General features: G+C 47.4%; 4 protein-coding genes across 9 annotated transcripts; 2 read left to right on the forward strand and 2 right to left on the reverse strand.

Annotated features, from left to right (window-relative positions):
- Positions 1-15,602: 15,602 nt before the first annotated feature.
- Positions 15,603-50,976, forward strand: LOC119966471 (patched domain-containing protein 3-like). Its single transcript, XM_038798202.1, has 4 exons — positions 15,603-16,379; positions 46,981-47,102; positions 47,204-47,349; positions 48,524-50,976. Exons 1-4 carry the CDS (start codon positions 15,663-15,665, stop codon positions 50,173-50,175), a joined length of 2,637 nt encoding a protein of 878 aa, XP_038654130.1. The 5' UTR covers positions 15,603-15,662; the 3' UTR covers positions 50,176-50,976.
- A 225,822-nt stretch (positions 50,977-276,798) lies between these two features.
- On the forward strand, positions 276,799-339,373 carry rab18a (RAB18A, member RAS oncogene family). Its single transcript, XM_038798203.1, has 8 exons — positions 276,799-276,985; positions 286,675-286,730; positions 297,604-297,665; positions 328,151-328,223; positions 328,433-328,551; positions 334,904-334,970; positions 336,248-336,426; positions 337,101-339,373. Exons 1-7 carry the CDS (start codon positions 276,918-276,920, stop codon positions 336,421-336,423), a joined length of 621 nt encoding a protein of 206 aa, XP_038654131.1. The 5' UTR covers positions 276,799-276,917; the 3' UTR covers positions 336,424-336,426; positions 337,101-339,373.
- Positions 339,374-411,374: 72,001 nt separating this feature from the next.
- Positions 411,375-505,356, reverse strand: mkxa (mohawk homeobox a). Of its 3 annotated transcripts, XR_005460775.1 has the most exons (8): positions 505,238-505,356; positions 503,399-503,641; positions 500,532-500,691; positions 485,276-485,429; positions 453,037-453,366; positions 426,811-426,924; positions 413,511-413,544; positions 413,321-413,415 (listed from the first exon to the last, which is right to left on the reverse strand). XR_005460775.1 is itself a non-coding variant. In XM_038798204.1 (7 exons), exons 2-7 carry the CDS (start codon positions 503,572-503,574, stop codon positions 413,229-413,231), a joined length of 1,041 nt encoding a protein of 346 aa, XP_038654132.1. In that variant the 5' UTR covers positions 503,575-503,641; positions 505,238-505,356; the 3' UTR covers positions 411,375-413,228. The 3 variants fall into 3 exon arrangements, 2 of the variants coding, with proteins under 2 accessions (XP_038654132.1, XP_038654133.1); XM_038798204.1 differs by lacking the exon at positions 426,811-426,924 and having other exon boundaries at positions 411,375-413,415; XM_038798205.1 differs by lacking the exons at positions 426,811-426,924; positions 505,238-505,356 and adding an exon at positions 504,366-504,403 and having other exon boundaries at positions 411,375-413,415.
- Positions 505,357-515,937: 10,581 nt separating this feature from the next.
- odad2 (outer dynein arm docking complex subunit 2) lies at positions 515,938-950,119 on the reverse strand. 4 transcript variants are annotated; one of them, XM_038798210.1, is made up of 20 exons: positions 950,008-950,119; positions 949,159-949,394; positions 946,573-946,733; positions 875,656-875,854; positions 857,323-857,429; positions 857,065-857,201; positions 856,755-856,877; positions 811,341-811,561; positions 801,053-801,190; positions 781,833-781,974; positions 708,685-708,831; positions 700,472-700,681; positions 688,496-688,732; positions 676,512-676,622; positions 673,555-673,709; positions 635,822-636,064; positions 612,780-612,894; positions 587,202-587,390; positions 575,201-575,422; positions 515,938-516,743 (listed from the first exon to the last, which is right to left on the reverse strand). In XM_038798210.1, exons 2-20 carry the CDS (start codon positions 949,380-949,382, stop codon positions 516,630-516,632), a joined length of 3,195 nt encoding a protein of 1,064 aa, XP_038654138.1. In that variant the 5' UTR covers positions 949,383-949,394; positions 950,008-950,119; the 3' UTR covers positions 515,938-516,629. The 4 variants fall into 4 exon arrangements, with proteins under 4 accessions (XP_038654138.1, XP_038654134.1, XP_038654136.1 ...); XM_038798206.1 differs by lacking the exon at positions 515,938-516,743 and adding an exon at positions 568,376-568,845; XM_038798208.1 differs by lacking the exon at positions 515,938-516,743 and adding an exon at positions 568,376-568,845 and having other exon boundaries at positions 950,053-950,087.
- Positions 950,120-1,153,433: the final 203,314 nt, after the last annotated feature.

Here is a 1,153,433-nt window from a genome sequence, read left to right on the forward strand (position 1 = left end):
ATCAATTTGGTGGATTCTCCTGATGCCCCCATTTTCTTCGCTAACTGTTTTAACCTCTGTGAATACTCAATTCTACTCTCCCCATGTTTCTTTGGGCCTGCTGTCTTCATTACTGCTGCTACTATTTTATACGGTACCATACCTCCCTGTCCTTCCTCTGGACCTGGTGTAAATGCCTGAACTACTTTCTCACTTCTGGGGCACGGTGTTCTTAAAGGGGCACTTTTATCTGGTTTCCTATATTCTGAGAAATGTATTTGTCGTTGTACCGGTTCTTCCTCAAAATAGGGGGTACCATGTTGTACAAAATCTTCCACCGGTTCTATATATTCATCAAACATTGCAATTGGTACGTGGCTATCCCGTGGAGCATAACTTGCCTTACCCATAGGAGTAGGAGCAGTTATTCGGGGTCTTGGAAGATTCTGAATCCTTTCTTGTGGTCTTAATGCTGCTATTATTTGGCCTTGTGTTTCTGTGCGGTTCCTTACTCTACTCATGGCTCTTCCGAAACTATCATACCCTTTGCTCATTTGCCAAATTTTAGCTTTGGGGGTAACGTTTGGTAATCCCAGTAATTTTGTAGAATCTATTTGTTGGCTTCCTCCTAATATTTCTCCTATTTTAAGTCCCCTAGATATAACCTCTCTTTCCCATCCTTCCTGATCTCTATGGTGTACCATTTTTGCCTCTGGATTATACATATAATACGGTAAATCCTTATTTATTGGTCGATAAGTGGAAGGTTGCTGTTGTTTCCAGTAATCACTATAATCCCCTATTTCTAATGGTTTAGAATTTTTTCTATTCCCTATTCTTCTCCTTGGTTTTAATATTTCCTCATTCTCTGATGAGGATGATAATTCTTCCTGTCCCAGCGCAGGAGGCGCAATAATCCCAACTAGGCTTTGTTCCTCTTCACTTTCTTGTGTTTCAAAAAAATAATCGATAAAAGCTCCTTTTTTATGTGTGGAATATTGCCGAGGCCAATTTTCTTCCTGAAACGGACTTGGGTCTGGGTATTGAAAATTGTATCCCTTTGGGAAATTTTCAAAGGGGTCCGAATTCTCTTAGCTATCTGAAGCACTGGGACATGTTTTTTCTATCTCTAACAGGGGTGCTGGCATTTGGTTAAATTGAAATTCAGATTGCTGTCTTGTTCCTGCTGTGTCTAAAAGGAATTGTGGCCATTGCTCTCGCCAAATCCTAATTATCTGACCTGCCCTAGCTGGAGGGGTTAATGTATGTCTTTATTATTGCTCTCAGAGATTCCCTTGAGTTATTTTTGTATATTCCGTCTCCTAATAATGTCATATCAATATCTCTCCCTACACTATGTCTCAGGATTCCTTCCATGTTCGCTTGATTTACTTCTGTCTCCTCCATGATACCATACTGCTGTCCGGAATTGTTTAGTGATACCACATGTATAATCATTGTCCCATGGCTCAGAGTTGTGGCTCTAACTATCCCTTCTTTAAATTCTCCTCTTAGAACTACCTCCTCATCCATTTTTAGCTGTAACTCCGGATTGTATCTATGAGCCAATACCCCTGAAATTCCTGCCCCTAATTTCCCTTTTCTATTGGAAGGATTAACTTGTACGTCCTTTTGGGCATTTGCAAAGTCTCCTTCCACTAAGTGGATCTGCTTTCCTCCTACGTATAATTTTTTTAAGAGTCTCGTCTGTTCCCATTCATCTGCACTTTTACTTGGCACATTTGTTTGAAACCCTACTGTTTTTACTGTGCTATCTGATTCTAGGACTGATTCCTCGTCATTTTCCATTTCTAATGTTTCATTTTTCTGCAGTTGTTTTATATATTTGTTTGCCACTTCAGAGTTACTTTTGTGTTCACTAGGGATCTGTATTATTTCTTTCATGTTTTCTTCGTCAATGATTTTAATCAGTTTGGAGCACACTTTGCCCAATTGAGCAGCTGCATGCTTCTGTCTGTGTCCGAACAAGATTAGTGATTCAGCTTGCTTTTCAAATGCAAACTTACAAAGTGCTTTAAGGATCCCTACTGGGTCTGTACATTGCAGGGTTTTGGGCACTCTTACAAAGAAGGAGATATCTCCGTCTGGATTCATCTCTCTTTTCCAGGATTTCTTTTGCTCTTTTAATTTCTTCCATTCCTATTTCATTGCTACATCTCTCTTGACTGTATTCCAGGGCAAGAGAATTACCCTAATTGCCATTTTTTGGATTTTTTTTCTGTTCCTGGTTGTCCCTTTCAGGTGCACTCTGAAATTAAGGATAAGTACCCTTTCTGGGTCCTATCTTCCTGTTTTAGTTAAGGGTCGATTGGTTATTGGTTTCTGAAGATTCTAAGCGTCCCTATTTTCCAGAAAATGTCCGCACAATCTGCCTTACTCTGAGGATGATTTATTCTTTGGCCTCTTTTACCAGTAACGGATGCAAGATTTTAGTGCTATCACCAAAATGTCTTGCAGACTTTTTCTCAGGGTCAGTATCTTCTAGTCTACTGATTTTCACACCCAACCTGAGCTTCAGTCCCCTCGATCCACAGAATATCCTTACAAAAGCCAATCACACATGACTTTCCAGACTAAACTCGGCAGGTAAAGTCTGACTCACACATAGACTAGAAACTTCTAATATTCTAGCCTTTGTGCCGGTTAGAAACTTCTAATATTCCAACCGTTTCTTGGGAACTAGAAACTTCTAATATTCTAGCCCCTACTCTGCTTAACTAGAAACTTCTAATATTCTAGCCTCGCTTTACCTAGAAACTTCTAATATTCTAGGCTCACTTTACCTAGAAACTTCTAATATTCTAGGCCTCCACGCTGGGCACAATGAAGTTAAAACTGCCGGTACGCGGTTTACATCAAAGATACTTTTAAACTATCAAAGTGAAACAAGCACATTTACAATAAGGTCGTAAAAACTTAATAACTCTCAGAAAGAGAATATAAACCCAGGGAGCAGAAGCAGAAGAGCAACAGCAACAGCAACAGGAGAGAAGGGGAGGAGAACTCAGAGAGAGAGAGAGAGAGAGAGAGAGCTCGGTCATGGGAAAGACAAGGCAAGCAGCCGAGTTTAAACAGTTATACATCTAAGGAAGACTAGAATTTAAACAGAGCCAGAGCCAGCTCTCACAGCTCGGTGCATGGGAAGAACAGGACACAGCAACCGAGTTCACCAGCGAATACAACTCAAGAAGATCAGATTTTAAGAAGATCGATTGCCAAGGTGGGCCTGAAGCATCCAGCAGCAGCATCCAGAAGCAAGATCTTTTTTCCTTTCTGTAAAGAAAGTGTTTGCAGCTTTTAAAAGAAAAAATTATAATAATAAAATAACTTAAATTAACCTGAAAAAGTGGTTATTAGCTTACTTCACTTCCTTAATAACGCAGGACCCAGGACATTGATGCTATTAAGGGGTAAGTAGGTAAAATTCTTCGGTGAAGGTATGGGTTATACCGGGGGATAACTTGAAAAGATAGTTTGACCTGAATAGCACCCACAGAAGCCTGCATTGGAGTCAGGGAGTGAGAATCCCTGTTCACCATTTAGAATATCGACCTTTTTTTTGGTATAGGGGGAATTCTAAGAATAGTGGTGAGTTTTAACTTCACTATGCCAGCAATGCACTCCCCTCCCTCCCCCCCCCCCCACTCCCAAACAAAGAATCAACACATTTCCTCCCCTCCCCCATACCTTCCTCCTGGCAACCCCCCACCACTCCCGCTAACTAGCACACATAGATAGCATGGTGGCCCTCATCCAAGGCCTCTGACTACCCCTCAACCTCTCAGTCCACCCCTCCCCCCAACCCTCCCAATAACCAGCAAACAAAGAAAAACAGAAGTTACACTCACCATCGTCGTTATATTATTGCAAATATAATGGATATATAATAAAATATATATATATAAAAAAAACAAGGAGATAAGTGTACACATCATATATTTGGAAGTCTTGTTGAAGCACGTCCCAGACGGCAGACTGACCTGCTGTCTAACTTCTCACCCAATTAGAAACTTTTGATTCAGAGACAAAAGGAATAACAACTGAGGCAACAGGCATTTCAGTGTTAATGTGCGAAGAATGTTGAATGTGTGATATTTCTACATACACTTTCATTTTATTGGAAGCTTTTGAAATGAGCCCAATACTTCTTTCCTTTCTGTAAAGAAAACTCTGTTTGCTAATGATTGTTTAAACTCAGATCTATTTTGCTTTTATTGAGCCATAGAAGAACATGAAATATTTGAAATGTGGTCAAACTGTGCAAGGTACCTTTGTGTTTAATCCAGAATTTGAAGGTGATTGATTCACCAACAAGCACAAGACCTGTTCACTTGAATTATTGTAGAGGTAATTAGCAACCTAACATTACGGGTTTCAGTGGAATGGCATGGACATTTTCCCTTTTTTCTGACCTATTATTTCTGTAGTGAGAGATCACACTATAGGAATGGACCACTGTTTGTCTATCCAAGATTCACAAAACGCACGACCTAAGGCAGTAAATTGGGACTCACTTAACACAGGGTGGAGAAGTGGCTGGGGGGGTGGGGGGGGGGGGGTGGGGAGTGCAAGAGAGAGAGAGAGAGAGGAGGGCACAGAGAGAGAAAGCCTGGAACCCCCCCCAAGCTCAGCATGGCCCGAGGACGGAGCCTGGAACCCCCCCCCCCCCCCCGCCCCAGCTCAGCACGGCCCGAGGACGGAGCCTGGAACCACCCCCCCCCCCCGCCCCAGCTCAGCACGGCCCGAGGACGGAGCCTGGAACCACCCCCCCGCGTACCGGCAGACGACGGCTCGCGTACCGGCACCGGTACGCGTACCACACTTTGAGAAGCACTGCATCAAATTTGTGATGCAAGACCTTCTTTTAACAAATCCACACTGATTATCCCTGACAAGTCCATGCCTTCCTATGTGACAATTAATCCTATCTCTTAGGATTGATTCTACTAATTCACCCACCACTGACTTAAGACAAACTGGCCTATAATTGTTTGGCATTTCCTTTGACCCTTTTTTAAACGATGGTTCCATGTTTGCATTTCTCCAGTCCTCTGGTACCTTCCCTGTATTTAGTAACCAAACAATCCATCTGCCCCTGGCGACCTATCAACTTACAAGGATTTCAATCCTTCGAGTACTTCCTCTCGCTTTATGATTTTCCCATCCAGTATCTCATAGTATTCCTCCTGAACTACTATGTCTGCATCACCCATTTCTTTTGTAAACATGGAGACAAAAATATTTATTTAAAACCCTTCCCACAACCTCTGCATGTACATACAAGTTCCCCTCTTCATCTCTGATAAATCCAACTTTTTCCTTTATTAACCTCTTATCGTTAATATATTGGTAAAACATATTTGGCTTTTCTTTAACTTTACTTGCTAATCTTTTTTCAGGCCCTCTCTTTGATTTCCTTATTTCCTTTTTGACTTCATCCCTGCACTTTCTCTAGTCATGAGGCTATCTGCAGAGCATTGTTCTTTGTGCCTATCTTCCCCTGAATTCCACTAGACAACCAGGTGGATCTAGATTTGCAGTAACACTTATTTTTGGAGGGGACATTAGTCTCTCTCCTTTTCATGCTTCCCACTGGTTTTCCACAGATTTATAGTCCAGCAGTGCTAGCCAGTCCACCTCAGCTAAGTCCCCTTCTCATTTCTCAAAACTTGCCTTCCCCCCCAGGTCAAGACTTTTACTCTCGCTTTATCTCTGTCTTTTCCATGTCCTCACACTCCTCCAGTCCATGGTCTCTCATAAAGTCCATTGCCTCCTCCAGCGAATCAAAATAAATGTATTGCTTTTGGTGCACCACCCGCAAGCAGGAGGTGTACAAAACCTTGAAGTTCAACCCCTTCTTGTAGAGGGCAGCTTTTATTCGATTATATCTGGCCCTCCACTTGGCCAGCTCTATACCCAGGTCCTGGTAAATCCTCAGCTCACCCCTTTCCCAGGTACACTTCTTGATATGCCTCACCCCTCAGGCTCTTCTTATCCAGAACTGATTCAGCCTCATCACCAGTGTCCTTGGTGGCTCCCCAACCTGCAGACTCATCCTCAGCACCCTGTGCACTCGATCCACCTCGAGGGCCCAGTCAAAGGCCCTCTCCCCTATAATCTTCTCCAACATGCTTGCCACATACTTGGCGGCCTCCGCACCATCTATCTATTTGGGCATCTCCACAATCCACAGATTCTGCCTCCTGGAGCTGTTCTCAAGGTCCTCCAGCTTTTCCCTCAGTCTTTTCTGGCTGCTCAACACCATCCCACCTCCGCCACCAGTGAGGTCAACTGACCCTCATGCTCTGCCACCGACCCCACCACCTTTTGGATTGGCAGGTCCTGAGCCTCCTACCTCTGCTCCATCCACTCAATCGCTGCCCTAAACGGCTCCACCAACTTAGCCAAATCCTCTGAGACCTCCTTCCTCTTCTGCTCAAATTTGCCATTGAGGAATTCCAGCAGCTGCTCCATTGACCACAGGGAGGCCAACGCTGTCCCCTTGCTTTCCGCCATAGAATAGAATCCCTACAGTGCACAAGGAGGCCATTTTTTCCAGGGAGTCTACACCAACCCTCTGAACGAGCACCCCACCAAGGCCCTACCCCACGACCCCCATCCCTGTAACCCCATAACGCCGCCTAACCTTTTGGACACTACAGGCAATTTAGCATGACCAATCCAACTATCCTGCACATCTTCTCCCGTGTAACACCACAAAAGCTTTCTTGATCCAACTGCTCTCTCTTCCTCGTGGCATTCCTCATCTGATGAGTCATACACCAGCCCCACCAGACCTGTATTACATGCCCTGGGCACTGATGCACCTTTTGCCTTCAAACACCACACAATTTGGGTGGGGAAGGTCCGAAGAAATCTACCTCAAGCGGGAGCCATGAAATGTGCGACCGCTCACTCCATTGCCGCCACCGGCTTTAATCTTTTGTTTAACCATACAATTCCAAATTGTCTTTTCAGCAATAAAAGTTGCCAGAGTACAAAGTGACCGAGTTAAATTCTCCCAGAATCCTCTACTGCCGCATCTGACGAATGATGATCTTTCTCCTGTTTGTCACCGGAGGGGTTCTTCGGCTATCCCCACAGTACCAGACCAGGGGCTGGTTTAGCTCACTGAGCTAAATCGCTGGCTTTTAAAGCAGACCAAGCAGGCCAGCAGCACGGTTCGATTCCCGTACCAGCCTCCCCGGACAGGCGCCGGAATGTGGCGACTAGGGGCTTTTCACAGTAACTTCATTGAAGCCTACTCGTGACAATAAGCGATTTTCATTTTCAAATGTGAGCAGCACATTCAATCACTATGTTTTTCAATCTTATTTTCAGTTTCAACTAAAGTTTACTACACTTTTAAGGTGAGGAATAATTTATCACCCCTTTTATTTAAAAACAGTTTAGAAAAGTTAGATTTAATGATGAATCCAAGTCAACTTGAGAACCCTGGACTAATTTCTCTCTTAAAGCTTCACATAATTATTATCAGAAGAGGGAGTAAACTATTTTAGATTATTGTCAATTGGAGAAATCCTAAGCATTCAGATTGTTAACTTGTTCAGTTTCGTAATTATGGTATAAATTCCTTTCAGTTAAAATGTTTTATGATATCATCCAGCAGAGGCGGCAGAAGAGGGTTCTGGGAGATGTGAACTCAGTCACCTTGACTGTACTGTGGGGATAGCCGAAGAACCCCTCCGGTGACAAACAGGAGAAAGATCATCATTCGTCAGATGCGGCAGTAGAGGATTCTGGGAGAATTTAACTCTGTCACTTTGTACTCTGGCAACTTTTATTGCTGAAAAGACAGATATGTTGCTGAAGCACTCATCAGGACAAATGTAGGTGTGGAGGTCTCAGTGCAGTTGTCATGGGTGACTTTAACTCTCCAAATATTGATTGGAACCTCTATAGGTCTAACAGTTTGGATGGGGCAGTTTTGGTACAGTGTGTGCAGGAGGGTTTCCTGACACAATATGTGGATAGGCCGACAAGAAGGGGGGCCACATTGGATTTGGTACTGGGTAATGAACCGGGCCAAGTGTTAGATTTGTTTGTGGGAGAGCACTTTGGAGATAGTGACCACAATTTGGTGTCTTTCACTATTGCAATGGAGAGGGATAGGGCCATACGGCAGTGCAAGGTTTATAATTATGGGAGGGGTAATTATGATGTGATTAGGCAAGAATTAGGGAGCATAAGATGGGAACAGAAACTGTCAGGGAAAGGCACAAATGAAAAGTGGAGCTTGGTCAAGGAACAAATACTGCGTGTCCTTGATAGGTATGTCCCTGTCAGGCAGGGAGGAAATGACCATGTGAGGGAACCATGGTTCACAAAAGAGGTTGAATGTCTTGTCAAGAGGAAAAAGGAAGAGTATGTAAGGATGAGAAAACAAGGTTCAGTTGGGTTGCTTGACGGTTACAAGGTAGCAAGGAATGAGCTAAAAACAAAAGGCCTTAGGAGAGCTAGGAGGGGGCATGAGAAGTCCTTGGCGGGTCGGATCAAGGAAAACTCCAAGGCTTTTTACTCTTATGTGAGAAATAAAAGAATGACCAGGGTGAGGTTAGGGCCGATCAGGAACAGTAGTGGGAACTTGTGCATGGAGTCAGAAGAAATTGGAGAGGCGTTGAATTAATATTTTTCTTCAGTGTTCACCAAGGTGAGGGGTCATGTTTTTGAGGATGAGAGTGTGATACAGGCAGGTAGGCTGTAGGAGGTAGATGTTCTGAGGAAGGATGTATTGGCAATTATGAAAAATCCTAGGGTCAACAAGTCCGCTGGACCAGATGGGATATATCCAAGGATTCTTTGGGAGGCAAGGGATGAGATTGCAGAGCCTTTGGCTTTGATCTTTGGGACCTCACTGTCCACAGGGATAGTGCCAGAGGCCTGGAGAGTGGCAAATGTTGTTCCTCTGTTCAAGAAAGGGAATAGGAATGACCCTGATAATTGTAGGCTGGTTAGTCATACTTCAGTGGTCGGTAAGTTAATGGAAAAGGTCTTGAAGGATAGGATTTATGACCATTTGGAAAGATGCAGCTTAATCTGGGATAGACAACACAGATTCATGAAGGGTAAGTCTTGCCTCACAAATTTGATTGAATTCTTTGAGGAGGTAACTAAGTGTGTAGGTGAAGGTAGAACAGTTGATGTCGTATACATGGATTTTAGTAAGGCTCAAGAAGAAAGTAAGGAGGTGTGCGATAGAGGGAAATTTGACCAATTGGATAAGTAACTGGCTATCACATAGAAGACAGAGGATGGTGATGGATGGAAAATTTTCAGACTGAAGACCAGTTACCAGCAGTGTATCACAGGGATCAGTGCTGGGTCCTCTGCTATTTGTGATTTTTATCACAGACTTGGAGGAGGGGGCTGAAGGGTGGGTCAGTAAATTTGCTGATGACACCAAGATCGGTGGAGTAGTGGATGAGGTGCAGGGCTGTTGTAGGCTGCAAAGAGACATTGATAGGATGCAGAGCTGGGCCGAAAAATGGCAGATGGAGTTTAAACCTGATAAGTGCGAGGTGATTCATTTTGGTTGAAAAAATTTGAATGCGGATTACAGGGTCAACGGCAGGGTTTTGAGGAATGTGGAGGAACAGAGAGATCTTGGGGTTCATGTCCATAGATCTCTGAAGGTTGCCACTCAAGTGGATAGAGCCGTGAAGAAGGCCTATAGTGTTTGCGTTTAATAACAGGGGGCTTGAGTTTAAGAGCCGCGGGGTTATGCTGCAACTGTACATGACCCTGGTGAGACCACATTTGGAGTATTGTGTGCAGTTCTGGTCACCTCACAATAGGAAGGATGTGGAAGTATTGGAAAGGGTGCAAAAGAGATTTACCAGGATACTGCCTGGTTTGCAGGATACGTCTAAAGAGGAAAGGTTGAGGGAGCTAGGGCTTTTCTCTTTGGAGCGGAGGAGGATGAGAGGTGACTTAATAGAGGTTTATAAGATGATGAGGGGGATAGATAGAGTGGACGTTCAGAGACTATTTCCTCGGGTGGATGTAGCTGTTACAAGGGGGCATAACTATAATGTTCAGGGTGGGAGCTATAGGAGGGATGTCCGAGGAAGGTTCTTTACTCAGAGAGTGGTTAGGGTGTGAAATGGGCTGCCTGCTGTGATAGTGGAGTCGGACACTTTATAAACTTTTAAGCGGTTATTGGATAGGCACATGGAGCACACCAGAATGAAAGGGAGTGGGAGAGCTTGATCTTGGTTTCGGACAATGATTGGCACAACATCGAGGGCCGAAGGGCCTGTTCTGTGCTGCACTGTTCTATGTTCAGCAGGGGCATGGGAACCTGGATTGTAGTTTTGGGGTACGGGAGATTGAGAGTATAGAGGTCAGGAGCACAGATTTGACTTCGCAGGAGGGTGCCAGTGTTCAGGTAGGTGGTTTGAAGTGTGTCTACTTCAATGCCAGGAGTATACGAAATAAGGTAGGGGAACTGGCAGCATGGGTTGGTACCTGGGACTTCGATGTTGTGGCCATTTCAGAGACATGGATAGAGCAGGGACAGGAATGGTTGTTGCAGGTTCCGGGGTTTAGGTGTTTTAGTAAGCTCAGAGAAGGGGGCAAAAGAGGGGGAGGTGTGGCGCTGCTAGTCAAGGACAGTATTACGGTGGTGGAAAGGATGCTAGATGGGGACTCTTCTTCTGAGGTAGTATGGGCTGAGGTTAGAAACAGGAAAGGAGAGGTCACCCTGTTGGGAGTTTTCTATAGGCCACCTAATAGTTCTAGGGATGTAGAGGAAAGGATGGCGAAGATGATTCTGGAAAAGAGCAAAAGTAACAGGGTAGTTGTTATGGGAGACTTTAACTTTCCAAATATTGACTGGAAAAGATATAGTTCGAGTACATTAGATGGGTCATTCTTTGTACAATGTGTGCAGGAGGGTTTCCTGACACAATATGTTGACAGGCCAACAAGAGGCGAGGCCACATTGGATTTGGTTTTGGGTAATGAACCAGGCCAGGTGTTAGATCTGGAGGTAGGTGAGCACTTTGGAAACAGTGACCACAATTCGGTGACCTTTACATTAGTGATGGAAAGGGATAAGTATACCCCACAGGGCAAGAGTTATAGCTGGGGGAAGGGCAATTATGATGCCATTAGACATGACTTAGGATGTGTTGGTTGGAGAAGTAGGCTGCAAGGGTTGGGCACACTGGATATGTGGAGCTTGTTCAAGGAACAGCTATTGCATGTTCTTGATAAGTACGTACCAGTCAGGCAGGGAGGAAGGGGTCGAGCGAGGGAACCGTGGTTTACCAAAGAAGTGGAATCTCTTGTTAAGAGGAAGAAGGAGGCCTATGTGAAGATGAGGCGTGAAGTTTCAGTTGGGGCGCTTGATAGTTACAAGGAAGCGAGGAAGGATCTAAAGAGAGAGCTGAGACGAGCAAGGAGGGGACGTGAGAAGTCTTTGGCAGGTAGGATCAAGGAAAACCCAAAAGCTTTCTATAGGTATGTCAGGAATAAAAGAATGACTAGGGTAAGAGTAGGGCCAGTCAAGGACAGTGGTGGGAAGTTGTGTGTGGAGGCTGAGGAGATAAGCGAGATACTAAATGAATACTTTTCGTCAGTATTCACTCAAGAAAAAGATAATATTGTGGAGGAGAATGCTGAGACCCAGGCTATTAGAATAGATGGCATTGAGGTGCGTAGGGAAGAAGTGTTGGCAATTCTGGACAAGGTGAAAATAGATAAGTCCCCGGGGCCAGATGGGATTTATCCTAGGATTCTCTGGGAAGCCAGGGAAGAGATTGCTGAGCCTTTGGCTTTGATTTTTAGGTCATCATTGGCTACAGGAATAGTGTCAGAGGACTGGAGGATAGCAAATGTGGTCCCTTTGTTCAAGAAGGGGAGTAGAGATAACCCCGGTAACTATAGGCCGGTGAGCCTAACGTCTGTGGTGGGTAAAGACTTGGAGAGGATTATAAAAGATACAATTTATAATCATCTAGATAGGAATAATATGATTAGGGACAGTCAGCATGGTTTTGTGAAGGGTAGGTCATGCCTCACAAACCTTATCGAGTTCTTTGAGAAGGTGACTGAACAGGTAGACGAGGGTAGAGCAGTTGATGTGGTGTATATGGATTTCAGTAAAGCGTTTGATAAGGTTCCCCACGGTCGTCTATTGCAGAAAATACGGAGGCTGGGGATTGAGGGTGATTTAGAGATGTGGATCAGAAATTGGCTGGTTGAAAGAAGACAGAGAGTGGTAGTTGATGGGAAATGTTCAGAATGGAGTTCAGTTACGAGTGGCGTACCACAAGGATCTGTTCTGGGGCCGTTGCTGTTTGTCATTTTTATAAATGACCTAGAGGAGGGCGCAGAAGGATGGGTGAGTAAATTTGCAGACGACACTAAAGTCGGTGGAGTTGTAGACAGTGCGGAAGGATGTTGCAGGTTACAGAGGGACATAGATAAGCTGCAGAGCTGGGCTGAGAGGTGGCAAATGGAGTTTAATGTGGAGAAGTGTGAGGTGATTCACTTTGGAAAGAATAACAGAAATGCGGAATATTTGGCTAATGGTAAAATTCTTGGTAGTGTGGATGAGCAGAGGGATCTCGGTGTCCATGTACATAGATCCCTGAAAGTTGCCACCCAGGTTGATAGGGTTGTGAAGAAGGCCTATGGTGTGTTGGCCTTTATTGGTAGAGGGATTGAGTTCCGGAGCCATGAGGTCATGTTGCAGTTGTACAAAACTCTAGTACGGCCGCATTTGGAGGATTGCGTACAGTTCTGGTCGCCTCATTATAGGAAGGACGTGGAAGCTTTGGAACGGGTGCAGAGGAGATTTACCAGGATGTTGCCTGGTATGGAGGGAAAATCTTATGAGGAAAGGCTGATGGACTTGAGGTTGTTTTTGTTAGAGAGAAGAAGGTTAAGAGGTGACTTAATAGAGGCATACAAAATGATCAGAGGGTTAGATAGGGTGGACAGCGAGAGCCTTCTCCCGCGGATGGAGGTGGCTAGCACGAGGGGACATAGCCTTACATTGAGGGGTAATAGATATAGGACAGAGGTCAGAGGTAGGTTTTTTACGCAAAGAGTGGTGAGGCCGTGGAATGCCCTACCTGCAACAGTAGTGAACTCGCCAACATTGAGGGCATTTAAAAATTTATTGGATAAGCATATGGATGATAAGGGCATAGTGCAGGTTAGATGGCCTTTAGATTTTTTTCCATGTCGGTGCAACATCGAGGGCCGAAGGGCCTGTACTGCGCTGTATCGTTCTATGTTCTATGTTCTATGTTCTATGTTCTATATACATCACATCGAAACAAATGGACTTAGATTTAGGTTCATCTGCCTCTCTCACAAAGATAAGGATAAAAGGTGAAGTAAAAATAGAAAAATAGGTAAAATGATAGCCAGTCATGACATGCACGGCCTGCTGGATGTCAAATAAAATAACGGAGAGAGTAAGGATAAAGCATATACACAAATATTCCAAAGTAATTTCAGCAGCCATTTACATAAAAACATAATTCGAAAATAGAAGCTGGAATAGGCCATTCGGCCCTTCAAGCTGGCTCTGCCATTCATTGTGATCATCAAATTCAATACCCTGATCTTGCATTCCCTCCCATATCCATTGATCCCTTGAGCCCCAAGTGCTATGTATAATTCCTCCTTGAAATCATACAACGATTTGGCCACAATTACTTTCTGTGGTGGTGAATTCCACAGATTTATCACTCTCTGGGTGAAGACATTTCTCCTCATCTCATCCCTTATCCTCAAACTACGACCTCCTAGTTCTGGACTCCCCACCATCAGGAACAATATTTCTGAATCTACCCTGTCTAATCCTGTTAGAATTTTACAAGTTTCTATTAGTTCCCCACTCAACCTTCTCAGTGCCAATGAATGGAGAATATATGGTTCTACAACCACCTTCCGTTTAATTTTTAAAAGGAATTGATTATTGACTTTTTTGTCTCCTTTGCAATTTGTGTCTTTACATTAATGACACCCTGTGGACCTTCACAAGGATGTGGGTTAATCAACCGTTCGCTTGGTGTCACTTCACAGTCCTTGCTGTCCTTGTCCTGAATAATTGATGCCCTGCTATTATGTATATTGTCCTTCAAAATAGACATGCTCTGGGAAATATATGCACCTGAAGTGAATGGCATCGGGTTTACTGCAAGAGGCTGCAAAAAATTACTTTTAAGGAAGTCCAAATCACTTTCTTCCTGTGATTTGCTGTCTTTTTTCCTAGCTTTGGAAGAATTAATTGCCATGTTCAAGATCAGTTAGTGACAGGTCTATTCAGGAGCAGTTGTTTATCATTACTTCAAATTCAGACCAAATTTGTATTCAGAATCATTGTCAGTTGGTATATCATGTGCAACCTGCAGTAATTCCTTCAGACTCTCTGTAATCATGGGTGAGACTTCAATCTTCACTCCTGCCAAATCATTCCCCAAAAGTAAGTCCACTCCGTCCACTGGGAATTTCTTCACCTCTCTGACAACTACTAGACGTGACACTAAATCAGACTTCAATTGTACTTTGTACAATGGAATTGGGATAGAATCTCCATCTATCCCATTCGCTAATACCTTGGGCAGGAAAGGATGTCCCGAAGCGTGGTACATTGGCGAGACCATGCAGACACTGCGACAACGAATAAACGGGCATCGTGCGACTATCAACAGGCAGGACTGTTCCCTTCCAGTTGGGGAACACTTCAGCAGTCAAGGACATTCAGCCTCTGATCTCCGGGTCAGCATTCTACAAGGAGGCCTTCAGGAGACGCGACAACGCAAAATTGCTGAGCAAAAACTTATAGCTAAGTTCCGCACGCATGAATGCGGACTCAACCGGGATCTGGGATTCATGTCGCATTACATTCGGCCCCCACCAACAAGCCTGGACTTGCAGAGGCCTACCGACTGAACTGGCTTGGGACAATTCACACCTCTTTAACCTGGAGTTACCTCTCTCTCTGCATCTTTGATGATTTGATTGCCTGCAGGTGCTCGCATTCCGGGGCATCTCTGACTGTGTCTATATAAACATTTCTGGAACAAGCCTTTCCATTCACCTGAAGAAGGAGCCGTGCTCCGAAAGCTCGTGTTTGAAACAAACCTGTTGGACTTTAACCTGGTGTTGTAAGACTTCTTACTAGGCAGGAGTCAGGCATAGGACTAGAGCATCTCTCTGTCCTCAATGCAAATCATCACCACAGCTGAAAATTGAGCCTAGTTTCACAAACCCTGCTGCTTTTGCAGAGCACAGTGTATTTCCTGAATCATTTACTCTGATGCCGGGATTTCCAAACTCGCCCCCTGATGTTTCCTACTAATACTCATAGCATAACTGAACAGAACGGTTTAATTATTAAGCTACGTTAATGGATGTTGGCTGAATGGAAAGACTGATCTGCAACTTTAACAGGATAGCAACAGTCTCCACAACAACAGGTAGATGGCAGACTGGGTTAGGTTGCTCCCCCAGTGATGTACACTGGCAGTTATCATTGGATGGTTTCATATCAGCCGCTCAAATAACCAGCAAACATTCACATTGACCTTTAGAATGCTCCTTCTTCCTGCTCTTAAACGCTTAACTTCGCCGAGGTTGGCTTTGGAATCGAGCTTTCTTTTGCCAGTCTGTCTCTCATCATGGCTCAGTGTCAGACAAATTGCATCGAGAAACATCTCCGCAGTGCTTTTTATAAACTTGGACATTCCGTGAGTAAATACGTCTGGTGTTTCTTCACAATCCCGCTGATACTTTCTGCAGCTCTGGGTTCAGGTTTTTATTTTTTATCGATAAACGAAGCCAATGACATAGAAGAGCAATTTACACCCATTAACGGACCAGCAAAATCTGAGAGAGCGTTTATTGAAAAACACTTTCCAACCACTGGGTCTGAATTCTCTGGACAGAGGCTTTCCACAGAGGGGTCATTTGCTTCTCTGATTGCTGTATCGAAAGATGACAACATCCTTACGAAGATTGCATTTCAAGAGATTTTATCACTAGATGAAATCGTGAAGCAGCTTAACATTACTTATCCCCAGGATGTCACGGTCAGGTATGATTCGCTTTGTGTACGGGAAGCAGACTCTTGCTTTCCAAATAAAATTTTAGATTTTATAAACCACAGTTTGGCCACCAGAACTGAGATTTCATATCCGATGATGAATGGAACTTTTATTGGTTTAGTTGTTGGAGGCGTAAAGCTAAATCAAAACTACATCACGAAAGCAAAGGCGATTAAACTTGATTATTATTTACAAGAAGATAACGATGAAATGAAACAGCGCAATTTGCTGTGGTTGAAGACATTTCTTCAAGTTTTTCCAAATGAATTGCAGAATCAGAAGAATATCAGGGTGAGTTTTTAATCTGTGCCTGCATTAAATCTATTCCTTGAATTGAGATTAGCCAGTAATATTAGTTTGCGGAATATTTTTTGCCATCACTCCTGGCCTGTGGCAATGAGCGAGGAGTCTTTTTACCAGTTTTGATTTGTACCAATTCTATGTTAAATACAACAAAGTCAAATTGTATTCATTGAGCCTTTAATATAATTATTTGTCCCAGGGGGCTTCAGAGGGATATTATTAAACAAAACATGAGGAGAAATTAGAACAGGTGGCAAGAAACTCAGTCCAAGAATAGATTTTGAGAAGCGTGTTGAAGAGTCGTGGGTCAGTGAGGTTTAGGGAGGGAAATCCAGAGATTGAAGACAGATTCAACAGTGGCTGAGCGAATAAGACATAGAAGCATAATTAGGCCACTCAGACCATTGAGTCTGCTCCACCATTCAATTATGGCTAATATTTTTCTCATCCCCATTCTCCTGCCTTCTCCCCATAACCCCTGATCCCCTTATTAATCAAGAATCTATCTATCACTGTCTTAAAAATACTCAGTGATTTGGCCTCCACAGACTTCTGCGGCAAAGAGCTCCACAGATTCACCACACTCTGGCTGAAGAAATTCCTCCTCATCTCTTTTTTAAAGGATTGTCCCTTTATTCTGAGATTATGTCCTCTGCTTCTAGTTTTTCCTACAAGTGGAAACATCCTCTCCACATCCACTCTATCCAGGCCTCAGTATCTTGTAAGTTTCCGTAAGATCCCCCCTCATCCTTCTAACGTTCAATGAGTACAGACCAGAGTCCTCAACCATTCCTCAGACAACAAACTCTTGCTTCCAGGGATCATTCTTGTGAACTTCCTCTGGACCCTTTCCAAGGCCATCCTTCCGTACATACAGGGCCCAAAGCTGCTCGCAATACTTCAAATGGGCTCTGACCAGAACCGTACACAGCCTCAGAAGTACATCCCTGGTCTTGTAATCTGGCCCTCTCGACATGAATGCATTTGCCTTCCTAACACCAACTGAACCTGCACGTTAACCTTAATTGTGAACAAGTACTCCCAAGTCCCTTTGTGCTTCTGATTTCCTCAGCCCCTTCCCATTTAGAAAATAGTCTATGCCTCCATTTCTCCTTCCAAACTGCATAACCTGACACTTTTCCACATTGTATTCCATCTGCCACTTCTTTGCCCACTCTCCTAGCCTGTCTAAATCCTTCTGCAGCCCCCCTACTTCCTCAATACTACCTGTCCCTCTACAGATCTTTGTATCATCTGCAAACTTAGCAATAGTGCCTTCAGTTCCTTCTTCCAAATCATTAATATATATTGTGAAAAGTTGTGGTCCCAGCACAGACGCCTGAGGCACACCATTAGTCACCGACTGCCATCCTGAAGAAGACCCCTTTATCCCCACTCTCTGCCTTCTGCCAGTCAGCCAATCCTCTATCCATGCCAGGATCTTACCCTTAACACCATGGGCTCTTAACCTATTTAATAGTCTCCTATGTGGCACCTTGTCAAAGGCCTTCTGGAAATCTAAATAAATCATATTTCATATAGGGCTTGTCGGAATAGAGTTAAGAGAGAAATCAGGAGGGCAAAAAGGACACATGAGATTGTCTTGGCAGATGAGGCAAAGGAAAATCCAAAGAGCTTTTACAGATACATAAAGGGTAAAAGGGTGATGAGGGAGAGGGTAGCCTCTTAAGGATAAACAAGGTCATCTATGTGTAGATCCACAAGGGATGGGAGAGGTCCTAAATAACTATTTCTCGTCATTATCTATAGTTGAGGGCACAGATATTTCAGAAATTGGGGAAATAAAAAGTGATGTCTTGAGGAACGTACATATTACAGAGAAGGAGGTGCTGGAGGTTTAAAGTGCATCAAGATAGATAAATCCCCGGGACCTGATGGAATGTATCCCAGGACGTGTGGGAGGCTAGGGAGGAAATTGCCGGCCCCCTAGCTGAGATATTTAAACCATCGACAACCACAGGGGAGGTGCCTGAAGATTGGAGGGTAGCAAATGTTGTGCCCTTGTTTAAGAAGTGCTGCAAGGATAAGTCTGTGAACTAAAGATCGGTTAGCCTTACTTCTGTAGTGGTTAAATTGTAAGAAGGTATTCTGAGGGACAGGATCTAAAGCATTTAGACAGGCAAGGGCTAATTAGGGAAATGGCTTTGTAAGGGAAAAGTCATGTCGCACGAATTTGATTCAGTTTTTTGAAGGGGTAACCAAGAGGGTAGATGAGGACAGTGCAGTCGACATCGGCTTTAGCAAGGCCTTTGACAAAGTACAGCATGGTAGGTTGTTGCAAAAGGTTAAATCTCACAGAATGCAGGGTGAGGTAGCTAATTGGATACAAAATTGACTTGACAACCAAAGCCAAAAGGTGGTTGTGGAGGGTTGTTTTGCAATCTGGAGCCTGTGACCAGCAGTGTGCTTCAGGGATCTGTGCTGGGTCCACTGTTATTTGTCATATATATTAATGATTTGGATGAGAATTTAGGAGGCATGGTTAGTAAGTTTGCAGATGGCACCAAGATTGGTAGCATAGTAAGTAGATAGTGAAGAAGGTTATATGAGATTGCAACAGGATCAATTGGGCTAGTGGGTCGATGAATGGCAGATGGAGTTTAATTTGGATAAATGTGAGCTGATACATTTTGGTAGATCAAATAAGGGCAGGGCCTACTCAGTTAATGGTAAGGAGTTGGGAAGAGTTACAGAACAAAGTGATCTAGGGGTACAGGTTCATAGCTCCTGGTAGGTGGAGTCGCAGGTGAACAGGGTGGTGAAGAAGGCATTCAGCATGCCAGGTTTTATTAGTCAGAATATTGAATACAGGAGTTGGGACGTCTTGCTGAAGTTGTCCAAGACATTGGTAAGACCACACATGGAATACTGTGTTCTGTTCTGGTCACCCTCTTAACAAAAGGATATTGTTAAACTAGAAAGTTCAGAAGAGATTTAAGAGGATGCTACCCAGACTTGATGGTCTAAGTTATAAGGAGAGGCTGGATAGGCTGGGCCTTTTTTCCCTAGAGCATAGGAGGCTTAGGGGTGATCTTTTAGAGGTCTATAAAATAATGACGAGCTTAGATAAGGTAGATGTCAACATCTTTTCCCAAAGGTAGAGGAGTCCAGAACTAGAGGGCATATGTCTAAGGTGAGATGGAAGAGATACAAAAGAGACCAGAGGGGAAATGTTTTCATACAGAGGGTGATGAGCATCTGCAACGAGCTGCCAGAGGCAGTGGTGGAGGTGGGTACAATGTTTTCCTTTAAAAATCAGGTTGACAGTTACATGGGCAGGGTGGGTATAGAGGGATATGAGCCAAATGCGGACAAGTGGGACTAGCTTAATGATAGAAACTGGGTGCCATGGACTAGCTGGGCCGAAAGGCCTATTTCCATACTGTAATCATCTATAACTCTATCTATGACTCTATGACCACTGGTTCTCCTTTGTCCAACTTCCTTGTTACCTCCTCAAAGAAATTGAATAGATTTTTCAGACATGACCTCCCCTTGATGAAGCCGTGCTGACTCAGTTGTTATGGGCCAGGGTTTAGAGAATCCTAAAGTGTATCATGGAGTTCACCTGACCCACAACTTTTAATAGATTATGGTATGGGGAGCACACAGCCCACTCCAGAGGTGTGGTACAGCAGAAATGGAAAAGTGTTTTTTAAACCAAAACAATGTTTATTCTATGAACTCAAGTTAACCTTTTTTAAAACAAACAGTGAATATCTTAGCAACCATTAATTCAAAGATAACCCCCAAAGAATACAACACTAAGTAATCCTTTAAGCTGCCCTTTTAACATCCAAAAGACTTAACAACCTTTAACCAGAAGCACATCAGGGTTTACATTCAATACTGAAAACATTTAAATTTCTGAATTCACCAAATGATCAAGAGATAGTCCTTCATGGCAGAGAGATCAACAGTACAGCTGCTTTGACTGACTTCAGCTGCAACACACTGAAAAACGAAACCAAAAAGACAGACACACCCAAGCTTTTCTCAAAGTGAAACTAAAAAGCAGAACCAGAGCTCAGTCCCACCCACACTCTGACATCACTGCAGTAACATGAGCAGCCAAACATTTCTTAAAGCGACATTCTCATGACACAGTCCTATTTTATCATGCACATTCAAGTATTCTGTGATCTCATCTTTAAAAATGTACTCGAAAATCTTACCAATGACTGAAGTCACGCTAATCGGCCTATAAATTCACATCTTCTTCCTCCCTCCCTTCTTAAACAGGGTGTTAAATTAGCCATTTTGTCAGTCCTCTGGGCCCCTTCCTGCGTCCAGTAATTCCTGGAAGATCATCACCAATGACGCCACAATCTCCTCAGCTATCTCATTTAGAACTCTGGGGTGTAGTCCAACCGGTCCAGGTCAATAAAATCAGGAAGCTCAAGAAACCAGAATTAGAGGAGCACAGATATTTAAGGGGGTTGCAGGGATGAAGGAGATCACAAAAGAAGACACCATGGTGGGGTTTGAGAACAATGGTGAGAATTTAAAAATGGAGTCTATTTTCAGAAACAAATTCCATCGATTGATAGGAGGCCTTGGATGGCCTAGTCAGCTGTCTTCTAAAAGATCACTGAAGACGTCTCTATAAATGACCCAGGTAAATTTTTTGAATGATTGTTATAAGACCATAAGACATAGGAGAAGAATTAGGCTCTCGGACCATCGAGTCTATTCCGCCATTCAATCATGGCTGATATTTTCTTATCCCCATTCTCCTGCCTTCTCCTCAAAACCCCTGATCCCCTTATTAATCAAGAATATATCTATCTCTATCTTAAAAATACTCAGTGATTTGGCCTCCACAGACTTTTGCGGCAAAGAGCTCCACAGATTCACCACGCTCTGGCTGAAGAAATTCCTCCTCATCTCTGTTTTAAAGGATTGTCCCTTTATTCTGAGATTATGTCCTCTGCTTCTAGTAAGATTCAATATAATCCCGCCTCATCCTTGGGTCTGTACTCCAACGAGTACAGACCCAGATTCCTCAACATTCCTCATACGACAAGCTCTTCATTCCAGGGATCATTCTTGTGAACCTCCGCTGGATCCTTTCCAAGGCCAGCACATCCTTCTTTGGATATGGGGCCCAAAACTGCTCACAATACTCCAAATGAGGTCTGACCAGAGCCTTATACAGCCTCAGAAGTACATCCCTAGTCTTGTATTCTCGCCCTCTTGACAGGAATGCTAACATTGCATTTGCCTTCTTAACTTCGACTGAACCTACACGTTAACCCGAAGAGAATCATGAACAAGGACTCCCAAGTCCCTTTGTGCTTCTGATTACCTAAGCTTCTTCCTATTTAGAAAATAGACTATGCATCCATTTCTCCTTCCAAAGTGCATAGCCTCACACTTTTCCACATTGTATTCCATCTGCCAATTCATTGCCCACTCTCCAAGCCTGTCCAAATCCTTCTGAAGCCCACCTGCTTCCTCAATACTACCTGCTGCTCTACAGATCTTTGTATCATCTGCAAGCTTAGCAACAGTGCCTTCAGTTTCATCTTCCAGATCATTAATGTATACTGTAAAAGGTTGTGGTCCCAGCACCGACCCCTGAGACACACCACTAGTCACAGGCTGTCATCCTGAAAAAGACCCTTTATCCCAACTCTCTGCCTTCCGCCAGTCAGCCAATCTCTCCATGCCAGGATCTTACCCTTAACACCCTGGGCTCTTAACCTATTTAACAGTCTCCTATGTAACACCTTGTCAAAGGCCTTCTGGAAATCTAAATAAATTGCGTCCACTGGTTCTCCTTTGTCTAACTTCCATGTTACTTCCTCAAAGAACTCCAACAGATTTGTCAGACATGACCTCCCCACGACGATGCCGTGCTGACACAGTCCTATTTATGATGGACTTCCAAGTACTCTGCGATCTAATCTTTAATAATGGACTCGAGGGGCAGCACGGTGGCTCAGTGATTAGCACTGCTCAGTGATTAGTCCCACGGCGCCGAGGTCCCAGGTTCGATCCAGGCTATGGGTTACTGTACTGGAGTTTGCACATTCTCCCCGTGTGTGTGCAGTGTCATGTGAGAGTACCTTTAAGAATAGGGTGTTTCACGTTGGCCTAGTGGTTAGCACAACCGCCTCACGGCGCTGAGGTCCCAGGTTCGATCCCGGCTCTGGGTCACTGTCCGTGTGGAGTTTGCACATTCTCCCCGTGTCTGCGTGGGTTTTGCCCCCACAACCCAAAAATTTGCAGAGTAGGTGGATTGGCCACGCTAAATTGCCCCTTAATTGGAAAAAATAATTGGGCAATCTAAATTGATAAAAAGAAAAAGAATAGGGTGTTTAAGTAAGGTACCTTTAAGAAATGGGTGTTTGTCAGTGATGTCAGAGTGTGGGTGCAGCTGGGGTGTCTGTGAGCATTTTACTTTCGTTTTAGGCTGTTTGCTGCAGGGTGTGTTTGTTTCATTTTCAGTGTTGGAGCTGAAGCCAGACCAAACAGGTGTACTGCTGTTCTCTCTGCCATCAAAAAACTATCTCTTGATCATTTGGTGAATTCAGAATTATAAATGATTTCAGTAGTGACTTTAACCTGATGTGCTTCTGTTAAAGGGTTTGTTTTTAATTCATATGGATGTTAAAAGGAAAGCTTAAAGGATTACTTAGTATTGTAGTCTTTGGTGGTTGTATTTGAATTAATGGTTGCTAAGATGTTCACTGTATGTTTTAAAAAGGTTAACTTGAGTTCATAGAATAAACATTATTTTGCTTTAAAAAATGCTTTCCAATTTCTGCTGTACCACACCTGTAGAGTGGGCCATGTGCTCCCCATACCACAAACTATTAAAAGTTGTGGGTCAGGTGAATTCCATGATACACTTTGGGGTTCTCTAAACCCTGGCCCATAACAAATTGGGGGCACGAAGGGGATAAAAGTCTATCTATTAGATTGGCTTAGTGAACTTAAAGACAATGAGTGGTGAGCATATTGTGGTTGCTTTGTAGATGTGGTATTCTAGTTTAAGTAAGGAATGTGTTGTGGACAATGGCTCTTTCAGAGGCTCAGAAGTTTTTGGGGATGGAGGCGGTCACACGCAATACCTTACGGACAGAGACTAAAAGCAGACTGTTAGATTTGGCAAAAACATTGCAGTTAACATTACCTGACAAAATGCGAAAAGATGAGGTAATTATAGCGGTGGCTAAGCATTTAAAGTTGCCTGAGATAGAGTCTGACTCATCAGAAATGGCAAAGATCCAGTTGCAGATGAAGCAACTTGAACATCAAAAAGAATTAAAGCAGCTTGAATATGCAATTAGAGAAAAAGAAAGAGAAAGAGAGATACAGATCGGGGAAAAAGAAAAGGACAGAGAAGAAAGAAACAAAGAAAGAATAGCCCTAGCTGAACAAAAATAAAGAGATAGCGAGGAAAGGAAAAAAGAGAGAAAGTTTGAACTTCAGAAAATGGCCATGAAACATGACAGTCAGTTAAAATTGGCAGACGTAAAGGGAAACATACAGTTGAATGATACTGATGAGGATAGTGAGAAAGAGCGTCAAAGTCGAAGGCTTGGTGGGGATCTATTTAAATATGTCCAAGCATTGCCAAGGTTTGACGAGAAGGAGGTGGAAGCCTTTTTCATTTCATTTGAGAATTTTAACATAGATAAGCTGCAGAGCTGGGCTGAGAGGTGGCAAATGGAGTTTAATGTGGAGAAGTGTGAGGTGATTCACTTTGGAAAGAATAACAGAAATGCGGAATATTTGGCTAATGGTAAAATTCTTGGTAGTGTGGATGAGCAGAGGGATCTCGGTGTCCATGTACATAGATCCCTGAAAGTTGCCACCCAGGTTGATAGGGTTGTGAAGAAGGCCTATGGTGTGTTGGCCTTTATAGGTAGAGGGATTGAGTTCCGGAGCCATGAGGTCATGTTGCAGTTGTACAAAACTCTAGTACGGCCGCATTTGGAGTATTGCGTACAGTTCTGGTCGCCTCATGAAAGGAAGGACGTGGAAGCTTTGGAACGGGTGCAGAGGAGATTTACCAGGATGTTGCCTGGTATGGAGGGAAAATCTTATGAGGAAAGGCTGATGGACTTGAGGTTGTTTTCGTTAGAGAGAAGAAGGTTAAGAGGTGACTTAATAGAGGCATACAAAATGATCAGAGGGTTAGATAGGGTGGACAGCGAGAGCCTTCTCCCGCGGATGGAGGTGGCTAGCACGAGGGGACATAGCCTTAAATTGAGGGGTAATAGATATAGGACAGAGGTCAGAGGTGGGTTTTTTACGCAAAGAGTGGTGAGGCCGTGGAATGCCCTACCTGCAACAGTAGTGAACACGCCAACATTGAGGGCATTTAAAAATTTATTGGATAAGCATATGGATGATAAGGGCATAGTGTAGGTTAGATGGCCTTTAGATTTTTTCCATGTCGGTGCAACATCGAGGGCCAAAGGGCCTGTACTGCGCTGTATCGTTCTATGTTCTAAGGTAGCTAAACAAATGAAATGGCCACAGGACATGTGGGTATTACTGATTCAAACAAATCTTGTAGGTAGGGCGAGTGAAGTGTTTGCATCACTACCGGAGGAGGTATCTGAGTCATATGACGAGGTGAAAAAATCCATCTTAGGTGCATATGAACAAGTGCATGAAGTCTGCAGACAAAGGTTTAGAAATTTAAGGAAAGAATTTGGTCAAACATACATGGAGTTTGAAGGCTCAAACAGAGTAATTGTGATAGGTGGATAAGGGCTTTGAAAATAGACCAAATGTATGAAGTTCTCAGAGAAATTATACTTTTGGAGGAGTTTAAAAATTCAATTCCTGATGTAATGAGAACTCATGTGGAAGAGCAGAGGGTTAAACTGCGAGATTAGCAGCAGAAATGGCTGATGATTATGATTATAAATAAGTTCATAAATCAAAGCTTAGGGCGCGATTCTTCGCTCCCACACCGGGTGGGAGAATCGCGGGAGGGCCGCTCTGGCACCCGCCGCAATTCTCCCCCCCCCAAAATGGCGTATCGCGTTTTGCAACACGCAGCTCAGAGAATCGCGGGTTGCCGTGAAAAACGGCGACCTGCAATTCTCCGGCCCGGATGGGCCGAGCGGCCTGCCGTTCTCGACCTGTTCACACCAGCAACAACCACACCTGGCCGCTGCCGGCGTGAACAGCGTGCCAAAGGTGAGTATGGGGCCTGTGGGGGGCGGAGAGGGGAGTGAGCACCACGGCCGTGCTCGGGAGGGGACTGGCCCGCGATCGGTGCCCACCGATCGTCAGGCCGGTGTCTCCAAGAGACACACTCTTTCCCCTCCACCGCCTCGCAAGATCAAGCCGCCACATCTTGCGGGGCAGTGGAGGGGAAGACGGCAACCGCGCATGCGTGGGTTGGAGCCAGCCAACCTGTGCACGTGCGGCTGACATCATTAGGCACCGCCGGCCGCCTCATTCTCGGCGCGCCGCCTTGACGCCAGCTTCAAGGCCCGGCGGCTGAGATTTACGGAACGCCGCTCCTAGCCCCCCGGCGGGGGAGAATAGGGGGCGAGGAGCGGCCTCCGATGCCATCGTGAAACACTCCGGGTTTCACGACGGCGTAGGGCGTTGCGGAGAATTCCGCCCTTGGTTTCAGGCATCAGTTTCAGCCTGTGAGGGATAGAAACTGGGGACATGAGAAATACTCAAGTGGGAAAGGTAAAGGTGATCTGATGGGAGATAATAAGGAGAGTGTACCTCAGATTAAAAAATAAATCCAGGAAGGTGGAAATTAAATGAAAAATTTCAAATGTTTTCACTGTAATAAACTAGACCATGTAATGTCACAGTGTCGGTGGTTGAATAAAAGCACTGGGAAGGCTGATATGATAAAACAGGATAAGTCAGTGGGGTTTGTTAAAGTGGTAAAGGAAAGCCCAAGTGAAGTGAAGGAGGTGCAAAAGTTTGTACAGCCTAATCAAGAGGTGATTGATAAGAAGGTGCAAGATCTCTTTCAAGAATTTACTTGTGTGGGTAAAGTTTGCTCATGTGTATCCGGAGGAGTAGGTATCCGGAGCAGCTGAGTCCTCACGCAGCCAACGCCACGTCTACCTTCGACCACTGGCTAGCCTGTTTTGAAGGCTACCTCAGAGCAGCCACTGAAGAACCCTCGGGCCCACAGAAGCTTCAAGTCCTCTACTTGTGGGTGAGGCCTGAAATTTTCCCCCTCATCCGAGATGCGCCCACCTACTCAGAAGCGATGACGCTCCTAAAGGGACATTACGTTCAACCGGTGAATCAAGTGTACGCCAGGCACCTCCTGGCCACGAGACGGCAACTCCCCAGGGAGATTCTGGATGATTTCTTGTGGGCCCGACAGATCCTCGGGAGGAACTGTGACTGCCAGGCAGTTTCGACAGTCCAACAGATCGAACTATTAATTAGAGACGCTTATGTCACGGGCATGAAGTCTATGTACGTCCGTCAGCGGCTATTGGAAGGGGGTATGCTTGATCTTGTGGAGACTAGGCAGCTTCCTAATTCACTAGAAGTGACCTCCCGTAACCTGGAGTCCTACACACTAGACCGAGCGGCACCCTCTTGGGCATCGTGGGCCCCACCAGCTGCCAACTCCAGCTCACCGCAAGCATGCGCCGCGTGGCAGCCAAGCAACTCTGGGGGCCCAAGTGCTATTTTTGTGGACAAAGCAAGCACGCAGGGCAGCCATGCCCGGCGCGTAGCATGACCTGCAACGGGTGTAGAAAGAAAGGACACTTTGTTTCTGTTTGCCAGGCCCGGTCGGTCACCACTCTTTCCAGGCCCGGCGTTTCTACACCTCCCACGTGCGACTCAGGGGCGCCGCCATCTTCTCCTCCGCAGGCCACGTGCGGCCCGTGGGCGCCACCATCTTCCCTTCCGCAAACCACGTGCGGCCCATGGGCGCCGCCATCTTTGATGCCGCCCGCCTTGTGCGCCCCGTGGTAAAGCGCTGCTCCCTCCCGGTAAGGCGCTGCCCCACCACGGTAAGGCGCTGCTCCCTCCCGGTACACCCCGTCACCCAGAAAATCTTCCTGGCCTCCGGATCCCATTCCGTTGAAATCTGGGGGTACTGTATCGCGACCTTCACCGTCCAGGGCGTAGAGTTCAGCAACTTCAGGTCCTCCCCCATCTCTGCACTGCCCTGTTGCTTGGCCTAGATTTTCAATGCCATCTCCAAAGCCTTACATTGAAATTCGGCGGACCCTGCCCCCCCCACCGTCTGCGGCCTCACGACCCTTAAGGTTGATCCACCTTCACTGTTTACGAACCTCACCCCAGACTGCAAACCCGTCGCCACTAGGAGACGACGGTACAGTGCCCAGGACAGGACCTTCATCGGGTCGGAGGTCCAACGGCTTCTGCGTGAGGGGATCATTGAGGCCAGCAACAGCCCCTGGAGAGCTCAAGTAGCGGTGGTGAAGACTGGAGAGAAGCACAGGATGGTCATTGACTACAGTCAGACCATCAACCGGTACATGCGGCTCGACGCGTACCCCCTCCCACGCATATCTGACATGGTCAATCAGTTTGCGCAGTATCGAATCTTCTCCACAGTTGACTTGAAGTCCGCATACCACCAGCTCTCCATCCGCCCGGAGGACCGCCAATACAATGCGTTCGAAGCAGATGGCCGCCTCTATCACTTCCTCAGAGTTCCCTTCTGCGTCACCAATGGGGTCTCGGTCTTCCAGCGAGAGATGGACCGAATGGTTGACCAGTACAGGCTGCAGGCCACCTCCCGTACCTAGATAATGTCACCATCTGTGGTCACGATCAGCAGGACCACGATACAAACTTCTAAAAATTCCTCCATACCACCAAACTCCTTAACCTCACATACAATAAGGAGAAATACGTGTTCCGCACCAACCGCTTAGCCATCCTCGGCTACGTGGTGGAAAATGGAGTCCTAGGGCCTGACGCTGACCACATGCGCCCCCTCCTGGAACTCCCTCTCCCCACTTCCCCAAGGCCCTGAAACAATACCTGGGGTGTTTCTCGTATTACGCTCAGTGGGTCCCTAATTATGCGGACAAGGCCCGCCCACTCATCAAGTTCACAGTTTTTCCCCGGACGGCTGAGGCCTGCTAGGCCTTCAACCACATCAAGGCGGACATTGCCAAGGCCACGATGCACGCGGTCGATGAGTCCCCCCCCTTTCAAGTGGAGAGCGACGCATCAGACGTGGCTCTGGCCGCCACCCTCAACCAAGCGGGCAGACCCGTGGCTTTCGTTTCCCGCACCCTCCATGCCTTCGAAATTCGGCATTCCTCTGTTGAAAAGGAGGCCCAAGCCATTGTGGAAGCTGTGCGACATTGGAGGCATTATCTGGCCAGCAGGAGATTCGCTCTCCTCACTGACCAACGGTCGATTGCCTTCATGATTAATAATACACAGCGGGGCAAGATCAAAAATGACAAGATCTTGAGGTGGAGGATCGAGCTCTCCACCTATAATTATGAGATCTTGTATTGCCTGGGGAAGCTCAACGAGCCCCCTGATGCCCTATCCCACGGTACATGTGCCAGCGCACAAGTGGACCGACTCCGGGCCACTATGACCTTTGCCACCCGGGGGTCACCCGGTTCTTCCATTTTGTCAAGGCCCGCAACCTGCCCTACTCCATTGAGGAGGTCAGGACCGTCACCAGAGACTGCCAAGTCTGCGCAGAGTGCAAGCCGCACTTCTACCGACCAGATAGAGCGAGCTCTCCCGCCCCTTTGAGCGCCTCAACGTGGACTTCAAAAGGCCCCTCCCCTCCACTGACCACAACGTGTACTTCCTCAACATAATTGACGAGTACTCCCGGTTCCCTTTCGCTATCCCATGCCCCGACATGACTTCTGCCACGGTAATTAAAGCCCTGCACAGCATCTTCACTCTGTTCGGTTTCCCCACCTCCATCCACAGTGATCGGGGATCCTCCTTCATGAGCGATGAGCTGCGTCAGCTCCTGCTCAGCAAGGGCATCACCTCGAGCAGGACGACCAACTACAACCCGCAGGGAAACGGGCAGGTGGAGAGGGAGAACGGGACGGTCTGGAAGGCCGTCCTGCTGGCCCCGCGGTTTAAAAATCTCCCGGTCTCCCGCTGGCAGGAGGTCCACCCCGACGCGCTCTACTTCATCCGGTCGCTCCTGTGCACCGTGACTAATGAGACCCCTCACAAACATGTGTTTTCATTCCCCAGGAAGTCCACCTCCGGGATCTCACGCCCAACATGGCTGACAGTTCCTGGTCCTGTGCTCCTCCGGAAGCATGTGCGGAGCCATAAATCGGACCCCTTGGTCGAGAAAGTCCACTTCCTCCATGCAAACCCACAGTACGCCTACGTGGCACACCCTGACGGGCGCCAAGACACAGTCTCTCTCCGGGACCTGGCACCCGCTGGGACCCCGCTCACGACCCCTGACTTGACACCGCTTCCCCCCCCCCCCCCCCTCCCCGGGTTGCCTCAATCATTCCTGCACCACTCACCCTCCCTCCAGCGAACCTCACCGCAGCCCCCACCCCAGCGGGATCTGTCCTCCCACTGGATCCACTCAGGGGTGATGAAGATGAGGACAACACCCTCCCAGAGTCACAGGTGACCACGTCGGCGCCCACATCACCATGCAGGACTGAGGCGATCGCGGCGGAGGGTCAAAGCCCCCAACAGACTTAATTTGTAATGTTTTTGTCACCCCGCCAGACTTTTTTTTAACAGGGGGTGAATGTGGTAAACACCACTAGTATGCATTACGGCACTGCCCGTATATTACAGGCATGATGGTAAATCCCTGGCGTATAAAAGTATATGCTCTCCTGCGCTGCTCCCATTCTGGTTCCAGCTGCAGGAGGCACAGCATCTTGTGCAATAAAGCCTCAATTGTTTCACCATTCTCGTCTCTGATGGAACCATCAATTCACTAGACACGTGCTTTAAGATATGAACAGTGGTTTTAATCTACTTACAACAGAGCCAGCCTGTTCCGCGTTGAACTCTCGATGAACTGAACGACTGGCTCTCAGCATTGATATTTATACAGCACTCCAGGGGAGGAGTCGTGGGCGGAGCCACGGGTGGAGCCCTGTACAAACTCCTAAGCATTCCCAGCGCTACTCCCCTTAGTGGTCGGGCAACGCAACTGCGCTTACAAATGCATGGTCTCATGTATATACAGTAGTGTGAATTACGGAGTTACATTCACCACAGTCTCGAGGTAATTGACGGTACATCAGGGTCACGACCCGCAGGTGGATTGCAGGTGGCTGTTGGGAGGGTCGTGGAGCGATCGGTCGTGGCATTCGCAATTGTGGGAAGAAGTTCCCAACTGCCGTGACCAGCTTTTAAGAATGCCGACCACGGGCAGTCCCCAATTAGTTGCGGTGTTTGAGGGGGAGGGCAGCGCGAGGCTGGGCTGTGTGCTAGTTGCCGCGCGCAGAGCGGTTGGGGGTGGGAGCAACTAGGGCTGACGGGCGCCCACGTGGATGCGATGCTAACAGTGGTGGCCCTAGCTTGGAGCTCCGCTCTATTGATCGTCCTTTGCGCGCTGCTCGGCTCGTCCCCGTCACCGATCGGCAGTATGCAACCTACGACTCCTTAGTCAATCCGTTCAACTGCCAGCACAAAGTCCATTTGCACTCCCACGAATATAAGTTGTGGTCTGGAAGTGGCCTGTGACTGGAGTGGATACAGTGGGGTGGATACAGTGAGAGGAAGCCAGGCCAGGTTTCTCAGAATACTGTTTAACCGAGGCCAGTCAATATGTGAACACTGGAAGAAACCTACAGACATCACCTTGTGTCGACATCTCTGGAAACCAGGAAGTAATTGCTTTTGGTTATAATGATGTGGAGATGCTGGCGTTGGACTGGGGTGAGCACAGTAAGAAGTCTTACTACACCAGGTTAAAGTCCAACAGGTTTGTTTCAAACACAAACTTTCGGAGCACTGCTCCTTCCTCAGGTGAATGAGGAAGGAGGAAGGAGCAGTCCTCCGAAAGCTCGTGTTTGAAACAAACCTGTTGGACTTTAACCTGGTGTTGTAAGACTTCTTACTTTGATTATAATGGAGCAGGAGGTGACTTGGATGCTTGGATAATGCAATGCAGTGGAAGCAGTAAGAGATAGTGTGATATTGTGCGTGTTTGACAAGTTACTTCATCTCCGCTAAAGTCATAGTTTGTAAAGTCAATACAAGATTGTACTTTGTTCTATAATTGGTTATATTTCTAAAGTAATGGGAATATATTTAAAACAAAGTTTGAGTGTAAATGTAAGGATGAACATGTTCAACTGAAGTTATTTTAAATTTTAGCAGTAAAAAGTCATAAATTTGGAAAAATTAGGTATTAGAAATAAAGTTTCAAAGTAAAAAAAAGAATGCCAGCCGTGACCAGCCTTTAAATATGAACGATGAGTCTTTCCACCAGAGGCAGCAGTAGAGAACAGGTTATTCACCCGGCACATCAATGCTTAGGCTGCAAAACCATAGAGGTGGATTCCTCCATTTTGTAGTTGCCAGCAACATGTTGGACTGTGTGAAGAACTGAAGATGGGTCATTTTGTAATAAGGTAGAGAGGGCCAGAGCTGCAAACAGAACAGGATCTCACAACTAAATCTGCTGGCGAGAGATTCACAGGAGAGTCCAAGGTAGGGCAAGGCAGTGCTGATGTGAGCTGTCCCCCGAGCTCCAGGGCCTCTGGTGAACAAACAATTAATTAGAAACTGAAATCAGGAACAAAACAGTATAAAGATAATTTCTTGAGGTATGGTATTTATTGTCCCAGTGCAAATCAGGATGCAAAGCCCATGGGCGAGATTCTCCGCAAATGCGGAGAATCGTAAGGCTGCCATGGGACAGGCCGTGACCCACGGCAGCCTTCACGCCCACTTCCGGGGCTGATTCTCCCCCCCGGGCGGGGCTAGGAGCGCTGCCCTGTGCGTCACGGCGGCGCGGCCTTGGCGGCGGTTGTCAAGGCTGCACGTCAAGCGTCACGCTGGCTGACGCGACCGATGACGTTAGCCGCGCATGCGCAGGTTGGACAACGCCAACCCGCACATGCGCAGTTGCCGTCTTTTCCCTCAGCCGCCCCGCAAGACGTGGCGGCTTGATCTTGCGGGGCGGTGGAGGGAAAAGAGTGGGTCCGTTACGGACGCACGGCCCACGATCAGTGGGCACCGATCGCGGGCCTATGCCCCCCTTGGCACGGCCGTGGTACTGCCATGCCAATCGGGCCCCCAGATGCCCCAAACGGGCATCTGCCGCCCGTTTCACGACGGCAGTGAGCAGGTGTGTTTGCTGCCGTGTTGAAATGGGCGTGAAGGCCCGGCCGCTCGGCCCATCGGCCTCGGAGATTCGTCGCTCGCCGTTAAAAAACGGCGAGCGGCGATTCGTGGCGTCGGTCGGGCGGGGGGGGGGGGGAGAGAATAGCGGAGGGCGTGAAAAATGTCGGGAGGCCCTCCCGCTATTCTCCCACCCGGCGTGGGGGGCGGAGAATCACGCCCCTTGTGTCTTTTATACAGGTAAGTACTGACAAATTAAGTTTAAAACCCTCAAATCTTCAAAGGCATTTGAAAAGTAAACATGGCGAGTATGAGGGCAAACCTCTTGACTTTTTTCAAAGCACTAAGCAAGAACTTAAATCGTCAGCTGAAGTCCTTAGCAGAAATATAACATTGAATGTCAAAGCAAGATAGTCATGAGGACCAAGCAGGCCCACCTGCCGCAATAAAAGTAAGCATTAATGGTGTCTCACGAAGGTCGGCTGGCATGGGACCCGAAGGTCCGCCAGTTTCTAAAAGTGGGTCCCAGGAAAATAAAAGTTTGAAAAACACTGCTCTAAGCAGTGGAGTTTAAATCTTGTTGTGCACACAGACTCAGAATAATGACACCAGTTTTGTCTGTCTTGTCACTTAGTCTGAGCTTCTCTCCACTTCTTACTGCACATCAGTTCAGAGTCTGTTTGTCATCATAGCAGCAAGTATGACAGCTGCAATTGGTTTAAACTGCCCAATTCACCAAGCCTTCTGCTCGATCTCAGGTGCTTCTGAATCAAATCTTCTCTCAACCATCTTTTTGAACAACTTCTTAGCTCAATAACAATGGTTTGCATCATACTGCCATCGAGTCTCCACTGAGGGTTTCCTGTTTTGACCTCCATCAAATCATCGCAAAGTCCTAACCTTTCCAGTCTTTTTAATGTGCGGTTGTTTATCCTACACTGCTCATCAGCGTGGTGCAAAAGTCCGTCTTTGCCCACCCAACATAGCTCGTTCTCAGTGTTGCATGTGTCTGCCGCTACCTACTCTGCAGCTTTTACCCCTTGTTCGGGTCGTACAACTTATGGATCCGGCCATCTGATACGCACCTCCTCTATCCACTCGGTGGTAAATTTAAAATTACTCGCCCGCTTTGGAGATGCATGATTCTGCCGGAGTCCTGTGGGCAACCTTGCCGCAGTGCTAAAGCTTGTAGGAGTGTTTCCAAAGACTGAGTATTGAGCTAGCTTTTACGTGGGGTTCCTTCCTCTTAGTTACAGCTCAGCTGAACAGACAGATCTGCAGACACATCAACTCCGGTTAAGACGGCTTTATTTTTCTGAGCTTGGTCCATGCACGTGGGACAGTGATCTGGATGAATGTCAAAATCACTGTGCTGACACATGTACAAACAGGCCAATTATAGTTTTCCAAAAAGTAATAGCACAACCCAGTTGGACTTGATCCAATCCTTGGAATTTTATATTGACCAGTGAAGTTTACTTTAAGCAACATGATGACTTGTGATTGGCTCATTATTTAACCCCATCCTGCCACCTATTGTTTACTAGGATACTGCGCCAATTATGAAGTATTTTTTGTCCATTCCCAAACTACTTATTGCAGCCAGTCCCTGTCCACCTCATTGTTCATTTAGGGGCAGGATGCCAAAGTTGGTTTCTCTTTATATGGATTGTCTAAAACAGGATTTTGGGGGCACTGATAAGAACTGTTTATTGAGCTGACCATGTTATTGCTGACCACACTATTTCTGTATATCCCTGTTTGTCTGAAAAACATAGGCACGTTAGCTAGCTTAAATCCCATCATGCATTGTGGCCACTGCTTGTAGCAAGAGTTTGAATGCTTATTGCTGCTGTGTCCTAATAATACTTGCTAAATGGTTAATAATGCTTCCTGGCTATACTATCTATGATTAATCACAATCCTTAATAAACTAACTTGCGTAGAACTATTTTAGTGCAATCCTAACTGTTCAGTTTTAAGGGATCTCATCTCAGGACAGCCCACTTCAACACGGACAACATCAAAGAGATGTAAGTGCATTCCCCGCATGCAAGCACATGATTGCACTGCACTTAACTTTCTTTCAACTGGTCAATGTTTACAAATATTGGGGTTTCACCACTTGGAGTCACTGATCCATGAAGGGAGATAAATGAATCAAAGCTGCAGATGGTTTGTAGAAGATGTCAATCACAGACCACGTCTAGAAAGCTACGAATGACTTGTAGCTAATGTATCTCTGGGAAGCAGAAGTAAATCACAGCTGCTCTCCTGGAAGATTGAGCACGAGAGCTTCACAGTTAGTGTTGAAGTGGAAATTATTCTCACTGCTTTATCTGGACTGCTCTCTTGCTTCCATAAGACCAGAAAACATAGTAGTAGATTAGGCCATTCGGCCTATCAGGCCCGCTCCATCATTCGATCATGGCTGATGTACAGTTTCTTCCCAATCTTCTGCCTTCTCCCCATAAACATTGATTCCCCTATCAATTAAGAAAACCAGATTTGTGCTTGAGGTGCTGTTACTACAGGGCTACAGGCTAAGAGTTGGAAGGTGTAATTAGACAGGGGGTCAAGGGGCAGGTGTCTTGTAGAGGGTGGGTTGGCAGGCAGCGCATTGTGGGGGGAGGGGGTGGAGTGGTCCTCAGTTAGGCTTGGATGGTCTCTGGCATGTGTCCCTGGCGTGGTGGACCTCGCACTCGTCCAAGATAGTAAACCCACCACGCCAGAGCCACGCTGGTAGAGACCACAGGTGACCTGCGTACACGTGATTCTCGGTCCCGAAGACCAAAGAATAGTGGAGGGCCGGATCAGAGGGTGCCAGGCCCGCCAAATTAATGCAAGTGGGTCATTGTGACCCATTTGCATTAATTTAAATCCTTTGCCAGGCACAGGCATGGATCTTGTTCCCGCACCAGCAGGGGGGGGGGGGGGTCGGAGCATCGCAATCGGGTTGGCGGCCGTTAGTCGATCCCAAATTTTCCCTGACGCCCGATTCTCCATCCTGTCGGGGAACGTGATCCGGGTGTCCCAGGACCGAGAATCCCACCCAATATCTTTCCTGACATAAGGGGCCCAAAACTACTCACTGTATTCCAGATATGGCCTCATTAACACCTTGCACAGTTGCAGCAAGACTTCCCTATTCTTATACTCCAACCCCCAGGAGATTCTTGACATTACTGCCTCCTTCACCATCTGATTCGCCAGACTTGCGCCTCAGCAACTTGTCACTATCAAGGGAGAGCTGTTTTTAACGGCCCCTTTACCACTCACTCAGTCACCATGCAAGCATGGCAGTGCGCAGACCTGCTCCTCGCTTTGGTGATGCCGACCAGGCCAAGCTGTGGATGAGATACGGACCACAATTTTCCCCCGAGGGGTCGGGGGACCAGCAGCAGGGTCAGCAATGCCACCTGGGAGGGAGTAGCCTCCGATGAGCTGCAAGGGTAAGTCACCTCTCCCCTCAATTCACTGGCTGACACATGGCAGCCTCCCCACATCCGATCTCCATGCTTGTTCCTCAGAACCCCCTGGAAACCACCAGCACAACCCCTTCTTGTCCAGGTGCAGTGTCCACAGATGCCCCCTGCTTTAGACCCCCCGACCCATCAAGCGTGTGGCTCAAATGCTCTCTCTTTGTCCCCATGGGAGAAGATAGCCCATAATAAATGGTAAAGGGCCAAGGCGGAGGCAGAGTCCCAGAGATTCGAGTCCTCACCCCGTCTTGATGAGGAACGGACCCTGGAAATTGCGGGGTTGCCCAAGGAGAGAGAGCAGTCACTGACAGCGAGGTTGGCCTGCACCAGTGAGGTGAGGATCTATTGCCTCTTCATCCAGATGACCTGTCTCAAAGGAATAGTTCATCTCAGACAAAATGATCCACTCACTGACCACATGTCCATTGTTTTGTAGGATCTCGATCTTATGAGGCTGAGCCATCCGGAGTCGTCCCCGCCGCCCCCCGGCCGCCACCCAAGAGAACACCTCAGAGGCGAGCTCTGTGGAGACTACCATTAATGCATTATACATAACTATCAGCTGCACCTCCCACCAACGCAGAGGCACACACCTTGTGGGTGACATTAGTGGACAAGCTTCTGGGGCACAATCTGGTGAGCACCACACAGTTGCTGATGCACATTGAGGTGGAGGTAGAAACATCCAAGTGAGACAGGAGTCGGAGGTCTGCCGGATACCAGGACGCAGCTGGGTCCGAGCCAGGTGCCAAGACCCTGGACAAGGTTGTCCCAGAGCTGATGCAGATGATAGGACACAACCGTGGCATTCAGGAGGGGGTGTCAGCGACATTCCTGTGACTGTAAAGCCAATTGGAGGAGTCCCAAAGGCTGCAAGTGCAGGAGTTGGTGCCAACAGTGCATGGCACCGAGACCAACGCTGCTAGGGTGGCGACTGCAGTGGAAAGCCTGAAGCACAACATGCACGTCTTGTGTGGTGGTGGCCAAGGCATGGCTCAGTCTGTGACAACCATGGCTGAGGGCCTCAACATCATGTCCCAGTCACTGAGAGAGTGTCCAGTTGCAGGTGGACATTGCTAAGGCACTCCAGCGCGTAGCCCAGTCACTGAGGACCATCGCTGAGGGCGGCAACACCATGATCCAGACGATGGAAAGCCTCCAGTACTGGCAGCGCCAGATAACTCAGAGGACTCTGGGGCTCACTCCAACTGTTCCCCCATCCCATGGAGTCCTCCGGGGCCCCAAGGGCTTTGTCTAGAAGGAGGAAGCACTGGAGGCCAACCCAGACCTGTCACCAAGAAATTGACGGCAGTCTCCAGTTCTTCCGAATCCCCCCATCTTGACACCACCACATCTCAAAGGCAGCGGCAGAACAGGATGGCATGGCCTCGCTACTGATACCGGTAAGTCATAGGGTGCCCCCAGGCTCCAGGTCCTCCAAGGGCATCAAAGAGCATGGGGTGCGGAAAGCAGTAGGCTGCCTTTACCTCTGATGGGGACACACCTAGACGTAGCACCAGACTACAAAAGATCAAGAAGAGGGAGGAGCACTGAGTGGGCAGTGGGGAGGTGGTGTGGGGGGAGGGGGGGGACTCTATCAGTAACTAGGGGGAATGGAAATCTGTCCAGTAAAATGTTCACTATTAAAACATGTAACACCTGATATAATGTCAAGCCTCTGTCACATTAATCTTCACAGTGGGCCAGCCTGCACCCCCACTGCCTATCCACCTTTCCCCCAGCGCAGTGGTCCAGGATCAATGCCCTGATACAGATCCCATTCAAAGGATGGGTGTGAGCGTACTGTTAACAGAAGGACAGGAGTCAGACATTTACAGAAACTGGGGAGTGCCAGAGCTTTCCTCACAGAGGGTTATCAGCGCTCTCCTACCTTCTATGTGACGTGCTGACAATTCCAACATAGGCCTTTCCTTGCAAATATACTACCTCCAACACCATGGGCTTATCTTATTGTCGAATGCCTTCTGGAAGTCTAAATACAACATAATAATAATAATCTTTATCCGTGTCACAAGTAGGTTTACATTAATATTGCAATAACGTTACTGTGAAAAGCCCCTCGTCGCCACACTCCGGCGCCTGTTCGGGTACACAGAGGGAGAATTCAGAATGTTCAAATGACCTAACAGCACTTCTTTCGGGACTTGTGGGAGGAAACCAGAGCACCAGAGGAAATCCACGCACAGTGTGGTAAACCACTGTAGTGTATAATATGTGTATTGTGGTGAACGGCTACTGTATTATATGTAATGTGGTAAACCACTGCCCAATGGCTCCGCCTCCCCCCGGGCCCGGTATAAAGGTGGCTGGTCTCCGCCTCTGACCCAGTTCAGGATCAGAGGCCAGGAGGCTTTCTGTTTAGTTTATTGAAGACTCAGTCACGTTCACTACTCGTTTTGTGTTCATTGATGGCACATCAATTTAATAAACTACACTTCTAAGATGAATTAATCGCTCAAGCCTGATCACCTGGAGTTGGACCCACAGGCAGCCGATGCCACTGCATCATTTGAGCACTGGCTAAGCTGCTTTGAAGCGTACCTCGGATCCTCTGCCGAAGACTTTACCGACCTCCAAAAGAAGCAGATCCTCAATGCATGGGTGAGCCCGCACGTTTTCCTTCTCATCAGTGATGCCCCCTCGTATACGGAGGCGATAATGCTGCTGAAGGGACAATATGTGAAGTCTGTATTTGAGGCGTATGCTAGGCAACTTCTTGCCATGAGACGACAATGCCCTAGGAATCACTAGCAAAATTCTTGCGTGCCTTGCGGGTACTCGGCCGGAACTGTGATTGCCAGGTGGAATGGGCTACCCAACACGCGGAGCTGTTGATCAGGGCCTATGTCGCAGCGATTGCTAGCAGAGGGTACACTCGGCCTCCCAGAGACAGTGCAGCTCTCAAACTCACTGGAGGTGGCCTTCCAGAACATGGAGGCCTATTCCTCCGACCACGCGGCACCCTCGTGGACCTCGTGGGTGCCGCCACCATCCGACCCGAGTGCGGCACAAGCCTGTGCCGCGCAGCAGCCCACCAATGCCAGAAGCCCAAAGTGCTACTTTGGCGGCCAGGGTAAGCTTCCCTGACAATGCTGCCCTGCACGGAATGCGACTTGCAATGGGTGTGGGAGGAAGGGCCACTTTGCGAAAGCCTGCCAGGCCCGATCTCCCCCTAAAACTCCTAGGCCCAGCAGCGCTGTCTCCTGACTGTCGGGGCCGCCCCCAGCTGCCGCGCCACCCGCCATGTGTGACCCGTGGGCGCCGCCATCTTCGCCGCCATCTTCGATTTTGCCCACCACGTGTGACCCATGGGGGCCGCCATCTTTGACGCCATTTTGTACTCCACCCACCATGCGCGGCCCATGGGGGCTGCCATCTTTGACGCCATCTCCGATGCCACCCGCTATGCGTGACCCATGGGGGCCGCCATCTTGGGACCATTCCGCAGCCTCCCAGGAGCCCTGCTCACCCAGTCGTATGCTGGCCGCCGCTACCTCCGACTGACCTACCCATCACCTTCCGAAGCTCGCCTCTATCACGCTCGACCAGTCCCGGCCTCATCACCTCACAAAATCTACGATGACAGTCCGGATCAACGGGCACGAGACGGCCTGCCTTTTCGACTCCGGGAGCACAAACAGCTTCATACACCCAGATACGGTAAGACGCTGCTCCCTCCCAATTTTACCCATGACCCAGAAATCTCCCTGGCTTCCGGATCACATTCAGTAGAAATCCGGGGTACTGTGTCATGACCCTTACTGTACAAGGCGTAGAGTACACTAATTTTAAACTCTACGTCCTTTCCCAACTCTGCACTGTTCTATTACTGGGGTTCGACTTCCAGTGCCACCTCCAAAGCCTTACTTTAAAGTTCGGTGGACCCCTGCCCCCCTAACCGTCTGTAGCCTCGCGACACTTTAGGTCGCCCCACCCTCGCTCTTCGCTAAACTCACCCCGGACAGTAAGCCCGTCGCTACTAGGAGCAGACGATACAGTGCCCGGGACAGGGCCTTTATCATGTCGGAGGTCCAGTGACTCCTACGAGAGGGGATCATTGAGGCTAGTACCTGCTCCTGGAGAGCCCAAGCGGCGGTCGTCAAGACTGGGGAGAAGCACTGGATGGTTATCAACGACAGACCATCAACCGGTAAATGCAGCTCAATGCGTACCCCTTCCCCCTCATATATGACATGTTCAACCAGATTGTGCAGTATCGAGTCTTCTCCACAGTTGACCTGAGTCCGCGTACCACCAGCTCCCTATCCGCCCGGAGGACCGCCAATAAACTGCCTTCGAGGCAGATGTCTGCCTCTACCACTTCCTCAGGGTTCCCTTCGGCATCACCAATGGGGTCTCCGTCTTCCAATGAGAAATGGACCGAATGGTTGACCATTACAGACTGCAGGCCACGTTCCCGTACTTAGATAATGTCACCATCTGCGGCCATGACCAGCAGGACCATGACGAAAACCTTCGGCACTTCCTCCATATCGCTAAACTCCTGAACCTCACCTACAATAAGGAAAAATGCGTTTTCCGCACACCCGCCGAGCCATTCTTGGTTATGTTGTGGAAAACGGAGTCCTAGGGCCCGACCCAGACCGCATGAGCCCCCTCCTGGAACTCCCCCTCCCCCACTGCCCCAAGGCCCTGAAGAGATGCCTGGGGTTCTTCTCTTACTATGCCCAGTGGGTCCCCAATTATGCGGACAAGGCCCGTCCACTTATTAAATCCACCATTTTTCCCCTGACGGCTGAGGCCTGCCTGGCTTTCAGCCACATCAAGGCAGATATTGCCAAAGCCGCAATGCACATTGTGGATGAGTCCATTCCATTCCAGGTGGAGAGCGATGCGTCGGACGTTGCTCTGGCCGCCACCCTCAACCAGGCGGGCAGGCCCGTGGCTTTCTTCTCCCGTACCATCCATACCTCTGAAATTCAACACTGCTCCGTCGAAAAGGAAGCCCAAGCCATTGTAGAATCTGTGCGACATTGGAGGCATTACCTGGCCGGCAGGCGATTCACTCTCCTCACTGACCAACGGTTGGTTGCCTTCATGTTTAACAATACACAGAGGGGCAAGATCAAAAACGACACTTCTATTGGGGGCAGCAGGGTAGCATGGTGGTTAGCATAAATGCTTCACAGCTCCAGGGTCCCAGGTTCGATTCCCGGCTGGGTCACTGACTGTGTGGCGTCTGCACGTCCTCCCCGTGTGTGCGTGGGTTTCCTCCGGGTGCTCCGGTTTCCTCCCACAGTCCAAAGATGTGCGGGTTAGGTGGATTGGCTATGCTAAATTGCCCTTAGTGTCCTAAAAAAATAAGGTTAATGGGGGGGGGGGTTGTTGGGTTACTGGTACAGGGTGGATACGTTGACTTGAGTAGGGTGATCATTTTGCTCGGCACAACATCGAGGGCCGAAGGGCCTGTTCTATGCTGTACTGTTCTATGTTCTATGTTCTAACGACAAGATTCTGAGGTGGAGGATTGAGCTCTCCACCTACTACTACGATATCTTGTGTCGACCTGGGAAGGTCAATGAGCCCCCAGATGTCCTATCCTGTGGTACTTGTGCCAGCGCACAAGTAGGCCGACTTCGGGCCCTCCACGATGACCTCTGTCACCCGGGAGTCACCCGTTTTCTTCACTTTATCAAGGCTCGCAACCTGCCTCACTCCATCGAGCAGGTCAGGACGGTGACCAGGGACTGCCAGGTCTGCGTGGAGTGCAAACCGCACTTCTATCGGCCAGACAGGGGGCACCTGGTAAAGGCCCCTCGTCCCTTTGAGCGCCTCAGCATCGACTTCAAACGGCCCCTCCCCTCCACTGACCATAACGTGTACTTCCTCAACATTGTTGACGAATACTCAAGATTCCCCTTTGCCATCCCATGCCCTGACATGACCTCTGCCACCGTCATCAAGGCCCTGCACTGTCTTTTCACCTTGTTCGGGTTCCCCGCCTACATCCATAGCAATCAGGGTTCCTCCTTCATGAACGACAAGTTGCATCAGTTCCTGCTCAGCAAGGGCATCGCCTCCAGCAGGACGACCAGCTACAACCCCCGGAGCAACGGACAGGTGGAGAGGGAGACAGCGACGGTCTGGAAGGCCGTCCTCCTGGCCCTACGGTCTAGACGTCTCCCAGTCTCCTGCTGGCAGGAGGTCCTCTCCGATGCGCTCCACTCCATCCGGTCGCCCCTGTGCACTGCCACCAATGAACGCACCCCTCATGAACGCACGTTTGCCTTCCCCAGGAAGCCCACATCCGGGGTATTTCTGTTTAGTTTATTAAAGCCACAGTTACGTTCACTACTCGTTTTGTGTTCATTGATGGCACATCGCACAGGGAGAACGTGCAGACTCCAGACGGACAGTGACCCAAGCCGAGAATCGAACATGGGACCCTGGAGCTGTGAAACAACAGTGCCAGTGCTACTACACTTCTACCGATTACCCTTTATCCACTCAGGTTGCAATTTCCTCAAAAAACTCTAATAAATTAATCGGACACTATTTCCCATTCATGAAGCCATGCTGACTCCTTGTCAACATCCCATGAATGAATAGAAATAAAATGTGAATGTCCTTCCACTGTACCTCCAAACCATCTCTACTTTAAAGGCAGCCTATTGTTCTGTTACAGTTTGTCTGTAATTTTTGATTCCAAATTACCTGGGCCAAATTTTCTTCTCATCCCACTAAAATTGGCCCACTTTCAACTTTATATTTTTATGATGTGGAGATGCCGGCATTGGACTTGGGTGGGCACAGTAAGACGTCTTTCAACACCAGGTTAAAGTCCAACAGGTTTGTTTGGAATCACTAGCTTTCAGAGCACAGCTCCTTCCTCGGGTAATAATTTTACTCTAGATTGCCACTTCTCCATTTCCACAGCTAACCAAAACCTTATGATGCCAAGATCACTGTGGTAGTCTGGCCCCTTTAAATGGTGATACATCGTGCAACCCATTACGGGCCTAGAGCATACAGAGGCACAGCACGTGATCAGGAGTTTCAGTGTGATCCTGGTCGTTAGGGTTTGGCCAGATTTAGCCCGGGAGTTGTGGGAACAAGACCTGTGTATTAGTTGTGCTGTCCAGTGTATACAGTTTGCCTTAGTTAAATAAACCTCTTTTGTGTTTCAATGTTGCCTCGTCAATCGCCTTGCAATATAACAGTCACAGTTCCCTAAATGCTCCTGGATGCCATACGTAACAAAATAGGGCCTTGATGCCAAGGGCAGTTATTATCTCCTCACCCCTTGAGGTTAGTTCTTTGTCCATGTTTGAACCAAGCCTGTCCACCATCCATAAGATTCCAGCCTGGACTGTGATGGAATAGTCTTTACTTGCCTGGCCGAGTGCAGTTCCAACAATACTCAAGAAGCTTGACGCCATCCAGGAAAGGCAACCCATTTGATCAGAGCCCCATCCACCAATCTGAACATCATTCTTTCCATCACTGATGTACCATCTGTGGATTGTACCAACTCGGCAAAGCTCATTCACCAGCATCTTGCACACCCACGATCTCAACCACCTGACAGCAGATGCATGGGACAACCTCCAAGCCACCTACCATTCTGATTCACAACTGTATTCGGGGCAGCACGGTAGCATGGTGGTTAGCATAAATGCTTCACAGCTCCAGGGTCCCAGGTTCGATTCCGGCTTGGGTCACTGTCTGTGCGGAGTCTGCACGTCCTCCCCATGTGTGCGTGGGTTTCCTCCGGGTGCTCCGGTTTCCTCCCACAGTCCAAAGATGTGCAGGTTAGGTGGATTGGCCATGCTAAATTGCCCGTAGTGTCCTAAAAAAGTAAGGTTAAGGGGGGGTTGTTGGGTTAAGGGTATAGGGTGGATACGTGGGTTTGAGTAGGGTGATCATTGCTCGGCACAACATCGAGGGCCGAAGGGCCAGTTCTGTGCTGTACTGTTCTATGGCTATGGTCTATGTATCGCCGTTCCTTCACTGTCACTGTGTCAAAGTCCTGAAGCTCCCTTCCTACCAGCAGTGTGGATGTACCTACATAACATAGACTGCAGCGGTTCAGGAAGACAGCTCACTAACACCTTCTCAAGGGCAATTATTGATGGGCAACAAATGTTGGCCTCGCCAGTGACACCCACATCTCATGAATCCAAAAAAAAAACTTGATCATCTCTTTTGGATTCTGAGGAAGTGCAAAATGCTCTCAATTTGGGTGGTGTGATGTCAAATTCTCTTCAGTTGTTGTTGAATTATGACTTATATAATTTGGCTATGCAGCTTAATTGTGTGACTGGTTGAACAGTTTGAAAGGTCAGTGCTATGTTCTACCTTTCATTATAAGAAAAGAAGACTTAACTTAAGAATGTGAGAGTCACACGTTTTAAGTGTTGTGTACTACAGTGTTTTTCAAACTTTTTCTCATGGGTTTGGAACCGGCCAACCTTCGCAACACATGCAAACCGACCTTTGTGACACACGCCGATCGACCTTCATGACAAACACCATGTTCTCTTACCTTTTAATGCAAAGGGGGATTCAATCTGTTTAGCACAGGGGCTGTTTAGCATACTGGGCTAAATCGCTGACTTTGAAAGCAGACCAAGGCAGGCCAGCAGCACGGTTCGATTCCCGTAACAGCCTCCCCGAACAGGCGCCGGAAGGTGGTGACTAGGGGCTTTTTACAGTAACTTAATTTAAGCCTAATCGTGACAATAAACAATTTTCATTTTCATTTCATCTCACTTGAATCTGGTTCAAAGGAGCAGAGGGCAATGCGCATATCAGGTGCTGAGTTCAGCCAGTTTCTTTGTGCCGTCTTCACCTTCATGAAAACGAAAAATCCAACCTTGTTGTCGTGAAGGGCAATCGCAACAAATTGCTTGTTTTACACAGCACTGGAGACTCCTGGGAGATACTACTCCAGAACGCTGACAGCTGCATGGGCTTTTGGTGTATTTTTAATGTGGTATCACAGGCAAGCCACAGCAGCATAGTCTTTTAATCTGGAGTCAGCTCTAAGTTAATAACTGACTCTGGGGAATCAACCTGAAAAGGAATTTTTCACACACCACTTCCATTTCAAATTCTGAAACTTCTCCACTCATTTGCCAGTTCTTCCTTGAATATAACACACATGGGCTTTGTCTCCTTAATTGTATTGTCACAATTGACAAAACCATACCTCAAGAAATCATGGGCGGAATTCTCCGCTCCCCACGTGGTCTGGGAGAATCGCTGGAGGGCCTCCTGACATTTTTTCCGCCCCCACTGGCGCCCCCACAATTCCCCCCCCCCTCGGAAAAATTGCTGCTCACCATTTTCCACAGTGAACGGCGATTCTCCGAGACCGATGGGCCGAGCGGCCGGCCCTTCACGCCCATTTCACCACGGCAGCAACCACACCTGGTCACTGCATTCGTGAAACGAGCACCAGATGCCCGTTTGGGGGCATCTAGAGGCCCGTTTTGGACAGGAGCACCGCGAGTGTGCTCTGGAGGGGACAGGACCGCGATCAGTGCCCACCGATCATCGGGACAATGTCCAAAACGGACACACTCTTTCCCCTCCGCCGCCCGGCAAGATCACGTCTTGCCGGGCGGCGGTGGAGAAAGATGGCACCGCGCATGCGCAGGTTCGTGCCGTCTGCACGGTGATGGCAACCGCGCATGCGCGGGTTGGAACCGGCAACCCGCGCATGCGTGGATGACATCATGAAAAGAGCCGTTCGCGCGTCATTTCTGGCGGCCGAGGTCGTAGCCGGGAACGACGGGGGCCCGCTCCTAGCCCCCCCCGGTAGGGGTGAATTAGGTGCGGGGAGCGGGCCCCGAGGCCGTCGTGAACCACGGCCGTGTTCACGACGGCCTATGCGATTTTTGGCCTTAGCGGAGAATACCGCCCCACATTTATACTTCTTTGAGGTAAGTTTATTTTTTCATGGCCATTAACCAGAGACCCTGGAGCTCGTAACACTGCCACTGCTCTGTCCTGCCCTGGACTCTCCTGGCAGCTCTCACAGCAGATTCTGTTGTGAGATTCTCTCCAACAGGTAAACTGCATATTTGAGTTTCTGGCTGTCTCTTACTTTTAAAAAACAAACATTGATCTTCACAGTTCACTTGCCTTGCTTGCCAGCAGCTGCAAAATTGAAGCAACTCAGCTCCCTGCTTTGACGCCAAATCTCTGGACAGCATTTAACATCAATTCTATGTGCAGTGCACGTGACCTACTCTCTGCTGCCATCTCTGGCCAGAAGACTCCACGCAGTCTAATCTGTATCTCCACTTAAAAGGTTCAGCGGCCGCAATTCTCCATGTAAAAGTCAGTGGAGGCTGTTCGCCGCTTCTCCCACAATCAGGACCACCGCGGGAACAGCGGTACCGATCGCTCCATGACTCTCCTGACACCTGCACGCTATCCACCCGCTCGCTGGTCACAGCTCTGACTTTGAAAAACTATTATATACGACATTGATCATATTCCTATTTGTAATTGTAAATTAAGGATGACAGCATTGTTCTGAAATAAAGGGCACCAAGTCTGGACAATAATTCTGCAACATGCAGGAATGTGCACCTTATATTTATTACAAATTAATTAATTGTTTTCAAGAAAGTAAAAGCGAGCAACATTTTACAATCTATCGATCAGTTATTGTGCTCAAAAACATTGTTTGAAAATAAGAATTAAACATTGTTTTTGTTGCTGATCATGTCAAATAAATAATTGAATTTTTAAGAGGTATGAATGAACAACAGGATGCAATTGTCTAAAAATAATTTAACAATGCATTTATAACCTTTGATCCTGAATTTCAGGTCTCTTATTTCACGTCACTGTCAAGACAAGAAGAATTTGAAGGAAATTCAAAAAAGATTATTCCTTTGTTCTCTATCACATATTTTCTTTCAATATTCTTTTCCATCACATCTTGTATGAGGTAGGAACTATATTTTCACATTTATTTGTAACGCACTTACATTGAAAACTTCATACAAGAAGGTCTGTTGTGTTATAGAATATGATCCAATTTAATTTCAGGTTTGACTGTGTGAGAAATAAGCTTTGGGTCGCTACTCTGGGAGTTGTATCAGCTGGATTAGCCGTACTGTCGGGATTTGGACTACTTTTGTTCTGTGGGATGAAGTTTGCCATCAATACAGCAAATGCACCTTTTCTGATTCTAGGTCAGTAATATTATTTTCCCAATTAAAGTATGATCAAACTTCAGATGATTGGCCTCTCAAATTTGTCTGCTTAAATTACAGATTATTCTGACCCCTACCATGATTCAGAAATCCAGTACAGACATGACGGGCCAAATGGCCTCCCTCCGCACTGTAACAATTCTGAGATTCTGATTCTCTCTGGCATGTTCTCCTTTGTACACTTGACCTCATTCCATCTCTCTAACCTCTCTTTTAAAATATCTTTCTCTACTACCCAATCCCAAATTTCACACTGAAATACTTTCACTCCTTTCCTCCCTGCACTGAACAACTCCTCATTCTTGGTGATTTTCACCACCATCCTCAATCACCTCGCCGGCCTGTCCTCCCAAAACCTTTCCCTCCACAAAGACTGCTTCTCATGATCATGACCAGCTTTGCCACCTCACATGACCTCTCTAACCCCATCATCTCAGTCATAAATAAAACCATCTCTGATCACTTCTTTGTATCATGCACCTTCATTCCCACTTACTTACGCGCCTGTACCTTAAAAATCTCTCCTCTGAGTCACATGTCCTGACTTACGCTGTGTCCTGGATTTCCAATACACTGATTTTAACATTTTCATCTTAGTGTTTACATAGCTCCATGGCTTTGCACCTCCCTATTTCTTCAAGTTTCTCCAGACTCACAACTCTCCAAAAACTCCATGTTGTTTTTGAAGCTCAAATTTGGACTGGAGTAGAGAAAACCTGTGTTTTCTCCATATTCACTTGTTGTTATCAGGCAGGTTTGCAGACAGCCATCAAAGTGGAACAATTTTGTCTATGTGGCTGTAACTTTCATAATTCCTATATTGTGCAGCCTATAATTTGAATGCAGAATTATGTCTCCATATCAGTTGTAATGTTGCAGAATACTCCTGTTAACAGGTAAAAAATAGAAAAACAGTGCAGATATGGCATAGTGTTTGCATTTAGTTGCAGCATTCTGGCTTCGACTTCCTTCTACATCTATGAAATAATTACTACCCATTGAAAGCTAATATTTTGCAGCAAGTATTGATTCCAAAAGATACATCATTCAGACAAGAATGTTAACTGTATTCACCACCATTTGTGATCATTAATTAATAATAACTTTTCATTTCATAACTGGTGTATTAATTCACTATATCTCACATTTCTAGGTATTGGTGTAGATGATATGTTCATTATGCTCGCCAGCTGGCAAAAGACAAAGGTTAAAGATAAAGTTGGGGATCGCCTGGCAGAGACGTACGCTGAAGCAGCTGTTTCCATTACAATCACCACTCTGACTGATGTTTTAGCTTTTTATATTGGCATTCTGACACCTTTTCGATCTGTACAGTCATTTTGTGTTTACACAGGTACAACTGTTCTGTTCTGCTTCCTTTACAATATTACGTTTTTTGGAGCTGTTCTCGCACTGAATGGGAGACGAGAAGCCAGTAACAGACACTGGCTGACATTCAGAAAGGTTGAACATGATCCTAAACCAGACGAATCTAAATGCTATGCAATGTGTTGTGTAGGTGGGGCTTCTGATCAGGAATCAGGTGCAGAATCAGAGCATCCAGTTTATTTCTTCTTTAAGAAATATTATGGTCCAATCCTTACAATCAGATGGACCAAGGCATTTGTGGTGCTCCTGTATGCTGGATATTTGGCTGGCAGTATTTATGGCTGTTTAAACATCAAAGAAGGTATCGATCTTCGAAATCTGGCCTCTGATGATTCATATGTGGTTCAATTCTATGACGACCAAAGTGATTTTTTCTCGAAATATGGACCACGAGTCATGGTTTCTGTCACTGAACCTGTGGAATATTGGAATTCCACCATTCAGAATGAAATTGAAATTTGTATGGACAGATTGGAAAATAATTCATATGTAGATCGTACCCTGTCAGAGTCCTGGCTTCGAACGTACATTAGTATTTCCAAACAGATGCAGATAGATATAACGAAGAAAAATACATTCTTAGACAATTTAGCTTTACTCTTTCAAATTGTTCCTTTATTTAAACAAGATGTTGAATTTTCAAAAAATAACCAAAGCATTATTGCTTCACGATTTTTTATTCAGACCATTTATGTCGATAATTCAATTGCAGAGAAACAGATGCTGATTGAATTAAGAAAGCTGGCACAAGAATGTAAAATCCCTTTGCTAGTTTATCATCCTGCGTTCATCTATTATGATCAATATCTTGTTATCGTAACCAACACAATACAGAATGTAGCCGTGGCTGCTGCAGCAATGCTGGTTATTGCCTTATTGTTCATACCTAATCCAATCTGCTCTCTGTGGGTAACATTTGCGACTGCGTCATGTTTAGTGGGTGTGGCTGGTTTCATGACTTTCTGGGATGTCAATTTAGATTCTATATCTATGATTAATCTGGTCATTTGTATTGGATTTTCTGTGGACTTCTCAGCTCATATTTCATACGCATTTGTATCAAGTGAGAAAGAAAGTGCCAATGAGCGAAGTATTGATGCATTGTACACTCTCGGTTATCCTATTATCCAGGGAGCTCTTTCAACGATACTGGGTGTGGTTGTGTTGGCCGCTGCAGAAAGTTACATATTCAGGACATTTTTCAAAATCATGTTCCTCGTCATAACTTTTGGGGCAATTCATGGTCTCATATTTCTGCCTGTGTTTCTGACATTCTTTGCAACCCGCAGAAAGTTGAATAGTGTAAAATCAGACACGGCAGCAAAATTCACAAAACAGCAAATCTATGTGAATGAAGCATTCAGTGGAAAGGTGATAAGCAACCCATATGGAAATGGTAGAATTTCAGATGAGTAAAACCCAGATTGTACCAGTTTCTTTTCTTCACCTTCTCGGAATTTGGAAGGCTAAGGGGTGATCTGATCGAAGTATTTAAGATATTAACAGGGAAAGATAGGGTGGATAAAGATCAACCATTTCCACTAGTTGGAGATTCTAAAATTAGGCGGCATAATCTAAAAATTAGGGCAAGACCAGTCAGGAGAGATGTTAGGAAGAACTTCTTCAATCAAAGGGTGGTGGAAGTTTGGAACTCTCTTCTACAAATAGCAGTTATAGCTCAGACAGTTGTTAATTTAAAATCTGAGATTGATAATTTTTTGTTCAACATAACATTAAGGGATATGGGCCTGAGGCAGGTATGTGGAAGTAAGCCACAGATCACACATCATCTCATAAAATGGCGGGACAGGCTTGAAAGGCTGAATGGCCCACTCCTGTTCCTATGTTCCTATTTTTAATACACCTGTCACCTTCCCATTGATTCTAAGAATTAACACCTGGGGAGGATTCTTGGGGCACTAGTCAGTGGCAGGAATCGCGATGGCCGGTGAATCAGGTATCTGGCCAAAAATGAGACAGGCGTCAACCCAATTGAGAATCTCCCAGCCTATCCCACCAGCCCAGGCAAGGGTGCCAGCCTCGATGAGGTTCCTATCTAGACCCAGCAGGAACATGCAGACACTCAGTAAAGCTAATTTACAGAACATTATTGGGCAGGAAACCTAATTCACCTGCCCCTGGGATGTTCCAGGAGCCCCAGCCAGGAGTCCTGCTGGCATGAATTTGTGAAGTTCCTGACAACTGTGTTAATGGGGACATGGGGGTCTGAAGTGGGGGACTGTGGGGAGGGCTGCGGGCGGGACTGAGGGGAGAGCTGAATGGAGACTGTGGGAGGTTAAAGGGGGGTGACTCAGGGAGGGCTCAAGCAGGGATTGAAGAGGGTGGACTGAGGCGGGGCTGTCAGCGATCGTGGTGGGAAGCCCTTGCCAGCAATTGGGAGGGGTGGGGGGGGGGGGGGGGGAGTCCTTGCCAGTGATTCGATGGACCTGTAACTTTAAAAAGGGTGCCCTGATTTCAGAGACCCATCAGTGGATTTAGGACCCACCTCTCTCAGATCCAACTTAGAACCGGATCCATGGTTTAAAAAAAAGTGCCATTGAATGGCACGTCAGCTTTGCTCTCAGTGATAACAGGGACCACTCTTGATTCCCTACTGACAGGAGAATTTAACCTGAAAATGGAAGAAACGCACCCCTGTCCTCCTCACTGTCCAAGGCCCCAAACAATCCTTCAGGTGAAACAGCGCTTTACTTGTACCTCCATATATTTAGTGTATTGCATTCGCTGTTCACAAGGCACTTTCTGTTATGTTGGGGGCACCAAACACAGGCTGGGTAACTGCTTTGTGGAACATCTTCACTCAGTCCTCAAACACATCTCCAACATTCCAGTCACTGGCCACTTTACTTCACCACCTTGCTGTCACATTTCTCTACTTTCCTTGCTGTAGTGGCCAAGTGAAAACCAACACTGTTTGACCAAAAGTGCCACAACTCCAGAATAAGCATTCTAGACTCAACATTGAGTAAATCAACTTTAGACAATGAACTCTACTCTCCATATTGTTTTTTTCTTTTGTCAAGTACCAGTCTGTATCTTGGTTTCAGTTTTTTTGCTTTCAAACAAAGTTGTCCATTACTCTCAGTAACACTCACTCTGGGCCAATGTTTTGTTTCTTTCATGGAATCATTATCATTCCTTTTGTCTTTTGTTCCATAACATTTTTGTTACTTAATTTCGCTGCCCTGACTTTCCTTTTTTTTACCTGTCCCATTATTCTACTTGACCTTTCCCATTATCGCAACAGCACAAAACCCCATCACATTTCTACCTGTTCAGTTCCAAAGAAGAATCATGTTGAACTCAAAATGGGTTAACTCTGTTTCTCAATCTGCAGATGCTGTCAGAGCTGCTGAGAGTTTCCAGCATTTTGTTTCTATTCTAGATTGTTCCAGATTGTCCATAGCTGTCTACGCACAAAAACATCCATTGTTTTTACTTTCCCCACTAAATGAAGTAAAATAGATTGGAGTGCTATCAGTTAATTATCCTCACTGTGGTACATCTGAGATTTTAAATTACCTATTAATTGAAAAAGCTTGTCACTATAAATAAACAAAATATAAATCTTGGCCTCTGAAGTAGAGTCATACAGACTTGAAACATTAACTCTGTTTCTCTCTCCACAGATGCTGGCTGATCTGTTGAGTCTTGCCAGCATTTTCTGTTCTTATTTCAGTTTTCCAGCATCCGCAGTATTTCGCTTTTAAAATATAAATGCGAATGGTAAAACAATTAACATCCATACTATTTTGATGATGTTTGAAAGGGAAATTCCACGCAATGGATTATTTTAAAATTCAATGGAAATCACAATTTTTGTGGCATTCAGTGGTCTAGCGGGGTCCATGTTGCAATTGAGAAGAGTGGGATCTTATCTCCCAGACAGATCCAGCACCTCTGAGATCACAGCGCCCTTTATAAAGGACGGTCCAATCTCCATTAGCTGCTTCATCCCCACCTTTGGATCACAGATAGGACATCCCCCACCCTATTTGCTTGCATAACCCTCCCTTCAGAAACCCCTTCAGCCCCCATTCAGCCCCCCTCACAACCCTGGACCCTCTTCAGCCACCCTATTACCCCACCTCACTCCCCAAGACTCCTGTTTCAGCACCCCATTCCCCCACCTCACTCACCCCCCCAGACACCTCCTTCACAGCCCCGTTATTCCCCCCACCTCACTCCCTCCAGGCCCTACATCTACCCCCCCCCCCCCCCCATCCACCTTTCATGCCCCATCCCTTGGCAGTGCCAACCTGGCATCTGCAGTACATGGAATGGTATGAAGTAAGTACCCTCCCAATAATCGCTGGCGGGGTGCTAAAGGGGGTCTTTCCTCTCAGGTGGGTGGTCAGGGGAGGTTGTGCTGGGCTGGGTGGGCTCAGATCGGGGTCTTCCCTGGGATGGGGGTTCCTTTGTCTGCTCTCCCCATCTGCAGACTTTAAACCCATTGAACAATGGAAATTTTCCCAAAATAAAATGCAAATGTGCTCCTCTGTACCTCAAAACTATTTAGAGAATCACTCATTATCTCATAAACACGCATGCCTAATAATAACGTAAAAATGTTCTTATCTGCCCTCCTAAACCTTTTAAAAAGTCTGTCAGTATGCCAAGTTTAAAGATTTATGAGATGAAGGTGAAAGTTATGCCTTTAAAGGAGGAGAAACCTTTGAAGTGGTTTTGACAGTCACAGGGTTGAAAGTGGAAAATTGCTCCTTTCTCTACACAACTCTTAATCTTGTGCCAAAATGAAGCAGTTTCAGAAAAACAATGTTGCTCATTTGAACATGTTACTTCTTCAGAATCGTCACAAGTTAATTTGTTCATTCTAATCGGTTAATAATTATAGTACTTTAAAATCCATTCTGAATAATGTTGATTTGAGGTTTTTATTATCATGAATGTGGGAAAATAGTATTTTATTAGTGACAAGTGTACAGATTAGAGAACAGTTTTCTGGAAATGATTGAAATGCTTGTTCAATTCAATGAATATTTACTTATGTGTATTATATTTTTATGATGTTACAGCTTTTTAAAATTGATACATTGTTACCAAAATTAAAATGCACTATCCTCAATGATGCTGTACAACACATATATATGTTATCTGAATATAATTCAAAGATTTTCAAAGTACAATTTACAATAATGTCACCTGATAATATGATTCTAATTCAGCAGTGATCCATGGAGCGTGCTTAGAAATGTACACGGCACTCCCTCCAACACCAGTATATTCTTCCTAAGGTGTTGTACTCAGAAGAATTCTCAGAGCTCCAGGCTTTGTAGAGTTGCAGCATGACTTCTAAATCTTTGCCTCTTAGTCCATTAGGTGCAAAGGTCAGCCTTTCATTTGCCTTTTTGATTGTTGTTGTACCTGTCCATGACATTTTATTTACAAAACGCCATAATTGTCTTTGGACTGCCTCTACTTCTAGCCTTTCATCATTTAGAAAGTATTCTGATGTTTGCTTTGGTCCAGAGTGGATGATCTCACACTGGCCTACATTGAAATCCATTTCAAAGAATCATAGAATCATAGAATTTACAGTGCAGAAGGAGGCCATTCGGCCCATCGAGTCTGCACCAGCCCTTACAAAGAGCACCCTACTGAAGCCCACATATCTACCCTGTCCCCGTAACCCCCACTTAACATTTTTTTGGACACTAAGGGCAATTAGCATGGCCAATCCACCTAACTCGCACATCTTTGGACTGTGGGAGGAAACCGGAGTACCCGGAGGAAACCCACACAGACAAGGGGAGGACGTGCAGACTCCACACAGACAGCGATCCAGCCGGGAATCGAACCTGGGACCCTGGAGCTGCGAAGCAACTGTGCTAACCACTATGCTACCGTCCTGCCCACTTTTCCCAATCTTGTCCATTCATTATATCTGTAAATATATCTTTGTAAGTTTATGCTTCCATGAAATTGCTTTCAACGTTATTTATCTTTGTATCATTGATTACCAGGATAAGTGGTTCTCTATCCCATCAGCAAAATCATTGACATGTACAATGAAAATGTAGGGCTCCAGCCAATATGTGTGGAACACCAGTGGTATATTCTACCAATTTGTGTTCCTACTTTTTACCTCTACTCCCTGACTCTTGCGACTCAATAAATTGCCATCAATATATGGCATTCAAATTTAGCTAACAGTCTCTTATAAGAACATAAGAACATAAGAACAAGGAGCAGGAGTAGGCCATCTGGCCCCTCGAACCTACTCCACCATTCAATGAGATCATGGCTGATCTTTTGTGGACTCAACTCCACTTTCCAGCCCAAACACCATAACCCTTAATCCCTTTATTCTTCAAAACACTATCTATCTTTACCTTAAAAACATTTAATGAAGGAGCCTCAACTCAAGGAATTCCATAGATTCACAACCCTTTGGGTGAAGAAGTTCCTCTTTTTTTAAAATCATTTTTATTGAGATTTTCAAAAAGATATCACGGACAGAAAATAACAACAAGAAAACAGTATTAACACAAAAAGAAAAACCCACTAACCCCAAAACCAACCCCCCCCCCTCCTCCCCCCCCAGTAACTACAAAAAGAAGAAATAGATAAACACCCGGCATATTCAATAAACACATATACACATTTCTCCCTTCCCCAGAAACAAACCCCCCCCCCCCCACCCTCTCCCCTCCTCTCCCCCCCCCCCCCCCACCCCCCCCCCCCCGGGTTGCTGCTGCTGCCGGCCTATTTTCCTACCGTTCTGCCAGGAAGTCCAGGAAAGGCTGCCCACGCCTAAAGAACCCCTGTACTGATCCCCTCAGGGCAAATTTCACCTTCTCCAATTTGATGAACCCCGCCATATCATTGATCCAGGCCTCCACGCTTGGAGGCCTCGCATCCTTCCATTGAAGCAAGATCCTCTGCCAGGCTACTAGGGACGCAAAGGCCAGAACACCGGCCTCTTTCGCCTCCTGCACTCCTGGCTCCACTGCAACCCTAAAAATTGCGAGTCCCCAGCCTGGCTTGACCCTGGATCCTACCACCCTTGACACCGTCCTTGCTACCGCCTTCCAAAACTCCCACAACGCTGGGCATGCCCAGAACATATGGGCGTGGTTCGCTGGGCTCCCCAAGCACCTAGCACACCAGTCTTCGCCCCCGAAAAACCTACTCATCCTCATCCCAGTTATGTGGGCCCTGTGCAGCACCTTGAACTGTATGAGGGTAAGCCTCGCACAGGAAGAGGAGGAATTCACTCTTTCCAGGGCATCCGCCCACGTCCCCTCCTCAATCTCCTCTCCCGGCTCCTCCTCCCATTTACCCTCCAGCTCCTCCACCGAGGCCTCATCCACCTCCTGCATGACGTGGTACATGTCCGAAATCTTCCCCCCTCCAACCCACACCCCCGAGAGCACCCTGTCCCGTACCCCACGTGGTGGCAGCAGAGGGAACCCCTCCACCTGCCGCCTGGCAAATGCCCTAACCTGCATGTACCTAAACATGTTCCCCGGGGGGAGCCCAAACTTCCCCTCTAACTCACCCAGGCTCGCAAACCTCCCATCCACAAACAGGTCCCTCAACCTCCTAATACCTACCCTCTGCCAGCCCAGAAATCCGCCATCGATGCTCCCTGGAACAAACCAGTGGTCCCCCCGTATCGGGGACTCCACCTCCCCCCCGTGCCGTCTCCATTGCCCCCAAAATTTGAGGGTAGCCGCCACCACCGGGCTCGTGGTATACCTTGTTGGAGGGAGCGGCAATGGCGCCATTACCAGCGCCTCCAGGCTCGTGTCCACGCAGGACGCCATCTCCATCCTCTTCCATGCTGCCCCTGCCGCGTCCATTACCCACTTACGCACCATCGCTGCGTTGGCAGCCCAATAGTACCCACAGAGGTTGGGCAACGCCAGCCCCCCCTATCCCTGCCCCTGCTCCAAAAACACCCTTCTCGCCCTCGGAGTCCCATGCGCCCATACAAATCCCGTAATACTCCTGTTGACCCTCCTAAAAAAGGCCTTCGGGATAAGGATGGGGAGGCACTGGAACAGGAACAAAAACCTTGGGAGCACCGTCATCTTGACGGACTGCACCCTGCTCGCCAGCGACAGCGGCAACATGTCCCATCTTTTGAACTACTCCTCCATTTGCTCCACCAGCCTAGTGAGGTTAAGCTTGTGAAGGGCCTGGACTCCCATGTACCGAATGCTCCTCCCCGCCCTTTTCAGCAGGAGCCTACCAATCCCCTCCTCTTGATCCCCCGGGTGCACGACGAACAGCTCACTCTTACCCAGACGAGTATGAGTGAGCTGTTCGTCGTGCACCCGGGGGATCAAGAGGAGGGGATTGGTAGGCTCCTGCTGAAAAGGGCGGGGAGGAGCTTTCGGTACATGGGAGTCCAGGTGGCTAGGAGCTGGGGGGCCCTTCACAAGCTTAACCTCACTAGGCTGGTGGAGCATCCTACTCGCCTTCTCCCCATCTTCGTACACCGCTCCCTGTGCCTTCCTCCACTGAGCTTCCGCCTTTCCGGTGGTCAGCAAGTCGAACTTGGCCTGAAGGTTGCGTCGCTCCCCCAACAGCCCCTCCTCAGGAGTCTCCGCGTACCTCCTGTTCACCCTCACCATCTCCCCCACCAACCTCTCCCTCTCTCTTTGCTCTCTCCTCTCCCTATGGGCTCAGATGGAAATCAACTCCCCTCTAATCACCGCCTTCAATGCCTCCCAAACCGTCCCCACCGTCCCCATTATCATTGGCCTCTAAGTACCTCTTGATACACCCCCGAACCCGCCCGCCCACCTTCTCATCCGCCAGCAGTCCCACCTCCAGGCGCCAGAGCGGGCGCTGGTCCCTCTCCTCCCCCAGCTCAAGGTCTACCCAGTGTGGGGCATGGTCCGAAATGACTATGGCCGAATACTCGGCATCCTTCACCGTCAAAATCAGGCCCCTGCTCAGGACAAAAAAATCGATACGGGAATAGGCTTTATGCACGTGGGAAAAAAATTAATACTCCCTGGCCCTCGGCCTCGCAAACCTCCAAGGATCCACCCCCCCCCCCCCCCCCCCCCCAAATCTGGTCCATAAACCCCCTCAACACCTTAGCCGCCGCGGGCCTCCTGCCCGTCCTGGACATGGATCGATCCAATGGGGGATCCAGCACTGTGTCAAAGTCCCCCCCCCCGTCTCTAGATCCGGAATGCGGCCCAGCACGCGCCGCATAAAACCCACATCATCCCAATTTAGGGCATAGACATTCACCAGCACCAACCGCTCCCCCTGCAGCTTGCCGCTCACCATCACATACCTCCCTCCACTGTCAGCCACCACCTTTGACGCCTCAAACGACACCCTTTTTCCCACCAGAATTGCCACCCCCCCCCGATTTTTTGCATCCAGCCCCGAATGAAACACCTGGCCTACCCAGCCCTTCCTCAGTCTAACCTGGTCCGCCACCATCAGGTGCGTCTCCTGGAGCATAGCCACATCTGCCTTCAGCCCCTTCAGGTGCGTAAACACCTGGGCCCATTTGACCGGCCCATTCAGCCCCCACACATTCCAAGTTATCAGCCGGATCAGAGTGCTCCCCGCCCCCCTCCCCTGCCGACTAGCCATAACCCATCCCCTGCCCGCTCCAGGCCAGCACCCCCCGCTCGGTCCGTTCCCCACGGCGGCAAACCCCCACCCCAGCCCCCCCTGCATACTCCAGCTCCTTCCTGGCCATTTCAGCAGCAACACGGTACCCCCCCCCCTCTCCCCCCAGGCTAGGACCCCTCCCAGCCACGTTACTTCCTCCGTAGCACTCCCGTGAGCCAGCTAACTTCTGATGACCCCGGCGACTCCCACCACACCTCTGACCTCCCCCCCCCCCAATGTGGGGCTACTCCTCCTCCCCCAGACCCATCAGCAGACCCTTCTCCTCCCCCTCCCGCTCTCGCGCAGGAAAAAAGCCCGTGCTTCTCAGCTCTGACCCCACCCCCATCCACCCTCAGCGCGGGAAACAGAAGAAAAGCCCGCGCTTTCCCTCTGCCCAACCCCGCCCACACAAAAAAGACAGCACCCCACCCGCCCAAGAACCAACACATAACCAGCTTAAAACAGCATAAAACAACATAAAACAGAGACCCTTCCCACCAAAAGCTAACACAGTTATTTACAAACCCCCGACCCTCAGTCAGAGTCCAAATTCTCGGCCTGCACAAAGGCCCACGCCTCCTTCGGGGACTCAAAATAAAAGTGCCGGTACTTGAAAGTGACCCACAGACGCACCGGCTGTAACATGCCAATCTTCACACTCATTCTGTGGAGCACTGCCTTCGTCCGGTTGTACCCGGACCTCCGCTTAGCCACCTCCGTACTCCAGTCCTAGTAGATCCGCACTACCGTGTTCTCTAACTTTCTACTCCGCTCCTTCTTGGCCCACCTAAGCACACACTCTCGGTCAGCGAACCGGTGGAACCGCACCAGCACCACCCGTGGCAGCTCATTCGGCTTGGGCATCATAGAACATAGAACAGTACAGCACAGAACAGGCCCTTCGGCCCTCGATGTTGTGCCGAGCAATGATCACCCTACTCAAACCCACGTATCCACCCTATAACCGTAACCCAACAACCCCCCCCCCCCCCCCCCTTAACCTTACGTATTTTTTAGGACACTACGGGCAATTTAGCATGGCCAATCCACCTAACCCGCACATCTTTGGACTGTGGGAGGAAACCGGAGCACCCGAAGGAAACCCACGCACACACGGGGAGGACGTGCAGACTCCGCACAGACAGTGACCCAGCCAGGAATCGAACCTGGGACCCTGGAGCTGTGAAGCATTTATGCTAACCACCATGCTACCCGTGCTGCCCCTTTATGCTGTTTTAAGCTGGTTATGTGTTGGATACTGGCATCCTGGCCAGTATTCTGTGGTCCCCCTTCAGCTCCAGGGGCCCCTGGAAGGACCCAGCTCCCATCAGCGAGTTCAACAAAACAACCACATAGGCCCCCAGGTCTGACCCCTCCAGCCCCTCCGTGAGGCCCAGGATCCGCAAATTGTTCCGCCTCGACCGGTTCTCCATCTCCTCAAACAGCTCCTGCCACTTCTTATGGAGCACCTCATGTATCTCCACCTTTACCGCGAGGGCCACGGCCTCATCCTCTCTTTCAGAGGCTTGTTGTCGGAGCTCCCGGATCTCCACCCCCTGGGCTGCCTGCGTCGCCAGCAGCTTGTCCGCATTCGCCTTCAGCGAGTCTAGCAGCTCCACTTTTAGATCCTGAAAACATCGCTGGAGAGTCTCCTGCTGCACCTGCGCCCACTGCCTCCATTCCTCGAGGCCTCCGCCGGCCGCCATCTTGATTCTCTTCCCCCGCTTTTTCTTAGGCGCTGCCACCGCTATTTTGCCTGGCCCCACTCCTGGTCAAGACCATAGACCACTGGGGATCCGCTGCAGACACCTTCCACCGTCGAGTAAGTACCGCTGGGGGCCCTTAAAAGAGCCCAAAAGTCCGTTCCTGGCAGGAGCTGCCGAACGTGCGGCTTAGCTCCGCATAGCCGCAACCGGAAGTCCCGAAGACGTTCCTCCTAAACTCAGTCCTAAATCTACTTCCCCTTATTTTGAGGCTATGTCCCCTAGTTCTGCTTTCACCCACCAGTGGAAACAACCTGCCCGCATCTATCCTATCTATTCCCGTCATAATTTTAAATGTTTTTATAAGATCCCCCCTCATCCTTCTAAGTTCCAACGAGTACAGTCCCAGTCTACTCAACCTCTCCTCATAATCCAACCCCTTCAGCTCTGGGATTAACCTAGTGAATCTCCTCTGCACACCCTCCAGTGCCAGTATGTCCTTTCTCAAGTAAGGAGACCAAAACTGAACACAATATTCCAGGTGTGGCCTCACTAACACCTTATACAATTGCAACATAACCTCCCTAGTCTTAAACTCCATCCCTCTAGCAATGAAGGACAAAATTCCATTTGCCTTCTTAATCACCTGTTGCACCTGTAAACCAACTTTCTGTGACTCATGCACGAGCACAAGAACAGGCCCTTCGGCCCTCAATGTTGTGCCGAGCAATGATCACCCTACTCAAACCCACGTATCCACCCTATACCCGTAACCCAACAACCCCCCCTTAACCTTACTTTTAAGGACACTACGGGCAATTTAGCATGGCCAATCCACCTAACCCACACATCTTTGGACTGTGGGAGGAAACCGGAGCACCCGGAGGAAACCCACGCACACACGGGGAGGACGTGCAGACTCCGCACAGACAGTGACCCAGCCGGGAATCGAACCTGGGACCCTGGAGCTGTGAAGCATTTATGCTAACCACCATGCTACCGTGCTGCCCCAAAATTTAGATTACCCAATTCATTTTTTCCAATTAAGGGGCAATTTAGCGTTACCAATCCACCTTCCCTGCACATCTTTGGACTATGGGGGCGAAACCCACGCAGACACGGGGAGAATGTTCAAACTCCACACGGACAGTTACCCAGAGCTGGGATTGAACCTGGGACCTCAGTGCCATGAGGCTGCAGGGCTAACCCACTGCGCCACCGTGCTGCCCAAATTGCTTTAATATTTTATCATTTAAATAATAATCCCGTTTGCTGTTATTACTACCAAAATGGATAACCTCACATTTGTCAACATTGTATTCCATCTGCCAGACCCTAACCCATTCACTTAACCTATCCAAATCCCTCTGCAGACTTCCAGTATCCTCTGCACTTTTCGCTTTACCACTCATCTTAGTGTCATCTGCAAACTTGGACACATTGCCCTTGGTCCCCAACTCCAAATCATCTATGTAAATTTTGAACAATTGTGGGCCCAACACGGATCTCTGAGGGACACCACTAGCTACTGATTGCCAACCAGAGAAACACCCATTAATCCCCACTCTTTGCTTTCTATTAATTAACCAATCCTCTATCCATGCTACCACTTTACCCTTAATGCAATGCATCTTTATCTTATGCAGCAACCTTTTGTGTGGCACCTTGTCAAAGGCTTTCTGGAAATCCAGATATACCACATCCATTGGCTCCCCGTTATCTACTGCACTAGTAATGTCCTCAAAAAATTCCACTAAATTAGTTAGGCACGACCTGCCCTTTATGAACCCATGCTGCGTCTGCCCAATGGGACAATTTCTATCCAGATGCCTCGCTATTTTTTCCTTGATGATAGATTCCAGCATCTTCCCTACTACCGAAGTTAAGCTCACTGGCCTTTAATTTCCTCTTCTCTGCCTACCTCCTTTTTTAAACAGTGGTGTCACGTTTGCCAATTTGCAATCCACCGGGGCCACCCCAGAGTCTAGTGAATTTTGGTAAATCATCATTAGTGCATCTGCAATTTCCCTAGCCATCTCTTTTAGCACTCTGGGATGCATTCCATCAGGGCCAGGAGACTTGTCTACCTTTAGCCCCATTAGCTTGCCCATCACTACCTCCTTAGTGATAACAATCCTCTTAAGGTCCTCACCTGTCATAGCCTAATTTCTATCAGTCGCTGGCATGTTATTTGTGTCTTCCACTGTGAAGACCGACCCAAAAAACCTGTTCAGTTCCTCAGCCATTTCCTCATCTCCCATTATTAAAACTCCCTTCTCATCCTCTAAAGGACCAATATTTACCTCAGCCACTCTTTTTTGTTTTATATATTTGTAAAAACTTCTACTGTCTGTTTTTATATTCTGAGCAAGTTTACTCTCATACTCTATCTTACTCATCTTTATAGCTTTTTTAGTAGCTTTCTGTTGCCCCCTAAAGATTTCCCAGTCCTCTAGTCTCCCACCAATCTTTGCCACTTTATATGCTTTTTTCTTCAATTTGATACTCTCCCTTATTTCCTTAGATATCCACGGTCGATTTTCCCTCTTTCTACCGTCCTTCCTTTTTGTTGGTATAAACCTTTGCTGAGCACTATGAAAAGTCGCTTGGAAGGTTCTCTACTGTTCCTCAACTGTTCCACCATAAAGTCTTTGCTCCCAGTCTACCTTAGCTAGTTCTTCTCTCATCCCATTGTAATCTCCTTTGTTTAAACACAAAACATTAGTATTTGATTTTACTTTCTCACCCTCCATCTGTGTTTTAAATTCCACCATATTGTGATCGCTCCTTCTGAGAGGATCCCTAACTATGAGATCATGAATCAATCCTGCCTCATTACACAGGTCAAGATCTAGGACCACCTGTTCCCTCGTAGGTTCCATTACATACTGTTCTAGGAAACTATCGCAGATACATTCTATAAACTCCTCCTCAAGGTTGCCTTGACCGACCTGGTTAAACCAATCGACATGTAGATTAAAACCCCCATGATAACTGCTGTACCATTTCTACATGTATCAGTTATTTCTTTGTTTATTGCCTGCCCCACCATAACGTTACTATTTGGTGGCCGATAGACTACTCCTATCAGTGACTTTTTCGCCTTACTATTCCTGATTTCCACCCAAATGGATTCAACCTTATCCTCCATAGCACCAATGTCATCCCTTACTATTGCCCGGATGTCATCCTTAAATAACAGAGCAACACCACCTCCCTTACCATCCACTCTGTCCTTCCGAATAGTTTGATACCCTCCGATATTTAACTCCCAGTCGTGACCATCCTTTAACCATGTTTCAGTAATGGCCACTAAATCATAATCATTCACGATGATTTGTGCCATCAACTCATTTACTTTATTCCGAATACTACGAGCATTCAGGTAAAGTACACTTATGTTGGTTTTTTCTTTACCTCTGTTTTGAATCTTAACATCTCCAGTTTTATTCCTTTTAGTATTACTGGGCCTATTCACTGAGCTCCCCTCAGTCACTGTACCTTGTACTGTCGCCCTTTTTGATTTTTGACTATGTCTTCTCTGCCTTGCACTTTTCCCCTTACTTCCTTTTGCTTCTGTCCCTGTTTTACTACCTTCCAACTTCCTGCATCGGTTCCCATTCCCCTGCCACATTAGTTTAAACCCTCCCCAACAGCTCTAGCAAACACCCCCCCTAGGACATCGGTTCCAGTCCTGCCCAAGTGCAGACCGTCCGGTTTGTACTGGTCCCACCTCCCCCAGAACAGGTCCCAATGCCCCAGGAATTTGAATCCCTACCTCTTGCACCATCTCTCGAGCCACGCATTCATCCTATCTATCCTGACATTCCTACTCTGACTAGCTCGTGGCAATGGTAGCAATCCTGAGATTACTACCTTTGAGGTGCTACTTTTTAGTTTAACTCCTAACTCCCTGAATTCCGCTTGTAGGACCTCATCCCATTTTTTACCTATATCGTTGGTGTCTATGTGCACCACGACAGCTGGCTGTTCACCCCCCCCCCTCCCCCAGAATGTCCTGCAGCCGCTCCGAGACATCCTTGACCCTTGCACCAGGGAGCAACATCCCATCCTGGAGTCTCGATTGCGTCCACAGAACCGCCAGTCTATTCCACTTCTGATAGAGTCCCCTATCACTATAGGCCTGCCATTTTTCTTGCTGCCCTGCTGTGCAGCAGAGCCAGCCACGCTGCCATGAACCTGGCTGCTGCTGCCTTCCCCTGGTGAGCCATCTCCCCAAAAAGTATCCAAAGCGGTATATCTGTTTTGCAGGGAGATGACCGCAGGGCACACCTGCACTGCCTTCCTACTCTTGCTCTGTCTTTTGGTCACCCATTTGCTATCGCCCTCAGTAACTTTCACCTGCGGTGTGACCAACTCGCTAAACGTACTATCCACGACCTCCTCAGCGTCGCGGCTGCTCCAAAGTGAGTCCATCCGCAGCTCCAGAGCCGTCAAGCGGTCTAACAGGAGCTGCAACTGAACACACTTCTTGCATGTGAAAGAGCCAGGGACAGTGGACGTGTCCCTGAGCTCCCACATCACACACGAGGAGCATAACACGGGTCTGGGATCTCCTGCCATGTCTTAAACCTTAGGTAAACTTATACAACTACAATTTCAAAATAAAAATAAATAAATTAGACAATGAAAAGAAAACCTACTTACCAGTCACTTACCAGGGTTAAAAAGCACCTACGAAAAAGCACCTTCTCTCACTCTGCACCGAATTACCTCACTGCACCAAATTACCAAGTTGCAATTCCCACTCTGGATGTGCCTCACTCCGGCTGTGTCTCCTTGTGTGGTACTGGAAACAGGCTGACAAGACACATAAACTGCCACATGAGGCCCTAGCAGAATTGATACTGGCCGTCTGCAAGAGAATTCAAGTCAACACAAAAACACATTATTGTTATATGGATTTTGTGATTACCCACTCACTTTTAAACAAAAGAACAAGACCATGCTATGTATATGTAATGAACCTCCAGACACAGGTGATCAACTTTGTAGCAGGACAAACAAAAGATGCCATCAGACTCCACAATGGTTTAATAGCTGGTCAGACAAATGTTTCAGAGGATAATAGATTTTGATTGAATCACCCTGGATGTGCAGGACTATCCTGTTTATTCCCATCAACCAGTTTAAGTCTGGATGGGAAAATAGAACTCAGTGCTAGCAGACCAGTATAAAAAAGGAACATCAGAAAAGAGCTTCAGGGATAATCTGGGAGACCCCAGGCACAACATCGCAAGAAGAAGAGACTCTGGGTTTCGAAGCCCAGATTAGATATCCACATCGAGTGTTCGTAGCCTTGCTAGCCTCCTTCACTAAGTGTGGGTAATACCTTGAGCTCACCTGTGAGTTTGAGCCATATTTTGCGTGAGTGAGAGAATTGTGAATAAAATTGCATTAAACTGTGAGCCTCTTTTGTTCTTTATTAATCTCGCAAATAAGGGTACCTGGATAAAACATTTGACTAATAAACTGGTCAAAGTGTCTGAGATTTTACAGACACAACAAGGAACTTTATCAGGTAGCTTCTGGAAATCCATAAAAATAACATCCATAGACATCCCCCTATCCACTACTTTATTCACAAAAATAGAAGGAAGTGGACACTTACTGACCATTACTCAGAGAAAATTAATCTAATTTGAGATTATACTTCACCTGCATTCCACCCAGTTTCTGGGTGATCTTTAACCCTACTTCAGCTCAAGCAAGAAGCTCCCTGAACTACCATGATTCATTTGCTGTAAGGTCAGACCAGGGAACGTCTGCTAATGTGTAGCACAGTGATTATCACTGCTGCTTCACAGAACCAGGGACCCGGGTTTGATTTCCGGTTTGGGTACTGTCTGTGCAGAGCCTGCACGTTCTCCCTGTGTCTCCGTGGATTTCCTCCGGGTGCTCCGGTTTCCTCCCACAAGTCCCGAAAGATGGGTTTGTTAGGTGAATTTGACATTCTGAATTATACCCCAGTGTACCTGAACAAGCGCCGGAGTGTGGCGACTAGGAGATTTTCACAGTAACTTCATTGCCGTTTTAATGTACCTGTGACACTAATAAAGATTATTATTATTATTATTAATGGGCTGGTTTAGCTAGGGGCTGGTTTAGCTCACTGGGCTAAATCGCTGGCTTTTAAAGCAGACCAAGCAGGCCAGCAGCAAGGTTCGATTCCCGTACCAGTCCTCCCCGGAAAGGCGCCAGAATGTGGCGACTAGGGGCTTTTCACAGTAACTTCATTGAAGCCTACTCGTGAAAATAAGCGATTTTCATTTCATAATGTTGAACAGCATCAGTCAGTTTCCAAGAGAATCACTCAAAATGGATACTTTTAGCGAGAATCCCACCCATCATTATAAAAGTCAGCTGGGAACATACCTCCATTCCTGACAGTTGTCCTTACAGCCATTGAACATTTGTATGCATGAATCATAAAAAAAAGACACAGGTACAGCAAGTAATTAGGTAAGCAAATGGAATGTTGGCATCTATTGAAAGGTGGATGCAGTATAAAATAGGGAACTCTTGCTATGAAATACTGTGCGATGGTGAGACCAGACCTAAAGTACTGTGCACAGATTTGGTCTCATTATTTAAGGAAGGATATACTTGCTTCGGAAGCAGATTAGAGAAGAGTCAGGTTGATTCCTGGGATGAAATGGTTGGGTGGGATTTTTCGGTCGTGCTTTATGTTGATAGTCCAACCAGGAAGGGGATCTTACTGGGCCTGCTATTGAGGAATGAACCCAGCCAGGTAACCAAAGTTTCAGTCGGGGAACATTTTCGGAATAGTGATCATAATTCCCTAAGTTTTTGAATATTCATGGATAAGGACAAGAGTGGTTCTCGAGTGAGTGTGCTAAATTGGGAGAAAGCCAACTACAACAGAATTCAGCAAGACCTGGAGAATGTGGACTGGGAGTGGATCTTTGAGAGGAAATCCACATTTGATATGGAAGTGTATAAGATTTTAGTTTCGACGGACAGCATGGTCGGCGCAGGCTTGGAGGGCCGAAGGGCCTGTACCTGTGCTGTACTTTTCTTTGTTCTTTGTTCTTTGATATGTGGGAGTCTTTTAAAGACCAGTTGATTAGAGTGCAGGACAGGCTTGTCCCTGCAAAAATTAAAGACAGAAATAGCAGGATAGGGGAACCATAGATGACAGGGGAAATGGTGAGACTAGTCAAAAAGAGAAAGGAAGCATACATAAGGTCTAGGCAACTTAAAACAGACAAAGCTTTTGAGGAATATAGGGAAAGTAGGAACAAACTCAAATGGGGAGTTCGGAAGGCCAAAAGGGGCCATGAAATGTCATTGGCAAGCAGGTTCAAGGAAAATCCAAAGGCCTTTTACACATATACATAAGGAGCAAGAGGGTCCTTTCAAGAAAAAAGAGTAGGCCCACTCAAGGGATTCTCTGTTACACTGGCCAGTCAATGGGGTTTCCCATTGTGAGGCAGCCCCACACCATAGGGAAACTCCTGGGCGCCGAAAAACGGAGAATCCCGCTGGCGGAGAATCCCGCTCCATGTCTTACCAACTTGATAAGAGTTTTTTGAGGAGGTGACACAATTAATTGATGAGGAAAAAGCCATGGATATCGTCTACATGGACTTTAGTAAAGCATTTGACAAGGTCCCTCATAGCAGACTGGTACAAAAGGTAAAGTCGCATGGGATTCGAGGTGCGCTAGCTAGATGAGTAAAGAACTGGCTTGGCAACAGGAGACAGAAAGTAGCAGTGGAAGGGTGTCTTTCAGAATGGAGATCTGTAACTTGTGGTGTTCCACAGGGATCAGTGATCGGACAACTGTTGTTTGTAATATGTTAAAATGATCTGGGGAAAATGTAGATGGTTCGATTAGCAAGTTTTCTGATGACACTAAGATAGTTGGAGTTGGAGATACTAAAGGGACTGTCAGAAAATACAGCAGAATATGGATAGATTGAAGAGTTGGGCAGAGAAATGGCAGATGGAGTTCAATCCGGACAAATGCGAGATGCATTGTGGAAGATCAAATTCAGGTGTGAATTATACAGTAAATGGCAGAACCCTTAGGAGCATTGACATACAGAGGGATCTGGGCATTCAGGTCTATAGTTCCATAAAAGTGGTAATGCAGGTGGATATGGTGGTCAAGAGGCATACGGCATGCTTGCCTTCACCGGCTGGAGAATTGAGTGTAAATGTTGGCAGGTCATTTTAAAGTCGTATAAAACTATAGTTTGGCCAGATTTGGAATATTTTATTCAGTCTGGTTGTCACACTACCAGAAGGACACGGATGCTTTTGAGAGAGTGCAAAGAAGGTTACCAGGATGTTGGGTGGTCTGGAGTGTGTTAGCTATGAAGAGAGGTTGAATAAACTCGGATTGTTTTCATTGGAAAGATGAAGGCTGAGGGGAGACCTGATTGAGGTCTACAGAATAATGAAAGGTATAGACAGGGTGACATCTTTTGAGATGACATCTCCCAAAAATTTTAGTTTTTGAATGCCAAATAGGCATTTTTCTTTGTTTAGTTTAAGTCCATAGGAGTCAATTCTGGTGAGAACTTTTAGTAGTCTCTCACAGTGTTCTTCTTGTGTATTGGATCATATGATGACATCGTCCACATACACACATACACCTGGAATGCCTTCAATGATTGACACCATGGCACAATTAAATATTTCCGAAGCCGAAATGATGCTGAAGGGCAGTCTATTAAAACAATATCGACCATAAGGAGTGTTGAAAGTGCAGAGCCGTTTACTCTTTTCATTCAAACATAGTTGTCAAAATCCCTGAGATGCATCAAGTTTAGTGAAGAATTTAGCGTGTGTCATTTCTGCTGTAATTTCTTCACGTTTTGGAATCTGATAATGTTCCCTTTTTATATTCTCATTCTAATCCTTGGGGTCTATACAGATTCTGAGGTCGCCATTTGGTTTCTTAACACAGACCATTGAGCTTAACACAGACCATTGAGCTTAACACAGACCATTGAGCTTAACACAGACCATTGTCTGTTGGATCAGTAACTTTTGATATGATGCCATTCTGCTGCATCCTATCTAGTTCTTCCATTAATCGTTCTCTAAGAGGGGCTTGTCTGGGAGCATGAATGACAGGTTTGGCACTATCTTTGAGTTTGATGTTGTAGATAAATGGTAATATCCCCATTCCATTAAACACATGCTTGAACTGGGGCGGCACGGTGGCACAGTGGTTAGCATTGCTGCCTACGGCCCTGCGGACCCGGGTTCGAATCCCGGCCCTGGATCACTGTCCGTGAGGAGTTTGCACCTTCTCCCTGTGTCTGCATGGGTTTCACCCCCACAACCCAAAGATGTGCAGGATAGGTGGATTGGCTATGCTAAATTGCCCCTTAATTGGAAAAAATTATTGGGTACTCTAAATTTAAAAAAAACACATGCTTGAATTTTCTCACAATATTGTTGCTAAGTGAACCAGTGAAAAATATGCCCGCGTGAATTCTTTAAATCAAATTTAGCTGGATATATGCATCTACTCCAAGAAGTGAGGATTTTGTGTCATCCACAATTTCAAAATCAAGTGGAATTTTGATAGCACCACTCTGAACTATGAGGTAGCACAAACCTTCTGTTGCTATTAAATTTCCATTGTCGTCTGTTAATCTACAATATGTCTTTTTATATTTTGGACAGTTTTCTACTTTACCCAAATCCGATTCTGTGATCAGATTGGCGTGTGCATCAGTGACCAAGTTAAATTGTACCTCTGATCCATTTATGATCAATGTTTCTGTCCAATCTCTAGTTCTATCAGATAGCTGCCTGGTAGGTTTATCAGCAGTACCTTTTCCATTTGTTTTAGTGATGACTTCTATTATGAAGTTGTCTAATGAAGTAGGCATAGTTAAATCAATCTTTTTAACTATGGAGGCCATGTCTGAATGATTTGTCTGAATTTTGTCTTCTTCTTCTTTGCTTTGTATGGTGTTCACTTTTTATACTGTTGAAATGCCTTTTTAAATTGATTCTATTGTGTTGTGTTAAATCTGCATTGTGTGGCAAAATGATTGAATTTATTACATGCTGTACACCTTTTTCCAAATGCAGGACAGTGTTGCTTTAAATGGGTGTGTCCACAGCGTGTACATGTCATCATGTTGGTGACGTCACGTGTAAACCTCTCGTGCGCAAGCGCAAATTGGTCAATTTCCGGTTTGTGTCCTTTTTCAAAGTGCGCATGTGCGAACTGATCTTGCACGTGCGCAGAACGTCGAAAGTCCCTTTCACGGTTCTTTTTCACCCGCGCCTGTGCAGAACGGCCATCTGCTGCAGCACGATTTGTTTTAAACTGTGCCCCAAAGGTAATGGTGCCAACCACGTTGCCGAGACAGAAAGGGAGGTTGGCGCTCCCAAAGCTGTTATACTATTATTGGGCGGCAAATGTGGAGAAGGTGAAGCGATGGTGGGGCTGGGGGGGGTGGATTGGGTCAAGGTGGAGGAGGAGTCCTGCAGGGGATCCAGTCTGAGGGACATGGTGGTGGTTCTCCTGCAGTTAGCTCCGGGGAAGTTAGAGAGAGCCCAATGGTGCAGTCGCTGGTCAGGGTGTCAACCAGCTGAGGAGACATTTTAAGTTGCGGGGGAACCTCAAGTTTAAGCCAGGGGAGATGGATGGGATGGTTGGGAAATGAGAGAGGCGGGGCTGGAGAGGGTGAGGAACTTGTACTCAGATGGGTAGTTTGCGGGTCTGGATGGGTTGCGGGAAAGGAGTGAATTTAGATATTTGCACGGACCGAGTGCAGGGCATTTCCCAGGTTGCCAAAGTACACTTTATTGGATTTGGATTTGGATTTTGTTTATTGTCACGTGTACTGAGATACAGTGAAAGGTATTTTTCTGCGAGCAGCTCAACAGATCATTAAGTACATGAAAAGAAAAGAAAATGCATAATAGGGAACACAAGGTACACAATGTAACTACATAAACACTAGCATCAGTTGAAGCATACAGGAGTGCAGTGTTAATCAGGTCAGTCCATAAGAGGGTCGTTTAGGAGTCTGATAACAGCAAGGAAGAAGCTGTTTTTGAGTCTGTTCGTGAGTGTTCTCAGACTTTGGTATCTCCTGCCCGATGGAAGAAGTTGGAAGAGTGAGTAAGCCGGGTGGGAGAGGTCTTTGATTATGCTGCCCGCTTTCCCTAGGCAACAGGAGGTGTAGATGGAGTCAATGGATGGGAGGCAGGTTCGTGTGATGGACTGGGATGTGTTCACGACTCTCTGAAGTTTCTTGTGGTCTTGGGCTGAGTAGGCTGTGATGCAGCCAGATAGGATGCTTTCTACAGTACATCTGTAAAAGCTGGTAAGAATTAATGTGGACATGCCGAATTTCCTTAGTTTCCTGAGGAAGTATAGTCGCTGTTGTGCTTTCTTTGTGGTAGCGTCGACGTGGTTGGACCAGGATAGATTTTTAGAGATGTGTACCCCTAGGAATTTGAAACTGCTAAGCATCTCCACCTCGGCCCCGTTGATGCTGACAGAGGTGCGTACAGTACTTTGCTTCCTGAAGTCAATGGCCAGCTCTTTAGTTTTGCTGGCATTGAGGGATAGATTGTTGTCGCTGCACCACTCCACTAGGTTCTCTATCACCCTCCTGTATTCTGGCTGCGGGACTTATATGACTTTCTCCGGTGGGAGAAGATTGAGTTTGAGTTTGAGTTGAGGGGGTCAGCAGAGGCCTTCGAGATTTAGTGGAGTTGTTCATTTTTATTTTAATAAATTTAGAGTACCCAATTATTTTTTCCAATTAAGGGGCAATTTAACGTGGCCAATCCACCTAACCTGCACATCTTTGGGTTGTGGGGGCGAAACCCATGCAGACACGGGGAGAATGTGCAAACTCTGCACAGACAGTGACCCAGGGCCGGGATTCGAACCCAGGTCCTCAGCGCCGTAGGCAGCAATGCTAACCACTGTGCCACCGTGCTGCCCATGTGGAGTTGTTCATGATGATGTTTGAGGAATTGTTCATCGCTGTGTGGAAGGGAAGGGATAAAAGAGGGAAAATTGTGAGCTATGATTTTGTGGAGTGTGTATTTTTAAATTGTTGCTGTTTTACACATGTTTGGAATAAAGTACATTTTTTAAAAAGAAGGTAAATAGTCTGTTGGCCCTTAAGTCAAGATGTTCTGAGTATAGGAGTAAAGATGTCTTACTGCAATTATATGAAGCTTGGTGAGACCTCACCTGGAGTATTGTGTATAGTTTTGGTCTCTTTTCCTAAGGATAGATATAGTGGCCATAGAGATTCACCAAACTAATTCCTGGGATGGAGGTGTTATCCTATGAGGAAAGATTAAATAGACTGGGAATTGATCTCATTCCTCAAAAGGTTAGATGTAGGAAGGAATTTCCCTCCGGCTGGGGGGGGCGGGGATCTAGAGTCATGGGGCAAGTTCTCAGAATAAGGGGCAGGACATTTAGGGCTGAGATGAGGAGGAATTTCTTCACTCAGAGGATGGTGAATATTTGAAATTCTCAGCCCTAGAAGGATGTACTGGCTCAATCCTCGAGTAGGTTCAAGACATAGATTTGGACAGCACGGTAGCACTGTGGCTCCACAGCGCCAGAGTCCCGGGTTCGATTCCCCGCTGTGTCACTGTCTGTGTGGACTATGCACGTTCTCCCTGTGTTGCGTGGGTTTCCTCCGGGTGCTCCGGTTTCCTCCCACAGTCCAAAGATGTGCAGCTTAGGTGGATTGGCCATGATAAATTGCCCTTCGTGACCAAAAAAGGTGAGGAGGGATTATTGGGTTACGGGCATAGGGTGGAAGTGAGGGCTGAAGCGGTGCAGACTCGATGGGCCGAATGGCCTCCTTCTGCACTGTATGTTCTATGATCGATAGATTTCTATTTTTTTAAACATTGAGGGATTCAGGAATGGCGCAGGAAAGTAGTGTTGAAGTAAAAGATGAACCATGATCTAATTTTAATGATGGAGCAGCCTCAAAGAGCTGAATGGCCTACTGCTGCGCCTATTTCTTATTTTTTTCCGCAGCTACCAATCTGAGAAACCATCTCCTCACCTTCACCTTTTATACCCCAGACCCATTGAAACATACATTCTTCTCAGCCTATCCTGTTCCCTGGTATACCTCTGTTCTGTTAAGTGCAAAGGATGTAGATTTGAATGGAGTCAGTGGGTAATTGGTTTGGTCATTCAGTATCGGATCTGGCTGGATCATATGTAACATAATGAGGTCCTGCTTTCATCCACCCAAAGTGCTCAGTATCCCTGAATCCTTCTGGAAATCAAAGGTAACACAAGCTTCTTTTTTCCAGTACAAATTGTCTTCTAAAACTCTTCTCCCCTGAGATATAGGCCCAGCTTGTCCAACCATTCCTCGTAAAATAAGAAGGTTCCATTTTTCCTGCTTATCTTGTGCTTGGTTCCATTAGGAGCACTCAGTTCCAGACTTCATTGCAACCTTGTTCCAAACAGGGACAAAAATCTGAAATGCAGAGGAGAGGTGAGAGTGACTGCCTTTGACATCAAGGCACTATTTGCTTGACTGTTGTATCAAGGACTCACAGTACAATTGAAGCCAATGGGATTTAATGGTTGGCCAGGCCATGTGAAGTGTCTTGAAGTTCCCACATGGAACAGGATTTCCACTCCATAGGCCCACCCTGTCTGTATTTATAAAGTTTCTCAGAAAGCTATAGACAAACATGTACCTTTAGCATGGTCAAAGCACCTGTGCAACACAATTTGGGCATCACGGTAGCACAGTGGTTAGCACAGATGCTTCACTGTCGCAGGGTTCAATTCCCTGCTCGGTAACTGTGCGGAGTCTGCACGTTCTCCCCGTGTATGCGTGGGTTTCCTCCGAGTGCACCGGTTTCCTCCCACAGTCCAAAGATGTGCAGATTAGGTGGGTTGGCCATGATAAATTGTCCTTAGTATCCAAAAAGATTAGGTGGGGTTACTGGGTTACGGGGATGGGTGGAGGTGTGGGCTTGGGTAGGGTGCTCTTTCCAAGAGCCGGTGCAGACTCAATGGGCCAAATGGCCTCCTTCTGCACTGTTAATTCTGTGATTCAAATTGTTATGTGCCACAAATTTTAATGTTCTATACGTGTAATTGCATTGCCATGTGCCAGGATTATTTGTTACTAACTGCAGATTTATAAATTCATTCTTGGGGTGTTTGCACTTCCTCCCCGTCTGTGCGTGCACAGTCCAAAGATGTGAGTTTAGATGGATTGGCCATGATAAATTGCATAATAAATTTCTTTAAATGTTTTATCTTGACTCTTATTAATTAAAATTCAACAACATTCCTTCAACAGCATCTACCAAACCCGTGAACTCTACCACCCAGAAAAACAAGAGTATCAAACGCAATTGGGAAAGGGTAATAAATTCTGGCCTGGCTAATGATGCCCACACCCCATGATGAATCATATAACCTTAGATTTAAATTTAGTGAAAAATTCTTGCATCTTCAGTGTCACTATCTCTGATTATTTAATTTTAGTTTGATCCCGAAGATCCAATTGGTTAATTGACTGCTGATTCTAAATACATGATAAATTCTCAAATTTGCTTCAGCTTTAGCTTTTGCACTAATTAATTGATCAAATCTTATTTTAGGGTTGATTATTACCCAAAAAAGTCTCCTTGTCCTATGATACCAACCCCACCGCCTACTCCCTCCCCACGCCCCCCCCCCCCCCCCCCCCCACCCCCACCCCCGCTCCGCCGCCCGCTCTCACCTCCCACCACAATTTGGTTCAGTCTCACAGCCGGGGAAACAGTCTGCTCAGATACTGATCAATTTGATGTTTGCATGTGTCCACTTGCACTATTAGCTGGACTGTGGGTTAGCCCTATTATTTTAAATTATCCTTAAATGTCTATTACAGATGGCTACGCCATTTTTCCTAGTGCCATTGGAGATGATTAATTTCGCCCAAGTAATAGGTGGTGATAAAGACGACGAAGTAATGGAAATTTTTAAAATTCAATGTAAGTTGTAATTTTGCTGCCAAGCCCTGAATCTATTGCCCATCAATAATTGTCCTTGAGAAAATCGTGGTGAGAGAGCTTTTTGAACTGCTGTAATCCATGTGGTATAGGTACACCCATTGTGCTTTTAGAAGTTAATTCCATAAATGATAACAAACTTCTGTATTCTAAATTCCAAAGTGCTTTATGATACCTGTACTAAAACTAAACATTGGAGATAGGATCCTCCTTGGCCCTGAAGCTGTAAATGAATAAACAAAGCAAGCCATTTATCAACACTTAACGCTGTTACTTATTTGCACTTTTATAATATGTCAACTGTTCCATCAGTTATAAGATGAGGCAAATCATTTGACCATAAGGAAATGAATAAGAATCCCTGGAAATTTGTCATCCATTAGAAGCAAGGAAGTGGGTCTGGTGGCCTGAAGTGGATATGTTTTAATGCAAGAAGTATTATGGGTAAGGCAGGTGAGCTTAGAGCTTGGATTAGCACTTGGAACTATGATGTCGTTGCCATTACAGAGACCTGGTTGAGGGAAGGACAGGATTGGCAGCTAAACATTCCAGGAATTAGAAGTTTCAGGTGGGATAGAGGGGGATGTAAAAGGGGTGGCGGAGTTGCGCTACTGGTTAGGGAGAATATCACAGCTGTACTACAGGAGGACACCTCAGAGGGCAGCGAGCCTATATGGGTAGAGATCAGGAATAAGAAGGGTGCAGTCACAATGTTGGGGGTTTACTACAGGCCTCCCAGCAGCCAGCGGGAGATAGAGGAGCAGATAGGTAGACAGATTTTGGAAACGAGTAAAAACAACAGGGTTGTTGTAATGGGAGACTTCAACTTCCCCAATGTTGACTGGGACTCACTTAATGCAAGGGACCTGGACGGGTCAGAGTTTGTAAGGAGCATCCAGGAGGGCTTCTTAAAACAATATGTAGACAGTCCAACGAGGGAAGGGGCTGTACTGGACCTGGTATTGGGGAATGAGCCTGGCCAGGTGGTAGAATTCTCAGTAGAGGAGCATTTCGGGAACAGTGACCACAATTCAGTAAGTTTTAAAGTGCTGGTGGACAAGGATAAGAGTGGTCCTAGGGTGAATGTGCTAAATTGGGGGAAGGCTAATTATAAACATATTAGGGGGAACTGAAGAACCTAGATTGGGGCGGATGTTTGAGGGTAAATCAACATCTGACATGTGGGAGACTTTCAAATGTCAGTTGAAAGGAATTCACGACTGGCATGTTCCTGTGCGGATGAAGGATAGATATGACAAATTTCAGGAACCTTGGATAACGAGAGATATTGTAGGCCTCGTCAAAAAGAAAAAGGAGACATTTGTCAGGGCTAGAAGGCTGGGAACAGACGAAGCATGTGTGGAATATTAGGAAAGCAGGAAGGAACTTAAGCAAGGAGTCAGGAGGGCTGGAATAGGTAACGAAAAGTCAGTGGTAAATAGGGTTAAGGAAAATCCGAAGGCTTTTTACACATACATAAAAAGCAAGAGAGTAGCCAGGGAAAGGGTTGGCCCACTGAAGGATAGGCAAGGGAATCTATGTGTGGAGCCAGAGGAATTGGGCGCAGTACTAAATGAATACTTTGCATCAGTATTCACCAAAGAGAAGGAATTGGTGGGTGTTGAGTCTGGAGGGACGTCCGGTTGCGGCTATGCCTAGGTAGGTTGCACTGTCGGCAGCTCCGCCGATAACGGACTTTTGGGCCCTTTTAAGGAGCTCCAGCGGCACATTGATGATGATTCCCGGTGTGGGAAGGAAATAGTGAGGGTCTCCCAGCGCTGTATGGAGTGGACCAGGAGTGGGGCAGTTAAAAAAGTGACTTTGGAGAAGGGAGGAGAGCGGGCGCAAAAAAACAAGATGGCGGCTGGCGGGGATAAGGTAGCGTGGGCCCAGTGGTCACACGAGCAGCAGGCATGTGGTGAATCACAATCCTAGTAATTCACACTGTGTTATATTGTATGTGTTGTGTTTTTGTAAGCTCGGCATACGAGCAGTTGCACGGCTCTGCCCATAGGGGGAGATGAGGAGTTTGTACTGGGCTCCACCCTTCGCTCCGAACATTGTTCCTCCCATGGCTCCTCCAACTAACTGGAAGTATAACGACCTGGAGTTGTGAGCCTGCTGCCAGTTCATCTCATTGCAGGCAGGCTCAGTTGTAAGACTATTAAAACCACTGTTCACTTCCAACCACGTGTCTTGTGAATTGGTGGTCACATCAATTTAATAGTCGTAGGAAACTTGAAGAAAACGACTATGGAATCAGCCCTCAAACGTGATCGACTAGAACTCGACCCGGAGGCTGCAAAGGTGAAAGAAATCTTTCTACACTGGCTCAGATGTTTCAGAGGAGCAGAAACTCAGCCTACTGCACGCAAGGGTGAGCCACCGTATCTCTACTCAACTTAACAGCATTACCTCGTATACGGCGGCCCTAGCCATGCTAGATCGAATGTACATGAGGCCCATCAACGAGGTCTACGCGCACCACATTTTTACGACGTGCCGCCAGCGCCCCGCGGAGTGGTTGGATGAATTCCTGCGTGATTTAAAAACTTTAGCTCGGGACTGTAATTATCAAGCTGTATGCGCCAAACAGCATATGGAGCTCGCTGTCCGAGATGTGTACGTGGCAGGGCTCAGGTCGAACTATGTGAACATAGAACATAGAACATTACAGCGCAGTACAGGCCCTTCAGCCCACGATGTTGTGCCGTCCTGTGAAACCCCTCTAAAGTCCCTCTACACTATTCCCTTATCGTCCATATGCCTATCCAATGACCATTTGAATGCGTTTAGTGTTGGCGAGTCCACTACTGTTGCAGGCAGGGCATTCCACGCCCTTTTTACTCTCTGAGTAAAGAACCTACCTCTGACTTCTGTCCTATATTTATCTCCCCTCAATTTAAAGCTATGTCCCCTCGTGCTGGACATCACCATCCGAGGAAAAAGGCTCTCACTGTCCACCCTATCTAATCCTCTGATCATCTTGTATGCCTCAATTAAGTCACCTCTTAACCTTCTTCTCTCTAACGAAAACAGCCTCATGTCCTTCAGCCTTTCCTCATATGATCTTCCCTCCATACCAGGCAACATTTTTGTAAATCTCCTCTGTACCCTTCCACATCCTTCCTATAATGTTCAGGGATCTATGGACATGGACACCGAGATCTCTCTGCTCGTCCACACTACCAAGAATCTTACCATTAGCCCAGTACTCTGCCTTTCTGTTATTCCTTCCAAAATGAATCACCTCACACTTTTCTGCATTAAACTCCATTTGCCACCTGTCAGCCCAGCTCTGAAGCTTATCTATGTCCCTCTGTAACTTGTTACATCCTTCTGCTCTGTCCACAACTCCACCGACTTTAGTGTCATCTGCAAATTTACTCACCCATCCTTCTACGCCCTCCTCCAGGTCATTTATAAAAATGACAAACAGCAACGGCCCCAAAACAGACCCTTGTGACACACCACTAGTAACTGGACACCAGTCAGAGCATTTCCCATCAACCACCACTCTTTGTCTTCTATCAGCTAGCCAATTTCTGATCCAAACTGCTAAATCACCCTGAATCCCATGCCTCTGTATTTTCTGCAACAGCCTACCATGGGGAACCTTATCAAACGCTTTACTGAAATCCATACACACCACATCAACTGCTTTACCCTCATCCACCTGTTTGGTCACCTTCTCGAAGAACTCAATGAGATTTGTGAGGTACGACCTACCCTTCACAAAACCATGTTGACTATCTCTAATCAAATTATTCCTTTCCAGATGATTATACATCCTATCTCTTATAAACCTTTCCAAGACTTTTCCCACAACAGAAGTAAGGCTCACTGACCTATAGTTACCGGGGTTATCTCTACTCCCCTTCTTGTACAAGGGGACAATATTTGCTATTCTCCAGTCCTCTGGCACTATTCCTGTAGACAAAGATAACTTAAAGATTAAAGCCAAAGGCTCAGCAATCTCCTCCCTAGCTTCCCAGAGAATCCTAGGATAAATCCCATCCGGCCCAGGGGACTTTTCTATTTTTACACTTTCCAGATTCGCTAATACCTCCTCCTTATGAACCTCAAGCCCTTCTAGTCTAGTAGCCTGTATCTCAGTATTCTCCTCGACAACTTTGTCTTTTTCCTGTGTGAATACTGACGAAAAATACCCATTTAGCACCTCTCCTATCTCCTCGGACTCTACGCACAACTTCCCACTGCTGTCCTTGACTGGCCCTACTCTTAACCTCGATGTGGAGATGCCGGCGTTGGACTGGGGTGAGCACAGTAAGAAGTCTTACAACACCAGGTTAAAGTCCAACAGGTTTGTTTCAAACACGAGCTTTCGGAGCACGGATTCACCTGAAGAAGGAGCCGTGCTCCGAAAGCTCGTGTTTGAAACAAACCTGTTGGACTTTAACCTGGTGTTGTAAGACTTCTTACTGTACTCTTAACCTCGTCATTCTTTTATTCCTGACATATCTATAGAAAGCTTTAGGGTTATCCTTGATCCTACCTGCCAAATACTTCTCATGTCCTCACTTGGCTCTTCTTAGCTCTCTCTTTAGAGCCTTCCTAGCTAACTTGTAACTCTCAAGCGACCCAACTGAACCATCACGTCTCATCTTCACATAAGCCTCCTTCTTCCTCTTGACAAGTGATTCAACTGCTTTAGTAACCCATGGTTCCCTCACTCGACCACTTCCTCCCTGCCTAACAGGTACATACTTATCAAGGACATGCAGTAGCTGTTCCTTGAACATGCTCCACATTTCCATTGTGTCCATCCCCTGCAGTTTTCCTCCCCAGGCGATGCATCCTCAGTCTTGCCTCATCGCATCATAATTGCCTTTCGCCCAGCAATAACTCTTTCCCTGCGGTTTATACCTATCCCTTTCCATCGCTAAAGTAAACGTAATCGAATTGTGGTCACTATCACCAAAATGCTCACCTACCTCCATATCTAACACCTGTCCTGGTTCATTACCAAGTACCAAATCCAATATGGCCTCGCCTCTTGTTGGCCTATCTACATACTGCATCAAGAAACCCTCCTGCACACATTGGACAATAACGGATCCATCTAAAGTACTCGAACTATAGTGTTTCCAGTCAATATTTGGAAAGTTAAAGTCCCCCATAACAACTACCCTGTTATTTTCGCTCCTATCCAGAATCATCTTTGCAATCCTTTCCTCTACATCTCTGGAACTTTTCGGAGGCCAATAGAAAAGCCCTAACAGAGTGACCTCTCCTTTCCTGTTTCTTCACTCAGCCCATATTACCTCAGTAGTCGAGTCCTCATCAAATGTCCTCTCAGCCACCGTAATACTGTCCTTGACTAACAATGCCACCCCTCCCCCTCTCTTACCACCTTCCCATCATTGCGGACAAGTCTCCATGAATTTTCCCTGTGCCAAAATGTGGTGTCCAAGTTTGAAGGGGTGTAGTCGGTGTCGTCAGGGTCGGGTGGTGGGTCTGGGTGTGGGTCTGGATATTTAATGTAGGTGACCTCCATGGGGTCACTGGAGTAGGGGTCGTAGTCGCTACAGTGGGGGCTATAGGGTTGAGTGCTGAGGCTGTCCTCAGTGTCAGAGTCAGTGTCGCTGTCTCTGCTGCGGCAGCTTGTAGGTGTTTCGGGGCGCGGTCTGGAGTCAGTGGGCGGAGTCGTGGGCGAGTCCTGTGAGGAACGGGTCTGTGAGGGGTAGGGTTGAAATGTGTCTCTTGCGGGCAGAGCGAGATGTTTTGCTTCGTCCAGTAGGACATGGTGTGTGTGGTTAGACTGTGTTCCATATGCCTTCAGTTGGTTAATATGAAACCACGCAGTCTTACCATTGGGGTATTTCATTTGGTAAACGGAGGGGCTACTTTTGTCCGAAATTGAATATGGGCCGGAGAATTTAGGGGCCAAAAAGCTGCTGGGGTTATAAACAGATAACATAACCTGTTGCCCAACCTGAAATTCCGTGGGGTGTACATTCTTATTAAAACAAGCTGTGCTCTGTTTTCGTCTTTTTCACAATTTTACTGCGGCTGCTAACTGTGCAGACCTCACAGTCTCAATTAAATCTTTGACTGCCTTCTCATGTGTGAGGGCCGTCACTTCGGGGCTAGTCATGTCCAGTCCTAAAAGGAATTCTGTACCTTTCATAGGGCGTCCGGTCATGAGTGTGTGTGGGGTGAAACCTATGGATGATGAAACCGTGTTGCGGTTGAACATGAGTGCGAATGGGAGTACTGAATCCCATGTTGAATTGTTCTCTTGAACCATTTTCCTAAGGGTCGATTTTAGGGTCCGATTCATGCGTTCGACTATCCCACTTGACTGGGGGTGATACGCAATGTGGAAATTTTGTTTAATGCCAAATATTGTCAGAACGTTCTTCATGACCCGTCCTGTAAAGTGAGATCCCTGATCTGACTCTATACTTCTGGGGAGACCCCCATCTCGTGAAGATGTGGTGGGTCAGGATCTTTGCAGCTGTCTTAGCTGTATTGGTTCGTGAGGGGAATGCCTCTACCCATTTGGTAAAGGTGTCTATAACGACCAGAACATATTTATAGCCATTCCTACAAGGGGGCACTGGTCCTATAAAATCGATCTGGAGGTTTGTCCAGGGGCCATTAACTGGTCGAGTATGTCTAAGTTGTGCCTTTTTCGAGTACCTCTCCGGGTTATTTTGTGCACAAATTAGGCAATTCTCGATGTAGTGGGTTACATCGTTCCGTAAATTTGGCCACCAACAGAGTTGTCTGAGGTGTCTTGTGGTCGGGTCGATCCCTTGGTGTCCATGGCTGTCATGGAATAAGGCAATCATCTGATTCCTATCCTGTTCCGGAACCACATAAAGTTTATCCTTAATGATCACACCTTCATGTGTGGTCAAAGCGTGTCTGAACTTATCGTATTGGTGCACAAAATTTCCTTTAAAAATCTCCCTGAGATCTCTATCCTGTTTCTGTGCCTCAACTAAATCTTTAATATCCGTCTGTGAGACCTGAACTGCACTCACAGGGGCGCTGGCTGGTGCGGTAGCTGGGGGTATCCCAAAGTGTCCTCGCCTGGAACCTGCTTTTGCCAGTGCGTCGGCTTTTACATTTCCAGGGAGGGATGATCTATGGTGACTCCTAACTTTAATTATGCCGAAGGTCCTATCTTTTGCTTTGTCTAGGATGTGGCGGAGTAAAGGGGCTGATGGAAGAGGCTTACCGTCTGCGGAGACAAAACCTCGTGTCCTCCACAGGGGTAGAAAATCTGTTAAACTGTTACAGACATACAAACTGTCCGAATATATGTCTGCCGGGCTGGGAAACGAATCTGGGTGGTCCACTATGTATGCGATGGCTGCGAGCTCTGCTGCCTGCGCGCCTAAGTGTCCTGGTAATTTTAAAGCAATCTCCTCTAAAGCGCGACCCTGCGCGTCCTCAACATAGATCCCGCATCCAGTATTGCATTCTCCATCTAAAACTGTGGATGAACCGTCCACATATATTTTCAGTGGGGAACACGTGTCTGTGTGCTGGGGGCTCTGGCTTGAATTTCCTATCTTCCTGGGGGACGTCTTTGCTATGAAGGGTCCTGTGTTGTGTAGGGGTGCTACAATTTCGCATTCATGGGGTTGTCCTGGATACTGTAGGTTGTCCGCTAAAAATGTGTGTGTCCTGGTCCGTTTAACTGTTATGTCCCATTCTTTTAACAGTAACGTCCATCTAGCTGCTCTAATCTGGTTCACTGAACCGTCCTTCAGTCGACCGTCTAAAAGTAACTGTGTGGGGGTGTGCTCGGTCAAAATGGTGATGGGATTGAGTCCGGTAATGTACGAGAAGTACTGAACTGCCCAAAAAACTGCTAGGAGGTGCCTCTCGCAGGCTGAAAATCCTTGCTCTACGGGGTCTATAAGTCTGGAGGCATAAGCCACGGGTCGTAGCTGCTCGTGCCGTTCCTGGAGTAGTACAGCCGAGAGGGTCAGATCTGTGCTCGCTACCTCTATTCCATAGGGGGAGAGTTGGTCTGGGACTTGTAGCGCGGGTGCTGCGCTAAGGGCTTTCTTTAACTCTTCCACAGCCTCTGTATGCTGCGGAAGCCATTCCCATGGGGCTCCTTTCTTAAGGAGGTCTGAGAGTGGGGCTGCCTTTGTCGCGAAGCCATCGATATGGTTCCGACAGTAACTAACCAGTCCTAAAAACGACCGGAGGGCTGAAACATTCTGGGGAAGGGGCAATTTGACAATCGAATCAATCCTTTTGAATTCGATCTCGCGTTTGCCGTGCGTGATGACTGTACCCAAATACATCACTTTGTTCTCTAATATTTGGGCCTTTCTGGGGTTAACTTTACATCCGATCGAGGTTAAAAGTTCCAGGAGCTCGGCCAGAAGCGTAATGTGCTCTGCCTTGGTGTCTGTCTGCAGTAGTAGGTCGTCCACATACTGTACCAGACATTCGGGGCGGGAAAATGTTACTAAACCATTTGCTAGCTGTCGGTGGAAAATGGAGGGGGAATTGTGGAATCCTTGTGGGAGGCATGTCCACGTATACTGCTGTCCTTTGAATGTGAAGGCAAATTTGTACTGGCACGCCTTTGCCAATGGGATTGACCAGAAGCCATTGCTAATGTCCAAAACCGTGAAGAATTTTGAGTGGAGTCCCTGTTTGAGCATGGTCTCGGGACTTGTTGCTACCATGGGGGCTACTGCTGGGGTTACTTTGTTGAGCTCCCGATAATCGATGGTCAGATGCCATGATCCGTCAGGCTTTCTCACTGGCCAAATAGGTGCATTATTGGTCGAGGCTACTGTCCTAAGTACTCCTTGCTCCAATAAGCTGTCTATTACTTTTCCAATCTCTCCCTCTGCCTCTAGGGGAAATTGGTACTGTTTCTGTGGTCTGGGGTCAGGTCCGGTAACTTGAACTTGTCCAGTCATTCTGCCGCAGTCATGCCGGTGACTGGTAAATGCTGTCCTGTGTTTATTCAAAACTGTCCTAAACTGTTTGTCCGTGCTGAGCGTAGTCAGGTCGAAACAATAGTCGCCTACTGCACTAATCCGGTTAGCATACTCTCCAACTGTGAGAGTAGCGGGTGCTCTGTCTGATTTTGCCATTCACCAGACACACTGGTTTACTGGATCGAACGACAGGCTATGGGCGTTCATGAAGTCAATACCCAGTATGTGTTCTGCTGTACGGGGTAGATTAACTAATACAACGGGGTGTCTGGTGGAAATGTTCCCTAGCTGAATTGCTACGGGTGCTGTAATGTGTCCCTGCTGCGAGTGTCCTGTGAAACCGCTAAGTGTGATGGTGGAGGTGGTCGGCCACATGTCTGCCTTTGCCGTGGTGGTGGAATTAATTGTGGTGCGGGACCCTCCTGTGTCCCAAAGTAACTCTATGGGCTTCCCTCTAACCTTCGCTGTGACTACTTCCGGATTGGTCCCAAAGGGTGTCACAGACCCAAGTGGGGGAGCCCGAAAACCGTCAGTCCGTTCCGTCCACATGGGTCTGTCCTGACTGTATCCCTATACTATGGATAGGCTTCGCTCTATTTCTGTTCAGAGTGCCTGTCTGCTGGCCTCTCTGTGATCTCTGCGGTGCATTGCATTCTTTCGCAAAATGGCCTAATTGACCACAGTTGTAGCATTCCTGCGACTTCTGTGGAGGGCTGTTCTTCCCTTCGTTTACCCATGCGGGGTTTTGGTGCGCTCTCACTGCCTGAATATCCGCTGCAGCCTGAGCTTCACCTGGGGTCTTTATTTTAATTTTGCCCTGAACCGATTGTTCACAAGCGCGGGACAATCTTTTCAGAACCCATTTCTCGTTATGGGCCTCCTCTGAGGGGTCGTAACTATTGCAAGCACTCTGTCCTGCATCTGTGGCATGGGAGATTATGGTGCGCGTCCATTTAACCATGTTGTCTCGGTTTAAATGCGCTCGGTCTAATTCGCCAAAAACAGCCGTGAAATGGATCCACAGCCTTCCTGCAAATGCTGTGGGATGCTCTGTTCTCTTTTGCCTACATTTATTTAGGCCTTCAACTGGGTCTCCTCGGTTGTACCCTATCGCATCTAAAATGGAGGTGTGCATTTCGTCTAGTGTGCCTCCTCCAACGTTCTGTGGGTCAGGGAGGGCTGCTACTACGGATGGGTCTAAGCTCAGAACCGTGAGCTTAACCTGCTCTCTTTCGTCCAGGCCGTACATGGACGCCTGCTGTTTAACCTTTGCGAAAAATTGGTGGGGGTCTGCGGTGGGGAGAAACGGAGTGATTTTCTCACACGCGTCCCTGAGTTGAGTACAGTTAAGGGGGTGGTGTAGGTGATATCGGGTGCGCCGTCTGTGGTTGCCTTTCTTTGGGTGGTGACTGGGTTCATAGGTGCGGATGCTATCTGCTCTGTGGGGGGTTGGGGTGCTTTCCTCTTTTGTTGCGCTGCTGGCGCACATGTTCCCTGAACATAGCGCTGCGCTGTCTTGCTCAGTTCCTGCCAGTCTGGGGCATTCTCCTCATCTAACTGCGTTCCAAAGGTGCTTTGGAACCCATTCTGCACTGAAAGTAACGATTGCAGCTGCGCAATCTGTTTCCTGCATTTTGCATGGTCTACTGTGCTCTGTCTTTGCTCAGTAGTGGCAGCATGGAGTGCTCTTAAAGCTGCTTTTAGGTCCAAGCATTGCCTCCGCAATGCCTCTACCTGTTTTTCTGATTCCTCACGTATCAGGACTGCACGTTGCACATCCTGATAGGCTTTCTCATATTGGGTCTGGGAACTGCTCAGATGGGCTAGACACAACTGATGTGCCCTCTTGGCATCATCCACCTCTCTACCCTTCTCTGCCAGCTTCCCTCTCAGTTCTAAGTTTTCCTTCTCGATGTCCCTGACATCCACTTTACTCATTCTATTACGTTCTTCTAATTCTGCTCGGAGCGTCCGAACGACCTCCTCAGTGCCTCGCAATTGTACCAAACAGGACACGATTGCCATCGGCTTGCGTGCTTTACTAGGGTTTTTCTTATGAATTTGAGAGAGGTTCTCCCACCAAGTATGTCCTATACTCCCGGGACCTGTCTCCTCATTCATACAGAACTCATTCCAAAGAGGCCATCCCTTCCCTTTTAGATACTTGCGGAGTTCCAGCTCCCACACGGGACACTGGCCTACTCGGCTACTGCTGGTCGCTGCGACCAAGAACTGCTCTGGGTTCATGAGGCGTTCCATTGCCTGCATGGCCATTTTCTCTTTCTGACTTAAATTTGGAACAGGGGATGTACAGGTAATGTTTTAAAAGACGGGTAAGGCTTTCGCTATGTTCCGCTTAAAAACTCCCGACAGTTCGTCGCAACAAAAAGCTCTCAGGTTAACCTTACAACCCTGTTAGTACGCATGCACAAAACACACTTCCGCATTATCGTTATTGGTTTTAACACCTTGACCACTTGTGATATTTCCCTTTTTCCAATCAGATTTCTAATTCAAATTTCTGGGTTCTGGACGGAGTAGGGGTGCCACTTCTAATCGCGTCCCGGCGGAGTCGCCACTAAATGTTGCTTGTTTTACTGTTAGTGTGATTAACACGCCTCCAATAAAGGACGTGTGCTTAACACTGGCTTGGCTCTGTATCTGTATCTATGCTCTGGAGTCGCCAGGTGCCATAAGAGACACCGTCACAAGTTATCACGGTCAAGTTCAAAGCAATAAATCTATACACCGATTAGTAAGTCCAAACAATTAGTGTTTATTATAACAAATATAATAAATACTCATGCACATGCTAAAAGGCTAACTTACTTCTACTATTAAAACGACGAAATACTTATCTAGAAAGGAACAGGCAAGGTCAGGGAACAAGGCCTTCATCCCGTTCTTGGTCTGCAACTTCTGGTTATTAAAGTCGGCAAGAGTATAAGCAATGACTGGGTCACGTAGCGATCGTTGTTTGGCACTTACTAGGCGGTGGCTGATGCTCGACGGCCGGTGTAAAGACAGGAGTCTGGATGCTGGATCTGTAGGCTGGAGTCAGGATGCAACAGACCTAGGCCGGAGTCAGGATGCAACAGACCTAATCATGTGCGGGACCTTCTTTTATAGGTCCCAGGAGGTCCGTGCCCCTTGTGGAGGGCTTCCTCACCTGCTGGGGATCGATTGGTCTTTCCCAATCGATACGTTTTGAACTCCCCTATCCTGGGGTTGTTTCTCAATGGCTGGGGCGATTCCTAGGGCTCATTGTTCTGGTTTCTCTGGCGCCATCCTGGCTGGGTAGCTATAGAAAAGTATCGATTGATACTTAAAATGTTTCTATTGTATCTGGGACTGGGCCGGTACCACCTCATTGGTATGGAGATCGCTTTCCTATTTGCACCTTTGGCTGAGTTTCTGCAACTGCCTTGAAACCGGTTTTTGTACGTGCTAAATGCTAAATGCTTCTGCAAGCTGTGTGTCCTTACTATGGCTGTTTTTCCCTGTATGCTTTGCGGTTCTCCATTTTGTATACTGGTGTCCATCTTAGATGGCTACAATGCGCGTTAGTTTTCTATGACTCATGCATGCGGACACCCAGATCCCTCTGCATCGCAGCACCCCGAAGTCTCTCCCCCATTTAGATAAAAAGTTGCCTTTCAATTTATTCGACCAAAATGGATAACCTCACACTTATCCATGTTAAACTCCATCTGCCCACTTTTTGGCCCACTTTCCTATCTATTTTAGTGTCATCTGCAAATTTGGCTATAGAACCTTCTATCGCCGTATCTGAGTCATTCATTTGTAAATAGTTGAGTCCCAAGGACCGAACGGTGTATAACCACTAGTCACATCCTGCCATCCAGATAAAGACCCATTTATCCTGACTCTCTGTCTTCTGTCCGTCAGCTAGTCTTCTATCGAAGGTAGTAAATTACCCCTAACCCCATGTGATCTAACCTTGTGTACCTTCTATGTGGCACCTTATTAAACATCTTCCAGAAGTCCAAATAAACTATAACTCCAGGGTCCCCATTATCCACTTGGCCTATTAGATCTTTGAAGAATCTAGCAAATTAGTCAAACATGATTTACCCTTCATAAAACCATGCTGACTTTCCAAATGTCAAAGAACAAAGAAAGTACAGCACAGTTCATGTTCTTTGAATTGTTTGGTACAATTGACAATATAGCTTTTGGGGCATTTGTAAGAAATATGAGTTTTTGACTTGTGGTAGCTGGTTCTGTGAATGTAATAAGTTGTTTAAGTTTCAGGAGATCTCTTCTGTTTCTTCTTAAAGCCTTTCCAGATTGTGTTCTGATGACGTATGATCTTGGTGTGAGCTCATTGAATATTTTTGCAATGTCCATCCATCCACCTTCAGGATTGCATGCGTACCATTTCACCTTCTTTGAATGTTAACAGTGGTTTGGGGTTTTTATCATAGCTTTTCTTTTGTTTGTTCTTCAGTTGCTGCATTTTTTGATGCACGACTTGTTGATCTTTGTTTGGAATAATGAGAGTTGGTAACGTAGTACGTATTTTTCGTCCCATCAATAGTTGTGTTGGAGAAAGCCCTGATGACAATGATGTAGCCCTGTATGCTAACAGTGCTAAGTCAAAGTCCATTTTGTCCTCCACAGCTTTTTTGAGGAGCTGCTTCACAATTCCTACCCCTTTCTCAGCTTTCCTGTTCGCCTGTGGGTATAGCGGGCTAGAAGTTACATGTGTGAAGTTATATTGATTAGTGACTTGTAACCACTCTCGGCTGCTAAAACATGGTCCATTGTCTGTGAAAACAGTCATTGATATGCCATGTCTGGCAAATACATCCTTTGTTGCCTCGACAACTGAATGTGTTGTTGAGTCAGATAACTTTATAACTTCCGGAAAATTTGAGTAATAGTCAATGATTATCAAATAATCACAGCATTAAAAGTAAAATATGTCCTTTGCAACTTTAGTCCATGGTTGAGTAACTAGTTTGCTTTCCACTAAGGTCTGCTTACATTGTGCCGGTTGGTGTGTTTGACATATCCGACATTGTTGAATGTAGTTGTCTAGATCCTTGTTGATGCCAGGCCAATACACCGATTGCTGTGCACGTTTTCTACATTTCTCAATGCCTTGATGTCCTTCATGGATTTGTGCGAGAATGTCTTGTCTAAGACATGATGGAATTACTACACAATCGCTTTTCAGTAGAAAGTCATCTTTGATTGTCAAGTCCTCTCTGATGTTGTGAAAGTTTGTACATTTTCCTTTAGGCCAGTCAGTACGTAGATATTGTATCATTTGCTGAAGTGTCGTGTCTCGTGGAGTTTCTGCCTTGATTATTTGTCGTTTAGCATCTGTGACAGGTAGCATTGCTGTGATAAAATTGGCTTATGAGTTAATTACTGAGTACAACGTCAACAACTTTGTCATCATTGTGGATCTGGGAAACTTATCTGCAAGTACTACATTTGTTCTTGGTGTGTATATTAATTCAAAGTCATATCGATGTAGCTTCAGCATCATGCATTGAAGTCTCAGCGACATGTCATTTGGATCTTTTTTATTATATTGACCAGCGGACGGTGATCTGTCTCAATGAAGAAGTGTGGCAGTCCATAGACATAGTTGTGAAATTTACTGATGCATCTCGCACCATGGAGCGAGATGCATACGCAACAGGCTTCCACGAATCATCATCTGCTTTTTGTAGTAAAACTGCACCAATACCATTTTGACTTGCATATGTTGATATTTTGGTGTTGAGTTGTAGAATGCTAAAACTGGTGCAGTGATTAAAGATGACTTGAGATCTTACCACACCGCTTCATGTTGTGGAGACCAGATGAATGCAACTTTTTTCTTTATCAGGTTTCTTAGTTCATAATAATAATAATCTTTATTGTCACAAGTAGGCTTATATCAACAGTGCAATGAAGTTACTGTGAAAACCCCGTAGTCACCACATGCCGGCGCCTGTTCGAGTACACAGAGGGAGAATTCAGAATGTCCAATTCGCCTAACAGTTCTGTTGCCCTACTTGAAAGGTTCGGAATGAATTTCCCCACAAAGTTGACAACCCTGAACATTCTCAATTCGGCATTCTTGTCTTTTGGCATTGTCATTTGACCAACAGCTTCAGCTTCTGATTGGTCAGGTTGCATTCCATCTTTTGAGATGACATCTCCAAAAAATTTAGTTTTTGAATGCCAAATAGGCATTTTTCTTTGTTTAGTTTAAGTCCATAGGAGTCAATTCTGGTGAGAACTTTTAGTAGTCTCTCACAGTGCTCTTCTTGTGTATTGGGTCATATGATGACATCATCCACATACACACATACATCTGGAATGCCTTCAATGATTGACTCCAAGGCACGATGAAATATTTCCGAAGCCGAAATGATGCCGAAGGGCAGTCTATTAAAACAATATCGACCATAAGGAGTGTTGAAAGTGCAGAGTCGTTTACTCTTTTCATTCAAACATAGTTGTCAAAATCCCTGAGATGCATCAAGTTTAGTGAAGAATTTAGCATGTGTCATTTCTGCTCTAATTTCTTCACGTTTTGGAATCTGATAATATAGAACATAGAACAGTACAGCACAGAACAGGCCCTTCGGCCCTCAATGTTGTGCCGAGCCATGATCACCCTACTCAAACCCACATATCCACCCTATACCCGTAACCCAACAACCCCCCCCCCCCCCTTAACCTTACTTTTATTAGGACACTACAGGCAATTTAGCATGGCCAATCCACCTAACCCGCACATCTTTGGACTGTGGGAGGAAACCGGAGCACCCGGAGGAAACCCACGCGCACAGGGGAGGACGTGCTGACTCCACACAGACAGTGACCCAGCCGGGAATCGAACCTGGGACCCTGGAGCTGTGAAGCATTTATGCTAACCACTATGCTACCCTGCTGCCCATTTCCCTTTTTATGTTCCCTTTTTATATTCTCATTCAAATCCTTGGGGTCTATACAGATTCTGAGGTCGCCATTTGGTTTCTTAACACAGACCATTGAGCTTAACACAGACCATTGAGCTTAACACAGACCATTGAGCTTAACACAGACCATTGTCTGTTGGATCAGTAACTTTTGATATGATGCCATTCTACTGCATCCTATCTAGTTCCTCCTTTAATCGTTCTCTAAGAGGGGCTTGTCTGGGAGCATGAATGACAGGTTTGGCACTATCTTTGAGTTTGATGTTGTAGATAAATGGTAATGTCCCCATTCCATTAAACACATGCTTGAATTTTCTCACAATATTGTTGCTAAGTGAACCAGTGAAAAATTTGCCTGCGTGAATTCTTTAAATCAAATTTAGCTGGATATATGCATCTACTCCAAGAGTGAGGATTTTGTGTCATCCACAATTTCAAAATCAAGTGGAATTTTGATAGCACCACTCTGAACTATGAGGTAGCACAAACCTTCTGTTGCTATTTAATTTCCATTGTTGTCTGTTAATCTACAATATGTCTTTTTATATTTTGGACAGTTTTCTACTTTACCCAAATCCGATTCTGTGATCAGATTGGCGTGTGCACCAGTGACCAAGTTAAATTGTACCTCTGATCCATTTATGATCAATGTTTCTGTACCGGTCAGGTGTTAGATTTAGATGTAGGTGAGCACTTTGGTGATAGTGATCACAACTCGGTTATGTTACTTTAGCAATGGGCAGGGATAGGTATATACTGCAAGGCAAGAATTATAGCTGGGGGAAAGGCAATTATGATGCTATTCGGCAAGATTTAGGATGTATAGGATGGGGAAGGAAACTGCAGGGGATGGTACAATCGAAATGTGGAGCTTTTTCAAGGAACAGCTACCGCGTGTCCTTGATAAGTATGTACCTGTCAGGCAGGGAGGAAGTTGTCGAGCAAGGGAGTTGAAGCACTTGTCAAGAGGAAGAAGAAGGCTTATGTTAGGATGAGACATGAGGCTCAGTTAGGGCACTTGAGAGTACAAGTTAGCCAGGAAGGACCTAAGGGAGAGTTAAGAAGAGCGAGGAGAGGACACGAAAAGTCGTTGGCGATAGGATCAAGGAAAACCCTAAGGCTTTCTATAGGTATATCAGGAACAAAAAGAATGACTAGAGTAAGATTAGGGCCAATCAAGGATAGTAGTGGAAAGTTGTGTGTGGAATCAGAGAGATAGGGGAGCGTTAAATGGATATTTTTCGTCAGTGTTTACACTGGAGAAAGACAATGTTGTCGAGGAGAACACTCAGGTTTCAGCGACCAGGCTAGATGGAATTGAGGTTCAAAAGGAGGAGGTGTTAGCAATTTTGGAAATGTCAAAATAGATAAGTCCCCTGGGCCAGATGGGATTATCCTAGGATTCTCTGGGAAGCCAGGGAGGAGATTGCAGAGCCTTTGTCCTTGATCTTTATGTCGTCTTTGTCGACAGGAATAGTGCCGGAAGACTGGAGGATGCAAATGTTGTCCCCTTGTTCAAGAAGGGGAGTAGAGACAACCCTGTAATTATAGACCTGTGAGCCTTACTTCGGTTGTGGGTAAAATCTTGGAAAAGGTTATAAGAGATAGGGTTTATAATCATCTTGAAAAGAACAAGTTGATTAGCGATAGTCAACGCGGTTTTGTGAAGGTAGGTCATGCCTCCAAACCTTATTGAGTTTTTTGAGAAGTGACCAAACGGTGGTATCGGGTAAAGCTGTTGATGTGGTGTATATGGATTTCAGTAACGGCGTTTGATAAGGTTCCCCACGGTAGGCTATTGCAGAAAATAAGGAAGTATGGAATTGAAGGTGATTTAGCGGTTTGGCTAGCTGAAAGAAGACAGAGGTGGTGGTTGATGGCAATGTTCATCCTGGAGTTCAGTTACAAGTGGTGTACCGCAAGGATCTGTTTTGGGGCCACTGCTGTTTGTCATTTTTAATAAATGACCTGGAAGAGGGTGTAGAAGGATGGGTTAGTAAATTTGCAGATGACACGAAGGTCGGTGGAGTTGTGGATAGTGCTGAAGGATGTTATAGGATACAGAGGGACATAGATAAGCCTGCAGAGCTGGGCTGAGAGGTGCAGATGGGGTTAAATGTGGAAAAGTGTGAGTGGTTCACTTGTGGAAGGAGTAACAGGAATGCGAGTACTGGGCTAATGGCAAGATTCTGGTAGTGTAGATTGAACAGAGAGAGAGATCTCGGCATCCAGGTCACATAAATCCTGAAAGTTGCCCACCCAGGTTAATAGGGCTGTTAAGAAGGCATATGGTGTGCTAGCCTTATCAGTAGTGGGATTGAGTTTCGGAGCCACAAGTCATGCTGCAGCTGTACATAACTCTGGTTGCGGCCGCACCTGGAGTACTGCGTGCAGTTCTGGTCACCACATTATAGGAAGGATGTGGAAGATTTGGAAAGGGTTCAGAGGAGATTTACTAGGATGTTGCCTGGTATGGAGGGAAGGTCGACGAGGAAAGGCTCAGGAATTGAGGTTGTTTTCGTTAGAGAGGAGACGACTGAGAGGTGACTTAATAGAGACATATAAGAATAGTCAGAGGGTTAGATAGGATGGACAGTGAGAGTCTTTTTCCTCGATGGTGATGACCAACATGAGGGACATAGCTTTAAATTGAGAAGGGCCCGTACTGCGCTGTAATGTTCTATGTTCTAATCCTAGTTCTATCAGATAGCTGCCTGGTAGGTTTCAGCAGTACCTTTCCATTTGTTTTAGTGATGACTTCTATTATGAAGTTGTCCAATGAAGTAGGCATAGTTAAATCAATCTTTTTAAACCTATGGAGGCCATGTCTGAATGATTTGTCTGACTTTTGTACTTCTTCTTCTTTGCTTTGTATGGTGTTCACTTTTATACTGTTGAAATGCCTTTTTAAATTGATTCTATTGAGTTGTGTTAAATCTGCATTGTGTGCAAAATGATTGAATTTATGTACAGTGCTGTACACCTTTTTCCAAATGCAGGACAGTGTGCTTTAAATGGGAGTGTCCACAGCGTGTACATGTCATCATGTTGGTGACGTCACGTGTAAACCTCTCTGTGCGCAAGCGCAAATTGGTCAATTTCTCGGTTTGTGTCCTTTTTCAAAGTGCGCATGTGCGAACTGATCTTGCACGTGCGCAGAACGTCGAAAGTCCCTTTCACGGGTTCTGTTTCACCCCGCGCCTGTGCAGAACGGCCACCTGCTGCAGCACGATTGTTTTAAAACTGTGCCCCAAAGGTAATGGTGCCGACCACGTTGCCGAGACAGAAAGGGAGGTTGGGCGCTCCCAAAGCTGTTATACTATTATTGGGCGGCAATGTGGAGAAGGTGAAGCAATGGGGGGGCTGGAGGGGCGGATTGGGTCAAGATGGAGGAGGAGTCCTGCAGGGGATCCAGTCTGAGGGACATGGTGGTGGTTCTCCTGCCGTTAGCTCCGGGGAAGTTAGAGAGAGCCCAATGGTGCAGTCGCTGGTCAGGGTGTGAACCAGCTGAGGAGACATTTTAAGTTGCGGGGGAACCTCAAGTTTAAGCCAGGGGAGATGGATGGGATGGTTGGGAAATGGAGGGAGGCGGGGCTGGAGAGGGTGACGAACTTGTACTCAGATGGGTAGTTGCGGGTCTGGATGGGTTGCGGGAAAGGAGTGAATTTAGATATTTGCACGGACCGAGTGCAGGGCATTTCCCAGGTTGCCAAAGTACACTTATATTGGATTGGATTTTGTTTATTGTTACGCTGCTACTGAGATACAGTGAAAGGTATTTTTCTGCAAGAAGCTCAACAGATCATTAATTACAAAAGAAAAGAAAATGCATAATAGGGAACACAAGGTACACATGTAACTGCATAAACACTACATCATTGAAGCATACAGGAGTGTAGTGTTAATCAGGTCAGCCATAAGAGGGCCGTTTTAGGAGTCTGATAACAGCAGGAAGAAGCTGTTTTGAGTCTGTTCGTGAGTGTTCTCAGACTTTGGTATCTCCTGCCCGATGGAAGAAGTTGGAAGATGAGTAAGCCGGGTGGGAGAGGTCTTTGCTTATGCTGCCCGCTTGCCCTAGGCACAGGAGGTGTAGATGGATCAATGGATGGGAGGCAGGTTCGTGTGATGGACTGGGATGTGTTCACGACTCTCTGAAGTTTCTTGTGGTCTTGGCTGAGCAGGCTGCGAAACCCATGCAGACACGGGGAGAAGTGCAAACTCCACACAGACAGTGACCCAGGGCCGGGATTCGAACTCAGGTCCTCAGCGCCGTAGGCAGCAATGCTACAACCACTGTGCCACCGTGCTGCCCATGTGGAGTTGTTCATGATGATGTTTGAGGAATTGTTCATCGCTGGTGGAGGGAAGGGATTAAAGAGGGAAATTGTGAGCTATGATTTTGTGGAGTGTGTATTTTTAAATTGTTGCTGTTTTACACATGTTGGAATAAAGTACATTTTTAAAAGAGGCAAATAGTCTGTTGGCCCTTAATTCAAGAGTTCTGAGTATCAGGAGTAAAGATGTCTTACTGCAATTATATGAAGCTTGGTGAGACCTCACCTGGAGTATTGTGTAGAGTTTTGGTCTCTTTTCCTAAGGATAGATCTAGTGGCCATAGAGATTCACCAAACTAATTCCGGGATGGAGGTGTTATCCTATGAGGAAAGATTTAAATAGACTGGGAGTTGATCTCATTCCTCAAAGGTAGATTGTAGGAAGGAATTTCCCTCCGGCTGGGGGGGGCGGGGATCTAGAGTCATGGGGCAAGTTCTCAGAATAAGGGGCAGGACATTTAGGGCTGAGATGAGGAGGAATTTCTTCACTCAGAGGATGGTGAATATTTGAAATTCTCAGCCCTAGAAGGATGTACTGACCAATCCTCGAGTATGTTCAAGACATAGATTTGGACAGCACGGTAGCACTGTGGCTCCACAGCGCCCAGAGGTCCCGGGTTCGATTCCCGCTCGTGTCACTGTCTGTGTGGACTATGCACGTTTCTCCCTGTGTTGAGTGGGTTTCCTCCGGGTGACTCCGGTTTCCTCCCATAGTCCAAAGAAGTGCAGCTTAGTGGGATTGGCCATGATAAATTGCCCTTCGTGACCAAAAAAGGTGAGGAGGGATTATTGGGTTACGGGCATAGGGTGGAAGTGAGGGCTGAAGCGGTGCAGACTCGATGGGCCGAATGGCCTCCTTCTGCACTGTATGTTCTATGATCGATAGATTTCTATTTTTTAAAACATTGAGGGATTCAGGAATGGCGCAGGAAAGTAGTGTTGAAGTAAAAGATGAACCATGATCTAATTTTAATGATGGAGCAGCCTCTACGGGCTGAATGGCCTACTCCTGCGCCTATTTCTTATTTTTTCCGCAGCTACCAATCTGAGAAACCGTCTCCTCACCTTCACCTTTTATACCCCAGACCCATTGAAACATACATTCTTCTCAGCCTATCCTGTTCCCTGGTATACCTCTGTTCTGTTAAGTGCAAAGGATGTAGATTTGAATGGAGTCAGTGGGTAATTGGTTTGGTCATTCAGTATCGGATCTGGCTGGATCATATGTAACATAATGAGGTCCTGCTTTCATCCACCCAAAGTGCTCAGTATCCTGAATCCTTCTGGAAATCAAAGGTAACACAAGCTTCTTTTTTCAAGTACAAATTGTCTTCTAAAACCCTTCTCCCCTGAGATAGGCCCAGCTTGTCCAACCATTCCTCGTAAAATAAGAAGGTTCCATTTTTCCTGCTTATCTTGTGCTTGGTTCCATTAGGAGCACTCAGTTCCAGACTTCATTGCAACCTTGTTCCAAACAGGGACAAAAATCTGAAATGCAGAGGAGAGGTGAGAGTGACTGCCTTTGACATCAAGGCACTATTTGCTTGACTGTTGTATCAAGGACTCACAGTACAATTGAAGCCAATGGGATTTAATGGTTGGCCAGGCCATGTGAAGTGTCTTGAAGTTCCCACATAGACAGGATTTCCACTCCATAGGCCCACCCTGTCTGTATTTATAAAGTTTCTCAGAAAGCTATAGACAAACATGTACCTTTAGCATGGTCAAAGCACTTGTGCAACACAATTTGGGCATCACGGTAGCACAGTGGTTAGCACAGTTGCTTCACTGTCACAGGGTTCAATTCCCTGCTCGGTAACTGTGCAGTGTCTGCACGTTCTCCCCGTGTATGCGTGGGTTTCCTCCGAGTGCACGGGTTTCCTCCCACAGTCCAAAGGTGTGCAGATTAGGTGGGTTGGCCATGATAAATTGTCCTTAGTATCCAAAAAGATTAGGTGGGGTTACTGGGTTATGGGGAGGTGGAGGTGTGGGCTTGGGTAGGGTGCTCTTTCCAAGAGCCGGTGCAGACTCGATGGGCCAAATGGCCTCCTTCTGCACTGTTAATTCTATGATTCAAATTGTTATGCCACAAATTTTAATGTTCTATACGCGTAATTGCATTGCCACGTGCCAGGATTATTTTTACTAACTGCAGATTTATAAATTCATTCTTGGGGTGTTTGCACTTCCTCCCCGTCTGTGCGTGCACAGTCCAAAGATGTGCAGTTTAGATGGATTGGCCATGATAAATTGCATAATAAATTTCTTTAAATGTTTTAACTTAACTCTTATTAATTAAAATTCAACAACATTCCTTCAACAGCATCTACCAAACCAGTGAACTCTACCATCCAGAAAAACAAGAGTATCAAACGCATGAGAACACTGCCAACTGCAAATTCCCTCCACACCATACTGACATGGAACTATATCATCATTTCTTCTTCGCTGCTGCTGGCTCAAAATCCTGGTACATCCTTCCTAACAGCACTGTGGATACTTACACCACATGGACTGCAGCTCACCACCACCATTTTTCCTAGTGCCATTGGAGATGATTAATTTCGCCCAGTAATAGGTGGTGATAAAGACGACGAAGTAATGGAAATTTTTAAAATTCAATGTAAGTTGTAATTTTGCTGCCAAGCCCTGAATCTATTGCCCATCAATAATTGTCCTTGAGAAAATCGTGGTGAAGAGCTTTTTGAACTGCTGTAATCCATGTGGTATAGGTACACCCATTGTGCTTTCAGAAGTAATTCCATAATGATAACAAACTTCTGTATTCTAAATTCCAAAATGCTTTATGATACCTGTACTAAAACTAAACATTGGAGATAGGATCCTCCTTGGCCCTGAAGCTGTAAATGAATAAACAAAGCAAGCCATTTATCAACACTTAACGCTGTTACTTATTTGCACTTTTATAATATGTCACTGTTCCATCAGTTATAATGAGGCAAATCATTTGACCATAAGGAAATTAATAGAATCCCTGGAATGTATCATCCATGATAAGCAGGAAGTTAGAAGCCGGGAAACTAGTATGGCAGTGGGGTGGGTACCGGAGCAATAGGTCAGATGGTGAAAGCATTGAGGGAGAACTAGGGAATAGGGTCAGTATGGCTCTGAGGAAGAGCAGACAGGGAGATGTTGCTGAAAACAGTGGGTCTGGTGGCCTGAAGTGGATATGTTTTAATGCAAGAAGTATTATGGGTAAGGCAGATGAGCTTAGAGCTTGGATTAGCACTTGGAACTATGATGCGTTGCCATTACAGAGACCTGGTTGAGGGAAGGACAGGATTGGCAGCTAAACATTCCAGGAATTAGAAGTTTCAGGTGGGATAGAGGGGGATGTAAAAGGGGTGGCGTAGTTGCGCTACTGGTTAGGGAGAATATCACAGCTGTACTACAGGAGTACCCTCCGAGGGCAGCGAGCCTATATGGGTAGAGATCAGGAATAAGAAGGGTGCAGTCACAATGTTGGGGGTTTACTACAGGCCTCCCAGCAGCCAGCGGGAGATAGAGGAGCAGATAGGTAGACAGATTTTGGAAACGAGTAAAAGCAACAGGGTTGTTGTAATGGGAGACTTCAACTTCCCCAATGTTGACTGGGACTCACTTAATGCAAGGGACCTGGACGGGTCAGAGTTTGTAAGGAGAATCCAGGAGGGCTTCTTAAAACAATATGTAGATAGTCCAACTAGGGAAGGGGCTGTACTGGACCTGGTATTGGGGAATGAGCCCGGCAGGTGGTAGAATTTTCAGTCGAGGAGCATTTCGGGAACAGTGACCACAATTCAGCAAGTTTTAAAGTGCTGGTGGACAAGGATAAGAGTGGTCCTAGGGTGAATGTGCTAAATTGGGGGAAGGCTAATTATAAACATATTAGGGGGAACTGAAGAACCTAGATTGGGGGGATGTTTGAGGGTAAATCAACATCTGACCTGTGGTGGGCTTTCAAATGTCAGTTGAAAGGAATTCACGACTGGCATGTTCCTGTGCGGATGAAGGATAGATATGGCAAATTTCAGGAGCCTTGGATAACGAGAGATATTGTAGGCCTCGTCAAAAGAAAAAGGAGACATTTGTCAGGGCTAGAAGGCTGGGAACGTCGAAGCCTGTGTGGAATATAAGGAAAGCAGGAAGGAACTTAAGCAAGGAGTCAGGAGGGCTGGAAGAGGTAACGAAAAGTCATTGGTAAATAGGGTTAAGGAAAATCCGAAGGCTTTTTACACATACATAAAAGCAAGAGAGTAGCCAGGGAAAGGGTTGGCCCACTGAAGGATAGGCAAGGGAATCTATGTGTGGAGCCAGAGGAATTGGGCGCAGTACTAAATGAATACTTTGCATCAGTATTCACCAAAGAGAAGGAATTGGTGAGTGTTGAGTCAGCGTGGGCCCAGTGGTCACACGAGCAGCAGGCATGTGGTGAATCACAATCCTAGTAATTCACACTGTGTTATATTGTATGTGTTGTGTTTTGTAAGCTCGGCATACGAGCAGTTGCACGGCTCTGCCCATAGGGGGAGATGAGGAGTTTGTACTGGGCTCCACCCTTCGCTCCGCCCATTGTTCCGCCCATGGCTCCTCCAACTAACTGGAAGTATAACGACCTGGAGTTGTGAGCCTGCTGCCAGTTCATCTCATTGCAGGCAGGCTCAGTTGTAAGACTATTAAAACCACTGTTCACTTCCAACCACGTGTCTTGTGAATTGGTGGTCACATCAATTTAATAGTCTTAGGAAACTTGAAGAAAACGACTATGGAATCAGCCCTCAAACGTGATCGACTAGAACTCGACCCGGAGGCTGCAAAGTGAAAGAAATCTTTCTACACTGGCTCAGATGTTTCAGAGGCAGAAACTCAGCCTACTACGCAAGGGTGAGCCACCGTATCTCTACTCAACTTAACAGCATTACCTCGTATACGGCGGCCCTAGCCATGCTAGATCGAATGTACATGAGGCCCATCAACGAGGTCTACGCGCACCACATTTTTACGACGTGCCGCCAGCGCCCCGCGGAGTGGTTGGATGAATTCCTGCGTGATTTAAAAACTTTAGCTCGGGACTGTAATTATCAAGCTGTATGCGCCAAACAGCATATGGAGCTCGCTGTCCGAGATGTGTACGTGGCAGGGCTCAGGTCGAACTATGTGAACATAGAACATAGAACATTACAGCGCAGTACAGGCCCTTCAGCCCACGATGTTGTGCCATCCTGTGAAACCCCTCTAAAGTCCCTCTACACTATTCCCTTATCGTCCATATGCCTATCCAATGACCATTTGAATGCGTTTAGTTTGGCGAGTCCACTACTGTTGCAGGCAGGGCATTCCACGCCCTTTTTACTCTCTGAGAAAGAACCTACCTCTGACTTCTGTCCTATATTTATCTCCCCTAAATTTAAAGCTATGTCCCCTCGTGCTAGACATCACCATCCAAGGAAAAGGCTCTCACTGTCCACCCTATCTAATCCTCTGATCATCTTGTATGCCTCAATTAAGTCACCTCTTAACTTTCTTCTCTCTAACGAAAACAGCCTCATGTCCTTCAGCCTTTCCTCGTATGATCTTCCCTCCATACCAGGCAACATTCTTGTAAATCTCCTCTGTACCCTTTCCAATGCTTCCACATCCTTCCTATAATGTGGCGACCAGAACTGCACACAATACTCCAAATGCGGCCGCACCAGAGTTTTGTACAACTGCAACATGACCTCATGGCTCCAAACTCAATTCCTCTACCAATAAAAGCTAACACACAGTACGCCTTCTTAACAACCCTCTCAACCTGGGTGGCAACTTTCAGGGATCTATGGACATGGACACCGAGATCTCTCTGCTCGTCCACACCAAAATCTTAACATTAGCCCAGTACTCTGCCTTTCTGTTATTCCTTCCAAAATGAATCACCTCACACTTTTCTGCATTAAACTCCATTTGCCACCTGTCAGCCCAGCACTGAAGCTTATCTATGTCCCTATGTAACTTGTAACATCCTTCTGCTCTGTCCACAACTCCACCGACTTTAGTGTCATCTGCAAATTTACTCACCCATCCTTCTACGCCCTCCTCAGGTCATTATAAAAATGACAAACAGCAACGGCCCCAAAACAGATCCTTGTGGCACACCTAGTAACTGGACACCAATCAGAGCATTTCCCATCAACCACCACTCTTTGTCTGCTATCACTAGCCAATTTCTGATCCAAACTGCTAAATCACCCTGAATCCCGTGCCTCTGTATTTGCTATTCTCCAGTCCTCTGGCACTATTCCTGTAGACAAAGATGACTTAAAGATCAAAGCCAAAGGCTCAGCAATCTCCTCCCTAGCTTCCCAGAGAATCCTAGGATAAATCCCATCCGGCCCAGGGGACTTCTATTTTTACACTTTCCAGAATCTCTTATACCTCCTCCTTATGAACCGCAAGCCCTTCTAGTCTAGTAGCCTGTATCTCAGTATTCTCCTCGACAACTTTGTCTTTTTCCTGTGTGAATACTGACGAAAAATACCCATTTAGCACCTCTCCTATCTCCTCGGACTCTACGCACAACTTCCCACTACTGTCCTTGACTGGCCCTACTCTTACCTTCGTCATTCTTTATTCCTGACATACCTATAGAAAGCTTTAGGGTTATCCTTGATCCTACCTGCCAAATACTTCTCATGTCCTCGCTTGGCTCTTCTTAGCTCTCTCTTTAGAGCCTTCCTAGCTAACTTGTAACTCTCAAGCGACCCAACTGAACCATCAGTCTCATCTTCACATAAGCCTCCTTCTTTCTCTTGACAAGTGATTCAACTGCTTTAGTACCCCATGGTTCCCTCACTCGACCACTTCCTCCCTGCCTAACAGGTACATACTTATCAAGGACACGCAGTAGCTGTTCCTTGAACATGCTCCACATTTCCATTGTGTCCATCCCCTGCAGTTTTCCTCCCCAGGCGATGCATCCTAAGTCTTGCCTCATCGCATCATAATTGCCTTTCGCCCAGCAATAACTCTTGCCCTGCGGTTTATACCTATCCCTTTCCATCGCTAAAGTAAACGTAATCGAATTTTGGTCACTATCACCAAAATGCTCACCTACCTCCAAATCTAACACCTGTCCTGGTTCATTACCCAGTACCAATTCCAATATGGCCTCGCCTCTTGTTGGCCTATCTACATACTGCATCAGGAAACCCCCCTGCACACATTGGACAAAAATGGCTCCATCTAATGTACTCGAACTATAGTGTTTCCAGTCAATATTTGGAAAGTTAAAGTCCCCCATAACAACTACCCTGTTATTTTCGTTCCTATCCGAATCATCTTTGCAATCCTTTCCTCTACATCTCTGGAACTTTTCGGAGGCCTATAGAAAAGCCCTAACAGAGTGACCTCTCCTTTCCTGTTTCTTCACTCAGCCCATATTACCTCAGTATCGAGTCCTCGCCCTCCCCCTCCCCCTCTCTTACCACCTTCCCATCATTGCGGACAAGTCTCCATGAATTTTCCCTGTGCCAAAATGTGGTGTCCAAGTTTGAAGGGGTGTAGTCGGTGTCGTCAGGTAGGGTGGTGGGTCTGGGTGGGTCTGGATATTTAATGTAGGTTACCTGCATGGGGTCACTGGAGTAGGGGTCGTAGTCGCTACAGTGGGGGCTATAGGGTTGAGTGCTGAGGCTGTCCTCAGAGTCAGTGTCGCTGTCTCTGCTGCGGCACCTTGTGGGCGTTTCGTGCGCGTTCTGGAGTCAGTGGGCGGAGTCGTGGGCGAGTCCGATGAGGAACTGGTCTGTGAGGGGGAGGGTGGAAATGTGTCTCTTGTGGGCAGAGCGAGATGTTCTGCTTCGTCCAATAGGACATGGTGTGTGTGGTTAGACTGTGTTCCATATGCCTTCAGTTGGTTAATGTGAAACCACGCAGTCTTACCATTGGGGTATTTTATTGGTAAACGGAGGGGCTAATTTTGTCTGAAATTGAATATGGGCCGGAGAATTTAGGGGCCAAAAGCTGCTGGGGTTATAAACAGATGACATTATCTGTTGTCCAACCTGAAATTCTGTGGGGTGTACATTCTTATAAAAACAAGCTGTGCTCTGTTTTCGTCTTTTTCCCAATTTTACTGCGGCTGCTAACTGTGCAGACCTCACAGTCTCAACTAAATCTTTGACTGCCTTCTCATGTGTGAGGGCCGTCACTTCTGGGCTAGTCATGTCCAGTCCTAAAAGGAATTCTGTACCTTTCATAGGGCGTCCGGTCATGAGTGCCTGTGGGGTGAAACCTGCGGATGATGAAACCGTGTTGCGGATGAACATAAGTGTGAATGGGAGCACTGAATCCTATGTTGAATTGTTTTCCTGAACCATTTTTCTAAGGGTCGAATTTAGGGTCCGATTCATGCGTTCGACTATCCCACTTGACTGGGGATACGCAATGTGGAAATTTTGCTTAATGCCAAATATTGTCAGAACGTTCTTCATGACCCGTCCTGTAAAGTGAGATCCCTGATCTGACTCTATACTTCTGGGGAGACCCCCATCTCGTGAAGATGTGGTGGGTCAGGATCTTGCAGCTGTCTTAGCTGTATTGGTTCGTGAGGGGAATGCCTCTACCCATTTGGTAAAGGTGTCTATAACGACCAGAACATATTTATAGCCATTCCTACAAGGGGGCACTGGTCCTATAAAATCGATCTGGAGGTTTGTCCAGGGGCCATTAACTGGTCGAGTATGTCTAAGTTGTGCCTTTTTCGAGTACCTCTCCGGGTTATTTTGTGCACAAATTAGGCAATTCTCGATGTAGTGGGTTACATCGTTCCGTAAATTTGGCCACCAACAGAGTTGTCTGAGGTGTCTTGTGGTCGGGTCGATCCCTTGGTGTCCATGGCTGTCATGGAATAAGGCAATCATCTGATTCCTATCCTGTTCCGGGACCACATAAAGTTTATCCTTAATGATCACACCTTCATGTGTGGTCAAAGCGTGTCTGAACTTATCGTATTGGTGCACAAAATTTCCTTTAAAAATCTCCCTGAGATCTCTATCCTGTTTCTGTGCCTCAACTAAATCTTTAATATCCGTCTGTGAGACCTGAACTGCACTCACAGGGGCGCTGGCTGGTGCGGTAGCTGGGGGTATCCAAAAGTGTCCTCGCCTGGAACCTGCTTTTGCCAGTGCGTCGGCTTTTACATTTCCAGGGAGGGATGACCTATGGTGACTCCTAACTTTAATTATGCCGAAGGTCCTATCTTTTGCTTTGTCTAGGATGTGGCGGAGTAAAGGGGCTGATGGAAGAGGCTTACCGTCTGCGGAGACAAAACCTCGTGTCCTCCACAGGGGTAGAAAATCTGTTAAACTGTTACAGACATACAAACTGTCCGAATATATGTCTGCCGGGCTGGGAAACGAATCTGGGTGTCCACTATGTATGCGATGGCTGCGAGCTCTGCTGCCTGCGCGCCTAAGTGTCCTGGTAATTTTAAAGCAATCTCCTCTAAAGCGCGACCCTGCGCGTCCTCAACATAGATCCCGCATCCATATTGCATTCTCCATCTAAAACTGTGGATGAACCGTCCACATATATTTCAGTGGGGAACACGTGTCTGTGTGCTGGGGGCTCTGGCTTGAATTTCCTATCTTCCTGGGGACGTCTTTGCTATGAAGGGTCCTGTGTTGTGTAGGGGTGCTACAATTTCGCATTCATGGGGTTGTCCTGGATACTGTAGGTTGTCCGCTAAAAATGTGTGTGTCCTGGTCCTTTTAACCTGTTATGTCCCATCCTTGTAACAGTAACGTCCATCTAGCTGCTCTAATCTGGTTTCACTGAACCGTCCTTCAGTCGACCGTCTAAAAGTAACTGTGTGGGGGTGTGCTCGGTCAAATGGTGATGGGATTGAGTCCGGTAAAAGTACGAGAAGTACTGAACTGCCCAAAAAACTGCTAGGAGGTGCCTCTCGCAGGCTGAAAATCCTTGCTCTACGGGGTCTAAAAGTCTGGAGGCATAAGCCACGGGTCCGTAGCTGCTCGTGCCGTTCCTGGAGTAGTACGGCCGAGGACGGTCAGATCTGTGCAAGCTACCTCTATTCCAAAGGGGGAGAGTTGGTCTGGGACTTGTAGCAGCGGGGTGCTGCGCTAAGGGCTTTCTTTAACCCTTCCACAGCCTCTGTATGCTGCGGAAGCCATTCCCATGGGGCTCCTTTCTTAAGGAGGTCTGAGAGTGGGGCTGCCTTTGTCGCGAAGCCATCGATATGATTCGACAGTAACTAACCAGTCCTAAAAACGACCGGAGGGCTGAACATTGTGGGGAAGGGGCCAATTTGACAATCGAATCAATCCTTTTGAATTCGATCTCGCGTTGCCGTGCGTGATGACTGTACCCAAATACATCACTTTGGTTCTCTAATATTTGGGCCTTTCTGGGGTTAACTTTACATCACGATCGAGGTTAAAAGTTCCAGGAGCTCGGCCAGAAGCGTAATGTGCTCTGCCTTGGTGTCTGTCTGCAGTAATAGGTCGTCCACATACTGGACCAGACATTCGGGTCGGGAAAATTTTGCTAATCCATTTGCCAGCTGTCGGTGGAAAATGGAGGGGGAATTGTGGAATCCTTGTGGGAGGCATGTCCACGTATACTGCTGTCCTTTGAATGTGAAGGCAAATTTGTACTGGCACGCCTTTGCCAATGGGATTGACCAGAAGCCACTGCTAATGTCCAAAACCGTGAAGATTTTGAGTGGAGTCCCTGTTTGAGCATGTCTCGGGACTTGTTGCTACCGTGGGGGCTACTGCTGGGGTTACTTTGTTGAGATCCCGATAATCGATGGTTCAGATGCCATGATCCGTCGGGCTTTCTCACTGGCCAAATAGGTGCATTTTTGGTCGAGGCTACTGTCCTAAGTACTTCCTTGCTCCAATAAGCTGTCTATTACTTTTCCAATCTCTCCCTCTGCTTCTAGGGGAAATTGGTACTGTTTCTGTGGTCTGGGGTCAGGTCCGGTAACTTGAACTTGTCCAGTCATTCTGCCACAGTCATGCCGGTGACTGGCAAATGCTGTCCTGTGTTTATTCAAAACTGTCCTAAACTGTTTGTCCGTGCTGAGCGTAGTCAGGTCGAAACAATAGTCGCCTACTGCACTAATCCGGTTAGCATACTCTCCAACTGTGAGAGTAGCGGGTGCTCTGTCTGATTTTGCCATTCGCCAGACACACTGTTTACTGGATCGAACGACAGGCTATGGGCGTCATGAAGTCAATACCCAGTATGTGTTCTGCTGTACGGGTAGATTAACTAATACAACGGGGGTGTCTGGTGGAAATGTTCCCTAGCTGAATTGCTACGGGGGCTGTAATATGTCCCTGCTGCGAGTGTCCTGTGAAGCCGCTAAGTGTGATGGTGGAGGTGGTCGGCCACGTGTCTGCCTTTGCCGTGGTGGTGGAATTAATTGTGGTGCGGGACCCTCCTGTGTCCCAAAGTAACTCTATGGGCTTCCCTCTAACCTTCGCTGTGACTACTTCCGGATTGGTCCCAAAGGGTGTCACAGACCCAAGTGGGGGAGCCCGAACACCGTCAGTCCGTTCCGTCCACATGGGTCTGTCCTGACTGTATCCCTATACTATGGATAGGCTTCGCTCTGTTTCTGTTCAGAGTGCCTGTCTGCTGGCCTCTCTGTGATCTCTGTGGTGCATTGCATTCTTTCGCAAAATGGCCTAATTGACCACAGTTGTAGCATTCCTGCGACTTCTGTGGAGGGCTGTTCTTCCCTTCGTTTACCCATGCGGGGTTTTGGTGCGCTCTCACTGCCTGAATATCCGCTGCAGCCTGAGCTTCATCTGGGGTCTTTATTTTAATTTTGCCCTGAACCGATTGTTCACAAGCGCGGGACAATCTTTTCAGAACCCATTTCTCGTTATGGGCCTCCTCTGAGGGGTCGTAACTATTGCAAGCACTCTGTCCTGCATCTGTGGCATGGGAGATTATGGTGCGCGTCCATTTAACCATGTTGTCTCGGTTTAAATGCGCTCGGTCTAATTCGCCAAAAACAGCCGTGAAATGGATCCACAGCCTTCCTGCAAATGCTGTGGGATGCTCTGTTCTCTTTTGCCTACATTTATTTAGGCCTTCAACTGGGTCTCCTCGGTTGTACCCTATCGCATCTAAAATGGAGGTGTGCATTTCGTCTAGTGTGCCTCCTCCAACGTTCTGTGGGTCAGGGAGGGCTGCTACTACGGATGGGTCTAAGCTCAGAACCGTGAGCTTAACCTGCTCTCTTTTGTCCAGGCCGTACATGGACGCCTGCTGTTTAACCTTTGCGAAAAATTGGTGGGGGTCTGCGGTGGGGAGAAACGGAGTGATTTTCTCACACGCGTCCCTGAGTTGCGTTACAGTTAAGGGGGTGGTGTAGGTGATATCGGGTGCGCCGTCTGTGGTTGCCTTTCTTTGGGTGGTGACTGGGTTCATAGGTGCGGATGCTATCTGCTCTGTGGGGGGTTGGGGTGCTTTCCTCTTTTGTTGCGCTGCTGGCGCACATGTTCCCTGAACATAGCGCTGCGCTGTCTTGCTCAGTTCCTGCCAGTCTGGGCATTCTCCTCATCTAACTGCGTTCCAAAGGTGCTTTGGAACCCATTCTGCACTGAAAGTAACGATTGCAGCTGCGCAATCTGTTTCCTGCATTTTGCATGGTCTACTGTGCTCTGTCTTTGCTCAGTCGTGGCAGCGTGGAGTGCTCTTAAAGCTGCTTTTAGGTCAGAGCATTGCCTCTGCAATGCCTCTACCTGCTTTTCTGATTCCTCACGTATCAGGAATGCATGTTGCACATCCTGATAGGCTTTTTCATATTGGGTCTGGGAACTGCTCAGATGGGCTAGACACGACTGATGTGCCCTCTTGGCATCATCCACCTCTCTACCCTTCTCTGCCAGCTTCCTTCTTAGTTCTAAGTTTTCCTTCTCGATGTCCCTGACATCCACTTTACTCATTCTATTACGTTCTTCTAATTCTGCTCGGAGCGTCCGAACGACCTCCTCAGTGCCTCGCAATTGTACCAAACAGGACACGATTGCCATCGGCTTGCGTGCTTACTAGGGTTTTTCTTATGAATTTGAGAGAGGTTCTCCCACCAAGTATGTCCTATACTCCCGGGACCTGTCTCCTCATTCATACAGAACTCATTCCAAAGGGGCCATCCCTTCCCTTTTAGATACTTGCGGAGTTCCAGCTCCCACAAGGGACACTGGCCTACTCGGCTACTGCTGGTCGCTGCGACCAAGAACTGCTCTGGGTTCATGAGGCGTTCCATTGCCTGCATGGCCATTTTCTCTTTCTGACTTAAATTTGGAACAGGGGATGTACAGGTAATGTTTTAAAAGATGGGTAAGGCTTTCGCTATGTTCCGCTTAAAAACTCCCGACAGTTCGTCGCAACAAAAAGCTCTCAGGTTAACCTTACAACCCTGTTAGTACGTATGCACAAAACACACTTCCGAATTATCGTTATTGGTTTTAACACCTTGACCACTTGTGATATTTCCCTTTTTCCAATCAGATTTCTAATTCAAATTTCTGGGTTCTGGACGGACTGGGGTGCCACTTCTAATCGCGTCCCGGCGGAGTCGCCACTAAATGTTGCTCGTTTTACTGTTAGTGTGATTAACACGCCGCCAATAAAGGACGTGTGCTTAACACTGGCTTGGCTCTGTATCTGTATCTATGCTCTGGAGTCGCCAGGTGCCATAAGAGACACCGTCACAAGTTATCACGGTCAAGTTCAAAGCAATAAATCTATACACCGATTAGTAAGTCCAAACAATTAGTGTTTATTACAACAAATATAATAAATACTCATGCACATGCTAAAAGGCTAACTTACTTCTACTATTAAAACGACGAAATACTTATCTAGAAAGGAACAGGCAAGGTCAGGGAACAAGGCCTTCGTCCCGTTCTTGGTCTGCAACTTCTGGCTATAAAAGTCGGCAAGAGTATAAGCAATGCCTGGGTCACGTAGCGATCATTGTTTGGCACTTACTAGGCAGTGGCTGATGCTCGGCGGCCGGGGAAAAGACAGGAGTCTGGATGCTGGATTCAGGATGCAACAAACCTAGGCCGGTCAGGATGCAACAGGCCGAACCATGTGCGGGACCTTCTTTTATAGGTCCCAGGAGGTCCGTGCCCCTTGTGGAGGGCTTCCTCACCTGCTGGGGATCGATTGGGTCTTTCCCAATCGATACGTTTTGAACTCCCCTATCCTGGGGTCGTTTCTTGATGGCTGGGGCGGTTCCTAGGGCTCATTGTTCTGGTTTCTCTGGCGCCATCCTGGCTGGGTAGCTATAGAAAAGTATCGATTGATACTTAAAATGTTTCTATTGTATCTGGGACTGGGCCGGTACCACCTCATTGGAATGCAGATCGCTTTCCTATTTGCACCTTTGGCTGAGTTTCTGCAACTGCCTTGAAACCGGTTTTTGTACGTGCTAAATGCTAAATGCTTCTGCAAGCTGTGTGACCTTACAATGACTGTTTTTCCCTGTATGCTTTGCGGTTCTCCATTTTGTATACTGGTGTCCATCTTAGATGGCTACAATGCGCGTTAGTTTTCTATGACTCATGCAAGCGGACACCCAGATCCCTCTGCATCGCAGCACCCCGAAGTCTCTCCCCCATTTAGATAAAAAGTTGCCTTTCAATTTATTCGACCAAAATGGATAAACTCACACTTATCCATGTTAAACTCCATCTGCCCACTTTTTGGCCCACTTTCCTACCTATTTTAGTGTCATCTGCAAATTTGGCTATAGAACCTTCTATCGCCGTATCTGAGTCATTCATTTGTAAATAGTTGAGTCCCAAGGACCGAACGGTGTATAACCCCACTAGTCACATCCTGCCATCCAGATAAAGACCCATTTATCCTGACTCTCTGTCTTCTATCCGTCAGCTAGTCTTCTATCGAAGGTAGTAAATTACCCCTAACCCCATGTGATCTAACCTTGTGTACCTTCTATGTGGCACCTTATTAAACATCTTCCAGAAGTCCAAATAAACTATAACTCCAGGGTCCCCATTATCCACTTGGCCTATTAGATCTTTGAAGAATCTAGCAAATTAGTCAAACATGATTTACCCTTCATAAAACCATGCTGACTTTCTAAATGTCAAAGAACAAAGAAAGTACAGCACAGTTCATGTTCTTTGAATTGTTTGGTACAATTGACAATATAGCTTTTGGGGCATTTGTAAGAAATATGAGTTTTTGACTTGTGGTAGCTGGTTCTGTGAATGTAATAAGTTGTTTAAGTTTCAGGAGATCTCTTCTGTTTCTTCTTAAAGCCTTTCCAGATTGTGTTCTGATGACGTATGATCTTGGTGTGAGCTCATTGAATATTTTTGCAATGTCCATCCATCTACCTTCAGGATTACAAATGCGTACGATATCACCTTCTTTGAATGTTAACAGTGGTTTGGGGTTTTTATCATAGCTTTTCTTTTGTTTGTTCTTCAGTTGCTGCATTTTTGATGCACGACTTGTTGATCTTTGTTTGGAATAATGAGAGTTGGTAACGTAGTTCGTATTTTTCGTCCCATCAATAGTTGTGTTGGAGAAAGCCCTGATGACAATGATGTAGCCCTGTATGCTAACAGTGCTAAGTCAAAGTCCATTTTGTCCTCCACAGCTTTTTTGAGGAGCTGCTTCACAATTCCTACCCCTTTCTCAGCTTTCCTGTTCGCCTGTGGGTATAGCGGGCTAGAAGTTACATGTGTGAAGTTATATTGATTAGTGACTTGTAACCACTCTCGGCTGCTAAAACATGGTCCATTGTCTGTGACAACAGTAATTGATATGCCATGTCTGGCAAATACATCCTTTGTTGCCTTGACGACAGAATGTGTTGTTGAGTCGGATAACTTTATAACTTCCGGAAAATTTGAGTAATAGTCAATGATTATCAAATAATCACATCGTTGAAAGTAAAATATGTCCTTTGCAACTTTAGTCCATGGTTGAGTAACTAGTTTGCTTTCCACTAAGGTCTGCTTACATTGTGCCGGTTGGTGTGTTTGACCTATCCGACATTGTTGAATGTAGTTGTCTAGATCCTTGTTGATGCCAGGCCAATACACCGATTGCTGAGCACGTCTTCTACATTTCTCAATGCCTTGATGTCCTTCATGGATTTGTGCAAGAATGTCTTGTCTAAGACATGATGGAATTACTACACAATCGCTTTTCAGTAGAAAGTCATCTTTGATTGTCAAGTCCTCTCTGATGTTGTGAAAATTTGTACATTTTCCTTTAAGCCAGTCAGTACGTAGATATTGTATCACTTGCTGAAGTGTCGTGTCTCGTAGAGCTTCTGCCTTGATTATTTGTAGTTTAGCATCTGTGACAGGTAGCATTGCTGTGATAAAATTGGCTTATGCTTCATTACTGAGTACAACGTCAACAACTTTGTCATCCTCTGCATTGTGGATCTGGGAAACTTATCTGCAAGTACTACATTTGTTCTTGGTGTGTATATTAATTCAAAGTCATATCGATGTATCTTCAGCATCGTGCATTGAAGTCTCAGCGACATGCCATTTGGACCTTTTTTATTATATTGACCAGCGGACGGTGATCTGTCTCAATGAAGAAGTGTGGCAGTCCATAGACATAGTTGTGAAATTTACTGATGCCTGTCCAAAGACCTAGGCACTCTTTTTCAATCTGAGAATACCTTTGCTCAGTTTGCACCATGGAGGGAGATGCATACGCAACAGGCTTCCACGTATCATCATCTGCTTTTTGTAGTAAAACTACGCCAATACCATTTTGACTTGCATATGTTGATATTTTGTTGTTGAGTTGTAGAATGCTAAAACTGGTGCAGTGATTAAAGATGACTTGAGATCTTACCACACCACTTCATGTTGTGGAGACCAGATGAATGCAACGTTTTTCTTTATCAGGTTTCTTAGTTCATAATAATAATAATCTTTATTGTCACAGTTCTGTTGCCCTACTTGAAAGGTTCGGAATGAATTTCCCCATAAAGTTGACAACCCTGAACATTCTAAATTCGGCATTCTTGTCTTTTGGCATTGTCATTTGACCAACAGCTTCAGCTTTTGATTGGTCAGGTTGCATTCCATTCCATTGGGAGATGACATCTCTCAAAAATTTTAGTTTTTGACTGCCAAATAGGCATTTTTCTTTGTTTAGTTTAAGTCCATAGGAGTCAATTCTGGTGAGAACTTTTAGTAGTCTCTCACAGTGCTCTTCTTGTGTATTGGATCATATGATGATATCGTCCACATACACACATACATCTGGAATGCCTTCAATGATTGACTCCATGGCACGATTAAATATTTCCGAAGCCGAAATGATGCCGAAGGGCAGTCTATTAAAACAATATCGACCATAAGGAGTGTTGAAAGTGCAGAGTCGTTTACTCTTTTCATTCAAACATAGTTGTCAAAATCCCTGAGATGCATCAAGTTTAGTGAAGAATTTAGCGTGTGTCATTTCTGCTGTAATTTCTTCACGTTTTGGAATCTGATAATGTTCCCTTTTTATATTCTCATTCTAATCCTTGGGGTCTATACAGATTCTGAGGTCGCCATTTGGTTTCTTAACACAGACCAGTGAGCTTAACACAGACCATTGAGCTTAACACAGACCATTGAGCTTAACACAGACCATTGAGCTTAACACAGACCATTGAGCTTAACACAGACCATTGTCTGTTGGATCGGTAACTTTTGATATGATGCCATTCTGCTGCATCCTATCTAGTTCCTCCTTTAATCGTTCTCTAAGAGGGGCTTGTCTGGGAGCATGAATGACAGGTTTGGCACTATCTTTGAGTTTGATGTTGTAGATAAATGGTAATGTCCCCATTCCATTAAACACATGCTTGAATTTTCTCACAATATTGTTGCTAAGTGAACCAGTGAAAAATTTGCCTGCGTGAATTCTTTAAATCAAATTTAGCTGGATATATGCATCTACTCCAAGAAGTGAGGATTTTGTGTCATCCACAATTTCAAAATCAAGTGGAATTTTGATAGCACCACTCTGAACTATGAGGTAGCACAAACCTTCTGTTGCTATTAAATTTCCATTGTCGTCTGTTAATCTACAATATGTCTTTTTATATTTTGGACAGTTTTCTACTTTACCCAAATCCGATTCTGTGATCAGATTGGCGTGTGCACCAGTGACCAAGTTAAATTGTACCTCTGATCCATTTATGATCAATGTTTCTGTACCGGTCAGGTGTTAGATTTTGATGTAGGTGAGCACTTTGGTGATAGTGATCACAACTCGGTTATGTTTACTTTAGCAATGGGCAGGGATAGGTATATACTGCAAGGCAAGAATTATAGCTGGGGGAAAGGCAATTATGATGCTATTTGGCAAGATTTAGGATGTATAGGATGGGGAAGGAAACTGCAGGGGATGGGTACAATCGAAATGTGGAGCTTTTTCAAGGAACAGCTACTGCGTGTCCTTGATAAGTATGTACCTGTCAGGCAGGGAGGAAGTTGTCGAGCAAGGGAGTTGAAGCACTTGTCAAGAGGAAGAAGAAGGCTTATGTTAGGATGAGACATGAAGGCTCAGTTAGGGCACTTGAGAGTTACAAGTTAGCCAGGAGGGACCTAAAGGGAGAGTTAAGAAGAGCGAGGAGAGGACACGAAAAGTCGTTGGCGGATAGGATCAAGGAAAACCCTAAGGCTTTCTATAGGTATATCAGGAACAAAAGAATGACTAGAGTAAGATTAGGGCCAATCAAGGATAGTAGTGGAAAGTTGTGTGTGGAATCAGAGGAGATAGGGGAAGCGTTAAATGGATATTTTTCGTCAGTGTTTACACTGGAGAAAGACAATGTTGTCGAGGAGAACACTCAGGTTCAGTCGACCAGGCTAGATGGAATTGAGGTTCAAAAGGAGGAGGTGTTAGCAATTTTGGAAAATGTCAAAATAGATAAGTCCCCTGGGCCAGATGGGATTTATCCTAGGATTCTCTGGGAAGCCAGGGAGGAGATTGCAGAGCCATTGTCCTTGATCTTTATGTCGTCTTTGTCGACAGGAATAGTGCCGGAAGACTGGAGGATAGCAAATGTTGTCCCCTTGTTCAAGAAGGGGAGTAGCGACAACCCTGGTAATTATAGACCTGTGAGCCTTACTTCGGTTGTGGGTAAAATGTTGGAAAAGGTTATAAGAGATAGGGTTTATAATCATCTTGAAAAGAACAAGTTGATTAGCGATAGTCAACACGGTTTTGTGAAGGGTAGGTCATGCCTCACAAACCTTATTGAGTTTTTTGAGAAGGTGACCAAACAGGTGGATCAGGGTAAAGCTGTTGATGTGGTGTATATGGATTTCAGTAAGGCGTTTGATAAGGTTCCCCACGGTAGGCTATTGCAGAAAATAAGGAAGTATGGAATTGAAGGTGATTTAGCGGTTTGGATCAGTAATTGGCTAGCTGAAAGAAGACAGAGGGTGGTGGTTGATGGCAAATGTTCATCCTGGAGTTCAGTTACAAGTGGTGTACCGCAAGGATCTGTTTTGGGGCCACTGCTGTTTGTCATTTTTATAAATGACCTGGAAGAGGGTGTAGAAGGATGGGTTAGTAAATTTGCAGATGACACGAAGGTCGGTGGAGTTGTGGATAGTGCTGAAGGATGTTATAGGATACAGAGGGACATAGATAAGCTGCAGAGCTGGGCTGAGAGGTGGCAGATGGAGTTTAATGTGGAAAAGTGTGAGGTGGTTCACTTTGGAAGGAGTAACAGGAATGCAGAGTACTGGGCTAATGGCAAGATTCTTGGTAGTGTAGATGAACAGAGAGATCTCGGCATCCAGGTACATAAATCCCTGAAAGTTGCCACCCAGGTTAATAGGGCTGTTAAGAAGGCATATGGTGTGCTAGCCTTTATCAGTAGTGGGATTGAGTTTCGGAGCCACAAGGTCATGCTGCAGCTGTACATAACTCTGGTGCGGCCGCACCTGGAGTACTGCGTGCAGTTCTGGTCACCACATTATAGGAAGGATGTGGAAGATTTGGAAAGGGTTCAGAGGAGATTTACTCGGATGTTGCCTGGTATGGAGGGAAGGTCTTACGAGGAAAGGCTCAGGGAATTGAGGTTGTTTTCGTTAGAGAGGAGAAGACTGAGAGGTGACTTAATAGAGACATATAAGATAGTCAGAGGGTTAGATAGGATGGACAGTGAGAGTCTTTTTCCTCGGATGGTGATGACCAACATGAGGGGACATAGCTTTAAATTGAGGAGAGATAGATATAGGACAGATGTCAGAGGCAGTTTCTTTACTCAGAGAGTAGTAGGGGTGTGGAATGCCCTGCCTGCAACAGTAGTAGACTCGCCAACTTTAAGGGCATTTAAGTGGTCACTGGATAGACATATGGATGAAAATGGAATAGTGTAGGTCAGATAGGCTTCAGATGGTTTCACAGGTCGGCGCAACATCGAGGGCCGAAGGGCCCGTACTGCGCTGTAATGTTCTATGTTCTAATCTCTAGTTCTATCAGATAGCTGCCTGGTAGGTTTATCAGCAGTACCTTTTCCATTTGTTTTAGTGATGACTTCTATTATGAAGTTGTCCAATGAAGTAGGCATAGTTAAATCAATCTTTTTAACTATGGAGGCCATATCTGAATGATTTGTCTGAATTTTTTCTTCTTCTTCTTTGCTTTGTATGGTGTTCACTTTTTATACTGTTGAAATGCCTTTTTAAATTGATTCTATTGTGTTGTGTTAAATCTGCATTGTGTGGCAAAATGATTGAATTTATTACATGCTGTACACCTTTTTCCAAATGCAGGACAGTGTTGCTTTAAATGGGAGTGTCCACAGCGTGTACATGTCATCATGTTGGTGACGTCACGTGTAAACTGGTCAATTTGCGGTTTGTGTCCTTTTTCAAAGTGCGCATGTGCGAACCGATCTTGCACTTGCGCAGAACGTCGAAAGTCCCTTTCACGGTTCTTTTTCACCCGCGCCTGTGCAGAACGGCCACCTGCTGCAGCACGATTTGTTTTAAACTGTGCCCCAAAGGTAATGGTGCCGACCACGTTGCCGAGACAGAAAGGGAGGTTGGCGCTCCCAAAGCTGCTGTACTATTATTGGGCGGCAAATGTGGAGAAGGTGAAGCGATGGTGGGGCTGGAGGGGGCGGATTGGGTCAAGATGGAGGAGGAGTCCTGCAGGGGATCCAGTCTGAGGGACATGGTGGTGGTTCTCCTGCCGTTAGCTCCGGGGAAGTTAGAGAGAGCCCAATGGTGCAGTCGCTGGTCAGGGTGTCAACCAGCTGAGGAGACATTTTAAGTTGCGGGGGAACCTCAAGTTTAAGCCAGGGGAGATGGATGGGATGTTTGGGAAATGAGGGAGGCGGGGCTGGAGAGGGTGACGAACTTGTACTCAGATGGGTAGTTTGCGGGTCTGGATGGGTTGCGGGAAAGGAGTGAATTTAGATATTTGCACGGACCGAGTGCAGGGCATTTCCCAGGTTGCCAAAGTACACTTTATTGGATTTGGATTTGGATTTTGTTTATTGTTATGCGTACTGAGATACAGTGAAAGGTATTTTTCTGCAAGAAGCTCAACAGATCATTAAGTACATGAAAAGAAAAGAAAATGCATAATAGGGAACACAAGGTACACAATGTAACTACATAAACACTAACATCAGTTGAAGCATACAGGATTGTAGTGTTAATCAGGTCAGTCCATAAGAGGGTCGTTTAGGAGTCTGATAACAGCAAGGAAGAAGCTGTTTTTGAGTCTGTTCGTGAGTGTTCTCAGACTTTGGTATCTCCTGCCCGATGGAAGAAGTTGGAAGAGTGAGTAAGCCGGGTGGGAGAGGTCTTTGATTATGCTGCCCGCTTTCCCTAGGCAACAGGAGGTGTAGATGGAGTCAATGGATGGGAGGCAGGTTCGTGTGATGGACTGGGATGTGTTCACGACTCTCTGAAGTTTCTTGTGGTCTTGGGCTGAGCAGGCTGCGAAACCCATGCAGACACGGGGAGAATGTGCAAACTCCACACAGACAGTGACCCAGGGCCGGGATTCGAACCCAGGTCCTCAGCGCCGTAGGCAGCAATGCTAACCACTGGGCCACCGTGCTGCCCATGTGGAGTTGTTCATGATGATGTTTGAGGAATTGTTCATCGCCGGGTGGAGGGGAAGGGATAAAAGAGGGAAAATTGTGAGCTATGATTTTGTGGAGTGTGTATTTTTAAATTGTTGCTGTTTTACACATGTTTGGAATAAAGTACATTTTTTAAAAAGAAGGCAAATAGTCTGTTGGCCCTTAATTCAAGATGTTCTGAGTATAGGAGTAAAGATGTCTTACTGCAATTATATGAAGCTTGGTGAGACCTCACCTGGAGTATTGTGTATAGTTTTGGTCTCTTTTCCTAAGGATAGATATAGTGGCCATAGAGATTCACCAAACTAATTCCTGGGATGGAGGTGTTATCCTATGAGGAAAGATTAAATAGACTGGGAGTTGATCTCATTCCTCAAAAGGTTAGATGTAGGAAGGAATTTCCCTCCGGCTGGGGGGGGGCGGGGATCTAGAGTCATGGGGCAAGTTCTCAGAATAAGGGGCAGGACATTTAGGGCTGAGATGAGGAGGAATTTCTTCACTCAGAGGATGGTGAATATTTGAAATTCAGCGTCAGAGTCCCGGGTTCGATTCTCCGCTGTGTCACTGTCTGTGTGGACTATGCACGTTCTCCCTGTGTTGCGTGGGTTTCCTCCGTGTGCTCCGGTTTCCTCCCACAGTCCAAAGATGTGCAGCTTAGGTGGATTGGCCATGATAAATTGCCCTTCGTGACCAAAAAAGGTGAGGAGGGATTATTGGGTTACGGGCATAGGGTGGAAGTGAGGGCTGAAGCGGTGCAGACTCGATGGGCCGAATGGCCTCCTTCTGCACTGTATGTTCTATGATCGATAGATTTCTATTTTTTAAAACATTGAGGGATTCAGGAATGGGGCAGGAAAGTAGTGTTGAAGTAAAAGATGAACCATGATCTAATTTTAATGATGGAGCAGCCTCTACGGGCTGAATGGCCTACTCCTGCGCCTATTTCTTATTTTTTCCGCAGCTACCAATCTGAGAAACCATCTCCTCACCTTCACCTTTTATAACCCAGACCCATTGAAACATACATTCTTCTCAGCCTATCCTGTTCCCTGGTATACCTCTGTTCTGTTAAGTGCAAAGGATGTAGATTTGAATGGAGTCAGTGGGTAATTGGTTTGGTCATTCAGTATCGGATCTGGCTGGATCATATGTAACATAATGAGGTCCTGCTTTCATCCACCCAAAGTGCTCAGTATCCCTGAATCCTTCTGGAAATCAAAGGTAACACAAGCTTCTTTTTTCAAGTACAAATTGTCTTCTAAAACCCTTCTCCCCTGAGATATAGGCCCAGCTTGTCCAACCATTCCTCGTAAAATAAGAAGGTTCCATTTTTCCTGCTTATCTTGTGCTTGGTTCCATTAGGTGCACTCAGTTCCAGATTTCATTGCAACCTTGTTCCAAACAGGGACAAAAATCTGAAATGCAGAGGAGAGGTGAGAGTGACTGCCTTTGACATCAAGGCACTATTTGCTTGACTGTTGTATCAAGGACTCACAGTACAATTGAAGCCAATGGGATTTAATGGTTGGCCAGGCCATGTGAAGTGTCTTGAAGTTCCCACATGGAACAGGATTTCCACTCCATAGGCCCACCCTGTCTGTATTTATAAAGTTTCTCAGAAAGCTATAGACAAACATGTACCTTTAGCATGGTCAAAACACTTGTGCAACACAATTTGGGCATCACGGTAGCACAGTGGTTAGCACAGTTGCTTCACTGTCGCAGGGTTCAATTCCCTGCTCGGTAACTGTGCAGTGTCTGCACGTTCTCCCCGTGTATGCGTGGGTTTCCTCCGAGTGCACCGGTTTCCTCCCACAGTCCAAAGATGTGCAGATTAGGTGGGTTGGCCATGATAAATTGTCCTTAGTATCCAAAAAGATTAGGTGGGGTTACTGGGTTACGGGGATGGGTGGAGGTGTGGGCTTGGGTAGGGTGCTCTTTCCAAGAGCCGGTGCAGACTCGATGGGCCAAATGGCATCCTTCTGCACTGTTAATTCTATGATTCAAATTGTTATGTGCCACAAATTCTAATGTTATATACGCGTAATTGCATTGCCACGTGCCAGGATTATTTGTTACTAACTGCAGATTTATAAATTCATTCTTGGGGTGTTTGCACTTTCAGTATCACTATCTCTGATTATTTAATTTTAATTTGATCCCGAAGATCCAATTGGTTAATTGACTGCTGATTCTAATGACATGAAAAATTCTCAAATTTGCTTCAGCTTTAGCTTTTGCACTAATTAATTGATCAAATCTTATTTTAGGGTTGATTATTTACCCAAAAAAGTCTCCTTGTCCTATGATACCAACCCCACCGCCTACTCCCTCCCACGCTCCCCCCCCCCCCCCCCCCCCCCCCCCCGTTCCGCCGCCCACTCTCACCTCCCACCACAATTTGGTTCAGTCTCACAGCCTGGGAAACAGTCTGCTCAGATACTGATCAATTTGATGTTTGCATGTGTCCACTTGCACTATTAGCTGGACTGTGGGTTAGCCCTATTATTTTAAATTATCCTTAAATGTCTATTACAGATGGCTACGCCATTTTTCCTAGTGCCATTGGAGATGATTAATTTCGCCCAAGTAATAGGTGGTGATAAAGACGACAAAGTAATGGAAATTTTTAAAATTCAATGTAAGTTGTAATTTTGCTGCCAAGCCCTGAATCTATTGCCCATCAATAATTGTCCTTGAGAAAATCGTGGTGAGAGAGCTTTTTGAACTGCTGTAATCCATGTGGTATAGGTACACCCATTGTGCTTTTAGAAGATAATTCCATAAATGATAACAAACTTCTGTATTCTAAATTCCAAAGTGCTTTATGATACCTGTACTAAAACTAAACATTGGAGATAGGATCAAACAATGATACAGTAGAATAATGCAGCAAAGTGGTTGGTTATTCAGCTCATCTTGCCTCTGCTAGTTGTTAAAGAATTACCAATTATTCCCACTCCCTGGCCTTGAAGTATATATTTAATTCTCTCTTGAAAATTTCTATTAAATCTGCTTTCAGATAATAACAACTCGCTCAGAGAAAAAAATCATCTCATTTCCTCCTTGGCCCTGAAGCTGTAAATGAATAAACAAAGCAAGCCATTTATCAACACTTAACGCTGTTAATTATTTGCACTTTTATAATATGTCAACTGTTCCATCAGTTATAAGATTAGGCAAATAATTTGACCATAAGGAAATGAATAAGAATCCCTGGAAATTTGTCATCCATTAGAAGCAAGGAAGTTAGAAAGTCGGGCAACTAGTATGGCAGTGGGGTGGGTACCGGAGCAATAGGTCAGATGGTGAAAGCATTGAGGGAGAACTAGGGAATAGGGTCAGTATGGCTCTGAGGAAGAGCAGACAGGGAGATGTTGCTGAAAACAGTGGGTCTGGTGGCCTGAAGTGGATATGTTTTAATGCAAGAAGTATTATGGGTTAGGCAGATGAGCTTAGAGCTTGGATTAGCACTTGGAACTATGATGTCGTTGCCATTACAGAGACCTGGTTGAGGGAAGGACAGGATTGGCAGCTAAACATTCCAGGAATTAGAAGTTTCAGGTGGGATAGAGGGGGATGTAAAAGGGGTGGCGGAGTTGCGCTACTGGTTAGGGAGAATATCACAGCTGTACTACAGGAGGACACCTCAGAGGGCAGCGAGCCTATATGGGTAGAGATCAGGAATAAGAAGGGTGCAGTCACAATGTTGGGGGTTTACTACAGGCCTCCCAGCAGCCAGCGGGAGATAGAGGAGCAGATAGGTAGACAGATTTTGGAAACGAGTAAAAGCAACAGGGTTGTTGTAATGGGAGACTTCAACTTCCCCAATGTTGACTGGGACTCACTTAATGCAAGGGGCCTGGACGGGTCAGAGTTTGTAAGGAGAATCCAGGAGGGCTTCTTAAAACAATATGTAGATAGTCCAACGAGGGAAGGGGCTGTACTGGACCTGGTATTGGGGAATGAGCCCGGCCAGGTGGTAGAATTTTCAGTCGAGGAGCATTTCGGGAACAGTGACCACAATTCAGCAAGTTTTAAAGTGCTGGTGGACAAGGATAAGAGTGGTCCTAGGGTGAATGTGCTAAATTGGGGGAAGGCTAATTATAAACATATTAGGGGGGAACTGAACAACCTAGATTGGGAGAGGATGTTTGAGGGTAAATCAACATCTGACATGTGGTGGGCTTTCAAATGTCAGTTGAAAGGAATTCACGACTGGCATGTTCCTGTGCGGATGAAGGATAGATATGGCAAATTTCAGGAGCCTTGGATAACGAGAGATATTGTAGGCCTCGTCAAAAAGAAAAAGGAGACATTTGTCAGGGCTAGAAGGCTGGGAACCGTCGAAGCCTGTGTGGAATATAAGGAAAGCAGGAAGGAACTTAAGCAAGGAGTCAGGAGGGCTGGAAGAGGTAACGAAAAGTCATTGGTAAATAGGGTTAAGGAAAATCCCAAGGCTTTTTACACATACATAAAAAGCAAGAGAGTAGCCAGGGAAAGGGTTGGCCCACTGAAGGATAGGCAAGGGAATCTATGTGTGGAGCCAGAGGAATTGGGCGCAGTACTAAATGAATACTTTGCATCAGTATTCACCAAAGAGAAGGAATTGGTGAGTGTTGAGTCAGCGTGGGCCCAGTGGTCACACGAGCAGCAGGCATGTGGTGAATCACAATCCTAGTAATTCACACTGTGTTATATTGTATGTGTTGTGTTTTTGTAAGCTCGGCATACGAGCAGTTGCACGGCTCTGCCCATAGGGGGAGATGAGGAGTTTGTACTGGACTCCACCCTTCGCTCCGCCCATTGTTCCGCCCATGGCTCCTCCAACTAACTGGAAGTATAACGACCTGGAGTTGTGAGCCTGCTGCCAGTTCATCTCATCGCAGGCAGGCTCAGTTGTAAGACTATTAAAACCACTGTTCACTTCCAACCACGTGTCTTGTGAATTGGTGGTCACATCAATTTAATAGTCTTAGGAAACTTGAAGAAAACGACTATGGAATCAGCCCTCAAACGTGATCGACTAGAACTCGACCCGGAGGCTGAAAAGGTGAAAGAAATCTTTCTACACTGGCTCAGATGTTTCAGAGGAGCAGAAACTCAGCCTATTGCACGCAAGGGTGAGCCACCGTATCTCTACTCAACTTAACAGCATTACCTCGTATACGGCAGCCCTAGCCATGCTAGATCGAATGTACATGAGGCCCATCAACGAGGTCTACGCGCACCACATTTTTACGACGTGCCGCCAGCGCCCCGCGGAGTGGTTGGATGAATTCCTGCGTGATTTAAAAACTTTAGCTCGGGACTGTAATTATCAAGCTGTATCTGCCAAACAGCATATGGAGCTCGCTGTCCGAGATGTGTACGTGGCAGGGCTCAGGTCGAACTATGTGAACATAGAACATAGAACATTACAGCGCAGTATAGGCCCTTCAGCCCACGATGTTGTGCCGTCCTGTGAAACCCCTCTAAAGTCCCTCTACACTATTCCCTTATCGTCCATATGCCTATCCGATGACCATTTGAATGCGTTTAGTGTTGGCGAGTCCACTACTGTTGCAGGCAGGGCATTCCACGCCCTTTTTACTCTCTGAGTAAAGAACCTACCTCTGACTTCTGTCCTATATTTATCTCCCCTAAATTTAAAGCTATGTCCCCTCATGCTGGACATCACCATCCGAGGAAAAAGGATCTCACTGTCCACCCTATCTAATCCTCTGATCATCTTGTATGCCTCAATTAAGTCACCTCTTAACTTTCTTCAATCTAACGAAAACAGCCTCATGTCCTTCAGCCTTTCCTCATATGATCTTCCCTCCATACCAGGCAACATTCTTGTAAATCTCCTCTGTACCCTTTCCAATGCTTCCACATCCTTCCTATAATGTGGCGACCTGAACTGCACACAATACTCCAAATGCGGCCGCACCAGAGTTTTCTACAACTGCAACATGACCTCATGGCTCCAAAACTCAATTCCTCTACCAATAAAAGCTAACACACAGTACGCCTTCTTAACAACCCTCTCAACCTGGGTGGCAACTTTCAGGGATCTATGGACATGGACACCGAGATCTCTCTGCTCGTCCACACTACCAAGAATCTTAACAATAGCCCAGTACTCTGCCTTTCTGTTATTCCTTCCAAAATGAATCACCTCACACTTTTCTGCATTAAACTCCATTTGCCACCTGTCAGCCCAGCTCTGAAGCTTATCTATGTCCCTATGTAACTTGTAACATCCTTCTGCTCTGTCCACAACTCCACCGACTTTAGTGTCATCTGCAAATTTACTCATCCATCCTTCTACGCCCTCCTCCAGGTCATTTATAAAAATGGCAAACAGCAACGGCCCCAAAACAGATCCTTGTGGCACACCACTAGTAACTGGACACCAATCAGAGCATTTCCCATCAACCACCACTCTTTGTCTTCTATCAGCTTGCCAATTTCTGACCCAAACTGCTAAATCGCCCTGAATCCCATGCCTCTGTATTTTCTGCAATAGCCTAGCATGGGGAACCTTATCAAACGCTTTACTGAAATCCATACACACCACATCAACTGCTTTACCCTCATCCACCTGTTTGGTCACCTTCTCGAAGAACTCAATGAGGTTTGTGAGGCACGACCTACCCTTCACAAAACCATGTTGACTATCTCTAATCAAATTATTCCTTTCCAGATGATTATACATCCTATCTCTTATAAACCTTTCCAAGACTTTTCCCACAACAGAAGTAAGGCTCACTGACCTATAGTTACCGGGGTTATCTCTACTCCCCTTCTTGTACAAGGGGACAACATTTGCTATTCTCCAGTCCTCTGGCACTATTCCTGTAGACAAAGATGACTTAAAGATCAAAGCCAAAGGCTCAGCAATCTCCTCCCTAGCTTCCCAGAGAATCCTAGGATAAATCCCATCCGGCCCAGGGGACTTTTCTATTTTTACACTTTCCAGAATCGCTTATACCTCCTCCTTATGAATCTCAAGCCCTTCTAGTCTAGTAGCCTGTATCTCAGTATTCTCCTCGACAACTTTGTCTTTTTCCTGTGTGAATACTGACGAAAAATACCCATTTAGCATCTCTCCTATCTCCTCGGACTCTACGCACAACTTCCCACTACTGTCCTTGACTGGCCCTACTCTTACCTTAGTCATTCTTTTATTCCTGACATACCTATAGAAAGCTTTAGGGTTATCCTTGATCCTACCTGCCAAATACTTCTCATGTCCTCGCTTGGCTCTTCTTAGCTCTCTCTTTAGAGCCTTCCTAGCTAACTTGTAACTCTCAAGCGACCCAACTGAACCATCACGTCTCATCTTCACATAAGCCTCCTTCTTTCTCTTGACAAGTGATTCAACTGCTTTAGTACCCCATGGTTCCCTCACTCGACCACTTCCTCCCTGCCTAACAGGTACATACTTATCAAGGACACGCAGTAGCTGTTCCTTGAACATGCTCCACATTTCCATTGTGTCCATCCCCTGCAGTTTTCCTCCCCAGGCGATGCATCCTAAGTCTTGCCTCATCGCATCATAATTGCCTTTCGCCCAGCAATAACTCTTTCCCTGCGGTTTATACCTATCCCTTTCCATCGCTAAAGTAAACGTAATCGAATTTTGGTCACTATCACCAAAATTCTCACCTACCTCCAAATCTAACACCTGTCCTGGTTCATTACCCAGTACCAATTCCAATATGGCCTCGCCTCTTGTTGGCCTATCTACATACTGCATCAGGAAACCCCCCTGCACACATTGGACAAAAATGGATCCATCTAATGTACTCGAACTATAGTGTTTCCAGTCAATATTTGGAAAGTTAAAGTCCCCCATAACAACTACCCTGTTATTTTCGTTCCTATCCAGAATCATCTTTGCAATCCTTTCCTCTACATCTCTGGAACTTTTCGGAGGCCTATAGAAAAGCCCTAACAGAGTGACCTCTCCTTTCCTGTTTCTTCACTCAGCCCATATTACCTCAGTATTCGAGTCCTCGCCCTCCCCCTCCCCCTCTCTTACCACCTTCCCATCATTGCGGACAAGTCTCCATGAATTTTCCCTGTGCCAAAATGTGGTGTCCAAGTTTGAAGGGGTGTAGTCGGTGTCGTCAGGGTCGGGTGGTGGGTCTGGGTGTGGGTCTGGATATTTAATGTAGGTTACCTGCATGGGGTCACTGGAGTAGGGGTCGTAGTCGCTACAGTGGGGGCTATAGGGTTGAGTGCTGAGGCTGTCCTCAGAGTCAGTGTCGCTGTCTCTGCTGCGGCACCTTGTGGGCGTTTCGGTGCGCGTTCTGGAGTCAGTGGGCGGAGTCGTGGGCGAGTCCGATGAGGAACTGGTCTGTGAGGGGGAGGGTGGAAATGTGTCTCTTGTGGGCAGAGCGAGATGTTCTGCTTCGTCCAATAGGACATGGTGTGTGTGGTTAGACTGTTTTCCATATGCCTTCAGTTGGTTAATGTGAAACCACGCAGTCTTACCATTGGGATATTTTATTTGGTAAACGGAGGGGCTAATTTTGTCTGAAATTGAATATGGGCCGGAGAATTTAGGGGCCAAAAAGCTGCTGGGGTTATAAACAGATAACATAACCTGTTGCCCAACCTGAAATTCCGTGGGGTGTACATTCTTATTAAAACAAGCTGTGCTCTGTTTTCGTCTTTTTCACAATTTTACTGCGGCTGCTAACTGTGCAGACCTCACAGTCTCAACTAAATCTTTGACTGCCTTCTCATGTGTGAGGGCCGTCACTTCTGGGCTAGTCATGTCCAGTCCTAAAAGGAATTCTGTACCTTTCATAGGGCGTCCGGTCATGAGTGTGTGTGGGGTGAAACCTGTGGATGATGAAACCGTGTTGCGGTTGAACATGAGTGCGAATGGGAGTACCGAATCCCATGTTGAATTGTTCTCTTGAACCATTTTCCTAAGGGTCGATTTTAGGGTCCGATTCATGCGTTCGACTATCCCACTTGACTGGGGGTGATACGCAATGTGGAAATTTTGCTTAATGCCAAATATTGTCAGAACGTTCTTCATGACCCGTCCTGTAAAGTGAGATCCCTGATCTGACTCTATACTTCTGGGGAGACCCCCATCTCGTGAAGATGTGGTGGGTCAGGATCTTTGCAGCTGTCTTAGCTGTATTGGTTCGTGAGGGGAATGCCTCTACCCATTTGGTAAAGGTGTCTATAACGACCAGAACATATTTATAGCCATTCCTACAAGGGGGCACTGGTCCTATAAAATCGATCTGGAGGTTTGTCCAGGGGCCATTAACTGGTCGAGTATGTCTAAGTTGTGCCTTTTTCGAGTACCTCTCCGGGTTATTTTGTGCACAAATTAGGCAATTCTCGATGTAGTGGGTTACATCGTTCCGTAAATTTGGCCACCAACAGAGTTGTCTGAGGTGTCTTGTGGTCGGGTCGATCCCTTGGTGTCCATGGCTGTCATGGAATAAGGCAATCATCTGATTCCTATCCTGTTCCGGGACCACATAAAGTTTATCCTTAATGATCACACCTTCATGTGTGGTCAAAGCGTGTCTGAACTTATCGTATTGGTGCACAAAATTTCCTTTAAAAATCTCCCTGAGATCTCTATCCTGTTTCTGTGCCTCAACTAAATCTTTAATATCCGTCTGTGAGACCTGAACTGCACTCACAGGGGCGCTGGCTGGTGCGGTAGCTGGGGGTATCCAAAAGTGTCCTCGCCTGGAACCTGCTTTTGCCAGTGCGTCGGCTTTTACATTTCCAGGGAGGGATGACCTATGGTGACTCCTAACTTTAATTATGCCGAAGGTCCTATCTTTTGCTTTGTCTAGGATGTGGCGGAGTAAAGGGGCTGATGGAAGAGGCTTACCGTCTGCGGAGACAAAACCTCGTGTCCTCCACAGGGGTAGAAAATCTGTTAAACTGTTACAGACATACAAACTGTCCGAATATATGTCTGCCGGGCTGGGAAACGAATCTGGGTGGTCCACTATGTATGCGATGGCTGCGAGCTCTGCTGCCTGCGCGCCTAAGTGTCCTGGTAATTTTAAAGCAATCTCCTCTAAAGCGCGACCCTGCGCGTCCTCAACATAGATCCCGCATCCAGTATTGCATTCTCCATCTAAAACTGTGGATGAACCGTCCACATATATTTTCAGTGGGGAACACGTGTCTGTGTGCTGGGGGCTCTGGCTTGAATTTCCTATCTTCCTGGGGGACGTCTTTGCTATGAAGGGTCCTGTGTTGTGTAGGGGTGCTACAATTTCGCATTCATGGGGTTGTCCTGGATACTGTAGGTTGTCCGCTAAAAATGTGTGTGTCCTGGTCCGTTTAACTGTTATGTCCCATCCTTGTAACAGTAACGTCCATCTAGCTGCTCTAATCTGGTTCACTGAACCGTCCTTCAGTCGACCGTCTAAAAGTAACTGTGTGGGGGTGTGCTCGGTCAAAATGGTGATGGGATTGAGTCCGGTAATGTACGAGAAGTACTGAACTGCCCAAAAAACTGCTAGGAGGTGCCTCTCGCAGGCTGAAAATCCTTGCTCTACGGGGTCTAAAAGTCTGGAGGCATAAGCCACGGGTCGTAGCTGCTCGTGCCGTTCCTGGAGTAGTACAGCCGAGAGGGTCAGATCTGTGCTCGCTACCTCTATTCCATAGGGGGAGAGTTGGTCTGGGACTTGTAGCGCGGGTGCTGCGCTAAGGGCTTTCTTTAACTCTTCCACAGCCTCTGTATGCTGCGGAAGCCATTCCCATGGGGCTCCTTTCTTAAGGAGGTCTGAGAGTGGGGCTGCCTTTGTCGCGAAGCCATCGATATGATTCCGACAGTAACTAACCAGTCCTAAAAACGACCGGAGGGCTGAAACATTCTGGGGAAGGGGCAATTTGACAATCGAATCAATCCTTTTGAATTCGATCTCGCGTTTGCCGTGCGTGATGACTGTACCCAAATACATCACTTTGTTCTCTAATATTTGGGCCTTTCTGGGGTTAACTTTACATCCGATCGAGGTTAAAAGTTCCAGGAGCTCGGCCAGAAGCGTAATGTGCTCTGCCTTGGTGTCTGTCTGCAGTAGTAGGTCGTCCACATACTGTACCAGACATTCGGGTCGGGAAAATGTTACTAAACCATTTGCCAGCTGTCGGTGGAAAATGGAGGGGGAATTGTGGAATCCTTGTGGGAGGCATGTCCACGTATACTGCTGTCCTTTGAATGTGAAGGCAAATTTGTACTGGCACGCCTTTGCCAATGGGATTGACCAGAAGCCATTGCTAATGTCCAAAACCGTGAAGATTTTGAGTGGAGTCCCTGTTTGAGCATGGTCTCGGGACTTGTTGCTACCGTGGGGGCTACTGCTGGGGTTACTTTGTTGAGATCCCGATAATCGATGGTCAGATGCCATGATCCGTCGGGCTTTCTCACTGGCCAAATAGGTGCATTTTTGGTCGAGGCTACTGTCCTAAGTACTCCTTGCTCCAATAAGCTGTCTATTACTTTTCCAATCTCTCCCTCTGCTTCTAGGGGAAATTGGTACTGTTTCTGTGGTCTGGGGTCAGGTCCGGTAACTTGAACTTGTCCAGTCATTCTGCCACAGTCATGCCGGTGACTGGCAAATGCTGTCCTGTGTTTATTCAAAACTGTCCTAAACTGTTTGTCCGTGCTGAGCGTAGTCAGGTCGAAACAATAGTCGCCTACTGCACTAATCTGGTTAGCATACTCTCCAACTGTGAGAGTAGCGGGTGCTCTGTCTGATTTTGCCATTCGCCAGACACACTGGTTTACTGGATCGAACGACAGGCTATGGGCGTTCATGAAGTCAATACCCAGTATGTGTTCTGCTGTACGGGGTAGATTAACTAATACAACGGGGTGTCTGGTGGAAATGTTCCCTAGCTGAATTGCTACGGGGGCTGTAATATGTCCCTGCTGCGAGTGTCCTGTGAAACCGCTAAGTGTGATGGTGGAGGTGGTCGGCCACGTGTCTGCCTTTGCCGTGGTGGTGGAATTAATTGTGGTGCGGGACCCTCCTGTGTCCCAAAGTAACTCTATGGGCTTCCCTCTAACCTTCGCTGTGACTACTTCCGGATTGGTCCCAAAGGGTGTCACAGACCCAAGTGGGGGAGCCCGAACACCGTCAGTCCGTTCCGTCCACATGGGTCTGTCCTGACTGTATCCCTATACTATGGATAGGCTTCGCTCTGTTTCTGTTCAGAGTGCCTGTCTGCTGGCCTCTCTGTGATCTCTGCGGTGCATTGCATTCTTTCGCAAAATGGCCTAATTGACCACAGTTGTAGCATTCCTGCGACTTCTGTGGAGGGCTGTTCTTCCCTTCGTTTACCCATGCGGGGTTTTGGTGCGCTCTCACTGCCTGAATATCCGCTGCAGCCTGAGCTTCATCTGGGGTCTTTATTTTAATTTTGCCCTGAACCGATTGTTCACAAGCGCGGGACAATCTTTTCAGAACCCATTTCTCGTTATGGGCCTCCTCTGAGGGGTCGTAACTATTGCAAGCACTCTGTCCTGCATCTGTGGCATGGGAGATTATGGTGCGCGTCCATTTAACCATGTTGTCTCGGTTTAAATGCGCTCGGTCTAATTCGCCAAAAACAGCCGTGAAATGGATCCACAGCCTTCCTGCAAATGCTGTGGGATGCTCTGTTCTCTTTTGCCTACATTTATTTAGGCCTTCAACTGGGTCTCCTCGGTTGTACCCTATCGCATCTAAAATGGAGGTGTGCATTTCGTCTAGTGTGCCTCCTCCAACGTTCTGTGGGTCAGGGAGGGCTGCTACTACGGATGGGTCTAAGCTCAGAACCGTGAGCTTAACCTGCTCTCTTTCGTCCAGGCCGTACATGGACGCCTGCTGTTTAACCTTTGCGAAAAATTGGTGGGGGTCTGCGGTGGGGAGAAACGGAGTGATTTTCTCACACGCGTCCCTGAGTTGCGTTACAGTTAAGGGGGTGGTGTAGGTGATATCGGGTGCGCCGTCTGTGGTTGCCTTTCTTTGGGTGGTGACTGGGTTCATAGGTGCGGATGCTATCTGCTCTGTGGGGGGTTGGGGTGCTTTCCTCTTTTGTTGCGCTGCTGGCGCACATGTTCCCTGAACATAGCGCTGCGCTGTCTTGCTCAGTTCCTGCCAGTCTGGGGCATTCTCCTCATCTAACTGCGTTCCAAAGGTGCTTTGGAACTCATTCTGCACTGAAAGTAACGATTGCAGCTGCACAATCTGTTTCCTGCATTTTGCATGGTCTACTGTGCTCTGTCTTTGCTCAGTAGTGGCAGCATGGAGTGCTCTTAAAGCTGCTTTTAGGTCCAAGCATTGCCTCCGCAATGCCTCTACCTGTTTTTCTGATTCCTCACGTATCAGGACTGCACGTTGCACATCCTGATAGGCTTTCTCATATTGGGTCTGGGAACTGCTCAGATGGGCTAGACACGACTGATGTGCCCTCTTGGCATCATCCACCTCTCTACCCTTCTCTGCCAGCTTCCCTCTCAGTTCTAAGTTTTCCTTCTCGATGTCCCTGACATCCACTTTACTCATTCTATTACGTTCTTCTAATTCTGCTCGGAGCGTCCGAACGACCTCCTCAGTGCCTCACAATTGTACCAAACAGGACACGATTGCCATCGGCTTGCGTGCTTTACTAGGGTTTTTCTTATGAATTTGAGAGAGGTTCTCCCACCAAGTATGTCCTATACTCCCGGGACCTGTCTCCTCATTCATACAGAACTCATTCCAAAGGGGCCATCCCTTCCCTTTTAGATACTTGCGGAGTTCCAGCTCCCACACGGGACACTGGCCTACTCGGCTACTGCTGGTCGCTGCGACCAAGAACTGCTCTGGGTTCATGAGGCGTTCCATTGCCTGCATGGCCATTTTCTCTTTCTGACTTAAATTTGGAACAGGGGATGTACAGGTAATGTTTTAAAAGACGGGTAAGGCTTTCGCTATGTTCCGCTTAAAAACTCCCGACAGTTCGTCGCAACAAAAAGCTCTCAGGTTAACCTTACAACCCTGTTAGTACGTATGCACAAAACACACTTCCGAATTATCGTTATTGGTTTTAACACCTTGACCACTTGTGATATTTCCCTTTTTCCAATCAGATTTCTAATTCAAATTTCTGGGTTCTGGACGGACTGGGGGTGCCACTTCTAATCGCGTCCCGGCGGAGTCGCCACTAAATGTTGCTCGTTTTACTGTTAGTGTGATTAACACGCCTCCAATAAAGGACGTGTGCTTAACACTGGCTTGGCTCTGTATCTGTATCTATGCTCTGGAGTCGCCAAGGTGCCGTAAGAGACACTGTCACAAGTTATCAAGGTCAAGTTCAAAGCAATTAATCTATACACCGATTAGTAAATCGAAACAATTAGTGTTTATTATAACAAATATAATAAATACTCATGCCCACGCTAAAAGACTAACTTACTTCTACTATTAAAACGACGAAATACTAATCTAGAAAGGAACAGGCAAGGTCAGGGGGGCAAGGCCTTCGTCCCGTTCTTGGTCTGCAACTTCTGGCTATAAAAGTCGGCAAGAGTATAAGCAATGCCTGGGTCACGTAGCGATCATTGTTTGGCACTTACTAGGCGGTGGCTGATGCTCGGCGGCCCAGGTAAAGACAGGAGTCTGGATGCTAGATTCAGGATGCAACAAACCTAGGCCGGAGTCAGGATGCAACAGACCGAATCATGTGCGGGACCTTCTTTTATAGGCCCCAGGAGGTCCGTGCCCCTTGTGGCGGGTTCCCTCACCTGCTGGGGATCGATTGGGTCTTTCCCAATCGATACGTTTGAACTCCCCTATCCTGGGGTCGTTTCTCAATGGCTGGGGCGGTTCCAAGGGCTCATTGTTCTGGTTTCTCTGGCGCCATCCTGGCTGGGTAGCTATAGAAAAGTATCGATTGATACTTAAAATGTTTCTATTGTATCTGGGACTGGGCCGGTACCACCTCATTGGTATGCAGATCGCTTTCCTATTTGCACCTTTGGCTGAGTTTCTGCAACTGCCTTGAAACCGGTTTTTGTACGTGCTAAATGCTAAATGCTTCTGCAAGCTGTGTGTCCTTACTATGGCTGTTTTTCCCTGTATGCTTTGCGGTTCTCCATTTTGTATACTGGTGTCCATCTTAGATGGCTACAATGCGCGTTAGTTTTCTATGACTCATGCATGCGGACACCCAGATCCCTCTGCATCGCAGCACCCCGAAGTCTCTCCCCCATTTAGATAAAAGTTGCCTTTCAATTTATTCGACCAAAATGGATAAACTCACACTTATCCATGTTAAACTCCATCTGCCCACTTTTTGGCCCACTTTCCTACCTATTTTAGTGTCATCTGCAAATTTGGCTATAGAACCTTCTATCGCCGTATCTGAGTCATTCATTTGTAAATAGTTGAGTCCCAAGGACCGAACGGTGTATAACCCCACTAGTCACATCCTGTCATCCAGATAAAGACCCATTATCCTGACTCTCTGTCTTCTATCCGTCAGCTAGTCTTCTATCGAAGGTAGTAAATTACCCCTAACCCCATGTGATCTAACCTTGTGTACCTTCTATGTGGCACCTTATTAAACATCTTCCAGAAGTCCAAATAAACTATAACTCCAGGGTCCCCATTATCCACTTGGCCTATTAGATCTTTGAAGAATCTAGCAAATTAGTCAAACATGATTTACCCTTCATAAACCATGCTGACTTTCTAAATGTCAAAGAACAAAGAAAGTACAGCACAGTTCATGTTCTTTGAATTGTTTGGTACAATTGACAATATAGCTTTTGGGGCATTTGTAAGAAATATGAGTTTTTGACTTGTGGTAGCTGGTTCTGTGAATGTAATAAGTTGTTTAAGTTTCAGGAGATCTCTTCTGTTTCTTCTTAAAGCCTTTCCAGATTGTGTTCTGATGACGTATGATCTTGGTGTGAGCTCATTGAATATTTTTGCAATGTCCATCCATCTACCTTCAGGATTACAAATGCGTACGATATCACCTTCTTTGAATGTTAACAGTGGTTTGGGGTTTTTATCATAGCTTTTCTTTTGTTTGTTCTTCAGTTGCTGCATTTTTTGATGCACGACTTGTTGATCTTTGTTTGGAATAATGAGAGTTGGTAACGTAGTACGTATTTTCGTCCCATCAATAGTTGTGTTGGAGAAAGCCCTGATGACAATGATGTAGCCCTGTATGCTAACAGTGCTAAGTCAAAGTCCATTTTGTCCTCCACAGCTTTTTGAGGAGCTGCTTCACAATTCCTACCCCTTTCTCAGCTTTCCTGTTCGCCTGTGGGTATAGCGGGCTAGAAGTTACATGTGTGAAGTTATATTGATTAGTGACTTGTAACCACTCTTGGCTGCTAAAACATGGTCCATTGTCTGTGACAACAGTAATTGATATGCCATGTCTGGCAAATACATCCTTTGTTGCCCTGACGACTGAATGTGTTGTTGAGTCGGATAACTTTATAACTTCCGGAAAATTTGAGTATAGTCAATGATTATCAAATAATCACATCGTTGAAAGTAAAATATGTCCTTTGCAACTTTAGTCCATGGTTGAGTAACTAGTTTGCTTTCCACTAAGATCTGCTTACATTGTGCCGGTTGGTGTGTTTGACCTATCCGACATTGTTGAATGTAGTTGTCTAGATCCTTGTTGATGCCAGGCCAATACCCCGATTGCTGAGCACGTCTTCTACATTTCTCAATGCCTTGATGTCCTTCATGGATTTGTGCGAGAATGTCTTGTCTAAGACATGATGGAATTACTACACAATCGCTTTTCAGTAGAAAGTCATCTTGATTGTCAAGTCCTCTCTGATGTTGTGAAAATTTGTACATTTTCCTTTAAGCCAGTCAGTACGTAGATATTGTATCACTTGCTGAAGTGTCGTGTCTCGTAGAGCTTCTGCCTTGATTATTTGTAGTTTAGCATCTGTGACAGGTAGCATTGCTGTGATAAAATTGGCTTATGCTTCATTACTGAGTACAACGTCAACAACTTGTCATCCTCTGCATTGTGGATCTGGGAAACTTATCTGCAAGTACTACATTTGTTCTTGGTGTGTATATTAATTCAAAGTCATATCGATGTATCTTCAGCATCGTGCATTGAAGTCTCAGCGACATGCCATTTGGACCTTTTTTATTATATTGACCAGCGGACGGTGATCTGTCTCAATGAAGAAGTGTGGCAGTCCATAGACATAGTTTGTGAAATTTACTGATGCCTGTCCAAAGACCTAGGCACTCTTTTTCAATCTGAGAATACCTTTGCTCAGTTTGCACCATGGAGGGAGATGCATACGCAACAGGCTTCCACGTATCATCATCTGCTTTTTGTAGTAAAACTACGCCAATACCATTTTGACTTGCATATGTTGATATTTGTTGTTGAGTTGTAGAATGCTAAAACTGGTGCAGTGATTAAAGATGACTTGAGATCTTACCACACCACTTCATGTTGTGGAGACCAGATGAATGCAACGTTTTTCTTTATCAGGTTTCTTAGTTCATAATAATAATAATCTTTATTGTCACAGGTCTGTTGCCCTACTTGAAAGTTCGGAATGAATTTCCCCATAAAGTTGACAACCCTGAACATTCTAAATTCGGCATTCTTGTCTTTTGGCATTGTCATTTGACCAACAGCTTCAGCTTTTGATTGGTCAGGTTGCATTCCATTCCATTGGGAGATGACATCTCTCAAAAATTTTAGTTTTTGACTGCCAAATAGGCATTTTTCTTTGTTTAGTTTAAGGTCATAGGAGTCAATTCTGGTGAGAACTTTTAGTAGTCTCTCACAGTGCTCTTCTTGTGTATTGATCATAGGATGATATCGGTCCACATACACACATACATCTGGAATGCCTTCAATGATTGACTCCATGGCACGATTAAATATTTCCGAAGCCGAAATGATGCCGAAGGGCAGTCTATTAAAACAATATCGACCATAAGGAGTGTTGAAAGTGCAGAGTCGTTTACTCTTTTCATTCAAACATAGTTGTCAAAATCCTGAGATGCATCAAGTTTAGTGAAGAATTTAGCGTGTGTCATTTCTGCTGTAATTTCTTCACGTTTTGGAACCTGATAATGTTCCCTTTTTTATATTCTCATTCTAATCCTTGGGGTCTATACAGATTCTGAGGTCGCCATTTGGTTTCTTAACACAGACCATTGAGCTTAACACAGACCATTGAGCTTAACACAGACCATTGAGCTTAACACAGACCATTGAGCTTAACACAGAACCATTGAGCTTAACACAGACCATTGTCTGTTGGATCGGTAACTTTTGATATGATGCCATTCTGCTGCATCCTATCTAGTTCCTCCTTTAATCGTTCTCTAAGAGGGGCTTGTCTGGGAGCATGAATGACAGGTTTGGGCACTATCTTTGAGTTTGATGTTGTAGATAAATGGTAATGGTCCCCATTCCATTAAACACATGCTTGAATTTTCTCACAATATTGTTGCTAAGTGAACCAGTGAAAAATTTGCCTGCGTGAATTCTTTAAATCAAATTTAGCTGGATATATGCATCTACTCCAAGAAGTGAGGATTTTGTGTCATCCACAATTTCAAAATCAAGTGGAATTTTGATAGCACCACTCTGAACTATGAGGTAGCACAAACCTTCTGTTGCTATTAAATTTCCATTGTCGTCTGTTAATCTACAATATGTCTTTTTATATTTTGGACCAGTTTCTACTTTACCCAAATCCGATTCTGTGATCAGATTGGCGTGTGCACCAGTGACCAAGTTAAATTGTACCTCTGATCCATTTATGATCAATGTTTCTGTACCGGTCAGGTGTTAGATTTAGATGTAGGTGAGCACTTTGTTTACTATGTTTACTTTAGCAATGGGCAGGGATAGGTATATACTGCAAGGCAAGAATTATAGCTGGGGGAAAGGCAATTATGATGCTATTTGGCAAGATTTAGGATGTATAGGATGGGGAAGGAAACTGCAGGGGATGGGTACAATCGAAATGTGGAGCTTTTTCAAGGACAGCTACTGCGTGTCCTTGATAAGTATGTACCTGTCAGGCAGGGAGGAAGTTGTCGAGCAAGGGAGTTGAAGCACTTGTCAAGAGAAGAAGAAGGCTTATGTTAGGATGAGACTGAAGGCTCAGTTAGGGCACTTGAGAGTTACAGTTAGCCAGGAAGGACCTAAAGGGAGAGTTAAGAAGAGCGAGGAGAGGACACGAAAAGTCGTTGGCGGATAGGATCAAGGAAAACCCTAAGGCTTTCTATAGGTATATCAGGAACAAAAGAATGACTAGAGTAAGATTAGGGCCAATCAAGGGATAGTAGTGGAAAGTTGTGTGTGGAATCAGAGGAGATAGGGGAAGAAGCGTTAAATGGATATTTTTCGTCAGTGTTTACAACTGGAGGAAAGACAATGTTGTCGAGGAGAACACTCAGGTTCAGTCGGACCAAGGCTAGATGGAATTGAGGTTCAAAAGGAGGAGGTGTTAGCAATTTTGGAAAAATGTCAAAATAGATAAGTCCCCTGGGCCAGATGGGATTTATCCTAGGATTCTCTGGGAAGCCAGGGAGGAGATTGCAGAGCCTTTGTCCTTGATCTTTATGTCGTCTTTGTCGACAGGAATAGTGCCGGAAGACTGGAGGATAGCAAAATGTTGTCCCCTTGTTCAAGAAGGGGAGTAGCGACAACCCTGGTAATTATAGACCTGTGAGCCTACTTCGGTTGTGGTAAAATGTTGGAAAAGGTTATAAGAGATAGGGTTTATAATCATCTTGAAAAGAACAAGTTGATTTAGCGATAGTCAACACGGTTTTGTGAAGGGTAGGTCATGCCTCACAAAACCTTATTGAGTTTTTTGAGAAGGTGACCAAACAGGTGGATCAGGGTAAAGCTGTTGATGTGGTGTATATGGGATTTCAGTAAGGCGTTTGATAAGGTTCCCCACGGTAGGCTATTGCAGAAATAAGGAAGTATGGAATTGAAGGTGATTTAGCGGTTTGGATCAGTAATTGGCTAGCTGAAAGAAGACAGAGGGTGGTGGTTGATGGCAAATGTTCATCCTGGAGTTCAGTTACAAGTGGTGTACCGCAAGGACTCTGTTTTGGGGGCCACTGCTGTTTGTCATTTTTATAAATGACCTGGAAGAGGGTGGTAGAAGGTGTGTTAGTAAATTTGCAGATGACACGAAGGTCGTGGAGTTGTGGATAGTGCTTGAAGGATTGTTATAGATACAGAGGGACATAGATAAGCTGCAGAGCTGGGCTGAGAGGTGGCAGAATGGAGTTTAATGTGAAAAGTGTGAGGTGGTTTCACTTTGGAAGGAGTAACAGGAATGCAGAGTACTGGGCTAATGGCAAGATTCTTGGTAGTGTAGATGAACAGAGAGATCTCGGCATCCAGGTACATAAATCCCTGAAAGTTGCCGACCCAGGTTATAGGGCTGTTAAGAAGCATATGGTGTGCTAGCCTTTATCAGTAGTGGGATTGAGTTTCGGACCACAAGGTCATGCTGCAGCTGTACATAACTCTGGTGCGGCCGCACCTGGAGTACTGCGTGCAGTTCTGGTCACCACATTATATGAAGAATGTGGAAGCTTTGTAAAGGGTTCAGAGGAGATTTACAAGGATGTTGCCTGGTATGGAGGGAAGGTCTTACGAGGAAAGGCTCAGGATATTGAGGTTGTTTTCGTTAGAAAGGAGAAGACTGAGAGGTGACTTAATCGAGACATATAAGAAAGTCAGAGGGTTAGATAGGGTGGACAGTGAGAGTCTTTTCCTCGGATGGTGATGACCAACACGAGGGGACATAGCTTTAAATTGAGGGGTGATAGATATAGGACAGATGTCAGAGGAAGTTTCTTTACTCAGAGAGTAGTAGGGGTGTGGAATGCCCTGCCTGCAACAGTAGTAGACTCGCCAACTTTAAGGGCATTTAAGTGGTCACTGGATAGACATATGGATGAAAATGGATAGTGTAGGTCAGATAGGCTTCAGATGGTTTCACAGGTCGGCGCAACATCGAGGGCCGAAGGGCCCGTACTGCGCTGTAATGTTCTATGTTCTAATCTCTAGTTCTATCAGATAGCTGCCTGGTAGGTTTATCAGCAGTACCTTTTCCATTTGTTTTAGTGATGACTTCTATTATGAAGTTGTCCAATGAAGTAGGCATAGTTAAATCAATCTTTTTAACTATGGAGGCCATGTCTGAATGATTTGTCTGAATTTTGTCTTCTTCTTCTTTGCTTTGTATGGTGTTCACTTTTTATACTGTTGAAATGCCTTTTTAAATTGATTCTATTGAGTTGTGTTAAATCTGCATTGTGTGGCAAAATGATTGAATTTATTACATGCTGTACACCTTTTTCCAAATGCAGGACAGTGTTGCTTTAAATGGGTGTGTCCACCGCGTGTACATGTCATCATGTTGGTGACGTCATGCGTAAACCTCTCGTGCGCAAGCGCAAATTGGTCAATTTCCGGTTTGTGTCCTTTTTCAAAGTGCGCATGTGCGAACTGATCTTGCACGTGCGCAGAACGTCGAAAGTCCCTTTCACGGTTCTGTTTCACCCGCGCCTGTGCAGAACGGCCACCTGCTGCAGCACGATTTGTTTTAAACTGTGCCCCAAAGGTAATGGTGCCGACCACGTTGCCGAGACAGAAAGGGAGGTTGGCGCTCCCAAAGCTGCTGTACTATTATTGGGCGGCAAATGTGGAGAAGGTGAAGCGATGGTGGGGCTGGAGGGGGCGGATTGGGTCAAGATGGAGGAGGAGTCCTGCAGGGATCCAGTCTGAGGGACATGGTGGTGGTTCTCCTGCCGTTAGCTCCGGGAAGTTAGAGAGAGCCCAATGGTGCAGGTCGCTGGTCAGGGTGTCAACCAGCTGAGGAGACATTTTAAGTTGCGGGGGAACCTCAAGTTTAAGCCAGGGGAGATGGATGGGATGTTTGGGAAATGAGGGAGGCGGGGCTGGAGAGGGTGACGAACTTGTACTCAGATGGGTAGTTTGCGGGTCTGGATGGGTTGCGGGAAAGGAGTGAATTTAGATATTTGCACGGACCGAGTGCAGGGCATTTCCCAGGTTGCCAAAGTACACTTTATTGGATTTGGATTTTGTTTATTGTTACGTGTACTGAGATACAGTGAAAGGTATTTTTCTGCGAGCAGCTCAACAGATCATTAAGTACATGAAAAGAAAAGAAAATGCATAATAGGGAACACAAGGTACACAATGTAACTACATAAACACTAGCATCAGTTGAAGCATACAGGAGTGCAGTGTTAATCAGGTCAGTCCATAAGAGGGTCGTTTAGGAGTCTGATAACAGCAAGGAAGAAGCTGTTTTTGAGTCTGTTCGTGAGTGTTCTCAGACTTTGGTATCTCCTGCCCGATGGAAGAAGTTGGAAGAGTGAGTAAGCCGGGTGGGAGAGGTCTTTGATTATGCTGCCCGCTTTCCCTAGGCAACAGGAGGTGTAGATGGAGTCAATGGATGGGAGGCAGGTTCGTGTGATGGACTGGGATGTGTTCACGACTCTCTGAAGTTTCTTGTGGTCTTGGGCTGAGTAGGCTGTAATGCAGCCAGATAGGATGCTTTCTACAGTACATCTGTAAAAGCTGGTAAGAATTAATGTGGACATGCCGAATTTCCTTAGTTTCCTGAGGAAGTATAGTCGCTGTTGTGCTTTCTTTGTGGTAGCGTCGACGTGGTTGGACCAGGATAGATTTTTAGAGATGTGTACCCCTAGGAATTTGAAAACTGCTAAGCATCTCCACCTCGGCCCCGTTGATGCTGACAGAGGTGCGTACAGTACTTTGCTTCCTGAAGTCAATGGCCAGCTCTTTAGTTTTGCTGGCATTGAGGGATAGATTGTTGTCGCTGCACCACTCCACTAGGTTCTCTATCACCCTCCTGTATTCTGGCTGCGGGACTTATATGACTTTCTCCGGTGGGAGAAGATTGAGTTTGAGTTTGAGTTGAGGGGGTCAGCAGAGGCCTTCGAGATTTAGTGGAGTTGTTCATTTTATTTTAATAAATTTAGAGTACCCAATTATTTTTTCCAATTAAGGGGCAATTTAACGTGGCCAATCCACCTAACCTGCACATCTTTGGGTTGTGGGGGCGAAACCCAGGCAGACACGGGGAGAATGTGCAAACTCTGCACAGACAGTGACCCAGGGCCGGGATTCGAACCCAGGTCCTCAGCGCCGTAGGCAGCAATGCTAACCACTGTGCCACCGTGCTGCCCATGTGGAGTTGTTCATGATGATGTTTGAGGAATTGTTCATCGCTGTGTGGAAGGGAAGGGATAAAAGAGGGAAAATTGTGAGCTATGATTTTGTGGAGTGTGTATTTTTAAATTGTTGCTGTTTTACACATGTTTGGAATAAAGTACATTTTTTAAAAAGAAGGCAAATAGTCTGTTGGCCCTTAATTCAAGATGTTCTGAGTATAGGAGTAAAGATGTCTTACTGCAATTATATGAAGCTTGGTGAGACCTCACCTGGAGTATTGTGTAGAGTTTTGGTCTCTTTTCCTAAGGATAGATATAGTGGCCATAGAGATTCACCAAACTAATTCCTGGGATGGAGGTGTTATCCTATGAGGAAAGATTAAATAGACTGGGAGTTGATCTCATTCCTCAAAAGGTTAGATGTAGGAAGGAATTTCCCTCCGGCTGGGGGGGGCGGGGATCTAGAGTCATGGGGCAAGTTCTCAGAATAAGGGGCAGGACATTTAGGGCTGAGATGAGGAGGAATTTCTTCACTCAGAGGATGGTGAATATTTGAAATTCTCAGCCCTAGAAGGATGTACTGACTCAATCCTCGAGTATGTTCAAGACATAGATTTGGACAGCACGGTAGCACTGTGGCTCCACAGCGCCAGAGTCCCGGGTTCGATTCCCCGCTGTGTCACTGTCTGTGTGGACTATGCACGTTCTCCCTGTGTTGCGTGGGTTTCCTCCGGGTGCTCCGGTTTCCTCCCATAGTCCAAAGAAGTGCAGCTTAGGTGGATTGGCCATGATAAATTGCCCTTCGTGACCAAAAAAGGTGAGGAGGGATTATTGGGTTACGGGCATAGGGTGGAAGTGAGGGCTGAAGCGGTGCAGACTCGATGGGCCGAATGGCCTCCTTCTGCACTGTATGTTCTATGATCGATAGATTTCTATTTTTTAAAACATTGAGGGATTCAGGAATGGGACAGGAAAGTAGTGTTGAAGTAAAAGATGAACCATGATCTAATTTTAATGATGGAGCAGCCTCAAAGAGCTGAATGGCCTACTCCTGCACCTATTTCTTATTTTTTCCGCAGCTACCAATCTGAGAAACCATCTCCTCACCTTCACCTTTTATAACCCAGACCCATTGAAACATACATTCTTCTCAGTCTATCCTGTTCCCTGGTATACCTCTGTTCTGTTAAGTGCAAAGGATGTAGATTTGAATGGAGTCAGTGGGTAATTGGTTTGGTCATTCAGTATCGGATCTGGCTGGATCATATGTAACATAATGAGGTCCTGCTTTCATCCACCCAAAGTGCTCAGTATCCCTGAATCCTTCTGGAAATCAAAGGTAACACAAGCTTCTTTTTTCAAGTACAAATTGTCTTCTAAAACCCTTCTCTCCTGAGATATAGGCCCAGCTTGTCCAACCATTCCTCGTAAAATAAGAAGGTTCCATTTTTCCTGCTTATCTTGTGCTTGGTTCCATTAGGTGCACTCAGTTCCAGACTTCATTGCAACCTTGTTCCAAACAGGGACAAAAATCTGAAATGCAGAGGAGAGGTGAGAGTGACTGCCTTTGACATCAAGGCACTATTTGCTTGACTGTTGTATCAAGGACTCACAGTACAATTGAAGCCAATGGGATTTAATGGTTGGCCAGGCCATGTGAAGTGTCTTGAAGTTCCCACATGGAACAGGATTTCCACTCCATAGGCCCACCCTGTCTGTATTTATAAAGTTTCTCAGAAAGCTATAGACAAACATGTACCTTTAGCATGGTCAAAGCACTTGTGCAACACAATTTGGGCAACACGGTAGCACAGTGGTTAGCACAGTTGCTTCACTGTCGCAGGGTTCAATTCCCTGCTCGGTAACTGTGCAGTGTCTGCACGTTCTCCCCGTGTATGCGTGGGTTTCCTCCGAGTGCACCGGTTTCTCACACAGTCCAAAGATGTGCAGATTAGGTGGGTTGGCCATGATAAATTGTCCTTAGTATCCAAAAAGATTAGGTGGGGTTACTGGGTTACGGGGATCGGTGGAGGTGTGGGCTTGGGTAGGGTGCTCTTTCCAAGAGCCGGTGCAGACTCGATGGGCCAAATGGCATCCTTCTGCACTGTTAATTCTATGATTCAAATTGTTATGTGCCACAAATTTTAATGTTATATACGCGTAATTGCATTGCCACGTGCCAGGATTATTTGTTACTAACTGCAGATTTATAAATTCATTCTTGGGGTGTTTGCACTTTCAGTATCACTATCTCTGATTATTTAATTTTGGTTGGTTTAAATTGGTTAATTGACTGCTGATTCTAATGACATGATAAATTCTCAAATTTGCTTCAGCTTTAGCTTTTGCACTAATTAATTGATCAAATCTTATTTTAGGATTGATTATTTACCCAAAAAAGTCTCCTTGTCCTATGATACCAACCCCACCGCCTACTCCCTCCCACGCTCCCCCCCCCCGTTCCGCCGCCCACTCTCACCTCCCACCACAATTTGGTTCAGTCTCACAGCCTGGGAAACAGTCTGCTCAGATACTGATCAATTTGATGTTTGCATGTGTCCACTTGCACTATTAGCTGGACTGTGGGTTAGCCCTATTATTTTAAATTATCCTTAAATGTCTATTACAGATGGCTACGCCATTTTTCCTAGTGCCATTGGAGATGATTAATTTCGCCCAAGTAATAGGTGGTGATAAAGACGACAAAGTAATGGAAATTTTTAAAATTCAATGTAAGTTGTAATTTTGCTGCCAAGCCCTGAATCTATTGCCCATCAATAATTGTCCTTGAGAAAATCGTGGTGAGAGAGCTTTTTGAACTGCTGTAATCCATGTGGTATAGGTACACCCATTGTGCTTTTAGAAGATAATTCCATAAATGATAACAAACTTCTGTATTCTAAATTCCAAAGTGCTTTATGATACCTGTACTAAAACTAAACATTGGAGATAGGATCAAACAATGATACAGTAGAATAATGCAGCAAAGTGGTTGGTTATTCAGCTCATCTTGCCTCTGCTAGTTGTTAAAGAATTACCAATTATTCCCACTCCCTGGCCTTGAAGTATATATTTAATTCTCTCTTGAAAATTTCTATTAAATCTGCTTTCAGATAATAACAACTCGCTCAGAGAAAAAAATCATCTCATTTCCTCCTTGGCCCTGAAGCTGTAAATGAATAAACAAAGCAAGCCATTTATCAACACTTACGCTGTTACTTATTTGCACTTTTATAATATGTCAACTGTTCCATCAGTTATAAGATTAGGCAAATAATTTGACCAAAAGGAAATGAATAAGAATCCCTGGAAATTTGTCATCCATTAGAAGCAAGGAAGTTAGAAAGTCGGGCAACTAGTATGGCAGTGGGGTGGGTACCGGAGCAATAGGTCAGATGGTGAAAGCATTGAGGGAGAACTAGGGAATAGGGTCAGTATGGCTCTGAGGAAGAGCAGACAGGGAGATGTTGCTGAAAACAGTGGGTCTGGTGGCCTGAAGTGGATATGTTTTAATGCAAGAAGTATTATGGGTAAGGCAGATGAGCTTAGAGCTTGGATTAGCACTTGGAACTATGATGCGTTGCCATTACAGAGACCTGGTTGAGGGAAGGACAGGATTGGCAGCTAAACATTCCAGGAATTAGAAGTTTCAGGTGGGATAGAGGGGGATGTAAAAGGGGTGGCGTAGTTGCGCTACTGGTTAGGGAGAATATCACAGCTGTACTACAGGAGTACACCTCCGAGGGCAGCGAGCCTATATGGGTAGAGATCAGGAATAAGAAGGGTGCAGTCACAATGTTGGGGGTTTACTACAGGCCTCCCAGCAGCCAGCGGGAGATAGAGGAGCAGATAGGTAGACAGATTTTGGAAACGAGTAAAAGCAACAGGGTTGTTGTAATGGGAGACTTCAACTTCCCCAATGTTGACTGGGACTCACTTAATGCAAGGGACCTGGACGGGTCAGAGTTTGTAAGGAGAATCCAGGAGGGCTTCTTAAAACAATATGTAGATAGTCCAACTAGGGAAGGGGCTGTACTGGACCTGGTATTGGGGAATGAGCCCGGCCAGGTGGTAGAATTTTCAGTCGAGGAGCATTTCGGGAACAGTGACCACAATTCAGCAAGTTTTAAAGTGCTGGTGGACAAGGATAAGAGTGGTCCTAGGGTGAATGTGCTAAATTGGGGGAAGGCTAATTATAAACATATTAGGGGGGAACTGAAGAACCTAGATTGGGGGAGGATGTTTGAGGGTAAATCAACATCTGACCTGTGGTGGGCTTTCAAATGTCAGTTGAAAGGAATTCACGACTGGCATGTTCCTGTGCGGATGAAGGATAGATATGGCAAATTTCAGGAGCCTTGGATAACGAGAGATATTGTAGGCCTCGTCAAAAGGAAAAAGGAGACATTTGTCAGGGCTAGAAGGCTGGGAACGGTCGAAGCCTGTGTGGAATATAAGGAAAGCAGGAAGGAACTTAAGCAAGGAGTCAGGAGGGCTGGAAGAGGTAACGAAAAGTCATTGGTAAATAGGGTTAAGGAAAATCCGAAGGCTTTTTACACATACATAAAAAGCAAGAGAGTAGCCAGGGAAAGGGTTGGCCCACTGAAGGATAGGCAAGGGAATCTATGTGTGGAGCCAGAGGAATTGGGCGCAGTACTAAATGAATACTTTGCATCAGTATTCACCAAAGAGAAGGAATTGGTGAGTGTTGAGTCAGCGTGGGCCCAGTGGTCACACGAGCAGCAGGCATGTGGTGAATCACAATCCTAGTAATTCACACTGTGTTATATTGTATGTGTTGTGTTTTTGTAAGCTCGGCATACGAGCAGTTGCACGGCTCTGCCCATAGGGGGAGATGAGGAGTTTGTACTGGGCTCCACCCTTCGCTCCGCCCATTGTTCCGCCCATGGCTCCTCCAACTAACTGGAAGTATAACGACCTGGAGTTGTGAGCCTGCTGCCAGTTCATCTCATTGCAGGCAGGCTCAGTTGTAAGACTATTAAAACCACTGTTCACTTCCAACCACGTGTCTTGTGAATTGGTGGTCACATCAATTTAATAGTCTTAGGAAACTTGAAGAAAACGACTATGGAATCAGCCCTCAAACGTGATCGACTAGAACTCGACCCGGAGGCTGCAAAGTTGAAAGAAATCTTTCTACACTGGCTCAGATGTTTCAGAGGAGCAGAAACTCAGCCTACTGCACGCAAGGGTGAGCCACCGTATCTCTACTCAACTTAACAGCATTACCTCGTATACGGCGGCCCTAGCCATGCTAGATCGAATGTACATGAGGCCCATCAACGAGGTCTACGCGCACCACATTTTTACGACGTGCCGCCAGCGCCCCGCGGAGTGGTTGGATGAATTCCTGCGTGATTTAAAAACTTTAGCTCGGGACTGTAATTATCAAGCTGTATGCGCCAAACAGCATATGGAGCTCGCTGTCCGAGATGTGTACGTGGCAGGGCTCAGGTCGAACTATGTGAACATAGAACATAGAACATTACAGCGCAGTACAGGCCCTTCAGCCCACGATGTTGTGCCATCCTGTGAAACCCCTCTAAAGTCCCTCTACACTATTCCCTTATCGTCCATATGCCTATCCAATGACCATTTGAATGCGTTTAGTTTTGGCGAGTCCACTACTGTTGCAGGCAGGGCATTCCACGCCCTTTTTACTCTCTGAGAAAAGAACCTACCTCTGACTTCTGTCCTATATTTATCTCCCCTAAATTTAAAGCTATGTCCCCTCGTGCTAGACATCACCATCCAAGGAAAAAGGCTCTCACTGTCCACCCTATCTAATCCTCTGATCATCTTGTATGCCTCAATTAAGTCACCTCTTAACTTTCTTCTCTCTAACGAAAACAGCCTCATGTCCTTCAGCCTTTCCTCGTATGATCTTCCCTCCATACCAGGCAACATTCTTGTAAATCTCCTCTGTACCCTTTCCAATGCTTCCACATCCTTCCTATAATGTGGCGACCAGAACTGCACACAATACTCCAAATGCGGCCGCACCAGAGTTTTGTACAACTGCAACATGACCTCATGGCTCCAAAACTCAATTCCTCTACCAATAAAAGCTAACACACAGTACGCCTTCTTAACAACCCTCTCAACCTGGGTGGCAACTTTCAGGGATCTATGGACATGGACACCGAGATCTCTCTGCTCGTCCACACTACCAAGAATCTTAACATTAGCCCAGTACTCTGCCTTTCTGTTATTCCTTCCAAAATGAATCACCTCACACTTTTCTGCATTAAACTCCATTTGCCACCTGTCAGCCCAGCACTGAAGCTTATCTATGTCCCTATGTAACTTGTAACATCCTTCTGCTCTGTCCACAACTCCACCGACTTTAGTGTCATCTGCAAATTTACTCACCCATCCTTCTACGCCCTCCTCCAGGTCATTTATAAAAATGACAAACAGCAACGGCCCCAAAACAGATCCTTGTGGCACACCACTAGTAACTGGACACCAATCAGAGCATTTCCCATCAACCACCACTCTTTGTCTGCTATCAACTAGCCAATTTCTGATCCAAACTGCTAAATCACCCTGAATCCCGTGCCTCTGTATTTGCTATTCTCCAGTCCTCTGGCACTATTCCTGTAGACAAAGATGACTTAAAGATCAAAGCCAAAGGCTCAGCAATCTCCTCCCTAGCTTCCCAGAGAATCCTAGGATAAATCCCATCCGGCCCAGGGGACTTCTATTTTTACACTTTCCAGAATCTCTTATACCTCCTCCTTATGAACCGCAAGCCCTTCTAGTCTAGTAGCCTGTATCTCAGTATTCTCCTCGACAACTTTGTCTTTTTCCTGTGTGAATACTGACGAAAAATACCCATTTAGCACCTCTCCTATCTCCTCGGACTCTACGCACAACTTCCCACTACTGTCCTTGACTGGCCCTACTCTTACCTTCGTCATTCTTTTATTCCTGACATACCTATAGAAAGCTTTAGGGTTATCCTTGATCCTACCTGCCAAATACTTCTCATGTCCTCGCTTGGCTCTTCTTAGCTCTCTCTTTAGAGCCTTCCTAGCTAACTTGTAACTCTCAAGCGACCCAACTGAACCATCATGTCTCATCTTCACATAAGCCTCCTTCTTTCTCTTGACAAGTGATTCAACTGCTTTAGTACCCCATGGTTCCCTCACTCGACCACTTCCTCCCTGCCTAACAGGTACATACTTATCAAGGACACGCAGTAGCTGTTCCTTGAACATGCTCCACATTTCCATTGTGTCCATCCCCTGCAGTTTTCCTCCCCAGGCGATGCATCCTAAGTCTTGCCTCATCGCATCATAATTGCCTTTCGCCCAGCAATAACTCTTGCCCTGCGGTTTATACCTATCCCTTTCCATCGCTAAAGTAAACGTAATCGAATTTTGGTCACTATCACCAAAATGCTCACCTACCTCCAAATCTAACACCTGTCCTGGTTCATTACCCAGTACCAATTCCAATATGGCCTCGCCTCTTGTTGGCCTATCTACATACTGCATCAGGAAACCCCCCTGCACACATTGGACAAAAATGGCTCCATCTAATGTACTCGAACTATAGTGTTTCCAGTCAATATTTGGAAAGTTAAAGTCCCCCATAACAACTACCCTGTTATTTTCGTTCCTATCCAGAATCATCTTTGCAATCCTTTCCTCTACATCTCTGGAACTTTTCGGAGGCCTATAGAAAAGCCCTAACAGAGTGACCTCTCCTTTCCTGTTTCTTCACTCAGCCCATATTACCTCAGTATTCGAGTCCTCGCCCTCCCCCTCCCCCTCTCTTACCACCTTCCCATCATTGCGGACAAGTCTCCATGAATTTTCCCTGTGCCAAAATGTGGTGTCCAAGTTTGAAGGGGTGTAGTCGGTGTCGTCAGGGTAGGGTGGTGGGTCTGGGTGTGGGTCTGGATATTTAATGTAGGTTACCTGCATGGGGTCACTGGAGTAGGGGTCGTAGTCGCTACAGTGGGGGCTATAGGGTTGAGTGCTGAGGCTGTCCTCAGAGTCAGTGTCGCTGTCTCTGCTGCGGCACCTTGTGGGCGTTTCGGTGCGCGTTCTGGAGTCAGTGGGCGGAGTCGTGGGCGAGTCCGATGAGGAACTGGTCTGTGAGGGGGAGGGTGGAAATGTGTCTCTTGTGGGCAGAGCGAGATGTTCTGCTTCGTCCAATAGGACATGGTGTGTGTGGTTAGACTGTGTTCCATATGCCTTCAGTTGGTTAATGTGAAACCACGCAGTCTTACCATTGGGGTATTTTATTTGGTAAACGGAGGGGCTAATTTTGTCTGAAATTGAATATGGGCCGGAGAATTTAGGGGCCAAAAAGCTGCTGGGGTTATAAACAGATAACATAACCTGTTGCCCAACCTGAAATTCCGTGGGGTGTACATTCTTATTAAAACAAGCTGTGCTCTGTTTTCGTCTTTTTCACAATTTTACTGCGGCTGCTAACTGTGCAGACCTCACAGTCTCAACTAAATCTTTGACTGCCTTCTCATGTGTGAGGGCCGTCACTTCGGGGCTAGTCATGTCCAGTCCTACAAGGAATTCTGTACCTTTCATAGGGCGTCCGGTCATGAGTGTGTGTGGGGTGAAACCTGTGGATGATGAAACCGTGTTGCGGTTGAACATGAGTGCGAATGGGAGTACTGAATCCCATGTTGAATTGTTCTCTTGAACCATTTTCCTAAGGGTCGATTTTAGGGTCCGATTCATGCGTTCGACTATCCCACTTGACTGGGGGTGATACGCAATGTGGAAATTTTGCTTAATGCCAAATATTGTCAGAACGTTCTTCATGACCCGTCCTGTAAAGTGAGATCCCTGATCTGACTCTATACTTCTGGGGAGACCCCCATCTCGTGAAGATGTGGTGGGTCAGGATCTTTGCAGCTATCTTAGCTGTATTGGTTCGTGAGGGGAATGCCTCTACCCATTTGGTAAAGGTGTCTATAACGACCAGAACATATTTATAGCCATTCCTACAAGGGGGCACTGGTCCTATAAAATCGATCTGGAGGTTTGTCCAGGGGCCATTAACTGGTCGAGTATGTCTAAGTTGTGCCTTTTTCGAGTACCTCTCCGGGTTATTTTGTGCACAAATTAGGCAATTCTCGATGTAGTGGGTTACATCGTTCCGTAAATTTGGCCACCAACAGAGTTGTCTGAGGTGTCTTGTGGTCGGGTCGATCCCTTGGTGTCCATGGCTGTCATGGAATAAGGCAATCATCTGATTCCTATCCTGTTCCGGGACCACATAAAGTTTATCCTTAATGATCACACCTTCATGTGTGGTCAAAGCGTGTCTGAACTTATCGTATTGGTGCACAAAATTTCCTTTAAAAATCTCCCTAAGATCTCTATCCTGTTTCTGTGCCTCAACTAAATCTTTAATATCCGTCTGTGAGACCTGAACTGCACTCACAGGGGCGCTGGCTGGTGCGGTAGCTGGGGGTATCCAAAAGTGTCCTCGCCTGGAACCTGCTTTTGCCAGTGCGTCGGCTTTTACATTTCCAGGGAGGGATGACCTATGGTGACTCCTAACTTTAATTATGCCGAAGGTCCTATCTTTTGCTTTGTCTAGGATGTGGCGGAGTAAAGGGGCTGATGGAAGAGGCTTACCGTCTGCGGAGACAAAACCTCGTGTCCTCCACAGGGGTAGAAAATCTGTTAAACTGCTACAGGCATACAAACTGTCCGAATATATGTCTGCCGGGCTGGGAAACGAATCTGGGTGGTCCACTATGTATGCGATGGCTGCGAGCTCTGCTGCCTGCGCGCCTAAGTGTCCTGGTAATTTTAAAGCAATCTCCTCTAAAGCGCGACCCTGCGCGTCCTCAACATAGATCCCGCATCCAGTATTGCATTCTCCATCTAAAACTGTGGATGAACCGTCCACATATATTTTCAGTGGGGAACACGTGTCTGTGTGCTGGGGGCTCTGGCTTGAATTTCCTATCTTCCTGGGGGACGTCTTTGCTATGAAGGGTCCTGTGTTGTGTAGGGGTGCTACAATTTCGCATTCATGGGGTTGTCCTGGATACTGTAGGTTGTCCGCTAAAAATGTGTGTGTCCTGGTCCTTTTAACTGTTATGTCCCATCCTTGTAACAGTAACGTCCATCTAGCTGCTCTAATCTGGTTCACTGAACCGTCCTTCAGTCGACCGTCTAAAAGTAACTGTGTGGGGGTGTGCTCGGTCAAAATGGTGATGGGATTGAGTCCGGTAAAGTACGAGAAGTACTGAACTGCCCAAAAAACTGCTAGGAGGTGCCTCTCGCAGGCTGAAAATCCTTGCTCTACGGGGTCTAAAAGTCTGGAGGCATAAGCCACGGGTCGTAGCTGCTCGTGCCGTTCCTGGAGTAGTACGGCCGAGACGGTCAGATCTGTGCAAGCTACCTCTATTCCAAAGGGGGAGAGTTGGTCTGGGACTTGTAGCGCGGGTGCTGCGCTAAGGGCTTTCTTTAACCCTTCCACAGCCTCTGTATGCTGCGGAAGCCATTCCCATGGGGCTCCTTTCTTAAGGAGGTCTGAGAGTGGGGCTGCCTTTGTCGCGAAGCCATCGATATGATTCCGACAGTAACTAACCAGTCCTAAAAACGACCGGAGGGCTGAAACATTGTGGGGAAGGGGCAATTTGACAATCGAATCAATCCTTTTGAATTCGATCTCGCGTTTGCCGTGCGTGATGACTGTACCCAAATACATCACTTTGTTCTCTAATATTTGGGCCTTTCTGGGGTTAACTTTACATCCGATCGAGGTTAAAAGTTCCAGGAGCTCGGCCAGAAGCGTAATGTGCTCTGCCTTGGTGTCTGTCTGCAGTAATAGGTCGTCCACATACTGGACCAGACATTCGGGTCGGGAAAATTTTGCTAATCCATTTGCCAGCTGTCGGTGGAAAATGGAGGGGGAATTGTGGAATCCTTGTGGGAGGCATGTCCACGTATACTGCTGTCCTTTGAATGTGAAGGCAAATTTGTACTGGCACGCCTTTGCCAATGGGATTGACCAGAAGCCACTGCTAATGTCCAAAACCGTGAAGATTTTGAGTGGAGTCCCTGTTTGAGCATGGTCTCGGGACTTGTTGCTACCGTGGGGGCTACTGCTGGGGTTACTTTGTTGAGATCCCGATAATCGATGGTCAGATGCCATGATCCGTCGGGCTTTCTCACTGGCCAAATAGGTGCATTTTTGGTCGAGGCTACTGTCCTAAGTACTCCTTGCTCCAATAAGCTGTCTATTACTTTTCCAATCTCTCCCTCTGCTTCTAGGGGAAATTGGTACTGTTTCTGTGGTCTGGGGTCAGGTCCGGTAACTTGAACTTGTCCAGTCATTCTGCCACAGTCATGCCGGTGACTGGCAAATGCTGTCCTGTGTTTATTCAAAACTGTCCTAAACTGTTTGTCCGTGCTGAGCGTAGTCAGGTCGAAACAATAGTCGCCTACTGCACTAATCCGGTTAGCATACTCTCCAACTGTGAGAGTAGCGGGTGCTCTGTCTGATTTTGCCATTCGCCAGACACACTGGTTTACTGGATCGAACGACAGGCTATGGGCGTTCATGAAGTCAATACCCAGTATGTGTTCTGCTGTACGGGGTAGATTAACTAATACAACGGGGTGTCTGGTGGAAATGTTCCCTAGCTGAATTGCTACGGGGGCTGTAATATGTCCCTGCTGCGAGTGTCCTGTGAAGCCGCTAAGTGTGATGGTGGAGGTGGTCGGCCACGTGTCTGCCTTTGCCGTGGTGGTGGAATTAATTGTGGTGCGGGACCCTCCTGTGTCCCAAAGTAACTCTATGGGCTTCCCTCTAACCTTCGCTGTGACTACTTCCGGATTGGTCCCAAAGGGTGTCACAGACCCAAGTGGGGGAGCCCGAACACCGTCAGTCCGTTCCGTCCACATGGGTCTGTCCTGACTGTATCCCTATACTATGGATAGGCTTCGCTCTGTTTCTGTTCAGAGTGCCTGTCTGCTGGCCTCTCTGTGATCTCTGTGGTGCATTGCATTCTTTCGCAAAATGGCCTAATTGACCACAGTTGTAGCATTCCTGCGACTTCTGTGGAGGGCTGTTCTTCCCTTCGTTTACCCATGCGGGGTTTTGGTGCGCTCTCACTGCCTGAATATCCGCTGCAGCCTGAGCTTCATCTGGGGTCTTTATTTTAATTTGCCCTGAACCGATTGTTCACAAGCGCGGGACAATCTTTTCAGAACCCATTTCTCGTTATGGGCCTCCTCTGAGGGGTCGTAACTATTGCAAGCACTCTGTCCTGCATCTGTGGCATGGGAGATTATGGTGCGCGTCCATTTAACCATGTTGTCTCGGTTTAAATGCGCTCGGTCTAATTCGCCAAAAACAGCCGTGAAATGGATCCACAGCCTTCCTGCAAATGCTGTGGGATGCTCTGTTCTCTTTTGTCTACATTTATTTAGGCCTTCAACTGGGTCCCCTCGGTTATACCCTATCGCATCTAAATGGAGGTGTGCATTTCGTCTAGTGTGCCTCCTCCAACGTTCTGTGGGTCAGGGAGGGCTGCTACTACGGATGGGTCTAAGCTCAGAACCGTGAGCTTAACCTGCTCTCTTTTGTCCAGGCCGTACATGGACGCCTGCTGTTTAACCTTTGCGAAAAATTGGTGGGGGTCTGCGGTGGGGAGAAACGGAGTGATTTTCTCACACGCGTCCCTGAGTTGCGTTACAGTTAAGGGGGTGGTGTAGGTGATATCGGGTGCGCCGTCTGTGGTTGCCTTTCTTTGGGTGGTGACTGGGTTCATAGGTGCGGATGCTATCTGCTCTGTGGGGGGTTGGGGTGCTTTCCTCTTTTGTTGCGCTGCTGGCGCACATGTTCCCTGAACATAGCGCTGCGCTGTCTTGCTCAGTTCCTGCCAGTCTGGGGCATTCTCCTCATCTAACTGCGTTCCAAAGGTGCTTTGGAACCCATTCTGCACTGAAAGTAACGATTGCAGCTGCGCAATCTGTTTCCTGCATTTTGCATGGTCTACTGTGCTCTGTCTTTGCTCAGTAGTGGCAGCATGGAGTGCTCTTAAAGCTGCTTTTAGGTCCAAGCATTGCCTCCGCAATGCCTCTACCTGTTTTTCTGATTCCTCACGTATCAGGACTGCACGTTGCACATCCTGATAGGCTTTCTCATATTGGGTCTGGGAACTGCTCAGATGGGCTAGACACGACTGATGTGCCCTCTTGGCATCATCCACCTCTCTACCCTTCTCTGCCAGCTTCCCTCTCAGTTCTAAGTTTTCCTTCTCGATGTCCCTGACATCCACTTTACTCATTCTATTACGTTCTTCTAATTCTGCTCGGAGCGTCCGAACGACCTCCTCAGTGCCTCGCAATTGTACCAAACAGGACACGATTGCCATCGGCTTGCGTGCTTTACTAGGGTTTTTCTTATGAATTTGAGAGAGGTTCTCCCACCAAGTATGTCCTATACTCCCGGGACCTGTCTCCTCATTCATACAGAACTCATTCCAAAGGGGCCATCCCTTCCCTTTTAGATACTTGCGGAGTTCCAGCTCCCACAAGGGACACTGGCCTACTCGGCTACTGCTGGTCGCTGCGACCAAGAACTGCTCTGGGTTCATGAGGCGTTCCATTGCCTGCATGGCCATTTTCTCTTTCTGACTTAAATTTGGAACAGGGGATGTACAGGTAATGTTTTAAAAGATGGGTAAGGCTTTCGCTATGTTCCGCTTAAAAACTCCCGACAGTTCGTCGCAACAAAAAGCTCTCAGGTTAACCTTACAACCCTGTTAGTACGTATGCACAAAACACACTTCCGAATTATCGTTATTGGTTTTAACACCTTGACCACTTGTGATATTTCCCTTTTTCCAATCAGATTTCTAATTCAAATTTCTGGGTTCTGGACGGACTGGGGGTGCCACTTCTAATCGCGTCCCGGCGGAGTCGCCACTAAATGTTGCTCGTTTTACTGTTAGTGTGATTAACACGCCGCCAATAAAGGACGTGTGCTTAACACTGGCTTGGCTCTGTATCTGTATCTATGCTCTGGAGTCGCCAGGTGCCATAAGAGACACCGTCACAAGTTATCACGGTCAAGTTCAAAGCAATAAATCTATACACCGATTAGTAAGTCCAAACAATTAGTGTTTATTACAACAAATATAATAAATACTCATGCACATGCTAAAAGGCTAACTTACTTCTACTATTAAAACGACGAAATACTTATCTAGAAAGGAACAGGCAAGGTCAGGGAACAAGGCCTTCATCCCGTTCTTGGTCTGCAACTTCTGGTTATTAAAGTCGGCAAGAGTATAAGCAATGCCTGGGTCACGTAGCGATCGTTGTTTGGCACTTACTAGGCGGTGGCTGATGCTCGACGGCCGGTGTAAAGACAGGAGTCTGGATGCTGGATCCGTAGGCTGGAGTCAGGATGCAACAGACCTAGGCCGGAGTCAGGATGCAACAGACCTAATCATGTGCGGGACCTTCTTTTATAGGTCCCAGGAGGTCCGTGCCCCTTGTGGAGGGCTTCCTCACCTGCTGGGGATCGATTGGGTCTTTCCCAATCGATACGTTTTGAACTCCCCTATCCTGGGGTCGTTTCTCAATGGCTGGGGCGGTTCCAAGGGCTCATTGTTCTGGTTTCTCTGGCGCCATCCTGGCTGGGTAGCTATAGAAAAGTATCGATTGATACTTAAAATGTTTCTATTGTATCTGGGACTGGGCCGGTACCACCTCATTGGAATGCAGATCGCTTTCCTATTTGCACCTTTGGCTGAGTTTCTGCAACTGCCTTGAAACCGGTTTTTGTACGTGCTAAATGCTAAATGCTTCTGCAAGCTGTGTGACCTTACAATGACTGTTTTTCCCTGTATGCTTTGCGGTTCTCCATTTTGTATACTGGTGTCCATCTTAGATGGCTACAATGCGCGTTAGTTTTCTATGACTCATGCAAGCGGACACCCAGATCCCTCTGCATCGCAGCACCCCGAAGTCTCTCCCCCATTTAGATAAAAAGTTGCCTTTCAATTTATTCGACCAAAATGGATAAACTCACACTTATCCATGTTAAACTCCATCTGCCCACTTTTTGGCCCACTTTCCTACCTATTTTAGTGTCATCTGCAAATTTGGCTATAGAACCTTCTATCGCCGTATCTGAGTCATTCATTTGTAAATAGTTGAGTCCCAAGGACCGAACGGTGTATAACCCCACTAGTCACATCCTGCCATCCAGATAAAGACCCATTTATCCTGACTCTCTGTCTTCTATCCGTCAGCTAGTCTTCTATCGAAGGTAGTAAATTACCCCTAACCCCATGTGATCTAACCTTGTGTACCTTCTATGTGGCACCTTATTAAACATCTTCCAGAAGTCCAAATAAACTATAACTCCAGGGTCCCCATTATCCACTTGGCCTATTAGATCTTTGAAGAATCTAGCAAATTAGTCAAACATGATTTACCCTTCATAAAACCATGCTGACTTTCTAAATGTCAAAGAACAAAGAAAGTACAGCACAGTTCATGTTCTTTGAATTGTTTGGTACAATTGACAATATAGCTTTTGGGGCATTTGTAAGAAATATGAGTTTTTGACTTGTGGTAGCTGGTTCTGTGAATGTAATAAGTTGTTTAAGTTTCAGGAGATCTCTTCTGTTTCTTCTTAAAGCCTTTCCAGATTGTGTTCTGATGACGTATGATCTTGGTGTGAGCTCATTGAATATTTTTGCAATGTCCATCCATCTACCTTCAGGATTACAAATGCGTACGATATCACCTTCTTTGAATGTTAACAGTGGTTTGGGGTTTTTATCATAGCTTTTCTTTTGTTTGTTCTTCAGTTGCTGCATTTTTTGATGCACGACTTGTTGATCTTTGTTTGGAATAATGAGAGTTGGTAACGTAGTTCGTATTTTTCGTCCCATCAATAGTTGTGTTGGAGAAAGCCCTGATGACAATGATGTAGCCCTGTATGCTAACAGTGCTAAGTCAAAGTCCATTTTGTCCTCCACAGCTTTTTTGAGGAGCTGCTTCACAATTCCTACCCCTTTCTCAGCTTTCCTGTTCGCCTGTGGGTATAGCGGGCTAGAAGTTACATGTGTGAAGTTATATTGATTAGTGACTTGTAACCACTCTTGGCTGCTAAAACATGGTCCATTGTCTGTGACAACAGTAATTGATATGCCATGTCTGGCAAATACATCCTTTGTTGCCTTGACGACAGAATGTGTTGTTGAGTCGGATAACTTTATAACTTCCGGAAAATTTGAGTAATAGTCAATGATTATCAAATAATCACATCGTTGAAAGTAAAATATGTCCTTTGCAACTTTAGTCCATGGTTGAGTAACTAGTTTGCTTTCCACTAAGGTCTGCTTACATTGTGCCGGTTGGTGTGTTTGACCTATCCGACATTGTTGAATGTAGTTGTCTAGATCCTTGTTGATGCCAGGCCAATACACCGATTGCTGAGCACGTCTTCTACATTTCTCAATGCCTTGATGTCCTTCATGGATTTGTGCAAGAATGTCTTGTCTAAGACATGATGGAATTACTACACAATCGCTTTTCAGTAGAAAGTCATCTTTGATTGTCAAGTCCTCTCTGATGTTGTGAAAATTTGTACATTTTCCTTTAAGCCAGTCAGTACGTAGATATTGTATCACTTGCTGAAGTGTCGTGTCTCGTAGAGCTTCTGCCTTGATTATTTGTAGTTTAGCATCTGTGACAGGTAGCATTGCTGTGATAAAATTGGCTTATGCTTCATTACTGAGTACAACGTCAACAACTTTGTCATCCTCTGCATTGTGGATCTGGGAAACTTATCTGCAAGTACTACATTTGTTCTTGGTGTGTATATTAATTCAAAGTCATATCGATGTATCTTCAGCATCGTGCATTGAAGTCTCAGCGACATGCCATTTGGACCTTTTTTATTATATTGACCAGCGGACGGTGATCTGTCTCAATGAAGAAGTGTGGCAGTCCATAGACATAGTTGTGAAATTTACTGATGCCTGTCCAAAGACCTAGGCACTCTTTTCAATCTGAGAATACCTTTGCTCAGTTTGCACCATGGAGGGAGATGCATACGCAACAGGCTTCCACGTATCATCATCTGCTTTTTGTAGTAAAACTACGCCAATACCATTTTGACTTGCATATGTTGATATTTTGTTGTTGAGATTGTAGAATGCTAAAACTGGTGCAGTGATTAAAGATGACTTGAGATCTTACCACACCACTTCATGTTGTGGAGACCAGATGAATGCAACGTTTTTCTTTATCAGGTTTCTTAGTTCATAATATAATAATCTTTATTGTCACAGTTCTGTTGCCCTACTTGAAAGGTTCGGAATGATTTCCCCATAAAGTTGACAACCCTGAACATTCTAAATTCGGCATCTTGTCTTTTGGCATTGTCATTTGACCAACAGCTTCAGCTTTTGATTGGTCAGGTTGCATTCCATTCCATTGGGAGATGACATCTCTCAAAATTTTAGTTTTTGACTGCCAAATAGGCATTTTTCTTTGTTTAGTTTAAGTCCATAGGAGTCAATTCTGTGAGAACTTTTAGTAGTCTCTCACAGTGCTCTTCTTGTGTATTGGATCATATGATGATATCGTCCACATACACACATACATCTGGAATGCCTTCAATGATTGACTCCATGGCACGATTAAATATTTCCGAAGCCGAAATGATGCCGAAGGGCAGTCTATTAAAACAATATCGACCATAAGGAGTGTTGAAAGTGCAGAGTCGTTTACTCTTTTCATTCAAACATAGTTGTCAAAATCCCTGAGATGCATCAAGTTTAGTGAAGAATTTAGCGTGTGTCATTTCTGCTGTAATTTCTTCACGGTTTGGAATCTGATAATGTTCCCTTTTTATATTCTCATTCTAATCCTTGGGGTCTATACAGATTCTGAGGTCGCCATTTGGTTCTTAACACAGACCAGTGAGCTAACACAGACCATTGAGCTTAACACAGACCATTGAGCTTAACACAGACCATTGAGCCTTAACACAGACCATTGAGCTTAACACAGACCATTGTCTGTTGGATCGGTACTTTGATATGATGCCATTCTGCTGCATCCTATCTAGTCCTCCTTTAATCGTTCTCTAAGAGGGGCTTGTCTGGGAGCATGAATGACAGGTTTGGCACTATCTTTGAGTTTGATGTTGTAGATAATGGTAATGTCCCCATTCCATTAAACACATGCTTGAATTTTCTCACAATATTGTTGCTAAGTGAACCAGTGAAAAATTTGCCTGCGTGAATTCTTTAAATCAAATTTAGCTGGATATATGCATCTACTCCAAGAAGTGAGGATTTTGTGTCATCCACAATTTCAAAATCAAGTGGAATTTTGATAGCACCACTCTGAACTATGAGGTAGCACAAACCTTCTGTTGCTATTAAATTTCCATTGTCGTCTGTTAATCTACAATATGTCTTTTATATTTTGGACAGTTTTCTACTTTACCCAAATCCGATTCTGTGATCAGATTGGCGTGTGCACCAGTGACCAAGTTAAATTGTACCTCTGATCCATTTATGATCAATGTTTCTGTACCGGTCAGGTGTTAGATTTTGATGTAGGTGAGCACTTTGGTGATAGTGATCACAACTCGGTTTATGTTTACTTTAGCAATGGGCAGGGATAGGTATATACTGCAAGGCAAGAATTATAGCTGGGGGAAAGGCAATTATGATGCTATTTGGCAAGATTTAGGATGTATAGGATGGGGAAGGAAACTGCAGGGGATGGGTACAATCGAAATGTGGAGCTTTTTCAAGGAACAGCTACTGCGTGTCCTTGATAAGTATGTACCTGTCAGGCAGGGAGGAAGTTGTCGAGCAAGGGAGTTGAAGCACTTGTCAAGAGGAAGAAGAAGGCTTATGTTAGGATGAGACATGAAGGGCTCAGTTAGGGCACTTGAGAGTTACAAGTTAGCCAGGAGGGACCTAAAGGGAGAGTTAAGAAGAGCGAGGAGAGGACACGAAAGTCGTTGGCGGATAGGATCAAGGAAAACCCTAAGGCTTTCTATAGGTATATCAGGAACAAAAGAATGACTAGAGTAGATTAGGGCCAATCAAGGATAGTAGTGGAAAGTTGTGTGTGGAATCAGAGGAGATAGGGGAAGCGTTAAATGGATATTTTTCGTCAGTGTTTACACTGGAGAAAGACAATGTTGTCGAGGAGAACACTCAGGTTCAGTCGACCAGGCTAGATGGAATTGAGGTTCAAAAAGGAGGAGGTGTTAGCAATTTTGGAAAATGTCAAAATAGATAAGTCCCCTGGGCCAGATGGGATTTATCCTAGGATTCTCTGGGAAGCCAGGGAGGAGATTGCAGAGCCTTTGTCCTTGATCTTTATGTCGTCTTTGTCGACAGGAATAGTGCCGGAAGACTGGAGGATAGCAAATGTTGTCCCCTTGTTCAAGAAGGGGAGTAGCGACAACCCTGGTAATTATAGACCTGTGAGCCTTACTTCGGTTGTGGGTAAAATGTTGGAAAAGGTTATAAGAGATAGGGTTTATAATCATCTTGAAAAGAACAAGTTGATTAGCGATAGTCAACACGGTTTGTGAAGGGTAGGTCATGCCTCACAAACCTTATTGAGTTTTTGAGAAGGTGACCAAACAGGTGGATCAGGGTAAAGCTGTTGATGTGGTGTATATGGATTTCAGTAAGGCGTTTGATAAGGTTCCCCACGGTAGGCTATTGCAGAAAATAAGGAAGTATGGAATTGAAGGTGATTTAGCGGTTGGATCAGTAATTGGCTAGCTGAAAGAAGACAGAGGGTGGTGGTTTGATGGCAAATGTTCATCCTGGAGTTCAGTTACAGTGGTGTACCGCAAGGATCTGTTTTGGGGCACTGCTGTTTGTCATTTTTATAAATGACCTGGAAGAGGGTGTAGAAAGGATGGGTTAGTAAATTTGCAGATGACACGAAGGTCGGTGGAGTTGTGGATAGTGCTGAAGGATGTTATAGGATACAGAGGGACATAGGATAAGCTGCAGAGCTGGGCTGAGAGGTGGCAGATGGAGTTTAATGTGGAAAAGTGTGAGGTGGTTCACTTTGGAAGGAGTAACAGGAATGCAGAGTACTGGGCTAATGGCAAGATTCTTGGTAGTGTAGATGAACAGAGAGATCTCGGCATCCAGGTACATAAATCCCTGAAAGTTTCCACCCAGGTTAATAGGGCTGTTAAGAAGGCATATGGTGTGCTAGCCTTTATCAGTAGTGGGATTGAGTTTCGGAGCCACAAGGTCATGCTGCAGCTGTACATAACTCTGGTGCGGCCGCACCTGGAGTACTGCGTGCAGTTCTGGTCACCACATTATAGGAAGGATGTGGAAGATTTGGAAAGGGTTCAGAGGAGATTTACTCGGATGTTGCCTGGTATGGAGGGAAGGTCTTACGAGGAAAGGCTCAGGATTGAGGTTGTTTTCGTTAGAGAGGAGAAGACTGAGAGGTGACTTAATAGAGACATATAAGATAGTCAGAGGGTTAGATAGGATGGACAGTGAGAGTCTTTTTCCTCGGATGGTGATGACCAACATGAGGGGACATAGCTTTAAATTGAGGAGAGATAGATATAGGACAGATGTCAGAGGCAGTTCTTTACTCAGAGAGTAGTAGGGGTGTGGAATGCCCTGCCTGCAACAGTAGTAGACTCGCCAACTTTAAGGGCATTTAAGTGGTCACTGGATAGACATATGGATGAAAATGGAATAGTGTAGGTCAGATAGGCTTCAGATGGTTTCACAGGTCGGCGCAACATCGAGGGCCGAAGGGCCCGTACTGCGCTGTAATGTTCTATGTCTAATCTCTAGTTCTATCAGATAGCTGCCTGGTAGGTTTATCAGCAGTACCTTTTCCATTTGTTTTAGTGATGACTTCTATTATGAAGTTGTCCAATGAAGTAGGCATAGTTAAATCAATCTTTTTAACTATGGAGGCCATATCTGAATGATTTGTCTGAATTTTTCTTCTTCTTCTTTGCTTTGTATGGTGTTCACTTTTTATACTGTGAAATGCCTTTTTAAATTGATTCTATTGTGTTGTGTTAAATCTGCATTGTGTGGCAAAATGATTGAATTTATTACATGCTGTACACCTTTTTCCAATGCAGGACAGTGTTGCTTTAAATGGGTAGTGTCCACAGCGTGTACATGTCATCATGTTGGTGACGTCACGTGTAAACTGGTCAATTTGGCGGTTTGTGTCCTTTTTCAAAGTGCGCATGTGCGAACCGATCTTGCACTTGCGCAGAACGTCGAAAGTCCCTTTCACGGTTCTTTTTCACCCGCGCCTGTGCAGAACGGCCACCTGCTGCAGCACGATTTGTTTTAAACTGTGCCCCAAAGTAATGGTGCCGACCACGTTGCCGAGACAGAAAGGGAGGTTGGCGCTCCCAAGCTGCTGTACTATTATTGGGCGGCAAATGTGGAGAAGGTGAAGCGATGGTGGGGCTGGAGGGGGCGGATTGGGTCAAGATGGAGGAGGAGTCCTGCAGGGGATCCAGTCTGATGGACATGGTGGTGGTTCTCCTGCCGTTAGCTCCGGGGAAGTTAGAGAGAGCCCAATGGTGCAGTCGCTGGTCAGGGTGTCAACCAGCTGAGGAGACATTTTAAGTTGCGGGGGAACCTCAAGTTTAAGCCAGGGGAGATGGATGGGATGTTTGGGAAATGAGGGAGGCGGGGGCTGAGAGGGTGACGAACGTGTACTCAGATGGGTAGTTTGCGGGTCTGGATGGGTTGCGGGAAAGGAGTGAATTTAGATATTTGCACGGACCGAGTGCAGGGCATTTCCCAGGTTGCCAAAGTACACTTTATTGGATTTGGATTTGGATTTTGTTTATTGTTATGCGTACTGAGATACAGTGAAAGGTATTTTTCTGCAAGAAGCTCAACAGATCATTAAGTACATGAAAGAAAAGAAAATGCATAATAGGGAACACAAGGTACACAATGTAACTACATAAACACTAACATCAGTTGAAGCATACAGGATTGTAGTGTTAATCAGGTCAGTCCATAAGAGGGTCGTTTAGGAGTCTGATAACAGCAAGGAAGAAGCTGTTTTTGAGTCTGTTCGTGAGTGTTCTCAGACTTTGGTATCTCCTGCCCGATGGAAGAAGTTGGAAGAGTGAGTAAGCCGGGTGGGAGAGGTTCTTTGATTATGCTGCCCGCTTTCCCTAGGCAACAGGAGGTGTAGATGGAGTCAATGGATGGGAGGCAGGTTCGTGTGATGGACTGGGATGTGTTCACGACTCTCTGAAGTTTCTTGTGGTCTTGGGCTGAGCAGGCTGCGAAACCCATGCAGACACGGGGAGAATGTGCAAACTCCACACAGACAGTGACCCAGGGCCGGGATTCGAACCCAGGTCCTCAGCGCCGTAGGCAGCAATGCTAACCACTGGGCCACCGTGCTGCCCATGTGGAGTTGTTCATGATGATGTTTGAGGAATTGTTCATCGCCGGGTGGAGGGGAAGGGATAAAAGAGGGAAAATTGTGAGCTATGATTTTGTGGAGTGTGTATTTTTAAATTGTTGCTGTTTTACACATGTTTGGAATAAAGTACATTTTTAAAAAGAAGGCAAATAGTCTGTTGGCCCTTAATTCAAGATGTTCTGAGTATAGGAGTAAAGATGTCTTACTGCAATTATATGAAGCTTGGTGAGACCTCACCTGGAGTATTGTGTATAGTTTTGGTCTCTTTTCCTAAGGATAGATATAGTGGCCATAGAGATTCACCAAACTAATTCCTGGGATGGAGGTGTTATCCTATGAGGAAAGATTAAATAGACTGGGAGTTGATCTCATTCCTCAAAAGGTTAGATGTAGGAAGGAATTTCCCTCCGGCTGGGGGGGGGCGGGGATCTAGAGTCATGGGGCAAGTTCTCAGAATAAGGGCAGGACATTTAGGGCTGAGATGAGGAGGAATTTCTTCACTCAGAGGATGGTGAATATTTGAAATTCAGCGTCAGAGTCCCGGGTTCGATTCTCCGCTGTGTCACTGTCTGTGTGGACTATGCACGTTCTCCCTGTGTTGCGTGGGTTTCCCTCCGTGTGCTCCGGTTTCCTCCCACAGTCCAAAGATGTGCAGCTTAGGTGGATTGGCCATGATAAATTGCCCTTCGTGACCAAAAAAGGTGAGGAGGGATTATTGGGTTACGGGCATAGGGTGGAAGTGAGGGCTGAAGCGGTGCAGACTCGATGGGCCGAATGGCCTCCTTCTGCACTGTATGTTCTATGATCGATAGATTTCTATTTTTTAAAACATTGAGGGATTCAGGAATGGGCAGGAAAGTAGTGTTGAAGTAAAAGATGAAACCATGATCTAATTTTAATGATGGAGGCAGCCTCTACGGGCTGAATGGCCTACTCCTGCGCCTATTTCTTATTTTTTCCGCAGCTACCAATCTGAGAAACCATCTCCTCACCTTCACCTTTTATAACCCAGACCCATTGAAACATACATTCTTCTCAGCCTATCCTGTTCCCTGGTATACCTCTGTTCTGTTAAGTGCAAAGGATGTAGATTTGAATGGAGTCAGTGGGTAATTGGGTTTGGTCATTCAGTATCGGATCTGGCTGGATCATATGTAACATAATGAGGTCCTGCTTTCATCCACCCAAAGTGCTCAGTATCCCTGAATCCTTCTGGAAATCAAAGGTAACACAAGCTTCTTTTTTCAAGTACAAATTGTCTTCTAAAACCCTTCTCCCCTGAGATATAGGCCCAGCTTGTCCAACCATTCCTCGTAAAATAAGAAGGTTCCATTTTTCCTGCTTATCTTGTGCTTGGTTCCATTAGGTGCACTCAGTTCCAGATTCATTGCAACCTTGTTCCAAACAGGGACAAAAATCTGAAATGCAGAGGAGAGGTGAGAGTGACTGCCTTTGACATCAAGGCACTATTTGCTTGACTGTTGTATCAAGGACTCACAGTACAATTGAAGCCAATGGGATTTAATGGTTGGCCAGGCCATGTGAAGTGTCTTGAAGTTCCCACATGGAACAGGATTTCCACTCCATAGGCCCACCCTGTCTGTATTTATAAAGTTTCTCAGAAAGCTATAGACAAACATGTACCTTTAGCATGGTCAAAACACTTGTGCAACACAATTTGGGCATCACGGTAGCACAGTGGTTAGCACAGTTGCTTCACTGTCGCAGGGTTCAATTCCCTGCTCGGTAACTGTGCAGTGTCTGCACGTTCTCCCCGTGTATGCGTGGGTTTCCTCCGAGTGCACCGGTTTCCTCCCACAGTCCAAAGATGTGCAGATTAGGTGGGTTGGCCATGATAAATTGTCCTTAGTATCCAAAAAGATTAGGTGGGGTTACTGGGTTACGGGGATGGGTGGAGGTGTGGGCTTGGGTAGGGTGCTCTTTCCAAGAGCCGGTGCAGACTCGATGGGCCAAATGGCCTCCTTCTGCACTGTTAATTCTATGATTCAAATTGTTATGTGCCACAAATTTTAATGTTATATACGCGTAATTGCATTGCCACGTGCCAGGATTATTTGTTACTAACTGCAGATTTATAAATTCATTCTTGGGGTGTTTGCACTTTCAGTATCACTATCTCTGATTATTTAATTTTAATTTGATCCCGAAGATCCAATTGGTTAATTGACTGCTGATTCTAATGACATGAAAAATTCTCAAATTTGCTTCAGCTTTAGCTTTTGCACTAATTAATTGATCAAATCTTATTTTAGGGTTGATTATTTACCCAAAAAAGTCTCCTTGTCCTATGATACCAACCCCACCGCCTACTCCCTCCCACGCTCCCCCCCCCCCCCCCCCCCCCCCCCGCTTCCGCTGCCCACTCTACCTCCCACCACAATTTGGTTCAGTCTCACAGCCTGGGAAACAGTCTGCTCAGATACTGATCAATTTGATGTTTGCATGTGTCCACTTGCACTATTAGCTGGACTGTGGGTTAGCCCTATTATTTTAATTATCCTTAAATGTCTATTACAGATGGCTACGCCATTTTTCCTAGTGCCATTGGAGATGATTAATTTCGCCCAAGTAATAGGTGGTGATAAAGACGACGAAGTAATGGAAATTTTTAAAATTCAATGTAAGTGTAATTTTGCTGCCAAGCCCTGAATCTATTGCCCATCAATAATTGTCCTTGAGAAAATCGTGGTGAGAGAGCTTTTTGAACTGCTGTAATCCATGTGGTATAGGTACACCCATTGTGCTTTTAGAAGATAATTCCATAAATGATAACAAACTTCTGTATTCTAAATTCCAAAGTGCTTTATGATACCTGTACTAAAACTAAACATTGGAGATAGGATCAAACAATGATACAGTAGAATAATGCAGCAAAGTGGTTGGTTATTCAGCTCATCTTGCCTCTGCTAGTTGTTAAAGAATTACCAATTATTCCCACTCCCTGGCCTTGAAGTATATATTTAATTCTCTCTTGAAAATTTCTATTAAATCTGCTTTCAGATAATAACAACTCGCTCAGAGAAAAAAATCATCTCATTTCCTCCTTGGCCCTGAAGCTGTAAATGAATAAACAAAGCAAGCCATTTATCAACACTTAACGCTGTTAATTATTTGCACTTTTATAATATGTCAACTGTTCCATCAGTTATAAGATTAGGCAAATAATTTGACCATAAGGAAATGAATAAGAATCCCTGGAAATTTGTCATCCATTAGAAGCAAGGAAGTTAGAAAGTCGGGCAACTAGTATGGCAGTGGGGTGGGTACCGGAGCAATAGGTCAGATGGTGAAAGCATTGAGGGAGAACTAGGGAATAGGGTCAGTATGGCTCTGAGGAAGAGCAGACAGGGAGATGTTGCTGAAACAGTGGGTCTGGTGGCCTGAAGTGGATATGTTTTAATGCAAGAAGTATTATGGGTAAGGCAGATGAGCTTAGAGCTTGGATTAGCACTTGGAACTATGATGTCGTTGCCATTACAGAGACCTGGTTGAGGGAAGGACAGGATTGGCAGCTAAACATTCCAGGAATTAGAAGTTTCAGGTGGGATAGAGGGGGATGTAAAAGGGGTGGCGGAGTTGCGCTACTGGTTAGGGAGAATATCACAGCTGTACTACAGGAGGACACCTCAGAGGGCAGCGAGCCTATATGGGTAGAGATCAGGAATAAGAAGGGTGCAGTCACAATGTTGGGGGTTTACTACAGGCCTCCCAGCAGCCAGCGGGAGATAGAGGAGCAGATAGGTAGACAGATTTTGGAAACGAGTAAAAGCAACAGGGTTGTTGTAATGGGAGACTTCAACTTCCCCAATGTTGACTGGGACTCACTTAATGCAAGGGGCCTGGACGGGTCAGAGTTTGTAAGGAGAATCCAGGAGGGCTTCTTAAAACAATATGTAGATAGTCCAACTAGGGAAGGGGCTGTACTGGACCTGGTATTGGGGAATGAGCCCGGCCAGGTGGTAGAATTTTCAGTAGAGGAGCATTTCGGGAACAGTGACCACAATTCAGCAAGTTTTAAGTGCTGGTGGACAAGGATAAGAGTGGTCCTAGGGTGAATGTGCTAAATTGGGGAAGGCTAATTATAAACATATTAGGGGGGAACTGAACAACCTAGATTGGGAGAGGATGTTGAGGGTAAATCAACATCTGACATGTGGTGGGCTTTCAAATGTCAGTTGAAAGGAATTCACGACTGGCATGTTCCTGTGCGGATGAAGGAATAGATATGGCAAATTTCAGGAGCCTTGGATAACGAGAGATATTGTAGGCCTCGTCAAAAAGAAAAAGGAGACATTTGTCAGGGCTAGAAGGCTGGGGAACCGTCGAAGCCTGTGTGGAATATAAGGAAAGCAGAAGGAACTTAAGCAAGGAGTCAGGAGGGCTGGAAGAGGTAACGAAAAGTCATTGGTAAATAGGGTTAAGGAAAATCCCAAGGCTTTTTACACATACATAAAAGCAAGAGAGTAGCCAGGGAAAGGGTTGGCCCACTGAAGGATAGGCAAGGGAATCTATGTGTGGAGCCAGAGGAATTGGGCGCAGTACTAAATGAATACTTTGCATCAGTATTCACCAAAGAGAAGGAATTGGTGAGTGTTGAGTCAGCGTGGGCCCAGTGGTCACACGAGCAGCAGGCATGTGGTGAATCACAATCCTAGTAATTCACACTGTGTTATATTGTATGTGTTGGTGTTTTTGTAAGCTCGGCATACGAGCAGTTGCACGGCTCTGCCCATAGGGGGAGATGAGGAGTTTGTACTGGACTCCACCCTTCGCTCCGCCCATTGTTCCGCCCATGGCTCCTCCAACTAACTGGAAGTATAACGACCTGGAGTTGTGAGCCTGCTGCCAGTTCATCTCATCGCAGGCAGGCTCAGTTGTAAGACTATTAAAACCACTGTTCACTTCCAACCACGTGTCTTGTGAATTGGTGGTCACATCAATTTAATAGTCTTAGGAAACTTGAAGAAAACGACTATGGAATCAGCCCTCAAACGTGATCGACTAGAACTCGACCCGGAGGCTGAAAAGGTGAAAGAAATCTTTCTACACTGGCTCAGATGTTTCAGAGGAGCAGAAACTCAGCCTACTGCACGCAAGGGTGAGCCACCGTATCTCTACTCAACTTAACAGCATTACCTCGTATACGGCGGCCCTAGCCATGCTAGATCGAATGTACATGAGGCCCATCAACGAGGTCTACGCGCACCACATTTTTACGACGTGCCGCCAGCGCCCCGCGGAGTGGTTGGATGAATTCCTGCGTGATTTAAAAACTTTAGCTCGGGACTGTAATTATCAAGCTGTATCTGCCAAACAGCATATGGAGCTCGCTGTCCGAGATGTGTACGTGGCAGGGCTCAGGTCGAACTATGTGAACATAGAACATAGAACATTACAGCGCAGTATAGGCCCTTCAGCCCACGATGTTGTGCCGTCCTGTGAAACCCCTCTAAAGTCCCTCTACACTATTCCCTTATCGTCCATATGCCTATCCGATGACCATTTGAATGCGTTTAGTGTTGGCGAGTCCACTACTGTTGCAGGCAGGGCATTCCACGCCCTTTTTACTCTCTGAGTAAAGAACCTACCTCTGACTTCTGTCCTATATTTATCTCCCCTAAATTTAAAAGCTATGTCCCCTCATGCTGGACATCACCATCCGAGGAAAAAGGATCTCACTGTCCACCCTATCTAATCCTCTGATCATCTTGTATGCCTCAATTAAGTCACCTCTTACTTTCTTCAATCTAACGAAAACAGCCTCATGTCCTTCAGCCTTTCCTCATATGATCTTCCCTCCATACCAGGCAACATTCTTGTAAATCTCCTCTGTACCCTTTCCAATGCTTCCACATCCTTCCTATAATGTGGCGACCTGAACTGCACACAATACTCCAAATGCGGCCGCACCAGAGTTTTCTACAACTGCAACATGACCTCATGGCTCCAAAACTCAATTCCTCTACCAATAAAAGCTAACACCACAGTACGCCTTCTTAACAACCCTCTCAACCTGGGTGGCAACTTTCAGGGATCTATGGACATGGACACCGAGATCTCTCTGCTCGTCCACACTACCAAGAATCTTAACAATAGCCCAGTACTCTGCCTTTCTGTTATTCCTTCCAAAATGAATCACCTCACACTTTTCTGCATTAACTCCATTTGCCACCTGTCAGCCCAGCTCTGAAGCTTATCTATGTCCCTATGTAACTTGTAACATCCTTCTGCTCTGTCCACAACTCCACCGACTTTAGTGTCATCTGCAAATTTACTCATCCATCCTTCTACGCCCTCCTCCAGGTCATTTATAAAAATGGCAAACAGCAACGGCCCCAAAACAGATCCTTGTGGCACACCACTAGTAACTGGACACCAATCAGAGCATTTCCCATCAACCCCACTCTTTGTCTTCTATCAGCTTGCCAATTTCTGACCCAAACTGCTAAATCGCCCTGAATCCCATGCCTCTGTATTTTCTGCAATAGCCTAGCATGGGGAACCTTATCAAACGCTTTACTGAAATCCATACACACCACATCAACTGCTTTAACCCTCATCCACCTGTTTGGTCACCTTCTCGAAGAACTCAATGAGGTTTGTGAGGCACGACCTACCCTTCACAAAACCATGTTGACTATCTCTAATCAAATTATTCCTTTCCAGATGATTATACATCCTATCTCTTATAAACCTTTCCAAGACTTTTCCCACAACAGAAGTAAGGCTCACTGACCTATAGTTACCGGGGTTATCTCTACTCCCCTTCTTGTACAAGGGGACAACATTTGCTATTCTCCAGTCCTCTGGCACTATTCCTGTAGACAAAGATGACTTAAAGATCAAAGCCAAGGCTCAGCAATCTCCTCCCTAGCTTCCCAGAGAATCCTAGGATAAATCCCATCCGGCCCAGGGGACTTTTCTATTTTACACTTTCCAGAATCGCTTATACCTCCTCCTTATGAATCTCAAGCCCTTCTAGTCTAGTAGCCTGTATCTCAGTATTCTCCTCGACAACTTTGTCTTTTTCCTGTGTGAATACTGACGAAAAATATTCATTTACCACCTCTCCTATCTCCTCGGACTCTACGCACAACTTCCCACTACTGTCCTTGACTGGCCCTACTCTTAACTTAGTCATTCTTTTATTCCTGATATACCTATAGAAAGCTTTAGGGTTATCCTTGATCCTACCTGCCAAATACTTCTCTTGTCCTCGCTTGGCTGTTCTTAGCTCTCTTTAGAGCCTTCCTAGCTAACTTGTAACTCTCAAGCGACCCAACTGAACCATGACGTCTCATCTTCACATAAGCCTCCTTCTTTCTCTTGACAAGTGATTCAACTGCTTTAGTACCCCATGGTTCCCTCACTCGACCACTTCCTCCCTGCCTAACAGGTACATACTTATCAAGGACACGCAGTAGCTGTTCCTTGAACATGCTCCACATTTCCATTGTGTCCATCCCCTGCAGTTTTCCTCCCCAGGCGATGCATCCTAAGTCTTGCCTCATCGCATCATAATTGCCTTTCGCCCAGCAATAACTCTTTCCCTGCGGTTTATACCTATCCCTTTCCATCGCTAAAGTAAACGTAATCGAATTTTGGTCACTATCACCAAAATTCTCACCTACCTCCAAATCTAACACCTGTCCCTGGTTCATTACCCAGTACCAATTCCAATATGGCCTCGCCTCTTGTTGGCCTATCTACATACTGCATCAGGAACCCCCCTGCACACATTGGACAAAAATGGATCCATCTAATGTACTCGAACTATAGTGTTTCCAGTCAATATTTGGAAAGTTAAAGTCCCCCATAACAACTACCCTGTTATTTTCGTTCCTATCCAGAATCATCTTTGCAATCCTTTCCTCTACATCTCTGGAACTTTCGGAGGCCTATAGAAAAGCCCTAACAGAGTGACCTCTCCTTTCCTGTTTCTTCACTCAGCCCATATTACCTCAGTATTCGAGTCCTCGCCCTCCCCCTCCCCCTCTCTTACCACCTTCCCATCATTGCGGACAAGTCTCCATGAATTTTCCCTGTGCCAAAATGTGGTGTCCAAGTTTGAAGGGTGTAGTCGGTGTCGTCAGGGTCGGGTGGTGGGTCTGGGTGTGGGTCTGGATATTTAATGTAGGTTACTGCATGGGGTCACTGGAGTAGGGGTCGTAGTCGCTACAGTGGGGGCTATAGGGTTGAGTGCTGAGGCTGTCCTCAGAGTCAGTGTCGCTGTCTCTGCTGCGGCACCTTGTGGGCGTTTCGGTGCGCGTTCTGGAGTCAGTGGGCGGAGTCGTGGGCGAGTCCGATGAGGAACTGGTCTGTGAGGGGGAGGGTGGAAATGTGTCTCTTGTGGGCAGAGCGAGATGTTCTGCTTCGTCCAATAGGACATGGTGTGTGTGGTTAGACTGTTTTCCATATGCCTTCAGTTGGTTAATGTGAAACCACGCAGTCTTACCATTGGGATATTTTATTGGTAAACGGAGGGGCTAATTTTGTCTGAAATTGAATATGGGCCGGAGAATTTAGGGGCCAAAAAGCTGCTGGGGTTATAAACAGATAACATAACCTGTTGCCCAACCTGAAATTCCGTGGGGTGTACATTCTTATTAAAACAAGCTGTGCTCTGTTTTCGTCTTTTTCACAATTTTACTGCGGCTGCTAACTGTGCAGACCTCACAGTCTCAACTAAATCTTTGACTGCCTTCTCATGTGTGAGGGCCGTCACTTCGGGGCTAGTCATGTCCAGTCCTACAAGGAATTCTGTACCTTTCATAGGGCGTCCGGTCATGAGTGTGTGTGGGGTGAAACCTGTGGATGATGAAACCGTGTTGCGGTTGAACATGAGTGCGAATGGGAGTACCGAATCCCATGTTGAATTGTTCTCTTGAACCATTTTCCTAAGGGTCGATTTTAGGGTCCGATTCATGCGTTCGACTATCCCACTTGACTGGGGGTGATACGCAATGTGGAAATTTTGCTTAATGCCAAATATTGTCAGAACGTTCTTCATGACCCGTCCTGTAAAGTGAGATCCCTGATCTGACTCTATACTTCTGGGGAGACCCCCATCTCGTGAAGATGTGGTGGGTCAGGATCTTTGCAGCTGTCTTAGCTGTATTGGTTCGTGAGGGGAATGCCTCTACCCATTTGGTAAAGGTGTCTATAACGACCAGAACATATTTATAGCCATTCCTACAAGGGGGCACTGGTCCTATAAAATCGATCTGGAGGTTTGTCCAGGGGCCATTAACTGGTCGAGTATGTCTAAGTTGTGCCTTTTTCGAGTACCTCTCCGGGTTATTTTGTGCACAAATTAGGCAATTCTCGATGTAGTGGGTTACATCGTTCCGTAAATTTGGCCACCAACAGAGTTGTCTGAGGTGTCTTGTGGTCGGGTCGATCCCTTGGTGTCCATGGCTGTCATGGAATAAGGCAATCATCTGATTCCTATCCTGTTCCGGGACCACATAAAGTTTATCCTTAATGATCACACCTTCATGTGTGGTCAAAGCGTGTCTGAACTTATCGTATTGGTGCACAAAATTTCCTTTAAAAATCTCCCTGAGATCTCTATCCTGTTTCTGTGCCTCAACTAAATCTTTAATATCCGTCTGTGAGACCTGAACTGCACTCACAGGGGCGCTGGCTGGTGCGGTAGCTGGGGGTATCCAAAAGTGTCCTCGCCTGGAACCTGCTTTTGCCAGTGCGTCGGCTTTTACATTTCCAGGGAGGGATGACCTATGGTGACTCCTAACTTTAATTATGCCGAAGGTCCTATCTTTTGCTTTGTCTAGGATGTGGCGGAGTAAAGGGGCTGATGGAAGAGGCTTACCGTCTGCGGAGACAAAACCTCGTGTCCTCCACAGGGGTAGAAAATCTGTTAAACTGTTACAGACATACAAACTGTCCGAATATATGTCTGCCGGGCTGGGAAACGAATCTGGGTGGTCCACTATGTATGCGATGGCTGCGAGCTCTGCTGCCTGCGCGCCTAAGTGTCCTGGTAATTTTAAAGCAATCTCCTCTAAAGCGCGACCCTGCGCGTCCTCAACATAGATCCCGCATCCAGTATTGCATTCTCCATCTAAAACTGTGGATGAACCGTCCACATATATTTTCAGTGGGGAACACGTGTCTGTGTGCTGGGGGCTCTGGCTTGAATTTCCTATCTTCCTGGGGGACGTCTTTGCTATGAAGGGTCCTGTGTTGTGTAGGGGTGCTACAATTTCGCATTCATGGGGTTGTCCTGGATACTGTAGGTTGTCCGCTAAAAATGTGTGTGTCCTGGTCCGTTTAACTGTTATGTCCCATCCTTGTAACAGTAACGTCCATCTAGCTGCTCTAATCTGGTTCACTGAACCGTCCTTCAGGTCGACCGTCTAAAAGTAACTGTGTGGGGGTGTGCTCGGTCAAAATGGTGATGGGATTGAGTCCGGTAATGTACGAGAAGTACTGAACTGCCCAAAAAACTGCTAGGAGGTGCCTCTCGCAGGCTGAAAATCCTTGCTCTACGGGGTCTAAAAGTCTGGAGGCATAAGCCACGGGTCGTAGCTGCTCGTGCCGTTCCTGGAGTAGTACAGCCGAGAGGGTCAGATCTGTGCTCGCTACCTCTATTCCATAGGGGGAGAGTTGGTCTGGGACTTGTAGCGCGGGTGCTGCGCTAAGGGCTTTCTTTAACTCTTCCACAGCCTCTGTATGCTGCGGAAGCCATTCCCATGGGGCTCCTTTCTTAAGGAGGTCTGAGAGTGGGGCTGCCTTTGTCGCGAAGCCATCGATATGATTCCGACAGTAACTAACCAGTCCTAAAAACGACCGGAGGGCTGAAACATTCTGGGGAAGGGGCAATTTGACAATCGAATCAATCCTTTTGAATTCGATCTCGCGTTTGCCGTGCGTGATGACTGTACCCAAATACATCACTTTGTTCTCTAATATTTGGGCCTTTCTGGGGTTAACTTTACATCCGATCGAGGTTAAAAGTTCCAGGAGCTCGGCCAGAAGCGTAATGTGCTCTGCCTTGGTGTCTGTCTGCAGTAGTAGGTCGTCCACATACTGTACCAGACATTCGGGTCGGGAAAATGTTACTAAACCATTTGCCAGCTGTCGGTGGAAAATGGAGGGGGAATTGTGGAATCCTTGTGGGAGGCATGTCCACGTATACTGCTGTCCTTTGAATGTGAAGGCAAATTTGTACTGGCACGCCTTTGCCAATGGGATTGACCAGAAGCCATTGCTAATGTCCAAAACCGTGAAGATTTTGAGTGGAGTCCCTGTTTGAGCATGGTCTCGGGACTTGTTGCTACCGTGGGGGCTACTGCTGGGGTTACTTTGTTGAGATCCCGATAATCGATGGTCAGATGCCATGATCCGTCGGGCTTTCTCACTGGCCAAATAGGTGCATTTTTGGTCGAGGCTACTGTCCTAAGTACTCCTTGCTCCAATAAGCTGTCTATTACTTTTCCAATCTCTCCCTCTGCTTCTAGGGGAAATTGGTACTGTTTCTGTGGTCTGGGGTCAGGTCCGGTAACTTGAACTTGTCCAGTCATTCTGCCACAGTCATGCCGGTGACTGGCAAATGCTGTCCTGTGTTTATTCAAAACTGTCCTAAACTGTTTGTCCGTGCTGAGCGTAGTCAGGTCGAAACAATAGTCGCCTACTGCACTAATCTGGTTAGCATACTCTCCAACTGTGAGAGTAGCGGGTGCTCTGTCTGATTTTGCCATTCGCCAGACACACTGGTTTACTGGATCGAACGACAGGCTATGGGCGTTCATGAAGTCAATACCCAGTATGTGTTCTGCTGTACGGGGTAGATTAACTAATACAACGGGGTGTCTGGTGGAAATGTTCCCTAGCTGAATTGCTACGGGGGCTGTAATATGTCCCTGCTGCGAGTGTCCTGTGAAACCGCTAAGTGTGATGGTGGAGGTGGTCGGCCACGTGTCTGCCTTTGCCGTGGTGGGTGGAATTAATTGTGGTGCGGGACCCTCCTGTGTCCCAAAGTAACTCTATGGGCTTCCCTCTAACCTTCGCTGTGACTACTTCCGGATTGGTCCCAAAGGGTGTCACAGACCCAAGTGGGGGAGCCCGAACACCGTCAGTCCGTTCCGTCCACATGGGTCTGTCCTGACTGTATCCCTATACTATGGATAGGCTTCGCTCTGTTTCTGTTCAGAGTGCCTGTCTGCTGGCCTCTCTGTGATCTCTGCGGTGCATTGCATTCTTTCGCAAAATGGCCTAATTGACCACAGTTGTAGCATTCCTGCGACTTCTGTGGAGGGCTGTTCTTCCCTTCGTTTACCCATGCGGGGTTTTGGTGCGCTCTCACTGCCTGAATATCCGCTGCAGCCTGAGCTTCATCTGGGGTCTTTATTTTAATTTTGCCCTGAACCGATTGTTCACAAGCGCGGGACAATCTTTTCAGAACCCATTTCTCGTTATGGGCCTCCTCTGAGGGGTCGTAACTATTGCAAGCACTCTGTCCTGCATCTGTGGCATGGGAGATTATGGTGCGCGTCCATTTAACCATGTTGTCTCGGTTTAAATGCGCTCGGTCTAATTCGCCAAAAACAGCCGTGAAATGGATCCACAGCCTTCCTGCAAATGCTGTGGGATGCTCTGTTCTCTTTGCCTACATTTATTTAGGCCTTCAACTGGGTCTCCTCGGTTGTACCCTATCGCATCTAAAATGGAGGTGTGCATTTCGTCTAGTGTGCCTCCTCCAACGTTCTGTGGGTCAGGGAGGGCTGCTACTACGGATGGGTCTAAGCTCAGAACCGTGAGCTTAACCTGCTCTCTTTCGTCCAGGCCGTACATGGACGCCTGCTGTTTAACCTTTGCGAAAAATTGGTGGGGGTCTGCGGTGGGGAGAAACGGAGTGATTTTCTCACACGCGTCCCTGAGTTGCGTTACAGTTAAGGGGGTGGTGTAGGTGATATCGGGTGCGCCGTCTGTGGTTGCCTTTCTTTGGGTGGTGACTGGGTTCATAGGTGCGGATGCTATCTGCTCTGTGGGGGGTTGGGGTGCTTTCCTCTTTTGTTGCGCTGCTGGCGCACATGTTCCCTGAACATAGCGCTGCGCTGTCTTGCTCAGTTCCTGCCAGTCTGGGGCATTCTCCTCATCTAACTGCGTTCCAAAGGTGCTTTGGAACTCATTCTGCACTGAAAGTAACGATTGCAGCTGCACAATCTGTTTCCTGCATTTTGCATGGTCTACTGTGCTCTGTCTTTGCTCAGTAGTGGCAGCATGGAGTGCTCTTAAAGCTGCTTTTAGGTCCAAGCATTGCCTCCGCAATGCCTCTACCTGTTTTTCTGATTCCTCACGTATCAGGACTGCACGTTGCACATCCTGATAGGCTTTCTCATATTGGGTCTGGGAACTGCTCAGATGGGCTAGACACGACTGATGTGCCCTCTTGGCATCATCCACCTCTCTACCCTTCTCTGCCAGCTTCCCTCTCAGTTCTAAGTTTTCCTTCTCGATGTCCCTGACATCCACTTTACTCATTCTATTACGTTCTTCTAATTCTGCTCGGAGCGTCCGAACGACCTCCTCAGTGCCTCACAATTGTACCAAACAGGACACGATTGCCATCGGCTTGCGTGCTTTACTAGGGTTTTTCTTATGAATTTGAGAGAGGTTCTCCCACCAAGTATGTCCTATACTCCCGGGACCTGTCTCCTCATTCATACAGAACTCATTCCAAAGGGGCCATCCCTTCCCTTTTAGATACTTGCGGAGTTCCAGCTCCCACACGGACACTGGCCTACTCGGCTACTGCTGGTCGCTGCGACCAAGAACTGCTCTGGGTTCATGAGGCGTTCCATTGCCTGCATGGCCATTTTCTCTTTCTGACTTAAATTTGGAACAGGGGATGTACAGGTAATGTTTTAATAGACGGGTAAGTCTTTCACTATGTTCCGCTTAAAAAACTCCCGACAGTTTGTCGCAACAAAAAGCTCTCAGGTTAACCTTACAACCCTGTTAGTTACGCATTAAAAACACACTTCCGAATTATCGTTATTGGTTTAAACACCTTGATCACTTGTGATATTTCCTTTTTTTCCAATCAGATTTGTAATTCAAATTTCTGGGTTCTCGACGGAGTGGGGGTGCCACTTCTAATCGCGTCCCGGCGGAGTCTCCACTAAATGTTGCTCGTTTTACTGTTTGTGTGATTAATACGACTCTTATAAAGGACGTGTGCTTAACACTGGCTTGGCTCTGTATCTGTATCTATGCTCTGGAGTCGCCAAGGTGCCGTAAGAGACACTGTCACAAGTTATCAAGGTCAAGTTCAAAGCAATTAATCTATACACCGATTAGTAAATCGAAACAATTAGTGTTTATTATAACAAATATAATAAATACTCATGCCCATGCTAAAAGGCTAACTTACTTCTACTATTAAAACGACGAAATACTTATCTAGAAAGGAACAGGCAAGGTCAGGGAACAAGGCCTTCATCCCGTTCTTGGTCTGCAACTTCTGGTTATTAAAGTCGGCAAGAGTATAAGCAATGCCTGGGTCACGTAGCGATCGTTGTTTGGCACTTACTAGGCGGTGGCTGATGCTCGACGGCCGGTGTAAAGACAGGAGTCTGGATGCTGGATCCGTAGGCTGGAGTCAGGATGCAACAGACCTAGGCCGGAGTCAGGATGCAACAGACCTAATCATGTGCGGGACCTTCTTTTATAGGCCCCAGGAGGTCCGTGCCCCTTGTGGAGGGCTTCCTCACCTGCTGGGGATCGATTGGGTCTTTCCCAATCGATACGTTTGAACTCCCCTATCCTGGGGTCGTTTCTCAATGGCTGGGGCGGTTCCAAGGGCTCATTGTTCTGGTTTCTCTGGCGCCATCCTGGCTGGGTAGCTATAGAAAAGTATCGATTGATACTTAAAATGTTTCTATTGTATCTGGGACTGGGCCGGTACCACCTCATTGGTATGCAGATCGCTTTCCTATTTGCACCTTTGGCTGAGTTTCTGCAACTGCCTTGAAACCGGTTTTTGTACGTGCTAAATGCTAAATGCTTCTGCAAGCTGTGTGTCCTTACTATGGCTGTTTTTCCCTGTATGCTTTGCGGTTCTCCATTTTGTATACTGGTGTCCATCTTAGATGGCTACAATGCGCGTTAGTTTCTATGACTCATGCATGCGGACACCCAGATCCCTCTGCATCGCAGCACCCCGAAGTCTCTCCCCCATTTAGATAAAAAGTTGCCTTTCAATTTATTCGACCAAAATGGATAAACTCACACTTATCCATGTTAAACTCCATCTGCCCACTTTTTGGCCCACTTTCCTACCTATTTTAGTGTCATCTGCAAATTGGCTATAGAACCTTCTATCGCCGTATCTGAGTCATTCATTTGTAAATAGTTGAGTCCCAAGGACCGAACGGTGTATAACCCCACTAGTCACATCCTGTCATCCAGATAAAGACCCATTTATCCTGACTCTCTGTCTTCTATCCGTCAGCTAGTCTTCTATCGAAGGTAGTAAATTACCCCTAACCCCATGTGATCTAACCTTGTGTACCTTCTATGTGGCACCTTATTAAACATCTTCCAGAAGTCCAAATAAACTATAACTCCAGGGTCCCCATTATCCACTTGGCCTATTAGATCTTTGAAGAATCTAGCAAATTAGTCAAACATGATTTACCCTTCATAAAACCATGCTGACTTTCTAAATGTCAAAGAACAAAGAAAGTACAGCACAGTTCATGTTCTTTGAATTGTTTGGTACAATTGACAATATAGCTTTTGGGGCATTTGTAAGAAATATGAGTTTTTGACTTGTGGTAGCTGGTTCTGTGAATGTAATAAGTTGTTTAAGTTTCAGGAGATCTCTTCTGTTTCTTCTTAAAGCCTTTCCAGATTGTGTTCTGATGACGTATGATCTTGGTGTGAGCTCATTGAATATTTTTGCAATGTCCATCCATCTACCTTCAGGATTACAAATGCGTACGATATCACCTTCTTTGAATGTTAACAGTGGTTTGGGGTTTTTATCATAGCTTTTCTTTTGTTTGTTCTTCAGTGCTGCATTTTTTGATGCACGACTTGTTGATCTTTGTTTGGAATAATGAGAGTTGGTAACGTAGTACGTATTTTTCGTCCCATCAATAGTTGTGTTGGAGAAAGCCCTGATGACAATGATGTAGCCCTGTATGCTAACAGTGCTAAGTCAAAGTCCATTTTGTCCTCCACAGCTTTTTTGAGGAGCTGCTTCACAATTCCTACCCCTTTCTCAGCTTTCCTGTTCGCCTGTGGGTATAGCGGGCTAGAAGTTACATGTGTGAAGTTATATTGATTAGTGACTTGTAACCACTCTTGGCTGCTAAAACATGGTCCATTGTCTGTGACAACAGTAATTGATATGCCATGTCTGGCAAATACATCCTTTGTTGCCCTGACGACTGAATGTGTTGTTGAGTCGGATAACTTTATAACTTCCGGAAAATTTGAGTAATAGTCAATGATTATCAAATAATCACATCGTTGAAAGTAAAATATGTCCTTTGCAACTTTAGTCCATGGTTGAGTAACTAGTTTGCTTTCCACTAAGATCTGCTTACATTGTGCCGGTTGGTGTGTTTGACCTATCCGACATTGTTGAATGTAGTTGTCTAGATCCTTGTTGATGCCAGGCCAATACCCCGATTGCTGAGCACGTCTTCTACATTTCTCAATGCCTTGATGTCCTTCATGGATTTGTGCGAGAATGTCTTGTCTAAGACATGATGGAATTACTACACAATCGCTTTTCAGTAGAAAGTCATCTTTGATTGTCAAGTCCTCTCTGATGTTGTGAAAATTTGTACATTTTCCTTTAAGCCAGTCAGTACGTAGATATTGTATCACTTGCTGAAGTGTCGTGTCTCGTAGAGCTTCTGCCTTGATTATTTGTAGTTTAGCATCTGTGACAGGTAGCATTGCTGTGATAAAATTGGCTTATGCTTCATTACTGAGTACAACGTCAACAACTTTGTCATCCTCTGCATTGTGGATCTGGGAAACTTATCTGCAAGTACTACATTTGTTCTTGGTGTGTATATTAATTCAAAGTCATATCGATGTATCTTCAGCATCGTGCATTGAAGTCTCAGCGACATGCCATTTGGACCTTTTTTATTATATTGACCAGCGGACGGTGATCTGTCTCAATGAAGAAGTGTGGCAGTCCATAGACATAGTTGTGAAATTTACTGATGCCTGTCCAAAGACCTAGGCACTCTTTTTCAATCTGAGAATACCTTTGCTCAGTTTGCACCATGGAGGGAGATGCATACGCAACAGGCTTCCACGTATCATCATCTGCTTTTTGTAGTAAAACTACGCCAATACCATTTTGACTTGCATATGTTGATATTTGTTGTTGAGTTGTAGAATGCTAAAACTGGTGCAGTGATTAAAGATGACTTGAGATCTTACCACACCACTTCATGTTGTGGAGACCAGATGAATGCAACGTTTTTCTTTATCAGGTTTCTTAGTTCATAATAATAATAATCTTTATTGTCACAGTTCTGTTGCCCTACTTGAAAGGTTCGGAATGAATTTCCCCATAAAGTTGACAACCCTGAACATTCTAAATTCGGCATTCTTGTCTTTTGGCATTGTCATTTGACCAACAGCTTCAGCTTTTGATTGGTCAGGTTGCATTCCATTCCATTGGGAGATGACATCTCTCAAAAATTTTAGTTTTTGACTGCCAAATAGGCATTTTTCTTTGTTTAGTTTAAGTCCATAGGAGTCAATTCTGGTGAGAACTTTTAGTAGTCTCTCACAGTGCTCTTCTTGTGTATTGGATCATATGATGATATCGTCCACATACACACATACATCTGGAATGCCTTCAATGATTGACTCCATGGCACGATTAAATATTTCCGAAGCCGAAATGATGCCGAAGGGCAGTCTATTAAAACAATATCGACCATAAGGAGTGTTGAAAGTGCAGAGTCGTTTACTCTTTCATTCAAACATAGTTGTCAAAATCCCTGAGATGCATCAAGTTTAGTGAAGAATTTAGCGTGTGTCATTTCTGCTGTAATTTCTTCACGTTTTGGAATCTGATAATGTTCCCTTTTTATATTCTCATTCTAATCCTTGGGGTCTATACAGATTCTGAGGTCGCCATTTGGTTTCTTAACACAGACCATTGAGCTTAACACAGACCATTGAGCTTAACACAGACCATTGAGCTTAACACAGACCATTGAGCTTAACACAGACCATTGAGCTTAACACAGACCATTGTCTGTTGGATCGGTAACTTTTGATATGATGCCATTCTGCTGCATCCTATCTAGTTCCTCCTTTAATCGTTCTCTAAGAGGGGCTTGTCTGGGAGCATGAATGACAGGTTTGGCACTATCTTTGAGTTTGATGTTGTAGATAAATGGTAATGTCCCCATTCCATTAAACACATGCTTGAATTTTCTCACAATATTGTTGCTAAGTGAACCAGTGAAAAATTTGCCTGCGTGAATTCTTTAAATCAAATTTAGCTGGATATATGCATCTACTCCAAGAAGTGAGGATTTTGTGTCATCCACAATTTCAAAATCAAGTGGAATTTTGATAGCACCACTCTGAACTATGAGGTAGCACAAACCTTCTGTTGCTATTAAATTTCCATTGTCGTCTGTTAATCTACAATATGTCTTTTTATATTTTGGACAGTTTTCTACTTTACCCAAATCCGATTCTGTGATCAGATTGGCGTGTGCACCAGTGACCAAGTTAAATTGTACCTCTGATCCATTTATGATCAATGTTTCTGTACCGGTCAGGTGTTAGATTTAGATGTAGGTGAGCACTTTGTTTACTATGTTTACTTTAGCAATGGGCAGGGATAGGTATATACTGCAAGGCAAGAATTATAGCTGGGGGAAAGGCAATTATGATGCTATTTGGCAAGATTTAGGATGTATAGGATGGGGAAGGAAACTGCAGGGGATGGGTACAATCGAAATGTGGAGCTTTTTCAAGGAACAGCTACTGCGTGTCCTTGATAAGTATGTACCTGTCAGGCAGGGAGGAAGTTGTCGAGCAAGGGAGTTGAAGCACTTGTCAAGAGGAAGAAGAAGGCTTATGTTAGGATGAGACATGAAGGCTCAGTTAGGGCACTTGAGAGTTACAAGTTAGCCAGGAAGGACCTAAAGGGAGAGTTAAGAAGAGCGAGGAGAGGACACGAAAAGTCGTTGGCGGATAGGATCAAGGAAAACCCTAAGGCTTTCTATAGGTATATCAGGAACAAAAGAATGACTAGAGTAAGATTAGGGCCAATCAAGGATAGTAGTGGAAAGTTGTGTGTGGAATCAGAGGAGATAGGGGAAGCGTTAAATGGATATTTTTCGTCAGTGTTTACACTGGAGAAAGACAATGTTGTCGAGGAGAACACTCAGGTTCAGTCGACCAGGCTAGATGGAATTGAGGTTCAAAAGGAGGAGGTGTTAGCAATTTTGGAAAATGTCAAAATAGATAAGTCCCCTGGGCCAGATGGGATTTATCCTAGGATTCTCTGGGAAGCCAGGGAGGAGATTGCAGAGCCTTTGTCCTTGATCTTTATGTCGTCTTTGTCGACAGGAATAGTGCCGGAAGACTGGAGGATAGCAAATGTTGTCCCCTTGTTCAAGAAGGGGAGTAGCGACAACCCTGGTAATTATAGACCTGTGAGCCTTACTTCGGTTGTGGGTAAAATGTTGGAAAAGGTTATAAGAGATAGGGTTTATAATCATCTTGAAAAGAACAAGTTGATTAGCGATAGTCAACACGGTTTTGTGAAGGGTAGGTCATGCCTCACAAACCTTATTGAGTTTTTTGAGAAGGTGACCAAACAGGTGGATCAGGGTAAAGCTGTTGATGTGGTGTATATGGATTTCAGTAAGGCGTTTGATAAGGTTCCCCACGGTAGGCTATTGCAGAAAATAAGGAAGTATGGAATTGAAGGTGATTTAGCGGTTTGGATCAGTAATTGGCTAGCTGAAAGAAGACAGAGGGTGGTGGTTGATGGCAAATGTTCATCCTGGAGTTCAGTTACAAGTGGTGTACCGCAAGGATCTGTTTTGGGGCCACTGCTGTTTGTCATTTTTATAAATGACCTGGAAGAGGGTGTAGAAGGATGGGTTAGTAAATTTGCAGATGACACGAAGGTCGGTGGAGTTGTGGATAGTGCTGAAGGATGTTATAGGATACAGAGGGACATAGATAAGCTGCAGAGCTGGGCTGAGAGGTGGCAGATGGAGTTTAATGTGGAAAAGTGTGAGGTGGTTCACTTTGGAAGGAGTAACAGGAATGCAGAGTACTGGGCTAATGGCAAGATTCTTGGTAGTGTAGATGAACAGAGAGATCTCGGCATCCAGGTACATAAATCCCTGAAAGTTGCCACCCAGGTTAATAGGGCTGTTAAGAAGGCATATGGTGTGCTAGCCTTTATCAGTAGTGGGATTGAGTTTCGGAGCCACAAGGTCATGCTGCAGCTGTACATAACTCTGGTGCGGCCGCACCTGGAGTACTGCGTGCAGTTCTGGTCACCACATTATAGGAAGGATGTGGAAGATTTGGAAAGGGTTCAGAGGAGATTTACTAGGATGTTGCCTGGTATGGAGGGAAGGTCTTACGAGGAAAGGCTCAGGGAATTGAGGTTGTTTTCGTTAGAGAGGAGAAGACTGAGAGGTGACTTAATAGAGACATATAAGATAGTCAGAGGGTTAGATAGGATGGACAGTGAGAGTCTTTTTCCTCGGATGGTGATGACCAACATGAGGGGACATAGCTTTAAATTGAGGAGAGATAGATATAGGACAGATGTCAGAGGAAGTTTCTTTACTCAGAGAGTAGTAGGGGTGTGGAATGCCCTGCCTGCAACAGTAGTAGACTCGCCAACTTTAAGGGCATTTAAGTGGTCACTGGATAGACATATGGATGAAAATGGAATAGTGTAGGTCAGATAGGCTTCAGATGGTTTCACAGGTCGGCGCAACATCGAGGGCCGAAGGGCCCGTACTGCGCTGTAATGTTCTATGTTCTAATCTCTAGTTCTATCAGATAGCTGCCTGGTAGGTTTATCAGCAGTACCTTTTCCATTTGTTTTAGTGATGACTTCTATTATGAAGTTGTCCAATGAAGTAGGCATAGTTAAATCAATCTTTTTAACTATGGAGGCCATATCTGACTGATTTGTCTGAATTTTTTCTTCTTCTTCTTTGCTTTGTATGGTGTTCACTTTTTATACTGTTGAAATGCCTTTTTAAATTGATTCTATTGTGTTGTGTTAAATCTGCATTGTGTGGCAAAATGATTGAATTTATTACATGCTGTACACCTTTTTCCAAATGCAGGACAGTGTTGCTTTAAATGGGAGTGTCCACAGCGTGTACATGTCATCATGTTGGTGACGTCACGTGTAAACCTCTCGTGCGCAAGCGCAAATTGGTCAATTTGCGGTTTGTGTCCTTTTTCAAAGTGCGCATGTGCGAACCGATCTTGCACTTGCGCAGAACGTCGAAAGTCCCTTTCACGGTTCTTTTTCACCCGCGCCTGTGCAGAACGGCCACCTGCTGCAGCACGATTTGTTTTAAACTGTGCCCCAAAGGTAATGGTGCCGACCACGTTGCCGAGACAGAAAGGGAGGTTGGCGCTCCCAAAGCTGCTGTACTATTATTGGGCGGCAAATGTGGAGAAGGTGAAGCGATGGTGGGGCTGGAGGGGGCGGATTGGGTCAAGATGGAGGAGGAGTCCTGCAGGGGATCCAGTCTGAGGGACATGGTGGTGGTTCTCCTGCCGTTAGCTCCGGGGAAGTTAGAGAGAGCCCAATGGTGCAGTCGCTGGTCAGGGTGTCAACCAGCTGAGGAGACATTTTAAGTTGCGGGGGAACCTCAAGTTTAAGCCAGGGGAGATGGATGGGATGTTTGGGAAATGAGGGAGGCGGGGCTGGAGAGGGTGACGAACTTGTACTCAGATGGGTAGTTTGCGGGTCTGGATGGGTTGCGGGAAAGGAGTGAATTTAGATATTTGCACGGACCGAGTGCAGGGCATTTCCCAGGTTGCCAAAGTACACTTTATTGGATTTGGATTTGGATTTTGTTTATTGTTACGCGTACTGAGATACAGTGAAAGGTATTTTTCTGCAAGAAGCTCAACAGATCATTAAGTACATGAAAAGAAAAGAAAATGCATAATAGGGAACACAAGGTACACAATGTAACTACATAAACACTAACATCAGTTGAAGCATACAGGATTGTAGTGTTAATCAGGTCAGTCCATAAGAGGGTCGTTTAGGAGTCTGATAACAGCAAGGAAGAAGCTGTTTTTGAGTCTGTTCGTGAGTGTTCTCAGACTTTGGTATCTCCTGCCCGATGGAAGAAGTTGGAAGAGTGAGTAAGCCGGGTGGGAGAGGTCTTTGATTATGCTGCCCGCTTTCCCTAGGCAACAGGAGGTGTAGATGGAGTCAATGGATGGGAGGCAGGTTCGTGTGATGGACTGGGATGTGTTCACGACTCTCTGAAGTTTCTTGTGGTCTTGGGCTGAGCAGGCTGCGAAACCCATGCAGACACGGGGAGAATGTGCAAACTCCACACAGACAGTGACCCAGGGCCGGGATTCGAACCCAGGTCCTCAGCGCCGTAGGCAGCAATGCTAACCACTGGGCCACCGTGCTGCTCCATAGGCCCACCCTGTCTGTATTTATGTGGAGTTGTTCATGATGATGTTTGAGGAATTGTTCATCGCCGGGTGGAGGGGAAGGGATAAAAGAGGGAAAATTGTGAGCTATGATTTTGTGGAGTGTGTATTTTTAAATTGTTGCTGTTTTACACATGTTTGGAATAAAGTACATTTTTTAAAAAGAAGGCAAATAGTCTGTTGGCCCTTAATTCAAGATGTTCTGAGTATAGGAGTAAAGATGTCTTACTGCAATTATATGAAGCTTGGTGAGACCTCACCTGGAGTATTGTGTAGAGTTTTGGTCTCTTTTCCTGAGGATAGATATAGTGGCCATAGAGATTCACCAAACTAATTCCTGGGATGGAAGTGTTATCCTATGAGGAAAGATTAAATAGACTGGGAGTTGATCTCATTCCTCAAAAGGTTAGATGTAGGAAGGAATTTCCCTCCGGCTGGGGGGGCGGGGATCTAGAGTCATGGGGCAAGTTCTCAGAATAAGGGGCAGGACATTTAGGGCTGAGATGAGGAGGAATTTCTTCACTCAGAGGATGGTGAATATTTGAAATTCAGCGTCAGAGTCCCGGGTTCGATTCCCCGCTGTGTCACTGTCTGTGTGGACTATGCACGTTCTCCCTGTGTTGCGTGGGTTTCCTCCGTGTGCTCCGGTTTCCTCCCACAGTCCAAAGATGTGCAGCTTAGGTGGATTGGCCATGATAAATTGCCCTTCGTGACCAAAAAAGGTGAGGAGGGATTATTGGGTTACGGGCATAGGGTGGAAGTGAGGGCTGAAGCGGTGCAGACTCGATGGGCCGAATGGCCTCCTTCTGCACTGTATGTTCTATGATCGATAGATTTCTATTTTTTAAAACATTGAGGGATTCAGGAATGGGGCAGGAAAGTAGTGTTGAAGTAAAAGATGAACCATGATCTAATTTTAATGATGGAGCAGCCTCTACGGGCTGAATGGCCTACTCCTGCGCCTATTTCTTATTTTTTCCGCAGCTACCAATCTGAGAAACCATCTCCTCACCTTCACCTTTTATAACCCAGACCCATTGAAACATACATTCTTCTCAGCCTATCCTGTTCCCTGGTATACCTCTGTTCTGTTAAGTGCAAAGGATGTAGATTTGAATGGAGTCAGTGGGTAATTGGTTTGGTCATTCAGTATCGGATCTGGCTGGATCATATGTAACATAATGAGGTCCTGCTTTCATCCACCCAAAGTGCTCAGTATCCCTGAATCCTTCTGGAAATCAAAGGTAACACAAGCTTCTTTTTTCAAGTACAAATTGTCTTCTAAAACCCTTCTCCCCTGAGATATAGGCCCAGCTTGTCCAACCATTCCTCGTAAAATAAGAAGGTTCCATTTTTCCTGCTTATCTTGTGCTTGGTTCCATTAGGTGCACTCAGTTCCAGATTTCATTGCAACCTTGTTCCAAACAGGGACAAAAATCTGAAATGCAGAGGAGAGGTGAGAGTGACTGCCTTTGACATCAAGGCACTATTTGCTTGACTGTTGTATCAAGGACTCACAGTACAATTGAAGCCAATGGGATTTAATGGTTGGCCAGGCCATGTGAAGTGTCTTGAAGTTCCCACATGGAACAGGATTTCCACTCCATAGGCCCACCCTGTCTGTATTTATAAAGTTTCTCAGAAAGCTATAGACAAACATGTACCTTTAGCATGGTCAAAACACTTGTGCAACACAATTTGGGCATCACGGTAGCACAGTGGTTAGCACAGTTGCTTCACTGTCGCAGGGTTCAATTCCCTGCTCGGTAACTGTGCAGTGTCTGCACGTTCTCCCCGTGTATGCGTGGGTTTCCTCCGAGTGCACCGGTTTCCTCCCACAGTCCAAAGATGTGCAGATTAGGTGGGTTGGCCATGATAAATTGTCCTTAGTATCCAAAAAGATTAGGTGGGGTTACTGGGTTACGGGGATGGGTGGAGGTGTGGGCTTGGGTAGGGTGCTCTTTCCAAGAGCCGGTGCAGACTCGATGGGCCAAATGGCCTCCTTCTGCACTGTTAATTCTATGATTCAAATTGTTATGTGCCACAAATTTTAATGTTATATACGCGTAATTGCATTGCCACGTGCCAGGATTATTTGTTACTAACTGCAGATTTATAAATTCATTCTTGGGGTGTTTGCACTTTCAGTATCACTATCTCTGATTATTTAATTTTAATTTGATCCCGAAGATCCAATTGGTTAATTGACTGCTGATTCTAATGACATGAAAAATTCTCAAATTTGCTTCAGCTTTAGCTTTTGCACTAATTAATTGATCAAATCTTATTTTAGGGTTGATTATTTACCCAAAAAAGTCTCCTTGTCCTATGATACCAACCCCACCGCCTACTCCCTCCCACGCTCCCCCCCCCCCCCCCCCCCCCCGCTCCGCTGCCCACTCTTACCTCCCACCACAATTTGGTTCAGTCTCACAGCCTGGGAAACAGTCTGCTCAGATACTGATCAATTTGATGTTTGCATGTGTCCACTTGCACTATTAGCTGGACTGTGGGTTAGCCCTATTATTTTAAATTATCCTTAAATGTCTATTACAGATGGCTACGCCATTTTTCCTAGTGCCATTGGAGATGATTAATTTCGCCCAAGTAATAGGTGGTGATAAAGACGACGAAGTAATGGAAATTTTTAAAATTCAATGTAAGTTGTAATTTTGCTGCCAAGCCCTGAATCTATTGCCCATCAATAATTGTCCTTGAGAAAATCGTGGTGAGAGAGCTTTTTGAACTGCTGTAATCCATGTGGTATAGGTACACCCATTGTGCTTTTAGAAGATAATTCCATAAATGATAACAAACTTCTGTATTCTAAATTCCAAAGTGCTTTATGATACCTGTACTAAAACTAAACATTGGAGATAGGATCATACAATGATACAGTAGAATAATGCAGCAAAGTGGTTGGTTATTCAGCCCATCTTGCCTCTGCTAGTTATTAAAGAATTACCAATTATTCCCACTCCCTGGTCTTGAAGTATATATTTAATTCTCTCTTGAAAATTTCTATTAAATCTGCTTTCAGATAATAACAACTCGCTCAGAGAAAAAAAATCATCTCATTTCCTCCTTGGCCCTGAAGCTGTAAATGAATAAACAAAGCAAGCCATTTATCAACACTTAACGCTGTTACTTATTTGCACTTTTATAATATGTCAACTGTTCCATCAGTTATAAGATTAGGCAAATAATTTGACCATAAGGAAATGAATAAGAATCCCTGGAAATTTGTCATCCATTAGAAGCAAGGAAGTTAGAAAGTCGGGCAACTAGTATGGCAGTGGGGTGGGTACCGGAGCAATAGGTCAGATGGTGAAAGCATTGAGGGAGAACTAGGGAATAGGGTCAGTATGGCTCTGAGGAAGAGCAGACAGGGAGATGTTGCTGAAAACAGTGGGTCTGGTGGCCTGAAGTGGATATGTTTTAATGCAAGAAGTATTATGGGTAAGGCAGATGAGCTTAGAGCTTGGATTAGCACTTGGAACTATGATGTCGTTGCCATTACAGAGACCTGGTTGAGGGAAGGACAGGATTGGCAGCTAAACATTCCAGGAATTAGAAGTTTCAGGTGGGATAGAGGGGGATGTAAAAGGGGTGGCGGAGTTGCGCTACTGGTTAGGGAGAATATCACAGCTGTACTACAGGAGGACACCTCAGAGGGCAGCGAGCCTATATGGGTAGAGATCAGGAATAAGAAGGGTGCAGTCACAATGTTGGGGGTTTACTACAGGCCTCCCAGCAGCCAGCGGGAGATAGAGGAGCAGATAGGTAGACAGATTTTGGAAACGAGTAAAAGCAACAGGGTTGTTGTAATGGGAGACTTCAACTTCCCCAATGTTGACTGGGACTCACTTAATGCAAGGGGCCTGGACGGGTCAGAGTTTGTAAGGAGAATCCAGGAGGGCTTCTTAAAACAATATGTAGATAGTCCAACTAGGGAAGGGGCTGTACTGGACCTGGTATTGGGGAATGAGCCCGGCCAGGTGGTAGAATTTTCAGTAGAGGAGCATTTCGGGAACAGTGACCACAATTCAGCAAGTTTTAAAGTGCTGGTGGACAAGGATAAGAGTGGTCCTAGGGTGAATGTGCTAAATTGGGGGAAGGCTAATTATAAACATATTAGGGGGGAACTGAACAACCTAGATTGGGAGAGGATGTTTGAGGGTAAATCAACATCTGACATGTGGTGGGCTTTCAAATGTCAGTTGAAAGGAATTCACGACTGGCATGTTCCTGTGCGGATGAAGGATAGATATGGCAAATTTCAGGAGCCTTGGATAACGAGAGATATTGTAGGCCTCGTCAAAAAGAAAAAGGAGACATTTGTCAGGGCTAGAAGGCTGGGAACCGTCGAAGCCTGTGTGGAATATAAGGAAAGCAGGAAGGAACTTAAGCAAGGAGTCAGGAGGGCTGGAAGAGGTAACGAAAAGTCATTGGTAAATAGGGTTAAGGAAAATCCCAAGGCTTTTTACACATACATAAAAAGCAAGAGAGTAGCCAGGGAAAGGGTTGGCCCACTGAAGGATAGGCAAGGGAATCTATGTGTGGAGCCAGAGGAATTGGGCGCAGTACTAAATGAATACTTTGCATCAGTATTCACCAAAGAGAAGGAATTGGTGAGTGTTGAGTCAGCGTGGGCCCAGTGGTCACACGAGCAGCAGGCATGTGGTGAATCACAATCCTAGTAATTTACACTGTGTTATATTGTATGTGTTGTGTTTTTGTAAGCTCGGCATACGAGCAGTTGCACGGCTCTGCCCATAGGGGGAGATGAGGAGTTTGTACTGGGCTCCACCCTTCGCTCCGCCCATTGTTCCGCCCATGGCTCCTCCAACTAACTGGAAGTATAACGACCTGGAGTTGTGAGCCTGCTGCCAGTTCATCTCATCGCAGGCAGGCTCAGTTGTAAGACTATTAAAACCACTGTTCACTTCCAACCACGTGTCTTGTGAATTGGTGGTCACATCAATTTAATAGTCTTAGGAAACTTGAAGAAAACGACTATGGAATCAGCCCTCAAACGTGATCGACTAGAACTCGACCCGGAGGCTGAAAAGGTGAAAGAAATCTTTCTACACTGGCTCAGATGTTTCAGAGGAGCAGAAACTCAGCCTACTGCACGCAAGGGTGAGCCACCGTATCTCTACTCAACTTAACAGCATTACCTCGTATACGGCGGCCCTAGCCATGCTAGATCGAATGTACATGAGGCCCATCAACGAGGTCTACGCGCACCACATTTTTACGACGTGCCGCCAGCGCCCCGCGGAGTGGTTGGATGAATTCCTGCGTGATTTAAAAACTTTAGCTCGGGACTGTAATTATCAAGCTGTATCTGCCAAACAGCATATGGAGCTCGCTGTCCGAGATGTGTACGTGGCAGGGCTCAGGTCGAACTATGTGAACATAGAACATAGAACATTACAGCGCAGTATAGGCCCTTCAGCCCACGATGTTGTGCCGTCCTGTGAAACCCCTCTAAAGTCCCTCTACACTATTCCCTTATCGTCCATATGCCTATCCGATGACCATTTGAATGCGTTTAGTGTTGGCGAGTCCACTACTGTTGCAGGCAGGGCATTCCACGCCCTTTTTACTCTCTGAGTAAAGAACCTACCTCTGACTTCTGTCCTATATTTATCTCCCCTAAATTTAAAGCTATGTCCCCTCATGCTGGACATCACCATCCGAGGAAAAAGGATCTCACTGTCCACCCTATCTAATCCTCTGATCATCTTGTATGCCTCAATTAAGTCACCTCTTAACTTTCTTCAATCTAACGAAAACAGCCTCATGTCCTTCAGCCTTTCCTCATATGATCTTCCCTCCATACCAGGCAACATTCTTGTAAATCTCCTCTGTACCCTTTCCAATGCTTCCACATCCTTCCTATAATGTGGCGACCTGAACTGCACACAATACTCCAAATGCGGCCGCACCAGAGTTTTCTACAACTGCAACATGACCTCATGGCTCCAAAACTCAATTCCTCTACCAATAAAAGCTAACACACAGTACGCCTTCTTAACAACCCTCTCAACCTGGGTGGCAACTTTCAGGGATCTATGGACATGGACACCGAGATCTCTCTGCTCGTCCACACTACCAAGAATCTTAACAATAGCCCAGTACTCTGCCTTTCTGTTATTCCTTCCGAAATGAATCACCTCACACTTTTCTGCATTAAACTCCATTTGCCACCTGTCAGCCCAGCTCTGAAGCTTATCTATGTCCCTATGTAACTTGTAACATCCTTCTGCTCTGTCCACAACTCCACCGACTTTAGTGTCATCTGCAAATTTACTCACCCATCCTTCTACGCCCTCCTCCAGGTCATTTATAAAAATGGCAAACAGCAACGGCCCCAAAACAGATCCTTGTGGCACACCACTAGTAACTGGACACCAATCAGAGCATTTCCCATCAACCACCACTCTTTGTCTTCTATCAGCTTGCCAATTTCTGACCCAAACTGCTAAATCGCCCTGAATCCCATGCCTCTGTATTTTCTGCAATAGCCTAGCATGGGGAACCTTATCAAACGCTTTACTGAAATCCATACACACCACATCAACTGCTTTACCCTCATCCACCTGTTTGGTCACCTTCTCGAAGAACTCAATGAGGTTTGTGAGGCACGACCTACCCTTCACAAAACCATGTTGACTATCTCTAATCAAATTATTCCTTTCCAGATGATTATACATCCTATCTCTTATAAACCTTTCCAAGACTTTTCCCACAATTGAAGTAAGGCTCACTGACCTATAGTTACCGGGGTTATCTCTACTCCCCTTCTTGTACAAGGGGACAACATTTGCTATTCTCCAGTCCTCTGGCACTATTCCTGTAGACAAAGATGACTTAAAGATCAAAGCCAAAGGCTCAGCAATCTCCTCCCTAGCTTCCCAGAGAATCCTAGGATAAATCCCATCCGGCCCAGGGGACTTTTCTATTTTTACACTTTCCAGAATCGCTTATACCTCCTCCTTATGAATCTCAAGCCCTTCTAGTCTAGTAGCCTGTATCTCAGTATTCTCCTCGACAACTTTGTCTTTTTCCTGTGTGAATACTGACGAAAAATACCCATTTAGCATCTCTCCTATCTCCTCGGACTCTACGCACAACTTCCCACTACTGTCCTTGACTGGTCCTACTCTTACCTTAGTCATTCTTTTATTCCTGACATACCTATAGAAAGCTTTAGGGTTATCCTTGATCCTACCTGCCAAATACTTCTCATGTCCTCGCTTGGCTCTTCTTAGCTCTCTCTTTAGAGCCTTCCTAGCTAACTTGTAACTCTCAAGCGACCCAACTGAACCATCACGTCTCATCTTCACATAAGCGTCCTTCTTTCTCTTGACAAGTGATTCAACTGCTTTAGTACCCCATGGTTCCCTCACTCGACCACTTCCTCCCTGCCTAACAGGTACATACTTATCAAGGACACGCAGTAGCTGTTCCTTGAACATGCTCCACATTTCCATTGTGTCCATCCCCTGCAGTTTTCCTCCCCAGGCGATGCATCCTAAGTCTTGCCTCATCGCATCATAATTGCCTTTCGCCCAGCAATAACTCTTTCCCTGCGGTTTATACCTATCCCTTTCCATCGCTAAAGTAAACGTAATCGAATTGTGGTCACTATCACCAAAATGCTCACCTACCTCCAAATCTAACACCTGTCCTGGTTCATTACCCAGTACCAATTCCAATATGGCCTCGCCTCTTGTTGGCCTATCTACATACTGCATCAGGAAACCCCCCTGCACACATTGGACAAAAATGGATCCATCTAAAGTACTCGAACTATAGTGTTTCCAGTCAATATTTGGAAAGTTAAAGTCCCCCATAACAACTACCCTGTTATTTTCGTTCCTATCCAGAATCATCTTTGCAATCCTTTCCTCTACATCTCTGGAACTTTTCGGAGGCCTATAGAAAAGCCCTAACAGAGTGACCTCTCCTTTCCTGTTTCTTCACTCAGCCCATATTACCTCAGTATTCGAGTCCTCGCCCTCCCCCTCCCCCTCTCTTACCACCTTCCCATCATTGCGGACAAGTCTCCATGAATTTTCCCTGTGCCAAAATGTGGTGTCCAAGTTCGAAGGGGTGTAGTCGGTGTCGTCAGGGTAGGGTGGTGGGTCTGGGTGTGGGTCTGGATATTTAATGTAGGTTACCTGCATGGGGTCACTGGAGTAGGGGTCGTAGTCGCTACAGTGGGGGCTATAGGGTTGAGTGCTGAGGCTGTCCTCAGTGTCAGAGTCAGTGTCGCTGTCTCTGCTGCGGCACCTTGTGGGCGTTTCGGTGCGCGTTCTGGAGTCAGTGGGCGGAGTCGTGGGCGAGTCTGATGAGGAACTGGTCTGTGAGGGGGAGGGTGGAAATGTGTCTCTTGTGGGCAGAGCGAGATGTTCTGCTTCGTCCAGTAGGACATGGTGTGTGTGGTTAGACTGTGTTCCATATGCCTTCAGTTGGTTAATGTGAAACCACGCAGTCTTACCATTGGGGTAATTTATTTGGTAAACGGAGGAGCTAATTTTGTCTGAAATTGAATATGGGCCGGAGAATTTAGGGGCCAAAAAGCTGCTGGGGTTATAAACAGATAACATAACCTGTTGCCCAACCTGAAATTCCGTGGGGTGTACATTCTTATTAAAACAAGCTGTGCTCTGTTTTCGTCTTTTTCCACAATTTTACTGCGGCTGCTAACTGTGCAGACCTCACAGTCTCAACTAAATCTTTGACTTCCTTCTCATGTGTGAGGGCCGTCACTTCGGGGCTAGTCATCTCCAGTCCTACAAGGAATTCTGTACCTTTCATAGGGCGTCCGGTCATGAGTGTGTGTGGGGTGAAACCTGTGGATGATGAAACCGTGTTGCGGTTGAACATGAGTGCGAATGGGAGTACCGAATCCCATGTTGAATTGTTCTCTTGAACCATTTTCCTAAGGGTCGATTTTAGGGTCCGATTCATGCGTTCGACTATCCCACTTGACTGGGGGTGATACGCAATGTGGAAATTTTGTTTAATGCCAAATATTGTCAGAACGTTCTTCATGACCCGTCCTGTAAAGTGAGATCCCTGATCTGACTCTATACTTCTGGGGAGACCCCATCTCGTGAAGATGTGGTGGGTCAGGATCTTGGCAGCTGTCTTAGCTGTATTGGTTCGTGAGGGGAATGCCTCTACCCATTTGGTAATGGTGTCTATAACAACCAGAACATATTTATAGCCATTCCTACAAGGGGGCACTGGTCCTATAAAATCGATCTGGAGGTTTGTCCAGGGGCCATTAACTGGTCGAGTATGTCTAAGTTGTGCCTTTTTCGAGTACCTCTCCGGGTTATTTTGTGCACAAATTAGGCAATTCTCGATGTAGTGGGTTACATCGTTCCGTAAATTTGGCCACCAACAGAGTTGTCTGAGGTGTCTTGTGGTCGGGTCGATCCCTTGGTGTCCATGGCTGTCATGGAATAAGGCAATCATCTGATTCCTATCCTGTTCCGGGACCACATAAAGTTTACCCTTAATGATCACACCTTCATGTGTGGTCAAAGCGTGTCTGAACTTATCGTATTGGTGCACAAAATTTCCTTTAAAAATCTCCCTGAGATCTCTATCCTGTTTCTGTGCCTCAACTAAATCTTTAATATCCGTCTGTGAGACCTGAACTGCACTCACAGGGGCGCTGGCTGGTGCGGTAGCTGGGGGTATCCAAAAGTGTCCTCGCCTGGAACCTGCTTTTGCCAGTGCGTCGGCTTTTACATTTCCAGGGAGGGATGACCTATGGTGACTCCTAACTTTAATTATGCCGAAGGTCCTATCTTTTGCTTTGTCTAGGATGTGGCGGAGTAAAGGGGCTGATGGAAGAGGCTTACCGTCTGCGCAGACAAAACCTCGTGTCCTCCACAGGGGTAGAAAATCTGTTAAACTGTTACAGACATACAAACTGTCCGAATATATGTCTGCCGGGCTGGGAAACGAATCTGGGTGGTCCACTATGTATGCGATTGCTGCGAGCTCTGCTGCCTGCGCGCCTAAGTGTCCTGGTAATTTTAAAGCAATCTCCTCTAAAGCGCGACCCTGCGCGTCCTCAACATAGATCCCGCATCCAGTATTGCATTCTCCATCTAAAACTGTGGATGAACCGTCCACATATATTTTCAGTGGGGAACACGTGTCTGTGTGCTGGGGGCTCTGGCTTGAATTTCCTATCTTCCTGGGGGACGTCTTTGCTATGAAGGGTCCTGTGTTGTGTAGGGGTGCTACAATTTCGCATTCATGGGGTTGTCCTGGATACTGTAGGTTGTCCGCTAAAAATGTGTGTGTCCTGGTCCGTTTAACTGTTATGTCCCATCCTTGTAACAGTAACGTCCATCTAGCTGCTCTAATCTGGTTCACTGAACCGTCCTTCAGTCGACCGTCTAAAAGTAACTGTGTGGGGGTGTGCTCGGTCAAAATGGTGATGGGATTGAGTCCGGTAATGTACGAGAAGTACTGAACTGCCCAAAAAACTGCTAGGAGGTGCCTCTCGCAGGCTGAAAATCCTTGTTCTACGGGGTCTAAAAGTCTGGAGGCATAAGCCACGGGTCGTAGCTGCTCGTGCCGTTCCTGGAGTAGTACAGCCGAGAGGGTCAGATCTGTGCTCGCTACCTCTATTCCATAGGGGGAGAGTTGGTCTGGGACTTGTAGCGCGGGTGCTGCGCTAAGGGCTTTCTTTAACTCTTCCACAGCCTCTGTATGCTGCGGAAGCCATTCCCATGGGGCTCCTTTCTTAAGGAGGTCTGAGAGTGGGGCGGCCTTTGTCGCGAAGCCATCGATATGGTTCCGACAGTAACTAACCAGTCCTAAAAACGGCCGGAGGGCTGAAACATTCTGGGGAAGGGGCAATTTGACAATCGAGTCAATCCTTTTGAATTCGATCTCGCGTTTGCCGTGCGTGATGACTGTACCCAAATACATCACTTTGTTCTCTAATATTTGGGCCTTTCTGGGGTTAACTTTACATCCGATCGAGGTTAAAAGTTCCAGGAGCTCGGCCAGAAGCGTAATGTGCTCTGCCTTGGTGTCTGTCTGCAGTAGTAGGTCGTCCACATACTGTACCAGACATTCGGGGCGGGAAAATGTTACTAAAGCATTTGCCAGCTGTCGGTGGAAAATGGAGGGGGAATTGTGGAATCCTTGTGGGAGGCATGTCCACGTATACTGCTGTCCTTTGAATGTGAAGGCAAATTTGTACTGGCACGCCTTTGCCAATGGGATTGACCAGAAGCCATTGCTAATGTCCAAAACCGTGAAGAATTTTGAGTGGAGTCCCTGTTTGAGCATGGTCTCGGGACTTGTTGCTACCGTGGGGACTACTGCTGGGGTTACTTTGTTGAGCTCCCGATAATCGATGGTCAGATGCCATGATCCGTCGGGCTTTCTCACTGGCCAAATAGGTGCATTATTGGTCGAGGCTACTGTCCTAAGTACTCCTTGCTCCAATAAGCTGTCTATTACTTTTCCAATCTCTCCCTCTGCTTCTAGGGGAAATTGGTACTGTTTCTGTGGTCTGGGGTCAGGTCCGGTAACTTGAACTTGTCCAGTCATTCTGCCACAGTCATGCCGGTGACTGGCAAATGCTGTCCTGTGTTTATTCAAAACTGTCCTAAACTGTTTGTCCGTGCTGAGCGTAGTCAGGTCGAAACAATAGTCGCCTACTGCACTAATCCGGTTAGCATACTCTCCAACTGTGAGAGTAGCGGGTGCTCTGTCTGATTTTGCCATTCGCCAGACACACTGGTTTACTAGATCGAACGACAGGCTATGGGCGTTCATGAAGTCAATACCCAGTATGTGTTCTGCTGTACGGGGTAGATTAACTAATACAACGGGGTGTCTGGTGGAAATGTTCCCTAGCTGAATTGCTACGGGTACTGTAATGTGTCCCTGCTGCGAGTGTCCTGTGAAACCGCTAAGTGCGATGGTGGAGGTGGTCGGCCACGTGTCTGCCTTTGCCGTGGTGGTGGAATTAATCGTGGTGCGGGACCCTCCTGTGTCCCAAAGTAACTCTATGGGCTTCCCTCTAACCTTCGCTGTGACTACTTCCGGATTGGTCCCAAAGGGTGTCACAGACCCAAGTGGGGGAGCCCGAACACCGTCAGTCCGTTCCGTCCACATGGGTCTGTCCTGACTGTATCCCTATACTATGGATAGGCTTCGCTCTATTTCTGTTCAGAGTGCCTGTCTGCTGGCCTCTCTGTGATCTCTGCGGTGCATTGCATTCTTTCGCAAAATGGCCTAATTGACCACAGTTGTAGCATTCCTGCGACTTCTGTGGAGGGCTGTTCTTCCCTTCGTTTACCCATGCGGGGTTTTGGTGCGCTCTCACTGCCTAAATATCCGCTGCAGCCTGAGCTTCATCTGGGGTCTTTATTTTAATTTTGCCCTGAACCGATTGTTCACAAGCGCGGGACAATCTTTTCAGAACCCATTTCTCGTTATGGGCCTCCTCTGAGGGGTCGTAACTATTGCAAGCACTCTGTCCTGCATCTGTGGCATGGGAGATTATGGTGCGCGTCCATTTAACCATGTTGTCTCGGTTTAAATGCGCTCGGTCTAATTCGCCAAAAACAGCCGTGAAATGGATCCACAGCCTTCCTGCAAATGCTGTGGGATGCTCTGTTCACTTTTGCCTACATTTATTTAGGCCTTCAACTGGGTCTCCTCGGTTGTACCCTATCGCATCTAAAATGGAGGTGTGCATTTCCTCTAGTGTGCCTCCTCCAACGTTCTGTGGGTCAGGGAGGGCTGCTACTACGGATGGGTCTAAGCTCAGAACCGTGAGCTTAACCTGCTCTCTTTCGTCCAGGCCGTACATGGACGCCTGCTGTTTAACCTTTGCGAAAAATTGGTGGGGGTCTGCGGTGGGGAGAAACGGAGTGATTTTCTCACACGCGTCCCTGAGTTGCGTTACAGTTAAGGGGGTGGTGTAGGTGATATCGGGTGCGCCGTCTGTGGTTGCCTTTCTTTGGGTGGTGACTGGGTTCATAGGTGCGGATGCTATCTGCTCTGTGGGGGGTTGGGGTGCTTTCCTCTTTTGTTGCGCTGCTGGCGCACATGTTCCCTGAACATAGCGCTGCGCTGTCTTGCTCAGTTCCTGCCAGTCTGGGGCATTCTCCTCATCTAACTGCGTTCCAAAGGTGCTTTGGAACCCATTCTGCACTGAAAGTAACGATTGCAGCTGCGCAATCTGTTTCCTGCATTTTGCATGGTCTACTGTGCTCTGTCTTTGCTCAGTAGTGGCAGCATGGAGTGCTCTTAAAGCTGCTTTTAGGTCCAAGCATTGCCTCCGCAATGCCTCTACCTGTTTTTCTGATTCCTCACGTATCAGGACTGCACGTTGCACATCCTGATAGGCTTTCTCATATTGGGTCTGGGAACTGCTCAGATGGGCTAGACACGACTGATGTGCCCTCTTGGCATCATCCACCTCTCTACCCTTCTCTGCCAGCTTCCCTCTCAGTTCTAAGTTTTCCTTCTCGATGTCCCTGACATCCACTTTACTCATTCTATTACGTTCTTCTAATTCTGCTCGGAGCGTCCGAACGACCTCCTCAGTGCCTCGCAATTGCACCAAACAGGACACAATTGCCATCGGCTTGCGTGCTTTACTAGAGTTTTTCTTATGAATTTGAGAGAGGTTCTCCCACCAAGTATGTCTCCCAGGACCTGTCTCCTCATTCATACAGAACTCATTCCAAAGGGGCCATCCCTTCCCTTTTAGATACTTGCGGAGTTCCAGCTCCCACACGGGACACTGGCCTACTCGGCTACTGCTGGTCGCTGCGACCAAGAACTGCTCTGGGTTCATGAGGCGTTCCATTGCCTGCATGGCCATTTTCTCTTTCTGACTTAAATTTGGAACAGGGGATGTACAGGTAATGTTTTAAAAGACGGGTAAGGCTTTCGCTATGTTCCGCTTAAAAACTCCCGACAGTTCGTCGCAACAAAAAGCTCTCAGGTAAACCTTACAACCCTGTTAGTACGTATGCACAAAACACACTTCCGAATTATCGTTATTGGTTTTAACACCTTGACCACTTGTGATATTTCCCTTTTTCCAATCAGATTTCTAATTCAAATTTCTGGGTTCTGGACGGACTGGGGGTGCCACTTCTAATCGCGTCCCGGCGGAGTCGCCACTAAATGTTGCTCGTTTTACTGTTAGTGTGATTAACACGCCTCCAATAAAGGACGTGTGCTTAACACTGGCTTGGCTCTGTATCTGTATCTATGCTCTGGAGTCGCCAGGTGCCATAAGAGACACCGTCACAAGTTATCAAGGTCAAGTTCAAAGCAATAAATCTATACACCGATTAGTAAGTCCAAACAATTAGTGTTTATTATAACAAATATAATAAATACTCATGCACATGCTAAAAGGCTAACTTACTTCTACTATTAAAACGACGAAATACTTATCTAGAAAGGAACAGGCAAGGTCAGGGAACAAGGCCTTCATCCCGTTCTTGGTCTGCAACTTCTGGTTATTAAAGTCGGCAAGAGTATAAGCAATGCCTGGGTCACGTAGCGATCGTTGTTTGGCACTTACTAGGCGGTGGCTGATGCTCGACGGCCGGTGTAAAGACAGGAGTCTGGATGCTGGATCCGTAGGCTGGAGTCAGGATGCAACAGACCTAGGCCGGAGTCAGGATGCAACAGACCTAATCATGTGCGGGACCTTCTTTTATAGGTCCCAGGAGGTCCGTGCCCCTTGTGGAGGGTTTCCTCACCTGCTGGGGATCGATTGGGTCTTTCCCAATCGATACGTTTTGAACTCCCCTATCCTGGGGTCGTTTCTCAATGGCTGGGGCGGTTCCAAGGGCTCATTGTTCTGGTTTCTCTGGCGCCATCCTGGCTGGGTAGCTATAGAAAAGTATCGATTGATACTTAAAATGTTTCTATTGTATCTGGGACTGGGCCGGTACCACCTCATTGGAATGCAGATCGCTTTCCTATTTGCACCTTTGGCTGAGTTTCTGCAACTGCCTTGAAACCGGTTTTTGTACGTGCTAAATGCTAAATGCTTCTGCAAGCTGTGTGACCTTACAATGACTGTTTTTCCCTGTATGCTTTGCGGTTCTCCATTTTGTATACTGGTGTCCATCTTAGATGGCTACAATGCGCGTTAGTTTTCTATGACTCATGCATGCGGACACCCAGATCCCTCTGCATCGCAGCACCCCGAAGTCTCTCCCCCATTTAGATAAAAAGTTGCCTTTCAATTTATTCGACCAAAATGGATAAACTCACACTTATCCATGTTAAACTCCATCTGCCCACTTTTTGGCCCACTTTCCTACCTATTTTAGTGTCATCTGCAAATTTGGCTATAGAACCTTCTATCGCCGTATCTGAGTCATTCATTTGTAAATAGTTGAGTCCCAAGGACCGAACGGTGTATAACCCCACTAGTCACATCCTGCCATCCAGATAAAGACCCATTTATCCTGACTCTCTGTCTTCTATCCGTCAGCTAGTCTTCTATCGAAGGTAGTAAATTACCCCTAACCCCATGTGATCTAACCTTGTGTACCTTCTATGTGGCACCTTATTAAACATCTTCCAGAAGTCCAAATAAACTATAACTCCAGGGTCCCCATTATCCACTTGGCCTATTAGATCTTTGAAGAATCTAGCAAATTAGTCAAACATGATTTACCCTTCATAAAACCATGCTGACTTTCTAAATGTCAAAGAACAAAGAAAGTACAGCACAGTTCATGTTCTTTGAATTGTTTGGTACAATTGACAATATAGCTTTTGGGGCATTTGTAAGAAATATGAGTTTTTGACTTGTGGTAGCTGGTTCTGTGAATGTAATAAGTTGTTTAAGTTTCAGGAGATCTCTTCTGTTTCTTCTTAAAGCCTTTCCAGATTGTGTTCTGATGACGTATGATCTTGGTGTGAGCTCATTGAATATTTTTGCAATGTCCATCCATCTACCTTCAGGATTACAAATGCGTACGATATCACCTTCTTTGAATGTTAACAGTGGTTTGGGGTTTTTATCATAGCTTTTCTTTTGTTTGTTCTTCAGTTGCTGCATTTTTGATGCACGACTTGTTGATCTTTGTTTGGAATAATGAGAGTTGGTAACGTAGTACGTATTTTTCGTCCCATCAATAGTTGTGTTGGAGAAAGCCCTGATGACAATGATGTAGCCCTGTATGCTAACAGTGCTAAGTCAAAGTCCATTTTGTCCTCCACAGCTTTTTTGAGGAGCTGCTTCACAATTCCTACCCCTTTCTCAGCTTTCCTGTTCGCCTGTGGGTATAGCGGGCTAGAAGTTACATGTGTGAAGTTATATTGATTAGTGACTTGTAACCACTCTCGGCTGCTAAAACATGGTCCATTGTCTGTGACAACAGTAATTGATATGCCATGTCTGGCAAATACATCCTTTGTTGCCCTGACAACTGAATGTGTTGTTGAGTCGGATAACTTTATAACTTCCGGAAAATTTGAGTAATAGTCAATGATTAACAAATAATCACATCGTTGAAAGTAAAATATGTCCTTTGCAACTTTAGTCCATGGTTGAGTAACTAGTTTGCTTTCCACTAAGGTCTGCTTACATTGTGCCGGTTGGTGTGTTTGACCTATCCGACATTGTTGAATGTAGTTGTCTAGATCCTTGTTGATGCCAGGCCAATACCCCGATTGCTGAGCACGTCTTCTACATTTCTCAATGCCTTGATGTCCTTCATGGATTTGTGCGAGAATGTCTTGTCTAAGACATGATGGAATTACTACACAATCGCTTTTCAGTAGAAAGTCATCTTTGATTGTCAAGTCCTCTCTGATGTTGTGAAAATTTGTACATTTTCCTTTAAGCCAGTCAGTACATAGATATTGTATCACTTGCTGAAGTGTCGTGTCTCGTAGAGCTTCTGCCTTGATTATTTGTAGTTTAGCATCTGTGACAGGTAGCATTGCTGTGATAAAATTGGCTTATGCTTCATTACTGAGTACAACGTCAACAACTTTGTCATCCTCTGCATTGTGGATCTGGGAAACTTATCTGCAAGTACTACATTTGTTCTTGGTGTGTATATTAATTCAAAGTCATATCGATGTATCTTCAGCATCGTGCATTGAAGTCTCAGCGACATGCCATTTGGACCTTTTTTATTATATTGACCAGCGGACGGTGATCTGTCTCAATGAAGAAGTGTGGCAGTCCATAGACATAGTTGTGAAATTTACTGATGCCTGTCCAAAGACCTAGGCACTCTTTTTCAATCTGAGAATACCTTTGCTCAGTTTGCACCATGGAGGGAGATGCATACGCAACAGGCTTCCACGTATCATCATCTGCTTTTTGTAGTAAAACTACGCCAATACCATTTTGACTTGCATATGTTGATATTTTGTTGTTGAGTTGTAGAATGCTAAAACTGGTGCAGTGATTAAAGATGACTTGAGATCTTACCACACCACTTCATGTTGTGGAGACCAGATGAATGCAACGTTTTTCTTTATCAGGTTTCTTAGTTCATAATAATAATAATCTTTATTGTCACAGTTCTGTTGCCCTACTTGAAAGGTTCGGAATGAATTTCCCCATAAAGTTGACAACCCTGAACATTCTAAATTCGGCATTCTTGTCTTTTGGCATTGTCATTTGACCAACAGCTTCAGCTTTTGATTGGTCAGGTTGCATTCCATTCCATTGGGAGATGACATCTCTCAAAAATTTTAGTTTTTGACTGCCAAATAGGCATTTTTCTTTGTTTAGTTTAAGTCCATAGGAGTCAATTCTGGTGAGAACTTTTAGTAGTCTCTCACAGTGCTCTTCTTGTGTATTGGATCATATGATGATATCGTCCACATACACACATACATCTGGAATGCCTTCAATGATTGACTCCATGGCACGATTAAATATTTCCGAAGCCGAAATGATGCCGAAGGGCAGTCTATTAAAACAATATCGACCATAAGGAGTGTTGAAAGTGCAGAGTCGTTTACTCTTTTCATTCAAACATAGTTGTCAAAATCCCTGAGATGCATCAAGTTTAGTGAAGAATTTAGCGTGTGTCATTTCTGCTGTAATTTCTTCACGTTTTGGAATCTGATAATGTTCCCTTTTTATATTCTCATTCTAATCCTTGGGGTCTATACAGATTCTGAGGTCGCCATTTGGTTTCTTAACACAGACCATTGAGCTTAACACAGACCATTGAGCTTAACACAGACCATTGAGCTTAACACAGACCATTGAGCTTAACACAGACCATTGTCTGTTGGATCGGTAACTTTTGATATGATGCCATTCTGCTGCATCCTATCTAGTTCCTCCTTTAATCGTTCTCTAAGAGGGGCTTGTCTGGGAGCATGAATGACAGGTTTGGCACTATCTTTGAGTTTGATGTTGTAGATAAATGGTAATGTCCCCATTCCATTAAACACATGCTTGAATTTTCTCACAATATTGTTGCTAAGTGAACCAGTGAAAAATTTGCCTGCGTGAATTCTTTAAATCAAATTTAGCTGGATATATGCATCTACTCCAAGAAGTGAGGATTTTGTGTCATCCACAATTTCAAAATCAAGTGGAATTTTGATAGCACCACTCTGAACTATGAGGTAGCACAAACCTTCTGTTGCTATTAAATTTCCATTGTCGTCTGTTAATCTACAATATGTCTTTTTATATTTTGGACAGTTTTCTACTTTACCCAAATCCGATTCTGTGATCAGATTGGCGTGTGCACCAGTGACCAAGTTAAATTGTACCTCTGATCCATTTATGATCAATGTTTCTGTACCGGTCAGGTGTTAGATTTAGATGTAGGTGAGCACTTTGGTGATAGTGATCACAACTCGGTTATGTTTACTTTAGCAATGGGCAGGGATAGGTATATACTGCAAGGCAAGAATTATAGCTGGGGGAAAGGCAATTATGATGCTATTTGGCAAGATTTAGGATGTATAGGATGGGGAAGGAAACTGCAGGGGATGGGTACAATCGAAATGTGGAGCTTTTTCAAGGAACAGCTACTGCGTGTCCTTGATAAGTATGTACCTGTCAGGCAGGGAGGAAGTTGCCGAGCAAGGGAGTTGAAGCACTTGTCAAGAGGAAGAAGAAGGCTTATGTTAGGATGAGACATGAAGGCTCAGTTAGGGCACTTGAGAGTTACAAGTTAGCCAGGAAGGACCTAAAGGGAGAGTTAAGAAGAGCGAGGAGAGGACACGAAAAGTCGTTGGCGGATAGGATCAAGGAAAACCCTAAGGCTTTCTATAGGTATATCAGGAACAAAAGAATGACTAGAGTAAGATTAGGGCCAATCAAGGATAGTAGTGGAAAGTTGTGTGTGGAATCAGAGGAGATAGGGGAAGCGTTAAATGGATATTTTTCGTCAGTGTTTACACTGGAGAAAGACAATGTTGTCGAGGAGAACACTCAGGTTCAGTCGACCAGGCTAGATGGAATTGAGGTTCAAAAGGAGGAGGTGTTAGCAATTTTGGAAAATGTCAAAATAGATAAGTCCCCTGGGCCAGATGGGATTTATCCTAGGATTCTCTGGGAAGCCAGGGAGGAGATTGCAGAGCCTTTGTCCTTGATCTTTATGTCGTCTTTGTCGACAGGAATAGTGCCGGAAGACTGGAGGATAGCAAATGTTGTCCCCTTGTTCAAGAAGGGGAGTAGAGACAACCCTGGTAATTATAGACCTGTGAGCCTTACTTTGGTTGTGGGTAAAATGTTGGAAAAGGTTATAAGAGATAGGGTTTATAATCATCTTGAAAAGAACAAGTTGATTAGCGATAGTCAACACGGTTTTGTGAAGGGTAGGTCATGCCTCACAAACCTTATTGAGTTTTTTGAGAAGGTGACCAAACAGGTGGATCAGGGTAAAGCTGTTGATGTGGTGTATATGGGTTTCAGTAAGGCGTTTGATAAGGTTCCCCACGGTAGGCTATTGCAGAAAATAAGGAAGTATGGAATTGAAGGTGATTTAGCGGTTTGGATCAGTAATTGGCTAGCTGAAAGAAGACAGAGGGTGGTGGTTGATGGCAAATGTTCATCCTGGAGTTCAGTTACAAGTGGTGTACCGCAAGGATCTGTTTTGGGGCCACTGCTGTTTGTCATTTTTATAAATGACCTGGAAGAGGGTGTAGAAGGATGGGTTAGTAAATTTGCAGATGACACGAAGGTCGGTGGAGTTGTGGATAGTGCTGAAGGATGTTATAGGATACAGAGGGACATAGATAAGCTGCAGAGCTGGGCTGAGAGGTGGCAGATGGGGTTTAATGTGGAAAAGTGTGAGGTGGTTCACTTTGGAAGGAGTAACAGGAATGCAGAGTACTGGGCTAATGGCAAGATTCTTGGTAGTGTAGATGAACAGAGAGATCTCGGCATCCAGGTACATAAATCCCTGAAAGTTGCCACCCAGGTTAATAGGGCTGTTAAGAAGGCATATGGTGTGCTATCCTTTATCAGTAGTGGGATTGAGTTTCGGAGCCACAAGGTCATGCTGCAGCTGTACATAACTCTGGTGCGGCCGCACCTGGAGTACTGCGTGCAGTTCTGGTCACCACATTATAGGAAGGATGTGGAAGATTTGGAAAGGGTTCAGAGGAGATTTACTAGGATGTTGCCTGGTATGGAGGGAAGGTCTTACGAGGAAAGGCTCAGGGAATTGAGGTTGTTTTCGTTAGAGAGGAGAAGACTGAGAGGTGACTTAATAGAGACATATAAGATAGTCAGAGGGTTAGATAGGATGGACAGTGAGAGTCTTTTTCCTCGGATGGTGATGACCAACATGAGGGGACATAGTTTTAAATTGAGAAGGGCCCGTACTGCGCTGTAATGTTCTATGTTCTAATCTCTAGTTCTATCAGATAGCTGCCTGGTAGGTTTATCAGCAGTACCTTTTCCATTTGTTTTAGTGATGACTTCTATTATGAAGTTGTCCAATGAAGTAGGCATAGTTAAATCAATCTTTTTAACTTTGGAGGCCATGTCTGAATGATTTGTCTGAATTTTTACTTCTTCTTCTTTGCTTTGTATGGTGTTCACTTTTTATACTGTTGAAATGCCTTTTTAAATTGATTCTATTGTGTTGTGTTAAATCTGCATTGTGTGGCAAAATGATTGAATTTATTACATGCTGTACACCTTTTTCCAAATGCAGGACAGTGTTGCTTTAAATGGGAGTGTCCACAGCGTGTACATGTCATCATGTTGGTGACGTCACGTGTAAACCTCTCGTGCGCAAGCGCAAATTGGTCAATTCCGGTTTGTGTCCTTTTTCAAAGTGCGCATGTGCGAACCGATCTTGCACGTGCGCAGAACGTCGAAAGTCCCTTTCACGGTAATTTTTCACCCGCGCCTGTGCAGAACGGCCACCTGCTGCAGCACGATTTGTTTTAAACTGTGCCCCAAAGGTAATGGTGCCGACCACGTTGCCGAGACAGAAAGGGAGGTTGGCGCTCCTAAAGCTGCTGTACTATTATTGGGCGGCAAATGTGGAGAAGGTGAAGCGATGGTGGGGCTGGAGGGGGCGGATTGGGTCAAGATGGAGGAGGAGTCCTGCAGGGGATCCAGTCTGAGGGACATGGCGGTGGTTCTCCTGCCGTTAGCTCCGGGGAAGTTAGAGAGAGCCCAATGGTGCAGTCGCTGGTCAGGGTGTCAACCAGCTGAGGAGACATTTTAAGTTGCGGGGGAACCTCAAGTTTAAGCCAGGGGAGATGGATGGGATGGTTGGGAAATGAGGGAGGCGGGGCTGGAGAGGGTGACGAACTTGTACTCAGATGGGTAGTTTGCGGGTCTGGATGGGTTGCGGGAAAGAAGTGAATTTAGATATTTGCACGGACCGAGTGCAGGGCATTTCCCAGGTTGCCAAAGTACACTTTATTGGATTTGGATTTGGATTTTGTTTATTGTTACGCGTACTGAGATACAGTGAAAGGTATTTTTCTGCAAGAAGCTCAACAGATCATTAAGTACATGAAAAGAAAAGAAAATGCATAATAGGGAACACAAGGTACACAATGTAACTACATAAACACTAGCATCAGTTGAAGCATACAGGAGTGTAGTGTTAATCAGGTCAGTCCATAAGAGGGTCGTTTAGGAGTCTGATAACAGCAAGGAAGAAGCTGTTTTTGAGTCTGTTCGTGAGTGTTCTCAGACTTTGGTATCTCCTGCCCGATGGAAGAAGTTGGAAGAGTGAGTAAGCCGGGTGGGAGAGGTCTTTGATTATGCTGCCCGCTTTCCCTAGGCAACAGGAGGTGTAGATGGAGTCAATGGATGGGAGGCAGGTTCGTGTGATGGACTGGGATGTGTTCACGACTCACTAAAGTTTCTTGTGGTCTTGGGCTGAGCAGGCTGCGAAATCCATGCAGACATGGGGAGAATGTGCAAACTCCACACAGACAGTGACCCAGGGCCGGGATTCGAACCCAGGTCCTCAGCGCCGTAGGCAGCAATGCTAACCACTGGGCCACCGTGCTGCACATGTGGAGTTGTTCATGATGATGTTTGAGGAATTGTTCATCGCCGGGTGGAGGGGAAGGGATAAAAGAGGGAAAATTGTGAGCTATGATTTTGTGGAGTGTGTATTTTTAAATTGTTGCTGTTTTACACATGTTTGGAATAAAGTACATTTTTTAAAAAGAAGGCAAATAGTCTGTTGGCCCTTAATTCAAGATGTTCTGAGTATAGGAGTAAAGATGTCTTACTGCAATTATATGAAGCTTGGTGAGACCTCACCTGGAGTATTGTGTATAGTTTTGGTCTCTTTTCCTAAGGATAGATATAGTGGCCATAGAGATTCACCAAACTAATTCCTGGGATGGAGGTGTTATCCTATGAGGAAAGATTAAATAGACTGGGAGTTGATCTCATTCCTCAAAAGGTTAGATGTAGGAAGGAATTTCCCTCCGGCTGGGGGAGGCGGGGATCTAGAGTCATGGGGCAAGTTCTCAGAATAAGGGGCAGGACATTTCGGGCTGAGATGAGGAGGAATTTCTTCACTCAGAGGATGGTGAATATTTGAAATTCTCAGCCCTAGAAGGATGTACTGGCTCAATCCTCGAGTATGTTCAAGACATAGATTTGGACAGCACGGTAGCACTGTGGCTTCACAGCGCCAGAGTCCCGGGTTCGATTCCCCGCTGTGTCACTGTCTGTGTGGACTATGCACGTTCTCCCTGTGTTGCGTGGGTTTCCTCCGGGTGCTCCGGTATCCTCCCACAGTCCAAAGATGTGCAGCTTAGGTGGATTGGCCATGATAAATTGCCCTTCGTGACCAAAAAAGGTGAGGAGGGATTATTGGGTTACGGGCATAGGGTGGAAGTGAGGGCTGAAGCGGTGCAGACTTGATGGGCCGAATGGCCTCCTTCTGCACTGTATGTTCTATGATCGATAGATTTCTATTTTTTAAAACATTGAGGGATTCAGGAATGGGGCAGGAAAGTAGTGTTGAAGTAAAAGATGAACCATGATCTAATTTTAATGATGGAGCAGCCTCTACGGGCTGAATGGCCTACTCCTGCGCCTATTTCTTATTTTTTCCGCAGCTACTAATCTAAGAAACCGTCTCCTCACCTTCACCTTTTATACCCCAGACCCATTGAAACATACATTCTTCTCAGCCTATCCTGTTCCCTGGTATACCTCTTTTCTGTTAAGTGCAAAGGATGTAGATTTGAATGGAGTCAGTGGGTAATTGGTTTGGTCATTCAGTATCGGATCTGGCTGGATCATATGTAACATAATGAGGTCCTGCTTTCATCCACCCAAAGTGCTCAGTATCCCTGAATCCTTCTGGAAATCAAAGGTAACACAAGCTTCTTTTTTCAAGTACAAATTGTCTTCTAAAACCCTTCTCCCCTGAGATCTAGGCCCAGCTTGTCCAACCATTCCTCGTAAAATAAGAAGGTTCCATTTTTCCTGCTTATCTTGTGCTTGGTTCCATTAGGAGCACTCAGTTCCAGACTTCATTGCAACCTTGTTCCAAACAGGGATAAAAATCTGAAATGCAGAGGAGAGGTGAGAGTGACTGCCTTTGACATCAAGGCACTATTTGCTTGACTGTTGTATCAAGGACTCACAGTACAATTGAAGCCAATGGGATTTAATGGTTGGCCAGGCCATGTGAAGTGTCTTGAAGTTCCCACATAGAACAGGATTTCCACTCCATAGGCCCACCCTGTCTGTATTTATAAAGTTTCTCAGAAAGCTATAGACAAACATGTACCTTTAGCATGGTCAAAGCACTTGTGCAACACAATTTGGGCATCACGGTAGCACAGTGGTTAGCACAGTTGCTTCACTGTCGCAGGGTTCAATTCCCTGCTCGGTAACTGTGCAGTGTCTGCACGTTCTCCCCGTGTATGCGTGGGTTTCCTCCGAGTGCACGGGTTTCCTCCCACAGTCCAAAGGTGTGCAGATTAGGTGGGTTGGCCATGATAAATTGTCCTTAGTATCCAAAAAGATTAGGTGGGGTTACTGGGTTACGGGGATGGGTGGAGGTGTGGGCTTGGGTAGGGTGCTCTTTCCAAGAGCCGGTGCAGACTCGATGGGCCAAATGGCCTCCTTCTGCACTGTTAATTCTATGATTCAAATTGTTACGTGCCACAAATTTTAATGTTCTATACGTGTAATTGCATTGCCATGTGCCAGGATTATTTGTTACTAACTGCAGATTTATGAATTCATTCTTGGGGTGTTTGCACTTCCTCCCCGTCTGTGCGTGCACAGTCCAAAGATGTGCAGTTTAGATGGATTGGCCATGATAAATTGCATAATAAATTTCTTTAAATGTTTTAACTTAACTCTTATTAATTAAAATTCAACAACATTCCTTCAACAGCATCTACCAAACCAGTGAACTCTACCATCCAGAAAAACAAGAGTATCAAACGCATGAGAACACTGCCAACTGCAAATTCCCCTCCACACCATACTGACATGGAACTATATCATCATTTCTTCGCTGCTGCTGGCTCAAAATCCTGGTACATCCTTCCTAACAGCACTGTGGATGTACTTACACCACATGGACTGCAGCTCACCACCACCTTCTCAAGGGCAATTGGGAAAGGGTAATAAATTCTGGCCTGGCTAATGATGCCCACACCCCATGATGAATCAAATAACCTTAGATTTAAATTTAGTGAAAAATTCATGCATCTTCAGTGTCACTATCTCTGATTATTTAATTTTAATTTGATCCCGAAGATCCAATTGGTTAATTGACTGCTGATTCTAATGACATGATAAATTCTCAAATTTGCTTCAGCTTTAGCTTTTGCACTAATTAATTGATCAAATCTTATTTTAGGATTGATTATTTACCCAAAAAAGTCTCCTTGTCCTATGATACCAACCCCACCGCCTACTCCCTCCCCACGCCCCCCCCCCCCCCCCCCCCCCCCCCGCCCCGCTCCGCCGCCCACTCTCACCTCCCACCACAATTTGGTTCAGTCTCACAGCCTGGGAAACAGTCTGCTCAGATACTGATCAATTTGATGTTTGCATGTGTCCACTTGCACTATTAGCTGGACTGTGGGTTAGCCATATTATTTTAAATTATCCTTAAATGTCTATTACAGATGGCTACGCCATTTTTCCTAGTGCCATTGGAGATGATTAATTTCGCCCAAGTAATAGGTGGTGATAAAGACGACGAAGTAATGGAAATTTTTAAAATTCAATGTAAGTTGTAATTTTGCTGCCAAGCCCTGAATCTATTGCCCATCAATAATTGTCCTTGAGAAAATCGTGGTAAGAGAGCTTTTTGAACTGCTGTAATCCATGTGGTATAGGTACACCCATTGTGCTTTCAGAAGATAATTCCATAAATGATAACAAACTTCTGTATTCTAAATTCCAAAGTGCTTTATGATACCTGTACTAAAACTAAACATTGGAGATAGGATCCTCCTTGGCCCTGAAGCTGTAAATGAATAAACAAAGCAAGCCATTTATCAACACTTAACGCTGTTACTTATTTGCACTTTTATAATATGTCAACTGTTCCATCAGTTATAAGATTAGGCAAATCATTTGACCATAAGGAAATGAATAAGAATCCCTGGAAATGTATCATCCATGATAAGCAAGGAAGTTAGAAAGCCGGGCAACTAGTATGGCAGTGGGGTGGGTACCGGAGCAATAGGTCAGATGGTGAAAGCATTGAGGGAGAACTAGGGAATAGGGTCAGTATGGCTCTGAGGAAGTGCAGACATAAGAACTAGGAGCAGGAGTAGGCCATCTGGCCCCTCGAGCCTGCTCCGCCATTCAATTAGATCATGGCTGATCTTTTGTGGACTCAGCTCCACTTTCCGGCCCGAACACCATAACCCTTAATCCCTTTATTCTTCAAAAAACTATCTATCTTTACCTTAAAAACATTTAATGAAGGAGCCTCAACTGCTTCACTGGGCAAAGAATTCCATAGATTCACAACCCTTTGGGTGAAGATGTTCCTCCTAAACTCAGTCCTAAATCTACTTCCCCTTATTTTGAGGCTATGTCCCCTAGTTCTGCTGTCACCCGCCAGTGGAAACAACCTGCCCGCATCTATCCTATCTATTCCCTTCATAATTTTAAATGTTTCTATAAGATCCCCCCTCATCCTTCTAAATTCCAACGAGTACAGTCCCAGTCTACTCAACCTCTCCTCATAATCCAACCCCTTCAGCTCTGGGATTAACCTAGTGAATCTCCTCTGCACACCCTCCAGCGCCAGTACGTCCTTTCTCAAGTAAGGAGACCAAAACTGAACACAATACTCCAGGTGTGGCCACACTAACACCTTATACAATTGTAACATAACCTCCCTAGTCTTAAACTCCATCCCTCTAGCAATGAAGGACAAAATTCCATTTGCCTTCTTAATCACCTGTTGCACTTGTAAACCAACCTTCTGTGACTCATGCACTAGCACACCCAAGTCTCTCTGAACAGCGGCATGCTTTAATATTTTATCGTTTAAATAATAATCCCGTTTGCTGTTATTCCTACCAAAATGGATAACCTCACATTTGTCTACATTGTATTCCATCTGCCAGACCCTAGCCCATTCACTTAACCTATCCAAATCTCTCTGCAGACTTCCAGTATCCTCTGCACTTTTCGCTTTACCACTCATCTTAGTGTCATCTGCAAACTAGGACACATTGCCCTTGGCCCCCAACTCCAAATCATCTATGTAAATTGTGAACAATTGTGGGCCCAACACGGATCCCTGAGGGACACCACTAGCTACTGATTGCCAACCAGAGAAACACCCATTTATCCCAACTCATTGCTTTCTATTAATTAACCAATCCTCTATCCATGCTACTACTTTACCCTTAATGCCATGCATCTTTATCTTATGCAGCAACCTTTTGTGTGGCACCTTGTCAAAGGCTTTCTGGAAATCCAGATATACCCCATCCATCGGCTCCCCGTTATCTACTGCACTGGTAATGTCCTCAAAACATTCCACTAAATTAGTTAGGCATGACCTGCCCTTTACGAACTCATGCTGCGTCTGCCCAATGGGACAATTTCTATCCAGATGCCTCGCAATTTCTTCCTTGATGATAGATTCCAGCATTTTCCCTACTACCGAAGTTAAGCTCACTGGCCTAGAATTTCCTGCTTTCTGCCTACCTCCTTTTTTAAACAGTGGCGTCACGTTTGCTAATTTCCAATCCACCGGGACCACCCCAGAGTCTAGTGAATTTCGGTAAATTATCACTAGTGCATCTGCAATTTCCCTAGCCATCTCTTTTAGCACTCTGGGATGCATTCCATCAGGGCCAGGAGACTTGTCTACCTTTAGCCCCATTAGCTTGCCCATCACTACCTCCTTAGTGATAACAATCCTCTCAAGGTCCTCACCTGTCATAGCCTAATTTCTATCAGTCGCTGGCATGTTATTTGTGTCTTCCACTGTGAAGACCGACCCAAAAAACCTGTTCAGTTCCTCAGCCATTTCCTCATTTCCCATTATTAAAACTCCCTTCTCATCCTCGAAAGGACCAATATTTACCGTAGCCACTCTTTTTTGTTTTATATATTTGTAAAAGCTTTTACTGTCTGTTTTTATATTCTGAGCAAGTTTACTCTCATACTCTATCTTACTCTTCTTTATAGCTTTTTTAGTAGATTTCCCAGTCCTCTAATCTCCCAGCAATCTTTGCCACTTTATATGCTTTTTCCTTCAATTTGAAACTCTCCCTTATTTCCTTAGATATCCACAGTCGATTTTCCCTCTTTCTTCCGTCCTTCCTTTTTGTTGGTATAAACCTTTGCTGAGCACTGTGAAAAATCGCTTGGAAGGTTCTCCACTGTTCCTCAACTGTTCCACCATAAGGTCTTAGCTCCCAATCTACCTTAGCTAGTTCTTCTCTCATCCCCTTGTAATCTCCTTTGTTTAAACACAAAACACTAGTATTTGATTTTACTTTCTCACCCTCCATCTGTATTTTAAATTCCACCATATTGTGATCGCACCTTCCGAGAGGATCCCTAACTATGAGATCATGAATCAATCCTGTCTCATTACACAGAACAAGATCTAGGACCGCTTGTTCCCTCGTATGTTCCATTACATACTGTTCTAGGAAACTATCGCGGATACATTCTATAAACTCCTCCTCAAGGTTGCCTTGACCGACCTGGTTAAACCAATCGACATGTAGATTAAAATCCCCCATGATAACTGCTGTAACATTTCTACATGCATCAGTTATTTCTTTGTTTATTGCCTGCCCCACCATATCGTTGCTATTTGGTGGCCGATAGACTACTCCTATCAGTGACTTTTTCGCCTTACTATTCCTGATTTCCACCCAAATGGATTCAACCTTATCCTCCATAGCACCGATGTCATCCCCAACTAATGCCCGGATGTCATCCTTAAATAACAGAGCAACACCACCTCCCTTACCATCCACTCTGTCCTTCCGAATAGTTTGATACCCTCGGATATTTAACTCCCAGTCGTGACCATCCTTTAACCATGTTTCAGTAATGGCCACTAAATCATAGTCATTTACGATGATTTGTGCCATCAACTCATTTACTTTATTCCGAATACTACGAGCATTCAGGTAAAGTACACTTATGTTGGTTTTTTTACCTCTGTTTTGAATCTTAACATCTCTAGTTTTATTCCTTTTGTTATTACTGGGCCTATTCACTGAGCTCCCCTCAGTCACTGTACCTTGTACTGTCGCCCTTTTAGATTTTTGACTATGTCTTCTCTGCCTTGCACTTTTCCCCTTACTTCCTTTTGCTTCTGTCCCTGCTTTACTACCTTCCAACTTCCTGCATCGGTTCCCATCCCCCTGCCACATTAGTTTAAACCCTCCCCAACAGCTCTAGAAAACACCCTCCCAGGACATCGGTTCCAGTCCTGCCCAGGTGCAGACCGTCCGGTTTGTACTGGTCCTACCTCCCCCAGAACCGGTCCCAATGTCCCAGGAATTTGAATCCCTCCCTCTTGCACCATCTTTCGAGCCACGCATTCATCCTATCTATCCTGACATTCCTACTCTGACTAGTTCGTGGCACTGGTAACAATCCTGAGATTACTCCCTTTGAGGTCCTACTTTTTAGTTTAACTCCTAACTCCCTGAATTCCGCTTGTAGGACCTCATCCCGTTTTTTACCTATATAGTTGGTGCCTATGTGCACCACGACAGCTGGCTGTTCACCCTCTCCCCCCCCCCCCCCCCCCCCCCCCCAGAATGTCCTGCAGCCGCTCCGAGACATCCTTGACCCTTGCACCACGGAGGCAACATACCATCCTGGAGTCTCGATTGCGCCCACAGAACCGCCTGCCTATTCCCCTTACATAGAATTTACAGTGCAGAAGGAGGCCATTCGGCCCATCGAGTCTGCACCGGCTCTTGGAAAGAACACCCTACCCAAGGTCAAACACCTCCACACTATCCCCATAACCCTACCCAACACCAAGGGCAATTTTGGACACTAAGGGCAATTTATCATGGCCACTCCACCTAACCTGCACATCTTTGGACTGTGGGAGGAAACCGGAGTACCCGGAGGAAACCCACGCACACACGGGGAGGATATGCACACTCCGCACAGACAGTGACCCAAGCCGGAATCGAACCTGGGACCCTGGAGCTGTGAAGCGATTGTGCTATCCACAATGCTACCGTGCTTACGATCGAGTCCCCTATCACTATAGCCCTGCCATTTTTCTTCCTGCCCTGCTGTGCAGCAGAGCCAGCCACGGTGCCATGAACCTTGCTGCTGCTGCCTTCCCCTGGTGAGCCATCTCCCTCAACAGTATCCAAAGCGGTATATCTGTTTTGCAGAGAGATGACCGCAGGGGACACCTGCACTGCCTTCCTACTCTTGCTCTTTCTTTTGGTCACCCATTTTCTATCTCCCTCAGTAACCTTCACCTGCGGTGTGACCAACTCGCTAAACGTGCTATCCACGACCTCCTCAGCATCGCGGATGCTCCAAAGTGAGTCCATCCGCAGCTCCAGAGCCGTCAAGCGGTCTAACAAGAGCTGCAACTGAACACACTTCTTGCACATGAAGGAGCCAGGGACAGTGGACGTGTCCCTGAGCTCCCACATCGCACACGAGGAGCATGACACGGGTCTGGAATCTCCTGCCATGTCTTAAACCCTTGGTAAACTTAAACAACTAGAATTTCAAAATAAAAATAAATAAATTAGACAATGAAAAGAAAAAGAGAGACTACTTACCAGTCAGTTACTAGGGTTAAAAAGAACCTCCTCACACTCTGCACTGAATTACCTCACTGCACCAAATTACCAAGTTTCAATCCCCACTCTGGATGAGTATCACTCCGGATGTGTCTCCTGGAAAAGTGCTAGCTAGAGCTAGTAGAGACAGGGAGATGTTGCTGAAAACAGTGGGTCTGAAGTGGATATGTTTTAATGCAATAAGTATTATGGGTAAGGCAGATGAACTTAGAGCTTGGATTAGTACTTGGAACTATGATGTTGTTACCATTACAGAGACCTGGTTGAGGGAAGGACAGGATTGGCAGCTAAACATTCCAGGAATTAGAAGTTTCAGGTGGGATAGAGGGGGATGTAAAAGGGGTGGCAGAGTTGCGCTACTGGTTAGGGAGAATATCACAGCTGTACTACAGGAGGACACCTCAGAGGGCAGCGAGCCTATATGGGTAGAGATCAGGAATGAGAAGGGTGCAGTCACAATGTTGGGGGTTTACAACAGGCCTCCCAACAGCCAGCGGGAGATAGAGGAGCAGATAGGTAGACAGATTTTGGAAACGAGTAAAAACAACAGGGTTGTTGTAATTGGAGACTTCAACTTCCCCAATATTGACTGGGACTCACTTAATGCAAGGGGCCTGGACGGGTCAGAGTTTGTAAGGAGCATCAAGGAGGGCTTCTTAAAACAATATGTAGACAGTCCAACGAGGGAAGGGGCTGTACTGGACCTGGTGTTGGGGAATGAGCCCGGCCAGGTGGTAGAATTTTCAGTAGGGGAGCATTTCGGGAACAGTGACCACAATTCAGTAAGTTTTAAAGTGCTGGTGGACAAGGATAAGAGTGGTCCTAGGGTGAATGTGCTAAATTGGGGGAAGGCTAATTAAAACATATTAGGGAGGAACTGAAGAACTTAGATTGGGGGAGGATGTTTGAGGGTAAATCAACATCTGACATGTGGGAGGCTTTCAAATGTCAGTTGAAAGGAATTCAGGACCAGCATGTTCCTGTGCGGATGAAGGATAGATATGGCAAATTTCAGGAACCTTGGATAACGAGAGATATTGTAGGCTTCGTCAAAAAGAAAAAGGAGACATTTGTCAGGGCTAGAAGGCTGGGAACAGACGAAGCATGTGTGGAATATAAGGAAAGCAGGAAGGAACTTAAGCAAGGAGTCAGGAGGGCTGGAAGAGGTAACGAAAAGTAATTTGTAAATAGGGTTAAGGAAAATCCGAAGGCTTTTTAAACATACATAAAAAGCAAGAGAGTAGCCAGGGAAAGGGTTGGCCCACTGAAGGATAGGCAAGGGAATCTATGTGTGGAGCCAGAGGAATTGGGCACGGTACTAAATGAATACTTTGCATCAGTATTCACCAAAGAGAAGGAATTGGTGGGTGTTGAGTCTGGAGGGACTTCCGGTTGCTGCTATGCCTAGGTAGGTTGCACTGTCGGCAGCTCCGCCGATATGGACTTTTGGGCCCTTTTAAGGAGCTCCAGCGGCACATTGATGATGATTCCCGGTGTGGGAAGGAAATAGTGAGGGTCCCCCAGCGCTGTATGGAGTGGACCAGGAGTGGAGCAGTTAAAAAAGTGGCTTTGGAGAAGAGAGGAGAGCGGGCGCAAAAAATCAAGATGGCGGCTGGCGGGGATAAGGCAGCGTGGGCCCAGTGGTCACACGAGCAGCAGGCATGTGGTGAATCACAATCTTAGTAATTCACACTGTTATATTGTATGTGTTGTGTCTGTGTAAGCTCGGTATACAAACAGTTGCACGGCTCTGCCCATAGGGGGAGAAGAGGAGTTTGTACTGAGCTCCACCCTTAGCTCCGCCCATTGTTCTGCCCATGGCTCCTCCCACTAAGTGGAAGTATAACGACCTGGAGTTGTGAGCCTGCTGCCAGTTCATCTCATCGCAGGCAGGCTCAGTTGTAAGACTATTAAAACCACTGTCACTTCCAACCACGTGTCTTGTGAATTGATGGTCACATCAATTTAATAGTCTTCGGAAACTTGAAGAAAACGACTATGGAATCAGCCCTCAAACCTGATCGACTAGAACTCGACCCGGAGGCTGCAAAGGCAAAATAAATCTTTCAACACTGGCTCAGATGTTTCAAGGCCTACCTGGCTGAATCAAGCACAGCAGAAACTACAGAGGAGCAGAAACTCAGCCCACTGCAAGCAAGGGTGAGCCACCGTATCTCTACTCAACTTAACAGTACTACCTCGTATACGGCGGCCCTAGCCATGCTAGATCGAATGTACGTGAGGCCCATCAACGAGGTCTACGCGCACCACATTTTTCCGACCCGCAGCCAGCGCCCCGCGGAGTCATTGGATGAATTCCTGCGTGATTTAAAAGCTTTAGCTCGGGACTGTAATTACCAAGCTGTATCAGCTGAACAGCATATGGAGCTCGCTGTCCGAGATGTGTACGTGGCAGGGCTCAGGTCGAACTATGTGCACCAGCGGTTACTCGAAAAAGGGGCCCAGAACTTAGAGGACACGGTGGAATTGGCTACCACCATGGAGGTCTCATTCTGCAGCCTCACCTCATTCCCTGTGGACCAAACGACCCCATCCTGGGCCCCCGACCAGCGACTGCCCCAGACCTGCACCGCGCGGCCACCCACCCACTACGCAGCCCCATGTGCCATTTTTGCGGACAGCCCCAGCACCCACGGCTGCATTGCCCGGCCCGCAACGCGACCTGCAGCAGCTGCGGTCGCAAAGGACACTATGCCCGGGTCTGCCTGGCGAAGAAAGCCCCCTCTCCAAACTCTCCCGCAGCCCAGAGCACTCATTTCCAAAACTCACAGGCCCTCAGGCCCCAAAATGCTGCGGCCTGTACTCCGGCTCCGCCCCCACCCAACACGTGCGACTCATGGGGGCCGCCATCTTGGCAACCCCCCTCCACGCAGCCGATCACGTGCGACTCATGGGGGCCGCCATCTTGGGCGCCATCTTCCTCGCCGCCCACCACATGCGATCCACGGGGGTGGCCATCTTCAGATCCATCCTCTTCAAACTCTGAAACTCACCTCGAAGACTACGACCTCAGCGGACAGTCATCACGGGGCCACTCCAGCACAGCTGATCGAGCCGCCGACTAACCACAACTCAACGCAGTCACGTGCGAAGGTGTTTCGCGTCCGAAACACATCCACAACTCAATGATGACCGTTAAAATCAATGGGTACAATACACCGTGCCTCTTTGACTCCGGGAGCACTGAGAGCTTCGTACACCCAGATCTGGTAAGACGATGTTCACTCCCTATCTTCCCTGCACCGTAAACGATCTCCCTCACTTCGGACTCACACTCTGTTCACCTCCAAGGGCGCACCGTCGCGACCCTAACAATTCAGGGCGCTAGCTACTCGAACTTCCAGCTATATGTACTCGCCGAACACTGCGCCCCACTCTTATTGGGACTTGACTTCCATGGCAACCTCAAAAGCCTCACACTCAGCTTCGGCGGGCTCCTGCCCCCACTCACTATCTGCAGTCTAGCGACGCTAAAAAGGACCCCAGTCCACTCTTTGCCAATCTCACGCCGGACTGCACATCCATAGCCACTCGCAGCAGGCGGTGCAGCCTGCAGGACAGGGTGTTTATCAGAACCGAGGTCCATAGATCGCCCATTGTCGCATTTTCTCCACAGTGGATCTGACGTCTACATACCACCAGCTCCCAATCCGCCCGGAGGACCGCCACTACATGGCGTTCAAGGCCTCTTCCATTTCCTCCGGGTCCCCTTTGGCGTCACGAATGGGGTCTCGGTGTTCCAATGAGCAATGGAGCAAATGGTGGACAGGTACGGGCTGCTGCCACGTTTCCGTACTTGGACAATGTCACCATCTGCGGCCATGATCAGCAGGACCACGACGCTAACCTCCATCGAATTCTCCAGACTGCCCAGAAACTCAACCTCACGTATAACACGGAGAAATGCGTTTTCCGCACGACCAGGCAAGCCAACCTCGGCAATGTCATGGAAAACGGAGTCCTGGGCCCCGGACCTGGGCCGTATGCTCCCTCTCCCTCATTGTCCCAGGGCCCTCAAAAGGTGCCTGGGATTTTTCTCATAATATTCCCAGTGGGTCCCTCAGTATGCGGACAAAGCCCATCCCCTATTTAAGGCCACTCTCTTTCCTCTATCAGATGTGGCTCGCCAGGCCTTCACCTGCATCAAGGTGGGCATCGCCAAAGCAGCCATGCGGGCGGTGGATGAATCCGTCCCTTTTCAGGTAGAGAGCGATGCCTCAGAGGTCACTCTCGCAGCCACACTAAATCAGGCAGGGAGACCAGTCGCCCTTTTCTCCCGAACCCTCTCCGCTTTGGAACTTCGACACTCCTCATCGAAAAGGAAGCACAAGCCATCATGGAAGCTGTACGTCACTGGAGGCACTACCTCGCAGGTAGGAGGTTCACCCTCATCACTGACCAAAGATCGGTTGCCTTTATGTTTGACAACTCACAAAGCGGCAAAATTAAAAACGATAAGATCCTACGGTGGAGGATCGAACTCTCCACCTCCAAGTACGATATCATGTACCGACCGGGAAACTCAACGAGCCTCCAGATGCCCTGTCCCACGGCACGTGCGCCAGCGCGCAAGACGACTGCCTGAAATCTATCCACAATGACCTCTGCCACCCGGGGGTCACCCGGCTCGCCCACTACGTCAAAGCTCGAAATCTGCCTTTCTCCACGGAGGAGGTAAAAGCCATCACCAGGGATTGCCCGATCTGTGCGGAGTGCAAACCGCACTTCTATAGACCAGACAGGGCCCACCTGGTAAAGGCCTCCCGGCCCTTTGAACGCCTGAGCATCGATTTCAAAGGGCAACTACCCTCGACCAATCGGAATTTGTATTTCCTAAACGTCATAGATGAATTCTCCCGCTTCCCCTTTGCTGTCCCGTGCCACGATATGACCTCCCACAAAGTCATTAGGGCCCTGCACAGCATCTTCACCCTGTTTCATTTCCCCAGCTACGTACACAGTGACATGGGTTCGTCCTTTATGAGCGACGAGCTGCGTCAGTACCTGCTCGACAAGGGCATTGCCTCGAGCAGGACAACCAGCTACAACCCCAGGGGGAACGGGCAGGTAGAGAGGGAGAACGCAACGGTCTGGAACACCATCCTACTGACCCTCCGGTCCAGGAAGCTCCCGACCTCCCACTGGCAGGAGGTCCTCCCCGACGCGCTCCACGCTATTAGGTCCCTCCTATGTATAGCCACCAACCAGACCCCTCACGAGTGGGGCACTACCACGGGGGTTTCGCTCCCAGCATGGTTGAAGACACCGGCCCAGTTCTCCTCCGGAAGGCGCACAAAACTGACCCACTCGTTGAGAGAGTGCTCCTACTCCACTCAAACCCCCAATACATGTTCATCGAATACCACTGTTTCCTTCCGGGACATGGCGCCTGCAGGATCCAACTCCAACACTACTATCGCCGAGGTACCCCTCACACTACACCCCACCCAACCCCCCGCGACCGGCGCCCCCACGCCTGCAGGTTCACTGCCCGTGCTCAGCGCCCACGCGCCTATGGGTTTTCTGCACTCCCTGTCACCAGTCGAACCAACCAGGTATGAAGCTCAGACCGAATCACCCCCGGAGTCCGCCATCGTACCCTCGCCGACCGCCACCACCCAGCCATCAGCGCTTCGTCGATCTCAGAGGATGACTCGACCGCCGGACCGACTCAATTTGTAGACCCAGCACCCCCGCCGGACTTGATTTATTTACAGGGGGTGAATGTGGTGAATCACAATCCTAGTAATTCACACTGTGTTATATTTTATGTGTTGTGTCTATGTAAGCTCGGTATACGAGCAGTTGCGCGGCTCTGCCCATAGGGGGAGACGAGGAGTTTGTACTGGGCTCCATCCTTGGCTCCGCCCATGGTTCCGCCCATGGCTCCTCCCACTAACAGGAAGTATAAAGATCTGCAGTTGTGAGCGTGCTGCCAGATCATCTCGTCGCAGGCTGGCTCAGTTGTAAGACTATTAAAACCACTGTTCACTTCCAACCACGTGTCTTGTGAATTGATGGTGACATCAAGGAGTTTTTAAGAAGCTGCTTTGCTGATTTAAAGGCGGAAATGCTGGCCCCTATCAACGCGTCGATTGAAAGGCTGGTGGAGACCCAGATGATGCAGGGGACGGTGATCCAGGAGGTGCAGCAGAAGGCCTCTGATAATGAGGACGTGATTCTGGACCTGGCGGTTAGAGTTGAGGCGCATGAGGCGCTGCATAAAAAAATGGCAAGAGTAGCTGGAGGACCTGGAGAATAGGTCAAGGAGGCAGAACCTGCGGATTCTGGGTCTCTATGAAGGCGTGGAGGTGTCGGATGCTGGGGCGTATGTGACCATGATGCTGGGTGCGCTGATGGGTGTGGGGGCTTTGCCACGGCCCCTGAAGCTGGATGGGGCGCACAGAGCCCTGGCAAGGAGGCCGAGGGTGAACGAGCCGCCAAGAGCTATGGTGGTAAGGTTCCACCGCTTCACCGACAAGGAGTGTGTCCTGCGATGGCCAAAGAATGAGCGGAGCAGCAGGTGGGAAAACACCGAGATCCGGATTTATCAGGACTGGAGTGCAGAGCTGGCCAAGAAGCATGCGGGATTTAACCAGGCCAAGGCGGTCCTCCACGGAAAGGGGGTGAAGTTCGGACTGTTACAACTGGCGAGGCTGTAGGTTACATATCAGGACCGGCATCACTATTTCGACATGCCGGACGAGGCGTGGACTTTCATCAAGAATGAGAAGTTGGACTCGTGTTAATGGACTGCAGTATCTTGTGGGGGTTGTTGGTGGGGGAGGATCACGTGGAATGTGAGTGGCCTGAATGGGCTGGTCAAGAGGGCCCGTGTGTTTTCGCACTTAAAGAGGCTTAAGGCAGACGTAGCCATGCTACCAGAAATGCACCTGAAGGTCGCGGATCAAACCAGGCTGAGGAAGGGATGGGGGGGCTGGTTTTCCACTCTGGGCTTGATGCGAAGAACAGGGGGGGGGTCACAATTTTGCTGAGCAAGCGGGTGGCATTTGAGGTGGCGAGTATTGTGGCGGCTAAAGGGGGTCAATATGTTATGGTGAGTGGCAGGCTGCAGGGGGTCCAGGTGGTGCTAATGAATGTGTATGCTTCGAACTGGGACAATGCAGGGTTCATGAGGCGGATGTTGAGTAGGATTCCGGAGCTGGAGTCATGTAGTTTGGTAATGGGGGGGGACTTTAACACGGTCCTGGACCCGACACTGGATCGATCTAGGTCGAGATCGGGGAAGAGGCCGGCAGCGTCCAAGGTCCTGAGGGGGTTCATGGACCAGATGGGGGGAGTGGATCCGTGGAGATTTGCCAGGCCAAGGGTGAAGGAGGTTTCCTTCTTCTCCCATGTGCACAAGGCATACTCGCGGATTGATTTTTTCGTGCGAAGTAGGGCGCTAATCCCGAGACTGGAGGAGGTGGAGTATTCGGCCATTGCGATCTCGGACCATGCCCCGCACTGGGTGGAGCTGGGGCTGGGGAGGAGATAGGCCAACGCCCTCTGTGGTGAATGGATGTGGGACTACTGGCGGACGAGGAGGTCTGTGGGCGGATTTGGAGGTGTATCCAAAGCTATGTGGAGGCCAATAATAATGGGGAGGTTTTGGTGAGTGTGGTCTGGGAGGCGCTGAAGGCAGTTGCCAGGGGGGAGCTAATTTCAATCAGAGCCCACAGAGAGAAGAGGGATAGGATGGAAAGGGAGAGATTGGTGGGGGAGATATTTAGGGTTGACAGGTGGTATGTGGAATCCCCCGAGGAGGGGTTGTTGAGGGAGTGCCGGAGCCTGCAGGCGGAGTTTGACGTGCTTACCACGGGGAAGCTAGAAGCTCAGTTGAGGAAGGTACAGGGAGCAGTGTATGAGTATGGGGAGAAGGCAAGTAGGATGCTGGCGCATCAGCTGCGGAAGAGAGAGGCGGCTAGGGAGATTGGGGGAATTAGAGACGGGGGGTAACACGGTGCTGATCTCGGCAAAGATTAACCAGGTCTTCAAGGACTTCTATGGTAAATTGTACGAGTCAGATCCCCCTGAAGGGGGGGGGGGGGGGGGGATGAAGCAGTTCCTGGACCAGCTGAGGTTTCCAAAGGTGGAGGAGGGGCAGGTAGAGGGATTGGGGGCCCCGATTGAGATGGAGGAACTGGTTAAGGGGCTAGAGGGCATGCAGGCAGGCAAGGTCCCGGATGGGTATCCCGTAGAGTTTTATAGGAAATTCTTGGAGCTGTTGGGTCCGATGTTGTTGAGAACTTTTAATGAAGCTAAGGAAAAGAGAATCCTTCCCCCGTCGATGTCGCAGGCTCTGATCTCGCCTCTCCTCAAGCGAGATAAGGATCTGTTGCAATGCGGCTCCTAGAGGCTGATTTCACTCCTTAATGTCGATGCCAAGCTGTTGGCCAAGATCTTGGCCACCAGGATTGAGGACTGTGTCCCGGGAGTGATCAATGAGGATCAGACGGGGTTTGTGAAGGGCAGGCAGTTGAATACGAATGTGCGGAGGCTCCTGAATGTGATCATGATGCCCTCGGAAGGGGGGATATGCAGAAGTGGTAGCGGCAATGGACTCGGAGAAAGCCTTTGATTAGGTGGAGGAGTACCTGTGGGAAGTGTTCGGAAGATTTGGGTTTGGAAAGGAATTTATTGGGTGGGTCAAATTGTTGTACCAGGCCCCGTTAGCGAGTGTATCGACGAACCGGCTGCGGTCGGAGTACTTTAGATTACTTCAAGGAACAAGACAGGGATATCCCCTGTCCACCCCTACTATTTGCCCTGGCGATCGAGCCGCTGGCTATGGCGTTGAGGGAGTCCAGAAACTGGAGGGGGCTGGTTCGGGGGCGGGGAGGAGCATCGTATTTCACTGTATGCGGATGACCTGCTCCTGTATATTGTGGATCCGGTGGAGGGGATGGGGGAGGTCATACAGATTCTTCGAGACTTCGGAGACTTTTCGGGGTATAAGCTGAATGTTGGAAAAAGCGAGCTTTTGGTGATACATGCGAAAGGCCAGGAAAAGAGATTGAGAGAGCTACCGCTCAAGATGGTGGAGAGGAGCTTCCGTAACTTGGGCATTTAGGTGGCTAAGAGCTGGGGTGTCCTGCACAAGCTCAATTTAGCGCGGCTGGTGGATCAGATGGAGGAGGACTTTAGTAGGTGGGTCATGGTGCCGCTCTCCCTGGCGGGCAGGGTGCAGTCCGTAAAGATGACGGTCCTCCCCAGGTTCTTGTTCGTCTTCCAGTGCCTTCCCATTCTCATCCCCAAGTCTTTTTTCAAGCGGGTAAATATGAGTATTATGGGATTTGTGTGGACAAACAAGACCCCGCGGATTAGGAGACTGTTGTTGGAGCGCAGTCCGGGGGGGGGGGGGGGGGGGGGGGGGGGGGGGGGGGTAGGGGCCTCAGTCTGGACCCCAATACGGAACAATCATAGGTTCGTTCCAGGTAGAATAGACGGTGGGTTCCTAAGTTGGCACAGAGCAGGGTATCAAAAGGATGGGGGACTTTTTTATCGATGGGACTTTTGCTAGTCTGAGGGCGCTGGAGGAGAAATTTGGGTTGCCCCAGTGAATACTTTTAGGTACATGCAGGTTCGGGCGTTCGTGAAAAAGCAGGTGGGGGAATTTCCATTGCTATATGCCCGGAGGATACAGGACAGGGTGGTCTGAGGCATGTGGGTAGGGGATGGCAAGGTATCAGACATATACCAGGAGCTGCAGGAGACGGAGGAGGCCTCGGTGGAGGAGCTGAAGGGCAAGTGGGAGGAGGAGCTGGTGCTAGATGAGGGCCTGTGGGCTGACGCCCTGGGCAGAGTCAATTCCTCCTCATCTTGCGCCAGGCTCAGCCTGATTCAGTTTAAGGTGGTGCACCGAGCGCATATGACAGTTGGGAGAATGAGTAAGGTCTTTGGGGTGGAGGACAGGTATGTGAGGTGCTCAGGGAGCCCAGCAAACCATGTCCACATGTTCTGTGCATGCCCTGCTACAGGATTCTGGAAAGGCTTCTCGAAGGCTATGTCCAAGGTCTTGGACACTCGAGGAAAGCCGAGTTGAGGCTTAGCTATATTTGGGGTATCGGACGATCCGGGAGTGCAGGAGTCGAAAGAGGCCTTTGCCTCCTTGGTAGCCCGGAGAAGGCTCTTGTTAACGTGGAGGGATGTGAAACCCCCAAGTGTAGAGGCTTGGGTCAGTGACATGGATGGGTTTCTCAGGTTGGAGAGGATAAAGTTTGCCTTGCGAGGGTACTTGCAGGGGTTCTCCAGCCGGTGGCAAACGTTCCTTGATTTTCTCGCGGAACGTTAGGTGGAGGTCAGCAGCAGCAGCAAACCAGAGGGGGAGGTGGGGGGGAGGGGTGTGGTGTGGTGGGCGGTGGATTGATTTCATCTGTAACGGGCAGATACCCCACCTTGTTTTGTTAAATTGTTAATTTGTTAAATGGTTAAGTTTTTTTTTGTCTCGTTGCTTTGTTTTCTTTTCATTGTTTTTCTTTTTGTAGTGGTTTGTAAAAATTTTTGAAAAATTTTCAATAAAAACAAATTTTAAAAAAGTCTGGCGAAGAGTGTGTAAATAGCCTGGGTCACATTGAGATCCAAAAAGACAAGGTGTTGGGCGTCTTAAAAAATATTAAGGCAGATAAGTCCCCAGGGCCGGATGGGATTTATCCCAGAATACTGAAGGAGGCTAGAGAGGAAATTGCTGAGGCCTTGACAGAAATCTTTGGATCATAAGACCATAAGACATAGGAGTGGAAGTAAGGCCATTCGGCCCATCGAGTCCACTCCGCCATTCAATCATGGCTGATGGGCATTTCAACTCCACCTACCAGCATTCTCCCCGTAGCCCTTAATTCCTCGCGACATCAAGAATTTATCTATCTCTGCCTTGAAGCCATTTAGCATCCCGGCCTCCACTGCACTCCGCGGCAATTAATTCCACAGGCCCACCACTCTCTGGCTGAAGAAATGTCTCCGCATTTCTGTTCTGAATTTATCCCCTCTAATTCTAAGGCTGTGCCCACGGGTCCTCGTCTCCTCACCTATCGGAAACAGTTTCTTTGCGTCCACCCTTTCTAAGCCATGTATTATCTTGTAAGTTTCTATTAGATCTCCCCTTAACCTTCTAAACTCCAATGAATACAATCCCAGGATCCTCAGCTGTTCATCATATGTTAGACCCGCCATTCCAGGGATCATCCGTGTGAATCTCCGCTGGACACGCTCCAGTGCCAGTATGTCCTTCCTGAGATGTGGGGCCCAAAACTGGACACAGTACTCCAAATGGGGCCTAACCAGGAGCCTTATAAAGGCTCAGTAGCACATTCGCTGCTTTTATATTCCAACCCTCTTGAGATAAATGACAACATTGCATTCGCTTTCTTAATCACAGATTCAACCTGCATGTTTACCTTTAGGGAATCCTCGACTAGCACTCCCAGATCCCTTTGTACTTTGGCATTATGAATTTTCTCACCGTTTAGAAAGTAGTCTATGCTTGGATTCTTTTTTCCAAAGTGCAAGACCTCACATTTTCTCACGTTGAATTGCATCAGCCATTTCCTGCACCACTCTCCCAAACTGTCTAGATCCTTCTGCAGCCTCCCCACTTCCTCAGCACTACCTGCCTGACCACCTAACTTCGTATCATCGGCAAACTTCGCTAGAATGCCCCCAGTCCCTTCATCCAGATCATTAATATATATGGTGAACAGCTGCAGCCCCCAACACTGAACCCTGTGGGACACCGCTGGTCACCGGCTGCCATTCCGAAAAAGAACCTTTTTATCCCAACTCTCTGCCTTCTGTCAGACAGCCAATCCTCAACCCATGCCAGTAGCTCACCTCGAACACCATGGGCCCTCACCTTACTCAGCAGCCTCCTGTGTGGCACCTTATCAAAGGCCTTTTGGAAATCCAGATAGACCACGTCCACTGGGTTTCCCTGGTCTAACCTACTTGTCACCTCCTCAAAGAATTCTAACAGGTTCGTCAGGCACGACCTCCCCTTACTAAATCCATGTTGACTTGTTCTAATCCGACCCTGTTCTTCCAAGAATTTAGAAATCTCATCCTTAACGATCGATTCTAGAATTTTACCAACAACCGAGGTTAGGCTAATTGGCCTATAATTTTCCATCTTTTGTCTTGATCCTTTCTTGAACAAGGGGGTTACAACAGCGATCTTCCAATCGTCCGGGACTTTCCCTGACTCCAGTGATTTTTGAAAGATCTCAACCAACGCTTCTGCTATTTCTTCAGCCACCTCTCTCAGAACTCTAGGGTGTAGCCCATCGGGGCCAGGAGATTTGTCAATTTAAAGACCTTTTAGCTTTTTTAGCACCATCTCTTTTGTAATGGTAACCATACTCAACTCAGCCCCCTGACCCTCTATAATTTTTGGGAAAAATACTCATGTCTTCCACTGTGAAGACAGACGCAAAGTACTTATTAAGTTCTCCAGACATTTCCTCGTCTCCCACTAGCCTCACTAGCCTTCCGGAATCAGTTTGAATTGGCCCAATGTCTACTTTGGCCTGTTGTTTGTTTCTTATGTATTGAAAGAAACTTTTACTATCATTTCTTATATTACTGGCTAGCCTGCCTTCATATTTGATCCTCTCCTTCCTTATTTGTCTCTTTGTTAACCTCTGTTTGTTTTTGTAGCCTTCCCAATCTTCTGATTTCCCAGTGCTTTTGGCCAATTTATAGGATCTCTCTTTTTCTTTGATACATTTCCTGACCTCCTTTGTCAGCCATGGCTGTCTAATCCCTCCCCGGATAATCTTTCTTTTCTTGGGGATGAACCTCTGTACAGTGTCCTCAATTATGCATACAAATTCCTGCCATTTTTGCTCTGCTGTTTTCCCCACTAGGGTCTGCTTCCAATCGATTTTCGCCAGTTCCTCTCTCATGCCCTCGTAATTACCTTTATTTAACTGTAACACCATTACATCCGATTTTGCCTTCTCTCTTTCAAACTGCAGACTGAACTCAACCATATTATGATCGCTGCTTCCTAAGTGTTCCCTTACTTTAAGATCTTTTATAAAGTCTGGTTCATTACATAGCACTAGGTCCAGAATAGCCTGCTCCCTTGTGGGCTCCATGACAAGCTGTTCCAAAAAGCCATCTTGTAAGCATTCCATGAATTCCTTTTCTTTGGATCCACTGGCTACATTATTTACCCAATCCACCTGCATATTGAAGTCCCCCATGATCACCGTGACCTTGCCTTTCTGACATGCCTTTTCTATTTCCCGGTACATGTTGCGCCCCTGGTCCTGACCACTGTTAGGAGGTCTGTACATAACTCCCATTATAGTTTTTTTGCCTTTGTGGTTCCTCAATTCTACCCACACAGACTCCACATCATCCGACCCTATGTCGTTTAGTGCCATAGATTTAATTTTGTTCTTAACTAACAAGGCAACCCCACCCCCTCGGCCCACCTTCCTGTCTTTTCGATAGGTTGTATATCCTTGGATGTTTAACTGCCAGTCCTGAACCCCCTGCAGCCATGTCTCTGTGATGCCTACCACATCATAATCATTCACGATGATCTGTGCCATTAGTTCGTCTACTTTGTTACAAATGCTACGAGCATTCAGGTAAAGTGCCTTAATGCTAACTTTCTTATCATTACAGATATTGGAAGTCCTAAGATGTCCAAAGTTATCCTTCCTTTTTGTTGAATTCCTAGTCTGCCTCAAGCTTAAATCCACCTGCCTACATGTTATCCTCCTGCGTATCTTGGCATTTAACTCCATGCTCCCTGTCGCTTTCACTTTCCCTTCCCCCCCAACTCAGAAGTTTAAAGTCCTACTGACCACCCTATTTATCCTCTTCGCTAGAACACTGGTTCCAGATCGGTTCAGGTGGAGACCGTCCCAACGGTACAGATCCCCCCGGTTCCAAAACTGATGCCAATGTCCCATGAAGTGGAATCCCTCTTTCCACACCAATCCCTTAGCCACGTGTTTACTTCCCTAATTTTCTTGTCCCTATGCCAATTGGCACGTGGCTCGGGCAGTAATCCGGAGATTATGACCCTTGAGGACCTGTATTTCAATTTTCTTCCTAGTGCTTGATAGTTCCCGAACAGGTCCTCCACCCTAGCTTTGCCTATGTTGTTAGTCCCAACGTGGACCACAACAACTGGATCCTCCCCCTCCCGCTCCAATATCCTTTCAAGCCGGTCAGAGATGTCCCGCACCCTGGCACCGGGCAGGCAACACACCATGCGAGACTCCCGATCCGGCTTGCATAGGATACTATCTGTCCCCCTAATTATAGAATCCCCTATAACAACTTACTTGTCTTTTTACTCCCCCCTCTTGAATGGCCTTCTGCACCATGGTACCGTGGTTCAGCTGGCTCATCCTGTCCAGAGCCCTTTTCCTCATCCATACAGGGAGCAAGAGTCTCATACCTGTTGGACAAGGTCAAGGGCTGAGGCTCCTGCACTCCTGAACTCAGGTTCCCCCTGCCTGCCTCACTAACAGTCACACTCTGAAGTCCCTGATCACTTACTGAATGTGAATTACTTAATCTCCCAGGTGTGACTGCCTCCTGAAACAAAGTGTCCAGGTAACTCTCCCCCTCCCGGATGTGCCGCAGTGTTTGAAGCTCAGATTCCAGATCATCAACTCTGAGCCGGAGTTCTTCCAGCAACCAACACTTGCTGCAGATGTGGTCATTGCCATTCACAAGGGGAACAGCCAGCTCCCACATCATACAGCTACAGCACATCACCTGCCCAGCCATCTCTGATTAGTTAATTAATTTATTACTTTGTATAAATTTCAGTTTAAAAAAAAACTTGGATACCTCTGCTATAGTCTTTTTCAACCTAGTTCTGGTTAACAAATAAGAAAAAGAATAATGTAATAAGGCACTCACCTGCTCACCCCAATGGGTCTTATTATTAGGTTAGAGGAGGAGGGCGGGTGGGAGACACTACACGTGTAGTGTCTCGGGTGCTTGATTTCCGTCGAACTCCTTGGGTCACTGATGCAGGTGCACCTTCAACTTACGCTGACCGCACTGCACGTATGCAAATCTCCCCGGAATCCTCACTGATCCTCACTGTCTTCAGGTGATGTCCCGGAGGACAGAAGAATAGCCAATGTTGTTCCTTTGTTTAAGAAGGGTAGCAAGGAAAATCCAGGGAACTACAGGCTGGTTAGCCTTACGTCAGTGGTAGGGAAATTACTGGAGAGAATTCTTCGAGACAGGACCTACTCCCATTTGGAAGCAAATTAACGTATTAGTGAGAGGCAGCATGGTTTTGTGAAGGGGAGGTCATGTCTCACTAACTTGATAGAGTTTTTCAAATAGATCACAAAGATGATTAATGCATGTAGGGCAGTGGATGTTGTCTATATGGACTTCAGGAAGGCCTTTGACAAGGTAGACTGGTACAAAAGGTGAAGTCACACAGGATCAGGTGGCAAGGTGGAGACAGAACTGGCTAGGTCATAGAAGGCAGAGAGTAGCAATGGAAGGGTGCTTTTCTAATTGGAGGACTGTGACCAGTGGTGTTCCACAGGGATCAGTGCTGGGCCCTTTGCTGTTCGTAGTATATATAAATGATTTGGAGGAAAATGTAACTGGTCTGATTAGTAAGTTTGCAGATGACACAAAGGTTGGTGGAATTGCGGATAGCGATGAGGACTGTTGGAGGATACAGCAGGATTTAGATCGTTTGGAGACTTGGGCAGAGAGATGGCAGATGGAGTTTAATCCGGACAAATGTGAGGTAATGCATTTTGGAAGGTCTAATGTAGGTCGGGAATATACAGTGAATGGTAGAACCCTCAAGAGTATTGAAAGTCAAAGAGATCTAGGTGTACAGGTCCACAGGTCACTGAAAGGGGCAGCACAGGTGGAGAAGGTAGCCAAGAAGGCATACAGCATGCTTGCCTTCATTGGTCGGGGCATTGTGTATAAGAATTGGCAAGTCATGTTGCAGCTGTATAGAACCTTAGTTAGACCATACTTGGAGTATAGTGTTCAATTCTGGTCGCCACGCTACCAAAAGGATGTGGAGGCTTTAGAGAGGGCGCAGAAGAGATTTACCAGTATGTTGCCTTGTATGGAGGGCATTAGCTATGAGGAGCGTTAGGGCAGCACGGTGGCCTAGTGGTTAGCACAACCGCCTCACGGCGCTGAGGTCCCAGGTTCGATCCCGGCTCTGGGTCACTGTCCGTGTGGAGTTTGCACATTCTCCCCGTGTCTGCGTGGGTTTCGCCCCCACAACCCAAAAATGTGCAGAGTAGGTGGATTGGCCACGCTAAATTGCCCCTTAATTGGAAAAAAATAATTGGGTAATCTAAATTTATTTTTAAAAAAGCTATGAGGAGCGGTGGAATAAACTCGGTTTGTTCTCACTGGAACGACGGAGGTTGAGAGGCGACCTGATAGAGGTCTACAAAATTATGAGGGGCATAGACAGAGTGGATAGTCAGAGGCTTTTCCCCAGGGTAGAGGGGTCAATTACTCGGGGGCATAGGTTTAAGGTGTGTGGGGCAAGGTTTAGAGGAGATGTACGAGGTAAGTTTTTTACACAGAGGGTAGTGGGTGCCTGGGACTTGCTGCCGGAGGAGGTGGTGGAAGCAGGGACGATAGTGACATTGACAAATACATGAATAGGATGGGAATAGAGCGATACGGACCCAGGAAGTGTAGAAGATTTTAGTTTAGACGGGCAGTATGGTCGGCACGGGCTTGGAGGGCCGAAGGGCCTGTTCCTGTGCTGTACTTTTCTTTGTTCTTTCTTCTTGAAATCCAATGAACTTTATTATTATTAATAAGGCAAGGTGCCAGATCTGAAATTTCTGGCACAATTCTCAGTCGTTGTCAGAACAAAGCTTGGAGTGGAGGTCACAAGGAGGGAGAAATACTAAATGAATTTAATTTAAAGAACCTAATAGTTCACATAGACAAGGAAATACATAGGAACCAATTGTAACTCAACAGAATTGATGTCAGCAGAATGCTAACAATGTCAAAATAGAGTTGGTTGGCTTACTGTCTTGTCTGTCAAAGCTAATAGTCCAGCAGCAGCCAATTATACTGGGACCTAGAGTTGAACAGCTAAAGAGCCTACCTGTTTTATTATCTAACATTTTCCATATGCACGCTGACAACACCTATTTCCAGATCGCCACCACTGTCTCTTAATTGTCAGACTGCTGATTTAATGTTCACATTGAAATTTTATCCAGCTAAATATTAGGAAGATCAGAGCAAATGTCATTGGTCCCCATCACAAACCCCAACTCCAACCCTCACTCTGGCAGATACCTTATTTGCCCATCACCCCAATGCTCAGTGATCTACATTGGCTCCCAGTTTATCAGAGTCTCATTTTAAAAATTTCACCTCGTTTTCAAATCCCATTATTGACTTTCCCCCCATATCTTACCCTATAATCACCTCCAACCCGACAACCCTCCAAGATATTTGCACTTTCCAATTCTGGCCTTTTGAGCAAACCTGATTTTAATCGCAAAATCATTGGTGGACATGCTTTAACAAGGCCAGCACCGTGGGTTCAATTCCCGTACCGGCCTCCCCAAACAGGCGCCGGAATGTGGCGACTAGGGGCTTCTCACAGTAACTTCATTGAAGCCTACTTGTGACAATAAGCGATTATTATTAATTATTTGCCCTCTGGCCCCTAAACTCTGGAATACCCTCCCTCAACTCTTGTGTCTCCCAGTTCACCTTCTGACAATCAATGGACTCTCAAAATCTGGCTTGGCCTAACATTTGGCAATCTGACTCTCGCTCGAGCAAAACGAGGCCAGTGAATAGTGGGAGAGGACAAAGAAAGAATCATGCCAGGTGCCAATGAGTTTGCCATGCAACCTGCCCGCTCCCATAGGCAAAATCGGGATCTCACCATAGGTGGCGAGAAACCAATTATCACCACTTAAGCCTCATTTCCATATAATTAACGGGAGCCACCCCATATCCAACGTCCAACAGCCTCCTGTCATTCAGCGGCCTCCCCAGAAAGTGGTCACGCTGACGCCGATTAGTACTCCTTCTGAAAAACATAAACCTGGATGAAGGATTCTGCAGGGAGCCGAGGAGGTGAGTAACCATCTTTGTTCATAAGCAAAGAGTCCGGGGGAGCTGCAAATCTCCGCCCGATCACGATTCCGGCATCCCTGGATGGAGAATCCCACCCGCCATCTTTTGGACATTATGTTAACCTATATCCCCTTTAACCCTCTCTCGTGGACATAAAAGATCTCAATGAAGCACTGTTTTGATAAAGAGCCGGGGAGTTTTTCCTGGTATCCTGTTCAAACTTTGCTCATCAAACAACATGACTGATCAAATGATACGGTCAATGTTCCATTGCTGATTTTAGAAGCTTCCTGTATGAAAATTAGGTGCAGTGCTTCCTCCACGATAACATTTACAGCTCTTTAAAAAACACCTCATTCGCTGTTTAGTGCTTTGGACATCGAACTGATATGCAAATCAATCTTTGTTTATTGGAAATTCTGTAACATGATTTTCTTTATAATTCGTATTCCATAATAAAAATGTGATTAGTTAATCATCTTCCAAAATATTAGATAAGACCTCTCAGATGTTCTCCAATGTTGACCCTGCTAAAATATGTGGGGTTGGAGGAGGCCAGCAATTAGCATATGGCCCAGCAGACAGATGTTCCTCAGTGATCACATCGTTGACAACAGGCTGCCATAAGCTGATTGCAAGTTTGGCCTTCACTAATAGGCTTGAGGGGGAGCTGATAGGTCCCCACCCAACAACACTGAAGCTCAGATAGTCTTTTTAGTACAACGGCAAAATTAACACACAGGAAAAATTAACTTTCGATAAATATTTTGGTGACTCCGACTTAGGTTCCAGCTTTTAAAATGTCTGATGGAGCACGTGGTGTAACTGAGTATCTGTTTTCCAGCCTTGATCCCACCATGCTATTAGAGTTGCACTGAGTGTCTATCAGAGCTGTGAACATCAAAAAACAGTTCTTTAATTTTATTTTAATTTAAGTAAAGCAATCTAGAGATGGTGAAACCCATAAACGTTCTGCTCATGAGGTAATTAAATTATTATGCATCATTGTTTATCTTAAATGCATCTTATTTTGAACTCTTTTAATGTTTCTTTCAGTTTTGCAATATTAATGATAAAAATTGACTTTAACTCACTTCATCCGCATTTATTGGAATTTGTTTTGGTCCAATTTTCTCCACTGATCTTTTCCCACATTTTATTGTACTAAAAATGTTTTTTCAAAACATTCTTAATTAAAGATCCTGAAGTAATCTGCTGATGCACTTCTGGCTTCTATAAATATGTTTATTTGAACTTCACTGTGGGAAATAATTCAATGCCGTAGCATTGGAGTGGACATAAATTGTATGCTTGTCAAGTCTCACATGTTAGATGTAAAATGGTTAATAAAAGACGAGATTCTCTGGCCTCCCCACAGCGTGTTTCTCAGCAGAAGGTGGCGGATCGCCATTGGCTGGTGACAGGATCTTTTGGTTCCACTGCTGTCAATGGGATTTCCTATTGAATCCAGCCTGCACGTTGGGAAGCCCGTGGCGGGGGAGCACTGTCATTGGGACCGGAAGATCCTGCCGGCGTGAACAGGCAGAAGATCTTTCCCATACTTTCTGTACATTCTCACAGTTATTTTGCTCAAAGAGGATCCCATGGGGAGTAGCTGCTTTTCCGCAGGCTCTGGCACTACTTGATTATCATCCCTCACTTATCCTGATTGCCCAGACCAAAGCCTCAGTATGTTGACCCAACATTAATGTGTTCATGTGACCAAGTTGCAAAGCACCATTAAGAGGCTTGATGATATGGAGAAAAGAATCCTGCATGTGGAACATGATGCTTCCTCTGCAGAGGCAAGAATTAAATCCTTGTAAAGCCAGTTATGTGGCATGGCAGAGGTCCTGGAGGACTTGGAGAACCAATGTCAGAGAAAGAATACCCCGGTTGTCGGTCTGCAGGAAGATGTGGAGGGTAAGACCCCGTTAAGTTCTTCGAGGACTGGCTACCATGTTTTCTCAAGCTGGATGCGAAGGCTGCACATTTCAAATTAGAAAGGACGCATCATATCCTGGGTGGGACTCTCCGTTAGCCGCGCTGGAATTAGGAAATGCGACGCCAAATTGCAATTCTGCGTCACCTTGACAGTGGTGGCATCCAGCTCGTATTCTCCCACAGTCATGACCCGATGCTCATTGTAGTCCTTGAGAATCATTCCTTTTTTAAAAATTAAAATTTAGAGTAACCAACTGATTTTTTTCCAATTAAGGGGCAATTTAGCGTGTTCAATCCACCTACCTTGTACATCTTTACGTTGTGGGGGAAAAACCCACGTAAGCAGTGGGGAAAATGTGCAAACTCCACACAGGCAGTGACCCAGAGCCAGGATTAAACCTGGGACCTCGGTGCTGCGGGATTGCAGTGCTAACCTCTGCGCCACCATGCTGCCCCTTGAGAATCATTTCTGCCGGAACAATGTGCCTTTAGCCGCTGCACCACCGAAACAGGAATCAGGTTTGCTCTCGTTCCCGTATCAAGCTTGCACTTGACATTCCATTGAGCATTACCGGGTTTGTCCAACTGTCCTCGATGGTCCCCACATTTACCTCACTGTAACTGCAAATTGTAAGCTTCACTTCTTTGTTCGGGCCAGCTGAACTGCTCGACTCATTCTTCATAACCATATCCACAGCGGACCGGTGATTGACCATTTTGTCCTTATCTGGGCTCTTCTTCTCTCCCCAATCAACTGTGCATTGGCGAGCAAAATGACCCTTCCTGCCACACTTGTAACAATTTCTTTTGAAAGTAGGGTATCGCCGTGGCAAGTGTCTGTTGCCAAAACTTGGACACAAAATGGCGGATGGGCTTGTTGCCCAAAGTAGCCACCTCCAATGAGACCACGTTTCTCGTGATGTTCAAAATGACCGTCCCCATCAACACCACGTTTCAGCTAATTTTTCTTATCAGTCTGTTCAAAATTACTGCCCCCATCGCGACCAGGTTTCTTTCTACATTGCGTAGCAGTGGTGCTCAAAATGGCGACCTGCACCGGGACCACGTTTTATGGTAGGCTGCATACCAGTGAGCTGAAAATGGCCGCCTGTTTTGAGACCACGTTTCTTACCGAACTGCGTCTCAGCAATTGTGGTGTCTCAGCTTCCTGGATTGGCACCAACACTTACTGTGCTGAAAGCCCAGATCCGCTGCGCAAAGAGCTCACTTGCCTGGCACATTCTGATAGTGGCATCCAGCGTGATGTTGTCTTTCCTTAACAACCATTCTCGTAGCGCAACATCCAAGATCCCAGAAACAATTTTGTCCCGGATCATTGAGGATTTCAACTGTCCAAAATTGCACAACTGGGCCTTTAATTGCAGATCCATCGCAAAATTGACTAAGGATTTCTTGTCATTCTTGGCGAGGGAATGGAACAGTTTTAGTTTCTTAGGAGAACAGTGGCGATCAAAACGTTAAATCACCTCCTTGTAGCTCCACTATTCATTCTCAAAGCCGAACAAATTGTACAGTTCAAGCACATGGGAACTGTTGTCGTTAACAGCAACACCTTTCATCAGGCAGCACCTGTAGGCCATGGGCAAAAAGAAAGAGTTCTAACCGCTGATTAAAGCCATGCCAGTTTGAGTCCAGAGTCCAGATTGCCCGAGACTTGAAGCCGGTGGGGTACCTTCAAGCCATCCATGTCTCACTTCACCGTCTTGAGTTGCATGTAGTTACAAATACTTAGATCACCAGGTTGATAGAGCAGTTGTTCGTCTAGTTTCTTCTATTCCACCGCGTGGTTTATCTTTTTATGGTTACCTCTAATTCTTCAGCACCCCTAGTACCATGTTGTGTTTGATGACTCTTCTGATTTGTAGTCAGACATAGAACACAAAGATGTGATTATTAGAAGTATTTATTCTTGACACACAGGATGGTAACCATGTAATTCTATGCACAATCAATTCTGCCTAAGTTACTGTGAAGCTAAGGAGAGAGGTGACTGTCCCATTATCCGTCCTACTACCAAGTGCCCCAATCTGGTCCATCTCCCGATATATAGATGTCTGTATGGGTGTCTGGTTCCACCTACTGGCGGGAGGTCATAACTGTCACTACATGTCAGTGGCTATGTCCACTGGTGCTGATACAAATAAATACATTGTTGCAACTATGTACAGTTATACAGAAATATGCCTATGCGCATATCACCACAGGGGGCAGGGGGTTCATACAGGAGCAGAGCCCATAGTGCCAATGGGGATCACTGTGTGGCCTGGTGGACCTAGTTGGGTACGGGGGTATGCACCATGCTAACATGTTTGCCTTTCACCCCCTGCAGACAATGGATATTGGAATTCGACCAGCAATGGTGGCCTTCTTGCTAGTCGCTGCAGCCCTGGGGGATGCCGTGCGGCTGTACGAGCTGGCACTGCTCGAGAAGGAAGAAGCTGCAGCAGTGGATCATGCAGCAGAAGAGCAGAAGGCAGCCGCCCAGGACGGAGAGCCGGCCGCCAACAGGCCAAGGAGGAGGAAGTGCAAAGGAGGCGCCATAGGAGGCCTCGTGTGTACCGGCACTGCCTGTAATTCAAGCACCTGCCGGACCGGGCATGCCATTGAAGACTCCGGCTGAGCAAAGAGACAGTATGACTTATCTGTCAGATCATGGCGCAACTGGTACCGTGGGAGTATAGGGGAGGACACCCGTTCCCGGTGGCCGTCAAAGTGACGGTTGCCCTGAACCTTTACGCCACCCATGCAAAACCACGGTGTGATCGAACGGTGCTTCGGCATCCTGAAGATGCAGTTCAGGTGCCTGGAGCACTCTGGAGGGGCCCTCCAGTATGAGGCTGAGAGGGTTGCCCGCATCGCGGCGGCGTGCTGCATCCTCCACAACATCACGCAGCAGAGGGACGGCGTGCTGGAGGAGGAGGATGAAGGGCAGGACTTCTCTGATGAGGAGGATGTAGGGCAGGGTGAGGATGGGCAGAACATGTGGCCAGGCAGGCACGTGAGGCTGCACAAACAGTTCGCCAGGGCCAACGCACGTGGGACACTGTGATCGCCTCCAGGTTCACCGACTTGGAGGAGGGGACTGGCCAGAGGCACAGACACCGCATCCCACCCCCACACTCACCACACCCTCCCCAAACTGATCCCCTTCCCCCCACCTGCATCCCCCTCTGTGATGCGTATCTGCTGCGCAATGAGATTGGGCCCTGGGTTTTCAGTAACAGCAGGTCTGGTGTCATTTTGGTGACTGCTTTACACTCAATTGGCTCTGTTTTATAACCTTGCTCTAGAGTCGCCAGGTATCTTTAAATGAAATGAAAATCGCTTATTGTCACGAGTAGGCTTCAATGAAGTTACTGTGAAAAGCCCCTAGTCGCCACATTCCGGCGCCTGTCCGGGGAGGCTGGTACGGGAATCGAACCGTGCTGCTGGCCTGCTTGGTCTGCTTTATAAGCCAGCGATTTAGCCTTGTGAGCTAAACCAGCCCCATGATACCACCATGAGGTTCAAGTGCTGATCAATACCTCAATACACCAGTTAGCAAGGTTCAAATCAAAACACATTTATTATATACACAGTCAATCGCTACTCATGCATAAGTACTACAGAACTAGACTACTTCTACTACTAAAGGCCAATACTTAGCTTTTGGAAAAGGAACCCACTGGATCAGGGAACAATGCCCTCTTGTTTAATCCTGAGACGGCAGGCTTCCAGCTGGTACGGACTAAGGGTCAGGAGCGTCTATCTCATAGCGTGCGTTGACTGGACAATTACTTGTTGGTGCAGCTGCAAGGCAGGTCTCTGTCAAGGATTGTTTTGAGCTGCTGGGAGACCCTGCCAAGAAGGACGAGTTGAACTTGGGGACTCAGGGGCCCCAGGGGCTCCGCGCCCTTTTGGGCGGACGCCGTACCTGGCTCCAATTGATTGGATCACGTACCAATCGATCGTTTTGAATTCCCCAATACTGGGGCTGTTTCCTGATCGCTGGGCGGTCCTTCTTTTGTCTTGGACTCCTGCCGAGGAGTCTGGCTTTACCTTGGTCATCCTTAATTGTACCTATTGTGCCCGGGAATTGCTCATTTAATATGTATGGCTGCTGGTTTCAGTGCTGTCTGCTTTCAGACCGAATACACAGAAGAACTCTGCAAACTGCTTGTTTTCTGATATTGTCTGTTTTTCCCTGCGTTCTTTGCGAATCCCCATTTTAACTTGGGAAGTGGCCAACCCAGGTGGCTACACTGGTCCATGGGATGGAGGATGATGACAACCCGCTCTGCGATGAGCTCTGGTGCTCCACATCGCTCGTCAATGTCTGATGCCTGCCCACCGGGGTGATTCCTGCATGCGAGATGGCCATTACATCACACTGTCACATCGGATCCCTGGGCTGGCGCTGGTGGAGACTGTCGGGGGAGTGGCGGCGGGAGCCCAGCACACCCACAACGTCCACTTGTTTCCCCCACCACCACCGTGCCCCCTTTCTGGCCCAGACCAGCCCACCCCTCACACCCATCTGGCAGAGCATTGAGGCAGGTTGTAACAGTGTGAACAGGTGTTTAATGTGCACAAATATATACAGATTTGTGCCCTAGCCCCTATAACTAAACTGTGCCCTGCACCCGTGCCTATTCAACTGGTCTAACTTTCTGGCCTTACGGGCCCTAACGCTATGTCTAGGTGGATCAGGTGGTATATCAGGAGTGGACGCCTGGGTGGCATGCATGATCAGCACTGCTTCCTAATCCTGAACATGGCTGGACTCTTCCAACTGCACCTGCAGATTGTCGGTGTCAGCTGTGACGGAAAGTCAGTGTCATTCCCAGACGCGAGCTCCGGGATGTCTTGGGTCTCGGGTCACGGATTTCCGTCTGTGCTGCTGTCCTCGTCGCTGGACGGCACACAGGGGCTCTCAGAAAAGAACAGGTATAATATTATCTTTATAGATCCTTAATTCGTGTGTTGTGGCACTTCTGCCCTCTGGTGGATTTTATGTGCATGTTTGTCTGGATTTTATTGCAAGGAAAACCGGTACCGGTCTGTCATGGAGTAGATATTATTACAGCAGCTAGGTCTCACACCTTAGAAGTGAAATTTATATAATTGTAGTGGCTGAGCAGACTCTCAAGAAAGACGAGTTGAACTTGGGGCCTCTATTTTATAGGCCCCAAGTCCTTCGCGCCCTTTTGGGCGGACCCCGTACCTGATTCCAATTGATTGGATCACGTACCAATCGATCGGTTTGAATTTCCCAATACTGGGGCTGTTTCCTGATCGCTGGGCGGTCCTTGGCTGCTCGTTAGCTTCTTTTGTCTTGGACTCCTGCTGGCGCCGAGGAGTCTGGCTTTACCTTGGTCATCCTTAATTGTATCTATTGTGCCTGGGAATTGCTCATTTAATACGTATGGCTGCTGGTTTCAGTGCTGTCTGCTTTCTGCAGACCGAATACACAGAAGAACTCTGCAAACTGCTTGTTTTCTGATATTGTCTGTTTTTCCCTGCGTTCTTTGCGAATCCCCATTTTAACTCGGGAAGTGGCCAACCCAGGTGGCTACACTGGTCCATGGGATGGAGGATGATGACAACCCGCTCTGCGATGAGCTCCGGTGCTCCACATCGCTCGTCAATGTCTGATGCCTGCCCACCGGGGTGATTCCTGCAAGCGAGATGGCCATTACATCACACTGTCACATCGGATCCCTGGGCTGACGCTGGTGGAGACTGTCGGGGGAGTGGCGGCGGGAGCCCAGCACACCCACAACGTCCACTTGTTTCCCCCACCACCACCGTGCCCCCTTTCTGGCCCAGACCAGCCCACCCCTCACACCCATCTGGCAGAGCATTGAGGCAGGTTGTAACAGTGTGAACAGGTGTTTAATGTGCACAAATATATACAGATTTGTGCCCTAGCCCCTATAACTAAACTGTGCCCTGCACCCGTGCCTATTCAACTGGTCTAACTTTCTGGCCTTACGGGCCCTAACGCTATGTCTAGGTGGATCAGGTGGTACATCAGGAGTGGACGCCTGGGTGGCATGCATGATCAGCACTGCTTCTTAATCCTGAACATGGCTGGACTCTTCCAACTGCAGCTGCAGGTACTGGTTGCTCGGCGACAACCCCTCATGTAGTCCCTGGCACTGCGACTGCATCTCCACTAAGTAATGATATGCATGAGCAATTCTGTATGTTAATATGTTACACCTCCAACTAGCAGGTGGCAGTAGAACTACACCACCTGACACTGCAACCTCGGAGTGTCTGAGTGAGGAGTCATTGTGGATAGTCCTGTTTTGTATTAGGTCCCTTATTCTAGTTAACGGTTTACAGTTTGTTAGTAGTATTAGTATTGTTCAAACCCATGTTATTGTAATTTAATAAATCTTAACTAGTCACGAACTAGACATTCTTTGTTGCACTGATTCAATCATTGCAAAGCATTAGAACGTAACACAATATAGATGGGACTGTCCATTCCAGAGGCCCAAAACCTGTCTGGATGGCAGCTAGTCCTGGATGTCGGCCAGCCCTCTGACCATCCACCCCTCTGTGTTCCTACCACCACCTGATGTACTGGAGCAGCTGTGTGGTGCACAACAGAGAGTGTCCCACTTCACTAAAGTGCCAAACCGAGGTGAATGTCTCTTGGATTCTGGAGAGTGTCGGTGTCAGCTGTGACGGAAAGTCAGTGTCATTCCCAGACTCGACCTCCGGGATGTCTTGGGTCTCGGGTCTCGGATTTTCGTCTGTGCTGCTGTCCTCGTCGCTGGTCGGCACATAGGGGCTCTCAGGCTGTGGCCCTGGCTGGGGGGCAGGAGACATCAGATGGGACCCACCCCATCACCAGCAGTTCCTGCAAGACACAAGACAAGATGTACGATTGGACCGTGGACCGGGTGGAGAGTGTGGGTGGGGGTGAGGATGGTGTGGAGGTGAGGTTGGTGTGGAGGTGAGGATGGTGTATGGTGTGGGAGGGAGGATGGTGTGGGGGTAGTGTTGTGAGGGGAGGTTGATAGACATGGCATGGGGAACCGCAACTCAGCAGGGTCTCATTTGCTTGTCCGCGTCTGACCTCCACCCAGCAACTTCCCTTTCCTCTGGGCCACCGACCACATCCAGGGCCCTCTGCTCAGCCACCGTGAGGGTACGGTGGGCGCCCTCCAGTTTTCTCCCACTCCCGGTGTTTATGGGTGGCCTTCTCCTGGGGCGTGGGGCTGGGGAACAAAAAAAAACAGTGTGAGGCAGTCTGACACATTCAGCCCAGGGGGTGGGCAGCTGGTGATCTCAGTGGCCTGGGCACCCGGCCATGGCAGCCGGCATATAGTGCAGGGTGGGGGGTTTGGCCGTCCATTTCCACAAAGTTCTTTTTAGTGTTATATACATTATGACCATAACCGTTAAGTTTAATCTTTACCAGTTCCATCCTGATAGGGTCTGGTTTAGCTCACCAGGCTAAATCGCTGGCTTTTAAAGCAGACCAAGCAGGCTAGCAGCACGGTTCGATTCCCGTACCAGCCTCGCTGGGATGTGGCGACTAGGGGCTTTTCACAGTAACTTCATTGAAGCCTACTTGTGACAATAAGCAATTTTCATTTTCATACAGTCCACCTCATCTATCTTACACTACAATAACCCAACCTATATTTCCAAGGAAATCTCTAATTGATGGTGGATACAGTCATAAGGTAGTCATCACCAACATCAATGCCATGATGTTTGCATAATTTGATAGCATAGGAACAGAAAAGTACAGGTATAATATTATCTTTATAGATCCTTAATTCATGTGTTGTGGCACTTCTGCCCTCTGGTGGATTTTATGTGCATGTTTGTCTGGATTTTATTGCAAGGAAAACCCGGTCTGTCATGGAGTAGATATTATTACAGCAGCTAGGTCTCACACCTTAGAAGTGAAATTTATATAATTGTAGTGGCTGAGCAGACTCTCAAGAAAGACGAGTTGAACTTGGGGCCTCTAATTTATAGGGCCCAGGGGCTTCGCGCCCTTTTGGGCGGACCCCGTACCTGATTCCAATTGATTGGATCACGTACCAATTGATCGGTTTGAATTTCCCAATACTGGGGCTGTTTCCTGATCGCTGGGCGGTCCTTGGCTGCTCGTTAGCTTCATTTGTCTTGGACTCCTGCTGGCGCCGAGGAGTCTGGCTTTACCTTGGTCATCCTTAATTGTATCTATTGTGCCTGGGAATTGCTCATTTAATATGTATGGCTGCTGGTTTCAGTGCTGTCTGCTTTCTGCAGACCGAATACACAGAAGAACTCTGCAAACTGCTTGTTTTCTGATACTGTCTGTTTTTCCCTGCGTTCTTTGCGAATCCCCATTTTAACTCGGGAAGTGGCCAACCCAGGTGGCTACACTGGTCCATGGGATGGAGGATGATAACAACCCGCTCTGCAATGAGCTCTGGTGCTCCACATCGCTCGTCAATGTCTGATGCCTGCCCACCTGGGTGATTCCTGCATGCGAGATGGCCATTACATCACACTGTCACATCGGATCCCTGGGCTGACGCTGGTGGAGACAGTCGGGGGAGTGGCGGCGGGAGCCCAGCACACCCACAACGTCCACTTGTTTCCCCCACCACCACCGTGCCCCCTTTCTGGCCCAGACCAGCCCACCCCTCACACCCATCTGGCAGAGCATTTGAGGCAGGTTGTAACAGTGTGAACAGGTGTTTAATGTGCACAAATATATACAGATTTGTGCCCGAGCCCCTATAACTAAACTGTGCCCTGCACCCGTGCCTATTCAACTGGTCTAACTTTCTGGCCTTACGGGCCCTAACGCTATGTCTAGGTGGATCAGGTGGTACATCAGGAGTGGACGCCTGGGTGGCATGCATGATCAGCACTGCTTCCTAATCCTGAACATGGCTGGACTCTTCCAACTGCACCTGCAGATTGTCGGTGTCAGCTGTGATGGAAAGTCAGTGTCATTCCCAGACTCGAGCTCCGGGATGTCTTGGGTCTCGGGTCACGGATTTCCGTCTGTGCTGCTGTCCTCGTCGCTGGACGGCACACAGGGGCTCTCAGAAAAGAACAGGTATAATATTATCTTTATAAATCCTTAATTCGTGTGTTGTGGCACTTCTGCCCTCTGGTGGATTTTATGTGCATGTTTGTCTGGATTTTATTGCAAGGAAAACCGGTACCGGTCTGTCATGGAGTAGATATTATTACAGCAGCTAGGTCTCACACCTTAGAAGTGAAATTTATATAATTGTAGTGGCTGAGCAGACTCTCACATATATTCCTTAGAGACATTTCTAATCTTGATCCAAATTTTATGAGTTTCTCTTACCATTGCAGATATGCAGGGTGTGATTTAATATCCGCATTGCGCTTAAGCGAGAGCACGACGAGATTGCGGGAGAGGTCAAAGACGAGAACTGCGCCAGGCGTCGATCGGTTTGCGATCTAACCGGTCCTCTCCTGTTGGTGAAATCAGGGTACCGCCGTAGCTTGGCGGGAAACCAATAATCACCACTTAAGGCCAATCTCCACACAATTAATGGCAGCAACCCCCTATCTAATGGCCTCTCGTGATCTAACCGCCTCCCCAGCAAGTGGTCACATGGGCACAATTAGTAAACCTTTTCAAAAACATGAAGGTACCGAAATGACGGCTGTGGGGATCTGGGGAGGTGAGTAGCCATCTTCGGTCCTGGGCAATGAGCAAGGGGTGAGGGAACTCCCAGGGAGCTGGTCTTGGTTGGGGTGCCATTGGTAGTAACAGGGGAGGGGAGGGGGGATGTGTGAAGTGCTTGCCCCTGGCCCGGGGGTAGGGAAGTGGGTGTCTCAGTGCCCATGGGTCTGCTATACCACCCTCTGGATTGTGTGTTTCCATTCCGGGGACCCCAGCCCCTGCTTGTCTGCCCCATAACCACCCAAAACTCCCACTGACCACGGCTAAAGGCTATTGTTAATAGGGAATTGGCAATCGGAGTTAAGTAAGCACTTCACACATTCCAAGTGGATTCCAGTGGATAGGCATATGTGCCGTGTGGGAGTTATTGCCTAGCACCCCAATCAGACCATGATACCCGGACACTGTGCCTCAACACTGTGCCTGGAGGCAACACCACAGATACAGCGGCCAACATCCGAGGAGTTGGGCCCCAACACCGGGGACATTTGCAGGACCACAGGATGGGTGTGTGAACTCTGGAGGGGATCAGCGCCCGGTCCAAGTAATGTTACGTGCGGGTGTCTAGGGTACAGCGTGTGGGGTCTGGTGAGCAGGAGCCCCTGCCGCAGCTGGGGGTGCATGGGCAGGGTATGTCGAATGGCAGGCGGTGTGGGGTACGGGGGGGGAGCAATGGGGGACTGGAGGCTCTCGGTGTGGAAGACACCACTGGCTGTCAGTCTCACACTCTCTCCAATTCTGTACAGATATTACACAGAATGGATCCCATGGAAGCTGCCCTCATGGTGCTACTGGCAGGCCAGGTGGCCAGTGTCATAATATACACCAGTATATCATGGTGCAGACACACACTGATAGACATACAGTAGGACCAATCACATGCACCAACACCGCAGCCAATCACCAGTTAGAACATACTCACTATAAAGACAGAGGGCACCACGGTTCCCGCTCATTCTGGATTCAGCCTTTCAGAAGCACAAGAGCTTATAATTTACAGCACAGATCCTCGCCAGGTGCTGAGTGATTTGACTGATTAGGACAGGCACAGGTCTTTAGTTAACCTAACATCGTGTAACCCACAGTAATAGTATGTTCAGCAGTTTATAGTTTAATAAAATAGTGTTGTACTATTTTAAGTGTTGGTGGCCTATATGTGTTTCACGGATCCAGAGCACCCAACACATCAGCCAGACGCCGGAGAAGGCGGCAGCAGCATTGACGACAGAGGTTTAAGCCGGTATCCCATGTGCAGTGCCCCGCCCTATGCCCTGAGGACCTACCGCTGATCAGGCCAGGGAGGAACCCAGAGAGGGTGGCCAGCGACAGCCCAAAGTGTACAGGCACTGCTGGTCTTTGAACAGATAACGGACGGCATGTGCCACAGGAGGCTCCGCCTCAACAAGGCGATGGTGTGGCACCTGGGCCATGTCTTTGCGGACTTGGCACCACATGGAGGAGGAGGCTATCTGCTTCCAGTAGCCGTCAAGGGCACCACAGACCTTGGGCTGGATTCGCCGCTCCCCGAAGCTGAAATCACGTTCGGTGACGGGGTGGAGAATCCATTTTGGTGCCAAAATCGGGAGCTATTGCTAATAGGGAATTGGCAATCGGTTTTTAACTTCTCCACCCCCGAAAATCGGCGTACTCATGGAGTATGTCGTGCCAAGTATCCACCACCTCAGACAATGCTCCATTGCCGACCGGCTGAATTCCCGACACTGTGGCTTATGTGTGTTCACACCGTCCGGGTTTCTCGCGTGGCGGCGACGGACTCAGTCCGGGGCCATCACAGTCGGGAAGAGCCGATCGGTGGGCAGGGGGGATTCATTCGGGGCTGGGAGCAATGTGAATGAGTGCTCTGGGGGGGGGCACGCGAGTGGCCGACACGGGGCACTACTTTGCCGGTCCTGGTCCACGGGCTGAGTCCATCATGGAGCACGGCACGGCCGCTGCATGCCGCCGCCATGCGTATGCGTGGCCTCTGACCCGGAAGTGCTGGGGTCGTATCGGCAGCTACGACGGCTGCCTGCTAACCCCCAGCAAAACGGTGAATCTGTGGCTTTCTGATGCCAGTTTTTCTGGAGTAAAAGACCACAGTTTTCACAACGACATAGGGACATAGTCCCAAAAACAGAGAATCCAGCCCCTGAACGTTTACACCTCAGGATCATTCCAGGGCTCGAGCAGGGATTTGCGTGGCATCTCACAAGCTACAGCCCACAAGTGCATCCCTGAGGTCACGGACGCCCTGTTTGCCCGGGCAGCAAACTACATAAACTTTGACAAGGACCAGGCCCAACAAGATGCCTGGGTAGGAGTTCTACGTCATAACCTGGATGTCCCAGGTTCAGGGGCTAATAGATAGCACGCATGTCACCTTGCACTCACCAGGCTGTTTGGGAGTACTTTACAGCAACAGGAAGGGGTTCCACTCCCTCAACATCCAGTTTGTGTGCGAACACCACATGAAGATCGTGCTCGTTTCCCAGGGAGTTTGTATGACTGCTACGTCCTGGGGTAGTCAGACATCCCCAGCCTCTTCGAGGTACACCCAGGATGATTTGTTGGCTCTTGGGGAAGTAGGAGTACCCGCTGAGGACCTGGCTAATGACGCCGGTACAGAGACCGGTGACTAATGCAGAGACCCAATACAATGCGGCCCATGTAGCCACCTGGTTTGTCATTGAGTGGTTCATCGGACTGCTCAAAATAGGATTCTATTACCTTGATCACTCTGGTGGTGCGCTACAGTACACCCCCTGGAGAATCGCCCACTTTGTGGTGGTCTGCTCTGCCCTCCACAACCTAGCACAGCAGCAGGCTGATATAGGCTAGTGTAGGCTTGAGCGATGAATTGACATTTCCAACACTGATGAAGGTTCAACTCAATTTTATTAACTACTTCTGACTAACTAACACACGATGACTGTGGGTCTAAATAATGCTAACTTAAGGACTAGAGCCTTATCCGAACCAGTTGATTCTCTCAGCACGTGTTGTGAGTTCGTGCTGGGCTGAATGAGTTCCTGTTACACTCAGAGGCAGCACCCAGAATGAACGGGAACCATGGTGCCCTCTGCCTTTATAGTGTGTGTCTTCTAACTGGTGATTGGCTGCGATGTTTGTGGATGTTGATTGTTCCCTGTGTGTGTCCATCAGTGTGTGTCTGCACCATGATATATTGGTGTATATTATGACATGGGCAACGTGCTGGAGGTGAAGGGGAGCAACTTGTGGCCAGAGGAGGAGGAGGAGGACGCACCAGACCAGGAGGGCTGCAGGATGACCTGGGGAGGTCCCATAGGACCAGCTGGAGGGTAGAGGACAGGCGGAAGCCTTCTTGCCCACTTCACATCGGATGTCGCCTCATCCGTCATTCCCCCTTTCCCCCTTCCCCCTCCCTCCTCTTTCCCATTCCCTTCCCCATCCCTCATCCTTTCCCCACGTCCCTTCCCTCCTCTTTCCATTCCCCCTGCCCCCATTCCCCTGCCCCCCTTCCCACCCCCCCCCCCCCCCCCCCCCCCCCCCCGCACCATCCCATAGTCTGTGTCACATCACTCCAGGGTGCTGGGACTGTGTCGGCACTATCACTGGGTCACTGTTGAGGACAGGAGGATGATGATAACCCGCAAAGAGCTGATTGCTGGTGTTCCTCAAACTATGCCAATGTCTGATCTCTGCCTGTCTGTTGACTATTCACTCACACCCATTCTGCCAGCCTGCTGCCTACTGCCTACCATGGCCTTTGCTGCCCCTGGCGGGCGTTCTCTGGGGGCCTGGGGCCGAAGAGCCTCAGCCCACTTCCCACCGGCACATGCCCCATCGTGCCACACTCTTTCGGGTGCTGACTTCGAGACGCGCCATTGTCAGGGGGATGGAACTCGGGGGAGCTAGTGGTCGCCATCGCCTCTCCATAGGATGGCTCCAGGTTGGCATCTAGCGTGCCCTTCTCCCAGTCAGTGCCCAGAAGGCCCTGGGGTTCACCTTGAGATAGAGAGGCAGCTGCATCGAGCCCCGGCTGCAGCCCTGCCAACTTCCCAATATCTTCAGCATGGTGTTAATGCCCTCTGCAATGCTCCTCAGTGACTGGGACCTGCTCTAGAGCATCCCGGCTATGCCCACCTGCGACTGAGACAAGCTCCGCAGCACCTCATCGAGGTCCACCTGGTACTGGATCACAATCCCTAGTGACTGAGGTATGTTGTCAAGGTGCTCAGCATTGGCCATCCCCGACGCCTTGGACACCTCCATTCATGCCTCCATTATCGTGCACCAAGCTCTCCATAGCGAACACCATAGCAGTGTTGGCCTCGGTGCCGCACATTGCTGGCGCCATATCCTGCACCCATAGCCTCAGGGACTCCTCCGGTTGGCTATGAATCTGCTGGGGCCGCTGTCATCCCTCTCTGAATATCACGGCCGCACCCGAGCATCTGCATCAGCTCCGGGTAAACCTGTTCCAGGGGCTCAGCATCTGACTGGTGTTGTGTTATGCGTCATCATGTAGCATAAGCTGCTTCCTTGATGTATGCACTGACAAAGGTGGTTTCAAACTTGGAGATAGGTTTAACACATTTATTGAACAATTAACAATTCTCCTCCTTGAGTTCGACTCTCCTGCTGATCTTACTATTGTAACTGAATCTAACTAACCAGTCTGCTCTAATCCATGCAGTGGGTGTGATGCTTCCTATTCTGCCCCTGTGTCTCTCACTGAGTGTCGCCTGTGGAAAAGAGAAAGAGCATGTTGTGGTGATATGCATCACTGCAAAAACACAAGGGGTTAATGTAAATACACGTAGACTAGCTAAACAGTAGAGGGAGCACCAGAGACCTGACACACAGACATTCATTCAATAGGTCAGTAAGATGGGACACGACCAATGGACACTCATGACACACACAGAGGTGACACTGCCACAGGAGGGCATTACACCAACCCATATAAAAGGACACCACACACATGATCTTCCTCTTTCCAGTGGAGACACTCGGTGTGTACACAGGGTTGATTTGAAACACATCACACCCACCACCTGGATTGTAGCAGACTGGTTCGTCAGTCTGAGTAGCTATAGCAGGATTAACAGGAGAGTCAAATCCAAGTAGGAGAATTGTTAACAGTTTAAATGTGTTAAAGCTATCTCCAAGTCTGAACCTTCCTTTCTCAGATTGCACATCAAGGAAGCAGCTTATGCTACGTCAAGAACATAACAAAACATGGTACGCAGGAGTGACCTGTTTAAATCCATGCAGTTACAACTCAGCAAACAGTGGCAACCAGCAACAGCAGCCAGGCAAGATGATGTTCAAGATTCCGGTTCCACAGCAGCTCAGGTACCAAGGCAATCTCAGTGAAACCTGGCGTTGGTTCAGGCAGAGATTTGAGATCTACCTGGTAGCGTCCGACCTAGATGGCATGGCGGATGCAGAGAAAATAAAGCTTCTACTTACCATCGTGGGTCCAGAAGCAGCTGAAATCTTCCAGACTTTCAAATACTCAAAGGGGCAAAACAAGAGCGACTTCCAGGCAGTCCTGGACAAATTCCAAGAATTCTGTGAGGAACATACAAGAAAAAATGGTAAAAGAGGCGCCAAAAGTCACAACGAAGTACGCTTGCAGCAGAAATCTGCAGTTTTGATTGGCGGCCATCTTGGAAAAGGAGCCACACATGCGCAGTTGAGACAAAGGCCCCAAGTAAAGGAACAGCGATCTGCGCATGCCCAATCGCTTCCTACAACCTACGTCACACGCTTCGTGATGTCAGAGGCCCGGGACCACGTCCACTTAAAGGGGAAATGTCTCAAAACACGAAAAAAAACATTTTAAGCCGTAAAACCCGATTCTTTCACCAGGAATGACAGCACAATGCCTGAAATTTGACCAGTACCTGAAAGTAACCTCCGCAGAACCCTGCAACAAGCAGTTAGCACCACCCAAAGAGATGATACAGTCCTTGAAGACTATGACTCAGACCTTGAATTCTTCTTTGGACATCGCGAGCCCAATGCCAGCTCCGACACAAAACGTGATGATATGGTCTTGGAAGACAATGACTCAGACAAAGATTTCACCTTGGGAGGTGGATACCTCAGTACCAAATCCGAACCGCAACTAGACGTGTTGTACATTGACGACCCTGACGATGAGTTCTTCGGGCTGCGACTGGTACGGCACGGTACAACTCTGTCTGTGAGGGACACTGTTACTGCTCAACCCAGCATATATGACATCCCGACTCGTGAGTGCAGGATTATGCTGCGGCCTGACACCAAGAGACAGAGAGTGGTACAAGCCCACAGAGAGCAGCCTGCTGCTGCACGGAGAGTGGCCCACGCACCGCGAAGAGTCCCTGACTCCACACAGAGAGTGGTCCACGCACCACAAAGGGTCCAAGCCTCCACATAGAAAGCGATGAAAGACTCCACAGCGAGCTCGTGGACAGCCTCCACGATAGACGCAACGCAAGACTCCAAAGCGCAGTCCTTGCATGAACAAGACAATGAGGGTCTAGCAACCTCCTCTGAGCAACCAGCAGCAGACGATGCAAATCTGCCAAGCTCAAGTGAAAGAACAGAAAGACTATGACAGTCTGCCACGCTCAAGTGCACAGCAAGAAGACTATGACAGTCTACCACGCTCCAGTGAACAAGAAGAAGACTCTGACAGTCTACCCAGCTAAAGTGAACGACAAGAACACACTGAGGCTCTACCCACTGTATGTGCGACAAGTGACGACCTCATACAAGATGTGCAACGTGACAGACCTCAGCTAGTGTGTACAGAGGCACTCGACAATCACAGTGAGACAACTGGTGACTCCAGTGACACAACGTTACTTCAAACCTCATTCGCTCAAGCCTCTCCACAAGCAAATGCATTCCTGAATGTTTTGACTCCAGACGGGGAGCATCACGAAACTTCAGAAGATTCAGGTGAACCTGAAATGACTCCAGACGGGAAGCGGCAAGAAGCCAAAACTGAATCAGGTGACACAGACCAGACTCCAGACGGGGAGCATCGACAAACCAAAGCTGATTCAAGTAAGCCGGACATGACTCCAGACGGAGAGCGCCGTGAACTCAGTGACGGCACGCTCAAGGAAACAGCAGATGCCACAAAGCACTCTGACATGAGTAACTGTGTGAAGGACTCGTATTATCCACAGAGTGTGGTCCGTGAGTGCAGCAAACACGACAACAAAACCAATCAACACAACAACAACATCAAAGACAACATCCAGAAGCGTACCAGAGGCAACAACGTCGACAGCAAGCACGGCAAAAACAACAACAATGGAACTGCGACTGGTACGGCATGGTACAACTCTGCCCATGAGGGACACTGTTACTGCTCAGCTCTGTACAATGACATACCATGGCAGGACGACACAGATTGCCTACACCGCTACCACAAGCATTGGAAGAAAAAAAAGACTCCAAATCAGACGACAAAGTGATTTGACCATTTCTTGGTTCCTTATGCACAGGGACACTGATGGCGTTCACAAGGACATGCCACCATCAAAATCACCAACCCAACAAGAAAGACACTCGCCCATTATAATTAATGAATTTTGGACTCATGCATATGATTTGGACTTATTGTTTAATGATCACTGTTATCATGACTTGTACATAGCATCATTTATCTAAATGTTTTTGTTCAATTTTCTTTAACACTGTACAGAAAATATATAACACTATAAAAAGGGGGATGTGGTGATATGCATCACTGTAAATATACAAGGGGTTAATGTAAATACACATAGACTAGCTAGACACTAGAGGGAGTACCAGAGACATGGCACACAGACATTCATCCAATAGGTCAGTCAGATAAGACACGACCAATGGGCAATCAAGACATACCCAGAGGTGGCACTACCACAAGGGGGCTACCCATATAAAAGGACAGGGCACATATGTGTTTTGTTATGCTCTTGCCGTAGCATAAGCTGCTTCCTTGATGTGCACTCTGACAAAGGAAGGTTCAGACTTGTCCATATCTGTATCGGATTCTTCACTGTACAACGCATTGCGTGTCGGATTTGGTACTGGGGTCGCCATCTGCAAAGATGAAATCTTCGTCTGAGTCGTAGTCTTCAAGGACCATATCATCACTTTTATGTCGGAGCTGTCATTGTGCTCACGATGTCCAAAGAAATAATCAACGTCTGAGTCGTAGACTTCAAGGACTAAATCATCTCTTAGGGCGGTGCCGTTGCAGAGTTCTGCGCAGATTACTTTCAGCTACTGGTCGAAGTTCAGGCATTGTGCTGTCGTACCAGAAGAAAGAATTGTGTTTTCTGGCGTTAAATTTTTTTTCCACTATTTTGGGACATTTCCCCTTTAAGTGGGCGTCCGGGGCCTCTGACGTCATGATGCTTGTGACGTAAAGTGTAGGAATAGATTGCACATGCGCAGATCGCTGCTCCTTTACTTTGCGCAGCCGCGACCTCCTTTTCTGTGTGTGGCTCCTCTCCCAAGATGGCTGCCAATCAAAACTGCCGTTTTCTGCATTTTCAGGCCTACCTTCACCTCGTGGTGAGTATTGGCACCTCTTTTACTGTTCACTCTCGTGTTTTCCTTGCAGTATGTCCAGGACTGTCAGGAGGCCTCTCCTATCTTGCCCTTTGGAGTACTTGAAGATCTCAAAGATTTCTGCTGCTCTTGCACCCCAATAGTGAGCAGAAGCTTTCTTTTCTCTGCATCCCGCCATGCCATCTAGGTCGGACGCCATCAGGTAGACCTCGAATCTCTGCCTGAATGCACGTCAGTTTGCACTGACATTGCCGTGGTATCTGAGCTGCTGTGGAACCAGAATCTTGAACATCTTGCCTGGGTGTTGTTGCTGGTAGTCACGGATTTGTTGAATTGAAATCCCGGGATTTAACAGGTCACTAACTGGTACCATTTTATGTTATGCTTCTTCATGTAGCATAAGCTGCTTCCTGACAAAGGAAGGCTCAGACTTGGAGATAGGTTGAACACATTTATTGAACAATTAACAATTCTACTTGAAAATGAAAATCGCTTATTGTCACAAGTAGGCTTCAATGAAGTTACTGTGAAAAGCCCCTAGTCGCCACATTCCGGCGCCTGTCCAGGGAGGCTGGTACGGGAATCAAATCGTGCTGCTGGCCTGCTTGGTCTGCTTTAAAAGCCAGCAATTTAGCCGAGTGAGCTAAACCAGTTCGACTCTCCTGCTAATCTAACTGTAGTAACTCGATCTAGCTAACCAGTCTGCTCTAATCCATGCGGTGGGTGTGATGCTTCCTGATCTGCCCCTGTGTCTCTCACTGAGTGTTACCTGTGGAAAAGAGAAAGAGCATGTGTGCCCTGTCCTTTTATATGGGTAGCCCCCTTGTGGTAGTGTCACCTCTGGGTGTGTCATGACTGAACATTGGTCTTACCTTATTGACCTACTGGTTGAATGTCTGTGTGTCATATGTCTCTGGTGCTCCCTCTAGTGTTTATTTAGTCTTAGTGTATCTGCATTAACCCCTTGTATATTTACAGATATGCATGTCACCACAACTGGGACCCAGCTGGGTCCTGGGATCCAGCAGACTTCCGACAGCTTTCTCACCTGGCCGTTCATGCCTCCACCTAAGGTGCAACTGTGTGGTGCTGCCAGAATGTGGCCCAGAAGCCTGTTGCCAACACTGTCACCCATTGAGGTGTGTGTCTCTGCGCTTGTGGACGGTGGAGTGACAGCTGTGCAGGAATCGCCTCACATCTCATGGGAGGCAGGGGAGGGACCACCCCAGATGGACCAGCACCATTGGATGAGGATCTTGCAGGAGAATGGACAGTTTTTTTTAAATAACTCCAATTGAGGGGCAATTTAGCGTGACCAATGCACCTACCCTACACATCTTTGGGTTGTGGGGGTGAGATCCAAGCATACACAGAGAGAATGCACAAACTCCATATGGACAGTGACCTGGGGTCGGGATAGAACCAGGGTCCTCGATGCCGTGACGCAGCAGTGCTAACCACTGCACTACCATGCCGTCCTGCGAGAGAATGGGCATGTGGTCAGTGGGAGATGGGTCATTCTGTATGGTTCACGTGTGACAGGCCATCTGGGTGTGGCCCGGTGGATCCTCACCTCTGCGCCATAAGCCAACCTCTACGTCAGTGAGAGATCTGTCTTCGGCCGCCCCCGCGACCTCCAGGGTCCATTCCTCGTAGGGGGTGAGGACTCTGATGTCCAGCATCACGCCACCTGTCTGGGCCTCTCCATCTGTTATGGGCCAACTTCTCCTGCGGGGATACAAAGGAGTCATCATGAGCTGCAAGCGTCGTTCATCGCAGGGATGGAGAGGAGGCTTTTGGGTGGGCAAGATAGGGCACATGGGGGAATAGGGAGTATAGGGTGAAGGGGAGTTTGGGGAGGTGAGAATTGGGGGGTGGCGTGGGCGCCACTGCTGCCCATCGATGGGTTTGGGCACTGAATGGTGCTGGGGCGAAGGGAGGGGGATTGGGGGTGGCAGATGGGGCTGATGCCAGGGTGCCAATGCCAACCCACCCATGGCCCGGTGCAGGTCTTTGACCTTCTTACAGAACTGGGTTCCATTCCTCCTGGTGATGTTTCCCTAGCTGACAATCACTGCTACTTCCACCCAGCCAGCACTGGCTGCCATGTGCTGACCCTCTCAGACCCTGGGGGGAACAGGTATCCCATCTGGTTTTGACCATGTCCAACAGTCTGGCCAGGTCAGCATCCCCGAATCATGGGGCTGGTCTCTTCTGTTGCATGGCTGCGAGCTGTGTGGGGTTGGCTGTGCTGGAGTGGTTTAAGTGCTGCTCTCACTTGTTATCAGGGGGCTGGTGAGCGCAATCCCGGCAATTCAGCTGGTGGGACAGTCACTTGCGGCGTGAAGCCCGTGGGGTCTTGTTAAGTGGTCCAATTATCGCTTTATAGTGGTAACGACCTCGTTAGGCCGAGCAGCGGGAAGCTCACGGCAGTCCCCGCTCGCTACCACACTTCAAACCTTTTCCATTAAATCACACCCATAATCTGTACTTTTGTAGTTATACTCTCTCCCTGCCCTGATGATTGTTAGTTCAATTCGCACAGCAGGGACCTGAGCACAAAATTTAGATTGACACTCCATGCAGCAATGTTGGAGGTGCAGCCTTTTTGATGATGGCACCAGAGGATGGTTAGCGCCAGGGACCCAAGTTTAATTCTGAACTTGGGTGACTGTGTGGAGTTTGCACTTTCTCCCCGTGTCTGCGTAAATTTCCTCTGGGTGCTCCGGTTTCTTCCAACTGTCCAAAGATGTTTAGGTTAGGTGGATTAGCCAAAAAAGGTTAGGTGGGGTTACAAGTGTAGGGCAGGGACCTGGGTCTGGGTGGGGTGCTCCTTCGGAGTGTCGGTGCAAATACAATGGGCCGAATGGCCTCTTTCTGCATTGTCGGGATTCTATGAGGTAAACCATGGAACTGTCCTCCTGCAGTATTTTGCAGAGGAGTAGGGGTGTTTTCTAGGCCATTCTGGATATCATGTACTTTGAACCAATATGACTGAAACTGATCATCCAATCAGTATGGCATTTCTGGTTGTGGGACCTGATAGTACACACGTTGGTTGCTGTGTTTCCTGCATGTCATAAATACATGTCATAGAAAAACCCCATCATTAGGTGTAGTGTGCATTGATCATGAAAGGAATAATAATTGCAGAAACACGAATAACTCATTCAGCCCCTTGAGCCTTGTCTGCTATTCAACTAAATCATGACTGATCTGTATCTTAACTCCAATAATCTCTTATTCACGTACATAACAAAGCATTAATTAACTTCAGGTTGAAATTTCAAATTAATTCTTCTTTGAAGCTATTTAGGGTGAGAGCTCAGGATTCCTATTGCCTTTCGAGTCAGCAACTCCACGTGCCCCATCCTCCTATCTCATCCAGTATGCCTGCTGGGGACCAATTGTGCCAATTTCCTCCCAATCTAACTCATCTCTCTCAATGCTGAGCCTGTGTGCTTCACCAGGGGACAACCTATCACCACCCTTCTCTGCATCCATCTCCACAATGTCCATTCGATTGTCAACAAAGCTCTTGCCACCTATCTTGTATTTGAATGCGTTGGCATCACAATCCGGTCGAAACCTTGTTGAGAGTCGATGACACTTTCCCCCAATGAAGCCTCCCTCCCTGCCTATACTTTTCACAAGCTACTTACTCTGCCCAGACCCCGGCAGTGACATTGACATGACACTTAACACCAGTAACACCTTGGTCTGTGTCCTTCCTCCTTTGGCATTTTCTTCTCTTATGAACTTCTCACCTTTTTCACTCACTCTCTTTCTCACTTAAAATCTCTTCTATCCAACAAAGTACCACAAAAATGTTCTCACCGTCATATTTTCACTGCTTTCCTCCCTCAGCTTCTGTCATGACTGGCTTCTCATTAATGTCCATCTCAATTCATTATGCTCTCTCTCCTCTGATTTGACTTCTTTCCTCAACTTAGAATAAAATATAATAATCCATATTGTCACAAGGAAGCTTACATTAACACTGCAATGAAGTTACTGTGAAAAGCCCCAAGTCACCACATTCCAGAGCCTGTTCACGTCCACAGAGGGAGAATTCAGAATGTCCTAATTACCTAATAGTACATCTTTCGGGACTTGTGGGAAGAAACCGGAGTACCCGGAGGAAACCCATGCAGACACGGGGAGAACATGCAGACTCCGCACAGACAGTGACCCAAGCCGTGAATCGAACCTGGTGCTGTGAAGCAACAGTGCTAACCACTGTGCTACCATGCTGCCCAATTTCCTTCATCTCACCCTCCAAATGCACTTCCCAATCAATATTCATGGCCACCCCCATGACCTTTCCATCTCAGATGGTCTCGCTACTCCCCAAACATTAAGTGCCCGTTTAAGGGCCTCAGTTGGTGCAGGTAAGGAACGCCCTCCAGGGGTCTTCCCGCCTAGACTGAATCAGGGTGGAGACAGAAAGGTGGTGGGGTGCTCACCTGTCATCCACCTACCTGATTAAATGTGCCCCCATCGCCAAATCTGGCCCAGGAAAGGGTTCAGGATTCTGCCCAAAGTGCCCAGGTATCTCGCCCCCTCCCTGCTGCCTTGTAATGTCTACAATGCAGACTCCACCTTCAAAACTCTGAACTGAATTTGCTCAGGCTGCAGATACTTCAGATTCCGATGTGATTGTCCAGGATTGCTATGCATTCTGTAGATTCCCACTTGTTGCAGTCACAGTACACCATCATCCCTTCCATGGCTGTCTAATCTTATTTATTTAATTAGTCAATTAATTATTATGATAGTTAGCAGGCAAAAGAAGAACACCCACCTGCAACTGGAATTTGGCAAATGGTATGAAAAGCAGCATCTTTTCTTCCACAGCATCAAATTCCCAAATAGGCGGCAATTCTCCGAGCCCCGCGTGCCACGACGCCAGCGCGTGATTCTCTGAAGTGCGGAGAATCGACGCTATTTGCACTGGCGCATTTGGCCCACCGCCGGCCGGTGGAATCGGCGGGGCTGCCGATTCTCCGGCCTGGATGGGTCGAGCTGCCACTCCGACACGACAGTCACGCTGGCGTCGTTCACCCCGATTGCTGCCGGCGGGAACTCTGTGAGAACGCACGGGGGGGGGGGGGCCTGTTGGGGGGGGGGGGGGTAGGGGGGCTCCCTCACAGGTGGTGTCTGGCCCGCGATTGGGCCCCACCAATCGGCGGGCTGGCCTCTCTGTCGGTGGGCCTCCTTTCCTCCGCCGGCAATGTCACATCCCTGCGCCATTTTAATGCGGGGCAGCCTGGGGGAGGACGGACACTGCGCATGCGCTAGTTGGTGCCTGCCCAACTGTGCATGCGCGGGACCCAAGGCGCCGCATCTTTTATGCGGCGCCAGGTTTCCGATGCCGTGCTGAGGCCCCGCCCCCTCAAATCGCGCCAAGCCCCTGCCAGTCCACAGAAGCCCCAGAATAGGGGTCTGGGAACAGGCGCTGAAGCCTGAGTAAAACACCCCGGTTTTTACTCTGGCGTCGGCACTTAGACTCCCGTTGGTAGAATCCCACCCAGCTCTCAGTTTCTAAGCACTCTGACCTGTGATCATTCTGTGCTGCCTCACTCAGTACAGGGCACATTTTTGAAATTTACAGATTAGATAAAATGTGGAATTAATGTGAACTATAAAGAGGCCAGTGATAATTTTGCAGAGGAAAAGCTGATGAAATCAGCAGACAAGTGGCAGATGAAATCTAGTGCAGAGAAATGTGAAGTGATTCCATTTGGTAGGATGAATGAAGAGAGGCAATATAAAATAAAGGATACAATTTTAAAGTGGGTGCAGAATCACAGGGACCTGGGGATATCTGTGCCAGTGACAGGCAGGCTGAGAAAGAGGTTAATAAAGCATATGGGATATAACACTTCATAAATGGGGGACATAGAGCACAAAAGCAAAGATGTAATGATAAATCTGCATGAAACACTGAATCAACTTCAACTGCAGTATTGTGTCAAACTCTGGGCAACACATTTTAGAAAGCATGTGACAGCACTAAAGATGCTGTGGAAAAGATTCATGAGGATGGTTCCAGGGACAAAGAATTTCAATTGTGTGGACAGAATGGAAAAGCTGGTGTTGTTTTCCTTGGTGAAGAGGAAATGAAGAAGAGATTTGATAGAATTACGAGGGGTCTGGACGGAGTCGATAGTGAGAAATTGTTCCCATTGGTGGAAGCGTCAAGAACAAAGGACGCTGTTTTATGGTAATTGGCAAAAGAAGCAATGACGACATGAGACAAAAACGTTTTCAGGTTGTGAATTGTTAGGATTTGGAATGGACAGCCTGAGAGTTTGGTGGAGGCTGATTCAAAAGAGAATTTTGACAATTATCTGATTAGAAAACAAAATTAGGGTTAAGGGAAAAAGGCATGGGACTGGGTAAGTTGCTCTTGCATAGAGATTGTTACGTTCTTGTGTGTTGCAATGATTGAGTCAGTGCACCAAAGAATGTCTCGCTCGTGACTGGTTAATATTTATTAAATTACAATAACGTGAGTAGAAAACAATACTAATACTACTAACGAACCGTAAACTGTTAACAACTAGAATAGGAGAGTTAATACCAAAGACACCTATACAGGTTGACTCCTCACTCAGACTCGTCGAGGTTGCAGTGTCACGGGGTGTAGTTCTACTGCTACTTGCTGGTTGGAGGTCTAACATATTAATTTACAGAATTGCTTATGCATATCATCACAGAGATGGCAGAGACATAAATAGCCTCCATTGTGCTGTTACAATTCAATGATTCTAGGATTTTGGTACTGAGTCAAAAAAAGAGACAAATAATTTGGTCAGTCACTGAAGACTACCATCAATACTGAACCGACCATTTCTGGATGGCTTGCAGGTATGAAATATTTGTAATTCCATACTTCTGTAGGTTCTATTACTTGACTAACTGTATATTAAATGTGTTGCAAAAAGCGTAATAAATATTTTTAATTGCTGAACTGAAGCTTTAGAGTGTGATCTCTATAAATACTTATGTATTTCCTGGGTCAGAAATTTAAAGACTGTTAGCACTAAGAAAATTCTTATAGCCTACAGGTCCCAAAAAGTGGTGGGGTCAATTTTGTTGCCTCGTGGTGGCCTCCTGATGGCAGACTGTGGGACAAGCACTCTAGGCGGGCTGAGTCGCCACCCCCTAAGACTGCCTGCATTCAGCCGCCACTCGAGGCCACCCTTTGGAGGGCCTCCCTCTTATCGCAGTGCTTTAGCTGGAAAAATGTGGAGAGAGAATGCCTCCATTTTAAGGTGTTGTTTCTCACACTTACCTGCCATGCCATCCTCCTATTGGCCCTTCAGCTTTGAAAGCCTGCCCACCATTCTTACTTCACTGGATGGGGAATCAGTCCTCTGGCCATTAATTTCATCACAACGGAGAGCCTCTTTGTTGTGGTGAAAGTGGCAGAAATGCCCGAAGATCGTAAGCCTCTCCCCCAAACATTGCATTTCCTATTTTCAGTGGACATGCATCATGTACGTATGTGCATTTTATAAAGGCAGCTGGCCATTTAAATCATCAAATGCCTCCACTCAAGCCGATTTTTGTATCTCAGCAGTGCAATACCTGAGGTACTCTCCAAATTATTAGCTTCTAATATGTCTTCTCTGTCACAGGATTTACCTCGAAGCTCAGGTCACCAGGTGCATGTCTTTAAAAAGTAGAATAGAATTCCTACCGTACAGAAAGAGCTGGGCCCATTGAGTCTGCACCGGCCCTTTGAAAAAGCACCTTAACCAGGTTCCCACCCTCTCCCTGCATTCTCTTAACTCCACTTAACCCATATATCCTTAGCGACTAAGGGATAATTTATCATGGCCAGTCCACCTAACCTGCACATTTTTGGACTGTGGGAGGAAACCAGAGCACCCGGAGGAAACCCACACAGACATGGGGAGAATGTGCAAACTCCACACTGACAAGGCCAGAATTGAACCCGGGTCCCTGGGGCTGTGAGGCAGCAGTGCTAACCACTGTGCCACCAAGTAGTGGTAAATGACGGCGTTCTAAAGTCATGCCATCGTGGGATTTATATTGATTTGGGGGTGGGGTGGTGGTTCAAGCGTGTGGCCACAATAATAAGATGCAAATGTACTAAAATGTGGTTGATTCTTAACTGCCCCATAAGAGGCAATTAGGGATGGGCAATAAATGCTGACACAGCCTGCAATGCCTATGTCCCATGAACGAATAATAAAAACTTAAGCTTCTGAAGACGTTCAACTGCAGGAAATGTGTCCTGCCATTGATGGGGGTGGGGATAATTGCTTCCTGGATTCAAGTCGTCGGGAAACGCGTCCAGGCCTTTCTCGTGAGATTTTGCAATCTTGCCACCGAACACACCTGTTCCGATTATACGCAGAAAATCCTGGCCCTCGTTTATGCACCTATGTTGTGGCAGACTGCGAGATGCCACACATGTGACCTGGCATGCCTTGGAAGCCATCACTAGCGTAGAAATTGAGTGTTGCTGTGACTTGAGGGCTGCTGGCTCAGGATTTCCAGCAAATCCATATGTTTGCATGTCTTGCTGAGCAGTCTGACATATCACAGTGACCATTTCCTAGGACATCCTTAGACGTCTCTGACATCACCTCTCTGACATCTGGAGATAGTTTGTTCTTGTCCTCTGGATGTGTGTTGATGCGCCTTTGCCTTTATTTGCCGATGCCTTCCCATGATTTCTGCATCCGGATCAGCCTCCCCCGCTGGTGCTACATGCTGTTGGCCTTGAGACCTCTGTTAGATAGCAAGGGCTCTCTTTGGTATTCTCTCCTCCTGTTCCTGAGATTATAGGAAAATTGGTGAATGAAACACATGATTATGTAGTGATTGCACCCTGTGAAGAGGACAGACATATATGTGAGAACATGCTTTTCCATGATTCTCAACCATTTAGCAAATTATTAGGGGGTCCCTTTAATGGACAATTGAGCACAACAGGAACTCTCCCCACTCAAAGTGAATTCCTCCTCCCACTTCAATTGATCTTACATTCAGAGATGCTGCATTTTATGCAACACGCTAAAATTGTGATGTATGTGACCAATCCTGTAACTTCTACCCCAGGGGTGGGAAAACTACGGCCCACGGGCCGCATGCGGCCCGCCAAAGGTCTTTATGCGGCCCACCAAGTCATTAAAAAAAAAAAAAAATTTTTTTTAAATGTTTTTTTTAAATTTTTAATTATTTTTTTTAAGGTTAATGGGGGGGGGCTGTTGGGTTACTTACTGGTATAGGGTGGATACGTTGACTTGAGTAGGGTGATAATTGCTCGGCACAACATCGAGGGCCGAAGGGCCTGTTCTGTGCTGTACTGTTCTATGTTCTATATGAGGCACCCAGAATCATAACCGGGTGAAGTAATTATTTTACTTAATATACTATGCGGCCCTTTAAAATTGTGAATTTCTGAATGTGGCCCTTGCACGGAAAAGTTTGCCCACCCCTGTTCTACCCTCTTCCTGTCACCCTCAAGCTTGCTCCATTACCCACCCAAAATAATCTTTCCTCTCCTGTCCATTACTTCCTCCCATTACTCTGGACCCTATTTCATATGCAAACCTCCTTGTACCCAAACACCACCATCCTCTGTCCACTCTCCCTTCCCTCCACCACAACTCTCTGTACTCAAAGTGGGTTATGGAATACAAACACATGAATTAGGAGCAGGAGTAGGCCACTCGGCCCCAAGGTGCTCCAACATTAACTAAAGCTATAGTTGATTTGATTGTCCTCCCCGATAACCTTTCAAGCCCTTGGTTACCAAGAATCTATCTACTTTTGCCTTTAAAATATTCAAATACTCTGCTTCCATTGCCTTTTGAGGAAGGGAATTCCGTAGACTTACAATCCTCTGAAAATGGGTTGATTGATTGATTGATTTGATTTATTGTCACATGTACCGGGACAGTGAAAAGTATTTTTCTGCAGCCAAGGAAATGTACGTACATAGTAGACAAAAAAAGAATAATCTACAGAGAACATTGACAAATGGTATATCAACAAACAGTGATTGGTTACAGTGCGGAACAAGGGGCCAAACAAAGCAAATACATGAGCAAGAGCAACATAGCATGTTGTGAATAGTGTTCTTACAGGGAACAGATCAGTCCGAGGGAGAGTCGTTGAGGAGTCTAGTAGCTGTGAGGAAGAAGCTGTTCCTATGTCTGAATTTGCGAGTCTTCAGACTTCTGTATCTTCTGCCTGATGGAAGGGTCTGGAAAAAGGCAAAGTCTAGGTGTGAGGGGTCTCTGACAATGCTGTCTGCCTCCTGAGGCAGCGGGAGGTGTAGACAGAATCAATGTGTGGGTGGCAAGCTTGTGTGATGCGTTGGGCTGAGTTCACCACACTTTGCTCAAATTGGACACCGGTGGGCACCGGATACCGGTGAATTCAAATTGGAAACCAGTCTAATACAAGTCACCGACAATAATCTTTATTATTGTCACAAGTAGGGTTACAGTAATACTGCAATGAGGTTAGTGTGAAAATCTCTTAGTCGCCATACTCCGGCACCTTTCAAGTACACAGAGGGAGAATTCAGAATGTTCAATTCACCTAACAGCACGTCTTTCGGGACCTGTGGAAGGAAACTGGAGAACCCGGAGGAAACCCACGCAGACACAGGGAGAACGTGCAGACTCCGCACAGACAGGGGCCCAAGCCGGGAATCGAACCTGAGACCCTGGCACTGTGAAGCAAAAGTACTGCCGTGCACACATTTGGTGGATGATGACAGTCTTCTTACAGCCCACCCTGTTAAGTTATTTTAGAAGATAGCCAATGTCATCTCAAAAGATACTGAACTTGTTATTAAATCCAGCTCGTGTTGAGAATGGCAAATCAAGCACAACACCTGCTCATTTAAAACAGGCATTAGACTCTTTACGTATGTAAATAAGGAGTGTAATAGATTGTATGAAAAAGAAGTATCCCAACAGAACTTACATTATCACTGTTGAGCAGATTAGATTAAAATAGCGGCTAAATTTCTTTGGAAACAGCAAGGTATTTGTCAAATCTTCAGAGGGTTCATCCAGACAACGCAACCTTCCCCAAATGCATTCCTTGTTGTTACATATATTGTATGCTCTTAAATTATGCAAACTACACTAAATTATGTAAAAATAGGTCACATGGCTCAAATTGTCTATGCTGGTATTGATGTATCACACAAGCCTCTCCCAACCATCTTCATCTTGCCCAATCAGCAGAACCTTCTAGTGGTTAGCACTATGGCTTCACTCCGCCAGGGTCCCAGGTTCGATTCCTGCCTTAGGTCACTGTCTGTGCGGAGTCTGCACGTTCTGCCCGTGTTTGCACGGGTTTCCTTCAGGTGCTCCGGTTTCCTCCCACAACTCCCAAATGACGTGCTTGTTGGGTGAATTGGGCATTCTGAATTCTCCCTCAGTGTCTCCGAAGTGTGGCGACTAGGGGATTTTCACACTAACTTCATTGCAGTGTTAATGTAAGCCTACTTGTGACAATAATAATGATAATATTCCTTTTGCCCCTCATGTGACAGAACGCTGGCTCAGACTTGAGAGAGTGCTAAGTGACTGAGCCAGGACAAACACCATGGATAGGATATACTGATGGGCTGAAACGAGGGTGCCAAGTGGAGCATAATCACCGGCATAGATCAATTGGCTAGAATAATCTCTGAAGTATATTCTGTGGATACGATTCTATCTGTTTACCTAGCTATTTGCCTCACATATAGCTTTTGGTGGAGATTTCCACATTCCAATGACAATATATTGAAAACTCTCCCTGAACTGTTGTGAACTAAAAATATCCAAATGATTGCGAAATGCTGAGGCCATCAAGTGCAAACTTGGATAAATCACCTGGATGGATAAATCTCCTGGACCAGATGGATGATACGCCAGGGTTCTAAAGAAAATAGATGAGGAGATTGTGGAGGTATTGATGATGATCTTTCAGAAATCACTGGAGGCACGGAGGATCTGAGAGGATTGGAAAATGTGTAATGTAACACCCCTATTTAAGAAGGGAGGGCTGCTGAAGACAGGAAATGATAAGCCGGTTAGCCTGACTTCGGTCATTGGTAAGATTTTAGAGTCCATTATTAAAGATGAGATTGCGGAGTAGCTGGAAGAGCATGATAAAAATAGGACTGAGTTAGCATGACTTCGTCAAGGGGAGGTCATGTCTGACAAATCTGTTCAAATTCTTTGAGGATGTAACAAGACAGTTGAACAAAGGAGAATTAGTGGACATGATCTATTTAGATTTCTAGAAGGCCTTTGACAAGGTGCCCTATGTTGAATAAGTTAAAAGCTCATGGTGTTAAAGGTAAGATACTGGCATGGATAGAGGATTGGCTGACTGTCAGAAGGCAGAGAATGGAGATAGAAGGATCTTTTTCAGGATAACCAGCCAGTGACCCGTGGTGTGCCTCAGGGATCGGTGTTGGGACCACAATTTTTCACAATATACATTAGCGATTTGGAAGCAGGAACTGAGGGTACTGTTGCTATGTTTGCAGAGGACACAAAGATATTCAGAGGGACAGGTAGTATTGAGGAAGCAGGGGGCTACAGAAGGACTTGGACAGGCTAGGATAGTGGGCAAAGAAGTGGCAGATGGAATACAATGTGGAAAAGTGTGACGTTATGCATTTTGGTAGGAAGAATAGAGGCATAGGTTATTTTCTAAATGAGAAAAGGTTCAGGAAATCAGAAGCACAAAGGGACGTAGGAGTCCTTGTTCACTATTCTCTTAAGGTTAAAATGCAGGTTCAGTCAGCCGTTAGGAAGATGATGAAGACTGCCCTTGTGTTAACGTATTCTCCAATACAATTAACTAGGCAGAAATTTGCACTAGACTTCTCGGATGCGAAATGAAATTTTTTTGGTATCTATTGATTATAAAGAGAGTAATCTTTTGGTGGTTACAAAATTAAAATGTTCTCAATTCAGACCCCTGCCAGCAGAAGGCTTTACTTGAGATGATTATACTTAGTAATTTACAAACGATTTGGAATTCAAAATGCAGTAATGGTTTCTTTGCTCAAAGCAAACAGCTGCGCAGGTGAGAAGTGGAAATGGAAAATACGAAACAAGGATAGCAGATAGCTCCTCAGGCAAAAAGTATAGGATGATTCTAGAATGGAATAATAGCCTAAAACTATTACCTTTAAGGAATTTGTTATCAGTATAAGTCAATCTATTCCTGCCCCTGTAACATGCTGATTGGTTTGGATGAGTCTTCAATACATTTGATTCGATGATTGGGTTTTCCATCTTCAATATACAACATCAACTTGGAATTATCAGCCATGTTGTATCTTCAAATTCTTTAGTGTGTGTTGGTATGCAAAATTTTATCTTATCATTGCACTGGTATGCGCTTTGTCCTATAATTCCTTCTTTCGGACTATGGAAGGCTCATATGAACTCTAATGTCAACCTGACCTTCAGTAGAAATGTTGCATTTGTTTAGCGCATTTGCAAACTGTTTCAAATGCTGTGTCTTATTTCTGCAAGCTATGTGCTTTGCAAACTGATGTTAAGTTTGTACAGTTTTGCAGTGTCATGATGGAATCCATTTTAAAATGACTTTTGAACTGAGTTTCTTAAATCTATAATCAAAGGATCATTAATTAACCTTTTTACCTATCAGAAATAGTCAGATTCCTTCAGAAGACAAATGTAATGTTACCATTCATGTCAACAGGGCTAGATTACAAGAAAACAGGGATGTACTTGTGACACTGTATAAGGCTCTGGTCAGATCCTATTTGGAGTATTGAGTAGTTCTAGGCACCAAATCTAAGGAAGAATGGTCTAGCCTTTGAAAGGGCCCAGAGGAGATTCACAAGAATGATCCCTGGAATGAAGAGCTTCATAATAATCATAAGAATCATAATAATCTTTATTATTGTCACAAGTAGGCTTATGTTAACACTATAACGAATTTACTGTGACTATCCCCTAGTCTCCACACTCCAACGCCTGTTCAGGTACTGATGTGACTATCAATTCACAAGACACGTGGTTGGAAGTGAACAGTGGTTTTAATAGTCTTACAACAGAGCCTGCCTGCGACGAGATGAACTGGCAGACAGGCTCACGACTGCAAAACTTTATACTTCCGGTTAGTGGGAGGAGCCATGGGCGGAACCCTTGGCGGAGCCAAGGGTGGAGCCCAGTATAAACTCCTCATCTCCCCCTATGGGCAGAGCCACGCAACTGCTCGTATACCGAGCTTACGAAAAACACAACACATACAATATAACACAGTGTGAATTACTAGATTGTGATTCACCACATTCACCCCCTGTAAAAAAACTTAAGTCCGGCGGGGGTGATCGGCCTACAAATTGAGTCGGTCCGGCGGTCGAGTCGTCCTCAGAGATTTGCAAAGCACCGGGGTTGCAGCCTCTTCTGGTGGCTGGGTGGTGGCGGTCAGCGGTGGCGGTCCATGGCGGATTCCGGGGGTGATTCGGTCCGAGCTTCGTACCCGACTGGTTCGACTGGTGACGGGGAGCGCGGGCAAACCATAGGCGCGGGGGAGCGGAGCATGGGCAGTGAACCTGCAGGCGTGGGGGCGCCGGGCACGGGGGGTTGGGTGGGGTGTAGCGTGAGGGGTACCTCGGCGGTAGTAGTGTCGGAGCTGGAACCTGCAGGCGCCAGGTCCCGGAGGGAATCAGTGTCCTGACGGCCGTCAGGATATTTGATGAACGCTTATTGAGGGTTTGAGTGGAGTAGGAGCACTCTCTCTACAAGTGGGTCAGTGTTGTGGGTCCGGACGTGCTTCCGGAGAAGAACCGGGACGGGTGTCTTCAACCATGCCGGGAGCGAAACCCTCGTGGTAATGCCCCTGGAAAAAACAAATAGCCGCTCGTGAGGTGTCTGGTTGGTGGCTGTACATAGGAGGTACCTAATAGCATGGAGCGCGTCGGGGAGGACCTCCTGCCAATGGGAGGTCGGGAGCTTCCTTGACCAGAGTGTCAGTAGGACAGTCTTTCAGACCGTCACATTGTCCCTCTCCACCTGCCCGTTCCCCTGGGGTTATAGCTGGTAGTCTTGCTCGAGGCAATGCCCTTGTCGAGCAGGTACTGACGCAGCTCGTCGCTCATAAAGGACGAACTCCTGTCGCTGTTTACATAGCTGGGGAAACCAAACAGGGTGAAGATGCTGCGCAGGGCCCTAATGACTGTGTGGGAGGTCTTATCGGGGCACGGGATAGCAAAGGGTGAGCGGGAGAACTCATCTATTACGTTTAGAAAGTACACATTCTGATTGGTCGAGGGGAGTGGCCCTTTGAAATCAATGCTCAGGCGTTCAAAGGGCAGGGAGACCTTTACCAGGTGGGGCCTGTCTGGTCTATAAAAGTGCGGTTTGCACTCCACACAGATCGGGCAATCCCTGGTGATGGCCTTTACCTCCTCGGTGGAGAAAGGCAGATTTCGGGCCTAGACGTAGTGGGCGGGCCGGGTGACCCCCGGGTGGCAGAGGTCACTGTGGATAGCTTTCAGGCGGTCGTCTTGCGTGCTGGTGCACGTGCCGCGGGACAGGGCATCTGGGGGCTCGTTGAGCTTCCCCGGTCGGTACATGATATCGTACTTGTAGGTGGAGAGTTCGATCCTCCACCGTAGGATCTTATCGTTTTTAGTTTTGCCCCTTTGTGAGTTGTCAAACATAAAGGCAACCGATCTTTGGTCGGTGATGAGGGTGAACCTCCTACCTGCGAGGTAGTGCCTCCAGTGACGTATAGCTTCTACAATGGCTTGTGCTTCCTTTTCGATGAGGAGTGTCGAAGTTCCAAAGCGGAGAGGGTTCGGGAGAAAAAGGCGACTGGTCTCCCTGCCTGATTTAGTGTGGCTGCGAGAGCGACCTCTGAGGCATCGCTCTCTACCTGAAAAGGGACGGATTCATCCACCGCCCGCATGGCTGCTTTGGCGATGCCCTCCTTGATGCAGGTGAAGGCCTGGCGAGTCTCATCTGATAGAGGAAAGAGTGTGGCCTTCAATAGTGGGCGGGTTTGTCCGCATACTGAGGGACCCACTGGGCATAATATGAGAAAAACACCAGGCACCTTTTGAGGGCCCTGGGACAATGAGGGAGAGGGAGTTACAAGAGGCGCATGCGGTCCGGGTCGGGGCCCTGGACTCCGTTTTCCACGACATAGCCGAGGATGACAAGCCTGGCCATGCGGAAAATGCATTTCTCCGTGTTATACGTGAGGTTCAGTTTCTGGGCAGTCTGCAGAAATTGATGGAGGTTAGCGTCGTGGCCCTGCTGATCATGGCCGCAGATGGTGACGTTATCCAAGTACGGAAACGTGGTCCGCAGCCCGTACTGGTCCACCATTCGGTCCATTAGTTCGTTGGAACACCAAGACCCCATTCGTGACGCCAAAGGAAACCCGGAGGAAGTGGAAGAGGCGGCTGTCCGACCTCGAACGCCGTGTAGTGGCGGTCCTCCGGGCGGATTGGGAGCTGGTGGTATGCAGACTTCAGATCCACCGTGGAGAAGACTTTATAATGGGCGATCTGATTCACCATGTCTGCAATCCTGGGGAGGGGGTACACATCGAGGAGTGTGAACCGATGAATGGTTTGGCTATAGTCCACTACCATTCGGAATTTTTCCCCGGTCTTGACGACCACCACCTGAGTTCTCCAGGGGCTATTACTGGCCTCTATGATCCCCTCACGTAGAAGCCTATGGACCTCGATTCTGATAAACACCCTATCCTGCCGGCTGTATCGCCTGCTGCGAGTGGCTATGGGTTTGCAGTCCGGCGTGAGATTGGCAAAGAGTGGAGGGGGGTCAATTTTTAGCGTAGCGAGGCTGCAGACAGTGAGTGGGGGCCTGCCGAAGCTGAGTGTGGGGCTTTTGAGGTTGCACTGGAAGTTGAGTCCCAGTAAGAGTGGGGCGCAGAGTTCGGGGTGCATGTATAGCTGGAAGTTAGCATAGCTAGTGCCCTGTATCGTTAGGGTCGCGGCGGAGCGCCCTTGGAGGTGAACGGAGTGTGAGCCCGAAGCGAGGGAGATAGTTTGCCGTGCAGGGAAAAAAGGGAGTGAACAGCGTCTTACCAGATCTGGGTGTACGAAGCTCTCGGTGCTCCCGGAGTCAAAGAGGCATGGTGTCCTGTACCCGTTGATTTTAACGGTCATCATTGAGTTGCGGAGGTGCTTTGGACGCGACTGGTCCAACGTGACCACGCTGAGTTGCGGTTAGTCGGCAGCTCGATCAGCTGTGCTGGAGTGGCCCCGTGATGACTTCCCTCTGATTTCGTAGTCGTCGAGGTGAGTTTCAGAGTTTGAAGAGGACGGATCCCAAGATGGCCGCCCCCGTGGTCGCACCTGGCGGGTGGCGAGGAAGATGGCGCCCAAGGTGGCGGCCCCCAAGAGTCACACGTGGCCGGCCGCCTGGAGGGGGGTTGCCAAGATGGCGGCCCCCATGTGTCGCACGTGTCGGGTGGGGGCGGAGTCGGAGTGCAAGCGCAGCATTTCGGGGCCTGCGGGCCTGTGAGTTTTGAAAACGAGTGCTCTGGGCTGCGGGAGTGTTTGGAGAGGGGAATTTCTTCGCCAGACAGACCCGGGCATAGTGTCCCTTGCGACCGCAGCTGCTACAGGTCGCGTTGCGGGCCGGGCAGTACTGCCGTGGGTGCTGCGGCTGTCCGCAAAAATGGCACACTGGGGCTGCATAGTGGGTGGGTGGCCGCGTGGCGCAAGTCTGGGGCAGTCGCTGGTCGTGGGCCCAGGATGAGGTCGCTTGGCCCGCGGGTAACGAGGTGAGGCTGCGGAACGAGACCTCTGTGATGAACGGTATTAATAACTGCCGTAAACGGTACCTGACCTTTAATACCTTGCCCCTTTAAGAGGCTTGGAACCCTGGGGGACTCCGCCTCTGGCTACGCCCCCAGGAAACGGTATATAGGATAAGTCTCCATGTGGTGAGCACACTTCTCTCGGATGCTGTTCAGTTCTCTGTAGATTAAAGCCTTTTGATTACCGACCTCGCTCTCGTGTCATAATTAAGGGTGCCTCAATTTAATCTCCAGACACATCAAGATGGACAGCGCTCTAAAACCGGAGAAACTCAACCTGGACGCCAGGTCGCTGGAAGCCCCGGAAATGTTTAAATATTGGCTCCGGTGTTTCGAGGACTATCTGGACTCCTCAACGACTGATGTCGATAGCACTCGCAAGCTGCGTTGACTACATGGCCGGGTGGGCCACCGACTCTCCGCCGTGATCGAGAACACTACGACCTATGATGTGGCGGTCGAAATACTGAAGAAACGCTTCATAAAACCTACTAACGAGGTACACGCCAGACATTTGCTCTCAACCTGCAGCCAGCGTTCCGGGGAAACGCTGGACGAGTTTGTGGAAAGACTCACTGCGTCGCGAGGAACTGCAACCACAAAGCAGTGACGGCAGAAGACCACAGGAACTTGCATATTCGCGACGCCCTTGTGTCCGGTATCAGGTCCTCGTACATCCGGCAGCGGCTCCTAGAAGACGGGGCAAAGGATCTCCAGGGCACGGTAACGCTCGCCTCTTCTCTCGAAATGGCCTACCGTACCCTCCGTATATACTCTGCGGACCTTGCGAACCCCTCTCGATCCCCTCCAGACTCGGCCACGCTACAGGCCTGTGCCGCGCGGCGATCCGCTCACTGCGGAGGTTCCCCATGCTATTTCTGTGGGCAAGGCCAGCACCCACGTCAGCGTTGCCCGGCCCGCTCCGCGATCTGCAAAGACTGTGGGAAGAAAGGGCACTTCGCTAAAGTCTGCCTGGCTGGGCCCAAAGGCCACAAACGAAACCCTCACCAGTCCCAGAAATCAAGCTCCCGGTCTCACAGGCCCCGCAACACGGCCGCGCTGCAGCCGGGCACGCCCACTTCCGACGCATCATCGACCTCGTGCGAGTCATGGGAGCGGCCATTTTGGCGGCGGCCATCTTCGAAACCTGACACATTCGACCGGCGGCGGCGGCCATCTTGTGACTCCGGGCGGCCATTCTGTGAGTTAGACTCTGACGGCCCGCAACTAAGTGCAATCACACTCGATCAATCGCGGCCAAAGCACCTGCGGAACTCGATGATGCGGGTTCAAGTCAACGGCCATGACACTCCCTGCCTATTCGACTCCGGGAGCACGGAGAGCTTTATCCATCCAGACATGGTAAGGCGCTGCTCCCTGCACACCCACCCCGACTCCCAAACTATCACCCTCGCTTCGGGGTCCCACTTGGTACAAATCACGGGGTATTGTGTCGCTGACCTCGCAATTCAAGGCGGTGAATACACCCAATTTAAACTCTTCATCCTCCCTCGCCTCTGCGCCCCCCTGCTGCTCGGTCTGGGCTTTCAGTGCAGCCACCGGAGCCTGACACTGAAGTTCGGCGGGCCCCTGCCCCCACTCACGGTCTGCAGCCTTGAGACACTCAAAGTTGCGCCACCCTCCCTCTTCGCGAACCTCACTCCCGACTGTAAGCCCGTCGCCACCAGGAGTCGCCGGTACAGTACCCAAGACAAGACCTTCATCAAGTCAGAGGTTCAGCAGATAGAGGCCAGCAACAGCCCTTGGAGGGCTCAAGTATTGGTAGTCCGCTCCGGGGAAAAGCAGTGAATGGTCGTGGATTATAGCCAGACCATAAATTGCTATACGCAACTCGATGCGTATCCACTTCCCCGCATAGCAGAAATGGTGACCCAAATCGCCCAGTATCGGGTATTCTCCACGGTCGACCTTAAATCGGCCAATCATCAACTCCCTATCCGCCCACAGGACCGCATCTGCACGGCTTTCGAAGCAGCGGTCAGCTGTTTCACTTCCTCAGGGTCCCTTTTGGTGTCACAAATGGAGTCTCTGTTTTCCAGAGGGCAATGGATGATATGGTGGACCAGTACGGCTTACGGGCCACCTTCCTGTACTTGGACAACGTCACCATCTGCGGCCATGATCAGCAGGACCACGACGCAAACCTGAGGAAGTTCCTCCAAACTGCCCGGGCCCTCAACCTCACATATAACAAAGAGAAATGCGTGTTCCACACAACCCGGCTAGCCATCCTCGGCTACGTCGTGGACAATGGGGTCCTAGGCCCAGACCCCAACCGCATGCGTCCCCTTAAGGAACTTCCCCTTCCCCGTAGCCTCAAGGCACTCAAACAGTGCTTGGGGCTTTTCTCCTATTACGCCCAGTGGGTCCCCAGATATGCGGACAAAGCCCGACCACTCATTAAGACCACGGTTTTCCCCCTGACGGCTGAGGCCCAGTCGGCTTTCAGCCGTATCAAGGCCGACATCATCAAGGCTGCCATGCACACGGTGGACGAAGCCATCCCCTTCCAAGTAGAAAGCGACGCATCAGACGTCGCCCTGGCTGCTACCCTCAACGAGGCAGGCAGGCCAGTAGCGTTCTTCTCCCGAACCCTCAACGCCTCGGAAATCCGCACTCTGCAGTCGAGAAGGAGGCACAAGCCATAGTGGAGGCCGTGTGACACTGGAGGCACTACCTAGCACAACTGCTCGTATTCCGAGCTTACAAAAACACAACACATACAATATAACACAGTGTGAATTACTAGATTGTGATTCACCACAGGTACACTGAGGGAGAATTCAGAATGTCCAAATTACCTAACAGCTCATAAATGAAATGAAATGAAAATTGCTTATTGTCACAAGTAGGCTTCAAATTAAGTTAGTGAAAAGCCCCTAGTTGCCACATTCCGGCGCCTGTTCGGGGAGGCTGGTACGGGATTTGAACCGTGCTGCTGGCCTGCCTTGAATTGCTTTAAAAGCCAGCTATTTATCCCTGTGCTAAACTAGCCCTCAGTATGAGGTGTGGTTGAGGACTCAGGGTCTGTATTCATTGGAATACAGACTGAAGGGACAATCCTTTAAAACTGAGATGAGAGGGAACATCTTCAGCCAGAGAATGGTGAATGTGTGGAATTCTTTGCCTCAAGAGGCTGTGGAGGCCAAATCACTGAGTGTCTGGTTATGGATTCATAAGGTGATCAGGGTTTATGGGGAGAAGGCAGGAGAATCATATAGAACAGTACAGGCCCTTTGGCCCTCAATGTTGTGCCGAGCCATGATCACCCTACTCAAACCCACGTATCCACCCTATACCCGTAACCCAACAACCTCCCCCTTAACCTTACTTTTATTAGGACACTACAGGCAATTTAGCATGGCCAATCCACCTAACCCGCACATCTTTGGACTGTGGGAGGAAACCGGAGCCCCCGGAGGAAACCCACGCACACAGAGGACGTGCAGACTCCACACAGACAGTGACCCAGCCGGGAATCGAACTTGGGACCCTGGAGCTGTGAAGCATTTATGCTAACCACCATGCTACCCTGCTGCCCTTAATATCAGTGAATGGTGGAGCAGACTTGATAGGCCAAATGGCCTAATTCTGCTATGTCTTATGGTCTGAACGTTAATGGAGGTTTTAAAAGACACAAAAATAATTTTGCAAATGTTTTATGTTATTCAAATGTAGCTATAGAAACAGTTTCCTATCTAAAGTACAAAATATGTTGATCTTGATTTCGGACAATGCTTGGCACAACATCGAGGGCCGAAGGGTCGGTTCTGTGTTGTACTGTTCTATGTCCTTTCTCTTTTCTTAACGAAAAATATCCTGTTGTTGAGCGAGCATTGGAGAATGTAGACTGTTGACTGGAGTATATGGAGATCAGGTTGTAGGTGAGAACCACATGATTGGATTAGACTATGTGTCAATCATTGTTCAGTAACGCCCCGTGACGTCACAAGGGGCGCGGCTTCCGTGGTGGGCGGGTGCCGTAAATTGAGGTTTTGTTTGTCAGTAGGGGGTATCGTAAATTAAGGGGTGGGGGAGGTGATTTTTTTTGGAGGTGGGCTTGGCGACGCGGACAGTGTGAGCGCCATGGAGGAGGACATCCTGACAACCCTGAAGATCTTGATAATCGGCGAGAGCGGCGTCGGCAAGTCCAGGTGAGGCGGCACCGAGTGCCTGCTGGTTCCGAGGAAGGCAGGTCCTGGACTTCGCCTCGTTGAAGGCCCCGACCTTCCTGACGCAGCAAAACAGTGGACTGTGTCTGGCCGTTGCTTCCAACATGCCACCTTTTCGGATAGCTCGCTTTGAACAATAGTAATGACAACGCTACGGTTTCTGCAGTGCACATACCCGCTTATTTCGCTCACAATACAGAGCAATGACAGTATCTCCAAATCTCTCCATTAAACCCAACCCTAACAATCCACCTAATCTTTAGCCTACCCCAGTCTTGAGTCCGAATGACATTACCATGACATATTGACAGCTCATTTATCCTCAAACCTAAGCACTTAATCTCCTAACTCTAGTGATATTAATTTCCACCCCAATTCAAACATAGTACTGGCAATCCCTAAATTTCGATATGCATTTAACCCTAACCTCTAATTTTGGTCACTTAAAATGCAGCACCCAAATCCCGAATGTAATCCTAAACTTATTTTTCCTGCTGCACTGGGTAGGATCATGGTACCTAATGGGTAACACGGTGGGGGATTGATGGGCGGGGAGTTGCTTCTACTAATGACACTGCACTGCAAGGGGTGGGGTTACTCTGAGTAAAGTTTATTATAGTTTTGTTTTGAGCTGTCCAGGTGAGCTATATGGACATTAACAGACCTTTTAATAGGATTGCGTTTGTTTACTGTCACATCTACCGAGGCACATGAAACGTATTGTTCTGCATGCAGCTCATTCTGGACATGAAGAGAAAATACACAATCGGACAAACATAAAATAAAAATAAACAAACAATGTAAACACATAGACACAGGCATTGGGTGAAGCATGCAGAAGTGTAGTACTATTTGGTAGAGAAGATGAGTGAAGAGATCAGATCAGTCCATACAAGTTATTTAGGAGTCTGGTAACAGCGAGAAAGAAGCTGTTTTTGAATCTGTTAGTGCGTGTTATCAGACTTGTATCTCCTGCCCAATGGAAGATGTTGTAAGAGTGGGTAAGCTGGGTGGGAGGGATCTTTGATTATGGGTGTAGATGGAGTCAATGGATGGGAGGTGGATTTGCATGATAGACTGGGCAAGTGTTCCCGGCTCTAGTTTCTTACAGTCTTGGGCTGAGCAGTTATTATACCAGGCTGTATTGCAGCCAGATAGGATGCTTTCTATGGTGCACCTGTAAAAGTTGGTAAGAATCAATGTGGGCATGCCACATTTCCTGAGCCTGTGATAGGAGCACCAGGCTTTGGATGTTTACCGAGATGGAATTAAGAATTTTGATGTGGATTTTATTTGTTTAACCGTTGCCTCACGTTATTGATTTGTAATTTTGTGCAAATATTTGAGCTCTGTTGATATGCAGTCAGAAACCGTTGCACCAATAATGATATGAAATGAAAATCGCTTATTGTCACGAGTAGGCTTCAATTAAGTTATTTTGAAAAGCCACTAGTCGCCACATTCCGGCGCCTGTCCGGGGAGGCTGGTACGGGAATTGAACCGTGCTGCTGGCCTGCTTGGTCTGCTTTAAAAGCCAGCGATTTAGTTGAGTGAGCTAAGCCAGCCAATTAAAGTTCTTATTTTTGGAGTATGAAGGATCTAATTAACTGTACTGAGAACAAATAATAATGGACCTGGTATTTCAAATATGCAGTTGTAGGAATGTTGTACTCTCTTTGTCTGTGAATTAGGATGCTTAAATCCTTGATTGGAATCGAGGCACAAACAACTGCAAATTTTTTTAAAAATTGTTTTTTCAGTTTTTTTTACAAATAACACAAAGGAAGCAATAAACAATGCAAAATAGGTACAGACAAGAATTATTGCAATATAGTAAAAAGCAAAGCTATAGACAATGATTAGATCTTTCAAAAAGGAGATAAACGGTTGCCATCTCGGGTAAAATCTCTCATCCGAACCCCTGATGGTAAATTAAATTTTCTCCCAAGTGCAAGTCCCCAAACCAGCCAAAGGCAATAGGCGGAGCGGGAGACTTCCAACCAAGCAACGGGCAGCACGGTAGCATAGTAGTTAGCGCTGTGGCTTCACAGCACTAGGGTCCCAGGTTCGATTCCTGCCTTGGGTCACTGTCTGTGCGGACGATCTGCACGTTCTCCCTGTGTCTGCGTGGGTTTCCTCCGGGTGCTCCAGTTTCCTCCCACAAATCCCGAAAGACATGCTAACGCGTAATTTGGACATTCTGAATTCTCCCTTGCGATTCCTCTGCGCCACATGCCGCCCTACAAGATATGGTTGAAGGTAAGAAAAGGTGATTGTGAAGACGAAGACAGGAATTCTAAATGTTGTCGGAACGGTTTCCAGATTCTAAGAGAGAAGACCATCACCGGGTTTGAGGAACCTAGCAGGAGAAAAGGGCAATGGTGCAGTAACTATGGCTAAGAGATGGATTTTTAAAAATTCATTCATGAGATGTGGGCATCGCTGGTTGTGCCTATCTCTAATTGCCCTTGAGGGGGCAATTAAGTGTCAACCACATTGCTGTGGGTCTGGAATCACACTCAAGTCAGACCAGGTAAGGATGGCAGATTTCTTTCCCTACAGGACATTAGTGAACCCGATGGGTTTTTACGACAATCGACAAAGTGGCATGGTCATCATCAGACTTTTAATTCCAGATTTTTATTTAATTTAAATTTCACCATCTGCAGGGGCAGGATTCGAACCTGGGTACCCATGGCACAACTCTGAGCGTCTGGTTTACTAGTCCAGTGACAATACCACTACACCACCGCCTCCCCTGTAATAGTACAAGAGCCTCCATTATGCTCCAGATTAAATGGGATCGCTCATCCACTGTAAGATTTGTTTAATTTTTTCTCTGTGGGCGGTAGGAGACGGACGGCGTTATTAGATTGCATCTAACCTGGCCTTGTAATTCGTACAATTGTTATCTTATCCAATGAATTTGGACTGTTTTGGTTAATTCCATAATGAGCAGAAGTCCTAACTGAGCGATTCATAATTGGATATTCTCAACCTGATAGTTGAAAGATGGATGTGGAAAGTTAATAGGAAATATTGAGGTGGAACAGATACTCTAGGTTTGGATGAAGCATACTGTTTTTTAACTTAAATGTGACTTGCCATGCACCTAATTTGAGAGTGTCTAATGGTGACGTTAAATATGGAAAGTAGAACACATGCCATGGTCCCCAGAGTGCTCATTCTTCAATTTGCAGAGGGCACAAAGTTTTAACGAAGAGTTATTTCCTTCATTGGGGCATGAAGTGGACATCCATGAGAATCATATTAAATATGCAGACCACAGACCCTCGGCATTAGTAATTTCCAGTTAGTGTGGGCCAATACTACATGTAGGGGCCAAACTGCATCGTGGAATTTGTAGTTACTATCAATATACCATAACCAAATTTTTAAAAATTTGTTCTTGGGTTGTGGGTGTCGCTGGCTGGGCCAGTATTTGTTGCCATCCCTAATTGCCCTTGAACTGAGTGGCTTGCTGGGCTACTTCAGTGGAGGGGGCAGTTAAGAGTCAACTGCATCGCTGTGTGGGTCTGGAGTCACCTGCAAACCAGACCGGGTAAGGACGACAGATATCCTTCCCTGAAGGACATTAGTGAACCAGATGTGAACGGATGGCACGGTAGCACTGTTGCTTCACAGCTCCAGGGTCCCAGGTTTGATTCCCGGCTTGGGTCACTGTCTGTGTGGAGTCTGCACGTTCTCCTCGTGTTTGCATGGGTTTCCTCCAGGTGCTCGGTTTCCTCCCACTGTCCAAAGATGTGCAGGTTGGGTGCATTGGTGATGCTAAATTGTCCCTAGTGTCCAAAGAGGTTGGGTGGGGTTACAGGGGTATGGTGGAGGTGTGTGGATTAAGTCGGGTGCTCTTTACAAGGGCTGGTGCAGACCTCGATGGGCCGAATGGCCTCCTTCACTGTAAATCTATGGTTAGTAGCTCAAACTGGGTCTTCGACTTGCCTGCAGAGTCCAACAGCCTCTGTTGTTTTAACTTGTTCATCTTTAACACGTGTGCGCTATAAGAAATAATTTCTCCTCTGATTTGGCCCTAAGAGCCTCCCACAGGAGAATGGCACGGTGCTGCAGTGATTAGCACTGCTGCCTCACGGTGCAAGGACCCGGGTTCGATCCCATCCCGGGTCACTGTCCGTGTGGAGTTTGCACATTCTCCCCATGTCAGTGTGGGTCTCACCCCCACAAACCAAAAAGACATGCAGGGTGGGTGGATTGGCCACGTTAAACTGCCCCTTAATTGGGAAAAAAAAACTATTGGGTACTCTAAATTTATTTTTTTCCAGAAGTGCTTCCCACAACGTGGAAGGTCGATGGACTTATTTTGTTTAATGTGGTCATCAAGAGAGGGAGGCAGATGCTGGAATTTTTATCAGCCTTCAAAGTAGTATTCAACCTCCAGGGTGGATGTTGGGTGGGTGGGGCCGGACTCCAGCAACAGATCAATGAAGTGTGGGGAGTGGTCAGATTACAATTGCTGAGTACTCAGCTGTCACTATTCCTGTAAGGAGAGTCCTATCCAGAATGAGAAAATCAGTACGAGAGTATACATAATGGACATGAGACAAAAAGGAGAAAATGCTGTCATTCGGATATAAAAAATGTCTGGGATCTATCACTTCCATCTGAGCCATGAAGGAAGACAATGCCCTGGCCACACCCAATGGGACAGAAGATTTGGGATTTGAGCAAGTTCAATTTTGGGCCCAGAACACAGTTCTGGTCACCTCTTAGGTATGTGTCGAAGTTGGGGAGGGAAGACAACCAAGTGTTGATGAAATTCATATCATCCCAATTAAGGGCATAGACTTTAACCAGGACTACTGGGGTGTTCAATAGGGAGCCGCACAGGATTATATATCGACTGTTTGGGTCAGCCACAATCTGGGATGAGGAGAATTGGACTCTTTTGTTGATTAAAATCGGCATGTCCCTGGCTCTGCTATTAAAACTAGAATGACAAACTTGCCCAACCCATCGTTTGCATAGCCAATCTGATCTTTAACGTGAAACGGTGAGTCTCTTGCAAAAAAAACAATATCAGACTTAAGGCTCTTAAGATGCACGGATACTCTCAATTGTTTCACCAGGCTACTCAAACCCCTAACATTCCAGATAATCAGTCTGATTAGAGGTCCTGCAAACTGGAGCCCGACATTGTCATGGAATTATGTTAAACAAGGGATAAAGAGAAGACCAACCCAAGATGGCTACCGGGCCAAGTCAGATGACTTGACAAAGACATGCAGACATGGTCAGCAAACTACAACTAAACCCCGCCCCAACCCAAATACTCCATCGTGGTTGAGCAAAACCACACCCAAAAGAACAATGGCAAACAACTTAACCTAAATCCTACAACTAACAGAACACAACTCGACTCCAAGCTCATTTTAAAAACTATTGTGAGCTGTAGAAAACCATTTAATATCACTCCGTTAACTAACACATCTTGTTAGCAGGGAGACTCCCAACTAGGGAATAAAAACTTATTTAACTTGGAGCACCATGAGGGCAACTGAAAGTCGCGCACATGGTAACATAAATAATAATCGCTTATTATCACAAGTAGGTTTCAATGAAGTTATTGTGAAAAGCTCCCAGTCGCCACATTCCGACGCCTGTTCGGGGAGGCTGGTACGGGAATTGAACCTATGCTGCTTGCCTTGTTCTGCATTACAAGCCAGATGTTTAGCCCACTGTGCTAAATCAGCCCCTAAGAACAAAGAAAGAACATCGGCTATGGTAAGGAGCAAACTAAAGAAATCTCTCAAATAACTAAGATCATCAAGAATACACCAAAACAACAGACATGAAAAGTGCCCATTCAATGAGTCATTGATCAAATTAAACGTAGCCCATGTTGTGCTTCTGGACAAAGGAGTCTGCCACCGGCGAATCAGAAAAGTCTTTTTCGCAGAATGCGCTACACTAAGGCGGGCTGGATAAGTCGTCCAGAAGTTGACTCCATTCTTGTACAGGGAAGATTTCATTTTGTTCAGGGCAGCTCTTTTCTTCGCTAGGTCTGCACTTATTTCCCGGTATAATCTGATGACTGGCCTTCCCATGTAAAACCTTAGTGATCTCTTGCCCATTGAAGCACCAACTCCTTCTTTGAAACCTTGCGATTGCTGCACAAGGAGGATCTCCAGAGTGAGGCTTGGGTCAAAGATGACCCCGATCTAATTCTGAGGGGAATAGAAGTATGCTGTCCCCAGGTCTGAGAAATACTGAGTAGGGGGTGCGGCCTTCGATCCCCTCTGGTAAACCCACAACACAAACGTTTTGTCTTCTGGATCTGTTCTCCAGGTTATTCAGCTTGGATGTTAATGTCCTGTTATCCTTGATCACAGCGACAAGGTTGTACTCCAAGGAGGTGATCCTATCATTTATGGTCAGCCAATGCATTGATTGTTGCTCCTTGTGCTTTGATGGTCTGGCTGGTGATCATGAGAACTGAATGAATGGGGCCCAAGACCACCTCAATTGATTTTTTAAAGACCTAAGATGAAGTAATATTGAGAATTCTCGAGCTCAGCCACCAAAGTTTTGCTGAGTATTTTGGCTGTTAGTGGAGTGGCTGGATAAGAAGCTGCTACCGTCATCCTACCTCTAGTTGATCCGTGGGAGGCATCAGAGTCTGTTTTTCAATTTTGGGCTGATCCTTGTCCAGCTTTGCTTTTCTCTGGGCAGCACGGTGGCCTAGTGGTTAGCACAACCGCCTCACGGCGCTGAGGTCCCAGGTTCGATCCCGGCTCTGGGTCACTGTCTGTGTGGAGTTTGCACATTCTCCCCGTGTCTGCGTGGGTTTCGCCCCCACAACCCAAAAATGTGCAGAGTAGGTGGATTGGCCACACTAAAATTGCCCCTTAATTGAAAAAAATAATTGGGCACTCTAAATTTAAAAAAAAAAAGCTTTGCTTTTCTTTGGCATAGCAAGTTAAATACCTCTGGTGCCAGGAAAAAGATTAGTATGGTCAGGTTTCCAGCAGGACCCACCTTGTGTGCTTCTTCCCTTCACGTTTTGCCACCAGAAGTCCCAACTGCAAGTTATAATCAACTGAATCTACTCATGAACCTTGCATACTTTGTGTTGCTGTCTGCATTTGCAGTTTGCTCTCATAGATCAATAACTTGGGTCAGGAAATGTCCTTTTATGCAAAAAAAAATGTTCCTATGTGCCAATTCTTTTGCTCTGTTGAGCAAGTCATCTGTTAGATATAATTTTGTACAGTCCTAAGTTTGATCCAGTACTGTTTGCTGCTTACACTGGCTGCCTCAAAGAATTTACCAACCACCATTTTGAATTTCACGTACAATACTGAATAATAGTCACCAATCTATTGCTATATTTAGATTTGCAGTAACTTCAGTGAAATGTCATAATGGAAAAAGAAACTTAAAAATAAATTTGTAAAAGTGCAGTAAGTTTACCCCTTCCAATGTTTAAAAAAAGGAAAAGGGTACCTGAACTGTGTCAAAAGGACAACCTGGAACAGGAAACAGATGGCCCAAGTTTTGGGGGGGGGGGGGGGGGGGGGGGGGGGGGTAGGGTAGGGAATGGTGAGGGGGAAAATGGATTGATGGAAGAAATGAAAATGAATTGACAGCAATAAAAATGGGATGAAGGTGGAGGAGAAAATGAATTGATAGAAACAAAAATGGGGTGAAGGTAGAGGGGGAGTTCACAGTCTGAAGTTGTTGAACTCTATGCTATGTCTAGAAGGCTGTAACATGTCTAATCGGAAGATGAAGTGCTGTTCCTCCAGTTTGCACTGGGCAGCACTGGAACATTGCAGCAGGCCAAGGACAGCATGTGGTCTCTGGGTCAAGTGGGGCTTGAATTGACCACACACTAGCCAAAGGTGTCGTGATAATAGAGAACGGACACGAAACAGAGTTGGCTTAAATTGATTATTTTCAGGTTTGAAAACTGTAACTAATGGACTGCTCCATGGATCAGTGCTGTACCTTCAACTATTTATGATCTATGTTAATGACTTAGCTGAAGGGACAGACTTGAGTTGTAGCCAAATTTAATGATACATAGGTAGGGGAGCAAGTTGTGAGGAGGATACAAATTATCTGTAAAGAGATGTAGGTAGATTAAATGAGGTGGCAGAGATTTAGCCGATGGTAGAAATTTAGCAGATGAAGTGTGATGTGGGTGAAAGTGAAGTTGTCAACTTTGGCAGGAAGAATAAAAAGCCAAATATGGCGATTGCAGCATGCTACAGCATAGAGGGATCTTGGAATCCTTGTACATGAATCAGAAGGTTAGCAGCCTTTCAGCCTTCCCGTATCAGCCTCCCTGACAGGCGCCGGAATGTGGCGACTAGGGGCTTTTCACAACAACTTCATTGAAGCCTACTTGTGACAATAAGCGATTTTCATTTTTTCATTTCATTTTCAGAAGGTTCTCTAATTCTTGGGATGAAGATGTTGTTTTATGAGGAAAGGTTGTGTTGGTTGGGCCTACGCTTAGTTGAGTTTGAAAGAATGAGAGGTGAACCTAGTGAAACATCAGATTCTGAGAAAGTTTAACAGGGTAGATGTTGAGAATATGTTTCTCATGCTGGAATCTAGAATTACTAGTGGGTTCAGTTGAAGACTGACTTCCCTGTAGATAAAAATCTGTCGTACTCAGCCTTGAATATATTCAATGGCCCAGCTTCCACTGTGCACTGGGGAAGAGAATTCCAAAGACAAGCGACGTCTAAGAGAAATCAATTAAATACTCTATTTTAAATGACCCCCAACCCCTCCCCAGTGCCAGTCTCCAATATTTTTACTTTGTGACAGCACAGACCTTATTCTGCTGTTAACACCACTCTAGACCAATCCTTTGTTTCTTTAGCACTATCTTGCCACTCTCTTTTCCTTTGGTTCCACGACATCTATGACATTTAATCACCTGCAGTCTCTAACCGATCCCTGACTCCATTTCTTCCCCCCCCCCCTCTCTTCCAGCGACGTAACACCCAATCACATTCTGCCTCTTCAATTCCAAAGAGTCGTATTGGACTTGGAATGTTAACTCTTGTTTCTGCACAGATGTTGCCAGACCTGCTGAGTTTTTGCAACACTTTGTTTTTATTTCAGATCTCCAGCATCGCTGTATTTTGCTTTTATTAACCTCTGTCTGCCCTATGGAAACATCTTTGAAATAGTGTGTATGTTTTAATGAGATCACCTCTTATTCTTTTAAACTCCAGTGAGTATAGGCCCAATTTACTTAATCTGGCCTCATAGCATAATCCCTCATTTTGGGAGCCAAGTGACCCTTCGCTATTCCACCTCTACTGCAAAAATATCCTTGCTTAAATAGGAAACCAAAACTAGTTCTCCAGGTGTGTTCTCACCAAAGTTGTATACAATTGTAGCAAGACTACATCTTGTACTCCAGTCCCACCATAATGCCAGAAGAGTACTGTGATATTACTGCTTTTATTGAGTTAAGAATAAACCTTCCTATTAAATCATAGCAATTGTATTAATGAGGTTACATATTTTGCTGAACAGTTTCGCGGAAATGTGTTTCTGATAGTTGACCGTAAACAGGTAAAGCGTTAACTTTTGATAGCTATGCTTTTGAATCCTTTGTAAAATCTTTGAGCTTTGTTTGTCCCATGACTTGACTTTTGTTTTAATGTTTTCAGTTTGCTACTACGGTTTACAGATGATACCTTTGACCCCGAGCTTGCTGCAACAATCGGTAAGTTTCTCCTGTAATAGATGAACAGTAATCCACTGTTTTTGTGCAACAGATTATTGAAATCATTGTGCTCACAGAGACAGCTGATGGTGTTTAATGAATTTGCCACATCATAATTAGGATTTTAGCAAAAATTGAATGAAACTCATTAAGGTGACTACAGCTGGGAATGTCGCAATTTTATTGTATAATTATTTCTAATTTCTTAGTGTTATTTGTACTGATCTAGCTGCAGTCAGCATTCAAAGTTGAATATCTCTCCACTTTTAGTACAGTTTAATTTTGTGCATTTCCATTAACTAAACCGGTTGAGTACAAGTAAAGCTCCAACTACTTGTTAACTGCGTGGAATAACACTACTAGCGTGTTTCCCGAATCAGCTATACTTAGAATTCCACTGGCAGCAATGAAAAATGTTATTGAATTTATAGTTATTTGGCCATGTTGACGAATGCCCACTTAAAAACTCTGTTCGGTCATGCAGTGCAGAAGGAGACCATTCAGAACATTGTGTCTTTTCCGGCATGAGCTACCAATTAGTCCTGCTTCGTCCCTCCTTACCCCCATATTCTTGCGAATATCTCCATTTCAAGATTTATCCAATTTCCTTCTGACAGTCACTATTGAATCTGCTTTCACCAACTATTCACACACTGCATTCCAGATCATAAAAATCTGTGTAAAAAGATTTTTCATCTCTCTCTCCTCTTTATTTCTCTCTATTTACCTGTCAAGCTCTCAATATTTTGAACACTTCTTTTTGTTTACCGTTGAACTTCATTCCTCTTTTCAATTTGTCAACATAACTGGAGTTCCTCAACCCTGGTTCCCCTCCAAGCCCCCACTAACTTGACATTAGAACATAGAACAGTACAGCACAGAACAGGCCCTTCGGCCCTCGATGTTGTGCCGAGCAATGATCACCCCACTTAAACCCACGTAACCCGTATCCCAACAATCCCCCCATTAACCTTACACTACGGGCAATTTAGCATGGCCAATCCACCTAACCCGCACATCTTTGGACTGTGGGAGGAAACCGGAGCACCCGGAGGAAACCCACGCACACACGGGGAGGACGTGCAGACTCCACACAGACAGTGACCCAGCCGGGAATCGAACCTGGGACCCTGGAGCTGTGAAGCATTGATGCTAACCACCATGCTACCGTGAGGCCCACATTGTTACAGATAGGAGGGGGGATTAACTTAAACAGCTCTGGTTTCTCCCCTCACCACTTGTCTGTAAACAGAAAGGTATTTTGATTTGATTTCCCACTTTATAATGGTGGTGTACTTTCCCCAGCCCCTCTGGTTAGGTATCATCCAATTTCTATTCAAAGAGATTTCAGATGTCATCTTCATTGACATGAACTCTTTTGGTGACTGAGGAGCAAGAGTGGCATATTAACTTGTTGGATCATTGATTCTCAACTTCCATTGTCCATAGAAATATAAATGGTCTTTGTACACTTCTCTTGGATTTTATCTCTGTAGTCACAGAGGAGTCATTAATTTCTCTTCAGTGGTAGCGAAGTGGCAGTTGTTCTGAATTCCAGGTAGTTCCTTTTGTTTGATTCATAGCTAGCAATGGCTTCACTCATTTTAAAACCTTTCGCCAGTTTACGAAAAATACAAAATTATCCACGATAATTTATATGTAATTTTTATGAGGTCTTCTCTTCGGACAGCATCCTTCCTAAAACGTGCTGCCCAGAATTGGCTGCAACCACTCTCGCTGAACCCTAACCACTAATGTATAATATTTTAGTGTAACTCTCTTAATTTTATATTCCTTGACTTAATGTCCTAGGAGGTGCTTTTGCTAACACTGTTGGGGAGGTTTTAAACTAATGTGGCAGGGGGATGGGAACCAGATTAGGAAGTTAGAGGTCAGTAAAGAGGCAGCAACTAAATGCCAGTAAGGTACTAGATAATAAACTCAATGTGGTTAAGGGGAAGAGTAGACAGGGAAGAGATGATGAATGCAAAGGGACAGGTGGTCTGAGGTGCATTTGTTTTAATGCGAAAAGTGTAGCAGGTAAGGCAGATGAATTTAGGGCTTGGATTAGTACCTGGGAATATGATATTGGTATTACTGAGACTTGGTTGAGGGAAGGGCAGGACTGGCAACTGAATATCCCAGGGTATAGATGCTTCAGGAGGGATAGAGAGGGTGATAGAAAGGGTGGAGGAGTTGCATTACTAGTCAGAGATGATATCACAGCTGTGATTAAGGAGGGCACTATGGAGGATTCGAGCACTGAGGCAATATGGGTAGAGCTGAGAAATAGGAAGGGTGCAGTAACATTGTTGGGACTTTACTACAGGCCTCCCAAAAGCGAGTATGAAGTAGAGGTACAAATATGCAGACAGATTATAGAAAAATGTAGGAGCAATTGGGTGGTCGTGAAGGGAGATTTTAACTTCCCCAACATTGAATGGGACTCATGTAGTGTTGGAGGCGTAGATGGAGAAGAGTTTGTAAGGAGCATCCAGGAGAGTTTTTTTTTAGAGCAGTATGTAAATAGTCCAACTCGGGAAGGGGCCATACTGGACCTGGTATTGGGGAATGATCCCGGTCAGGTGGTTGAAGTTTTAGTCGGTGATTGCTTTGGGAATAGCGATCACAATTCCGTAAGTTTTAGAATACTCATGGACAAAGACAAGAGTGGTCCTAAAGGAAGAGTGCTAAATTGGGGAAAGGCAGAGTATATCAAAATTCGACAGGAGCTAGGGAATGTGGACTGGGAGCAGCTGTTTAAGGGTAAATCCACATTTGAAATGTGGGAGTCTTTTAAGGAAAGGTTGATTAGAGTGCAGGACAGACATGTCCCTGTGAAAATGAGGGATAGAAATGGCAAGATTAGGGAACCATGGACTAGCTAAGATGAAAAAGGAAGCATACATAAGATCGAGGCAACTCAAAACTGATGAAGCTTTGGAGGAATATCGGGAAAGTAGGACGAATCTCAAACGCGCAATAAAGAGGGCTAAAAGGGGTCATGAAATATCTTTGGCTAATGGGGTTAAGGAAAATCCCAAAGGCTTTTATTCGTATATAAGGAGCAAGAGGGTAACTAGAGAAAGGATTGGCCCACTTAAAGACAAAAGAGGGAATTTATGCGTGGAGTCAGAGGAAATGGATGAGATTCTTAATGAGTACTTTGCATTGGTATTCACCAAGGAGAGGGACATGACGGATGTTGAGGCTAGGGATGGATGTTTAAATACTGTAGGTCAAGTCGTCATAAGGAAGGGGGAAGTTTTAGGTATTCTAAAAGACATTAAGGTGGACAAGTCCCCATGACCGGATGGGATCTATCCCAGGTTACTGAGGGAAGCGAGGGTCGAAATAGCTGGGGCCTTAACAGATATCTTTGCAGCATCCTTGAGCACGGGTGAGGTCCCGGAGGACTGGAGAATTGCTAATGTTGTCCCTTTGTTTAAGAAGGGTAGCAGGGATAATCCAGGGAATTATAGACCTGTGAGCTTGACGTCAGTGGTAGGCAAACTGTTGGAGAAGATACTGAGGGATATGATCCATTCACATCTGGAAGAAGATAGACTTATCAGTGATAGGCAGCATGGTTTTGTGCAGGGAAGGTCATGTCTACAAACCTAATAGAATTCTTTGAGGAAGTGACAAAGTTAATTGATGAGGCAAGGGTTGTAGATGTCATATACATAGAACATAGAACAGTACAGCACAGAACAGGCCCTTCGGCCCTCGATGTTGTGCCGAGCAATGATCACCCCACTCAAACCCACGTATCCACCCTATACCCGTAACCTAACAACCCTCCCTTAACCTTACATTTTAGGACACTACGGGCAATTTAGCATGGCCAATACACCTAACCCGCACATCTTTGGACTGTGGGAGGAAACCGGAACACCCGGAGGAAACCCACGCACACACGGGGAGGACGTGCAGACTCCGCACAGACAGTGACCCACCCGGGAACCGAACCTGGGACCCTGGAGCTGTGAAGCATTTATGCTAACCACCATGCTACCGTGCTGCCCTAATGAAAATGAAAATCGCTTATTGTCACGAGTAGGCTTCAATGAAGTTACTGTGAAAAGCCCCTACATGGACTTCAGTAAGGCGTTTGATAAAGTTTCCCATGGCAGGTCGATGGAAAAAGTGAAGTCGTATGGGGTTCAGGGTGTACTAGCTAGATGGATAAAGAACTGGCTAGGCAACAGGAGACAGAGTAGTGGTGGAAGGGAGTGTCTCAAAATGGAGAAGGGTGACTACTGGTGTTCCACTGGGATCCGTGCTCGGACCACTGTTGTTTGTGATATACATAAATGATCTGGAGGAAGTTATAGGTGGTCTGATTAGCAAGTTTGCAGATGATACTAAGATTGGTGGAGTTGCAGATAGCGAGGAGGACTGTCTGAGAATACAGCAAAATATAGATAGATTGGAGAGTTGGGCAGAGAAATGGCAGATGGAGTTCAATCCAAGCAAATGCGAGGTGATGCATTTTGGAAGATTTAATTCAAGAGCGGACTATATGGTCAATGGAAGTGTCCTGGGGAAAATTGATGTCCAGAGAGATCTGGGAGTTCAGGTCCATTGTACCCTGAAGGTGGCAACGCAGGTTGATAGAGTGGTCAAGAAGGCATACGGCATGCTTTCCTTCATCGGAAGGGGTATTGAGTACAAGAGTTGGCAGGTCATGTTACAGTTGTCCAAGATTTTGGTTCGGCCACATTTTGAATACTGTGTACAGTTCTGGTCGCCACATTACCAAAAGGATGTGGATGCTTTGGAGAAGGTGCAGAGGAGGTTCACCAGGATGTTGCCTGGTATGAAGGGCGCTTGCTGTGAAGAAAGGTTGAGTAGATTAGGATTGTTTTCGTTGGAAAGACGGAGGTTGAGGGGTGACTTGATTGAGGTCTACAAAATTATGAGAGGTATGGACAAGGTGGATAGCAACAAGCTTTTTCCAAGAGTGGGGGTGTCAATTACGAGGGGTCACGATTTCAAGGTGAGAGGGGGAAAGTTTAAGGGAGATGTGCGTGGAAAGTTTTTTACGCAGAGGGTGGTGGGTGCCTGGAACGCTTTACCAGCGGAGGTGGTAGAGGCGGGCACGATAGCATCATTTAAGATGCATCTAGACAGATATATGAACGGGCGGGGAACAGAGGGAAGTAGACCTTGGAAAATAGGGGACAGGTTTAGATAAAGGATCTGGATCGGCGCAGGCTGGGAGGGCCGAAGGGCCTGTTCCTGTGCTGTAATTTTCTTTGTTCTTTGTTCGTTCTTTAGAACATCAAACGGGTACCTCCACTCTACCCAGTCGATGCGTTCTCCGCCTCCATGGACACAACCACCTCTGGTTCCCGTTCCCCTGATGGAATTATAATGACATTCAACAACCTCCTAATGTTACTGGAGAGCTGCCTCCCCCTCACAAAACCTGTTTGGTCCTCAGAAACCATTTCCGCACGCACCCCACCAACCTACACGGCAACACCTTTGCCAGGACTTTCACATCTGTGTTTAGTAGCGAAATGGACCTGTAGGACTCCCACTCCAGTGGGTCCTTCCCCTTTTCGGGATCAACAAAATCGACGCCAGTGCTAACTGAGCCAGCAACTCGCACTTTTTCACGGCCTCATTAAACATATCCACCAGGTGGGGGGGGGGGGCAACTCTGTTGCAAACTGCTTATAAAACTCTGCTGGAAAGCCGTCCAGCCCCAGGGCCTTCCTCGGCTGCATCCTACTAATGCACTCCATCATTTTCCTTAACCCCAATGGCTCCTCCAATGCCTGCCTCTTTCTGTCCTCCAATTCTGGAAACTCCAACCCATCCAGAAACCATCTCATGTCCTCCGTCTCCCCCACTGGCTCAGCCCTACACAACCCTCATAGAAAGCCTAAAACACCTCATTTATCCTCTCCAGCTCTGACACCACCGCCCCCCCCTCTCCACCCTCGTCGGCAGAATTTCCCTGAACGCTGCCTGGCCTGCAATTGGTGGATCATTAATTAAGCATACGACTCTCCTTCTCCCCATACTCATAATCCAGCACTCACCTCTGTAGCTGCCCCACTACCGCACCCATTGCCAGCCCCTGCAGCTTCTTCCCTGCTGCCAACAGCTCCTTCATGGGGGCCACCATGCATACCCCGTCCAACAACTGCTGGTGCTCCTCCCTCCTCATCCTATCCCTATGGGCCTTGAACAAAATAATTTCTCCTCGTACCACTGTCTTCCAAGGTCTTCCAAAATGTAACTTCTGATACTTCACCATTCTGGTTAACTCCACATAGTTCTTAATTGCAACTCCCACTCTCACCCTCCCACACAATTCTTCATCAGTCCAGAGTCCAACCTCCACCCCAGCCTCTGCACCTGTCCCGAACAAAGCCTTACATCTAACCAGTGCGACACATGGTCCGAGATCACAATATCTGCCCCTACCATCCCCATCAGCAGCCCCCAGTTCACAAAGAAATAAATCCGAGAATACATCCTATACACATGCGAGAAGAAGGAATATTCCCTTACTCCCAGGTTCCCAAACTTCCACGGATACGCCTACTCCATCCTTTCCATGAACCCTCCCAGCACTTTTGTCATTCTTGACCTTCCCATCGATTTGGGGCTTGACCTCTCTAACCTCGACTCCATTACACAATTAAACCACCCCCGCCCTCCCATGATCAATTGGTGAGAATCCAGATCCAGAATCACTCTCAATAACATCTACAAAATCAACATCATCCAAAATAGACGCGTACATGTTTACCAACAACACCGGCGTCCCTACTAACACCCCACTCACTATCACATATCTCCCCTCCAGTATCCGCACCTACCTAGCCATCGTAAACGCCGTTCTCTTGCTCGGTAAAATGGCCACCCCTTTTGACTTGGAATCAAACACCGAGTGAGAAACACTTGTCCCACCCAGCCCTTCTTCAGCCTTATCTGATCTTTCCCCTGGTGATGCGTCTCCTGCAAGAAGACCACCTCTGCTCTCGGGCTTTCAGGTGTGCGAACACCTGGGACCTCTTGACCAGCGCATTCAGCCGTGGGCATTCCATGTCATCATTCTCACTGGAGGCTTATGCCTCAACCCCTCCAGTTTCCACCATCATCACTCTTGGGCCATTTCCATTCAAAACCGGGCCCATCCAAGATGAACCTCCTCCCTACCCATGACCACAGTCATCCTCCATACCTGCCACGTCGCATGGTGTATATGGATTTCCATAAGGCGTTTGATAAGGTTCCCCACGGTAGGCTATTGCAGAAAATAAGGAAGTATGGGATTGAAGGTGATTTAGCGGTTTGGATCAGTAATTGGCTAGCTGAAAGAAAAGAGGGTGGTGGTTGATGGCAAATGTTCATCCTGGAGTTCAGTTACTAGTGGTGTACCGCAAGGATCTGTTTTGGGGCCACTGCTGTTTGTCATTTTTATAAATGACCTGGAAGAGGGTGTAGAAGGATGGGTTAGTAAATTTGCAGATGACACGAAGGTCGGTGGAGTTGTGGATAGTGCTGAAGGATGTTATAGGATACAGAGGGACATAGATAAGCTGCAGAGCTGGGCTGAGAGGTGGCAGATGGAGTTTAATGCGGAAAAGTGTGAGGTGGTTCACTTTGGAAGGAGTAACAGGAATGCAGAGTACTGGGCTAATGGCAAGATTCTTGGTAGTGTAGATGAACAGAGAGATCTCGGCATCCAGGTACATAAATCCCTGAAAGTTGCCACCCAGGTTAATGGGGCTGTTAAGAAGGCATATGGTGTGCTAGCCTTTATAAGCAGGGGGATTGAGTTTCGGAACCACAAGGTCATGCTGCAGCTGTACATAACTCTGGTGCGGCCGCACCTGGAGTACTGCGTGCAGTTCTGGTCACCACATTATAGGAAGGATGTGGAAGCTTTGGAAAGGGTTCAGAGGAGATTTACTAGGATGTTGCCTGGTATGGAGGGAAGGTCTTACGAGGAAAGGCTCAGGGAATTGAGGTTGTTTTCGTTAGAGAGGAGAAGGCTGAGAGGTGACTTAATAGAGACATATAAGATAGTCAGAGGGTTAGATAGGGTGGACAGTGCGAGTCTTTTTCCTCGGATGGTGATGACCAACACGAGGGGACATAGCTTTAAATTGAGGGGTGGTAGATATAGGACAGATGTCAGCGGCAGTTTCTTTACTCGGAGAGTAGTAGGGGTGTGGAATGCCCTGCCTGCAACAGTAGTAGACTCGCCAACTTTAAGGGCATTTAAGTGGTCACTGGATAGACATCTGGATGAAAATGGAATAGTGTAGGTCAGATAGGCTTCAGATGGTTTCACAGGTCGGCGCAACATCGAGGACCGAAGGGCCCGTACTGCGCTGTAGTGTTCTATGTTCTATCCCCCCCCCAAAACTACAACCCTGACAGGAAAAAACATTTTCAAAAAACTACACAAGACCACCTTGGCTAAGTAGAATGGGGTGGGGGGAGAGCAATCGCCCCTCCCCCCCCTCCCCACTCTTTTTTTTTTTACAAATTCACAACTTCTTGACTCCTCTGTTTCCCGCGCCCCCGAAACCTGTGCATTCTCCCAATTAATGCTCGCATCGGCTCTCCCACTCTCTGCTTCTGCCTCGAGGACCTATGGGCCCGGTCCACCTCTGGGGCCTTGTCCAACACCTTCTCTTCCACCAACGTGGTCAACATCCTCGTGACATAGTTTGTGATGCTTGTTCCCTCCACTCCCTCCAGCAGACCCACAATCTACAGGTTTTGTCACCTGGACCTATTCTCCTAGTCCTCCACCTTCGACTGCAGCGCAGAGATCCCCACGGATCGCCACTTCCGCCTTCAAAGGGTGTTGCCTGGTATGGAGCGCGCTAGCTATGAAGAGAGGTAGAGTAGATTCGGCTCATTTTCATTAGAAAGACAGATGTTGAGGGGGAGACCTCATTGACCTACAAAATCATGAAAGGTATAGACAGGGTGGATAGCAAGAAGCTTTTTCCCCAGAGTGGGGGATTCAATTACTAGGGGTCATGAGTTCAAGGTGAGAGGGGAAATGTCTAAGGAAGATATGCGTGGAAAGTTCTTTACGCAGAGGGTGGTGGGTGCTTGGAATACATTGCAGGCGGAAGTGGTAGAGGTGGGCACGATAGCGTCATTTAAGATGTATCTAGACAGATACATGAATGGGCAGGGAGCAGAGGGATTCAGATCCTTAGAAAATAGGCGACAGTTTAGATAAAGGATCTGGATCGGTGCAGGCTTGGAGGGCCGAAGGGCTGTTTCTGTGCTGTAATTTTTCTTTGTTCTTTGTTATAAAAATCCAAGTATTGAGCACATCAAAGCAGCAGTATGTTTCCAAATAAGCTTCATGTCCAGAGCACTGGTCCAACAGATCATTCTGATCCTGATAATTCTATGGAGTACCTACCTTTAGTATGAGCTAATCTCCCCCTGTCAGAAACTGGTCCAACTCTTGCTTGATGAAATTCAGTGTTGTATTGTACAGCCTGCTCCATAGGTCCGCTATTCTGTGGGGAAAGAAGGACAACTGTGCCAACTATTGCAAAGATTCTGGTAACAATGCATAGAGCTGTCAGATTCAGTCATGTTATCAGCCAGATGTTGTCCGATATGTGGCTGCACTAGCTTTGCAGCTATGCTACAGTGTTTATGGCAATGCTGCTATTGGAAAGGAAAAGGTAACCAGTACCACCGCTACTTTAGCAACTGTCAAACTGGGGCTGCTGTATCATCAGACCTTTGGCTGCACTTCGACTTTCTTCTCTTTTTTATTTTTTCCTGCTACATCTTGGGCTATTCTGCTGTGGCAAAGACCCTAAGGGATGAACTGCATTTTCATTGTTCCAAAGGCTTTTACAATTTGTGTCATCTAATTTGACGTTTTGTTTAATTGTTCCTATCTCTAAACTTGAAGCACAGTTTTTACTTCCACTATCTATTTGGCACTTGTTAAAATTAAATCCCACCATGGCCTTGCCTCTCCCTTTCCTCTAGTCCTATGATATTGTCTTCACTTGTATTGACATCGCGTCTTCAGCTGTTGAGGCTGTAATGTCTGGAATTCACTTCCTAAACCCCTCAGCCTTTCGACCTGCCTTTTCTCCTTTAAAACTCTATAATCTATGGGTCTGTACTCATTGAAGTTTAGAAGGATGAGGAGGATCTTATTGAAACTTACAGGATACTGCGTGGCCTGGATCGAGTGGACGTGGAGAGAATGTTTCCACCTCTAGGAAAAACTAGAAGTAGAGACGCAATCTCAGACTAAAGGGACAATTCTTTAAAACAGGGATGAGGAGGAATTTCTTCAGCCAGAGGGTGGTGAATCTATGGAACTCTTTGCCGCAGAAGGCTGTGGAGGCCAAATCACTGAGTGTCTTTAAAACCGAGGTAGATAGGCTTTTGATCAATAAGGGGCTTACGGGTAATGAGGCGAAGGCAGGAGAATGGGGATGAAAAAAATATCAGTCATGATTGAATGGCGGAGCAGACTCGATGGGCCGAGTGGCCTAATTCTGCTCCTAGGTCTTATGGTCTTCAATACCCTACCTCTGGAAATCTTAACCATGCAGAATATTTAGGGCTCTGGAGAAATAATAGGGGAGTCGGACTAATTGGTAGCTCTTTCATGCTGTTATGATGGTCTGAATGGTCCCCTGATGAGTTGGAAGATGCCAGGATTCTATTCCGTTCAGATTATTCAGTAACTTTAAATGCTATGGCTGGAAAGGTGAGAAAATAATTCGGAAGGAGCTGCGATTGATCATGAATCCAGTCGGACCTCTAAATTGGACAGTTGTTTCAGAATTTCTCAGGAAAGTTTGCAGATCAAGAATTTATACATGTATGTTTTTTGCAGGTGTTGACTTCAAAGTGAAAACAATTGCAGTTGATGGAAATAAAGCAAAGCTTGCAATATGGGTGAGTAAAAAGAATTGAACAATAGATGTCTTTAGATTGCACTACAGTTGAATACAGGTAGACAACTGATGTTCTGAAGAAAGAGAATCTTTGGGCTGGATAAACTGATGCTATAGAATTGTGTGGAAATGTCTATAAAGGCAGTATCATGACTGACTGAATCAATAATGCCTACTGTATTACCCTAAAAATACCATAATTCCTGGTTTCAATCTATTTGTTAACTCGGTAAATGTACTAGGTAACATTTTTCCTCTTCATTTAGGCTGCTTGATCCTTTAACAAGCCTTTGAATCATATAACTCCTGTAATCTCTTTTTAATGGCCCTACTTCATTTTTGTATACTTTGTATGGACAACACTTTACTCTGAGGCTGCATCTGCCATATCGCAGTGATGTAAGAGGTAAAATGGCATGATTTCTAGGTGAGCAGGGAAGTTATTCCTGTTGCCCAGACCAATATGTAACCCTCCATCAAGATCGCAAGAAAAATATTCTGTTTGAAAGCTTGCTGTGCACAAATTGTCTCTCGTTTCCTACATTGCAACAGTGATGAGACAAAGTACTTAATTGGCTGCAAAGCACTTTGGGACTTCGTGATATGGCACCATCATGGCGACTGCTATATAAATACAAGTTTGTCTTTCTTTTTAGTTCTTGTTAACGTCCCATGAGGAAATTGATCTTGGCTCTGTTAGCTCCTGGCTGAACTGTCAGTATAACTGACTCCCATCCTAGGACTGGTCTCAATTCAGTGATAAACTGAATGCTTCCCTCCAATACTATCTCCAGGCACTTTTCATTTGCTTCTCCAATCTAGTTGTTGCGGGGTGTAATTAGCAATCTAGAGATTAAGAATATTGAGATCCTGTTTTATAGTCTATGATCTAACCATGGAATTGCTTTTGCAGGAGCCTGCATTCTGTTCTGCTCTACACTATCAAATTTCACATGACTTTCAGCTAGTTTTCCCCATCTTGTCATGTGCGCCTTCGCTTTAACTGTTACATCTCTTATCTTGGTATCTCTTGAGACAACATACCCTTTTGTATTTATGTTGATAAATTAAAGAAGTACTCCTCTTGCTAGTAAACGTGTCTCTCCCATTATATTCCTCTAATGTCTTTATCGCTGACTAATACCTTTTCTGTGGAGCCATGACTTTGCTTATATCTAAATATGGCAGTTACTTGACATTCTGTAAGCTTATTTGTCGGAAGTTATTGTGTCGTATTTGCAGCACAAATGTTTGTCCCAACAGATCTATGCCAGTGTTTTTGCTCCACCATCTCACTTACTTCATCTAACTTCTATCAATGTTGTTTCAAATCCTTTGTGTTTATCTAGCCTCCCTTAACTATAGCATGAATAAAGCAGAATACTGTAGGTGCTGCAAATCTGAATTAAAAGCAGAAAGTGTTGAAAAAGACAGGATCTGTGGTGAGAAAAACAGATTAATGGTTGGAGTCTAATGTGACTCTTTGGATTTTAACCAGCGCTTAACATTTTAATATCCTTCAAGTACAACTATGGCAAACGTCTCAACTACTCCATGTGACAGAGTTCCACATTCTAACCACTCTGGGTGAAGTTTCTCCTTAATCCTTCTTGGATTTACTGCTGACTGTTTTACCTTAATAATCTCTAATTCTGGTCTCCCGCAAGTATCATCATCTCCACATCTACCCTGTCAAATCCTTTCATAGTTATAAGATCGCCTCCAAAGCACTCGTCAGTATTCTCTTTTCAAATAAAATAATTCCAGCCTGTTGATACTTTCCCAATAGGTCTAATAGTTAAGTATTGTTTTGGTGAATATTATTTACACCTTTAGAAGTATCTTTATATTATTTTTATAATGTGGAAACCAGGACCGTTCACAATATTCCAAATTTGATCGAACCAAGGTTCTTGACAAATTGTATTCCTCTGCAATGAACAACAATCCTTTGCTTCCTTAGATACATAGAAGATAGGAGCAGGAGGAGGCAATTTGGCCCTTCGAGCCTGCACCGCCATTCATCACTATCATGGCTGATCATCCAACTCATAAGCCTAATCCTGCTTTCTCCTCATAGCCTTTGATCCCATTCTCCCCAAGTGCTATATCCAGCCGCCTCTTGAATATATTCAAAGTTTTAGCATCAGCTACTTCCTGTGGCAATGAATTTCACAGGCTCACTACTTTGTGTGCAGAAGTGTCTCCTTCTCTCTGTCCAAAATGGTTTACCCTGAATTCTCAGGCTGTGACCCCTGGTTCTGGACACATCTATCATTGGTAATATCTACCCTGTCTAGTCCTGTTAGAATTTTATAAGCCTCTGAGATCCTCCCTCATTCTTCTGAACTCCAGCGAGAACAATCCCAACCTAGTCAATTTCTTCTCGTATGACAGTGCAGCCATCCCTGGAATCAGTCTGGTAAACCTTCGCTGCACTCCCTCGCAAGCAAGAACATTCTTCCACAGAGAAGGAAACACAATACTCCATGGCCTCACCACGGCACTGTACAATTGCAGCAACACATCCCTGCTTCTATACTATCAACCTCTTGCAATGAAGGCCAACATACCATTAGCCTTCTTTACCGCCTGCTGCACCGGCATGCTTCCCTTCAGCGAATGGTGCACAAGGACACCCAGGTCCCGCTGCACACTCCTCTCCCCAATTCACAACCATTCAGGTAGTAATCTGCCTTCCTGTTTTTGCTTCCAAAATGAATAACCTCACACTTATCCAAATTATACTGCATCTGCCATTGGTTTGCCCTCTCGTCCAACCTGTCCAGATCTTGCTGTAGGATCCCTGCATCCTCATCACAATTCACCCTCCCATCTAATTTGGTATGATCTGCAAACTTTGAGATGTTACATTTTTGTTCCCTCATCCAAATCATTAATATATATATTGTGAATAGCTGGGATCCCAGCACCAATCCCTGTGGTACCCCACTGGTTACTGCCTGCCAATTTGAAAAGGACCCATTAATCCCTAGTCTTTCACAGTAACTTCATTTGAAGCCTTCTCGTGACAATAAGCGATTTTCATTTCATTTCATTTGTTTCCTCTCTGCCAACCGGTTTTCTATCCACCTCAATACATTTCCCTCCCAATCCCATGCGCTTTAATATTGCACAATAATCTCTTATGCGGGACTTTGTCAAACGCCTTCTGAAAGTCCAAATATACCACATCGACTGGTTCCCTCTCGTTGACTGTACTGGTTACCTCATAAATCCATGCTGACTCTGACTGATCCTGCCACTGCTTTCTAAATGTTCCGCTATAAAGTCCTTGATAATGGATTCAAGCATTTTCCCCACTACCGATGTTAGGCTTACTGATCTATAGTTCCCTGCTTTCTCTCTTACCTCACTTTTTGAATATCGGAGTGACGTGAGCCACCCTCCAATCTGCAGGGACAGTTCCAGAGTCTATAGAATCCTGGAAGACGACCACCAATGCATCCACTATTTCCAGAGCCACCTCCTTAAGCACTCTGGGATGCAGATTCTCAGTCCCTGGGGATTTATCCGCCTTCAATCCCATCAGTATTCACAGCACCATTTCTCTACTAATGTTGATCTCCCTCAGTTCTTCCCTTTCACTATTTCTGGGATCTGATTTGTGTCCTCATTTGTGAAGACGGAACCAAAGTATGTATTTAATTGCTCAGCTATTTCTTTGTCCCTTGTATGCATTCACCTGTTTCTGACTGTTGTGGGCCTAAATTTCTCTTTACCAATCTCTTTCTCTTCACATATCTGTAGAAACTCTTAGTGTCAATCTTTATGTTCCCTGCAAGCTTCCTTTCATACTATACTTTCTCCTTCTCAATCAATCCCTTCGTCCTTCTTTGCTGAATTCTAAACTGCTCCCAATCCTCAGACCTATTATTTTTCTTGGCCACTCTGTATGTTTCTTCCTTGTATCAGATACTATTTCTAATTTCCTTTGTAAGCCATGGATTGGCCCTCTTGTCCCCTTTGCTTTTGTGCCAGACAGCCATGAATTGGCCCTCTTACCCCCTTTGCTTTTGTGCCAGACAGGAATGAACAGTTGCTGTAGTTCGTCCATGCGTTCCTTGAATGTTTGCCATTGTCTATCCACTATCATCCCTTTAAGTAACTCTCCCCAATCTATCAAGGCCAACTCATGCCTCATATCCTCATTGTTCCTTTTATTAAGATTCAGCACTCTCGTCTCTGAATCAACTACTTCACTCTCCATCTTGATAAAAAATTCTATCATGTTATGGTCGCTCAGCCCCGAAGGGTCTCGTACAGCCAGATTGGCAATAATTCCCTTCTCATTGCACAGTACCCAGTCTAAGATGGCCTGCTCTCTAGTTGGTTCCTCCACATATTAGTCAAGAAAACCATCCCGTATACACTCCAGGAATTCCTCCTCTCCGGCATTGTGGCTAATTTGATTTGCCCAATCTATGTGAAGATTAAAATGATCACCGATATTCCCTTATTACATGCATCACTAATGCCATTCCCAACCTCACCAGTGCAATTTGGGTGCCTATATATGACACCCACTAATGTTTTTTTCCCTTGGTATTTCTCAACTCTACCCATATAGATTCCATATTGTCAGAGCTAATATCCTTTCTCACTATTGTGTTACTTTCCTCTTTAACCAGCAGTGCCACCCCACCACCTTTTCTTTTATGCCTGTCCTTCCTAAATACTGAGAACCCTGGGACATTCGGTTCCCATCCCAGTTCACCCTGCACCCATGTCTCCGTAATCCCAATTATATCATACCCATTTATATCTATCTACGCAATTAGTTTATCCACTTGATTGCAAATGCTCCGTGCATTAAGGCACAGAGCCTTTAAGTTGGTCTTTTTCACAATGCTTGTCTTGCACCCAATATTTTTCTCTACTGCCCTGTTTGAATTTTACCCTTGGTTTCTCCACCTATCACTTTTCTTATTCACTTTTCTACCTTTTGCTTTTGTCCTTGCTCCCTCTTCTCTGACTCCTTGCGTAAGTTGCCATCCCCCTGGCATTAATGACCTTATTCGCCTCGGTCAATTTTTGGTGATCTCTCCCTCAAATTCCTATGTTCCATAACCCTATTCAGACGTTTTGGGAATTAAGCCATTATGGTATATTGCATTTCTTTACTTCTATTTTTGTGTCTCAATAGATGATATTCTGTTTGTAATCTTTTAAAAAAACCTGTTGGATGACCACCTCTTGATCATGTATTTTTGCAAACTCCACCCCCACCCCCCAACTTAATAATAATCTTTATTATTATCACAAGTAGTCTTTCATTAACACTGCAATTAAGTTACTGTGAAAATCCCCTAGTCGCCACACACCTGCACCTGTTCAGGTACACCGAGGGAGAATCAGAATGTCCAATTCACCTAACAAGTTTGTCTTTCGGGACTTGTGGGAGGAAACCAGAGCACCCGGAGGAAACCCATGCAGGCACTGGGAGAATGTGCAGACTCAGCCCAGACAGTAACCAAAGCCGGGAATCGAACCTGTGACACTGGTGCTGTAAAACAACAGTGCTAACCACTGTGCTACCGTGCCACACGACTATGTGAGACATGGAGCAAATTTCTGCATTAGGAACCAAGTGCTCCCGCGAGCGGGAAAGCTGGGGTGATTCCTGCTTCGCAAGGAGCCCGGCCGAAGTGGGCTTCTCATAGCTTTACTATGCTAAATTATGCGTAGTGACTAGCCACGCCAACCAGCCTGCACTCAACAGTCTCGGGCTGCTGATTTGAATGGGCACCCTGATCTCAGTATCCAGAGACGGGCCCCTCTTCTCCCCCATGATGCAAATATTGTCCCCATGCTGACATGGGAAGCACTCCCAACACCTCTGCAACCTTCCATGCACCCCACATCCACGGAAATAATGGGTTCCCCCCCCCCCCCTGCACACAGGAGGGTGACATGACTGCACCCCCCACACCCTGGTAGTGATACCCTGGTCTGGCACGTTGGGACTTGCGGGGGTTCAAGGAAGCAAGTCTGCAACAGCCAGTCTGCAGAGGCAGGGTCCTGCGAGGATCTTTGGGGTTAGGTGGACTCAGGCTGGAGGTAAGGGGTTGACCGCTGGACTCTACTCCTAGGAAAGAGCCCCACCCTAACCCCATAACTCGGTAACCCCACCGAACCTTTTCGACACTAAGGGGCAATTTAGCATGGTAAATCCACCTAACCTGCACATCTTTGGACTGTAGGAGGAAACTGGAGCACCCAGAGAAAACCCATACAGACAGTCACTCGAGACTAGAATTGAACCTGGGTCTCTGGAGCTGTGAAGCTGCAGTGTTAGCCACCCATCTACTCCCTCAGTCCCATGTTTGTAACACTGCTGCTGTTTGAAGCTTCCATGCCGTCCTAGAAAGCTCACAACAGTTGAAAAACTTTGAAATCCCCACAGGTCCTTTGAAATGGTTTGCTTTCATTCAATTTCACAATGCAGTACCTTTAAGCTCTCAATCAAAGGCTAGTTAATGGTTTAAACACAGAAACACTGTCACTGCCCCAAGATTCAGCCCATGACTTCTAGGAAATAACTTCCAATTAAGAATAGACTATATATTAAAGTTGCTGAACTGCACAACTTGAATGCTACAGTTACCTGAACTTTTTAGTCAACAGGGATGCAAGGGTGTTTGCCTCCGACCTCTTGAAGCTATTTCTGAGGAAGGGAACATTTCCGCCTGCCATAGCAGTTTGAATCTGACACAAAATCAAGGGGATATCTTGGTGTGCAGCAGCAGTGTTGTCTGCAGGTTGACAACCAGTTAAATTTGAAGCATTCACACAAAGCAAACCAGGAAACTAAAACACTTAAAATGCTCCATTTTCAATTTGATTTAAAGATAGAGACCTCAATACCACACCCCATGTAGGAGAGTTGATGATGCCCTCCCAGGACAATTCTTCTTATAAACTTTAAATTGCAACCCTTATATATATTTAAAATTGATAAATAACAACATAGGCATGATTTAAAATAATCCAGCAGTTGCTGTTAGAAAGTGATCTTGACGTTTGAGTAACCACTATGTTGCAAGAACTTGATTTTTTTTTTAAGTCATTCTCTCGTTTTCTGACTTGTCTCTGATCCTTCAGCATTCTTCCAATGCTTATTCTTTAGTGTGCATCTGTCATTGGCTTTTACAACATCCTTCAAATTCTGAACAATATATAATGAGAATTGATCATTAGAAATGTACTTGGGCAACTCAGAAAGGCCAGGGGCGCGGTGTATGAGTATGGGGAGAAAGCCAGCAGAATGCTTGCGCAGCAACTTAGGAAGAGAGAGGCGGCCACGGAGATAGGGACGGTAGTGGACGGGGCAGGGAACCGGGTGGGAGACCCGGCAGGACTGAACAGGGTATTCAGGGACTTTTACAGTAAGCAGTATACCTCGGAACCCCCCACGGGGCCGGAGGGGATGAGGCGCTTCTTAGATGGGCTGACCTTCCCAGAGGTGGGCAGGGGGATGGTAGAGGGGCTGGGGGCCCCGATTGGAGCTGAGGAAGTAATGGGGGGCCTGAAGGCCATGCAGTCGGGTAAAGCCCTGGGGCCGGATGGGTATCCAGTGGAGTTCTACAAAAGGTTTGTGGGTATACTGGGGCCGGTGCTGGTTAGGGTATTTAACGAGGCGAGGGACAATGGGGTGTTACACCGACGATGCCGCAAGCTACCATCTCGCTGATATTAAAACGGGATAAGGATCCGGAGGTCTGTGGGTCCTATAGGCCAATCTCCCTGATTAATGTAGATGCTAAACTGCTGGCCAAGATCCTGGCGTCCAGAATCGAAGACTGCGTACCGGACGTGATTGTGGAGGACCAAACTGGGTTTGTTAAGGGCAGGCAGCTGGTAGCCAATCTAAGAAGGCTACTCAATGTGATTATGATGCCCCCGGAGGGCAGAGAGGTGGAGGTAGTGGTGGCAATGGATGCCGAAAAGGCTTTTGACTGGGTGGAGTGGGACTATTTATGGGAGGTGTTGGGACGGTTTGGGTTTGGAGAGGGCTTTGTGGACTGGGTTAAACTGCTACATCAGGCCCCGGAGGCTAGTGTAAGGACGACATCTGAGTATTTTAGACTACACCGCGGGACAAGAGAGGGATGCCCCCTCTCAGTACAGACAGTGAAGATGACAATCCTCCCGAAATTCCTGTTTATTTTTCAGTGTCTCCCTATTTTCATTCCGCGGTCCTTCTTGAAAAGAATCAATAAAATCACCCTGGGATTTGTTTGGGCGGGGAAGTCCTCGCAGGTAAAGAGGGGGATGCTGGAACGGAACCGTAGCGAGGGGGGACTGGAGTTGCCGAACCTCAGCAACTGCTACTGGGCGGCTAACATAGCCAGGATAAGGAAATGGATGGTGGGTACGGGGTCGGTTTTGGAGCGGGTGGAGGCTGCTTCGTGCAGGGGCACCAGCTTGGCAGTCCTGGTCACGGCTCCCCTGCCGCTCCCGCCGGCCAGGTACTCCACCAGCCCTGTAGTGGTGGCGGATTTGGGGCCAATGGAGGAAGCATGCGGGGGAAGTGGGAGCATCGGTCTGGTCCCCAATATGTGACAACCACCGATTTGTCCCGGGGAAAATGGATGGCGGGTTAAGAGCGTGGCGGAGGGCGGGGGGGGTAAGGATGGGCGACTTGTTCCTGGAAGGGAGCTTCGCGAACATGAGGACGCTGGAGGAGAAGTTCGGGCTGGCGAGGGGGAAAGACTTTTGCTACTTGCAGGTGCGGGATTTGGTACGTAGACAGTCCCCGTCCTTTCCACGCCTTCCACCAAGGGGCATCCAGGACAGAGTAATTTCCAGGGGTGAGGTAGGAGAGGGGAGAGTCTCAGATATTTATAAGGAGCTTATGGGAGCGGAGGACACAGGGACCGAGGAACTGAAACTTAAGTGGGAGGAGGAGCTTGGTGGGGAGTTGGAGGGAAGCGTATGGGCAGACGCTCTGAGGAGGGTAAATGCAACCGCAACATGTGCCAGGCTCGGTCTGATTCAGTTCAAGGTGGTTCACCGGGCCCACGTGACGGTGGCCCGGATGAACAAATTCTTTGGTCTGGAGGACCAGTGTGCTAGATATGGGGGAGGACCAGCAAACCATGTCCACATGTTCTGGGCGTGTCCAAAACTCAGGGGATACTGGCAGGGATTTGCGGACGTCATATCCCGGGTACTGAAAACAAGGGTGGCGATTGAGTCCAGAGGTGGCGATTTTTGGGGTGTCGGAAGACCCGGGGGTACAGGGCGGGATAGAGGCCGACGTTGTGGCCTTTGCTTCCCTGATAGCCCGGCGATGAATACTGTTGGCCTGGAGGGACTCGAAGCCCCCAAAAACCGAAGTATGGCTGTCGTACATGGCAAGCTTTCTCGGCTTGGAAAAAAATCAAGTTCGCCTTACGGGGATCACTATCGGGGTTCGCCCGGAGGTGGCAACCATTCATCGACTTGTTTGCGGGGAACTAATCGTCAGCCGGGGGGGGGGGGTAGAATAGTGTAGAGTAGGGGGGAAGAATAGGCGGGTCTATTTGCGAGAGCGGTACTTGCACTATGTTTTTTGTAAGCGGTATCTGCACACTAATGCATATTGTTACTGTTTACAATGCCAAAAATACCTCAATAAAATTGTCTTTTAACAAAAATGTTGCTGTAGAAGTGGTATTTCCCATTTGTTATTTTCCCTCAAACATTTTTTCAAAAAAGTCCTTTAAAAGGCAATAATTGTATGTCAAATGAATAATTCAGGTAGTAAAACCGATTCCAATAAAAGCTCACTTCTATAAAAAAAAAGAAATGTACTTGGGATTACCTACATGAAAATGGCATTTAATATTATCAAATGGGAATTCCTGACTGAGCACCTCTATGAACCTGAGGTTGCCCCTATTGCTCATCCGCTATGGTCAAATATTACCAGTGCTGCTATTTTGGATCACTACTTACAAGTACGTCAGCCAGTTCAGGAGCAAATATTTAACCATAAACCATGGGGAATATTTCTGGATCTGGGGCTTTCCCTGTCTGCATTAAGTCTATTAAACTTGTCCAGTGGAAAAAAGAGTATTCAACAAATATCAGTTGGCATCTTTCAAATTACTTAAAAATAATAAATTATGACTATTGTTACACCTGATATAGATTATCCTAGATCAAAACTGAATTACTAAAATTCCAGAGAGATTGCCTTGGATTCAGTCGTCGCTTGATCATCCTAACGGTGCATCAGGGGAAAGTAGCCCAGCTCGGATTTTTTGACAGAATACATGTGCCAGAAAGTATTTTACCTTGTCTATGTGCTCACAATAATTAATATTGTGAACTGAATGGATACCCTGTATAGTCAGGAGAGCATCCACTTCATCTGAGCCTGTAATTCAGTAATATGAACTCTTGATGACTCCAGCTGTTTTAGTCTTTTCCTCCAGAATTTTTTTGGGAGGCCAAGGCTTTCAATTTTTTTCTGGAGATGGAATATTGCCTCAAATAACTATCTTGGCTACTTCTCGTAGGAGAATTGGCAAAAGTCCCTTCTTGTGGTTATTCTCCAAGAACATGGCAATATGATTTGTAACGTGAAACAAGAATCTGGTCATCCAACAGGGAGCTGTTGAAGCATGACTTGAGCACTCTGGCAGAACACCTATAGAAAGGGTAAAAAGGGCACAGTGTTCTGACCATACAGTTGACTCAATTTCACATCTTGGATTACTACAAACTGGTAAAATGGATGGAGTGGGGAGCTGATGATTCGGAAGCATGAGTAAGAACTGATTCAAAATTGAAGTTTGTTAGATTGTCCATTTTTTTATAAGTACAAAGCTTGTATCTGGCCAGCTATGTTAAAGGTCTTGTGCCTTTTGCAAAGAGTACAGTATACTGATTGATAAGTTATATACTGGAATATTGAGAATGCAATTAAAATCTCTTTTGGTGCAGGAGCTGATCCCAGAAAATAAATCTCGACTAAAAGTTTAACGTTTAAACATGCATACTAACGCGAATTGATTGGGCAGATTGCAAAAGCTCTTTTCAGGCAATGCCCTCCCAGGGCAATTCTTCTTATAAACTATAAATTGCAACCTTACGTATATTTAAAATTGATAAGTAATAACATAGCCAAGATTTAAAATAATCCAACACTTGCTATTAGACACTGAAGTTAACTTCACACACTTCATGGTTTTGCCCAGTTTGAAATATTTTTGGTGCATTTGGAATTGTGATTCAAGGTTGCCGAAGTATGGAGATTTGAAAATGAGAGTTTATCACCAGTAGGGATGTCAACAGGAACTTGCCACATTTTCATGGAGATAATTCCAGTTTATTTATTTTTAAAAACTGGTTCACAAAAGTGGGTACAATCCCGGCTCCATCCGTATCAGATGTTGGTTGCACCTCTTGCAAATTGCTTGCTGTATTTAAGCTCGCCAGAAAATTGTGACCTGAATTCACCACTGCAGGATCAGGGAGGACAGTGGTTTAACGTTTGGCACTCATTGCCATTCATTCTTCCATTGCGACAGAGCATGTTTTTCAATTTAATTGATTGCCAGAGGATAGGGTTGCCAAGGTTTGACGTGACACTGATTAATTTTTCCTCTCCAAAGAAATGTTTTGTCTGTATATACAGCACAGAAGGATCAACATTCTGAAGTTTTATTTTGTTCGATATAACTGTGGCTAAATGTGAAGCAGAATGCATGATTGGTTTTCCTCTTTTTCTGCCAATTTTCCCCTTCCCCAAAGTTCTGAAGGTATTGACTATTTAGCATATTGTTCCACTAATACTTTACCCGTAAGCCAGGATCAACCTAGTTCAGTTGTGAACTTTGCATGCTAAACTGTAAAGAATTTTAATGCTCAATGTGGCCTGTTGTGAAGTCTGAAATCATGTCTGATTGTAAACTTGAACTTTAAAGCTTAATCAACTGAAACAGCAATTTTCTATAAATCGTGAAGCTTTTTTGGCACAAATTGTAACATTTTCTTGTCTTGAGCTTTTGCAATTGTCTTTATTGAGTTAGACAAGCCCATACAAAATCATTTGTGTTCAGCAGCAAAAGTTCACATCTGTAAACGCTATATGCCATGAATGCAAAAAAAATGGTGGTAGTTACAATCTCTGCAGTGCAGAAGGAGGCCATTTGGCCCATCACGTCTGCACCGACCCTCTGAAAGTGCAGCCCATTCCCCCTATCCTATCCCCACCATTTCTTGCTTTTCAAAGTTTTGCGGCAGGTAGATCAATAGGGTTAGGGCTGCTGCCTCACAGCACCAGGGACTTGGGTTCACCTCCACCTAACCTGTCCATCCCGAGACACTAGGGGGCAATTTTATCATGGCTAATCTTCCCAACCTGCACATCTTTGGACTGTGGGAGATAACCGGAGCACTCCGAGGAAACCCTCGCAGACACTGGGAGAAAGTGCAAACTCCACACAGTCAACCAAGGCCGGAATTGAACCCGGGTCCCTGGTGCTGTGAGGCAACAGTCCTAACCACTCTGCCAACGTTGATCTATCTGCTGCAAAATTTTGAAAAGCAAGAAATGGAAATCATTCATACCGTTACAGTACTGTTCGAGTTCCATGTTCATTGTTATAAAATATTTATATTCACACTAACATCAAAAACTGCTCACCTGAATATTGAAATCAAACATGTCATGCATAATAATGGTCTCTTTAATGACATCTAAAGAGATGTGTATCATTGTAGTTAATAATGACCCTGAAGACCAGTTGCTTAAGAGTTTTTATGTCTTCACAATGCAACATCTGTTCAAAAAATAGTCTTGAGGTGAAAAAGGGATTTGAGACACCATGTTGTCTGATATAGAATTCATTAAATAAAAATCTCCTGAAAATGGAAGTCATTTTCATAATTTTGCACCTGATTATGGTATTTTGTAAAAACTCGATTAAACATTATGGGCCGGCTTTTCTGCCCACACTGCGGCTTGCCTTGCAGTGGTAGGGACGGCCTGCCATTGGCCGGCGACGGCGTCAACGGGTTTTCCTGTTATTTGCAGTCTACATGGTGTATGTGTGCGTGTGTTTTGCCACTGGCAGGACCACAAGATCCTGCCAGCAGGAATGGTTGGAAACATTTGGCTCGTACAGTGTAATATTTAAATATTGAATAAGCTTGATACCGTGGCAACATATTGAAACTTCAGATGAACAGGAAAAATCAGTTTCACAGAAAATTATATTCTATTTGATTTTGACTGCTTGATTAGAATTTAAACATTTTTTTTTAAGAGTACCCAATTCATTTTTTCCAATTAAGGGGCAATTTAGCGTGGCCAATCCACCTAACCTGCACATCTTTGGCTTTTGGGGGTGAAACCTACGCAAACACGGGGAGAATGTGCAAACTCCATACGGACAGTGAGCCAGAGCCAGGATCAAACCTGGGACCTCGGCGCCGTGTGGCAGCAATGCTAACCACTGCACCACCATGCTGCCCGCCTGATTAGAATTTACCTTTAATTTCTGATTATCATGTAATAAAATAATCATGTTGCGTTACTTCAAGTTAGAATTTGACTTTGCTCTCATTCTGTTGCTTACAACTTCTAAATCTTAATATTTTTCCTGTCCAACTTTTTTTTTGTTCATGCTTTAAAACTTGTATCATGCTTCTGTCATGTAGGGATCCTATTCACAATCTAAACTTGGTGTTCATTACAAAGCTGAGCATTTTTAAATTCCGTTTAATAATAATCCTTATTTGTGTCACAAGGAGGCTTACGTTAACATTGCAATGAAGTTACTGTGAAAATTCACTGCGGCGCCTGATCGGGTACAAAGAGAATTCAGAATGTCCAGTTCACTAACAAACACATCTTTCAGGACTTGTGGGAGGAAACTGGAGCACCCAGAAGAAACCCACGCAGTCATGGGGAGAGCATGCAACCTCCACTTAGACAGTGACCCAAGCCAGGAATCGAACCCGGGGCCCTGGCGCTGTGAAGCAACAGTGCTACCTACTGTACTATGGGTGTGGGCATCACTGGTTAGGCCAACATTTGTCACCCATCCCCAATTGTCCTTTCGAAGATGGTAGTGACCTACTGTCTTGAACTGCTGCAGTCCCTGCATGCAGATATGTCCACAGTACTGTTAAGGAGGGAGTTTGAGGATTTTTACCAGATGCAGTGATGGAACGGCAATATATTTCCAAGTAAGGATGGTGAGTGACTTGGAGGGGAGCTTCCAGGTGGTATTCACGTGTTCTGCTGCCCTTGTCCTTCTAGATGGTAGCAGTTATGGTTTTGAAAGGTGCTGTTGCATCCTTGGCGAGTTCCTGCAGTGCATCTTCTAGATTGTACTTGCTGCTTCCAGTGCTCAACAGTGGTCAAGGAGTTGTTGTTTGTGGAAAGGATGCCATTCAAGGGGTCTGCTTTGTTGTGGAAGGGATGCCATTCAAGTGGTCTGCTTTGTCCTGGATGATGTCAAGCTGCTTGTGTTGTTGGAGCTGCACTAATCCAGGCAAGTGGAGAGTATTCTGTCACACTCCTGATTTGTGCTTTGTAGATTGTGGACAGAGTTTTTGGGGGGGGGGGGGGGGGGGGGGGGGGGGGGGGCAGGAGGTGAGTTCCTTGCTGCAGCATACCTAGCCTCTCTTGTTGAAGGTGGTCATTGCCTGGCAGTTGTGTGGTGCCAATGTTATTTGCCACTTGTCAGCCCAAACCTGGACATTTTCTTGTTCATGCTTTATTTAGACATGAACTGCTTAAGTATCTGAGGATATCTTGTGTTCCATCTTAGTATTTAATTTTGGTAGATAATGATGCATGTCTGGTACCCCTTTTATCTTTCACGTTTCTTGACCGTTCACATTAGGGGCTGGTTTAGCACAGGGCTAAAGAACTGGCTTTTAAAACAGACCAAGGCAGGCCAACAGCACAGTTCAATTCCCGTACCAGCCTCCCCGAAAAGGCACCGGAATGTGGCAACTAGGGGCTTTTCACAGTAACTTCATTTGAAGCCTACTTGTGACAATAAGCGATTTTCATTTCATTTTTCATTTCATTTTCACATTTCTTGCTTGGAGTATCTCACCAACCATCAATAAGGTAGCAATGCAAAACATAATGTACAAAAACATCTTCTGGAGTTGGCTACTTATGAAAGAACAGAGATCTCGGCAGTGATTCCTGGTCCTTCTCCTGCTCTTAAAAATAATATTTACAAAGAAATATGCAGTCAGTGTAGTATTTCCTTTGAAGCTAGTCACTGTTGCAATGTAGGAAAACACAGCAGCTAATTTAGGTCTCCCAAATAGCAGTGTGACAGTGACCAAATAATGAGAATTATTTCAAGTGATATTAATTAAGGGATAAATGTTGAGCTGAACATGGCAAGAACTTCCCTGCCCTTCAAATAGTGCAGTGGAATCTTTTATATCCTTCTGAGAGGACAGACTGAGCTTCTGTTTAATGGCTCGTTCAAATCATGCAGCACACTCAGTACTGCACCAGGATGTCAGACTACTGTGACTCATGTGAGTAAGTTCTAACAAAATCAAGGAAGTAATTTATACAAGACTTTTGTTAGTCCGTGATTGTATGCAATTTTTGATGTCCAATTGTAGGCAGGCTACCACAGAAAATGGGTAATTTTCAGTGTAGAGTCACCGAGATAGAATTCTCCCCCTGTACGATCTATGAAGGGAGTTTCTTTTGTTTTCCATTTGGCGGATGAGGTTAAGTGGATTCTGATTAGAAGTTGGAATTTTCTGCCACAGTTGAAGCTTTTAAAATTAATAGTTATTTGCTCGCCGATGTAAGGTTTGGGATTCATCCATGAGGTAAATTTCAGAGCCGAAGCAAGAGTGCCAGCCTTTGACATAAAGGTATTTAACCAAGTGTGCTGTCATCGAGTCAAAGGGGCCCTTTGGCCCATCGCACCTGTGCTGATCAAAAACAACCACCTAAGTATTCTAATACATTTTCCAGCACTTGGCACATGCCTTGGCATTGCAAATGCACATCTAAATACTTCATAGAATATAGAACATTACAGCGCAGTACGGGCCCTTCGGCCCTCGATGTTGCGCCGACCTGTGAAACCATCTGAAGCCTATCTGACCTACACTATTCCATTTTCATCCATATGTCTATCCAGTGACCACTTAAATGCCCTTAAAGTTGGCGAGTCTACTACTGTTGCAGGCAGGGCGTCCCACACCCCTACTACTCTCTGAGTAAAGAAACTGCCTCTGACATCTGTCCTATATCTACCCCCCCTCAATTTAAAGCTATATCCCCTCGTGTTGGTCATCACCATCCGAGGAAAGAGACTCTCACTGTCCACCGTATCTAACCCTGAGCCTTTCCTCGTAAGACCTTCCCTCCATACCAGGCAACATCCTAGTAAATCTCCTCTGAACCCTTTCCAAAGCTTCCACACCCTTCCTATAATGTGGTGACCAGAACTGCCGCAGTACTCCAGGAGCGGCCGACCAGAGTTATGTACAGCTGCAGCATGACCTTGTGGCTCCGAAACTCAATCCCCCTACTGATAAAGGCTAGCACACCATATGCCTTCTTAACAGCCCTATTAACCTTGGTGGCAACTTTCAGGGATTTATGTACCTGGATGCCGAGATCTCTGTTCATCTACACTACCAAGAATCTTGCCATTAGCCCAGTACTCTGCATTCCTGTTACTCCTTCCAAAGTGAACCACCTCACACTTTTCCGCATTAAACTCCATCTGCCACCTCTCAGCCCAGCTCTGCAGCTTATCTATGTCCCTCTGTATCCTATAACATCCTTCAGCACTATCCACAACTCCACCGACCTTGGTGTCATCTGCAAATTTACTAACCCATCCTTCTACACTCTCTTCCAGGTCATTTATAAAAATGACAAACAGCAGTGACCCCAAAACAGATCCTTGTGGTGCACCACTAGTAACTGAACTCCAGGATGAACATTTGCCATCAACCACCACCCTCTCTTTCAGCTAGCCAATTACTGATCCAAACCGCTAAATCACCTTCAATCCCATACTTCCTTATTTTCTGCAATAGCCTACCGTGGGGAACCTTATCAAACGCCTTACTGAAATCCATATACACCACATCAACCGCTTTACCCTCATCTACCTGTTTGGTCACCTTCTCAAAAAACTCAATAAGGTTTGTGAGGCATGACCTACCCTTCACAAAACCGTGTTGACTATCGCTAATCAACTTGTTCTTTTCAAGATGATTATAAACCCTATCTCTTCTAACCTTTTCCAACATTTTACCCACAACCGAAGTAAGGCTCACAGGTCTATAATTACCAGGGTTGTCTTTACTCCCCTTCCTAAATGTTATGAGAGTCTCTGCCTCCATCACCCTTTCAGGCAGTGAATTACAAACTTCCACTGCCCTGTGGATGAAAAAGATTTTCCTCGCATCCCCTCTAAACCTCCTGCCCCTTACCTTAAATTTATGCCCCCAGGTCATTGATCCCACCACCAAGGGGAAAGGTTTCTGCCCGTCTACTCTGTTTAAGCCCCTCCTAATTTTATACATCACAATCATATCCCCTCTTGGTCTCCTCTGCTCCAGGGAAAACAACCCCAGTCTATCCAATCTCTCATCATAGCTATAGCTCTCCAGGCCAGGTAACATTCTGGTAAATCTCATCTGCAGCCTTTCTTGTACGATCACAACCCTCCTTTAATGTGGATTCCAGAACTGTACACATTATTCTAGCTGTGACCTAATCAACATTTTATACTGTTCCAGCATAACCCCCCTACTTTATGCCTGTGTCTAGTGAGGTCCGACAGGGATCAGTGTTGGGGCCCTTGCTGTTTGTGGTTTATCTAAATGATTTAGACATGAAAGTAGGAGGTTTGATGTAGGGGAGGCTGTGGTGCACTGGTATTGTCGCTGGACTAGTGATCCAGAGACCCGCTGTCATACCCTGGGGACTCTGGTTCTGATCCCGGATTGAATTCCATTTGCCTAATTTACCGTCTAATCTCAGGCTATCCTCCTCACTGTTTACGACCCACAAATTTTTAATTGCTGGTAGGCCAGCATTTATAGCCCATCCCTGAGCCCGGAGGGCATTTAGAGTCAATCACATTACTGTAGATCTGAAGTCACATGCAGGCCAGAAAGACAGATTTCCTTCCTTAAAGGACATTACTGAACCTGATGGGTTTTTATTAAATGGTTCCATGGTAATCGTTAGACTTTCCAGATTTTTAAAAAATTGAATTCAAATTTCATTGGCATGGTGGGATTAGAATCTGAGTCCCCAGGGTATGACGGCGGGTCTCTGGATCACTAGTGCAGCGACAATACCAGTGCGCCACAGCCTCCCCTGCATCAAACCTCCCTACTTTCATGTCTAAATCATTTAGATAAACCACAAACAGCAAGGGCCCCAACACTGATCCCTGTAGGACCTCACCAGACACAGGCTTCAAGTCAGAAAACACCCTTGACCATCACCCTGCCAGTCAGCTAATTCCGGATTTGCCAAATTTCCTTGGGATCCCATTGGCTCCATTTTGCCATCAGTTCAGTTCCCATGATGGAACCTTATCAAAAGTCTTCCTGTCAAATGCATTGCCCTCATCTACACACATGCTACCTCTTCCAAAGTTAGTCAGACATGACCACCCCTTAACAAAACCATGCCGGCTGTTCTTGATTAATCCCGCCTTTCCAAATGCAACTAATTCTGTGTCTCAGAATTGCTTCCAATAGATAGACTGACTGGCATATAGTTTCTTGGTTTATCCCTTCCTCCCAACTTGAATAATGGTACCACATTGGCTATCCTCCAGTCCGCCGCTACCTCTCCTGTGGTCAGAGAGGAATTGATCATTATTGCCAGTGCCCCTGCTATTTCCTCCCTTGTCTCAATTAGCAAGGGATACATTTTATCTGGCCCTGGAGCCCACTCATAACCATCTCTCTGTTAATTGCTTTAATTTTATCACACTCCTCCCTGATTTCTGTACCCACACTGGCCATTTCACAAGTAAACAAGAATTCTACCTAGGTCCTCTGGCTCCACACACAAATTCCCACAGTTGTCCTTAATGCGACCTACTCTTTCCTTAGTTTTCCTTTCTCCTTTTACCCTTAATGTACTTGTAAAGCAACATAGGATCCTTTATTTTACCTGCCAGTATCCTTTCATCCTTTTTGCTCTCCTAATTTCATCTTTAAGTTCCCTCTTATGCGGTCTATATGCCTCTTGGGCTTCTGTTGTTTTGTGCGCTCTAGCTGCCATAAGCCGCCCCTTTTCTCCTTATCCAATGTTGTTTATCCCTTGATAGCCAGGGTTCACTGGATTTGTTGGTCCCACCCTTTTTCTTGATTGGAACAAGTTGCCCCTGTACTCTCCCTATTTCCTTCTCTAATGCATCCCACTGTTCTGTCACAGATTTACCTAAACGTGTTAGCTCCAGTCCACTCTGGCCAAATCATAGCCGATCTTATTAAAATCAGCCTTCCCTCAATTTAGAACTTTGATTTCAGCAAAATGCTTGCCCACTGTGGGCGGAACAGTGGCACAGTAGTTAGCATTGCTGCCTCAGTGTCAGGGATCCTGGTCTGATCCTGACCTCGGATGACTATTTGGAGTTTGCACATTTTTCCCATGTCTGCATGGGTTTCCTCCAGGTGCTCTGGTTTCCTCCCACAGTCCAAAGATGGCAGATTAGGTAGATTACCCCTAGATGGGGTTACAGGGATGGGGTGTGGGTTGGGCCTCGGTAGGGGGTAGGTGCTGGGCTGAATGGCCTCCTTCTGCATGGTAGGGATTCTATAATTCACTGATACTTAATCCACTTGCCTGGCTTTGTTACCTAAAATTAAGCCCAGGACCGCCCCCTCTATTTTAGGAGCTTCTACATACTGGTTTAAAAGGTCCCCCTGGATGCAGGGGATGGTTTAGCACAATGGGCTAAACAGCTGGCTTGTAACGCAGAGCAAGGCCAGCAGCACAGGTCCAATTCCAGTACCGGCCTCCCCGAACAGGCGCCGGAATGTGGTGACTAGAAGCTTTTCACAGTAACTTCATTGAAGCCTCTACCCTATTGCTTTTACACTTCTCTGAAGTTTGCCTACATATCAACTCTTCTATTTTTCCCGGACTGTTGCGGGGCCTATTGAACACTCCCTGCAATTGCTTTTGGTTTTTATGTTCTACCCATACAGCTTCATTTGAAGAGCCTTCTAAGATATTGCCCTCCTTACTGCTGTAATTGATTCCCTAAAATTACGACACTACCCCCTTCTCGCCTGAAGATCCTATATCCTGAAATATTGAGTTGCCAATTCTGCCCTTATGTCAACTATGTCTCAATGACAGCAGAGATATCATATTCCCCTTCTCCCCCCCCTCCCCCCCCCCCCCCCCCTCCATGTCTTAATTTGTGCCCTCAACTTGTTCGTCAAATTCCTTGTATTAAAATAAATAGAATATCAAGGAGTCCTAGTAAAACAAGTTTGAGAGGATCTGGCGAAAACTCTGAAGTGGCTGAAATCCTGCCTGGCAATCGGTGTTGGAAGCCCAGACCTTGCTGCAGGAGTTCCTCAAGACTGTGATCTCGGCCCAACCTACTTCAGCTGCTTCATCAATGTCCTTCCTCTCATCATCTGGTCAGAAATAGAACGTTGTTTTACTGTGAGCATGTATGATCTTTCCTCAGTTATTGCTAGAAACTCACATAACAGCATTGCATGATGACCACATTGACTGACTGCAGCTCCTCAAAAACAAAAGCTCACTAACACCACCCCACGGGGATTTGGGGGGTGGGGAGGAGGGGGGGGGGGATCGAGGGGCTGGAATAAATGCTGGTTTTACAGGTGATGCCAAGGTCCTGAGATTTTTTTTAAAAGAGAAATATTAAATAATATGAGGAGCAAGCACTAGAATATGTTTCAGAAAAGTGGCTCAGGTAGCAAATATATTGGTGCAAACGTAGTCCTATTTTATGCAGTATCATGGCTAAGCACCAAATAAATTGCTTTGATCCTTAAATAACGTTACTCTTTGAGAATGCAGACTATCTTGAAGCAGATTGGGCTATAGTTCTAAATGGTGTTAAATTTAGAATACTAAGAAGTAAATTGCGGTGGGGCGTTGGGAGGGGGGTCATCCTGCCAGCTGGTGGCTCACGTATTTATCAACTCTTTAAGGTTTGTGATTGTTCCAGTCAATTTGTTTATAAACTATTAGGACCTGATGGTTTGTCTACCTTGAGTTTGGGTAGTTTCATTTTTAATATTCATTCCATCTGCAAATCAGAGGCAAATTATTTATTTCACTCCTATTCCATCAGTCTACATTGTAGCTGGTTTATTCATTTCTTAGTAGTCCAACCCTTCTTGATTAACTTGCCATTAGCATGTCTATATTTTTTTTACTTCCCTTTTATGTTTATGAAGAGCACAAAGGAGCTAACTGTGCCAACCATTATGAGGAAAGTTTTTCATCTTATAGACCACTTTGAATTGTACAACATGTTTGTGGAGAGGCTGTTGGCAAGTGACAGTTAAACCCGAAACACTTCGTGAGTGTTTCCCATCCTACCTCCTCCTCTAACCAACCCCCCCCACCCCACGGTGGTTGGGAAGCGGGAGCAGGGGCCTGTCGTGAAGGTGAGTGAGTGCCTTTAAATTTGCTTACCTTTGAGCGGGAGCAGGGTTTGAGGTAATATCAGGTAAGCTCTTCCTTTCTTTTTCTTTTTCTTGTTATTTTTTAAATCTAGAGGTGATGTCAGGGAAGGCAGTACAATGCTCCTCCTGCAGAATGTTTGAGGTGAGGGACGCCGTCAGTGTCCCTGCTGATTTCATCTGTGGGAAGTGCACCCAACTCCAGCTCCTCAAAAACCGTGTTAGGGACCTGGAGCTTGAGCTGGATGAACTTCGGATCATTCGGGAGGCAGAGGGGGTCATAGATAGGAGCTTCAGGGAAATAGTTACACCAAAGACTGGAGATAGATGGGTAACTGTAAGAGGGACTGGGAAGAAGCAGTCAGTGCAGGGACCCCCTGCGGTCGTTCCCCTGAGTAACAAGTATACCGTTTTGGATACTTGTGGGGGGGACGACTTACCAGGGGTAAGCCATGGGGTACGGGCCTCTGGCACGGAGTCTGTCCCTGTTGCTCAGAAGGGAAGGGGGGAAAGGAGTAGAACATTAGTAATTGGGGACTCAATAGTCAGGGGCACAGATAGGAGATTTTGTGGGAGCGAGAGAGACTCACGTTTGGTATGTTGCCTCCCAGGTGCAAGGGTACGTGATGTCTCGGATCGTGTTTTCCGGGTCCTTAAGGGGGAGGGGGAGCAGCCCCAAGTCGTAGTCCACATTGGCACTAACGACATAGGTAGGAAAGGGGACAAGGATGTCAGGCAGGCCTTTAGGGAGCTAGGATGGAAGCTCAGAGCGAGAACAAACAGAGTTGTTATCTCTGGGTTGTTGCCCGTGCCACGTGATAGTGAGATGAGGAATAGGGAGAGAGAGCAATTAAACACGTGGCTACAGGGATGGTGCAGGCGGGAGGGATTCAGATTTCTGGATAACTGGGGCTCTTTCTGGGGAAGGTGGGACCTCTATAGACAGGATGGTCTACATCTGAACCTGAGGGGCACCAATATCCTGGGGGGGAGATTTGTTAGTGCTCTTTGGGGGGGTTTAAACTAATTCAGCAGGGGCATGGGAACCTGGATTGTAGTTTTAGGGTACGGGAGATTGAGAGTATAGAGGTCAGGAGCACAGATTTGACTTCGCAGGAGGGTGCTAGTGTTCAGGTAGGTGGTTTGAAGTGTGTCTACTTCAATGCCAGGAGTATACGAAATAAGGTAGGGGAACTGGCAGCATGGGTTGGTACCTGGGACTTCGATGTTGTGGCCATTTCAGAGACATGGATAGAGCAGGGACAGGAATGGTTGTTGCAGGTTCCGGGGTTTAGGTGTTTTAGTAAGTTCAGAGAAGGGGGCAAAAGAGGGGGAGGTGTGGCGCTGCTAGTCAAGGACAGTATTACAGTGGCGGAAAGGATGCTAGATGGGGACTCTTCTTCTGAGGTAGTATGGGCTGAGGTTAGAAACAGGAAAGGAGAGGTCACCCTGTTGGGAGTTTTCTATAGGCCACCTAATAGTTCTAGGGATGTAGAGGAAAGGATGGCGAAGATGATTCTGGAAAAGAGCGAAAGTAACAGGGTAGTTGTTATGGGAGACTTTAACTTTCCAAATATTGACTGGAAAAGATATAGTTCAAGTACATTAGATGGGTCATTCTTTGTACAATGTGTGCAGGAGGGTTTCCTGACACAATATGTTGACAGGCCAACAAGAGGCGAGGCCACATTGGATTTGGTTTTGGGTAATGAACCAGGCCAGGTGTTAGATCTGGAGGTAGGTGAGCACTTTGGAAACAGTGACCACAATTCGGTGACCTTTACGTTAGTGATGGAAAGGGATAAGTATACCCCGCAGGGCAAGAGTTATAGCTGGGGGAAGGGCAATTATGATGCCATTAGACATGACTTAGGATGTGTTGGTTGGAGAAGTAGGCTGCAAGGGTTGGGCACACTGGATATGTGGAGCTTGTTCAAGGAACAGCTATTGCATGTTCTTGATAAGTACGTACCAGTCAGGCAGGGAGGAAGGGGTCGAGCGAGGGAACCGTGGTTTACCAAAGAAGTGGAATCTCTTGTTAAGAGGAAGAAGGAGGCCTATGTGAAGATGAGGCATGAAGTTTCAGTTGGGGCGCTTGATAGTTACAAGGAAGCGAGGAAGGATCTAAAGAGAGAGCTGAGACGAGCAAGGAGGGGACATGAGAAGTCTTTGGCAGGTAGGATCAAGGAAAACCCAAAAGCTTTCTATAGGTATGTCAGGAATAAAAGAATGACTAGGGTAAGAGTAGGGCCAGTCAAGGACAGTGGTGGGAAGTTGTGTGTGGAGGCTGAGGAGATAAGCGAGATACTAAATGAATACTTTTCGTCAGTATTCACTCAAGAAAAAGATAATATTGTGGAGGAGAATGCTGAGACCCAGGCTATTAGAATAGATGGCATTGAGGTGCGTAGGGAAGAAGTGTTGGCAATTCTGGACAAGGTGAAAATAGATAAGTCCCCGGGGCCGGATGGGATTTATCCTAGGATTCTCTGGGAAGCCAGGGAAGAGATTGCTGAGCCTTTGGCTTTGATTTTTAGGTCATCATTGGCTACAGGAATAGTGCCAGAGGACTGGAGGATAGCAAATGTGGTCCCTTTGTTCAAGAAGGGGAGTAGAGATAACCCCGGTAACTATAGGCCGGTGAGCCTAACGTCTGTGGTGGGTAAAGTCTTGGAGAGGATTATAAAAGATACGATTTATAATCATCTAGATAGGAATAATATGATTAGGGACAGTCAGCATGGTTTTGTGAAGGGTAGGTCATGCCTCACAAACCTTATCGAGTTCTTTGAGAAGGTGACTGAACAGGTAGACGAGGGTAGAGCAGTTGATGTGGTGTATATGGATTTCAGTAAAGCGTTTGATAAGGTTCCCCACGGTCGTCTATTGCAGAAAATACGGAGGCTGGGGATTGAGGGTGATTTAGAGATGTGGATCAGAAATTGGCTAGTTGAAAGAAGACAGAGAGTGGTAGTTGATGGGAAATGTTCAGAATGGAGTTCAGTTACGAGTGGCGTACCACAAGGATCTGTTCTGGGGCCGTTGCTGTTTGTCATTTTTATAAATGACCTAGAGGAGGGCGCAGAAGGATGGGTGAGTAAATTTGCAGACGACACTAAAGTCGGTGGAGTTGTAGACAGTGCGGAAGGATGTTGCAGGTTACAGAGGGACATAGATAAGCTGCAGAGCTGGGCTGAGAGGTGGCAAATGGAGTTTAATGTGGAGAAGTGTGAGGTGATTCACTTTGGAAAGAATAACAGAAATGCGGAATATTTGGCTAATGGTAAAATTCTTGGTAGTGTGGATGAGCAGAGGGATCTCGGTGTCCATGTACATAGATCCCTGAAAGTTGCCACCCAGGTTGATAGGGTTGTGAAGAAGGCCTATGGTGTGTTGGCCTTTATTGGTAGAGGGATTGAGTTCCGGAGCCATGAGGTCATGTTGCAGTTGTACAAAACTCTAGTACGGCCGCATTTGGAGTATTGCGTACAGTTCTGGTCGCCTCATTATAGGAAGGACGTGGAAGCTTTGGAACGGTGCAGAGGAGATTTACCAGGATGTTGCCTGGTATGGAGGGAAAATCTTATGAGGAAAGGCTGATGGACTTGAGGTTGTTTTCGTTAGAGAGAAGAAGGTTAAGAGGTGACTTAATAGAGGCATACAAAATGATCAGAGGGTTAGATAGGGTGGACAGCGAGAGCCTTCTCCCGCGGATGGAGGTGGCTAGCACGAGGGGACATAGCCTTAAATTGAGGGGTAATAGATATAGGACAGAGGTCAGAGGTGGGTTTTTTACGCAAAGAGTGGTGAGGCCGTGGAATGCCCTACCTGCAACAGTAGTGAACTCGCCAACATTGAGGGCATTTAAAAATTTATTGGATAAGCATATGGATGATAAGGGCATAGTGTAGGTTAGATGGCCTTTAGATTTTTTCCATGTCGGTGCAACATCGAGGGCCGAAGGGCCTGTACTGCGCTGTATCGTTCTATGTTCTATGTGCAATGAACAGCAGTGCTCCTGCACAAGCAAAATTTAGTTAATTAAACGATGCTTTGGTGAAAGGGAGGTTGTTAATGAATGTAAGTGAGTGGAAGAAAATCTTTAAATACAAAGTCAATACAAAGTGGCTACATTTTTTATTTTGGCTCGTCTCCTACAGTCACCTCAAATGGAGGTTTGAGAATATAAATCCACAATTAAATTCTTTCTCGGCCCCTGTTGATTTTAAAACATGTATTGAGCTGGGAATCCTGCTGACGTTAGTAATTAGATCCAATGAATGCTAACCGATTACCATCTTTATCTGTTCATTGTGCCAAATGAGTGATACCTGAGCAGGGAAAATTATTGCAAATCCAACATTTAACTCCCAGTGCTCTGGGGTGCCTCCTGAATAGGATCCAGCACAGGCCTGGATGCAGGTCTGCTGATTTTCAGTGGAGGTGCTCAGTGATACCAGCAGGTCTTTCAACTGTGTGTGAAAGCTAAAATGGTAGGTCACTTCACGAATGGTGTAATATTAATCTAAAATACAACAACATGCTTGCCAAGGTAAGATATATTGAGAAAATTCCCTACAATTTGAATCATCCAAATAAATCTGATTTGTTTCAACTAAGACAACATCCAGAAGAGACGATTGAACTAATTAACTTGTGTCGAAATCAGCGCTTATTAAATCTTTGGTTTGCAGAGGTCTGTTAAGTGGGGACAGTTGAAACCCTTGAGGACTATAAAGAAAGTAGGAAGGTACTTGGGCGGGAAATTAGGAGGGGGAGGAGGAGTAATGAAAAGTTTTTGGTAAGTGAATTAAGGTGAATCCCAAAGTTCTTTATTCCTATCTAAAAAGCAGGAGGGAGGCCAGGGAAAGTATTGGACCAGGACAGTGGGGGGGGGGGGGGGGGGGAGGAAGAGAGGGAGAGAGTCTGTGTTGAGCCAGAGGAAATAGGTGAAGTACTTTGCATCAGTGTTCACCAAAGAAAAGGACTTTGTGGAAGATGATTCTTGGGTAGCATGTGTAGATAGTCTGGGTCATGTTGACATCAAAAAGGAGATATTGGGTATTTTAAAATACATTAACGTAGATAAGTCTCCTGGGCCAGATGGGATTTACCCCAGTAAACTGAGGGAAGCAGGGAGGAAATCGCTTGGGCCTTGACTGACATGTTTGTATCCTCATTGGCTACAAGTGTGATCCCAGAGGACTGGAGAATAGCTAATGTGGTACCACTGTTTAAGAAAAATAGCAGGGATCATACTAGAAACTGTTGGCCGGTGAGCCTTGCGTCGGTAGTAGGTAAATTATTGGAGAGAATTCTCAGGGTCAGGATTTATACCCATTTTGAAACAGCATTTCATCAGCGATGAAGGGGTGGTCGTACTAACTTGATCGTCTTTTTTGAGGAGGTGACAAAGATGATTGATATGGGGAGGGTGGGGGTGGTGGATGTTGTTTACATGGACTTCAGTAAAGCCTTTGACAAGGTGCCTCATGGCAGACTGGTACAAAAGGTGAAGTCACACGGGATCAGAGGTGAGGTAACAAGATGGGTACAGAACTGGCTCGGTCACAGAAGGCAGAGGGTAGCAGTCGAAGGGTGTTTTTCTGAATGGAAGGTTGTGACTAGTGGTGTTCCATAGGGATCGGTGCTAGTGGTGTTCCATAGGGATCGGTGCTGGGGCCTCTGTAGTATACATAAACGGGTTTGGAGGAAAATGTAGCTATCTGATTAGTAAGTTTGCAGATGACACCAATGGAGGAGTGCCAGATAGTGTTGAGGATTGTCAGAGGATACAGCAGGTCATAGATAAGTTGGAGACTTGGGCAGAGAAATGGTAAATGCCTTTTAATCCAGACAAGTGAAGTAATACATTTTGGTAGGTCTAACATCGAGGGGAAATGTACAGTAGGTGGCAAACCTCTTGGGAATATAGAAAGTCACAGTGATCTGGCATACAGATCCACAGATCTTTGAAAGGGGTGACACGAGTGGACAAGGTAGGCAAGAAAGCATACGGAATGCTTGCCTTTATTGGATGGGGCATCGAGAATAAAAACTGCCAAGTCATGCTACAATTGTATAGAACCTTGCTAAGGCCGCACTTGGAGTATTGCGCACAATTCTGGTCGCCACGCTACCAGAAGGATGTGGAAGCTTTGGACAAGATGCAGAGGAGATTTACCAGGATGTTGCGTGGTATGGAGGGTGTTAGCTATGCGGAGAGGCTGAATAGACTCTGACTGTTTTAATTGGAATGAGGGAGGGTGAGGTCTATAAGATTGAGGGGCATGGATAGAGTGGATGGGCAGGCAATCTTTTCCAGGGTGGAGGGGTCAGCCACTAGGGGCATAGGTTTAAGGCCCATGGGGCAAAGTTTAGAGGAGATATGCGAGGCAGATTTTATTTTTACACAGAGGGTGGTGAGTGCCTGGAACGTGCTGCCAGGGGAGGTTGTGGAAGCAGATACATAACGGTATTCAAAAGGCATCTTGAGAAATACGTGGATAGAATGGGTATACAAGGATATGGCACTCGAAGTGCTGAGGGTTTTGACCAAAGGTAGTAGCATGACCGGTACAGGCCTGGAGGGCCAAAGGAAAGGGCCTGTTCCTGTGCTTTATTATTCTTTGACTTTTGAACTGTTGTTGATAATAGGCACTTGAATAGATTTGATTTTTAAATTCATCAGGGAAGCTGCAAATATATCATAAAAGAAAGTCCTCTTTCAGAGCCATAGGGCTACCATATTGGGTGGTGTTAGCCCTTCTATTTGCACAAATATTCATGCATTCTATGAATGTTGCAAAATCTGGATGGAGTTGCCGACTTCAATTCTATGGTTGAGAGGACTGTTTAGAATTAGGACCATATGTATTAGCTTAGCTGTAATGATTTCCCTGCTACTAAGAATGTCATATTGTTTATAAATCTTTTTGTGCTCTGGAACCAGTTATGTTACATATGGATTACTATCAGGTCTCTTTTGCACACCGAACTAAGGGAGTCAGAAAACCTGTCCTACCCATCCTTAATTTAATTGCTTCTGTTATCCTTCAAGTAAAATTCTTGGACTAGCATAACTTCACATTTCATTCTGGGTGATTTAGACAAAATCTTGGATCGTTCACTGCAATTAATCTCTTTGGCATTCCATGAGATCATTTTTTTAAAATTGTCTTCTTACCAATGCAACTCATTTTATAAGATCATTCTGGCATTAGAGTCTGGCATGTTTAGAATTATGCTACTGGCTATTTGGGCACTTTTAATCTTCAGGAATCGTTTTAAGAATGCTCAAGGTTGTTATCCAAAAAATCTGAAGACTTTGGCTACTGCTATATTTAGCCATAGGGGGGCGCTTATAGCCAAATTATGGGATTTGGTGCTCCTCTGGCATTTGGCAAGCTGGAATCCTCATGCTGTCATAGTCATAGCAAGTGGAATCTACTGGACTTTACACCATTGGATTTTATCTATGATAAATTGGACTTCACAGTTGATGAGGCATAGGCACACTTTAGTACTTAATATAATGTTACTGGCCAGAACTTTCCACATCATAACTGTTGTCATTTTTCTCCATTTTAGACCATGCCACTGAATGCAGCATAATTTCCCATTTCAACACAATTCTTAAATGATTTTGCATGACTAATGCATTAGACATAGACATAGGATGGAATTCTCCGGTTCTGACGCCGAAATCACGAGAATCCCCGTTTTTGCCAAAATCAGGGGCGGAGTCACTTCTGCAATGCTCCGCCCCCTCAAACGGCGTACTCTGGGAGTATGCTGCACGCCGTCTGGACGGCCTCAGGGCGTCACCTGAGGCCCTCCCCCGATGCTTCACCCCCAGTGGGCTGAGTTCCCGATGGCATGGAACACTTTTTTTTTTCCATGAACTCTGCGCGGCGACTGTGGATTGAATCCAGCGGCGTCACAAGTCGGGGTGGGAGCGGGGAGCCATTCCGTGGGCAGGGGCTCTTTGGCAGGGTCTGGGGGAACTGGTGGGGGATGTTCCGGGGGGTGGCGAGGCTGATTACTGGGGGGTAGTATTTGGCAGGCCAGGTGCACATACAGCCGGCGCCATGTTGCATGGCACAGTCGCTGCAGGCCACCACCATGCACATGCGCAGCCACGGATCTGGCAATTCTCTGGCTGTATCCGCATGTAAAGCCACGGGCTTTATGCTCCATGCCTGCTAGCCCCCACAAGACGGATGATCAGTGCAGCTTTTGCGACATTTTTTCGGGCATAAAACGCCACTGTTCCCATGCCGGCATCAGCACTTAGTCTTCAAATCGGAGCATCACGCGTTTTGGAAGGTGCTGTCAAAAACTTTGGTGATTTGCTGCAGTGCGTCTTGTAGATGGCACACACTGCTGCTACTGTGCTTCTGTGAAGAGAGTGAATGTCGAAGGTGATGAATAGAGAACAGCTGTTCAAGCATGACAAATAATTCGTCCAAGTCAAAATCAGATTATGAAGCCTATTTTGATTTTCTTTTAAAAATTAAGTGAGCAAGACTGATTTTCTATCTCTGATAAATTTCCCAGTAATGAATAATTCTAACTACCAGCACTGTTCTGTTAATCTGTGATCTACCTGCTGTCTTAATTTGGATCTGCAATTTTAAAATGTATGATTTCAGAAGTATTTACTTACTATATTTCTAGTTCATTGTTGACAGCAATCATTTCATACAAATTCAGTTTTGTGGGTGAAATATGAAGATTACACCCCCCCCCCCCCCCCCCCCCCCCCCCCCCCCCCAAACTGCCTCTCAATATGTCATTGTTCTTTGATTTCAGGATACTGCTGGCCAGGAACGGTTCAGGACCTTGACCCCCAGTTACTATCGAGGGGCACAAGGTGTTATACTAGGTAAAATTATTGTAAAACCTTTTTTTGATTGCGTGAACACAATGAAGTATTGCATTACAATTTCTTAGCGATATAACATTTCTACCCGTAAAGTGACTAGCCATCAAATACCAAAATCTATACAGTCCTATTTGAATCTACTTTAATATTACTTTGACGGCAAGGTTAAGCTATCTGCATTTATACATTTGGAAACACTTCTTTTTCAGTGTATGACGTGACCAGAAGAGAGACCTTTGTAAAATTAGAAAATTGGCTGAGTGAGCTGGAGACGTATTGCACAAGGAATGATATTGTGAAAATGTTAGTTGGAAACAAAATTGATAAAGTAAGTGATGTAATTTAGATGTCTGTTGAATTATCTTTTGTTTTTAATCTATAACACATAATGTTGAGCCTCTCCAAAATATTGCTTATAAGTAAACGTGTTGCAATACGCTTTCTAGAGGTAGAGTTGGATTTGTTTCTCATTTTGCCTGTTCTCAACCCTCAATATTTTTAGGCAGTGGCAATAGCAATAGAGTATTTATGTTTAAATCGGGTCTGAAATAGTTTCAATTTAATTCTGTCTGTTCGGCACGCCGATCCAAATCATGCTTTTACCAGTGTGCTGCAAGGCTAAGCCAGTAGGTGGAGCAATGTACAATATAGAGTTCGTTCAATATAGAGAAAAACATACTGAGATTTACCATAGCCTAAACTAACCTGGTGATTGGATGATCGATGCAGTTGAGAACTTTATGTATTTGTGTTTATACAGCATTTTAAAGTTTCTTTACAATGATGCTGAATCAAACTTTATATAATTTCTTGTCCAACAGGTCAGTTTGTCAGTAATTAATATTTGAAACTAGAGTAGCAGTATCCTGCTATTCTGTACTTTTTGAATTCTACACTCATTGAAAATATTTTTAATAACGTCAGATGGCGGCTTTGTGGTGAGCAGTCGCACAAACGGTGGCTCCACAGTACCTTTATTTTGGCCTTTTTGGGATAAGGTCCCCACATAAAAGTAATACCCAACAAGTATAATACAAGGCAGCAGATGGCAAGGAATCTTTGTCGGACTCAGATGTCCCTCAAGCCTTGATGGTGGAGAAAATGGCAGAGGCTCCTGCTGCGCCTCTCGGTGGGCGGGCAAGATGCTTCTTAGCAATGAATTCAAGAAGCAGCGGCAGGTACTCTTTGAGGACCGCGAGAAGGCGATGGAAGGAGCTCTAGCCTCCATCTGTGCGGCCTTTGAGAAGACGGATCAGAAGATAAAATAGAAAGGTATGGAGGTGGCACTGAAACCTGAGTGACTGGATTGTTTCCCTGGAGGTGCAGATGGAGTTGCTGGTTGAAGGGCATAAAGCGTTCAAGGCCAAGGTAGACGATCTGGAAAACCACTCCCGATGGAAAAATTTAAGAATCGTTGGGCTGCTGGAGGGCCCAGGTCCTACAGACTGTGTGTCCAAGATGATTGGGATGATGGTTGAGGGGGGATTGCCATCCCCACCATATGTGGACTGGGAAAATCAGGTGCTACGGCAGAAGTCACGATCTGGAGAACCACCACGGGCGGTCATCGTAGCAGGTACCAAGGTGAGAAACAGGTTCTGAGGTGGGCAAAGGACCATCGGGACTATAGATGGGGGGGGGGATCATGCCATCAGGATATGTTGGGACATGGGTGCACAGCTGGCTTGAAGGCGGAAGACGTTCAACAGGGCCAAGTACAAAACGAATGTGCGATTTGGTGTGGTATACCAGCTGGTCTTTTGAATGACTGTTAAAGTGCGAGATTATTACTTTGAAGCGCCAGAGGATGTGGATGAGTTTGTAAAGAAGCATGGACTGGGGCAAACTAATTGGTAGGTGCATTGTATCTAATAATTGCAGTATTTTGTATTGTGGATGAGAATGTGATTATGGGGATTTGCTGGGGGGAGGAAGGGTGGGGATGTGTTTAGGGCAGGTTTGGAGTTTGTATTTTTGGGATTGGTAATTATGGTATGAGGCATGAGTTAGTTATGATGGACTGGGAAACATTACTGAAAGGAAGGACAGTGGGCAGGCAATGGCAGGCTTTCAAGGAAAGAATAGGTGAACTACAAAAGTTGTTTATTCCTATTTGGCACAAGAGTAGAAAGGGAACTATAGCCAAACTATGGCTTACAAGAGAAATTAGGGATAGTATTCGATTCAAAGAAGAAAAATACAAATTAGCAAGAGAAAGCAGTAGACCTGAGAATTGGGAACAGTTTGAAATTCACAGGGCCAAGCGAAGGGATTGATTATGAAGGGGAAAATACAATTTGAAAGTAAGCTAGCAGGGAAAATGAAAACTGACTGTAATGTCTCTGCAGGTATATAAAGAGAAAAAGATTGATCAAAAACTAATGTACGCCCCTTAGTCAGAAACAGGGGAATTCATAACGGGGAACAAAGAAATGGCCGAGGAACTAAATTCGTCCTTTATTCATGTCTTCCTTTGTCAAGACCGAAGCAATGTACCGGAAGTTCTGAAGAGCACAAATTTTAGTGAGGAGATGAAGAGAAATGGTTTTGGGGAAATAATGGGATTTAAGGTGAATAAATCTCCAGGGCCTGATAATCTTCATCCCTGAGTACTTAAAGAAGTGTCCCTAGAAATAGTAGATCCATTGGTGGTCATTTTCCAAAGCTCTTTGGATACTTGAATGGTTTCTACAGATTGGAGGCTAGCGAAAGTAATCCCACTATTTAAAATGGTGGGTAGAGAGAAAACAGGGTTCTTTTGACCAGTGAGCCTAACATTGGTAGTAGAGAAGTTGCGCGAGTCTATTATCGAAGATTTCAGTGCACAGCATTTGGAAAGCAATGGTGTAATCAAACAAAGTCAGTATGGATTTACGAAGGAAAATCATGCTTGACAAATCTACTAGAATTGATGTAACTAGTAGTTGACCAGGGATAATTGGTGGATGCGGTTTATTTAGACTTTCCGAAGGCTTTCGACAAGGTCTTGTATAGCAGATTACTATGTAAAGTTAATGCGCATGGGTGTGTGTGGGTAGTGCTTTGAGCTACTATCCTTAGGGCTATAGCGCAGTGGTTAGCACTGCAGCCTCACGGCACCAGGGACCTGGGTTCGATTCCGACCTTTGGTGACTATCTGTGTGGAGTTTGCACATTCTTCTCTTGTCTGCGTGGGATTCACCCAGTCCAAAGTTGTGCAGGTTAAGTGGGGTTACGGGGTTAGAGGGATAGGCTGCGGGAGTGAGCCTAGTTCGTGTGCTCTTTTGGAGGGTTGATGCAGATTTGATGGGCCGAATGGCCTCCACCTGCACTGTAGGAATTCTATGGTTCTACAAATGGATAGAAAGCTGGTTCGCAGACAGGAAGCAAAAAGTTGGAATAAATGGGGGTTTTTTTTCGGATTATCAGGCAGTGACTAATGGGCTATGTAAAGTTCAAGCACATGGGATTGTGAGTAGTGTCTTGGATTGGATTTGGATTTATTGTCATGTATACCAAGGTACAGTGAAAGTATTCTGCATACAGTCCAGATCGTTCCATACGTGAAAAACATAGGACATACAATAAATACACAATGTAAATACATAGACCTAGATGAAGCAATAGGAGTTGAGTGCTACTCAATACTCGATAGAAAAGATGCACGGAGAGATCAGTTCAGCCCATAGGAGGGTCATCAGGAGTCTGGTAACAGCCGGGAAGAAGGTGTTTTTGAATCTGTTAGCACGTGTTCTCAGACTTTTGTATCTCCTGCCCAATGGAAGAGGTTGGAAGAAAGAATAATTTCTGGTGGGAGGGGTCTTTGATTATGCTGTCCACTTCCCCGTGACAGCTGGAGGTGTAGACAGAGTCATTGGATGGGAGGTGAGTTCGCGAGATCCAGGACAGATCGGTGATGTGCACAGCTAGAAATTTGAAGCTGTCAAACCATCCCACTTCGGCACCATTGATGCAGCCAGGGGTGTGTATGATACTTAGCTTCCTAAAGTCAATTACTAGCTCCTTAGTTTTTCTGACGTTGAGGGAGAGATTGTCATTACACCACGCACTAGGTTCTCTTATCATGCTCGTGTCATCAGCAAAGTTGTAGATGGAGGCGTGCATGCGTGTGCGTATATATAGCTAGATCCTATCGAAGGAACAGGCATCATTGGAAGGGACTGGTTTAGCACAGTGGGCTAAACAGCTGGCTTGTAATGCAGAACAAGGCCAGCAGCACGGGTCCAATTCCCATACTGGCCTCCCTGAACAGGCGCCGGAATGTGGCGACTAGGGGCTTTTCACAGTAACTTCATTGAAGCCTACTTGTGACCATAAACTATTATTATTGAGTTAAACAGTGGGCAGATGAATTGGGTCTGGTTTTTGATTGGGGGAGGTGGTCTGTAGAGTGAGGCTCTTCACAGGGTCAACTCCACCCTCTCTCTTGTACTAGGCCCAGTTTGATCCAGTTCAAGGTGGTCCACAGGTCGCACTTGACCAGGGGGCGGATGAGTGCTTTCTTCTTCGGGGTAGAGGATAGGTGTGAACATTGTGCAAGAGGACTATTTTTCAATGGTGTATGTTATTGTTTTGTTTTACCTTTTTTATAATGGAAAAACCTTTCTGAATAAAAATATTTTAAGAAATATATTTTTAGTGTTGCCTTAATAGTTTTAAAATGAGTGCATTCGCAATACAAGTGTACAGTAATAGTAACAAAAGGTCGACATTCAAATTCATTAAAATAGGCAAGGCAAGAACTTTATTGGCATAATAACAAGAAACAGCAATTCCCAATTTCCCAATGGCACGTTTACAAAAACTACATTGTAACAAATATTGTATCATGCATCACAGAAACATATTGTAACATGCATCACAGAAACACATTGTAGCATGCATCACATAAGCACACTTTGTAGCATGCATCACATCACAGAAGCACACTTTGCAGCATCACAGAAGCACACTTGCAGCATGCATCACAGAAGCGCACATTGCAGCATGCATCACAGAAGCGCACATTGCAGCATGCATCACAGAAGCTCGCATTGTAGCATGCATCACAGAAGCGCGCTTGTAGCATGCACCACACCAGCACGCTTTGTAACATTCAGGACTCCATGCAAAAAAAATCTGAAATGGACAAAACTCTAATAATATCCCAACATAATTATCTGAATGGAAGTGCTGTAAAAGGGGACCAGACATACTTTAAAGGGGAACAGTCGGGAATTTGCTTCTTGCCAATCCTGACGATGGTCATTACACTTGGACACCAGCCGTAATAGCTGTTGGCATGGTTTTACTAGTCTTGTATCCTGCCAGCCCCTTGTGACACATCCATGTATTTTTATAAAGTTATTGGTTACACTTTGATTGTTATCTTAATTGCATTGAAGCTCATTTTTAAAAAATATTGGTGTTCATCTTCAGTGAAAATTAATGTAATTGAAGCAACAAAAAAATTGCTTTGATTTATATATTTTCTCAAACGATAATTCAAATTTTTACTGCAACATCAGATTAATTTTAAACTTGACTGCTAAAATGTCTTCAATATGGGGCAGCACGGTGGTGCAGTGGGTTAGCCCTGTTGCCTCACGGCGCCGAGTTCCCAGGTTCGATCCCGGCTCTGAGTCACTGTCTGTGTGGAGTTTGCACATTCTCCCCGTGTTTGCGTAGGTTTCACCCCCACAACCCAAAAATGTGCAGTCTAGGTGGATTAGCCACGTTATATTGCCCCTTAATTGGAAAAAATTAATTGGGTACTCTAAATTTTTTTTTTTAATGTCTTCAATATTTTTTTTAAATGCTCATTGTTACAAGAATACTACTGCTGGTTCATGTAAACTACTTAAATTGTTACTTCCATTAAATTCTAGATAGCTGTTTAACGTTGTCTTTGTAACTTGAAAAGCCTAATAGAGGCTTACCTAATTTTGAAATAAGATTTGGAATGCACAACAGCAACATCTGACAGGAAAGACGGGTTAACACTTTGAATAGCAACCCTTTATTTCCGATGTTTTCTGCTCTTGTGTCAGATTTCCTGCCTTTCATTTTTATTTTATTCAGTAGATATGTATCTGAAATAATTTTTGCAGGCTACTGAAAAAGGTGGACAGGTCTGTAAAAATACCTTTTTTTTTCTGTTGATATCCCAAAGGCTTCCATCTGACTACTGTACTTGGAATGAGCTTGTTCTGTCTTCATTTCTATTTTGCCATTGTGGTAAAGCACTTTAGTCTATTTCCAAGTTTCTATAAGTATGTATTTTAAAGACCCTTGTGCTAAATGGGTGACATGGTAGAACAGTGGTGGGCTTCACAGTGCCAGGGACCCGGTTCGATTTCTGGCTTGGGTCGCTGTCTATGGAGTCTGCACGTTCTCCAGTGCCTGCGTGGGTTTCCTCCAGGTGCTCCGGTTTCCTCCCACAAGTCCCAAAACACGTGCTTGTTAAGTGAATTGGACATTCTGAATTCTCCCTCAGTGTACCCAAACAGGCGCCGGAGTATGGTGACTAGGGGCTTTTCACAGTAACGTCATTGCAGTGTTAATGTAAGCCTACCTGTGACACTAATAAAGGTTATTTCAGTGCAACATTATTAGTTACAACCCTGTCTCATCCCAAGCTCATTGATGAAAAACAAATGTGTTACGTTGATTTTGGTTATTAATACCAAGCTGTTTCATAGGAAAACCGTGAAGTAGATCGGAATGAAGGGCTGAAGTTTGCAAGAAAACATTCTATGTTATTTATAGGTAAGTTTATGAAAGTAACTTCTGAATTTCCTTTTTTGAGTTGGGGTGGAATAATTTGTATTGGCACGATTAACGGAAAGGTTTCTCACTGTCATTTGTGGCTGGTTTGCTGGGAGTTCCCCAGTGCTATCTCGCAAAGCTTGGTCTCTTTTTTGGGCCCCGGGGGTTTTTTCACCGGCTTAGCACACACTTTTAATTATTTTCATCACTGGGAAGCTGAACTCATCGGGCCACCATTTAGAAAGGGTGCCCGATCTCTGTGAGCTACACCCCCGCATCCATGGTGAAGTCACTCCCCAAACACATGGGCATTACCCCACAGCCCTGCCCAAGTGAGGACACTCCACTATGGGGTCTGCACCCTAACCTTCCAGGACCCCCACCTGTCACCCCCCCCCCAACCTCCCAAAGGCCCCTTACCTGCCCATAACACGCCCCCCCCAAACCCATCATAACCCCCTTTTCATGTGGTTTGCCTCCCCCCCCCCCCCCCCCCAGGGTCCTGACCCTTGACAGTGCCACCCATGGTCATGCTCTTGCCAGTGCCGCCCAGGCACCATGCAGGGCCAAGGTGCCAACCTGGCAGTGCCAAGGTGCTCGCATACCAGTGGGGAGGGCCAGAGGGCCACCCAGCACTATCCCTGGCCACTCATGTGGCCTAGGAGACCCCCCAGGTGCCGTTCCGCCTGATCCCTGTTTCTATGGACCAATACTGAACGACGCCTGGCTGTGGCCTCCTCGGGAAGCCGGTAGATATTATCAGTAGACCACAAGTAGGTTAAATGCCTACTTACGTGGGTGTGGCTTGGTCCCGCCCATTGTGGGCGCGTTTCTGATCCCGATGCTTCGCAAAACTTGTGTAGATCCCGCAAGGTGTCGTGGCTGTCAGGAAGCCCGCGGGAGGCTTCACCCAGGATCTACCGGCCACATTGCACTCCCGTTGTGCTAGAAAATACTCTATATGCTTAAAATCAACTAAAAATGCCAGAAATGTGCAACAGGCCAGTTGATATCTGATGAGAAAGATTCAGTTGACTTACCATTCTGTATGCTTCCACACATATTGTGCTATTGTTTTGTGTATACTGTATTTATTTTGGTCAAGACACATACCAATTGTCAAATATGGTTAGTTATTTTCACTTGCAAATCAGTTACAATGCATTATTGTGCATCTACACTGATCATTTCTTTCACATCTAAAAGTAAGTTTGTTACTGAACATTTCAAGAGCACAGCAAATGTGCTCTAAATCTTTGTAAACATTTATTTTGCAGAGTCGAGTGCCAAGACGCGTGATGGTGTTCAGTGTGCATTTGAAGAACTCGTTGAAAAAATCATTCAGACACCTGGTTTATGGGAAAGTGAAAGCCAGAATAGTAGACTTAGGTTATCTGACTCGCCTGATGCCAACCGTGGAGGTTCCTGTGGTGGATATTGCTCCGTTCTGTAAACTGTAAGACTTTGGAGTCATTTCTTACCAAGTTTAAACAGTTGGTGAACTATTTGTATGAATTCTAAGAGTTGACATTGCAGTTTGCACAATTTGTTCGCATCATGTAAAACAATCCCCAATAACTCGCCCAAGGCCAGATTAGTTGTAGACATGCAGAACTTGGCAATCCAGGGTCAGTGTTCATAAAACATTTTGCTTGTAATGTCAAATCTTGTAATTTGAAACAGTTACATATCAAAACTCTCTGCAGCTGGTTTCATCAGTGAGGGTCAGGGCTCATGTGTGCATGTTCATATGGTCTAGTTTCGTTTTGGAACAATCTACTCATTGTGGACTTGAGATATTTTCTTCCTTCGCTTTGTTAGTGCTTTTTCACACTTCAATGCTGAACCTCTTATTACTGTTTTTCCCCAACCCCCAACTTTGGAAATGTTTCATATGGTTTGCGAATTTTAGAGTATATGTGGTATGTGTTGGGAACACTTTGGTGTGAAAATGCTTCAATATAACTGAATTTTCACGACTGTTAATCTAGCTGAATAAACATCTTATACATGGAAAAGAACAGTAAGCTTGTATCAATAGTGTTGAAAATTGTTCTCGTAAAATCTAGCTGAGTTTTTTTTACAGCAACAGAATTTTTAAAATGATCATTTCCCTGTTGTGCTCAGCAGATGTACCTCAATACACAGGCACAAATTGTAATTCTTCAGATGAAACTACATGATTTTTACAGCCTCCACCCTATAATACAATGAAGATCAGAATCATTATAAGGCCCCCTCTGTGATAACCCAGCTGATGGAAAATTTGGAAAGATTATTTGGGAATATTTGACTTCAGCATTTCGTTAACTGAAAAAGTTAAAATACTTGTATTTTTAACCTTAAACTTCAATATATGTGTGACTGGTCAGTTTTATACATTTAAGACCACATTATTATAAAGGTACATTATTGAAAACACTTTATGTATTGTACAGAAAAACTACAGTTCTTTTATTTAAAATAGTGATTCCAAAATCATTAAACAATAAGAAATGCAGATTGACAGTTGGTCAGTAATTGCCGAGTGTCGGATGTTAAAAATGAATCAGAAACTGAAATATGCGTTGAAGTCTGTCACTGCAGCTCACTTCCAGTGTTTGTCTTTTGCACTGTACATTTGTTGAAACTGAAAAAAATCTTGAATTTGAAGTGGATTATCATAAAATATGAAGTTTATGTAAATAATTCCTGTGCCGTTCAATTTCACTATGATATATAATCAGTCTGTAGATGTATTTTTTTGCTGTAATTCTTAGAATAATCCAAACATTTATTGATAAAAGGGTGAAATATTTGAATTGGGCAGGTTGAAAAACAACATCTAAACTTAGATACTTCAGTTATTATGTTGCACTCTTGATTATTCATTAACTCCATGCTTTCCTCATACACTTACAATAATCTTTTATAAACCACTACAACTGAGATTTTATGGTTTTCATCAAGCTAGATTTCAGAGCATGCAATTGTAGAGAAGATAACATTGAAATCATGTGCCTCTTAAAGTTGCATTGAGAAAATACATAATTTTAGCTGCTTGAATATTATTTTCTTTGAACTCTGGTGTCAGTGATATTTCTCAATTGTTCAATATGTTTACTGTGGCCTGTTGTAGAATGCGGTCAAGTATGAAATAAAATTAGATTTTATTTAATTGCAAAGAAAAATAAACATATGCTGTAGTAAATGTGCATCTTTGAGTTTCTTGGCTTTATTTGTTGCAAAGGGGCAAAGCAGCAGATTTACAAAAGTAGACTGAAACAGATTATTTAATTTGGACCTTCTAAATATAATTTTTATGCTGAGTAATCACAAATTTAGATATTACTTCAACTTGAGAATACTTGACAATTTTGAATGTAATCAATTACTTGTAACCGTTGTTTTATTTTAATGAATTCATATACCAAGCAAGTCCTTCAAAAGATGAATTTATTACAGCATGCAGAATACATAATCATAGTGTATACCTAATCCTATGTTCCACTGAACTTTAACTGTTAAATGGTTTCAAGCCATGAAAAATTTTGCAATTTAATTTGTTTTCTTGATTACTTTCTGACACTACTCTAATTCTGATGTAATGTTTCAAGTATTTATGCATATATAGAATCAATTTTATTATTCTACTGAATGTTTCTTATTCTGATATGCATTTACTGTATTTATTTTTGTGGAGTCTGCAGCATTCTTTAAGAAGCACCATGCCAAACCTCTGTTTAATGATCAGGCTCACACAATATTTCAAACAACTTTTTAAGTGGTGAGCTATATTAACCTGGAAGGTCCGAAATTCAATTATAAGTGTTGAGTTAGCTGACCAGAGTGACAGTATGGGTGCCATAATCCCAGCACCCCATTTTCAAGGAAAGAAAAATCACCTCCTTGATCCAAACCTGGCAGCTTCTGCCAGATGTGTGTTAAGTCTACGCACAGTGAGACTTGACTGATGTACATATTTAAACATCTGTCTGTCATTCACTGCCTGGACTCCCACATGGACAGTGGTTCACCTGATTGAGATACTGGGGCTACTGATATGGTACCTTCCTCAACTTCAGAAGGGGAGAAGGAGATGGGCAAAAACTGCTGAAAAGGAGGGGCAATAATGAATATCCTGCAACAATGTGGGGCACCTTTTACCACTTCCGTCAAGAAGGCAAAAAAAGAGTCAAATTATTTGTCCAATTATAACTGAATTTATTTGTGTTCTGATAATGTAAAGATTGGGGCTTGAGAATGAGATGTCCAACTGTAAATAAATCTATTTGGTATTGTATTGCTAAAAGTCTGATTTGGTGGGATTATCTTTCACTATTTTACAATTGTAGCACAAAGTATTGCATTAGACTATATACTGTATATATAAATAAAAATTCCATGTATGATTCAACTTTCAAGAACGACATTAATATTTTGTAAATATCGCTTCTTTGAATATAATAGAATAACCAACAAATTGCCTTTTCAAGGATTGTGTTGATTTATTTTTAAATACAGGAGTTAGTGAAGTTATGCTGGATGAATTATTATTATGTCTTCAAGACATCCCAACAATAGTGTAAAAGCACTAGGAAAACTGATGAAACTAAACATTGGAGGTGGCTGCAGAACATTTTAATGCAATCGGGCAAAGTCAGGCATGGTTTTGTGGAAGATAAATAGTATTTGACTAATTTGAAGCTGTTAACAGCTGGGTACATCAAGGGAAAACAGTAAGGTGCCACCACATAAAAGGTTACTGCACAAGATGAGCTTGTGGTGTTGGGGTGATCTAGAAAGAATAGAGGATTAGAAAATAGAAATAGAAAATCGCTTATTGTCACGAGTAGGCTTCAATGAAGTTACTGTGAAAAGCCCCTAGTCGCCACATTCCGGCGCCTGTCCGGGGAGGCTGATACGGGAATCGAACCGTGCTGCTTGGTCTGCTTTAAAAGCCAGCGATTTAGCCCAGTGAGCTAAACCAGCCCCTGGTTCGCCCCAGCTAACTAACTGATAACAGTTGGGATAAATTGGTAATTTTCAAATTGACAACTGTAAATAGTGGAGTGCTGTAGGTATCATTGCTAGAGCCTCAACTATTTACAATCTATAGCAGTGACTTGTATGAAGGGACCAACTGTATTAGCCAAATTTACAGATGGTGCAAAGATAGGTGGGACAAGTTGAGTGAAGGATCCAGTGGGATTTAGATCAGTTGAGTGGGGAGAAAATGAGACCCTCTTTGGCAGGAAGAATAGAAAAACAGAATATTATTTCAATGGAGATATTCAGTAGAAAAAGTAATAATGAAGGAAAATGGAATGTTGGCCTTTATTTGAAGGGCGTGGAGTAAATAGAAATGTCTTACTGTAACTATATGGGACGACTGTGTATAATATTGGTCACCTTAAGGATGGGCATACAGGGCAGGACGGTGGTGCAGTGGTTAGCACTGCTGCCTCACGACGCCGAGGTCCCAGGTTCGATCCCGGCCCTGGGTCACTGTCCATGTGGAGTTTGCACATTCTCCCCGTGTTTACGTGGGTTTCGCTGCCGCAACCCAAAGATGTGCAAGGGAGGTGGATTGGCCACGCTAAATTGCCCCTTAATTGGAAAAATGAATTGGATACTCTTTTTATTTAAAAAAATGTAAAAAGGAAGGATATATGTGCATTGGAAGCAGTCCAATGAAGGTTCAGTAAGCTAAATTCTGGTTTGTCATGTTTTATGAGAAGAGTTGAGCAGGTTCGGGGTATACTCACTGGAGTTAGAAAAATTAAATGCAGGCTTCTTGAAACAATTTCTCAAGTCATCTAAGAGGGTATATGCTGGGAGGATGCTTCTCATGGGGAAATCTGGAACTAGGCACAGTTTGAAGATAAGGGGTGTCCTATTTAAGACAGCTGAAAAGGAATTTCTCCACTCAAAAGGGTGGTCTTTGGAATTCTCTTCCCCACAGAGTATGTTCAAGCTTGAGTGAGACAGATATTTTTGATTAGGGAGTTGAGGGGTCAGACAGGAAAGTGAAGTTAAGGCCACAATCAGATCATCCATGATTTATTGAATGGCAGAACAGGCTCAAATGGTTGATTTTTAAAAAAAATTTATGAATTTATTTTTTTATTCCTTCATTGGACATGGGCGTTGCAGCTTGTGCCAGCATTTATTGCCCATCCCTCATTGTCCTTGAAGGGGCAGTTAATTGACTATTGACAACATTTGGAAAGACAAGACTTAATCCACCATTGTCAGCATGGTTTTAATGAAGGGCAAGTCATGCTTGACAAACTTGCTTGAGTTCTTTGAGGACATCACCAGCAAGGTGGATAATGGAGAACCTGTGGATGTGGGATATCTAGACTTCCAAAAGACGTTTGACAAGGTGCCACACAAGACTGATCCAGAAGGTGAGATCGTGGGGGGTTGAGGGTTGACTGACTGACTGACAGAAAGAAGTGGGTCAGGATAAATGGCTCCTTCTCTGACTGGCGAACTAATGAGCAGGGTGCAACAGGGTTCGTTTTCCAACCTCATCCGTTTACAGTCCATATAAATGATTGGCAAGCAGGGACAGTGTAATATAGCAAACTTTGGGAATGATACTAAAATAGGTGGGAGGAGATAAAGATTTTACAGACTGATAGTGATAGGCTAGGAGATTGGTTCAAAATTTAGCAGATGGTGTTTAATGTGGAGGTTATCCATTTTGGCCACAAAAAAAAAAGGCAAATTATTATCTAAATGGATTCAGAATTGTCTGGGCAGAGGAATCTGGCTGTCTATTCATGATGCCTGTCTGCATGTAATTATAAAGGCAAATGGAATGTTAGCATTTTTTGCAAAAGGACTGGACTATAAAAGTTAGGGGGTTTGTTGCAATTGTATAGGGTATTGGTGAGACCACGTCTGGCGTATTGTGTCCAGTTTTGGTCTCCTTAGTTGAGGAAGAAGATAGAATTTACAGTGCAGAAGGAGGCCATTAGACACATCGAACCTGCACCGGCCCTTGGAAAGAGTACCCCACTTAAGCCCACAACTCCACCCTATACCCATAACCCAGCAACCCCTTTGGACACAAATGGCAATTTAGCATAGCCAATCCACCTAACCTGCACATCTTTGGACTGTGGGAGGAAACCGGAGCTCCCAGAGGAAACCCACACAGACACGAGGAGAACGTGCAGACTCTGCACAGAAAATGACCCAGGCCAGGAATCGAACCTGAGCCCCTGGAGCTGTGAAGCGACAATGCTAACCACTGTGCTACCATGCCGACGTGATGGCATTGGAGGCAATTCAGAGGAGGTTCACCAGATTGATTCCAGGGATGAAAGGGTTGACTTAAGAGAGGGAATCTGATTGAGGTATATCAAATATTAAAAGGGATTGATAAACTTAGCACAAATGAATATAGACCAAGAGGTCACAGATATAGGGACATATATGGGGGGGTTTAAACTAATTCAGCAGGGGCATGGGAACCTGGATTGTAGTTTTGGGGTACGGGAGATTGAGAGTATAGAGGTCAGGAGCACAGATTTGACTTCGCAGGAGGGTGCCAGTGTTCAGGTAGGTGGTTTGAAGTGTGTCTACTTCAATGCCAGGAGTATACGAAATAAGGTTGGGGAACTGGCAGCATGGGTTGGTACCTGGGACTTCGATGTTGTGGCCATTTCAGAGACATGGATAGAGCAGGGACAGGAATGGTTGTTGCAGGTTCCGGGGTTTAGGTGTTTTAGTAAGCTCAGAGAAGGGGGCAAAAGAGGGGGAGGTGTGGTGCTGCTAGTCAAGGACAGTATTACGGTGGCGGAAAGGATGCTAGATGGGGACTCTTCTTCTGAGGTAGTATGGGCTGAGGTTAGAAACAGGAAAGGAGAGGTCACCCTGTTGGGAGTTTTCTATAGGCCACCTAATAGTTCTAGGGATGTAGAGGAAAGGATGGCGAAGATGATTCTGGAAAAGAGCGAAAGTAACAGGGTAGTTGTTATGGGAGACTTTAACTTTCCAAATATTGACTGGAAAAGATATAGTTCGAGTACATTAGATGGGTCGTTCTTTGTACAATGTGTGCAGGAGGGTTTCCTGACACAATATGTTGACAGGCCAACAAGAGGCGAGGCCACATTGGATTTGGTTTTGGGTAATGAACCAGGCCAGGTGTTAGATCTGGAGGTAGGTGAGCACTTTGGAAACAGTGACCACAATTCGGTGACCTTTACGTTAGTGATGGAAAGGGATAAGTATACCCCGCAGGGCAAGAGTTATAGCTGGGGGAAGGGCAATTATGATGCCATTAGACATGACTTAGGATGTGTTGGTTGGAGAAGTAGGCTGCAAGGGTTGGGCACACTGGATATGTGGAGCTTGTTCAAGGAACAGCTATTGCATGTTCTTGATAAGTACGTACCAGTCAGGCAGGGAGGAAGGGGTCGAGCGAGGGAACCGTGGTTTACCAAAGAAGTGGAATCTCTTGTTAAGAGGAAGAAGGAGGCCTATGTGAAGATGAGGCATGAAGTTTCAGTTGGGGCGCTTGATAGTTACAAGGAAGCGAGGAAGGATCTAAAGAGAGAGCTGAGACGAGCAAGGAGGGGACATGAGAAGTCTTTGGCAGGTAGGATCAAGGAAAACCCAAAAGCTTTCTATAGGTATGTCAGGAATAAAAGAATGACTAGGGTAAGAGTAGGGCCAGTCAAGGACAGTGGTGGGAAGTTGTGTGTGGAGGCTGAGGAGATAAGCGAGATACTAAATGAATACTTTTCGTCAGTATTCACTCAAGAAAAAGATAATATTGTGGAGGAGAATGCTGAGACCCAGGCTATTAGAATAGATGGCATTGAGGTGCGTAGGGAAGAAGTGTTGGCAATTCTGGACAAGGTGAAAATAGATAAGTCCCCAGGGCCGGATGGGATTTATCCTAGGATTCTCTGGGAAGCCAGGGAAGAGATTGCTGAGCCTTTGGCTTTGATTTTTAGGTCATCATTGGCTACAGGAATAGTGCCAGAGGACTGGAGGATAGCAAATGTGGTCCCTTTGTTCAAGAAGGGGAGTAGAGATAACCCCGGTAACTATAGGCCGGTGAGCCTAACGTCTGTGGTGGGTAAAGTCTTGGAGATAATTATAAAAGATACGATTTATAATCATCTAGATAGGAATAATATGATTAGGGACAGTCAGCATGGTTTTGTGAAGGGTAGGTCATGCCTCACAAACCTTATCGAGTTCTTTGAGAAGGTGACTGAACAGGTAGACGAGGGTAGAGCAGTTGATGTGGTGTATATGGATTTCAGTAAAGCGTTTGATAAGGTTCCCCACGGTCGTCTATTGCAGAAAATACGGAGGCTGGGGATTGAGGGTGATTTAGAGATGTGGATCAGAAATTGGCTAGTTGAAAGAAGACAGAGAGTGGTCGTTGATGGGAAATGTTCAGAATGGAGTTCAGTTACGAGTGGCGTACCACAAGGATCTGTTCTGGGGCCGTTGCTGTTTGTCATTTTTATAAATGACCTAGAGGAGGGCGCAGAAGGATGGGTGAGTAAATTTGCAGACGACACTAAAGTCGGTGGAGTTGTAGACAGTGCGGAAGGATGTTGCAGGTTACAGAGGGACATAGATAAGCTGCAGAGCTGGGCTGAGAGGTGGCAAATGGAGTTTAATGTGGAGAAGTGTGAGGTGATTCACTTTGGAAAGAATAACAGAAATGTGGAATATTTGGCTAATGGTAAAATTCTTGGTAGTGTGGATGAGCAGAGGGATCTCGGTGTCCATGTACATAGATCCCTGAAAGTTGCCACCCAGGTTGATAGGGTTGTGAAGAAGGCCTATGGTGTGTTGGCCTTTATTGGTAGAGGGATTGAGTTCCGGAGCCATGAGGTCATGTTGCAGTTGTACAAAACTCTAGTACGGCCGCATTTGGAGTATTGCGTACAGTTCTGGTCGCCTCATTATAGGAAGGACGTGGAAGCTTTGGAATGGGTGCAGAGGAGATTTACCAGGATGTTGCCTGGTATGGAGGGAAAATCTTATGAGGAAAGGCTGATGGACTTGAGGTTGTTTTCGTTAGAGAGAAGAAGGTTAAGAGGTGACTTAATAGAGGCATACAAAATGATCAGAGGGTTAGATAGGGTGGACAGCGAGAGCCTTCTCCCGCGGATGGAGGTGGCTAGCACGAGGGGACATAGCCTTAAATTGAGGGGTAATAGATATAGGACAGAGGTCAGAGGTGGGTTTTTTACGCAAAGAGTGGTGAGGCCGTGGAATGCCCTACCTGCAACAGTAGTGAACACGCCAACATTGAGGGCATTTAAAAATTTATTGGATATGCATATGGATGATAAGAGCATAGTGTAGGTTAGATGGCCTTTAGATTTTTTTCCATGTCGGTGCAACATCGAGGGCCGAAGGGCCTGTACTGCGCTGTATCGTTCTATGTTCTATGTTCTATGTTCTATATAGGTTGAGAGGCGGTAGATTTGGAACTGAGATGAGGAGAACTTTTTCAGAGGGTGGAGTCGGTCATTACATGACATGAAAAACATGTTTCAAGAAAGAAAGAAATACGTTACATATTTTTTTTAAATGGGTTAAAGGGATATGGGGAACAGATAGGGAGGTGGATTTGAGACCAGGAAGATTTCAGCCATGATCTGAGTCAATGGCGTAACAGGCTCAAGGGGTTGAATTGCCTACTTCTGCTCCTAATTCTTATGTTGAGAGTCAACCACATTGCTGTGGGTCTGGAGTCACGTGTAAGCCAGACCAAGTAAGGACAGCAAATTTCCTTAAAGGACAGCAGTGAACCAGATGGGTTTTTATGATAATTGACAATGGTTTCACAGTTATCATTTGACTTCTAATTCTAGATTTTTATTGAATTCAAATTAAATGAACTCCTGTGGTGGGAGTTGAACCTGGGTCCCAAGAGTAATATTCTGGGTCTTTGGTTTACTAGTCCAGTGACAATACCACTAAGCCACCGCTTCCCTAATGAGCAATCTGAGTTGATTTCGATTTATTCTCACGTGTGCCAAGGTACAGTGAAAAGTATACTGCATACAGTCCAGACAGATCGTTCCATACATGAAAAACAGTAAGAAGTCTTACAACACCAGGTTGAAGCCCAACAGGTTTGTTTCAAACACTAGCTTTCAGAGGACTGCTCCTTCCTCAGGTGAATGAAGAAGTATGAAGTATGTTCCAGAAACATTTATACAAAGTCAAACATGCAAGACAATACTTTGAATACGAGCAGTTGCAGGTAATTAAGTCTTTACAGAGCCAGAGAGGGGGGTAACCCCAGGTTAAAGAGGTGTGAATTGTCTCATGCCAGGACAGTTAGCAGGATTTCGCAAACCCAGGCCAGATTTTGGGGGGGGGGTGGATGAATGTAATGCATCATGAATCCAAGGTCCCGGTTCAGGCCGTACTCGTGTGCGGAACTTGGCTATAAGTTTCTGCTCAGCGATTCTGCGGTGTCGTGCGTCCTGAAGGCTGCCGTGGAGAACGCTTACCCGAAGATCAGAGGCTGAATGCCCTTGACTCCTAAAATGTTCCTCAACTGGAAGGGAACATCGCGGGTGTGGGGATGACCTTGGCAAGCTGTTCATCTTCATCGATGTTGTGTTGAAGGCTGGGGTCGTGTCATCAGCAAACTGTAGGTGGAGTTGGAGCCACATTTTGCCGCATAGTCACAGAATCATATCATAGAATCCCTACAGAGCAGAAGGAGGCCACTTGGCCCATAGAGTCCGCACTGAACCTCCAAAAGAGCACCCCACCCAGGCCAACTCCCCTGTAAATCTGTAACCCCACATGACCTTTGAACACTAATGACAATTTATCATGGTCAATCCACCTAACCTGCACATCTTTGGACTGTGGGAGGAAGCCGGAGCAACCGGGGAAACCCATGCAGACATGGGGAGAACTTAGACAGTTACCTGACTCCATAATTGAACCTGGCTCCCTGGTGCTCTGAGGCAATAATGCTAACCACTGCCACCGTGCTGCCTTTTGTGTGTGTGCAGGGAATATGGTGGGCTAAGTCTGCAGCCTTGCGGGGCACCGGTATTGAGAACGATGGTGTAGAAGGTGTTTATCCTTACTGATTGTGGTCCATGGGTCAGGAAGTCAAGGATCCAGTTGCAGAGGTCCTAGGTTTTGGAGTTTTGGAGTTTTGATATGAGTTTGGCTGGGATTATGGTATTGAAGCCAGAGCTGTAGTCAATGAATAGGTGTCTGAAATAGGAGTCCTTTTTGTCAAGATGCTCCAGAGATGAGTTTCGGGCCAGGGAGATGGCATCAGTTGTGACAGTGTGCGAATTGCAGTGGATGAAGGTATTCTGGGAGTATGGAGTTGATGTGTCTCATGACCACTCTGTCATAATGATAGATGGCAAGGCCACCAGATGGTAAGTCTGATCACTAATTTCCTGCCCACCACCTACTCTTGATATTTCTTGAATTCTACAAATTAATTGGATTTATGTTGTGGCTACATGTTTCGCAACACATGAGGAACATTTCAAGATGTGCAGGTGCAAATATATCAACCTGAGAATGAATAGCAGCTATAAAGAACATTTGCAGCCAAAGTGACTCATTACAATACTTAAGATGCAAGATGGTGTCCCATTTACTTATGGTGACAGTTTCAAGTTTCACAAATATCAGGGTTTTGATTATTCTGGACAAAGGTTTTTGAGAGGATTCAGTGACCAAAGCAAAGTGGAAGAAATTGAGGATGTCCTACTGGTTTCTGCCATTGACAAAAGTGACTTATTTCCCTATTGAACCAAGAACCCTATTGAACCCAAACTGAGCACCTGTGAGCAAGTTATTGCTGAGTAAGTGCTGCTCGATAGTACTCTGCCTCGTTCCATCACTTTACTGACGATCAAGAGTAGACAGATGGGGGGTTATTGGCTGGGTTGGATTTGTCCTGCTTTTTATGCACAGGAAATACCTGGGCAATTTTCCAAATTGCTGAGTGGCTGCCAGTGTTGGAGCTCGACTGGAACAGCTTGGCTGGAGGCGCGGTTAATTTTGCAGTGTAAGTCTTCAGTGCTTTTTCTGGAATATTGTCAGGGCCCATAGCCTTTGCAATATCCAGTGCCTTCAGCCTTTTCTTGATATCATGTGGAGTGAATTGAATTGGCTAAAGACTTGCATCCGCAACAAGTAGATTGATGGGGGTGAGGTCAAGTATGCTTTTCCCTCTTGGTTCCCTCACGAACTGCCACAGACCCAGTCTAGCAGCTAAGTCCTTTGGGACTCGATAAAGATGCTCGGACTGCTGAACAGAATGCATTATAGAAGTAGAGTGCCGGCCGTCCCACGCACGTGTGCACCCTCTGCAGTACTCTGGCCCAGAGCCCAACAAGGCAGGCCGCCTCTTCCTGACGTCACTCTGACCCAGGAGCAGATTCTTTTAAAAAATCAATGAAGTCTTCTCTCCAGAAGCATCAACAGAAAGCAGGTCACGCGCCTCGTACACTGATGTCATGTGCTCTGTGCGCGAGAGCAATTCCTCCATTTTGTAGCTGAGAGCAGAGCTGGTGTGATTCCAAGGGCCTCTGATGAACAATCCATTAAGAAGAAGCTGAAGTCAGAAACAAAACAGTATAAAGATAATTTCTTGATGTATGGGTTTATTAATTGTTCCACTGCAAATTAGGATGCAAAGCTCGTGCCATCTGCAGGGAAGTACTGGCAAATGAAAGTTTAAAACCCTCAAAACTTCAAAGGCATTTGAAGACAAAGCATAGCAAGTTCGAGGACAAGCCTCTTAATTTTTTTTCAACGAATGAAGTGAGAACGGAAATCATCAGCTGAAGTCTTTAGCAGAAATGTAACATTGAATGACAAAGCAACTGAAATCGTGAGGACCAAGCAAGCTGAACTGTCACATTAAAGGTAAGCAAAAACGGTGGGTTGTGAAGTTTAGGCGGCATGGGTGGCAAAGCTTAGATGGCATAGGTCACGAAGGTTGACGGGTTGAGGAGGTCGGCCAGCGTGGGCAGTGAAGATCGGCCAGCAAGGGTCCCGAAGGATGACCAGTTGGTAAAAATGGGTCCCGGGCAAAGAGGTTTGGAAAAACACTGTTCTAGACCAAAGGGTTGTAAGAGTCAACCACATTGCTGTGGGTCTGGTGCCATGTTTAAGCCAAACTAGGTAAGGACAGTAGATTCCTTCTCTGAAGCACATTAATGAACCAGGTAGGTTTTTATGGCAATCCAAAAGTTTCAGGTAGTCATTACTGATGCTAGCATTATTTTCCAGATTTATTAAACAGAATTAGGACCGAATGGCATCCTTCTGCACCGTAAATTCTATGATAAATTCTATGAATTTGCATTCCACAAATGCTGTGATGGGATTGGCACTTGTGTCTCCAAATTATTAGCCCAGTAAAACAAACAATATACGACAGTATAAATAATATAAGTTCATCTTCTGTAATGAGTCTCTTACCCAGCATACACTGCACAAAAGTAGTATTTGAGTAATTAAGAGACTACATGATAAACATGCAGTTTATACTTGATTGAGTAAGAGGAGATGCTCTGCATTAATTGCCTGATCACGACTTTTTAAATAGTGTTGTGGAGAACTGCTATAACAGCTTGCATTTATATAGAGTATTTAATGTAGGAACTGAAGAGGAGAGGCGAAGATTGACACAAAGCAAAAGAGTAAACAATTAAGGTTGTTAAGGGGAGAGAAGGGGGGAAAATGTGTCACATTGTGTTATGTTTTTGAAAGATTGTGTTTTGTATACTTTTTGAAATAAAAATATTTTTTAACAACAGATGGAGTTTAAAATGGGTCTTGAAGGAGAACAGGGAGGTACATAGGTTTAGGGAAGGAATGCCAGAGCATGTGACCTATTATTCAATGATGGTACAGCTGCTAACAATGGAGCAGGGGAGAGTGGGGGTGCACAAGAGGCCAGAATTGGAGTAACAGAGTTCCTGGATGGTTGGAGCCTGAGAGAGGGAGGGAATAAACTATGAAGGGATTTGTAGAGGGCCATGAGAATTTAAAAATCAAAGCTTTGGTGAACTGAGGTTCCATGTAGGGCAGCAAGCACAGAGGTGACATGTGAGCAACTTGGGTAACGGGATAGTAAGTTGGGTGATCAACAGTTTGATCGAAATGAGAGTTGAGAGAGCCTGAGGTTGAATCTCCTGGACAAGATGTACTCTGACGAGACAAGAGGAGAGAAACTGGAGAATGATGCAAGTTCAGACATGGATAAGGGTAATTCTTGGGGGATTGGAGAGCAATGGCAGCTGACCTGATGGTCTCAATCTTAATGACAAGGAAATATAAGTTCTTATTTGTTGAAGGGGAGAGGGATTTAAAGAGATAGTTGGTAGTGTTGAAAAGAAACTAGAATTACCTTCCTATTCCACGGTGATTAGAGGTAGCGGTTTTGGTGGAGGAGATGATGCTCAATATAGTCCCTTCAGATTTGGTGAATCGCTGAGTCAATTATAAGCTATGCACATTCAAATTTTTTCCCTTGAATTTAAGAGAGTGAAGATAGTGGTTGCACCAAAGTCAAAATGTGGGAGAGAGTAAGGGTGACAACAGTGGTTAGCATTGCTGTCTCAAATCTGAATCCGATTCCAGTGTTGGGTGACTGTGGAATTTGCATGTTCTCCCTGTACCTGCGTGGGTTTTCTCCAGGTGCTCCAGTTTCCTCCCACAGTTCAAAAATTTGCAGGTTGGGTGGATTGGCCATGATCAATGTGCGGGGTTGGGTGGATTGGCCATGATCAATATGCGGGGTTTGGGGCTAGGCCAGGGGAGTGGGCAGGCTCAATGGAACGAATAGCCTCTATGGTTTAATGGTTCTATGGTTTTTTTTGTATTTATCATTAATGGGATATGGGTGTCATTGGCTAGACCAGCATTTGTTATCTGCTGCAGTCAGTGAGGTCTAGGCACACTCATAGAACATAGAACAGTACAGCACAGAACAGGCCCTTAGGCCCTCGATGTTGTGCCGAGCAATGATCACCCTACTCAAACCCACGTATCCATCCTATACCTGTAACCAAACAACCCCCTCCTTAACCTTACTTTTTAGGACACTACGGGCAATTTAGCATGGCCAATCCACCTAACCCGCACATCTTTGGACTGTGGGAGGAAACCGGAGCACCCGGAGGAAACCCACGCACACACGGGGAGGACGTGCAGACTCCGCACAGACAGTGACCCAGCCGGGAATCGAACCTGGGACCCTGGAGCTGTGAAGCATTTATGCTAACCACCATGCTACTCAATGCTGTTAGGGAGGGAGTTCCATGGATTTGACCCTGCGACAGTGAAGGAATGGTGATATATTTCCAAGTCAGGATGATGAGTGATATGGAGGGGAATTTCTTGGTGGTGGTGTTCCCAGGTATCTGCTCCCTGGTCCTTCTAGATCGTAGCAGTCGTGGGTTTGAAAGGTGATGCCTAAGGAACCTTGGTGAGTTGCTGCAGTGCATCTTGTAGATGGTGCACACAGCTGCCACTTTCATCAGTGGTGGAGGGATTTAGTGTTTGTGGAAGGGGTAGCAATCAAGCGGACAGCTTTGTTCTGGATGGTGTCAAGCTTCTTGAGCGTTGGAGCTGCATTCATCCAGGCAAGAGGAGAGTATTCCATCACACTCCTGAATTGTGCCTTATAGATGGTGTTCGGGCTTTGGGGAGTCAGGATGTGAGTTACTCACCACAGGATACCTAGCCTCCATCCTGTATTTGTAACCATGATATTTATATGGCTGGTCCAGTTCAGTTTCTGGTCAATGGTAACCCCCAGGTTACATCGACCAATTGATATGAAAGGCAAACATGAGGATGTGATTGAGTAGATCAGCAGATGTAGAAATATTGTCGTGAATAAAGGGCTTAAAGCTACAGTTGGATGTTTAAAACTGTTTAGTAGCTTGGAGGAGAGCTTTTCTTAAAATGTGGTGGACCCAGATGACTGTGGAGTAAGGTGGTGGACAGTGGGCTAAGATGGTGGGCTAAGATTGGGGCAGCACGGTAGCATGGTGGTTAGCATAAATGCTTCACAGCTCCAGGGTCCCAGGTTCCCGGCTGGGTCACTGTCTGTGTGGAGTCTGCACGTCCTCCCCGTGTGTGCGTGGGTTTGCTCCGGTTTCCTCCCACAGTCCAAAGATGTGCGGGTTAGGTGGATTGGCCATGCTAAATTGCCCGTAGTGTCCTAAAAAGTAAGGTTAAAGAGGGGGTTGTTGGGTTACGGGTATAGGGTGGATACGTGGGTTTGAGTAGGGTGATCATTGCTCGGCACAACATCGAGGGCCGAAGGGCCTGTTCTGTGCTGTACTGTTCTATGTTCTATGTTCTATGGTGGACAGTGGGATAAGATGATGGACAGTGGGATTAAGATGGTCAACAGTGTGGTAAGATGGTAGACAGTGGGATAGGATGGTGACAGTGGAGTAAGGTGGTGGACAGTGGGGTAAGAAGGTGGACAGTGGGGTAAGAAGGTGACAGTGGGGTAGGATGGTGACAGTGGGGTAAGAAGGTGGACAGTGGGGTAAGAAGGTGGACAGTGGGGTAAGAAGGTGGACAGTGGGGTAAGAAGGTGGACAGTGGGGTAGGATGGTGACAGTGGGGTAAAAAGGTGGACAGTGGGGTAAGAAGGTGGACAGTGGGGTAAGAAGGTGGACAGTGGGGTAAGAAGGTGGACAGTGGGGTAAGAAGGTGGACAGTGGGGTAGGATGGTGACAGTGGGGTAAGAAGGTGGACAGTGGGGTAAGAAGGTGGACAGTGGGGTAAGAAGGTGGACAGTGGGGTAAGAAGGTGGACAGTGGGGTAGGATGGTGGACGGTGGGGTAAGATGGTGACAGTGGGGTAAGAAGGTGGACAGTGGGGTAGGATGGTGACAGTGGGGTAAGGTGGTAGACGGTGGGGTAAGATGGTGACAGTGGGGTAAGATGGTGACAGTGGGGTAAGAAGGTGGACAGTGGGGTAGGATGGTGACAGTGGAGTAAGAAGGTGGACAGTGGGGTAAGATGGTCGACAGTGGGGTAAGATGGTGGATTTGGGTAGTGAGGGATACAACAAATTTATTTAAGATAGCCTCATCTGGGATACAATAGGCCATTTGAGATTGTGAGGTGATGGAGTGGCCACAGGCAGGAATACTAGCATTTTCACTATTACAGTGCAAATGGAAAAACTATTCTGCATTACAGAATTTTTAGATAGTCTTTGTAGTATTTTAATGAGTAAAACTTTGTATGAGCACAGTGGAAAAACTCACTGTGCATCATACGGATGAAATCATAAATATTTCAAAAAATTCAGATACTTTTGTGTACAATATCCTTATTGAAGTCTATTTTGTAACCACATCCTGATGTGGAATGGAATGAGCAGGAATACAGAACCAAAAGAAGTTGCACACCAATTCTAACACAATGGAAACAGTCTGCCTGTAAAAATCCAAGGCCTCTGGCAAATAAAAGGATTTAAAATTTTCCTTTGAAATGTCACACATCAATTCACAAATTTTTTCAGATTTGATCTTGAAGTGGGCAGAAACTATATTAAATATTTCACGTGTAACTTATCTAACTGAATACTATAAAGAACAAAGCCGCTGCCTCCTCTTTCTCCCCTCACCCCATCAGTTGTGGTGAAATAGTGTAACATTTTACTAGATTTGTCTTTCAGTTTTCTAAGGTCTGCCCTAAAATATGTTTAATTTTCCTTTTTATTAGTCATTTATATCATCGTAAAGATTGTCACAATACAGACATTTTACTGATTGTTATTGCAGGCACTGAGTTATTATATTTATTTATATTTCAGTTTCCAGAACACTCTTTTTAAAGTATACTGTTACCCATTCCTGAGCAACATTCTCAAAAAGACCAAATGCTGGGCACTGTTGGCATAATGAAGAATATCAAAGAAACTATTTGTTAAATCGTCACATGTTGCTCTGGCAAGGTATCAGATATGTTTCAATTTCAGCTGAAATTTATTCGTTTCAGCTAAATCAAAGAAAACCGCTTTGTGTTAAGGCTAATGTGGTTCGTTGAGGGTTGCAGTTTCTAATCGACTGCTCCCTAACTTGCACCCCTTGATCCCTTCCTTACAAGATCACAGTGCATGGAAGTGAACTGAAACAGATCTATTATGGACGTTTTCACCATTGTCCATCAGTTGTTGAGAGCAAGCAAAGAAATAATTTTCCAAAGTTTGAAAGAACTTAAAAATGTGATCCAAATGCAATCTATGGACTAAAATGTAAAATTTAATACAATTCAGCATCTTAAACTGTAATTGTTCTATAACTGTCACATAGATTTCCTATCAAAATCCTACAGAATTAGGGGCAGCACAGTGGCGCAGTGGGTTAGCACTGTGGCCTCACGGCACTAAGGCCCCAGGTTCGATCCCAGCTCTGGGCCACTGTCCATGTGGAGTTTGCACAATCTCCCCATGTTTGGGAGAGTTTCGCCCCCACAACCCAAAAATGTGCAAGCAAGGTGGATTGGCCATGCTAACTTGCTCTTAATTGGAAAAAAGAAATGGGTACTCTAAAAAATTTTAAAAACCAATAAATTCCTACAGAATTTGTACAAGAGACAGAAACAATATTGTTTTTTTAGAAACAATCTAAGTGATGGAGGAATATAGAAAACATCAAAAATGTAATGGATTTGGCCACGCAGGATTTTTTTTAATACTTCTTAACAAAGGCCATTTTAAAAATAAACATAGGAACATAGGAACAGAAGTAGGCCATTCAGCCCCTCGAGCCTGTCTCGCCATTTAATGAGATCATGGCTGATATGTGGCCTAACTCCATATACCTGCCTTTAGCCCATATCCCTTAATATCTTTGCTTAACAAATATAAACGCTTTCATTACTTTCTAACTGTACATTCTTTAATTTTTTATCAGAAATTCTTTACAAAACTGCTCTTTCATGTAACTTATAATTTAAAAATCCTCACACTGAAGCATCTACCATGTGATTGTGCAACATGTTTTCTATAGCCAGAAGTTTTAGAACACTGGCAATTTGAATAGCTTTTATTCAGAATATTTTCTGCTTTTAATAACGAGCGTGTCAAGGTATATCATTTTTATTTTATTTGTTGTAACCGAACCAGAGGCAACGGGGTCTGCAACATCAGAGTACACGTGGTCTCACCTGAATGTGATCTCCCAGATGAGGGGGTGGAGCTTAACCCTTATGCAAGGATTCCTTGGGGCATAAATACCCTGGCCCGAGTGCGGGTTGGGCGCAAGAGACCCTTTGGGGAATAGGAGTTATATCGAGTAGGTGAAGTAAATATTTAATTTTCCAACAGTCAGTGCTTCCATGTGGGCGATGGCCTGGAACTTTACACTGGCCACGAGGGTGAAGTGGAGCTGCAGGAGATGCCATTTCCCCCGAACCTGACTCACCTCAAAAAGGTCCCAAGAGGCTTCCCACCTGGCTGCAGGTATGCCACTCATTGCGATATTGGAGGCGTTCAACACAGAAATGTATAGCATCATCAATAGTTTAACTTATCCAGCTTCGCCCGACACCCGTTCCTTTGCAGAATTGGTCACATTGGTGAGCAATCATTTTGATCCGAACCCGCTGCTTATAGCCCACCGTTTTCATATGACCGCACAGCAACAAGGGGAGTCTGTGGCCAACTTTTTGGCCTGTTTGCAAAAACTAATCGAGTTTTGAGAATTCAGCTTAGCTTTATCAGAGTTGCTCAGAGACCGGCTGGTCTGCGGCATCCACGATGCAGCAACCCAAGAACACTTGCTGGCGGAAACACACCTCGATTTACAGAAGGCAGTTAACATTGCCTTGTCCTGAGAAGGCACGGAACAAAGAACTCAGCAGCTTCGGGGCATGGCCGCCCTAATCCTAGGGTGCCCAGCTGGGCATAAGCACCACCCCTCCAGACTCCAGTTCAGGACTCCCATTACGGGGGGGTGCACTCCCAGAGGCCCAGACCAGCATTTTCCGACCAGAGGCGCTGACATTCCCCCACACCAGAAACACCCGAGCAGCAGAATAGATGCACCGGTACCTGGAGAAACCAATGAGAGAGGCACCGGTGGGGAAGCCCACCTGCCTCTCACTACACCTCCGATGACCATCCCTGGGGATTGCACCATTTAGTGAAGGACCAGGCAGATGGCAACCAGCACTTCTACTGTATCTCAGCACCGCGGGTGGCGCATTTTCAGGTCACAGTCTGGATCAATGATTTCCCCATCCAGATGGAGCTCAATCCGGGCCATGGTCTCAGTAGTCACCACCACACATATGGCCATGTCTGTTTGGGCATCCACAGCTTGGTATTGCGAGACACTGACGCGAGGTTGATGATGAATATGAGGGCACTGTTGGAGATTGTGGGCAGCTCGGATGTCCCCATGGAGTAAGGGGTGCAATCCACAAACCTACCATTGGTGGTAGTGTGAGGTTCAGGCCACAGTTTGCTAGGGCAGGATTGGCTGAAGCACCTCCGACAGGATTGGCAGCAGGTGTGCCGCATGTATCCCAGTGAGCCGGACCTGGTGTTGGCATGATTGCAGGGCGTTTTTCAGGATAGATTGGAAACCATCTGAGGGGCCTGCGCCAAGATTTCTGTGGTCCCTAAGGCCCAGCCGTGACATTTTCGGGACCGGCTGGTCCTCTTCATGATTAAGGGAGGTGGTGGCATTTAATTGGGGAGTACGGAGTGAGGCACTGCGTAAGGTAAATGGGAAATCACGCAGGCTGCATATGACTCGGGCGAGAATGAGTGGGTTCTTTCAGGGGGTAGCAGATGAGTGTGAGAGGTGTGGGCGGGGGCCAGTGAATTACACGCACATGTTTTGGGTTTGCAGAAAACTGGAAAGATTCTGGGTGGGAGTGTTTGCGATTTTAGCAAGGATAGTGGAGGAGATGGTGGACCCGAAACCTTTCGTGGCGATATTTGGGGTTTCAGAGAAGCCCGAGCTCATGAAGAGGAGGAAGGCCGATGTCTTGGCCTTCGCCTCTCTGGTTGCACAGCGGCGTATTTTTCTGGAGTGGCAATCAACATCGCCACTGTGGGTAGCGGCTTGGTTGGCTGACCTGTACAACTTCCCGTGATTAGAGACGATAAAGTATGAGTTAAGGGGCTCATCAGGGGAGTTTAAGGAAAGGTTGGGGATTTTGTGACCGTGTATGAGGAGCTGTTCGTCGCGCGGCGGGGGGGGGGGGGGGGGTAGTGAAAAAGGGGAAAACCTGTACAGACTGTACAGTTGATTGCTGGCAAGTATGTTTTCCAGGGTGTTTTTTGCTGTAACCTGTCTTGATAGATATTTGTAATAAAATACATTTTTTTAAAAAGGTGAGGTGGTGGCATACAAAGAACAAAAGAACAGAGGAAAGTACAGCACAGTAACAGGCCCTTCGGCCCTCCAAGCCTGTGCCGACAATGCCAACCGTCTAAACTAAAATCTTCTACACTTCCGAGGTCTATATCCCGCTATTCCCATCCGATTCATGTTTTGTCAAGGTGCCTCTTAAACGTCACTATCGTCCCTGCTTCCACCACCTCCTCCGGCAGTGAGTTCCAGGCACCCACTACCCTCTGTGTAAAAAAACGTGCCTCGTACATCTCCTCTTAACATTGCCCCTCGCACCTTAAACCTATGCCCCCTAGTAATTGACCCCTCTACCCTGGGGAAAAGCCTCTGACTATCCACTCTGTCTATGACCCTCATAATTTTGTAGACATCTATCAGGTCGTCCCTCAACCTCCATCATTCCAGTGAAAACAAATCGAGTTTATTCAACCTCTCCTCATAGCTAATGCCCTCCATTCCGGGCAAGGTCCTGGTAAATCTCTTCTGCACCCTCTCTAAAGCCTCCACATCCTTCTGGTAGTGTGGCGACCAGAATTGAGCACTATACTACAAATGTGGCCTAACTAAGGTTCCATACAGCTGCACCATGTCCTGCCAATTTTTATACTCAATGCCCCGGCCAATGAAGGCAACCATGGCGTATGCCTTCTTGACTACCTTCTCCACCTGTGTTGCCCCTTTCAGTGACCTGTGGACCTGTACACCTAGATGTCTCTGACTGTCAATACTCTTGAGGATTCTGCCATTCACTGTATTATCCCTCCATGCATTAGACCTTCCAAAATGCATTACCTCACATTTGTCCAGATTAAACTCCATCTGCCATCTCTCTGCCCAAGTCTCCAAACGATCTAAATCCTGCTGTATCCTCCAACAGTCCTCATCGCTATCCGCAATTCCACCAACCTTTGTGTCATATGCAAACTTACTAATCAGACCAGTTACATTTTTCTCCAAATCATTTATAAATACTACGGGACTCGACTTCCGGGCGGCGAGCGAGGAGGTCGCAGGGAGAGGGGCTCCCGCAAGCGCCAGGAAGGAACCCCCCCGACAGGCCGGACGGCGGAGGAGGAGCGGGCGGCAACGGCGGAGGAGGAGCGGGCGGCAACGGCGGAGGAGGAGCGGGCGGCAACGGCGGAGGAGCGGGCGACAACGGAGGAGCAGCGGGCGGCAGCGGCGGGCGGCAGCGGAGGAGAAGCGGAGGAGGAGCGGGCGGCAGCTGAGGAGGAGCGGGCGGCGGCGGAAGGCGGAGGCGAGGAGCGACGGCGACAGGGAGGCCCAGCAGCGGCAGGTCCAACCCCTCTCTCCCCCCCCCCCCCCCCCCCCCCCCACGCGGGCCGGGAACGGTGCGGCAGCGGCGGGCCCTCTTCCCCCCCCCAAACCAGCAGCGGGACACCACCTTCCCCCCCCCAAACCAGCAGCGGGACACCACCTTCCCCCCCCAACCAGCAGCGGGGACACCAACTCTCCCCCCCCCCCAACCAGCAGCGAGGACACCAACCCCCCCCCCCCCCCAACCAGCAGCGAGGACACCAACCCCCCCCCCCCCCCCCCAACCAGCAGCGAGGACACCAACCCCCCCCCCCAACCAGCAGCGGGGACACAAACCCCCCCCCCCCCCCAACCAGCAGCCCCACTCGCCCCTCCCCCTCCCCCCAACTGCAGTGACCACCACGTGGCAAGGACAAAGGGGGACTCTCTCTCTCTCTCCTGGGCGAGTGGAGAGAGAAAACAAAAGAAAAAAGAGACTTATATTTCTGTTCTTTTTTTTAAAATAAAAAACCCAAAAGAAAACTGGTAAAGAGAAAAGGGGTGAAATAAAGGGGTAAAGGAAAGAAGGGGGGAAATAAATTTTTCATTTAAAAAAAAAATATATACATATATTTTTATATATATATATATATATATATATATAAATAAAATTAAAATAGGGTGCGGAAAAGGGGGAAAAGAAGAAAAAGGAGAGAAGAAACGATGAAGGGGAAGGGGGAGAAAAAAATGCCAGAAGGGACCCAAGAGAAAGGGGGCACCGGAGGTGGACGGGGCAAAGGGCAAACCAGCTTGGGCGAACGAGTCAACACGCGAAGCAGCGGGAAGAATGTATCGCCGCATCCAAAAGGGCTGGACGGGCGGGCAACCTCTCCCCTGGGGTTAGAGGGGGGCGTGAATTGGAAGGAAGCCATTGCAGAGGTGGTGAGGGAGCAGCTGCAGGCAATCAAGGCAGAGTTAAAAGCAGACACAGAGGCCGCAGCACAGGCAGCAATGACCAGGGCCATGTCAGGGGTGCAGCAGGCTCTGACCAGAATGGAGGAGAAAGTGGATGCCCAAGGGAAGATACTGGAAGCCCAAGGGAAGATACTGGAAGCCCACGGGGCAACCATTAAAGAGCTGGAGAAGGCAGCGACTGACGTGAGCGACCGGGTCATGTCCCTGGAGAGGGAAATGGCGAAACTGAGTGCAACACAGGGGAGCCTGAAGGGCAGGGTAGACGACCAGGAGATCAACTCGAGAAGGCAAAACATTAAGATAGTGGGCCTGCCAGAGGGGATAGAGGGTAGAAATCCCACAACATTCGTGGCTGCGATGCTGGGCTCCTTAGTGGGGCGGGAAACTTTTCCCACCCCACCGGAAATGGACAGAGCTCATCGGTCACTGCGCCCGAAGCCCAAGGAAGGGGAAAAACCGAGAGCAGTTATAGCCAGACTGCACCGGTACCGGGATAGGGAGACAATCCTGCGCTGGGCCAAGGAGAATAGAGCCTGCAATTGGGACGGGCACGCCATCAGAATCTACGAGGATTTTGGAGCGGACATAGCTAAGAGACGGGCGGAGTTCAACAGAGCGAAAGCAGCTCTCTATAAGAACAAAGTACGTTTTGGTATGCTGTACCCAGCAAAACTCTGGGTCACATACCAACACAAGGAATATTTCTTTACAGCCCCTGCCGAGGCGAATAGATTCGTTGAGGAGCACGGGCTGGAAAAACGCCATGGGAAGTAGGGACGAGGGGCCCATGGCAAGGAGATACGTCATGCCGACGGGGGGGTGGGGAGGGGCGAGGCAAAGCCAGCCCCCTCCCCCCTGGCAGGAGCACCCAGGAAAAACAACCCAATGCCCAAGGGCCCGCTCCAGGTGGGAGGCCAGGCCCCGGCACGAGGGAACGGGAGTACTGGAGAGGGGAGAGGGGAAGGGGGACAGCAACCTCCGAGCGGGGAGCCACCGTGCTAGCAGGAAAGCTAGCGAAGGGGGCGCGCAACAGAGCAGGGCCGCAGCGCACCCCCAACAGGGGGGAAGGCGCCAGGCAGGGGAGGGGGGGGATCACCCATCAAAGGTGGGAGAGCAAATGGGGACAGGAATGGGGGAGAGAGGGGCAATGGAGGGGTACACAGGGGTATCCCCGAAAGGGATAGAGCGGGGGGGGGGGGGCACTCGGGGGGCGAGAGACCAGGGAGGGGAAATGCAGGGACGAAGGGACAAAAGAGGCCAGAAAGGGAATAGGGCCACAAAGTGCCACAGACAAGGGCTCGAAACAGGGAACTGCTGCAAACACCCACCCAGTACGGTCTGTGGGTGAAGGGGCCCCCCGGAGTGCAGGGGGCTACCCGCGTGGCGGACACACAGTGGACGGCCATGGCGGGTGTCCCCGGGACAAGGGGGAACCCCGGAGCGCAGGGACCCGACCGCATGGGGAGAGCAGTGATAGTGGACATCCTGGACGGCCCCCTAACAAAGGGAAACCCCAGAGGGCAGGGGCGCGTCCACCGGACAAATATGGTTAACCCCACAGGAGCAAGGGGGCAGAAGCCCCCCACCAGAATAGTCACCTGGAACGTAAGGGGACTTAATGGCCCAGTGAAGAGATCTAGAGTCCTCACCCACCTTAGAAACATGAGGGCCGACATAGTCTTCCTCCAAGAGACGCACTTGAGGGAGCAGGACCAACTGCGGGTAAGAAAGGGCTGGGTGGGACAAACCTATCATTCCTGTTATGGGGCAAGGGCCAGGGGGGTGGCGATCCTGATTGGCAAGAGGACAATGTTTAGTGCGACAAAGACGGTTACGGACCCAGGGGGACGGTATGTCATGGTCAGCGGGGCCCTGGATGGGGCGCCGGTAGTCCTAGTTAACGTGTATGCGCCCAACTGGGACGACACGAGCTTCATCCAAAAGACCATGGCAGAAATCCCGGACATAGCGACGCACCGACTAATCATGGGGGGGGACTTCAACTGTGTACAGGACCCAACGACGGACAGATCAAACCCCAGAACGGGGAAAACCTCAAACATGGCAAGGGAACTCAGTCACTATATGGAGCAGATGGGAGCAGTAGACCCCTGGAGATTCGCCCACCCGGGGGAGAAAGAATTCTCTTTCTTCTCCCCAGTACACAACGTGTACACCAGAATTGACTTCTTTGTGGTGGGGAAAACGGTGCTTCCAGAGATAGACAAGGTGGAATACTCCGCAATTGTGATATCAGACCACGCCCCACACTACATGGATGTGCGGCTAGAGACGGGAAGGGCCCAGCGCCCCAAATGGAGGTTGGACGGTGCCTTACTAGCTGACAAGGCCTTCAGCGAAAGGATAGCGCGGGCCATAGCGGAGTACACTGAGATCAACCAAAACGGGGAGGTCTCACCCTCCACGTTCTGGGAAGCGCTTAAGGCCGTACTAAGAGGGGAAATCATAGCCTACAAAGCGCAAAGAGATAGGGAGGAAAGGGTGGCTAGGCAGAAGCTGGTCGACTCCATACTGGAGGTAGACCATAAATACTCCGAGGCCCCGACCGTAGAACTCCTGGCGGAGAGGAAAGAATTACAAAGGAACTTTGACCTGCTCTCCACCAGGAAAGCAGTACACCAACTCCGCCAGGCACGCGGGGCCCTATACGAACACGGAGACAAAGCCAGCCGCCTGTTGGCCCACCAGCTGAGAAAGCAGGCAGCCAGCAGAGAAATTGCGCAAATCAGAGATACCAGAGGCACGTTGGAAACAGAACCAGAGAGGATTAACAAAACCTTCAAGGCCTTCTACCAAGAGCTGTACACCTCAGAGCCCCCAACGGGGAAGGCTGGGATGAACCGGTTTCTTGACGGACTGGACATACCAGTTGTGGGAGAGGGCAGAAAACGGGATCTGGAAGCACCACTAGCACTGGGAGAGATCATGGACAGCATTAGCTCCATGCAGGCGGGGAAGGCGCCGGGACCGGACGGATTCCCGGCGGACTTCTACAAAAAATTTGCGACAGCGCTGGCCCCGCACCTGCGGGAGATGTTCACAGACTCGCTAGCTAGGGGCACATTGCCACCCACGTTAGCACAGGCCTCAATCTCGCTGATACCTAAGAAAGACAAAGACCCAACGGAATGTGGGTCATACAGACCCATATCTCTGCTGAATGCAGACGCCAAAATACTGGCCAAAATCCTAGCCAAGAGGCTAGAAGACTGTGTACCTGAGGTGGTCACAGAGGACCAGACGGGCTTTGTCAAAGGTAGACAGCTTACCGCGAACATCAGGCGCCTGCTGAACGTGATAATGACCCCCTCCGGGGAGAGAACACAAGAGGTGATCGTCTCCCTGGACGCAGAAAAGGCCTTCGACAGAGTCGAGTGGAAATACCTCATAGAGGTACTGGAGCGGTTCGGGCTTGGAACAGGGTTCACCGCTTGGGTAAAGCTCCTGTACAACGCACCCATGGCGAGTGTACAGACCAACAATACCAACTCCCAATACTTCCAGCTGCACAGGGGCACCAGACAAGGATGCCCACTGTCCCCGCTGCTGTTCGCACTAGCAATTGAACCGCTAGCAATCGCGCTCAGGGCAGCAAAAAATTGGAGGGGGATCCGAAGGGGAGGTAGAGAGCACAGAGTCTCACTCTATGCGGATGATCTGCTCCTCTATATCTCGGACCCACAAAGCAGCATGGACGGAATCATCGCGCTCCTGAAAGAGTTTGGAGCCTTCTCGGGCTACAAACTCAACATGAGCAAAAGTGAGATCTTCCCAGTACACCCGCAAGGGGGGGGGGGGGCAGCACTAAAGGGGCTGCCGTTCAATCAAGCCCGACATAAATTCCGCTACCTGGGGATCCAAATAGCCCATGACTGGAAAGGGATCCACAAATGGAACCTCACCAGCCTGACGGAGGAAGTTAAAAAGGACCTGCAAAGATGGAACACACTCCCGCTCTCCCTCGCGGGGAGAGTTCAGACGATCAAAATGAACGTACTGCCCAGGTTCCTCTTCCTGTTTAGATCCATTCCGATCTACATCCCCAAGGCCTTTTTCAAAGCGCTGGACAAACTCATCATGGCGTTCGTATGGGGGGGTAAAAATGCTAGGATCCCAAAGAAGGTCTTACAAAAAACAAAAACCAGGGGAGGGCTAGCCCTCCCGAATCTACAATTCTACCACTGGGCAGCAACAGCCGAGCGAGTAAGGGGATGGATCCAGGAGCCAGAGGCTGAGTGGGTGCGTGCGGAGGAGGCCTCCTGCATGGGAACCTCCCTCCGGGCCCTCGCCACGGCAGCACTCCCATCCCCACCCAAAAAACACTCCAGCAGCCCAGTGGTGACAGCCACCCTCCAATCCTGGAACCAACTGCGGCAGCAACTTGGCCTGACCAAAATGTCGAACAGGGCTCCCATCTGCAACAACCATAGGTTCACACCAGCACTGACTGACGCCACCTTCAAAAGGTGGAGGCAGGACGGGGGGACACTGACAGTCAGGGACCTATACACGGACGACAGGATCGCAACACTGGACGAACTGACAGAGAAGTTTCAGCTAGCTGGGGGGAACGAGCTACGGTACCTGCAGCTCAAAAACTTCCTACGAAGGGAGACAAGGACGTACCCACAACCGCCACGACAGACACTGCTGGAAGACCTACTGGACGCAGGTATCCTAGAGAAAGGGAACTGTAGTGACATGTATGACCGACTGGTAGATAGGGACGACACCGTACTGGACGCAACAAGAAGGAAATGGGAGGACGACCTGGGGATGGAGATAGGGTGGGGACTCTGGAGCGAAGCACTGCATAGGGTCAACTCCACCTCCACGTGCGCAAGGCTCAGCCTGACGCAACTAAAAGTGGTACATAGAGCCCACTTAACAAGAACCCGTATGAGTAGGTTCTTCCCGGAGGTGGAAGACAGATGTGAACGGTGCCAAAGAGGCCCGGCCAACCACGCCCACATGTTCTGGTCTTGCCCCAGACTCGTGGAGTACTGGACAGCCTTCTTCGAGGTTATGTCCAAAGTGGTGGGAGTGAGGGTGGAGCCATGCCCGATAGTGGCGGTCTTCGGGGTTTCAGAACAGCCAGATCTATTCCTGGGGAGGAGGGCGGACGCCCTTGCCTTTGCCTCCCTGATCGCCCGCCGTAGAATCCTGTTTGGCTGGCGGTCAGCAGCACCGCCCAGAGCTGCGGACTGGCTGTCCGACCTCTCGGAATCTCTCCAAATGGAGAAAATCAAATTTGCCATCCGAGGGTCGGACGACGGCTTCCACAGAACGTGGGAGCCATTCATGCAACTGTTCCGGGACCTATTTGTGGCCAATGTACAAGAGGAAGAATAGTCGGGGGAAGGTAGCGGGAGGGGCTACAGGTTCGGTACGGGGGTTCGATGGCTAGCTAAGGCCCAAAACCAAACTAAATAAACATGTTGGGGGGGGGGGGGGGGGGGGGGCGGGCGCAGTTACTACTACGAAGATGCTTACCTGTAAATATGTTTGTTAATTTTTGCGTGTTTGTTTGTTGTTTTTTTTTTTTTTTTTTTTTTTTTGTTCTTTTTCTCTCCTAACAATTTGTAATTTGTTCAATATAAAATATGAAAACTGAATAAAAACATTTATAAAAAAAAAATTTATAAATACTACGAACAGCAAAGGTCCCAGCACTGATCCCTGTGGAACACCACTAGCCACAGCCCTCCAATCAGGAAAGCACCCTTCCATTGCTACTCTCTGCCTTCTCTGACCTAGCCAGTTCTGTATCCATCTTGCCAGCTCACCCCGATCCTGTGTGACTTCACCTTTTGTACCAGGCTACTATGAGGGACCTTGTCAAAGGCCTTACTGAAGTCCATATAGACAACTTCCACTGCCCTACCTGCATCAATCATCTTTGTGACCTCCTCAAAAAACTCTATCAAGTTAGTGAGACACGACCTCCCATTCACAAAACCGTACTGCCTCTCTCTAATATGTCCATTTGCTTCCAAATGGGAGTAGATTCTGTCTCGAAGAATTCTCTCCAGTAATTTCCCTACCACTGACATAAGGCTCACTGGCCTGTAGTTCCCTGGATTATCTTTGCTACCCTTCTTAAACAAAGGAACAATATTGGCCATTCTCCAGTCCTCTGGGACATCACCTGAAGACAGTGAGGATCCAAAGATTTCTGTTAAGGCCTCAGCAATTTCCTCTCTAGCCTCCATCAGTATTCTGGGGTAGATCCCATAAGGCCCTGGGGACTTATCTAAATATTTTTCAAGATGCCCAACACTTTGTCTTTTTGGATCTCAATGTGACCCAGGCTATCTACACACCCTTCTCCAGACTCAACATCCACCAATTCCTTCTCTTTGGTGAATACTGATGCAAAGTATGCATTTAGTACCTTGCCCATTTCCTCTCGCTCCACACATAGATTCCTTGCCTGTCCTTCAGTGGGCCAACCCTTTCCCTGGCTACCCTCTTGCTTTTTATGTATGTGCAAAAAGCCTTGGGGTCTTCCTTAACCTTATTTGCCAATGACTTTTCATGACTAATTTTAGCCCTCCTGACTCCTTGCCTAAGTTCCTTCCTACTTTTCTAATACTCCACACAGGCTTCGTCTGTTCCCAGCCTTCTAGCCCTGAAAAATACCTCCTTTTTCTATTGCAGAGGCTGTTTAGTACAGGGCTAAATTGCTGGCTTTGCAAGCAGACCAAGGCAGGCCAGAAGCACGGTACGATTCCCGTAACAGCCTCCCCGAACAGGCACTGGAATGTGGTGACTAGGGGCTTTTCACAGTAACTTCATTTGAAGCCTACTTGTGACAATAAGCGATTTTCATTTAATTTCATTTCATTTTTGACGAGGCCTACAATATCTCTCGTTATCCAAGGAATTTGCCGTATTTATCCTTCTTCTGCAAAGGAACATGCTGGTCCTAAATTCCTTTCAACTGACATTTGAAAGCCTCCCATATGTCAGATGTTGAGTTAACCTCAAACATCCGTCCCCAATCTAGGTTCTTCAGTTCCCGCCTAATATTGTGATAATCAGCCTTCCCCCAATTTAGCACATTCTCCCTAGGACCACTCTTATCCTTGTCCACCAGCACTTTAAAACTTACTTAGTTGTTGTCACTGTTCCCGATATGCTCCCCTACTGAAACTTCTACCATCTGGCCGAGCTCATTCCCCAATACCAGGTCCAGTATAGCCCTTCCCTAGTAGAACTATCTACATATTGTTTTAAGAAGCCCTCCTGGATGCTCCTTACAAACTCTGCCCCGTCCAAGCCCCCAGCACTAAGTGAGTCCCAGTCAATATTGGGGAAGTTAAAGACTCCCATTACAACAACCCTGTTGCTTTTACTCCTTTCCAAAATCTGTCTACCTATCTGCTCCTCTATCTCCTGCTGGCTGTTGGGTAGCCTGTAGTAAACCCCCAACATTGTGACTGCACCCTTCTTATTCCTGATCTCTACCCATATAACCTCACTGCCCTCGGAGGTGTCATCCCTCAGTAAAGCTGTGATATTCTCCAGAACCAGTGAGCCTAAATGGCTTATGCCCAATCGATGATAAGGGCATGGTGGTATTGTCGCTGGACTAGTAAACCAGAGCCCCAGAATAATGCTCTGGGGCTCCAGGTTGAAATCCTGTCACTGCAGATGGTGAAACTTGAATTCAAAAAAAACCTGGGGCGCGATTTTCTGCCTCCCACGCCGGGTGGGAGAATAGCGGGAGGGCCTCCCGACATTTTTCATGCCCTCCCGCTATTCTCCCCCCCCCCCCCCCACGCCCGACCCACGCCACGAATCGCCGTTCGCCATTTTTTACGGCTAGCGACGATTCTCCGAGGCCGATGGGCCGAGCGGCCGGGCCTTCACGCCCGTTTCAACACCGCAGCAAACACACCTGCTCGTTGCCATTGTGAAACGGGTGTCAATGCCCGTTTGGGGCATCTGGGGGCCCGATTGGCACGGCTGTACCACGGCCGTGCCAAGGGGGGCATAGGCCCGCGATCTGTGCCTACCGATCGCGGGCCGTGCATCCGTAACGGACGCACTCTTTTCCCTCCGCCATCCCGCAAGATCAAGCTGCCATATCTTGCGGGGCGGCTGAGGGAAAAGATGCCAACTGCGCATGCACGGGTTGGCGTTGTCCAAACTGCGCAGGCGCGGCTGACGTCATCGGCCGCGTCAGCCGACGTGACGCTTGGCGTGCGGCCTTGATGATCGTCGTCAAGGCCGTGCCGCCGTGACGCACGGGGCCGCGCTCCTAGCCCCACCCGGGGGGGGGGGGGAGAATCGGCCCCGGAAGTCGGCGTGAAGGCTGCCGTGGGTCACGGACTGTCCCACGGCAGCCTTTACCATTGTCCGCATTTGCGGAGAATCTCGTCCTTCGAATTTAAAGTCTAATGATGACCATGAAACCATTATCAAATGTCATAAAAACCCATCTGGTTCACTAATGTCCTTTAGGGAAGGAAATCTGCCATCCTTACCTGGTCTGGCTTACATGTGACTCCAGACCCACAGCAATGTGGTTGACTCTTAACCTCTTCATTCACCTGAGGAAGGAGCAGTGCTCCGAAAGCTAGTGTTTGAAACAAACCTGTTGGGCTTTAACCTGGTGTTGTCAGACTTCTTACTGTGCTCACCCCAGTCCAACGCCGGTATCTCCACATCATATTTACAGTTAGTCATGGATCCGGCCTCGCAGAAATAAGTGCCTGTCAGGGTCTTTACAAGTATACTAGGTTGCCTTTTGGAGTCTCCTCTGCCAGTGCCATTTTCCAGTGGCCGATGGAGAACATTCTCCGGGGACTACTCCAGTTGTTTATCTCGGCAATGTATTGGTCACTGGGCCCTCCGACCAAGACCATATGAAGAACCTAGAGGATATGCTACGTCAGTTCAAAGCCACTGGGATTCAGCTGCAAAGGAAAAATGTCTTTTGTGCCATAGAGGTGACCAATTAGGTTACAGAGTGAGCCAAAATGGCTTATGCACAATAGATGATAAGGGCATTCTGGCAGGCCCCCGTCCCGAAGGATCATACAGCACTCCGCTCTTTTCTAGGCCTGATCAATTATTATGGATTATTCCCAATTTGGTGACTGTTCTGGCCCCACTACATCTGTTGCTTCAAAAGGGACAGTGGTGGTTTAGGGACGTGCCACAGCAGATTTGATGAGGTGTTTGATGAGGTAAAACAAAGACTCTTGTCCTCGCATCTGTTAACTAATTTCAAGCCCTCTAAGCCTGTGCTCCTGACCTGCAATACTTCACCTTACGACATCAGGGCTATTTTGGCACATCAGATGGATGACAACATGAAACGACCTTTGCAGTTGCTTCCCGGACCGGAGTGGAACTACGCGCAAATGGAAAAGGAAGGTTTAGCGGTGTTTTTTGCGGTAAAGCGGTTTCACCAATACGTGTATGGCCATACACTTATAATTTAGACAGACCTCAAGCCCCTCCTGGGTTTGTTTAAGGAGGTTAAGGTGATTCCCCCACATGGCATCCGCCTGCATTCAGCACTGGGCGCTGCTCCTGGCGGCTTACAAATCTGCATTAGAGCATCAGCTGGGAGCTAAGATCCCGCATATGGACACCCACAGTCGCCTTCTGCTGCCCTCCAGCATGCCGACATCTGCCGCCTCGGATGAGGTGACTTTGGTGATCTATTTCATAGACTCCTTGCCGGTCATGGTGGCCCAGGTGGAGGTGTGAACACAGAAGGACCCACTGATGGCCAGGCCAAGATCCACCACATAGTATGGGGCTCCAAATCACACTCTCCCAGATGATCTGCATGCATTCACCATGAAGATTGCAACGCTGTGTGTGGTGAATGGCATTCAGCTGTGGGGCTCCCGGGTTGTTACGCCCGAGAGGGGCCAGGAAGAAATCATGCAAGACCTCCACAGCGGGCACCTGGGGGTCTCGAAGATGAAGATGTTGACCCAGAGTATGTATGGTGGCCCAGGATAGACATGGACATCAAAACATTGGCTAAACAATGTACGCGGTGCTCCAGGAGCTTCCCCCTCACATCTCCACTCCACCCATGAGAGTAGCTGGGCCTACCATGGTCCCAGCTCCACGTGGATGCCGTGGGATCTTTCCAAGGGGCCATGTATTTACTCATAGTAGACGCCCATTCAAAGTCCACAACAATGTCGCAGGCCACGATTGTGAGGCTCCAACAAACTTTCAGCACCCGTGGGCTTCCCGAGGTGTTAGTGTCAGGCAACAGCACAGCTTTCACGTGCAGAATTTGTCGCTTTCGTGAAGATGAACAGGGTCTACCATGGATGGACTGGCCGAATGGGTGGTACAGACTTTTAAGTTTAGGATGTGGAAGCAGACCTCCGGTTCCTCAGAGACCATTCTGGCCCGTTTCTTCTTCTATTGCTGCACCACGGCTCACGCCACGACCAGAGTAGCACCTTTGGAGTTGTTCATGGGCTTTTGGTTGCACACACAGTTGAGCCTCATCCTGCTGGACATTGGAGAGAAGGTCCACAACAAGCAGGAACACGCCAAAGCACATCGATCCAGGCGTGTGAGGGAATTCTCTGCAGGCGATGCAGTCTATGTCCAGGATTCCACTGACGGGGCAAAGTGGACCATCTCCGCAGCCATGCACCACAGGTCCTCGATGGAAAACCAAAGCCCCCACGTCCAGTGGTAGCCTTTGGTACAGCCACCATTGATACCCGGCGAGGTGGCCCAGCCCCTCGACCTCATAGATGCGTGATCTCAACTCTGCGGATGCCGAATCGCACTTGGGGACCTTGCCAATGGAAGTCACAACGGATCTAGTGGGGGGGGGGTCATTGACCACTGTATGTTGGACCCGGGGTGGGAGGGGTGGGTGTTATTGCCCGACCGGAGGCCACGGGGTCTGCACCATCAGAGTCCCCGTGGCCTCACCAGTGAAGCGGAGGAGCTACAGCTTTAAGCAAGCATTCAATGAGACATAAATACCCTGGCCCAAGTGTGGGCCTTGCATGGGAGACCCTTCAGGGAGTAGAAGTTGTATTGAGAAGGTGAAATAAATATTGAGTTTTCTAACATCATTGCTTCCATCTGGTTGCTTGCCTGGAACTTTACACTAGTTTAAGGGCAAAAATTAGAAATTCATATTGCTTGAGTTTTGAGCAGGGTGAAAAAGGGGCTGTTTAGCACAGGGCTAAATCGCTGGCTTTGAAAGCAGACCAAGCAGGCCAGCAGCATGGTTCGATTCCCGTAACAACCTCCCCGAACAGGCGCCAGAATGTGGTGACTAGGGGTTTTTCGCAGTAACATTTGAAGCCTACTCGTGACAATAAGCGATTTTCATTTTTCATTTCATTTCATTTCTGTTCGATATAGTTTGCCTACTATTAGGCTCACTTGTCGTAATTCTCAATTGATTTAACTGTCACTGTTAATGAGCAAGGACGTTAATGCAGCTTTGGAGAATAGGAAACTCAATAAATTAAACAGAACAGCAAATTGTTAGCCTATTTTCACATGAATAGAAATTGACATAAAGAATAGCAGCATTGGAATAAAAACATTTTTGGATAATCAAGATCCAAATTTTATTAAGGGAGAAAATTAAACTGCAACTTTCCTCTTTTAAAAATAATGTGCCATCTCAATCACTTGTGTAGTTTGTATGGCAAATTATATTCTAATTAATTTTTTTGGTCAGTCACGGCCTTTTTTGCTCTTGTAATGATTTACTTAAACTGCCAGCCAACATCTAAAGATTGCTCAGGATTTGATTCTTAAATAATGAGTAAATCCAGGGTTTATGAGAATGAAATAATCAGCTGAGCAACACGCTTAGATTTTAAACATATGAGCTCTCAACTGTTGAAAAGAGCTCGTTGGCAGAACATAGGTCAAATGATTGAAGTGACTATGACTGCAGTGCATGTTGACGGAGTTGAATTTTTCGTAATCTCCCACTAGGCTTGTGCTCTTGGGAACCTCTCTCCTACCAACAAGCATTCGGTATGAATCTGTTCCTTTTGGTTTCCACCTGTTTTAAAGTCTGTCTCCACTGTTGCTGCCATTAAATAGAAACAGAAAACAGCTCCCATGTTTCCAGTAATTCTAGCAGCAGTACAATGTTTTTGCACATAATTGAGAATATTTTTCAGTTCCTCGACTATTTATTATATTTTCCCCTTTCCAGGCTTTTGGCCATGACACAATCTCCTTCAGCAAGGAAAGTAATACGTTTGGTCTATGAATATCTCTAAGTCTGCTTTAAGTGGTGCTGTTAATCTGCCCTTTGATGTTAAAACAAGGTTATAGATCATGGTATTATATGGGCTAAGCATGAAGATAAAAGCAGAAGTCAGAATATGTGCTCTGTAAGTAATAACAGATTGACAATTAAAAATAAGAGTCACTATTTGAACCAGAAGTGATCTGCTTGAATGGATTAAAAAACAATAGCATTCGTTTTTGGTAGTTACCTTCATATACATTATAAACACTTCCCATCTAACCTCAAACTCTAACTTAAATACCATACTTGTTTTCTTGCTCGTTCCCATTCAAGCACATTGCTGGTACTACTTGTACTACTTTGAGATACTTGATTGAATTTTCAGCTGTGTCTCTGTTTTTACTTCTTCCACATTTAGTTCAGAATCAAAAGTATTCTTATAGGAATAACAATTGACTCTATGTTGTCCTTCTCCTGGCTATCAAAGTATTTAGCGTTACCTGGGCATTTGTTTGAGCAACGCAAGATCATCTGTCAAGTTCAGCTTCAGTGAACCTGATTCAATCAGGTTGAGCTAAACAATGGCAAATTTTCCAACACCCACTGGAGTAAAATGGAATGCTTTGAGTACTCTACCAAGTGGGCCAACTGAGAATGAACAAAACTCACCAAATCTATGCATTTGGATTTAAATGATCACTTAGGGATTCAAATCATGGTCTTCCAGTCAGGCTGGAGGCAGCTTAATGCTTGTTGAACTACCATGAACATTTGAACCATTCCTCATGTAAATTCCAGGTTGAAAGAGCAAACCTTGTTAGATTAATGACAATGGCAAGTTAATTGAAACTCCCGATGCTAAACTCAGGAGATAATTGAAGTGTATCTTAAATAATTTATAATCAAATTGAATTGCAGCATGTGAAATTGTGTTTTAATGAGGTTTTACTGTTGTTAAGTTTTCAAGGTAATTTTTGAGAATGAAAAATGCCATTAATGATATATTTGAAAACTTTTATATTATGGAAATAAAACATGCTCCAGATTGCATACCAGAAACTTTCACTAGAGAATCATTGAAATGTGTTGTAATGAGCCAAAAAAAGCATAGTATTCCACTGGAATCTGTTTGACACCCTGCTGTTTTCTATGGAAAAAGTGGTGGCAAAATCACATAATGTTATCCAGAGAAAGATGACTGTTTACTCTTGTTGCAGAGTGATTAAGTTCCAATTTATATTCTGTGTGCAGTAAAATGCGAACAAGATGCTTCCTGAATAATTTTGTCCTGCTTCACTGCGTAAAGTTCATCGTGTAGTGGTTAGTTTTTTTGCTTGACTTTTTAGCCCTTGTCAATGCCATTCCTAGCCTTATTTGCATTTTGTACAGAATGGCTTTTCATCCATAAGCCAAATTGGCTTATATTTTTCATTGTACAGAAGGACATATTTATGAAAATGATGAGTGTTATACTAACATGCATCTAAAGATTGCTAGAATCAAATTGTTCAGTAAGTAGTTAACGTTGTGGGCTAATTAGAGATTTATTTATCCACACACGTTGGTTTTAGTTTTACATTGATCCAAACTGCCCAGTGTTATTTTTGGTGTGATGTCATCAAAATTCAATTTAAGTACGATTACCAGAAGGAGCAAAACCCACCACAGAGTGCTTCCCATCAGCTAAAAGAAAATCCTTTCAACAAATGTTAATGTTTTAACGTCGGAGATCTGACTGCCATGTTGCCTGTTTATTCACAATAAAGTGAACCAATTTAGCTGCTGTTAAGTAGATCTCCGTACATATGCTTTAGTGTACACACTCATAGCACAACGTGGCACCAGCGGTGTAATATAGGTCTTGTTGATGATTCTAAACATGAAACAGATACTCAAAGAAAGACTGTGCTCTTATATAAGTTTGAGGTGCTGTGTACCTGACACAATTATGCTACATAATCATTGGAATGTGCCCATGATTTTTATTTGAACTTTCACTGAATGTCAGAGTTGTACATTTGTGTTCTCAATGTTTATGTATAAAAATAAGTTGTGCTGTCTAACAGAAGTGCGCTGTATGTTTGGATGAGGTCAACAGCTCTCTCAAATATTTTGTTCATAAATCTCACACATAGTAATGGGCTGAGACTGACAATTACGTATGTTGTGTCCTGGCTTGCGGGTACTGAGCACACATTTACTCTAACATAAAGTAAGATTTATTACCCTAGTTTATAAACTTGGCACTGTGTCTAATAAACTATAATCCAGGAGGGTCTTGATCTTGACATGAGGTATTCACAGATTTTTGCTGAGACATTTGTTCCATCTGTTTAAAAAAACAAGCATATATTTTCTTTAAAGGGTTTTCTCATATACTTTGCAGTTGTAGAAATCAGAGGTTGCAGCTAATGTTTGTTTATCTACCAGAACTTAAAGCTTAAAGTTAAACTATTATCAGTGTGGAAAAGAAACCGACAGGAGATTATGCAGCTAAAACTTGTGACAAGCAATACGTCTGGATGGGAAAGAGACTTTATTTATAAATAGCCTTTCATACTTTTACATTGGACACCTGTGAGTAATTAAGTAAGGCACAACAATTAGGACGTTTTACAGGTTTCCTTATATCAGGTTTTCACATAAATAGATTTGATTGTGTTTAGTATTAGGCGTGGAGTTGCAGTTCTCTTGAACACATTCCAGTAAGGTTGGAATACAAGCTTGAATTCATTAAATATCCTGACTTATGATGTCTGTTAGTAAATAAGATGGTTTATTAGGTCTCAGGTCAATCTTTGATATTTTGATCAAAGATAATTTGATTCTAAACCCCGAGGGTTGGGGCAGCACGGAAGCACAAGTGGATAGCACTGTGGCTTCACAGCGCCAGGTCACTGCCTGTGCAGAGTCTGCACGTTCTCCCCGTGTCTGCGTGGGTTTCCTCCGGGTGCTCCGGTTTCCTCCCATAGTCCAAAGACGTGCAGGTTAGGTGGATTGCTCATGATAAATTGCCCTTAGTGACCAAAAAGGTTAGGAAGGGTTATTAGGTTACAGGGATAGGGTGGAAGTGAGGGTTAAGTGAGTCAGGGCAGACTCGATGGGTCGAATGGCCTCCTTCTGCACTGTATGTTCTATAATGGGTGCGATTCAATGGGACAAAAACAGAGTCCGGTTTAGCGCCAAGAAACACCCCATTATTGTCTAGCAGTTTGCATTTTTTTGGCCTTAGCAGGGCCTCACTTACATCATCCGACTTGCGGGTCAGGGCACCTCTTTTAAATGTAGCTTTGACCTTCTCACCCCCTCATCCACCCCACGGTGGCCTCTGGACCCCATCACTGTACCCAACCTACCTCTTTCGGGCTTCTCAAGCCCTCCCTCATCCCTCCTCTTAAGGGCAAGGCACCCCCTGGCCTGAACCCTGGCACAGGCCACTGGGCACCTTGGCACTGCCAGTCTGGCACTAGAGTAGGGTGCCTGGGTGCCAGCAGGAGTGCCAGGGTACCAGCCTGCCCTGTCCCCGACCACCTGACTTATTTAATGGCCTGGGATATCCCCTCATTTGTGTGGACCAATGCTAAACAGCACCCTGGCATGGTCTCCCAGGTCGGCCGTTAGGTCCCAGGTGCTGAGAGAATTTGGTGCAGACATATTTAAATGAGCCATTTATTCTGACCCGGATCATGCCCAATGAGGGTGAGTCCCAGGTTGCGATGTGTCGCGGGGTTCGGTTGAATCTTGGGCCTCGAGTGTTGCTAATCTCATGAGATGCATGTCACAAGATTCAACGGCCTTGGCGCATCACCAAGTCAGACCAGACGAGGCCAGTAACTCGTGCCCAATATTTGTTTTGCTAAATCCAAACATGAGGCGTTAACCCCCATTCCAAATAGTTTGCACCTTATCTCTGACTATCTGTCTTGCCTGAAGAGGGTGAGGTGGGGGTTGGGGTGAGAGTTCTTTTTTAAAATAAATTTAGAGTACCCAATTATTTTTTCCAATTAAGGGGCAATTTAACGTGGCCAACCCACCTACCCTGCACATCTTTGGGTTGTGGGGGCGAAACCCACGCAGACACAAGGAGAATGTGCAAACTCCTCACAGACAGTGACCCAGGGCCGGGATTCGAACCCAGGTCCTCAGCGCCGTAGGCAGCAATGCTAACCACTATGCCACCGTGCTGCCCCGGGGTGAGAGTTCTTGACTACTTCTTTCATCTCATGTCCATTGGCACTTTACTGATAACCAAAGCAATTGTTTATTTCCCTGTTTTGATAGTTTTGAGTGCATTAGGCAACGTGCCTCAACGACTACCATTGAATGGCTTTGACATCTATCATTATGAAGTGCTTTGAGAGGTTGGTCATGAGGCACATCAATTCCCTACTCCCAGAATGCCTTGATCCACTGCAATTCGCATACCGCCAAAACCGGTCCACAGCAGAAGCCATCTCCTTGGTCCTACACTCATGCCTGGAGCATTTTGTCACCAAGGACTCCTCCGTCAGACTCTCCTATTCATTGACTGCAGCTCTGCTTTCAACACTATAAAATTTTAAAAGTGAGTTATGTTTGGATACAGGATTAAATTACAGTGTCCAGGTTTTCCACCAACTTGAAACTTCAAACTAGTTTTTCGCAGTAACTTTATTGCGGTGTTAATGTAAACCTACTTGTGACACTAATAAAGATTATTACTATTATAATCTCAGCCAAATTCATATCAAAACTCCAAAACGTGGCATTGTGTGGAAGAATTTGGCTCCAACTTCATCTACAAGTTTGCTAATGACACGCCCATAGTGGGTTGGATCTCAAATACGATGAATCAGAATACAGGAGGGAGAGGGAGAACGTCGTGGCATGGTGTAATGACAGCAATCTCTCCCTCAACGTCAGCAAAACTAAGGAGCTGGTCATTGACTTCAGGAAGCAAAGTACTGTACACCCCTGACTGCATCAATGGTGCCGAGGTGGAAATGGTTGACAGCTTCAAATTCCTAGGTGTGCACATCACCAAAAATCTATCCTGGTCCACCCAGGTTGACACTACGACTAATAAAACACAAAAGAACAACAGTGCCTACTTCCTCAGGAAACTAAGGAAATTTGGCATGTCCACATTGACTTTACCAGGTTTTACAAATGCACCATAGAAAACATCCTATCCAGCTGCATCACAGCTCGGCCCAAAACCTCAGAGAGTCATGAACACCGCCCAGTCCATCACACAAACCCACCTCCCATCCATTGACTCTGTGTACACCTCCCGCTGCCTGGGGAAAGCGGGCAGCATTAGCAAAGGCCCTTCCCACTTGGGTTATTATCTCTTCCAACCTCTTCCATTGGGCAGGAGATGCAAAAGTCTGCGAATAGGTTCAAAAACAGCTTCTTCCCCGCTGTTACCAGACTCCTAAATGATCTTGTAATGGACTGATCTGATCTCTCCACACATCTTCTCTACTGAGTAGTACTCCGTATGCTTCACCCGATGTCTGTGACTGTGCATCTAAATTGTATGTTTATCATATGTCCTATGTTTTTTTCTTGTATGGAACAATCTGTCTGGATTAGGACTCTTGGCGGGGGCAGAAAACATGCCAAATCGGCCATCCCCAACTTAATTAATTATGCAGCCGGATGTTCTGCACTGTATTCCACGACAGGGCTGGTCTGGCTGGCACGTAGTCCATCATTGTGTCCGGGTGCCGTAGTGAAAAAGCATCTAACATCACTGACCCACTATTGAAGAAAGGAGGTGATCCTCCTCAAAATGAAGATAAATCTCCAGGAGCACTCTGAGACCAAAATGTGGACCTCCTGAAAAGAGGATGAATCTCAAGGAATATTCTTCGGCTGAATGATGGACCCTCTCCAGGATACCGAATCTGGAATGGCCCCAGTAGATGCTCCCTCCAACCACTGCTGTGGTGTTTCAGGGTCCACTGTTGACGTCGGTCTCCATCCTGAATTCCGGAGGCTGCCCCAAGCATTGTTCAAGTGAGTCTCAACATCTGTATGCCACATTGTTCCAAACGTGTTTGACGTTGGCAAGATTTCCCACTGGTGCCGCCGAGAACCGGGTCTGGCTGATCGGACTTTCATTTGCATCCCATTAACGGGATGACAATTAGGTTCACACCGGCCGCCATGGGGGTTACCCGATCCACCATGGTGGGCACCAGCGGAAGATCACGTTGGAAATTCATGCTGGCATGAAACTTCTTTTCGGACCTCCTGCCAAATTCCCCCCCCCCCCCCCCCCCCCCCCCCCCCCAACTACCCCCCATTGAATCCACCATTGATCTGGACAATTATTTAAAAAATTATAAATGGAACTCTTTATTGCAAAACAAATACCTTCCTGACAGCAAGCTGTTAACATCAGATTTCTTGCTGAAATATAATCTCCAGCAGAGGGCAGCAGAGCAGAGCTTCTGATTAGCTGTTCCGGGGAGATTTGCATACGTGCAGTGCGGTCAGCATAGGTTGAAGGTGTACCTGCGCAAGTGACCCGAGGAGTTCGAGGGAAGGCAAGTATCCAGCAGAGGGCAACAGAGCAGAGCTTCTGATTGGCTGTTCCGGGGAGATTTGCATACGTGCAGTACGGTCAGCGTAAGTTGAAGGTGTACCTGCGCAAGTGACCCGAGGAGTTCGAGGGAAGGCAAGCATCCAGCAGAGGGCAGCAGAGCAGAGCTTCTGATTGGCTGTTCCAGGGAGATTTGCATACGTGCAGTACGGCCAGCGTAAGTTGAAGGTGGTTTGTGAAGGGGCTGTTCTCGAGTGACGTGTTTTTGGGATCCTTAAGGGGGAGGGGGAGCAGCCCCAAGTCGTGGTCCACATAGGTACCAACGACATAGGTAGGAAGAGAGATGGAGATTTGAGACAGAAAGTCAGGGAGCTAGGGTGGAAGCTGAGAGCTAGAACAAACAGAGTTGTTATCTCTGGGTTGTTACCCGTGCCACGTGCTAGCGAAGTGAGAAATAAGGAGAGAGAGGAGTTGAACACATGGCTACAGGGATGGTGCAGGAGGGAGGGTTTTGGTTTCCTGGATAATTGGGGCTCATTCTGGGGTAGATGGGACCTTTACAAACAGGATGGTCTTCACCTGAACCAGAGGGGTACCAATATCCTGGGGGGGTGATTTGCTAGTGCTCTTCGGGGGGGTTTAAATTAATTCAGCAGGGGGATGGGAACCTAAATTGTAGTCCCAGTGTACAGGATGTTGAGAGTAGTCAGGTCTGGGATAGGGTTAAAAGTTCGAAAGAGGGCACTGGCAAGCAAGAAGCTGGTTTGAAGTGTGTCTACTTCAACGCCAGGAGCATCCGGAATAAGGTGGGTGAGCTTGCAGCATGGGTTGGTACCTGGGATCTCGATGTTGTGGTGATTTCAGAGACATGGGTAGAGCAGGGACAGGAATGGTTGTTGCAGGTTCCAGGATTTAGATGTTTCGGTAAGAACAGAGAAGATGGTAAAAGAGGGGGGCTGTGGCATTGTTAATCAAGGAAAGTATTACGACAGTAGAAAGGATGTTTGAGGACTCGTCTACTGAGGTAGTATGGGCCGAGGTTAGGAACAGGAGAGGAGAGGTCACCCTGTTGGGCGTTCTCTATAGACCTCCGAATAGTTCCAGAGATGTAGAGGAAAGGATTGCAAAGATGATTCTCGACAGGAGCGAGAGTAACAGGGTAGTTGTTTTGGGGGACTTTAACTTTCCAAATATTGACTGGAAATACTATAGTTCGAGTACTATAGATGCGTCAGTTTTTGTGCAGTGTGTGCAGGAGGGTTTTCTGACACAGTATATAGACAGGCCAACAAGGGGCGAGGCCACATTGGATTTGGTACTGGGTAATGAACCCGGCCAGGTGTCAGATTTGGATGTAGGTGAGCACTTTGGTGATAGCGATCACAATTCGGTTATGTTTACTTTAGAAATGGGCAGGGATAGGTATATACCGCAAGGCAAGAATTATAGCTGGGGGAAAGGCAATTATGATGCTATTCGGCAAGATTTGGGATGTATAGGATGGGGAAGGAAACTGCAGGGGATGGGTACAATCGAAATGTGGAGCTTTTTCAAGGAACTGCTACTGCGTGTCCTTGATAAGTATGTACCTGTCAGGCAGGGAGGAAGTTGTCGAGCAAGGGAACTGTGGTTTACTAAGGAAGTTGAAGCACTTGTCAAGAGGAAGAAGAAGGCTTATGTTAGGATGAGACATGAAGGCTCAGTTAGGGCACTTGAGAGTTACAAGTTAGCCAGGAAGGACCTAAAGGGAGAGTTAAGAAGAGCGAGGAGAGGACACGAAAAGTCGTTGGTGGATAGGATCAAGGTAAACCCTAAGGCTTTCTATAGGTATATCAGGAACAAAAGAATGACTAGAGTAAGATTAGGGCCAATCAAGGATAGTAGTGGAAAGTTGTGTGTGGAATCAGAGGAGATAGGGGAAGCGTTAAATGGATATTTTACGTCAGTGTTTACACTGGAGAAAGACAATGTTGTCGAGGAGAATACTCAGGTTCAGTCGACCAGGCTAGATGGAATTGAGGTTCATAAGGAAGAGGTGTTAGCAATTTTGGGAAGTGTAAAAATAGATAAGTCCCCTGGGCCAGAAGGGATTTATCCTAGGATTCTCTGGGAAGCCAGGGAGGAGATTGCAAGAGCCTTTGTCCTTGATCTTTATGTCGCCTTTGTCGACAGGGATAGTGCCGGAAGACTGGAGGATAGCAAATGTTGTCCCCTTGTTCAAGAAGGGGAGTAGAGACAACCCTGGTAATTATAGACCTGTGAGCCTTGCTTCGGTTGTGGGTAAAATGTTGTAAAAGGTTATAAGAGATAGGGTTTATAATCATCTTGAAAAGAACAAGTTGATTAGCGATAGTCAACATGGTTTTGTGAAGGGTAGGTCATGCCTCACAAACCTTATTGAGTTTTTTGAGAAGGTGACCAAACAGGTGGATGAGGGTAAAGCGGTTGAAAATGAAAAATGAAATGAAAATCGCTTATTGTCACGAGTAGGCTTCAATGAAGTTACTGTGAAAAGCCCCTAGTCACCACATTACGGCGCCTGTCCGGGGAGGCTGGTACGGGAATCGAACCATGCTGCTGGCCTGCTTGGTCTGCTTTAAAAGCCAGCGATTTAGCTGAGTGAGCTAAACCAGCCCCTGTGGTGTATATGGATTTCAGTAAGGCGTTTGATAAGGTTCCACACAGTAGGCTATTGCAGAAAATAAGGAAGTATGGGATTGAAGGTGATTTAGCGGTTTGGATCAGTAATTGGCTAGCTGAAAGAAGACACTTGATGGCAAATGTTCATCCTGGAGTTCAGTTACTAGTGGTGTACCCCAAGGATCTGTTTTGGGGCCACTGCTGTTTGTCATTTTTATAAATGACCTGGAAGAGGGTGTAGAAGGATGGGTTAGTAAATTTGCAGATGACACGAAGGTCGGTGGAGTTGTGGATAGTGCTGAATATGTTACAGGATACAGAGGGACATAGATAAGCTGCAGAGCTGGGCTGAGAGGTGGCAGATGGAGTTTAATGCGGAAAAGTGTGAGGTGGTTCACTTTGGAAGGAGTAACAGGAATGCAGAGTACTGGGCTAATGGCAAGATTCTTGGTAGCGTAGATGAACAGAGAGATCTCGGCATCCAGGTACATAAATCCCTGAAAGTTGCCACCCAGGTTAATAGGGCTGTTAAGAAGGCATTTGGTGTGCTAGCCTTTATCAGTAGGGGGATTGAGTTTCGGAGCCACATGGTCATGCTGCAGCTGTACATACCTCTGGTCGGCCGCTCCTGGAGTACTGCGTGCAGTTCTGGTCACCACATTATAGGAAGGATGTGGAAGCTTTGGAAAGGGTTCAGAGGAGATTTACTAGGATGTTGCCTGGTATGGAGGGAAGGTCTTACGAGGAAAGGCTCAGGGACTTGAGGTTGTTTTCGTTAGAGAGGAGAAGGCTGAGAGGTGACTTAATAGAGACATATAAGATAGTCAGAGGGTTAGATAGGGTGGACAGTGAGAGTCTCTTTCCTCGGGTGGTGATGACCAACATGAGGGGACATAGCTTTAAATTGAGGGGTAGTAGATATAGGACAGATGTCAGAGGCAGTTTCTTTACTCAGAGAGTAGTAGGGGTGTGGAACGCCCTGCCTGCAACAGTAGTAGATTCGCCAACTTTAAGGGCATTTAAGTGGTCACTGGATAGACGTATGGATGAAAATGGAATAGTGTAGGTCAGATAGGCTTCAGATGGTTTCACAGGTCGGCGCAACATCGAGGGCAGAAGGGTCAGTACTGCGCTGTAATGTTCTCTGTTCTATGTTCTGTGTTATACTCAATTTTGTTCTCTCCAGTTGTCTCCCCTCATTTGCCGATTGCCTTGCCTGGAGTGAGGTAGTTATCATCCTGACGCAAGTGGCCTTTTCCTGACCGTGAATACATTCCTTTTTTGTCTTTTTGTTCTTATCAAGTTGAGACTGAAATAATCTGCAGTTAAGTACTATAAGGACAAATGCAAAATCTGATCTAAACCAATAACGGTGAATTTTAGGTTTTCTCAAATCAACTATCTGTACAATTTGTCCAGTCTTCTACAATGAGAGTAGTGATGTGGAATCTGACACCTGTGGAATTTAGACACCTGCAGATAAGCCTTTTTATCCCAATCCTATGCAATTATCAGATCATCCAGATATTCTGATCTCAAACACCGTCTTGATTTGTGAATGGAAGACATTTGCAATTTATAGTTATTTTGGTGATGCTACTGAGGAAGATTTTCATCTCCACATGGGTGTGTTTTCTCTATGGCACATGGCTGAAAGATAACAGTAATAACTTCTTTCATCCCTTTAAGGACCCATAAAGGAAGTTTGGAAGTGTTCCATAATGTGAAATACCACAAATCACTAAAGGATATTGCCTCTCAAACACCAGCAATGGCAGATCACTGAGGGATGCAAGGTCTCTCTCACTCATTTTCTGTCTCTCTTGCTTGCTGAAGTGAAAGAGCTGCTCTATTGTTCTGAAAACAGTGAGTGCATGGCACATCCCTTCCTGTGAACCTGAAATGATGTGGAGCCTGCAGAGAAGGTGGACAACCTTACCAGAGAAAATAATCTCAATCCTAGCATCAGACATCTTTTGCATTTTATTAATATTTTCTTTTCTTCTCCATTGCCCTTGCTCCCTGTGTTGTTTGTATCTGTGTATGTGTAGAGAGTGAGCTGAGCTAGGAAAGTGGCATTGGGAAAGGGGTAGTAGACAGTCAGTTCCATTTTCTGTCTGTTTAATTATAATACTGTATATAAAAAAGGTTACTTGGTGTTAAAGTTACAAACCTGGTGACTGTAGTTTATTGGGCTCAACCAAGGACCTTCGGTATTTAAATAAAATCTAATGTTGCCTGAGCTGCGACTTCAGGTCGCGTGGGTATTGACCACACATCAGCCCAGGTTGTTGTTTCATTTTGGAAATAATTTCTCCTTATTTACTCTATTAAAACCAGTCATGATTTTAAACATCTGTATTAAATCTTCTCTTCACATTCTCGCACTAACGCAAACAACCCGAGTCCCTTCGGTCTCTCCACATCACTGGAAACTTCATCCCTGGTACCATTCTAGTAAATCTGTATTGCAATCTCTCCAAGCACTTGTCATCCTTCTTATAGTGTGATGCCCAGGACTGAACACAATACTCCAGCTGATAACCAGCGATTTATAAAGGGTTATCACAGCTTCTTTGTTTTTGTATTCTATTCTTCCATGACAGAGACGTAGTTCAAATTTTTAATGCGAGGTGGGGAACCCAACACCAAGATTAATAGTGGGTCCCAACCCCCACCTCTGCCATGCCAAGCTTGCAATCCTATTTGGCCAGGAGGTGAGCACGGCACCCAATTAGAGGCGAGGAACACTTCCAGGAACTGGGATTTTCCTGCCTGTTGTCAGTGGTAAAGTCAAGGATAGCCATGTTTGTGGCTGCTGCTGCCTTGCCACAGAGACCGTGCAGCTCTTTGGAGGTCCAGGAGTATTGACAGAGATGGATGGACGATGAAGTAAAAAATGAAGGCCCAGAGATCATACCGGCGCAAGTTGATCTTGGAAAACAGATAAAAGCAAAGTTTGGCAGACTTTGATTGGCCCCACAGTGAATAGAACAGCTGCACACTAACATGTACTGCCAGACTGTTCAAATTTGCTGTAATAAAGGTCAAAAATTGAATTCTGCACTGGACAGACTCCTTAACAAGCTCCTTAAGGAGTTCAAGGGGCCATTGGTTCTCAGCAAGACGTGTTCACTGTTCTTCTTTCGGGGTCAACAGGTTCTGACCCTGTGGCCCTTGAAAATCTGGTCCTTGGAGTAATTATGAAACTGAAGGAGGCTATTCAGCCCATCAGTAAAGTCAAGTATCCTATATATTTTTTGACAGCCTTCTCAATGTGTCCTACAAACATTCTGTGCATACACCCCAGATCTCTCCGTCCCTTCACTCCACCCCCTTTAATATTGTACCATTTGATTCATAAGGTCTTTCCTCATTCTTTCTACTAAGATTTATCATTTCAAATATCTGAGTTAAACCTCATCTGCAATGTGTCTGCCCATTTTCCCATCCAATCCATGTCATCCTGTAGTATGTTATTGTCCTCCTAATTATACATATAATTGTATGATCTGCACACTTTGAAGTCCAGTATATGCAAGTCCAAATTGTTAATATATATCAAAACAATCAGTGACCCTAATCTTGATCCCCTGCTGAATGCCACTGTATATTGTTTTGATATGCCCATGGGCTATATCATAGATGGATGGTGTGTGACCTCCAACCAGCAGGTGGTGGTGCAGACACACTGTGCGCTCTCAAGATCAAGGTCATATGACCAGTGACTCCCATATAAGGGGAGACACATCTGGCCATCTTCAGAAGAAGATTGAGAGGGTAATCAGACATACAGCTGAATGGTCAGTGCTAGGTGCAGATTCCAGAGGAGTAGTTAGCAGACTCCATGATAACGTGCTCTGTATCAGAATGCTATCTTACCACATGAGACTCAAATATTCTGGCTTGCACTTGTCCACAGTGTTAACATGGGTCAAAGTGCATTTCTAATAACTGAATCCTGCTCCATAGAATCATAGAATTTACAGTGCAGAAGGAGGCCATTCGGCCCATCGAGTCTGCACCGGCCTTGGAAAGAGCACCCCACTTAAGTCCACACCTCCACCCTATCCCCGTAACCCAGTAATCCCACCTAACCTTTTGGGACACGAAGGGCAATTTATCATGGCCAATCCACCTCACCTGCACATCTTTGGACTGTGGGAGTAAACCGGAGCACCCAGAAGAAACTCACGCAGACAAGTGGAGAACATGCAGACTCCGCACAGACAGTGACCCAATCCGGGAATCTAACCTGGGACCTTGGAGCTATGAAGCAACGGTGCTAACCACTGTGCTACCGTGATGTCCCTTCATTGTCTTCCACCATACATGTACATAGTCTGTTCTGCATACTTGAAATCCTTTTACTGTACAGTAAGAATGAATTGAATGATCCTCTGAAATGAACAAGTGTAGTTATATTCTTTATTTTTTTGGTAGTGCATGAACATAAGTTATACTGAATTTTACCAACCAATTTATGGGTCTACATGTCTGCCTGCTCTGGAATAGGGCATTTTACAAATACACCCGAGGGCACGATTTAAGTAAAAGATAATCTGTTCTGGGCAGGAGTCACTCGACAAGTGCCAGGAATGACCCTGTTATCTAACGCCACTCTGGGGGGTTTTCGGCCCCTGACAGGAAACACCTCGCTGAGGCCGCATTTAGCCACGTATCCTGCACGGAGGTACTCTGACGAGCAGAGCTCCTCAGTGCAGGAAGAGATTGGAGTGCCATTTTAAAATGGTGCCCTGATCTCCCAACCCCCCCAACACGATCCCTGGGCTGCCCCAACTCACCTGTTGGGGAGTCCTCGAACCCCCGCACCAAACTGCATGCCATCAGGCACCCCCCAGGCCCGATCCCTGGCACGGGCAAAATGCCAGCTTGGCACTGCCAGGCTTGCGCCCAGGCAGTACCCCTGCCAGCATGGCAGTGCCACCTGGATACCCTCAATGCCAGGGCGGCATGCAATGTCCCTGCCAGAGTGCCCAGGTGGCACTACCAGCATGCCAGGCTGGCAGTGCCAAGATGCCACCTGGCCAGCGACCAACCACCCAGGGGCCTTCAATCACGTGGGAGACCCCGCCCCAAGTGCCGTTTTGCCTCGGCTCTATAAGTGTGTACCCGTGCTAAATTGGGCCCGGCTCGGGTCTCCTCGGCGAAGCTGATAAATGTTTGGGGTGTACGATCAAGCGGTAGCATAGCTAAGTGAGCTTTGAAGCTCTTTTAATTGTGTGGGCCTAGGTTCCGTCCATTGTGGGCGGATCCAGATCGCAACGTCTCATCAGATCTCGTCAGATCTCATGAAGAGTAATGACTATTGGGAAACCCGGGTGAGGCTTCTTCCAGGATCTACCAGTTACCTTCCTTTCCCATTCCAGTGTGAAGCGGCCGGTAAATTGCACACCAAATGTTATTTTGCCTAACGTAACTTGGTTCACCTGCAGTGAAATCAAAAGAGTACTTTTGCATGACAGAAATTGAATTCAGATCAAAAATGATTGCATTGTTACAATGTTGGCTCTGCTCCTGTGGGTAGATGCAGGGCAGTGGGAGATGCCTTCCATAAGAAACAGCTGATTAGACCACTTAAGGAAATGGCTGGCATCAGTGCACCAAAGCAAGTAGTTTCTAAACAGCTGGAGAGACAACGGCAATCCTAATAGCGCTTTAATTCAGGTTTAAAATTTAGAGGCAGATTGTGGGCATTTTGTTATCTAATTCCATTTCACTTGGCATCCTTATAATAACTATTAAAGTGGGAAACTTTCATTGTTTGAGTTAAAATTTGAACCCATATAATGGAATATTTGCAATTGCATGTCAACCTTCAAGATAGCAGCTCGCGTGGCCATCCCCAAACAGTCTTTTATTTAAGCAATTGTGGCAGATGAGAAGCCAAACCAAAATGGAGCATTCAATAGCACCAGGGTTCACTTCACTAACATTGCCTGCATTTAATCCACCTTTCATAACAAATTGCAAAATTGTTGCAAAGTGGCTGCTCAATTTTGTGTTATTAACAATGGTTCATGGGTGTGTTCCATTTCCTTGACCCTAACCTAAATGTAGGCCCTGAAATTAGGCTGTGGGAAGCTATTAGAATAACACTTAACAAATTCATCAGTAATTTGTCTCCATTTTAGTGGAAGTATTAACCCATTTATTTGAAACCGACAATAGCTCTGCTAACATAGCAGAGTAATTTGAGATGAGCACATTACACAACCATAACTAATCTCCCGATACATAACCTCCAGAACCCAAATCTCGAGCACGACAAACAAACGATACATCTATAAAAGAAAATTATAGCTTTTCAGAATCAACCACCATCTCTTGCATTGTGAGGCATTCTCTCTTCTACCACTGACAAAGACGACAGAGACTAAGCTTCTGTGTAAGTTATTCAGTCTATCCCACCATTTCGACTTTTCAGTTGGTGCAAAAGAATTCTTTACATTTCTGACTCTTTCCAAGTCTGCAAAATAATTTGTGCAAATTGAATGAGAATAGCCGAGAGATAGCACAACTCTATGTAGGGCTAAATATGAAACAATCAGATATTAGTTCCCAGCACAATGGTAAAATGTTGAATAACTGATTGCTCATAATACTGATTCTTCAACAAATAAATGATATCAAGGGAATAGCAATAATCTTTTATTGTCACAAGTATGAAATTACTGTGAAAAGCCCTTAGTCGCCACATTCTAGCACCTGTACAGGTAAGCCGGTACGGGAATTGAACCCGCACTGCTTGGCCTTGTTCTGCATTACAAACCAGTTGTCTAGCCCACTGAGCTAAACCAGCCCGAGTTATTTGTTATAACCCTACAGGAGCCTCAGGGACCTGCAACCTCAGAGTCCCTGTGGCCTCACCTGAGTATGATCTACCCAGACTGGGGGGCCTTAAACCAGAGACTGCTGGGACATTAGTACGTCGGACCAAGTGTGGGCTGGACGCAGGAGACCCTTCGAGGAGTAGGAGGTGTAAATATATATATTTTTTATAAATTTAAGAGTACCCATTTTTTTTCCCAATTAAGGGGCAATTTAGCGTGGCTAATTCACATACCCTGCACATCTTTGGGTTGTGGGGGTGAGACCCACGCAGTCAAGGGGAGAATGTGCAAACTCCTCACGTCAGTGACCCGGGGCCAGGATAGGAGGTATAAATATATAAGAATATAAATCTAACTTTTTGTACAGTCACTTCTGAGTGGTCGCTTACCTGAGACTTTACAGTATTAAGTCCTGCTCTTTTGAATATTCTGCTGAAAAGTTTTGTTTCAGAAGCTTACAGATGCTGCTGTCACCAGAGCAATGCTCAGCAGTTGAATTTGTGCCTTGGGTTGGAGGGTTCCATTTGGTTCTTACATGTTCAACAAGCTGAGGGTTACAAATGTTTATATTTTATGAATGTAATAAATGTTCAGTAATCATGGGGTATGTCACCTTAATAGTGAAGCACATTTCATTACCCAGTACCGGATTGTACTGGTACACACTAGGGAGATAGGCTTGACCCAGCACACCCAAGCACAATAGTGTCTGCTTTCACTGTGATTACTGAATTTATGGGTGTAACATAATGTGGAGCATATGTATTATTCTTAGTACTGAAAATCCAAATCATACTAAAACCTTGTCATACTAGCTATGCTAATTGTAAGAAACAGCATATTTTCAAAGCGGAATGTAGGAATATAGGAACAGGGGCGCGATTCTCTGACCCCCACGCCGGGTAGGAGAATCGCGGGAGTGCAGGGCGATTCACGTCACGCCGCCCTGGCACCCGCATGCAATTCTCCCACCCCGCCCCCCAAGATGGCGTGTCGCGCTTTGCGACAGGCCGCTCGGAGAATCGCTGCTCCGGTCGAGCGCCGATTCTCCAGCCCGGATGGGCTGAGCGGCCTGCCTAATCCGACCAGTTCACGCTGGCGCCAACCACACCTGGTCACTGCCGGCGTGAACAGCGCGCGACCGCTGTGTGTGGGGCCTGTGGGGGGCGGAGGGAGGATCAAGCACCAGGGGGGTGATCAGGAGGGGTCTGGCCCGCGATCGGTGCCCACCGATCATTGGGCCGGCATCTCTGAAAGACGCACTCTTTTCCCTCTGCCGCCCTGCAAGATCAATCCTCCATGTCTTGTGGGACGGCGGAGGGGAGGACGGCAACCGCGCATGCGCGATGGGTCTCTAACTCTCAGACATAGCGGTTTTCTCTGTCCCGCTGCACCAGATTTCTGGTTCAGCACGCCGGCGGGATGCTGCGTTTCACCGGCTGGTCAAGGGGTTTCCCATTATGGGGCACCCCCATGCCGTCGGGAAACCCCCGGGCTGCCGGCAAAATGGAGAATCCCGATGGCGGAGAATTCAGCACTTAGTTTCTGTTTCTGGTGCCTTCTTGCGCTTCCCCTTCTGTCCAATGCAGCACTGTTGCTACAAGGACTGGAGAGCTGTAGCTCTCTAAGGTGGCATCTCCTCCTGAGTGAGGGGTGGGAGTAATATCTACAGTTAATCAACGCTTATTGGAGCGGAAACTGGCTGTATGGATGTCGGAATCAGCGGGGATGTGTTCCCCATCTACCCTTCGGATGGCGGGAAACAAGACCCCACCATCCAAAGAATTCAAGTGATGGTTACTTGCCTGCCAACTGATGTCTGTAAGCAATGGTCTTCAATAACAGACTGCAAAAGATAAAAATACATCAAGTAATAGTGTGGCCAAAACAGGGGAAATGTTAACTTAAAATAAATGTTGAGGATATAATTGAAACAATATTGGCTGGAGCTTTATGGATATAATTGATAAGCTTTACCCCAAGGATTACAGAAGTTATCTCATAATTATACTGTCAGAATATTATGACTCTCAGGACAATGATTAACCATAATTGTTCTCAATTGTGGTCAGTTTGCCACCAGTGGGAGAATCCTTCATCTTTCACCATTCTTCTAAGTAGCCAGATTTCAACTGTTCAGTTAACCTCTCATGGACAATATCAAGTTAGTGAAAGATCCCTGGATGTTTGATCCCATTTAGAACCAGTCCCTTTAGGATAAGCACAATAATGGAAAGTGACTACATGGTTAAACAGTATAAAGCTTTCATTCTGCGGAACGTAAATTTTAATAACTCCGAGATGCTTACAATACCAGACGTAATTAAGTGGAGTTCATGTGCTCGACTAGTGTGTGATTGTAAGTGTGTGTCCTTTATTAAAAATGTTTTTACATTTTGTGGTTAAAAGTAAATTTTGGATGTGATTTAGTAATTACTTCGGTATGCCATCTGACAGCTTTACAATACATGTAATAGATGGAAGGAAATAATAGCTCTAATTTAAGTGGAGTTTTATTGAAGGGTTACTTAATTTTGTATTTGAAACATGTGATTGAATGGGGTTACCTGGTTTGTGTCAGACTATTTAATATGTGTACAGTTGGTCTTTCAGTCTCCATCCTCCATGCATGTACCTCCTTCGGTTTGGCAAATGAACAGAACTGCTTCTTCAAGGAGGAATTTATTTAGATTTCTAATAGAGTTTTGAAGGGCAGAATATACAATGTAATTGAATCCAGTAAAAATGTTGATTGACAATGACACATTCTGCATACCAGGTATAAAAATGTATTTTCTTCAGCTTCATACTAAGTGAATATAACTTGCATTGCTTAAGTTTCAGAATTTCTTTGAAAATATAAAAAGTAAATATGAACCACATCAGGGCACTGTAAGTATCTATTTGGACAAATATATCACCATTGCTGGAAATGTATTCTGGTTACTCAATTTGATAATTACTGATAATACACCCAGATTCAGGTTATATTTCTCTGATTAACATATATCGTTTCCTGAGGTACACCCACAATTAGTATAACATTTTAAGTGGTGTAATATTGTATTTTTGATCTCCTATAACTTTCATACCTTTTTTGTGATCAAATATTGTAAAAAGTTCCTTTTTCATATCCAACAGTTACAGTAATCCTGATTGTTATAGTGAAGCTGATTTGTTTGTTGTAGGTTTAACCTGTCATTGTATTAAAGCAAGTCTATGGGTTATATTTGCAATTGTTGTCTTATTATGCTCTTGGCATAGCATAAGCAGCTTCCTTAATGTTCACTCTGACAAAGGAAGGTTCAGACATGGAGATAACTTCAACACATTTATTGAACTATTTATAATTCTCCAACGCGGGTTCGCCACTACTGTTAATCCTTCTATAGCTACTCAGACTGACAAACCAGTCTGCTACAATCCACGTGGTGGGTGTGATGTTGAATCAACCCTGTGTCTGTACTCACTGAGTGTCTCTATTGGAAAGAGGAAGATCATTTGTGCTGTGTCCTCTATATATGGCTTGGTGTAATGCCCCCCTGTGATAGTGTCACCTCTGCGTGTACCGTGAATGCCCATTGGTCATGTCCTATCTTACTGACCTATTGGTTGAGCGTCTGTGTGTCATATCTCTGGTGCTCCCTCTAGTGTCTAACTAGTCTACGTGTACTATCATTAACCCCTTGTGTATCTACAGTGATGCATATCACCACAATTGTATCTTCTGTTCCTATATACAATCAACCAGGCTGACAATAACTAAGTATGTCTTGATGGCACGGTGGCACAGCGGTTAGCACTATTGCCTCACAACGTCAGGGACCCGGGTTCAATTCCGGCCTTGGGTGACTGTGTGGAGTTTTCTCGTTCTCTCTGTGTCTCCGGGTGCTCCGGTTTCCTCCCACAGTCCAAAGACGTGCATGTTAGCTGGATTTGGCATGTTAAGTTGCCACTTAGCATCCAAAAGGTTATGTGGCGTTACTGCGATCTGAGGATAGATTGGGGAGTGGGCCTAGGTAGGGTGCTCTTTCAGAGGCTAGGTGCAGACTTGATGGACCGAATGGCCACTGTCTGCACTGTAGAGATTCTATGGACAGGAAACATTTACAAACTGCAAGCACATGCTATCCAACTGATATAATAGTTTAAATACTTACTAAAGCCTATCCACCACTGAGGTAAACTGACAGGGCGTATCTTTTCACCCATTTTTGAACAAGGGAGTAACATTTATAATTCTCAGATCTCTGGCATCACCCCGAGTCTAAGGAAGATTGGTAAATGATGGCCAGTGGCACCACAGTTTCCACTCTTAATTCCCTCAGTATCCTTGGATGCATCTCATCTGATCCTGGTGTCTTATGAACTCTAAGTACAGGATGCCTATCCAAAGCCTCCACCTTATTAATTTTAAGATATATTTTTTAAATCACAAAATAATTTTGAAATGACCTTGCTGGAGTATGCCATTTGGATAAGGCTTCTGTCATAAAACTCTGCACATCTGTATGCAAGGCAGAATATAGTGATGACATTTTAAAAACAGTGGGCGGAATTCTCTGTTGGTTGACGCCGGAATCGGGAAACATGGTTCGGCGGAGAATAGGTTCTGACGCCAAAATTGCAATTCTCTGTCACCTAGACATTGGTGTCAATGCGTTCAGGAGCGCACGTACAATGTACACCGTTTCCATATCATTGGGGGGCCCAAATCGGTATTCTCCAGGAACTCCGCGATTCTCCTCCTCCGATGGGCTGAGTTCCCAATGGCGTGGTTCACTTGTGCTTTTAAAATTTGTGGAACCAGCGTTGTGAACACAGAGCAGAGAACATACAGTGCAGAAGGAGGCCTTTCGGCCCATCAAGTCTGCACCGACTCACTTAAGCCCTCACTTCCACCCCATCCCCCTAACCCAACAACCCCTCCTAAACTTTTTGGACACTAAGGGCAATTTAGCATGGCCAATCTACCTAACCTGCACGTCTTTGAACTGTGGGAGGAAACTGGAGCACACACAGGGAGAAAATGCAGACTCTGCACAGGCAGTGACCCAGCAGGGAATCGAACCTGGGACCCTGGCGCTGTGAAGCCACAGTGCTAACCACTATGCTGCCATGCTGCCCTTGTGGCTGATATCTTTATTATTGACATAAGTAAGCTTACATTAACACTGCAATGAAGGTGCTGTGAGAGAGACCGTGGGCTACCGGGCCAGAGGCTAGCTGTGATGGGCCCTGCCAGAGCCAGGGGAGGGGCGGTGATGAGTGGCTGGGGTGCGGTGATGAGGGGAGCCGAGTGACCGGGGTGACCCCCCTCGGGACTGGGGTAGTGCCCACGCATGGACCACCATTACCACGGCCTGCAAGGCAGCCATCTTGCTCGCGCACCCACTGATCACCCACTTTGGCCTCTGATTCTGCAGAATGATACCGGCCCCATATGGGTGCCCCCACCCCACCCTCCGCCAGACACTTCCCCCACCCGGCCACCACCTGCTGGCGACTTACCAACGACAACCCCCACAGTAGCCTCTATGGGGGCACGGGGCAGTGCCAACTGACGGTACCCCGACAGGCCAGGGGTGCGGAGATGGGGAAGAGACATGCGGGGTCAGAACCCGCTGTGCCAAACGGCACCACCATGTAGCCCTTTGGACCTGGTTGAGCGCGGGGGTACACACCAGGCTAACATGTTGACCTTTCACCCCTGAAGATATAGACATTGGAATTCAACCAGTAATGCTGGCCTTCCTGCTCTTTCCTGGATGTCCTATGGTTGTATGAGCTGGCATTGTCCAAGGAGGTGGAGGAAGCTGCATGCCGCAGAGGGGCAGGTGACAGCTGCCCAGGTTATAGAGCCGGCTGCCCAACAGGCTGAGGAGGAGGTGGTGCCGCATGATGACTCATGTATACCGGCACCACCTGTCATTCGAGGACCTGCCGGACCGGGCATGCCGTCGAAGACTCCAGCTGAGTAGGGAAACAGTACAACATATCTGCCACACTTGGCACTTCGGGGGTATGGGGGAGGACACCCGCTCATGGTGGCCATCAAGGTGATGGTTGCACTGATGGTTTATGACACGGGTTCCTTCCAGGCGCTGAATGGGGACCTGTACGGGATCTCACAGAACTCGGTGCACAGGTGCATCCGTGCCGTCACGGAGGACCTATATACCCAGGCTCAGTATATCCATTTCAATGTGAACTGAGCTCACCAGGATACCCGGGCAGCAGGGTTCACCGCCATCGATGGGATGCCCCAGGTCCAGCGGGTGATCGACGGGAAGCATGTTCCCCTGCGAGCACTTTCAGATGACAGGCCACTCTTCACAAACTGAAAGAGGTTCCACTCAATCAACGTGCAGCTGATATGTGACCCTCAGCTGTGTATTATTCACCTCTGCCCCCGATACCCAGGCAGTGAGCACAACTCTTTCACCCTGGCACACTCAGCGATTCTTGAAATGTTCGTGACCCCCCCCCCCCAAGCTGAGGGACTGGCTCCTGGGTTACAGGTTAGCCACTGTGGCAGTGGCTGATGACACCTATCCAGAGGCCACAGACCTACGCAGAGACGCGCTACAATGACGCCCATACAGCGTCTAGGTCCGTGATCGAGCAGTGCTCTGGCCTCCTGAAGATGCCGTTCAGGTGCCTGGACCACTCTGCAGGGGCCCTCAAGTATGATGCTGAGATGGTGTCCCGCATCATGGCAGTCTGTTGCATCCTGCACATCGCGCAACAGAGGGGTGATGTGCTGCAGAAGGAGGAAAGATAGACCTTGTCTGACAAGGAGGATGCGAATATTATGGGCCAGGGTTTAAAGAACACCAAAGCATGTCATGGAGTTCTCCTGATCTACAATATTTAATAGATTTTGGTTATGGGGAGCGCAAGGGTCCACTCTCCAGGTATTATGCAACAGAGATCTAAAGTATGTTTCTAAAACAAAACAATGTTTATTCTATGAATTCAGTTAACATTTTATAAACACACAGTAAACAGTTTATCAACTACCAACACTGATAATCCCTCCAGATACAATACTCTCGGTAACCCTTAATAACTTTCCTAATAACATCCATAAGTCAAAAGACCCTTTTTAACAAAGTCAGCAGGTTTGAAATCTTTACAGAAAGCAGGTATCAATTTTAAATTATCAAGTGATCTGAGCACCTTTTTAACATACAGAGAGAGAGTAGTCTGAATACAGCTTTCAAATGAAAGTTGGGGTGGATGTGGGGTGAGGGTTGTGCGGGGGTGAGGGTTGTGCGGTGGTGGTGTTGCGGGAGAGTGTTGACACACGTGTCACGGGGAACCTCAACTCAGCGGGCTCTCACTTCCTCGCCCGGGGCCGAGCTCCACCTCGGCGACCTCCCTTTCCTTTGGGCTGCCGAGCACGTCCAAGGCCCTCTGCTCAGCCACAGACCGTAGGTCCGGTGGTCCCCCTCGCGTCCTCTCCCGTTCCCGATGGTTGTGCACGGCTTTCTCCTGGACGGGGGGGGGGGGGGGGGGGGGGGGGGGGGGACGGAAAATGACAGTGTTAGACAGTCCGACACATCCAGACAGGGCGTGGATAGCTGGTGGCCACAGTGGCGTGGGCACTCAGCCATGGCAGCCAGTATGGGTACCGGCATGTGGTGCAGTGGAGGGGTTCGCCCGCCCTCCTGCTGGGGATGGGGGGGGGGGTGGTTGGGGTTTAGAGATATAAGTGTGTGGGCCAGGGTCACAGTGCTGCCTACTCACCCTGGCTGACTTGAGGGTGTTACGCAGATTTTTGCGGCACTGCTGGACGGTCCAGACGACATTGCCCACAGTGTTAACTGTGACATTATACAAATGTATAGCATGTGACGAGTTAATGTATGTTAGGCCTAGCCACTGGAGGAAGCTCAGGGACAGTACTATAAATTGCACTGGCTCTTGGACTTGGGGGAGGAGATAAGATTGGAGCTGAAGAACACAAGAATCATAGTGTATTGTAGAGCTAGTTAAGATATAATAATTACAGTTGATAGATAAAGATAGTATTGGGGAGTGTAGTCTAATGCTTACATGTACATTTGCTATTTAGAATAAGTGTCAAACTCAAATTTAGCAGTGTTAATAAAACTAGTTTCATTTTTCAAAAAAGCTTTGTGTATCTTTGTGATTATTATGCCTTCCATCCTGGAACCCCTCATAAAGATCACCACACTGACCTCCTCTGCCACCTGTGCCCAGGCATGGCAAACGGTGGCAGCTGGCAACTTCCTTCTCAGGCTGGGGTACAGGGTCTGTCATAATATACACCAGTATATCATGGTGCAGATACACACTGATGGACATACACTAGGACCAATCAACATGCACAAACACCACAGCCAATCACCAGTTAGAACACACTCACTATAAAGACAGAAGGCATCACTTTTCCCGCTCATTCTGGATGCAGCCTCTCAGAAGCACAAGAGCTTATCAAGTACAGTACAAACTCACACCACGTGCTGAGAGATTCAACTGGTTCGGACAGGCACAGGTCTCTAGTTAAACTAGCATTGTGTAAACCCACAGTTATAGTATGTCTAGTATTTTATAAGAGTTAATAAAATAGTGTTGAACCTTCTTCAGTGTTGGTGGCATATGTCTGCTTCACAAGTCCACAGTGTCCAACACTTCATGGTGCCAGTAGTTAAGGGATGTTAGTACTTCTGAGACCTACCTACCAGTGATCAGCCTTCCACCAGTCTTCAGCCATCCTGCAATATGGACACCGTTCGCCTGCCGCCGCTCCTCCACATTGCCGGGAACCTGGGCTCCAATTGGAAGATTTTTAAACAGCGCTTCCAACGATACCTCGAGGCCACGGACCTGGAAGCTGCCTCGGACGCACGGAAGATTGCTCTCTTCCTCGCTACAGCCGGAGACCATGCCCTCCGCATCTTTAACTCGCTCACCTTCGCTGACGGGGAGGATAAATTAAAGTTCAAGACGGTCCTCCTAAAGTTCGACAGCCACTGCGAGGTCGAGGTAAACGAGAGCTTCAAGCAATATATATTTCAGCAGCGCTTACCGGGTAAGGACGGACCGTTCCAGTCCTTTGTCACCCACCTCCATGACCTTGCGCAGTCCTACAACTACGGGTCCACCTCTGACTCCATGATACGTGACCAGATAGTTTTTGGTGTGCAGTAGTCAAACTGCTCACCCCATCCGCTGCCATAGAGACCTGCGTGTTCCACGAGTGCGCCTCCATGCGATATTCCCGCATCCAGGCCGCTGAAACGGCATGGCAAGCTCCCACGAGGCAGAACGGGTCCAGGTCAGCAAGTCGCTCGAGGGCCTAAGTCTGGATGAAGGCAGCCATTTTGCGCTTTTTTCGCAGGCTCCCGCGCTGGGACGCAACGAACGTGGCGACGTCCACAAATCCAGAGTGCCCAACACTTCAGGGTCATTTTCCTCTCCTTCACGGAGTCCAGGAGGGTCTCCAGCTCTGCATCTGCGAACCTTGGTTCCTCGCTGCCACCTTGTTGGCTGGGATGGTGTGTGTGGGGAGTGAAGTGTGTATATGCGGCTGCAGCTTGTTAGCCTCCTAGGTGTCAATCGTCTAAGTGGCGAATCCGGCACCGTTTCTCATTCAAATCGATTGCGTTCCACATGGCGGCGGTGCTAGCCCCTTAACAGTAGCGGAATCGGTCCAGGTGCGGTGCCAGCTTTGTTGCTGTGAAAGTCCACAAATTCTGCGTCGGCATCAACACTTGGTGTCAGAAACAGAGAAACCCGTACAGTGTATTTATTGGCTGCTAAAGCACTTAAGGGGACATCTTAAGGTCATGAAAGATGCTGTGTAAATATAAGTATTTTTTATGTGAAATCACAGCAAAAACTTTTGTAAGACTAGATGAGCTTGGCCTCAATTATTGCCGTGAATTTACTAATACTTAGAAAACACAAATAAATTCTCCTTAGAACTGTGGGCTTTTGGTGGAGCGCAGTGTAGAATGTACTGAGCAAAAATATGCTATTGGGGAGCGGGAGGGTATTTGTACATCTGGTCTGCTTGAACCCAATCATGGCAATCCCTTTAGAAGCTCCTCTGTATGAAACATATGCGGCCTGCCACTTCTCTGAACATTTAATCATTTTTTTCCACTGCAAATTTATGTCCGGAATATAAAATCTGCTGACTGTTTCATGGTTGATCTGCAAAGTCATGCGAAATAATAACAGCAAATGTTGGAAACATTAGGCAGCATCTGTGAAGAGAGAAACAGAGTTAAATGGTTTAGTTTGATGGCCTTTGATTAGAACTCAAGCTCTGCATAGAATCATATCATAGAATCTCTATGATGCAGAAGGAGGCCATTCGGCCCATCGAGTCTACATCAAAACTTTTGTTTTAAAACCCTAGCTAGGCCCAATTCCTGTGACAGCGCCCTAAGGGGCAATTTAACACGGCCAATCCACCCAACCTGCACATATTTGGAATGTGGGAGGAAACCCATGCAGACGTAGGAGAACGTATAAACTCCACACAGACGGTCACCCAAGGTTGGAATTGAACGCGGGTCCCACTCTGCCACCGTGCGCCGCCGCCCCCCCCCCCCCCCCATAGGACTGGATATTCTAGCTTAACCTCCCTCTAGTTGCATACTTTAGATTCATAAAACATTACGTTCCCTATTGCAACTGGACCAGTATGTCACAAGTAGGCTTCAATGAAGTTACTGTGAGAAACCCTGAGTCGCCACATTCTGGTGCCTGTTCGGGGAGGCCAGTACAGAAATTGAACCTGCGCTGCCGCAATTGTTCTGCATTACAAGCCAGCTATTTAGGCCACCGTGCTAAACAGGAGGCTGCCTAGCATGGGAGGTATGGAAAGGTTGCACACTTCCAAGCAGCTAGCCCAAAATCAGTTTGAACTTCAACTGGGAAACATGGTGTGGCATACAGAGGGCCCCATAAACATGGAGAAAATAAAAGCAGGGGTAGGAAAAAAAACAGAATCACCTTTTACATTGTTTGCATCAGCATTAAACTGAAATGAAGATATGCACAACATAAATATAGATATAAATGCAGTTTTGTCAAGCACAAAAGAAAATTAATTTTGAAATCATTTTGTCCCAATGCAAGAAAATTATACTTTGATGCATTCGAGGGAACAGAACAATTTAAGCATGTGGTTTATCAACGCTATTATTACCACAAGACTTCTTTTTGCTTTTCCTTAGGTTTTTTTTTCCCTCAAGGTAGAATCACAACCACATTTCTGGTCTGGACCCAAAACCTAACTGGGTGCTTGACTTAGCAGAACTGACAGCCCATTAGCTTAGTTAAATGTACTGGAAAAGAAAATGTCTGATCCTCATAGAAAAATACAGCGAGTTGGTTCGAAAGATGCTTTTGTTGCATTTGAAGCATAAAGATGGTACGACCACCAACGTATTGAGGTCAACGTGGGAACAAAATAACTCACCGTGAAACCCTGCCAATGGCTCAGTGGGTAAGATCTGGCTCTAAACTGCACAGACAAGAAATGTTTCAATTTTGATTCCAGGGCTGCACTGAACGTTTGTTGATTCATCCCGGGCAGCAGTCAGGGTTCTACAAGCTGATGCAGCATGCCTGGACCAAAGAGCAAAGCCTTGGGAAAAATGGTTCCTGACCATAATCCAATGACCCCCCCGCCCCCCATCCATCCCCTCGACAGCTCACCCTCCCCCCTTCTCTCAGCATGTATGTGAATGCCATGTCAGAGCACATTTGGGTTGGCTGTGATGGACAAACAGTTTGCCAGTATACATTTTCAAAAGAGAGAAATAAAGTATTGGCATTTATCTAGTGCCTGTCAGAACATCAAGATGTTCCTGAGCACTTGCCAGTCAATGAAGCACTTTTTAAGATACGTTAGCTTTCAGCAGTGGGTTCTTGAGTGAGGTAAAGGTGTCTGGAGCATGAGAAAAATACCCTTCGAATCTACTAAATTGTTCAAGAGGAGGAAAGGCATTGATTTGCCGGGGGGGGGGGGGGAATAAATATTTTCAGTATTTAAACAATAAAGCTACATTAGTCAGCTAACTTTGTGAAATGTCAGATTTGTATTTCCATGCGAAATAATCCCACTGATATTAAGACACACATAAGTGAATGCAAACTTTGTGGTGCGTGACCAAGGGAATAAAACTGGTCAGGATTGAATAGTGGAAAGGCAGATAGGATAGATATTCTACAGTTTTGTTTAATTGCCTCAACAAAGATTTAGGAGGAACAAAGCATAACTTTCACTGGTAAATGGGAGGGAATTGGTGAGATTCTCATTAACATGAAATGAACTGAAATGAAAATCGCTTATTGTCACGAGTAGGCTTCAATGATGTTACTGTGAAAAGCCCCTAGTCGTCACATTCCGGTGCCTGTTCAGGAAGGCTGGTACGGGAATTGAACCGTGCTGCTGGTCTGCCTTGGTCTGCTTTAAAAGCCAGCGATTTAGCTCCTCGAAAATACCAAGAACCATAGCTTCACCTGAACGTCAGAAAATTCCTGATGTTATCCAAATATTCAAAAAGGGTGAGTTAACCTGGGAATGATGGTGAGCATTCCCAGTGCAGAAAAAAGCATGATAGCCTAATTCCATAGGCAGTCTTCTAAATAATACAGAGACCATGGCAACTACAGCAATTTTTATTTGCATAGCTTTAACATAGAAAAAGATCCCAAGCCACTTCAGAGAAACATAAATAATAATAATAATCTTTATTGTCACAAGTAGGCTTCTATTAACACTGCAGTGAAGTTACTGTGAAAATCCCCTAGTCACCACACTCCGGTGCCTGTTCAGGCACACTGAGGGAGAATTCAGAATGCCCAATTTACCTAACAGCGCATCTTTCGGGACTTGTGGGAGGAAAGCTGAGCACCCGGAGGAAACCCATGCAGACACGGGGAGAACATGCAGTAAGGCAGGTATTTTACGCTCCCGCCCTTTGGCAGGTGTATTCGTCGGCAAGAGGGGAAAGTATCACAGGATCCAAAAGGTCAGTTTCCCATCGACGGGAAAACAGGTCATCCGGAGGATGGAGCAGCCTTCACGGAGTGTGCACCTCCACAGACTCTGTGCCAGCCATCAGCACATCAACTTCAAGGGGCTATCTCAAGCAAGACTCCATATACCAGACCAATGGGAAGACAGGGGTGGGTTCTCATTTGTTACAGATTAAAAGTTTGACTGGGTGGGGAGAGGCAAGACAGCAAGAGAAGGTGCTAGATGGTAAATACTTGACTTGGGAGGGGCAGTTGGAGTCAAGACAGAGGCAAGGATAGAGAATGGAGAGCCAAGGCTGGAGCTGTGGGAGAGGCAGACTGCAAAAGGTTGAACGCAGGCATAAGACTGGGGGGGGGGGGGGGTTGCAGGGTAGTTGGAGAAGACTGGGGGCAAATAAATCTTGTGACCAGATAGTAAAGAGAGTTGAAGGCAGCAGAATGGCAAGGCAGCTGACTAAAGAACCTCTTAAATCGAAATTTGTGCATGAAAAAACTTTCCTTATCCCAGTCCAGTGAGGGGAGGCCAAGTCAGTAATGCTCAATATGTTGTGTGGAGGGCATGGTCAGCACCTCACACATGGTGGTCCGGTGGGTTTCTGGCATAGTACCTAGTCACAGATGGCACAATCACAGTCAAGGGAGACATCTGTAGCCTGTAGATTGGGAGCAGGTACTGTAGGGGCAGGCACTTTGATGATCTCGTGGTGGGGGGGGGGGGGGGGGGGGGGGTTCCCTATATGTCACAATACAGTAGGCCTCAAAATGGGAAGTGGTAATGTCTATATGGAGCATAGACACATCAACCTCAAATGATTCAGGGGATAACACAGGGATATCAATCATTATAAGACTGGGATCCAGAATAGCAGGGCTATGACTGAGAGGAGGGACGAGGGAAACCTGTATGTTATTCAACTCCAGAATGATGGGAGGGATTCCACAGTCACATAGGGAGGGCTGAAGCTGGCCTGGTTATAAAACCTGATGACCACCATCTTGGAACCTGAAGCCATGGAGTAGTATGTGATGAACCACGTTCCACTGTTACTCACTGCTGTATATATATATATATTCACTGTTATTGTTTGTTCCATTGTTACTTACTGTTGTTGTTGCTTCTGTTGGCTCCGCCTGTGGCTCCGCCCCTCAGGCTTTGTATATAGTTGGCTGATCTGTGGCCCTGCCCCCAGTGAGGGATCAGCAGCAGGCAGGCACACATCTCAGTGTATTAAAGCCATAATTTAGTTCTATAACTCACTTCGTCTATTATTGATGGCCCATCACAGTAGAAAATGAAACTCAAAACAACGCTACTTTAGAGGGCTGTGAGGACCTCTGGGATGAGTGCCTCACAGCTCTGGGGGATGAATTCCCAAAGGAGGAGGAATGCATGGCTAAGACATGTTAAGAGCATCACTTACAAGGAATGCAATACTGAGCCATCGATGTAAAGGTGCATTCATGCAAGATAAATTTGAATTATTTGCAATTATTGACATTTGTGCCATAACCTGTTACAGCAATTGTGGTTATTTGCCTCTGTGATTGTGACTCCAAAAGCAAGTGGACAGCAGGATAAGCAGGAGAAGGCTTTGGGAGACCCCACCTCAGAACCTCATAGCTGCCGCGTTCAGGGACGGGAATCCCAAGCATCCCCAAAAAGAATCTTCTGCCCTCATGTGCATTTCAAAGGATGTAGTTGCTCAGTCCACTCATGGAGTAACCTGTAAACTGGAATGAATACAGGCCATTCAAATGCCTGGCCAAGTCTACCTCATAGCAGTTAGTCTAATGAAATGGGGCAGGCAGGGTTGGTTTTGAGGGAAAAGGATACTGTGACATTGAGAGTGTTCATAACCAAGGCTGTAACTGCATTAGCTAATAGGTGCCTATACTGTAAGCAAACCCTTAAAGCCACAGTCACTACTCATCAGTGACAGAAAAGGAATCTTTAGAGACTGCTGTTAACTCATGTTTTTATTTCAATCATCCAACAGAGAGGAGAATGTGAAGAGAATAGAGGCTGTATTAAATGTTGCTTGCATCATTGCAAAGCAGAGAGAAGCGTGGTTGATGTCTGAGTGAGGCCTTTTAGATTGTGGGCCCTCAGGCATGACAGAGTGTACATGGAGACAAAGTAGAGATCAGCCTTCTCCGTGCATCTACAGCTCTCCTTGTATACACACCTTCATCTTTGCATCAATATAGATGCAGATGAGTTCAGGGACTACATCCCTCACAGTCCAGCTGGCTTTGAGGCTCTTGCTATGGGGCAGGTTTACATTTCTCGGTCTGTGGAGCTGAAGGTGATGGGGTCACAGGCAGAGGGGATCTGCTGGACATTCCCATGTCACCTGGATGGATGACCCTGGCATGCCTAGCAGCTGGTCCCGGTCACCCTGGGTGACTTAGGGGCCTCGATGACTCTGAGAAGAAAAGTCACCTGCAGTGAGAACACAGTGCCCTGGCCCCCACTTGAGTAGCCATTGATAAATTCCATCAATGCCTACAGTGATGAAGTGCAACTCTTGGCACAGTCCATGGCGCCTGTCATTCTACTAGTGTTGACATCTGGGCCAGCGCTATGACCTCAGACTGAATGTGGAGGGACGCCTCCATCATATATTACAATCTGTGGAATGCATCGAACAACCCAGCCTGAAAGTCCATTTCGTTGCCTCAAGACCGACTTCGGAGACTTGCCACCTGACTTGGACTCAGCAGAATACTGCCCTCCAGTAGGCCTCTGAGTGCCTGTGACCTTGGGATCCCCTGCCTGCTGTGGACCAAAATCTGTTCTGTGCTCATCTGATTGTGACCCTAAATGTGCTCTAGGTCTAGGTTCCACCGAGGTGTGTCTTTGCACTGTTGGAGAGTGTGGTTGAGCATTGTGATGGGTCTTAATTTTTGATGCATCCGCATTCGAGGTATCGGGGGTGGGGTTTGGAGAGAAGGGATTGGCTCTCGTTGTCCCTAGGTCACGTGGCAGTGGCGCCAATTTACACTTATAATCTCGCAGCCTGAAGAATGAGCTGGTGCATGGTCCAGAATTGGGTGTGTGCTGCTGACCTCACCGCTGCTGCAGGCACAACCCTGGTCCTCTCTAGCCAGGTGAAGAGCACACTCTTCATGCTGGGTGAGTGCCCTGAACTCTGCTATGACCCCACCAGTCTGGGATCTCTCCCCTTTATTATGGGTGAGCTTGGCCTGCATAAAGAGAGATGGAGTGAATGTGAGCATGAGGCATGCCAACACAAATGATAAGGATGGCTGTATGTGTGCTGAATGGAGTCATGTTGAGGATCAGTATGAGCTGGACAGGATGTGAGGTGAGGTGGAGATGTCAAGGTGTGTGAAGAAAAGTGAGGAGTGATGTCCCTTGTGATGGTATTGTGTGAATTGCCAGTGGAGTTTGATCCTGAAAATTTGTTTTTATTCATGGGATGTGGACGTCGCTGGTTAGGCGAGCATTAATTGCCCATACCTAAATTCCCTTGGTGGTGAACTGTTTTCTTGAATTACTGCAGTTCTTGTGGTGTAGGTACATTCACAGTGCTGCTAGGGAGGGAGTTCCAGGATTTTTCATGTATGAGAGAGTTAGAGCCGAGAGTCATGTGAAGGTTCACTTCCCCTGAACCTGCTGATTTGATAATTCACGTTTTCTGCACTGCATGCCCTGGGTGGAGTTGGTGCTGTCTGCCATAGACACATCCGGCAAGCTGGCTTAGTTACCTTTGTGGATCTCCTTGGGCCAGGGAGGGCTACAGACGGCCTCGGTGGATCTCGACTGTGCCAAATAGTTGAAGAGCACCCTCCTCATACTGGGTGAGTTCTCTGATATCTGCCCTGCCCTCACCAAGGCACAGGTAAATTTTAGGGTAACATACTTCTTTCCTTTGTGGGCCATCTCTGTCTTGCAACAATCCTGGCCTTCAGCTATTGGCCCCGATTCGCTGCAAGTGACTGCGAAGAGGGTGCACAATATCACGAGACCCCAAAAAAAGCAATTCTCGCCAGCTGGACTCATGACCCTATTCCCCGCACGCCGCCCTGTGACCCCACCAGTAATGTAAACCGCCTCCCGACCGTATATTCTCCCCATATTGGGATCTCCCCCCTTGTTGACCTGACATGGCATTGGCAAGATTTACAAGTTTTTAAAAAGAGGAACCATGCGAAAAGGCATCAGGGACACACAGCTCCTGGGGGAGAAGTATTCCCAGACAGTATCCTGGCATTGCCCAAGGGGGCCCTTCTGAGCAGCTTCATTGGGTGGGCAGTTCTCCTTATCTGTGGATGATTTCCTCATGTCTGTGAGGGCCCCCTTGAGCGTGTGGGGAGAGTATCCATGTTTATGGAGGGTGGGGAGGGGAGGTGGGAGGTCTTTGTTTCTTTATTGGAAATCGGGGTCCGGTACTCGGGATTCCCAGTGATGCAGGCTTTTTCTGGTCCTGCTCCGTCAGAATTACGGTGTGGGCCATGCCTGCTGATTTTCTTTGCACTAATGCTGGGTTATCTGAGGAGAAAGGCTAGTGGTGCAGCCACCTTGCTGCATGCCAGTTTTCTTGCCTCAGTCAGCACTTTGTGCAAAAATGAGAAAATTCTGCCCGATGAGTGATGTATGTGTGGAGGTGATTTAAATATGGCGCCCGGCACAATAACCCACTGAGTCTGAGTGGGGAGGGTGAATCATAGGCCGTCCGCTGGTGCTATGGAGTGTTTCCTGTTGATGAATGTTTAATGAGGCGGGCAATTGGGCGCACAAACCCATTAGTGTGGCTGTCGGGGATAATGCCATTTTTCCCACCTGCTGCCACTCTTAGTCTGTGGAGGGGAAAATTTCACCGTCAGACTAATTGGTACACAAGGTCAAATCTCAATCATCTACTTGGAATGGTTTCCTTAACCAGTAATGAGGCAATCCAGTTGATAATATTTACTTTTGATTCCCAGACAGTCTTTGATATGATTCCATTGGGTATTTTGAAGAAATTGAAAGGCCATTAATTAATGGAAAATTGGCTACTTACATGGAAATTAAGCTTGGAAGTAGAAAGCAGAAGGTAATGATAAATGGACAAAGTCTATTGGGAAGGCTGGTCATGTCTGCTAGCAGAGTTCCTCAGGACTCCCTTTCCGGAAATACTATTCCTTAATTTTAAAACAGCATTCAATTTGCTAATACTAATTTATTTCACGAGGTGAAAGTTACAAGTGAGGTAAACAGCATTGGAAGAGATCTGTGCCAAATAATAAGGGGTACGCAAAGTAGTCGCTGATGGATTTTAATATTAGTGAATGTAAGGTAATACATATTAAACAGGAAACTGCAAATGCGCACACAATGAAGGTCTCCATCAGTAGAGAAGGAAAATGATTACTGACTGGGCACTGAAAGGTTCCAATCAGAAAAAAGCTTGTATCAACATATGTAATCAAATACATGCTGAGCTGGATCTGAAGAGCATTAGACTGCAAATATAAAAAGAAAGGTATTCTCAGCATGTTTGGTTTACAGACAAGAATATTTTTACACATTACATGCACGTTTAGGTGCATTGTTCTTTTTGAATTTTGTTGCCGCATAAGAAATTATTCCAGGAAATAAGGTTCTGAATGAACAAAGAACAAAGAACAAAGAAAAGTACAGCACAGGAACAGGCCCTTCGGCCCTCCAAGCCCGTGCCGACCATGCTTCCCGACTAAACTACAATCTTCTACACTTCCTGGGTCCGTATCCCTCTATTCCCATCCTATTCATGTATTTGTCAAGATGCCCCTTAAATGTCACTATCGTCCCTGCTTCCACCACCTCTGGCAGCGAGTTCCAGGCACCCACTACCCTCTATGTAAAAAATTTGCCTCATACATCTACTCTAAACCTTGCCCCTCGCACCTTAAACCTGTGCCCCCTAGTAATTGACCCCTCTACCCTGGGGAAAAGCCTCGGACTATCCACTCTGTCTATGCCCCTCATAATTTTGTCGACCTCTATCTGGTCGCCCCTCAACCTCCGTCGTTCCAATGAGAACAAACCGAGTTTATTCAACCGCTCCTCATAGCTAATGCCCTCCATACCAGGCAACATCCTGGTAAATCTCTTCTGCACCCTCTCTAAAGCCTCCACATCCTTCTGGTAGTGTGGCGACCAGAATTGAACACTATACTCCCAGTGTGGCCTAACTAACGTTCTATACAGCTGCAGCATGACTTGCCAATTGTTATACTCACTGCCCCGGCCAATGAAGGCAAGCATGCAGTATGCCTTCTTGACTACTTTCTCCACCTGTGTTGCCCCTTTTAGTGACCTGTGGACCTGTACACCTAGATCTCTCTGACTTTCAATACTCTTGAGGGTTCTACCATTCACCAGAATGAGAATGAGACAAGACTCAGAAACGTATGAACTTGTGAAGAGAAAGAGTGAAGTCCATAAAATATGGAAAGGGTTCTGGAGAATATAAATCTAAAAAAGCTATTTACCTTGGACTGTTAGCACAGAACTGGAAGGTTACAAGATTCCTCCAGATTTTGTGGTAGGACTCACAGTGAATCTATCAGCATCACTGTTAAGTCAGATAGGAACTCTGGCATCTAGGGCGCGATTCTCCACCCCCCATGACGGGTCGGAGAATAGCGGGAGGGCCTTCCCGACATTTTTCCCGACCTCCCGCTATTCTCCCCACCCCCACGCCCGCCCCCCGACACGAATCGCTGATCGCCGTTTTTTTACGGCGAGCAGCGATTCTCCCCTAGCCGATGGGCCGATTTCCCAGGCCTTTACTACCGTTTTCACGAACGGCAACACACCTGCTCTCACCGTTCGTGAAAACGGCCGCAAAGTGCCGTTCTGGGTAACCATGGCACCGATTGGCACGGCCGTGCCAAGGGTGCCATGGGCCCGCGATCGGTGCAATTCGGTCCGAACCCCGCGCACTCTTTGTTCCTCCGCCGCCCCGCGGGGCGGCTGAGGGGCAGGACGGCCCGCGCATGCGCGGGTTTCACGCATATGCGTGATGACGTCATCCGCGTATGCGCGGGTTGGAGCCGTCCAATCCGCGCATGCGCGGCTGACGTCATCGTGCGCGTCAGCCGGCGTTAACTTTGGCGCGCGGCCTTAGCGAATTTCGCTAAGCCTGCGATGCCGTGGTTCACGGGGCCCCGCTGCTAGCCCTGACCGGGGAGCAGAATCGGGTCCCGGGAGGGGGCGCGGAGGCTGCCGGGAAACACGGCCGGTTTCACGGCAGCCTTCACGACTCTCCGCATTTGCGGAGAATCGCGCCCCTAGACTTTTGGGGCGTAATTCTCCACCTCCCTCCGGGTCAGAGAATCGCTGCGGCGTTATGAGAATCTCGCTACGCCGGAACGCCATTCTCCGATGCGTGGTAAAACAGACGCCCTCGCATGCCGCCCGGCCGCTTGGAGAATCGGCGAAAACGGTCGCAGCGGCGATTCTCCGCTGGAGCAGAGATTCTCCAGGCCGGATGGGCTGAAGTCCGGCCGGTGTGACCGTATGTCATGCCGGCGCCATTGCAACATGGTATAAAGCACCGTGGGCCAGTCGCGCTGGCTGATGCAGCGGGAGGAGGTGCGTGACGGCGTGGAGGGGGGGGGAGGGGGGGTTGACGGCGTTGGGGGTGGGGAGTGCAGGCGGTGTGGGGGAGGCTGCTGGCATGGGGGCGCGGTGTGGGGGGGGCCACACATCTGGGGGTGGGGCACACATCGGGGGTGTTGGAGGAGTGGCCCCACACATCCGGGGGAGGGGGTGAGGGGCGGGGCCCACACATCCTGGGGTGCCCACACATCCGGGGATGGGGAAGGAGTGGTGGGGATGACAAAGGCTGCGGGCGGCCACAGCCCACCATGGCAGGACGGATCCAACGGCCAGACCCCATGACGGCGGACACGCGGCTGTCCACCCAACCCGTTCGCTTCGCAGCACAGGCGGCTCTGCCGTCCTGATGTGTGCCAGAGACCCGCACCCCCCCCCCCCCCACCAAACTGGTGGCACCCACCAGCGGGTATGTCCAGGGCGGCCAACACGGTTTTCCCCCACGGTGCGGGCACTGCCACCAGACGGTGGCCCTGGCAGAGGGGAGGCGGGCTGACGGGTCTCAGGGCACCGGGTGGGCAGGGGTGGGGCGCGTGCTGGCGACCGGGCCGGCCATGTAGACCATGGCACCTGGTGTGGAGGGGTGTATACCAATGCTGAAACCCTGTCTACTCCCACACTCTACAGATAGTACAATGTTTAGCCATCTTCCAGCATTGTTCGCCTCTGTGGCGAGGGCTGCTGCCCTGCATGAGGCCCAGTGGGAGCTGGAGCACGGGCGTGACAGGGAGGTGGCGGAGCCTGTTGTAGGGCAGCTACTGCAGTGGGGCACAAGCAAGCCGTCCAGGATGCAGGGCCACACGCCCGAGAGGCGCAGGAGGAGCACCATGCCGTGCGGGAGCCACAGCACAATGATAACGAGGAGGAGGAGGGGGAGGATGTGCCAAGGCCACAGAGGCATCTGATGCGACAATGTGTGTACCGGCCTGCATGTCCTTCGAGGACCTCCCAAACAGGGCGTGCAGGAGGAGACTCCGGCTGAGCCGGGAGACCGTCGCCCACATCTGCCACCTGATGGCACACCTGGCACCACGTGGGACCGGGGGTGGACATGCCCTCCCAGTGGCCATCAAGGTGACGGTCGCCCTCAACTTCTTCACGATGAGGTAATTCCAGTCACCGAGTGGGGACCTGTCTGGCATCTCGCAGCCATCGGTGCACAGGTGCATCCAGGCCGTCACCAACGTGCTGTACTACATCGCGGACCGGTACATACAGTTCCCTGTGGATGCCGCCACCAAGATGCCCGCGCAGCGGGTTTCACCGCTGTTGCCTGGATACCCATGGTGCAATCGATGGAGTGCACATCACCATGTAATCCACTTCGGAGGAAAGGGTCATGTGCTTAAACAGGAAGGGTACATATTCAATGAAAGTGCAGGTGGTCTGTGACAACAGGATGACGATTCTGCATGTCTGCTGCTCTGAGCCCGCACCCCCACGCTTCCCGCCGTGCCCCTGCTGGCCCCCTTGTACGGCGCAGAATGGGGTCCCGGAATGGGCGCTGACGGTGGAGTGAAACACTCCCGTTTTGGCGCCGGCGTCAACACTCTGCCGTCAGAGCGGAGAATTGCGCCCTTGCAGTTAAATGTGATAATTAGGAAGGTGCTGTCAGATTTGCCCTACTTCTCTACATACTTTGCTGCATCAGTAACTTACCGAAAGAAACAATATTGGAAAACATGAGAAGGATGGGGCATTACCAACTGAACACTCATTAAACTCATTGGAAAAGAACAAAGAACAGTACAGCACAGGGATAGGCCCTTCGGCCCTCCAAGCCTGTATCTGTCATGATACAACCCTTGGCCAAAACTCTAAAGAACAAAAGGTTGGGACATGGTAAACCATTTTGATCAAGTAGCTCGAATAGTTGATAATTACTGTCAAATCACCTCTCTGGTATTTGAAAATGTACTTTTGCAATGTTTCTCATTCATCCTGTGGCAGAGTGCAGCTATAAATGTTATTCATCATTGTATTGATAATCAACAATTTTGTCAAGAATTGCCAAATGTATATGTTGCAGAAATCATAAATGCCATGCACTTTATTGTTTATTATTGTGATAATTTATAAATTTATCATAATATTTGCAACAAATTAAACATATCCAGAAAAAGATACATGATAAAACAATCTTGGATCTATTATTTTGCTTAATTTGTGATATATTAAAAAAAGACACTACCATAAAAAGCTTTTTTAAAGCAGCTTTCTTTTGTATATGCCAAAATACATAATTCAAATATCTGCTTTACACCTAAGGGCATATTACAAATTGCAACTTTTAACACTTTGCAAAAAAGGTATAAAAATATTTACAAATAGAATCTCAAAATACATTATGTTCATTGCACAAAGAGGAGAGCATGTTAGGAATGAAATTACACTGCGTGGCCCTCAACATTGGATTTTTCATTTAGATTTGAAAAAATAGGCAATAACATTTTCTATTAAATAGGAAAGGTAATGAAAATTATTTTGATATTCCAGAATTTTATATCTTTGGCAAATGCTCACCAATATTTGAATGTCGGATAAATGTTGATATTAGGAAGGTAGTGGAAAAGTTGACTCCCTGCGAACATTAAGATTACAAAGTAAGCTTGAAAGTTCCTAGGCAGTCGTCTGAAACTCAATTTTTCACTGGCTACAATTATACAGAGGTGGGCATAAGGTTGAAGAGATATTGGGCAGAACTGTAGCACAAGTGGATAGCACTGTGGCTTTAGCGCCAGGGTCCCAGATTTGATTCCCTGCTGGGTCACTGTCTGTGTGGAGTCTGCACGTTCTCCCCATGTCTGTGTGGGTTTCCTCCGGGTGTTCTGGTTTCCTCCCCCAGTCCAAAGACGTGCAGGTGAGGTGGATTGGCCATGCTAAATTGCCCTTAGTGTCCAAAACGGTTAAGAGGGGTTATTGGGTTACGGGGATAAGGTAGAAGTGAGGGTTTAAGTGGGTCGGTGCAGACTCAATGGGCCGAATGGCCTCCTTCTGCACTGAATGCTCAATGTGAGATTACCTCCTCAGGTCAGTTCTCAGATCAAACAAGCACACAACCCCATCTTATCTGGCCATAAAATAAGCATTACAACTAGCATTAATTAGACGTTTGCAGATCGCAGTAGTACATAATTTAAACATAATGGGGTGTAATTCCCTGTGTACTTGTCCCCAGAGACACATGCCATTGGGTATGAAGCAAAACGATTGTAAAACGGCATAAAATCCTGAGGAAACTTGGGTACAAATGTGTTATACATGTTAATAAGCTACACCCAAATTTCCGTGTTCTTTTACATCCATCTATCAATCCCTGACTCCCAATGCACTGCAGGTCATTATAATAGCTCTGCCCCCAGGCTAACAAGCCATACATCATTTTTGACAATTATACTGGTGTAAAATTAACATCAGAATTTGAGGCACAACAGGAAACAAAGTCATTTTTTTCTGCCGTTTTGTTGTTACACTTGGAGTATCTTTACTGAGATCTACATTGTATTTTCTGTTTCTTGACCGCATTTTTATGCATGTTCTTAAACAAGCTGTGCCTAATTTGCATGTGTGAAAGATGGCTTACGACTCCAATTTTCAAACTTAAATAAAACACAATATGGTGTGAATTCAGTGCTGTATTTGGGTTCTGATTTTTTTTTTACTGATTCTGCGCATATTTCCAATGTTCCAACATTTGTTAATGGCATTGGCAGGAAATTTGGGCATACACAGGCATTTTCCAAATGGCCACATGAATGGGCTTGATTGCAGTTGTAACCTCTAAATTTCCCACAGGAAATTCCGTCCAGTCAGTGTACAATAGACACTCCTAGTGCTTGTTATTCTTTCGTGATCAGCTTTCTATTTCTATGTGTTATGATTGTCAAAGGTAAATTGGAGAATTAAAGGAAGTAACACTAGTTCTTTATTGAGGTCAATGCATGTTGATGTGTTCATTCAGATTTTGAGTAGGTATTGGAATATCATCACCATGCAAAACAATGGTTTGAACAATGCTTAACTTTGGAGCCTTCCATCTTAATGTCGGCGAATAATTTGGTAAAATTTGAATCCTCAGTGCAAAAGATAGCTGCTTCTAATTAGATCACAGTTTAGATCTGTACGATATGCCAATTGTCGTGTATTTTCAACAATGGGCTAAAGCTCAGGGTGTAACTACAGTCAAAATAAAGTGACATGCCAAGACAATCCCAATTTGTTTTTCAGGACCACAATGTACATTCCTGTGTTGTCGACATTTTTCTGCTTTGTTTGTCAAATAAGAGCCTTACGGCATGGAACTGATCTTGTTACACAAAAGTATAATTTCACTACGGTAAAAATGCTTTCAGTGTGCAACTTGTAGCTTATTGATATATTATTTATATTACATTATATTCATGCTGACAGCATCAGCATGAGTCAAAGATTAATTTGAGTAACATAAAATAAGTTAATACTTTGATAGAAATTGTACCGTTTTAACAATTTACAGTCAGTTCTTGTTTTAAAAAAAAGCCGGCCAACAACAGCAAAAATACATGTGCTATTACAAAAGATTTTAAAAACTGCTGCGAGATCCTAAATATATTAATAGACATAAGATTAGATTTTTAAAAATTGATTTGTTCTAAACTGGCTTCAGGAGCCAGGAGTCAACATTTAATCACTGAATTTTAAAAAATATATACATGGAATGGTTTTGCTTCTGAAATGTCTTAAGTCACTTCATGGTTCTCTTTAAAATGGTTCACCCGGTGAAATTTTCAAAGTCTTTATTTCGGAAATATGTGAAGACTTTTGAATGATGCAGCTGGTCGTTCCTTGAATTTTGCCTTTTGCTTGTGCCAGATTTGTTAAGGCCATGGCAGCATTAATTTCCTTCCAGTAAGTTTCATCTTTGGAGGTTTCCTTTCTCTTTGGATAGCTGAAAGAACAAGGGAAAGTGGCTCTTAAGTCTGCAATTTGAACTGGCGTTAGCAGCTTCCAGTGCTGAAGTAATATGCTCGAGATTTCACCAACCTGGTTAATCTGTGCACTCCCTGCTCCACTGCCTCTGATAACAAAAGAGAAGAAAGTTATTCTCTTTATTTTACAAAGTTTCTCTGACAAACCAGTACCCAAACACTTCTTTTTCTACCGGTTTGAAAATGTTAATAATAATAATAGCTTATTGTCACAAGTAGGCTTCAATGAAATTACTATGGAAAGCCCCTAGTCACCACATTCCGGCGCCTTTTCGGGGAGGATGGAATTGAACCCGCGCCGTTGGCCTTGTTCTGCATTACAAGCCAGCTGTTCAGCCCACTGTGCTAAACCAGCCTCTAGGAAGGAGGCTAAGTAGGAAGCAAGAAGAATTTTCAGACCTTTCTTTTTTCCCTTGAACTCTGCAAGGTCATTTGCACTGCTACACATTCCACTGTTAAAATGCTGTGCCCTGTACGCTGCACAAGGTGAATTGAAAGCGAGCAATTCTCATTTTGGTGTGATTCTGGAGAGATAATTTTGAATGGATCTTACAGACCTCATTTTCTCTTTTCATTCTGACATCTTTAAGGCAGAGATAGATAGGTTCCTGATTAATAAGGGGATCAGGGGTCATGGGGAGAAGGCAGGAGAATGGGGATGAGAAAAACATTAGCCATGATTGAATGGTGGAGCAGATTTGATGGGCCAGGTGGCCTAATTCTGCTCCTATGTCTTCTGGTCACTGGTCACAAAGGAATGCCGACATGTGGGTGCAGTTCTCAATTCTAGTGTGCCAACTGATCTGGCCCCCGTTACACAGAAACTTTGGTTTTGCAATGAGCTGCTTCTGCCTTTTTGCTCCCAGGATTGGTCTACAGGGCTGAGTTAACCTACCTGATTCAGCAGACCTGATTTAAACTGTGCCTGAACAGGGTAGATGGAGCTCAGCATATCAGTATCCAAATGCCAGTTAAATGTTGCTGTTGCCAAGTCAGTGAAACAATCAGCTTTCTGCTGACATTAATCATAGGATCGTTCAGCACGGAAGGAGGCCAATTATGCTCATGTCAACTCTTTGAAAAAGCTATCTCATTTATCTCACTCTCTGGCTCTTCTCCATTACGCTGCAAGATTTTATTTTCAAGTGTATAGAATCATAGAATGAGTTACAGCACAGATGGACACCACAATGTCCATCATGTCCATGTCTCCTCTCTGGAAGAGCAACTCACATAGTTTAGCTCCTCCCCCCCAATAAATTCACTCACTTCAGATAATTGCCTAATTATTTTTTGAAGATCTTGGTTGAATCTGCCTCCACCACAATCTCAAGCAGTGCTTTCCAGATTCTAACCAATAATTATATAGAAAAGATTTTCCTCTTATGGCTGTTGCTTTTTTTCCCCAATCACCTTAAATTGGTGCCCTCTGGTTCTTGATCCTTCCACCAATGGAAACAGTTCCTCCATATTTACTCTGTCCAGACCCCTTGAACATCCTAAATCTCATCTTGATGTTCTCTTCTCCAAGGCGAACAGTCCCAGCCTCTCCAATCTATCCACATAACTGAAATCCCTCACACCTGGAACTTGGTGAATCTTTCTGCACACTCTAATGCTTTCACATCCCTCTTAAAGTTCGGTGCCTAGAACTGGACACAACACTCCAGTTATGGCCAAAACTGTGTTTTATACAGATTCAACATATTTTTACTCTGTGCACTTATTTACAAAGCCCAGGATCCCATAATCTTTATTACCCATTTTTGCAACCTGCTCAGTCACGTTCATTGACTTGAACACGTATACTGTCTGTTCCTGCATCCACTTTACAATTGTATGCTTTATTTTATATTGCCTTGCCGTATTCTTCCTACCAAAAGGAATCACTTTTAAAAGACATTTTATCCCAAACATACACAAATTCAACTAACTACACAGTCCATCAAAGCATAGTTAACAGGTTGAACAGTTTTAATCCCCCCTTTTTAATCCCCCCTCCCCGCGATGAACAGCTCCTCAAATAAAGTCATGAACGGCCTCCATTGCACCTTGAAACCTTCTTCCAATCCCCTCAACTTCAACTTAATCTTCTCCAGCTGTAGAAAGTCAGACAAGTCCCCCAGCCAGGCCACCACCACAGCGGCGCATCCAACCTCCAAGACAACAGGATGCTTCGCTGGGCAAACAGAGAGGCATCAGCCCCCTTCCCCTCCAGCAGGTTCGACTCCTCCAAATCCCCAAAGTTCACCACCATAGGGTTCGGCCTGACCTTGGCCCCCACTATCCTAGATAATGTCCCAAACACCGCCTCCCAAAAAATCTCCCCAGAACATGTGAGCATGATTCACCGGGCCCCGCCCACACTTCTCACACCCATCGGTCACCCCCTGAAAGAATCCAATCAGTCTTGCCCTAGTCATGTGTACCTTGTGCGCCACCTTGAACTGAATGAAGCTCATCCTCGCACTGGAGGAGATTGAGTTCACTCACCGCATCGCCTCACCAGTCTCCATCCAATTTCTCTCCACAACTTCGGGAGTATCCATCACCCTTCTCTGTCTCTGCCTCTACAGCACAACCCTCATCACACTCGGTACTTACTCCACCCATAGAAACTCTGAAATCAATGCCTCCATCCTCCAGAACAAAAGGCCTCAGAGAGAAAGATCGGGAGGGTCTAATAGACAAACGGGAACCTTGGCAGCACATTAATCTTTACCACCTGCACCCTCCCTGCCAATGTCAAGTGCAAAGCATCCCACTTCTTGAAATCCCCCTTAACCTCCTCCACTAATGCTGTCAAGTTCCATTTGTGCATCGTGGCCCATGCACGCGTCACCTGAATCCCCAAATACCTAATCTGCTCTCTTGCCACCTTACATGATAGTATCCCCAAATTGGCCTCCTACCCCGCTGCATTCACCGGGAACAACTCCCTCTTCCCTACATTTAGTCGATACCTGGAGAAGGCCCCAAACCTCTCCAGCGGGCCCATCATTCTGCCCATACGCTCCAGCGGATCCAACATAAATAGCAGCAGGTTGTCTGCGTACAACAATACCAATGCTTCCTGCCCCCCTCACAAACCCCTGCCACTCGTCCGACCCCCTTCGGGCCACTGCAAAGGGCTCAATCGCCAGCGCAAATAACAACAGTGGCAGCGGGCCCCTGCCTCGTTCCCATGTGCAGCCCAAAATACCCTGAACTCATCTCGTTCATACAAACGCTGGCCACCGGGGACGCATGGAAAAGACGCTCCCCACCACAAACTTCGGCCAAAGCCCAAACCTACCCAGAGTTTTGAATAGGTACCTTCGCTGTACCCGGTCAAAGACCTTCTTCGTTTTCCACAGATATAATGACCTTTGGTGCCCATCCCCCTGATGGAGTCACAACTACATTCAACAGCTTCCTAATATTTCTGGAGAGCTACCTTCCCAATCAGATAACCTGTTTTTTTTTAATAAACATTTTATTGAGGTATTTCTTTGGCATTGTAACAGCAACAAAATCAACAATGTACTTAACAAGGAAAATATTAACATAGTGCAAATACCACCTCCCTCTCCCACAGGTCCCACCATTACTTACCCCCCTAACCTACGCTAGCCTACCTCCCCCCCCCACCCACTTCTGCTGATGATTAATTCTCTGCAAAGAAGTCAACGGATGGTTGCCACCTCCGGCAAACCCTAACAGAGACCTTCTCATGGCGAACTTAATTTTCTCCAGGCAGAGGAAGCTAGCCATGTCCTATTTCGGGGGCTTCGAGTCCTTCCATGCTAATAGTATCCGCCTCCGGGCTACCAGGGAACCAAAGGCCAGAACATCTGCCTCTTTCTCCTCCTGGATTCCCAGATCCTGCGACACCCTGAAAATCGGCACCTCTGGACTCATTGCCACCCTCGTATTTAATACCTTAGACATAGTGTCGGCAAACCCCTTCCCAAATCCCCTCAGTTTTGGACCTGCCCAGAACATGTGGATATGGTTCGCTACCCCCCCCCCCCCCCCCCCCCCCCCCCCCCCCCCCCACGCTGCACAGTTCGCACACCTGTTCCCCACCCCTGTCATGTGAGCCCGGTGAATGACCTTAAATTAGATCAAGCTGAGCCTGGCACATGTTGCGGCCGTGTAGACCCTGCCCAACGCGTCCGCCCAAAGGCCGTCCTCTAACTCTCCCCCAGCTCCAACTCCCACTTTCACTTCAGCTCCTCAGTCTGCGTCTCCTCCAAACCCATAAGCTCTTTCGATATGTCCGAGATGCTCCCCTCTCCTATCCATCCTCTAGAAACCACCCTATCCTGAATCCCCCTTAGTGGCAGGAGTGGGAAGGTCCTTTCTGCCTCCGCAGAAAGTCCCGCACCTGCAGATATCGAAATTCATTTCCCACCGTCAATGCAAACTTCTCCTCCAGCGCCCTCATACTCAGGAAGCTACCTTCCATAAACAAGTCCCCCATCCTCTCAATACCCTCTCTCCGCCAAATTCGGAACCCCCCGTCCATGCTCCAGGCAAGAAGCCGCCTCCATGCACACCCATGCCGACAACCCCCCCAACCCCCCCACCAGCCACCTCCTCACCATGGCTATATTAGCCGCCCAGTAATAATTGCTGAAATTCGGCAGCGCCAGCCCAACATCCCCCCCCGACTCCGCTCGAGCATTGCCCTCTTCACTCACGGGGTCTTGCCCCCCCACACAAAGCACACAATAACGTTATTGATCTGTTTAAAGAAGGACCGCGGGATGAAGATGGAGAGGCATTGGAAAAGGAATAGGAATCTCGGGAGGACCATCATTTTTACTGATTGAACTCTGCCCGCCAGAGACAACGGGAGCGCATCCCATCTCCAGAAATCCTCCTTCATCTGCTCCACCAGCCGGGCCAAGTTCAATTTATGTAGCCTGTCCCAATCCCTCACCACTTGGATAGCCAGGTACCTGAAACTGTCCCCTACCACTCTGAACGGCATTTCCCCCAATCGCCTCTCCTGACGTCTCGCCTGGACCACAAACATCTCGCTCTTCCACAGAACCTGTTTGATCCTTGGAGACCACCTTTGGCACACTCCCCTCCAATCTACACGCCAACAGCTTCGCCAGTACTTTCACATCCGTGTTCAACAATAATAATCTTTATCTTTATTCGTGTCACACGTAGGCTTACATTAATACTGCAATGAAGTTACTGTGAAAATCCCCTAGTCGCCACGCTCCGGCCCCTGTTCGGGTACACTGAGGGAAAGAGATGGGACTGTGAGACCCACACTCCAGTGGGTTCTTCTCCTTCGGGGAGGGGGCAGCTCCCTCCCTCCTCCACCACCTCACTAAACATCCTCAGCAGGTGGGGTGCCAACTCTGTCACAAACTGCTTATAAAACTCCATCGGAAATCCGTCCGGACCTGGGCCTTCCTCGACTGTATTCCCCTGATACTACTCATCACCTCCCTCATCCCCAACGGCTCCTCCAATATCTGCTTCTTCACCTCCTCCAGATCTGGAAACTCTAATCCATCCAGATACCACCCCATATCCACACCTCTCCCCCCTGCTCAGCTTTATGCAACCTCTCGTAATACTCCCAGAATATCTCATTTATCTTTTCCAGCTCCGACACCAAGTCCTCCTTCTCTGTCCTTACCTGAAAAATATCCCTGAACGCTTCCTGACTCTGCAATTGGTGGGCTAACATACAACTCGCCTTCTCTCCATACTTGTACTGCACCCCCCCCCTCGCCCTCTCTAGCTGCCCCCTGCCTTGCCTATCGTCAACCTGTCAAACTGCCCCTGCAACCTCTTCCTCTCCACCAACAACTTCTTTGTGGGGGCCACCGAATATCTCCTATCCACCTCGACTATCCAAAATGAATCACCTCACAGTTCCCTGCATTAAATTGTCTCTGCCACTTGTCTGCCCATTTCACCAGCCTGTCTAAGTCTTCTCACAGTTCATAATACTTGGGAGTCATGTACAAATTTTGAAACTGTGCCCTATCCTTCTAGGTTCTAATATCAACTAGGTTAATCTAGGTTATTAACATATATCAAGAATAGCTGTGGTCCCAACACCAACCCCTGGGAAACCCCATTATCTCTCTTTTTCCTGGCTGAGAAACAATCCTTCCCCACTACTCTCTGTCATTCAGCCACTGTCCAATGTATTCCATGTTATGCAGCATTTCATCAAATGTTCCTACGTTTATCCAAAAATTCTGCTGACTCTGCTTCCACCACCCTCCCAAGCATAGCGTTCCAGTGCGTTAATATACTGAAAGGTAAGTTTGAAAACTCCTTGAGTGTTTGGTTTGAGTGAACGGGAACTTTCTAAAATCCACTTTACATTGCTGTCGGCAGTTATTGTTATACAACTGAACGTTTTACTGCAACCGGTGCAGAGCCACAAGCTGTGAAGGAGAGTCGTACAAACTCAAAATATTAACTCTCTTTTTTTCTTTCTCCACAGATGCTTGCCAGACCTGTTGAGTTTTTCTCGCATTCTATGTCTTTACTTCCAGCATCCACAGTTATTGCTTTTATGTTGTGCACAGCCACAGTGGTTTCAGATTGCTTCCTAAATTTGTTTTAGGTGACTTGTTTTGGGGGGCCACAGTCGCTTCAGCAAAGAATAATGTACTTTCAGAAAGGAAATGGTCAATGTTCCTTGTCCATTGAGTTATGTAGTTATTACACTGTAATGGTAAAAGAGGCTCTGATTATCCTACTGTTTAGAGACAGAAACCTAATCTTACGACCTGTTGATATTAGAGAACCCGAGGGAGTCTGGAACAGCTGGGTTTGAATGAGCTCCTGTCGAATGCTAAACTATTCCTTCACAGGAGGTCAAGAAGTGTCATGTCTGCACTTACACTGGTGAAATATTTGGATCATTGTTGGTCAAATATAGTGCAACAATTTGGAACAAACCTTTGCACAGATTTATCCGGATCTTTTTTAAACCATCAGTTAAGAAAATAACAAATGTTTTTGTAAATAACACGACTATTCCACTGTACTTATATTTCATTCATTAATCTAACTTCCATAAAAATTTGAATCAATTTGAAAGAACATATATAGACCTGCATGGAGAGCTTTACTGTACCATGTGAAAAAGAATTGCTGTTCATGGACCGAATTCTAATTCCTTGTTTATCAATCTATATAATCGATCTGGATAAAACTTTAGCAAGTGGGTAATTTCTGTTTGCCATATTTCAGATACTTCCACGTAAATTTCTGCAATATCGTTCACAAACATTTAAATAAATGGGGTGGAGAATAGTATTTAGAATCTACACAGAAAACCAGAATAAATCACAACATACTGAATCCAGAATGTCTGCACCTTCCTGAATGACACTGGAATAAACTAGCCCAGTGTCTACATATTGAATAGACTTTTCAGCCTTAAAGACATACTTCATTAGAAGACAAATACCGTGCTTTTAATTGTGTGTCATTTCTATTCTTATAAAATATATCTATCTCACCATGATCAATGCCATGGAAAATCTTAGTGGAAGTCACACTATGGTTATGTCCATAGCACAAAAGTAATCTATCACACTATAGGACTGGATCAAATTTCAAATTCTAGCATGTATTATGCCTAGAGCATAACATGAGCAATGTTGTAGCGGAACCATCAAAAATAGGCGGATGTTATGTTTATCAGGATAAGAGAGGAAATTGTTGATGCATAGAAAATAGTTCTGCATTTTTCTCTCCCTCTGTCAGCATCAAGCACTCTTATTCCTGGTATAGCACATGTCAGATACTGCCACAACAATATGGTTTAATTCTCACCTCAGGATAAGCTTACAACTACGCCAGTGAGCGACTTCCAGTTCTCACCCAGCCTTGCGACTGCATTGAGCAAGAGTGCCAATTTATTCCTTATTGGTGTCAAGTTATCCCTTATGTTGTAAATTTGGGTGCACTGCAAATTAAGTTACAGCTCCTTTTTCATTTAGATTAACGGTCCCCAGCGAGAGGAGAATGGTCTGGACTGTATTCAAACCCAGATGTTGAAGAACACTATATTCCAAGCCACTAACCACATTGTGATCTATCAGTTGTGTAATTTATATCAAAAGCTAAATGGATTTGTCACTTCAGTAAGTTATTCACTGGTAGTCTTATTAAGAATATTTTAAACTAGAAATAAATAAGTGTTGTTATATTAGCATGCCTACATGCCCTACATCCCTTTGCTCACCATTTTAACCTGCTAATATTTTCTTGTAATTGTAAATAGGTATTGCAAACATTAATTCCACACCTTTTCCCCTTTATGTTCAATTTTCAGCATTTTTAAATCCAGTGTTCTAAGGGCATCGCAAAACCTAGTCTGCATAATTGGAACCAGGTCACAGCAATTTTAAAGCCATTATCTGTTTAGTCCGATCAGACATCACTGGCATCAACCAAACGTTTTCCAGTCTGCCTGAGTTCTCCACAGCTGGGTCCACTGAAGGTTTTCTGACTGTCTACTTTAATCTATATCTCATGCACACACAACAGCAGCCAAGTATATTGTACATGGAAATATTTTTAACAGACCTAACTTCAGCTAACGTTATTAATAACAATTTTAAACATATTCTACATTCTTAACATGGAAGAGCTCCAAGGTTTATAATGGTATTATAAGTGCGTTATCTAGTTAAAAGAAGTGCCGTTTGATAGTTTACATTTTTCACAATTGAACATAACAGGCTAAGCTATTTCTGGTAATTTACAGTGTTTCTAGGACCTACTTTAAATTAATCATTTTTTTCCCCATTTTTTTTTTAAACAAAAGCCAACGAAGGCTATCTAAATCAGCATAACTTGATAATTCATTCAAAGCACATGAATTATCAACATGTAGAATGTATTTATTGGTTGTTGAGAGAGTGAGTCACAGCTTAGATTCAGATCATGTCCAGGAAGGATAGTATAACGGAATGTTGTCTTGTGCACAGAGGTTGTGAAATGACGCTGATCACAACTGCATCAGGGTTTCAAAGGACACATCTTCTTTATATTAGATGGATGTTTCTGAAATAGGCGAGTTACCAGCAAACAAATGTGGATGTTGGTCATATTGGTCATCTGGTGCAGACTCATTTTCCAAACATCCACTTTCATCTCCATTTAATTGATAGCCAATTTAAAAAAAATATATATATTTTTTTAGGTATGAAAGCCAAACACTGCTTGAGTCAACATAACACAGTAATTAACTCCAGACAGATATATGATCAAAGGGTTCTGTTCAGTCCTAATATTGAGATGTGATTATTATTAAACGACCCCTCTCTAGAAAGGGTACTGGAGAGCTGATGCTCAGGAACTTCTTTCAAATACAACATAGGAGCAAATTGTAACTGAGTTTTAAAAGAGCATCATCCTTACATTTACTTATTTCAGAAATGGGAAGGATGCCAACAATAATACAACTGACATCAACTCATTTCACCAACATTCCTCTTCACTGAATACTGGGGACACAAAAGCCAGATGTGACAGTGGTTGACAGCTAGGTTAAATTTTCTGCTATGATACAAGTTGTTTTGCCAGTAGGTACATATATATTTATTTTGCACACTATATCAATCGATATGATTCCCACACACATACATGTTCTATATATGTCACAATATTTCCTCCCATTCTGGGATCATGCATCAAAAATATTGTGGGCCCACAATATGATACATACTCATGCCTTGTTAAGGAACTTGCCACAGGTGAGGGTTGGGAAAGTCTACCTTATTTGCTTTTTGATCCCCTTATGGTGCTGGATTTAATGTTCCCGACCCACCAGTTGGGAATCCTGTGCCACTTCTGGGGCGGAGTACCTGACTAAATTAGCCCTTCCCTAAGACTGCCTGTGAAGAGCTGTCAGCCAATCGGAGGGCAGTAGCTCTTCGCTGCTGGCAGCGTCACTGGGAGAGGTGGCTGCAGCCGGTAGTGTGGCAGGGACTTTGCCAGAGGCTGGTGTTGGATTACTGGACTTGGGTGAGTGAGGGCGGGTGAGTGACATGCGGTCAAGGCTTTCACATCAGCCCCTTCCTGCCTCTGACTGAATGGGAGGCTTTCCTGCTGCTGGGTGAGTGACACATGGCCTCTCCTGACATTGAGTGGGCTCACCCCCCATGTTTCCTGCTGTGACTGGCTGGATGAAATTCCCACCCATTGTTACAGAATCTGAATAAAACCCTTTTGTTTGGTTATAAAAATGTAAAATACAATTTTAGAAAGTCCTAGTTAACAACAAAATCATTCTTTAATAAATAATTAACTGTGAGGATCAACAAGTAAACATCTTTCCTACTGCAGGGGCAGTTGTAAATATGCTAGTTCCTGAGAAGAGTTTGTCAGCGGAAAGGTCAAGACTTAGCAATTTTAAAAAAGCATGGAAGTAAAATGTTTTATTCAGTCCAATGACAAATCTGCCAAGATAATGGAAACTTGCTGAGTTAAAGTTGCTTAATTATTTGATCTTCTAACAGTAATAATCTGCCCATTTCAGTTAACCTCCTAGCCATGTATTTTTAATGGTTAAGTTTTATTTACCTAACGTGTAAAATTCTAACATTTATTATCAGTTATTGTAGACCTTTAAATTCAGTTTAAGATTAGTATGCCAAATTTACAGTATCTTCTCAAAATGTGACAGAAGTGAATATTCAATAGTTAAATCTAACAAAGACTGGCAGAAACAGTGTGGAAACTTGTAAAAAGCAGAAAAAAGCAAAGACATTTCTTCAGCAAAGGAATTAGTAGTGAAGGGTTTGTCCTTTACACCTGAAGAATGCATATTTGTGGCTTTGACGAGCCAAATATAATAATACGGCCCTGTAAGATTAATCAGAAATATTGGACTTTATTCTTTTCCTTTGAATGGTTCTTTGACTTTTACTGACATGGATTATTGCCAACTAGTATGAAAATGAGGAAACTTGTCAAATAGGGGAAAAGATGCTAAAGTGCCGAGTAGGGGAATTCCTAACATAAAATATACATTAATGTATCATTTGGCTGAAAACATAGCTGGAGAATGCAATGGAATTCTCCAGGACTGGATTCCAGTGAAATTTATACAGGCACTCAACAAAAGATCTTCAGTTTTCCATTTTAAAAAATGCTGAGAAATACCCAACTCTATCTTAATCCTCCATATGTCTAAATACTTGTTCTAAGACGCTTAGCTCTTGTCAAGTTATTTGATTTAGGAGCTTTGTTTTAAGGTGGAACTACAGATAATTGCAGGGAAAAGGAAACCAAAGGTAATATTTTCCCCTTGGGAAGATCCAGAAGAGAATAATTTCCCAACACTTAAGTTTTATCATTAAAAGATATCCAGACTGTACAGTCATAAAGTCATAGAGTCATTACGGCAGAGAAGGAGGCCATTGGGCCCATTGAGTCCATGCAGGCCCTCTGTATGGTAATTTTCTTCACTAATCCATGAGCTCTGCAGATGTATTTCATTCAAGTGTCCATTCCATTTCCTTTTTAAATTATTGATCATCTCCGCTTCCACCACCCTCATAGGCAGCGAGTTCTGGGTCACAATCGCAGATCTCTAATCTAACATTTTAGCCAAGATCCCTGAAATCTGGACTTATTCTGTATGTGAATGAGAAATGTATGTGCAACCATGCTAAAGCAAACTTAAACATTTTCCCAAACAGTGGGCGCGATTCACTGCTCCCCACGCTGGGTGGGAGAATCGCGGGAGGGCCGGGCGAATCACGATACGCCGCCCTTGCACCCCCCGCGATTCTCCCACACCCCCAAAATGGCGTGTCAGGTTTTGCGACACGCCGCTCGGAGAATCGCTGCTCACGGCGACCGGCGATTCTTCGGCCCGGATGGGCCGAGCGGCCTGACGAACCCGACCGGTTCATGCCGATGCCAACCACACCTGGTCGCTGCCGGCATGAACATCGCACGACCGGTAAGTGTGGGGCCTGTGGGGGGGCGAAGGGAGGATCGAGCACCACAGGCGTGCTCATGAGATGTCGGGCCCGCGATCGGTGCCCACCGATCGTCGGGCCGGCGTCTCTAAAGGACGCACTCTTTTCCCTCTGCCGCCCCGCAAGATCAAGCCGCCATGTCTTGTGGGGCAGCGGAGGGGAAGACGGCAACCGTGCATGCACGGCTGATGTCACTTGGGTGCCGCCGGCCGTGTCATTCCCGGCGCACTGCATTGACGCAAGCGTCAAGGCCGGGCGCTCGGGATTCACGCGCCGCTGCTCCTAGCCCTCCGGGGGGTGGGGGCGGGGAGAATAGGGGGCGAGGAGCGGCCTCCACCGTCGGCTGTTTCTCTCCACTTCGGAGAATCGCGCCCAGTATTTTTAAAACCTTATTAACTTTCTAGTGTTAATGGGGTATAGTGGCTAAATAAATGAACTGGTGATTCAGAGAACATAGAATCCCTACATTCGGCTCATCAAGTCTGCACCGACCCTCTGAAAGAGCATCCCACCTCGGTCCACACTCCCACCCTAGCCCCATAACCCCACCTAACCTACATATCTTTGGACACTAAGGGGCAAGTTACCATGGCCAACCAACCTAACATGCATCTGGGAGGAAACTGGAGCACCTGGAGGAACACCACGCAGACACGGGGAAATGTAAAAATTCCACACAGTCAATCACCCAAGGCCCGAATTGAACCTGAATCCCTGGCATTGTGAGGCCACAGTGCTAACCACTGTGCCACCATGCCACCTGGTCAAATATTCCAGATGCGGGTTAAAAATTCCATGATGACAGAGTTCAAAATTGGAATTCATTATTAGAAAATATGGAAATAGAAAGCTGATATCAATGTGAAGTTGTCAGTTTGCCATGCAAGTTTCCCTTGGGGGAGAATATGTTGCTGCCCATACCTGGTCTAGCCTCGATGTGACTCCAAAATGGTTGACTTGAAGTAGGTCCACCATCACCTTCTCAGAGCAACTCGGGATGAGTCATAACTGCCAGCCTGGCCAGTGATGCTCACATCACATGAATTAATTTTTTTTAAATACCCATGACCAGCTACTGATCCAGAGAGTAGTGTGGAGGCAACAGTCTGAAATCAGTGTGTCAAGTATCACAACATAACTGATCTTTTAGCACAGTGGTATGTTTGACTGGAAAGGACAAATAATTATTCGAAACAGAACAAATTCAATATGAGGAAAAGGCTTCAATATTTTTAAAACTGTGACATAAAAGGATGTTTAAACTGCCTGAAAGCAGGGGCCTAATGGTTTGCAATAAATTCTATTTGCCATGAGTTTGTTAATGAGCAAATAGCTTTGTCGGCAATGGCAAGTTGTGATAAGTTCAAGTTTGACTCTTACCTTTACAGGTGTCGTATTATATCAGCACTGTGTGAGAGGAATTGCTCTCTGCAGTAGTAGGAGATAAAAGATGATGTTGCCAGGCATCTATATTTTGACTCTGGCAAAACGAGGCTGGGGAAAGGTGTGTAAGAAAAATGCAAGTGAGATCAAAGAACATGAACCTCACTAGGAGTATGTTTAAATGAACACGTTAACAGTAAAGCTGTCAGAGGAATATTATGTATCCAGTAAAGAGAGGGCCCACAACGTTTGGTGACAGAATTCCCGTGAGGTGCATCCTGATCAGCAGAGGCGATTACACCAGGTAGGTGATATGTTGTTGTTTTTAACCGAGCATTAACTCCCTTTATCACCTGTAAAAATCTTTTCTTAGTTGCCTATTACATCATTTGGAAAGCTAGGAAGAAGGATCAAGTATCCAAGATCTTCATACAGGACTAAACCTCCTAATGGAGGTACAAGATGAAAGAGGGCTACAAAGTCTCTGACATACCTTGGAAAAGCAATCGGAGCAGCCAATTTGCAGTTAAGCTTAAGGAGAACGGTTTACTCATGCAAAAATTTGTTGAGTTATCCTGTAATTGTGGAGGACGGTTCCAATAATGTCGGCTACATTGGAGCAGTCCAACCCAATAATCTGACAATGGATAAACAGTGAAGGTGAGGGTCTCCAGCACAACTTGAGGAATCAGAAGAACTTGGTCAAAGTCTTAGTCATTTAGCTTCTGTACTGAGTGAGAGGCAAATTAACAGTTGGATGTAAAACTGTCTCCTGCAGAATGATTTTTATGCTGTCTTGAAAGAAATGGATGGGTGATTTTGGAGTAGGTAATTGGGGGAATTCCAAATTTAACCCAAAGGAGTGTTGGGATGGGATAGGAGACTGAAGGCTGGGGTTTCTCCTCACTTGATAGAGTCTTAATCCTACATTGAGTGTGTGGCATCAGAGACTTGGCTTCCAGTCAGGAAGACAATGCTGGAGAACAGGCCACAGGTCCAATGTACCTGAGCCCTAAGGCCGAGGGGGAGGAAAGAGTCTGGTCACCTGATGTCTGGGTGGCGGGCATGTGTGTGGGGGGGAGGAGGGTGGCATCTGGGTGCCGAATTAGAAGACTTGTTTGTGGGGGGAATCAGGGTGAGAAGAATTGCTGCAGAGGGATGATCGGAATTATTGAGCAGGGTGTTCTGAGTGCAGGGGTAGGGAGTGGGAGCTGGATGGTTGACAGGACAGATATGCTGGATCCAGCAGGTAATTAGAAAGTCCTTGCTCTCTGGATCCCGCAGTCCTTGCCACCCTGTAACTGCCACACGTCCCAAAGCTCAGGAAGCCTGACAGTCCAGAATTACATTTAAAATAGCGCATGCATATGAAGCCAGCAACGCATTATGCTATTTAAATGTTCAACCCATTGCCTTGGAGAGGGTTAGTTAACCTCCAGCTCTTTCTGTTAAAACTGCAGCTGAGTTGGTGGGACAAGGGTGGAGGCCAGGATTCTGATATATAGCATTTTAAACTTCCACACGACCAAAATCCAGGATTTCTTTAGGCCTGGGGTCAGCATCAAAGCTCTCCCCAATGAGTCCAAGTCATTATCATGCGTCATTTCGTTTTAATAGTTGAAATGAATTACAATCTGTCTACTAGGGGCGTAATTGAGCGCTGCCATTGTGCCTGGCATGGATCCAGGTGCAACGGGTGAATTGGGTGCAAACCCAAATCGTGCTCTGCTCTGGGTCAATCGTGAGTCACCAGATTCGCTCCGCCCAGCACAATCTGCATCTCGCCCTGGCTGGGCAAGAGCCAGATCTGCACACATGAGCCTAACGGCTCATTTAAAATCCAAATGCCGGATTCACCTGGCGACTGGGACTTAGCGTCCACACCTGGGAGATCTGGACCGGCCACCGTTTTGTACTGGTCAACACAAATGTGGACAAGGCATAACAGCACATGGGGGGTATCCCAGGCTATTGATGAACGGGACAGGACAGGGTGGCACCCTGGCATTCCCCCTGACATGTGGGATCCTTGGCACTGCCAGCCTGGCACTCTAACAGTACCACTTGGGCACTGGTGCCCAGGGCACTGCCAGGGTGTCAGGCTGGCAGTTCGAGGATGCCCAGGTACCAGGTTAGCACTGCCAGAGGTCAGGCCCGGGGGGGGGGAGGGGGGGGCAGCCTTGCCAAGTAGATAGGTGTGGGGGGTCAATAGAGTGAGGTGGAAATCTGGGCTGCCGGACAAAATGGCAGCTGATTTGTAAGGAGCCTTTGCTTGCCAGCAGGAAATCCCTCTAAGTTCGGCCTCAGTGGGGAGAAACTTCCCGGGAGCAAAAGAAATGGCAAAGTACCGTTGGAGTGGCAGGCAGAACTGATACCGGGCAGCACCATAGCACAAGTAGATAGCACTGTGGCTTCACAGCGCCAGGGTCCCAGGTTTGATTCCCTACTGGGTCACTGTCTGTGAAGAGTCTGCATGTTCTCCCCGTGTCTGCGTGGGTTTCCTCCGGGTGCTCCGGTTTCCTCCCACAGTCCAAAGACGTGCATGTTAGGTGGATTGGCTATGCAAAATTGCCCTTAGTGACAAAAAGGTTAGGAGAGGTTATTGGGTTATGGGGATAGGGTGGAAGTGAGGGCTTGAGTGGGTCGGTGCAGACTTGATGGGACGGATGGCCTCCTTCTGCACTGTATATTCCATGTTCTATGTCGGGTGAGAGGTGGTAACCTACCCTTCCAGCTGGTTGGCCTTCTGACATTGGACAGCGGTCCTCCTTGCCATGCTGCCCACACTGACAGCCACTGCCAGTCTCCCAAGCGGCAATGCTCACCCTGTTGCTGGTCCGGGTCCGGACGGGATCGCTGGTCGTGCACTCAGAGCCTGCGCGGACCAGCTGGCAGATATATTCGCAGACATCTTTAACCACTCCCTACTCTGTTCCGAGGTCCCCACCTGCTTCAAGAAGACCGCCATTGTACCAGTGCCAAAGAAGAACCAGGTAACGTGCCTCAATGACTACCGTTCGGTGGCCCTGACATTGATTGTTTATTCTTGCTGATTGTGGTCTATGGGTCAGAAAGCCCTGACATCGATCGTAATGAAGTGCTTTGAGAGGTCATGAGGCACATCAACTCCATACTCCCAGAATGTCTAGATCCACTGCAATTCGCATACTGCCGCGACCGGACCACAGCAGACACCATCTCCCTGGCCCTACACTCATCCCTGCAGCATCTCAACAACAAGGATTCCTATATCAGACTCCTATTTATTGATTACAGCTCTGCTTTCAACACCATAATCCCATCCCAGGCTCATATCAAAGCTCCAAAACCCAGGACTTGGCTCCTCACTCTGCAACTGGATCCTCGACTTCCTGATCCATAGACCACAATGAGCAAGAATAAACAACAACACCTCCTCCATAATAGTCTTCAATACCGGGGCCCCGCAAAGCTGCAAACTTAGTCCCCTACTATACTCCCTGTGCTCACACGATTGCGTGGCAAAATTTGGTTCCAACTCCATCTGCAAGTTTGCTGACAATACGATCGTAGGTGGTCGGATCTCGAACAATGATGAGTTGGAATACAGGGGGTAGAGAACCTAGTTGAGTGATGTAACAACAACAATCTATTCCTCAATGTCAGCAAAGCTAAAGAGCTGGTCATTGACTTCATGAAACAAAGTATTGTACAAACCCCTCTCTGCATCAACGGGGTAAAGGGGGAGATGGTTGACAGCTTCAAATTCCTAGGTGTGCACATCACCAAAAATTTGTCCAGGTCCACCCACGTCGGCACTACAGCCAAGAAAGCACAGTAAAGCCTATCCGTCCTCAGAAAATTCAGCATGTCGTACAGGCGCCGGAATGTGGCGACTAGGGGCTTTTCACAGTAACTTCATTGAAGCCTACTCGTGACAATAAGCGATTTTCATTTTTCATTTCATGTCCACATTGACTCTTACCAACTTTTACAAGTGTACCATAGAAAGCATCCTATCTGACTGCATCAGTGCCTGGTATGGCAAATACTTCACCCAAGACCGGAAGAAACTACAGAGAGTCGTGAACACCATCCAGTCCATCACGCGAACCCGTGTCCCATCCATTACCTCTGTCTACACCTCCCGCTGCCTGGGGAAAGCGAGCAGCATAATCAAAGACCCACCCGGCTTGCTCACTCTTCCAACGTCTTCCATCGGCCAGGAGATACAAATGTCTGAGAACATGCACTAACAGATTAAAAATAGCTTCTTCTCCACTGTTACCAGACTCCTAAACGACCCTCTTATGGACTGAACTGATCTCTTCACACGTCTTCTCTACTGAGTAGTCCTATACTCCTGTATGCTTCACCCGATGCCTATGTCTATGTATTTATTTGTGTATTTTATGTTTGCACTATTATGTATTTCCTTTTCTTAGACTAAATGATCTCTCTGAGCTGCATGCCGAACAATACTTTTCACTGTACCTCGGTACACGTGACAATAAACAAATCTTATCCAATCCAAGTCCTCTGACTCCCTCAGGGGAACAGGATGCCCACCTCTCGTCCATAGCATCGAGGAGCCTTGTGAGGTTGCCATCCCCAAAGCGAGGAGCAGGTCTGTGCGCTCCCATGCCTGTGTATTGACTGGGAGTGAGTGATGAGGGAGCGTTTATAAAACAGCTCCCCCTTGTTAGTGGCGAATCAGACAGCGAAGGAGCTAGTAATGTTGAGGATCTTGTGGGGGCTCATTTTTGGCACTAGATGCTATTGAATAAGGGCTGTGATTTCGCCAACGTGGCCTTCGCAAATCTACCGCTAAATGTGCTCAAAACCAGACTTTAACTTTGGTCCACAGAATCGCGCCTGGAGATCTGAAATAAAAACAGAAAATCCTGAAGGGGGGTGATTGCCCCTCAAAATTACTTAAGTGTCATCTCAGGTGGGTATATGGTGAGAATCCTGCTGCTCTTCCCTCTTCACAGATGCTGTCAGACCTGCTGAATCTTTCCAGCATTTTCTGTTTTTATTATGTGTCATGGCAGTGTCCCTTTAAGAAATGTTTTGTCTTATCACATGGCTTCAGTGATGTCACTGTGTGGGTGGAGCTGGGCTGTGGCTCTGAGTTTTACTTTCATTCTGGTTTGGGCAGTTTTGTGGCTGTGGGGGTTTTTAAAAAAAAATCTTTTTATTGGCTTTTCTCATATTTATAAACAGTTGTTACTTATATATGTTACATTTTTCTTGCCCGCGCTAATTTGCTTTATTTTACAGAGAGGTTTGCTTTGTCCTTCATTTGACTAACTACGTACATTTTGCTGCCCTCTAGATCGGTCTATGATATCCCACCTTCCTCCCTACCCCCCTCCCCCCCACCATTGGTTTCAGCACGGTAGCATGGTGGTTAGCATCAATGCTTCACAGCTCCAGGGTCCCAGGTTCGATTCCCGGCTGGGTCACTGTCTGTGTGGAGTCTGCACGTCCTCCCTGTGTGTGCGTGGGTTTCCTCCGGGTGCTCCGGTTTCCTCCCACAGTCCAAAGATGTGCGGGTTAGGTGGATTGGCCATGCTAAATTGCCTGTAGTGTAAGGTTAATGGGGGGATTGTTGGGTTACGGGTATACAGGTTACGTGGGTTTGAGTAGGGTGATCATTGCTTGGCACAACATCGAGGGCCGAAGGGCCTGTTCTGTGCTGTACTGTTCTATGTAAGCACCCTTCCTCTTCTCTTGTGGTTTCCCCATTTCTGCCCCCCCCCCCCCTCCTCCCCAGGTTGCGCAGTCCTCTGGTTCTTTTTTTTTCCCTGGCTTACGCCTCGTTGCTGGCCACGAACAGGTTTTGGATCAGGCCAACAAACTGCCCCCAAGTATCCACAGTAAGAAGTCTTACAACACTAGGTCCAACATGTTCGTTTCAAACACTAGCTTTCGGAGCACTTCTCCTTGCTCAGGTGAATGAAGAGGCATGTTCCAGAAACGTATATATATAGACAAATTCAAAGATGCTAGACAATGCTTAGAATGCGAGCATTTGAAGGTGATTAAGTCATTACAGATCCAGAGAGAGGGGTAACCCCAGGTTAAAGAGGTGTGAATTGTCTCAAGCCAGGACAGTTGGTAGGATTTCGCAAGCACAGGCCAGATGGTGGAGGATGAATGTAATGCGACATGAATCCCAGGACCCGGTTGAGGCCGCACTCATGTGTGCGGAACTTGACGATAAGCTTCTGCTCGGCGATTCTGCGTTGTCGCACGTCCTGAAGGCCGCCTTGGAGAACGCTTACCCGGAGATCAGAGGCTGAATGCCATTGACTGCTGAAGTGTTCCCCGACTGGAAGGGAATATTCCGGCCTGGTGATTGTCGCGTGATGTCCGTTCATTCGTTGTTGCAGCGTCTGCATGGTCTCGCCAATGTACCACGCTTCGGGACATCCTTTCCTGCAGCGTATGAAGTAGACAACGTTGGCCGAGTCGCACGAGTATGTACAGCGTACCTGGTGGGTGGTGTTCTCACGTGTAATGGTGGTATCCATGTCGATGATCTGGCATGTCTTGCAGAGATTGCCATGGCAGGGCTGTGTACTCGCTGTTCTGAAGGTGGGGTAGTTTGCAGCAAACAATGGTTTGTTTGAGGTTGCGCGATTGTTTGAAGGCAAGTAGTGGGGGTGTGGGGATGACCTTGGCAAGACGTTCATCTTCATCGATGACGTGTTGAAGGCTGCGAAGATGTCGCAGTTTCTCCGCTCCGGGAAAGTACTGGACGACGAAGGGTACTCTGTCGGTTGTGTCCCGTGTTTGTCTTCTGAGGAGATCTGTACGGTTTTTTGCTGTGGCGCGTGGAACTGGCGATCGATGAGTCGAGCACCATATCCCGTTCGTACGAGGGCATCTTTCAGCGTCTGTAGATATCTGTTACGCTCCTCCCCATCTGAGCAGATCCTGTGGGCGGAATTTTCCGCTCCCGGGAAAAATCGGGAGGGCAGTCGGGCGGCGCGCCAAGTGGCGATTCTTCCGAGCGGGGGGTGGGAGAATCGCGGGGGGCACCAGGGGGCGATTCTTCCAAACGGGGGGTGGGAGAATCGCGCCGGGCACCAGGGGGGAAGGAAATTAGTTGGGGGCCCTACCGCGATTCTCCCACCCGGCGTGGGGAGCGGAGAATCGCGCCCTGTGTATACGGGGGGCTTGTCCTTGGGGGATGGCTTTTTAAATGTGTTTAAGGTGGAAGCTGGAGAAGTGGAGCATCGTGAGGTTATCCGTGGGCTTGCGGTAAAGCGAAGTGCTGAGGTGACCATCCTTGATGGAGATGAGTGTGTCCAAGAATGCAACCGATTTTGGAGAGTAGTCCATGGTGAGTCTGATGGTGGGATGGAACTTATTGATGTCATCGTGTAGTCGTTTCAGTGATTCTCCACATACCAAGTATCCAGGAAGCCTCCCTCTGACCCTCGGATGGTGTACTCAATCTTCTCCAGGTGGAGAAATTCCGAGAGGTCAGCGAGCCGGTTCGCAGATTTGGGAGGTGCTGCCTCTCGCCAGCCGAGCAGGATTCTCCGGCGTGCGATTAGGGAAGCGAATGCAAGGGCGTTGGCCCCCTTCCCCATGTGTAGCTCCGGCTGCTCCGATACCCCGAAGATTGCCACTATTGGGCATGGCTTCACCCTCACCCCCACAACCCTGGACATTGCCTTGGAGAAGGCTGTCCGGAACTCAGCAAGCTTGGGGCAAGCCAAAAACATGTGGGTGTGTTTGGCCAGGTCCCTCTTACACCGTTCACATTTGTCCTCCACCTCCGGGAAGAACTTGCTCATTCGGGTTCTGGTCAGGTGCGCACTGTGCACCATTTTGAAATGCATTAGGCTGAGCCTTGCACAGGAGGAGGTGGAGTTCACCCTGCTCAGTGCTTCGCTCCAAAGTCCCCTTCCTACCTCTGTCCCCAGTTCGTCCTCCCATTTTTGTCTGGTCCCGTCCAGTGGTGTTCGAGCTCTGTCCAGTAGCTGTCCATATATTGTCCCACATAGCCCCCACTTCTCGCTGCTTGTGTCTATCAGGTCCTCTAGTAGTTTCCTCCAGGTGCTCCGGTTTCCTCCCACAGTCCAAAGATGTGCGGGTTAGGTGGATTGGCCATGCTAAATTGCCCGTAGTGTCCTAATAAAAGTAAGGTTAAGGGTGGAGTTGTTGGGTTACGGGTATAGGGTGGATACGTGGGTTTGAGTAGGGTGATCATGGCTCGGCACAACATTGAGGGCCGAAGGGCCTGTTCTGTGCTGTACTGTTCTATGTTCTAGTAGTGTGCTTTCTGGGGCCCCGGGGTACCCTACTGTCTCTTTGCGGAGGAAGTGCTTTATTTGGAGGTGTTTCAATTCCTAGTTTCCATTGCTAGTTTCCATTTCCTCGTCAGTTCGTCCAGTGGCTGGTTTAGCTCACAGGGCTAAATCGCTGGCTTTTAAAGCAGACCAAGCAGGCCAGCAGCACGGTTCGATTCCCGTACCAGTCTCCCCGGACAGGCGCCGGAATGTGGCGACTAGGGGCTTTTCACAGTAACTTCATTGAAGCCTTCTCGTGACAATAAGCGATTTTCATTTCATTTCATTTTCAGTGTCGCCAATCTGTGCCCTACGTAGAAGTCCCCGACCGTCAGTGTGCACCCGTCCCGCCTCCATCTTTTGAAGGTGGGGGGGAATCTGTGATTGCCGCAGATGGGGGCCATAAGGGACATTTTGGTTTCCCGAAAGTGCTGTCTCAACTGGGTCCACGTTCTCAGTGTGGCCGCTACCACTGGGCTCATTGTGTACCTTGTTGAGGAGGATGGGAGTTCTGCTGTGGCCAGGGCCCGGAGGGTTGTTCCTTTACAGGATGCCTCCTCCATTTGTACCCATTCTGTGTCGGGTTCTTGTCCCCACCCCCTCACTTTTTCTGCCGTTGCTGCCCAGTGGTAGTATTGTAGGTTCGGTAGAGCCAGGCCCCTCTGACTTTCCCTCTTTGCAGTGTCTGGGAAATCTCGGGTTCTTGCTCCCCCACACAAATGCCATTTTGGAAAAAGGCCTTGGGGATGAAGATCGGGATGGATCTAAACAGGAAGAGGAACCTTGGCTGTACGTGAATCTTGATCGTCTGCACTCTTCCCACCAGGGAGAGTGGGAGTGAGCCCCACCGTTGAAGGTCTTTTCTTACTTCCTCCACCAGGCTGGTCAGGTTCCACTTGTGGATCTGTGTCCAGGCTCTGGCTATTTGGATCCCCAGGTAATGGAATCTGTTCTGGGCCGTTTTGAATGAGAGCTCCTTCAGCTCTGTCCCTCTCTCTTTTGGGTTCACTGGGAATGTCTCGCTTTTGCCCACGTTAAGTTTGTAGCCCGACAAGGTTCCAATATTGCCTTCAGTTCCTCCTGTGGCTTTGAGACATAGAGGAGCAGGTCATCTGCTAGGAGTGAGACTCTGTGCTCTCTGTCTCCTCTCCGGATTGGCTGTGGGGTTCTTGCTTTCGTTTTCATATCTGGCTGCTGGATTCAGACAGAGCAGTTTTGTCCGGTGTCTCTCTCTGCATTTTAAAAGCTGCTTCCAGATTATGTGATAATTTGAAAAGAAATAACTGCTTTCTGGAAGGAATTCAACTCTGATGTTTTGAAAAAGGAAACAAGAGTGTATACCAGGTCTTGAGTGCTGTGTGCTGGGCCACACCTTCGAAAAGGGGTTTTTGGTTTATGTGATCTTGTTACTAAATTGGAAAAGCTTAAAGGGAGACATTTATCAAGAGTTATACATACAGTACTGTAACTGTGTGGGGTATTCATGTTGGTAGTCGATAAAAATGCTTACTGTATGTGTTCACAAAAATGTTAACTAAATTCGTAGAATAAACCTTGTTTTTGATTAAAAGTGCTTTAGGCCTCTGTTGAATAACACCTGAAATGTAGGCTCTTGTGCAACTCGGAACCAAACTTAATGAACAGTTATAGGTCAGGTGAACTCCATGATATACTTTGGAGTTTTCTGAACCCTGGACTATAACATTTGTTACCGTTCTTTTACTGCAATTATATAGGGCGTTGGTGAGGCCACAGCTAGAGTATTGGAGTCCTTATCTGAGGAAAGATGTTCTTGTTATGAGGGAATGTAGCACAGTTTTACCAGGCTGATTCCTGAGATGGAAGGACTGTCATGAGGAGTGACTGAGTTGGTTTGGATTATATCCATTGGAATTTAGAAGAGTGAGAGGAGATCTCGTATAAACTTATAAAATTCCAAGAGGGAATGCTGGATAGATGGGGAAACTGACCGTGGAATCATGGTGAAGGGAGCCAATCGATTTGAGGGAGTAGAAAGGAATGTAGTTGTAGGCAGGGGCAGCTGGGGGAATAGATACTCTTCTTTGTAGCTAGGAACATGAGTCCTGAGGCTTGTCTTGTCTGCCTAGTTCCAGAGTTAAGGACATCTCCTCAGGGCTGGGGAGGAACTTGGAGTGGACATAGGAACAGGAGTAGGCCATTCAGCCCATCAAGCCTCCTTTGCCATTCAGATTAATCATAGCTAATCCTCTACCTCAATGGTACTTTCCCACAATATTTCCTTTTCCCTTGATGTCATTGGTCTCCAGAAACCTATCGATCACAGTCTTGAACATACTCAATGATTGAGCTTCCAGAGTACTGTGGGATAGAGAATACCAAAGATTCACCAGCCTCTGAGTGAAGAAATTCCTCTTTATCTCAGCCTTTGATGGCCCTTATCCTGAGATTGTGTACTCTGGTTTTAGATCCACCAGCCAAGGGAAACATCCTGGGTTTCTCCGAGCCTCCGCGCCAAAATCCGGCACGACGTTGCTCCTGCGATTCTCCGGTCCTCGGAGAATTGGCGCAAATTGCGCTGTGCGGCCTACGCGGCGTGGGTAGGGCGCCATTGACAGAGGACCCCCCCCCCCACGACTCTCTGACGAAAACTAGCAGTTCCCGATGGCATGATTCTAACAACGTTTTGCCTGTTGGGAACAGTCAGTGGCGGCTGCGGAGTCAGCCTGCAGCTGCCCTGGTGGGGGGCAGGGGGATCCTTCACCGGGGGTGGCTTTAGTGATGGCCAGGCTAGCGATCAGGGCCACCGATCAGTGGGAGCGTGCGATCCCAGGGGGGGGGACACTATATTTTCGGAACCGCTCCGCGGTGTGAGTCGGCCACCGCTGTGCGCATGCGTGGACTCCTGACCAGAAGTACAAAGCCCCATATCAGCAGGCAGAGCTGCTTGGAGTTCTCAGGGGCCCTACTAGCCCCCTTCAGGTAGGAGAATCACTCTGGACTTTCTTCAGGAAACTCTTCAACAAAATGCCCGCCTTTTGATGCTGGAGTGGGGACATGGCCCCATAATTGGAGACTCCCGCCCAGTATTTGCATCCACCCTGTCATATATTGTATGTTTTGTCTGGCTTGCTGTTCTTTGTTAGCCAGTGCATTGCACGATCGCAGGATGTTTTCTCATTACGACATCAATAAAGAACAGTTGCAATGTTAATCACCTCCTATGTCTATCTGTGTACCAGGACCAAAAACATAATACACCCTGTCACACCTTCTGTAAGTTTCAATGAGATCAACCCTCATCTTTCAAAACTGTAAGGAATACAGACCTTCAATCTCTCTTCATACGACACTCCTGCCATCCGAGGATTATCTGGTGAATCTCTGTCACGCTCCCTCTATGACAAGTAAATTCCCCCTTAGATAAGGAGACCAAACCGGTATACAATACCCAGGTGCAGTCTCACCAAAGTTCTCTACAATTGCAGCAAGGCAGCTTTACTCCTGTACTCAAATCCCCTTGCAATGAAGGCCAACACAAACTATTCACCTTCCTAATTGTTTGCTGCATCTGCATGCTAACTTTGAGTCACTCAGGAACAAGGACACCAAGGTCTCTCTGGACACCACTCACCATTTAAGAAATATTCTGACCTTTTGTTTTTCTACCGAAGTGAATAAATTGACACTTATTCACATTTTATTCCATCTGCCATGTTCTAGCCCATTCACTTAGCCTGTCTAAGTCCTCTTGAGGTTTCCTTGCATCCTCCTCCTAACTTACATTCCTTCTCAGTTTAATGCCATCAGCAAATTTGGAAATATTACAATTGGTCCCCACATCCAAATTATTTATGCTGATTACGCACAGCTATAGATGTAGCACTTGCAATACCCCATGAGTAGCAGCCTGCCATCCTGAGAATGATCCGTTTATTCCTACTCTCTGCTTGCTGCCTATTTTATTTTAAATTTTTCCAATTAAGGGACAATCCACCTGCCCTGCACATCTTTGGGTTTTGGGAGTCAGACCCACACAGGCATGGGGAGAATGTGCAAAGTCCACACGGACAGTCACCCGGGGCTGGAATGGAACCTAGGTCCTTGGTGCCATGAGGGAGCAGTGCTAAACACTGCACCATCGTGCCACCCTGTTTTCTGTCTATTAACCAATTCTCAATCCATACTTTTATACTTCCCACATCCACACAGCCTAATTTTAGTTACTAATCTTCTGTGTGACATCTGATCAAAGATTTTCTGAAAATCTAAATACACCAAGTCCACTGGTTCTCCTTTATTAATGCTACAAGTAATATCCTCAAAAAACTCCAACACGTTTATCAAACATGATTTCCATTTCGTAGATCCATGTTGCCTCTGCCCAATTTTATCATTCTTTCCAAAATGTTCAGTCAATATTTCCTTTGTAATAGATTCTAAAATTAAAACATCAAACTAATAGGTCTATAGTTTTCCAATCTCCATCCACCTCGTTTTTTAAATATTGGGGTCATATTTGCTACTTTCCAGTCCTCAGGAACCTTTCCAGAATCTATATAACTTTGATATTACATCCAAATCTTGAAAGCCACTTTCTCCAACACTGGGATGAAATGTCATCTGTTCCAGAGAATTTATCAACCTTCAATCCAGCTAATTTTTCAGTACTACTTCTTTACTAATACTATTTTAGTTCCTCAGTTTCACACGTCCCTTGGTCACCTAGTATTTCTGGGAGATTTTCTGTATCTTCTTCCACGAAAACAGATGAAAGTTTCTCCGCCATTTCCCTGTCCTCCACTATAAATTCTTCTGTCTCACTTGTAATGGGCCCACATGTATCCTTGCTAAACTTTTCCCTTTCACATACCTAAAGTAGCTTTTACATTCTGCCTTTTTGTTCCTCGCTAGTTTGCATTAATATTTACTTTACCTTTTCTTTATCAGTTTTGGTCCTCTTTTGCTGGTTTCTTGATTGCTTCCAACCTTCAGGCTCACCACTTTTTCTGGCATCCTTCAAAGCAACTTCCTTTGATCTAATGCAATCTCTAATTTCTTTTGTTGACCATAGTTGATTTTGGTTTCCCTTTGGGTGTTTGTGCCTTGGAGGAATGCATATCTGTTGTAGACCATATAGGAACTGCATTATGGGAGGGGAAAGATCCAGATACCATGATGCATGTGGGTACCAACAACATCGGAAGCAGTTTCAAAAAGGGCCTCTGCTGAGGGAGTATAAATAGCTAGGGGCTAAATTATAAAGCATGATCATTTTTGGCCTGAACCACAAGCAAATTGGCATAAGTTAAAAAAGATCAGGGAGTTGAATGTGTGGCTCAAAGACTGGGTGGGAGAAATGGAGCACTGACACCTGTCCTGGAGAAAGAGAAAGCCTTAGTGTGACAATATTCACCTGAACCGCACTGGGACTAATGCCATGTATAATTGGGGCTTTAAATAAATAATGGGGTGGAGATTCCATGTGAGGGAGACAGTAGCTACAATGTACAATAGAGTATTAGTCAATAAATTATGAGGGCCTCTAAGAAAGGTACTGCAATAATTGTGGGAGATTTTAATCAAATTAACAAAGTTGGCTTGGAGAATGAGTTCAGTGAGTGCATTCAGGAGAGTTTCTGAGAACAATATATTCTGGATTTAACCAGGAAATGCTGGGCTGAATTCTCCAATCCTGGGGCTATGTCCCCGCCGGCATGGGAACGGTGGTGATTTACGGCAGAAAAACTGGTGCAAAACGGCTACCAATTCCCCATTTTCCTGGGAGATAGCAGGACGGCAGCGTAGGGCACCTGACTCTGGCTGCCGATGTGCCCCGGAGAATTGCTGCCACGCGTGCGCATGGCGGCGGCACGTAGCGGCCACGCCGTGCTTCATGGCGAAGACCGCTCGCGGACCCGGCCCGCGGAACAACTCCCCCCCCCCCCTTCGGCTGGCTCGTGCGACCCAGACAGCCCCACCATAGTTCCCCAGCCACAAATAATGTACCCCCCTGCCCGCGGATTGGACCTGCCCCGGCTGTGGTGCCGCTGGACTGATTCCACAGCCGCCATGCTGAGTTTCTGACAGGTGAAACCACACGTGTCCCGCGCCATCGGGAACTCGACCGTTTGGGGGCGGAGCAGCGGGGGGGGGGGGGGGGGGGGGGCTCAGGCAATGGCCTGACGCCGTCGATACGTGGCATGGTGTACTCTGCGAGTACGCCACTTTGGAGGGGGTGGAGCATCGTGAAAGTGGCGCCGCCCCCGATTAGGTCAGGAAATGTGATTCTCCAGCCTTTCATCAAATGAGATTTCGGTGTCGTGACCGGAAAATCCAGCCCAGGGTTTTTTTTAGACCAGGTAATGTATAATGAGGCAGGATTAATTATTGACCTCAAAGTGAAGGATTCTCTTGATAGGATGATAGAAACATACCAAGATATAAATTCAGATTCAATTTGAGGTTGTGAAATGTAGGTCTGAAATAATTGCCTTAAATTTAAATAAAAGCATTTACAAGGGGACAAGGACAGTTGACTAAAGTGGAATGGGAAAATATGTTAAAAGGTAAGAGTAGAGAAACAGTGGCAGATGCTAAAGGCAATATTTTATAACTCTTAATAAAGATATTGAGAAAGTAGACGCTACAAGAAGGTGCACCTCCATGGCTAACTAAGGAAGTTAGTTCCATTGGGGTGCGATCCAATGGCCACGCTTGCGCCTAAAAAACAACTCGCTGCGACGTAGTGTGGCCATTGAAAGCCGGTATACCCCGCTGCCAGGATCTACCTGGCTCATTACAACTCGTGAGATTCAACGCAATCTTGTGAGATGTTGCGGTGAATCCTGCCCACAATGGATGGGGTCACTTTTTTGGCAAATCTGCAGAGAAAAGCAAGGCAATAAGCCTCATTCTATTTTGCAGAATCCCGAGGTACCTGAGGCTTTGGGATTCAATCCCTTCACCTCAGAGACACGGTCGAGCGCCGTTTGGTACTGGTCCCCACAAACGGGAACCAGATGGAACGGCACTCGTGGGGGTTTCCCAGGGGGTTGGAGATCCCCAGCTGCAAACCCATTGGGCAGGGTGGTACACTGGCACTGCTGGTGCAACCTGGATATCTTGACATGGGCACTGCCAAGGTGCCAGATTGGCACTGGCAAAGTGTCAAGTTGGCATTTCTTTGCGCGCGCGATCGGGCTGGGGTTCCCCGGTGTGGGGGGTGTGGGAGAGCTACACTGGGGAGTTCCAGTGAGCGGAGATCCCCATTGTACAAATCGGGACGATGAGTCGTCTCAACCACGCATTCCCTGTTCATGCTCCTTATTCAATGCGAATTGCGTTGAATAGCCATGTGTTTCTCGGCACTGTGGGTGCTTGGAAACACATGGTATCAAATTGAAAAAAAAAAGCGTATAATGCTGCAAAGATTAGTGGTAGGCCAGTAGCTTGGGGAAACTTTAGGAACTATCAAAGAACAACAACAAAAATAGAGCGAGAAATTGGAGTATGAGAGTAACCAGAAAGAAATATTTTTAAAAACAGTAAAAGCCTCTGCAAGTATATAAAAAGGAAGTGAGCAACGAAAGTGAGTGATCATCCCTTAAAGGATGAGAATCATTAATGGAAAATATGGAAATGGCAGGGCTTTGAATAAACATTTTATATCTGTCCTCATAGTGGAAGACAAAAGAAGCTGAATAGTAAAAAGATAAGGGCAAAAGGAAGCGAGAAAATTAAAACAATCATAATTACCAGAGGAAAAGTATTAAATTAGGTGCGGGTGATCGTCCTTGGCATCAAGACAGCATTTAATTTGAGTGTGGATCAGGGAACCCTGGCAAAACTGAAGTCAATGGGAATCGGGGAAAAACTCCATAAGTTAAATTCAAACCTAGCACGAAAGATGATTGTGGTAGTTGGAAGTTAATCATCTCAGTACCAGCATACCACTGCAGGAGTTCCTCAGGCCCTAGGCCCAGCTATCTTCAGCTGCTTAATCAATGGCCTTCCTTCCATTACAAGGTCAGAAGTAGGGATGTTTGCTGATGTGCAACTCCTATTCACAACCCCTCAGATACTGAAGCAGCCTGTGTCCATATGCAGCAAGACCAGGTGGGGGAGAATCGGCCCCGGAAGTGGGCGTGAAGGCTGCCGTGGGTCACGGCCTGTCCCTCGGCAGCCTTTACGATTCTCCGCATTTGCGGAGAATCTCGCCTATATCTCCAACAAGAGAGAATCTAACTTTCACCCCTTGCCATTCAATGGCATTACCATCACTGAATCACCCACTATCAACATCCTGGAGATTACCATTGACCTGAAACTGAACTGGACCAGTCACATAAATAGCAGCTACAAAAGCTGGTCAGACAGTGGAAATCTTGTGACAAGCTACTCACTTCCTGACTCCCAAAACCTATCCACCGTCTATAAGTCCCAGGTCAGGAGTGTGATGGAGTACTCCCCACTTGCCTGGATGAATGCAGCTCCAAAGATATTCAAGAAGCTTGACATCATCCAGGACAAAATAGCCCACCTGATTAGCACCCCTTCCACAAGCATTCACTCCCTCCACCACCGAAGCACAGTAGCAGCAGTGTGGGCCATCTACAAGTACTCCCCAAACCTGCAACCTCTACCACCGAGAAGGGCAGGGGTTCAAGAAAGAAGCTCACAACTACCTACTCAAGGGCAATTGGGAATGGGCAATAAATGCTGGCCTAGCCAGCAATGTCTATATCCTGGGAAACAATAAAAAAAAACCTCTAAAAGCTGACAAGACCCCTGGCCCTGATGCCTGCACCCTAATTCTTAAAGGGAATGGCTGCTAGAGATAATGAATGCATTGGTTTTAATCTTTCATAGATCCCTAGATTCTGGAATGATCCAGCAGAATGCAAAACCACAAATGTAACACCTTTGTTCAAGAACTTAGGGAGATAGTGACTGCGTACCAGAGGTGATTGGGGAGGACCAAACTGGGTTCGTGAAAGGTAGGCAGCTGGCGGCCAACCTGAGAAGATTACTTAATGTGATGATGATGCCCCCGGCGGGCAGGGAGGTGGAGGTAGTGGTGGCGATGGACGCCGAGAAGGCCTTTGACCGGGTGGAGTGGGACTGTCTATGGGAGGTGCTCAGACGGTTTGGGTTCGGGGAGGGACTGGTGGATTGGATCAAATTATTATATCAGGTCCCGAAGGCCAGCGTCAGGACTAACAGAGAAGTGTCGGAGTACTTTAGGCTGTACCGAGGGATCAGACAGGGCTGCCCGCTCTCCCCGCTGCTGTTTGCGCTGGCCATAGAGCCGCTGGCGATTGCGCTGAGAGCCGCAGAGGGATGGAAGGGGATGGTGAGGGGCGGGGTAGAACATAGGGTCTCTCTTTACGCAGACGACCTGCTCCTGTACATGTCGGACCCAGTGGCCGGGATGGGAAGTATACTGGGAATGTTCAGGAAGTTCGGCCAGTTTTCAGGATACAAGAGTGAAATGTTTGTGGTCCAGGCAAGGGGCCAGGAGAACAGATTGAGATTGCTACCGTTTAGGCTGGTTGACGAAAATTTTCGGTATTTGGGAATCCAGGTTGCACGGGACTGGGGTAGGCTGCACAAGTTAAATTTGGCCAGGGTGGTGGAGCAAATGAAGGGAGAGTTTCGGAGATGGGATGCACTCCCGCTGTCGCTGGCAGGGAGAGTGCAGACTGTAAAGATGACAGTCCTCCCTAGATTTCTGTTTGTTTTACAGTGCCTCCCGATCTTTGTCCCACAGTCCTTCTTCAAAAGAGTTAACAGGATGATCATGAGCTTTGTCTGGGCGGGAAAATCCCCGCGGGTGAAGAAGGCGATGCCGGAGAGGAACCGCAGCGAGGGAGGGCTGGCTCTGCCGAGTCTGATTAATTATTACTGGGCGGCCAACATGGCTATGATAAGGAAGTGGATGGTGGGTACGGGGTCTATCTGGAAGCGGGTGGAGGCGACTTCATGTAGGGGCTCCAGCTTGGCAGCCCTGGTCACGGCTCCTCTACCGCTGCCGCCGGCCAGGTACTCCACCAGCCCGGTAGTGGTGGCGACCCTGCGGATACGGGGCCAGTGGAGGAGGCATGTAGGGGAGATGGGGGCGTCAGTTTGGGCGCCAATCTGCGACAACCATCGGTTTGCCCTCGGGAGTATGGATGGGGGGTTTCGAGCATGGCGGCGGGCGGGGGTGGGAAGGGTGGGTGATATGTTCCTGGAAGGGAGCTTTGCGAGTTTGAGGAGCTTGGAGGAGAAATTTGGGCTGGTAAGGGGAAATGATTTTAGGTACCTACAGTTGCGGGACTTTGTTCGTAGACAGGTCCCATCTTTCCTACGCCTCCCGCCAATGGGGATCCAAGACAGAATAGTCTCTAGGGGGGAAGAAGGGGATATTTATAAGATGCTCATGAGGGAGGAAGGGTCCCAGACGGAGGAACTGAAACTTAAATGGGAGGAGGAGCTAGGCGGGGAAATGGAGGATGGGCTGTGGGCAGAGGCCCTGAGTAGGGTAAATTCGACCGCGACATGTGCCAGGCTCGGGCTGATTCAATTTAAGGTCGTTCACCGGGCCCACATGACGGTGGCTCAGATGAGCAAATTCTTTGGGATAGAGGACAAATGAGCTAGGTGCGCGGGAGGACCAGCGAACCACGTTCACATGTTTTGGGCATGCCCTAAGCTTAGGGGGTACTGGGAGGGATTTGCGGGCGTCATGTCCCGGGTGCTAAAAACAAGGGTGGCAATGGGTCCAGGGGTGGCAATTTTTGGGGTTTCGGAAGACCCGGGAGTCCAGGGGGAGAAAGAGGCCGATGTTTTGGCCTTTGCTTCCCTGATAGCCCGGCATGAATACTATTGGCGTGGAGGGACTCAAAGCCCCCGAAGACTGAGTTGTGACTTGCGGACATGTCGAGTTTCCTGGGTATGGAAAAAATTAAGTTCGCCTTGAGGGGATCTGTACAGGGGTTCGCCCGGAGGTGGCAACCATTTATTGACTTCTTTGCGGGAGAGTGAGCGTCAGCGGGGGGGGGGGGGGGGGGGGGGGGGTGGGGTAGAGTAGAGTAGAGTAGGAGGGATAAAATGGCGGGTAGTACTGGTGGGAGAGGAGCGGGCTTGTGCAGTATGTTACGATTGAAGTATTGAATGTACGTGGATGTTTGCACATTTTTGCCTTTTTTGCTTTCTTTCTGTTGATGTGTGTAACTGTTTACAAAGCCAAAAACTACCTCATTAAAATTGTTTATTAAAAAAAAAGAACTTAGGGAGACAGAAAGCTGGAAACTAAGGGCAGTTAGCCCAACTTCTGTCATTGGAAAAATGCCAGAATCCATCATTAAGGAGATATTTAGAAAATCACAACTATAATCAGGCGGAGTCAACATGGATTTGCGAAAGGGAAATTGTGTTTGACAAATTTCACAGAATCACAGAATTGTTACAGCACAGAAGTCCATTTGACCCAATGTGTCTGAACCAGTTCTCCAATTGAGCAACTCACTGAGTTCCTTCTCCCTGTGGCCCTAAATCAGAAATCTGTTTAATTCTTCCTTGAATGCTTCAATTGAACCTACCTCTACCATACTATACAGCACAGCATTCTATCCTAACTGCTCACTTTTGCTTCCTTTCTACTCTCTGTCCACACTCCCTCATGATTTGGAATACCTCGATCATATCTGTTCCTTTCCCTTCCCCAGGGAAAGCAGTCCAAACATCCCCAATCGATCAACATATTTGAAGTTCTTCATCCCTGGAAACATTCTTGAGAATCTTTTCTGATCCCTCTCTCATGCCTACACATTCTTCCAAATATGTGGCACCCAGAACTGGACACAATATTCTAACTGAGGCAAAACTAGTGTCCTATACATGTTCAACATAACCTCCTTGCTCTTGTACCCTAACCTTATAAAGGCTAACAGTCTTTTGATAGCACAACACTTGAATATTGCTGGAAAAAGAGACATGATCAGACACAGTATTACAAATGCAAGAAAGCCAAATTTTAAATGATGACATCAAATTATACTACAAGAGAAAATTCTGCTGATTGATTTGAAAGTTGAATCTGATTGGCCTGGACATTGCCATGGAGAAAGTAATGGGGGTTTGTAGGCTCCTCAAGCTTTTGGGTATTCAAAAAAGGTGCAATGCTTGACAATAGTCCTTTTATTTGCAGAGAATGAGCCCTGCATATGAATCCATAGAATACCTACAGCACGGAAGGTGACCATTCAGTCCATCGAATTTGCACCAACCCTACCAAGAGCACCCTACCTAGGCCTACTCCATCGCCCTATCCCCATATACCCGACACATCTTTTGACACTAAGGGGAAATTTAGTACGGTCAATGAACTTAACCTGCACATCTTTGGACTGGGGGAGGAAACAGGAGCACCCGGAGGAAACTCATGCAGACACGAGGAGAATGTGCAAACTCCACGCACACAGTCGCCCAAGGCCAGAATTGAACCCAGGTCACTGGCACTGTGAGGCATCAGTGCTAACCACTGTGCCACTGTGAATGTATGCCACTTCTAGCAAGCGTCACTGAGACATGCAATGAACTTAAATTGGTTTTTAGCGTAGCTATCAACACACTCAAGATTGTTCAGCAAGGGCAGAGTACAGATCGTACTCAACCAACCCGCGCTTGCCACCCCAAAACAAAACATTTGCTGTTAGATGTGATTCTGCAATGGGGCAACATTTGCTGCATTTCGGGTTGGTGAAAAGTGTATCAACCAGATCTCGTCTTCCAGGCTCTTCAAGTGTTTTACAGTAAGCAAAGTAAGACATTCAATTGAAGCACTGACTTTTGGCAGAGACACAGTTATACCTTACAGGTGCAGCAATTCCATTCATTGTGAACCACTTCCAGATTGTACCCAAATTTGAAATTTAGAAAATCATTGAATTTTTCTTTATTCGTTCATGGGATGTGGACATTGCAAGCAGGAAAAGATTATCCCAATGGCCAGAGAATTCCAGCCAAAATGTCAATATTGGTCATCCATTAAACACCTCACTGATTTTTGTGTTATTGCATCAGTAGAAATAAAAATCAGCAGAGATGCCAAGCTAATATCATGCAGTTTATAATATTGGCAAAAGTTATTCACACAGGGTCATGCTGTAAAAGAGTGTAGATCACACATAATTTCTACCTTGTTGCAGTCTCAATTAATCTGCCTGTGGAAAACACAGAAATGCTTCAAAACAAGAAGGTGGAAAATCAAATGGCAACAGAATCTGAACTAGAAAGAAACACTGGAAAAAACCTCAGTAATGATCATATGACATCACAGGTAGGAATCCAGAGATGGAGAAATAGATCTTTCAGATTAACATCTATCAGTAGAGTTTCCTGCAATTTAACCTAATGTGGATTTGAACTGTGAGGATTGAATGGATTTAAACAACAAATTGAATTTTAATAGTGCCGAAAGGCAGTTAAAAAGTTCCAGACTCTTCAAAAAAGCATTATCGAACAGAATTGGAGACCACACCACGTAAGGAGGCATTGGGGGGATGAGCAAAATCATGTTCAAAGTGGTAGGTTTTAAGGAGTGTCTAAAACAACTACTGATTACTCTGCCCTCACCTCAACCTTTGATATTCCAGTTACACTCTCTCGGTCCGACCATTCTCCTAGTGCAACCAGAATTTTCAAATCTCCCTTACATTCAGGGATGGTGCCAGAGGATTGAAGAATTGCAAATGTTACATCCTTGTTCAAAAAAGGTGCAAAGAAAAGCCCAGCAGCTACAGGCCAGTCAGTTTAACTTCGCTGGCAGGGAAGCTTTTAGAATCAATAGCTCAGCACAAAATCAATAGTCATTTGGGCAAATGTGGCTTAATTAAGGAGACCCAGCATGGATTTGTTGAGGACAAACTATGTTTTTCATGAGGTAATGCTGTTGATATGGTGTACATGGACTTACAGAAGACATTTGATAAAATGTCGCACAACAGACTTTTGGGCATATAGTTATAGTTCATGGATTAAAAGCGACAGTAGCAACATGGATGCAAAATTCACTAAGTGACAGGAAACGGAGAGTAGAGATGCATGATTGTTCTTTGAACTGGAGGAACGTTTATAGTAGAGTTACCAATGAGTCAGTGTTCGGAACTCTGCTCTTCCTCATATATATTAATGACCTAGACCTTGGTGTGCAGGGAATCAAAAGTCTGAGAACACGCACGAACAGACTCCAAAACAGCTTCTTCCCCACTGTTAGCAGCCTCCTTAACAACCGTCTTATGGACTGCCCTGATTAATACTACACTCCTGTATGCTTCACTCCATGCCGGTGTCTATGTATTTACATTGTGTACCTTGTGTTGCCCGATTGTGGGTTTTCTTTTTCTTTCCTTTTATTTACATTTACTAAATGATCTATTTGAGCTGCTCGCAGAAAAATATTTTTCACTGTCCCTCAGTACACGTGACAATAAACAAATCCAATCCAATGTCTGAGTGGGTTTCCTCCGGGTGCTCCAGTTTCCTCCAACAAGTCCCGAAAGACGTGTTTGTTAAGTGAATTGGACATTCTGAATTCTCCCTCAGTAATACCAATATAATAATCTTGATTGTCCACAAGTAGGCTTACATTAACACTGCAATGAAGCCACTGTGAAAAGCCCCTAGTCGCCACATTCCGGGGCCTTTGTACCCGAAGAGGCGCCGGAGTGTGGCGGCTTGGGGATTTTCACAGTAACTTCATTTTAGTGTTAATGTAAGCCTATGTGTGACAATAATAAAGATTATTATTAGGTACCAATCTAGTGAACCTCCATGCATTGCTGACATCCTTCCTTAAACATGGGAGGGAATTTTACTGCCCCCTCCCACCAGCGGGATTTTCCAGTTTCACCAAAGTCAATGGACCTTTGAACAGCTTACTACATTTTCTGGTCTTGATATCCCCTCCCCCCCCCCCACCCCCCCCCTCTACACACACACACACACACACACACACACACAAACAAAGGGACCATAAAATTCCACCCAAGGAGACAAAAACTTCACACTGTACTCAAATGTGGCCTCAGCAAAGCCCTGCAGAACTGTAGTAAGACTTGGTTTTTTTTGTAATTCAACCCTCTTGCGATAAAGGCCAACATGCAATTTGCCTTCCGAATTGTTTGCTATACCTGTATGCAAACTTTCTGTCCTCTCTGTTCCCAAGTCCCTCTGAGCACCAACATTTACAGGTTTTACACTTTGAAAAAAAAAATCTGAACAATAATGCACTGCAAAACTGTAGTCAAATATAAATTCAATCAGAGCAACCTGATGACTGGTGTGATAATGGGCCCCAAAGGTCAGGGACGTCCCAATTACAGCCTGGGTTTGTGCAGACTTAGCTCTGTGTCCTCACAGCCAGGAGAACATGTTATGGCTGTTCCAGTGGACCAGATGCCCTTGGTGCCCCAGGGCTGGAGTGGGTAAAAATCAGCCGTGGTTCTTGTAGTTGGTTGCATCTCTGTGGCAGGCATTATAAAGTGGTGGGGACTGAGAGGAAAACCTGTACCCCTGGAACCACAAATTCTGCAAGATTCAAGCCGTGAAAACCAGAAAATATTAAGGGGGTAGATTCCACACCACAACGAGGAAGGGGTGTGAGATAGTGTTGTAGCCCTATCTCCAACTCCCATTCCCTTCAGATAGTCTTCGTCTTTGAGATGAATGGATCAGTGAATTCAATCTAAATGTGCTAAATTTTAAAATAACTCAAACTTAATATGGTAAAATTATTTGCAAGAATTATGGGATATTCTGTAAAATTGCAAATAATATGAAGAAATGTTGCAAAAAATAAGTCAGTTACAACTGCCCAATGTCTAATTATCAGTTCAATAAATGTCCACTGTTTGTTGCAGTCACAGGTAATTTAAGAAATGTTATTTCATCACCATCAAATTTGGAACAAAGTGGAAACCAGTGTTGTCTGCTCCGTTGAGTACTGTGTTCATAGTATAAGTTATGTTCATGGCAGAAGTTCAAATATTTGCCTCTGTCAAAATTATGATCAATTAAATATAATTTATTGTAGCTTGCTCTGTTTGGAAAAAGCCTAGCATTGAGTATTTGATTGCTGAAATGTACAATGTAGGGTTCTTGTACAGAGGTTTGATGAACGGTAATTTTTAAAAAATGGGTATTTATAATTCTATTTTCATTTTTTCCAGTCTTATAATTCAATCTTGTTTGCAGTCAACAATAATAGCAACACTCTGGCAAGTTTTTATAAATAAATAGATTTTCAGCTACTGTACTAATTTAACTATACACAGATTTTGGGGCTACTTTAAGGAAATGTTAAGCTATAATTTACTTAATATTCTACACCTATGATGAATGCAAGTATTTGAAAAGATAGCATAAGTACCGTGGAAACATAAATAATGACTGGCTGGGTTAATGAATTAAAACATTTATCTGCCCAATACTCCTGTTCTGTTTAAAGGGAACACATATATTTCCTGTGGGCAGGAACTTCCTCCATCAAGTGCTTCCTCCATCGTTTTCTAGGCTATCATTCTTGACTGTTTGAACACATTTTTATGCCAGACTAATAAAACATTGACCAGAAAACTCACCAAAAAATGTCAGCTTTTAACTTTGGCTCATTTCGAAGAATGTCTACAGTATTCTTATTTTCAAAACAAATACTGCAGAAGACTGTCTGGAGCAACATTAATAACATTTCTGTAATGCTGCAGAAAAACTGGTTTTTCATGGCTGTGTCCCCAGCTAAGAAAGTGCCTACAACAGGAAATTGCTGTTCACTATTATATCACTGGAAGTGACAAAGTAGCCAATGCGGTTATTCTTCAAAAGAAAAAGATCTGTGTCAAATTCTTGGGTCTGCGGCAGCACTGCGAAAGCGCATAAAACAAAATGTGACTGTTGAACCACAAATGTTCTCGATTAGCCTATGATTGCATTCGTCCTTGTGTTTCCATTTCACTTACGTCTACTCTTTTCCATGTTAAAATATATTTTCCAATTGGAGATTAAACAAATACAGACACCTCCCCCCCCCCCCCCCCCCCCCCCACCCCCGGAAGATTCCACTCCCCTTCCCGTCCACAATTTTCTCTCTTGATCTCCCTTCATCCTTCTCTCGAGATGACTCTTGCTGGGGTGCATTTTTATGGTTATACGTAGTACCTCATCTGAGTGATCAATTCTCGAGTGTGAGTCTGAAAATGAAGCCTGTGCTCATCTGAGGTTCATTCTTGACGCTTTCCAGCAGGGGTCAACTGGAAAACTGGCAGCTTTTCTACACCATTGAATAAAGAGTCGAAGAAAAGCTTATGGAACATATTTGTGCTATTCATGAAGTTTCTAAAACAGTCTCCATTTCCTTAAAGGCTGCAATCAAGCCTATTAATAAGCTGAATCTGGATAAGAACTTTCATTGGAGAGGTATTTTTATTTTGCTTAACTATTTAATATTCAATGGGTAAAAGTAAATTCTAAATTGTTGGATTGAAAACATTGCACAACGTTGTCAAGGATTCAGCAGTTAGGTGAAATACTGCACAGGTAAAAAATTGAATTCAGCTTAAAAGATGTGTAAGTAGAAACTGGGTATCAGAAAAGTGGGTCATATTGTTGTACATTCCCAACTGATGCAGTAATGTTCTTTGGAGAAGGAAACCTGTTCATCGCACCATTCTGGCCTTTAGGTTACTGCAGTCCCACACCAACCTGCTTGATCATTAACTACTTTCTGCAGAGGCTCAGCAAGTCAGGAATATTTATCAAACTGCTGCAAAGAAACAGGCTGCACATTACAAGAAGGTGACCACCACCTTCTCGTGGCATCTAGGGCTGGAGAATAAATGCTGACCGATGATGTCACATCCTCAAGAATAAATAATATTTGATCAAAAATGCAACATTTCTATTATAGAAGCCTTACCTGTGCGATACACAAAGTTTCCATCTGTTTCGGATGATGATGGCGATGCTAATTCTTCTTCGTATTCATTGGAGCTGAAGGACCCAGAATGGTTTCTTTTTCTGTCAGTAGCTTTCATCGTGGCATTTGATGCCATGACATGCCTTAAGGAGTCATTCAGATAACGATGCAACAAGCTACTTTTGTATTTTGGTGGTGACACATAATCGTCGTTGATTATTGTGCCGGGTCTTCCCACTGCCTTCAGAATGGGACTTTCCATTTTAGTAACCACCTGGACTGGTTTGTTGAATTCTCCATCTGCAGAATTCCTTGGTGGATGCTCCACATCTAAAATTTATAGGATAAAGTGTGAAACAGAAATTAAAGATCTTGTTGTTGGGTATATGAGTGAAATAAAATGCCGTTGTCATATGGGATCTTTGCCTTTCTAAACCGAGAGACACAGCAAGGAAGTTGTGTTAAACCTTGATACATTGCTGCTTAGTTCCAAGCTAAAATACCGCGTCGAATTCTGGGCACCACAGTTCAGGAAGAATATCAAGGTCTTCGGGTAGATGCTAAAGATATTTGTTAGATTGGTACCAAGGATGTGGAACATCAGTAACATGGAGAGATTAGAGAAGTTGGGATATTGTCCTTCAAAAAGGGAAGTTAAGAGGAGATTTGATGGAGGTGTTCAAAGTTACCATGAGTGAATAAGGAGAAGGGTCAGCAACCAGGGAACAAGATTTAAGGTAACTGGCAAAAGAAGCAGAGACAAGATATGAGAAATGTTTTAAGTGGCAAGTTACATTGATCAAGAATGCATTGACTGAAAGGGGAGTCGAAGTAGATATTTGAAGGGGAAAACTTTGCATGGTTATGGTGAAAAGGCAGGTGAGTGGGGCCAATTGGATAGCTTTTATTTTATTATTTCATGGGATATGGACCTTGCCTGCAAGGCCACTGTTTATTGCCCATCCCCAGTTGACCTTCAGAAGGAGGTGATCCATCTTCTGGAACCTCTGCAGTCCAACAGGGGCAGGAACACCCACAGTTCTGTTAGACAGAGAGTTGTTATTGGAGCCACACTCATCCAGGCAAGTGGAGCATATTCCATTACACTCCTGACTTGTGCCTTGTAGATAGTGGAAAGGCTTTGGGGTGACAGGAGATAGACTATCACTGAATTGCAAACTTCTGACCTACTTTTATAAATACAGTATTTATATGGGTGGACAAGTCAGTTCCTGGTCAATGGTAACCCCCCCCCCCCCCCCCCCCCCCCCCCCCCCCCCCCCCCCCCCCCCCCCCCCCCCCCCCCCCAGAATGTTTGTAGCGAGGAATTCAATGGTGGTAATGGGAGATGGATAGATTCTCTCTTGTTGGAGATGGTCATTGTCTGGCACTTGTGTGGCATGAATGTTATTTGCCACTTATGAACCAAAGTCTGAATGGCACTGAACACTGTGCAAACAGTGAACATCTCAACTTCTGACCTTATAATGGAGTGAAGGTTATTGATAAAGGAGCTGAAGATGGTTGGGCGTAGGACAATACTCCTGATGAATTCCTGCAGTGATGTCCTTGTACTGAGATTATTGACCTTCAACAGCTACAACGTCTTCCTTTGTGTTCGGTATGACTGCAACCCATCAATACTCTTCCTCCTGATACCTGTTGACTTCAATTTTGCAAGGACTCCTTGATGCGGGAAGGAACTTTTCCTCTTAGTAGAGGGGGTCAATAAATAGGAGGCATAAATTTAAAGTAACAAGCAAGAGAATTAGAGGGGATTTGAGGGGAAACATTTTCACCTGAGGGTGGTGGGAATCTGGAACTCGCTGCCTGAAAAGGTGGGAGAGGGGAGGACCCTCAACATTTAAGAAGCATTCAGATGAGCACTTGAAATGCCACAGCATACAAAGCACTGGAAAATGGGATTAGAATAGATAGGTGCAAGAGCAGCACAGCGGCACAGTGGTTAGCACTGCTGCTTCACGGCGCCAAGGTCCCAGGTTCGATCCTGGCTCTGGGTCACTGGCCTTGTGGAGTTTGCACATTCTCCCCATGTTTGCGTGGGTTTCACCCCCACAACCCAAAGATGTGCAGGGTAGGTGGATCGGCCACACTAAATTGCTCCTTAATTGGAAAAACAAAATGAATTGGGTACTCTAAATTTTTTTAAAAATAGATAGATGCTTGACGGCTGGCACAGAGGCCGAAGGACCTCTTTTTGTGCTGTAAAATTCATGACTCTATTGTCACACTCAGTCAAATGCTGCTTGGATGTCCAGGACAGCCACTCTCACCTCACCTCTTTCTTCTGTGCATGTTTGACGACAGGAAATGAGTAGCTCAGGCAAAACCCCAAATGAGTACTGGTGAGCAGCTTCTGACTGCTTAAGTGTTGCTTGAAAACACTGTTGACGACACCTTCCATCACTTTGCTGATGATTACTGACAGTTGACTAAAGGGGCAATAATTCATCAGGTTGGATTTATGCTGCCTTTTGGGGACAGGACATACCTGAACAATTTTCCACATGGTTGGGTAGGTGCCAGATTTGTTGCTGCACTGCCGCAGCTTGGCTAGGAGCATGGAAAGCTCTGAGTTTAAAGAATTAACACAGACACAATAGGATGAATGACTCCTTCTGTGCTGTGTAATTCTGTGAATGTAAGATTAAACAGCTAAACAACTAACCAGAGAAGAAGATTCAAGGAACAAAAAACAACGAAAAGTACAGCACAGGAACAGGCCCTTCGGCCCTCCAAGCCTGTGCCGACCATGCCAACCATCTAAACTAAAATCTTCTACACGTCCGAGGGCCGTATCCCTCTATTCCCATCCTATTCATGCATTTGTCAAGATGCCCCTGAAAAGTCACTATCGTCCCTGCTTCCACCACCTCCTCCGGCAGCGAGTTCCAGGCACCCACTAACCTCTGTGTAAAAAACTTGCCTCGTACCTCTCCACTAAACCTTGACCCTCGCACCTTAAACCTATGACCCCTAGTAATTGACCCCTTTACCCTGGGAAAAAGTCTCTGACTATCCACTCTGTCTATGCCCCTCATAATTTTGTAGACATCTATCAGGTCGCCCCTCAACCTCCAATGTTCCAGTGAGAACAAACCGAGTTTATTCAACCTCTTCTCATAGCCAATGCCCTCCATACCAGGCAACATCCTGGTAAATCTCTTCTGCACCCTCTCGAAAGCCTCCACATCCTTCTGGTAGTGTGGCAACCAGAATTGAACACTATACTCCAAGTACGGCCTAACTAAGGTTCTATACAGCTGTAACGTGACTTGCCAATTTTTATACTCAATGCCCTGGCCAATGAAGGCAAGCATGCCATATGCCTTCTTGATTACCTTGTCCACCTGTGTTGCCCTTTCAGTGACCTGTGGACCAGTACACCTCTGACTGTTAATACTCTTGAGGGTTCTACCATTCACTGTATATTCCCTACCTGTATTAGACCTTCCAAAATGCATTACCTCACATTTGTTCAGATTAAACTCCGTCTGCCATCTCTCCGCCCAAGTCTCCAAATGATCTCAATCCTGCGGTATCCTCTGACAGTCCTCATCGCTGTCTGCAATTCCACCAACCTTTGTGTCATCCGAAAATTTACTTATCAGACCAGTTACATTTTCCTCCAAATCATATATATATACTATGTACAGCAAAGGTCCCAGCACTGAACCCTGCAGAACACCACTAGTCACAGCCCTCCAATCAGAAAAGCACCTTTCCATTGCTACTCTCTGCCTTCTATGACCTAGTCAGTTCTGTATCCATCTTGCCAGCTCACCTCTGATCCCGTGTAACTTCACCTTCTGTACCAGTCTACCTTGAGGACAGTGAGGATCCAAAATTTTCTGTCAAGGCCTCAGCAATTTCCTCTCTAGCCTCCTTCAGTATTCTGGGGTAGATCCAATCCGGCCCTGGGGATGTATCCGCCTTAATATTTTTCAAGGCGCCCAGCACCTCGTCTTTTTGGATCTGACCCAGGCTGTCTACACACCCTTCTCCAGACTCAACATCCACCAATTCCTTCTCTTTGGTGAATACAGATGCAAAGTATTCATTTAGCACCTCGCCCATTTCCTCTGGCTCCACACATAAATTCCCTCCCCTGTCTTTCAGTCGGCCAACCCTTTCCCTGGCTACCCTCTTGCTTTTTATGTACGTGTAAAAAGCCTTGGGATTTTCCTTAACCTTATTTGCCAATGAGTTTTTGTAACCCCTTTTAGCCCTCCTGACTCCTTTCATAAGTTCCTTCCTACTTTCCTTATATTCCACACAGGCTTCTTCTATTCCCAGCCTTCTAGTCCTGACAAATGCCTCCTTTTTCTTTTTGACAAGACCTACAATATCTCTCGTTATCCAAGGTTCCCGAAATTTGCCACATTTATTCTTCTTCTTCACAGGAACATGCCGGTCCTGAATTCCTTTCAACTGACATTTGAAAGCCTCCCACATGTCAGATGCTGATTTACCCTCTAACATCTGCCCCCAATCTAGGTTCTTCAGTTCCTGCCTAATATTGTTATAATTCCATACATATTCCAGATCCTCAATAGTTAGGGAGCCTAGCACATCAGGGTAACAATATTCAACCGGAAGTGCTGGGTGGATGATTCATCTCGACCTCCTACAGATATACCCAGCATCACAGATGCCAGTGTTTAGCCAATTTGATTCACTCCGCACGAACCAGCTGAAGGCACAGGGTATTGGAAAGGCTCCAGAATTAGCGGTCTTGTGCTCCAGAATTAGCTGCACCACTAGCCAAGCTGTTCTAGTGTAGTTACACCACTGGCATTGGCCCGGCAATATGGAAACCTTCCCAAGGGTGTCCTATCTGCAAAGAGTAGGACCAATCTAACCCAATCAATTAACGCCCCCATCAGTCTACTCCCAATCAGCAGCAAAGTGATGGAAGGTGTCATCATCAACAATATCAAGCAGCATTTACACATTCAAAACCTGCTCGCTGACACTCAGTTTGGGTTCCGCCAGGGCCATTAGGCTACTGATCTCATTACAGCCTTGGTCCAAACTTGGACAAAGAGCTGGACACCAGAGGTGAGGTGAGAGTGACTGCCCTTGATATCAAGGCAGCATTTAACCATGTATGTCATCAAAGAACCTTACCAAAACTGGAGTAAATGGAAACTAGGGGGGGGGGGGAACTCTCCACTGGTTGGAGTTATACCTAGCACAAAGAAATATGATTGTGATTATTGGAGACCTATCATCCCAGTCCCAGGACATCACTGCAGGAGTTCCTCAGTGTAATATCCTAGGCCCAACAATCTTTAGTTGCTTCATCAATGGCCTTCCCTTCAACATAAGGTCAGAGGTGGGAAGATTCACTGATGATTGCACAATGTTCAGCAATATAGTAACTTCACTGATACTGAACTAGTCCTTATACATATGCAACAAGACCTGGACAATACTCAGGTTTGTATTGATAAGAGGCAAGTAAGATTTGTGCCACACAAATGCCTGGTAATGACCATCACCAACAAGAGGAAATCTAGCCACCTCCCTTGACATTCGACAGCATGATCATCACTTAGTCCCCCACTATCAGCAGCCTGGGGGTTACCATTGACAAAGGTTGAATTGGACAAGCCATATAAATGCTGCAGCTACAAGAGCAGGTCAGGGGCTCGGAATCCTGTGGCAGGTTACTCCCCTCCTGACTCCTAAAGTTTGTCCATCATCTAAAAGGCACAAGTCAGGATTGCAATGGAAAACTCTCCACTTTTCTGGATGAGCACAGCTCTAACACTCAGGAAGCTCAACACCTTCCAAGTTAAATCAGCTCGCTTGATTACCACCTCACCCACCTTAAATATTCACTTCCTCTACCAGGGATGCACAGTGGCAACAGTGGGTACTATCTATAAGGTGCATTGTAGCAACTCACTAAAATTCCTTCCAAACCCATGACCTCTACCACCTCAAAGGACAAGGGCAGCAGATACATGTGAACACCACCACCTGCAGGTTATCCTCCAAGCCACACGCCATCCTGACTTGGAATCATTTTGCCCTTCCTTTACTGTCACAGGTCAAAATCCTGGAACTTTCTCCCTTATAGCATTGTGGGTGTACCTACACCACATGAACTGCAGCGGTTCAAGACAACCCCCTTCTCAAGGGCAGGTATGGATGGGTAACAAATGCTGGCCAAGCCAGCGATGCCCACATCCTTTGAATGAAAGATTTTGAAAAAGATTCACTGGAACGTGTAAATCAATCATAGGTTAGATTATGGTGTTGCAGGTATAGAGCGGGGGAGTGTGTCAGGGTGGGGTGCTTTTTCAGATGGTCAGTGCAGACACGATGGGCCAAATGGCCTCATTCTGCACTGTAGGGAATCTATGATTTTATGTGCATACATGCGGTTGACATAATGTAACGGACGACCACAACAATGCAGATAAGGTGGTGCCACACATGAGCCAGATCACCAAATGCATTTTCATGTGAAAACCAAGAGGCATAAAATCACCTCGAGGAGATAGTCTCATGGCTATTGGAGTTCATACTGGTGCATTATAACTATAGTCGGAGGTTAAATCATTTAGTTGATTATTGTTCGGAATGTGCTCACTGGCCTCTGACTGCTTGTCAACAGTCAAATTTTATAGAGCTTCCCTGCCTCTGAGTAAAGTACAATGAACAGCCAGCAATATGATACATGTTTCATTCAGGTAAAAGCGTAATTGTGTCCATAGGTCCACTGAAGTGTGCAGAACTGCTCAGATTCAGCACAATGCTGTAAGTATTTATGAATCAAAATTTTTTACCTATAGCAATAGGCTGACATTATTCAAAAACATGCCTACTAATTTAGAGGTTTATGTATATTCCTCGCAAACAACACTTATACTTTTATCTATTCTGCTTTCTTTGAACATTAAAAGTTAGGAGATTCTATTCTATGCGATTAACTTTAATTCTTACACGTGTCTATTCTAATAAATTTCATATTTAATTTTACTGGAATCTGTTATAATGTTTTATTTTGGAATTAAAACACTTTTAATCAAAATGCTCACTTCGTAACCCATTAGATGTGTAATTTGACTCTAGGGTACAATCCTGATATGGATACGTTTTAGACCTCAGGATTAACATGTCTGTCTCCGAATTTAATAGATCCTTCTCATCAATTTGTTTTATGTACAGATAATGTGATCACATAATCTCCAGCCATGAAACAATAGAAACATGTGAAGCTTTATATTTATTAAGTGTGTTTTTCAACATCAGCTGAGAGATGTTTTGCGAGCAGCACGCTGCAGTAACATTATCAATGGAATTGCATTATTCCAGTTGTGGAAAATCTTTGCGCGGTTCAAAATCGTAGCTAAATTCAAGACACCAGACAGGTATTTTTTATGACTCCTACCGGCCAAGATAATAAAACTTCCAGCAAAAGAACTGGGTAAAACATATTTTAGTTCAATTCTTATATTGGATTTGATTAAAAGTTGAACTGGTCAAAGCAATGTTCAAATTGGCAGACCTATTCTATTTTTCAATTTATTTTCCAAAAGATTTGTAGTTCTGGCCAGGCTAGTAGTCTTTTAAAATAATATCATAAAAATTGGAAAGAACACAAGAGTTGCTGTATCTACATCTCATCATCTACGGCAAAAGCCCGCACAGAATACCAATGGAAAGCTCGACACCACTTGACATTCTTGCAGTGGTTCTTAGTGATCTTTGTTTTCATACTTTATCCCATAAACCTATTTTTGTATATTTGTTAACATAACTATAGGCTCAGCTATGAGTGACAATTATAGCAAATATTTCTTAAAATTGATTATGATTGCTGAAGAATGAAAACGACAGTTTACATGCGAGGCAATCAAAGATTTCCGTGCAAACAAAATCTCCACAAATCCTGGTTTGAGCAAATAGACCAGCCTTTGTACCTCTCTGTGTGAGGACAGTTGTGAGTAATGATGCTGCCTGGAAGATAGCTCTACAGTGGAGAGTTGAGCATTACTGTTGCTATTCTGTCACAATTTGATTGGGTAGATGTGAAATATTGAAGTGCAGCTGCAGCAGCTCTGTGCTTTTGCCAACTCTTGTTCTGTAGCTCCAATTAATGAGGAATGACTAATGTCCTGGCCACACCTCAATGCTATTGGAGAGCATGATGTCTGGCATAGAACCGGCCACCTCATCCAATTTGTGTTTTAAGGGTACACAGCCCAGCAGCAAGAATATTTGATTTTGGAGAGGGAGCTGATCAGCACACCTCATTGGAATTAACATTCTACGTTCTATCAAATAGTCAATGAACCATTCCACGAAAGGTAAAGTCACCAATAGAAAATGAACAGCATCATGTTCATGATGTTTGTTATTTGTTATTTACAGTACAGGAGGAGGCCATTCGGCCCACCGTGTCTGCACCCGGCTCCCCAAGAGCAACTCAGCCAGTCCCATTCCCCAGCCCTCTCTCCATGGCCCTCTCAATTAATCACTTTCAAATATATATCCAGCTCTCTTTTGAAACGTCCTATGGAATCCACCTCCATCACTCTCTACGCAGGGCATTCCAAACCTCAACAACTCTCTGAGTTTAGACATTTCTCGTCATCTCACTCCGAGCTTTCTTGCTGACCATCTTGAAATTGTGACCCTGAGTCACTGACATACCAACTAGTGGAAACAGGATATCCTTCTTTACCTTGTCAAAATTGTTCAGAATGTTGACACCCCAATAAGGTAGCCTCTGCTCCAAGGAGAACAAGCCCAATTTCTCCAATCTTTCCTTCTGTCTAAAATTCCTCATTCCTGGTATCATTTTAGTAAACCTCCTCTGCACTCTCTCTCCAGGGCTTTAACATCCTTCCTTAAATAGAGTGCCCAAAGCTGAACACAATACTCCAAATGTGGTCTGATCAATGGTTGAAAGATGTTTTCACTTCACACTCAAAGAATGCAAACTGGAAGAACAACATCTCATCTTCCGGTTAGGCACACTACAGCCTTCCGGTCTCAACATCAAATTCAACAACTTCAGATGATTAGCTCTACCCCACCTCGACCCATTTGTTTTCATCCCATTTTATTTTAACTGTCTTTTACCATTTATTTCTCTCTTATCTTTCTTTATATATATTCAACCCCCCCCCCCCCCGCCATCTTATCCACCTTTCCATACCCTTTCTCCCCTTTGCTTCCCCTTTCCCCTCTCCCCACATCTACATCTGAGGCTCAATTTCTGCACCACCACCAAAATGGACCCCATCAGTCTCGCGGCAGACACAGAGGAATTCATCAGGCGAATGAGGCTCTGGGAATTCTTCCACAGACCCCAAGGGGCCGACAGCGAACCCAAGGAGACGACCAATGAACCGGAACAGCAGACCGAGAGATCTGCAGTGCGGCAACCGAAAAGGAAAGAGTCGAATTGGACCCCTCCGGAAGGCTGCTGCCCTAGACTCGACATGTATGCTCAAGCCGTCAGGGGTCGTGTCAATGCCAGATTCATCAGTCGCATTCACAAGGCAGCCCCGAACGTCACCCAAACGCAACGCAACGCCATCCGCGCTCTCAAGACCAACCGCAACATCGTCATCAAACCAGCAGACAAAGGAGGGACCACCGTCATACTGAACAGAACGGACTAATAAAAAGAAGTATATCGACAACTCAACAACCAGGAACACTACAGACAGTTACCCGCAGATCCAACCAAGGAACACATCCACCAACTCAACAGACTGATCAAGACCTTGGATCCAGACCTTCAGAGCACCCTACGTGCTCTCATCCCACGTAATCCCCGCATTTGAGATCTCTACTGCCTCCCGAAAATACACAAGGCCAACACACCAGGCCGTCCTATCGTTTCAGGCAATGGGACCCTGTGTGAGAACCTCTCTGGCCACATCGAGGGCATCTTGAAATCCATCGTACAAGGTACACCCAGCTTCTGTCGCGACACGACGGACTTTCTACAGAAACTCAGCACCCATGGACCAGTTGAACCAGGAACATTCCTCGTCACAATGGATGTCTCGGCATTCTACACCAGCATCCCCCATGACGACGGCATTGCTGCAACAGCCTCAGTCCTCAACACCGACAACTGCCAATCTCCAGACGCAATTCTGCAACTCATCCGCTTCATTCTAGATCACAACGTCTTCACCTTCGACAACAAATTCTTCATCCAGACACATGGAACAGTCATGGGGACCAAATGCGCACCTCAATATGCCAACATCTTCATGCACAAGTTTGAACAAGACTTCCTCACCGCACAGGACCTTCAACCGACGTTATACACCAGATACACCGATGACATTTTTTTCCTTTGGACCCACGGCGAAGAATCACTGAAACGACTACACAATGACATCAATGAGTTCCATCCCACCATCAGACTCACCATGGACTACTCTCCAAAATCGGTTGCATTCTTGGACACACATTTCCATCAAGGACGGTCACCTCAGCACTTCATTTTACCACAAGCCCACAGATAACCTCACGATGCTCCACTTCTCCAGCTTTCACCCTAAACACATTAAAGAAGCCATCCCCTATGGACAAGCCCTCCGTGTACACAGGATCTGCTCAGACGAGGAGGAGCGTAACAGACATCTACAGATGTTGAAAGATGCCCTCGTACGAACGGGATATGGCGCTCGACTCATCAAACAACAGTTCCAACCTGCCGCAGCAAAAAACCGCACCGACCTCCTCAGAAGACAAACATGGGACACAACCGACAGAGTATCCTTCGTCGTCCAGTACTTTCCTGGAGCGGAGAAACTACGACATCTTCTTCGCAGCCTTCAACACATCATCGATGAAGATGAGCATCTTGCCAAGGTCATCCCCACACCCCCACTACTTGCCTTCAAACAACCACGCAACCTCAAACAAACCATTGTTTGCAGCAAATTACCCAGCCTTCAGAACAGCGACCACGACACCACACAACCATTGCCATGGCAATCTCTGCAAGACTTGCCAGATCATCAACATGGATACCACCATTATACGTGAGAACACCACCCACCAGGTACGCGGTACATACTCGTGCGACTCGGCCAATGTTGTCTACATCATACGCTGCAGGAAAGGATGTCCCTAAGCGTGGTACATTGGCGAGACCATGCAGACGCTGCGAAAACGAATGAACGGGCATCGCGCGACAATCACCAGGCAGGAGTGGTCCCTTCCAGTCAGGGAACACTTCAGCAGTCAAGGGTATTCAGCCTCTGATCTCCGGGTAAGCGTTCTCCAAGGCAGTCTTCAGGACACGCGACAACGCAGAATTGCCGAGCAGAAACTAATAGTCAAGTTCCGTACGCATGAGTGCGGCCTCAACCGGGATTTTGGATTCATGTCGCATTACATTCACCTCCCACCATCTGGCCTGGACTTGCAAAATCCTACCAACTGTCCTGGCTTGAGACAATTCACACCTCTTTAACCTGTGATTACCCCCTATCTCTGGATCTGTAATGATTTGATTACCCGCAAATGCTCGCATTCCAAGCATTGTCTGGCATCTTTGACTTTTTTCTATATATATGTTTCTGGAACATACCTCTCCATTCACCTGAGGAAGGAGCTGCGCTCTGAAAGCTCGTGTTTGAAACAAACCTGTTGGACTTTAACCTGGAGTTGTAAGACTTCTTACACATCTACATCTGTCACAGTTTACCCTCTGATGTTAGTTTCTCTGTTGTTTGGCCTTTCAGACCTTTTGTTCTCTCTGGGGACTGCCATTAGCACTCTTTCCTCATGGTTTCTGTGGCCATTAGCACCCGGTTTCCCTGGGTTTCTGTGGCAATGACGCTCTTTCATTCTCACTCCACAGTATAAATATTTCCCACTTTCTCTGTCTTATAGCTTTGACAAAGGGTAATCTGGACTCGAAGCCTCAGCTTTTTTCTCTTCCTACAGATGCTGCCAGACCTGCTGAGATGTTCCAGCATTTTCTCTTTGCTTTCAGATTCCAACATCTGCAGTAATTTGCTGTTATTCACTTCACTTCACATCACTTTCTTACTTTTATACTCTATGCCTCTATTTATAAACCCAGGGATGCTATAAGCCTTCTCCCCGAACAGGTGCCGGAAAGTGGTGACTAGGAGCTTTTCACAGTAACTTCATTTGAAGCCTACTTGTGACAATAAGCGCTTTTCATTTTCATTTCATTTCTTAACAACTGTTTCAACTTGCCTGGCCACCTTCAGAGAATTATGCACTTGAACACAGAGCTCCCTCTGCTCCTCTACTCCCCTCAAAGTTGCACCATTGAGTTTATATTGTCACCCCATGTTTCTTCTACCAAAATGCATTACCTCACATTTTGCTGCATTGAAATTCATCTGCCAGGTGTCTGCCCATTTGCCAACTTGACAATGTCCCTCTGAAGCCGTTGAGCGTTATCCTCCCAATTCACTGTTCTTGCGAGTTTGGTATCATCTGCAAATTTAGAGATGTTGCCCTCAACACACACTTCTAAATCATTTATGTAAATGAGAAAAGCAGCAGTCCCAGCACTGAGCCCTGGGGAACACCACTTTCAACTCGTCTCCACTCTGAGAAATGCCCATCTATACCTACCCTCTGTTTCCTATCTCTTCGCCAACTTCTAATCCATGCTGCCAAGAACCCATCAATCCCGAACATTTTTAATTTGCCAGCCAACCTGCCATGAGGCATTGTATCAAATGCTTTCTGAAACATGCAACATGCGCAGCACTGCCTTCATCCACTGTGTGTGTCACCTTGTCAAAGAACTCAATTAAATTTGTCAGACATGACCTGCCCTTAACAAAGCCATGTTGACTCTCTAGTATTAACTTATTTTTCTCGAAGTGTATATTTATCTCATCCCGTATTATGGCCTCCATCAGTATTCCCACGATTGCTGTCAAGCTGACAGGTCTGTAGTTTTCTGGGTTATTCTTTGCCCCTTTCTTAAACAACTGCATCACATTTATAGATCATAGAATTTACAGTGCAGAAGGAGGCCATTTGGCCCATCGAGTCTGCACCGCCCCTTGGAAAGAGCACCCTACTTAAGCCCACATCTCCAACCTATTCCCGGAACCCAGTAACCCCATCTAACCTTTTTGGACACTAAGGGCAATTTAGCATGGCCAATCCACCTAACCTGCACATCTTTGGACTGTGGGAAGAAACTGGAGCAGCCAGAGGAAACCCACGCAGAAACGGGGGGAATGTGTAGACTCCGCACAGACAGTGACCCAAGACGGGAATCGAACCTGGGACCCTGGAGCTGTGAAGCAACTGTGTTAACCACTGTGCTACCGTGCTGCCCTAATCCTCCAGTCTCCCGGGACTAATCCTGCGTTCAGAAAGAACTGGAAAATTTCTGTCAACGGCTCCACAATATGCTCCCTTACCTGTCTCAGCAATCTAGGATGCATCCCATCTGGGCCTGGCGACCTCTCTATCTGGAGTGCTGCCAGCCTTTTTAGCACTTTTTCTTTATCTATCAATCTACTACTCAGTTGCTCAACACCCACATTTCCAACTGGACCATTGTCACCATCTTCTCATTTGGGAAAGACAGAAGCAAAGTGCTAATTTTGTACCACTGTCATACCCTCCAGTTCAGTGAGCAGTTTACCCTGCTTGTCCCTTATGGACCCCCTTATGATCCACATCTTTCAGGATCTCACCATTGATCTTATTTTAAAAATATTTTTAGTTGCCATTTTTTCAACATTTTGACCACACAAAAGTAAAACAAGAACAACCCCAACAATATATAAAAAGAAACAATCTCCTCCTCCCTCAGCAGTCAAAGGCAACCAACTCCCAAAAGTGCATAATAAACAAGCCCCAACAATTGTAGAACTCTCCTTCACCCCCTCAGCTCAAACTTCATCTTCTCCTGGGTGAAAAACTCCAGCAGGTCCCCCTGCCAAACCAAGGCAGAGGATAGAGAGACTAACCTCCACCTCAACAAGACCCACCTACAAGCGATCAGCGAGGCGAAGGCGAAAACATCCGCCTCTGCCCCCACCAGCAACTTGGGCCAGTACGCCACCCCGAATATGGCTTCTAGGGGACCGGGCTCCATATCCATGTGCAAAACCCCCGAGATTTTACTGAACACTATCCTCCAAAACCTCTCCAGCTTCGGGTAGGACCAAACATATTAACATGGTTTGCGGGGCCTCTCCCACATCGCTCACAGACACCCTTCGAACAGCTGAATCATCCTTGATTTTGGGAGGTGCACCCTATATACGACTTTCAAATGTATCAGCCCCAGCCTCGCACATGAGGTCAAGGCAGTCAATCTCCAGAGACCCTCACACCACAATCCCTCTTCATTGCCCCGCACAGATCCTCCTCCCACTTTACCTTAATCCCCTCCAGAGATACTCTGTCCTCCTCCTGGACCCTCCCATAGATTGCCGAAACAACGCCCCTCTCCAGCCCTCCCGCTGACAGCACCTCCTCCAGCAATGAAGAGGCTGGCGCTATCAGGAAGGTTGGGGGAACCTTTCTTGCAAAATCCCGAACCTGCAGGTACCTAAACCCTTCCCCCTGCGCTAACCCATATGCCTCTCCCAACTCCTCCAGGCTCACGAATCACCCCACAGGGAACAAATCCTTCCTTTCTATGATTGGCTTCTCATCCCATCTCCGAAACCTAGTATCCATCCTCCCTGGCTCGAATGCACGGTTCCCCCTAAACGGCATCACCCCTGACCCGTCCCCCAGTTTAAAATGTTACCTGAACTACCTCCAAATCTTCAATGTGGCCACCACCTGCGGACTCATGAGTACCTTTCTGGAGCCTTCCAAAGCAGCGCTTTTGGCAGCGTCCGCAACTCCGACCCCCGACAAGAGCCCACCTGCATCTTAACTCACCAGGCCTCCTCTTCTTACTCCTGCCCAAAACCTTCTCCACATTCACCACCCAATAATACTACAGTTAGTTTGGGGAGACCTAGCCAACACCCCACCCCCCACCCCCTCTACTCCTGGCTGGGAAACCATGAAATGCTTGCTCTTGCCTAAATTAAATTTATACCCCGAGAACATCCCTAATCTCTGGAGCAACTCAATTATATTCCTCACCAACGTGTTTCATTCCGGTGTATAAGGCACCCTATGCTCCCTCCCCCCACTATCCCCTTCCATAGCCCCAAGCTCCTCAGCGCTATGGGCAAGGGCTCTATAGCCAATGCAAACAACAGGGGGGACATAAGGCATTCCTGCCTCATACCCCAGTGCAGAGGAAAGTGCCTCAAGTTCATATTGTTAGTGCAAAAACACCTGCACCCACTCCAGAAACATCTGCCCAATTCTAAATCTCTCCAATAACGCCATCAAGTAACCCTACTCTACTTGATCAAATGCTATCTCTGCATCCAATGCTACCACCACCTCTGTCTCCTTTCCCTCCACCGGAGTCAGGGTCACATTCAGCAACTTCCTCACATTAGAGAACAGCTACTTTCCCTTCACAAACCCCGTCTGATCCTCCCCAATCACCTTCGGAAGACATCCTTCCAACCGTGACGCCAGCCTTTGCCAATATCTTGGCATCTACATTCAGTAGGTATGGGTGACCAATACTCCACTGGATCCTTATCCTTCTCTCGCAACTAAGTCGGAGCCTGCCCCATCATTTGCGGCAAGACACCCCTGCCTGTCGCATCCTCGAACATTCCCACCAGCAGCGGCGCCAACATATCTTTAAATTTCTTATCGAATTCAATTGGGAACCCATCAGGCCCTGCCATCTTCCCTGCCTCCATCCTCCCAATCGCCTCCTTCACCCCCTGTTCCCCCACCGGCCCCTCCTAGCCTGCTCTATCCTCCTCAGCCAGCCTCTGATACTCCAATCCATCCGGGAACTCTCATCTCCCGCTCCTCCCCGGTGGCTCCAACCGATATAGATAGTTATAAAACTCTTTCAATACTTTATTGATCTGTTCCGGGGCCACCACCAACTTCCCCATCCTGTCCCGTACCTGAACGATCACCCTCGCTGCTGCCTCCCTCCGGAGCTGGCCGGCCAACATACGTCCTGCCTTCTCCCCATGCTCGGAGACCGTCCCCCTTGCCCTTCTCAACTGGCACACTGCTTTCCCTATGGACAACTTGTCGAACCTCGCCTGCAACCCCTTCCTCCCATCCACCTCCAGAATCTCTTCCATCACTTTTTAGCGTTCCTCGGATTGTGAAACCTCCCCCGTGCAATTAAATCTCTCATATTCCTCGATCACCGTCCCGATTTTATAGCAAAAGCTCCGGCCCGCTAACAACCCCATGCTTATTCTCCACCCCGGCTTTTGGGCCAACCCCTTCTCCAAAACCGTATCCGGCCAATGCGGAACATAGTCCGAAATCATAATTGCCAAATACTCTGATCTCCTAACCCCAGCCAATAGCGCCCTCCCCACTATGGGGAGGGAAAAAAGTCTATCCTCGAGTACACCTTGTGTACCGGGGAGAAAAATTAAGACTTCCATTCCCTCGGGTGCAAGAACCTCCATGGGTCCATTCCTCCAATCTCACTCATGAGCCCAGTCAATGCCTTTGTTTCTCCCCCCCCCCCCCCCCGGCTGAGCCAGTGGGCGCGGCTGAGACCTGTCCACCTGCACCATATCCCAATTCCCCCCAAACTCTTGACTCGTGGGCACCCAAATCCGGGATGGCATCCAGAACTCTCTTCACAAACCTCGCATCAACCCAGCTGGGGACATATACACTCGCCAGTGCCAACAACCTCCCCATTTCACCATCGATCCGACTCAATCAGGAGAGGTGTTATACTGTGGGACCTGGTTGGAAGTGGACGTTGGTTTTCCAGGTGTTAAGTGGAAGGTAGGTCCATTTTCTCATATGTTTCTGAGATAATGACCTGGAGCTCGGTTTCTGAGTGAGAACACACACCAGTGTAATCTGCATGCGGAAGCTCCATGACTGAGGTCGGAGTGAATTTGGTTTTAGATTGAAGGCACTGTCAGTTGAACAGTTTGTTCTATAGATCATGTCCATGCTTTTGGGTAATTTGCTGAAGATACAGGGCAGAATTGCAGTGAGGCAATGGAGAAGAAAGTTGGTGCAATGACACAGCCTTGTTTGACTCCAGTTTTCACTGATATGGGGCGCGATTCTCCCAGCCCTGCGCCGGACCGGAGAATCGCCGCAACCGCGCCACTCCATCCTGACGCCGGCGCGCGATTCTCCGAGATGCGGAGAATCAACGCTATTTGCGCCAGCGCGTTTGGCGCGGCGCTGGTCGCGGGCCACTGTACGAGGCCTGGCCGCCGATTCTCAAGCCCGGATGGGCTGAGCGGCTGCGCGGAAAAAGGCAGAGTCCCACCGGCGCCATCCACACCTGGTCGCTGCCGGCGGGAACGCTGCACAAAGGGTTGGGGAGCGGCCTGTGGGGGGGCGGGGGGGGGGGTCTCCATCCCCGGGGGGAGCCGCCGATGGGGCCTGGCCTGTGATCGGGGCCCACCAATCGGCGGGCCGGCCTCTCCCCTCCAACTGGGCCTACATTGTTGTGCATCCGGCCCCAGAACCCCCGCGCTATGTTGCGTCGGGAGCGGCGCGTTTCGTAAACCCACCGTGCATGCGCGGGTTGGCGCCCATGGTTTGTGGGTCATGTATGTCATCATTGATCAGTCGAAGGACGGTTAAAAATTTCTGAGGGCAACTAAGTTTGACGAGGAGTCTCCACCTATGTGGTTCACAGAGATAAAGGGTTTTCATAAGTAATCTTTATCAGTGTCTCAAGTAGGCTCACATTAACACTGCAATGAAGTTTCTGTAAAAAGCCCTTAGTCGCCACATTCCAGCGCCTGTTCGGGTACGCAGAGGAAGAATTCAGAATGTCCAATTCATCTAACAAGCACGTTAGCCGAGACTTATGAGAGAAAACTGGAGCACCCGGAGGAAACCCACGCAGACATAGGGAGAATGTGCAGACTCCGCACAGACAGTAACCCAAGCCGGAATCGAACCTGGGACCCTGATGCTGTGAAGCAACACTGCTAACCACTATGCTGCCATGCTGCCCATTAGAGGTTGCAAAACACCATGGGCTGGATTCTCTGTTTGTGAGACTATGGGCGAAATTCTCCGCTGGTGGCCAAAATCGTGGAGGCCGTCGTGAACTCGGCCGAGATTCACGACGGCCTCGGGGCCCGCTCCCCGCACCTAATTCACCCCCACCCGGGGGGCTAGGAGCGGGCCTCCATCTTTCCCGGCTGCGACCTCATCGCGCCAGAAATGACGCGCAAAGCGGCGCATTTGTGAGGTCATCCACACATGCGCGGGTTGCAAGTTCCAGCCCGCGAATGCGCGGATGACTTCTCGCGCAGACAGCGCAAGCCGCGCATGCGCGGTGGCCGTCTTTCTCCTCAGCCGCCCGGCAAGACGTGGCGGCTTGATCTTGCCGGGCGGCGGAGGGGAAAGAGTGCGGCCATTTTGGACGCTGGCCCGATGATCGGTGGGCACCGATCGCGGGCCTGTCCCCTCCCGAGCACAGTCGTGGTGCTCCCGTGCCAATCGGGCCCCTAGATGCCCCAAACGGGCATCTGGCGCCCGTTTCACAAATGCAGCGACCGGGTGTGGTTGCTGCCGTGGTGAAATGGACGTGAAGGGCCGGCTGCTCGGGCTCGGAGAATCGCCGTTCACCGTAAAAACTGGCGAACGCCGATTTTTCCGAGCTGGGGGGGGGAGAATCGCTGGGGCGCCAGGGGGGCGTAAAAAATGTCGGGAGGCCCTCCCGCGATTCTCCCACGCCGCATGGGGAGTGGAGAAATCCGCCCTATGTCCCCATGCCGGTGTGAAAACGGTGGTGTTTTACGCCAGGAAAACTGACGCAAAACAGCCACCGATTCCCTGCTCTGGGTGTGGGGGTGGGGGGGGGGGGGGGGGTGGGGTGGGGAGGAGGGGGGGCTAGCAGGGAGGCAGTGTTGAGCTCCCAGCCCTAGCTGCTGATATGGGCTGGTGCATTGCTGGGTCCGTGGTCGGCATGCACATGGTGGCGGCCTACAGCGGCCGCACCTTGCTTCATTTCGCACGCAGCTTGCACCCCCCCCCCCCAGAACCCCAGCCCCGAATAGTGCCCCCGTGCCCGCAAATCGGCCTTCCCTGACTGTGGCGGCGCTGGACTGAGTCCGCAGCCATCACACTGTGTTCCCGACGGGTGAGACCACACATGTCCCACGCCGTCAGGAACCCGGCCGGTCGGGAACTTAGGCGGGCCTAAGGCAATGGCCTGAGGCCGTGGATACGGTGTGCGCCGTACTCCTAGAGTACGCCGCTTTTCAGGAGGCGGAACATCGCAAAAGTGGCACCATCACCGATTCTATTATCATCGGGGATTCTCCGCCCCCTCACCGAACGCGATTTCGGCGTCGGGATCATAGAATCAAGCCCCATATAAAATTTTCCTTGAACTTTCTTTGAATTTGCCGGGCAGTAACGATCATGGGCTAGATTCTCCATTCCTGAGACTAGTGGCTGGATTCTCCGATTTTGAGGTTATAGAACATAGAACATTACAGCGCAGTACAGGCCCTTCGGTCCTCGATGTAGCGCCGTCCTGTGAAACCCCTCTAAAGTCCCTCTACACTATTCCCTTATCGTCAATATGCCTATCCAATGACCATTTGAATGCGTTTAGTGTTGGCGAGTCCACTACTGTTGCAGGCAGGGCATTCCACGCCCTTACTACTCTCTGAGTGAAGAACCTACCTCTGACATCTGTCCTATATCTATCTCCCCCTTAATTTAAAGCTATGTCCCCTCGTGCTGGACATCACCATCCGAGGAAAAGGCTCGCAATGTCCACCCTATCTAATCCTCTGATCATCTTGTATGCCTCAATTAAGTCACCTCTTAACCTTCTCTCTAACGAAAACAGCCTCAAGTCCTTCAGCCTTTCCTCATATGATCTTCCCTCCATACCAGGCAACATCCTTGTAAATCTCCTCTGTACCCTTTCCAATGCTTCCACATCCTTCCTATAATGTGGCAACCAGAACTGCACACAATACTCCAAATGCGGCCACACCAGAGTTTTGTACAACTGCAACATGATCTCATGGCTCCGAAACTCAATTCCTCTACCAATAAAAGCTAACGCACCGTACGCCTTCTTAACAACCCTCTCAACCTGGGTGGCAACTTTCAGGGATCTATGGACATGGACACCGAGATCTCTCTGTTCGTCCACACTACCAAGAATCTTACCATTAGCCCAGTACTCTGTCTTCCTGTTATTCCTTCCGAAATGAATCACCTCACACTTTTCTGCATTAAACTCCATTTGCCACCTGTCAGCCCAGCTCTGCAGCTTATCTATGTCCCTCTGTAACTTGTAACATCCTTCTGCACTGTGCACAACTCCACCGACTTTAGTGTCACCTGCAAATTTACTCACCCATCCTTCTACGCCCTCCTCCAGGTCATTATAAAAATGACAAACAGCAGCGGCCCCAAAACAGATCCTTGTGGTACACCGCTAGTAACTGGACACCAGTCAGAACACTTCCCATCAACCATCACCCTTTGTCTTCTATCAGCTAGCCAATTTCTGATCCAAACTGCTAAATCACCCTGAATCCCATGCCTCTGTATTTTTTGCAATAGCCTACCGTGGGGAATCTTATCAAATGCTTTACTGAAATCCATATACATCACATCAACTGCTTTACCCTCCTCCACCTGTTTGGACACCTTCTTGAAGAACTCAATGAGATTTGTGAGGCACGACCTACCCTTCACAAAACCATGTTGACTATCTCTAATCAAATTATTCCTTTCCAGATGATTATACATCCTATCTCTTATAAACCTTTCCAAGACTTTTCCCACAACAGAAGTAAGGCTCACTGGTCTATAGTTACCGGGGTTATCTCTACTCCCCTTCTTGAACAAGAGGACAATATTTTCTATCCTCCAGTCTTCTAGCACTATTCCTGTAAACAAAGATGACTTAAAGATCAAAGCCAAAGGCTCAGCAATCTCCTCCCTAGCTTCTCAGAGAATCCTAGGATAAATCCCATCCGGCCCAGGGGACTTATCTATTTTCACACTTTCCAGAATCGCTAACACCTCCTCCTTATGAACCTCAAGCACTTCTCGTTTAGTAGCCTGTATCTCAGTATTCTCGACAACTTTGACTTTTTCCTGTGTGAATACTGACGAAAAATACTAATTTGCCATCTCTCCTATCTCCTCGGACTCCACGCATAACTTCCCACTACTGTCCTTGACTGGCCCTACTCTTACCTTAGCCATTCTTTTATTCCTGACATATCTATAGAAAGCTTTATGGTTATCCTTGATACTACCTGCCAAAGACTTCTCATGTCATCTCTTGGCTCTTCTTAGCTCTCTCTTTAGAGCCTTCCTAGCTAATTTGTAACTCTCAAGCGACCCAACTGAACCATCACGTCTCATCTTTACATAAGCCTCCCTCTTCTTCTTGACAAGTGTTTCAACTGCTTTAGTACCCCATGGTTCCCTCGCTCGACCACTTCCTCTCTGCCTAACAGGTACATACTTATCAAGGACACGCAGTAGCTGTTCCTTGAACATGCTCCACATTTCCATTGTGTCCATCCCCTGCAGTTTTCCTCTCCAGCCGATGCATCCTAAGTCTTGCCTCATTGCATCATAATTGCCTTTCCTACAGCTATAACTCTTGCCCTACGGTGTGTACATATCCCTTTCCATCGCTGAAGTAAACGTAATCGAATTGTGGTCACTATCACCAAAGTGCTCACCTACCTCCAAATCTAACACCTGTCCGGTTCATTACCCAGTACCAAATCCAATACGGCCTCGCTTCTTGTTGGCCTATCTACAGACTGCATCAGGAAACCCTCCTTCACACATTGGACAAAAACGGACCCATCTAAAGTACTCGAACTATAGTGTTTCCAGTCAATATTTGGAAAGCTAAAGTCCCCCATAATAACTACCCTGTTACTTTCGCTCCTATCCAGAATCATCTTTGCAATCCTTTCCTCTACATCTCTGGAACTTTTCAGAGGCCTATAGAAAAGCCCTAACAGGGTGACCTCTCCTTTCCTGTTTCTTAACTCAGCCCATACTACCTCAGTATTCGAGTTCCCATCAAATGTCCTCTCAGCCACCGTAATACTGTCCTTGACTAACAATGCCACCCCTCCCCCTCTCTTACCACCTTCCCTGAGCTTACTGAAATATCTAAACCCCGGCACCTGCAACAACCATTCCTCGCCCTGCTCTATCCATGTCTCCGAAATGGCCACAACATCGAAGTCCCAGGTACTAACCCATGCCGCAAGCTCATCCACCTTATTCCGGATGCTCCTGGCATTGAAGTAGACGCACTTTAAACCACCTTCTTTCCTGCCGATACACTCCTGCAACTTTGAAACCTTATTCATGACCTCACTACTCTCAGCTTCTTGTGTACTGGAGCTACAATTCAGGTTCCCAATCCCCTGCTGAACTAGTTTAAACCCTCCCGAAGAGCATTAGCAAACCTCCCCCCCAGGATATTGGTACCCCTCTGGTCCAGGTGTAGACACCATCCTGTTTGTAGCGGTCCCACCTAACCCAGAATGAGCCCCAATTATCCGGGAATCTGAAGCCCTCCCTCCGGCACCATCCCTGTAGCTACGTGTTCAACTGCTCTCTCTCCCTATTCCTCAACTCGCTAGCACGTGGCACGGGTAACAACCCAGAGATAATAACTCTGTTTGTTCTGGATCTAGGTTTCCACCCTAGCTCCCTGAATTCCTGCCTTACATCCCTATCCCTTTTCCTACCTATATTGTTGGTACTTATGTCCGCAGGAAGTGTCTGGTTTAACGACGGAAAAAATCGGTGAGGCCCCAGCACCAATCCTCTGACCAGTGAGGGGCTAGCAGCCGCGCCACATAAAATGCACAGCCTTCCTGACATAAACGCCTGGAGAATTGCCAGGTCCATGGCCCCTCGGCCACTCCCCACCAGTTCCCCCAGCTCTCGCCGAAGCCCCCTGGCCAGCGCCTGACTGTGGCGGCGCTGGGTTTATGAAAACTGAGAGCACACATGTCCCACGCCATCAGGAACTCAGCCCATCGGGGGTGGAGCAGTAGGGCTAAGTCCTGAGGCTGTCCCAACAGCGTGCGGCGTACTCCTCGATGATGCAATTTTGGAAGGAGTGGAGCATCCAAAAATAGGCGGCACCCCCAATTTGGTGGTAAACAGGGATTCTCCGCCCGATCGCCAATTCCGATATCAGCATTGGGCAACAAAGAATCCCGCCCTTAGTGTTGACACAAGTGCAGAATTCGTGAACTTCCACGACAGAAAAACTAGTGTCGTACCTGGACCAATTCAGCGCCTGTGGAGGGGCTCGAACTGGGGCCACTTGGAACTCAATCGATTCCAATAAGAAACGGTGCAGGATTTGCGATTGACACTCAGGAGGTTGAAAGGCTGCAGCCGCATATACGCAATTCATTCCCCACACATACCCATCCCAGTTTCCCACATCCATCAGCCTCCCATCATTCAGCAGCCTCCCCAGCAAGTGGTCATGTTGGCGCCGATTAGTACGCCTTTTGAAAAACGTGAACGTGGCGGAAGGACTTGTGTGCGGAGCCAAGGAGGTGAGTAGCCGTCTTTGCTCACAGGCAAAGAGCCCTGGGACACTGGGCTTGCTGCCTCTCTGCTCAGTGGGGGATCGGGAGACTCTCTGCTGGGGGTGGAGGACCCTCCACAGGGGTGGGCCGCCATGGAAGGATGGATGGGATGCTTGGGATGTGGGGGGGGGGGGGGGGGGGGCAACTGCGTGTGGCACCACAATGCCAACCCCTGGATCATGTTTACCCATTCCTAAGGCAACATTTGTCCCTGCCTGTATGCCCCACCAATCAAACCTTGATGCCTGGACATTGCGGAGGCAGCACCACAAACACAACAGCCAACATCTGATCATCCAGAGGGGGGACACAGCTCCGGAGTCATATCCATGGCCAGAGGGTGTGTGAATGCCACGGGGAGGAGGGTGGGATGCCTGGAGAGATGGGCCAAAGGTTTGGAGGTCGGCCCACATTACAGAAGAAGGTGACAGAAGCATCATACTGGGTTTGTGCAAAGGCGTTTATTGTGTTTAACAATTCTCCCTCTCCCAATGGTGCTGCCACCTCCTCCACCCCAGCCTCCTCACCCCCTACCTACCTCCCCCACCCCCTCGCCTGGTGCACTCCATGACCTTCAATGTGCTTAGCCCTCCTAGCTCTAACACTACGTCTAGGTGCTTCCCCAGGATGCACATCTGAGGTGGAGGCAGCCAGCTGGTTAGCACTTCCTGTGGCCTTCGATGCCCCTGGCAGGCGTCTGAGGCCGAAGAGCCCTAGCTCTCTTGTCGACAACACATGCACTGCTGTGCCACCCTGTCCCGTGTGCTGGCTGTGAGCTGCAGCCATATCAGAGCAGTAGAACCCGAAAGACCTGGTAGCCACCTTTGCTGCCCCATGGGACAGGTTTGGGTTAGCACCCAGCGCCCCCTCCTCCGGCTCGGTGACTACAGGGCCCTGATGTTTACCCTGGGACAGAGGGGCAGCTGGTTCGAGCCTTGGCTGCCCCTGCATTATCTGGCATTGCTGATGACATCTCCTGCGCCCGCAGCCTCTGGACTCCTCCAAGTGACTATGGATCTGCTGGTGTGTCGCTGAATGGCCGCACCCAATCATTTCCATCAGCTCCGGAATGACCTTTTCCACAGACTCAGCATTAGGCTGGGACACAGCTGGATCCTGGGATCTCGCCTCTGGGTTCCTGCCTCCACCTGATGTACATCAATAGCAGTGTGATGCTCACCAGATTGTGCCCCCGAAGCCTGTTTACTAAAATGTCCCACCGAGGTGTGTGTATCTCCACTGGTGGAGAGTGGGGATGACAGCTGTGATGCCTCGATCATGTCTTCCTTGGAGCTCTCCTCCGAGGTGGTCTCCTGGGAGGCTGGAGAGGGTGTTGTCTCAGATGGACCTGCGGGAGAATGGACATGTGATCAGTGGGAGGATGTGTCAGTCAGTAAGGTGATAGCAACTCACATTTGACAGGGCCTCTGGGTGGGACCCCTTGGTTGCTCATCTCTGCAGCGACCGCCAGCCTCTGTTTTGGTGACCTCCCTGTCCTTGGTCACACCGGTCACCTCTAGGGCCCACACCTCGAAGGTGGTGAGGATTCTGATGTCTGTCACACCACCGCCAGTTTGGGCTCTCTGCCGGCGATTGTGGGAGAGCTTTTCCTGAGGAGACACAGAGAGGGCATCGTTAGCCACACACGTGGTTCACAGTGGTAGTGGGGTGGGGTTGTGTGTGAATGAGGGGTTGGGGTGTTGAAGGTGGAGAGGGAGTAGTGGCTTCCATTGGGGGCGGGGTTCTCAGGGGGCAGGGGGAAGAGATCTCGGGGTCTGGGGAGGGCATTGGTGTCTACTCACTTGTGTTGCCCGGTGTAGGGCATTGACCTTCTTCCTGCACATGAGGCCGGTTCTCCGAGCCACACTCCTCAAGCTTACTGACGCTGCCAATTTTCCCCTGCGGAACTTGCTGTCCTATGGCTGACTCTCATGGACCCTCGGGGGCGAACAGGACATTCCTTATGACCTCCACAGTGTCTAGCAGCCTCCTCAGGTCAGCGTCCCCGAATCTTGGGGGCGGTCTCCTCGGCAGCCAGATGGCTGGGGTTGGCTGAGCTTAAGATAAGTGCTGTTCGACCTTGTTAACAGGAGCTGGCGTGAAGCCTCGTTAAGTGGACGAATTAACAGTGAATGGTGTTCCGGGCCTCGCTGGAGCGAGTGCCGGGAAGCTCGCGGCAATTCCCGCTCGCTACAACACTTAGAAGTCTTTCCGGAGAATGGCGCCCTTGGAATTTTTTAAGCGCTGGGGAGCTGAACTCAGAGATCAGGCCGCCATTTTGAAAGGGTGCCCCAATCTCTAAGGTCTTCCACCCACCCATGGGAAATGTTATCCCCCCACACACATTGGCACACAGTGAGGACATCCTGCAATGGGGTCCCTGGGGGCCCCCCCCCTCTTCAGACCACCCCCCCCAATCCCCCTTACGGCAACCCCACCCTTCCCGGACTCCTAACCATCCCCCCCCAACTACCCAGAGGCCCCTGATTACCATCCTTGCACGCCCCACCCTTCAAACCCCCCCCCCCCAACCTTCCTTTCATGGGCATGGCCCCCCTTGGACTTGGACCCTTAGCAGTACCACCCTGGCATCTGGTCAGTGCTCATACCAGCATGGCAGTGCCACCCGGCTACCCTAGGGTCTCCGATGGCCTGGGAGACCCCTGGATGCCGTTCCTCCTGGTCCATGTTCCTGTGGACTGGCACTGATCATTGCCTGGCTGCAGTCTCCTTGGGGAGGTTGGTGGATTGAGGGAGGTCTGTAGATCCGTGGTAGGTAGGCCTTAAATAGGTTTACAACCTACCTCAGCGAGTGCTGTCTGGTCCTGCCCCTTTTGCGTGGAGTTCCGATTCCGACTCCTCGTGGGACTTGGGTGAATTCTGCGAGGCACAGAGGCTGCCGGGAAACCCGCGGAGGCTTCACCCAGGATTCACCGGCTGCGTTGTGCTCTCCCTCGAGTGCAGTGGCGTGCAGAGGGGGGGGGGGGGGGGGCGATGGTGCATTGGCCCCGGGCATCCATTGGATGGGGGCATCCAATCAGAGAAGGAAAAAAAAAAAAAATTGTTTTTTTTTTAATTTTAAAAAAAAATTTAGATTACTCAATTATTTTTTTCAATTAAGGGGCAATTTAGCGTGGCCAATCCACCTACTCTGCATATTTTTTGGGTTGTGGGGGCGAAACCAACGCAGACACGGGGAGAATGTGCAAACTCCACACGGACAGTGACCCAGAGCCGGGATCGAACCTGGGACCTCAGTTCCGTGAGGCGGTTGTGCTAACCACTAGGCCACCGTGCTGCCCCAGAGAAGGAAATAAGATAGTAATTTTAAAATTTCAGCGGTGATAAATCAATTTTTGGAGGCTCACCACACTGCAGAGGCAGTTGTTAGCCCTTTATTCCTTTAACATGGTGTACCCTTTCTGTCTAGAGAAAATGGTCCTTCTCCCCATCCCCCCCACACGCATGCGCATGATGTACGTGGTGCAACCATCAAAAGCAACAAGCAGACGTGGCTGTTCGTTCCTGCGTTTCCTCGAGTCATAACTCGTCTTTTCTTCAGCTTTTTGTGCATCTAGATTAGTTCTTTTACCTACTCAGGTCAGTGAATAGCTCTAGAACAGGTGCAACTACGGTTTTTATAGGTTTTTTGGCGATATTTACGTGGGATGTAGTAAGAGTGAAGCCTGGATGATCAGAGGACTGCTATGGCATTTAATCTCGGAATAGGAGACATTTATTCCTTAACATGCTAATATTCGAATACAGATACCACTAATTTGCAAGTCTATGATATAAATTGCACAAAATTATCAGTGGAGAATCAGTGTGAAATAATTTGATACGAAGGAACAAAGAAATTAAATATGGTTTATCCGTCTGCAACTGACCGATTGTTTACCATTTTCTTCCCATTTTCTCATGCGTCTTACGGTTTTTGAGATAGAAAATGAAATGTTACGAGTATTTCGTGTACAACCGAGTGGAGCACAGAACAGGAAAAAAAAGAGGGCCAGAGTCGAAGAAGAGTCCCATCAAAGAGGGGCATTAGATGCATGGATAAAAAGAAGTAAAGAAGAAGTAGGAGAACCTGGAGAAGTAAAAGATGATGTGGGTGCAGAGAAGGATTTTTCTGATACGGATTCAGCTCGGTCAGAACATAATACTCTCTCTCCTCAGTCTCGTTGTCAGGATGATGATCCATGTGAAGAAAATAAAGAAGATATTTGCATATTTTTGCAAAGAAGCGATTTTGGCTGTTTGAAGAAACCGATTCCAGATCATTTGAAGATGACAATATTACAACATGGCCCTGAAAGATATCAGAATAAAAGTGGTCCATTTGCTGAGAAGGATGGGAGATCATTTTCCAAACAGTGGTTTGATAAAGTTTCCACAAACGGAGAAATTGTGGAGAGAAAATGGTTGTTATACTCTCCATATCGGAAAGCAGGCTACTGTTTTGTTTGCTTTTTGTTTTCAAAGGAGCATTTGTTGTCTGTGTCAAACTTTGGAAAGGAAGACGGTTTCTCCACTTGGAGAAAATTAAATCCAACAATACCTGACCATGAGAAAAGCCCTTCTCATAGAGCTCACATGAGGGAATACCTGAACCTTGTAGTTCGACTCCATCATTCAACTATGATAGATGCTGAACTTCAACAGCAAATGTCTGCTGAAAAGAAAAGATGGAAAGCTATAACTGAACGGATTGTCGAGGTTATATACTTTCTGGCAAAACAGAATCTGGCCTATCGTGGACATCGAGGAGAAGGAATATCTGGGTTATCAGAGCCAGGGGAGACAGTCAGTGAAAATACAGGAAACTTTCTAGCAACAATCAGACTTTTGGCCAAATATGATGACATCTTAGCAAAACACTTGCAGAGAGGGAAAGAGAAACCAAAAAGTGTCACCTACTTGTCCAACAGAATTCAAACGAAATAATCAATCTTCTTGGTGAAACTGTCAAGAAAAATATAATTTCCGAAATTAAGGACGCAAAATATTTTAGCATAATGCTGGATTCAACTCCAGATATTGCCCATGAAGATCAGGTTTCTGAAATTCTGCGTTACGTTCATATTGATGAAAACAGAAAAGTAGAAATAAAGGAGACATTTCTGGGATTTTTTCAAGTCAACAAGAAAGATGCAGTCAGCCTGGTAAATAAAATTCAGGAAAAATTGGAAGAAGACAAAATTTCCATGAATGACTGTCGTGGTCAAGCATATGATAACGCAGCAGTTATGGCTGGAGTGAGAGGAGGTGTTCAACAAAAAATTCTTGAAGTTAACCCAAAAGCTGTGTTTGTGAACTGCGAGAACCACAGCCTCAATTTGTCCTGTGTCCATGCAAGTGAGGTGCAACCTGTTGTTGTTACATTTTTTGGCATTCTAGAAAAACTCTACTTTTTTTTCTTCATCTACTTCTCGTTGGGAAGTGTTAAAATCATTTATCACTCGGACTGTGAAAAGACAGTGTGACACAAGATGGAGTTCCAGCCATGATGCTGTGCAAGTAATCCACGAAGAGTGTGACAACGTTATTGCAAGCCTTCAACACCTGCTGGAAGGAGAATTTTCAAGGGAAACTAAACCTGATGCAGGATCGCTACTGAACTCTATTCAACAGTTCCCGTTTATAGCTTTATTAAATTTTTGGAACTCAGTTTTATCATCAGTGGATAAAGTCTCAAAACGTTTGCAGGATCCGAAAATGGGGTTCCATGAAGCTTCTTGTGATCTGAGAGGACTTATTCATATCTTGAATTTGAAGAATGACGAAATTATCCACAATGCAATAGATTTAGCCAATGAATATTGTCAAAATTGGGGAATACCAATTGCACGAACAAGGAGAAGAAGAATAATGCCTGGAGAGTCAGCAAGAGATAGTGGACTGACGGCACAAGAAGAAATGAATAGAGTAATGGTAGAGATTGTGAACAGATTAAAAACTGAAATTGAAGACCGCAGTGTCCGTCTTCAAAGACTCAGTGACCGATTTTCTTTTCTTCTGAACTTGAATTCAGGAGTGATTGAAGATGAACAAGAAAGAGAGAAATTAAAAAAGGAATGTTCAGACTTTGCAAATTATTATGACAATGATGTGGTTGCAATTCAGTTATATGACAAAATTATTGATTTTGTGATGCTCCTTCGAGCTGGAGGGAATAGAGTTCCCCCTGATCCTAAAGATGCTCTGGAGTCTTTACTGCAGTATGGGAGGGATGTCTTTCCGACGCTGTGTGTTTCATACAGATTACTGCTTACAATCGCATTTTCAGTCGCAAGCTGTGAAAGGTCATTTTCAAAACTGAAATTAATAAAAACATATCTGAGGTCTTCTATGTCACAGGAGCGACTGACCAACCTGGCTTTAATAAGCATTGAAAAAGAATTTCTCACAGCTGATGTAAAAAGTGAAGTAGTTCAGGTGTTTTGTGACAGGAGGTATCATTTGGGGAAAAGAACTTAATAAATTTGATTGAAATGAAATGAAAATCGCTTATTGTCACGAGTAGGCTTCAATGAAGTTACTGTGAAAAGCCCCTAGTCGCCACATTCCGGCGCCTGTCCGGGGGGGCTGGTACGGGAATCGAACCGTGCTGCTGGCCTGCTTGGTCTGCTTTAAAAGCCAGTGATTTAGCCTTGTGAGCTAAACCAGCCCCTTTATATTTACTATCGAATATTAAAATCGAATAAAGCGTTTATTTCATGTTTCATCTGTGTTTATATATTCAAAATGTTTTCCTTTCTCATAATATTTCTCAGTATATTAGGCCTTATACTTGAGTCTTTGGGGCATACAATCAAGATTTGCCCCGGGCATCACCAGACCTCTGCACGCCACTGAGGGGGGGCTGTGGTCCAGTCCTGCTAGCCCCCAGCAAAACAGGGAATCGGTGGGCGTTTTGTGCCAATCCTTTCTGGTGTAAAACACCACCATTCCTACGCCGGCGTGGGGACATCACCCCACAATCGGAGAATCCAGTCCAGAGTCTCGCTGTATGTAGACCGATCTGTTGTTGACTCGGTGCGCAACTTTGAAAGGATCATGGCAACCTTGAGGGAATTTGGCCAGTTCTCGGGGTATAAATTGAACATAGGGAAGAGCGAGGTGTTTCTGATTAATGCTAAAGGGCAGGAGAGGAGGTTAGGGGAGTTGTCTTTTTGGATGGTGGAGGCGAGTTTTCGGTATCTAGGAATCCAGGTAGCGGAGTTACACAAATTGAATTTGGCATGGCTGGTGGAGGGGATGAAGGGTGATTTTAAGAGGTGGGATGTGTTGTTGCTGTTACTGGCTGGACACGTACAGATCGTTAAAATGATGGATGGTGCTGCCCAGGTTCTTTTCCGAGGTCCATCTTTGTTCCCTAGTCCTTTTTAAGGAAGGTGAACAGAATAATTTTGGGGGTTTTGTGGGCGGAGAAGACCCCATGGGTGAGGAGGGTGTTCCTGGAGAGGGGTTGAGGGTGGGGGGCTGGTGCTGTCAAGTTTCATTGATTATTATTTGGTGGGAAATATAGCAATGGTGAGGAAACGGGCAGTGGAGGAGGGTTCGGTGTGGGGGCTGATGGAGGCGGCATCGTGTAGGGGACATGTCTGAGGGCACTGTTGTTGACCATTCTCGCTGTCTGGTACTGCATGAACCCAGTGGTGGTTTTGGTGTTACAGGTGTGGAGCCAGTGCAGGCAGCATTTCGGATTAGAGGGCATGTTGCTGTGGGCACTGATATGCGACAATCACAGATTAGTGCCGGCGGTACTGAATGAAGGTTACGGGCGTGGCGGCAGGTGGGGATAGAGTACTTTGGGGATTTGTTCATAGGGGAAAGGTTTGCATGTCTGGAAGAGTTGGAGGAAATGTACGTGTTTCCCAAAGGGAATGGTAAAAGTGAGGGATTTTATGAGGAGAAAGGCACCATTGTTCCTGGGGCTGCCACCTCTGGTGTTGCCAGACGAGTTGTTGTCGGAGGATGATATTGGGAGGGTGTCAGACATCTACAGTAAGTTGATGGAGAGGGTATGCGCTCCGATGGAGGTGATTAAGCGTGAATGGGAAGACGGGTTGGGTGGGGAGATGCAGGCCGGGACGCGGAAAGAGGCTGATGTATTGGCTTTGCCTCCCTGATAGCCCGGAGATGGCGGGGTGGGGGGGAGGGGTGGGGGGGGGGGGTTATGGGTAAGCAATCTGGCAGACTTCCTGCGTTTGGAGAAGGTCAATTTTGCTTTGCGGGGATCGGAGGAGCGGCTCTACCCGGAGGTGGAAACTGCTCATTGATTTCTTCAAGGTGGATTAAGGGGTCAGCGAGGTGGAGGGTGGGGAGGTGGAGGGCCATTTGGAGGAGATGAGGGGAACAAAATTCGGAAGGCAGGGTGTGGTGTGGTATTGGGGCAGTTGGGGGCTGGTGGTTTCTGTTCATGTGGCGGTTTGGTCCGATATTTTCATGGATATATGTAAAATGCCTTGAATAAAAATATTTTAAAAAAGCAATAAAACATGTTCTGTACTAAAACTGTTATTTTCTATTTGCCATACCTTCCGAACATGTGTCATCACTGCTAATGCTGAGCCGTTCTGCGTTGCCCTGGACGTACTTGTTATATAACTTTATTCTCAATGCCCAGCTTAAATCCGGTTGTCTAACAGTGTTCTTCAGACGGCGCCTCGCATTTGCAAACCAGTTGGAAACCTGTACAAAAAAACATGAGAATTTGTTTTTAAAAAATGTTTATTCGATAACAAAATGTGAGTTCCACAAATCCTGGTTGAACAATTCATCCAGGAACACTGATTGGCTTGTATGTTGTTGATTATAGATGTAAACACACATAATCAGATTCAATATGGCAGCATCAGATGCCAATTCATAAACATAAATAGTTTCTTCGTGGCAAAGCTCTTTGCAACACATGTTAGACAAAAATAACATGTCACCAGCTCATGGCGTTCCCACAGATGTTTATATCATGGCATCAAACTCAAATTCCGATGAAAATTTATTCTGATCTCTGGGATGAGATTCTAAAATTTGACTCACGTCTTAAAATGGCTTAAACAATTGCTATGATTACAGCTGTAGTTTGTCTAAAACATAGGGGTTTTCCCTGTCTATCACAGAAGTTGATCAGTAAAACAATTTGTCACGATTGTGTTGAAGCTTCCATGTGTTCTAAGAAAATGTTTCATTTCCACTAGAGCCTTCCACATTTCAGCCTGTTAGTTTGGAGATTTTGATATAATGCTATTCAGATCTGCTATCAGTTCACAGAATGAAATGGTTAAAGTGAGTCATTGGAGTTAAGTAGATAAGCTTTTATGTCAGCTGGGCCACCATATGTTGATGCACTGACGAGCATTACTTGGCTGCACACTTGAACCAGAATTTGCTTTGAGCTCTGCACAGATACTACAATAGAACGTGGCAGGGAAGGCTTCATGCTGATTGTGGTCACTGGGGGAAGCAAAAGAGTTCAGCTAACCAGCAGCAAGTCTTGCCAATTGGAAGAAGTACGGAGTTGTTAAAAAAAGCCAAGCAAATCTGGGACCTGTTGCAGATGTTATTGAGCACTGCAAAAATATTTCAAAAATTATGAGAAATTGAATTTCGATTGAATCACAGTTGGATGATGATGAAATAAATGATTGATTCAATTAAACAATGATCAAAAAAATTGTCTGTTCCTTATATGAAACAGCAATTTGGCAGAAACAAAGAATAGATAATTAAGAACTGTGTTTCGATTCATTTAGGGCAGCACAGTAGAACAGTGGTTAGCACAGTTGCTTCACAGCTCCAGGGTCTCAGGCTCGATTCCCAGCTTGGGTCACTGTCTGTGCGGAGTCTGCACGTTCTCCCCGTGTCTGCGTGGGTTTCCTCCGGGGGCTCTGGTTTCCTCCCACAGTCCAAAGATGTGCAGGTTAGGTGGATTGGTCATGACAAATTTCCTTCAGTGTCCAAAAAGGTTAGTTGGGGTTACAGGCACAGAGTGGACGTGTGGGGTTAAGCAGGGTGATCTTTCCAAGGGCCGGTGCAGACTCGATGGGCCAAATGGCCTCCTCCTACACTGTAAATTCTATTTAACCTGAGCTGTTCAAGTAACACCAGCGTCCACCTAACAATCTGGAATACCATCCAGATATTTCCAATCTGTCCATTCAGTCTACCTCAATCATCAGCTAAATGATGGAATGAGTCATTGGCAGCACTGTCAAGTGACACAGAAACAAAAGGCCCATTTTGAGTTCCTTCAGGGCCACTTTGCTCCAAATCTCATTACAGCCTTCGTCCAAGCATCAAAAATGAGCTAAATTCGAACGGTGAGGTGAGAGAATAGCCGCCCTTCACATCAGGGGCTGAATTTTATGTGACACTGGCAAGTGTGTTTCCAGCAGGGAGGGGCATATAAAATGGAGTGGGCACCCGCCCACTTCACCAGCTTTCCACCAACCTCCAAGCTCATCCCAGTGATACAGGGGATGGGTAGGCGGGCGCCAAAATTGGCATCCCATCCGCCATATTTAAATGAACAGTTAAGGGTCAATTAGGACTGTTATCCAGCCTATTGACCTGATAATATGCTTCCCACACCATAAAATATTTGGCATGGGCAACAGGACGGGCAGCCCAGACGACTCAATCATCGGAAGCTATTCTTTGCTGATTGCAAGGTCATCCCCTCAGGTTGAAACCCCTCCCCTTCCTTCCTACACCCTCCCTCCCCACTGACCATCTCCCTAACCCTACCCAAACCCTCTCAAAGTAATAGTCTCTATTTTTGTAAGTCACACGGGGGCGCGCAGGGTAACCCATGCCATATCTGACCTTACTGTGACATAACGCAGCCCTGGCCTTATTAAACACAGCACACTTCTTTGCCAGCTCCACTGCAGCATCTTGATAAATTCTCACTGCATGGTCCTCACATCTGCAATCGTGATGATCGTTTTCCCACCGTGAAACTCTGTCTTTGTCCTGAAAGCTGTGGAAGCGCACAATGATCGCACACGGTGGTTCACTTGCATGGGCCTCTGCCTCAACGACTTGTGGACACAATCCAGCTTGGGAGAGGTCACCATTTCTCCCTTCCCTCGCCATCTTCCAAATCAACTGCGATATGAACTTTCTCGGGCTCGGGTCCTCCAGACCCTCTGGCCACCTTCAGGTTCTTTCTACAAGTCCGATTTTCCAAGTCGCCCACCTTGGCCTTTAATATTTTGTCATCTTCTGCCACCCTTGCCATCTCCCCTTCCAGGGCAGTGATCTCAACACTCAGCCGAGATAGAGCCTCCCCCTGATGAGTTAGGCAGACTGCGTCGACGTGAACTGCACGTGATGCAGTGTAGCGAGAGACAGACATCCAACACTTGATAAGATGCAACACGATTTTATTTAATGTCTTAACTACTATACATGTTCAACTGTGGGTTAACACTATACTGACTTGACTGGAGACCTAGGACTAGCCTGACCAGACTTACTAGCTACTGCATGGTGTTTGCACTGGCTAGCTCACAAACACTGACTGTCTCAGAGGCTGGGTCCCGGGAGAGCGGGAAACCTAGTGCCCTCTGGCTTTATAGTGGTAGTGTCCTGTCTGGTGATTTGCTGCTCATTTCTCTGTGCTTACTGGTCATCCTGTGTGCCAATCACTGCCTGTCTGCACTCCATTATATACATAGATGTATAATATGACATCTTCCCCTTTTTTTTAGCTAATAAATATTAAAGTGCGTGTGCGTGTGGATGTGTATATGTGCGTGACTATATACAGAATGTGCTAAAATAAACTTATATACATAGGAAGGTGTCGCTAGTGCAGATATAGGGCAGATGAAACGGTAAAACGATATTTACAGAGGTCAAAATGATGAGGTAACAAGATGTACAAAAGTTCAGTCTATAAATTTAGTCTTTGTGGCGGGTGACGAATTCTTGTTGATCGCCGCAAGGGTGGATCAGGGGCCGCCTGCACTTGGATAGGCGGGACCGCTGCCAATGCGGTGGTCTCAGGGGTCGACAGGATTGCTGGTAGATCGGTGGCCTCGTAGTAGGGCACGTCCGGAGGAAGCATTGTGGGTGGCGGGGCAGTTCGGTCAGGTGGCAGGCGTGGAACTCTATGCAGTGCCCGTCTGTTGCATCATAGGAAGGAGCCATCAGCCATGCGGACGCGGAACGATCTTGCGGCCACTTGCTTGACCACCACAGCTGTGGCTAACCAGCTGCCGTCAGGCAACTGTGCACGAACACGATCAGTTGGGAGAACTCGGGTAGATTTGTGGCATGAGCGTCATATGCTGATTTCTGTTGTGCCCGAGACTGCTGCATCTCTTGTACGACCATGAGGTGGCCAAGGTCTGGAACATGGATGGCTGGAACCATGGTCCTCAGAGTGCGATTCATGAGCATCTGCGCTGGAGACAACCCAGTGGACAGCGGGGATGCCCTGTATGCCAGCAGCACCAGGTTGGAGTCTGAGCCTGAGTCTGCAGCCTTGCATAGCAACCTCTTAACAATATGGACCCCTTTTTCGGCCTTCCCGTTTGACTGCGGGTAGTGGGGACTGAAGGTTACGTGATGGAAGTTGTATAACCATGCAAAATCAGACCATTCCTGGCTGTAGAAACAGGGACCGTTGTCACTCATCACCGTGAGCGGTATCCCATGCCTGGCGAATGTTTCTTTGCAGGTTTTAATCACTGCCTTCAATGTGAGGTCGGACAGTTTCACCACTTCTGGGTAACTGGAGACGTAGTCGCCAGGAGGATATAGTCACGCCCCTTGGCATGGAAAAGGTCGACACCGACTTTAGACCATGGGGAGGTCACTATCTCATGTTGCTGCAAAGTTTCTTTGGGTTGAGCTGGCTGAAATTTCTGACATGCAGGGCAGTTGAGGACTGTGTTGGCAACATCCTGGCTGATGCCCGGCCAATAGACTGCCTCCCGAGCTCTGCGTCGGCATTTCTCGACCCCCAGGTGACCCTCATGGAGTTGGCCGAGCACCATAGCTCGCATGCTCTGAGGAATCACGATCCTTACGAGCTTCATGAGGATGCCGTCCACCATCGTCAGGTCGTCCTTGACGTTGTAGAACTGGGGACATTGTCCTTTCTGCCAGCCATTTGTAAGGTGCTGCATCACTCACTGTAGCAGTAGATCCTTGGCCGTTTCCTCACGAATTTAGATGACCCTCTCATCAGAGGCCGGAAGGTTGGTGGCACACAATTGCACCTGCGCGTCGATGTGGCAGATTAAGTCAGATTGTTCACACGGTGTGATAATGGACCTGGAAAGGGCATCTGCAACAATGAGTTCTTTGCCTGGCGTGTAGACAAATTCAAAGTCATAGTGGTGTAGCTTGAGAAGGATTTGTTATAACCGAGGCGTCATGTCATTTAAATCCTTCTGGATTATGTGGACTAGTGGCCTGTGGTAAGTCTCTACCGTGAATTTTGGCAGGCCATAAACATAGTTGTGAAACTTGTCGATTCCCGTTAGGAAGCCCAGGCATTCCTTCTTAATCTGAGCGTACCGTTGCTCAGTGGGTGTCATGGCTCTGGAGGCATACTCAACTGGAGCCCAGGACGAGGAGTCATCCTGTTGGAGGAGCACCGGCCCAATGCCGTCCTGGCTCACGTCAGTGGATATCTTGGTCTCCTTGTTTGGGTCAAAGAACGCCAGAACCAGGCCCTCAGCTCACGCCATTCCTTTTCATGCGCGGGCAGACACTGGAATTCCGTCCACTTTTTGACGAGATGGCGGAGGGCTGTGGTGTGGGACGCCATATTGGGAATGAATTTCCCGAGGAAGTTGACCATCCCTGGAAAGCGGAGGACCGTCTTCTTGTCCTCTGGGGTCTTCATGGCGTTGATCGCCGAAACCTTGTCAGCATCTGGCTGCATGCCTTGCTGCAAGATATGGTCACCAAGGAATTTGATGTCTGATTGACCGAACGAGCACTTGGCCCTGTTGAGCTGGAGACCATGCTCATGGATTCTCTGGAATACCTGCCTGAGGCAAGCGCTGTGTTCTTGGGGAGTTGTGGACCAGATTATGAAATTGTCAACATACACTCGCACCCCCTCGATGCCCTCCATCATCTGTTCCATGATGCGGTGAAATACCTTTGAGGCAGAGATGATGCCAAAAGGCATCCAGTTGTAGCAGTAGCGACCGAACGGGGTATTGAATGTGCACAGCTTTCGACTGGATGCGTCCAGCTGTATTTGCCAGAACCCCTTGGAGGCGTCCCAGCTTCGTAAAGAATTTGACATGAGCCATCTCGCTGGTTAACTCTTCTCGTTTTGGTATCGGGTAATGCTCCTGCATGATGTTGCGGTTTAGATCCTTAGGGTTGTTGCAGATTCGAAGCTCCCCTGACGGCTTCTTGACGCAGACCATGGAGCTGACCCAGTCCGTGGCTTCTGTGACCTTTGATATGATGCCCTGGTCCTGGAGGTCCTGTAATTGCTGCTTGAGGCGATCCTTGAGGGGTGCCGGCACCCGACGTGGTGCATGAATTACAGGGGTGGCGTTCGGTATGAGCAGGATTTTGTATCGGTATGGGAGCGTGCCCATTCCGCCGAACATGCTGTGGTACTGCGTGATGATGTCATCAATATCAGCCTGGAAGTTTTCATCAGGTGAGGCCGTTGCCTGTGATGATGACATGGTGTGAACTCGCTGAACCAGGTTCAGGAGCTTGCAGGCCCGAGCACCGAGCAGGGATGCTCTGTCAGGTCCTACGATCTCAAACCGCAGCGTCACTTTAATTGGCTTATTGGACACTCCGAGTTGTCACGTGCCACTGGCAACTATGGCATTGCCATTGTAGTCAAGGAGCTGGCAGGCCGGTGGAAGAATACTTGGTCTGACGCGGATGGTGTTGAGATTGGATTTCGAGATGAGGTTCACCAATGCTCCGGTGTCCAGTTTGAACATGATGCGAGCCTTGTTAACTGTGAGGACAGCACACCACTCATTGTCGGGATCCATGCTGAGGATCGAGAGGTGCTTCACTATCATGGAGAAAGGCAGCACATGCTTCGGAATGATGCCCACCCGGTATGGGGACTTGAGGCACTCAGCATCAGGATCTGTTGGGCTGTCGGGATCGGAATCTGGCATGCCTTGCTGTATTGAATGGACACTTCTGCACCGTGGGTGGGATCGCTGGCTGCTGGGCAGTGGAGCAGATCTGTAAAGTGCTGTGTAGTGGCCAAGCTTGCCACACTGTAGACACCGTCATGATTTTGCCGGACATTGCCGCTTTAAATGGGCAGAGCCACAATTCGGACACGTCATGACGCCAACGTCAGCACGTTCCGTGTGCCATCGCGCATGCGCAGTGCGGTCGAACGACGTACGCACCTGCGCCGTCTGGTCATCTGTCTCGCCATCCCCTCGGTCGTGGCGCACATGCACAGGGGCTCGGGGAAAAGCGCGCGAAATGGCCACTTTCGTCGCTACTTAGGCCCTGCATTTGTGCAATAGCCTGCACCTGTTCCGCCTCATGGGAGGCTAGCTTTGCATTCTCTGCCACCCTGATGTGGGAGTACCAATTGTTAGCATGTTCATCAACAACGCATGTTTCGATGGCGATGGTGAGCTGCTTGACTTTCAGGAGCTGCTGGCGAAGGGAATCGGATCTGATCCCGGATCATGGAATCAGCTGTTGAGTTATAGTTACATGACTGCGCGAGGATGCAGAGATGGGTCAAAAAGGACTGAAAAGGTTCATCCTTACCCTGAAGCCTCTGATGGAAAACGTACCATTCAAAGCTCTCATTCACCTCAAAGTCGCAGTGACTGTCGAACTTCAGCAGGACAGTTTTAAATTTTGTCTTGTCTTTGCCTTCAGCGAATGTAAGGGAGTTGTAGATGTGGATGGTGTGGTCCCCGGCTGTGGAGAGGAATAGTGTGATCTTCCTGGCGTTCGATGCAGCCTCGAGGTCGGTGGCTTCTATATATAGTTGGAACTTTTGTTCGCAGATCTTCCAATTTGCACAGAGGTTGCCGGCGTTGCGGAGCTGCGGACGTTTTCCATGTCACCGGATGGCTGTTTGCTGGTCAACGCTGATTCACTCAAGGTAGGTCCGTCAAATTGCAGTATCACTCACTGGTACCGTGATGTGTTAGGCAGGCTGGGTCGACGTGGACTGCACTTGATGCAGTGTAGCGAGAGACAGACCTCCAACACTTGATAAGATGCAACACGATTTTATTTAACGTCTTAACTACTATACATGTTCAACTGTGGGTTGACACTATACTGACTTGACTGGAGACCTAGTACCAACCTGACCAGACTTACTAGCTACCGCATGGCATTTGCACTGGCTAGCTCACGAACTCTGACTGTCTCAGAGGCTGGGTCCTGGGAGAACGGGAAACCTAGTGCCCTCTGGCTTTATAGTGGTAGTGGCCTGTCTGGTGATTGGCTGTTGTGTTCTGTGTGCTTACTGGTCATCCTGTGTGTCAATCACTGCCTGTCTGCACTCCATTATATAAATAGATGTATATTCTGACACCCCCCACCTCTTTCAGCTCCACAACCTGCACTTTCACCACCTCGTCCACTTGAGCAAAGACCGCTCAAATCGAAGCTATCACTGCCTCAATCACTTTTTTCATGTCCCCCGAAACCTCCCGGTGTAATTTCTGTAGCTCCACCACTAAGACTGCAAGTAAGTTAGTGCAATGTACCCTGCAACCACAGCAGCCTCCGCCATTTTCTTTCCGGGCAGGACTTTTGAAGCTTCCAAATTCAATGCTAGTTCTTTCTTTTTCAGCTGCCTGGTCCGGTATTTACTGGGCATCCCCTTGATGTAGGACACTTAACCCATTAACAAAAACAAACTGGAGCCAAAGTTTCCTCCAAACGTCGGCCGAAAGGGGCTTAAATAATGTTCTCTGGCAGGAGCCACCTTCTGTGTGACTTCCCCCCTACTTGTCACCACCGGAAGTTGGGTCTTCCATTCCAATGAGGGCCCGAAGTCCCACTTGGCCTTCGTTACTCAGCCTTGCAGCATTTTATGGCTGTTCGGGATGTGGAGCACGATGGCTCCATACCAATGTGATTTCTGCGGGGGGGGGGGGGGGGGGGGGTCATGCTGTCCACCGCCACCACAGTATTGTTCTGCCCAGGGCAGCATTTTACTGAGTATGGCATCAAGGATCCGTAGTAAAATGGAAACTGGGGGAAACTCTCCACTAGTTGTAGTGATACCTAACACAAGGGGAAATATTTTCTGGATGTCAATCATCAAATAATGTCCTGGGCCCAACCACCTTCAAAATGGAAGTGTGGGTGCACCTGTGGTTCAAGAAGGCATCTCACCACCACACTCTCAGGACAAATAGAAATGACCAATAACTATTGCCGTGATAACGATGTCCATATCATAGAATTTCATAGAATTTACAGTGCAGAAGGAGGCCATTCGGCCCATCGAGTCTGCACCGGCTCCTGGAAAGAGCACCCGACCCAAGGTTAACACCTCCACCCTATCCCCATAACCCAGTAACCCCACCCAACACTAAGGGCAATTTTGGACACTAAGGGCAATTTATCATGTCCAATCCATATCGCATGAACAAATAAAAAATATTATGGACTAAATTTCTTTCTAACACTGAATACTTAGTTTCAGGATTTGTTTTGGAGCCTGCAAGACGAAATTGTTCTCTGAGCATATCTTGGAGTCAAAGCTGTGTTGCATCAAAGCAAAAAGTATTGCACAACCAGCTTATAAAAGTATTAAAGCAAGGCGTCATTTGTGGCATCCACAGACAGGTTCTTAACACAAGGAAATGAAACAAAATACAGCCAAGTGGAATTTGCACAATACTGTCCAGTCTGGGTCTTCACAATTATTGCAAGTAATAAAGAATGAAAATGATATCCTAAAAGGGTGGGATTGAGCGATTTAAGATTAGCTAAAAGAAATGTTGAACCCAATGGATTTCATTTAAATTGTCAGCTGTCAAAATACTTACAGCGGGGAAATATGAAAATCAAAGATAATGAACTCAGAAAGAAACATCACTTTTGGGAAATTATGAGAACTGCTGGAAGCCGACTTCTGTATCAGTTACGCCTGAACACTTGTTACTGTCTCTCACTGGACTGTTCAACCTTCCTGAAATGGCTCTTTATGGACTGGTTATTTTGCAGTATTTATTGAGAGGATAGGCTCGCATTGCCTGGATTTCACATTGATTGCAGCATAAGCTGCAACTGGTGGAAAGACATCCCTACAAACCTTTCTTTAATAAAGTCTCCAATGATCCAGCAGACAACAAACTTTTATGTTATTAAAGCCAGTCCAGAAGAGGAACGCTACACATATTAAACCTGCATAGATTGAACTGTAACTAGCTTGAGCCTAAAGCAGTGCATTAATAACTTATGACTCTCTGAAACTGGCACTGGCTTCAGACTAAATAACTGCTGCTTGAAGTCAACATTAAACATATTATTAATCTATAAAATTATACCAATATCTTGGGCAACTGTCAAATCTACATTGTCTAAAATGATCTTTTGTTATTAAAATTATTATTTTTTCTGTAGTGAATTCATGGTCTGATTTTAAGACATATTATGCCAGCACCCTCATGTGAACCTGAATTAGCTTTGGGTGTGCTGAGAGGGAAATGGCAGTATAACAAGGAGCAGATCATTATATATTTGACTGAGCATTGCTGTTGTATCATCCTAGTTTTCAAACTGCTTCAATGTTACAGTGTATTAGAACATAGAACAGTACAGCACAGAACAGGCCCTTCGGCCCTCAATGTTGTGCCGAGCCATGATCACCCTACTCAAACCCACGTATCCACCCTATACCCGTAACCCAACAACCCCCCCCCCCCCTTAACCTTAGGACACTACGGGCAATTTAGCATGGCCAATCCACCTAACCCGCACATCTTTGGACGGTTGGAAACCGGAGCACCCGGAGGAAACCCACGCACACACGGGGAGGACGTGCAGACTCCACACAGACAGTGACCCAGCCGGGAATCGAACCTGGGACCCTGGTGCTGTGAAGCATTTATGCTAACCACCATGCTACCGTGCGGCCCCTAAGATAAATAAAATTAGCTGCAATTCAGTGCTCTGAATTCAAGGAAACTGGAGTGTTTTAAGCAGTTGACATCGGCGATTATTTAGTGAAACATTAGCAAAAGTATCCATAGTGACATTTACAGCGTTATTAAGTAAACATTTCATTGCTGAATGTAATGATTGATCTAGGAATGGGGTGACCGGCAGCGGGCTACTACTATGTTTTTCTTTGCCTGTTTTGATTGCTAGCTTATACAGGAACATTACTTTCACATAAATATTATTGATATACGTCCCCGAGCACCTGCATAAACAGACTATCAATAAAAGGGAATAACGGACATTGTCCCTCTTCCATCCCTCAAAGTCACTAAATCTGTCCATCCTGGTTTGCAATCAGCATTTTGGCGATTGCTTTAACATTAAAATGTGACTCTTGTCTCTGTATTTCCCAGCCCAGTGTGGAGGCAGTGACAGGCTGGACAGGGTGCTCCCCGGGCAGGCGGCCGGGAAGCTTCTTTGGCAAGCTGCTGTATGTGGGACGCTGTGTAACTCCCTCTGTACCGCCTCCACCAGATAGACAGCTCCGGGCAGATATACCAACTGTCAAGGCACTTCAGTTAGACTAGTTCACCAGAATCCAAGGTGCTAGTTGCAACATCGCCTAATAGTTTTTTTTTAATTATAGGAAAACACGTAAGTCTACGGAATTTCTGACGGATTTCTCCCATGAATGTTTTTCCACCAAGCAAAATACGACGAATCTGAACCAAGCTCTGCACAGCCAGAGCTGCTGCAGCTAGTGCTACCGAGCTCTGCACAGCCAGAGCTGCTGCAGCCAGTGCTACCGAGCTCTGCACAGCCAGAGCTGCTGCAGCCAGTGCTACCGAGCTCTGCACAGCCAGAGCTGCTGCTGCGTGTTACCCGAGCTCTGCACAGCCAGAGCTGCTGCAGCCAGTGCTACCCGAGCTCTGCACAGCCAGAGCTGCTGCTGCCAGTGCTACCCGAGCTCTGCACAGCCAGAGCTGCTGCAGCTAGTGCTACCGAGCTCTGCACAGCCAGAGCTGCTGCTGCCAGTGCTACCGAGCTCTGCACAGCCAGAGCTGCTGCTGCCAGTGCTACCGAGCTCTGCACAGCCAGAGCTGCTGCAGCCAGTGCTACCGAGCTCTGCACAGCCAGAGCTGCTGCTGCCAGTGCTACCGAGCTCTGCACAGCCAGAGCTGCTGCTGCCAGTGCTACCGAGCTCTGCACAGCCAGAGCTGCTGCAGCCAGTGCTACCGAGCTCTGCACAGCCAGAGCTGCTGCAGCCAGTGCTACCGAGCTCTGCACAGCCAGAGCTGCTGCAGCCAGTGCTACCCGAGCTCTGCACAGCCAGAGCTGCTGCTGCGTGTTACCCGAGCTCTGCACAGCCAGAGCTGCTGCAGCCAGTGCTACCGAGCTCTGCACAGCCAGAGCTGCTGCAGCCAGTGCTACCTGAGCTCTGCACAGTCAGAGCTGCTGCTGCCAGTGCTACCGAGCTCTGCAAAGCCAGAGCTGCTTCTGCCAGTGCTACCGAGCTCTGCACAGCCAGAGCTGCTGCTGCCAGTGCTACCGAGCTCTGCACAGCCAGAGCTGCTGCAGCCAGTTACCCGAGCTCTGCACAGCCAGAGCTGCTGCTGCTGCGTGTTACCCGAGCTCTGCACAGCCAGAGCTGCTGCTGCCAGTGCTACCGAGCTCTGCACAGCCAGAGCTGCTGCAGCCAGTGCTACCGAGCTCTGCACAGCCAGAGCTGCTGCTGCCAGTGCTACCCGAGCTCTGCACAGCCAGAGCTGCTGCTGCCAGTGCTACCCGAGCTCTGCACAGCCAGAGCTGCTTCTGCCAGTGCCACCGAGCTCTGCACAGCCAGAGCTGCTGCAGCCAGTGCTACCGAGCTCTGCACAGCCAGAGCTGCTGCAGCCAGTTACCCGAGCTCTGCACAGCCAGAGCTGCTGCAGCCAGTGCTACCGAGCTCTGCACAGCCAGAGCTGCTGCTGCCAGTGCTACCCGAGCTCTGCACAGCCAGAGCTGCTGCTGCCAGTGCTACCCGAGCTCTGCACAGCCAGAGCTGCTTCTGCCAGTGCCACCGAGCTCTGCACAGCCAGAGCTGCTGCAGCCAGTGCTACCCGAGCTCTGCACAGCTAGAGCTGCTGCTGCCAGTGCTACCGAGCTCTGCACAGCCAGAGCTGCTGCAGCCAGTGCTACCGAGCTCTGCACAGCCAGAGCTGCTGCAGCCAGTGCTACCTGAGCTCTGCACAGTCAGAGCTGCTGCTGCCAGTGCTACCGAGCTCTGCACAGCCAGAGCTGCTGCTGCCAGTGTTGCCCGAGTTTTGCACAGCCAGAGCTGCTGCTGCCAGTGCTACCCGAGCTCTGCACAGCCAGAGCTGCTGCTGCGTGTTACCCGAGCTCTGCACAGCCAGAGCTGCTGCTGCCAGTGTTGCCCGAGTTTTGCACAGCCAGAGCTGCTGCAGCCAGTGCTACCGAGTTCTGCACAGCCAGAGCTGCTGCTGCCAGTGCTACCCGAGCTCTGCACAGCCAGAGCTGCTGCTGCCAGTGCTACCGAGCTCTGCACAGCCAGAGCTGCTGCTGCCAGTGCTACCGAGCTCAGCACAGCCAGAGCTGCTGTAGCCAGTGCTACCGAGCTCTGCACAGCCAGAGTTGCTGCTGCCAGTGCTACCGAGCTCAACACAGCCAGAGCTGCTCAGCCAATGCCACCTAGCTCTGCACAGCCAGAGCTGCTGCAGCCAGTTACCCGAGCTCTGCACAGCCAGTTTCCCGAGCTCTGCACAGCCAGAGCTGCTGCAGCCAGTGCTACCGAGCTCTGCACAGCCAGAGCTGCTGCAGCCAGTTACCCGAGCTCTGCACAGCCAGAGCTGCTGCAGCCAGTTACCCGAGCTCTGCACAGCCAGAGCTGCTGCAGCCAGTGCTACCGAGCTCTGCACAGCCAGAGCTGCTGCAGCCAGTGCTACCGAGCTCTGCACAGCCAGAGCTGCTGCAGCCAGTTACCCGAGCTCTGCACAGCCAGAGCTGCTGCTGCCAGTGCTACCGAGCTCTGCACAGCCAGAGCTGCTGCAGCCACCACCTTGAAAAACACAGAATTGTCCCAGAGGAGCCGCCATCTCTATGAACTCACTGAGATGACTTGTGCAGAAATCAAGGGAAAGTCTAGAAGAAAGAGTCGGGATGGCATTGACCCAATTAATCACCCCATTCCCTAAAACTGGAGTGAGGGAAGCGAGCGAATAAATGAGGGGCAAATCCCATCAAATGGAGGTCAGACGGACAGTAGAGGGCAATGCAAATGTCATTTCCCGAGATTCTAGCTGAGAAACCTCAACTGATTTAATATCACTGTTCAATATTTATGAAAACACAGAATTTAATTCATGTAACATCCAGGAGCTGTGGTGATGTTAACTGTTTTGAGACACCTTGATCCTGATGCAAGATGTTTAGAAACTCTTGGTGTTCTGTCAGGCAGTCCGTTCTAAACCCTTCACAAACAGTCAAAAGGCAATGTGACCTCTCTGAGTATATTGCTGCCTAGTACTTTGATTGGGCGGGTGAATGGTTAGTTAACACAGTGCGTTAAAATTTTATTTTATCCGCTATATTCCTAACTGCGGTGGCCTAAGACATGCTCGGCGGTGCGATGGTTTCAGAAGGATGGATGAAAATACATCTCGTCAGAGTCAAGAAGAGGAAAATGACCCAGAAAATATTTTAATTGGTATTGGGTCAAATGCAGAGCAGTTCACTATCCGTTTGCAGTAAGATCACATGTATTAACACCAAGAGTAACACTAGGAAGATCAGTGCATATGGAAATTCACAGGGTCAGCTGTGAGCAATATTACAATAAGCTATTTGGTTTTATGAATGGGCGCGTGTTCATTCTTCCACTTCGCTCGCTGGACCTCTTGCTCATGTTTTAGAACAAATTGTAATTTAATAGCCTGGGTCCTTTTAATATATTGTGTATCGAGCTGCGGATAGTGGTCATAGTGAAATATTACTGTAGCAGGATGTGAAAAGGTGTCTGTGGGAGCAGAAATATCAACTTAAACTAGACCGTGTCACATTACAAAGACGTTTCAGAGATTCTTGTCAACATAAGGAAAGTTGGAATAGAGTTGATCAGAAATAAGATGAAAAAACGGCGTCAGGGTTCGAAATTTAAACCTGTTAGATGAATGTGTATCTGGGCAAGTATCGTGTTTCTCAGTTTAAACATCGAACCCTAGTTCATCATTGAACATTTTCTGAATGACACAAAACACACACATACATAAATTGTCGCCGTCATCGATCGAAACGTATTTGCATTCAAATCCCCCTGTGAGTGAGGAATTACATCCATTAAACCAGCTTCCTTCGCACTGGCTTCGAGATCATTTTAACTTCTAGTCGGGGCGAGTTCAGTACACGAAACATTTCAATTTCAACTATGATTTCAAAAACGCCTTAAATAAAACAGCTTGCTTCCTGCATTTTCAAGGTTAAAACAACAGTCCTTGCAGTTACAGTGCAGATGGGGTGTTTTAATTAGTGTGTTTGGAGTTTGTTATCAGATCAGCGAATTGACACTTTAAAAAGAAAATGAGGCACTGATGGCTAATCCTGGGAGTCAGGCGTACTGAAGAAGGAGAGACATCGGGAAAATAATATACAGGTATATTGCATCCAGTAAGAAAGCGACCTTACTTGTACCAGGGTCATCTGGGATCCGAGTGCTAGGAGAATCTTCTCGGTTTTGGTTGGGTAGGGATTGTCCCGGTGTTTGTAAAGCCATTGTTTCAAGGGACGAGCCATATCCTGTAGGGCCTGTCGTTTGTGCCTCACCTTTCCTCCACCCTGCCGAGAGCTACAGACAGTCCAAGATACAGGTTTCAATCAATAAAAAATGCCACCCCTTCCAAGTCAGCCGACGCAGTTATTCCTCTGAAAATGATACAATTATTGGGACCCAAACCAGAAAACTCTGGACAATCTCAGCAAGTCTGGCAGCTTCTGTGGAGAGAAAAGGGAGCTAACGTTTGGAGTCTGGGTGACTCTTTGTCATCGCTGATATTGTGCAGTATTTTCTGTTTTCGTTTCGGATTCCAGCATCCACAGTAATTTGTTTTTATAATTGTTGGGCCATGAGTGGGCCGATGGTGCTGGGCGCTGCTGTTATTTTTCTGAAATCAGTCACCTCGCCATAACCTCTTAGCAACACTCATGTGTAAATAACTGTACACAAGGCGGTTGAACACCTGCCTTTCGCCCAGTGTTAAACAAAACACCCACTTTGTTTGAGGGAAGAATGGACAGAAATGAGTTCGAATTTAAAAATCATTCATCTTACTTTATCGCAGAAAGCGCATCTCCGAAAGAACATCAAAATCTAACCCAGAGCGATAATGAATTGGCACTATAATACAACTGTACAATTAAACCGGAGTCAAGTTTGATTAAAAACATGTTTATCGTCTTTCTGGTGATTTTGAAAGAACATAACTTTGGTAATGGATCTGAAACAGGCGGGAATGTTCCTGAGCGTTTGTGGGGAGGGAGGCCGCGTTCTCAGCGAGGTTTTTCTGTGCTCACTGCATAGGTATTATAGAGTTGCACCGAATTTCAACACAAACAGGCCATTCAGCCCAACTGGTCCGTGCTGGAGTTAGAAGTATTTCAAATTCGTTTCGGCTGAAGCGCCTGGGAGGTTTCTCAGAGACCCGACAAGGCTCGTTTGAGTCTTAATGAAGCCTTTCCCGTTCTTAGTTGGTGCAGGTCGCTGGGTTCTCTGGTGTAAGCCTATCAGCAAAGCTCCCTTCGTGGACAGAAAGACTCGCATCGATATAGCTCTTTTCCTCAGCTTTTTACAGCCAATGATGTGTTGTGAAATGTCATCACTGTGATAAGTGTACGGTAAGACCCCACCAGTGGTGATGTTATAATGACCAGGTAATCAGAGCTATCGTTTCAAGTCTGGATGACTCTTTGTCACATAACTTTGGGACGAAAGGTTAGCTCCGTTCTCTCTCCACATATGCTGTCAGACCTGTTGAGATCACTACTAACTGCTCTGATAATCCTCAATTCCACATTCCCGCTTTATCCCCATAATTCCTGATTCCCTTGCTGGCACTGATACAATATTACAATATTATGGATATGTGTATGTGAGCACTGTGTGTGATTAGTAGGCGGATTTGTAGTGCCTGGACAGTGTGTCGGTCGCCCAAGGACATGATGTGAATCGTGTCTGCTGCAATATATCATCCAAGCTGAGTGCTGTAGATGTCGCTGTGGAGCCGAAGGCACCATTTCCAGTTGTTAGAGACACTTGGATTGTGGCTGGCTTGGTGATGATGATACTTCTGACTCACGTTCTCTTGAACACTGTCAGGCTGTCGCGGTATTGCTAAACTTTCTCAATCCTCATTCGTGACCACTTGTCACCAGGCACCTTGTTACCTGATAAATACTCAAGGTCACAACTGTTTGTTGTTTGTGTCTGAGATGGATTCCTATCTCGCTGCTCCTGGAAACATTATTTAGTGAACACAGTACTATAAAACATATAATCTCCTTCGAATCAAAATATATCAAATTTTGTGAAACCCATAATGATTGTCACTGAAACTTTTGTTTTAAAAATCGTGATTTGTTTCTGTCATTGGAATTTGAGATAATTTAAACACATACATATAAATCAGTGACAAAATGTCTATCATATAACATTGATTTAAATTTATATATATATATAATATATGTATATTTGTATGTACATATATCTGATACCATGCACGTGTGTGTACATATTTTATATATACAATGCACGTGTGTGTACATGATATGATACATGCTTGTGTGTTTACACATGATACCTGATTACCCTTGAATTGTTTTAAAGTTTTATCTGTGAAGCTGTTGCTGCTTTGAGATCCTATTAGTTAAATGTTATTGCTATTTACACTCTTCAATCGTGTTGCATTTGTTTGAATGTCTGATAAAATGAGGCAGTACAAAAAAAAACAATAATAGGTTCACAATCCTGGAGTATATTTATTGACAAAAGTATGAACGGGTAATTTGAATATCTTCAAATCACTTGAGTTTTGTTAATAGAACGATTGTTTCGAATGGTAAAATGAGGCGGACGGCGCACGTTTACTGATTACTAATACTAGTAATGGTGCCGACATGATCAGTAACTGCTGATCACATCTCCAGAAAGATGGTTTCAACGTAACTGTCAAACTTGTCGAAGCCAGGAATGTTTTGTTTGAAATCTCATGCACATGTGCGGCAGGTCACCATACAGATACTGTTCTCCACCCCGTCTGCTGCACTTTCTCTACACAATGCATGCACCCAGTCCTTTTTTGGGGATGCTTCCCCACTATTTAGCGGAAGAAGCGGACTGCTTACTGACAAAACACAATTTCAACTACCCCGATGTCATTGTACCTAAGGGTCATTGCACGGAGGAGGTGTGACTACGTTGTACAATTCTGCAAAACCATTTATTTCCCCAGACACTGGTTAAACACACACACTAATACAAAACTGAGATATTACCAGACCTTCTGTGTCGCAGGCCCCTCTGGCTTCTACCAGAGGGACTATCCGGCATCATCAGCTCCTGGTGTTGCTCCTCCATCACCTCCATATAGGTCCTGCTGTTCCTCTCAACCTCATTGGCCTTTTCTTCGAAAAGGACTTGGTTGGTAAATTTATTAAACACGATGGTGTTCATCATTCTGCTTTCTAGTGTCAGTCTTACTAACAGATGAAAATGGCGTGATTTGGAGATGGGACCTGGTTTACTGGAGGCAACGGTAAAAAGAATCGTAGGTTACTTCAAAAACAAAAACTCAACCCTCGTTGCCAAGTAAATGAAGGCGAAATAAAACCCCATGCACAGGGGAAGGAACCGGCCATGTGCCAAAATAGACAAAATGCAGACCATTCATAGTGAATACTCGTGTTATTCACTTTCACCAGCAAATGAGAGTTTGTTTTTCTACATCGTGTTGTTTACACCCCTCAGAATATGCGCGCCATCCGCAAGGTTAAAGAGCGAAAGGAAATCTGCAGATGAAAAGGCTTTTAGCGACATTTCATAACTCGATCACCCGCTGAGAATCCCCAGGTTACGATAAAAAAATTAGTTCAGTTCTATTTGTAAAAAAAATATAATATGTTGGAACCTTTCCCCCCAATATCGGCCAGAATAAATTCCTACGGCCTGTTATCTGGGGATACGGACATATAAACAAGTGGAAACAAGAGAGAAAGGGAAGTTTTAATAGGCCACTCTACAGCATTACTGCCCAGAGGCCCGTCCGCTTTCCATCTTGTCCTTAACTGCTCGCTTTACCGCACTGGGACTCCGGAGCAGTCAAAACCTGCCTCGCAAAGCCAAGTAGACATTTAAAGGTTTGAAGTAAACAGTAAACTCCCGGGATATCCGCGCAGGCTGGTTTTTAGGACGACTGGTGCCTTGCGGACACATTAATAGAAACGCTTTTAATGATTAATGTTTCTTACGTGTGTGTCAGGAGGCAGCGCGGGTGCTGATCCAGACAGAGCTTCCATTCAGAATGGGCCGTTAGATATTACAGCGCATCTGAACAAGGCGGAGAACAGACATTTCCCATGTACCACAGCCCGGCTCTGTGGGGTGGGGAGTGTTTACTTAGCCGATCAATGGTTCCAGAGAATTCCGATTCATTGTGTGTGTGTCTCCCTCTGGGACTACCTCAGGGAATAACTTTCAGACAGTGAGAAAAGACCCAGCACGTGTGTGTGTGTGTGTCTGATCAGTAAAATGGTCCAGTTGTAGCTGCACAGCCTGTCTCTCACCTGCGGCTCCGCATTGACATCCCTCATCCGAGCGCCTCCACTGAGCTCCTTTCAATAACCCAATCTCTCGGATTAAAATGGGGGGGGGGGGGGGGGGGGCTGGATGTTCCACTCCAGGGGGAGTGATCCCCCTTTCCCGTTCCCTGGACTGAGAACAGAATATAAATCGCGCTTTTCGAAGGCTGTACCTTGCCTTATTGAGCAGTCGGCAGCTGAGATGTTGATAAGATTTTTAAACCGCAAGCGAGCCCGCAGACAGCTGCCCAGCCCCAATTCCAACTCAACAAGCGGTCAGCAAACAACTTGCAGCAAAACAACTTATCCGCCGTCCTGCGACCCCCCCCCCCCCCCCCTCACACACACACACACCGATTCGGGTCAACCCTGTGAAATGGAACAGGATCTAAAGGGATCTCACAGCCCCGCACCTCCGTCTCACTAATGTAAACAAATCCGACCGAGAACATGCTTTGCTGTTTTGTTGACAGCCGAGATTGTGTTTGAGTTAGTATTTCACCAACAAGCACTAGTGCAAAGCAGAGAAGTAGGGAGTGTACCTGGTTTGGTTTTGAAAGGATCCGGTCAGTGAGGTAAAGCGATAAGGCTGAGTAGTAATCCAGCTCCTGTGTGCATTTGCATTCCCATTTCACATCGCTTGTCAGTCAGACTGAAGTGAAACCGCACGAACCACGCTCGCCTCTCTCCTATTTACCCTGATGGCAGCCCGGACCCCGGAACCTGAATAAACAGCACTCACCATGTTTCCCAGCTGCTCTGCCCAGTCTGTGAACATAGACTGACTGCATTACACAGGTTCCGGGAAGGTGCTGAGGGAGGCTGCCTCTGCCTGTTTTACACGATCCTGTTCGCCCACTCCTAAATATAGCGCGCTTATTTCATTCCAGGCAAGAACATTTCCGTTCTAAATAAAGTGACCTGGTGCATTTTGCGTTCCATTTTCCTCCGTCAAATGCAGCATTGAAAATATATTCATTCATGTTTTCGATAATATCCTATCATCCAGGAATTCACATGGATAACATCAACTGGATTGGATTTCCCAACACATTTCACGCTAATTTTATCACAGAGTATGCAATAATGTTATTTTGTCGTAAATTTACCCCTGATTCATATTTCCGGTCACAATTCCTTTTTGCCCACCTCTCCATACATACATGTGTATAATATAACATATATTTATCCTCATTAAAGGACAAGATAGCATCTGCATTTCAGTGTAAATTATCCAAAACGATGTCCGTTCAGGAAAACCCGTTTTAATTGAATTTAAATGAATTGGAATATGAATGGTAGGATTTCGTTTCTAATATGACTTGCGTATGCATCACAACACGCGGGGCTCTCAAACATCTTGGGCAGCTGGGTTATCTTTCAATTAGACTGATTCTCTTGCAAGAAGATTGCTTTCATATAAAACTGAACGGTAAATAAAACTCAAACCTTTGACAATAGGCGCATGATTAAAGAGCAAAGCGCGTGTAACAATGAACACACTTACAAAGCTGAATATTCCCAATCAGAAGTCGATTTCAAATCGAGTGTTTAATATTATCATTTTGAAATGAAATGTGTTCGATCAGCATCGCATATTTTTAAGCGTGAATAGCCAGCTATTTTGTTTATTCCATTCGTTGAATAAACCACGGGCATTTAAAAAAATAATATTGGATCCGAAATAATTGTGAAAAGCAAGATTGGATCGAGGTTGCCGTATAAAATTGTGTAATCTTATTGGGTTGGGTCAGGTTAAATAGCTTGAACAAATAATATTGAACACGGTCTGACGGACCAAGTGCTGGAAATGAGATTAGGATAGGTGCTGGATGGCTAGCACAGACATGATGGGCTGAGGAGCCGCGTTTTGTGCTGTAAAACTATTAGTTATCTCAGCGACATTAAACGAATTCAATGTTACATCCTCCGTGCACTAATCTTTACTGATCGGTGGTCAAAAGCAGGCAGAACCTTCACAATTCTCCTGACAAAAAAACATCTTGTGTGGACAATCTGAAATGAAATGAAATTCGCGTAGTGTCACAAATAGGCTTCAATGAAGTTACTGTGAAAAGCCCCTAGTCGCCACATTCCGGCGCCTGTCCGGGGAGGCTGATACGGGAATCAAACCGTGCTGCTGGCCTGCTTGGTCTGCTTTAAAAGCCAGCGATTTAGGCATTATGGAGAACAAGAATGTTCTTGAATTATCTGCAAGCGCTGAGTGTACCGTTCATGTGAATTTGATCTTATTTTTACAAGAGGCATTTAACTGAGTTCAACTGAGTCCCCATGATGATGGTGGAAGAAATGATGGAGCTGGGGTCTGTGCACCGATGCTAACCTGATTGCTGCGGTTAGCCACCAGGTGAAGTCACTGCAAAACCCGAGTGCAAAATGCTCTACGAACAGAAACACTGGAAGCGCACAGCGGGTCCGTCAGCACTTCACACATAAAATGCGAAGGAACTGTGTCACTTCCACCTTTGCGAACACACAGGAATAATCTAAAACCGAGTATACCTATTATTTTGTAAACCTGCAGTTTACAGATGGACATGTGTGATCTGCGCCTCTGGGTTAATTCAGAATCCCCCTCTTGCAGGAAACAAATGTATATCCAGAGACGATGCTATCAGGGATGATTTAGGAGGGTCACCCTCAGAAAAAGAGTAGGAAAATTAATATATTCAAATCTTGGTGGGCTCAGGGGTAAAAACAATTCGAAAGAGCTAAATCGTCCCGTGAAAGAGCAGTGACAGTGTGAGTGAAATATAATAGGAGGCGGTATCAGTATTGAAACACCAGCATCACCACGTACAGTGTTAAAAATCACCTCATATTTGGAGGTGATATACTCTGATAAATCCCCCCTCCCGGTGTTATTTTGACATTTACCCCTCCGCTTCCTTATTTTGAATGGTGCCCGCCTGCTGCCCCTCAGCCATCCTGATTTGGGGCACCGCCGATGAGTGGAATTCACTCTCCCACTTTCAGCCTTGGTATGGTTTTGTTCATTTCAAGTGCCCATGAATGTTGGCAACGCGAAGATAGGGGTTGATGCATATTTTGATGAACGGGCGTGTAAAAATAGTCTTTCATCAGCAGTGCCTCTGAGTCTTTAGGAACAAAAGAGGTTGGGGGGGGGGGGGGGATAATCGGTATAAATCGGCTGCTGATGTGGCCGGGCTGAGGCTGGAGGTGGACAATTTAATTGTGTAGTGTTCGTTTGTTAAATTTTAGAAAACCCTTCCTATTGATTGAAACAATATTCGCCATCACCGCGGGTTCTTGAGTCAACCGGGTTAAGTGCAACACCAAATAAATAAATAACTTTTCATCAGTTGTCACTTCAGTAGGGTCACCAGGAAAGTGTGAACCGTGTTATTGCAAAAAGGTGGTATTTTGTTTTGGAAGGGGGTGGGGTGCAGACTGTCACTGAAAGGACAGGTTGTGAACCCGCGGTCACTGGGCTGCAAGCTGGGCAATGTTTACACTTTAGGATTCAGTTTAGTACTGTAGCGGGATTGGTTGCCGTTTGATGCAACAATAAACAAGCATCTGCTGAATAAACATGGGGTTTATTTTCCGGGCTTGTTAAGTAAAATCACGGGAGAACTTGAGAACGCTTTGTCCAGCTCTTACAGGAATAATCCAAAGCTGAGTATATCTGTATGATTTTGTAAAAACGGGAAACTGAACGGGTGGTCGGAGTTCGGTCGCATGTTCTTTTCCAGCTTTTTCACTCGCATCCAGTGGAAGGTTTCTGCCACATGGATTAATGAACCAAATAAGAGGTGTGTTGTCCACCCCCTCATTGCCAGCTCCCAGAATTTGCTCCCCCACCCCACACTCGCGATGGGGATTATCTGGACACGCGGCGACCTCCTCCTTTTGCACCTGGAATGGATTTAGCGACACCCGGCAGCGCTCAGCAGAATAGTTTAGATTGTTTTATCGAGTTATTTCAGAGGAGGTGGATAGTACTCAAAGTCGGAGCTCCTTACGCGGTAACCGGGGGTTGATTTAAAAGGTGAAATGTCATATTTACAAACTTGGGATGGTCTGACCTCAGAGAGCTGGGTGCAGGGATAATTCTACCAGAACTGGGGCGCGCTGTATCTTTGCGACCAGCACGGGTGCCTTTTTACATTGTGCACTCGCTGGGTTAAAAAAAAATTATTGCCGACATAAATCTGGCATTTCGATAATCAGTTTAATAAACTAGAATGCCGTATTTAGTAAGAAAAACAGCTGATATAAAAGGCGAGTGTTTCTATTTCAGAGCGGTGCCTGGGAGAGGTATTGTGTTACAATTGTTGGGACTTGTGAGTGAGAACATGTCCTGCCGGGCGAATCTACGCTGCAATCGTGCTGGGTTCTGCCGTGGCGGGACGGGAACCACCCCTTTAGATTCAGATTTATGATCCGGACATAAAATGCTGTGCTCGTGTAATGGGACTGAAGCCGCATGGACCCCATTCTCAGATTTGGGACGTGAATTCCTATCTTCCATTGGCCGTGCTGTTTGATTTTTGATTGCTTGTTTGACTATGAAATAACTACGAGAAAATAAAACTGGAACATCATCAATATGTCAGTAGCTCGATCAGCGAGCTGGTCAGTGCTATCTGTGCGATTGGTTACGTGGCGTCCCAGCCTCTGCGATTATGAGGCGTTTAATTTTTAATTGCACAAAATCGCTTTTTAACTAGACAAGATATGTTATATCAGTTCATGCACATGTTCACGTTTTTTTTTAAAACGCTGCAGGTTTTCACTTTATTTGAAATTCAATTTCAGTAAAGGTCTGGAATGCACAGCAGGCCTGTTAGCATCTGTAAAGGGGGTTAATACAAGACTGGTTAGGAATTCGGCTGTAGATCCTCCTCCCTGCAGTGCTGCTGGCCTGTCTGCTTCCTCCCATGTGTATCTGTGGAGCTTTCCCGTTTTCGCAATTAGTAGTTTTCTTTATATTTGTATACTTAATTGGACACGTGCACACCAACTCAGTTTTAAGGGAAGGGGAGGGGGGGAAGAGTTTTCAACCTTTAAAATGGACCATTCAGTCTCTGCAGCCACAATAAAGGGTGTTCAGCACAGCAGGGCGACACCCTGGGCCCAGGCCAGTCTCCCGAGACAGACCGATGCCACCATCACGTTTTAAAGATGCATTTACATTTTCAATGCAATGCAATGAATCGGAATAATTACTCTGACAAGTGTCACAAGGCTCAAATAATTTCTGCATAGCCAATTATAAAACCTTGACAATTCATGAAGGAAAATAAAAAGAAAACCCGAATAAAAGCGAAGAGTTCACAAGGCAAGAGAGAGTGCTTTAGTTTCCAATTTGGTGGTGTTTTGACTGCTTTCGTCCGGTGAGCATTAAAACGAAAGATTAATCAGAGGAACATGCTTGGCTCCATGTGTTGCTCTTTAGTATTATCCTTGGATCTGAAATGGATAAGAATGCTTCGGTAGGCTGGAATTCCATGAATGGATCGGATTCGTGCTACTTGGAGCTGACACTGTTCTTCAAGGATCTGGTCATGCGTGACTTTCCACAGATATGCTGTCTCCAGGTATCGAGCTGTCCCAGCCCGAGTCGCTAGTAACGGTGATTGGTGAGATTGTGCGGTGAATACAGTTATAATAATAATCTTTATTGTCACAAGTAGGTTTACATTAACACTGCAATGAAGTGACTGTGGAAAGCCCCTAGTCGCCACATTCAGGCGCCTGTTCGGGTACACAAAGGGAGAATTCAGAATGTCCAAATTACCTAACAGCACCTCTTTCGGGACTTCTGAGTGGAAGCCCGACCACCCGGAGGAAACCCATGCAGATACAGGAAGACCCAAGCCGGGGGTCGAACCTGGGGCCCTGGTGTGTGAAGCCATAGTGCTAACCATTATGCACCATGTTTCCCCAATGTGAACTAATTGCCAAGATTCAGCATTGTTTTATTTCAATGTTACAATTGGAATATCACAGGTTTGAATGACGCTGAATTCCAATGTTTTAATCATTGAGTTGCATTTCACATTGAGAGTACAATTCCTTGGTTTCCATATATGCAGGGAAGCTATAATAGATACCAAGAAAGGAACAGACAGATTGGGAAACCGGACAGTGGCTCGCTCCCCAATTTCCATGGTTGGTTAATATGCTCTGTGAACTGAGAAACATTAGGGCAATACCGATTTATTTATCCCCACACAAATTTCAGTTAAAAAGAAAACATTTTATTGTCCCCCTTTCCACATGTAACTTGCTGATTGTGAAGGGATAAATACCGAATTTGTTTAGTTCCGAAATGCTGTTGGGAGAAATAGATGGCACTGAGGTGACGTGTCCTCTAATTCTGCCTTTATCCATGCAGATAATTCATTGCCTTCCTCGAAAACCAACTGAGATTAGGCACCTCCCCTGTTGGGAAGTGTAGGTGTAACTCACTGTCTGAATGAGTTCTGCTACGAACATCAAATTGGATTACTGGCTTTATAAACACTCTATAAACATCCTATAGCTGTTTAATGGTGGTAAATAGAAATAATTAATGTATATATTATATAGTCTCTTTTAATCTCAGCAGAATATCCCAGAGTGTTTCACTGTCAATTACTAATAAGTTTAACCTGTTGTTAAATTGGCAAATACAGAAGCAAAGCCATGTACTGCAAGCATGTACAGTGAGCTGTGTACAACAAGCCATGTACAACAAGCCATGTACTACAAGTTTGGACAAACGATAATGAGAGAAACGTGCAGTTAATTTGTTTTGGTAGAGGGATAAATGATAGACAAGAAATGAAGAGAACTCCCGTGATGCCATCATACTTTACACCTCAAAAGGCTGATGGAGTTTTTGATTAATCTGCATTGCACCGCCTTTATTGCAGCTTAAATTTTCAGAATACTACCCAGACTTCAGGGGTTAAATTATGACCAGGAATTAGACAAAGTTAGGGTTGCATTCCCTAAAATTTAGAAGGTTAAAAGGACTGCAGTTTTCAAGATATTAAGGCAAGGAGGTTCGATGGAGACAAACCATTTCCATTGGCTGTGGTGTCTAGGACTAGGGGGCATGAGTCTAAAATTAGAGCTAGACTTTTTCCGGAGTGAAATTGGGCAACACCTCTACACACAAAGGATGCTCAAAACTCCACAAGTGTCAACTGAAATTTTAAATCTGACATGGATAAATTATGTGCAGTTAGGTCACAAACCAGCCATATTCACCTCAAGCATGTCCAATGGACTATATGGCCTACTTCTGTTCCTATGTTAACATCTCAACTGAAAGAAGGCACCTCCAGCAATGATGACATCCTTCAGTCCTGTATTGTACATCAGCCTAGATGATGTGGGACTCAAACCCACAATTTTCTGACTTCTAGTCAAGGGTGCTACCACTGAGCCAAGCTGTTACTTCAATCTTATTTTCACTCACCTAAAGTGATTTCAAAGGTGTAATGGAGAACTTCAACTAAGAATTACAATACAGAATGAGGAGAGAAATCTGATCCAAATGACATTCGATTAAAATTGTCGGACAAACAATTTGCTCCTAATTTGATACTAGTTTATGAATTTTATTTTATGAAATCCAGACTATTGGAATGAAGAATATATTTTGTAGCTGGAGTATACTTTCCTTTCTGCAGAATTTGATCTATTTAGAACCTGGCTGTAAAATTTTAAATGGGTTGTACTGTAATGCGTTCTTAAAGACCTCACTAACAAGACAGTAATCAAGATCGTCTGTCTCAAACTTTCTTAGGCATATTATGTGCATATGCATGGCAAATATCCAAAAATATTTTGTGTATGACATGCATATGCAGGACTACGCCGAAGAATTTACAGGAGAAATTCTCAAGCCAGTCTCTGAAGACTGACAACATTCACTTCTATGTCTTTGCCAATAAGGTGTGTGAAATAGATATAGCGGCTTTCATTGTGTGGCATTAAGACGCAATGCACTGTCAGGCAGAGGAAACTTATTTCACAAAATTATCACAAGTTATAAATCAAATATTCCTTGTACAACTGTCAAAGCATACTAATTAAGCATGTATGTTTTAGTTAAATGAAAAATAAACAGTCTTTATATTTACAAAGGTATTCTTATATAATCCAAAAAATATTTTCCTCTGTCACGATAGCACAGTGGTTAGCATAGTTGCTTCATAGCTCCAGGGTCCCAGGTTCGATTCCCGGCTCAGGTCACTGACTGTGCGGAGTCTGCCTATTCTCCTCGTGTCTGCGTGGGTTTCCTCCGGGTGCTCCGGTTTCCTTCCACAGTCCAAAGACATGCAGCTTAGGTGGATTGGCCTTGCTAAATTGCCCTTAGGTTAGGTGGGGTTCCTGGGTTACAGGAATAGGGTGGAAGTGTGGGCTTAAGTAGGGTGCTCTTTCCAAGAGCCAGTGCAGACTTGATGGGCCGAATGGCCTTCTTCAGCACTGTATACATCCTATACTGGGCCTTTGTCATCCAGTGATACAACAGGAACATATTTCAATGAAAATGTGAAATGTTGCATGGCATAATTTCTTAATGGATGAAATTAGTCACTTTCATGAAGAAGTTAAAATGCTGTTTTTGTTGTCATTAGTCATTAACACTAAATGTTCAAAATTTCAAGCTGACATCTTTTCCACAGGTTTTTTTCCCCAAAAATTATGCTTCAATGGAGAGTTCTCCTCTGTCTGGCTTTCAAACAGACCTGGTGTTTCTAAACCAGAACCTTCTTTGCCAATGGTCTCCCAATGCACAAGCTAATAAATCAAACACATAGATATACAATACTTCCTTTCTGTGTACGATGAAAGAATGGAATTTAATACTGCATTTTCAGGAAATGAATTGTTTCACTTTGCATTACTTCAAAGACATCAGGAGCAATACTAAACTGTAACCTGGTTTGACAGACCTTCGAAGGTAGACAGAAAAAGCGAGTTTCATTGTGGAAGAAAAAGCAGAGGGGATAATGAGAAGAAAATATAGAGAACAAAGAATCAAGTGAATTTTCTAACTTTTTAAAAAAGATTGTGGATTTTTTCTTGAACACAATCAAGTGGGAACAGATCTATAACTTGACTGATGATTAAGCGTGTCAATTTATTTTTATTTTCATTGGAGTAAAGAAAGTTTAAAGGGAATCTGATCCACATTTTTAAATGTTGGGAAAAAGGGATAATGTACATGTAAAATGGTTAATTAACTTACATTGTGTGTGTAAAACAAGAGGGTTAGATGAGTAAAATAAATGAATAAACTCAGGTAAAACCTTTGATTTGCAAGATCATCACGCCTGTGCCCCGCAGATAGTCAGCAGTATGTGGAATAGGTTACTGGAACTCAGAATGAAGGTGAAAGGATAAATAGAAATGCTCAAATATTCTTTGAAGCATATCCCTGGGGATCACAAAGTACACTGGTTAAGGAATAGTTATTATTGATATATTAATTGTCATATTTTCAGTACATCTTCTACCACAATTAATGAAATATTGTTGAAGTACAGACACTGTTGTTACATTGATAAATGAAGCAGTCTTATTTAGGCACAGTTATATCTCTCAACAATAAATGGAACAAATAACAAGGGTTTTTAAGGAAGAAATGTTTCCCCAAACATTAGGACCATTACCTACTTTTCTTCAAAAATGATGAATTAACTTTTGCTCCATCTTAAGATGCTTACTTGGCTGACAGCTGATGTATCTATGTCCTTTTATCCAGTTGCTTGATATTGTTTCTCCACAACCACAGGAATATGCGTTTACCAAGCTTTTCAAACACCCATTCATCAATTCTTATTGAAAATGAAAACATATAAATCCATATTTGGAATTGTGTACATGATGTTTATAAATATAAATCACAAAGACTTCTACTTTATAATTAGAACAGATATATGATGACATTATTATACACAGAAGTTCAGAAAGGAGAAAAATATTACTTATAAGTAGACTTACCAGAATTAGGAATACCTATTGTGAGTGCATCAGAAAGAAGTTGAGCTTTGATAATTTCTTTATGAAGTTCACTTGCACTAAAATTTCTGTATATGTGTTGTGGTTACCATGATGATTCGGCATTGACTTATAACAGAGTTTCAAACCTGACTTTAAAGATTTAATAAAAATTAGAAGCACCCATTTGTCTGCATCAAAATTGTATGTTTTTGCAAAGCTTGCCAAGAGAACCATATTCTTCTGTCAGATATGGCATTTTGTGTTAATAAATCAAGGTAGTCGGTAAGTAACAAACCACAGCAATCAATTTTAAATTTCCACTGCAACTGTCTAGAAAAGGAAAGTGTGCAGTGACTAAATATAAAGGGCTCCTTTTACATTTGTTTACAACTGTTTCAGTTACCACAGACAGAAACATATTTTGTTCTGCAATACAAACATATAATCATAGGTAATGGAAATCCAAAGTGTAATTTGCACTTTACAGTAACCAAGCTATTTATTAGATTAGCCATTTCAAATTCTGTTCTATTAATTGAGAAGTATTTAATACAATTGTTTGAAGTTGAAATGAATACGCTCATTTTATATGTACTCTGCCCAATAAGTTCATTTTAGTTTAATTAGCACCAGACAACTCAATAAAACTCCTGCAGTCTGGTGGTCTGGTAGCTTGGCAATAGAGCATTGGTCTTCTATCCACAGGGTACATGTCTGAGCCCTATCCTCAGCTCTCTCTTAAAAGTAACTGATTTCAATGGTTGAATTAAACCGATTCCTGGCTCATTTACTGGAAGAAACACTTTATAGGTACAGAGTGGTCCTTCATTGGGAACGAGAGGAAGAAAAACTCACAGATGTAAACATGCTTTTCTCTATTGGCTGGCCATTGAGCAATATCTATGACGGTTAAGAAATGCAAGGCATAGTCTGTCACTTTTTTGACTGAAGAAGCAAGTATGGTACCAGGAGGTAACGAAGAACATTGGGAAGAGATAAAATTGGAAATAATTTACAGTTTACGTTCTTTATTTTTGAACAAAACACAATTCATGATCTCTGTACTAAAGCCAACTCAGTAACACCTTCTCCAGAACCCTAATATCTTTGAAACAATTCAAATGTATTCACAATAAAGTATATAACCAGCTTTCATATCAAATTTTGTTGCTCTGTTAAATGTTATCACAGTTCCATTGCACTGGAATAATTTTACAAATTGCATTTTCCAGCGGCTGGCATCTGATGGCTTTCTACATGTATATACTGCAGACGTAATTAATAAGTATTTAATTATTATGCTAAGATGGCAAAGACACATGTGAAATTTTGTTTTAAAATCTTGCCTGCTTTAAGCTGATGCACTGACTACTCCTGAACAGTGCAGTGAATCCTGCAGCTGTTTGGAGTTCTCAGTTACAGTAACATAATGCCAGATGTGAAATCTTCGCTTCTGTATTCAGACTTCGCCTGTGAATTACAATTTATGAAACAGAAAAACGCCTTACAGTAACATGATTATATAGGTTTTGTATGAAAAGAACTGCACAAGATGGCTTTAAATTACTATACCACCACACCACACACAATGCAGAAAAAAATACATCTTTATTTTGCAAAAAAAATCAAAGCTACTGGTGTAAATAGATTTTCATTCTTTTAGAAAGGTCTTTAAAAAGGAACGACTAGCACTGTTTGAATTCCAAATAATTCTCTAAATATTTAAAAATGTGTTTTTAACATGCTAGCACTATTCCAGAATTAACTTATCTCTATACGATTTTTAGAAACCAGAGCAGCTTTTCTATTAAGCAGCTGGCTTATTTTAGTTCCTACAGAAGGTCTTTCATGTTCATCCAGAAGCAGTACTCAGTAAATCTTTCTTTTATTGTACCTGTACAGGTAATCACTCCTGAGAATGGAAATATAGAATATGCATTGTTTTCATTTGTAGCGGTCCTTCTCATTAGCCAGGGCAAGCCTTCGAATGTTTGAGATGCAACCGGCGGCTGCTTCCTGTAGACCTTCATCTGTTGAATCCATCAAATTCAAAAGCAGCTGTGAATGGTAAAAATTCAGGTAAGAAATGGAGATCGGTAACATATAGTTAGAAAGGAAGGAAAGAAGGATGGAAAGAAAAACTAAAACAAAAAAGAAATAGGATAGTACTAGATGGGGAAAAGAGATCATTTACATTTATATTTGCAACACTAAATCACCATCACAGCTGCTCTAATGAAAAACAGAACCTTACTAGTTACTTAACCCTACAGTGCAAAATAATAGTCTCTTTTAAACAAAAATAGGAATTTCAACTGAATTGTTTGACTTTGCTACCTTTACATGCATCAAAAACAAAATCATTTGTGGAAACATTTTGACAAGCTTCACATAGTAAGTCTTGTTGTCCACATTCAGTAAGTGGTATTTTAAGATGAGGAAGAGCTTGCAAGTTATTCTAATGTAAAGAAACTTAGCTTATTTTCTTACAGAAAAATTCATAACAATATCGACCTGGTCATTATTTGGTAAGCCAGCTATCATATGGCTAAAAGTATGAGCTAAAGAATGGGGCAGAACTCGATTGCCTATTTAGTCAGCAAGGCTCTGTATCAATAATGCAATACTTCAGAAGTTTCAAATCAGAGTTTTGAATTTTTATTGAAATGATGGTGGCACTATCTCTTGTGTAAGAGGATTTCAGAAAAATGTTTAAGCTAAAATATGCATTGATTTGGAGTATACTGGGTCACTAAAAAATGAAATGAATAACCTCCAGTGCTTCCTTGACTGCCTGGTGATCTTGTTTTAAAAGGCCTTTCTTCCAAGTATTCTAAATGTTAGATTATTGTTTAAAACTTTGCTTGTATTTTTCTCTATAGTTTCAGAATTATTTATTTATTTTAGATTTCCAATATTGGTAGTCTTTTCCTTTCATAAGAAAAACAGAACAAATTTATAACTGACAATATTGAGATCCCAACAGGGTTAGATCACAGTTCACAGTTCCTTTAGTAAAATTGAAAAATAGGTAAATGGAAGATTTAAAGCAGCTCATGAAAGGCAAAAATAGTACATAATGTAAGTATGTAAAGGATAACGCTGCACTTGATTTATAAAGGTTGATGGGAGTTCTGTAAAATACTTTCAACATTCCTGCAGAGAAACAGCAGACAGTGTGATGTTTCTATTTTGCTTTTTAATCCCGTACCAGCCTCCCTGAACAGGCACCGGAACGTGGCGACTAGGGGCTTTTCACAGTAACTTCATTTGAAGCCTACTTGTGACAATAAGCGATTTTCATTTCATTTTTTAATTTCAGAAGACGAATGATAAATATTCTGATGTTATTTTAATATATCTTAGAATATTAGACATAGAATCTCGAGCTCCAATTTCTTTTATCCATCAATAATTTAAAAATGATCACAGTCTGGATCATCAATCTCTTCTTATTGCTGGGAGAAGGAGAAATTTGTATTTTTGATTCTGTTATAGTGCTTCTTGGATAATTTAAATAGTCTCTGGGCCAATGACAGCCTCCTGATTAATGCTTCATAACTAAACATGTTAAACAAAGATTAAGTACAGCAACAAATGATATTGGATAAATGTAGGAAGGTCATTTACAAAAAAACACTTCTATGCCTATTGGAAAATATAGAAAATCATACTGTAAAAAAGGGCTACAATTCGAAGATAATAAACATGGCAAATCAAATAACTATTAAAGTAAAATAGAAACAATCAGATGCAGTTACTGTTTGTTTGCATAACCATTTATACTACTTGCAGTGCATAAACACTATCAGTCAACAATGCCAGGGCTTCGTGGGTTATGTGAGTTCTAAAACTTAACTGTTTGTTTAACATTAGGCAATGGAATTTTGTGTGGCAGCAAAAACAATAAACCATACCCAAAATTACACCCATCCATGTGCCCATTATACTTTGGCATAACAAATTATATCTTTAAGGCCAACAGTTTGCAGTGAATCCTGCAAATGTGACCATCCAAGATATGCTTCACACAGCAAGAATAATTAGCATGGGTTCCAATGAATATTTTGAGGATTATATGCTTATAAATTTGAACTTTACATAAGATTTCTTCAATGAGAATGATCACATGGTCAGATTTAATGTACTTGTCAACTAGGTTCTGGCCATGTATGTTGAAATTTCCTGCCAATCTTATTGGCTTATGCTGGAACATAAAAATCAGCATAAACAATGTGAGCAGGAGGAAAATGTACTCATACTATTTATTCCTTCTTTAAATATGAAGTTAAATTTTCAAGTCATCTAACCATCATTCAAACACATTAGGTACAGCATGTTTGAAGATATGGGCGGGATTCACCAATAATGGGGCTATGTCCCCAAGCCTGCGGGAAAACAGACGCGAATCACTCCGGATTTTTTTCTAGAAAGTCCGGAGTGATTCTCTGTTTTTAAGGGGCTAGCAGGACCCCAGAGGGCTCCACGCAGCTCTGGCTGCCGATACGGGGCCCTGCACTTTAGGCCCCGGGTCCGCAGATGCACGAGGCGGCCGCCTGCGGCACCGACCCCGCGTGGCATGGCGGACCCACACAGCGGGCCAGCACCGAAGAGGTAGGACCCCCTCAGATCGCGTGCACCCGCCGATCGGTGGCCCCCGATCGCGGGCCTGGCCGTCGTGGAAGCCCCGCCCAGTGACGGATCCCTCCGTCTTCCCACCAGGACGGCCACGGCAGACGCAACTCTGAGCTCCTGCCGGGTGGAACCATACGTGAACCGCACCGGCGGGAACTCGGTTGGTCATCCGCGGAGAATCGCCGCGGGGGCCTCTTTCAACAGCCCCCAACAGGTGCCATGCCGACTGCGCACGCACGACTGGTGGCAATTCTCCTGTCCATTCTCCACCCCTGCGCCGAGCGTGATTGCGGCCCGGAGGCTTGGAGAATCCCGGCCAAAATAGATTAAGGACTTCAAATCACAGTAGAAGACTGGAAACTGTTTTTGTTCCCAATGTACCTAAAACTATGGGATTTTACACCTGTCTTGAACCAATGCAATTTCAATAAATTCACATGTATGCCTCTTTAAGGCAAGGTTGGGCGCATCATAATTATCTGAATTATTGTTTATTATTTAAATGATAAAATATTAAAACATGCTGCTGTGCAGAGGGACCTGGGTGTCCTAGTGCATGAGTCGAAACGTTGGTTCACCAGGTGCAACAGGTGATTAAGAAGGCAAATGGAGTTTTGTCCTTCATTGCCAGAGGGATGGAGTTTAAGACTAGGGATGTTATGCTGCAACTGTATAAGGTATTAGCGAGGCCACACCTGGAGTATTGTGTTCACTTGTGGTCTCCTTACCTGAGAGAGGACGTACTGGCGCTGGAGGGTGTGCAGGGGGGATTCACTAGGTTAATCCCAGAGTTGAGGGGGTTGGATTATGAGGAGAGGTTGAGTAGACTGGGACTGTACTCGTTGGAATTTTGAAGGATGTGGGAGGATCTTATAGAAACATATAAAATTATGAAGGGAATAGATAGGATAGATGCGGGCAGGTTGTTTCCAGTGGCGGGTGAAAGCAGAACTAGGCATAGCCCCAAAATAAACGGAAGTAGATTTAGTACTGAGTTTAGGAGGAATTTCTTCACCCAAAGGGTTTTGCATCTTTGGAATTCCCTGTTCAGCGAAGCAATTGAGGCTCCTTCATTAAATGTTTTCGAGATAAAGATAGATAGTTTTTTGAAGAATAAAGGGATTAAGGATTATGGTGTTCGGCAGGAAAGCGGAGCTGAGCCCACAAAAGATCAGCCATGATCTCATTGAATGGCGGAGCAGGCTCGTAGGGCCAGATATCCTACTCCTAGTTCTTATGTCCACTATTTATGCGTGAGCAGTTAGTGAGTGTTGACAAGCATTTCAGCGCCAAAGGGTCATTGCAGACTAAGATAATGGGTTAACTCTATCTGTTTAATATGCTAATCATATACCCTGTACATCACCACAATAAGTAATGCAACATGACATGATTTGGTCTCTTGTGCAGTCATGTGGGAGGTATAACCAGAGCAGGAGGATGTGTTTCAATTAAGCTGGTGTTTTATATACTTTTGCAGACTCATTGGGCTGGATTCTCCGATTATGAGGCTATGTCCCCACCCTGACGTGGCAGCCAGAACAATGGTGCAAAACAGCCACCAATCCTCTGTTTCACTTGTGGCTAGCATGCTGGCAGTGTAGAGCACCCGGCTCTAGCTGCCGATACGGCCTGGAGAATTGCCGGGCCTGCGTCTGCACATGCTACATGGCGGAGGCCGTCTGCGGACTCAGCCACAAATTAGTGCCTCCCCTTTGGCCGGATAGCACGCCGCGGACCACATTCCCACAGTGGCCCCAGCCACTGATTAAGCCCCCCCCCACCCGCGGATCGGCCCTCCCCCAACTGTGGCGGCGGTGGACTGAGTTTGCAGCTGCCACGCCGAGTTCCTGATGAATGAGACCACATGCGACCGACACCGTCGGGAACTCGGCCAACTCAGTCTTCTCAGTTCCAGGACATTACTGCAGGAGTTCTTCAGGGAGGGGCCTGGGCCCAACCATCTTCAGCTGCTTCATCAATGACCTTCCTTCCATCATTAGGTCAGAAGTGGAGATGATCGCTGACAATTGCACAGCATAATGTTTAGCACCATTCGTGACACCTCAGATATGTAAACTGTCCATGTTCAAATGCAGAAAAACCTGGACAATATGCTGACAAGTGGCAAGTAACATTTGTGCCACACAAATGACAGGCAATGACCATTTCCAACAAGAGAGAGTCTAACCCTTACCTCTTGACATTCAACAGCATTACCATTGTTGAATTCCCCCACTATCAACATCCTGGGGATTACCATTGACCAGAAACTGAACTGGACAAGCCTTTTAAATACTGTGGCTACAAGAGCAAGTCAGAGGCTAGGAATCCTGTGGTGAGTAACTTACTTCCTGACTTCCCAAGTTTTCGCCCAATCTACAAGGCACAAGTCAGGGATATGTTGGAATACTCTCCACTTGCTAGGATGAGTGCAAATCCAACAATACTCAAGAAGCTTGACACCATCCAGAGTGAAGCAGCCTGCTTCATTGGCACTTCATCCACAGACATTCATTCCCTCTGCCATTGACACACAATAGCAGCAGTGTGTACCATGTACATGATGAACTGCAGAAACGCACCAAGGCTCCTTCAACAGCACCTTCCAAACCCACGCCCACTATCATCTGGAAGGAAAAGGGCAGCAGATACATGGGAACACCATCACCTGGGAGTTCCCCTTCAAACCACTCGTCATCCTGACTTAGAAATATGTCACCGTTCATTCACTGTCGGGTCAAATTCCTGGAACTCCCTCCCTAACAGCACTGTGGGTGTACCTACACCACATGGACCGCAACAGTTCAAGAAAGCAGCTCACCATTCTTAAGCGCAATTAGGGAAGGGCTGGCCCAGGCAGCAAAGCCCATATCCCATGAATTGAATTTTTAAAAGTTGAATAATACCAAGAATATATAGTGGCAGCGTGTGAAATAATAGTTATGGAGAAGTCTACCATTACCAGAAAGCATTCCTTAATCAAGCAGAAGCATCGTTGAATTAACATTGGAGATTTGCCAGGCACTGCACTGCTTCGAGCCTTACTGTAAAGGTGAGCAGTGAACAGCTTTGTATGCTGTTATATGAGATGGATGACTGTGATGATCTCCTCATCAGTGAGGGCATTGATGAGGAAAAAGCCATGAAGTAATCAAAGCACTTAATGCATACTTCAATATGAGAAGGAATACCATTGTTCAGTGGACTAAATTTAACAAACACACTCAACGTCAAAACGAAAGTGTTAATGTATTCATTAATGACCTGTGCAGTGTTGCATGGAATGTAAGTATGGCAGCGGGAAAGGTGAGGTAATCCGAGGCAGAATCATGGTGGGAGTGTTGGATGGTACCTGGTATCACCACTTGAAGTTAAGAGATGGTCGAACCTTAGCAAAGGCAATCCAATTGGTCAGTTAAGTTGAGGTCAGGATACAGCATCAATCAGTGGATCAAAGTGATGGCAAGACCCAATCTGAGAGTATGTCAAATATAAAAAAGGAAAAGTTGTTGTCAAAAAAGCAGGAGAAAGAGAGGAAGAGTGCCCATCAATATCCCAAGCTAACTGCAATTGGGTTGGTGGGGAAAAACATAGGCATGGAAACAGCCCTGCCAAAGATGGTAAATGCCGTTCATGCAGAAAAATGGGCCACTTTCAGGTTGTGTGCTGTATAAAGAAGTCTATTCAGAATATGGACAAAGAAAAACCTTTGAAAGGTGGCACGATCCAAGAAGTAGATGATACCCATGTTATGAGGTGCCTTTCCTTGGAGAGATCCAGGAACCAAGCGGAAGCTACTGGAGGGAAACAAGATGCACTTTGTTATACACAAGTGTAGCTGTTGCAGTTCTTTTTAATGCTGAACCATTGTTGAAGAGAAGGTTTTTCAACCATTATGCAAAAAAACTATATGGGCTGAGAAAGATAGAACTCAAAGTCAAAGGAGAACAGAAGGAACCCTCCAATATCAAGAGAAATGAATCACAGAAGCATTGTATGATTCAGAATCAGAGTTGCTCACTTTTGAGCAGGATGGTCTGTGTTTACATATTTGATTTGCAGATTAGAGAAACTACAAAGCTCAGAAGATCAGCCCAAAAATCTCAGCACTGAATGCTCACAGCTGTTCACAGGAATAGGAAAACTGAAGGCAGCAAACCACTTAACTTCACATGAAGCCAATATGCCTGTTTTTAACACCCAGTAAAGTTCCTCAGTTTTGTCAGAATCAATTTCCTTCTTTACTTTTATGTTGAAGTGGGGTTATTTCACCTGCGACAGAACCAGCAAACTGATGTTCTGGGATAGTCCCAGTGCCAAAACCCAATGGATCTATCAGAATTCATGTGGATCTTACACAGCTGAACAAGGCAGTTGAATGTGAAATGCATCCTGCGTCATATGTGCGCGAGAACTTAGCTAAATTGGGAAAGAGTTCATGCTTCACAAAGCTCAATGCAAATAGTGATTTTAAGCAACCACCCTTTGTTGAAGAGTCTAAATTGCTTACAAACATCTCTTGCTCCATATTGAAGGTTTTGCTTCAATAGCCCTTTAGCATATCAGCTCCAAAACTCTTCCACAGGACAATGTCAAGTATCCTAGAAGGACTGAATAGAGTCATATGTCACATGGATGATGTCCTAATCCAGCAATCCACTCAGATAAAACATGACACTATAAGAAAACAAGAATTAGGGGCATCAGTAGGCTATGTGGTCTTTGAGCCTGCTCTGCCATTTGATAAGAAGTGCAAACTGTGCTGCGACACCTGGAGGAAGCAGGACTCAAACTCTCAATTCTCTCCAAAGCAGAAGACCCATACTGGTAGACATGTGAAATCACCACAGCAATTGCTCACATAGGAAGAATGGGGAAAGAAAAGGATCAAAGAGAAGAAGGCAAAATCAAAGACTGCAACATGTCAGAGTTAAAGTTGTGGTTTGTTTGATATTCATGGTGCAGAGATGGCAACCAGAGACTTGGTGAGGCAATGTTGCGTAATGTGTTAATTCTGTTTAATATGCTAATCATATACAGTGTACATCGGCACATGAAGCGACCAAACATCACATGATTCGGTCTCTTGTGCAGCCTCGTTGAATATATAGCCAGAGGCTAAGCAGCTAGATGTATCCCAATAAAGCATGCGTTTTATATGCCTCCGCAGATGAATATATATGTACAATACCAGGAATATCATATAGACCAATGCTATTTTCATCTAACATTCCAAATGGGTCATACAGATATTGATCAGGAGCTGAAACATATGCTTGTATATGTGAATAGCTATTGAACTGTGGGTATGCAGTATACTATCTATTCTCCAGAGTATTTGATCTTTTGGCTCTTTGGCATATTTTCCAGAAATTTGAAGTGTAAAATAACGGTTCAGCTTCAGGTGGAGGGTTCAGTTCTGGGAAATACATTTTAGGAAAGATATCAAGGCCTTTGAGAGGATACAGAAGAGATTTACCAGAATGGTTCCAAAGGGAGGAGCTTCAGTATGTGGAGAACCTGAGATTGCCCCCTTTAGAGGAGAGAAGGATAAGAAAAGATCTGATAGAGCTGTTCAAAATCATGAAAGTTACTTGCTCTATTTCTAGGTGTAAGGATTAGTAACCAGAGGATATAGATTTAAGATTGACAAAAGACCATAGAGACAGTGGGCGTGAGTCTCAGGCCTTGTTGCGCTCTTGCTCAAGCAGAACGAGGCCAGTGAATAGCGGGAGAGACCAAAAATGAGAACTGCGCCAGCCGCCAAACAGTATGGGATGCAACCAGCCCGCTCCCGTAGGCGAAATCGGGATCTCGCCATAGCATAGCGAGAAACCAATTATCAGCACTTAAGCCGCATTTCCATACAATTAATGAGAGATACCCCATATCCAATGGTCTCCCATCATTCAGCAGTCTCCCCAGCAAGTGGCCATGATAGCGCCAATTAGTACTCCTTTTGAAAAACGTGAACCTGGCATAAGGGCTTCTGTGGGGAGCCGAGGAGATGAGTAACCATCTTTGTTCACAGGCAAAGAGCCTGGGGGCTCTGGGATTGCCACCCCTGTGCTTGGTGGGAGGTGGGGGACACTCGGCTGGGGGGGGCGACCCTCCGCATGGGTGAGCTGCGATAGGAGGGTGGGGAGGATCCACTGGGGGGCGGCAACTGCGCGTGGCACCACCATGCCTATCCCTGGATCGTGTGTGCCCATTCTTGGCGGAAACCTTGTCTCTGCCCGTCTGCCCCACCGACCACCCATAACCCCACAGACTGGCGAGGCATCTGGCTGTGCGATTGAAGCCTATTGCTAACAGGGAATTGGCAATCATGGTTAAGTAAGCACTTCACACATCTCAAGTGAATTCTCAAGGGTGGGCAGATAATGTAGCATGTTGAAGTAATTATCTAGCCTCTCAATCACACCTTGATCCCTGGACACTTTGCCTGAACACTGCGGAGGCACCACTACACACGCAACGGCCAACAGCCGAACAACCAGGGGATTGGACACAGCTCTGAGGACATGTCCACGGCCGCGGGTGGGTGGGTGCCATGGGGAGGGGGAGATGTCTGAGAGATGGGCGAAGGGTTCGGAGTTTGGCCTACTTTGTGGACAAAAGTGAGAGAAGCATCATATTGGTTGTGCACAAAGGTGTCTATTGTGTAATATAGGTCCCCACTCTTCTGATGTGCTTGAAATTTTGAAAAGCATCAGGATAGAAAAGTCCCCTGGGCCTATGGGATATATCCAAGGTTACTACGGGAAGCGAGGGAGGAGATTGCTGCGTCGTTGGCGATGACCTTTGTGTCCTCACTCTCCACTGGAGTCGTACTGGATGATTGGAGGGAGGCGAATGTTGTTCCCCTGTTCAAGAAAGGGAATAGGGAAATCCCTAGGAATTACAGACCCATCTGTCTTACGTCTGCGGTGAGCAAAATATTGGAAAGGATTCTGAGAGATAGGATTTATGATTATTTAGAAAAACATCGTTTGATTAAAGACAGTCAGCATGGCTTTGTGAGCGGCAGGTCATGCCTCATAAGCCTTATTGAATTCTTTGAGGATGTGACGAGACACATTGATGAAGGTCGGGCAGTGGATGTGGTGTATATGGATTTAACTAAGGCATTTGATAAGGTTCCCCATTCAGAAAGTTAGGGGGCATGGGATACAGGGAAATTTGGCTGTCTGGATACAGAATTGGCTGGCCGAAAGAAGACAGCGAGTGGTAGTGGATGGAAAATATTCTGCCTGGAGGTCGGTGACCAGTGGTGTCCCGCAAGGATCTGTTCTGGGACCTCCGCTGTTTGTGGTTTTTATAAAGTCACTTGGATGAGAAAGTGGAAGGGTGGGTTAGTAAGTTTGCAGATGACACGAAGGTTGGTGGAGTTGTAGATAGTGTTGAGGGTTGTTGCAGGTTACAACAGAACATTGACTGGATGCAGAGCTGGGCTGAGAAGTGGCAGATGGAGTTCAACCTTGATAAATGTGCAGTGATTCATTTTGGAAGGTCAAATTTGAATGCTGAATACAGGGTTAAAGGCAGGATTATTGGAAGTGTGGAGGAACAGAGGGATCTTGGGGTCCAAGTGCATAGATCCATCAAAGTTGCCATCCAGGTTGATAGGGTTGTTAAGAAGGCGTATGGTGTGTTGGCTTTCATTAACAGAGGGATTGAGTTTAAGAGCCGCGAGGTTTTGCTGCAGCTTTCTAAAACTCTAGTTAGACCACAATTGGAATATTGTGTCCAGTTCGGGTCGCCTCATTATAGGAAGGATGTGGATGCTTTGGAGAGGGTACAGAGGAGATTTACCAGGATGCTGCCTGGACTGGAGGGCATGTCTTATGAAAAAAGGTTGAGGGAGCTAGGGCTTTTCTCACTGGAGCGAAGAAGGCCGAGAGGTGACTTGACAGAGATGTACAAGGCGATGAGAAGCATGGATAGAGTAGATAGCCAGAGACTTTTCCCCAGGGTGCAAATGGCTGTCATGAGGGGACATCATGTTAAGGTGATTGGAGGAAGGTATAGGGGAGATGTCAGAGGTAGGTTATCATAGAATTTACAGTGCAGAAGGAGGCCATTCGGCCCATCGAGTCTGCACCAGCTCTTGGGAAGAGCACCCTACCCAAGGTCAACATCTCCACCCTATCCCCATAACCCAGTAACCCCACCCAGCACTAAGGGCAATTTTGGACACTAAGGGCAATTTATCATGGCCAATCCACATAACCTGCACATCTTTGGGCTGTGGGAGGAAACCGGAGCACCCAAAGGAAACCCCCGCACACGGGGAGGATGTGCAGACTCTGCACAGACAGTGACCCAAGCCTGGATCGAACCTGGGACCCTGGAACTGTGAAGCAATTATGCTATCCACAATGCTACCATGCTGCTTTACACAGAGAGTGGTGGGTGTGTGGAAAGCACTGCGAGCAGAGGTGGTGGAGTCAGAAACATTAGGGACATTTAAGCGACTCTTAGGCACATGGACAGCAGTAAATTAAAGGGGGGTAGGTTAGGTTGATCATTGATTAGGATAAATAGTCGGCACAACATTGTGGGCTGACGGGCCTGTACTGTGCTGTACTGTTCTACGTTCTATATGTAACAAATAACAGTGGACCCTGAGGCACACCGTTGGTCACCGGCCTTGGGCGGGATTCTCAGACCCCCGGCCTGTTCGGAGAATCGCCGGGGGGTGGGGCCAATTCACGCAACGCTGCTCCGACGCCGGTCCAGCGATTCACTGGTGACTGGAGAATTGGTGCCGGTAAGGCACCAGTCGGTGCTGCTCTTCGTGACCACCCTGGCGATTCACCGTGTGTGATGTGCCGAGTGGCCACCGAGATAGGCTGTGTCCCGCTGGTGCTGTTCACATGTGGTCCTACCCGGCAGGACCTTGGCGTTCATCCTGCGGGGCCTGGTGGGAGGGAGGGTGGATCTGACCCTGGGGGGGCCTCCACCGTGGCCTGGCCTGCGATCGGGGCCCCTGTAGCTCTCTGTCGGAGATGCCGGTATCGGCAGCTGGATCAGCGTGAGTTTCTCCAGTGCCGTTCTGGCCCCCTGTGAGGTGCAGGATCACTGATCCTAGGGGCTTGTTGATGCCGTCGTAAAACGCAACGCCGTTTACGATGATGTCAACACTTAGCCTCAGGATCAGAGATTCCCGCCCCTCCAGTTTCAAAAACAACTTTCCACAACCACCCTTTGGCTTTGGTCACCAAGCCAATTTTGTATCCAATTGGTTACCTTACCTGTGAGATTTAACCTTTTGCAACAACCTACCATGCAGTACCTTGTCCATGTAGACAACGTTGACCGCACTGCCCTCACATACCTTCTTGATTACCCCTTCGAGAAACTCAATGAAATTCGTGAGATGACTCAACGCCCTAGAAGATGCGGAAGCTAGAGATGGATGGGCTGAGGGCCCCCTACTAGTTTCAACTGTCTGGTAATGTCGATGAAAACTGGTGGCTGTTCAAGCAGCAGTTCAGACACTATATTTCGGCCCTGGGCCTACAAGCTCGCCATGATGAAAGGCGAATCACATTGCTAATGGCGGCAGGTCCACAAGTGCTTGAACTGCATAACTCATTTGCGTTCGATAATGAGGAGGATCGCAAGAAATATGATGAAGTTGTGTGAGGCATCGTTCCCCTAAAAAGAATATGTTTGAGTGATACATGTTCCGTATGCGTAGCCAAAAACCTGGTGTATCATTTGACAGTTTTGTCACTGACTTGAGGCTGAAGATCCAGCCATGCAACTTCAGCAACCTGAAATCTTCGTTGATCCGCAACAAAATTGTCTTTGGTGTAGCTAATGATAAGCTTCTTGAAAGGGTATTGTGGGAAGAAGATTTGGTTCACGAACAGACAGTGAAGATTTGCCAGACAAGCAAGATAGCTACACAGAGAATAGGCGCGCCCTGCTCGAAAAAGTTTAGGACCAACTCGGACGAAGAAGCCAGCGCCATTAGTGCTGTGATGCACGTCATGAAGAAACATAGGGCTGGATTCTCCGACCCCTCGCTGGGTTGGGGAATCGGTGGGGGATGGTGTGAATCCCGCCCCCGCCTTCGCCCGAAGTCTCCGGCACCAGAGATTCAGAGGGGAGCGGGAATCGCGCCGCTCCTGTCGGCGGGCCGCCCCCGGCGATTCTCCGGCCCGCGATGGGCCAAAGTCCCGCTGCTGTCATGCCGGTCCCGCCGGCGGGAATCAAACCACCTACCTTACCGGGGGGACCAGGCGGCGCGAGTGGGCTCCAGGGTCCTGGGGGTGCGCGGGGCGATCTGGCCCCAGGGGGTGCCCCCACGGTGGCCTGGCCCGCAATCGGGCCCACCGATCGGCGGGCGGGCCTGTGCCGTTGGGGCACTCTTTTCCTTCCGCGTTGGCCATAGTCTTCACGATGGCGGACGTGGAAGTGACCCCATCCCCTGCGCATGCACGGGGATGACGTCAGCAGCCGCTGACGCTCCGACGCATGCGCGGACTTCCACCGGCTGGCGAAGTCCCTTTGGCCTCGGCTGGCGTGGTGCCAAAGGCCTTTCCCGCCGGCCAGCAGGGTGCCAACCATTCCGCCCGGGCCTAGCCCCTCAAGGTTAGGGCTTGGCCTCTAAAGGTGCGGAGAAATCCGCACCTTTGGGGAGGCCCGGCGCCAGAGTAGTTCACGTCACTCCATCCCGCCGGGACCCCCCGCCCTGCCGGGTAGGGGAGAATCCCGGCCATGGTCTCAGCGCGGGCGGCCATTTTAAGCGGCTGAGAGCAGCCGATGCCACCACCTTGTGCCGAAAGTGTGAGACTCGACATGCTCCATGGTAATTTCCGGCCTTTAGAAAAGTTTGCTCTAGGTGTGGCCGTATTGGGCATTTTTCAAAACAATGTTTTGTGCGTTCTAGAGTGGACTATGTAAGATCAGTGCATGCCGTCGATGAGATAAACACCGAAGAACAATTTTTCATCGATCTCATGGCGAGGAACCAGAAAAGTCCGATAAAGAATGATGAAAATAAAAGCATCCGGAAGACTGAAGCTAGTAAGAATGCTCCGGAAACCTTTAAATCTACATTGAAATCAATGGTGGTACTGAACAATTCTCTAACACAATATGATTTTGACCCTAAAGCGACAGCCAATCTTATGAGTAGGTCTGCTTTGCAACAGCTGAACGTGCAGTGGATATTCACTGATCGGCCATGGCTGCCGGTGGACTTCGGAACGAGAATAATGGAGGTCTTCAGTGTCTGCAAACTGGTGCTATCCGTGGCAGACATGAGACACATGCAATTTTTTTACATTGTAGACATAGACGTTGACTCTGTACTTGGAGTAAAACTAGTATGGCAGGGTGTGTAATAACTGAAGGGAAAATAGAGGACAAAAATAAGAGAACATCATCCTCAGGCTGAGCACAAAAGGTGACAAGTGTGAGAAGGAAGGTGGCCAATGCAGGACTGAGAGTGTTGTACCTAAATGCGTGCAGTATACGGAACAAGGTAAATGAGCTTATTGCGCACATTGAAATTGGCTGGTACGATGTTGTGGGCATCACAGAGATGTGGCTGCAAGGTGATCAGGGCTGGGATCTAAATATACAAGGATATGTGTCCTATCGAAAGGACAGGCAGATGGGAAAAGTTGGGGGGGGGGGCATTGTCAGTAAGGAATTAAGTTAAATCGATAGCAAGGAGTGATATAGGATCAGAAGGCATAGAATCTTTGTGGGTAGATTGAGGAATCGCAAAGGTAAAAAGAATCTGATGGGCGTTATGTAAAGGCCCCCTAGCAGTAGTCAGGATGTGGGGCAGAAAATACATCAGGAGATAGAAAAGATATTTAAAAAAGGTATTTAAAATAATCATGCAGGACGTCAATATGCACGTGGACCGGGAAAATCAGGTTGGTTGTGGATCCCAAGAAAAGGAACTTGTGGAATGTCTAAGAGATGTTTTTTTGGAGCAGCCTGTGACAGAGCCTACCAGGGAACAGGCAATTCTGGATTTGGCGATGTGTAATGAGGCAGACCTGATTAGGGAACTTAAGGTGAAGGAACCCTTAGGGAGCAGTGACCACAATATAATAGAATTTACCCTGCAGTTTGAGAGAGAGAAGCTGGAATCAGATGTAACGGTATTACTATTAAATAAGGATAACTACAAAGACATGAGGGAGGAGCTGGCTAGAATTGATTGGAAAAGGAGCCCAGCAGGGAGACAGTGGAACAGCAATGGCAGGAGTTTTTGGGGTTATTCAGGAGGCACATTAAAAATTCATCCCAAGAAGGAGGAAACACGCTAAGGGAACAAGGCATCCATGGCTGATGAAGGAAGTCAAGGACAGCATAAAAGCAAAGGAAAAAGCATACAAAGTGGCGAGGAATTAGTGGGAAGCCAGAGAATTGGGAAGCCTTTAAAAGAGAGCGGAGGACAACTAAAAAATTAATAAGGGGGGAGAAGATGAAATATGAGTGTGAGCTAGCTAGTAATATAAAAGAAGATAGGAAGAGTTTTTTCAACATATAAAAGGTAAGAGAGAGGCAAAAATAGACATTGGACCACTGGAAAACATGGCTGGAGAAGTAATAATAGGAGACAAAGAAATGGCAGAGGAACTGAATAGTTACTTCATCAGTCTTCACAGTGGAAGACACCAGTGGGATGCTAGAGCTCCAGGAGAATCAGGGGCACAGGTGAGTGTAGTCGCCATCACTAAGGAGAAGGTTCTGGGGAAACTGAAAGGTCAGAGGTGAATAAATCACCTGGACCGGATGGACTACACCCCAGGATTCTAAAAGAGATAGCTGAGCAGATTGTGGAGGCATTGGTGGTGATCTTTCAAGAATCACTGGAGGCAGAGATGGTCCCAGAGGACTGGATAATGTCTCATGTAACACTGCTGTTTAAGAAGGGAGGGAGGAAGAAGACGGGAAATTATAGGCCGGTGAGCCTGACTTCGGTCATTGGTAAGATTTTAGAGTCTAGTATTAAAGATGAGATCGCAGAGCACTTGGAAGTGCATGATAAAATAGCCTGAGTCAGCACGGCATTGTCAAGGGGAGGTCATGCCTGCCAAATCTGTTAGAGTTCTTTGAGGAGGCAACAAGGAAGTTAGACAAAGGAGAACCAGTGGACACGATTTATTTAGTTTTCCAGAAGGCCTTTGATGAAGAGCCATATAGGAGACTGTTCAATAAGTTAAGAGCCCATGGTGTTAAAGGGAAGATCCTGGCATGGCTAGAGGAATGGCTGACTGGCAGAAAGCAGAGAGTGGGAATAAAAGGGTCTTTTTCACGATGGCAGCCGGTGACTAGTGGTGTGCTTCAGGGGTCTGTGCTGGAACCACAACTTTTCACAATATACATTAATAATCTGGAATAAGGAACTGAAGGCACTGTTACTAAGTTTGCAGATGATACAAAGACCTGTAGAGGGACAGGTGGTATTGAGGGAGGGTGCAGAAGGACTTGGACAGGCTACAAGGATGGGTAAAGGAGTGACAGATGGAATACAATGTGAAAAAGTGTAAGATTATACACTTTGGAAGGAGGACTGGAGGCATAGACTATTTTCTAAATGGGGCAATGCTTAGGAAATCAGAAGCACAAAGGGACTTGGGAGTGCTTATTCAAGATTCTCTGAAAGTTAACATGCAGGTTCAGTATGCAGTTGGGAAGGCTAATGCAATGTTAGCATTCATGTTGAGAGGGCAAGAATACAAGAGCAGGAATGTACATCTGAGGCTGTATAAGGCTCTGGTGAGACCCCATTTGGAGTATTGTGAGCAGTTTTGGGCCCCGTATCTAAGGAAGGAACGGGTCCAGAAGAGGTTCACAAGAATGAACTCTGGAATGAACAGCTGTCGTATGAGGAACAGTTGAGGACTCTGGGTCTGTATTTGTTGTGGAGTTTAGATGGATGAGGAGGGACTTTATTGAAACATAAAGGATACTTCGAGGCCTAGATAGAGTGGGCGTGGAGAGGATGTTTCCACTTGTAGGAAAAACTAGAACCAGAGGACACAATCTCAGACTACAGGGACGATCGTTTAAAACAGAGAAGAGGAGGAATTTCTTCAGCCAGAAGGTGGTGAATCTGTTAAACTCTTTGCCGCAGAAGGCTGTGGAGGCCAAATCACGGAGTGTCCTTAAGACAGAGATAGATAGGTTCTTGATTAATAAAGGGATCAGGGGTTATGTGGAGAAGGCAGGAGAATGAGGATGAGAAAAATATCAGACATGATTGAATTGCGGATCAGACTCAATGGGCCGAGTGACCTAATTCTGCTCCTATGTCTTATGGTCTTTTGTGAATCCCTAAATTTAGTCGAGCGACTGTGTCCAAGAAGGTGGCTGGTCAGCTCAACACTTTGGTTCGCTACAAGACAGTACAGTATGCACGGTTTATGAGGATTCGGAAGAAATCCAGGTGGAGGACGACAAATCAGATGAGGGGACGGAATAGCCGGTGAGCATTCTGCAAATCTGGTTAACAGTCTTCAAGGACATGCATAGGCTCAGTGGCATGATACGAGAACATGACGAACCCGCATTAAAGCATCTGCAAGATGTGAGCGTTAAACGGACAGAGCATGGGAAGCCGTGGAGCTTCACTCTGGAGTTTACATTCGAGCCTAATGAGTATTTCACAAATGAGGTGATCACTAAAGTATATCAGTTGGACTTGCGACCGCTTAAATCATTCTTTGCTGAACTAAAAATGATCGGTTGCAGAGGCTGTAAAATCGACTGGAGGCAGGGCAAGAATGTAACGATGAGAACAATCCGAACAAAACCAAAGTACAAAAGTCGAAGCACTCCCAGAACAGTGACAAAAACTGTATCAAACAAATTGTTCCTAAACTTTTTCAGTCCCACTGAATTTCCACAGTGTGGATGTTAAGCCAACGTTTGGCGGCCAAACTAAAGGCTGACTTTGAACTTGGCGCCCTATTGCGTGAACAATAATTCCGTATGCAGTTATATTTTACAGGGGAGATCATTGCAGACGATGCTAAATTCGATGACAACTACTACGAATATCTGCTCGAAGATGTCGACAATGATGCAGAAAGTGATGGCATGGAAGGTGAGACAGATTAAGAACAGTATGAACTAGTTGCAGATCTCTTTTCCAGCAGCACAGACAGGCTTACTGACAAGGCTCCAGAAGCATTACTCCGCTGGTCTGAAAGGTCTAGGGGGCTACCCAGACCGCACTGGACTCTGAGAAGAGCAGGAGCTTGGAGATGTCACATTTAAAAATTGAAGCTGCCGATACTACAGAAGATCAGTCATTGACTGAGCCAGAGACGGAAGAAATCAGCCTGGTATTCGGGAAACTGGCCTCAGAGGTATGTGGTGACTCTTTCCAGGTCATTGACATGGTTCCTGTTATTCATTCCCAAGCCATCGACACCGATGCTAAATGGGAGGAAATCGATGACGACTGTGATGACAGTGACTTGGATGTTGCAGTAGTAGGCAACTCTGAGACTAACCCCGAGGAGGAGCTGATGACATTCTCTATATGCAGCCCCACAGACCACTCACACATTTTTGAGTTTGACCAAGATGACCCAGTGCCTGGATCACCATGACCAGAGAGCATCGGAATCTCGAGCGATGAAGAGCAAGTGAGCCAAGCTCCAGCGAGCCAAGAAGGGGCGGCACTTGTAGTCCCAGTTCCAACCTTAACTCAGGCACCAGAAAGCAAGACACTCCAACATGTCAGTGAGGGCACAGAAGTGGACGTGGTCATACCAACCAACAATGACGCAATGCCTGAAACTCTGCAGACCTCTCAGCACACGGTAACAACCAACACCACGTCAGAGGCTGCTACGCCAAACAAAAAGCAAGAGATGCAAAAGGTACATCACTGTGTTCTCAAAATAAAGAGGAGAAAGAGAAAAAGACTGTGCGAGCGAGCTCATCCCACTAACAAACCAGCAACGGAAACAACGAGAAGCACCAAACAGAGTCATGCCAGGAAGCGCAAAGAAAGAGACTGGTGACATAAGTATGGCAGTCATTGACACAAGCCTTCCAAAGGCACAGAGCAAAGAAACAAGAGGCCGGCATGTAAACCAGTCTTCTATGAGGCTGCCAACAGCTTGAATGATCACAGAGGAGATCACGTGAGGGAGGCACAATGATCTGTGCAAAGGAGACGGACACTGGTCAGGCATATCATGTTTATGGACACTGTAGTAAAACTCATTCACTTTGTTAGACAAATATTAAGATTGTGTAAAGTTAAAAGATCAATGTTGCTTGTAAACATATCTTAATATTTTGTGAGGAAGGGGAATGTGGTGATATGCCTGTAAGCACTATCATAGATGGATGGGATGCGACCTCCAACCAGTAAGTGGTGGTGCAGGCACACCATTCGGTCTCAAAGAACAAAGAAAAGTACAGCATAGGAACAGGCCCTTCGGCCCTCCAGGCCTGTGCCGACCATGCTGCCCGTCTAAACTAAAATCTTCTACACTTCCTGGGTCCGTATCCCTCTATTCTCATCCGATTCATGTATTTGTCAAGATGCCCCTTAAATGTCACTATCAACCCTGCTTCCACCACCTTCTCCGGCAGCGAGTTCCAAGCACCCACTACCATCTGTGTAAAAAAACCTGCCTCGTACATCTCCACTAAACCTTGCCCCTCACACTTTAAACCTATGCCCCCTAGTAATTGGCCCCTCTACCCTGGGAAAAAGCCTCTGACTGTCCACTCTGTCTATGCCCCTCATAATTTTGTAGACCTCAATCAGGTCGCCCCTCAACCTCCGTCGTTCCAGTGAGAACAAACCAAGTTTATTCAACCGCTCTGATGTGACCATCAATTCACGCGAAACAGAGAGTAGATGTAAACTGTGGCTTTAATCGACTAGAACAGTGCCTGCCTGTGACTGCTCTGCTACTGAGAGCCGCCTACAGGGCTATTGCTCTTTATACCTCCCCTCAAGGGGGGGAGCCAGGGGCGGAGCCCACAAAGGCACCAACATGATACATCACAGGTAATACCTTACAATGGTCCATAGGTAGAGCCCTCATGGGCAACAGCGTGGTACAGTTACATATATGGTGAATGGTTACTGCAATACGTTCACCACATGCTCCTCATAGCTAATGCCCTCCATACCAGGCAACATCCTGGTAAATCTCTTCTGCACCCTCTCTAAAGCCTCCACATCCTTCTGGTAGTCAGTGACCGGAATTGAACACTATATTCCAAGTGTGGCCTAACTAAGGTTCTCTACAGCTGCAACATGACTTGCCAATTCTTATACTCAATGCCCCGGCCAATGAACCAACCAGGGAGAAGGTTATTTTGGATTTAGAATTATGCAATGAGATGGGATTAATTAATGATCTTGTAGTAAAGGGAGAGGGAAGAGTGATCATTGCATACTTGAATTTCAAGTTCAGTTTGAGAGTAATAAACGTGAGTGTCACACTAGTATTCTGGTGAGAAACCAAGGTCATTACATAGGCATGTGGGACCTAATAGATTGGGCCGAAAAACTAAAATAATGAACAGTGGCAGACATTTCAGAGATATTCAATTCTTCCAAACTAAAATATATTCTAGAGAGAAAGATAGATTGTAAGAGGGGAAAATGCATCCATGACTAAGCAAGGAGGTTAAAGATAACGGGCGCGATTCTCCCATTGGGAGATTAAGGGCGCGATTATCCGAAAGGGAGAGAAACAGCCGAGGCCGTTAGAGGCCGCTCCTCGCCCCCTTTTTCATCCCCCCCCCCCCGGTGCGCAAATCTCGGGCGCCTGGCTTGATGCTTGCGTCAAAGCGCGCGCCGAGAATGATGCGGCCGGCGGCGCCTAAGTGTCGTCAGCCGCACATGTGCAGGTTGGCCGGCTCCAACCCGCGCATGCACGGTTGCCGTCTTCCCCTCCGCTGCCCCGCCAGTCATGGCAGCCTGATCTTGCGGGGCTGCAGAGGGAAAAGAGTGCGTCTCTTAGAGACGCCGGCCCGACGATCGGTGGGCACTGATCGCGGGCCAGTCACCTCCTGATCATGCCCGTGGTGCTCGATCCTCCCTCTGCCCCCCACAGGCCCCATACTTACCTGTCGCCGCTGTTCATGCCCGTAGCGACCAGGTGTAGTTGGCGTCGGCATGAACCGGTCGGGTTCATCAGGCCGCTCGGTCCATCCGGGCCGGAGAATCGCCGGTCACCGTGAAAAACGGCGAGCGCCGATTCTCCGAGCGGCATGTTGCAAAAGGCGCCGATTCTCTGAGCGGCCAACCGTAAATCTTGCCGTGCCAGTTTGGGGGGATGGGAAAATCGGGTGCGGGTACCGGGGCGGTGTGGATGGACCTGCCCGGTGCCCCAGCGATTTTCCCACCCGGCGCGGGGGGGAGAGTTGCACCCAACATATAGGCAAAATCTCAGGCATACCATATAGCAAAGGTCAGTGGCAGGCTGCAGAATTGGGAAACTTTTGAAGATCAACAAAGGATTACTAAAAAGTAATAACAAGAGCAATGGTAAATTATTAAATAAAGCTAGCGCAAAACATAACAATTGTTATGGGAGCTACATTTTCAGAACCCCAACATGTATCATGGAGTTCAACCAACCTCCCCTTTTAATGTATTGTTGCTTTTGAAGCACACGGCGTGGTACTGCAATTATGGACACGTGGGTTTTTAAACACAAAACAATGTTTATTCCATGAATTCAACTTAACCTTTTAAATAAACATTGGATCACTTAACACCCCTTACTTCAAAGATAACCCAAAAATAATACAACACTAAATAATCCCTCAAAATGTTCCTTCAAACCTCCAAAAGTCTTAACACCTTTAAACAGAAACACATCAGGTTAAAGACATTACTATTATGAGTTTAAATCACCCAAATGATTCAGAGATAGTCTTTTATGGCAGAGATCACAGCAGATCCAGCTCACTGAAAATAGATACACCCAAGCACTTTTCCACAAAAACCGGCTTTCTCCTTTCAAACAGCTCACAACAAACCAGCCAGGCACTTTTCAGCTATTCTTTCTCAAACTGAAACTAAAAGCAGAAGTGAGCTCAACACAGCTACCTCCACCCTTTGACATCACTTCAGTAATCTGAGCTGCTCCATTTTTTAAAGGTACATTGCTCAAACATCCATTTCTTAAAGGTACTCTCACATGACACAATGGATAGCAAAAGATTCTATAAAAATGTAAAAAGGAAGAGAGGAGCGAAGGTCAACGTTGGTCTCTTAAAGGATGAGACTGGGGAGTTAATACTGGGGAACACAGAAATGGCAGAGACACTGGGTGGGATTGTCCAACCTCCCAGCCATGAGTTTCTTGGTGGCAGGTGGTGGCATGCCATTCGCTGCTGGCAGGATTCTCTGATCTTGCCACTGTCAATGAAAATTCCCCATTGAAACCATTCCACACCAACGGGATGCCCATAGGCGGGGATGCGCTGCTGATGGAACCTGAGAATCCTGGAAGTACACCTAGTACGACTGCTCACCTCTATGTCTTATTACCGATGGCTGGATGTGTCTCCCCTTATATAGAAGTCCCTGATCACATGACCATGGTCCTTGAGACCGCATGGTGTGTCCTGATGCCAGTGAACGGCTGGAGAATTGTGGCCGCTAAATCAATACTTAGCCTCGGTTTACATGGTGGAGGACACGAGAACCATCCCAATAGTACAGGTAATGTATTGTTGAAAAGGAGGAACTTAATCACTATCACGAGGAAAAAAGTACTTTGAAAACTATTGGGATTAAAGGCAGACACATCCCCAGGGCCTGATGGCCGACAACTTAAGTTCTCCAAGAAAGTGGCAGCAGAGATAGTGGAGGTATTGGTTATAATATTCCAAAATACCCTGGATTCTGGAAATGTTCCAGTGGATTGGAAAAAAGGCTAATGCAACACACCTGTTCAAAAAGGGAAAATGGCAGAAAGTAGGAAACTCTGGGCCAATTAGTTTAACATCTGTTGTTGGTAAATTTTTGGAATCCATTATTAAGCAAGTAGTAACAAGACATTTGGAAAGTCAAAACTCAATCTATCAGTCAGCAAGTCTTAATGAAGGGTAAATGGTATTTGACTAATTTTTAGAGTTCTTCGAAGATGTAACAAGTAAAGTGGATGATGGGGGCCCTGTAGATGTAGTCTATCTGGATTTGCAGAAGGCATTTGATAAGGTGCCACACAAAAGGTTAATACACAAGGTAAGATTCCACAGGGTAATTATGGTAATATATTAGCTTGGATAGAGGATTGACTAACCAGCAGAAAGCAGAGAATGAGGATAATTGGGTCTTTATCTGGTTGGCAAGTTGTAAGTAGTTGGGTCCTCAGAGCCCCAATTATTTACAATCTACGGGCGGAATCTTAGCATATTTTCTCTAAGTGTCAGGCTGAAAACTGGCATGTAGCTCCCCAGTTGCATAGACAAGTTTTCTCTCCAGATCTTGCACCTTCCTGAGAAAAAAAAGTGGGCACGGTTTCAGCTGTCACGCTGGTGGGATGGGGCGTAATAGAGCCAGCACCTGCTCCACTGAGATCTAAGTGGTGTCCCGATCAGAACTCAAGTGTAACTCCTCGCCCCGCCCCCCCCCTCTCCCCCCCCACCACGGAGGTATTGGAGGCTCCCTTCCCCATTACCGTGGAAGTATTGTCGGGGTAACCACCCCCTCCGCCCTCAGTGCCCTTCCCCTCACGCCTGCAAGTTCTCTCCTCATTGCCTGCTCCCCCACTCCCCAACCACACTTAAGTGGAAAACCCTATGGAGCACTCATGGGGACCCACCCCAGCGCGGCCCCTGGCACAGGTTGGCACTGGCAGATTGGCACAGCCTGAAAATGTTCCTCTTCCCCCGGGGGATATACTTACCTTTGTGCCCTGCACTTGAATGTCGTTTTTAAATAGCTGTTGTAAAGCTCGCCGATGTGAAGTTGCAGTGGCACGGTTTGAATATTCAGTAAGGGGGGAATCATGTGTTGGGGGTGTGTGCTCGATAATGATATTTACGTTTCTTCAAACCCATTAAAATAAGGACCGGGATTCTCCCGCGATCGGCGGGGCGGCCCATACCGGCGCCAAAGAGTGGCGTGAACCACTCCGGTGTCGGGCCGCCCGGAACGTGCGGAATCCTCCGTACGTCTGGGGGATGGGCCGGCGCCGGTAGGGTTGGCGCGGCGCCAACCGTCGTCAAAGGGCATCCGCCAGCCGGATCGAGTTGACCCATGCGCAGGACCACCAGCGTGTTCTGGCACATGCGCAGAACCACTGCCGTGCTTCCTGCGCATGCACAGGGGGTTTCTTCTTCGCGCTGGCCATCGTGGAGCCTTGCAGAAGCCGGTGCGGAGGGAAAGAGTGCCCCCATGGCACAGGCCCGCCCGCAGATCGGTGGGCCCTGATCGCAGGCCAGGCCACTGTGCCCCCCCCCCCCCCCCCCCCAGGGCCGGATCCCCCAAGCGTCCCCCGAGGTCCCTGCTAACCGCCCTCCAAGCCAGGTGCCGCCGGTATGGACCTTGTCTATTTCACGCCGATGGGACTGGCTGAAAACAGGTGGCCGCTCGGCCCATCGTGGCCCGGAGAATTGCCGGGGGGGGCGCTGCCAACGGCCCCCGACCGTGCGGCGCGATCCCCGCCCCCACCTGAAAACCGGCGCTGGAGAATTTGGCAGCCGACGTCGGAGCTGCGGGGCAGGATTCACGCCGCCCCCCAGCGATTCTCTCACCCGGCGGGGTGTCGGAGAATCCCACCCAAGGTTCTTACCCTTTGTCGAGGTAAACCTCGTGACATCACCGGCCAGGGGTGGGAAAAATCGGGAAACGCAATTCTCTCCGGATTTTCCTCCTGCGTCCCCATTTTCTGACGGCAAACGCGGGCTGGAAATCGATGCAGGGATAGAATGCACTATAACCAAATTTTCAGATGACACTAAAATGGTTCGGAAAACAAGTTGTAATGCGGAAATAAGACATTTACAAATGGATATGGATAGGTTGGGTGAGTGGGCCAAAACTTGGCAAATTGAATTTAACTTGGATGAGTGTGTGGTTGTCCATTTTGGTGAGAAGAATAAAAGGCAACGGCATATTATCAAAATGGGGTGGAACTTCAAAATGCTTTAGTGCAGAGGAATATTGGTGTTCCTCGTGCGTGAACCGCAGAGTGTTAGTATACAGATGCAGCAGGTAATAAGGAAGGCAAATGAAATTTTAGCATTCATTACTCATGGAATAGAGTTTAAAAGTAGGGAAGTGCTGTTGCAACTATATAGAGCATTGGTGAGATCACATCTGGAGTACTGCACACAATTTTGGTCCCCTTACTTGAGGGAGGATGTAAATGTGTTAGAGGCGGTTCAGAGAAGATTCACTAGATTGATTCCATTAATGGATGATGATTCTATTAATGGATTTTTATTTTGTTTCAAGTGAGACTGCTCTGTTTTAAGCAATGTATATGGCTCTAGCACATACTGAATGTCATTTCGAATTGAACACTGTGAGAATTGGGTCTACTTTTAATTGTGAAAGGTGCATTATAAGGATGTAACTTGAATACGTCCTGGAGGCTTAGTCCAATTTTACTTTTCAGATCTAATTCTCTGATGTAGTAATATTTTCTGCATTATTGCTCTCTGTTTGAACATGAACGTGATCTTTATTAACAATAATATTCATTGTATTTACACAATCCTAACAGTTTGTGAGTCACTGCACCTGTGTTTTAGTCTCATTTTTTCTGTATTTCATCACAGGATACAGACATAAAGTACTACTTTGATGCTTAATTGAGTTGACTTGTAAATAATACTCCTTTTTACTTATCCTGCATAAAAATGTCGGGAGCAAACAAGCAATAAACGGTGTTTTAAAATTTCTTATAAATAATATATTTACCAAACAATATATTCAATTTACAAAAGGGATATTGCCTATATTGTATGAAGGCTTGAGATGTAAAACAATCGTCTATGTTATACATTTCTTGTGTTTCCTTATGCATTCTAAAGACCTTACTGGAATTCACGTTAACAAGAATGTCGAATGTACTTAAAGAGTACTGCCCTTTGAAATGTTTGCTGGGCTCTACAGTTGTGCTCTGTATAGTCATGTGGTTTTGCTTGGTGCCAAATCGGAAGGAAAAGACATTCCCTGCATTTTACACAGTAAGATAAATAAAGAAAAGAAAACAGATGAAAGATGGAACTACTAGATGTGAACATAGTCAGATTCTTCACTATTCTGGCACCCTGCACGACCCGGTAAACTTGGACAACGAATATATTTCCATACCAATTATAATTTGATTTCTTGCATTTTTCTCCCTAAACTGAGTCTATAAAATATTCTGCTTACTTTGAAAATCTTTTGCAATAATATTAGTTTAGAGCAGTTAGTTACAAACCAAAAAAAGCTCAGATTCATTGCTACTGCTGTACAGTCTTAGCAAACACATAGCTAACTGGGACAAGCTCTTTTTTGTATAACTGAGTGACACTTGGACTGCCGAGAGCAGCTTCATGCCAGCTCCAGTGCCTGTTATTCAAACATAGCCAAATCACAGGTCTCCAGAAGCACAGTCAAGGCAAAGATAAGGGAGCCTCTCACTACTACTCTTTCCCAGCTGGGAATTGACAGACTATAATGCAATACTTTGTTAGATATTTCAGTTTCAGTAACTTGATAACTTAACACTCATTTTGAAAAATTAATTCCAGCCAGTGGTCTAGCTGCAAGAGATTCCAAGGCTTTTGACCTCTAGAAAGAGCTTTAAACATGTTTTCTCTTGTTGGCACTGTTTCAAATAGCAGTGTGCTGCTCATGCGTGTACACAGAGGTGTTGTGGCGTTAAGTGTAAAAGCAGCAGGCTGCTGTTTCCTGTTCATCATTACCAAATCCAAAATGAGAAAGTCCACACCTGACAATTCTCAAAACAAACTCTAAAACAAGTGGATTAGATTAAACAAGCCATAAATTTTCATTATCCATCCCTTATATAAACAAAGCACACAGGTAGAGTGCTTGATATCCACAGCCTCCCATCTCTGTCAAGGTTTTGAGTGTGAGGCGATGGAGCACCCTGATGAATGTGAATGTTGCCAGAGAGGATTGTGCTCTCTTGAGTATACTTTGACAGAAATACAGCTCTCATTACTCCTTTCTTTTTTTTGTGCTGTCAAATTAACCACTAATTTACAGCATGGGGAGACTGCAGCATTGTCAAAATGCCAAATCTACACACTGCACCTCCAGCCTAAACCCTGGAGCCAGCATTCACAGCTGAAACAGTCGGGGCTGCCTCTTGCAAAGCTCCAAAAGAAAGAATTGGCAAAATATAGCTAAAGCAAATGTTATAAAAACAAGCAACCAAGAGCAACTCTGGCACAATTTGAAATGAGCATGTAAACAATGAACCTGTAAAGTAAATTCAGCAGACAAAAATTAATCTATTTTGAATATTTCAACAAATTGTGTGATACACAATCAATAGTGTTATAAAACATCAAAAAATGCTTTTCACAATTAATCACTGCCTGTGAAGGTGAAGGCACAGACCCTCATAACATTGAAGAAATTTTTAGATGTGCAATTGCGATGCCAAGGCAGACAAGGCTATGTCCAAGTGCTGGAAGATGGGATTAGAATAGTTAGGTGGTTGCTTTTGACCAGTGCAGATGCGATGGCCAAAGGACCTTTTCTGTGCTATAGACCTCTATAAGTCTAAAATTCACATTATAGCTACATACCAACAATTTTGGCAATAGCTATTTTAGAATATCTTTAGTGGGAATTACTAATAATCACCCTACTTTTGTAATTTAAATCAATTACTGAATGGAACTTATCTTATGAGAAAGTCCTTCTTTAATACCAACAGTAAGTCAAAGCTGTCTTCAAGGATTTATGATTTCAACAAACAATTGCCAATAGCCTGGAAGCAATCTACAGTAAAAGGCACCATGTGTAACTTTCAGACAGAGAGACAATAATGAAGCATATTGATATAAAACTGTGAGATACCAAGCATACATGTCAAATCAAACTAGCTGATAATTCATCTTCTTACTATGCATCGATGTTCACACTGTCTGGTGCTTAGAATTTAATGTATACAAAATAGCTGGGAAGAACTCAGGGGAGAAAGTCTCCCGATTACTTTCAAATTTAGTACAATTATAACTTATGATTGATCACTTGTATACAACATTTTGACTTATTTATACTTAGAAAATTATTCATAGGTTCAAACAAACTTGACTATTCTATAATCAAGTACTACTGCAATTATCCGCTTTTACGCAAATAAAAATAAACACTTGCATTGAGGCGTTTTGGATTTGTACAACAGTGTTCCAATTTTTCAATAAAACTTGGCAAATTTAATCATCTGGTTAGTAGTTAGAAATTACAGTTTAATTACTGAGCTTACCATTCATTTAAGGTGTTCAAAATCTCCAACATTATAATTAAATGTTTGAGCACTAAGCTTCCTTTACAGTGATCTAATGATAAACTTTTCAACATACATCACCAACAAAATGAACAAATTCCAATGATAATATTGAAAAAAAATTTGATCTGTAAGATTTCCTGGGTTAAAGTAGATTCAGCAGCATGACAATTAATTGATGCATAAGGTAATTCATAAGGCTAAACAAATCTGTTCATTTGCGTAATATTTTTAAACATATTTTACCAGAATTATATTTACAACCACTAACATCCATTACATTCAAAACTGCATTTTAATTATAGTGTCAACTGATGCGCTTAGCATCAATACAATTCGAATGTAATTGCTACAAAAATTAAATTATTTCAACAGCAATTTGAAATTAAATACTGGCATCAACACATCAAAGTTTATTCTGTGTCAGCCTTGGCCCAGTGGTGGCACTGTCTCTCTTTGAGTCACAAGGTCAGAGGTTCAAAAGCCACTCCTGAAACTTAAACACACATTCTAAATTAACACGTAGTGCTGTACTGCTGGAAGTTTTGCGTGTCAGCTAAGATGTTAAACCATGGCCTCTCTGCAGTGCACTCTGCAACACTGCATGAAGAAAAGCAAGGAGCTTTCCAAGGGCCACAATCTATACTTCAAAAACAGATTATATTTGTCATAACAATGTGGTCTGTAAATAGATAGAAATTAACTATTTCACACTCCAGCCCAACTATTAAGATTTACTACTGGTATTGAAATCAGAAAATTGAGAATATCATGGTAAATATTGCATTAGATCTATGTTGTATAGAAATTTAAAAAAATCAGGGCTGGGATTTTCTGGCCTCACCCGCTGCTGGGATCTTCCGGTTCTACTGAAAGTCCATGGAACTTTGGCTGGCCTGCTGCATCGGCGGCAGCGGGTCCTGCCATGAGGGGGCTGGAAAACACTGGCCCAGGAATCAGTCTTAATCAACACTGCTACCAGAGCAATGGAAGTGATACACCATTGGAACGTAATCATTCTCCAAATAGTTCATGCATTCCAACTCTTAGTAACATCTGCAAAATGGTTTTCTCAAAATTAAAACATGAAAGAAACCAAGAATTTTGTGCTTTGAATACCTCATTGGCTAAGAGGTAGTTGCATAATGCATTGCAGCTCTATAACATGTTAAAAAATATTGAGACTATTTTAAATTATAAACAACATTGCATAAAACTGCTTTCATTACTCAATTACTGTTTTATTAACTAATTAATTTTCATAATTAGACTGATACCTTCAAAGCTGTTAACTCAGACAGTTCAAATTCTAATGAGCAGTGATATATCATCCTGAGGAGATAGTCTCACACAAATGCATTGAAACACTTCAAAATGATGTTTAACGTTGTCCTTTGCTGACATTAAGGTGAGATGAGAATGACTACTTGACATCAAGGCAGCATTTGACCGACTGAGATCAAGGAGCCCCAACAAAACTGGAGTCAATAGGAATCAGTGGAAAAACTCTCCGCTGGTTAGAGTCATGTCTGGCACAAAGGAAGATGGTTGCGGTCGTTGGAGGTCAATTATCTCAGCTCCAGGGCATCACTATAGGTGTTCCTCAGGGTGGTGTCCTGGAACCAACCACCTTCAGCTGTTTCATCAATGATCTTCCTTTCATCATAAGGTCAGAAATGGGGGTGATGTTTGCTCATAACTGCACAATGTTCAGCACCATTCATGACTCTTCAGCTACTAAAGAAGTTCAAGTCCAAATACAGCAAGACCTAGACAAAATCCAATCATGGACTGGCGAGTGGCAAGTAACATTGACATCACAGAAGTGCCAGGCAATGAGCATTTTCAAAAAGAGAGGATCTAATCATCACCCTTGACATTCAAAGGCATTACTGTGGCTCAATCTCCCACTATCAACATCCTGGGGGTTATATCGACTAGAGATTGAACTGGACCAGCCATAAAATACTGTGGCTACCAGAGCAGGTCAAAGGCAAGGAATCCTGAGGCGAGTAACTCATCTGACCCTCCCCCCCCCCCCCCCCCCCCCAACCAAGCCTGTCCACCTTCAGCAAGGCACAAGTCAGTAGTGTAATGGAATACTCTTCACTTCCTTGCATAAGCTCAATACCATCCAGGACAAAGCAGCCCGCTTGATTGCTCCCCCTTCCACAAATAATCAAACCCTCCACGATAAACAGTGGCAGCCATGTATACCATCTGCAAGGTGAACTGCAGAAACTCACCAAGGTTCCTTAGGCAGCACCTTTGAAATCCACGACCACTAGTATCATGAAGGATATGAGCAGTAGATACCTGGGAACAGCACCACCTGGAGGCTCCCGTCCAAGTCACTCACCATCCTGATTTTGATTCACTGTCACTGAATCAAATCCTATAATTCCCTCCTTAACAGCACTGTGGGTGTACCTACACCTCAGGAACTGCAGCAGTTCAAGAAGGCAGCTCACCAACTTCTGAAGGGCAACAAGGGATGGGCAATAAATGGTGGCCTCGACAGTGATGCCCACATCCCATAAAATGGATTCTAAAAAAAATGTACTATTTAGATGTTGTGAGCAAAGCAGAGCAATTATTCATATATAACAAAGAACAAAGAAAATTACAGCACAGGAACAGGCCCTTCGGCCCTCCCAGCCTGCGCCGATCCAGATCCTTTATCTAAACCTGTCTCCTATTTTCCAAGGTCTACTTCCCTCTGTTCCCGCCCATTCATATACCTGTCTAGATGCTTCTTAAATGATGCTATCGTGCCCGCCTCTACCACTTCCGCTGGTAAAGCGTTCCAGGCACCCACCACACTCTGCGTAAAAAACTTTCCACGTACATCTCCCTTAAACTTTCCCCCTCTCACCTTGAAATCGTGACCCCTTGTAACTGACACCCCCACTCTTGGGAAAAGCTTGTTGCTGTCCACCCTGTCCATACCTCTCATAATTTTGTAGACCTCAATCAGGTCCCCCCTCAACCTCCGTCTTTCCAATGAAAACAATCCTAATCTACTCAACCTTTCTTCATAGCTAGCACCCTTCATACCAGGCAACATCCTGGTGAACCTCCTCTGCACCCTCTCCAAGGCATCCACATCCTTCTGGTAATGTGGCGACCAGAACTGCACGCAGTATTCCAAATGTGGCCGAACCAAAGTCCTATACAACTGTAACATGACCTGCCAACTCTTGTACTCAATACCCCGTCCGATGAAGGCAAGCATGCTGTATGCCTTCTTGACCACTCTATCAACCTGCGTTGCCACCTTCAGGGTACAATGGACCTGAACTCCCAGATCTCTCTGCACATCAATTTTCCCCAAGACCCTTCCATTGACCATATAGTCCGCTCTTGAATTTGATCTTCCAAAATGCATCACCTCGCATTTGCCTGGATTGAACTCCATCTGCCATTTCTCTGCCCAACTCTCCAATCTATCTATATTTTGTTGTATTCTCTGACAGTCCTCCTCGCTATCTGCAACTCCACGAATCTTAGTATCATCTGCAAACTTGCTAATCAGACCACCTATACCTTCCTCCAGGTCATTTATGTAGATCACAAACAACAGTGGTCCGAGCACGGATCCCTGTGGAACACCACTAGTCACCCTTCTCCATTTTGAGACACTCCCTTCCACCACTACTCTCTGTCTCCTGTTGCCCAGCCAGTTCTTTATCCATCTAGCTAGTACACCCTGAACCCCATACGACTTCACTTTTTCCATCAACCTGCCATGGGAAACCTTATCAAATGCCTTACTAAAGTCCATGTATATGACATCTACAGCCCTTCCCTCATCAATTAACTTTGTTACTTCCTCAAAGAATTCTATTAGGTTTGTAAGACATGACCTTCCCTGCACAAAACCATGCTGCCTATCACTGATACGTCTATTTTCTTCCAGATGTGAATAGATCCTATCCCTCAGTATCTTCTCCAACAGTTTGCCTACCACTGACGTCAAGCTCACAGGTCTATAATTCCCTGGATTATCCCTGCTACCCTTCTTAAACAAAGGGACAACATTAGGAAATCTCCAGTCCTCCGGGACCTCACCCGTGCTCAAAGATGCTGCAAAGATATTTGTTAAGGCCCCAGCTATTTCGACCCTCGCTTCCCCCAGTAACCTGGGATAGATCCCATCCGGTCCTGGGGACTTGTCCACCTTAATGTGTTTTAGAATACCCAAAACTTCCCCCTTCCGTATGACAACTTGACCGAGAGTATTTAAACATCCATCCCTAGCCTCAACATCCGTCTTGTCCCTCTCCTTTGTGAATACCGATGCAAAGTACTCATTAAGAATCTCACCCATTTCCTCTGAGTCCACACATAAATTCCCTCTTTTGTCTTTAAGTGGGCCAATCCTTTCTCTAGTTACCCTCTTGCTCCTTACATGCGAATAAAATGCTTTGGGATTTTCCTTAACCCTGTTAGCCAAAGATATTTCATGACCCCTTTTAGCCCTCTTTATTGCGCGTTTGAGATTCGTCCTACTTTCCCGATATTCCTCCAAAGCTTCATCAGTTTTGAGTTGCCTCGATCCTATGTATGCTTCCTTTTTCATCTTAGCTAGTCTCACAATTTCACCCGTCATCCATGGTTCCCTAATCTTGCCATTTCTATCTTTCATTTTTACAGGAACATGTCTGTCCTGCACTCTAATCAACCTTTCCTTAAAAGACTTCCACATTTCAAATGTGGATTTACCCTTAAACAGCTGCTCCCAATCCACATTCCCTAGCTCCTGCCGAATTTTGTTATACTCTGCCTTTCCCCAATTTAGTACTCTTCCTTTCGGACCCCTCTTGTCCTTGTCCATGAGTATTCTAAATCTTACGGAATTGTGATTGCTATTCCCAAAGTAATCACCGACTGAAACATCAACCACCTGGACGGGATCATTCCCCAATACCAGGTCCAGTATGGCCCCTTCCCGAGTTGGACTATTTACATACTGCTCTAAAAAAACTCTCCTGGATGCTCCTTACAAACTCTGCTCCATCTACGCCTCCAACACTACACGAATCCCATTCAATGTTGGGGAAGTTAAAATCTCCCATCACAACCACCCTATTGCTCCTACATTTTTCTATAATCTGTCTGCATATTTGTACCTCTACTTCATGCTCGCTTTTGGGAGGCCTGTAGTAAAGTCCCAACAATGTTACTGCACCATTCCTATTTCTCAGCTCCACCCATATTGCCTCAGTGCTCGAATCCTCCATCATGCCCTCCTTAATCACAGCTGTGATATCATCTCTGACGAGTAATGCAACTCCTCCACCCCTTCTACCTCCCTCTCTATCCCTCCTGAAGCATCTATACCCTGGGATATTCAGTTGCCAGTCCTGCCCTTCCCTCAACCAAGTCTCAGTAATACCAATAGCATCATATTCCCAGGTACTGATCCAAGCCCTAAATTCATCTGCCTTACCTGCTACACTTCTCGCATTAAAACAAATGCACCTCAGACCACCTTTGCGTTCATCATCTCTTCCCTGTCTACTCTTCCCCTTAGTCACATTGAGTTTATTTGTCTCGTACCTTATTGGCTTTGGTTGCTGCTTTTTTACTGACCTCTAACTTCCTAATCTGGTTCCCATCCACCTGCCACATTAGTTTAAAACCTCCCCAACAGTGTTAGCAAAAGCACCCCCTAGGAAATTGGTTCCAGTCCTGCCCAGGTGTAGACCATCCGGTTTGTAATGGTCCCACCACCCCAGAACCGGTTCCAATGTCCCAAAAATCTGAACCCCTCCCTCCTGCACCATCTCTCAAGCCACGTATTCATTCTGACTATTCTTGAATTTCTACTCTGACTGTCCCGTGGCACTGGTAGCAATCCTGAGATTACTACCTTTGAGGTCCTACTTTTTAACTTAACTCCTAACTCCCTAAATTCTGATATATAGAGCTATATTTTGCCTGACTTGTCATAGAATTCTTACAGTGCAGAAGGAGGCCATTCAGCCCAACGAGTCTGCACTGACCCTCTGAAAGAGCACTCCAACAAGTTCAATCCCCCGCCCTATCCCAATAACCCCTTAACCTAGCTACACATCTTTTTGGACACGAAGGGCGTGATCTTCTGGAAATATTTCCAAGTGCTGTAGCGAGCAGCTATTGCCTCGTGTTTCGCGGCACTCGGCTGGGCGAGGCCGGCAATACTATTCAATGTTAATTGATCCACTTAACGAGGCCTCACGGGCTTCCTGCCCCAAATGATGGCTCACCAACTGATTCCCTGCGACCGGGCTTGCCAGCCCCCGCTAACAAGATCAAGCAGCACTTAGGCTGCACTTGCTCGGCCAACCCAAGCCAGCCCCAACTGTGAACCACGCATGTGGCTAACTATGCCCTCTCTGTGTCCCCTCAGGAAAAACTCTCCCATATTCGGTGGGAGAGGGCCCAGACTGGTGGTGCGGCACCTGACTTGACTTGAGAATCCTCACCTCCTTTGAGGAGCGGGCCCTGGAGGTATCCGGTGTGGCCTAGGGTAGGGCAGTTGCCCACGCGGAGGCTGACAGACGTTGTAGAGGTGAGGGACCATCAGGCTCCATCCGGAGGACCTGTTAAACGTGAGTAGTGATTGCCTTGCTGACTGACCCATCCCTCCCACTGACCACATGTCCATTCTCCCACAGAACCAGCAGGCGACGGCACTGGCCCATCCCGGGCAGTCCCCTCTCCTGACTCCGAGGAGAACGCCCGGGATGGGCCAGTGCAGCCAACAGCGCAGATACACACACCTCTGCGCGACATGTTAATGGTCAGGCTTCTGGGGCACAATCTGGTGAGCACCACACTGCTGCTGATGTGCATCTGGTGGAGGCAGGAACCCCCAGGCAAGACAGCAGTCGGAGGTCTGCTGGATCCCTGGACCTAGCTGGGTCCTAACATGATGCTGCGTCTTTGGACATGGCTACCTGAAGCTGATGCAGACGTTAGAGAGCGGCTGGGACGTTCAGAGGTAGATGTCACCGTCACTCCAGCAGCTCCATAGCCAATTGGAGGAGTCCACAGGCTACAGGCGCAGGAGATGGTGAGGGTGGCCACCAGCTCTCCTGAGTTCCACCCCTCTGATGAGGCCGGTGTCAACACACCAGACAGGGCGCAGAGCTGTGCATGTGCTGCCAACAAGTGAGCCAGAGCCCTCTGGCCCCAGAACACCCAGAGGATGTCCACCAGGGGCATCGAAGTCCACGGGATGAGGTCATGGGATGGCTGCCCCCACCTCAGATGTGCATCCTGGGGAAACACCAAGATGTAGTGTTTGATCCAGAAGGTCCAAGCACGTTGAGCATCACTGAGGGCACCGGGGTAGGGGAGGGGTTAGGTAGGGTGTGGGGAGTGGAGGGGGGGGGGGGGGAGTTGAGAATGGGGTATTGTACAGCACATTAAACAACATTTTGTACAAACATGATGCCTCTGTTAGTTTCTTCCGCAATACAGGATGACCCCTTTGCCTGACTTTCCAGGCGACCCCCCCCCCCCCCCCCCCCACCTCGTGGCACCAACCCACCCTGCGGCCATGGTCATAGAATTTACATAGAATTTACAGTGCAGAAGGAGGCCATTTAGCCCATCAAGTTTGCACCAACCCTTAGAAAGAGCACCCTGCTTCAGCCCACACTTCCACCCTATACCGGTAACCCAACCTAACCTTTTGGACACTAAGGGGCAATTTAGAATGACCAATCTATCTAACCTGCACATCTTTCGACTGTGGGAGGAAACCAGAGCATCAGGAGGTAACACACGCAGTCATGGGGAGAAAATGCAAACTCCACACACAGTCGCCCGAAGCCAGAATCATTGTTAGCAAGTTCGGATATATTACACGCAGTCTCATTTAAGTCATTGCTAGGTTGTAAATTGCACTGATCCTTTAAGCACCCCACTAGTTACAGCTTGCTAACCGAAAAAACTATTCTGTTCTCTGATAACCAATCCTCAATGCACACTAATGTTTTACTACCAATCTCACGAGCTCCAATTTTATGTAATAATCTTGAGGCACTTTGTTGAACATTTCTTGAAAATTCAAACATACTACATCCAGTGGTTTCCCATTATCCATCCTAATACAGGTGGGAAATATATGGCAAATGGCAGAATCCTCAGGAGTATTGACATGCAGGGAGATCTGGCTGTATGTGTCCACAGACCACTGAAAATTGCAACACAGGTGATAAGGTAGTCAAGAAGCCATATGGCATGCTTGCCTTCATCGGTCGGGGCATTGATTTGGGAAAACATGCTGCAGCTATACAGAACCTTAGTTAGGCCATACTTGAAATATTGCATACAATTCTGGTCACCACACTACCAGAAGGATGTGGATGGAGGCTTGGGAGAGGGTACAGAAGAGGTTTATCGGGTTGTTGCCTGGTCTGGAGAATATTAGCTACGAGGAGAGGGTGGATAAACTCGGATTGTTTTCACTGTAACGATGGAGGTTGAGGGCGACCTGATTGTAGTTTACAAAATTATGAGTGGCATGAAAAGTTGTCCCGTGATCTGTGCCTCTCCTCTAGGTGTTCGGATGTTGGCTGCTGCGTGTGTAGTGCTGGCCCCCATGTAGTGTCCAGGTATCAAGGTTTGTTTGGAATGGTGGGCAATGATTCCCACATGGTGCATGGCCCGCCTACCCATGGGAACCCACTTGGCATATGTCAAGTGCTCACTTAACCAAAATTACCAGTTCCCTATTAGCGATAGCCTTCAGCTGCGCAGCCGGAGGCCCAAGCAGTCGGTGTGGGTTATGGGTGATTGGTGGGGCAGACGGGCAGGGACAGGGGTTGCCCCAGGCATGGGCGGCATCCAAGGGTTGGCATGGTGATGCCCCCTCTCCCCCCGCCAGGCACTGGGGTGGCAAGGCCAGCACACCCGGTCTCTTTGCCTGTGAGCAAAGATTGCTACTCCCCTCGGAAAACTTTCCATCAGGTTCACATTTTAAAAAGGAGTACCAATTGGCATCAGCGTGAGCACTTCCTGGGAGGCCGGTAAAAGACAGGAGGTCGTTGGATGATAGGTGGCTCTCGTAATTGTATGGAAATGGGGCTTAATTGGTGATAATTGGTTTCTCGCGAAGCTACGGCGGGATTCTGAATTCGCCTACGGGAGCAGGCGGTTGCATTGCTAACTGGCGCCTGGTTCTCGTTTTGGGCCTCTCCCAATATTCACCGGCCTCATCACGTTTGAGTGCAAGTGTACCGAGGCTGGAACATCAAGTCCTAAGGGGCAATTTAGCATGACATTCGACCTAGCCTGTACATCTTTTGGGATGTGGCAGGAAATTGCAGTACCTGGAAACTCACGAAGAAACGGGAGAAAGTGCAAACTCCACACAGAGAGTGACCCAAGGCCAAAATTGAACTTGTGTCCCTCGCGCTGTGAGGCAGCATTGCTAACCACTGTGCCACCCCTCGTGATACTCTTTCTAACCATACAAATTAATAACATACCTCTGGAACAATTAGGATAATCAAAGTGTTCTATATTTTCTTCTGCTTTGTCAGTTTCATCTCTTTCCCCCATTCCTGAAAGAGAAGACCCAGCTGTAGCTGGAGCACAGTTCCATGGATGCTAATTGCCAAGGGTGTGTGACCCGATTCATTATTCATGTGTCGTCCTTGATTGGGAGCAGTGTTAATTGTTCATGGGTTGAATTATACACACCTAAGTGGGAAATTAAACAGTGAGGAGGATGTAAAGAGCCTGTGATGGTACATAGGCAGGTTGGGTGAGTGAGCAAGAACATGGCAGATGTAATACAATATGGCAAAGTGTGTAATTGCCCACTTTGATACGATAAATAAAAACAAAAATTTTGAATGGTGACAGACTAGGAAATATTCACATTCAGATGGACCCGGGTATCATTGTATATGAATCACAGAAATTTAGCTTATAGATAAGCAAAATTTAGGAAGACAAATCGGGATTCTGGTAACGGCCATGAGCTGATCAGTCATGCACAAGGTGGCTCCTGCTTGGAAGCTTTTGTTTTGGCCCTTTCTGCCTGGTTAATGGGCACTTTGCTTGTAAAAAGTGCAGAATAAGTGGAGGGAGTTGATTTCTCCTCCAAAGTGGAATATTGGTGGGCTATAAAACCCGGCAAAAGTCCAGTAAAGCCTTGGCTCAGGAGGTGGAGGATCCGTGTGGTGCAACAACTGAAACAATGGTGGAGATGGTTGTATCATCATCGCCTACCACACTGCCTGTGGAGCAGTTGATGGATTTTATCAAGGGGGAGTTTCGACATCATCGGAAAGATGCATGATACTGCTGTGAAGTTGCTGGTTATGGGGTTGGCGAGGCAGTTGGAGGGATGTGCAAAAGCTGGTCTCTGAGGATCAGACAGGTTTAGTTCAGGCCATAAGACCTAGGAACAGAATTGAGCCATTCGGCCCATCGAGTTCGCTCCGCCATTCAATCATGGCTGCTATGTTCTCATCCCCATTCTCCTGCCTTCTCCCCATAATCCCTGATCTCCCTATTAATCAAGAAGGGGCACAGTTGTCAAGCAACATCAGGAGGCTGTTGAATATGGTACTGACTCCGTCAAGAGGTAAACCAGCAGAAGTTATTATATCAGTGGGCGCGAAGAAAGCTTTTGACTGGGTAGAATAGAGGTACCAGTTTGAAATCTTGGGGCTGTTTGGGTTTGGGCCGACGTTCATTTCATGGGTGTGTTTACTGTATGCCACCCCCATGGAAGGTGCGAGGACGAATACAATGAATTTGGCACATGACAGGGTTGCCCGCTCCACCCACTGTTGTTTGTGTTAGCCATCGAGCCTTTGGCTATTGCGCTTCAGGTGTCAAGAGAGCGGAAGGGCATTGTAAGGGGACCTAGGGAGCAAAAGGTGTCATTGTACGCTGATGATTTGTTGTTTTATGTTTCAAACCCACTGGAGTGTATCGGAAAAATAATGGACCTACGAGGGAAGTTTGGCGCTTTTTCCGGGTACAAACTGAAGGTGGCAAAATGTGAGGTATTCCCGGTGAACGCCCAGGGGTGAGTGTGAATTTGGTGCCTTGCCAAAGTCAACGTTTTGGTATCTTGGTATTCAGGTGGCCCACAACTGGGCCACAATTCATAAGTGGAACTTGGCCACTTTGGTAGAGGGGGGGTGAAAGGGATTTGAAGAGGTGGGATGCCTGAACCTATCCTTAGTGTGGAGGATACAGACTGTAAAAATGAACATTTTGCCAAGGTTTTTATTTGTTTTTCAGTCCCTTCTGATATTCCTTCCAAAGGCATTCTTTCAGAAGGTGGATGAATTACTTTTGGAATTTTTATGGGCAAGAAAGATGCTTTGGATCTAGAGGGTTTTTTGCAGAGAGGACAACAGGTGTGCAGGCTGGCACTCTCAATCCTGCTATACTACTACTGGGTACCAAATGTGGAGGTGAGACACTGGTGGGGGATGGGGGTTTGGAGTGGGTGCAGGTGGAGGAGGCCTCCTATGTGGGGGCATGCTTAAGGACACTGGTGACAGGCCCCCTCCTATTCTCCCCGAGTAGGCATACCAATAGTCCCATCATGGTGTTGTCCTCAAGATATGGAATCAGCTGAGACGGCACTTAGGAGCGCAAGGTATATCAGTATTGGCCCCGGTATGTTGGAATTATAGGTTCATACCAGTAGGGATAGACGAGATGTACAGGAGTTGGCATAGAGAAGGGGTAGAGTGGGGAAGGGACCTGTTTATAGAGGGGGATATTTGTGAAGCTAGAGGAGTTGCAGGGGAAGTTCCAGCTGCTGAGGAAGAGTGAATTCAGGTATATGCATGTGCGGGATTTCATATGGAAGGAACTTCCCTCGTTACCTCAGCTGCCAAAGTAAACACTATTAGATAAATTGCTAACTCAGGGTGAACATAGAACAGTACAGCACAGAACAAGCCCTTCGGCTCTCGATGTTGTGCCGAGCAATGATCACCCTACTTGATCTGGGGTGAACTGGGGGAAGGAAGGATTGTAGATGTCTATGGATGGCTGTTGGAAACAGAGAAGGTGCCATTGGGTGAGATAAGATGGAAATAGGAGGAATTAGAGTTAGAGCTTGTGGGGAGGGGCCTGGAGTGGAATTATGCACCAAGTAAATTTGACATCATCCTGTGCCATGATGAGCCTTATATAGTTAAAGGTGGTGCACAGGATCCTTATAATGCGGGCTCGTATGAGTGGGTCCTTCCTGAGGTTGAGGACAAATGCAAGAGTTTTTATTTTTTTAAATAAATTGAGAGCACCCAATTCATTTTTCCATTTAAGGGGCAATTTAGTGTGGCCAATTCACCTGCACATCTTTGGGCTGTGGGGGCAAAACCCACGCAAACACCAGGAGAATGTGCAAACTCCACACGGACAGTGACCCAGAGCCGGGATCGAACCTGGGACCTTGGCACAGGGCTAACCCACTGCGCCACCATGCTGCCCTGAAAAATGCGAGGAAGGAGGCCTGCGAATCATGTTCATATGTTTTGGTTGAAGTTTGGGGAATTCTGGGCATTGGTTTTCAGGACCCTGTCCGAGATTGTGGGGGTGAGGATGATGCCAAGTCCTTTGGTGGCAATTTTAGGTGTTTCAGAGCTGCCAGAGCTTCTGGAGGGGAAGGGGGCTGGTGTCATGACCTTCGCCACTTTGATTGCCCGAAGGTGAATCTTACTGGGTTGGAGATCAGCTGCACCGCCAAATGTGTCGACATGTTGGGGGATATTGCGGAATTTCTACAACTGGAGAAGATTAAGTTCGCTCTCAGAGGGTTGGACAAGAGGTTCTATGTAAGATGGAGGTTCCTTCTGCCACTATTTGAAGATCTATTTTTCGCCAGAGTGTGGGTGGTGGGGGTCGCAGGGAGGGTGGAGCGGCTGGCTGGGTGCCTGTTGGGAGCGGATGGTGGGGTAGTTTAGAGGAGAAAAAAGGGTAAAATGACAAGTGTTTGAAACTTGGTGATATTTGTTTGTTGATTGCATTATTAATTGTGTTTGGAATAAATGCATCTTTTACAAAAGGAAGACAAATTGTATGTTAGATTTTGTTACAGAACAATTATTGTTTAAGAGTAAGGATGTTTCACTACAATTATATGGGGATTTGGGGGGACTTACCCAGAGTTAATTGTGCAGTTTTAGTCTCTTTAACAATGGATATATTTATCCTGGAGTGAGTGCAACGAAGGTTCATGACACAGGTTCCTGGGATGAGGGGATTGTCCAATGAGGAGAGGTTGAGCAGACTAGGCCTATTTTTCCTAGAGTTTATAAGAATGAGACATGGTCTGGAATCCTCCGGCCATTAGGATTCTCTTTTCCCGCTGGCAGTGCAGCCGCGCCATGGATTTCCTGGAGTGGGGTGACTTCAGGAATTCACCCCACTTCAGTGACTTCAGGAGTGGGGCTGGTTTAGCACAGTGGGCTAAACAGCTAGCTTGTAATGCACAACCGTGCCAGCAGCGTGGGTTCAATTCCCGTACCAGCCTCCCCAAACAGGTGACAGAATGTGGCAACTAGGGACTTTTCACAGTAACTTAATTGAAGCCTACTTGTGACAATAAGTGATTATTATTGTTATTACTTCAATGGGAAATCCCATTGACAAGTGACAGGAGTATAGAATCCCGCCGCCATCAAACAGCGCAGTGCCGAGAAACATGCGTCTGGGGGACCGTAGAATCCAACCCATGATCTCCAGGTAGATGCTGAGAAAATGTTTCCCCTGGCTGGGGAGTGCAGAACATGGGGTCAGTCTCAGAATAAGGGATCAGCCATTTAGCACTGAGGAGAAATTTCTTCACTCAAAGGGTTATGAAGCTTTGGAATTACGAGAGAGCGTGGATGCTTAGTCATTGAGTATATTCAAGACAAAGGTTGATAGAATTTTGAGGGGGAAGGTAGAGTTTTGTAGACGATCAGCTGTGATCTTGTCGAATGGCAGAGCAGCCCTGAAGGACTAAATTGTTGACTTCAGCTCCTATTTCTTATGTTCGTATGAATCTTAGTTCCCAAAAACAAGTGTGCTATGTTCTGTGTTGTGGCCGTGGTAAAGATGCACACAGAACAACTAGTTCTTTACTAGTGAGATAATTTATTGACAAAATTAACATGTGGAAAGAAAACTAAAGAAACTATGATACAACAGTAATGATAAGTGAATTCTCCTGCAGCTACTTCTAATGTGACTGTTCTCTCATACGACTTAATAACAACTGCCCATCTCTGCAGTCACATGGCGGATCTCTGTCCCAACATGCTGGTTGGAGGTCGTACATCTAACTATATACATTACTATGCATATGCATATCACCACAAAGTTGATTGGGACTATGTCAGTGGTTAAACTGCAAGAAGTCTGAAACAGAAACCTACTTTGGGAGATGACCTTTCGCAGCTGATCCCCTTTCCACATTTATCAGAAGTGGGATGAGTGGTGGGTGACCAGCTCCTACAGGATGCAGGCCAGTCAGTTATGTATTATCATGAGGGTCCCTAACTTCATTCTTACTGCCATTTTATTTTTAACTACCAGCATCCAGCTTTCCTAAACATCAGGAAACTCAACAACTTAAAGGAGGTGAGAGAGGCTGAATCCATCCATGAGTTAAGTGCCTTTACAATTCTTCTTGTGAGCCAGGAGAAGTGCAGTATTTCCTTCAGGGTCTAAAGGCTTCCAATAAACCACCTTTTATCATCAGTCTGCTCCTTCCGACCACCTAATGTTCCCCGCCTTTGTCCATGATCATCTTCAGTACCTCACTCAGAATTCAATCAGGATCGCCTGAACAACCATTTGACCCACTTCCCTGCAAATGGGATCACCTGAACTTCCATCCCACCATACCAGCTCCTACACTGTAATTGGGATGCCCTCGCATCACCATAGATCTCATGATCTCTCTCACTTCGTTAACACACCTACCGCTCTCATCAGTTTTGGTCCCATATCTCACTCAAAAGAGGTTTGCAGTTAAATTCTGTATCTCGGAAACTCGTCCATTTAACCTAGGAAAACCTAGTGACTTCACAACCAATATAAACGTCATTAAAAAATCCTGAATTGTGTAGCATTACTAACATACTGGATACTGGGGAGTTGATTTTGACTCTTGACCAGCCAATCACCCCAAAGGGAAGAGGTTTCTATCATTTTAAGGCCCTGGCCTTATTTAACTTTTGCAGGCAAGTTGCAGGGCACCATTATATCCTGATGAAGCTCGCTGAATTAATGTTGGGCCAGCAAAGTACATTGTGAAGATGGGGATTGTAATCGTGGATGAAATGAGTCCTGGGATGCAGTGGCCCACATTATTATTCAACACTTATCTTTGGTGAACATACAAACACATGAATTAATAGCAGGAGAAGGCCACTCAGCCTCTTGAGCCTGCTCTGCCATTCAATAAGATCATGGCAGCTCTGATCTGGTGGGCCTTTGCCATTCCGTTGCCTCTGCAATTGGTCGGAGTGTGCACAGTGCGGGTTTCCATCAGTTCGAGCCTTAAATGGCAATCAGGATTCCATTTGTGTCACTGAATTATAATTTCTATAATAAGATGATTATCTCCTTACACTGGAGGTCTTTCGAACACCTGGCAGTAAACTTCTATCAAACTGGTACCAGCTGCCACATCAGTGTTAAAGGATGGAAGGGTACTGACCACATTTTGAGACCATTACCATGCCAGGCAAAGGCAGTGAAAATCTACCTCCTAGACACTCAATTAGAATTAGAATTCAAGTATATCTGGCTTTCATCTGAATTCAGTTTTTTTAATTAGGAATTTGAAATATCTACATTTCCTTTTTAGTACAGTAAATTCCCATGTGTGATATTTTAATAAAGCTAAGAATTTGAAAAAGGTTAAAGTGGCAGACACAGAAATTTGACAGTTACATTTTGACAGGTCACTCATAATAGTACACAGAGTACAGTTTTGAATACGTAAAGCAACACACAGTGCAGCTAGGTGCAAGAAAAACATGCTTAACATATCAAAGATCTACTTTATCAGCCCCTTGATGGGCACCGGCTTATTGTAGCATTTCCATGTCTGGTGAGCAGATTGTGCAATGGTATCATAGGACAGGGGTCCAATAGGCCGTCTGAAACTTTCACTTTTCCAATTGGGTTTATCTCACTTGCCTATGAAATGAAATGAAAATCGCTTATTGTCACGAGTAGGCTTCAATGAAGTTACTGTGAAAAGCTCCTAGTCGCCACATTCCGGCGCCTGTTCGGGGAGGCTGGTACGGGAAAATGAGTCAACTTGATTTGAAAATGTCTCCTTAAAACTCCCAACAGATCAGGAGCAAAGGCAGCAGTAATGAATTATTGCAATTAATTTAATTTCAAAGTATACTAAACAGAATAAATTCTCAACCCCACTGACTGAAACATCCAGTTATTCAGCAAAACAAAAACTGTATCATAAACAAGAAGCTCAACACCATCTGGGAAAAAGCAGATCAGTGTTCAATTTTACTCCCTTCACCAACTGCGTGCAGTAGCAGCTGCATGTATCATCTTCAAGATGCACTGAGGCACTTTCTAAGTGCGACTTTTACCACCTAGAAGAACAAGGGCAGCAGACACCACCAGCAGCCACAAGATATCCTCCAAGTCACAGGCAATCCTGACTTGGCACTGTTTTGCCATTCTTTCACTGTTGCAGGGTGAAATTCCTGGCACGCACTCCCAAACAGCACGGTGGGTATACCTCCACCACACAGGTTACAATGTTTGAAGAATGGCAATTACGGATGGGAAAGAAATGCAAACCTTGCCAAAGATGTGCACATCCCATTAATGAATAAAACTAAACAGGAAGTGAGTGTGACTGGTGTTGATGAAAGGAGAAAAATAATTATAGAGGTTATATACGTACCTTGTGGGGAAAAAGTCATGTGGTTTAAGACAGATAATACATCAAATGATAAGCTGATTTTACCCGTACATTTTTAGGATAATGAACTCACTGCACCCATGTTTCACTGCATTGGATCAATTTTTTGTGTACATTTATTCTGGCAAACTGAGACATCCACTTTCCTGTTACTATTATCATTACTAACAGAAAACCTAGGCTGGTTCCTGATGTGGCGGAACCAGCCGAGGGAGAATTGGCAGCCAGTCAAACGTCCATTGGCGGCAGTCAGGGCTAGAAATTCCCGCCCTATAATGTCATATAAATTTTCTAAAATACCATTGCCTTAAAGTGTTTTGTGAAATATTTGTCCAATGCATAGTTCGACTTGATTTTCCAATCCCAACAAAGGCTGAAGTGCACGGGCTCATTTTAAAAATGGTGAACAGGGGACCGAGAACTAGTATTCCCACACCAATTTTGGCAGTGGCATTTTTAATTGATGCGGGAAAGGGAGTGGGTTGAGAGACTGCATGCCAATGACCTGACATTGCCAGCACCATTGCAGAAGTGGGCATTACAGTACTTTTGCAATTTTAATGGAGGCGGGCAGGTTTTGGTAGGCAATGTAAATGCAGCAAAGAGGTATTGTAAAACTTAGGTAAGCCATGGGTTGGAGGTAGGAACTGTATGAAAGAAAGGTCAGTACCAAAGGTGTTGCCCATTTCACATGCCTACATGAAATGCTGTTGTTTAAGTGACACCTGTTTTTACTACAGTTAGAGATGATAGTACTTTGATTTGAAAAGGTTAAGTGACCATTAAATAATGTGGTTGTTACTTCTGACAACTAGCAAGCTGCCAAGGGAAAAATACCATTGTGAAAGTGAGAAGGAGCATTAGAGTGTATTATCCACTTGTTTTTAAGTGCAATTCAAAATTTTGACTGATCTCTACTGTCCTGGCTGTTTTCAAAGGCTCTAATAGATTGTGCTCAGAGGGTTTGTTTACACAGTTTTTGAGAGGAAAGCCATTATGATTGTTTGGATACCTTTCAGACGACTAAAGGATTCTGATGAGCAGGGTTTGTTGACACAGCTGTTGTGGGCAACATGAATTTGTTTAGATTGATCAATTTATGAGCTTCTGAAGAGGATAATGTTTTTCAAGTGGTCATTCCAGTTTTCTTCATTTTTGATTTTTGAAAAGGTAATAATAAGGCGACTTCAAGTAATCTTTGTTTATTTTGACAGATTTGTGAGCTTTTCAAAGACTTCAAATGTTAATATCAAGCTCGTAAGTTCTGTTTATACTTGATACTGGGTGAGCAGATTGAGGTTCGAAAGGTGGCAAGAGGTCAGGGGCAGGATCACAATGATGGGAAATTGGTTGACTCCTGATTCCAATCTCAAACATGAAGATATGGCTCAGTCATAGTTATCTTTAATGTAGCTAATAATTCTATGACATAACTACATTCTATGAAATCTATTGAAACAAGGTCACAAACTCAGGAGAATAGAAACAGGAGTATAATCATAGAATAGTTACAGCACAGAAGGAGGGCATTCATCCATTTGTATTCATTCCAGTCCTCAGCAAGAGCAACTCATCTAGTCCCACACACCCCTTTTTTCCTGTAGTTCTGCAATTTGTTTCTCTTCACATCGTTATCTATTTCGCTTTTGAAGGCCTCAATCGAAACTGCCTCCGCCACACTTCAGGGAGTACATTTTAGATCCTAACTTGATGCGTAAAAATATTTTCCTCACGTCATTGTAGCTTCTTTTGCAAATCACCTGAAATTGGTGTCCTCTGGTTCTCAATCTTTCCGCCAATAGGAACAGTTTCTCGTTATGTATTCTGTACAGATTCCTGGTGATTTTGACCACCTGTACCAAATCTCCTCTTAACCTTTTCTCCAAAGAGAACAGCCCCAGATTCTCCAACCTATCTAAGTAACTGAAATTCCTCATCCCGGAAACATTCTTGTGAATCTCTTATGCAACTTTGCTAATACCTTCACCTCTTTCTTAAAGTATGGGCTAGAACTTTGTGGCCATTCATGCCGGTGGAATCTTTTGGCCCTGCAGGCAGTTCCCCCCCCCCCCCAACTTCTGTTTCGCAATGGTGGAGGAAACCAACCCCATTGACAACAGCAGGACCAGAAGACCCTGCCATCGACCAATGGTGGGCCGCCTCCAGTTGCTGCGATACACCCAGCGGGTTGCACAGTAAATCCCACCCATGATGTCCAGAATTTAGCCCCTGGAACCTGTTCCCATTCAGCTATACTTCAGCTCAATTTATCTACCTTTGTATTATATAGCTTGAATGCCTTACCTAACAGTCTTGGAAACGCCAATTGACCCAGCATCTACAGGCTTCTGGGGAATGAGATTCAGATTTGCACCAAGCAGCATGCAAATAATTCTTCCAGATTTCACTTTTAAATGCCTATCTCAAATTATCCATATGTCCCTTTGTTCTGGATTCCCCTTAGCAAAGGAAATAGTTTACCTAGCCTTTGGCATTTCTTCATCATTTTATAAACAATTAGATCAGCACGCAACCTTCTAAATACAAATACAAATCACGTTTGTGAAAGCTCAGCTCATAATTTAACCCTTTTAAGCCCTGGTATCACTTTATTAAATCTTCATAGTCCCTCTTCCAAGACTTTTCCTTCTTTTCTGAGGTTCAATGCCCAAAATCTAATGCAATACTCCAGTTAGGCTCCAACCAAAGCTTTTTACAACTGAAGCATTATTTTCTTACTTATGAATTTGAACTTCCTTGAGATAAATAGCAATATTCCATCATTTGATTAGTGATTTACAATGTCAAATAGCAGGGAGATTTTAAGATGTCATGAATTAGTGCATATAAAACATATTGCCCTAAATATAGTTATTAGTGTAGCTTTGAATTGCAAGCAAAGCAAACATAAACTTAGAAAATGATATAAAACTACATTAAGAAAACAGTTAAATTGGGTAAAGGGTCCATAAGAGAGTGGGTCTTTGTCATAGTTGTGAAGTTATTGAGCCTGATGTTGCATGCAAACTTTAAGTATCCTGTCACAATGAACCAGATTTTCATCCTTGAGGTGGATAGGGAAACTTGAGGAAATTTTTTCCACAAAGGCAGGATCTTATTGCTGGGTGCAGATGGAGGCTGCAATCGAAGCAGACAACCAGGTGAAAAGTACGGAGGTAGCCACAGGGGCTGCTGTGCAGGGGTGGACTGTTTAAAAGGCCCGCTTCAGTGCTGTGGAACTTTTTCCAGTGAAAATAAAAACAAAAGACCATCGCTGTCTTCACCCCTTCACCCTCCAAACATTCCCCCATGCCCCATCCATGTTGCCTTTTGCCCCCACCCACTCCCCATTGCCCCTTATGCCCTCTATGCCGACACTTCACACTGATGCTTTGTGTTAAGCCACACTAAGCTATTGCTGAAAACAACACAGGCATATCTGTTGTGTCCTATGAAGTAGTTTACATTAGCTAGTGTAAATTATGTACATTTACATAATTGTTTAATGTAATATGTATCTAGGTGCCTTTATAAAAAGGAAACACAAGAAAATGGATACCAATGCTAATATTAAATTGATCATTTATTGATTGATATGATAATAATGTTTCACCAAAGCCCTCCAAGCACCACATTCTCACAACTAGTCCAGAAATCACAATGGAATTATGTGCTTTTGCCTTTTTTTGATTTACATTAAAGCAAGGTGAAAGCACATAATAATGACTCAGAGATAAAATCTGTGGATATTTTGAGGCATCCAAACTAGTCCTAGCAATCTATTATGACTACATTTTGGAATTAAAAGAAAATGTTTTAATTCCTTTGGGAAGAATTTTTTTCTCCATCCAAACCAGTTAAAAAAACAAAACAGGTTTCGCCAATTCTACTTCCTTGCATCCTTTCCTTGGCAGCTCTTGAAACCCCAATTTATATTTGGGGAGCTTGTTTAACTTCTGGATCAATAACCATTTGTCTGGAATCAATCAGAGCTCAATAACTTGACATACACAACACAACAGCTATCGCTACTTTACTTTCTTTGTGTCAGCACCATTTACTTCTAACTTCAGGAATGCAGCTGGCATACTTAATCTTTTAGCAGCTACATCACTACTGTCAGTGGCGCTTCTGGATTTTGTGAGGTACTATTGGTACTGACTGATATTCAGGATAGCTGAAGGCAAGAAAATAAATATTACTGGAATATTACAAAAACTGATGCTATCTACAAATAGATATTAATTCTCCAACAAAGCAACATTTGATAGAAACTAGATAATTTCTATCCAAGATAGCCTCTCAATTACAAAGTTCCAGAATTGTTGCAACACATGACCATTGGCAACAATACAGGTGAAATGAATTCCAGTGCAATTTAAAATTTTTACGCGTGAATCATCCAAAAACTTCCAGAGTCCGGTTTTGGGCTGTTTTGGTAGGGTGTTTCTCGGGTGGCTGCCGCGCCGAGAATGACACCACTATTCAATGGTACTTAGCCATTTTTTTAGGCCCCAGGGAGTTTCTCCCTGTTGAGACCCAGCAGAATCAGCTCCTCACAGACTGGGGCGCCATTTTGAATGGCTGCCCTGATCTCTACACCCCGACGTTCACGTCCCCAATTCAAACGGCAACCTTTCTTCAGTCCCCTTAGAACCTCCGTCACCTCCCTCCCTTTCATGGGCATGGCCCCCCGGGCCCTGACCCTTGGCAGTGCCAAACTGGCACAAAGGCCCCTTGGCAGTGCCAAACTGGCACAAAGGCACCTTGGCACTGCCAGCCTGGCACCCTGGCAGTGCTCCTGGTACCATCAACCAGGCATCCTGGCAGTGCAAAGTTGGCACTGCAGGGTGCCCAGGTGACACTGCCAGAATTCCAGGCTGACAATGCCTGGGTGCCAGGGTACTAACCTGTCCTGTTCCCGACCACCCGGGGGCTCTAATATCCCGTGAAATATCCCCCCCCCCCCTTCCCCGGGTGCCATCACGCCTCTTTCATGATTGTGGAAACCAGTGCTTTGGTTGAGGCCAGGTTGAGGCCTGTCCACTGACTCTCATGCATGGGTGAATACGGCTCACGGATTTTTTTTCATTACCTGGATCATGGCCAGCGAGGGAATCATCCAGATTGTGGCGAGGTGTCACAGCTATCACTCACACTTTCCACCAATACAGAGACACACACCTTGGTGGGTGACATTAGTGGACAGAATTCTGGGGCACAATCTGGTGAACACCGCACAGCTGCTGATGCACATCAGGTGTGTGATGTTCTCTGTTGTGTTTATCAGGATGACTTGAGAATGTCATTAACTATGTGTTAACATAGAATATCAAGCTGAGTTATTGAACAAAGCTGATTTGTTTACACTGCTAAATTAAGATTCTCACCAGTCAACAAGGAATATGTTATTAAATAAAACTACATGATATATCTAACTACAGAACTCTACACTATACAACTAATCTATCACACGCCTGAACACCTTCTCCCAGAATCCCAGGAGTCACATGGTATTTTTATGACTACTCCTTATCTCCATCATATTGTAAACCCTTTGTATTCCTTACAATATACATATTGTTACATCCCCCTTTCTTTGAAGATGTTTGTACATCATCACAAACATTTACACATGTTAAGCAATGTGTGCTCTGTACATGTAAATGCATATTGTTACATGTTAACAAGGCATTATTAACTTTTTACAGTTCATAGATTGAGTCTGACTGGCTTTCTTCTGGTTCGAGTCGACCTTCTCAATCTCAATGGTTCAGAATCAGATGCTTCTGACTTTTCCTTAGTAACTACATCTCGATTTTGTGTTCTCGAAGTTGTAGCTTTGAGTAGTTCTGTGTTGAACTCAATATTCAGAAATATTGGCTGAGTTGACTTCACTTTCGGAAGTACTCTCCTGTTTCTTCTGTGAATAGAACCTTCATTAGTCATCACAGCATATGAGTGTGGAACTGCCTGGTATATCAGTTGTGCAATACAGTGCCATCCTCCTGTGGGAATTTGTACTCTGAGTGATCACATGGTTCTAGCTTTGCTAGTTATTTAGCTGTCCTGTTATAATACATTTGCTTGTTCTGCTTCATTTTGTTCAGAACATCTTCAGTGTCAGGATCTGCTAGTTCTAAGTATGGTAATGTTGTACATAACTGCGATTAACCAACAAGTGAGTTGCCAATAAACTTGCAGATAGTAGTGTAGCTCTGTAACTTCATAGGGCTAGAAATGGATCACTGCCTGAATCCATTGATTTCTTCAGGAGTTTCTCCACAATGTGAACACCTTTCTCTGCTCTTCCATTCGATTGCGGCTGTACCCACAGTCAATAACACAAATGACTGGACAATTGTCAATTCCATTGACAATTAATGGAACCAATATTTTATTTAAACTGGACACAGGTGCTCATGCAAATTTAATTAATAAATTCGACTTAGTCAAATTATGTCAACAGCCTCCAATACATGACAATGACTGTAATTAATACATGGAGAACATGTTATCTCACATAGTCATTTGCCCTCCGCCTCGGTCTCAGACCATCATCAGCCATGACCTGACGAGCCAACCCGTCATCCTGGGGTGGCCCTCGAGGACACCGAGGATATCTGAGTCCCCCAGGATGTAGCTGTCCTGCACGCTCCCAAGGTAGCTGGCACACACCTGCATGATTCTGAGGTGATAGTTGCACACAATCTGAATATTCAGGGAATGGAACCCCTTCCTGTTAATATGGGGCATTCCTTGATGTCCCGTTGCTAGCAGGGTGACATGCGAGTCATCGATTGCCCCCCCTGAACCTGGGGAATCTCGCCGATGGTGGCGAATCCTGCAGCCCAAGCATCTTGGTGGTCCAGGTCAAAGGTGATGTAGTCTGATGCTCGGAAATACAGAGGATACACCTGTGGGCTGATGTCTGCGAGATGCCACAGAAGTCCTCGTTCGAGCCCTGGAAAGACCTGGTGACTTAAACGTTTAGGGCTGCTGTGACCTTCATCACGGTTACCGAGAGTGGGTGTCCTCCTCTTCCACAGGGTGACAAGTCCTCGAGAACGTGGTACAGGTGCCACACTGTCTCTCTGTTCAGACGAAGACTTCTGGGGCATACACTGTCCGTCAGCTCATAATAAAAATAATTTTTATTAGTGTCACAAGTAGGCTTACATTAACACTGCAATGAAGTTACTGTGAAAATCCCCTTGTCGCCACACGAAGGGTACACTGAGAGAGAATGCAGAATGTCCAATTCACCTAACAAGCACGTCTTTCGGTAGGAAACCGGAGCACCTGGAGGAAACCCACGCAGGCATGGGGAGAACGTGCAGACTCCGCACACTGACCCAAGCCAGGAATTGAACCCAGGTCCCTGGCGCTGTGAAGCAACAGTGCTAACAACTGCTACCGTGCCACCCATATTGAATGACCAACGAGGCCTGAAAACCTGGGCCGTCGCTGGCCTCCCCTTCTGGGTCCCCCCTCAGCCTGATAGGCAGCAGGGTCTGCGGTGGCCCCCTGGACATGGGGTACCGCCTCTAGCCTAAACTTGCTTTGCTGCCTTCTACGGCACCTGCCCATTTCGGCTGCCACAAGCAACCTCTATGGTATCAACACCAGCAAGCATTGTTTTATCAGGAAGGAATTGGAGGAGACCAACAATCAGTTAGGATTTCCATCCTGAGACCCTAAAATCCCCCAAGCCTCCCTGATCTTTACCATGCCTGTCCAGCCTTCTCTGAGAGTGCCGTCCAGTAAGCCAGTTATGCTGGAAAACTTTGCTCTGCACAGTCATCCCAGCCACATCAGGAGCCCCTAGACCCCAGACCTCTGCTGGGAATATTAGGGAGGCCGTGTTCATTTTCCCTCCGCTCATCCACACACTTACCCTTTGGCTGTGAGAGGTTCCTCAGTGGTGAAGCCCTGCTCTTTAGTGTTTGATTGTTGGCAGCTGCCTCTATGATGCTGGCACTCCTCAGGAGTTCAGGACACTGTTCAGGCATCAAAGCCTTCTGGATATGCAGCGCATTAATCATCCTCTGAGGCATGACACATATGCCCTTGAGGAGGCACTTGAGAGTTGACGAGTATGAAATACTCTCACAAATAACAAGGCTAATTTGTCATTTGCAATAAGCTTCAGCTATGAAGATAGAGGCTGCTTACAGTCAAAGGGGGTGAAATTGACTTTCAGGAGAGAAGCTTCAGCAGGGCTCTGTCCTGGAAGAGTTTGGTAGAACAGATGGGCTGCAGCTATGATTGCCTTTGTCATGCGTCTCCACAATATTTAAAGATGGCTTGAAGGCCGCACAGATGCAAAGACCCTCGCCCAGAGGCCACCTCTGACCTGCAACGCTTCAGCCCTCTGACCAAGCCTGCTCTGAGGGGTCCCCCATCGTCCCCGAGCATTGGGGCTGTAGCTCCGGTGCCCTTGACCTTCATGCCAGAAAATGGAAATGGCGACTCACTTCCTCAGTTCCCCTCAGTGGCCATTACGCCAGCTTCACGTATATAAGGCCACCTATGTGCCTTCCCGCTGGGGTCTGGTAATTTCCGGGAGACCGCACCATTCAACTTCAATCTAATTAATGAGATTGAAACTCGTGCAAATAAGAATTAATGTTATTCTTTTCGGCCGAAATTCGGCCGTCAGGAGCGGGCTGGGTGAATCGCAAAGTCTCAATTTTGCCCTTTCCCGCTATTCGCCTGGCGCGCCCGGCGAATCACGGTCTGAATTGCTGTTAATCTTTTTTGGTTCCATCCAATCCCATCCTTTCCACCACTACCCTACTTTTGAAAAAGCAATTTCTTGGAGATTGGACCTTTAAACATTGACATAAATGGTTTGGTACAATATTTTAGTGCTGAGGCATGCATATAGCCATTTTAGGATTTAAAATAAAACTCCGCAGCTATAATACTGTAACAATGCTGTTTGTGACAGGAAGGTCAAAAGAGGTTGCATTATCTGAAGAGAAGTGCAAGGGTAGATAATGCTAGCTATGGATGATATGCCATTATAGTGGTCATGAAAATAGGAATGAATAACTTAATTACAGGGGATTCCATGCCAGAAATTATTTTTCAATTTTGCCTAGGGGAAGACTGACTCAAAAATATTGTTGCAGACATGATGGTACTAAACATACCAAGCTTGATTCTCACATGAACTCAATGCTCTCATATGTTTTTTTCTTGGTTAATAAAAAATTCAGCAATCCAACTAGAAGTACATTTCAGGGAATCTTGTGCTCACAGCCTTTTATTTTCCATCAATTCCAATTAATGGAGGCAAAATCATGCCTGGGCACCTAATTCCTGAAGATTCCTGTAAATTGTGCTCCCACCAGCAATGCAGGATTATGGAATATGCCAATAAAAAAGAACTGAATCAAACCCATATCTGTACACTAACACATTTTAAGGGGCAACTATCGATATGATAAAGTGTCCAAGACAGTACAAGGAATAATAGATCTTGTGATAAAAATGGGCTTACCCTGTTTTTCAGATGTGGGCATTAAGATTCGCAATTTTCCCCCATTGGTTCCACTGGAAATTTGTTTTTTTCATCATATTATCATAGGGTAGAATAGGGCTAAGTGTTTACTGCAGTGCTGGCTGCCTCTGCATTCAGCTGAATAGTGCCAGTAATGTGCAGCCCAGCCAGCTTTTCTCAAAGGCATTCTACTTCTTCTTAAGCTCTCTGCCTGAAGACAGGTCCAACCCACAGCCACAGCATCCACCTCGGCAGGACAAGGAGGCATGTCTCTGCCAGAGCAGGGGTCAAACCCCATGCTGTTGGCACTAATCTGATCCACACTGGCCACCCAGGCAACTGGATCCCTGAAGGAGTCTGAGTTGCTGTGGCATGCAAGTTGTAAGTTGTTAGAGGCTCCAATTTATTTCCATCACATGGCTGACCAGGAATCGCCCCTGTTTGAGCCATCAGCCTTTTTTGGCCATCAGTCCTGGGATGGGACTTAAATCCAGAGCTTCGGACTCAGAAACAGGGGTGATAACCACTGTGTCACAAGATCTCCACAAAGGCAGTCTGTCCCTTTTAAAGGGAAGTTGCACTGAATAATGCTTCTGCACTTTAAAACTTGGAAAATGGAACTGCAGGACAGAGAGATTTCCAGGATGAAGGTTGCAGCACAGGTGGCATTAGTAGTGAAGGTGGACAGGAGAAAGAGATTCCCTGGTTCTTCAGGAGGACAAGGACACCCTCAAAGACCACCTTCAGAAGAGAATAGGAGCACGTGGTCAGGGTAGTCGAATACTGGTATCAGGATCCAAGAATATGTAGCAGTGCCACAAAAAGCATAATTACCTCATATGGATGCTCAAGGTCAGTGAAAGCACCTTAACATGACTTCTAACCACCATTGCACAAACCTCTCAAGTTGCTCACCAATCACTCATTTATCAAGTCTCAAACTTAACATCCAGATATGCTGCCTTACCGTCACACACCAACACTGTCAGTCTCACACCTACTTCTCGCTGCCAGCACATGCTTTAGGCTGTTCAGCTATGGAACGCACACCACCACAATGACATTCTTCCCTCTAACTTGCAGGTTAGGGTGTCACATATAAGAAGGGATTACAGCAGATTTGGTTGGGAAAATGGACCCCTTCATCTCATGAGACCTATTAAGTAGGGTGGCACGGTGGCACAGTGGTTAGCACTGCTCCCTCACAGCGCAGAGACCCTGGGTTCGATTCTGACCTCAGGTGACAGTCTGGAGTTTGCACTTTCTCCCCGTGTCTGCATGTGTTTCCTCCGGATGCTCCGGTTTACTCCCAAGTCCAAATATGTGGGGCGGAATTCTCCGCTCCCCACGCGGCCTAGGAGAATCGCGGGAGGGCCTCCCGACATTTTTTACTGGCGCCCCTGCGATTCTCCCCCCCTCGGGAAAATCGCAGCTCGCCGTTTTTCACGGCGAACGGCGATTCTCCGAGCCCGATGGGCCGAGCGGCCGGCCCTTCACGCCCGTTTCACCACGGCAGCAACCACACCTGGTCGCTGCATTCGTGAAACGGGCAGCAGATGTCCGTTTGGGTCATCTAGGGGCCCGATTTGGACGGGAGCACCGCGACTGTGCTCCGGAGGGGACAGGCCCGCGATCGGTGCCCACCGATCGTCGGGCCACCGTCCAAAACGGACACACTCTTTGCCCTCCGCCGCCCGGCAAGATCAAGCCGCCACATCTTGCCGGGCGGCGGTGGAGAAAGACGGCACCACGCATGCACGGGTTCGTGCCGTCTGCGCAGTGATGTCTTCCGCGCATGCGCGGGTTGGAACCGGCAACCAGCGCATGCGCGGATTACATCATGAAAAGCGCCGTTCGCGCGTCATGTCTGGCGGCCGAGTTCGCGGCCGGGAACGACGGGGGCCCGCTCCTAGCCCCCCGGGTGGGGGTGAATTATGTGAGGGGAGCGGGCCCCGAGTCCGTCGTGAACCATGGCCGAGTTCACGATGGCCTCCGCGATTTTTGGCCTTAGCGGAGAATACCGCCCGAGCAATTTAGGTGGATTGGTCATGCTAAATTGCCCCTTAGGGCGGGATTGCAGGAATAGAACGAGGGATTGGGCTGAGATAGGGTGATCTTTCGACGGGTTGATGGACCTCCTTCTGCACTGTAGGGATTCTATGGATTGTAGGGTATGGCTCTCAGATCTTGGGCTGGGATTCTCCCCTACCCGGCAGGGCGGGGGGTCCCATCGTAGCGGAGTGGCGCCAACCACTCCGGCGTCGGGCCTCCCCAAAGGTGCGGAATTCTCCACACCTTTAGGGGCTAGGCCCGCGCCGGAGTGGTTGGTGCCACGCTGACTAGCGCCAAAACCGGCGCCAACGGCCTTTGACGCCCGCTGGCTGGCATCGGGGCTGGCCGAAAGGCCTTTGCCAGTTCGCGCCAGGCCAGGCCACCGTGGGGGGCACCCCCCGGGGTCCGATTGCCCCGCACCCCCCCACCCCCCCCAGGACCCCGGGGGCCTGCTTGCGCTGCCAATCCCGCCGGCACCAGAGGTGCTCCAATTCCCGCCAGTGGGAGATCCCTGTCAGCGGCGGGACTTTGGCCCATCGCGGGCCGGAGAACCGCCGTGGGGGGCCCGCCGACTGGCGCGGCGTGATTCCTGCTCCTGCCGATTCCTGGGTGGCGGACAATTCTGGCCACGGCGGGGGCGGGATTTACTCCGGCCCTGGGCGGTTCCCCGACCCTGCGGGGGGTCGGAGAATTCTGCCCTTGGTTTGGGCTGTAACAAAGCCTGTGCTATTCAGTGTCATTGAGAACATTGAGGATACCAGTTTGTTCCTGGTTTATAACCCTTCTCAGCTCCCAACACACTCTGCTGTCTAGCATGATGAGCAGGGTGCTGATGACATGAACATGGACCTCATGCTTCCCACTCTCTCCTACCTTCCCTCACACCTTTCTGATTTTCTGCTTTCAGACACCTGAGAACTGCCACCTGCTGGTTAATCTCTATTTTCGACCAGGTATTAATCTGCATAAGTATCCAGGTAAATTGTACATATCTCGTCCAAGTCTCCACCACTGAGCTCAATATCAAAGACTTTCACAAATCAGCCCATCAGAGGTTTAAACGTCCCGAGCAATTTAAAAGCACGTATGTGCGCCAGGACACCTGCAGGTTCCCAATGCGCAACACAGACTTAAGTCTAGATTTTGCTGCTCTGCACATTAATTTGGATCAATGTTTGCCCTCTGTTGTCATAACTTTTCCAGACATGGTGTGGAAACTCCATTTACATGAACAATGAGGGTTTCCTTAGCATTTTTAAAAGTTACAGCAGCAGCATAAAAGCAGCTCTGAAGGAAATTTCAGGTACAAGCTATCATTTAAAAATAGGTTAAGAATAGGTTAAAAATAGGTGGATGAGGAAACAGGACAAAAAGGTACACCTTGGGGGAGGGGAGAGATGGCGGTGCAGTTGTTAGCCATGCTGCCTCACAGCACTGAGGACCCAGGTTTGATCCCGGCCCCAGGTCACTGTCCGTGTCTGCGTGGGTCTCACCCCCACAACCCAAAGATGTGCAGGGTAGGTGGATTGCCACGCTAAATTGTCTTAAAACAAAATAAAAAATAAAAAGATACAACTTGGTTTAGGATTACTGTTCATATGGAGGATAAACACCAATACGGCCTGGCTGGGTCAAAAGGCCTGCTTCTATTTCGTAATTTTTATGACATTCTCTGTATCTCAGAATATTCAGCATTGCACAATTCTGGCCCCTCAATACCAAGGAATCTGCTGGATAAGCTACAGAAAATCAGGCCTGGATCATTTGTGATTTAGAATATGTTCCCTAGTTCATTGGCTAGACTAATGTTTTCTGTATTCAGGTATTAAGATTTGCCATGCAGCAGTTACTCTGTATGGAAAAATGCAAAATAAAGCAAGGAAAAAACACAGTAAACTTACTTGTAACTTTGGGAGTTGTATAAACATACCTTAACCACACCATTTTCATGCATGGTAATGCAGTTTTTGGGATCAAATGAAAGCTGGTACAGGGCTTGTGCTGTAGCACGATGTACAAATGGATTTTTTGATTTCAGATAATGGACCAGTGGGGCCACAGCCCCGGTTGCTCCGAAGGCAACCCTGTTGTTACCCCACTTACAACAGCAAGCAACAGCATCTGCTAAATGCTGGCGAAGCATATCATCCTTCTGTAAGAAGAGCAAAACAAGCATGTCATATTAATCACTGGGAATATTAATGTAATGTCTACATAAAATCATTAAAATAGCTATAATTTAACATATGCAAAATTTAATTTCACAATCTTTAATTATTGATTAAAATCATTTTTTGATTTTACCAGAAGCCAAAAGACTAAACAAAACAGTTTACAAAGTGGCATATATCAAGCAGTCTTCTTAACTTTCTGTTCTTGTAGCTTAGCATTTGGACTTCAGTATCATTCTTTAGTGGACCTGATTTTTCAACCATATTACTTCCGGTGCCTATCCCGTTGAGTTGGGTGCATTGTGGGAAAGGCCCAAAACGGGCTTCGCGCTGGGCGCCAAACCACACGCGAGTCATTTGACCATCAGGCTCATTTAATTATCTATGCTCAATTTGAAGCTGCAGCTCAAGCAACAGATGGGCAGAGTATTCCCTAAATGGTGAGAGATTAGAACTGTACATGCACAAAGAGACTTGGGTGTCCTCATTGATAAGTCACTGAAAGATAGCATGCAGATGCAGCAAGCAATTCGGAAAGCTTTTTAAAAATTAATTTACTTCGCTGGTTAGGCCAGTATTTATTGCCTATACTGAGTTGCCCTTCAGAAGGTGGTGGTGAATTGCCGTCTTGAACCGCTGCAGTCCTTGAGGTGTAGAAACACCCATTATGCTATTCGGGTGGGAGTTCCAGGATGTTGCCCCAGCGACAGTGAAGAAGCAGCGGCGATATATTTCAAAGAACAAAGAGAACGAAGAACACTACAGCACATGAACAGGCCCTTCGGCCCTCTAAGCCTGTACCGGTCATGACACCATCCTTGGGCAAAACCCTCAGCACTTCCTAGTGCCATATCCCTCTATACCCATCCTATCCATGTATTTGCTGAGATGCCTTTTGAATACTGTTAATGTATCTGCTTCCACAGCCTCCCCTGGCAACACGTTCCAGGCACTCACCATCCTCTGTGTAAAAAATCTGCCTCGCACATCTCTAAACTTTGCCCCATGGACCTGAAACCTATGCGCCCTGGTGACTGACCCCTCCACCCTGGGAAAGAGTGCCTCCCCACCCACTCTATCCATGTCCCTCATACTCTTGTAGATCTCTATCAGGTCACCCCTCAACCTCTGTTCTAATGAAAACAGTCCGAGTCTATTCAGCCTCTCTGCATAGCCAACACCCTCCAGACCAGGCAACATCCTGGTAAATCTCCTCTGCACCCCAGGTTAGGGTGGTGAGTGGCTTGGAGGAGAACCTTCAGGTGGTGGGGTTCCCAGATATCTGCTGCTCTTGTCCTTCTAGTAGTTAGTGGTCCTGCGTTTGGAAGGTGCTGTTTAAGGAACCTTGGTAGTTACTGCAGTTCATCTTGTAGATGGTGCACGAGGCTGCCACAGTTCATCGGTGGTGGAGGGTTTGAATGTTTGTGGAAGGAGGAGCAAAGGGCTGCTTTGTCTTGGATAGTGCCGAGCTTCTTGAGTGTTGTTGGAGCTGCACTCACCGAGGCAGTGGAGAGTATTCCATTACACGCCTGACTTGTGCCTTGTAGATGGGCTTTGAGGGGTCAGGAGTTGAGTTACTCGCCGTAGGATTCCTAGCCTTTAACCTGCCCTGGTAGCCACAGTATTAATGTGGCTAGTCCAGCTCAGTTTCTTATCAATGATAACCCCCAGGATGTTGATTGTGGGGGATTCAGCAATAGTAATGCCATTGAATGTCAAGGAGTGGTGGTTAGATCCTCTCTTGTAGGAGTTAGTCATTGCCTGGCATTTGTGTGATGCAAATGTAACTTGCCACTTGTCAACCCAAGCCTGGAGGTTGTTCAGGTCTTGTTGCATTTGGACATGGACTGTTTCATTATCTGGGGAGTCGCGAATGGTGATGAACATTGTGTAGTCATCCGCAAACATCCCCACTTCTGACCTTATGATGGAAGGGAGGTCATTGATGAAGCAACTGAAGGTGGTTGGCCCTAGGACACTACCCTGAGGAACTCATGCAGTGATGTCCTGGAGTTGAGATGATTGACCTCCAACCACTGCAACCATCTTCCTTTGTGCCAGGTATGTCATCAACCAGCGGAGTGTTTTCAACCTAATTCCCATTGACTCAAGTTTATCTAGGGCTCCTAGCTGTCTAGATGTCAAGGGCAGTCACTCTCAACTCACCTCTGGCATTCAGCTGTTTTGTCTACGTTTGAACAAAGGCTGTAATGAGGTCAGGAGTTGAGTGACCCTGGGGGAACCCAAACTGAGCGTCTGTGAACAGGTTATTGCTGAGTAAGCTCTGCTTGATAGCACTGTTGATGGCCCCTTCCATTCTTTGCTGATGATAGAGAGTAGACTGATAGGGAGGGAATTGGCTGGGTTGGATTTGTCCTGTTTCTTGTGTACAGGACACACCTGGTTAATTTTCCACATTGCCGGGTAGATGGCAGTGTTGCAGCTGTACTGGAACAGCTTGGCTAGGGGTGCGGCAAGGTCTGGAGCACAAATCTTCAGTACTATTGCTGGAATGTTGACAGGGCTCATAGCCTTTGTAGTATCCAGTGCCTTCAGCTGTTTCTTGACATCATGAGGAGTGAATCGTATTGGCTGAAGACTGACATCTGTGATGCTGGGGACCTCCAGAGAAGAACAAGATAGATCATCCACTTGGCACTTCTGGCTAAAGATTGTTTCGAATGCCTCATCCTTGTCTTTTGCACATGAGCTGGGCTCCTCCATCATTGAGGATGGGGATATTTGTGGAGCATCCTCCTCCAGTGAGTTACCGACATTCACGGCTGGATGTGGCAGGACTACAGAGCTTAGATCTGATGCGTTAATTGTTGAATCATTTAGCTCTGTCTCTTACCTGCTGCTTATGCTGTTTGGCACACAGGTAATCCTGTGTTGCTTCACCAGATCAACACCTCATTTTTCAGTATGCCTGACGTTGCCCCTGGCATGCTCTCCTGCACTCTTCATTGAACCAAGGTTAATCCCCTGGCTTGGTGGTAATGGTAGAGTGGGAGATATGCCAGGCCATGACATTGCAGATTGCGGTTTAATACAATTCTACTGCTGCTGATGGCCCACAGCACCTCATGGATGACCAGTCTTGAGTTGCTAGATCTGTTTGAATTCTATCCCATTTAGCATAGTGGTAGTGCCACAGTGCTAATAGTATGTTAGGCTTTATTGCAAGAGGATTTGAGTACAGGAGTAGTGAAGTCTTGCTTCAATTGTATAGAACCTTGGTTAAACCACACCTGGAGTAGTGTGTGAAGTTGGTCCCCTTACCTTAAGAAGGATATTATTTCCATAGTGAATGCAACAAAAGTTCACCAGACTTTTACCTGGTTGACGGGACTATCTTATAAAGAGAGATTGGGATAAGTATTCTCTAGAAATTCGAAGAATGAGAGGTAATCTCATTGAAACCTACAAACTATGTAAAGGGATAGATAGGGTTGCTGCAGATAAGATATTTCCCCTGGTTGGGGAATTTAGAACCAAGGGACACAATTTCAAAATAAGGGAAAGCCACCCAGAACTGAGATGAGAATCTTTTCACTTAGTGGCCTGTGAACCTTTGGAATTCTCTACTCCAGAGGCATATGGAAGCTCAGTTATTGAGTGTGTTTAAGGCAGAGATTGACATAAAGGCAAAATGGCATTGAGGTTGATGAACAGCCATGATCGTATTGAATAGTGGAGCAGGCTCAATGGACCAAATGGCCTACTTATGCTCCCATCTTCCTGGAATGTTGCTAAACCGGATGATAGTGGGAGGACTCCAAGAAATCCCATACCTTGGAGAAAAGCAGGAACACTGAGGAGAATCAAAGTGAATTCCTGAAAGCCATGACACATCTTGGTTTGGTGCCAGGAGAAGTGAAGGAGCCCTCATGATCCTTTTAGGTAGAAATAAGAAGAGAACAAGGAGTTCCATAGAATTCTTTAGGTATAAAGAAGTGTTTAAGAAATATAATGTAAAAGTGAAAAGTCACCATAGTTCCAGATGACCATAGGCTGCTTTTCCCTTTCAGGGGGACAGCTGACAAGTGATGATTTAACCTGAGGGTCACCACACCTCGGGTGAGGGACAAGGTTCAGAAGGCGGGACTTCATGAATAATCTCAGCTGGTATGGGAAATATAGAAATAAGAAATATAGTGTGAAGTTAGTTGCACTAGCCCACAACGTCTACTACCGAGAATGAGAGGGGCAACAGATGCATGGGAACACCACCATCTGCAAGTTACCTTCCAAGCCACACACCATCCTGCCTTGGAACTATATTGCTGTTCCTTCACTGTCACTGGGTCAAGATCCTGGACCTCCTTTCCTAACAGCACTGTAAACGTACCTATGCCACATGGACCGCAGCAGTTCAAGAAAGTGGTTTACCACCACCTCACAAGCGTAATTAGGAATGCACCCACATCCTATAAATTAATTTAAAAAGTATATATTTTATTTAATTCTTGCACAATAAAGATTTTTGTTTAAAATGTGAAATCTTGTGGCATTATTCTTCCAGTAAAAACTGGGCGTTTGAATTTATTTTTAAAAGTTAAGTGTCTCCACCAAGGTCATGCCAATATCTGTAACATAACTTCTACCTCTTTGTATTCTATTATTCTAGATATAAAGACGAGGGCCGGGATTCTTCCCTCCCTGGCGGGGCGGGGGATCCCGGCACCTTTAGGGGCTAGGTCCGCGCCGGAATGGTTTCCGCTCCGCCGATGGTGGCAAAATCAGCGCCAACGGCCTTTGGCGCCCGCCGCCTGGCATCCAGGCTGGCCAAAAGGCCTTCGCCGGTCCGTGCAGGTGCCGTGTGTCAGCGGCCGCTGATATCACCACCGTCGCATGCGCATTAGGGGGGATCTCTTCCGCCTCCGCCATGGTGGAGACAGTGGCGGCAGTGGAAGAAAAAGAGTGCCCCCACGGCACTGGCCTGCCCGCTGATCGGTGGGCCCCGATCGCGGGCCAGGCCACCGTGGAGGCACCCCACAGGGTCCGATTGCCTCGCGCCTCCACCCAGCACCCAGGCCTGCTCACGCCGCCAATCCCGCCGGCACCAGAGGTGCTCCAATTCCCACCGGCGGGAAAGGCCTGTCAGTGGCGGGACTTCGGCCCATCGCGGGCCGTAGAATCGCCGCTGGGAGCACGCCTATCGACGCGGCGTGATTCCTGCCGATTCCCGGGTGGCGGAGAATTCCGGCCACGGCGGGGGCGGGATTTACGCCGGCCCCGGGCGATTCCCTGACCCTGCGGGGGGTGGGAGAATTCCACCCCATGATTCAATTAGTCTTTTTTATTAATTTCCCTACTTGTTCATGACATTTTAATTATCTGTGTATTTATCCCCTGATTCCACCTTTTCACCATTTGGAAAGTACTCTGTTCTATCCCTTTTGAGTCCAAAGTTAATGACCTCATATGTGCCTACTGCTTTCCCTATTTACTCAATCTATCAGTATATCTTTGTAATTATACATAGTTTACAATATCATCTATCTTTGAGCCATCAGAAAATTTGAACATGTGACTTTCAACCCCACCATCTAAGGCATCAATGTATATATTGAATGGGTGAGGCCACAAACCAGATCCTTGTAGGATATAGAACATAGAAACATACAGCACAGAACAGGCCCTTCGGCTCACGATGTTGTGCCGAATCTTTGTCCTAGATTAATCATAGATTATCATAGAATTTACAGTGCAGAAGGAGGCCATTCGGCCCATCGAGTCTGCACTGGCTCTTGGAAAGAGCACCCTACCCAAGGTCAACACCTCCACCCTATCCCCATAACCCAGTAACCCCACCCAACACTAAGGGCAATTTTGGACATTAAGGGCAATTTATCATGGCCAATCCACCTAACCTGCACATCTTTGGACTATAGGAGGAAACCGGAGCACCCGGAGGAAACCCACGCACACACGGGGAGGATGTGCAGACTCCACACAGACAGTGACCCAAGCCGGAATCAAACCTGGAACCCTGGAACTGTGAAGCAATTGTGCTATCCACAATGCTACCGTGCTGCCCTTAAGAACAAATTAATCTACACTCCATGTACCTATCCAATAGCCGCTTGAAGGTCCCTAATGTTTCCGACTCAACTACTTCCACAGGCAGTGCATTCCATGCCCCCACTACTCTCTGGGTAAAGAACCTACCTCTGGCATCCCCCCTATATCTTGCACCATTCACCTTAAATTTATGTCCCCTTGTAATGGTTTGTTCCACCTGGGCAAAAAGTCTCTGACTATCTACTCTATCTGTTCCCCTGATCATCTTATAAACCTCTATCAAGTCACCCCTCATCCTTCTCCGTTCTAATGAGAAAAGGCCTAGCACCCTCAACCTTTCCTCATAAGACCTACTCTCCATTCCAGGCAACATCCTGGTAAATCTCCTTTGCACCTTTTCCAAAGCTTCCACATGAGGCGACCAGAACTGCACACAGTACTCCAAATGCGGCCTTACCAAGGTTTTGTACAGCTGCATCATCACCTCACGGCTCTTAAATTCAATCCCTCTGCTAATGAACGCTAGCACACCATAGGCCTTCTTCACAGCTCTATCCACTTGAGTGGCAACTTTCAAAGATCTATGAACATAGACCCCAAGATCTCTCTGCTCCTCCACATTGCCAAGAACCCTACCGTTAACTTTGTATTCCGCATTCATATTTGTCCTTCCAAAATGGACAACCTCACACTTTTCAGGGTTAAACTCCATCTGCCACTTCTCAGCCCAGCTCTGCATCCTATTTATGTCTCTTTGCAGCCGACAACAGCCCTCCTCACTATCCACAACTCCACCAATCTTCGTATCATCTGCAAATTTACTGACCCACCCTTCAACTCCCTCATCCAAGTTATTAATGAAAATCACAAACAGCAGAGGACCCAGAACTGATCCCTGCGGTATGCCACTGGTAACTAGGCTCCAGGCTGAATATTTGCCATCCACCACCACTCTCTGACTTCTATTAGTTAGCCAGTTTGTTATCCAACTGGCCAAATTTCCCACTATCCCATGACTCCTTACTTTCTGCATAAGCCTACCATGGGGAACCTTATCAAATGCCTTACTAAAATCCATGTATCCATTCATCCACATGCTTGGTCACCTCCTCAAATAATCCAATAAGACTTGTAAGGCAAGACCTACCCCTCACAAATCCGTACTGACTATCCCTAATCCAGCAGTGTCTTTCCAGATGCTCAGAAATCCTATCCCTCAGTACCCTTTCCATTACTTTGCATACCACCGAAGTAAGACTAACTGGCCTGTAATTCCCAGGGTTATCCCTACTCCCTTTTATGAACAGGGGCACAACATTCGCCACTCTCCAATCCCCTAGTACCACCCCTGTTGACAGTGAGGACGAAAAGATCATTGCCAACGACTCTGCAATTTCATCTCTTGCTTCCCATAGAATCCCTGGATATATCCCCTCAGGCCCGGGGGACTTGTCTATCCTCAAGTTTTTCAAAATGCCCAACACATCTTCCTTCTGGATCAACGCAGGCTGGGAGGGCCGAAGGGCCTGTTCCTGTGCTGTAATTTTCTTTGTTCCTAACAAGTATCTCCTCAAGCTTACCAGTCTGTTTCACACTTTCTTTTCCAACAATATGGCCCCTCTATTTGTAAATACTGAAGAAAGGTACTCGTTCAAGACCTCTTCTATCTCTTCAGACTCAATACACAATCTCCCGCTACTGTCCTTGATCGGACCTACCCTCACTCTAGTCATTCTCATATTTCTCACATATGTGTAAAAGGCCTTGGGGTTTTCCTTGATCCTACCCGCCAAAGATTTTTCATGCCCTCTGTTAGCTCTCCTAATTCCTTTCTTCAGTTCCCTCCTTGCTATCTTGTATCCCTCCAGTGCCCTGTCTGAACCTTGTTTCCTCAGCCCTACATAAGTCTCCTTCTTCTTCTTAACAAGACATTCAACCTCTCTTGTCAACCATGGTTCCCTCACTCGACCATCTCTTCCCTGCCTGACAGGGACATACATATCAAGGACACGTAGTACCTGTTCCTTGAACAAGTTCCACATTTCACTTGTGTCCTTCCCTGACAGCCTATTATCCTAACTTATGCACTTCAATTCTTGTCTGACAGCATCGTATTTATCCTTCCCCCAATTGTAAACCTTGCCCTGTTGCACGCACCTATCCCTCTCCATTACTAAAGTGAAAGTTACAGAATTGTGGTCACTATCTCCAAAATGCTCCCTCACTAACAAATCTATCACTTGCCCTGGTTCATTACCAAGTACCAAATCCCCTCTGGTCGGACAATCTACATACTGTGTTAGAAAAGCTTCCTGAACACACTGCACAAACACCACCCCATCCAAACTATTTGATCTAAAGAGTTTCCACTCAATGTTTAGGAAGTTGAAGTCACCCATGACTACTACCCTGTGACTTCTGCACCTTTCCAAAATCTGTTTCCCAATCTGTTCCTCCACATCTCTGCTGCTAACAAGGTGACTGCTCCTTTCCTATTTCTGACTTCAACCCACACTACCTCAGTAGGCAAATCCTCCTCGAACTGCCTTTCTGCAGCTGTTATACTATCTCTAATTATCAATGCCACCCCCCACCTCTTTTACCATCCTCCCTAATCTTATTGAAACATCTACAACCAGGGACCTCCAACAACCATTTCTGCCCCTCTTCTATCCAAGTTTCCGTGATGGCCACCACTTCGTAGTCCCAAGTACCGATCCATGCCTTAAATTCACCCACCCTATTCCTGATGCTTCTTGCGTTGAAGTATACACACTTCAACCCATCTCCGTGCCTGCAAGTACTCTCCTTTGTCAGTGTTACCTTCCCCACTGCCTCACTACACGCTTTGGAATCCTGAATATCGGCTACCTTAGTTGCTGGACTACAAATCCGGTTCCCATTCCCCTGCCAAATTAGTTTAAACCCTTCCGAAGAGTACTAGAAAACCTCCCTCCCAGGATATTGGTGCCCCTCTGGTTCAGATGCAACCCGTCCTGCTTGTACAGGTACCACCTTCCCCAGAATGCACTCACATTATCCAAATACCTGAAGCCCTCCCTCCTATACTATTCCTGCAGCCACGTGTTCAACTGCACTCTCTCCCTATTCCTCGCCTCGCTATCACGTGGTACCGGCAACAAACCTGAGATGACAACTCTGTCTGTCCTGGTTGTTAACTTCCAGCCTAACTCCCTAAACTCGTTTATTACCTCCACACCCCTTTTCCTACCTATGTTGTCGGTACCAATGTGCACCACGACTTCTGGCTGCTCACCCTCCCCCTTCAGGGTCCTGAAGACATCCCTGGCCCTGGCACCCGGGAGGAAACATACCTTCTGGGAGTCTTGCTCACGACCACAGGATCTCCTATCTATTCCCCTAGCTATTGAATCTCCTATTACTATTGTTTTTCTATTCTCCCCCCTTCCCTTCGGAGCCCCAGAGCCAGACTCAGAATATCACTAACTATATTCCGCCAATTAGAGTAACTGCCGATTATCCCCAATCACTGTCCCCTTCCACTCAGCCAATTTCCTAATAGGGTCAATAATTTGCCTTCAATTTCACGAGCTGCAACATTAGCTAACTGTCTCTGATGAGGAACTTTATTAAGTGCCTTCTCAAAATTTTAGGATCAGATCTTCTAAATTGGGTTGGAGGGCGAGTCGGGGAGGGTGAATTGGGGGGAGGGGAGTTAGTATGTGTGAGGGGTGGGTGACTGGCTTGCACTGCTAACCACTAAATTACAGAGGTTAAACAGTGCAGTGTGCTCCTCCCCATGGAAAGATATTTTATGCTGTACATTAGATTTACATGGCCTTGGAGTTCTGTATTGGCTTTGTACTGATCTGGATTTGGATCTTGTGAAAACATTGGCAGGTAACTGAGATAATTCTTGTAGACATTGAAGGCAATAATGTTAAAGGGGCAGTGACAGCATTGATATAAAATGGGCTCAGGGACAACAAGCAAAGATTATTATAGAATTTCTTCTCATGTGAAAAACAAACAATGAGATTCATCAGGCATAACCTACTCTCTGGCAGATGTGGTTATTTGGAACATTGGTCTGGACTTTTCACCTGTTGGATGCATGTACTTGGTGGGCCTGGAAGATAGCATTAAATGCATTCCCAGCCACAGCCAGCGCTGGAGTGCATTGGCTGGTCAAATAATGACCAGCTAGTGTAAAATTCTGGGCTTGGGTTGTGACATTATGGGAAATGCTCAGAATACAAAGCTCATAATTAAACCTAGATGGAGCTAGATGCAGAACTATATAAAGCACTGACTCACAGGCTTGAGAGAAAGAGGGAGAAGTAGATAAGGTCAAGTCTTAATTGAGTAGAGGGAGAGAGGGAGAGAGGGAGGGAGAGGGAGAGGGAGTAGATAAAGTCTAGTCTTAATTGAGTGTAGGTAGAGAGAGAGACAGAGAGAGAGAGAGTTGATAAAGCCTACTCTTAATTGAGTGTAGATTACTAGATTATTATTTACTAGTAGTGTAAATAAATGTTAACTTCGTTGATGAACTTAGCTTCTGTGGACTTTGTGAACACGACAACATCCTTTCTGAGAACAAGATGTTAGGTAATTTGGACATTCTGAATTCTCCGTCAGTGTACCCGAACAGGCGCCGTAATGTGGTGACTAGGGGCTTTTCATAGTACTTCACTGCAGTGTGAGCCTACTTGTGACACTAATAAAGTTTATTATTATTATTAACATGTGCTGGAAAATGCTCAATGCTGCTGAAGAGAGCGGTGAGAGGGTGCAAAGATGGTGGGCACTGAGATAAGGAAGACTGCGGGCATGCATTTCTAATGTGGACCCTTAGGGGACAGCCGCTGTGGAACTGTCTCAGGCAACTGCTGGCCTGTAAAAAAATAAATTGCCATGGAGAAAGACTGTAAAGAACATCTAGGCAGCACATTCAAACATAAACCTCAGTTCCCAGGTATCTTTTAAATTTTATTTCAGCCCAGACCTTTCATCCCGCCCTGGATCGAGGTTGCAGCTAAAACAAGCCAATCAGCCTGCTCGACAACCATAAAAGCAGATGGGCCACATAAAATTGTGTTCAATTTGCCCATTAATGGGCTAAACTGCCTGCTTGATTGTCAGCGGATTCACTTCCAACTCCTGTGCACACACAAACTGAAATATCGTGTGAGGGCATCATGACATTGGGATTCTGGCCTGACATCCTCTCACCTGATTTGAGATGCTTCTGGGTCGGGGATGCACTCGCCCAAGCGACAGAAAATTCTGGGCCATATCCAGAGTGGTCAGAAAGTGGAACTTGTTACCTCAAGGAATAATTGATGTAATTAGCAAATACATTTTTCAAGGAAAGTTAGATAAAAACATGAGGGAGAAGGGAACATAAGGGGCTGGATTCTCCGGTCCCCCAGCAGCATGTTTCTCAGTGGTGTTCTGTTCATTGGTGGCAGGATTCACTCCTTCCTCCGCTTATAAACAGGATTTCCCATTGAAACTGTACCACACTGTTGGGAAACCAATGGACGGGGATGTGCTGCCGGCAGGAACAGTGCATCGCAATGGCTGGAGAATACTGGCTAAGGATATGTTAATGTGGTTAGCTAAAGGAGGGTTGAAGAAAGCCTTACTAGTGTATGAATATCAGTGTGGATTTGTTGGGTTAAATGGCCTGTTTCAGTGCTATAAATATAATGTAACTCTTTCAATAAATGTTATACCAAGGTTACTTACTGTGTATGTTAAACTTGACAACATTGGAACAACTCCATGATCTGTTATAACTGCTAAGTTTTCTTCATCCATGGCTATTTTGGCTAAAGCTGCACAAACACTGGCAAGAACTTCTATGTCGTCAGATTTTAGCAAATTAACAATTAACTCCAGACCGCCAACAAAAGAGCGAACCATTTCCCCAGCTTCCTAAGAATGCAAGCAAAAAGTGTGAAATGCATGATGAGAGATAGAATAACAAAACATGTGGGTCAGGCTAACCAAGTCATCATATGTATTTGGTAGAAATTTTAATGAACACAATTTTTTTTTGAAAACCTAAAACCTTACATTGTTGTTTGTGACATACCAATCTTGCAGTGGCAGCCTCAAACAAAGGAAAGGCGCTTTAATTGCATTTACAGAGATACCTGTCCCCTCCGCTTCCCTCACCAATGATGTCTCCGTCCCTGGCAAGGCCTGCCTGATTGGCTCTGGCAACCCCGTTGTCACTTACCTTGGTTCTACAGTGGTGTCCATGTTGCTGCTTTGGGCCAGGAGCAGTCTCAGCCGTGATCACTGCTCCTGGTGGGACTGAAGAGCTGCTGGCCATCCAATAAGGCCGGCACCTCTTGGAGAGACAGGGGATCTCGCTTCAGACAATTAATTGCCTGATGGCCACAAACCCCAGTCAGGACTCCTGGAAATGGCACAGACAGGGTTGCCTCAGCTTTTCAGCCTGCCATTGGGGCTACTGCTACCCAGGCAGAATTCAGCCCATATTGTTCTGTGGAGTGTTTAACAATCTATGTTTTCACGTTATTCAATAAATTCAGCCACACTGGCTACATGTAAAATATTTTAATTTATTTGTACTTAAATCAATGACTAAACATATTTGTCAATCCAGGAAAAGTTGATTTTATTACAATAAAGAGAGGAATTGTAGAGACAAACGCAGTGATGTTCCTGACATATTCCTATTGACTACTCCAAGGCCCTCCTGGCTGGCCTTCCATTTTCTACCTTCCATAAACTTGAAGTCATCTAAAACTCTCCTATTTGTGTCTCAGCTCATAGCAAGTCCCAACAATTCCCACCACCGCCATGCTTGCTGACCTATACTGACTCCTGGTTAAGCAACTCAATTTAAACTTTTCATCCTTTCAAATCTCTCCATCGCTGTAATCTTCAGCCCTTCAACCATCTAAGATATCTGTACTCCTTCAATTCTGATCCCTTTAGCATCTTTTAAAAAAAAAACATTTTCTTAAGGCATTTATGGTTTTATAACAATTAAAGATATAAATACAAATGTAAACATAGTTCAGTATGTAGCATATCCCTCCATCTCCATCTTCCACTGTTCCTGCCGAAACTAGACAAAAACTAGCCTAACTCCTACCCCCCTTTACCCTCTAACCTCCTCCCCCCCCCCTTGTTGAATCTGCTGACAGCTTAGTTTTCTCCGAAGAAGTCGATAAACGGCTGCCACCTCCGAATGAACCCTAACGTTGATTCTCTCAGGGCGAACTTAGTTTTCTCAAGTCTGAGAAACCCAGCCATGCCGCTAACGCATACCCTTGATGTCGGGGGCTTCAAGTCCCTCCATGCTAGCAATATCCGTCTCTGGGCTACCAAGGAGGCAAAGGCCAAAACATCAGCCTCTCTCGCCCCCTGGACTCCCGGGTCTTCCGACACTCCAGAAATCGCCACCTCTGGACTCGACGTCACCCTCGTTTTTAGTACCATGGACATGACATCCGCAAATCCCTGCCAGAATCCCTTAAGCTGTCTGCAGTAGGAGGTCTGAAATAGATGCCTTAAAAATCCAGACCCGGCAAGGCTTAATAGCTTCTATATAATTTATAATCTGCCTGACAGTGGCTATTCACCTCATCAATGACAAATTGCCCTCTTGTGTCTTTATTAAATATCACTTAAATGGAAAACTTTTTAACCTCAGTTGCCTCTGTGCCAAAACTAAACTGACCACCATAGGCATAGCTGATGTAAAGTTTGTAGATGACCGCTGTGTTGTTGCCCACAATGCATCAGATTTGCAAGCCGTTCTGAGCTATTCAATTCTGCACACTAAAAACTCAGTCTGCACTTGAATCTGCCAAAATGAAACTCATATCAACCCACATATGATGAGCCAAATATTCCACCTTCCACATATGTTGAAGGATAGACTCTGGAATATATTTAGTACTTTCCATAGATTGTCAACCACCTCTCTCAAAATGCCACTATTGGTGAGGCAATCCAACACTGGATCAGCTGCACCAGCTCAGCCTTCTACAAACAATGTAAAGATAGTTTGACAATAAAGATCTCTGCAAGTCAACAAAAGTCTTAATGTACGAAGCAGTTATTGTTACCACATTCCTGCACAGCAGCGAGGCCGAGACAGTGACAAATAAGAGTGCTGGAGAAATTCCAATTGCAATGCTTCCACCCCATCTTTTGGATTCAATGGGACAACTATCATACAAACACAAGCATCCTTCTTGAAGCCATCGCCACAAGCAATGGACTAGACTCATTGTCTGGATGGATGAAAAACATCTTTCCAGCCAGGTCCTTGTTTCATCCACTCTCAAACGGCCAATGTTCCAGGGGACCACAAAGAAAATGTTTCGAAGACATAGTGACACTCTCCTTGAAGCCTGGCAGCACTGACATCAATGACTGGTAAATAAGCTTCTCCCAATCATTTAAAACAATGACATTTTGTTCATAAAGTTGCATCAGGTCACAATGTCTTAATGATGAGGCAGAGCGGTGGCAGAGATTGAAAGAAATGGAAGCAAATCACGTACTCTTGATCCCCCTACCTCATGAACTCAAAGATCTGTGGGTCATGAATTGAGCCACATGAAGACCCATGGCAGGAACCATGAGTAGACATCATCCTTGAATCGAGGGACAGCAGACAACACTCCCTTTTTTATCTGATTGATGGCCGCCATCAAAAGGGGGGCGGCATCCTCCGCTGCAAAACATGCCTTTGGGGGCGGGGTTGGAAAATCCCACCCGTGAACCACTTTCTTTTTCCAAAAGTTTGGGCCATAGCTCAGAAACATCTGTGTGTGTTTAACAAAACCTAGTTTTGTGAAGTTAGGATGCTTCAAATGTCATTAGATACTCAACTTAAATTCCAATTGTAAGTGTTCCACTGACACTCACAGAAGTGTGCCTCAAAATATTGCTTGTAGTTCCCAATTATGTACACATAACCATTGTCTAAACCACAAATATTTTGATGTGGATTACATTCTTTCTCTAATTAGATAAAATTGTAATTTTTAAATGAAGAGTTATCACGTAAAATAAAATGGAGAATTTGACATTTAGGTTAGCCACAACACTTATAAGAAAGATACTCTTATTATGGTTACTATGGAAGTATACAATTTTGTACAAAAGCGAACATATCTCTTATGCCATAATGTTTTATTTTGATGGAGGTGGAATGAGTAAGATAGTTCATCAAACAGAATTTCCACCAGTTTCATTTCTCTTGTGTCAATTACTGCCCCCAGGACCTGATCCTAATTAAATGGGTTTGACTTTTTTTTTCAAAGCTGACTTCCTTACAATTGGAAGAACTAAATGCCTATGTACTGTCCGTCTCTATATATTTATTCATATGTCTGTATGTGAGTGGTGTTTGACTCTTTCACAGAAATGCAGTCCACCTTGGAACAGTTTGCACCTTTCAGGTACATCAGCAGATGATGCCACCTTGACAAAGGTCTTACGGATTGTCTCAGGAATTTATCACCTAGTGCCAAAGAAACCTCAAGCTCAGAGACTAATTTTCTAAAACACAAATATTTTCATCTTCCTAGTATGTTAGTATATTATAAGCTATCAGCTGTAATCAAGAATTAATCATAAAATAAATGTTGGTCTGCTGCCATAAATGTGGCTCTCTGACTCCGACGGCTCCAATGGGGGAGCGGGGGGAAGCTCTTGGAACTGTCCGCCATTAGAAAGATTCAGTTGGTTCACTAATCTGTCTCCAAGCGGTCACTTAATTGCCACTAATTGGCAACCCACCATTGCCAGGTGGGTAACCAGCTGCCCTGAGGCAGGATTTTCTGAAATTATCCCTCTCGTGGGTTCTAAAACCATCCCTGTGCAACTAATGAGATCCATCTGAAGATAAGAGTGTGCTAAGTTGAACGTCAGTAGCAGTGGGAATACAGTTGACAATCAGGTAACTCTAGTACTAACTTTGACCTGCTCTCCACCAGGAAAGCAGTGCACCAACTCCGCCAGGCACGCGGGACCCTGTACGAACACGGAGACAAAGCCAGCCGCCTGTTGGCACACCAGCTGAGAAAGCAGGCAGCCACCAGAGAAATTGGGCAAATCAGGGGTACCAGAGGCATGTTGGAAACAGAACCAGAGAGGATTAACGAAACCTTCAAGGCCTTCTACCAAGAGCTGTACACCTCAGAGCCCCCAACGGGGAAGGCTGGGATGAACCGGTTCCTTGATGGACTGGTCATACCAGTCGTGGGAGAGGGAAGGAAACGGGACCTGGAAGCACCACTAGCACTGGGAGAGATCATGGACAGTATCAGCTCCATGCAGACGGGGAAGGCGCCGGGACCGGACGGATTCCCGGCGGACTTCTACAAAAAATTTGCGACAGCGCTGGCCCCGCACCTGCGGGAGATGTTCACAGACTCGCTAGCTAGGGGCACACTGCCACCCACGTTAGCACAGGCCTCAATCTCGCTGATACCTAAGAAAGACAAAGACCCAACGGAATGTGGGTCATACAGACCCATATCTCTGCTGAACGCAGACGCCAAAATACTGGCCAAAATCCTAGCCAAAAGGCTAGAAGACTGTGTACCTGAGGTGGTCACAGAGGACCAGACGGGCTTCGTCAAAGGTAGACAGCTCACCTCGAACATCAGGCGCCTGCTGAACGTGATAATGACCCCCTCCAGGGAGAGAACACAAGAGGTGATCGTCTCCCTGGACGCAGAAAAGGCCTTCGACAGAGTCGAATGGAAATATCTCATAGAGGTACTGGAGCGGTTCGGGCTTGGAACAGGGTTCACCGCGTGGGTAAAACTCCTATACAACGCCCCCATGGCGAGTGTACGGACCAACAATACCAACTCCCAGTACTTCCAGCTGCACAGGGGCACCAGACAAGGATGCCCACTGTCCCCACTGCTGTTCGCACTAACAATCGAACCGCTAGCAATTGCGCTCAGGGCAGCAAAAAATTGGAGGGGGATCCGAAGGGGAGGCAGAGAGCACAGAGTCTCACTCTATGCAGACGATCTGCTCCTCTACATCTCGGACCCACAAAGCAGCATGGACGGAATCATCGCGCTCCTGAAAGAGTTTGGAGCCTTCTCGGGCTACAAACTCAACATGAACAAAAGCGAGATCTTCCCAGTACACCAGCAAGGGGGGGGGGGGGCCAGCACTAAAGGGGCTGCCGTTCAAACAAGCCCGACATAAATTCCGCTACCTGGGGATCCAAATAGCCCATGACTGGAAAGGGATCCACAAATGGAACCTCACCAGCCTGGCGGAGGAAGTAAAAAAGGACCTGCAAAGATGGAACACACTCCCACTCTCCCTCGCAGGAAGAGTCCAGACGATCAAAATGAACGTATTGCCCAGGTTCCTCTTCCTGTTTAGATCCATTCCGATCTACATCCCCAAGGCCTTCTTCATAGCGCTGGACAAACTTATCATGGCGTTCGTATGGGGGGGTAAAAATGCTAGGATCCCAAAGAAGGTCCTACAGAAAACAAAATCCAGGGGGGGGGGCTAGCCCTCCCGAATCTACAATTCTACCACTGGGCGGCAACAGCCGAGCGAGTAAGGGGATGGATCCAGGAGCCAGAAGCCGAGTGGGTGCGTGCGGAGGAGGCCTCCTGCATGGGGACCTCCCTCCGGGCCCTCGCCACGGCAGCACTCCCATCCCCACCCAAAAAACACTCCAGCAGCCCAGTGGTGACAGCCACCCTCCAATCCTGGAACCAACTGCGGCAGCAATTTGGCCTGAACAAAATGTCGGACAAGGCTCCCATCTGCAACAACCATAGGTTCAAACCAGCACTGACTGACGCCACCTTCAAAAGGTGGAGACAGGACGGGGGGACACTGACAGTCAGGGACCTATACACGGACGACAGGATCGCAACACTGGACGAACTGACAGAGAAATTTCAGCTAGCTGGGGGGAACGAGCTACGGTACCTGCAGCTCAAAAACTTCCTACGAAAGGAGACAAGGACGTACCCACAACCGCCACGACAGACACTACTGGAAGACCTACTGGACGCAAGTATCCTAGAGAAAGGGAACTGTAGTGACATGTATGGCCGACTGGTAGATAGGGACGACACCGTACTGGATGCAACAAGAAGGAAATGGGAGGACGACCTGGGGATGGAGATAGGGTGGGGACTCTGGAGCGAAGCACTGCATAGGGTCAACTCCACCTCCACGTGCGCAAGGCTCAGCCTGACGCAACTAAAAGTGGTACATAGAGCCCACTTAACGAGAAACCGTATGAGTAGGTTCTTCCCGGAGGTGGAGGACAGATGTGAGCGGTGCCAAAGAGGCCCGGCCAACCACGCCCACATGTTCTGGTCTTGCCCCAGACTTGTGGAGTACTGGACAGCCTTCTTCGAGGCTATGTCCAAAGTGGTGGGGGTGAGGGTGGAGCCATGCCCGATAGTGGCGGTCTTCGGGGTTTCAGACCAGCCAGATCTATTCCTGGGGAGGAGGGCGGACGCCCTTGCCTTTGCCTCCCTGATCGCCCGCCGTAGAATCCTGTTTGGCTGGCGGTCAGCAGCACCGCCCAGAGCTGCAGACTGGCTGTCCGACCTCTCGGATTCTCTCCAAATGGAGAAAATCAAATTCGCCATCCGAGGGTCGGACGACGGCTTCCACAGAACGTGGGAGCCATTCATGCAATTGTTCCGGGACCTGTTTGTGGCCAACGTACAAGAGGAAGAATAGTCGGGGGAAGGTAGCCGGCGGGGAGGGGGGGGGGGCTACGGGCTCGTTACGGGGGTTTGATGGCTAGCTAAGGCCCAAAACCAAACTAAATAAATGCCAATAAACATGTTGGGGAATGTAAAATATGTATGCCGGCAAAGAGGGGGAGGCCACAGTTATTACTACGAAGATGCTCACCTATAAATATATATGTTAATTTTTGCGTGTTTTTTTTTCTCTCTCTAACAATTTGTAATTTGTTCAATATAAAACATGAAAACTGAATAAAAAACATTTATAAAAAAAAAAGGTAACTCTAGTACTTGCCTCAATGCTTAACTCTCTTTACTATTGATGCTCAAGTTATCCTACTCCGTTAGCAATGTGTTCATCAATCATTGATGAAGCAAAATAGTATTCGACAGTTAACATTGGCGACAAAAGGGAAAGAAGCACGACAGAAAATAGGAACCCAACCCATCACCAACTGAAGCAAGCAAAAGCTCCAACGTGTCAACTGGACCACTGTCAATCACCAAATATGATTGTCAAAATTCATTATTAATGAATGCTCCTTGAAACACTGTACAAACCAATGTAAATATTTGAAAAATATATAAAGATTAACCAGTTACGAGAGATTGGACCCCTCCCCAAACCATACATGCGTCTAACGATGCCCTCTCTGTGTCTCCACAGGAGTAGTTGTCCCATAACCGTCGGGAGAGCCCAGACTGCCGCGGGTGCTGGACATCAGAATCCTCACCACCATCGAGGAGGTTACAGGGGTGAGCAAGGACAGAGTTATCACCAACGCGGAGGTTGGCGCATGGCACAGAGGTGATGATCCACTAGCCCCCACCAGATGAACTCTCACATAAGAGTTGTTAATGCCATACAGAATGACCCATCCCTCCCACTGACCACATGTCCATTCTTCCGCAGGACCTCCAGCCAATGGAGTTGGCCCATCTGGGATGGTCTACCCTCTCCACCCGACCCCCCCACCACCCACCTCCCATAAGAACACCTCAGAGGAAAGTTCTGAGGATGCTACCATCAATGCATCCCAGCTTTCATCCCCACCCTCCACCACTGCAGAGACACACTTCGGTGGGCAACGTTACTGGTCAGGCTTCTGGGCACAATCTGGTGAGCAGCACACAGTTGCAGATGCACATCAGGTGGAGGCAGTAATGCCCAGAGGAGACAGCAGTCGCATGTCTGCTGGATCCTAGGACCTAACTGGGTCCCAGTCAGATGTTAAGCCTCTGGAACACGTTTGCCCGGAGCTGGTGCAGATGTTGGGGTGCAGCCATGATATTCAGAGGGGGATGTCAGTGACACTCCAGCAGGTCCATAGCCGATTCGAGGATCCAAGATGATATGGGTGCAGGAGATGGCGCCGGCAATGCGTGGCCAACACTGCGAGGGATGTGACCGCAGTGGAGAGCTTGGTGCACAACATTAATAGCTTGAGTGGAGGTCTCCAAGGCATGGTGCAGTCAGTGATAGCCATAGCTGAGGGCCTGGGTAGATTGTCCGACTCGCTGGGGACGTTATCCAGTACCAGGCGGACCTTAATGAGGTGCTACAGAACATGTCCCAGTCTCAAAATGAGAACAGACAAAGCACTGTGGAGCCTGTCCCAGTCACAAGTGGGCTTTGACGAGGAACTGCATAGCATGTCCCAGTCACTGAGGAGCGTCGCCAAGGGCATCGACACCATAGTGCAGATATTGGGGAGTCGCCAGGGCTGGCAGGTCCAGACGACGATAGGGGCAGCCGGGGCTCAAATCAGCTGCTCCTCCGCCCTGAGGTGAACTGCAGGGCACAATGGGCACCGATCGGGAGGAGGGGGTGCTGGGTGCCGACCCGCACCCGTCCCATGGAGGGGTGACGGTGGTCACCAGCTCCCACGAGTTCCACCTCGCTGACGATGCCGCATCTCGCAGTCAGCACCCAGAGCAGGGTGGCATGGCTGTGCATCTGCCCCGTCATGTGCGGCGGGTCCCTCCGGCCCCAGAGCACCCAGAGGACGTACGCCAGGCGCATCAAAGGCCATGGGACGTGGTAGGCAGCAGGCTGCCTCCACCTCCAATATGCATTCTGGTATGGAGTGGCGGTAGAGCAAGGAAGGCTAAGCATGTTGAGGATCACTGGGAGGGCACAGGGGAGGGGGGAAGATGGGTGGCAGGTAGGGAGTGAGAGGGTGGTGGGGAGAGTGGGGCTGCACCATCGGGAAAGTGGGGCAGTGGTAGACACTTATTTTTTATACTTTAAAAATCCTTCACAACCACAACCAACCTCATCTGCAATGTGGGCCGACCTCCAAACCTTTCTCCCATCTCCTGGATCCACCCCCTCCAGGCACACCACACATGCAGGTAATGGGTGTGAGCGAGCAATTAGCAGATGAGTAGGTGCCAGATTATTGCATAGATCGAGGAGCACCAGCACTCAGCTCTACGCGGTTTATCATCACCACCCGCTGTCCTCGACAGTGACCAGGCAACTTGTTGGGTTTGGTCCTTGTCAAAGTTTATATAATTTTATGCCCGGGCAAACAGGGCGTCTGTGAACTGTCGGATTCCTACCTGTGGGCTGTAGCCTGAGAGATGCCACACACGTCCCCGCCCAAGCTCTGGATTGATTGATTCTGAGGTATAAAACTTCAGGTTGTGGTGACATTGACGGCCTCCTCCTCCATGTGGTGCCAAGTTCATAAGGACATGGCACAGATGGCGCACGGTCTGCTTGTTGAGGTTGCAGCCTCCTGTGGCATGGATATCTGCCATTTGCTCGAAAGACCAGTGACGCCTGTGCACCCTGTGCCATTGCATGCCTCCCCCTCTGGGACTCACCCTGGCCTGATGCGGGCCTCCCCCTCTAAGTCTCACCCTGGACTGATGCGGGCCTCCCCCTCTAGGTCTCATCCTGGACTAATGGGTAGCTAAATCCTCTGGGTGTGGTGCGGGGCCCAGCACATAGGTCACCGGCTCGAGTCTCTGTCGACGCTGCAGCTGCCGTCGTCTTCTCTGGCGCCTGGCCATCTGGCCTGCCAGTAGCACCACTAGGGCAAGTTCAGCGGGGTTCAAAAATGTCGTCCATACCTTTTAATATCTGTAAGGAATTGGGAAAGGGTGTGAGACTGACAAATTGCAATGTCATCCACCCCTGGACCCTCCATTCCCCCACTGATCTCCCCCTCGTCCCCCACATCCATAATGCTCTGTCCACGCACACCTCGTCGGAGCGGGGGCCCCTGTGAGCGAAGATGGCTACTCACCTCCTCAGCTCCCTGTAGCAGCTCTTCTGCCAGGTTCACATTTCTAAAAAGGAGTACTAATCGGCGCCAGCCTGGCCACTTGCTGGCGAGGGTGTTGGATCACAGGAGGCCATTGGATATGGGGTAGCTCCCGTTAATTGTATAGAAATAGAGCTTAAGTGGTGATTATTGCTTTCTCACCACATTACAGCAGGATCCCAATTTTGCCCATCGCAAACAGTTTGGCATATTTCTCATTTATGGCCTCTCCTGCTACTCGCTGGCGTTGTTGTGCTCTCGCTCACGTGCATTGAGGCCACTGAATCATGCCCAAAGAGTGAGGACTTAAGGTTGTGAACAACAATGAGCTTTAATAAGGTGACAAGTGGAATTGAGACATTTAATTATGACCTCCAACTATCTGTGCCAAACTTCTACTGTGCCAATTCTGTGCCTCTACAACTCGTTAGCCTTGCTAACCCACCCACTACATAGAATCATAGAATTGACAGTGCAGAAGGAGGCCATTCGGCCCATCGAGCATGCACCGGCTCTTGGAAAGAGCACCCGACCTAAGTCCACACCTCCACCCTATCCCCATAACCCAGTAACCCCACCCAACACTAAGGGAAATTTTGGACACCAAGGGCAATTTAGCATGGCCAATCCACCTAACCTGCACATCTTTGGACTGTGGGAGGAAACCGGAGCACCTGGAGGAAACCCACACACACACAGGGAGAACGTGCAGACTCCGCACAGACAGTGACCCAAGCCGGGAATCGAACCTGGGACCCTGGTGCTGTGAAGCAATTGTGCTAACCACTATGCTACCGTGCGTCCCCCACTATGCTACCGTGCTGCCCATTCGGTGTAGTCTCAGGATGCATATCTGAAGTGGAGGCAGGTTGCTGCCTTCCGTGCTTTGCTGCCTAAGATGCCCTTGGTGGGTATCCTCTGCAGGAGAGGGACCTGGAGTGCCCCAGCCTATTTTTGGGTGGCATTGATGTTGCTGCGGCATCCTGTTCTGCCCGCTGCTTCTGAAATATGTCGGTATCAAGAAGGGGGTGGTTTAAGAAGGGTTCATCACTCCCAGGGTCTCCTAGGTGGAAGGCCCCAGGAGGACCTCCCTCCAGGTGTTTGTGGGACCCTGGGCTACTACATGGGATGGAGGGGCAACTGGAGTGACCTCCAGAAGCCTCATATTCATCTGGTGCTGCCAATACTGGAGGCCCGCCAGTGTCTGCACCATCGTGTTGAACCCCTCAGCCATGGTACTCAGGGACTGAGGATCAAACGTATTGCCCCACGCTTTCCACTACAAATGTCACCCTTGCAGTGTTGACATTCATGTCACTGAAAGCATTGGACTCCTCCATTCGGTCTTGCAGTCGCAGGAATTTCATTGACAACCTCTTCTGGTATTCTCGGCTCTGTCCTTGCAGTAGCTGAGGGATAAAAATGTCCAGAGGCTAAGATCCTGGCTGGGGCACAGCTAAATCCTGGGATCCAGCAGACTTCTGACTGTCCAATTCCTGGGATGCCCCTGTCTCCACCTCATGTATGTCAGAAGCAATGTGGTGCTCACTAGGTAATGGCCCAGAGGCCTTCCTGCCTGCTAGGTTTTCCCACCATGGTGCTTGTCTCTGTTAACCACTGTTCTCTTGGTGAGGCTGTTGGCACTGACCAGAGCTGCCACTGTGGTGATATGCATCACTGTAAATACACAAGGGGTTAATGTAAATACATGTAGACTAGCTAGACACTAGAGGGGGCACCAGAGACATGACACACAGACACTCAACCAATAGGTCAGTTAGATAGGACACGACCAATGGGCATTCACGATACACACAGAGGTGACAGTACCAGAGGACGGCATTACACCAAGCTATATATAAAGGACACAGCTCACATGATCTTCCTCTTTCCAGTGGAGACACTCAGTGAGTAGAGACACAGGGTTGATTCAATATCACACCCACCACGTGGATTACAGCAGACTGGTTTGTTAGTCTGAGTAGCCAGAAGAGGATTAACAGTAGAGTCGAACCCGAGTAGGAGAATTGTAAATAGTTCAATAAATGTGTTGAAGTTATCTCCACATCTGAACCTTCCTTTGTCAGAGTGCACATCAAGGAAGCCACTTATGCTCCGCAAAGAGCATAAAAAGACATGGTACTACAGGAGTGGCTGTTTCAATCCATATAGTTACAACTCAGCAAACAGTGACAACCAGCAACAACAGCCAGGGAAGACAATGTTCAGGATTCCGGTTCCGCAGCAGCTCAGGTACCAAGGGAATCTCAGTGAAAACTGGTGTTGGTTCAGTCAGAGATTCGAGATCTACCTGGGAGCAGCCGACCTACAAGACATGGCTGATGCAGAGAAAATAAAGCTTCTACTCACCATCGCGGGTCCAGAAGCAGCTGAAATCTTCCAGATCTTCAAATACTCAAAGGGGCAAAACAAGAGCGATTTCCAGGCAGTCCTGAAAAAATTCTGGTATTCTCCTTGCAAGAATTCTGCGAGGAGAATACCAAAACAAACGGTAAAATGAAGCAGCAAAATGCACCGCGAGGTAGGCTTGCAGAAGAAATCTGCAGTTTTGAATTGCAGCCATCTTGGTAAAGGTGCTGCACATGCGCAGTGGAGAAGGCCCCCAGTAAAGGAACAGCAATCTGAGCATGTCCAATCGCTTCCTACAACCTACGTCACATGCATCATGATGTCAGAGGCCCCAGACCACGCCCACTTAAAGGGGAAATGTCTCAAAACTAAAAAAAAAATTCTTAAGCCGTAAAACAAGATTCTTTCACCTGGAATGACAGCACAATGCCTGAAATTCAACCGGGAACTGAAAGTAACCTCCGCAAAACCCTGCAACAAGCAGTTAGCACCGCCCAAAGAGATGATACAGTCCTTCAATACTACGACACCGACCTTTATTTCTTCTCTGGACATCACAAGGCCAATGCCAGCTCCGACACAAACAGTGATGATATGGTCCTGGAAGACTACGACTCAGACAAACCTTTCACCTTGGGAGGCTACCCCAGTACCAAATCTGAACCACAACTAGACGTGTTGTGCATTCAAGACTCCGATGACGAGCTCTTCGAATTCGAGGATCTTCAGCCCAGCATATATGATATCCCAACTCGTGAGTGCAGGATTATGCTGCGGCCTGACACCGAGAGACAGAGAGCAGTACAAGCCCACAGAGAGCGGCCTGCTGCCACACAGAGAGTGGCCTACACACTGCTAAGGGTTCCCGACTCCACACAGAGTGTGGTCCACGCACCACAAAGGGTCCCAACCTCCACACAGAAAGCGTTGAAAGACTCCACGATAGAAGGCATGCAAGACTCCACACCACAGTCCTTGCATGAACAAGAAGTGACTCGAGTGACGCAAGCCTCCACAGCGAGCTCGTGGACAGCCTCCACGATAGAAGCAACGCAAGACTCCAAAGCGCAGTCCTTGCCTGAACATGACCATGAGGGTCTAGCAACCTCCTCTGAGCAACCAGCAGCAGACAATGCAAGTCTGCCATGCTCATGTGAACAACAGAAAGACTATGACAGTCTGCCATGCTCAAGTGCACAGCAGGAAGACTATGACAGTGCTCCAGTGAACAATAAAGCGACTATGATAGTCCACCCACATTGTTTGAGCAACCAGAAGAAGACTCTGACGGTTTACCCAGCCCAAGTGAACAACAATAAGCTACTGAGGCTCTGTGAGACAGGTGACGACAGCATCCCACGTCCCATACAAGATGTGCAATGTGACAGACCTCAGCTAGTGAGTACAGAGGCACTCGAGAATCACAGTGAGACCACTGGTGACTCCGGTGACACCACGTTACTTCAAACCTCATTCGCTCGAGCCTCTCCAGATGCAAATGCATTCCTGAATGTTTTGACTCCAGACATGGAGCATCTAGAAATCTCAGCCGACTCCAGTGAACCTGCTATGACTCCAGACGGGGAGCATCGACAAACCACAACTGACTCAGGTGACACAGACCAGACTCCTGACGGGGAGCATCGACAAACCAACACTGACTCAAGTAAAACAGACCAGACTCCAGATGGGGAGCAACCAAACGCCAAAGCTGATACAAGTAAGCCGGACATGACTCCAGACGGGGAGTGCCGCAAACTCAGTGACAGCACGCTCAAGGTGACAGCAGATGCCACAATGCACACTGACATGAGTATCTGTGTGAAGGACTCGTATTATCCACAGAGTGTGGTCCTTGAGCGCAGCGAACACAACAACATCACGACGTCTGAAAACCATATCAAAGACAACGAGACGACGCGTACCACAGACAACATCGTCGACAGCAAGCACAACAAAGACTACACCAATGGAACTACGACTGGTACGACATGGTACAACTCTGCCCATGAGGGACACTGTTACTGCTCAGCTCAGTACAATGACATACCATGGCAGGACGATGCATCCTCCCAATTCACGTTTGCTGCACTACCAACAGGCAGCCTGGCTTTCAGGACAGATGCCATCCAACATCACTATCACAAGCATCAGAAGAAAAAAAAAGACTTCAAATCAGACAACGAAGTGATTTGACCACTTCTTGGTTCCTGATGCACAAGGACACTGATGGCGTTCACAAGGACAGGCCACCATCAAAATCACCAACCCAACAAGAAAGACATTCGACCATGATGATTGATGGGTTTTGGACTCACACATATGATTTGGACTTATTGTTTAATCGCTATTCTCATAACTTGTACAGAGCATCGCTTATCTACCTGTTTTTTGTTCAATTTTCTTTAAGTGTACAGAAAATATGTAACACGATAAAAAGGGGGGGTTGTGGTGCTATGCATCACTGTAAATAAACAAGGGATTAATGTAAATACATGTAGACTAGCTAGAGACTAGAGGGAGCACCAGAGACTTGACACACAGACACTCAACCAATAGGTCAGTTAGATAGGACACGACCAATGGGAATTCACGATAAACACAGAGGTGACACTACCACAGAGGGGCATTACACCAAGCCATATATAAAGGATACATGATACAGACAGCACACATGATCTTCCTCTTTCCAGTGGAGACACTCAGTGAGTAGAGACACAGGGTTGATTCAATATCACACCCACCACGTGGATTACAGCAGACTGATTTGTCAGTCTGAGTAGCCAGAAGAGGATTATCCAAAAATCTGCGAGCTGGTCTTCTTTCTGCCAACCTCCTGGCTTGGCAATGAGCAATTGCTGTAGAGCCATTTAAATACAGCACCCCCCTTGTTGAAGTGCTCAGATGACTCCCAGGGGGGGTGAATCAGATGCTTTGCACCATTTCTGTCACATGAGGGCAAACATTTTTTCCAAGTACCTAATGATTGCGAACTGAATCGTGCTGTTGGGGCCGATGGGATTCGCACTGATTTGCACACTGAAAATGATACATTGCCATTTTTTTGGAAAATTCCACCCTGGAGTCTGCAAGGCGATATATATAGGTTAACTGAGTGGGCACAAAATTTGGCAGATGGAGTATAATGTGGGAAAATGAGAACTTGTCTACTTTAACAGGAAGATTTAAAAAAAGCGTATTATTTTAATGGAATGTTGTTGCTTATTGCAAGGGGAATCGAATATAAAAGTAGGGATGTTTTGCTACGGTTGTACAGGGTATTGTTGAGGCCACATCTAGAGTACTGTGGACGGTTTTGGGTCTCCTTATTCAAAACAGGACAAAATTGCATTAGACGCAATTCAGAGAAGGTTCATTTGACTGATTCCTGGAATAAGAGGGTTATTCTATAAGGAAAGGTTGGGCCTTTACCCAATGAGATTTAGATGAATGAGAAGGCAATTTTATTGAAACAATCTTGAAAGAACTTGATAGAATAGATGCAAAAAGCATGTTTACCCTTGTGGGAAAGGCTAGAACTAGGGGACACAGTTTAAAAATAAGGGGTCTCCCATCTGAGCCGCAAGTGAGGAGAATTTTCTTTCTCTCAGAGGATCGTGAGTCTATGGAACTCTCTTTCCCAAAGAGTGGCGGAGGAAGGATCATTGAAGATTTTAAATTGGAATTAGGTTAATTTTTGATTGACAAGGAAGTCAAAAGGTATGAGGGGGTAAGTAGGAATGTGCAGTTGAGGCCATAAACAGATGAACCATTATCTTATTGAATGGTGGAGTAGGCTTGAGGGGCCGGAATACCTACTCCTGTTCTTAATTCATATAATTTGAATATACGTTCACAGGAAAAACTGCCATTTCCACCCTTGCTTAAGACATGATGAAGAGCTTCCTGATATCTCGGTTCACTTGATGAGGCAAAGAGCAGAGAGAAGTAGGCTGTTGTTGGCCAACCGACAAGAGATTGTCACTTGCAGCCACAGAGATCAGCATCATCATCTGTTTGTCTGAACTGACACTAGTAAACCATTCTGTTGAGCCTGTTACTACCAGCCATGGAGATCAGAAACCTCAACCTTTCCCCATCCGTTATTCTGAATCAGGACCAGTAAACCGTTCTCAGCTGTTATAAGACCATAAACATAGGAGCAGAATTAGGCCACTTGGCCCACCTAGTCTGCTCCGCCATTCAATCATGGCTGATATTCTTCTGATCCCCATTCTCCTGCCTTCTCCCCATAACACCTGATCCCCTTATTGATCAGAAATCTCTGTCTTAAAGACACTCCACGATTTGGCCTTCGTAGCCTTCTACAGCAAAGAGTTCCACAGATTCAACACCCTCTGGCTGAAGAAATTCCTCCTCATCTCTGTTTTAAAGGATGGTCCCTTTAGTCTGAGATTGTGTCCTCTGCTTCCAGTTTTTCCTACAGTGGAAACATCCTCTCCATATCAACTCTATCCAGGCCACGCAGTATCCTGTAAGTTTCAATAAGACCCCCCCTCATCATTCTAAACTCCAATGAGTACAGACCCAGAGTCCTCAACCGTTCCTCGCACAACAAGCTCTTCATTCCAGGGATCATTCTTGTGAATCTCCTCTGGACCCTTTGCAAGGCCAGCACATCCTTCCTTAGATACAGGGCCCAAAACTGCTCACAATACTCCAAATGGGGTCTGACCAGAGCCTTTAACAACCTCAGAAGGACAACCCTTTGGTACCAATATCCTGGGGGGGAAATTTGCTAATGCTCTTCGGGAGGGTTTAAACTAATTCAGCAGGGGGTTGGGAACCTGAATTGTAGCTCCAGTATACAGGAGGTTGAGAGTAGTGAGGTCATGAGTAAGGTTTCAAGATTGCAGGAGTGTACCGACAGGCAGGAAGGTGGTTTAAAGTGTGTCTACTTCAACACCAGGAGCATCCAGAATAAGGTGGGTGAACCTGCAGCATGGGTTGGTACCTTGGACTTTGATGTTGTAACCATTTCAGAGACATGGCTACAGCAGGGACAGGAATGGTTGTTGCAGGTTCCGGGGTTTAGATATTTCAGTAAGCTCAGGGAAGGTGGTAAAAGAGGGGGAGGGTGGCATGTTAGTCAAGGACAGTATTACGGTGGCAGAAAGGATGTTTGATGAGGACTCGTCCACTGAGGTAGTATGGGCTGAGGTTAGAAACAGGAAAGGAGGTCACCCTGCTGGGAATTTTCTATAGGCCTCCGAAAAGTTCCAGAGATGTAGAGGAAAGGATTGCACAGACGATTCTGGATAGGAGCGAAAGTAACAGGATAGTTCTTATGGGGGACTTTAACTTTCCAAATATTGACTGGAAACGCTGTAGATCGAGTACTTTAGATGGGTCAGTTTTTGTCCAATGTGTGGAGGGTTTCCTGACACAGTATGTAGATAGGCCAACAAGAGGCGAGGTCACATTGAATTTGGTACTGGGTAATGAACCAGGACAGGTGCTAGATTTGGAGGTAGGTGAGCACTTTGGTGATAGTGACCACAATTCAGTTACGTTTACTTTAGCGATGGCAAGGGATAGGTATATACCGCAGGGCAAGAGTTATAGCTGGGGGAAAGGCAATTATGATGCAATGAGGCAAGACTTAGGAAGCATAGGATGGGGAAAGAAACCGCAAGGGATGGGCACAATTGAAATGTGGAGCTCGTTCAAGGAACTGCTACTGCGTGTCCTTGATAAGTATGTACCTGTCAGGCAGGGAGGAAGTGGGCGAGCGAGGGAACCGTGGTTTACTAAAGTAGTTGAATCACTTGTCAAGAGGAAGAAGGAGGCTTATGTAAAGATGAGACGTGAAGGTTCAGTTAGGGCACTCGAGAGTTATAAGTTAGCTAGGAAGCACCTAAAGAGAGAGCTAAGAAGAGCCAGGAGGGGACATGAGAAGTCTTTGGCAGCTAGGATCAAGGATAACCCTAAAGCTTTCTATAGGTATGTCAGGAATAAAAGAACGACTAGGGTAAGAGTAGGGCCAGTCAAGGACAGTAGTGGGAAGTTGTGCATGGAGTCCGAGGAGATAGGAGAGGTGCTAAATGAATATTTTTCGTCAGTATTCACGCAGGGAAAAGACAATGTTGTCAAGGAGAATACTGAGATACAGGCTACTAGACTAGAAGGGCTTCAGGTTCATAAGGAGGAGGTGTTAGCAATTCTGAAAAGTTTGAAAATAGATAAGTCCCCTGGGCCGGATGGGATTTATCCTAGGATTCTCTGGGAAGCTAGGGAGGAAATTGCTGAGCATTTGATTTTTATGTCGTCATTGTCTACAGGAATAGTGCCAGAAGACTGGAGGATAGCAAATCTTGTCCCTTTGTTCAAGAAGGGGAGTAGAGACAACCCCGGTAACTATAGACCAATGAGCCTTACTTCTGTTGTGGGCAAAGTCTTGGAAAGGTTTATAAGAGGTAGGATTAATAATCATCTGGAAAGGAATAATTTGATTAGGGATAGTCAACACGGTTTTGTGAAGGGTAGGTCGTGCCTCACAAACCTTCTTGAGTTCTTTGAGAAGGTGACCAAACAGGTGGACGAGAGTAAAGCAGTTGATGTGGTGTATATGGATTTCAGTAAAGCGTTTGATAACGTACCCCACGGTAGGCTATTGCAGAAAATATGGATGCATGGGATTCAGGGTGATTTAACAGTTTGGATCAGAAATTGGCTCGCTGTAAGAAGACAGAGGGTGGTGGTTGATAAGAAATGTCCAGCCTGGTGTTGTTACTAGAGGTGTACCACAAGGATCTGTTTTGGGGCCATTGCCTTTTCTCATTTTTATAAATTACCTGGAGGAGGGCGTAGAAGGATGGGTGAGTAAATTTGCAGATGACACTAAAGTCGGTGGAGTTGTGGACAGTGCGGAAGGATTTTGCAGGTTACAGAGGGAAATAGATAAGCTGATAAGAGTTGGGCTGAGAGGTGGCAAATGGAGTTTAATGCTGAAAAGTATGAGGTGATTCATTTTGGAAGGAGTAAGAGGAAGACAGAGTACTGGGCTAATGGTAAGATTCTTGGTAGCGTGGACGAGCAGAGAGATCTCGGTGTCCATGTCCATAGATCCCTGAAAGTTGCCACCCAGGTTGAGAGGGTTGTTAAGAAGGCGTATGGTGTGTTAGTTGTTATTGGGAGAGGGATTAAGTTTTGGAGCCATGATGTCACCTTGCAGCTGTACAAAACTCTGGTGCGGCCGCATTTGGAGTATTGCGTGCAATTCTGGTCGCCACATTATAGGAAGGTTATGGAAGCATTGGAAAGGGTGCAGAGGAGATTTACCAGGATGTTGCCTGGTATGGAGGGAAGATCTTCTGAGGAAAGGCTGAGGGACTTGAGGTTGTTTTTGTTAGAGAAGAAGGTTGAGAGGTGACTTAATTGAGGCATACAAGATGATCAGAGGATTAGATAGGGTGGACAGTGAGATCCTTTTTCCTCAGATGTTGATGGCTAGCATGAGCGGACATAGCTTTAAATTGAGGGGACAGATGTCAGAGGTAGGTTCTTTACTCAGAGAGTAGTAAGGGCATGGAATGCCCTGCCTGCATCAGTAGTGGACTCGCCAACATTAACGGCATTTAAATGGATATTGGATAAACATATGGATGATAAGGGAATGGTGTGGATGGGCTTTAGAGTGGTTTCACAGGTCGGCGCAACATCGAGGGCCGAAGGGGCTGTACTGCGCTGTAATGTTCTATGTTCCAAGTTCTATGTATTCTAGCCCTCTCGACATGAATGCTAACATTCATATCAAAGCTCCAAAACCTAGGACTTGGCTCCCCACTCTACAACTGGATCCTCAATTTTCTGACCAACAGACCAAAATCAGTAATAATGAACAACAACACCTCCTCCACAATAGTCCTCAATACCAGGGCCCCACTGCATATATTTAGCCCCCAACTCTACTCCCTGTACACACACGACTGCATGACAAAATTTGGTTCCAACTCCATCTACAAGTTTGCTGACGATACCGGATCTCGAATAAGACCATAAGACATAGGAGTGGAAGTAAGGCCATTCGGCCCATCGAGTCCACTCCACCTAGGACTTGGCTCCCCACTCTACGAGTCAGAATACAGGAGGGAGATTGAGAACCTAGTGGAGTGGTGCAGCGACAACAATCTCTCCCTCAATGCCAGCAAAACTAAAGAGCTGGTCATTGACTTCAGGAAGCAAAGTACTGTACGCACCCCTGTCAGCATCAACGGGGCCGAGGTCGAGATGGTTAGCAGTTTCAAATTCCGAGGGGTGCACATCTCCAAAAATCTGTCCTGGTCCACCCACATCGACGCTGCAACCAAGAAAGCGCAACAGCGCCTATACTTCCTCCGGAAACGAAAGAAATTTGGCATGTCGACATTAACCCTTACCAATTTTTACAGATGCACCATAGAAAGCATCCTATCTGGCTGCATCACAGCTTGGTATGGCAACTGCTCGGCCCAGGACCGCAAGAAACTTCAGAGAGTCGTGAACACTGCCCAGTCCATCACACAAACCTGCCTCCCATCCATTGACTCCATCTACACCTCCCGCTGCCTGGGCAAAGTGGGCAGCATAATCAAAGACCCCTCCCACCCGGTTTACTCACTCTTCCAACTTCTTCCATCGGGCAGGAGATACAGAAGTCTGAGAACACTCACGAACAGACTCAAAAACAGCTTCTTGCCCGCTGTTACCAGACTTCTGAATGACCCATTTATGGACTGACCTCATTAACACTACACCCTGTATGCTTCATCCGATGCAGATGCTTATGTAGTTACATTGTATACCTTGTGTTGCCCTATTATATATTTTCTTTTCATCCCTTTTCTTCCCTAGTACTTAATGATCTGTTGAGCTGCTCGCAGAAAAATACTTTTCAGTGTCCCTCGGTACACGTCACAATAAACAAATCCAATCCAATCCAATCCATTGCATTTGCCTTCCAAACTGCCGACTGAACCTGCACGTTAACCATAAGAGAATTGTGAACAAGGACTCCTAAATGCCTTTGTGCTTTGATTTCCTCAGCATCTTCCCATTTAGAAAATAGTCTATGCCTCCATTTCTCCATCCAAAGTGCATAACCTCACACTTTTCCACATTGTGGGCGGAATTCTCCGCAAGGCCCGACGCCGTCGTGAAACCCGGAGAGGTTCACGACGGCGTCAGAAGCCTCTCCCAGCCCCCTATTCTCCCCTCCCCGGCTTCAAGGCCCGGCGCGCCAAGAATGATGCCGTGGCGGCGCCTAATGACGTCAGCCGCGCATACGCGGGTTGGACAGCTCAAACCCGTGCATGCGTGGTTGCCGTCTTTCCCCTCAGCCGCCCCGCAAGACTTGGCGGCTTGATCATGCGGGGTGGCGGAGGGGAAAGAGTGCGTCCCCTTGAGACGCCGGCCCGACGATCAGTGGGCACCGATCGCGGGCCCGTCCCCTCCCGAGCACGGTCGTGGTGCTCGATCCCCGATCCGCCCCCCACAGGCCCCACACTTACCTGGCGCGCCATGTTCACGACGGCAGCGACCAGGTGTGGTTGCCGCTGTCATGAACAGGTCGGGAACGGCAGGCCGCTCGGCCCATTCGGGCCGGAGAATCACGGGCCGCCGTGAAAAACGGCGGCCCGCGTTTCTCCGAGCGGCGTGTCGCAAAACCGGACACGCCATTTTGGGGGGTGTGGGAGAATAGCCGGAGGTGCGGGAGCGGCTCTCCCGCTATTCTCCCACCCATCGTGGTTGCGGAGAGTCGCGCCCTGTATTCCATCTGCCACTTCTTTGCCCACTCTCCTAAGCCTGTCCTAGTCCTTCTGCAGCCCGCCTGCTTCCTCAATGCTACATGCCCCTCTATAGATCTTTGTATCATGAGTCACATGTCTTTTCTGTTTAGTTAGATTATGTATCATATCTAAACTGTTGCTTCTTAATAAGTTACATTAAAATCACTTATGAATTATTGACTCCTATTTTGTGTAACCTGATTAGCAAACCTTAAATATTACATGGACCACAACCACTGGATCCCTCCCCTGCCACTCAAAGTTCCTTGCTAGATCTGAGGAGATGTGCTTAACCCTGGCACTCACAGACAACACAGCCTTCAGGACTCCCACTCTCAGTTGCAAAGAGCACTGTCTATCCTCCGAACTAAACTGTTTCCTCGTAGAACTACATTATTTTATGCTCCCCTAACTTGAATAACTCTATGAACCATGGTGCTGATGTTGGTTTGTGCTTCCTCCTGCAGTTCCTACTCTTGTCTACACAAGTTTCAAGAACCTTAAACCTGTTGGACATTTGCAAGGACTGAGGCCCCTCCGTTATTATCTTTTGGAGTTCCGTATTGGTCTCTTTTCCAGTCACTCCCTGACCATCAACCCAATCTGACGTCCCTGACCTATGAGATCTGCCTGCCTCCTGGAACAGAGTGCCCTGGAAACTTTTATATATGGATTTATATTAGTTACAGCTTCCGCATGTGTTGATTTTAGGCAGCCACATTATATAACAAAAGTTATAAATCATAAAAATGCACAATAAATTCTAATTAATATTGTGATACATTCATTCAAATTGACTATACTTTCAATATTATCACATTGTATTCCTTTATAAAACGAATCAGTCATAATTGAACTAGCTGCTATGGATTCACCAAAAGCCAATATACAGATTCAGCAAGCAATTAAGAAAGCAAATAGTATGTTAGCCTTCACTGCAAAAGGACTGGAAGATTATATTAAAGAAGTCTTACTATAGGGCAGCATGGTGGCGCAGTGGCTAGCACTGCTGTCTCACAGTGCCGGGTACCAGGTTCGATCCCGGCTCTGGGTCACTGTCCGTGTGGGGTTTGCACATTCACCCTGGGTTTGCGTGGGTTTCGCCCTCACAACTCAAAAGATGTGCAGGGTAGGTGCATTGGCCACGCTAAATTGCCCCTTAATTGGAAAAATGAATTGGACACTCTAAAAATGTTTTTAATTTTTAAAAAAGAAATCTCACTACAATTGTAAAGAGTCTTGGTCAAACCATTCCTGGAGTACTATGTACAGTCTTATTCTTCTTATCTGAGGAAGATTAGACTTTCCTGGAAGGAGAGCAACCAAAGTTCATTAGACTAATTCTTGAGATGACGGGATTGTCCTATGAGGAGAGATTGAGTAGTCTAGGCCTTTATTCTGTAGAATTTAAAAGAATGATCTTATTGAAACATGTTCAGTTATTAAGGGTGGCACGGTGGCGCAGTGGTTAGCAGTGCTACCTCACAGCACCAGAGCACCAGCCTTGGGTGACTGTATGAGTCGAGTTTGCATGTTCTCCCCGTGTCTGTGTGGGTTTCCTCCAGGTGCTCCAGTTTCCTCCCACAGTTGTGCAGGTTACGCGGATTGGTCTTGTTAAATTGCCCCTTAGTGTCCAAACATGTGCAGGTTAGGTGGGTTTACTGGTATAGGGGGAGTGTGCCTAGGTAGGGTGCTCTTTCAGAGGGTCAATGCAGACTTGATGGGCTGAATGACCTCCTTCTGCGTGTAGCCACCTGGGGTGGCCACTGCCCAACACAAAATGGAAGATTACAAGGAATGCAGGGAAAATGGACATGTTGCAAAAGCAAGCAGCTTGCAAAAGCACTTGTATTTTCTGACTGCTGCAGAAACCAGACAGCACTGTGAAAAGAACAAGTTAGCGTACTAATGAGGTGATTCCCAGGTACAATGGAAACAAGTTAACGCAAATCGATACATTGAATGGAAGGCCAGACTTCTCGGCGCCAAGAGAAGTCCAAAACAATAAGTCCCAAGAACCGCCCAGTGATCGAGGGATTGCCCCGTTATTGGGGAATTCAAATCAATCGATTGGGAAGAGACCCAATCGATTGCGAGTGTATAGAGGGTCCGCCCAGGTGGGCGCGAGACCCTGAGAGAGGTATAAGACAGAGACCCCGACCCCAGCTCTCTCTCTCTGCCAGCCTCTCCTTGACCAGCCAGCCCTCCCAGCAGAACACCATTGCAGCAGAAGAACCTTGAGGAGGAGAGGTCTGGACAGCAGCCGCCATCACGTAAGTGTCATACAACGCACGCTACAAGAGTAGACACTCCTGACCCCCTTTAGTCCATAACTACTGGAAGCCTGCGGACCCAGGACAAAGCTAGAGGCCGTTGTTCCCTGATCCGGCAGTCCCCTTATCCAGATAAGTATTGGCCTGTTAGTGGTAGGATTAGCCTAGTCTTATAGTTTTATATGCATGATTAGTGGATTACTGTATTATAATAAACGTGTCTTGTTTGAATTTACTAACTGGTGTATGGATTTATTGGTTTGAACTTGAACTTGAAACTTGTGGCGGTATCTTAACGATACCTGGCGACTCTAAAGCTAAGGAACGAAACAGTGCCAAATTGAGTGTAAAGCACACTCACCCAGAATGAGCAACATGCGCTATAATGATTCTATGGCTGATTATTTTACAGAGTATGCTTGGGAGCACATTTACCCTGACTGAGAAACTAAGTGTAAATGTTTATTGGTTATATTCCTAGTGGATAGAGGTTATAATTTAAATAAGTTTCTAAATACATTAAAGTTCAGTGTATGCTTTCCTTTGAAAATGACTAATTCCGAAGAGAATGTGTTATTGTATATCAATGCATACTTGTGCCATCAATGTCTGCCATAAGCTTGGATTTGCAACACATTGGGTGAAACTTTCTACTTTGGCTCTCTCGGGTGATCATTTCACGACATTCAGTTATATATCTTAGATTAAGTTGAATTTTCTGCCCATTAATCCAATAAGAAATCTGAGTACATTTTCCTCTGCCTGGTTTGTTTTTGCTGTGCAGTGGTGTTAACTGTCAGCGTAATAAGTAGACATTTTATGGACAAAGTCCTGCCCTTAAAGAACTTAAAAGCAGCAATAAACTCACCTTGGCATTTTCAATACAAGGACAGAGAGCCCAAGCTGCACTTGCTTGAATGTCTGGATTCGGCTTTTTGAGTAAAGACCATAACAACCGAACTCCGTCTTGAGATTCAATTATCCTGTTGGGGAAAAAAAATGTTCTTTTCCATAGTTTTAAAAATAATTTTACCACAGTGGTAATCTGGCAGCAATAATAGAACCCATATAATTTTCATTTCAAATAGAATGATAATCTGTGGAGAGAGAAGGGAGTTAACGTTTTGAGTCTGGATGATCCTTTGTCCAAGACTTGAAACGTTAGCTCCCTTCTCTCTCCACAGATGCTGTCAGATCTGCTGAAATTGTCCAATACTTCCTCTTTTTGTGTTAGATTCCAGCATCCGTAGTAATTTGCTTTTATTTAGAATGATCATCTCTTTTGGTTCTATAATGGGTTGAGAATTGCTCCATCAGATTATCACATGATGATGAAAATTAGCTCCTTGAACTTCTGGTGGCGGCCATGGTGTGAATGGTCGTACATTTGGCAGTCCCACTCGAGGCTGTTTTTTTCGGACCTTTTCCCCGTTCGGAGGGTGGATGTGGGGCTGAAGAAGGTGTAGGGCTGGCTAGAGGGAAGTCTGACTCCACTGGTGGATGGATGCATGGGCCAGATGTGGGTCGAGAAGAAGGGAGTAGTTGGAGCAGGAGAATGTTCGTACGTCACAGCTTAAGAATTGCGGAGGGTGCAGGTTCTCCGCTGCCTACCCAATGGTCAATAGACCATCTGGTGGACTTCTTAAACAAGACGTTCAGCCGGCATGGGAGAGAGGCCCATGAGGACCTAGCCAAGGTCAAAAGTATTGTAGACCTGCTGAAGTTGGGAATTGATCGAGTGGAGTAGAGGCTGGAATCCCAGGGCCAAGCTATCCGGAAAGTGGAGGAGGTGGTGAGGGAGCACGAGAAGCAGTAGACTTTGTTGACGGCCAAGGTAGGAGTAGAAGACCTAGAAGCGGCTACAGAAGAAGGGAAAGGACCTTGAGAACTGCTCCCAGAGGCAGAACTTGAGAATTGTAAGAATGTCTGAAGGCATTGAGGGAGTGGAAGCTGCCATGTATGTGGCCAGAATGCTGGAAAAGCTGATGGGAGAGGGGGCCTTTGACCGGCCCCTGGATGTTGACTGAGCACACAGGGCGCTGATGAGGAGGCTGCAGGCAAACGAGCCACTGAGGGAAATGGTGGTGCGTCTTTACCAGTTCCTGGACAAGGAAAAGATTCTGAGATGGGCGAGGCATACGTAGAGACGTTCCTGGGAGGGGAGTGAGCTACGAGTGTATCAGGACCTAGGCCCAGATCTGGCGAAGAGGAGGGTCGGGTTTAACCGGGTGATGGCTGGCTTCTTTAAAAAGGAGGTGAAATTCGGGATGTTGTGCCCGGCTCGCCTCTGGGTGACCTTTAACAACAGAGAGCACTACTTTGGGATGCCAGAGGAGGCAATGGAGCTTGATTTGATTGATTTGATTTGATTTATTGTCACATGTACCGAAGTACAGTGAAAAGTATTTTTCTGCGGCCAAAGGAACGTACACAGTACATATACAGTAGACAAAAAAAGAATAATTGACAGAGTACATAGTAATTATATATGAAGTGGAAAAGAGTTTTAGTAAATCAGAATGGTGATTAGAGATAAAAGAAGCATCATTGACTTTGTTTATACATGTGTTTGTGGAACCCACCTCTTCCTTCACCTGATGAAGGAGCTGCGCTCAAAAAGCTAGTGATTCCAAATAAACCTGTTGGACATTAAACTGGTATTTTCAGACTCCTTACTGTGCCCACCCCAGTCCAACGCCGGCAGCTCCACATCCTGTCTTAAAGAGACAGACACGACAAACGCTACACCAGCAGTAGTATGTTCCTTATGTCAATTTAAGTTTGCAACTGGAATATGAATAGTTTTATCAACAAGCTAGTTTTGAAGAGTTAAGACCTACTGAGTCTTTGTCGTTCAGGCAGATTTGCTCCAGGACTTACCCATTTAAAATTAATTTGCAGTAGCGCAGATACATCAATTATATAGATGAAATATGCTGTGCTATCTATTGGAATTTGGCTATCAGGCAAGACCTAATGCAGAGACAGTGCTGGAGTGCATATGCCTCATCTGTACATTTTCCTGCTGAGCCCCAGTTAGAAAATTGGTCTTCGCTTCTTTTGAATTTTGGATTTATGGTGCCATGTTGTTGATTCTGCAATAGTTCTTTCTGTTGTGTGCTACTGAAATGTTGCAAGAGAGCTTACTGGAGGGCTACTAGTCACAACAATGTTTTTGCCACCAGCTGCCAAACTCCACTTCAACCAGATCCCAATTGGGCCTGCCAAAGGCTGTTACTGATTTGCAGGAGGAAGAGGAGCTTTTGCAGTGGGATCAAAGCACTTCAGGCATTTGTTACTCACTTGAAATCGGACCAGGAGCTATACTTCCTGATCCATGCATATCTACTTAGCCATGCCTAAGACCTGTTGTACCTCCTTCAACAACACATTCAGACTGTTTTATTGAAGAGGACAATTTTATCATTTGCTCCAGACATCATCTTCTCAGGAATATGCCAGAACATACTGTTCTGGCTCAATGAAAATAAAACAGCACCAGTTTATTGGCAGCCCTTTAAGTGCTTGTGCATTCCTCATTCCCCACTTACTTGCTGCCACACCATTCCCTGTTCTTAAGAAAACTGTACAAAGAGCATATTTAAATTATATAAGCAAAATGACTTTGCCAAATTCAGTGAAGTCTGTAGTCCATGTTATCCGTACAGCCAAGCACACAATGAGGTTCTGACCACATTTTTCTCAAGATTAGGGAACTAGCCGAAGGTATAAAAGGCCAAAAAAATGTGAATGGGGTTTTGTATTTTAAAAAAGGAATAATTAATACAAAAGCAAGGAGATGTGTGCAAATCATCAGCAGAAGCCCTTCTGTTGTTTGCTACTGAAATTTTGCCAGAGGGCTAGTGTTGCACAGACTGCTAGTCTGTTCGAGTATTTATTCAGTACTGGGCACCCCAGTAAAGGAAGACTATCAGAGATCTGGAATGCATTTGATTGAGATTTCCCCAGTAGAATGATGTGAAAGATACTTTAGTTATATGTCACAAAAAACAACTTGTATCAAAATATTAAACATGGTCAAATATCCTAAAGTACTTAATGGAAGTGTTAGGAGACAAAAGTTGATGCTGAGCTGAGAAGATATTAGGATAGATGCCAAAAGTTTGGATAAAGAGATATGCTTTAAGTAGTGTTTTAAAGGAGTTGAGAGAAATATATAGAGATGGTGAAACATTTAGGCAGGGAATGTCAGAGCTTTTGGTGTAGACAGCTGAAAGCACGACTAACAATGATTAAAATCAGAGATGCGGGAAAAGCCAGAACAGGAGGAACACAGAAATCATGGAGAGGTGAAGCGCTGAGGGGGGTTACAGAGATGCTGGGATGGACAAAAGCATGGACCAATTTGAAAGCAAGAATACAAATTTTAAAGTCAAGGCAGGTTGCCAGGCCAGGAGACAACATAAGACATCCAGATCTATGATTTGGGCACAGTGTTTGTGGTGTGCACAGGTTTATGGAGATTGGAAGGTAGGAGGCTGGTTAAGAAAGCAGTGGAGTATTTAAGTCGAGAGGTAATTAGAGCAGAATGCAGGTTTCAGCAACAGTTAAGTTGAGACAGAGGTGCAGAGGGGCGATATCACTGAGATAGAATTAGGTAGATCTTGGTGATAAACAGGAAATGGGGTGAGAAGCACAGTTCAGGATCAAAAACTTTACCGAAGAGATAAAATTAGGAGGGAATCTAAGACCAGGTTTTAAAACTACCAAAAGTTTTGAGAAAGTAAATAGTCAAAGATTATTTTTACTGGGTGGCAGATTGGTTACAAAGGATCTCAGGATCAACAAAGAAAATGACAGGCAAAGTGTAATGAATATTAGAGCATGAAAAGCTTCATCATAATTGGCTACTGAGGCAGTGACTGCAACATGGGATGGAATTCTCCGACCCCCCGCAGGGTCGGAGAATCGCCCGGGGCCGGCGTAAATCCCGCCCCGCCGTGGCCGAAATTCTCCGCCACCTGGGAATCGGTGGGCGCGGGAATCACACTGAGCCGGTCAGTGGGCCCCCCGCGGCGATTCTCCGGCCCGCGATGGGCCGAAGTCCCGCCGCTGACAGGCCGTTCCCGCCGGCGGGAATCAGAGCACCTCTGGTGCCGGCGGGAGCAGGTGGCGCGAACATGCCCCGGGTCCTGGGGGGGGCACGGGGCGAACTGACCCCGGGGGGTGCCCCTACGGTGGCCTGGCCCGCGATCGGTGCCCACCGATCGGCGGTCGGGCCTGTGCCGTGGGGGCACTCTTTTTCTTCCGCCGCCGCCACAGCCTCCACCATGGCGGAGGCGGAAGAGACCCCCTCCATCGCGCATGCGCCGGGGTGACGTCAGCGGCCACTGACGCTTCGACGCATGCGCAGGCTCACGCCGGCCGGCGAAGGCCTTTCGGCCAGCCGTGGCGCCGGTCGGCGGGGCGCCAAAGGCCGTTCAGCGGAGCGGGAGCCACTCCGGCTCGGGCCTAGCCCCTAAAGGTGTGGAGAATTCCGCACCTTTGGGGAGGCCCGACGCCGGAGTGGTTCTCGCCACTCCGGTACGCCGGGACCTCCCCGCACCGCCGGGTAAGGGAGAATCCCGGCCCTGATTTAAAAAGGAATAGGCCAAGCATTTCAAAAGAATATAAAAGGATATTGATAAAGGAAGGATCATACAACGACATACAGTAGATGGCTCTCACTGAAAAGTTAGGAGCAATAGATGTATGATTAATAGACTGAATAGTTTCTTTCTGATCATAACTTCTATGATTCTATGCTGACACTGTCTTTTTCCTAATCTTTTTGAGAAATCAAACAGAAACAGATGCTATTATCATATGATCATATAAAAGGTATAAGCTTCTGAAAAGAGTCAGCAACATATATTGTTGTTGGAAGTTAATTCCTAAAGATAGATTTGCCAGACTTCTCTGGGTTTTGAAGTGGCATTAGGGTTAGGAAGATTGGCAGTATTAGGTTTAAAATCACTGATTTAATGGGATTTTAAAAATGCAGACTGCATTTTAGCTGGTTAATTGAAATACAGAAGTAAAACTAGTCATTGCATTAAATTATAAAAAAACTGTTTGCTGCACTACCACTGACTATTCTGTGAACCAAAGTGCATTCTCAGGACATTTATTCCTGTATACAAAAAAGTACTGTATAGTGCCAACACACTGAGCATCTGTAACAAAATAAATGACCAGATATACAGTAGAACAGTTGTTTGCAACAACAGTGAACTGTTTATAAAATCAGTTATCTTTGCCGGTTTAATCGTGCATGAAAAATTAGTCATCTTTTTCCAGATGGCAGAGATCCTTCCATGTATTAGATTCCATTTCTCCACAAACATCCAAATGTCTTTCTAATGTATACAGTGCCTTTACTGTCTCTACTTTGGAAGTAAAAGCCTAAAGTTTTATAATTTGGTCACCCTCCACTGCTGTAGCTGCTCTGAATGTTGTCTCAAGTGCTACAGTGGGTTGAATGATTGCAATAGTCTCTTCGTTTGCAGCTTTACCAAACCATTCCTATCCAGCATCAACGTCAATAGTCACTGGGCTACACAAAAGATGTTACTGTAATAATAATTATCTTTATTAGTGTCACAAGTAGGCTTACATTAACACTGCAATAAAGTTGTTATGAAAATCCCCTCGTTACCACACTATGGTGCCTGTTCATGTACACTGAGGGAGAATTCAGAATGTCCAATTCACCTAACAGCAGGTCTTTTGGGGCTTGTGGGAGGAAACCAGAGCACCCGGAAAAAACTGTCGCAGACAGGGGGAGAACTTGCAAACTCCACACAGACAGTGACCCAAGCCGGGAATCGAACCCGGGCACCTGGCACTGTGAAGCAACAGTGCTAACCACTGTGCTACCATGTTATGCCTAGGTCTCAGTCGCATCGACAGAATTGTTGATGGTGACAATTATATTATTTTCTCTGGCTTTTTCTCACACTGGATCCAAAAACTAACTTTAGAAAAGCAATTTTTAAATGATCTCAGATTTAACATTAATCTCAAAGTAACTGGATCATATGAATCATGGACAGATACAACTTCTTCAAGGCAGGAAGGTTAAATAATTGCTTTGCTTCAGTATTTACCAGAGAAATAAGACATAATATCAGATGATGGGGTTAGAAATTAATTAATTACATTTAAAATAAAAAGGGGTGAAATGTTAAAGAAACCAATCAAATTTAAAAGCAATACAATCCCTGGTCTAGACAGGTTATATTGGCACATTTTGAAAGAATCCAGAGAAAAAGTAGGCCGAGATTTTACAGTGGTTAGCATTGCTGCCTCACGGCACCAAGGTCCCAGGTTCGATCCCGGCTCTGGGTAACTGTCCGTGTGGAGTTTGCATTCTCCCCGTATTTGCGTGGGTTTCACCCCCACAACCCAAAAAGATGTGCAGGGTAGGTCAATTGGCCATGCTAAATTGCCCCTTAAATTGGAAGAAATGAAATGGGTACTCTAAATTTATTTAAAAAAATAATAGTCAGGAGACGAGTAGCAGAATGGGTCGTGAGCTAACTTCAAGGCAGAAAGCAGCGAATAGAGGTAAAAAGTTGTTATTTTGAGTACCAGAGATGGGAACTGATATTCCATAAGGATAAGTACTAGGGCCGCTGTTTTTAATAATTTAGATTAATGATGTTAATTATGGAACTTCTAAATTTGCAGATGACACAGATTGGGGGAAACAATCAATATTGAGGAAGATTGCAACAAATTACAAGAAGATAGTACTGAACTTTCAGAATTGGCAAATTGAATTTTCGACAAAGATAAATGACATCAAGGCAACATTGGATTGAGTGTGGCATCAAGAAGCTCTAGCAAAATTGAAGACAATAGAAATCAGGGGAAAACTCTCTCCTGGCTGCATTAATACCTACCACAAAAGAAGATGGATGTGGTTATTGGAGGCTGGTAATTGCAGAACTTAGACATTGCTGCAGGAATTCTTTGGGTAGTGTCCTAGGCCCAATCATCTTCAATTGCTTTGTTGGTTCTATAATTGCTTAACTCTATTGCATAATGCTTTCGCTGTTTGGAATGCAAATGGTGTTGCAGGTTTTCACCTAATTTATAGGTATATTTGGCATGCTCTCCTGCACTTCTCATTGAACTGGTGCTGATCCATCAGCTTAATGGTGATGGTAGAGTGAAGGATAAACTGGGCCATGAGCTTACAGATTGTGGGTGGATTCAATTCTGCTACTGCAGATGGCCCAATGATGCCTCTCATGCATGCCAGTTTTGAGTTAATGAAACTGGAGTCATGCTATATGCCGCAAATTCATAGTGGCCTACACAAGACGAAACACTCCCTGTCCCTGCTACATGACTTAACCCTAAGAGGAAAATTTCTGCCCCTAGTTTACCAAAATACCACTGGAGGAAGGTGGCAATTTATATGTCCAGCTGCCTGTGCAAATTGCATGAACACCAGTCTAGCTTCAGATCTCCTCCATCCCCCCCCCCCCCCCCCCCCCCCCCCCCCCGCCCCCCCGGCCCCACATCATGAAGCTGCGTTCAGGGATGGGGCTGAGAATTTTCGGCCATTTCTGGGATTTCACATCGATAGACGGACATCCAGACCAAAGTGTTTGAAATGTATAGGGCGGTATTCACCCCCTCCACGCCGGGTGGGAGAATCGCAGGGGCGCCGTGTGAGTCGTGCCACGCTGCCCCGACACCCACACGCGATTCTTCCACCACCCCAAAACCAGCAGCACGAGAATCGGGCAGTGCCGCTCGGAGAATCGCCGCAAGCGGCGAGCGGCGATTCTCTGGCCCGGATGGGCTGAGCGGCCGCTCCGACACGGCAGGTTCCCGCCGGCGCCGTCCACCCCTGGTCGCTGCTGACGGGAACTGTGCGGGAACGCTGTGGGAGGGGGGGCGGCCTGTGGGGGGGGGGGGGGTGTGAGGGGGGGCTCCTTCACCAGGGGGGTCTCCAATGGGGTTTGGCCCATGATCAGGGCCCACCGATCGGCGGGCCGGACTCCCCCCGGGACTACCTCCTTCCGCGGCTGGCCCCAGAATACCGGCGAAATGTTGGTGAGGGCCGGCGCACGTAAGAAGTTCCCCGCGCATGCACAGGATGGCGCGGCCCAATTGCGCATGCACAGGATTGAGTTGCCCCAACTGCACATGCGCGGGTTGGCACGGCGCCAGGACGCTGGAGTGGCGTGAACCACTCCAGCACCATGCTGGCCCCCTGTGGGGCCCAGGAGCGGCGAATACCACCCATAATGTTAGTACTTGTTGAATTTAACTCTTGTACAGTGAAGGGTTTTTATATAAAATGTGGACTCTTGTGCAATTCCTATACTTCATAACTGGGAGTTTGAATTCCTCACTGGTCTTTACTAAGAACATAACAATGTCATCAGTTTAAGCCCATATACAATTAACATATAATAAAGAATAATAATACTATAATGATAATAATCTTTTATTGTCACAAGTAGGCTTACATTAACACTGCAATGAAGTTACTGCGAAAAGCCCCTAGTCACCACACTCCGGTGTCTGTTCGGGTACACAGAGGGAGAATTCAGAATGTCCAAATTACCTAACAGCACGTTTAACATTTCACTTTTGTTTTAATGGGACATATGATAACTAATTTAGTAAAACCATAGAATTTAAAGAAATGCATAAGGGGTGATTTTGTGCCTGCTTTTGCCATCAGCGAGAATCAACTGGGTTGAGTAGGCATTGAGGAGGTAATCTGGCATTGAGGGGGGAGGAGGGTGCAGCAGCAATACTGCTGCAGCGGTCATGGGGAGAGGGGAGAGCCCCCGATGATTGTTCCATGGTTGGGTGGTGGGGAAAGCACCTGATACCTTTGAGGTGGCGAGGGGAGAGCTGGGGGAACAAAGAACAATACACCACAAGAACAGACCCTTCGGCCCTCCAAGCCTGTAGCGGTCATGATAACAACCCTGGCCAAAACCCTCAGCACTTCCTTATGCCGTATCCTTCCATACCATCCTATCCATGTATTTGTCAAGATGCCTTTTGAACGCCGTTAATGTATCTGCTTCCACAGACTCCCCTGGTAGCATGTTCCAGGCACTCACCACCCTCTCTGTAAAACACCTGCCTCGCACATCTCCTCTTAAACTTTGCCCCAAGGACCTTAAACCTATGCCACCTGGTGACTCATTCCTCCACCCTGGGAAAGAGTGCCTGCCTATCCACTCTATCTATGCCCCTCATAACCTTGTCACCCCTCAACCTCCGTCGATCTAATGAAAACAGTCCAAGTCTATTCAGCCTCTCCGCATGGCTAACACCCTCCAGACCAGGCTTTATTCTCGTAAGCCTCCACATCCTTCTGGTAGTGCGGCGACCAGAATTGTGCGCAATATTCCAAGTGCGGTCGTACCAAGGTTCTATACAATGAAGGCAAGAATTCCATCTGCTTTCTTGACTATCTTGTCCACTTGTGTTGCCACTTTCAAAGATTTTCACCGAATTTATAGGTATGTTTTTGGGGTCAACTCCGATTCCCTTCTCCAGCAGCTCCTGAAAGTCAAGCAGCTCACCCTCACCATCGCCATTGAAATGTGCGTTGTCCACGAACATGCTAACAATCGGTACTCCCACAGCAGGGCGGCAGAGAATGCAAAGCTAGCCTCCCACGAGGCGGAACGGGTGCAGGCTATCGCACAAATGCAGGGCCCAAGTATTGACGAGAGTGGCCATTTTGCGCACTTTTCCCGGGCCCCTGCGCATGCACGCCATGACCGAGGGGATGGTGAGACAGACAACAAGACTACGCAGGTGCATACGTTGTTCGACCGCACTGCGCATGCGCGATGGCGCATGGAACGTGCTGACGTTGGCGTCATGACGTGTCCGAATTGTGGATCCGCCCATTTAAAGCAGCAATGTCCGGCAAAATCACGACGGTGTCTACAGTGTGGCAAGCTTGGCCACTACACAGCACTTTGCAGATCTGCTCCACTGCCCAGCAGCCAGGGATCCCAGCCACGGTGCAGAAGTGTCCATTCAATACAGCAAGGCATGCCAGATTCCGATCCCGACAGCCCAACAGATCCTGATGCTGAGTGCCTCAAGTCCCCATACCGGGTGGGCATCATTCCGAAGCTTGTGCTGCCTTTCTCCATGATAGTGAAGCACCTCTCGATCCTCAGCATGGATCCCGACGATGAGTGGTGTGCTGTCCTCACAGTTAACAAGGCTCGCATCCGGTTCAAACTGGATACCATCGCATCGGCAAACCTCATCTCGAAATCCGATCTTGACACCATCCGTGTCAGACCAAGTATTCTTCCACCAACCTGCCAGCTCCTTGACTACAATGGCAATGCCATAGCTGCCAGTGACTCGTGCCAACTCGGAGCGTCCAATAAGTGAATTAAAGCGACGCTGCGGTTTGAGATCGTAGGACCTGACAGAGCATCCCTGCTCGGTGCTCGGGCCTGCAAGCTCCTGAACCTGGTTCAGCGAGTTCACACCATGACATCATCACAGGCAACGGCCTCACCTGATGAAAACTTCCAGGCTGATATTGATGACATCATCACGCAGTACCACAGCGTGTTCGGCGGAATGGGCACGCTCCCATACCGATACAAAATCCTGCTCAAACCGAATGCCACCCCTGTAATTCATGCACCACGTCGGGTGCTGGCACCCCTCAAGGATCGCCTCAAGCAGCAATTACAGGACCTCCAGGACCAGGGCATCATATCAAAGGTCACAGAAGCCACGGACTGGGTCAGCTCCATGGTCTGCGTCAAGAAGCCGTCAAGGGAGCTTCGAATCTGCATCAACCCTAAGGATCTAAACCGCAACATCATGAGGGAACATTACCTGATACCAAAACGAGAAGAGTTAACCAGCGAGATGGCTCATGCCAAATTCTTTACGAAGCTGGACGCCTCCAAGGGGTTCTGGCAAATACAGCTGGACGCATCCAGTCGCAAGTGTGCACATTCAATACCCCGTTCGGTCGCTACTGCTACAACTGGATGCCTTTTGGCATCATCTCTGCCTCAAAGGTATTTCACCGCATCATGGAACAGATGATGGAGGGTATCGAGGGGGTGCGAGTGTATGTTGACGATGTCATAATCTGGTCCACAACTCTCTAAGGACACATCGCTCGCCTCAAGCAGGTATTCCAAAGAATCCATGAGCATGGTCTCCAGCTCAACAGGGCCAAGTGCTCGTTCGGTCAATCAGACATCAAATTCCTTGGTGACCACATCTCGCAGCAAGGCATGCGGCTAGATGCTGACAAGGTTTCGGTGATCAATGCCATGAAGACTCCAGAGGACAAGAAGTCGGTCCTCCGCTTTCTAGGGATGGTCAACTTCCTCGGGAAATTCATTCCCAATATGGCGTCCCACACCACAGCCCTCCACCATCTCGTCAAAAAGTCGACAGAATTCCAGTGGCTGCCTGCGCATGAAAAGGAATGGCGTGAGCTTAGGGCAAAGCTCACCACAGCCCCGGTTCTGGCGTTCTTCGACCCAACCAAGGCGACCAAGATATCCACTGACGCGAGCCAGGCTGGCATTGGGGCGGTGCTCCTCCAACGGGATGACTCCTCGTACTGGGCTCCAGTTGAGTATGCCTCCAGAGCCATGACGCCCACTGAGCAACGGTACACTCAGATTAAGAAGGAATGCCTAGACCTCATAACGGGAATCGACAAGTTTCACGACTATGTTTATGGCCTTCCAAAATTCACGGTAGAGACAGACCACAGGCCACTAGTCCACGTGATCCAGAAGGATTTAAATGACATGACGCCTCGGTTACAGCGAATCCTTCTCAAGCTACGCCGCTATGACTGTGAACTTGTCTACACGCCAGGCAAAGAACTCATTGTTGCAGATGCCCTTTCCAGGTTCATTACCACACCGTGTGAACAATCTGACTTCATCTGCCACATTGACGCGCAGGTGCAATTGTGTGCCACCAACCTTCCGGCCTCTGATGAGAGGGTCATCCAAATTCGTGAGAAAACAGCCAAGGATCCTCTGCTACAGCGAGTGATGCAGCACCTTACAAATGGCTGGCAGAAGGGACAATGTCCCCAGTTCTACAACATCAAGGACAACCTGACGATGGTGGACGGCATCCTCATGAAGCTCGATAGGATCGTGATTCCTCAGAGCATGCGAGCTATGCTGCTCGGCCAACTCCATGAGGGTCACCTGGGGGTCGAGAAATGCCAACGCACAGCTCAGGAGGCAGTCTATTGGCTGGGCATCAGCCAGGACGTTGCCAACATGGTCCTCAACTGCCCTACATGTCAGAAATTTCAGCCAGCTCAACCCAAAGAAACTTTGCAGCAACATGAGATAGTGACCTCCCCATGGTCCAAAGTCGGTGTCGACCTTTTCCATGCCAAGGGGCGTGACTATATCCTCCTGGTCGACTACTTCTCCAGTTAACCAGAAGTGGTGAAACTGTCCGACCTCACATCAAAGGCAGTAATCAAAACCTGCAAAGAAACATTCGCCAGGCATGGGATACCGCTCACGGTGATGAGTGACAACGGCCCCTGTTTCTACAGCCAGGAATGGTCTGATTTTGCATGGTTATACAACTTCCATCACGTAACCTCCAGTCCCCACTACCCGCAGTCAAACGGGAAGGCCGAAAAAGGGGTCCATATTGTTAAGAGGTTGCTATGCAAGGCTGCAGACTCAGGCTCAGACTTCAACCTGGTGCTGCTGGCATACAGGACAACCCCACTGTCCACTGGGTTGTCTCCAGCGCAGATGCTCATGAATCGCACTCTGAGGACCATGGTTCCAGCCATCCATGTTCCAGACCTTGGCCACCTCATGGTCGTACAAGAGATGCAGCAGTCTCGGGCACAACAGAAATCAGCATATGACGCTCATGCCACAAATCTACCCGCGCTGGTCCCAACTGATCGTGTTCATGCACAGTTGCCTGACGGCGGCTGGTCAGCCACAGCTGTGGTGGTCAAGCAACTGGCTCCGAGATCATTCCTCGTCCGCATGGCTGATGGCTCCTTGCTACGACGCAACAGACGGGCACTGCGTAGAGTTCCACGCCCGCCACCTGACCAAAATGCCCCGCCACCCACAATGCTTCCTCCGGACGTGCCCTACCACAAGGCCACCGATCTACCAGCAATCCTGCCGACCCCTGAGACCACCGCATTGGCAGCGGTCCCGCCTATCCAAGTGCAGGCGGCCCCTGATCCACCCTTGCGGCGATCAACAAGAATTCGTCACCCGCCACAAAGATTAAATTTATAGACTGAACTTTGTTCATCTTGTTACCTCATCATTTTGACCTCTGTAAAATATCGTTTTACCGTTTCATCTGCCCTATATCTGCACTAGCGACACCTTCCTATGTATATAAGTTCATTTCAGCACATTCTGTATATAGTCATGCACATATACACATCCACACGCACAAGCACCTTAATATTTATTGTCTTAAAAAAAAGGGGGGAGATGTGAAAGTATACATCTCTGTGTATAATGGAGTGCAGACAGGCAGTGATTGACACACAGGATGACCAGTAAGCACAAAGAACAGAGCTGCCAATCACCAGACAGGACACGACCACTATAAAGCCAGAGGGCACTAGGTTTCCCGTTCTCCCAGGACCCAGCCTCTGAGACAGTCAGAGTTTGTGAGCTAGCCAGTGCAAACACCATGCGGTAGCTAGTAAGTCTGGTCAGGCTAGTACTAGGTCTCCAGTCAAGTCAGTATAGTGTCAACCCACAGTTGAACATACATAGTAGTTAAGACGTTAAATAAAATCGTGTTGCATCTTTTCAAGTGCTGGAGGTTTGTCTCTCGTTACACTGCATCAAGTGCAGTCCTCATCGACCCAGCCTGCCTAACACATCAAGCATTAGACAGGAAATCAGAGATGCATGTGTGAAAGGAGCATCTGTGATTATGGGTGACTTTAATGCTATTCCCAACATTACCACTGCATATAGATTGGGTGAGTCACATTAGTCACAGTACAATGGGGGAGAAATTTCTGGAGAGTGTATTGGTTGGTTTTCTGGAACCAACAAGGGAACAGGCCATCTTGGACTGGGTGTTGTGCAATGAGAAAGGATTAGTTGGCAACATAGTTGTGGGAGAACCCTTGGGGATGAGTGACCATGAACTGAGGAGAAATTTCTTCACCCAGAGAGTGGTGAATTTCGGGAATTCACTACCCCAAAAAGTAGTTGAGGCAAAAACATTGTGAAATTTTGAGAAGGAATTAGATATAGCTCTTAGAGCTAAAGGGATCAAGAGATATGGGGGGAAGACGGGATCAGGATATTGAACTTGATGATCAGCCATGATCATAATGAATGGCTGAGCAGGCTCGAAGGGCCAAACGGCCTCCTCCTGCTTCTCTTTTCTATGTTTCTGTGGTATTAATACTCGTATTTGCCACAATCTCCATGTGGAACTCACGCCGCATGGACTTGAAGAGCATCCAATGGCGATTGCTTTGAAGGTTACCTCTGCACTGAACACTTTTGCCATCTGATCTACCCAGAGCTCCGACCCTCTGGACGAGATTTTCCAGCTCTGCTGCCACTGGAATCTTCCCATCTCTCTTCATAAAGAAGGAGACAGGTGACATACCGGAAATGTTGGGGAACACAGGATTTAGTGAGAAGGAGGAACAGGAGATCAGTATTAGTAGAGAAATTATGTTGGGAAAATTGATGAGATTGAAGATTGATAAATCCCCGGCGCCTGATAATCTACATCGACATCGACAGGAAGCATTTGTCACGGTTAGGAAACTGGGAACACACAAAGTAACTGTGGAATACAAGGAAAGTAGAAAAAAACTTAAGCAAGAAGTCAGGAGGGCTAAAAGGGGGTCACAAAAAGTCACTGGCCAGCAGGATTAAGTAAAATCCCAAGGGCAAGAGGGTATCCAGGGAGAGGGGAGGGAATATATGCATGGAGCCAGAGGAAATGGGCGAGGTATTAAATGAGTACTTGCGTCAGTATTCACCAAAGAGAAGGACTTGGTGGATGATGAGTTTGGGGAAGGGTGTGTGGATAGTTTGGGTCATGTTGAGATCAAAAAGAAGGAGGTATTGGGGGTCTTGAAAAACATTAGAACATAGAACATACAGTGCAGAAGGCCATTCGGCCAATCAAGTCTGCACCGACCCACTTAAGCCCTCACTTCCAGCCTACCCCCGTCGCCCAATAACCCCTCCTAAACTTTTTGGACACTAAGGGCAATTTAGCATGCCCAATCCACCTAACCTGCATGTCTTTGGACTGTGGGATGAAACCACAACACCTGGAGGAAATCCACGCAGACATGGGGAGAATGTGCAGACTCCGCACAGACAGTGACCCAGCAGAAAATCGAACCTGGGACCTTGGCGCTGTAAAGACACAGTGCTAACCACTGTGCTACCGTGCAGCCCTTAGGGCAGACAGGTGCCCAGGGCCTTATGAGATATACCCCAGAATACTGAGAGAGGCAAGGGAGGAAATTACTGGGCCTTGAGAGAAATCTTTGTATCTTCATTGGCTACAGGGAAGGTCCCAGAGGATTGGAGAATAGCCTATGTTGTTCCTTTGTTTAAGAAGGCCAGCAAGAATAATCCAGGTAATTACAGGCCAGTGAGCCTTATGTCAGTGGATGGAAAATTATTTGGGAGGATTCTTTGAGACAGGATTTACTCCCACTTGGAAATCAATGGACATATTAGCAAGAGGCAGCATGGTTTTGTGATGGAGAGGTCGCGTCTCAATAACTTGCGTGTTTTTTGAGGAAGTGACGAAAATGATTGATGGGGGTAGGGCAGTGGATGCTGTCTACATGGACTTCAGTTAGGCCTTTTAAAAGGACCCTCATGGCAAACTGGCACCGAATTTGAATTCGCACGGGATCAGAGGTGATCTGGCAAGATGGATACAGAACTGGCTCGGTCATAGAAAACAGAGGGTAGCAGTGGAAGAGTACATTTCTGAATGGAGGGCTGTAACTCATGGCTGATCCTCTGGGATCATTGTTGGCACCTTTGCTGTTTGTAATACATATAAATGATTTGGAGGAAAATGTAACTGGTTTGATTAGTAAGTTTGCGGACGACACAAAGGTTGGTGGGATTGCGGATAGCGATGAGGACCGTCAGAGGATACAGCAGGATATAGATCGGTTGGAGAATTGGGTGGAGAGATGGCAGATTGAGTTTAATCCAGACAAATGTGAGGTAATGCATTTTGGAAGGTCTAATACAGATGGGAAATATAGATTAAATGGCAGAACCCTTAAGAGTATTGGTAGGCAGAGGGATGTGGGTGTACAGGTACACTGGTCACTGAAAGTGGCAACGCAGGTGGAGAGGTAGCCAAGAACATAAGAACATAAGAACTAGGGCAGGAGTAGGCCATCTGGCCCCTCGGGCCTGCTCCGCCATTCAATGAGTTAATGGCTGATCTTTTGTGGACTCAGCTCCACTTTCCGGCCCGCACACCATAACCCTTAATCCCTTTATTCTTCAAAAAACTATCTATCTTTATCTTAAAAACATTTAATGAAGGAACCTCAACTGCTTCACTGGGCAAGGAATTCCATAGATTCACAACCCATTGGGTGAAGAAGTTCCTCTTAAACTCAGTCCTAAATCTACTTCCCCTTATTATGAGGCTATGCCCCCTAGTTCTCCTTTCATCCGCCAGTGGAAACAACCTGCCCACATCTATCCTATCTATTCCCTTCATAATTTTATGTTTCTATAAGAACCCCCAGCATCCTTCTAAATTCCAACGAATACAGTCCAGTCTACTCAACCTCTCCTCGTAATCCAACCCCATCAGCTCTGGGATTAACCTAGTGAATCTCCTCTGCACACCCTCCAGCACCAGTACGTCATTTCTCAGGTAAGGAGACCAAAGCTGAACACGATGTGGAGATGGCGGCGTTGGACTGGGGTGAGCACAGTAAGAAGTCTTACAACACCAGGTTAAAGTCCAACAAGTTTGTTTCAAACACTAGCTTTCGGAGCACTGCTCCTTCCTCAGGTGAATCAATCAATTCACCTGAGGAAGGAGCAGTGCTCCAAAACTAGTTTTTGAAACAAATCTGTTGGACTTTAACCTGGTGTTGTAAGACTTCTTACAAAGCTGAACACAATACTCCAGGTGTGGCCTCATTAACACCTTATACAATTGCAGCATAACCTCCCTAGTCTTAAAATCCATCCCTCTAGCAAGAAGGACAAAACTCCATTTGCCTTCTTAATCACCTGTTGCACCTGTAAACCAACTTTTTGCGACTCACGCACTCGCAACCCCGGTCTCTCTGTACAGCAGCATGATTTCATATTTTATTATTTAAATAATAATCCCTTTTGCTGTTATTCCTACCAAAATGGATAACCTCACATTTGTCAACATTGTATTCCATCTTCCAGACCCTAGCCCATTCACTTAAACAATCCAAATCCCTCTGTAGACGTCCGGTATCCTCTGCACTTTTTGCTTTAGCATTCATGCATGCAGCATGCTTGGCTTCATCGACCAGGGCATTGAGTTAAAAAATTGGCATGTTGCAGCTTTATAGAACCTCAGTTCGGCCAGACTTGGAATATAGTTTTCAATTCTAGTCGCCACACTACCAGAAGGATGTGTAGGCTTTAAAGAGGGCACAGAAAAGATTTACCAGGATGTTGCCTGGTATGGAGGGCATTAGCTATGAGGAGGGGTTGGAGAAACTTGGTTTGTTCTCACTAGAATGACGGAGGTTGACGGGTGACCTGATAGAAGCCTGCAAAATTATGAGGGACATGGACAGAGTGGATAGTCAGAAGCTTTTTCCCTTGGGTGGAAGAGTCAATAACTAGGGGGCATAGGTTTCCAGTGTGAGGGGCAAAGTTCAAAGGAGATGGATGAGGGTGGTGGGAGCCTGGAACTCACTGCCAGGGGAAGTAGTGGAAGCAAATACAACAGTGACTTTTAAGGGGCGGCCTAACAAATACATGAATAGGATGGGAATAGAGGGATATGGTCCACGGAAGGGTAGGGGGGTTTAGTTGGAGCCTGTTCATGTGCTGTAGTCTCCTTTGTTCTTTATCCCAGAGTACTTGGGGGAGTGTTCTGATAAACAGTGGATGTATTGGAAGTAGTCTTCCAAGATTCTATAGATTCTGGAACAGTTACTACAGATTGGAGGGTAGCTAATGGAACCACACTATTTTAAAAAGGAGGTAGCGCAAAAACAGAGAATTATAGACCAGAAAGCCTGACGTTGGGTGTGGGGAAGATTCTAGAATCTATTATCAAAGAATCCATAGGAGAGCACTTGGAAAACAGTGGGAGGATCGGACAGTCAGCATGGATTTATGAAAGGGAAATCATGCTTTACAAATCTACTGGAATTCTTTGAGGATGTGGAGTTGATGAGAAGGAGGCAATCAATCTGGTTTATTTGGACTTTCGGAAGGCTTTGACAAAGTCCCACACAAGAAATTAACCTGTAAAATTAAAGCGCATGGGATTAGGGGTAGTGTACTGAGACAGATAGAAAACTGATTGGCAGACAAGAAACAAAGAGTGGGAATACATGAGTCTTTTTCCAAATGGCAGGCAGTGACTAGTAGGGTACCAGAGGGATCGGTGCTGGGACCCCAGCTATTCACTATATATATTAATGATTTAGATAAGAGTATTAAATGGAATATCTCCAAATTTTCAGAAGACACAAAGCTGGGTGGGAAGGTGAGCTATGAGGAGGATGCAGAGATCCTTCAGTATGATTTAGACAGGTTGAGTGAGCGGGCAAATTAATGGCAGATGTAATTTGGATCGATGTAATTTTACTTTAGCAGCAAAAATAGGAAGGCAGACTATTATCTGAATGGCAATAAATTAGGAGAGGGGAATGTGGAATGAGACCTGGGTGTCCTTGTACAACAGTTGCTGAAGGTAAACGTGCAGGTGTAGCCTGCAATAAAGAAGGCAGGTATGTTGGCCTTCATAGTGAGAGGATTCGAGTGCAGGAGCAGGGATGTCTTGCTGCAATTATAAAGGGCCTTGGTGAGGCCGTACCTGGAATATTGTGTGCTGTTTTGGTCTCCTTATCTGTGAAAGAATGTTCTTGCTCTGGAAAAGGATTACCAAACTGATTCCTGGGATCGCAAGACTGACATATGAGGAGAGATTTATTAGGTTAGGATTGTATTTGCTGGAGTTCAGAAGAATGAGGAGGAATTTCATAGAAACCTCTAAAATTCTAACAGGAATTGAGAGAGTAGATGCAAGAAGGACCCCTAGGCTGCAAGGGTTGGGCACACTGGATATGTGGAGCTTGTTCAAGGAACATCTATTGCGTGTTCTTGATAAGTACGCACCAGTCAGGCAGAGAGGAAGGGGTAGAGCGAGGGAACCATGGTTTACCAAAGAAGTGGAATCTCTTGTTAAGAGGAAGAAGGAGGCCTATGTGAAGATGAGGCGTGAAGTTTCAGTTGGGGCGCTTGATAGTTACAAGGAAGCGAGGAAGGATCTAAAGAGAGAGCTAAGACGAGCAAGGAGGGGACATGAGAAGTCTTTGGCAGGTAGGATCAAGGAAAACCCAAAAGCTTTCTATAGGTATGTCAGGAATAAAAGAATGACTAGGGTAAGAGTAGGGCCAGTCAAGGACATTGGTGGGAAGTTGTGTGTGGAGGCTGAGGAGATAAGCGAGATACTAAATGAATACTTTTCGTCAGTATTCACTCAGGAAAAAGATAATGTTGTGGAGGAGAATGCTGAGACCCAGGCTATTAGAATAGATGGCATTGCGGTGCGTAGGGAAGAAGTGTTGGCAATTCTGGACAAGGTGAAAATAGATAAGTCCCCGGGGCCTGATGGGATTTATCCTAGGATTCTCTGGGAAGCCAGGGAAGAGATTGCTGAGCCTTTGGCTTTGATTTTTATGTCATCATTGGCTACAGGAATAGTGCCAGAGGACTGGAGGATAGCAAATGTGGTCCCTTTGTTCAAGAAGGGGAGTAGAGATAACCCCGGTAACTATAGGCCGGTGAGCCTCACGTCTGTTGTGGGTAAAGTCTTGGAGAGGATTATAAGAGATACGATTTATAATCATCTAGATAGGAATAATATGATTAGGGATAGTCAACATGGTTTTGTGAAGGGTAGGTCATGCCTCACAAACCTTATCGAGTTCTTTGAGAAGATGACTGAACAGGTAGACGATGGTAGAGCAGTTGATGTGGTGTATATGGATTTCAGTAAAGCGTTTGATAAGGTTCCCCACGGTCGGCTATTGCAGAAAATACGGAGGCTGGGGATTGAGGGTGATTTAGAGATGTGGATCAGAAATTGGCTAGTTGAAAGAAGACAGAGGGTGGTGGTTGATGGCAAATGTTCAGAATGGAGTTCAGTTATGAGTGGCGTACCACAAGGATCTGTTAGGGGCCATTGCTGTTTGTCATTTTTATAAATGATCTAGAGGAGGGCACAGAAGGTTGGGTGAGTAAATTTGCAGACGACACTAAAGTCGGTGGAGTTGTAGACAGTGTGGAAGGATGTTGCAGGTTACAGAGGGACATAGATAAGCTGCAGAGCTGGGCTGAGAGGTGACAAATGGAGTTTAATGTAGAGAAGTGTGAGGTGATTCACTTTGGAAAGAATAACAGGAATGCGGAATATTTGGCTAATGGTAAAATTCTTGGTAGTGTGGATGAGCAGAGGGATCTCGGTGTCCATGTACATAGATCCCTGAAAGTTGCCACCCAGGTTGATAGGGTTGTGAAGAAGGCCTATGGTGTGTTGGCCTTTATTGGTAGAGGGATTGAGTTGCAGAGCCATGAGGTCATGTTGCAGCTGTACAAAACTCTGGTACAGCCGCATTTGGAGTATTGCGTACAGTTCTGGTCGCCTAATTATAGGAAGGACGTGGAAGCTTTGGAACGGGTGCAGAGGAGATTTACCAGGATGTTGCCTGGTATGGAGGGAAAATCTTATGAGGAAAGGCTGATGGACTTGAGGTTGTTTTTGTTAGAGAGAAGAAGGTTAAGAGGTGACTTAATAGAGGCATACAAAATGATCAGAGGGTTAGATAGGGTGGACAGTGAGAGCCTTCTCCCGCGGATGGAGGTGGCTAGCACGAGGGGACATAGCCTTAAATTTAGGGGTAATAGATATAGGACAGAGGTCAGAGGTAGGTTTTTTACGCAAAGAGTGGTGAGGCCGTGGAAGGCCCTACTTGCAACAGTAGTGAACTCGCCAACATTGAGGGCATTTAAAAGTTTATTGGATAAGCATATGGATGATAATGGCATAGTGTAGGTTAGATGGCCTTTAGTTTTTGACTTCCCATGTCAGTGCAACATCGTGGGCCGAAGGGCCTGTACTGCGCTGTATCGTTCTATGTTCTAAGGATGTTCTTGATGGTGGGGGTGTCCAGAACCAGTAGTCACAGTCTGAGGCTACAGGGTAGACCGTTAAACACCTAGATAAGGAGAAATTTCTTCACACATGTGAGTGCTCAGCTTGTCAAATTTGCTATCATAGAAAGTAGTTAAGACCAAAACAGTGTGTTTTCAGGCAGCTGTTAAATATAGCACTTGGGGCAAAGAGGATCAAAGGATTTGGGGACAAGGCGGAATCAGGCAATTGAGTTGGATGATCAGCCATGATCATAATGAATGGCAGAGCAGTCGTGAAGGGCCAAATGGCCTCCTCCTGCTCCTATTTTCTACATTTCGATGTTTCTATCCCCCAAAATGACCTTTGGCTGGCCTGCCACATCCCCCGTGGCGGGGCTGGAAAATTCTAGCCTCTGTCTCTGTCTCAGCTTATTTGCTGCTGAAACCCTCATTCATGCCCTTGTTTCCTATAGGCCTAACAATTTCAAAGCTCTCCTGAATTGCCCTCCATCTTGCACCTTAGTAAACCTGAATTTATCCAAATCTCTGCTAATTTTTGCCAAGTCTTGATCACCAATCATCCTTGCTCACTGATCTACATTGGTTCCCAGTCTAGTGACACCTCAATCTTAGATTTCTCCTTGTTTTTAAATGCCTTGATGCTTTGCCCATCTTGAAGTTTGTAACTTTCTTCAGCCGTATAGCTCACTGCGATTGCTGCACTCCTCCAATTCTGACTTCTTGCACATCCTTGATATTAATTACAATATCATTGGCAGCCATACCTTTGGTTGTCTCAGCCCAAAGCTTTCAAATTCTATCCCTAAATCTCTTTGCTTTTCTCTGTCTCTCTATTTAAGACATTCATTTAAATCTACCTCCTTGATCAAGCTTATGTTCATCAATCCCAATATCTTCTTATTTGGCTCATTATCAAATTCTGTTTGATGTATCTCCTGTGAAGCACCTTGGGTTGTTTTACCATGTTATATAATTTTTGTTCTTTGTAATTGATCACTGCCGAGTCATTCTTGCACCAAGCCTCGATCTTTGGTTCTGTCCGTCCCTCCCAATTGTCCTATTCCAAGACACGGCTATACCAAACTTCAAACTTTTCCAATGGCTAAGTGTCATCACAAGTGGTCCCCGTCTGTGGCTTTCTTCCCTGCCCATCTGCCAGCTATGCTGTCAATCTGCCTGGCTGCTGGGCGGGAAACTAAATAAGAACAAGATAAAAGACCTTCCATTTAATATGGCACCAGCACTGCATTTGTGAGATTTCTGGGTTTCCTGCGTCATCTCGCTCGCCTGCTGCTTCCCTGTAAAGATTGGAGCCAGAATGATAGAAAGAGAAGCATAAACAGAAATACAGAAAAATAAAGAAAAAGTATTACAGAAGCAGGATCAAAATTAGGGAGGGTTACAGGAAGACAGAGGAATTTTTTTAATAGTTTACCACAATAATACAGAAATTCAATGAATAAAAAAATATATGAAAAGTACATACGACATATTTTCAGCATCCACAGCACATTCTCCTACTGCTTTGGTGACATTTACAAGAAGAGCATTATTAGTTCCAGTTAGAAGATTGACCAATGGATTGATTCCGCCAGACCTCCTGATAGCGCCCCGAATAACTTGGTCTCGTGCTAGTTGTCCCAGCGCTCCAACAACATTAATAAGGACTTCCTCGGGTTGACCAACCAGTAGACCAATCAGAGTTTCTACAACTCTTAAATGTTTGAACCTTTAAGGAAAAATAGATTAAAAATTCCACATTAGAACATTTAAAAAATCTATAGATGTACTTAATAATCTTTAATAATCTTTATTGTCACATGTAGGCTTACATTAACACTGCAATGAGCTTATTGTGAAAAGCCCCTAGTCACCACACTCTGGCACCTGTTTGGGTGCACAGAGAGAGAATTCAGAATTTCCAATTCACCTAACGTCTTTCGGGACTTGTGGGAGGAAACTGGAGCACCTGATGAAACCCACGGAGCCACAGGGAGAACGTGCAGAGTCCGCACAGCGACCAAAACTGGGTATCAAACCTGAGATGCTGGCGCTGTGAAGCACAGTGCCACCCACTGTGCTACCATGCTGTCCATGTTGTCTGAATAATTGTAATTGAATTTTTACAAACTATTTGCACAATCCGTTGATGGTAAACATGTAAATGCACCAACAATAATACAGAGGCAGACTACAATTTATAAACATTACTATGTGGAGATAGATAGCAAGAATACCAGTCTAGTGTCTCTGAGATCTATCTGCATTCAAGAAAGCAAAACAATTCTCCGTCGCGCTTCGCCGGTAATGGAGTTACTGATGAGGCGGAGAATCCAGTGTCAGGGAGAAAATGGGATCGGTGTCAAATTCAAACACAATTAAGTGCTTTCCAGTCGCCACCCTTCACAGTTGATGACTTTATAGTGGTTAGCACTTAACTCTGTTTGAAGTCATCCAGGAGCTGTCAATCAAAGCTTGATGTTTATAAACATTGCGTGTTATTCAAACCTGAATGAAGATAAATGGAACTATGCTGACAACTGGGGCAGTGTGGAAGTTGTCAATCACAGCCTAGTAAAATCAATATCAAAGAGAAATGAATTAATGGCTTGCAGATCAAAAACCTGAGGGGGTTTAGCTGACTGTTTTTCTCTTTCCAGGAATTAACAAATGCAGTTTCCTGTATGTGAGCCAGCAGGTGTATTGCCCGGGTAAATGTTAAAGCAGTAATTATTTTCCCTGCCTCTGTCTGGGCAGCTTTCTATTTCCAGAGAGGGTGCTTCTCTTCTGTGCGGGGTGGGGGAGGGAGAGGTGGGTGGTCTTCTTGACAGAGGTCTCTCTTCTGGTGGGCTTCCTGACAAGGGTCTTTCTTCTAGGGAGTGTGGGGGGAGGGAGTCTCTTTATTCTTTATTTAGGTGTCTCTGTGGGGGAATCTTTATTTAGGGATGTCTGTGGGGGGGGGGGGGGGGGGGGGTCTCATTACTTAGGGGGTCTCTGTTGGGGGGGCATGTTTGGTCACCCCTGCACTCCTAGGGAGGGGGGACCCAGAAAATCCAAGGGTGGAGGGCTGTATTGCGCTGCAGTCGTGCCCAGTCATTGGATCTCACATAAATATTCATGGCTAAGGTTAGGAATCACTTCCTGATGGGAGCGCAAATCAGGTGCAATTAAGCTCCAGCGGGATAACGTAGGGCTGGGTTCTCCATTTCTGGGGCTGTGTGGAGGATCTGTGGTGTTTTACATGAAAAGAATCGGCGGCGCCCCCTCACTGATCCTGCAACCAATGAGGGGCAAGCAGCAGCGCCTTGTAAAACCCCCGGCTTCCACGATATAAACGGCCGGAGAACGGCTGGGTCTGTGGCTGTGCATGCACACGTCAACAACCTGCAGCAGTCAAGCCATAAAACATGGCGCGGCCGTGGGCAGACCCGACCTGCCAGATAGTGCCCCCGGCCACCCCCTGGTCATCCCCCACCTGTCCCCCCAGTCCTCGCTGAAGCCCTCCCGGCCGGCAGCACGTCTCCCGCCCGACTGTGGCGGAGCTGGACACAGTCCGCAGCTGCCTCACCAGGTTCCAAACCACTGAGAGCACACGACAATGGGTTCTTGCCCATCAGGGGCTGAGCATTGTGAGAGGGCCTTCAGGTGAAGTGCTGAGGCCGTCCCAACACGCCGCGATTATGCCGTTTTGGAGGGAGCGGAACATACAAAATCTGCGTCAAACAGGCGGCGCCCCCGCTTTCGGTGTCAAAAGGGATTCTCTGCCCGATTGCCAATTACAAAATTGACGTCGGGGAACAGAGAATCACGCCCACAGTCTCCCAGATGGAGAATTGTACCCAATTCATTTTTTCCAATTAAGGGTCAATTTAGCATGGCCAATCCAGCTTGCCTGCACATCTTTGGGTTGTGGGGGCGAAACCCACACAAACACGGGGAGAATGTGCAAACTCCACATGGACAGTGACCGAGAGCCGGGATCGAACCTGGGACCTCGGCGCCGTGAGGCAGCAGTGCTAACCACTGCATCACCGTGCTGCCCATATTAATGTTAGTCTTAATATTCATCGACCAAGCATCCAGCAACCTCTGGGACTGAGAATTGCAAAGATTCATAGACCCTGAGTGAAGACATTTCTCCTAATCTCAGTCCCAAATGGGTAACGCTTCAATCTGAGATGAGTCCTAGTTCTCAACTCGCCAGACAAAGGAACCAGCCTCTCAGCATTTCCGTCAATGAGATCACTTTTTATTCTTCTAAATTTAAGAGATTACAGGCCCATTGTGCTCAAAGTATCCGGATAAGACAGCCTTCTCATCCCAGGGATCAAACTAGCGAACCTTTGTTTTCCCCCCGCCCGGGTTGCTGCTGTTGCTGACCATCACCTAACGCTCCGCCTGAAGAACCCCTGCACCGATCCCCTTAATGCAAATTTGACCCTCTCCAATTTAATAAACCCAGCCATATCGTTGACCCAGGATTCCACGCCTGGGGGCCTCTTATCCTTCCACTGAAGAAGAATCCTTTGCCGGGCTACCAGAGTCGCCTCCTGCACTCCCGGCTCCTCTGCCATCCCAAATATTGCGAGCCCCCAGCCCGGCTCAACCCTGGAACCAACCACGTTTGACATCATCTCTGCTATGCCCCTCCAAAAGTCCTCCAGCCCTGGGCCGCCCAGAACATGTGGGTGTGGTTTGCAGGGCTTCCTGAGCACCTAACACATCTGTCCTCACTCCCAAAAAACTGGCCCAGCCTTGCCCCGGTCATGTGCGCCCTATGCAGCACCTTGAATTATATTAAGCTGAACCTCGTGCAAGAGGAGGAGGAATTCACCCTCCCCAAGGCATCCGCCTATGTCCCCTCGTCGATCTCTTCACCCAACCCCTCCTCCCACTTACCCTTCAGCTTCTCCACCGAGGCCTCCTCCTCCTCCTGCATCACCTGGCACGTTGCTGAGATCCTCCCCTCTCCAACCCACATCCCCGAAAGCACCCTCTCCTGGACCCTCCGTGGCGGCAACAGTGGGAACTCCACCACCTGCCGCCTGACAAACGCCCTTACCTACATATATCTGAAGGCATTCCTCGGGGGGAGGCCGAACTTCCCCTCCAACTCACCCAGGCTCGCGAACTTCCCGTCCACAGACAGGTCTCCCATTCTTCTAATACCTGCCCTGTGCCAACTCAGGAACCCTCCGTCCATTCTCCCGGGGACAAACAGGTGGTTCCCCCGTATCGGGGACCACACCGAGGCCCCCACCTCCCCCCTGTGCCGTCTCCATTGCCCCCAAATTTTGAGGGTAGCCGTCACCACCGGGCTCGTGGTATACCTCGTTGGAAGAAGCGGCAACGGCGCCGTCACCAGCGCCTCCAGGCTCATGCACACACAGGACGCCATCTCCAACTTCTTCCATGCCGCCCCCTCCCCCTCTATCACCCACTTGTATACCATCGCCACGTTAGCGGCCCAATAATATCCACAGAGGTTAGGCATCGCCAACCCCCCGCTATCCCTGATCCGCTCCAGGAACACCTTTCTCATCCTCAGGGTCTTCTGCGCCCATACAAACCCCATAATGCTCCTGTTAACCCGCATGAAGAAGGCCTTAGGGATCAGGATGGGGAGGCATTGGAACAGGAACAAAAACCACGGGAGCACTGTCATTTTAACTGACTGCACCCTACCCGCCAGGGAGAATGGCAGCACGTCCCACCTCTTAAACTCCTCCTCCATCTATTCCACCAGCCTCGTGAAGTTAACTTATGCATGCCCCCCCCCGCCCCCAGCTCCTAGCCACCTGGACCCCCAGGTACCTGAAACTCCTCTCCGCCCTTTTTAGCGGGAGCTCACCAATCCCCCTCTCCTGGTCCACTGGGTGCACTACGAACAACTCGCTCTTCCCCATATTGAGCTTGTACCCGGAGAAATCTCCAAACTCCCTAAGGATCCTCATTACCTCCGGCATTCCCCCCACTGGGTCCGCCACATATAGCAGCAGATCATCCGCATAGAGCGACACCCGATGCTCCTCTCCACCCCGCACTAACCCCCTGCAGTTCCTCGACTCCCTCAATGCCACGGCCAGGGGTTCGATCGCCAGCGCAAAGAGCAGGGGGGGGGACAGGGAACACCCCTGTCTCGTCCCCCGGTGCAGGTGGAAATACTCTGACCTCCTTCTGTTCGTGGCCGCCACTCGCCACAGAGGCCTCATATAGCAACCTCACCCACCTGACGAACCCCTCCCCAAACCCGAACCTTTTCAGCAGCTCCCACAGGTACCCCCATTCCACCCTATCAAAGGCCTTCTCCGCATCCATCGCCACCACTAGCTCCACCTCCCCTTCCACCGTATCTGCCTCCCCGGACAGGCGCCGGAATGTGGCGACTACGGGCTTTTCACAGTAACTTCATTGAAGCCTACTCGTGACAATAAGCGATTTTCATTTCATTTCATTTCACCGCCGGCATCATTATAACATTCAAGAGCCTCCGTACATTAGTATTCAACTGCCTCCCTTTCATGAACCCTGTCTGATCCTCGTGTATAACCTGCGGCACACAGTCCTCTATCCTCATGGCCAAAATCTTTGCCAGCAACTTTGCATCTACATTTAGGAGTGAGATCGGCCGCTATGACCCACACTGTAGGGGATCCTTGTCCCGTTTCAGGATCAAGGAAATCAGCACCCTAGACATTGTCGGGGCAGTGACCCCCCTTCCCTTGCCTCGTTGAAGTTCCTTACCAACAGCGGGCCCAGCAGGTCTGAATACTTCTTGTAAAATTCAACTGGGAACCCATCTGGCCCCGGTGTCTTCCCGCCTGCATGTTTCCTATCCCTTTGACCAACTCCTCCAACCCAACCGGCGTCCCCAACCCCGCCACCTGCCCCTCGTCCACCCTCGGAAACCTCAGCTGGTCCAGGAAGCGATCCATCCCTCCCCCCTCCCCTGGGGGCTCAGACCGGTACAGTTCCTCGTAGAAGTCCCTGAAGACCCCATTGATACCCACCGCACTTCGCACCGTGCTCCCTCTTCCATCCCTAACTCCCCCAATCTCCCTAGCTGCTTCTCGCTTCTGAAGCTGGTGTGCCAGCATCCGGCTTGCCTTTTCTCCGTATTCACATACCGCCCCCTGCGTCCTCCTCCACTGCGCCTCCGCCTTCCTGGTGGTCAACAGATCGAACTCAGCCTGGAGGCTACGCCGCTCCCTAAGCAATCCCTCCTCCGGGGCCTCCGCGTACCTCCTGTCCACCCTCACCATCTCCCCCACCAACCTCTCATTCTCTCTCCTCTCCCCCTCTCCTTGTGTACCCTAATGGAGATCAGCTCTCCTCTGACCACCGCCTTCAGCGTCTCCCAAACCACCCCTACTTGCACCTCCCCATTGTCATTAGCCTCCAGGTACCTCTCTATACACCTCCGGACCCGCCTGCTCACCTCCTCGTCTGGCAACAACCCCACCTCTAGGCGCCACAGCGGGCACTGGTCCCTCTCCTCCCCCAACTCGAGGTCCACCCAATGCAGAGCACGATCGCCGAGTACTCCGTATCCTCCACCCTCGGAATCAGCACCCTGCTCATGACAAAAAAGTCAATCCGGGAGTAGGCCTTGTGGACATGGGAGAAGAATGAAAATTACCTGACCCCCGGCCTCGCAAACCTCCATGGGTCCACCCCTCCCATCTGGTCCATGAACCCCCTCAGCACCTTTGCCGTCGCCGGCCTCCTGCCCATCCCAGATCTAGAGCGACCAGCCATAGCCCTTCCGAGGCCAGCCACGTGCCCGCGCGACCCGTTCCCCATAGTGGCAGATCCCCGCCCGACCTCCTCTACCAACTCCAGCTCCCCTTGGCCATTCCAACAGCAACCCAGTTCCCCCCCCCCCCCCCCTTCTCCGCTCCATCCCTCCCAGCTAGGTCCCCCACTAGCTGTGTTGCTCCGCCCATTGCACTCCCGTAAGCCAGCCGACTCCTGCTGACCCCGGCCACTCCCGCCACTCCATCGACCCCTGCCAGTGTGGAGCTTCCCCCCCCCCCCCCCCCCCCCCCCCCCCCCGGTCCACCAGCAGGCTCTCATCCTTCCCAGCTCCGGTCCCGCCCCCTTCAACCCATAGCGCGGGAAAAAGCCCGCGCTTTCCACTCGCCTGGCCCTGCATCCTCTGGCACAGCTTCCTTTCCATGCCCGGTCCCACTACCCCCAACTCAGGCCACCCCCCCCCCCCCCCCCCCCCCCAGCAGGGCCCCATCACCTCCACCGACCATCAACCCCCCAAGCTATTTACCTACCCCCCCCCCCCCACGAGTCCACCCGATGGACCTAATCGAAACAATGACCAATCAACCCCCAAAAAACAAAGAACCCCCCCTCAGAAAACAACACAACAATCCCCAACCATCCCTCCACTGCGACCCCTCGTCTCCGACCCTTAGTCCGAGTCCAGTTTTCCGGCCTGAACAATGGCCCACGCATCCTCCGTGGACTCGAAATAGTGGTGTCGGTCCTTGTAGGTGACCCACAGACGCGCTGGCTGCAGCACACCCAACTTCACCCCCCTCCTGTGCAGCACTGCCTTCGCCCGATTGTAGCCGGCCCTCTTCTTCGCCACCTCCGCGCTCCAATCCTGGTAGATACCGACCTCCACGTTCTCCCACCTGCTGCTCCACTCCTTCTTGGCCCACCTTCACACACATTCTCGGTCAAAAAACCAGTGGAACCCTACCAGCACCGCCCGTGGCGGATCGCTGGGCTTGGGCTTCCTCGCCAGCACTCGGTGGGCCCCCTCCAGCTCCAAGGGCCCCTGGAAGGCCCCCGCTCCCATCAGCGAATTCAGCATCATGCCCACGTAGGCCCCTACGTCCGATCCCTCCAGCCCCTCTGGGAGGCCCAGGATCCGCAGGTGCTTCCGCCTCAACCGGTTCTCCATCTCCTCGAACCTCGCCTGCCATTTTTTGTGGAGCGCCTCGAGCTCCTCCACCTTCACCGCCAGACCTAGGATCTCGTCCTTGTTCTCCAAGACCTTTTGCCGGACCTCCCGGATCGCCGCCCCTTGGTTCCGCCTGGGTCTCCAGCAGCTTATCGATTGAAGCCTTCATCGGCTCCAGCAGCTCTGCTTTCAGTTCCTTAAAACAGTGCTGGAGCAACTCCTGCTGCTCCTGCGCCCACTGCATCCACGCTGCCTGGTCCCCGCCCGCCGCCATCTTGGTCCTCCTCCCTCGCACCTTTCTTTGCTTCAATGCCACTTTTTTAATCGCCCCACTCCTGGTCCTATCCATTGACTATCAGGGAAATGTTGCTGTCCCCTTCCCACACCGGGAAACGTCGAACAAGCGCCGTTATGTGCCCTACAAAGTGCCCAAAAGTCCGTTGCTAGCGGGAGCTGCCAAACGTGCGACTTAGCTCTGCATTGCCACGACCGGAAGTCGTCATCTCTTTTTTACACAGTACTCCAGCTCAAGGGGGGAATTCTCCGACCCCCCGCCGGGTCAGAGAATTGGAGCGGCATTGCGCGAATCACGTCACGCCGCCCCAATGCCGGGACGCAATTCTCCGCAGTGCGGAGAATCGGCGCCATCGGCGCCTGTGTGGTTGGCATGGCGCCGGTCGGGGGATGTGCCGACTCTCCGGCCCTGGGCCGGCATGGGCCGACGCTCCGATTCTCCGGCCCGGATGGGCCGAGCGGCCAGCATCAAAAAGCTGAGTCCTGCTGGCGCCGTTCTAACATCTTCTGAGCCGGCGGGACCTCGGCCTTGAAGAATCCAGGGGCTGCCTGTGGCACGGGGCGGGGGGGTAGGGGGGCGGTGGGGGGTCCAACCTCGGCTGTGGCCTCCGTAGTGGCCTGGCCCGCAATCGGGGCCCACCAATCAGCTGGCCGGCCTCTCTGTCCCCGGTTTCCTTTCCTCTAAGCCGGCTCCTGTAGCCCTGCGCCATTTGGCGTCGGGGCTGCCACGGGGAAGGCCACTGCGCATGCACTAGTTTGCACTGGCCCAACTGCACATGCGTGGACCCCGTGGCGCCGAGTTCAGGCCGGGATTGCGGGATTGGCAGCTGGGGCGGTGGAGGATGCTCCAGCGCCGTCTTAGCCCCCTGTGTGCCACGGAATGGGGTCCCGGGATGGGAGCCGACACCGGAGTAAAACACTCCCGTTTTTACTCCTGCGTCAGCACTTAGCCACCCGTTGGGAGAATCCCTCCCATAGTTCCTCCAAATCCAGCAAGACTTTGTTATTCTTATACTCCAATCTTGAGATGACAACCACTTTTATGGCACCTTATCCAATGCCTTCTGAAAATCCAAATATACTATATTTACTGGTTTCCTTTTATCTGCACTGCCAGCTACACCCTCAGAAGATTATACTATATTGGTCAACCATAGTTTCCATTTCATAAAACTATGTTGAATCTGTATAATAATATTGGTCCGGATTTTGCAGTCAGTAGCGAAGATATACCATTCACTGCTGACCTTGAAGGAAGCTTCCAAAAATATCTAGTGGGCTCTGTGGCATCTATTTCCACTATGGTGATATTAATTGCATTCTGGTACCATCACTAGGGAAGCTCTGAAATACAGGAATAGTGAAATCAAGTCATTGAGCAGATTGAGTAGTCAAGATTGGAAATAGATAAAGGGTTAAGAGAAGCTGAAAAATTCCCTAGTTAGCTGTTTAATTGTTCACCACCATTCGCGATTGGATGAGGCTAGACAACAGAGCTTTGATCTGATTCACAGGTTGTGGGATTGCTTTGGCACTTTTTATAGCATGCTGCTGCAGCTGTCCAATATGCATAGCTCTGTGTTGTAGCTTCGCACAGTTGGCATGTTATTTTTAGGTATGCCTGGTGCTCCTCCTGGCAGGTTATCTTACATTCCTCATTGAACCAGGATTGATTTTCTAATGGTAATAAATAGTAGAGTTTTTAAATATACATTTTTACAGGATGTGGGCCAGCATTTGTTGACCATCTCTGACTGGTCTTGAGAAGGAGGTGGTGAACTGCTTTCTTGAACCACTGGAGTCATGTGGCGTAGGTACACCTGCTGTGCTATTAGAGAGGGAGTTCCAGGATGTTGATTCAGCGACAGTGAAAGAACTGAGATATATTTCCAAGTCAGGATGGTGAATGACTTGGAGGAGAACTTTCAGGTGGTGGTGTTCCCTTGTAACTGCAGCCCTTGTCCTTCTAGATGGTAGTCATAGAGTCATTGAGATTTGCAGCACTGAAAGAGGTCCAATGGCCCATCACGTCAGCCCTGACCATTAAGCACTTATCAATTTGAATCCCATTTTCCAGGACTTGGTCCACAGCCTTGTATGCAATGGCATTTCAAGTGCTCATCTAAATACCTTTTAAAAGTTGTGAGGGTTGCTACTGATGCCACCCTTTCAGGCAGTGAGTTCTAGATTCCAATCACCCACTGGGTGGAAATGTTTTTCTTCACATCTCTAAACTGCTCATTACCTTAAACCTATGCCCCTTGATTATTGACTTGCGCTAAGCGGAAAAGCACCTTCCTATCCACCCTATCTATGTCCCTCATAATTGTGTATACCTCAATCAGGTCATCCTTCAACCTTCTCTGCTCCAGCCGATCTAGTCTCTACTGATAACTAAAATGATCCAGAACTGCAACATTCTTGTGAAGTTCCTCTGCACCCTCTCCAGTGCAATCACTTCCTTTCTATAGTGTGGTGACCAGACCAGTATATATTCCAGTTCGGGCATAATTAGCATTTTTTACAGCTCCAGGATAAGCTCCCTGCTCTTATATTCAATGCCTCGGTTAATAAAGGCAAGAATCTCCTTGGCCTTCCTAACCACCTTAACTACCTGTGTTTCATCATGGAATGGAAGGTGCTGCCTATGGAGCCTGAGTGAGTCCCTGCAGTGCATCTTGCAGATCAGGGTTTTTCAAATTGCGGATTGCAGGCGGGCATTGGGAGGGTTGTGGATCAATCGGTCATGGCATTTCCAATCGCAAGAGAAGCACTCAATAGCCGTGACTGGCTTTAAATTGAGAATGCAGGTGGAGACTGGCTTCGAAATTGACAATGCCGACCGCGACCGGCTTTTAAACAGAACAATGCACCCAGCATGTACACTGACGTCATGCCCCCCCTGCTGTACGTCCGTGCTTTTGGCATGAAATCACGTAGGAGAGATTCCTTCATTTTCTAGCTGCTTGTGAGCAAGGCAACAGGACTGTGAAGAACCGAAGATTGATCATTTTGTTGTTGGGAAGAGAGGGCCAGAGACACAAATAGGCCAAGGTCTCACAACATAATCTTCTGGGGAGAGCTGCGCAGGAGAATCCACAGCAGGACAAAGCACTGCTACTGTTAGCTTTATGCAGAGCTCCAGAGGCTCCGGTGAACAGCCAACAAAGAAAAACTGAAATCAGGAACAAAGCCAGTATAAAGATGATTAATTGAGGTATGGCTTTGTTAATTGTGCCAATGCAATTCAGGATGCAAGCCCATGTGGTTTACATGCGGGGAAGTACTGGCAAATGAGAGTTTAAAACTCTCAACACTTCAAAGGCAGTTGAAGACTCAGCATGTCGAGTTTGAGGACAAACCTCTTGAATTTTTTTGAAAGGATACAGCGGGAACTTAATTCATCAGCTGAAGTCCTTCGCGAAAATATAACATTGAATGACAAAGCACAATTATCCTCTTTCATGGTAGCTTAATGTGTAGCTAAAGATAAAATGCGCCACACTGTAGTAGAGATTAATTCTCCCTGCAGCAGTAGACATGGCTTGCAGAGTCCAAGATGAGACAACTGAAAAACTGAAATGCATCCCAATGTAGAAGGGATTTCTCGTTATTTCTCGTTAAAGTCAGCACAGGAGTTCTCAACGCACTCGATGAAAATACAGATGTTTCAGATTGTGCTACCTTGCGAGTTATGTTAGATATTTTTGGCACAATGAATTTGCCTGACATCACCAACCAGCATGACGAGTGAAGAGATTTTTGAAGCATTGAATAGTTACTTGGTTGGAAAGTGCGGGCTCGACTAGGTTCATTGCAGAAGAATCACAAGCGATCGGACAGCCAACATGACTGGAAGAAACTGCAGAGTTTCAATAAAGATTAAGGAGGCAGCTCGTCCGGACATTGTTTGGAATCATTGTTTTATTCACTGTGAGGCATTGGCATCAAAAGGAATTCCATCCGATCTTCAAGTGGTGTTGAAAGAATTATGAAAGTTGTGGATTTCATTAAACATAGCGCACCCAATACCAGGTGTTTTGAGGCTCTATGTTCCAATATGGGAGCCAAGCACACACATTTATTGTTTCACACAGAGGTATGTTGGCTGTGAAGGGGTGGGGTGCTTTTCAGAGTTTACGAACTGAGCTATGAAATCCACGCTTCTCTCCTTGAAAAATCATCCTCTCTGGCTGATTTGTTTGGTAACGAAACTTGGATGCTAACTATGGCTTACCATGCAGGGATAATTTCAATTCTAAATGAACTGAATCTCAAATTCCAAGGGAAGGATGATGGTTGCTTTTGGCACTGTGACAAAATCGTTATTTTCCAAAAGTAATTGAAAGTTTAGCAAGTGCGAGTACAAAGCCAAAACGACTATATGTTAGCCACATTGCTCCAACACATCAAAGAAAATGGTGTTAGTAAGGGAACTGTCAATAGAGTGGCATAACTTATTCAGTCGAATCTGGCTGCACTGATCCACAGTTTTTGTCACTACTTTCCAGAGGAGAGGTTTCAGATTTTGAAAGAGAAGTGGGTGAAAAATCCTTCTGAGTTTGAGACCCATCCCAGAGTCAGTTGTTAACTTACAGCTGACTCCAAATGAAGGGACTGAACATCTGCACCTGACCTGTGATAGCACATTAAAAACACGCAACATGTCCATGGGGCTGTCAGCATTCTGGAGTAGCGTTTGAGGAATATCCAGTGCTGAGTAAAACAAGTATTTTGTTGCTACTGCCCTTGACAACAACCTAGATATGCGATGTTGGATTTTTCGTCCTCACAAAGATGAAGATAACACAAAGGAACCAGCTAAACTCTGCACCTGATATGTGCATTGCCCTCTCCTCTTGTAACCTTATTGGAGTGAGATTATGAGGGTCAAACATGCTCACCTGTCACTTTAAAGGTAAGAAAAAATGGTGAATTATGAAGATCGACCAGTGTGGGTTGCGAAGGTTGACCGGCATGGATCGTGGAGGTCGGCTGGTGTGGGTCCCGAAGGTTGGTAAAATTGGATCCCGTGGAAACAAATTGAAAAACATTGTTCTAGATGGTACACACTGCTGCTACTGAAATGAAATTAAATGAAAATCGCTTACTGTCACGAGTAGGCTTCAATGAAGTTACTGTGAAAAGCCCCTAGTCGCCACATTCTGCCGCCTGTCTGGGGAGGCTGGTACGGGAATCGAACCGTGCTGCTGGCCTGCTTGGTCTGCTTTAAAAGCCAGCGATTTAGCTCAGTGAGCTAAACCAGCCCCTGTCGTCGGTGGTGGAGGGAGTGAATGTTTGTGGAAGGGGTGCCAATCAAGTGGGTTGCGTAATTTGGACATTCTGAATTATCCCTCTGTGTACCCGAACAGGCGCCGGAATGTGGCAACTAGGGGCTTTTCACAGTAACTTCATTGCAATGTAAGCCTACTTGTGACAATAAAGATTATTATTATGCTATGTCCTGAATGGTGACAAGCATCTTGAGTGTTGTTGGAGCCTGCACTCATCCAGGCAATGGGGAGTATTCCATCACATTCCTGACTTATGCCTTGTAGGTAGTGGACAGGCTTTGGGGAGTCAGGAGATGGGGTACTCATCACAGGTTTCCTAGCCTTCGACCTGCTCTTGTAGCCACAGTATTTACATGGCTAGTCCAGTTTGCTTTCTGGTCAATGGTAACCCCCAAGATGTTGATAGTGGGGGATTCAGCAAGGGTAATGCCATTGAATGTCAAGGGGCGAGAGTTTGATTCTCTTTCATTTGAAATAGTCATTGCCTGGCACTTGTGTAGCACAAATATTACTTGCCATGTCAGGATATTGTCCAGGTCTTTCTGCATTTGGATGTACATGGACCACTTCAGCATCTGAAGAGTCGCGAATGGTGCTGACCAATCATCAGCGAACATCCCCATATCTGAACTTATTTTGGAAGGAAGGCCATTGATGAAGCAGCTGAAAGTGGTTGGGCTACAACACCACCCTGAGGAACTCCTGCAGTGATGTCCTGGAGCTGTGATGATTGACCAACAACCGCAATCATCTTCCCTTGTTCTAGGTATGATTCCAACCAGTGGAACATTTTCCCCCTGATTCCCATTGATTCCAGTTTTGCTACGGCTCCTTGATACCATGCTCCATCAAATGCTGCTTTGATGTCATGGGCAGTCACTCCCACCTCACCTCTGGAGTTCAGCTCTTTGTCCATGTATGAACCAAGGCTATAATGAGGTCAGGAGCTGAGTGCCCCTGGTGGAACCCAAACTGCGTGTCAGTGAGCAGGGTATTGCTAAGTAAGTGCCAAATGATGGCACTGTTGATGACCCCTTCCAACACTTTATTGATGATTGTGAGCAGACTGATAGGGCGGTAAATTGGCCAGGTTGGATTTGTCTTCCCATTGCTGGATAGATGCTAGTGTTGTAGCTGTGAGAGATGTGCCAGATTATATATAGATTGTGGGTAAATACAATGAATATAATGCTGATAGCTCACAGTGCCTCACGGATTCAGAGTTTTGAGCTACTAAATCAGATCTGAATCTGTCCCATTTAGCTCAGCGGTAATACCACACAACATGATGGAGCTTTCCCTCAGTCAAAAATGAGGCCTTGTCTCCACAAGGAACAAACAGTGGTCACTCCAGCCAACACTGTCATGAACAGATGCATCTACAACAGATAAATTGGGAAGGATGAGGTATTTCCTTCTTGTTTGTTCTCACCACTGCCATAGGTCCAGTCAGGCAAACGTAAGATTTGGTCAGCTTGGTCAGAAGTGTTACCGACCAGCACGGTAGCACAATGGTTAGCACATTTGCTTCATAGCTCCAGGGTCCCAGGTTCGATTCACGACTTGGGTCACTGTCTGGGTGGAGCCTGCACGTTCTCCCCGTGTCTGCGTGGTTTCCGCTGGGTGCTCCGGTTTCCCCCACGCAGTCCAAAGATGTGCAGGTTAGGTGGATTGGCCATGCTAAATTACCCTTAGAGTCCAAAAAGGTCAGGTGGGGTTACTGGGTTACAGGGATAGGGTGGAGACCTGGGCTTGAGTACGGTTCTCTTTCCAAGAGCTGGTGCAGACTTGATGGGCCAAATGGCCTCCTTCTGCACTGTAAATTCTATGATTCTATGAACTAATCTTGGGGATGGACATTAAAGTTTCCCATTCAGAGTACATTCTGTTCCCTTGGTATCCTCTGTGGTTCTTCAAAGTATCTATTCATTGCTGAGAGAGGGCAGTGGCTGGTGATCAGCAGGAAGTTTCCTTGCTCAAGTTTGAATTGATGTCATAAGGCTTCCTGGTGCCAGGGTAAATTTTCAGGATGCCTAACACCATTCTCTCCCAATTGCATACCATTGTGCCATCGCATCTGGTGGGCCCATTTTGCTGATTGGACAAAATATCCTCAGGGATGGTGATAGAGGTCTCTGGAAAATGCTCTGTTAGGTAGATTTGGTGAACATGGCTATGCCAGTATGTTGCTTGACTAGCTTGAGGGACATATCTCCCAAATTTGGCACAAGTCCCAGCTGTTAGTGAGGTGGACTTTGCAGGGTTGACTAATAATAACAATAATAATAATAATAATCGCTTATTGTCACAAGTCGGCTTCAATGAAGTTACTGTGAAAAGCCCCGTGGCGCCACATTCCGGTACGGAAACTGAACCCGCACTGCTGCCTTGTTCTGCATTACAAGCCAGCTGTTTAGCCCAGTGTACTAAACCAGCCCCTGCCCAAAAGCAGGGTGTGCCTTTGTTATTTCCAATGTTGAAGTCGATGCTGGATAGTCCATTCTGTTTTATTATTATTCAAATTTTCAGTAGCAGTTTTAAACCACCAAGTGGCTTGCTAGGCCATTTCAGAAGGCGGTTAAGAAACAATCACATTGTTGTGGATCTGGAGTTATATATAGGCCAGACCAGGTGAGAAGAGTAGTTTTCTTTTCTTGAAGGATTTTGATGTATCAAATGAATGAAATGAATGAAATGAAAATCGCTTATTGTCACGAGTAGGCTTCAATGAAGTTACTGTGAAAAGCCCCTAGTCGCCACATTCCGGCGCCCGTCCGGGGAGGCTGTTATGGGAATCGAACCGTGCTGCTGGCCTGCTTGGTCTGCTTTAAAAGCCAGCGATTTTAGCTGAGTGAGCTAAACCAGCCCCTATTAAAATGGGTTTTAATGACATTTTTAAGACATTATGACAGTTTCATGATTATCATTACTGAAACTATTTTTTAATTCCAGATTATTTAATCAATTTTCTGCAAATTCCTCCAGGTATCATGCTGGGAATTAAGCTCATGGACTTGTTACTCCACTGTTGGGATACTCCATTGGGCCAACAGCCCGGGGATTTCCCGACGGTGTGGGGCTGCCCACAATGGGAAATCCCATTGGTCGGCTGGCGAGACGGAGAATCTCGCTGATGCGCCGCACCAGACGGAATATCCCGCCCCTTGGGCAAAATTCTCCGACCCCCCACAGGGTCGGAGAATCGCCCGGGGCCGACGAAAATCCCGCCCCCGCCGTGGCAGAAATTCTCTGCCACCCGGGAATTGGCGGGGGCGGGAAACACCACCCGCCGATCGGCGAGCCCCCTGCGGCGATTCTCCGGCCCGCGATGGGCCAAAGTCCCGTCGCTGGGAGGCCTCTCCCGCCGCCGTGGTTTGAACCACCTCTGGTGGCGGCGGGATTGGCGACGCGAGTGGGCCCCCGGGGTCCTGGGGGGCACGGGCAATCGGACCCCGGGGGATGCCCCCACGGTGGCCAGGCCCGCGATCGGGGCCCACCGATCGGCGGGCGGGCCAGTGCCGTGGGGGCACTCTTTTTCTTCCGCCGCCGCCACGGCCTCCACCATGGCAGAGGCGGAAGAGAGTCCCCCAGCGCGCATGCGCCGGTGGTGACGTCAGAGGTAGCTGACGTCCCGGTGCAAGCGCGAACCGGCAAAGGCCTTTCGGCTAGTTCCAGCGCCGGGCGGCGGGCATCAAAGGCCGCTGGAGCCGGTTTGGGCGCCAGTTGGTGTGGTGCCAACCGATCCGGCACGAGCCTAGCCCCTCAATGTGAGGGCTTGGCCCCTAAAGGTGCGGAGAATTCCGCACCTTTGGGGAGGCCCGAAGCCGGAGTGGTTGGCGCCACTCCGCTACGCCGGGTCCCCCGCCCCGCCGGGTAGGGGAGAATCCCGCCCCTTGTCTCCAACCTCTGGATTAGTTCTGTTAAGGAAAATGTGTCCTTCATTCCACTCTTCCTGGACCCCTCAATTAAATCTCCCCTCACTTTCTCTGTTCCAAACAAAAGTGTCCCAGCCTAACAAATCATTTTCTGTCCTTGTCAACAGCCTTCAGTTTTTTTTATCTTTTATAAATTTATTGATCATTACAAAAAAAGGGACCAAGTGAGTCCATTGGAAATAGCCTTCGGGCCACAAAACATACCATTCAACCATTATCCTTTGCTTCCTTCTACTGAGCCAGTATTGGATCCACCATGATGCTTTTCTTGGATCTCAATGAGCAGAGCTCCTCAGTGCAGGAAGAGATCAGGACTACATTTTTAAAAAGCACCCCAATGTCTCGACCCCCGATGCAAACACCGGAGCCCCCAACGCCCCAACTCACCTGTTGGTCAGTCCTTGAGCACCCTCCCCCGCACCCCTCCACATACCAGCAGGGTACCCCAGGCTTGATCACTGGCACAGGACAGTGTGGCACCTTGGTAATGCCAGGCTGGCACTCAGGTGGCACTGTTAGGATGCCCAGGTGGCTCGACCAGGTGCCAGGCTGACAGTGCCAAGATGAGATGGAAAGAGTAGGGCTACGTTGTTGTTACCCTGCCCAGAGGCAGACCACCCAGAGACCTTGACTGCCTGGGGGATTCCCCTCAAGGGTCGTTCTGCCTGGTCCACATATGTGGCGCCCAGCTGCGGTCTCCTCGGCGAAGCCGATAGATGCTGGATGGCCAATCAATCCAGCGTCAGCAAAACTAAGTGGGTTAATCAATTAGCTGTGTGAGACTGGGCAGTACCCAGTTGTGATGTCTTGCGAGATCTGGTTAGATCTTGCGAGGCGTAACTGCCATCGAGAATCCCTTGGAAGGCCTCTTCTGGGATCTATTGGCCACATCCCGCCCTGATTCCTGCGCGACGTGACTGGTAGATCGCTCCCTACATAACTGAGTTAGAAAGCAAAATGACAAAAACTGCTGTGTGCATGTCATTTGATATTTGAGCATGTGCGGATCAGTGTGCACAGTCAGATGGGTGGCTATCTTGCATGGCCATTTTGTGTTGGAAGAGATACAGTATTTATCAACTCTATGCTGAAAGTTATTGACTAATCCTTGCCTTTCTAACTATCGATTAATACTGGCTGTGATTCACCATTTGGGAGACTATGGATGGGATTATCCGACCTTCCGCCCTGGAATCGTGGTCAGCGCGGGTGCGGAGAAAAGCCGTTCACGCCGGAAATCCGGTGTGACGGCGCTTCTGCGATTCGCCACGGACGCGCAATCGCGCGTGCTAGGTCGATGTGCCACCGGTCGGGGACTGTTGGAAGAGGCCCTCACAGCGATTCTCCACGATCTACCGGCTGAGTTCCCGCCGGCGTGATTCACATCTGGTACCACCCCGCGAAAGCTCGGACCTGTGGCCGCGGTGGCGGTCCTGGTGGGGGCGGGGGAATCAGACTCCGGAGGGGGGGTCCTCAGCAGTGGCCAGGCCCGCGATAGGGGGCCACTGATCGACGGGTCTTTGCGATCTGGGGGTGACCTACTTTCCTCTGCGCGGGCCCGCTGTGTGGGTCTGCCAAGTCGGCGGCGCCTGTGCCGCGCGCATACGTGAACCCGCTTGCGGGCGGCGTGTGCATGCGCGGCCTGGACAGCAGGGCCCCGCTGGCAGCCAAAGCTGTGGGACGCACCCCGAGGCCTTGCTAGCTCCCTGGAAAATGGGGAATCACCCCAGACTTTTGAGGAAAAAGTCCGGAGTGATTCTCGCCCGTTTCCCGGCAGGCATGGGGACTTAGTTTCCAAAAGGGAGAATCCCGCCCCTATGTGGGATTTTCCGTTTCTGAGACAGTGGGCTGGATTCTCCGTTTCAGCGGCTTAGTGCTGGCAGCAGAAGAGCATGGACTCCGAGCATGGACTAGAGGCAAGCGCGGACTTCGAACTGGAAGTGCGGTGGCCCGTATCCGCAACGAAAGCTGCGATAGTCACTCCGGGTCCTTGCTAGCCCCCCGCAGAGCATTGAATTCGTTCAACTTTTTGGAAGGAATTTCTGGAGTAAAACTCCATTGTTTCTACGCTGGTTTGGGGACATTGTCTCATTTTGTGAGATTCCAGCCCCATGGTCTTTTACGACCAGAAAATTAGCGTGAAAACCTCAACGATTCCGGGACCAGTGTGGGGCCAGCACCGGTGCCACGTGGAACAAAATCGATTCAAATGAGAAATGGTGCTGGATTCACCGGTTTCGCTTGATTGACAATCAGGAGGCTGTCAAGCTGCAGCCGCATATACACACTTCACTCCCCACACACACCATCCCATCCAACAAGATGGCAGCGAGGAGTCCAACCCGGTGTAGAAGCAAGAGGTGGTGCTGACCATGCGTGCAATCCAGACCAATACCGCATGGGTGGGGCCCGCGGTGGAGGCATTGGGGCGACGGTTTTGGCTATGCATCAGCACATCAAAGGTCTGGGGCATTCTGTGCAGGCCGAGGCCCAGGGCAGGATTGCTGTCTCACAGGCAACCATGTGCCAGAGCCACCTGGACATCGCAGCGGTGCTTCTGAGTGTGGCCCAGTCACAGCAGGCCATGGCTGGGAACGTCGGCAGCATTGCCCAGGTGCAGACATAGAGGGAGGTGGCTGAGTCCCAGAGGGAGATGGCGCAGCTACTGGCTGATGTGACACAACCCCAGAAGATGGTGGCACAGTCAATGGGTGATGTGGCGCAGTCCCAGACAGAGATAGTTCACTCCTTGTGCTCCATGGCTGTGAGCGTGCGGGCTCTGTTTAAGACTAAAATGGGCCTCCAGGACTGGCAGCGCCAGGTCGCGGAAGAGCCTCAGGGGTAGCTGCGCTCACACCCCCATCCCATGTAGTAGCTAGGAGCCATCGGGTACCCCAAGGGAGGAGGAGGTGATGGGGCCGGTGTCGGTGACTCCCATAGAGGAGGTGTCAGAACACTGCAGCACCTTGGACTCCGCCCTTCCTGTCCCTGGCGCATCTGGTGGGCACCAGGGGAACAGGGTGGCATCAAGCCACCTTGGACACCTGAGCAACAGCTGGGCCCATCTTGGTTCAGTCGTCCCAGAAGGCACCTGCCAATGGGGACCCAGGTCGCAGGGCGGGAATCACAGCAGGCTGTCTCCACACTTGCTGTACAGTCTGGGGAACCACCTAGATGTAGCTTTAGGGCCTGTAAGGCCAGAAAGTTACACACCAGTTAAGGTGGCATTGGTGCAGAGCACAGTTTAGTTATAGGAGCTAGGGCATGTATATGTAAATATCTGTTCATTAGGACCCATTTGCATCCATTAGCACCCTCTCGCTGGCGCGAATGCACAAACCCCCATCCTGCTGCCAGCAGTTTGCCGGAGCACAGCGGTTGATTTGGCGCCTGCGCAAACCTAATTTTCATCCAGACACCCGATTATCCGCCCAATCGCGATCCCAATTGCCAGTGTAGTGGGGCAGAAAATCCATGCCACTGTTTCTCAGAATTTATTTTTAAAAATAAATTTAGAGTATCCAATTCATTTATTCCAAATAAGCGGCAATTTAGCATGGCCAATCTACCTACCCAGCCTATCTTTGGGTTGTGGGGGTGAAACCCACGCAAACACGGGGAGAATGTGCAAACTCCACACAGACAGTGACCCAGAGTCGGGATCGAACCTGGGACCTCGGCGCCGTAAGGCAGCAGTGCTAACCACTGCGCACCGTGCTGCCCTCGTTCCTCAGAATTTCTTCCAATAATTTGCCATCACTGAGATAGACTGATTGGGCTACTTTTTCTTTGGCACCCTTCCATCTCATGAGATGGTGGTCAACTGTGTGTTGAACATTGTATGGTGTGGCTGAGGAGCCCCACTATGGTATGGTAGTTTCTGCTGTATTTGTTACAAATGAAGTTTGGGCTGAGAAGGTGCAGGATTTGTTGTTCTGTTTTATCTCTGGGATCTCTAGATACTTGCCAACTGCAATTTACCCATTTGATGATGTTAACATTATGCTATCATGTGAAGCTGAGGTAACTGAGCCAGAAAATATTCTCCAATTGGTTTACTTGTACATTAATCCAAACTGATGTCTATCGAGTGATCATGTGGCATGGGCGGATAATCAGGGGCTGTTTTAGCTCACTGAGCTAAATCACTGGCTTTTCAAGCAGGCCAGCAGCACGGTTCAATTCCCGTACCAGCCTCCCCGGACAGGCGCCGGAATGTGGCGACTAGGGGCTTTTCACAGTAACTTCATTGAAGCCTACTCGTGACAATAAGCGATTTTCATTTCATTTCATTTCATTTGGCAAGACATTTTAATTTTAAAAAGGTACATCTATCAAAATGACTTACAGGTGCAATAACTTCTAAGTCATTTTACTAATTCAAGAAACATTATATGTATTAATTTCTCAGGAAGGTAAATAAATCCTGCCTTAATGTAAAGTATAATTTAGAAGGAATGCCATTGTTCTCTAATCCTGCTCAATATCAGTATTTAAAAAGCATGCTTTACATTTTAACCTGATTGTGAAATTTAGAAATATGGCAAGAAAAACTGTTTATTTTTCCAGTGGAAAGTTAGTGAGACTATTTCATGAAATATTAACATTCATGCCTATATTTAAATTAATTGTAAAGAAAATATAGAAAGCAATTTTAAATAATCTTCTGCTCCATATTGTGATGGGTAATCAATGGAAGAGTAACCATTTGTATGGGTATTACACAAACAGTTAAGACCAGAACTTTGTTATAGAAGACAGATTAATTCCCACTAGACATGTTAATAATCAAAGAAAACTTTGGCCCCAAACACATCATACAAGTAACACAGTAGTCTGAATATATCCAACTGAAATTTAAGGTTGTATTACTGAATAGAAGAACATTAATCAACGTTGATTTGGTACCATACCATTTTTTAAAAGTAGTAGCTATAATCAAGTTGATTGTTAAATATCTAAATGAAAAAGATTCTAATATAAATTATTCTGTTATTGTGAATGAGGTTGTACTATAGGCTGGGATTCTCCATTGGGAGTCCGCCCCGCTACCGCTGCCAGCAAGAGTGGAAAATTTGGTGCTCAGCCAAATCTCCATTCATTGCAGTGGGACGGAAGAATCCATCCGACGTGAAGGAACGAAGAATCCCTCCCATAAACTTTTAAACACAGAAATTAATTCCTAATCTGTGCTCAAGACCACAGTATATGTTGAGTTGAAGCAGATTATTTCTGATGTCTCTATCTAAATTATGTTCACATTGACAATGAAATATGTCTTCGTAAACTTTCCACATTATGATTACACCTCCCATCAGAGTGAGCAGTATGGTGCCTGAGCTTAATTTCTCTCACCTTATCAGTCGGTATCGCAAAGAAACTCTGATGCTTCATGCAAATTAATTCCTCTGGTTCTCATTTAATTATAAACAATAACATTGAATCAAATTATTACAAAATGTATGACTTTAAAAGAATTACATCTGCATGCTCTGGTCCAATTATCCCTGCCATCTAATACGCTTGGCTGTGACTGTCATGTGCAACCCCACGAGAGACATGTAAAAGACTGAGGGCATGATTCCCGACCTCTTTACGCTCTCGCTCAAGCAAAACAAGGCAGGTGAATAGTGGGAGAGGCCAAAAAGAAGAACCATGGCAGGCGCCATACTGTTTGCGATAAAACTGGCCCGCTCATGCAGGCAAAATCTGCATCTCGCTGTAGCGTGGCGAGAAACCAATATCACCACCTAAGCCCTATTTACATACAATTAACGGCAGTCACCCCATATCCAAAGGCCTCCTGTCATTCAGCAGCCTTCCCAGCGAGTGCTCATGCTGACGCTGATTAGTACTCCTTTTGAAAAACGTGAACCTGGTGGTAAAGGCATCTGTGGGGAGTCGAGGAGGTGAGTAGCCATCTTTAGTTACAGGCAATGAGTCTGGGGGTGCTAGGCTTGCCAACCCAGTGCTCGGTGGGGGATGGGGGACCCTCAGCTGGGGGTGGGGGACCCTCTGCAGGAGTGGGCCGCTATAGGAGGGTGGGGGCAACCCCTCACTGCACCAAACATGCCAACCTCTGGATCGATTACCCATTCCAGAGGCAACCCTTGTCCTTGCCCGCCTGCCCCAACGACCACCCATTACCTCCACTGATTGATGAGGCCTCTGGCCAAGGCTATTGGTAATAGGGATATGGCAATTGTGGCTAAGTGAGCACTTCACCCATGCCAAGTGGATTCCCGTGGGTGGACGGGCCATGTAGCACGTGGGAGTCATTGCGTAGCACCCAATCATACCTTGATACCTGGACACAGTGCTTGAACACTGCAGGAAGCAACCACACATGCAGCAGCCACCATCTGAACACCCAGGGGATGGGACACTTCCGGGAGGGTGGGTGGGTGCCATGGGGAAAGAGGGATTCCTGGAGGGCTGGACCAAGGGATCGGGGGACAGACCGTATTGTGGAAGCAAGTGATAGAGGCATCATAATAGTTGTGCGCAAGGGTGTTTTACAATTTACCACTAGCCCGAAGGCGCCGCCCCTCCCACCCGCCCAACCACCAACCCTCCTCCCCTTCCCCTACCTAATCATCCCCCCACCCCCTCCCCAGGTGTCATCAGTGATCCTCAACCTGTTTGGCCTTTCTAGCTCTACCGCTATCTCCAGGTATCTCCCCATGGGGCACACAAGAGGTGGAGGCAGCCTGCTGCTTACCATGTTTCTTGGTCCTCGATGCCACAGGCTGGCGTTCTCTGGGTGCAGAGAGCCCTGGCCCACTTGTCGGCGGCGCATGCAGGGCCTACACTGGGCAGCACGAGTGAGTAGACACCAACGAGCCTCAACGCCGGGAGCATTCACCCTCCAACTCCTCAGCGACCCCAACCTCCCTCCACTCTTCTCCCCCTTCAACCCCCCCCCACCCTAACCCCCCCCCCCCACCTTTACACCCCGTTCCCATCACTGTGAACCACGTGTGTGGCTAACCATGCCCTTTCTATGTCTCCTCAGGAAAAGGTTTCCCATAATCGCCCAGAGGGCCCTGACTGGCGGAGGTGTGCTGGACTTAAGATTCCTCACCTCCTTCAAGGTGTGCCCTGCAGGTGACTGGGGTGGCCAAGTACAGGGCGGTCACCCACATGAAGGCTGGAGGACGCTGCCAGGCTCCACCCGGGGACCTGTCAAGCGTGAGTTGTTATTACTTTACTCACTGATCCATCCCTCCCACTGACCACATGTCAATTCTCCCACAGGTCCTCCAGCCGGCGGTGCCGGCCCATACCGTGTGGCATCCTCTCCTGCATCCGATGAGACCACCTCAGAGGAGTGCTCTGAAGGTGCAACCATTATAGTCATGGCACAGCTGTCATCCCCACCTTCCACCAACGCAGATACACGCACGTCGGTGGGAAATGTTAGTGTTCAGGCATCTGGGGCACAATCTGGTGAGCACCACACTGCAGCTGATGTACATCTTGTGGAGGCAGGAACGCCCAGGCGGGACAGTAGTTGGAGGCCTGCTGGATCCCCAGAGCCCGCTGGATCCCAGCCTGATGCTGAGCCTCGGGAACAGAGTTACCCGGGGCTGATGGGGATGATAGGGACAAACGTAGCCATTCAAAGGGAAATGTCAGCATCACTCCAGCAGATCTATAGCCGATTGGAGGATTCGCAGAGGCGACGGGCGCAGGAGATGGCGCTGGCAATGAGTGGCACCGAGGCCAACACTGCTAGGGTGGTGACCGCAGTGGAGAGCCTGGTGCACAAGATCGGCACCATGAGTGAAGGTGTCCAAGTGTCGCGCAGTCAGTGCCGGCCATGGCTGAGGGTCTCGGCAGTGTGTCTGCCTCACTGGGGGATGTAACCCAGTACCAGGCCGACCTTGTTGGGGTTCTAAGGGACATGTCCCACTCTCACATGGGAATGGCCGAGGCGCTGCGGAGCTTTTCCCAGTCACAGGTAGGCATTGCCGAGGCGCTGCAGAGCATGTCCCAGTCACTGGGGAGCATCACCAAGGGCGTCAACACGATGCTGCAGACCATGGGGAACCATCAGGGCTGGCAGATCCAGATAATGCAGGGGCAGCCGGGGCTCAAAACAGCTAACGCTCCATCCTGAGATGAACTCCAGGGCCCTATGGGCACCGACCGGGAAGAGGGGGCGTTGAGTACCAACCCGGGCCTGTCCCCTGGGGCAGCAGCGGTGGTCACCAATGCTTCCCAGTTCCACCCCCCTGATGAGGCCACATCTCGGGGTCAGCACACGGACAGGGCGGCACAAATGTGCATATGTTGTTGACAAGTGAGTCGGGCTCTCTGGCCCCAGAGCCCCCAAAGGATTCCCACCAGAGGCATCGATGGCAATGGGACAAGGTAAGCAGCTGGCTGCCACCACCTCAGTTGTGCATTCTGGGGACACACCTAGAGGTTGTGGTAGAGCTAGGAGGACCAGGCACGTTGAGCATCACTGGTCACCAGGGTAGCAGGGAATGTTTAGGTAGGGGATGGGGCGGGGGTGGGATTTGGGTGACTGGGGGATGCACTATCAGGAATGGGCTATTGTAAAGCACATTAAACAACGTTTTGCACAAACATTATGATGCCTCCGTCACTTTCCTCCGCAATGCGGGGTGACGGCCGGGCCCTTTGCCTCTCTCTCTCCAGGCAACCCCTCCTCCACATGGCACCCATGCACCATCCGGCCGTGGTCATGTCCCGGGAACTCTGTCCCATCCCCTGCTTTTCAGATGTTGGCAGCTGCATGTGAGATGTTGACACCCACTCAGTGTCCAGGCATCAATGTGCGATCGGAATGTCAGGCAATTACTCTCACATGCTACGTGGCCCGCCTACCCACGGGAATCCACTTGGCATGTGTCAAGTGCTCACTTAACCCTGATTGCCAATTCCCGATTAGCAATAGCCTTTTGCCGCGCAGCCAGAGGCCTCAGCAGTCGGTGGGGGCTATGGGTGATCGGTGTGGCAGACGGCAGGGAAAAGGGTTGCCCTTGGAGTAGGGTTGGGATCCAGGGGTTGGCATGGTGGTGTTGTGAACAATTGCCCCCTCGTTTGCCCCACTAGCTTTTAAGAAATGGGTTAAGAGACATTCCAATTAGATGTCTCATTGATTTAAGTATCCAATAATTGACACTGATATGTAAAGGGGTTGCAGGTGACTCTTGAGGCATGTGATGTAGTGATAGAGTTTTGTACAGTGTGTTCAAGGAAAATAAAGGTATTTGCCAAAAGGAGCAGAACTCTTGACTCTTTACTCAACAGCAGCCAGAAGCTAACACCAGCACCTCCCCCAATACCCTCCCATGGTGGCACAGCCCTGCGGAGAGACCCCACCCCCTGTCGAGCACTGTGGTGGCAAGCACAGCACCCCCAGTCTCTTTGCCTGTGAGCTAAGATTGCTACTCATCTCCTTGGCTCCCCACAGAAGCCCTTCCGCCAGGTTCACATTTTTCGAAAGGAGTACTAATCGGCACCAGCGTGACCATTTTCTGGGGAGGCCAGTGAATGACCGTAGGCCATTGGATGACGGGTGGCTCTCGTTAATTGTATGGAAATGGGGCTGAAGTGGTGATAATTGTTTTCTCGCCACGCTATGGCAAGATTCCGATTTTGCCTGCGGGAACAGGCCGGTTGCATCGCAAACTGATTGGTGCCTGGCGTGCTTCTTGTTTTGGCCTCTTCCGCTATTCACCGGCCTCGTTATGCTTTAGCCGGAAGATCGGGCCCTTAGAACTTTTTCCGGAGAATCGTGCCCTGAAATTCCTTGAAGTCTACACACAAGTAAATATTAAATATTCACCAGACAGCTGATCTAAAAATGCCACGTAACTGACTGTTATACATTAGAATCACAAAGCAACAAGGAATTAAATAACACAACTCTTTTGCTTCTTCTGGAAGTCATTAAAGTAAAACAAAAATATAAATACTCAATAATTATTATATTTAATTTTTAGTAGCCTTAACTTCATATCCATTCGAAAAGTTTTTAAACAGAGAATTAGCTATATGTTCTTGATCTCATATGACACGAGAAAATAAATATTTAATTAGATGTATAGGAATGCTTTTGCAAGAGTTTAAGAAATAGCTAAAAATCACTGGTGGGATGGTGTAATCACAGCTCGACAAGTTTACATAGGCAGTTTCCATAAAATTGTAGACACAAGCAATTATATCGGAATATTTGAAGTTTTCAGTTCCCTGCTTATGTTAAATGTTGTAATTGTCAATATCAGACCAGACTTAGTGTGGGAAGAAATGAGACTATTCTGAATTTAACATTAGTCATACTACAAATGCAATGGTTTGGCTATCAGTGACTATCGTGCCATAGTCAGTATAGAGATGGTAGTGTGTGGTTTCTAGCCTTTTGGCTGCTCGGCCATTCTGGACTAGAATTCCTTTCAGTTCTGCAGATGGCTGCCCTCAAGAGAGGCCAGACAGATGCTGTACTAATATACGTATGTCATGCCTATCAAACTACATTCACAAGCAGGACAAATGGCAGTATTTTTCTCCCACCCCTCTCTATTCCCTAGGTCATACTGACTAAAGGCTTCCAGAAGCTCACAACCGAAAATGGTCCTGTATATCGCAAAGAGGTAGTTGCACTGAAAGTACAGTCAGACCTCCATCATAAGCTACCAACATTCCAACATCGAGGAATTTCATCACATTTCTTGCAGTAAAATTGTAACCTGCAGAGGGTTTCCTCCCACAGGTCCCGAAAGACGTGCTGTTAGGTGATTTGGACATTTTGAATTCTCCCTCTGTGTACCCGAACAGGCGCTGGAGTGTGGCGGCCAGGAGATTTTCACAGTAACTTCATTGCAGTGTTAATGTAACCTACTTGTAGCCTTATTATTATTATTACTTATTATTATTCTCCTCCAGATTTGAGGGACACTGTTCTCTCTCTCATTGTTCAGAGGTTCGCTTCTGGGGAAAATTACGTTTAGGAAGTACACATTCCGATTGGTCGAGGGAAGTGGACTATAGCCAGACCATTAATCGGTTCACGCTCCTTGATGCGTATCCCCTCCCCAGAATTGCAGACATGGTGAATCAGATCGCCCATTATAAAGTCTTCTCCACGGTGGATCTGAAGTCTGCAAACCACCAGCTCCCAATCCGCCCGGAAGACCGCCACTTCACGGCGTTTGAGGCCGGCGGCTGCCTCTTCCACTTCCTCCCGGTTCCCTTTGGCATCACTAATGGGGTCTCGGTGTTCCAACGAGCAATGGACCGAATGGTGGACCAGTACGGGCTGCGGAGACCAGGCAGGGAGACCAGTCGCCTTCTTCTCCCGAACCCTCTCTGCTTCGGAACTTCGACACTCCTCGGCTGAAAAGGAAGCACAAGCCATCGTGGAAGCTATACGTCACTGGAGGCACTATCTCGCAGGTAGGAGGTTCACCTTCATCACCGACCAAAGATCAGTTGCCTTTATGTTCAACAACTCTCAAAGGGGCAAAATCAAAAATGATAAGATAATACGGTGGAGGATCGAACTCTCCACCTCCAAGTACGATATTATGTACCGACCGGGGAAGCTCAACAAGCCCCCAGATGCCCTGTCCCGCGACACGTGCGCCAGCGCGCAAGACAACCGCCTGAAATCTATCCACAATGACCTCTGCCACCCGGGGGTTACCCGGCTCGTCCACTACGACAAAGCCTGAAATCTGCCTTTCTCCACCGAGGAGGTAAAAGCCATCACCAGGGATTGCCCGATCTGCGCGGAGTGCAAACCGCACTTCTATAGACCAGACAGGGCCCACCTGGTAAAGGCCTCCTGACCCTTTGAACGCCTGAGCATCAATTTCAAAGGGCCACTCCCCTCGACCAATCGGAATGTGTACTTTCTAAACGTCATCGACGAGTCCTCCCGCTTCCCCTTTGCTATCCCGTGCCCCGATATGACCTCCCACACAGTCATCAGAGCCCTGCACAGCATCTTCACCCTGTTTGGTTTCCCCAGCTACGTACACAGCGACAGGGGTTCGTCCTTTATGAGCGACGAGCTGCGTCAGTACCTGCTCGACAAGGGCATTGCCTCGAGCAGGACAACCAGCTACACCCCCAGGGGGAACGGGCAGGTGGAGAGGGAGAACGCGACGGTCTGGAAGACTGTCCTACTGACCCTCCGGTCCAGGAATCTCCTGACCTCCCATTGGCAGGAGGTCCTCCCCGGCACGCTTCATGCTATTAGGTCCCTCCTATGTACAGCCACCAACCAGACCCCTCACAAGCGGCTATTTGTTTTTTCCAGGGGCACTACCACGGGGGTTTCGCTCCCAGCATGGTTGAAGACACCGTGCCCGGTTCTCCTCCAGAAGCACGTCCGGACACAGAAAACTGACCCATTCGTTGAGAGAGTGCTCCTACTCCACTCAAACCCCCAATATGCGTTGATCGAATACCCTGACGGCCGTCAGGACACTGTTTCCCTCCGAGACCTGGCGCCTGCAGGATCCAACCCCACTACCACTACCCGCCGAGGTACCCCTCACACTACACCCCACCCAAACCCCAGCGCCCTGCGCCCCCACGCCTACAGGTTCACTGCCCGTGCTCCGCTCCCCCGCGCCTATGGGTTTCCGGCGTTCCCCATCGCCAGTTGAACCAGTCGGGTACGAAGGTCAGACCGAATCACCCCCGGAGTCCGCCATCGTACCCTCACCGACTGCCACCACCCAGCCACCAGAAGAGGCTGCAACCCCGGCGCTTCGTCGATCCCAGAGGACAACTTGACCACCGGACCAGCTCAATTTGTAGACCCATCACCCCCGCCGGACTTGAGTTTTTACAGGGGGTGAATGTGGTGAATCACAATCCTAGTAATTCACACTGTGTTATATGATATGTGTTGTGTCTTTGTAAGCTTGGTATACGAGCAGTTGCACGGCTCTGCCCATAGGGGGAGATGAGGAGTTTGTATTGGGCTCCACCCTTGGCTCCGCCCATTGCTCCTCCCACTAACCAGAAGTATAAAGATCTGCAGTTGTGAGCCTTCTGCCAGTTCATCTCGTCACAGGCAGGCTCAGTTGTAAGACTATTAAAACCACTGTTCACTTCCAACCACGTGTCTCTAGTGAATCAGTGCATAAACCGGTTAATGGTCTGGCTGTAATCAACCACCATCCGGAACTTTTCCCCGGTCTTGACGACCACCACCTGAGCTCTCCAAGGGCTCTTTCTGGCTTCTATGACTCCTTCTCGCAAGAGACGCCGGACCTCGGACCTAATAAATGCCCTGTCCTGCAGACTATACCTCTTGCTTCGAGTGGCTACTGGCTTGCAGTCCGTGGTGAGGTTAGCGAAGAGGGGAGGGGGGGGTCGATTTTTAGTGTTGCGAGCGGGGGCAGGGGTCTGCCAAAACTAAGAGATAGGCTCCAAAGATTGCACTAAAAATCGGGTCCTAAGAGGAGAGGGGCGCAGAGGTCTGGGAGCACGTACAATTGAAAATTGGTCTACTTGGCGCCCTGTATCGTTAAGGTTGCAATAGTGCGCCCTTGGATTTGTACTGAGTGCGACCCAGAGGCAAGGGAGATTGTTTGCTGCGTCGGGAATATCGGGAGCGAACAGAGTCTTACCAGATCCGGGTGGACAAAGCTCTCGGTGCTCCCGGAGTCGAACAGGCAAGGTGTCTCGTATCCGTTAACCCATGGAGCTCTTGAGGTGCTTGGGTCTTGACTGGCCCAAGGTGACTGCACTGAGTTGGGGATAGTCGGCTGCATGATCGGAGGTGGTGGGGCGGCCCCGCGATGGCAGTCCGTACAGTGCAGATCGTATGCATCGAGCGGCGTAGCGGGTAATGACCAAGATGGCGGCCCTCGTTGATCGCACGTGGCGGGCGGCAAGGGGGATGCGCTCAAGATGGCGGCCCCCATGGATCGCACGTGGCGGGCGGCGAGGAAGATGGCGCCCCCCATGGGTCGCACGTGTTGTGCGGAGTTGGGGTCGGCAGACACGCTGCCACATTATGGGGTCTGCGGGCCTGAGAGTCGGTGGATTGAGTCTGCGAGTTTGAGTGTTTAGGCTTGGCCAGACAGACCTTTGCGAAGTGTCCTTTTCGCCCGCAGCTGCAGCAGTTCGCGTTGCTGGCCGGGCATTGTTGGCGGGGGTGTTGGGGCTGGCCGCAAAAATGGCAGGATAGCCCCCCGTGGTGGGTGGGCGGCTGCGCGGCGCAGGCCTGGTGTAGTCTCTGGTCGGGGGCCCACGAGGTGGGTCGCGTTATCAGCTGGGATCGCAGTGAGACTCTGAAAAGCGACCTCCAGCGAGGTCGGCAGTTTTACCGTGTTCTCCAGGTCTTGGGCCCCCTTTTCGAGCAGGCGCTGCCTCACATAGTTTGATCGGACCCCCGCAACGTAAACGTTTCGGGCGGCGAGTTCCATGTGCTGAGTGGCTGTAACGGCCTGGTAGTTACAGTCGCGCACGAGGGCTTTGAGGTCGTGCAGATCGTCATCTAGCGACTCCCAGGGGCGCTGGTGGCGAGTGGTGAAGATATGTCACGCGTAGACTTCATTCACGGGCCGCACATAGATGCGTTTGAGTGTCGCGAGGGCCTCAGTATAGGAGGTGGCTTCGTCGAGTTGGGCAGAAATGCGGTGACTCACCTGGGCGTGGAGAAGACTCAGTCTCTGTTCGTCCGTGACGGATGATGTCGACGACGCGGCCAGGTAGACCTTGAAACACCGAAGCCAATGTGAAAAAATTTCTTTCGCTTCCGCGGCCTGTGGATTGAGTTCCAGTTTGTCAGGTTTGAGGGCCGACTCCATAGTAGTTCTCTAAGCTGATTAAATTGATGCGACCATCAATTCACTCGGAGACTCGAGTCGAAGTAAACAGTGGTTTTAATCAGCTTACAACTTTGCCTGCCTGCGACTGGTACATTACTGAAGGCGGTCCTGCAGGTCAGCTGCTCTTATATTTCCTATAAGGGGCGAAGCCATGTGTGGAGCCCGTACATGCTCCACATCTTCCCCTGTGGGTGAAGCCACACAGTGGCCCATAGATGGAGCCCACAGGGTTAATGGCATGGCATAATGCAACACAGTATTCTGGTGAATTACTAGTGCTTATACATTCACCACATTCACCCCCTGTAAAAAAATTAAGTCCGGCGGGGGTGACGGGTTAGTCTTCAGATCATGAAACTACCGTCAAGTGTTTTAGAAACTTATCTGGTTCACTAAGAAAGGGGGCTAGATTCTCCGCTCTGCCGCGCCATATTTCTGCCCCGATCCGCCAGCGGGATTCTCCGTTGCGCCGGCCGGTCAATGGGGTTTCCCATTATGGGGCAGACCCATGTTGTCGGGAAACCCCCGGGTGCCGGCAAAACAGAGAATCCCGCCGGCGGAGAATTCTGCCCCTGAACTCTGTTGTTCTTACCTGGTCTGGTCTAGATGTGACTACAGACCCACAGAAATGTAGCTGACTCTAAAGTGAATGAGAAAGCCACACAGTTGTATTAAACATCTACAGAAACGTCAAAAAGGAATATACTTGGAAGGACCACCAAAAATGACAATGGCACACCTAGCCTTGGCGAGCCTGCAAAGACCTTCTTATTACACCTGGTGGCTTGTACCAAAATTGGGAGAGCTGTCCCATAGGCTGGTCAAGCAATTGCCTAACATGGTTATATTCACTGAAACATACTCGACACAAAATGATAGACACCACCATTATCAAGCCTGTGTATGCCCTCTCCCACCAGCAGTACAGACCGATGAGAGGTGGCAGCTGAGTGGTATAGTCGGTGGGAGGGGGGGGGTGATTTGCCCTGGGAGTCATCAACCTTGACTCCGGACCACATGCAGTCCCATGGCACGAGATCAAATATAGGCAATGGAAATCTTCCACTAATAGCCACCTCATCTCACCCCTCAGATGAATTAGTTCTCTTCCATGTTGAACGCCACTGAGATGGCAAGAGCAGAGTGTACTCTAGGTGGGAACTTCAATGTGGCTCAGTAGCACCACTACTGATCGAGCTGGTCAAGTCCTGAAGGGCATAGGTGCTGGACTTGGCCTGTGGCAGTTGGTGACGGAACCAACAAGAAGGAGGAACTTACTTGACCTTGCCCTCACCAATCTGTCACAGATCCATCTGTTCATGACAGTACTGGTGGGTGTAACCACCACACAGTCGTTCTGAAGTCCTGTCTTCACATTGAGTATTGTCTTTGCATTGTATAGTGTGAAACTACGACCATGCTAAAGGGGACAGATTTGTTTCAGGAGTAGCAACTGAAAGCTGGGCATCCATGAAGCACTGTGGTCATCAGCAGTAGAACAGTATTCATCAGCAATCTTTAACCTCTTGGCCCGGCATGTAACTCACTCCACCATTACCATCAAGCGAGGAAATTAACACTGGTTCAATGGAAAGTACGGGAAAGTATACAAGGAGCAGCATCAGGTACACCTATAAATAAGGTGTTAAACTGGTGAAGCTAGTGGGGTGCCGCAAGCGTCAGTCCTCAGACCTCAACTGTTTACAATATATACAAGTGTTTTGTAAGCAGGAACAGAGTGTAACATAGCAAAATACGTGGGAAAGCAGGCAGTGAAGAGGAGATAAAGAGTTTACAGGCTGATAAAGATAGACTGGAGAATGGGCCAAAATTTGGCAGATGGAGTTTAATGTAGATAAGTGTGAGGTTATCCATTTTGGCCAAAAAAATAGAAAGGCAAATTATTATCTGAATGGAAAGCAGATTCAAAATGCTACTGGGTAGAGGGATCTGGATGTCTTTGTTCATGAATCGCAGAAAGTCGGTATGCAGGTACAGCATATAATAAAAAAGGCAAATGGAATTTTCTTGTTTATTGCAAAAGGACTGGAGTATAAAAGCAGAGTGTTGTTGTAATTGTGGAGGAGTGTTGTTGAGACCACATCTGGAGTATTGTATCCAGTTATTTGAGGACGGACGAGGTGGCATTGGATGCAGTTCAAAGGAGCTTCAGCATATTGATTCCGGTGTTGAAAGGGTTGATGTATGAGGAGAGTTTGAAAAGTTTGGGTTTATACTCGCTCGAGTTTAGAAGATTGGGAGGGGATATGATCGAGGTATATAAAATACTAAGAGGGATTGATAAAGAAAACGTAGACCAAATGTTCCCCCTCATGGGGCAATCTAGAACAAGGGATAACTGATTGAAGCTGAGAGGCGGTAGATTTAAAACTGAGATGAGGAGTAACTACTTCTCATCGAGGGTGGTGAATTCATGGAACCCCCTACCCCCATAGTGCAGTGGAGTCTGAATCATTTGATGGTTTCAAGAAGGAGATGGATATATTTCTAATTTAAAAAAAAACGGGTAATAGTGATATGGGGAACAGGCAGGAAGGTGGATCTGTGACCAGGAAGAGATCAGCCATGATCTGATTAAATGGCGGTGCAGGCTTGAAGGGCTGAAGGGCCTACTTCTGCTCCTATTCCTATGTTCTGATGAAACCAACACCATTTGCCTGTTACATAGCAGAAGCAGCATGTGGCTGAGCCCTCCCACAACCAACAGATCAGATCTAAACTCTGCAGTCCTGCCACATCCAGTCGTGAATGGTGGTGAACAATAAAGGTAGCAATGGAGGAGCCTCAGCCTCACAATTGGCCAACAGGTTTAAAGTTCTTGCAACTTGTGTGGACGGGACCAGGAACTACAGGAATTATGAACAAACTGACATTAGCACTATGTGCAATGGGCCAAATTTTTGAATGTTCATGGGATGTGAGCATTGTTGGCTGGGCCAGTATTTATTGCCCATTCCTAAGTGTGGTGGTGTGCAAGAAGATAGACATTTAAGCGAGATGGGCAGCACGGTAGCATTGTGGATAGCACAATCGCTTAACAGCTCCAGGGTCCCAGGTTCGATTCCGGCTTGGGTCACTGTCTGTGCGGAGTCTGCACATCCTCCCCGTGTGTGCATGGGTTTCCTCCGGGTGCTCCGGTTTCCTCCCACAGTCCAAAGATGTGCAGGTTAGGTGGATTGGACATGATAAATTGCCCTTAGTGTCCAAAATTTCCCATAGTGTTGGGTGGGGTTACTGGGTTATGGGGATAGGGTGGAGGTGTTAACCTTGGGGATAGGGTGGAGGTGGTAACCTTGGGTAGGGTGCTCTTTCCAGGAGCCGGTGCAGACTCGATGGGCCGAATGGCTTCCTTCTGCACTGTAAATTCTATGATCTATGATGTGTAAAAAAATAATGCATTGTAATAGGGGAATGGATATTTTTCTCTGCAGCTGAGAAAGTGACTGGTAAAGTATGCGTTCCCTGCCTGTTCCAAGGTTAAGGACATCTCCTTGGGGTTGGACAGGAACTTGAGAGTGGGAGAGGAAGGATTCAGTTGTCATGGTCCAGGTGGGTCCAACAACATAGGTAGGAGTAAGAAAGAATTTCTTTTCAGGGAGTATGAGCAGCTTGGGGAAAAGTAAAATTCAAACAAGACTACTCTCTGAACCACAAGCAAATTTGCACATTCCAGAGGAACAGATTCTCAGGAAATGAGACTGAAACCCTGCAAGGCAGGCCACCATTGGTGCCGTTTGAGTTGGAGAGACTTTCAGAGAGAATTCCAAGGTGAGATCTTTGAAGGTGAAGACTGGAATTCCGCGTGGGACAGTGAGATTGGTTGCCTCATAGTGTTGATTACATCTGGGTGGATTATTAAGAAATTCATAAACACTTGTGGGCATGATCTTCAGCCGCCCTTGCTGTCCGTAGCATCATTCGTGTGGGTGGAAAATCTTGCGGGAAATGCGATTCCCATCAGAGAGATCACGGGTTGGATTCTACGATTGTGAGACTATGGGTGGGATTCTGCCGTAATCGGCGGGGCAGACAACTCCGGCGGGATGGAGTGGCGTGAACCACTCCGGCGTCGGGTTGCCCCAAAGGTGCGGAATCCTTTGCACCTTCAGGGGCTAGGTCCACCCCGGAGTGGTTTGCGCCCCACCGGCCGGCGGGAAAGGGGCTTGGCGCCATGCCAACTGGCGCCGAAGGGCCTCCGCTGGCCAGCGTGAGTTGGCGCATGCGCGGGAGCACCAGCGTGTGCTGGCATCATTCCCGCACATGCGTAGAGGGCTTCATTTCCGCACGGGCAATGGCGGACTGCTACAGCCGCCGGTACGGAACAATAGAGTGCCCCCACGGCACAGGCCCGCCCGGAGATCGGTGGGCCCCGATTGCAGGCCAGGGCACCGTGGGGGCACCTCCTGGGCCAGATCCCCCCACGCCCCCCCAAGAGCTCCGGAGGCCGCCCCTGCCACCAGGTCCTGCCGGTAAGGGATGTACTCCAATTTACACTGGCGGGACTGACAAAAAACAGGCAGGACTTCAGCCCATCGCAGGCCGGAGAATTCGGGCAGCCCCGGGGCCCATTGAGTCGCGCCAATCTCCGCCATTCTCATAGGCGGGCGGCGCGATTCACGCCGGGCCGATTTTTGGGGGTCCAGAGAATTTGGAGGACGGCGGGGGCGGGATTCACGCCGACCCCTGCCGATTCTCCGACCCGGCGTGGGTCGGAGAATCCCGCCCTATGTCCTCATGCCGGGGTGGGGACGGTGGTGCTTTATGCCCGGAAATTCTATGTATTACCCATAGACCTTAAGGAACATCAATCCCCCAGTCTCATAAGTGTCCCAAGGCCTAATTAAGGTTTCATTAGTGCCCCATGACCTGCTTAACCCCAGGTTATTACAACAAAGTTACAGACGACCTTCATAGATCCTGGGCAGGATTCTCCGCCGGCGGGATGCTCCATTTTGCTGACAGCCCGGAGGTTTCCCGACAGCGTGGGGCTGCCCCATTGACTGGCTGGCGTAACGGAGCATCCCGCTGGCAGGGTGAGGCAGAAATGTGGCGTGGCAGGACGGAGCATCCCACCGCCTATCTGGCTGCTTCACAGCCTGATATGGCAACTGCTCAGCCCAAGACCGCAAGAAACTTGAGAGTCGTGAACACAGCCCAGTCCATCACACAATCCCGCCTCTCATCCATTGACTCCATCTACACCTCCCGTTGCCTTGGGAAAGTGGGCAGCATAATCAAAGATCCCTCCCACTCGGGTTATTCATTCTTCCAACTTCTTCCATCGGGCAGGATATTCAAAAGTTTGTGAACACAGGCGAACAGATTCAAAAACAGCTTCTTCCCCGCTGTTACCAGACTCCTAAATGATCCTCATATGAACTAATCTGATTAATACTACATTCCTGTATGCTTCATCCGATGCCGGCATCTATGTATATACATTGCATACCTCGTGTTTCCCTATTAAGTATTTTCTTTTCATGTACTAAATGATCTGTTTGACCTGCACACAGAAAAATACTTTTCACTGTACCTCGGTACAGATGACAATAAACAAATCCAACCAATCCAAAAAAGAGTTAAAAATCACCTTTCTTCAGTATGCCCCACCGTCAGCAGGGAAAATTCTTCATTTCTTTTTAACATATGCTTATTTGCTAATAGAAAATAAAATATTTTACCCAGAATGTTATTCATGCATTGGTGATGCCAAAGAATATTTGTATTTTACTAAGGCCAAAGCAAATCATAAATTGAATACAATACAAAGTAAAGGTTAATATAATCTTTCTCCTCACCATACTTCTCAATATTATTTGAGCTACGTAACCTGAAATGTTTGAACAGACAGAAATGAAGTAAATGTATTTATTTAATTGAAAGAGTCATTCTAGAACTGAAGCTTCTCAGTCTTAATTAATCAATACCTTTCTACATTCTCCATGCTGATGGCACATTTCCAGACAGCTCCCGTGGCTGCAGCTAATAACTCCTTGTTATAAGACTTGCTGACAAGCTTAACCAGTGGTCCCAGTCCAAAATGAGTTCTCACAAGATTACGTGTTTCCTCATCCTCTGCACACTAACAGAAAGCACAAAATTGTATATAAAATACAAAATTAAACAAAATTATATCTAAGACTCATTTGTTGTCCCATTGACTGTTTGTGAAAATTATTTATTTAAAACATGTAGAAAATTATTTTTTGCCTCACTAAGGATTAGAATATTATATTTACGAAGAAAAATAAAATGAGCACTAGAGAAGAACTAAAGGACAATTCCATATTAAAACCTATAAAAATGTGAAGGATGTAAAAAAAAACTTTTGGGCATTGAAGTTACTTTTTGTTTCCTACATCTAGTCCACTGATTAACATATATCAAATTCTTCTGTGGGTTATTTTAATGAAACCATTAATCTGTTTATTCTAAAATTAAATACATTAGAATTTCAAATCCTATAAAAGAAAGTTTTTACTTTATATATGCCTCAATCAGGAAATTATTTTACACTAGGAAAATACTCAAATTATGGCTTGAATTATACGAGGCGCTGAATTCCCTCCCTCCCTAAGGCTAAAATGTCAGGGGCGGCCTGCAGTGGGGAACACTGGTTGCCCCGCAACCACTGAATGGCCAATTAGCCGTTAATATGCTGGAAGTGGGATTTTTATCCCTCAGGTACGGAACAATCTGCTTCTTAATACCCTTTAGGGAAGGAAATCTGCTATCCTTACCTGGTTTGGCCTACATCTGAGTCTAGACTGACAGCAATGCGGTTTACATTTGACTGCCCACTGACGTTCAAGGGCAATTAAGGATGGGCAACAAATGCTGGCCTTTTTAGTGATGTCCCACAAAAGAATAAAAAGCAAAAAAAGAGAGCTATGGTCAATCAGAGGCCAGCAACTCTCCAGTACCTTGAGACAGCTGCGCAGCTAGATTGGGATTTAGATCAGTTTTGGGTGGTCTCACCAGGTACGAAGCTGGCGTGCTTTGAAAAAGGGCTGAGGGACTGTGCTGGTGATTGAGAGACCAACAGATATACCTGGGGGGGGAACCTTGGGATGGGCCTTCCGAAGCACCCAGTGCATGATGAGGTACTTCAGTGGGAATTAATTGCCTACTTAAGGGCCTCAACTGCTCCATTGGCAGATGGGCTACCTGATCCCACCCTTTCCATTGGTAGAATTACAGTGGGGGTGGGGCAGACCAGTGTGCGGCAGGCAGACTGAGCGCTAGACTTAAACAGAGCCCCAGCTTCAAATCTATTGATGAGGGAGATAAAATCCAAACCCATAAAGTTCTTTGCAACCCATTTTCATTTACCTCTGTCCTTAGTACCAATTTCAATCTTATAAAAAATTTAAAAGAACTATAAACAAAATTGGGACAATAATACAATGGTGGCTGTTGGATGTGATGAAGGACATAGATGCGACCATCCCTGCATGGAGGCTTAACATCTCCAAGGTGCTCAAGCAGTTCAGCTTGTTTGAATTTGAGTTGTGAATGCAAAAAAAGCTGGAAACTAGTGCACAAACTCCTGAAAGCTAGGCACTAGGACACAGTGGTTAGCACTGCTGCCTACAGTGCTGAGGACCTGGGTTCAATCCTGGCCTGGGTCACTCTCTGTGTGGGGTTTGCACATTCTCCCATGTCTGTGTGGGATTCACCCTCACAACCCAAAGATGTGCAGGTGAGGTGGCCACGCTAAATTGCCCCTTAATTGGGAAAAAGAAGAATTGGGTACTGTAAATTTACAAAAAAATTAAGTTAGGTATTTAGTTCAAAATCTGCTTGATAGGGAAGCTGTTTTAAATTTTTTAAGAGCATCCCTATATTTGGCCCTGCATGGATGCCCCTGTGTCACACTCACCCTGTGTCCGTTGTCGCTAACAGCACCAGGAAAGTGGCTGGTACACAATGGGAAACCAATAGTCTTTCAGTGGCTGTTGGTATTTGTTAATACTGCACTAGTGCAGGGTTCTGCCATCTCACAGGCCCTTGCAGTGGACTTGTTTGCGACAGAGCCTATGACTTTGATTCTCCGGTCCTTCAGGCCGGCGAGATTCTCCGGTCCGGCTGCAGTGAATGGAGATTTGGCTGAGCACCAAATTTTCCACCTTCGCTGGCAGCAGTGGCGAGCCGGACTCGCAATGGAGAATCTTGCTCTCTGCTGCAAACAAGGCAACACCTGAAGAAAATGGCATCGGAGGATGGGGTTAGGAGGGGAATTAACTATGCTGGAATTTTTATTTTCTTGAACAATGGGAGCCAACATATATTTTTGAAGCTGTGATATCAAATAAAATGAGCGATTTGGATTGCCAAAGGATAGATGCTCTGTGCCCCATAGGTCCAGGCAGGGAAGCTCTTTGACTTTCTGAAAAAAAAAATCTACATTTCATTTATAGAAAATGCTCTATTTAAATGGCTCCTTTCTACTCAGGGGTCCCGACTTAATGACAATAGATGCCAGAGTTTCCAGCAGAATGAGGTTGATGGGTGCATGGAATGTGCCCAGTGGTATCATGCAAATTAAATATTCTGCTGCTGACCCCAAATAGTCCAGAGTAGTCAGTGCTGAAGTGCACAAGAAGCACTATCCTGGTAACTACTTGGATCTTGGCTCATTTAAATTTGTTTAATCCTGACTTCAAACATTCTTCCATAAAAAATGATGTGCAGCTATTATATTCTGTCATAATTTTTCACTGTTTATATTATCGACATTCAAAACACCCTGATTCAAACTAAAGGGAATAAATGCATGTTTGAGACATTTTGAAAAGATGGCTTCAGAGAAACAGCTCAGAAATATTATCAGGAAAACATATTTGAAGAGTCCGAAAACTAACAGGTAGTCTTGTATTTCTACCTTGAAAATGGCGCGGGCACAATGCATCTGAAGTTCCTCACTTTCACTGCTAAGATTTCTTACCAGATCCTTAACCATATTTTCTGTTCGAATGGCCAACCTATAACTTGGCTGAGAAATAAATAAAGAAAATAAATATATATTTTATGAATTCAACAGAATATTAAATACTAGGCATGATTCACCCAAAACCTTTCTATTTCCAGTTTTGGGTGCATTTAGCGGGGTGTTTCTTGGCGCTGCTCTCGCTATTCAATGGCACTTTGCCTTTTTCTTTAGCCTCGGGGAAACCCTCCATCAATGGAGAACTTAGAGGAATTTACTGAAGGTGAGCTATTGTTGGTGAACTGATGCTCGCCAGAAGGAAAGGCTCCTTGCAGATTGTGGCACAATTTTGGATGACTGTGATGTGCTATCAATTGCACTTAAAGACTCAAATCGGTACAAGGCTTTATTACCATGAGATGTTTATCCTTCGACTGCAGCTGGAAGAATGGCAGATCAGGAGAACTCATACATATTTATACTGTTCCCTGTGGGCGGAGCTAGCTGGCAGGGGCTACTGACAAACCTGTAATACAGGTACTGCTATACAGGCACCCCTAGTACAGGCACACACACAATTACACAGTGGTGGATCACCACATTCACCCCCAGTTAAAAATGAGTCCGGCGGGGGTGACGTGGAACTATATACATAATCCGTGAATTATGTACAGAGGGAGGGGAAAAAAAATTAAGTGTCCATCTTGCAACCCGGTGCCCGTCAGAGGTTGTGTCTGACCGGTGGTCTGACGGCTCGTTGAGAGCGACGCAGCACTGCTGGCTACGTCTGTACAGGCGGTGTCGGCGTCGACGGCATCGGTACTGGCGGTGTTGGTGCTGGCGGTGTTGGTGCTGGCCAGTGGCTGAACGACTCCGGGAGTGTGCCAAAATCTTCCATGTCCTCTAGTGTGGGCAGGGGAACGAGGGATGGACCTTGTGGGGCTGATACTGGGAGTGCCGGGGGAGGGGAGGGTGGCGCGTGGGTGGGGAGGTGTGTGGGAGTGGGAACGGCATCCGAGGGAGCCAGGTCCCTGAGCGAAACTGTATCCTGGCGGCCGTCGGGGAACTCCACGTAGGCATACTGGGGGTTTGCGTGGAGCAGGCGTACCCTGTCCACCAGAGGGTCCGCCTTGTGGAGTCTGACATGCCTGCGCAGTAGGACCGGCCCTGGAGCTGCGAGCCAAGTCGGGAGCGACACCCCTGATGTAGACTTCCTAGAGAAGGTAAAAACACGTTCATGGGGCGTGTTATTTGTTGCAGTACACAGTAGGGACCGTATGGAGTGCAATGCATCCGGGAGGACTTGTTACCAGCGAGCGGCTGGGAGGTTTCTGGACCGTAGGGCCAGCTGGACGGCCCTCCAAACTGTCCCGTTCTCCCTCTCTACCTGTCCGTTTCTCCGGGGGTTGTAGCTGGTCGTCCTGCTGGAGGCGATACCCTTGCTGAGCAGGAACTGACGCAGCTCATCGCTCATGAATGAGGATCCCCTGTCACTGTGGATATAGTCGGGGAAACCGAACAGAGCGAATATGTAATCGAGGGCTTTGATGACGGTGGCTGACGTCATATCCGGGCATGGGATGGCGAAGGGGAACCTAGAGAATTCATCGACCACACTAAGGATATAAGTGTTGCGGTCGGTGGAGGGGAGGGGGCCTTTGAAATCCATGCTGAGGCGTTTAAAGGGGTGGGACGCTTTCACCAGGCGCGCGCGGTCTGGCCGGTAGAAGCGCGGCTTGCACTCCGCACAGACCTGGCAGTCTCTGGTGACTGTCCGTACTTCTTCGACGGAGTAGGGCAGATTGCGGGCTTTGACTAGGTGGTACAACCGAGTGACCCCCCGGATGGCAAAGGCTGTCGTACAGGGCACGGAGCTGGTCCACTTGTGCGCTGGCACATGTACCTCGGGAGAGGGCGTCTGGGGGCTCGTTGAGCTTGCCGGGGCGATACAAGATCTCGTAATTATAGGTGGAGATCTCGATTCTCCATCGTAAGATTTTATCGTTTTTGATCTTGCCCCGCTGCGTGTTGTTAAACATGAAGGCTACCGACCATTGGTCAGTGAGGAGAGTGAATCTACTGCCGGCCAGGTAATGCCTCCACTGCCGCACCGCTTCAACGATTGCCTGGGCCTCCTTTTCAACAGACGAATGTCGAATTTCGGAGGCATGGAGGGTGCGGGAAAAGAATGCCACGGGTTTGCCTGCCTGGTTTAGAGTAGCGGCAAGGGCGACATATGTGGCGTCGCTCTCTACTTGAAAGGGCAGTGTCTCGTCTACTGCGTGCATCTACTGGCTATGTCTGAGCGAATACGGGTGAAGGCCTGTTGTGCCTCAGCCGTGAGGGGAAATTGCGTGGACTGGATCAGTGGGTGGGCTTTGTCCGCGTATTGTGGGACCCACTGAGCGTAGTAAGAAAAGAACCCCAGGCATCGTTTGGGGGCCTTGGGGCAGTGGGGGAGGGGGAGCTCCATGAGGGGGCGCATGCGGTCGGGATCGGGCCCCAGGGGTCCGTTTTGAACTACGTAGCCGAGGATGGCTAAGCGGTTTGTGCTGAATACGCACTTATCCTTGTTATAAGTGAGGTTGAGGAGAGATGCGGTGTGGAGGAATTTGGCAAGGTTGGCATCATGGTCCTGCTGGTCATGGCCGCAGATGGTGTCATTGTCTAAGTATGGAAACGTGGCCCGCAGTCCGTACCGGTCAACCATTCCGTCCATTTCTCGCTGAAATACCGAGACCCCGTTAGTGACGCCGAAGGGAACCCTGAGAAATTGATAGAGGCGACCGTCCGCCTCGAAGGCAGTGTAGGGACGGTCCGATTTACGGATGGGGAGCTGGTGGTAGGCGGATTTCAGGTCAATCGTTATGAAGACCGGGTACTGTGCAATCGCGAGGGAGGGTGTACGTGTCGAGCTGCGTGTACCGATTGATGGTCTGGCTGTAGTCATGACCATCCTGTGTTTCTCCCCAGTTTTAACCGCCACCACTTGGTCTCTCCAGGGGCTGTTGCTGGCCTCGATAATACCCTCCCGAAGCAGCCGCTGTACTTCGGACCTGATGAAGGTCTTGTCCTGGGTGCTGTACCGTCTGCTCCTGGTGGCGACGGGCTTGCAATCTGCAGTCAGATTGGCAAAGAGGGAGGGAGGGTCAACCTTGAGGGTCCTGAGGCCGCAAATGGTGAGTGGGGGTAGGGGCCCGCCGAATTTGAGGGTGAGGCTCTGGAGGTTACATTGGAAATCCAGGCCCAGTAAAAGTGTAGCACAGAGGTTGGGGAGAACGTACAGGCGGAAACCGCTGAATTGAACGCCTTGTACGGTGAGATTGGCCAGACAGAAGCCCCAGATCGGGACAGAGTGGGATCCGGAGGCCAGGGAGATCCGCTGGTTGGCGGGATGGACCGTGAGGGAGCAGCGCCTTACCGTGTCCGGATGGATGAAGCTATCGGTGCTCCCGGAGTCTAGTAGACAGTAGGTCGCGTGGCCGTTGATGAGCACCGTCGTTGAAGCGGGAGCCAGGTTGTGAGGACGGGACTGGTCGAGCGTCATGGAGGCGAGTAGCAGGCGATCGTCCGAGGAGTCTGATGAGGAGGGGCAGCGACCCGGGTCCCGTGGTCCAGTCCCGAGGGGAGGACAAAATGGCGGCATCCGAAGTACCTGTGGGGGAGAAGATGGCGGCACCCATGCAGTGCACGTTGTGGGGGCGGGGCAAGATGGCGGCGCCCACTGGCCGCATGTGGACCTGGGGAGGGAAGATGGCGGCGCCCATGGTGCGCACGTTATGGGGGCGGCGCCCACGGGCCGCACGTGGGCCTGGGGGGTGAAGATGGCGGCGCCCACTGGTCGCACGTGACCCCGGGAGCAGAGGACGGCGGCGCCCATTGCGTGATTGGCTGAGGGAATGGAGAGAGGTTGGGCGCGATAGCGGCAACTGCGTGGGCCTGACGCACCGCTGCAAAATGGCCTTTCTTGCAACAGGATTTACAGGTCGCGGTGTGGGCTGGGCAGCGCTGGCGGGGGTGCTTCTGTTGGCCGCAGAAGTAGCAGCGGGGACCCCCAGAGTGTGCAGTGTGGCGAGCAGTGCAGGCATTTTGCGCGGAAGCGGCCCCAGTCGGGGGGGGGGGTCGGTTGCGGGATCCACGAGGGGTAGGATGGGTGGGCCGCGCGGCGAGCGGGGTAGGACTGTACATTATGCGAAGCGACCGTCATTGAGAGCGCTAAAGTCTTTGTCGCCGCTAGGTCGAGCGCGGCCCCTTCCAGCAGTCATTTCCCCGTCACAAATGCATGACGCATGAGGAGATTGGAATGTTCCATGGCCGTGACAGCCTGGAACTTGCAGTCCCGTACTAGAGGGATAAGGGCCCGCCAGAAGTCTTCAATCGACTCACCAGGTAGTTGTACGCGAGTGGCGAGTACATGCCTCACAAACAGAGTGTTCATCATCTGGACGTAATTTTCTTTGCGAAGTTCCATGGCGCGTGCGTAATTCGGCGCGTCCTGTGTCAGCGGGAACACACTGGAGCTCAACCTTGAGTAGAGGAGTTTAATTTTCTGAGCTTCCGACAGTGCGGGGTCCGCTGAGGTGATGTAGGCCTCGAAGCAAACCAGCCAGTGGTTAAAGTCTTTTCTGGTGTTTGGCGATTGCGGATCCAGCTGCAAGCGATCGGGTTTTATTCTGATGTCCATGATGCGGAAAATCTCACGGTAATAAATTGATGCGCTATCAATTGCACTTAAAGACTCGAATCGGTACAAGAGAGGCTTTATTACCGTGAGATGTTTATCCTTTGACTGCAGCTGGTAGAATGGCAGCTCAGGAGAACTCATACATATTTATACTGCTCCCTGTGGGCGGGGCTAGCCGGCAGGGGCTACCGACAAACCTGTAATACAGGTACTGCTGTACATCCCCTAATACAAGCACACAAACAATTACACAGTGGTGGATCACCACAGACTGCTCCAATCTCTCTCCCCCCCGCCCCGTTTACAGCCACCCCATCTCCCCGCAACCTTGGGGAGGCCCCTGGGAACACTCCTCACCTCCCCCTCTACCTAGTAACGCCTCCCGGCCCGAACCCTGGCAGTGCCAACCTGGCATCTGGGTATATTGGCACAGCCAGCCTGGCACCCTGATAGTGTCACTTGGGAACCTAAAACACGTGGGCGGCAGCATTTCAAGAAGACAACACACCACACCCGTCTGAAGGAAAATTTGGGAATGGAATAAATGCTGGCCCACCCAGTTCCACTCACATCCCATGAGAGAACTTAAAAAATCTTTATGAAAATCCTTTGTTTCGAGATCTACATGTCAGATATAATAAATAAGTTATCAAACATCAATGTTTATTAACTATCAGATATCAAGTCTGAGTGTTCCTGTTTAAAAAAATTTTTTATTGAATGTTTACATCTGTACACTATACATCACTATACATGAGTAAGACGTTATTATGTACAATTTACATGCTTTTCTTTCATCAGCCCTCCCCTCCCTCTTTTGCTTCTCATGCTCCACCTTAGGCCCTTTCTTCCATTGTGTGGTGGTCACCACTGATGTATTATACTGTATGGGTTTGACGGTAAGGCCCCTGTACTACAGGTACGGGTGTAGATCCCTGCCTGCTGGCTCCGCCCAGTAGGCGGAGTATAAATGTGTGTGCTCTCCGTACAGCAGCAATGTCGTCAGCTGCTGTAGGAGGCCTCACATCTCTGCGTAATAAAGCCTCGATTACATTCTACTCTCATCTCGTCGTAATTGATAGTGCATCACATTGTAGATGTTATAATCTATCTTATGTCTCATATTTGGTGTTGTTGCCCTTATGACTTTGTTTGGGGGGGGTGGCCTCTGGCCTCCTCTTTGCTCTTTTTCCATGTCCCCTCCTGATATTTCCCTGGGTTCCTCCCTTGCTGCATATCCCCTTTGTTCCTGTTTAGTCCTGTCTACCCCCACTGGTCCCCCCGCCTCCTCCCTTATTTTCCGCTATTGGCCGCGAACCGATCTTGGAACAGGCTGATGAATAATCTCTACGCTTTGTGGAAGCCGTCGTCCGACCCTCAGATGGTGTATTTGATTTTCTCCAGATGGAGAAATTCTGACAGGTCTGCCAGCAGTCCACAGCTGTGGGTGGTGCTGCTGATTGCCAGTGCAATTAAGTTCTGGCTGGTCTGATATGCCGAAGACTGCCACTCTCGGGCACGGCTCCACCTCCACCCACATAACCTTGGATATCGCCTTGAAGAAGGCTGTCCAGAACCCGACAAGTCTGGGGCAGGCCCAGAACATGTGGGTGTGGTTGTCCAGGTAACCTGGCACCGTTCACACTTGTCCTCCACCACCGGGAAGAACCTGCTCATTTGTATTCTGGTTGGGTGTGCTCTGTGCACCATTTTAAACTGCATGAGGCTTAACATTGCACAGGAGGAGATGGAGTTGGCCCGACTTAGTGCTTCGTTCCAGAGTCTACACCCTATTTCCATCCCTAGTTCGTCTTCCCATTTCTGTCTTGTCCCATCTAGTGGTGTTCTCTAAAGTGGTCTTTCTAAAGTGACCTGGAAATGTCCCCACAGTTCCCTTTCTCCATACTGTCCACATCCAGCAGTTCTTCCAGCATCGTGTCCCTCGGGGCCCAGGGTACTTCGTCATCTCCTTGTGGAGAAAGTTTTTGATTTGTAAATGTTGGAGCTCTTAGCCGTTCGGTAGCTCCAGTCTCTCCGTTAGCTCGTATAGGGTTGCAAGTCTGTCCACCATGTAAAGGTCCTTGATCGCTAGCGTCCCCCTGTCGTGTCTCCACTTCTTAAAGTTCCGTCTAGCATGGCTTTTGGGAATTTGTGGTTACTGTAGATGGAGGGCATGGTGACCGCCTCAGTTAAGCAGAAATGTTGTCTTATCTGGTTCCAGTTTTTAGCATAGCTACCACCACTGGACTAGATGTGTACTTTGCTGGCGGGGATGGGAGCGCTATCGATGGGAGGGCTCGGAGGTTCATTCCCGTCCAGGATGACTCCTCCATCTTCACCCATTCCTTGCTCGGCTCCCTTACCCATCCCCTCACTCTCTCAGCTGTACTACACCCCCCCCCCCCCCCCCCCCCCACCCATAGACACACAAATGATCTAAAAAATTTATAAACTCCTTGGGGACATTTAGATCAGAATGGATCTAAAAAGGAAGAGGAACCTTGGCAGTACGTTCATCTTGATCGTCTGCACTCTCCCTGCCAGGGAGAGCGGGAGTGCATCCCACCTTTGTAGGTCCTGTTTAATTTCCCTGCCAGACTGGTAAGATTCCACTTGAAAATATGTGTTCAGTCATGGCTATCTGGATCCCCAGGTAGTGGAATTTGTATTGGGCGAGTTTGAATGGTAGACCGTTCAGCTCCGTCTCTCACCCGTTCCGGCTCACTGGAATATCTCGCTCTTGCCCATGTTTTGGCCCCAAGAAGGCCCCAAACTCTTCCAGGAGCTTCAAGCCGTTCTGTGGGTCCGAGATGTAGAGGAGCAGGCCATCCACATCGAGTGAAATTCTGTGCTCTCTGCCTCCCCTTCCGATACCCTTATAATAATAATCTTTATTGACACAAGTAGGCTTACATTAACACAGTAACAAAGTTACCGTGAAAAGCCCCTATTTGCCACATTCAGGTACCCTGCCTCGCGCCTCTGTGCAACTGGAAGTTTTCAGAGCTAGTGATGTTGGTGTTGGTCCAAACACTCGCCTTGGGGTCTTTGTACAGGAGTTATTCCCATGAGGTGAAACCCGTCCCTAGCCCAAACCACTACAATACCTCTAAGCGGTACTTCCGTTCAACTCGATCGAAGGCCTTTTATGTGTCCAGAGATTCAATTGCCTCTGGTGTTCTCTCCCCAGTTGGGGTCAGCATCACATTCAGTAGCCTCTGATGTTCGCAAGTTAACTGTCTACCCTTGACAAAGCCCGTCTGGTCCTCTGCGACCACTTCTGGTACACAGTCCTCCAGTGTCTTGGTCATGACTTTCATGAGTATTTTCACATCTACATTAAGCCGCGAGATGGGTGGGTCTGTCCACATTCTGTCGGGTCTTTGTCTTTCTTGGGTACCAGTAATATGGTGGCCTGTGTTAGCATAGGAGGCAAAGTGCACCTTTCTAGCGAGTCTGCGATCATCTCCTGTAGGTGCGGGGCCAGAGCTGGTGCAAATTTCTTAAAGAAGACTGCCAGGAACCCATCGCGTCCCGGCTCCTTCCTCGTCTGCATGGAGTTGATGCTCTTCATTACCTCTCTCAGTCCTATTGGTGCTTCCAGCTCCATCTGTCTGTCGCCTTTCATGACTGGCATGTCCAGTCCATTGAGGAAACGTTTCATATCCGAGTCCCCGTCGGCTGGCAGAATTAGTGCACTGCCTTCCTGGTGGATAGCAGGATAAAGTCCATTTGTAGCTTTTTCCTCTCCACCAGAGCTCTATGGTGGGGGCCTCGGAATACCCTCTGATGACTTCCACAAAGGAGTCGATCAGTTGCTGCCTCGCTGCCCTCTCTTCCCAGTCCCTACGAATAGTGTAGGCTATAATCTCTCCCCTAATTACTGCCTTCAGTGCCTCCCAGAATGTGGAAGATGAGACTTCCCCATTCTGGTTGTTGATAGTGTACTCACCTATGGCCTGTGATGTTTTCTGGCAGAAAACCTTGTCGGCCAAGAGGTCCGTGTCCAACTTTCATGTGGGGCGTTGGACTCGGCCCGTCTCCAATCTCACATCCATGTAATGTGGAGCGTAGTCGGAGATGACTATCGTGGAGTATTCTGCTCTGATTGTTTCTGGAAGCACCAATTTCCCCACTGCAAAGAAGTCGATACGGATATATACCTTATATACCAGTGAAAAGAATGAGAATTCAATCTCACCAGGGCGTAGGAACCCTTATGTGTCCACAGCCCCATCTGCTCCATGAATGCTCCCAGTTCCTTAGCCATGCCTGTCTTTCTCCATTATCTGGGGTTTGATCGGTCTGTCAATAGGTGCTGTACACAGTTAAAGTCCCCCTCCCCATGATCAGTCGGTATGTGGCGATGTTGGGGATTTCCGCCATGGTCTCCTTTATTAAATCCCTGTCATCCCAGTTGGACACGTACATGTTTACCAGAACTACCAGTGCCCTGTCAAAGACACCGCTGACCATGATGTACTGTCTCCCTGGGTTTGTGACCATCCTCATCCCGTAAAATGAGTAGTACGTCTGTCCCACTCAGTCCTTCCTTACCCGCAGTTGGCCCTTCTCGCTCAGGTCTCTTGGTGGAAAACTGTTGGCTTTCAAACTTCCCAGATGGGAGATGACTCTGGATCTTTTCACTGGGCCGTTAAGTCCCCTGACGTTCCAGCTGATAATCCTGGTGGGAGGCTTTTGTCCCCCTCTTCTTGCGGTATCAACCATACTTACCTGGTGGATGCACCCCTGCACTCCAGGTTTGCTTTTGTTAGGGGGCTGTCCAAAATGGCCACCAACTGTGTGTACGGCACATGGGTGCGCCCCTGCACTCCGGGGTTTCCCTTTGTTCAGGGACCTTCCAAAGAGGCTGTTGCGGCGCAATCCTGTTCCCTCAACCTGGACCTTACCTGCTGAAGCCAATCTGAAAGCCATCCCTTTCTTTTCCTTGTATTTCCCTTATGTTCCCCCTTCCCCCCTGCTACCCAATCCCCATGTCCCCCCCCTCCCTATCTCGCCCCTTACATTCTCCATTGCTAAGGTACCCCCCATTCGACAGACGCTCCCTCCCTGCCGGGAGGTGTGTTGCAGCCCCCCCTTTGCTTCATGCTTCCTAGCGCTAGCTTTGACTGCTAGTGTGGTGCCCCCCCCCCCCTCCCAGAGCTGTTTTACTCCTTTCCTATGCCCACTAGATAGCCATTCCCCCTGTTTCCTATTCACCCTCCGCTGCTTTCTGACCTCGCCCTTCCTTGTGGTCTGACATTTCTGTTCAAAGCGAAACAGTACTCTCCCACGCAAACTTAACGGGCGAAATTCTCCGCCCCCCACGACGGGTGGGAGAATAGCGGGAGGGCCTTCCCGACATTTTTGCCGCCCTCCCGCTATTCTCCACCCCCCCCGCCGAAGTCCCGACCCGAATCGCTGCCGCCGTTTTCTTAACGGCCGGCAGCGATTCTCAGCTGTTAGATGGGCCGAAGTCCCAGCCCTTTCCGCCGTTTTTACGAACGGCAAACACACCTGGTCTTGCCGTTCGTAAAAACGGCGTCACAAACTCGCAATTAATAACCATGGCACCGATTGGCACGGCAGTACCATGGCCGTGCCAAGGGTGCCATGGGCCCGCGATCGGTGGGCACCGATCGCGGGCAGCGGGCCCGATGCCCGCGCACTACTTGTCCTTCCGCCGCCCCGCAGTATCCATTCGCGGGGCGGCTGAGGGGCAACCCGGCCCGCGCATGCGCGGGTTTTGCGCAAAACGCGATGACGTCACCCGCGCATGCGCGGGTTGGAGTCTTCCAAACTGCGCATGCGCGGCTGACGTCATATGACGCGTCAGCCGGCGCTAACTCCGGCAAGCGGGCTTAACGATTTTCGTTAAGCCCGTCTTGCCGGAGCCTACGGCGTCGGGCTGCTAGCCCCGACCGGGGACCAGAATCGGTCCCTGGTCGGGAAGAGGCGCGCTGCCGTAAAACCCGCCCGGGTTTTACGGCAGCTTTACGATTTCTCCCGTTTTGGGAGAATCTCGCCCAACATATGTCCATCATAGTTCTTTTTCCCTTTTCCTTCCTCTGCTTCACTCTCAGCGCTGCCTCATCTGCCCTTTGTCTTGGCTGTTCATCCGTACTTGTCCGCCTCCGCTGGGGTGATGAAATAGTGTTCCTTGTTTTGAAACGTGATCCAGAGCCTGGCTGGGAACAGCATTCCAAATTTCACTCCGCTCTTGTACAGGGCCGATTTCGTCTGGTTGAACTCGACCCTGCGCTTTGCCAGGTCTGCCCCAATGGCCTGGCAGACTCGGATTTGATGTCCTTTCCAGCTGCTCACTTTCGTCTGCCTCACTCACCGCAGGATCCTCTCCCGATCCTGATAACAGTGTAATTTGGCAATTATTGCCCTTGGCTGTGGCCCCATCTTGGGTGGAGGCCATTGTTCAGGTCATCAGTCTCCCTCTTTCCAGGGTGGCCAGGGACCCCTTATCTCATGGGTCCTCCGACTCATCCACCCGCTGCTCGTGGCCTTTTCCTCTGCTCCTGCCTTCACTGTGGCCTCTCGAGCTCCCATTTGCTGGCATGTTGTTCCTATACTCTCCCTTTCTTAACTGAGGATGAAATAAGTCAGGATTTTCAAGCTAAATTTGTCTAAAGGTGCCTATTTGATTGTATTCAGGAGGATGGCCACCTGATGTGCGACTGCTCAGCACATCACCGTCACCGGATGCCCCAACTCTGACTGTTTCAACCGCTAAATAAGCAATAGGATTACGGACGCAGTAAACCCGAAAAATTTCTAAGTCCAGTTTCGGGCGCGTTTGGTGGTGTGTTTCTCAGCACTGCAGTGCCGTGAAACATCTTGCTCCTCAACAGCACATTGCTGTTTCTTTTGTCCTCTGGATATTCTCTGGGCCGAGGCCACACTTAGTGTGATTTCCTGCTCACGTTGGTCAGAGTCACTACTAAACGGCACCCTGGTAAGGTCTCAGAAAAGCAGCCGTTGAGGCCAAGGCACTGGGAGAATCCGCGAACGTATATTTAAATGAGCCGTACGATTCCCTTCGATCTTGCAAGATGATTCGAGCATCGCAAATTTGTATTCAACGGCCTTGTCCCAACACCAAGTTGGGTGCATCAAAGTCATTGATTCACGCCCTACAAATTTCTTTTCATATAATTTCCTTTATAACGTTTTTTGCTTTAATTGGACCCTTGACATATTTTCAAAGCTATTGTTATATCACATTGCCATTGATTATTGTTACCTCTGAAGCACATTCTTGCAGTGTGCCAACAACTGGAATAAGCATATTTTCATGAGGCGACTTCAGCAGGCATGCCAGCAGAGGAATACCACCAGCTTTACGAATAGCATCTTTATTTTTTTTACTTTTGCTGCAGCTCCAGAGTGCAAGAGCACCACAGCGTGCCACTTCAATATCTTTTTCTTGTTCTGCACTTAGGTTAGCTGAAAGCATTGGAACACAGTCCAAAAGACCAACCTAAAATAAGGATATAGAAAGAAAAAGGATTTTAAAAACTGTTAAAAGTGAAGTCACCATAGTCCGCTTTCCGTTTTGAGGGGACGGCTGACTGGTGGTGATCTGACCTTGGGGTTAACACACCTCAGGTGAGGGGCAAGGTTAAGAAGGCAGGCCTTTATGAATAACTTCAATCGGTACAGGGATTGAACCAACACTGTTGGCCTCGCCCTGCATCACAAACCACCTTTCCAGCCAATTGCTAAACTGACAGAACTGGAAGGAATTGTTTGAGAGGAGGATGCATATATAACAGAAACCTATTTTTGTTTTCCTTCTATATAAAGTGCTTTGTGACATTTTCTATAATAAAGTTACATAAAATGCAACATTTCTGATGTAAAACAGACTTTTAAAAATCATACATATGCATTTGGTTAACTTTTCATATTAATTTATTGTTAAGATTTCTTTTTAAAAAAATATATTTGTTGAAGTATTTGTAAAATTTTATAACAATAATAAAAAAAAAGAGCAGTAAACAGTAAACATGGTGAAAAAATATACATTTCCCCAATTGGCTCTATCTTCACACACCACATGAAATAACATAAAATAACTGTTCCCCCCCCCCCCCCCCCCCCCCCCCCCGGCCCCCCGCCCGTTGCTGCTACTGCTGACATTTTACATTTCTCCAAGAAAGTCGACGAACGACTGCCACCTCCGGGAGAACCCTAGCATTGATCCTCTTAAGGCAAACTTTATTTTCTCGAGGCTGAGAAACCCAGCCATGTCATTGACCCAAGTCTCTACACTCGGGGGTTTCGAGTCCCTCCACATTGAAAGGATCTGTCTCCGGGTTACCAGGGAGAACTCCCGGGTCTTCTGACACTCCAAAGATTGCCACCTCTGGACTCGGCACCACCCGTGTACTTAGAACCTTGGACATTGCCTTGGCAAACCCCTGCCAGAACCCTCCAAGCTTCGGGCATGCCCAAAACATATGGACATGGTTTGCTGGGCTTCCCGCACACCTCACACATCTGTCTTCTACCCCGAAAAACTTGCTCATCCTCGCTGCCGTAATGTGTGCCCGGTGGACCACCTTGAACTGGATTAGACTGAGCCTAGCACATGATGAGGAGGAATTGACCCTACTCAGGGCTTCCGCCTGCAGACCCGGCTCTAACTATCCTCCTAACTCCTTCTCCCTTTTGCCCTTAAGCTCCTCCACCGGGGTTTCCTCCACCTCCAACAGCTCATGGGTGATATCCGACACCTTCCCCTCCCCCACCCAGGTACCGTAAACTACTCTATCCTGTATCCCCTGTGGCGGCAGGAGTGGGAAGGCCACCAATTGTATCCTCAGGAAGACCCGCACTAGCAAATATCTAAAGCCGTTCCCTGGCAGCAGTTTAAATTTGTCCTCCAGTGCCTGCAGGCTGGGAAAGCTCCCATCGATAAACAGGTCACCCATCCTTTCGATGCCTGCCCTCTGCCAGCTCTGGAACCCGCCATCCATCCTACCCGGTAGAAACCTGTGGTTATTATATATCGGGGTCCAGACCGACGCGCCTTCCACCCTCTTGTGTCTCCTCCACTGCCCCCAGATCTTCAGTACCGCCAGCACCACTGGGCTTGTGGAGTAGCGGGCCGGCGAGATTGGCAGAGGTGCCGTTACCAGCGCACCCAAACTGGTGCCTTTACATGATGCTGCCTCCAACCGCTCCCATGCCGACCCCTCCCCCAATACCCACTTCCTAATCATAGCTATATTGGCCACCCAGTAGTAGTTGCAAAAGTTCGGCAACGCCAGCCCACCCTCCCCCCGACTGCGTTCCAGCAACACTCTCTTTACTCGCGGGGTCTTATTCGCCCACACAAAGCCTGAGATGATCTTATTCACCTGCTTGAAAAAGGCCTTAGGGATGAAGATGGGGAGGCACTGAAATACAAATAAAAATCTGGGGAGGACCGCCATTTTCACGGTCTGTATCTTCCCCACCAGTGACAGCAGGAGCATGTCCCATCTTTTAAAGTCCCCTTCCATTTGTTCCACCAGCCGGGTCAAATTAAGCTTATGCAACAAATCCGTGTCACCTGTATTCCCAGGTAGCGAAAGCTCTTCTCTACCCTCCTCAGCGGCAGCTCACTCAGTCTCTTCTGCCCTTTAGCTTGGATCACAAACAACTTGCTCTTCGCCACGTTCAGTTTGTATCCTGAAAAACTGCCAAATTCTCTCAAGAGCCACATGATCTCCCCCATCCCCTCCAATGGGTCTGAAATATACGGAGGAGATCATCCGCGTAGAGCGAGACCCGGTGCTCCACACCCGCCCCCTCGGACCAGCCCCTGCCAGTTCCTTGAGGTTCTCAATGCCATGGCCAGCGGTTCAATGGCTAGAGCAAATAATAGCGGGGAGAGGGGGCACCCTTGCCTCGTCCCCTGGTGCAATTTAAAATATCCCGACCTAAGCCGGTTCATGCACACGCTTGTCACAGGTGCCTGGTACAGCAATCGCACCTACCGAATAAAGTCCTCACCAAACCCAAACCTACCCAGGGCCTCCCACGGGTACTCCCACTCCACCAGATCAAAAGCTTTCTCTGCATCCATTGCTGCCACAATCTCTGCTTCCCCTCCTTCCGAGGGCATCATAACAACATTTAAAAGCCTCCGCACATTTGCATTAAGTTGTCTGCCCTTAACAAATCCAGTCTGGTCTTCCCCCATCACCTTCGGGACACAATCCTCTATCCTTGTGGCCAAGATCTTAGCCAAGAGTTTGGCATCCACATTTAGAAGCGAGATTGGCCTGTAAGACCCACACTGTTCAGGGTCCTTCTCCCGGTTGAGAATGAGTGAGATCGAGGCCTGCGACATTGTGGGGGAGAGGATTCCCTTCTCTCTAAAAGGTCCTACTGTTAAAATTTCTCATAGTTCTAATCTTCCTCATGGTCAGGTTTCCTATACCCAAGCCCACACCTGGCTCCATCTAGAAACATGGGGCGAAATTCTCCCCTACCCGACGGAGCGGGAGGCCCCGGTGTAGCAGAGTGGCGCCAACCACTCCGGCGTCGGGCCTCCCCAAAGGTGCGGAATTCTCCGCACCTTTAAGGGCTAGGCCCCTGCCGGAGTGACTCCCGCTCCGCCGACTGGCGTCAACGGCCTTTGGCGCCAAGCCGCCCGACTTTGGAGCTGGCCGAAAGGCCTTCGCCGGTCGGCGTGAGTCCGCACATGCGCCGGAGCGTCAGTGGCCGCTGACGTCACCACCGGCACAAGCGCGTTGGAGGGGGTCTCTTCCACCTCTGCCATGATGGAGGCCGTGGCGGTGGTGGAAGAAAAAGAGTGCCCCCATGGCACAGGCCCTCCCGCTGATCGGTGGGCCCCGATCGCGGGCACACCCCGGAGTCCGATCGCCCCGCGCCCCCCCAGGACCCCGGGGCCCACTCCCGCCGCCTGCTCCCGCCGGCACAGAGGTGGTTTAAACTAAGTTGGCGGGAGAGGCCTGACAGCGGCGGGACTTCAGCCCATCGCGGGCCGGAGAATCGCGGCGGGGGGCCCGCCGATCAGCACAGGGGGCACGCCGATCGGCGGGGCACGATTCCCGCCCCCGCCGATTCCCGGGTGGCGGAGAATTCCGGCCACGGCGGGCGCGGAATTTATGCCGGCTCTGGGCGATTCCCTGACCCTGCGGGGGGTGAGAGAATTCCGCACCTGGGTCGGGAGCAAACAGCGACGTGGGCACAAAATCCCCCAGAAGTCAAGAAACTAGAATCTCACTGCCCTCTGGGAAGCTCCATTGGGGAGATGGGGTTCCTGTTTTTTTTAAATCCGAGATTGGGGCACTTTATAAAAATATAAAAATGACATCCTGATCTTAGGAATTCTTTTTTCAGCTCCCCTCCACCTACATGACGGTGTGAGAGATGCCTCAATTTTTCTTTGCACAATGTGCTGCACAACGTGGCGAGGTGCCCGCTGGTTTTCTCGCCAGCATCTTTCAGAAATGGAAAATTTCCCCCATAGAAATTTTACAGCACTGTAGGTGGCCTGTGTCAGCTGGAAAAGAGCAATTAAGCCCAATTCCACTTTCCAGTTCTTGGTCTGAAGCTCTGTGAGTTACAGCACTTCAAGTCATATCCAAGTATCTTTAAAAAATGTGGTGAAGGTTTTTGCCTATCTTTTCAAGCAATGAGTTCAAAACCCCAACACCTTCTAGGTGAAAATGTACTCCTCTACTCCCCTTTAATTTTTATGCCAATTACTTTAAATCTATGCCCCTTGATATTGGCCTTTGGGAGTTGGTGCAGTTAAGTAAAAATGTAATTATAATTGTATTGGGCAGGAAAGAGTTCTCCTGTCCTCCATAGCCACTTTACTTTCCATGATGTGGAGATGCTGGCGTTGGACTGGGGTGGCCACAGTAAGAAGTCTTACAACACCAGGTTAAAGTCCAACAGGTTTGTTTCGAATCACTAGCTTTCAGATTCACCTGATGAAGAAGCTACACTCCGAAAGCTAGTGATTCGAAACAAACCTGTTGGACTTTAACCTGGTGCTGTAAGACTTCTTACTTTACTTTCCAGCCAACATGTGAGCATACTGAACGATGTTCTTCTTGGACCTTGTATGGAACTTACATAGAACAAAGGGCCCGCAGGGATCCTAGAAACAGCCCAAAAAGATTATAGAGTTTAAGGTAATGCAGCTGAGGTACTTCCCTTCCCCTAACCCAACAGATGTTTTTATAATAAAAACAAAAACTGTGGGGAAAACTCAGGCGACATCTGTGGAGAGAAAAACTGAATAGTCTGCATAATACTGGGAGGGCAGATGACCAAAGTCGGTGTGGAGCCAACTTACTCCACAGTGACCCACTCTTCAGCCATACTGTCTCTCATGTGACTGCATGTTATGGGGCTGATGTCACTTGTAGGCGGGAAGGTGGTGGGATGGGCACCGCCCTGCTTGATGTGCCCCCCAGTCCCCATCCCCCACCAAAAACAGGCTGGCGAATGAACGTAAAGTCCAGTCCAATATTTTAGGCCAAGTATAAAGTAGCCTGCTAGTGGGACTTTCTGACTTCACTGAGGCGGGGCCTGACCCTCGGGAACTGCCAGCCAATCGGATGCAGCTTCAGCAGTTCCGGCAGTGTCAAGAGTGCTTGCTGCCTAAAGTGTCAAGAGTGTGTGCTGCCTAGACTGCAATTTGTACCAAGAAGAAGGCTCAGTGGATTCTGGAGCATGATACGTCCATCATATTGGGCGGGGAGGGTTTGGGCAACTTAGGGAAGGAGCTGGGGGTGTGTGGCAGTGGTTGGTTTTAGAGAGCAAACATGTAGGAAGTAGAGGGGGTATCTTAAGGAGGTGCAAATGGCAATGCAGGAAGATATTACCTGCCTCTTCCTTCCCAACCTTTTAAAAACATGTTAAAAAATGGCCTGCTCACCCCTGCCAACACCAATTGTATTATGGTGTATTATGGCTTTGACAAGGAGTCATCAGACTCGAAACGTTAGCTCTTTTCTCTCCCTACAGATGCTGCCAGACTTGCTGAGATTTTCCAGCATTTTCTCTTTCGCATTATGGTGCAGGCAGTGTATCATCAGGGCAAAATAGTTTGTTAACAACCTCAATAGATCCTTGATTATTATTTAAAATGGCAGGGGGCCAGCCACCTGTCGTGTTAAGGAGTGACCCCAGTAGTAGGCGGAAAGGTGTTGGGTGGACAGCCGCCCTATTTGATTTAGTAACCCCACCTACCTCCGCTCACCACTACAACCACCCACTATGGTGACTGTCCTTTAAGGCAACACAGCAGAGTAAGGGACACCTGGCTTGGGGGACCAATTGGGACTCAAGAGTGGGTAATCACCCCAGGGGTACAGTCCTTTATTTGTGTGGAGACACGTAGCGAGCTTGGTATAACTGTGGAATCCATAATAAACTATTTCTTAGTGAAGGACGCGGGTCTGTGTGGAATCTATAATAAACTGTTTCTTAGTGAATGACATGGGCTGCAAAGACAGAATGATGGAGGTAGCCGAAACAAGAATGCACTCTCTGTAATCTACAGTAACATCCAAGGGCAGGTGGGGAGATAAGTATGTAAACGAAGGATTGAAAATGCTAATTTTTCTATTGGTCCATTTGCCCTGCTTTCTATTGGCTAGAATTACTGTCCTTTCATTGGTTTAAAATGAAAGTTTAACCGTGTTATTATTGGTGTGTTGACATGAAGGATGAGACAGCAAATGTAAACCTATTGGCTGAAAAAGCTATAAGTGTTTCTGCTTCGCTGGACTCAGACAGAACAACGGAGTGAGTTCCACTGAGTTGTTCTCCTTGTGCACAGGTCAATAAAGCTTGATCAAAGAGTACTCCCATGTATCTCTTGCAGTAATTCTGACACAACCATGAGGCTGCTGTTTTGTTATTAATAAATCCTTTTTGTTATCATCTCCATCTATTTTTAAAACTATTCCGAAAATCCAATTTTTCCACAAAGTTTTATGTCCCTTCTCCTAATTCTTATGAAACAACTTGCTCCTTTATTCGGCTCAACGCTAATTTTTTCCTCTCATTTTTCTCTATGTAAAGCACCTTTTTAAAAAAAAATATTTATTATTCTCCTCCTTTTTCACATTTTTTCCCAAATTTACACCCACCAACAATAAAAAACAATCAGTAACAAATATGTCAATCCCCATATCAATAACAACGATCCATCCTCCCACCAAACCCCATACATTAGCCCGCATGTTCACACAAACAAATGACAAAAAGGAATTAGGGATCACCCATAGTCACCATTAACACACACAACCCCCCTCCCCCCAACCCTCCCACCCACCCACCCCAACTAATGTTCGATGTTATCCAGTTCTTGAAAGTGCGTAATGAATAATGCCCATGAATTGTCGAACCCCTCCATCCTTCCCCTCAGTTCAAAATTAACCTTCTCAAGAGTCAAGAATTCCAACAGATCCCCCCATCACGCCAGGGCACAGGTTGGAGAGGTTGCTCTCCAACATATCAGGATCCGCCTTCGGGCGATCAACGAGGCGGAGGCTACAACATCTACTTCCGCACCCGTTTCCAACCCTGGCTAGTCCGACACCCCGAATATGGCCTCCCGGGGGTCTGGGTCCAGTTTCACGTGCACCACTTTAGAACTTACCCTAAAAACCTCCTTCCAGTAATCCTCTAGTTTTGGACAGGACCAAAACATATGAACGTGATTAGTGCAGCCCCCCCCTGCAACGTTCACACACATCTTCTACTCCTTCAAAGAATCGGCTCATCCTCGCCCTCGTGAGGTGTGCTCTATATACCACCTTCAGCTGTATCAGCCCCAACATCGTGCACGAGGTGGAGACATTTACTCTCCAGAGTGCCTCACACCAGAACCCCTCCTCCATATCCTCTCCCAACTCTTTGCTTTGATCCCTTCTGTGGTGATCGTAGACACCTTCCAGTGGTGCCTTCTCCTCTTCAAAATATCTCCGTAAACCGCCGACACTACCCCCTTCTCCAGTCCCCCTGTCATCAGCACCTCCTCCAGCAAATGTAGAGGCCGGCTCCACCGGGAAGCTCTGTATCCCCTTTCTGGCAAAATCTTGAACCTGCATGTATCTAAACATTTCCCCCTGTTCCAGCCCATACTTTGCTTCCAGCTCCTTCAATCCTGCAAACCGACCACTAAGAAACAAATCTTTTAGTGTCTTAATCCCCTTCTCCTCCCATTTCTGAAAATTTCCATCCCACTTCCCTGGCTCAAATCTGTGGTTCCCCCAAATTGGCATTTCCCTTGACCATGCCCCCAACCTGAAGTGTTGGCGAAACTGCCTCTAAATTCTCAATGAAGCTATTATTACCGGACTCCCTGAGTATTTCCCCGAGGCCATCGGGAGCGGCACTGTTGCTAGTGCTTTCAATCCCGACCCACTGCACAAACTCTCCTCTATTCTGACCCACTGGGAATCAAACCCTCTGACCCAGCTCTGCACCTTCTCCACATTCGCCGCCCAGTAATAATACATCAGGTTTGGAAGGCCCAAACCCCCTGCCTGCCTTCCCCTCTGTAGCAGCACCTTTCTAACTCTGGCCACTTTCCCTCCCCATATGAACAAAGTGATCGTTCCCTGAATCTCTCTGCAAAAAGCCATGGCAGGAAAATCAGCAGGCATTGAAAAATAAACAGAAATTACGGCAACACGTTAATTTTAACCGCCGGTCTCCGACCCTCCAGTAACAGAGGGAGACCATCCCACCTTGTCAGATCAGCTTTCACTCTCCCCACCAAACTAGAAATGTTGTACCTGCAGAACCCTCCCCCCCACCCCCCCCCTCCCCCCCCACCCCCCCCCCCACTCCCGGGAAAACTGCACCCCCAGGTACCTAAAGTGAATCCCTGTCCTACGGAATGGCAGCCCCCCCACCCCTGCCCGCACCCCCGGACGAGACACCACAAAATACTCACTCTTGTCTGTCATGTTATTCACCCTGGGGTAACACGGACTGCAACTGAACTTCTGTAACAGTGCACAAAGCTTGCTGTGGGTGGATACTCTACTACTCTAAGTGTACTAACTATAACTAACTAGACCAGATTAACTCTGAGCCACATGTAGAAGGTGCTAACTGATATATACACCCTGAGTGTTATTACAGTTGTCACCAGTGGAAAGAGACAGTGTTGATGCCTCGTGTGTTTTATAGTGGGAAACCCCCCTCTAGTGCTCTGTCTGGTGATTGGTTGTGTACTGTCCTGTGTGTTGATTGGCTGTACTGGATGTCTGTCACTGCCTGTCTGTATGTCATTATGTGCATGAGTGCACTTCATGACATTGTCTAGATTTAGTTTGTACCCCGAGAAAGACCCAAACACTCGAAGGAGCTCCAATACGTTCCGACACGTATGACAGCAAGTCATCGGCATATAAGGACACTCTCTATCCCCCCCCCACCCGCACTAACCCTTTCCATACCACCAAACTTCATAATGCGATGGCCAACGGCTCAATCGCGAGTGCAAACAGCAGGGGGGACATAGGACATCCCTGCCTAGTCCCACGGTGGAGAGAAAAGTATCTCGAACTGATTTTGTTTGTGCAGACACTCGCCACGAAAAAGTCGATCCGCGAGTATACCTTATGGTCTGCTGAGAAAAACGAGTACTCCCGTTCCCTCGGGTGCAGAAACCTCCAAGGGTCCAACCCTTCCATTTCCACCATTAGCCCAGCCAATGCCTTCACCTCCCCTGATGGGACCAGCGAGCGCGGCCGTGACCTGTCCAACCTTGGCTCCTGCACCAAGTTATCAAGTTCCAGTCCCCTCCCCGCACTATCAGTTCGTGTGTGTCCAAGTCGGGGATGGCCCCAAACCCTTCTTTGCAAATCCCACATTGTCCCAATTAGGACCGTATACACTTAACAGCCCACCACCCTCCCCTCCAGCGCCCGTCACAATCATATATCTACCCCCCTGATCTGCCACCACCTTCTCCATCTGGAAGCGTACTCTTTTGCGGACCATTACCGCTATCCCTCAAGCCTTTCCGTCAAATCCACCTTGAAACACCTGACTAAGCCAGCCCCTTTTAAGTCTCACCTGGTCCTTCTCCCTCAAGTGAGTCTCCTGCAGCATTGCTACATCGGCTTTCAAACTTTTAAGAAGCGCAAGCACCCTTGACCTCTTCACTGGATGTCTTAACCCCCTCACGTTCCACGTGACTATCCTAACTGGGGGTCTCTCACCACCCCGCCCCCCCACCCCCCACCCTTCTTATCCACCATCATCATACCACGTGGCCCTGCCCCATGAGCCTGACCCGCCCCTATCCATTGTTACATTGAACCCCATCACCCCCTCCCAAACGCCCCCCTACATTTCCTCTGGAAAAAACATCTCCCAGCATCAATCCCTTCCCCCCCCTCACCCTTGCTCACGTCGTAGGCCCATCGAAACCTGCTAACCAGACTCCAATGTCCACAGCCCTCCTCTCACCTCACCTCCGTTCACTAGCCGACTTTAGTTAACTAGCACGGGTGGCTCCCCCACCAAGGTATACCGTCTCCTTCCACCCAGTCCCAGAGAAAGAAAAAACTAAAACAACAATCCAACCCATAGCATTCACTAAAATAGGATATAACCGTCGCAACACAGAATGCCAATCAACCCAACCAATAACTTGAACTCTGTAACAATGTGAAGTGAAGTAAATTACAATACACATCAGTAAAAAGAAAGTTATAGCATTTATACATTTTCCAGCTCCCCAATCACAGTCCACAGTCTCTCTTCCAGCTCCCCTCCTCACGTCTGTCCCAAGCCAACCCTCACGAACGCCTCAGCTGCCTCCGCTGTCTTAAAATAAAAGTCTTTGGCATTATACGTCACTCTCAGCTTCGCCGGGTATACCATACCAAATCGCACCCCCTTTTGTACAGTGCTGCCTTCACACGCCCGAACGCCACTCGTCTTTTTGCCAACTCCACCGTCAAGTCCTGGTAGATCCGAACTCCAATACCATCCCACTGCACTTCGCGCTTCTGCTTCGCCCAGCTTAACACCTTCTCCTTCATGCAGTACTTGTGGAAGCAGATAATTACTGTCCTTGGCGGCTCATTCACTTTGGGCTTCGGCCTTAATGACCGATGAGCTCGGTCCAACTCGTACCTGGAGGGGTTCTCACCCTCCCCCATCAACTCCTCCAACTTCTTAGCGAAGTACTCTGTTGGCCTTAGGCCGTCTGTCCCTTTGGACAAGCCCACAATTCTCAGATTGTGCTGCCTCGAGCGGTTCTCCGTCCTCAAGCGTTGCTCAGAGTCCTCTGTTGACCTCCACCACCCTCCACAGCTCGTCCCCCATCGAGGTGAACTGGTCGCTGTGCTGCGACACGGCCTCCTCCACTTCCTTCATCTTATCGCCCTGCTCTCTCACCTCGGCCGATGTCTTTGCCATAGTTACCTTCACCGGGGCGATTGCCTACTCCACCAATGACTTCAAGGCAACCGCCATCTCCTTCCGCAAAGCCTCCATGTGCATCGCAAACTGCTTTTCCAGCTCCACCGCCATCACCTCGGTCATCTTCTCCACCGTAAGTAGAGCGGCCCCACCATGCGGTCCGGCATCCGCTATCTTGTCAGCGCTTTTGCTGGTCCTCTCATTCAACGACAAACCCGCATCTCCTCCCTTCTTCAACGCTGCTTTTTGCATCCTTTAACGACTTATTATTTTCCATTTCTTTTTTTCTCACCCTTCTTTCCTTCTTCAATCTTTTTTTATAGAAAAACAAAAAATTCTTCCTTCAAAAAAAGAAAAAAAAACTTTCACCAAGTTTCTTTAAAACTTCTTTCTCGTCTTTTTTGTATTCCTCCAGAATTCCCCTGGGACCAGACTTCAGTCTTCTTACAACATTCTAGGCGAGAGCGAAGAATCGGGGAAACCCCCAAAAGTGCCGCAAATAGTGGCCACCGGCGGGAGCTCCTCTTGGTGCGGCCAACCCGCTTGCAAACACCATCGGAAGTCCTATGTAAAGCACCTTAGGATATTTTTTAAATTCAAGGAGCTCTAGAAATACAAAGTTACTGTAATTGAGCCCACCAGCCTGTCAGTTATTTCTCATTTTTTTACATCAGAAGCACTGGTAAATACTGGCAAATGTTACCAAATCAAACAAAGCATCAGCTCTTAGTTCTTCTAATCTAACTAAATTGCATAAATTGTATTAATTTATCACAAAATGATTACTTACCAGGCGTTGAATTCCACCATGTAGTCTGACAGTCTGTCTTGCTCTTCTGAATTTGGCTATATTGGCAATAGTTTCAGCAGCCAAACATTTGAGATCTTTATTATGGGAGTCCAAGATTTTCACCATGATCTGTAAACCACCGAGTTCTGCCAAGCAACGTCGAATTTGTGAATTTTTACTAATTTCTTTCAGAATCTTTAAAGAACCAACCTATAGATGTACAAAAATGTTAATTTTAATTTTTATGAAACATGTTTAATTGGTCATGTGATCTTTCAATAGAAGCATCTTTCATGGGTAAAAAGGTTAAAAGGGAAGACCATGGAGAAGCAGTGGCAGACATTTTAAGGAAATGTTTCATACTCTCAACACAATACCAGGAGGTTGCACCATCTGTGGCTAACTAACGATGTTAAAAGTGGTATCAAATTGAAAGGAAAGGCACGCAGTGCTGTAAAGATTTGTGGTAGGTCAGAAGATCGAAAAACCTTTTGAAACCAGCAAAAGAAGACTAAAAATAACTGAGGGAGAAACTAGAGAATTAAAGAAAACTAACATAAAAGAAAAAAACAGACAATGAAAGCTTCCGCAATTAAGTAAAAAGGAAAAGAGTAGCTAAAGTGAAAACTGGTCCCTTAAAGGAAAAGTGGGTAATTTATAATGGGAAACAAAGAAATGGCAGAGGCTTTGAACAAGTTATTGTAGTCAATGATGAATCCTTGGGACAAAGATAATTTATTTTCTACTCATAGCTAGGAAATACAGCAACTAAGCAACAATTCAAGTTCCAGCCGTAACCATTCTGAGATGCCGGCTCCTTCCTGGGCTGACTTTTATCTCAGGGAATTAACAAGCCCACTGTTGGGCTCCTCCCCTCAGTGGGGGAACTCCTAATACATAATTGGATCATCCCCGTGGGGATTTTAGAAACATAGAACCCCTACAAGGCAGAAGGAGGCAATTTGGCCCATCAAGTTTGCACCGGCCCTCTGAAAGAGCACTCCGCCTAAGCCCAATCCCCCACTCTATCATGTAACCACCGAGGGGTAATTTAGCAAAGCCAATCCACCTAACCTGCACATCTTTGGACTGTGAGAAGAAACCAGGACACCTGAAAGAAACCCCCACAGATACGGGAAGAATATGTAAACGCCACACAGTCACACAAGGTCGGGTCTCTGGCGCTGTGAGGCAGCAGTGATGCCCTTGTGGGTGGCTGACTATATTAACTCTGAGCTGGACTAAGCCAATCAAGATGCCCGGGCAGCAGGATTCTCCGTCATCTCCGGGATGCCCCAGGTCCAGAGGAAATAGGCGGCACGCATGTCACCTTGCGTGCATCAGGGCACTGTAGACACCGAAGCTGGCCACTTCCCGACATAAAATGGAGAAAGGACAGGAATCAAATGATTTGCCTATTCCATGACGGTCATGGACACCAAGGGATAGACCCCACCACAGCCCACCTGAGACAGCTCTGTTGGTGGCCAAATTTGAGAGAAGATGTAACGCATTACATCGAGAATTGTTTAATTTGTGCACAGAATAACCCGGAGAGGTATTCTAAGAAGGCTCAGCTTAGTCACACTCGCCCCGTTAATGGCCCCTGGACTAACCTCCAGATCGATTTTATAGGTCCATTGCCCCCATGCAGGAATGGCTATAAATACGTTTTGGTGGTCATTGATACATTTACAAAATGGGTAGAGGCATTCCCATCACGAACTAACACGGCCAAAACAACCGCAAAAATCCTGACACACCACATCTTTACTAGATGGGGATTCCCCAGAAGTATTGAGTCGGACCAGGGATCTCATTTCACAGGACGGGTCATGAAGAACGTCCTGACCATATTCGGCATTAAACAAAATTTCCACATTGCGTACCACCCTCAGTCCAGCGGTATAGTGGAACGCATGAATCGGACTCTAAAATCGACCCTTAGAAAGATGGTCCAGCAAAATAATACGACTTGGGATTCGGTGCTCCCATTCGCACTTATGTTTTTAAGGAACACTGTTTCAGATTCAACAGGTTTCACCCCACACACACTCATGGCCGGACGCCCCATGAAAGGTTCTGAATTCCTTTTAGGACTCGACATGACCAGCCCAGAAGTGACGGCTCTCACACACGAGACAGCAGTCAAACAATTAGTGGAAAACATAAGATCGGCTCAGTTAACAGCCGCAGTTAAATTGGGAAAGAAAAAGAAACAGAGCAAGGCTTGTTTCGACCGGACAGTACATCCCACAGAGTTTCAGGTTGGACAGCAAGTGATGCTGTCTGTCTATAATCCCAGCACATTTCTGGCCCCAAAGTATTCAGGTCCGTACTCAATTGCGGACAAAGTCAGCCCTTCGGTTTATAAAATAAAGTACCCCAACGGAAAGACTGCGTCGTTCCATATTAACCAGTTAAAGGCATATGGAACACAGTCCAACCACACACATCACGTCATGCTTGACGCAGCACACCACGCCGCGCCCACAGGAGACGCATTTCCACCCTCCCCCTCACAGACCAACACAACGGACTCGACCTCGACTCCGCCCATTGACTTCAGACCCCGCCCCACATGCCCACAAGCTGCCACAGCAGAGACAGCGACTGTGACTCTGACGACAGCCACAGCACGCCTCTCTACTGCCCCGATACAACAGACCCCACACACAGCGACTACGAACCCGACTCCAGTGATCCTTTTGAGATCACATACATAAAGGCCCCAGACCCAGAACCCCTGCCCCAAAATGACGACCCCGCCTTCGCTCACTCAATTTTTTACGAAACTCATTGGCACCGCGACAATTCATCCAGGCTCGTCCGGAACGACGAGATGGACCCCTGTTCACACAATGCAACCATAGCACGCCTGATCCATACAAGGGTATGGGATCCGGGAGAAGAGGATGACTTTAAGTCTGACTCCCAACACGGCAACCCCTTTGCGACCCTGTTCGCAGAAGATGATGATTGAGGTGTCCAGCTGATGTTAAAAGAGGAACCGTTTGAGAGATAAACTGTGTCCTTTTCTGATGGAACCTGCAGTATGTTTGTTGCATGTTTGTTTGTTTATGTTTTTTTTGTTTCTCAGGAACAGCAGCTCTGCGGCCAGGCACCAAGTTTGTCCGCAGAAACCTTGGAGAATTTGCCCGACGCCTTATCAGCTGAAATGTCTGGAGTCCAGCCAACAGGCATATTGGCCGAAACCTCTGAGAGCTTGCTAGCTCCAGTTTCATAACTGTTCTTCTGTTTAAAGGACAGAAGAGGCAACACCCATGATGACTACATTATTGCCCGTTCGTTTCAGGTTGCTCAGGCGGTGGAGAAACGGCATTGAGGACCCGCCCTGTCTGAGGACCCCCCCTCTGGTCAGCTAAGCTCGGGTACAGCACAGCACGCCCTACCCGGGGATTCCACCCAACTCTTACCCGTCGCGGCCCATACGCAACCCATTTCGAAAGTCTTGTTTCTTAAAGTTTGTTTTTGTTTGTTTTATTTTAGGTAGCCCTTTGGTTGCCATTCCACATGCTATTTACATCCAGGAACATTGGGATGGTAAATTGCAAAGCCTGCGAGACGGCTCGCAGTGGCGCAGTAGTTAAGTGTATGTCTGGTCCTAAAATTCGGTTTTTGAAGAAAAAAAATGAGGGTGTCACAAAGAGTGACCAATCATAAAGGGACACTTGGCATAAGAGGACAGACATACTGAAATTCAAGATGTTAAACGGCTCACTAACAGACACTATGCTTGATCCCATAGCTTTCGGACATTCCGAGGAGGGACCAAAAACAGGATCAAAGCAAGAAAAGACCAAAGCAGGAAAAGAGAAGAGAAGAGAAGATGAAGCAGATGTTTTTCATTTTTGTATTCTGGATTACAGAATCCATGTGGTTGCGCGTGGACGCGAACCCCCTTTTTCCCACTACACCGGCCGTAAATGCTTCCCTTCAACTGTGTACCCAGAGCACAGTAACCCGTAACACTACCCCGACCTGGTGTACCAGATTTATGACTTGGTACTCCTTGTCATATGTAGTAGAATCGCTTTTGGCACTGGCAATTGTCTGCATCATAGTACAGACTTTTAGGATGAGGAAATGGCGAAGGAGAGCATACCGCTCTCGTACCCCGGTATATAGGATTAGATCCCCTATCTTTGGATTTCCCCAGGCCCTCGAAACGCTTGAAATGTAATAAAAGATTTTCTTTCTCGTCGTTGTTGCCATGTAAATAAATGAATGTGTGTTCAATGTTTATGTACCTCTGAGTTCGACTGCCGAGTCAGAGAAATGTATCATGAATGTTGTTATAATTTGTACTGATAGGAAGATAGAATGATTGAATGTAAGTTGAGTGTAGTTTATTTAAGGTTAGTTAGAGGTTCCCGTTATGATTTGGTAATGCATGTCCCCTTATGACATAGCGCCAAATAGAGATTGTAAGGTAAAATTTTCTGCATAGTTGAGGAAAGTGCAGAGGCCATGGAACTCGCTGAGGTCAGGGAACGAAGACACTGTAGTTGTGTGATCCTTCACGCTATCGCGTTAGGATCACAAGGAGGGAGTGTAGCCACCGAAGCTGGCCACTTCCCGACATAAAATGGAGAATTGAAATGCATGCAGGGAAAATTGGACAATGTCAGAAAGACAAGCAGGCTGCAGAATCTCTCTGTGTATTCTGCCTGCGAAGAAACCAGACAGCATTCAAACTAACAAGTTTGCACACTAATTGAGTGATTCCTGGTGATTCCCAGGCACAATGGACACAACAATTAGCTGCAATCGAAACATTCTATAGAAGGTCAGACTTCTCGGCGCCAACGGAGTCTGAAACAAAAGGACACAAACAAGTTAGAAAGAACTGCCCCATGATCGAGGAACAGCCTCAGTATTGGGGGGATTTGTATCAATCGATTGGGATGCGACCCAATCGATTGCCAGTGAGTTAGGGGTCCACCCAAAAAGGCGCAAAGTTCCTGGGATCTATAAAAGTAAGGTCCCAAGACGAATCCGATCTCTTAGCCGGCCCTCCCAGCAGAACACTTTGCAGCAGCTCTCTAAGAACTTGAACGTGAGGAGGAGAGGTCTGGCCAATTGCTACACCGACAAGTAAGTGTCATACAATGCCAGCTACGAGAATAGACACTCCTGACCCCTTTAGTCCACACCAACTGGAAGCCTGCGGATCCAGGACAAGACAAGAGGCCATTGTTCCCTGATCCAGCAGTTCCCTTATTCCAGATAAGTATTGGCCTAGTAGTGGTAGGAATAGTTTAGTCTTAGTATTATATGCGTGAGTAGTAAATAACTGTGTAATAATAAACGTGTCTTGTTTGAACTTACTAACTGGTGTATTGAGTCATTGATCTGAACTTGAACTTGTACCTCGTGGCGGTATCATAAAGATACCTGCCGACTCTCGAGCTAAGGAATAAAACAGAGCCAATTGAGTGTAAAGCACACTCACCCAGAACGAGCAACAGCACCATGGAATGCGCCCTTCATTAACACGAAGGGGTTCCACTCCCTGAATATTCAACTCATGTGCAACCACTGCCTCTGGATCATGCACGTGTGTGCACGCTTCCCAGGGAACGTGCATGACAGCTACATCCTGTAACACTCGGGAGATCCAAAACATCTTCGAGGACCACCCCAGGATGACAGGTTGCCTCTTGAGGGATAAGGGTTACCCGCTTATGTCCTGGCTGATAATGCTCATGCACAGACTGGAGACCGATATAACTTGGCCCATGCTGGACTTCCGGTGCGGCGGCATGAAGTAGCGTCCGCATCTTGGGGAGCTCCCACGCAGGCTCCGGTACTTTGCGCTTATCTGCCCAATCGAGGAATTTATTAAAACGTGCTTTCCCGGCAGTGAAACTGACCACAAAGAATGCAATGTCAAAACTGACATCACAGAGGAGCGGAGAATGAAATTGCTGACATCAAACCCGAGCAATGAGGCATCAATGATGTCGGAGGAAGTGGTCGTACCTATCACTCTCGACATGATAGCAAGGGTGGTAACCAGAAAATTCAAGAAATTTTGTGCAGAAATGGATGGGCGCTTCAAGAAACACGGTCAGGAATTGAAGGCTTCATTTAAAGCCACGGTGAAGAAGCTTTCGGCCCAGTCAGGGAGCAACTGGGCAAAACAATTAAAGTGTTAGTTGGGCAGGTGGAGAAATTGAAAAATGTGGAGGAGGCCTTATGCCAATATGAAGACAGAATTGCGTCCTTGGAAGCTGAAATGGCGATCGTCGGAGATAGGAACAAGGGGAGATAAGAACAAGGGCTCCAAGGCAAAGCTGGATGTTTTAGAAAATAGGTCCAGGCACATGAATCTGAGGTTGGCGGGTCTACCCGAGGGAGTTGAGGGCTGATGGCCGACTGAATACTTTGCTGCAAAGTTTTCCCAATTGATGAGAGGTGGTGAGGTATTTGCTGTGCTGTGGCTCGACAGGGCATACAGGGCCTTGAGGCAGAAACTGCTACTGAGTGAACCACCTCGAGCAGTGATCATTCGGTTTCATAGCTTTCAGAGAAATAAGCGGGTCCTGGAATGGGCCAAGAAAGCCCGGAATGGGCAATGAAGTGGTTAGCACTGCTGCCTCATGGCGCCGAGGTCCCAGGTTCGATCCCGGCTCTGGGTCACTGTCCGTGTGGAGTTTGCACATTCTCCTCATTTTTGCATGGGTTTCGCCCCCACAACCCAAAGATGTGCAGGCTAGGTGGATTGGCCAACTAAATTGTCCCTTAATTGGAAAAAATTGGAAACTCTAAATTTATTTTTTTTAAATGCCTGGAATATCAACTGGGATGGCAACATGGTAAGGATTTACCAAGACATTGGTACGGATCTGGCAAAACAACGGGCGGCCTTCATAATGTATAGACAGTCCTGTTTAATTGAAGAGTGCAATTTGGGGTTGTGTACCCAGCAAAATTAAGAAATCAAATTTCTATTTTGAAACTCCCGAGCAGGCCGAGGACTTTATCAAGTATTGTGGACTAGATATGGCTTGAGAGATGCAGGCAGGCGGTTAATCGGATTGGGATGTTAATATTTTACTGCTTTTATTGTTCATGTCGTAAAAGTGTTGAGTTGGGTAATGGTGGAGGTGTTTGAATGGAGTTGTTTCCTCTGTTCTGGGTTTTGTTTTGAAGATTTTCCTTTTTTATAGGCTTAGTAGTTGCTGGGACGATGTGAGTATCTTTCCTCAGTTTAGGCCTTTGATTATTATGGGTGGGACAGAGGATCAGTGGGGAGAAACATGCTTGGGGAGATATGAAAGCAACGGTTAAGGAATAGATGGGACCTGGGGTGGAGTAGTCACCTTACCAGCAGTAGAAAGTTAGCTAGTTAACAGAAGTCAAGTGGGGGATGGGGCTGCGACTTATTGGGCTAGTTTGGCTGAGCTCGGTGGATTGAGAGGGGAGGGAGGAAAGGGAGGGGGTTGGAAGAGACAATGTTATCTGGGGAGGTGGGGGAGGGGGAAGGGGAAACTGACAGTGACAAGTTATCTTTTTCTGCTCCACCAATTAGGTGTGATGGATCGCCAACATAGGTGGGCCTACGGCCTGAGAATTATTGGTGAATCTATGGCATTTTGTGGTGGTAATGACTGACTCAAAGCTGGGGGTGGGGGTAAGGGTTATGGAGAACGGACAGGAAAGTGGAGACAGGAAAGTTGAGGCTGAGATGAGATTAACCTTGATTGCCTTGACTTGCGGAATGAGCTTGAGGGGCAGAATTGCTGACTCGTGCTTCAAGTTCTTATGTTCTTTCTCTTCTTATGTTTTGGGGGCTAAAGGGATCAAAGGATGTAGGAGGAAAGCGGGAACAGATTACTGAGTTGGATGATCAACCCTAATCATAATGAATCACAGAACAGGCCCGAAGGGCTGAATGGCCTATATCTGCTCCTATTTGCTATGTTAAAAAGGTTTTCTGAATAATTTAAATATTACAGTGAAGCTTCCACCTGTCTCAAGCCAAGCTTTTGTTTTGTTTCAGTCCCTAAGCTGCTTGGAACATGCATAATTTCTAATCATGGCTGAGATCTGCTGTCATTGACTCTTTCTCCTCTCCCCATAGTGCAAAGAAATGGGTGCACATACTGTGTTAGGCAGAGCAAAATGTGACCCTATTTGTTTAAAAATAATATTGCCATAGCTTAATAAATGATAATCTGGCTTACCTTACATTTGGTTTCGTCTGTATCTAACAGGTTAATCAGAACCTCTAGTCCACCCACTTCTCGGATGGCCAACTGACTTGTCTCATTAGTCAAATTAAAGTCTCTCATTGAGCACAAGGCAATAACAGTAGCTGTTTGGTTGCCACCCTGAAATTGTATAGAAATTGAAATTAGACAAATAATGCAATAACAAATTAAGTTACTTATGGTTCTGGTATGATGCTTCATCAAACAAATGAAATCTCAAAATTTAAAAAAATTGGAAAAGCTGAATAGTGAAATACATTCATAATAATATTTCTTTAAGATAGACAAAACTGTTGAAATTTGTAAAAGCTCCCTTAGCATGTTTCTTGAAAACAATAAAACATTTTAGCCTTAAATGAGATTGGTGAATGGCAGGTGCATTCTGAACATTCCTGGACAATTTATTAATGAGTTGGCATGGAACGTTAGACCAATATGTCATCAGCAACAGCCCTCATGTAATCCTGTTTGGAGGGGGAGGGGGGAATTGGTGAGGGGAGGAAATGACAAAGTGGGTGGTGGCAATCAACTGTTTAGGGAATTGGTATATTTACAGTTTTGGAAGCCTCACATAAGAAGGGGCATTCTGGCATTGGAAACAGTTCAGATAAGGTTCACCAAGCTGATTTTTCTGGGATGAAGGAAGGGGTTGTCTTCCCATGAAAGGTTGAGCAGGTTGGTCCTCTACTCAGTGGAGTTTAGAAGAAATAGATATTATCTTATTGACGTGCAGGTTCAGTCTGCAGTTAGGAAAACAAATGCAATGTCAGCATTCATGTCGCGAGGGCTGGAATACAAGACCAAGGATGTACTTCTGAGGCTATTTAAGGCTCTGGTCAGGCCCCATTTGATGGATTGTACTTCTGAGGCTGTATAGTGCTCTGGTCAGATCCCATTTGGCGTACTGTGAGCAGTTTTGGGCACCATATCTAAGGAAGGATGTGCTGGCCTTGGAAAGGGTCCAGAGGAAGTTCACAAGAATGATCCCTGGAATGAAATGCTTGTTGTATGAGGAACGGTTGAAGACTCTGGGTCTGTACTCGTTGGAGTTTAGAAGGATGAGGGGGAACCTTATTGAAACTTACAGGATACTGCTTGGCCTGGATATAGTGGACGTGGAGAGGATGTTTCCACTTGCTAGAACTAGAGGACACAATCTCAGTCTAAAGGGACAATCCTTTAAAACAGAGATGAGTAGGAATTTCTTCAGCCAGTGGGTGTTGAATCTGTGGAACTCTTTGCCGCAGGAGGCTGTGGAGGCCAAATCACTGAGTGCCTTGAAGACAGAGATAGATAGGTTCTTGATTAATAAGGGGATCAGGGATTATGGGGAGAAGGCAGGAGAATGGAGATGAGAAAAATATCAGCCATGATTGAACGGCGGAGCAGACTTGATGGGCTGAGTGGCCTAATTTTGTTCCTATGTCTTGTGGTCTTATTCTTGTTTCAAGTATAGGCCTTGAACACCTTTTCATGCAGCCTTTAGCAACATGGCAGATGGTACACTTTCAGCGCAAAATATTTTCATACACTCTGCCAACCATATTGGAAGCTTTGGCATTGGAACATCAACCAATTTATTTGTCTTCCTTATGAGCAAATTAATAGACATAGTAACATATATCTTTTTGCTAATTAAACATATTTTTGACTTATTCTAATGTAATTGATCTGCAGTACCACAGTTTCACAATTCGTAATGTGTTTTTCTGATATAGATAGTAAAACTAATTATCCACACACAATAAGGATCTAATTATAGAATAATTAATTCCTTTGTCTCCCTTATGGAGATATCAATAATGAGGAATGTCTAAAAGCAAAAATATTTTAAACTAAAGTATGTAGGTGCTAAAAATCTACACAGCTGTGAAGAATTTTTTTAAAATTGTAAAACTATTTTTATTTGTTTGATAATACGTTTGCCAATAATATTGAGTCTAAGCTTCCTAATCTTATTGTCTTCTGTCCCCAATAAGTAGCTTTATTATTGGTTCACTGACTTCTGGAAAATTCTCACTGTATAAAAAGCGGCAATAAATGGGTAAATTCAATTAAAAGTGATCATTAATGTTTACACCAGTTGTTTCATCTCATCCACGTCAATCAGAGGCTGCAACATCACCATGGAAAGGAAGAATGAAAGAACTTGCATTGTACTGTCTCTACTCAGGTCATCCCAGTGTTTGACAGCCAATTAAATACTGTTGAAGTGTACTCACAGTTGTACCAAAAATAAATTTGAGGATCCAATTCCTACATTTATCTCCCACGTTTTGGGTAGACTTCAAAATTGTGCTCAGTATCCTCCACAGGGCCATCTCTGGACAGTAATCTAAAAGCCAACCTTTAAGTCTTAAAAGGTCTGATTCTTCAATCCACACACCAACCTGACTTAGAAATATATCCCCATTCCTTTAGTGTCGCTGGATTAAAATCCTGGAACACCCTTTCTAACAGCACTGTGGGTGTACCTACACCACACGGACTGCAGCAATTCGAGGAGGCGGCTTACCTCCTCAAGGGCAATTAGGCATGGGCTCAATGCCCACATCCTCATGATGTGCTTGAGACAAAAAACATAAATGCATTTCAGGAGAAGGTAGTTGAATGCGTAATTTTCAACATTCTCACTGTCAACTCCAAACTATACCCTTCCATCTCATTCCATCTACCCAAAGTTCCTTAAAGGTTATGTGGATCTGTACTCGTAAGGGTTCAAAACAGATGGTTCACAGGCCACAATGTTGTCATTTTTATTAACATGATGAACAGAGGCATTTCAACTCAAAGACAATTCTTCTGTAGTTGAAACTAAACCCATATGTGACTCAATCCTCGAACACCTAGATAACAAAGACACCTATGTTAGACTCCTATTTATCGACTACAGCTCAGCCTTCAACACCATCATTCCTACGGAACTCATCTCCAAACTCCGTGGCCTTGGCCTCGGCTCCTCCCTCTGCGACTGGATTCTGAACTTTCTAACCCACAGGCCACAATCAGTAAGGATAGGCAACCTCCTCCACAATCATCCTCAACACCGGTGCCCCACAAGACTGTGTCCTCAGCCCCCTACTATACTCCTTATACACCTATGACTGTGTGGCCAAATTCCCCTCCAACTCAATTTTCAAATTTGCTGATGACACCACTGTAATGGGTCGGATCTCAAACAATGACGAAACAGAATACAGAAATGAGATAGAGAATCTGGTGACCTGGTGCGACGACAATAATCTCTCCCTCAATGTCAACAAAACGAAGGAGATTGTCATCGACTTCACGAAGCGTAGTGTGGTCCAAGTGGAGGTGGTCCAACCCGGGGGGGGGGGGGGGGGGGCCCTCTGCTGTGGCAGCATGGCCAGGAGGACTGTCGTCCAATGTATGAACAAGACCAACAACCTCCAACAAGCTGTAAGGGTAAGTTATCACTTCTCTCCTGGCATCAGTTCTGCCTGCCACCCCTCAAATTTCCAAACCCCCACCCTCCATTCCACTGGTTGAAACGTCGCACCTTCTCTACGTCCGATCTTCAAGCTTGTTCCTCAGATCCCCTGGCACCCACCAGCACAACCCCTTCATGTTCAGGTGCGGTTCCACACATGGCACCTGCTCTTGACCACCCTGACCCATCAAGCATGCGGCTCACATTGTTCTCTCTTTGTTCCTGGAGGAGAAGAGTGCATAATAAACAGGGTGGGGCCAAGGTGGGGTGAAGAATCCCAGAGATGGGAGTCTTCACCCCTATAAGTAACAAGCCCTGGAAATTGCAGGGTTGCCCGAGGAGAGAGCAGTCACGACAGCGGGGTTGGCCTGCACCAGAGAGGTGAGGATCCACTGCCCCATTGTCCAGATTTTAGGTGATTTTTCATGACAGACAAAATTATCCTTCTCTCTTCGTGACCCCATGCCCACTGTCTTGCAGGATCTCCATCTGATGAGGCAGGCGATCTGGAGTTGTACCCTACCTACCACAATAGAGAACACGTCGGAGGAGACCAAGGAGACAACCGGTGAGGCAGCTGTCACCCGCACCTTCCACCAGCGCCAAGACACACACCTTGGTGGGCAACAGGCTTCTGGGGCCCTATCTGGTGAACACCACGCAGTTGCTGATGCACATCAGTTGGAAGCAGGAACATCCAAGGGAGACAGCACTTGGGAGGTCTGCTGGATCCCAGGACACAGCTGGGTCTTAGAAAGATACCCAGCCTCTGGTCAAGGTTCTCCCTGAGCAGATGCAGATGATAGGACACAGCCATGAGATTCAGGAGGGGGTGTCAACGACGTTCCATTGACTGCAAAGCCGATTGGAGGAATCCCAAAGGCTTTAGGCGCAGGAGATCATGGCTAAGGTCCTCAACATCATGTCCCAGCAATGAGAGGTGTCCCAGACACAAATGGATATTGCAGAGGCATTTCAGAGCATGGCCCAGTCACTAAGGAGCATCGCTGAAGGCATTGACACCATGCTGCGGGGAATGAGGAGCCTCCAGGAATGGCAGCGCCAGATGATTCAGAGGTCTCTGCAGCTCATTCCAGCTGGCCCTCTGTCCCATGGAGTTTCCCCAGGATCATACGGGCACTGTCAGGAGGAGGAAGTGCTGGAGCCCAACCCGGGTCCTTTCACCAAGAAGACTACGGCAATCTCCAGTTCTTATGAATCCCCCCCCCCCATATCTGACACTGGCGCATCTCAAGGGCAGTGGGCAGAACAGGGTGGCATGACGACACCTGTGGAACAGGTAAGTCGGAAGGGAGCCCACAAACTCAGGGCCCTCCAGAAGACACCCGCCAAGGGCATCAAAAGACACAGGATGCGAAAAGCAGCAGGCTGCCTCCACCCCTGTTGTGCATCCTGGGGACATACCTAGAACTAGCACTGGACCTCGAAACATCAAAAAGAGGAGCACGGAAGGGACACTGTTGAGGTCAAAATCTGTAGCTGCGGGGAATGGAAATTTGTCACAGCAAAATGTTCACCATTAAAACATGTCACACCTCATACATGTGAAGCCTCTATCGTGTTAATCTTCAGAGCAGGCCTTCCCGCACTCCCACCCCCCTTATCTTCCCCAACGTCCGGCCCCCTGGCACAGTGGTCCAAGATCAAAGTCCCTGGTACAGACCCTGTTCAGAGGATGTGTGTGAACGCCCTGTCAGCAGAAAGACAGGAATCAGACTTTATCAGAAACTGAGAAGCACCAGAGCTTTGCTTACAATGAGTGATCATCATTCTCCTGCCTTGTATAGGAACCCGCTGTGCCAACACAGGCCCCTCACCCTGGAGTGATGTTACACAAACCCTTGGAGTGGGGGGAACAGGGTGATCGGGGAGGGGGCGGTATGATGCCGGGGAGGGGCGGATAGAGGAGAGGGAGATTGGGGGTGGGGGTGGGGGTGGGGCAGGAAATGGGGGAGGGGAGTTGTGAGCTGACGGACACAGCCTTATTCTAGGAGAATCTGGAGTCAAGGATGGCCTCCCTGGTCCACCTGGCATGATGGATCCACATCGCAGCTGCCTTCCATCTTTCGGTTCCTCCTTGGGCTCATCCTCCAGCCTCTGCTAGTCCACCTCCTTCTCCTCAAACAAAGCCACATGTCCCTTCACCTCCTCCTCCTCCTCTTCCAGCATGTCACACCGCTGCTGTGCCTGATTGTGGAGTGCACAGCCGACCACCACAAAGAGGGAAACCCTCTGTGTTGTGTAGTGCAGGGCACTGCCAGAGTTGTCCAGGCATCAGAACCGCATTTTCAGCAGCACGATGCACCGCTCAACAATAACACGGTGGCAACATGGGACTCATTGCATCGGGTCTCCGCCTTGGTCTCAGGCCTCCGCACTGGCTTCATCAGCTGTGCCCTCAGTGGGTGCCCCTCGTCCCCCATGAGCCAACCTGTCATCCTGAGGTGGTCCTCGAAGACACTGGGGATTTCCGAATGGCCCAGGATATATCTGTCATGCACGCCCCCTGGGTAGCATGCACACATGTACACGATTCTGAGGTGGTGGTCGGACGTGATCTGAACATTCAGGGAGTGGACCCCTTCCTGTTAATATCGGGCACTCCCTGATGCCCTGGTGCTCGCAGGGTGACATGCATGCCATTGATGGCTTCCTGGACCTGGGGCATCCCGGCGATGGTAGCAAATCTTGCAGCCTGGGCATCTTGGTGGGTCTGGTCCAACACGAATGTGATATAATCTGATGCCAGGGCATCCACAGCATCTGTCACCTCCTGGATGCACCTGTGGTGGATGCTTGCACAAAGCCACACAGGTCCCCACTCGAACCCTGGAATGTCCCAGTGGCATAGAAGCTTAGGCTGCAGTGACTTTCACGGCCACTGGGAGCAGGTGTCCTCCTCCTCCTCCTGGTACCATGTCCGCAGGGACGTGGCACAGGTGCCACACTGTCTGTGTCTGTCTCTCTACTGAGACGGAGTCTTCTGTGGCATATGGTGTCCGTCAACCCATGGAATGACCAAGGCCTCGCCTTCTGGGCGCCAACCCGGACCCGTCCCATGGAGTGGGGATGGTGGCTATTAGCTACCCCCAGGTTCCACCCCTCTGATGAGGACGTGTCTCATAAACAGCACTGGGACAGGGTGGCATGGCTGTGCATGTGCCGCCGACCAGTGCGCCGGGGCCCTTCGGCCCCAGAGCCCCCAAAGTACACTCGCCAGGGGCATCGAAGGCCATGGAACGAGATACGTAGCTGGCCACCTCCACCTCTGATATGCATCCTGGGGTGACACCTCAATGTACTGGTAGAACTAGGAAGGCCAAACACATCGAGGATCACTGAGGGCACCGAGGTAGATGGGAGAGGGGGGGATGTGGGGGTTGGGAGGGTAGTGGGCGGCACCATCGGGAGAGTGGGTAATTGTATTACACATTAAACATCCTCGAGCATAAACATTATGATGCCTCTGTCACTTTCATCCGTAATGCAGGCCGACCTCCGAACCCTTGGCCCATCTCTCAGTCCCCGGGCACACCGTGTGCAGGTGATGGGTGTGAGCGAGCACACAGCAAACAGGCAGGGGTCGGACTATGACATAGATTGAGGAGCACTGGTGCTCAGCTCTCTGTGGGTTATCATCATCCTCCTGCCCTCAACAGTGATCCAGTGTCAGTTCTGACACAGTCACAGCACCCTGGAGGGATGTGACAGACCGTGGGAGGGTGGGAGATGGGGGTGGGGAATGGATAAGGTATCGGTGATGCACCAGGCCACGTACTACATGAAGCTGGCGAGTATGAGGGTCTCCCTGGCCCTCCGGGCTTATCGGACCCTAGCCACTGTCGTTTGTCCTGCAGCCTCTAACTGGTCCTCCGGTTCCTCCCTGGACTGTCCTCCAGCCCCTGTTGGTTTGGCGCTGCCTCATCACTCTCGTCCTCCTCCGAGGAGGTGGACACATGTTCCTCATCCCCAACCTCCAACACGTGTTGTGCCAGGTTATGGAGGACACAGCAGACCATCACAAAACGGGCCACCCTGCGGGTGGTGTATTGCACTGCACGACTGGAGTGGTCGGGTCATCAGAACTGTACCTTGAACAGTCCGATGCACCGCTCACTGAGAGGCGAGGTAGCCACATGGGCCTCATTGTATCGGTCTCCGGCCTCCGTACTGGCATCATTAGCCAACTCCCTTATCCCCCAAGAGCCAGCAGGTGACCGACTGCCCCAGGGTGTAGCTGTGGACTCACCCTGGATCGTGTGTACCCATTCCGGGGGCAACCCTTTTCCCTGCCCATTTTCCCCACCGACCACCCATAACCCCCATTGACTGCCGAGGTCTCCCGCCATGCAGTGAAGGCTATTGCTAATAGGGAATTGATAATCGTGGTTAAGTGAGTACTTCAGACAACCCAAGAGGATTCCCATCAGTGGACGGGCCATGTTGCATGTAAGAATCATTACCTAGCATTCCAATCAGACTGCAATGCTTGGACACTGTACGTAAACATTGCGAGAGGCAACACCATACATGCAGCAGCCAATATCCGAACACCCAGGGGATGAGACACAGCTCCAGAGCCCCCCGAGGCCTCGGCAAAATAGCGGAAGTTATGGGTGGTTGGGAGGCAGACGGGCAGGGACAAGGGTTGCCCCTGGAACGGGTATACACAATGCAGGGGTTGACATGGTGGTGCCATGCACGGTTGCCCCCTCAGTATCTCCCCCCCACCTTCCCATCGCAGCCCACCCCTGCGGAGGGTACCCCCCCCACCCAGCCAGGAGTCCCCCGTCCCCCCAACCAAGGGTACCCACCCCCGCCGAGCAGTGGGGTGGCAAACCCAGCACCCCCGGGCTCTTTTCTCGCTTACGGGAGCGGGTCAGTTGCATCGCAAACTGTTTGGCGCCTGGTGCGGTTCTCATTTTCGGCCTCTCCCACTATTCACCTGTCTCGTTTTGCTCCAGCGAGAGCTCAACAAGGCCTGTGAATCGCACCCTTAGTTTTTCAGGGATCAAACTATGCTGCAATTATTAATTACTGACAAGCATTGTCAAAAAGCCAAGGTTACTGGTACTATCAATGTTATTGATGATGAAGATGAGGAAGATCCATATAATGGTGGTATACAATTTGGGCATTGGGACTAATTGTTTTGTGATTCAGATAGTGATCAGAGTGATTTTCATAGATATCATAGAATTTACCGTGCAGATGGAGGCCATTCGGCCCATCAAGTCTGCACCGGCTCTTTTTGAAAGAGCACCCTACCCAAGCCCACACCTCCACCCTATCCCCATAACCCAGTAACTCCACCCAACACTAAGGGCAATTTTGGACACTAAGGGCAATTTATCATGGCCAATCCACCTTACCTGCACGTCTTTGGACTGTGGGAGAAAACCGGAGCATCTGGAGGAAACCCACATACACACGGGGTCGGGGAGAACGTGCAGACTCCGCACAGACAGTGACCCAAGCCGGGAATCGAACCTGGGACCCTGGACCTGTGAAGCAATTTTGCTAACCACTATGCTGCCCTATGTGACCATGCTTCCCATGCTACCGGGTTACTGGGTTATGGGGATAGGGTGGAGGTGTGGGCATGAGTAGGGTGCTCTTTCAAAACGATGGATTTAATGTGAAACATTGTAGTTAATTTGTTAGGGAATATACTGTTTTGGTAAAATGTATATTGTTTATAATGTTATAAAATAAATAAATATTAAAGAATTGATACAAATTCTTCAGTGTTGTTGGTTTTTACATTACTCCATTGCAACAATCTTTATTTGGACCCAAATCAAGCATTCATATCACTCTCTCAAAATCTGTGTAAAAGTTGACCCCATGACTTTTGGCCTAAAAAAGTTGCCTCATAAAATTGATTTTTAGATGAGTACACATGGAAATCACTATTTTCCCAGCTATTCTTTTTGTATGTTTGCATACTATGTTCCTTGTGATGCACAGTAACTTTGGATCCCAATTTAATTTTATAATTAAACTAGACTGTAGTTGATTTTGTTCTTTTTATGAAAGGATTCAAGTCAACCTAATGGAAGCTTTCAAAATTATAATGTAAAATGATATAGCTGTTCCAGACAATCATTCACACGGATGAAAAGTTTAAAATCCAGTTGACATCATTTTTAAAAACACAGCAAATTATAGCTGTAAATAAAACATTTAGGAAAGAATTACTTTGCACAAAGATTAATAGGCATATGGAATAATTACTGGGAAGCCTACTGAAGCAAAGTCTGTGTTATAAATGGGTTGAACTGACATTCTGAAGCAATAGGGATTGTGCATGTGGTGAGAAGCAAGACAACAGGGTTCCGCTCAACCTAAAAATCCTTTTCCGATCCCTGAACTTTACAATGAGGCTTAAATAAAGGAATTGTGACATGGAAAAATCTAAAATACATCTGGGATTTAGATATGTCAGAGATACATTCAAATGGGGGTGACTGCAGAAACCTAAGTCTATCAGTCTCTAAATTACATCATGACTAATTCTAGGAAAATATTCAGAAATAGTCTGGACCTGGACTTCAGCTGCTGTTGCATTCTAATAATATTTAATTCACAATGTGCCCATGACAGAACATAACTGTCAAAATGTATTTTTAATCTGCGATTTAAATAGGCATCTTGTATTTTATTTAACTAATGACAGAAATAATGCTACTTTACTAAACAGGTTTTTACACACATGCTACAGATGTCTGAATCCTTTTATCCAAAATTCCTGCATGAGGTAACTTAGTCTAGGACACTTCCTCTGAGAAGGATTCAGACCAATCTTTTGTCTGCTGTTTGCACAGCATTCTCATCCAAAAAGTCATTCACAGATCAGTACAGTATACATATACATGTCAGGTTTCAAAAAGCCTGCACACCGGTTCAAATACGATTGAGAAACGTTTAGAATCTAACACTCCCTATGAAGAATTCTGGGTGTTATGAACACACATTTGACCACATACGTACCCAATTCTTACTCTACATGATTTCCCATTGATTAATTTTAATGGACAAGAAAACATGAGGCCCGTTGACCTCTGCACCCAAGTTCCTGATATGCTTTACTGTCACTCATAGCTCTGGTATTTTTGTGTCATAATTCACAAAAATGTCAAACAGTCAAATCTGTCCTTTCACCCACAATACCACCTGTAAACTATAATCTATGGAACAAGTAAACTGTATGTGTAAAACAGGAAACTGAAAATAGCACCTGGAAAGCAGGACAGAAGCAGATGAGCGGCATTCTCCCCTACCCGGCGTGACGGAGGGTCCCGGAGTAGGGGAATGGCGCCAACCACTCAGGGGTCGGGCCTCCCCAAAGGTGGGGAATTCTCCCCATCTTTGGGGGCCAGCCCCGCACCGGAGCGGTTGGCACCAGAAGACTGCCGCAAAAAACCGGTGCCCCCGGGAGCGGGGCTGGCCGAATGGCTTTCGCCGGTCCGCGCATGCGCCGGCAGTGACGTCAGCGGCAGCTGGCCGCTGACGTCACTGCCGGCGCGTGCACGATGTGGGGTTCTCTTCCGTTTCCGCCATGGCGGTCGCGGAAGGAGAAATAGTGCACCCACGGCACTGGCCCGGAGTCTGAGCGGGGGGCCCCGATCGCGGGCCAGGCCACCGTGGGGGCACCCCCCAGGGTTCAATCGCCCCCCCCCCCCCCCCCCCCCCCCCCAGGACCCCGGGGCCCGCTCGTGCCGCTGATCCCGCCATTCCAGAGGTGGTTCAAACCTCGGCGGCAGGAGAGGCCTCCCAGCGGCAGGACTTCGGCCCATCCGGGCCGGAGAATCACCGCAGGGGCCTCTCCCATCGGAGTGGCGAGATTCCCGCCACCGCCACTTCCCGGGTGGCGGAGAATCTCTGCCACGGCGGGGGCGGGATTTTAGGCGGTTCCAGGCGATTCTCCGACCCTGCTGTGGGTCGGAGAATTTTGCCCAATGTGAGTAAGTTAGGTTTGGTCACTTGATCTGAAATTAGTATTTTCACTGAGGCTCTCTCTCTGCATTGTAGATGCTAATTTAATATTCATAGCAAGATCCTGGCTTGGTTTAACCCTCCTGCTAATTGTAGATTACTCAATAGCTGCAATGTGAAGGATGTCAACAAATAAAGTTACCCAGTTCAGCATTTCAATGTCTCCCTGCTTAGGCCTGCATTGAAGTCAATAAAAGGGTAAACAATAGTGTATTGCTGAGATTAGTGTTTCAAACCTGAATAAAGCTAATTTTAGGGATGTGAAAGCAGCTATAGAGAACGTGTATTGGGAGACTAGGTTAAAAGTCAGGACAGTAGAGTTATAATGGCAGACTTTTAAGAGGATATTTAATAACTTTCAGCAAAGATTTATCAGTGAGAGCAAAAGGCTCTTTGAGAAGGATGCATCATCCATGGCTGAATATGGAAGTTAAGAAAGTGTCAAGTGGAAAGAAACATTGTACAAATCTGCAAAGATTAGTGGTAGCTCGGACGATTGGTCAAATGTTAAGGAGCAGCAAAGAATGACTAAACAAAAGGGAGAAAGAAGTGTATGAGATAAGTCAGCTCATAATATAAAAGTAGATAGTAAGAGTTTCTACAAGCTAGTGTTGGTACTCCAAGGAGTGAGATTGTGGAATAGGTAATGGCAAACAAGGAAACTGCAGAGGGGTTGAACTGCAGATATTTTGGGCGCGATCTAGTGGAAAAAGTTCTAAGTGTTATTTCGGGCACGGTTGGCTAGGTGTTTCCCGACAGCCATGTTGGCAAGATTGTGGCCCGTATTTAACGGCCACAATGCCGAAAATGAGTCCCAGGGCTCTCTCACTTCCTGATTCGCCAGACTTGTGCCTAGGCGGCTCTCCAACATCAAGGGGAAACTGCTTTTAAATGTTCCCTCACAACTCACTCCCAGCCAGTACGGCACCACGCAGACCTGCACCCCCCCCCGCTTTGCCGATGGCCACGTGGCCAGGCTTCTGGATGCCGTGGATGCGAGATAGGACATCCTGTTCCTCCGAGGAGGTTGGAGGACCAGCAACAGGGCTGCCAATGCCGCCTGGGAGGCAGTGAAGTGGCAGTCAGCTTTGGCAGAGGGACCAGGAGGATCGCCGTACAGTGCTGAAAGAAATCTAAGGACCTTCACGGAGCCGGCCTCCTGGCATCAACCCTGCTGCCACTCTCAGACCTCCAACTACCACCCCTCCCGACCAAGTCAGCGGCTGGCACCTCGCAGCGCCCCCCCCCCCCTTCCTACCCCACATCTAGTCCCAGCACATCCTGGCACCCTCCAACAGAACCCCTCCACATCCAGGTGCGGTGCCCCCATATGCCACCTGCCATTGACCCCCACCGATGCACCAAGTGCATGGCTCAAAATGCCCCCTCTCAGTCCCCGCAAGTGAAGTTAACCCATAATAGGTGTGAAAGGGCCCAGATGGGCAGAAGGGGTCCAGATATCAGAGTGTTACCACCCCAACTGGAGCGGGCCTTGGAGATTGCAGGGTTGACCGAGGAGAGCAGTCACCGTCACTGAGGCTGGCCAATGCCGCAGAGGTGAGGATCCAGTGCCCTTCACCAGATGACACTGAAGAGAAAAAGATTGGTGAAGACAAACGTAGATCCCTTACAGCCAGAAACAGGAGAATGTATTATCGTGGACACAGAAATGGCTGACCAATTAAATACATACAAATAAGATACTAGAAATATCGGGGAATACAGGGTTTAGTGAGAAGGAGGAACTGAAGGTGCTTAATATCAATAGAGAAATGGTGTTGGGGCAATTGATGGGATTGAAGGCTGATAAATCCCCAGGGCCTGATAATCTACATTCCAGGGTATTGAAGGAGATGGCTCTTGAAATAGTGGATGCATTGGTGGTCGTCTACCAGGATTCTATAGACTCTGGAACAGTTCCTGCAGATTGGAGAGTGGCTTATGTAACTCCACCATTTAAAAAGGGAGGTTGAGAGAAAGCAGAGAATTATAGACCAGTAAGCCTGACATCAGGGGCGAGGTTCTCCAACCACCCGCCGGGTGGAGAATCGCCGGGGGGGACGGCTGCCAAATTCTCCGGCACCAGGGATTTGGCGGGGGCGGGAATCGTGCCGTGCCGGTCGGGGGCCGTTAGCAGCCCCCCCCCCCCCCGGCGATTCACCGGCCTGCGATGGGCTGAGTGGCCGCCCGTTTTCAACCAGTCCCGCCGGCGTATGTTTCGACAGGGCGGCCTCCGGGGTCCTTGGGGGGGTGGGGGGGGGGGGTGATCTGGTCCCGTGGGGGTGCCCCATGGTGTCCTTGTCCGCAATCGGGGCCCACCTCCGCGCTAGCTGCTATAACAGTCCGCGATGGCTGGCGCAGAGATGAACCCCCCCCCTGCGCATGCGCTGGGATGATGCCAGCACACGCTGGCGCTCCCACGCATGCACCAATTCGCGCCTGCTGGCGGAAGCCTTTCGGCGCCCGTTGGCGTGGCGGCAAGCCCCTTCCGAGTGGAGCCAGTGGATGTGGTTTATTTGGACTCTCAGAAGGTTTTTGAGAAAGTCCCGCAGAAAAGATTAGCGTGCAAAATTAAAGCGCATGGGATTGGGGGTAGTGTATTGAGATGGATAGAAAACTGGTTGGCAGACAGGAAACAAAGAGTAGGAATTAATGGGTCTTTTTCAAATTGGCAGGCAGTGACTAGTGGGGTACCGCAGGGATCAGGGTAGGACCCCAGCTATTCACCATGTATATTAATGATTTAGATGAGGGAACAAAATGTCATATCTTCAAATTTGCAGATGACACCAAGTTGGATGGGAGGGTGAGTTGGGAGGAGGATGAAGAGATCCTAAAGTATGATTTGGACAGGTTAAGTGACTAGGCAAAAGAATGGCAGATGCAGGATAAATGCGAGCTTACCTACTTCAATAGCAAAACAAGAAGGCAAACTATTATCTGAATGGTCATAAATTAGGAGAGGGGACTTCCGGTTGCGGTAATGCGGAGCTAAGCCGCACGTTCGGCAGCTCCCGCTATTAAAGGACTTTCGGGCCTATTTTAGGGCCCCAAACGGCGCTGTTTTGACGATTCCCGGTGGGGGAAGGTGTTTGGAGGAACATTCCCCGAAATTTATGGTGCTTACCCAGAGTGGGGCAAAGGAAAAGGCTGCAGCAGCTCCCCAGGAAAAGCGGGGGAAGGAGGACAAAATGGCGGCCGGCGGAGCACCCGAGGACTGGTGGAAGTGGGCGCAGGAGCAGCAAGCTGCTCTTCTGCACTGTTTTGCAGAGCTGAAGGCTGGGTTGCTGGACTCCCTGAATGCGACTACCAACAAGCTGCTTGAGACCCAGACAGCCCAGGGGGTGGCCATTCAGGAGTTGCAGCGGCAGGCCGCTGAGCGGGAGGAGGAGGCCGTGGTCCTCGTGGGGAAGGTGGAGTTGCACGAGGCACTTCACAAAAAGTGGCAAGACCGCTTGGAGGAGCTGGACGTTCGCACGAGGCAAAAGAATTTGAGGATCCTGGGCCTGGCGGAGGGGCTGGAGGGGTCGGATCTTCCGTCTTATGTGACCACGATACTGAGCTCGTTGATGGGAGCGGGGTCCTTCCATTTGCCCCTGGAGCTTGAGGGAGCCCACAGAGTGCTGGCCAGGAGGCCCAAGACAAATGAACCCCCGCGGGCGGTGCTGGTGCTGTTCCATCGATTCAGCGACTGGGAGTGTGTGCTGCGCTGGGCCAAGAAAGAGAGGAGCAGCAAGTGGGAGAATTCGGTAGTGCGAATCTACCAGGACTGGAGTGCGGAGGTGGCTAAGCGGCGGGCCGGGTTTCACCGGACGAAGGCGGTGCTGCATGCCAAGCAGGTCAAATTTGGAATGCTGCAGCCTGCGCGTCTGTGAGTGACATATAAGGACCGGCACCACTACTTCGAGTCCCCGGAGGAGGCGTGGGCCTTTGTACAGGCGGAGAAGCTGGACTCGAACTAGGGTCTGGGGGCTGCGGGGTCCGGTGCACTATGGTCGTTGCTGTTTTTGCTGTTGCTGTTTTTGTAACTTTGACATGTGTTTTCTATGCTGGTGTTTTGCTCTGTTTCCGGTGGGTCTGTTGGGTATGGTTTTGGGTTATGTGGGGAATGTTGAGGGTTTGTTTTTTAAATTTTCTCTTCTGTACATGGCTGGGGGGTGGGGTGGAGCTGGAATTTGGGGAGCTGCGTCAGAAGGGTGGGGTGGGGCAGTGTGAAAGCGCGGGCTTTCCTCTGGTTTCCCGCGCTGCGGGGCAGGGGGGGTGGAGCTGGCGGTGGGGGCGTGGCCTCTACTGTTTTTTTCCCACGCTGAAGCGGTGCCAAGGAGGTGTGGCTGGAGGGGGAATGACCCCATGTCGGGAGGGGCCGGGTTTTGGCGGGAGTTGCCGGGGTCAGCAGAAGTCAGCTGGCTCATGGAAGTACCATGGAGGGTGAGTCGCGGCTAGGAGGGGTCCTAGCCTGGGGGGGGCGTGGGGGGGGATACCGGGTTGCTGCTGGAATGGCCAGGAAGGAGCTGGTGTGGGCCGGGGGGGGGTAGAGGAGAGGCATTATCGTCATGGGGAACGGGTCGGGCGGGGTGTGCTAGCCTGGGGCGAGCAGTCGATGAGCTATGGCTAGTCGGCGGGGGAGGGGGGCGGGGTGCCCTCTGATCCGGCTGATCACCTGGAACGTGAGGGGGCTGAATGGGCCGGTGAAGAGAACTAGGGTATTTTCTCATTTGAAGGGGCTGATGGCGGACGTGGCTATGCTCCAGGAGACCCACTTGAAGGTGGCGGACCAGGTTCGTCTGAGGAAGGGGTGGGTGGGGCAGGTTTTCCACTCAGGATTAGATGCAAAGAACCAGGGGGTGGTAATTCTGGTGGGGAAGAGGGTGGCGTTCGAGGCATCTGAGGTGGTGTCGGACAAGGAGGGCAGATATATTATGGTGAAGGGTAGGCTGCAGGGAGAGAAGGTGGTGCTGGTTAATGTGTATGCCCCGAATTGGGATGATGCTGGCTTTATGAGGCGCATGTTGGGCCGCATTCCGGACCTGGAGGCAGGGGGCCTGATCATGGGGGGAGACTTTAACACAGTGCTAGATCCCCCACTGGACCGGTCCAGTTCAAGGACGGGTAGGAGACCGGCGGCGGCCAAGGTGCTGAGGGGGTTTATGGACCAGATGGGAGGGGTGGATCCCTGGAGGTTTGGGAGGCCGAGGGCGTGGGAGTATTCCTTTTTCTCCCATGTACATAGGGTTTACTCCCGAATGGATTTTTTCGTCCTGAGCAGGTGATTGATCCCGAAGGTGCAGGATGCCGAGTATTCGGCCATAGCAATTTCAGACCATGCTCCGCACTGGGTCGATCTGGAGATGGGGGAGGCGCGGGACCAGCGCCCGCTGTGGCACCTGGATGTGGGGATGCTGGCTGATGAGGTGTGTAGGAGGGTCCGGGGAAGTATTGAGGGGTATCTTGAGACCACGACACGGGGGAGGTCCGGGTGGGGATGGTCTGGGAGGCTCTGAAAGCAGTGATCCGGGGGGAGCTGATTTCCATCCGGGCCCATAGGGAAAGGAGGGAGAGGAGGGAGAGGGAGAGACTGGTGGGGGAGCTCCTGGATGTGGATAGGAGATATGCGGAGGCCCCGGAGGAGGGGTTGCTGGGGGAACGGCGTAGTTTGCAGGCAAAGTTCGACTTGTTGACCACCAGAAAGGCGGAGACACAGTGGAGGAGGGCGCAAGGCGCGGTATATGAGTATGGGGAGAAGGCGAGCAGGATGTTGGCGCATCAGCTCCGTAGGCGAGATGCGGCTAGGGAAATTGGTGGAGTGACGGATAAGGGTGGGAATGTGGTGCAGCAGGGGGCAGAGGTGAACATGGTCTTTAGGGACTTCTACGAGGAACTGTACCAGTCGGAGCCACCGATGGGGGGGCGGGGATGGAGAGCTTCATGAACAGGCTACGTTTCCCAAAGGCGCAAGAGGAGCTGGTGGAGGGGCTGGGAGCGCCGATAGAGTTGGAGGAGCTAGTATGGGGGATTGGTCAAATGCAGTCAGGTAAGGCGCCGGGGCCGGATGGATTCCCGGTGGAATTTTATAAAACGTATGCGGATCTGGTGGGCCCCCTGTTGGTGTGAGCCTTCAAAGAGGCATGGGAGGGGGGGGCTTTGCCCCCGATGATGTCACGGGCGCTGATCTCTCTGATCCTGAAGCGGGATAAGGACCCCTTGCAGTGTGGATCATACAGGCCAATCTCGCTCCTCAATGTTGACGCTAGGTTGCTGGCGAAGATCCTGGCCACCAGGATAGAGGACTGTGTGCCAGAGGTGATACACGAGGATCAGACAGGATTTGTCAAGGGAAGGCAGCTCAACTCGAATGTGCGGAGATTGTTAAATGTTATTATGATGCTGGCGGTGGAGGGGGAGGCGGAGATAGTGGTGGCGCTGGATGCAGAGAAGGCGTTTGATAGAGTTGAGTGGGGGTACATGTGGGAGGTGCTGGAGCGGTTCGGATTCAGGGAGAGGTTCATCCAATGGGTGAGGTTGCTCTATGAGGCCCCGATGACGAGTGTAGTTACCAATGGAAGGAGATCAGAGTACTTCAGGCTCTACCGTAGGACCAGACCTGTCCCCCTTGCTTTTTGCACTGGCAATTGAACCTCTGGCTATGGCGTTGAGGGAGTCGGGGAGGTGGAGGAGCCTGGTGCGGGGTGGGTAAGAACATAGGGTATCGCTGTATGCGGAGGACCTGCTGTTGTATGTGGCGGACCCAGAGGGGGGAATGCCGGGGGTGATGGAGCTGTTGGCTGAGTTTGGGAGCTTCTCGGGCTATAAGTTAAATCTAGGCAAGAGTGAGGTATTTGTCGTACACCTGGGTGATCAGGAGGAGGGAATTGGGAGGCTCCCGTTTAAGAGGGCAGTGAAGAGTTTCAGATACCTGGGGGTGCAGGTGGCCAGGAGTTGGGGGACTCTCCATAAGCTTAATTTTACCAGGCTTGTGGAACAGATGGAGGAGGAATTCAAAAGGTGGGACATGGTGCCGCTATCGCTGGCGGGTAGAGTGCAATCCGTCAAAATGACGGTTCTCCCGAGGTTCTTGTTCCTCTTTCAGTGTTTGCCCATCTTTATCCCTAGGGCTTTTTTTAGGAGGGTGACTAGCAGCATCATGAGCTTTGTTTGGGCGCATGGGACCCCGAGGGTGAAGAGGGTCTTCTTGGAGCGGGGTAGAGATGGTGGGGGGCTGGCGTTACCCAATCTCTCGGGGTATTATTGGGCGGCCAATGTGTCGATGGTGCGCAGGTGTGTGATGGAGGGGGAGGGGGCAGCATGGAAACAGATGGAGAGGGCGTCCTGTGGAGATACAAGCCTGGGGGCCCTGGTAACGGTGCCGTGGCCGCTCCCTCCTACGAGGTATACCACGAGTCCGGTGGTGGCGGCTACCCTCAAGATTTGGGGGCAGTGGAGGCGACGTAGGGGGGAAGTGGGGGGCTCGATGGAGGCTCCGTTAAGGGGGAACCATCGGTTCGTCCCGGGGAACATGGATGGGGGGTTCCAGGGTTGGCACAGAGCAGGCATCAGACAGCTGAGGGATCTGTTCATTCTTGGGAGGTTTGCGAGCCTGGGGGAGTTGGAGGAGAAATTTGGGCTCCCCCCGGGGAACATGTTCAGGTATCTGCAGGTAAAGGCGTTTGCTAGGCGGCAGGTGGAGGGATTCCCTTTGCTTCCCGCGAGGGGGGTGAGTGACAGGGTGCTTTCGGGGGTCTGGGTCGGGGAGGGGAAGATATCTGATATCTACAAGGTAATGCAGGAGGTGGAGGAGGCGTCAGTAGAGGAGCTGAAGGCTAAGTGGGAGGGGGAACTGGGGGAACAGATCGAAGATGGGACATGGGCTGATGCCCTGGAGAGGGTTAACTCTTCCTCCTCATGTGCGCGGCTTAGCCTCATCCAATTCAAGGTGCTGCACCGGGCCCACATGTCCGGGTCTAGGATGAGTAGGTTCTTTGGGGGCGAAGACAGGTGTGTCAGGTGTTCGGGGAGTCCAGCGAACCATGCCCATATGTTCTGGGCATGCCCGGCACTGGAGGAGTTCTGGAAGCGGGTGGCGAGGACGGTGTCGAGGGTGGTAGGATCCAGGGTCAAGCCAGGCTGGGGACTCGCGATATTTGGGGTTGGGGTGGAGCCGGGAGTGCAGGAGGCGAAAGAGGCCGGTGTGCTGGCCTTTGCGTCCCTAGTAGCCTGGTGGAGGATCTTGCTACAGTGGAAGGATGCGAGACCCCCAAGCGTGGAGACCTGGATCAATGACATGGCGGGTTTTATTAAGCTAGAGAAGGTCAAATTCGCCCTGAGAGGATCGGTACAAGGGTTCTTTAGGTGGTGGCAACCTTTCCTCGACTTTCTGGCTCAGCGATAGGGTACTGGGTCAACAGCAGCAGCAACCCGGGAGGGAGGGGGGGAAAAGGGGGTGGGGACGTTGACTATGTTTGCTTATTTAATTTTAATTTAATTTATTTTTAACTTCTCTTGTTGCTTACTGGGTTTGGGGGGGTGGGGGGGGGGGGGGGGGGTGGGGGGGGGTGGTGTGATACATGCGTTGATACGGTCTTGGGGGTGTTACAGTTATTATGGTGTTTTATTGTTGCTTTTCATTGTTTGTTGTTATATTTTCTGTAAAAAATTCCAATAAAATTTTTTTTAAAAAAAATAAATAAATTAGGAGAGGGGAATCCTTATCTGAGGAAGGATGTTCTAGCTACAGAGAGAGTGCACGGAAGATTTACCAGACTGATTCCTGGGATGGCAGGACTGATATAGGAGGAGAGATTGAATTGGTGAGGAATGTATTCGCTGGAGTTCAGAGAATGAGGGGAGATCTCATTGAAACCCAGGACTGGACAGGGTAGAAGCAGGATGGATTTCCCGATGGTGGGTGTGTCCAGAACCAGGGAGCACAGTCTTAGGATACAGGATAGACCATTTAGGACAGAGATGAGGAGACATTTCTTCACCCAGAGAGTGGTGAGCCTGTGGAATTTGTTACCACAGGAAGTAGTTGAGTCCAAAATATTGTATGGATTCAAGAAGCATTTAGATAAAGCACTTAAGGTGAAGGGAATCAAAGGATATGGGGGAAAGCGGGATTAGGCCATGATCATAATGAATGGTGGAGTGGGCTTGAAGGCCCAAATGGCCTCCTCCTGCTCCTATTTTTTCGATGTTTCTATGACCTGCCTCAAGTGAGTTGTTCCTGTCAGACAAAATGATCCCTCCCTCTCACTGACCACATGTCTCTTCTCTCGAAGAATCTCCATCTGATGGGGCACGGCCATCCGGGGTGGCCGGCACTCAAGAAAACACATCGGAGGAGAGCTCCAAGGAGATTACCATCAAGACATCACAGCTTTCATCCCCACCTTCCATCAGAGTAGAGACATACACCTTTGTGGGCGAGATTAGTAGAAAGGCTTCAGGGACACAATCTGGTATGCACCACACAGTTGCTGATACACATTAGATGGAGGCAGGAACATCCAAGGGAGTCGACAGTCAGAGTCCCAGTCAGGTGCTGAGTCTCTGGGCAAGGTTATCCTGGAGCTGATGCAGATGCTAAGGCAAGGCTGTGAGATTCAGGAATGGATATCAATGACACTCCAGCAAGTGCATAGCCAATTGGAGGAGTCCCAAAGACTACGGGCACAGGAGATGGAGCAGGCAATACGTGACATCGAAGCCAACACAGCTAGGGTGTGACCACAGTGGAAAGCTGGGGTACGTCGTCTGCATCCTGAGTGATGGTGTCCAAGGCATGGCTCAGTCAGTGGGACCATGGCTGAGGGCCTCGACATCATGTCCCAGTCTAAGGGATATGTGCTAGATGCAGGTGGACATTGCTGAGGCACTGCAGAGCATGGCCCAGTCACTGAAGACCATCGCTGAGGGCGTCACCACCATGGTGGCAGTCAATGGGAAGTCGCCAGGGTTGGCAAAGCCAGATGACTAAGAGGCCTCTGAATCTCCAGCTGCCCCTCCGTCCCTTGATCTCCAGGGCCCTATGGGCACTGTTCTGGAGGAGGCAGAACTGGAGGTCGACCAGGTGCCTGCCACCCAGGAGACAATGGCATTCTCCACCTCACCTGTCCCCCCCCCGGGCAGGCGACGGAATGTGGTGACTAGGGGCTTTTCACAGTAACTTCATTGAAGCCTACTCGTGACAATAAGCGATTTTCACTTGTGCAACTGAAGGTCAGCGGGTAGAACAGGATGGCACGGCGATGCCTGTGACACCAGTAAGTCAGTCAGGGTCCTCTGGCTCTAGGCTATCCAGGTGACGTCTGCCAAGGGCATTAAAAGTTACAAGGTATGGAAAGCATCAGGTTTCCTCCACCTCTGATGTGCATCCTGGAGACGCACTTAGACGTAGCGGTAGAGCACAAATTAAGAAGATTGAGGATCACTGAGTGGTCATTGTCGACGGGGGTGCGGGGAAGGGGAGCCTATCTGCGGAAATAGACAATGGAAATATTGAATGTTCACCATTAGATCATGTAACACCTGATACACATGAAGCCTCTGTCACGGTATTCTCCACAGTGTGCCTGCCTGCAACCCCACCCAATGTTGCCCTCCACCCTCCGGGAACAGTGGTACAAGATCAAGAGTCCCGGTGCAGACCCCATTCAGACGTTGGGTGTGAGAACGCTGTCAGGAGAAAGACAGGAGTCCGACTTTGACATAAACTGAGGAGCACCAGAGTTAACCTCATAGCGAGTCATAGCGAGTCATCATCACCCGCCTGCTTTCATATTGAGCCGCTGACAGTGCTGACACAGGCCCATCACCCTGGAGTGATGTTACACAGATTCTTCGAGGGTGGGGCAGGGTAATCGGGAAGTATAGGAGAGTCGGGGAATGGTGGCGAAGGATGGGGGTTGGGGGATCAATGAGGGGAGTTGGTAAATAGGCCGGCAGAGTTGGGCGTGAGGGGTGGGTGGGGGGGGGACAATGAGCTGACGGCCGAAGTCTTGTCCTCTGAGAAGCCGGCAAGGATGAGGGCCTCCCTCACCCTCCGGGCATGCCGGACCCTCACCGCCACCTGTCGTCCATCTTCCAGGTGCTCCCGCGGGTCTTCACCAGGCACGTCCTTCCTTCCCTCTTGGTCCAGCCCCTCCTAATCCTCCTCAGACATGGCTGCATGTGCCTACTTCAGAATGTCACTCTGCTGCTGTGCCAGGTTGTGGAGGGCACAGCTTACCACAAAAAGTGGAAGACCCTCTGGGGGGTGTTCTGCAGTGCACCAACGGAGAGGTCCAGGCATCGCAACTGCATTTTGAGCAGTCCAATGCACCGCTCGATGACAGCCCGGATGCAAGCATTGGCCTCGTTATATCAGGTCTCCGCCTCATTCTTCAGCCTCCGCAATGGCGTTATCAGGACTTCAGCGGGTAGCCCATATCCGCCAAGAGCCAACCTGTCATCCTGGAGTGGTCCTCGAAGATGCTGGTGATCTCCAAAGGAATAAACTGTCATGCATACTTCCTGGGAAGCATGCACACACATGCATGATCTGGAGGTGGTGGTTGCACATGAATTGAATATTCAGGGAGTGGAACCCTTCCTGTTAATGAAGGGTCCTCTCTGATGCCCTGGTGTGCACAAGGCAACATGCGTTCCATCAATTACTCCCTGGACATGGGCATCCCTGGGATGGCAGAGAATCCTGCTGCCTGGGCATCTTGATGGGCTTGGTCCAGATCAAAGCTGAAAAAGTCAGCTGCCCAGGCATACACAACCTCACAGATGTATTTATTTATGGTGGATTGAGAGATGTTGGAGCTCTGGAATTGCCCCGCTGGTGTAAACGTTCAGAGCTGCAGTGACTTTCACGGCCACCAGATGTGGGCGTCTTCCTCCTCCACGGGGTGCCAGGTCCATGAGGTCATGCCATAGGTGCCTCACTGGCTCTCTGCTGTGACAGAGCCTCTAGCATCCCTTTCTGGGTCCCACCTTGGTCTGATAGGTGACCAAGTCTGCAGGTTCTGTGGTGGCCCCTGCACATGGGGTGCTGCCTGCATCAATGCGCTGCCTTCTCTGACGTCTGGCTCCCTGGGCTACCAACAGCACCACCAGGGCAGCTGCTACAGGATGACAATACCATCCATTGTGATATCTGTAAGGAATTAGAGCAAGAAAGAGACTGACAATCAGTAAGGGTTTCTATCCTGGGATCCTCGAATCCCGAAGCTTCCCCTACCTTTACTTGTCCCACCTTCCCTCAGAGTGCCATCCATTAAGCCAGTTGTGCTGGAGAACCTCGCTCTGCACACTCACCCCCAGCCACTGCAGGAGCCCCTAGACCCCAGACCCCATACCTCTACTGGGAATATTCGGGAGACTGTGCTCAGGTGCCCTCTCCTAATTCGCATACTCACCCTTTTGTTGCAGGGATATCCCCAGTGTTGAAACTCAGCTCCTGAGTGTCTGATTTTTGGCCTCTGTGCTGCTGACACCTCTGGGTTCAGGCAAAGTGTCCAGGCATCACAGTTTTATTGGGTAATAACAGTCATCTGAGACATGGCACATGCACACATGAGAATACACTTGGGAGCTATGAAGTGCTCACATAACTAACAATATCAACTCCTTATTCGCAGTAGCCAGCAGCTGTGAGGTTATAGGCTGCTCACAGTCAGAAGGAGTTAAGTGACCTGCAGCTCCATCCTGGAAGTGTTTGGTCGGACAGTCAGGAAGCAGCTGTAGTTGCCCCTGTTAACGGGTGCACAATATTGGAGGGAGGTGTGAAGATACCGGAGACACTAAGCCACTCACCCCCCCCTCCCCCCCCCCCAGCCCAGGGATGAGCCCCAACTTATGATGATCAGCCTCCCCAAACAGGCACATCCCCCCTGAGCTGCATGCCCGAAAATGGAAATAGCTACTCATTTCCTCAGTCCGGCTCAGCAGCCATTGCGGCAGCTTCATGTTTTAGAAAACGAGAGTGTTCCGCACTGAGCGGAACCAATGTCCTAGGGGGAGTGTTTGCTCGTGCTGTTGGGGAGTATTTAAACCAATATGGCAGGGAGTTGGGAACCGATGCAGAAAGTCAGAGGGAAGTAAGGTGGGGATAGAAACAAAAGGCAGTAAGGGAAAAGTGGAAGGCAGAGTAACCAAAGACAAAAATCAAAAAGGATCATATTACAGCATAATTCTAAAAGGGCAATAAATGTCAAAAAAACAAACCTGAAGGCTCTGTTTCTCAATGCGAGGAGCATTTTCATAGAATTTACAGTGCAGAAGGAGGCCATTCAGCTCATCGAGTCTGCACCGGCTCTTGGAAAGAGCACCCTTTCCAACTGCACACCTCCTCCCTATCTCCATAACCCAGTTACCCCACCCAACACTAAGGGCAATTTTGGACACTAAGGGAAATTTAGCATGGCCAGTCCACCTAACCTGCACATCTTTGGACTGTGGGAGGAAACCGGAGCACCTGGAGGAAACCCACGCACACACGGGGAGAACGTGCAGACTCCGCACAGTGACCCAAGCTGGGAATCGAACCTGGGACAATGGAGCTGTGAAGCAATTGTGCTAATCACTATGCTACCGTGCTGTAATAAGGTTGATGAATTAACTGCGCTAACAATCATTAATGGATATAATATAATTGGGATCACGGAGACCTGATTCCAGAATGACCAAGGATGGGAACTCAACATCAATATTTAAGAACATAAGAACGTAAGAACTAGGAGCAGGAGTAGGCCATCTGGCAACTCGAGCCTGCTCCATCATTCAATGAGATCATGGCTGATCTTTTGTGGACTCAGCTCCACTTTCCGGCCCGAACACCATAACCCTTAATCCCTTTATTCTTCAAAAAACTACCTATCTTTACCTTAAAAACATTTAATGAAGAACCTCAACTGCTTCACTGGGCAAGGAATTCCATAGATTCATAACCCTTTGGGTGAAGACGTTCCTCCTAAACTCAGTCCCAAATCTACTTCCCCTTATTTTGAGGCTATGCCCCCTAGTTCTGCTTTCACCCGCCAGTGGAATCAACCTGCCCGCATCTATCCTACCTATTCCCTTCATAATTTTGAATGTTTCTATAAGATTCCCCCCCCCCCCCGCATCCTTCTTAATTCCAATGAGTACAGTCCCAGTCTACTCAACCTCTCCTCGTAATCCAACCCCTTCAGCTCTGGGATTTACCTAGTGAATCTCCTCTGCACACCCTCCAGCGCCAGTACGTCCTTTCTCAAGGAGACCAAAACTGAACACAATAATCCAGGTGTGGCCTTACTAACACCTTATACAATTGCAGCATAACCTCCCTAGTCTTAAACTCCATCCCTCTAGCAATGAAGGACAAAATTCCATTTGCCTTCTTAATCACCTGTTGCACCTGTAAACCAACTTTCTGTGACTCATGTACTAGCACACCCAGGTCTCTCTGCACAGCACCATGCTTTAATATTTTATCATTTAAATAATAATCCCGTTTGCTGTTATTCCTACCAAAATGGATAACCTCACATTTGTCAACATTGTATTCCATCTGCCAGACCCTAGCCCATTTACTTAACCTATCCAAATCCCTCTGCAGACTTCCAGTATCCTCTGCACGTTTTGCTTTACCACTCATCTTAGTGTCATCTGCAAACTTGGACACATTGCCCTTGGTCCCCAACTCCAAATCATCTATGTAAATTGTGAACAATTGTGGGCCCAACACGGATCCCTGAGGGACACCACTAGCTACTGATTGCCAACCAGAGAAACACCCATTAATCCCCACTCTTTGCTTTCTATTAATTAACCAATTCTCTATCCATGCTACTACTTTACCCTTAATGCCATGCATATTTATCTTATGCAGCAACCTTTAGTGTGGTACCTTGTCAAAGGCTTTCTGGAATTACATATATACCACATCCATTGGCTCCCCATTATCTACTGCACTAGTAATGTCCTCAAAAAATTCCACTAAATTAGTTAGGCACGACCTGCCCTTTATGAACCCATGCTGCATCTGCCCAATGGGACAATTTCTATCCAGATGCCTCGCTATTTCTTCCTTGATGATAGATTCCAGCATCTTCCCTACTACTGAAGTTAAGCTCACTGGCCTATAATTACCCGCTCTCTGCCTACCTCCTTTTTTAAACAGCGGTGTCACGTTTGCTAATTTCCAATCCACCGGGACCACCCCAGAGTCTAGTGAATTTTGGTAAATTATCACCAGTGCATTTGCAATTTCCCTAGCCATCTCTTTTAGCACTCTGGGATGCATTCATCAGGGCCAAGAGACTTGTCCACCTTTAGCCCCATTAGCTTGCCCATCACTACCTCCTTAGTGATAATAATCCTCTCAAGGTCCTGACCTGTCATTGCCTCATTTTCATCAGTCACTGGCATGGTATTTGTGTCTTCCGACCCAAAAATCCTGTTCAGTTCCTCAGCCATTTCCTCATCTCCCATTATTAAAACTCCCTTCTCATCCTCTAAAGGACCAATATTTGCCTTAGCCACTCTACATATATTTGTAGAAACTTTTACTGTTTGTTTACATATTCTGAGCAAGTTTACTCTCCTAATCTATCTTATTCTTCTTTATAGCTTTTTTAGTAGCCTTCTGTTCCCCCCTAAAGATTTCCCAGTCCTCTAGTCTCCCACCAATCTTTGCCACTTTGTATGCTTTTTCCTTCAATTTGATACTCTCCCTTATTTCCTTAGATATCCACGGTCGATTTTCCCTCTTTCTACCGTCTTTCCTTTTTGTTGGTATAAACCTTTGCTGAGCACTGTGAAAAATCGCTTGGAAGGTTCTCCACTGTTCCTCAACTGCTCCACCATAAAGACTTTGCTCCCAGTCTATCTTAGCTAGTTCTTCTCTCATCTCATTGTGATCTCCTTTGATTAAGCACAAAACACTAGTATTTGATTTTACCTTCTCACCCTCCATCTGTATTTTAAATTTCACCATATTGTGATCGCTCCTTCTGAGAGGATCCCTAACTATGACATCATGAATCAATCCAGTCTCATTACACAGGACAAGATCTTGGACTGCTTGTTCCCTTGTAGGTTCCATTACATACTGTTCTAGGAAACTATCGCGGATACATTCTATAAACTCCACCTCAAGGCTGCCTTGACCGACCTGGTTAAACCAATCGACATGTAGATTAAAATTCCCCTTGATAACTGCTGTACTATTTCTACATGCATCAGTTGTTTAGGAAAGTTGAAAGGAAAGGAAAAGGAGGTGGGGTTGTGTTGCTGGTTAAAGAGGAGATTAACGCAATAGTAAGGAAGGACATTAGCCTGGACATTGAGGAATCAGTATGGATGGAGCTGCGGAACACCTAAGGGCAAAAAACGTTAGTGGGAGTTGTGTACAGACCACCAAACAGTTGTTGTGAGGTTGGGGATGGCATCAAACAGGAAATTAAAGATGCGTGCAGTAAGGGTACAGCAGTTGTTATGGGTGACTTCAATCAGCATATTATTGATTAGACAAATCAAACTAGCAATAATATAACAATCATTTATTGTCATAAGTAGGCTTCAATGAAGTTACTGTGAAAAGCCCCTAGTCGCCACATTCCGGCGCCTGTTCCGGGAGGCCGGTACAGGAATGCAATGCGATGGAGGATTTCTTGGACTGTATAAGGGATGATTTTCTCAACCAATATGTTGAGGAACCAACTGGAGAGTAAGCCATCCTCGACTGGGTATTGTGCAATGAGAGAGGATTAATTAGCAATGTTGAGGTGCGAAATCCATGAGGGAAGAGTGACCATAATATGGTAGAATTCTTAATTAAGATGGAGAGTGACACAGTTAAGTCTGCAACTAGGGTCCTGAAATTAAAGCAATCCTGAACTTTGATGCTGTGAGAAGTGCATTGGCTAGGATAAGCTGGTAAAGGGTGCTCAAGGGGTTGATAGTGGATAGGCAATGGCAGACATCTAATGAGCACATAGGTGAACATTAACAATCGTACATCCTGTCCGGTGCAAGAGTAGATGGGGAAGGTGGCTCAACCATTGCGAACAAGGGAAAATCTGGGATAGTGTTAAAGCCACAGAGGAGGCTTACAAATTGGCCAGAAAAAGCAGCAAATTTAAAATTCAGCAGAGGAGGAAAAGCGGACAGGGAAAAGTTTGCAGAAAACATAAAAACTGAGTGCAAAAGCTTCTATAGATATATGAAGAGAAAAAGACTGGTGAAGACAAATGTAGATCTCTTACAGTTGAAATCAGGTGAATTCATAATGGATAACAAACAGATGGCAGACCAGTTGAACAAATACTATGGATCTGTCTTCACTGAGGACACAAATGCCCTTCCAGAAATACCGGAGTGGGGGTGCAGTCAGAAAATTGTATTGGGGAAATTGATAGGATTAAAACCCACTAAGTCTCCAGATAATGTGCTCCGTATCCCAAAGTACTTAAGAACAAAGAACAAAGAACAAAGAAAAGTACATAGGAACAGGCCCTTCGGCCCTCCAAGCCTGTGCCGACAATGCTGCCCGTCTAAACTAAAATATTCTAAACTTCTGGGGTCCGTATCCCTCTGCCCCCATCCTATTCATGTATTTGTCAAGATGCCCCTTAAATGTCACTATCGTCCCTGTTTCAGCCCCTCATCCGGCAGTGAGTTCCAGGCACTCACTTCCCTCTGTGTAAAAGGGAAGTGGCCACGCATTGGTGATCATTTTCCAGCACTCTATAGACTATGGAAGAGTTCCAATGGATTGGAGGGTAGCTAACGTAACCCCACTTTTTAAAAAAGGAGAGAGAGAGAAAATGGGGAATTATAGATCAATTAGCCTGACATCGGTGGCGGGGAAAATGCTGGAGTCAATTATTAAGGATGAAATAACAGAATTTGGAAAGCGAGGACAGGATCGGTCCAAGTCACCATAGATTCACTAAATCATGGCTTGACAAATGTCTGGAATTTTTTGAGAATGTGACCAGCAGAGTGAACAAGGCTGAACCAGTGGATGTTGTGTATCTGGACTTTCAAAAGACTTTTGACAAGGTCCCACACAAGAGATTAGTGAGCAAAATTAAAGCTCATGGTATTGGGGGTACTGTATTGACTGTGATAGAGGACAGGTTGGCCGACAGGAAGCAGAGAGTGGGAATAAACTGGTCTTGGCAGGCAGTGACTAGTGGAGTACCACAGAGTTCAGTGCTGAGACCCCAGCTGTTCACAAAATATATTAATGATTTGGATGAAGGAATTGCATGCAATATCTCCAAATTTGCAGACGACACTAAGTTGGGTGGCAATGTGCTGTGAGGAGGATGAAATAGGCTGCAGGGTGACTTGAACAGGATGCCGGAGTGGGCAAATACTTGGCAAATGCAATATAATGTAGGTAAATGTGAGGTTATCCACTTTGGTGGCAAAAACAAGAAGGCAGATAATTATCTGAATGGTAGCCATGGTGTGGAGATGCCGGCGTTGGACTGTAATGAGCACAGTAAGAAGTCTTACAACACCAGGTTAAAGTCCAACAGGTTTGTTTCAAATCACTAGCTTTCGGAGCACTGCTCCTTCCTCAGGTGAATGAAGAGGTGGGTTCCAGAAACATATATATATATAGACAAAGTCAAAGATGCAATACGATAATTTGAATGCGAGTTTTTGCAGGTAATTAAGTCTACAGGTCCAGACGGATCAACTGGAGAGAGGGATAATCACAGGTTAAAAAGGTGTGAATTGTCTCAAGCCAGGACAGTTGGTAGGATTTCACAAGCCCAGGCCAGATGGTGGGGCGTGAATGTAGTGCTACATGAATCCAAGGTCTCGGTTGAGGCCATACTCATGTGTGCAAAACTTAGCTATACGTTTCTGCTCGGCGATTCTGCAATGTCGCGCGTCCTGAAGGCCGCCTTGGAGAATGCTTACCCGAAGATCAGAGGCTGAATGACCTTGACTGCTGAAGTGTTCTCTGACTGGAAGGGAACATTCCTGCCTGGCGATTGTTGCGCGATGTCCGTTCATCCGTTGTTGCAGCGTCTGCATGTTCTCGACAATGTACCATGCTTCGGGACATCTTTTCCTGAAGCGTATGGGGTAGACAATGTTATCTACCCTAGTCGTACGAGTATGTACTACGTATCTGGTGGGTGGTGTTCTCACGTGTAATGGTGGTACTCATGCCGATGATTTGGCATGTCTTGCAGAGATTGCCATGGCAAGGTTGTGTGGTGTCTTCATTCACCTGAGGAAGAAGCAGTGCTCCGAAAGCTAGTGATTCAAAACAAACCTGTTGGACTTTAACCTGGTGTTGTAAAACTTCTATCTGAATAGTGGCAGTTTAGGAAAAGGGGAAGTGCTACGAGATGTGGGAGTCACGGTGGAACAGTCGCTGGAAATTGGCATGCAGGTACAGCAGGCGGTGAGGAAAGTTAATGGGCTGCTGGCCTTCATAGGGATGTCTTGCTGCAATTATACAGTGCCTTGGTGAGGCCACATCTTGAGTATTGTGTACAGTTTTGGTCTCCTAGTTTGAGGAAAGACATTCTTGCTATTGAGGGTGTCCAGCGAAGGTTGACCAGCCTAATTCCCGGGATGGCAGGGCTGACATGCAAAGAACGATTGGATCGACTGGGCTTGTACTCACTGGAGTTTAGAAGAATGAGAGGGTATCTCATAGAAACATATAAAATCCTGATGGGTCTGGACAGGCGAGATTCGGGAAGAATATTCCAGATTTTGGGAAGTCAAGAACTAGGGGTCACAGCCTAAGAATAAGGGGTAAGTCATTCAGGACTGAGATGAGGAAGAACTTCTTCTCTCAGAGAGTTGAGAACTTGTGGACTTCTGTACCACAGAAAGCTGTTAAGGCCAGTCCGTTAGATATATTCAAGAGGGAGATGGACATGGCCCTTGCAGCTAAAGTGATCAAGGGGTGTGGAGAGAAAGCAGGAGTGAGATACTGAATTTGATTGATCAGCCAGGATCATATTGAATGGTGGTGCAGGCTCGAAGAGCCGAAAGGTCTACCTCCTGCACCTATTTTCTATGTTTCTATGAGAGTGAAACAAAGCCTGCATGATGGCTCGCAGGGGAGCCAGTTATATCCCGGGAGACTGTTACATTGGATGTCCATCTTGCTAATTAAATAGAGATTGGTGCTAATTGGGGTCAATTATCTTCTCGCCACATTTGGAACAAAGAACAATACAGCACAGGAATGGGCCCTTCGACCTTCCAAGCCTGTACCGGTTATGATGTCACACTTGGCCAAAACCCTCAGCAATTCCATGTGCCGTATCCCTCTATAGTGATCTTATCCATGTATTTATCAAGATGCCCTTTGAGACATGAGTCTATTCAGTCTCTCCACATAGCTAACACCCTCCAGACCAGACATCATCCTGATCAACTTCCTCTGCACCCTCTCCAAAGCCTCCACATCCTTCTGGTGGTGTGACGACCAGAATTGTGCGCAACTTTCCAAGCGCGACGTTACCAAAGTTCGATAGCAATTCTGAACATCAAATGTAAAGCCCGAATTTCATCTGTACCCCAGGCATAAAGCCCGAATTTAATCTGCACCCCAGGCATAAAGCCCGAATTTAATCTGCACCCCAGGCATAAAGCCCGAATTTAATCTGCACCCCAGGCATAAAGCCCGAATTTAATCTGCACCCGAGGCATAAAGCCCAAATTTAGTTCTGCGGTCCAGGCAAAGCCCGAATTTAATCTGCACCCCAGGTATAAAGCCCAAATTTAATCTGCACCCTAGGCATAAAGCCCAAATTTAATCTGCACCCGAGGCATAAAGCCCGAATTTAGTTCTGCGGTCCAGGCAAAGCCCGAATTTAATCTGCACCCCAGGTATAAAGCCCAAATTTAATCTGCACCCCAGGCATAAAGCCCGAATTCAGTTCTGTGGTCCAGGCAAAGCCCGAATTTAATCTGCACCCCAGGTATAAAGCCCGAATTTAATCTGCACCCCAGGCATGAAGCCCGAATTGAGTCTGCAGCCCAGGCATAAAGCCCGAATTGAGTTCTGCGGCCCAGGCATAAAGCCTGAATTGAGTTCTGCGGCCCAGGAATAGAGCCCAAATTGAGTCTGCGGCCCAGGCATAAAGCCCGAATTGAGTTCTGCGGCCCAGGCATAAAGCCCAAATTGAGTTCTGCGGCCCAGGCATAAAGCCCGAATTGAGCCTGCGGTCCAGGCATGAAGCCCAAATTTAGTCTGCGGCCCAGGCATAAAGCCCAAATTGAGTCTGCGGCCCAGGCATAAAGCCTGAATCGAGTCTGCGGCCCAGGCATAAAGGCCGAATCGAGTCTGCGGCCCAGGCATAAAGGCCGAATCGAGTCTGCGGCCCAGGCATAAAGCCCGAATTGAGTCTGCGGCCCAGGCATAAAGCCCAAATCGAGTCTGCAGCCCAGGCATAAAGCCCGAATTTAGTTGTGGCCCAGGCATAGAGCCCAAATTGAGCCTGCGGTCCAGGCATAGAGCCTGAATTGAGTCTGCGGCCCAGGCATAAAGCCCGAATTGAGTTCTGCGGCCCAGGCATAAAGCCCAAATTGAGTTCTGCGGCCCAGGCATAAAGCCCGAATTGAGCCTGCGGTCCAGGCATAAAGCCCGAATTTAGTCTGCGGCCCAGGCATAAAGCCCGAATTTAGTCTGCGGCCCAGGCATGAAGCCCAAATTGAGTCTGCGGCCCAGGCATAAAGCCTGAATCGAGTCTGCGGCCCAGGCATAAAGGCCGAATCGAGTCTGCGGCCCAGGCATAAAGCCCGAATTGAGTCTGCGGCCCAGTTATAAAGCCCGAATCGAGTCTGCGGCCCAGGCATAAAGCCCGAATTTAGTTGTGGCCCAGGCATAGAGCCCAAATTGAGCCTGTGGTCCAGGCATAGAGCCTAAATTGAGTATGCAGCCCAGGCATAAAGCCCGAATTGAGCCTGCGGTGCAGGCATAAAGCCCGAATTTAGTTGTGGCCCAGGCATAGAGCCCAAATTGAGCCTGCGGCCCAGGCATAGAGCCCGAATTGAGTATGCAGCCCAGGCATAAAGCCCGAATTGAGCCTGTGGTCCAGGCATAAAGCCCAAATTTAGTTCTGTGGCCCAGGCATAGAGCCCGAATTGAGCCTGCGGTCCAGGCATAAAGCCCAAATTGAGCCTGCAGTCCAAGCATAGAGCCCGAATTGAGCCTGCGGTCCAGGCATAAAGCCCAAATTTATTTCTGTGGCCCAGGCATAAAGCCGAATTGAGTCTGCAGCCCAGGCATAAAGCCCGAATTGAGTATGCAGCCCAGGCATAAGGCCTGAATTTAGTTGTGGCCCAGGCAAAGAGCCCAAATTGAGCCTGCGGTCCATGCATAGAGCCCGAATTGAGTATGCAGCCCAGGCATAAAGCCCGAATTGAGTCTGCGGCCCAGGCATAAAGCCCAAATTGAGTCTGCGGCCCACAGCATAAAGCCCAAATTTAGTTCTGTGGCCCAGGCATGAGCCCAAATTTAGTTCTGTGGCCCCAGGCACAAAGCCTAAATTTAGTCCTGTGGCCCAGGCATAAAGCCCATAATAAACTGAAACTCCACCCTAAAATGAGAATGCTCTCCCTGCATCACAGGCATAAAGCCCAGGCAGTAACAAAGCCCAGCGACATATATTAACAATTTACCACAACAGCATAGAAAGCTGGGCCTAACAGTGCCAACTGAAATACAGGCTTAAAGCCAATCTCATGTCAATTCTTCAAGACTGAACTACAGCCACCTATCTCAGCCACAAGTTTAACAAAGACGTTTAAAACCGAAGTCAAAGCAGGCTCAGACTCAACTCACTGTTCCGGTCAGTATTAGATTAGCCTTCACAACTTGATTCAACCCAAAGATGCCAGGTGGAATTTTCTTTAAATTCCCCATTAATTCAAACACTTAGCTGTTGTGAAGTGAACTTCAGTTGGTACCGCGATGTCCTGAAAACAGCCTTGCATGCAAGGACGGATATTGAACCTTAGCCTATTTGAGTAAGAGAGAGAAAACACGAAGAGCAAAACAATATTTGTCTGGTATGAAGCTCTCTAGAAAGCATGGTATAAGCCATATCATCTTCCTGTAGAAACCACGTATTATGGGTACTTGGTTGACATTCAGATGCCTGAAAGATAAAAACTAGACAACGTTGCCCACCCCAGTAAACCCTTGCACACAAAATTACAGCCACAGCTAGATCAAATTAACCAAGGTTTCAAATTTGCAAGTTTAAAGTTACGGGCCTCGACATACAAACCAGCCTCGTTCCTGTTTTCTGATCTGACCTCGTTCGGTCCAGTGAGCTCAACCCTCAAAAAGCAGATTTCTCTTCATCCACACAGCAACTCGCCTCATCAGCCCCCTGCTCTGAACTTCTGCCACTGTGCTACTTCAGGGACTCTTCATCTGTACTGGCTACCTCACTGTTGCTTTCACAATTTCTTCCTATCCAAACCCCTTCCTCTGAAGATCTTCATTCTTAACCTGCCCGTTAAGTTGGCCACATTGCTTCATCTGTTCATTCTGGTCGACTTCCCCATCAAGTCCACTACAGGTCACAGTCCTTCAACGGATACATGCAACACTTTCATTAAAGCAAATTCCTGACAATCTTCCAGTCACTGTTTACATTTAAGTGGTCCAATGCCAGCAGCTTCAGCTTTTTAATTCTGTCGCTCAACTGTAACAATTAGCAGACATAAAAATTCTCAGCATGCTTTTCGTTCAGGCCTGGCCCCACACACACAGACACGTCTTCAGCCTTCCGCAAATCAACAATTAAAAAACCTTTCACATCTTCAGGATTTTAACAAGACAGTTTAAGCAAACCCTCAACTTAACACTCAAAAAGGGCATTATAGAAATCAGCTCCTTTTGACACCACACCAGCCAAATCTCAGCTCAATGTTTCAAAAGGGATTTCACATCGACTTCATCCCACACTTTTGTAGCTCCTGACCAGCCACCTGTTAAAAGCTTTCTGAGATACCCACCCCAAACTGTGCTCAAAAATGAGGTTTCCAACCCATCAAAATCTGCCCCTCCCCCCAAGAATACTTGGTTTGACATAGCCCCCCCCCCCCCCCAACAATGATCTCATCTCCCTGCCTAGCTTCCCAACAGGAAAGAACTTTGGTGGATTTGACAAACTGGCTACCACTCACAAAATGGCGGCGTCACGACCATCACAAGATGGCCGGCCCATCCACCCCCAGTACAGGCAAGCGCTTCACAAGATGGCCACCCCGACCCCCCCCGTACAGGCAAACCCTTCACACGATGGCCGTCCCAAGCCTTAATTATAGGCAAGTCCTTCACAAGATGGCCGTCCTGACCCCCCAACACAGGCAGACCCTTCTCAAAATGGCCGCTCAACCCCAATCTCTCTTCCCCCCCCCGCTGCCAGATTAAAAAGCGTCCTTTGACAAGATAGCCGCCAGTTAAACGGCGGATGGCCCGACCTTCACAAAATGGCGGACCCTCAGACCCCTCTAAATCTCCTCCGACCTTCACAAAATGGCGGACCCGTTATTTTTTTTCCCCCGTCCGCTCGACGCACCCCCAAACTAAACTGCCGCTTGTTGTCTACTACAAGCGCCGAAAAAGTCGCCGCTTGTAGTAGACAACTACCCCAGAAAAAGAAACCCATCGGCTCTCCTCAAAAATAAATCACCCCGTCGCGATCAATCGGTTACATTTAACTTCCATTCTCCCCCCTCCGCAAAAATAAATCACCCCGTCGCGATCAATCGGTTAAATTTAACTTCCATTCTCTCCCCCCCCTCGACCAACTCCCCTCAGATTGGAGTAAACAACCCGTGCTCTCCCCGCCGCGCCCGTCCTGACCACCATCCCTCTGCCGCCCCGCTCCGCTGCTCTCTCTATCTCTAAAGTTAGAGATCTCTCTAACTTTCTATATTCCCAAGAGTTTTGTCATTTACGGTTTATTTCCCCTCTATGTTAGACCTACCAAAATACATGACCTCACATTTGTCCGGATTAAACGCCATTTGTCATTTCTCTGCCCAAGTCTCCAACCTATCTATGTCTGACTGTATCCTCTGACATTCCTCAACACTATCTGCCACTCCACCAACCTTGGTGTCATCCACAAACTTACTAATCAGAATAGCTACATTTTCTTCCAAATCATTTATATATACCACAAACAGAGGCCCCAGTGCAGATTCCTGTGGAACACCACGAGTCACAACCTTCCATTCAGAAAACACCCTTCTACTGCTACACTTTGCCTCTGTGACTGAGCCAGTTCTGTATCCATCTTGCCACCTCACCTCTGATCCTGTGTGACTTTAGCTTTTGTACCAGTCTGCCATGAGGCACCTTGTCAAAGACCCTCCCCTCATCAATCATCTTTGTCACCTCCACAAAAAACTCAATCAAGTTAGTGAGGCATGACCTCCCCTTCACAAAATCATGCTGTCTATCGCTAATGAGTCCATTTGTTTCCAAATGGGTATAAATCCTGTCCCTGAGAATTCTCTCCAATAATTAAACTACAAAATCATGCTGTCTATCGCTAATGAGTCCATTTGTTTCCAAATGGGTATAAATCCTGTCCCTGAGAATTCTCTCCAATAATTAAACTACTACCCACGTGAGGCTCACCGGCCTATATTTTCCTGGATTATCCCTGCTATCTTTCTGAAACAGCAATTCCATATTAGCTATTCTAATCTGATCTGGAATCCTGCACTGGCACTGGGCTGGTTAGATGGCAAACTACCTGGTGCAGATCTCGATTTTGGCCTCTCCTGCTATTTAACCAGCATGCACAGCTCTGCGCAATGCAGTGGGTAAATCGCATCCTTTGTATCTGTCTTCATTTTGGAAGGTTTCGAATAATCCCTAAAGAAAGTTGAAAATAAAAATGTGAATGGGAGGGAGGAATTTAAAACCATCACCATCACTCAGGAAAAGTTCTGGGAAAACTATTAGACCTCAAGGCTGACAAGACCCCAACAAGAAAGTCTGCATCTATGGACCGCTGTCTGTGTCGGGTCTGCGCATTCTCCCCGTGTCTGCGTGGGTTTCCTACGGGTGCTCCCATTTTCTCCCACAAGTCCCGAAATACATGTTTGTTCAGTGATTTGGACATTCTGAATTCTCCCTCAGTGTACCCGAACAGGCGCCGGAATGTGGCGACTAGGGGGATTTTCACAGGTACTTCATTGCAGTGTTAATGTCAGCCTACTTGTGATATGAATAAAGATTATTATTATTAAAAGAAGTGGCTGCAGAGGTGGTGCATGCATAGATACATATAGATGCAAAGAAGATAGGAGCACGATGAGGCCTTTTACCCCTTCGAGCCTGCTCCGCCATTTATCACGATCATGGCTGATCATCCAACTCAATAGCCTAATCCTGCTTTCTCTCCATAGCCTTTGATCCCATTCGCCCCGAGTGCTATATCTAGCCACCTCTTGAATATATTCAATTTTTTTGCATCAACTACTTCCTGTGGTAACAAATTCCACAGGTTCACCACTCTTTGGGTGAAGAAATGTCTCCTCACCTCTGTCCGAAATGGTTTACTCTGAAACCTCAGACTGTGACCCCTGGTTCTGGACACACCCATCATAGGTTACATCTTCCCTGCATTTACCCTGTGTAGTCCTGTTAGAATTTTATAAGTGGGCATTGGGTATAATACGCCAAAATTCTTTAGATTCTGGAAGACTCTCAGTAGATTAGGAAATAGTTAATGTAAGACCCTATTCAAGAAGGGAAGGAGACATAAAGCAGGAAACTACAGGCCAGTTAGCCTAACATCTGTCAGAGGGAAATTTCTAGAATCCATAATTAAAGAGGTCAGATTAGGATAATTAGAAGCTCATTATTTGATCAGGCAGTCAACATGGATTTGTGAAAGGGAAATAATGTTCAACTAATGTAATAGAGGTCTCTGAAGAAGTAACAAGCAAAGTAACAAGCAAGTAACAAGAAGTACCAAGTAACAAGAGGAACTTATAGATGTGGTGTACTGGATTTTTAGAAGGCATTTGATAAGGTGTCACATCAAAGGTTACTGCATAAAATAAGATTACATGGTGTGCGGAGTAACATATTGGCATAATTTTTTTAAAATAAATTTAGCGACCCAATTATTTTCTTTTTCCAATTAAGGGGAAATTTAGCATGGCCAATCCATCTAACCTGCACATCTTTGGGCTGTGGGGGTGAAACCCACGCAGACATGGGGAGAATGTGCAAGCTCCACACGGACAGTGACCCAGGGCCGGGATTCGAACCGGGGTCCTCAGTGCCGCATCCCAGTGCTATCCACTGTGCCACATGCCGCCCCTACATATTGGCATAAATAAAGGATTCGTTGGCTAACGGGAAGCAGAGAGGAGGGATAATTGGATATTTTCGGGTTGGCAGAAGGCTGTGAAGGCCATATTACTGAGTGTGTTTAAGACAGAGATAGATACGTTCTTGATTAATAAGAGGATAGGGGTTAAGGCGAGAAGGCAGGAGAATGGGGATGAGAAAATATCAGCCATGATTGAATGGCGGAGCAGGCTTGATGGGCCGAGTAGCCTAATTCTGCTCCTGTGTTTTATGGTCTTATGGCAGGCTCTGACAAGTGGAGTGCCCCAGGGATCAATGCTGGGGCCTCAACTATTTCCAATCTATATCAAGTATTTGGTTGAGTGTATGGTAGCGAAATTTGCCAATGACACCAAGTTAAATTGGAAAGTAAGTTGTCAGGAAGGAAGGGATAGGAAGTTTGTAAAGGCATATAGACAGGTTAAGTGAGTGGATTGAGTATAACATGGGGAATTGTGAACTTGTCCACTTTAGCAGGAAGAATAGAAAAGCAGTATACTATTTAAATGGAGAGCAATTGCAGTATTTGGTGGTACAATGGGATCTGGATGCCTTGCTACATGAATGACAAAAGGTTAGTATGCAGGTACAGCAAGTGATTAAGGCAAATAGAATGTTAATGTTTAGTGCAAGGGAAATTGAATGTAATTGTAAGGAAGTTTTACTGCAGCCATACAGGGCTGAAAGCACATCTGGAGTACAGTTTTAATCTCCTTATTTGAAAAAGTATATTGGGTGAGATTTAGTAGGCCCACTAGCTTCAGGGGCAAATCCCGTCATGGCCACAAAATAACGCAAGAGGCCAAAAACTGGATGTGCGGCAACAAGATTTACGATAGCAATCTTCCTGAGCGCTCCCTGATGATGTGATCAGGTTCATGCCCAGGAAGGGTGTGAACCTAATTTGCATCAATTTGAATGCATGATAATGTACTTTGCAAGGTTGAAGTCGAATCTTTAAGTCTCATTCAATCTTCCCACTCACGAGGTATGACGTCACGTGGGTGTGAATTACTACTGGTTTTTAAAACCGGGGTCCAGGCGCCATGACCTCCGAGAGGGAGGAAGGATGTAAGTGCCCCTCTCCACCTAGCAGCAGGGAGTCCAAGGGGACATAGCCTGCTGTCAGGCTTCAGAAAGTGGGGAGGGGGTTCAAGAGTGTTGGAGGTGTGCGGGATTCTGAATGGGGTGGAGGTCGGAGGCCTCCAGGTTGGGGACTGCAGCTGGTGTTTGTTGCTCTGAAGCCTGCTGCCTGTGTCATTTAAACATTTTTTACAGCAATGTGTCAGTCTACAGTCTGTGATGTTAGGAAGGTTTAATGAGCGCTGAGTTAGCCAGCTGGTAGTGACATGGGGGTATGGAGTACCTGTGGGTGCAGGGCTTAAGAGGTGCAGGGAAGGGTATGATGAGGCTAAAGGAGGTGGGCCTAAATGGCTGGGTGGATGAGATCGCGAAAGAGAAGGCAACACATTGCTCAGCCTGGGGAAGGAGGGAATGGGGAAAGGAGGCAATTGTTAGAAATTAATGGAGTGGCTGCCCGGGAGTCTTAAGTGTGAAGACCTGACAGTAATGAGATCTTGGGATTATGTATCCTGAGTAAGAACGATGAGAACGGTGCCTATTGGTCTTGCCTATCCTTGACACAGAAAGTAATTGTGCCGTCTAATATTCCTAAGACTCATGCCCATTAAACTAACTGGCCCTCCTGGGTTAACCGTTAACAATCTCATGCCCACATTCTCAAAGTCGAAGAGAGGAGTGATAACTCATGGTTCAAGGATAAACTCTTGGCTACATGGGATTATGAGGGCCTGTGTCTGCATAAGTGCCAGACGCCCCAGCATCTTCCTCTGAGCATTCATTAGCCCTCAAGGGGACAGAACCATTTAGTTGACCCTGCCAATGAGGAAGACCAGAAGGGAGTGGAAGATGAGTGTAATGATCTCTGTATGTGCATGTACATAAGGAGTTAATGTGTAATCAGTAGCACCACATGATCACTAGAGGGCTGGGCCAGCAGGGGTATAAAAAGCAACCACATTGTGTCTCTCCCTCTCTCTCTTCGGTGCACTATGACCAGGGCAGTATCAGATTAGTTCAGATGGCTAGTGGAGTTACGTATAGTTACTGTAGTTAGATCTTGTTAACCTTATCACTAGTATCAAAGTTAAAGGAAAGAACTCATGCAATTATTGTTATAGTTACTCAATAAACCTTTTGTTACTACTGGACGAGTTCGAGTCTTCTTCATCGAGATTCAGACCTCATCATTGACCAAGGATTGAGTAGCACATGTTACCTACCACACAGTTAACAAAACAAGGAGGTCTGAGATGAGCTTGAGGATAGAGGACAGGCGGGACGAGGGATTGTACGGGCAGAAGGACCAGGGCTGACATCATCGCTTCCCGCTTCTCACTATAGGGCCACCATGTTGTCCAACACGTCATGAAGTGCCCTCTCCCCTCCCACCAAGACCATGCTAACCTCTCTGCAACCAGAGAAGGAGTGTCGCAGTAAACCTTAATCATCAGAGTTATGGCTTGTGGAGTCTTATGCCTGCTAATCAGAAAATGCAGGAGGGTGATGACGACTCACAGCGAGGAAAGCTCTTTGATGCTCCTCATATATTGCTTATGTCTGACTCCTGTCTGTCTGTTACCAACACACTGACACCCCGGCTCATGTACGAATGAGGTTTGGCCCAAGATCACTTTGCTGCATAGGACTAGAGGGGATTAGAGTGAGATTTTAGGGCTTACTGATGCCCGAGTCCTTTCAGGAAATATGTTATTTTCACTTTTGGCCAAACCATGTGTTTGACTTGGAGGACCTGGGAGAAGAGCTGTATCCCGATGGGGTAAAACGCTATCCCAATGGGAGTAGAGTTAACAAAAGTGAGACCTGAAAGTTGTTAAGAACAAGAGTTTTTAATGTGGTAACATGTGCATTTGTGACATTTGAGAAAGATCCCCCGCTATTTGTGCCTAACTTCAATCACGCTCACTCTGTGCCCCTACAATTTCTTAGCCTTTCAAATGCACCCACTATGCCTAGTGTATTTTCAGGTTGCACGTCAAAAGTGGAGGCCTGCTGCCTTCCATACCCTGCTGCCTGAGATGCCCTTGGTGGCTTCCCTCTGGAGGGCCAGAACCTGGAAGGCCCTGGCATACTCCGGGGTGGCAATGGTGTTGTTGCATCACACTGTTCGGCCCTTTGCCCGAGGTGTGCCAGTATCAGGAAGCGGGAAATTCAGGAGGGCTGGTCACTCCCAGGCTCTCCTGGGTGGAAGGACACTGGAGGGGTTCCAGTGATTCCTCCTCCCTCTGCCTGCTCGTGAGTTACTCTATGCTATGGAGAGGCAGCTGGAGTGATCTCCAGTAGCCTCAATGTCATTTGACACTGCCAATCCTGGAGGCCCACCATTGTCTGGACCATGGAGTTGATCCCCTCAGCCAGGGCTCTCAGGGACTGAGCCATGCCTCTGAGTTCGGCAATCATAGATCTGACATCTTTCCCCAGGGTTTCCACTGCAGCTGCCACCGTTGCAGAGGTTAGCCAGCAACATTTCCTGCAACAGGAGGCTTTGCGACTCCTCCACTCATCCTTGCAGTCGCAGTAATGTAACTAACAACCCTTCCTGGTATTTCTTTCTCTGTCTTTTCATCTCAAACAGCTGAGGGACGAACGTGTCCAGAGGCACGACACCTGGCTGGGGCACAGCTGTATCCTGCAATCCAGAAGACCTCCAACTGTCCACTCCCTGTGACGTTCCTGCCTCCAGCTGATGTGCATCACCAGAAAGTGACTCATAATTCTGCACATCCTCCCCATGTGCGTGTGGGTTTCCTCCGGGTGCTTCGGTTTCCTCCCACAGTCCAAAGATGTGCAGGTTAGGTGGATTGGCCATGCTAAATTGTCCTTAGTGTCCAAAATTGCCCTTAGTGTTGGGTGGGGTTACTGGGTTATGGGGATAGGGTGGAGGTGTTGACCTTGGGTAGGGTGCTCTTTCCAAGAGCCGGTGCAGACTTGATGGGCCGAGTGGCCCCTTCTGCACTGCAAATTCTATGATAATCTATGATGATAATTCTGCCTGCTAAGTCCACCCACCGAGGTGTGTGTATTTGTGATGGTGGATGGTGTGCTTCATCCATGTCCTCCCCCGAAGTGGCTTCGAGAGTGGGCGCTGGGGCATTGCTGGTTAACGGACAGGCTCTTGGTTTGATGTTCCTGCAAGGCAAGGGACATGGTTTTAGTTCAATACCTGGTCAAGGGCTTGGATAACGAAGCATTCACTTGAGACTGATCATCTGGATGAAGGTGCTCCTTACTTTTCTCCCGCAGGTCAACCTCGCTCTCAGTGCCGGCACTGCTAGGAACCTGTGAGGTGGTGGCTTGTGGATTGCAGATGACATTCCGGGGATGATGGAAGGTTGGAGTGCCAAGATGAGATAGGGAGCACTTACCCTTGCTAATCGTAGTTCATCATTCACCGACTTCCGACATTGCACTCCTGTTTTCTTGGTCAGTCTGCTGGCAGTGATCAGTGCTGCCACTGACTCCCAGGCAGGATTGGTGACCTTGCTGGAGGTTCTCTTGCCAGTCTGAGCATACATATTTGTCCTTCTTCCCTCCATGGCACCCAAAATTCTTGTGAGGGCCACCTTGGTGAATCGTGGAGCTGGCTTCTTGGTTGCCATCTTTGACTGTGAGCAACTGTGTGGAGCTGTTTCAATGCAGCATCCTTTGATTGTGCTCAGATCATCCCTGAGGTGAGCAATTCAAACGTTTGATGACTTAGGCGTGCCGTTTTTCACGTGTGGAGAAAAGTATTTTTCAAAGTGCTTAATGATTGCGATCCGGATCACGTCATCGGGGCCAGTGGGAATCGCATTGATTTTCTTGCCGAAAATAACAGTTGACCATTTTTTGGGAAGATTCTGCCCATAATTGTGTCTGAGGCAGTTTAGAGGTTCACTGGGGCTCATTCTTGGGATGAGGGGTTTATTGTATGAAGAAAGGTTGAACAAGTTGGGCCTATACTCATTGGAATTTAAAGAACGAGAGATGATCTTATTGAAACATGTAAGATCCTGAGGTGATCCTGTCATAACCTATGGTTAAGCAAGTCATGGGACACTAATGAAACTTTAAGCAGGTCATGGGCATTTATGAGACTGGGTACTATGGGGAATACACATACTCCCAGTGAGGGGAGGGGCACCCTTTTCTACATTCTGTATAAAACTGGAGGGCCTTGAACTGTGAGCTAGCTCCTGTAGTAGAGTAATTGCTTTGTACTCTTATTATGTTGCATTGAATCTTTTTCCTTTGACTCAACCTGTTTGGCTCGGTGTGGACTCCTTTCCGGACCTCATAATAGATTGAAAAGGTTGGTACAAGGAGGATGTTTCCACCTGAGAGAGAGACGAGAACTAGGGCAGACAATTTAAGAATAAGGAAGGGGTCTACCATTTAAGATAGAGATGAGGAGAATTTGTTTCTCTCAGAGAGTAGTTAGTATGTGGAATTCTTTTTCCCAGAAAGCAGTGGAGACTGGGTCATTGAATCTTTTTAAGGCAGAATGGACAGATTTTTGATAGACAATGAAAGCAAAGTTATGGGAGCCAGACAGCAAAGTGGTTGAGACATGATTAGCTCAGCCATCATTTTATTGAATGGCAGAGCAGGCTCAAAAGGCTGAATGGCCTATTCTTGCTCCTAAATGCTGTGTTCCTATGTTACATCAAGAGGATCAGAGTACATATGAAAAAGGTTAGTCAAAAATCATCCAATCTAGATGGGAAACGTATACACTCTGTACACCCTAACCACATCCAATCTTTGTGCTCGCTCTTTCAAACTGGCACCCACCAGCACAACCCCTCCGTATCCAGTTACGGTGCCCACACGTGCCACCTGCTATAGACCCCCTCCGACCCATCCAGCGTGCGGCTCACAATACCCTCTCTTTATCCCCAAAGAAGACAGCGCATAATAAGTGGGAAAGGGCCATGATGGGGGGGGGGGGGGGGGGGGTAGAGGTGAGGATCCACTGCCCCTTTACCCAGATGACCTGTCTCAAGTGAGTTGTTCATATTACACAAAATGATACATTGCTCTCAATGGCCACATATCGATTGTCTCACAGGATCGCCATCTGATGGTGCGGGGCCATCCGGAGTTGTTCTCCTGCCCCCCCCGCCACCCAAGAGACCACCTCAGAGGAGAGCTCCGAGAAGACCACCATCAACGCACTAGAGTGCTGAGCTTGTGTCATTTGATTGCTACAGTGAGAGTTTGGTGACTGAGGGAGTATAAGGGTTCATTTTTATTTAAAGTCTAGTATTTCTTTTATTTAGTTAATTAACTTAAAAGTTGCTGTTTGGTCTATAAGAAGGTGAATTTTGAATCAGCTTTAAACAAGGTTCTACTTGGACTTACTTGCAGCTGGAGCTTGTTAATTAGTTAATTGCATTAGGCCAGTTTTCAGAAGCTAGAGTCACAGTATAAATAGGAGCTAGTTACAGTGCAGACTTTGTTTGCACTAGAGTGCTGAGCTTGTGGCATTTGAGTGCTACAGTGAGAGTTTGGTGACTGAGGGAGTGCTGAACTTGTGGTATTTGAGTGCTACAGTGAGAGTTTGGTGACTGAGGGAGTGCTAAGCTTGTGGCATTTGAGTGCTACAGTGAGAGTTTGGTGACTGAGGGAGTTAGGTGAGGAGGGAGTAAGGTGCTCCTGACATTTCATTTCCTATATATATCAAAGAGCGTGAAGAGAGCCAGGAGTTTAGAGTACAGCTGACTGGAAGTAGAGTCGGAGGGCGGAGGTCCAGTTGGTCCAAGGGGCAGCTAATTCTGTAAAGTAAGAGGGGATGGAGGCTAGGGCAGTTGCATGCTCCTCCTGTAGGATGTGGGTGGTGAGGGATACCACTGGTGTCCCCGCTGACTATACCTGCGGGAAGTGCACCCAACTCCAGCTCCTCAGAGACCGTGTTAAGGTACTGGAGCTGGAGCTGGATGAACTTCGGATCATCCGGGAGGCAGAGGGGGTCATAGAGAAGAGTTACAGGGAGGTAGCCACACCAAAGGTACTGGACAAGAGTAGCTGGGTTACAGTCAGGGGAAAGAAAACTAACAGGCAGACAGTGCAGGGATCCCTCGTGGCCGTTCCCCCTCAAAACAAGTATACCGTTTTGGATGCTGCTGGGGGGGATGACCTACCGGGGGAAGGCCCCAGCGGCCAGGTCTCTGGCACTGAGTCTGGCTCTGGGGATCAGAAGGGAAGGGGGGAGCATAGAAAAGCAATAGTAATAGGAGATTCAATGGTTAGGGGAATAGATAGGAGATTCTGTGGTCGCGAGCGAGACTCCCGAAAGGTATGTTGCCTCCCGGGTGCCAGGGCCAGGGATGTCTCTGATCGTGTCTTCAGGATCCTGAAGGGGGAGGGTGATCAGCCAGAAGTCGTGGTGCACATTGGTACCAACGATGTAGGTAGGAAAAAGGGTGTGGAGGTAATAAACAAGTTTAGGGAGTTAGGCTGGAAGTTAAAGGCCAGGACAGACAGAGTTGTCATCTCTGGTTTGTTGCCGGTGCCACGTGATAGCGAGGCTAGGAATAGGGAGAGAGTGCAGTTGAACACGTGGCTGCAGGAATGGTGTAGGAGGGAGGGCTTCAGGTATTTGGATAATTGGAGCGCATTCTGGGGAAGGTGGGACCTGTACAAGCAGGACGGGTTGCATCTGAACCAGAGGGGCACCAATATCCTGGGAGGGAGGTTTTCTAGTAAACCCTTCGGGAGGGTTTAAACTAATTTGGCAGGGGAATGGGAACCGGATCTGTAGTCCAGCAACTAAGGTAGACGATAGTCAGGACGCCAAAGCACGTAGTGATGCAGTGGGGAAGGTAACAATGACAAAGGAGAGTACTTGCAGGCAAGGAGATGGGTTGAAGTGTGTATACTTTAATGCAAGAAGCATCAGGAATAAGGTGGGTGAACTTAAGGCATGGATCTGTACTTGGGACTACGATGTGGTGGCCATCACGGAAACTTGGATAGAAGAGGGGCAGAAATGGTTGTTGGAGGTCCCTGGTTATAGATGTTTCAACATGATTAGGGAGGATGGTAAAAGAGGTGGGGGGGGGGGGGGGGGTGGCATTGTTAATTAGAGATAGTATAACAGCTGCAGAAAGGCAGTTCGAGGGGGATCTGCCTACTGAGGTAATATGGGTTGAAGTTAGAAATAGGAAAGGAGCAGTCACCTTGTTGGGAGTTTTCTATAGGCCCCCCAATAGCAGCAGAGATGTGGAGGAACAGATTGGGAAACAGATTTTGGAAAGGTGCAGAAGTCACAGGGTAGTAGTCATGGGCGACTTCAACTTCCCAAACATTGAGTGGAAACTCTTTAGATCAAATAGTTTGGATGGGGTAGTGTTTGTGCAGTGTGTCCAGGAAGCTTTTCTAACACAGTATGTAGATTGTCCGACCAGAGGGGAGGCCATATTGGATTTAGTACTTGGTAATGAACCAGGGCAGGTGATAGATTTGTTAGTGGGGGAGCATTTTGGAGGTAGTGACCACAATTCTGTGACTTTCACTTTAGTAATGGAGAGGGATAGGTGCGAGCAACAGGGCAAGGTTTATAATTGGGGGAAGGGTAAATACAATGCTGTCAGACAAGAATTGAAGTGCAGAAGTTGGGAACATAGGCTGTCAGGGAAGGACACAAGTGAAATGTGGAACTTGTTCAAGGAACAGGTACTACGTGTCTTTGATATGTATGTCCCTGTCAGGCAGGGAAGAGATGGTCGAGTGAGGGAACCATGGTTGACAAGAGAGGTTGAATGTCTTGTTAAGAGGAAGAAGGAGACTTATGTAAGGCTGAAGAAACAAGGTTCAGACAGGGCGCTGGAGGGATACAAGATAGCTAGGAGGGAACTGAAGAAAGGGATTAGGAGAGCTAAGAGAGGGCATGAAAAATCTTTGGCGGGTAGGATCAAGGAAAACCCCAAGGCCTTTTACATATATGTGAGAAATATGAGAATGACTAGAGCGAGGGTAGGTCCGATTAAGGACAGTAGCGGGAGATTGTGTATTGAGTCTGAAGAGATAGGAGAAGTCTTGAACAAGTATTTTTCTTCAGTATTTACAAACGAGAGGGGCCATATTGTTGGAGAGGACAGCATGAAGCAGACTGATAAGCTTGAGGAGATACTTGTCAGGAAGGATGATGTGTTGCGCGTTTTGAAAAACTTGAGGATAGACAAGTCCCCTGGGCCTGACGGGATATATCCAAGGATTCTATGGGAAGCAAGAAATTAAATTGCAGAGCCGTTGGCAATGATCTTTTCGTCTTCGCTGTCAACAGGGGTGGTACCAGAGGATTGGAGAGTGGCGAATGTCGTGCCCCTGTTCAAAAAAGGGAATAGGGATAACCCTGGGAATTACAGACCAGTTAGTCTTACTTCTGTGGTAGGCAAAGTAATGGAAAGGGTACTGAGGGATAGGATTTCTGAGCATCTGGAAAGGCATTGCTTGATTAGGGATAGTCAGCACGGATTTGTGAGGGGTAGGTCTTGCCTTACAAGTCTTATTGAATTCTTTGAGGAGGTGACCAAGCATGTGGATGAAGGTAAAGCAGTGGATGTAGTGTACATGGATTTTAGTAAGGCATTTGATAAGGTTCCCCATGGTAGGCTTATGCAGAAAGTAAGGAGGCATGGGATAGTGGGAAATTTGGCCAGTTGGATAACAAACTGGCTAACCGATAGAAAACAGAGAGTGATGGTGGATGGCAAATATTCAGCCTGGAGCCCAGTTATCAGTGGCGTACCGCAGGGATCAGTTCTGGGTCCTCTGCTGTTTGTGATTTTCATTAACGACTTGGATGAGGGAGTTGAAGGGTGGGTCAGTAAATTTGCAGATGATACGAAGATTGGTGGAGTTGTGGATAGTGAGGAGGGATGTTGTCGGCTTCAAAGAGACATAGATAGAATGCAGAGCTGGGCTGAGAAGTGGCAGATGGAGTTTAACCCTGACAAGTGTGAGGTTGTCCATTTTGGAAGGACAAATATGAATGCGGAATACAGGGTTAATGGTAGGGTTCTTGGCAATGTGGAGGAGCAGAGAGATCTTGGGGTCTATGTTCATAGTTCTTTGAAAGTTGCCACTCAAGTGGATAGAGCTGTGAAGAAGGCCTATGGTGTGCTAGCGTTCATTAGCAGAGGGATTGAATTTAAGAGCCGTGAGGTGATGATGCAGCTGTACAAAACCTTGGTCAGGCCACATTTGGAGTACTGTGTGCAGTTCTGGTCACCTCATTTTAGGAAGGATGTGGAAGCTTTGGAAAAGGTGCAAAGGAGATTTACCAGGATGTTGCCTGGAATGGAGAGTAGGTCATACGAGGAAAGGTTGAGGGTGCTAGGCCTTTTCTCATTAGAACGGAGAAGGATGAGGGGCGACTTGATAGAGGTTTATAAGATGATCAGGGGAATAGATAGAGTAGACAGTCAGAAACTTTTTCCCCGGGTGGAACACACCATTACAAGGGGACATAAATTTAAGATAATTGGTGGAAGATATAGAGGGGATGTCAGAGGTAGGTTCTTTACCCAGAGAGTAGTGGGGGCATGGAATGCACTGCCTGTGGAAGTAGTTGAGTCGGAAACGTTAGGGACCTTCAAGCGGCTATTGGATAGGTACATGGATTAGGGTAGAATAATGGAGTGTAGGTTAACTTCTTAAGGGCAGCACGGTAGCATTGTGGATAGCACAATTGCTTCACAGCTCCAGGGTCCCAAGTTCGATTTCGACTTGGGTCACTGTCTGTGTGGAGTCTGCACATCCTCCCCGTGACCGCGTGGGTTTCCTCCGGGTACTCCGGTTTCCTCCCACAGTCCAAAGATGTGCAGGTTGGGTGGATTGGCCATGAAAAATTGTCCAAAATTCTATGATTAACCTAGGACAAAAGTTCGGCGCAACATCGTGGGCCGAAGGGCCTGTTCTGTGCTGTATTTCTCTATCTCTATCTCTAACGCGTTACACCTAACAGTCCACTTTCCACCAATAGAGACAACCCTTGGTGGGTGACATTAGGGAACAGGCTTCTGGGGCACAATCCGATGAGCACCACACAGTTGCTGATGCACATCAGGTGAAGGAAGGAACTTCCAAGGGAGACAGTAGTTGGAGGTCTACTTGATCCGAGATATGAGCTGGGTCCCAGCCAGATGCTGAGTCTCTGGACAAGGTTGTCCCAGAGCCGATGCAGATGGTGGGACACAAAAGTGAGATTCAGGAGGGAATCCTGCAAGTGTATAGCTGATTGGAGGAGTCTCAAAGGTTATGGGCGCGAGAGATGATGCCGACAATGTGTGGCACTGAGGCCAACACTGCTAGGGTGGCAACCAGTGGAAAGCCTGGAGCACAACATCTGTGTCTTGAGTGGTGATGCCCAAGGCATGGCTCAGTCTGTGATGAACATGGCTGAGGGCCTCAATATCATGTACCAATTGTAAGGGTCTTTCCTGTTGACTCCCTTATTTGCCCTTTCTTTATTTTTGCTGTTATTATTTTTGATCCATGGTTGCTTAATGGACATATATCTTTGAGTCGAACAGGGGAAATGAGGAATTCAAAAGTTACAAAAGAGAACACTCTGCTAGCTTTGGACAGCAAAAACCCAGGCTTTTTGAGAGATGGGGCGGGACTCGGTTCGATTGGTTGGCTGGTGGCTAATGAATCAATCAATATCTTTCTCTCTCTCTCCCTCCCTCCCTCCCTCCCTCTCTCTCTCCCACTCCCTCTCTCTCTCTCTCCAGGAAGGCTGTGAGTTGCTGTATTTCTGAAGCTGCAGACGCCTGAATGATTCTACATTAAAAACCATTACAGACTAGAAAGCAGAAATCTCGACTTGAATGCCTGGTTTGAAGGACAGTATGCAAAAGACAACCATCTGAAACAAAGACTCATTTTTCTTGTTTTAGAACACAGAACACAGAACACTACAGCGCAGTACAGGCCCTTCGGCCCTCGATGTTGCGCCGACCTGTGAAACCACTCTAAAGTCAATCTACACTATTCCCTTATCATCCATATGTTTATCCAATTACCATTTAAATGCCCTTAATGTTGGCGAGTCCACTACTGTTGCAGGCAGGGCATTCCACACCCTTACTACTCTCTGTAAAGAACCTACCTCTGACATCTGTCCTATATCTATCTCCCCTCGATTTAAAGCTATGTTCCCTCGTGCTGGACATCACCATCCGAGGAAAAAGGCTCTCACTGTCCCCCCTATCTAATCCTCTGATCATCTTGTATGCCTCAATTAAGTCACCTCTTAACCTTCTTCTCTCTGACGAAAACAGCCTTAAGTCCCTCAGCCTTTCCTCATAAGGTCTTCCCTCCATACCAGGCAACATCCTGGTAAATCTCTTCTGCACCCTTTCCAATGCTTCCACATCCTTCCTATAATGCGGCGACCAGAACTGCATGCAATACTCCAAATGTGGCCGCACCAGAGTTTTGTACAGCTGCAACATGACCTCATAGCTCCGAAACTCAATCCCTCTCCTAATAAAAGCTAACACACGTACGCCTTCTTAACAACCCTATCAACCTGGGTGGCCACTTTTGGTATCTATGTACATGGACACCGAGATCTCTCTGCTCATCCACACTATCAAGAATCTTACCATTAGCCCAGTACACTGTATTCCTGTTACTCTTTCCAAAATGAATCACCTCACACTTTTCTGCATTAAACTCCATTTGCCACCTCTCAGCCCAGCTCTACAGCTTATCTATGTCCCTCTGTAACCTGCAACATCCTTCCGCACTGTCCAAAACACGAACGACTTTAATGTCATCTGCAAATTTACTCACCCATCCTTCTCCACCCTCCTCCAGGTCATTTATAAAAATGACAAACAGCAATGGCCCCAGAACAGATCCTTGTGGTACACCACTAGTAACTGAACTCCAGGCTGAACATTTCCCATCAACCACCACCCTCTGTCTTCTTACAGCTAGCCAATTTCTGATCCAAACTGCTAAATCACCCTGAATCCCATGCCTCCGTATTTTCTGCAATAGCCTATCGTGGGGAACCTTATCAAACGCTTTACTGAAATCCATATACACCACATCAACTGCTTTACCCTTGTCCACCTGTTTGGTCACCTTCTCAGAGAACTCAATAAGGTTTGTGAGGCACGACGTACCCTTCACAAAACTGTATGACTATCCCTAATCAAATTATTCCTTTCTAGATGATTATAAATCTTATCTCTTTTAAACCTTTGCAAGACTTTGCCCACAACAGAAGTAAGGCTCACTGGTCTACAGTTACCGGGGTTGTCTCTACTCCCCTTCTTGAAAAAGGGGACAACATTTGCTATCTTCCAGTCATCTGGCACTATTCCTGCAGACAATGATGACATAAAGATCAAAGCCAAAGGCTCAGCAACCTCCCTAGCTTCCCAGAGAATCCTAGGATAAATCCCACCCGGCCCTGGGGACTTATCTATTATCACACTTTCCAGAATTGCGAACACCTCCTCCTTATGAACCTCAAGCACTTCTAGTCTAGTAGCCTGTATCTCAGTATTCTCCTCGACAATTGTCTTTTTCCTGTGTGAATACTGACGAAAAATATTCATTTAGCACCTCTCCTATCTTCTCGGACTCCACGCACAACTTCCCACTACTGTCCTTGGCTGGCTCTACTCTTACCCTAGTCATTCTTTTATTCCTGACATACCCATAGAAAGCTTTAGGGTTATCCTTGATCCTACCTGCCAAAGACTTCTCATGTCCCCTCCTGGCTCTTCTTAGCTCTCTCTTTAGGTCCTTCCTAGCTAACTTGTAACTCGCGAGCACCCTAACTGAACCTCTATGTCTCATCTTTACGTAAGCCTCCTTCTTCCTCTTGACAAGTGATTCAACTACTTTAGTAAATCACGATTCCCTCGCTCGACCTTTCCTCCCTGCCTGACAAGTACATACTTATCAAGGACATGCAGTAGCTGTTCCTTGAACGAGCTCCACATTTCAATTGTGCCCATCCCCTGCAGTTTCCTTCCCCATCCTATGCATCCTAAGTCTTGCCTCATTGCATCATAATTGCCTTCCCTCCAGCTATAACTCTTGCCCTGTGGTATATACCTATCCTTTCCATCGCTAAAGTAAACAGAACTGAATTGTGGTCACTATCACCAAAGTGCTCACCTACCTCCAAATCTAGCACCTGTCCTGGGTTCATTACCCAGTACCAAATCCAATGTGGCCTCGCCTCTTGTTGGCTTATCTACATACTGTGTCAGGAAACCCTCCTGCACACATTGGACAAAAACAGACCCATCTAAAGTACTCGATCGATAGCGTTTCCAGTCAATATTTGGAAAATTAAAGTCCCCCATAACAACTACCCTGTTCCTTTCGCTCCTATCCAGAAACATCTTTGCAATCCTTTCCTCTACATCTCTGAAAATTTTCGGAGGCCTATAGAAAACTTCCAACAGGGTGACATCTCCTTTCCTGTTTCTAAACTCAGCCCATATTACCACAGTAGACGAGTTCTCATCCAACGCCCTTTACGCTACTGGAGTACTGTCCTTGACTAACAATGCCACCCCTCCCCCTCTTTTACCACCTTCCCTGAGCTTACTGAAATATCTAAACCCCGGAACCTGCAACAACCATTCCTGTCCCTGCTGTAGCCATGTCTCTGAAATGGCCACAACATCGAAGTCTCAGGTACCAACCCATGCTGCAAGTTCACCCACCTTATTCCGGATGCTCCTGGCGTTGAAGTACACACATTTTAAACCACCTTCCTGCCAGCCGGTACACTCCTGCAAACTTGAAAACTTACTCATGACCTCACTACTCTCAACCTCCTGTATACTAGAGCTACAATTCAGTTTAAACCCTCCCGAAGAGCATCAGAAAATTTCCCCCCCAGGATATTGGTACCCCTCTGGTCCAGGTGTAGACCATCCCTTCTGTAGAGGTCCCACCTATCCCAGAATGAGACCCAATTATCCAGGTATCTGAAACCCTCCCTCCGGCACCATCCCTGTAGCCACGTGTTCAACTGCTCTCTCTCCCTATTTCTCGTCTCGCTAGCACGTGGCACGGGTAAAACCCAGAGATAATAACTCTGTTTGTTCTAGCTGTCAGTTTCCACCCTAGCTCCCTGAATTCCTGCCTTACATCCCTATCCCTTTTCCTACCTATGTCGTTGGTCCCTGTGTGGACCACGACTTGGAGCTGCTCCCCCTCCCCCTTAAGGATTCCAAAAACACGATCCGAGACATCACGGACCCTGGCACCTGGGAAGCAACACACCAACCGCGAGTCTCTCTCTCGTTCCCACATAATCACCTATCTATCCCCCTAACTATGGAGTCTCCAATGACTAATGCTCTACTCCTCTCCTCCCTTCCCTTCTGAGCAACAGGGACAGACTCTGTGCCAGAGACCTGTACCCCATGGCTTACCCCTGGCAAGTCCCCCCCTCCCCCACCATAATCCAAAGCGGTATTGTTACTGAAGGGAATGACCGCAAGGGATCTCTGTACTGACTGCTCCCTTCCAGCCCCTCTCACCGTCACCCATCTATCTTCATTCTTCGGACTAACTACATCGCTGAAGTTTCAATCTATGACCACCTCTGCCTCCCGAATGATCCAAAGTTCATCCAACTCCAGCTCCAGTTCCCTAACGGGGTTTCTGAGGAGCTGGAGATTGGTGCACTTCCCACAGGTGAAATCAGCAGGGACACATTCTTTTTACCCCTTGCCTCTCCTGTGTGTTTGTCTGCCTTGTGTAGAAGGTGTGCAAATTAAAGTAGGAGATGGCCAAAATGGGAGACACTCTGCGGGGTGTACATCAGTGCACCACCAGAGTGGTCCAAGCACCAGAACCACATTTGGAGCAATCCGATGCACTGCTCAATGACAATGCAGGTGGCAACATAGGCCTCATTATAACAGGTCTCAACGTCAGTCTCCAGCCTCTGCACTGGCATCATCACCCAGGACCTCAGCGGGTGTCCGTTATCCCCCAGGAGTCAACCCGTCATCCTGGGGTGGTCCTCAAAGTCGTCAGGGATCTTCAAGTGTCCCAGGATGTAGCTGCCATGCACACTCCCTGGGAAGCACATACATTGTCCAGAGGCGGTCGTTGCACATGAATTGAATATTCAGGGAGTGGAACCCCTGCTGACCGGCGCGTGCAAGGCAACATGCATACCATCAACTACCCCCTGTACCCGACATTTAGGCAATGCGGAGAATCCTGCTACTGGTCATCTTGGTGAGCCCGGTCCAACTCAAAGTATGATGCCTGGTCATACATGGCATCCGTGGACTGATGGGTGCACTTGTGGGTTGAAGTTTATGATATGACGCACAAGTCCCCGTTCGAGCTCTGGAATGTTCCGGTTACATAGACATTCAAGGCAGCGGCGACCTTCATGGCCACCAGGAGCGGGTGTCCTCTTCCTCCAAGGGGTGCCAAGCCCGCGAGGATATGGCACAGGTGCCGCACTGTCTCTCTGTTGAGACGGAGTCTTCTGCGGCACATGTTATCCGTCATCTCCTCGAAAGACCAAAGTTGCTTGTACACCTTGGGCCATCGCTGGCGTCCTCTCTGGGTTCCTCCTCGACCTGATGGGCGACTGGGTCTTCAGGATGTGAGGTGCCCACCTGTGCATCGACGTTGCTGCCTTCTCTGGCATCTGGCCACCTCGGCTGACACCAGCATCTCGAGGGCAGCCTCTTCGGGACTGATAACACCAGCTATTTTGTAAGGAATTGGAGGAAAGAGACCAACAATCAGTTAGGCCTCCACTCTGGAGCCCTCAAATCCCCCAAGCCTCCCCCACCCTTATGAGTTCCGCCTTCCCTCTGAGTGCCACACACTGAGCCAGTTGTGTTGGAAAACCTTGTCTGCACATAAACCCCTGGCCCTGGACCCTAAACCTCATAACCCTGCCGGGAATATTAGGGAGACCAGGCTCAGCTGGCCTTCTCTGATCTGTACACTTACCCTTTGGTCATGATGATATCCTCAGTGCTGCTGTTAGCTGCTGTCTCTATGGTGCTGATATTTCTAGGGTTCAGGCACACTGTTAAGGCTTCAAAGTTTGATTGAAATGCGATGCAATAATAATCGTCTGAGACATAGCACGTGTACCCACGAGAAGCCACTTGAGAACACTTTGTTTATTGAATGATCGACAGTAATAAAGATTTGAAAATCAACCATGCAACATTCCAAATATCACACTGACCATTCAACAACAAAGAAATGTCCCCGCTCCATATTGTTACCAATACAAAGCTATATCAGCTCATGTTCCCAAAAAATAAACCACACGGTACCACGCCTCACAGGTTCTTCAACAGAAACAAAAGATAAACCTGAGAACGTTTTATGATGTACAGAACTTTGTCATAGAAATGATCTGTCCACCAATGTGTTACTTGTTCCATGTATCAGTGCCATTCTCCGTCCTGGAGTTGCAGCCATGCAGGCCCTCCCACACAGCCCAATCTCACCGGAACAAAATCCTGGCATCCACATATTCCCTGGCGCTCAAGGTGCAGTTGAACATCAATGAATTCCAATGGACAGAACTCCCAACCATTTTCCATTCCTTATGCCATAACAGTTCTTTTTTACACAAAAAGAAGAGCAAAACTGAAATTCACTCTCAAAAGGCTGTTGGTGCTGAGTCAATTGGAATGTTCAAAAATGATTTTGACATTTTTGACATCTAATTAATGATGGAATATGCTCAAGGGGCTGAGTGGCCCACTCTTGTTCTTATATTTACCAAATTAAATCATAATAATGATTGCTCCTCAGTTTTAGATTGAACAAGAACCAATAATCTTACAAAACAGATTCAACTAGCAAATATAATGCAGCACAGGGGACGATGGACTGTGACAAAGCACCATCATAATTTGCGCTGTAGCCACCGAAGTTGGCCATTCCCTCAATACAAAATGGAGGAACGCAAAACTTGCAGGTTAAAATGGACAAAGTTTGCAGCACAAGCAGGCTGCACCAAGCCACTGTGTATTCTGTCTGCTAAGAGAGCAGACAGCACCGAAACGAACATTCCGCATACTAATGAGGCAATCTCCGGGATAGTTAACATAGTAATGGAACGATCCCAGGGACAATGGACACAAATAGGGAAGTGATTGCAACAGTGTATGGGAAACCAGACACCCCGGCACCAGCGGGGTTCGAAAACAAAGCACCTGAAGGCCCGCCCAGCAACCGAGGGACAGCCTCAGTATTGGGGGGATTCAAACAAATCGATTGGGAAGAGACCCAATCGATTCCCAGCAGGAAAAGGGTCCTCCCAAAAGGGCACGAAGCCCTAGGACCTATAAAAGACAGGTCCCAAACTTAGTTTGTTCTTCTTGACCAGCCCTCCTCTCTGGACCAGCCTCTCGACTAGCCTTTTACCGAAGAAGACCTTGACCGAGAGAGAGGAGAGGTTTGGGACAGCAGCCGCCAGCAAGTAAGTGTCTCACAACGATCGCTACCAGAGATAGACACTCCTGACCCCTTTTTAACCCGTACCAACCTGAAGTCTGCGGACCAGTGCAGAGCAAGAGGCCTTGTCCCCTGATCCGGCAGTTCCCTTTAAGATAAGTATTGGTTTATTTAGTGGTAGGAATAGTTTCATCATCTTAGTGTGTGCATGGGTAGTATTATAATTGTACTATAATAAACTCATTTGTTTGAACTTACTAATTGGTGTATGGTTTATTGCTTTGAACTTGACCTTGAAACTTGTGGCGGTATCTTAACGATACCTGGCGACTCCAGAGCTAAGTAACGAAACTGAGCCAAATTGAGTGTTAAGCACACTCACCCAGAACGAGCATTGAGCTTTGATGTTCAAAGTGCATCAAAAGCTAGAAATTAAATAAACAAGTAGGAACAAAAGGTGAAAACCAGTAACTGCAATTCAGGTAGGTCCTGGAACATTCAAATAATACTACAGAATGAGATGCACAGAGAATTATGATAAGGCAGAAGGAGAAAACAATTAATGATCACCAGACATGATACCTATCAGTTGCCTGATGTCTATTATACATGTCACACAAAAAAGAAATTTGAAATATTGGGGTTCCTTTTATTGGAATTATGTGGGACAGCATTTAAAAACAAGTAGGTCACTTACCTGCTCAGATCCAAAATGGTTCTTGTTACGGAATAAGACCCTAATGCAATTTCAACTGGAGCTTGAGCAGGGAAGTGGATCTGGAGCTGATTTGAAGACAAAAAGTATTTCTAGCAAGTCTAAAACTATCCTTAGTGGTACCAGAAGACAACAAGTGCTCTTCTGGGCTCAACAAGGAAAGTCATGGCCTCTGTTCCCGAGAAGCAAACACTATAAATATTAAATGGATTCACAATTAACACATGCATTGTCTATCTGATCTCCTGGAGTATATAGGAACAGAGGGCAGAATTAAAGGCCGCTCATTTAATACGTATTTGTTATAACCTGCACAAATCTTTCATGGTATGGATGATTAACTACACCATAGATCTTGTAAAATACAAGCTCCCGTGATAAGGGGCCGGGGACTGCTAACAATCTCTAGCTATGTATAAATAGATTTGGTCAGTAAGACACCGACTAGAGAAGACCCAATGGGGAACTATGGAGCTGTATATAATAGTTGTTGTAAAATAAAGTACGTTTCTGTTTCAACTAACTCAATGTGGATTATTTGTGGCCCTTACAAAACTGGCGACAAGAATAAAAACTGGATAGCTATCAACGCTGCTGAGCCATCTCCCAAGCCCTATTGGATACAGGTTGGAAATTTTCTTTCATCATGTCTCTTTTCAGAAATTTGAATAGGTTTGATGCCAGCCTGAAGATTGGAAGCACAGAGGATGCGGTACTTTTTCTGGGCCAACAATATCGCAGAGAATAATCACCATGTTGTCACCTTGCTAATTGCCTGTGGTGTGCATACTTTCGGAGTGATACAGAGCCTTACATAGCCAGTGTCCCCAGACACTAAAACTTCCAATGAGATTGTAGCTTTAGTGGGGCAGCACTTTAGCGCAGCTTCATCCATTATAGTACAATGGTATCCGTTTAATACTGCTGAAAGGACCCGAGGTGAGTCCGTCACCAAGTTTTTGTTCAGATTACGTAAAATTGTGGAATTCTGTGAATATGGCACCGCCCTGCTTGATTTGTGGCATTAACAATGCGACTTCTCAGAAGAAACTGCCAGCTGAGCCTACGCAGACCTTGTAACAGGCCATCCAAATTACGCTGTACAAGGGAAAGCGCAGAGTGAAGGGTGCAGGAGATAGAGGGGATGGAGGTGAATGCACGAGGACATGCCCCTCCTGTCTTGGGGCCCCTCCCCGGACCACCACCTTACCTTGGACCGAATGTAATAAAAGCCCATCCCGGAGAGCAAAGGAACAGTCTTCCCAGTTAGAGACTTCCCTGGAGTCCATAGAAGGGTAGCCCGGTCGATGTGGGGCTTGTGGTCACTGGCCCTTGCGTGAACGCAGGCCAGGAGTGAACCAGAGGTGTTAACCAGTAGTGTTAATAAATTTATAGCTTTGTTTAAGTTCAAGTTATATTGTGGTCTTTGTGAACATCATGCCAACCATCCTGAATTAATCAACACAAAGAACACCACAGTGGACATGACGCTGCTGGCAAGGTTGCCAACTCGGGGTATTGGGTAATTGTGGCTTTAGACCACGTGCCGCACTGGTGGACTTACAAGTGGACTGGGGGGGGGGGGGGGGGGGGGGGGGGGGGGGGGTGGCCCAGCCAGCGCCCACGTGCAGACTGGATGTGGGGCTGTTAGTGGATGAGGAGGAGTGCAAGCGGGTGAGGGCTGCCATTCAGGGGTTTGTGGAACTGAACGACAGGGATGAGGTTTCATGCTATGGGTGGCACTCAAGGCAGTGGTTGGGGGGAATTCATATTGATTCGGGCGCATACGAAAAAGGTGGAACGGGTAGAGATGTTGAGGCTGATGGATGAGGGTGGACAGGAGGTATTCGGAGGCCCCAGAGATGGTATTGTGAAGGAGAGGCAGAAGCTCCAGGTGGAGTTTGGATTGTTGTCCACGGGGAAGGCATTAGAGCAGTTTTGGAGGGCCTGAGGGGCAGTGTATGAGTACAGGGAGAAGGCGAATAGGATGCTGGCCCACCAACTTAGGAAGCAAGAGGCTATGAGGAAGCTTGGAACAGTGAAGGACGAGAGGGGAAGAGTGGTACTGCACTCGGTGGGAGTACATGGGGTATTGTAGGAGTTTTATAAGAATCTACAAATCGGAGACCCCGGCCAAGGGGAAGGGGGTGTATGCGGCGATTCCTAGAAGGGTTGGAGTTCCCCAATGTGGAGGAGGATCTGGTAGAGGGACTGTGGGCCCCCATTGGACTGGTGGAGGTAATGGAGGGCATGGGAGTGATGCAGGCAGGGAAGGCCCCAGGCCCAAATGAGTTCCCTGTATAGAGATATAGAAGATAGGAGAAGGGGGAGACCTTTTGGTCCTTCGAGCCTGCTCCACCATTTATCACGATCATGGCTGATCATCCAACTCAATAGCCAAATCCTGGTTTTTCCCCAAAGCTTTTTATCCTATTTGCTCCAAGTGCTATATCTAGCCGTGTCTTGAATATATTCAATGTTTTAGCATCAATTACTTCCTGTGCTAATGAACTCCACAGGCTCACAATTCTTTGGATGAAGAAATGTCTCCTCATCTCTGTCCAAAATGGTTCACCCTGAATCCTCAGACTGTGACCTCTGGTTCTGGATACATCCACCATTGGGAACATCATCCCTGTATCTACCCTGTCTAGTCCTGTTAGAATGTTATAAGTCTCTCTGAGATCACCCCTCATTCTTCTGAAGTTTAGCAAGAACAATCCTAACCTAGTCAATCTCTCCTCATATGACAGTCCCGCCATCCCTGGAATCAGTCTGGTAAACCATCGCTGCACTCTCTCGAGAGGAAAAACATCCTTCCTCAGAAATGAAGAGCAAAACTGCACACAATATTCTTGGTGTGGCCTCACCAAGGCCCTGTATAATTGCAGCAGCACATCCCTGCTCCTGTGCTCGAAACCTCTCCCAATGAAGGCCAACATACCATCAGCCTTCTTTACCGACTGCTGCACCTGCATGCTTAACTTCAGCGACTGGTGCACAAGGACACTCAGGTCCCGCTACACACTCCTCTCTCTCAATTTACAACCATTCAGGTAGTAACCTGCCTTCCTGTTTTTACTTTCAAAGTGAATAACCTCATACTTATCCAAATTATACTGCAGCTGCCATTGATTTGCCCACTCGCCCAACGTGTCCAGATCATGCTGTAGGAACACTGCATCACCCACCCACCTAACTTGGTATCATCTGCAAACTTTGAGATGTTACATTTTGTTCCCTCATCCAAATCATTAATATATATTGTGAATAGCTGGGCTCCCAGCACCGATCCCCGTGGCATGCCACTCATTACTGCCTGCCATTTTGAAAATGAAAAAAATGAAATGAAATGAAAATCGCTTATTGTCACAGGTAGGCTTCAAATAAAATTACTGTGAAGTGCCCCTAGTCACCACATTCCAGCACCTGTTCGAGGAGGCTGGTACGCGAATTGAACCTTGTTGCTGGCCTGCCTTGTTCTGCTTTCAAAGCCAACGATTTAGCCCTGTGCTAAACCAGACCCATTAATTCCTACTCTTTGTTTCCTCGCTGCCAAACAGTTTTCTATTTACTTCAATACACTTCTCCCAATCCCATACGCTTTCATTTTGCACAAAAATCTCTTATGCGTGACTTTGTCAAATGCCTTCTGAAAATCCAAGTATACCACATTGACTGGCTCTCTATTGTCAACTGTACTGTTTACATCTTCAAAGAATTCCAACATATTGGTCCAGCATGATTTCCCCTTCATAATGAAGAATTTTATAAGAAGTTTGCTGCGGACCTGGGGTCATGCTGGTAAGGGCCTATAATGAGGCGAGGAAAAAGGGGGAGCTCCCCTCTACATTATTGTAGGCGTCCATATTCCTCATATTAGACAAGGATAAAGATCCAGAACAGTCTGAGTCCTATTGCCCGATATCATTGCTAAATGTGAACGCCAAATTATTGGCAAAGATCTTGGCCTCGCGAATTGAGGACTGTGTTCTGGGGATGATAGGGGAAGACAATTCGGGGTTCATAAAGGGGATGCAACTGTCAGTGAACTTCAGGAGGTTACTAAATATGCTAATGATGCTCCCCGGAGGGACAGGACGTGGAAGTGGCAGTTGCAACGGATGCAGAGAAGGCATTCGATCGGGTGCAATGTGAGTACTTGTGGGAAGTGTTGGGACAGTTCGGGTTCGGGAAAGGGTTTGAAGACTGGGTCCGATTGTTGTATAGGGTGCAGTAGCGAGTGTGCAGACAAATCGGGTGAGCTCGGGGCATTTCAGGCTAGACCATGGGACAAGGCAGGGGTGCTCACTCTCCCCGTTGCTTTATGCTTTGGCAATAGAGCGAAGTTGTAATGGTGCTTAGAGCTTCAAGAAGTTGGAGAGAGATTGTGCAGGGGGGTGGTGGTGGGGGGGGGGGGGGGGGGGGGGGGGTTGAACACAGGGTCTCGCTATAAGCCGACAATCTGTTGCATTATATTTCGGACCCACTATGAGGCACTGGGGGAATTATGAGTATTTTGAGAAGAAGAAGAAGACGAAGAAGGGCAGCATGGTAGCATGGTGGTTAGCATAAATGCTTCACAGCTCCAGGGTCCCAGGTTCGATTCTGGGCTGGGTCACTGTCTGTGCGGAGTCTGCACGTCCTCCCCGTGTGTGCGTGGGTTTCCTCCAGGTGCTCCAGTTTCCTCCCACAGTCCAAAGATGTGCGGGTTAGGTGGATTGGCCATGCTAAATTGCCCGTAGTGTCCTAAAAAGTAAGGTTAAGGGGGGGGGGTTGTTGGGTTACAGGTATAGGGTGGATACGTGGGTTTGAGTAGGGTGATCATTGCTTGGCACAACATCGAGGGCCGAAGGGCCTGTTCTGTGCTGTACTGTTCTATGTTCTATGTTCTAAGACGAAGAAGAAGAAGAAAAAATCTTGATTGTCACAAGGGGCTGGTTTAGCTCACTGGGCTAAATCGCTGGCTTTTAAAGCAGACCAAGCAGGCCAGCAGCACGGTTCGATTCCCGTACCAGCCTCCCCGGACACGCGCCGGAATGTGGCGACTAGGGGCTTATCACAGTAACTTCATTGAAGCCTACTCGTGACAATAAAGCGATTTTCATTTTCATTTAATTTTCAAGTCGGCTTACATTAACACTGCAATGAAGTTACTGTGAAAATCCCTTAGTCGCCACATTCTGGTATCTGGGTACACAGAGGGAGAATTCAGAGTGTCCAATTCACCTAACAGAGAACGTGCAGAAACTGCACAGACAGTGACTCAACCCGGGAATCGAACATGGGAACCCGGTGCTGTGAAGCCACAGTGCTACTCGCTGTGCTCCCATGCTGCCCATGAGTAGTCGTTTAAGGTGGTGAGAGCAAGCTTCAGATATTTGAGTAGTCAGGGATGGGCGCAGCTGCATAAGTTGAACCTGGCCCTGTTGGTGGTAGAAATGAGGGGAGATTTTAAGAGGTGGGATGTGTTGCCACCATCGCTAGCGGCATTGGTGCAGACAGTGAAAATGACGGTGCTGCCGAGGCTCTTATTTGTTTTTTCAGAACCTCCCATCTTCATCCCAAAATCGTTCTTCAGGAAAATTAATGCTTTGATTTCGGAGTTTGTGTGGGCAGGGAAAACCCAACGTGTAAAGGAGGGATGTGCTGTTGGAGGGGGAGCGAGGGGGGGATGGGCTGTCCTTGCCAAACATAATGAATTATTATTGGGCAGTTAAAATTGCTATGGTGAGGAAGTGCGCAGTGGGGGAGGGGTCGGCATGGGGGCGAATCGACCTCTTGTAGGGTTATGAGTTTAGGGCATAATTGATGGCACCTCTGCAGTTCTCGCCGGCCAAGTATTCCACGAGCCCTGTGGAGCTGGTGGTCCTGTAGTTATGGGGACAGTGGCGGCAGCATCTGAAGTTGGAAGGTGTTTCAGTGTGGTCACAGATTTGTGGTAATCATAGATTTGCACCGGAGTCATGCGAAAATGGGAGGAGGAACTGTGGGGGGAGGGCAAGGGAGATTGGGTTGAGGGATCAGGCTCTGAGGAGGGTGAATGCATCCTCGCCTTGCGCAAGGCTCATCCTTATCCAGTTTAAGGTGGTTCATAGACGCATATGACAGTAGCCAGGATGAGGGGGTGGAGGACAGATGTGAGCGCCACATGTTCATAGAATCCAAGGCACAGAGACAGGCCCTTCATCCCAAACTGGTGCATGCCAACCAAAAAGCCCATCTAAGCTAACCCCATTTGCCCGCATTTGGCCCATATCCTTCTAAGCCTTTCCAATCCATGTAAGTGTCCAAATGCCCTTTAAATGTTGTCAATGTCCCTGCCTCAACTACCTTTTCCTGCAGCTCATTCCAAACATACCACCCTCTGTGTAAAAACGTTGCTCCTCAGGTTCCCATTAATTCTTTCCCCTCTTAACTTAAACCTATGCCCTCTAGTTCTCGATTCTCCAACCCTGGGAAAAAGACTGAGTGCATTCACCCTATCCATGCCTCTCATGATCTTATACACCTCTTAGATCTCCCCTCAATCTCCTATGCTCCAAAGAAAAAGGTCCTAACCTGTCCAATCTCTTCCTATAACTCAGTCCCATGAATCCTGGCAACATCCTGAATATCTCTTCTGCAATTTCACCAGTTTAATAACATCTTTCCCATAGCAAGGCAACCAAAACTGAACACAATACTCCAGGTGCAGCCTCACTAACGCCCTGTACAACATAACTTCCCAACTTCTATACTCAATGCCCTGTCTGATGAAGGTCAGCATGCCAAAAGCCTTCTTCACTGCCCTATATACCTGTGACTCTACCTTTCGAGAACCGTGCACCTGAACTCCAAGGTCCCTCTGTCCACAATACTCCCTGAGGTTCTACCATTCACCGTGAAAGTCCTCTCTTGATTTGACTTTCCAAAAAACCTCACACTTATTGAACTCCATTTGCCACGTCACGGCCCACTTCCCCAGTTGATCTAGATCCTGCTGCAATTGTTGATTATATTCCTCACTGTCTACAATACTATCTATTTAAGTGTCAATTGCAAACTTACTGATCATGCGTTGCTGGTTTAGCACACTGGGCTAAATCGCCGGCTTTTAAAGCAGACCAAGGCAGGCCAGCAGCACGGTTCAATTCCCGTACCAGCCTCCCCGAACAGGCGCCAGAATGTGGTGGCTAGGGGATTTTCACAGTAACTTCATTGAAGCCTACTTGTGATAATAAGCAATTTTCATTTCATTTCATCTTTTGTACATTCTCATCCAAATCGTTGATATCGATAACAAACAGCAATTGGCCCAGCACTGACCCCTGAGGCACACCACTAGTCACAGGCCTCCAGGCCGACAAGCATCCTTCCACCATTACCCTCTGCTTCTGACCATCATGCCAATTGTATGTCCAATTTGATGTTGGGGCATTTAGGTATTTGTTTATTTATTATGAGGCTCCTGTTTGTTCTTACTCTTCCGTTGACTTGTGTTTAATGTTTATACAAATGCCTTAATAAAAATATTTTTTCAAAAACAAAGTGCATATTTCATGCGAGGGAGATGGTCTACCTCGGCTATCGGGTAGACCGCAAAGGATTGTACCCCGTCGCGAAGAAGATGAACTTCGCTCTTTTCTTGATCTTGTTAACCATTACGGGAAGTTTCTCTCGACCCTTGCGACCACGTTGGTCCTCTTACACCTTCTTCTGAAGAATCATGTGTGCGCTTGGGTCCAGCTGCAGGAAACGGCTTTTCGACAGGTGACGAAACGGTTGTTGTCTTCTGTGTTACTGAAGCATTATGATCCCGCCAAACCCTTACTCGTCACATGCAATACTTCCCCCTATGGTATTGGGGCCGTTCTATCCCACCGAATGGAGAAAGGAAGGGAACTTCTGATCGCCTTTGCATCCCGTACTTTGGCTGCAGCGGAAAGGAAGTATGTGCAGATGAAGAAGGAAGATCTGGCACTGGTCTTCACAGTGAAATGTTTTTACCAATACGTTTATGGCCACCACGTCATTATTGTAATGGACCATAATGAGTCATATAGTCAGGCTTTTCAAGGAAGATAAGGCGATTCTATCAATTGCCTCTGCATGGATCCAGCGCTGGGCCCTGTTATTAACCGCCTACAAGTATTCTTTTTGAACATAGATTGGGATTCTGATCATGAATGCTGATGCACTGAGCCAGTTGCATTTGTCGACTGGCCATTCATCAATCCCCAGGACGATCGAGGTAGCCGTGACTCTGAATTTCATGAACTCTTTATCTGTCACAGGGTCGCGTGAGTGGATCCAGATGGACACGATACTATCTAAAGTTCAGCACATGGTTTTGTACGGTGGACGGCATCGACAGGTCACAGATTAGTTGAGGGCATTTTGTTGGAGTTCAGTGTAGAGAACATGATATCCTGCTATGGGGTGCGCGCGTAGTCGTCCCAGAAAAGGGGCAGGAGTTAATCTTGAAAGACGTCCACAATGGGCATCCAGGCATGCCCAAGATAAAATGCTGGCACACGGTTATGTACAGTGGCCGGGCTTCGACGTGGACATTGAAAAGATGGCAAAACAATGCTCCATTTGCCAAGAGCATCAGAAGCTCCCATCAGCCACGCCCTGCGTCATTGGAATGGTCTGGCCAGCCGACGGCATGGTTGCATTTCAGGAGTCCATATTCCTCTTGTTGATTGACGCCCAATGTAAGTCGCTTGATGTGCACAAAATGGCAGACACTACGACCCGGGAAACCATTGAGAAGTTACATGCATTGTTTTGAATGCACAGCCTCCCTGAAGTACTTGCCACTGATAACGGCACTCCTTTCGCGAGTGAGGAGTTCTCCGGGGTTTCTGATGGAAATCGGGTGTGGCCCATCCCTACCGCCCATACTACCTGGCTTCTAATGATTTAGCTGAGCGAGCAGTGCAAACATTTAAACGGAGCCTCAAGGAACAGTCTTCTGGATCGATGGATACTAGGCTGGTTAATTTCTTGTTTTGTGACAGGATTACTTCACGTGCAATGACTGGAGTAGCCGCCGCAGACTTGCTGATAGGCTGGAGACTACATACATGCCTTAGTATGATTTTTCCAGACATAGGTGCGAATGTGCGCCACAATCAGGAGCAGCAAAAGTGTTGCCCAATTCGACGTCAACCTTCCAAGCACTTCCTACCAGGTGGCTCGGTGTTTGTTTGAAACTTCGCTCCAGCAGCCCCGGACACACCCATACCCACACCGTTACAGCTTCCGCAGTTAGATCAGCCTTCCTGAAAGTGAACCCTCGGAAGGCGATAGGCCCGAACAGGGTCCCTAGTCTTGCACTAAGAGCCTGCGCAAATCAGCTGGCAGATGTGTTCGCGGGCATCTTCAACCTGTCCCTACTCTGCTCTGAGATCTCCACCTGCTCCAAGAAGACCACCATCATACACCTGGTGCCAAAGAAGAACCAGACAACGTGCCTCAATGACTACCCTGACGTCAATCGTAATGAAGTGCTTTGAGAGGTTTGTTATGAAGCACATCAACTCTATACTCCCAGGGTGCCTATCCACTGCAACTCGCTTACTGCCGCAACCGGTCCACAGCAGACATCATCTCTTGGCCCTACACTCACCCCGGAGCATCTCAACAACAAGGATTCCTACATCAGACTCCTATTTATTGACCACAGCTCTGCCTTCAACACCATAATCCCAGCCAAGCTCATATCAAAGCTCCAAAACCTAGGACTTGGCTCCTCACTCTGCAACTGGATCCTCGACTTCCTGACCCATAGACCACAATCAGTAAGAATAAACAACAGCACTGTCATGATATGCAGACAGGCACTTAATGAGATACAGACAGGCAGCTAATGAGCGCAGGGAACAGGACATAACCAATCAGCAGGCAGAACACTTGGGTGGGAGGTGGTTTTCCACAATAAAAGGGACGAGACACTCACACTGTGCCTCTTTCTACTAGGGACATCTACAGAATGAGTCCAGTGTACATATCATGTAACGCATACAGCACTGGTGAAGAGCTAGTCTGGTTCAGTTTAGATAGAGAAATCACATCTAGGTTAGCAGAGAGTCAAACTCACAGAGAACTGTGCTAACTGTGTGACAGGTTCAATAAATCAAGTTGAACTAACTTTAAGGTATGGACTCTACTTGAGTTATAGCTGCATCCAGTTGCAGCCCGTGTTATCTCCACGTACTTTTTTTTTATAAATGTTTTTATTCAGTTTTCATATTTTATATTGAACAAATTACAAATTGTTAGGAGAGAAAAAAACAAAAAAAACAAACAAACACGCAAAAATTAACATACATATTTACAGGTAAGCATCTTCGTAGTAGTAACTGCGCCCGCCCCCCCCCCCCCCCTCAACATGTTTATTTAGTTTGGTTTTGGGCCTTAGCTAGCCATCGAACCCCCGTACCGAACCTGTAGCCCCCCCCCCCCCCCCCCCTCCCGCTACCTTCCCCCGACTATTCTTCCTCTTGTACATTGGCCACAAATAGGTCCCGGAACAGTTGCATGAATGGCTCCCACGTTCTGTGGAAGCCGTCGTCCGACCCTCGGATGGCAAATTTGATTTTCTCCATTTGGAGAGTCGTACTTAACACGACAAACACCTTCTCCACGATAGTCCTCAATACCGGGTCCCCACAAGGCTGTGTCCTATACTCGCGATACACACACGATTGCGTGGCAAAATTTGGGTCCAACTCCATCTACAAGTTTGCTGACGACATGACCATAGTGGGTCGGATCTCGAAAACAACAAGTCAGAATACAGGCAGGAGATGGAGAACGAAGTGGAGTGGTGTAACGACAACAATCTATCCCTCAATGCCAGCAAATCTAAAGAGCTGGTAATTGACTTCAGGAAGCAAAATACTGTACACACCCCTGTCTGCATCAACAGGACCGAGGTGGAGGTGGTTGGCAGCTTCAAATTCCTAGGTGTGCACATCACCAAAAATCTGTCCTGGTCCATGCATGCCGATGCTACCACCAAGAAAACACAACAGGAAACTAAGGAAATTCGACATGTCCACACTGACTCTTACCCACTTTTACGTCTGCATCTGTATCCTATCTGGTATCCTATCTGGCTGCATCACAGCCTGGTATGGCGACTGCTCAGCCCGTGACAGCAAGAAACTTCAGAGAGTCATGAACACCGCCCAGTCCATTACACAAACCCGTCTCCCATCCACTGACTCTATTTACACCTCCTGCTGCCTTGGGAAAGCGGGCAGCATAATCAAAGACCCCTCCTAACTGTCTTACTCACTCTTCCAACTTCTTCCATCGGGCCACAGATACAAAAGTCTGAGAACACGCACAAACAGATTCAAAAACAGCTTCTTCCCCGCTGTTACCAGATTTCTAAACGCCCTCTTATGGACTGACCTGATTAATACTACACTGCTGTATGCTTAACCTGAAGCCGGTGTCTATGTATTTACATTGTTGCCCTATCATGTATTTTTTTTTCTTTTCCTGTACTAAATGATCTGTTTGCACTGCTCGCAGAAAAAAACTTTTCACTGTACCTCGGTACACGTGACAAAAAACAAATCCATCCAATCCATCCGACAGCGCCCATTGGATCTCCGGCGTCATCCTTGGCCAGACTGGGCAGGTTTATTACCAGGTGCAAGCCTGGGGTCATATTATGCGAAAGCATATTGTCCACCTTCGGTCCAGGCGACTGCTTCTTCAGAAAATTCTTGTCCTTGGAAACTGCTTCTCCAACTGCATCTGCTGCATGATCAGGGCACGGGGAACACCAAGGGAATCAGGACGGCGACATGACTGAGGTTGTTGACTCAGACTCGGTGATGGAAACACAGGAGGATTCCAATGGAGAACCCGTGATACACTGCCTCCAGAATTGCAGCCACCGTGATGTTCGTGTTGGAAACGGTGTTCACCTTCGAGATACACGCTCCCGATCCAACATTGAATCTGGGTGCACAACACCCAACCAAGAGGGTCCAACGCCTTCTTTTGCCACAGCTTTCAGAGGATCTTCAGTCCTTTGGAGGAGAGGGACGTTATAACCCGCACGGATCTTGCGGGATAGGAATGATTAACTACCCTGTGGATCTTGCAGAATACGAGCTTCCACAATAAGGGGCAGAGACAGTTAACAACCTCCGGCTATGTATAAATAAAGTTGGCCAGTAAGACACCGACTAGAGAAGACCCAGTAGGAACTACTGGAGCTGTATATAATAACAGTTGTAAAATAAAGTAAATTTTTGTTTCAACAAACTTGATGTGGATTCCTCATGGCCCTTACAAAAGTTTTTGAAGAAGAATCTTTGTAATTCTTTACTCCAGGAACCTGTGGAGTTGAGTGCTTGAACATTTTCAAAACTGAGATGGGTAAGTTTTTAATCAGTAGGTGAATTACGGGTTACAGAGATAAAGCAGGAAAATGGACATTGTGAGTGTTAGATCAGCCATATCTTATTAAATGGCGGAGCAGGCGCAAAGGGCTGAATGGCCTATTCCTGTTCCTATTTCTTATGGTCCTAAGTTTTCTATCTCCTGAGTTAGTCAAAAAACTCTGGCATGGATAAGTGACGCAAGTGGAAGGAGAAGAATCCTGGCATAAGAAACTCCCGTTCCTCTGCCCAAAGATCTGTGGCTTCTGGATTGACCTGCTGGGTTACCTGAGGACACACAAATCATGAAGCCTGGCAGACATCATCTTCATTTCAAGAGACTGAGAACAAAGAGTCTAAAAATAATTTTTCTACTGTATAGACCTTATTTTGTTTCCCCAGAAATGACATGCTGTCGAGGGTATCAACATTTTTGGGGGCGTGGTGAAGGGGGTGCAAGAAGAAGTGTCTAGTCATGAACCTTCAGGCTTGAATATGGGCAGACTTAATGGCCTTTGCATGCTTGACATTTTTGTATGTTCAACGTCTTTCCCTTACATCTCCTGCAGACTCTACCAAAAGCGGCACAGTAGCATAGTGGTTAGCACTGTTGCTTCACAGCACCAGGGATCTGGGCTTTGATTCCTGGCTTGGGTCACTGTCTGTGCTGAGTCTGCACATTCGCCCTGTGTCTGCGTGGGTTTCCTCTGGGTGTTCCGGTTTCCTCCCACAAGTCCCGAAAGGTAACGTGGACAATCTGAATTCTCCCTCTGTGTACCCCAACAGGCGCCGGAATATTTAGACGAGGAGGTTTTCACAGTAACTTCATGGCAGTGTTATTGTAAGCCTACTTGTGACAATAGAGATTATTATTATTATTAATACCATCACCACCAGTTTTACCCAATCTTTACCTGCTGGTAGCTGCTCTGCAGCTTCTTTGTGCCTTTCAGATGTGAAGTAAACTTGTGGCATTTAAGTAATGTCTAGCAATTAAAATAATCTTTGGCTGCTGAAGCCCATTCAGGGTTAAAATCAATTTTTTTTGTCTCAAGTTTAGAAAACTGCATATTTTTTAAAAGAAAGTCATGGTCATGATTTTCAATTCGATAAGAATCATAATTATTCCCTACTGAAATTTAAAACTAACCAGAGACCAAGCCTTGTGATCTTTCCAGAAGGTCTTAAACATCTGTGGACTACATCAGTGCTGCAAATTCAAGGTTTTAAAAAATTGCAGATATGGTTTCAGTGACCTTTTTTAAGCAAATACAACATGCTCATTATTTGATTACTTCTTCATTAAACAAGTCTAACTGAACAAAGCATATCCTTCATCTTTGAACTTGTTTGAAACCGAGTAATTTTGTCGCCAATTTCAAGTGTTATTGTCTAATTAAGCAATTGACATTCTGCTTGTAAATCAAATGTCTTGTGGTTAACCAGATTTTGATCTTATTCAAATACCATGGAATCTCAAACTCCAACCAAATGTTTTATATTAAAATGATTATTGGTGCAGGTGTTCAGCATATGTGTCAGAGCATGGGCAGTTACATAAATATGTACACATTTCTACAACACAAAGCCATTGTTGAGCTTCTGCTAACCTAATAATGAAACAGATGCCTCATGCTCAAACACTTAAAACTTGTACTTCCTTCCGTTACTAAACCTCTTGTTCAAAACTATTATGAATATATCCTGTAATTCAAATACCAGTAAACAAATACATTTCTTATGATAGTACATATGTTAATAGTATTGTATTGAATAAAAATATGTTCAGCAATTAGAAACGGAACTGAAGTTTTAATTCTTCATGAATAATTCCAAATTTGAGTTCCACATAGATAGAATTTAGTTTGGCACGGAAATATTTTACTTTGTACTTTATGTTGATTTAACATTTTGCAAAACATTATGCTCTGATACTTTTATTAGGAAAACTGTAACAATCATAATCCTAGAAATAACATAATCCTATGTATCTCAATAATTGAACCAAAAAACAGGATACAACTTCAAAAGCTATATGATATATATTTTTAAAAGTCGCATTTTCTCACAAATTTCCATGTGCTCCACCACCACAGTGCGTGTTCACAGGTAAAGTAAAACCATGCTCCTACAAGCAACTGTAGGTGCCTTACTAGTGGTTGCGGCCTGCGTTGGAGTGCTTCCCACCCAACAAGAAGCCAAGCATCTCAATCATGTTGACTTTCAGGTGGGGGTCCTGTTAAAAAAAGCACACATGGGCATGCAGGGAAAACTAGATTCCCAGGATTCTGCACCAAAACTCTGTCTGCTCTGATATCCAACATTTTGCCCCATCCCCCAAAAAAACTTGCTCCTGCTAAAACATCACTAGAAACATCACTAGAAACAGACTCACTCAATTCTGAGGTGGAGTGCTTCTGAGGTGGAGTGTTTAGCACAGGGCTAAATCGCTGGCTTTGAAAGCAGACCAAGGCAGGCCAGCAGCACGGTTCAATTCCCGTACCAGCCTCCCTGAACAGGCGCCAGAATGTTGCGACTAGGGGCTTTTCACAGTAACTTCATTTGAAGCCTACGTGTGACAATAAGCAATTTTCATTTTTCACTTTCATTTCCTTTCTCATACTACATACAAGCAAATGCTGCCAACTGATAAAGCTATTTTTAAATCCTTACCTTCAGATATTTTACCACCTTCTGAATCTGCCAGTACTCGGAAGGTAAATCAGTGTTGGATTCCTGCTGTCTGCTCATATCTTGTTGTTCTTCCTCACTCTCTGTAGAACTTTCACTTAACTCATCGGATCCTTCAGAAGTTCTGCAAAATATAAGTAACTAACCAGCTAAAAAAGGATACTATTAACTTTTACACTGCTAAGATTTCCTTTTCTTGCTTTTATGTCATAATAAACGAGTCCTCCAAGCTATTCACTTTGTCACTTCTTTGGGCCCTGGTTTCTCACCGGTTTAGCCCACACTTAGATCTAGATTCTTCCGCCCCGCCCACCACAAGAACACCAAGGGCGAGATGCCGACAATGGGAAAATCCATTGACCTTGGGCAGGATTCTCCGGTTGCCGGGCGAACGTGGCTGGAGGATCCCGTGCTTAGAATTTGTTTTAGCACTGGGTAACTGAACTCAGAGATTGGGCATTTTGAAAGGGTGCTCTGATCTCTAAAAGAGCTTGTGGATCATCACCCTCCCTCCACGGGCAATGTCACCCCCCCCCCCCCTCTCCACACATGTGGATACTATCTGAGGGTCCCCCCTCTTCAGGCCCCCCCCCATGCCCCCTTACAGCACCCCCTCCCTTCTAGCACCCTCACTTTCACTCCCCCGACCTGCCGAAGACCACTACTTACCTGCCCTGCACGCCCCACCCTTCAAACCCCCACCCAACCTCATTTAATAGGCATGACCCTCCCTCACCCCCTGGGCATTGGCAGTGCCACCCTGGCACTCAGGCACCCTTGCACTGCCATCCTGGCACCCAGGCAGTATTCCTGCTGGCTTGGCAGTGACATCCAGGCAGTGCCAAAGTGGCAGCTGGACAGTGCCAAGGTGCACAAGTTCCAGTGGGAGGGCCAGGGGTCCACCCTGCACTCACCCTGGCCACCCAGGGGTCTCCAATGGCCCAGGAGACCCCACGGGAGCCATTTTGCCTGGTCCACGTTTATGTGGATCAGCACTGATCGGTGTCTGGCTGCAGCCTCCATGATGGGTAGGCCAGAGATTCAAAGAAGGCTGGTGGATCCAAGGCAGGTAGGTCGTAACTAGGTTTACGACCTACTTCCTTGCAGGTCATTTGGTTTCACCCATTTGTGCCAGAATTCCAACTCCGACGTCCCGCGGGACTCCGGTGAATCTCGCGAGGTGCGGGGGCTCATTGCAGGCCTCTCCCGGGATTTTCTGCCCGCGTTGTCGGAGAATCGCGCCTTAGGATTCTGTATGCTGTATACTGCTCTCTCAACCTGTCCTGCCACCTTCATTGGCTTTCACACAACTACAGTCAGGTTCCTCTGCTCTTGAATTACTTCATACTTCTCCACAATGAACTTCATCTGCCACCTTTCTGCCCAGTCCACGAACTTCTCTATATCCTTTTGAAGTTCTCACTATCCTCCTCACAGTTTACAATGGTTTCAAGTTTCATATCATCCATGTTATGTATTAGAGTAACACCACTGGCGTGTGTAATGTCACGTGTTGTGCCATGATATAATCGCGGGCTTTTGGTGAGTTCACCATTGTATCCTGTTTGAGCAGCATCTTTTAAATAAACTCCTTGCACTATGTTGTACAGACACGATGTGTGCCACCTCTGATTCTTTCTCTTTGCAGCTACTTAAAAGGGCATAACAAAAGAGAAACTGGTGTTGAGATCTAGGCCATAAACAAGAAAAACAACTTTCAACAATGCTTTTGTGACCCAGAAGCAGCAATCATCGACCAGGTGAGCGCTGGTTTGGTACTGGGCTCCACAAACAGGGACCAGGCATAGCGGCACTTGGGGGGGGGGGGGGGTTCCCCAGGAGTTTTCCCTCCCAGGGACCTGGGGCATCTGGGGGGGTCAGGCTCTGGACAGGGTGGTATCCTGACATCCCCGATGCCAACTGGGCACCCTAGCTCTGCCTGATAGTACCACCTGGCAACTTGGCCGTGTCACCCATGTGCCACCCTGACACTGCCCAGGTGGCACTGCCCCCTGGACACCCCACCAACACCCCAACCCACCTATAATGCTCGGAGAGGGGCCCACCTGGGATGGGCCAGTGCCAGCGGCTGGCAGACCAAAAAAAGGTCACTGAAGGGGGCAACACAGGTGGAGAAGGTAGTCAAGAAGGCATACGGCAGGCTTGCCAACATTGGCCGGTGCATTGAGTATGAAAATTGGCAAGTCATGTTGCAGCAGTATAGAACCTTAGTTAGGCGACACTTGGAGTATAGTATTCAATTCTGGTCGCCACACTACCAGAAGGATGTGGAGGCTTTAGAGAGGGTGCAGAAGAGATGTACCAGGATGTTTGTTGCTTGGTATGGAGGGCATTGGCTATGAGGAGAGGTTGAATAAACTTGCTTTGTTTTCACTGGAATGAAGGAGGTTGAGGGGCGACCTGATAGAGGTCTATAAAATTATGAGGGGCATAGACAAAGTGGATAGTCAGAGACATTTTCCCAGGGTGAGGGGTCAATTACTAGGGGGGCATAAGTTTAAGGTGCGAGGGGCAAGGCTTAGAGGAGATGTATAAGGCAAGTTTTTTACACAGAGGGTAGTGGGTGCCTTAACCTGGTGCCGGAAGTAGGGAGATAGTGACGTTTAAGGGGCTTCTTGTTATGAGCCAGGGTTTAGAGAACCCCAAAGTGTCTCATGGAGCTTACCTGACCCACAACCTTTAATAGATTGTGGTCTGGGGAGCACACGGCCCACTCTAAAGGTGTAGTACAGCAGAAATGGAAAAGTATTTTTTAAAGCAAAACAATGTTTATTCTATGAACTCAAGTTAACCTTATAAAACATACAGTGAACATCTTAGCAACCATCAATTCAAATACAACCCCCAAAGAATACAACACTAAGTAATCCTTAATAACTTCCCAAACAACATCCAGAAAAGAAAAGAAACATCTTTTAACAGAGGCACATTAGGTTTACATTCACTACTGAAAATATTTAGAATTCTGAATTCATGAAATGATCAAGAGATAGTCTTTTCATGGCAGAGAGAACAGTATAACTGCTCTGTCTTGCTTCAGCTCCAACACTGAAAAACGAAACTAAAACACACACTGTAGCAAACAGCCTAAAACGAAAGTAAAAAGCTGACAGACAGCGCAGCTCCACCCCTCTCTGACATCACTGCAGTAATAAACACCCATTTCTTAAAGGTACTCTCACTACAGATATTTATATACACACCCATTTCTAAACGCCCATTTCTTAAAGATGCACTCACATGACAATCTTGACAAATACATGAATAGGATGGGAATAGAGGGATACGGACCCCGGAAGTGTAGAAGATTTTAGTTTAGACGGGCAGCATGGTCGCTGCAGGCTTGGAGGGCTGAAAGGCCTGTTCCTGTGCTGTACCTTTCTTAGTTTGTTCTTTGTTTGTTCTCTTTGACCTCAGGAGTGAGATCAGGAGAAATATCGTCGATTTCCAAGGCGAAATCATCATTTTGGCAAGTAAAAACAACTCTCAAGTAAATACTTGGACACCGTACAGTTTGTCGTGGGGTATCAGCGAATCATCTGGTTGATCACAACAGCAATTAGTGCAAGTAAAATGTTTTTTAAAAAGTTATCGAATACTGTGAATTAATGGGGGCTTACTTTAAATGAAGGATCAAAGTTTTCAGTACATTTACCATTGTAGTGGGTAGAGCTGCGGAGAGTGAACTGTAACATTTATGTTATTACAGAATTTAGTGCACCCAGCTATACCTGGAGACAAGTCATATGATGAGATAATGACTATCTTGCAAGAACATTTCATCAGCACAAAAGAAGTGTACTTGGATCCATGACTGGGCTGGAGTGAAACTCAAGATAATGGCAGACAGCATGCCTAAGTGTTTGAAAGCATGTACCATATCCTATGTCACTCAACCTAAAGTGGAAGAACAACTTGAGAGATTACTGAAGACAGGAGTCATTGAGCCTGTCACCACCAGCAATTGGGCAACCCCAATTGTTCCCATCTTAAAGAAGGATGATTTAGAGAATGAATATGAGGGATTTCAAAATGACCATCAACCCTGCATTATGTGCTAATCAATATTCTTTACCACTTATTGAAGATCATTTTGCAGGACTTTCAGGAGGCGAATCATTCAGCAAAGTTGATCTCTCCAAGCGTTTCTGGAAATGCACATAGCTAGTAAATCTCAACTGTTACTGACCGTAGTAACAGACAATGGTCTGTTTCGGTATCGGAGGCTTCCGTTTGTGATAACGTCAGTACCAGCTCTCTTCCAACCATCTGTCGATCAGATGGTTAGTGGGCTATCGGGTGTGTAACGCTATCTGGAAAACTTTTTGATTACAGGTTCGAATGATGAAGAGCATGTAAAAAACCCAGAAGCTACTCTTGCAAGGCTGGAACTACATAATCTCAGGGTCAAGAAAGTGAAGCACAATTTTTATCTTGGACACATCACAAAGAACATTTTTTTAAATTAAGGGCAACTTAGTGTGGCCAATGCACACATCATTGGGTTGTGTGGGTGAGGCCCACGAAGACACGGGGAGAATGTGCAAACTCCACATAGACAGTGACCTGGGACTGGCATAGAATCTAGGATCTTGGTGCCATGAGACAAACACTGCACCACTGTGCCACCCTTCACAAAGAACCTAAGAAGATGTCGGAGATCCTGTATGCTCCATGACCACAGAACATATCTCAGTCAGGTTATTTCTAGGATTATTAAATTACTATGAAAAATTTGTATCATATTTAGCAACAAGGCTGAAACCTTTACACATGTTGCTTTGAAACAAACAAGTTTGGCACATGCCTATAGATTGTGAGGATGTGCTGCAGAGAAAAGTACAGCTATTTGACTTTAGTGTACTTCACTATTCCATTCATGATAAACCAAAGACTCCTGCAGTTAAAACTTGGCCTTCATTAAAATACTATAGCAAGGGACCAGTGGCATTCCAAGAGGGATGCCAGAGAGCCCCGATTCAAGAATGGTACAAACAGATATACTTTGAAATTCAGTTACAAGAACTTAACATTTCCCAATCATTTGTTAACTAGTTATCGATGGCCAATCATGACTATTGTTTAAGGTTACATCATGCATAGTATATGAGAATAATTTTTTTTTAAATTTAGAGTACCCAATTCATTTTTTTACAATTAAGGGACAATTTAGCGTGGCCAATCCACCTACCCTGCACATCTTTGGGTTGTGGGGGTGAAACCCACGCAAACACGGGGAGAATGTGCAAATTCCACATGGACAGTGACCCAGGGCCAGAATCAAACTGGCACCTTGGTGCTGTGAGGCAGCAGTGCTAACCACTGCACCACCGTGCTGCCCTGTATATGAGAATAATCAACCAATCACATCAAAGCTCCACATACTTAATTAAACTATCCAATCACTACAAAGGCACATATGTTATCTTGCAATTAGTAAAATAGGTGGTATGATATCGGGTGTGTAGCTATCAATCACCTCCCTCCCTGCTGTTTAATGGCTCCTCCGGTGTATGGATGCAATCCATCACCCCCCTCTGTCATTATTGGCAGCCACCCTTGAGCCAGAGCAAATAGTAGACTATCCCACATGAGTTTTAACACCTGCAGAGTTTCAGCCTGGGAGCTGACCCCACTGACAGATTGTGTCCTTGTGGTATCTTTTTACAATTGGCAGCTTGTCTCTCACAGTAAGAACTGAAGATTTTAACTTTTCAGTAACTAATGGTTCTAGAGTTTTTAAACTGGATGCAGTGAAATTTCCAATACCTAAAGATGCCCAAATAGCCTTCTTCAGGATGCCTACCAAAATGTCAAAACAAATTACAGGAATCGGAGTTATTGGTCCATTACAACCCAAAACTGAAGTTGCAGCGTATTTGAGATGCATCACCCTACAAGGTTGTCGCAGTTGTCTCACATTTACTGCCTTCAGGCAAAGAGCGACCAACAGCATTTGCTTCCAGGACGTTGACTAGTGAGTCCAACTATGTTCAATTTGAGAAAGAAGCTCTCAACATTATTTTTAGTATCAGAAAGGTCCAGCATTATTTATTGGCAATCAATTTACTCTATTTTTTTTTAAATAAACAATTTTATTGAGGTAGTTTTTGGCTTTGTAAACAGTTACAGACATCAACAGAAAGAAAGCAAAAAAGGCAAAAATGTGCAAACATCCATGTACTTTCAATACTTCAATCGTAACATACTGCACAAGCCCGCTCCTCTCCCACCGGTACTACCCGCCATATTTTCCCTCCTACTCTACTCTACTCTACCCCCCCCCCCCCCTCCCCCCCCCCCCCCACCTCCTGCTGACACTCACTCTCCGCAAAGAAGTCAATAAATGGTTGCCACCTCCGGGCGAACCCCTGCACAAATTCCCTCAAGGCGAACTAAATTTTTTCCATACCTAGGAAACTCGACATGTCCGCAAGCCACAACTCAGTCTTCAGGGGCTTTGAGTCCCTCCACGCCAGTAGTATTTGTCGCCGGGCTATCAGGGAAGCAAAGGCCAAAACATCGGCCTCTTTCTCCCCCTGGACTCCCGGGTCTTCCGAAACCCCAAAAATTGCCACCCCTGGACTCATCACCACCCTTGTTTTTAGCACCCGGGACATGATCCCCGCAAATCCCTCCCAGTACCCCCTCAGCTTAGGGCATGCCCAAAACATGTGAACGTGGTTCGCTGGTCCTCCCGCGCACCTAGCGCATTTGTCCTCTATCCCAAAGAATTTGCTCATCCGAGCCACCGTCATATGGGCCCGGTGAACGACCTTAAATTGAATCAGCCCGAGCGTAGCACATGTCGCGGTCGAATTTACCCTACTCAGGGCCTCTGCCCACAGCCCGTCCTCCACTTCCCCGCCTAGCTCCTCCTCCTATTTAAGTTTCAGTTCCTCTGTCTGGGACCCTTCCTCCCTCATGAGCACCTTATAAATACCCGAGACTCTACCCTCCCCTTCTTCCCCCCTAGAGACTATTCTGTCTAGGATCCCCATTGGCGGGAGGCGTGGCAAAGATGGGACCTGTCTACGAACAAAGTCCCGCAACTGTAGGTACCTAAAATCATTTCCCCTTACCAACCTAAATTTCTCCTCCAAGCTCCTCAAACTCGCAAAACTCTCTTCCAGGAACATGTCACCCACCCTTCCCACCCCCGCCCGCTGCCATACTCGGAACCCCCCATCCATACTCCCGGGGGCAAACCGATGGTTGTCGCAGATTGGCACCCAGACAGATGCCCCCATCTCCCCTACATGCCTCCTCCACTGGCCCCATATCCGCAGAGTTGCCACCACTACCGGGCTGGTGGTGTAGTTGGCCGGCGGCAGCGGGAGAGGAGCCGTGACCAGGGCTGCCAAGCTGGAGCCCCTGCACGAAGCTGCCTCCACCCACTCCCAAATAGACCCCGTACCCACCATCCACTTCCTTATCATAGTGATGTTGGCCGCCCAGTAATAATTAATCAGACTCGGCAAAGCCAGCCCTCCCTCGCTGCGGTTCCTCTCCAACATCGCCTTCTTCACCCGCAGGGATTTTCCCGCACAGACAAAGCTCATGATCATCCTGTTAACTCTTTTGAAGAAGGACTGTGGGATAAAGATCGGGAGGCACTGAAAAATCAACAGAAATCTAGGGAGGATTGTCATCTTTAAAGTCTGCACCCTCCCTGCCAGCGACAGCGGGAGTGCATCCCATCTCCGAAACTCTCTCTTCATTTGCTCCACCACCCTGGCCAAATTTAACTTGTGCAGCCTGCCCCAGTCTCGTGCCACCTGGATTCTCAAATACCGGAAATTTTCCTCAACCAGCCTAAACGGTAGCCCTCTCAATCTGTTCTCCTGGCCCCTTGCCTGTATCACAAACATTTCACTCTTGGCCGTATTTAATTTGTATCCTGAGAACTGGCCGAACTTCCTCAGCATTCCCAGTATACTTCCCATCCAGGCCACTGGGTCCGACACGTACAGGAGCAGGTCGTCTGCGTAAAGAGAGACCCGATGTTCTACCCCGCCCCTCACCATCCCCTTCCATCCCTCTGCGGCTCTCAGCGCAATCGCCAACGGCTCTATGGCCAGCGCAAACAGCAGCGGGGAGAGCGGGCAGCCCTGTCTGGTCCCTCAGTACAACCTAAAGTACTCCGACACTTCTCTGTTAGTCCTGACGCTGGCCCTCGGGGCCTGATATAATAATATGATCCAATCCACCAATCCCTCCCCGAACCCAAACCGTCCGAGCACCTCCCATAGATAGTCCCACTCCACCCGGTCAAAGGCCTTCTCGGCGTCCATTGCCACCACTACCTCCACCTCCCTATCCGCTGGGGGCATCATTATCACACCAAGTAATCTTCTCAGGTTGACCGCCAGCTGCCTACCTTTCACGAACCCAGTTTGGTCCTCCCCAATCACCTCCGGTACACAGTCCTCCATTCTAACCGCCAGTACCTTTGCCAGGAGCTTGGCGTCAACATTAATCAGGGAGATTGGCCTGTAGGACCCGCACGCCTCCGGGTCTTTACCCCGCTTCAATATCAGTGATATAGTGGCTTGCGACATTGTCGTCGGCAGGATCCCTCTGTCCCTTACCTCATTTAAAACCCTCACCAAGACCGGGCCCACCAGCTCAGAAAACTTCCTACAGAACTCTACTGGGTATCCATCCGGCCCCGGGGCTTTCCCCGACTGCATGGCCTTTAGGCCCCCCAATACCTCCTCCACTCTAATCGGGGCCCCCAGCTCATCCACTCGCCCCCCACCTACTGTTGGGAATGTTAACCCGTCCAGAAACCTTTTCATCTCCTCTGGTTCTTCCGGCGGCTCCGAAGTATACAGCTTCCGATAGAAGTCCCGGAATACCTTATTCAATCCTGCCGGGTCCTCCACTTTGCGCCCCTCCCCATCCCTCACTCTACCTATTTCCCTGGCCGCCTCCCTCCTCCTGAGTTGCTGCGCTAACAGTCTGCTAGCCTTTTCCCCATGCTCGTACACCACTCCCCTCGCCTTCCTAAGCTGTTCCACGGCCCTACTCGTGGATAGTGCACCCAGTTCCGCCTGTAGTCTCTGCCTCTCTCTGAGTAGAACCTCCCCCGGGGACTCCGCGTGCTCTTCATCTATCCGACCCATTTCCCTGACCAATCTATCCATCTCTGCCGTCTGCCTTGGCTCTGTGGGCCCCAATTGAAATCAGCTCCCCCCGCACTACTGCCTTTAGCGCCTCCCACAGGGTCGCCGCTGAGACCTCCCCCTTGTCATTCACCTGCAAGTAATTTTGCATACACCTCCGAAGCCTCTCACAGATCCCCTCCTCCGACAGCAGTCCCACGTCTAGCCTCCATTGCAGGCGTTGGTAGCTCGCTCCCCCGATCTGCAGGTCTACCCAATGCAGGGCATGGTCTGAGATAGTAATTGCCGAGTATTCCGTGTTCTTTACCTCCCCTATACAATCCCTGCTTAGTACGAAGAAATCTATCCTAGAATATACTTTATGGACGTGCGAGTAAAACGAGTAGCCCCTTCCTGTCGGCTGTCTATCTCTCCAGGGGTCCACTGCCCCCATTTGCTCCATAAACCCTTTCAGCTCCCTTGCCATTGCTGGGAGTCTACCTGTTCTGGGACACGACCGATCCAAAGCCGGGTCAAGGACCATGTTAAAGTCCCCCCCCATTATTAGCCTGCGAGAATCCAGGTCCGGGATCTTCCCCAACACTCTTTTAATGAAGTCCACGTCATCCCAGTTCGGGGCATATATATTCAGCAGCACCACTCTTCTCCAATCTGCCCCGTACCATCAGGTATCTGCCCCCCCCCCCCCCCCCGTCTGCGGATATGCCCTCCGCCTCAAATTGCACGCGCTTGTTGATCATGATTGCCACCCCCCTGGACTTCGAGTCCAAGTCCGAGTGGAAGACCTGGCTAATCCAGCCCTTCCTTAGCCTGGTCTGGTCAGACACTTCCAGATGTGTCTCCTGCAACATAATTACGTCCGCCCTCAGAGCCCGCAAGTGCGCGAACACCCGCGCCCTCTTAACCGGCCCATTCAGTCCCTTGACGTTCCAGGTGATCAGCCTGGTCGGGGGGCACAACCCACCCCCCCCCCACCACACCGATCAGCCATAGCCTTTCTCGGGCCGGCCCCCGGTCCGTGCGTCGCGCCATTCCTGGCCCGACCTTTGGCTGCCTCCACCCTCGACCTCCTTTCCAGTGCCTATTTCAAGTCCCTCCCACGTCAGCAGAACAACCCCCCCCCCCCAACCACATCCCCCGATACCCCCACCCCTGCCATCCACTGGCTGTGATCTCCCCCCCACCTGACTCCCTTGACTAGCCAATCTGCTAGCCCGGTGACTCAACACTCCGGCGCCTTCCTGTCTCATTCCCATTGTTTCCCCGTCCTCCTCTCAACTCCCCGGCGCCCCATCCCCCTCTCCAACCCACTGGAGCAAGCCGGCTCCAGTCCTCCACGAGCTGCACAAAAAGTACAAATCCGCCCAAAAAGGATAAAACAGAAAAAAAGAGGAAAAAACAAAAAAACCAAAAAAAAAAAACCATGAGAAAAAAGAGAAAAAAAAGTAAACCCCCCAAACCAATGTCCATGAACAAAGGAAAGAGTCCCAAATGTTCCGCTTGGCACCTTTGGCCCAGCAAACCGTTGAACAGCAGTCCAGGCCCATTCGGCCTACCTTCCCACGGTAATCCTCGGGCTCTAATTCACGTTCGTGGGGCCTCTTTTCGGGACCAGCCCCTGATCCCTAGCAAAATCAATCGCTTCTTCAGGCTCGGAGAAGTAGTGGTGTTGACCCTGGTGCGTGACCCATCGACGAGCCGGGAACAGCAGACCAAACTTCACGTGCTTCTTGAACGGCACCTCCTTGACATTCTTAAAGGCTGCTCGCCGCCGAGCCACCTCCTGGCTTATGTCCTGGTAAATGCGGAGAACACTGTTGTTCCACGTGCTGCTCCTGGCGCTCTTTGCCCACCGCAGCACCCGCTCCTTGTCCACGAACCTGTGGAACCTAATCACCATCGGGCGGGGGGGGGGGGGGGGGGGTCCGCCCGGCCACCCCTGCCTTGCCTGCACTCTGTGTGCCCCCTCCAGCTCCGGCGGTCCGGGAGGCTGATCATCCTCAGGTTGTTCCTGCAGACTCTATTTTCCAGCTCCTCCACTCTGTCCAGCAGTCTTCTCTGCCGCTCTTTCAGGCCCGTCAACTCCTAGCGCCGTAACCGTCTGCGTCTCTTTTTCTCCTTTTTCTTCTGCCTTCTGGACTCCCGCTGTTCCATGTGCCGCAGCCCGCTCTTCAGCACTTTCGCTGCCGCCTTCCTTCTCCCAGCTCCTTAACTTTTACCTCTTGAGCATCTGAAGTGGGTCCAAGTTGTCCTGCTTCAGCGACTCCAAAACTGTTTTTCTTCTCCTGGAGCAAGAAAGGTCCGTGTGTCCGCCATCTTAAGTTTCAGGTCAGTTTCCTCTGCTCCTTGCCTCTGTCTCTTTCTCTCTCTCTTCCTCTACCTCCTGGCCTCCCACGGTTCCATCGATTGCAGCCCGCTCTCCAGCACTTTCACGGCCGCCTTTTTGCCGCTCCGTGGTCCCGCTATCGCGGGGAATCAGCCCTCAAGCCCCGCCGGAGTGAGAGCCCGCCGAATGTGCGGCTCACTCAAACATCGCCGCCACCGGAAGTCCTCAATTTACTCTATTGACTGACATTGTTTCTTTACATTTTTTGGGCCGCATAAGGGATTCTCTTTGCTTGCTGCTGGTCGATTACAAAGTTGGCCGTTAATCTTGTTGGCAGACGATTATGTCATCAAATATCGTAGGTCTGAACAGCATGCAAACGCAGACCCTTTGTCTAGACTATCGCTGCAAGATCAACAAACACCAGAAAGACAAACGCAAATCTGATGAACACTTGAATGACATGTTTTATTTGTCTCATGTGGGAAATGTTCCAGTAAAGTCTTCTCCAGTGCAAAAAGTTACCAAAATAGATCTGGTGATGGGGAAGGTGTTGAACATGATTGAAAAAGGCACTCTATCACAAGAGCACAGGAAGAATCCAGACCTTTAACCCTATCTTACCAGACACCTTGGGCGGGATTCTCCAACCTGGTCGGAGAATCGCCGGGGGCCGGCGTGAATCCCGCCCCCCGCCGTCTCCCAAAGTTTCCGACCGGTAAAAAGTCGGCGAGGCGTGAATCCCGCCGCCCGCCTCGGAAAATGGCGGGGGCCGGCGTGACGCTATGGACCCCGGTGCTACCCGTATTCCCCCGGCTGGATGGGCTGAAGTCCCGCCGACGTGACCATGGGTCACGTCGGCATAAATCAAAACACCTATTTAACGCCGTCAACCAGGGCTGATGGTTGATGCCGTTTAGTGTGGAGGTAGGTCACAGGGTGGGAGGTGGCCGCAGGAGAAGTGACGGCGTGGCCGCAGTCTGTGGGTGGGGGGGGTGAGAGCGAGTTCCAAGGAGGCGGGGCCAGTGCCGGGGAGGGCGGGGGGGGGGGGTAGGGAGGTCGTGCACCTGGCCAGGTGCCATCCTCCCACAGTCGAGCACATGCAGCAATGATGACATCTTGTCCTCTCCCCCCCCCCCCCCCCCCCCCCCCCCCACCAATGCAGGCCGTCAAGTTTTCTGATCAGCCAGCGATGTTGCCTACCGTGGCGGCAGCCGCTAATCTATATGTTGCCCTGGAGGAGGAGGAGCAGGAGTATGGCAGAGAGGTGGCGCAGGCTGTCGCAGAGGAGCATGCCGCAGCGGGGCAGGTGGCAGGCGCCCAGGCTGGAGGGCCACCCGCCCGACAGGACGAGGAGGAGGAGGAGGGGGAGCACGAAGAGGAGGACGTTGTGGCGCCATGGCGACGGAGACGCCCAAGGAGGCCCCGTGTGTACCGGCCCCGTTCGTCGTACCAGGACCTCACGGACCGGGAATGCAGGAGGAGACTCGGGATGAGCCTGGAAACCGTGGCACACATCTGCCACCTGCTGAAACATCTGGCACCGCGTGGCACTGGGGGAGGACACCCTCTCCCCGTGTCTGTCGAAGGTTACGGTGGCCCTGAACTTTTATGCCCTGGGGTCATTCCACGCACCGAGTGGGGACCTGTCCGGCATCTCGCAGACATCGGTGCACCGGTGCATTCGGGCAGTGACAGATGCCCTTTATGCCATTGCGGACCGCTACATCCGGTTCCCTGTGGACTGGGCAAGCCAGGATGGCCGGGCCATGGGCTTCTCTGCTGTGGCTGGTTTTCCCTTGGTCCAGGGCACGATCGATGGGATGCACGTCGCCGTGCAGCCACCTGCAGATAACAGGGCCGTGTTCACCAATAGGAAGGGGACCTATTCCATGAACATCCAGGTGGTCTGCGATTATCCTGCACGTCTGCACCTGGTATCCGGGAAGAGTTCATGACTCATACGTGTTGTCACGGTCTTACATCCCTGGCATGTTCGAGGGACGCCACCCCCCGGCTGAGGGGCTAGTTGCTGGGCGACAGGGGTCGTGGCTGATGACGGGGAGAGCAGCTACAATGATGCCCATGCAGTGACAAGGGGTGTGATAGAGAGGTGCTTTGGGCTGCTGAAAATGCGTTTCAGGTGCCTGGACCTCTCTGGGGGAGCTCTCCAGTACCCGCCAGATAGTGTCGGCCACATCATTGTGGTGTGCTGTGTCCTGCACAACATGGCCCAGCAGAGGGGCGATGTGCCGCACACATAGGAGGGGGGAGTGGAGGAGCAGCAGGAAGAGGTGCAGACCTCCCCAGATGAGGGAGATGGGGGCAATGGAAGGGGAGACGGGCTGGACATGGGCGGGTGGCTGCCCACTGTTACCGGCTGGGCAGGCGGGCACGGGACAGGCTGATAGCCGTCCGGTTCACTGACTAGGGGGCATGCGAATCGGCGAGTATGGCCACATACCGCACACCATGGCAACATCCGACCACCCTCACCGCCCCCCCCCATCACCCACCCAGCACCAACACCCTAACCCCCCTGTAGAAGTCAATATTTTTCCCGCTTCTGGACTGTGGTAGAAAGATTCAACGACGCTCATTATGGAAAAATAACAAGACTTTATTTACGAACAGACTGCATGCAGTTTTGTCTGAAAGTTGAGGTCGGAGAGTTTTAGCCATATGAATGTGTGATGTTGTGGGAGGAGTCGGGGAGGAATGTGTGACAGGGGTTAGCCAGGGTTTCAGACTTGCAGGGAGGGTGTATGAGAACTGGGCTGCATTTTGGAGAGAGGGAGAGTTTGTGAGGGGTAATGGGCAGGAGAAGAATAAAGTGTGTGTTGTCTGAAATCCAGAGTCACAGCTTCATAGTTAAAAGATGAATTCAATTTTGCAGAATTCAATTGACTTGCAAAGGCCTGCTCCTCCTGAAAATTAATTAAAATCAAGATCATTTTCTTTAGCAATATGAAGCAATGCTATCAATCAGGATTTCAAAAATGCAGAACATTTAAGTTGAGGCTACAGGACAAAACTAGGCAAAAAGATAGTTTGTCATTTTATTTTAAGAAGTACTGAAAAGTGTACAAACTGCACATTCATCTTCATCCACCAAAAGTAGGCTTGCCAATATCTGGAGATACCACATTGCCTGAAGAAGTTGAACCAGAAGTGGACTCTATTATATTACTTGGAGTAATATATGTTACTCATTTGTTTAAGCCGAGATATTCTTAAACTTGATAATGATTAATACTCAAACTCGTCCAACGAAAGCAAATAATTTATTGAGTAACTAATCAATTAACTTGTGAGTTCAATTCTTCAATACTTTTACTAGTTATTACATTAAACAAGATAGAACTAGAATAAACTATGATTAATTATACTTGCAATCTGAACTAGCTCTACACCTCTGGTCTCTCGTCACAATACACACAAAAAGAGGTAGGAAAACAGATTGAGTCTGTTTTTATACCCAGAGTTAGAGTTGCCCTCGAGTCATCATTTAACTGTAATGACGAGAAATAACCCCTTATGTATATACAGATACACAGATCACTACCGACTCTGAAATGGCAATGGAACTACAAGATATTATTGACTCTTCTGTTGAAATGAGGGAAGAAGTCTACCCTGAAGACATTGCCTTCTAGCCAAAATCTGTTCCACTGGATATGATAGAATATTTTGTTAAAAAATAAACCTGAAAACATAGGTAATATGGAAAAACTGAGAACAGAGTTTGAGGTAGGAGGCCGAAAGCAGGTTAGAAGTCTTCATAAGTCCCATTTTCTGAGGGTGAAGAGAAATGGGGTAATAGAAATGAGAACTTGGTTGTCTTTTTAAGAAGCTTCTAAGGTAGACTACTGTTATGTTTGCAAATTATTTCCTGACCCTAGTAAAGGGAAAAAAAACATTTGTTGATGGCTACTCTAACTAGGGAAATGTTGTAAGATATATTGGCTGATCATGAAACTCTAAAAGCTCATATTAAAGCTATGTGTGTATTCATTCAAAGATGTAAATTTTCTGAAAGAATTAATTCTGCGTTATTGGTTCAGTTTGAAAGGGAACATTTTTATTGAAGGAAAGTGGTAAGACTTGTTGTTATCAGTGTAACTGCTGTCTTTTTGGGGACTACCTATAAGAAGACACAATGAAATGAAAAATGAAATGAAAATGAAATGATGAGTCATCATTGGCAATTCAAAGTGGTAATTTTTTCACCTGTCTTGAATAGCTCAGTGAATTTAATGAGCTTCTCAAAGAGCATTTGAAAAGTTATCGATATTGTGGCTCAAGGAAGGCCAACTTTTTAATGCATCAAACTTACAATGAGTTTGTCACTATAATGGCAGAGCGGCTCAGAAACCAATTCACTAATAAAGCAAAAGATGTCAAATACTATTCCATAATAGTTGATTCAACTGAGTCATGGAACCAATTAACATTAATTTAAGATATGTGACTGTGATAACCCCCATGTGACCCACTGGGATAACCCAATTTATCTCCTCATCGGGCTTGTGGAGGGGCTGAGACTCAACAGCTGGTTCATTAATTCCCTGAGACAAAAGCCAGTCCAGGAAGGAACCAACATCGCAGGATGATCCTGGCTGGGACTGGGACTATTACTTCGTTGCTCCATTTCCCAGCTGTGAGAAGGAAATAAACTATTTCTGACTCATCTTTCCGGGCTTCCTCATTGACTACAATATTGATGACGAGGATAAAACGGAACTATGCTGTCGGCCACTTGGACCACAGCTATCTCTCAATGTAAAGGAGCAAGTTTGCACTGTTTCAGAAATGTCGCTCTTTGGTAGACTCGACACATTTGATGCGACTGGAAAACTGGGCTCAGTACATGGAGCATATGCACTATTTCTTCAGGGTGAACGCTATTGCTGGGGAAGACCGCCAGAAGGTGATTCTTTTCACTGTTTGCATGGCTTCCATTTTCAGCATCATAAAGAACCTAACCTACCTGTGGCCCCGGACTCCAAGACGTTTGAGGAATTGGTGGCGCTTGTAACAAACCATTATAATCCCAAGCCGTCGGTCATTGTCCAAAGATATCAATTTAATATGGCTGAGGGAATCCCAGGGGAGTCATTGCTGAGTCTCTGGCATGATTACACACACACAGATGTAACACTGCAACTACGGATCATCCATAGCTGAGATGCTACAAGACTGCCTTGTATGCGGCTTAAGCAACATGCCGCCCCAGCGGAAATTGCTGGCCAAGCTGTCGTTGGACCTAAAACGAGCCATTGAGATCTCTCTCTCATGGGAGAGCACGGAGAAGGGAGTTCAGGAGCTCAAAGGTTCATCAAGGATGGAGGTGAATAGCATAGGACACCCCCCCATTCAGATGATCAATGCCCCCTAGGAGCAGACCTCTTAGACCCCGCCTTTGCCCAAACACGATCAGAGACAGACCCGTTGGCTGTGGGCCGCTGCAGCCAGGTGAGACAGCTCCCCAGAGTCACTGGAGAAGAATTTACTGAGGTGCGGCACCTGTAGCTGGAGAAACCGCAGGATTTGGAAACGGCAGGCTAGCTAACAAGCCTGTAATCCAGGTCAAGGGAGGCGTCTGCCTAGAGCCAGGACCCTCCATCTAGAACAGCCCGACAAGTGCATGTAGTTGAATAGACCCATGAAAATCACTGTCCAGGTGAATGGTCACTTGCCCCATATCCAACTAACCCTTTGGACACTAAGTAGTAATTTAGCATGACCAATCAACCTAGCCTGCACATCTTTGGGCTGTGGGAGGAAACTGGAGCACTCGGAGGAAACCCACACAGGTACAGAATTAATATGCATGCTCCACACAGTCACTCAAAGCCGAAAATGAACCCGGGTTCCTGTGCTGTGAGTCAGAAGTGCTAACCACTGTGCCACGTTGTCGCACCGGCAGTACCCATGTCATTTCAGAGGTATTAGTCATGGACAACGGTACACATTCACCAGTGAGGAGTTTGCACATTTTACAATGACAAACAGGGTGAAGCACATCTGATTGGCACCATAAAACCCTTCCTCAAATAGTCTGGCTGTAAAGACTTTCAAGAACAATGAGGAAACATGGAGACGAGGCACGCTTTTTGATCAGCTACTGGACCACCCCACATATTATGACCAGAGTGGCACTGGCTGAACTGTTAGTGGGCCATAAGCTCAGAACCTGCCGAAGCCTAATGTCCCTGATATTAGCGGGAAAGGAGAAGGGGTCAAGACCTTCAGAGGTGACACCATGCAGGCGGACGCAAGCCTGAGGTTTCAGACCAGGGCACGCAGTATATGTCAGAAACTTCGGAGACAGTGCCCGGTGGAATCCAGGAACCATATTGAAGCAGACTGGATCAGTATCATACTTAATTAAAACATGTGAATGTTTGGTGTGGAAACACCCAGACCACCTCCGGAGCAGGGTACTAGCGTCAGAACAAACGGTCAAAGCATCAGATGGAGGAACTATCTCCCAGCCCCGATTGCCCGGCACAAGGGGGCCTGGGGCCATCACCCCATGGGGGTCCCGACACTGAGATGCATGATGTGGAGAATTTGGATCCGACATGGAGACTTGGACATCCGAGTTCTCAGACGATGGCAATGGCAGGTGACGGTCGGTGATGGTGCCCCCCCACCCCCAAGACATTTGACACGAAACGACGGTCCCCACGCTACATGCCTCCTCCACTCCCTGCAATAGGGGCTCTTATGGAATTTGTAGCGGAAGGGATGGTATAACCCCCACAAGATCCACAGGAACAACCCGATTGATCTCCTGGTAGGATTTGTGGCGTACGAGCTCCCCCACTGAGGGACAGTGGCCCAAAAGTGGGCTTGTTAATTTCTTGAGATAAAAGCTGGCACAGGAAGGAGACAGCGTCTCAGAGTGGGTCTGGTTGGAACTTGGACTGTTGCTTAGTTGCTGGAGTTCCTAGCTGTGTGTAGGAAATAATCTACTTTTGACTTACCTTTTTAGGACTCCTCATTGACTACAATAGTGACCAGTGATGGTGAAGTTGTAGAGCGACTTCTTTGATTTGTCCAGTTGCGATCCCACACTTCTGCGGGTCTGGAGACAACTGTTTTGGAAATCATTGCAATTTCAAGTTTGGACATCAAAAATTGTCATGGGCAGAGCTTCAATAATGCTGCAAATATGGCAGGAAAATATACAGGTCCACAAGCAAGACTGAACAATGCAAGCCTCTGTGTATTATTAATCCTATGTTCTAGTAATTCCTTGCATTTAATCTGCAATGCTGCAGCTGATTCCTGTGAGGGAGCTGTACATTTTTTTGGCTTTGTATGCGTGTATGCCTTTATTTCAGATTCCACGTATTGGTGGAATATATTGCAATCACAATTCGAGCAGACAAATGGAAAACACTTGCAACTTTGCATTTTGTGGGGCGATGTTGGGCAGTGTCAGGAGGGGAATGACATCATAGTAGGGTAGGCCCAGAAATGAAGCAGAGCATGAAGCCCCATAAAGAAGTCTAAATACACCTCTGTTTGTAGCATACTTGAAGATAAGGCATTGTGTGTGTGTGTCAATACAACTTGGACTGCAGCAGCTCAAGAAGGCAGCTCACCACTATCTCTCAAGGGAAATTAGTGATGGGGAATTAATGCTGCCCTCGCCAGTGACAGCCAGATCCAGTGAACAAATAAAAAGATTAAAAATAAGGAAAGTTCATACTCACATTTTCTGAAGCATTTTTTTTTTTTCTTGAGCTGCTTTGCACTTGTATATTTTGGTTTTGACAATCTCAACATTTTCTTTATCTTGTTTAGTCTTCTTGGGATCCTGTTCTTTCGTTTGAAGTTTTTCCTCCTTTGAGCTTTAAAAAAATAAAGGGTATTACTTTTGAGACCACTACAAATATCATCCCGCCTCCTGGAGCTGGTGGGCAATCTGAGTGGCTGACAACTCCATCCGTCCCAGCAGCAACAGCAAGGGGCAGTGGCTGTTGCTGGTCCTGCAGAAAAGGCCAAGGCTGATGGCTCCTGGAGCAGGTAAGCTCAGGTCTTGGGTCAGGATGCTTTTGGTAGGTTAGAGGGAGGGATGGTGGGGGAGGGAATGGGTTGAAAGGAGGAGCAGAAAGGAAGTGCACTCCACCTAAGGGGAGGCCATTCCCCGATCAGCAAAGGGCAGCCCCCGAAGTGTGACCCCACCTTCCTTCCTGTCCTTTAAGTATTTTGATTAAAACATTAAGCTTCCCATTCATACCTGGCTAACCCCACCAAATATTTTATGGGGTGGGCAGCATATCATCAGGGTCAACTGACTTAATAACAAGCCTAACTGATCCTTGATTATTAATTTAAATATGGTGGCCACCCATATTACAGAGGTGAGCTCAGGGGCAAATCGGAAGTTAGACCTACCCTATTTTATCTGCATTAGAACTGAGCATAAAAGTCAGCCTCAACAGCGACCGGCATGTTGGTTGTCCCTACAGGGACTGTGATTGTAGAAAGTTACTGTCGTGGGCAGCTTAATGTTAAAAGTAAAATAAATCTTTCCTTTCTACTACTGCCTTCCTTGGTCATTGAAGCTACTTTTGCGAAGTATACTGGAGAGACACTGAAAATAGTTGGGACAACCTCAGTGCTTGTATCTTATAGGAACCAGTAAGTTTGGCTGCCCATCATGGGTCTGGTTTAACTCACTTGGCTAGACAGCTGGTTTGTGATGCAGAGCAAGGCCAGCAATGCGAGGTCAATCCTGTACTGGTTGAGGTTATTCATGAAGGACTACCCTTCCCAACCTTTCCCCTCACTGAGGTGTGTTGACCCTCAGGTTAAATCATCACCAATCAGCTCTCCCCCTCAAATGGGGAAAGCAGCCTATGGTCATCTGGAACTACGGTGATTTTACCTTACCTTATCTTTAGCTGAAGGACCATAAAACCTTAAGACATAGGAGCAGATTAGGCCATTCGGCCCATCGTGTCTGCTCCACCATTCAATCATGGCTGATATTTTTCTCATCCCCCATTCTCCTGACTTCTCTCCATAACCCCTGATCTCCCTATTAATCAAGAAACCTGATAGAAGGTTGACTCCCAATGGGTCAGAATTGAGGAGAGTTTGGGTAGGGGGTCGAGATTGAAGGCGCTAGCGACAGCGCCGCTCCTGGGAGATACTCAGGGAATCCGGCAGTAATAGCTCCTTTGAGAATTTGGAGGCAGTTTCGAAAGCACTTCGAGTTGGGGCCAGGGTCAAGGGAAATGCCGATTCGGGGGAACCATAGATTTGAGCCAGGGAAGTGGGATGGAAATTTTCCGAGATGGGAGAAGAAAGGAATTAGGACACTAAAAGATTTGTTTCTTAGGGGTCGTTTTGAGGGGGTCATTTTGCGGGATTGAAGGAGCTGGGAGCAAAGTATGGGCTGATACATACACAGGGAAATATTTAGATACATGCAGGTTCGAGACTTTGCCAGAAAGGAGATACAGAGCTTCCCAGTAGAGCCGGCTTTCACATTGCTGGAGGAAGCACTGACGACAGGGGGACTGGAGTAGGGGATAGTATCGGCGGTTTAAGGGCTATTTTGGAGGAGGAGAAGGTGCCACAAGAAGGGATCAAGGCAAAGTGGAGGAAGAGTTGGGAGAGAGTATGGAGGAGGGGTTCTGGTGTGAGGTGCTCCGGAGTGTGAACGCCTCCATCTCGTGTGCGAGGTTGGGGCTGATACAGCTGAAGGTGGTGTATAGAGCGTACCTTACAAGGATGAGGATGAGCAGCCTCTTTGAGGGGGTAGAAGATGTGTGTGAACGTTTGCGCGGGGGGGGGGGGGGGGGGGGGGGCGCAAACCACATTCATATGTTTTGGTCCTGTCCGAAGCTGGAGGATTACTGGAAGGAAGTGTTTAGGGTAATCTCTAAAGTGGTGCACGTAAAACTGGACTCGGGTCTTCGGGAGGCCATATTCGGGGTGTCGGATCAGTCGGGGTTGGAATTGGGCGTGGATGCAGATGTTGTAGCCTACGCCTCAATGATGGCCCGAAGGCGGATTCTGTTAGGGCGGAGATCAACCTCTCCACCCTGTGCCCTGGTGTGGTGGGGGTACTTGTGGAATTCTTGATGCTTGAAAAGGTCAAATTTGAACTGAGGGGAAGTATGGAGGGGTTCTACAATTCATGGGTGTTATTTATATGCACTTTCGAGAATTGGATCACATCGAACACTGGGGGGGAGGGGGGGGGGGTGGAGGAGCTGTGAGGGTTGGGGACAGAGGGACTGTGTTAATGGTGACTGTGGGTGATTCCTGATTTCTTTTTGTCATTTCTTTATGTTAACATGCGGGCTAACGTCTGGGGTTTCATGTGGTGGGAGGATGGGATCGTTGTTATTGATATGGGAAATGACATTACATTCGTTACTGATTCTTGTTTATTGTTCAGGGTAAATTTGGGAGAAAATGTGAAAAAGGAGAATAAAAAATATTTTAAAATACCCTGACAGAAGTTTATAAAATTATGAGGCGTATAGATAGGGTGAACAGTTGGAGGCTTTCCCCCAGTGTGGTGATCTACCACTGTATATATATGTGCGTGCTTGCATTAGAGGATGTACGACAGTACCTGTATTATAGGTTTCCAGTAAGCCCCTGCCGGCTAGCTTCGCCCAAAGGGAGCAGTATAAATATTCATAAGTTTCCCTGAGATGTCATTCTACAGCTGCAGCCGAAGGAATAGCATCTCACTGTAATAAAGCCTCTCTTGTACCGATTCGTGTGCAATTGTTAGCGCCACAATTTATTACAGTGAGATTTTCCAACACCATGGACATCAGAATTAAGCCCGATCGCCTGCAGCTGGATCCGTAGTTGTCGCACGGCAGGAAAGAGGCCTAAATCACCTCAGCGGACCCTACACCATCGAAGGCTCAGAAGGTACAACTCCTAAACTCAAGGTTGAGCTCCAGCGTGTTCCCGCTGATTCAGGACGCACCTAACTACGCCTGGGCCATGGAACTTCTCAAAGAGTATTACGCCCAGTCGACGAACACTCTGTTTGCGAGACATGTACTCGCCACTCGCGTTCAGCAACCGGGTGAGTTGATTGAGGACTTCTGGCGGGCCCTTATACGTCAAGTAAGGGACTGCGACTGCCAGCCCGTCTCGGCCACGGAACATTCGAATCTCCTCATGCGGGATGCCTTTGTGACGGGTATTGCATCGGACCCCATCCAGCAACGACTGCTGGAAGGGGCCGCTCTCGACCTTCTGGCAACAAAGACTTTAGCGCTCTCAATGATGGTCGTTTCCCATAATGTGCAATCCTAACCCGCCCGCCGTGCGGCCCACCCATCCTACCCCTCGTGGACCCCGCAACCGACCCCCCCGACTGGGGCCGCTCCCGCGCAGTATGCCTGCGCTACTCGCCACACCGCGCACCCTGGGGGTCCCCGCTGCTACTTCTGCGGTCAGCAGAAGCACCCCCGCCAGCGCTGCCCGGCCCGCACCGCGACCTGCAAATCCTGTGGCAGGAAAGGCCACTTTGCAGCGGTGTGTCAGTCCTGCGCAGTTGCCGTTATCGCGCCCGAACTCCCCCCCTCGCCTCAGCCGATCGCGCAAAGGCCCTGCCGTCCGCTGCCCCCGGGGCCACGTGCGATCAGTGGCCGCTGCAATCTTCCTTCCCCAACTCCATGTGCGATCAGCGGGCGCTGCCATCTTTCGCCGCCCCCGCCATGTGCGCACCATGGGCGCCGCCATCTTCATCCTCCGACTTAACGTGCGCTCCATGGTCGCCGCCATCTTGCCCCGCCCCCGCAACATGTGCTGCATGGGCGCCGCCATCTTTTTCCCCGCGGGTACTCAGATGCCGCCATTTTGTTCTCCCCTCGGAACTGGACCACGGGACCCGGGTCGCTGCCGCTACCCATCGGACTCGTCGGACTCTTCGGTCAATCGGCCGCTACTCGCCTCCATGACACTCGACCAATCCTGTCCTCGCAACCTGGCCACCGCTTATACGATGGTGCTTGTCAACGGCCACAGCAACCTCCTGCCTCATCGACTCCGGGAGCACGGACAGTTTCATCCATCCGGACACGGTAAGACGCTGCTCCCTCGCGGCCCATCCTGCCAACCAACGGATCTCCCTGGCCTCTGGATCCCACTCTGTCCCGATCCGGGGCTTCTGTCTGGTCAAACTCACCGTACAGGGCGTTGAATTCAACCGTTTCTGCCAGTATGTTCTCCCCAATCACTGTGCGACACTTTTACTGGGCCTGGACTTCCAATGTAACCTCCAGAGCCCCACCCTCAAATTCGGCGGACCCCTACCTCCCCTCACTGTTTGCGGCCTCAGGACCCTCAAGGTTGACCCTCCCTCCCTCTTTGCCAATTTGACTGCAGATTGCAAGCCCGTCGCCACCAGGAGCAGACGGTACAGCACCCAGAACAAGACCTTCATCAGGTCCGTAGTCCAGCGGCTGCTTCGGCAGGGTATTATGGAGGCCAGTAACAGTCCCTGGAGAGCCCAAGTGGTGGTGGTTAAAACTGGGGAGAAACACAGGATGGTCGTGGACTACAGCCAGAACATCAACCGGTACACGCAGCTCAACGCGTAACCCCTCCCTCGCATATCTGATATGGTCAATCAGATTGCACAGTACCGGGTCTTCTCAACAATTGACCTGAAATCCGCCTACCACCAGCTTCCCTTCCGTAAATCGGACCGTCCATACACTGCCTTCGAGGCAGACGGTCGTCTGTACCAATTTCTTAGGGTTCCCTTCGGCGTCACTAACGGGGTCTCGGTATTTCAGCGAGAAATGGACCGAATGGTTGACCGGTATGGACTGCGGGCCACGTTTCCATACTTAGACAATGTCACCATCTGCGGCCACGACCAGCAGGACCATGACGCCAACCTTGCTACATTTCTCCACACTGCATCTCTCCTCAACCTCACTTATAACAAGGAGAAGTGCGTATTCAGCACAAACCGCTTAGCCATCCTCGGCTACGTAGTCCAAAACGGACTACTGGGGCCCGATCCCGACCACATGCGCCCCCTCATGGAGCTTCCCCTCCCCCACTGCCTCAAGGCTCTCAAACGATGCCTGGGGTTCTTTTCTTACTATGCCCAGTGGCTCCCACAATACGCGGACAAGGCTCACCCACTGATCCAGTCCACACAATTTCCCCTCACGGCTGAGGCACAACAGGCCTTCGCTCGTATTCGCTCAGATATAGCCAAGGCCGGGATGCACGCAGTAGACGAGATACTGCCCTTCCAAGTAGAGAGCGACGCTTCAGATGTCGCCTTTGCTGCCACTCTAAACCAGGCTGGCAGACCCGTGGCATTCTTTTCCCGCACCCTCCATGCCTCCGAGATCCGACATTCCTCTGTTGAAAAGGAGGCCCAAGCAATCATTGAAGCGGTGCGGCACTGGAGGCATTACCTGGCCGGCAGGAGATTCACCCTCCTCACTGACCAACGGTCGGTAACTGACCAACGGTCGGTAGCCTTCATGTTGAACAACACACAGCGTAGCAAGATCAAAAACGACAAAATCTTGCGGTGGAGAATCGAGCTCTCCACCTATAATTACGAGATCTTGTATCGCGCCGGCAAGCTGAACGAGCCCCCAGACGCCCTCTCCCGAGGTACATGTGCCAGCGCACAAGTCAACCAGACGAGAGCCTTTGCCATCCGGGGTCACTCGGTTGTACCATCTGGTCAAAGCCCGCAATCTGCCCTACTCCGTCGAGGAAGCACGGACGGTCACCAGAGACTGCCAGGTCTGTGCGGAGTGCAAGCCGCACTTCTACCAGCCAGACCGCGCGCGCCTGGTGAAAGCGTCCCGCCCTTTGAACGCCTCAGCGTGGATTTCAAAGGGCCCCTCCCCTCCACCGACCACAACACCTACATCCTTAGTGTGGTCGATGAGTTCTCTAGGTTCCCCTTCGCCATCCCATGCCCGGATATGACGTCTGCCACCGTCATCAAGGCCCTTAATTCCATATTCGCTCTGTTCGGTTTCCTCGGCTATATCCACAGTGACAGGGGATCCTCGTTCATGAGTTCCTGCTTAGCAGGGGTATCGGCTCCAGCAGGACGACCAGCTACAACCCCCGGGGAAATGGGCAGGTAGAGAGGGAGAACGGGACGGTTTGGAGGGCCGTCCAACTGGCCCTACGGTCCAGGAACCTCCCAGCCGCTCGCTGGCAGCAGGTCCTCCCTGACGCGCTCCTTTCCATTCGGTCACTGCTGTGCACAGCAACTAACAACACACCCCATGAACATGTTTTTGCCTTCCCTAGGAAGTCTACATCCGGGGTGTTGCTCCTGACTTGGCCCGCAGCTCCAGGGCCGGTCGTATTTCGTAGGCATGTCAGGCTCCACAAGGCAGACCCTCTGGTGGATAAGGTACGCCTGCTCCATGCGAACCCCCAATATGCCTACGTGGATTCCCCGACGGCCGCCAGGATACAGTCTCGCTCAGGGACCTGGCTCCCTCGGGTGCCGATCCCATGCCCACACTCCTCCCTACCCACGCGCCACCCTCCTTTTCCCCGGCGCCCCCGACTTCAACCCCACCAGGTCCATCCCTCATTCCCCTGCCCACACTAAAGGACATGGAAGATTTTGGCTCGCTCCCGGAGTCATCCAGCCACTGGCCAGCACCAACACCGCCAGCACCTACGCCATCGACGCCGACACCGCCTGTGCAGACGCGCCATCACTGCTGCGTCGCTCACAACGGAACGTCCGACCGCCGGTCCGACTCAACCTGTGACGGGCACCGGGTAGCCGATGGACACTTGGTTCTTTTTTTTTCCCCCCCCTCTGTAAATAGATCACGTTTATGTATTATAGTTTCACGTCACCCCCGCCGGACTCATTTTTTACAGGGGGTGAATGTGGTGATCTACCACTGTATATATATGTGTGTGCTTGCATTAGGGGATGTACGACAGTACCTATATTACAGGTTTTCCGGTAAACCCCTGCTGGCTAGCTCTGCCCACAGGGAGCAGTATAAATATTCATAAATTTCCCTGAGATGTCATTCTACAGCTGCAGCCGAAGGAATAGCATCTCACTGTAATAAAGCCTCTCTGGTACCGATTCGAGTCTTTGTGTGCAATTGTTAGCACCACACCCAGGGCGGAAATGACAATTATAAGGGCGCACAAGTTCAAGGTGAGGGGGGAAAGGTTCAGTGGAGATGTGCGGGGGAAGTTTTTTACACAGCGGCTGGAATGCCTGGAATTCACTGCTAAGTGAAGTGGCTGAGGCAGATACGTTAACGACCTTTAAGACTTATCTGGATAGGCACATGAACAGACTGGGTATAGAAGGATACAAGCGGTTGGTTTAGATAGGACACATGATCAGCGCATGCTTGGAGGGCCGAAGAGCCTGTTCCTATGCTGTATTGTTCTTTGTTCTTTGCAAATGAATTGCATCCCCTCAAAGGCAAGGTGAAAGCTATTAGGAGTGCCTGTGCCTTAGAATGCAACAGAACTGAATTTCTCCGAGGGATGGTCAATTACTATGGAAGATTCCTGCCAAACGTATCAACAATTCTGGATCCTTTACACCAGCTTTTAGAAGTGGGGAGACATGTATAAAGAAGCATTTTCCCAAGTCATATAGGCTCTACGGCCCTCAATGTTGCTTGTGCAATTCAACCCAAGCAAGCCATTAGTAGTCACTTGTGACCTCAGTTGTATCGAGATGAAGCAATTCTATCCCATAGACTGACAGGATGACAGAAGTGTGAAGAGGCCAATTGCATATGCTTCAAGGACCTTGTCAGATTCTGAGAAAAAGTACACTCAGATCAACAAAGAAAGCCGAGCAGTCATTTATGCAGTGAAGAAATTTCACCAGTACATCTACAGACGGAACTTCATCATCATGTCAGACTACAGCCATTGTTGAGGCTTTTCCAGGAGGATAAGCCAGTGTTGCTTATTGCCTCAGCCAAGGTTCAGAAATGGGCCGTACTGTTGGCAACATACAATTATACTTTTCAGCATAGGCTGGGAACACAAATCTCACATGCAGATGTACTTAGCTATCTCCCACTGCCACAGACCATACTGTCACCACCTGCTCCACAGGAGATAGTATTGGCATTGCATTTTTTGGGCAACCTGCCTATCTCAGTAGCCCTCATTAGGTCATGGACAGATAGAGACCCATTACTCTCGAAGATCAAGAAAATGGTTTTGAGAGTGTGACATTTCAACTAGGCAGAGCAAATGAAGCCATATTTGCAATGCAGGGCTGAGATAACCCGCAAAAATGGGGTGTCATTCTACGGGGCCATGTCAACAACCACATGCAGGGCAATGGCCACTGCTCCAAGAGTTACATGATGCCAATGCTGGCCAGCGCAGGACGAAAGCTTGGCCAGAAGCCATATCTGGTGGCCTGGCATTGACTAAGAAATTGAACAAATGGTTGGATAGTGTGAGAACTGTCAGATCCAGCAACCATTATCACAACCAATAAACATGCACCCTTGGGAGTGGCTGGGCCATCCATGGTTGGCATCACAGAAATTTTGCTGGGCCTTTTTTGGGGCACATGTTCCGAAGTCCATTCCAAGTGGCTGGACATTCAACTCATGATCATGATGTCAACCATAGCTACATCTACTATTGATAAACTGAGGCAGATTTTCATGATCCATGATCTTGCCGAAGTGTTGGTATCAGACAATGGAACGGCACTCACAGATGACCAATTTCAGACATTTGTCAAGTCTCAAGGCATTTGTCATGTGAGGTCGACCCCTACCATCCTGCTTGAATGGGTGGCCCAGCAAGCCGTGAGGGTATTCAAGGCTTCCATGAAGAAACAGGCTCTTAGGCCATTGCTATTGCGATTGTAAAGTTTTTTGTTGTCTTACAACAGCACATCGCATGCCACCATTTGGGTCACGCCAACAGAAATGCTAATGGGTCAGCTATCCCTGTAACCCAGTAGCCCCACCTAACTTTTTGGATATTGAGAGGCAATTTAGCATTGCTGACCCAGTTAATCTGCACATCTTTGGACTGTGGGAGGAAACCAGAACATCAGCAGACATGGGTGGGAATGTGCAAACTCTACACCTGCAGTCACCTAAGGCTGCAGTCACCCAAGGCTGGAATGGAAACCAGGTCCCTGGCTCTGTGAGGCAGCAGTGCCAAGGTCTGTGCCACCGTGCCGGCATAGGATTATATTCGCTGGAATTTAGAAGAATGATGAGGGATCTCATACAATTCCAACAGGACTAGACAGATGATCAGCCGTGATCATAATGAATGGCAGAGCAGGTTTGAAGTGCCGAAAGACCTATTCCTGCTCCTATTTTCTATGATTCTATATTTCTTTCTGGAATTACATGCATCATCAAGTAGAAGATTGCACAGGTTGAACCTGGTTTATGCAGAAGCAGCTGTCTATGGAGATTCAGCTAATTTATTCGAGAAAAGGGGCGGGGATTCATCTTGGAAATACCATGGGCTGGATTCTCCGCCGTAGGGATGCTCTATTTTGCCGGCAGCCCGTGGTTTCCCGACAGCGTGGGGCTGCCCCACAATGGGATATCCCATTGACCACCCGATGAAACGGAGTATCGCACCGGCGTCCTGAACCAGAAATCTGGCATGACAGGACGGAGAATCCAGCCCTATGTGCCTGAAACAGAAACCGCACAGGCACACTGGACTACTAACTCCGTGAAGTCAACCCTACTGTTTCTGTTATTTTAATTTATAGTTCATAAGAACTGTGATTTGCCTGTAAATGTATGTCTCATTTATGTTGACTCTGACGCCTTCCACAATAAAAGTAACAAAAGGTGAAACCTTGCTTGGTAATTTCTATATTGGGGCGTCACTTGGTAAATTTGGTTTACGGATCCCCAAGAGTTTCAGACTATATTATAAAACTGCAAATATATTTTATCACTTTTCATATCAAGGCACACATTGCTTCAAGCTATTGTTCACAATATTACAATCTTAGCCACTTACGGCAGCTGATTGGACGGCTCCAGATTCTTATGCACATGGAGAGTTTCTTCTTTCTTTGTATCTCTTGTTTTCAGCTTTGGGGGTTGTTTCTTTCTTTCAAACTTATTCTTCTCCTGATAATCACTAAACTTTTCACTCTGGTCAAATTCCTCATTGATAGGTACTTCTGTTTTCTGGGCCTTACGAATAGATGGAGGTGGTTTCTTTTGTAGCACAAAATTCTAACAAGAATTTAAAAAATGATTAGGTTGGCAAAAGTTTACACATATTAAAACAGGAACTTGTATTTATACAATAGTACTTTTAACATAAAGTAAATGTTCTTTCCATGGTCAAATATAAGTCTTACACAGGATATATTTTGCATAATATTTTCATTTATTTGGCCTCAACTGAAGTAGTAGGTGCAATTTAATGGAAATGAAACAGACTCCTGTGTTGAGCACATTTAGCCAGGGGTTTTCTGGCGCTCGCATTGCAGAGGAAGATTCCGCTACCTTACGGGATTGTTTTAACTTGGGGCCTCGGCAGAATGCTTCGCTTGCTAGTGCAGGATGAGATAAATGGCGCCCCGATCTCGAGACTGCCCAACATAACTCCAATGCCCCAACTCACCTGTAAAGGGGTCATTCAGCACCCCCCCCCACACCCACGCAGTAAGGGCAAGTAGCCCCCAGGGCCCGATACCCCTGCCAGGAAGGATATTAAGGCACTGCAGAGGGTGCAGAAAAGGTTTAATGGTCCAGGAATGAGAACCTTCAGTTATGAGGATAAATTAGTGAAGCCAGAGATGTTGGACTGGATTCTCCACTGTCGGGATTCTCCATCACGCCGGCAGCGCACCCACCCCCAGGGACTTCCCGACAGCACGGGGCTGCCCACAATGAAAAACCCTATTGTACGGCTGGCGGATGTAAAATCCCGCTGCCGGCAGGGGCGGCCGCACCAGAATCCCGCCCATTCTCTTTAAAGAAGAGAAGATTTGAAGAGATTGAGGTAGAGATGTTCAAAATCATGAAGATCTGGGCAGATGCTGGTGTCGGGGTCCACAATGCGGAGAATCTTGGGATCGGCGCTGGGCGTTGGCGGGCGCCAATCTAAAAGCAATGCTCTGAAACCTTGCTGATGCCGGAATCAAGGTCCACGACCGCATGTCAGCGGGAGCATGCAAGTAAATTCAATTGGGTCTTAATTACCTATTTGCATCCATTTAGCCGGCTTGGCTCCATATTCTCCGGTCCTCTGTGATTCTCCGGTCTCCAGTGCCGGGAATCTTGTGGGCATGCATCACAGATACTCTCGGCATTTGTGAGCTTGTCACGGTGGACCTCGCAGTGAGCACTCTGTTTGGGAGTTGCCCCTCAAGTCCATCCGTGGGTCACCCTTTCGACCCACAATGCACTACCTGCCCAACCCTCCTCAACCAGACCCACCCCTTACAACCCCCAGGGATCTCTGTAATAGGGAGACCCCCCCAGGGAGCTTGGTAATAGGGAGACCCCCCCAGGGACCCCTGCAATAGGGAGACCCTCACAAGAACGTATGTAATAGGGAGCCCCCCACCGACCCTGTAATACGGAGACCCCTCAGGGAACCTCTAACAAAAGGAAATCCCCCCCACATAGACCCCTGAATAAAGGAACCCCTCCCCACAGGAATACCCTGACTAAAGAGACCCCCCTCCCGCAGAAAAGAGACCCCTGTCTGGAAGCTGGGGAGCAGTCCAGAAAGGGGCAGTGAAAAAAAACTGCAACTGTAACACTTAACTGGAAGATCCACATGTCCATTCCTGGAAGGTGAACAGCTGTGACTGTGTTTAGACCCCTCAAATCCATCACTTTGGTCCTAGGTTTGATTGCCTGCTGAGTCACTGTCTGTGCGGAGTCTGCACCTTCTCCCCGTGTCTGCGTGGGCTTCCTTTGGGCGCTCCATTTTCCTCCCACAGTCTAAAGACGTGCAGGTTAGGTGAATTGGCCATGCTAAATTGTCCTTTGTGTCCAAAAAGGTTAGGTGGAGTTTTGGGTTAGGGGCTGGGGTGGACGTGAGGGCTTAAATGGGTTGGTGCAGACTCGATGGGCTGGGTGGCCTCCTTCTGCACTGTATGTTCTATGTTCCGCAAACCACCTAGCCTTGACTCATTCATCTCCCTTCATATATTAGTGTATCTTTAGTGGTGAAACCCCATTGTTTACAAACATTAAACACACCAATGAGTTGTTGTGCATTCCAATCACTAAGTGCCTTCCAAGTCCACTCAAGCGTGTGATTTGACCCTCCTCAGCATCTCCCCACTGCCCTTACTAACCTATTCGTGGGTCCTCGAGCACCACCTCACAAGGGCAGGAACCCCGGGGCCGATCCTGGTTATGGGCAACCTTGCACCCGGACACCATGACAGATGGAATACAATGTTGACAAATGTGAGGTTATCCATTTTGGTAGGAATAACAGCAAACGGGATTATTATTTAAACGATAAAATATTAAAGCATGCCGCTGTGCAGAGAGACCTGGGTGTGCTAGTGCATGAGTCACAGAAAGTTGGTTTACAGGTGCAACAGGTGATTAAGAAGGCAAATGGAATTTTGTCCTTCATTGCTAGAGGGATGGAGTTTAAGACTAGGGAGGTTATGTTGCAATTGTATAAGGTGTTAGTGAGGCCACACCTGGAGTATTGTGTTCAGTTTTGGTCTCCTTACTTGAGAAAGGACATACTGGCACTGGAGGGTGTGCAGAGGAGATTCACTAGGTTAATCCCAGAGCTGAAGGGGTTGGATTATGAGGAGAGGTTGAGTAGACTGGGACTGTACTCGTTGGAATTTAGAAGGATGAGGGGGGATCTTATAGAAACATTTAAAATTATGACGGGAATAGATAGGATAGATGCGGGCAGGTTGTTTCCACTGGTGGGTGAAAGCAGAACTAGGGGACATAGCCTCAAAATAAGGGGAAGTAGATTTAGGACTGAGTTTAGGAGGAACTTCTTCACCCAAATGGTTGTGAATCTATGGAATTCCTTGCCCAGTGAAGCAGTTGAGGCTCCTTCATTACATGTTTTTAAGGTAAAGATAGATAGTTTTTTGAAGAATAAAGGGATTAAGGGTTATGGTTTTCGGGCCGGAAAGTGGAGCTGAGTCCACAAAAGATCAGCCATGATCTCATTGAATGGCGGAGCAGGCTCGAGGGGCCAGATGGCCTCTCCTGCTCCTAGTTCTTATGTTCTTATGACACAGGGCCCCTGCCAGCCTGGTAGTGTCAGGTGACATTGCCAGGCTGCTTGAGTAGCATTGCCAAGGTGACATACTGGCAGTGCCAAGCTGCCTGGGTGGAAGCAGTGGTGCCAGGGTTACAGCGTGACCACCCTGAGGCCTCCGATGGCCTGGAAGAACTCCCAGGTGCTATTACGCTTAGTCCAGTGCTGAACAGCACCAGGGCAAGGCTTCCCAGGCACGGGTGTTCATTCCTGGGCCTCAGGAGAATCGGGCGCCGACATATTTAAATTATCCCAGGCGAATCACAAGGCGATTTGAGCATCGTAAATCGGGCGTGACGAGGGCGTTTGCTCACACCCCCAGTCTCCACTGACCCCTCTATCCCCAAGTAAGACCCTGCTATATTCAGATAGCGCTCCACGATTTGTTGGTTCACCTCGGAGGTTTGCTCACCTAGAGCATGCTTTTTGAAGCCAGTCAAGATTTACGTTGTTCTTCCATCAACCCACCGTGGATGGAGTTTTTGACAGTGGTGTATGATTCTGGCTTATGCGCCCGATAATGAAATGCAAACGTATATAATTATGTTCCTGACATTCGTGAAATGCAGCCCGCAACTGAAGCGGAATGTGGGAATCGTGTCATGCTTTCACACCGATGTAAAACACAACTTTGCACTTCTCGCAATATTTTAGGCTCCCACCACTGAACCCGCATGACACAGATGGAAGCAGCAACTCCTGGCCTTTGTCTCTATAATGGCTATCGTATCTCACTGAATAAAATCAGGATCTGGACATGCCGGTACCCACATGAGCACATTTAGACCAGAGCTCGGGGACAAGATTTTAGCTTCTCCATGATAAAGCCCTTGAACTTAACCTTCTGATTCAACCCTCTATCTCAAAGTAGAAAAAAGAACGTAGAAGGAATAAAACTTGAGAGGCATAAGCTCTGATATTCCTGCAAAAGTTTCTCAGGGTTGTGTCATGGCTCAACCATTTCAGCTGTCCATCATTAGGTCAGAAGTGGGGATGTTTGCTAATGACTGCACAGTGTTCAATACCATTCCCAACTTTGTAGATGCTGAACAGGCTATATTCCACATGTAGCAATATATGGGCAGGATCCTCCGTCAGACGATGTCGAAATCGGGAAACGCAATTAAGCGGGGAATCGGTTCCGACGCCAAAATTGCAGAGGGCGTTGATTTGATGCCAAATCGCAATTATTCATCACCTCGACAGCGGCATCAATGCGTTCCGAAACACACGTACAATAAACACTGTTTGCGTATATTTAGCAGGCCTCTGCAATTTTCTGCCTCCGATATGCCGAATTCCTGACGTCATGGTTCACTTGTGCTTTTAAAAATCGTGAAACCGGCATCATGGTTGATGAAGGAGTGACAGGGCGTACAGTAAGTGTCCAACATCGCCATAGTTTGCTAACAGGTGTGCAGGGGGGAGGGGGGGGGGGGGCTTTTGCCAGAGCCCGGGGGGATTAGGAGCGGGTGGCCAGGAAGTGGGCTGCGGGGTCGGGTTGGATGGGCACGGAACACCATTGCCGCAGCCAGGCAGTCATGCAGCTGTGCATTCCGTTGACTGTCCACTGTGAACTTAGGGCCACAGGTCATATGGATGTCCCCACAGGGCAGCCCCCTAAGTGCCCTCTGGCCCCAGCTGACGCATCAGCAGAACCAGTGCAACCAGTGCCATCTTGTTGGCTGGGAAGGTGTGTGGGGAGTGAAGTGTGTATATGCGGCTGCAGCTTGTCAGCCTTCTGAGTGTCAATCACAAATCCAGCGAACCCGGCACCATTTCTCATTGGAATCAATTGTGTTCCACGTGGCGCTGGTGCTAGCCCCTCAACAATCGCTGAATCGGTGCAGGTGCAGACCAATTTTGATGTTGTGATCGCATTTCCAGTTTTGATCCCGAATCCTGCGCCGGCGTCAACACTTAGTCTCAGGAATGGAGAACTCAGTCTATGGACAACATTTAGGCTTAGGCTCATAAATGGCAAGTAATGTTTATGCCCCTTAGTGGGAGATGGTGGTCCAGTGATAATTTCACTGTTCAAGTAATCCAGAGGTAATCCAGACTAAAACTCTGGATCCACTGGTTCAAATCCCATCACTGAAGCTGGTTGAGTTTGAATTAAATTAATAACATAATTTGGAATTGAAAGCAGTCTCAGTAATAGTGCTCATCGAACTATCATCTATTATTATTTGTAAAAATACATCTGGTTCACTAATGTCTTTTAGGGCATCTGCAATCCTTACCTGGTTTGGCCAAGATGTGATCCTGGAATCACAATAATGTGATAGACTCTTGCCTGCCCTCTGAAAGCCCTAAATAAGCCCTCAGTTCAAAGGCAATAAATGCTGGCCTTACCAAATATCATCAAAGCTCCTGGTCGCCACACTCCAGCACCTATTCGGGTACACTGTGGGAGAATTCACCTAACAGCAAGTCTTTCAGGACTTGTGGGAGGAAACTGGAGCACGCGGAGTAAACCCACGCAGACACGGAGGGAACGTGCAGACTCCGCACAGACAGCGACCCAGGCAGGAATCAAACCTGGGACCCTGGCACAGCGAAGCAACTGTGCTAACCACTGTGATACCGTGCCGCCCATAATGACCATCTCCAACATCTCAGCAAAGGAAGTCCACCTTTCACATTCAATGGCATTACCATTGTTGAATCCCCCACCAACAACATCCTGGGCATTGCCATTGACCAGAAGATTGATTGGACCAACCATTTAATATAATGTCACAAGGAGACTGCAAACTCTGTGACAAGTAAATTACCTCCTGTCTCTAAAAGTCTGTTGACCATCTACAAGATACAAGTCAGGAGTGCATTGGAATATTTCCCATTTACTTGGATAGACACAACTCCAGTAACACTCAAGAAGCTTGACATCATCTGGGACAATGCAGCCTGCTTGATCAGCACCTCAACCGTAAACATTGACTTCTTCCACCTCAGGTTCACAATAGCAGCTGGGTATACTATTGACTGCATCAACTCACCAAGGTTTCACTGACTGTACCGTCTAGACTCATAGGGACTGGATTCTCCGACTCTGTGCTGGGTTGGAGAATCGCCGGGGAGGGGGGGGACATGAATCCCGCACCGCGGCTCCGACGTCGGTTGCCGAATTCTCCGCCGCTGGTTTTCGGGCGGGGGCGGGGATCGTGCCGCGCCGGTCGGTGGCCGTTGGCAGCGGCCCCACCAGCAATTCGCTGGGCCTGATATGGACATGGTCCATCCCGGTGGGACCTGGCTTGGAGGCGGTTAGCAGGGACCTCGAGGGGACGCAGGGGGTCCGGCCCTGGTGGAGACCCCCACGGTGGCCTGGCCTGCAATCGGGGCCCGCTGATCTGCGGGCAGGCCTGTGCCGTGCAGTCTCTTTCCAGCATCTGTCAGGCTCCGCCATGGCTGGCGCGGAGAGGAAACCCCCTCCGCAGGTGCAGGAAACAGGCCAGCGGTTCTGCACATGTGCCAGAACACGCTGGCAGTCCTGCTCATGTGTCAACTCGTGCCGGCCGGTGGCGGTCCTTCGGCGTCGGTTGGCACGGTGTCAACCCCTCCAAAGCCAGCCTAGCCCCAGGAAGTACGGAGGATTCTGCAACTTCCCGGCAGCCCGACGCCGGAATGGTTCATGCCGCTCTTGGTGCCGGTACAATTCGCCCCACCAATTGCAGGAGAATCCTGCCCATAATCTCTACCCCTACCATCCTAACTTGCAGCTGTATTGCCATTCCTTTATTGTTACCTGGATAAAATCCTGGAAGCCCTCCCCAACAGTACTGAGGGTATATCTGCATCATGTGGACTCCAAGTGGATCAAGAAGGTGGCCACCTTTACGGGGACAATTAGGAATGGGAAGTAAATGTTGGTCTTGCCAGAAACAACACATCCTGTGGATGAATTTTTAAAAAGCGATCTGTTTGGCAAATGTAGCACTCATGTTTGAATAGCTGCCAGTGTGCACACCAATCAATGACTCACATTGTTGAAGACTGCCCCCTGACAAAACTCAGTGAAGGGCTCAGAGAGTCCACTGAGGAAGCCATTGTCTTGCTTAGTGGTTACTGCACATGCTAAAAACTCAAAGTGTGTGCAAGTTGTGAGGTGTGGGATTGAAGCTGGTAATAGTGCCAAGTGTGAGGGCAAGGTGAAACATAAAGGGCATGATTTAACTAAATGGGAACAAAGTCCCTTTGCGAGTGCGTTTAGCCACACGTTTCCTGGCGCTCACAGTGCCGAAAAACACACCATCAAACGTCACTTGAGTTAAATAGGCGGCTTCAACGGGGAACGCATCAGGTTGTCAGGGTACCACCCTGCCCCCGAGGGCAAGCACCTGGGGGCCTCCGATCCTCTGGGAGACCCCCACAAGTGTTGATTCGTCTCGTCCCTGTTTGTGGAGACCAGTACTGAACGGCGCTCACCCGAGGTCTCCAAGGCGAAGGGATAGATCCCTGTGCCTCGGGTTGCTCGGGAAACTATAATGAGGAAATTAAATTTACCTGAGGAAGGAGGAGTGCTCCGAAAGCTAGTGATTTGAAACAAACCTGTTGGACTTTAACCTGGTGTTGTAAGACTTCTTACTGAGGAAATTAAAGTGAGACTAGCGGTCCTGCTCTAATATGTAAGTTTGTCAAAAAGTAAGTTATACATGGCATGGAATAATACTACTAATAATTATAATAATAGTTTATTGTCTCGAGTAGGCTTCAATGAACTTACTGTGAAAAGCCCCTAGTCGCCACATTCCGGTGCTTGTTCGGGGAGGCTGGAACGGGAATTGAACCCACGCTACTGGTCTTGTTCTGCATTACAAGCCAGCTGTCTTAGCCCACTATGCTAAACCAGCCCCAGAATATGAGGGGTTGCAGAGAAAATCCCGCTGTCAAACCGATATTTTGACAGAGAATCAAGGAGGGCCAGAGCATATGGTGCCGGGCCCACTAAATGGATGCAAATGGGTCATTAAGACCTATTTGCATTCATTTATATCCTCCTGATGGTGTGCAGTCGTGGTCCTTGATTCTGGTGCCAGCGGGGTCTTGGGGCATTCAGATCGGCGCGATTCTCCGCTGTATCATGAACCCCAATACCGATGTCGGGCGACGGAGGACCCAGTCCTTTGTCAAGTATAGTGTATAGGAGAGGGCAAAAGAACAATTTTTAAATTAAATATTCAATTTGTTTAGATCTCAAGGCAATATTCTTTTGTGTTTATAAAGGTGCAAAAAGAGTTCATGAATTTATCAGATTAAACAGAATTCAGTATATGAATCTGATGTTTGCTTACCATACGAACAAGGCATTATTACTATTAAGCACAATATAATTTTGACCACAGAGAGCAAAGTGTGATCCGAGATAAATCAGTTATAGCAAGGCTAGAACTTTTATGTTGAAATCAAACTTCCTCGATACCCTCCATTATGTCTACCCTTTGAGGAGGTCAGTATGACAATCTGGCATGGCAAGTTATATATTTCTTAGCCACTAGGTGGGGTATTCTAACATAAGGAAAAAAAAACTGACGTTATCAACTCTCCCCATGAAAATAGATATCTTGTAAACTAACTTGGACAGTGGGACTCAGGGACTGGTTTAGCTCACTGGGCTAAATCGCTGGCTTTTAAAGCAGACCAAGCAGGCCAACAGCACGGTTCGATTCCTGTACCAGCCTCCCCGGACAGGCGCCGGAATGTGGCAATTAGGGGCTTTTCACAGTAACTTCATTGAAGGCTACTCGTGACAATAACCAATTTTCATTTCATTTCATTTCATTTACAATGTCAATGAAAAATACAATGGGCACAGGAGAAAGGAGAGGACAATGCAAAAATAATGCAGCTGTGCTTTAGTTTCTACTTTGCAGCAGTCTCACAATATTTAACATTATTTTATCTATAGACTAAACATGTATTTGACGAAAAGTTGTGACATTAACAGCTAAGTTCTGACTAAAGAAAGCAATATTTCACTGTGATACAAACAATTGCAGCATTTCATGGAGGGAAGAAAAAATGTAATGAGCAATAGTTTTCTTTGTTCTAAAGGTATTATTTGGTTCAATGTTAAAATATTATAGATTCGCCATGAACAATCAATTGAATTAATTCAATAAATGCTACAAAATTAGATCTACCTTTAAATAAAAACATAAGATAATTGAGAAAAACTACAGATTAACATTTTTGTATGCCTTATTTTCATTTTAAACTATTTTCTTTCCAAAGTGGGAAAATTAATTATTAAACGCATATATGCATGAATTGTTCACACCTTAAAGTTCTAAGATTAACATGAAAGCGTCTTTTCTTCAATTGTCAGAGGAAAACGTTAAAAATGCCCCAAGGTCTATGTGCACACTGTGTCTATGTATTTACATGTATTTATGGATGTCCTATCTTATTTCATGGATGGAATGTTCTGTCTGTACTGTACACAGAACAATACTTTTCACTGTACCTTGGTACACATGACAATGAAACAAATCAAATCAAACCTATGAATTCAGTAAATTCAGACCATGCTTTGATCTTCACTTCAAAAGATTTAGGGCGCGAGTCTCCGCTTTCACGCCGGTTCGGAGAATAGCGGGCCGCGCCGACTTTCACGGCGACGCCGGTCCAACGCCCTCCCGCTATTCTGCGAACCTCGCACAAACTACACGTCGGCATTCCCGGCAAAGGCCTCGACAGACCCCCGACATGACCAGAAGCCCGACTTTGTGGCTCCCCGCTAATCTCCGGCCCGGATGGGCCGAAGTCCCGACGTCATCACGCAATGTTTTCACGCCGGCCAACACACCTGCTTTTCAAGTTCGTCAACCAGTCGTGCTGCGAGGAGGTGAGCGCACCGCTCAGCGCACAGCTCAGCGCACTGCTGGAATCTGGCCACAACGGGGAAGGCATCCCAGAGAACGGGAGGGGGGTCCAGAGCGGGGGTGGGTGTGTGGGAGACGGAGGGGGGGAGTGTGGGAGACTGAGGGGGGGAGTGTGGGAGACTGAGGGGGGGAGGGGGAGACTGAGGGGGCGAGTGTGGGAGACTGAGGGGGGAAGTGGTAGACTGAGGGGGGAGTGTGGGAGACGGAGGGGGGAGTGTGGGAGATGGAGGGGGGGAGTGTGGGAGACGGAGGGGGGAAGTGGGAGACGGAGGGGGGAGTGTGGGAGACGGAGGGGGGAGTGTGGGAGACTGAGGGGGGAGTGTGGGAGACTGAGGGGGGGAGTGTGGGAGACTGAGGGGGGGAATGTGGGAGATGGAGGGGGGAGTGTGGGAGACGGAGGGGGGAGTGTGGGAGACTGAGGGGGGAGTGTGGGAGACTGAGGGGGGGAGTGGGAGACTGAGGGGGGTAGTGTGGGAGACTGAGGGGGGAAGTGGGAGACTGAGGGGGAAGTGGGAGACGGAGGGGGGAGTGGGAGACGGAGGGGGGGAGTGGGAGACTGAGGGGAGAGTGGGAGTGGAGGGGTAGGGAGAGAGTGAGCGAGTGACTCGTCCAACCCCGGTTACAAAATGTCTGCCACCATGCCATGGGTTGCCGGTCACGAGGACACGGCCGCTGGTTGCCCTGTGGCTAACGGCCACAGGCCACTGACGCACCAGTGAGGAGGACGTAGTTAACTGCCCGTTGGATGCAGAAAGTGACCGGGGGTTAGGCTGCCCGCATGTCAGCAGCGCAACCAGGCCACCGGGACACACAGGTATCCCTTGGCAGGCCGCTGCCGAGGTGTCGGCTAACCTCCGTCTAACATGTCCCGTTTCTCTGCCCCCCACCACCCTTCTGTAGGTTAGCACAATGTCTGTGAACAGAACGGCTATGTTCAGCGCAGTGGTTGGCGCCCTGCACTGCATTTGGAGATGGAGCAGCGTCCACAGCCACGACCCGCAGTGGATGCAGGGCCAGCTGCAGTAGCAGAGGGAAGGGCCGAGGAGTTGCCAGTCGTCGAGCAGCATGGGGGGGAGGAGGAGGAGGGGGAGGAGGAGAGAGTGAGGGTGCAGCAATGGCGCCAGAGGCGACGACCAAGGCCGAGGGTGTACCGTGCCTGGATCTCTTTCCTAACAATGACGGACATCACCTGCAGGAGGAGACTCCGGCTGAGTAGGGGGACGGTGACACATATCTGTCACCTCGTGGCGCACCTCGCCCCATGTGAAACGGGGGGAGGACACGCGATCCCAGTTGCCATCAAGGTGATAGTCGCTCTTAACTTCTATGCGACCAGCTCCTTCCAGTCTCCGAGCGGGGACCTCTCCGGGATCTCCCAGTCATCGGTGCACAGGTGCATCCAGGATGTGACCGACGCCCTCTATGCCATCGCGGACCACTACATCACCTTTCCCGAGGACCGAGCAAGTCAAGATTCACGAACTTGTGGATTTGCCAGCGTGGCCGGGATACCGATGGTGCAGGGGGCAATCGATTGTGTTCACGTCCCCATGCGCCCGCCTGCAGGGGATAGGGAGGTCTTCACAAACAGGAGGGGGTCATACTCCATGAATATATCCAAGTGGTATGCGACCCCCACATGAGGTTCATGAACGTCTGTGCAAGGTTCCCAGGGTGTGTGCATGACTCCTACATACTGGCGCAGTCGTACATCCCTGCGATGTTTGAGGGACGTCCCCCCCGGCTGAGGGGCTAGTTGCTGGGCGACAGGGGTTATCCGCTGAGATCTTGGCTGATGCCGCCTATACGGAGGCTTCAGAACAATGTGGAAACCCGATACAACGAGGCCCATGCAGCAACCAGGGGTGTGGTGGAGCGCTGCCTTGGGCTCCTGAAGATGAGATTCAGGTGCCTGGACCGCTCCGGAGGGGCCCTGCAGTACCAGCCCGACAAGGTCGCTCGCATTGTTGTGGTCTGCTGTGCGCTGCACAACATCGCGATGCAGAGGGGAGATGCCTGCTGCAGGAGGCGGAGGGAGAAGCCAGTGGCAGTGGTGCCAGCACAGAGGAGGAGGAGGAGGAAGGAGGAGGGGGAGGAGGAGGAGGAGGAGCCTGGCGGAGTGGCGGGCGCAGCACGCAGACATGACCCAGGTGCTGGTGATGCCCAGGAGGCGGCACGATGGACCCGCGACGCCTTGATGGCAGCACGGTTCACCAAACCACCACCTGCATCGCCAGTCGCGCAGAGGGTCAACACACAACTGCCAACACCACAACCACCCCCCCCCCCCCCCCCCCCCCCCCCCACACCCCCTCCTCGTGTACACTGCTCCACTTCGACATCACCCTTACCACTGGGTCCAGACGGTATGGCACAACATTGATGGCTGTGTCAGCGGGTGTGATCAGTGCCATGTGGAATGATGACAGCCCACTCTGCGATGAGCTGTGAGCTCAGAATCGTTAGAGAGAGTCTGAACCATGGCAATAGCTGAACCATCCACCTTGGTGACTGCTGAGTTCGTCACGGACACTCCATCACGTGCCCGCGTGGGGTAGCTGTGGGAGGGGGTGGGGGGAGGGGAAGGGACTGCACACCCGGCACCGAAGTTTCACCGCTCGTCAACCCCAGCGACACTCGGTCACCATCACGATCCCTGTGGCTGTGGAACAATCACACGGTATTACAAGGTGGAACAGTGCGTTTAATGTTAACAATAATTTAAAGATGTCCTAGCCCCTACAACTAAACTGTGCCCTTCACCCATGCCAACTTACTCTGTGTCTCTCTTTGTTGCCTTACGGGCCCTACCACTATGTCTCAGTGATTCCCCAGATGATACAGCAAGAGTGGAGGAGGACAGCTGCGAATCGCCCCCTTCGACTTGTTTCTCCTTCGGCAAGCGTTTCCTGGGGAGACCCGGCCTTGATGGGCCAGGCTGCTCTGCGGGCGTCTCGGGTGACGTTGTGCCACCCTGCTCTGCCCGCTGCCCACCCGATGCACCAGGGATGGGACAGGGGGAGGCCGAGAATTCTGGGACGTCCTGTGATGGAGTTAATGGGATGGGCCCCGAAACCTCCTCCTCCCTCGGGGAGCCCAGTGGCCCCCGGGCCTCACTGTGGAACAGAGGTGCGAGCGGGGAGGAGCCCTGTTGCGCCACCGACACCTGGCGCTGCCAGTCCTGGAGGCCTGCAACGGTATCCACCAGGATCCAAAGGTTTGCAGAGACGGAGTCCAGGGAGTTAGACATTCCCGCCAGGGACTGTGCGATCTCAACCTGTGAGTGCACGACGCCATCCAGCACGTGTGTCAGGCGGTTGATGGTCTCCGCGATTGACTGCTGGGACTGTGCCATCGACTGCTGTGACTGTGCCATGGCGTGCTGCGACTGGGCCATGACCTGCTGAGACTCGGCCAAGGCCCGCAGCGCGCCGGCAATGTCGTGTTGGCTCTGGCGCATTGCTGCCTGTGAGAGGGCAACCCTGTCCAGGGCCGAGGATGACGCGTGCACATTAAGCCCAACGCCTTGCATAACCTGACCCATTGCCTCCACCGCGGATGCCACCCGTGCGGTGACGGCCTGGGTTGCTGCCATGAGCGGCACCACTCCCTGCTCCTGGACGCGGTTCGACTCCCCTAACTGCGTCTGCAGATGCTGGAAGACAGCCCTCATCCCGTCATTGTGTCCCTGGGTTTCTTGATGCATCGGCTGTGCGGGTGGGTTGAGAAACTCCAGGAACTCGGAAAACGTCTGCGAGACAGCTGGATGCTGGGCCTGGCCTGCCCTCCGCCAGTCCGGGCCCTCGGCTGCTCCGACCTCCACCTGCTGTCCCTGCTCAGCTGTGATGTGCAACCCAGACTGTAACCCAGGAGCCTCATCACTAAATAGCCCAACCGGGGTGAGTGTCTCTGGGATGGTGGATGGTGTGGGAGACAGCAGTGCCGCAAGCTCGAGGTCGTTTTGGGTGCACGCCTCCCCTATGTCATCGGCCCACTGAGAGGCCGCAGGGCTCTCACGGGCCATTTCTCTCTCTTCCTCTCTCGCCGCTCTCTGGGCGTTCTGCTCCACAGATTCGGTGGGGGAGGATGGGACTCCCCGCTGATCGGGCACCCTCTGTCGTGCGGCCCTGGGTGCGGTGGGGGCAGATGCCTGTCTCCGCCTGGAGGCAGACGGCCCTGGTCGTTCGGCATCATATCCTAGGGAAGAGAATGAAACGGGTTATTTAGAGACGCTCGGCCGGGCGTTGGACGGTCCCAGTGGACAGAGTGTGAAGGGACAGAGGATGGGGGAGGTGTCCCAGTGGGCAGATTGTGAAGGGACAGAGGATGGGGGAGGTGTCCCAGTGGGCAGAGTGTGAAAGGACAGAGGATGGGGGATGTGTGCCAGTGGACAGAGTGTGAAGGGACAGAGGATGGGGGAGGGGGGGCTATTTGTCATGCAGGGTTGTCTCACTTGGTGCAGCTCCGCCAACCTCGCATTGCGCAACCTCCCGGGTGGAAGATCCCCCAACAAGGTCCAGTGCCCTCTGCTCGAACGTGGTGAGGGGGTGTAGAATGGACGAATCCCCTCCAGTCTTGTTCCGTTCATGAGTGTTGTGAGCGGTCTTGTCCTGTTGGGGGAAGGGGTATAGGTAGATCAATACAATACGGCAGGTATCAGCAGGCCGTCCAGATACTGGCACAGGTTGGGGGTCATGTTGTAACAAGACCATTGCATCTCTTCAGGGGGGCCAGAGCGCTGGGTCTGTGACTACTTAGTGAACGACCCTCCACTCACTCTGCCCCAATCCCCCTCCACCCCCCGTGCCAGGGGGGGGAGGTGGATGATTAAGTAAAGGGGGGGAGGGATGGTTGTGACCCGGGGGCACCCTCTTGGCACTTACCCTGGCAGCCCTGGTGAGGTCGTGCAGCTTTTTATGGCACTGCTCCCCAGAGTGAGGGGTCTGCCCCACAGCACTCACGGCAGCAGCCACCTCTCGCCAGGCCTGGCGCACCACCTCTCGCCAGGCCTGGCGCACCACGCTTGCAGGGTGGCGATGCCCTTTTCTCGGGCAGATGATGCCCCTCCTCTGCTCCACCGCATCGAGGAGCGTTTCTATGTCGGCCTCAGCAAACCTCGGCGCTGCCCTCCATGGCTCCGACATGTTTCCCGTACCGTTCCTGTGCTCGCCCGCGCCTTTTTATGATATCGGGCGGCGTCACGTGGCCGTGTTCGTGGCGTTGCCGCGTTCCGACGTCATCTGGAACGTAATTGCCGCGGCCCCATTCCTAGCCTATTTCCCGGGCGTGAATACCTCGGGTACGGGGCCGTGTCGGGCCGTCGGCAAATTCAGCCGTTTTCACGGCCGACTTTGTGATTTTCCGCGGGTACGGAGAATCGCGCCCTTAGTGCTTGCACTGTTACGATCTGGACGAAAACCCAACTATTTGCAATTTGTAAAACTGTGAGGAAATTTTACTGCACCACAGGAGTGATAACATAAAAGATACCTTTGAATTCAAATACAGAATTAACCACATTAGCAACAATGAAATACCTTTACAGTTAACAGTTACAACAATTCTTAAGTACAAGACAAAACCTTAACTTACTTCCTAAACCTGCCGTTGTATTCCAATTAAGTAAATCAATATATTTCAAGTATCACTCATAAATAAGTTTAACAACCAGATTTGTACTTGCTTTTCCCTGTGCAGAATCTTTGGAAAGGGAACTTTTCAGGACCAAATGAAACACCTCTGTTGAGATGAGTTTGAGGACCAACTGGACTTTTCAGACAGACCTGGCTCCTCTCATTAACTATATGATCTGCACCCAAAGCTTCAGGCATTTTTTTGTCTTTTCTTACAAGATGTCCTTTGACTTGTTTAGCCAGGTTACCCTTCATAAATTATCTACACCACAGCCGTCCTTCAAACGTAAGTAACATTCCCATAACTGTATACAAGTAAACGGTTATCAAGATCTATTAGCAGAACACTTCAGCTGCAAATCGATGATTAACTCACTTTTATGACACCTTAATCATAGCTCCAGCAGTCATATTGTCTGTATGCATTTTAACCCAAGTTTTAATAATATGACTGCAAAATATATAACAATTTCCTACTTTCATCACAGTACTGAGAAGTTCACAAATTCAACATTATGAATTAAATCATAGAAACCAGAGGAATTAACTGTTTCACTTAAATATAATTTAACATTTCTAATATCTCATTGTGATATGTTTTAAGCCAGTCCATTTGCAATCCACCATGAGTGAACCTTTAAGATCTAAGTGCTCCCACAAACGGGAAAACCGGCGTGCTTCCTGCTGCCGCTTGGAGCGCTGAAGGGGCGCAATTCAACTCATCACTCCCTCCATCTGAATCTCACCGAATTCCCAATTCTTCTAGCGCGTGATGCACTGGAGTTGGGAATCACCCATTAGCCCTGACATGTGGGAGCAGCATTTAAACGCTGCCCGGTACACTGACTGTCATTTCAGCCAAGAAGATGGCTGCATGAAGACCTCCACAATGTTTCTTTGATGCCGATTGATGTGTAATGTACTCTGGGATAACACAGGCTGCAACTAGATACAGCTTTAACCAAAAGATACTTCAGACCTTGAAGTTAGTTCAATCTGATTTATTGAATCAGTAGCACAGTTAGCACAGTTCTCTATGAGTTCGACTCTCTGCTAACCTAAGTGTGGTTACTCTGTCTGACTGAACCAGACTAGCTCTTAGCCACGTGCTGGAGGTGTGATACTGTAAATACACCCTGACTCACTCTGTAGATGTTCATCAGTGGAAAGAGGCGGAGTGCGAGTGCCTCGTGCCTTTTATAGTGAGATACCACCCGAGTGTCCTGCCTGCTCATTGGTTATGTCCTGTTCTCTGTTTTCATTAGCTGCCTGTCTGTGCCTGTCTGTATATCATTATCTGCATGTCTGCATATCATGACATCTCCCCTTTAAAAAAAATGTTTTGTTGGCATATGGGAACATACTTACATGTTGTGGCATATATTAACATATTTACAAGCGGTAGCATATGTGAACGTATTTACATGTGAAGACAGCTGTCTAATGGGAGAAAACAGAACGTAGCAAACAAAACAAATGTTCATAAGTCCAGTCTCCGAGGCTTGCATCTGATCCTTGTTGACTGCCGGAGAGGTGGTGGTGTGGATGATGGCGCCTTGACAGGCGGGATGGAAGCCTGACTGGTGGCCTCGTAGTTCGAGGTCAGGAGGTGTCAAAACAACGGACGGAAATGGAGAAGAAAGCGGTTGCGGCCAGGCAACTTTGCACAGTGCCCGTCTGTTTTGTCGAACAACAGAACCATCAGCCATACGTACAACATAAGAGCGGGGCGCAGCCTGTCGAACAACGACAGCTGGAGCAGACCAGCTAGTCTTGATCCTGGCAGTGTCTGCTGGAGATAACACGAGCAAATCAGTGGCATGAGCATCATAGCCCTGGTTTTGCTGGTTTCGGAGCTGCTGCACCTTCTGCAGCACTGGGGGTGATCAAAGTTGGGCAAGTGTATAGCTGGAAGTGTCGTCCGCAGGTCCTTGTTCATCAGGAGTTGAGCCGGTGACATGCCAATGGACAGTGGGGTCGCCCTGTACGCAATCAACGCGAGGTAGATGTCAGAAGCAGAATCTGCAGCCTTGCAGATGAGCTGTTTCACAATGTGCACCCCTTTTTCAACCTTCCCATTGGACTGCGGATAGTGTGGGCTGGAAGTGACATGTTTGAAATGGTATGACTTGGCAAACATCGACCACTTGTGACTATTGACGCACGGGCCATTGTCACTCATGACAGTGAGTGGGATACCATGCCTGGAGAACGTCTCCTTACAGGCCTCGATGACAGTCCGAGATGTGAGGTCTGAGAGCTTCACGACTTCAGGGTAGTTGGAGAAATAGTCAATAATCAACACGTAGTCACGACCATTCGCACGAAAGAGGTCGATGCCAACCTTGGACCACAGGGAGGTCTCGATTTCATGCTGCCTAAGTGTCTCCTTAAAAGTTGCTGTTTGGTCTATAAGAAGGTGAATTTTGAATCAGCTTTAAACAAGGTTCTACTTGGACTTACTTGCAGCTGGAGCTTGTTAATTAGTTAATTGCATTAGGCCAGTTTTCAGAAGCTAGAGTCACAGTATAAATAGGAGCTAGTTACAGTGCAGACTTTGTTTGCACTGGAGTGCTGAACTTGTGGCATTTGAGTGCTACAGTGAGAGTTTGGTGACTGAGGGAGTGCTGAACTTGTGGCATTTGAGTGCTACAGTGAGAGTTTGGTGACTGAGGGAGTGCTGAACTTGTGGCATTTGAGTGCTACAGTGAGAGTTTGGTGACTGAGGAAGTGCTGAACTTGTGGCATTTGAGTGCTACAGTGAGAGTTTGGTGACTGAGGAAGTGCTGAACTTGTGGCATTTGAGTGCTACAGTGAGAGTTTGGTGACTGAGGGAGTGCTGAACTTGTGGCATTTGAGTGCTACAGTGAGAGTTTGGTGACTGAGGGAGTTAGGTGAGGAGGGAGTAAGGTGCTCCTTACATTTCATTTCCTATATTTATCAAAGAGCGTGAAGGGAGCCAGGAGTTTAGAGTACAGCTGACTGGAAGTAGAGTCGGAGGGCGGAGGTCCAGTTGGTCCAAGGGGCAGCTAATTCTGTAAAGTAAGAGGGGATGGAGGCTAGGGCAGTTGCATGCTCCTCCTGTAGGATGTGGGTGGTGAGGGAAACCACTGGTGTCCCAGCTGACTATACCTGCGGGAAGTGCACCCAACTCCAGCTCCTCAGAGACCGTGTTAAGATACTGGAGCTGGAGCTGGATGAACTTCGGATCATCCGGGAGGCAGAGGAGGTTATAGAGAAGAGTTACAGGGAGGTAGCCACACCAAAGGTACTGGACAAGAGTAGCTGGGTTACAGTCAGGGGAAAGAAAACTAACAGGCAGATAGTGCAGGGATCCCTCGTGGCCGTTCCCCTTCAAAACAAGTATACCGTTTTGGATGCTGTTGGGGGGGATGACTGTAGCCACCTAAGATGGACACTGGGCTACAAAATGGAGAACTGCTAAGGCTGCAGGGAGAAAACAGTCTTAGCAAGGACAAGCAGTTTGCAGAAGGCTAATTAGCATTCTGCACGTACAGAAACCAGTTTATGGCCAGGTGCAGAATCTCAGCTAAAGGTGTAAATGGCAACAACGATTTACATAGTAATGAGGTGATCCAGATCCAGGCCCACACAATAGAAACATTTAGGTTTGAATGGATACTTTGAGTAGACGCCCAGACGAAACGGCACCATAAGTATCCATCACAAAGCACCATAGAGACCGCCCCACCCATCGAGAAGCGACCCTCAGATTGGGGGGTTTGGAAAATATCGATTGGGAGAAGGCCCAATCGATATACAGCAGGTAGAGACCGCCCCGAAGAGGCACGGACTTTGGGGGGACCTATAAAAGTAGACCCCGCACATGGTCCGGTCTGTTGTTTTGGCTCCGGCTCTCTGCTGTCTTCATCGCTTGCTGATACATCGCATCCTGACTCCAGTCCCATCACCAGCCGTTGAGCCACCAGCCATCGAACTGTAAGTGTCACCACAACGATCGCTACGTGAGCCAGACTTGCTAGACCCTGATGACCTTTAACACTCTGAGAGTTGCAGACCAAGAACGGGACGAAGGCCTCGCTCCCTGACCTTGCCTGTTCCTGTTTAGATAAGTATTTTAGTCGTTTAGTTTAGAAGTAACTTAGTCTCTTTAGCGTATGCATGTGTATTTATTATATTTGTTATAATAAATATCAATCGTTTGAACTTACTAATCGGTGTACAGATTTATTACTTTGAACCTGACCTTGATATACTTATGAGGTGTCTAAATACGGCACCTGCCGATTCCTGAGCAGAATTACATACACAGAGCTGTAGTAGTGTTAAGCACATGGCCTTTAAACGGAGGCGTGTTAATACACTCCAATAAAACGCGTAATATACTCAAGTAAAACGTGCAACATGACCTACCGGGGGAAGGCCCCAGCGGCCAGGTCTCTGGCACTGAGTCTGGCTCTGGGGCTCAGAAGGGAAGGGGGGAGCATAGAAAAACAATAGTAATAGGAGATTCAATGGTTAGGGGAATAGATAGGAGATTCTGTGGTCACGAGCGAGACTCCCGAAAGGTATGTTGACTCCCGGGTGCCAGGGCCAGGGATGTCTCGGATCGTGTCTTCAGGATCCTGAAGGGGGAGGGTGAGCAGCCAGAAGTCGTGGTGCACATTGGTACCAACGATGTAGGTAGGAAAAAGGGTGTGGAGGTAATAAACAAGTTTAGGGAGTTAGGCTGGAAGTTAAAGGCCAGGACAGACAGAGTTGTCATCTCTGGTTTGTTGCCGGTGCCACGTGATAGCGAAGCTAGGAATAGGGAGAGAGTGCAGTTGAACACATGGCTGCAGGAATAGTGTAGGAGGGAGGGCTTCAGGTATTTGGATAATTGGAGCGCATTCTGGGGAAGGTGGGACCTGTACAAGCAGGACGGGTTGCATCTGAACCAGAGGGGCACTAATATCCTGGGGGGGAGGTTTTCTAGTACTCTTCGGGAGGATTTAAACTAATTTGGCAGGGGAATGGGAACCGGATCTGTAGTCCAGCAACTAAGGAAGACGATAGTCAGGACGCCAAAGCACGTAGTGATGCAGTGGGGAAGGTAACAATGACAAAGGAGAGTACTTGCAGGCAAGGAGATGGGTTGAAGTGTGTATACTTTAATGCAAGAAGCATCAGGAATAAGGTGGGTGAACTTAAGGCATGCATCAGTACTTGGGACTACGATGCGGTGGCCATCACGGAAACTTGGAGAGAAGAGGGACAGAAATGGTTGTTGGAGGTCCCTGGTTATAGATATTTCAACAAGATTAGGGAGGATGGTAAAAGAGGTGGGGGGGTGGCATTGTTAATTAGAGATAGTATAACAGCTGCAGAAAGGCAGTTCGAGGGGGATCTGCCTACTGAGGTAATATGGGTTGAAGTCAGAAATAGGAAAGGAGCAGTCACCTTGTTGGGAGTTTTCTATAGGCCCCCCAATAGCAGCAGAGATGTGGAGGAACAGATTGGGAAACAGATTTTGGAAAGGTACAGAAGTCACAGGGTAGTAGTCATGGGTGACTTCAACTTCCCAAACATTGAGTGGAAACTCTTTAGATCAAATAGTTTGGATGGGGTAGTGTTTGTGCAGTGTGTCCAGGAAGCTTTTCTAACACAGTATGTCGATTGTCCGACCAGAGGGGAGGCCATATTGGATTTAGTACTTGGTAATGAACCAGGGCAGGTGATAGATTTGTCAGTGGGGGAGCATTTTGGAGGTAGTGACCACAATTCTGTGACTTTCACTTTAGTTATGGAGAGGGATAGGTGCGTGCAACAGGGCAAGGTTTATAATTGGGGGAAGGGTAAATACAATGCTGTCAGACAAGAATTGAAGTGCAGAAGTTGGGAACATAGGCTGTCAGGGAAGGACACAAGTGAAATGTGGAACTTGTTCAAGGAACAGGTACTGCGTGTCTTTGATATGTATGTCCCTGTCAGGCAGGGAAGAGATGGTCGAGTGAGGGAACCATGGTTGACAAGAGAGGTTGAATTTCTTGTTAAGAGGAAGAAGGAGACTTATGTAAGGCTGAAGAAACAAGGTTCAGACAGGGCGCTGGAGGGATACAAGATAGCCAGGAGGGGACTGAAGAAAGGGATTAGGAGAGCTAAGAGAGGGCATGAAAAATCTTTGGCGGGTAGGATCAAGGAAAACCCCAAGGTCTTTTACACATATGTGAGAAATATGAGAATGACTAGAGCGAGGGAGGTCCGATTAAGGACAGTAGCGGGAGATTGTGTATTGAGTCTGAAGAGATAGGAGAGGTCTTGAACAAGTATTTTTCTTCAGTATACAAACGAGGGGGGCCATATTGTTGGAGAGGACAGCGTGAAGCAGACTGATAAGCTTGAGGAGATACTTGTCAGGAAGGAAGATGTGTTGCGCGTTTTGAAAAACTTGAGGATAGACAAGTCCCCCGGGCCTGACGGGATATATCCAAGGATTCTATGGGAAGCAAGAAATGAAATTGCAGAGCCGTTGGCAATGATCTTTTCGTCCTCGCTGTCAACAGGGGTGGTACCAGAGGATTGGAGAGTGGCGAATGTCGTGCCCCTGTTCAAAAAAGGGAATAGGGATAACCCTGGGAATTACAGGCCAGTTAGTCTTACTTCGGTGGTAGGCAAAGTAATGGAAAGGGTACTGAGGGATAGGATTTCTGAGCATCTGGAAAGGCATTGCTTGATTAGGGATAGTCAGCACGGATTTGTGAGGGGTAGGTCTTGCCTTACAAGTCTTATTGACTTCTTTGAGGAGGTGACCAAGCATATGGATGAAGGTAAAGCAGTGGATGTAGTGTACATGGATTTTAGTAAGGCATTTGATAAGGTTCCCCATGGTAGGCTTATGCAGAAAGTAAGGAGGCATGGGATAGTGGGAAATTTGGCCAGTTGGATAACAAACTGGCTAACTAATAGAAGTCAGAGAGTGGTGGTGGATGGCAAATATTCAGCCTGGAGCCTAGTTACCAGTGGCATACCGCAGGGATCAGTTCTGGGTCCTCTGCTGTTTGTGATTTTCATTAACGACTTGGATGAGGGAGTTGAAGGGTGGGTCAGTAAATTTGCAGATGATACGAAGATTGGTGGAGTTGTGGATAGTGAGGAGGGCTGTTGTCGGCTTCAAAGAGACATAGATAGAATGCAGAGCTGGGCTGAGAAGATGCAGATGGAGTTTAACCCTGACAAGTGTGAGGTTGTCCATTTTGGAAGGACAAATATGAATGCGGAATACAGGGTTAATGGTAGGGTTCTTGGCAATGTGGAGGAGCAGAGAGATCTTGGGGTCTATGTTCATAGATCTTTGAAAGTTGCCTCTCAAGTGGATAGAGCTGTGAAGAAGGCCTATGGTGTGCTAGCGTTCATTAGCAGAGGGATTGAATTTAAGAGCCGTGAGGTAATGATGCAGCTGTACAAAACCTTGGTCAGGCCACATTTGGAGTACTGTGTGCAGTTCTTGTCACCTCATTTTAGGAAGGATGTGGAAGCTTTGGAAAAGGTGCAAAGGAGATTTACCAGGATGTTGCCTGGAATGGAGAGTAGGTCATATGAGGACAGGTTGAGGGTGCTAGGCCGTTTCTCATTAGAACGGAGAAGGATGAGGGGCGACTTGATAGAGGTTTATAAGATGATTAGGGGAATAGATAGAGTAGACAGTCAGAGACTTTTTCCCCGGGTGGAACACACCATTACAAGGGGACATAAATTTAAGATAAATGCTGGAAGATATAGGGATGTCAGAGGTAGGTTCTTTACCCAGAGAGTAGTTGGGGCATGGAATGCACTGCCTGTGGAAGTAGTTGAGTCGGAAAAGTTAGGGACCTTCAAGCGGCTATTGGATAGGTACATGGATTAGGGTAGAATAATGGAGTGTAGGTTAGCTTCTTAAGGGCAGCACGGTAGCATTGTGGATAGCACAATTGCTTCACAGCTCCAGGGTCCCAAGTTCGATTTCGACTTGGGTCGCTGTCTGTGTGGAGTCTGCACATCCTCCCCGTGACTGCATGGGTTTCCTCCGGGTACTCCGGTTTCCTCCCACAGTCCAAAGATGTGCAGGTTGGGTGGATTGGCCATGACAAATTGTCCAAAATTCTATGATTAACCTAGGACAAAAGTTAGGCGCAACATCGTGGGCTGAAGGGCCTGTTCTGTGCTGTATTTCTCTATCTATCTATCTCTGCGCTGGCTGGAAGCATTGACAGGTCGCACAGTTGAGCACTATGTTCGAGATGTCCTGGCTAATACCGGGCCAGCAGACAGCCTGCCTGGCTCTGCGTCTGGACTTCTCGACACCAAGCTTTGGAAACTGAGTGGAATGACAATCTGGTCCAGCTTGAGGAGGATACCAACAATCACCATAAGGTCGTCCTTTACATTGTAAAATTGAGGACACTGCCCTTTCTGCCAGCCATTGGCGAGGTGGTGCATGACACGCTGTCTCATCACGGATACGAACCACCTTCTCATCAGACACCGTCTGTAGCACACAGCTGCACCTGTGATTCAATCTGCCAGATGATTTTCAGCGGTTCACTCGGCAATGTGATGGAGCGGGACAATGCATCAGCGATGATGAGCTCCTTGCCAGGTGTGTACACTAAGTCAAAGTCATACCTTCTGCATTTGAGGAGGATGCGCTGCAACCGAGGTGTCATGTCGTTCAGGTCCTTGTGGATAATGTGGACAAGAGGCCTATGATCCATCTTGACAGCGAATGTCGGCAGGCCGTAGACATAGTCGTGAAACTTGAGAATGTCAGTGAGAAGACACAGGCATTCCTTCTCTATATGCGCATACCTCGTTTCAGTGGGAATCATGGCCGTCGATGCGTAGGCTACCGGTGCTCAGGATGAAGTGTCATCGCGTTGAAGCAGCGGCGCACCGATGCCATCCTGGCTCGCATCTGTTGAGATCTTTGTCTCCCTGTCTGGGTCGAAAAATGCCAAGACGGGTGCAGTGGTGAGCTTGGATTTCAGTTCCAACCACTCTGCCTGATGTGCTGCTTCTACTCAAAGGCAGTGGACGTTTTCACCAGGTTTCGTAGGGCCGTGGTGTGTGAGGCCATGTTTGGGATGAACTTGCCCAAAAAATTGACCATGCCCAGGAAGCGCAACACCGCCTTCTTGTCTTCAGGAACGTTCATGGCTTCGATGGCCTTGACCTTGTCTGTGTCCGGGTGCACGCCCTGCTGAGAGATCTGGTCACCTAGGAACTTGAGTGTTGGCATGTCAAAGCTACATTTGGACCTGTTCGGCTTCAGGCCATTGACATGGACACGGTTGAATACCTGCTGGAGATGGGAAACATGCTATTCAGGGGTCGTGGACCATATGATGCTGTCGTCCACGTACACACGAACCCCTTCAATGCCCTCCATCATCTGCTCCATGATGTGATGGAAGATCTCCGGTGCCGAGACAATGCCAAACGGCATGCGATTATAGCAGTATCTGCCAAACGGTGTGTTGAAGGTGCAGAGCCTTCTGCTGAACTCATTCAGCTCGATTTGTCAAAATCCATGTGACGCACCTAACTTGGTGAAAAAACGTACGTGTGCCAACTCACTGGTGAGTTCCTCCCGCTTCGAGATGGGGTAGTGTTCACGCTTTATATTCTTATTGAGATCCTTGGGATCAATGCAGATGTGCAGATCTCCCAAAGGCTTTCTGATACATACCATCGAGCTGACCCAGTCAGTCGGTTCGGTTACCTTGGAAATGATGCCCTGTTGCTGAAGATCCTTGAGCTGTGCCTTCAGGCGCTCCCTCAGCGGAGCCGGTACCCGGCGTGGTGCGTGGACCACTGGCTTGGCATCAGGTCGTAGCAGAATCTTGTAACGATATGGCAGCCTGCCCATCCCGTCAAACGCATCCGGATACTGAGCGAGGATGTAGTCAATGCCGGTCTGAAGATCCACATTGGAGGATGTTGTTGTGTAAACCCGCTGCACGAGGTTCAGCTGCTTCCAGGCATGCGCGCCAAGTAGGGATCCCCTGACTGGCATGACAATTTTAATACGTAACCGTGCATGGGTGCTCCGGTTGGAGACGAGTAGATGGCAGGATCCCAGTGCCGTGATGGCATTTCCGTTGTAGTCCAGGAGCCTGCAGGCTGTTGAAGGACCTTGGGGGGGCTTTCTGATGCATTTGTAATCTGCCTGTGAGAGGAGGTTGGCAGAAGCACCTGTGTCCAGCTTAAACCGGATGGAGCAGTGCTTGACCTGTATCACCGCACGCCATACGTCCACAGAATCCACAATGAGGATGGATTGAATTTGTGATGAGTTGGATGTGGCATATTCACATTTGGTAATGATGGCCACACAGTTGGCGGAGTCCAAGGATTCTTCCTCTGGATCCGTTGTGCTGCCAGGATCAGAATCCTGTAATCGTTGTTACACACTCTGAACGTGCCGTTGTCGGAATTGGGAGCGCTGGCCCCTGACCGGTGGAGCAGACCTGCACAAGGCTGCATAGTGTCCAGACTTCCCGCAGTTTAAACATCACCTGCCTCTTGCAGGGCAGTGTTTCTTTCAGTGGGTTTTGCCGCAGTTCGAGCACGCATGATGTCGGCGTCCTGACGCCCCGCGTGTTGTTGCACATGTGCAATGCGGGTGTCGACCGTTTTGTTATCCCGTTCAAATCGCGCATGCGTGGGGCCCTGGGAAATGCGCGCGAAATGGCCGCTTTCATCAATGCTGTGGCGCTGCATCCGGGAGATGGCCTGCACACTCTCTGCCTTGTGGGAGGCAAGTTTCTCATTTTCAGCCCATTTGTACTGGGCATAGCGATTTTTGGCATACTCATGCACTGTGCATGTTTCAATCGCAACTGGCAGGGTCACATGCTTAATTTTCATTTCATTTCAAGGCTGAGGTTCACAACAGAAGGGCCCAGTAACATACAGACATGTCTCAGGCGCAGATGGACATTGCTGTGCTGCTCCAGAGCTTGGCACCATCACACAGTATCATGGCGGAGCAAGTTATTTACTCATTTTAGTTGTAGCATGTTTGAAGTACAATACAAACATACTAATTAGGTGGAGGACGCTATTTGGCACCCCGCGAGCCAACTCCGTTATTTGATAAGATCATGGCTGATTTTAAAATTTAAAAAAAAATTTAGAGTAGCCAATTATTTTTCTTTTCGAATTAATGAGCAATTTAGCGTGACCAATTGACCTAACCAGCACATCTCTGGGTTGTGGAGGTGTAACCCATGCAGACGTGGGGAGAATGTGCAAAGTCCACACGGACAGTGACCCGGCCGGGATTCGAACCCCAGGTCCTCAGCGCCGCAGTCGCAGCACTAATCACTGCGCCACATGCTGCCCTAGATCATGGTTGATTTGATTGTGGCCTCTACTTTCCTGTCTCCTCCCTTTGACTCTCTTGTCAGTCATAATTTAATTAAGTATTGTATAAATGTTCATGATTCTGAAGGGGCTTGACAAGGTATGTAATGAAACATTGTTTTCCCTGGCAGGGAAATCTAGAACACAAGGGCATAGGCCTGATACTCATAAAGGTGGAGAGACTCTCCGTTGTTACAAAAATGGCAGCGGAAGCCCGAAGCCAAAAGTCCTGCTCCCAAAAACAGCACCTCCCATTTTCACAGAGGGAGGTTCTAAGATGAACGCCTGTGGACTTGAAGCTCAGTGACTTCTGCTCCAGCCAGCTCCCCACCCCACTGGCCTATTCCAAGACCCAATCATCCCCCCGCATGGCTTCCTAGGCCTTCTTTACCCTTCCTCTTGGACCCCTGAGATACCCCTTTCTCTGGTCCCTTGGACGTAGGTTTTGTGTGGAGTTGCTTCTAGCTGCTGCAGCACAGTTCCTCCAGGGCTAATCTGATTGGCTGGTGTGTCTCCAGGGCAGGACTTCCTCCAAAGGGAAGAATGAAAGTCCCACAAAATGCTAATCAACACTTGTTAGAGCTTAATATGACGGTGGGACTGTCGGAGTTGGTGGGAACGTATTCCGTCAAGCCCCTGCCATCCAAAATGTCAGGCAGAGGGGTTACAAGGAGTCATGTGCGGTCATCTGAGGAGGATCAGAAGCACCCTGTTAAACTATGGAACATACTGGAGAATCCACTTCGTGTAAAAGTGAACTTCAAAATTCAGGTTTTGGAGTTGATGTCCTACAGACAGCAGCCACAAGAATCAATTAATTAATTCGACAGCAGGTGTTGTGATAAAGACAAGAATTGTAATTTTTCAGAAGTTGAGGTATCTGAATGAATCATGGAGCTGGTTCCAGCTTTAACTCTGACCAAAGCCTTCCAAACACAGCTTTTGGAGATAAAGGTCACAATGTTGACACACTGCTAAAAGACGAAAAAATGAAAATGAAATGAAAATCGCTTATTGTCACAAGCAGGCTTCAAATGAAGTTACTGTGAAAAATTCCTAATCGCCATATTCCAGCGCCTGTTCGGGGAGGCTGGTACGGAATGACATCATGGTTGGACAACAACACCTTCAAGAATAGGTACAGCTGCCAGTGTTGGTGCAATATGATGCAGAAAGCAAGCCAGGTGGGAAGTGTGGTGCACTCAACCCACCGCAAAGCTCTCCTGTGTTCCAAGATATTTGCAAGGTATTCGCTGTAGAAGGACATTGGGCTTGTCTGTGTAGGAAATCTGGCCCTGGATGTGCGAACGGAGAGAGTACAACAAAATACGACCAAGCAACTGGCTGTAACAACAGGATGTGTGCCAGCAACCCGCTTAAACCAAAGCACATACACGGGGTTAGCAGCAAGACAGACCAGAGTGAAGATATGGAGTGAAAAAATCAAAAACTGGAAAGCGAACAGGCCTTCCACACTGTGAATGTGATTCAATTCCACAACCAACGGATCAGATTCAAGCTCGGCAGTCCTACCACATCTAGCCATGAATGGTGGTGGACAATTAAACAACTTACTGGAGGAGGAGGCTCCACAAATATCCCCATCCTCAATGATGGAGGAGCCCAGCACATCAGTGCAAAACATAAGGCTGAAGCATTTGCAGCAATCTTCAGCAAGAAGTGCCAAGTGGATGATTCATCTCGGCCGCCTCCAGAGGTCCCCAGCATCACAGATGTCAGTCGTCATCCAATTGTATTTGCTCCATGTGTTATCAACAATGCTGAACAGTGCTGAAGGCACTGGATACTGTAAAGGCTATGGGCCCTGACAATATTCCAGCTACAATACAGAAGACGTATGCTCCAGAACTTGTCACATTTCTAGCCAAGCTGTTCCAGTATAGCTACAATACTGGCATCTACCCGGCAATATGGAAAATTACCCAGATATATCAAAAACACCAGAAACAGTAAAAATCCAACCCGGCCAATTACCGCCTCAATCATCAGTAAAGTGATAGATAGGGTCATTAACAGCGCAATCAAGTGGCATTTACTCAGCAATAATGTGCTCACTGATGTGCAGTTTTGGTTTCACCAGGGTCACTCAACTCCTGACCTCATTACAGCTTTGGTTCAAATATGGACAAAAGAGCTGAGTTCCAGAGGTGAGGTGAAAATGACTGCCTTTGACATCAAGGCAGCATTTGACCGAGTGTGATATCGAAGAACCCGGGCAAAGCTGAAGCCAATCGAAATCAGGGGGAAACTCTACACCATTTGGAGTCATACCACGCACAAAGGAAGGTGGTTGTGGTAGTTGGAGGTGTTCTTCCAGGCTGTGTCCTAGGTCCAACCATCTTGGCCCTTCGGCGCTGATTGGTGCGACGCCAACCCCTCCAGTGCTGGCCTAGCCCCCGGAAGTGCGAAGGATTCCACACCTTCCGGGCGGCCCAACGCCGGAGTGGTTCACACCGCTTTTGGCGCTGGTACGAGCCGTCCTGCCGATTGCGGGAGAATCCCGCCCAAAAACTTTCCTCGGGGATTGCGGCCTTCTTTTCAGGAGCTGAGTAGAGAGAGCCAAAAGCAGTCTGGGTAAGGTAGGTGAGCTATAACACTCAAGGACCCTCAGAGTGCCTGGTGGGGGGTGGGAGAAACTGAAAAGTGATGGCACAGGAAGGTTGTGATCTGATTGGCTAAGAGGGAATCTGCTAAATTTGAATCAGTGTCTGTATTAAATTTGAATCTGTGTTAAATTACTGGTTGTAAATTACTGGTTAGTCAATAATTAATTAATTACTTAGAGCTAGACATGGGGTTTTGTGGGGTGCAGTGCTTCAATTGCCAGATGTGGGAGATCCGTGACGCCTCAGGCATTCTGGACAACTGCATCTGCAAGAAGTGCACCCAAGTCCAAAGATGTGCGGGTTAGGTGGATTGGCCATGCTAAATTGCCCGTAGTGTCCTAATAAAAGTAAGGTTAAGGGGGGGGGTTGTTGGGTTACGGGTATAGGGTGGATTCGTGGGTTTGAGTAGGGTGATCATGGCTCGGCACAACATTGAGGGCCGAAGGGCCTGTTCTGTGCTGTACTGTTCTATGTTCTATGTTCTAAGTGTAGCTCCTCACAGACTGCATGGATTGGCAGTTGGATGCACTTAGAAGCATGCAGGCAGCGGAGAGCATCATAGATAGTTTTAGAGACGTGGTCACACTCAAAGAGCAGGTAGAGAGAGATGGGTGACCACGAGAAGGGGCAGGTAATCAATGCAGGAATCCGCTGAGGCTGTCCCCCTCTCTAACAGGTATACCGTCTTGGATACTATTGTGGGGAAGGATCTATCAGGGGAAAACAACAGCAGCCAGAATAGTGGCACTACAACTGGCTCTGTTGCTCAGCAGGAGAGGGCAAATAGTTACAGGGGACTCTACATTAAGGGGCAGAGATGGGCACTTCTGTGGACGTGAAAGAGACTCTAGGATGGTATGTTGCCTCGCTGGTGCCAGGGCCAATGATGTCTCTGAATGAACAGAGGACACCCTGAAGGGGCTGGGTGAACGTTAGAGGCCGTAGGACACACAGGTATGAATGATAAAGGCAGAAAAAGCGATGAAGTCCTGCAGACGGAGTTCAAGGGGTTAGGCAGTAAACTAAAAAGCAGGACCTCTTAAGGTTGTAACCTCAGGATTCCGCCCTGTGCCACGTGCCAGTGAGGCTAGAAATAAGAGAATAGTGCAGCTAAACACATAGCTAAACTGGTGGTGTAGGAGGGAGAGTTTCAAATTTCTGAACCATTGGGGTTCTCTTCCAGGGCAGGTACAAGGACGGGTTGCATCTAAACTGGAGGGGCACCAATATCCTGGCTGAGAGATTTGTTAGAATCACTCAGGAGGATTTGTACTAGTATGGCAGTGAAAGGGAACCAGCGCTTTCGCTTAGAAAGTGTAATAACTGAAGGGGAAATAGAGATCAAAATAAGAGAACAACATCGCCCTGTCTGCTCAAACACAGTGGTTTGAAGTGTATTTGTTTCAACGCAAGAAGTATAGCAGGTAAGGCAGATGACCCTAGGGCACTGATTAGTACTTAGAACTATGATGTGGCTATCACAGAAAGATGGTTAAAGGAAGGGCAGGATTGGCAGCTGAATGTTGGAGGATGTTGACGCTTCAGGAGAGATAGAGGGGGATGTAAAAAGTGTGGTTAAGGAAAATATTATAGCCGTACTGCAGGAGGACACGTCAGAAGGCTCAAACAATAAGGCAATCTGAGTAGAGCTCAGGAACAGGAAGGTGGCAAACACAATATTGGGGGTTTATTACAGTCCCCCCAACTGCCAGTGAGAGATAGAGGAGCAGATGATTGTTATCACTAAGGAGGTAGTGATGGGCCAGCTAAAGGGGCTAAAGGTAGACAAGTCTCCTGGCCCTATGGAATGCATCCCAGAGTGCTAAAAGAGATGGCTAGGGAAATTGCAAATGCCCTAATGATAATTTACCAAAATTCACTAGACTCCTCTGGGGTGGTCCCGGCGGATTGGAAATTAGCAAACGTGACACCACTGTTTAAAAAAGGTTGGCTGAAAGTGGGTAATTAGAGGCCAGTGAGCTTAACTTCGGTAGTAGGGAAGATGCTGGAATCTATCATCAAGGAAGAAATAGCGAGGCATCTGGATGGAAATTGTCCCATTGGGCAGACGCAGCATGGGTTCATAAAGGGCAGGTCGTGCCGAACTAATTTAGTGGAATATTTGAGGACATTACCAGTGCGGTAGATAATGGGGAGCCAATGAATGTAATATATCTGTATTTCCAGAAAGCTTTCGACAAGGTGCCACACAAAAGGTTGCTGCTCAAAATAAAGATGCATGGCATTAAGGGTAAAGGAGTAGCATGGATAGAGGATTGGTTAATTAATAGAAAGCAAAGAGTGGGGATTAATGGGTGTTTCTCTGGTTGGCAATCAGTAGCTAGTGGTGTCCCTCAGGGATCAGTGTTGGGCCCACAGTTGTTCACAATTTACATAGATGATTTAGAGTTGGGGACCAAGTGCAATGTGTCCATGTTTGCAGATGACACTAAGTTGAGTGGTAAAGCAAAAAGTGTAGAGGATACCGGAAGTCTGCGACGGGATTTGGATAGTTTAAATGAATGGGCTAGGGTCTGGCAGATGGAATACAATGTTGACAAATGTGAGGTTATCCATTTTGGAACAGCAAAAGGGATTATTATTTAAATGATAAAATATTAAAATATGATGCTGTGCAGACAGACCTGGGTGTCCTAGTGCATGAGTCGCAAAAAGTTGGTTTACAGGTGCAACAGGTGATTAAGAAGGCAAATGGAGTTTTGTTATCCATTGCTAAAGGGATGGAGTTTAAGACTGGGGAGGTTATGCTGCAATTGTATAAGGTGTTAGTAAGGCCACACCTGAAGTATTGTGTTCAGTTTTGGTCTCCTTACCTGAGAAAGGAGGTACTGGCGCTGGAGGATGTGCAGAAGAGATTCACTAGGTTAATCCCAGATCAGAAGGGTTTGGATTACGAGGAGAGGTTGAGTAGGCTGGGACTGTACTCGTTGGCATTTAGAAGGATGCAGGGAGATCTTATAGAAACATATAAAATGATGTAGGGAATAGATAGGATAGATGCAGGCAGGTTGTTTCCACTGGCGGGTGAAAGCAGAACTAGGAGGCATAGCCTCTAAATGAGGGGAAGTAGATTTAGGACTGAGTTTAGGAGAAACTTCTTCACCCAAAGGGCAGCACGGTGGCATTGTGGATAGCACAATTGCTTCACAGCTGCAGGGTTCCAGGTTCGATTCCGTCTTGGGTCACTGTCTGTGCGGAGTCTGCACATCCTCCCCGTGTGTGCGTGGGTTTCCTCCGGGTGCTCCGGTTTCCTCCCACAGTCCAAAGATGTGCAAGTTAGGTGGATTGGCCATGATAAATTGCCCTTAGTGTCCAAAATTGCCCTTAGTGTTGGGTGGGGTTACTGGGTTATGGGGATAGGGTGGAGGTGTTGACCTCGGGTAGGGTGCTCTTTCCAAGAGCCGGTGCAGACTCGATGGGCCGAGTGGCCTCCTTCTGCACTGTAAATTCTATGATAATCTATGATAATCTATGGAATTCCTTGACCAGTGAAGCAGTTGAGGCTCCTTCATTAAATGTTTTTAAGATAAAGATAGACAGTCTTTTGAAGAATAAAGGGATTAAGAGTTATGGTGTTCGGGCCAGAAAGTGGAGCTGAGTCAACAAAAGATCAGCCATGATCTCATTAAATGGCGGAGCAGGCTCGAGGGGCCAGATGGCCTACTCCTGCTCCTTGTTCTTATGTTCTTATGTTCTAGATAGGTAGAGAGATTTTGAACAGGTGCAGAAATAATAGGGTTGGTGTGGTAGCCGATTTTAGCTTCCCCTATATTGACTGGGACTCACTTAGTGCTGGGGGCTTGGATTGGGCAGAGTTTGTAAAGTGTATCCAGGAAGGCTTCTTGATGCAATATGCAGATAGTCCAACCAGGGAAGGGGCAGTACTGGACCTGGTATTGGGGAATAGGCCTGGACAGATGGTTGAGGTTTCAGTAGGGGAACGTTTTGGGGGTAGTGACCACAATTCCATAGGTTTTAGGGTACTTCTGGATAGGGATGAGGGTAAAGGTGCTAAACTAGGGAAAAGCAAACACTATGCAGGAATTGAAGAATTTGGATTGGGTTTGGCTATTGGAGGATAAATCAACATCGGACATGTGGGAGTTTTTCAAGGGACAGTTGATTAGGATTCAGGAATCCTAAGAGAACAAAGGATAAGTATATGAAGTTTAGGGAGCCTTGGATAACGAGGGATATTGTGAGCCTCATCAAAATAAAAAAGGAGGCTTTTGTATGGTCTAGAAGGGTGGGAAAGTCGAAACCCTTGAGGAGTATAAAGAAAATAGAAAGGTACTTAAGTGGGAAATTAGGAGGGCTAGGAGGGGGTCACGAAAAGTCCTTGGCAAGTAGGATTAAGGTGAATCCCAAAGCTTTTTATTCATATGTAAAAAGCAAGAGGGTGGCCAGGGAAAGGATTGGACCACTTAAGGACAGTGGGGGGAATCTATGTGTTGAGTCAGAGGAAATGGGTGAGGTATTAAATCCTACCAACTGTTCTGGCTTGAGACAATTCACACCTCTTTAACCTATCTCTGGATCTGTAATGATTTGATTACCTGCAAATGCTCGCATTCCAAGCATTGTCCAGCATCTCTGACTTTGTCTATATAAATGTTTCTGGAACATACCTCTCCATTCACCTGAGGAAGGAGCAGCGCTCCGAAAGCTCATGTTTGAAACAAACCTGTTGGACTTTAACCTGGTGTTGTAAGACTTCTTACTTGTCTTTGATGAACACTGATGCAAAGTAGTCATTTAGTACCTCACCCATTGGACCCTCTCAGTCTCGTGGCAGACACGGAGGAATTCATCAGGCGAATGAGACTCCGGGAATTCTTCCACAGACCCCAAGAGGCCGACAGCAAACCCAAGGAGACGACCAATGAACCGGAACAGCAGACCGCGAGATCTGCGGGGCAGCAAACGAAAAGGAAAGAGTCGAATTGGACCCCTCCGGAAGGCCGCTGCCCTAGACTCGACATGTATGCTGAAGCCGTCAGAAGTCGTGTCAATGCCAGATTCATCAGTCGCATTCACAAGGCAGCCCCGAACGTCACCCAAGTACAACGCAACGCCATCCTCGCTCTCAAAACCAACCGCAACATCGTCATCAAACCAGCAAAGGGGGGGCCACCGTCATACTGAATAGAACGGACTACTGCAAAGAGGTATACCGACAACTCAACAACCAGGAACACTACAGACAGTTACCCGCAGATCCAACTAAGGAACACGCCCGCCAACTCAACAGACTGATCAAGACCTTGGATCCAGACCTTCAGAACACCCTACGTGCTCTCATCCCACGTAATCCCCGCATTGGAGATCTCTACTGCCTCCCGAAAATACACAAGGCCATCACACCAGGCCGTCCTATCGTTTCAGGGAATGGGACCCTGTGTGAGAACCTCTCTGGCCACATCGAGGGCATCTTGAAACCCATCGTACAAGGTACACCCAGCTTCTGTCGCGACATGACGGACTTCCTACAGAAACGCAGCACCCATGGACCAGTTGAACCAGGAACATTCCTCGTCACAATGGACGTCTCGGCACTCTACACCAGCATCCCCCATGACGACGGCATTGCTGCAACAGCCTCAGTCCTCAACACCGACAACTGCCAATCTCCAGACGCAATTCTGCAACTCATCCGCTTCATTTTAGATCACAACATCTTCACCTTCGACAACAAATTCTTCATCCAGATGCATGGAACAGCCATGGGGACCAAATTCGCACCTCAATATGCCAGCATCTTCGTGCACAAGTTTGAACAAGACTTCCTCACCACACAGGACCGGCAACCGACGTTATACACCCGATACATCGATTACATTTTTTTCCTTTGGACCCACAGCGAAGAATCACTGAAATGACTACACGATGAGATCAATAAATTCCATCCCACCATCAGACTCACCATGGACTATTCTCCAAATTCTGTTGCATTCTTGGACACACTCATCTCCATCAAGGACGGTCACCTTAGCACTTCGCTTTACCGCAAGCCCACAGACAACCTCACGATGCTCCACTTCTCCAGCTTTCACCCGAAACACATTAAAGAAGCCGTCCCCTATGGACAAGCCCTCCGTATACACAGGATCTGCTCAGACGAGGAGGAGCGTAACAGACACCTACAGATGCTGAAAGATGCTCTTGTACGAACGGGATATGGAGTTCGACTCATCGATCGACAGTTCCAACGCGCCGCAGCAAAAAACCACACCGACCTCCTCAGAAGACAAACACGGGCACTACTGACAGAGTACCCTTCGTCGTCCAGTACTTTCCTGGGGCGGAGATACTACGACATCTTCTTCACAGCCTTCAACACATCATCAATGAAGATGAACATCTTGCCAAGATCATCCCCACACCCCCATTAGTAGTCTTCAAACAACCGCGCAATCTCAAACAAACCATTGTTTGCGGCAAATTACCCAGCCTTCAGAACGGCGACCACGACGCCACACAACCCTGCCAGGGCAATATCTGCAAGACATGCCAGATCATCGACTTGGCTACCAACATTACACATGGTAACACCACCCACCAGGTACACGGCACATACTCGTGCGACTCAACCAATGTAGTCTACCTCTTACGCTGCAGGAAAGGATGTCCCGAAGCGTGGTACATTGGCGAGACCATGCAGACACTGCGACAACAAATGAACGGGCATCGTGCGACAATCACCAGGCAGGAATGTTCCCTTCCAGTCGGGGAACACTTCAGCAGTCAAGGGCATTCAGCCTCTAATCTCCGGGTAAGTGTTCTCCAAGGCGGTCTTCAGGACACGCGACAACGCAGAATTGCCGAGCAAAAACTTATAGCTAAGTTCCGCACGCATGAATGCGGCCTCAACCGGGATATTGGATTCATGTCACATTACATCCACCCCCCACCATCTGGCCTGGACTTGCAAAACCCTACCAACTGTTCTGGCTTGAGACAATTCACACCTCTTTAACCTGTGATCACCCCCTATCTCTGGATCTGTAATGATTTGATTACCTGCAAATGCTTGCATTCCAAGCATTGTCCAGCATCTCTGACTTTGTCTATATAAATGTTTCTGGAACATACCTCTCCATTCACGTGAGGAAGGAGCAGCGCTCCGAAAGCTCGTGTTTGAAACAAACCTGTTGGACTTTAACCTGGTGTTCTAAAACTTCTTACTGTGCTCACCACAGTCCAACGCCGGCATCTCCACACCATCAAAGACAAGGACTTTGTGGAAGATAATTCTTCAATAGGGTTTGTGGATTGTCTGGGTCATGTTGACATCAAAAAGGAGGAGATATTGGGTGTTTTAAAAGATATTAAGGTAGATAAGTCTCCTGGGCCCAGAATACTGAGGGAAGCAAGGGAGGAAATCACTGGGGCCTTGACTGACATCTTGGTATCCTCATTGGCTACACATGTGTTCACAGAGGACTGAAGAATAGTTAATGTGGTACTGCTGTTTAAGAAAGGTAGCAGGGATAATCCAGGAAACTATAGGCCGGTCAGCCTCACATCGGTTGTAGGTAAATTATTGGAGAGAATTAACAGAGACACGGTTTATACCCATTTGGAAACAAATTAACTCATTAGTGATAGACAGCATGGTTTTATGAAGGGGAGCTTGTGCCTCACTAACTTTATTGAGTTTTTTGAGGAGGCGAAAAAGATGATTGATGAGGGGAGGGTGGTGGATGTTGTTTACATGGACTTCAGTAAAGCCTTTGACAAGGTGCCTCATAGCAGGCTGGTACTAAATGGTGATGTCAACCGGGATCAGAGGTGAGGTGCAAGATGGATACAGAACTGGCCCGGTCACAGAAGGCAGAGGACAGCAGTGGAAGGGTGTTTTTCTGAATGGAAGGTTGTGACTAGTGGTGTTCCACAGGGATCTGTGCTGGGCCTCTGTTGTTTGTAGTGTACATAAACAATTTGGGGGAAAATATAGCTGGTCTGATTAGTACGATCGTGGATGACACCAAGGTTGGTGGAGTGGCAGACAGCGTTGAGGACTGATGTGGAGATGCCGGCGTTGGACTGGGGTGAGCACAGTAAGAAGTCTTACAACCAGGTTAAAGTCCAACAGGTTTGTTTCAAACAAACCTCAGGTGAGGAAGGAGCAGTGCTCCGAAAGCTCGTGTTTGAAACAAACCTGTTGGATTTTAACCTGGTGTTGTACGACTTCTTACAGTGTTGAGGATTGTCAGAGGATGCAGCAGGACATAGGTAAGTTGAAGACTTGGGCAGAGAAATGGCAAATTGAGTTCAATCCGGACAAATGTGAGGTAGTGCATTTTGTATGTCTAACATAGAGGGGAATATACAGTAAATGACAAAACTCTTAAGAATATAAAAAGTCAGAGAGATCTGGGCATACAGGTCCACAGATCTTTGAAAGTGGCAAGATAAGTGGACAAGGTAGTCAAGAAAGCATATAGAATGCTTGCCTTCATTGGATGGGGCATTGAGTATAAAAATTGGCAAGTCATGCTATAGTTCTATAGAACCTTGGTAAGGCCGCACTTGGAATATTGCACACATTTAGAACATAGAACATAGAACAGTACAACACAGAACAGGCCCTTCCGCCCTCGATGTTGTGCCGAGCATTGTCTGAAACCAAGATCAAACTATCCCACTCCCTGTCATTCTGGTGTGCTCCATGTGCCTATCCAATAACTGCTTGAAAGTTCCTAAAGTGTCCGACTCCACTATCACAGCAGGCAGTCCATTCCACACCCTAATCACTCTCTGAGTAAAGAACCTAACTCGGAAATCCCTCCTATATCTCCCACCCTGAATCTTATAGTAATGCCCCCTTGTAACAGCTACATCTACCCGAGGGAATAGTCTCTGAACGTCCATTCTATCTATCCCCCTCATCATCTTATAAACCTCTATTAAGTCGCCTCTCATCCTCCTCTGCTCCAAAGAGAAAAGCCCTAGCGCCCTCAACCTTTCCTCATAAGACCTATCCTGCAAACCAGGCAGCATCCTGGTAAATCTCCTTTGCACCCTCTCCAATGCTTCCACATCCGTCCTATAATGAGGTGACCAGAACTGCACACAATACTCCAAATGTGGTCTCACCAGGGTCATGTATAGTTGCAGCATAACCCCGCGGCTCTGAAACTCAAGGCCCCTGTTAATAAACGCTAACACACTATAAGCCTTCTTCACGGCTCTATCCACTTGAGTGGCAACCTTCAGAGATCTGTGGACATGAACCCCAAGATCTCTGTTCCTCCACATTCCTCAGAACCCTACCGTTGACCCTGTAATGCGCATTCAAATTTTTTCTACCAAAATGAATTACCTCGCACTTATCAGGGTTAAACTCCATCTGCCATTTTTTGGCCCAGCTCTGCATCCTTTCAATGTCTCTTTGTGGTCGGCACACTACCAGAAGAATGTGGAGGCTTTGGAGAGGGTGCAGAGGAGGTTTACCTGGATGTTGCCTGGTCTGGAGGGTGTTTGCTATTCGGAAAGTCTGAATAGACTCTGACTGTTTTCATTAGAAAGACGGAGGTTGAGGGGTGACCTGATAGAGGTCAAGATTATGAAGGGCATGGGTAGAATGGATGGGCAGGCATTCTTTCCCAGGATGGAGGAGTCAGTCACTAGGGGGCCTAGGTTTAATGTCAGTGGGGCAAAGTTTAGAGGAGATGTGCAAGGCAGGTTTTTTACATGGAGGATGGTGAGTGCCTGGAATGCGCTGCCAGGGAAGGTTGTGGAAGCATACATTAACCGCGTTCAAAACACATGAGTGTTTCATGGACCCCACACACCCCGGACATACTCTCTTCCACCTTCTTTCGTCAGGAAAAAGATACCAAAGTTTGAGGTCATGTACCAACCAAATCAAGAACAGCTTCTTCCCTACTGCCATCAGACTTTTGAACGGACCTACCACGTATTAAGTTGATCTTTTCTCTATACCTTGCTATAACTGTAACATTATATTCTGCAGTCTCTCCTTCCTTCCCTATGTATGGTATGCATTGTTTGTACAGCATGCAAGAAACAATAATTTTCATTGTATACTAATGCATGTGACAATAATAAATCAAATCAAATGGATAGGATGGGTATAGAGGGATACGGCACCAGAAAGTGCTGAGGGTTTTGGTCAAGGGTGGTATCATGACCAGTACAGGTTTGGAGGGCCAAAGTGCCTGTTCCTGTGTTGTACTGTTCTTTGTTACCTGGTCTACTTAACGAGGCCTCATGGGCGTCACAACGCAAATGAAAGCTCAACAGCTGGGCTCCCCTGTCCTGAGCCTAAGCCATCGACCGCACAGCCTTGGCCATCGATATTTTATTTTAGTAAATTTAGAGTACCCAATTATTTTTTTTTCCCACTTCAGGGGCAACTTAGTGTGGCCAATCCACCTAACCTGCACATCTTTGGGTTGTGGGGGTGAAACCCACCCAGATATGGGGATAATTTGCAAACTCCACACGGACAGTGACCCAGGGCTGGCATTCGAACCCGGGTCCTCAGTGCCGCAGTCGCAGTGCTATCCACTGTGCCACATGCAGCCCTCAGCCTTGGACATCTTGACCCATGGCTCTGATGTCTTGTCCCAAGCATTCCACCACGGACACCACCAGTTCAGAGTTGGCCTGGGTACCACATACTTTCGGCACAATCTCCAGCACCTGAAGACAACTGGAATACTCCAGCTGCACCTGCCAGTGACTGGAAAGCTGCTGACGCCCTTCCTGTAAATTCTGGCTCTGTATTTGCATCTCCACCAGTGATGGGGTTGTACTTTCCAGAAATGCAATACTGCAGCTGCTTTCTGGGCTCATGCAGCCCTCGGACTGTCCGTTCACTTGGGTGTCCATACGTCCACCTGATGTGCCGCAGCATGTGTGATGGCACATCAGAGGGTGACTCAGGAGATTCATCAGCAAAATGCACCAACGAGATGAAGGCCCCTCCGATGGTGAAGGATGCAGGTGACAGTAGTTACGAGAAGTCGGTGTTCTCCCCTGAGTGGTGCTCCACAGTGTGCTGAGGATCTGGTTGGGGGCCTCGCACCCCGGACAGACTGGCCTGGTCGGATGGTGATCTTGCAAGGCAAAAGACAAAACACTTGGTGCGATCTTGGGAAGGAGTGGTCTGAGGGTGGAGGGACGTCTCGCTTGCTAAAGAGACATAATTTTGCATTAGGGGGTCAATTGATTGATGCATGTTGACCTCTGCATCAGAGATAGCCCTCTCCTGAAGTTCGTCGGCTAGCTCCAGCAACCCCTCCAGCGGGTGTGAGCCCAATGATCCGGGACGAAACCCTCTGCCCCCCGCGCCCCCCCCGTTCTTATCCTGCTCCTGCCAATTGCAGGCTGCCTCTTCCTGGGGGACAGATAAAGGGCATGGTGAAACGCATGGGGATGGGTCCAACACCAGAGATACCAGAGAAAGATACAAGTTCAGGGCTAGGGAACAGAGGGGTCTTACTCAGTCACAACACCAGAATTACACTGGTCATTTATTGCTATTCGTCAGATTTTTCTGTTTGCAAATTTGACTGCAGTGTTTACCTACCTATCAACAGTTACTCATTTGAAAAGCATTTCATTGACAATAAAGCACTCTGGGCGGGGTTCTGCGTCAGCTGATGCCGAAATCGGGAAAGACAATTGGGCGGAGAATTCGTTTTGAGCGCGAAATCGTGGTCGAAGCCGGGTTCGCGCCAAATTACAATTCTCTGACAGCCTCGATGGGGGGATGGCGTGGGGAGGGGGGGGGGGGGGGTGACCAGGAGATGGGCTGGGGTGACCCCCCATGAGACTGGAGTGTCCAGGCAAGGACCACCATTACTGCGGCCTGCAAGGCAGCCATCTTGCTGTGCACCTCACTGACCACCCTCAATGTCAGCAAAACTAGAGGGATGATCATTGACTTCAGGAAGCAAATTATCGTATTCATTCCTGTCTGCATTAATGGGGCCGAGGTGGAGAATGTTGACAACTTCAAATTCCAAGATGTGCACATCACCAACAATCGGTCCTGGTTCACCCACGTCAATGCTACGACCAACAAAGCACAACAGCACCTATACTTCCCCAGAAAACTAAGGAAATTCGGCATGTCCACATGGACTCTTACCAAATTTCACAGATGCACCATAGAAAGTATCCTATCTGGCTACAACACAGCTGGATATGGCAACTGCTCGGTCCAAGACCATAAGAAACTACTGAGAGTCATGAACACAATCCATCACACGACCACCTCCCATCCATTGACTCTATCTACATCCCCTGCTATCTTGGGAAAGTGGGCAGCATGATCAAAGATCCCTCTGATGTGACCATCAATTCACAGGACACGTGGTTGGAAGTGAATAGTGGTTTTAATAGTCTTACAACTGAGCTTGCCTGCGACGAGATGAACTGGCAGCAGGCTCACAACTACAGATCTTTATACTTCCAGTTAATGGGAGGAGCCATGGGCGGAACCATGGGCGGAGCCAAGGGTGGAGCCCAGTACAAACTCCTGATCTCCCCCCATGGGCAAAGCCGCGCAACTGCTCGTATACCGAGCTTACAGAGACACAACACACACAATATAACACAGTGTGAATTACTAGGATTGTGATTCACCACACCCTCCCACCAGGCTTCTTCTCTCTTCCAACCTCGTCCATCGGGCAGACGATATAATAGTCTAAGAACACGCATTTACAGATTCAAAACAGCTTTTCTCCCGCTCTTACCAGACTCCTAAATGACTTTCTTATGGGCGCCATTAGCCAAGGCCTCAGTGGGTAACCCTTGTCGCCCAAGAGCCAACCCCTCACCCGCGGAAGTGCTTCGAAGGTGCCGGGAACTGCCAAGTGCGCCAAGCTGTATGCTTTGTGCTTGCAGATGAGTATCCAACGCAAAAGTGCATGATTTGCCTCTGGTGCTCACGCACCAATTGCACATTCAGAGAGTTGAAGCCCTTCCTATTGATGAAGAGCAGCCCCTGATGAGCTGGTGCTCGTATGGAGACAATTGTGCCATCAATCACTCCCTGGAATGTGGCATTCCAGCGATGATGACAAATCCTGCTACCCGTGCCTGCTGCTGTGCCTGGATCAGACTGACATTTATGTAGACTACTGGCTAGGTGCATAGGGCATCAGTCACAGCACGGATGCTCCTATATGCGGACGTCTGAAAGATCACAGACAAGTCCTGTTCGGCCCCTGGAAAGACCCTGAGATAAAGGTCCAGGGCGATCATCACCTTGACAGCCACTGGGAGAGGGTATACTCCTCCATACCCGAGTGGTGCCAGGTGGGCCACCATCTGGCAGAGGTGGCACATGATCTCCCTGGTTAGCCAAAGTCTTTGGCAGCCACCACGGTCTGGCAGCTCCTTGATGGAGAGGCGCGATGGTAAACACGTGCCCTCATGCTTTTTTGCACCTCCTGCTTGGCCTGTTAGATGGTTGGTACTCGAGCCTCACCGTTTGGTCCCTTCAGCAGCGTGAATGGCAGTAGTTCGGCCGCACATCAACTGGAGGCAGATGGTTAATTTTGACGATTAAGGTTTCAATTAAAGGCAATGTCCCCAGGCTATGGGCATTTTTCTGATGGGGAAATGACCAGCTGGATGGAGGAAGCCTTCTAGCAGGTTTCAGAGGCTGAAGTAGATGCCATAGCATCCAGAGGCTCCATGGCCAAGGCAGAAGTCCAAGAGTGGCAAAGGCTGCACTAGTGACCCCGATAACACCACTGGATGAGTTTAACCCTCTGAATGGCAGGGCTTACCAGCAGGGGGAAAACAAATTTCAATACCCCTGGAGGCACCCTCTTGTTCTCCTTGTACTCTCCACAACAACTGCCTCTCTGGGTGGCATTAACAAGGCTGCAGAGTTGCCGGTACTCTGATTGGTTTGGCAGCATACAGAGGCAATCTGCCATCCTGCATTGTATGGCAAGCCCAGCAGCAGACAATTAAGAGGCCACCAACTGGACAATTGTCACCATGGTCCTACTGGCAGCCCATGTGGGTTCGGGAGCCGCATTTGGTCTTGACGTTGGAACTTACTCCCTGTTGATAAAATCATAGCGAATGAGATAGTGAAGTGAGATGTATTTTGCTGGCAATGCATACAAGGCTATGGGCCAAGTGCTGGAAAATGGGTTTAGAATACTCAGGTGGTTGTTTTTGACTGGTGTAGACGTGATGGGCCAAAGGGCCTTTTCTGTTCTATAGCTCTCTATGCCTATGACTCGACAATTGTCACGTTTTTCTGAATGGATGAACTCACAAGGGCCACATGGCTTTCTTTCCCTGATATGATGTATGTGCTGATCTCAAATCAGTTGAGAAGTGTAATTACTATAATGTGTCTTAATGTTTCTATGCCTGGAGGGGAGTATTCAGTCATGGTTCATATCAATATCCAGTGATTTCGGTTGGTAGCACCTGTTGGGAAATTGGGTAAGTCTCAAGGTCAAAAGGTGCAAAATGACAAAGCAGCCATCAATAATCTTTGCCTAAGTACAGGATGAATAATTGCTGTCTGAGTGAGATAAAGAAGAGACGTTGTTGTAAGAGACAAATTCCAACCTAAATTGGTGTTATCAAGGGAAGAGGGGAATGCAAAAGAATTTTACCAGAATTATTCTAATTTATACCTTCAAAAATGAACAATTAATCGTATTTGAGTATTATTTAATATGGTAAATTTACATTCCTGGAGAGGGGAGAGAGTTAAAGCTTCATCAATTTACGGGTCAAATTTTAAAAACCCTATTTTATCCAGACACATCGGAAGTAACAATGAGATAAAACTCATAAGGCCAGATATTTCTCCATTTAAAATTTCATCCTGCCTCAACAACTTATCAAGTTTTCATACTCAAATGTGATGGTATTTTATTAACAAACAGTAACTTTGTTAAACAGTTGACAATATATAGTATTATTGTGCAAAGCAACACAATTCAGTTTTCCAGTAGAGATTCCTTTCATTTAGCTATTATTTTTAGATTTCAAAGTGCACTGGTTGTTCCATCAGGAGACAAACAACCTCATTTTAAAATTCTATCTGGTTTCTACAGCTGGGGTGACATATTAATCTTCTGAAATCAATCTCTTAAAATAATCCTACTGCAAGCATGCTAACCCTATGTACAATGCATATCATGCCAGATTATATTACCTGTGTGAAAGAAATCCATCAGTGAAGTGATCATCCACTTTGGTTATCATGGAATTTAGTCCAAACCTTTGTGAATTTATGTATTTGAAATTGGACTGATAAGTGATAAGTGAATATGATTTTATTGTGATGCATGGATTTCAGATCTGATTCCAGCCAATTTCTTGCCGAATTATTTTCCCACTGACCACTGAACAAAGGATTAAAAATTATTATTTGCACATGATAAACATTCATAAACATATCAATATTGTTTTTTAAAACATTTTTATAAAAATAAGTATGCAATTTCTAATCTTTTATTCAATGTGCTTCTGAGTCAATAATCGTTTACAGACTGAGGATTGTAAGTTATGTAGAGTGCAATATCAATGCAAAATTCAGACTGTTTTATTATACAATTATGGTTGGCCTGACTGACAGACATTTTTTTTTAAATGCTCCACCAATTTTACCTGTTGAACTCGAGTAAGATTTTCTGCAAATGTGGGAGATTTTTCCTTGAGAAATGTAATAAGATCCTTGTAGATATCACCATTTCTGTCATAGATAATATCTTCACTGTCCTTTATCGGACCCTAAAGAATAAAATGTAATGTTATAATGCAAAACTAGCATAGCAGCACCAACCAATTTAATAATATTTAATAATAACGGTCATGTCTCCCTCTCCAGAGAAGGACTGGAGCAATTAGTACACATTAAATAGCGTGGGAAATAAAATGATGTCACAAAAGTATTTTTCATTTCAATTTAATTCCTTACCCCATTTAAGTAAACTCCAGCTGTGTTACAGGTAACATACAATGTATCAGTGTCATGAGTATTAATAATCAAGTAGCAAATATCTCCATATACTTGTCTCCATGGCGGGGCTCGGCATCCATTAGAAAATTCATATTCTGTGAGAAAACAAAACGAAAGAGGTAACTAATATGTTTAAATAATATTAAACACAATATCCAATTTTCACTGTTCAGTATGTCACACTTTATGTGGCAATTTAACTCTCCACGTAAATACCTGATGTATAGTTGATAGATTTTAAAACGGTCATGTCTCCCTCTCCAGAGAAGGACTGGAGCAATTGTACATCATTCTTTATAGCCTGAGGGTTCAGCCGCACTTCTCTTGAAAAAGGGGAAAGAGAAAGCAAAGCATGAAAATATAATTAAATCACCTTCTGTTCTATTCAACTATTTCCTTTACTCAGTTAGTTCCAGTTTTTATTTTCTGAGTATTAAATCAGCACCAAACATTTTACTTGAAAAATGTATTACTATAACATCTGGAAAAAATACCCATATAAATATATCGGGCTAGCCAGATATTTGCAAGGTCTGTAAAGTAAAATGGCGCCAGGACCTCACAAACTGCCAAAACCTGAATATGCAGATTGTCCATATCAAGTGATCATAAACATTGACTCTACAGATAATATAGTGAGTAGAAGTTTCAACTTTCAAAAAGGCAGACATTTATCTACATTCCTAATATTGTAACAGATTTGCAATGAATATGAAATGATTTCTCACAGAAGTTTAAAACTTTGGCAGATTGAATCCTTCAAGGGAAGATATCATAGCACACAGATTTCCCGTGCCATATTAAAGAAATAAATACGAAAAATAAGGCTACGTATTTCTTATATCTTTTATTTTCAAAAAACATTTTATTAGGGTATTTATAGTTTTTGTACGAATAACAATAACAACAACAACAACGTGAACATAGTATATAAGACATTTCCATCCCTGACACGTTCCTCACACCCCCAACACAGAAACAATAGCCTAAACGGCGCCCCCCCCCCCCCACCCCTAGATTTCTGCCTCTGCTGACATTTAATTTTCCCCGAAAAAGTCGACAAACGACTGCCACCTCCGACGAACCCTAACATTGACCCTCTTAGGGCGAACTTTATTTTCTCAAGACTGAGAAACCCAGCCATGTCGCTAACCCAGGTCTCTGATTTCGGGGGCTTCGAGTCCCTCCACATTAACAGTATCTGTATCCGGGCTACCAGGGAGGCAAAGGTCAAAACGTCAGCCTCTCTCTCGCCCCCTGGACTCCCAGCTCTTCCGACACTCCAAAGATCGCCACCTCTGGACTTGGTACCACCCTTGTTTTAAATACCATGGACATGACATCAGCGAAACCTTGCCAGAAATCTCTAAGCTTCGTGCATGCCCAAAACATTTGGACATGATTTGCTGGTCCTCCCATGCACCTCGCACACCTGTCCTCCATCCCAAAAAACTTGCTCATCCCGGCCACCATCATGTGTGCCCGGTGGACTACCTTAAATTGTATCAAGCTGATCCTGGCACATGATGAGGATGTGTTAACCCTGCCTATTGTGCAGCATGGTGGTGCAGTGGGTTAGCCCTACTGCCTCAAGGCGCCGAGCGCCCAGGTTCGATCCAGGCTCTGGGTCACTGTCCGTGTGGAGTTTGCACATTCTCCCCGTGTTTGCGTGGGTTTCACCCCCACAACCCAAAGATGTGCAGGCTAGGTGGATTGACCATGCTAATTTGCCCCTTAATTGAAAAAAATGAATTGGGTACTGTAAATTTATTACAAAAAAAACCTGCCTAGGGCAACTGCCCACAAACCCGTCTCTATCTCTCCCCCAAGCTCATCTTCCCACTTGTCATTTAGCTCCTCTATCTGAGTTTCCTCTGACTCCATAAGCTCTTGGTAGATATCCGATACTTTCCCCTCCCCCACCCCCATTCTGGAAACTACTCTGTCCTGTATCCCCGGTGGTGGCAGGAGTGGAAAGGTCGGAACCTGCCTTCTCAAAAAATCCCGCAGCTGCAGATACCCAAAACCATTCTCTGCTGGCAGTTCAAATTTCTCCTCCAAATCCTTCAAACAGGAGAAGCTCACATCTATAAATAAATCTCCCATCCTCTTGATCCCTGCTCTCTGCCATCTAGCCTCCATCCAGCCGTCCCGGAATGAACCAATGGTTATTGTAAATCGGGGCCCAGACCGATGCTCCCTCCACTCTCGTATATTTCCTCCACTGCCCCCAGACTCTCAGGGCTGCCACCACTATCGGGCTTGTGAAGTACCGGGCCGGTGAGAAGGGCAGGGGTGCCGTTAGCAGTGCCCCCAGACTTGTGTCCTTGCATGATGCCACCCCCCCCACCCCCATCCACTTCCTAAGCATGGCTATATTTGCCGCCCAGTAGTGGTTACAAATGTCAACCCACCCTCCCCCCGGCTACGCTGCAGCAACACTTTCTTCACTCGCGGGGTTTTACCCGCTCACATAAAGCCCAAAATCACCCCATTTACCCGTTTAAAAAAGGCACTCGGGATAAAGGTGAGGAGGCACTGAAAAACGCACAGAAATCTGGGGAGGACCGTAATTTTCACGATCTGTACCTTCCCCGCCAGTGACAGCGGGAGCATGTCCCATCTCCTAAAGTTCTCCTTCATCTGCTCTGCAAGCCGGGACAAGTTCAGCTTGTGCAATGTCTCCCATTCCCATGCGACCTGGATTCCCAGATAGCAAAAGCTCCTTCCCACCACTCTAAACGGCAGATCTCGCAGTCTCCTCTCCTGCCGCCTCGACTGGATCGCGAACATCTCACTTTTCCCCATATTCAATTTATACCCCGCAAACTGACAGAATTCCCCTAGGATCCGCATAATCTCCCCCAGGGTTTCCTCCGGGTACTCCGGTTTCCTCCCACAGTCCAAAGATGTGCAGGTTGGGTGGATTGGCCATGACAAATTGTCCATAATTCTATGATTAACCTAGGACAAAAGTTCGGCGCAACATCGTGGGCCGAAGGGCCTGTTCTGTGCTGTATTTCTCTATATCTATATCTATATCCCCCCTAATGGGTCAGAAATATACAAGAGCAGGTCGTCCACGTCAAGTGAGACCCGGTGTTCCACGCCCACCCGGACCAGCCTGCTCCAGTTCCAAGAAGCTCTTAACGCCATCGTCAATGGCTCTATTGCCAGAGCAAACATCAGCGGCGAGAAGGGACACCCTTGCCTTGTCCCCCGGTGCAGCTTAAAATAGCCCAACATGAGCCGATTCGTTCACACGCATGCTGCTGCCTGACATAGCAACCTGTTAATGAAGCCCTGTCCAAACCTTCCTAACACCTCCCACAAATAATTCCACTCCACTCGGTCAAAGGCCTTCTCCGCGTCCATCGCAACTAGCATCTCCATCTCCCCCCCCTCTGAGGTCATCATGATAACGTTTAGGAGCCTTCTAACATTGGCCGTAGGTTGCCTGCCCTTCACAAACACTGTCTGGTCTTCCCCTATCACCTCCGGAACACAGTCCTTAATCCTTGTGGCCAAAGTTTTAGCCAGCAGTTTGGCGTCCACATTCAATAGATGGATTGGCCTGTATGACCCGCATAGCTCAGGGTCCTTCTCCCGCTTCAGAATCAATGAGATCGAGGCCTGTGACATTGTTGGGGGAAGGACACCCCGCTCTCTTGCCTCATTAAATGCCTTCACCAGCAGCGGCCCAACATCTCCGAGAACTTCTTGTAAAATTCCACTGGGTAGCCGTGCTGCTCCAGGGCCTTACCTGACTGCATGGCATCCAGCCCCTCCATTATTTCCTCAATTCCAATTGGTGCTCCCAATGCTTCACCAGTCCTTCCTCCACCATCGGGAACCCAGTTACTGCCTCATCCCCTCCAACCCAGCCAGGGTATTTCTTATAACCATTCCTGAAAATAAAAATTTCACTTTCCCCTTGATTATGTTTTAATTATGCAACTCCCAGGGTCGTTCAACAATTCTGGATGCATTTCTGGCAACTGCCACCACTCCCACTGGTGCTGATGTCAATGAGGACCTACCGACCTCTGATTTCCCAACAGCTCTTAGTGGATAGAACTTACATCACTGGGACCCTGTGGATTGACAGTAGCCACTTAAATACCTGAAGGCACTGTGGTGAATGTGATTCACACTATATATAGTTGCTAATATCACTCCATGTATATATGTTCGTTATCTACCCGTTGTAAGATCAATGCTGTATATAGTTGCCAATATAACTCCGTGTATATATGTTCACTATCCACCATTGTAAGTGCAGTTGCACTATCAGACCACCAGGGGAAGTCGCTCTGGGAGTACGCGAGAGTTTGTACTGGGCTCCTCCCTTGGCTCCGCCCGTGACTCCTCCTACCTAGCCGAGATCAGCACCGCTGAAACTACGGAGGAACAAAAGCTCAGCCTACTGCACGCGAGGGTAAGCCACAGAATTTCGACACAACTAAATCCAGCCGGTTCCTACACCGCAGCACTGGCGATTTTGGACAAAATGTATATTAGGCCCATGAATGAGGTCTTTGCCCGCCATGTGTTCACGTCTCGCCGACAACGGTCTACTGAAACTTTAGCTGAATTTGCACGCGAGTTGAACAATCTCTCAAATGACTGCAATTACCAGACTTTAACCGCGGCCGAACATAGGGAGCTTGCTGTGCGGGACGTTTTTGTAGCAGGCCTTCGATCTAACTATGTACGCCAGAGACTATTAGAAAATGGGGCCCAGGGCTTAGAGACTACCGTAGAGGCTGCTATCACAATGGAAGTTTCCTTCCGCAGCCTCAACTCGTTTCCCGCGGACCCTGCTAACCCCGCATGGGCCCCCGACCTGAACACCCCCCCAAGCCTGTGCCGCAAGGCCCCCCAGCTATCGTGCTGCCACAGCCGGCCGCCCTACTGTCCCAGTCAACTACTCAAGCTATCCAGCTGCTCCAGATAATTACTCAGCTCCCCCAGCCAGCTACTCAGCTCGCCAAACAAGTTATTCAACTGCTCCAGTCTGCCACTATTCAGCTCCCCAAACCAGTTATTCAACTGCTCCAGCCTGCCACTATTCAGCTCCCCAAACCAGTTATTCAACTGCTCCAGCCTGCCACTTCTGTGGACAAATCCAGCACCCGCGGCAGCACTGCTCAGCCCAATCCGCGACCTGCAGCAGCTGCGGGAAGAAAGGCCACTATGCTAGAGTGTGCCTCGGCAGAAGGGCCCCAGCCCTCAACACCCCAACAGTCCAAAAACATCGCCCCCAGCACCAGCAGGCCCGCGGGGCCTGAAACGTTGCGGCCTACGCTCAGTCTCCGCCCCCTCCTGCCATGTGCGATCCATGGGGGCCGCCATCTTGGCAAACCTCCACCATGCGGCCGGCCACGTGCGATTCATGGGGGCCGCCATCTTGGACGCCATCTTTATCACCACCCTCCACGTGCAATCCACGGGCCCTAGCTGCATCCCCAGACTCAAACAGCTCGTCGGAGGAGTACGACCTCCCCGGGCAGTCACCACATGGCCCGCAACTCAGCGCAGTGTTCCTGCATCAAGCTCGCCAGAACGCAGCGGCATCTACTCGACAGAATGCCCGATCGGAAGAATTCGACTCCCCCGGGCACCCACCACGCGGCCCGCATCTCAACGCGGTCACCCTCGACCAATCTCGCCCCAAGCATCTGTGAAATTCGATGACGGAGGTCCAGATCAATGGGTACAACACGTCGTGCCTCTTCGACTCCGGGAGCACAGAGAGCTTCATACACCCAGAGCTGGTAAGACGCTATTCCCTCCCTATTTATCCCGTCAACCAAACTATCGCCCTCGCTTCGAGCTCCCATTCCATCCAAATCCAAGGCCGCACTACAGCAACGCTAACGATTCGAGGCGCTAGCTATTCCAAATTTAAACTGTATGTCTTGCCTGACCTCTGCGCGTCACTCCTCTTAGGCTTGGATTTCCAATGTCACCTCAAGAGTCTCACCCTCAGCTTCGGCGGGCCCCTGCCCCCACTCACTATCTGCAGCCTCGCCACGCTGCACATTGCCTCCCCTCCTCTCTTCGACAACCTCACCCCGGATTGCAAACCGGTAGCCACCCGCAGCAGGCGGTACAGCCTGCAGGATAGGGTACTTATCAGAACGGAGGTCCGAAGGCTGCTCAGTGAGGGGATCATAGAGGCCAGTAACTGTCCCTGGAGAGCTCAGGAGGTTGCCGTCAAGACCGGGGAAAAATTCCGTACGGTCGTCGATTATAGCCAGACCATCAATCGCTTTACGCTCCTAGACGCGTATCCCCTCCCCAGAATTGCAGACATGGTAAACCAGATCGGCCAATATCGGGTATTTTCCACGGTGGATCTGAAGTCTGCATACCACCAGCTCCCAATCCGCCCGGAGGACCGCCACTACACGGCGTTCGAGGCCGATGGCCACCTCTTCCATTTCCTCCGGGTTCCCTTCGGCGTCACTAATGGGGTTTCGGTGTTCCAACGAGCAATGGACCGAATGGTAGACCAGTACGGGCTGCGGGCCACGTTTCCGTATCTGGATAATGTTACCATCTGTGGCCATGACCAGCAGGACCACGACGCCAACCTCCACCGTTTTCTCCAGACGGCCCAAAAATTAAACCTTACATATAACAAGGAGAAATGCGTGTTCCGCACAAACAGACTAGCCATCCTCGGCTAAGTCGTGGAGAACGGAGTCCTGGGCCCAGACCCGGGCCGCATGTCTTAGAACTCCCCCTCCTACATGGCCCCAAGGCCCTCAAACGGTGCTTGGGGCTCTTTTCGTACTACGCCCAGTGGGTCCCCCAATATGCGGACAAAGACAGCCCACTCTTCAAGGCCACACTATTTCCCCTGTCTGCTGAGGCGCCAGGCCTTCAGCTGCATCAGGGACGACATCGCCAAAGCAGCCATGCGGGCGGTGGATGAATCCACTCCCTTTCAGGTTGAGAGCGACGCTCAGACGTAGCGCTAGCAGTCACTTTAAACCAAGCAGGGCGGCCCGTTGCATTTTTCTCCCGTACCCTATCCGCTTCAGAACTCCGACACTCCTCAGTCGAGAAGGAAGCACAAGCCATCGTGGAGGCTATCCGACACTGGAGGCACTACCTCGCAGGTAGGAGGTTCACCCTCATTACCGACCAACGGTCGGTCGCCTTCATGTTCGACAACTCGCAAAGGGGCAAAATTAAAAATGACAAAATTCTTCGGTGGAGGATTGAACTCTCCACCTACAATTACGATATCAAATATCGACAGGGGAAGCTCAACGAGCCCTCGAATGCCCTATCCCACGGGACATGCACCAGCGCGCAAATCAGCCGCCAAAAGCCATCCACGATGACCTCTGCCACCCAGGGGTCACCCGGCTCGTCCACTACATCAGAGCCCGAAACTTCCCTTTCTCCAACGAGGAGGTAAAAGCGGTCACCAGGGACTGCCCGATCTGTGCGGAGTGCAAACCGCACTTCTATAGACCAGACAGGGCCCACCTGGTCAAGGCTTCTAGGCCCTTTGAACGCCTTGCGATCGATTTCAAAGGGCCACTCCCCTCCACTAACAAAAACATTTACTTCCTTAACATTATTGACGAGTTCTCCCGATTCCCCTTCGCCATCCCATGCCCTGATATGACCTCCCACACGGTCATTAGGGCCCTGCATAGTGTCTTCACCCTGTTCGGTTTCCCCAGCTACGTGCACAGCGTCCTTTATGAGTGACGAGCTGCATCAGTACCTGCTCGACAAGGGCATCGCCTCGAGCAGGACTACCAGTTACAACCCCAGGGGGAACGGACAGGTGGAGAGGGAGAACGCACGGTCTGGAAGACCGTCCTACTGACCCTCAGGTCCAGAAAGCTCCAAGTTTCCCAATGGCAGGAAGTCCTCCCTGACGCGCTCCACGCAATTAGATCCCTCCTGTGTACAGCTACCAACCAAACCTCCCACGAGCGGCTCTTCATTTTTTACAGGGGCACTCCCACCGGGGTCTCACTTCCGGCGTAGCGGAGGACGCCAGGCCCGGTTCTCCTAAGAAAGCACATCAGGGCGCACAAAACCGCCCCCATTGTTGAAAAGGTGCGCCTGCTTCATTCCAACCCACAGTACGCATTTGTTGAGTTCCCGGACGGTCGCCAGGACACAGTATCCCTCCGGGACCTAGCACCCGCTGGATCCAGCCCCCCATCTACCCCCACCGAGGAACTCCTTTCCCCGTTCCCTATGCGGCCGCCCCCTTGCGCCCCCGATTCTGCGAGGTCACCCCACCAGTCCCGAGTGCCAGCACCAGCCCACCCCCCGCGCCCCCAGTCTCCATTCGACCAGGAGGTGTATGAGGCTCGGACAAGACTCGCCCCGGAGCCGGCAACCCCTGACCTTGATGCCCGCCCAACCACCGCAAGAGGCTGCAACCCCGGTGCTCCGCAGATCAAAACGGACAATTCGTCCACCGGACAGACTGACTCTTTGAGCCATCACCCCCGCCGGACTTGATTTTTTTAACAGGGGGTGAATGTGGTGAATGTGATTCACACTATATATAGTTACCAATATCACTCCATGTATATATGTTCGTTATCTACCCGTTGTAAGATCAATGCTGTATATAGTTGCCAATATAACTCCGTGTATATATGTTCACTATCCACCATTGTAAATGCAGTTGCACTATCCGACCACCAGGGGGAGTCGCTCTGGGAGTACGCGAGAGTTTGTACTGGGCTCCGCCCAGGACTCCTCCCCCTGGGACTGATGTATAAAGATCAGTGCCTGAGAGCCAGCCTGCAGTCATCTGGAGTTCAACGACGAATAGGCTGGCTCTGTTGTAAGTGTATTAAAGCCTCTGTTCCGACCCAACTACACGTGTTTGCTGAATTGATGGTTCCATCAAGCACATAGTGGATGAGATCCTTGTCGGGGTTACTAAATCCAACCCAAAGTGTGTTTGTGGAGACAGAGAGTAGGAATAGTGAGAAATTAGACTTATCTCATGAAAATATGAAAGCAAGTTCTTCAATCTGAATCAGAAAGCTAGTCTTAACTAAAAGACTGATATTGTTTTTTGTATAATCTTAAATATCTCATAACGACAGTGTCTGAATGTGTACCTATAATTAACACTGATGCTAAGTGAAACAGTGCACGAACTTCCTCTCCTAGTACTACTTTGGAAATTAAGTAGACTGACTGGTCTTTTTATTTTAGGCAAGCAAACTAATTTTCTTTCTTACTGCCCATAATAAAAACATGCTGCATTTATAAAGTACCACTGGCATAACAAAACATCCCAAAGCACTTCACAGGAAAAGTATGGAACTAATTTTGACATTGAGCCACGTAAAGAGATATTAGACAACATGGTCAAATGCTTAGGGATGTTTTGGGGAGTGACTTAGAGGAGGAAATATACAGAGATGTTGACAGATGTGAGGAGGAGATGCCAGAGCTTCGGAACAAGGCAGCTGAAGGTATGGTGAGTGAGGGCAGGATGGATATTGTGGCATAGGGGTGTTGGGGTGGTGGGGTTGGGAGTAGAGGGTTGGAGTCAAGGGCAGGGGGGTAGCTATCAACGGCCTCCCCTTTTCCCAAAGCCAGGTCCCTCGATCGGGCACAGAGTGCCTGATAATGAGGAACCCACCCCCATGAGACCGTTGGCAACTCAACAGGATAAGGTTTGCTAGGCAGCCTCCAGGAAGTGCAGGAGAGCTGTGCAGCTCCCATTTCAATCCTGAGTTGCCACAAAATTTGGGCGGGCTCAGGGATAATGTGTGTAATTTGGTTCATTCATAAGCCTAATTTACATTCCCCCCATCCCCCCGGACTTGTGGCCGGGAGTTCCGCGACAACTACTTCTGACCTCTGACTTTTTAAAAAATAAATGTTTATATTCTCCATTTTCACATTTTTCTCCAAAATTTACACCCCACCCACAAACAGTAAACGGTAACAAATACAAAATCAATCCCCTTAATAATAACAACGATCCCATCCTCCCACCACCCCAAACAACAGCCCACCTGTCAATATATGCATCCAATAAAACAAACCCTCCCACGGTGGAAACAAAAAGCAAAGGAGACAAAGAAAAAAGGAGTTTGAGAGCGCTCATAGTCACCATAGAGTGCAATCCCCCCCCCCCCCCCCCCCACACACACACTCACCACCGTCCAACCTCTGAAAGAGTGCCGTACATGATACCCAAGAGTTGTAACCCCCCCCCCCCCCCCCCCCCCCCCCCCACTCCTTCCCAACTCCTCCCGTCCACTACCTCTTGTAAAACTCCTTCCCCCAACCTTGGTTCCTTCCCCTCCAGCTTTCCACCCCGGCTAGACCACTCGGACCCTGTTCTGCCAGACTCTGATGGCCGCAGCCCCTCCCCCCACCTCACTCCCATTCACTGGCCAGCTTAGACCGGCCAGCGTAGAGGCCCCGCCCGGGTCCCTTTACCCTTTGCCCAACCCTAGGAAAGCCCAAAAATCCCCCTTTTAGCGCACAAACCCCGCATATCCATCTACACCCCAAAGAGCCTTCACTTCGAGTGAAAGTCCCATCACTTCCCTTGTCCAAATATATACAACACCGGCACCTTTAGCCCATACACCCGCACGCAGTGAAACAAACAAACAAAAAAAAAGAAAATACAGTCATGAGGTTACATCGGCACATGGCCATTTCTCAATTTCTCAGTTCTGCCACAGTCCTTCTGCCTTCGCAAACTCCTCCGCTGCCTCCGCCGTTCCAAAATAAAAGTCCTTGAGCTTGTAAGTCACCCTCAGCTTCGCTGGATATACAATGTTGCACTGCACCTTGCTAATGTACAGTGCCCTCTTCACCCGGTTGAAAGCAGCCCGCCTCCTAGCCAGCTCCACCATAAAGTCCTGGTATACACGTATACCAGCTCCAGCCCACTGCACCACCTGCTTCTGCTTGGCCCAGCACAGGACCTTCTCCTTCACACTGTATCTACGGAAGCACAGAGTCACTACCCTTAGCGGCTCACTCACCTTTGGTACAGGCCTCCACGACCAATGAGCCTGATCCAGTTTATATCGGGAGGGATCCTCCCCCTCCCCCAACAGTTCCGCCAGCATCGCAGCAAAATATTCAGTCGGTCTCGGCCCTTCAACTCCTTCGGGCAGCCCCACAATCCTCAAATTCTGTCGCCTGGACCTGTTTTCCAGGTCTTCCATTTCCTCGCAGATCCAAATTAATCTCCATCACCTTCCGCATCTCCTTCCCCATCGACGTAAGTTGATCACCGTGCTGCAATAACGCCTCCTCCACTTCCTTCAGCGCCTCCCCTTGCTCCCGCACCTCCGCCACTGCACTTGCCACCGCCGTCGTCATGGAAATCGCCTCCTCCACCAACACACTCAAAACCTCCCTCATCTCCTCCCTCATTGTCTCCATGTATTTTGTAAACTGCCTTTCGAATTCCGCAGCCATTACCTTAGTTATTTCTTCAGCCGTAAGCTTCCCCGATGCTCCAGCCTCCATTTTCCTTGGTGACCCCGAGGTGACCTTTCTACTCCCCGACGAACTTTCAGCCGTTTTCACAGACGTTTTCTTACTGGACCACGACATAACCCTTCCCTGTACTTTCTCCTGGCCTTCACCGCCTTCGCTGCCCCTAGGACCGGGCGTCAATCTCCGACAATGCCGTTCCCGAATGAGAGCCCTCCAACGCGCGGCTGCCTCCAGCCCGTCGTCTCCGGAAGTCAGCCGTCACCACTTCTTCAATGGCCTTGGTGAGATCTTTTCACAGTTGTTCCCTCTGCTGCTAGAATTCAGCTTTCATAAAGGCCCTCAAGTCAGCTTGAGGCCTTCAAGCTCGCCCTTCCCCCGCCTGCATGCTGGAAGAGGCTTTTGTCTCTGCTGTAGCTTCAGCCAAATCTTTCACTGTTTCTGCGGGTCTGGTAACCAAGAAACATACCATTCCTGGGGGAAAGTACTTCTCCAACATTCACCTATGCCTTTTCATCAAAATTCCACCCGTATTGCTTAAAAAAGAGCTCTTTTCTATAACCTTGGGCAGGAGCTGCCTTGTGTGTGACCACTTACTCCATGGTGCACACCGGAAGCCCCCTTCTGACCTCTGACTTAATTGGAGGAGATTTTTGCCGCCACTTGAAGACTGACCCAGGCCTCGCCTATGATTATGTGGGCCTGGCCACCATGGTTCCTGCCATAATGGTGTGCATTAAACCCAGCCCTTTCTCTTGCTTGAAAACACGGCAGCTCAGCTATATGATTGTGATTGACAGCCTGTAGCAGCAACAAAGTGAGCAAACTGTGGATAGAGATGGACATAAGAACATAAGAACTAGGAGCAGGAGTAGGCCATCTGGCCCCTCGAGCCTGCTCCGCCATTCAATTAGATCATGGCTGATCTTTTGTGGACTCAGCTCCACTTTCCGGCCCGAACACCATAACCCTTAATCCCTTTATTCTTCAAAAAACTATCTATCTTTACCTTAAAAACATGTAATGAAGGAGCCTCAACTGCTTCACTGGGCAAGGAATTCCATAGATTCACAACCATTTGGGTGAAGAAGTTCCTCCTAAACTCAGTCCTAAATCTACTTCCCCTTATTTTGAGGCTATGCCCCCTAGTTCTGCTGTCACCCGCCAGTGGAAACAACCTGCCCGCATCTATCCTATATATTCCCTTCATAATTTTAAATGTTTCTATAAGATCCCCCCTCATCCTTCTAAATTCCAACGAGTACAGTCCCAGTCTACTCAACCTCTCCTCATAATCCAACCCCTTCAGCTCTGGGATTAACCTAGTGAATCTCCTCTGCACACCCTCCAGCGCCAGTACGTCCTTTCTCAAGTAAGGAGACCAAAACTGAACACAATACTCCAGGTGTGGCCGCACTAACACCTTATACAATTGCAACATAACCTCCCTAGTCTTAAACTCCATCCCTCTAGCAATGAAGGACAAAATTCCATTTGCCTTCCTGGATATATGGATCAGAAACCCTGAGTGAACACCAATATACTATATATGGATTGCCAGATAAATCAATAATAGGCAAGAAGGCAGAAAAGTAATGGCATTAATAAGGGAAATGAATGGTCATATGGGAATTGCAGTGTATAGATTGCCGGGGCAAATGTGGACAAGCTGGTTTGCAAGCTGAGGTTTCTAAATGGACTCTCAGTAATGGGCTACAGAGCACAAAACCCATAGGCAGAATAGGGTTAATTGAAAACCGGCACACTGGGCAAAATCACTGGCTTTTAAAGCAGACCAAGGCAGGCCAGCAGCACGGTTTAATTCCCGTACCCGGCTTCCCGAACAGGCGCCAGAATGTGGCGACTAGGGGCTTTTCACAGTAACTTTATTGAAGCCTACTCGTGACAATAAGCAATTTTCATTTCATTCATTTCATTTCATTTCATTCATGTATCAGCATCTTACATAAAATAAAAACTTAAATAGCTAAAGTATAAAAGCAAATTATTTGCAGAAAATAAAACATACAACCAAATTGCTAAAGTCAATTTTCAAACATAATGGGTATAAAATTGTAGGAAAATGTACATTAAAAACCTCAAAAAATTAGAACCAAATTTTAGTTTTCTTTCATTTACACCAGCTATCTTATCCACAATCCATATACAATCCTCGTGCCTTCTGGTTTGCATACGCAAATCAGGTGATAGAATTAAACAAACACAAAAGATGTGCCTCCAGAATAGAAGGAAGGAATCATAAACATGATTCAAAATTATCCTTAACTTCCCTGTCAAGAGAAAGTACAAAGGGGATCTACTTCCACACAGAAAGGACTTGGGGGAAAAAAAGGTGAATCACTTCCCGGTAGACAAATCAAGAACAGCATTGAGTGGGACAAAGTTTTTTTTTAAATTTAAAAGGAGGAAAAAAGTAAATAACATAACATGTTATGATGCGGTGCATGGAATACATAACTCAGTTGTAATTGTAACATTTTTCTTCTTATCCTGTGACATCAGTTGCATGTTGTGAAAACCATGTGGCTGGATTCTCCATTCCTGAGACGAAGTGTTGACACCGTTGACTTCCATGACAGCAAAACTGGTGCCGCACCTGGATTGATTCATTGACTGCTGAGGGGCTAGCACCGGCGCCAAGTGGAACACAATTGATTCCAATGAAAAATGGTGTGGGATTCGCCGGATTCACAATTGACAGTTTGCTGACAAGCTTTAATGGGCAGCATGGTAGCACAATGGTTAGCACAGTTGCTTCACAGCTCCAGGTTCACAGGCTCGATTCCCAGCTTAGGTCACTATCTGTGCAGAGTCTGAAAACTCTGCCCATGTCTGCGTGGGTTTCCTCAGGTGCTCTGGTGTCCTCCCACAGTCCAAAGATGTGCGGATTAGGCCATGATAAATTGCCTTTAGTGTCCAAAAAACGTTAGGTGGGGTTACTGGGTTATGGGGATAGGGTGGAGGTGTGGGCTTAAGCGGGGTGCTCTTTCCAAGGGTTGGTGCAGACTCGATGGGCCGAATGGTCTCCTACTACACTGTAAATTCTATGAAGCCGCAGCCGCATATACACACTTCACTCTCCACACACTGTTCCAGCCAAGATGGTATCAAGAAGCGAGGCATTAAGCTTCACCGAACGCCGAATTGCAGACCCTCCTGGACACTGTGGGGGAAAGTGGGCCAGCCTGTACCCCGGACCGGGAAGGAAGGTGCCAGCGGCTACTATTTGTCGTGCCTAGACACAGGTGACCGAGACTGTCATGTCATGAGTAACACCATTCTGCAGTGCAGGAAGAAACCGCACAACCACCTCAGGGTGACATGGGTGAGTAGGCAACACTGTGCCCCTGGTACCAACCCCTATTCCACACACCCATGACCCCCCCCCCCCCACCCCACCCCCTCCATACCAGGAGAGCAGTAGAACCCCCACACGATGATACCCATAACGGCCGCCATGGCCGGGTGCCCTGGCCATTGACACCACCAGCTGCCCAACTCCTGGGCTGCATCCGTTGGACTGTATAACACTGTCACTTTCTGTTCACCCCACCCCTCCCCCCGCCCAGGAGAAGGCTGCCCATAGCCACTGGGAATGGAAGAAAATTGGAGGGGGACCGCCGGACCTGCGGCCCCTGACCATGGCAGATCAGTGGGCCCTGGACGTGGTCGGTGGGCCAGAAGAATGAGAAGTCGCCGCAATGGAGGTCAGCCACAGGAGGCGAAATTACACCCCACACAGTTGCGGTTCCCAGTGACACGTGGGTCAACCCCCCCCCCCAGCGCAACACCACCCCACCACCCTCACCCTGACATCACCCTAACTCCACCCACAACAGCCTCACCTCCAGCTTCATGCCCATAGAACCCTCACCCCCACCCCTCCACACCCCACCCTCACACCACCCTCACCCCCACCCTCACCCCCACCATCATCCCACGCCCCCCCCCCCCCCCCCAGCCCATGGTCAAATCATGCATCTTGTTGCAGGACCTGCTGGTGATCGGGCATGTCCTTCCAGTGTCCCCCACCAGTGCCACAACAAGAGTCCCCCTCCCCATGTTTCGACCAGTGATAAGGACACAGAAACGGATAGGAGCCATATTATGCCTGTGACTCAAGACACCCCGGATCACGAGTCTGGGGATGACAGCTGTCTCGATCACCATCCATCATCCCAGAAACACTCACCTCGGTTGGGCACTATAGCGAAGAGGTTCCGGGGACATGCTCTGATGGCCCCACTCAGCTGCTCCGGTACTTCAGGTGGAGGTAGGAACTCCCGAGGGTGGGGTTGGTCCGAGGGTAGGCCGACCCCATGGTCTAGCTGCCATCCAGATGGGTTGTGGGCTTCTGGAATGTGATCGTGGAGATTCAGTCGCAGAGCCAGGGACTACATGAGAGGTTGTCGGCGAGCATCTACCACTTGCAGGTTCAGTTGGAAGAGTCCAACCACGCAGAAGGTGGTGCGAACATGTGTGCCACCCAGTTCAACATCGCACAGATGCTGTCCACATTGGAAGCATTGGGAGCGAGGGCTTTGGCTATGGATCAACACGTCCAAGGCCTGGGGCACACTGTGCAGCACTGGCCGAGCTTGAACCAGAGGACACCATCTCAGACTAAAGGGATGATCCTTTAAAACAGAGATGAGGAGGAATTTACTCAGCCAGAGGGTGGTGAATCTGTGGAACACTTTGCCGCAGAGGCCTGTGGAGGCCAATCACTGAGTGTCTTTAAGACAAAGATAGATAGGTTCTTGATTAATAAGGGGATCAGGAGTTATGGGGAGAAGGCAGGAGAATGGGGATGAGAAAAATATTGAATGGCGAAGCAGACCCGATGGGCCGAGTGGCATAATTCTGCTCCTATGTCTTATGGTCTTGTGGTCTTACAGGCAGGGGATAATCGTTGGGATGCATGTCGCCCTATGAGCACCTGAAAATGACAGTTTGCTCTACAGAAACCGAAAGGGGTTCCACTCGATGAACGTGCAGCTGTTCTGTGACCATCAGCTGCACATCATGCACTTTTGCATCCGATACCTGGGCAGTAAGCATGACACCTTCATCTTGACACACTCGACGATTCCCGGCCTCTCCGCCCCGGCTGTGGGGTTGACTCCTGGATGACTGGGGTTATTCATTGTGGTTGTGACTAATGATGCCTATCCGAAGGTCAGAGACAGACGCAGAGATGCGCTAAAACAACACCCATACAGCAACCAGTGCCATGATCAAGCGGTGCTTCGGTATCCTGAAGATGCGGTCAGGTGCCTGGCTCACTCTGGAGAGGCCCTCCAGTATGATGCTGAGAGGGTTGCCCGCATCGTGGCATCCTGTTGCGTCCTCCACAACATTGCGCAGCAGAGGGGTGACGTGCTGGAGGAGGAGAATAAATGCCAGGCCTTGTCCGACGAGGAGGAAGTAGAGGAGGGCTTCGATGGACAGGAAATGGGGCCCAGGCAGGCATGGGAGGCCCCACGACGCGTGCGCCAGGGCCAACACGCATGGAACGCTCTGATTGCTTCGAGCATCCCCCCCCACCAAAGCCTGCAACCCCTTCCGTGATACATACCTGCTGTACTATGGGGAGTGTGGGCTCCGGGTTGGCAGTAATAGCAGGTCTGGTCCATGGCATGGAGGATGATGACAACCCATTCTGGGATGAGCCAGGGTGCTCCACATCATTTGCAAATGTCTGACTCCTGCCCACAGTAGCACCTTCCGCCGTCACCTGGGTGATCTCTGTATGCGAGCCGGTCATTCCATCACACGGTGCCATCAGATCCCTGGGGTGGTGGAGGTGGGGTTGGTCGGATGGGACGGTGGGGAGCCCAGGCCACCCACAAAGTCTGCCCATTCGCTCCCCAACCACGCACCCCGTCTCTGGCCCAGACGAACTCACCCCTCACACCCACATGACACAACACTGAGGCAGGTTGTAACAGTGTTAACAGGTGTTTAATGTGTTTAACATGCCCTCGCCACTATCGCTATACTGTTACCTGCACCCTTGCCACCTTAACTGGTGTCTAACGCCTAGGTGGATCCCCAGATGGTACATCAGATGTGGAGGCCGCCTGTTGTAATTCCCGAGCTGCGACCTGGGTCCCCGTTGGTGGCTATCTTCTGGAGTGACTAGGCCTGGATGGGCCCAATTGCTGCTCGGGTGTCATGGCGTGGTGCCGCTCTGTTCTGCCCGCTGCCCACCAGATGTGCCAGGAACAGGAGGTGTGGGGGGAGTATGAGATGCTGCTGTGTTCCGGCACCTTCTCTGTTGGAGTGCCCGCCCCATGGGGGCCTCTGGCCCTGATGCCTATCACTGCAACCAGGCTTACCATGCCAGCGGTACACTCTGTGGCACCTGTCCAGTGCCCTGGAGGGACTACAATGGCCGTTGTCCTTGGCGAATCCTCCTATTGCCAGTGGTGGTCAGGGAGGGGATATGGTGGAGAGTAGGCCGCGGAGGTGAGGAGATGGTGGCGCCCATATGTCCAGTGTCACTCTGATTAAACAAGGCCAAGGTGGTTGGTCAGTGGGGTGGCAGCAAGATGGTTGCCTTGCAGGCCGTGGCAAAGGCGGTCCGTGTCTAAGCACTGCCCCAGTCCCGTGGGGAGTCACCCTGGCCTCACGGGTCATTCCCTCATCATCAATCCCCCTCTCTGGCCTTGGCACGAGCCCCCCTCTCTCATCAGCCATGACGCCGGTTTCACAATTTTTAAAAGCACAAGTATACCTCGCAGTCGGGACTTCGCCCCATTGGAGGCAGAGAATCGCAGGGGCCCCGGAGAATACCGGTCAGACCTGCTAATGATATGCCAATGGCATTTATTGTACGTGTGTTCTGGAACGCATTGACGCTGCTGTCAAGGTGACTGAGGATTGGGCATGTGATTTGGCATGAACCGGTGCCCGTCAAGATTTTGGCATCGGAACCGATTCTCCGCCGAATCGTGTTTCCTGATTCCGGCGTCGGCCGCCGGAGAATCCCGCTCATGATCTCTAATATAGCACATTCATAATGATGAACATTTTATATGGTACACTTACTGTGAAACTTTCTGCAAAGAAGCATTTAGAAGCTGCATATCCAGCTGCTGGAGAAGCAGAAACAACTTCATTTGAACTTCAGCTTCAGGTTCTTCGTCACTTTTCTTCACTTTTTCCAGTAAACGCAACATAGATTTGTCCTCTCCTTCCACTGTAGCAAAGCTTGGACCCAGAATCTTGGCAATTGGATCTCTGTTTGCTGAAGTGTAAAAACACAGAGTTAAAGAGAAAGGTGTAAAAATGAAATTTCCTAAATCCAATCATTATGAACACTGTGATGATTAAAATGTGTTAATTTACTTGCTCTTGGAGTGAGTTACAGGGCAGAGGCAGCTGTGTTACATGTTAGGTGTGATTTTACAAAGACATTTCTAAGTGTGGTAGCGAACAGGAACAGCCACAGGCTTCACACCGTAAATGATGGTCTCACCGGCTGATTCGCTGGGACCACATTTTCCAGCCCCCTGCTAACAAGTGGGAGAGCAGCAAACCCCACTCAGCTTGCAGCCATGCCGCCTAGCCCAATTAGTGACAAACCCAACAAGAGGGGATGCAATTCCTGACCTAGCTTGGGGAAAGAAGACGGGAAAGTGGGTGAAGTGACAGTTTACGACCATATTGGGGATAGCGATCACAATTCAGTTAGATTCAGTATTACTATGGAAAAGGACAGAGATAAAGCAAGAGTAAAAATTTGGAACTGCGGGAAGGCAAATTTTGCAGAAATGAGAAAGACCCTGGCTGAGGTGGACCGGCCAGCATTACTAGAGGATAAATCAGTGGAATGCCATTGGGTAGAACAAAAAGGAGAGATCCTAAATGTACAAAGTGGACATGTCCCCTCAAAAATAAGAGTGGTCCTGCCAAATGTAGACCCATCTCCTGCTGGTCTAGAGGAATACTGGGGAAGATCAAACAGAAAAAGAAAGCGTATGATCGGCACAAAGAACGAAGTACTGAAGATAGCTTGGACGAATATAGGAGTGCAGGGATGAAGCCAAAAAAGAAACAAAGAAATCAAAGCAAGGACACAAAAAAAGATAAGCTAGGTAAAGTTAAAGAAAACCCAAAGATGTTTTACTAATATATTAACGGTAAACAGTTACTTAAGGAAAAAGTGGGACCAATCAGAGACAAAGAAGGGAACTTCTGTGTAAATGCAGAAGCTGTGGCAAGGGTTTCAAATAAATATTTTGTCACTGTGTTCACAAAGGTAACGTATAATGCAGAATTAGTAGTCCAGGAGGAACACTGTGAGATATTGGATGGGATAAGCATAAAGAAAGAGGAAATACCCAAAGGATTGGAACTTTTGAAAGTTGATAAGTCACCAGAGCCAGATGGATTGTTTCCGAGGCTACTGAAGGAGGTCAGGGAGGAGATAGCAGATGCTCTGAGGATGATTTTCCAATCCTCACTGAATACATGGGAGGTACCGGTGGACTTGAGAAATGCAAACGTGGTACCATTGGGGCGGCAAGCTGGCAGAGTAGTTAGCACTGCTGCCTCACAGCTCCAGAGTCCCAGGTTCAATTCTGGCTTCGGGTTACTATCTGTGTGGAGTTTGCACTTTCTCCCTGTGTCTGTGTGGGTTTCCGCCGGGTGCTCTGGTTTCCTCCCACTGTCCAAAGAAGTGCAGGTGAGGTGGATTGGCCATGCTAAATTGCCCTTAGTGTCCAAATGGTTAGGTGGGATTACTGGGTTACAGGGATAGGGCAGAGATATAGGCTAAGTAGGGTGGTCTTTCCAAGGGCCAAATGGCTTCCTTCTGCACTGTAAATTCTATGATTCATTGTTTAAAAAGGGATCAAAGGAAATGAGAAACAATTAAAGACCAGGTGGTCTTACATCAATGGTGGGAAAATTGCTACATGGCATGCCAACCCACAGGAATCATCTTGGGAAATGAGAGGTGCTCACTTAACTATGACTGCCAATTCCCAATTACCAAAGCCTTCAGCCGCATGGCCAAAGGCCTCCACGGTCACTGGGGGTTATGGGTGGTCAGCACGGCAGGTGGGCTGGGCCTGGGGTTGCCCCCAGAATGGGACAATGTGGTCCAGGGGTTGGTGGACAAGGCGGGCACTGATACATCCACCCCATCCCCCAGCCGAGGCCATAGGCGGCCATTCCCCCCCCCCCCCCCACTCCACAACACCACCCACCGATGACGGGCCACCCAGACTGAGGCTGTCCCCGCCTCCCCCGGGGTTCCCCCACCCCTCTCTAAGCACCAGGGCAGCAACCCCAGTGCACCTAGCCTCTTTGCCTGTGAGCAAAGATGGGTCCACGCAGTAGCCTTTCTGCCAGCTTCACGTTTTTAAAAAGGAGTACTAATCGACGCCCACATGAACACTTGGTGGGGAGGCCGTTAGTTCATGGAAGGCCATGGGACAGGGGGTCGCTCCCATTAATTGTATGGAGATTGGGATTAAGTGGTGATTGATTTCTCGGCACGCTATAGTGGGATCCTGATTTTGTCAACAGGAGCAGGCCAGTTAAATTACAAACAGATGGCGACCAGCACATTTCTCGTTTCTGGCCTCTCAGGTGATTTAATGACCTCATCACACTTCCGCTTAAGCGCAACACGACCATTATATTATACATTATTTGCTATTGCACTAAGAATGTATAAATCCTAGTTAAAATAGAGTATTGATAGAAATTGGCTTTCTAGTTAGCTATAGATGATATAGGTAAAAGGTTTAATTGAGAACTCATTAAGAGTAATTAACTAAATCATATTAACCATGAGAGTGAGGAAAGCCGAATAGCTGGGAACATTTTGCAAATTGCTTGAGACTTCCCAGAGACTGAAGGAACAGTGACGTCAGCTGGCTGAAAGGCCCCATTGTGTGAAAGAATGGACAGTTACATTTCTATGGAAACAGCCAGCCTAGAGAGATACTTTCTGAGCAAAAACTGTGCTTTTCAATAATGTCTAGATACATTTGTGGATACGTTGGAAAATTAGCAGGTGATGGTATGGGAAAATTTGTACCAATATATTTAAATACATATCTCTCTTAAATTGACGGACAGACAGTTTGGCTGAATTGAGTGAATTATAAATTAGTTAAAGCCAATCACAGCTGTAAAGAAGGCAATACCTTAAGATAATAATCTCCTTTGGAATCACTTGGCGGGATGGAAAAATCCATTCCGGAATCAATCTATCTCTGAAACCGATTTTCTTTGCTTGCTTTTGCTAAATCGCCATCTTTCTTTTGTTTAAATCACTCAGTCATTTTATAATGTGTATTATGATTTGAAGAATTACCACGATTTGTAATTGAATGCAAATTCAACTACTGTATTTGCTAAAGACAATCAGTCTGACCTAATTTTGTATTGACAAATAAAGTTTACCAGTGGCACAAGCTGACAAATAAAGTTCAACTGAACTTTGCGAAAAAGCACAGATTTGACGTCTGTTAATTGGGAACTAAGATGGGATAACGGATATCCAGGGTTCCGAATAGACACAGAGATCCATCAAGTATCCTAAGTGGAGTATAACAGTTTGCAGAGGCATCATGGGGCTTGCTTAGCTACATTCTTGCAGAGAGTCAGTTCACACAGATTCACAGAAGAAAGCTTATTCAGCAGAACATCCCTTAACAGCCGCCCCCAGGCAGCTGCCTCTGAATAATGGAACCAGCTAGCAAAATCAGGATAAGGAAGTCGCAAGCCTGTGAGTTATTGTGAAGGCCCAATGACCATAACACCATAAGACACAGGAGCAGAGTTAGGGTACTCGGCCCATCGAGACTACTCCATCATTCAATGATGGCTGATATTTTTCGCATCCCCATTCTCCTGCCTTCTTTCCATAAACCCTGGTCCCCTTATTAATGAAGAATCTATCTATCTCTGTCTTGAAGACACTCAGAGATTTGGCTTCCACAGCCTTCTGCAGCAAAAAGTTCCACAGATTCACCACCCTCTGGCTGAAGAAATTCCACCTCATCTCTGTTTTGAATGATCATCCCTTTAGTCTGAGATTATGTCCTCTGCTTCTAGTTTTTCCGAGTGGATCATTCTTGTGAACCTCCTCTCAACCCTTTCCAAGGCCAGCACATCCTTCCTTAGATACAGGGCCCAAAACTGCTCACAATACTCAAAATGGGGTCTGACCAGAGCCTTATACAGCCTCAGGAGTACCTCCCTGGTCTTGTATTCTAGCCCTCTTGACATGAATGCTAACAATGCATTTGCCTTCTTAACTGCCGACTGAGCCTGCACGTTAACCTTAAGAGAATTGTGAACAAGGGCTCCCAAGTCCCTTTATGCTTCCGATTTCCTAAACATCTCCCCATTTAGAAAATAGTCTGTGCCTCCATTTCTCATTCCAAAGTGCATAACCTCACACTTTTCCACATTGTATTCCATCTGCTGCTTATTAGCCCACTCTCTTAGCCTGTCCAAGTCCTTCTGCAGCCCCCTTGATTTCTCAATACCACATGTCCCACTACAGATCTTTGTATCATCTGCAAACTTAACAACAGTTCCTTCAGTTCCTTTTTTCAGATCATTGTTTATCGTGAAAAGTTGTGGTCCCAGCATCGACCCCTGAGGCACACCACTAGTCACTGGCTGCCATCCTGAAAAAGACCCCTTTATCCCCCACTCTCTGCCTTCTGCCAGTCAGCCAATCCTCTATCCATGCCAGGATCTTACCCTTAACACCATGGGCTCTTAACTTTTCTAACAGTGCGGCACCTTGTTAAAGGCCTTCTGGAAAGTTTATAAGGAGTCTGGTAAACATCATTAAGGGGCCTCTGCCTGTCCATGAGATGACCACGAACCCCCATCATGTCTAGTAATTAATTTCATTGGAGCTATACTGTTATAACCCCAAGGGAGGTCCTAGGATCAGGACCATTTGGTTTCCCATGACCTCCCCGGAATATGAGCTTCTCCTTGAAGGGGGCAGGATTCCCCTTCAAGGGGGTGGGGCTTCCCTTTAACAAGGAGCGCCCCAGCTGCATAAAACCCCAGCCTGGTTGCACATTGGGGAAGGAGACCCTGGGGGGATTGGAGAAGTATTTGGAATTGTTTTGCAATAAACATTGTTCGTTAATTTCTACTGTCGTCTATGCAACCTGCTTACCGTGGATTCAACATATAGATATCAAATCAACCATGATTGAATGGTGGAGTGGACTCGATGGGCCGAATGGCCTTACTTCCACTCCTATGTCTTATGGTCTTATTATCTATAATCTGTACGATTAGGTCATGTCCAACTGAGGTGGGCTGAGTAACTGTATAAGTATTGATGATTTCTGTTGTTTAATGGAGAGGCACATAGGGCTGGATTCTCCGTTTCTGCCGGCTCGAACGGAGAATCCACAGGAAGTGTACGATGAAAAAATCGGCGCCCACCCCTCACCAATTCTGGGACCGGTGAGGGACTAACAGCTGTGCCGGGTGAAACTTCCAACCCTAGTGCTGAAAACGGCCGGAGAATGGGTGGGTCTCGAGCTGCATATGCACACAACTGACGACCTGCAGCGGTCATACCATACAACATGGAGCCGGACGTGCGCGGACCTAACCCGCCATCCGCGACCCCACATGTAATCCCCTAGCCACCCCCCACCAGTCCCACCAGCACTCGCGGACCCTCGCCCCATCCCCCCTGGGCAGCGGCATGGATCCCGGCTGAGTGTGGCGGTGCTAGACACAGTCCACAGCTGCCATAACGAGTTCCTGACCGCTGAGACCACACATGTCCCGTGCTGACGGGAACTCGGCCCATCGGGGGCAGAACATCGCGGGAGGGCCAACTAATAACTTGGCAATGGCATTGCAATGGCGTGTGGCGTGCCATGCGACGATGCCATTTCTGAGGGGGCGGAGCATGGCTGACCGGCGCCAAACTGGCGTCAGCCCCGATTTGGGCATCAGGGTCAATTCTCCACCCGATCGCCAATTATAATATCGGCGTTGTTAAACAGAGAATTCCGCCCATGGTCTGCTCAGCGACTTGCTCCTCGCATGTGTTAAATCAATAGACTGACTGTTGGAACAGACCCAAGTTTGAATGATTCTTTTTGATTAATTCCCGCTCACACCAATCCACCCAAATACCACATTGCTTTTTGTTGACTTCACAGGTGGAGAACGAGGCTATATTTTGTTGTTACATTTTTAATTCATCATTGTATATTTTGATATTTATTTCCTAAATTTACACAATCGCCTGGATTTTCGCTTCTGAGGAAGGTGCATAGTTGGGAATTCTCCTGGCATGTGTGGGTGTTGTGGAATGGAGTCAGGCCCACTGGCCACAGACACAGATTGAAGGTGGCCACAGGCCAAGACAGGTTGACTAAAAGGCACACCACATTCTCTGGGGTTATGTCTGAGTTGTTTTGTTAAATATTAGGCCCTCTAGGCCTTGTTGCTCACGCCTTAATCATTCCCTCACCCCTCAGCTGCCACCCACTGCCGATGCCCTTACATGAAAACTCATAACCCATTCCTTACAGCCCTGTAACAACTTAGCAACAACTCCACCTACCATCTTTTGTGCTTACACCCTCCATGCCAATTCACCATGGACAAACCTCAGGACACACGGCGAGTTGAAATGAAGAGGGGAGAGAGGAGAAAGAGCGAGGGAGAAAGTGGGAAACGGGGGAGAAAAAGGGAAGAGAGGGAGATAGAGGGTAGAGAGCCTGGGAGATAGGGGAGTGGAGAGAGAGAAAGGGAGGTGCGAGAGGGCATGGGAGAAAGTGAGGAAGATTGCAAAGACCACCAATATTAGAGTAATGATAAGTGTGGATATGCACATCACTGGAAGGAACGCAAACTTCAAATGGTTGTAGAGACACAAAGGGGCAAGCAGCGGGATTGTAACCTCCATTTGAACTAAATGTCAGGGTGCTGACACCAAATCTTGCCCATCGACTCTGTTTCACTCTCCATCGATATTGCCTGATCTGCCAAGTATTTCCAGTATTTTCTGCTTTTATGTCTGACAAATTGGTTAAAGAGTTCCTTATAAACACCAGGGGTGAAATTCTCTGATAATGGGGCTATGTCCCCAGCCCACGAGAATAGGACGCGAATCACTCTGGGCTTTCTTGGAGAAAGTCCAGAGTGATTCTCTGTTTTGAAGGGGGCTAGCATGGTTCCGGAGTGGTCCTTGCAGCTCCGGCTGCCGATATGGGGCCCTGCACTTCCGGCTGCGGGTCCGCGCAACATGACGGACCCACACAGCGGGTCGGCCCCGACAATATAGACCTCCACCCCCCCCGATCACGCATGCCCGCCGATCGGTGGCCCCCGACTGCGAGCCCAACCCTGTGACGGATCCCCCTGCCCCCCACCAGGACGGCCCCAGACTCCGAGCTCCCGCCAGGTGGAACCATAAGTGAACCAAGCCGGCGGGAACTCGGCCAGTTGTTGGTGGAGTATCGCCGCGGGGGCCTCTTTCAATGGCCCCCGAACGGTGCTGTATCGGCCGCGCGTGACTGGCGGCGATTCTCTACCCCATTCTCTGGCCCCGCACCGAGCGTGATTGCAGCGCAGAGGCTCGGAGAATCCCGCAATTGCTTCTCCAAATGGACAAAGTGGATTTTGTACAATTTATGAGTCGACCAGAAACAGCTGAAAATGTCCTGTCAGTCGAAGTATCTGTATCTTTAGATTTGAAGCCTTGATCAGGAAGTCAGTAAGAAGTAATTTGAATCCATTTTTTGTGAGATCCTGCTGCCAACAAATATTTTATATGTATCTTGATACATTTATAGCTTGTTATACATTTGCTGTTTACCATAAAAAAACAAAGTTAATTAAAGCAGAATGTGGCAGAACTGTATGAACCCTTAAAGCTAAGTTATCAAATGCAACATTTAAAAATTCAAGTGCAACAATATCAGGCCAAAATCGTCTCCCTTTTTGTTTGTTTCAGTTTTTCTTTTATAATTTTTTATTCTCTGGCATCCCTGCTCTAGGCACAACTTGTGTTTCTTTGTTTCTTTTCTTACCCAATTCCAATTCCCTTTGGCCCGAGAAGATGTTGCCCTCTGCCATCATTCAATCTCTCCTGTCTTTCACCCCATCACAGACCTTTTTGTCTCCTTTCTACCCACCCCTTAATAAAAACCGGTTACATTTCTAAATTTTCCAGTACCTGATGAAAGGTTTCCGATCTGAAATGCAGTCTTGGATTTTGCCAATACCCTGCCATTCCTGACATAATAACCAGAAGTATGCACCACTTCCACTTCCTCATTTTTGCTGGACACGATTGCAATTTGAGTACTAGGTTTCGGTGTCCCTGATGAAACCGGCCATCAGCTGACAATGGTACATCTATGGGAGGGCGATTAATAAGCCCCCTATTCAAACAGGGAAGTTGTGCATTGTGGTGAGGATGCTCCAGTGATTTTGAGAGGAACATTTTTTCAAGATATGTCAAAGCTAACTGACCCCACACGTTCCAGTGATGCTTCCCTGTACGTTCTCCTCCTGGCCGTCAGGGAAAGGTCGGAGATACTCTTTCCATAAATTTGGCATCAGAAGGCCTTCCTGCCTGGCCAACACTGCCTAGACAGAGGTAAGAGAGGAGATGAGCCACCATGAGGTGACTAGGTAAACCTTGGTCCAATGCAGGGACAATGACCTTCTGTGATCAACAAGATGAATTTCAGAGTTAAGTCTTCAATAGGAGTCTCTCGACATATCATCAATGGTGTACATATGCAAGTGGGAAGATGATAGGTCACAGCATGTTTGCCTTTTGTGTGTGCCTGAATGTGACATTTGAATGACAGGACTATGTGTGTGATGGGATGCATGCAGGCAAAGGGGTTAGATGTCACTTGAAAAATCACTAATTCTACACTTTGTCATGCAGGGCAAGCAGATCAAGAACACGTTGGAGAGGAGATGCACAGGAAGAAGAGTCCTTAACTTCAGGCTCCGTAAAACAACTGAGGAAGAACACAAATCCCTTCTTCATCTCTGATAGGTCCCACTTTTTTCTTAACTAACCTTTTACCATTAATATATTAGTAAAACATCTTTGGATTTTCTTTAACTTTACTTGCTAATCTTTTTCATGCCCTCACGTTGATTTCCTTATTTCCTTTTTTATTTTGTCCCTGTACTTCCTATGCTCAACTAGGCTAATTATCTACAGTGCTTAGTTCTTGGTGCATATCATATGCTTTCTTTTTCTGTTTGATCTTCGCCTGTATTCCTCTAGATTACTTTGTGTAATGTATACATTACTCTTTTGAGCCAGTCGAATTGTTGAAAAAAGCAGTAGTCTTCTTGTAAAGATAAACTAATGTATTGATTAATATAAATTAATATTGTGAGTTCTTTTTACTTAATGCTCAACCAGTAAAACAAATAAACAATTGTAGATATAACTAATTAAATTATACAATACAATACTTTGATAACTAATAACTTCTTCTCTCTAACTTTCCTACGTCTGTTCTCTCTGCACTCCTGATACACACTCCTCTTAGAAAGAGCGGGAAAACTATTTATATAGGTCCTGATAGTGAGACATTTGGGGCGGGATTCTCCCCTACCCGGCGGGACGGGGGGTCCCAGCGTAGTGGAGTGGCGCCAACCACTCTGGCGTCGGGCCTCCCCAAAGGCGCGGGATTCTCCGCACCTTTGGGAGCTAGGCCCGCGCCGGAGCGGTTGGCACCACACTGACTGCCACCAAAACCGGCACCAATGGCCTTTGAAGCCCACCGCCCGGCGTCGGGGCTGGCCGAAAGGCCTTCGCCAGTTCGCGCATGCGCCGGTGGTGCCGCTGACGTCATCACCGGCACATGCGCGCTGGGGGATTCCCTTCTGTCTCCGCCATGGTGTAGGCCGTGGCGGTGGCGGAAGAGGAAGAGCGCCCCCACGGACTGGCCCGCCCGTCGATCGGTGGGCCCCGATCGCAGGCCTGGCCACCATGGGGGCACCCCCGGGGTCCGATCGCCCCGCGCCCCCCCCCAGGACCCCGGGGGCCCGCTCGCGACGCCGATCCCGCCGCCACCAGAGGTGGTTCAAACCTCGGCGGCGGGAGAGGCCTCCCAGCGGCGGGACTTCGGGCCATCGCGGGCCGGAGAATCGCCGCAGGGGGCTCGCCACTCGACGTGGCGCGATTCCCGTCCCCGCCAATTCCCGGGTGGTGGAGAATTTCTGCCACGGCGGGGGCGGGATTTTCGGCGGCCCCGGACGATTCTCCAACCCTGCGTGTGGTCGGAGAATTTTGCCCCTGGTGTTCATTGCCTGTACTAGCTTGACATAGATTGATCATGTATATTGATATACGGAGATCACTACAATAACCGGCGGGGGGGGGTCTACATTTGGCAGGAGGGGACATGTCTACTTTGTATATTTTGAATCTCGCTTTTTAGTGCCTCCCACGGGTTTTCCATCGACTTATCCTCTCGCAGTGCTAACCAGTCCACCTTAGCCAAGTCCCTTCTCATTCCTGCTTTATCTCTGTCCTTTTTCATGCTAATATTAAATCTAACTGAATTGTGATCACATTCATCGATATGGTCGCAACTTTAACTTCACCCACTTTCTCTTCTTCGTTCCCCAAGACTAGGTCGAGAATTGCATTTGCTCTCGTTGGGTTTGTCATGAATTAGTTGAAAAAAATTTCCTGGACACATTGAATTAATTTTTCTCCCTCAGTTTCCTTATATTGTTTGATTTTGGGATAGTTAAAGTCTCCTACTATTATTGTCCTCTTCTTCTTACATGCAGAAATTTGCCTACATATCTGTTCTTCTATCTCCTTTTCACTATTTGGGTGTCTGTGGTATACTCCCAGTGACTGCCCCTTTTTTACTTGGAAGCTGAACCCATAAAGCCTCGTTTGTTGACCCCTATGGTGTGTTATCCCTTCTCACAACTGGAATTGATTCTTTAATCATTAGTGCTACTCCCGCTCCTTTTTTATCGCACACTCTATCGTGTTTGAAGACTCTGTAATCAGGGATATTGAGCTGCCAATTTTGTTCTTCCTTTAGCCAGGTTTCCTATAAAACAATTACATTCTGCTGCCATGTGTCTATCTGTGCAATTAACTCATCTACCTTGTTTGCAATACTCCTTGCATTGAAGTAGAAATGGTTTAACCCTGCCATTTTCCTTTGCTGGACACTTTTTAAACTTTGCTTCTCCTGTAATTCCAAGTCTATCACTGCACTTACTTCATCACTAGCTAATTTATGACCTCCATTTTCCTGATCTGAATCCGAACTATCTGATCCTACTCATGGAATCCCATCCCCTTGCCACACTGGCTTAAATACTCCCCAACAGAACTAGTAAAAGAATTTTGAATCTTCTGTAAGAGATTGGAAGAGAGAATACCCCTGATGCTGCTCACTTTTCCGAGACAGCAGGAGATAGGCAGAATCAATGTATAGGGGGCGAGTTCACGTGATGGACTGGGCTGTGTTAATGACTGTGTAGTTTCTTATGATCTTGGGCCGAGCAGTTGCAATACCAGGCTGTGATGCAGCCAGATAGGATGCTTTCTATGGTGCATCTGTAAAAATTGGTAATAGTCAATGTGGATATGTGCTGTCGGATTTGACAGAAATCTTTGGATCCTCTCTGTCTTCAGGTGATGTCCCGGAAGACTGGAGAATAGCCAATGTTGTTCCTTTGTTTCAGAAGGGTAGCAAGGATAATCCAGGGAACTACATGCCAGTGAGCCTTACGTCAGTGGTAGGGAAATTACTGGAGAGAATTCTTCGAGACAGGATCTACTCCCATTTGGAAGGGGTCATATTAGCGAGAAGCAGCACGGTTTTGTGAAGGGGAGGTCGTGTCTCACTAACTTGATAGAGTTTTTCGAGGAGGTCACAAAGATGATTGATGCAGGTAGGGCAGTGGATGTTGTCTATTTGGACTTCTATAAGGCCTTTGACAAGGTCCCTCATAGCAGACTGGTACAAAAGATAAAGTCACACGGGATCAGAGATAAGCTGGCAAGATGGATACAGAACTGGCTAGGTTATAGAACAGTAAGAAGTCTTACAACACCAGGTTAAAGTCCAACATGTTTGTTTCAAACACTAGCTTTCAGAGCACTGCGCCTTCCTCAGGAGCAGTGCTCCGAAAGCTAGTGTTTGAAACAAACATGTTGGACTTTAACCTGGTATTGTAAGACTTCTTACTGTGCTCACCTCAGTCCAACGCTGGCATCTCCACATCTAGGTTATAGAAGGCAGAGAGTAGCAATGGAAGAGTGCTTTTCTGATTGGAGGGCTATGACTAGTGGTGTTCTGCAGGGATCAGTGCTGGGACCTTTGCTGTTTGTAGTATATATGAATGATTTGGAGGAAAACGTAACTAGTCTGATTAATAAGTTTGCGGACAACACAAAGGTTGGTGGAATTGTGGATAGCGATGAGGACTGTCAGAGATACAGCAGGATTTAGATCGTTTCGAGACTTGGGAGGCGAGGTGGCAGATGGAGTTTAATTCAGACAAATGTGAGGTGATGCATTTTGGAATGTCTTTTTTTTCATAAATAATTTTTATTGAAGTTTTTACAAAATACAAAATATAAACATCATAACTCTATTAACGTACACCCGCGGTAACACCCCGTAAACAATGCCCCCCAGCTGCAAGAGCGACTTCAAACAAAAGGAAAAAAAACAGAAACCAAAAGACAGAGAAAAGAGAAAAAAAAAACAAGGGAGGGAGATAGCACCCTCCACAAACCCATGTGTACAGTTCTCCCTCCCCCCCATCCTTACCCCCCCCCCCCCCCCCCCCCCCCTGCCCCCAGGTTGCTGCTGCTGTCGGCCTATTTCCCTACAGTTCCGCCAGGAAGTCCAGAAAGGGCTGCCACCGCCTGAAAAACCCTTGTACTGATCCCCTCAGGGCAAATTTCACCCTCTCCAATTTAATGAACCCCGCCATATCCGAGATCCAGGCCTCCACACTTGGGGGCCTCGCATCCTTCCACTGGAGCAAGATCCTCCGCCGGGCTACTAGGGACGCAAAGGCCAGGACCCCGGCCTCTATCGCCTCCTGCACTCCCGGCTCCACTGCCACCCCAAAAATTGCGAGTCCCCAGCCTGGCTCGACCCTGGATCCCACCACCCTCGACACCGTCTTTGCTACCCCCTTCCAAAACTCCCCCAACGCTGGGCACGCCCAAAACATATGGGCGTGGTTCGCTGGGCTCCCCGAGCACCTAGCACACCTGTCCTCGCCCCCGAAAAACCTACTCATCCCAGTCATGTGGGCCCTATGCAGCACCTTGAACTGTATGAGGCTAAGCCTCGCACAGGAAGAGGAGGAATTCACTATCTCCAGGGCATCCGCCCATGTCCCCTCCTCAATCTCCTCACCCAGCTCCTCTTCCCATTTACCCTTCAGTTCCTCCACCGAGGCCTCGTCTACCTCCTGCATCACCCGGTATTTGTCCGAGATCCTCCCTCCTCCGACCCACACCCCCGAGAGCACCCTATCCCGCACCCCCCGTGGAGGCAGCAAGGAGAACCCCTCCACCTGCTGCCTGGCAAACGCCCTCACCTGGATGTACCTAAACATGTTCTCCGGGGGGAGCCCAAACTTCCCCTCTAACTCCCCCAAGCTCGCGAACCTCCCCTCCACAAACAGGTCCCTCAACCTCCTAACCCCTGCCCTGTGCCAACCCCAGAATCCACCATCAATGCTTCCTGGGACGAACCGATGGTTCCCCCGTATCGGGGCCTCCATCGAGCCCCCCATTTCTCCTCTGTGCCGTCTCCATTGCCCCCAAATTTTGAGAGTAGCCGCCACCACCGGGCTCGTGGTATACCTCGTTGGAGGGAGCGGCAACGGCGCCGTTACTAGCGCTTCCAGGCTCGTGCCCACACAAGACGCCGCCTCCATCCTCTTCCATGCTGCCCCCTCCTCGCCCATTACCCACTTACGCACCATCGCTGCGTTGGCCGCCCAGTAGTATCCACAGAGGTTGGGCAACGCCAGCCCCCCCCCCCCCCCCCCCCCCTATCCCTGCCTCGTTCCAGGAACACTCTTCGAACCCTTGGAGTCCCATGCGCCCACACAAATCCCGTGATACTGCTGTTGACCCTCCTGAAAAAGGCCTTTGGGATAAAGATGGGGAGGCACTGGAACAAGAACAAAAACCTCGGGAGCACCGTCATCTTGACGGACTGCACCCTCCCCGCCAGTGAAAGCGGTAACATATCCCACCTCTTAAACTCCTCCTCCATCTGCTCCACCAACCTTGTGAGGTTGAGCTTGTGCAGGGCCCCCCAACTCCCAGCCACCTGGACCCCTAGGTACCTGAAGCTCTTCCCTGCCTGCTTCAGTGGGAGCCTACCAATCCCCTCCTCTTGATCCCCCGGATGCACCACAAACACCTCGCTCTTGCCCAGGTTCAGCTTATACCCCGAGAAACCCCCAAATTCCCCAAGGATCCTCATCACCTCCGGCATCCCCCCCACCGGGTCCGCCACATACAGCAGCAGATCGTCCACGTACAGTGACACTCGATGCTCCTCTCCCCCCCCCCCCTCCCCCGCACCATGCCCCTCCAGTTCCCTGACTCCCTCAATGCCATGGCCAGGGGCTCAATTGCCAACGCGAAGAGCAAGGGGGACAGGGGGCACCCCTGTCTCGTCCCCTGATGCAGCCGAAAGTACTCCGACCTCCTCCTATTCGTGGCTACACTTGCCATCGGGGCCTCGTAGAGCAGCCTCACCCACCGAATAAACCCCTCCCCAAATCCAAACCTCTCCAACACCTCCCACAAGTATTCCCACTCCACCCTATCAAAGGCCTTCTCCGCGTCCAACGCCACCACTATCTCCGCCTCCCCTTCCACCGCCGGCATCATAATGACATTGAGGAGTCCTCGCACATTTGTGTTCAGCTGCCTTCCCTTCACAAACCCCGTCTGGTCCTCATGTATGACCCCCGGCACACAATCCTCTATTCTAGTGGCCAGGATCTTTGCCAGCAGCTTAGCATCGACGTTCAGCAACGAAATCGGCCTATATGATCCACATTGCAGAGGGTCCTTGTCCCGCTTCAGGATCAAGGAAATCAGTGCCCGCGACATAGTTGGGGGCAAAGCCCCCCCCTCCCATGCCTCGTTAAAGGTCCGGACCAACAGGGGGCCCAACAGGTCCAAATACATTTTATAGAATTCCGCCGGAAACCCGTCCGGCCCCGGCGCCTTCCCTGACTGCATGCTCCCTATCCCTTTGACAACCTCCTCCAACTCGATCGGCGCCCCTAGTTCCTCCACCTGCTCCTGTTCCACCCTCGGGAAACGCAACCTGTCCAGGAAGCGCCCCATTCCACCCTCCTCCACCGGGGCTCAGACCGGTACAGTTCCCCATAAAAGTCCAGAAGACCCCATTGACCTCTACCCCCCTCCGCACCACCTTCCCGGTGCTATCCCTCACTCCCCCAATCTCCCTGGCCGCGTCTCGCTTCCGGAGCTGGTGCGCCAGCATCCTGCTCGCCTTCTCCCCGTGCTCATACACCGCTGGGTGCTTTCCTCCACTGGGCGTCCGCCTTTCTGGTCGTCAGCAGGTCAAATCTGGCCTGAAGGCTACGCCTCTCCCCCAGCAATCCCTCCTCTGGGGCCTCCGCATATCTCCTATCCACCTGCACCATCTCCCCTATCAGTCTCTCCCTCTCCCTCTGCTCCCCCCTCTCCCTATGGGTTCGGATGGAGATCAATTCCCCCCTCATCACCGCCTTCAATGCCTCCCAGACCATCCCCACCCGAACCTCCCCGTTATCATTGGCCTCGAGGTATCTCTCAATACACCCCCGGACCCTCCCGGCCACCTCCTCCTCTGCCAGCAGCCCCACCTCCATGCGCCAGAGCGGATGTTGGTCCCTCTCTTCCCCCAGCCCGAGGTCCATCCAGTGCGGGGCATGATCCGAAATGGCAATGGCGGAGTATTCCACATCCTCCACCCTCGACACCAGCCCCCTGCTCAGGACAAAAAAGTCAATCCTCGAGTAGGCCTTATGTACATGGGAGAAAAATGAGTATTCCCTGGCCCTTGGCCTCGCAAACCTCCAAGGGTCCACCCCCCCCCATCTGGTCCATAAATCCCCCGAGCACCTTAGCCACCGCCGACCTCCTACCCGTCCGTGACTTGGACCGATCCAATGGGGGATCCAGCGCAGTGTTAAAGTCTCTCCCCATGATCAGGTCCCCCACCTCCAGGTCCGGAATGCGGCCCAGCATACGCCGCATGAACCCCGCTTTGTCCCAATTTGGGGCATAAACATTCACCAACACTACCCGCTCCCCCTGCAGCTTGCCACTCACCATCACATACCTCCCGCCACTGTCAGCCACCACCTTCAACGCCTCAAACGACACCTTCTTCCCCACCAGGATCGCCACCCCCTTACTCTTCTCGTCCAGCCCTGAGTGGAATACCTGGCCCACCCACCCCTTTCTAAGCCGGACCTGGTCCACCACTCTCAGGTGTGTCTCCTGGAGCATGGCCACATCCGCCTTCAGTCCCTTCAGGTGCGCAACTACTCGGGCCCTTTTGACCGGCCCATTCAGCCCCCTCACATTCCAGGTTATCAGCCGGATCCGAGGGCTCCCTGCCCCCTTCCCCTGCCGATTAGCCATACCCCATCCCTTACCCACCCCCGGCCAGCGTCCCACGCTCTGCCAGTTTCCCACGGCGGCACCTCCCCCCCCTCCAGCACCCCCTGCGTCCTCCAGCTCCTTCCTGACCTTTTCAGCAGCAACCCGGTAACCCCCCCCCCCCCCCTCCCCCCCCCCCCCCCCCCAAGGCTAGGACCCCTCCTAGCCGCGCCCCCCCCTCTACAGCACTCCCATGAGCCAGCTATCTTCTGCTGACCCCGGCGGCTCCCACCCTACTTTCGGCTCCTCCCAACGTGGGACTTCCCCTCCTCCATAGTGCCCATCAACCAGTCCACCCTCCCCCGCTCCTGCGCGGGAAAAGAAAACCCCGCTCCCTCCCTCTCCCAGCGCGGGGACCCCGCAGAAAGCCCGTGCTTTCGCCCTGTCGGGCCCCGCCTCCTCCAGGGCCACTCCCATTGTCATTCCCCCCCACCAGCTCCCCAAACACCCCGTTTACCCCTCAGTCCAAACCCGTCCACCCAACTCCTGCTGGAAAACCCATAAAGAAAACACCCGTACGGCATCACCCCACCCACCCTACGGCCACCCCACATCATACCCTAAACCCCGCAAATACACATACAGTATAAATAAATACAGTATTCTACAGCATCCCCCATCCGGGGGACCCTCAGTTTGTGTCCAGTTTCTCGGCTTGCACGAAGGCCCACGCCTCCTCCGGGGACTCAGAATAGTGGTGCCGATCCTTGTAGGTGACCCACAGACGCGCCGGCTGCAGCATTCCAAACTTCAACTTCCGTCTGTGGAGCACCGCCTTCGTCCGGTTAAACCCGGCCCTCCGCCTCGCCACCTCCGCACTCCAGTCCTGGAAGATCCGCACCTCCGTGTTCTCCCATTTTCTGCTCCGCTCCTTCTTGGCCCACCGGAGCACACACTCACGATCCACGAACCGATGAAACCGCACCAACACCGCCCGCGGCGGCTCGTTCGGCTTGGGCCTCCTAGCCAGAATTCTGTGGGCCTCCTCCAACTCCAGGGGCCCCTGGAAGGACCCAGCCCCCATCAGCGTATTCAGCATCATCACCACATAGGCCGCTAGGTCCGACCCCTCCAGCCCCTCCGTGAGGCCCAGGATCCGTAAATTCCTCCTCCTCGACCGGTTGTCCAACTCCTCGAACCGCTCCTGCCATCTTTTATGCAGCGCCTCGTGCACCTCCACCTTCCCCACCACGGCCACGACCACGTCCTCCCTCTCGGCGGCCTGCTGCTGCAGCTCCCGGATCGCAGCCCCCTGGGCCGTCTGGGTCTCCATCAGTTCCATGTTGGTTACCTTGATGGACTCCAGCAGCTCCACTTTCAGATCCTGGAAGCAGTGCAGCAGAGTCGTCTGCTGCTCCTGGACCCACTTCTTCAGTTCTTTAGGTGGGCCAACATAGTTGCGAGCCTAGGGATGAACTATCCACATTGGTTTACTAACCTTAGGAAGGAACGCAGCTCGGTCGTGTTCTCAGGTACAGAGGCTTGTTGGATAGCCCTCACTTGTTCCGCAAACCATCCCAGTCCACACGATAACCCAGATAAATTAACTTCTTCATATAGAACACGCATTTTTCCCTTCGTAGGCGAAGAATCTCATCCAAATTGCTTAGGTGCTCCTGATCCGACATTGCAGTGACCAAGACGACATTGAGGTTAAACCTCCACTCGCAGCAATCCCCATAATATATTTCCATGATCTTCTGGAAAATTGACAAAGCTGATGATACGTCAGAAGGCAGCCTGGTATATTCATAAAGGCCCCTATGGGTATTACTAGTGATGTATTTCCGCGATGCGGGTCCAATTTGAGCTGTAGATATGCACGGCTCATGTCTAATTTTGTGAATGAATGACCGTCAGCCATCGACAGACACTCGCTGCGTGGCATCGAGTATGTGTCCAACCTGGAAGCCCTATTTACCATCGGCCTATAGTTGCAGCAGAGTTTCACTGTCTTGCCCTCTAGCCTGCATAACTCAGCATCAACCTTTCCATTGGCCATGTCCAATGCACCTATCCCAACAACCCCTTAACCTAACATAACCCTAGATACTACGGGGCAATTGATCATGTCCACTCCACCTAACCAGCACAGATTTGGAATTCACCTTTGAAATGAAGTGGTCAAACAAGCTCCCCTAGTCACCGCAGAGTCTCACTGTCTTGTCCAGCTTAAGAACGGGGACCACCGGCGCCACCCAATTGGCGAACAATACTGGCCGGATAATATGGAGGCCCTCTAGCTGGCATAACTCAGCGTCAACCTTTTCTATTAGTGCATAAGGGACCGGCCAGGCCCTAAAATATTTTGGCTGCAAGTCCGGGTCCAGCTGAATCCTTGCCATGGTTCCCTTGATTTTCCCAAATTCTGGCTGAAAAACCTTGGGATTCTTCCCTTGCTCCTCGTAGAGGCCTCCAGTTCCCATGTGGAAATGTTGTTGTCAGTTCAGCTGGAGGCTCTGCAACCAGTCCCGGCCTAACAGGCTGGCGCCTTCACTATGATCAGCAGGAGTCTTACCAATTATTGCCTGTAAATCACTGGGGTTATCATGATCTCCGCAATTGCAAGTGGCTTACCATGAAGTTGCCAACCTCATCTCCATGTCTTGCAAATTTAATAATTGCATCACAAATTTTATGCTATCTAACATCTGCCGCCCAATGACTGAAATTGCAGCACCTCTATTTATTTCCATCTCTAAAGGGTGACCATTGACTCACATGGTGATCCGGATGGAGGCCACTCTGGATTCAGCGATGTAATTTAACTGCATACAATTCTCATCCTGCCGGTCAATGTGGAAAGTAGGGGCCCTGGGCTGGTGCCTACCTCTGTTGGAGCAGTGGGGCTGCAAGTTACTTAGGGATTTGCATTCCCTGCGGTTCCTACCTCCACACATCGCCTGGGCTTCCCTTCTACTAACTCCAGGGAAGTGTCATCCCTGGCTGCTTCATTTCTAGACCAACAGACTGAGCCCATGTGGTTACCAGCTGAGGGTGCGGTTTCTGTTCCGGAGCAGGTGCTGCACGCTGGGAGAGGCATGACCAATAATGTTCATACGTTCATAGGATATAGGAGCAAAATTAGGCCACTTGGCACATCGAGTCTACTCATCCATTCGATCGTGGCTGATCTCATCCTGGCCTTAGCTCCACGATTCTCCATAACTTTCAACCCATTCCCAATTAAAAATCATTCGAATCCCTTCATAGATTTACTCACTGTCCCAGCATCCACCACTCTGGTAGTTAATGCGACCGATTCACAACCCTTTTGAAGAAGTATTTTCTCCTCATCTCTATTTAAAATTTGCTACCTCTTATCCCAAGACCATGACCTCTCGTTCACCTCCATACCTGGAGTTCCTGAACCCTCTTTACAACACTCTCCCTCGATAGTGAAATCTGCACGGCCTGTTGTAAGTCTAAGATGGCTCAGTCAACAATTTCCTTTGGGTTGCCATATTATTTACACCATAGACCAGGCAGACTCGTAGCATCTCTAAGAATAAAGTGCCATAATCACAAAACGTGGCTAGGTTTCTCAACCGTGTTAGGAACTTAGTCATGGACTCTCGTGGCATTGTCTCTATCATGTAAAAACAGTATCTCTGCACAATGTCTGACAGCCTCGGGTATAATGCTGTACAGCCAGGGTCACCAGTTCCTCGAAAGTTGGTGTCTGGAGCTGCAGGATACATCAGGCTTTTTACCAGCCCATTGGTGTGAGCCCCACAGACAGTTAAAAGGATTACCATCTGTTGGTCTTCACCGGTGATAGCATTCGCCCGAAATAAGTAATGCATGCGTTCAGCATACTGCGTCCAATCCTCAATGCCCGCATCAAACGCATCCAATCTTACAAATAAAGATATCTTGGAAAAGTAAATTCTAGTCTAGTAGTGCAGAGCAGATGGTTGTTCATCTGACAGTCAACCACGTCGACAGTAGCTCCACTTTCATTTTCCTTGCCAGTTCAGTGACCACAGATAAGTCCGAGACGTGTGGATAACAGAAATTAGTTTTATTAAAGGTAAAGTCACCATAGTCCCAGATGACCCCTTTGAGGGGGAGAACTGACCGGTGGTGATTTAACCCGAGGGTCACGACACCTCAGGTAAGGTTCAGGGTTGAGAAGATGGGGCCTTCATGAATAACCTCAGCCAGTAAGGGAATTGGACCCATGCTGCTGGCCTTGCTCTGCACCACAAACCAGCTGTCTAGCCAACTGAGCTGAAGTTATAGTGTATACAATACTCTCCAGAACCCAGCCTGGTCTGAGGTGTCGGTACCAAAACTGGCTGACCTTTATATTACAGATTATTAGTGTCCACAGGCTCCCTGCCGCTCAATAGGAGAGCTCGTACTCCATAAGGCTCGCGGGGAGGCTAATTGCTTCCAGCCCATAGGTCTCATGCGTGTTATAACAATTTTGGAGTACTATCTGGCGAGCAGACCACAGACATGCTCAAGCAGCTTAGGGAGGATGCGACAGCTAGGTGCCCAGATGATCAGAGGATTGCTTCCATGCACCTGCTGAGCCCATGCGGATTAAAGTCCTCTGTAAGCAGTCACAAGAAGCCTGATGGACAGGCAGCAGAAGCCAAAGGAAAATATGATGCAGATTCCAACGATTATGCACAGCTTTGGGCGGGGTATGGAGAGTAGCACGGTAGCAGAGTGGTTAGCACAGTTGCTTCACAGCTCCAGGGTCCCAGGTTCGATTCCCGGCTTGGGTCACTGTCTGTGTGGAGTCTGCATGTTCTCCCCGTGTGTGCGTGGGTTTCCTCCGGGTGCTCCGGTTTTTTCCCACAGTCCAAAGATGTGCAGGTTAGGTGAATTGGCCATTATCCATTCTAAATTGCCCTTAGTGTCCAAGAAGGATAGGTGGGGTTACGGGGCAAAAAGGGGATAGGGTGAAGGCACGGGGGTTAAATAGGTGCTCTTTAAAAAGAAAATAAATTAAAAAATCAGGGCACCATGGTGGTTAGCACAATTGCTTCACAGCTCCAGGGTCCCAGGTTCGATTCCCAGCTTGGTTCACTGTCTGTGAGGAGTCTGCACGTTCTCTCCGTGTGTGCGTGGGTTTCCTCCGGGTGCTCCGGTTTCCTCCCACAATCCAAAGATGTGCAGGTTAGATGGATTAGTCATGCTAAATTGCCCATAGTGTCTAAAATTGCCCTTTGTGTTGGGTCGGGTTACTTGGTGATGGGGATAGGGTGGAGGTGTGGGCTTGGGTAGGGTGCTCTTTCAAAAGAGCTGGTGCAGACTCGATGGGCCGAATGGCCTCCTTCTGCACTGTAAATTCTAAGTCAAAGAGTCCATTCACACCATGAGTTCTGCATGTCTCAGAAATTTGAGCACATGACTTCATTCGTGGAGAGGATGGCAATTGTCATGGAGAGGCAGGTTGAGCCGGGTGTAACAAGTCAAGTGACTCACTGTCGGTCCAGCGCTGGTCGCATAGCCTGATATGGGGCTCTCACTGGGTGCAATGTGGTGGCTGAATCATACCACTAGTCTCCAAAATGGAGAATTCCAGAGCAGATGCAATGAACATTGAACACCCCATGTTTCTCACAGTATGACGGCGCGAGAGGAGTAGGGAGTCACAGACAGTAATCATGGATGAGATGTTTGAGATGTTAAGAGTAAGATCCTGGCATGGATAGAGGATTGGCAGACTGGCAAAAGGCAGAGAGTGGGGATGAAGGGGTCATTTTCAGGCTGGCAGCCGGTGACTAGTGGTGTGCCTCAGGGGTCAGTGCTGGAACCACAGCTTTTCACAATATACATTAATGATCTGGAAGAAGGGCCGGGATTCTCCCCTACCCGGCGGGGCGGGGGGGTCCCGGCGTGGCGTGAACCACTCCGGCGTTGGGCCGCCCCAAATGTACGGAATTCTCCACACCTTTAGGGGCCAAGCCCTCACATTGAGGGGCTAGGCCCGCGCCGGAGTGGTTCCCACTCGCTGGCTGGCGTGAACGGCCTTTGGCCCACGCCAGCCGGGGCCGAAAGGACTTCGCCGGCCGGCATAAGTCCGCGCATGCGCCGGAGCGTCAGCGGCTGCTGACGTCATACCGGCGCATGCGCAGGGGAGGGGGTCTCTTCCGCCTCCGCCATGGTGAAGGTGCCCCCACAGCACAGGCCTGCCCGCCGATCGGTGGGCCCTGATTGCAGGCTAGGCCACCGTGGGTTCAGATCGCCCCGTGCAGGACCCCGGCGCCTGCCCGCGCCACCAATCCCGCCGGTCAGGTAGGTGGTTTGATTCACGCCGGCGGGAGAGGCCTGTCAGCCGCGGGACTTCGGCCCATCGCGGACCGGAGAATCGCCGCGGGGGGCCCGCCGTCCGGCGCGGCGCGATTCCCGCCCCTGCCGAATCTCGGGGGGTCGGAGAATTCCGCCCAAGGGGTGAAGGCACTGTTGCTAAGTTTGCAGATGACACAAAGATCTGTAGAGGGACAGGTAGTATTGAAGAAGCAGGCGGGCTGCAGAAGGACTTGGACAGGCTAGGAGAATGGGCAAAGAAGTGGCAGATGGAATACAGCGTGGAAAAGTGTGTGGTTATAGACTTTGGAAGGAGGAATGGAGGCATAGACTATTTTCTAAATGGGGAGGTGCTTAGAAAATCAGAAGCACATAGGGACTTTCTGCTTGTTCATGATTTCTAAAGGTTAACGTGCAGGTTCAGTCGGCATTTAGGAAGGCAAATGCAATCTTCTCATTCATGTCGAGAGGGCTAGAATACAAGACCAGGGATTTACTTTAGAGGCTATATAAGGCTTATTGGAGTTTAGAAGGATGAGGGGGGATCTTATTGAAACTTAAAGGATATTGCAAGGCCTGGATAGAGTGGATGTGGAGAGGATGTTTCCACTTGTAGGAAAAACTAGAAGCAGAAGAGACAATCTCAGACTAAAGGGGCTGGTTTATCACAGTGGGATAAATCGCTGGTTTGTAATGCAAAACACAGCCAGCAGCACGGATTCAATTCCCGTACCAGCCTCCCTCAACAGGTGCTGGAATGTGGTGACTAGGGGCTTTTCACAATAACTTCATTGAAGCCTAGTGTGACAATAAATGATTATTATTATTATTAAAGGGACGATCCTTTAAAACAGAGATGAGGAGGAATTTCTTCAGCCAGAGGGTGTTGAATCTGTGGAACTCTTTGCTGCAGAAGGCTGTGGAGGCCAAATCACTGAGTGTCTTTAAGACAGAGATAGATAGGTTGGTTTATACATTGAATATTCATTGGGTTTATCAGTATTGCGGAAACTCATGCATGGGCCTAAGGGCCCAGTCTACCTGAGATTAAACTGGAAGTCTAAAATGTCTCAAAAAATTTGAGCAACAGGTGAAGCTAGCCATTTAATTCTGATACTATACAGTAGCAACAATGGCATTCTCCACTAAAAGGATGCTGTGTCAAGCTAAAAAGATATTTAGCCTACTACACAAGGGAGTAATGTAATATATGACTATCAGTGCTGGTGTGATCTCAGGTATGTAGGGATACATCACAACGGCTTACGGATCATACCAAACAGCTCATCCCTTCAGCTGTTCACAGCAGACAAAAAAACAACTGTACTTAACTAACACGTCCTTTCAAAGCTCAAAACACAGGGCTGGATTCTCCAATTTTGCAGCTATGTCCGGAGGAAGCGTCTGGTCTTATGACCAGAAAGTCAGCTGTACCCCCGCACCAATCCTCCACCCTATGGGGGACTAGCAGCCGCGCCACGTAAAGCTGGCTTTACCTGCAGATACGGACGGAGAATGGCCGGGTCCGTGCCGCACATGCGCACGGCGGCGATCTGCAGCCGCCGCGCTGTACAACATGGCGCCAGCCGCACGCGGACCTGGCCTACCAGATAGTGCCCCCTTGTAACCGTCCTCGTCACCCCGAACCAGTCCCCCCAGCCCATGCCGAAGCTCCCCTGCCAGCGGAATGGCTTCTCTCCGCCGACAGTGGTGGGACTGGACACAATCCCCAACCGCCACGTGAGGTCCCCGAAAACTGAGGGCACGTGACCGATGCCGTCACGAACCAGCCCATCGGGGGTGGAGCACGGGGAGGGGCTCAGGAGTCGTCCTGAGGCGGTCCCAACAGTGTGTTGCATAATCAGCGATTATGCTGTTTTTGAGGGGGCTGAGCATCCGAAAAGGAGCGCGCCCTCAATTTCGGCGTAAAATCGGATTTTCAGGCCATTCGCTGAATACGATTTCAGCTTCAGCAATCGGAAAATCCCACCCAGCGTGTCCAACGTTTTAAATGTGATTCTGTCGTTGGACAATACTCACTGAACGAACCTGAGTGTGTGAAGAATTACACTGACAACCAATTTAAGATCATCAGTTGAATTTGCAGTGTGACTTAGTTACACATGTTTGAAGTTATATAGATTAACACACAGTGCCTTGTCCCTCACAATCAAAAAGGAAAGTCCACACATTGAGCTATTTTCAACTAAACAAAAGCTTTGGGGATCGGCATTCCCTGGTTCATTCCCTGTGACAGTGGCTTGAATCTACTTGCCTGGTTTGAACTTAAACAAAATCATGTTAGTTAACTATTCTCTGGTGGATTTTCCCTGGCGACACCTCTACCAATCAGCGTCCACTTGCCAACCAATCAGCACCCTCTTCTCATGCAGTATAAATTGTTGTCTCCTTTGAGATTTTATATTCTTGCAAATCAGTCCGATGAGTGTAAAACTTTGTGGGCTGGGAGGGGGTGACCCGTTATTCTTGTGGTGGGAGATAGGATGCCCCTCCTAGTCAGTGAGAAAGGCAGAATTAGCTTTGTGGGGCGTACATGTGACAATAAATCAAATGAAATCAAAACAACAGGTGCACACCAACCCTTGCCCAGCCCCATCTATAAGCCCTGCCCGCACGTAAGCCACCAAGTATGGAGGCGGTTGGTGGTATCCACACGGTGACCCCCCCCACCCCACAACCCGGAGCCACCCTGACCTGCCAAAGTATGACACCTACAGTCTGGAGGGAGCAGGATAGGTGCCGCAGAGCATATCGTTGACATGGGTTGCGGCAGCCACCGGTACCCCTGGTGACAGGGATGGGTGGTGAGTTGAGAGGCCCTTGGTGCTAGTCAACGATAGGGTCAAGGGTGCAGTGTGGAAGGTAAAATGTAGAAGGTAAAGTGGGAACAGCCAAGAGGTGGGGGTCGGATGGGAAGGCATGCGGTGGGAGGAGCTGGAGTACAACCCAGGGCCACCCTGTAGGATGGGCATGGGAGTTTTCATCATTCTGATATATCTTTCCTTTTCTCCATGCAGAGAATGAATTACGGAGCACATCCAGGAATGGTTGCCTTCTGCTTGGACGCAGCTACCCTTGTACACACTGTGTCTGCAGGCACAGACAAAGCTTGTGGAGGGCCCTGAACAACAGCAGCCTGTTGCAGAGGAGCAGAGGTCAGCTGGTGTGACTGGGGTACCGCCCAACGGGCCGGGGCAAAGGTGCAAATGAGGCATTGCATCAGGACACATGTATACCGTTGCCGCCTGTCCTTCGAGGCCGAATGTGCAGCCGAAGCCTTTGGCTAACCAGGGAGCCCGTGCAACACCTGTGCCAGATAATGGCACACCTGGAGCTGCGAGGTCATGGAGGAGGACACCCACTGTCAGTAGCGGTCAAGGTGACAGTTGCACTGAACCTTTATGCCAGAGGGTCCTTCCAGATGCCGAGATATCTCAAACATCCATAGACAGGTGCATCCGCATTGTGACAGATGCCCTATGTGCCCGGGCAGTGGACTATATAAACTCACTGTGAACTGAGCCCACCAGGATTCCCAGCAGCGGATTCACCACATCACTGGCACGCCCCAGGTCCAGGGAGTGAAAAATGGGACACATGTCCCCCTACAGCCACCAGCGCTTGAGGGGGTGCCCTTCATTAATAGGAAGGGCTGCCATTCCATGAATGTGCAGTTGGTGTGTGGCCACCAGCTGCACATCGTGCACATCTGCGCCCGATACCCAGGCAGTGTGCATGATACACAAGTCCTGGCACACTCAACAGTGCCCGACACCTTCGAGGTGCCCCCTTGAGTGGTTAGCTCCTAGGCGACAAGGGTATCTCCTGCAGTTGTAGCTAATGATGCCTGTCTGTACGCCCCGGACCAATGCAGAGAACCATTACAACTGCATGCAGCAACCAGGAGAATCATTGAGCGGCGCATCAGCATACTGAAGATGTACTTCCGATGGCTGGACTGCTCTGGTGGGAGCGTCCAATATAGCTCTTTGAGGGTGTCCCACATCGCTCTGGCCTGCTGTGCTGTGCCCTGCATAACATTGCGCTGCAGAGGAGGGACATGCTGGAGGAGGAGCAGGAGGACGCCAGGCCTCATCCGATGAGGAAGATGTGGATAGCCACAGGAGGCCACACAAGTGTGCATCAGGGCCACCGCACACCGGGAAACCTCATCACCCCCAGGTTTGCTGACTAGAAAGTCTGGCCACCGGCAGCTCAGCCTCCCTTTCCCATTTCAGGGGACTACTCCTCCAGAAGTCCCCAGTATCAGAGATCATAGAATCATAGAATTTACAGTGCAGAAGGAGGCCATTCAGCCTATCGAGTCTGCACCGGCCTTTGGAAAGATCATCGTACCTAAGCCCACACCCCTACCCCATCCCCGTAACCCAGTAACCCAGGGCTGGTTTAGCTCACCAGGCTAAATCGCTGGCTTTTAAAGCAGACCAAGGCAGGCCAGCAGCACGGTTCGATTCCTGTACCAGCCTCCCCGGACAGGCGCCGGAATGTGGCGACTAGGGGCTTTTCACAGTAACTTCATTGAAGCCTACTCATGACAATAAGCGATTTTCATTTCATTTTCAGTAACCCCACCTAAGCTTTTTGGACACGAAGGGCAATTTATCATGGCTAATCCACGTAACCTGCACATTTTTGGACTGTGGGAGGAAACCGGAGCACCCGGAGGAAACCCATGCAGACGTGGGGAGAATGTGCAGACTCCGCACAGACAGTGACCCAAGCCGGGAATCGAACCTGGGACCCTGGAGCTGTGAAGCAACTGTGCTAACCACTGTGCTACAGTGCCACTCTATCAGTCTTTAGCCAGTACGATTCACTCCACGTGATATCAAGAAACGGCTGAATGTACTGGATACTGCAAAAGTTATGGACCCTGATAATATTCCGGCAATAGTACTGAAGACATGTGCTCCAGAATTTGCTGCGCCTCCAGCCAAGCTGTTCCAGTACATCTACAACACTGGCATCTACCTGGCAATGTGGAAATTTTCCCAGGTGAGTCCTGTACACAAGAAACAGGAAAAATCCAACCCGCCCAATTACCGCCCTATCAGTCTACTCTCCATCATCAGCAAAGTGATAGAAGGAGTCATCAACAGTGCTCTCAAGCAGCACTTACTCAGCAATAACCTGCTTACGGACGCTCAGTTTGGGTTCCGCCAGGGTCACTCAGCTCCTGACCTCATTACAGCCTTGGGTTAAACATGGACAAAAGAGCTGAATGCCAGAAGTGAGGGGCAGAATTCTCCGACCCCCCAATTGGCGGGCCCCCCGCGTCGATCGGCGGACCCCTCGTGGCGATTCTCCGGCCCGCGATGGGCCAAAGTCCCGCCGCTGTCAGGCCTCTCCCGCCGACGTGATTTAAACCACCTCTGGTGCCGGCGGGAGCAGGCGGCGCGAGCGGGCCCCGGGGGGGGGGGGGGGGGTGCAGGGCGATCTGACCCCGGGGGGTGCCCCCAGGGTGGCCTGGCCCGTGATCGGGGCCCACCGACCGGCGGGCGGGCGTGTGCCGTGGGGGCCCTCTTCTTCCGCCACCGCCACGGCCTCCACCATGGTGGAGGCGGAAGAGACCCCCTCCACCGCGCATGCGCCGGGGTGACCTCAGCGGCTGCTGACGCTCCAGCGCATGCGCGGACTCACGCCGGCCGGCGAAGGCCTTTCGGCCAGCCATGGCGCCGGTCGGCGGGGCGCCAAAGGCCATTCGCGCCAGTCGGCGGAGCAGGAGCCACTCCGGTGCGGGCCTAGCCCCTAGAGGTGCGGAGAATTCTGCACCTTTGGGGAGGCCCGACGACGGAGTGGTTCTCGCCACTCCGATACGCCGGGACCCCCGCCCCGCCGAGGTGAGGTGACATCAAGGCAGCATTTGACCAAGTATAGCATCAAGGAGCCCAAGCTAAACTGGAGTCAATGGACATCAGGGGGGAAACTCTCTGCTGGTTGGAGTCATGTCTGGCACAAAGGAAGATGCTTGTAGTGGTTGGAGGTCAATTATCTCATCTCCAGGACCTCACTGCCGGAGTACCTCAGGGTAGTGTCCTAGTCCCAACCATCTTCAGATGCTTCACCAATGCTCCCTTCCATCATAAGGTCAGAAGTGGTGAAGATGGGAGATGACTGCACAATGTTCAGCACCATTCTCAATTCCTCAGATAATGAAGCAGTTCATGTTCAAATGCAGCAAGACCTGGACAATACCCAGGCTTGGGCTGACAAGTGGCAAGTTACATTTGTGCTACACAAGTGTCAGGCTATGACCATCTCCTACAAGAGAGAATCTAACCATCGCCCCCTTGACATTCAATAGCATTACCATTGCTGAATTCCCACAATCAATATCCTGGGGGTTACTATTGACCAGAAGCTGAACTGGACCTGCCGTATTAATACTGTGGCTACCAGGACAAGTCAAAGGCGAGGAAACCTACATCGAGTAACTCACCACCTGCCCCCTCCCAAAGCCTGTCCACCATCTACAAGGCACAACTCAGGAGCGTAATGAAATACTCTCCACTTGCCTGGATGAGTGCAGCTCCAACAAACTCAAGAAGCTTGACACCATCCAGGACAAAACAGCCCGTTTGATTGCTCCTCCTTCCACAAACATTCAAACCATTCATCACCGCCGAACAGTGGTAGCCGTGTGCACCATCTACAAGATGCACTGCAGTAACTCACCAATGTTCCTCAGACAGCACCTTCCAAACCCACGCCCATTACCATCCAGAAGGACAGGAGCAGCAGATACCTGGGAACCCAACCACCTGGAGATTCCCCTCCAAGTCCCTCACCCCCCCCCCGACTTGGAAATTTATTGCTGTTCCTTCGCTGCCGCTGGGACAACGTCCTGGAACTCCCTCCCTAACAGCACAGTGGGTGTACCTACTGCTGAAGGACTGCAGCGGTTCAAGAAGGCAACTCACCACCACCTTCTGAAGGGCAACTAGGGATGGGCAATAAATGCTGGCCTAACCAGCGACATCCATATCCCATAAATGAATTTTAAAAAAAACCTCCCCACAACATCCTCCCTGCCTACCCCCCCCCCCCCCCCCCCCCCCCTGGCCCGTAGCCACCCACCTCCTCCCTCCCTTCACTCCACCCCCACCCCAGATCTGTTACCCCTTTTGGAGGTTCCCACCAAATTCACTACATCGTTCTGGCCCTGGGCTGGCAGTCTCAGTGGGTCCAGTCCATGGGACAGAGGAATGACCCGCAGTGAGATGAGCTCTGGTGCTCCTTATTGTTTGACAAAATCTGATTCCTGACTTCAGGATCACACTCGACTGTCTGCCTGGATAATCCCTGCCTGTGTTCTGCTCATCTCCATCTCACGGACCTATAGACCCTCTGGGGGTTGGGGGAGAGGTTATGTGGTCGTGAGCGGTGATGGGCCACTCATTGGGTAGGCTGTAGTGCATGACACCCCCGCATCACTAGCCCCGTCCACTGCTGCCTCCGAGGGTGACCCGGGGTGGAACATCGGCCTGTCCTGGGGGACCTGCCCCATGCTTTTCACCAACACCCACAGCACCAACCTCTCACACTCCACCCAACCCAGCACACTCTTCACTCTGTCCAGTCCACCCTTCATACCCTTCAGATAGAGGATCGAAGCAGATCAGATAATTGGTGAACAGTTGTTTAATAGTGTTATGTACAATTATTGTGCTCTTGCCCCTGACACTACAATGTATGCTGCACCCGTGCCAACAACTGTTGTCTAACTGTCTTTTTCTGCGTGTGCTACTGCTCCTTCGAGGTGTGTCCCCAGTTGACACATCAGATATGGAGGTAGCCTGCTGCATATCTCACCTGTGACCTGGAGTACCTTTGGGGGCCATCCTCTGGAATGACTTGGCCAGGAGCGGCCTGGCCGCCTTTCGGGTGCTGTAAGTAGCGTGATGCCACTCTGTTCTACCCACTGCCCAGGAGATGCGCCAGTGTCAAGCGAGGGAGAGGGAATTCAGAGGTTTTGGGGTGTTCCAGCGCCTCCCTGCGAGAGTCACCGGCACAGGCCCCATCACCTCCTCTCCTCTCGGTGTGCCCAATGGCCCCCGGGCTACACCTTAGGATGGGGGCATGGGCAGGATTAGCTCTTGAGGCTCCACTATCATCTGGCGCTGCCAGTCCTGGAGGCCCGCTCTCATCTCAACCAGAGTCTCGATGCCCACAGCTATGGAGCACAGGGATTGGGACATCCCTCTGGGACTGTGCAACATCCCTCTGAGACTGTACCATATCCCTCTGTGCCTGGCCTATCCCAGGTCAGCCAGCACCCGGTTAATGCGCTTAACACCATTTGTGACTGGGCCACGTTCTGGAGTGTCGCAACAATGACCATGTGGGCCTGGTACATGGCTGCCTGTGAGAGAGCTGCCTGTCCTGCACTTTGGCCACCGTCCTCCCTCACAGTGTGCCCCAAGCCTCGGACAACTTGACCCATGGTCTTGACCGTCGAACCCAAGGCTTGCACTGCGGAAGCCACCAGTTCAGTGTTGGCCTGGGTAGCATGCATTGTCAGCACCGCTTCCTTCTCCTGAAGGTGACTGAACTCCTCCAACTGCACCTGCAGGTGCTGGAAGCTTAATGAACCCCCTCCTTTAGACCATGGCTCTGCGACTGCATCTCCAAAATTTCAATGAGATTGTTCTTTCCAGAAGCGCAAGATCCGTCTGGACTGCAGCTAGTTCCTGGGCCACCATCAATTGTCTTCCCCCGTGGGTTTCTACCTCCACCTGATGTAAGGCAAAATTCTATGAAACAATTAACTCTATTTGAAGTGGTTCAGGAGCCGACAATTAAAGCTTAATGTTTATATATATTGCCTTCACTGCAGTTAGACTGTTTTTTTTCATTCCATTCATCTCCCTTCATGGTTGAGTGACTTTGAAGTGATCAGTTGTGAAACTAAAGCACTTAGAAACATTGCAGTTAGTTTCAAGCTGACCACTTCAAAGTTACTCAACCATGAAGGGAACAATGCTGACAGCTGGGTTTGTGTGGAAGGCTTCAATCAAAGCCTAGTAAAATCAATGTCATAGAGAAATGAGTGAATGACTTGCACATCAAAGATGTGTGGGGTTTGAAACCAGCTGATTAGTTTTCTCTTTCCAGGAATTGACAGGTGCTGCTTCCTCTGCCTGAGCCTACCTGATGACCTGACGCAAAGTGCCTCTGTTCAGCTACATGGCTGATCGTGATGAAACACTAAAAATAAAACATTTCCTCCCCCATTAAATCAAAGATCCCCGACACAATAAACAGAATAACATTATCAATCAATTAACAACCGTCAATGGGCGGGATTCTCCGACCTCCCGCCGGGTGGGAGAAGCGTTGGAATTTGGCGTGAATCCTGCCTCCGCTGTCCTCCCATTCTCCCACCCCCCAAAAACCGGCACAGCGTGGGTCGCGCCACCCGCCTCGGAGAATGGCAGGGTCCGGCACGACTCAATGGGATCCGGGGCTGTCCGGATTCTCCGGCCCGCGATGGGCCGAATTCCTGCCCATTCTATGCCGGTCCCACCGGCGTAAATTAGAGTTGATCTCTTACCAGCGGGACCTGGCGGCGCGAGTGGGATCCAGGGCTCTTGGGGGGTCGCGGGGGGATCTGGACCCGGGAGGTGCTCCCACAGTGGCTTGGCCCACGGTCGGGGCCCACCGATCCGCCTGCGGGCCTGTGCTGTGGGGGTACTCTATTCCTTCCGTGGAGGCCGTGGTCATCCGCCATTCCCGGTGCGGACGTGAATCCCTCTGCGCATGCGCGGGGATGATGCCAGCATGCACTGGCGCTCCCGCGCATGCGCCGGCCAGCGGAGGCTCTTCAGCGTCGGTTGGAGTGGCGCCAGGTCCCTATCCTGCTGGCCGTGGGGCGCCAACCACTCCGGGGCGGGCCTAGCCCCTGAAGGTGCAGAGGATTCCGCCGGGGGCCCCCACCCCACCGGGTACGGGAGAATCCCGCCCAATGCGTCATGCGTTTTGAAGGCCGTCATTCTCTGAGTAGTTGTCAGCGAACATCAGGCATCTGCTTTTTAGTACTTGTTGCAACCTCTGTGGTGTCTTTGGTTTGCTGTGTGTCGTAAGTGGTTATATTAACTGGAGTCGATGTAGTGATTGGAGGTTGACGTATGTTTTGATTCGCAATTGAGGTGCTGTTTGCCCCAAATTGGTCTGGGTAGTATCAGGTTCTCAGGAAAGTCAGGTCATTTGTACAAATCATTTTTCCAGCCCATCTGTGGCAGGGTGAGAAGGAGCGGACCAGATGTGTTGAATTCCATTCTCCTTCAAATAGTGTATGAACTCTTGCAAAATGAACTGCAGCCCATTACCGTTCACAGGTTATTCAGGGATACAGAATTTGTTGAAGATTTCATCAAATCTCTCGTTGTTTTCTCTGTTGACTTCATGATGGCAACTTGTGGTAAACCACGTGATTGTGTTGTCTGGACTGTACTGTATCATACATCCTGGGCATGTCCAGGTTGGCTCCGCCTGTGGCTCCTTCCCTCGGGGCTTCTGAAAAAGTGGGAAGTCTCTGCCTCCGGCCCCAGTTCAGGTCCAGAGGCTGGAGGCTTGCTGTTTAGTGTATTAAAGCCTCAGTTAACTTTATCAACTCATCGTGTATTATTGATGGTGTCTCAATTTAATACACTAAACTTCCAAGATGGAGGTTTCACTCAAGATGAACTCCTCACTCAAGCCCAATCGCCTGGAACTGGACCCACAAGCATCTGACGCGACAGAGACTTTTGAACACTGGCTCAGCTGCTTCGAGGCCTACCTCACATCCTTCAATGAGGACTTCACGGACCTCCAGAAGAAGCGGGTCCTCCAAGCACGGGTGAGCCCAAGAGTCTTTAACCTCATCAGGGACGCCCCATCGTAGGCGGAGGCGATAACGCTGCTCAAAGGACACTATGTGAAATCCATCAACCAGGTATATGCTAGGCAACTCCTCGCCATGAGACGCCAATGGCCTGGGGAATCACTCGCGGAATTCCTACTCGCTTTGCGCAACCTCTGTCGAAACTGTGACTACCCGGGATATTTGCTACCCAGCACGCGGAGCTGCTGATCAGGGACGCCTATGTCGCGGACATGCTCGCAAACTATATCCACCAGCGTTTATTAGAAGGAGGGACACGGCCTCCCAGAGACAGTCCAGCACTCTAACTCACTGGAGGCGGCCTCCCAGAACATGGGGGCCTACACCTCCGACCGCGCGACACCCTCGTGGGCGCAGCCATCAGCCAATCTGGGTGCGACGCAAGCCTGCGCCGCACACCGGCCCGCCAACGCCGGAGGCCCAAGGTGCTACTGCTGCGGCCAGAATAATCACCCCTGACAACGCTGCCTGGCACGGAATGCGACTTGTAAAGGCTGTGGGAAGAAAGGCCACTTCGCAAAAGCCTGCCAGGCCCGACACCAACCCCCCGCAAATCTTCTAGGCCCAGTAGCTGTGCCTGCTGCCTGTCGGGGCCACCCCCAGCTGCCGCGCCACCCGCCATGTGCGACCCGTGGGCGCTGCCATCTTTAATCTCAGCCGACACATGCGACCCACGGGGGCCGCCATCTTCGATCCCATCTTGCACCTCGCCCGCCACGTGCAACTCATGGGGGCCGACATCTTGGGACCCCTCCACTGCCTCCCGGGAACCCAACTCGCCCGACCTTACGCTGGCTGCTGCTACCGCTGACCGACCCGCCAACCATCTTCCTACACTCGCCTCCGTCACACTGGACCAGTCCCGGCCGCACCACCTCGCGAAGTCCACAATGACCATCTGGATCAACAAGCACAAGATGGCCAGTCTTTTCGACTCCGGGAGCACAGACAGCTTCATACACCCGGATACGGTAAGGCGCTGCTCCCTCCCCATCCTACCCGCGACCCAGAAAGTCTCCCTGGCTTCCGGATCCCACGCTGTGGAAATCCGGGGGTACTATGTCGCAACCCTCACTGTGCAAGGCGTAGAGTACACCAACTTTAGGCTCTACATCCTCCCCCACCTCTGCGCTGCCCTATTACTGGGGCTCGACTTCCAATGCCACCTCCAGAGTCTTATCTTGAAGTTTAACGGGCCCTTGCCCCCCCTCACCGTCTGTAGTCTCACAACCCTTAAGGTCGCCCCACCCTCCCTCTTCGCAAACCTCACCCTGGACTGTAAGTCTGTCGCTACCAGAGCAGACACTACTGTGCCCAGGGAAAGGCCTTCATCCGGTCGGAAGTCCAGCAACTCCTGCAAGAGGGGATTATTGAGGCTAGTAACAGCCCCTGGAGAGCCCAAGTGGTGGTTGTCAATACTGGGGAGAAGCACCGGATGATCATCGATTACTGCCAGACCTTCAACCGGTACACGCAGCTCGATCCGTACCCCCTCCCCCGCATATCATAGAATTATTACAGTGCAGAAGGAGGCCATTCAGCCCATCGAGTCTGCACCGGCTCTTGGAAAGAGCACCCCAGCCAAGGTCAACATCTCCACCCTAACCCCATAACCCAGCAACCCCTCCCAACACTAAGGGCAATTTTGGACACAGGGCAATTTAGCATGGCCAATCCACCTAACCTGCACATCTTTGGACGGTGGGAGGAAACCGGAGCACCCGGAGGAAACCCACGCACACACGGGGAGGATGGGCAGGCTCCGCACAGACAGTGACCCAAGCCGGAATCGAACCTGGGACCCTGGAGCTGTGAAGCAATTGTGCTATCCACAATGCTACCGTGCTGACATCGTCATCTGACATGGTCAATCAGATTGCGCAGTATCAAGTCTGCTCCACAGTCGACTTGAAGTCTGCGTACCATCAGCTCCCCATCCGCCCGGATGACCGCCAATACACTGCCTTCGAGGCAGATGGCCGTCTCTATCACTTCCTCAGGGTTCCATTCGGTGTCACTAACAGGGTCTCGGTCTTCCAAAGGGAAATGGACCGAATGGTTGACCAGTACGGGCTGCGGGCCACATTCCCGTACCTGTACAACGTCACCATCTGCGGCCGTGGCCAACAGGACCATGACGAGAACCTCCGGCGCTTCCTCCACACCGCGAAACTCATGAACCTCACTTATAATAGAGAGAAATGTGTCTTTCGCACAACACATCTGGCCATCCTTGGTTACGTCATGGAACACGGAGTCCTAGGGCCCGACCCCGACCGAATGCGCCCCCTCCTGGAACTCCCCCTCCCCCACTGCCCCAAGGCCCTGAAGAGATGCCTGGGGTTTTTCGACTATGCCCAGTGGGTCCCCAACTATGTGGACAATGCTTGCCCACTGATCAAATCTACCACTTTTCCCCTGATGGCTGAGGCCCGACTGGCCTTCAACCTCATTAAAGCAGACATTGCCAATGCTGCTGTGGATGAGTCCATCCCGTTTTAAGTGGAAAGCGATGCGTCGGACTTTGCTCTGGCCGTGACGCTCAAGCAGGCGACAAGCCCTTGGCTTTCTTCTCCCGCACCCTCCATGCCTCCGAAATTCGACACTCCTCTGTCAAAAAGGAGGCCCAGGCCATCGTAGAAGCTGTGAGACACTGGAGGTATTACTTGGTCGGCAGGCGATTCACTTTCCTCACTGACCAACGGCCGGTTGACTTCATGTTCAATAACGCACAGCGGGGCAAGATTAAAGACGCCAAGATTCTGAGATGGAGGATCGAGCTCTCCACCTACAATTATGATATCTTGTATCGTCCTGAGAAGCTCAATGAGCCCCCAGATGCCCTCTCCCGCTGTACATTTGCCAGCGCACAAGTAGACCGACTCCGGCCCCTCCACAACGACCTCTGTCACCCTGGAGTCACCCGCTTTTTCCATTTCATCAAGGCTCGCAACCTGCCCTACTCCATCGAGGAGGTCAGGTCTGTGACCATGGACTGCCAGGTCTGCGCGGAGTGCAAACCACACTTCTATCGGCCAGACAGAGCACGCCTCGTAAAGGCCTCCCGCCCCTTTGAGCGCCTCAGCATGGACTTCAAAGGGCCCCTCCCCTCCACTGACCATAACATGTACTTCCTCGACATCGCTGATGAGTACTCCAGATTCCTCTTCGCCATTCCCTGCTCTGACATGATCTCTGCCACCGTCATCAAGGCCCTGAACAGCCTTTTCACCCTGTTCGGGTACCCCACCTATATCCTCCGTAGCGATCGGGGTTCCTCCTTTATGAGTGACGAGTTACGTCAGTTCCTGCTCAGCAAAGGTATCGCCTCCAGCAGGACGACCAGCTACAATCCTTGGGGAAACGGATAGCTGGAGAGGGAGAACGCGATGGCCTGGAAGACCGTCCTTCTGGCCCTACGGTCAAAGAATCTCCCAGTCTCCCGCTGGCAGGAGGTCCTCTCCGATGCGCTCCACTCCATCCGGTCGATCCTATGTACAGCTACTAACATGACCCCTCATGAACGTCTGTTTTCCTTCCCCAGGAAGTCCACCTCTGGGTCTCGCTCCCGTCCTGGCTGACAGTCCCAGGGCCCGTCCTTCTACGGCAGCATGCGGGGAGCCATAAAACCGACCACCTCGTCAAGAAGGTACAGCTGCTCCATGCAAACCCCAATACGCCTATGTGGCACACCAGAACGGGCAGCAGGGCACAGTCTCCCTTTGGGATTTGGCTCCTGCAGGCTTCCCGGAGATCATCACCACCACCCCCAACCCCCACTCTACACCGTCTTCCACCACCCCTGCCCACCTCCCTCGCAAACTGACACCCGCTGGTTCACCGGCGAGAAATACCACCACCTCCGCCCCTACTTCTCCGACTCAACATCTGGGTGAAGAGGCTGATGCCAACACTCTCCCAGACGCGCTGGCCTCGGTGTCGGCCCCAACACCACAGCCGGGACTGAGGCGATCACGGTGGAAGGTCAAGGCCGCCGACAGCCTGGACCTTTAAGATCACTTCACCCCCGCCGGACTTATTTTAAACAGGGGGTGAATGTGGTAAACCACGTAATTGTATTGTCTGGACTGTAATGTATCATACATGCCTGGGCTTGTTCGCCTGTGGCTCCTCCCCTCGGGGCCTCTGTATAAAAGTGGCAAGTCTCCGCCCCCGGCCCCAGTTCGGGTCCAGATGCTGGAGACTTGGGGCGCGATTCTCCGCAACGGCGGAGAATCGGGAAGGCTGCCGTGGAAGAGGCCGTCACCCACGGCAGCCTTCGCGCCCCCTCCCGGGACCCGATTCTCCCCCCCCCAATCGGGGCTAGGAGCTGGGCCCCGGGCGTCTCGTCGTCAAGGCCGCGCGCCAAGCATGACGCCGGCTGATGCGCCTAATGACGTCAGCCGCGCATGCGTAGGTTGGCGTCTTTTCCCTCAGCCACCCCGCAAGACGTGGCGGTTTGATCTTGCGGGGCGGCGGAGGGAAAATAGTGCGTCCCATTTGGACGCAAGGCCCGCGATCGGTGGGCACCAATCGTGGGCCATTGCCCTCCTTGGCACGGCCGTGGTACTGCAGTGCCAATCTGGCGCCTAGAAGCCCCAAACGGGCTTCTGGCACCTGTTTCATGACGGTGACGACCAGGTGTGGTTGCCGGCGTCGTGAAAAGGTCGTAAACGGCCAGCCACTTGGCCCATCGGCCTCGGAGAATCGCCGTTCGCCGTCAAAAACGGCGAGCGGCAATTCAGGGTGCGGGGCGAGCGTGGGGGGGGGGGGGGGGAAGAATAGCGGGGGTCACAAAAAATGTCGGGAGGCCCTCCTGCTATTCTCCCAAGCGTCGTGGGGAGCGGAGAATTACGCCCTTGGTGTTTAGTGTATTAAAGCCTCAGTTAACTTTATCAACTCGTCGTGTATTATTGATGGTGTATCACATCTTCAGGCAATTTTGAATGAATGAGAACATGCAACCTTTCAAATGTCTTGTGTAATCAACACGTGCCCATTGGCAGGCCTCTTTTCACCTTTCCACAGGGGTAAAGGGGCTGTTGATGGCAGGTTTTGCACATTTGTGCAAGACGAACGTATTGCTGCCTTCAACTCGATTTTGACATCTAGGCCCGGCCACCAAAAATGGTTGCTGGCTATCTCCTTCATCCTTACAATACCACAGTGGGCTTTGTGTAATTGGTTTAATCCATGTTTTATTTATAATGGTGGAATGATGACTCTCATTCCACAGAGGAGTCAACCTGCCTCTACAGATAATTCAAGTCTTCTGGTGGAATATGGCTTTAACGCAGTGTTTGCTCCTGAAGTCTTGCCTTGAAGCACCATGTCCAGTGTAGGATCACTTCTTCACCTGTCTTACAGTTACATGCGTATATCTACTTGCTCGAAGTAGAAAATATTTCCACACAAACTGCTTCTCGGCGAACTATTTGGTAAGGGTAGTTGGGCGAGTTCATTTGCGTTTCCATGAAGGTTTGACTGGTGATACTTGATCGTGCATGTGTGTGCTGACAAGAGCAATGCCCACCTTTGCATTCTTCTTGCTGCCAGTTACTGAATCCCGGTGTGTGGTCCAGAAATCATTGTTAATAAACGATGGTCCATCAATAAAGTAAATTCCTCCCATACAGGAATCGGTAGAACCATTTTATCCCAAAAATTATAATTGTTTTTGGCTTTATCAGCTTCTCTTCACCTGTAGCATCATGTGGGAGACCACCACCCCAACCCCATAAGGTGATGCGTCACATACCAGTTGCAGGGGTAAATTTGGATCAAAATGGGTCAGGACATCTGACTTGAGTAATGCCTCTTTGGCTTGCATGGATGCTTTCTCACATTTCAATTTTTTATTTTGAAACAGTACATTGTGAAAGGGTTTTAGTACACTGGCCAGATTTGGGACAAACCTTCCATATTGATTTAGTAAACCCAAGAAAGATCAAAGTTGGCTGAAATTTTGAGGTGCAAGTGCCTTGGTAATGGCTTTGACTTTTGAAGGCGACTTATGCAGTCCCTTGGTGTCAATAATATGACCCAGATACTCAATTGAAGATTGAAAGAATTCACATATATCTTTTCAGATTCTTAATCCATAAAATTCTAATCTCTGCAGTGTGGCATCCAGATTGCAGACAAAGAATTTACAGTGCAGAAGGAGGCCATTCACCCCATAGAGTCTGCACTGGCTCTTTGAAAGAGCACCATACCCAAGCCCACACATCCACCCTATCCCCATAACCCAGCAACCCCACCCAACACTAAGGGCACTTTAGCATGGTCAATCCACCTAACCTGCACATCTTTTGACTGTGGGAGGAAACCGGAGCACCCAGAGAAAATGCCGCACACACGGGGAGAACGTGCAGACTCCGCACAGGCAGTGTCCCAAGCCAGGAATCAAAGCTGGGACCCTAGAGTTGTGAAGCAATTGTGCTAACCACTATGCTACCGTGCTACCTCACATGTTCTTCCTCATTCTTCCCAGTAACCAAGATGTGATCTAGGTAACACTAGACTCTTGTCTGGTCTGCTTAAATTTGGTCTACAGCTCATTGGAACAACGCTAGTGCTGAAGTGATGCTAAATGATCATCTTTTGTATAGGAATAACCTTTTGCATGACACAATCGTCAATAGTTGTGAATCCTGATCTACGTTCATTTGAAGGTATGCTTGACTGAGGTCAATTTTACTGACGTGTTGGCCTCCAGCCAACCCAATAAATAGGTCACCAATCAGGGGTAGAGGATACTGCTTTGCACACAGTACAAGATTAATAAGGACTTTAAAACTGCCACAAATGTGTACGGATCTGTCTTTTTCATCCTCGATTTGATTGGCATACGTTAACAGATTCAAGGATTCCCGTTCTGACCATCCATTTTAATTCTGATTAGGTCTGCTTGTGTATAGCACTGTCCTAGCCTTCAATAATCTTGCCTGGTTTTCATCCTTGATCCTCAGCTTTACAGAGATATCCTTCACGCTTCCCAGTTCACCGTTGAAGACGATAGCATGTTTCTTTAAGACTTTGGATGGGTCTGATTTAGAATCTGTCATGAGATTTACCTAGGTCCAGTTTAATATGATGTTTTCCAGCCAAGCTCTTACCAGTAATGCAGGATAATTTCCTTTGACTGTGTGAAAGGACAAATCTGCCGCCTTTCCATTTAATTACACTGATACATCGATAGGACCCCTCAACAGAACTATTTCTCCAGTGTTGGTTTTAACACTATCTACGAGGGTTGCAGAGCACGATGTCAGAGTTTTATTTAATTAACAGCCTCTGGTGAATGCCCCAGTGTCCACCCCTATCTTCATTGGCTGACTATCCGGTAATGAGTAATGGAGTAACTCAATATCAGTTTGTTGCGCCTGCAATAGCTAGCACATTTAATGAGAGTTTGTCTTCGGACAGTAAATCGGGTTGCTTCTTACATCTTTATTGTATCATGTGGAGACTTTTTCTTTTATTTAGTTCCCTACTTGCTTCCTGCAACCTTTGCCTGAACCTGGTTTCTTTTTCCAATAAGCTGTTACAAGTGTCAGATGCTTCCTCGAAAGCCAAGTACACTTCAAAGGGCAGCACGATAGCACAGTGGATAGCACTGTTACTTCACAGCGCTAGGGTCCCGGTTCAATTTCCAGCTTGGGTTACTGTCTGTTTGGAGTCTGCACATTCTCCCTGTGTCTGCATGGGTTTCCTCCGGGTGCTCCGGTTCCCTCCCACAATTCCCAAAAGACGTGCTGTTAGGTAATTTGGACATTCTGATTTCTCCCTCTGTGTACCCGAAAAGGTTGCAGAATGTGGCGACTAAGAGCTTTTCACAGTAACTTCATTTCAGTGCTAATGTAAGCCTACTTGTGACAATAAAGATTATTATAAGATTATTATTATGAACCCCTTGACAGCCATTGAATATAAATCTTCCATTCATTTCACACAGAAATACATTGCATTAACCAGTTATTGACAGTTTTATTACTTCAGAGACAGCTGCATGGTGCATTGGTGATCTATATTTCCCTTCATGCTTGAATGCATCTCCATTACCCTGCTTTAATGCAAATCACAGTGTTTACAAGCACTCTTGCTATGATTAACAATTCTGTTGTGGGGGTTCTGTTGGGAGGATCTGTTGGGGGGGGCGAGGATTTGTGTTGTATGGGGAGGGGGCCTACTGATTGATTTTGGGAGGTGGGGCATCCCATCATGTACTGACCCCTTTAACCAACATGGGATCCACTGCTAAGGCATAGTTAAAAATATTTGAACCAATTCACGCCTGGGTGAATCCTAGCTAAGAGGACTGGAGTATCATGGGTGGCTAGAGCTTCCAGCCCATTAATCGGATGTAAATAGGGGAAACACCAATTTACATGTTGCCACTGACGCGGGTCCCAGAGAATCAGCCTGGCGCCAATCTTGTTTTCTAGCCGACACTCCATTCTCCGCTGGATCGGGTAACTCATTATCAGCATCGGGCAATGGGGAATCATAAGAAAATAATAATTTAAGAGCAGGCAATTCAGCCCCTCGAGCCCACTCCATCATTCACTACGATCATGGCTGATCACCTCTCGGCCTCAACGCCACTTTCTCACCTGTTCTCCATAACCCATTACTAATTAAAAATCTGCCTGTGTCCTCCTTGAATTTACTCAATGTCCCAGCATCCACCGCACTCTGGGATGGTGCATTCCACAGACACATGACCATTTGAGAGAAGTAATTCTCCTCATCTCTGTGTTAAATCTGCTTCCCCTTATCCTAAATCTATGACTTCTCGTTCGATATTGCCCCACAAGAGGAAGCTTCCGCTCTACATCTACTTCGCTAATTCTTTTATCATCTTATGTACCTCAATTAGATTTCCTCTCATCCTCTAAACTCAAAAGAGTATAGACCTAAAGTGCTCTGTCTTTCTTCATAAGACTACCAGAAAAGGACCCATTTATCCCAACTGTCTGCCTTCTGTCAGTAGCCAGTCTTCTATACAAGCTAATAAATTCCAAGGTCGGTGCAGACTCGATGGGCTGAATGGCCTCCTTCTTCACTGTATATTCTATGATCTATGATCTAATCCCATGAGATATTCACCTGGTTCTCTCAAAAAATTTCAAAGTTAATTTGGGGGGGATTTTTCAGTGAGTTTCCTGCCAGCTCTACTAACAAGTTCCCCACCACTTTTCAATGACACAGTCACTTTTTTGAGACCTGGGGAGTTTCTCATTGGTTTAGTCCACACATAGGGCGCGATCTTCAGAAATGCTTCCAAGTGCTGTAGCGAGCAGGAATTGCCACGTGTTTCCCGGCGCTCAGCCCAGCAAGGTCGGCAATACGATTCAATGTTACTTGGTCCACTTAACAAGGCCTCATGGGCTTCCCGCCTCAAATGCCAGCTCACCAGCTGATTCTCCGAGACCGCGCTCGCCAGCCTTCCCACTAACAACACTGAGCGGCACTTAAACTGCACTTCCTTAGCCAACCCCAGCCAGCTCACAACAATGATGCCGAGGAGACCGACCCTAAGATTCGGAGATGCTGGCCTGGGGAGGCTCTTGGATGCGGTGGGAGCCAGGAGGGATGTCCTGTTCCCCCGAAGGTCCCAGAAAGTAAGCCACAAGGCAGCCAGTGCTGCCTGGACGAGTTGGTGGATGCAGTGGAGAACCTGGTGCACGACATCGGCACCATGAGCTAAGGTGTCCAAGGTGTTGCACAATCGGTGACGGCTATGGCTGAGGGTCTCGGCAGTATGTCTGCCTCACTGGGGGATGTCACCCAGTACCAGACCGACCTCGATGGGGTTCTGCGGGACGTGGACCGCTCTCAGATGGGAGTGGCCGAGGCACTGCGGAGCTTGTCCCCATCACAGGTGGGCATGGCTGAGACACTGCGGAGCATGGCCCAGTCACTGGGGGATGTGTCCCAGTCCCTGAGGAGCATCGCCGAGGGCGTCAACACGATGGTGAGGACTATGGGGAATCATTAGAGTTGGCACAGCCAGATAGATGATGCAGGAGCAGTATAGACTTGAACCAGTTGCCCCTCTGTCCAAGGTGAACCCCAGGGCTCTATGGGCACTGACCAGGAGTAGGTGCTGAGTCCCAACCCGGGCCTGTCCCATGGGGTGGCAAAGGTGGCCACCAGCACTCCCGAGTTCTACCCCCCTGATGAGGCCGGGCCTTGGGGTCAACACACGGACAATGCAGCACGGCTATGCATGTGCCGTCGATAAGTGAGCCGGGTCCCTCCGGCCCCAGAGCCCCCAGAGGCCTCCCGCCAGGGGCATCAAAGGCCACTGGACAAGGTAAGCAACTGGCTGCCTCCACCTCAGATGTGTATTCTGGGGGGACACCTAGATGCTGTGGTAGAGGTAGGAGGGCAAAGCACATCGAGGATCACTGAGGGCACCGGGGTAGGAAGTGGAGAGGAGGTGTGGTTTGGTGCTTGGGGGGGGGGGGGGGGGGGGGGGGGGGGGGGGTTGGGGGGGGCATCCCTATCAGGAATGGGGTATTTTACAGCACATTAAACAACTTTTTGCACAACCATTATGATGCCTACGTCACTTTCCTCTGCAATGCGGACTGACTCCAGGACCCTTTGCCTATCTCTCCAGGCAACTCCCCATGACACCCACCCACCCTCCACCGTGGTCATGTCCTGGGACCGGTGTCCCATCCTTTGGGTGTTCGAATGTTGGCTGCTGCATGTGTGATATTGACTCCCATACAGTGTTCAGGCATCAAGATCCGATCGGAATGCTGGGCAATAACTCCCACAAGGCACATGGCCCTCCTACCCATGGGAATCCACTTGTCATGTGTCAAGTGCTCACTTAACTGGGCAGCACGGTAGCATGGCGGTTAGCATAAATGCTTCACAGCTCCAGGGTCCCAGGTTCAATTCCTGGCTGGGTCACTGTCTGTGCGGAGTCTGCACGTCCTCCCCGTGTGTGCGTGGGTTTCCTCCGGGTGCTCCGGTTTCCTCCCACAGTCCAAAGATATGCAGGTTAGGTGGATTGGCCATGCTAAATTGCCCGTAGTGTCCTTAAAATGTAAGGTTAAGGGGGGGAGCGTTGTTGGGTTACGGGTATAACGTGGGTTTGAGTAGGGTGATCATTGTTCAGCACAACATCGAGGGCCGAAGGGCCTGTTCTGTGCTGTACTGTTCTATGTCTATGTCTATGTTAACTATGATTGCCAATCCCTTATTAGCAATAGCCCTCAGCCACGCAGCCAGAGGCCTCAGCAGTCAGTGGGGCTCATGGGTGATCGGTGTGTCAGATGGGCAGGGGTTGCCCCCCAAATGGGGTTGGGATCCAGGGGTCGGCACAGTGGTGCTGTGAGGGATTGCCCCCCCAGCGCCACCCCCCCACCCTCCCATGGCAGCCCACCTGTGCAGATGGTTCCCCCATCCCCGCCGAGCATTGGGGTGGCAAGCCCCGGTCCCTTTGCCTGTGAGCAAAGATTACTATTCACCTCCTCAGCTCCCCATGGAAGCCCTTCCGCCAGGTACACGTTTTTCAAAAGGAGTACTCATCGGTACCAGCGTGAGCACTTTCTGGGGAGGCCGGTGAATGACAGGAGGTCATTGGATGATGAGTGGTTCTCGTTAATTATATGGAAAATGGGCTTAAGTGGTGATAACTGGTTTTTTGCCACGCTACGATAAGATTCAGATTTTGTCGACGGAAGCAGGCCAGTTGCATTACAAACTGTTTGACACCTGGCATGGATCTCGTCTTTGGCCTCTCCCGCTATTCACCGGCCTCGTTACGCTTGAGCGCAAGTGTACCGAGGCCAGAAGATCGCTAGAATATTTTCTACCACTGGGGAGCTGAACTCAGAGATCGGGCCGACATTTTGAAAGGGTGCCCGATCTCTAAGTGAGCTTGTGGGTCCCCCACACCCCCACCCATGGGCAATGTCACCCCCCCACACTAATGGACACTATTGCACAACCCCCCAAGTGATAATACCCCGTTATGAGGTCCTTGGGCCTCTTCAGGTGCTCCAAACCCCCTTACAGCATTCCCTTCCTTCTACAACCCCCACCCATCACCCCCCAACCTCCCAGAGGCCCCTAGTTACCTGCCTTTCACCCCCCACCCTTCATAACCCCTTCCAGCCTAATTTCATGGGCATGGCCCCACTTGCTCCCTTGCCCTTGGCAGTGCCACCCTGGCACTTGGGCACGCTTGCACTACCACCCTGGCTCCCATGCAGGGATCCTGCTGGCTTGGCAGTGCCATCCGGGCAATGCCAGGATGCCATCTAGGCAATGCCAGAATGCCATCTAGGCAGTGCCAAGATGCCCACATTTCAGGGGAGGGCCAGGGAGCCGGCCTGCACTTACCCTGACCACCCTGGGGTCTCATGTGGCCTGGGAGACCTTCAGATGCCATTCCGCCTCATCCACGTTTGGGTGGACCAGCACAGATCGGCGTCCAGTTGCAGCCTCGCTGTGGAGGCTGAGAAATCGCGGGTGGCTGCTTGATCCCGCACATGTAGGTCATAGGTAGGTTTACGACCTACTTCCTCAGGCATCATTCATTGCTGTACATTTGGGGTGGGATTCCGATTCCGATGTCTCACGGGGCTTGAGTGACTCTCAGAAGGTGCGAAGGCCATCGGGAGGCTCACTGCAAGCCTCTCCCGCAATTCACCCGCAGCATTGCGCTCAAGCGAGAGCCCAACGTGGCCAGAGATTCACGCCCCTTATCTTGTGTATTAACATTTTCTGCAGCATCTTATCGAATGCTTTCTAGAAGTCAGATATACTACAATTACAGGATCCCCATTATCCACTTGGCTTGTTACATTTCGAAGAACTCTAGCAAATTAGTCAAACATGATTTACCTTCATAAAACCATACTAACTCTGATGGATTGCGTTTCGACTCCAGTATTCATAGAATCTCTTCAGTGCAGAAAGAGGCCATTCAGCCCATTGAGTGTACATCGACCATGTCCATCCCGCCCTAACCCCTTATTCAGGTCTGGAATGGCCCATTTTGTTCCAATGTGAATACACCACTCTCTGGGAGCTCTCCTTTTGGGACGCCTGGGGGTTTCTCACACCCTCTTTGTGTTTTCTTTTCTGGGGGGAGCATTTCCTGAAATGGATCGTTGTGCTTATGTTTCCAGTGCTCATGGGAACGATTTGAGTTTCAAAGCCTACGGGTGAGATCAAAGCTGTCTGTTATGACTGCTGCACCATTGGTTGTGAGGATTCTCTGCTCTTCTAGGTGTATTTGCAGGTTGGAGGGCAGGCAATTTTTGAATTCCTCCAACTGTATTAGCTCAGGCAACCCTCATAGGTTTGTGAGAATTTTAGGGATCTCAGCCATCAATTTGTTTCAGCCATTCAAATTCAATGTAGATTTGGGTTTTTGTCATATGAGAATCCCAGATTTGCTGGTGGTATGCCACCGGGACTAACTCATAATCACTTAGGCTGGCAATCTTAGTTTGTTCATAATTCAGGGTGCCATCAGGAGGCAGCATGGAGTATGCCTCTTGGGCTCTCCCTGATAGACACCCTTGAATTAAAAATGTCCAGATGTCTGATGGTAAAATGACTCCACGTCACTCACTTGGAATTTGGGAATGAACCTTGCACACTTGAGGATCTCAAGAGAGTTATTCTGGGTTCCAGTAATAAGGGGTGCTACTGGGTAGAGAGAGATTTTCCCTTGCCACTTCCAATTGTCAGGTCTCTCTCTTCCTTTGAGCTGCTAGCTCCATTTCCAATTTATTTTCAGAGCTCGAATTCTTTCCCTTTCAGCTTATCTTGCTCTCTCTCTCTCTCTCTTTCAGTCTCCTGAAATGCGAGCTGTAACCTGAGCTTTCCCAGTTTGAAATTGGCTAGGGAAGGGGAATCAGAATCATGTTGAGTTTCACATCTAACTGCTCTACAGGTAATGTGAGTCCTAAATGTTCACCAATGACTGGATCGGTTCACTTCTTTTAATTTTGTTGTGCAATTTTAATGATTCCTCCCTAGCTAGTGTTCAATTGTTCTGTGCCACCAAAGTGGGAATTTTCCACACACCCCGAGGCATGTTTTGCAGTAGGGGAGGTGGCCCGCCATTGGCTAGTGGTGGGATTTTCTGTCCCACTGCCGTCAATGGGATTTGCTGTTCTATGCACCCACGCCGCTGGGAAAACCGTGGTGGGGATTTATCATTGGCAGGACCAGAAAATCCGGCCGGCAACAATGGCCAGAAAATCCAGCCACTGTTTTAATTCGCTTGTTGAACAAATATCTGGGCATAAGCCATAGCTATTTTCTTATGAGGAAAGGAATTTTCCATGGTAAGCTACTTTTGTTTTTCAATTAGTTCGAGCCAGCAAGTTTTCCTCTTAGCTTCCAATTGGCTCTTTTATATCAGATTTGGCTCATCTCTTAACTGGACCTCAGGTCAAATTCAAAGTGGGTTGATCCCAGACTTGAGCTCCCACTTTCTGTTATGACAGGAGGCGATTTAATTTCAAATAGCCCTGATTTCTCTCCTCACCACCCATCCGTAAACAGAGAAGTATTTTTGATTTTTGATTTCCCCCTTTGTATGTGGTGGCATATTTTCCCAACCCTTCAGTTTTCGAGTGATCCAATCCTTTATTAACAACCCCACAGAAAACTCGAGATAGATAAAATCAGAGGGTTAGTTTATTTTACATGCACTCAAAACAAGGGGAGGGGTGTTGCCAAGTAAGCCCCCGGTATATTCATACAATAAAAGAGGGATAAAGTTCAGGAAGAGGTTCAGGGCAAAGACCAAAGAAAAATTAGAATTATTTCACATGAATCCAGAGTCCAGAATTTGAAGTCCAATGGTGTATTTCTTCAGAGATGTGGAGATGCCGGCGTTGGACTGGGGTGAGCACAGTAAGAAGTCTTACAGCACCAGGTTAAAGTCCAACAGGTTTGTTTCAAATCACTAGCCTTCGGAGCACAGCTCCTTCCTCAGGTGAATTACCCGAGGAAGGAGCTGTGCTCCAAAAGCTAATGTTTCGAAACAAACCTGTTGGACTTCCCTCAGAGAGGCTGAGGTTGATACTGGCCAATTTACTTTTCCAGTTTTGATGACTTCCACAATGAGAGAAGCACATAGAGATGAATTAATAATATAATAATTTTTATTGTTGTCACAAGTCGGCTTACATTAACACTGCAATGAAGTTACTGCGAAAGGCCCCTAGTTCTCCACACTCCAGCGTCTGTTCGGGTACACAGAGGGAGAATTCAGAATGTCCAATTTACTTAACAAGCACGTTTTTCGGGACTTGGGGGAGGAAACCGGAGCATCTGGATGAAACCCACACAGGCATGGGAAGAATGCGTAGACTCCACACAGACAGTCACCCAAGCCGGGAATCGAACCTGGGGCCCTGGCGCTGTGAAGCAACAGTGCTAACCATTGTGCTACTGTGCCACCCAATCTTGTTGTAGGTATTGGTACATCAGTTCTAAATGAGGGCCAGGCAATTTAAACCTAGACAGATCTATGGTTCTACTGCTGTTTGGTTGATGAAAGGTGGCAGACTGACTCTTAACTTCACACGGCAATATTAAAGGTTCTAATAGCTAGGTGGGAGTGGAGGAAGGCTGGGGGAATCATGTGACATAAATCCCACTTCTTCCCCTTGGTTTTGACAAAGGATGTGTATTCCTGGCCTGGATTCTTGAGATGGTTAATGTTCCGTCCGTTCATTCAGTAATAAGTTTACCAGAAGTTTCAGGGGCTTTCGTTCTCACAGAGGGGCCATCTCCATTGGCCAAAGCCTGCCTTAGAAATGTAAACTGCCTTTGGAGAATCCATGTGGAATTTGGTCTCTGCAAGCACAGGGCTGTTAGGATTTCTTCGGGGGTAACGGGATTGCAGCTGCTCTGAATGCCAGGAAGTTTCTAGTGTGTGAGCCATAGTTAACAAAGGCTTCAGTCATTATTAAGTCTTTGTCCAGTTTTAAAGATTTTATAAATGAGCCATACCAATATATATATTATATATATATATACACACACACACATATATATATATATACTCTAGGACAATGGGGAGAAACTGGTCCCAATCATGAAAGGGTCAAGAACAAGAGGGCACAGATTTAAAGTTATTAGCAAAAGAAGCAAAAACAACATGAGAAAAAACTTATTCGCACAGTGAGTGGTTAGGGTCTGGAATGCATTGCCGGATCGTGTGGTGAATCCAGATTCAATTAAGGCATTAAAGTGCAAATTAGACGATTATTTGAAAATAAACTATGTGCAGAGTTACAGGAGGAAGGCAGGAAATTGGCACTAGATAAAATGTTAATGTGGAGATCTGGTGCAATTTAATTTGCAGATGGGTCAAATGGTTTCCTTCAGCATTGCAACAATTCGGTGATTTTGTCACCCGTTTCCTCTCCAAGCAACTCAATGGACTACTGCTAAGATGAAATAACTTCCAAATGTCCATGAAACTCTCACCCTTTGAAAGAAATAGGCTCTGTTTCTATACTACAATATAAAATAGAAAATGTTGAAAATAATGCAAGGCGATGATGACCAGTTCTGATGAAGTGTCATCATTGACCTGTAAAGTTAACTTTATCTCTATCCATTTACATAAAAGCCTGATCTGGTGAGTATTTCCAGCATTTCTGTTTTTGTTTCAGATTTCCTGCATCTGCTTTTCTACCTTTATACCATTCAGCTACCTTAAGCTGCATATACTCAAAACAATATTATTTAATCAAAACAGTGGGCTGGATTCTGTGCAGCCCTCCACCAAAATCGCTGCCGGCGCTTGGGCGGAGAATGCACTTTCACGCCGTCATCGGGCCCGGTGCCAGTTCGGCGATTCTCCAGGACCCGAAAATTGACGTGATCATGGAGTACGCAACACAGCTGGGGGATGATTGACAGAGGCCCACACAGCGATCCTCCGCTCCTGACAGGCCGAGTTCTCGACGGTGTGGAACTAACTACCTATTGCTGGTTGGGATGCTGGTGTGCGACTGCAGACTCAGTCCGCGGCTGCCTTGGTCAGGGGCGGGATCGGACACCGGGAGGGGGGCCTTATAGGCGGCCAGGGATTAGATCCGCGTGGTTAGATGCTCGGGCACGCGGCCAATCGGGGGGGTTCTCACTGTTCCGCCTGGCTCCACTGTCCAAGACTACCATGGAGCTCAGCACCGCAATAGGCTGCCGCCATGTGCAGGAGCGGTCTCCAAACCGGAAGTGTGGGGGCCCGTATCAGCAGCTAAAGCTGCGAGATTTACTCCAGGTCCCTGCTAGCCCCTGCAGTGCATTGAATTAAGTCAACTTCTTTATCGGAAATTCTGGAATAAAACTCCACTGTTTTTACGCCGGAATTGGGACACAGTCCCATTTTGGGAGAATCCAGCCCAATATTTTTCTATTATCCCACCAAGCTGAGACCATGTTAGTGTCAGGAGGGATTCCACTGGCAAAACAGATGATAATGGAACAAGTTAAGATGCAAAAGGATGGGTTCTCTACATGGTGGAGACCAATCAGATTGTGTGACTTGATGTACCATCAATTGGACGCGAGACACGATGAAGGTTCAAACATAGGCTTTAATCAGCTAGATGTTAGCCCGGTGGTCAACTACAGTGAAAGGCCGACCGCCGGGACCTCTGCGTACTTATACCCCGCCTTGGAGGCGGGGTATACTTGCCTCTCAACCAATTGGTGAGCAGTCACATGACTAGTCTCAGCCAATCAGCCGAGAGGCACATGACCAGCCAGAGCCAATGGGAAACCCGTGCTCTGCACCAATGGTAGCGCTCCTAGTCATACCACCACATGACTGCTTTGCAGATCACCTCTACTCACTGAGCTTCCTGTGGCCTTCAGTTCTCTACCTTGCTCCTACTCTAAAATTTCTGTTCTTGATCTACTGCAGAGATCAAATGAAATTCAATACAAGTTCATCTTCCATTTTATAGCCTTCTGGATTCTACATGAGTTCAACAATTGTGTATCATGACTACTCCCCCCACCCCCATTTTGTCTTGTGCTATTTTGCTGGTTCGGTTTTTTTCTTGCTTTCTCCAATCCCTTCTTACTTTTCACTTGAATAGCTGCTATCCTGCCATTAATACCTAATCTAGACACAGCTTTTGTTTCTTTACCTGTCCCATCAAATCTTTTGTCAATTAATCTGTCCTGCCCCCTATCCTATCATAAACAGTCTCTCTGGAACTGCACGGTGGCACAGTGGTTAGCACCACTGCCTCACAGCTACAGGGATCCAGGTTCAATTCCGGCCTCCGGTGACTGTGTGAAGTTTGCACTTTCTCCCATGTCTGCGTGGGTTTCCTCCAGGTGGTCTGGATTCCTCCCACAGTCCAAAGATGTGCAGGTTAGGTGGATTGGTTATGCCTCCGTACCAGCCTCCCCGGACAGGAGCCGGAATGTGGCGACTAGGGGCTTTTCACAGTAACTTCATTGAAGCCTACTAGTGACAATAAGCAATTTTCATTTTCATTTTTCATAAATTACCCCTAGTATCCAAAAAGGTTAGGTGGGGCTGCTGGGTGATGGTGATAGGATGGAAGTGTGGGCTTAAGTGGGGTGCTCTTAAGGGCCGGTGCAGCATTGATGGACTCAATAGCCTCCTGTAAATTCTATGATTTTTATTCTTCTTCGCAGCAACCCCGCCCACTAATTGGTTCAAAGCCTAATATTTCTAACTTTTCTCAGACCTGATGAAAGTTCTGAAACTTAACTCTGGTTCTCTCTTCATAGATGCTGCCAGACCTGCTATATGTTTTAGTGTTTTTGGTTTTCATTATTGGTCTAGAGGAGCTATAAGCTGCAACAGCAGAATCATTAACAGCATCCACTGTCCTTCGTCTTTCTTCAAACATTAGATTTGCTTGACAGTTAGGGGCTATATAAAGTAAATATATTGCTAGTGTGAGCTTTAATAACAAACTGGTTACTAAAGGGTTAGCTTCTAATGGAAAATCTACTTTACTTGGGCACATTGCAATTAAGATCAACTCTGCTCTGAAAGACAGTCTGCTTCTCTGGCTTTGCCTGACCTTTTTGGCAGAGTTCATCAAAGACTTAGCTGGTAAGATGAGCATTCCTTCATAGACTAGGACTGGAGAATTGAAAAGACTGAAAAATTGAAAAAATAAAAAAAAACTGTCAGAAGGCAATATTTAAGTTTGATGACTGAACTTCAAGCTACATCCATTAGTTATGGCTCAAACACTGACGTACTGATTAGCACTGTTGCTTCAAAACACCAGGGACCCGGGTTTGATTCCCAGCTTGGGTCACTGTCTATGCGGAGTCTGCATGAACTCCCAGTGTCCGTGTGGGTTTCCTCCTGGTGTTCTGGTTTCCTCCCACAAGTCCTGAAAGATGTGCTCAGGTGAATTGGACATTCTGAATTCTATCTCAGTGTACCCGAACAGGTGCCGTAGTGTGGCGACTAGGTGACTTATTGGTTTGTTAATATAAGTCTGCTTGTGACACTAATAAAGATTATTATTGTTAGAAGAGAAAATTTCCTTCAGCTGTTATAGGCAATTAATTACTATTGCCGATAATGAACACCCAACCCAGATATATCACATTTCTATGTACACTAATTTAGCAGAAGCATTAAACCATTTTGAATTTAAAATTGGACAACAAGTAGTAGAATTGCCGAAGTAATCCAGAAAAAATGACATACGAACACACTCCCCAATCAATACAGAAGAGTAATTCTTAAACTTACTTGTAACAGGATGGTAAACCAAATTATTATCTATTGTTATTGTTTGTAACTATAAAAAGCATATTCTTCCAAATCGAGAGCGTAATTTTCTAAAAAAAAATGAACATGTGGAATCTTACCATTTTATTAACAATGCCAGTGATTCAAAACAACCAAAGGAAATCTTTCTTCACTACCTCCAAGAGTGAAGAATGCTCTCCGTGCCAAGTGAAACTGTAATAGAAGGTCAATGTCTTTGGAAAAATATATTCCCAGAAACTAAAATTTAGAGATTGAAGGATGAAATTAGTCCAAAACATTTCCTTGCTTGCAGCAGCCCACGAAGGTTGAGGAGAATTAATTCATGTAATTCACTATTATTCATTACTGACTAAAGTTGGCAGTATTTGTTTTCATCAATGTTAAATAATAATAATAATCTTTATTCGTGTCACAAGTAGGCTTACATTAACACTGCAATGAAGTTACTGTGAAAAACTCCTAGTCGCCACACTCCGGCGCCTGTTCGGGTACACAGAGGGACAATTCAGAATGTCCAAATAACCTAACAGCACTGGCTGGATTCTCCGTTCCGCCGCGCTACATTTCTGTTTCACCCCGCTGGCGGGATGCTCCGTTACATTGGCTTTTCAATGGGGTTTCCCATTGTGGGGCAGCCCCACGATGTCAGAAAACCCCGGGTTTCCGGCAAAACGAAGCATCCTCTCAGCAGAGAATCCAACCCCACGTCTTTCAGGACTTGTGGGAGGAAACCGGAGCACCCGGAGAGAACCCACGCAGACACGGAGAGAATGTGAAGACTCCAAACGGACAGTGGCCCAAGCCGGGAATCGAACCCGGGACCCTGGCATTGTGAAGCAGCAGTGTTAACCACTCTGCTACTGTGACGCCCATCATATACGGAATCTAGATATTGTCACAATAAAAGAGTGCTCATTGGAGATTTTTTTTAACTGCCCCAGTGACTGCTCATCATGTCAAGCCTAGATACAAATTTAAGATCTAAGAACATGGAGTTCAGGAAAGGGGTTCCCTGATTGGGCCACTAATCTGGGAACTCATATTCTAATTGGCCAATCTCAAAGGCCTGTGCCTGGATTCTCCGAAATTCCAGCCCAAGTGTTGGCGCCAGCGCCAAAATAGGCGCGAGCGAAGCCTGCGTCAATGGGCCTCCAAGTCCAGACATTCACCCCTCCCTCGGGGGCTAGAACGTTGCCGGAGGGCTGTGCGCTGCTCCGGCACCAAAAGCCGGCCCACTATGGCCGGCGCGGGTCTGCGCATGCGTACGCCACGGCCGGCGTGGGTCCAGAGGAACATAGGCGCCCGAATGAGCCCGCCCGCTGATCGGTTGCCCCCGATCGCGGGCCTGGCCACCATGGAGGCCCCTCCCGGTGTTAGCAACCACCGCCCCCCCCCTCACCAGGAGGGCGCACACAGCCAGAACGCCGAGGTCCAGCCGGGTAGGGCCATACGTAAACGACGCCGGTGGGACTCAGCGGGCACTTGGCCTGTCGAGCGCAGAGAATCACCGGGGGAGGGGGGGGGAGTGCTTTCAACGGTCCCCAAACGGCGCCGCTGCAACCCGCCGGAGCGATTGGTGCCGATTCTCTCATCTAAGTCATTACACCCTGACACCCAAAGTCCGAGGAGCCCCCATGGGCCTAGTGACACACGGGTCTACTGCTTCGTTTCTGCGCCGTGTCCGGATCCTCCACTTCGGCCTCCGGTGAATGGGGGGTATAATGGCTAAGCACCCGCCTGTTTCGATGAGAGCACCTGAGGAGCGGTTCGCGCCCTTCCTCTGGCGGCAGGAGGACAGCCGCGGTGTCATCCATGGTGTCAATATCCGAATCCGATGTCCTCACCAGTGGTGCCTGAGGGGCATGAACAGTCTGTCGGGGAGGACTCTCCATGGTCCTCGGTATGCTGGTCTGAGTCAGCTCCAGGGGAGGAAACAAATCTGAGGCCCGCACCTAGTCCAGGTGCTTTTTTATTACATGTTCTCCCACACGTATCTCATATGACATCGGTCCTGTCCTCGCCTTGAGTGTTCCCGCTACCCATGTGGGGCCATTCACATAATTTCTGACCCATCCTTTTCACCCATGTTGAATTGCTCTTTGCGGCGAGTGTTGTCGTGGCCACTGCATTAGGCCTCTTGGTGTCATTCTACTCTTTCGCCTAAATGTAACAGTAAGCTCAGCCTCATTCGGTGCTATTCCCATAGTCGAATAGCCAACGCGACAGTTTAGTGTCTACTGATGCTGCTGACTGCTCTCTTCTGCTCCAGGAGGGGTGGAATTCCATCTGGACCAGTCTTTCCATCTCTCCCATTAGCATCATGTGTTTTATTTTTGCTAAAAAAGGACCCCTTTGTATCCACAACAAATTGTTTTGTTATGCCCTTGACGTAGCATAAACTGCTTCCTTGATGTGCACTCTGACAAAGGAAGGTTCAGACTTGGAGATAGCTTTAACACATTTATTGAACTGTTAACAATTCTCCTACTTGGATTTGACTCTCCTGTTAATCCTGCTATCGCTACTCAGACTGACGAACCAGTCTGCTACAATCCAGGTGGTAGGTGTGATGTGTTTCAAATCAACCCTGTGTACTCACTTGAGTGTCTCCACTGGAAAAAGGAAGATCATGTGTGCTGTGTCCTTATATATGGGTTGGTGTAATGCCCCCCTGTGGTAGTGTCACCTCTGTGTGTGTCGTGACGGCCCATTGGTTGTGTCCTATCTTACTCGCCTATTGGTTGAATGTCTGTGTGTCATGTCTCTGGTGCTCCCTCTAGTGTCTATCTACGTGTCTTTACATTAACCCCTTGTGTATTTACAGTGATGCATATCACCACACAAATGTTCTGTGTGCGACCATTGGAAGGGTGTCCAGGAAATATAGTGTCATCACCGTTTCATCCATTCTGGGTACCAATGGTGGGGCATCCGGTAATGGCAACATGCTTAGTGCATTGGCATTTGCCATCTGGGTTCCCGACTGGAGCTCCAGTTGATATTGGTACACTGCCAGTAGTAGGGCCCAGCATTGGATACGGGCCAAAGCTATTGGTGGCACCGCTTTGTCTTCTTTCAGCAAGCCCACCCAGTAATGGCTTGTGCTCTGTGATTATTGTGAATTTCCACCCATACAAGTACTGGTGAAATTGCTTCACCGCGAAGATCACAGCCAGTCCTTCTTTTTCAATTTGGGTGTACTTTCACTCTGCTGCTGCTAATGTCCTGGAAGCAAACGCGAGGCCGTTCCTGATCGTTTTGCCCTCTGTGTGCAGAACTGCACCAACGCCATATGGAGACATGTCACAAGTGAGCACCAACTCTTTCCTCGGGTCATAGTGTGCCAAGACGTTTTCTGAGGAGAGCTGTTGTTTGATCTTCTTGAAAGCCCTGTCTTGGCGGGCGGACCACTTCCAGGCTTGCTGCTTTTTTAGTAATTGGTGTCGGGGGTCGGTCCAGGCTGGAAACCCTGTTCTCTATGAACTTTCCATAGTCACCAGTCCTAAAAAAGATCTTAACTCCTGGATTCTGGTGCGGGCTGGGCTTCTTTAATCGCCCTCACCCGATCCTCCAAAGGGTGTTACCCTGACTTGTCAACCTTGTACCCCAGATAAGTTATTTGAGGTGCTAGAGAAACACATTTCTCCCTCTTTAGCGCCCGCCTGCTGCTCAAAACCTCCTCAGGTCTTCCTCCAGGTTTTGCAGGTGTTCTGCCCTTGTTTTTCCCGTAATGAGGACGTCGTCCAGGTAAATGGCGACCTGTGGTGACCTTTGTAATATATTCTCCATTGTCCTCTGGAATATCGCACAGACTGATGATATCCTGAAGGGTAATCTTGTGTACTGAACAACTCCCTTCAGGGTGTTTATCTTGGGAATTTTTGCGACTTTTCATCCAGCTTCAGCTGTACACATGTGTGGCTCATATCGAGCTTTGAGAATAAGAGTCCTCCAGCCGGATTTGCATACAAATCCTCAATCCGGGGAATTGGGTATTTGTCCAGTTGTGAGTAACGATTAATCGTTATAGTTATAGAGTTATAGAGACGTGGGGCGGGATTCTCCGACCCCCGCCGGGTCGGAGAATCGCCCGGGGCCAGCGTCAATCCCGCCCCCGCCGTGTCCCGAATTCTCCGGCCCCCGAGATTCGGCGGGGGCGGGAATCTCGTCGCGCCGGTCGGCGGGCCCCCCGCGGCGATTCTCCGGCCCACGATGGGCCAAAGTCCCACCGCTGACAGGCCGCTCCCGCCGGCGTGGATTAAACCACCTACCTGACCGGCGGGATTGGCGGTGCGGGCGGGCACCGGGGTCCTGGGGGGGGGGGGCGCTGGCCGATCTGACCCCGGGAGGGGGGGTGCGATCGGGGCCCACCAATTGGCGGGCAGGCCTGTGCCGTGGGGCACTCTTTTTCTTCCGCCTTCGCCATGGTCTTTACCATGGCGGAGGTGGAAGAGGCCCCCTCCACTGCGCGTGCGCCAGTATGACGTCAGCAGCCACTGATGCTCCGGCACATGCGCGGACTTCAGCCGGCCGGCAAAGTCCTTTCGGCCCTGGCTGGCATGGCGCCAAAGGCCGTTCACACCAGCCAGCGGAGTGGGAACCACTCCGGCTCGGGCTTAGCCCCTCAATGTGAGGGCTTGGCCCCTAAAGGTTCCGCACCTTTGGGGCGGCCCGACGCCGCAGTGGTTCACGCCACTCCAACATGCCGGGACTCCCCGCCCTGCCGGGTAGGGGAGAATCCCGGCCGTGGTCACACCCAAGTGGAGGTAGAGAGATGGGTGACCACCAGAAGGGGCAAGCAGTCAGTGCAGAAATCCCCTGTGGTTGTCCCCCTCTAGAACAGGTATACCGCTTTGGATACTGTTCGTGGGAATAGCCTATTGGGGGAAAACAGCAGCAGCCAGAGTAGTGGCACCATGGCTGGCTCTGATGTTCAGCAAGGAGGGTCAAAGTGCAGAATATCAATAGTCATAGGGGACTCTATAGTCAGAGGCACAGATAGGCACTTCTGTGGACGTGAAAGAGACTGCAGGACGGTATGTTGCCTCCCTGGTGCCAGGGTCCAGGATGTCTCCGAACTGGTAGCGGGCATCCTGAAAGGGGAGGGCAAACAGGCAAAGGTTGTTCATATTGGGATTAACGACATAGGCAGGAAGGGGCATGAGGTCCTGCAGCAGAAGTTCAGGGAGCGAGGCAGACAGGATCTCTAGGTTTGTAATCCCGGGATTACTCCCTGTGTCATGTACCAGTGAGGCTAGAAATAGGAAGATAGAGCTGCTAAACACGTGGCTAAACAGCTGGCGTAGGAGGGAGAGTTTCTGTTATCTGGACCACTGGGAGCTCTTCCAGGGCAGGTGTGACCTGTATAAGAAGGACGGGTTGCATCTAAACTGGGGAGGCATAAATATCCTGGCTGCGAGGTTTGCTAGTGTCACGCGGGAGGGTTTAAACTAGTATGGCGGGGGGTGGATACCGGAGCAATAGGTCAGAAGGTAAAAAAATTGAGGGAGAACTAGGGAATAGGGCCAGTATGGCTCTGAGGAGTAGCAGACAGGGAGATGTTGTTGAAAACAGTGGGGCTGGTGGCCTGAAGTGCATATGTTTTAATGCAAAAAGTATAACAGGTAAGGCAGATGAACTTAGAGCTTGGATTAGTACTTGGAACTATGATGTTGTTGCCATTACAGAGACCTTGGTTGAGGGAAGGACAGGATTGGCAGCTAAACGTTCCAGGATTTAGATGTTTCAGGTGGGATAGAGGGGGATGTAAAAGGGATGGAGGAGGTGGGCTACTGGTTGGGGAGAATATCACAGCTGTACTGCGGGAGGACACCTCAGAGGGCAGAGAGGCTATATGGGTAGAGATCAGGAATACGAAGGGTGCAGTCACAATGTTGGGGGTTTACTACATGCCACCTAACAGCCAGCGGGATATAGAGGAGCAGATAGGTATACAGATTTTGGAAAAGAGTAAAAGCAACAGGGTTGTTGTAATGGGAGACTTTAACTTCCCCAATATTGGCTGGGACTCACTTAGGAGGTTGATTCTCCAATATTGGGCCCAAGGCCGGCCCACCGATCTGTGGGCCCCGATCGCGGGCCAGACCCCATCAGAGGCCCCCTCCGGTGAAGGAGCCCCCCTTCCCCCACCACAGGCCGCCGCCCCTGACCATTCCCGCAAAGTTCCCGCCAACAGCGACCAGGGGTGAATGGTGCCGGTGGGACTCTGTCATATCGGAGCAGCCGCTCGGCACATCCGCGCCGGAGAATCGCAGCCCCGCCGGTTCCAGCGGCTGGCGCCGTGCCAAACGCGGCAGCGCAAATGGCACTGATTCTCCGCACCTCGGAGAATCGCGCACCGGCGTCGGGGCATCATAGCGCGGTTGCGCCGATTCTCCGGCCCATCGTGGGGCTCGGAGAATCGCCCCCTTAGTGCTAGGGGATTGGATGGGGGAGAGTTTTTAAGGAGCATCCAGGAGGGCTTCTTAAAACAACATGTAGATAGTCCAACTAGGGAAGGGGCTGTACTGGACCTGGTATCGGGGAATGAGCCGGCCAGGTGATAGAAGTTTTAGTAGGGGAGCATTTCATTTCATTTCGGGAATAGTGACCACAATGTAGTGAGTTTAATGTGCTGATGGACAAGGATAAGTGGTCCAGGGTTAATGTGCTAAATTTGGGGAAGGCTAATTATAACAGTAATAGGCGCGAACTGAAGAACCTAGATTGGGGCGGATGTTTGAGGGTAAATCAACATCTGACATGTGGGAGGCTTTCAAATGTCAGTTTAAAGGAATTCAGGACCGGCATGTTCCTGTGCGGAAGAAGGATAAATACGGCAAATTTTGGGAACCTTGGATAACGAGAGATATTGTAGGCCTCGTCAAAAAGAAAAAGGAGGCATTTGTCAGGGTAGAAGGCTGGGAACAGACGAAGCATGTGCGGAGTATAAGGAAAGTAGGAGGGAACTCAAGCAAGGAGTCAGGAGGGCTAAAAGAGGTCACGAAAAGTCATTGGAAAATAGGGTTAAGGAAAATCCCAAAACTTTTTACACGTACATAAAAAGTAAGAGGGTAGCCAGGGAAAGGGTTGGCCCACTGAAGGACAGGGGAGGGAATCTATGTGTGGAGCTGGAGGAAATGGGAGAGGTACTAAATGAATACTTTGCCTCAGTATTCACCAACGAGAAGGAATTGGTGGATGTTGAGTCTGGAGAAGAGTGTGTAGATAGCCTGGGTCACATTGGGATCCAAAAAGACACGGTGTTGGGCATCTTGAAAAATATTAAGGTAAATAAGTCCCCAGGGCCTGATGGGATCCACCCCAGAATACTGAAGAAGGCTAGAGAGGAAATTGCTGAGGCCTTGACAGAAATCTTTGGATCCTCACTGTCGTCAGGTGATGTCCCGGAGGACTGGAGAATAGTCAATGTTGTTCCTTTGTTTAAGAAGGGTAGCAAGGATAATCCAGGGAACTACAGGCCGGTAGGCCTTACGTCCGTGGTCGGGAAATTACTGGAGAGAATTCTTCGAGACAGGATCTACTCCCATTTGGAAGCAAATGGACGTATTAGCGAGAGGCAGCACAGTTTTGTGAAGGGCAGGTCGTGTCTCACTAACTTGACAAGAGTTTTTCGAGGAGGTCACAAAGATGATTGATGCAGGTAGGGCAGTGGATGTTGTCTATATGGACCTCAGTAAGGCCTTTGACAAGGTCCCTCATGGCAGACTGGTACAAAAGGTGAAGTCACACGGGATCAGGGGTGAGCTGGCAAGATGGATACAGAACTGGCTAGGTCATAGAAGGCAGAGATCATCAATGGAAGGGTGCTTTTTCTGATTGGAGGGCTGTGACTAGTGGTGTTCTGCAGGGATCAGTGCTGGGACCTTTGCTGTTCGTAGTATACATAAATAATTTGGAGGAAAATACAACTGGTCTGATTAGTAAGTTTGAAGACCAAAGGTTGGTGGAATTGCGGATAGCGATGAGGACTGTCAGAGGATACAGCAGGATTTAGATCGTTTGGAGACTTGGGCGGAGAGATGGCAGATGGAGTTTAATCCGGACAAATGTGAGGTAATGCATTTTGGAAGGTCTAATACAGGTAGGGAATATACAGTGAATAGTAGAATCTTCAAAAATGAAATCGCTTATTGTCACGAGTCAGAAAGATCTGGGTGTACAGGCCCACAGGTCACTGAAAGGGGCAACACAGGTGGAGAAGGTAGTCAAGAAGGCATATACGTTTGCCTTCATTGGCCAGGGCAATGAGTATACAAATTGGCAAGTCATGTTGCAGCTGTATAGAACCTTAGTTAGGCCACACTTGGTGTATAATGTTCAATTCTGCTCGCCACACTACCAGAAGTATGTGGAACATAGAACATAGAACATTACAGCGCAGTACAGGCCCTTCGGCCCACGATGTTGTGCCGTCCTGTGAAACCCCTCTGAAGTCTCTCTACACTATTCCCTTATCGTCCCTATGCCTATCCAATGACCATTTAAATGCGTTTAGTGTTGGCGAGTCCACTACTGTTGCAGGCAGGGCATTCCACGCCCTTACTACTCTCTGAATAAAGAACCTACCTCTGACATCTGTCCTATATCTATCTCCCCTCAATTTAAAGCTATGTCCCCTCGTGCTGGACATCACCATCCGAGGAAAAAGGCTCTCACTGTCCACCCTATCTAATCCTCTGATCATCTTGTATGCCTCAATTAAGTCACCTCTTAACCTTCTTCTCTCTAACGAAAACAGCCTCAAGTCCTTCAGCCTTTCCTCATATGATCTTCCCTCCGTACCAGGCAACATTCTTGTAAATCTCCTCTGTACCCTTTCCAATGCTTCCACATCCTTCCTATAATGTGGCGACCAGAACTGCACACAATACTCCAAATGCGGCCGCCCCTGAGTTTTGTACAACTGCAACATGACCTCATGGCTCCGAAACTCAATTCCTCTACCAATAAAAGCGAACACACCGTACGCCTTCTTAACAACTTTCAGGGATCTATGGACATGGACACCGAGATCTCTCTGCTCGTCCACACTACCAAGAATCTTACCATTAGCCCAGTACTCTGCCTTTCTGTTATTCCTTCCAAAATGAATCACCTCAGGCATTAGCTATGAGGAGAGTTGAATAAACTCGGTTTGTTCTCACTGTACGACGGAGGTTGAGGTGTAACCTGATAGAGGTCTACAGAATTATGAGGGGCACAGACTGTTCAGAGGCTTTTTCCCATGGTAGAGGGGTCAATTACTAGGGGGCATAGGTTTAAGGTGCGAGGGACAAGGTTTGGAGGAGATGTACAAGGCACGTTCTTTTACAGATAAGGGTAGTGGGTGTCTGGTACTCGCTGCCGGAGGAGGTGGTGGAAGCAGGGACAATAGTGACGTTTAAGGGGCATCTTGACAAATACATGAATAGGATGGGAATAGAGGGATACGGACCCGGAAAGTGTAGAAGATTTTAGTTTGGACGGGCAGCATGGTCAGCACAGGCTTGGAGGGCCAAAGGGCCTGTTTCTGTGCTGTACTTTTCTTTGTTCGTTCGAAATCTCCACAAAGACGGATGAAGCCTTCCGGCTTAAGGATAGGCACCATGAATGCCGCCCATTCTGCAAACTGGACCGGTTTTATTATTCCTTCACGCTCCAATCTTTTAATTTCCGCATCAAATTTCTGCCTTTATGCCAAAGGTACCGGTCGGGCCTTGTAGAATTTTGGGACTGCCTCAGGATCTATGTGTATTGTCACCTTTGCTCCCTTTATCGTTCTGAGCCCTTCTCGTAAAACCTCTGGGTATCTGCACAGGAGTTCGCTCAAGTGACCATTTTCCAGCTGGAAAATATTTCCACAATCCAGCTGGATCGCTTTTAGCCAGTGCATCCCAAAAAGCGCGGTCGAGCACCTTTCACTACCATTAAAGGCGGCCAAACTAGCTGCTCCCCATAAGCCACAGGTACATGTGTTGTGCCCAACACTCTCAGTGGATCCCCTGTGTAGTCCTCAGTTTTGTTGAATTTCTGGTTCGGAGTTGGAGTCCTGTGCAAATTTTATTAAAAACTGTTTCCCCTATCGATGATACGGCTGCTCCCGTGTCGACTTCCATTAATGTGGAACGTCCATTCAATCTTATGGTTAATTTAATGGTTTTTGATTTGACCATCGTTAGACAATTTAGTTGTTTGTCATTGGAGGTAGGTGGGGCTTCTGGGATGTGCACACTCCTGAACCCCGACCTAGGTGCCCTTCTCCAAGATGTTGGTTTTGGGCTTACAGTTCTCCTCTCTGACTCCAATCTCTAGCAACAACTACAATATCTTGCCTGGCGAAAGGCTGCAGGGGCAGCCCTCTGTCTGGTCCTAATTTCCCCTTGCTTCGGAGCAGTTCTGCGAGTTGGCCTGGGTTCCTTAGTATCCGAGTCATTCCTGAGGGTGGCTATGCAGTTGCCTATCCCCCAGCGATAGTCCCTGAACTCAGTTTCACTGGTGAGGGCGTCTACTTCCATCGGAGTACCCTGTAACTCATGTGCTCCGCTCGCCGCTTTTTCTAAGGACAAAGCCAGCTGCAATGCTTGTTTGCAATCCAGCTTGGCCTCTGCTAGCAGATGTTTTTGTATTGCTAAATTATTTATTCCGCATACAAACAGAGCAGATGCCATAGAACACAAGCTGGAGGCAACATCCCATGTGCAGTGGGCCGCCCACACCCTGAAGACTTGACCGCCCATCAGGCTGAGGAGGGATCCAGAAGGGGAGGTGATGATCCAAGTTGTACAGGCGTCATTGGTCAATAAGTTGACAGACACCATGTGCCGCAGATGACTCCGTCTCAACAAAGAGACAGTGTGGCACCCTGTGGAGCAGTAGGACACCCCCACTCCCAATGGTAGAGAAGGTCACTGCGTCCTAAATGCCTTTTATGCCACCGGAACATTCCAGGGCTCAGGCGGTGGGATCTGTGTGGCATATCAAAGTTATCCACCCACATATGCATTCGGGAGGTGACAGATGCTCTTTGACCTTGAACGGGCTCACAAAGTTGCCCGGGCTTCAGGATTTGCCACCATCGCCGGGGTGCCCCAAGTCCAGGGCGCGATCGATGGCATGCATGCATGTTGCACTGTGAGCACCGGGGCATCAGGGAGTGCCCTATATTTATGGAAAGGGGGGTTCCACTCCCTGAATGTTCGACCATGTGTGGCCACCGCCTCTGAATCATGCACATATGTGCCTGCTATCCAGGGAGCATATATGACAGCTACGTCTTGGGACACTCCGAGATCCCCGGTTGATTCATAGGGGACACGGAATACTTGCTGAGGTCATGGCTCATGATGCCAGTACGTGGACCTGAGACCGAGGTGGAGACCATTATAATGAGGTCTACGTGGCCTCCTGTGCTGTCGTTGAGCAGTGCATCGGACTGATGAAAATGCGATTCCAATGCCTTGACTACCTTGGTGATGCCGTGCATTACACTCCCCAGAGGGTCTCCCGCTTTCTGGTGGCCTGCTGTGCCCTTCAGCAGCGAGGCTACATGCTGGGAGAGAAGCAGGAGGAGTAAGCGGAGGCAGAGGTACATGCAACCTCATCGGAAGCGGTGAATGAGGAGCATGAGGTGGTCCAGGAGGGAACGGTCGACGAGCTCGAGGAGGAGCCAGAGGATGAAGGACAGGCGGCAGCAAGAGTCCGACGGACCAGAGGATGTGGGAGACCCTTATTGTCTCCAGATACTCCCAGGACAAAGCTGTGTTCGTCAACTGAACACCCCCCCCCCATTTCCCTTTGACACCCCAATCACCCATTTACTTCCCTCCCCTCCCAAATCCCACTCCCCGATCACTTCACTCGCATTTCCCTCCTCATTCCCCTCTCCCTCATTCCCCTCTCCCCAATTCCCCCATTCCTTTTTGCTCCCTTCCCTCATTTCCCTGCCCCAAATACTCCCTACTCCCCTATTCCTCACGCCCCATCACTCAATCCCTCTCCAATCACCCTGATCCCCCTCCAAGCGTCTGTACAACGTCACTCCAGGATAATGGGCCTGTGTTGGAGCTGTCAGCGGGACACCATACAAGTCAGGAGAGTGACAATAATTTGCTGTAGGGAAAGCTTTGGTGCTCCCAGTTTCTGCTAAAGTCTGACCCCTGTCTTTCTGCTGACAGCGTGCTCAAACTCATCCTCTGAATGGTTTCTGCGTCGGAGGCTGATGATCTTGGATCACTGTGCCCAAGGAGTGTGTGTTGAGGGGCGGAGGTAAAAAGGAGGTGGGTGTGGTGGCAGGCCCGCTCTGAAGTTTGACGTGACAGAATCTTCATCTGTATGAGGTGGGACATGTTTTGATAGTGGTAGATTTCCATTCCCCATAGCTGAGTCGAGCCACTGTCCCCTTATTCTCTCCATCACATGGATAACCTATTTCCAAAATCAACTAACTGCCTGATCCTCTCACTGTCTTGTTTACTGCCTAAACCCTCATCCTTTACTATGCCACCTCAATTCTCAATTAATCCAATGCTGTTGGAAGGAACTCTGTTGTAATATGTAAACCGAGAGGGTTGATGAGGGCATTGCTCTTATTGTGGTGCACAAGGACGTCCAAACGGCATTTGGTACAGCGGAGTAAAATGGATAGTTACAAGACCTGGACAATACGTAGCTACAAGAGCTCATCACAGGCTAGGAATCCAGGGGCAAGACTCACCTTTGACTCCCCAAAGTCTGTCCACCATCTACAAGGCACAAGTCAGTAGTGTGGTGGAATACTTTCTTTTGCCTGGATGAGTGCAGCTCCAACAGTACTCAACAAGCTTGACACCATCTAGGACAAAGCAGTCCACTTATTTGTATCTGTACAACAAACATTCAATCCGTCCTCCACTGACATGCAGTAGCAGCAGTGTGTACCATCTACAAGATGCGCTGCAGGAACTCACCATGGAGCTTTTGCAGCTCATAAAGATATCCGCTGCTCTTGGATCGGCAACAAGTATCTTTCAATTCAAAACTGGCATAGATTGGTCATAGAGTGTATTCCTATGGCGTTCCTGACGTCTTTGATCCATTCAAAGCGATGCGTCCGTAGGTTATCTTTGTGATGGTGAGGATAAGGGCTCATCAGCCCTCTCGGTTTACATGTTACAACAGAGTTCCTTCCAACAGCATTGGATTAATTGAGAATTGAAGTGGCATAGTAAAGGATGAGGGTTTAGGCAGTAAACAAGACAGTGAGAGGATCAGGCAGTTAGTTGATGTTGGAAATAGGTTATCCATGTGATGGAGAGAATAAGGGGACAGTGGCTCGACTCAGGGTCATTCATGACACCAATGTTCTTGTTCCGTATGAGGCACTATTCAGGATAGAAGATCACAGAATTGTTACAGCGCATAAGGAGGCCAGTCAGCCAATCGCATCCAAATGCGTACTTCACCTAATGGCATTTCTCCTGCTTTCATCCCGCAGTCATACCTGGCACAAAGGAAGATGGTTGTGGTGGTTGGAGGTCAATCATCTCTGCTCCTGGACATCACTGCAGGAGTTCCTCAGGGCAGTGTCCCAGGCCCAACATCTTCAGCGCTTCATCAATGACCTTCCTTCTGTCATAAGATCAGAAGTGGGGATGGGTTTGCAGATGACTGCACAGTGTTCAGCACCATTCACAACTGCTCAGATTATGAAACAGTGCATGGCAAAATGCAGCAAGACCAAGGCATAGGGTGCGATCTTCCGGAAAAATTTCTAAGTGCTGTAGCGAGCAGGAATTGGCATGTGTTTCCCAGCGCTCGGCCCGGCATGCCCGGCAACACTATTCAACGTTAATTGGCCCACTTAACGAGGCCTCACGGGCTTCCCGCCCCGAATGCCGGCTCCTTAGCTGATTGGCTGTGACCGCGCTCGCCAGCCCCCCGCTAACAAGTTCCAGCAGCACTTGCTCAGCCAACCCCAGCCAGCTCACAACAATGGCGCCGAGGAGACCGGACCCAAGATTCGGGGATGCTGACCTGGGGAGGCTCCCGGATGTGGTGGAGACCAGGAGAAATGTCCTGTTCCCCCAAAGGTCCAGAAGGGTGAGCCACAAGGCAGCTAGTGCTGTCTGGGATGAGGTGGCGGCAGAAGTTAACTTGGGCAGTGCGACCAGGACTGGCCTCCAGTGTCAGAAGAAGGTCAACAACCTACACCGGGCAGCCAGAGTGAGTAGACACCAAAGTCCCACACCCCCAAAGGGAACATCTCCCCAGGTGACCCCTATGCCTCCCACTGACCACATATCCATTCTCCCACAGGCCCTCCAGCCATTGGTGGCGGCCCATCTCGGGCGGCCCCCTCTCCTGACTCCGAGGAGAACACCTTGGAGGAGAGCTCCGAGGATGCAACTGTTATAGTCACAGCACAGCTGTCATCCCCACCTTCCACCAGCGCAGATACACATACCTCGGTGGCACAAGCTGGTGGACAGGCTTCTGGGGCTCAATCTGGTGAACACCACACTGCTGCTGATGTAAATCTGGTGGAGGCAGGAACCCCCAGGCGAGACAGCAGTCGGAGGGCTGCTAGATCCCAGGACCCAGCTGGGCCCCAGCCTGACTCTGCGACCCTGGCACAGAGTTTCCCGGAGCTGATGGAGACGTTAGGGAGCGGCCGGAACATTCAGAGGGAGATGTCAACATCACTCCAGCAGATCCATGGCCAATTGGAGAAGTCCCACAGGCTACAGGTGCAGGAGATAGTGCCGGCAATGAGTGGCACCGAGGCCAACACTGCCAGGGTGTCGACCACAGCGGAAAGCCTGATGCATGACATCAACATCATAAGTGAAGGTGCCTAAGGTGTTGCCCAGTCAGTGACGGCCATGGCCGAGGGTCTCGGCATTATGTCTGCCGCACTGGGGGATGCCATCCAGTAGCAGGCCAACCTTGATGGAGTTCTGCGGGGATTGTCCCACTCTCAGACAGGAATGGCCAAGGCACTGCGGAGATTGTCGCAGTCGCAGGTGGGCATCGCTGAGGGTGTCAACATGATGGTGCGGACCATGGGGAGGCGCCAGGGCTAGCATAGCCAGATTATGCAGGAGCAGCTGTGCCTCCGTCCCAGGGCCCTATGTGCATTGACTTGCACCTGAATGCCAACCGGGCCCGTCCCATGGGGCGGCGAGGGTGGCCACCAGCTCTCCAGAGTTCTACCCCTCTGATGAGGCCGTGTCTTGGGGTCAGCACACAAGACAGACAGTGCATTTTCTGCTGCCAAGTGAGCCAGGGCCCTCCGGCCCCAAAGGCTGCCCACCAGGGGTGGGAATTGGCTTGATCGATTGGTTGAGGACCAATGATTGGCCCAAAAGGCTGTACCCTGCCTGGTAGCAGGTGGCAATTGGATCCTATTCCAGTGGAATGGTTCTCATAGACCGGAGGGAGCAGTTGAGTCTGAGACACAGAAAGACAAGGAGCTGATTTGTCTCCCTTTCGAGAAAGGCTGTGAGTGCTGTATGCCTGAAGCTGCAGATAACCCGAATGAATTAATCTACAGGGGAGCCATTACAGGCTGCAAACAAAGACAAGAACTTACTTTGTCTCTCTCCAGAAAGGCTGTGAGTGCTGTATTTCTGAAACTAGAGACCTGAATGAATGTACAGTAAATCCTTGAAATGAAAACAAAGTCGTAAGGTGCTATAAACCAGCATCTGAAACTATCTGTGTGTATACAGTTGGTGTGTGTGTGGGGCAAGTTAAAACAGGCATTGGGAATTAGATAATCATTAACCAGTTGTATTTGCCACACAGTTCATAATAGTTCTTGTTATAAATAAACAGTAATTGTGTTTAAATTTAGAAACCTGGATTATTGGGCAGCCAAGAGCCAATGACTGGGTATTTTTCTAAGAATTATTGCTCAATTCACTTGTGTTGTGACTCTGGGTCAATGAGGCTAAAATTGACTGCGCAGAAGCCAAGGTGTCATAACACTGACAATTTAGAAACAATAGAAGGGACAATAGATATGTTGGTTAGATAAAGCTGGGTATCATCAGCTTAAACGTGGCAACTCACATGTTTTCAGATAATGTTATTGAGGGGCAGCATGTAGACAAAAACAGAAGGGGGCTAAAGGTTAGACCCTTGGAGGAGGTAACTATGTGGAATAGGAAAAGAAGCCATTGCAAGCAAAGTTCTGGCTATGAGTAAGTAGATAAGAATGAAACCCGTCGAGTGCAATCAAATTGAGCTGGGCAATGGTGGCGAGGTATTGGAAGAGGATGGTGCAATCAACTGTCTTAATATTTGACTGGGGCAGTACACCTCTCACACTGTGACACAGGCATCCTAAAGTGAGCTCAAGGAGGACAGAAACCTCTCAGGGAGCCCTTCTGCTCAATTGATAGTCCTCATTAACACAAATGAAAGCTTGTGTTGAAGCACCAAAGAAAACTAATCACAGAAACACAAATGATACAGTACAGAAGAAGTCAGTGGCCCATAATCTCTGTGTTGGCACTTTGAAAGAGCTTCCTAATTGGCTCACCCCTGTAACTCTGTAAATGATCCTCAATTACTTATGGAAATTATTATTGAATCTGCTTCCATATCTTTTTAAGGTAATGAATTTGAGATCATTACTCGCTATTCATTTCTTTTCCCTCATCTCGTTTGGTTCTTTTACCAATTAACTTAATTTGTGCCTTACTATGCACCCTTTGCCACTATAGTTTTTCTTTATTCATCTTATCAAACCTTTTGTGAGGGTCATGAAGAATCGAGCACGAGTTTGAAGAGTCAAACAGAAAGTAACACTATTTCCAACAATTCCACAAATTACTAGCAGTTCACGACTGATGCCCTCTCTAGCTGATAGCACATTGTCCAGCTCTATTTATACATCTGCACTGCTAATGATTGCCCTTCCCCACCCCACCCCTCATTGAAGAAGCTCATATTCCCCAAGGAACATTTGGTAACCAATTGTCCCCAGCCAATAGGATCCAGGCAGGTTATAACAAACCTTCAGATAATGGCACTATTTTACAATTGGGTATTCTAATTTGCTGGACAGTAAACACATTTGCTAATTTGTGGAAACTGTAGCATTCACACGTTGATGTAAGCGGGGCTTCAATTAATACCATGGTGCTGTCACATGAGCCTTAAATTTTATCACTGCCAGAATTTTCAAGACAATATTTAATTTTTGCAAAATTAGGTGAGGCTTAGATTTTAATAAAAATATATAAATAAGGCAGACTATTAAATATCCCTTTTACAACATGGAAGCTATTAAATAAAACTGACCTTCCAGACAAGCTTGTGTTTCCTTCAGTTTGTCCTTCTGAGCTATTTCTAGCAGTTTGGCTAGCTGGTTGAAAGTGTACACTTTGATGACACCAGTAGAAGCCTCATAAATCAGAAAGGGATTTCCATCCATATTTTCTTTTGATATAACAGTTTTTTTGCTGTGATAACAAAGGAAAGAAAATTAAAATAAAAACTTGCATATTCAGTATCTTCCTTCATTCAACTCACAATCTAATTGAGCAATGAGTAGTGTTAATGTCGGAGGATTTAGGACATGAGCAGATAATTTTGTGTGAACTACAGAATAGTTTCCAGATAATGACCATTACTAGATTGTTAAAATGGTGCGGTGTGATTTGAGGACAACAATAAAGACCCAGATTTTATGTATCGGGGTCCACCATCTAGCAATTAGTATACATATTAACCGTAACTACTCTTATGCAACTGGCTTAAAAATGACAATATACAAGACATGGGAGCAGATTATCTGCTGGAAAAAGATACCATGGAAAAGTGGTGGAAAAGATACCAGGGAAAAGGGTACATAAATAACACAAATTTAAAAATTCTGGGGAAATTGTTTTGGCCTTATATAAAAACTAATACCTTTCTTTATTTTCTTTTTAGAAATTTAGATTACCCAATTATTTTTTCCAATTAAGGGGCAATTTAGCATGGCCAATCCACCTACTCTGCACATTTTTGGGTTGTGGGGACGAAGCCAACGCAGACACGGGGAGAATGTGCAAACTCCACACGGACAGTGACCCAAAACCGGGATCGAACCTGGGACCTCAGCGCCGTGAGGCAGCTGTGCTAACCACTAGGCCACCGTGCTGCCCTTATAAAAACTAATATAACCACTCTGAACTTCACTGTATATTTTCTATTTCAATTTTGGGAATGAAACAATTCAGTTTTAATATTTTAAGTAAAATGTCTTAAACAAGATAATGGCAGTGAAGAGGTGGAGATGTAAATAGAGAATTGCATAAAGAGACAAAAATCAAAATAGATTCCAAAAAGGAGAAACAAACATAAATGTTGGTCGTTATTCGCCTAAATATTGACAATGAATTCAGATAAACAGGGGCTAGCTTGCAACCATAGCAGGTTATAACTATCTTCCTTAATCGTGGTTTCCCACCCACTGTGGTTGACAGAGTTCTCAACCATGCCTGATCCATCTCCCACACCTCTTCTCTCACTCCTACCCCTCCCTCCCAGTACCAGGATAGGATCGCCCTTGACCTCACTTTTCGCCCCAAAGGCCTCTGCATTCAAAGGATCATCCTCTGCCCATTCTGCCAACCCCAGCATGATGCCACCAGCAAACACATCTTCCCCTCACTCCCCCCTGACAGCATTCCGCAGGGACCATTCCCTCTGGAATACCCTGATCCAGTCCTCTATCACCTCCAACATGTCACCCTCTTCCCATGGTACCTTTCCATGCAATCACAGAAGCTGCAACACCTGCCCCTTTATCTCCTCCCTGCTCAACGTCAAAAGGCCTAAACACTCTTTTCAAGTGAAGCGGTACTTCACGTGCAGCTCCTTCAATCTGGTCTATTGCATTTGCTACTCCCAACGCGGTCTACACTACATTGGAGAGACTAAATACAGACTGGGTGACCGCTTTGCAGAACACCTTTGGTCTGTCCACAGGCAGGACCCAACCCTTCCTTCACTTGCCATTTCAACTCACCGTCCTGCTCTTAAGTCCATGTTTGGCCTGCTCCAATGTTTCTGTGAAGCCCAACCCAAACTGGAGGAACAGCGCCTCATTTTCCGATTAGGCACGTTACAACCTTCTGGACTTAACATTGAGTTCAACAACTTTAAACTGTCAACTCTCTCCTTCACCTTAACCCCATTTTTATTTCTATCAATTAATTTTCATTTCTTCCATTGATCTGTCCCCCCCCCCCCCCCCCCCCCACCGTCTCCCCTCCCCCGCCCCACCAGGGCTATCTATTCCCTGTTCCAAGTTGTCCTTTGACACACTGTTTACCTCTGTTTTGCCATTAACATATTCTGATGCCTTAATATGCCACTATCAGTACCCTTCTCAGTCATTATCACCACCATTTCCATTCCCTTTGTCTTTTTGTCCACAACATTTTTTTCAATCTCCATCTATTGCTAGCCCTCCTTCCCAAGCCCCCCCCCCCCCCCCCCTTCCCCCACAACAGTATAAATCTCATCCTATTTCCAGTCCTCTCTAGCTGTGAAAACGTGCTATTCAGACTCAAAACGTTAGCTCTGCTCTCTCCACAGATGCTGTCAGACCTGCTGAGCTTGTCCAGCATTTTCAGTTTTTGTTATAATTATAACTAGTTACTGGTGTTTCATTTGCTGTGAGTGGGTTTTATCAGTGCCATATCTATTCAATGTAGCCAAATGTTATACCCACCACCCCACCAGCATTCCAGTAACTGCTCAGTTCTTAACTAAATTCCACAGCTTCCAGATCCCCTGCAAATCATTGCCTGTCAACGTTACAGTTTTGCTTTAATAATGCACAATTCGACAGTGCACAGTGCAGCAGCACACAAATCTAATTACGCTGGAACCCACCTGATTTGATAATCTGCCCCAAACGCGGATATCTCCAAACTTGACTTCCATTCAAGAGGTTCTCGAAACACAAAAGCTGCTTCCTGTGGCTGCTTGGAATTAATATATTCCACAAATTTGATAATGCTGTTCAGGAGGGAGACGTTCAGCGGGGTAAATTCTAACTTGCCGACCCCGATACCAGCCGCCGTCCACTGAGCTGCTCGAGTCAACGCTATACCCATGGCGATCAGTGACTGCAACAAAGCGAAAAAGACATGGGCAAAGTTAGTGGGGGACTAAAGGAATTGTTGGAACTTCCTTGCTTCAACCGTTCCTACTTGTACAGAATCCACATAAATAAATGACGCCCAAACATCCAGGGATGAGTGAAGAGAATGAGATAGTTTCACGCACTTGTCCTCTTTCCATCTGATCAACTTTCAAGATCAGCAGCAAAAGCGTCCCATTACCATGCGCGATGCAACAAATGCTTACATTTTATTGTTCAACAATATCGAAGTGAGTGATTGTTTGTTTATATATATATAAATAAATAATTTGGAGTTAAACCCCAGAGCGTTGAGGATCAATTCAGCATGGTGTCCATTCTCACTCTCGCCGCCCCCTTTCCCAACAGCTAATTGAGTTGTAAAGTTTAGACATGTTAACCGGTCTCTTTTCAAGCTACCAACACACTGCAAATGCACAAAGCTGGCAGGCTGACTGACTGTTTGGGGACATCACGCTCTCGGCCCGTCGCTGGAGGAGGATGAAGGCCCCGGAGGAAAACCCCATCATCCTAACCCTCTTGCCACCCCACCCCCCGGGATCAATACAAGCGAACCGACATGCAGACAACAGCCTCACTTAGTTTCAGGTAGGAGCGCCCCAAAAATACGTCCAACCTGCTACCTCCGTCCGGCCACAGCGGTGTGAGCGGTCACCATGGGGACCAGCGGGCGCCGCCGTTGCTAAGCTACCGTTTCAAACACCTCCGGCCGGTTCCCTCCTGTCGCGAGACCGCGAGCGGGTGCAAACCGCCTGAGTGGTCCACTCCTGCCGCCGTCAGAGGTTGCTTTGTGCGAACGTAATTCAATAATCTAATTCCTGGCAAGGGCTAAACGAAGGAAGAACGTTCATTTATTGACCGCAGGCCAGGGTGAAATCTTTGAGGTGGAGTACGATTTTTTTAAAAATGCTTGGGAAAATAATAGACGTCATAATTGATTGTGGTAATAACGCACCGACTGTTAGGATGGGGGACGGATTTCTTGAGTGAATGCAGAATTATGATTCTTTTTTGCAAGAGTCAGGAACAGGATAGACCTTTAATTATGGGTGGTCAAAGTATTACATCTTCAATACAAACGTGGGCGAAACGGAAAGTTCAAGTGCACGTAATGTCATCTCATGTACATAACCAGGTTTGGAGGCGGCTGCGAAACCCAAACAAAATAGCCAAATTTTGAGAGTACCAACTTTATTCACTTGAGTATTCTCAAGAGTCGGCCTTGTAGGTTTGAATTTAAGGAAGAGTTTCTTTAGGGAGGTAATGGATCAATATATGATAACGCAAAGCAAAGGTAACCTTAAAGGCATACCTTAAAGACGTCAATAAAGCAATTTAAAGAAAAAAAGTAATTGAAGGTAATTTTTTGGGGTATTGGGTTATTCATCCCAAGGAACAGGACACTAAGAGGAGGGACACCCATGTCTAACCAGAGAAGTCGGAGACTGCATAAAAGCAAAATAAAAAAGCCTATAATGTAGGAGTATTAGTGGGAAGCCAGAGCATTGAGAAGCCTTTAAAAGCAATAAGGTGGGGAGAAGATGAAATAGGAATGTAGCTAGTAATATAAAAGGAGATTGCAAGATTTTTTATCAATATATAAAAGGGAGGCAAGAGTGAACTTTGGACCACTGAAAAAGAGGCTGGAGAGGGAGTAATGGGGAGCAAAAAAATGGCGGAGGAACTAAATACTTTGCATCAGTATTCACAGTGGAAGACACTAGTGGCATACCAATAATGGCAACGATGTGGAGATGCCGGCGTTGGACTGGGGTGAGCACAGTAAGAAGTCTTACAACACCAGGTTAAAGTCCAACAGGTTTGATTCAAACACGAGCTTTCGGAGCGCAGCTCCTTCCTCAGGTGAATGGCGAGTTATGTTCCAGAAACATTTATATAGACAAAGTCAGAGATGCTGGACAATGCTTGGAATGCAGGCATTTGCAGGTAATCAAATCATTGCAGATCCAGGGAGAGGGATAATCACAGGTTAAAGAGGTGTAAATTGTCTCAAGCCCGAACAGTTGGTAGGGTTTTGCAAGTCCAGGCCTGATGGTGGGGGGTGGATGTAATGCGACATGAATCCAAGATCCCTGTTGAGGCCGCACTCATGCGTGCGGAACTTAGCTATAAGTTTTTGTTCGGCAATTCTGCGTTGTCGCATTGGATCTGCAATGATTTGATTACCTGCAAATGCCTGCATTCCAAGCATTGTTACCTGAGTTCTTGTGTTCTGGGGAAATGGGCCATTAGAATGCAAATGAGCGGGGGTTTTCGATTGTGTCTAGCTATCTGGGTTGCAAATACACACACAAGCTTTGAGTCTGTCTGAGTCCTGGGTTGACCATAATTCCCATGGTCCTTTGCAGGTGGCCTTCTGAGATGGCTATAGTTGGATTCCAGAGGATCTTCGAGATGCCATTATTATCAACTATAAAAAAAGGTAGAAGCGTCAGACTGCTTCAATGACCATCCTTACTAAGGCTGAGAAGACAATGGCTAGAATACCTCTGAACAGGCAGGTAACTACCATTGTGGAAGAAAACCTAGCAGAGAGCCAGTGCAGCTTTAGAGTAAACAAACACCATCGTAGTATCCCTACAGTGCAGAATGAGGCAATTCAGCCCATTGTGTCTGTACTGACTGTCTGAAAGAGGACTCTACCTCGGCCCATTCCCCTATCCTATCCCATAACCCCAGCTAACCTGTGCATCTTTGGACACTAAGGGGCAATTTATCTGGCCAATCCACCTATTGGAAATTGGAGCATCTGGAGGAAGCCAATGCAGACACTGGAAGAACATGCAGACTTCACATTGACAGTTACACAAGGCCAAAATTGAACCCCAGTCCCTGGTGCTGTGAAGCATCGGTGTTAACCACTGGGCCACCATGCTGCAAATACATGGAGCTGAATTCTCCGCCGTCGGGATTCTTCGTTGTGCTGGCAGCCCGGGTGTTTCCCAAAGGCTTGGGGCCGCTCCACAATGGGAAATCAGATTTCTGGTGTGGCGCGCCATTGGGGTTCTCCATCCGGTGCGGCGAGACGGAGAAACCTGTCCATGGTATTTGCACTTTGACACACAGAAGAAAAGTGTGAGCAAAACAAAGGCCTGTAAGTCACTTTTGTAAACCTCACCAAGGCATTCAATACTGTGAGCAGGAGATGCACTCTGGAAAAACCTTGAAAATCTTAAATGCCCAACTAAATTCCTGGCTATAGTGAAGTGATTTCATATAAATCAGTATGGAAAAGTCAATCAGGTACAACAGAAACCTCAAAACCCTTCCTTTCCACATCTTAAATGGTGTGAAGCAGGGATGTGTGTTGGCCCCAACTTTATTCACCATCTTCTTCAGTATGATGCTGGGTTGCAGTAGTCAACAGAAGACCTTGAGGATGGAGGTTACTTACGCTTCAGGGTTGCCGTGGGTGCTGAAAGAGAGCCATAGCTTCTTAACCGTGGATTTCGATGTTTTGGACGACATCCAATGGACTTACAGTCACTTGGAGTGGCCATCCACCAGGAGTAAAAACATTGACCGGCAAAATCAGCATGTAGGTGCACCCAAGGCTGGCCTGGCCATTCCCATGGATGCAGCTGGCAGGAGCTTCTGCTGTTCCTGGCATAGAAACATAAATAGAAGATAGGAGTAGGTGGAGGCCATTTGGCCCTTCGAAGCTTCTCCGCCATTCATCACAATCATGGCTGACCATAGCATTTTAGAATCTACAGTGCAGAAGGAGACCATTCGGCCCATCGAGTCTGCACCGGCCCCTGGTAAGAGAACCCTACCTAAACCAACACCTTCACCGTAACCCAGTAACCCCACCCATTCTTTTGGACACTAAGGGCAATTTAGCATGGCCAATCCATCTAACCTGCACATGTTTGGACTGTGGGAGGAAACCGGAGCACCTGGAGGAAACCCACACAGACACGGGGAGAACGTGCAGACTCTGGATAGTCAGTGACCCAAGGTGTGAATCGATCCTGGAGCTGTGAAGTAACTGTGCCGACCGTGCCACCCAACTCAATAAACTAATCCTGCTTTCTCCCCATAACCCTTGATCCCATTCACCTCAAGTGCTATTTCTAGCCGCCTCTTCAATGTATTCAATTTCTTAGACTCACCTACTTTCTGTGGCAATGAATTCCATAAATTCACCACTCTTTGTGTGAAAAAATGTCTCCTCATCTCTGCCCAAATAGTGTACCCCGAATGCTCAGACTGTGACCCCTGGTTCTGGACACATCCACTATCGGGAACATGCTCCCTACATCCACACTATCTAGTCCTGTTAGAATTTTATAAGTCTGTATGAGATCTCCCCTCATTCATCTGAACTCCAGCGAAAACAATCCTAACCTAGTCAATCTCTTATACGCCATCCTTGGAATCAGCCTGGTAAACCTTTGCTGCACTCCCTCTAAAGAAGGAACATCCTTCCTCAGAAAAGGAGATCAAAACTGTTTTGTTACCTGTAGAGATGGTAACTCAGTTACAGTAGACGCTCTGGAAAGAAGCCTAGAAGTCGTCCAGAAGTTTGATGGTAGGTTTATTGAGCAACACAACTTAAATAACTGCGTGAGCTCTTACTTAAAGAACTGCACTTGTAAATGAGGTTACAACTTTTCTATGCTCTGCAACTAGGCCTGACCACATTAACAGCCCTGAGCTAAATTTCCGTTCCTGTTCCCCTCACAGTCACATCAGCCAAAGTGAAGGGGCAGGCTGTCGGCGTCACTTTTATACATGCCCGGGCTGCCCCCTGGTGGTCTTTCCATTACCCATCAGCCCCTTCTCTACACACTCAAGTAAGGATCACTACAAAAACTACACATAATATTCTAGGTGTGGCATGTGGTGCATTGTTGAGTCAATCGATTGATCGTACCATCCAAGCCTAGCCATTACACTTAACTGCAGGCCAGTATCTTCATATTCAACACTCCTTGGTTTTCAGTTGTGCAGATCCTGAAGGATTGCTTGTCTGCCCTGGCTTGGGACCGTGATGCGAGCCCCTAGAGGAGGACGCTGTCTACCACACTGAGCTCCTGCATTTTGGCTTCAAAGGCCTGTAGCTCTTTGCTACAATATAGACCAATACAGAGTCCTTTTGCCTCCAGTTGCGTGTATGGGTGGCAGTGACTGGCAAGGAGCCCATGAAGTTATGTGTCAAAATGACTTATTCAGCTCTCGTGGGGGAGGGGGTGGGGGGGGGGGGGGGGGGGGGGGGGGGGGGATGCGTCAGCAGCGGGAGCCTGCTCAATGCATCCGCATTCGCAATTTGCGCATTCGCAATTTGTGTGTCTGGGCAATGCTCGAAGGTGTACTCATACGTTGCCAGCAACAGAGCCCAGACGGACATATTAGCGGGATGGCTTTCCCTTCTTTAGAAAGCTCTAGCAATGCTTATGGTGGATCACAATGGTAAATTGACGCCCATACACTTACCGATGAAATTTCTTCACCATGAATATGACGGTTAGCCCTTTTTCTATATCGGCATAATTGTGTTCTGCAGTGGCCAAAGTCCTAGACGTGAATGCTTTTAAAAAATATATTTTTATTGGGTTTTATACATGATATAAATACAGATATATACACAGCAAAACAAAACACAAAGGAAGTAGGAACCATGTAACAGAAAAGGGGGTATTCACCCCTCCCAACCCTTTCTTCTCTTTCTTTTTACAAAACAAAACAGAGTAGAGGTGAGTGCTGTCCCTGATGCTATTTACATTTTCTCAGTACAGTTGCCTTGGCCCTTGTTCGTTTCTTCTTCCCATTTTTTCTTGCTTTCTGTCGCCTTGCTTTGGTTGTTGTGGCGGCTGTCTTTTCCTGTGGCCCCCCCCCCCCCCCCCCCCCCCCACGTTTGTGTTCCCTTGTCTTTTCTCCCTTCTGGCTCCCCTCTATTGTTCTCCCCCCGCCTCCTCCCTCCCAGCCTCCCCTTCTTCTCTGTTACCCCCCTTTCCTGATGGGAAATTGTCCCCAGCAAGTCTGGGGCAAGACCAGAACATGTGGGCGTGGTTGGCCGGACCTTGTTGGCACTGTTTGCATCTGTCCTCCACCTCCAGGATGAACCTACCTATTTGCGTTCTTCTTACCACATTCAGTTGGGTTAAGTTTAGCCTTGTGCACGTGGAGGTGGATTGACCCGATGTAATCCCCTTATAGGAGGCCTCCACCTCACAAACCCAGTTGGCTTCTGGCTCCTTTATCCATCCCATCACTCTTTCCGCTGTCGCTGCCCAGTGGTAGTATTGTAGATTGGGAGGGCTCGTCCCCAGCCTGGATTTTGTTTCCTGTCGGACCATCTTTGGGATTCCAGCATTCTTCCCCCGCACACAAACACCATGATTAATTTGTCCAGTGAGTTAAAAAAGGCCTTGGGGATATAGATCAGGATGGACCTAAGTAGGAAGAGGTACCTGGGCAGCACGTTCATTTTGATCGTCTGCCCTCTCCTCGGCTGGGAGAGTTGGAGTGTGTTCTATCTCTGCAGGTACTTTGTAACTTCCCCCATCAGGCTGGTTGGGTTCCATTTGTGGATCCCCGTCCAGTCATGAGCGATTTAAATCCCCAGGTAGCGGAATTTGTGTCGGGCTTGTTTAAACGGCAGTCCCACCAGTGCTGCCCCTCCCCCTTGCGGGTTCACCGGGAAAATCTCGCTTTTGCTCATGTTAAATTTGTAGCCCAAGAAGGCACCAAACTCTTTCAGGAGCGCGATGATTCCTTCCTTGCTGCTTTATGGGTACAAGGTGTAGAGGAGCATGTAATCTGCATAGGGTGAGACTCTGTGCTCTCTGCCTCCTCTTTGGATTCCCCCTCCAGTTCTTTGCTGTTCTGAATGAGATCACTAATGGTTTGATCGCTAGGGTGAACAGCAGCAGGGGCGATGGACAACCCTGCCTGGTGCACCTGTGCAGCTGGAAGTAGTGGGAGCTGGTGTTGTTTGTCTGTACGCTTGCCATGTACAGGAGCTTCAACCATGAGGTGAAACCTGTTCCGAGCCTCAACTGCTCCAGTACCTCTATGAGATACTTCCACTCAACTCTGTTGAAGGCATTTTCTACGCCCAGGGAGACAATCAACACAGGTGTTCCCTCCCTAGATGCCATCATGATCACGTTCAGCGGGCGCCTGATGTTTGACGTTAGCTGTCTACCTTTGACAAAGCCCATTTGATGCTCTCCGACCACCTCTGGTACGCAATTCTTCAGCCTTTTGGCTAGGCTCTTGGCCAATATTGTGGCATCAAAATTTAGTAGTGAGGTGGTTCTGTATGAACTGCACTCCGTCGTGTCTTTGTATTTTTTAGGTATTAGCAAGATTGAGGCTTGTGCCAGCATGAGTGGCAGTGTGCCCCTCTCCAGCGAGTGAGTGAACATTTCCCACAGATGCTGTCGCAAATCTTTTGCAGACGTTCGCCGGGGACCCGTCTGGTCCCGGCGCCTTCCCCGCCTGCATGGAGATAATACTCTCCATGATCTCTCCCAGTTCTGACGGTGCTTCCAGTCCCCGTTTCCTGTCCTCCCCACGACTGGCATGTCCAGTCCATCGAGGAACTGTTTCATCCCCAAGTGCCCTGCTGGGGTCTCTGAGGTGTACAGTCCCCTGCAAAAGGCCTCAAAGGTTTTGTTAACCTTGTCAGTCTGTTTCTAGTGTGCCTCTGCTATCTCTAATTTGCACAATCTCTCTAGTGGTTGCCTGCTTTCTTAGCTGGTGCACCAGCAAGAAGCTAGCTTTGTCTCCGTGTTCGTATAGGGTCCCCTGTGACTGGCGAAGTTGGTACACCGCTTTCCTTGTGGAGAGCAGGTCAAAGTCCATTTGTAGCTTTTTTATGTCCACCAAGAATTCCATGGTCGGGGCCTCGCAGTATTTATGATCTGCCTCCAGTATGGAGTCAACCAGCTGCTCCCAAGCCGCTCTCTCCTTTCTGTCTCTTTGCACTTTAAAGGCGATAATTTCCCCTCTAATCATGGCCTTTAGCGCCTCCCAGAACATGGAGGGTCAGACCTCCCCGTCTTGGTTGTCTTCTGTATATTCAGCTATGGCCTGTGACACTCTCTCGCTACAAGCTTTGTCGGTCAGTAATGCAGTGTCCAACCTCCATGTGTGATGTTGGGCACTGCCTTTCTCCAACCTCACATCCATATAATGTGGAGCATGGTCGGACATTACGATTGTGGAGTATTCTGCCTTGACCAGCCCTCGAAGCACCGATTTCCCCACCACAAAGAAGTAAATCCCAGAGTATACGTTATGAACTAGGGAGAAGAAGGAGAACTCCTTTTCCCCTGGATGGGTGAACCTCCAAAGGTCCACCACCTCCATCTACTCCATAAAGCGACTAAGTTCCTTTGCCATGTCCGAGTCTTCCCCGTTTTGGGGTTCGACAAGTCCATCCGTCGGTCCTGCACACAGTTAAAGTAACCCCTCATGATCAGTTGGTGCATTGCTATGTCGGGGATTTCCACCATTGTCTTTTTAATGAATTTTGTGTCGTCCCAGTGGGAGCGAACACGTTAACGAGTATGACCGGTGCCCAATCTCGGGCCCCGCTGACCATGACGTACCGTCCCCCTGGGCCTGTTACCGTCTTCACGGCCTTGAACATCGTCCTCTTATTGATCAGTATTGCCACCTCCTGGCCCTCGACCTAGCTACAATGGTAGGTCTGTCCCACCCAGCACTTCCTTACACACAGTCGGTCCTGCTCTCTCAGGTGTGTGTCTTGGAGGAAGACTGTGTCGGCTTTCATATTTCTTAGGTGGGTAAAGACTCTGGATCTTTTCATTGGGCTGTTAAGTCCTCTGACATTCCAGGTGACTATCCTGATGGGGGGATTTTATCCCCCTCACTCCTGTGGGATTAACCATACTGGTGGACACGCCCCTGCATTCAGGGGTTTCCCTTTGTTAGGGGGCATCCAGCATGGGCGCCAACAGTGCATCCACCACGTGGTTAGGCTCCTGTACTTTGGGGTCACCCTTCGCCCAGAGACCGTGCTAAATGGTTACGTGCAGAGCTTATTTTGCTCCTGGCCCTTGGTTGCAGCCCTGGGTAGCCATATTATCGTTTTAACTCCACCCCTGTCTTTTTCTCTTTCCCTATGTCCCCTCCCTTCCCGCCCCCCCTTCCCATCCCCTTTTCCCCCTTTCCCCTGTGCCCCACCCCAGTCTGTCCCTCTTTCCCCAGCTCTTTTTCCCTTTGCTTCCCTATCCCCATTGCTTGTCCCAGCACCCCCTCCCCCCTGTTGTCTCCTGTTGGGGATGCGCCACGGCCTCTATTTGCTGCATGCTCCCAGTGCTAGCTTTCCCACTGGTGTGGTGAACCCCTCCCGGAAGTTACTGACCCGTTTTCCTCCCGGCCGCTCTCTGTGATTCCTGCCCGTTCTTTCTCCGTCTTACCCTGCACTTGCCCCGATTGTTATTCCGCCTTCCCTTTGTTGCTGCCCTTGTTTACATGACTGGGGCCACATTCTCCCACGTGAAGGGGTCGCTCAGGTGGCGGCTTGCTGCTCATCAATTGGCATGTGTTGGGGGGGGGGGGCGGAGAAGCGGTTCTTCTCTCACCTTCCCCATGTCGGTTTGCTGCCTGTCATAATATACACCAGTATATCATGGTGCAGACACACACACTGATTGACACACAGCAAGACCAAGCAACATACACAACACCGCAGCCAATCACTAGCTAGAGCACACTCACTATAAAGACAGAGGTCATCTGTTTTCCCGCTCATTCGGGATGCAGCCTCTCAGAAGGACAGAGCTCACAGCTTACAGCACAGATCTTCATCATGTGCTGAGTGCATAGACTGGTTAGGATAGACATAGATCTTTAGTTTAATCTAACATAGTGTCGACCCACAGTAAAAGTATGTTCAACAGTTTCTAGCTTAATAAGATAGTGTTGTACTATTTCAAGTGTTGGTAGCCTGTATGTGTCACTGCTGAGGTAAACGCAGTCTCCACGGATCCAGAGTACCCAATACATCACTGCCGTGCTGTTGTTCTTTGCAGGGGGCCCTTTACCGCATCCCCTGTTGTCGCTGCTCTTGTCCACACTTGCAACAAACTTATCTGCTTCAGCAGGGACTGTAAAAAAGTGTGCTTTGCCCTGATATGTGACCCAGAACTTGGCTGGATACAACATACCAAAGTGCATGCCGCTCTTGTACAGTGAGGCTTTCGCTCTGTTGAATTCAGCTCTGCACTTGGCCAGGTCAGCCCCAATGTGCTGATAAATTCTGAGTCTATGTCCATCCCATCTGCAGTTCTTGGACTGCCTGGCCCTGTGCAGGATTTTTTCCTGGTCCTGGTACTGGTGCAGTTTGGCTATTATTTCCCTCGGTTGTCCCCCGGCTTTGGGTTTCAGTCACAGCGACTGGTGAGCCCTGTCTATTTCTAGTGGGTTAGGGAAGGTCTCCGTTCCCACCAAGTTGCCCAGCATCTGGGCCACATCGTTCGTGGGGTCCCTGCCCTCGGTTCCCTCTGATTAGCCCACAATTTGCGGGTTCTGCCTCCTTGACCGATTCTCTTGGTCCTTGATCTTTCCCCTTAGGTTGCCCTGCATGGCAACTAGCCTCACCACCTCCTTCTCAAGGGCTATGATCTGGTCACTCTGGTCAGTTGCGGCTTTTTCAAGGTCCTTGAAGCTTCTTGGGCCTCCAGTTCCTTTTCGACCTGCTCAGGGCAATCTGTAGCCGCACCAGAGTTTTGGCCACCACGTCTTTCACTGTAGCCAGTATGTCCGTTTTAATCTCTTGTCGGTGTCCCTTCAGTGCCTCTGAGAGGGGTGCCATCCAGGTCCCTCCCGGTGAGGGAGGGTTTTGTGCTTGGCTGGTCCACCCTTTTCACTCCACCTCGTGCATGAATCAGCTCGTCCTACTCCTTTCCAGACCCCTTCCACTCGTGGTCTCCGTGCGGCCTCTGGACTGGCTTTTTCCGGTCATTTTACTCTCTTTCTTTCCCGCCCCATCTTGCTAATGTTTGGGGAACAAATCGTTGGGCTTTTTGACAAGGTTTGTGAAAAGTGATTGTTTTACAGGTCCACGGAAGGACAGCCTTCTGACGTGCCACTGCTCAGCCCAACGTCATTACCGGAAGTCTATGAATGCTGCACCGCCTTGGATCATCCTCCATCCTCCAGCCCGCCGGCTGTAGTGGCCCTTGGCCAATGGGCCTGGCCCCAACAGTATATGGGGCAGGACGGGGTTCTGGGGATTCCAATCCTGGGGCCGTCCTATGCTGTTTAGCTCCATCCCTGACATCTCCTGGAGTTTCTGGACTCCCTTTTCTGCACTCTCCCGTGAGAGGGAGATGCCGACGTACTTTTTGAGGTCCTGTAATGGCTCAACCAGCAATTTCCACTGGGTCGCCATATTGTTTACTCCGCATCCTAGGTGGTCCAGTAGCATCTCGTGTAGGGATGGCCCAAAGTCGCAAAACTCTTCCAATTTGTGCAATCATGCCAAAATCTCAATAACGGACTTCCCTGGGATCCTCTCGGCCATATTAAATTGATCCCACTGTACGATAACTGACAGCTTGGGGTTGGAATGGTTTGCCACCAGTGCCACTAGCTTCAAATGTCTTGGAGTCTGGAGCTGTGAGGTATTTCAGGCTCTTTATGACATTGAAAATGGAGGCGCTGCAGGAGGTCAGAAAAATTACCGTCTGGTGATCATTCCCAATGATAGCATTTGCCTTAAATAAATAGCGCATACGGTCCTCGTACTGAGTCCAGTTCTCTACACCTGCAACAAATGCCTCAAGTCTGCCAAAGAGCATCATTTAAAAAATTTTGCAAACCTTGAAGAGAGGTGGCTGTGCTCCAAATGGTTAGCAGTGCCGAAAGTAGTTCTGCTTTATCCTCATCACCAATTTATTTGTCATGGAGGAGTCTGGAAAGGAGAGTCAAAATATTGTGCATTTCCAAAAGGAAGGTATTTACAGGTTGTAGTTCCAGTTGGGACTACTCTGCAGCTTGGCTCCATCCAGGCTGGTTTTTATGGTACTGAGATAACTACTCTGCTGATGGGCCTCCGCCCCTCAGCAGGGAAGCTCGTACTCCATGAGGCCCACTGGGAGATTAATCGGGTTGTCCCCATGGGTCTGATGGGGTTATAACAGAAACAAGTCTTGGACTGATTAAGATACATTTGAAAATCTTTAAAGGCATTTATGCACTTATAAGTGTTCCATAAATCAGGTAATAATTAATTCTGAAAAAGGATTAGGAGTTTAGACGAAGGCAAATGTTATTCTTATTTGTAAAAAAACGTTGCAAAACGGACCCAAGAAACTACAGATCAGTTTGATGTCCATTGAGACTAAAGGTATGGAAACTTTTATTGAACATGAGCATCCTGATTTAGATTTATTGTCACGTGTAGTACCGAATACAGTGAAAGTATTGTTCTGCTTACAGTGCAGGCAGATCATGCCATATATGAAAAACATAGGACATAGGATAAATGCACAATATAAAGACATACACATCAGGTGAAGCATACGGAGTTAGTGCTACAATGGTAGAGAAGATGAGTAGCACGGTAGCAGAGTGGTTAGCACTGCTGCTTCACAGCGCCAGGTTCACAGGTTCGAGTATTGCTTGGGTCACTGTCTGTGCGGAGTCTGCACGTTCTCCCCGTGTCTGCGTGGGTTTCCTCCGGGTGCTCCGGTTTCCTCCCACAAGTCCTAAAAGACGTGCTTGTTAGGTGAATTGGACATTCTGAATTCTCCCTCTGTGTACTCGAACAGGCGCCAGAGTGTGGCGACTAGGGAATTTTCAAAGTAACTTCATTTCAGTGTTAATGTAAGCCTACTTGTGACAATAACAAAGATTATAGAGAGATCAGTTCAGCCCATAAGAGGGCCATTCAGGAATCTGGTAAAAGTGGGAGAAAAGCCATATTTGAATCTGTTAGTGTATGTTCTCAGACTTTTGTATCTTTTGCCCGATGGAAGAGGTTGGAGGAGAGGATAACCCGAGTGGGAGGGGTCTTTCATTATGCTGCCCACTTTCCCAAGGCAGCAGGCGGTGTAGACGGAGTCAATGGATGAGAGAAGTAAAATCATGAAAGATGACAATATGGACTTATGCAATAGAGGTTTTACAGACAGAGGAACTGTCATTTGTTTTATGTAGGATGTCTTTTGTTCAGTATCTTCATAAATTATCAAGAGCTAGGGGCATAGCACAGTGACTAAATTTGCAGCTACCTATATTACTAAGTAAGTGAAGGTAGACCACTAAAGCTGAAAAGAATAGGTATTTGAATATACTCGGGAATTAGGCAGACATATGGCAAATTCAATGTTAAAAAAATACAAAGTTCTTTACATAAGAACAACAAATGCAGGATTTCTTCAATGGAAATAAAATAATGTATTTAGAAAATGAAAGATGTGGGGATCCCGATTGTAGGAGTATGCATGTATTTGGGATAGAAACTTGGAGGAAGTTGTACAGGGTTGACGTCAGGAGCGCCTGATACTGATGTATCTAATGATATTACTATGATCCTGGAGTGCAACCCTCAATGGAGTGCCGGGAGTTTGGTGAGGAGTGGAGGGACGTGCTGCTATGCTTTTTCTAACGTTTTCACCTTGTAGGAACTGGTTCTTGCTCTATTGCGGCAGCATGGTAGCACAGTGGATAGCACTGTTGCTTCACAGCTCCAGGTCCCAGGTTCGATTCCCGGCATGGATCGCTGTCTGTGTGGAGTCTGTACGTTCTCCCCGTGTCGGCGTGGGTTTCCTCCGGGCGCTCCAGTTTCTTTCCACAAGTCCCGAAAGACATGCTGTTTAGATTAGTGAATTGGGCATTCTGAATTCTCTGTGTGCACCCGAACAGGTGCTGGAATATGGCAACTAGGGAATTTTCACAGTAACTACATTACAGTGTTAATGTAACCCTACTTGTGACAATATTATACAAGGGAACAAGCTAGCTGTTTTGTGAGCATCTGGTAAGTACCTGATGATTTGTTACGGTCAATTTTATTCCTAAGGTTTAAAATAGTACAGGAATTTGTGGGAAGATAATAGAATACATAAAATAAATAATTGAATAAAATAATTAAGCAGTTAATTAAAACAGATAGAGGTAAATTTTCAGGTACCGCCCACTGCTGAGATTTAGATTTGTTTTTATTGTCACATGTACCGAGGTACAATGAAAAGTATTGTTCTGCGTACAGTCCAGACAGATCATTCCATACATGAAAAAAAATCTTAGGACATACATAAATACACAATGTAAATACATAGCCACAGGCATCGGGTGAAGCATACGGTGTGTAGGACAGCTCAATAGTGGAGATGTGTGAAGAGATCACTCCGTAAGAGAGTAATTCAGGAGTCTGGCAACAATGGGAAAGAAGCTGTTTTTGAACCTGTTAGTGTGTGTCCTCAAACTTTTGTATCTCCTGCCCGATGCAGAAGTTGGAAGAGTAAATACACGGGTGGTAGGGGTCTTTGATTATACTGCTCGCTTTCCGAAGGCAGCGGGAGGTCTAGACAGAGTCAATAATTGGGAGGCAGTTTCCCGTGATGGACTGGGCTGTGTTCATGACTCTCTGTAGTTTCTTACGGTCTTCGGCCGAACAGTTGCCATACCAGGCTATGATGCAGCCAGATAGGGTGCTTTCTATGGTGCACTTGTTAAAATTGGTAAGAGTCAATCTGGACATGCCGAATTCCCTTAGTTTCCTGAGGAAGTATAGGCACAGTTGTGCTTTCTTGGTCATAGCGTCGTCATGGGTGGACCAGGACAGATTGCTGGTGATATGCACACCTAGGACTTTGAAGCTGTCAACATCTCCACCTTGGCACCATTGATGCAGACAGGGGTGTGTAGATACTTTGCTTCCTGAAGTCAATGGCCAGCTCTTTAGTTTAGCTGACATTGAGGGAGAGATTGTTGTCGTTACACCACTCCACTAGATTTTCTATCTCCCTCCTGTACTCATTGTTGTTTGAGATCTGACCCACTACAGCCATGTCATCAGCAAACTTGTACATGCAGTTGAAACCAAATTTTGCCACACAGTCATGTGTGTATAGGGAGTATAGTACGGGGCTAAGTACGCAGTCTTGCAGGGCCCTGGTATTGAGACTATCGTAGAGGAGGTGTTTATCCTTACTGATTGTGGTCTATGGTCAGGAGGTCGAGGATCCAGTTGCAGACGGAGGAGCCAAGTCCTAGGTTTTGGAGCTTTGATATGACCTTAGCTGGGATTATATGATGAAGGTGGAGCTGTAGGCAGTGAATAGGAGTTTGATGCAGGAGTCCTTGTTGAGATGCTCCAGGGATGAGTGTAGGGCAGGGAGATGGCATTTGCTGTGGACCAGTTGTGGCGGTATGCAAATTTCGGTCAATCAATGCATTCTGGGAGCATGGAGTTGATGTGTCTCATGATCAACCTCTCGAAACTCCATAATGATCGATGTCAAGGCATCTGGTAGTCAGTGTGGCACGTTGCCTGGTTCTTCTTTGGCACCAGTATGATGGTGGTCTTGATGCAGGTAGGAACCTCGGAACAGAGTAGGGAGAGGTTGAAGATGTCCGCGAACACATCTGCCAGCTGGTCCACACAGGATCTGAATCCACGACCAGTGACCCCATCAGTACCCGTCGACTTCCAACGGTTCACTTTCAAGAAAACTGATCTGACTTTGGAACTGTGACAGTAGACATGGGTGTGTCCAAGTTTGCTGGAGCAGTTGACAAAGGTTTGATGATTTCCTGCTCGAACCGAGCATCCTTCTTCAGCAGCAACATCCAGAGCTGTGCCTTTATCTAACGCGAAGTACAAGGGATGCAGCTGGCTGCAACCAACATTACCTCCAAGTCACACAATATCCTGACTTTGATATATATCCTCAGTTCTTCAATGCTACTGGGACATTTTCCTGGAACTTTTTGCCAAACAGCGTTGTGGTACTGTGTTTCAAGAAGAAAGCCTGCACCACATTCTCAACAGCAACCAAGGATGGGCAAAAATGTTCTAATTGCCTGTAACATCACTTCCCAAGAATATAAGAAAAAAGTTATTGAATTAATTGAAAGGAAAATTGGATGGGGTGAAAACTAGGGTATCAATTCATTATCACTAATTTAATGTTACCACCAAAATTCACTTGCTTCCCTTATCTTGCTTTCATGGTCTTCTTCCTAAAGCTACAGGATTAAAATTCCAAGTTGTCATACAATATCTTATATCGTACTGTTTAAGCTTATTGCTTCTGTGCATATATGTAATTTAATCTTTCACTATGTTTTTAATGTAAAAAAAAGTAAGATTGAATAATAGCACTACTGTCTCACAGCGCCAGGGACCCGGGTTCGATTTCAGTCTTGGGTGACTGTGTGGTGTTTGCATGTACATAGAACCCCTGCAATGCAGAAGGAGGCCATTTGGCCCATCAAGTCTGCACTGACCCTCCGAAAGAGTACCCTATCCAGGCCCAGAACTCCTCCCCATCCACATAGCCCCAGCTAACCTTTTGGACACTAAGAAATGAAATGAAAATGAAAATCGCTTATTGTGAAAAGCCCCTAGTTGCCACATTCCGGCGCCTGTTCGGGGAGGCTGGTACAGGAATTGAACCGTGCTGCTGGCCTGCCTTGGTCTTCTTTAAAAGCCAGCAATTTAGCCCAGTGTGCTAAACCAGCCTCTTAGAAGGAAATTTAGCATGGCCAATCCACCTAACCTGCACATCTTTGGATTGTTGGAGGTAATTGGAGCACCCGGAGGAAACCCAAGCAGACACGGGGAGAAGATACTATTAAATAGGTTGAACCTTCTTTCCCCAATTAATCTGAAAGGTTTTGCTTAACTGTCAATTGTGTTGGAAGTATATTTAGAAAACTGTAATTTTTATCTTGGCACCAATATTCTTTTCAGTTACGTCATATAATCCTTTACAATGTGCACTGTTAAAAGCCCCTGTTACCCACCATGCACAGGAAGTTTTTAACACCTCAACTATTCTCCATGCTAATACTTTCCTATTTCTCATAACCAATGTTAAAATGACTGAAGAATGAAACTGCACAACTGAAAAGCTTTTAATTACTTGTGAAATACTTGTCATACTTTGTTTGTTTCCTTTGAAAAAAACGAAATAAAATACTGTATGGTGATCCATAATTATTACCATCAGCACCTTGTACTTTATGACATGGCATGGCCTCTACAATCGCCCATTTGAGGTAACAATTATATTCTGTATTGAAACACCTCGTAACTGATGGCTCCACCTTCACTTTTTAATTTAACAACATTCTTGGCTTCTCAATCTTATTTGACCTCAAATGGAATTCCCATCTTCAAGTCCAAGTCCATTGCCAAATAACTTGGCTTTCTCCTTCATGTGAAACATTGAAATCCATCCAAGGCTTGGATCTTGCCTCCAAATGTGGGAAGATTGTTTTAACAAAGTAACATTTTTACAGGATATTGTAAAAAGGCCAGTCACTACCTATCTCATCTTTACCCTGCAACCCACTTTCTCTGTCTCACTCCTTGTCTATTTTATTAATGGGTACACTGATCTCTCTTGTGTTGCTCTTCCTAAACTATAAATTTGTCATTCTACATTCTCTTCTTTTTCTTGCATCAACATAATATTAGGCCCCATTAAATTGTTTTATTCTAACTGTTTTTCAAGGCATCAAAAATATCAAATACTTTAAATACTTCCTTCCTGCAATGGCTATAAAAAATTATTGATGCCACTAACACCTCCACATGTGAAAGAAATATCAGGAAAATATCATCAAACACACTATCCTTATGTGGTGCAAAAAAAGTTGGCCTTTCTACTCACCACACAATCTTCTGGGAAGTGCAAAGAAAAAGACAAAAGATCTGCAACAAATCCAGAAAATTACTCTGCAACTTACTAAGGCAATTAAGAAAAGCTACAAGTTTCAACAGCATTCATGGTTTTGATTTCGGCATGATTCCTCTAAGTTGTAAAGTGGCATCAGAACCTATTTCTATTAGTCTTCTAGGATGACAATTTTTTGTCCCTGTAACCTACATGTATTTTGGTTGTTACCTGTAATAGCTCCTAACTTCTCAAAACTAGAGTTAAGTAGAAAATTGCCCTTTTTCAGTGCAAGTGCCCTTTTCTCTTGAGAAGTTGAAAAATGCCCTTCTAAAGTACTGTGATGCCTTGACACTCATAAGTTTATGTCGAGTACAACAGACAATGAGTATCTGTGGAAATAAATTATTCCGGTATATACCTAACTTTTTGGCTACATATTCGCTACAACCCTATTAATCAAATAATAGGTGGAAATCAGGGCATCACAGAGGTACCACCCACAGGCTGGAAAATTGGGAGCCCATGTTTCCTTTCCACAGAAAGCCCAATTCTATTCTGAAGTAATCGGGTATTCAACCTGGATGGCAGACCTCTTACTGAATTTTGGCCCTAGTTGGATGGATATCCAACCCCCCAAGAGCTGCTTGCCAATCAGAGGCCAGCAGCACTGCAGTCCTGACAGTGCCATAAGAGGTGGTGCCCACTGCCAATACGGCAGTGGGGCAATACAGAGGATTGGTCATGGATCCTCAAGAAAGGTGGGTGGATTTGGGTTTGCAGGGAAGGAGGTGCCAATCTCGATGAAAGGGGGTCAACAGCAAAGACAGAGGAGCGGTTCCTTGCAGACCACTCCCCTATCGATGCCAAGACCCTCAATTGGTCACAGTGTTTTTGAAAGAGGGACACCCCACTCCCCGAAGATGAAATGAAATGAAATGAAAATCGCTTATTGTCACAAGTAGGCTTCAAATGAAGTTACTGTGAAAAGCCGCTAATCACCACATTCTGGCGCCTGTTCGGGGAGGCTGGTACGGGAATTGAACTGTGCTGTTGGCCTGCCTTGGTCTGCTTTAAAAGCCAGCTATTTAGCCCTGTGCTAAACCAGCCCCTAACTACTGGATCCGGACCCCAATTTTTAGGCACTTTGTACAATGGTTTTACCCACATGAAAAACGCTGTGCCTATAGATTCACCTGCCTGAGGGTCATCTGAACACTTCAATGAAGGGGGCGTGAATTTAAACAGCATAAAAGCACTTGCTCTCATTCAAGCTAGGAGGATGGCAGATAGGAAACCAGCTCCCAGATTTATGGAGGGGGCCCTCAGCAGGATGCCATGGAGGAGATGCAGGCTACAATATAGCCTTGGGCTGAAGGCCCTCCAGCAAGGTGATGAATCCCACCTGGGAGACGGTCGCAACATTGGTCAATGTCAGCAGCCTGATCAAGGGGACGGGTGTGCAATGCAGAAAAAAGATAAATGACCTACTCCGACCAACCACACTTCCCTGTCTCCTCACTACACTTTACACTTCCATCACCCCCCAGAATGTCACCTCAATCACACATGTCATGTCACCACCTCACAGGGCCCCAGGATCTTACCTTACACCAAAATCCTCAAACCCAACCCCAGCACTGCTCAGACGCAGTGCCCACACATGCCAGGTCTCATTGATCTCTGGCCAGCCAGTCATATTATCCCCATTTGTTTTCCTGCATGAGAAACGTACCCACAACTGCTGAAAACAAAGAGAAAATGGGCGGTGGGGTGCCAGAGCTGAGGATCCTGACTCCGAACCAGGAGAGAGCCATTGAGCTCACAGGGTAGTATCAGGAGCAGGTCTGCTCTGAGAGCGAGGTGGGCTTGCAGGAGAAAAGTGAGGAACCATTACATCTTCATCCAGATGACCTAAAACTATGTTCCTGGCCTTGCAAGAACATCAACCGAAGAGCCTGGCCTATCTACCAGCAGTGTCCCACCACCCACCCTCGACACCATCTCTGAGGAGGACATGGATGAAGCATCATTCGCTATCACAGAGACATACACCTCAGTGGCTCTGTGGGCAAACTTAGGATGCAGGCTTCTGGGTCACTATCTGGTGAGCACCACACAGCTTCTGATGCACACCAGGTGGAGACAGGAGCATCCCCGAGACTGGACAGTTAGAAATCTACTGAATCCCAGGACTAAGCTGTGCCTCAGCCAGGTTCCGTGTTTGTGGACATATTTGTCCTCCAGCTGCTGGAAATGCAAAGGCAGAGCCGAGTATACCAGGAGTGATTGTCAGCGAATAGAAGGCTGAATGGAGGCATCCCAAAGCCTTCTGTGGCAGGAGATGTTGCCAACGATGCATGGCACCCAGGTCAACACTGCAAGAGTGGTGGCCCCAGTGGAAAGCTTGGGGCAAGAGGTCAGATCCATGATGGAGGAATTCTGAAGCATGGCTCAGTTCCTGAGGACCATGGCTGAGGGCTTCACCTGTATGGTGCAGAAAATGCCGGGCCTCCAGGATTGGCGGTTGAGGTTTCTAGATGTCACTCCAGCTGCCTCTCCATATCATGAACTAACCCAGGGGCCCACGAGCACCCAGAGGGAGGAGGATCCAATGGAGCACATCCCGGACCTTCCACCCAGGATACTCTGGGATTGACCAGACAATCTAAACCCCCCTTCCTGAGACCAGCGCAATGCAGGGGCAGAGGGCAGAACAGGGCGACGTGTCACCCAAAAGTAGGCTAGACCCGCCAAGAACTGGCCTTCCAGAGGACACCCACCTCGGGCATCTCGGGCAACAGGTGTGGAAGGCAGCAAGTCACCCCTACCGCTGATCTGCATCCTGGGCATGCACCCGAACGTAGTGGGAGGGCTTGCAAATGTAAGGAATTGTCGTGGCACAGTGTGGGCATGGGTGAAGTTAGGCAGGTAGTTTGGGATCATTAGAACTTGTCACATCTGCTCATGTCACTGAATTAAATATTATTGTTCTTCACCACATTCTTTAACCTTTTTCCATGTGCCATAGTGCTTCTCTTTATCTGGACACAGTTCTACTCACTGGCCCTCAATGTCAGGCAGATGGTCTGTCCCACTCATTGCGAATGGTAAGTTCGCACTGATAGGACTCAGGCATGATTCACTGAACCCTAGACCCCCATCCCTTATCCCCCTCTAGAGCTAAGGGACAAGAATTGTTTGGAACATTCTGTCCCATGTTTCTCAGGTCTAGTCTGTCCCACAAGGAGAAACATCCTTTCAGTATCCACTCTTATCAAGTCCATTCAGGATCTTATATTTCACAATAATATCACCTCTCATTCTTCTAAACATCAATGGATACAGCCCCAACCTGGGCAACATTTATTCATAGGGTAACCCCCTCAATCCAGGAACCTTTTCTGAACTGCTTCGAATTCAATTATATCCTTCCTTGAACAAGGAGACCAGAACTATGCATAGTAATCTAGATATAATCTCAATAACCCATACAACGGTATTAAAACACCTCTACCTTTATATTCCATTCTTCTTAACTTCTTAATCACTTGTGCCTGCATACTAACTTTTTGTTATCCATGTACCAGCATACCCAGATCTGCTGTACCTTAAGAGTTCTGCAATCTCTCCCCATTTAAATGATAAGCTGCCTCTATTTTCTTCTTGCCAAAGTGGACAAGTTCACATCTTGAATTGAATTGAATTTGATTTATTGTGATGTGTACCAAGGTATAGTGAAAAGTATTGTTTGGCGTACAGTCCAAACAGATCGTTCCATACATGAAAAAACATAGGATATGCATAAATACACAATGTGAATACATGGGCACAGGCATCAGGTGAGCATATGGAATGCAGTGCAACTCAGTAGAGAATATGTGTGAAGAGATCAGTTCAGTCCATAAGAGGGTCATTCAGGAGTCTGGTAACAGCAGGGAAGAAGCTATTTTTGAACCTGTTAGTGTGTGTTCTCAAACTTCTGTATCTCCTGCCCAATGGAAGAAGATGGAGAAAGAATAACCCGGGTGTGAGGGGTCTTTGATTATGCTGCCGCTTTCCGAAGGCAGCGGGAGATGTCGACAGAGTCAATGGATGGGAGGTGGGTTTGTGTGACGGACTAGGCTGTTTTCACAACTCTGTATTTCTTACAGTCTATCCTGAGGAAGTATAGGCGATGTTGTGCTTTCTTGGTCGTAGCGTCGACTGGGTGGAGCAGGATAGATTGTGGTCTATGGGTCAGGAAGTCAAGCATCCAGTTACAGAAGGAGATGCCAAGTCCTAGGTTTTGTAGTTTTGATATGAGCTTGGCTGGGATTATGGTGTTGAAGGCAGAACTGTAGTCAATGAATAGGAGTCTGAAGTAGGGGTCCTTGTTGTCAAGGTTCTCCAGGGATAAGTGTAGGGCCAGGGAGAAAGCTTCCATTGTGAACCAGTTGTGGTGGTATGCAAATCGCAGTGGATTAAAGCATTCTGGGAGTATGGAGTTGATGTGCTTCATGACAAACCTCTCGAAGCACTTCAGAATGATCGATGTCAAGGCCACCGGACGGTAGTCGTTGAGGCACGTTGCCTGGTTCTTCTTTGGCACTGGTATGACGGTGGTCTTGTAGCAGGTGGGAACTTCATAATGGAGTACGGAGAGGTTAAAGGATGGTCACGACTGGGAGTTAAATATCCGAGGGTATCAAACTATTCGGAAGGACAGAGTGGATGGTAAGGGAGGTGGTGTAGCTCTGTTATTTAAGGATGACATCCGGGCAATAGTTAGGGATGATATCGGTGCTATGGAGGATAAGGTTTAATCCATTTGGGTGGAAATCAGGAATAGTAAGGCGAAAAAGTCACTGAGAGGAGTAGTCTATCGGCCACCAAATAGTAACGTTCTGGTGGGGCAGGCAATAAACAAAGAGATAACTGATGCATGTAGCAATGGTACAGCAGTTATCATGGGGGATTTTAATCTACATGTCGATTGGTTTAACCAGGTCAGTCAAGGCAACTTTGAGGAGGAGTTTATAGAATGTATCCGCGATAGTTTCCTAGAACAGTATGTAATGGAACCTACGAGGGAACAAGCGGTCCTAGATCTTGTCCTGTGTAATGAGACAGGATTGATTCATGATCTCATAGTTAGGGATCCTCTCGGAAGGAGCGATCACAATATGGTGAAATTTAAAATACAGATGGAGGGTGAGAAGGTAAAATCAAATACTAGTGTTTTGTGTTTAAACAAAGGAGATTACAATGGGATGAGAGAAGAACTAGCTAAGGTAGACTGGGAGCAAAGACTTTATGGTGGAACAGTTGAGGAACAGTGGAGAACCTTCCAAGTGATTTTTCACAGTGCTCAGCAAAGGTTTATACCCACAAAAAGGAAGGACGGTAGAAAGAGGGAAAATCGACCGTGGATATCTAAGGAAATAAGGGAGAGTATCAAATTGAAGGAAAGAGCATACAAAGTGGCAAAGATTGGTGGGAGACTAGAGGACTGGGAAATATTTAAGGGGCAACAGAAAGCTACTAAAAAAACTATAAAGAAGAGTAAGATAGAGTATGAGAGTAAACTTGCTCAGAATATAAAAGCAGACAGCAAACGTTTTTACAAATATATAAAGCAAAAAAGAGTGGCTAAGGTAAATATTGGTCCTTTAGAGGATGAGAAGGGAGTTTTAATAATGGGAGATGAGGAAATGGCTGAGGAACTGAACAGGTTTTATGGGTCGGTCTTCACAGTGGAAGACACAAATAACATGCCAGTGACTGATAGAAATGAGGTTATGACAGGTGATGACCTTGAGAGGATTGTTATCACTAAGGAGGTAGCGATGGGCAGCTAATGGGGCTAAAGGTAGACAAGTCTCCTGGCCCTGATGGAATGCATCCCAGAGTGCTAAAAGAGATGGCTAGGGAAATTGCAGATGCACTAGTGATGATTTACCAAAATTCACTAGACTCTGGGGTGGTCCCGGTGGATTGGAAATTAGCAAACGTGACACCACTGTTTAAAAAAGGAGGTAGGCAGAGAGCAGGAAATTATAGGCCAGTGAGCTTAACTTCGGTAGTAGGGAAGATGCTGGAATCTATCATCAAGGAAGAAATAGCGAGGTATCTGGATAGAAATTGTCCCATTGGGCAGACGCAGCATGGGTTCATAAAGGGCAGGTCGTGCCTAACTAATTTAGTGGAATTTTTTGAGGACATTACCAGTGCAGTGGATAACGGGGAGCCAATGGATGTGGTATATCTGGATTTCCAGAAAGCTTTTGACAAGGTGCCACACAAAAGGCTGCTGCATAAGATAAAGATGCATGGCATTAAGGGTAAAGTAGTAGCTTGGATAGAGGATTGGTTAATTAATAGAAAGCAAAGAGTGGGGATTAATGGGTGCTTCTCTGGTTGGCGATCAGTAGCTAGTGGTGTCCCTCAAGGATCCGTGTTGGGCCCACAATTGTTCACAATCTACATAGATGATTTGGAGTTGGGACCAAGGGCAATGTGTCCAAGTTTGCAGATGACACTAAGATGAGTGGTAAAGCGAAAAGCGCAGAGGATACTGGAAGTCTGCAGAGGGATTTGGATAGGTTAAGTGAATGGGCTAGTGTCTGGTAAATGGAATACAATGTTGACAAATGTGAGGTTATCCATTTTGGTAGGAATAACAGCAAACGGGATTATTATTTAAACAATAAAATTTTAAAGCATGGTGCTGTGCAGAGAGACCTGGGTGTGCTAGTGCATGAGTCACAGAAAGTTGGTTTACAGGTGCAACAGGTGATTAAGAAGGCAAATGGAATTTTGTCCTTCATTGCTATAGGGATGGAATTTAAGACTAGGGAGGTTAAGCTGCAATTGTATAAGGTGTTAGTGAGGCCACACCTGGAGTATTGTGTTCAGTTTTGGTCTCCTTACTTGAGAAAGGACGTACTGGCACTGGAGGGTGTGCAGAGGAGATTCACGAGGTTAATCCCAGAGCTGAAGGGGTTGGATTACGAGGAGAGGTTGAGTAGACTGGGACTGTACTCGTTGGAATTTATGAGGGGGGATCTTATCAAAACATTTAAAATTATGAAGGGAATAGATAGGATAGATGCGGGCAGGTTGTTTCCACTGGCGGGTGAAAGCAGAACTAGGGGGCATAGCCTCAAAATAAGGGGAAGTAGATTTAGGACTGAGTTTAGGAGGAACTTCTTCACCCAAAGGGTTGTGAATCTATGGAATTCCTTGCCCAGTGAAGCAGTTGAGGCTCCTTCATTAAATGTTTTTAAGGTAAAGATAGATAGTTTTTTGAAGAAAAAAGGGATTAAGGGTTATGGTGTTCGGGCTGGAAAGTGGAGCTGAGTCCACAAAAGATCAGCCATGATCTCATTGAATGGCGGAGCAGGCTCGAGGGGCCAGATGGCCTACTCCTGCTCCTAGTTCTTATGTTCTTATGTTCTTAATGGCTTTGCGGAGATCGTACCTGGATTTCTTGTATTGGTCAGGGTCATCTCTCTTGAACACCTCAAACCTGGCCATCAGAAGGAAGTGAATCTCCTGATTAAACTTTGGCTTCCGGTTGGGGAACATATGTACTACCTTCTTTGGCACGCAATGTTCTACTCACTTGCTGATGATATCTGTCATCTCCCCACATTTTCCGCATACTCTATCTGCCAAATTATCTGCTCCGGTTTCCTCCCACAACTCCCGAAAGATGTACTTGTGAGGCTGCTGACGTCACCACCGGCGCATGCGCGGTAGGGGGGTCTCTTCCGCCTCCGCCATGGTGGAGGCCGTGGCGGCGGCGGAAGAAAAAGAGTGCCCCCACGGCACTGGTCTGCTCACCGATCACGGGCCAGGGAACCGTGGGGGCACCCCCGGGGTCCGAACGCCCCGTGCCCCCCCAGGACCTCGGAGGCCCGCTCGTGCCGCCAATCCCGCCGCCACCAGACATGGTTGAAACCACATCAGCGGGAGAGGCCTGTCAGCGGCAGGGACTTTGGCCCATCGCGGGCTGGAGAATCGCCGCGGGGGGCACGCCGATCGGCGCGGCACAATTCCCGCTCCCGCCAATTCCCGGGTGGGGGAGAATTCCGGCCACGGCGGGGGAGGGATTTACGCCAGCCCTGGGCGATTCTCCGACCCTGCGGGGGGTCGGAGAATTCCGCCCATTGATTCCCACTTTTCGTTTCAGGAAGTGGTCCTACACAATCAATTAAGACCCTTGTAAAATGTTTCTCAAATGCTGGAATGGGTATTAAGAGCACTAGTTTTATCACCGCTTGAGGCTTACCTATCACTTGATATGTGTGGCTTGATCGACAAAATTTAACTGCATCTTTATGTAGTCCAGGTCAATAAGAATGTTTTTGTATTTTAGCTCGTGTTTTCCTTACTCCCAAATGACGTCCCACTGGTACCTCATGTGCTACTCACAACACCTTCTTTCTATCCCCTACCGGCAATACCACTTGATGAACGTCTGCCCACTTTTCATCCGCCTGCATATGTAAAGGTCTCCATTTTCTCATTAAGACATCATTTTTAAGGTAATAACATTCTGGTATGCACTCAGATTTCTCGTCCGTGTATGCTTTCTGATACATCCGTTTTATTTCTATATCTTTCTGTTGTAACTCCGCCAATTTTCCTGAACTAAAAATATGTGCATCATATTTTCTTTTCCAACCATCTGATCAAAAATCATTTCTGATAATTGAACTTCAACTTTATCTCCACTCTTTGATTTCTCCTCTTGTCTTAACCTGTGACTTTGCAACCTTGTTACTACACAATCCGGAAAAATCCCAGGATATTCGTCCTTCACCAATTCAGTTGTTTGACAGTAGGAATCATTCCCATCTGCAATCCAGCTATATCAGGAACCAAAATAAACTGTATTTCTGGACAAAAGTGTTTCTCTATTACTCATACTACCACTTCACCTCTCTTCACTGGACTGTCCAACCTTACCTTATATAATGGAACACTACTCTTCTCACCCTGAATCCCACATATTACCACCTTTTCTGGCAATATTCCTCCCAAACTACACAACTACCCAGCATAAATACCACAAAGCTACAGTACTCTATGTATAACCCTTAATAAATTCTCCATTTAGCTGTTCCAATTTAATAACAAGATCCCATAAACCAAAAAACCCTTTTCAAAGATGTGGCCCAGCATATAGCACTCAAGACCTGGTATGGATGCTCCTGTTTCCTTTCCAAAACAGCAAGTTTGAATTTCTTCCAGAAAACAGTTACTTCTTTTCAAATTTTCAAGCAGTCTGGAAACAGCTTTTAAAATGCAGATCGAGAAAAAAACATTCTTTCAACTTGTGCAGAACAAAACCAGTTCAAAATCAAAACAAAAGTAAAACCAACTCGCAGAACCACAGCCCAGCTCCACCCACACAATGACATCACTGAAGCCATGTGATAAGTGAAAAACATTTCTTAAAGGGACACTCCCATGACCCCTGCCCCCAAGAAAAAAAATAAACCATCAATTTCAAAGATGCTTTCATTTTCACCTTTTCACTTTTCCATTACGAACAATTGACAATAAATGTACACTTTTTAAACAAAAACAAAACACGTAAACATTGATAATAATAAAGTCCATTTTAGTTCTTCTTCTACTATGGAACTTGCTTCTCTTCATCATATTAGTGACAAAGCATCGGCTATCACATTTTCTCATCCTGCCTTAAGCAATTTTAATTAAAAATAAAGTTTATTCTGCAAATTTAATTAACATTTTTATAAGCACACAAAGTAAGTATTTTTATCAACTACCAACATAAATACTCCACACAGCTGCAGTACTCTATGCATAACCCTTAATAAATTCTCCCTTTAGCTGTTCCAATTTAATAACAAGATCTCAGAAACCCCTTTTCAAAGGTGTGGCCCAGCACACAGCACTCAAGATCTGGTTTGGATGTTCCTGTTTCCTTTCCAAAATAGCAGGTTTGAATTTCTTCCAGAAAACAGTTATTTCTTTTCAAATTATCACGCAGTCTGGAAACAGCTTTTAAAATGCAGATCGAGAAAAAAACCTTCTTTCAACCTGTGCAGAACAAGACCAGTTCAAACTCAAAACAAAAGTAAAACCAACTCGCAGAGCCACAGCCCAGCTCCACCCACACAATGACATCACTGAAGCCATGTGATAACACGAAAACATTTCTTAAAGGGACACTCGCATGACAAATACAAGACTAGGGATGTACTTCTGATGATGTATAAGGCTCTGTTCCAACCCCATTTGGAGGATTGTGAGCAGTTTTGGGCTCCATATCTAAGGAATTATGTGCTGGCCTTGGAAAGGGTCCTTGGAATGAAGAGCTTGTCGTATGAGGAACGATTTAAGACTAATCAAGGTTCTTGATTAATAAAGGGATCAGGGGTTATGTGGAGAAGGCAGGAGAATGGGAATGAGAAAAATAGCAGCCATGATTGAATGGCGGAGTAGACTCAATGAGCCGAGTGGCCTAATTCTCCTCCTATGTCTTATGGTTTTATGGACAGACAGAGGCCGTGATTTTATGGGCCTGTTCACTGTGAATGCTAATCCCATTATGGCCACTAATCCTTGCGAGAGAGTCATAACTGGATTTGGTGTGGCGAGATCTCACTTTGAGATTTACCCCATCCCCACCAGTGACATAATCAGGTCCACGGCCAGTGAAGGCGTGAACCTCATTACCATGAATTTGAATACGTTTTAATAATAAGGGGCTGGTTTAGCACACTGGGCTAAATCACTGGCTTTTAAAGCAGACCGAGGCAGGCCAGCAGCACGGTTCAATTCCCGTACCAGCCTCCCCGAACAGGCGCCGGAATGTGGCAACGAGGGGCTTTTCACAGTAACTTAATTGAAGCCTACTCGTGACAATAAGCGATTTTCATTTTTCATATTCATAAATGGCTTAACACAGTTTCATTCAGGATCATCAGATGTTCCCCCTATGGCTGGCCTTACATCATGCTGGCGGGAATCACTATTGGTTTCCAAAACCAGAAAACAGCTGTGATGACCATACCAGGGGCTCATAGGTGAGTGTAGCCGCCAGGTGGTGAGAGACATGGTTGAGCAATGCCCTGGCAGTGGCGAGAATAGACATTGGGGTCAGATCACCCTGGTGCCTTGGGGGGGAAGTGGGGGGGGTTACCCGACCATTGAATGGTGGCCCTATGTGTTGGTTGGTTGGGGGTATTCCCATTACCTGCTGGGGGTCTCAATGTCTGGGGTGGAAGGTAGATGAGGAGGATTTTTAACTTAAGTGCGCTCTGATCCTGAATCCAGGTTTTGCCGGTGAGTTTAGGCCCTGCTCCCCCAGCTGGTTGTGTGATCCTCACCAGCACTTGAAATTTCACAGAGTGCCATTTGACCTGTCTAGAAAAGGCAGGACCAGCGAGTTTCACACTGCTTTTGCCGTTTGATCCAGCACTCTGCAATGTTTGGAAAGTTCCATCCAGAATGGCAAATGAGGAGGGGGGAAACCCTGATTGTGAAAGATTACATAAGAGCATTGGTGAGAAAGGATCTGGCCTCAGAAGATCATGCAATAGAATCAGTATAGTTAGAAATTATGAGCAGGAAGAGTCAGACAACACTGTGGGAGTAGTTTATAGGCCCTGTAACTCTAGTTATACCGTTGGGCAGAGCATTAAACAAGAAATTATTGGAGGTTATAACTATGGCAATGTAACAGTTGTGGTGGACTTTAATCTTCATGTAGATGGGGATAATCAAATCGGCAAGAGGGCTATAGGATGAATTTGTAAATTGTTTTTGAGACAATGAATATTGGAGCAATATGTTGTTGTACTGATTAGGGATAAATCTGTCTTAGATGTAGCACTGTGTAAAGAAGCAGGGTTAATTAGTAATCCAATGGAACAGATTCTCTGGGAAATAGTGGTCATAAATGCATTGGATTTGGGGGATAACTTTCCTGGACGATTGCGTTGCGCTGTAAACCATCCAGCAAAGCAATTAAAATCCCTAACTTCGGTTGCTTCTGCCAGTTTTACTAATTACTCTGAAAGAATTACAATAAATAAAAGCACCTCAAATTTCACATAACTATTTTAAAGACCCACACCAAGCCCCACATGTGATACCCCCACACCCCCGACCTCAAACTAAGCACCCCATGCCAACCCGCCATTGGCCCAACCACCTACCACCTGTGACCCATGCCCTGTCAATGTCCAACTCCCTCCTGATGTCCCCAGGGCTCTCTAATGGTCTGGGAGACATCCCACCCCCAAGGTGCCAGTACAACTGGTTCACATTTGTGGAAACCGGAACTGAACAGTGTCCTGGTGAGGTCTCCCAGGTGGAAACTGTTAGGTCCGGGTGCTGGGCAAATCCTGTGAACGGTTTTTTAAATAAGCTTCAAGAAAGCTTACAGAATGCTTGCCTTTATTGGACGGGGCATTGAGTATTAAAAACTGGCAAGTCATGCTCCAGTTGTATAGAATCTTGGTGAGGCCTCACTTGGAATATTGCACACAATTCTGGTGTCACACTACCAGAAGGTTGTGGAGGCTTTGGATAGGGTGCAGAGGAGGTTCACCAGGATGCTTCCTAGTCTGGAGGGTGTTAGCTGTGTGAAGAGGCAGATTAGACTTGAACTGTTTTCATTAGAAAGATGGAGGTTGAGGGGTGACCTGATAAAGGTCTACAAGATTATGAGTGGCATGGATAGAGTGGATAGGCAGGCACTCTTTCCCAGGGTGGAAGGGTGAGTCACCAGGGGGCATAGGTTTAGGTTCATGGGGCAAAGTTTAGAGGAGATGAGTGAGTCAGGTTTTTTTGGCAGAGGGTGGTGAGTGCCTGGAACGCACTGGGAGGGGAGGGTGTGAAAGCAGATACATTAACGGCATTCAAAAGGCATCTTGACAAACACATGGATAGGATTGGAATAGAGGGATATGGCACAAGGAAGTGCTGCGGGTTTTGGCAAAGATTACCAACCCCAAATTGTGGCTGGTGTGGGCTTGGAGGGCTGAAGGGTCTGTTCCTGTGCTGTATTGTTCTTTGTTCTTAACCGCTGATTTAAATATGTAGATCTGGATCACACACAGTGAGGGCAAGATCCAGACCACTATTAAAGAAAGGCTGTAGAGGTACAACCAGTGAGTCAGTGGTAGGGAAACTATTGGAGAAAATTCTTAAGGAGAGAATCTATCTCCCCTTGAAGAGGCATGGTTTGTTCAGGAATAATCAGCATGGCCTTGTGTGAGGGAGGTCATGTCAAACAAATTTGATCGTTTTTTTTTAGCACATAACCAGGTGTGTAAATGAGGGTAGTGCAGTTGATATAGTTTACATGGATTTCAGCAAAGCCTTTGACAAGGTCCCACATGGGAGACTTATAAAGAAGGAAAATGCACATGGGTTACAGGGTAACTCGATGAGGCTGATTCAAAATTGACTTAGCTGTAGGAGACAGAGGGTGATGGCAGATGACTGCTTTAGTGACCGGAAGCCAGTGTCTAGTGACATACCACAGGGATCTGTGCTGGGTTCCCTATTGTTTGCCATTTATAGAAATGACATAGATGACTATATGGGGGGGTAGGATCAGCAAGTTTGTGGATGATACAAAGATTGGCCTGGTGGTTAACAGTGAAGTTGAGTGTTTTAGGTTATAGGAAGATATGGATGCTATGGTCAAATGGGCAGAAGTGGCTGATGGAATTTAACCATGAAAAATGTGAGGTGATACACTTTGGAAGGAGTAATGTGGTAAGGAAGTATTTAATAAAAGGCATGACACGGGGAAGTTCCAAGGATCAAAGGGACCTCGGTGTGTTTGTCCATAGATCTCTGAAGGCAGAAGGGCAGGTAAATAGGGTGGTAGAAAATGCACATGAGACACTTGCCTTTATCAATCGAGGCATAGATTACAAAAGCAGGGAGGTCATGTTAGAGTTGTACAGAACTTTGCTGAGGCCACAGCTGGAGTACTGTGTGCAATTCTGGTCGGTATATTATAGGAAGGATGTGATTGCGCTGGAGGGGATGCAGAGACGATTCACTAAGATGTTGTCTGGGATGGAACATTTAAGTTATGAAGAGAGTTTGGATAGGCTTAGGTTGTTTTTGCTAGAGCAGAGAAGATTGAAGGGTGACCTAATCGAGGTATGCAAGATTATGGGAGACATAGATAAGGCTTCAGTTACGATGGGACACAAGCTCAGCGGCAGGAGGTTTGAGAGGATTTTTATCCAGAGGATGGTGACAGGCTGGAATGCACTGCCTGGGAGGGTGATAGAGGCAGGTTGCCTCACATCCTTTAAAATGTACCAGGATGACCACTTGGCACGTGATAACATTCAAGGCTATGGGCCAAGTGCTGGCAAATGGAATCGGGTAGGCAGGTCAGGTGTTTTTCATGGGCTGGAGGGCCTCTTCTGCACTGTATTATTCTGTGATTCTGATGTATCAGGCATGTGGTGTTGTGCGAAGCAAATAATGGCATGATGGGAAAACTAGTCAAGTTTCTTGGTACAATGAAATTTAAACTGACTTCGCATAACCTGAGGCACAAATACAAGCAGAAAAGGTCAACTTGACCCGAAAACTGGCTGACTCTAAACTCGGATAAAACTCAGTCGTCATAACCCAGAGCAGTCTAAATACACAAGATAAGCTAGAACCCGTCTCTTTGGATACTTAAACAAGTCTGCTCCGTTTCTTAAACATGCGATCAAAAGACAAGATAATGATATGAGACCCTGAGTCCTCTAAAGGTCAGCAAAGTGACGCCAGTTTTATGATATTGCTTATGTTTTACTTTTGATCAAATTCCTGACCAAGCTGTATTCATGTTATCTTGATTCTATAATGTATAAATATCGCCCTATTTCTCTGTAATAGCGCAGACTTGGGACGGACCCAGCAGTTTATATTTGACTGCTCTCCGACTCCAAGTTTCAGCCATTTCTGCATGCAATTGTAATTCGCAAATAAAGCCTTGTTTTGTTTTCTTAACGAGCGTTGTTGAATCTTTCTATCACAGTCCAGAAGCGGGAAAAATATTGACAACAACATTTGGTGCTGCGAAAAAAAATCCAATATCCTGAGTGATCTTCCGTGAGGGACTGAAAAAAGTGATCGAGCCACGAACAGGAGGAAGGAGACAGACGCCGGCACAAGGTACGATTCACCTTGGTCTCTCTCTCTCTCTCGGATTGCTGGCTTGACCCCTCATCCCTGACGGAATTAACTAAACAGGTGACGGTGCTCGAATCTAAATTTGACTGTGAGTAAAGTGTTTTAGGGTCAGGGACCCGATTGTTGTTTACCTGAGGTCAGGGACCTCCTACTCTTGTTTTCAAATCCAGGTCAGAGCTGTACAGGTTTACCTTGGGTCAGGGACCCGTTTGTGATTAGCCTAAGGTCAGGGACCTTTTGATCTCGTTTTCCATCCGGATCAGGTTTAAACAGGCTATAATTAAAGTTTGGGTCAGGTACCCTCCAATTTGATTTTGGTACCAGTGAGTTTTTTTTTAACATTTTTTTTGCCAGGGGTACATTTTACTGACATTATGGGACAAACTTTAGACAAAGCTAGGGGCAATTCCCCTCTATTTTTCATGTGTTTAGAAAACCCTTCTCATGAACGTAGTTCCGGAGACTGTCTGCAGCGCTGCTTTAAACAATAAATTGGGTAACGACATTTGGCCACGAGGGGGATCTTGGAACTTTGACAATAGCATTGATGCAGAAAAAAAAGCAATCTGGAAAAAAAAATGCCGGCTTCAAATTGAATGTTTCATTTTACAGTGGAAAAAAAAGCCCACTTAACGTAACAAACAATCACTATTAATGAGTTGGAGAGATAACACCCGCAAAAAAGGGATTAATGAGTGTGTGGACGGTAAAGCGAAAGATTGGGAGACTTTAAAATTGGAATGTGAGCTTTGGGATAGGAAGTATCAAAACGATAAAAAGCAATCTGGCAATAACAAACCTCCTGTCAGCAGGAAAGTAGGCCTGGCCCATAAGATTATAGGAAAGGAGGATCCTCCCAGTTGCTCTGGCATGCCGATGTTCCCCTATTCAGGCGATACAGAAGAGGAGGAGGATTTGAACCCTGGACCCCACCCTCATCCTGCACTCCCCGATCCTACAATTCCACTGTCCCAAGTCCTGACTCCCCCTTCTGATCCCATTACCAATGAAACTCCCGCTGACGCGTTTCCCGCAGCGACACACACTCGGTCACAGACGCAAACCGTAAATATCGAACAATTCTTTACCTCGGTTAATCAGGCTTTTCTTGATTTATCACTCCAGCCTAATGAGAAGGAAACTTTTCCTCCAGCCTCCCCCTTGTAATGTTGTGCAAGATATTTTTTTTACTGACACGGGAGAACAGCCCTAGTCACCTTGACCTTGCCTCCTTGCTGCCAGGCTCATAACACACAGGGAACTGTCATACGTCCGTTCTCCATACATTATAAACAACCCTTCTCTATGGAGGACATGATAATTTACTAAAAGGTGTTGATTAAAAGATCCACAAGAAGGGAATTGTGGAAGTGAAGTTAATGAGTTACCAATTTAGAAGCATGCTGGGAATAATGACTGAATTTTAACATTGCTTTTGAACGAAATTTAGTAGATCAGATAATGTAAACTAAATACTGCTTGGTATGTTGTACTACCCTGGTCCTGGTGTGCGGAGCCATTGCACCCATCAGCTCAAGTCTAATCTGACTGATCCAGCCTGATTTCTGTGATTCAACAATATAGAGCACATGCCCCCAATAACCGCTGCTCCCACTTGCAATGTAGTGCACCTTCCTGCACTGGTCATCTGTCTGATGCGGCCTTGGATGTGGGAGTCGATGCCGCCATGCTAGGGGCGGGGTATCAAAAGCAGGGCCAGGTGAGTCCAGTGGGGTGGAGTGAAGGTTGACATTGAGACTAAAGGGCAATATGGAAACATCGACTGAGGGTGGGGAGGAAGGGAGAGGCTGGGATTTCACATTTCCAAGCAAGGTTAGAGATGGTGGTGGTTGGGTGGTGGTGGGGGGAATGATCGAATGTGGCTAAATTGGGAGGGAGGGCATGAGTGAGAAGTGGGATGGGAGGGTGGGCACGAGTGAGCGAATGGGGAGGGAGGGCATGCAACTCTGTGCAATAGTAATAAAAACATTGTCTGAAAGATTGTCCATATTTTCTGGCTCTCTAATTTATGGAGATTATTGCATATGGCTTGAAGGTTCTGTAAGTTTGGCCATCCCTGATATATTGGAAAACTATTTTCCCTACCTTCCTGTTTAAGTTTTTAGCCCCCATATTTCATGGGGCTACCACAATGCTGATCACTTTCATATCAACCATTTTTGTGGGAGATTTAGCAGCTGACACCAACCCTCCCCGTTTATCCAGACTGGGGACTAGCATCAGTACACACTGACTTGCCTGTGCTAGTGGCTTGGGTATTTCATGGTCAGTAAATCCTGCAGTGGGATTTGAACCTGGGGTCTTCCAACTTAGAGGAAGAAGAGCCACTTCAGCTCCCTCTACAAAATCTATTTCTCCACCAGTCAGTGAATATGCTGAATAGCTCCTACCAAAAGCTCTAAATGAAATGCCAGTTAATGTTCTTTTTAAGTATCCGGTTGAAAGTAGGTTAGCAGATACGTACAGTTTTTGATGATCACATCCAATGGATTGTGTGCTTGCAACTGTGAGGGGGTTGGGGAGGTGAAGAAAGAAAATTACCTATGGATGGCAACAGTCCAACCTTGTTGCAGACCTGGATGAATATACTGAAATTTTTCTTGATTACAGTTTGAAATACTTCTACAAGAACTTTTCCACAGGAGACTAAAGAACTGAGTTGGCCATTATGAGTATATAATAGAGGCATGGTGAGTTTTCGACTTTAGGTCACGGACAGTAATCTGGCAGAGAAGATCATTGAATCCATACAGTTTTCATTATGCTGCTTTTAAGTTCCTGCCTCAAAACCTTCAGTGCACTAGTACTGTGTTTGAAAATATACAGGCTGCAATACATGTAAATTTCCATATCTGTACAACTGTTACTTCATAAAATGCCCAACAATTCCTCATAGAATCCATACAGTGCAGAAGGAGGGCATTCAGCCCATCGAGTCTCTAATGAACCTTTAAAAGAGTACCCCACTCCCCTGCCCTATCCCTGTAACCCCACCTAACCTGCACGTCCCTGGACACTAAGAGGCAATTTAGCATGGCCAATCCACCTAACCTTCACATCTTTAGACTGTGAGAGGAAACTGGAGCACCCAGAGGAAACCCACACAGACAAGGGGAGAACGTGCAAACTCCACCAGAGTCACACAAAGCCGGAATTGAACATTGGTCCCTAGTACTGTGAGGTAGCAGTGCTAACCACTGTGCCACCATGCCACCCCTGTCTATCAATATGTCTTTCCACACCAACTGGAGTTTTATGCAGATTTTGAAGTTATATATATTAACATTACTTAGATATGTGGCTTTCTATCACATTATCCAAGTTGTGAATAAATATGTTGAATTGTTGAGGTCCCAACACAGCTCCATGCAGGAACCACTAGTCACACCCTGCCACTTAATCCTACTCCATGTCTCTTGCCTCAGCTGATTTCTGAAATGAGTCAATAGTGCGCCTTCATTTTCAGGATGAATGGGCCTTGGACACATTTCCATCGACTCCAATGGACCCAATATAATTTCACTCTAATGAGCATTAATTGGCAGAAGGCAGGCCACAATTCGGAAGAAGTCCTAACTAAGAGAGCTGCTTGCTAATCTGATTCACCGGCAACTCTCCAGTTCCTCCTGGGCTCCTTGGCATAGTGGGGACTGCCTGTAGTTTCTGGCTGGCGCTGCTGGGACTACAGAGCTGACGGTCATCCGATTAGCCAGTGGCTATGGTGGGCTTTCATCCTGAGAGAAGGGTGGAAGTCTCAACTCAAAACAATTAGCTTTTCTGCCAGTGTTAAAATTCTGTGGGAAGCTGCCAGGATCATGGGCTGTCTTCTCGTAAAATGCAGCCCTATGTTGAACTCGGTCATATCATGATTAATACAGGTATTAGGTAAAGGTTCATGCACCTTTTGGCCGTTAACTAAATTTGGCTCATCACTAGAAATAATAGTCCCCCCACCCCAAGCCTCTCCCCCCCCCCCCCCCCCCCCCCCCCCCCACCCCCTCACGCCCCGCATACACACACCACACCACACCCTCATTGGTTGTAGGACATATTTTGTTGCAGGAAACTATCCTGATCACTCAAGAAATTCAGTGCCTTTCTGACATGAGGTAGTCAACAATATCCAATCTATATTCAAATTAAAATCTCCCATTAATACCACTCTAAATTTTCAGCTGGAAAATTCTCAACATAATAACTGTATGTGAATAAAAGAATTCAAGACTTTCTGCAATTGGTGGTTGCATAATGTTTTATTGAGTTTTACCACAAGTTTTCAAAAACATTCTCACAGATTCTCTTTGACAACATAATTTCACTTTGTATAGTTTCCAACCACTGTTAATGGAAAAAAAGAGTATATTTTACTTTGTTTAGGAGATACATAACACAAAACTTAATATATCCCATAAAAATCTATTCTTAAATATACCAAGCCAAAACACTACAAATGTGGTACATTTCTGTAACAAACTTGGCAAGATGTAAATTTTGATGAAATTCCACAACTGCTATTTCCACAAAAGTTAATCTGGATCTTAAGTACTCTGACTCGTGGTATGGAAATCATAGAACTGCACATTAATGTCATTATATCATCTTGCAGGAATTTGTTTACTTTGATGTTAAGGTTAAGGGGGGGTGTTGTTGGGTTACGGGTATAGGGTGGATACGTGGGTTTGAGTAAGGTGATCATTGCTCGGCACAACATCGACGGCCGAAGGGCCTGTTCTGTGCTGTACTGTTCTATCTTCTATGTTTTAAACATTACTGCCAATTTCAAATAAACACGTTTAATCTGTGTACCAAATTACTTCACGTTCATTCTCAATGCACAGATTTCCTCATCCACTCAAGACTTAAATGTGAATCCAATCTTAAAATCATACTCAGTTATCCATGATGTTTGTATTCAGCATTGCAATAAAATGCATTGTATTGTACTAATTCTGATTCAGTTGTATAATTAAATTGAGATCTCACAGCTGCCAAGCTGTGGTATGTAATTATAGGCTGCACAACCGCAAATCCAACAGGAGACAATGTCATGAATTATTTCCAGATTTCACAAGTTCTACAAAAATCACTTACCATAGTAGAAATTGGGTGTACTATTTATGCCATGGTTCTGCTTTTAGTTACAACATGTTTTATGAGTCACTGATCAATTTGTGGTAGATACTACTGATAAAGAGTAATAAATGACAATAGAGCAAATCATGGATTAGTATGTAGTTCATATGCAAGCACAATCCTAGAAACGGAACAAATGTACAAATATCTTAATTAACAGCAATAATTTATTTGTTTGTGAATAAAAACAATTGCCAGTGTTATGCCTCAAGAAGAGGAAAATGACTAAGATGTATCCTTTATCCTGGTGAGTTGTGTCAGCTGTGACTAAGTTAGTAGCACTTTTGCCTCTGAGTCACAAAGTTCCGGTTCTTAGTCCAGAGCCTGAGCATAAAACTCAAGGCTGATGCTGCAGTGAAGTACTGAGAGAATGCTAAAATGTCAGAGATGCTGCTTTTTAGATGGGATATTGAACTGAGGCCTCATCTGCCTGTTCAGGTGGATGTTAAAGATCGCATGAGCCTATTTCAAAGAAGAACATGGGTTCCATGGGTTCATCTGTGTCCTGACTAATAATTATCTCTCAATCAGGATCACAAAAGCAGTTCATTTGGCCATTACTACATTAAGAACAAAGAACAAAGAAAAGCACAGCACAGGAACAGGCCCTTCGGCCCTCCAAGCCCGTGCCAACCATGCTGCCCAACTAAACTACAATCTTCTACACTTCCTGGGTCCGCATCCCTCTATTTCCATCCTATTCATGTATTTGTCAAGATGCCCATTAAATGTCACTATCGTCCCTGCTTCCACCGCCTCCTCCGGCAGCGTGTTTCCAGGCACCCACTACCCTCGGTGTAAAAATCTTCCCTCATAGATCTACTCTAAACCTTGCCCCTCGCACTTTAAACCTATGCCCCCTAGTAATTGACCACTCTACCCTGGGGAAAAGCCTCTGACTATCCACTCTGTCTATGCCCCTCATAATTTTGTAGACCTTTATCAGGTCGCCCCTCAACCTCCGTCGTTCCAGTGAGAACAAACCGAGTTTATTCAACCGCTCCTCATAGCTAATGTCCTCCATACCAGGCAACATCCTGGTAAATCTCTTCTGCACCCTCTCTAACGCCTCCACATCTTTCTGGTAGTGTGGCGACCAGAATTGTACACTGTAATCCAAGTGTGGCCTAACTAAGGTTCAACACAGCTGCAACATGACTTGCCAATTGTTATACTCAATGCCCCGGCCAATGAAGGCAAGCATGCTGTATGCCTTCTTGACTACCTTCTCCACCTGTATTGCCCCTTTCAGTGACCTGTGGACCTGTACACCTAGATCTCTCTGACTTTCAATACACTTGAGGGTTCTACCATTCACAGTATATTCCCTACCTGCATTAGACCTTCCGAAATGCATTACCTCACATTTGTCCGGATTAAACTCCATCTGCTATCTCTCCGCCCAAGTCTCCAAACAATCTAAATGTTGCTGTATCCTCTGACAGTCCTCATCGCTCTCCGCAATTCCACCAACCTTTGTGTCATCTGCAAACTTACTAATCAGACCAGTTACATTTTCCTCCAAATCATTTATATATACTACGAACAGCAAAGGTCCCAGCACTGATCCCTGTGGAACACCACTAGTCACAGCCCTCCAATTAGAAAAGCATCCTTCCATTGCTACTCTCTGCCTTCTATGACCTAGCCAGTTCTGTATCCACCTTGCCGGCTCACCCCTGATCCTGTGTGACTTCACCTTTTGTACCAGTCTACCATGAGGGACCTTGTCAAAGGCCTTACTGAAGTCCATATAGACAACATCCACTGCCCTACCTGCATCAATCATCTTTGTGACCTCTTCGAAAAACTCTAATCAAGTTAGTGAGACATGATCTCCGCTTCACAAAACCATGCTGCCTCTCACTAATACGTCCATTTGCTTCCAAACGGGAGTAGATCCTGTCTTGAAGAATTCGCTCCAGTAATTTCCCTACCACTGACATAAGGCTCACCAGCCTGTAGTTCCCTGGATTATTATTGCTACCCTTCTTAAACAAAGGGACAACATTGGCTATTCTTCAGTCCTCCTGGACATCACCTGAAGACAGTGAAGATCCAAAGATGTTTGTCAAGGCCTCAGCAATTTCCTCTCTAGCCTCCTTCAGTATTCTGGGGTAAATTCCATCAGGCCCAGGGGACTTATCTATCTTAATATTTTTCAAGACGCCCAACACCTCGTCTTTTTGGATCTCAATGTGATCCAGGCTGTCTACACACCCTTCTCCAGACTCAACATCCACCAATTCCTTCTCTTTGGTGAATACTGATGCAAAGTATTAATTTAGTATCTTGCCCATTTCCTCTGGCTCCACACATAGATTCCCTTGCCTATCCTTCAGTGGGCCAACCCTTCCCCTGGCTACCCTCTTGCTTTTTATGTACGTGTAAATAGCCGTGGGATTTTCCTTCACCCTATTTGCCAATGACTTTTCGTGACCCCTTCTAGCCCTCCTGACTCCTTGCTTAAGTTCCTTCCTACTTTCCTTATATTCCACACAGGCTTCGTCTGTTCCCAGCCTTCTCATCCAGACAAATGCCTCCTTTTTCTTTTTGACTAGGCCTACAATATCTCTCGTTATCCAAGGTTCCCAAAATTTGCCGTTTTTATCCTTCTTCCTCACAGGACCATGTCAGTCCTGAATTCCTTTCAACTGACACTTGAAAGCCTCTCACGTGTCAGATGTTGATTTACTCTCAAACATCCGCCCCCAATCTAGGTTCTTCAGTTCCCGCCTAATTTGTTATAATTAGTCTTCCTCCAATTTAGCACATTCACCCAAAGACCACTCTTATCCTTGTCCACCAGCACTTTAAAACTTACTGAATTGTTGTCACTGTTCTTGAAATGCTCCCCTACTGAAACTTCTACTACCTGGCCGGGCTCATTCCCCAATACCAGGTCCAGTATAGCCCCTTCCCTTGTTGGACTGTCTACATATTGTTTTAAGAAGCCCTCCTGGATGCTCCTTACAAACTCTGCCCCGTCTAAGCCCCTAGCACTAAGTGAGTCCCAGTCAATATTGGGGAAGTTGAAGTCTCCCATCACAACAATCCTGTTGTTTTTACTCTTTTCCAAAATCTGTCGACCTATCTGCTCCTCTATCTCCTGCTGGCTGTTGGGAGGCCTGTAGTAAACCCCAACATTGTGACTGCACCCTTCTTATTCCTGATCTCTACCCATATAGCCTCACTACCCTCTGAGGTGTCCTCCCGTAGTACAGCTGTGATATTCTCCCTAACCAGTAGTGCAACTCCGCCATCCCTTTTACATCCTCCTCTATTCCACCTGAAACATCTAAATCCTGGAACGTTTAGCAGCCAATCCTGTCCTTCCCTTAACCAGGTCTCTGTAATGGCAACAACATCATAGTTCCAAGTACTAATCCAAAATCTAAATTCATCTGCCTTACCCGTAATACTTCTTGCATTAAAACATATGCACTTCAGGCCACCAGACCCGCTGTGCTCAGCAACATCTCCCTGTCTGCTCTGCCTCAGAGCCATACTGGCCCTATTCCCTAGTTCTCCCTCAATGCTTTCACCTTCTGACCTATTACTCCGGTGCCCACCCCCCTACCATACTAGTTGAAACCTTACCGTGTGACACGAGCAAACCTCGTGGCCAGGATATTTATGCCTCTCCAGTTTAAATGCAACCCGTCCTTCTTATACAGGTCACACCTGCCCCGGAAGAACTCCCAGTATTCCAGATAACAGAAACCCTACCTCCTACACCAGCTGTTTAGCCACGTGTTTAGCTGCTCTATCTTCCTATTTCTAGCCTCACTGGCACGTGGCACAGGGTGTAATCCCGGGATTACAACCCTAGAGGTCCTGTCTTTTAACTTTCTGCCTAGCTACCTGAACTCCTGCTGCAGGACCTCATGCCCCTTCCTGCCTATGTCATTAGTACCAATATGTACAACAACCTCTGCATGTTTGCCCTCCCCCTTCAGGATGCCCGCTACCCGTTCAGAGACATCCTGGACTCTGGCACCAGGGAGGCAACAACCATCCTGGAGTCTCTTTCACGTCCACAGAAGCGCCTATCTGTGCCCTGACTATAGAGTCCCCTATGACTAATGCTCTTCTGCGCTTTGACCCTCCCTTCTGAACATCAGAACCAGCCGTGGTGCCACTGCTCTGGCTGCTGCTGTTTTCCCCTGATAGCTATTCCCCCCGACTGTATCCAAAGGGGTATACCTGTTTGAGAGGAGGACAACCACAGGGGTTCCTGCACTGACTGCCTGCCCTTTCTGGTGGTCACCCATTTCTCTGCCTGCACCTTGGGTGTGACCACATTTATATAACTGCTATCTATGACGCTTTCCGCCATCTGCATGCTCCTAAGTGGATTACTAGTGGATTACTATATTGCTGTTTGTGGGAGGCAAATGAGCATTTCTTACATTATAAGGGTGGCTATATATCAAAAGTACTGAATTGGCTGTAAAGCCCTTTGCGATGTCTGGTGGTTCTGAAAAGTGCGATGTAAATGCAAGTCTTTCTTTTCTTTCAATTGCCATATCAGGATTAGAAACCAGGGAAAGGAGAGTCAAACCATTCCAGCCATCCACATCAAATCCATACCCATTCCCAGACTACTATTTGCATTATTAACTTCCTTTCTTCCAGGCACAACTGAGGGCCTTTGGCCCAGGAGGAATTAGATCATGACAGCAAAGAATTGCCATTAGTTGAATCACTCGGCAAGGGGACCAGAGGAGTGGGTCTGTTATCTTCCACCAGGAAGTGGAGGAGAAAACTGCTGTGTTGAAATAGGGAATTTAATGGATAGTTTCCTCAAAATCAGAAAGGTTAAAAATTTCAAACCCCCATGTCGGTTCTTCGGACAGTCTTCCGGGAAGTGTGGCAATTGACAGGTATAACTCGAGTCAACAGCAGTCTTTGTGACAACTTTGTGGATTATTTTTCTTGCAGGTCACAATGCAGCAAAAAGCAGATGCACTAACTTTTGCGGCAGAACTCTTAATTCATTGTTTATTTATTCGTTCATAAATAAACGAATTTATTTATTTATAATAAATGAATAGGATAACATTTATTGTCCATTCCTGATACAAGGCAACCAAGGCCAAATCAGCAGGTCAACTTCTATGGAAGCACAGACTGCAAACTCTGGAGGAAATTGGAGACAGATTGATAATGGTTATGGACCATGGTCACTGCCTAGCCTCGGGGCTAGATAGATCTCATAGCTGCCATTAACCCTATACACCCAAAGTTCATTGAATGGTGGCAGTTGAAATCCTTGTGCTTAACATGGCCATACCTGTTGACCTAAAGAGGTCTAGTATGTTACTGTCTGGTAGGATGCGTATAAAAAAGCAAGATTGGTACTGCAGTTGGTAAACATTGGACTTTGATGTATATTTCAGCAGCAAGTGAAGACAGGACTTGGCTTGCTTCACAGACAAACTGGACACCTTGAAAATTGAACCACTTAGTCACATTTGTCAGCAATTATTTGGTTTTCAGCCACATGCAATCCTACATCCTGCGATATCCAGCTATCCTGTACTAATCCTTGGCTTCATACTGCCCACATTCAATGCCTTCATGGAGAAACTATAAATGGATATCCATCATCTGCACAATACATACCTGAACTTTGCCTGGCTAATGTTGCACAGGCGCCCTGTGGTAAGCCACAAAGGATGCGGAACTGCAATTATTGGGGGCCACAAAGCATAAATGGCAGTGAAGTAGGTTTATAATTTTCGATCATGAAGTTGGCACATATGCCCAATGAATACCATTGATAGGTGGGCGTCATTGATAAGGCCAACATTTATTACCCATCCTTAATTGTCCCTGAGAAGCTGGTAGTGAGCAGGCTTCCTGAATTATTACAATCCTTATGGTGAAAGTACTCCCAACGTGCTGCTTGGAGTTCCAAGATTCTGATGCAATGTTAATGAGGAAAACGCAATATATTTCTGAGCCAAGATGCTGTGGACTTGCAGGGAAACTTGGAGGTGGTGGTGTTCCCATATACCTGCTATCCTTTTCCCTTGAATTGGAGTTTTGAGTTTGGGAGATGCTGTCAAAAAAAGTGAGTTTCTGCAGTACTTCCTGTAGATGTTAAACATTGCTGCCACGTTGCAAAAGTGACACAGGGAGTGAATGTTGAAGGTGATGAATGAAGTGCTGATCAATCTGGCTGATTTACCCTGGTTGGTTAAGATCATCTTGGATGTTGTTGGTGCTTCATTCATGCAGACAAATGTATAGTATTCCATCATATTCCTTATTGTGCCTTCCAGAGGACGGAATGTTTTTAGGAAAGCAGTAAATAAGCTACACATCACAGCATTGCCAGCCTCTGATGTCTTGCAGTCACATTTGTATGGGTGATCCATTTAAGTTGCTGGTCAATGGTAACCCCCCAGGATATTCATGGTAGTGGATTCACCAATGGTAATGCTGATGAATGTCAAGGGGAGGTGGTTTAATTTCTCTTGTTGGAGATGGTCATTCCCTGGCACTTGTGTAGTATAAATGTTGCTTGTCACTTATCAGCCCAATTCTGAATATTGTCCAGATCTTGGTGCATATGGGCACAGACTGACTCATTATCTGAGAAGTTGCTAATGGAACTGAATGGAACTATGCAATTGTCAGAAAATGTCTCCATTTCTGAACTTATTATGGAGAGAATGTAATTGATGAAACAACTGACGATGGTTGGGATGAAGGCACAGCCACTCCCAACTCACCCCCATCACCTCCACCCCACCCCCATTCTACTCAGCAAACTCCTGGTATATTTGTTACTGATTCCATCTACCTCTCTCACAGCATTACAACATTCCATCCTATTTAACCCTGAGTTGAAATTCAATCCCACATCCTCACGATTACCAAAACCACCCACTTCCATATCCATTATATTAGCAATCTACGTTTCACCGTAGCCTATCTTCTGCAGAATGTTCATCTATGCCAATTTCACTTCTAGACTTTACTCACCCTCAGCTTTCCATTCTTCATATTTTGTAATTTCAGTTTATCCAAATCAGTCCTGTCCTTGCTACCCACTCTGGCTCTTAGTCCACCGAGCACTTCCAATTTAAAATTTTCATCTATATGCTTAAATCTTTCCATGGCTTTGCCCTTCCCTATGTTCTCCTCCAGCCTGCAGTACGTCCCCCAGAATTCCCTATTCTTCCATTCATAGCTTTTGGTGCATCCTCTTTGACCCCAACATTGGGGGGATATGCAGGAGGACTCCTCAGACACTCCCTTCCAAATCTCTCCTGATCACCTCCTTCAAGTCACTCCTAAAAACTCACCTCTGACCAAACTATCTGGTTACACTTCTGAATGACATTGTGCCATTTTATGTTCACATTAAAGGGCTGATAGAAATGCAAGTTGTTATAGCTTTATTTATTCTTGTAACTGACACAAATAAAACAAACAAATGAGTGGAATTATTTCAAAATATCTCCAGTTAAAGGAAGAACTGAAGTCAGTTTTATCCATTGTTTACTGCTCATAAGGGAGGCTTCAAAAGCTTCCTTTCATATTTGCAAAATAATAAGCTGAGCACCCCAAAAATAACAGTGATTGGCTTTAGAACAGTGCAGCACAGAACAGGCCCTTCGGCCGTCGATGTTGTGCCGAGCAATGATCACCCTACTCAAACCCACGTATCCACCCTATACCCGTAACCCAAACAACCCCCCCTTAACCTTACTTTTTAGGACACTACGGGCAATTTAGCATGGCCAATCCACCTAACCCGCACATCTTTGGACTGTGGGAGGAAACCGGAGCATCCGGAGGAAACCCACGCACATTAAAAATCAAAGAATAGAAATAAAAATTCACATGTTCGCTCAATCAGCTACAATCTATAGGGAACTGTTAAAAGTAAGTTATGGATCTAATGAAATGGAATCCGAACAGACATAATTCTATTTCTTTCCAGCCTGGCAAAACATCTTAGAAATATGGTGATCGAGCAGGCAAAATTCTTACCTGCAAACGTAAGAACCTAGTCAGCCAAGGCAATATCAGCTTGGATAGGTCCAGATTGCAAATAGGTTATCAATCCCCATGGCAGTCTGTGAAAACAATTTGTTTAAAATTTCATCCATTCCACAGGTAGCGGAGGATAAAACATTAATGGATAAACCAACTGAGTTTGAACAGATTGTAAAAATGTTGAAAGCCAAGCAATAAAAATGGGTAATTCCCAGTATTCATAGCTTTAGGACAAATTAATTTGACATTATGTTTAAATGGCAGTTAAAACCATTTTTTATTTAATTTTAATCAGAGTGACAGATAGGGCATTGTTTTAAAGTCTCATCTAAATGTCAGCACCTCCAACAATGCAGCTGTCCCTCAATACTGCACAGAGGAAATACAAAATCCTACATTGCTTTAACATTTCTCTATTATATTTACATCTTCAGTTAACTTAGAGAAAAGATTTGGTAAGGCTCAGTAGACATTTTATTGTATTTGGACCACTTTAAGAATAATGTGACACATGTTCAGTTTTCATAATTGAGATATGTCAATAATCAATTATGTATTCTCCGAAGAAATTAGTGCTCTTTTAAATTATGCAACCTGAAAGCACATGAGTACACACACCTTCCATTTCACTTAATCACAGAAACTCAAAAATACTAGTGCCTTTGAGAAAAGATCATTTAGAAATGAATTTTTGGATCAAGAAGCGAGAATTTTAAAAAATTAATTTTAGCATTGCTATAAAAAGATTTTTATATTTGCATAGAAAAGTATATGTAATAATGAAATTTCACATATTATTGTGACTAATATGATTACACTATTTACTGCTATCAATATTTTCACTATTTCACAGAACTAAAAGTCTGCCCTTTGCCTTCTTTAAAGTAAATGAAGGACTTAAGGCAGCGTTGCTCTTAATGGAATGATGCATTGTTCCATAATTTATTTTGCTATATTTTGTCATATTCTTGACATATTTTAGCATATAAAAAGGAAAAGATTTCTCTGAACACAAGGTAATCACTAAATGTTTTTGTCCCCATTACAAGCCAACATGTTAATCATAATAGCCCCAGCACTGTACAATAAGTAGTCTAAACTCCATTTAAACTTGCCCCTATCCAGAGATGGAGGGGCATGTCAGTCCAGTCTGGACCAGGAATCCTAGAATTCCTGCAGTGCAGAAGGAGGTCATTCAGCACATCGAGTCTGCACCGACATTCTGAAAGAGCACCCTACCTAGGCCCACTCCCCCACCCTATCCCCATAAGCTCATAACCCCACCTAACCTTCACATTTTTGGCCACTAAGGGGCAATTAGCATGGCCAATCCCCCTAACCTGCATATCTTTAGACTGTGGAAAGAAACCGGAGCACCCGGAGGAAACCCATGCAGACACGGGGAGAACATGCAAACTCCACACAGTCACCCAAGGCTGAAATTGAACCTGGATCCCTGGCGCTGTGAGACAGCAGTGCTAACTACTGTGCCACCTTGCCACCCAGTGCTAGCCGTATCCAGAATGTTGTGAGGAAACTTTGCTCATAACATCACACGCCTCTGTTTGTGGAGTTCCTGCAATCATAATGGGCTGCAGCTGCCACACTCAATCACGGGAGGCATCTGCAGCCTACAGATGGGGAAAAGGCATTACGGGGGTATCCAGGATTGGGTGACTATATGTTTAATTGTGTAAGTGGACCCAAGATAGTGAGTATGAAGTCCAAATGGAACATAGGCACATCCACTTCAAGATGCTCAGTGACTAACAAATGGACATACACTAGAAATATGATGGAATCAAAGAATACAGGGGGAGAACTGAGAGGTCTGTGAGGCAGGAAACCTGAAAATTAAGTTTCTCTGGGATGATGGGAGGGGTTTCCATACTCACAGGGAGGATCTAGGTTTGACTGGCAGTCTGAGGTCTGCACCACCACTGACCAACTTTCAGTGATGGTGCAGTACAAAATTAAAATGAGGAGAAGCATTGTTGGTAAGACGTCTATGGGCAGAATGGAGGGCAGCTGCAAGAGGGCTAGAATACAAGACCAGGGCGGTACTTCTGAGGTTGTATGATGCTCTGGTCAGACCCCATTTGGAGTATTGTGAGCAGTTCTGGGCCCCGTATCTAAGGAAGGATGTGCTGGCCTTGGAAAGGGTCCAGAGGAGGTTCACAAGAATGATCCCTGGAATGAAGAACTTGTCGTATGAGGAATAGTTGAGGACTCTGGGTCTGTACGAGTTTAGAAGGATGAGGGGGGATCTTATTGAAACTTACAGGATACTGCGAGGCCTGGATAGAATGGCCGTCGAGAGGATGTTTCTACTTGTAGGAGAAACAAGAACGAGAGGACACCATCTCAGACTAAAGGGACGATCCTTTAAATCAAAGATGAGGAGGAATTCTTTCAGCCAGAGGTTGGTGAATCTGTGGAAATCTTTGCCGCAGAAGGCTGTGGAGGCCAAATCACTGAGTGTCCTTAAGACAGAGATAGATAGGTTCTTGATTAATAAGGGGATCAGGAGTTATGGGGAGAAGGCAGGAGAATGGGGATGAGAAAATATCGGCCATGATTGAATGGCGGAGCAGACTCGATGGGCTGAGTGGCCTAATTCTACTCCTATGTCATCTGGTCTTACTGGGGGAACCAATTAAAGGGACACCCAAGTGAACTGTGTATTCCAAAATGAGGTGAGAAGCACACCTGAGACATGTTAGCAGCCTGACAATATCCATGCATGGAATCAGAAAAGTGAAACAACGTTGCTCATGCATGCGAGACTAATCCCGCAAAGTGGCATTGCTTGAACTAGGGGTGCGATTTAACCAAAGGTGCAGATCAGGGCACACTGGGTGCAGGAACAGTGGGAAAGGCCAAAATCAAGGTTCACGCCGGGCGCAAACCAGTTTGCAATTCACCCGCCCAATCCGCTCCCGATGGAGAGTTCCGATCTCACCTAAAAATGATGAGCATATCATTAACCCGAATTTGCATTCAGTAATTTGCATTCATTTGAATCTCATTAGTGAGATTGAAGTCGATTGCATCAGCCTCCCAGGAATTATCCGACTCCCCAACGGGAAGTCAAGCGAGCGCCATTTAGTTCTCCTTTTGAAAAACGTGAAGCTGCCACAGTGTCTGTTGAAGGGAAATGAGAATGTGGGAAGCCATTTCCATTTTCTGGCATTCCAGGTCAGGGTTCGGCTCTGGGCAGGGGGTTGAGGGGCTTTGAGTCTGTGAGGCCTTCAAGCCATATCGTGGAGACCCACAATAGGGGCAACCACAGCTGCAGCCTGTCAATCATCATAGAATTTACAGTGCAGAAGGAGGCCATTCGGCCCATCGAGTCTGCACCAGCTCCTGGAAAGAGCACCCTACCCAAGGTCAACATCTCCACCCTATCCCCATAACCCAGTAACCCCACCTAACACTAAGGGCAATTTTGGAAACTAAGGGCAATTTATCATGGCCAATCCACCTGCACATCTTTGGACTGTGGGAGGAAACCGGAGCGCCCAGAGGAAACCCACGCACACACAGAGAGGATGTGCAGATTCCGCACAGACAGTGACCCAAGCCGGAATCGAACCTGGGACCCTAGAGCTGTGAAGCAATTGTGCTATCCACAATGCTACCAAGCTTCTTAATCCTATGAAACACTCCCAGGACAGTACCTTGCAGTGCCTTCAATGCTGAGAGTCAATCTCATGCCCTTTGATTGCGACCAGCGTCTAGCTTCACAGATAAAGGCTATTGGAAATGATGAATTAGCCTTGTTAGATGTGAGAGCACTTAACAGCTACAGATTGTGTTTGCTGCTTGCTCCTGCTTGTGGCTGCAATGCCTGAATGCCTAGTGTTTGTTTTCTGCTATTTCTTCTGCTTCTTTGGCCTGGAATAAGGAAAAGGGAGGATGTAAGCTGGCCGACTACCAATGCTGGAGAAGGGAATGGGGTACTCTTCCACTCTTCTGCTGTGCTTTGCGTCAGTGTGACTTTCTGGTATGATTATTCCTGCCTTTGAGTATCTGCTGCTGGGAGCTGCAGGAGAGGGAGAGAGAGGCAGAGTGACCCGAATGCTGCCTAGAGGCTGTGTGTCTGTTTGCCGCTGCCTCTTTTATTTCTGTGGCCTGGAGTAAGGAAAGGAAGAGAGCAAGATGAATTAATTCCAGTGTTGACGAAGAGGAAAGGTGGTGACCTGATTCAACTGAGCAACTTGCTGCAGGTATTGAATAACTGATTTTGTAGTTTGCTGGTAACTTTATTGTATTGTTGACTGTTCAATGTTTAATGCGTGGAAGCTGTGTGTTTGCTCGCTACCACCTCTTTTGCTTCTGTGACCGGGAGCAAGGAAAGGGAGGAAATTAGATGACCTGCTGCCAGTGCTGGAGGAGGGCAGGGTGGCGGACTGATTCAACTGAGCAACTTGCTGCAGGTATTGAAGATCTGATTTTGCAGATTGCTGGTGACTGACTGTTTAATGTCTGAAAGCCATGCAGATTGCTGGTGACTTTATTGTACTGTTGACTTTTCAATGTTTAATGTCGAGAAGCCATGTGTTTGTTACTGAACTGTTGATTGTTTAATGTTTAATTCCTGGAGATTGTGTGTTTGTCTGATGCAGCCCCTTTTGCTTCTGTAGCCTGGAATACGGAATCTACTGCCAGTGCTGGAGAGGGGGAAGGGGTGCTCTACCCCTCTTCTGCTGCGCTCTACGTCAGTGTGACTTAACGGTGTATTGTGTAAGAAACATGTTAACTTCTTGTCTTGCGTTCTTTCATTGCCTGTCTTGGGGGTGGCTGGTTTTAAAATCACAGACGTTTGGTTTTGAACTGAAAGCCCCCCCCCCCCCCTCCTGTAATGTAGATTTATCAGGCCTATCCCCTTGCATTCAGTATGCTCTGTGGCATTGCCTGCAATGTCATTTTGATGGACAGCCAGTGACCTCTTCTGGAATTCCAGACCTTTTCATATTTTCAATGGTGATTGGTCAAGCACTTCAGAATGGTTCTGGGAAACCAGGCAAGCCATTTTGTAAAGTAGTTTCACTTTTTGGCTTAGTCCTAAGAGGCAGTAAAATAGATGTCCCTCTCAGCTCTCAGCTTAGTGATTTAAACTTGTTCCAGCCAGGTCTGTGGAAATCACTCCTATTTAAAAGCCTTCAGGCAGTTGTCAGGTCTGTGAGAATTTTAAATCTCTGTTTAGGAGGGCTAGTGGTGTGAAACACCCTTTCTATCAGCTAAGGCTAGCAATTAAAGTACCCTCCAGTCAGCCTGTATGCAATCCACTTTAAAAGGCTGGGGTGTTAAAACTGACTTTTCTCAACTGATGGCCTCTGGTGAAAGACCTTTCTCTCTGCATTCAGTTCAACCTGCGGAAAGACCAGTCCAACGTCACCTGCAGGAAGAAGGGATTGCTTAAAAACCTTGTGAAATCCTCGGGTGAAGAATTCTAATATTACCTTAGGGGGTCTGAAGGTTGGTCTGGCAGAGTTCCCACAAATGCAAGTGACTCTCAGGAAGGAATTCTACTCGCTCCAAGTTCTAATTGAAGGCAACCATCAGGAGAGGCAACCCAACCGAGGTGTTTGACAATTGGAAGATCGCGGACCGCAAAGACCACAACCTCAGCAGCGGGTGTCCTCAAATCTCTCAGACCTCTTAATCCCTGTTATTTATGAACCTTTCCTACCCCTTAACCATGTGTCTGTCTTGTATGTGTCTGGGTGGAGGGTGGTTTTAGGAATAGTTAGACGAGTAGACCATAAGACATAGGAGCTGTAGTGTTATGCTGCTTCGATAACACAGGCTGCTACTTGATGCAGTCTTAATTAAAGGATGCTCCAGATTCTGAAGTGAGTTCAACGTGTTTATTGAACTATTAACACAGTTCTCAAATGAGTTTGACTCTCTGCTAATCTAACTGTAGTAATTCAGTCTATCTGTACCAGCTTGCTCTAAGCCACATGCTGGGGTGTGATGCTGCTGATCAATCCTGTCTAACTATCCAGATGTCTGTCTGTGGAAAGAGGCAGGGTGTGAATGACACATCCCTTTTTTTAAATGGGTGATGCCGCAGTGTGCGCACGTCATGACATTAGCGTCATGACGCTCAGTGTGTCGTTGTGCATGCATGGTGTGGTTCTCAGACGTCTGCACATGCGCAGTGCAGTTTTCGGCTGCTTCGTGTTCCCAATCGCATTGCACATGCGTCGGGCCCCGGGAAGAGCGCGCAAAATTGCCGCTTTCAACAATGTGAAGGCGCTGCATCCGGGAGATGGCCTGAACATTCTCCACCTCGTGGGAGGCTTGTTTTTCACTTCCTGCCATTTTGTACTGTGAATAGCGATTTTTAGAGTGCTCATGCACAGTCCACATTTCAATCGCGACTGGCAGGGTCATGTGCTTGATTTTCAACAATTGCCCTCTCAGAGGATCAGAGTGGACTCCAAAAACGATTTGGTCTCCGATCATGGAGTCAGTGATATCATCGAAGTTGCAGGATTGTGCTAGCAGTCTAAGGTTAGTTAGATAGGAGTTGAAGGATTTGTCTTTACTTTGCATCCTCTGCTTGAAGATTTCGTTCGTGTCCACCTCGCAGTGGCTGTCGAATTTGTCCAGGATGGTTTGGTACTTTGTTTTGTCCTGCCCTTCAGAAAAGTGAAAGGAGTTGAAGATCTCTATCGCATGGTCACCGGCAGTGGAGTAGAAGAGCTACCTTCCGAGCATCGGTCGCGCCACTGAGGTCAGATGCTTCGCATACAGTTGACATTTCTGCTTGAATGATCGCCAGTTGGCAATAAGATTGCCGATGGTCCTGAGCTGATGAGGAGCCTGAATATTGTCCATTGTGCCTATATTCAGTAGCTGGTTGTCACGGATCTTGCTGAGTTGAACTAAATAGATTGAACATTAACTCCTGGTATCATGTTGTGTTATGCTGCTTCGGAGAACACAGGCTGCTACTTGATGCAGTCTTAGCTAAAGGATGCTCCAGACTCTGAAATAAGTTCAACGTGTTTATTGAACTATTAACACAGTTCTCAAATGAGTTCGACTCTCTGCTAATCTAACTGTAGTAACTCAGTCTAACAGTACCAGCTTGCTCTAAGCCGTGTGCTGGGTTGTGATGCTGCTGATCAACCCTGCCTAACTCTCTTGATGTCTGTCTATGGAAAGAGGCAGGGTGTGAGTGCCTCATCCTTTTTATAGTGTTTATGTGATGCCACCTCTGAGTGTCCTGACTGCCCATTGGTTGTGTCCTATTCTGAGTTTCATTGGTTGCATGTTTGCATATCATGACAGGAGCAGAATTAGACCACTCGGCCCATCGAGTCTGCTCCGCCATTTAATCATGGCTGATATTTTTCTCATCCGCATTCTCCTGCCTTCTCCTCATAACCCTTTATCCCCTTATTAATCAAACCATTAGTCCATTATTTCTATTATATGTTCATCTTTTACTCTTGTTACAATAAACAGTTTTTAAAAATGTTTTACTTGTACATCTGGTGCCTGTATCTCATTGGAGCAGTCAAGGGTTAATGATCTCAGGAAAATACACAAACCATTAGTTAATTCAATCATGTTGGGACTCTGATGTCTGTGAAGCTGGAACTGACCGTGCACTCATCCAGGGTATCATAACAATTTCTGCACTACCACCAAATGACTTTCCACTGATGCAAATCTACTGCTGTAATCCGGGATGGGGAGAGAGCAGCAGGTTGATTCGGATGCTAGTGACTTCATTTTCTGTTGACTGTTTAATGGTTTTCTTTGTATGAATGCATTGTTTTCGCTTTGTGCTGGTACTGATAGCGAAAAGATGCCTGTGTTTGTATGGCATGGTGCCTTTTTCTTGCCAGTTAATGTTTATTGGGACTATATGGACTGCGAAGTAGTTTGTTTTTATCTTTTTGTACAAAGGTATTGTTGACCATTTAACAAACAAAATATTCTCAAGAGGCTGCAGATTTTGTTTACTGATCGCTCCTCAGGCTGAAAATGCCTTAAGGGGGTGTATTTGTTTGCTGCTGCCTCTTCTCTTCTGTGGCCTGGAGTAAGGAAAGTGAGGATATAAGATGACCTTCTGCCAATGCTGGAGAAGGGCTGCTCTTTACCTATTCTGGTGTACCCTCCATCAATGTGATTTTCCAATGTGACTTTCCACTGCTGGGAGCTGACGGAAGGGGAGAGAGAGGTGGATTTATCCGAATGAGCAACTCAATGAAGGTGTTGAAGGAATGCTTTTTCAGATTTCTGGTGATTTTATTTACTGTTGACTGTTTAATGTTTAAAGTATGTTTGGATTCCTTTGTATCAAGGCACTGTTGTAGCTTTGTGTTTGTACCAATATTCTGTAGTGAAACGTACTTGTGTGTGTATATGGCACGGTCCCTTTTCCTTGTCGGTTACTGGTTAATATGATATATTGACTGTTTTATAGCTTGTTTTCATCTTTTTGTATAAAGGTACTGCTGACCATTTAATAAACAAAATATTCTCAACTCTCAAATGCCTCCTCCAGGGTACATATGCCATGTCGTAGAGGATGATCAGTGCATAGCATTTCAAGGAAGCTTTGAAGCCTGAACAGCGTGCCTGAACTCCAGGAGCATCAGCACATAGATGCATAGAAGTTAGGAGCAGGAGGAGGCCTTTTGGCCCTTCAAGCCTGCTCCACCATTTATTACAATCGTGGCTGATCATCCAACTCAATAGCCTAATCCTGGAGAAACCCCATAGCCTTTGATCCCATTCTCCCCAAGTGTTATAACTAGCTACCTCTTGAATATATTCAATGTTTTAGCATCAACTACTTCCTGTGGTAATGAATTCCACAGGCTCACCACTCTTTGGGTGAAGCAATGTCTCCTCATCTCTGTCCGAAATGGTTTACCCTGAATCCTCAGACTGTGGCCTCTGGTTCTGGACACACCCACCTTTGGGAACATTGTCCCTGCATCTACCCTATCTAGTCCTGTTAGAATTTTATAAGTCTCTATGAGATACCCCCTCATTCTTCTGAACTCCAGCGAGAACAATCCTAACCTAGTCAATCTCTCCTTGTATGACAGTCCCGCCATCCCTGGAATCAGTCTGGTAAATCTTAGCTGCACTCCCTCGAGAGCAAGAAAAGAAGACCAAAACTGCACACAATATTCTAGGTGTGGCCTCACCAAGGCCCTGTATAATTGCAGCAACACATCCCTGCTTCTGTACTCAAAACCTCTCGCAATGAAGGCCAACATACCATTAGTCTTCTTTACCGCCTGCTGCACCTTCATGCTTACCTTCAGTGACTGGTGCACAAGGGCACTCAGGTCCCACTGCACACTCCCCTCTCCCAATTTACAACCATTCAGGGAATAATCAGCCTTCCTGTTTTTGCTTCCAAAGTGAATAAACATACGCTTATCCAAATTATACTGCATCTGCCAATGATTTGCCCACTCGCCCAACCTGCCCAGATCATGCTGTAGGATCCCTGTATCCTCATCATAGTTCACCCTCCCACCCAACTTGGTATCATCTGCAAAGTTTGAGATGTTACATTTTGTTACCTCATCCAAATCATTATATTGTGAATATCTGGGGTCCCAGCTCCGATCCCTGTTGCACCCAATTGTTACTGGCTGCCAATTTGAAAAGGACCCATTAATTGCTACACTTTGTTTCCTCTCTGCCAACTAGTTTTCTATCCACCTCAATACACTTCCCCCAAACCCATGTTTGCACAATAATCTCTTATGCGGGACTTTGTCAAACGCCTTCTGAAAGTACAAATATACCACATCGACTGGTTCCCCCTTATCAACTGTCCTGGTTACATCTTCAAAGAATTTTCAAAGAATTCAAAGCACCATGGAGACAGCTGCCAATCAAATACTAAAAAGCTAGACTTTAGCACTGGGGGTCTTCTCGCAGCCAAAGGGCAAGTGTGTGGTTCACAGGAGGGCAGCTGAGCACCAACTCCCTAATATCCCGGCAAATGTCAGGGGCCGAGGGGTGACCAGTGGTTAGTGTACAGAGCAAGGTTTGCGAGCACAATTGGCTCGCTGGATGGCACTCTGAGTGAAGGTGGGACAGTCATGGTAAGAGTGGGGGGGGGGCTTGCTTGTGGGATTTGAGGGTCAGTCCAGCTCCTTCTCCAATTCCTTACAGATATCAAAATGGATGGTGGCGATGACAGGCTGGAGGTGGCATCCCCATGTGCAGGGGGCCGCCACACACCCTGAAGACCTGGTTGCCCATCAACCTGAGGAGGAGCCAAGAGCGGGAGGCCTACAATGGCACAAGGTGCACAGGCACTGTTGGTCTTTCAATGAGATGACGGACAGCATGTGCCTCAGAAGATTCTGTCCTGGGAGTGAGACAGTGTGGCACCAAATACCCTTAGCTTGAGGTGAAGGGGCAGATGGAGTGAGATACAAGTGCCTCAAGACCCCTCTCGTGTAGCCACTGATAGATACGATCAAGACCTGCAACGATAGAGTGCTGATAATGCAGCAGTGCAGGACCAACTCCTAGGTCTTTTAACCTCAGTGTGTGTACGGACTCCTCCACCGTTTATTGCAATCTGAGGAATGCAGCTGATATCCATTCTTGATGTTCCCATGATTGCCGCTGAAGCTCCACCAAGTCATTTGGGATGGAATCCTGAAGCTTGTCATCTGACTCAGACTCAGCAGAATCATGGCTTGCAGAAGTCATCCAAGTGTTCGTTAACTTTGATGTCCCTGCCTCCACCTGCTATGGACCAGATTGTGTTTTGTGATCACCAGATTGTGACCTTGAGCCTACTCTAGAATTAGGTACCACCAAGGCAGCGAGTATAAGAAGTGAAGGACGAAGCAAAAAAGGAAATAAGAAAGTCAAAGAAAGGGCACGAAAAAAGATTAGCAAGTAAGTTAAAGAAAACACAAATATGTTTTACCAATATATTAATGGTAAAAGTTCAGTTAAGGAAAAAGTTGGATCTATCAGAGATGAAGAGGCTGTGGGAAGGGTTTTAAATTAATATTTTGTTTCCGTGTTGATAAAGGATAAAGATGATGCAGATATAGTAGTCAAGAAGGAATGCTGAGATATTGGACAGGATAATCATAAAGAGAGGGGAAGTACTCGAAGGGTTGGAATCCTTGAAAGTTGATAAGTCGCCAGGGCCAGATGAATTGTTTTTGAGGCTACTGAAGGAGGTCAGACATGATGTGGTAATGCCGGCGTTGGACTGGGGTGGGCACAGTAAGAAGTCTTACAACACCAGTTTAAAGTCCAACAGGTTTGTTTGGCATCACTAGCTTTCGGAGCGCAGCTCCTTTATCAGGTGATTGAAGAGGTGGGTTCCATAAATACATATAAAGACAAAGTCAATGATGCAAGATGATGCTTTGAATGTGAGTCTTTGCAGGTAATTACATCTTTACAGGTCCAGACGATGTAACTGGAGAGAGGGATAATCACAGATTAAAAAGGTGTGAATTTCCTCAGGCAGGACAGTTGGTAGGGTTATGCAAGCCCAGGCCTGCTGGTGGGGGGTGAATGTAGTGCGACATGAATCCAAGGTCCCGGTTGAGGCCATACTCATGCATGCGAAACTTGGCTATCTGTTTCTGCTCGGCGATTCTGCATTGTCACGCATCCTGAAGGCCGCCTTGGAGAACGCTTACCCGAAGATCAGAGGCTGAATGCCCTTGACCGCTGAAGTGTTCCCCAACTGGAAGGGAACATTCCTGTCTGGTGATTGTCATATAATGTCCGTTCAAGGAAGTCAGAGAAGAGATAGCAGGTGCTCTGAGGATGATTTTCCAATCTTCACCAGATACAGGGGAGGTATTGGAGGACTGTATTAATTAAAAAAGGACAAAGGGAATGCCAAACAATTACAGGCCACTTAGTCTTATGTCAGTGGGGACAAAATTAGGAGAATCAATCCTGAGAGATAGGATTAACTGTCACATACAAAAGGCATGGACTAGACCGGAATGGTCAGCATGGATTTATTAAAGGATGGTCTTGTCTCACAAATTTGTATGAATTGTTTGAAGAAGTGACAAGAAGGGTTGATGAGGGTAGTGCAGTAGATGTGGTGTTCAGGGATTTTAGCAAGGTGTTTGACAAAGTCCCACATGGCAGATTGGTCAAAAAAGTAAAAGCCATGGGATACAGGGCAATGTGGCAAACTGGATAAAAAGTTGGATTAGTAACAGAAAACCCAGTCTGGTCCATGCCTTTTGTATAGAACATAGAACATAGAACAGTACAGCACAGAACAGGCCCTTCGGCCCTCGATGTTGTGCCGAGCAATGATCACCCTACCCTACTTAAACCCACGTAACCCGTATACCCGTAACCCAACAATCCCCCAATTAACCTTACACTACGGGCAATTTAGCATGGCCAATCCACCTAACCCGCACATCTTTGGACTGTGGGAGGAAACCGGAGCACCCGGAGGAAACCCACGCACACACGGGGAGGACGTGCAGACTCCACACAGACAGTGACCCAGCCGGGAATCGAACCTGGGACCCTGGAGCTGTGAAGCATTGATGCTAACCACCATGCTACCGTGAGGCCCCAGACACAATTCGTGACAGTTCATCCTATCTCTCAGGATTGATTCACCTAATGGTTGATGGATGCCTTTGCAAGTGGAAAGTTGTGTCAAGTGGTATTCAACAGGGCACAGTATTAGGCCCCTTACTGTTTGTGTTAAATGTTGATGACTGGGATGTAAACACGGGGGGCATGATAGTGTTATAGGCCAGGGTTTAGAAAACTCCAAAGTATATCATGGAGTTCTCCTGACCTACAACTGTTTATCGATTTTGGTTACGATGAGCACAAGGGCCTGCCTTTCAGGTGTTATTCAACAGAGGCCTTAAGCACTTTAAACAAAAATAAATTTAGAGTACCCAATTCATTTTTTCCGATTAAGGGGCAATTTAGCGTGGTCAATCCACCTAGCCTGAACATCTTTGGCTTGCGGGGAAAAACCCACGCAAAAACGGGGAGAATGTACAAACTCCACAAGGACCATGACCCAGAGTCGGGATCGAACCTGGGACCTCGGCACGGTGAGGCAGCATGGCTAAACCACTGCGCCACTGTGCTGCCTGGGCCTTAAGTACTTTTAATCCAAAACAAGCTTTATTCTACAAATTTAGTTAACATTTTCATAAACACACACAGTAAGCATTTTTATCAACCACAAATCTAAATATCCCACGCAGCTACAGTAATCTATGTATCACCCTTAATAAATTTCCCCTTTAACTGTTCCAATTTAATAACAAGATCCCATAAACCAGTACCCACTTTTCAAAGCTGTGGCCCAGCACACAGCACTCAATACCTGGTATGGATGCTCTTGTTTCAGTTCCAAAATGGCAGGTTTGAATTCCTTCCAGAAAGCAATTATTTATTTTCAAGTCATCAAGCAGTCTGGAAACAGCTTTGAACATGAAGATACAGAGACACTTCTTTTGAACCTGTGCAGACCAAACCAGTTCAAACGCAAAGCGAAAGTAAAACTCAGGGCCACAGCCAGCTCCAACTCAAAAACAAAAGTAAAACCAACTCTCAGATCCTCAGTCCAGCTCCACCCACACAATGACATCACTGAAGCCATGTGATAGACAAAAACATTTCTTAAAGGGACACTCCCATGAAAATAGGGAAATTTGCAGATTAGCCGAGTAGCGGATTGTGTAGAGGATAGCTATAATCTTCAAAATGATACAGATGGATTGGTGGAGTGGGCGATAAAATGGCATAATTAACAGAAGTGCGAGGTCATGCATTTAGTGAGGTCAACAGTTATAGGCAGCACACAATAAATGGGAATATACTATGAGGGGTAGATGAAGTGAGAGATCTTGACATACAAGTATGCAGGCTCCCACAGGCAGCAGTTCAAGTACGCAAGGTTTTAATGAAGACATATGGAATGCTCTCATTCATTGGCAGAGGTATAGGGTGCAATTCCCTGGAAAATTCTAAGTGTAGTGTTGACGCGAGGTTCCCAGCGCTCAGTTCGGCAAGGTCAGCAATGCAATTCAATGTTAATTGGTCCACTTAACAAGGCCTCACGGGCTTCTCGCCACAAATAATGGCTCGCCACTGATTCACCGGGACCGCGCTTGCCAGCCCCCCGCTAACTAGATCGAGCGGCATTTAAACTGCACTTGTTCAGCCAACCCCAGCCAGCTCACAACAATGGCGCTGAGGAGACTAGCCCCAAGATTCAACAACGCTGACCTAGGGAGGCTGCCAGACAAAGTGGAGGCCAGGAGGGATGTCCTGTTCCCCAGAGGGTCCCCGGAGGGTGAGCCACAAGGCAGCCAGTGCTGCCTGGGATGAGGTAACGACAGCTGTGAGCTCAAGTAGTATGACCAAGACGACTGGCCAGCAATGCAGGAAGGTCAACGAACTGCACAGGCAGCATGGGTGAGTAGACACTACCCCTCCCCCGAGACCATTCCGCCCCCATGGGAGCATCCACCCCTCTCCAACTCTCCATATGACCCCAGTCCTCCCTCCACACCCTCATACCCCCGTCACACCACTGTGAACCACGCAGGTGGCTAATGATGCCCCCTCTATGTCACCTCAGGAAAGACTCTCATAATCATCGAGAGAGAGGGCCCAGACTGACAGTGGGGTATCGGACATAAGAATCCTCACTACTTCGAGGAGCGATTCCTGGAGGTGACTGAGGTGGCCGAGGACAGATTGGTCAGCCACGCGGAGGCTGGCGGACGCCACAGGTGCATTGTTGCTTCACAGCGCCAGGGACCCGGGTTCAATTGTCTGCATGGCTTCCTCCAGGCACTCCGGTTTCCTCCCAAAAGTCCTGAAAGACGTGCTCGTTAGGTGAATTAGACATTCTGAATTCTCCTTCAGTGTACCACAATAAGATTCATGCCACTCGCTGAATCCTCGGCGACATCTCACTAAGATTTTTTTATGATGGCGAGCAGTGGCCTGTGGTCAGTCTCCACAATGAAGATTGGAAGTCCATACACATAAACATGGAACCCTGTTAGCCCAGTAACAATGAGTCCAAGGCATTATTTTACGATTTGTGTATATCTTCGGTCGGTGTCAGACATCGCCATGTGACGCATACTCCACTGGAAGCCACTCTCCTACCACATCCTGCTGGAGTAGGACCGCCCCCAATCATCCTGTGAAGCATCAGTTGAGATTTTTGAATTTCTTGCTGGGTCAAAAAACATCAGAACTGGCACTATGGTGAGCAAAACCTGCAATGTCTGCCACTCTTGTTCATGGTTGCTGAACCACTGGAATGGTCCATCTTTCGTAATTGTCTCCCTCAGTTGTGCCGTTCTGGCTGCCGGGTTGGGAATGAATTTGCCCACAAAATGTATCATGCATAGCATTCTTAACATGCCTTTCTTATTGGTAGATCTGCAGAATCACCCTTATCTTGTCTTGATCGCGCTGAACACCTTGTGCAGGAAGCTCGTCTCCCAGGAAGGTGATGCTGTGCACCCTAACTTGAAATTTCACCCTGTTCAACTTCAGACCGTTTTTCTTGATATTTTTTAGGGCCTTGAGAAGCAGTCGATCATGCTCTTCCCGGGTCGATCCCAAAATTATTATGTCATCCATACACATGGACTCCCGGACCTCCCTCAATATATGATCCATGGCACGATGAAAGATTTCTGAAGCTGAAATGATGCCAAATGGCATTCTTAAAAAGTTATATCTCCCAAAGAATGTGTTGAACATAGATAGAGAAATACAGCATAGAACAGCCCTTCGGCCCACAATGTTGCGCCCAACTTTTGTCCTAGGTTAATCATAGAATTTTGGACAATTTTTCATGGCCAATCCACCCAACCTCACATCTTTGGACTGTGGGAGGAAACTGGAGTACCCGGAGGAAACCCACGCAGTCACGGGGAGGATGTGAAGACTCCACACAGACAGTGACCCAAGTCGAAATCAAACTTGGGACCCTGGAGCTGTGAAGCAATTGTGCTATCCACAATGCTACCGTGCTGCCCTTAAGAAGTTAACCTACACTCCATTATTCTACCCTAATCCATGTACCTATCCAATAGCCGCTTGAAGGTCCCTAACGTTTCCGACTCGACTACTTACACAGGCAGTGCATTCCATGCCCCAACTACTCTCTGGGTAAAGAACCTACCTCTGACATCCCCTCTATATCTTCCACCATTTATCTTAAATTTATGTCCCCTTGTAATGGTGTGTTCCACCCAGGGAAAAAGTCTCTGACTGTCTATCTATTCCCCTAATCATCTTATAAACCTCTATCAAGTCGCCCCTCATCCTTCTCTGTTCTAATGAGAAAAGGCCTAGCACCCTCAACCTTTCCTCGTATGACCTACTCTCCATTCCAGGCAACATCCTGGTAAATCTCCTTTGCACCTTTTCCAAAGCTTCCACATCCTTCCTAAAATGAGGCAACCAGAACTGCACACAGTACTCCAAATGTGGCCTGACCAAGGTTTGGTACAGCTGCATCATCACCTCACGGCTCTTAAATTCAATCCCTCTGCTAATGAACGCTAGCACACCATAGGCCTTCTTCACAGCTCTATCCACTTGAGTGGCAACTTTCAAAGATCTATGAACATAGACCCCAAGATCTCTCTGCTCCTCCACATTGCCAAGAACCCTACCGTTAACCCTGTATTCCGCATTCATATTTGTCCTTCCAAAATGGACAACCTCACACTTGTCAGGGTTAAACTCCATTTGCCACTTCTCAGCCCAGCTCTGCATTCAATCTATGTCTCTTTGAAGCCGACAACAGCCCTCCTCACTATCCACAACTCCACAAATCTTCGTATCATCTGCAAATTTACTGACCCACCCTTCAACTCCCTCATCCAAGTCGTTAATGAAAATCACAAACAGCAGAGGACCCAGAACTGATCCCTGCGGTACGCCACTGATAACTGGGCTCCAGGCTGAATATTTGCCATCCACCACCACTCTCTGTCTTCTATCGGTTAGCCAGTTTGTTATCCAACTGGCCAAATTTCCCACTATCCCATGCCTCCTTACTTTCTGCACAAGCCTACAATGGGGAACCTTATCAAATGCCTTACTAAAATCCATGTACACTACATCCACTGCTTTACCTTCATCCACATGCTTGGTCACCTCCTCAAAGAAGTCAATAAGACTTGTAAGGCAAGACCTACCCCTCACAAATCCGTGCTGACCATCCCTAATCAAGCAGTGCCTTTCCAGATGCTCAGAAATCCTATCCCTCAGTCCCCTTTCCATTACTTTGCCTACCACCGAAGTAAGACTAACTGGCCTGTAATTCCCAGGGTTATCCCTATTCCCTTTTTTGAACAGGGGCCCGACATTCGCCACTCTCCAATCCTCTGGTACCATCCCTGTTGACAGCGAGGACGAAAAGATCATTGCCAACGGCTCTGCAATTTCATTTCTTGCTTCCCATAGAATCCTTGGATATATCCCGTCAGGCCCGGGGGAATTGTCTATCCTCAAGTTTTTCAAAATGCGCAACACGTCTTCCTTCCTGACAAGTATCTCCTCGAGCTTATCAGTCTGTTTCACACTGTCCTCTCCAACAATATGGCCCCTCTCGTTTGTAAATACTGAAGAAAAATACTTGTTCAAGACCTCTCCTATCTCTTCAGACTCAATACACAATCTCCCGCTACTGTCCTTGATCGGACCTACCCTCGCTCTAGTCATTCTCATATTTCTCACATATGTGTAAAAGGCCTTGGGGTTTTCCGTGATCCTACCTGCCAAAGATTTTTCATGCCCTCTCTTAGCTCTCCTAATCCCTTTCTTCAGTTCCCTCCTGGCTATCTTGTATCCCTCCAGCGCCCTGTCTGAACCTTGTTTCTTCAGCCTTACATAAGTCTCCATCTTCCTCTTAAGACATTTAACCTCTCTTGTCAACCATGGTTCCCTCACTCGACCATCTCTTCCCTGCCTGACAGGGACATACATATCAAAGACACGCAGTACCTGTTCCTTGAACAAGTTCCACATTTCACTTGTGTCCTTCCCTGACAGCCTATGTTCCCAACTTCTGCACTTCAATTCTTGTCTGACAGCGTTGTATTTACCCTTCCCCCAATTATAAACCTTGCCCTGTTGCACGCATCTATCCCTCTCCATAACTAAAGTGAAAGTCACAGAATTGTGGTCACTACCTCCAAAATGCTCCCCCACTAACAAATCTATCACCTGCCCTGGTTCATTACCAAGTACTAAATCCAATATGGCCTCCCCTCTGGTCGGACAATCTACATACTGTGTTAGAAAAGCTTCCTGGACACACTGCACAAACACTACCCCATCCAAACTATTTGATCTAAAGAGTTTCCACTCAATGTTTGGGAAGTTGAAGTCACCCATGACTACTACCCTGTGACTTCTGCACCTTTCCAAAATCTGTTTCCCAATCTGTTCCTCCACATCTCTGCTGCTATTGGGGGGCCTATAGACATGCACAATTTAATGCTTTCTTTATCTAGTTTAAATTGCTGGAAGGCTTCTGATGTGTCCAATTTGCTGAAACAGGTTTCTCCTGCCATTTCACACATTATCTCCTCCATTTTTGGTGTAGGGTAGTGTTCCCTTTTAATATTGAGATTCTGGGGGCGGCACAGTGATTAGCACTGCTGCCTACGGTGCTGAGGACCTGGGTTCAGTCGCAGCCCTGGGCCACTGTCCATGTGGAGTTTGCACATTCTTCTCATGTCTGTGGGTTTCACCACCACAACTCAAAGATGTGCGGGTTAGGTGGATTGGCCATGCTAAATTACCCTTTAATTGGAAAAAAATGATTGGGCACTCTACATTTATGAAAAAATATTCAGATTCAAATCCTTCAGGTCCATGCAGATTCTGAAGTCTCCATTGCGCTTCTTTACACATGGAATTAATCCAGTCTGTAGGCACCTTAATACGTTTGATGAGACTAAGGTAGTCCTTCTCTCTAGCTCTGTCTTTAATTTATCCCTTAATGGCACTGGTACACGTCTCGACGCATGAATCACAAGCTTCACATCTTCCTTGAATTGAATCATGTACCTGAATGTTAAGTACCAAAACCTTGGAAAAACTCAGGAAAATCATTGAATCTGGAGTCTCCTGAGGGAGGAAGGCCTGTTGCAGCACTGTCTGCACTACAGATCCGTCAGACTAGTTGCAGCTACTCACATGCTTCAACTCCAATTAAAGACTCGTGGTCCACCACCATCACGGAAAATTTCAATTTGTGAATTTTGTTTTTTACATCAACATCAAGCTCACACACTCCTAACGATGAGATTTTGTTGCCATTATAATCTCTGAACAATACCAATCTTTTGACAATTGTTGATTCAATTCACAGCTTTTTTACATCAGACAGGTTGATGAGGTTTGCCCTCGCACCGGTGTCGAGCTTAACTGTTATCACTGAGCCATTTATCTTTAATGGCACTGTCCATTATCCTTATGATTATCTGCCTTCAATTCACTATTGTTGCAGATTAGTACAAATACATTGTTATTTATTATGATCTGTGTCTCCTTGTCTGCGGAGATCATGGGCTGGATTCTTCGATTTTGAGGCTATGTCCGGAGGAAGTATCTAGTTTTACAATGAAAAAGTCGGTGCCGTGGTGGGGGCTAGCAGCCACGCCACGTAAAACCCCCGGCGTTCCTGACAGAAACAGCTGGAGAATTGCTGGGTCCGAGGCTGCGCATGCGTACGGTGACAACCTGCAGCGGCTGTGCCGTAAAACAGGGCACTGGCTATGTGCGGACCTGGCCTGCCAGATAGTGTCCCCCTATGACCCCTCACCACCCTGGACCACCCCCACCAGTTCTCGAAGCCCCCGCCGTAGCCCCCATGGTCAGCGGTGGAACGGCTCCACACCTCCTACCCGAGACAGTGGCGACGCTGGCCACAGTCCGCAGCTGCCATGCGAGATTGACGAAAACTCAGAGCACACGTATCCCATGCCATCTGGAACTCGGCCCATCGGGGGCAGAGTATCGGGGAAGGGCCTTCAGGTGCCATCCTGAGGCCTGTAATGTTCTGCATTGTTCTCCAAGATAGCTAAAGTCGTAGAGTTTACAAGGAATATTAAGCTATATATTTAAACAAAGCTGGTTTATTTTACAATACTTTAAGTAGTTCGCACACTCTACTGAGTAACAGCTAACAAAATAATAGTACTGAATCTATGTTACAAAAATTTATTATCTCTCTCTAATACAACCAACACTCTAACTCAACCTCACACTATCCTTCTCTGTCAGCATCTCCCAGAATGCTTAGATACACAGCCTTTCATAAAACTACTCGATATGCCATCTAGTGTTGATATACATGAACATCATCTTGTTAACCCTTTACTCTTCTTAGATTATATCTATCATAACAAGGCCTTCCCAATGGCATGCGGCGTGCCACCCCCAATTTCGGGGTCAAAAGGGATTCTCCGCCCGATCGCCGAATATGATTTCAGCGTCGGCAAGTGGAGAATCCCGCCCATGGCTACAAAGAATGTGTCCACGAAGCACATTTCATCAACAGCACTGATGGTCTTTGTTTAGGCCTTCTCCTGGAATAACATTGGGTTGCAAAATGATTTCTGCCATTACAGTTGGCACGTGTTTCCATAAGCTGGGCATTGCGGTGGCAAATGCCGTTTGCCACATCGCGGTCATAAAATGGAAGATGGGGTCGGCCGCTCAAAATGGTCACCGCACTGGGAGCATGTTTCTTATTTGGCTGCGCCACCACACTAATAGCATCTGCCGCCTCTTCTGCCTTCATGGCAAAATGCCGTAGATTTAATGTGCTGATCTGTTTTGCTGCAGACTCACTTGCATGACATTAGGACAGCACGGTAGCACAGTGGGTAGCACTGTTGCTTCACAGCGCCAGGGTCCCAGGTTCGATTCACGGCTTGGGTCACTGTCTGTGAGGTGTCTGCATGTTCTCCCTGTGTCTGTGTGGGTTTCCTCTGGGTGCTCCGGTTTCTTCCTACAAGTTCCAAAAGAAGTGCTGTCAGGTAATTTGGACATTCTGAATTCTCCCTCTGTGTACCCGAACAGCCACTGGAATGTGGCGACTCGGGGCTTTTCTCAGTAACTTCATTGCAGTGTTAATGTAAGCCTGCCTGTGACAATAAAGATTATTATTATTATATTTGGATTACACTTTCGAGTTGCAAGTCTGTTTTCCGTAGAAGCCACTCGCGCACGTTATTATTGGAGATCCCGAAAACTATTTGATCACGTATCACTGACGACTGGAGTGTGCTGAAGTTGCATGACTGCACCTTCAATTGCAAGTCAGTGAAGAAGCCATCGTACGCCTCTCCCGCGTTCTGGGTGCATGTGTGGAAGGTATAGCGCTCAAAGGTTTTTGTTTAGGGGAGCAATGCCGATCGAATTGTTTAAGAACTTCGTTGAAGCTTTTTCTGTCAGCCTTGTTTTCTTGGGGACCTGCTACAGTGAGCAGCAACGCAATAACTCAATACGCCTCTCATCAGGCTGTGCCTACAGACCAAGGACTGCAACATAGAGTTTAAACTGTTGCTTAAACACCCTCCAATTCTTGTCTACATTACCGGTAATGAAAAGCTGTTGAGGTGCATTGATGCCTTCCAGCTCAGGCTTCGAAGTTTTACCGCGCGTCCAGATGCCAGAAATTTGCAAGGTTAGTAGCAAAAACGTGTTTTCTTTCTTTTCCTTCAAAGTTATCTTTAATGGTTCAGACTTTTTCGTGCAGAATCTTCGAGTTCTAAGTAAATCATTAATCCTGTCATGTTCTCCAGACTGGCCGAAGTGAATGATGAACGACAGAACATCGAGTTTAAATAATTTATTCTGAAACAACTGCGTGATAAAGATAACTAGGATAAATTAAATAATAAACTACTAACACTATTAACTATTGTGGAGCTACTACTCTCAGATGAGCATTGCTGAGGCGCTGCGGAGCTTGTCCCAGTTGTAGATGGGCATTGTCGAGGCACTGCAGAGCATGTCCCAGTCACTGAGGAGCATCGCTGAGAGCATCAACACAATGGTGCAGACCATGGGGAACCGCCAGGGCTGATAGAGCCAGATGTTGCAGGGGTAGCCAGGGCTCGAATCATGTTGAGGGCACTGAGGGCACCAGGAAAGGTGGCTGGGGGGGGGGGGGGGGGGAGGGTAGCTAGGGTTTGGGGGGTGCCAGCACCAATGGGGCATTGTACAGCACATTAAACACCTTTTTGCACAACCCTTATGATGCCTCTGTCACCTTCCTCTGCAGTGCGAGCTGACCCCCGGACCCCTTGCCTATTTCTCCAGGCAACCCCCCCTCCCCTTGGCACCCACCCCTATGGCCATGTCCCGGGAGCTGTGTCCCATCTCCTGGGTGTCCGCAATGCAACCCGACCTCCGGATCCTTTGCCCATCTCTCCAGGCATCCCCCCTCCCCTTCACGCTCACCCACCCTCCAGCCGTGGGTATGTCCCCAGAGCTGTGTCCCATCCCTTGGGTATTCGGATGTTGCATGTGTTGTGTTGCCTCCCACATTGTCCAAGCACAGTGTTCAGGCATCAAGGTGTGATTGGGATGTTGGGCATTGGGCTGCACATGCTACATGGCCCGCTCACCCATAGGAAACCATTTGGCATGTGTGAAGAGCTAACTTAACCACGATTGCCTATTCCCTTTTAGCAATAGCCTTCAGCCACGCAGCCAGAGACCTCAGCAGTCGTGGGGGGGTATGGGTGATCGGTGAGGCAGGTGGGCAGGGACAGGGGGTTCCCCCCGGAACAGGTACACACGATAATAATAATCGCTTATTGTCACGAGTGGGCTTTAATGAAGTCACTGTGAAAAGCCCCTTGTCGTCACATTCCGGCGCCTGTTCGGGGAGGCTGGTGCGAAAATTGAATCCACGCTGCTGGCCTTGGTCTGCATACAAGCCAGTTGTTTGGACCACTCTGGTAAACCAGCCCCTGGGGTTGCCATGGTGATGCTGCAAGCGGTTGCCCCTCCCCACCCCCGCCAAGCACTGGGGTGTCAATCCCAGCACCCCAGGGCTTTTTGCCTGTTAGCAAAATGGCTCCTCACCTCCTCGGCTCCCCACAGAAATCCTTTCATGTTTTTCAAAAGGAGTACTAATCAGCCCCGGCGTGAGCACTTGCCGGAGAGGCCGCTTAATGATGGGAGGTCTATGGATAGGAGGTCGCTTTCATTGATTGTATGGAAATTGGGTTTAAGTGGATATAATTGGTTTCTCGCCATGCTACAGCGCGATCCCGATTTCGCCTATGGAAGTGGGCTGATTACGTCGCAAACTGTTTGACACCTGGTGCGGATCTCGTCTTTGGCCTCTCCCGCTATTCACCGGAGATCGCGCCCTTAGAATATAAAAATGATGATATGATGTTGGAATTGTTTAAAATTCTGGTGAGGCCACAACTGGAGTATTGTGTGCAGTTCAGGTCACCACATTACAGGAAGGGCATAATTTCCCTGGAGATTGCAGAGGAGATTTACAAGAATGTTGCCATGGCTAGAAAAGTGCAGCTACAAGGAGAGATTGAATAGGTTGGAGTTATTTTCCATGGAACAAAGAAGGCTGAGGGGTGAATCACAGAATCATAGAATTTACAGTGTAGAAGGAGGCCACTCGGTCCATTGAGTCTGCACTAACCCTTGGAAAGAGCACCCTACCCAAGCCCACACCTCCACCCCATCTCTGTAACCCAATAACCCCACCTAACCTTTTTGAACACGGAAGGCAATTTATCATGGCCAATCTACCTAACCTGCACATCTTTGGACTGTGGGAGGAAACCGGAGCACCCAGAGGAAACCGACGCAGACACACGGAGAATGTGTAGACTCCGCACAGACAGTGACCCAAGCCAGGAATCAAACCTGGGACCCTGGAGCTGTGAAGCAACTGTGATAACTACTGTGCTACCGTGCTGCCCACACTGACTTGATTGAGGTGGACAAAATTATGAGGGGAAGAGATAGAGTGGACAGGATAAAATTATTTCTCTCAGTAGAGAATTCTAAAACCAGGGGACATAGATTCAAGAAAAGTGGCACAGGATGTTGAGCGGACATGAGGAAGAATCGTTTTACGCAAAGGGTAGTGGGAGTCTGGAATTCGCTGCCCGGGTTGGTGGTGAAGGCAGAGATCCTAAACTCTTTTCAAAGAAAATCTGGATCCGCACCTCCTCAACACAAGTGCTGTAATGGGCCGGGTGCAGGAAAGTTGGATTAGAAAGGGCACCTGGGTATCCTTGAGCTGGCATGGACTAGATGGGCCGAATGACCTCCTTCCGTTCTGTAACTTTTCTATGTGTGTATACCTATGCTGGTGGATGCTGTGGCTGAGAGCTGTAACGGGTCTTCTGCTGTGGTGTCCAAGGTGATTTGGGGGCTGGAGATGAGGGGCTGACTTCTGGATGCATCCGGGAGCTTTCCAGAGATGCCTAAGAAACAAAGGAAGAGTAACCATGCATGGCAGATGATTACCACTGGGCAACACATTCACAGTAAGGTTATCTAAGGAATGAGCTGGTGCAGGATCCTCACATGGGTGTACACCTCCCCCCTCATTATCACCATTGGCATGTTTGAAGTTCTTTTCAACCAGTTCTATGGCTCAGTTTTCAGGGAGGCCTGGTGAAGGCCTCCCGCCCCTTTGAGTGCCTCAGCATGGACTTCAAAGGGCCCCTCCCCTCCACCGATCGCAACACGTAATTTCTGAACGTGATTGATGAGTACTCCCGGCTCCCTTTCGCCATCCCATGCCCCGATATGACTTCTGCCACGGTCATTAAAGCCCTCCACAGCATCTTCACTCTGTTCGGTTTCCCCTCCTACATCCACAGCGATCAGGAATCTACTTTTATGAGTGATGAGCTGCGCCAGTTCCAGCTCAGTAAGGGCGTTGCCTCGAGCAGGACGACCAGCTACAACCCCTGGGGAAACAAGCAGGTGGAGTGGAAGAACGGGACGGTCTGGAAGACCGTCCTGCTGGCCCTGCGGTCTAAACATCACCTGGTCTCCCGCTGGCAGGAGGTCCTCCACGATGTGCTCCACTCCATCCGATCGCTCCTCTGCACCGCGACTAACGAGACCCCTCAAGAACGTGTGTTTCCCTTCCCCAGGAATGGGAAAAAAGGTATTTTTACCTTTGCGATTCCTCAACTCTACCCACAGAGATTCTATGCTTTCTGATCCTATATTGCTCCTTACTATCGATTTAACTTATTTCCTTACAATGCAATCCTGCCCCCTTTGCCCATCTGCCTGTCCTTTCAATAGGACACATATCCTTGGCTATTCAGATCCCAGCCCTGCTCCCCTTGTAGCCTCATCTCTGTGATGCCCAAAATATCGTACCGGCCAATTCCAATGTGCACAACAAGCTCGTCTACCTTGTTCTGTATAACGGCACGCATTTAGGTACAACACCCTCAGTCCTGCATTGATTACCTCCCTTCTCACACTTGTCCCCTTTTTTGCTTTGCCTGAGGATGATGTTGTTCGCTCATTTTGGTTCTCTATTTCCCCTTCAGTTATTATACCTTCTGAGCTAACTCTCTGGTTCCCACCCCTCTTTCTTTATTTTTACAGTTATCATTTTTGGTCCATGATTACTTATTGGGCATGTATCATTACATCAGCCAGCAGAGAGAATGAGGAATTCAAAAGTTACAACAGAGAACATTCTACTAGCTTTGGACAGCAAACTCAGAACTTTCAGCTCCCGGGAGGTGGGGTGGGACTCGGTTCAATTAATTGGCTGTTGGCCGACTAATTGGCCAAAATGCCGCATTCTGCCTGGCAACATGTGTTGATTGGGTCCTACTCAATTGGAATGATTGTCAGAGACCCAAGGAGCTCAGTTTGGAATCCTGGACACTCAGGGGAAGGATCCTTCTTTGTCTGTCTCTTGCTCTCTCTCTCCAGAAAGGCTGTGCGTTGCTGTATTTCTAAGACTCTTTTTCCTGTTTCTTATTGTTTTCACCCTCTCCTCCACTCTGTGTTCATCTGTATTGTATGTATGTGTTTGTATGTGTATAGAGGTTGGGGAAAGTTAAGATGAGGTATTATGAATTAGATAATAGTTACCCAGTTGTATTTGCTGCATATTCCATTACTGTTCTTGTTATAAATGAAAAGTAATTGTCACTTCCGGTTGCGGCAATGAGTGAGTGAACCGCACATTCGGGGGCTCTCACTCCGGCGGGATTTGAGGACCTGGTTCCCCGGTTTTGTGGGACTGTGGAGCGGTGAAAGGATGGCCACGGAGGTGCGGAGGAGCAGGCAGAGCTGCATGGAACCACGTGAGTGCAGGAAGCAGCAAAAACGGGAGAGGAAGGGACAAAGGCAAGGTGCAGGGGAAGCTGACCCGGGAGCCAAGATGGCGGACCTATGGACCTCAGACCAGGCAATCCAGCAAGCGCTGGAAAACATGCTGCAGGTTATTAAAAACAGTTTTGAGTCGTTGAAGCGGGATAACTTGGACCCACTTCAGAAGGCAGTTGATCAGCTGAACCAGTGGCTGGATGCCCAGGACGGAAAAGTTAAGGCGCTGGGAGAGGCGGTGGAGGAGCAGGCATATGCGCAGACGATTGCGGCGCTAGAAGTCGACGGGTTGAAGGAGAAGCAGAGAAGTCTGCTGGACAGAGTAGAGGAGCTGGAAAATAGAGCCCACAGACAAAATCTGAGGATCATCAGCCTCTCGGAGGGGGCTGAGCGAGCTGATGCCACAGCGTTTATGGCGGACCGTTGATGCAGCTGATGGGGGCTGAAGCCTTTCCGCGACCGCCAGAGCTGGAGGGGGCGCACAGAGTGCAGGCGAGACAGGTGCGTCCGGGGGGTCCCCGCCCCCCCGTCCAATGGTGATTAGGTTCCACAGGTTTGTGGAAAAGGAGCGGGTGCTGCGGTGGACAAAGAGCGCCAAGAGCAGCATGTGGAATAACAGGGTTCTTCGCATTTACCTGGATCTAACCCAGGAGGTGGCTAGGCGGCGAGCAGCCTTTAAACAAGTTAAGGAGGTGTTGTTCAAGAAGCACGTGAGGTTTGGTCTGCTCTTCCTGGCCCGTCTTTGGGTTACACATGAGGGCCAATACCACTTCATCTCCGAGCCCGAAGAAGCGATGGACTTTGCGAGGGATCAGGGGCTGGTCCTGACAAAATGACCCACAGACGCAAGCTAGGGTCCGAGAATTACCGTTTGAAGGGATGCCGACTGTGCCTGGAATGTTGGTCAACTGTTTACTATTTTAAAGGTGCCATGTGGTGTATATTTTGTGGGCAGTTTTTGCCTGGGGGGAGGGGTGTGTGGGGGGGGGGGGGGGATTCCCCCCCCCCCCCCCCCCCTTGTATGGTCTTTTTCCTGTTTTTGTTGCTTTTATTTTTCTTTTTTTTTGGTCTTTCTGCTGTGGTGGGTACCTTTTGTTGGACTCTCTGAGTGCGCTGGAGCCAGTATTGTAACAAAGGGGTGATCAGTCAGCAATGGGGATTAAAGATGTTGGCTGGGGGCTTTCGTTTCATTTATGTCTATGGTTTTTATGTTTGTTTCGGGTGGGTGTTGTACGGGTACTGGGTTATTGCGGTGTTATTTTATTAATGCTCAGTCAGGGACGTGGGTTAACACTTTTCTGTGTACACGGCTGGAACTGTATTGCACCTGGAGCAGCCTCGTGGGGCTGTTTGAGGTTTACATTTTGTTTGATCTACCCATTTTAGTGAGATTGCTCCAGTGGGTTGGAGTGGGGGGTGGTGTGCTGGAGAGTGGGGGTGAGGTCGGGGAAACAATGGGAGTGGGATAAGTGGGCGTCGCAGTGATGAGTCACCGGGCTAGCAGATTGGCTAGTCAAGGGAGTCAGGTGGGGGGGGGGGAGAATACAGCCAATGGATGGCAGGGGTGGGGTTACCAGGGGATGTTACTAGGAGGGGGAGGGAGGGGGATCTGAAGTAAGTAATGGAAAGGAGGTCGGGGATGGAGGCGGCCAAGAGGCGAACCAAGAATGGGCCCAAGAAAGGTTATGGCTGACCGGGTTGGGGGGGGGGGGTGGATTGTGCCCCCAACCAGGCTGATCACCTGGAACGTCAGGGGACTAAATGGGCCAGTTAAAAGGGCACGTGTGTTCGCGCATTTGCGGGCTCTGAAGGCGGACGTAATTATGTTGCAGGAGACACATCTGAAAGTGTCTGACCAGACTAGGCTAAGGAAGGGCTGGATTAGCCAGGTCTTCCACTCGGACTTGGATTCTAAGTCCAGGGGGGTAGCAATTATGATCAACAAGTGGGTTCAATTTGAAGCGGAAGGCGTAGTCGCAGACAGGGGGGCAGATTCATTATGGTAAGGGGCAAACTGGAGGGGAGAAGAGTGGTGCTGGTGAACATATATTCTCCGAACTGGGACGACGTTGACTTTATCAAAAGAGTGTTGGGGAAGATCCCGGACCTAGACTCACGTAGGTTGATAATGTTGTCGGAGGAGGGGATATGAAAATGAAATGAACTGAAAGTCGCTTATTGTCATGAGTAGGCTTCAAATGAAGTTACTGTGAAAAGCCCCTAGTCGCCACATTCCGGCGCCTGTTCGGGGAGGCTGTGACGGGAATCGAACCGTGCTGCTGGCCTGCTTGATCTGCTTTCAAAGCCAGCGATTTAGCCCTGTGCTAAATAGCCCCATTCTGTGAGGGACTCCGGAAGTGTATGCAAAACTGCTTGCAGGTGAACGATACGGGGGAGGTTTCAGCAGCGACCCTGTGGGAGGCATTGAAGGCAGTAGTGAGGGGGGAGCTGATCTCAATTCGGGCTCACAGGCTCAGGGCGGACAGAGCAGAAATGGACAGATTGGTTAGGGAAATTTATTGGATAGACGAGGAACATGCGGGATCCCCGGGGGAGGACCTACTCAGGGAGAGACGGAGATTGCAGGTGGAACTGGGGGTGCTATCCACAAGTAGGGCCGTGGAACAACTTAGGAAGGCGAGGGGAGTGGTGTATGAGCATGGGGAGAAGGCCAGCAGATTGCTAGCGCAGCAACTCAGGAAGAGGGAGGCGGTCAGGGAAATAAGTAGAGTGATTGGTGGGGAGGGGAGTAGAGTGGAGGACCCGGCAGGACTGAATAAGGTATTCCGGGACTTCTATAGTAAGCTGTGTGCTTCAGAACTCCCGGAAGGGCCGGAGGTGATGAAAAGGTTCCTGGACGGGCTAACATTCCCAAAAGTAGGCGGGGGACTAGTGGACGGGCTGGGGGCCCCGATTAGAACGGAGGATATTGGGGGGCCTAAAGGCCATGCAGTCGGGGAAAGCCCCGGGGCCGGATGGATACCCAGTAGAGTTTTACAAGAAGTTCTCGGAATTAGTGGGATCGGTCTTGACTAGGGTTTTTAATGAGGCAAGGGACAGAGGGACCCTGCCGCCGCTGATGTCGTAAGCCTCCATTTCGATGATATTGAAGCGGGACAAGGACCCGGAATCCTGCGGTTCATACAGGCCAATCTCCCTGGTCAATGCGCATGCCAAGCTCCTGGGAAAGATCCTGGTGATTAGAATTGAGGACTGCATACCAGAGGTGATTGGGGACGATCAGACAGGGTTTTGTGAAAAGCAGCAGCTGACAGCTAACTTGAGAAGATTGCTTAATGTAATCATGATGCCCCCGACGGGCAAGGAGGTGGAGGTAGTGGTGGCAATGGACGCGGAGAAGGCCTTCGACCGGGTGGAGTGGGACTATTTGTGGGAGATGCTTTGATGGTTTGGGTTCGGGGAGGGACTGGTTAATTGGGTCAGACTATTGTACCAGGCCCCGAAAGTTAGTGTTAGGATAAACAGGGTAATGTCAGATTATTTCAGACTACATCGCGGGACCAGACAGGGATGCCCACTCTCCCCGTTGTTGTTCGCGCTGGCCATAGAGCCATTGACGATTGCGTTGAGAGCTGTGAGGGGGTGGAAGGGAATGACTAGGGGGGGTGGAACATAGGGTCTCTCTCTATGCGGACGACCTGCTCCTGTACATGTTGGACCCACTGGCCGGGATGGAGAGTATACTGGAAACGCTGAGGAAGTTCAGCCGGTTTTCAGGGTACTCCTTAAATATGGCCAAGAGTGAGATGTTTGTGGTGCAGGCAAGGGGCCAGGAGAATAGGCTGAAGGAGCTGCCATTTAGGCTGGTTGAGGAAAGCTTCCCAGTACTTGGGGATACAGATGGCACGAGACTGGGGCAGGTTGCACAAGTTAAATTTGACTGGAGTGGTGGAATAAATGAAGAGGGAGTTTCGGAGATGGGATGCACTCCTGCTGTCACTGGCGGGGAGGTGCAGACTGTAAAGCTGACAATCCTCCCTAGATTCCTGTTCATCTTCCAGTGCCTCCCGATCTTTATCCCACGGTCCTTCTTCAAAAGGACTGGCAAAATCATCATGAGCTTTGTCTGGGCGGGAAAATCCCCGCGGGTGAAGAAGGCGATGCTTGAAAGGAGCCGCAGCGAGGGAGGGCTGGCATTGCCAAGTCTGATCAACTACTACTGGGCGGCTAACATAGCCATGATAAGGAAGTGGATGGTGGGTACGGGGTCTATCTGGGAGAGGGTGGAGGCGGCTTCGTGCAGGGGCACCAGTTTGGCAGCCATGGTCACGGCTCCCCTACCGCTGTCGCCAGCCAGGTACTCCACCAGCCCGGTAGTGGTGGCGGCCCTGCGGATATGGGGCCAGTGGAGGAGGCATGTAGGGGAGGTGGGTGCGTCTGTCGGGGCTCTAATATGTGAGAACCATCGATTTGCCCCCAGGAACATGGAGGGTTTCGAACATGGTGGCAGGCGGGGGTGAGGAGGGTGGGCGATATGTTCCTAGAGGGGCGCTTTGCGAGTTAGAGGGGCTTGGAGGGGAAATTTGGGCTGGCAAGGGGAAATTACTTTAGGTACTTACAGATGCGGGACTTTGTCCGCAGACAGGTCCCATCCTTCCCACGCCTCCCTCCAACAGGGATCCAGGACAGAATAGTCTCGAGAGGAGAAGGAGGAGAGGGTAGAGTCTCGGATATTTACAAGGTGCTCATGAAGGGGGAAGAGTCCCAGACGGAGGAAGTGAAACTCAAATGGAAGGAGGAGCTTGGCGGGGAGATGGAGGACTGGCTGTGGGCAGAAACCCTGAGTAGGGTAAACTCAACCTCAACATGTGCCAGGCTCAGCCTGATTCAATTTAAGGTCGTTCACCGGGCCCACATGATGGTAGCTCGGTTGAACAAATTCTTTGGGGTAGAGGACAAGTGCGATAGATGCGCGAGAGGACCAGCGAACCATGTTCACATGTTTTGGGCATGTCCTGAGCTTAGGGGGTACTGGAAGGGGTTTGCAGAGATCATGTCCCGGGTGCTTAAAAAACAAGGGTGGTGATGAGTCCAGGGGTGGCAATTTTTGGGGTTTCGGAAGACCCGGGAGTACAGGGGGAGAAAGAGGCCGATGTTTTGGCCTTTGCTTCCCTAGTAGCCTGGCGGTGAATACTATGGCTTTTGGACATGTCAAGCTTTCTGGGTATGGAAAAAACTAAGTTCACCTTGAGTGGATCTGTACTGGGGTTCGCCTGAAGGTGGCAACCATTCATCGACTTCTTCGCGGGAGAGTGAACCCTCAGCAGGGGGGAGGGGGTAGATTACAGTAGAGTAGGAGGGATAAATAGGCGGGTAGTGTCTATGGGAGAGGAGCGGGCTTGTGCAGTATGGTTTGATTGAGGCATTGGTTTTACGTTGGTGTTTGCACATTTTTGTCTTTTTTTTTGTTTGTTAACTGTAACTGTTTACAATGCCGAAAAATACCTCAATAAAATTGTTTGTTTAAAAAAAAAGTAACTGTGTTTAAACTTACAAACCTGGCGACTGTAATTATTGGGCAGCCACAGGTCAAAGACGTTGGGTATTTTTCTAAGATTTATTGGTTCATTCAATTGTGTTGCAATTCCGTGTCAAAGTGGGCTGGAGTTGACCGTGCTCTAGCCCAGGGTGTTGTTACACGATTCCATTTTCATATATTAGAGGAATAACGCATGAAGGAAAATTAGCTCATCAATAATTTAGTTGGAATAGTGTTTAGAAAATGGGAGTCAGGTCTCGTGGACAAGATGAGTCCAGAGATGGCATGTGGGGAGATAGGGCAGAAACAAGAGAAAGATGCAAATTCAGGACCAGGGCAGGGAGGAACATTGAAGAAAGTTTGACCATGTGTTTTAGCAGAAGGAAGGATACAACACAGGCATATTGTTGGATTGTCCCAATCTTAATGATAAAGAAACTATGAAATACTCACATTTATTGTTAGAGGTGAGGGTTGGAGAGATGAGAGATGGGCTAAGAAGAAGGTTGCAGTGGAGAAAATAAACCAGAACTTATCATGGCATGCCCAGATGATCGAGAATAGTGAGCATCTTTAGCAGATGACAGCTGGACCTTTTTAAAAAAATAAATTTAGGCACCCAGTTATTTTATTCCAATTAAAGGGCAATTTAGCATGGCCAATCCACCTAACCTGCACATTTTTGGGTTGTGGGGATGAAACCCATGCAGACATGGGGCGAATGTGCAAACTCCACACAGACAGTGACCCAGGGCCGGGATCAAACCTGGGTCCTCAGCAGCGCTAACCACTGTGCAAACGTGCCACCCCTTGATGAGAGCTGGATCTAATGCCGTTTTAAGTGGTCCAGCTAGATCTGGCATTGGAGGTTAAACCATGTCTGCTATATACTTTCAAATCTGCATTCCTTGGACTTGTGGAAGCACAGAAGAGGGCCATACCAGGGGGAATATTTCTTAAGGTACCACCTATCACTTTGTGTCAGCAGGTTTTCAATAAATGTAATGAAAATTACTTATTGTCACAAGTAGGCTTCATATGAAGTTACTGTGAAAAGCCCCTAGTCGCCACACATTCCGGCGTCTGTTCGGGGAGGCTGGTACGCGAATTGAACTTGTGCTGCTGGCTGCCTTGGTTTGCTTTAGCCCTGTGCTAAACCAGCTCCTAATACAGTCAATAGCTAAGATCCCATTACAGAGTCTTGTTGGAATGCCACTGGTCACATCCTACCAATCAGAGTACCTGCCCAATATCTCTACTTTCTGTCTCCTCATGCTCAGCTCAGCCAATTTCCTAACCAGGTCAACAATTTGCCTTTAATTCCATGAGCTTTTTTGCTTTAACTGACAGTCTGTTATGAAGGATTTTATCAAATACCTTCAGTAGTCCATATAAATAACACCAATTGGTATTCTCTTGGTACAAAAGGTGAAGTCACACTGGATCAACTAGTACCAAAGGTGAAGTCACACGGGATCAACTAGTACAAAAGGTGAAGTCACAAAGGATTAGAGGTGTGCTGGCTAGATGGATACAGAACTGGCTCGGTCATAGAAGACAGAAGGTAGTAGTGGAGGGGTGCTTTTTCTGAATGGAGGGCTGTGACTAGTGGTTTTCCACAGTGATCAGTGCTGGGACCTTTGCTGTTTATAGTATATATAAATGATCTGGAGGAAAATGTAACTTGTCTGATTAGTAAGTTTGCGAACGACATAAAGGTTGGTGGAGTTGCAGATAGTGATGAGGACTATCAGAGGATACAGCAAGATATAGATCAGTTGGAAACCCGGGAGGAGAAATAGCAAATGGAGTTTAATTTGGACAAATGTGAGGTAATGCATTTTGGAAGATCTAATACAGGTGGGAGTATACAGTAAATGGCAGAACCCTTCGGAGTATTGACAGAGAACTGGGCATACAGGTCCACAGATTACTGAAAGTGACAAGAAGGCATATGGCATGCTTGCCGTCATCGGTTGGGGTATTGAGTATAAAAATTGGCAAGTTATGCTCCAGCTGTATAGAACCTTAGTTAGGCCATACTTGGAATATTGCGCACAATTCTGATCGCCACACAACCAGAAGGATGTGGAGGCTTTGGTGAGGGTACAGAAGAGGTTTACCAGGATGTTGGCTGGTCTTGAGGGTATTACCTATGAGGAGAGGTTGGACAAACTCGTATTGTTTTTACTAGAGCGACGGATAGAACAATCTGATAGAAGTTTACAAAATTATGAGTGGCATGAACAGAGTGGATAGTCAGAAGCTTTTTCCCAGGGTGGAAAAGTCAATTATTAGGGGACCTAGGCTTAAGATGCGAGGGGCAGAGTTTAGAGATGTGTGAGGCAAGTTTTTTACACAGAGGGTGGTGAGTGCCTGGAACTCGCTGCCAGGGGAGGTGGTGGAAGCAGGTACAATTGCGATGTTTAAGAGGCATCTTGACAAACACATGAGTACAATGGGGCTGTTTAGCTCACAGGGCTAATCGCTGGCTTTGAAAGCAGACCAAGGCAAGCCAGCAGCACGGTTCGATTCCTGTAACAGCCTCCCTGAACAGGCACCGGAATGTGGTGACTAGGGGCTTTTCACAGTAACTTCATTTGAAGTCTACTCGTGACAATATGCGATTTTCATTTCATTTTCATATGGATCCCGGAAGTGCAGAAGGTTTTAGTTTTAGACAGGCATCATGATCCACACAGGCTTGGAGGGCTGAAGGGCCTGATCCTGTACTCTACTGTTCTTTGTTCTGTCCATGACTTTAGTAACCTCTTAAAAGTTCAATCTGGTTTGTCATACATGACAGATGCCTTCCAAATTATTGCTGGTTCTCTGCTCAGCTGAAAAGTTTAAAGATGTTCAGTTAGCTCTGTACTTAATTATTGACTAACAATTTGGTGTTTGGTCAACACGTCTCTTATTCCCTGCCACTGCTCTTCCTCTCCCTTTCTCAAATAGTAAGTGACGTGCATAAATTTCTAATCTGAAGGAATGGTTCCCAAATGGAGAGAGCTTTGGAAAATTAGTTTGGTGATTTTCAATGTTCTCACCTACTTTTAATACCCAGGGATGGAAACCATCTGGTCACTTTTTAGTGCAATTAGTTTTTCCATTACTGTTATCTTGCTTATATTAATTTTATTGGGTCCCTGTCCCTGATTCAATAATTGTTTTCTTAGGCTGTCTGATTTGTGATGTTTTCCTCTACTAAAAATATTGATACAAAATCCATGTCCATCATTTCGCTATTTTTATTAACAACATTACAGGTATCCATTTTCAAGGGGCCCACATTGAATTTGACCGTGTTTTTTTTCCAAATGTAATTGTGAAAGCTTTTCAGTGTTTATTTTGCTATCCTTTGCAAATTTCTTTTCATACTCCCTTTTCAAGCTCCCAGAATCCACTTTGTCACCCTTTACTGTTCTTTGTAGTTTTCTCATTCACCAGGATCTGAACGATGATTTTACGTTTTTGTATGTTCTTTTTAGTTTTAAGGTTATCTCTAACCCCTTTAGTTGACCATATCTGACTTTTTTTGCAAGTAGAGTCCTTGACTCTTTGAGGTATAAACTGCTTCTGATTATCTTCAATTCTTTTTGAACACCTGCCACTCGTAAGACCATAAGACATAGGAGCAGAATTAGTCACTCAGCCCATCGATCCATTCAATCATGGCTGATATTTTTCTCATCCCCATTCTCCTGCCTTCTCCCCATACCCCCTGATCCCCTTAACCCCATCTTCTGACATTTCACCAATTAACGTACAGCTCAGTTTACTGTGGATAGTCTCTGTCTCAACCCATTGATACCTGTATCTAGAATCGTATTTGTCCCTTATTTGTCCCTTTTAAATGCGACATTGAACGCAATGATACCATGATCACTATTTGATACATGTTCACTCACCAATGGACTGTTAACTAAATATGGTGCTCACTAAATCTTATACGGCATTCCTTCTTTTTGGTTCTGCCACATATTATTGCAAAAAAATACCCTTAGCTCATTTAAGAAATTATGAAGAATTGCCAGGTGGGCAAAAAAGTCGCAAATGGAATTCAATCAAGAGAAGTGTGACATTATGGGCATGATCTACCAACCACATTGCCCTCACTCTCGAGTGCAACGCAGCCGGAAGATCCTGGAACACCCCCATCCTGGAACACGGATACCTTGGCACTGCCCAGCTGGCACCTTGGCACTGCCACCCTGACACGGCCAAGGTGCCCGGGTGGCACTGTCAAGCTGGCAGGGACACCGCCAGGTTGCCGTGAAGGGAGTGCAAGGGTGCCCGAGTGTCCTCACTTGGGGGAGTGTATGTTAATGCCCATGTGTGTGGGGGATGACATTGTTCATGCTGGGGTGTTTGGGGGACCCACAAGCTCACTTAGAGATCTGGACTACCTTTCAAAATTGCAGCCCTATCTCTGAGTTCAGCTCCCCAGTGCTGAAAAAAATTCTAAGTGTCAGCTAAAACTCCCCAAGGCTCAAAAAAGTGGCTAAAGGCGTGATTCTTTGGCTGTCCTCGCCCAGTGACCGGAAATTCCCATCCTGGGTCAACGGACATTTACTCTTGTCCAGTCCGTAGCGATCTTGCGGTGGGCAGGGCTGAAAAACCCAGCGTTAAGTGTTGTTTGATAACGGTAGGGAACTGGCCGGCAGAACTGGCCCTCCAAAATCCGCCATAAATGAACTTAGAAATGTTTTTGTTAAATTATGCCCTCTGTATTTGGGGAAGGCAAACAAAGCAAGGGAGCACACAATAAATGGTGGAACGCTGAGAAGTGTAGAGAAACAGAGGAATCTTGGTGTGCACAGAACCATAAAGATAGCAGGACAGGTTGAGTCGGTGATTAAGACGACATAATGTGGTGATCCACTGTGTTAACTGTGTGCACCTGTATTAGGGAATGTGCGGTACTACCTATACTACAGGTTTGCCGGTAGCCCCTGCCGGCTAGCTCCGCCCACAAGGAGCCGTATAAATATGCATGACTCTTCCTGATCAGCCATTCTGCCAGCTGCAGTAGGAGGCCACGCATCTGACTGTAATAAAGCCTCTGTTGTACCAATCCGAGTCTTTAGTACAATTGATCGTGCATCAATTTATTACAGTCAGATGTGTGGCCTCCTACTGCAGCTGGCAGAATGGCTGATCAGGAGGAGTCATCCATATTTATATGGCTCCTTGTGGGCGGAGCTAGCCGGCAGAGGCTACCGGCGAACCTGTAGTATAGGTACTACCGTACATCCCCTAATACAGGTGCACACAGTTAACACAGTGGATCACCACACATGCCAATACTTTCCTTTATTAACCAAGGAATAAAATATAAAATCAGGTAGTGTCCAGCCACTGGTAAAGGCAATATAATGTGCAGTGCCAGTGGCAGTCCCCAACCCAGATAAATGGTGAGGGTTAGTGGCAATAACGCCTGCCATATCCTAAAATGATGGTTGATATAATAATAATCTTTATTGTCACAAGTAGGCTTACATTAACACTGCAATGAAGTTACTGTGAAAATCCCCTAGTCACCACGTTCCGCCGCCTGTTCATGTACACAGAGAAAGTAAGAGCATTCTGTTCAACCATGGTAACATGATAACGAGCTGAAAGAAAGAGGAAGCATCAAATATAAGAGCGGAAAGTTATGAAGCTGTATAAAACATCAATTAGGCCACAGATCTGACCAGAGCATAACAGGAAGAACATGATCACTCTCGAGTGTGCGTAATAATAATAATCTTTATTGTCACAAGTAGGCTTACATTAACACTGCAATGAAGTTACTGTGAAAAGCCCCTAGTCGCAATATTCCAGCGCCTGTTTGGGTACACAGAGGGAGAATTCAGAATGTCCAAATTACCAAACAGCACGTCTTTTGGGACTTGCGGTAGGAAACCGGAGCACCCGGAGGAAACCCACGCAGACACGGGGAGAATGTGCAGACTCCGCACAAAGTGACCCAAGCTGGGAACTGAACTTGGGACCCTGGCGCTGTGAAGGAACAGTGCTGACCACTGTGTCACTGTCTGGAGAGATTTATGAGGATGTTGTTAGAAATAGAGAATTTTAACAGTGGAAAGATTGGATAGTCTGAGGTAGTTTTCTTTGGAACAGATGAAAAATTTAATTGAGGTCTATAACATTATGAGGGGACTAAATAGAGTGGACAGGTAATTTGTAACAGGAATAGAGCGGATAGAAGAACGGAAGAATGTTTTTTCACCTAGAGGGTGGTGGGAATCTGGATCTCAGAGACTGCATGGCTGGTGGAAGCAGAATTGACAAAATTCTTGGATGTGCATTTGAGGTATCATGGGCGAGATTCTCCGCACTCCCGACGGTGCGGAGAATAGCGTGGCTCGTAAAATTTTACGGCCACGCTGTTCCGACGCCCTCCCGCTATTCTCCCCCCCCCCCCCCACGCCCGACTCCCGATACGAATCGCTGCCGCCGTTTTTTTACGGCCGGCAGCGATTCTCAGCTGATGGATGGGCCGAGTTCCCAGCCCTTTACGGCTGTTTTTACGAACGGCAAACACACCTGGTCTGGCCGTTCGTAAAAACGGCCGTAAACTGTCGATTTTTAAAACCATGGCACCGATTGGCACGGCAGTACCACGGCCGTGCTAAGGGTGCCATGGGCCCGCGATCGGTGGGCACCGATCGCGGGCAGCGGGCCCTATGCCCGCGCACTCTTTGTCCTTCCGCCGCCCCGCAGTATCCATTCGCGGGGCGGCTGAGGGGCATCCCGGCCCGTGCATGCGCGGGTTTCGCGCAAATGCGCGATGATGTCATCCGCGCATGCGCGGGTTGGAGTCTTCCAATCCGCGCATGCGCGGCTGACGTCATATGACGTGTCAGCTGGCGCTAACTCTGGCAAGCGGGCTTAATGAAATTCGTTAAGCCCGCGATGCCGGAGTTTACGTCGTCGGCATGCTAGCCCCGACCGGGGACCAGAACCGGTTCCCGGTTGGGAAGGGGGGGGCTGGCGTCAAACCCGCCCGGATTTGACGCCAGCCTTACGATTTCTCCCCATATGGGTGAATTGCGCCCCGTATTCGCCAATGCTGCAGACCAAGGACCGAATTTGAGCCTACACTCGCCACACGTGGAAGGGTGGGATATTCTCGCGGGAATTGGGAAACTTGATTCTTGGCGGAGAGATCGCATTTCCTGATTTTCCCCATCCCTCGCCAGTGACATCACGAGATTCACGCCTACAAAGGGGTGAACTTTATTTTAATACATTTGAATGAGAGCAGCAGGCCCTAGTGGGAGACACACGGAGGGGCCGCTTTGATGTGTGGTGGGCTGAGGGTGAGGGGGAAGAGGCATGCCAGCAATTAATGTCAGGGGGGTGGGTGGGAAGGGGTGTGCTAGCGATTAATGGTGAGGGTGGGGAGACAACCCTGACATCTCCATTACACTGGGGGCCATTTGGCTGCAGCGTTGGTCGGGCACCATCTTTGGTGCCCCACTGTCTTTGGAGCCCGTTCCCGGTTCTATGAGGCCTCGCTCTGCCAGAGTGACGGTGTAAACTACGCCCAATGAGTTTTTTTGGCATAGAGACTCAAGATTCAGTGAGAAAACAGGTCTGTGGAATTGGAGAGTTCCATATCTGTTTTATGTGTGAGCATGACACTTAGTCAAATTCTGGTTGGATTCCATCCCAACAAACTAGAACTAGAATACCCATTTTTGGTCGGTACAGACCTATACTGATCAGCATGAAGGGCTGAATACCTTCCTTCTCTGTCGTAAATTGTCTATATTTCTATGTCTGCAGATACAAAGCTGCTGTAAGGACACTTGCAGTTACCATCTAACAAGGAGTTGATTCATGCAGGAGCATCAGCAGTCACCCATGGCCTGAAAGCTGTTGCATCTTCTTACTTAGATCTGTGGGAATGGCGCTGTGGAATGGAACAGAGTGCTCTCTCTTTCAAGCTTAGGTCACTGATGGGCGTAGATGCCTCTAAAGGCCGACCAAACTTTCTGAATTTTTGTTCATCTCTTGACACATCTTGTCAATTGACGCCAGCTCTTTAAATTTCATTTATATCCAAGTTTCCAAATTCCCTGTCTTCATTAAACCAGAGTGTTTTTTTCTTACATGGGATAACCGCAAGCTGTTTGTATTTATTGTTTCAGGTCAGAGTTACACCTATTCCGTAGCATTTTGAATTGGCTTAGAGTTATAAATGACTATCAGTATAAAGATTTCTGCATAATACTAATCTGACATTTCCATTCCACTCCAGGTGGAATTTTAACCTAACCTTCTCAGTAGGAACTAATCTGACCAAATCAGCTGCCCATTTTATGCACCCGAGCAAAGTAAAAACAGGAAGTGTGGGTGCTTGATGTCTCCAGATTTAACTAAAACAGTACAGAACACAGCCCAGTTTCTTCCTGTGGACCTGTGTCTGCTGGGAACTCAATCAAGGCTCTCAGATTGCATTTCACTGGGGATCTTTAATATACTTCACAGAACATAGATATTACTCCCATGAATCCAGCTACAGTTAAGTACAGCTTTCGGAAGTAGTTTTACCATTGTGTATCACCCACCTTCCTGGTTTCCATTTTATTACTGTTCATTTCATTACGAATAATCAGAGTCCCATGATGAAAACATATCAGAAAAGATTTATTTGGAATAATGCTATGATGCTATTCTAAAATGCTATTAGATTAAGCCAAGAACACAAGACAGTTGCAAAACAGGAATTGGGTCATATGGTTGGTATAACATCACTGATAGAAAGGTCTGATAGACTGTTAAGCCACATGAACTGATTTACTAGAAGAATTGAATCAGATGACTGAACCTTATAAATGATAATTACCTAAATCACAAACGAAACTTAACTCGGCACACCAAAGTAAACAGATTGCATTTCAAAATCTTCAAATGTAATTTAAGATTTTATAATTTGCCAAAAATTTAAAAATCCAATTTTAATTACATTTGAAAATGACTAACATGAATTTCTCTGTCAACCATACTAATTGAATGGCGAACCGTGTTAACTGAATCATGGTTTTCAGCCAAGTGTTTGGCTAAATTATCTATTGCTCAACCTGCCGCTCAATTTGCTGAATTTGGTTGTTTTAAAAGAGAAAGATTTGGTGACTCTTTTCATGATATCATTAGAGATTACTTGGTTTGTGCGTTGAGAAAGGAGACCATTCAGGAAACTCGTATTGACAGTACAAGGATGAGAGGATTAATTCGTCCAAATCTGAGACAAATAACAATTACATGAAGGACACCAGGAATAGTTTGAATGAAAGAACTTGCACGGAGCTACTTTTGGTGGCCAGGAATTGATGCCCAGATCGAACAAAAAGTTGGACTGTGCTAGTCATGTGTGCGGGTAAGGAACACACCGCCATTGTCCCCATTGCATCCATGTGGCTAAAATGCCTTGGCAATGTTTACACATTGACTTTGCTGATCCATACGAGGGGTACATGTTCATGGTCTTAGTAGATGCACTTTCTAAGTGGTCTGTGGTGGTCCTGATGAAATCAACAAACCATTAATAAAACTCGGGATTTTCGCAGGATTTGGCAAACTAGAACAAATCATGAGTGACAATGGTCCACAGTTTTCAGCTCAGTTCAAGGGCTACTTAAAGGTGGCGGCCATGGAGGAGTAGGTCGCACATTCGGCAGCTCCCGTCTGAATCGGACGTTCAGATCTTTTTTCCTGGATTTTTGTGGATTTTATGAATTAAATCGGTGGAGTTAGCATCAGTAAGGAAGATTCTCCCCCCCCACCCCGCAGTGTATGGATAGCTGGACCAGAAGTGGCCGTGTGAAACAAATTAGTCCCAATAGAGGGAAGTGAGGGGAGCTGGCAGTGCGGCAAAGCATGGCCGACGGCAAGGACCAGGGAGCGGCGGTGAAGCATGGCAGACGGCAAGGACCAGGTAGCGGCGGCTCACTAGCCGAAGGAGCAACAGATGGAATTTTTCAAGAGTTGCTTTGCCGAGCTAAAAAGGGATACGCTGGACCCGATTAAAGCATCGATCGACCAAATGGTCGCGACTCAGGCAGCCCAGGGGAAAGCGATTCAGGAGATCGAATTAAAACTCTCCAACCAAGAGGATGAGATAACTGTGCTGGAGCATATGATGGAGGTGCTCGAGGACCGCCACAAACAGATACAGGAGGAGCTGGAGAACAGAACCCCAGGAGGCAGAATATAAGAATCGTTGGCCTGCCTGAAGGTATTGAGGGATCAGATGCGGGAGCGTATGTGGCGAATATGCTGGAGTCGTCGATGGGAGCGGGGACTTTCCCTCGACCCCTGGAGCTGGATGGAGCGCACAGAGCCCTCGCAAGGAAACCCAAAGTGAACGACCCGCCAAGGGCCATGGTGGTCCGTTTTCACCGATTTTCAGACAAGGATGGGCCAAGTTGGAACGGAGCAGCAAGTGGGAGAATAATGAGGTGCGCATCTATCAGGACCTGGGTGCGGAGCTGGCAAAGAGACGTGTGGGGTTAAACCGGGCAAAGACGACCCTCTTTAAGAAGAGGTGAAGTTTGGGGTGTTATACCCAGCCAGACTGTGGATAACGCACGAAGACCGACACTATTATTTCGAGTTGCCAGATGACGTTTGGACATTTATTGAAGAAGAGAAGTTGGACCCGAGTTTAGAGACACTTCATGCTTCGAAGATGAGAGGAGGCGGCGGTTTGTACTTGTGTTCTGCTTTAAACAAGATTGTGGTAGTCATGGGCGAGAGAGAGGGTTGGGGGGACGGTTGGAGGGCGCTTTGTTCAGAAGGTGGTTGATACGGGGGGGGGGGGGGGGGCGGGCAGAGGCCCTGAAGCTAGCACTACCCTTCGGGGGACTGGGTTCTGTTTGAAGTGAGTGTGTCTGTTCGGCTTTATGGTTATGTTAGTGGCTTTTGGAGAGCTGATGTTTACTCACTGGGGAATGTGATCTTGTAAATAGGGTTTTTCTATGTGGGGAGAGGGGTCCGTACAATAGGCGATAGTCTGACCGGCACCAAGGGGCGGGGGCTATCGGGCTCAGCATGGATCAGCTGATTCTCGGAGGCGTGGTGGGGGGTGACTTAGTGTTGAGTTGGTGTTTGATTTGGGAGATTAGGTTTCTGGTGTTAGGGGGCGAGGGGATGGGGGGGATGGCTGCTCTGCGGGCAAGGGAGAAATTTTCTTCAGGAAATAAAAGAAGGGTCGGGGGAAGCTGCTGCTTGAGAGGGTGCCCGGGGAAAGTGGGGGGGGGGGGCTCAGGGCTGACCAAGAAAGGGTGATGGCTAGTCGGCAAGGGGCAGGGGGGGGGGGGGGGGGGTGGTGTAGCCTCCCCATCCACGCTGATTTCTTGGAATGTGAGCAGTCGGAATGGACCAGTGAAGAGAGCACGCGTGTTCGCGCATTTAAAGGGACTAAAGGCAGATGTGGCAATGCTCCAGGAGAGACATCTGAAGGTCACAGACCAGATGAGATCAAGGAAGGGTTGGGTGAGTCAGGTGTTCCACTCAGGGCTGGACTTGAAGACCAGGGGGATAGCAATTCTGATCAGCAAGCGAGTGGCATTTGAGGCTGTGAGGATAGTGGCTGATAAAGGGGGTAGGTTTATCATGGTCAGTGGGAAGCTGGAAGGGGTCCGAGTGGTGCTCGAGAATGTCTAGGCCTTGAACTGGGATGATGTGGATTTTATGAGGCGAGTGTTAGGCAAAACCCGGACCTTGAGTCACACAACTTAGTCATGGGAGGGGACTTTAATACAGTCATTGAACCTGAATTGGATCGCTCAAAATCCAGGACAGGGAAGAGGCCGGCGGCAGCAAGGGAGCTGAAGGGCTTTATGGAGCAGATGGGGGGGGTGTAGACCCCTGGAGGTTTACACCACTGAGGGTAAAGGAGTTTTCCTTCTTCCCTCATGTCCACAATGTTTATTCCCGGATTGATTTTTTTGTTTTGAGCAGGGGGTTGATCCCAAAGGTGACGAAATACTCGGCGATTACGGTTTCGGACCATTCCCCGCACTGGGTAGATTTGCGACTTGGAGAAGAGAGAGGGCTGCTTCCGCTGTGGAGACTGGACATGGGGTTGTTAGCGGATGAGGTGGTTTGCGGGCGGGTGAAAAAGAGTATCCAGAACTATTTGGAAACAAACGACACAGGAGTGGTATCAGCAGCGACAGGCTGGGAAGCCCTGAAGGCAGTTATTAGAGGGGAACTTATATCGATCCGGTCCCATAGAGAAAAGAGTGAAGGGGCGGAGAGGGAGAGATTGGTGGAGGAGTTACTCCGGGTGGATAGGAAATATGCGGAGGCCCCGGACGCGGGACTCCTGTGGGAGTGGTGCAAGCATCAGGCGGAGTTTGAATTGTTGACCACAGGGAAAGTGGTAGAACAGTTGAGGAAGGCTAAGGGTGCGGTGTATGAATATGGGGAGAAGGCGAGCAGGACGCTGGCGCACCAGTTTAGGAAGAGAGAGGCAGCCAGCGAGATTGTGGGAGTAAAGAATAAGGAGGGTAACATGGTCTCAGACCTGAAGAGGGTGAATTAAGTTTTTAAGGAATTCTACAGCAAACTATATGAGTCGGAACCCCCGGCGGGTGCGGAAGGGATGAGGCAATTTCTGGACCAGTTAAGGTTTCCGAGGGGGGAGGAGGGTCGGGTGGAGTGGCTGGGGGCACCGATCGAGATAGAAGAAATTATTAAGGGGCTGGAGGGCATGAATTCGGACAAAACTCCAAGGCAGGATGGCTTTCCAGTGGAATTTTTAAAAACAATTTCAGAGGTATTGAGCCCACTACTGATGAGGACCTTTAATGAGGCCAGAGAGAAGGGAATCCTCCCCCCTACAATGTCACAGGCCTCGATCTCACTCATTCTGAAACGGGAGAAGGACCCTGAACAGTGTGGGTCTTACAGGCCAATCTCGTTGCTAAATGTGGATGCTAAGCTATTGGCTAAGATCTTGGTCATGAGGATAGAGGATTGTGTCCCGGGGTGATAGGGGAACATACAGTGCAGAAGGAGGCCACTCGGCCCATCGAGTCCGCACCGACCCATCCAAGCCCTCACCCACCCTATCCCGCTAACCCACTCACCCCTCCCAACCTTTTTTGCTCACTAAGGGCAATTTATCATGGCCAAGTCACCTAATCTGCACATCTTTGGACTGTGGGAGGAAACCGGAGCACCCGGAGGAAACGCACGCACACACGGGGGAACGTGCAGACTCCGCACAGACAGTGACCCAGCAGGGAATCGAACCTGGGACCCTGGCGCTGTGAAGCCACAGTGCTAATCACTTGTGCTACAGTGCTGCCCACAGTGCTAATCACTTGTGCTACCGTGGTGCCCAGGGAAGACCAGACTGGATTCGTTAAGGGTAGGCAACTTAATGCTAATGCGCGGAGACTTTTAAATATTGTTATGATGCCCTCGGAAGGGGAGGAAGCAGAGGTTGTGGCAGCGATGGATGCAGCCTGGATCACAAACAACTCGCTCTTCCCCACGTTCAATTTATACCCCGAGAAACTGCCAAATTCCCTTAAGATCCGCATGACCTCCCCCATCCCCTCCAATGGGTCAGAAATATACAGGAGGAGATCATCCCGCTTTTGATCGGGTGGAGTGGGAGTACCTGTGGGAGGCGCTGGATAGGTTTGTGTTTGGTGAGGGCTTTATCCAGTGGGTGCGATTGCTGTACCAGACGCCTGTGGCAAGCGTGCGCCGGAACCGGCTTAGGTCGGAGTATTTTAAATTGCACCAGGGTACGAGACAAGGGTGTCTCCTTTCCCCATTATTATTTGCTCTAGCCATTGAGCCGCTGTCCATGGCATTGAGAGCTTCAAGGAACTGGCAGGGGCTGGTCGGGTCTCACTTTACGTGGATGATCTCCTCCTGTATATTTCGGACCCATTGGAGGGGATGGGGGAGGTCATGCGGATCTTAAGGGAATTTGGCAGTTTCTCGGGGTATAAATTGAACGTGGGGAAGAGCGAGTTGTTTGTGATCCAGGCTAAAGGACAGGAGAAGAGACTGAGGGAGCTGCCGCTGAGGAGGGTAGAGAAGAGCTTTCGTTACTTGGTATACAGGTGGCCCGGAAGTGGAATTTGTTGCACAAGCTTAATCTGACACTGCTGGTAGAACAAATGGAGGGGGAATTTAAAAGATGGGACATGCTCCCGCTCTCACTGGCGGGGAGGGTACAGACCGTGAAAATGACGGTCCTCCCCAAGTTCCTATTTGTATTCCAGTGCCTTCCCATCTTCATCAATGATGAAGGTTTCAAGCAGGTTAATAAGATCATCTCGGGATTTGTGTGGACGAACAAGACCCCACAAGTGAAGAGAATGCTGTTGGAACGCAGTCGGGGGGAGGGTGGGCTGGCACTGCCGAACCTTTGCACTACTACTGGGTGGCCAACTATGATCAGGAAGTGGGTATTGGGGCAGGGGTCTGCATGGGAACGGTTGGAGGCAGCATCATGCAAAGGCACCAGTTTGGGAGCGCTGGTAACGGCGCCTCTGTCATTCTCGCTGTCCCGCTACTCCACAAGTCCGGTGGTAGTGGCGACACTGAAGATCTGGGGGCAGTGGAGGAGAAACAAGAGGGTGGGGGGAGCGTCGGTCTGGACCCCGTTGTGTAACAACCACAGGTTCCTGCCGGGTAGGATGGACGGCGGGTTCCAGAGCTGGCAGAGGGCGGGTATTAGAAGGATGGGTGACCTGTTTACAGATGGGAGCTTTCCCAGCCTGCAGGCACTGGAGGACAAGTTTAAATTGCTGCCAGGGAACGGCTTTAGGTATTTACAAGTGCGAACCTTCCTGAGAAAGCAGGTGGTGGCCTTCCCGCTGCTGCCGCCACGGGGGATACATGATAGAGTCATGTCCGGTACTTGGGTAGGGGAAGGGAAAGTATCGGATATCTACCAGGAGCTGTTGAAGGCGGAGAAAACCCCGGTGGAGTAGCTTAAAGGCAAGTGGGAGGAGGAGTTAGGAGGGGAGATAGAGCCGGGACTATGGGCGGAAGCCCTAAGTAGGGTCAATTCCTCCTCATCATGTGCCAGGCTCGGTTTAACACAGTTTAAAGTGGTTCACCGGGCATACATGACAGCGGTGAGGATGAGCAAGTTTTTCGGGGTAGAAGACAGATGTGTGAGGTGTGCGGGGATCCCAGCAAACCATGTCCGTATGTTTTGGGCATGCCCAAAGCTCGAGGGGTTCTGGCAGCGGTTTGTCAAGGCAATGTCCAAGGTGTTAGGAACACGGGTGGTGCCGAGTGTAGAGGTGGCGACCTTCGGGGTGTCAGAAGACCCGGGAGTTCAGGGAGTGAAATGGGCTGTCGTCCTGGCCTTTGCCTCCCTGGTAGCCTGGAGATGGATCCTGTTATTGTAGAGGGACTGAAAGCCCCGGAGTGTAGAGACCTGGGTTAGTGACATGGCTCGGTTTCTCAGCCTTGAGAAAATAAAGTTTGCCTTAAGAGGTGTGGTAGTATGACTAGGGGTATTGCGGTACCTGGAAGTGTGAGCTGCCATTGATGCAGAGGACTTGCTGCCCATTGGCCCAGCTATGTCATGTGCCTTTCAGTCGATTGGCTGAGAGATAGGTAGCTCCACCTACAAGGCGGGATATAAGAACCCGTCTTTCCCGACAGTTGGCCTTTCTTCTGTACGTCTGCTGCCGGGTACACTTCTTGTGTATTGAAGCCTATCATTCGGACTTTATCTACCTTTCGTGTCCATTGATTGTGCATCAATTTAATACACAAGATTTTAAAGGATGGAGCTTCACATCAAGCCGAAGTGTCTTCAACTCAGCCCGCACGCAGCAAATGCAACAGCAGCATTTAAACACTGGCTGGCTTGCTTCAATAGCTACTTGAGTACAGCCGAAAGCATCCCGATGAGGGAACAGAAATTGCATATCCTCCACTCGTGCGTCGGCACCGCCGTGTATCTGCTCATAGAAGACACGACAGACTACGGCGCGGCCATGGACTTGCTTAAAGGACATTTCATTCGGCCGGTGAACCAGGTCTACGCTCGGCATTTACTGGCCACGAGGCAGCAACCTCCTGGTGAGTCTCTAGATGAATTTTACTAGGCCCTCCTCGTTCTGGGGAGGAAGTGGGGCCTAGGGGCCTCACGGTAGCATGGTGGTTAGCATCAATGCTTCACAGCTCCAGGGTCCCAGGTTCGATTCCAGGCTGGGTCACTGTCTGTGTGGAGTCTGCACGTCCTCCCCGTGTGTGCGTGGGTTTCCTCCGGGTGCTCCGGTTTCCTCCCACAGTCCAAAGATGTGCAGGTTAGGTGGATTGGCCATGCTAAATTGCCCGTAGTGTAAGGTTAATGGGGGGATTGTTGGGTTACGGGTATGTGGGTTTAAGTAGGGTGATCATTGCTCGGCACAACATTGAGGGCCGAAGGGCCTGTTCTGTGCTGTACTGTTCTATATTCTATATAAGTACGGCTGCCCACAGGTATCTGCTGCCGAGCACACCGAACTTTTAAGCAGAGACGGTTTTGTTGCGGGTATGCAATCTTCGCAGATCCGCCAAAGACTTTTAGAGAAAAAGACTTTAAGCCTCACGGAGGGACAGGCCCTCGCCTCCTCCCTAGACATGGCGATTCGTAACGCCCGGGTGTACACACCTGACCGCGCAGCAGCCCCCTGGGCAGCGCGGAACGTCACCTCCCTCACCTCCGCGGACTCGGACCCCCCCCCCCAGGCCTGCACCCCGATAAACCCACGGGGCCCTGCTGCTACTTTTGCGGCCAGGCAAAGCACCCCCGCCAGCGCCTCCCGGCCCGCTCCGCAGCCTGTAAAGGCTGCGGCAAGAAGGGCCACTTTGCGGCCATCTGTCAATCAAAAGTGGTCACTGCGGTCCCGAGCAGTGACCACGGGTCCCCCCCTCCCCCCCCCACCCCGCCGCTCTCCTCGGGCCCCGTGCGGCCTGCGGACCTCGCTGCCCCCACCACCATGTGCGATCCCAGGGCGCCACCATTTTGGGCCCCCAACTCCACGTGCGATCCCAGGGTGCCGCCATTTTGTCCACCCCCCACCACGTGCAGCCGGCGGGCGCCGCCATCTTGGATCGGCACCGAGGACCCCGCAGGCGACTGCTCTCTGCCAGATGACGCTCGGAGTTCCTGCCACAACTCGCCTCAGTCACATTGGACCAGTCGCGGCCTCACACGCTATCCATGGCAACCACGAAGATCCTTCTCAAAGGCCACGAGACAAGCTGCCTGCTGGACTCCGGGAGCACAGAGAGTTTCGTCCACCCCGCCACGGTAAGACGCTGCGCTCTTCCTGTTTACCCAGTCAAACAGAAAATCGCTCTGACCTCCGGTTCGCACTCGGTCCAGATCACAGGGTGCTGCATAGCGGACCTCATGGTCCAGGGGAGGGAGTTTAAAAATTACAAGCTCTTCGTCCTTTCCCACCTCTGCGCGGCAGCACTCCTGGGGTTAGATTTCCAGTGCAACCTCCAGAGCTTAACTTTCAAATTTGGCGGCCCTATGCCCCCCCCCCCCATTACTGTCTGCAGCCTCACGTCCCTCAAGGTCGATCCCCCGTCCTTGTTTGCAAACCTCACCCCGGATTGCAAACCCGTCGCCACCAGGAGCAGACGGTACAGTGCCCAGGACCGGACCTTCATCAGGTCCGAAGTCCAACGGCTTCTGAAGGAAGGGGTCATCGAGGCTAGCAACAGCCCCTGGCAAGCACAAGTGCTGGTTGTAAAGACCGGGGAGAAAAATAGGATGGTCATAGACTACAGTCAGACCATCAACAGGTTTACGCAGCTGGACGTGTACCCTCTCCCACGTATCTCCGACCTGGTCAACAGGATCGCGCAGTACAAGGTCTCCTCCACGGTGGACCTCAAGTCCGCCTACCATCAGCTCCCCATCCGCTTGAGTGACCGAAAGTACACTGCGTTCGAAGCGGATGGGCGACTCTACCACTTTTTAAGGGGTCCCTTCGGTGTCACAAATGGGGTCTCGGTCTTCCAACGGGAGATGGACCGAATGGTCGACCAATATGGTTTACGGGCAACCTTACCGTATCTCAATAACATCACCATCTGCGGCCACGACACCAATCTCCGAAAATTCCTCCGAACCGCAAAACTCCTTAATCTGACCTATAACAAGGATAAATGAGTGTTTAGCACCGACCGTCTAGCCATCCTCGGCTATGTAGTGCATAGCGGAGTGATAGGCCCCGACCCCAAATGCATGCGCCCCCGATGGAGCTCCCCCTCCCCCACTCCCTCAAAGCCCTCAAGCGCTGTTTGGGCTTCTTTTCCTATTACGCCCAGTGGGTCCCCAATTACTCCGACAAAGCCCGTCCACTCATCCAGTCAACCACTTTTCCCCTGTCGATGGAGGCCAGCCAGGCCTTTAGCCGCATCAAAGCAGACATTGCAAAGACAACGATGCGCACTATCGATGAGTCCCTCCCCTTCCAAGTTGAGATCGACGCGTCCAATGAAGCTCTGGCAGCCACCCTCAATCAAACGGGCAGACCCATGGCCTTCTTCTCCCGTACCCTCCACGCTTCCGAAATCCGTCACTCCTCGGTCGAAAAGGAAACACAGGCCATAGTAGAAGCTGTGCAGCATTGGAGGCACTATCTGGCCAGCAGGAGGTTCACCCTCCTCACAGACCAACGGTCAGTGGCCTTCATGTTCGACAACGCACAGAGGGGCAAGATAAAGAACGACAAGATCTTGCGGTGGAGGATAGAACTGTCCACCTACAACTACAACATCTTTTATCTTCCTGGGAAGCTAAACGAGTCTCCCGATGCCCTGTCCCGCGGCACCTGTGCTAACGCACAAGTGGACCGCCTTCGAACCCTCCACGCGGACCTCTGCCACCCGGGGGTCACCTGCTTTTTCCATTTCATAAAGACCCGTTATAATCAATGTGACCTGCTGATGGACTCTTGTTTTCCTTGTCTGTTCTCCATTTTTTTTCCCGCCCAATTTTTACACACTGTACATAGCTTTATTGTATTTTGCACGTAATTGCGGGCCAGCGGGCAGCCATCAATGCAATGGTACAACCTAACATCTCTAGTCATACTACCAGTCCCTCACTCTACTCATGGGACACGCACCCCCCCCCCCCCCCCATGTCCGCGTTTCCCGTACTCCCCCGGTTCCTTTTTTAACAGGGGGTGAATGTGGTAGTATGACTAGGGGTATTACGGTACCTGGAAGTGTGAGCTGCCATTGGTGCAGAGGACTCGCTGCCCATTGGCCCAGGTATGTCATGTGCCTCTCAGCCGATTGGCTGAGAGGTAGGTAGCTCCGCCTACGAGGCGGGATATAAGAACCCGTGTTTCCCGGCAGTTGGCCTTTCTTCTGTACGTCTGCTGCCGGGCACACTTCTTGTGTATTAAAGCCTATCGTTCGGATTTTATCTACGTTTCATGTCCATTGATTGTGCATCAAGAGGATCAGTGTTGGGGTTCTCCCGGAGGTGGCAGTCGCTCGTCAACTTTCTTGGGGAAATTTAATTTAAAATGTCGGCAGTAGCAGCTTTCCGGGGGCGGGGGGGGGGGGGGGGGGTAAGTGTTGTGTTTATTTGTTTTTTGTTATTTTCGGTGGTCTGTGAAGACAGCGCAGTTCAGGGAACTTTCTATTTTTGCACTATGTTAATGTTTAATGCCTATTGTTCTTTTTCTGTATTTGTTATAAAATTTTACAAATACTTCAATAAAAATATTTAAAAGAAAACATATAAAATCAGCATTCATCCATGAAAGGTTTAGCCAAAATGTTTGTTCAGTCGTTGAAGCATGCACTGAAAGCTTCTAAGGAGCAAGGTTCCTTACCTCGCCGCTTAAACAGTTTCTTGGTGATCTATCACAACACTACAGATGTGACCACACAGAGTTCCCCAGCTTTACTACTAATGAAGAGGAAGCTGAGAATTACCTTTGATTTACGCTTACTCGGGAGACGTCTGAGATAGTGGAGCACAATCAGCAGTTGCATATCATAAGAAGAGAAGGTAATTTGTGAAGACGCTGTTTACACCATAGTGAGAAATGATTCCTGCAACAGTATTGGCTCAAACTGATCCCTTCTCTTATTTCATGGAAACGAGAGAATAGTTAGTGAAGAGTTGGCACATAGATCAGTTGTTATCTACACATATCTATGTACCATCTATGACAGAATTACCTCAAGTAGAAAAACCATCCATACAACCAGATCATGTGACTGTGACTTCTGGACAATCCAGTGAAGCAGTGATTGCTGAAGAATCCCTTGCTGCTACTAATCTTCCTTCTAAAAAAGAGACTTAATGCGTTTCAGGGTAGAGTCATCCACAGACGAATCAAAGAATATATCTAAGGTCAAGAATAATTAAATACCTGAAGGCACCAGCAACCAGTGCAGAATATGCGCCCACCAGGGGCTGGTTAGCTCACTGGGCTAAATCGCTGGCTTTTAAAGCAGACTAAGGCAAGCCAGCAGCACGGTTCGATTCCCGTAACAGCCTCCCCGAACAGGCGCCGGAATGTGGCGACTAAGGGCTTTTCACAGTAACTTCATTTGAAGCCTACTCGTGACAATAAGCGATTTTCATTTCATTTCATTTTCATTTCAGTTTGTTTTTCCCATTGACCGTATTACTACTGTGTAAAAAGTGAATACCTGGCCTTGTGTATATATATATATATATATATATGTAAATAACTATGTAAAAATTCTATAATTATTATTTATTTTGGACCTTAGAAGTAAAGTGGAGGGATATTATGCATAGAATCCCTAAAGTGCAGAAGAAGGCACTGACCCTATGAAAGAGTACCCCAGCCCACAACCCAGCCCTATCCCCGTAGCCACACCCAATCCCCGCACATATTCAGACACTGAGGCAATTTAGCATGGCCAGTCCACCTAACCTACACATCTTTGGACTGTGGGAGGAAACTGGAGCACCTGGAGGAAACCCACGCGGACACGGGGGAATGTACAAACTCCACACAGTCATCCAAGTCTGGATTCAAACCCGGGTCCCTGGCGCTGTGAGACAGCAGTGGTAACCATTGTACCATGGTGCCTCCTCTGTCTAAGAATCTATTTTTACACACCAACTGGGGTTCTGCATTATTAAAGTCTTTCTGGGATCTGCTTTGAGTCATCCAGGTGTAAAACTACTCAAAACCGTTTTTTCATTATTCTTACCTTCAGGGTTGGTGTTGATCTCTGCAGATTGTCCTTCTATAAATTTGAGCAGTCACTTAGCGTAACATCCGACAATGTTTTATTTCAGTAAATAGAGACCATCGGAGGGAGCAACTCAGTGTGACTTAGAGCAAGCTGGCCACAATTACAGTAAGTTAGATTCTAGTGCCAGATCCTAGAGTCTTTCTAGTTACTATCATATCCATCCAGCTAAGTTACTCAGGTCACATAAAGAAAACCAGCGAGCCATGGAGGACCAAACTGGTGGCCCATTGATCAAAGTTTCTCTTTGCAGGAATAAATGTCACCTGAATATTGGGCAGCTGAAGCTGATGGTAAATCCAGCCTGAACTTTCTCTAACCTGCCACTTTCGCCAACATTCAACAATGTTGTTGCCTGGCAGGAGGCTACTCATTTTCCTGAAGACTGATGGCTATCACAACTGGGGCAATCCACAAGAAGGGCCAGGTGCACATCAGAGTCACCACCGCCCTGGAGGGTGGTACATCATCCAGCTGCTCCACCCCTCAGACTGTTTGAGCCGGCCCTCAGAGCCAATCCTTGTCCCTTAGACATCTGACTCATTGACTTGTATTGTTGATATTCAGAGAGTCATGGGGCTGGATTCTCTGCACCCCAACGCCAAAATTGCGTCCGGCGCCAGGGCGGAGAATCCAGTTTCACAACGTAATCTGATCATGGATCGTTTTGGGGACCTCGGAGATCAGGATGACATTTTTAAATGGCATCCCGATCTCTCGCTACACTGGGGAGCTCCGCTCACAGAAACTATAAAAAACGGGGATATGTGCAGCCTCAGCCACACATTTCCTGTTCAGGCCACTTATACAACACAGGTCAGGTTGAATAGCCATATGTTTCTCGGCACTGCGAGCGCTGGGAAACACATGGCTAAACGCACCCAATGAGTTTCAAATTCACGCCACCTCAAATCCTCTCTAAATCTCACTCCTTAAATCTATGCTCCCTGCTTATTGGCCCTTCAACGAATGGCAAAAGTTTCTTCCTATCTACCATATCTATGTCCTTCATAATTTTATACACCTCAATCAGGTGTCCTCACAGCCTTCTCTGCTCTAAGGAGAACAATCCCAGCCAAATGGACCTCTTTTCATAGCTGAAACACTCCAGCCCAGGCAACATCCTGGTGAATCTCATCTGTATCCTTTTTGGAGCAATCATAACCTTTCTATAGTGTGGTGATCAGAACTTCACACAATACGCTAGTTGTGGCCTAACCGGCGTTTTATACAGCTCCATCATAACCTCCCTGTTCTTATATTCAGTGCCACAGCTAATAAAGTAAGAAGTCTTACAACACCAGGTTAAAGTCCAACAGGTTTGTTTCAAATAACTGGTTTTCGGCGCACTGCTCCTTCCTCAGGTGAATGAAGAGGTAGATTCCAGAAACATATATATCGAGACAAAGTCAAAGATGTAAGACAATGCTTTGAATGTGAGCATTTGCAGATAATTAAGTCTTTCCAGGTCCAGAGAGAGGGGTAACCCCAGGTTAAAGAGGTGTGAATTGTCTCAAGGCAGGACAGTTGGCAGGAATGTGGTGACTCGGGGCTTTTCACAGTAACTTCATTTGAAGCCTTCTTGTGATAATAAGCGAGTTTCATTTAATCTAGATCATTAATGTACACTACAAACAGCAAGGGTCCCAACACTGATCCATGCAGAACACCACTGGACACAGGCTTCGAGTGACAAAAACAACTTTAGACCAACGCCCTGCCACTTGCCACTAGGCCAATTTTGGATCTGATTTGTCAAATTACCCTGGATATCATGGGCTCTTATCTTCTTGATCTGTATTCCATGCGCAATTTTGTCAAAAGTCTTACTGAAATCCGTGTAGACTCCATCAACAGCACTGCCCTAGTCACCGCCTCAGAAAATTCAATCAAATTTGGTAGACATGATCTCCCCTTGACAAAGCTATGCTGACTCTATTGCTGTACCATGTCAGAGGCTGTTCACCTTGGAGCCCTGCTACGAATATGGGTAGGGCATGGAGCAAATTTATACCATCTCCTTCAGATTTTAAAGGGCCCATGTGAGCTCACTAGATGCCTCTGGAACCATGACACATTCCAAGATATGGGCTTCTCTCTTGGGGCAAACCCTTTCCACGTCACTCTGCACTTGACAAAGTAAAGGGAACTTTCCGTGGGACCTAGCGGCTTCTGCAGTATTGTTTGCATTACCCCATTGAACTCATATGGTGCCTGCCTCTGCCACTCCAGATTTGTGGATCTGAATATCTTTTTCAATCAGCTGAGGGCGATGAAGGTCATCGCTCATCCCTTCAAAATGGCATTCTTCTGTCTCCTCGAGGGAACTGAACCATGTTCAACTGATGATCCATGGCACCTCCCCACTTTATCTGACTATTTGCTATGAGCACTAAGGTCTGCACTTGTGATTTCACCAGTGTCCACTCTCTGGGCTTCCATGCTCACTGTGTAGGGGATCAGGGGTTATGAGGAGAAGGCAGGAGAATGGGGATGAGAAACGTATTAGCCATGATTCAATGGTGGAGCAGACTCAATTGGCCTATGTCTTATGGTCCCCTAATCATCGCATTGGAGTTCCTTGGGCTCTCCATTGCTGACTACAACCTAGTATGGGCTGTTTGATTCAGCAGGTGAGTTGCTACACTCTCCTTCACAAAATTTGACTTCCATGGCCATTGTAGTAATCCACGGGAGGCAGGAGTTCCGCCACCACACCAATATTTATTTACAATAACGATATTACAGGAGCAGCTACAAACAGTGCTGCTAGCAGTCCAGTCAACTTAAGACTTCCCACAAAGCCTACACAGGTGATTATATGGGCCCCCTCAATGAGCTATCATTGAGGGAGCTCATACTCCAATTGGCCAACCAATAAAGCCAATTGGAGTTCATTACACCCCTCCCCCCCAAGTCCGAGGAATTCCTGCCAGCTGGCATTCCTCGGAGCTTCTTCCTGCTCCTCATGTCTGGGTCTGTCACCTCTGTGTCGTCCGCCGGGTCGTTCTCCGAAGTGGGCGGGGTGTACCTTATAGGTGCCCGTCTTTTCCTTGACGACCTCCTTGGAAGTTGTTCTTCCTCCTCCTCGGGGAGAGGTGTCGCGGCAGCCTCGTCGAGTGTGTCCATCTCCGACTCTGATGACTGGATGACGGGGTCTGGAGAAATTGCTCGGGGCTGGGGTGTGGGTATCCTTTCCGTCTGGCCTATCCCAGCTTGAGGCGGTCCTGCTTCGCCTGCCTCCAGGTGTGGTTCCGCTGCCCTTATTTGATCTAGGTGTTTCTTCAGCACCTTACCTCCTATTGAAACCTCATAGGATATGGGCCCTGTTTGGGACTCTACCGTGCCTTTGACCCACGTTGGTCCATTCCCATAATTCTTGACCCAAACCGGTGCCCCCACCTGGAAATGTCTCTGCTGCCGACTATTATCATGCCCCCTGCGTTGGGCCTCCTGTTGTTTCTCCATTTTCCCCGTTAAATTTGGGAAAAGGAGTCTCAGCCTCGTTCGCAGCCGCCTTCCCATTAAGAGTTCAGCTGGCGGTATGCCCTTTGTGGAATGCGGTGTGGTCCTGTAATCAAACAGCCAGCGGGAGAGCTTTGTGTCTATTGATGCTGCTGGCTGCTTCTTGAGTCCCGCTTTAAGTGTCTGGACCGCTCTCTCTGCCAGGCCATTGGTCGCTGGATGGTAAGGGGCCGTTTTGATGTGACGGACTCCGTTTTCCTTCAGGAATTTTCCAAATTCCCCACTTGTGAATGCTGTTCTGTTGTCCGACACCAATACCTCCGGAAGTCCATGTGTTGCAAACGAGGCCCTGAGCTTTTCAATTGTCGATGCTGTGCTTGCCGTGTTTACCCGGTGGATGTCCAACCATTTGGAGTGGGCGTCAACTATCACCAAAAACATTGAGCCCATGAAAGGGCCGGCGTGGTCAATATGCAGGCGGGCCCATGGTCTGCCTGGCCATTCCCACGGGTGCAATGGCGCCGCTGGTGGCACTCTTTGCCCCTGTTGGCACTCCTGGCACTGACGTACCAAGGCTGCTATGTCTGTGTCCAAACCTGGCCACCAAACGTAGCTTCGAGCTAGCATCTTCATTTTAGACACCCCTGGGTGTCCGTGATGTAACTCAGTTAAGATTGCCTGACGGCCCTGAGCTGGGACGATTACCCGGGCTCCCCATAGTAGGATACCGCCTTCTACGGTTATTTGGTCCCTTCTGCTCCAGTATGGGTGCATCTGGGGCTCCACTGGTCTTTCCAGTTCCCCTGTTAGCAGTAAATGCTTCATCTTGGCTAAAACTGGGTCTTTTTGCGTCCACAACTGAATATGTTGTGCGTCTACTGGTAGGGTGTCCAAAAAATTGAGAGTCATTACTGTCTCCTCTACTTTTGGTATTTGCGGCGGAGTGTCCGGGAGGGGAAGTCTGCTCAAAGCATCTGCATTTGCTACTCGCATTCCCGGTCTGTGCTCCAGAACGTATCTATTTGCCGCCAGTAGCAATGGCCAGCGTTGGATTCTAGCTGATGCAATCGGGGGTATTGACTTGTCTTCTTTTAATAACCCTAATAACGGCTTATGGTCCGTCACTATGGTGAATTTCCGCCCGTACAGATACTGGTGAATTTTTTTACTGCGAATATCACCGCCAGTCCTTCCTTCTCGATTTGGGCGTACTTCCTTTCAGCCATCGCCAAGGTCCTCGAAGCGTAGGCTATTGGCCGTTCTTCCCCATTCCTTCCTCTATGGGCTAAGGCGGCTCCTACCCCGTAGGGGGATGCATCACAAGTGACCACCAATTCCTTCCTTGGGTCATAATGCTCTAGGATATTTTCGGATGACAGTTGTTCCTTAATGTCCCTAAATGCTCGGTTTTGGCGGGTGGACCATTTCCATTCTTGCCCCTTTTTTAGTAGCTGGTGGAGGGGTTCTAGGACGGATTCCCTATTTTCAATAAATTTTCCATAATAGGTTACCAACCCTAGAAATGATCGTAACTCCTGGACCGTGGTGGGAGCTGGGGCTTCTTTTATTGCCCTTACTCTGTCTTCTAATGGATGTAAGCCTGACTCGTCTACATGAAATCCCAGGTACGTCACTTGTGGGGCCAGAAAAACACATTTTTCCCTTTTTAGCCGTACGCCTGCCTTTGCAAAACACCTGAGCACTTCCTCCAGGTTCCTTAAGTGTTTCCTGTTTGTCCTACCCGTGATTAAGACATCGTCCAAATAAATCGCCACCTGCGGTAGTCCCTGCAGAATATTTTCCATCGTACGCTGGAATATAGCGCAGGCTGATGACACTCCAAAAGGTAGCCTAGTATAACGAAAAAGGCCCTTCAGGGTGTTGATCATAGCGAACTTCTGGGAGCCCTTGTCCAGTTTTAACTGCAGGTAGGCGTGGCTTATGTCTAGTTTCGTGAACAAAAGCCCACCTGCCAATTTGGCATATAGGTCGTCTATTTTCGGGATTGGGTATTTGTCCAGCAGTGCGTATTTGTTTACTGTCTGTTTGAAATCTCCACAGAGACGTATCGAGCCATCTGGCTTCAAAATTGGTACCACCGGCGCCGCCCATTCTGAAAATTGTACTGGTCTGATAATGCCGTCGCGCCGTAACCTTTCTATTTCGTCATCTACTTTCTTCCTTAATGCAAAAGGTACCGGCCTGGCCTTACAAAATTTCGGAAGGGCTTCTGGGTCCACGTGCAAAGTTGCTTTGGCGCCTATGATTTCCCCCAAACCTTCCTGGAAGACCTCCGGGTATTTTTTAGAATACTCCACTCAACTGCCCGCTTCCACTCTGGAAGGTTTTCATCCAATCTAATTTTAGGTCTATCAGCCAGTTCCGTCCAATTAAGCTCGGTCCGGAGCCCTCTACTATCGTCAACGGTAATCTGAGCAATTGTTTCTCATATTCCACAGGTACATGAGTCGTGCCTAGAACTTCCAGAGGTTCCCCGTGTAGGTTTTAAGTTTCGTCGATGTTTTTGTTAGGGTTAGTGGCTGGGGTCCATCTTTGATTTTTCTAAATGCTGCCCCTCCCATTACTGATACGGCCGCACCCGTGTCTCTTTCCATTATTGTCGGCCGCCGGTTCACCCGTGGGGTAATCCTAATGGGTTCTGCTTTCTTCGTTGTAATATTATATAATTGTTCCCCTTCGGAGGAGGATGGGGCGTCTAGGTTGTGTACTTCCCTGCGTCCCCACCTGCTATTTCTGTTTTGCCACCTCCTTCTAGGGTTTCTGTCGTTGTTACCCCACTCTGTCTGGTGCCAGAAACGGTCCTTCTCTGTTGGGGGAGCCTCAGCCGGTACTTCCCTCTGTCTCCAGTTAGTCCTGGCAGACTTGGGGGCAGTTCTGGGGTTTTCCTTTTTCCCTCTATTCCTCAGGTTTTTCCTGAGAGCAGCTATCTGGTAGCAGGACCCGTTGTGGTAGTCCCTCTCACAGGTATCTACCTCCATTGGCATGCCCTATAGTTCCTGCGCCCCACTTGCTGCCTTTTCTAAGGACAGTGCGAGCTGTAACGCCTGCCTGCAGTCTAGCTCCGTTTCCGCCAACAGGCGTTTCTGTATTGTGAGGTCGTTTATACCAGTGTAGCCATCTAAAATGGACACCAGTATACAAAATGGAGAACCGCAAAGAAAACTGGGAAAAACAGCCATAGTAAGGACACACAGCTTGCAGAAGCATTTAGCATTTAGCACGTACAAAACCGGTTTCAAGGCAGCTGCAGAAACTCAGTCAGTCAAAGGTGCAAATAGGAAAACGATCTGCATACTAATGAGGTGATACCGGCCCAGTCCCAGATACAATAGAAATATTTTAAGTATCAATCGATACTTTTCAATAGCTACCCAGCCAGGATGGCGCCAGAAAACCAGAACAATGAGCCCTAGGAACCGCCCCAGCCATCGAGAAACGACCCCAGGATAGGGGAGTTCAAAACGTATCGATTGGGAAAGGCCCAATCGATCCCCAGCAGGTGAGAGAGCCCGCCCCAAGGGGCACTGACCTCTGGGGACCTATAAAAAGAAGGTCCCGCACATGGTTCTGCCTGTTGCATCCTGACTCCGGCCTCCGACTCCAGCCTCCAGATCCTGTCTTTCATCACCGGCCGTTGAGCAACAGCCATCTATCAGTAAGTGCCAAAACGACGATCGCTATGTGACCCAGGCATTGCTTGTACTCTTGCCGACTATTAGCGAACAGAAGGTGCAGACCAGAAAGGAACGAAGGCCTTGTCCTCTGACCTTGCTTGTTCCTACTTAGATAAGTATTAGTCTTTTAGCGTGTGCATGAGTCTTTATTATAATTGCTATAATAAACTCTAATTGTTTTGGACTTACTAATCGGTGTATGACTTTATTGACTTGAACTTGACCTCAGCACTTGTGACGGTGTCTCTTACGGCACCTGGCGACTCCAGAGCATAGAAATAAGAAACAGAGCCAAACGAGTGTTAAGCACACTGCCTCTATTGGAGGAGTGTTAAACACACTAACTTAGAACGACCAACACCACACACTAACCGGTCCCGAAGCATTTCATTTAGCGTCGGGCCGAACTCACATTTTCCAGCCAGCCTTCTCAGGCGGGTCAAGAAATTCGTGACTGACTCCCTGTCTTCCCGCTTCGCTGTGTAGAATCTGTACCTAGGCAAAATGAGGGGTGGTTTTGGGTCGTAGTGCTCTTTCACCAATTCCGTTACTTCTTGGAAAGTTTTCGTGTTCGGCGCATCGGGATAAGTCAGACTACGTATAATGGCGAAAGCGGAGGGTCCGCACGCCGACAGCAGGATAAGCCATCTCTTTTCGTCCGTCAGTATATCATTTGCCCGGAAGAAGTAACACATTCTCTCCACATACTGGGACCAGTCCTCAATAGCCGGGTCGAATGCCTCTAACCTCCCAAAAAACGGCATTTTTAAAATGGCAAGGCTTACCCTCCGAGTGCGGCAGCTGGTCTCCGCAAAATTCGTAGTTTACCTCGTCGCCACTGTAGTAATTCATGGGAGGCAGGAGTTCCGTCACCACACCAATATTTATTTACAATAACGATATTACAGGAGCAGCTACAAACAGTGCTGCTAGCAATCCAGTCAACTTAAGACTGCCCACAAAGCCTACACAGGTGATTATATGGGCCCCCTTAATGAGCTATCATTGAGGGAGCTCATACTCCAATTGGCCAACCAATAAAGCCAATTGGAGTTCATTACAGCCATTGACCTGCTGTCTATACCAACCAACACATTTTGTGGGATTTGACGAGCATCAGGGTGCCTTAACCCAATATTCAGTTGATCTCACAGTGCAAGTTCTGCTTACCAAATGTGGCCCCTTCGGCACTCGCACTCCCAGTTGCTTCAAGCCTGCAAGTCGGGCTTCTTATCCATTTAAAGTTTGAGAATAGGTCGAGATTGTTTCAGCCCCAAAACCTCTAATCATTTGCTTTACCGGGTAAAGCTGGGTATGTTCTCTTATGCTGCTAGATCATGCCATGGCTTCTTTTGGCAATCTTTTACATTTCACAAGTTCATTCTGACTTCCAGGAGGCAACCTTTGATGATGCTGGACTGCAGTTGACTGTCTTCAAAGTAATTTTATGAGTGGTTTGGTAGGTCTGTCATTTGGGTTGAAGAACAAAGTGAGCAGTGAAAAAGACAGCAAAAATAGCTGGAGGAGGAAGGAGGAGGAGAACACAGCACAGAAGGCGCTCTGTGTAGGTGCTCAGGAAACATTTCTCATACCCCAAACCCCATCGAGGAGCACTGTGTGAGCCATTTGCATTTCTTGGAGGAGGCCATTATTGAGCTATGTCACCTGCTGCAGTCATAACTGGAGCCTCAAACTACAGCAAAAACAATATTTTTTATAGTTGTCAAGGTTACCATGTGCTGTGTTAGGCAGGTTCGTTCGATGTGGACTGCACTTGATGCAGGGAAGTTAGAAACAGACGTCTAACACCGGAGAAGATCCAACACTGTTTTATTCAACTATAGAACTGCTATACGTATTCAGCTGTGGGTCGACACTATACTGATCTGACTGGTGACCTTGTAGTAGCCTGACCAGACTTACTAGCTAACACATGGTGTTTGCACTTGCTATCTCGTGGACTCTGACTGTCTCAGTAGCTGGGTCCCAAGAGAGAGGGAAACCTAGTGGCCTCTGGCTTTATAGTGGTAGTGTCCTGTCTGGTGATTGGCTGTACTGTGTTGTATGCTTACTGGTCATCCTATGTCAATCACTGCCTTTCTGCATCTCATTATATACATGAGTGGATATTATGACACCATGTGTCATACAGCAGGTGGCATCAGCGACATATCAAAATTTGTCATGCACTTTTGTGTCAGGGAGGTCACCTAGACTCTAAGAATTCATAGAATCCTATAGTGTAGAAGGAGACTATTTAGCCCATCGAGTCTCTGCCGAGGCTCCAAAAGTGCACTCTACCTAGACCCACTCCCCCGCCCTATCCCCATAACCCCAATTAACCTACACATCTTTGGACACTATTGGGCAAGTTAACATGGCCAATCCACCTAACCTGCAACATTCAAACCAGACAAAAACTTTTTATTTGCACAAGTAGGCTGACAATGAAGTCACTGTGAAAAGCCCCTGGTCACCACATCCCAGCACCTGTACGGGTACACAGAGGAAGAATTCAAAATGTCCAATTCACCTAACAACATGTCTTTTGGGACTTGTGGGAGGAAAGCGGAGCACCCGGAGGAAACCCACACAGACACTGTGAGAACGTGAAGACTCCACACAGAAATGACCCAAGGGAATTGAACCTGGGACCCTGATGCTGTGAAGCAACATTGTTAACCACTGTGCTATTGTGCCAGGAACACTTACATCATATTCCCAATGCATAGTGCAAAGCAGGATAAAAGAGAATGAGAAGTCCACATTGCAGATTTCCACAGAATCCAAGATGCTATAGGCGGGCCACTTCACAACAGCTGGCTAGTATGTTTCACAATAGAAAGTAGTTTTATTACCAAGAAAAGAACCATTCAGCGACTTGTAGTTGGAAGCATGTAACATAAGACCATAAGGTGTGGGAGCAGAAGTAGGCCACTTGGCTCATTGAGTCTGCTCCGCCATTCAATGAGATCATGGCTGATCTGATATAATCCTCAACTCTACTTTCCCACCTTATCCCCATAACCCTTGGTTCCCAGACTGATTACAGTTTGTCTATCTCAGCCTTGAACATATTTAATGACCCAACCTCTTAAATTCCCTTTGGTAAAGAATTTCACAGATTCACTACCCTCAGAGAAGAATTTCCCCCTCATCTCTGTCTTAAATGGGTGACACTTTACTATTTTATTATGCTCACTGGTCCTAAACTCTCCCAAAAGAGGAAATATCCTCTCAGTATCTTCCCTGTCAAGCCTCCTGAGAATCCTATATGTCTCAATAAGGTCACCTCTCATTCTTCTAAGCTCTGATGAGTACAGGCCCAATCTCATCAACCTCTGCTCATAAGAAAATATCTCCATACCTAGATTCAATCTCAAACCTTTTCTGGACTGCCTCCATTGCCATTATATCTTTCATTAGATAAGGGGACCAAAAGTATTCCAGGTGTAGTCTAATGAGTGTCTTATATAGTTTTAACAGGACTTCCCCATTTTTATACTCCATTCCCTTTGAAATGTAGGCCAACATTGCATTTGCCTTTTCAATTAACTGCCGAACGTGCATACTATCTACGAGGAACCCCAAATCCCTGTGCTGCAGTTTTCTGCAGTTTTTCTCCATTTGAATAATATTCAGCTCGTTTATTCTTCCTACCAAAGTGCATAACTTCACATTTTGCTGCCTTATATTCCATCTGCCAAGTCTTTGCCCACTCACCTCACCTGTCTATATCCTTCTGTAGACTCTTTGTGTCATCCACACCACTTGCCTTCCAACCAATTTTTGTGTCATCCACAAACTTGGCAATAGTGTATTCTCTTCCATCATCCAAGTCATTAATATATATTGTGAATAATTGTGGCCCCAGCATGGATCTTTGAGGCACTTCACTAGTTACTGGTTGTAATCCTGAAAATGCCCCTTTTATCCCAACTCTCTGTCTTCTATCAGGTAGCCAATTCTCTATGCATGCTAATATACTACCCCCAGCACCATGGGCTCTTATCTTATGAAGTAGCCTTTTGTGTGATACCTTATTGAACACTCTTTAGAAATCCAAGTATATTATACCTACGGGTTCCCCTTCATCTATCCTGCTTGTTACCACCTGAAAGAATTCTAATAAATGTTATAACATACATTTCTAAATGCTCTGCTACCACATCCTTATAGATTCTAACATTTTCCCAATGTCAGAAGTTAAACTAATTGGCCTATAGTAACTTGTATTTTGTCTCCTTCCTTTTTTAAATGAATATGTTACATTGGCAGTTTTCCAATCTCCTGGACATTTCCAGAATTTAAGGATTCTTGGAAGATTACTACCAGTGAATCCACTACCTCTGTAGCTACTTCCTTCAATATCCTGGGATGCAACCCATCAGGTCCAAGGGACATACCGGCTTTTGGCCCCATTAATTTCCCTCGTACTTTTTCCCTGGTGATTGTTCTATTTATTTCCTCCCCCCCCCCCCCCCCCCCCCCCTCTACCCTCAGATTATTTATTTTTGGAATATTATTAAGTGTCTTCCACTGTGAAGACTGATGCAAATTATGTGTTTAACTACCCTGTCATTTTCTGGTTCCCCATTGTTCTTTCCCCTGTCTCATTCTCTCAGGGGCCGACATTCACTTTGGCCTCTCTCTTCTTTTTTATATATTTAAAGAAACTCCATTTTTATATTACTTGATAGTTTACTCCCATAGTTTATCTCCTCCCTCTTTATTTTTCTTAGGTTATAACAGTAACTAACTGTTTATTATTCCATTATCATATTGGGGTCTTTTTGTTTTCAACAATGACCTGTTAGATTATTCTTGGATTCCCTTAATCACCGCAAGTACACTTTCAGTAAATATAATTTACCTTCTTGGAATTGATTTGAATACAACACTAAAAACAAGATCTGGTGGAGACATTTATCCAACTGGTATTTCTGTTTATTTACAAGTTTATTTATAATTTATTTAAATGCAGCTATACTTTTTTGGAAAACCACAGATGTGCTTGTGGCTGCTCACCCACATCCTCAACAACCTTTGGATGGTTTGGCAGGCTGGTATAACGTGCAAGTATTCAGCCAATTCAATGGTAGTCTGTGCGGACCATTGCAAGTCCAGATCCATACAGAAGCTCATTGAGTTCATATTCTTGAAGTACACAAGTTTCACTCAGGTTATGTTACACCAGAACATTTACAGTCTTAATTGAATACTATTTGAAGTGTAAGCATTTCTCCATGCAGCACAGTTTGGTGGTTTATATAGATGGCTATTATATAACAATAACATTTATTCATAGTCCTTAAGTTCCTGTTTCCTATGAAATGTTGCCTGGCATGTAAGAAATATGGACTCTCCATTAATTTATGTAAGTAGCCACTTTGCCTTCTCTACACTATTTTAGGCAAATTAATACTATTCATTTTTTGGTTTGGCAACTCATACTCAAACATTATGACTTGTGGTGAATGACACCATTCCTCCAAAACCATAAAACTGAAAATTTACCAGGTATCATGCATTCTTTTTGCATACATTTCCCCATTGACTAATTATTCAGGAAAATACGTCCTTGCATTTTCATGCCTCTTCAAACACACTGAATGGATTTATTTTTCAACTGAAACTCTGGGGTTTTCTTAAAATTTGCAGAGGATAATCTTACTGTGTCATGTAATTAGACATCTGCCCCACAAGGGAGGAAACTGGTGCAATCATTGGTGAGTTATTTGGATCTTCCTCCCAAATGGGATATTTGTCAGTCAAATTACATCCACTGAATGGGTTTTAATGGAGTTTTCTTTTCCATATCAGTAAAGATTTTCTGTGCACCTCTAAGTACTTTTACAAATGAATCATGTTATTATATTAATATAACAAGTTACTAAGTGTATGGAATGAAATAAAAACGGTAATCCCAAATGTAAAGATGAGTTACCAGCAATGAATCGTGATTAGTTTGTTTGACCAAAACACACTAACTGAATTGTGATATTTTACACATGGGATGTCACTTTCTGGTAAGGCTCCGGAGGTTAACACAATATGGCTGAATTGCTATTTACAGTGGTGATGGGCGGAATTTAGAGGCCAGTTCTCCGAGGACACAAATTATGTTACGAGAGGTCCATAAGGAAATTTACACCAGTGGGATTTTGGTTTGAGATCTTTGCCGTCCCCGCTGGTGACATGATCAGGTTCATGCCCTGAGTGCCATGAATTTAAATACATTGAAATATTCTTAAACAGCTTTACACCATAACATCTACCAACACTGGATCTTTCCCCAGACTGTGTGATGTCATGTCGACGTGAATCACTACTTGTTTTCAAAAACGAAAACCAGTTGTGATGACCACACTGAAGATCCCTCGGTGGTGAGGGATACGGCTCGGCAATGCCAGGTTGACAGGGCCAAGGTGCCAGAGGTAGTTCCAGGCTGGCACTGCCATGGCGGGCCCTCTCGGGAGCCCCACTGGGGGTGCCCCCCTTATGTGTGGAGAGGGGGAAGTGATGGTTGTTGGGAGATTGTATATACTTTAGGGTGGGGGAGGTGGTGGAGACTGTGGAGGAGACTGTGGGACAGTGCCAGTGACTTGGGGGGGGGGGGGGGGGGGGTTGCCAGTGAGGGGAGTGGAGTGCCCTGATGCTTGTGTGGCGTGGGGGTGGAATGCCCCTATCTTTGAGCGGTGGTGGGGGAGGTGGCTGCCTTCTGCTTGTGGGGTTAGGGGTGTTCCCATTGTCCACTGGAGAGTCCCGATTTCCTTGGGTAGAGGAAGGGGGTATTTGATATAACTTTGAAATTGAAATGCCCTTTAAAAATGGTGCTGTGATCTCTGAATCCCAGCTTTGAATGCATATTTAGACCCCCTCCCCCAGCTGTGTGATCTTCACCAGCACTCTGAAATTGTGCAGAGCGCTGTTTAATCAGGCAGAAAATACATCTGTGAAGTCAGCGAGTTTTGGTAAAATTCCACCTGTTGTATTTCTGACATTGAAAACCCAATTGCCGTAAATTTAATATTTTTGTTCTGTCATTTTGGTGTGCATGTATGTTTTGTTTTTCAACTATTACAAGTTGATATTATATCAAAGCATAAATGTAATAATTTTACCTGTATGAAGTGGGCAAAATATCCAAGCCATATACAATTATAACATCATCTGCAGTATTGACATTAATATAGGGGAGGCAGTGGCCATGTGGTATTGTCACTGGACTAATAATCCAGAAACCAGGGTAATGCTCTTGGGACGCAGGTTCAAATCCCACCAGGGCAGATGGTGAACTTTGAATTCAACAAAAAAAGAATACTGTACAATGTGCGTGACAGGTGGAGAGAGATAAAAGAGAGATGCAGCTTAAAAAAGGAGACTGCCTGTCACAAAGGGAAATCTAGAACTGAGAATAACTTAAAAAACAACAGTGTGAATATAAAAAGATATATTAAGCAAAACCAAAAAGAAGTCTGGGAGAGGATTACATGAAAAGGAAAACTCCAAGTTAAATGTCACCCAATGTATGGCTTTAAATTCACGTAAGAGATTTAACATATATCCAAAAACACTGCACCTGAATCAAACTACAGAAGAATTAATGGCACAATTGAAAATTGGGGAGTAGATTTTACCAGAATGCAGAGACTGCAACACAAACAAAAAACTTATATTTTTATAGCACGTTTAACATAGTATAAATATTCTAAGATGCTTCACAGATGCTTTATCAGACAGAATTTGACAGCAGGCCACTGAAAAAGATATTAGGGCACGTGGCAAAAAGTTTTGTCACATATGTAAGTTTTACAGGCTCATTTAAAAGTGGAGGGAGGCAAAGAGGTTCAGGACATCGGCCCACAAAGCTGAAGACATAGCCACTAATGTTGGAACAGTGAAGTTCAGGAATGCACGAGAGGCCAGAAACAAAGGAGCACAGAATTCTTGGGGAGTTGTAGGGTTAGAGAAGGTCATTGAGAGAGGAATGAAGCCATGGAGAGATTAGAGCGCAAAGATAAAAATTTTAGAGTCGTGATGTTGCTGGAGTCAATGTAGGTCAGTGAGTTTTGGATAAGCTCAAGTTTTCAGAAGGTGGGAAACCAGCCAGGAGAATATTGCAATAGTCAATTCAGTTTTACCAGAGGACGCATACCAAAGATTTGCATTTCCCTCATTGCTAAAATTCCTCATCATGGTTATAGGAAGGGAGTCATTTACAGAAGTGGCTAACAGATCTGTGCCAATATCAATTTCATACATTGAACTCTCTATTAACTGCCAAACATAATATTAAACACATTTAGTTAACTATTATAAAAGTGTTACATTTAAAACTTACTCCATAACATTCCTTTTTCTAGAGACTTAACTTTTAACTAAATTTCAAAACTTGGCACCTTGTCACATTTCTTACAATTCAAAAACAAGGATATATTTACTTGAGTGAGCAAACCTTAGTCCACGAAATTAAGAAATGGTGTACATCAGGCTGGCGGTGTAAGGTGTTAATATCATGCAATCTTTCATGGTCATTTCATTACCATCACTCTTCAGAGTTCCAAATAAGAACTTAAAAAGTACGAAAAAGGAGCAAGTGTAGTGAAATCAGCTATCAAGACTGCAATTCAATCAGAGCATACAAACAACATACGAATTAGGAGCAGGAGTATGCCACTTGGGCCCTTGAGCATGCTCAGTCATTTAATAAGATCATGGATGATCTGGTTGTAACCTCAAGTCCACATTTCCACCTATCCCTGATAACCTTTCATCGCCTTGCTTATCAAGAATCCATCTATCTCTGCCTTAAAAATAAAAGATTCTGCCTCTACCCCCTTTTGAGAAAGAGAGTTCCAAAGACTCGCTATCCTCAGAGAAGAAATTCCTTCTCATCTCTGTCTTAAATGGGCAACCTCATACTTTTGAACAGTGTCACAACGTTCTGGATTCTCCCACAAGAAGAAACATCCTTTCCACATCCACCCTGTCAAGCCCCCTCAGGTCCTTATATTTTTCAATCAACTCCAGAAATACAAGACTAGTCTGTCCAACCTTCCCTCATAAGACAACCCTCCCATTTCAGGTCTTAGTCTAGTAAACATTCTCTGAACTACCTCCAAATACATTTACATCCTTGTGTAAAGAGACCGACACTGTACACAGTACTCCAGATATGGTCTCACAAGTGTCTCTACAGCTGAAGCATAACCACTCTACCTTTGTATTCAATTCTCCTTGCAATATCCCATTTGGGAGGAAGATCCAAATTACTTTCTTAATTACTTGCTGTATCTCCATACTAACCATTTGCGATTCATGAGAGACCCAGATCTCTCTGCAACTCAGAGCTCTGCAATCTCACCATTTAAATAATAAGCTTCTTTTTTTTTCTTCCTGCCAAAATGCACAATTTCACATTTTCCCACAATATATTCCATTCACCAGGTCTTTGCCCACTCACTTGATCTATCTATATTCTTTTGTAGCTTCCTTATGTCCTCTTCACCTCTTACTTTCTTACTTATCTTTGTATTGTGTGAAAATTTAGCAAACATGTGGTCCCTTCATCCAAGTCATTGAGGCCCCATCACTGATCTCTGGGGCACATCACTCATTACATCTTGCCAACCAGAAAGTGGTCAATTTATGCCTACTTTCTGTTTCCTGTTTGCTAGCCAATCTTCTATCCATGCCAATATGTTTCTCCCTTCACCATGAGCTTTTATTTTCCTCAATAATCTTTGATGTGACACCTTACCAAATGCCGACTGGAAATCTACACATAGTACATCCACTGGTGCCCCTTTGTTCACAACACATGTTCCTTCTTCAGAGAACTTCAATAAATTAGTTAAACATGATTTCCATCTCATAAAACCATGTTGACTCTGCCTGATGTCATAATAATGAAGGGAAAAGTATGTCCAGAAGTATTGGACTTTAAATAAGATGTGAGTTTCATTTTTAAAAATGGATGTGCAAGCCACTGGATGGATTGTGGCAGGGTGATTCCAGATAAGGTACTTCAAATGAGCATCCTGAAGCTATTTGCCGACTTCAGTGGAGACAGGGGATATAATGATCATCCCATCAATATTTTCCTTGGGTAGGATGTTCCCCCCATGGCATGTTTCGCGGTGGCAGAGGCAGCCCGTCATTGATCTTCTGATTCCACCACTGTCAACGGGGCTTTCCATTCTATGACCCTCCCCACACTGCCGGAAAGATCCTGTCGGCAAAAACATTTCGAAAATTCCACCATTAATTCCCAGGTGGATTTTGTGGACTCGCCTTCTCATTTGTTATATTCAAGGAATGGGCTAAAAACTGAAAGCTGCCCCAGGTTGCCTGTTGATATATGTGCTCTGTGAAAGCAACTTCTGGAAGTGTGACACAGAAGTAAAAGTCAGCAAGCACATGCACAATCTCCCTGCAAATAGCCATTTTGCAGGAATATCTCTTCGCTCCCTGACTGTAGAAATCACCCAATTCAGCAAAATACTTCAGCTGAAAAGAGAACTGGGAAGCTTCTGGGTCAAACTACAGAACACTGGAATCACAAGACTGACAATTTGCCTGAAGTCAACTCTGCTGGAACCTCGAAACTGACTATTCACCAACTGAAGGGGCAATTTAGCATGGCCAATCCACCTAACCTGCGCATCTTTGGACTGTGGGAGGAAACCGGAGTACCCAGAGCAAACTCACACAGACACGGAGAGAAAGTGAAAACTCCACACAGTCACCGAGGTGGGAATTGAACCCAGGTCCCTGGAGTTGTGAGGCAGCAATGTTAACCACTGTGCCACCGTGCCGCCCCTGAGATCCCTACTTGGAAGCCCCCATTACCGAGACCCCTGTCTGGAAGCTAGAGAGCAATCCAGGCAGAAACAGTGAAAAAAAATCACTGCTTTAAAACTCACCTGTGTAATATACCTGCTGGCTGAGGCAGAGGAAGCAGCACCTGTAAATTCCAAGAAAGTAAAAAACACATCAGCTGGGTTTAAACCCCTTCAGATCTTTACTCTGCAAGCCTATCATTTACATCAATGTGAAAATTATTTTATGAGGCTGTGATTGACAGCTTTCACACACCCAGCTCTCTGGATCGTTTAATTTAATTTCCTTTCATGCTTGAGTGGATCACCGGTAACCTGCTGTGAAACGAACAGTAATGTTTATAAACATCTAGCTATGATTGACAACTCTTGGACCACATCAACATTCAGCCAGCTATGCATGCCATCTACCTAGCCACAGCTGCCATTGCAGACGCATGGAGGCTGGAGGAGCAGGGCCAGCTAGGGGGGCCCTGCACAAGAGGAGCTTCCCCCAGAAGAGCAGGTGACAGCTGATGTGGTTAAGTGCCGGCTATCCAATAGGCCAAGGAGGAGGTGTGAAGGAGGCCCTACATCATAGCACATATATACTGTCAGTGCCTATCCTTTGAGGAGCTGTCAGACTGCGTGTGTAACTGAAGACTTTGTCTAACCAGTGAGACTGTGTACCACCTGTGCCAGATGATGGTGTACCTGGCAATGTGGTGGTTTGGAGGAGGACACCCGCTCCCGGAGACCGACAAGGTGATGGCCGCCCAGAACTTTTATATCTCTGGATCTTTCCCGGCTCAAGCGGGACCTGTGTGGGATTTCACAAACATCCATACCCAGGTGCATGTGAAGGATGCACCCGGGCATCAGCCAGGCTCACCAGGAAGTGGTGCAACAGGATTTGTCACCATAGCTGGCATGCCCCAGGTCCAGGGGGTGATCGATGGCACATATATACCCCTATGAGTACCAGTTCATCAGAGGGTGCCCTTGGGTTGGGGTTCCACTGCCTGAATATGCAGTTCATGTGCTACAACCAGCTGCACATTATGCACGTTTGAGCTCGATACCCAGGCAGTATGCATGATGCATACATCCCAGTGCACTCTGTATCCAGAGGCCTCAGACCGACTTGGAAACGTCGTTATAAGGAGCATCCATTTAGCAGGTCATCGGCATCCTCAAGATCCCCTTCAGTATAGCCCCAGGAGGGTCCTGAGCATTGTGCTGACCTGCTGCGTTCTTCATAACGTCACGCAGTAGAGAGGCGACATCCTGGAAGAATGCTAGGCCTCATGTGACAAGGCAGATGAGGAGGGTGTTCAGGACAATCCGGGCATGAATCCTGGGCTGGCAGGGCAGGTTGCCCAACATGTCATCCAGGGCAGCCACACACAAGGGACAACCTCATCACCTCTCGATTTGCCAGCTAAGAGGCCAAGCCATTGGCAGCTCTGCCGCCCTGTCCCTCCACTTCAAAATGGAACCCCTTCCCCATATCAGCTCACCCCTACACTATTCCTCAGCCCTTCACTCCACCGTCCCTACCCCTCAGCCCTTCACTTCTTTACCACTACCACAGGTCCCCTCCCCCCTCCGGGAATCCTACACCATAGGGTGTTGACCCTGGGTTGGCAGTATATGCCAGTTTCGTCCACGGGATGGACAATGACGATGACTCATTGTGTGATGAGTTCTGGAACTCCTCATTATCTGACAAAGTTTGAATCCTGACTTTAGGATCGCATTCCACTGTCTGCCAGGGATGGCCAATTCATCACACCGGTCCATATATCCTTGTGGGGTGGGGTTCAGGAGAGGGTGAATAGTTAGGGTTCACTCACTGGATAAACTGTCATCCAAGGCGGGCTCACGCTTTTGGCCCCATGCCCTGCTACTCAGAGGGGGGCTTCTCTGAGGGTGACACCAGGTGGAATGTTCATGTGCCATTGGGGACGTGCCCTGCCCTCTCGCACTCCTCCCCCTCTCCCTCCCCCCAACACCTCCAACCTGGCACACCGTCTACACCCAGCCCCACACCATCTTTTTTACACATCAGACGAAGGTTAGAGGCAGGTTGGAGGGACTGTTGGTGCAAAAAAGTGTTTAATGGTAAGTATATACGTTATTGTGCCCTGACCCCTAACTATCACCTCTCTGCTACATGCGTTCCAACTTTAGTGTTAGTCTGGGTACCTACCACACATTGTTGGCACCAGCTCCTGCACCTGAAGATGGTTGGACTCTTCCAGCTGCACCATCTTTTTAATCTTACAGAGGATGTGGGCATCATTGATTGGATCAGAAATTATTGCCAATCCCTAATTACCCTTGGATCAAGTTAATTGCGAGACCATTTCAGAGGGCAGTTAAGAGTCAATGGCATTGCTGTGAGTCTGGAGTCATATGTCGGCCAAACAAAGTAAGGATAGCAGATTTATTTCCCTAAAGGACACTAGTGACGCAAATGGGTTTTTACTACAAAGGTTTCATGGTCATCGTTAGACTTTTAATTTCAGATCTGTTCTTTAATTGAATTCACATTTCACTATCTGTCATGGCAGAATTTAATATGGTTGTCCAGATTATTATGCTGGGTCTCCAGTGACAATACCACTTGCCACTTCCGAGGCACTGAAAAGCTACTGACATCCCTTCCTGTAAATCCTGGCTCTGTGTCTGAATCTCTACCAGTGGTGGGATCATACTTTCCAGAAGCGTGACACCTGTCCAGACTACAGCGGGACACAAAGAACAAAGAAAAACAAAGAAAAATGACAGCACAGGAACAGGCCCTTCGGCCCTCCAAGCCTGCACCGATCCAGATCCTCTATCTAAAACTGTTGCCTATTTTCTAAGGATCTGTATCCCTCTATTCCCTGCCCATTCATGTATCTGTCTAGATACATCTTAAATGATGCTATCATGCCTGTCTCCGCCGGCAATGCATTCCAAGCACCCATCACCCTCTGCATAAAGAACTTTCCAAGCCTATCTCCCTTAAACTTTTCCCCTCTCACCTTGAACTCGTAACCTCTAGTAATTGAGTCCCCCACTCTGGGAAAAAGCTTCTTGCTAGCCACCCTGTCTATACCTCTCATGATTTTGTAGACCTCAATGAGGTCCCCCCTCAACCTCCATCTTTCTAATGAAAATAATCCTAATCTACTCAACCTCTCTTCATAGCTAGCGCGCTCCATACCAGGCAATATCCTGGTGAACCTCCTCTGCACCTTCTCCAAAGCATCCACATCCTTTTGGTAATGTGGCGACCAGAACTGTATGCAGTATTCCAAATGTGGCTGAACCAAAGTCTTATACAACTGTGACATGATCTGCCAACTCTTGTACTCAATACCCCTTCCGATGAAGGAAAGCATGCCGTATGCCTTCTTGACCACTCTATCGACCTGCGCAGCCACCTTCAGGGTACAATGGACCTGAACACCCAGATCTCTCTGTACATCAATTTTCCCCAGGGCTTTTTCATTTACCGTAAAGTTCGCTCTTGAATTGGATCTTCCAAAATGCATCACCTCGCATTTGCCTGGATTGAACTCCATCTGCCATTTCTCCACCCAACTCTCCAATCTATCTATATTCTGCTGTATTCTCTTACAGTCCCCTTCACTATCTGCTACTCCACCAATCTTTAGTGTCATCTGCAAATTTGCTAATCAGACCACCTATACCTTCCTCCAGATCATTTATGTATATCATAAACAACAGTGGTCCCAGCACGGATCCCTGTGGAGCACCACTGGTCACAGTTCTCCATTTTGAGAAACTACCTTCCACTACTATCTTTCTCCTGTTGCCCAGCCAGTTCTTTATCCATCTAGCTAGTACACCCTGGACCCCATGAGACTTCACTTTCTCCATCATCCTACCATGGGGAACCTTATCAAATGCCTTTCTGAAGTCCATGTATATGAAATCTACAGCCCTTCCCTCATCTATCAACTTTGTCACTTCCTCTGTAGTAAGCCACGGGAGGCAGGAGTTCCGTCACCACACCAATATTTATTTACAATAACGATATTACAGGAGCAGCTACAAACAGTGCTGCTAGCAGTCCAGTCAACTTAAGACTGGTTCACAAAGCCTACACAGGTGATTATATGGGCCCCCTCAATGAGCTATCATTGAGGGAGCTCATACTCCAATTGGCCAACCAATAAAGCCAATTGGAGTTCATTACATCCTCAAAGAATTATATTAAGTTGTTAAGATATGACCTTCCCTGCACAAAACTATGTTGCCTATCACTGCTAAGCCCATTTTCTTCCAAATGGGAATAGATCCTATCCCTCAGTATCTTCTTCAGCTGCTTCCCTACCACTGATGTCAGGCTCACCGGTCTATAATTACCTGGATTATCCCTGCTAACCTTCTTAAACAAGGGGACAACATTAGCAATTCTCCAGTTCTCCAGTACCTCACCCATGTTCAAGGATGTTAAGGCCACAGATATTTCCTCTCTCACTTCCCTCAGTAATCTGGGATAGATCCCATCCGGACCTGGGGACTTGTCCACCTTAATGCCTTTTAGAATACCCAGCACATCCTCCGTCCTTATGCCGACTTGACTTAGAGTAATCAAACATCTATCCCTAACCTCAACATCCGTCATGGCCCTCTCCTCGGTGAATACCGATGTAAAGCACTCGTTAAGAATCTCACCCATTTTCTCTGACTCCACGCATAACTTTCCTCCTTTGTCCTTGAGTGGGCCAACCCTTTCTCTAGTCACCCTCTTGCTCCTTATATATGAATAAAAGGCTTTGGGGTTTTCCTTAACCCTGTTTGCTTAAGATATTTCATGACCCCTTTTAGCCCTCTTGATTCCTTGTTTCAGATTGGTCCTACATTCCCGATATTTTTCCAAAGCTTCGTCTGTCTTCAGTCGCCTAGACCTTATGTATGCTTCCTTTTTCCTATTAGCTAGTCTCACAATTTCACCTGTCATCCACGGTTCCCTAATCTTGCCATTTCTATCCCTCATTTTCAAGGGACATGTCTGTCCTGCACTCTAATCAACATCTCTTTAAAAGCCTCCCACATATCAAATGTGGATTTACCTTCAAACAGCTGCTCCCAATCCATATTCCCCAGCTCCTGCCGAATTTTGGTATAGTTAGCCTTGCCCCAATTTAGCACTCTTCCTTTCGGACCACTCTCGTCTTTGTCAATGAGTATTCTAAAACCTACGGAATTGTGATCGCTATTCCCAAAGTAATCCCCGACTGAAACTTCAACCACCTGGCCGGGATCATTGCCCAACACCAGGTCCAGTATGGCCCCTTCTTGAGTTGGACTATTTACATACTGCTCTAGAAAACCATCCTGGATGTTCCTTACAAATTCTGCTCCATCTAGACCTCTAACACTAAGTGTATCCCAGTCAATGTTGGGAAAATTGACATCTCCTATCACCACCACCCTGTTGCTCCTACATCTTTCCATAATCTGTTTACATATTTGTACCTCTATCTCATGCTCGCTGTTGGGAGGTCTGTAGTACAGCCCCAACATTGTTACCGCACCCTTCCTATTTCTGAGCTCTGCCCATATCGCCTCACTGCTCGAGTCCTGCATAGTGCCCTCCTTCAGCACAGCTGTGATATCCTCTCTGACCTGTAATGCAACTCCTCCACCCCTTTTACCTCCCTCTCTATCCTGCCTGAAGCATCAATATCCTGTGATATTTAGTTGCCAATCATGCCCTTCCCTCAACCAAGTCTCAGTAATAGTAATAACATCATACTCCCAGGTACTAATCCAAGCCCTAAGTTCATCTGCCTTACCTACACTTCTTGCATGAAAACAAATGCACCTCAGACCACCAGTCCCTTTGCGTTCATCATCTGCTCCCTGCCTACTCTTCCCCTTAGTCACGCTGACTTCATGATCTAGTTCCTTACAGGCTTTAGTTACTACCTCCTTACTGTCCACTAACCTCCTCATTTGGTTCCCATTCCCCTGCCACATTAGTTTAAACGCTCCCCAACAGTGTTAGCAAAAGCACCCCCAAGGACATTGGTTCCAGTCCGGCCCAGTTGTAGACCGTCCAATTTGTAGTAGTCCCACCTCCCCCAGAACCAGTCCCAATGTCCCAAAAATCAGAACCCCTCCCTTCTGCACTATCTCTCAAGCCACACATTCATCCTGCCTATTCTTCATTTCTACTCTGACTACCACGTGGCACTGGTAGCAATCCTGAGATTACTAGCTCTGAGGTCCGACTTTTTAAACTTGGCTCCTAGCTCCCTAAATTCTGTTTGTAGGACCTCATCCCATTTTTTTACCTATATCATTGGTGCCTATATGCACCACGACAACTGGCTGTTCACCCTCCCCCTTCAGAATGTTCTGCAGCTGATCTGAGACATCCCTGACCCGTGCACCTGGAAGGCAATATACCATTCGGGAGTCTTGTTTTCGACCACAGAACCGCCTATCTACTCCCCTTACAATTGAATCCCCTATGACTATAGCCCTTCCACTCTTTTTCCCGCCCTTCTGTACAGCAGAGCCAGCCACAGTGCCATGAACCTGGCGACTGCTGCCTTCCCCTGGTGAGCCATCTCCCCCAACAGTATCCAAAACGGTATACCTGTTTTGGAGGGAGATGACTGTAGGGGACACCTGCACTGCCTTCTCGCTTTTTCTCTGCCTTTTGGTTACCCCCTTTTGGTCATTCCCTTTCTCCCTCAGCAATCCTAATCTGTGGTGTGACCAATTCGCTAAACGTGCGATCCATGACCTCCTCAACATCGTGGATGCTCCAAAGTGAGTCCATCCGCAGCTCCAGTGCCGTCATGCGGTCTAACAGGAGCTGCAGCTGGACACACTTCCCGCACGTGAAGGAGTCAGGGACATCAGCCACGTCCCTCAGCTCCCACATTGAGCAAGAGGAGCATAACACGGGTCTGAGATCTCCTGCCATTTTTAATCTTAAGCTTAACTTAGTCCAACTATAATATCAAATAATAGATAAATGAAAAAAGAAAAAAAAGAGAAACATTGTTACCAATCACACGATTAAAAAAAATAGAAAAACCTTACCTTATCAGCACACCTCAGGGAAAAGACAAAAGAAAACCTACTTACCAGTCACCAGCCAATCACTTACCTGCTGGCTGTGATGTCATGGTTCAGCTTCGTACTACTTCTACCTGTCCTCGACTCTCCCTCTTGATCTTTACTCAGATGGGAGCCTTACAGTGATTGGTTTTGTTTTGGTTAGAGGAGGAGGTAGGGAGGGAAACACAGAAGAAGTGTTTGGGGTTTAACTGTCACTTGACAGCAGCTCCTCCACAAACCACCTTCTGGATACAGTGACCGCAATGCACTGATGCACATTTTCCCAGCAACAGCCAATCAGCGGCTCCGCTCTGCTGGCCTCTGCTGGACACCATTTAATAATGCTCTTGAGCCCTGTATACGACCTCCCAAACCCAGCCCAAGCTCCAACTCACTATAAGGGGGCCCCTTGCAAACGGCCGCCCCCCCCCCCCACCCCCCCCCCACCCGCACTCACCCCACACCCGCACTCAGCACTCCCCGGCCTGATCACTTTGACAGTGCCAGACTGGCATCCAGGTGGCACCATCAGTGCCAGGGTACCCACTCTGCCCCGAGGCATGCCCCTGGGGGTCTCCGATTCCCTCGGAGAGAGAATGCCCAGGTGGCACTGCCAGAATGCCAAGCAAGTCAATGCCAAGGTGCCCATGTGACATTTTGCCTAACTGAGGATTGGGCCTAGGGATACCCTGCCCTTGTTAGGTGGAGTGTGGGGGGCTCGATGACCCCCTTATAGGCGAGTCGGGGCATTGGAGGGATGCAGGTGTCACGTTGGCGGGGTCTCGAGATTGGAAGACGCTCCGATCTTTTCATGCACTGGCGAACTGAGTTCCTTAGTGCCGGAAATTAGACTAATTGTGGCTTCGGCATTTACGTTGAGGCCCCAAAATAAACAGAGTCCAATTAGATAGCGGGATTTTTCTCAGTGCTTGCAGCTCCGGGAAACACCCAACTAAATGCCCGCGGCAAGGGGATCTGTTTCATGTCCGTCAAATTGCACCTTAGTGTGAGTGAATACCAGTCTGGGTCTCACCCAAAAAAATGGTGCGAATCACCCCAGCAAACTCATCCAAAATGGCACTTTGAGTGAATTGCGGGCTATTTTAATTATTTATTATAGCCATTACCATTATCAATATCATTTACCAGCATTGCACTTATCCACTTTATGGTGTATTGTGTGTTAAATAGCTCTGTAATAAACTTGTAAATAAGTTGGCAAAGTATAACGTCTATTGTAGTCTTCTGCATGCAGAACCCATCTCACTTGTATTTTCTGAAAGTGGTGAATTTTTGAAGAGAGACCCCTGGGACACTTCTAATATCTAGGTAGCCATAACTTGGCCAATAAATTATTTAACAGATAATCTGGGAAAAGGTAATAGGATGGATTATCTGGCCCCGTGTTTCTCTGTGGTGCGCCATTCCCCAGTGGCAGGATTCTATACTCCTGCCGTTTGTCAAAGGGATTTCACATTGAATCCACCCATGCCATGGGAAACCCGTGGGCGGGAATGCGCTGCTGGTGGGATCAGTGAATGGCAAAGGCTGTAGAACTCTGGCTAATATTTCTTCGGGGTTGTTTCCTTGGGGGAGAATTGGTTTGCATTCTCACGCCTGAAATATGCGTCTGTGTGAAGTTGCTGCCTTGAACACCGGTGAGGGTGATTGTTGAGAGACTGCTCCCAATCTAATGTACTTTACATTTGGGGCGAGAGTTATAACCTACTTCAGGGAAACTAATAACCACTAAGTTCACTAATAGTTCAACAACCAATTCAAGATTGTGGCATTCTTCTGGAGAAAATGATCACTTTCTCTGAAATAAAAGCGAAACAAGTTAATAGGAATCCAGTTAAAATTTTAAAGCATAACTGAAGTGGAGGCACCATTCTATATTTCTCCAGTTTTGCTTTGTAAATGTTAAGGGAGCGGAATAACAACATATGTCTGACTTTCTTGGTTACTAACAACAAATAAAAAGCTGTAGAAGCAACCTTGATGTGTGCTGTCAGTAATCAACAAATGAAACCATAAGAAACTAGCTAAACAATAAAAAACCCTTCAGCACAAGCCTGTTCCTTTGCCCTGACATAGATTGAACCCAATTTATTTAATCCCCTGAGGGGACCTCTGCAAAGGTTCTCCATTTCTCTTAAAGCTAACAAAGTGAAACCCTGGAATATCTATCTAACCTTGCAACATCCATTACTCAATTTTGACGACCAGTGGAGAGATAATAAATTAAGCGCAGCAATTCCAGAATTATACTGACATGCAAAAACGTATTTCAATATCAAACTGTCAGTGGCAGATAAACAGGACATTCACCAGGCTTCTAAGAAACTTGTTATGTGCTGACATAGTTATGATATATTTTGTTAAATTAAGCTAATTGATTGCCACAAGTACAGCTAAAAATATTAGTTTAATGGTATCACTGTTAAAAAGGAGATTAAGTAACATTTCCATGGATGCAAATTTCATTGTGCTATTTGAGTCACACAGAATTTTGTATTTGAGGGTATGTGTTTTTAAAAAGGAATTTGGTATGGGTGCAATAAGTACATAAAGATTCTGCATTATTTTGTAGTCTATACATTTGTCCCATGTTTGAGACATTGGGCAGGATTTACCAACCACCCCGCCGCATATTGTTCAGCAGGGGAGTCGACCCACTAGTTTGCTGATCTCAACAGGATTTCCCCTTCACAGCACCCCTCATCACTGGGAAACCCGTGCGCGAGCATGTGACCGAATTTCCCGGCGCGAACATACGGTAAATTCCACCCATACTTTTTCTAGTAATCTTCAATTAATTAGTATTGTACGCCCTTTTTTATTTAATCTTGCGGTGGGATCTTGTATCATGCCAGCTTTGTAAATGTGGTAGCACCTGACTGCATGATATACAACTCCCTCCCATATTCTCCCCCCCCCCCCCCCAAAGTTGGAAATTATTTTCATGTCCTATTTGTGCAAAGTAAAGTAAAGTTGCCTAGTCCCAGATGACCAGAGGCTGCTTTCCCCTTTGAGGGGGAGAGCTGATTGCTGGTGATTTGACCTGAGGATCAGGCGAGGGGCAAGGTTGAGAAGGTGTAGCCTTCATGAATAACCTCAGCCAGTACAAGAATTGAATCCATGCTGTTGGCCTCGCTCTGCATTACGAATCAGCTGTCCAGCCAATCCCTCAGTGGTCATCCAATTACAATGCACCCTGATAGTAGTGCCCAGATGATTGTTGAGCACGGGAGAGGTCCCGGAGGACTGGAGAATTGCTAATGTTGTCCCTTTGTTTAAGAAGGGTAGCAGGGATAATCCAGGGAATTATAGACCTGTGAGCTTGACGTCAGTGGTCGGCAAACTGTTGGAGAAGATACTGAGGGATAGGATCTATTCACATCTGGAAGAAAATAGACTTATCAGTGATAGGCAGCATGGTTTTGTGCAGGGAAGGTCATGTCTTTCAAACCTAATAGAATTATTTGAGGAAGTGACAAAGTTAATTGATGAGGGAAGGGCTGTAGATGTCATATGCATGGACTTCAGTAAGGCGTTTGATAAAGTTTCCCATGGCAGGTTGATGGAAAAAGTGATGTCGTATGGGATTCAGGGTGTACTAGCTAGATGGATAAAGAACTGGCTGGGCTACAGGAAACAGAGAGTAGTGGTGGAAGGGAGTGTCTCAAAATGGAGAAGGGTGACTAGTGGTGTTCCGCAGGGATCCGTGCTCGGACCACTGTTGTTTGTGATCTACGTAAATGACCTGGAGGAAGGTATAGGTGGTCTGATTAGCAAATTTGCAGATGATACTAAGATTGGTGGAGTTGGAGATAGCGAGGAGGACTGTCAGAGAATACAGAAAAATATAGATAGATTGGAGAGTTGGGCAGAGAAATGGCAGATGGAATTCAATCCAGGCAAATGCGAGGTGATGCATTTTGGAAGATCAAATTCAAGAGCGGACTATATGGTCAATGGAAGAGTCCTGGGGAAAATTGATGTACAGAGAGATCTGGGAGTTCAGGTCCATTGTACCCTGAAGGTGGCAATGCAGGTTGATAGAGTGGTCAAGAAGGCATACAGCATGCTTGCCTTCATCGGACGGGGTATTAAGTACAAGAGTTGGCAGATCATGTTACAGTTGTATAGGACTTTGGTTCGGCCACATTTGGAATACTGCGTGCAGTTCTGGTCGCCACATTACTAGAAGGATGTGGATGCTTTAGAGAGGGTGCAGAGGAGGTTCACCAGGATGTTGTCTGGAATGGAGGGTGCTAGCTATGAAGAAAGGTTGAGTAGATTAGGATTGTTTTCATTGGAAAGACGGAGGTTGAGGGGGGACCTGATTGAGGTCTACAAAATTATGAGAGGTATGGACAGGGTAGATAGCAACAAGCTTTTTCCAAGAGTGGGGGTGTCAATTACAAGGGGTCACGATTTCAAGGTGAGAGGGGAAAAGTTTAAGGGAGATGTACGTGGAAAGTTTTTTACGCAGAGGGTGGTGGGTGCCTGGAACGCTTTGCCAGTGGAGGTGGTAGAGACGGCCACGATAGAATCATTTAAGATGCATCTAGACAGATATATGAACGGGCGGGGAGCAGAGGGAAGTAGACCTAGAAAATAGGAGACAGGTTTAGATAAAGGATCTGGATCGGCGCAGGCTGGGAGGGCCGAAGGGTCTGTTCCTGTGCTGCAATTTTCTTTGTTCTTGTTCTTGGAATGGGGGTCAATTTAAACACCATTGATTTCTCCTCTCAACACCATCCATAAACAAAAAGATGTTTGATTTACTTGCCCTATTAAGTGTATTTTCAAACCCCTCAGTTTTGGTGTGATTCAATTTCTGTTAATAACCAACAGCAAACTTGCGATAGGATGAATTCAAATGATTAGTCTATTTACACACACTCAGAATGTGGGAAGGGGGTTTCAACATAGCCTCTTTGCATTCATACAGTAAAGGTGTGATAGAGAAAAGAAAGATTTACAGTGCAGTGATGGCAGAGAAAGGAAACGGTGTTTCATGTGGATTCCAGAGTCCAGAATCAAAGTCTAGTGAGGTATTCCTTCACAGGGATAGGCAGGCTGACAACCAATGTTTTTGAAAAACTTATTCAGGGGTTTTTATCGGCACTGGCTAGGCCATCATCAATTGCCCATCCCTAATTGTCCTTGAGATGTTGATGGTGAGCTGCCTCCTTGAAGCACTGCAGTCCATGTTGTGTAGGTACATCCAAAGTTCTGTTCGAGAGAGAGCTCCAGGATTTTGACCCAGTGACAGTGAAGGATGGCAATATCTTCCAAGTCAGGGGCGGCATTCTCCCTACCCGGCGTGACGGAGGGTGCCGGAGTAGGGGAGTGGCGCCAACCACTCAGGGGTCGCGCCTCCCCAAAGGTGGGGAATTCTCCCCACCTTTGGGGGCCAGCCCCGTGCCAGAGCGGTTTGCACCAGAAGACTGGCGCAAACACCCGGCTGGGGGTCGGAGAATTTCGCCCCAGGATGGTGAGTGACTTGGAGGGGAACTTCCAAGTGATGTTTTTTTTTGATCAGGGCATAATCATGGAATGCCTACAGTGTAGAAGGAGGCCATTTGGCCCATTGGGTCTGCACCGACCCTCCGAAAGGGCACCACTCCCAGGCCCATTCCCCTGCTCCACTCTCAATGGTAACTCCCAGGGTGTTGATAATGGGGAATTCAGTGATGGTAATGAAGTTCAATGCTTAGATTCGCTTGTTGGAGGGATGGTCATTGCCTGGCATTTTTGTGGCACAAACTTTACTTGCCAATTGTCAGCCTAAGCCTGGATATTGTCCAGGTCTTGCTGCATTTGGACATGGATTGCTTCAGTGTCTGAGGAGTCATGAATGGTGATACGCAATCGTCAGCGAATATCGCCACTACTGACCTTATGAGGGAGGGAAAGTCACTGATGAGGTAGCTGAAGATGGTTGGGCCTACGAAACTACTCAGAGGAACTATTGCAGTGATGTCCTGAAACTGTAATGATTGACTTTCAACAACCACAACCACCTTCCTTTGTGCTGCGTATGACTCCAAACAGTGAAGAGTTTTTCTTCTGATTCCCATTGACTCCATTTTTAGCTAGGGCTCCTTAATGCCACACTCAAATGCTGCTTTGGTGTCAAGGACAGTCACTCTCATGTCACCTTTGGAGTGAAGTTGTTTTGTCCATTGTTGAACCAAGGCTGTAATGAGGCCAGGAGCTGAGTGACCCTTGTGGAACCTAAACTGAGGGCAGTGAACAAAGTTAATGCAGCTTGGTAGCACTGTTAATGGCTCCTTCCATCTCTTTACTGATGATCAAGAAGAGATTGATGGGGCAGTAATTAGTTGGGCTGGATTTGTCCTGCTTTATTGGCTGAGATTTTGCGCCTCCGTTTGTCATGGGCGTAAATGACGATGGAGGCACAAAGTCTCACGACAGGCAAAAAACAAGAATCGACAAGATCTCCTGACGCGATTGTCCCCACCCCTGCCATTAACATAACGTAGTTCAGACCCAGAAAGGTCGGTAACTTCATTTAAAAGAACTTCAGTGTCATTTATGTGCTTCCCTGCTGTATCGTGCCCCCACATTCGGATTTCCCACCTCACCGCCGCAACGTCAGGCCAGCAAGGTTTACACAAGGTGTGGAGCAATAGGAACCAGGTGAAGGGTACCCACAGACGTGCAAGTTAGGTGGATTGGCCATGCTAAATTGCCCTTAGTGTCCAAAAAAAGGTTAGAAGGGGTTATTGGGTTACGGGGATAGGGTGGAAGTGAGGGCTTAAGTGGGTGATGGGCTGAATGGCCTCCTTCTGCACTGTACGTTCTATGTTCTATGTTCTATGACGGGTGAACAGATGGGTATAGCCCCTATGGCAGAGAGCAACATGCCTGGGCAGGACTCCAGCACTGCCCCCGGCACTAAGGGGCAGTGCCAGGGCATGGCCAGTACGCCATGTGCTGAGGGGTGGGGGAGGGGGTTCTCTGTATCTTCGGGTGTCCTTCGATTCTATTTTAGTGCAGTCAGATCAGGACAACCTTTAAATAGGGTGGCCCGATCACTAGATGGCTGACATTACCTGCAGGGGATGCGCTTTCAGAGCCCATCACGCCAGCATGACAGAGTAGGAGCATCATCCTCCATCTCTTTTCTCAAGGTGCTGAAAAATATGGCCAGCTGTGCAGCCAGCGGATTTGAAAAATTAATGGAAAATTCTGCTCTTCTGGCTGAAGATTGTTGGAATAACGTTATGTTCTACATTGTTGTGCTGGGCTCTTCCATCATCAAGCACAGATATGTATGGAGCCTCCTCCTCCTCCAGTGAGCTCTTTAATTGTACACCAAATTTTACGACTGGTTGTTGCAGGACTGCAGAGCTTAGAGTTGATTTGTTGGTTGTGGAATTGCTTTGCCCTGTTGATTGCTTGTTGCTTATCCTGTTTGGCATGCAACTAGTCCTGACTGGTAGCTTCACCAGGTTGACATCTGGGGCGAGATTCTCTGTTTCTGAGATGCCGACGCAGAATTTGTGGACTTCCACAACAGCGAAACTGACAGTGCACCTGGATCGCTTCTGCTACAGTTGAGGGGCTAGCACGAGCACCACGTGGAACACAATCGATTCTAATGAGAAACGGTGCGCGATTTGCCGATTTCGCGATTGACACTCAGGAGGCTGACAAGCTGCAGTCACATACACACACTTCATTCCCCACACACACCATCCCGGTCAACAAGATGGCAGCGAGGAGAGCGGCACCAAGCTTCACGGATGCCAAGCTGGAGACCTTCCTCGATGCCGTGGAGGAGAGGAGGACAACCATGTACCCTGGCCTGGGAAGGAAGGAGGCTACCAGCCACCGCCGTTCGCCAAGCCTGGGCGCAGGTAGCAGAAGCGGTCAGCGCTGTGGGCAACCGGCCAGCAGTGCTGAAAAATACTGCATGACCTCCATAGGGCAGCCATGGTGAACTGGCAGCACTGTGCCCCTGGCACCAACCCCTGATCCACATACACGTAACCCTCTCCCACCCGACGGACCTGCAGCCCATCACTATGACAGAGCAGAGGGCCCTGGACGTGGTCAGTAGCCCAGAAGAAAGGGAGATTGCCGAGGTAGAGTTCAGCCACGGGTGAGGAAGTGAAACCCCGCTTAGTTGCGGATCTCTGTGACCTGTGTGTTAACCCCAACACCACCTGCAGCCTGTAGCCACCTGGGGTGGCCACGTCCCGATTCCAAAATGGATACCCGCAAAGAGTGCAGGGAAAAACGGACAACACTACAGAAAACAAGCAGGTGCAAGGTTTCCTGTGCATTAAGATTTGCAGAACCCAGACAGAACTGAAACCAATACCCATTAGCATATTAATGAGCTATCTCCAGGGACAAAAAGAAACATTGAAACAATCGACACCAGGACAGACTCCCCGGCGCCAGTGGGAGCTAAAACAAAGGCAGGCAAATGGTTACATGGAGCCCGCCCAACGATCAGGGAACAACTCCGGTATTGGAGAAAATCAATACGAACGATTGGGACATGGTCCAATTAATTGGGACCAAGTCCGGGGTCTGCCGGACAGAAGGGCGCGAAACCCCTGGGGAGTATAAAACAGAGTCTCCAAGTTCAGTTCGCTCTCTTGAAAGCTCTTAAAAGCTCTTGGAAGCTCTTGGAAGAACTCTCACCTTGGCTTTGGCTCTCAGCAACGAGAGGCCCGCCAAGCACCAGCCAAGTAAGTCTAAGGTCAACACACGCTACGAGATAGACGCTCCTAGCTACTATTCGGTACTAGTTCGAAGCCAGCAGTATCAGAACCGGACAACAGCCATTGTTCCTCTGACTGAGTGGGCCACTCGAAGCTAAGTATAGGCTTTTAGTAGTAGTTGTAGTTTAGCGAGTAGAGTTTATGCATGAGTAATAATTGACTGTGTGTGTAAATAAATGTGTATTGATTTCAAACTTACTAACTGGTGTATTGAGTCATTGATCAGTACTTGGCTTTGCACCCTATGGTGGTATCAGAATGATACCTGGCGACTCTTGGACAAAGGTAATTAAAACAGAGCAAATTAAGGGAAAGCATAACGAGCAACAAACCCCTCACCACCCTCACCTCAACCTCACCCGCACACCCTCCTCACCCCCACACCACCCCAACTCCATCCTCACCATACACCACCCCCTGGCCTGCCTTCTAATCATGCGTATTGACTTGATGGGGTGGGTCCATCTGGCGTCCCCTGCCCCCAGCCAGTGCCACAGTCGGAGCCCCCCATGAACCGAACAGCAATGAGAGCAGCACGGATGGCAGCCCTCTGCCCGAGACTCAGGAGACCCCAAAGTGAGTTTCCATCACAGCTGTCTCCAACACCCTCCACCATCGCAGACACACACCTCGGTTGGGCATTTTAGTGAAGACGCTCCTGTTACTCACCACACAGCTGATCCAGTACAGCAGGTGGAGGTAGGAACACCCGAGGAGGCGGACAGTCGGAGGGTGGCCGATCCCAGGGATTAGCTGCCATACAGACGGATTTCGGTCTCTGTAACGGACAGTCCCATCAATCGTGGCGATGCAGTCGCAGAGGCAGAGTCCACAGTGGCTGGTTTAGCTCAGTGATCTAAACAGCTGGCTTGTAATGAAGAACACAGCCAGCAGCGCGGGTTCAATTCCCGTACCGGCCTCCCCGAACAGGCGTTAGAATGTGGCAACTAGTGGCTTTTCACAGTAACTTCATTGAAGCTTGAGACAATAAGTGGCAGCATTGCCCAGGCTTTGGCCGATGTGGCACAGACACAGAGGGAGGTGGCCCAGTCCCAGAGGGAGATGGCGCAGTCACTGACTGATGCCAAACAAACCCAGAAGGTGATGGCACAATCGCAGCATGGTGTGGCGCAGTCCCAGATGGAGATGGTCCACTCCTTGTGCTCCATGGCTAGACTAGAGTGGGCCTCCAGGACTGGCAGCGCCAGGTAGCAGGAGAGCCTCAGGGATTAGCTCCGCTAGTACTCCCGACCCATGGAGTAGCCCGGGGGCCCTGGGCATCCCGAGGGACGAGAAGGTGATGGGGCCTGTGCCGGTAACTCCCGCAGGGGAGATGCCGGAACACCGCAGCACCTCGGACTCCCCCCTGTCCCTGGTGCATCAGGTGGACAGCAGGCGGAACAGGGCGGCACCACACCCCCTGGAACTCTCGGGCAGCAGCCGGGCCCATACATTTAAAAAAATAAATTTAGAGTACCCAATAATTTTTTTTCCAATTAAGGGGCAATTTGGCATTACCAATCCACCTAACCTGCACATTTTTGAGTTGTGGGGGTTAAACCCACGCAGATACGGAGAGAATGTGCAAACTCCACATGGACAGAGACCCAGGGCCGGGATTCGAACCCGGGTCGTCAGCGCCGTAGTTCCAATGCTAACCACTGCGCCATGTGCCACCCAGCTGGGCCCATCCAGACCCAGTCTCCCCAGAAGATGCTCGCAAACAGGGACCTAGGTCACAGGGGGGAATCACAGCAGGCTAACTCCACTCCTGTACCGTCTAGGGAACCACATAGATGTAGCGTTAGGGCCTGTAAGGCCAGAAAGTTAACTTGGTATGGGTGCAGGGCAGTTTAGTTATAGGGGCTAGGGCATGTATCTGTAAATATTTGTTCACATTAAACACCTGTGGCGGGGGGGTGGGGAAATGGGTGGATGTTGTGGGTGGCCCAGGCCACACCACACCAACCACCAACCCCCCCCCCAGTATCCCCCGACCGTCCCCACCACCGCCACCTCAGGGATTCAATTGGACCATGTGTTAGAATAGACAGCTTGCATGTAGGGCCTATTGAAAGTTCTACCGCGGACAGGAATCAGACATTGCTAAATGATGCGGAGCATCAGCGCTCATCACAGAGAAGGTTGTCATCATCCTCCATCCCATGGACCAGACTTGCTGTTGCTGCCAACCCAGGGCCTCCACCCCGTAGTGCGGCAGATATGTGGCACGGAGGGGGTTGCAGGTGGAGGGTTGTGGGGGGTGGAGTGATGGGGTGTGGGGGCGGGAAGCGGTGTCTGTGCCCCTGGTCAGTACTTCTGCCCCTCCAACCTAGTTGGTGAACCTGGAGACGATCAGAATATCCCGTGCGCATTGATCCTGGCGCACATGTTGTTCGGCCTCCCAATCCTGCCTGGGCCCCAAGTCCTACCCATCCTCGCCCTCTCCCCACATTCCCCTCATCGTACGAGGACTGGCGTCCCTCCTCCTCCTCCAGCACATCAACCCTCTGCTGTGCGATATTGTAAAGAACGCAGCAGGCCGCAGCAATGCAAGCGACCCTCTCTGCGTCATACTGGTAGACCCCCCCCCAGAGTGTTCCAGGCACCTGAACCGCACCTTCAGGAGGCTCGATCAAGGAGCTGGTAGCTGTATGGGCGACATTGTGGTGAGTCTCCGCATCGGTCTGTGGCCTCTGGATAGGTGTCAGCAGCCACAACTGCAGTAAATAACCCGTCACCCAGGAGCCAACCCCCCCAGCCGGGAAGGCATCTCGAACATGTCAGGAAGCATCGATTGTGCCAGGATCATAGAATTTACAGTGCCGAAGGAGGCTATTTGGCCCATCAAGACTACACCGGCCCCTGAAAGAGCACCCCACCTAAGCCCACACCTCCACCCTGTCCCAAGGTGCCATGCACACTGCCCAGGTATCAGGTGCAGAGGTGAATGGTGCGCAGCTGATGGTCACATATCAGCTGTACGATCATTGAGTGGTACCCCTTTTGGTTTGAGTAGAGCGGCCTGTCATCTGCGGGTGCTCATAGGGGGACACGCAACCCATCGATCACCCCCTGGACCCGAGGCATCCCATCGATGGCAGTGAATCCCACTGCCCGGGCATCCTGGGGGGGTTCGGTCCACATTGAAATGGATGTATTGAGCCGCCTGGGCATATAGGGCCTCTGTGACAGCGGGGATGCACTTGTGCACCAAGCTCTGAGAGATTCTGGACAGGTCCTCAATCAGCGCCTGGAAGGACCCCATGGCATAAACGTTCAGGATGACCGTCACCTTGATGGCCACCGGGAATGAGTGTCCTCCCCCAAAGCCCCGGGGTGTCAGGTGTGCCATCATCTGGCATTCATGTCACACTGTCTCTTTCTGCTCAGCTGCAGTCTACGACGGCATGCCCGGTCCGGCAGGTCCTCGAATGACAGGTGTAAGTTTGTTCAAAACTGCCAGATAGCTCCTTTTTTTCAGGAGTCACAGAGACATAGAATCAGCCATTCTGCCCCATTTTTAAAATTTTAGACATGGCCATGAAGATATCTATATCGACTTTATACAAAATATACAGGATGAGGTCTTAGTCCCCTCAGAATCTTATTGAGAAGCATGGACTAGCATTGTCATGTTCTGTAGACTGGCCGAGGTGAACGATGAACTACAGAACATGTAGTTCAAAATAATTTATTATAAAAAAAACTGCTTGGTAAGATAACTAGGATAAATTAACTAACAAACAACCTACACTAAACAACTCTCGTGGAACTACTGCAAATACGTCTATCTCCCAGCACGACCAACCCCCAAATCCCAGATCACACGGTGACGTGATGGGATTACAATGTTACCTAGTGGCATCAGTGTTCACCAAAGAAAGTGCCTTTGTTGTTCGATGATTCTTGGGTAGGGTGTGTGGACAGTCTGGACCATGTTAACATCGAAAAGGAAGAGGTATTGGGTCTTTTAAAAGATATTAAAAGATAAGTCTCCTGGGCCGAATGGGATTTACCCCAGAATACTGAGGGAAGCAAGGGTGGAAATTGCTGGGGCCTTGACTGACATTTTTGCATCCTCATTGGCTGCAGGTGAGATCCCAGAGGACTGGAGAATAACTAATGTGGTACAGCTGCTTAAGAAAGGTAGCAGGGATAATCCTGGAAACTGTAGGCCGGTGAGCCTCACATCGGTAATAGGTAAATTATTGGAGAGAGTTCTCAGGGATAGGATTTATACCCATTTGGAAACAAATGGACTAATTGAGAGCAGCATGATAGCACAGTAGTTAGCATTGTCGCTTCACAGCACCAGGGTCCCAGGTTCGATTCCCAGCTTGGGTCATTGCGTGTGCGCAGTCTGCACATTCTCCTCGTGTCTGCGTGGGTTTCCTCCGGGAGCTCAGGTTTCCTCTCACTGTCCAAAGACGTGCAGGTTAGGTGGATTGGCCATTCTAACTTGCCCTTAGTGTCCAAGGAGGTTGCATGGGGTTACTGGGTTGTGGGTATGGGACGGAGTTGTGGGCTTGGGTGCGGTGCTCTTTCTAGGGGCCGGTGAGGGCTTGATGGGCCGAATAGCCTCCTTCTGCACTGTAAATTCTATCTATTAGCAATTGAAGGGGAGGTGAAGGGAGGTCATGCTTCACTAACTTGATCGAGTTTTTTGAGGAGGTGACAAAGATGATTGATGAGGGGAGGGTGGTGGATGTTGTTTACATGGACTTCAGCAAAGCCTTTGACAAGGTGCCTCATGGCAGACTGGTACAAAAGGTGACGTCACAAAGGATCAGAGGTGAGGTGTTCCTACAGAAGGCAATGAGGCGCAGTAGAAGGGTGTTTTTCTCAATGGAAAGTTGTGACTAGTGGTGTTCCACAGGGATTTATGCTTGGGCCTCTGTTGTTTGTAGTATACATAAACGATTTGGAGGAAAATGTAGCTGGTCTGATTCGTAAATTCGCAGATTACACCAAGGTTGGTGGAGTGGCAGATAGTGTTGAGGATTGTCAGAGGATACAGCAGGACATAGATAGGTTGGAGACTTGGGCAGTGAAATGGCAAATAGAGTTTAATCCAGGCATATGTGTGGTAATGCATTTTGGTAGGTCTAACATAGAGGAGAAATATACAGTAAATAGCAAAACTCTTAGGAATACAGAAAGTCAGAGAGGTCTGGGCGTGCAGGTCCACAGATCTTTGAAGGTGGCATCACAAGTGGACAAGTTGTCAAGAAAACATACGGAATGCTTGCATTCATTGGACGAGGCATTGACTATAAAAACTGGCAAGTCATGCTACAGTTGTATAGAAACTTGGTAAGGTTGCATTTGGAATGTTGTGCACAACTCTGGTCGCTACATTACCAGAAGGATGTGAAAGGTTTGGAAGGGTGCAGAGGAGGTTTACCAGGATGTTGCCTGTGATGTGTTATCTGTGTTGGTCTAACATCGACTGCAGCTGGATGCAGTAAAACGAGAAACAGGCTTCCGACACAGGAGATGGTCCAACACTGTTTTATTGAACCTGTTGATTGCTGTACATAATCTGCTGTGGGTCGACACTCTTAACCTAACTGATAACCTCCTACTGGCTTGACCAGACTAGCTCTCTATCACATGGTGATGATGTTCATTGGCCTGTGCACTGCGACTATCTCCCTCGCCGTGTCCTGTGTGAGAGAGGGAGAGCCTTAATGCTCTGTGGGCTTTATAGTGGTGGCGTCCTGTCTGGTGATTGGTTGTTCTGTGTCGTGTATGTTCATTGGTTATCCTGTGTGTCAATCACTGCCTGTCTGGATCTCATGATATACATGAGTGGATATTATGACATCTCCCCCTTTTAAAATAAATTTTGGAACGTGGTTGTATATGCATGCATAACTATGTACAAGTGGGGAATGAATGAACATATGTACATGGGAAGGTGTCTTTTGTGCAGATACAGAGCAAACTGAACAAAATTTACAAGGTTTAAGTGTATAGATTCAGTCTTTGTGGTGGGCGATGAATTCTTGTTGATCACCGCAGAGGTGGAGGGTGGGGACGCCGGCACCTGGACAGGCGGGATGGCTGCCGTTTCGGTGGCCTTGTGGACAGTTGGGATCGCTGCCAGATCGGTGGCCTCATGGTGCAAGACGTCCGGAGGAGGCATGATGACATGCGGAGAAGTGCGGTCGGGTGATAGGCAGGGATCTTTACGCAGCGCCCTCCTGTTGCGCCGTAAAATGGAGCCGTCAGCCAATTGGACAACAAAAGACCTGGGGCAGCCTGTCTGACCACTCTTGGCTGTAGAAACATGGACTGTTGTCACTCATTACCGTGAGTGGTATCCCATGCCTGGCAAACATCTCTTTGCAGGCTTTGATGACAGACTTGAACGTGAGGTCTGACAGTTTCACCACTTCCGGGTAGCTGGAGAAGTAGTCGACCAGGAGCACGTAATCACGCCCATTGGCGCGAAAGAGGTCTATCCCCACCTTGGACCACAGAGAGGTCATGATCTCGTGCTGTTGCAGCGTTTCCTTGGGCTGAGCTGGTTGAAACTGCTGGCATGTTGTGTAGTTGAGGACCGTGTTGGCAATGTCCTGGCTGATGCCAGGCCAGTAAACTGCCTGCCGAGCTCTGCGTCAACATTTCTCGACCCCGAGGTGACCCTCATGGATCTGTTTGAGCACCATGTTTTGCATGCTTTGGGGAATGACAATTCAATCTAGTTTAAGAAGGATCCCCTCAACAACCGTCAGCTCGTCATTAACGTTGAAGAACTGGGGGCACTGCCTCTTTTGCCAGCCATGGGCGAGGTGCTTCATCACGCGCTGCAGTAGGGGATCTTTGGCAGTTTCTTTGCGTATTTGTATAACTCACTCATCAGTGGCTGGAAGGTTGCTGGCACACAGCTGCACCTGTTCTTCAATGTGGCGAATGAAGTCGCCCTGTTCACACGGCGTGGTGACGGATCGGGATTGGGCATCCGCGACGATCAGCTCCTTACCCGGTGTGTAGACAAGTTCAAAGTCATATCGGCGGAGACGAAGAAGAATTCGCTGCAGCCGAGGTGTCATGTCATTTAAATCCTTTTGGATTATGTGGACTAAAGGCCTGTGGTCTGTTTCCACCGTGAACTTTGGCAGGCCGTATACGTAGTCATGAAACTTGACAAAACCTGTCAGGAGATCCAAGCACTCCTTTTCGATCTGGGCATACTGTTGTTTGGTCGGAGTCCTGGCCCTGGAGGCGTACGCCAAGGACGAGGAGTCATCTCGCTGGAGGAGCACCGCCCCAATGCCGTCCTGACTTGCGTCTGTGGATATCTTGGTATCCTTGGTTGGGTCAAAGAATGCCAGTACTGGGGCTGTGGTGAGCTTCGCCTTCAACTCAGGCCACTCCGCTTGATGTGCGGGAAGCCACTGGAACACTGTCAACTTTTTTACGAGATGCCAGAGGGCTGTGGTGTGGGATGCCATGTTGGGAATGAATTTCCCAAGAAAGTTCACCATCCCGAGGAAATGGAGGACCGCCTTTTTGTGCTCTGGGGTCTTCATGGCATTGATTGCCAGCACCTTGTCAGTGTCAGGTTGCACACCCTGCTGTGAAATCTGGTCACCCAGAAACTTGATAGCAGACCTACCAAATGAGCATTTGGCCCTGTTGAGCTGGAGGCCGTTTTCATGTATCCTTTGGAAAACTTGTTTGAGGCGAGCGATGTGATCCACGGGCGACGTGGACCAGATGATCACGTCGTCAACATAGACTCGCACCCCCTCGATGCCCTCCATCATTTGCTCCATTATGCGATGAAATACTTCGGAAGCCGATATGATACCAAAAGGCATGCGGTTGTAGCAATACCTGTCGAACTGAGTGTTAAACGTGCACAGCTTCCGACTGGACTCATCCAGCTGTATCTGCCAGAACCCATGGGAGGCGTACAGCTTGGTAAAGAATTAGGCATGAGCCATCTCACAGGTTAACTCTTCACACTTTGGGATCAGGTAGTGCTCGCGCATGATGTTGCGATTCAGGTCTTTGGGATCAATGCAAATGCGGAGTTCACCAGAGGGCTTCTTGACGCAGACCATGGAGCTGACCCAGTCTGTTGGTTCCGTGTCCTTTGAGATGATACCCTGGTCTTGGAGCTCTCGTGGCTGCGTTTTCAGACAATCCTTGAGAGGGGCCGGCACCTGGCGCGGTGCATGGATGACTGGGATGGCATTCGGTTTGAGCAATATCTTGTAATGATATGGGAACGTGCCCATTCCATCAATGACGTTGTGGTATTGCGTGAGAATGTTGTCTATCTCAGCCTGGAGATTTACATTGGACGAGGCAGTCGCCGCTGTCGAGGTCATGGCATGGACGCGCTGGACCAGATTTAGGAGTTTGCATGCGCAAGCACCGAGCAGGAATGCCTTGTCAGGCCGGACGATCTCGAATCGTAACGTCACTTTGATTGCCTTGTGAGATACACCTCGCTGACACAATCCACTGGCAGCTATGGCATTGCCATTGTAGTCAAGGAGCTGGCAGGCTGGTGGAAGAATGCAAGGTTGGTCTCGGATGCTGTCGAGGTCCGACTGTGATATGAGGTTTGCAGATGCGCCAGTGTCCAATTTAAATCGGATGTGAGACTGGTTAACCGTGATGACAGCACACCACTCGTCGTCAGGATCCACAGTGAGGATTGAAAGGCGGTTTGTAGGCACTGTGGAAGCCAGCTCGCGCGTGGTGATTCGAGGCAGTCAGCATCGGGGTCCGTTGGGCTGTCAGGATCCGAATCCTGCATGCCTTGTTGTACGCAGCGGACACGTCTGCGCTGCAGCTGGGATCACTGGCTGTTGGTCGGTAGAGCGGACCTGCATAAGGCCACGTAATGTCCAGGCTTTCCACACTGTAGACATTGCCTTCCTTTGGCTGGACATTGCCGCTTTAAATGGGCGGTGCCACAATTTGGACTTGTCATGACGCTGACGTCAGCGCGTTCCGTGCGCCATTCATGCATGCGCAGTGCGGTCGGCCGACATTCGCACATGCGCATCGGGGTCGTCGGCCTCGTCGTCCACCGTGGTGCGCATGCGTAGGGCCCCGGGAAAAGCGCACAAAACAGCCACTCTCCTCAATGCTCAGGCCTTGCATTTTTGCGATGGCCTGCACCCTTTCTGCCTCATGGGAGACTAGTTTTGCATTTTCTGCCACCCTGATGCGGGAGTAACAATACCTGGCATGCTCTGGGGAATGATGATATTGGATATCCAATTGCGGAGGAGTTTGGTTCTTTTCTATGTCGCTGGATGGATGCGTGCTGGTCATTGCAGATTCACTCGAGGTAGGTTTGTTAGAGTTAATAGCTGTCTGGTACCATGATGTGTTATCTGTGTTTGTCTAACATTGACTGCAACTGGATGCAGTAAAACGAGAAACAGGCTTCCGACACAGGAGATGGTCCAACACTGTTTCATTGAACCTGTTGATTGCTGTACATAATGTGCTGTGGGTTGACACTCTATTAACTGTGTGTCAATCACTGCCTGTCTGCATCTCATGATATAAATGAGTGGATATTATGACAGCCTGGTCTGGAGGTTGATAGCTATGTGGAGAGGCTAAATAGACTCGGACTGTTTTCATTAGAAAGACGGAGGTTGAGGGGTGACCTGATAGAGGTCTACAAGATTATGAGGGGCACGGATAAAGTGGATGGGCAGGCACTCTTTCCCAGGGTGGAGTGGTCAGTCACCAGGGGACATAGGTTTAAGGTCTGTGGGACAAAGTTTAGAGCAGATGTGCGAGGCAGGTTTTGTTTGCAGTGGGTGGTGAGTGCCTGGAACGCGTTGCCAGGGGGGGTTGTGGAAGCAGATACATTAATGGCATTCAAAAGGCATTTTGACAAACACATGAATAGGTTGGGTCTAGAGAGATATGGCACAAGGAAATGCTGAGAGTTTTGGCAAAGGATGCTATCATGACCGGTACAGGCTTGGAGGGCCGAAGGGCCTGTTCCTGTACTGTATTGTTCTTTGTTCCTTGTCGTGCTTAACATTATGTACAAACTTACATTATGCATATCATCACAGGCAGTGTTGACAGCTGACCACATGTAGCTATCAAACACTGTGCCTCATGAGGGATGTATTCCGAGACACACATGCCTCAAGACCTGCTGAGCTGTAAATGTTGAAAAGAGAAGAGGGGGTTCAGGGATGAAAGAAAGAATTAAAGCAAAAAATTGTTTTTAATTCCCCGATTCGAAAATGTCATGAGATTTTAATGTTCACCTGCGCAGAGAGAGGTGACCTTGGTTTAATGTTTCATCCAAAAGGCAGCTCTGATAATGCAACAATCACGCAGTACTGCATTGAAGTGTCAGCTCTTTTTATGCTGTAGCAGTGAAGTAGTGCAGCCAGGTCCGGCACACTGCAGTGTTGCCCTGGCACCTATGATTTCAAGGAGACCTATAAATACAATGTGGCCTGCCAAACATGGATGTTCAAGTGCTTATTTTTTTTAAATGCTGTGAAGCTGCTCAGATCCAATTACAGGCTAGTTCCTCCCTGCATTTGCTGCTGATAGGCTCACTAGTGACCCTACCAGCAGGAAGTTAAAGAGAAACTATCCTGTGATTGGATCTGCAGCAAAGAATGGGAAGGTAGGTATTGAAGTTACGTTTCAGGGTCTGCAGCATGAGACAACTGGAGCAGTGGTGCTGGGTCCAGGTGAGGAAGCTGGAGCTGTGGTGTGGCACGCAGACAAGGCAGCTGGAGGGGCGATGAGGGGTCCAGGTGAAGCAGTGGGAGCGGCAGACCCCAGGCAAGGCATCTGGAGTAGTGGTGTCCACTGGCATCGGAATAAGTGAGTGACTGGAGACTGTGACAGAGAGAATTTGAGGGGACGGGGAGAAGGAGTGTGAGCGGATAGTGGGGGGGGGGGGGGGGGGGAGAGAGAATATGCGTGATGGGGGAAAGTGAGTGTGAGGGGTGGGGAGATAAATGGCGTAATCTAATTTTTAAAAAATAGAGTCCGTGCTGGGCAGGGTTAGCGGTGTCCTTCCCGACCCTGCTAATCCCAAATGCCCAATTAAAGTGCCCACTTTTTTTTTCAATTAAGGGGCAATTTAGCATGGCCAATCCACCTACCTACACATCTTTGGGTTGTGGGGGTGAAACTCACGCAGACATCGGAGAATGTGTAAACTCCACACAGACAGTGGCCTGGGGCCGGGATCGAACCGTGCAAGCCACTGTGCCGCCCACTTTGGTTTTTTTTTTAGTGCCCCAGTGGCAGGGCACCCCGCAGGCCTGATCCCGACATGGGCAAAATGCCATTATGGAAATTTGACACCGCCAGCCTGGCATCCTGGCAATGCCCCTGCCAGCCTGGCAGTGCCACATGGCTACTTAGTAGTGTCAGACTGACACGCAGGTGACACTGCCAGTGTCAGGGTGGCACCACCAGGGTGCCAGGCTGGCAGTACCAAGGTGCCCAGGTGGCACCAGCACTGCTAGAGTGCCACCCTTACAGAGGCTGACCACCCGGGGGCCTGCGATTGCTTGGGTGAGCCCCCCAGGTGCCATTCCACCTGATCTCCATTTGAACAGAGGCCGGCGAGGGGCTCCTCAGCAAGGCCGATAGATGCCGGGTTGCCATTGGATCTGCTGCGAGCATGACTAAGTGGTTACTTAAACTCACTTAGCCGTGCGAGACTGGGTCCTGCCCATTTTGGTTGGACCCAGGTCACAACATCTCGCAAGATCTGGTTAAATCTCGCGAGGCATAAGGACTGTTGGAAATCCCGAAGGGGGCCTCAGCTGGGATCTACCAGCCATATTGCATCTCAATTCAGTGGTACATGGCTGGTATATCTATCATAATAATCTTTGTTGTCACAAGTAGGCTTACATTAACACTGCAATGAAGTTACTGTGAAAATCCCCGAGTCACCACATTCCGGCACCTGTTCGGGGACACAGAGGGAGAATTCAAAATGTCCAATTCACCTAACAGCACGTCTTTTGGGACTTGTGGGAGGAAACCGCTGTGAAGCAACAGTGATAACCACTGTGCTACCATGCCGCTCCTAGCGCCCAGTGAGTGTGATGGGATGGGGAGAGAGTGTGAGATGAATTGGGGGAGTGGGAGTGTGAGAAAGAAAGTGTGAGGGTGAGATAGTGTGGAGGCGGGATAGTATGAGGGGCATATTGTACAGGGAGAGGAGAGAGAACGATTCACATTAATTCCTTGGTTAATGGCCTGAGGATGCTATTTGTCAGAGTCAAAGAGTCATACTGTACTGAAGATGCCCTTCGGCCCATCGAGTCTGCAAGACAAAATCACATTAAATCTTCGCTCATTCCACTCTCCAGCACTTGGCCCATAGCCTTGAAGGTTATGACATTTCAAGCGCTCATCTGTTGTGTTTGGTCTTCTGTACCCTGCAAAGGAATCCACCAAACACCTTGACTTGTCCAAACCAGGATCTTTATTGAGTCTTATTGAGTCTTGTGCTCCTTCTCACAAACAACTTTACTTTCCTTTAACACAACTCTACAACAACTCTATCATAACATCACATGCCCCAAAGGCCACCTGAAGCTTCTTCCCATATCAGTGTCAATTATTGGATACTTAACATAAATGAGAAATTTAATTAGAATGTCTCTTAACCCATTCCTTAACAGGAACCCAGCAGCAATGTCTGCAGTACACCACTCGACACAGGCTTTGAGTCACAAATACAACCTTCAACCAACACGCTTTTCCTCCATCCACTCAGCCAATTTTGGATCTGATTTGCCAAATTGCCCTGAAGCCCATTGACTCTTACCTTCTTGGTCAGTGTCTCATGTGAGACCTTGTCAAAAGCCTTACTGAAGTCCAAGTAGACTACAACAACTGCACTGCCCTCATCCACACACCTGGTCACCTCCTCTAAAAATTCAATCAAAATGTGTTAGATTTGTTCTTCCCTTGGCAAAGCTATGCTAACTATCCTTGATGAACCCTTGCCTTTCCAAATGGAGATTAATTATGCCCCTCAGAATGTTTTCCAATAGTTTCCCTACCACTGATGTTGGACTCACTGGCCTGAAATTACCTGGTTCTTCCCGACTTCTTTTCTTGAATAATGTTACCACATTAGCTGTCCTCCAGTCCACTGCCACCTACCTGTGGCCAGCGAGGATTTGAAAATTAATGTCAGAGTCCCTGCAATCTCCTCCCTTGCCTCTCTCAGCAATTGAGGATAATCTAATTTGGGTCAAGAGATTTATTAACCTTTTAGCCAGCTAAAGCCGCGAACACCTCCTCCCTCTCAATGCTAATCTGTTCGGTTTTATCACAGTCCCCCTCCCTGCTTTCTATACCTGCAAAGTCCTTGTCCATTGTGAACACAAAATGCAAAATACTTATTTAATACCTCACCTATTTCTTTCAGCGCCATACACAGGTTGCCACTTTGGTCCCGAATAGGCCCTACTTTTTCCTGGTTACCCTCTTGCCCTTAATTAACTAACAAAACACCTTGGGATTCTCCTTTACTTTGGCCGCCAGCGTTTTTAATGCCCCCTCTTTGCTCTCCTGATTTCTCTTTTAAGTATCCCCCTGAACTTTCTATACACCTCTAGGCATACATTGTTTCCAGCACTTTGCAACTGCCATAAACCTCCCTTATTTTCCTTATCCAATCCTGTATTTCCCTTGACATTCCAGAGTTCTCTGGATTTTTTGGTCCCGCCCTTTACCCTTACAGATATGTTAGCTTTTAACTCTCTCTATTTCCTTTTTGAATGACTTCCACTGCTCTGACGTGGATTTTCCTTCAAGTTGCTGCTCCCAGTCCAATTTGTCCAATTGTCTTGTCCAATTAAATTCAGCCTTCACCCAATTCAAAACCTTTATTTCCAGGCCATCTTTGGCCCTTTCTATAGCTACCTTAAATCTTACTAAATTATGGTCATTATATCACCAAAATGATCCCCCACTGACACTTCTATCACCTGCCCAGCTTTATTTCTGAAAACTAGATCAAGTACTGCCCTCTTTACTGTATGTCTTTCTACGTGCTTGCTCAAAAAGCTCTCCTGGATTTACTTTAAGAATTCTGCCCCATCTAAGCCATTCTGACTATCCTACTTAATATTGTAGAAGTTGAAATTCCCTATTATTTCTCTATTGTCTTTACACTTCCCTGAGATTTGCCTACACATCTGCCCTTCCATCTCTCCCTGATGTTTGGGAGACATAGTACACTCCCAGCAATGTGATTGCCCCTTTTTTGTTTTACAGTTCCACCCATGTCGCCTCAATTGAGGAGCTTGCTAAGATATCATCCCTCCTCACTGCAGCCCCCCCCCCTTCCCTCACCCCACAGTCTTGCCTGAAGAGTCTACACCCCAGAATATTGAGCATGTCTCTGGAGCAATAATATGATACTCCAATGTGTTAATCAATGCTTGCAGTTCATCGGCGTTACCCGTAAGACTGGAATTAAAATAAATGCCATCCAGCATTGCCATATTCCCTTGTGCCTTAACATCGTTATCTTTGCTCTGCCTGCCAAATTGACTTGATTTTTCTTCTATATTTAGCTGTGCATGACTATCCACACTGGACCCATCTAGAGAGGTGAAGGCCACAACATCGGCCTTCCTCCCTCCATCAGCTCCAGCATTTCCGATACCCCAAAAATCGCCACCAATGGGGTCCAGCCCGGCCTCAACCCCCACAATCTTTGATAATGTCCCGAACAGCGCCTCCCATTATCTCTCCAACTTCTCACAACCCCAGAACATGTGTGTGTGGTTTGCTGGTCCTCGCCCTCATTTCTCACACTGGTCTGCCTGGAAGAGCCCACTCAACCTCGCCCAAGTCATATGCACCCTGTGTACCACTTAAACTGTGTACCACGAGGAGGTCGAGTACACCCTACATATTGCCTCACTCCATACTCCCTATCCTATTTCCCCACCAAGCCCTCCTCCCATTTTCCCTTAATCCTCACCACTTGCACTCCCCCTTGCTCCCCCAGCCACCCTTGTATGTCCCCGAGTCGACCGTCCCATTTCACGTCCAGGAGCAGCAACTGCTCCAATAAGATATACACCGGCAGCTTGGAAAACCTTTTCCATACCTTACGCGCAAAGTCCCTCACTTGCTTATACCTGAATTCACTTCCCTTCGGAAGCTCTATCCTCTCCCGCAACTGGTCTAGACTTACAAACCTCTCCTGCAGATATAAATCCTTCGCCCTCACCAGCCCCACCTCTCTCCCCTCTCTTAAACCCATGGTTGACACACCACGGTGTCAGCACCGACATCCCCTCCATCCTAAAATGTCTCCTCACTGGTTCCACACCGTAATCGTGGACTGTACGACCGGGCTCTGTACATCTCCTCAGTGCCAACGGTAGCGCTGCCATCACCATGGCCCTCAGGTTGGACCCCCTACAGGACTCCTCCTCCATCCTGACCCATTCTAACTCCTTTCCTTCCCACTGCCGTCTCACCTTCTCCACATTCGTCGTGCAGTGGAGCAGATTCAATAATGCCAATCCACCTTACTGCCTCTGCCTCTGTAGTAGGGCCCTCTTCACTATCGGTACCTTCCCCGCCCATATGAATTCCGAAATCACTGTGTCCAGTTTCTGGAAAAAGGCCTCCGGAATGAAGATCGGGAGGGTCTGGAATACAAATAGGAATCTTGACAGAACATTCATTTTTACCACCTGGACCCTCCCCGCCAGTGTCAGGTGTAACTTGTCCCGTCTCCAAAGGTTGTCCTTTACATCCTCCACCAACTTTGTTAGGTTCTATTTGTGTATCGTTGCCCAATCCCCTGTCACCTGAACCCCCAAATACCTAAACTTGGCTACCCTAAATGGCAACCCCCCAAATTGGCTCCCTGACCCGCCTCATTCACCGGAAACAACTCACTTTTCTGACATTCAGCTTATAGCCCAAGAAGGCCCTGAACTTCTCGAAGACCATAATTCTCCCCATACTCTCCAATGTGTCTGATACGAACAGCAGCAGATCATCTGCATATAACAACACCCGATGTCCCTTACTCCCGGCACCCCCATAATCTCCTGCCACTCTGCTGACCCTCTAAGGGCCATCGCCTAGGGCTCTGTCGCCTGCGCAAACAATGCAACAGTGGACACTCCTGCCTCATTCCCCTGTGCAACCTGCAGCTCTGTGAAGTCATCTCATTTATATGTACACTCGCCACCAGTGCCAAGTACAGCAGGCACACCCATGCCACAAACTGTGGCCCAAATCCAAATCTTCCCAGAACCTCACCACTCCACCCAATCTTCCCTGCATCCATAGAGACCACTACTTCCGGTACCCAACGCTTCGATGGGATCATGATTACATTTAGTAATTGCCAAATATTACTGAAAAGTTGCCTGCTCTCACAAAACCCATTTGGTCCTCTGCACTACCCTCGGAACGCATCCTTCAGACCATCTCGCCACTAACTTAGCCAGCACATTTGCGTCTGTATTCAACAGTGATATGGGCCTACATGACCCACACTCGAGCAGGTCCTTCCCCTTCTTCGGAATTAGCCTGTGTCAGCATCTCCGGCAGCACCGCCTTCACCAGCACTTTGTTAAACATCCCCAGTAAATGTGGTGCCAACTCCATTGCAAATTCCTTATAGAACTCAGTCGGGTAACTGTTCGGCCCCAGGGCCTTCCCTGACTTCATCCCTTTTATGCTATCCATCACCTCTCTCAACCTGAATGGGCTCGTCTCCTCATCCAGCCTTGGGAATTTCAATCCCATGTCCCTTCGTCACTATCTGGATCGGCCCTTTACAGCTTTTCATAGTACTCACTGAATGCCTCATTTATCTTCACTGGATTCAACACTATCTTCCCCCTTCCCTGTCCTCACTCTCAGGGTTTCTCTAGATGCGGCCTGCCTCCATAGCTGATGGCTAGCATACAGCTCGCCTTCTATCCATATTCATACTGCACCCCCCTCAACCTCCATAGCTGCCCAACTGCCTTCCCCATCATCAGCCTGTCAAACAGGCCCTGTAACTTCTTTCTCTTTGCCAATCCCTCCTTAGTAGGGGCCCTCGAATATTTCAAGTCCACCTTGACTATCTCATCCAATAACTCTCCATACTCTGCCCTCTTTCTCCTCTTTCTCTGTGCATCTTGAACGAGATAATCTCCCCCCACCGAACTACCTCCTTCAATGCCTCCCAAAATATGGCCGCCAATACCTCCCCATTCTGGTTCAGCTTCACGTAGTCCTTACCGATCACACCTTATTACAGAACCACTTGTCGGTTAAAAGCCCCGAGTCTAACCATCATCACGGCCTCTGTTCCTGCCTCGAACCAAGTCTAACCTCCAGCCAATGTGGTGCATGGTCAGAGATCACGATTCCTGCGTAGTCCGCCCCCACCAGCACCATTCGGCCCACTATGAAAACGTCAACACGTGCGAGAAGAAGGAGTACTCCCTCTCCCCTGGGTTCTAAACTTTCAGGGATTCTGCTCCAATGTCTTATTGTCTTATGGTCTTATTCCCATCCTTTTCATAAACCCTCCCAGATCCTTCACCATCTTCAACCTTGCCATTGACTTGAGGCTCGACCTATCCGCCCTCGGCTCCAGTACATAATTGAAATCCCCTCCCATGGTCAACTGATGCATGCCCGGGTGTGGAATTGCTGCCAGCAACCCCTTCACAAACTCCACGTCATCCCACTTCAGTACATAAACATTCATGAGCATCATCGGCATCCTCTCCAACATGCCGCTCACTGTCACATGTAGGGCACCTACAACCCCCGTCTCTTCGCTCAGCAGGATGGTCACCCCCGTAACTTTGAATCGAACCTCGAGTGAAATACCTAAACCAACCACCCCTTTCTCAACCTACCGTGATCCCTCACCCGGAGGTGATTATGCAGAAAGATCAGCCCCGCCTTCAAGCTCCTCAAGTGCATGAAGACCCGAGACCTCGTCACCGGCTCGTTCAGCCCCCATATGGTCTATGTTACAAATCTTACCGGAGGTTTGTGCCTCTACTCTTCCATCCACCGCCTCCATTTCTGCCCCCTTTAATTTTGCCTTAAACCGGGCCCATACAAGATGGCCTTCTTATCCATCCATGACCCCACTCCTACTCCAACACTGCCACGTTCCATCTCCCCTCCCCCCACTTGGCCAACCTCTGCGGCCACCTCCCCCACCTCACTTCCGCTCACCAACATTACCTGCCAATGTGGCAGCTCCTGCCCAAAAGCTCCTCCTATACACCCCTCCACCTCTCCCCCCACCCTTCTCTCCTTGTTCTGTGCGATCAGCTCCCTGTGGACCTCACCCTCCGCCAACCAAACAAGACACATCCAAAGCCACAGGCCACCTCCTCCAAAAAAGAAAAACCACCACAGGCAGCGGGTGGAGGGGGGCAGTTGCCCGTTAACAAACAATCACAACAACAAAGTCACCCCCTCAAGAAGAAATCCCCCTCCCACCCCCACAATATGTGCATCCTACGAACTCTGTTGGTTTAACTCCTTCATCTCCCATCAACATTCAGTTCTCCTCCAGTTTATGGTCTCTAATAAAATGATTGGCCTCCTCTGGAGTTTCAAAATAGTACTTCCGACCTTCAAAAGTCACCCACAGTTTCGTCGGGTACAGCACCCCAAACTTGATCTGTCTTCAATAAAGAACCGCTTTGGCCTTGTTGAACCTGGCGCACCTTTTCACCAGCTCCGCTCCAATATCCTGATAGATTCGGACACTGCTCCTCTCCCATTCCCAGTTCCGCTTCTCCTTGACCCACTGCAGTATCTTCTCCTTCTCCATAAACCTGTGGAGCCTCATAATCACAGCCCGTGGTGGCTCCCCTGCTCTCGGCTTCTGCCTTAAGGACCTGTGGGCCCTGTCCACCCCCGGGGACTTGTCCAGCACCCCCTCTGCCACCAGCCTCGCCAGCATCCTTGAAATGTATCTCGTGGCACTCGTGCTTTCCACACCTTCAGGCAGGTCAAAGATATGCGGGTTCTGCCTTCTAGATCTATTCTCCTGCTCCTCTGCCTTTGCCCTTAATGGCTCGCAAAGGTCCCCCTGGAACCCAAACTCCACCTCCCTCCAATGTCATCACCCGATCACTGTGGTCGGACATCACCCTCTCCATCTCCCAGATCTGCGACCCCTGTGCCTCCAAGTATCTCTCTACTCTCGCCATCGATCCTTTCAAGGGTGGTACTGCTCCTTTGATGGCTGTGGGTCGATCTTCCTGCATCTGCTTTCATTGCTGGCGGAACTCCTCTGTGATGAACGCCATCAACTGTTCCATCTGGAGTTTTTTCCGCCTACGTCAACCTTTTTCCCTCCACCATCTTTCCAATTGTTGCTGCGCCACAAGTCTCTTCCAGTTCCTTGGCCAGGTCTTTAACCTCCTTCTGCCAGGTCTGATAACCAGCAGACATGCCACTCCGGGAGGGAACTTCTCCTCAGCTATACTTTCCTAACAAAATTCCCCTGCTTTCAGGTCAAAGGAGCTTAAATCAACACCTGCAAGCCAGAGCTGCCTTGTGTGTGATCACTCACTCCATGGCTGCCAACGGGCCTATATAATTTATTGACTGCTTTCTCAACTGTCCTGTCACCTTCAATGATTTATACACATATGAACCCAGGTCCTTCTACTCCTGCATCTCCTCAGAATTGTACCTTTTATTTTATGTCACCTCTCCTTGTTCTTCAAACAAAATTGCATCCCTTCATACTTCTCTACATTAAATTTAATCTGCCACATGGGTGCCTATTCCACCATCATGTCTATATCCTCTTGAAGTCTATCACTATCCTCCTCACAGTTCATAATGCTGATATGTCTTGTATCATCTTTACATTTTGAAACTATGCCCTATAGACCCAGATCTAAGTTATAAACACATTTTCTTTGCGCTCCTGCAGCGCAACATTTCCAACCACATCACTGTGCTGCAGTGGGGTTTGAACTCACAAATGTCTGACCCAGAGGTGGCAGGTGTACCACTAATTGATAAGATATATTTTTGATGCCTTTCTTACTATAATGTCCCTGAATAGGACTATTCTTTCACAGATGGTCCAGTAAACATGTTCCATAGGGTTTTTCAATTTGTGCCAATAAAATCAAAAATATACGATAAAGCCAGATGCAAAATACATTACAAAAATGTGCACGACTTAATGAACAACATAATTCAAAACATTCTACCTGCTCTTTATTAGATTCTTTCTCACCGAAGAAATATGCATACTATTACCAGATTTAAAACATTTCAAAGTTTAATATGCAAAGCTAAAACAAGAACAAAATGACATGCGTACTTTTCTGGCATCATTATATTATCAACAATTGCTTTTCTACTTGAGATATAGGAGTGTTTCCCAAAACTGAAGCAAGATGCCTCTCCAAAAATATGGACTCAGTGAGTAGAGTAAAATCATAGTAATGTAACCAGCTTAAAAGGTTGTATAGTTCGGCCAATGCAAACATTTTGCAAGGTCACCTCAAACACCCCTTCACGTCTTTAATTTTCCTTCATGTACCTCCCCCAGCTAAAATTATTTCCATCCCTTTCAGCCAGTACTGTCTTCAGCCAGTCAATCTATCCATTGTAATTGTTCCTCACCCCAACATATTCAAGCTGGCTATCACTCATTACATCAGTGCTGGTCGTACAGTTCCCTAAGTCGAGAACCAGCATCCACCTATTGCAGTATCCAAATGATTCAGCCTCTCCATGTGCTTTCAACAGAAAAAAGAAGTTAAATATAGAAGGCCAAGCTATTTATATTTATTTTTATACCTTTAGCTTTTTTATGAATTTAGATTACACTTAGATTATAATAAATTAAAGAGTGTACTTTCCTCAGCATGAATAGGGATAAATTAGTCACTCACAGAAAATAGTTACAGGGATCACGATGCATAATTAACCCATGTCTTTTCAGTGGAATGCAGGCAGTGCTCCAACTTCATGCTGCCTGCTCATAATGATTTCTGTGTGTAGCCAGCACTCCCTGCATCAGCAGGGGGCCCAATGGCATTACTAACTTGCACTACCTAAAGTTAGCCTGCATCACTTAAAGGGGAAGTGCTTGTGGCTGGATCAGGTGCTGGGAGTTGTTCCACAAGTGAATCTGACCTGAGAATGCGTGAAGAATGGCTGACCATGAAATCTCGAGGCACCTAGGTTTCCCGATGTTGCACTGGAGGTCTGATGGAGATGGAGTGTTAGTGGGGAAGGAGGCTCTCCGGACATGTGATGGGAACAGATAGCTTTGGAGATCAATGCCAGGTGACTAACCACAGGATCTGGAAGTTTAATGATCTCACATGAGTCCGGAAGTTAATGAATGCATCTTCAAACATCCTACCAACTGTACCACCAGCCTCAGCCGCTGCTCAAATCAGCATACCCTGCCACCCGCATCAAATACCTATGAACAATTTATATCAATCAGAACCTATCCCCAACACTCATCCTCACACACATAGCAGTGTTGCAAACCCCACCTCATTTTGCACTCACTTCCAGTTATTCAACCAAGATACAGCCACATTACCTGAATAAATTGGATGACACTCATAACCAGACCATTCTCCCTTGTGCAGGAGAAACTGGCACACAAACAGAGGCAGCAAGAACAAAACAAAAGAGCAGAGGCTTATCCTAATCTCCACGTGAAAGTTGTCGGCCATTATGAGAAGGGCCATGGCCACCAGCAGGGCTGAGGCCTTTGAAAATGAGAGTTTCCATAGACCGAAACTTCGTCCTCCAATCCCGCAGTCTCTTGTGACTGAGAAGCTGCTGGTAATACAACCATGAACTTCTTAGTTTCTCCTCTTCCATCACATAACACTACCATTGTCACTTATCTTTTTAGATATCCAAGAGCTGTAACTGCCCAGGCAGTGGAGGCAGAGCAAGGTGACATGAAAGAAATACTGTCACTCAGTTTTGTAGTTGCAGCAAACAGCTCAGATACCAGCCTTCATGACCCCCCCCCCCCCCCCCCCCGCACCCCACCCCCCACCCCCGTAACCCCATAAATAGGGAGACCTCCACAGGAACCCCGATCCCCTAACTAAAGAGACCCTCTAACTAGAAGGACCCCTTGGAGACATCCTAAATCAGGAAACCCTCACAGGGACCCCCCAATCTGGAGGTTCACTCCCACAGATCCCCCTCCCCCTCAGAAAATAATATTTATTTGTGTCACAAATAGGCTTATGATAATCACTGAAGTTACTGTGAAAGTCCTCTAGTCGTCACACTACAGCACCTGTTCGGGTACACTGAGGGAGAATTCAGAATGTCCAATTCACATAACAAGCACATGTTTCCAGGACTTTTATGGAAGGAAACCGGAGCACCCGGAGGAAACCCACGCGGACACAGGGAAAACATGCAGACTCCACACAGACAGTGACCCAAGCCGGGAATCAAACCCAGGCCCCTAGCGCTGTGAAGCCACTGTGCTACCATTCCACCCATCAGAGACTCCTGTCTGGAAGCTAGAGAGCAGCCCAGACAGAGGCAGTGAAATGAATTACAGTTGTAACACTTCCTTGGAACAACCACACTTCCATTCCTGGAAGGAACAGCTGTGAGCTAGAATCATCGAATTTACGGTGCAGAAGGAGGCCATTCGGCCCATCGAGACTGCACCTGCCCTTGGAAAGATCACCTCACTTAAGCCCATGCCTCCATCCTATCCCTGTAACCCCACCTAAACATTTTGTACACTAAGGGCAATTTATCATGGCCAATCCGCCTAATCTGCACATCTTTGGACTGTGGGAGAAACTGGAGCATCCGGAGGAAACCCACGCAGACACGGGGAGAATGTACAGACTCCACACAGACAGTGACCCAAGCTGGGAATTGAACCTGGGACCCTGGAGCTGTGAAGCAACTGTGCTAACCACTGTGCTACCTGGCTGCCCACCTGTGTTGAAGCCCCTCGGATCCCTTAGCTTCAAACCATTAATTCATTTCTGGTAGTGGGCTGTGATTCAATGGTTCCACACAATAGCTGTTAGCCTTGGTTCATTCATCTTCTTCACTCTAAGTGCTGTAACCACAATGTTTACAAACATCAACCACATCAAAGAGAATTAAGTGCATTCCATTCACACTCCTTCAGGCTTGAGCGATTTTGAACTTAGGCGCAAAATGGTGCAAATATTTACAAGCACTATAATTCAAATAGTTTGGATAGGCTGTTTTTATCCAGTGTGTGCAGGAGGGTTTCCTCACACAACATGTGGATAGACCAACAAGAGGTGGGGCCACATTGGATTTGGTACTGGGTAATGAACCGGGCCAAGTGTTAGATTTGGTTGTGGCTGACACTTTGGAGATAGTGACCACAATTCGGTGACTTTCACTGTAGCAATGGAGAGGGATAGGAACATACGGCAGGGCAAGGTTTATAACTGGGGGAAAGGTAATTACGATGCGATCAGGCAAGAATTGGGGAGCATAAGATGGAAACAGGAACTGTTAGGGATAGGTACAATTGAGATGTGGAGCTTGTTCAAGGAGCAAATAGTGTGTGTCCTTGATATGTATGTCCATGTCAGGCACGGAGGAAATGGTCGAGTGAGAGAACCATGGTTTACAAGAGAGGTTGAATGTCTTGTCAAGAGGAAGAAGGTGGCTTATGTAAGGATGAGAAAACAAGGTTCAGTTAGGCCACTTGAGGGATACAAGGTAGCTAGGAAGGAGCTCAAGAAAGGGCACAGGAGAGCTAGGAGGGGGCATGAGACTGATGGAGTTGAAGATTGGGTTAGTAAATTTGCTGATGACACCAATATTGGTGGAGTAGAGGATGAGGTGGAGGGCTGCAAAGAGACATTGGGCTGAAAAGTGGCAGATGGAGTTTAACTCTGATAAGTGTGGGGTGATTCAATTTGGTAGGACAAATTTGAATGCGGATTGCAGGGTTAACGGCAGGGTTCTGAAGAATGTGGAGGAGCAGAGAGATCTCGGAGTTCATGTCCATAGATCTCTGAAAGTTGCCACCCAAGTGGATAGAGGTGTGAAGAAAGCCTATAGTGTGTTAGCATTTATTAAAAGGGGGATTGAGTTTAAGAGCCGTGAGGTTATGCTGCAAATGTACAAGACCTTGGTTAGACCACATTTGGAGCATTGTGTGCAGTTCTGGTCACCTCATTATAGGAAAGATGTGGAAGCATTGGAAAGAGTGCAAAGGAGATTTACCAGGATGCTGTCTGGATTGGAGGGTAGGTCTTATGAGGAAAGGTTGAGGGAGCTAGGGCTTTTCTCATTGGAGCGAAGAAGGATGAGAGGTGACTTAATTGAAGTGTATAAGGTGATGATAGAGGTAGTTGGAGTGGACTTTCAGCGACTTTTTCCCCAGGTGGATGCAACTGTTAGAAGGGGACATAACTAGAAGGTTCATTGTGGAAGATATAGGAGGGACGTCAGAGGTAGGTTTTTTACTCAGAGAGTGGTTGGGGCGTGGAATGCACTCCCAGCTATGGTAGTGGAGTCGGACACTTTAGGAACTTTCAAGTGGTTATTGGATAGGCATATGGAGTGCACTAGAATGATTGGGAGTAGGTTGATTTGATCTTAGTTTCAGAGTAGTTTGGCACAACATAGTGGGCCGAAGGGCCTGTACTGTGCTCTACAGTTCTATGTTCTATGTCCTATGTTCATGGCTTGTGCGACATGGCTTCTGAGGCGGAGCAAGAGGGTAAAGAAACTCTGAAAAGCTATAAAAATTGTTGACTTGCTGCGGGGTGGCTGTCTGGGCCAGAGGTGTAATGGGGAAGGACTTGGTGCCAAGTCTGTACACCCGGGGTGTCCCCCTTGGGATTGAGATGGCCTACCTTAGACTGCCATTTCTGCAGTATGTGATTTAACACACCCCTCCAGCACTACTTACAGCTCCTTGCCGTTCACACTGCTGACTGCTCACTGTGTCCTGTAAATACTTACAGAACCTCTAGCAATGTGGGACATCCCCCCCCACCCCAACCCCACCTCCCCAGGCTTCCCTCTGGAAACCCTCATACCCCAGCAGTATCATCAATGGAATGGGCGTGGGCATGCTCAATCACTAGCCCACTAGGTGTTGGCACTCCTCAACAGCGCAGCCACATCATTGCAGAGTAGTAGAAGATAAGCAGAACTCAACACCAACCAAAGGCCATCTGCACTGTGGCCTTTGGAATTCTCCCTGGCAAACTGCCCCTCTCAGAGCAGAGGCCTCACCAATGACACCCATCCCTCAGGATCACAAGCTGTCTCCTCCTGATGAGGAGGGCGGCACTGACTGCCTCCGCCAGCTCCTCCCAGGTGCTGTTCAGGAGAGCAGGCTTGAGTCTCTGCTCGACCATGGGTAAGAAGATGTCCCCCCTCTTCTCATTGGCACAAGCAGTGGGTCCACTTCAGACTCCTGAGACTCCCAAAATCGGGAGTAGGTCTTCTCTGGGTTACCTTTGTGGCTGGAATGAGTATGTGGTGAATGGATCACTTAGAAGCAGCTCCAGTTTGTCTGGCTCTTTAGCGTGAATTCTAGCAGTCATGCCACCAGTGGGCATTGGAATTGCTTCCAACTCACTTTGTCAGAGTGCTGGTCCATTTGCATGTCCTGAATCTCGGAACAATTAGCACCCCCAACGGGAATGCAAATTGCATACTCCTAAGTTCCGCGGGAAATGGAGAATCCAGACACTTGTTTCCTGCCCATTTAGTGGGGAGACTTACACTAGCAGTTTAACTGGACTGTTCAAATGTGAGAGTCAAAGGGGGGAATTTTACAGACCCCAACTGCGATGGGTTCAATGGCGGGCAGGGGCTGGACATTGTGGCAGGAGTTGAAAAATCACTTTCTCACTGGCATAAAACGACAGCAGGAACTTGCGCTCCTGACCACCATGGCAGGTTGCCATTCCTGCCAGGCCAGTTGAAGCTGACTTGAATCCTGTAGGTAAAGGCCCGACCGGAATCACACCCCTCCTCCCAACCGATTGTCAGCGCTGCGCACAGTCACACCCGTCCAGAAAACGTCTGGACCAACAGAGCATGTACATGTTGGCACTTAGTAGAAGAAGGCTTGGGACAGCTTGTACAGTTGGGAAAAGAAGTTGGAGGACTCCATCGCCCAGATCCTGAAACACCATGAGCAGCAGTGGTGAATGGAGCATCAACCACGTGAATCCTTTTGCAGCAGCTTCTCCCAGGAGCTGGATCTTCAGCTGCAGCTTCTCCCAGTACCTGGATCTTCAGCTGCAGCTTCTCCCAGGACCTGGATCCTCAGTTGCAGCTTCTCCCAGTACCTGGATCTTCAGCTGCAGCTTCTCCAAGGACCTGGATCTTCAGCTGCAGCTTCTCCCAGGACCTACATCTTCAGCTGCAGCTTCTCCAAGGATCTGGATCTTCAGTTGCAGCTCCTCCCAGGACCTGGATCTTCAGCTGCAGCTTCTCCCAGGAGATGGATCTTCAACTGTAGCTTCTCCCAGGAGCTGGATCTTCAGTTGCAGCTTCTCCCAGGACCTGGATCTTCAACTGCAGCTTCTCCCAGGAGCTGGATCTTCAGCTGCAGCTTCTTCCTGGAGCTGGATCTTCAGCTGCAGCTTCTCCCAGGACCTGGATCTTCAGCTGCAGCTTCTTCTTGGAGCTGGATCTTCAGCTGCAGCTTCTCCCAGGAGCTGGATCTTCAAGTTGGAGGTGGATAGCTGCAAGAAGTAATGTTGAGTAATGGTGGTCTGTGAGATTAGTTAGACAGGGAGGAGAGGAATGAAGAGGTAGTGAAGGTGTGGAGGCCTGCCGGGGATGGGTTGTGGGGCAGTTGAGGGCGAGGGAGGTAGGGGTAGCAAGGGAAAGAGAGCGATCCTACAAGGGTTGTGGAATGGGTGAGGTGGCTGAAGGTGGGAGGGATCATTTCTGAAGTGTGGGAGGGAAAAGGGGGTGTTTGTATGAATGGTCATGGGGAGTAGGAGGAAATGGGTTCAGAGGGAAGGGTGTGTCATGTCGATAGAGGTGTCTTGGGGAGCAAACTCAGGAAATTGGTGCTAAGAAGGGGTAGTGAGGGTTACAGGGAGCAGTGTAAGGCAATAGGGTGGGGTCCTGCAATGCGGGTGAGGACGCGTGAGAATAGTTGGAGGGGGGAACGGAATGAGAAACGGATTTTGGAGTCAGAAGAATGTTGTCACGGGCAGCACTATGGTGCAGTGGCTTACAATGCAACGACCTTGGGGTAGATGAAAGTGTGAAGAGCAAAGGTTCAGTGTGCGTGTGAGACCTTACACATTGGGCACGATTCTCCGCTCCCCACGCGGGTGGGAGAATAGTGGGAGGGCCGGGCGGCTCACGACACGCCCCCCTGGTGCCCCCCATGATTCTCCGACCCCCCGCTTGGAAGAAACGCCGCTCGCCGTTTTTCACGGCGACCGGCGATTCTCCGACCCGGATGGGCCGAGCGGCCTGCCGTTCATGACAGGTTCACGACGGCGGCAACCACACCTGGTCGCTGCCGTCGTGAACATGGCGCCAAAAGCTGGTTTGAAGCTTGTGGGTGGCGGAGAGGGGAGTGAGCACCACGGCCGTGCTCGGGAGAGGACTGGCCCACAATCGGTGCCCACCGATCGTCGGGCCGGTGTCTCAAAGGGACGCACTCTTTCCCCTCCGCCGCCCCGCAAGATCAAGCCGCCACGTCTTGCGGGGCAGCGGAGGGGAAGACGGCAACCGCACATGTGCGCATTGGCGCCGACCAACCTGCGCATACGCGGCTGACGTCATTAGGCGCCGCCGCCGCGTCATTCTCGGCACGCCGGGCCTTGACGCCAGTAACAAGGCCCGGCAGCCAAGAATAATGGAGCGCCGCTCCTAGCCCCCCGGGTGGGGGTGAATAAGGTGAGAGAAGCGGCCTCCGACGCCGTCGTGAAACTCGGCCGAGTTCACAACGGACTTCACGATTTATCGCGGGAGCGGAGAATTCCGCCCATTGTGTCTGTATTGGCTCTCCGAATGATCAATCTACCTAATGCCATTCTCCTGCCTGGACATGTAGATATTAAATAAACTACCTCAGACATGATTAAAGCACAAGTGACATATATTTACAAAAATGTGATAAGTTTAACAGGAATAGTGCACCCATGCAACAAATAATGAAATCAAATCTTCTTCATTTATCTTTCCCTACCAGTTATCTCTCTCCCAGTGCTCACCCAATGTCCGAAGCAAGGGTGGAGGCAGCTTACTGAACAGTTTGCCCAGTTGTCTTGGATGACTTTGGTGGCCATGCTTTGGAGAACCAAGGCTTGGAGTGCCCCATCTTACCTTGGCTATCCTGCTGTAGGACAGCTGCTCCCTCTGTAGTCACAGAGGGCGAGGCTGAAGGGGTCACAGGCAAGAGGTGGACACTTTCAGAGACCTGAGTGGAGGTCCCAGGAATGTCTAACTGCTGCTCCTCCCTGTGCATGAGGGCCTCCACCTGACTCCTTGAGGGGAAGGGGCACCTGCAGAGAAATTGAGCTTCCCCAACACCTTCTCGCATAGCCACTGTGAAATGCTCGCCCATGGCTAAAGTGATAGAGTGCAAGCCTGCGCACATGTCCAACAAAATCTTCTGGACTAGATTCTCAATGGAACTGCCACACTCCCCATGGAGACCTCCATGCGTGCACAGGTCAGCACCACTTTATCAGAGAACAGGCGGACGGGCTCCTCCGCTTTGTGTGCCATTTTATTGAGGGCTCTTGATGCCTCTGCCTGATGTTCCTCCACCTTTTGCTGCCTCTCCAGTGTCTCGTGAATAGCCAATTCTACAGGCTTGTCATCAGACTCGACCCTCATAAATGTTTCTTCTGTAGCAGTCCTACTGATGCAGACATGTGTCCATTTAGTGACCACCAAAATGTGAGACTCTGCTGAAGCTAGATCCAAAACCCATTGAAGTGTGTGTCTCTGGGCTGGAAGAGGGTGCACTCTGCGGATGCACTTTCTTCCTCTGCAATGTCTTCAGTCCTTTCTGGGCTTGTCTGTGTGCTGGACAGTGCTTCATCTGTTTGAGGCCTTGCATTCTTCCTGCTGGCAACAGTAGGAGCCCTACGTCAGACTCCTGTTCATTGACTACAGCTCCACCTTGATCCCAACCTAGCTCATATCAAAACTCCAAAGCCTAGGACTTGGCTCCTCCCTCTGCAACTGGATCCTGAACTTCCTGGCCCATAGACCACAAATCAGTAAGGATAAACAATAACACCTCCTCCACGATAGTCTTCAATGCTGAACCCTTCAAGGTTGCATACTTAGCCCCCTAGTATACTCTCTACACACAAACAACTGTATGGCAAAATTTGGCTTCAGCTCCATCTGCAAGTTTGCTGATGACACAACCGTAGTGGGTCAGAGCTCAAACAATGAGTCAGAATACAGGAGGGAGATAGAGAACCTATTGGAGTGGTGTAACGACAACAATCTTTCCCTCAATGTAAGCAAAACTAAAGAGCTGGTCATTGACTACAGGAAGCAAAGTATCTACACACTCCTGTCTGCATCAGTGGTACCGAGGATGGTGGACAGCTTCAAATTCCTATGTGTGCCCACCACCAACAACCTGTCCTGGTCCACCCACGTAGATGCTACTACCAAGAAAGCACAACAGCGCCTTTACTTCCTCAAGAAACTAAGGAAATTCGGCATGGCCACATTGACTCTTACCAATTGATACAGATGCACCATAGAAAGCATCCTATCTGGCTGCATCACAGCCTGGTATGGCATCTGCTGGCCCTAAGATTGTCAGAAACTTCAGAGTCGTGAACACAGACCAGTCCATCACGTGAACCCACCTCCCATCCATTGACTCTGTCTATACCTCCTGCTGCCTTGGGAAAGCGGGCAGCTAATCAAAGGCCCCTCCCACCAGGATTATTCTCTCTTCCATCAGGCAGGAGATACAAAGGTCTGAGAACATGGCCTAATAGGTTCAAATACAGCTTCTTCCCCGCTATTACCAGACTCCTGAATGACCCTCTTATGGACTGAACATTTTATTTATTCATTCATGGGATGTGGGCGTTGCTGCTGGACCAGCATTTATTGCCCATCACTGAAGACATTTAAGAGTCAACCACATTGCTGTGGATATGGAGTCACATGTAGGACAGACCAGGTAAATATGACAGATTTCCTTCCCTGAAGGGCATTAGTGAACCAGACGGGTTTTTACGACAATCGACAATGGTTTTATGGTCATCTTTAGACTTTTAATTGCAGATATTTTTTATTGAATTTAAATTTCACCATTTGCCGTGGTGGGATTGAAACGGAGTATGACTTTGGGTCTCTGGATTACTAGTCCTGCGACAATACCACAACACAACTGCCTCCCCTGATCTCTCCACACATCTTCTCTACAGAGTAGCACTACACTCCGTATGCTTCACCCGATGTCTGTGTCTATGTATTCACATTGTGTATCTATCGTATGTCCTATGTTTTTTTCATGTATCGAACGATCTGTCTGGACTGCACACAAAACAATACTTTTCACTGTAGCTCGGTGCAGGTGACAATAAACCCAAATCCTACGCGAGAGAGAAGAGAGCAAGTGACTACATCAGCTGCCTCCAGCATGAACCAACGTGTGACCCTTAGCTTTCTATGACATGCAAGATTTTCACTGGATGGAGGCTGAAAGCTCATCTGTCCATCTCTGAAGGCTCTGTCCTGGTCCACCCCTGCCAACTAGGCTGCCTTCCCCTCGAGGCCGGTGAGGTCTGGCCAGCCCCTGACTGTCTTCTCTCTCATAACTATAATATGGCTTAACTTATCTTTCACAAAGAGTAAAGAAGTGGTTGAGACCAATTGGGTTCTATTATATTGCTCTTTCTGATAGTAATGTTGTATTGCTTTGAGCAACATGTGTTACTCACTTGCTTCTTCCAGTATGATCTTTAACTCGATAGTGATTAACACTCACAGTCTTCTAATTAAAGCAAATGCTTTATTGAGTAACTTTGATTAATTAACTATGAGTTTTTTCTCTCTCCAATGCTTAAACTAGATGTTGCATGAACTTGATTGATTAAGAAATACTTATGATTATCTACACCTGTGCTGAGCTGTCCTTGTAAGCTTGTGGTGACCAGACCCTGTTCCTGTGAAGAGACTGATCCTGGCTTCAGTCTGTCTATTTATACCTGTCTCTAGTGCTCCCCTCTGGTGATTACTTGATTGTTAACCCCTTGTGTATATATACAGATATGCAGTTCACTACATTCCCCTTTTTTCTTTTTACATATTTTCTGTACTGTTCCAAAGAAAATTGTACAACACAGGTAGATAAATGATGATATGTATATCTGTGCAAATTTTGATGATATTGATAATTATACAAAGCCAATTAATATTTACAAGTCCAATAGTTATAAATTTAGTCGGTTGAGTTTCTTTCTTCTTCTGTTGGATCATCTTAACTGTTGAAGTGGTGGTTGATGTTTTGATATCTTTGTGAACGTCGTCTGTCATCTTGTTGTGACACAAGTCCTATTGACTAATTGACTCATTCAGATCCAATGTAGGAAAACCTGGTGTTTGAAGTTGAATATTTTTTTGTAGTCTGACTTGGACTTTTTTCTGTGCTTGTGATATTAACTCTGTATGCCACCTGCCTTGAAACCGGTTTGTTTGTTTTAGAGCAAATATGAATCTCATGATTTATTGTCATGCCATGTTATGTTTGTTCTCTTGCCATTGTTTTGGACTGTGCTGTTACATTGTCCTTCATGTGCAGAGTTGTACCATATTGTACAGGTTGTTGTTTCATTGTTGTTGTGTTTGTTGCTTCTGTTGTTGTCTTTGTTGTTTTGTTGTTGTTCTTGTTTTTGTTATGCTTCTTGTTGTTTTTGTTGTTGTTCTTGTTTTTGTTGCACTTCTTGTTGTTGTTTTTTGTTGTGCTCAATGACTGATCCTTGTGGATAATTAGAGTCATTCTCAAAGTTATTGGTATCAGTGTCCTTTGTGGTATCTGATGTTTCATTGAGCTTTTTGACTTGAGGTATGTGTGAATGATCTGATGTTGTATCGATCTTGGTGACATCAGCCATTTCTGGTTGATTTGATTCCTCTTTTATTCCTTGGTGCTCCTTTTCTGGAGTCATTTCCGGTTGATTTGCTTCATCGTTGATCTCTTGGCGCTCCTCTCTTGGAGTAATTTCTGGTTGATTTGCTTCATCTTTGATCTCTTGGTGCTCCCCTTCTGGAGTCAGCATCGTCAAGATTTAGTTTCTTGTAGGTTGTCAAGAGTAGATGAGGTTTTATTTGATGCAGTCACACTGGATTCAAGAGTAGCTTACTTTAATTGTTGAGTGCTTCTGTACTGTTGAGCTGAGATATGTCAGTCTCGCTGTGATCTTGCACATTGTGTATGCTGATTGTGATCACTGTGTCACTATTCATACATACAGTGGTTAGACAATCATTGTCTTCTTGTTGTTCATCAAATAAAGTAGATAGACCTTCACAGTTGTCTTTTTGTTGTTCATATGAGTTGGATAGACTTTCATAGTCTGCTTCTTGTTGCTCAAATAAGGTGGATAGACCTTCATAGTCTTGTTGTTGATTAAATAAGCTGAGAAGATTTTCTTCTGGTTGCTGAAATAAGGTGGATAGACATTCATAGTCTTCTTCATGCATGGTTGTCAGTCTGGAGTCCTTAATTGCTTCCATTCTGGAGTCTGTCAACGAGCTCTCTGTGGAGGCTTCTGGCGCTCTCTCTGTGGAGTCTTTCATCACTCTCTGTGTGGAGTCGGCAGGATTCTCTTGGTGGAGACGATCAGCACTCTTTCAACGGAGTTGGTCAGTACTCTGTGTGGTGTCATTTTCTTCTTGGCTATTTGACAGGTTGCTGTCATCCAATCTATCAACTGTCTGCCATTGCATCATGGTATTGGATTCATCTACCATGAGCTGTCGTATTGAGCTTTGAAACCATGTTGCTCATGCTATGACGATCAAATCCGAATAACTCAGCCATGTCTGAGTAATATTCTTTAATAAACAAATCACCTTCTTTGGTTTTGGATTTGTTTCTGTGCTCTTCACTTTTAATTAACAAATCATCTTCTTTGGTTTTGGATTTGTTTCTGTGCTCTTCACTTTGGATGCTACAAATTGCTTGTTCCAGGGTGCTGCAAAAGTTATTTTCAACTGCTGGTTGAAATTCAGGTAATGTTGAGCCTTTTGAGGTGAAAAATTTGGGTGTTGTACCTTTAAGAGTCTTATTTGTGATTTGCGGGCATTTTCCCTTTAAGTGGGCATGGTGTAAATTTTCTGACGTTGTGACACTCGTCACATCATACATAATAATCAATTGAGCATGCGCAAATCGATCTTTGGACGATGTGCAATCTTTTCTGAAATGAAGCTGCACATGTGCAAATCGATCTTCAATCGGAGTATGCTTTTTCAACTGCGCATGCGCGCAAATCGATCTTCAGCCAGTGCGGGTTTTCTCAACTGCGCATGCGCGGCTTTAATCGGAATTTTGCCGGTTTGCGTCTTTTGTTGATCTGCGTATGTGCGTAGTTGTTTGAATCGGAGGTGCCCCGATGAAAAAGCTGGTTTCAATGCTGAGACACCATTTTAACTTCCTCAGCCTCATGGAGGGTTTTTTCTCCGTTCTTTCTTTGTGAAAGCTCAAGGTACTGATTTCTTTTTCTTGTGATTATCACTTTTCAATCGTGATTTCCAGCATTAAATCATTCTCTTTTAATAATAATTGTCTGAGTCCCTCATCGCACATAGTCCCTTTATAATTTGATCTCTGAGCATTGAGTCTCTTAAAGCAAAGTTGCAGGCTTGTGCTAGTGATTTTCAACTGTGACAAAGCTGATGAATGATTCTTCATGTTTGTGCAAACGTCTGGTGAACCTGAGTCTCTCAAAGATTTCATTTTTCTGCATTTTGCAATGGGTTTCAAATTTTCCAATTATTACATCAAGTTTGCTTTTGTCCTCCCTTTCAGAGTAAGTCATAGAATTTACAGTGCAGAAGGGGGCCATTCTGCCCATCGACTCTGCACCAGCCCTTAGAAAGAGCATCCTACCAAGCCCACATCTCCACCCTATCCCCGTAAACCAGTAACCCAACCCAAACCTTTTCGACACGAAGGGCAATTTAGCATGGTCAATCTACCAAACCTGCACAGTAACTTCATTGAAGCCTACTCATGACAATAAGCGATTTTCATTTTTTTTTCATCTTTGGACTGTGTGAGGACACTGGAGCACCCGAAGGAAACCCATGCAGAAACGGGGAGGATGTGCAAACTCCTCACAGACAGCAACCCAAGCCGGGAATCGAACCTGGGACCCTGGAGCTGTAAAGCAACAGAGCTAACCACTCTGCAACCATGCTGCCCACGGCAGTGAAAGAGTTGTATATTTCTACAGCCTGCTGTCCTGCAAAGGATAAAAGCAGAGCTATTTTTCTAGCTCCAGAAGCGGTGGTCAAATCGTGTGCTTCCAGAAAGATAACGAATTGCTGTTTAAAAAGTTTCCAATTAAATTTAAGATTAGCGTTAGTTCGGACTCGACGTGGATGTTGAATTTGGTCCATCGAGCCAATTGTTCCTCGAGGGATGCAAATGCTGCGAAGCCTTCCAAAGTCTAATATCCGGCACGAATTTTCTTCTCCTTTTTTTTCTTTCTGATCCTTATCTAATCTATCTAGCTTTCTTGAAATCACGACCTGGGACCATATTATATTACTCATTCTGATAGTGATGTTGTATTGCTTTGAGCAACATGTGTTACTCACTTGCTTCTTCCAGGATGATCTTTAACTCAATAGTGATTAACACTCAGTCTTCCAATGAGAGCAAATACTTTATTGAGTAACTTAAATTAATTAACTATGAATTTGTTCTCTCTCCAATACTTAAATTAGATGTTACATGAACATGATTGATTAAGATATATTTATGATGACCTATACCTGTGCTGGGCTGTAAGCTTGTAGTCACTAGACCCAGGCCGGGATTCTCCGAGCCGGCGCGGACTCGCAGAATCGGCATTCACGCCGAGATGGCCTGCGACACCGGTCCGATGCCGGGACACAAATCTACGACGACCGAAGAATCGGCGCCAGTCGCAAATGCGCAGTCGACGCGGTGCCGGACAGGGACCGTTGAAGGAGCCCGCACCCGCAGTGCTTCTGCGCCGTCAACTGGCCGAGTTCTCACTGGCATGGTTCTAACATGGTTCCACCTGGCGGGCACTTGGAGGCGCCGCTGCAGTGGCTGCCCTGGTGGTGGGGCAGGGGGATCCGTCAGGTGGGTGCCTCTAGGATCGCAGGGGCGGGGGTGGCCAGGACCGCGATCAGAGACCACCGATCGGCGGGCGCGCACGGTCTGGGGAAGGCCTGTTGCTTCGTCGCCGGCCCGCTGTGTGGGTCCGCCATGTTGTGCAGGGCCAGCACCGCAGCCGGCCACTGAGCGAATGCGTGGACCTGCGGCAGGCAGTGAAGCGCCGCGTCTCGGCAGCTGGAACTGCGTGGAGCACTCCGGTGCCATGCTGGCCACGGAATTGCTGGGCCAAGAGGCCCATTGATGGCGCATGAAACACTCCAGTGTTTACTCCGGCGTCAACACTTAGCCGCCGTTTTGAAGAATCCCGGTCCCTGTTCCTGTGTAGAGGCTGATCCTGGCTTCAGTCTGTCTATTTATATCTGTCTCTCGTGCTGCCCTCTAGTGATTACTTGATTGTTACATCTATACATTAACCACTTGTATATATACAGATATGCAGATCACTACAGGTTCCATGTACTTTCCGCACGCTTCCACTTTCACAAATAATCCACTGGATTGTGTGTCATGTGGTTGATGCACTGCTGGCGTCTCCAAGAATTCTGGAGCAGACTATACAGATAGAAGGATATGCTCACAGAGACATATCCTTTGCAGTGCTTGCTGGGGCCCTCAAGGGCTACTCCTTTCCCTGTCCCCACCTCCCACCCTTCCAAACAGTATGTGAAGTCTCTGTGCCAAAGGGTCAGGGACCCACAGTGGCCTCTCCACCTGCAGAATCGGTGGACCCAGGCTTGGTGAGGCTTCAAATGGCCCAATAAGGACAGGGAGTTCTAGCATCCAAATTCAACGATACCTCCAAAGGCACCGTGATCGACAAAGTGGAAGCCAGAAGGGTGCACTTCTATCCAGCAGATAGGAGGAGGCGGCTGAGCAAGGAGATGAACGCGGTGTGAGAGGAAGTCTCCAGGGACAGTGCCCAAAATTTGCACCAGAGGACTGCCCTGCATTGCAGAAAGCAGATGATTGATCTTATCCACTCCACCAGGGTAAGTGAACCCTCAACTTCTCACACTCACCTCACTGAATGGGAGAGAAAACATTGTCCTCAGAGGCAGCGTGATAAGGTGATGCCTCATAGCCCCATTGGATATTAATGAAATCAAGGATATGGGCATAGCATGGTAAAGTGGCATTGAGATAGATGAACAGCTATCCAATTGAATTGTAGAACAGGCTCGACGGGCCAAATAGCCACTCCTGTTCCTATGTTTTTATGTACCCAACCTGCCACACTTAGGTCCCTGCAGCTGCTGTCCCTCCCAGATTTGTAAATGTAAACTCTATTACAGTTTATTTATAACAGGAAACAAATTGAAATGTGCAGCAAATACAACTGGTTAACTACTAACGAATACCTAATATAACTTGCCCTCACCTTCTGCACTGTACACGATCCAGGGGTACGAGCGATCCCCCCCCCCCCCCCCCGCCCCGTAGCCCACTCCCAGTGCCTACGCCCCCCTCCCCCATGGCGGCCCATCCTGCGGAGGGTCTCCCACTCCCAGCTGAGATTCCTCCCCCCCAGCACCTCCCCAGCCGAACGCTGGGGTGGCAATTCCAGCGCCCCCAGGTTATTTGCCTGTGACAAAAATGGCTATGCTTAGTCATGTACACCCTTCCTGCCACACTCTGATTATAATTTTACTCATTCCGACCTTGCTCTTTTCCCTTTGTTTCCCTATTTATTTGATCACACCTTCCCAAACCTGATTCCTTGTGCCCCACAATTTTGTTTAAAACCTTCACTAAGACAATAAGAACATGCATCTCAGCATGGTTCAGGTGAAAACTGTCCAAACGGTACAGCTCCCACTTGCCCAGTATGGGTGCCAATGCTTCATGAATCAAAAACCCTTTCTCCTACACCAATCTTTGAGCAATGCGTTTAATTCTCTAATCATAAGACCATAAGACATAGTAACAGAATTAGGCCACTCGGCCCATGGAGTCTGCTCCGCCATTCAATCATGGCTGATATTTTTCTCATCCCCATTCTCCTACCTTCTTCCCATAACCCCTGGTCCCTTATTAATCAAGAACTTATCTATCTCTGTCTTAAAGACACTCAGTGATTTGGCCTCCACAGCCTTCTGCGGCAAACAGTTTCACAGATTCACCACCCTCTGGCTGAAAAAAATTCTCCTGGTCTCTGTTTTAAAGGATCATCCATTTAGTCTGAGATTGTGTCCTCTGCTTCTAGTTTTTCCCACAAGTGGAAACATCATCTCCACGTCCACTCTATCCAGGCCTCGCAATATCCTGTAAGTTTCAACAAGATCCCCTCTCATCCTTCTAAACTCCAACAAGTACAGACTCAGAGTCCTGAAACATTCCTCATACGACAAGTTCTTCATTCCAGGGATCATTCTTGTGAACCTCCTCTGGACCCTTTCCAAGGCTAGCACATCCTTCCTTAGATACGGGGCCCAAAACTTCTCACAATACTCCAAATGGGGTCTGACCAGAGCCTTGTACAGCCTCAGAAGTACATCTCTGGTCTTGTATTCTAGCTTTCTTGACATGAATGTTACATTGCATTCTGTTCAATTCCCTTTCTTCCAATGTACTGAATGATCTGTTGAGCTGCTTGCAGAAAAATACTTTTCACTGCACCTCGGTACACGTGACAATAAACAAATCCAATCCAATCCAATCCAATCCAATTTGCCTTCCTAACTACCGACTGAACCTGCACGTTAAGCATAAGAGAATTGTGAACGAGGACTCCCAAGTCCCTTTGTGCTTCTGATTCCTTAAGCATCTCCCCATTTAGTAAATAGTGTATGCCTCCATTTCTCCTTCCAAAGTGCATAACCTCACACCTTTCCACATTGTATTCCATCTGCCACTTCTTTACCCACTCTCCTCGCCTGTCCAAGTCATTCTGCAGCCCGCCTGCTTCCTCAATACTACATGTCCCTCGACAGGTCTTTGTATCATCTACAAATTTAGCAACAGTGCCTTCAGTTCCTTCTTCCAGATCGTTAATGTATATTGTAAAAAGTTGTGGTCCTACCACCGACCCCTGAGGCACACCACTAGTCACCAGCTGCCATCCTGAAAAAGGCCCTTTCATCCCAACTCTTTGCCTTCTGCCAGTCAGCCAATCCTCTATCCATGCCAAGATCTTATCCTTAACACCATGGGCTTGTAACCTATTTAATAGTCTCCTATGTGGGACCTTATCAAAGGCCTTCTGGAAATCTAAATAAATCACGTCCACTGGTTCTCCTTTGTCTAACTTCCTTGTTACTTCCTCAAAGAATTATAACAGATTTGTCAGACATGATCTCCTCTTGACAAAGTTGTGCTGACTTTCATCATGCACTTCCGTGATCTCATCTTTAATAATAGACTCTAAAATCTTACCAATAACCGAGGTCAGGCTAACTGGCCTATAATTTCCCGTCTTCTGCCTCCCTTCCTACTTAAACAGATGTGTTACATGAGACACTTTCCAGTCCTCTGGGACCCTTCCTGCCTTCAGTGATTCCTGAAAGATCACCACCATTGCCTCCACAATCACCTCAGCTATCGCTTTTCGAACCCTGGGGTGTATTCCATCTGGTCCAGGTGATTTATCCACCTTCAGACCTTTCAGTTTCCCCAGAACCTTCACCTTAGTGATGGTCACTGCACTCACCTCTGCTCCCTGATTCTCCAGGAGCTCTGGCATCCCACTGTGTCTTCCACCGTGAAGACTGATGTAAGTAATTATTCAGTTCCTCTGTCATTTCTTTGTTTCCTAGTATTACTTCTCTAGCCACATTTTCAAGTGGTCCAATGCCTACTACCTTTTATATATTGAAAAAAACTCTTCCTACCTTCCTTTATATTACTAGCTGGCTTGCACTCATATTTCATCTTCTCCCCCTTATTGCTTTTTTAGTTGTCTTTTGCTCGCTTTCAAGGCTTCCCAGTTCTTTGGCTTCCCACTAATCCTCGCAACTCTGTATGCTTCTTTTTTTGCTTTTATGCTGTCCTTGACTTCCCTCGTCAGCCATGGATGCCTTGTCCTCCCCTTAACATGTTTCCTCCTACTTGAGATGAATTTCTGTTGAGCCTCCTGAATAACCCCCAAAAACTCCTTTGCTGTTCCACTGTCTTCCCTGCTTGGCTCCTTTTCCAATCAACTCTGGACAGCTCCTCCCTCATGTCTTTGTAGTTACTCTTATTTAACTGTAATACCGTTACATCTGATTGACCCAACACTGCTACTCCCAATAACTTTTACTACTGTTAGTAAACTTTACTACAACAAATAAAACTATACAATACTAATAAATTGCATGAATTTTAAAGATAAATGAGCAAAATGTTCACCAACCAATCACTTTTCTGTCATCCTGTGATGATACACTTTGATTTCTCTCAGGATCCACAGACTGGATAGGACTGGAAAGCTGTTGGAAGTTGGTTAATTTTCTGTCTATGATTCACTTCCTAGATAGATTAATTTTCATCTGTGAAACTAAATAAAAATGACTAGACAATTTGAACACAATTTTACTTTGGTATACAGCCGTTATATTCAGTGCCCTGCTTCATTTAATATTCAAAATAACATGTATTAAAAATGAATTCCTCAATGGCTAACAGCGAAAACAAATTGTTCTCAAATGATGACCAGGATCATCAAGTTATGTTTTCTAATAGAATTGTGCAGCATTTTCCATCTAATCTGCAGATAGTTATTCTTGCATCTGTATAAACCCAAATTGTTCTATGATCAAAGTGATCTCTCACAAAGGAAATAAATAGTTTTGAGTCTGAATAATACATGACCTCCTTCTCTTTTATTTTATTTGGACCAATATCAAGCACATTCATTTCCCACTTGGGACAGTTGATGGTTCCTTTAGACTGCTTAAACCATTGTTTTACAAGGGTCACTGATAGAACTAATCGTGTACAATTACATTCAGAAAATTGATTAAATTATGTAAATTCATGCATGTTTGAAATTAGTTGCATTTCCCTTGACTGTTCTTCAAATGTATTCTGGCACACACACACATGTTTCATATGTAAAAGATACAAGTAATAGGCCAGAAGAAAATAATTTAGCAAAATAAACCTTGGTTCAAGGTTTACACAATATAATTTTCTTTATTATGATTCTAGATGTTTCATTGATCTTGAAGAACTGTGTTGTCAAAATCCAAAATAATGTAATGCATTTGAAAATCTCCATACGGGGGAGGTCTCTCCAGCGACAGTCTGGGAAGCTTTGAAGGCAGTAGTCAGAGGGGAATTAATCTCGATATGGCCCACAGAGAAAAGGTGGAATGGGCTGAGAGGGATAGATTAGTGAAGGAGATAATCCAGGTGGACAGGAGATACCCGGAGGCCCTGGACGTGGGGCGACTGAGGGAGCGGCGGAGGTTACAGGTAGAGTTTGGGCTGTTGACCACAGGGAAAGCAGTGGAACAGTTGAGGAAGGCAAGGGGGCGGGGGGGGCGGGGGGGGGGGGGGGGGGGGGGGGGGGCGATCTCGGAGTACGGGGAAAATAGCCTCCTTCTGCACTGTAGGTATTCTATGGTATCAAAAATGCACAGTCATAGTATTATATCCAACACTTTACCCATTTGGCAAAAATCAATACTTTCAAAATGCATACAGCAAAGAAATGAGAAGTGAGGATAAAAGCATGTCATGAGAGCCTGAAAACTAAGAAATAAAATTGCAAGATACAAGACCATCTCACAGAAAGTAAGTTTATTTTATAATCATACTTTTCCAGAATAAAGGAATGGATCTGTTGGAACGCAATTCTGCTTTAACAAGTCCCACAGAGATCATTGAAAAAAATGTGTTTTGCGATATGTTATTACTATCCATACCAATTAACATCAATCTCTGGCACTTTTTACCATGAATCTGATAAAATGGAAAATGATGACAAACTAACTAAAGTTAAAAATTAGGTCACTTGCCTCTCCAAAAATTTTAGTTGCCACAAACAGGATCATTCCTGGTGTTTTCAATTTTAATCCTGCAAATGTAGTTTTACTAGACTTTTTTGAAATTATGCATATTGGTGACTGACGGGCATTTATTTAAAGGGGTAATGAGAGAAATTCAAACAAGATTAAAGTATTTATCCATTTAACACCATTTTGCATTGGATCTGATTACAAATATCACTGTTAGCATTACAAACCGAGAGTCATGATCACCATCCCTGGAAACAGTTCATCGGCAGCACAGGGGCTGCCAAGTGCAGAGATGGGGTGGGCGAAAGGCCTACTTCAGTGCTCCAGCACTTTGTCCCAGCTGTGTAAAAACAAACCTCAGAACCAATGCTGAGAGGAAATAAAATAATGCTCTCAGAGCCCACTGATGAATTTATTATTTTTTAAAAATACATCATTGATAAAATAATTCACGATATATAAATGTTTACAACTGTTTCTTTCATCCCTTATTACAGCAAACATTTATATTCACAGACCCACTTCAAATACTTCATAACCGCTTGGAACAGTCAATCAAACTGTGAACTGATGGGAACGCCATTGTGATAATGATGGGTTGTGAAATCAGTCATGCAACATTAATCGTGTAATGATAACTCTCAGGCTTATGTCACCAGACAGAGTGAAAAGGCATGCACCAATTTATTCAACACTGCAGACAGTTTGTTCCTCAAATATTTAAAGGGCAAGAGATTTAAAAACCTTGACAGGTTGACAGCTTCCTTTGACCTTCCTTGATAGTTTCCTTTGAGCTTGACAGATCCAATGAATTTATGCAAATTTTACATGTTCATGCTTATAACAATTCCAGAGAGCAGTTAACTTCTCCCAAAGGGTAGCTTATCTCTTCCAAAGGTCACTTTAAGTTTCCCAAAGGACACTTGACCTCTCCTAAGAGTGACCCGGGACCATATCTGAAAGAATATATCACTGCTCCAAGAAATACCACTTCTCCTGGTGATTTTATACCTTCTCTTCCAGGTCTCATGTGGAAAAATTGTATTTCCCACACCCTCATTATGAAAATCAGATCACACTGAAGGCAGTTGCACTTTATCATGTGCAGCTTATTACGGGCCAGGGTTTAGAGAATCCCAAAGTGTATCATGGAGTTCACCTGGCCCATAACTTTGAATAGATTTTGGTTATGAGGAGCACAAGGGCCCCTTTACAGGTGTGGTGCAATAGAGAACTAAAGTATTTTTAAAACAAAAAACAATGTTTATTCTATGAATCCCATTAACATTTTTAAACACACACAGTAAATATATTAGCAACCATCAACTAAAATACACCCCCAAAGAATACAGTGCTCTATAAGTAACCCTTAATCTTTCCTTACAACATCCATAAGACAAATACCCTCAGAGATCAGGTTTAAATTCTCTACTGAGAGCAGTTATCACTTTGAAATCCTCAAATGATCTGGAGACAGTCTTTAGATTGCAGAGATCGATCCTTATACAGCTGCTTGCTTTGCTTGCAGCTATCTACCTCTGAAAATGAAACTAAAACTCACACAGACACACACCAGCTTTTGTTCAAAGCAGAAGTAAAAGCAGAAAAACAGCCCAGCTCCACCCAAACGCTGACATCACTGAAGCTATTTGACAAACACCGATTTCTTACGGATACATGACAAGCTACCTCCGTGAACCATGGATGTCCGATGTTCAACCCACCCCCATTCCCCGTCCCCAAAGAAACGGCAGGTGGCCAGGTTCTGAGCCGGGACTTTGATATTCAGGCCTCTGGTGCCTTTGTCACAAGGACAGAGGACGTCTCCATTTGCGCACAAATTCAGGCTGAGGTGTTAACTTCATTTGGCATTATAGGTCCAACTCCATTTGGGATTATAGATGTTAATTCCATTTTAAGAGTCAGCATTTCTATGAATTTTGATTAACTAATCATGTAGAAGAAAGACTTGCATTTATATAGTGCCTTTTATAACCAAAGGATATCTCAAAGCGCTTAGTAGACAAGGAAGTGCTCTTTTGAAGCACAGTCACTGTTGTAATGCAGGCAATTTGCATACAGCCTACTCTCATAAATAACAATATACATATCAGATAAAAAGCCTTTGTGATGTTGGCTGAGGGATAAATATTGCAGGACACCAGATAACTCCTCTGTTCATCTTCTAAATGGAACACCTCTATTCTGTTCACAGGAATGAGCCCACATTTCCTGTCTCTTGTCATTTTAATTCTGCACCTTGCTCCCACTCTAACCTTTCTGCCCATGGCCTGTTCCAGTGTTCCAATGAAGCTCAAGGAACAGAACTTCCCCTGCACCCAACAGCAGTGAGTTCAACAACTTTAGGTTATATCCTCTGTCCCCACCTTGTTCTGCTTGTTTTTGCTGGATCAGATTTACCTAACTTCTTTCTTTATCCCATCATGTGGCATTCAGATGGCTGCTATGTAGCCATCCACATCTCATCTGGACACATATTTTGTTTCTTTACTATGTCCATGACCATACGCTTTGGTTTATGCACCATGAAATCTTTTGTAATTTAATCTCTCCTGTCGAACACTGATTTTCAATTTTTTCTTCCTGCTCAATGCAAGGACACAGCCTGGTCAAATGCTTCATTGTGATCACCTATCCCATAAACCTAGATGACTAGATAAAGATGTGACCCAAATACAACCTCGATGAATAAAATAATTATACAGCCCCTTTCATGACTTCAGGATGTCCTAAAGTGTTTTACAGTCAATTAAACATGTTTAACGTGTAATTATTGTAATGTGGGAATAGTGGCAGCTAATTTGCACACAAATAGTCCTAATCTAAATGATGTCTTTTTTTATCGTGGCTTTGTGGAATGTAAATAATAGACTGAACACCAAGGAGAACTCCTTTATTCTTCTTCAAAATAATGGTGTATGTTCACCAGAGAAGGCAGACAAGGTCTAAATCTAATTCTCAAATGAAAGACAATGCATCTCTCTCTCAGTACTGCAGTGAAGTGTGCTCAGGGGGGCAGCAGGGTAGCATGGTGGTTAGCATAAATGCTTCACAGCTCCAGGGTCCCAGGTTCGATTCCCGGCTGGGTCACTGTCTGTGTGGAGTCTGCACGTCCTCCCCCTGTGTGCGTGGGTTTCCTCCGGGTGCTCCGGTTTCCTCCCACAGTCCAAAGATGTGTGGGTTAGGTGGATTGGCCATGCTAAATTGCCAGTAGTGTCCTAATAAAAAGTAAGGTTAAGGGGGGGGGGGGGGGGTTGTTGGGTTACGGGTATAGGGTGGATACATAGGTTTGAGTAGGGTGATCATGGCTCGGCACAACATTGAGGGCCGAAGGGCCTGTTCTGTGCTGTACTGTTCTATGTTCTATGTTCTGGGTCTCTGAAGTGGAAACTGAACCCACAAGTCTCTGAGTCAGAAGCAAGAGTGCTACCAACTGAGCCACAGCCTAAAATTATTCTGTCACCTCACATCCTTGCCTATGGATGAAATCATACACTTTTTATTTGCATAAGTCACAGCTAGCATTAGGTCATTTCCAAAAATAATACCAAAGTCACCACATACCTGTCTGAATATGAAATGTATTAAAACTTTTGCATTCCATAATGATACTGTCAGTGGACATATTTCTTTTGCTCCACAATACTCTTCAGGCCAATTTATCGTCCTGGCTTCAGGATTCTTTGCCTGTAAAATATAATAAACTCCGAAAAGTTAAGTGATTGCCAATAAAGCATTGGACATTCAACTAACCTGATTCATCTCATAATTTCTCTTTTTTTTAAAAATCTACAGTGTTGATTATCTTTGATAAAAGTAATCTGTAAATATATGAGTTGGATTTGTGTCTTAGCGCTTTTTGTTTTAAAATGTTATGTGGAAACTCTTTCACATCTTTTCAGTTCATTCTCACAGTCAGGGAAAAGATGGAATCAAGTGTATCATGTACAATTCCAAATGGTGAAGAAATTATTGAGGGGTTAGCCTGACCTCATCAGCCTGGGGTCACATTTGACTCTGTCTGATATTATCCTCCATTGAACCAACCAAAAATAACCTTGTGCAAAACGCACAACTTTCCCATTGTCTGTTTGCAGCACTTGCAACTTCTGAAAGCTGTTCTTTGCAAGAACAAGAGCAAGAACCCAGCTCTTCTGATTGCTCCAATCCTCAGTACCATCTTTTAATAAAAACAATGGAAAACACAGAATGAGAAAAGACCAATCACAATAGGTGCACAATAGGTTCCACGTTACAGTGAATCTTACATTGACATTGTAGGTCAAGTTAAGGCAATTTCCCCTTTGGCCCCAAATTTCAAAATCCCATTTTCCTTCTCTCTCCTACAACACTCACTTTTAACATTTGTAAAAATCCGCCTATTTAGACCTGGTTTGCCTCATTTTGTTCATTCTTTGCTATTATACCTTTTGGTGCCTAGACAGTTGCTGAGATTTACGCCTTTCAGATGGGCTATTCTTCTAATTTTTAAAAGATTTCTGAAATCACCTCCAACCTCCCCCAGACAGATGTGCTATTTGGTTCGGCCCAGTGGAGGATGTTCTGGAATGTTCTACTGAACTAAAGCAGAATCGCCGAGCAGAAACTTATAGCCAAGTTCTGCACACATAAGTACGGCCTCAACCGGGACCTTGGATTCATGTCGCATTACATTCAACCCCCACCATCTGGCCTGGGCTTGCGAAATCCTATCAACTGACCTGGTTTGAGACAATTCACACCTCTTTAAATTGGGATTAACCCTCTCTCTGGATCTGTAAAGACGGAATTACCTGCAAATGCACCGGGAGGAAATCCACGCAGACACGTGGAGAACATGCAGACTCCGCACAGACAGTGACCCAAGCCAGGAATCGAACCTGGAACCCTGGGCTGTGAAGCAGCTGTGCTAACCACTGTGCTAACGTGTGTACTTACATGATGCCGCCTCCACCCACTCCTATACCAACCCCTCCCCCACCTTGCTCACTCGTAAATCCACCCAATGCAGGGCATGGTCCGACACCACTATTGCCGAATATTCAACATCTACTACCCCGCCAACAACGTCTTATCCAATACGAAAAAATCTATTTGGGAGCACACCTTGTGCACATGGGAGTAAAACAAAAATTCTTTCGTCCTCAGCCTCCCAAATCGCCATCGATCTATCCCTCCCATGTGCTCCACAAACCCCTGAAGCTCCTTAGCTGTAGCCGACACCCTCCCCGACCTCAAGTTCGACTGGTCCAGTCTCTGTTCCAGGCCTGTATTAAAGTTCCCCCTGACCCCATAATCAGCCGATGAGAGTCCAGGTCCAGAAAATCCAGAGCACCCACCTCATAAATTCCACATCGACCCTGTTCGGGGCATAGATGTTTACCAACGCCACCGGCATCCCCTGCAACTTTCCACTTTCTGTAACATACATTCCCCCAGAGTCCGCCACTATATTTCCCACCTCGAACGCCACCCGCTTATTAACCACAATTTCCATCCCCTTCATTTTAAAGTCCAATTGCAAATGAAATACTTACCCAACTCATCCCTTCCTCAGCCTAATCTGGTCCCCTACCTTCAGGTGCGCCTCTTGTAGCATGGCCACATCCGCCTTCAATCGCTTTAAAAACAAAAATTTGCTTATTGTCACGAGTAGGCTTCAATGAAGTTACTGTGAAAAGCCGCTAGTCGTCGTCACATTCCGGCGCCTGTTCGGGAAGGCTGTTATGGGAATCGAACAGTGCTGCTGGCCTGCCTTGGTCTGCTTTCAAAGCCAGCGATTTAGCCTAGTGTGCTAAACAGCCCAAGTGTGCGAACACACAGGTCCTCTTGACTGGCCCATTCAAACCTTGCATGTTCCACATGACCAGCCTGATTGGGGGACACCCTGCTTGCTAAACACCACCACCCTCCGTCACCCCCCACCCCCGCCGATCAACCCTAGTCCCTCTTGGGCCAGCCTCTGGCCTGTGTCCCGCACCTACCCAGGTCCGCCCTCAGGTGCCCACCATCATCGATCCTCCTCCCCTTACACTTTAAAAGTCAGCAGTACTTCCCCTCATCCCGAAATCCCCCTGCCGCCATCCCCCCACTGACCTTCCACTCATCCCCCATTGCGCTTCCGTGAACTAGCCCTCCCAGTACGCCTGACAGCCCCCGCCCATGTCGTCTAGCATCCTACCCCCCACTAATTCCCTTTCCCCTGCTCGAACACGAGTGTAAACAAGTAAAAACAACCCCTCCCAATCCCTCATCCCCTAACAAAGAACTAATCTGAAGTTGAAAAAGAAATGGCCCCAAACACAAGTTAACAGCAGCATCACAGCATCTCTACCAAAGTTCAAAGTCCACCTTCTCCTGCCAATCCATTGTATTTAACAAAATATACCGTCTATTCTGTCGAACCAAAGTACAATTCCCTGCCTTTGTAGGTCACCCACAGACGTGACGGGTACAGTGGGCCCAATTTTATCCCCTTCTTGTAGAGGGCTGCCTTGGCCTTGTTAAGGCTCGCTCTTCTCTTGGCCAACTCTGCACTCAGGTCCTGGTACACTCGGAATTCACTGCTCGCCAAGGTGCAGCGCCTTGTCTGCCTGGCTAACCTCATTATTTGCTCCTTGACCAGCTTCGTCTCCACGCAGTCGACCACTGCCCTGATTGAATCCCCCACCTGGGCCAGGTCCTTCAAACTCTCCTTCCGTTGCTGGGTGAACTTGTCGTTCAAGGAGCTCACCAGCTGGTCCGTTGACCACTGAGCTGGCAGGGCCGCTATCTGCCCCTCTGCCATCTCCAAGCTAGTTTGCAGGCGTCACACCAGCTCTAGCTGACTGATTCCCTCTTTTTCGACCACTTCTGATCCTCAGCTCCATACACCGGAGAGTCAATCTCTTCCATTCTCTCTCCTGCACCTTTATTCCGCCTCACATCCATCTGTTAACTGGGGAAAAGGTCTGAAAAACCCGCCACAAGCAGGAGCCACCAGATGTGCGATCACTCACTCCATGGCCGCCACCGGAAGTCCTCCACTGCAGAATTTGTGGTTGACCTTCATGAACTGATCCAATTCTTGGGATAATGATGGGGTATTGGATTGATATCGGCTCAGTTGAAGGTTGGGGAGGTGGTTTGGACTGTGCAGGTAAAAACTGTGCAAGGTAAAATATATATAAAGCACCATAAAATATAACAGAAAGCAAAATACCCCAACCCCACACCCCCTTCCCCATCAGCCCCAGCAAGTGATCAGGGAGTGGTTCTTGAGCAACAGGAGAATGTTTTGGGAATTCCAGATGCGCTGAAGACTGCCAGGAGCAATAGACTTTAATAACTCAGAATTCCAATTCTTTTCAGAATTTCCTGGGTTTGTAGTACAAGAGTAGCGCTGCTGGCGAGCAGCAGAAAGATTTAAGGTTTCCCAATTGATGAAAAATGGCAGCAGCGACAGCTGAAATATATGAGAACTTAGTGTCTGTCTGTAGGAGCTCAGGTAAATCTTCTGTGAGAGCTGCATTGTCAAAAAGTAAGAATCACATGCTAGAAATATCAAAACAAAATGTTAATCCAGAAGACAGAGGACACATTGAAATAATTTGCTCATGAGGGATGAGGTGTTTAAAACTGTAATATCAAGGAAGGTTACTTAGTGGTATGTAAGAAGGAGCAGTTTTCTTGTTCAGTCTTTTTAAACCAGTTAATATAAACAGTGAGGTACAAGAAAAATCACCAAATCAGTGCAGAAAAAGATGCTGAAGAGGAATGTTTCTTATTATAACAAAACTATTGTGATTGACATCAGAAAATCCAAGGAAACCAGAAACGATGCTGAGCTGGGGAGCATGTGAAAGCAATGAGTGCAGACTGGAGCTGCCAGAATCCACAAGAAGAGAAGAGCAATTCTGTCATCTGTGAGATGTGGCTGATAAGTTTAAATTTGTTTTATTACCGACTTTGGATTGGGATAGAAGCCATACTTTTTATGTGCAGCCACAAACTGCATCATGGGAACGAGCAATGTAGCTCGCTTTCAGTAATGATACCAGTCAGCTTCACCATGCAGCTATTTTTTGCCTGAATGGCTTGATTTCATCTGCAATTCTGGATTCAGGTAGTGGCCTGTGTCAGACATCTCCCTGGCTCCTGAAATTGGGTCCAAAAATCCAACCCTTGCTGCTACCCTGAGAGACCGACAACAACAATAATGGCTGCCAGCTGTTGTGCTTTCTGACTGTTATCCAAATACCGTAGTCAGGAGGCCTCTATCCTGAAGATAGTAGGGAAGAAATTTGATTTGCATCTGTAACAAGTGAGAAATTGGCAGATAGGTTGCATTGTCTGCTTAAATCTGGCATCGGCATCCAAACTATATTTGGCTGAGGTATTATTTAAATGCAGCTACTGAGCTACCCGTGCTCCAAGCCAGTACCCTGCTACAGCTCACCGATTATGGGAAGGAGCTGGCTACTCTACTGAGCTGGCTGGCAGCTTGGGTTCTGGAAGAAGAGAGATGATCACAGTGCGGGCCTTGAGGATGTAAATATGACAGGGATAAAGATTTGAGGGGAGATGTAGAGTAAACGGCTCACATCAGCAGTATAAAATGATGCTGATGTAATATTGATGTCAGGTCACATGACTGTGAAGTAAGAGATATCTGGAAGGAGGAGAATCACCAGCCATGTGCGTTGCTCCAAATGTGTAAATACTTGCTGTAAACAAAAAATGATGGTTTTAAGAAACTACAGACTCGAGCATCGTACTTTGAGTGAATAGATCAATCCCCAACCCCCATCTGGACCCTACTACTCAACAAAACATGATGGCTGTGAGTAAAAGACAAGGTGGACCTTAAAATGAAGATACAGGGTGAGCGAAAACAGAGATCCTTGACAGAGGTACAAAAGAAAAAACATTTTAGACTCACCAAGAGGACGGATCATCATGGGAACTGTAGGTACAAGCTGAAACACAAGCCCGAGACTGGAAAGCAATGGTAACAGCAGAAACTATTCCCAGGCTCAGCGGTTGCCTGGAATCCACACCACCACCCCCTCCCTAACAGCACTGTGAGTGTACCTATACCACAGGGACTGTATGAGTTCAAGAAGGCAGCTCACCACCACCTTTTCAAGGGCAAGTAAGGGATGGACAATAAATGCTGGCTTAGCCCGTGATGCCTACATCCATAAAATATATATTTTTTAAATTCAGAGTGAAGAACGCTCACAACAGGCCAGAGTGGCAGAGGAGATAAACAGATATTTTGCATCAGTCTTTAAGGTGGTAGATACTTTGAACATTCCATTACCACTAAAACTACAGGGAGGAATTAAATACCATCCCCATCACCAGAGAAGTAGTATTAGAGAAACTAATGGGACCAAAGGCAGATAAGTCCTCTGGCCCTGATGACTTGCATCCTAGGATCCAAAATCAGTAGCTACAGAGATAGTCGGTGCATTGGTTTTAATTTTTCAAAAATCCTTGGATTCTGGAGAAGATTCTGGATTGGAAGACCCCCAGTGTGACACCCCTATTCATAAAGGAAGGGAATTATAGGCCAATTAGACTAACATCTATTGTTGGAAAAATATTGGAATCAATTATTAAGGAAGTTTATTAAGCAGCACATTTGAAAAATCATAATCTAATCAAGTAGAATCAGCATGGTTTAATGAAAGGGAAATAGTGTCTGACTAATTTATTAGAGTTTTTCGAGGAAGTTTTAACCAGAGTGGATAGAGGGGAACCAGAGGATCTATTGTGCTTGGACTTCCAGAAGGCGGTCAACAAGGTACCTCACAAAAGGTTAAGTCATGAGATAAGAGCCCATGGTGTTGGGAGTAGTATGTTGGCAGGGATAGAGAATTGGCTAATGAGCAGGAAACAGCGAGTGGGGTTAAAGGTTCTTTTTCAGACAGGTGACCTGTAACCAGTGGGGTTCCACAGAAATCATCCAGCAATGAACGGTGGTGGACAATTAACAATTCACTGCAGGATAAGACTCTACAAATACCCCCATTCTCAATGATGGAGGAGCCCAGCACATCAGTGCAAAAGACAAGGCTGAAGCTACAATCTACACCCAGAAGTGCCAAGTAGATGACCCATCTTGGCCTCCTCCGAGGGTCACCCGCATCACAGATGCCAATCTTAAACCAGTTTGAATAGAGTCACTCCATGTGATGTGAACAAACAGCTGAAGGCACTGGGTAGAGCAAAAACCACAGGCCCTGACAACATTCCAGCAATCGTAATGAAGTCTTGTGCTCCAGAACTTGCTGCACCACTAGCCAAGATGTACCATCACAGCTACAATATTGGAATCTGCCCCAGCAATATGGAAAATTAGCCAGGGATATCCTGCACACAAAAAGTAGGACAAATCCAACCTGGCCAATTACTACTCCGTTAGTCTCCTCTCGACCATTAGTAAAGTGATTCAAGTGGTCATCAACAGTACGATGAAGTGGCATTTGCTTAACAATAACTGATGCACAGGGGCTCAATTTAGGTTCTGTCAGAGCCACTCAGCTCTTGACCTCATTACAGCTTTGGTTCAAACATAAAACAAAAGAACTGAACACCAGAGGTGATGTGAGAGTGACTATCCTTGATAGCAAGGTCGCATTTGACCAAGTGTGGCATCAAGGAGCACAAGCAAAATTGGAGTCAATAGGAATGGGTAAATTTTCTGCTGATTGGAGTCATATCGAGTACAAAGGAAAATGGTTGTGCTTTTGGAGGTCAGTAATCTTAATTCCAAGACATCACTGCAGGAATCCCTTATGGAAGTGTCTTGGGTCTAACCATCTTCAGCTACTTCATCAATGACCTCCCTTCCATCATGAGGTTAGAAGTGGAGATGCTTGCTGTTGATTGCATAATGTTCAGCACCATTCACAACTCCTCAGATACTGAAGTAGCCCACGTCCAAATGCAGCAAGACCTGACCGATATCTAGACATGGGGCAAGAAGTGGCAAGTAACCTTTCCACCACACAAATGCAGGACAATGACCACCTCCAACAAGAGAAAATCTAATCATCTCCCCTTCAATGTCTTTACCATCACTGAATCCCCCCATCAACATCGTGAGGATAACCATTAACAAGAAACCCACCAGGACTAGTCAGATAAATACTGTGGCTACAAGAGCAGGTCAGAGGCTAGGAATCCTGTGGTAAGTAACTCACCTCCTGACTCCCCAAAGCCTGCCCATCATCCACGAGGCACAAATCATTAGAGTGATGGAATATTCTACCCTTGCCTGGACAAGTGCAGCTCAAACAACATTCAAAAGGAAGTCAGAACAAGATCAGGAAGGTTGGTCAAGGCATCTCAGAGACTAAATTTTGTAACTTTGGGGTAAATAATGTAGAAGGATGTAAATATGATAGGGATAAAAACTGGGGGGGGGGGGGAGTGGGGAGGGAGATAGAGAGTAGAGGCTGCTCCCAATGTGGTCTCCTCTATATCGAAGAGACCAAATGCAGCCTGGGCGATCGCCTTGCTGAGCACCTTTGGTCTATGCGCATTCAGGACCTAACCTACCCGTTGCTTGCCATTTTAACACAAACCCCTGCTCCCATGCCCACATGTCTGTCCTTGGCCTGCTGCAATGTTCCAGTGAAGCTCAACAGTCTTCCTCCCACCGGTTTCCTCACACAGTCCAAAGATGTGCAGGTTAGGTGGATTGGCCATGATAAATTGCCCTTAGTGTCCAAAAAGGACAGCAAGGGTTAAGGGGGTAGGGTGGAAATGTGGGCTTAATTGGTGTGGTCTTTCCATGGGTCGGTGCAGACTATATGGGCCAAATGGTTTCCTTCTGCACTGTAAATTCTATGCTGTATATGTTCTATATGCTGAAATGTGCCAGTGAAGCTCAACGCAAACTGGAGGAACAACATCTCATTTTCCGGTTAGGAACGCTGCAGCCTTCCGGTCTCAACATCGAATTCAACAACTTCAGATGATTAGCTCTACCCCCACCAAGATCCATTTGTTTTCATCCCAGTTCATTTTAACTATCTTTTACCATTTCTTTCTTTCTTGTCTTTCTTTATATATATTTACCCCCCACTCTTATCCTCCTTCCTTACCTTTTCTCCCCTTTGCCTCCTTGTGAGGTGAGGGTCATGGTTGAGAAGGTTCATTATGAACCTCAGCCGGTATGTAAATGGAACCCGGGCTGCTGGTCTTGCTCTGCATCACAAACCAGCTGTCCAGCCAACTGAGTTAAACCAGTCCCCTATGGAGAGTAATGGTTACAAGAAACTACAGATTCCAGCAGCATATTTTGAGAGAATAGACAATCCCCCAAACCCCTGTGCAGACCACAAAAAAACAATGCAGGAGCAGAGTGGCCACTCCTTGGATGATTCGAGCCTAATTGTTCTATATGCTCAATCATGATCATTCTTCATTGCTTTGATTTTTCCACCTAATGTTGACATGATAAAAGGCATTCATTGATAAGGTCGGCCTTTGTCATCATTATGGTGCAACAAACACTCAAATTTGTGTGCTTTTATTTCTATAATATTCTGTCAAAGAACAAACTATTACAAGAGAGGGGGTACTGATTGCTACAATGTTATTATTCCCATCAAGGGAATAGTGTTCAATTAACAGCATGCAAGTATGCATCAACCATAGAACATAGAACATAGAACGATACAGCGCAGTACAGGCCCTTCGGCCCACGATGTTGCACCGACATGGGGAGTCAAAAACTAAAGGCCATCTAACCTACACTATGCCATTATCATCCATATGCTTATCCAATAATCTTTTAAATGCCCTCAATGTTAGCGAGTTCACTACTGTTGCAGGTAGGGCATTCCACGGCCTCACCACTCTTTGCGTAAAAAACCTACCTCTGACGTCTGTCCTATATCTATTACCCCTCAATTTAAGGCTATGTCCCCTCGTGCTAGCCACCTCCATCCGCGGGAGAAGGCTCTCACTGTCCACCCTATCTAACCCTCTGATCATTTTGTATGCCTCTATTAAGTCACCTCTTAACCTTCTTCTCTCTAACGAGAACAACCTCAAGTCCATCAGCCTTTCCTCATAAGATTTTCCCTCCATACCAGGCAACATCCTGGTAAATCTCCTCTGCACCCTTTCCAAAGCTTCCACGTCCTTCCTATAATGAGGCGACCAGAACTGTACGCAATACTCCAAATGCGGCCGTACCAGAGTTTTGTACAGCTGCAACATGACCTCATGGCTCCGGAACTCAATCCCTCTACCAATAAAGGCCAACACACCATAGGCCTTCTTCACAACCCTATCAACCTGGGTGGCAACTTTCAGGGATCTATGTACATGGACACCGAGATCCCTTTGCTCATCCACACTGCCAAGAATTTTACCATTAGCCAAATATTCCGCATTCCTGTTTTTCTTTCCAAAGTTAATCACCTCACACTTCTCTACATTAAACTCCATTTGCCACCTCTCAGCCCAGCTCTGCAGCTTATCTATGTCCCTCTGTAACCTGCAACATCCTTCCACACTGTCTACAACCCCACCGACTTTAGTGTCGTCTGCAAATTTACTCACCCAACCTTCTGTGCCCTCCTCTAGGTCATTTATAAAAATGACAAACAGCAACGGCCCCAGAACAGATCCTTGTGGTACGCCACTCGTAACTGAACGCCATTCTGAACATTTGCCATCAACCACCACCCTCTGTCTTCTTTCAACTAGCCAATTTCTGATCCACATCACTAAATCACCCTCAATCCCCAGCCTCCGTATTTTCTGCAATAGCCGACCGTGGGGAACCTTATCAAACGCTTTACTGAAATCCATATACACCACATCAACTGCTCTACCCTCGTCTACCTGTTCAGTCACCTTCTCAAAGAACTCGATAAGGTTTGTGAGGCATGACCTACCCTTCACAAAACCATGCTGACTATCCCTAATCATATTATTCCTATCTAGATGATTATAAATCGTATCTCTTATAATGCTCTCCAAGACTTTACCCACAACAGATGTGAGGCTCACCGGCCTATAGTTACCGGGGTTATCTCTACTCCCCTTCTTGAACAAAGGGACCACATTTGCTACCCTCCAGTCCTCTGGCACTATTCCTGTAGCCAATGATGACATAAAAATCAAAGGCAAAGGCTCAGCAATCTCTTCCCTGGCTTCCCAGAGAATCCTAGGATAAATCCCATCAGGCCCCGGGGACTTATCTATTTTCACCTTGTCCAGAATTGCCAACACTTCTTCCCTACGCACCTCAATGCCATCTATTCTAATAGCCTGGGTCTCAGCATTCTCCTCCACAACATTATCTTTTTCCTGAGTGAATACTGACGAAAAGTATTCATTTAGTATCTCGCTTATCTCCTCAGCCTCCACACACAACTTCCCACCACTGTCCTTGACTGGCCCTACTCTTACCCTAGTCATTCTTTTATTCCTGACATACCTATAGAAAGCTTTTGGGTTTTCCTTGATCCTACCTGCCAAAGACTTCTCATGTCCCCTCCTTGCTCATCTTAGCTCTCTCTTTAGATCCTTCCTCGCTTCCTTGTAACTATCAAGCGCCCCAACTGAAACTTCACGCCTCATTTTCACATAGGCCTCCTTCTTCCTCTTAACAAGAGATTCCACTTCTTTGGTAAACCACGGTTCCCTCGCTCTACCCCTTCCTCCCTGCCTGACTGGTACGTACCTATCAAGAACACGCAATAGCTGTTCCTTGAACAAGCTCCACATATCCAGTGTGCCCAACCCTTGCAGCCTACTTCTCCAACCTACACATCCTAAGTCATGTCTAATGGCATCATAATTGCCCTTCCCCAGCTATAACTCTTGCCCTGCGGGGTATACTTATCCCTTACCATCACCAACGTAAAGGTCACCGAATTGTGGTCACTGTTTCCAAAGTGCTCACCTACCTCCAGATCTAACACCTGGCCTGGTTCATTACCCAAAACCAAATCCAATGTGGCCTCGCCTCTTGTTGGCCTGTCAACATATTGTGTCAGGAAACCCTCCTGCACACATTGTACAAAGAACGACCCATCTAATGTACTCAAACTATATATTTTCCAGTCAATATTTGGAAAGTTAAAGTCTCCCATAACAACTACCCTGTTACTTTCGCTCTTTTCCAGAATCATCTTCGCCATCCTTTCCTCTACATCCCTAGAACTATTAGGTGGCCTATAGAAAACTCTCAACAGGGTGACCTCTCCTTTCCTGTTTCTAACCTCAACCCATACTACCTCGGAAGAAGAGTCTCCATCTAGCATCCTTTCCGCCACCGTAATACTGTCCTTGACTAGCAGCGCCACACCTCCCCCTCTTTTGCCCCCTTCTCTGAGCTTACTAAAACACCTAAACCCCGGAACCTGCAACAACCATTCCTGTCCCTGCTCTATCCATGTCTCTGAAATGGCCACAACATCGAAGTCCCAGGTACCAACCCATACATTAGGAAGTTCCTGCAAATGTTCAGTAGAGATGATATAGCAGCATGTCACCTTTCATTTTACAGCTGAACTAAATGAATTACGTCACTCGCACTAAGGTTCAACAGAGAATTGTTCCTCTTTCATCATATTTTGTCATGTGTTTTGGTTCAAACATGCTGCCATACTGTCTCTCATAAACATGTTGCTCATTGTTCCTGTGGTCTTCATCAACCAAACCTATCCAAATTTATTTCTATTTCTAACTGTTATAAATCCAGTATTAGCTATTTAATGAAATTTTATTGAAAAGAAGCGCTGTCCTCCTACCTCTTTAGCTCAAAGTGTCCCTTTCAGTATTATTAATCCTTCCCGTGGATTAATAATAATGCTGCCGTGGCGAGGGCCTGGAGGGTCATTTCCTTGCAGGAGGCCTCCTCCATCTGTACCCACTCCGAGTTGGGTTCTTGCATCCATTGCCTCACTCTTTTCGCTGTTGCTGCCCAGTGGTAATATTGCAGGTTTGGCAGTGCCAGGCCTCCCTTAATTTTCCTCCTTTGCAATGTTAATTTGGGGACTCTTGGATTCTTACACCCCCCCCCCCCCCCCCCCCCCCCCCCACACACACACACAAATGCCAGGCCTTGGGGATGAAGATCGGTATGGACCTAAGCAGGAAGAGGAACCTCAGCAGCACGTTCATTTTGATTGCCTGCACTCTCCCCGCCAGGGAGAGTGGGAGTGAGCCCCACCTCAGTAGGTCCTTTTTGACTTCTTCCACCAGGCTGGTCACTGGTCAGGTTCCACTTGTGGATCTATCTGTGTCCAGTCTCTGGCTATTTGGATCCCCAGGTATCTGAATCTATTTTCGGCTATTTTGAACAGGAGTCCCTCCAGCTCTGTCCCTCCCCTATTTGGGTTCACTGGGAATGCCTCACTTTTTCCCAGGTTGAGTTTATAACCTGAAAAGGTTCCGAACTCCCTTAGGATCCGCATGATTGCTTTCAGTCCTTCCTGTGAGACGTACAAGAGCAGGTTATCTGCATACTCTGTCTCTCTGTGCTCTCTGTCTTCTCTTTGAATGCCGTTCAAGTTTTCCGCGCCCTATAAGGCTATCGCCAGAGGTTTAATTGCTAATGCAAACAGGAGTAGGGACAATGGGCATCCCTGCCTTGTGCCTTTTTGTAGTTGTCTCAAGCCAGGACAGTTGGTAAGCCCAGGCCAGATGGTGGGGGGTGAATGTAACGCAACATGAATCCAAGGTCCCGGTTGAGGCCGTACTCATGTGTGCGGAACTTGGCGATAAGTTTCTGCTCGGCGATTCTGCCCGGGACCTTGAGACAATTCACACCTCTTTAACCTGCTCCATCTGGACCTGTAAAGACTTAATTACCTGCAAAGATTTACATTCAAAGTATCGTCTTGCATTTTTGACTTTGTCTATATATATGTTTCTGGAACTCACCTCTTCATTCACCTGAGAAAGGAGCAGTGCTCCGAAAGCTAGTGACTTGAAACAAACCTGTTGGATTTTAACCTGGTGGTGTAAGACTTCTTACTGTGCTCACCCAGTCCAATGCTGGCATCTCCACATTATTCCTGGTGGATAGCAGGTTAAAGTCTATTTTCAGCTTTTTCCTCTCCACCAGCAGCTCTACGGGCGGAGTCTTGGAGTACTTTCTGTCTACCTCCAAAATGGAGTCGATCAGCTGTTGCCTGGCTCCCTCTCTTCCTTAACTCTACATGCCTTGTAGGCTATAATTTCCTCTCTGATCACAGCCTTCAGTGCCTCCCAGAACGTGGTGAAACGTTCCCGTTCTGGTTGTCACGTGGTCGCCTATGGCCTGTGATGTTTTCTGGCAGAAGACCTTGTCAGCCAGAGGTTTGTGTCCAGTCTCCATGTGAGGTGCTGGGAACGGCCTGCCTTTAATCTCACATCCACGTACTGCGGAGTGTGGTTGGAGATGGCTATCATGGAGTACTCCACTCCTATAATTCCTGGAAGCACAGATTTCCCCACTGCAAAGAAGTGGATACAGGTGTATTCCTTGTGCACCTGTGAAAAGAACAAGAATTCTTTTTCTCCCAGGTGTAGGAACCTCCATGGGTCCATCACCCCCATCTGTTCCATAAATGCCCCAGTTCCTTAGCCATGCCAGTCTGTTTCCCCATTCTGGGGCTTGATCGGTCAGTAAGCGGGTCCTGTAAACAGTTGAAGTTGCTGCCATAATCAGTTGATGCCTGTCAATGTTGGGGATTTCCGCCATGGTCTTTTTTATAAAGTCTGTGTCGTCCCAGTTGGGAGCGTACACATTCACCGGTACTGCCGGTGCCCATTCCATGATGTACCATCCCACTAGTGACCGCCCGAGTCTCCGTTAATCTTGCTAATTGCTCTTGCTAATCAATGTGGCGACCCCCTTAGTTCTCGTCCCGTAGCATGAATGGTACGTCTGAACCACCCAGCCCTTCCTTACCAGTAATCTGTCCTTCTCCCTCAGGGGTGTCTCCTGCAGGTAAACTATGTCCACCTTCAGCCTTCTCAGGTGGGCGAAGACTCTGGATCTTTTAACTGGGCGGTTAAGTTCCCATACATTCCAGGTGACTATCCTGGTGGGGGCTTTCTGATACCCGGTCCTGCGGGATCAACCATACTTACCTGTTGGATGCGCCCCTGCACTCCGGGGTTTCTCTTTGTTAGGGGGCCATCCAAAATGGCTCTGGTCGCCGTTCTCACCATGAGATCGAGCACCTGCACTCTGATGTTTCCCTTTGTTTAGGGACCCTCCAAAGTGGCTGCTTGCGGAGCCATCTTGACTCCTCGGCCTGCTCCAAGCCTGCTGAGGCCTGTGCCTTTCTCGCAGCCAACCCGTTCCTACCTTATTATCCCTTTTCTGTTCTGTGATTTCCCCCCTCCCAGTTCCCCCCTTTCCCTCCCTGTTCCACCTCCCCTACCCCCTTTATTCACCCCCTTTCTGTCCCCCCCCCCCCCCCCACCCACCTTGGCCAGACTCTCCCTTTCTCCTGAGAGGTGCGCCACAGCCCCCTTTATTGCTTGTCTTCCCTTGATAGCCCTCCCTGTTAGTACAGTGCCTCCCCTCCCTGAGCTGGTCTCGCCTAGTCTCTGTTCTAATTTCCTGTCTCCATTCCCTTCCTTGCCCCCTCACCTGTTTCCCCTATCCTCACTTCCCTCTCTCCGTCTTCTTACCTTAATCTGAGAACAAGGCAGCACAGTCCCACGCAAACACAGAGTCTATACAATAGGCCTTGGTCCCATTTTGTCCTCCTGCCTCACCATTGCTGCGCTTGTTCCTTCTCGAGACTGTTGGCTTTCACAAACTCCTCGGCCTCCACTGGGATGCCGAATTAGTGTTCTTTTCCTTTGCAAGTTATCCAGAGTCTGGCCGGGAACAACAAGCCGAATCTCACCCTGCTCTTGTAGAGTGCTGATTTTGTCTTATTAAATTCGGCCCCTTTTTTGCCAGGTACGCCCCAATGTCTGGATATACCCTTATTCTGTGTCCTTCCCATGAGCAGGACTTTGTCTGTCAGGCCCACCTCAGGATCTTTTCCCGGCCCTGACACTGGTGCAGCTTCACAATGATCACTCTCGGCTGCTCCCCAGTCTTGAGTTTTGGTCAGAGCAACCTGTGTACGCTGTCGAGTTCTGGGGGGTTTGGGAAGCTGTCCCTCCTGACCAAGTTGCCGAGCATTTGGGCGATGAAGTCCATTGGGTCCCTTCCCTCCACCCCCTCTGGCAGGCCCACAATACGGACGTTCTGTCGCCTGGACCTGTTTTCTTGGTCCTCTACCTTTCCCCTCCGGTTCCCTTGGGCCGCCACCAACCTCTTCACCTCAGTCTCCAGAGCTACAATCCTGCCACTCTGGTCAGTTGTTGCCCATTCCACGTCCAGGATCATCTTTTCCTGGGCTTCCACCTTCTTTCCCATGCCGTCTATAGTGCACTGGAGAGCGGCCATCGCTTCCGTCTCCACCTCTTTCACCACCACCTGGAGTTACATTTTAATCGCCTCCCTCATGGCATTCAGCTTATTTTTGGAATGTCTTCATCCATCCCCTGGTGTGTTGGGGGGTCATTGCTGCCTGTTCATGTTCCTCTGTTCGGGTCGCCAGTCGCCCCCTCTCTTGGTTCGCCTCTGCCTTGCCTTGTGGGTCCACTGGTCTGCCTGCTCATTGCTCCTGCCCCTTACCGCCAGTTCTGCCTTCTTACCAGCCCCTTGAACCACCGGCATCTTCTCTTCTGCTTCGCTGCTAATGGCTTTTGGGTTTTAAGGAGTTTTGGGTGTTTTTTTGAGCCAAGAATCCAAGAAAATTCGTTTTGGGTCCGATTGGGAGGAGAGCCACCTTATCCACTCAGCACATCACCGCCACCAGAAGTTTCCTCTCTTCCCCATGTTTAACTTATAACCAGAGAACCAGCCGAATTCCACCAAAATGTCCATGATCCCTCCAATACTTTCCAATGAGTCCGATATATAAAACAACAGATCGTCCGCATATAGTGAGAGCCTGTGCTCCACCACCCCCCCGCACTATCCCTTTCTAACCCTTTGACACTTGAAGCACCATTGGCAGTGGCTCTATTGCCAAGGCAAAGAGCAATGGGCAGAGTCGGCATCCCTGCCTCGTCCCACGATGCAACCTAAAATACCCCGAACTCACCCGGTTCAAACTTACACTCGCTGCCAGCGCTTGATACAACAACCGGACCCAATCAAACTCCTACCCAAACCGCACCAATAATTCCCACAAATATTCCCATTCTACCCGATCAAAGTTCTCCGCATCCATAGAGAACACCACCTCCACATTCCGCCCGACCGAGGGCATCATTATAACGTTCAGAAAACGCCTTAAGTTAGCCGACAGATGCTTCACTTTTACAAACCCCATCTGGCCTTCCCCTATCACCCCAGCACACAGTCCTCAATCCGCGAGGCCAAGATCTTTGCCAACAATTTGGCATCGACATTCAGCAGTGATATCGGGCCACACTGCTTCGGGTCCTTATCCTTCTTCAAAATTAAAGATATCGAGGTCTGCAATAACGTGGTAAGGAGCTCCCCGTTCTCCCTCGCCTTATTAAATGGCCTTAATAGCAGGGGCCCCAGGTCTTCCAAAAACGTTTTATAAAATTCTACCAGGAAACCATCTGGGCGCAGGGCCTTCCCTGCCTGCATTGCCCCCATACCCTCCATTACTTCGATCAGTCCAATGGGTGCTCCCAACCCCTCTAGCAGGTCCTCCTCCACCTTGGGGAACTCCAACCTGTCTAGGAATCATTGCATTCCCTCCCACCAGTCGATGACTCCTATTCATAAAGCCTCCTGTAAAACTCCTCAAATACCCCGTTCACCCCTCACCAGGTCCAGTACCACTCTACCCCTCCCGTCCTTCACTCTACCAATCTCCCTCACCGCCTCCTGCTTCCTGAGTTGGTGGGCTAGCATCCTGCTAGCCTTCTCCCCATACTCACACACTGCCCCTCAGGCCCTCTGTACTGCCCTACTGCCTTCCCCATGGACACCAGCCCGAACTTCATCTGGAACATCTGCCTCTCCTTCAACAACCCTGCTTCTGGGGCCTCCGAATACCTCCTGCAGAATCTCGTCTGTCAGCCTTGCCATCCCTGCTTGCTTCTCCTTCTCCCTATGCGCATGGATCGATATGAACTTCCCCCTAACCACTGCCTTGAGCGCCTCTCTCAGCGTGGCGGCGAAGACCTTACCTGTATCATTTGGTTCCACATACCACCGGATGGCGGCCCTCACCCGCTCTCAGACCTCCTCATCCGCTAACAACCCTGCGTCAAGCCTCCACTGCGGCGCTGCCCCCCCCCCCCCCCCCCCCCCCCCCATCCAGTTGCAAGTGCACCCAATGTGGCGCGCGGTTTGAAACCACGATTGCCAAGTACCCCGAGTCAACCACCCCCGCCAATAACGTCTTGGGTGCCGGAATGTGGCGACTAGGGGCTTTTCACAGTAACTTCATTGAAGCCTACTTGTGACAATAAGTGATTATTATTATTATAGCCAATCACAAAAAAATCAATCCGAGTGTACACCATGTGCACATGGGAGAAGTACAAAAACTCCTTCGCCCTTGGCCTCCCGAACCGCCACGGGTCTCCCCCCCATGCATTCCATTAACCCCTTCAGCTCCTTTGCCAATGCCGACACCCTCCCCGGCCTCGGGCTCGATGGTTCCAACCCTGGATCAATTACCGTGTTAAAGTCTCCCCCCCCCCCCCCCCCCCCCAGCCCCCCATAATCAACCAGTGCAAGTCCAGGGTTCGGGATCTTCCCCAGCACCCACCTCATAAACCTCACGTCAACCAATTTGAGACATAAACATTAATCAAGACCACTGGCATCCCCTCCAGCTTCCCACTCACCATCACAAACCTTCCCCCTGAATCTGATACTATATTCCCCAGCTCAAATGCCAGCCGTTTATTTACAAGCACAGCCACCACCGCCACCCCCCCTCCTCCCCCCCCCCCCCCCCGCGTCTTCATGTCTGATCAGAAATGGAAGGCTTGCCCTCCCCACCTTTTCCTTAGCCTTGTCTGATCCCTAACCTTCAAGTATGTTTCTTGTAAAAAGGCCACATCTGCCTTCAAGCTCCTCAGGTGCGTGAAAACACGCGGCCGTTTAACTGGCCCATTCAGGCCCCTCACATTCCATGAGACCAACCTGGTCGGGGGCACCACGTGCCCCCCCCCTCCCTGCCAATCAAACATATCCCTTATTGGGCCAGCCCCCAGCCCATGCCATGCAACCCTCCAGGCACACCCTTGGATGCCCACCGTCACCACTTCCTCCCATGCTACGTCACAGCAACAACACCCTTGTCACAGCCCCCATTCCCCTGAACAAAACAACTACCCCATCCCCCTCTACTACACTAACCACCTGATCAGCCCCCACTGCGCTCCCGTTAACTAGCCTGCCCAGCTTGCTTGGCAGCCCCCGCCTAAGGCGCCTGAGCCTCCGACACCCCCACTCGCTGATTGCGCTCGTCCCCCCGTCCCCGCTCACACACCTCACAAACAATGAAACAAGAAAAATATGCGCTCACCGTCAACGCAACAAAACATCTCGAAGGAGAAAAGTTCTCCAACAACCAACAAACGAGAAAAATGATACAAGAAAAAATGGACAGAAAGAGCACTCATCTCATCACTTCTCCTCCACATTTCAATATCCGTCTTCACCTGCCAGGTACATTGTCTCTTAAAAACTCCATTGCCTCCTCTGGTGTTCCAAAATAATATTCTCGGCTATTAAACGTCATCCAGCGGTAGGCCGGGTACAACATCCCAAAGCTCACCCCCTTTTAAAGAGGGAAACCTACGCCCGATTAAACCCTGCTCTCCTCTTCGCCAGGTCCATGCCCAGGTCCTGGTACAGCCGAAGCTCGCTCCCCTCCCATGTACATCTCCTCGTTGCCTCGCCCATCTTAATATCTTCAATTTGTCCAGGAACCAGTGATGACGTACCACCATCGCCCTCGGAGGCTCATACGCTTGGGTTTTGCTCATCAGCGCCCTGTGCACTCGAACGACCTCCAGGGGTCGGTCAAAGGTTCCCTCCCCCAACAACTTCTCCAGCATCTTGGCTACATACGTGCTTGCCAGCATCCGCCCCCTCGATGCCTTCAGGCATCCCCACGATTCTTAAATTCTGTCTCCGGGAGTGATTCTTCAGGTCCTCCACCTTCTCTTCCTCCACCTTATCTTCTGACTGCTTCTGGGTCTCTCGCATCAGACCCACTTCAGCCACCATCAAGGCAAACTGGTCCTCGTGCTCCCCCACCATCTCCTCCACTTTCCGAATAGTTTGACCCTGGGATTCCAGCTTTTGCTTCACGCAGTTTTTAACGGTTCTACTGCCTAGGTCCTCCTGGGCCTCCCTCCTCTGTTGACTAAACTTCTCATTCAAGAAGTCCACCCGGTGCTCCGTCGACTAACTGGGCAGGCAGGACTAACCCTTTGCCCTCCACCATCTTGACCTGTGTCACACAGAGATTCTCTTGCTCCAACTGCTCCCTTCTTCTCGACTCACTTCTGGTCCGTGGATCCATCCACCAATGGAGTTAAACTTTTCTCCAGTCCTTTTTCCCACAAAACATCCAAAAAGGTCCGAAAAAACAGCCTTCAGTGGGAGATGCAAAATGTGCAACCACTCACACCATGGCCGCCTAGTTTTTCTATTTATTACATTGATTCAGTGCAAAGTTTTAAGCATGCTTCACTTTTTCAAGGTGGTATAACTGATGCATGGACAGATAATTAATATTTTACTTATGATGTCAGTCCTTTATAATAATTTCCTTTCTATATTATTTCTAACATACGGAAATATCAAATCACAAAGAATCTACATCCTCTCTACACCATATGTAAAAACATCATAAGAACATAAGAACTAGGAGCAGGAGTAGGCCATCTGGCCCCTCGAGCCTGCTCCGCCATTCAATGAGATCATGGCTGATCTTTTGTGGACTCAGCTCCACTTTCCGGCCCGAACACCATAACCCTTAATCCCTTTATTCTTCAAAAAACTATCTATCTTTACCTTAAAAACATGTAATGAAGGAGCCTCAACTGCTTCACTGGGCAAGGAATTCCATAGATTCACAACCCTTTGGGTGAAGAAGTTCCTCCTAAACTCAGTTCTAAATCTACTTCCCCTTATTTTGAGGCTATGCCCCCTAGTTCTGCTGTCACCCGCCAGTGGAAACAACCTGCCCGCATCTATCCTATCTATTCCCTTCATAATTTTAAATGTTTCTATAAGATCCCCCCTCATCCTTCTAAATTCCAACGAGTACAGTCCCAGTCTACTCAACCTCTCCTCATAATCCAACCCCTTCAGCTCTGGGATTAACCTAGTGAATCTCCTCTGCACACCCTCCAGCGCCAGTACGTCCTTTCTCAAGTAAGGAGACCAAAACTGAACACAATACTCCAGGTGTGGCCGCACTAACACCTTATACAATTGCAACATAACCTCCCTAGTCTTAAACTCCATCCCTCTAGCAATGAAGGACAAAATTCCATTTGCCTTCTTAATCACCTGTTGCACTTGTAAACCAACCTTCTGTGACTCATGCACTAGCACACCCAAGTCTCTCTGAACAGCGGCATGCTTTAATATTTTATCGTTTAAATAATAATCCCGTTTGCTGTTATTCCTACCAAAATGGATAACCTCACATTTGTCAACATTGTATTCCATCTGCCAGACCCGAGCCCATTCACTTAACCTATCCAAATCCCTCTGCAGACTTCCAGTATCCTCTGCACTTTTCGCTTTACCACTCATCTTAGTGTCATCTGCAAACTTGGACACATTGCCCTTGGTCCCCAACTCCAAATCATCAATGTAAATTGTGAACAATTGTGGGCCCAACACGGATCCCTGAGGGACACCACTAGCTACTGATTGCCAACCAGAGAAACACCCATTTATCCCAACTCTTTGCTTTCTATTAATTAACCAATCCTCTATCCATGCTACTACTTTACCCTTAATGCCATGCATCTTTATCTTATGCAGCAACCTTTTGTGTGGCACCTTGTCAAAGGCTTTCTGGAAATCCAGATATACCACATCCATCGGCTCCACTAAATTAGTTAGGCACGACCTGCCTTTTACGAACCCATGCTGCATCTGCCCAATGGAACAATTTCTATCCAGATGCCTCGCAATTTCTTCCTTGATGATAGATTCCAGCATCTTCCCTATTACCGAAGTTAAACTCACTGGCCTATAATTTCCTGCTTTCTGCCTACCTCCTTTTTTAAACAGTGGCGTCACGTTTGCTAATTTCCAATCCACCGGGACCACCCCAGAGTCTAGTGAATTTCGGTAAATTATCACTAGTGCATCTGCAATTTCCCTAGCCATCTCTTTTAGCACTCTGGGATGCAGTCCATCAGGGCCAGGATACTTGTCTACCTTTAGCCCCATTAGCTTGCCCATCACTCCCTCCTTAGTGATAACAATCGTCTCAATCACTCCTATATTTGATCTGTTGGTGGCTGCCTTTTATTTCTGTCCCTTTGCTTCTCACTCACAGACGAAAACAATGGACGGAATTTTCCAAAAAAACTGGCAAAGTGACATTTCCGGCGAGAGGATCGGTGTGATCCCGGTTGTACCCGGTGGCACGATCCAGATTGCAATCGTTAGGCACTTTTAAAAATATTTGTTCCCCATGAGTCGCAAAAGCATCAGACGCGCCCGTCCTGGGGGTCATCTGAACACTTCAATCAGGAGGAACTTGAATTTACACAGCTCCAGAGCAGTTGCTCACAGTCAAGCCAACAAGATGGCAGTGATCATGGGCCAGGGTTTAGAGAACACCAAAGTATATCATGGAGTTCACCTGACCCACAACTTTTAATAGATTTTGGTTATAGGGAGCACAAGGGCCCACTTTACATGTGTGATGCAACAGAGAGCTAAAGTATGTTTAAAACAAAACAATGTTTATTCTATGAATCCAGTTAATATTTTATAAACACACAGTAAATAGTTTGTCAACTACCAGTCCTGAACACCCCCCCCAAAAGATACAGTCCTCTATAGGTAACCCTTGATAACTTTGCAAACATCCACAAGTTAAACCCTTTTAAAATAAAGACAGCAGGTTTACAGAAACAGGTATTACTTTGAAATCATCAAGTGATCTTTAGATTGCAGAGAGAGATCATAACATCTTCTTGCTGTGAATGCAAGTCTTCACCTCTGAAAACGAAACCAAAAACACACTGCAGCTGCCAGCTCAAAAATGAATGTAAAAGCCAGACAGACAGACAGCCCAGCTCCACCCACACATTGACATCACTGCAGTTATTTGATAAACACCCATTTCTTAAAGGTACATCCACCTGACACAGCCCAGAAGACAGGAGAGTCTCAGGGATGCTGGAAGACACAATTACTTTCTGCATCGGGGATAGGCAAACCAATAGGCACCCTTCTTACTCAGACTGCCTCATCTCGATATTTCATTGTTGTCAGGCCTTAAGACTCCTGGACAGCCACTCCATTCATTTTTAATGATTGAACCTCCCCCCCCCCCCCCCCCCCCCCCCACCCTCCAAACCGTCCAGGCTGAGTAATATGTTGCCTTATCTTTCAGAGTCTCAGCCACCCAGCCTCTTCGGCACAACAACTTCAGTCTCATTATATTCTCCTCCCCACCTTATGAGCCCCGCACCCAGAGGCACCCCAAACCCCAATGCCACTAACAGCTGACTAACTCAGCGCTCATTAAACTTTACTCACAACACAGACAGCAGACTGACACAGTGCTATCAAAACTTTGTGAACTACACAGGCTGCAGACTGACACAGTGCTCTAAGAAATGTTTAAATGACACAGGCAACAGGCTTCTGGACAACACCCCCATGAACCCCCGCCCTCCATCTGGAGCTGGGCAGCAGACTTTGTCCCCTTGGACACTCTGGTACTAGGTGGAGAAGGGTGGTCACCTCCTTCCTCCTTCTCAGAGACAGTGGCGCCTGGTTCCCATTTGTAAAAATCAGTAGCAATTCGCACCTCCGCAATATCATATCTGTTGGGTGGAAAGATTCAATGAGGTCTGAAGATTCTATTTTAACCTCGCTAAGTAAATTATAATGCATTCAAATTGATGCAAATCAGGATCGCGCCCTTCTTGGACGTGAGCCTGATCAGGTCATCGGGGAGTGCTTGGGGACATCACGAATGGAAATCATACTGGCACAAATCTTATTTATGGCCTCTCCTGATATTCTGTGGCCATGAAGGGATTTGTGCCTGTGGCTAAGGGGTCTGTCATCTCTCACCCAATGTCAACAGGGCTGCCCTACAAACCATTCATGATATTATTTCAGTTGGGTCTGTTCTGAGTTTTCTCTTTTCCAGAGACAAAAGCTGCTGCCTGCTCCAAGTTTCCTGACTGCTGTAGCTGGTTTAGCTCAGTTGGCTGCACAGCTAGCTCATGATGCAGAGTGATGCCAGCAACGTGGGTTCAAGGCCGTACTTTCTCAATCTTGCCCCTCCCCTGAAGTGTGGTTATCCTCAGGTCAAACCACCACCAGTCAGCTCTCCCTCTCAAAGGAGAATGCAGCTGATAGTCATCTGAGCCGATCGTCAGTGTCCCTGTTGATTTCACCTGTGTGAAGTGCACCCATCTCCAGCTCCTCAAAAACTGCGTTAGGGAACTGGAGCTGGAGCTGGATGAACTTTGGATCATTCGGGAGGCAGAGGTGGTCATAGATAGAAGCTTCAGGGATGTAGTTACTCCGAAGAGTGAAGATAGATAGGTGACGGTGAGAGGGGCTGGGAGGAAGCAGTCAGTACAGGGATCCTCTGTGGTCGTTCCCCTTAATAACAAGTATACCGCTTTGGATGCTGGTGGTGGGGGGGGGGGGGGGGGACCTTACCAGGAGTAAGTCCTGGGGTACAGGTCTCTGGCACAGAATCTGTCCCTGTTGCTCAGAAGGGAAGGGGGAGAGGAGTAGAGCATTAGTTATTGGGGACTCCATAGTAAGCGGGACAGAGAAAGGGATTCTGTGGGAACGAGAGAGACTCGCGGTTGGTGTGTTGCCTCCCAGGTGCCAGGGTCCGTGATGTCTCGGATCGTGTTTTCGGGATCCTTAAGGGGGAGGGGGAGCAGCCAAAAGATGTGGTCCACATAGGCACCAACGACATAGGTAGGAAACGGGATGGGTATGTAAGGCAGGTATTCAGGGAGCAAGGGTGGAATCTTAGAGCTAGAACAAACAGAGTTATTATCTCTGGGCTGTTGCCCGTGCCACGTGCTAGCGAGACAAGGAATAGGGAGAGAGAGCAGTTGAACAGGTGGCTACAGGGATGGAGCGGGAGGGAGGCATTCAGATACCTGGATAATTGGGGCTCATTCTGGGGTAGGTGGGACCTCTACAAACGAATGGTCTATACCTGAACCAGAGGGGTACCAATATCTTGCGGAGGAAATTTACTATTTCTCTTCGGGAGGTTTAAACTAATTCAGCAGGGGGATGGGAACCTGAATTGTAGCTTCAGTGTACAGGAGGTTGAGAGTAGTGAGGTCGTGAGTAAGGTTTCAAGGTCGCAAGAGTGTACCAGCAGGCAGGAAGGTGGTTTGAAGTGTGTCTACTTCAATGCTAGGAGCATCCAGAATAAGGTGGGTGAACTTGCAGCATGGGTTGGTACCTGGGACTTCGATATTGTGGCCATTTAAGAGACATGGATAGAGCAGAGACAGGAATGGTTGTTGCAGGTTCCGGGGTTTAGATGTTTCAGTAAGCTCAGGGTAGGTGGTAAAAGAGGGGGAGGTGTGGCATTGTTAGTCAAGGACAATATTGCGGTGGCAGAAAGGATGTTTGATGAGGACTCTTCTACTGAGGTAGTATGGGCTGAGGTTAGAAACAGGAAAGGAGAGGTCACCCTGTTGGGAGTTTTCTATCGGCCTCCAAAAAGTTCCAGAGATGTAGAGGAAAGGATTGCAAAGATGATTCTGGATAGGAGCAAAAGTAACAGGGTAGTTGTTATGGGGGACTTTAACTTTCCAAATATTGTCTGGAAATTCTATAGTTTGAGTACTTTAGATGGGTCAGTTTTTGTCCAATGTGTGCAGGAGGGTTTCCTGACACAGTACGTAGATAGGCCAACAAGAGGCGAGGCCACATTGGATTTGGTACTGGGTAATGAACCAGGCCAGGTGTTGGATTTGGAGGTTGGTGGGCACTTTGGTGATAGTGACCACAATTCGGTTACGTTTACTTGAGCAATGGAAAGGGATAGGTATATACCACAGGGCAAGAGTTATAGCTGGGGGAAAGGCAATTATGACATGATTAGGCAAGACTTAGGATGCATAGGATGGGGAAGGAAACTGCAGGGGATGGGCACAATTGAAATGTGGAGCTTGTTCAAGGAACAGCTACTGCGTGTCCTGGATAAGTATGTACTTGTCAGGCAGG

Source organism: Scyliorhinus canicula, chromosome 5, assembly GCF_902713615.1.
Source record: "Scyliorhinus canicula chromosome 5, sScyCan1.1, whole genome shotgun sequence".
Classification (NCBI taxonomy): Eukaryota; Metazoa; Chordata; class Chondrichthyes; order Carcharhiniformes; family Scyliorhinidae; genus Scyliorhinus; species Scyliorhinus canicula.

What these genes read in the sequence shown, in the direction of transcription:
- LOC119966471 (XM_038798202.1), top strand. Translation starts at nt 15,663, where the DNA reads ATGGCTCAGTGTCAGACAAATTGCATCGAGAAACATCTCCGCAGTGCT. An exon ending in AGAATCAGAAGAATATCAGG is followed by an intron (nt 16,380 to 46,980) that starts GTGAGTTTTTAA and finishes CCTGAATTTCAG; the next exon opens with GTCTCTTATTTCACGTCACT. An exon ending in TGCACCTTTTCTGATTCTAG is followed by an intron (nt 47,350 to 48,523) that starts GTCAGTAATATT and finishes TCACATTTCTAG; the next exon opens with GTATTGGTGTAGATGATATG.
- rab18a (XM_038798203.1), top strand. Translation starts at nt 276,918, where the DNA reads ATGGAGGAGGACATCCTGACAACCCTGAAGATCTTGATAATCGGCGAG. An exon ending in CGAGCTTGCTGCAACAATCG is followed by an intron (nt 286,731 to 297,603) that starts GTAAGTTTCTCC and finishes TGTTTTTTGCAG; the next exon opens with GTGTTGACTTCAAAGTGAAA. An exon ending in GGCACAAGGTGTTATACTAG is followed by an intron (nt 328,224 to 328,432) that starts GTAAAATTATTG and finishes CTTCTTTTTCAG; the next exon opens with TGTATGACGTGACCAGAAGA.
- mkxa (XM_038798204.1), bottom strand. Translation starts at nt 503,574, where the DNA reads ATGATGAACACCATCGTGTTTAATAAATTTACCAACCAAGTCCTTTTC. An exon ending in TGATGACACATGTTCGGAAG is followed by an intron (nt 453,367 to 485,275) that starts GTATGGCAAATA and finishes TATAAATTTTAG; the next exon opens with ATGTGGAGCATCCACCAAGG. An exon ending in AAACTTTGTGTATCGCACAG is followed by an intron (nt 413,545 to 453,036) that starts GTAAGGCTTCTA and finishes TTTTGTTATCAG; the next exon opens with AGGCAGTGGAGCAGGGAGTG.
- odad2 (XM_038798206.1), bottom strand. Translation starts at nt 949,382, where the DNA reads ATGGGTATAGCGTTGACTCGAGCAGCTCAGTGGACGGCGGCTGGTATC. An exon ending in GTGGATGCTGAAAATATGTC is followed by an intron (nt 612,895 to 635,821) that starts GTATGTACTTTT and finishes TTTCCCCAACAG; the next exon opens with GATAATTGAATCTCAAGACG. An exon ending in ATGAAAATGGTGTGGTTAAG is followed by an intron (nt 568,846 to 575,200) that starts GTATGTTTATAC and finishes TTTTATTATGAG; the next exon opens with CTGACGGACAGTGTATGCCC.